General features: G+C 35.6%; 25 protein-coding genes, 7 long non-coding RNA genes, 3 other non-coding genes and 1 pseudogene across 84 annotated transcripts; 15 read left to right on the forward strand and 21 right to left on the reverse strand.

Annotated features, from left to right (window-relative positions):
* The first annotated feature begins 815 nt into the window (after positions 1-815).
* On the forward strand, positions 816-68,121 carry LOC126972012 (heterogeneous nuclear ribonucleoprotein K homolog). 4 transcript variants are annotated; one of them, XM_050818556.1, is made up of 12 exons: positions 816-980; positions 17,791-17,826; positions 23,010-23,121; positions 27,751-27,807; positions 29,137-29,180; positions 29,551-29,626; positions 30,793-30,900; positions 53,236-53,364; positions 55,917-56,297; positions 60,542-60,711; positions 62,023-62,083; positions 67,694-68,121. In XM_050818556.1, exons 3-11 carry the CDS (start codon positions 23,032-23,034, stop codon positions 62,072-62,074), a joined length of 1,107 nt encoding a protein of 368 aa, XP_050674513.1. In that variant the 5' UTR covers positions 816-980; positions 17,791-17,826; positions 23,010-23,031; the 3' UTR covers positions 62,075-62,083; positions 67,694-68,121. The 4 variants fall into 4 exon arrangements, with proteins under 4 accessions (XP_050674513.1, XP_050674518.1, XP_050674516.1 ...); XM_050818561.1 differs by lacking the exon at positions 62,023-62,083 and having other exon boundaries at positions 817-980; XM_050818559.1 differs by lacking the exon at positions 17,791-17,826 and having other exon boundaries at positions 844-980.
* Positions 68,122-73,231: 5,110 nt separating this feature from the next.
* Positions 73,232-74,574, reverse strand: LOC126972023 (lysM and putative peptidoglycan-binding domain-containing protein 3-like). The gene is made up of 3 exons (XM_050818574.1): positions 74,359-74,574; positions 74,100-74,280; positions 73,232-73,892 (listed from the first exon to the last, which is right to left on the reverse strand). The coding sequence occupies exons 1-3, from the start codon at positions 74,367-74,369 to the stop codon at positions 73,350-73,352; spliced, it is 735 nt and encodes a 244-aa protein (XP_050674531.1). The 5' UTR covers positions 74,370-74,574; the 3' UTR covers positions 73,232-73,349.
* An 8,882-nt stretch (positions 74,575-83,456) lies between these two features.
* On the reverse strand, positions 83,457-144,528 carry LOC126972002 (protein disabled). 3 transcript variants are annotated; one of them, XM_050818525.1, is made up of 19 exons: positions 144,247-144,528; positions 139,166-139,257; positions 130,317-130,531; positions 125,509-125,652; positions 115,249-115,398; positions 112,046-112,213; positions 109,713-109,880; positions 105,255-105,830; positions 104,190-104,393; positions 101,996-102,153; positions 100,970-101,063; positions 99,190-100,072; positions 98,444-98,584; positions 93,051-93,135; positions 89,932-90,162; positions 88,691-88,767; positions 86,914-86,992; positions 85,212-85,631; positions 83,457-84,811 (listed from the first exon to the last, which is right to left on the reverse strand). In XM_050818525.1, exons 2-19 carry the CDS (start codon positions 139,233-139,235, stop codon positions 84,433-84,435), a joined length of 4,242 nt encoding a protein of 1,413 aa, XP_050674482.1. In that variant the 5' UTR covers positions 139,236-139,257; positions 144,247-144,528; the 3' UTR covers positions 83,457-84,432. The 3 variants fall into 3 exon arrangements, with proteins under 3 accessions (XP_050674482.1, XP_050674485.1, XP_050674483.1); XM_050818528.1 differs by having other exon boundaries at positions 105,255-105,713; positions 130,317-130,552; XM_050818526.1 differs by lacking the exon at positions 144,247-144,528 and having other exon boundaries at positions 139,166-139,420.
* A 4,229-nt stretch (positions 144,529-148,757) lies between these two features.
* On the forward strand, positions 148,758-155,421 carry LOC126972014 (N(6)-adenine-specific methyltransferase METTL4). 3 transcript variants are annotated; one of them, XM_050818564.1, is made up of 5 exons: positions 148,758-149,062; positions 149,251-149,486; positions 152,940-153,068; positions 153,802-154,142; positions 154,770-155,421. In XM_050818564.1, the coding sequence occupies exons 2-5, from the start codon at positions 149,254-149,256 to the stop codon at positions 154,904-154,906; spliced, it is 840 nt and encodes a 279-aa protein (XP_050674521.1). In that variant the 5' UTR covers positions 148,758-149,062; positions 149,251-149,253; the 3' UTR covers positions 154,907-155,421. The 3 variants fall into 3 exon arrangements, with proteins under 3 accessions (XP_050674521.1, XP_050674520.1, XP_050674522.1); XM_050818563.1 differs by having other exon boundaries at positions 148,758-149,052; XM_050818565.1 differs by lacking the exon at positions 149,251-149,486 and having other exon boundaries at positions 148,758-149,052.
* Positions 155,422-157,399: 1,978 nt separating this feature from the next.
* On the reverse strand, positions 157,400-170,860 carry LOC126972013 (UDP-glucose 4-epimerase-like). The gene is made up of 8 exons (XM_050818562.1): positions 170,685-170,860; positions 164,337-164,583; positions 163,381-163,494; positions 162,567-162,743; positions 160,629-160,809; positions 159,621-159,709; positions 158,682-158,874; positions 157,400-157,553 (listed from the first exon to the last, which is right to left on the reverse strand). Exons 2-8 carry the CDS (start codon positions 164,574-164,576, stop codon positions 157,462-157,464), a joined length of 1,086 nt encoding a protein of 361 aa, XP_050674519.1. The 5' UTR covers positions 164,577-164,583; positions 170,685-170,860; the 3' UTR covers positions 157,400-157,461.
* Positions 170,861-178,323: 7,463 nt separating this feature from the next.
* LOC126972020 (trimeric intracellular cation channel type 1B.1) lies at positions 178,324-193,600 on the reverse strand. The gene is made up of 7 exons (XM_050818571.1): positions 193,343-193,600; positions 189,870-190,026; positions 188,839-189,011; positions 187,601-187,700; positions 185,125-185,245; positions 181,354-181,513; positions 178,324-179,723 (listed from the first exon to the last, which is right to left on the reverse strand). The coding sequence occupies exons 1-6, from the start codon at positions 193,461-193,463 to the stop codon at positions 181,358-181,360; spliced, it is 828 nt and encodes a 275-aa protein (XP_050674528.1). The 5' UTR covers positions 193,464-193,600; the 3' UTR covers positions 178,324-179,723; positions 181,354-181,357.
* Trnap-cgg (transfer RNA proline (anticodon CGG)) lies at positions 192,617-192,688 on the forward strand. The gene has a single exon. It is a non-coding gene; the product is annotated as a tRNA-Pro (tRNA).
* A 187-nt stretch (positions 193,601-193,787) lies between the features above and the next one.
* Positions 193,788-193,860, forward strand: Trnav-cac (transfer RNA valine (anticodon CAC)). Its single transcript has one exon. It is a non-coding gene; the product is annotated as a tRNA-Val (tRNA).
* Positions 193,861-196,601: 2,741 nt separating this feature from the next.
* LOC126972016 (uncharacterized) lies at positions 196,602-233,088 on the reverse strand. Of its 2 annotated transcripts, none has more exons than XM_050818567.1 (8): positions 232,946-233,088; positions 214,244-214,401; positions 213,454-213,605; positions 210,109-210,309; positions 207,473-207,631; positions 202,647-202,905; positions 200,453-200,489; positions 196,602-199,708 (listed from the first exon to the last, which is right to left on the reverse strand). In XM_050818567.1, the coding sequence occupies exons 2-8, from the start codon at positions 214,389-214,391 to the stop codon at positions 199,684-199,686; spliced, it is 981 nt and encodes a 326-aa protein (XP_050674524.1). In that variant the 5' UTR covers positions 214,392-214,401; positions 232,946-233,088; the 3' UTR covers positions 196,602-199,683. The 2 variants fall into 2 exon arrangements, with proteins under 2 accessions (XP_050674524.1, XP_050674523.1); XM_050818566.1 differs by having other exon boundaries at positions 196,602-199,711.
* LOC126972035 (uncharacterized) lies at positions 217,609-219,588 on the forward strand. Its single transcript, XR_007731034.1, has 5 exons — positions 217,609-218,243; positions 218,349-218,551; positions 218,638-218,712; positions 218,810-218,881; positions 219,310-219,588. It is a non-coding gene; the product is annotated as an uncharacterized LOC126972035 (long non-coding RNA).
* On the reverse strand, positions 219,758-221,123 carry LOC126972015 (putative nuclease HARBI1; annotated as a pseudogene).
* Positions 233,089-238,017: 4,929 nt separating the features above from the next.
* On the forward strand, positions 238,018-815,485 carry LOC126972003 (uncharacterized). Of its 2 annotated transcripts, XR_007731020.1 has the most exons (8): positions 238,018-239,214; positions 240,182-240,558; positions 242,561-242,716; positions 245,497-245,628; positions 251,729-252,284; positions 254,891-255,057; positions 256,697-260,373; positions 815,356-815,485. XR_007731020.1 is itself a non-coding variant. In XM_050818529.1 (7 exons), the coding sequence occupies exons 1-7, from the start codon at positions 238,282-238,284 to the stop codon at positions 257,067-257,069; spliced, it is 2,694 nt and encodes an 897-aa protein (XP_050674486.1). In that variant the 5' UTR covers positions 238,018-238,281; the 3' UTR covers positions 257,070-263,248. The 2 variants fall into 2 exon arrangements, 1 of the variants encoding a protein (XP_050674486.1); XM_050818529.1 differs by lacking the exon at positions 815,356-815,485 and having other exon boundaries at positions 256,697-263,248.
* Positions 264,938-279,723, forward strand: LOC126972025 (calcium and integrin-binding protein 1-like). The gene is made up of 5 exons (XM_050818576.1): positions 264,938-265,113; positions 268,473-268,575; positions 270,174-270,321; positions 272,641-272,765; positions 278,918-279,723. The coding sequence occupies exons 1-5, from the start codon at positions 265,019-265,021 to the stop codon at positions 279,026-279,028; spliced, it is 582 nt and encodes a 193-aa protein (XP_050674533.1). The 5' UTR covers positions 264,938-265,018; the 3' UTR covers positions 279,029-279,723.
* LOC126972004 (protein tamozhennic) lies at positions 291,171-315,896 on the forward strand. 2 transcript variants are annotated; one of them, XR_007731021.1, is made up of 8 exons: positions 291,171-291,524; positions 294,521-294,687; positions 300,033-300,232; positions 302,471-302,650; positions 304,723-304,855; positions 305,651-306,784; positions 308,145-309,545; positions 309,659-315,896. XR_007731021.1 is itself a non-coding variant. In XM_050818530.1 (7 exons), exons 2-7 carry the CDS (start codon positions 294,543-294,545, stop codon positions 308,468-308,470), a joined length of 2,118 nt encoding a protein of 705 aa, XP_050674487.1. In that variant the 5' UTR covers positions 291,171-291,524; positions 294,521-294,542; the 3' UTR covers positions 308,471-315,896. The 2 variants fall into 2 exon arrangements, 1 of the variants encoding a protein (XP_050674487.1); XM_050818530.1 differs by having other exon boundaries at positions 308,145-315,896.
* LOC126972027 (ctenidin-1-like) lies at positions 325,224-328,760 on the reverse strand. Its single transcript, XM_050818599.1, has 3 exons — positions 328,636-328,760; positions 326,707-326,749; positions 325,224-325,639 (listed from the first exon to the last, which is right to left on the reverse strand). Exons 1-3 carry the CDS (start codon positions 328,648-328,650, stop codon positions 325,314-325,316), a joined length of 384 nt encoding a protein of 127 aa, XP_050674556.1. The 5' UTR covers positions 328,651-328,760; the 3' UTR covers positions 325,224-325,313.
* On the reverse strand, positions 334,028-337,200 carry LOC126972029 (uncharacterized). Its single transcript, XR_007731027.1, has 3 exons — positions 337,075-337,200; positions 335,395-335,437; positions 334,028-334,303 (listed from the first exon to the last, which is right to left on the reverse strand). It is a non-coding gene; the product is annotated as an uncharacterized LOC126972029 (long non-coding RNA).
* On the reverse strand, positions 349,383-353,440 carry LOC126972030 (uncharacterized). The gene is made up of 3 exons (XR_007731028.1): positions 353,346-353,440; positions 350,533-350,575; positions 349,383-349,757 (listed from the first exon to the last, which is right to left on the reverse strand). It is a non-coding gene; the product is annotated as an uncharacterized LOC126972030 (long non-coding RNA).
* LOC126972021 (uncharacterized) lies at positions 407,101-408,383 on the forward strand. The gene is made up of 3 exons (XM_050818572.1): positions 407,101-407,152; positions 407,423-407,465; positions 407,542-408,383. Exons 1-3 carry the CDS (start codon positions 407,138-407,140, stop codon positions 408,276-408,278), a joined length of 795 nt encoding a protein of 264 aa, XP_050674529.1. The 5' UTR covers positions 407,101-407,137; the 3' UTR covers positions 408,279-408,383.
* Positions 412,526-413,269, reverse strand: LOC126971995 (translation initiation factor IF-2-like). The gene has a single exon (XM_050818520.1). The coding sequence runs from the start codon at positions 413,267-413,269 to the stop codon at positions 412,526-412,528; it is 744 nt and encodes a 247-aa protein (XP_050674477.1).
* LOC126972022 (uncharacterized protein CG45076-like) lies at positions 420,659-423,177 on the reverse strand. The gene is made up of 3 exons (XM_050818573.1): positions 423,124-423,177; positions 421,790-421,832; positions 420,659-421,530 (listed from the first exon to the last, which is right to left on the reverse strand). Exons 1-3 carry the CDS (start codon positions 423,136-423,138, stop codon positions 420,803-420,805), a joined length of 786 nt encoding a protein of 261 aa, XP_050674530.1. The 5' UTR covers positions 423,139-423,177; the 3' UTR covers positions 420,659-420,802.
* On the reverse strand, positions 433,782-439,062 carry LOC126972034 (uncharacterized). Its single transcript, XR_007731033.1, has 2 exons — positions 438,947-439,062; positions 433,782-434,141 (listed from the first exon to the last, which is right to left on the reverse strand). It is a non-coding gene; the product is annotated as an uncharacterized LOC126972034 (long non-coding RNA).
* LOC126972026 (uncharacterized) lies at positions 447,589-467,412 on the reverse strand. 20 transcript variants are annotated; one of them, XM_050818577.1, is made up of 14 exons: positions 467,257-467,346; positions 464,686-464,725; positions 463,138-463,167; positions 461,371-461,409; positions 461,001-461,039; positions 458,579-458,629; positions 457,361-457,384; positions 457,034-457,048; positions 456,915-456,953; positions 456,191-456,235; positions 454,322-454,366; positions 452,592-452,615; positions 451,343-451,378; positions 447,589-447,747 (listed from the first exon to the last, which is right to left on the reverse strand). In XM_050818577.1, the coding sequence occupies exons 1-14, from the start codon at positions 467,263-467,265 to the stop codon at positions 447,716-447,718; spliced, it is 468 nt and encodes a 155-aa protein (XP_050674534.1). In that variant the 5' UTR covers positions 467,266-467,346; the 3' UTR covers positions 447,589-447,715. The 20 variants fall into 20 exon arrangements, with proteins under 20 accessions (XP_050674534.1, XP_050674540.1, XP_050674541.1 ...); XM_050818579.1 differs by lacking the exon at positions 447,589-447,747 and adding an exon at positions 449,708-449,890 and having other exon boundaries at positions 467,257-467,348; XM_050818583.1 differs by lacking the exon at positions 454,322-454,366 and having other exon boundaries at positions 467,257-467,404.
* On the reverse strand, positions 471,665-472,354 carry LOC126972031 (uncharacterized). Its single transcript, XR_007731029.1, has 2 exons — positions 472,223-472,354; positions 471,665-471,877 (listed from the first exon to the last, which is right to left on the reverse strand). It is a non-coding gene; the product is annotated as an uncharacterized LOC126972031 (long non-coding RNA).
* LOC126972024 (ufm1-specific protease 2) lies at positions 476,390-481,526 on the forward strand. Its single transcript, XM_050818575.1, has 4 exons — positions 476,390-476,684; positions 476,787-476,957; positions 479,325-479,534; positions 481,342-481,526. Exons 1-4 carry the CDS (start codon positions 476,562-476,564, stop codon positions 481,489-481,491), a joined length of 654 nt encoding a protein of 217 aa, XP_050674532.1. The 5' UTR covers positions 476,390-476,561; the 3' UTR covers positions 481,492-481,526.
* Positions 481,519-535,589, reverse strand: LOC126972001 (dynein axonemal heavy chain 10). 2 transcript variants are annotated; one of them, XM_050818523.1, is made up of 47 exons: positions 535,570-535,589; positions 535,148-535,306; positions 534,282-534,376; positions 532,952-533,209; positions 529,662-529,821; positions 527,595-527,693; positions 526,741-526,864; positions 526,010-526,194; positions 524,144-524,236; positions 520,459-520,611; positions 518,481-518,636; positions 517,509-517,715; positions 516,372-516,560; positions 513,839-513,965; positions 513,404-513,504; positions 513,048-513,173; positions 512,445-512,622; positions 511,350-511,480; positions 510,100-510,242; positions 509,772-509,864; positions 508,991-509,093; positions 508,211-508,408; positions 507,246-507,390; positions 506,644-506,861; positions 506,276-506,481; positions 505,382-505,656; positions 504,807-505,050; positions 504,375-504,522; positions 502,921-503,056; positions 501,502-501,656; positions 500,728-500,946; positions 498,945-499,109; positions 498,720-498,828; positions 498,061-498,224; positions 497,372-497,467; positions 496,627-496,805; positions 495,493-495,652; positions 493,720-493,921; positions 492,643-492,785; positions 490,221-490,379; positions 489,052-489,223; positions 488,240-488,371; positions 486,414-486,573; positions 485,604-485,823; positions 484,717-484,896; positions 483,791-483,937; positions 481,519-482,352 (listed from the first exon to the last, which is right to left on the reverse strand). In XM_050818523.1, the coding sequence occupies exons 2-47, from the start codon at positions 535,274-535,276 to the stop codon at positions 482,206-482,208; spliced, it is 7,329 nt and encodes a 2,442-aa protein (XP_050674480.1). In that variant the 5' UTR covers positions 535,277-535,306; positions 535,570-535,589; the 3' UTR covers positions 481,519-482,205. The 2 variants fall into 2 exon arrangements, with proteins under 2 accessions (XP_050674480.1, XP_050674481.1); XM_050818524.1 differs by lacking the exons at positions 534,282-534,376; positions 535,148-535,306; positions 535,570-535,589 and adding an exon at positions 533,317-533,410.
* On the reverse strand, positions 521,420-521,492 carry Trnaa-agc (transfer RNA alanine (anticodon AGC)). The gene has a single exon. It is a non-coding gene; the product is annotated as a tRNA-Ala (tRNA).
* LOC126971996 (uncharacterized) lies at positions 616,454-621,612 on the reverse strand. Its single transcript, XM_050818521.1, has 5 exons — positions 621,522-621,612; positions 621,000-621,092; positions 620,164-620,327; positions 617,923-619,086; positions 616,454-616,465 (listed from the first exon to the last, which is right to left on the reverse strand). Exons 1-5 carry the CDS (start codon positions 621,610-621,612, stop codon positions 616,454-616,456), a joined length of 1,524 nt encoding a protein of 507 aa, XP_050674478.1.
* LOC126972033 (uncharacterized) lies at positions 657,626-662,113 on the reverse strand. Its single transcript, XR_007731032.1, has 3 exons — positions 661,653-662,113; positions 658,983-659,218; positions 657,626-657,773 (listed from the first exon to the last, which is right to left on the reverse strand). It is a non-coding gene; the product is annotated as an uncharacterized LOC126972033 (long non-coding RNA).
* Positions 673,236-679,668, reverse strand: LOC126972019 (uncharacterized). The gene is made up of 3 exons (XM_050818569.1): positions 679,160-679,668; positions 678,811-679,046; positions 673,236-675,641 (listed from the first exon to the last, which is right to left on the reverse strand). The coding sequence occupies exons 1-3, from the start codon at positions 679,361-679,363 to the stop codon at positions 675,242-675,244; spliced, it is 840 nt and encodes a 279-aa protein (XP_050674526.1). The 5' UTR covers positions 679,364-679,668; the 3' UTR covers positions 673,236-675,241.
* On the forward strand, positions 708,471-939,595 carry LOC126972005 (receptor-type tyrosine-protein phosphatase kappa). Of its 2 annotated transcripts, XM_050818531.1 has the most exons (17): positions 708,471-708,608; positions 826,537-826,805; positions 870,471-870,494; positions 898,811-898,929; positions 906,489-906,576; positions 908,832-908,908; positions 913,289-913,423; positions 917,581-917,718; positions 921,178-921,344; positions 922,217-922,352; positions 924,977-925,226; positions 927,240-927,316; positions 928,862-928,993; positions 929,890-930,018; positions 930,590-930,777; positions 931,764-931,899; positions 932,634-939,595. In XM_050818531.1, exons 2-17 carry the CDS (start codon positions 826,613-826,615, stop codon positions 932,712-932,714), a joined length of 2,070 nt encoding a protein of 689 aa, XP_050674488.1. In that variant the 5' UTR covers positions 708,471-708,608; positions 826,537-826,612; the 3' UTR covers positions 932,715-939,595. The 2 variants fall into 2 exon arrangements, with proteins under 2 accessions (XP_050674488.1, XP_050674489.1); XM_050818532.1 differs by lacking the exon at positions 870,471-870,494.
* Positions 766,163-768,857, forward strand: LOC126972018 (uncharacterized). The gene is made up of 2 exons (XM_050818568.1): positions 766,163-766,589; positions 768,011-768,857. Exons 1-2 carry the CDS (start codon positions 766,406-766,408, stop codon positions 768,751-768,753), a joined length of 927 nt encoding a protein of 308 aa, XP_050674525.1. The 5' UTR covers positions 766,163-766,405; the 3' UTR covers positions 768,754-768,857.
* Positions 766,595-768,994, reverse strand: LOC126972032 (uncharacterized). The gene is made up of 2 exons (XR_007731030.1): positions 768,845-768,994; positions 766,595-767,539 (listed from the first exon to the last, which is right to left on the reverse strand). It is a non-coding gene; the product is annotated as an uncharacterized LOC126972032 (long non-coding RNA).
* An 82,182-nt stretch (positions 939,596-1,021,777) lies between the features above and the next one.
* Positions 1,021,778-1,059,840, reverse strand: LOC126972010 (juvenile hormone esterase-like). Of its 12 annotated transcripts, none has more exons than XR_007731024.1 (2): positions 1,023,028-1,023,512; positions 1,021,778-1,022,068 (listed from the first exon to the last, which is right to left on the reverse strand). XR_007731024.1 is itself a non-coding variant. In XM_050818551.1 (2 exons), exons 1-2 carry the CDS (start codon positions 1,059,698-1,059,700, stop codon positions 1,021,879-1,021,881), a joined length of 1,425 nt encoding a protein of 474 aa, XP_050674508.1. In that variant the 5' UTR covers positions 1,059,701-1,059,840; the 3' UTR covers positions 1,021,778-1,021,878. The 12 variants fall into 12 exon arrangements, 7 of the variants coding, with proteins under 7 accessions (XP_050674508.1, XP_050674512.1, XP_050674507.1 ...); XM_050818551.1 differs by lacking the exon at positions 1,023,028-1,023,512 and adding an exon at positions 1,058,466-1,059,840; XR_007731026.1 differs by lacking the exons at positions 1,021,778-1,022,068; positions 1,023,028-1,023,512 and adding exons at positions 1,027,577-1,027,865; positions 1,040,858-1,041,350.
* On the forward strand, positions 1,022,560-1,067,205 carry LOC126972008 (juvenile hormone esterase-like). Of its 8 annotated transcripts, none has more exons than XM_050818542.1 (5): positions 1,027,125-1,027,189; positions 1,032,984-1,033,235; positions 1,063,820-1,063,953; positions 1,064,626-1,065,950; positions 1,066,813-1,067,203. In XM_050818542.1, exons 3-5 carry the CDS (start codon positions 1,063,906-1,063,908, stop codon positions 1,067,024-1,067,026), a joined length of 1,587 nt encoding a protein of 528 aa, XP_050674499.1. In that variant the 5' UTR covers positions 1,027,125-1,027,189; positions 1,032,984-1,033,235; positions 1,063,820-1,063,905; the 3' UTR covers positions 1,067,027-1,067,203. The 8 variants fall into 8 exon arrangements, with proteins under 8 accessions (XP_050674494.1, XP_050674499.1, XP_050674495.1 ...); XM_050818543.1 differs by lacking the exons at positions 1,027,125-1,027,189; positions 1,032,984-1,033,235 and adding exons at positions 1,039,157-1,039,221; positions 1,050,814-1,051,065; XM_050818541.1 differs by lacking the exons at positions 1,027,125-1,027,189; positions 1,032,984-1,033,235 and adding exons at positions 1,044,955-1,045,019; positions 1,050,814-1,051,065.
* A 942-nt stretch (positions 1,067,206-1,068,147) lies between these two features.
* On the forward strand, positions 1,068,148-1,071,626 carry LOC126972007 (esterase FE4-like). The gene is made up of 3 exons (XM_050818534.1): positions 1,068,148-1,069,094; positions 1,069,164-1,070,518; positions 1,071,404-1,071,626. Exons 1-3 carry the CDS (start codon positions 1,068,915-1,068,917, stop codon positions 1,071,603-1,071,605), a joined length of 1,737 nt encoding a protein of 578 aa, XP_050674491.1. The 5' UTR covers positions 1,068,148-1,068,914; the 3' UTR covers positions 1,071,606-1,071,626.
* A 2,915-nt stretch (positions 1,071,627-1,074,541) lies between these two features.
* Positions 1,074,542-1,079,388, forward strand: LOC126972006 (esterase E4-like). Its single transcript, XM_050818533.1, has 3 exons — positions 1,074,542-1,074,764; positions 1,075,491-1,076,836; positions 1,079,149-1,079,388. Exons 1-3 carry the CDS (start codon positions 1,074,555-1,074,557, stop codon positions 1,079,372-1,079,374), a joined length of 1,782 nt encoding a protein of 593 aa, XP_050674490.1. The 5' UTR covers positions 1,074,542-1,074,554; the 3' UTR covers positions 1,079,375-1,079,388.
* Positions 1,079,389-1,098,139: the final 18,751 nt, after the last annotated feature.

Consider the following 1,098,139-nt stretch of genomic DNA (forward strand, 5'->3'; position numbering starts at 1 on the left):
GCCATTATCAGATCTAAACCAAATTGCAACACGAGAAGCACCAGCTTTCAAATAAAAAATTATCAATTATCAAAATCATAAAAAATATACCGACGAATTGAGACTCACCTCCTTTTTTGAAGTCGGTTAAAAAGAGCGACTGTATTGTTTTCATTTCTGACTGTGTCCTTTTATCTGTCCCATTCTGACAAGCGGATCTTGTCTGGGAATTGTCAATAATTGTACCATATTTAATGAAAAAATTTTCATTTTATTAAATTACTTAAGCTTTTTGCATATCAATCTTATATAAATAAAATAACCTTACCGATGATAAGTCACACCATCTTTTTAGAGTCGTTAATGAATTATATAAGCTCTTTTTATAGCACACTTAGGCTTGTTGATTGACACACAGTTGACACACGACTAAGGAGAAAAGTAAAGAGTATAATAATATATAGGAGAAAAGTGTGCTTACATTGTACCTATTTAAGCACACTTTTGCCGTTCCGTTATTAGACTGCGAATGATATGTCCATATGTATAGAACGTCAACGTTGGTTGTAGACATAAATAAAAACATTTACCATTATTTTTTTCCAAAAAAGATTTATGTTGCAGTTGAAACTTTTTAATTTTTCCGTTTCTTCTATAATGGTAGGACTTTTTTCGCGGTAAATTTATTCGTAAGACGAAAGTTGAAATGCAAATAACTACTGTTTGATAAAATTAGGCAATTTTACATTTATGCGTCTATTCGAGGTGCAAAAAGTAGCTTTTTTTATTGAATCGTCTTCGTTCCTTGCCTTTGGCAATTAGCATCAAAGAGGATGTAAATACTGCGTAATTAACGACATTGCCGCCATTTTTATTCATGAGTCGTCAATCATCTACTTTTGTTTTTCTATTTCAGTCATTCAGTGTTTCAAAAGTTATAAAACGTTATTGAAATTTAATAATCACTGCATATCAAGATTTGGCGTTTGGAATTATTATCAGTAAGTATAATTATTCATTGGCATTTATCAAAATAATTTGTTGCGAATATCGATTTTTGATCGGGTTGGTACGCCAGAGCCAGTATAATTTTGGTTGTAAGATTCTATGTAAATCATTCTAACTTCAAATGCTTTTTCATTCCGTTATTATTCGTAATTCATTTTTAGGATTTAATACGATGAGGGAGTGATATAATTAATATCAGTTACAAACACCGGCACTATCATTAAACGTTGACATAAACATCATTTTTATGTTTAAATTACTTATTCCACTGGCGCCGTAAGGGAATCGTTATCTTTATGTCACAAATGTATAGCCTATATAACCTAGCTGCTTGCCCTTTTGTTATTAGTAAGACACAAAGGTTACTTTAGAATAGTTTGCATGCATATGAAAAGCTTTAATTGGTGTAGTTTTTGCGAAACATGAAGTACCAGTCGCAATCCTACATTGTGGCATAAGTTACTGATCGAAAACTGATTTCGTCACTCTTTAAATACTTAGTTGTTGGTAACATCAATATAATTTTGAAATTATTATGCTCACATATCCCGTTCATGTAATATAACCAAATATATGTAGATATATTTATATACAACTAACCTTAACACCTAGTATTTAGTCCACCATTTCACTTGCGGGGGATTTCGGTTTAAATGATAAGCTTTGTGTTTTTGTAAAGTTAAGTAAATTATGCCAAACATAACCTTACTTTTCCAAATCGCTTATCTTTGTCTAGCAGCTAAGCTTGCAGTTAAGATTTAGTACACATATATACATGCCTTCAAATATACCAGAATGTAAGAAAGTCTATATTTTGTTATTTTCTATTCTTAAAAGGGTTTTGGGTTCATATAGAATGTACCAAAAAAGTGTAAGTAAGGGACAAGACGAGCAGGATGTTCAGCTGATGGTAGTTTATACACAATGCAGTGCCACTCAGGATTATTGAAAGACCCAAAAATTCTGAGTGGCACTACAATTGTGCTCATCACCTTGAGATATAAGATGTTAAGTTTCACTTGCCCAGTAATTTTACTAGATATTCAGACCGAAACAGCAAACATTTTTGCTTCACTGCAGAAGTAGGTGCCATTGTGGTACCCATAATCTAGCCACATCCTGTGTAAATGAGCCTCCAATGGTAATAATTAAAAACATGTTGCATAACAATGCACTATATACAGTTTTGTTTATTATGTTAACTAACATTAAGTACTATTTCAAGTGTGCTTCAGACAAAAAGACTATTGTTTATTTTCAAGTATCTAAGACTAAAGTTTAATTTTCTACAGTAGATTAGTTTACCAGTGGGAGGCTCCTTCGCACAGGAAGCCGGCTAGATTATGGGTACCACAATGGTGCCTATTTCTGCCGTGAAGCAGTAATGTGTAAGCATTATTGTGTTTCGGTCTGAAGGGCGCCGTAGCTAGTGAAATTACTGGGCAAATGAGGCTTAACATCTTATGTCTCAAGGTGACGAGCGCAATTGTAGTGCCGCTCAGAATTTTTGGGTTTTTCGGGAATCCTGAGCGGCACTGCGTTGTAATGGGCATGGTGTACCAATTACCCTCAGCTGAACGTCCTGCTCGTCTTGTTCCTCATTATCATAAAAAAAAAAGTAGATAATATAGTTAATCTAAAACTCATCAAGTAAGATAAAATGCAAATAAAATGAAATAACTAGTATTGTGATTTTAGTAATACTATTCATAATTATATGATAAAAATGTGAATCTATTCAACAAATCTATTTCATTTGTGATAGCCATAATAATCATTCATTATAAGATATAAGCTTATCACTAGAATAGCTACAATGTATCCAAAAAATTAAGTGCTACAAGTCAGAAGTATATATAGAACTATATAAAGTGTTGAACATTTTTCTTTTAGGTATATTGTGATAACATACAGAGTCCACTTTTCCGGTTTCATGAAATGGTCAAAAATTAATATTACTTTTGATATCTAATATCTTTCCACTTTTCCTAAGTTGGTAGAGGCAAAATGTTAATAATTCTGATTTTCATGTGTTCCTTTTTCATTCAAATGAATAGATGATTGCTGACTTTGAATAATAATAATATGGTCACACTCTTACACAAATTATCTTGTCCTAGGCATAGCCTGTACTATGGTTAAAGACAACAATATATTTAATACAATATACATTCTTAAACATACATAAATACTTATAAGCATCCATGACTAAGAAACAAACATTCATATTGTGTGAGTCTATTGAACTTTTTACTCATCCAAATATCATGATCAGCCTTTAAGGCCGGCAACACATCTATTGACCTGTTGTTGCAGATGTCCATGGGCATTTGCCTCACCTCTCCCCATCCCGTGAGCCTCTTGCCCGTTTGCCCCCTCTTATATGAAAAAAAAATTTATTTTTTATTGAGTATAAATTCCTAGGCTAGGTTACTTAGTTAGTGCTAGGTTAATTCGAAATATACACTTAATAAAAATCATAACTCATATTTATGGATTTCAGGAAAATAACACCTAAATTCAATAAATTAACTTTTTACTTAACGGATTCTCAGTTATGCTTCTTATACCTTTCCACATATTGTATTACACTTTTTGGAAGACAGATCTCAATCAATCTTTTGCAATAATTGACTTTAAAATTCATCGCAGATTCATCAGGCTATGATGATGCTTGTATTAGTAACATAATATTGGGGATTGATTAAAAGCTCATAATTTAGGATATCACAACACAAATATTGAAATTATGAGCAGACATCTTACAGTTTTGTAACTTTTTAGCAATGCTTTACTTAAAGATCATAACTATAATATTTGACTGGGCATTAATGAGGTTCCATTGCGATGTCGGTGTCATGTACAAGAAGCCTAACTCACTATTTAATTTTAATATTCATGTAAAGTTTAATATCCAATCCATCCATCCATAATTATTAGGTCTATTCTTTCTAATGTAGAACGAGCACCACAATTCAACCAATGTCATGTTTAAGTAGACCACCAAGCTAAGATCATTTCATCTGTGTTAATGAATTTACCAGTGATTGTTGCCAAAAAAACATACAAATATCTGTCTGTTATCTATGGTTAGAACGTAGAAGTATAACAGCCGTTTTCAATAACCTATCTATCCTTAGTATAACTTACTAGAGGTAGACAAATCTATCCTTTTATGCTTACTTAGATACATTTCAATAACCTATCAACATAAAGTATTAGACTATAAATAACAGCTGTTTTTAAATACCTATCTAATCTACTGTTAGAATGTAGAAGTATAACAGCCATTTTCAATAACTTATCTATCCTTAGTACAACTTACTAGATGTAGACAAATCTATCCTTTTATGCTTACTTACTTAGATATTTTTCAATAACCTATGGACATAAAGTATTGGACTATAAATAACAGCTGTTTTTAAATACCTATCTATCTTTAGTTTAACTTACGGATACATTGCTTTTACCATTCAATGACAAGATCTTATCTATCCATAGTTATGTCCAATATAGTTGATCATATAAGTCCAATCTGTCAATAGGTTATTGAAATGTAAGTAAGTGTCTGTAAACAAAAACAAAAAAGTAAAACCTCTAGTAAGTTAAACTAAGGATAGAAAGGTTATTGAAAACGGCCGTATATTGCACATAACTATGGAAAGATAGGTTTGTCCTCGATGGACTCCTAAACTAATGAACGGATTTTAATGGGGATTACTTTATGGAGTATTGCAGTTTGGTCCAACTTGAGAGATAGGATAGTTTTTATTTTGATTTGGGACCCATAATTATTTTTATTTCCAATATTTGTTTTGTATAGACATATTTTCTATGACAGAATTTAGTGATGCACGGTTTGACAGTTCCGCTGTGAAACAATTTCATTATAACAACAGGGAACATTTATTAAAAAATAATTCTTGATGTTTTGAAATATTATTGGCGCATTCCTATAAAACAGTTTTTTTTATTATCTACAGAACAACGTCTGTCGGGGCAGCTAGTATAATATAATATACACATGCTGTTAGACTGTATTGGACAAACAGTTGCCAGATATTATTGTGTGATTGGTTGCAATATTCCCCTTAAGCGGTTGGTTATTGAAACAGACAGTATCATTATCATTAAGATGTAATGACTAATGGTGCGCATTAAAATCGTAAAAATAATATAAATCGCAAAGTGTTTATCAGGTCTATCTTTTTTTTCTTTATATGAAATAAGTAGTAATGATATCGTCAACGAGAATTACACCGCGATCCACTCGTAACACTGACAAGTAATCACCAGCGAGCCCATCATTAAATTAAAAAAAAAAACTCAGATTGTTATTACTTCGCGTGCATGCATTAAATGAAGGCTTTTACGGTGTCTACCATTTAATTTTGTCGTACATGCAATACACAGCACATGGTCATTATGAAGCAACATTGGACAAACGGGAAGTTAATTGTCGCCTCATCCCTTCGTGGTGGCGGGGTGGCATTGATAGCTAGGTATTGTAGTAGAGAGTTATAATTATCGGTGGTAGCCGGGTACTTTCCTACCAACCGTCAACAAACCGTCGCTAGGCAACGCTTCATGACATATGCATGAGAGAGCCGCGGAAGCTACTGATTAAATATACAGGGCCGGTTGGGGAAGTTTATAAGGGGCAAATGTAAGATGTCTCCTTAGCGTGCGGCACGCCTAAGTCTCCTCAAGACTCCAATTACCCTCACGATATGTCCATTTCATGCTACTCGCGGCTATTTGTTACGCCGAACAGGCAGTGGTTTCTTCATAAGTGATGAGACTACCCTATTGTGTGGCTTCATTTGAAATTCCCTTTTACTTTGTGAACATGCACGCTAATGCATACTAGAGTATGGGACTAGCTATGCTCCTTTACTGTTATAAATTGACACGTACATACATATTGAATTGCGGCCGGATTTCACCCGATCTAAAAGATAAATCATATTTTTGTCCTCATGTAATTCGGTTATCGCGATCTTCTAGGACTTAATTTAAATTCTTTAGAGGATAAAATGCCTGCAAAGATTTAGGGATTAAATGCCTTTCATATCGGTTTCATAGCAAATCATTGGTAATATTCATTGGCTGCTTCTCATAAAAGACTCTTAAGGAAAATGGAAGCCAACTCTAGATAGTCCGCCGCCAGCAAGCAAGGTTATAAATCGCTATAAAAGAAGAATGTCATAATTGCTTATAAACATATATTTATTATTTATATGTGTTACTAGCTGACCCAGCAAACGTTGTATTGCCGATATTAAAATCGCGATACAAAAGTAACTGTTGATCGTAGATGGGTGAAAATTTGAAGTTGTGTGTATTTTTTAATGCTGACTCATAATGAAACAAATTAAAAAAATGTCAAAAAAATTTGGCGTGGACCACCCTTAACATTTAGGGGGATGAAAAATAGATGTTGTCCGATTCTCAGACCTACCCAATATGCACTCAAAATTTCATGAGAATCGGTCAAGCTGTTTCGGAGGAGTTTAACTACAAACATCGCGACACGAGAATTTTATATATTAGAGATAATAACATTTAAAATTCTATGAAAGATAAAGATTTAATAAATTTAGTAAAATACTTTTGCTTCCGTTGGATTTAGTCTAAACCTTAAAGTATTCAGCCTCAAATCATCATATCGACCCTAAAATCCATCCTCACGATCAAGAATCATCTCCCTGAGGGGCTTGCAGATATGGCTGAAATACTCATTACTTACGTGGCTTTTTAATTATCATCCTATAAATTTGGAGGTATGTTGTTCCTCCACAGTTCGGTTTTCACATTTTTCCAGGTCAGAATTAACTTCATTGCGCGATGTTTAAAGGGCGGTAAGACATGATTCCCTTCTACTAAACCACGTTCCTCCACATTTCAGTTGAAAAGGAAGATTTTTCCATGTGGAGGTTCCTTATGCGGCGTTTCCAGCAACTGACTTCAAAAAAACTATACCAGAACAATAGATATAATTTGCACTAAAAAGTATAAAAAAAATTGCGTATTTTATACAATCTAATTAATCTAATTCTTGTTACGATTATTGTTTTTTTTTGGAATCGGTGTCCTCCCGCTCTTCTCTTTCGGCTCGTCACGTCGCGCGTGCAACACAAGCTCATCTCATCTATTACTATGTATGTAGATACAAACCTACCTTGGCTGACACCGACTCCATTTTATGATTATCTCATGGATGCCATTGTCAGATATGGACCAGATTGCAATGGGACCACACGGGAAGTACCAGCTGTCTAACAAAAAATCATTGAAATCGGTTCACCCAGTTTAATTTGTGAGGTAACAAACATAAAAATAATACCATCGAATTGACAACCTCCTTGTTTGGAGTCGGTTAAAAAGGCCAACCTATCCTGTGATTCCTCTGGTGTTGCAAGAGAAGTAAGCACAGCGGTAATCGCCTTCATTCTCGCTACATGACTAAGTATTCATAAGAAAATGCTTGAATTCAAGCGGATAGTTGCGTAGATCATCTCCAGGCTCCTACACCCAAACATAACCTCTCGATACACATTTTGAACACCTTTATTGAACCCAAACGACGTCATTACAAAAAACAATTAAAAATGGGTGGTGAATTCCAAAATAGCCGCCACAAAAATTGATTTGTAAAAAAAAATCCTAAAGTATTTAAAAAGTACTTAAATATGTTATATGTGTAATAGCACCTGACCTCTTTTATCCTTAAAACTGCATGAATACCTACATTGATTTGTTCATAGGGCAAATGAGCCGGGTTACATTTTGCCAATCATCCGAGTGTCTATTTTCTTCTTTTAAATTATAATTAATATCGTACTTGGATCCCAGCAATTTGATTCAGCATAAGCCCACAGATATTATGATCGATATGATCATCAAAAATTCAAGAGTTAGACCGACCCTCAAGGAAACTTAATAGAGAACTATTTTTCGAGCATTCTCTAGAGTACACGGGGCCGTAATGTATTGATTAAATAATGAGTCAATACACTATAATTCCTTAAACATTTTTTTACTATATTCTTCGAACCACTACTTATTAATTACGACCTTACAAACCTGCTGCGGTCTCAGTATAAACCACGAATATGCAAAATGTTAACAAAAAGACATTTTGCGTACGATTGGTTTTTTCAGACGCATAATGTTTCCCGCATTTATTTGTAAGGCTGCCTGACATTTGAAAAACTTCAGAATTACCATTGTTTTGATATATATATAGTCAACATTTGTATATTCTAGGTTTTTATACTAAGTTTATTTGTAAGACCGTCATTGTTTAAAATATCAAAGAGGACAAAGTTTTATAAGATTTTATATAGCTTCTCTGGGCGTCAGCGTCTGGTGTAAAATGGAAACCTCCTATTTCAATTACTCTTTCTTTTCGGAGTTTCTTATTTTTAGATTGATTAGATTGAACATACGTAATGTTACTTATATACGTAAGCATATTTAAATGAAATTATGTGTACAATTAATAGTCTTAGGTAATTTTAAATCATTATCGATAGGGATTTGATGATTCAATATTCGATATAGGCCCCTTCCTTATTCTTTCATAGCGGGTCATCTTGCGACTGTATCTTTCAACTTCGGTCTCCTAGCGTGTCGTCGACCCAGCGCTACGGTGGTCTACCAGGCCCTCTGCTGTTCGCTCAATTATTGATCCTCCCGCGTCCACTTTTCGCTGTGATTGCCATGACGTTATTTGCTTTAGAGGGTGTTTTATTTCATCCAAGCATTGTTCTTTCTACGCTCCTCTGCGCGAGTCGGAACTACACTGCTGAAGACTACTGAGTAGGTGCCATGGTTTCTGTATCATAGCATGGTCGTGATACTCTCATCGAAGACTCAATTTTTTTGACAAATGGGGGGTTTGCTTCGCAGCCTTTATTTGTCCCGACAGCAGCCAAATATAAAGTCGTTTGGTCTTTAAGTATTTTTTCAAGCTCTGCCCTTTGGTCCTTTAAACCCAGAGTCACCTTGTGGCCTAAATAAAAGTAATCCGTTGTTCTCCACATTATTTCAGTTTTTTTCTTAATATCAATCTAAATTAAATTCTTATAAATCCTCGAGCATCGCCGTCATATTCATAATATCTTCTATGTTCATCGAAACCAAATTTATTGATGTTAAACTTCAGATTAGTTTGACTCTCTCCATCAATAATCCAAACCTTTGCTAAACCAATGCATCTGTTGGAAATTGGAATACATACAAGAGGTTCTGAGAAATTTAAAACTGTCATTGTCCTCGCTTAGCTTTAGAATTTTTTTTTTGCCTCGGAGAGTCATGTGTTGCAAATTGCTTTGAGTTTATCAAGTTCATATTTCCCGACGCTCCCTAATTCCTTAGTAATATTATGAATGCAAATTTGAGTATTTGTTTGTTAAACTTACTTAACCTTTACTTTACCTACTCAACCGATCAGCATGAAATTTTGCATACATGCTACCATAGGTACCTACAGAATAGGACAATATCGAATGACGGAAAGCTATGGTGAAAATAAAATGAATTTTGGATTATTTGAGCAAACCAAAATCGCCGCGGAAAAGAATGATTTTAATAATATATCGTTTTCACCGTTCTCGGAGTGCAGAGAATCAAATTCGGTAACATTATCGAAATCTATTATGGCGAACACGCGAACTATGATATCACCAACATAAATATCCTTTAAGGTTTTCGTGGTAATACGTAAAGAATAATTTGCGATATTTTTTAATCCTGATTTCCGCCGCGTAATATTATCATTACTACAATATGGAATAATGGATATGGAGTGGCTAAGTTATGTTAACCAATAAAAAGTAACCAAACTCGTGCAAGGGAAATTCTGTTTGAATCACTTCGTAATTTTCATATGAATAATTCATCCTAGGGGGAAGTTGTGAAGGCTCCGATGTCAATTTTCCTAGACGTTTGTCATTATCGAGACTATGTCTTAGTATTATAGGTAGACTAGCTGATCCAGCAATCGCTGTATTGCCATATAAAGTAATAAAAAAATTATTAGATGAGGACCGATTTGCAGACCTACTAAATATATCGTTCATAATTATCAAAATACAATAATCATTATATTCAATTGCCATCTTGCAACTAGTGCCTATCAGTGGATGAAATAGAATAATATTAAAATCGCGATACAAAAACTTGAAGTTATATGTATTTTTTAATGCTGAATCATAATAAAATAAAAATAATAATTGTCAATAAAATATTTAGGGTTGGATGACCCTTATCATTTAGGGATGTGAAAAATAGATTTTGGCCGATTCTCAGACCTACCCGATATACACACAAATTTTCAAACAAATACGTTAAGCCGTTTCGGAGGAGTTTGGTAACAAACACCGGGACAAGGGAATTTTATATATCTTATATAAGATGCCGGCAACGCTCCTGTGATTCCTCCGGTGTTGCAAGAGAGTATGGGCGTAAGAACAGGTGACCCGTACGCTCGTTTGTCCTCCTATTCCATAAAAAAAAATAAGATATGCGCCGGCGATTTCGCCTTTGCTGTTCAGTTTATTTGGTGTAACACCATTATTACACCACGGCGAAACTTGAATCAAGTTTAATCTGTGATTATTGCCTAGCTATATATTAATACGTGATGCACAAACCTTTGTATTCCAATTTAAACACATTGCGCCTGTGGTGGATAAGATTTGGCGTAGTGAAAGGTTACAAAAAAATGTGCAGAAGTGCAGAGAGCTAAAGCGAACAACATTGTAACATTAATGAATTAAAATCTGGTATTAATTAAATTAAATTTGTAACCAACCTTACAGTTGATAGTTGAAGTAGATCCTGTAGATGGAGCAACAACCTAAGAGTTGAACAAGACATTTACGAACGATACGTCACTCGGACGGTTGGCTCAGTGGAAATGCGCTCGGACCCGAGAGGTCGCGGGTTCGAGTCCCGCATCGTCCATAAGTTTTGGTTACAAATTTAATATTATTAATTAAATAATTCAACCAGTCCATGGAAATGGCAGATGATAAAAGTCCTAAACAATTAAAGATGTCATTTTCTCTGCTAGGGATGAGTAAACAGACAGACGGTTAATTATGGCCAAAAAAAACATCATAGGGGGTGACAATTATCATAGGAAAAAATGTCAGAAAGAAAAACAGAACTTTGTTTTGCGTAGGTCATTATGAGTAGGTACAAACTCTTCTAATTTGTGATGAGTTTTAAGTTGGGTTGTCATACAGAGTTTTATTTGCAATAAGTGCAGACTAAAAATACCCACAAACAATTCAGGTTTAATAATCTCTTCAGTCAGTAAATAATTTATAAGGCAAAAGGCATATAGGGGTACAAACGTTGTCGAGTAAGAAGTTTGTTGCTGTCACGGCCTTATCGCTGCCGACTGCAAGGATTCCCATTGCTCCTTGAATAATTTAACGGTTTGCGAAGAACAAATTATAGCGTGTTTCCGACTTCAACAATTACTAACTTCGGACTCTTCATATCGAGACATGTAATTGGGTCACCACCGCATGATTGGCCTCACAGCTGACCATTTCTCACGTCTGAAAAAGCTATTCTGGCCACATGACGACTCCCACCGCAATATTTTTTATGTACCTACTCACGGACTAGTAAAAACATTAGGACTCCGTGTCATCTTACATAACAGTGTAGCACCAAAACAAACCGATTAACGTGTATACACACACTTACACTAGTACAGGCTGATAGGCGGCCATTATGAGAATTGTCATCGTCTGTCACAGATCAGTTTGCGTCTCAATAAAATATTTTAAAAATGCCGTCGTGCGTTGTGAAAAAGTGTAAAAACGATGCTGCATAAGTATTTGTGACCATATATGATTATTTAAGGGAGATAAAATTGTGTAACTAGTATCCCCCGTAACCGCACACACACTAGCATAACGGTGCTTCACTTGCTAATATCACGGCGAGGAGTCCTTCTTTTTTTACTCGTCTGTACCTACTTAATATATTTTGTTATTATTTATCTCATATACCTAATACTATTTACTACTACACCTATCACGTATACTTGTGTATACACCCGAAAGAGATTCGCCTTAAAGCTAAATATTAAGATTCTTATTTAATCTAAATAAATTTTAATTTTCGAATAATTTGTTATTTGGTAAAATCAAATCAAAATCACTTTATTCGTCTACGTGAACTAATGAATGTCAAAAGTTTTCTTTTCTTTGTCATTTACCATCGCACAGGAAAAGGTTAAGATTTAATGAGAAGAAGTGGCACGAAACTGATTGCTACTCTTTTCAAATCAATTTTTACAGCTTCAACGTTTTACAAATCATTTCAATTACAACATAATATGTAAAGTGATGCAATAAAAGTACTCAATGCCTTACTCGTGTAAGTAAAAAATGTAAATTAATAAGTAAAACACAAGAGTTATTGACTACTGTAGTCAATGCATAAATCCAATAAGGTATAATACCTTTTAACGAGAATTTTATAAGCGACTTTAAAAAATACAATAACTTTAATGTTAAAAACTTGAAGCAGATTTTTACCAGTGCCGGCTAGATTATGGGTACCACAATGGCGCCTATTTCTCCCGTGAAGTAAGTGTAAGCATTACTGTGTTTCGGTTTGAAGGGCGCCGTAGCTAGTGAAATTACTGGGCAAATAAGACTTGACATCTTCTGTTTCAAGGTGACGAGCGCAGTTGTAGTGACGCTCAGAAGTTTTGGGTTTTTCCATAATCCTGAGGGGCACTGCATTGTAATGGGCAGGGCGTATCAATTACCAATAGCTGAACGTCCTGCTCGTCTCTTCCCTTATTGTCATGAAAAAAAGATCTTCTGGTAACAGAATCATGCAGCCACAACATATGGGTATGCAAACCATCTGTGTAAAATTTTCTAAAAAATATCTCACATAATAATTTTATAAATATGCATATATTATATTGTAATCTATTGTATATAACTATTGAGATGCTATACAATAATTCTTTTAAGTAAAACTTGACTTCAAATAATTTCTTTATGAAGATTATAATATTTTATGGGGGCCCGAACTCGCTTTCCTAGCTTCGTTTCGTGTAGCATTCTGTAGGGGAAATAATTTTTAAACGTACGTATTTTGAGTTTAGTCATTACAAAAATCATCTCTTTATAATTTTAGTTCAGAAAATAATTATTAATGTCAATGCATTAACCACAAAATTGAAAACCAATCACCTAAAGATTACTTGGTCCATAACTCCATTATTTGAATTGCCTAAAAATCAATTACCATTTTAATTGATTTGTGACTTCACTTTATCTAAATATGTCTGTTTTTGTTGTGGTCTCGTAACCGTGGCTACGATTGTCTTCGGCTCATCGGCCGGTCATTAGTTATTGACAAATAGGTTTAACAACTTATATTTGTATATGGTTCACGTGCTTAGTCGAACCAAATACATGGAATTCATGTTTTATCTGGGTCGATTGAAGCGATTGTTCTGTTCGTCCATCGATTTCTTGTGACAACAAACCGTAATGTACTAACTAAAATGACAATATCGGATACCATGTATTTGTGTCATCAGATAAAGAAAAATAATAGTTTTGTAACAGCTTTGGGTGTAATTTGTGGATCTTTCATTAGCGTTTGATTAGGTGCATCAATCAAACTTTAGTTGTTGGCAAAATGATATAATTACAATACCTTTGTATACCTTCTGAGTCCGACTTATGCCAACATTGATAGCCTGTTGGGCCGTATAAAATCATATTTACTGTGATATCGATACATTGATTGATATTGGTGTGCTCCAGGGAGCACCCATAGGGCACACATAAAGCACTCATACAAGGTAGGATTCTTTGTCCTGGCGTAAGTGCTTTTTTTTAAATCTATCTTCTATTAATTACAGAAAAGAAGTTTGCGAGCTATCGATAGTTAGTGTTAGTGATCTCAATACAATAATTTTTTTTCGAGCTCCTAAGAAGTTTTTCTCCTTCCTTTTTATGCAACATTACTATTATTAACGACAAGCCATCGCTCATACTCTTTTGCAACACCAGAGGAATCAAACGAGCGTCGCCAGTTATTGGGGTAATAGACTATTTATGAGGAAAATCTATCGAAGTTTTCCTGATCTAGTAAACAAAGTAATGAACACTTTCTGTAGATACTGCTGGTGGTTTTGTAATTGGTTACATTATTTACTGTTCAGACTAACGAGCAAGTTGCATGCCGTGGGCTACATACGTTTGCTCAGTGTCTTATTGTTTTTATTAATTTAAACTTACATCTTTATATGGTTCATAATATTAGATTTTTTTTATATTATACAATCTGTAGTAGTGATAGTCACTGAAGTAAAGGTATTCTGCATTGCATTTCATTCATTACCTACCAATTTTTTTTTTGGAGACTAGACGTTTATTTAATTTAAAGACGAATACTTAAAAATTCGTGATTTCTTTATAATGTAGGATCTTAATATAACGAACGATGGCGAAAACAATCTAAGAAACGATAGAGGAGTGTGTAGAGAAGCGCGTGGAACAGAAGCGAATGCTTTCGCTAGCTTTCGTTCGCTGTATGTTGACAATGCCTAATAGGTAACATTAGACATCATAGTCACAGTAGACATGTGTACCAGTACGGAAACTACCTACAAACGTTCGAAATGACGAGGCCCCTAAGCAGTTTTCGCGGTCAATACGAGACGAGTGTCACACTCACATTGTTATTTGTTTACGCGATCTTTTTAAAAATACCAGCGTATTGCGTGGTATACGACTGTTTGAACTTCCTTGTTTGTTAAACTTCCTGTTGATTTTAAAAGGTAAGAATGATATATTGTTTTAATATTATTATTATAATTTGTAGCTACACGAATTATAAGTCCGTGTGATTGATTGTAATAAATTCGTGAACATAATTATTCACAATGTTAAACAATGATGGGGGCTGCAATATTTATTATCAATTTTTTAGGAGTGTGGTTTGGTTTTCGAGGATGTTTTTTATATTTATTTATTTTGGACTAATTACCTACTTTGTGTGTCATGGTTTTCGTGGGTGTTGAAAACAATACCAGCTAGTCCTGTCAAAATGAAAATTTAAGATGGCGGCTGCAAGAAATTATCAACTTTTTCGTAACCGATGTAGATTTTATGGTTTTCGAGGGTGCTGAAATAGATAGTGCTGTCAAAATGTACACCCAAGATGGTGGCTGCATGAAATTGTACAATTTTTGCACCATGAGTGTCTTTTTCATGGTTTTCGAGGGTTCTGAAATAGATAGTGCCGTCAAAATGAAAATCCAAGATGGCGGCCACATGAAATTGACAATTTTTGTATCATGGGTGTCGTTTTCATGGTTTTTGGGGGTGTTCAAACTGCTAAAGCTGAAATAAATAGTGCTGTCAAAATGTAATTCCAAGATAGCGGCTGCATTAAATTGTAAATTTTTCAGCATGGGTTTTTTTCATGCTTTTTGAGGGTACTCAAACTGATAGTGCTGTCAAAATGTAAATCCAAGATGGCGGCTGCAAGAAAATGATAACTTTTTTATCGTGGGTGTTGTTTTCATGATTCTCGAGAGTTTGAAACCGGATTTTGACATATTATGCTGGACTATTGAAATAAAATTGTGTGTTCCCTCCAACAAATCACGAAAATCTCGAAAATTATACCCATTTTGATTTTATTGTAAAATTGACACATCCGCAATCTTGGATCTCAAAATACATGTCATATTCGTTATTGACACGCCCCAAAACCTCGAAAATGATACCTATATTGATTTTATTAAAAAGTCATATCCACCATCTTGTATCTCGAAATAGGTGTTAATTGTTCTTGACACTTGTTAATAATTGACACTCACGAAAACGATAAGTGTCAAGTAGAAGTGAAACTTCAACACGCACGTGTAGGTAAGTATTTTATCAACAAGGCTCTGTTTCCGTACTGATACATATATTGTGTACTGTGTCATAATCTTACAAATTACAATATCTTATATATATAGACAAAAAAAACATGCAAGAGAGAATAACATATAGATGTTAGGCCTTGTCAACATACAGCGATCAAAAGCTAGCGAAAGCATTCGCTTCTGTTCCACGCGCTTCTCTACAGTGACTATCTCTAATACAGATTGGATACGATAAAAAAAAATCTAATATTATGAACCATTTTAGAAAGCAGAAAAGGCAAGATAAAAAGAAAAGCGAATCTATTGTTACTGTTTTATATTATTATTATATTTATCTATTTTAATTTAGAAGTCGTTAACAGTCAGCCACGCTTGGAATTAGCTCCGAGTATTTTGAATATGAAACTAACGCCCACATTAACAAATCAAAATTGCTCACTAATTATTTATCGGGTGGGTCAACTATACGCCAGTATATTATAAAGAGACCTTTAGAGCGTACACAGACTTTACTTACGTAAACTTTAGCTGATTGTAAGATTAGCATTATCGTTGATTTCATATTAAGGCGACACTAAATGCCAGCGACCTTGAGCGATATGAGTTCACGGCTGCCGGCCCGCCATCTATGTAACAAAGCCAATATTTTCAAAATTCTTGGGTGGAAAACAGTTTATATGCTTACAATCCTCGTTATTCACTACTAATCTGAATAAATGAACCTACACAAAAAAGTACAAGCTATAAGAATAACTTTTCTGAGAGAAGTAATAAAAAAATCCGTCACGCCATGCCATAAAACTTGTTTAACTTGAAAGAAAAGTGGTAGTTCAAAAAGGCTCGGCAGTGTTAACTATAACCAACAGCAAGCATTAGCAACCTACAAATAAGACTTAAGGATATGTGTAACAGGATTAAATAGTGTTCATAGCTCGAAATGCTATACTTTCACCACAAAACTTGGCTAAAAACACCATGTTTGCGTGTTTTCTGCTTACTCTTCGCCTTAATAGTCATTTGACAACTGAAATTATTCTAAGCTTAGGCTAAGATAGCTCAATGCATGAGTCAACCTCGCGTTTTGTCACACTCAGCTAAGTTTTACGTAAGTAAAGTCTGTGCGCTCTATAAATCTTTTTTTATATGAAAATAAGGGACGAGACGAGCAGGACGTTCAGCTGATGGCAAAGGATTCTTGAAAAACCCAAAATTTCTGAACGACACTACAATTGCGCTCGACACATTGAGACAAAAGATGTTAAGTCTCATTTGCCCAGTAATTTCACTAGCTACGGCGCCCTTCAGACCGAAACACAGTAGTAATGTTTACACGTAACTGCTTCACGGCAGAAATATGCGCCGTTGTGATACCTATAACCTAGCCGGCTTCCTGTACAAGGAGCCTCCCTCTGGTGAAACTCATACTTCTGAGCCGTTGTCGAGAGCGAACAGAAAGCCAGTTTCAAAGTCATAGTCACCACACCCATAACCTAGCCGGCTTCCTGTGCAAAAAAGCCTCCCACTGGTAAATCTCAACCTGAGTCTAAGATTAAGATTATCCTGACACAAGGTGTCACTCGTTAAGTCAACGTTTCCGGGCCGCGGCGAGAAGCTTGTTATCGATGTTGTAGCGTTTTGTGCGCATGTGCGGGGTTGGCGCCCCATAGTCTCACGAGGCCCTACTAACGCCTGAGCGGAGCCCGAGCTGTGTCAGTCCACGCGGCGACCACCGCCTAGGCGAACGTCACATGCTTACCGTGCTAACAATGAAACTACACGCGCGATTCCACCAACTATTCCTGGCTGCAGGACTTTGAGCTCTAAACTGTAAGTAATTAAGTCTAAACCGATACTTCTTATTCCAGGTACGGTCGGCCGCATTTGATTGCTTCGAAGTATAGGTAAGTCATTCTGAAGTTATCCTCAATATAAGTTAATTCTTTCGAAACACCGGAGGTTATAAGAACTGGCGGCAGGTGTGGCAGATGTTGGTGACATTTGGTGCGGTGTTTTTTTCGTCGTGTTTTTTTTTTGCGACGCTCCCTAGGTACCTACCTCTTTGTGAGCGCACCTGCCCTCGCTCGGGCTTACCTATTCACACGCGTGCTTGGTCCCTCGTGCATAATATGCTTAAATATTAATACTGCTAAATGGTGTTGCGGCCCGCAATGCTTGTGTGTCACTTAGACGTGTTTAAAATATAAATTAAAAAATTTTTTGTAACTGTTGACGAAATGGATTGTACAATTTCTATGGCTATTACAAATATTGGCGAGTGAGTTCTTTTAAAGTTCTTCTCGCCTACTGTTCAAATATATTCAAATGCAAATATTTTTGCTCAAAATAGGATGTGACATCGCTTATTGAAAGTCAAAAAGTAACACCCATTCCAAAAAGAATGCCTCAGACCTGAGAAGAATGGGCGCAACAAACTCGGCTTTTGTTTTCATCAAAAAATATGTTTATAAAGTAATATTGTACAATTCAACTTATAATTTAATAGCTTAAAGGCGGTCGCTCCATTTCTAATCTGTGGCATCATTAAGAAAGTCATTTATGTTATTACTACCCTTTACCACTAAAACGTTTCTTAATAATTCTTTTTTGAATTTGAAGACCGAAAACACATTGGCGTGGCGGGCGGGGACCAAACCGAGGGCTCCGTGTTGAGAGACAACGGTTTTACCTTTTGCACAACTGACGCTCCAAATGCAATGCAAATAGTTATTATAATAGTTATAATTTTTATTTTAGACACGGACCCATACAAGATATTTTAGTATACACTTATATTTTTAGGAAAATTTATTGAATTAGGCGTTACTTTGCGGAAATCCATAATTATACAAATGATTTAAGTTTTCTTTAGTGTTAATTCCGCCAATATATATGTTTTTAAAACAATTCGACACGTGTTTCGCCTCTACACGAGGCATCCTCAGGACGTGTTGTCTCGCCAAAATCTGGCACGAGACTTGGCGGAATTAACACTAAAGACAACTTAGATCATTTCAAGTATGTTTATAGGAAGTTTTACATTTAAGTATAAATATTATTACAATTTAAGTTTAGTTCTTATGCTGCTAAAAGTAATCGTAAATCATCAAAAACTACTTTGCTCACTGGTTTCGTTGAAGAAGCCATTTTCCCCAAAATTGTTATCATTTTTCAAATCAAAATCACAGTATTCATATAGGTCAAGGAAATGACACTAATGAATGTCAAGTTTTCTTTTTAAATTTACCGCCACTTCAAAAAAGGTTCTTTTAAATCAACTTTTACAGCTTCAACGTTATACAAATCATTTCAACTACAATTTAAGTAAAGTGGCGGAACAAAAATAGTCAAACGTCAAATACTTAAAAATAACGCCTTACACGAGTAAGTCTAAAAAGATTTTTGCTGTGACCCTGAATTTTATCAATTTTCTTCCAGGCAAGTGTGTTAAAATAAATAATAGTTAAAAAAAACTAAAAAGCACGCTTTAAAAATAGAAAATAAATTTAAATTGAAAATAGTGTAAAAAAAATATATTATATTGTAAAAAAAGCGTGGGGTGCTTTTTAAGATATTATTAAAATAATAATTCTTCTACACCCCACGCTTGTTTTTTACAATAAAATATATTTTTTTACACTATTTTAAATTTAAATTTATTTTCTATTTTTTAGTTGAATTTTATATAAAACGTGCTTTTTAGTTTTTTTTTAACTATTATTTATTTTAACACACTTGCGTGAAAGAAAATTGATAAAATTTATAAGTCTCAATTCAGACACATACCTTTGAATAAGTTTAAATTTTTGATGAAAATTGCGGAGTCACCTCCATGTGATTCATCAGGTGGAAAAATTGAGGGTGGTGAGCACTTATTAAGTGAATGTGTCCGATTTCAGTCTAGTAGAGACAAAATTTTAGGACTTATGGGCTTGAACAGATTTGCTACGGGCATGTTTGTAAATATACTTGCCCGTCCTGCATCTGAGGATGCCATAAGTCTGTTTGAATCCATAAGTCTTATTTGTTGAACACTGTAGGTATAACTTGATTTTCCTTTTATTAACTTTTTTTTAGCTGATAATTTTGTTTTTTTTAATGTACTTAGATTATAATGGAGCTGACATGTACATAAGTATAAAAGCCCCTAAATCAGGGGTGCTCAAACGTTCGATCCCGATCGACCTGTCGATCGCGAGTGCGTTTTGAGTCGATCTCGAGAAAAAAATCCGATATAATCAAAGATTTGTTTTATTTATTGATTAAGGTAACTAAAACAAAATGTAATGAATAAACTACTAACATATATTCAATCCACAATTAGGCCAGAATAATCTCATCACTTTCTTTTATCAAAATAATCCCCTGCTAGCGGCAAAAGGCGGCAAACGCGCGGTACTTGTCAAAGGAAAGCCGAAAAATCAATAAACTCGCAATTTTGAATAATTATGAGTTTTTTCATTGACATTTTAGAGCAGACCTACAATTACCACAATATGCCTTTTATAAGTCTACTAATAAAATGCATATTGTGCGCAAAACTAACTTGCATGTCACGATGCTCCTACCTAGACGACAATCCTTCATCATACATACTTGCAGGCTTTCAGAGTCGATGGATCGTAGTCTAACAATTTTGAGGTAGATCGCCAGTAATTCAAGCTTGAGCACCCCTGCCCTAAATCAATAAAGAAAAAAAAAGTCTCAGTTCTCTGAAACTCCCATAAAACCAACTCGAGCGCAATGACCAATTTACCACACCGTAACACAGTTTATTCGTAACTTAATATTTGTATACATAGATTATCAAATTGATTAAGATATTGCCGTAAAAAAATTGTTTGAAATTAATTGTGATAATATTATTGTAACTAATGATTAAGAAATGTATTTTGTAAAATTTCGACGTCATAAATGTGGGAAACATGTACCTACTTTAAAATATTCATACCAATGGGAGGTTCCTTTGCACAGGATGCCGGCTAGATTATTAGTACCACAACGAACGGCGCCTATTTCTGCCGTGAAGCAGTGATGTGTAAGCATTGTTGTGTTTCGGTCTGAAGGGCGCCGTAGCTTATGAAATTACTCAGCAAATGAGACTTAACATCCTATGTCTCGAGGTGACGAGCGTATTGTATTGCCGCTTTGAATTTTTGTGTTTTTCAAGAATCCTGACCGGCACTGCATTGTAATGAGCAGGGCGTATCAAAAACCGCCAACTGAACGTTCTGTTCGTCTCGTTCTAACATGTTTATGCAAATAAAAACTTTGACTTTGAATTTCGGTATACGGGGCAGAGTCTATAACTTCCTTTGATATTAGAAGTATTTTGAATAGCCGCTTGGTGCGATTGTAAACTTGTAGATGTCAGTGTCCTATACAACTTGCCAGCTGCGCGTCGCATATTAGCATATTTCGATGCTCCGACATTGCATCCATCCATCCATCCAACCGGATAATTGAATGCGTTTTGAAGGTTAGAAATCGTTTTAAGCCCGTTTTAATTAAGATTAACTTTGTTCTGTGTAACGTCGTTTGCCCGGGTTTTTTTTACATTAAAGGGACGAGACGAGGACGTTCAGCTCATGGTACGCCCTGCCCATTACAATGCAGTGCCGCTCAGGATTCTTGAAAAACCCCAAAAATTCTGATCGGCACTACAATTGCTCTCGTCACCTTGAGACAGAAGATATTAAAGTATGAATTGACACACGATAATGTTAGTTACGACAAGTTATTCCTTTGCACCCGCAATAGGTACAAGGCCCCCCATTTTTTTTTATGAAATAGGAGGACAAACGAGCGTACGGGTCACCTGGTGTTAAGTGATCACCGCCGCCCACATTCTCTTGTAACACTAGAGGAATCACAAGAGCGTTGCCGGCCTTTAAGGAAGGTGTACGCGCTTTTCTTGAAGGTACCCATGTCGTATCGCCCCGGAAACACCTCACAAGGAAGCTTATTCCACAGCTTCAAAAAACACAAACACAGCTTGGAAAACCCAAAAAATTCCGAGCGGCAATACAATTGCGCTCGTCACCTTGAGACATATGATGTTAAGTCTCATTTGCCCAGTAATTTCAATAGCTACGGCGCCCTTCAGACCTAAACACAATAATGCTTACACATTACTGCTTCACGACAGAAATGGGCGCCGTTGTGGTACTCATAATCTAGTCGGCATCCTGTGCAGAGGAGCTTCCCACTGTTTACGATAATGTTTTGATCAATATTGCTCATCTCAGTTGTTTGAATGAATTGTTTGGATTTTTTTCAAAGTCCAATAAACTTTATTCAATTAGGCTTTTGAATCGTCACCATAAATATTTCATATTTATCCAATTACCGAATCTACCATATATAAGGAAAAAGTAGAGTTACCTTTCCAATTAATAGAGTATTTAACAGTGGCTGTAAAATTACAAAACAAATTAGTTTGTTAGGTACTGCATGCAGCCAATGAATTGTGTTCAATAATAAAAGCGTTTTTAAATATCCAAATATGTCATAAAAAGTAATAAAGAATCTCTAATATATAGGTATTCTTATGGCCGTTCCCAATATACAATCTACAGATAGAGATAAATTACTACCTTCTGCTGTCAATAATCTGAAGCTGTCCCAATGTACCCGATAAGTCATTCTTATCACCTTATATTGGGACGCGTGAATTGCATGTTCCATACAAACTTCTATCGCTGGTAAGGTGGTCTTCCCATTGACCGACAGCGTGTACGGATAAGGTGAGTTGCCGTCTATAAGTTTATTGGGACAGAAAAATCAATGATACTTACGATTTTTTATCTCAAATAAGCCACAATATAATATTGGGAATGGCCGTTAGTCTGCTTAAATTATTAGTCATAGCTTACATATTTTTACATCTTGGGTTACATTATTGGACTTTTAGTAGGGATCCCTAATTTTTTTGAAAATGTAATGTACCCTATAACACTCGGGGATAATGTAGCTTCCCAAGTCCCAACAGTGAAAGAATTATTGAAATCGGTTCAGTAGTTGCGGAGCCTATACTTTCCTCTTTGTAATATTAGTATAGATAATCAAAATAATTTTCTGTGTTCAGAGAGGAGTAAAGCAGGCTGAAAATGAAACGCGAAGCATACAACGACGACGGACCCTCACAGAAGCGTCACCGGCACAATGATGAAGAGGTCACCTTCCTTATACCCAGTAAGGTAATGCGAACCTCTCAATTTACATTAAAAGTGACAATAAAAATAAATAATAATATAATATTGACACACTTTTTACACAAATTATCTTGCCCCAATTTAGGTATGTATACCTGTGTATATGTGTTGCAAGACAACCATGTATTTAATGCAATATACTTAAACATACATGAATATATATAAACATACATAAATACATATAAACATCCATGACTCGGAAACAAACATCCATTTTCATCATATAAATGCTTGCACCTACCGGGATTCGAACCCGGGACCTCTAGCTTAGTAGGTAGGATCGCTAACCACTCGGCTATACACCTGTATAGCCGAGTGGTTATTGGCCTATTTATTGACGACCTCGTCAATAAATAGGGCCAGTTTTGAGTTCCAAGGGGAAAAAACAAAGACGTGTGGCCGGGAATAATTACTATACATACTTACTTATTATTGGGTTCATTACAAAGAAATCATAATTGTAATTTTGGTAGGGATGTCTTTATATTTCAAATAAGATTGCAGACCATGTTACTGGGTGATACCATTTTTGTTTTTTAATGAAAATAAGGGATGAGACGAGCAGGACCTTCAGCTGATGGTAATTGATACGCTCTGCCCCTCACACCAAATGCCGCTCAGGATTCTTGAAACACTCAAAAATTCTGAGTGGCACTTAATTGCGCTCGTCACCTTGAGACGTAAGGTGTTAAGTCTCATTTGCCCAGTAACTTCACGAGCTACGGCGCCCTTCAGTCCGAAAGACAGTAATGTTTACACATTACTGCTTCATGGCAGAAATAGGCGCCGTTGAGGTACCCATAATCTAGCTGGCACTCTCTGCAAACGAGCCTGACTGGTAAAATAATTGCTAAAATCGGTCAAGTAATTTTTGATTGTATTTACAAATATTGTCAGCTATTGTGTACGTATTATTTTTATAACCATAAAACCTCAAACAATGCAGCGTCTGTTACTACGTTCTTATATTGTTCTATAATCGTTTTAAAGTTCCAAACCTGATCTTTGTCTGTCGTGCTTGGAAACAGTTGAGCTAACTACTCTAATTAAGTGTTTATAAGAGATTGTATCTAATCTTATAGCTTAAACACATGCTCGGATTTGCTCCGACCGAACCATCGGACACGGCCCAGTAGCGGCCATATTCGGTAGTATGTTGCATTGGCCATCCCACAAAATTATTTTTGTTACCGTCCGGACTGTATCGAATACGACGCCGGACCAACCGTCGCTAGGCGCCTACCGGGCCGTCCGATTGTCCGAGCGTATCAAATCCGGCCGTGTGTTTAGGCTATTATAATGGAACTTTCCATGGCACGCTTCACGCCAAACAGATCAATTACGTTAGCGTAGGTTAGGTAGTAAAATCTCGGATTAATATTTTGAATCATTTGATTTATACTTATATTATATATATTTTTGACGACCTGTATAGCTGAGTGGTTAGCGATCCTACCTACTAAGCTAGAGGTCCCGGGTTCGAATCCCGGTAGGTGCAAGCATTTATATGATGAATATGGATGTTTGTTTCCGAGTCATGGATGTTTAAATGTATTTATGTATGTTTATATAAGTTTATGTATGTTGAAGTAAGTATATTGTATTAAATATATCATTGTCTTGTAACCCATAACACAGGCTATATATGCTTAACTTGGGGCAAGATAATTTGTGTAAAAAGTGTGTCAATATTATATTATTATTATTCATTATTATATCACGAAATTTTCCACGTATTAATTCGATAAGAATTGTTAAGAAGTGTGCAATCCCTGCTTTTATACTTACTTCTTGAATAGTTTAGGGCCTTTACATTTGTCTCGGGATTTGCGAAAGCTAGAAATAGTCAGTATTGAAAATTTCCCAGCATTTAAATCGTTAGCTTCTTGATCTGAACTGCCGGTGAGTTTAAGCATACCGCCACAAACTAATATGGGATCATCTTTCTCTGTGTCATATGTGTGGCGTTTGTCCACTGTTGCGTTACCTAAGGCACTTCTATCCCCGCACAAATTGATCAATTGTATAAAGCCGAGTTCGACTGTAACTGTGATACTGTTGGCGACTATCAAGTATCAAAATTTGAATAATTAGAAAACTTGCGGGAAACTAGAGGAGCTTAGCGGAGTTATTCTGGTGTCGGTGACACGTGCTCGAAGTTCGTTCACCGGATAGTCTGCGAAACTTTATTGAACGAATGCGAAACGTGTTCGAGGTACTCGTTGATTTTTATTATTATAGAAGGAACTAAGTGCACGGGTCGTCTGATAGCAATTGTTCGCCGCTATATTCTAACTACAGGGGAATCACAGGAGCGTGCGCAGTCTGCTAGGCGGAAATGCGTAGTTTTTTTTAAGGCGTCTGTGTCATCATAGGACCGTTAGGTACTATACTATAGTATTTTTTTGTTAATAGACATTTTTTCGTGCGCGTAGACGCTTTAAAGCAGCAAAAATATGATGCCTGCATCCAGCGTGATAATGTATATATATATACCTTATAATATGTTTTTCAACCTCTTGATAATATTCATGCTAATTTGAAATTAATTTATTCAGTAGTTTTTGCGTTTTATACGGACATACAGACATTGGGAAAAAGACATAAGTTCAAAAAAAAGTGTGCGCGTGTAGCCTTTAAGCGCGATTGAAGAAAATTTTAATTAAGATTAATTTAAGCCGTGTTACCAACGAAGCACTAACGTATTGGTGAAGAGCTAGGAGCATTGTTTGATTTGTTTTTTTTTGTTGTTCTCTGAAACACTGACGAGGTTATACACCTCATCTTTCGAGCCAAATTGGCATTTTATTCTCTACTTAGAATGAAAAGAAAATCTTTATAATTATATTATTTTAACAAGTGACATTTTATTTATTTTACAAAAAATGAAATAGAGTTGAATGTTATTATTCATGTGATAATAAACACATAAAAACTTCTTATAGGTCAAGTCATTATCAGGTTCTTGATTTTCTCTTTTATTCTTATTTATTGATGAAAGAGTAAAATATTCCTGGGATTCCACCAATTCATTTAACTTAATATTATTATCATTTTATTTTCTATTTATTCCACCTGCACGTTTAAAAATTATCACTCATTAAATATTGAAAATAGAAATTTGATGTTAAATTACCACATATCAGTATGACGTTGTTATTGAATATTAACGAATATAAAAAAAAAATATTGATGTAAGCGTTACTTTGCGGAAATCCATAATTATACAAATGATTTGAGTTTTCTTTAGTGTTAATTCCGCCAATATTTGTCTTTAAACAATTCGACACGTGTTTCGACACTCTACACGAGGCATCCTCAGGACGTGTTGTCTCGCCAAAATCTGGCACGAGACATTGTTTAAAGACAAAATATATTGGCGGAATTAACACTAAAGAAAACTCAAATCATTTGTATATTAACGAATATGGCTGTATAGGTTCAAACCCTTTGCCTGTCGTAATAATGGACGAAGAAACCAAAAACAGGATGGTACAAAAACGTGACGCCATTTTGCCGTAACGGACTTCCGTTGCATTGTCGTCCAGTTACCTCGTAGTCGCGCCTGAAGAAGTATTACTTCAAAAAGTACTTTTTTGGATTCGATTCTGTTTGTACACACCAAATATTCTTTTAAAAAAATATTACATTTACAGTTTTTACTTTCTTACGTTTTTATTATATTATGTACCTACCTAGGTAATTAAATAGACAATTTTTCACGTAGGTGTAGTTTAATAGTTATTTATGCAACTGTTGTGTAATAAGGGGTATTAAAACACGAATATGGGTTTAATTAATTTGATAATAGTATCACATGAGTGTTTTAATACCTAATTACCAACAGTTGCATACAAGACTTTATCTACACCTAGAATATGAATCCTCTAAAAGATTCTGAAACAGTTAGCTTACTGTTAACACCAAATCACCAGTCCTAGTTACTACTAGCTACTACCTTAATATCATTAATAACTGAATATATATATATAAACTAAGTATTGAAACAATTATTTATTTTAGTAGTAATTTACATTTTGTATAGTGCAATATTTAAAATTCACTCGAATATAATGTTCTTTTGCAGCGTTTTAAATGAATCGCTCATTTTTGTAAACAAAACAATAAAAATATTGAAGAAAAATGGCGGGGATTCGAATAACCTACTTTTTTTTACGGCGTGCGAAGTTCTGGTAGTGTGGAACGCGCGTAAACGAAAATGTTCTTTTTTGAAATTCATACAGATACCACGCATCGAGCAATAAGAATGTGGCTGTCTGTTGTAACTCTTTGCGCATGAAGGGATCGAAAAAAAAACATAGGGGTGTTGTTATGAAATTCAGTACAACATTACAACACTCGTTTGGGTGATGTAATGGTTATTAGAACATTGGGTGTTTTAATGTTGGCAATAAGCTAACTGTTTCAGAATCTTTAATAGAGGATTTAAAGCATGGGTGTAGATAAAAGCACTTTCTATTATTCAGGTGAAGGTGCGATGTATTTTTTGGGTGAATTTTTTTCTTTGCCTCGTGCCCTTGAGGTTGCTTGAGCTACAGTCTCGTAGTACTTGCTAAAACTGTATTATACTTAAACCTCGATTAATTTTATCAGGTGGCTGGCTCGATCATTGGTAAAGGTGGATCGAATATATCAAAGCTGAGGAGTCAGGTCAGTATTTAGGATTACCGGTATCGTAACAAGTAATTTAAAATACCTTCTTTTGTTTATATACTTAGCGATCGGTATGTTACCATTTGTATATTATTAGCAAAATATGTACCTTACAATTTTATAGAGTGAATAGTAATTTTTTTGTGTGATACATTTGCAAATTTTATAGTAGTATATTTTTAATGAGACAATGCAACTTAATTAATTATTTAATAACATATTCCACAGTTTTATCTTTAATACAATAATGTCTTTGCTGCTGTTGTTTTTTATTAAGAAAAGGCGTATGGTCTGATAGACCGCACGACAGTTAGCGGCAAGTCCGTAGGCTGTTAACAGAATAACCCCTCCGGTAGCCAGTTACAGGTCTTAACTGCCCCCGAGACGCCTCTGTGTCAGTAGCGCGACGCACTGTGCTCCTCCCCGCGCCCTTTGCTCGTACACCATTCTAAAATTCCTTCTGTGAATTGCACAGAGTAATTTCTGGATACTTCCTGATCTTCTTATAACGAATAGTTAAAGTTAATAAGGATTAGAAATGGTGTACGTTAGCGATGGTTGAGAATAGCTGGCCACACACGCTCGGTCACAAACCGTCACTGGAGTTCTAACTGTGCATTGAGTCTTCTATAACATGTTGATATTGAAGATCAAAAGACGTTCTCTCACTTGTAAAAAAAACATATCCAATACGAGCTAGTTGTTTCTTTTCTAAAATCATCTGCCACTGTTAGAACTTGAATGACGAAACGTTTCATTTACCCACACACATATCAATATTCCTAGCAGTCAAGATCTCGACACTCGGCGTTTTAGGCCGGTCCTACATTGGAAGTGGAGTCGGTCTGGCCAACAGGCCCGACCCGAACCGGCCAGACCAGTCCAGACTCGCCGCTCCTACACTGCAGCTAGACAAGAGCGGATGAACCAGTTAGAATCCAGAGACAATACTTTGTGAACCCTCGACGAGTTTGGTTGTTGTTAGAGCAGTTCAGACTCGTTCCAATTCCCCGGAACGAGCACTGGCTCCAGTGTAGGAGGGGACACGGCGCGGCAATGTTTGTTTTGTTCAGACCCGCCAAGTCTGGTCGGGAGAAATTCCGCTTCTAATGTAGAACCGGCCTTAGCTCGTTTCAAATTAGCTGATCATAGCTTAAATACAAGCACGATAGATAAGTTGTGTGGGTAAATATGAGCGTGTCCCGGCCCGCTACTCCGAGCGCGGAGGCCAGTGTCTGTCGGAGGCGCACGGTGCGTGCTACAGCGACTCTTGTTACCGATCCCGCCCGCCGGACGCCGCTGACCCGATCACCCGCCGCACCGCAGTTCAAAGCCTCTATAACAGTCCCAGATTGCCACGGCCCGGAACGGTAATGACCTCCCAACAATAATCTCAATCGGATCTATTTAACTCAGTCAACAGTCAGGAGTACGTTAGCAGCTTTGATCCCGGTACATCCCCACCACACCACGCCGGAGCACACCCAATCCCGACTTCGCGGCCACGGTGTCTCATCAGCCAGCAGCCTTCTACGAGACTATCCCGACGTATCCCCCCGTCCCGTCATAACTCCACGCGAAAACACAAACGCCCGATCTATTCTGCATACCAAAGCCCAAAAAAAATATCCCTGACCGTTGATATGTTCTATAGTTACACCTTAAATTCTTACATATTGTGTTGTCTTTGACCATTTTGCGCTGCTGGCGGTTTTCTATAGCGAATCCTTTGTCTTTCAGAGTACTCACCATCACGGCGGGTGATGTTGAAACAATACTGGATATTGTCCGAGAGATTGTACCCAATTTGAATGATGTGAGTATTTTAGATTTTTATTTTATAGTTACGATCCTGAGCATACGGTCTTTATAACGAGCATCGATTCCTTATTCGATACCTTTTATGTTACAGAGAGTGTTTCCGTAATAATATTCCGATACCTCAGTTCCAAAGAGTAACTAACAATTCAGAGAAGAGTCCTCAAACAGAATTCATAAAACAGCTCGAGTTGTTATTATTTGAATCGGAAACATAGACTAATGTACGCTAGACTCATAAAGAAAATTGGATGTAACAAGTAAACTGCATCCACTTAACGACTTGTTTCTCTGTGTTAATGGTGGGTTATCGTTTATGGAACAACATCTCAAACTTCTCTCAACCTTACTGAACTTTGGAACTGGGGTATCGAATTAGTATAAGCGTTTACATAAAGCAATATTTTTCTTAACGTGACAAGCGCAATTTTGATACCACTTACGATTTTTGGGTATAATCGTGAACCCCGAGCGGGACCTGCATTTTAATGGGCTACTCTCGTCACATATTACTGTACAAATTGAATTTGTAACCAAAATTTATTAACGACGTGGGACTCGAACCCGCGACCTCTCGGGTTCCGTCCGAGCGCTCTTACCAACTGTGCCAACCGTTCGAGTGACGCATCAATCGTAAATATTTCGTCGTCACAAAAAATTACAAATAAAAACATTTTACAATACAGTCATTTATTATAATATATTTTATCTATTACTAATATATAAAGCTGCAGTGTTTGTTTGTTTGTTTGAACGCGCTAATCTCTAGTACTACTGGTCCGATTTGAATGATTGAATGATTTGAATTCAGTGTTGGGTAGTCCATTTATCGAGGAAGGCTATAGGCTATGTTTTTTTTTTTCAAAATTAGGGATCCGTAATAAAATTGCTATTTTGTAACACAAGGTGTAAAATCGAAAACCTATTTTTGCGTGCGCTGCAAAGACTATTGACAATAGAACAAAATGATGTACAGGCTATATATATATATAGGCAATATTTTATTACTTATAAAACTATCGCGTGAATTATACTTTATATGGCAAAACAACGTTTGCCGGGTCAGCTAGTAATGCATAATCCCTTCTGTTCGCCTGTCATGGCATGAGTTAGTTCCTGTTTTAGTCGGATGCACAGTTATTGAGTCAATGTTTTTGTTATTAGACATACAGAAGTGGGAACGAGGAGTTGGATATTCGTCTTCTGATACACCAGAGCCGAGCTGGGTGTGTGATCGGGAAAGCTGGCTCCAAGATCAAGGAGCTGAGGGAGGTAGGTCTATGCAACATAAGGTTTATATAAATCATCTATTTATTTTAAAGACAATTAAATTATGAATATCAATTTATTTTCAAACATTTTTGCCACTTATACATACACTATTTCAACAATGCACAGTATTACTAATGTAATGTACATTGAACTTTTCACTAAATCCATTCAATTTCACTTATAAGATAAACACAGCACTAATGTTGCACAATACGTCAGCTGTATAGCTACAGATATACAGCTATAAACATTTCGGTGACGTTCACTTATAAGATAAACACAGCCCTAATGTTGCACAATACGTCAGCTGTATAGCTACAGATATACTGCTATAAACATTTCGGTGACGTTCACTTATAAGATAAACACAGCACTAATGTTGCACAATACGTCAGCTGTATAGCTACAGATATACTGCTATAAACATTTCGGTGACGTTCACTTATAAGATAAACACAGCACTAATGTTGCACAATACGTCAGCTGTATAGCTACAGATATACTGCTATAAACATTTCGGTGACGTTCACTTATAAGATGAATACAGCACTAATGTTGCACAATACGTCAGCTGTATAGCTACAGATATACTGCTATAAACATTTCGGTGACGTTCACTTATAAGATAAACACAGCACTAATGTTGCACAATACGTCAGCTGTATAGCTACAGATATACTGCTATAAACATTTCGGTGACGTTCACTTATAAGATAAACACAGCACTAATGTTGCACAATACGTCAGCTGTATAGCTACAGATATACTGCTATAAACATTTCGGTGACGTTCACTTATAAGATAAACACAGCACTAATGTTGCACAATACGTCAGCTGTATAGCTACAGATATACTGCTATAAACATTTCGGTGACGTTCACTTATAAGATAAACACAGCACTAATGTTGCACAATACGTCAGCTGTATAGCTACAGATATACTGCTATAAACATTTCGGTGACGTTCACTTATAAGATGAACACAGCACTAATGTTGCACAATACGTCAGCTGTATAGCTACAGATATACTGCTATAAACATTTCGGTGACGTTCACTTATAAGATAAACACAGCACTAATGTTGCACAATACGTCAGCTGTATAGCTACAGATATACTGCTATAAACATTTCGGTGACGTTCACTTATAAGATAAACACAGCACTAATGTTGCACAATACGTCAGCTGTATAGCTACAGATATACTGCTATAAACATTTCGGTGACGTTCACTTATAAGATAAACACAGCACTAATGTTGCACAATACGTCAGCTGTATAGCTACAGATATACTGCTATAAACATTTCGGTGACGTTCACTTATAAGATAAACACAGCACTAATGTTGCACAATACGTCAGCTGTATAGCTACAGATATACTGCTATAAACATTTCGGTGACGTTCACTTATAAGATGAACACAGCACTAATGTTGCACAATACGTCAGCTGTATAGCTACAGATATACTGCTATAAACATTTCGGTGACGTTCACTTATAAGATAAACACAGCACTAATGTTGCACAATACGTCAGCTGTATAGCTACAGATATACTGCTATAAACATTTCGGTGACGTTCACTTATAAGATGAACACAGCACTAATGTTGCACAATACGTCAGCTGTATAGCTACAGATATACTGCTATAAACATTTCGGTGACGTTCACTTATAAGATAAACACAGCACTAATGTTGCACAATACGTCAGCTGTATAGCTACAGATATACTGCTATAAACATTTCGGTGACGTTCACTTATAAGATAAACACAGCACTAATGTTGCACAATACGTCAGCTGTATAGGCTACAGATATACTGCTATAAACATTTCGGTGACGTTCACTTATAAGATAAACACAGCACTAATGTTGCACAATACGTCAGCTGTATAGCTACAGATATACTGCTATAAACATTTCGGTGACGTTCACTTATAAGATAAACACAGCACTAATGTTGCACAATACGTCAGCTGTATAGCTACAGATATACTGCTATAAACATTTCGGTGACGTTCACTTATAAGATAAACACAGCACTAATGTTGCACAATACGTCAGCTGTATAGCTACAGATATACTGCTATAAACATTTCGGTGACGTTCACTTATAAGATGAACACAGCACTAATGTTGCACAATACGTCAGCTGTATAGCTACAGATATACTGCTATAAACATTTCGGTGACGTTCACTTATAAGATAAACACAGCACTAATGTTGCACAATACGTCAGCTGTATAGCTACAGATATACTGCTATAAACATTTCGGTGACGTTCACTTATAAGATGAACACAGCACTAATGTTGCACAATACGTCAGCTGTATAGCTACAGATATACTGCTATAAACATTTCGGTGACGTTCACTTATAAGATAAACACAGCACTAATGTTGCACAATACGTCAGCTGTATAGCTACAGATATACAGCTATAAACATTTCGGTGACGTTCACTTATAAGATAAACACAGCCCTAATGTTGCACAATACGTCAGCTGTATAGCTACAGATATACTGCTATAAACATTTCGGTGACGCCAACTCACAAGATTTCACACAATGCAAACCAAAAAGTGTAGCTATATGTATTTTTAATTATTTATTGCGTGAGCATGTCGGTGACGCCAATCCATACTAAAAGGTGCCCAACGCCGCTAAAGAAGTTTTCACTTGGAAATATCTTAACGTTTTTATATTTTAAAACAGCTATAATAACGTTTATAACATCAAAGTAGACAATTACGGCAGAAAAGCAAAAATGTAAGTCAACAAACTTTCAGGTGTTTGAAAAGTTTTAAAATCATTTTGAGCGTAGCGTGTAATGTGTTGTGTAATTTTCTTAGTCCTAAAATGTGTAAATCCAGTGTCTCGATGTTTGTTTCCAGTGAACTCTTAAACTAATGAACGTATTTTAATTATTTACTTCATGGAGTGCAGTTTAGTCCAACTTGAGAGATAGGATAGTTTTTATTTCGATTTTAGGACCTATAATTATTTTTATTTTCAATATTTGTTTTGTATGGACATATTTTCTATGATAGAATTAATTGACGCACGGTTTGACAGTTCTGCTGTGAAACAATTTCAATAGAACATCAAGGAGCATATTTTACGAAATAATTCTTGAGGTTATGAAATATTATTGACAAATTCATAAATAACAATATTTTATTAATTATTATGTACAGCACAACGTTTTACGGGTCAGCTAGTATCTCTATATATACTCATATATCTAATATATAAAATTCTCGTGTCATGGTGTTAACCTTTGAACTCCTCCGAAACGGCTTGACCGATTCTCATGAAATTTTGAGTGCATATTAGGTAGGTCTGAGAATCAGACATCTATTTTTCATCCCCCTTAATGTTAAGGGTGGTCCACACGAATTTTTTTTTTATTTTTTTACATTTTTTTTTTAATTTTTGTTTTTGCGTTTGATTATGAGTCAGCATTACACAATACATACAACTTCAAATTTTCGCCCATCTACGATCAACAGTTACTTTTGTATCGCGATTTTAATATCGGCAATACAACGTTTGCTGGGCCAGCTAGTACTAATATATAAACATTATATTAGTCTGAATACTCTGGTACTTTCCATTTGTACGTATATGTTGAAGTCAGTTTGCCATAACACATTAGTCGTCATATCCAGGCGTGTGTGAGCGAGACGGAAAGCTAATTTGCACACAAACGACTGATTCAGGTACAGCGTAATGGGTCGCTGACCTAAATTCACTTTGATCCGCGACTGCAGTATAGTAGTACTCATAAATCTATATATGTATATAAAAATGAATTGCTGTTCGTTAGTCTCGCTAAAACTCGAGAACGGCTGGACCGATTTGGAAAATTTAGGTCTTGAATTATTTGTGGAAGTCCAGAGAAGATTTAAAAGGTGAATAAATAGGAAAATGCTGCAAAATTAAATAAAAACAACAAATTTGTTTTTCCTTTGATGTGTCCATACATAATTTCTATGAGAGAATTTATTGACGCACGGTTTGACAGTTCTGCTGTGAAACAATTTTATTACGACAGCAGGGTGCATATTTTACGAAGTTAATCTATATGTTATGATATATTATTGACAAATTCATATAAAAAACATTATTTTATTTATTATATACAGAACAACGTCTGTCGGGTCAGCTAGTTCTCAATAATTCATACAGATATTTATTTTATTCGACTCGGAAGCTCACGATGCGTGGGGCATACAACAGCTGTATTTTTTTGTACGCACAAAGTGTTAAACTTGAATTTTTATATGATTTTTATTACAAGATAACAGAGTTGATTACTTAAAGCAGCTGGTGGTCAAAGAGTTATGGATTTATTTAACGCAACGACGTAGTTTTTTAGATACACAAGCTTTTATTTACTGGTTATTAAATTGATTGGTTTTTTTTTAAATATTTGTTACAATACAGAAAGCCTTGTCTTCAAATAGTTTTTTTTCTATCGAGTAATCGTATTTTGATCGTGTTTCGGCTCTTGTAATATTTTTTAATAATATATCTACTTTAAAAATATATAGATATAATATACTAGACCTACCAGTCACAGTCATTAAGAAAATAATCAAGTTTTGAAAATAGACCCTTATCTAATATATAAAATTCTCATGTCGCGGTGTTTGTAGTTAAACTCCTTCGAAACGTTTGAGTTCATATTGGGTAGGTCTGAGAATCGGACAACATATATTTTTCATCCCCGTAAATGTTAAGGGTGGTCCACACCAATTTTTGTTTTTAATTTCTTTGACTTTTTTTTTTAAATTTGTTTGATTATGAGTCAGCATTAAAAAATACATACAACTTCAAATTTTCACCCATCTACGGTCAACAGTTACTTTTGTATCGCGATTTTAATATCGGCAATACAACGTTTGCTGGGTCAGCTAATTATTTATTAAATAAATATAAAATTAAGTTGAAAACATTTCATCACTTTTATAATTTCATTTTAAATAAAAAATTTACATTTTATTGGATCTTCCGCCATATCAAATGTATTTGGACTTTTATTACCTATAAGCTGTTCAAAAACTATTGAGAGTAACGCTTTTTCCAGTTCATACTGAAAAAGTGATTCTGTATTGAGAACCCAAAAAAACGATTTAATATTTTGTTTCATAAGCGTTGTAGCCGATTCTGGGGAAATAATGTATTTTTATAAGTTTTATATTAGCTTCACTTGTATGTATGTTTGTAACTGACTCCTCTAGACGCGGTTTTGACCCACTCGGCCAGATTTCATTCAAACTTTGTTGATTTATCGAGGACCGATGACAATACACTAATTTGATAAGATCATTCCATTATTCAATTTGCAAACTAAAATTTTTGTCAATTTATATAATTTATCTATAGCCGATAAGGCAGGAATGATTGTTAAAGTACTTAATAGTTAGATTAATAGAGTAAAAATACGCTTTTATAGAAAATTTAACTAAAAAATGAAAAATAAATTATAGTTTAAAAAAACTAAAAAGCACGCTTTGTATAAAATTCAACTAAAAAAATAGAAAATAAATTTAAATTGAATATAGTGTAGAAAAATATATATTTTATTGTAAAAAAAAGCGTGGGATTCTTTTTAAGATATTATTAAAATAATAATTCTTCTACACTATAACTATACTATAATTTATTATAGGGTAGTATACAGTTTAATCTTAGATCATTAATACGTCTAGATTGACTATGACAGCTGTGAAAACATCAAAAAAATTTGACTTTAGAACTACCCTCTATTTTGAGCAATTCGCGCAAACACAATATGTCATACAAATCGCGAGTGTAAGACGTAGCTTGTCACGCACACTAAAACTAATATTCCTGGCCCGTCTTTATCGGTTGTCTAACAGCAGGCGACTCTATCTAGACGTAGAAATTATCTCAAAGTTTAATAATACACAAGGCTAGGCGAGGCACATTAAAAAATGTATCTGGTTAGATAGAATGATAGCAAAGGTGGCGCGCAGATGTGACGACTCTCATCTGTCGCGCGCGTGTTTGTCGGCCGTCTGTTAGGCGCGGCGCAGATGCAAGACACAGCTGTGATTCAATCACATCTCATTCTTGCACCTTGAGGCCAGGTACCTTTTATGCACCCATTTATAATACGTTGATGACGCAAATCGCTCCATACGGTTGCCGATCCTTTGTTTTCAACAAGCCAATTTAATTGGTAAGCTTTGATGGTAAATTTCAAATTCGCGACATTCATAATGTTAACACGAGGAACAAGCATAAACTTGTTATGCCTACCACTCGGTTGGGTCGAGTTAGTAAGTCTTTTGTTGGGCGATGTATATGCTTCTACAATATGATCCCAGAAAATGTACAAAACAAATGTGTTACGAAACTTAAAATAATTGTTAAAAAACGTTTGTGTGGGAAATGTTATTATAGCATAAACGATTTTCTTAATGATACCACGGACTGGGGATAAAGCGAACACCCTCAGGCTCTTTAATTATAAATGTTTATTGTACGATATCACATTGTAATCCATATTTTATATTAAAAAAAAAAGCCCGCTGAGTTTCTTGCGCCCATTCTTCTCAGGTCTGAGGCAGTCTCTTTTGAATGGGTGGTAGTTTTGGACGTTCAATAAGTGATTTTAAATCCTATTTTGAATAAAAATATTTGAATTTGAAAATGATTAAATTCAAAGTCAAATAAACTTTATTCAATTAGTGTTCGTAAAAAGTTGAGCTCGTGAGCAGAATATACGAGAAACTCAACGGCCACTCTTTTCATTCAAATAGAGTATTTTACAATGGCTGTAATATACGTAAAGAAATTTTTTGCTAGGTACTGCATCCAATATATGAGTCGTGTTTAAATAATTTAATTATTTCATATAAAGAACTAACTGTATAAATATAAATCCAATTATATTATAATATAACTGTAGTAGAACTGAATTGATCCACTGTACGTGTCTAAAAATTGTTAAAATTCCTTATATATTACAATAAATGATATAACTAATTTAGAAAAGTTAAAACAAGTAAATGTACCCTTCAGCTTCCTTAGAATTTGGCAATTTGAAATGTATGCAACTATTTGCAAAAGAAAAAGTGTTTGCAATACACAGAAACTAACGATAATTGGCTACGATTTGTAAATGTAAATTTGGCGCTGAGATTTTTTTTTAATGAAGTTTAAATACTACGCATAATTTTAAGCTATTATTTTAAATGTCAAAATCAATAAAGATATTTTTCCATCTAACAATCCAATTAAGGCACTAAGCATGATATTAAGCGCCCCTTTGAATTGATGGTACATTCGTTGCATGAGTGGGTTCTATAACCATGTAACTCTACAATTAACACATGAAAGACTTGAAATAGCTGTCATATTCGCATGAAACTGTTATTTTAAATTTCTATCATGAGTAGCCAATAAAGTCCAATTTAGCATGCATAACTGTTGTATTTAAATAAATGTTCTTGTTTGTCATAATTTTCGTTACGATCGAGACGTCATATTGCAGAACATCACTATAGTTGTGCCCGAAGCACGACAGCTGCGCACTTCCACTTGTATTTTGTATTCCATGGTACTATGCGAATTGCGAATAGGACTCGCACACTAAGGGTAGGTAGGACGAAGGTACCTAGTTCGACTGTACGGACAACGCGCAAGGTATAAAGCATAGTTTCTCAACCTTATTTTGCTCACCGCCCACTTTCAGAATATGTTTTTTTATTTTACTTTAGTACGTGATTAGCGTGTATTTTTTTGCCTTTTTAGACTATATTTTTTAATTTACCCACGCCCCATCTGCGCCATCTCAATCGGGGCGTTATCGCACACGTTCAGAACCTATGGTATAAAGAAACATTTTAATTTGCAGATCTGCCTCGCAAGGCTGGAGATAAACGAACGTTTTCCTATTTGAGCATTTAATACTTGCATCTTACATCGATTTAAATTCCTCCCTTTATAGAGCCCTATTCTGTTATCTTGGACACTATCCACGCTTGACGTGGCTCTGTTCTTAGTTCAATATATCTCTACCTCCGTGTTCCCCGTACACATATCATTTATTTATTCATATTTAACGATCAAGATGAGGACTCCTACAACTCATCATGATGGAAAAAGTTGCCGGAAGAAGAGGTATAGGTCGCAGAAAAAAGTCTTTGCTGCGCAACACCTGAGAGTTGACAGGAATTACAAGTGCGGCATAACTAATTCGCCTCGCGAAGAACATAAAGTTAAATTTACAAAGCTGCCTGCCAACCTTCGCTAGTCTGAGAGGCACGCGAAGAAGAACAAGATTTATCGTTAAATCTTCTGTTTACACAAAGCAATCACGAAGAGACTGACGTCTTTAAAACGCGGTTATTATTAATCGGCACCATTTGAAGCCAAGTATTCGTTTTACTTGTAACAATGGCAGAGTTATGAAGGTATCCAGTGCGGGTCGATACGTTGCGGTGACAAGTCGCACCGATAGCACGCGACAATACTAATCAAGTCTGAAAGCTGGGGCAATTTGTCATCATGCATGCAGGCATGAAGTTTGTCCATAATGACTTGACCCTTAGATGAATCCTGTCAATAAATTATAGAGAACTGCCTGTAATTCATTGACTTCTTCCACTTGCCTTTTACCGTCTCCTATAAGGTCTTTTACTATTACCACTGGCCCTTTTTATAACATCTCCAATGTTTGCTTCCATTTGCCTAGTAGCGTTAGAGTTCCAATCAGCTTTGCATCATTTTGACGATTTATTGTAGCGTAAAAACCATATTATTCATTCTCCGCCAAGTCGTCATAGAAAATTCTCACAAACGGAACTGTTTCGTTTAAATTTTAAAGGGAATACTAAATCTTACATACATAAAATCACGCCTCTTTCCCGTAGGGGTAGGCAGATACCACTTCTTTCCACTTGCTACGATCCTTACATACTTGTTTCGCTTCGTCCAATTTCATTATTCCTTTCATACATGCTCTCCGGTTTAGGGTACTCTTTACCTGGCCATTTTTCAAGACGTCCCTGATTTGATCTTGAAACGTCCGCCTAGGTCTACCCCTTCTAACACTTTCATTCACACTGGCCTTATACACTTTCTTCGTCAATTGTTCTTCATTCATTCTCTCGACATGTCCAAACCATCTCAGCATACCTTCCTCAGTTTTTGTCACAACATCTTCTTTCAGACCACAACGTTTCCTTATCTCACTATTTCTTATCCTGTCACTCAGTTTAACTCCTATCATACTTCTCAACGCTCTCATCTCAACTGCATTTATTCTGCTTTCATGTTTCTTCTGCCATAACCAACTTTCACTTCCGTACATGAGTGTTGGAACCAGCACCCCCTCATGCACAGCTAAACGAGCATTATTAGACACCTTCTGACTGTTCATAAAGGAGTGCAAAGCCCCATTCACCATGTTTCCTGCATTCACTCTTCTTTCAATATCACTCTCATTTTTTCCCTTAATACTAAATCTTATGTAGCTAAATTAACACTGTCTTGCTAGTTTTATTGAGTGCGAGTATTTATTTGCAGAAAAGAGCCGGTTGCTTCAATTCGTTTTCGAATATTCAATTAAAAGTTGTAGTTGAAATGCTAATATAATATAAACGAGTGGTAAAAACACAAACCAACCGAGTGTGTACCTTGCCACAACCAGGAATTGACAGTATTTACGAATGGAGTTTTCAAAATTTATTTCACATGTTGGTTCAATAGAGTGATTGTTTTAATGGAATCTGTTTCGTGTTTGTGTAACCGAGTGGTTATTATTTGTGGGCAAAAAAGTCACACAACTGTAATGATGCGTGCATCGTGGTTGCGTGTATAATTAACCTTTGCATTAGCTCGCACGAGTTTGGCGCCATTTTATAGCTGCAATATAACATATTAGAGTACCTTACAGAACAATGGTGTGGAAACTACGTTATGACAAAGCAATCGATAAATAGTACGATACAAATGATTTAAGTTTTCTTTAGTGTTAATTCCGCCAATATGTTTCTTTAAAACAATTCGACACGTATTTCGCCTCTACACGGCACTCTTCTCGCCAAAATCTGGCAGTTTCGTGCCTCAGGACAACACGTCCTGAGGATGCCTCAGACAAATATTGGCGGAATTAAGACTTAAATCATTTGTATAATTATGGATTTCCGCAAAGTAACGCCTAATTCAATAAATTTTCTTTAATGGTACGATATTATTTGTGATTTTTATGACGTCTTCTATAATGTTACGTGGATGGGTTTTATTTTGATTGATAAATGACATGGATTCTTGTCTGTACTCATCATTCACCCAAGGAGGCCGGCGGAGGTATCGGGCTTGTCCCAAACCGCATATGCTCTACTAAAACACATTCGCACCAACTATCATACATCATACAAGCTGTCTTACACTTGATGCTCTCGATCGGCCCTGTTTATTTATATCCTCGATATTCTAAACTGGTCGTGATATGTACACTTAGGTCGACCTTCACAAACACTTCCACCGAAATCCCTCGATAAATATTGTGCAATCAATCATCTTCCAATCTTATACTCTTTACACAAATAAACTAACAAAAAAAAAAAAACGATATAATAAATTTATGTTTATGTCAAAATTGATGCGAAGATACCTACATCTAAAATATAAAGTGGTTTCACCGCTCGCAAAGGCCTTCCCGCGCTTATTGACTTCGAGGAAATAAGTCTGTCACTGTCAGGTGAACAATTTGATGATTTTTACGGAAGAAAAAGTTCACAGTAAAAATAAAATGTGGGGTTTGCTTTTACATATATATCCATAACGTTTACATTGTTATCTGTCCATCCGCTAAGTGCAAACTTCTCAAATGGGCGCCAACTTTGCAATATCGCTATCAGATATTGTTCGGTAACTCCGATTAGGGGAGTTTATAACATTTTCAGCTTTGCTAAAAGCCTCACCGCATCGCCACTCTTCCTACTTGCACAACTTTGATGCTTATGCCTAATTTGTTCCGTTCGTTGTGGTCCAATGATAGACCAATTAGTGCGCCGGATATATATATGACACTTCAATCTGTAGACCAATCAAATTGCTTAATAGTGATTATTGGTCTACAGATTGGTGATGGACCAATTAGCGCGCCGGATATACATATGAAGTGATTAAGCAATTTGATTGGTCTACAGATTGGTGATGGACCAATTAGCGCGCCGGATATAGATATGAAGTGATTAAGCAATTTGATTGGTCTACAGATTTTTGATGGACCAATTAGCGCGCCGGATATACCGACTGGTGCATGATGTTTTAGAAATTTGATTGGTTAATATTGGTCATTGATAGAATAATCAGCGCACAGAATACACTTAAGGCGTGATATTTTATTAGTCTATCCCTTGCCCCATTTTTAGAGTTTCGTAGCCAAATGTCAAAAAGCGGAACCCTTATAGATTCTTCATGTCTGTCTGCCACTTTTTTCCGAAACTATAGGAACTATATATACTCTTGAAACTTGATAAGTAGATGTTTTTTGTGAACCCCGAGTCTCAATCGCACTTGGCCGCTTTTTTTTTACTGTTTTGACTGATGTACAATTTAACGTCTGGCCAATTGGAGCTTTTTTGTGGATGACTAACTAGAGTTAACTGCTCAATTATAACTTAATACAAGTGACAGAAAAGGTTTAACTACCATCAAAAATTTAATCGTGGATCAAAAGAGAACACTTCTACAAATAAATTTATCAAATTAATGTATTGTCATCGGTCCTCGATAAATCTACGAGGTGTGAACGAAATCTCGCCGTTTAAAGTGAGTCTAAATCGCGCGCAAAAGAGTAGGTTATAAAGCAATGTAATAAAAAGGACTATTACGTCGTATATATTTATAGAGTTTCACTTATTCGTCAAAGAATATTCAATAATAGTACAAATATTTCGTTCAAAATTTCGATATGAACGGATTGATTCCTCTCGGAATCTTTCACTATCTATTTGAAAGGCCTCACGTTACATCTGATTCTGTTTGAAAGAACGTGCACGGATATTTCATTATTATTATTAAAGTATTCCATATTTGCGCCCGACTCTACAATCACAATGAGTAATTGTTAACGATCAGCTGTTGTTGCCGATGTTACCTTTTCTCAGGTATAAATTTACTAAATTGAAACGAGTAAACGGTTTCGAAGGATACAATTCTAATATATTTATAGGATAGTGAATTTAATGTATAAATATATGAGCGATTACAAATCCATTTCAGTTAGATAAAATTTGATAATAAAATGGAACTTGAGACCCTATTTTCTTATTGGGAGACGCTTGTTCAAATAAATAAGTCATTTATTTTCTCAAAATTAATTCCTTTAGAATCCTTTTTGATGTCATTTCTAATACTGCTTTGGAAACTTTCATCACAGCATTCTTTTTTGCGCTCGTTTTAATAAAATTTACAATATTGTCATAAAATAATCATAATCTAGTCATAGGCTGTCCGATCGCTTAGATATTCAACTGTGCAGTAGTAGAATTTACGACGAGCCATTTTTTTATTAAAACATTTAAATGTAATTATAGATATACCCGTATTTAAAAAATATAACTTATTAACAATTGTTGAATTATACATATTTGAGTGCTGTATGTTTGTTCGAAAATATTTGAGCGAATTCAGTAAACAGGAAAACACTTCTCTTTTCCCATCCAGGGACCCCACCAAACTACAAGTACCTTGCTGTAGAACTACATTATTTCAGAGAAACTGTTTTTGTATGTGCATAAAAATCTATAATCACGCCCCAAAAATAATAAGAGAGGTATCGTCAAATAGGAATTTCTCATCTAAATTGAAAATATACCTTATTAAAAACTGCTTATATTCATTAGACGAATATTTTCAACTAAAAACTTGACTATATACTATATAATACTGCTAATAATCTTTTGTTAAATTGATATTATTGTTACTAATGATTTAGAAATGTTTTTTATAAAATTTGCACGTCATAAATGTGGCAAACATGTACTTTATAATATTTATGTAACATCAATCTAACATGTTTATGCAAATAAAAACTTTGACTTTGATAATGCCTGAACAGTGGCTGGGACTTTATGATAATAGTGTATACATTTTCCATTAAAGCTAGTATGTATCTTATGAATATAATATCTTTTATCACAAATAATTGTGTGATGGCTTCGTTTGCTTTTTAATTGAAGAGGATAACTATTATAAAACACGACTGTAGGAGCTGATTGTAGAATAGAGTTAAGATGGCTTGTAACATCGCGACGGAGCGGTTAGGTGGCGAGCGAGGGCGGACGACAGCTGCCGCGGCAGGTGCCACCGCAGCCGCCGGAAACCCTCACAAAAAGCGACCACCTGGGCACCTCGCCCCGCCCCTCCTACCTGAGCTTGCACAATGCACGTAACGACGCACCGTTTTACACGACATATGCTCCGCGTGAACTAGCCTTTGTCTGCGCTCCGAAAGTGTCTCGATTACGTTACAAGCCTCTCGCGGCCGTTCCCAATATTCAGTCTATCTCTTATTTGAGATAACAATCGTAACTATCGTTGACTTTTCTGTCCCAATAAACTTGTCGACGGTAACTCACCTTATCCGTGCACGTTGTCTGTTTATGGGACGACAGATAGAAGTTTGTATGGAAATTTCAATTTGTATTGGGTATATTTAGATAGGTTCAGATTATTGACTGCTAATTACTAACATCAGAAGGTAGTAATTTATATCTATCTGTAGATAGTATATTGGGAACGGCTATTAGATCATTAATACGTATAGATAGACTATGGCAGCTGTGAGAACGTCGAAAAAATAGAGTTTAGAACTAACCTCTATTATGTGCAATTCACGCACACTAACACAAAGTGTCTCATACAAATCGCGAGTGAAAGACTCACGCACGCACACTAAACTAATATGCCTGGGCTATTTTTATCGGTCGCCTAACAGCGAGACTCCATCTAGACGTATAAATTATCTAAGACAGAGCTGATTAATGTCTGAAGCTGTCGTAGCTCTAGTTAGTACACTTGGGTGCTGTATAGCTTCTGGCAAGCCACTATGGAGCGTATGTTTTATTTTAAACAAGCTTCGTGTTAGATTATTGAATTTTTCTGCTAAGTCGAAATAACACATTGCCAACTCTTTGAATGTAGAGATATTCTTTTAAAATTATTTTTTAATATAAAGAATATAAGAATGAGGCTAAGTATTCATTAAGTTCTTCAATATTAATAATAATATTGTAGCGTTCCATAAACTAAATATGAGTAATATTTAGCGTGGAGAATTGTAGGCTTTGATTGACGAATATTTTCATTAATTTATTGGATTGATTGACAGAGATAGCTGTAGATCCCAATAGGAACCTTCACTCTATCCAGCTAGTGTTCTGTTAAGTTAAGTTAAGTTCTGTTAAGTAGGTACTGCAGATGGCGCCAAAACTAGAGAGTTGAACAAATCCCATGTCATACGGAAGCCTAGCTAAACAAACGAAGCGAAACATAATCTTGATCATAAAATTTTGTTACAAATTAAAGATCTATAATTGATTTTTGTCATCTTGACGACACCGTAAACGCTTCTATTTGATGCTAATTTCAACTTGATGAACTGTGTCACTGTAAATATTTCTTTTAAAATTACTGAATCTACCATATGTTTGGAAAAAGTAGAGCTCGTGAGCTGAACATGCAAGAAACTCAACGGCCACTCTTTTCAATCAATATTATTTTATAATGGCTGTAATATATAAAATAAATTAGTATGTAAGGTGCTGCATCCAATATATGAATCGTATTCTTAGTTAAAGGTGTTTTAAATATTTCATATTAAATTTTCTTATAAGGCATCCTTATGTCTTTAAAAAAAAGCCCGCTGAGTTAGTTGCACCCATTCTTCTCAGGTCTGAGGCATTCGTTTTGGAATGAATGGTAGTTTTTGACTTTCAATAAGTGATGTCACATCTTATCTATCTATATATATAAAAATCAATTGATGTTCGATAGTCTCGCTAAAAGTCGAGAAAGGCTGGACCGATTTGGATAATTTTGGTCTTGAATTATTTGTGGAAGTCCAGAGAAGGTTTAAAAGGTGAGTAAATAGGGAAATGCTCGGAATTAAATACATAATTTCTATGAGAGAATTTATTGACGCACGGTTTGACAGTTCTGCTATGAAACAATTTCATTAAGACAGCAGGGTGCATATTTTACGAAGTAATTTTTGATGTTATTATATATTATTGACAAATTCATATAAAAACATTATTTTATTTATTAAATATAGAACAACGTCTGTCGGGTCAGCTAGTTTTGAATAAAAATATTTGAATTTGACTAATATGAAGTTTGCTACATTAACGAAACACGTGACAGGAGACGGTAATACGGTTTCATTGACCAAAATAGTCGGAGGCGTTTATATAACCTTCTATCAAGAGGTGAAGTTAGGTAACTGTTGGGCCGTAGTCGCGGATGGAGGAAGGGGTCGCGACACGTGTTCGGGCAGGGTTTCTATCCGACGGAAGTCCGCGGCGCCGCGCTCGTGTTTCTGAGCGCACGTGACTTGTTCAACGACACCCCACAATACACATCCGAGTTGGATAAAACTTGGAGTGATTGATAGATTCTATAGATATATGGAGCGGATACGACTATTCAATGCTAACTGGTATTTGGGTTTTTTTTATTAGCCAAGTCTTGAACAATGCTGAACAATAAATTACTTTATCGTTTTTTTTTTTAAGTTTACATTCTATATGCAGCCTTAAAATAAGACATATATTTAGACTTGGAGAAACAAGTTTTGGCCAGAATTTTGTGAAGTATTAGACTCAAGTTTAAACAGAGATTATTTGCAGCCGTTTCATACCGTTACTTTTTAAATATTGCTAGTTGAAAGTAAAAGGGCTCTAAGACAACTCTATGAATACAATAATTTCTATAAAAAGCTTCCAATTTCGCACACCAGTGTGAGGCTCCTTTGCACAGGATGTCGGCTAGATTATGGGTACGGCGCCTATTTCTGCCGTGAAGCAGTGATGTGTAAGCATTACTGTGTTTCGGTCTGAAGGGCGCCGAAGCTAGTGAAATTACTGGGCAAATGAGACTTAACATCTTATGTCTCAAGGTGACGAGCGCAGTTGTAGTGCCGCTCAGAATTTTTGAGGTTTTCAAAAAACCTGAGCGGCACTGCATTGTAATGGGCAGGGCGTAATAATTACCATCAGCTGAACGTCCTACTCGTCTCGTTCCTTATTTTCATAAAAAAACACAGAAACCCACAATCATTTTCAGTTTCGTTTGTGGGGTTATTACAACTACAATAACATTATCTAAAGATATGGTAATAGGATCGGGCTCTGTGTAACAACTAGGTAGGCCTAGGCCACACTACTATGCCGTGTTGTGTTACCGACATTTAGGCCCTGTGCACACAGCCGTGCATCCGCTCGAGATAGTATAGCAACCAGGCTTCCTGTTGGGCCCTCCGACGCATAACATGTGCTGTGCCGACTTGTTTTTGAAAAAAATGTAATATCATGTCAACCTAACACACTAATTTATATTGATTTCGGAAAACGATGTTTAGGTCTATTTCTAATCACTCGATGTCTAAATACATACCCCCTTATTCATAATGGTCCGCTAACTTTAAAAAACTGCTAAGGAGTGTTTTTTCTCATTCTGACATAGGTCAATAGAAGAAGACAGAGTGAGAATTAGCAATGCTTTAAGTTAGCAGACTATTATGAATAAGGGGGATAGACTAAAATTGTTTGTTTTAATGCTTTGAGGAAGTTTTATTTTTTTGTGCCCATTTATATTGTTTCTGTATCTATATCTACACGGGGGTCTGAGTGGGTATCTAGCTAGGTTATTGTAATATTTTTTCAAATCATTTTAAAATTTTAATTTGAAAAACCGCGACAGCTCGTGAGTTATTATACCATTCTACCAACGAACTCTTGAAGCCTATTATCTAGAGACTCGCTCGACTTCTGGCTTCATGCCATCATTAGATACTTACGCCCAAGACTTATCGATCTTCACATGTTTTTGCGTATTTCTCAGTAGTTCAGTCTGACAAATCCTAAATTACTGCAGACTCTTAGACTTTTTTATGGAATGGAGTTGAATTGGCTTTCATGAATCTTTGAAATTGTTGTCAAATAAATGATATATTTAGATAAAAATGTGTACAGGATTAGATGCTATAGAAATAATTGACAGACAATATTTATCAAAAATCACGTCCAAAGTTTAGTTAACAGTGTCGAATACAAAAATCAGAAATGACCATAATATTACAAAAAATATTATTTAATCTATCTTATTGAAGTAATTCTTAGACCAGACGTATAAATTATCTAATGTGTAATTGATTGTAAGTTCGTAGCTTTTCCTTTTATCTTCACAGCTTTGTCTAGGCTTACGCGTACAAAGTTTGAAGGAATCGTTTGAAGTGGCTAACGTCTGAAAGGTAGGCGTGGCGCGTGCGGGAGTACTATTATAATATTCCGGCGTGCCCGAGGAGCCTTACAAGTGTACCTCGCGCGGGCAGCGGCCGGAGGGGCGCGGGCGGAAGTGAGGGTAGTCAGGTGTTGCTTGAACTCGGCACTTCAGCACTACGCTTCATATTCATTCTAGCACCGAACGTCTCCGAAGACGGTCGTGCCTTACGCGTCTAGCGTACCCAGTACAATATTCGCCGCGTGTTTAATAAGTGTGGATGTCTTATATAGGTGATGCTTTTTTTAAATTATTATTAGTGTAGTGCTCTTTCGTGTTTCGTGCTTGGCAAGCTAGCGGGCGGCCCACGTGCGCTGGTCGATTTCATCGCGCATGCGGCCCGCACTAGCGCTAACGTCACTCTGGATGTAATGTGGCAGTAGCTGGAAGTAATTGGAGAGTCCATCGAATCGTAACAATATATGTATCATTAAGATCCCGGTTCACGATAGGGCCTAATGATAACACATTATGATCTATGATTTCATATCTAATGACATATTGATTGGGGGGTATCCCGGGGGGCTTTTATTGAACCAGTATAATATTATTATTGTATGATAATGGATTGGAAAGTCAGTAATGGTTACCCATTACTGACTTTTTACTTGATGCATTCGCTGTTGTATAATATTCTTGTGGTGATTTAAAATGCGGAAGTAGTTTTGCAAGTTTAAAAAAACACTTTTAAAGTAGTATTATTATGCCTACTTATCTCGAAATATGTTTAGATATTATAGTTGTTTCAATTATTAACAGAATATAGATATTATTATAACACGTTATTGTAATTTAATTGTAACTTCGATCTTATAAATTACAAATTGAGGCTGAACCGCGTATTTAACTGATCACGGTTTTTGCATATTTGCATTGTGATATGTTGCCCCGGCTGTCTCTCCCTCTCTCTTTCTGTGTACCTTCGACATGCCGTCATTAAGCCCGGTCCCTGCGGTTTCCTTATCGTCCATCCTTCTATCGCATCTCTGGTCTGCCTCTGGGTCTTTTCCTACGAACCATGTTTCACAGACACGTGAAATATTGCAATGCTTCGAGCCAGGTATCGAATCCGCAATTCCGATGGCGGCAATCACACTAATATAAACGGGTGTAACAAACTATACATAATATAACTATATAGACGACCTGTATAGCCGAGTGGTTAGCGATCCTACCAAGCTAGAGGTCCCGGGTTCTAATCCCGGTAGCTGCAAGCATTTATATGATGAATATGGATGTTTGTTTCCGAGTCATGGATGTTTAAATGTATTTATGTATGTTTATATGAATTTATGTATGTTTAAGTAAGTATATTGTATTAAATATATCATTGTCTTGTAACCCATAACACAGGCTATATTATATGCTTAACTTGGGGCAAGATAATTTGTGTAAAAGTGTGTCAATATCTATATATATAAAGATGAATTGCTGTTCGTTAGTCTCGCTAAAGCTCGAGAACGGCTGCACCGATTTGGTTAATTTTGGTCTTGAATTATTCGTGGAAGTCCAGAGAAGGTTTGAAAGGTGAATAAATAGGAAAATGCTGCTAAATTTAATAAAAACAACAAATTTGTTTTTCCTTTTATGTGTCCATACATAATTTCTGTGAGAGAATTTATTGATGCACATTTTGACAGTTCTGCTGTGAAACAATTTCCTTACGACAGCAGGGTGCATATTTTACGAAGTAATTTTTGATGTTAGGATATATTATTGACAAATTCATATAAAAACATTATTTTATTTATTATATACAGATCGTCTGTCGGGTCAGCTAGTATATTATATTATTCACCGCACTACAATATCTAAACAATACTAATGTGAATATACAAATGTTGTTTCAAATTAACGGAATTTACGATCGGCTAGCATGATTCATTCGGCCAGTTTTTCTCTGTACATTTCATGAGTTTACATTTCTAGGTATCGTGACAACCTGCAAATTAAGGTTGCCTGCAATTTTTTTTTATTATATTTGCGGTTATTTTCAACTTAAAAATACATTCTTGTATATTAATATCATTCATTTGCATATTGTGCAATACATTAACCCCCTTATTCGTAATGGTCCGCTAACTTTAAACAGCCGCTAAGGAGTGTTTTTTCTCATTCTGACTTAGGTCAATAGAAGAAGACAGAGTGAGAATTAGCAATGCTTTAAGTTAGCAGACTATTATGAATAAGGGGGGTATTGTTTTCTATTTGTTTTTTTAAATTCTATTTTACCATAGTTCACCATTTCAAGTCCTAGGAGTATTCTACTACTGCTAGAAGAGAATAATAAGTTTTTTTTAAAATATATATACGTATACTGTATGTACGTACAACAACAGTTACAACTTTAGTCACCTATTTATTACCCGATGTATAAATATTTAATTTCAGAGTAAATAAACTTTTTATTAGTTTATTTACCGGTTTTTAGGTGATCGAGTTCCGCACGGTCTGGAAACTCGGAAAAACGCATTTTCCCAGAGATGAGACAAGCTAGACCTAATACAGTTCGTTAGAGCCATTTCTACTATATAAAATTAAAGATTCGCACAAGAATTATTGTTAATTTATATAACACTAGCTGATACGCGTGACTTCGTCCGCGTAGGCACATATATGACTGGGCACGTAGTGTTTATACAAATAAGGGCCATGACGCTAAGGATTAAAACTTAGGACTTAATTGAAGTCTATCCGCTAGTTTTTTTCGTGATGTGCGCACATATGAACCTCTATCGTTTTATTTATATAGATTGATGAATTTGAAATTTCTAAAAATAATAAAAATTAACAAACAAAAAAGGGATCTTCCTATCTAACAACACTCGCGTCTGAATTACTTACATATCAATCTTAATCTTAACTTAAATCGCCAACATGGGTTTTTTCCGTGGAAAACTTGCCTGGCGAAATTTATATTTTAAAGTAACTTAGTACTTATTATACTATTTATTATTGGTTAGAATACCGAAAAATGAAAGCTTTCAGTTATTGATTGATATTTTATGTTGAAATTAAGTTATTTGATGTGAACCTATTGCTAAAATGTAGGACAAATATATTGTGAAATAAAAAATATTGTATAAGTCACGACTCTAAGCTTCTACAATATGATCCCAGAAAATGTACAAAACAAATTTAAAAGAATTGTTAAAAAACGTTTGTGTGGGAACGGTTATTATAGCATTAACGATTTTATTAATGACACCACGGACTGGGAATAAAGCGAACACCCTCAGGCTCTTTAATTATAAATGTTTATTGTACGATATCACATTGTAATCCATATTTTATATTTAAAAAAAAGCCCGTTTCTTGCGCCCATTCTTCTCAGGTCTGAGGCAGTCTCTTTTGAATGGGTGGTAGTTTTTGACGTTCAATAAATGATTTTAAATCCTAATTTGAATTTGACTCACGATGAAATTACAGTTGCCGTATTTAATTTAAGTTTACAATTGTAGATTAGAATACATCTACTTTCGTGAACCTCTCTTCATAAACACGGCTCCCATTTAAAAAACACAACACTGGATAAAATTATATCAGGAACTACGGAATTATTTTTGTACATATTTCATAAGAATTTAAATATAACTCTAGAAGGCTACATTTCCTTCACAAGTCCTTCGCTATAGCAACCGGTAAAAGAAAGCTCTTTCCTTAGATAACTTAAACGTCTAGTATCTTGCTGTTAGATAACCGATAAAAACAGGTCAGGTTTAATACCTTAGTGTGCGTGACAAGCTACATCTTACACTCTACAATGCTAAAAATAGAGGTTACCTCTAAACTCAGTTTTTATCGACGTTTTCACAGTTGTCATAGTATATCTAGACGTAGGTATGAATGATGTGAGGCTCTTTCATGCATTTAATTTTATATTTATAGTTATAATGTAATCATCATCCATGACGTATAGTCATCGACCCTATAACACAGTAGACTCCTTATACCAATAGTCGCAATGTAAACAATTCAATCAACCAAATGAGGTGAGCGCACGGCTGAACGCTCATTGGTCACAAATTATCGTAAACAATTTTTACTAGCTGCTGTGAATTTTATATATGAGCTGTGCTCCTCTTGTGATATAAGAAAGCGTTCGCTCTATAACTTATCCATGCCCTAAATTCCGTTCAACGAGATCCTTATTACTAAAACCCGCAATAGTATAATAGAGTTTTTTTTTTCACTGTAACAAACAAAGAATTGTCACTGTAACAGCAAAAAACGTAAATTGAGGACGTCTGATTCCAAAATAGTTATAATTTTAAATAAATCTTTAACAAAATGATTTAAAACTTGCATCATAGTATGCAGCTGCTGCGATGGCGACATTAAATGAACACACGGGTAAACCTATTTAACCTTAATCATAAAAAAATAAATTCAAAAATAAAAATACATGATTCACTTCAGTAAACCAATTTTCCATAACATCATTTCGGAACATCCTGTAAGTAATCTAGTAGCCGCGAGCTAGCGTACGCACTGATACTTAATTCTTGCGCTGTAGCGCAGCGTGGAAGAATTACGAGTTCTGACGACTACAGCCGTCAGAACTCTTAATTCTATTTTCGTAGCTGAATAGCGCCCAGGGTGATTAAAATTTTACATTTTAAATGTACATATAATAATTTTGTTTGAAAATTTCAATTATTTACTTTTAATTTTTTTTATGACTACGGTTACCTTTGGTGTTGTCGGTGATCACTAACTATCACACTGCGAAAATGTCCCACTTGTTTACAATAAAATAACACACGGCGTCCCCGTTACAGAAAACCGGCGCTCGTCTGAAGATATTCTCTAACCAGGCGCCGCAGAGCACTGAGCGTGTGGTGCAGCTCATCGGCGACAAGGACGCCATCTGCGCCGGCATCCGGGAGGTGCTGGAACTCATCCGGCAGGTGAGTGGCTCCGTAAGACAGTTGAACAACCGAACGGTATAGTTGCTGGGAAGTTGTTTCTAGTACGAATACACCTTTGTTGAAAGTAGCGCAACCTTAGGCGCCATCTCCACGAGCGACAGAATTGTGACAACACAAAAAATTATATACATAGTAAAAATTAACAAATTAAAAATAGGATGTCATGAAAAGGACACCTACTCATCATTTTTGGAGTTGAAGTAAGGATCACCCCAATTCCAACACTGATTTTCAGTAGGTACCTACTATTACTATTTCTATATACTCTCTATGAACTCGTCGCGTCATGGCGATGCTACGAGTGCCATGTGCGCGCGAAACATCGCTCTCGCAGCGAGTACAACGCATCGTCAAGGAATGCGGCGATTCCGTTACGAGTCGTCGCGGACACGGTGTAATTCCGTCATGAGTCATGACGATACGCTGGAGGCCGAATAGGGACGATTGTTCGTAGAGATTACCCGACGATTGAAGCGGCATGGACTCGTCGCGATTCTCTCGCTCGTGGAGAGAGCGCCTTACTTAATGGCGCTAGTCTATCGTTGTTACTTATTGCATAGTTTTGGCATAAATATTAATGCAATATTATTCAATCTTGAAAAATCCACATAAAAGTAAAAGTCTCCAATGTAGGATGAATGAATATATCGAAGTGTTCCGAGGAGCTGATTCCTGCCTCCGAATTCCACCTTAACACGCCACAAATTAAGATATCATCCCCACCATCTGGATGTGTGGCGGTTCTCAAAGAGCTTTTTTCCACGTACTATAAAGCTGTGGAATGAGCTTCATTGTTCATCATCATTAAATAATAAGTTTAATTGTACAATGTTACTTTGTAAATGTTACTTTAATTGTAAAACATATTTTTGATGAAAAAAAAAGCCCGCTGAGTTTGTTGCGCCCATTCTTCTCAGGCCTGAGGCATTCACTTTGGAATGGGTGGTAGTTTTTTTTGACTTTCAATAAGTAATTTCACATCCTATTTTGAATAAAAATATTTGAATTTGAAATTTGTGCGGTGTTTCCGGGAAGATACGACATGGGTACCTTCAAAAAAGCGAGTACACCTTACTTAAAGGCCGGCAACGCTCTTGTAACTCCTCTGGTGTTTACAAGAGATTGTAGGCGGCGGTGATGACGGTGCGGTTTCCATAAAATAAAGAAAAAGAAGTGATATATACTACCTAACATAGCTTTGTGTGCCCGTACTAGCTCGTTATTTGTATCACTGTAAGCGTGGCTCTCTCGTCGATCTTTTAATGGTATTATATTAATTACAAAAAAGAAACATTAACCATGGAGTGAGATCTGACTAAATGATCAAAATTAAAACACTGAAGTATAAAAGTAATTTTACCATTTAAAGCTTGTACATCTTATAAATGAAAATATTCACAGTATTTTGTGAGTTCTATTCAGTAATAATTTCCATTATACTTGTGATAAACGGATGTTTAGTTTCCCTAAACTGTAAAAAGGGCTTGTGTTAGCAACATCGATCGCGACGCATTAAACTGCCAAATACAAACAGGCTAGACGGCTGTTCTTTGAAGGTCACAACACGCTAACTTTTAATACGAAATTCCACTTATCGTAGTTCTATTTAGTACAAATTTCATTTGTACACAAAAAAAACTTCATGAAAGAAGCAAACTTTCAGGCTGTGGGTTCATCTACAGGATCTACTTTATATACGACACAGAGTTGAACAAAGCATACAAGATTTTATGACGATATGTCACTCGAACGGTTAGCTCAGTTGGGAGAGCACTCGCGCGGAACGGGAGAGGTCGTGTGTTCGAGTCCCGCATTGTTCATAAAGTTTTGTTTTCAAATTTTATTTGTGTATTAATCCTAGAAGTGAGGGTTATCACTTTAAAAACTATTCTTTTGTAACAAAATTTATGGACGATGCGGGATTCGAACACGCGACTCTCGGGTTACGTTCCAGCGCTCTACCACCTAAGCCCACCGTCCGCAAGCCACATGATCCGTAAATCTTGGTATGTTTATTTAAGATAATACTAGTTCTACAGGATCTACTTTACAGTTGATAACCTGCTTAACCCCAATAATTGCATATTAGGATATTTACTTGTGATGTCGCTCTTCCAAATCTAAGCAGTTTGTTATTTTAAATTTTAATCAATAATTTAGTATTATATTGTCGGGTTGTTGTATTTAAAAATTTAATCCAAGTATGTTATATTATGAGGAGAACTAAAGCTGCCGACATAGTACAAATGATTGCGAAACTGAAGTGGCAGTGGGCAGAGCACATAGTTCGACGGACAGTAAAGTCCTCAAATGGCGACCACGTATCGGAAGACGCTGTGTTGGTAGGCCCCCCACAAGATGGGCCTACGATCCGGTCAAGATCGCCGGAATACGTTGGATGAGGGCAGCGCAGGAGCGATCGTCGTGGAAATCTATTGGGGAGGCCTTGTCCAGGAGTGGACGTCTTCCGGCTGATGATGATGTTATATTATACTGATTTGTGTCACAATAAAACATTGTTAACGTTTCAGGTGCCGATACGAGGGCCCGTGATTAACTACGACCCGCACAACTACGACGATTATTACTCGAAGGAGTATGGCGGCTTCGGACACTTGCAGGAGGGAGGTCGCGGACCTCGCGGGCCCGAGGGCCCGAGGGGCAGGTCGATGGGGCCGTCGGGTCCTAGCAACCGGGGCCCTCCACGCGGAGGCCCGCCCATGTCGCGCAACGGGCCGCCGCCGAGGCCCTTCAATGATTTCAATAACTCTGGACCACGAGGCAACTTCGGCCCTCCTCGCGGTGGCAACTTTGGTAGCGGGGGCAATTTCGGAGGCCGCGGGGGAGGAAACTTTAATAGCAATAGTGGCAGCCAGCAAGAGACTACCACACAAGTGACTATTCCGAAGGATGTAAGTTGTTTAACAAGTCATTAATGTTACCTGTTCACTTGTAACTGAATAATTCAATCATAAATTTATAATACAAACAAAACAAAACTATATTTACAATACTACGACTACATAAAATTAAAACTATAATTACGTGGAAGCGTACCAAGAATACTGGCAGCATTACCGCGTTGGATAGCAAGGCTGATTCGTTGACCGAAATAGCTGCCAGCGCTTGTGTTTCCAGTAGTCTTATTGAGGCGCGAAGTATATATATTAGAATAGTATTTTGAACATTCTCCGCGCCTTTGGGCCCACGGGCCAAGTGTCTCGACACCAAACGGCACAAAGATGTATGACTCACTGAGACATTTAATCATTATTTGTAATGTTTGTATGAAGCTTCAAGAGTGTGTATTTCTTCATTGTTTTGAAAATTACTAGAATTAACGATGTTGTGGAGTCATATGGGTAAAGCAATACCTTATCGAAATAAAACCTTTAATGTGACCTTAATCAAAACAAAGGATGTGTTTTAAAATGTTACAATCTATACAGTACGTATATTAGAAAAAAATTGCAGACAGTAGACAAACTTTTGAATACTATTTCTTTCATAGGTATGTATCCTGAGTAATTATTGTTGTAGTATTATAGTGAGATATTTTTCACGACTTATATAGCAAGGACCTATATAGATGATACAGTGATTGTATCCTGCCTTGTTTTAATCATATATTAATTAGGTCTTTACATATGAAATTGGCGTTTTCTTGTACTGGCCACTTTGATTTCAAATATTTCCTGGTAGGTGTATCGAACCCGGGTCTGCAGCGTCTAAAGTAAACATTTTTCCGCTAAGCTACGAGTATTGCTGACGGAGCTGTTGAAATTATCAATGTCTTGAAGTTTGACAACTCTCGTCATGTACTCTGGTTCTCTTTGCATCTTCTACCGCATTTATCACGGGGAGTGCTCAGAGGAGCTGTTCGGGTTGATTCCAGCGGCCGAATTCACCACCAGGACATTACCCGCATCACATTAACGTCTGGCGTTCCACAACCGCGCGTTTTTGCTAGAAATTTCTTGCCTCGCACAGCCACTTTGTGGCTGCGGTTTTCCCCGAACTCAAGCAACAAAAAGCATACTCCCATCTAGTTATCAAGTGCTCATACACAAAATAACTGTAATCAAAATGATGGAGTTATTGTTTACATAGCCACCTACTTGAACGTTGCATCATTTGAGACTTCAATTTCGGAGGCTAACTGTCTTGTTATTTCATACAACGATATTCATATTATAGCAATATATAGACCCGCGGCCTTCAAAAATCCACGGACGTTCTTAGATTCTTTTAGTATGTTCTTAGAAAGTGCTAAATATAAACGAAATATTTTAACGGGTGACCTAAATCTAGACCTTCTTTCGGATAGTCTTTGCACTTATAGCCAGGAATACCAAAATATTCTTGCTCTCAACGCCCTCGTACCAGCAATCGATTGCCCTACGAGAGAAATGCGTTGCCTGGATCATTTATTTTGCTATAAAGGACATAACACATTCCCATACATTTGTCTTTGAACCCCATATTACAGATCATGCTCCTATTCTATTAAACATTAAATTAAACAACAAAATGATTAATAACTCGATAAAATACAAAACTAAATACACATATGACTACGATGCCATGCAGGAAGGCTTAAGAAAACTAGACCTGGAAAGCTTCTATAAATCAAACGATACTAATTATACTGCAAACTATCTCGTAAAAAATGTTCAAGAATTAATTTCGAATAATACGCTAATCTCAATTGTCTCTAAGAAATTTAAACCTATCAAACCATGGATTACGTATAGTATTCTCAAGTGTATGAGGAAAAGAGATCGCCTGTACAAAGTATCTAAAAAATCGCCATCCGATCTAAATAGGATAACTTATACTAGGTATAGAAATATCTGTAACTCACTGTTGAAATCACTTAAACGGCAATACTTACGAGGAAAATTAGAACAAAACACGGGTAACTCTAAAGGTACTTGGGATACTATTAAAGAAATTTGTAATTTACCTACTACTAATGATCTCCCTACTGAATTATTGAATACTAAGTCTACCCTAAGAGAATCATTAGCAGAAGTAAATAAATACTTTACTAATATTGGTAACAACCTTGCCTCATCAATATTTAGTAAACTAGGCGAACACAAAATTGATTGCTCTGATATGGCCTCAAATAATCCTCTCGGATCTCTTATGCTATACCCTACTGATATTGTCGAAGTGAAATGTATTATCCTCAAACTTAAATCAGCAAGTGCTCCAGGTTATGATAAAATTAACTCTTATTTTGTTAAAAGATTTATGAATTTTCTCTTAGAACCGCTTGTTCATTTAATCAACTCAAGTCTTTCTAGTGGCATTTTCCCAGAGGTTTTTAAACAGGCAGTTGTAATTCCGGTTCATAAGAGTGGTGACAAAAAAAGTTGCTTCAAACTATAGACCCATATCATTGCTGAGTGTTTTTAGTAAGATCTTGGAAAAAATAGTTAATATCAGAATAACCAAGTTTCTTGAAAAATACAAGCTACTTGCGCAAAACCAATTTGGTTTTCGGACAAATCGATCTACTCTGGATGCAGTACTTGAGGTTACTAAATATATCACTAGTACCCTAGATAGTGGCAATAAATGCATAGGCGTTTCCCTAGATCTGCAAAAAGCATTCGATACAGTTTCAATTCCTATCTTACTCAACAGACTTTCCAATTTGGGAATTAGAGGAATAGCATTGGACTGGTTCAAAAGTTATCTTAATGGAAGACAGCAGTGTATTAAGATAGGCGATCTTACTAGTGATCTTATCACCATTGACTATGGAGTTCCCCAGGGAAGTGTTTTGGGCCCTACACTATTCCTAGCTTACATCAACCCTCTTTGTAAGATTTTTCCCACATCGGGACGTATCGTTTGCTTTGCCGATGATACTGTGGTTTTATTTCATGGAAATCAGTGGGATGACGTGAAATCGTTAGCTGAAGAAGGATTGAGCCAAATCACGTCTTGGCTGGAAAATAGTTTATTAACTGCCAATACTGCTAAGACTAAATATATGTGCTTCAATATCTCCAACAGAAATAATCTTGACGGACAATTTACTCTCCCAATACACACGTATCCTTGTAACCGGAAAAACAATTGATCTTATTGTAAATGTAACATAGCCTAACCAAAGAGGAAACCATAAAATACCTTGGTGTTACGCTAGACGAACACCTTAATTGGACGGCCCACATTTATAATACAAAAAATAAAATAAAACGTCACATTCCATTATTTAGAAACCTAAGAGACGTGGCACCAGTCGAGACAACTATGATGGTGTATCAATCTCTCTGTGTTTCAATCATGACCTATTGCATTTGTGCGTGGGGTGGAGCTGGCAAAACGTTTATGCTTCAGTTAGAATGAGCGCACAGAACTCTACTAAAAACAATTTTCAATAAGCCGTTTAGGTATCCAATCAACCAATTACATGAAGAGAGTAAACTTCTTAGTGTCCGTCAGCAATATATTTATGGAATAATTTCAAGATTTCATGTAAAAAGTAATATAAATTCTTAGAATAAAAACAGAATAAACACATTTCGTACCCCAATCTCTAAAACAGGTTTTGCTCAGTCACAGTATGAATTTAATTCGGCATATGCTTACAACTACTTTAGTAAATATAATAAAAATATAAGTAAAGTAGATAAATTTTCGTTAACAAAATCTTTAAAATCATGGCTAATAGTATTAAAATACGAAGATCCAGAAAAAGTTCTTAAAATTAAAACTTAATATTCAATTACTAAAATTTAATTAATCTTGTGCACAGTACTAACAATAACTAAAAAAAAACACACACACACACACACACACACGCACTCATACACATACACGCACATGTTTAATAATGGATAGCCTTTTGGAAGGACCTAGCCTCTGCAACACAGGGTATCCTATTGCAGAGGGTAGGGCACAAAAACATTTTGTACCACATATTATTAGTTGAATAAAGGATTATTATTATTATTATCTTCAAGGCCTGCAACGCATTTCTTGACACACCTGTTGTTGCGGATGTCTATGGGCTCTTCTCCCCATCTCGTGAGCCTCTCGCCCGACATGAAGTTTGACATCTCTCGTCATGTACGTCGAAGCGTTGCCACGCGACAATATGTTCGAAGTCAGAAGTGAGACTGGTTGTTTGTTGCAGCTGGCGGGCGCTATAATCGGCAAGGCGGGCTCTCGCATCCGCAAGATCCGCGCGGAGAGCGGCGCCTCCATCGAGATCGCGGAGCCGCTGCCGGGAGCCAGCGACCGCGTCATCACCATCAGCGGCACGCCGCACCGCATCCAGATGGCGCAGTACCTGCTGCAGCAGAGGTGGGCGCCCACTACAACTATACTGGGCTAGTCAGCAACTACAAAAAGTGTTGATTCAGGCCAGGACGGTCAGCTGATGGTAATTGGTATGCCGTACCCATTACAATGCAGTGCCGCTGAGGATTCTTGGAAACCCAAAAATTTTCGAGCGGCACTACAGTTGCGCTCGTCACCTTAAGACACAAGATGTTAAGCCACATTGCCCAGTAATTTCATAAGCTATGGCGCCCTTCAGACCGAAACACAGTAATGCTTACACATTACTGCTTCACGGCAGAAATAGGTACCCATAATCTAGCCTTATTAAAGCTAAAGTAAGAAAAACATTCATCTTTTTCCATATCAATAAGAGACGAGATGAGCAGGACGTTCAGCTGTGATAATTTGTTAAAAACAATTGAAATTTATGTGCTAATCGCTGACCTGTATAAGTACCACTGGACAGGCTGTTCCATATGTTTGACAGCAAAGTTTTTGTGCCTATTTAAAGCGCCACTCGCGAGCGTCCGGAGAACTAATTTTAACGTATAATACAAATGGCTGCAAAGAAACGTACAATTAATTTCGATCCTTTTCCGTGTTATCTATGCTTCAAGAATCAACATAATAATGTACACGATTTTGTTGAAAATAGTTTCCTACCATCTCGATAGATAATAGTGATACTAGTGATGACAATCTCAGCAAACATATCGATGTTTGCTGAGATTGTCATCACTAGTATTAGTACCGCAGACTCTCGCTACATGGCCATCAGCGCAAAAATAGCTAATATCAAACAGGCACAAAAGCACTTTGACAGCCGCCAGTCCAGTGGTATATATTAGAGGTCAATAGTGCTAATACATACTTTCGATACATGTTTCTAAACGTCATTGTCTATAGCTTGACCCATCGCTGATATAATTTAGGAGCTTTATTAACAGTTCTACAATCAGACTAGACTATACAAGACCAATTAATCCCATCTGGTCAAACTAGACTATTTCCCACCAAACCCAAGATGGCAAATAAAACCCGACTGTCAGATATGGGATACCTCATACTTAATAATTTACAACATCAGTATATTATAATTAATTGAAAAGCTCTTTGCATGAATATTATTATACACAAGTACTTCATTTACAGCATATCATAATAATAATCCTATCTTATAACAGCCATTTTATATTGTTCTGCTCTCATAAATGTATAAACCATTATCATGACAATGTTTATATACCAAATAACTATTAAATTGAAATCAACAGTAATCCAACCGTCCAACCAAGCATTGTGCTCATACTAACGCCAATTGTTTTCCATTAGAATGTTTCAAGAGTTCCCCGATTTGGCCGCAAACAAAAATAAGCATAAGTAAACATTTGAGGTAAAATTAAAGTGTATTTTATGTAGCTGTATTTCACTCTCCTTGATCTCTCTCTCTCTTATTTGGGAGTCATTTTTATTGATTAATGGATTATATATATTATGTACTATGTAGTATTAACATAACATTGTATGGCTCAAGTCAAACAAATAATATTTTAGCAGCAAATAAAATATAATATACTAGCTGACCCAGCAAACGTTGTATTGCCGATATTAAAATCGCGATACAAAAGTAACTGTTGATCATAGATGAGTGAAAATTTGAAGTTTTATGTATTTTTTAATGCTGACTCATAAACAAACAAATTTAAAAAAAAATGTAAAAAAAAATTAAAATATAATTCGTGTGGACCACCCTTAACATTTAGCGGGATGAAAAATAGATGTTGTCCGATTCTCAGACCTACCCAATATGCACTCAAAATTTCATGAGAATCGGTCAAGCCGTTTTGGAGGAGTTCAGAGTTTAACACCATGACACAAGAATTTTATATATTAGATATAATAAACCAAGATTCTTCTCCCAAACTAAGTCCATGTTATTTTTTGGCTCAAATTTTCACTTAATCTTCTATTTATTTATGGCAGTGTAAGTTACAATAAACTAAGATTGAAAATAATATACAATTCTATGTGTTTGATTGAATTGAGCCTGAGTATATTAAAAATTAGTAGTAGATATAATCCGCGCCGGTAATTAATAGATTTCCGAGTGAATATTACTTATTGTTTATTTTTGTTTTGTCAATTCATGTCAGTATGAGCAACTTTCTATGTTTTATTGGAGCGGTTTATATGATCGTAGTTTCCATTACTAACAATATTAATACCATTCATGTTAATCATAACTCATAGTGTAAGGTAAAATTAAACATAACCTTAGCAATGTTGCAATCAAATGATACTTGTGTCACACAGACTATTAAAGTAATGATTATATTAAATCTATAAACTAAAATACAGACCAAACTAATTAAATATTTTTCCATTATCCATTTTTAACACCTACAGACAAAGTTTATAAAGAAACTAAATTTATGAATATATTACAGTTATACAAATACACAACCTGCATACTAATTAGAAAACTTATAGACAAACAAATACATTCAGAATTAACATTCACAAAAAAGAAACAAATAGAACATAGACGCAATAATGACCACTTCATACTACTTTGGCCAACAACCAATTATGGACTGAAAACAATTACATAAGAAGGTGCTAAACTGTACAATGGACTATCTTCGGATATCAAAGATGCAGGCACTTTTAATTTATTCAAGCTTCGTTTAGAGAAATGTATTACAGATGATGCTTCCTTATTCTAACACACACTTATATTTAGTTTAATACCTGTTTTTTTTATATATATTTTTGTCATAAGGACGATTAATAGATTATTATTTATAAATATTGTTCTCATGTAAGTGACAGTTTGTAATGTTTTTAATGAGAATAAATGATCTTCAAACTGAAATACTTAGTCTTGCCATAGATACTGAAACAAAGAATAAAAATTTAAGTCATCTTTTAAAATACATGGTTCTAGGTGCTATCTTCATCTCCCGAGATCAAATATTTTGCTTTCGGACAGGATTTCTTCGAATTCTTTTCCTTACTGCTTTGACTAACTTTTTCGAACACTACGTGAACGGCCAGATTCAGAGAGGAGGTCTCATTGTACTTATTAATAGCCCTGTTTACACAAACATTTTACTAATACCAAGCATATGGAGAGTTTTAACAATTGCATTTGGCTCCATACCTACTTTTAGTAATGCAATCACAGCGATTCGGTTTTCAATATCACCCCACTCTATTTTAATATCGCAAAATATTGTACAATGTATTGCCGCTATTTTGTTTTTTAATTGTATCAGTATTTATGGTCAGACTAAGTATATTGTGCTCTCGTATCGATATCTGTAAAAGCAAGTTATACCACAATTATTTTATTGTAAAGTGAAAATTTTGTATACTTTTTTCATACATCAATGTAACATGGTCCATTGGCTTATTACTTTTATTTTATTAAATATCATTTCAGTGTCATCATACAAATTAGAAATAATAGAAAATAGAAACAATTTATCATAATAAGTATTTATTCTTTAAACTTGCCCATTGTTTGATAGTTTCAATGGTTTTGAATACAAATAAACTAAAAAATGGACGCCTATATCATGTTATAACATAATTAATGCCATTGCAAGTATTATTTCAATCATTAATACTCTAACATACTAACAATAATGTTCTTTCCTTCATGAATAAGAACAATAATGCATACAAAAGCCACTAACTATCATAAACTTTTCTTACTTAAAACACGAGAGACATTCTGGATTGCAACATTGGTTTACTGGTTTTCAGAGTTATTTCACTAGTTAAGTTTAATAGTTGATATTATCATTTATGCATTTATAATGTTAGTACAGCTCCTTGTGTAATGTGTTATAATTTTATGTATCTAACATAATATGAGGTGTGGATCAGTTGTCGTCCCGGCTGCTATGTGTTGGTGACTAACCGGAGGCTGCTCGTTGTATGGAAGACTAGTGATTTTGTTGTTTGATTGTATATAACAAGAAATCACTAATCTCCCTGCAAAGTGTCGGCCCACTCGTCGAGCGAAGATTGTGCGCCGTGCTGTCTGTCTGTGTGTCGCTAATACTTCTTTACTGCTTTACTAACCAAGAAACTATGTGGAGATCAACATAAATTATCACCATATATAATATTGCATCCAAAGGAAGATAATGTTTGTGCTTATAAGCTTATTGCCATATTCAGCTAAATCTGTGCCCTAAGCTAATCAATACATTATGTTGCTTTTTTAAATTAAAACACATTGTATTTAACATAGTGAGTTATAAGTATCAGTATAAGTAGTTTATTATTGTCCATAAACGGATTAACTCTGTTCTCGCATTCCTCAACACATTCTATGCAATGAAATTTTGCATAGCTAAAGTCACCAATTGTGTTTTAAAATATTTAATGCACATAATTATTTATCTATGTGAAGTGCTTCAACCTTCTATATGAGGTTACTATAACATAAATGACTTTCTTAATGATACCACAGATTGGGAATGGAGTGACTGCCCTCAGGCTATTAAATAATAAGTTTAATTGTACAATGTTACTTTGTAAATGTTACTTTAATTGTAAAACATATTTTTGATGAAAAAAAGAAAGCCCGCTGAGTTTGTTGCGCCCATTCTTCTCAGGCCTGAGGCATTCACTTTGGAATGGGTGGTAGTTTTTTTGACTTTCAATAAGTGATTTCACATCCTATTTTGAATAAAAATATTTGAATTTGAATGATACTCGGTAAAGTGCCACCGGGTGTAGATAGTTTCATATTTTAATATTAAAAGTTTATAAATAAAACAATAAAATGCATAATAAAACAATAAGTGATTGCCTGGAATCAATTCCATTCAATCATGGGGCTTAAACTCCATTTGGCTGTATATTATTGTCAGACTTATTCTTGATTGGTATTTGAACCGGTCATTCATTTTTTCAAACTCTCATGTAATGATCAATCTATCACAGACATGATATGTCTATAAATAAATAAATGTTAAAGATAATTATAACATAAATGATTTTCTTGGGACTGAGACTGGGAATTGAACTAACACCCTCAGGCTCATTAATTGTGCTCCATATTTTTATTTAAAAAACCCACTGAGTTTCTTGCCCCCGTTCTTCTCAGGTCTGAGGCACACTATTTTGAATCGGTTGTAACTTTTATTTTGAATAAAAATATTTGAACTTGAATAAATAGCGCACAAATCCAAGCAATTTCTTATATTATTTTTGAGTCCAAATTAATCATTAAAATGTTATAAAACGTTGGCTCTATCGTTGTAATAATTTCTACTTTTTATAAAATGTTTTATAACATTATAACAGACTTAATAGACTTAGGCTACCGCCCCTATTATAAGATAAATATAACATAACTCACAGAAATTTGGTCCATAACTGTTAATATATTAACATATAACTTCATTTTATAATAATTTATTTACACACTCTGGACTCGCCTTTCGACTTATTATAATTAAGTACTTGAAATTTTGATTTTGACTCAATAATTATTCATTTCAGCATGAAGGTAAATAGTTTAAGTCGCGCATATGATACTGATATATTGTTTATGCCACATTCTAAAATATTCTGTTTAAATTAAACCAAAATAAATAAATAATAGTCTGTGTGTATGTAATGTGCTCAGTGTGAATATATTTCTTTAACAAAACAAATATCATTATCGTTTGTTATACTTCTTTGGCGTAACGAAACGAAAATCCTTAAAACTATTCCTAGTGCTATTTTACGTTTGTGACAACAACAATATTGTTAATAAAGAAGGCGTTAAATACAACCAATGAAAATATTTTACTATACCGCATAAGTTAGTTATTTAAATATCAATTATTATCGTACATTGGTTGTAGTTCAGTAGGCATATGAGTTACTCTTGTAACTCATATGTCTACTGTTGGCTTATAGTACCTAGCTGAAGTATGATACAAACAAAATGGTCTAGTTGACCAACTAAGGCAACTGTGTCCAATAGTAAAAATTCGCTCTAATAATTATTGTTCCCGAACGTCCTAAAAGAAGTATGTATAACCTAAGATTTTCCAAATGATATTAACAAAATACTTACCATATCGTATGGTATAGAATGTGTATACGATATCGTAAGTAAGCTACAAAAGATTATAGTATAATATTGAAACAATTAAAAATTGAATTGATAGCCTGATTATAAATTTGTTTTTATCACTAAAAAATTGTTCATATAGCTCATTGTTATAATTTAACCACATTTTGTTATGTTCAATATGATTTTTTGGTTATCAAATAAATGAGGGTAGATTGAAAAAACACAGTCTATCGTGATTCTGTTCATAAAACCGGTGCTGTGTTCTTTTTTGGTGTGCACTTTAATTGAGAAATTTACTTTTGATTTTAGTCTTTTGTTGACCTTTTGATACATTAAATGTATACTTTATTATATATTGCTTTAATCTGTTTTTAACTGAATTGTAATGTGTGGTATAACTCCGCGCGTTGAAAGAGGTATAAACCTTATTATAACATCTAAGTCAACGGTCTGTCGTCGGTAAATATGCGCACGGTTCACTTGATCGATGATTTTTGAAGTGTTTAACGTCATTAAGATGGTGGCCTTTCTCCATTTCAACACGCGGCGTTATTTATTAAGGAGTGTTTTTTTTTTCACGGAATATTATTAATTAGGTTTATTTACTCCACGTAAGTTAGCTTGTCAAATGTCAATGGTGTTGTTTTTTAATTTATTTAGTGGCACGGGTTTCAATGCTATTGTAGATTTCTTGAGACTGCCAAGTGTTTAAACTACTAACTCGGTCATCCCTTCTCTATCTAAATATATGGGATCTGTAGTTGAATTATGAGATGAAAAAAGCTTCAATTAGCGAACATATTTCACAAGTAAACAAGCGATCCTTATACGGTCGCTCATAGGACGAGTACTAGTAGTAAAAGGGTTAAAAGAAACAGTTTATTTATAAACTCTAACGGATGTTTTCTATTGCAGTGTTCACGAGAGCAACCCTTCGATTGGACGCGGCAAGTTCTGAACACCTCAACAGGTCACTTTCCTTCGCATGGATGTAAAGTTCACCTTACACCCACCACACAACACAGCATCAACTTTTAAATTTCTTAGTATCTAAGTTGAAACATCAGAAAATAATATTTTTTTTGAATTAATTTGTTTGGTTTATATTAGTATCGAATCATGTTATTTTGTTAACTACTAAACCCCCCAATAATATCGTCGTTTTAAGATGTTGTTGTATCTGATGCAGGTTGTAAATGTTTTATGTAATAATAATAATTATAGGCATTTATAGAAATAAATTCATGTTGTAAGTTTAATAACGATTTTGATTTACCGTTGTGTTACATCGATTTGTGTAAGTGATAGAATATGGATATCAAATAAATAGTATATTTTATGAACTATTGTTTTCTTTCTAAGATAATATACAGTAAGAAAATATACTAATACTAGCTGACCCGACTGACGTTGTTCTGTACATAATAAATAAAATACTGATTTTGTATGAATTTGTCAAATTTTTCATAACATCAAGAATTATTTCGTAAAATATGCTTCCTGTTGTTATAATGAAATTGTTTCTCAGCAAAACTGTCAAACCGTGCGTCAATAAATTCTCTCATAGGAAATATGTACATACAAAACAAATATTGGAATTAAAAATAATTATGGGTCTCAAATCGAAATAAAACTATCCTATCTCTCAAGTTGGACCAAACTGCACTCCATGAAGAAATCGCAATTAAAAGCCGTTCATTAGTATAGGAGTCCATCGCGGACAAACAACGTGTCACGTATTTTATATATATTAAGATAAAAGAACAACACGGATACATACTTGATTCTAGAAAGTGAGGCAAGAAAATGGAAGCCAATCGCTAGCAAGCATATTTTCTGAGTCAGGCTTCATAGTTCATTGGCGTATCATACGCCAGCGAAAAAAAGTTTTAAAGATGGCGGGAACCAAAGAGGATGTAAATACTACGTAATAAGAGACGGGACTGCCTGAGTAAAAATAGAAATTTGGTTAAGTATGAATAATTGTGCACTCATTTGACATAAGTTTGAAATAGTAATTACAGTATCGCGATTGGCGACGAAGTATAATCGGGCTAAGTGTGAAAGCAAACAGTTGCTTAAAACGTAGTGGATTTAAAGATATCTTCGTTTTTTACAAGATTATAGTCGTCATCAATGACTGCATATTTGAAACAATCGAGTTAACCGCTTTTTTCTTAGAAAATTTCGCTAGGCTGGTGGGGGGTACCTACAGGGATATGAGAAATTTCGTCTACTATTATTGTGTATTGATATTTTGGGCCTTTTTTAAGACTGAATTAATGTGGCTCTCTTTAAATTTTCCTACTCGAGTAGGTACTTGTCCCACCGCCGCGCCGAAACTCTCCAGTAATTTGTCAGTGACATATAATATTAGCGAGTATAAGGGTTGTTCGCTTGGTGGACAGAAACACTTGTCATTCTCTACTACTACTACGAGTGGTGCTTGTAAACGCCCTTAGCGCTCTTACACTCCATGTGGCTTATAGCCCAGCTACAAAACTATCGGAAATATACTCACCTTCGTACTTCGACTTGACTTTGGTTTATCTTCGGCGGTGGAGTATAAAGGCATAAAGGCATTTATTTTCTCAAAATTGATTCCTTTAGAATTCTTTTTGATGTCATTTCTTATACTACTAGATACTACTACCGCTTCGGAAACAAATGGCGCTCTGAGAGAGAAGAAGCGGCGCAAGAAACTCTCCCAGCATTCTTTTTTTTTGCGCTCTATCTATATATCTCTTATTTATATCTCTTAGACCCACGGGGCCGCTGCTTCCAGAATTGTTAGACTTGTTTTGAGTACACTGTTGGAAATCCAAAAGACATTTTGTATGTTAAGATCAAAGCAGGTACATATTTAACAATCTAGAATATATCATCATCAGCCGGAAGTCGTCCACTGCTGGACAAGGGCCTCCCCCAAAGATTTCCACGGCGGTCGGTCCTGCGCTGCCCTCATCCAACGTATTCCGGCGATCTTGACCAGATCGTCAGTCCATCTTGTTGGGGGCCTACTGCATCTTCCGGTAAGTACCTGGTCGCCATTCGAGGAGTTTACTGCCCCAACGGCCATCTGTCCGTCGAACTATGTGCCCTGCCCACTGCCACTTCAGTTTCGAAATCATTTGAACTATTTCGGTAACTTTGGTTCTCCTACGGATCTCCTCAGTTCTGGTTCAATCTCGCAGGGAAACTCCGAGCATAGCCCTCTCCATTGACCTCTGAGCGACCATGAGATTTCTCATAAGGCCCATAGTTAGCGACCACGTCTGCGTACCGTAAGTCATCATTGGCAACACACACTGGTTAAAAAACCTTCATCTTCAGACACTGTGGTATTTGGGACGAGAATAATTTACGGAGCTTCTCGAACGCTGCCCATCCGAGTTGGATTCGACGAGTGACCTCTATCGCGAAATTGGACCTGAGTAACTGGATTGTTCGTCCGAGGTAGACGTACTCGTCGACAATTTCGAGCGTACAGTTCCCAATTGTTATGGGAGTAGGTGCGACATGGACATTTGACATAATCTTCGTCTTGTCCATGTTCATTTCTATACAAACACTTCAACGCTTCCATATATCGGTAATCAATGTTGCACCTCTGGAAAGACTGAAGCACCGCCCATCGATCGAATCAAAGGCTTTCTCATCGTCCACGAACGCCAAGCATAGTGGCTGGTTATACTCTTCTGTCTTCTGTATAACCTGCTGCAACGTGTACAATGTATGTGCTCTATGGTGCTATAGCCTTTTCGGAATCCAGCTTGTTCGGGAGGCTGGTAGTCGTCAAGCCTGCGCGGGAGGCTGGTAGTCGTCAAGCCTACGCGCGAGACGATTCGTGATAACCCTAGAAAACAACTTATATACACATGGCTCAGAAGTGATATGGGCCTATAGTTCTTCAACAGCATTTTATCGCCCTTTTTGAAGAACAGCACCACTATACTTCTGTGCCATGCATGGCGTTTTGCCCTCGAGGATGATGGAATTGAATAGTTTCTTGAGGGTCTTAAGTACAGGGGTACCGCCAGCTCTCAGAAGTTCAGCTGTAATTCTATCATCACCCAGCGCCTTGTTGTTTTTATGCTGTTTTAGTAATACTAATCTCGTACAGGCTGACGTCTGGAATATCTTTTGTATAGTGTCGGGTTAATTGGCTCTTGGGTCTTCAGCCTTGTTAGTAACAGGTACCCCTGCCGTCACCGGTCTTCAGCTTCGTTAGTTGGCTCTCCCAATAGACAAATCTCGTGCGAATACTGTTGAGCCTTTGTCACGCTCTATGGCTGCCTTCACACAACCTGTATTGTGGCAGCGTATATCGCGAGTCAATGACTTGGAGATCTGTCAATTTAACTGCCTATACTGGGAAGCATCGCCTGGGGACTGAAGGGTCATTTGGCGTCTTACATCCATTAATTTGACGGGATAGTCTGAGATTTTTCTGTTCTGTTCTTTTTGAACGGTTCTGTCTGGTTCTTTTTGAACAGCTGCCACGAACTATTATTTTATTATTATATTAATTATTCTCGTCCACGTCAACGCAGTCACCGAGGCATTTGAAGGGGTTTGCAACTCGAGTTGAAAGTTTTTGGATCTGGATGGGTGCGGGTCGGAGCGTAGACTTCTCCAGTCGAGACCGCTCCAGTTTTGGATTTACATTCCTCTCCTCCTCGTCTGAGTGTTGGAGCGTAAACCTGTATGACCTTCAACGATTACCGTTCAGTATTCTGAGTATTAGGTACGCTACCCTAGTCGAAACGCTCCCCACCTCAGTTACGTTGTTGACGAGAGACTTGTCAACGAGGAACCCGACACCACCCTGGGACAGTTGGTCGCCCTCCCGGAAGTAGAGCATCTGTCCGGAATTTAGGATTTTCGTTTGTGGTAGCGCTGCCGCACTCGGGGATTCTTAGCACCCCCTGCCCCATCGCTTATGTAGCAGGTCGTCGCTATTGTGTAGAATATATGTTAAAAGATAATAAACTAGATTCTTAAATATGTAGTTGGGTGCTTTTTTTGAATTAAGCATTTGAAATGTTGAGTACTTTTTTTGCATAATTGAAATAACGAGCATTCTTGAGGTAACTCTGAAATTATTTTACGGTCGATTCCATTGCACTTTGACTCAGGCAGGCCTGTTTCACTAAATCCCAATGCTTGCTTCGAGCCAGCCAACCAGATGGTCAAATCTGACCCGTCATGGTAAATACATGGCTTACTGTCGTGATGCAGTCCCTAAGGACGTTAATGCCGCCATTGCAACCATAATGACTTAAGACAACCATGCAGTTTTTCAAATAGTGTTCTACTGGTTTCAAGGTTGGTATCAACTACGAGCCACCCAATTCCCAGGAGGTGACAACGAGAGGCAACTTCTAGGTGAATAAATATAAGCACATATATACATACAAATATGTATAACATTTATTTTTTGACATCTTTAATACTTAAGGTGCCAAAAGAAGTAGATATATTTTCAAATAATCTGAAAATCAATAAAGAGAGATCTGGATTTCCTCACAATAATTATTGAGAAAATTAAAAATAGTTAGGCAGGAAATCTACTCTACAAAAAGTATGTTACTATTGAGAATAGACATCGAGTCCTCTCTCGAGAAGGTCGCGGAAAGGGGGTAAATTTAACCTTGTCCAATTAAACCCCCAGATGACTCAAGTCTGCGCGTTTACCACTAAAAAAACCCTATTTATTGTATCCCCACTCTTCAACAACACTTCCCTTAAAGCCTCGTCTAGTATCGGAAGACTTGGTCTCGAAATCTCAAGCGCTTGGCAAATCCGCGGTCATCTGGAGGCCAACGCCAAATTGGCTTCGAAGACGCTAGGCGTCATAAATACTTCAAGCCAGCCCACATAAAAGCGCAGGTCCGGCCACATGTGGAGTATTGCTGTCATCTCTGATCTAGAGCATCCCAGTATCAGCTCGATCCACTTGACCGCGTGCGACGCATAGCAGCTGGAATTGTCGGGGACCCAGTGCTCTGTGAATGGCTGAATCACTTGGCGTTGCGTAGAGACGCCGCTTAATTGTGTGTCTTCTACCGCATTTACCATGGGGAGTGTTCCGAAGAGCCTGTTTCTGCCCCAGATTTCCATCTTTGCGCCATTATTCTGTTTCTGTTTCCGGGACTATATGACATGCTTACCTACAAAAAGGCGCGTACACCTTCCTTAAATACCAACAACACTCCTGTGATTCTTCTGGTGTTGCAAGAGAATGTGGGTGGCAGTGATCACTTAACACCACATATTCTTTACGCTTATTTGTCCTCCTTTTCCTTAAAAAGAGAACCAAAGAACATATGAGTTTTTATTATTTCATATGAATAAGTGCATTGAATGAGATATTTTTCAGTAAAACAAGTGGATTTTTTTTATATCATAACTATTAATATTTTTAGTATCACATATTTAGAAAAACAAATGTTGTTGAGTGGTCTTACAGTATAATCATTGTATTATAAAATCACACATTAATTTCCTTAAAATACAAATTTATACAAAATATCGTAAAAAAGTTCTAAGATGAATATATAAATAGAAATCATGTTGGATGCAATGAAGGCACTTCGGTATGTTCCGGTTTATCCAAATAGAACAGTATATACACAATTGGTGTTACCACACCAAGAACAAGCACAAAACACAATAAATGAAACCATTTCAAACCAAAATCTGCTCCTTGAGATGTCAATTGCTTGACAACAACAGCTTCAATAGAAACTTTTTCTTTGTTTGGTAAGAGCTGTGTATCTTCTGAAATAGGTTCTGTTGGTTCTACATCTGTATATGGGGTTATAGATGGAGCCAATGTACTGTTCATAACAACTGTATTGCAGTCTATTGCAAAATCAATGTCTTGGTTTTCATGCTTTCCTGGTGTTATTTTGTTCTGTACAAGATCTTCAAGTGGATTATCCATTGTAAGAGTTGTACGAGCATTATTTGATGATGTAGGCACAGTTTCTTGTTGTATCGGAATAAGCTCTGTGAGAACAGAGTAAGGTGTGACTGGTATTTTAATTGTTCTTCTTGCAAATATCTCATTGTCTTTGTGTATGTGATTTATCCTCTTCAATTCTGAAATCTAACAAGCAGCCATTATAGCAATGTAACCTGTAGGCTAAACAACAAATATAAAATATTTACCTACTACTACAATTAACTGTTTAGTTGGAGAATTGATTTCTAACAGAACTAAAGATGTATTAAGTAGATTAAAACCAGTCATTTAAGTACCCATAATAATTAAATGAATGGTAATTTTTTTTCTTTTTTTTAAATATAAACTTACTGAACAATGGAAACGCAGAGCAATCGCTTGTAAAGTATCCCCCACTTGTACTTGCGCCTCAATGAAGTGGTCTTGTGGCTTTATTCTATGTAGTTGAATCTGGCCATTATAGTTAATATCGTCGTTCATAGTTCCATTCATATCTGTCAATATGTCATCACCGCCGTTCAAGAGTCGAGTCCTTAAGGAAAAGATTATTTAAAACAATTACATCAATATTGTTTCCATCTAGCTACGCGACAAAAATTGCACCACTTACCTTTGTTTCATTTTCAAGAACAACACTAAAACAATTACAAATTACTAACATGACCAACGAAATATATACAAAAATACCTTATTTAATGTACGCAGCTATTTTATAAATAACAAAACAAGATGTAATCTACAAACAGCTGTTTTCTACCCATCATAGGTACATTTACGAAAACGAAATATTTTGATTTCCTACCTACTACTAATGAATTTTGACGTAAAACGTTGCCTATATTAGGTGTTAAGTTGTTAACACTTAACAGCTGTCAAACATGTCATCTCAGAATAAATACGTTCATAGAATACGAAAGAGATGTCAGCTGTAAAGCCTAATTAGATTTATAAAATATAATCTGGTTACCATAATTATATTTAGTCGCCTGTGTACCGATACAACGAAAAGGTCAGGTATCGCTGACTCTCGTTAATTTGAAACTCGAGGATCTCTTAAAACATTTGAAATTAAATTCGTTATTCGGGTTAAATCGACTTATCGAGTATGTATTTGAAATAACAGATGGTTGGAAAATGTCTGAGAGAAAATAAATAAAATTTTGAATTATTAAATGTTGATCAATTGTTATTTATCTTAAATTCTTTTACAATATTACTTTTCTTCTCACCTCCCTCCTTTTTGACCAATCTTCTCTTTAGCCATCATCAAGTATTTATACGTTTTTGGACTATAAGTAACACTTGTATACAACCAACGATTTTTCACTTCTCTTATCTTTGCGATAAATGGACGACACAAGAGACTAAGCTATTAAATCTTAATAATAAAAATATTTTGCCACAATTCATATAAGAATTCAAAATTATTCACACATAGGTAAGTCAAATGCTTCATTATTATTATATTTCTAGACATGATTTAATTTTGCATGTTTGTCACCAAGTAAGCGTTAGAATATAAATATTCTTTGGAGTGGAACCCGTTAATAAGCTCCACCCCCTCTCAAACCCTCTCTTATGGAATATGCAAGTAATCTAAGTATCTAAGTATCGAAGTATCGATTTGATTAAATATTTATATGGGGGTAATTAATAATTATTAGTGCATCTTTTTACAGAAACTTTTATAAAAGAATTTTAGAATGTTAAATATATTGGTGAAATTGAAATAGAAAAAAACAACAACGGCTACTTTTTACAAAACAAAATCAGTTACAAAAATAAGTGATCTTGTCATCCTTTCCACGATGACACCTCCTGTGATTCTTTCCACAATGACGTGTCCTCACTATGCGTTTATCACGGCCTCTCCTGACTAGAGGTCGTCCTCGTGTTCCTGAGGCACATCGTTCTGCAAGGAAGCTTGCTCAGCCCTGGACTCGATATTATCATTTTGTGCACCAGAGACTAATAAGCACATATTAGCATTAACTTCGTCGTCAGCGCCAGAACGGTGGGCCTGAGCATTATTGTCCATGTATATTACATCTTCACAAGTTACATTCAAATTCTAGCAAATCTCAATCGAGTAATCTGGTCATATCAGCCACTAAAAGCTTCCTCACAGTCCATAGGCTAGCTTTGGTTCTTCGTACCTCTTCAAGGTTCTTTGCGGTTTGTCAGCACGTGAAACACTGAAAAGCGGTCGTCTCTTGGTTGTTAGGTTTCCCCCCGAACCAAGATCTCCTCTACACGGAACCTGACTCTTGTTATTGAGCCCAGGTTCTTTGGACATTTTAAAGTTCGGTAACGTACGGTGAGACGTTACATTGGCTACACCCCTCATCCAGCAGCGCTATAATTCTACAAGTTCTTATTGCCCTTTCTGCCATTACAATCGCTACACAGATATCAGAAGTCAGAATAAGGCAGGATTATCACAAACATATGTTATTCTATTAGAAGTAACGAAAAATTAGTTAAAGTTCCCTGATAACCTTTTTACCGCAAACAATAAGGCAGGATTATCACAAACATATGTTATTCTATTAGAAGTAACGAAAAGTTAGTTAAAGTTCCCTGATAACCTTTTTACCGCAAAGCCGGGCAAAGTAAGTAAAAAGTCACAAACTGTAAGAGGTTATTTTTTTTAAATAGTTTCAAATTGTAATTTTTTTTCATATCTAGACTTTTTTCCTTATTTTTTTCTCCATGCCAGTAATATAGCTTGTCTGTTAAGAAGTTTTAAGTTAATAGCTATGGTTAATGTAGAAACATCAAAAGCGCTGGATTTTTAATAATACTACCTAATGTTAAATAATAAAAGCAGTAGTACTTTGCAGCAAAGAGGATGTAAATAATACTTAATAAGAGGCGGGGCTGCCTAAGTAAAAATTGAAATTTTGTTTAGTATGAAACGTAGTCACGTGACAAAAGTTTGAAATAGGAGTAATAATTACGGTATGGGGATTGGCGACTAAGTATAATCCGGATAAGATTGAAAGCGAACAGTTGCTTTAGACGTAGTGGATTTCGGCTATGTTCGTTTTTTACAAGATTATAGCCGTTAACTCTCAAGTGTCAATCTATCAATGACTGCATGTTTGATACAATCGAGTGAATCTCTTTTTTCTTAGTTTCGCTAGGCTGCTTTGCAGTCATAAAAACAAGTATTTATCTCTTTTATATATTATCTAGTATTTTCCAAACTTTACTAAGTTTAACTAAGGCAGCCTTAATGCAAAATGATAACATCAGAAACAGTTGATGTCTCTTGTTACCATTTTCTCCCTGAATATCGATTATTTATTTTAAAATATTGTATCACCATCATTTCAGCCGGAAGAAGTCCACTGCTGGACAAAGGCCTCCCCCCAAAGAACACCATCGGTCACAAAGGGCAGCACAGTTGCAGTTGCAGCTGCCCTCATCCTAACGAATTCCGGCGAACTTGACCACATTAAAAGCCTTCGCCTTCAGACTCGGTGATATTTATACTTTTATTTTATTCTCAAGTTAAAGTGACGAATGGATGCGTAAAAAATATTAAAATAGGCTATGAAAGTGCTTTAACTGCGAAGGGTTCTCGATTCATTTTGAAAAATACATAACTACTGCTAACATTTACCAGTGGGAGGCTCCTTTGAACAGTTTGTCGGCTAGATTATGAGTACCACAACGGTGCCTATTTCTACCATGAAGCAGTAATGTGTTAAAGCATTACTGTGTTTCGGTCTGAAGGGCGCCGAAGCTAGTGAAACTACTGGGCAAATGAGACTTAACATCTCATGTCTCAATGAGACGAGCGCAATTGTAGGGCTGCTCAGAATTTTTGGGTTTTTGAAGAATTCTGAGCGCCACTGCATTGTAATGGGCAGGGCGTATCAATTACCATCAGCTGATCGTCCTACTCGTCTCGTCCCTGATTTTCATAAAAAAAAAAATTGCATTGGCATCTCAGACAAATGTCTGAAAAAAAGTTGTAGGTACTAATACATTTATACCGCATAATATCCAGGAAAAATAATTGGTACGGCTAATACAAAAGGAAAAATTGCTCTCAAAAACCATAAAAATTGTTATGCCAATATTTGAATAAACAATAAATACGTACATTATCTGTGTTCTTAAAGTTTAAAGGAATCTAATGCATTAATTAAACTAAGTTTGATTCATATTAGCAAAAACTAGCCACCGCCACAACTGACGTTTCAAATAATAGACAAAATACGTTGAAATTTTATTAACTTGAGTTTATACAACTCCTGCACAGAACTTAAATACCTTTGGTACCAGAATGTTCGAGGCGACGCGACGACAATAATAATTGCACATTTCACTTCAAACTAAAACTAAAATACATTATTTACAAGAAAATACATAAAAAATGTGGGATTTTCGTTCCCAGTATTATATTTACCTTTCTGTTTCACACCTACAAGTATAGCGTATATAAAACATATATTAGTAGGTTTTCAACAAGTTTTTACGACCAGCTGGATATTTCGTTTCGGATTTGTCATGGTCAACAAAATATTAATTTGAAAATCGTCTCGAATTTTGATATCAGGAAATATGCATATACTATTCTTATAATTTTTATACGCCGGTAGAGACGCTAGATAACAATATAGATATTCAAATATAAGTTTAAAAATAGACAACTACCGTTGACGTAAAACGTCTGCCAATTATACGCGCTTAGTCTCTCTATCTCAGTAACGACATTTATTTTACACTGATCAAAAACACTCTATTGTTTAAAACATTGAAAGCAAAAAAAAATTACACCTCTTTATATTTACGTCATTAGCTTAGCTGTTACATAAACTAACTATTACTTGATGGCGCCAAATAATAAAACTTCAAAACAAAGAATCTCTAAGAGTCAGTAGTGTCCGTCTCAGTAAAGTCTTATGGTGCGTACAGATTGGTGTAATGTAACATGAAATGGATCATGCAATGTAAGAATTCGCCGTACACATCCCTGCAATCTATCATGAAAGGTAACACACTTTGTAACAATTTCTTATAGTTTGGACGTCTTGTGAGTGCGAAATGTGTATTTGACGCGCACGCTACGAGCATTACAAGCCGCGCGCGAAGTGACCCGTGATTAGTCGGTTTTTCGAACGAGGACAAAGGGGCGAGATCGCGGCTGAAAGTGCGGAAACAGACGTACGATGGAGATACGTATTTCGTAGTGAATGCGCGATACGAGCGCGCTAGGCGTACATGCTTGCAGCGAACATGCAATGAAAGGTAGAATGATTCCATGATACGTTTCACCAGTCTGTACGCACCTCTACAGACACGGCTATACGGTCATACGACGAGGAATGTTACTAGCCTCGTCATTATGTTATACTCTTTGGCATCTACTTATTTTGATTCGGCTATAATTTCAATAATGTTATAATTTTAAGAATTTATCTGTTTATTAAATTGATACATAATTACTTCCACATAGATCGCAGTACTTCTTTCGTGAGACGGACTCTACACGACAATAATTCGAAATTTATTATTTTTTAACAAACACGTCTATCACAGAAACAAGTATAAAGAACAGAAAAGGCCATGAGTATCATTGCACACAATAGAATTATCAACTCATAATACAACTCATAATATTAAATATATTAAAACAAATATAAACTAAAAAAAAATGCTTCACAATCACTTTTAAAATGCACTAAATAATAAACCATAACGTAATGACCACATACACCATTCGTTTTAAATTACCAAAAAAGAGGCCCAGATTATGTAGGACAGTTAAAAGATTGTTAATAAGCTGGCAGATTTATTTGTACTGTACAGTCACAAGTTCTGAAGAAGGTAAACATAAATATTATTAAAATGTCACAAACTCTGCCTCAAATTATAGACAAAATTACGCGCTAAAAATTAAAAAATACTTCGTATTGGTTATCAGTGACAGTATAGGTGGGGACGAGAACAGCACGGTCTAAAGGCTCTCCCACACAGGCACGTTATTATAGGTCGATAATATCGCATGCGTTATTGTGATAATGTGTCCCGATTTCTTGCACACAGCTGCTATTTTATCGTCTCATATTTCTTACGAGAGAGCCGCGCGGGACTATACCATCTCAGGTATGCAAAAAAAGTCAAGGCAGCACACGCACATACAAGCAAGACTCGCAACAAGTCAGCGCGTATTTGTGTGTTCATTCGCTTAAATACGCATTATTTAAAAATGATTATCGAATTATTTCTTAATTTTTAGGACACTCATACAGTCATGTAACCACTCTTAAACTATATATCTGTCAATAAAACCAAACGTCCTACAAGTACTAAAGTTACTATTGCAGGTGTGTGTACGGCCGTTTGAAAAACATTCTAGAACTCATATCGGAATATCGCAGGACGGAGAAACGCAACGTCCTACTTCCATTACGACATTATTATCGCAGCATTGTGTAACTCCATGGCCATCCTAATACAAAATGTACTGAAAACAGATATCGCAATAACGCATGCGATGTTATCGACCTATAACGTGCCTGTGTGGGGGAACCTTTATATATGAATATTATGAATACTTTTCTTTTCTGTGAGTGCATGCACAATAGGGTTGAGATCTATAAAGCGTACTTAGACTTTGTTCAGACTTTACTTACAACGCGAACTTGACTTTTGCATTGGGCTGTCTTAGCTTTTAAGCTCAGCATAGTTTCAGCTGTCAAATGACTATAAAAACGAAATCAAAGATAATTTAATAAAATAAAAGCTTACCCTTAGCTGAGTGTTACATAAGTAAAGTCTGAGCTAAGTCTAAGTACGCTTTATAGATTTGAAACTTAAACTCATTGAAATATTATGTCAATGATTTTCTTTTGTTTATAAATGTGTTTAGTACATATTGATAATCAGTTTTTTTTGGTAATTATAAAATAAGGGTGTATTGTCTTCATCATCATATCGCAAATTAAGTCAATAAGTTCGTCCAATTAGAGCATTGGGCTTGTTAATAGAAGAACCATAGATTATTTATACGTCTAGATAGAATCTCTTGCTGTTAGACAACCGATAAAAACAGGCCACGAATATTAGTTTAGTGTGCGTGACCAGCAACGTCTTACACTCGCGATTTGTATGACACTTTGCATTAGTGTGCGTGAATTGCTCAAAGATGTAGGTTAGTTCTAAATACATTTTTTTAGACGTTTTCACAGCTGTCATAGTCTATCTAGACGTATGAATGATCTAAGTGAAGAACATTCAATAGGTCAAAGTGTAGAATTTAACAGATTTTCATCATTTTATACAGAATCGGATTAATAAACACTTATTTAGGTATATTATATATCATACTAAAAATTTTATACAGATAAGATTCGTTCGTAGTATTTAGTTATTAAAATTACTTTTTAATTTATAAATATAACATTATAAACACTTAATAATTATCAATATTTATATTACAATATTTTCTAATAATATAATTGTATACAAACACGAAGCAATAAATAAATGGTAACTGCGGTTAAGATATTTAATACATTTAAGTATTTACGTAAATGTATGCAAAAATAAATAAAAACAAAAATCATACTTGATATGAAATTTAACTCGTTTAAAAAAAGTTCGACACAAAGGGATGGAACAGATAAAATCGGCACATTAGCTGCCAAAGCTTTTGCTCTATATGACGATATTAAAAAAATGAACTATTGCCAACCAATTAGAAAAAAAAATGATAGTTCTGGGTACTAAACAAAGTATAAGATATTAGTTTAATTATTGGGCAAATGAGACTTAACATCTTATGTCTCAAGGCGACGAGCGCAGTTGAAGTACCGCTCAGAATTATTGCGTTTTTCAATCATTTTAAGCGCCACTGCATTGTAATAGGCAGGGCGTATCTGTTACCATCAGCTGGACGTCCTGCTCGTCTCGTCCCTTATCTTCATAAAAAAAAGTTTTCTTGCAATTCGTAAAAAATAAAAACAATTTTATACCGTCTAGTCGCAAACTATTATTTATGTCTGATTTGTATTTCTTAGTGGTCGTAAAGTTTTGCAAGAATCTTTATTTTTTTACCTCAGTTAACCTCAATTAACCTCAGTCTTTTTCATAACTTAAATAGAGAACGCTGCAAAACAATTCGGCAAGAGACTAGTTGAAAATTATATTACATTGTTCTCAACTGTGACGAAATAATTTCCAAGCATAATTAAATTATCTCGCAAATATATACCTACCATACACTTATATTATATAAATTTGTGCCCAATAACATACAAACAGTGCAAAATCAGGCAAGATTCACTAATCACAGTAATCCATGGCGATACGGTAAACCATAGATAATTTATACGTCTAGATAGTCTCTTGCTTTTAGACAACCTATGACAACAGGCCAGGTTTAATACGTTAGTGTGCGTGACAACTTACACTCGCGATTTGTATGACACTTTGTGTTAGTGTGCGTGCATTGCTCAAATAGAGAAGAGAGAGATTCTGACTCAATTTTTATCGTAGTTTTCACAGCTGTCATAGTCTATCTAGAAGTATAAATGATTTACGGCCGTTTTCAATAGCGTATCTCTAATTCCGGATATATTGCTATCACCGTTTAATGACAAGATCGTCCAATATAGTCCAATGCTATGTGTCGATAGGTTATTAAAATGTGAGTAAGCGTAAAAGGATAGATTTGTCTACCAGTAAGTTAAACTAAGGGTAGATAGGATATTGAAAACGGCCGTTAAGCGGTAAACAGCCGATCTCTAGTAAAACCGATTACATTTTCCGTCTATTTCTCTGTTTTCTTCTGTATATATCAATACAGAATCGCTTGATCCATGTCAACCATTTTATTATTCCGACTGAAAGACTAGCATCCATGTTCATGAAATAAAAAAAAATTATCCATGTCATGTCAAATTGAAACTCGCTCTATGGCTCACTCATTTTTGGCGAAGATTCGAAATTCGAATTGTTAACAATTAGCGCCAATTTTATATTTTTTGTATTCTCTTCTATAATAGTTTGTCTATCGGAAGATTGATCTATATGTATTTCAACGATAATTTAATCGCGCCCGATCTTACCAATCGGTAATCGGTCTTTTAGATTATTGGTAGTACCTATTTATACAAGCTATATAAGCAATTAACACATTAATTAATAACACATAATGTATAATATAATATATATTAGCATAGTAAATAACATTCAACCCTAATATCAATAAGATTAAGTTGTTATTAAATATTTCAAAAGTCGTCAGAAATTTAGTATAATACTCAGCTACAAATATACCGACAATAAACCAATTTCATTACTTTTTAATTCACTTGTGGTACAATAACAGTTAATTGGTTGTTATCATTTTGTATACTCGCAAAGATCAGACTGTCAACCTTAGACAAATTGATAAGTCTAGACAGAGCCTCTTGCTGCTAGGCGACGAATGACAACAGGCCAGGTTTTTACTTTAGTGTGCATGACAGCTACGTCTTACACTCGCGTGGCTAACAGTTAGCCTCTATTTTCAGTGCAGTGTGAATGACAGCTACGTCTTACACTCGCGTGTACACACTTTGTTACTGAAAATAGAGGCTAACAGTTAGCCTCTATTTTCAGTGCAGTGTGAATGACAGCTACGTCTTACACTCGCGTGTACACACTTTGTTACTGAAAATAGAGGCTAACAGTTAGCCTCTATTTTCAGTGCAGTGTGAATGACAGCTACGTCTTACACTCGCGTGTACACACTTTGTTACTGAAAATAGAGGCTAACAGTTAGCCTCTATTTTCAGTGCAGTGTGCATGACAGCTACGTCTTACACTCGCGTGTACACACTTTGTTACTGAAAATAGAGGCTAAAAGTTAGCCTCTATTTTCAGTGCAGTGTGCATGACAGCTACGTCTTACACTCGCGTGTACACACTTTGTTACTGAAAATAGGGGCTAACGGTTAGCCTCTTACACTCGCGTGTACACACTATTACTGAAAATAGAGGCTAACAGTTAGCCTCTATTTTTAGTGCAGTGTGCATGACAGCTACGTCTTACACTCGCGTGTACACATTTTGTTACTGAAATTAGAGGCTAACACAGCCACTATTTTTTTTTGACGTGATATTATAATATATTGGGCAAATTATTATTTTATAAACGTTTCCATGAATTTGTAAACTATCATAATATATCACAGAGAACAAAATAAGCTTAAACATTGTGATTACAATATTAAAATCTTAAAACTATACCTACTGAGAATATAATTTCTTTTTTGTATCAAATTATTTACACACACATGTCAAGGTAAGGCAATAAAAGCGTTATTTTTTGTTCCAAAAAAATCCAATGAAAGTAACATCAGCAATAAACGTATTTTTTTTTATATTACATTGCATACTTGACAGGTCATCGGCTTGTCAAACAAGTTGTTTGACATGTAAAATGTCAATTATGTCGGTGCGCTAGTGACATACGGATAGTGCAGTGGTAGGTACTTATCGATATGACTCAGAAGTAGTGATGTGGCAATCTTTTTATTTTTTCTCTATTTAAACAAAGAACATAAATAACTTTTTTATATAAATTCAGATAAAGAAATTTCTTTTATTTTTTTTTCAGTCTACAATTGGGAAACAGGTTTAGGTTGGTCGGCGATGCGCGCGCCACCTAGATATAAAATCGTTATATATCTTCAAAAGCGACAAAGTCACCGGGCCAGTTCTCGCGCTTCGCAACTCTGTCTGTGCCGGTGCAAGCGAAGAACGAATCATTCTCGAACGGATCGGACTCGCGCGTGAATATATTCACAGAGTCGGACTTCTTAATGTCCTTATGGACGGGGGGTTTGGTTCTGAGGGGGGGGATGTCTCCCTCCTCTTCTTCGGCGATAGACGCGGTTCGCGGGCGGGGCGGGTGCGTGTGGATGAAGTCGTCTTCGAACAGAGAGCGGGGCGACATCGTGTCGGAGTCGAACCGGAAGCGGGTCGCGGGCGAGTCGCCGTCGCGTCGGACCGAGCTGCTCGACAACGGGGATGCTGTCGTGTCTTCTTCAAATGCGAACCTGTTGAGATTTAAACATATATATTAAAATATTGGAACCTCTACATTTAATATATTTTTGATTACCTAATGACTTCATTGTGAACATACTAAACCACTGATCTAATAAAGTGACATCACTGGCTACAAAAAGTTTAGAGCATTTGAAAATTCAAAACCTAAAAAAAATATTTTGATGTTCATTCGTTTATAATTTAGATGATATCAGTCGTAGTAATTATAAGTAATAAATGTATATGTTAATAAAATGAGCGTAAAAAAGAATGCTGAGAGAGTTTCTTGCGACACTTCTTCTCTCTCAGAGCGCCACTTGTTTCCGAAGCGGTGGTAGGGTTAGAATCAATTTTGAAAGCATAAATGCGTTTTTAATCAAAATTCACAGGCACTTAATCCAAACTCACCTGGTCCCCTCTAAACTGGAATAAGGCGCCCGTTTCTTAGCGACGGCTGGCGTTTCCTGGTAATCATTATCAAAGGGCGAATGCTCCTTCTCCCTCGGCGAGAAGTCGTTGGAGAACCTGTAGTCTCTCCGAGTCGGCTCCCTCCGTCTTCTCCTGTCTTTATTGTCCCGCCCCGAGTCTCGGCCGGAATCTCTCGGGTCGCGGGAATCCCTCCCAGAGTCCCGGCCCGAGTCTCTCGGGTCGCGAGACTCTCTGCCGGAATCTCTGCCCGAGTCTCTGGGCTCGCGTGAGTCTCGACCAGAGTCCCGGTGTTCGCGCGAATCTCGACCGGAGTCTCGATGCTGCTCGCGAGAGTCTCGGAGGTCTCGCTCTAAATGACGCGAGCCGGCTCTTCTTGGCCAATTCAACGTTGAACCATATCTAAACAAATTATTTTATTTATTTAAATTGCGTCACATGCGATTTAGTAACTAAAAACACAATTGAAGTACTAAAGTGTATGTTTTTAGACTAACTTAGTAATTATTATGACGGGTACTCATGATATATGTTTTCTTTAATTTGAAGCCGATATTTCGATCCAACTGCATGAATCGCGGCAGAACTGCGAAGGCGGCGAGAAACTCTTGACACATTGACACTTGCCACTAATAGTACATCAATCTGTCCACGTGGCATCTAATTCGTTTTGGTCTTTGATTCCCTAATTCACGACACACACTACTGACGACGTCCATAATTACTAGGACCACGGGATTCCATGTTTGCACTAGTCTAAAACCATCCTCTCTTGGGATGGTTTGTCAATGTGTCACAATGTGTCAAGAGTTTCTCGCCGCCTTCGCAGTTCTGCCGCGACCACGACTAATGTAATTGGATCGCAATGCCTATGCATAAAATTAATAAAATATATATCGTGAGTACCCGTCATAATAATTACTATGTACTAAATTATCACAAGCACCTCCTAAGGCACAGTAATGAAGAACAGAGGGGCAGAGTTACCTATTTTCTAAAGTAACTTATTCAAAGAGCTTATGAATTTTCTAATATCGTTTTCTGCTTTTTAGTGTTCTGGTAACATATTATAAATTTTAATTGACATTGGGTAATTGAGATTTTAATTGAACTGTGATATGTTTATATTAAGTCAATGGAAAATATTATTTTTATATAGAGGATCAATATTCTCGGATACCGACTACTTGAAGATACTGAAGGATATAGATACCATATCTTAAGCTAACAGCAAATATAACAGAGCGCTAAAATTTCGGAAGCTTCAACAAAATATAACAAAATACAGTATAATTTGTATGAATGCCGATATCAGATCAAGACGAAGCTAATATTATAATTAATAATATTACAAGGCAACAGCCAAACATTATCAATCGCGCGAACAGATATATTTTTTAACTTATTAAAAATTTATAAACGCCGGTCTGGGTCAAGTCGAATTGCACACGAACAACTCCGTACTAGAAATATCACTCTACTTTTAAATACTTTATTTTTAAATATGCATGGCGGCCATTTTGGATTTACGAACTAGCAACCAGCAATGGCAATACACACTGTATTAAAATTTCATCTCTCTAACTATCGTGGTTTATGAGACAGCGGACAACAGGATTCCCGTTACCGTTGAATTATACAAGAGTTAAATATATTTAAGCGGACAGAGTCAAACAGATTATACCTTCTGTCACTATCTTCAGTCTGTCTTATCTCATGTCTTCTTCTAGTCTCGCGCCAGCCCAGAGACCCATAGTTCCTGTCTGTAATAAATTAAAACAATACCGTTAAATGTATGTGTCAAGAATTGAAAATAAAACGAAACATCTTAACAAACTCCAAGATATAATATATTTGAGATAAAACCCTCTACGCAGGCAAGAGTAAAGCCGATCGTCGATGATTCATGCCGCTATTCAATAAATTTGCTCAAGGAGCTGTTAGTACAGAGAATTCGTTTTGGACAGTATTTAATTGTATCAGAATATAATTTCACAGTGTTTCAATTATACTTCTTACAGTGAGTCAACTCTGCGGCTAGACGGAGCCTGCCCGCGACTTTCGCAGTCGTATCGACTCGCTCGCTTGCGATTCGGTACTCGTATTTAGGCATTACCTCTCAAGTACCTTCACGAAATAAAATGCACGTGTTTAAGTGTTTTCATGCCACATCATGATTTTGCTACATACTGATTTTAGTATTTTTTGTATTTATTACAGTATGATAATTTGCTTAAACGAAATCGCGGACAAATCTCCTATTATGATCGTCGAGATGAGTCGTTCGATTGCCAAGAATAACGATTTCTACAGTCAGGATCTGTTCCAAAACAGCGCCTGTAGAAATTTGCCTCCGAATAGCTTTCAAGAGTGGTTCATCATTATAACATGACGGAAAGGTGATGTGGTAGAACCCTTACTAATAACAACACACAATTGAAGAGGAAAACAGCCAAAATAGATGTAGTACCCACGAAACAATTAAACTGGTAACAATGTTTAATTCATACTGACGACTGCATGTTCTGTCGTATTCGTCGCTTACTGTAAGCACTCTTATTGGAAAACAGGCGATTTTTTTTATGGAATAGGAGGACATACGAGCGTACGGGTCACTTGGTGTTAAGTGATCACCGCCGCCCACATTCTCTTGCAACACCAGAGGAAGAGCAAGACAAGAGCGTTGCCGGCCTTTATGGAAGGTGTACCCGCTTTTTTTGAAGGTAACCATGTCGTATCGTCCCGGAAACACCGCACAAGGAAGTTCATTCCACAGCTTTGTAGTACGAGGAAGAAAGCTAACAAAAAACCGCACTGTGGAGGACCGCCACACATTCAGATTGTGGGGATGATATCCTAACTTGTTGTATTTATGTATGTTTTAAGTAAGTATATCGTATTAAATATATCGTTTTCTTACAAACTACTGTTATGGCTCTTTGCGATCCAACTAGTACCAACATTCAGGTATGATAATATTAATAGAATATTTAGTAACCTGTTAATATTATATTGTTTTAGTCATTATATTTAATATATTTTTAAGTAATTGTAATATTATATAATCACATGCAAAATCTTAGTAGTGATATCACTTTATTATGAAGTTGGTAGTTTTGTATTAAGATTGGTAGTAGGGTAACTATTACGAATTGCTCTCGGCTATTGGGCAATTCTTGTTGGGACAGTCGAAAGTATCAGACGAGCTGGCAGCTGGTCACCCGACTGCCCAATTGTTATAAATTATTTAGTGTTAGTTGTGATTATAGTGAAATAATTGAATATATATTCTATTCAAGTGAAGTGTTTTTATTATACAGGCATATGAATAGTTTGGGGCAAGACAATTTGTGTAAATGCCAATATTATTATTATTATTCGTGTGGGGTGGTAGTGTACGTAGCTTTAAGTTTGTGACACATTATAGATACAAAAACCAATATTAGAACAGACGTAATTACCGTCTCTCCTCCACCGGCTTTCAGACCAGCGCTGCTCTCTCGGAGACGATCGCCCCGACCCGCAGCCGTCACTGTAACTTAACACAACACTTGTGTTATTATAAACCAGTGGGAGGCTCCTTTGCACAGGAAGCCGGCTAGATTATGGGTGCCACAACGGCGCCTGTTCCTGCCGTGAAGCAGTAATGTGTAAACATTACTGTGTTTCGGTCTGAAGGGCGCTGTAGCTAGTGAAATTACTGGGCAAATGAGACTTAACATCTTATGTCTCAAGATGACGAGCGCAATTGTAGTGCCGCTCAGAATTTCAATTATCGGCGTATCAATTACCATCAGATGAACGTCCTGCTCGTCTCGTCCCTTACTTTTATAAAAAAAAAACCTTTCACATAACATACTATTTAAAGGGTTACAATAAGTATCCAATTGAGTTATCTTTAGTTTAAATTAAGTAAATTTCGTTAATATTTATTCAGTCTCGTGCCAGAATTTGACGAGTCAACATCTCCTAAAGCTGCCTCATGTAGAGGCGAAGCACGTGTCGAATTGATTGAAGACAAATATTAGCGGAATTTACACTCAAAATAACTTAAAAAATTGGATATACATGGATTTCCGCAATATAACGTCTAATTCAAATAAATTTTCAAAGTAACAATAATAATAATAAGTTACAATAAGGGCAAACCAGTGATTTGACCTAATCATTTAAATAAATAGACCTCTTATCAAAATAAACATAATTTAATTATGTACAAGGTAACAAAGGGTTATGTCTGCGAATAATGTGTTACGAACTTTAGTAGAATTTTTGATAAACTTAGACAACACGCGTTTGTCATTACAGTTAAATTTTATTGGCAAATAAAAATTACATTGAAAGTAACTAATTCGTACTCATTCAATTCGTGTGGTATATTTTTCGTGATATATGGGAATCAAACGGCTGAATTATATTCTTGATTAGATCTGACAACAGAGTTGAAAAGTATCTATGTATGAGTGGAAAAATACTTCTAAAAACTTTCGTATTACGGAAAATAAAATCGAGCATTTTAAAACACTTCCGGATAGTGTGATCTAAATGTTTCTTGAATCTTTGTTCACTGTATAATAATAATGGTTAATTTTTTAAAATCATAAGTATATTTCAGAAACATATAAAAATGATTTACTTTGAAACTAATTTTAAATTTAAGATGTTTTGTTGTTGAACTCATAAAATTAAAAATAAAACTCACTCATCATCATCATACAAGTGGCGCCCTCTCCTCCTCTCAATCTCCCTGTACTCTTTCCCCCGGTCCCGCCGGTACTCCCGCCCATACGCACGTTCTCTGCTCACGTCATGCCTCCTCTCTCTGCTTACTTCACGCCTCTCCCTCTCTCTGCTCGGCTCTCGTTTCTCTCTCTTATCTTTCTCCCTCCCGCTGCCAGAGTCGAGGCATTCTCGTGAACCCGACGAGTTTTGCCTGCAAGTTGAAGCCGAACCATATTTATAATTACTTGTCATATCAGTTTTAAATACATTAGTTAAAAACGCGAGTACACATTAACATTAAAATACTTATATGAGGATAACGGTCGCTTTACATAGGCGATGTCTAATCTAATTATTAGATACTAGCTGACCCGGCAAACGTTGTTTTGCCATATAAATTATATTGATCTTTTCCTAAGATAAGAGATGGCGCTAGTTGTACTCAATAGTAACAATCACACTTCTTTTATATTTTTTATAATTCACACTATAGTTTTATAAATTATAGCCTATTTGTTATTCTGGTGTGTAAGCTATATTATTTTAAAGTATCATCAAAATCTATTCAGTAGATTTTGCGTTAAAGAAGTTCGAACATACAAACTTTAACATTTATAATATTAGTAGGATTGATGCTTTTTTACAAAAATTACCAAGGCAAAGCAGCGCATACATAACCCATAACTTTATTTAAGTATCATTACTCTTTTTCTTAATATTTTAAGTATTCCTTTTATCTTTTGCAGCATTTTTTCGTCGCAAAATGGTGTTCTCATACCTACATACTAATATTATTTCTATATAATAAAAACCTGTAAATGGCTATCAGTTATTATGTGTCTATAATTTGAAGAAAGAAAGAAATTATATACGCTCTTGTCTTTCCTTAAATAAATATGTTAACCGCCATCAATCTTGAATCTGTATTTCAATATTTCAATCTTATTTTCCAAATCAGTATTGTATAGAACACAAAAAATAATAAGCCATCCCACGGAGGGATTGAAAGAAGTTTAGCAAAGTTTAAGCCGATTACTAATATGTCAAAAGGAGTACATGGATTAAACTTAGATAAGTTTTAAGTCTACATAGAGTATCTTGCTGTTAGACAACAGACAAGACAAGTCAAACTGGGCGTCATTAATATAGCACGGCAATACTTCAAGCCGGCCCACATTCTAGCGCTGTACAAAGCGCAGGTCCGGCCACATATGGAGAATTCCTGTCATCTCTGGTCTGGCGCACCCCAGTATCAGCTCGATCCATTTGACCGCGAGCAACGCAGAGCAGCTCGAATTGTCGGGGACCTGTGAACGGCTGGATCACTTGGCGTTGCGTAGAGACGTCGCTTCTTTGTGTGTCTTCTACCGCTTTTATCACGGGGAGTGTTCCGAAGAGCTGTTTAACCTAATTCCTGCCGCCGAATTCCACCTTCGCACGACAAGCCATAAATTAGGATATCATCATCTACACAGTGCGGTCTACAAGGAGCTTTCTTCCTCGTACTACAAAGCTGTGGAATGAACTTCCTTGTGCGGTGTTTCCGGGACGATACGACATGGGTACCTTCAAAAAAAGCGCGTGAACCTTCCTTAAAGGCCGTCAACGCTCTTGTGATTCCTCTGGTGTTGCAAGAGATTGTGGGCGACGGTGATCACTTAACAACACGTGACCCGTACGCTCGTTTGTCCTCCTATTCCATAAAAAAAAAGACAATCGATAAAAACAGGCCAGGCTTATTACTTTAGTGTGTGTTACAAGCTACGTCTTACACTCGCGATTTGCATGTCACTTTGTGTTATTGTGCGTGCATTGCTCAAAATAGAAGTTAACTTAAATTTTTTGACGCTCTCACAGCTGTCACATTCTATTTAGACGTATAAATAATCTAAGGCACTCTTTCTCAAAGTGGGCGACAACGCCCCCTTGTGGGCGATACAGGCCTGAGGGGCGTTAAAGGGCCCAAAAAAAATGGGGGGCATTGGCGTGGTTAAGGTGGCGATAGTTTATTTGTAATGTCATTTAGATACTTATAATTAAAATTTTGAATAAGGGTGTTTATGCACTAAACTGTGATTTTACGGATCCATGTAAAACTTACGATCTGAATTTACGTATTTGTATGACGGCCTGTTTGAAGAATCACGAATACGAATTTAAACCGTATGAGTGCAGAGATGCCCTTATTAGTTTATATTTCTGTTCTGTATGTTGGTATAAAACTAGGAATACTTGTACTAGGAGTGTATAAAAAATTTGGGGCGCTAAAAAAACAATTGCGACATATATACGGCGAGATTAGTATACTTTAGTTATTTTCATAGTATTATATCCTTTGGTATATTGTTATGGGGCAGTGCGGCCGATATTAATACTATCTTTGTGCTGCAGAAGAGGGCTATTCGCGCGATTTATAACCTAGGTCCTAGAGAATCATTAAGAGAAAAAATTAAAGAAATAAACATTTTGACTGTTGCTTCTCAATACATTTTCGATAATGTTTTGTATGTTCATAAGCACATTGAGGAATTTTCTAGAAACTGTGACATTCATAATGTTAACACGAGGAACAAACATAAACTTGTTATGCCTACTACTCGGTTGGGTCGAGTTAGTAAGTCTTTTGTTGGGCGATGTATATGCTTCACATGATCCCAGAAAATGTACAAAACAAATGTGTTACGAAATTTAAAAGAATTGTTAAAAAACGTTTGTGTGGGAAAGGTAGCATAAACGATTTTCTTAATGACACCACGGCCTGGGAATAAAGCGAACACCCTCAGGCTCTTTAATTATAAATGTTTATTGTACGATATTACATTGCAATCCATATTTTATATTAAAAAAAAAGCCCGCTGAGTTTCTTGCGCCCATTCTTCTCAGGTCTGAGGCAGTCTCTTTTGAATGGGTGGTAGATTTTGAGGTTCAATAAGTGATTTTAAATCCTATTTAGAATAAAAATATTTGAATTTGAATTGATTTTCAAAGGGGGCGGTAAAAGAAATAAGTTTGATAATCTCTGATCTAAGGGATTAAAGTGTTAAGTCCGAATGTATTCGCTCGATTCTGTCAAGTGTTACCATAAAAAAAGCTATGAACCTAGAGTCCCTGTCGCGTCGCACGCCGTGTCGTGGTGGTTCCTCCTCCCATGGCGACGCATCACGGGATGACGAAGATGTCTCCACTGGAAATACACAAACACTTACTATATACCCGTTCGCGATAACTTGAGACTTGGTGACATACCCATGACAACAATAACAATACTATCTTGCAAACATACACAAATGAACTTAATATTCGTTCGCGATAACTATACAACTTTTTGATATATAAATAATTAAAAATCTTAAATTTATTTACGAGTTTGTATCGCATCACACTACCAAACGTTACTTAACGAGTAAATCTGTGTAACATCTAGTGATCGAGTCGGATAATTTATATCACGATGAATAGTTTCCACATCTTCTAGTAGTATGTTCTTGAAGTTACAGAGTCGAGTGTCTAAGAGCTTAAAATTAGTTTCAAAAGTAATCGAGTCGAGTTTTTACTTAGTAAATTATTGCATTGCAGTTTAAAATAACGTACTTTGAATTCGTGTTGTTTGTGTCTCATGTTATTCCATCTAGTAGTTTGTGTCTCATGTTATCACATCTAGTAGTTTGTGACTCATGTTATCACATCTAGTAGTTTGTGACTCATGTTATTCCATCTAGTAGTTTGTGTCTCATGTTATCACACCTAGTAGTTTGTGTCTCATGTTATCACATCTAGTAGTTTGTGTCTCATGTTATCACATCTAGTAGTTTGTGACTCATGTTATTCCACCTAGTGGTTGGTGTCTCATGTTATTCCATCTAGTAGTTTGTGACTCATGTTATCACATCTAGTAGTTTGTGTCTCATGTTATTCCACCTAGTGGTTTGTGTCTCATGTTATTCTATCTACTAGTTTGTGTCTCATGTTATCACATCTAGTAGTTTGTGACTCATGTATCACACCTAGTAGTTTGTGTCTCATGTTATTCTATCTAGTAGTTTGTGTCTCATGTTATTCCATCTAGTAGTTTGTGTCTCATGTTATCACATCTAGTAGTTTGTGTCTCATGTTATTCCACCTAGTGGTTTGTGTCTCATGTTATTCTATCTAGTAGTTTGTCTCTCATGTTATTCCACATAGTAGTTTGTGTCTCATGTTATTCTATCTAGTAGTTTGTGTCTCATGTTATTCCATCTAGTAGTTTGTGTCTCATGTTATCACATCTAGTAGTTTGTGACTCATGTTATTCCATCTAGTGGTTGGTGTCTCATGTTATTCCATCTAGTAGTTTGTGACTCATGTTATCACACCTAGTAGTTTGTGTCTCATGTTATCACATCTAGTAGTTTGTGACTCATGTTATTCCATCTAGTGGTTGGTGTCTCATGTTATTCCATCTAGTAGTTTGTGACTCATGTTATCACACCTAGTAGTTTGTGTCTCATGTTATCACATCTAGTAGTTTGTGTCTCATGTTATCACATCTAGTAGTTTGTGTCTCATGTTATCACATCTAGTAGTTTGTGTCTCATGTTATCACATCTAGTAGTGTGTGTCTCATGTTATCACATCTAGTAGTTTGTGACTCATGTTATTCCATCTAGTAGCTTGTGTCTCATGTTATCACATCTAGTAGTTTGTGTCTCATGTTATTACATCTAGTAGTTTGTGTCTCATGTTATCACATCTAGTAGTTTGTGTCTCATGTTATTCCATCTAGTAGTTTGTGTCTCATGTTATTCCATCTAGTAGTTTGTGTCTCATGTTATTCCACCTAGTGGTTGGTGTCTCATGTTATTCCATCTAGTAGTTTGTGACTCATGTTATCACACCTAGTAGTTTGTGTCTCATGTTATCACATCTAGTAGTTTGTGTCTCATGTTATCACATCTAGTAGTTTGTGTCTCATGTTATTCCATCTAGTAGTTTGTGACTAATGTTATTCCACCTAGTGGTTGGTGTCTCATGTTATTCCATCTAGTAGTTTGTGACTCATGTTATCACACCTAGTAGTTTGTGTCTCATGTTATCACATCTAGTAGTTTGTGTCTCATGTTATCACATCTAATAGTTTGTGACTCATGTTATTCCATCTAGTAGCTTGTGTCTCATGTTATCACATCTAGTAGTTTGTGTCTCATGTTATCACATCTAGTAGTTTGTGTCTCATGTTATCACATCTAGTAGTTTGTGTCTCATGTTATTCCATCTAGTAGCTTGTGTCACATGTTATCACATCTAGAAGTTTGTGTCTCATGTTATTCCATCTAGTAGTTTGTGACTCATGTTATTCCACCTAGTGGTTGGTGTTTCATGTTATCACATCTAGTAGTTTGTGTCTCATGTTATCACATCTAGAAGTTTGTGTCTCATGTTATTCCATCTAGTAGTTTGTGACTCATGTTATCACACCTAGTAGTTTGTGTCTCATGTTATTCCATCTAGTAGTTTGTGTCTCATGTTATTCCATCTAGTAGTTTGTGACTCATGTTATCACACCTAGTAGTTTGTGTCTCATGTTATCACACCTAGTAGTTTGTGTCTCATGTTATCACACCTAGTAGTTTGTGTCTCATGTTATCACAACTAGTAGTTTGTGTCTCATGTTATCACATCTAGTAGTTTGTGTCTCATGTTATTCCATCTAGTAGTTTGTGGCTAATGTTATTCCACCTAGTGGTTGGTGTCTCATGTTATTCCATCTAGTAGTTTGTGACTCATGTTATCACACCTAGTAGTTTGTGTCTCATGTTATCACATCTAGTAGTTGGTGTCTCATGTTATCACATCTAGTAGTTTGTGTCTCATGTTATTCCATCTAGTAGTTTGTGAGTCATGTTATCACACCTAGTAGTTTGTGTCTCATGTTATCACATCTAGTAGTTTGTGACTCATGTTATCACACCTAGTAGTTTGTGTCTCATGTTATCACATCTAGTAGTTTATGTCTCATGTTATTCCATCTAGTAGTTTGTGACTCATGTTATCACACCTAGTGGTTGGTGTCTCATGTTATCACATCTAGTAGTTTGTGTCTCATGTTATCATATCTAGTAGTTTGTGTCTCATGTTATCACATCTAGTAGTTTGTGTCACATGTTATCACATCTAGAAGTTTGTGTCTCATGTTATTCCATCTAGTAGTTTGTGACTCATGTTATTCCACCTAGTGGTTGGTGTTTCATGTTATCACATCTAGTAGTTTGTGTCTCATGTTATCACATCTAGAAGTTTGTGTCTCATGTTATTCCATCTAGTAGTTTGTGACTCATGTTATCACACCTAGTAGTTTGTGTCTCATGTTATTCCATCTAGTAGTTTGTATCTCATGTTATTCCATCTAGTAGTTTGTGACTCATGTTATCACACCTAGTAGTTTGTGTCTCATGTTATCACATCTAGTAGTTTGTGTCTCATGTTATCACATCTAGTAGTTTGTGTCTCATGTTATTCCATCTAGTAGTTTGTGTCTCATGTTATCACATCTAGTAGTTTGTGACTCATGTTATCACACCTAGTAGTTTGTGTCTCATGTTATCACATCTAGTAGTTTGTGTCTCATGTTATTGTATCTAGTAGTTTGTGACTCATGTTATCACACCTAGTAGTTTGTGTCTCATGTTATTCTATCTAGTAGTTTGTGTCTCATGTTATTCCATCTAGTAGTTTGTGACTCATGTTATCACACCTAGTAGTTTGTGTCTCATGTTATTCTATCTAGTAGTTTGTGTCTCATGTTATTCCATCTAGTAGTTTGTGTCTCATGTTATCACATCTAGTAGTTTGTGTCTCATGTTATTCCACCTAGTGGTTTGTGTCTCATGTTATTCTATCTAGTAGTTTGTGTCTCATGTTATTCCATCTAGTAGTTTGTGTCTCATGTTATTCCACCTAGTGGTTTGTGTCTCATGTTATTCCATCTAGTAGTTTGTGTCTCATGTTATTCCACCTAGTGGTTTGTGTCTCATGTTATTCTATCTAGTAGTTTGTGTCTCATGTTATCACATCTAGTAGTTTGTGACTCATGTTATCACACCTAGTAGTTTGTGTCTCATGTTATTCTATCTAGTAGTTTGTGTCTCATGTTATTCCATCTAGTAGTTTGTGTCTCATGTTATCACATCTAGTAGTTTGTGTCTCATGTTATTCCACCTAGTGGTTTGTGTCTCATGTTATTCTATCTAGTAGTTTGTGTCTCATGTTATTCCATCTAGTAGTTTGTGTCTCATGTTATCACATCTAGTAGTTTGTGTCTCATGTTATTCCACCTAGTGGTTTGTGTCTCATGTTATTCTATCTAGTAGTTTGTGTCTCATGTTATCACATCTAGTAGTTTGTGACTCATGTTATCACACCTAGTAGTTTGTGTCTCATGTTATTCTATCTAGTAGTTTGTGTCTCATGTTATTCCATCTAGTAGTTTGTGTCTCATGTTATTCCACCTAGTGGTTTGTGTCTCATGTTATTCCATCTAGTAGTTTGTGTCTCATGTTATTCCACCTAGTGGTTTGTGTCTCATGTTATTCTATCTAGTAGTTTGTGTCTCATGTTATCACATCTAGTAGTTTGTGACTCATGTTATCACACCTAGTAGTTTGTGTCTCATGTTATTCTATCTAGTAGTTTGTGTCTCATGTTATTCCATCTAGTAGTTTGTGTCTCATGTTATCACATCTAGTAGTTTGTGTCTCATGTTATTCCACCTAGTGGTTTGTGTCTCATGTTATTCTATCTAGTAGTTTGTGTCTCATGTTATTCCACCTAGTAGTTTGTGTCTCATGTTATTCTATCTAGTAGTTTGTGTCTCATGTTATTCCATCTAGTAGTTTGTGTCTCATGTTATCACATCTAGTAGTTTGTGTCTCATGTTATTCCACCTAGTGGTTTGTGTCTCATGTTATTCTATCTAGTAGTTTGTGTCTCATGTTATCACATCTAGTAGTTTGTGACTCATGTTATCACACCTAGTAGTTTGTGTCTCATGTTATTCTATCTAGTAGTTTGTGTCTCATGTTATTCCATCTAGTAGTTTGTGTCTCATGTTATCACATCTAGTAGTTTGTGTCTCATGTTATCACATCTAGTAGTTTGTGTCTCATGTTATTCCACCTAGTGGTTTGTGTCTCACGTTATTCTATCTAGTAGTTTGTGTCTCATGTTATTCCATCTAGTAGTTTGTGTCTCATGTTATTCCACCTAGTGGTTTGTGTCTCATGTTATTCTATCTAGTAGTTTGTGTCTCATGTTATTCTATCTAGTAGTTTGTGTCTCATGTTATCACATCTAGTAGTTTGTGTCTCATGTTATTCCACCTAGTGGTTTGTGTCTCATGTTATCACATCTAGTAGTTTGTGTAAAATTATAAAGGCAGTGTAAAAGATAAGAGAGAGCTTTTACAGGCTTGCGATAGCCGTTTTTATTTGTATATAGGCAGTTAAAAGTACACTCACCTGTATGTCCTCTGGGCGGCCTTCGTCTCCTACTCCTGGGCTCGGAGTCCCGCGAGTCGGAGGACCAGCCCTCGGTCCAGTTGAGACGACGCAGCCCCCCGGCCGTGACGCTTCCTCCACCCGCCACTGCACCGCAACGATCTGCAAACGTCAATTTACAAGCGTATAATAACCCTAGGGGCATACGCTTCATTATTCAACACAGTATTGTATTGTATTGTTTTAGCTATGGTTATCATTATTCATTTCTTTTACGATTCAACAACCATTTACCTGAAGATAACTTTGTATTGCGCTTGCCACCCTGATACTTAAACATGTATGTATTTATATATTTTTTTTTTAAAGTTTGCCAACAGGTTTACATCTTAGTTACGACCAGAATTCACATTTGTATTATAAATAGAAATGCAGATCCAATTACAGGCAAACACAGCTTGCGTTAAGACAATATAGCTCGGTATGGATACGGATTAAATATTAATAAAAATATGAAAGACTGATATTTATTACGAACATTTTAAATACAAATTACTTTTAAATTTAGTTGACGAATCAGAAAAAATAATATTAGAAGTGTGTGTGAGTAGACAGTTGTTGTGTCTGCGACACATCCTGGACAGCAAGCCGTTTTGACCCAAATTGGTCCTGGTATTCATTACATCAAAGGGCCTATAATTACTAAATCTATAATTAGGTCTGGGGACAACCAAGCATATATGTGAATGTTTAGGTATTAGGTGTACCTTTAGCATCAGGTGAAGACCCACTGGCAACATCACTGATAGAACCCGCTGATAACCTCGCCGGCGGCTGTAAGCTAGCTGGTATAACCTCAACCACTGTTTCTTTTTTCACCTCCATTTTCTTTTCTTCCCTCTCTTTCACCAACGGGCTCTTTCTGAACGCGTCCTCTACATGCGTGAACGTCAGACTACTGTCTATACAATCGAAGAAATCCGAATTGTCAAATCCGTCGGATTTCTCGTCAGATTTCTTTCTCTCCTTCGGCACTTCTGGTAATGATTCAAATTCATCTTGTGGTTCTGTTATTGTTATTTCCCTCAGAGCTGCATATCTGTCAGTTTCGTCGTGTTTTTCTAATCCATTATCCTTAGGCGACACACTTCGTCTAGACTTCTCTATTTGCAAATTTTTCATAACAGTCTTTATGTCTTCGATTTTCTCTTCAACTGGCTTCGGACTCGTGGAGTTTCTGAACATGTTAAAGGTATCTAAAGTAAGTTCATCTAACGATTTCAAAGGACTTTTGTCACTCTCTTTCGCGTATTTCTCATCAGTCTTAATCAACTCATCTGTAATAACTTCTGCAGGTTCAGTTTCTGTTGGATCTAAAATAGATTTAGCTTTCAATTCCTGTTCCTGTATTTCTCTAAATGCGGCGTATTTATCGTATGTGGAGTTTACCTTCTTGTCGAAATCGTCGAAATTGGCAACAAAAGTTTCGGCGGAATCCGAAGGTGCAAAATTATCTTCGAACTGTGACTTGACTTCGGCTGTTTGGGGCGCCGGTTTTTCAACTTTATCCGTATTTTCTCTCACTGAATTTACCGAGAGTGACGAGTATTTCTCTAGGTTTTTCTGTACTTTCGGTTCGACGTGTATGTGCTGAAAATTTAATTGAGATGAATGCAGGTCGCAGTTGGAACACAATGTTCTTGGAAAGACAAATTGCAATTAGATATAACCATATTATATAAACATTATTATTTTTCAATAGTTCATATTGCTAAATTATAATAAAACAATCTTTAATGCCTAAAAGAAATATCAATCTATGTGGACTATAAGCGTCTGCCATTTTTTCACGCGTATTTGTTATGTTCTATCACGTAATATAATTGTATTGGAGGAACAAATTAGGTGGAAGTCATACTTATGCGTCACATTCGCACTAACCAACGTCGCTTTTCAAATATATGAATTTCCCAGGATTTGCAATTTATTATCAAATTGATTGATGTAGGCATAATTTTGAAGTACTTAAGTTCATTAAAAATATTTGACTCTTATTTAAATCATATGCATAGATCCTATCGTAGCTTGGCTCTTTCAACAATGAGTTACTAAAGCTGATATGTTAATTTAGTTATATTTAGTAGTTATATATAGTTGATATGTTGATTGACCGAATGATGTAAAAAATGTGCTCACAAACAAATTGGTTGAATGACTAACGGAAGATCACTATATGTACTATATGTATTTTGATACTAATTAGTCACCCTCGTGTTGAAGTAATATTATTTATATGAGGCACTGGGAGGTTAATAAACTGAAGCCGACGCGTGCAATCTTTCACGCTCCTATTGAACGGTATTATTGCCCCTTCTGAATCTATTTATTACTTTATTGTTATGACGGATCCTGATAATGAAAGAAAGTTGGCGAACCAAATAGAGTGTGTAAGTATGGTTCACTAAAATTGAGTGAAAGAAAAGGGAGACAGAGGTACGTTCGCCTATGTTCTTGTATGATGTTTTTGTGTGTGTTATAGATACTCACTGATCTCTCGACGTCGGCAGACAGGTACGACCTGAGGTACTCCGTGAGCTGTGGTAACGTCATAGATGACAGAGTGCTTGTTGGTACGCGCAACCTGACACAACACCAATACGAGTTTTAAATTATAAAAATAGGTTCATTACGAATACTTATATTATGAGAAAAAGAATGTACTACATTTTCATTCATTTCGCTTGGATTAAATGCTGTTAAAATGGCGGCCATTTAGAGAGAAGGATCGCACGAAAAACCTTCCAAAATCGGAATGTGCCCTTTGGCACTAGATCTTTTATATACACCAATATCGAAAGTGCCGTACGGCACACTATGCCTTGACTAAGTTCCAACACTCATTTTGTTTATAAGATAGTTTATTTTGCGTAGTCTTATAGCTTGTTTCAATAGCTTTCTTATACATTCACTCATATCATCCTAATTATAAGCAATCTATTAAGGAGCGGTCATACCTCAATATCAACAAAAATTGGTTTCTTAGGGAGTCGATTACAATATAACGCAATGAAAATATTCCGACGCAAAAAATACAGTCCACAAAGAAGGATTTAATGATAATTTAAAACCGAATAGAATATTTATATATAATTTGAAACATCCAATAAAAATTTTGGAAGTTGCTTCCCAAATATAAACTTTGGAGTCATAAATCTCCGAATTTTAAGCGATAAAAATATTATTTTTTTAAAGAATTGAATAGAATTAGTACTTTTCTAAAACTTAAACCGAACAATTCTTCAATTTATTATGTAAATTTTGAATAAACAAAAGAAAACCAGTAAAATAAATGCCCATTTGCTTAGCTTAGCCACATGATCAACACAAATAATGTAGGGTTGGTTGGAGCGTTTACAATCCTAGTAAGTCCGCGCCAATCTCGCGTCGATCTATTGCATACCGCGGCGCGGAGGCACTTGCCAATTATGGAAGGGTGATTACTACAAATGGGGTTTACTTGATTATAGCGCAAACTTATATCGGCCTAGTGTTTTTGTGTTTGTATGTGTGTACCTGGAGGCGAGCTGGTCTGTAGTGAGAGTCAGGAGCTGGGAGAGCGTGATGTCGAAGCGCCTGGCAGCGGGCAGCGGCGGCGGAGCGGGCGCCAGGTACTCCTCCTCGCTGCTTGTGGTGGTGATGGACGACATGCGTGGCTTTATACTCCGGTCCAACTGCACGAGGGATAGACTATCAGCCTGCGTTCACACATGGCGGGAACCTCACGACACTGAATAATCCCGCACGTTACAAACAGACAGAAACTTAACATTAACGTCTGCTTGACGTCAGCAGGCAGTCGTGAATTTGCAAACTGTACGGTAGATAATATGTGTTAGAAGTGTCAGTTTAACTAATTAAGGTCACAATACAGTTATAGAACAGTACTATAAATTTATACATTCTACAGCAATAAAACAGCTCCTAGCTATTTGCAGTGTTCGTCCTAGTACTTGGCGTTTTGTACTATTTTTCAGGTTAGATCATAGGTTAAGGCGAAGAGTAAGCAGAAAACACGCAAACATTTGGTGTTTTTAGACAAGTTTTGTAGTGAAAGTATAGCATTTCGAGCTATGAACACTACTTAATCCTGTTACACATATCCTTAAGTCTTATTTGTAGGTTGCTAATGCTTGCTGTTGGTTATAGTTAACACTGCCGAGCCTTTTTTAACTACCACTTTCTTTAAAATTAAACTAGATTTTTGCAAGGCGTGACGAATTTTTTTGGTACTTCTCTCAGAAAAGTTATTCTTATAGCTTGTACTTTTTTATGTAGGTTAATATATTCAGATTAGTAGTGAATAACGAGGATTGTAAGCATATAAATTGTTTTCCACGCAAGAATTTTGAAAATATTGGCTTTGTTACATAGATGGCGGACTGGCAGCCGTGAACTCATATCGCTCAAGGTCGCTGGCATTTAGTGTCGCCTTAAGTTAAGAATCATAGGTAAGATCAGGGCCCTGCCCACTGTGACTTCAGTTTCGCAACTATTCATTCATCAGGTTGGATAAGTGAGGGGTACCCGTGTTATTAAGGTCACATGTAATATTTCGTCTAAGCTCTGCAGATGACGTCAAAATGCAATGCGATTGGAGCCAGTACTATGACTAAATATTATGACTGTTCATCGTCAGTGCATTTATGAAAATTTAATATACGTTCACAAAAATCGTCACCTTTTTGCTCTCAATAGTGATTTTCATTATTATCATACCAGAAAAAAGGGATTGCTTGTAACTAATTCTAGTAGGCTTCATAAGATACATAATAGCTTTAAGGGTAAATGTATACACTATTATAATAAAGTCTCAGCCACTTTTCAGGCATTATCTATAAATAAATTTGTCGTAAGTCCTACTACTCCGCAGTTGAATATCTATGTGATCGGACAGCCTGGGACTAGATTATGATTATTTTATAGCAATAGCAATGACAGTACAATATTGTATTATTTTATTAAAAAGAGCGCAAAAAAAGAATGCCGAGAGTTTCATGCGCTTTTTTCTCTAAGGGTGCCATTTGTTTCAGAAGCGACAGTAGTATCTAGTATATTAGAAATGACATCAAAATAATTCTAAAAGAATCAATTTTGAAGAAATAAACCTGCCTGCCTTTTACTGTCGCAGTCAAACACTGCACACAGTTCAAATTCAAATTCAAAAACACTTTATTCATGTAGGTCACGGAAATGACACTTATGAATGTCAAAAAAATAATGTTTCTTATTGTACTTACCGCTACTTCGTAAAGGGTTGAGCTAATTGAGAAGAAGTAGCAAGAGACTCATTGCCACTCTTTTAAGTCAAGACATTTTAATTGTTTTACAAATCATTTCAATTACAATATATGCAAAGCGACGCAACAAAACTGACATGTGAATAACTGAAAGGCTTACACGAGTAAGTCAAAAAAAGAAAAATAAAAGTAAATCAATACTTATAAACACAAGAGTTATTGAGTATAGTAGATGCATCAATCCACACATACCGTAAATAAATAGAGGCATTATGTGAGCATTTCATAAAATAAAATATATAATAACTTTAAAGGAAATAATAATAATAATAAAAAACACATCAAGCAGACCTCCCGGTAACAAGATCATCCAACCACCACGAGTAGCACCCGTTCACGAGCATGAGCAGTTAAGTCTACTAAAAATGTAATAGGCCCGAAACACGCTCGAACTGATAGCCTATACCCACCAATGGCTCTTTCTTTCGCACTGGTTTCGGCAGAGGCGGCCCCATCTCTGGGTCCTCGGTGTCCGTGTCATGCGGGGGCCGCGGTGGGGGCAGCCCCATGTCCCCCACCTTCTTGGGAGGCAGAGGGGGCGGCGGGGACGCGTTGTCTGGCTGAAGCTTGCTGATGGGCAGCGGTCGTTGTCGGATTGTGTTCGTGTCCGTCAACTGTGAATAAAATAACAAATATTGATGTTCATATCTATACATATAAATAAAACTGGTGTCTTTTTTTATGGAATAGGAGGACAAACGAGCGTTCGGGTCACCTGGTGTTAAGTGATCACCGCCGCCCACATTCTCTTGCACCACCAGAGGAATCACAAGAGCGTTGCCGGCCTTTAAGGAAGGTGTACGCGCTTTTTTAGAAGGTACCCATGTCGTATCGTCCCGGAAACACCGCACAAGGAAGCTGCGTAGCACGAAGAAGAAAGCTCCTTGAAAACCGCACTGTGGAGGGCCGCCACACATCCAGATGGTGGGGATGATATCCTAACTTGTGGCGTGTCGTGCGAAGGTGGACTTGTGGTGTCTGTTTGTAATATTAAAATAACCGTTTTTTACCACATGTATATGAATATATTATATTATACGGTACTTACACCAAAATAACATTTTTTACAAATTTTGTCTGTCTGTTTGTTCCGGCTAATGTCTGAAATGACTGGACCGATTTTGACGGGACTTTTATTTGCAGGTAGGTAATGTAACAAGGAGTAACTTACGTTTATTTTAGAAAAATAAAGCAATGTTGCAATGTCCAAGAAACGATCTGACTCTAAAAAAAATTATATGGCAAAATAGATAGATATAGAAATCCAGTGTCCTGATGTTTGTGAGTTATACGTTGTCCCATTGACAGACAGCGTGTACGGATAAGGTGAGTTACCGTCGGTAAGTTTATTGAGACAGAAAAGTCAACGATAGTTACGATTTTTATCTCAAGTAGGCCACAACCGGAGATAGACTGAATATTGGGAACGGCCGCTAGTGATCTACGATTTATTTATCCATGTTTACTATTCTCACCTGTCTTTGTAGCCTCGGCGACTTGGGCACTGGCTCCGGCGGTAGTGACACTTGCAGCGGCCCATTGAACACATTCTTCCCACTGTCAAGCTTCAATTCCTGAAGGTCAGTCGTAGACTTCTCTTGAATCCTGGCTTTGAGATCGTCGCTCCTCAAGAAACTGGATTTCGGATACTCCTGCATGCTCGTAAACGGGTCGTCCTTGAAGGTGTCCGAGAAGGGATCGGTATTGTCGAAGGGGTCTGTTTCCGCGAACGGATCGGACGTGAAAAAGCCCGCGAAGGGCGCGGTGCTCTGACTAGATTTAGCGATCGAGACCGACCCGCCGGAGTGTCGGGTCAGTGACGTCATAGTAGTGGTGGGACCGTAACTGTCGACACTCTCGGTCGGGCCGGGTGGCTCAGTGACGGGGTTCGGAACGAGATCTTTGAGTACTTTCTTGGGTGGGTTTTTGAGCTCCTGAAAGAATAGTTTTTTGTCAACGTAAGGTTTACTCCGGCCGGTGCCGAGGGGATCTAGTTCTGTGAATACGTCGTAGATGGCGCTGACGGCGCTCGTCGCATTCTGCGAACCCACCTGAAACACCCATCACGATTCTATTGCTGACGTTAGTCTCCAACCATCAACACAACACACAACTCGACGACCGCTCCTGAACCGAACATAATACGTAACAATATGCACTAAAAAAACGGTGAATAGGTACCTAAGGACCACACGACAGAATCACCTTCTTCAAGGCGAGGTTCATATTACGACTAACAACTATTTATTCGTTCTACATTCATAAAGTAATTTACACTTTATTTATAGGGCTCCCTCAGTCGACTCGAGTTTGCCCGAAAGAGCGTTACATAGCCGAGCATGACAGCTCAGTCTCATTCATTCATTAATGAAAAAATAATTTTACTAAAAATAAACTTTTTACTGCCTTGTATGTTTACAAGGATGTTCATAATCGAATATATACAGTTTAAAGTGTGAATAGCATATTTTTATTAATAAGAACCAATTTTTGTTTTGTTACATTTTGGAACCGAGATAAGGACCGATATGCAAAATAAAAACATATATATACCAACTTTTTCGAGATTTTGAATCCGCTCTAATTATATTTATTATAATTTTAATTAATATACTCTGACACTAAATAGGTTCTAAATAATGATTCTCTTTGCTACCATATAAATTATATTTTTCTAGCAATATATCACAAGAACTGCTTCAGAGTGTCCAATTATCTAATATATAAAATTCTCATGTCGCGGTGTTTGTAGTTAAACTCCTTCGAAACGGCTTGACCGATTCTCATAAAATTTTATTGGGTAGGCTGAGAATCGGACAATATCTATTTTTCATCTCCCTAAATGTTAAGGGTGGTCCACGGCAATTTATTTTTAATTTGTTTCATTATGAGTCAGCATTAAAAAATACATACAACTTCAAATTTTCACCTATCTACGATCAACAGTTACTTTTGTATCGCGATTTTAATATCGGCAATACAACGTTTGCTGGGTCAGCTAGTGTCAATTTAATAATTTAAATGATGTCAACATCAAGAAACTTAATTATTAAACTTTATCAAAGTCCGGGCGCTAAGCTGAAAGAATTTCGTACGTTAACCTCTAACTACCTGTCCCTGTCACTCCCGCGTAAATATTATGCGTCTCGCTCGCACAAATTCTATTATTTTTATTCAAAATAGCCTCCCTATTGCCACAATTCAAAATAGCCACTTATTGAAAGTCAAAAACTACCACCCATTCCAAAAAGAATGCCTCAGATCTGAGAAGAATGGGCGCAACAAACTCAGCGGGCTTTTTTTTTCATCAAAATAATGTTTACGAAGTAATATTGTACAATTAAACTTATTATTTATAAGCATGAGGGTGGTATCATTAAAAAAGTCATTTATGTTATAGTAATATTTACCACACAAACGTTTTTTAACAGTTCTTATGAATAACGTAATACTTTTGTATTGAACATTTTCGGGGATCTTGTTGTAAAAGCATATACATCGCCCCATAAAAGACTTACTAACGCACAGATCAGTGCTGTTATGGATATCCATATCCGTAACCGAAACTATCGGATATCCGAAATAAAAAAATATCCGTAACCGTAACCGAATCCGAAATAAAAGTTTTGGATAGTTTCGGATAGAGCGGATCTAACTAAATACTACACTTATACTTTATAGTAAATATGACACTACGTGACAAGTTTTTGTTTTTGCCCGGCTGGCAGACTACCGCGCGCCTGTTTAGTCGTAACTTTAGAGTCTAAAATTAAAGTCGAATATAAGCTTATTTGTATTTCATTTTACAGTTCCTCAAAAAATTAATATCCGTAACCGAAACTATCGGATAACCCGAAATAATTTGATATCCATAACCGTAACCGAAACCGATATTATATTTTACCAATATTCATATCCAGATCCGAAATTATATATCCATAACAACACTGGCACAGATTCAATGGCCGCCGTCCTCGCGGATTTAAAGCGAGCAAGACGCATTATATTTACGCGGGAGTGACAGAGAAAGGTAATAAAGGTTAACGAACGAAATTCTCCCTGCTTAGCGTGCGGACTTCAGATGTCAAACCGTCGAACATAAATCTAAGTTATGATCGGTGTCTCATGAATGATACAAGCAAAACAAAGAGAACAACAATGTAGTGGCTGTGAGAACAGAATCTCTCCTCACTTATGATTCGTCAGGAACAATCGTCGGTAACTACGTAGTGTCTTTAAGAAGCGTGCGACTGAGTGAACATGCAAGTGTTTAAGGTGAGGTTGAGAAACACAGAAGCGAGAGGAAGCGTTGTATTCGCAACAAAACGGCAAAACTCAAAACAAAACCGGCTTTCATATCACAAACAACAATCAACTTAAAACTAAAAAGACAACTTTATATTTGCTGGAAGACGGCCGGACCTTGGTACCATCGAACAGCTAGCTATAAGAAATTTGACTCTAGCATCTACTGATCTCTTGAAATGTATATCAGATTTTTTTTTATACTTGTAGTTTAAGCATTCAGCCATTTACCCAGTTTGTTACCACTTCTACACCTCAGCAACAAATCAATTGTTATCATATTGACTGTGTAAGGAGAAAAACGCTACTGAACTCGGATATGTGAACCAGTATCCGAGTGTACTCCTATACTGTCCAGCTCGTACGAGTGCACTCGATCCAAGTGTGTACGGACACTGATAACGCTGTTTAACTCTAACTGCCTTACAAATAAACTTGGTTTAAAATTATACCTGAGAATATACCAAGAATATGCAAAACACTGGCAATACAATGATTTATGTCAAGTTTTCCGAATGTCAGGCAAACTTGTAAATAAAACGCGGGAAAAGTTATACGTCCGAATAAAACAATCGTAAGCAAAATGTTTATTTCTAATAATTTTGCATATTCTTGGTTTATTCTCAGTTGTAAATTTATACCATGTTTATTTGTAAGGCCGTAAGAGTTTTTTAGGAATAACAAACGCTTAGAACTTAACTCCGTGGAATATCAGGTACTGACCTTACTGAAAAACAGCATATTATGTCTCATCCCTATTTAATCTATAGTTGGGCCATTACAAACGTGCGAACTGAGTCATAAACATTACGTCAAAGGGATGTGACAATGCCGCACAACTCGTTATCGATAAAGGGATGCCGCTCGGACGCAGGTAGCTGATGACTAATGCAATGTGGTCAAATGTAGGTGTTTGTGAAAATTGTTTTATAATTGTCTTTAAACTTTCATAAGCGAACCATGGACGCATTATTCTCCAACTTAACTTTGTAAAAATTAATGGGCGATATTAACGCAACTATGTGGGAAGGGCCAATAGGAAAATGGAGAATAGGACGTCCTAGGAAAAGGTGGATAGAAGACATTCAGGCGACAGCAGGACACTTATGGAAAAAGATAGCAATGGACAGAGAGGCATGGAACAAGCTGGTGGAGGCCTATACCCAAGAAGGGATTCCAATCAATAATGATGAAGACAGTACATAACAACAGTCATTAATACAAACAAAAATTATATATATATATATATATTTTTTTTTTTTCTTATCTATGTAAATAATGCTAACAATAAGTAATATTTATTATAATAGATGTAATCATAGATATAACTGTAAGAATGTAATTTGATAGTAGATTGGAAATAAATAGGCATTATTTCTTTAACCTTTCCTTAATTACCTGCTAATGACTATCGACAAATACCTTCTTTGTTGCACACAACACTAGCAGTGCGAGCGAGAGATCTGATAATTTTTTTTATGACTCATCTGATTTATGACTCAGTTCGCACGTTTGTAATGGCCCAACTATAGTCGGAACGCATATATGATATATAATTTATAACATAATAATAATAAGTGGTAAACTCGTGCAATAAATTGATACACTTTGTATCAGAGTTAACTTACCGTCGCTTCGGAGTTAGTGTTGGTTTCAACAGTGGCGGGTTGGGCTTCGAAGTCCGACGCGACCGAAGTGAGATCGAACGGTAGAGAAGGCTTGCTGGGACTAGATGAGGTCCGGTTAGGGCTTCGCCCCGCTCGAATAGTGCCCGGCGGAGGTGGTAAAAGTCCTTTCTGTAAGTATAATTAGTTTCCTTTATCATAATATAATTATTTTTGTCAATTTATAGTCTTATACTGTAGAACGAATGTGCAACAATACAGTCCTAAGAGTATCTACAACATTTAACGATATCAAAGACAATGACGCTGATATTTTGCACGACACGTTTAGGTCGTATAGAAAAAATTACGACCATAACAGATAATTTTTTGGAAAATAAGGGACGAGACGAGCAGGCCGCTCAGCTGATGGTTATAAATGCGCCCTACCCATTACAATGCAGTGCCGCTCAGGATTCTTGAAAAACCCCAAAAATTCTGGCGGCACTACAATTGCGCTCGTCACCTTGATACATTAGATGTTAAGTCTCATTTGCCCAGTAATTTCACTAGCTACGGCACCCTTCAGACCGAAACACAATAATGTTTACACATTACTGCTTCACGCCAGAAATAGGCGCCGTTGTGGTCCATAGTCATAGTGATCCATAATCTAGCCGGCATCCTGTGCAAAGGAGTTTTGTATTGTTTGTATTAAATTATTAACTACTTATTAATTTACAAATAAAATTTGTATAATTTTTTTTTTTTATTTATTTAAATATTTGGGGAACTAACAGATTACTCTCATTACATGCTTAAACTTAAAATATAATAATAATATGGATAAGAGTTAATTCACTTATAAGCTACCACAGCATTCATAATTTTTAATACGCTTATAAGACAGTAATTTTAACAATTTATAAACTAAAACTAAAAATATTGTAATATATAATTTAAAATAAAAATGAAAATATGAAAACAAGGTTTCTAAGTCACATGTGTAAATTAAGCATTATCTTTTTATGAGCAAGCGGAATGAATAAATCAATGTTCTGCGATTTGGACAGTGAGTTATATGACCTACAGAGCCTAGAAATAGTTGCATTTTGACCCAGATTAGTCCTAGATTGTGGTACTACAATTTGATGAACGATGCGGGACTCGAACCTACGACCTCCGGCGTTCCGAGCCAGTGCTATGCCAACTGAGCTAACAGTTCGAGTGACGTAACGTCCTAAATGTGTATTAATCCTAGAAGTGAGGGTTATCACTTTAAAAACATAACAAATTACTTATTAATTCATACTTTTATTTTTGTAATTTCACATTTAATATTATTCACATTGTATAGTTTCTTATTAGAATTATTAAAATCCAAATTACTTAAACCATTCTTTTTAAAAATGATTACTTTACCTTATTAGAATAACCAACCTAGAACACTAGTTAATTGTTAATGTCAAGTTGAGTTATTGTTGGTACATCAAAATAAATAAATAAATTTATGATTACACCAGTATTTAGCAACCTTCAACACAACTAACTGTTGTTTTTGTAAATTGACTGAACTGTGTCCATTGTTTATTTACGCATTCCAAACAACCGGATTATGAAACGAACAATTGTCTGTTGTTTACAATTAATTCATAAACACAATTTGTACAATTCAATATCTCAATTCAAGTTAATTATAAAATAAAAATAAAGACAATAATTTTCTCAAAATTGATGCCATCGCAAAAAAGACATCCTTCCCACGCACAAGTAAAAAAAGAAGGACTCCGCGCCGTGATATTAGCAAGTGAAGCACCGTTATGCTAGTGTGTGTGCGGTTACGTGGGATACTAGTTACACAATTTTTTCTCCCTAAAATAACCATATATGGCCACAAATACTTAATCACCGCCTATCGGCCTGTAGTAGTGTGTGTGCGTGGGGCTATGTATTTACACGTTAATCGGCTTGTTTTGGTGCTACACTGTTATTTAATGTGACACGGAATCCTAATTTTTTTACTAGTCCGTGATCCTTCCATAAGAAATGAATGCCGTCCTTAGTATACATCAAATCAAAATCACTTTATTCATGTAGGTCAACCTACATTTATAGTCACTTCGCAAAAGGTTCAGCTTTAATAAGAAGAAGTGGGAAGAAACTCATTGCCGCTCTTTAAAATCAATATTTACAGCTTTATCGATTTACAAATCATATTGTGTAAAGTGACGCAAAAAAGAAATACTCAAACGTCAAATACTTAAAAGTAAATACCTTACACACACACCGTAAATAAATAAATAATTATTTTGTGAGCATTTTATTAGCAATTGTAAAAAATGTAATGCATGACTTACCGATAGTGGAGTGGTAAAGGAGTCACCGAACGGGTCGGAGGGCGTGAGTCCCTCGACCTGGGTGAGCCCACGCCGCAGCGAGCACAGCTCCTGCTCCAGGTCCACCAGTTCCACCACGCCTTCGCCATCGCCAGGTTTGCTCAGCGAACTCTCTCCAGCAGTGACACTCTAAAACATACATTCACTTGACATTATTGTTTTGTAAACGTTGTGCAGATAAGTTAAATTACAAAGCAGATCGGAGTTATCAGAGGAGCTGTCCGGGTTGATTCCAGCGGCCCAATTCCACCAACGGAAGTCATTACGTCAAAATGCAAAATACCACCCGCATCATGTTAACGTCTGGCATTCAAAAACCGCGCATTTTGCAAGAAATTTCTTGCCTCGCACAGCCACTTTGTGGAATCAATTACCGGCTTCTGTTTTCTCGAACCAATACGACTCAGGGTCCTTCAAGAATTTAACATACTCACACCTTAAAGGCCGGCCACGCATCTTGACCCCATTATGACCCCTGGTGTTGCGGATGTCCATGGACGGTTGCCACACCACTCCCCATTGTATGAGCCTCTTGCCCGTTTGCCTTCTCTTATATATAAAAAAAGACGTAAATCACTGGTTTGGCAAAGAGTTTCCTGGTGAGCCACATCCAGAGGACATACATTAACGGTGCCTTTTTGTTTAACTGATGAGATATTCATTGTACAAGTCAACATAACAGGCATCAAGAAGCATTGATTTTAATAATAATGAATTAAAAAATATATTAACTAAAACTATTTAATTATACAAGAGCTGATGTTGATGATGATAAAACAATTCCCAGACAGACAGAGGGCGTTGCAGATTTTTCGGGTCTCCATAAAGGACTGTTTAAGATGGCTGCCAGTTCAGCATTCACCGTTACCTTATCGCTATTGCATTATATTATGTACGAAGCTTGGCATTCCTTGAAACAATCTTCGTTCCTTCGAGTCCTAACAGGGCTAGACATAATGTAGACCATAGGTTCTCAACGTGGGCGATAACGCCCCCTTGTGGGCGTTTGCGACTTTCGGGGGGGCAGTAGAACCCAGAGAAAATTAGGCGGCATTGAGATGGCGCAGATGGGGCGTGGGTAGATTAAAAAATATAGTCTAAAAAGGCAAAAAAATACATGAAAATACTCTAGAAAAAAACATATTCTCAAAGTGGGCGGTGAGCAAAATAAGGTTGAGACACTATGATGTAGACGATTTCCGTTCACTTAAGACTCATTCAAATTAATGACTTTTCCAGACTTGTTATCTCTTCAATAAGTGAGAATTACAAAACAAATTATTTTAAAACTAACATTAATCTCAGCCACCGCTTCTATCAAACGAAGATATCCACTCCTCACAAACTGGATGTAACCAAAAACGCGACAGGACCATCCCTCTTTGTACAGCATCCTAGCACAAATTGAGTGAGGTGATGTTCTAATGTACTGATGTACGCGACATGTGCCGTGGAAATTTGTAAACATTATATCTCACACAATCATTTATTTACAACTGAGAGAATTTGAACGTAAATTTATTTATCAACTAGCTGCCCCGACAGACGTTGTTCATAATAAATAAAATACTTCTTTTTTATAAATTTGTCAATAATATTTCATAACATCAAGAATTATTTCGTATAACATGCTCCCTGTTGTTATAATATAATTGTTTCACAGCACAACTGTCAATAAATTCTCTCATAGAAAATATGTCCATACAATACAAATATTGGAAATAAAAATAATTATGTGTCTCAAATAAAAACGAAAATTTAATATACGTTCACAAAAATCGTCACCTTTTTGCTCTTAATAGTGATTTTCATTATTATAACACTAGAAATAAGGGATTGCTTGTAACTAATTCTAGTAGGCTTCATAAGATAGATAATAGCTTTAAGGGTATATGTATACACTTCTATAATAAAGTCCCAGCCACTGTTCAGGCATTATCTATAAATAAATTTAAATGTTTTATAAAAAAAAATGGCTCTGTCGTAAATCCTATTACTCCACTGCTGAATATCTAAATAATCGGACAGCCTGGGACAAGATTGTGATTATTTTATAGCGATAGACATGATTGTATATTTTTATTGAAAAGAGCGCAAAAAAAGAATGCTGGGAGCGTTTCTTGTGCCACTTCTTCTCTCTCAGAGCGCTATTTGTTTTCGAAGCGGTAGTAGTATCTAGTAGTTATTAGAAATGACATCAAAAGGAATTCTAAAGGAATCAATTTTGAGAAAATAAATGCCTTTTAACGAGTTGGACTAAACTGTACTCCATGAAGTAAACCCAATCAAAATCCGTTCATTAGTTTAGGAGTTCACAGGGAATAAACATCAGGATACTGGATTTATTATTGAGAAGATTGTTTGAGCTATTTTGTGTTATGTGACTGATGTCGCAGGTTAGCTATAACTTTACAGAACCTTTCGTTTTTTTATGGAAGAGAAAAGAAAACAAGCTTTCGTATACATATGGCCTGATGTTAACTGATACGCTCTGCCCATGACAATGCTGTACCGTTCAGGATTCTGAACGGCATCACAATTGCGCTCGTCACTTTGAGACATAAGCTAATGTTTAGTCTATTTAGCCCACTAAATTCATTCTAACTATTACTCTCTTTACACAGAAACACAATGACCGAAAAAAAAGCAATTCCGGCAGAGTTTCATGCGCCGCTTCTTCTCTCTCAGAGCGCCATATGTTTCTGAAGCGATAGTAGTGTCTTGTATATTAGAAATGACTTAAAAATGAGAAAATAAATGCCTTTTATGCCATTAGTGATTGTACACTACTGCTTGGCAACAGAAAAGGATGCCGCTATTGCATAAAAAGAAAACATGCACTACTTAGATTAAGGATTGGCCTCCGCTGCGCTCCAACTAGATACCGCAGGCGTAGTCACAAAATGCAGCAACTAATACAAATTCCCAAGTGGGGTTATCTATAAAGCAGATTATGAAGCGTATGTAACAAAATTTGACAGATGCCATTGAGTGTCAAGATGCCACGCACACAGGCATCTAATATTTGCCGTAATTAAAAAGCTATTGTTCTTAGGTGGGGCGGTATCTAGTTGGAGCTGAGCGGAGACCAATCCTTAATCTAAGATGCACTATTTTCACTCAGCAAGTAAATACTTGTGGATGTATGACAGGAGAAAGGTTACCTTAGATTTAGTTTCTATTATCGTGGAGGGCGGGTGCCTCAGCAGGCTGCTTGTGAGTGTCTTCCCCTCCAGCTGTTGCTTCGCCATCTCTATCTCTTTCTTCTTCAGCTCGAACACAACTTGAAATAGGTCCCTCATTGCTATAACTACCTATAAATATTTCAAAAATGTATTTAGCTACTTATGACTTATTAAGAGAAATAGCCTAAACTTAAATAGTTAAACGCGTATTTTGTATTTGAAAGAAAGAAATACTGTCATTTCTGTCAAACAACAACAGCTTTCAAATGTGTAGCCCAAGAAGGTACGGAATGAAAGTATAGGCCATATTTGAAATCAATAGAGCGTACTTAGATTTTGCTCAGCTAAGTTTGTAGTTTTTAAGTAAGTACCAGTGTGAGGCTCCTTTGCACAGGATGCGGGCTAGTTTATGGGTACCACAACGGCGCCTATTTCTGCCGCGAAGCAGTAATGTGTAAACATTACTGTGTTTCGGTCTGAAAGGCGCCGTAGCTAGTGAAACTACTGGGCAATTGAGACTTAACATCTTATGTCTCAAGGTGACGAGCGCAATTGTAGTGCCGCTCAGAATTTTTGAGGTTTTCAAGAATCCTGAACGGCACTGCATTGCAATGGGCAAGGCGTATCAATTACCATCAGATGAACGTCCTGCTCGTCTCGTCCCTTATTTTCAGAAAAAACAAGTAAAGTCTGAGTACGCTTTATATTTCTCAGCTCAAACTTGTTTGAAAAACTTAGCTAAACCATAAATGCAGATAGACGTAAAAAAATCCTTAACCCTTAATTGACAGTACTTAATAATTTGATGCATCGGTACTGATTGTTTCGGCAGTCCGTGAGGCAATAATGTCACTAAGATGGCGGCCGCGCCCATTTGCAATTTGCGGGTATTAAAAATATACCTACTATGTACGCGTTACAGATTTATAAGCCTTGCACAGCAGTAGAGTACATTTAGATCGTTGAAGTAGTATTCTCTAATAACTCTTCTACGATTAAACAAATTAAATTTGTAACCAATATTTATGGACGATTCGGGATTCGAAACCGCACCACTTTGGTTACGTGGTAGTGCTCTACCAACTAAGCTCTATCCGCATGCCGCATAATATGTAAATCTTGGTATGTTTGTTCAACTGTGGGGTTGCGGCTCCTACGATTTTTTGGCATTGGCAATTGTCGAGACTTAAAAAACAATTAAATTATTAATTTCAATTTATTTGTATATATTATTTTCAATTATATATCAAACAATAACACTATTTCAACAATACACAGTATATACATTAAACTTTTCACTAAATCCATTCAATTTCACTTATAAGATATACACAGCACTAATGTTGCACAATTCGTCAGCTGTTTAGCTACAGATATACTGCTATAAGCATTTCGGTGGCGAGAACTCACGAGATTAAAAAGTGCTGTTCCTATTCAAAAAGTGTCTAATTATATACTATTTATATTCATTTTATTAATTATTTATTTATCGCGTGCGCCAGTGATGAGCATGTCGGTGACGCTCACGAACTGACGAGAATTCATCCATTCAAAAAGTGTATATATATAGTTATTCAAATTAATTTTTTTAAGTTTTTTTTTTGCGCCATGAGCATGTCGGTGACGCGAACTCATTAGATTTCAGAAGATTTTACTTCAAAAATAAGGTGATCCGTTCTCGATGATTTCAGCGAACATGATGAAGCCTGCCAAGAGAACTCAACACAACCATATTGTTATTAAAACGTAAAATAATAACAAATCTAAATTATTAGTATGAAACCACTTCCAGTTCCACTTACACACAATTTTTAAAAGTATGATTTGAAACTATCATTTTAATTGACAAAGTATTCTTTCAATTGACAACTTCCTCCTTAAACACGGTGTCAACATTTAAACGAATTAAGGCATCTGAATATCGTTCATAAAATACCAACCTACATACAATAATAAATTAAATAATATTCTTATAGAGATAACACGAAACTTGAGCTAAAAAATCAAGCATTGATTTAATTATAAAATAGAATAAAACAATTTAAAAAAAGGTAATTATGTATAGAATTGGTGAGAGCTAAAAAAAAATCACGAAACATATTAATATATTAAACATAAGTATACGATATTGGGATCATTTCACTGTATATAAGATGGTAACATTTAATCGATTTATTTTTCTAAAAAAAATAAGGTTACTTTGGGTATGTTCCGATATGCACTGCGAGCACTGCACAGTGCTATCACTGTAGTATCGTTCTGTTCGGACTTCCAGTATACTGGCGTACCAGTACCCTAGGGAAATATATGACGTCATAAATCGCCGCCATATTCTACTGTGAGCACTGGCGTTTTCGAGGTAAGGTACTCGCAGTACTTTGATCACGTGATCATTCAAAACCACTCGAGTGCCTAACGTTTTATAAACAATACCTACAGTTTAATCCCAAATATTTTTAATTTGACAGTACTCCAACAACGGTTTTCTTTAATGAACTAGAAAACTTTAATACACTCATTTGAATGCTGCGTCAAAAAATGCGGTTGACAGTAAACGGGATTGCGTTCCGTTTTAAATAGTACCTAACCAATACAACTGGCTATAAAGGAACGGCTTCACAGTATACTAAATTGACGTCACACTGTACAGTGGTCGCAGTGCATATCGGAACATACCCTTTGTAAGCACATTCCAATAATTATGTTATTGTCAAAGTCATGATCATATTATGTCAATAATTATAGTAGTTAACTTACACAAATTAAATTTATAAACAAAATTTATGAACGATGCGGGACTCGAACCCGCGACCTCTCGCGTTGTTTTGTTCTTCTACATATACAGGAACTGCTTTACAGTGTGAAGCCACAACCTGAGAGATACGTCACTCGAGCGGTTGGCTCAGAGGAAGAGCACTCGCACGGAACGCGAGAGGTCGCGGGTTCGAGTCTCGCATCGTTCATAAATTTTGTTTATAAATTGAATTTGTATAATGAATCCCAGAAGTGAGTGTTATCACTTTAAAAAATAACAAATTGTTGAGTAGTTTAGTTCCTTCCTCTTTGTGTGAAATCTGATTTTGATATAGTCGTTTGATTGGTTCGGTGGTTCATCGAAATAGCCGGAATAAAAGAATAATATTTTTTGTTTGCGTGGCAAATTATGAAAACGGAATATGAAAAAATCTGCATTTAAAATGTGCTTTCGATTTTATTATTTGTTACTATAATGGCAATAGAAGAATCTACTCTGACCGAATTTCAGTATAACTATACAGAGATAATAGATACTAGTAACCTATCGCATACGGAACCCAAAAAACAGCATAAATATGGCCTTGGCCTGATTAACTATATTATGCAGTTTAAATCACGTGACCCATTGGGGAACATGCGATCTATAATTATTATCTAACAATTAAATGACAAACAATTATCATACGAATTACGTATCTAATAAATTGAATATTTAATTTGATGGCCAAAAATACATTATGCAGATGTTATCTAAGTATCAATTTTATTTTCATGGAAAAGAAGGACAAACGAGCGTACGGGTCACCTGGTGTTTGGTGATCAGCGCCGTCCACATTCTCTTGCAACACCAGAGTAATCACAGGAGCGTTGCCGGCCTTTAAGGAAGGTGTACGCACTTTTTTTTGCATGTACCCATGTAGTATCGTCCCGGCAACACTGCACAAAAAAGTTAATTCCACAGCTTTGTAGTACGTGGAAAAAAGCTCCTTGAAAACCGCACTGTGGAAGACCGCCATATATCAGATGGTGGGGATGATATCCTAATATTATGTTTTTTATGGATAATCGGACTAAAACAAGAAGTTATCTTTCCAGTAGTTAGGTACAAACCTGAAAGCTTCTCAAAACTCAGTTTATATAATTGGTATCTATTAATATAGATATCTAGTAAACTACCTTTAAGAAGCTATGCACCAAACTTAAGACTATATTTTCTGCTGGCCGTACCGTATGCTAGGAGAAATATTATGGCCCCATAAACGTGAAATCCTAGTTCCACGCAAAGGAGGATGGCGAGAATGCATGTATTTTGGGACCCACTGAAAGAAGTGGCGTACATCATGGTAACTTATAAATAATCATAGAACATAACAAAACTAAGAAAAAAGCAAATCGTAAGTAAATATTAAAAAAGTGGAAGAAAAAAAAGATAAACCTAAAAGAATAATAAATCCTAAAATTATGAATCAATATCTATTGTTCAATCAATAATTTGTATCTTATGTCAATGCTTAACTAATGTCTGCTAAAAGATAATACAATATATATTATGTGGAAGGTTGGAAAGCAGCTTAAATAGAGAATTCACAATTCAGTCCTTTAAAGGTACTGATTTTAGTATCAAAAAACGATAATGATCTTATTGTGAATTACTGATTTGAGTAGGTATATATAGTTTGATGGTGTCGGAACATCCAAATAAAAAATGACTGTCATGTCAAACTTAGATGTTAATAATCAATTGCGCAAACCGTTCCGTTAGTGCAAGATGACTTATTTTTTAATAAACCATAATAATTTATTTCTTATGACTCATAACTTAGCGTCTCAATAATTTTTGTATAAACATCTTATAAACTTAAGTTTATAATTAATATAAACTTGTACTTGTACGATGCTTCCTTAATTTTTAAATTATGCGGGTCCATTCTCGCCATTCTCCTTTGCAGACATTTTAAATGTCAATTGTAACTTACATCTCCACGCGTTCTCGAGAAAGGGGGCATTGACAAACACACAATGAGGTAATCCTTTTAGGAAACTTAATAACTTATATTCCGCTGTCCATCCGTACTATACAATAGAAATGGCCTAAACACATGATCGGATTTGGTACGGCCGGACCATCGAACGGTCTGGTGGGATTTGGGTGGGCGACTTGTACCCATTGGTCCACCGTCGTACTCGGTACGGTCCGGACGGTTATAATAATAGTTTTGTGCGATAGACAATGCGACATATTATTTTATTTATTTAGATAGTTACACCAACAACACATCATTACAAAATTAAAATTTTAGCAAGTACACAGGGGATGTGCTGCAGAAGAGGGCTATTCGCGCGATTTATAACCTAGGTCCTGAAGAATCATTAAGAGAAAAATTTAAAGAAATAAACATTTTGACTGTTGCTTCTCAATACATTTTTGATAATGTTTTGTATGTTCATAAGCACATTGAGGAATTTTCTAGAAACTGTGACATTCATAATGTTAACACGAGGGACAAACATAAACTTGTTATGCCTACTACTCGGTTGGGTCGAGTTAGTAAGTCTTTTGTTGGGCGATGTATATGCTTCTACAATATGATCCCAGAAAATGTACAAAACAAATGTGTTACGAAATTTAAAAGAATTGTTAATAAACGTTTGTGTGGGAAAGGTTATTATAGCATAAACGATTTTCTTAATGACACCACGGACTGGGATTAAAGCGAACGCCCTCAGGCTCTTTAATTATTAATGTTTATTGTACGATATTACATTGTAATCCATATTTTATATAAAAAAAAAGCCCGTGCGAAAAGAGTAACAAAGTTGAACAATTAAAATTAAAGAAATGAAGAGTTAAACAAAAATGATGATATTAAACGACTTAAATACATTTCTACTTTAAAAAAAGAGATTTATAAAATTTATAACTATACAACAATACATTAATTTATTTCTTATATTTAACTTACATAACTAAGATCTTTATATTTTAAGGCAGTCGGTTTTAAATTTATTGATATTAGTCATATGAAAAAATATCATGACATATCATCGAATATGGTCCGGTACCAGACAGCGTCCGATTGATCTGCCGGACCAAATCTGACCATGTGTTTAGGCTATAAGACAGCTAAAATGTTGCCAGGGTAATATGTATTGGACTCATTATTGGCGTTATAACAAAGATTAACGAATTAAAAATCGTCGCCAAATACTTTAAAAACTTATTTCTTTTCTGAGTGTTCAAAAAAATTGTTATTTCTTGTTTAATGATACGGTAGCCATCGTGCGCTAGTGCATCTCGCACCTATACTAACTTTTCTTTTAAAAAGTATAAGTACTTAGCCCAAAACTCACTCGAATGAAAAAGAAAAAAAAACACGTTGACGAAAGTAACGTAATAGCATCGAAATAGTGCGGGGTAACTTAATTAACGAAGCCATTTACGATCTAAATATTCACCCCTCTACGACGTAATCAATCAATTATATTGGGACGGGCACTGTACATCACTTCGTCAATGTAATCTATATATATAAAAATGAATTGCTGTTCGTTAGTCTCGCTAAAACTCGAGAACGGCTGGACCGATTTGGCTAATTTTGGTCTTGAATTATTTGTGGAAGTCCAGAGAAGGTTTAAAAGGTGAATAAATGGGAAAATGCTGCAAAATTAAATAAAAACAACAAATTTGTTTTTCCTTTGATGTGTCCATACATAATTTCTATGAGAGAATTTATTGACGCACGGTTTGACAGTTCTGCTGTGAAACAATTTAATTACGACAGCAGGGTGCATAATTTACGAACTAATTTTTGATGTTATGATATATTATTGACAAATTCATATAAAAACATTATTTTATTTTTTATATACAGAACAACGTCTGTCGGGTCAGCTAGTATTTTATAAATTTGGATGGTGAGTGGGTCACCAGCTGATCGTAAGTGGACTGGATAATATAACAATACTTTAACTTCATAATAGAACGTCCGAATCGATGCACGCACACATACACACGATTTCCACGGCCTTTAAGCAATCTTGGGGAGACAAAACTATTAAGTGCCACGCCGTAAGACGCCGAGAATGATCGCTGTCCGAGTTAAATTAGCTGCGCTAAGCTATTTGTATGTACCAACCCTAGCGCTCGGCCCAGACGTAGATATAAATAATTGGAAAATCCAAAAGTGCACGCCTCGAAGGTTCATGCTATATTTTTTTTAAAGTAAAATTTCGAATAAAATCGAATCACCAGCGTATTAAAAAAAAAGAGAAGGCCTACAGTAGTGATTTTACGAAAGGAACCTTCTCTGCTTAATTCTGAAAAAATATTTAAGTGGTTTCGTCAAGTCATTCTCGGGATATCCGTACCCTGCCGGTTTATTGAATCACAGACTAATGGACGTCCACGATAATTTTTTAATGAACTTTTTTTATATTAATACGTATTCGACAACTTAAAAAAGTATCAGGATTATTCATTAGTATCTCAGCTTTATATTGATGTGCTTTTTTAATGTGTAAGAGTAATAGAAAAAAAAAATGCAGTTTAAAGAGTGGAAATCGTGTGACCTTGACAGGTCGGTTATAAAGCACAACCTCGCCGCTTCGCGTTCGAGGCGTGCAATTTTAAGGCGAAGAGTAAGCAAAAAACACGCAAACATGGTGTTTTTAGACAAGTTTTGTGGTGAAAGTATAGCATTTCGAGCTATGAACATATGGTTATAGTTAACACTGCCGTGCTTTTTTGAACTACCACTTTTCTTTGAAGTTAAACAAGTTTTTTGGCATGGCGTGATGCATTTTTTTGGTACTTCTCTCAGAGAAGTTATTATTATAGCTTGTACTTTTTTGTGCAGGTTCATTTATTCAGATTAGTAGTGAATAACGAGGATTGTAAGCATATAAACTGTTTTCCACGCAAGAATATTGAAAATATTGTCTTAGTTACATAGATAGCGGGCCGGAAGCCGTGAACTCATATCGCTCAAGGTCGCTGGCATTTAGTGTCGCCTTAAGGATACCGCTGAGTTACGCTACTGTTCTAACTCTTATCTTCGCCTTTCTTCTTGGCCTTTGTTGATATCAGTTTGTTGATCTCTTCAATGCCCTACTACCGAAGTTATATCTTTAATCAAAACAGCAAACATAACCTATCGGACGCTATGTTCCGTTTCTTTTCTTTCAACTCTTCATACACCTCTTGTTTTTACGGTTATCTTTAGTATACAGCGATACTTTATAGCATAATATAAATTCGTAGATGTAAAAAAAATGCATTTTTGTAATACTATTCAAATGAAACAGTAAGCCTTGTCTCACAGCGAGGTCTGGTATGACAGCAATATTATAATATCAAAATTATTTATTACTAGCTGACCCAGCTAACGTTGTATTGCCACAAGTAATAAGAAAAAAGTCAATAATTAAAATATTTGGGGTATAAAAATTTGATGACGACCGATTCTCAGACCTACCAAATATTATCAAATCGTACATAAAATGTATCGTACTTCAATCATTATTTTATTCAATTGCCATCTTGCATATAACTCTGTTCCATCCACAGTTAATCTGCCAACTATAGTTGGCTAAAATTAAGTATATGTTTTACCTCGTGAGAAAGTTAGAAAGCTATAAAAATTCTAAGTAGTTATTCATTTTAAACTATTCTTTCAATTTGATTTCTGAACGACTGGGGACACAACAAAGGAAAAACAAAATACTTGTTATTTAATTCCCAGCATTTACATATTTATTCACCTTTTAAACCTTCTCTGGACTTCCACAAATAACACAATAAACAAATCGGTCCAGCCGTTTTCGAGTTTTAGCGAGACTAACGAACAGCAATTCATTTTTATATATATAGATTAAAGTGAAACTTTTCTAACATCGCGGCAAATTTTTTCGTCCATCTATCGCTATCCATAATAATTGTCATATACTTCATTTCACACGATAATTTGCGCTGAAATTGTTTATTCTCTTTGTTGTAATTTTTATTATGGCAAATTATTATGCAATTAGATTCCTGTCGGATAATAGAAAGATAACTATAGACAACAGACGCATTAGTATGTGATCTAATACCAATTGTGTCTCGCGCCGGCTAACCATAATGTCACAATGTCGAATTGTCACCGGCATAGTCGCATTGCATCAAAGTACTCGGTGTAACGCATTCATTTACCAAACGCCGAGCGAACACACGAAACTCAGATATGTCTGTCTATTGTTTCGCCATGACTAATTTTAATTTTTAATATCATATATTTTCCTGCGCACGCGCACGCGCTTATACAACTAATTTATTTTAACTGCCTGTAAAAAAAAATTAGCTCTTTGTGGAATGGAAACGGAAACGAATATCAAATTTTCAATTTCGGTTTTTGTAGAAAGCCCTGTTTCGATAGGTTAGTCTCAACTATGAAAATCATCGAATGAGTTTAAGATTACTAGAAACATTGGCTATTTGTAATATAAGTAGTAGCAATTAATTTTGACAGGTGCGTTTTACTTCCAAAATGATTCTCAAACTATCATTATTTAACTCCAACAACAACTTGTCATTGACAATTGGTGGGAGACGGGCCGCGTTATATTTCACCGAGACACCACGGTGCCTCAACCAGTGACGCGCCACCGTGACGTCCGTAAGCTACCAAATTAGACACCATACAGACACCAGTCATTTTTTTATGAAAATAAGGGACGAGACGAGTAGGACGTTCAGCTGATGCCCATTACAATGCAGTGCCGCTCAGGATTCTTGAAAAACCCAAAAATTCTTAGCGGCACTACAATTGCGTTCGTCACCTTTAGACATAAGATGTTAAGTCTCATTTGCCCAGTAATTTCACTAGCTACGGCGCCCTTCAGACAGAATCACAGTAATGTTAACACATTACTGCTTCACGGCTGAAATAGGCGCCGTTGTGGTACCCATAGACTAGCCGGCGGCTATGACGCGTCCGAGCTGGTCGCGCCACCAAACATATATATATAATGTAATATATAAACGTATATATATGTATAGCGACACCGTGGTGTCCGAGTGGAATATAGCCCTAAGAATATTGGGACACGTTGTTGCATCATCTGATCTTGTAGAGTTAACATAAAGTGATACGAAACCAAGCGTCCGAGCTGGTTGTGCCACCAAACTGGTTGCGCAAAGGACACCAGCTCTATAAATTTGTATAGCGTCACCGTGGTGTCCCGGTGGAATATAGCCCTTAGAATATTGGGACACTTTGTTGCATCTTCTGATCTTGTTACGAGTTAACATAAAGTGATACGAAACCAAGCGTCCGAGCTGGTTGTGCCACCAAACTGGTTGCGCAAAGGACACCAGCTCTATAAATTTGTATAGCGTCACCGTGGTGTCCCGGTGGAATATAGCCCTAAGAATATTGGGACACTTTGTTGCATCATATGATCTTGTAAAGAGTTATAAGTGATACAAAAACCAAATGTATTTACCTGACTAGCAGCTTTATCAGTCTTAATACCGAAGAATCGGTGTCCCGTATCCGGGGAGCCGAATATATAGCCGAATGCTCGGGAGTCGATCATGTCCTGCGCTATGAACGATATCTTGTGCACCGGATGGTGGTATAAGGAATCCTGTAACAGAGGAAGTTTGTATGTATTACACGTCTTATTAATTTTGACAAACGCCCATGGCCGCTTAAATTTAAAAGAGTTCCGTAGCCAAATGGCAAAAAACGGAACCCTTATAGATTCGTCATGTCTGTCTGTCTGTCCGTGTATGTCACAGGCACTTTTTACCAAAACTATATTGTTTAAACTTGGTAAGTAGATGTATTCTGTAAACAGCATTAACATTTTCATAGAAAAAAAAACAATAAAATTTTTGGGGGTTCCCCATACTTAGAACAGAAACTCAAAAATTTTTTTTCATCAAACTCATATGTGTGGATTTATCTATGGATGATAAGAGAATGATAAAACTAAAAAAAATATATGATGTACATTACCATGCAAACTTCTACCGAAAACCGGTTTCAACGAGATCTAGTAAGTAGTTTTTTTTAATACGTATAAATGATGAGAGCTCATATGCACTATATGATTTTTAGCAAAGATTTTTTGCCTTTTCCATTTAAATTATATAATATCATTTTCCTTTCTATATAACTTTTATATTATGTTACATGCTGCTACGGAACCCTTCATGGGCGAGTCCGACTCGCACTTGGCCGCTTTTTTTGTCTACAATTTCATAACCTGTTTACAGAAATACAAGTAGACCAGTGAACGTCCTGTCGAGATCGTTTTAGCAGTTTTGAAGATAGGCCGAAATAATCAATAAACACACAGACAAAATTATTAAAAAATCATGCTGGCATCAGCATTCAGGTCTGACCCATTGAAGATGCCTCCAACATTAACAAGAACTGAAATTAAATGCTGTAATTTTGCCTCAACAAACAAACAATAATTTGTTTATAATACGTACATAAATAATATATTATACATTTAGAGACCAAGGAAACCGCAGACTTTCGATCGGCCGATAGTTTGGTTGAGTTCGGCTGCTAAGTGCGCACACTGGCCCGACTAAACAGTTGGGTCTGTGATGAGTGCGCACACTAGACAACTATCGGCCGACACTTTTAGGGACGATTCGCTATTAGTTTGAAATCGGCTATTGATGAGGCTGACCGACTAAACAATAGGTGGTGCGCGCCTAGAAGAGCGCTTATTTAACAGTCGGCCGATAGTTTGCTGACGGTTCAGTTTCAAGGCAATCGTGTAGCCCATCAAACATTTTTGTCGGCCAATACCGAATCGTTATAATGTGCGCACTCTCATACATCTTCATACTGATTAAGAAACCAACCAAACTATCGGCCGATCAAAAGTCTGCAGTTTGCGGGGTCTCTTATACAGATCATGTAAATCCTACTACTCCACAGCTGAATATCTAAGTGATCCGACAGCCTGGGACTAGATTATGATTATTTTATAGCAATAGCAATGACAGTACAATATTGTATATTTGATCAAAAAGAGCGCAAAAAAAAAGAATGCTGTGAGAGTTTCTTGCACCGAAATTTCCCTCTCAGAGCGCCATTTGTTTCCGAAGCGGTAGTAGTATCTAGTATAAAGAATTCTAAAGGAATAAATTATGAGAATGTAAATGCCGCTCTATTAACCACTATAATATTTAATTCAAATCAAAATCACTTTATTCATATAGGTCAACGGAATGACATTTATGAATGTCAAAAGTTTTCTTTTCTTTTTATTTTACCGCCACCACGGAAAGAATTCAGCTTTAATGACAGCAAGTGGCAAGAAACTTATTGCCTCTCTTATCAATAATTTATAGCTTCATCGTTTTACAAATGATTTCAACTACAATATATGTAAAGTGATGCAACAGTAATATTCAATGCCTTACACGAGTAAATCAAAAAATTTTTGACATACCTACTTCTCTGGATTCCTTCTTCCCTTTCATACAACATGTATTTTTCTCGGTAGTCTTAAAGCTGGCTCTTTTTCAGTACATTCTTGAACTGAGTCAAATATGCCAAAACTCGATTCACATTCATTCTACAAATTCACTCTTTTGCATGGCTATAGCAACGGCGCCTATTTCTGCCGTGAAGCAGTAATGTGTAAGAATTATTGTGTTTCGGTCTGAAGGGCGCCGTAGCTAGTGAAATTACTGGGCAAATGAGACTTAACATCTTATGTCTCAAGGTGACGATTGCAGTTGTAGTGCCGCTCAGAATTATTGGGGTTTTCAAGAATCCTGAGCGGCACTGCATTGTAATGGGCAGGGCTTATCAATATTACCATCAGCTGAACGTCCTGCTCGTCTCGTCCCTTATTGACACAAAAAAATATCCACTACAACTCCAACAATCAACACATTACTCTATAATATGGCTGATTCTCCATCTTCATCGTCAAAATTATAAAAGGAATAATTAGTCTCTAAGAATCACCAACAGACGATCATGGGGCAATACATTTAGAATTGCCTTAACAACTTGAATTTAAAAACCGAAGACTACAAAAAGGTTCCCCAAAAGGTAGGATCTATGATCTTCCAACACTCGGAAATAATGAAGTTCACGATAAACCACACAATATAGTATTAAGAATTTTTTTGAGGTCAATACTATGAGTATTTTAGATTTTATTCGTGAGTGGCAGTTATTCAGACTTAGTCTAGAAGTGCATAGTTCTCTCCGGCCAAGGTAGAAGATTTTGTAAGCGAATATGCGTCTCCAATCATAGCCTCTCTTGGGAGGCTATCTAGGTGTCGGCATAAACTAATTATCTATCGGTTATGCGTTCACCTTACAGACAGTCCGTTGCATTACAACATCAGCTTCAAGTAATGCCACAAATATGTCTGACAGATATTAATATAAAATTTTCATGCTATAATAATTTGTAAGTTTCTATGGCTGACTATTCGTTCTTCTATTTTGGAAGACCTTCCGATTCTTAAATAATATTTGCTATTCTTGTAGTTGATTTTGCATTTAAAACCATTTACATAGCAGCCGTTTTAGAACCAAATGGTATTACCCGCCGCGATGGCAAGGGTCCTGACGGAATGACTCTGGTGGCTTGGGCACGGGGAAGGGCGCTGGTCTGGGACGCGACTTGCGTCGACATTCTGGCTCCTTCCCATGTCCAAGTTACGTCAGTTGGTGCCGGGGCTGCTGCTTCGAATGCCGAAGACAGCAAGCGTCGCAAATATGTCGGTCTCAATGAGTCTTATATCTTTATGCCGTTTGGTTTCGAGACACTTGGCCCGTAGGCACAGAGGCGCTGAGAATGTATAAAGTACTATCTTCTCGCCTCAATAGGGCTACTGGCAATCCAAGCACTGGCAGCTATTTCGGTCAACGTCAAGCTAGTTATCCAACGTGGAAATGCTGCCAGTATTCTTGGTACGCTTCCCCGTAGTGATAGTTTTAATTTTATGTAATCATAGTATTGTAAATATAGTTATTTTGTTTTGTTTGAATAATTGTAATATATTGCATTTCCTTTGTACGTTTCCCAGTCAATAAACTTGTTGGCCTTCATATAGATTTTTACGAACGAATGAACTCAACATCTGGTCAGGGTGTACTCCAAGGGTACTTCGGTTCAGTTTCAATGTTGCCTGTGCATCATATTGTGTTTATAATTTTACAATGTCGACTATTTATATCATTTTATCATAATTTTTCTTTAACACATATATTCAGCCAGTGAACTGGAAAACATTTTATTATGCAGATACAGTCTCGCCTCATCGCCTTTCAAATTCACTTAAAAAATGTTCAGTAATAACATTAGTTTTTCAGGCTATCGACGATGCCCTTAATAGAATAGAAATTTTAGTTTTGAATAATTTTATCTACACCCATGCTTTAAATCCTCTATTAAAGATTCTAAAACAGCTTATTGCCCACATTAAAACACCCAATGTCTTAATAACCATTACATCATCCAAACGAGTGTTGTAATGAAATTCAGTACAACATTACACATCATCCCTTTTTCATAATAACACTCCTTTGGATGATATTATGGTTACTAGGACTGGCTTTTTTAATGTTAGCAGTAAGCTGTTTCAGAATCTTTTATAGAGGATTCATCTTATGAGTGTAGATAAAGTCTTGTATGCAACTGTTGATAATAATTAGATATTAAAACACTCATGTGATACTATTATCACATTAATTAAACCCACATTCGTGTTTTAATACCCCTTATTACACAACAGTTGAATAAATAACTAGTACCACATTCATGGATTTTTGAATATGGTTTATTAGTCAAACTTTTTAGTAAATCGTAAATCGAAGAGATACATTAAATTAAATCTTTATTAAGCCACTAGCCGTTCCAGCCCGCCTCGCTGCAAAATTTAAAAGGGAGGAACGTTGATATATATATAAGACCATTTTCATTACATAATTATATATAGATGACATTGTTTTAAATATGTAGATGAAAACATTATTAATTTATATTTACACTAGCCGTTCCCGTCCGCTTCGCTGGACGTATTTTAAAAGGAAATAAATTAAATCTTATTCATCTTTTTACAAATACAAAAAAAGTAAGTAGCCATAAACCTTATAGGATAAATGGTTTCATGTCGATACGATCAGTGGTTTAGGCGTGATTGAGCCTCAGACTAAGATCATTTTCATTATATATGTACTTATGTAGATTTTACATTTTAGTTTTTAAAGTCGGTTTTTTTACGTATGGTGTTACAGTGTGTTGTACTTAGTACTTACCCCGGTTTTATCATCCCTTAAGCGCAGTCCGTCGATGGCCACGTGGACCTGGATCCGTTGCTTGTGCTCCCCGGCCGCTCGGATCGCCATCTTCAGGTCGGAGAGCGCCTCCTGGCACATCCTGTCGCCCCGCGCCTCCGGCACCTCCAGCACTCCTATCAACTTGGCCCGAAACGACACCCCCTCGCCCAGAAATCGGCCCGGATCATTCTTATCTGCGAGAGGAGCGTAGAAAACTATACGTGATATGGTAGGCATGCTCTCTGACACTAACATTGGCGGCATTGAGTATTTGGATACAGTTTTAATGTCAAACACTCGCTGCCTGCGGTGCTGGAAATCATTGGTGAACTTGCGATTTAACGGCCGTTCCCAATATTCAGTCTAGGTATCTCTTACTTGAGATAAAAATCGTATCTATCGTTGACTTTTCTGTCCCAATAAACTTATCGACGGTAACTCACCGTCGTCCCAATATAAGGCGATAAGAATGACTTACCGGGTATATTGGTACAGCTTAGATTATTGACAGCTAATTACTGACAGTAGAAGGTAGTAATTTATCTCAATATGTAGATAGTATATTGGGAACGGCCGTTATATTGGGACACGTGAATTCCGATTTCCATACAAACTTTATATCGCTGGTAGGCTATACGTCGTCCCATTGACAGACAGCGTGCATAGATAAGGTGGGTTACCGTCGATAAGTTTATTGGGAAAGAAAAGTCAACGATAGTTACGATTTTTATCTCAAGTAAGAGATAGACTGAATATTGGGAACGGCCGTTAGTGTGTTTCATATCACTTCGTATTAAATTAAAACCGAAATATGGAACATGCCAAATTGCACCATATTAAGCTTCGACTGCTTTATCCATACATTGCCGCATTTACTCCAGTTGTTTAAAATATTCTTGGCCAATAAGCAGCAATGTAAAACATTAATTCAGTTCAGGTTCGATTCGAACAGTGACAGTTGACACACGACTTGGGCGAAAAGTGTGCTTAAAGGTGCCTTTAAGCACACTGTTGCCGTTCCGGTATCAGACTGCGAATGATATGTCCTTATATAGCCCAGTGGTTATTGATCCTGCCTACCGCGCTAGAGATCCCGGGTTCGAATCCCAGTAGGTGCAAACATTTATATGATGAATATGGATGTTTGTTTCAGAGTCATGAATGTTTATATGTATTTATGAATGTTTAAGTAAGTATAATGTATTAATTATATCGTTGTCTTGGACCCATTGTAGAGAGTATGCCTAGTTTGGGGCAAGATAATTTGTGTCAAATTATATTATACTAGTCGATACCCAGCGATGTCGTTCGCGTACGTATTTTTACATAGCTGGACTTTTAGTAGGGATCCCTAATTTTTTGAAAATTTAATATAGCCTATAACACCCGGGGATAATGTAGCTTCCCAACAGTGAAAGAATTATTCAAATCGGTTCAGTAGTTGCGGAGCCTATTCAATGCAAACAAACAAACAATCAAATCTTTCCTCTTTATAATAGTAGTATAGAAGTATAGATTATTATATATCCTTATATATGTACAGGACATCATTGGTTTTTATAGATTGTAAGATACTAAACGATTATCCAAGAATTAGTACTTCTAGGCTACTAACTTAATGTGCAGTGCAAAAATTGTAGTTAGCCGTGAATTGCCAATCGATATATCGATAATAATTTTACCAAAGAGAAATTAAAAGGCATAAAAGGCATTTATTTTCTCAAAATTGATTCCTTTAGAATTATTTTTGATGTCATTTCTAATATACCATACCGCTTCGGAAATAAATGGCGCTCTGAGAGAGAAGAAGCGGCGCAAGAAACTCTACCAGCATTCTTTTTTTGCGCTCTTTTCAATAAAAATCATTTCTATCGCTATAAAATAATCACAATCTAGTCCCAGGCTGTCCGATCATTTAGATATTCATATGACAATATTATTATTATTACAATTATTTTCATATGACATAGAAAAAAGATTTTTATATTCGTGTGTAGATGTTAATCTTGAGTTTGTAGATCCATTCAGTAAACAATGCTTGGATTTTATGAGTTGGCAAAGAGGCGGCAATTTAGGTGCAGTCAACGACCTGTCTTGGCATGTATACGAAATCGGATGGCCAGAATATGTGGAGTTATAGGCAGTGGCGGCCTTAAGGGGTGGCGACCGGGGCCCGGGGCCTCGCTCTTACAGGGGCCTCGCGCAACAACCCAAGCAAATTAAAAAAAAAATAAAGATTTTTTAACGATACTTTTTTATTATTTGTATTAAAACTTTGGATTTTGATCCTTAATTACTTATTAAGGTTATAAATTAACGGTAAATTAAAATAAAGTTAGTCAACTAATAATTCACTATTTAAAACAAAATTGAAAAATTCATTATGCAGTAAGTATTTGATGAATATATTTAGCATTTCTCCTCAAACGACCTCAAATACCTAAACACCACAACTAGATCTACTGTAGTATCACATACTTTTCACAAAGTACTAAGGGCCTCGCAATGGGTAGAAATTAACAGGGCCGCCTCTGGTTATAGTGGCAGTAGAGGATGACAAGATTCTGACTTCAAGAGACATTGTTAGTTATTATACGCTTTATATTAGCTTCACCTTTGTATGTATGTTTGTATGTTTGTAACCGACTTCTTCGGGCGCGATTTTGACCCACCTTAAACGGCTAGATTTCGCTCAAACTTTGTAGATTTATCGAGGACCGATGACATTACACTAATTTGATAAAATTATTCAATTTTTCAATTAGCAAAATATGATTTTTGTAAATTTATATAATTTTCATCTATAGTCGATAAGGCAGGAATTGATGTTAAAGTACTTGATAGTTTTAAAAATACGCTTTTTATGAAAATTTAACTAAAAAATGAAAAATACTTAAAAAAAACTAAAAAGCACGCTTTATATAAAATTTAACTAAAAAATAGAAAATAAATTTAAATTGAAAATAGTGTAAAAAAAATATATTTTATTGTAAAAAAAAGCGTGGGATGCTTTTTAAGATATTATTAAAATAATAATTCTTCTACACCCCACGTTTTTTTTTACAATAAAATATATTTTTTACACTATTTTCAATTTAAATTTATTCTCTATTTTTTAGTTGAATTTTATATAAAGCGTGCTTTTTAGTTTTTTTTTAACTATTATTTTTTTTTAATTATTTGAGTGATAAGTACTGACCCGGCATACATTGTTTTGCCATATAAATTAAGTAACTCACGCTCATTGTATGAATAATTGTCAAATGTAATGAAATGTCATTGACTGAATTATTTCTATTGCGAATATATAGTTATTTCAAAATAAAAAAAATATAGGTTCCGGATAATAACAAGTAATCACCAACACATCGTACACTAAACCCTTCTCCAAAACCCGCTGCATCCTACTGTATAAGTACTATTTCGATCGGTTCGGTAGATTTCGCAGTAAGACCGAAAGAAAAAAACCGGCCCTCTATTTATTAGTACAGATTAGACCTTTTATGATACTTTCACGCTGTTTCAGACGTGTTTATTTCAAATGTATAGAACCTGAAACCTTGTGAAAGTGTATTGCGGTAATTACACTTGACTGAATTTAGTCATCTAAATTCAGAAGCAAATTTAGAAACATATAAGAAGCTTCCGATCACACTGTCCTAAATTTAGATATTGAATCAGTCACCAATTAAGGCGAAGGGTAAACAGAAAACATGCAAACAAGGTGTTTTTAGACAAGTTTTGTGGTGAAAATATAGGATTTCGAGCTATGAACACTACTTTATCCTGTTGCACATACCCTTAAGTCTTACTTGTAGGTTGCTAATGCTTATTGCTGGTTAAAGTTAGCACTCCAGAGCTATTATGAACTACCAGTTTTCTTTACAGTTAAGCAAGTTTTTTCTCGGCATCATGCATTTGTTTAGTATACTACTATCATAAAAGTTGTTCTTATAGATTTTAGTTTTTTATGTTGGTACATTTATTCAGATTAGTAATCAATAATGAGGATTGTAAGCAGTTTGCGCCTGTTAAAATGTTACATTTTCGACCCAAGAATTTTGAAAATATTGGCTTTGTTACATAGGAGCCGTGAACTCACATCGCTCAAGGTCGCCGGCATTTAGTGTCGCCTTAAAGCGCGTCGAGTTCGGACGTGTCGTATAAGTACGAGGATGGCTCCACTGTTGTCCAGGCAAGAAATAATTGGCCTTTGCCTAGCCCTGGCCGTTGGCTCAAATAAAATTGAAAAAAGAAAATGAAAATCATGGGTGAAAGTTAGCAAACATTACAAAGAGAGTAAGTGTTTTAGAATTAGCACGCTTCAGAAATGATCTACGAATAGATTCGAGATCGTTTGACATAATAAAATTAAATCTTGTGACACCGTTTATTCAAAAGCAAGATTCTATATCTATTAGATACTACTACTACTCCTACGAGACAGTATTAGTGCAAAAGAAAAATTGATCGTAACACTAAGATTTCTTGCAACAGGTAATTCATATCAAGATTTAAATTTCATTTCTTTAATATCCCAAGCCCTACTGACAGAAACTTGTTTAGGCTATTACTATTATTCGGGAACATAAAACTTAGATACGTCCTCCACGCACGAAGAGCCACTAGCGACTGAAATCAGTAACTAAATGCGATTACACTTTCCTAAATGCGTTTCCAATTAGGCTTCTAAGTGATTCAGTCATTCAGAAACCATCCTTACTTCTGAATTTAGGAAGCTAGGTGGCTGAATGCGATTATACTTAGGACTAAAGGAGGATGGCGAGAATGGACCCACGTAATTTAAAAATTAAGGAAGCATTGTACAAGTACAAGTTTATATTAATTATAAACTTAAGTTTATACGATATTTATACAGAAAAATATTAAGGCACTAAGTTATGGGATTTTTTAAAGATTTATTCAAAAAATAAGTCATCTTGCACTAACGGAACGTTTTGCGCAATTGATTATTTTGACATCTACTTTTTTTGACATGACAGTCATTTTTTAAATGGATGTTCCGACACCATCAAACTATATATACCTACTCTAGTCAGTAATTCATTACTAATACGCGCGTTTTTATACGCTTTATATTAGCTTCACCTGTATGTTTGTAACAAACTTCTTTGGGCGCGATTTTGACCCACTTTAAACGGCTAGATTTCGTTCAAACTTTGTAGATTTATCGAGGACCGATGACATTACACTAATTTGACCAAAAAATGAAAAATAAATAATAGTTAAAAAAACTAAAGAGCACGCTTTATATAAAATTCAACTAAAAAATAGGAAATAAATATAAATTGAAAATAGTGTAAAAAAAATATATTTTTATTGTAAAAAAAGCGTGGGGTGCTTTTTAAGATATTATTAAAATAATAATTCTTCTACATCCCATGCTTTTTTTTACAGTAAAATATATATTTTTTTACACTATTTTCAATTTAAATTTATTTTCTATTTTTTAGTTGAATTTTATATAAAGCGTGCTTTTTAGTTTTTTTTTAAACTATTATTTTTTTGATACTAAAACCAGTAGGTAAGTATCTTTAAAAGATTCAATACCTGCTTGAAAAAAAAATGAAAATCCTTAATAATATTAGATGCTGGCCAACCTTCCACATTTAAATTATGTTATCTTTTAGCAGACAGTAACTAGGAATAGACATAAGATACAAATTAATGATTGAACAATAGATATTAATTATTAATTTTAAGTTTATTTTACTTTTAGGTATATCTTTTATCTTCCACTTTTTTAGACTTGCTTACTTTTTTCTTAGTTTTGTTACGTTCTACAATTATTAATAAGTTTCCATGATGTACGTCACTTCTTTCAGTGGGTCCCAAAATACATGCATTCTCGCCATCCTCCTTTAGACGACTAAATTCAGTTAAGTGTAATAGGTGCGTATGACTTATGAACCAATGATATCTAAATAAGAATGTACTAGATGTGACATTAATATGTTGTCTCACAGACATCTTATCAACCAACAACGAATAAGATGCCATATGGAATTTAATATAAACTATACCATATCCTTAAATTTAATAACAAAAATATCACATTTATTTTCATTTACTAAACTGGTTTATTTTAAATAAAATATGTGGCGATTTCACTATAAGATTCTTAATTTATTCACATTGCCGTCATTTTTCACAACATTGGTGCACAAGCCCCTCAATATCCGGAGCGTTGTAAGCGTATGTATCAATGTAGTATGGGCTTTATAATGACATGACATGACAAGGCGACATTAAATTAACAAACGGGTAGAGCTATCTAAACTTAATCGTAAAAATATAATTCTAAGATTTAAAGTAACCAACTTACGCATATTATATCTAATAATATATAAAATTCTCGTGTCCCGGTGTTTGTTACCAAACTCCTCCGAACTGATGAACCGATTTGTATGAAATTTAATGTGCATTGGTATAGGGTAGGTATGAGAATAAGCCAACATTTATAACGTCGCTCAATCGTCGCGGTCGTAAACGTAATACGAAGTAGGCGTTACTTTGCGGAAATCCATAATTATACAAATTTATACACGAGCCAATATTTGTACACGAGACTTCAAGTCTCGTGGCAGATTTTGGCGAGACAACACGTCCTGAGGATGCCTCGTGTAGAGGCGAAACACGTGTCGAATTGTTTAAGAACAAATATTGGCGGAATTAACACTAAAGAAAACTTAAATCATTTGTATCTTAGAATATATTATACAGGTTGTAAAAAACTACATTATAAAAGAGACCATGATTCTGAATGTTCTTTTATTTATTTATTTATTCTGCACTGAAATTTCCAAAAAAAAAATTGTAGTGCAGATTATTTTTATTTTTTTTTAGAATAAAAATGCAATCCAATCCGTTTTTAATATCTATCTAATCCATATAACTATGTAATTATCCCTAGTTATAGTCCCCAAAATTATAAAAAAGCAGAAATGTATTTCGCCGCAACAGCTGACTGCATTTAAAACGTTGTACAGGGGCCGTTGACCCTTGTTATGTATGTAGGTTATTATTGCATTACATTGCTGGCTAAAAAAAATTTTTAAATATTTTTTTCTGCAACTACAGAACTTTCTTGCTAAAATGCCAATAGCTGATACAGTTATAGGGAGATATACGGAACCCTTCTGTATTCGGAGGTTGTCTGGTTGCATGGAATATAGACATAGTGCACTTTTATCAAGAAAAACAAAAATCTTTCCGAGTGACACAAAAAACTCGTCTATATTATAGTCTGACTTATTTAAATTTGGGCAATTTAAACAAAAATTACATATTTACGAATTTAAAAGGTTAAATATATTATATATATTTGCTTACATTATATTAATTATTCAATTGAATACCTATAGCAATAGCTTTTTTCAAGCTGTATTATTTTACATTATAGTAGCATATAAATGAGCACTGAAACAAAAAAAAAACAAAAAAAAAATATGATTATTATTTTTATGGTTAATTAATTTATTTAAATTCTGAATACAATCACATGCGTTTTAATCCTCTTTAAAGTGTTTTCAATAAAAATACGCCATCTTATTTTTGAATTATTTTTTGTTATCAGGCCTCTGACAGTCTCACTGACTGACGGACGACAGAGTCATCGAAATAGAGTCCCAATTGATGCGGAACCCTAAAAATAGAATATTTACCCCCTTATTCATAATGGTCCGCTAACTTTAAACAGCCTCTAAGGAGTGTTTTTTCTCATTCTGACTTAGGTCAATAGAAGAAGACAGAGTGAGAATTAGCAATGCTTTAAGTTAGCAGACTATTATGAATAAGGGGCTTAATTTATAGCAACAAATTCTTTTAAGTTTCAACTTTATAGTTTAAATACTCTTTTCGTCTCTTAATTGGTAGGTGTAACCAAAAAAATGCAATAATAAAAATGTGTTCGTATCTAGATTTCATTATCATAGGTACCTAAAAAGTAGTTTGGCTGAAAGTCAATGACATGAAACTCATTTGTGCAGCCCTCGTTGATATCAATACGGATATGCATTGTGCGTAGACGTTCGACAATGAACAACGAGCATTCTTATCTTACGTGTGAGTGACCACGGAAGGACGCAGATATCTTCCGAGACATAAATACGTCGTTATGCAAAACAAACTGTTTCGTTTGTACACTTCAAGGTCGTTTGAGTTAAACAAAGAGGCGAGCCTAGCATGGAAGAGACTTTATGACAAAGCCACTTCTAAAATCGCCGAAAAGAATTTATTTTGCAAATACATAAAACAAGAAACATGCTGTTAACATAAAAAGGAAAAAATTGCTGCTTTGCAATAGTTAATAGTCACACATATTTACAGAAATTAGTATCAACAGAGACTACTTCTAAATTAGTTTATTATTACAACAAATTCTACTTCTAAAGTGTAAAAATTATAACAAAAAGTCATTTAGAAGATTAGTAGACATCAGAAAAGTAAAACTCTATTTCACAAGCAAGGAGGCAATAAAACAAATACCTTCTATAGTAGAAAGGGTTATAATTAAAGTAAATTTGACTTCAAGATCAGTGTGAAGGGGACATTAGAACAACAAAGTCTACTTTTACAAGGTAAGCGTGATGTGCGTATGTACATACTCACCAAACTGCCGCAAGAGGTGCTGGAAATGACACACCTGCATCTTACAAAGTTAAGTTAAACAGCTCAGCGCGGCACCGTCCGGTTCGGCCTCTGTTCAAAAGCACGATCACTAGTCAGCGAGGTAATACAATGGTGATATGGAACCATGCGACAACGAAGCCGGGATGCTAACTAGCTACGGAAAGGAAAACACTCACATTTGCACGGGCTGGTTTTCTTTCGTAGCGTTTGCATTGGAAAGTCTGTCGGCAACTTGTGATTAAACATCTGGGCTACGCCTACCGTGCCACTGAAAATATACTAGGACATCAGAAATCACGAGGCAATACATATGTTTCTGCGCCGCACAACACAGGTTATCGTTCTGAGTGTCTCACGGGCTATTCGTACATTGGTTGCGCTGTTAAATCATTTATATTATTAGCGGCGAGTGAAGGCACATGGTTTCCTCTTGGCCGCTCCGTCAGTACTAGGGTTGCGCACACATCCAACCCCCTGATCAATACCCGCCCCTGATACCAACTCACAATTCGCCGCTGTCGTTCAATTATTTAACATGTTAAAGAGGCGAAATTGTTACATTTTAGTCTTAAAACTTTAGTATCGTCAATTTCTTTACTGCCATTACATTTAAATATACCGACTAATAAATTAGTATTATATTTCTTTATTGTTCTAAAAACGCAATATTAAACCGACTTCAAAAATAGGAGTATAGGTTTTCAATTTGATTGTATTGTTTCATATGTCCGCCGGTTAAGGATGATTTGAAAATTCATTACAAAACTTCATTTTGTAGTAGAGATAATTTTTAGTTAACTTGTTTCATAGCACATACATGTTTGAAGTCGCTATTTTTTATATATTAAACGATTGTCATTATTACATATTTTTATATGTTACTAGAAGACTCAACAGACTTTGGTCTGTACATAATAAATAAAAAACTGATTTCTTATGAATTTGTCAATAATATTTCATAAGATCAAGAATTATTTCGCAAAATATATTTCTTCCTGTTGTAATAATGAATTGTTTCACAGCGGAACTGTCAAACCATGCCTCACTAAATTCTCTCATAGAAAATATGTCCATACAAAACAAATATTGAAAATAAAAATAATTATGGGTCCCAAATCGAAATGAAAATTATCCTATCTCTCAAGTTGGACCAAACTGTACTCCATCAAGTAATCCCCATTTAAATCCGTTCATCAGTTTAGGAGTCCATCGCGGACAAACAACGTGTCACGTAATTTATATATATTAAAGATTATATAGGTATTCAAATAAAGAAGATGTCAATTTTAAAAACAAGTTGTCACCCAGCGCGTGTGGTTGCAATGCAACGATAATTTATTACTTGGAAAAATTGGCAGCAATATTCTAATACAAATGTTCTTGACTGTTTTCTCGTTGGTTTATAACCATGATCAATATATTTTTTAAATAAGATATTATCATTATCTGTGTCTGTATCTTTTGCATTTTAGGATTCCGTAGGCAAATGGCAAAAACGGAACCCCTATGGATTCGTTCTGTCTGTCCGTGTATGTCACACCCACTTTTTTCCGAAACTGTCAGAACTATAATGTTGAAACTTGGTAAGTAGTTAGTTGTAGTATTATTCTGTGAACCGCATTAACATTTTCACACAAAAATAGAAAAAAAAAACAATCAATTTTGGGAGTCAATAAATAAATATAATATATATATATCAATAAATCCATAGAACTGAAACTCAAAAATTATTTTTCATCAAACCCATACGTGTAGGGTCTATGCATATATCTGCATGCATAGGTCGTCAAAAATTATATTGAAGTTGCTAATATCATTTTTTTATAAACTGAATAGTTTGCGCGAGAGACACTTCCAAAGTATTAAATTTTGTGCCCCCCCCCCCTGTAACTTCTAAAATAAGAGAATGAGAAAACTAAAAAAAAATATGATGGACATTACAATGCAAATTTCCACCGAAAATAGGTTTGAACGAGAGCTCATTTGTGCTGTATTGCCATATAAAGTAATAAATAAAAAAATCCATTGCCAACTCGCAACCCTATTGCGGATCTGTGGATGTAACAGAATAATATAAAAATCGCTATAGAAAAATAGGTGTTTATCGTAGACGGGTCAAAATTTTAAGTTGTATGTATTTTTTAAAGTTGTATCATAAAAAAGTAAAAAAAAAAATGATTTATCTAAAAATAAAAATAAATTGGGGTGGACGACCCTTAACATTTAGGGGGATGAAAAAGATGTTGTCCGATTCTCAGACCTACCCAATATGCACACAAAATTTCATGAGAATCGGTCAACCCGTTTCGGAGGAGTACAACTACAAACACCGCGACACGAGAATTTTATATATTACATTACTTGCTCCTACGGAACCCTTCATAGGCGAGTCCGACTCGCACTTGGCCGCTTTTTGCATATAGCAAGTATTAGAGTACCTACTTTATACATTTAATCTGAATCAAAATCCGATAGGAAACGATGGTTTCCAAAATGATGTTGTGATTGGTTAATATTGTAGGACGATATAGCGGAGAACGAATCATTGTTTTTTATACAAACTAGACGAGCAGGACATTCAGCTGATGGTAATTGATACGCCCTGCCCATTACACTGCAGTGCCGCTCAGGATTCTTGAAAAATCCCATAAAATTCTGAGCGACCCTACCATTGCGCTCGTCACCTTGACACATAAGATGTTAAGTCTCATTTGCCCAGTAATTTCACTACCGACATACAGTAACGCATTACTGCTTCACGGTAGAAATAGGCGCTGTTGTGGTACCCATAATCTAGCCGGTATCCTGTGCAAGGGAGCCTCCCACTGGTATATTCAGAGCTGCAGTTATAAGGATATACAAAGTTATATCATATCGAACTGTTTTTTTGTCTCGCCCGCGTAAAGGCGACAGAATTACTGATTAAGAATTCATTCTAAATCAATAGTTCGGTAGAACTTATGTCCTGTTAAGTTTTAGTCCTTGTCTACGTCGTCTTCTTATTGGATTTACCTTTTAATTTAATGAGTTTATGTTTTAATTTTTTTGCATAAAAGTGTTCTTTAAGATCGTAGACAAATTGTACGTCTAGATAGAGCCGGCTGTTAGGCAACGCACGACAACAGGCCAGGTTTATAACTTTAGTGTGCATGACAGCTACGTCTACACTCACGATACGTCCGTCACTTTGGCTTAGTGTGCGTGCGTTGCTGAAAATAGATGCTAACAGTGGGAGGCTCCTTTGCACAGGATGCCGGCTAGATTATGGGTACCACAACGGCGCCTATTACTGCCGTTGGAGTGTTCCCGTTATCGTGAAAAACTGTCAATAAAATAAGTTACCTGTATTTCTTTATGCTCTTTCTCATGTCTCTATTTAATGCTCTTGTATTTCTAAAAGCCTATTTTATATGAAAAAAAAACATTGAACTAAAATTTTGATTTCTCTGTTTATTATTTCGCGAGTTACTGGTTAAATCGTTGCCTTGTGTATTTATTTTTTTTTTCATTTTCAGTTTTTTATGCATGCTGTTTATGCATATTCATCAATATAATATTATGCACATTTAAAATAGATTCATTAGTTTCGAAGATTACTCTTTGCTTACGTGGAAACTCACCAAATACACACAGTAAATGGAGATCGGTATAAGTCATCGTTACAGTTAGGAAAACAATGCATTTATTGTGAACAATATTACAAAAAGTTGTTTGACCTGATCCCTACCACCTAAATACTAAACTAACATTTCCTACTCTTTGCATTTTAATTACTGAATTATGGACCATTTCAGTAATTTCTTTTTTCAGTCCGTCTATGGGATGACATATTGGTATTTTTAGAATACTCTAGCCACCAGCATATTCCACAACGGAGATGTAAGCATGTAAAGTAAGGACATCCTTACAAAACGTGTGGAACACCAGACAACATGGTACCAGTGGATTCTGTATTTAAACTGATTGTGACATTGAAACTTGGAAAATAAGATAAAGCAAACTTGTTTAGCGACAACTTTAATAAAATCATTATCATAAATTATGTAAATAACAATAGGCAGGTAAATAAAATCAAATATGTTACAAGGCTATCATAAATAAATATAATATGTAAATGTTTCACTTAAGTTTACAATATCTTAATTTATTATCATTGTTTGATAATTGTGCTTGTATTCTAGGACTATTATTTATAAAGTAATTGTTTGTAATTGATAAACTCAAAATCTACAACCAATTTAAGAATATGTTTGATATATAAGAGTAGTATATATATCATATATGTATGTTTATTTCAAAAAATACTATGAATATTGTAATAATTGTTATTAATAAGTACATTAATTCTTAATAATGTATTATGTTACTAATTTAAGTAATTATAGCATCAGAAATTTGTCTTTACAAGTCAAATTTGGACACTCCGCTCGGCAAACTATTGATGATATGATGAAGTTTTATACTACGAAGTATTTGTTATGTTTTTAAAGTGATAAACCTTGCTTCTGGGATTAATTACACAAATAAAACTTGAACTCACATCATTCATAAAATTTTGTTTAAAGTTTTGATGAATGAACAATTGAAATTTCTTAAACCATTAGTTAATTTACATCCTGTAGCAAATCTATAAAGTATGAGAACGGAAGTTGTTAATATTCTTCAATCTATCTATCTACTCCACATGCAGTTGCCCTAAAATTATCAAAATTTTAGATTTAATCATGATTTTTCGGTGTGGGACCATTTGGAGGTCCTTCATTAGGGTGAGGTGAACCCACTACACTCATCATCATATTAATAAATACACTTGCCTGACTTTTTATAATAGTTCTATAAAATAGTTTAGAAACATAATATTATTTACCAAAATAGGTTTTGTTGATACATTACTAATTTAACGTTTCTAAATGTGCAACGATTTTTATTTTTTAAGTGAGTTCCCTCACACCTGCGATTATGCCTTTGGGTAGAGCGCTGGATGCGTTATATCCGGAGGCACGGTTGCTAATCCCACATCATCCTTTAAGTAGGTACAAATATAAATTTGGACATTACAAACCTATTCTTGGCCTCAAATTAATTTACAATACAATTCATATGTTATAAGTTAACAGTATCGAAATAATTGCAACATAACATTAGATAATACCTAAGGTATTTTTATGTTTACATTTACCAGAGGAAGGGAATACCGGTTCGTAATCATCTCGTCGTTTAGTTATAGTGAACGTTATTTAATAACTATGATACTTACATTTGTCTGTCGTCATGGCTTAGTAACTAATCCATCAGCGGGGTGCACTGTAAACTAATCCTCTAAAAAAAGTAATTGATAATTCTCACTAAATAATTATGTTTTTAAAAAATGTCGCGATATATCTGCTTTTAATTAATTATCAAGGTTTTTGACTAAATAGTCTCCGTATTTTGTGGTGTGAACACAACGAATATAAATTTATCACAATTACCAGTTATATTTTATTAAAAATAAATTAAATTAGAATTGTTTATTAAATTCATAAGATTTATCGAAACTATCAACCTATCGAGTATCGACTATCAAAAAAATGCAACTGCGAAGAGTAACTATATTCTTTGAAGTTTGAACTTAACAAAGAGAAGAGGATGAAAGTTAAATTTATATGCTGCAGGAAAATTGTTAAGTCTGCAGGGTTGGAAGCTCGTGATTCGTGAATCGTGATCACACATGACTATGACTAAATTGGATTCTATCTGATCGACGACTCGCAGTGTTGACGTAGAATTATAATGGGTCGCACGTTTCGATTAGACCATAGATGGGTCTGCTTAATTTACTAACATTATTCATCGGCCTTTTGCAAAATAATTATAATAAAAATTCATTATTAGAGTCCGGCTAATGACCGCTGAACCCAGCGATTTATAGGAATGTCAATAATAAATAAAACATCATTATGACAATGTCGATCAATCTGTTCTGTCATGCTGTCACTTCGGAGTTTGTTTACATTGAGTTTCATGGAAATATTGATAAAGAGTGTCCACTCTTTATCAATATTATTACGTGCACACTTATTTAATTAATTTATTTATTTTGATTAAAACGGTTACAACACCAATTACAATAATCAAGTACATTATACTATTGTTAGACGCTATTACGCGAGGACTCACAAAGTTGGAGTAGCAACAGCACCAACACTTCAAGTCTATTAGTAAATAGATCACAATCAGGGCGGGCTTCTACGAGGTGATTAAACAATTTCAAGACTCGCGGCATGGGCGCCGCAATGCGTGCTACCGTGCGACACGCGGGTACCGCCAGCAGACGGTGATTTCTACTACGAATATAATTGTAAGGTGTATACAATCAAATCACCTCATTATGAATATGAGGGGTATCTATTAAGCCCCGGCTAACTTTAAGCAAGGTAGGCCTGGTCGAGAGCCCGTCTGGTTTCCAGTGTTGTATCCGAGCCAACCGACGAGATATGCCGTCGGTAGCAGTCGATTTAAAAATTCTTTTTTGTGTTATCTATAATGTTTTAGTAACTATTCTATTACAAATTAGTAACTTTGAAGTATGTATTAGTTATAAAAAATTACTACATTCATTAGTAATAATCGAAATGTAATCTGTAGGTAAATCTAAAAAAATCATAAAAAATGCATGACAGGGCTGTCATACACTTCAAACGAAATTTGTTTAAATTACGCAGTATCTATTGTTTATGTTATCTAATAAAGCGCTAGCTTGTTTAATAACAACAGCATTGACTTTCGTTTTTATAAACAAGCCGAAACACTTCAAAAGCAATAAATTTTACTGTGTAACCCGAGCCCGTTGTGACCTTGGCGTAGGTAAGATGTGACGGCGTAAGACTGGCCATTGCGCCACGCGCTTTGTGGCAGCTTAGCCACTGACGGGGTAAAGGACATCTAATTGTGTTGATATAAATTCTGTTAATGTTAACAAGTTTGAATTTACTGACCTTCTGCATCTAAAACCATGCTGAGCATTATTAAGAAGTTTAGCTACCTGTAAATAAATTAGTCTGTGGAGAACATTTTCATATATTTTAGCTGGTGAAGATAGAATTGCTATGGGTCGATAACTTTCAACATCGGATTTCAGAACTCTTCGGTATAGGCGTTACACGCGTTGTTTTCCATTGAAGAGAAAAGATGGTAATCTGTCGGGTCCTACTGAACTGGAAGATTTTAATTTATTAATACCATATAGAATATCCTGAGATGTGAATTTAAGTATATTTACATAGTTGCTATTATGAGAAGTGTCATTATTATTGGCTTGTGCTGTATTTAGTTGGGGAATATCGGTAGAATACACACTTGCAAAGAACCTGGCAAATGCCTCAGCAGCTGCAGCTCCCGTAAACCTGTCACCTTGGAACTTTACCGTTGGCTCAAAACCTCCTTTGGAACGAAGACTTGCTATGTGCTTCCAGAATTCAAGCGGGTTGGATTTGCGGAACGATATGCGATATTGAAAATTCAAAAATAGAAAAAAATTTTTTTTGGGGGGCTTAGATTGATGAGCCACAGTCGCCTTATAGTGACGTTTTCAGAAAACTGTAGTGCCATCTGTTAGTTGGCCCCAAAATTAAAGCTTTGTCAGCTGTCACTCGCTTTGAAACCTGCCCACTGGTCATAAAATGGCGGCTACTTCTAGCGTTTGCACTTTGCGCATGTATGTAGCTCTCGTGTTCCATTTTGCATATTTTTGGTATTGAAATTGAAGTGTAAGTGCGTCAAGTCGAGCCTTGTGTTCCTCCACCTTGCTGCCTTCCTTTTTGTGATAGAGACACTTTTTTTTGTGGAATTCATGAACTTTGGTGTAATGCCGAGACGTTGTGCGCTCCGTGGTAAGTAAATTATTCTCTTAAATCTTAACAGTATAGTTTATTGACTAATCTTGTGATAAATAAAGTATCATATAAGGTTTGTTCTACTCTCAGGTTCTACTACCGGTCCGTAGATTGAATTAGCAATCATGGTTAAAACTATTATAAATATACCGGTTTTCTGTATCTTGCCCCAAAGATTAAACTCCAATCCCTCAAATCACCTTTTGTCAGACTTCAGACTCCCCCTGACTTATATGGTTTAATAATAATTTACAGCTGTGCTGGCTTCTGACACCATTTTTATCAAGAGAAAAGTCAATATATGAGTCCAAAATCTAATACTAGCCCAAAGGTCAAAACACTAGGTTATCACAATTTATCTGATGGCTTTAATAGTCACTCAATTTATTTAATAATGTTATTTATTATTTTCAGAGATTCCAATGCATCGTTTCCCAGATGCTGTCAAATTTCCTGAGCAGTTTAAAACTTGGGTCAGTCTTGTTGGTGGAAACCCTTAAACATCTGATTTTGAATGTTATAAGACGAAGAGAATTTGTGATATACACTTTTCTGACGGACACAGAAATCGTAATCAACGGCTAAGCACATTGGCAGTTCCGATGCTTCATCTGGCTGGTAAGTCCCCTAATTTAACACATATTGAGTTAATATTCGATTCTGTTCCTTATTCTGTTAGATTTAGTCACACCACTAAGAATCTTTGTTGAGTTGATGGTTCTTTTGAAGATATATTGTATCATTCTGGAAACACCTGATTTTCTTACACAGTTGTGATTATTATTAAATTCAATGGTTGCATTTCTAGCTGAAACTGGTTCATTATCAATGATAATCATTTAATAATGACAATGGCGGGCTTTGATGTAATATTATAACACTCATAAGAAATTAAACATAATAAGAAATTCGAAAGGTCTTTATTTAACAAACATTAACCATAAATGTGACAGTAATTTTATAACAGCAGATTAATGCATGACATGACATAAGACTATTGAGCCAAATGTCTTTTTTGATGAAGGCTGAGTTGGTACTTGATAGGATTGAGAACAGCTAATGTCCATGTGGGAATGAAATTTTGAATATATTTTTATTCATTATTAGACAGACTGCGTGCTGTACATATTAAAATCTTCTTCGTATCAAAACCTTTACTGGACTTCCACAAATATTCAAGATCGAAATTAGCCAAATCGATCCAGCCATTCTCAAGTCTTAGCAATACTAACGAACAGCAATTCATTTTTATATATATAGACTTTAAGACTGAATCCCTTTTCATATTGTCCATTTATTTAATACCATATAATATATGTATATTATACTATACAATTTGTAAATTAAACATTCTTTCACAGATCTAATGGCTCCACAGTGCACAAAGATCAAGCATCTTCAAGCAGAAATATCGCGCTTGCGAAAAAAGGACAATCTTTCAAAGCAAGGTTAAAAGGTGGTGCAGATCGATCAATCGAATTTTGTCCGGAAAATTAACATATGTGGGTGAAGACGAAACAAAAACAGCTGCCCAACAATATTATGATAAAAATAAACATTATAAAAATAAAAAATAATATGCAAACATTGCTTTTTATTTCTCCCACCCAATAACTTCAATTACTCATACCAACACTACTAAATCCTATCCTTTATGTTCTATGTTGTGGCAAAATTAAATAACTAACTCTACGCGCAATTTCAACATGGTAAAAAATTGCAATACCTACATTAAAAAGTAGAGTTAGTTATTTAATTGCGTCATATATTATAGTTATTTTCGGGGCCAATATTCAGATGGCGCTAGTTTTCAAATAGACAGCTCATAATGCGTACTCTTTTCCCTATCCCTATATGTTATTATACTCGTTGATATAGTTTGACAACGTTTGAGTTCTGACGGCTTTTTGTCGTTTTTTGGATCCAATAATAAATTATTTCACAAATTTGATTATTTCTGAATAGAAATTATGAGTGTTTTATATTGCAATAATAAGGTACATTTTGTTGAACACGGAGAGCTTATTGCAAAAGTCTTTCAAGATGTTCGGCTGTCATGTAATAACACTATTCCGATAGGCAAAACACGTAGTTTTAAGCTTACAGACAAATTGTTTTCAATTAATCTTAAGTCTAAAAATGAACAGGGAACCAGAAAGAGGAAGTGTAATTTTTTGTTACGAGAAGAAGTAAGTTAGTGTACGTACGGAACGTACTTTTTTTTGCTATTCCTTATTTATAAAAAGTACTTACTACTTAATATTAGACACTTACCACTCCCCAGTTCCCACTGGACCTTAGTAGGCTGCGTTCAACCCGTTCTTTTCTGTCCCTTGCATTACCTTATTACAGGGATAATTTAGAAAGTTTTATTTCTTAATTTTTAGGTTATGATGTTGAAGGAAATTTATAATGACTTCATTAATATATTTCCATCACGCTTGAAGAGCAAGGTAAATGTCACATATGACTTGTTAAACACAGGAGCAGTTCGAGATTTGGCTAAGACATTGTTTGAAAAAACTGTGTTTTATCATGAAGGCTTAACTGGTGGCAATGATTCTGACAATGCATTGATATGTACTATAAATGGAGAGGAATTTCTAATTCCCCAAAGATCAAGGTAGTTTATGAATCCTAGTTATATTACCACTGATGCAAGTAGATACTTGTTTATTGCTACACTTGCACAATGTTATTACTTACCACAGAATGGTGAAATTTGGTATACATTTTTAAAAGAAGCCATTTTAGCGTGTTTTAATATGAACAAAACCTACTGACATACATTATTTCAGTGAAAAATGTATTTCATACTAATTAAAACTGATAAATTATATATTCATACCTAAAATTTCATGATAAGAAAAGCATTAATGTCGATTTTGATATGCTTGGATAAATATTATTTTGTTGCATAATTTTTATATGTTATGTACCAAATAATTTACATATTACATAATTTAATTAAATATTCATACTAACTCAAAACTTACAAAAATACCAACAGTATATATTTTTTAAATCAAGTGAAACACATACACTAAGAATAACAGCACACACCAATCTCATACCAATTATTTTTCTGAATTTGATAGTCTAGACATAAGAGTGGTTTTCTAAATAAGAGATAGTTTATAACTAACTACACTAGGTAATCAGTAATGAGTATCTGAAGGTTGTGTGATGGTACTTATGAAATATATTTTTCCTTAAAGAATTTATTCACATAATGATAAGTTACATTTGCAATTATTTTTATTCCTAAATAGGTATGTGAAATAGTTTTTTCTTTTTTAATGCAAAAATAAGGTGGTAAAATAATATAATGATGCCAATTCACATTTTTTTTTATGAAAATAAGGAATGAGACGAGCTGGACATTTAGCTGATGGTAATTGATACAACCTGCCCATTACAATACAGTACTCAGGATTTTTGAAAAGCCCTAAAAATTCTAAGCCGCACTACAACAGCTGCACTCATCACCTTGAGACATAATATGTTAAGTCTCATTTGCCCAGTAAATTTTCTAGCTTAAACCTTTTTAAATGGTGGTGACACCGACGAGCTGAGGCTACGAGTGTTTTGGACAGAGTAAAAGTGGAAAATCTACAAGAAAAAGAAAGGAAAGACGAGTATGTAGAGAAACTGAAAGAAAGTTTTAAAGGCATAGAAGAGATAGGTGTGATTGAAGATTTGTGGGAGACATTTAAGAAAGGGGTTGTGAATGTTGCTGTTCAGGTATGTGGGGTAGCTAAAAGAAGGAAAGGAAGAAAGAACTATAATCTGTAGATTGATAAAGAGGTACAAATGGCGGTAGAAGAAAACGTGGATGGATTGGTTAGCAACAAAAGCTAACCAAAAAGTTCAAAAGGCAATGGATGACGAGTTAAAGGAAGCAAGAATGAAGTATAAAAGATTGAAATCAGAAGCGAAAGAAGTTGTGTCTAGAAAGAAAGAAAAACAAAAGGATGATTTTGATAGGTTGCTCACTGAAGATTTCTAGTCAAACATCAAGTTCTTCTGGAAATCCATCAAAACAGCCAGATGAAAAACTTCTACCTCGGAGCTCAGTATAATCAGGAGTCAAGATAAGAGGAGAAGAATGTGTGCTAAAGAGATGGAAAGAGTATTTTGAAAGTTTGTTTGAAAGAGAGGAAGTGCATGATAAGCATGGACGAAATAGTGAAAGCATTGAAAAGTATGAGATTAGGTAAGGCTGCAGCATATGACAGGATTACCATCGAGATGCTGAGGGCTGGACAGGGCATAGTGGCTAGCCAGCTGTACAGCTTTTCAATTTGTGATGGCGAAATGGGCAAGTGCCAGGAGACTGGTGCAAAGCTGTAATTATGCCATTGTATAAAGGAAAGGGGTCACGGCAGGACTGCCGACTGGACAGAAATTACCGCGGTTTAAGCCTTCTCAGCGTCGTCGCTAAATTGTATGTGAAAGTGTTGATTGTAAGAGTTGTGAATGAAACAGACGAAAAAGTATGGGATGGACAAGCGGGACTTAGAAAGGGAATATCTTTTCCTTGCGGTGCATAGCCGAAAAGTTTTTGGCTAAAAACAAGAAGGTCTATTGCGCGTTCGTGGATCTAGAAAAAGCCTATGATAGAGTGGTAAGGAATGAATAGTGGTCAGCATTGTCCGCGAACGGTGTGAGCAATGTCCTCATACGAGCATTGCAATCTCTTTATAGAGATTCTAGTACTTGTGTAAGGATAAGCGGGGCATACACTGAATGGTTTAATATCGAAAAAGGTGTTAGATAGGGATGTGTAGTGCCACCGTGGCTGTTTAATCTGTTCATGAACAATTGCTTGACAGATTTAAAAGAGAATGAAAGTGGGTTGAGAATGAATGAGTTACTCATCAAATGTTTTCTCTATGCTGATGACCATGTATTACTTGCATCTTCGGCCGAGTAGTTGCAGGAGATGGTAACTGCTATGAATGGAGCTTTTGGTAGAAAGGGAATGAAGATAAAGAAAGTGATGGTGTTTGAAAGAGATAAGGTAGTGACAGACTGCAATATCGTGATTGGAGATGAAAAAAATTTAACAGGTGAATGAGTTTGTGTATCTGGGTTCTAAATTTACAAGAGATGGAGAGTATGAGAGTGATATTGAAAGAAGAGGAATGCAGGAAACATGGTGAATGGAGCTTTGCACTCCTTTATGAACAGGCAGAAGGTGTCTAATAAGGCTCGTTTGGCTGTGCATGAGGGGGTGTTGGTTCCAACACTCATGTACGGAAGTGAAAGTTGAGTATGGCAGAAGAAACATGAAAGCAGAATAAATGCAGTTGAAATGAGAGTGTTGAGAAGTATGATAGGAGTTAAACTGAGTGACAGGATAAGAAACAGTGAGATGAGGAAACATTGTGGTCTGAAAGATGTTGTGACAAAAATTGAGAAAGGTATGCTGAAATGGTTTGGACATGTCTATAGAATGAATGAAGAACGATTGATGAAGAAAGTGTATAAGGCCGGTGTGAATGAAAGTGTTGGAAGGGGTAGACCTAGGTGGACGTTTCGAGATCAAATCACGGACGTCTTGAAAAAAGGCCAGGTCAAGAGTACCCTAAACCGAAGAGCATGTATGAAAGGAATAATGAAAGTGGACAAAGCAAAACAAGTATGTAATGATCATAGCAAGTGGAAAGAAGTGGTCTCTGCCTACCCCTACGGGAAAGAGGCGTGTTTATATGTATGTATTTACTAGCTATGGCGACCTTCAGACCGAAATACAGTAATGCTTACACATCACTGTCTCACTGCAGAAATAGGTGCCATTGTGGTAGCGAGCCTCCCACTGGTGGCTCACATGCTATTGTCTGATTTTTTTTTGTGTCAATATATCATAATATATCTGCTAGTAGTATTTGAGAGAGATTATATCATTTCTATTAGCATTACTGTAGAGATTTCCATTAGTTATTTTATTGAGTGTTCTTGCACTTTGGTGCAAGGCAGTATCCATAAAATGGTTCAACCAAATTGGAGGCACAAATTTTCTTATGAAAGATAGTGTTTTGAGATTTTTAATTATAGCATTATATCATTTTAGGTTTTACTGTGGTGATGTTAAGGAGAGCTGTACAAAGTTAGGGGGAAACAGCTTTGATATATTAATAGCAGATCCTCCTTGGTGGAACAAATACATCAGAAGGCTAAAAAATGCTAATCGAAACTTGGGGTGAGGTGAATATATTATTAGAATAACTTAAATTACAGCCATTGTCTTGTCTAGCTTATAACCTTAATTTTAATGAAGACATCACAATATTTTTTTTAAATAAAATTGTTTAGATAAGGGCCAAGTTTCTAATAAAACTTGGAAGACTTAATCGAAATCTATTCAGTAGATTTTCCAGCCAAATGTAAGCCATCCATCCATCATTATATTTATATAGAAAAGCCCAAACATATATTCAAGTATTAAAAAAAGAGAACTTCAGCGGTAAAACTTTATTGATAAATCTTAATCATTAGATAAATACAGGCAACCAAAGTTTAAATTTTCTTGAAGTTACAGGCTGATGTGGGATTGATAAATCCTATTAATCACATGATCATCAAAAGAACAGCACAGCAATATACTGACAGCTAAAGATTAATTGATCAACATCACAAGCAGGAGGGGTTTCGGTGTTGAGACGTCATAACCTCACAACCCTTTTAAGTGTTTCATTACTTGCAATCATGTAACTGAAAAGTTATCCAGTGACTCTTTCTCTCTATTGGGTTGGGTTTAAAATTATCAGTGAATAATATTGATCAGTTTTTGCATTGCAGGATGAGTTTCCATACTTAATATCAACTGTATTATTATAATCATCATAGTAATTCCATTATGATGGTTTTGTCTTCCATTCAACGGATTGAGCCTGAATACTGTTACATTAAATTAAGTATAATTATTATTTCAGGTATTCAATGATGTATAATGAAGAAATAGCTTCAATACCCGTCAGAGCATGTCTATCAGAGAACTGTCTTGTTGTAGTATGGTGTACTAATGCCCAGAGTAATATAAATGCTGTGAAAGACATTATATTTCCAAAGTGGGGTGTAGAGTATCTTGCCACTTGGTTTTGGTTGAAGTTGACGGTGGATTTGGAGCCAATTTGCTCATTTAGTAGTGGAAGTGGCAAGCAGCCATATGAGAGGGTGATGATTGGCAGAATTGGAAATGTTGAAAATGTGCCCGAAGACTTGGTATTTGCAAGTATCCCAAGCGCATTACATTCACATAAACCTCCACTATTAGGTATGCTATAAATAACTTATTGATAGAAAATTTGTTTCTTTTTTATGATGATGGTTTTAAGTTATTAGTTTAAAGAGATGATTTTATGTCCTTGAAGGCTTGCGTCAGGTGAGTTTTGACAGACGCAAACAAGCACAGCTTATGCAACTTGAAGACATTCCAAATAGCAGGAAACTGTCTGTTGTCCAGGCTCATGTACCTTAATAATGAAAGATATTCTTTGCGAATTTTTGAATTACTGATGTTTTAGGTAATATGATACACTTATAACCTATATATATAATACACTTATAACCTATATAGGTTGTTTTTTTTCCAATTCTAGCATTTGTTTTAAATAGATAGAGATAGATAGATAAAACATTTTAATAAATGATTGTTTAAATAAATAGAAAATTCCGTCTCTCCTAGGAGCAGGCATATATTACCAACATACATTGGCTACAATTGTGTAATAGGTACTCCTCTGACTCTGTCACCTCAACTTTTTGAAAGTTTTTCTTAAAACTTAGATAATATTCAATCAACCATACTTTGTTTAACAACGAAGCACTGCAACATTATTTCTGCAATATCTGCCAATTATTTCAATAATACATTACAATTATTCATTTGTTTTTGTTCTAGATCTTCTCAAACCGTATACACAAGCAAAAGACCCAAAGATTTTAGAACTGTTTGCAAGATATATGCTGCCGAACACAACCAGTGTGGGTTATGAACCACTGAAGTGGCAACATATTTCCCTTTATGAGGAAACTTGACCTATGTGTAATCTATGAAGTGGGGCTTAACTTAATCATCATATATATTCAGGAAGCTTATCAAGATGAGTGAAATAAGTTTTTTCAGCCATCAAAGGATTTCATAAACTTCAACCTCAACATCATCAGTGCCAGATAATGCAGTGGGAACAATAGAAAAAAATAATTTAATTGTGATATCCTAACCTACTAACTGGCTACCTACTTCCCTATCACAGAAAAGAGGCATTCCCTTGAGCTAATGAGCAACCAGGACTCTGTGAGATGGCAATGTAAAGCAGCATCAAGCCCATGAGAGTATTAGGCCCAGCAATTAGCTGATACAAATGATTAGGGAAGGAAAGATGAGACTTGCTGGCTGAATGACTTAATGGCATGACACTACCATAGGTATTTTTTAATAATCCTGTGTACCAGGATAGACTAAAGTTAGCCTAGAGATGTACTGGAGCAAAGGGCATTCTGAAGAGTTCACTTCAGTGATTAACATCTCAATAAATGATTATCTTTTTAAACTTTTATTTTGATTTCCTTGTGTGAAAAGTAGAATATTCACCTCTGGAAAAAGAATGTCTTAGTCTTGGGCGGCTTTTGTCCCTCGCCTCATAAAAAGTCGCTAGCTTCTCTTACTAATATTACCATGACTTAAGACAGTTCTTTAGTCGTTAGGTGTATAATCTTTTAGTTGATGATAAATAGAAGGGATAAGTATAATAAAGTAAATGGAAATTTTTATCTTGGTCTTACAAAAAAGCGCGTGACAGCATATCTTATTAGCTCTTCTATGTGTAAGTCGTTAACGTGAAAATAGTAAACCATAAAATATTATATATAATTGATAATTTATTTCTAATGCACATTTGGTAGTAGGCGGAGGGCGAATTGGGCGGACGGACAGAGTACGGACGTGAGAGCAGTAACATAATATTTACTCTAGGGGGCGACGTGGGGGAAAAAGTCGCTCATTGCTGAGTAAATATATTATTTGTGCTGCAGCTGAGTGCATGATGCACAGAGTACCTACTTTTATTTTTAGTTACTTAAACTTGAAAGTTGAAACCCGAACATGGGCCGATGCAAGACCGCAAGCCGTTTTGCTAATTTTCAAGGTAGGTACTAGCGATTTGCTAAAAACGCCCTATACCTATTTAATGAAAAATATAGGTTTTTGGCAGTTTTTCTGCTTAGGAGTTACCTACATGTATAATAAGTAAGTTAAGTTTTATTTTAACTAATTAATACATAGGTCTCTATCAGCTCATATAAAGTTCAACAACATGGTTAAGACGTGGTATTTTTACTACCTACTTATAAATTGTACGCGGACGACCTCGCGGGCTGCAGCTAGTAAAGTAATAAAATAAAGTTAAATAAATAAATAATTGTAAGAAAATAAATTAAACTTAAATTGATTCAGTGGATCTCGGCGTGTAGGTACCTACCACGAAAAGTAAGATAATTTCTTAGAACCTGATAGGCGCTCTAAAACACGTAAAAATAATCTTTGCACTTAAAGGAGGTAACGTAAAAAGAGCAGATTAGTTTCTGTCCCGTTAGAATAAAAGTTTTCTGTGGTGATTTCTGTACGCGACTTAGTGCGCCTTAATGCTAAGCACGCACAGTGATTAAAGGCGAGCGGTTTAGAATTAGCTGAAAACCGCATCCAACCTCGCTCTGCGGTTGGCGTTTTGATTAATTTTATTCCAGTATCACCATGGATTTCTGCGAGCAGCATGTGTTGCGGCTTTGGTTTTAAAAATAGAAAACGAAAACAGCGCCGCCATAGATACTGGGTACACCCATTAACAGATCAAAGACATTTGAAAGGATATTTTTGCAAAATGTACAACGATGTGCGGCAGCATCCCGATTAATTACCTACTACAGAATGTCCATTGGTACTTTTGACGAATGATTACAATCTGTGGGCCAGTATCTACAATATAAAGACTCTGCATTTCGTAAGGCAATATCACGTAAAGATCTCTGTCGAGACTGAATAGAAAACCGAGTGGGGTTAACCGCCGTGTGTGCGCCACCATGCTAATGCTACGGGAAACAAAAAAACGCGCTTTTACAAACCGCGATCAAAATGTAGCAAGTTGCGTTTTTCAAATCAAACGTACTGAAAAAAGTCGCTAATGCGTGCGCTTGTATAGAAAGCTATGTGATTCTATGTTTTTAGACTTACGTTTAAAAGCATGCGTTTAATCGCAGTGCGTGCTAAGCCTAAATCCGCATTGAGCGCTTTCTAGAACTCTTAAAAATTTGGCATTTGTGCCTATGTTTGTGTAAAATTTAATTATGACCAATTGAGTAACAAAGCCGTAAAACGTAACAAATAATTTCACGTTCGCACTTATAATTTTATTATTATCATGAATTTTAACCTGAATTTAAAAGGTCACCTACCTACTAAGAACATTCCTACATGTCAAAAAGTTGGCGCCAACTTCAAACTCAGAAAGTATTGCAGGAATTAAAAGTATCAGCTTTATATAAAATACTTATTTATTAAAATAATAATCTATAAACAATTGCATACTATGAACTAGTTAACTCTTTCCGTTTATTACAATGACGCTCTTCTTGATTTTCTTGGGGTATCCGTTAGGGTTCATTGTTTGCCATCGCCAAAAATCGGTGCCTGGAAATAGGTAAAAATGTTCAGAAACATAGTATTCAGATTTTGTAAGTTAAATGCTGATGGGATGGGACGAACTTAATTGTACAATTAACTCTCAGCAATTCATGCCGGGGCCTATATTCCAGAAAAACATCTAAATTTGATTATTTCATACCAGGCAAAAATCTAACGTTAATTTTTGTAATCCTCGTTAATATCACAAGAAATTAATACCTTCATATTATATGGCACCTATCTCTCATAATATTATGTTTGCCTAATCATTTAATGTAACGTTTTCTTTTATAAATATTTTTTATGCCCGAAAAGGGCGGCTAATGTATTAAAAAAAAACAAAATTTTTATTAGTTTCCAAGATCTATATAAACACTTATAACCCACAAATAAACAATGTGTTGTATAGGTACTTAATTATTATATCTGTATTTTTAACATAAATATATTCTATATACGTATACATATCTAAAATAATATATATTTTATTTCCCCACAACTTATATAAGTAGTACATACTAGCTAGGCTATACTTTACTTGTCATTATATGATTAAAGTGAAAACTGAAAACTTCCTGGGGGGCGCGAAAAAACATTTCGATACCTCAGTTGCAAAGAGTAGGTAACAATTAGGATAAGGGCTCTCAAATAAAATTCAAAAATCAACTCGAGTTGTTACTGCATGAAACGAAAATATTCTAATATCATACCCGTATTGTCTTGTTGTCCTCGTACCACGAAGCTGTGGAATGAGCTTCCTTGTGCGGTGTTTCCGGGACGATACGACATGGGTACCTTCAAGAAAAGCGCGTACACCTTCCTTAAAGGCCGGCAACGCTCTTGTGATTCCTCTGGTGTTGCAGTAGAGTGTGGGCGGCGGTGATCACTTAACACCAGGTGACCCGTACGCTCGTTTGTCCTCCTATTCAATAAAAAAAAAAAATGTCTTGTTTCTCTTTGGTAATTGAGGGTTAACGTTTATGGACCAATTTATCAAACTTTATGAATTTCAAACTTGTTATACTTTTGAAGTGAGGTTAGAGGTATCGATTTGTATAGATATCGTATTATTAACATCGCGTTGATGATGTTTTCACTTCTATCGTACGGTGTTTGAAGTTATAAGATACATACACATTTCCTCAACCGAGTGCCTCGTAGTCCATCCGAGTTCGTTCTTAGCCAAAGTGGCGTCGGCCCACATAGCGGTTATATCGCCGAGTCGCCTTGCTTCATACTTCAACGGGATCTTGGTTTTCGTTACACGCTCGAATACACTCACCAACTCCTTCACGGACACACCGCGTCCCGTGCCCAAGTTATACACCTATTACAAATATTCAAATTATAACATACTTTTAACTAGCAAGGATTGAAATGCTAGTGGCTAAAATTATTCAAAAGCGCCATTTTATTTAAACGTCAATTTTGACAAACATGACGTGTTTATGTAATTCTTCCGGGGTTTACGAGTGATAGAAGTTGCGTTATTTAAGTCCGTCTCTTTTGCACATTTTGCACCATAAAATGTCAGATAAAAGAACCTGAAAAACAGGTTAATTTGGTGATTTGTGTTACTTTTGTCGTGAACCGCTGGAGGGTTTCGGCTTTATGCTCTTTTTGAGGAAAAGTAGGCAAGGTTGATCTCAACTTAATATCCCAAGCCGTTATTAGCCTTGTAGTACTTATATAACTATAAGTAGGTAACACTTGAGCATCACCAAGAAGTTAGTAGGTCTGTACTGGTCTGCCAATAGCAGATTTGGTAACTTCATCATTATAACGTTCTCTCTCTCTCAGAGAGGTAGTAAGGCAGAGATCACAGAGTTTTGGATAAAAAATTATTGATATTGTACGGTGTTGAAATATTCCCTTTGGTGTTTCACTCGCATTGTCCCTTACTCGTGCCTAAGTTTTTTTGGCCCCTGTAGTTAAACCCCAATAGTTATGTAACGTACCTAACACTAAGTCTGCCTAACTACAAAATATTCTATCCTACATCATATTCTCCATAGATGTGCAGTCTATCCAGTCTATCTACTATCAATGCTTTTATAATAATATCAGACTGACCCTCAGTTTAATGTGGCTGGAGCTTAACAAACTTAAAGCTGCCACGTGGCCCCTGGCGAGATCCATCACGTGGATGTAATCGCGGATTCCTGAAAAATGAACATAAACGGCCTTAGAAATAAACTTGGTATATAATATGCAAAATGTTACTATAATAATATAATTAATATACTATATCGCTGTCAATACAGTAATAATTCCATAGGTATAAGATGATCTATCTAATGTTAATCAATGTGTTCATCTTCTATCTACGGATAATTCTGAAGTTTTGAACGCTGGAAACGATATAAGTACGACCAAATAAACCAAAATCTCAATTTTAAACATTTTTCATATTCTTGTTTTATTCTCTGGTATAATAACTTTATAGTTACCAAGTTTATTTGTAAGGCCGATTAAGTGTATGTATACACAACAAATCTACAAGGCCCCGGCCCCCAGTGCCCGGCGGCCCCTATCGTGGTGGTCACGGTAGCAGCCATATAAGCAACGGGGCTGCTAAGAATCCCCGCGTGCGGCAACGCTACCACAAACGAAGACGCAGTGTTGGTAGGCCCCCCACAAGATTGACCGACTATCTTGTCAAGATCGCGGGAATACGTTGGATGAGGACAGTGCAGGGCCGATTGTCGTGGAACTCTTTGGGGAGGCCTTTGTCCAGCAGTGGACTTATATATATAATAATGAGTGCTGGTTCTTTACATTGAATGCATATTTACGTAGTATGAAAAATAGTCGTCGAAAGCTAATTTATACGAGACGGTGTACTATTGGCTTTTATTATGCATCAGTTCACGATGTGAATGATTTTTCAGTTTTCGAATTCATTTATACCTAAGTTTATTCAACCCGTTGCCTTTTCTCTGGTGTTACAAGAGATTTTGTGCTGCAGTTGTGTAAGGATATCCCTATTAATGCTCATTTATCCTCTTTCATAAAAAATCGAATGAAACGGTAGTTTGTGTCCCTGAAGTAAAAGAGCCAAGCACATATATAACCACATACCAGTTCCATCCGGTGTATTGTAATCGCTGCCAAAGACAGTAAGGACTGGTTTCTTGCCAAGCGCGACCTGGGCCATAAATGGCATCAGATTGGTGAACTCCTTGGTGGGATCCTCTCCTATTAGACCTGATGGATGCGCGCCAACTGGGTTGAAGTACCTCAAGGAAATAATGTTCCATTTCTAAAAATAATAATAGACTTTTTGAATATTCCCGCAAATGAGAGAAGATAAATATATTACGAATATTATTGTGCATAACACAATAAAATCACTGTGCTTTTCTTATGGAAGAAGAGGAAAAACAAGCTAAGAATTCGATATTAATACTCAAATCAAAATATAGATTTTAACAAATAAAATGATGAAAAAACTATACCAATGCAATCGATGAGATAACAAAAAGTTTTTTAATATTTCTGCTTAGACAGAGATGATAGCCATAGTAAAATATGGTGTAACATTTAGAGCTAGCCCTACAGAATTTTTAGTTTTGCAAGATAGGGAAGGAAGGCCTTTACTCCTACAGTTCAAATGTCTGTAACTTTGTATGTTCCTGTTTGATTTTATTTTGAATGTATGTATTATAATTACTTTTATCTTAGTTTATCATAAAATAATAAAAAACAAATACTGCAAAAAGGAGTTTATTCCCCAGTTTGGCTGTAGGTACGTGGAAGAAGTTCCGTACAGTTCCGAAACCGTACTATGGAGGAAAGCACATCCAAATGGTGAGGATGCTATCTTAGTTTGTGGCGATTTACTGAGATGTTATGAAGCGCAGAAGTGGCCAATTTTATTTATGTACTTAATTATAGGCAATTCTATGTTTAGCATAGTGCATGTATTTAGGATTTAATCATAATACGCTTAATTATGGTCACTGTTATGAGCAGGTGATGAAAAATAATTTAAATATGCAACTGCCTCAAAATCAAACAGTCGACCTATATATTTAGTGGTAAGTAATTAAAAAACGACCCACAACTGGTCAATAAATCTCGAGATGTCAATTTCCGGTGAGGCAGCCTTGAACTTATCACTCGAATTGCGGTTTCAGTGTGTTAACCAACCTGTTTTCGTGTGACATTTCTGTTATATAATGATAACACTAATTTATTTTTAATATTACGGTGCTTTACGAGAAGATTACGCTCTACTCTGAAATAATGAGGCTGAACAGCTAAGGCGGAATGAGTACAAGAATTAAATTTATAAAAAATAACAAGATAAGGATTAACTAAAATTGCACTTTTAATAATCATTAAATAAAAATACTGAAAGAAGTATGATGAATCGCAAAATATATAATCTCGCAGCAAAAGAAGTAACTTTAGTACAGAGAAGTCTCTGTGACGCTGCTTCGAGTAACAAACTCAACAAAGTTTGTTTCGTACTTGAAAAGTTTAATTTTAATAAACATCTCAAAATTATATATTATAATAAAAAGCATAAAAAGGCATTTATTTTCTCAAAATTGATTCCTTTAGAATTCTTTTTGATGTCATTTCTTATACTATTAGATACTACTACCGCTTCGGAAACAAATGGCGCTCTGAGAGAGAAGAAGCGGCGCAAGAAACTAATCGCAAGAAAATAATCACCGTTATGTTACATAAAAATCGCTTCAAATCTCCTCGACCCCTGTTTCACCTTACCTCGGTATGAGGGTAGTTATAACAAGTCGACTTGTTACGGTTAAGTTCATTTTTAACCACAATATTTTACGCTTACATCTTCTTTATGTTAGTCATTCGCAAGTGTAAAGAGTGACCTATATATATATAAATATATATGACGATTTCTGTCTATAGTATTTGGTGTATGAAATAAAATGTGAAAATTGTTACAACTCCCCTCCGTCTCCCCTACCATATTATTATTATTAGCTGTTATAAATATAATATAAAGGAATTGATATTTAAAAACCAATTAATTACATCATCCGCCGCACTCAGGTCCTTGAGCATCTCCTCTATGAAGTACTTAGTCCTGCCGTACACGTTGGTGATGCTCCCGGTGGGGTGTGTCTCCGTGATCGGCAGATGCTCTGGCTCTCCGTACACCGTGCATGATGAAGAGAACACCATTTGGTAACAGTTGTGTGAACGCATTATCTGCCAGACAAATAAATAGGCACTTTTTAATCGTATTTAACTGAATTACAATCATTTTCGTTCGACTTCAAAAAAAATAGGTTCTCTATTTCCATTAGATTTTTTTAATCGTATGTTTTGTTACGTCATATCTACGCGTTACTACGTTTATTGTACGGCCCGATAACTTTTTTGTGTTTAGTAAAAGATTTTAGATAAAATCCATTTTTCACTTAGTTACATTACTTTAAGTTTCTTGCATGTTCTTCTCACGAGCTCTACTTTATCCGAACATAATATAGAAGATTCAGTAATTTAAAATATTACTACTATTTAAAGTGACGATTCAAAAGCGCTTAGTTTAAGCCAAATTGAATAAAACCTATTTATTTGACTTTGACATTATATTATTATGCATGTTTGCAGCAGGTATATTTGGTTTTGGCAAAATTGTTTCCTACTAACCATTTTGCCTTAAATCGCCACTAGGTGGCGTGGCATATCAAGTCTATACTTTATTAAAATGACGCGTAGTTTACCTAGTTGTCATGCTTTAGCAGTACGCAGGCTGTAGATATAAAAAAATATATTACATTATATAAGCAATTATAGAAACATAATAACATATTGTTCATTCCTGTATTAGTGCTGCACGTACCTCTAACAGATTCAGCATTCCAAGTAGATTGTTCTGGTAATATAGCAGCGGTTGCTGCATCGATTCTCCGACTGCCTTCAGCGCTGCAAAGTGTATCACACAGTCCACGTTGTGCTGTGAACAATTGTTTTAATGTCAGCTCAAGACTGCCGAGCTATACAACGATTCTTGTCCGGAATAAATTGGCATCCATAGAATGTACTGGCATTTACCAGAAGGAGGTAGCAAATTACCCGAACGGTACTTTGTTCCATAATTTGGTGTATGTACTATACGTAAGTATATAAAATGCTAATGTTTGTACGTATCTCCACAGTTTTCTTTATCACTCGCACGCAACTTCGATCAAATTCCCGTTGGGATGGCAAATACCCCTAGGTCCCCTGGTTTAAGGTTATAAGGGAGTTTGGTCAGAATGGTTGGTTGTGGGTGGCAAAAATGTGAATTTATATACATCTGTCCTTCTCTAATGTAAAATTCTGAAAATCTCGGGAATGATCTAGAAAGTTCCAGAATGTGTGCAACTGACGTACTTAATCAACCTAGAAAGTTCTAAGACTTCCTGGAATGATCTAGAACGTTCCAAAATGTGTACAATTGATGAAATTGATGCGAAACGGTCTAGAAAATTCTACAAATTTCTAAAGTGATAATTTCGCAGCTAGTATTGAATATAAATATTGAGGTTTTTTTTGTATACTATACGAAATGGAATATGATAATTTCTTTAAATATAATTTATGACATGTAGATAACTATATAATGTATCCATGGACGGTTGCCTCACCACTCCCCATCACATTGCATTCACTCTTGCCCGTTTGCCCCCTGTTATATAAATAAAACTACAAGAAACATTAACTAGATTTTTCTAAACAACAAAATTAAAATCTTGAAAGCCAATGAATTTGATTAGACCATTATCAACAGCGATAAATGGAACTACTTATACCAACCTTATCAAATATATCATTTATCTGCGGTTTGTCTAATAAATCAGCTTTGTAGAATGTGATTGGCTTTCCCGTGATTTCTTCAGCACGCTGCAGAGCTGGTGAGCCTTCTTCATCTTCGACGGCATTTGCAAAGTTATCGATGGCTACCACATCGTAGCCAGCTTCTAGAAGATCAACCACGCAATGGCTGCCGATGTATCCAGCTCCTCCCGTTACCAGTATCGTTTTGAATTGCGTCATGGTGACTCTGAAGCAAATAATATATGTTAAAGGACAAACTCTTAGGGTAATTCTGATTTCAAGCCAAATTGTCCTGTAAATATATCCTAAGTACTTGCTTAGCCCAGGGCAATTAATTGCAACAAATTAACAAGTTTGTCCTACATAGAATCTTATATAACCTAAGAATGCAAGCAAAATAAAAGGGAAGGAATGGAATCCCCAGGATCTTTTTCATGAGATTAGGAGGACAAATGATGTACTTGGTACCACGTGCTCTAGATATTGAAACACACGAGGAGCGATGCCGCGCGGACTTTTAGGAATCCATAGTTTTGTTGCAGGTATAAGTTCCTTGAAAGCCGTATTACGGAAGAACGCCACACATGGTGAAGGTGCAGTTTATATTTGGAGGGTGTGGTGCGATGTTTGAATCAGGTGAACCAGATATTTGAGGTTCCTAGTCCCCGTGATAGTTACGATAGAAGAAACAATGAAGCATCGTCTGCGTTGGACTCGGTCAAATGGTTAGAGCTGATACTGGACAGTACTTGACCAGAGAAAACAACAATAATCTATATGATTGGACCATAGAGCACCAGAATGAGGGCTTGAAGTCTTGTCTCGCTCTATTAATGATTCCTAGTCTCTTCAAAGACAATTTGGATTTGCCATGGATGATGCAATTGGCAATCGCTCGAACTCTTGTTCGAGCGAAGTTACCGAAGAGTAGTGATACATAAATGAGTTTGTTAGTGATTAACCAAAACGAGAGAGAACTCGATAGAAAATACAAGTTTCTCACGAGACTGGTCGACGATTCCCCGACAGAGTATAATATATTCTGCTTGCTATTTTGGCTATAATTGAAGTTGAAATAGACGAAATCGCTCTAACAGGAGTGTTATCGAAGAGACATGGATTACTGAAATATAAACATTCACAATTGAATAATAAATGTAACCTAAATAAGTTTAGGAAGTCTCATAGATCAATAGAAACAATTTTACACCTGGTTAATTATCCTTTTCCGGTATGACGCGACGAATATAATACAAGTGCCATTGCAAATTCTAGTCACGTCCAGTTATAACTATGAGCGTGACATAAAATCAACAATACGACATAATCATTGCTAATTCGTTTATAAATTTGCTTGAACACAATGTCAATGCCACGGCACGGACTAGTAAAAAAGAAGGACTCCGCGCCGTGATATTAGCAAGTGAAGCACCTTTATGCTAGTGTGTGTGCGGTTACGGGGTATACCAGTTACACAATTTTTTCTCCCTTAAATAATCATATATCCAATAATACTTTTATGTTATTGTTTTTACACTGTTTCACAACCCACGACGGCATTTTCAAAATATTTTATTGCGACGCAAACTGATCTGTCACAGACGATGACAATTCTCATAATGGCCGCCTATCGGCCTGTAGTAGTGTAAGTGTGTGCGTGGGGCTATGTATTTACACGTTAATCGGCTTGTTTTGGCGCTACACTGTTATGTAAGGTGACACGGAGTACTTATTTTTTACTAGTCCGTGTGCCTTGGTTAGTTTTTACTATGGTAGTTTGAAAAGAAAATATTTCTCGAACTAGTAGGTATTGTTATCCCGACTTCACCAGGGTAGAATTTGATGGACGTCTTAAGATTTCTGTGTTTTAAATCAAATTAGATTAGATTAAAAAATAAACTGATGAATGTCAGAAGTTGTACATTTTACCATTTACAACCACATTTGAAATGTCACTCTGGTAAATAAATTTTTACAGCTTCATAATTTTACAAATGTTTTTACAACAAAAATACTCTAATGCCATGGCGAAACGAGTAAGTTAAACAAAATTCATTTGATAAAGAACATCGAAGGTTATTGACTACAGTAGATGCAGCAATCCACACACATTGTAAATAAATAAAGGTACTAAGCAAATATTATATTAAAAAAATCCTTGCCTTTTTATATAAGTTGGTAACCTTCGTGTACATGCAGTAAATAGGTTGTAAACGAATAGGCTGAATTGAATTACAGTTTGTCTGTAACTAAACACTAATATTTTACGACCTTGCCGTGAGCAGTCTATAGACTCGGAAATCTTTTGATATCAATAACCAATAATAAGGAGGTCGCATCTTCTTTAAAATAAAATAATTTTATTACCATAGACTTATTGAAAATAGAAAGTAACTATGTACCGTGTCCGTGGGCGGTTGCCCCACCCGTGAGCCTCTTGCCCGTTTGCCCCCTCTTATATAAGAGAGGGGGCAAACATGCAAGAGGCTAGATTTGCGCCTCGTTTAGTCTTACAGCCGTTCCCAATATACTATCTGCAGATAGAGATAAATTACTACCTTCTACTGTCCCAATATACACGATAAGTCATTCTTATCGCCTTATATTGGGACGCGTGAATTGCATTGCCATGCAATCTTCTATCGCTGGTAAGCTATATGTCGTCCCATTGACAGACAGCGTGTACGGATAAGGTGAGTTACCGTCGATAAGTTTATTGGGACAGAAAAGTCAACGATAGTTAAGATTTTTATCTCAAGTAAGAGATAGACCGAATATTGGGAACAGCCGTTAATGACCTCTTCATGAGTTCTCTTCCACACCACAGATATGTTGATTCAAGCTGTGGTGGTTAGAGAGAATTGGAGATCTTGAATCGAGGAGATCCGACAAAGGGAGACGTTTTAGCGGTGGACACACAAACTTGTGTCTTCTTAGGGTTAACCTGGACAACTTCGATTACCAATACCAAACTTATATAAAATTTTATTAGTATACGTTTGGTATGTAAGAGGAGGATAAATGAGCTGTTGCTAAAAGGTCACCACCGCCCACACTTGCAAGACTAGGGAATTATAGGAGCAGTCCAAATTTCATTCCAAAATTTAAGTACTTAATTAAAGTATTATTCCTATTAATATTCTGTGGTCTAACGGGTGAATGCCAAAAAAGACTTTCCATTACTAAGTTCCCGGACAACGCGTCCATTGCTATGTGATTAAGGTCCTGCCCTTGTACGCTTCGCCTTAGTTCATCTTGTGAAACGTTACGATTCGGATCATACTCGTATTGTAAGTGTTTTGGTACTATCACTTATTCACCGAATAGAGACCGAGTCACATCTTGAATTACCGTTTCAGGCTCAATTCTATGACTGGAACCAGGAGCAAAACTCTTACCCCCTTATTCATAATAGTCTACTAACTTAAAGCATTGCTAATTATCACTCTGTCTTCTTCTATTGACCTAAGTCAGAATAGAAAAAAACACTCCTTAGCGGCTGTTTTAAGTGAGCGGACCAGTGACCATATGTTTAACAAGAAGAATTCCATTAGAATGAGATAACTAATACCACAAGTGGAACTAACGTATGCTAAATGGTTGACAAGGTGATTGTTTAAACAAAGTATTTAACTCGATACATACAATATACTACTATATTCAATGACAATAATTAATTGTCATTTTTACCAAAATTTCTTGCTTTTGGCATTTCAATAACCTTTTTTTCTTTAAAATTTCGTGATCTAAGATTATTATTTAATATCTGGACGACTTTATTTTAAGAATGTATAAAACTTGAACAAAAAAAAAACTAACAGGACATCTGGATCGAAACGGGGTCTTCTGCTTTCCGGATCACCCAATGTCCCATCTGAGCTGTTATAGTCTTGTATATAGTGGCGAAATTTAAATTTGTATTCTAATGTTATTGTAGCTATTGCTCGTTAAAACACGGATAAAACTACATTTTTTAAAATTGAAACCTTGCTAGATCGATTTTTCGCCCCCGAACCTACCCGTATACTAAATTTCATTCAAATCGTTGGAGCCGATTCAGATTATATATATACAAGAATTGCTCGTTTAAAGATATAAGATATGACTGTGATAGGACAAGCGTTTTCTTTAATTTCAATTAATATTGATTTTGGTTTTCTAAATTAATATTGACTTTAGTACAGAAATGCTGGCTTAGTAGAATTAATTAACGAATGGTAGAAATTCAGGATTTAAAAAACAAATAGTGGTCTTACTCTGGAAACCCAAATCTAATATGAATCTAACAGTTGACAGGCTGCTCAAACCTTAATACATATTATCTGATCATATAAATAAATTCTACCGTATATTTGGAAAAGTACCTACTTACATACCATTCGATTCAATTAATGAAGCGGCCTGTCAAACAATATTAATTAATGAGAGTCTTAATTGATAAGTAGTTAATCGTGTTTTAAGATCGCACATGTGTTTGCCATTAGCTAAGCCATGATATCATCTTTCCCGCAAGCTGCACATCGTTGAAAGCGGAAAACCTCAATCACGCATGATTTTTAATTCAAGGAATTACTGTGTTATTAAGTCTGTAGTCCACTGCTACAAAATATATATCTTATAAGTATATGTATTTGAACAAGCAATTCTTATAAATGCATGGGAGCTTTTAATGTCAAAATTTTTGATACTTCTCGTTGGATTTTTATTTAATTTTACTGACTAGGTATTGTACTTTCGATGTCAGTTTAGACTTTATAGAGTTGTTTGATATCTGTAATAGTTATGGAATAATGCCTGGTCACCCCGTATATTGCGTATCTCGGAATTGGCTAATTACCGATTTACCTACCCAAATGTAATTTCTGGGAAATCAGGTTTTACCGGGAGTTTTCACGCTCGTCTTATCCCGGATGTTTGTTAACAACTATGTAGTTGTTGCCCATGACATCGTCCGCGTAGACGCTTCAGTCGCCAAAATATGATATATATATATGATATATGTCTTGGTAATATTCATGCAAAATTTGAATTAAGTCTATTCGGTAGTTTTTGCGTTTTGAACGGATACACATACCGATGCGCATACAAAAGTACTTTTTTGGCTTACGTTGGTAATGCCCGTAGAACACACATCAAGTATTTAAAAAAAATATTCAATGTACAGCTTTTACTTTCTACGATATTATTATAGGTAGGTATAAAAAAAGATATCCGGTTTTACCTACTTATTTTCTGTGGAACCGTCAAGTGTCAACTGTCATTCATTATTACGTACCTACCCAAACCAATGATATTATAGTATTAAATGAGTACTTTTAAATATCATTGACCCAAACAGACACCAAAGTGCAAAGCTCCTTCGGCATCCACAGTTGGTCTTTATTATTCAAACTTGCTGAATAATATTTATAGCCGCAAAGAATTTTTTTAAATATGTAATTTGTAATAATACTCCTACTATTTTTTACTGAAGGAAGTCGATTACTTCTGCCAGTTGAAGTAAATAATTTCATATATTTATTAATTAAACTATTAGTTTGTATAGTTATTTATATAATATTCTTAGAGTTCGAACCACCATTTGTTTTTTTATGCCTCCGCAGTTTTACGAGTTCACAAACTTTCCTCCTGACCCCTGATCGAGTCGATATTCATGAGATTTATAAAATATTCTTTAAGACTTGACCGATTATAACATAATACCTTAAGAAAACCTTAGACTATATTATATTATAAGATATAAAATTATATATTGTACATATTTGAATAAAAATATTCTCTGGTATTAAGACACGTTGATTAAATGAAGGAAAAATGTTGTTTTTGTAAATTATTTAAGTTACATTTTGGTGACATATTGATTTATAAAACTCCAAATAGGTATTTACAATCTTGATTCTTGAACTAGTTTGTAATTGATACAGATACATATTAGCATTTATAATTGAAAGCTAGGAATTAGCCCATCTTTATATGTCAGATCACGCTAAACTAGTTATGAACTTCTTGTGAAGTCTAGGCTAAAAATAATATGACATCCCATGTTTATAACTTAAAAAGAAAAACTAAACATTGCGATTGCAGTCAATGGCCCTTTACAAGTGAGTAAGGCTAGTAAAATAAAAGATAAATCAGTCCCAACATTTATGTTGGTTTAAATGCTTTAGCATTTTATCATAAAAAAAAGAATGAACAACAAAGTCCGTCAATAAACGTACTAGGTACCAACTACCAACATAGTTCTAGAACTATAAAGTCTAGACTTTCCAAGAATGAAGAAAGTAGTGGGTTCTTTGAAAACTAAAAGCCAGTTTTTTAGATAATCACCTGTCAATCCACAGATAGTATAACTGTACGCAGCCGGTCAGACGAACCGTTATAATTTGTGCTTATTGTGTTTCCCATTAACTGTACACTTCACTAATGTAAAATCAACTATTGATCGAGCGCGCCAGCCGGAGCCGTCAGGATGTCCGAGTGCGCGAGCGCATCTGAAGTTATTTTATCATACGCTCAACGCTGCGCATACCACGCTTGCGTGCTACGTCACAACTCGATCGCTTTCACACCGTGATCGATGTGTCATCTTAACTTTTACTCAAGCGTATTTGCCCTCGATCAAATAAGTCATAAAATATTTTGAAATATATAAGATAGTTTATTTCAAATTATTTACATATGACTTAATAATTAATAACGCTATTTATATAAATAATAATAAAATAAAACTTAAATAATCTAACAAAATTAATTAATTACAAATAGAAAATATCATTAAGATCGCTATCGGTAGGTAAGGTGCCCATCAAGCTGGCAACGTTACCTCTTTGTATAGCCAAACTTATCCTTTGACAGAGGTACGTACCAGATCTTGGGTCACCTGTTAAATCGGTTAGACGCCTGGATAGCTCTTTTACGAGTTTTTGTGCCGATGAACATCAAGGACCCATCGGCTCCACCCTAAAGGGAACAATTAATATGTATCCATCACCGAGTGATGCATAGTTCCTCCGCTTTAGGTTTTCGGCAGATTCCGCCGCTGCACCTCCCACTCTCGATGAATGTTCAATATGAGAGGGGGCTAGCGTGTCCACACAAGTCGCATCCCACTTAGATAGTTTAGATATTGAAACAAAGAAATGCTTCAAACTATATTTATAATACATTTACTACATGAAATTAGTCTATAACACAGTAGACAATTAATACCGTCGCAAAGCAAGGAATTCAGACATATGAGATGAGTGGTGGTGCGTAGTACTGACAGTTCATTGGTCAGTAAACAATTATTACAATATAATATCGTTATAGGTCTGGTAATTGTCACAAAACCCTTATTCTGCTGCCAAGCAGTGCAAGCATTATATCTGTTTGCACCATAGCTGGTCTAATAATAATTATTACTATGTTAATGAGATTCAACATTTTATGTCTCTAGTTAATGCGCGCCGCAATCGAGATCACGCTGAGAATTTGGTATTTTCAAGGAACCTTAATTATTTATTCAATTTTAAATGGTTATATTATATTAATTACATATTTTTTAACATTTATATTATGTGTTAATGATACCAAATTGGTGGTGCAGAGGCTGGCATGGTCCTTAGCGCGTAAATTATGTTTTGACTTTTGACACTTCACACACAGCGACGTATTATCGTGTCGTTCCGAATGTATCGTTGTCGAATTTGCGAGTAGACCTCCTGAGCGGCACTGTATTGTAGTGTCTAGTACGCATCGTACGTCTAGCCCATCTCGTTACTTCTTCTCATAAAAAATATATTTCGAAGTCGAAAGAAGATAACTTTCTTCGACAATTGTTTATTTATCTTCGCAATAAGCAACTTGATGTATTTTCAATAGAGTACCTAATCATTCACTTTGAATAAACTCATATGCTTGGTATGAATTACGCATCGGTGTAATAGACGGCCAGTCCGACAGTGACCTCAGCTTACGTTGCAATGTTAGCTCTGTAATATTGTTGACTAACTAACCGGACTAACCAGGAGCTTTCGTTGTAACTTACTTACATACTAAGTACTAAGCAGAGCATTCACATCTTCAACTTACTTCAAACATGAGAATAAGTTAGTATTACAGCCTAAATTCTAAAAAGTTATTAAAAGTCCATTAAGTTATTTATAAGTTTGTAACAGCACCTGATCAAAATGTTGGTCAGTTGGCCAAATTTTAATAGATAAACTGGTTGGCTCTGAAGATGTATACTCTGTTATGCCTTAAAAAATTTACATTGCGAACTAGACGACGCAAAATTTATTTTTATGTTGCACCTTATAGGTAAGTACGCCCATAAGTACACAGATATTTTATTAATATTTTTTATACTATTATTTAACTACAAATATTTTTTGTCAGACCACCTAACTAAAAATTACTTTGGATTAAGTAATTTTATTTAAAATTCAGTTATCGCGAACACACAAAGATGATGATTTCCTGTGATTTTATATTTGGTCTAACCAAACAATAAGTAGTGTACAACGTTTACTCTTAGCATTAGAAATTTAACTATTTTTACACGTTTTTTATTAGTTTCAACTGTATGTATGTATGTTTGTAACCGACTCATTTAGGTGCGATTTTGACCCACTTTAAATGGCCAGATTTCGTTTAAACTTCGTAGATCTATGGGGACCGATGAAAATATATTAATTAGGTAAAATTATTTTGTATTTCAATTTGCAAAATAAGATTTTTGTTAAATTATATAATTTTCATCTATCGTCTATAAGGCAGGAATTGATGTTAATTGTAAATATCCTTTTTAGTTCGGTTTTGTATAAAAAACGTGTTTTTTCAAGTTTTTTTTAACTACTATTTATTAGGTACTATGCTGATGTAAAAATGACATTAATGATAACCAAATAAGCGAGGCCTCTATCGTATTACATGGTTTGTGAACCGGCTTTAGTAACTACAGTCTATTGTGATCTACGCAATGAAAAGATCGCATTAGTTCGGGGGAGTTTATTTACCACTCTCTACAATCTACTATAACATCTTGGAGTGTTACTCACTTGTTTTATTGTTATTGACTCGTATTTGTGATCTACGAAAGCGAAACAAAAGTTCGTGTCGATTGGTCGCTTGAAATACTTACTTCGATTCCTCAATCGATTGCATAAACACCAAAGCTTTAAAGTCCATTAAAAACTCTATAGCTGACGAAATTACTCGGTGCGTAAATACCTGTTTAGAAAATGGTAGTTTTCCTGCGTCTCTCAAAACAGGCAAAGTGACTGCTCTTTATAAAGCAGGAACAAAATCAGATCGTAGCAATTATCGACCCATTTTTGTACTCCCAGTATTATCCAAAAGCTCTAATCTCTCTCCATGGGACATCACTGGAGATATGCACTACTCGAGGTTGCCCACAAGGTGGCGTTCTTTCGCCACTTCTATGGACACTAGCAGGAGACGAACTACTCAGTAAGCTGGCAGAACTTAAGATTGATGCACTAGGGTACGCAGACGACCTCGTTATTATCGTCAGAGGCTTCTGCCAAAGCCTATTAAGCTCTATATTGCAAAAGGCGCTAAACACCATCTCACAGTGGTGTACAGCCAACAAACTGTCAGTCAACGCAGGAAAGACTGTTATTGTGCCATTCACACACACTAACAAACTGAAGTCTCCCACCTTGAACGGCTCCACTTTAGAATTCTCAGCTGAGGTTAAGTATCTGGGAGTCACATTCGACCAGAAACTCACATGGAACTCTCACATCCACAAAGCCGTAAAAAAGGCCAGAACAACCTTGGGTGTATGTCGACGTCTGGTAGGGAGATATTGGGGAATGCGCCCAAAGATTTTCCTATGGCTATTCACAGCAATTGTGAGAACAACAAAGCCAGCCAGAAAACAACTGCAGACAGACTAAATAGCATGCAGAGACTTGCCTGTAGGTATGTTGATAACCGGGGCCATGACGTCTACTCCTGGGGCGGCCATTGAAGCGATGCTAAGCCTACCGCCTCTTCCACTGTTCATACAGCAAGAGGCGAAGGCGAGCATACTGAGGGCAATCGCCCAGGGGGGTTCATGTAACTGGATGTCGCAAACGCTTAGGACTTTAGAAGACTTAGTTCTGCGAGACCACATATTAGGCATGTTACCTGATCAAATGACTCCATAATTAATCTCTGTTTAACACTATATCGTGGAACTACCTTCCAGGGACGACAGGATGAACAACAAAGTCTCGTGGAAGGACGGGTCCAAAATGGAAAATGAAGTTGGCCGTGGGGTGTATGGAGAATGCCCCAGGTTTAAATCCAGCACAAACCTGGGGAGCTTTACCTCCATATTTCAAGCAGAGGTGTCGCGCCACCTTGGAATGCGCGGAAACCAATATCCAAAAAGGCTACTTCAATCATAACATATACATTCACTCTGATAGTCAGGCAGCATTGTTGGCTTTAGACGCTGACTTGACGGCGTCTAAGTTAGTCAATAATTGCGTTGAATGCCTGAAATCTGAATTCGTTAGGCATGAAAAACAGAGTGATTCTCAGATGCCAAGGCATGCCGGAATCATAGGCAATGAATTGGCCGATGAGCTCGCAAGAGCTGGGACTAAAGCAGTCCAATATGGTCCGGAACCCATTTGTGGACTGCCTAAGAGCGCCATCCGACACACCCTGAGTAACCACTGTAAACAAGAAGCACTTAAACGCTGGAACGACTCTTCAGGTTTAAACCCCTCTAAAGCACTGATAAGGGCATTCAACAGTAGCTATGCGAATGAAGCCCTATCTTTGAACAGAAAAAATCGATGCATACTCACTAGGATGCTAACCGGGCACTGTCGCCTAAACAAGCACCTCAGTGTGGTCGGCATCAAAAACGACCTAACTTGCAGATTCTGCCTTGAGGATGATGAAACGCCTATTCATCTACTATGCGACTGCGGCCCACTAATGCATAAGCGTAACAGAATCTTTGGCGACTACTTCGTGATACCAGATGGTGTTTGCAACACTCGCGTCTAGGAGATTCTGCGGTTCGTAAAGGCGGCAGGGCTTGACGACGAGCTTCAGTATGAGTGGCGAACACAATAGTTTAATTTTCGACTCGGTGTTACTAGGAATCTTTAGGGACTAGGAAATAGCCGACCTCTTCAAATAATAATATAATAATAATTATCCAAAATCTTTGAGAAAATTATTTACAATCGGCTAGAATCCTACTTGAACTCTATTGATTATCTATATCTTAAACAATACGGATTTAGATCAAAATCGAATGCATCATTGTCTGTTACTGTTGACTTGATTACTAAAATAAAAAATAATATAAACGACAGGACGAACGGCCCTGGGTATTCATAGATTCATAGATTTAAAATAAGCTTTCGACACTTTTCGCCACAAAAATCTTCTAAAAAAGTTAAAATATATAGGTATTACCGATTACGCTGATACGACTGAACGTTTTCAAGTAGTAAAGAACGGTGTATACCAAAGCAAGCAAGAATTAATATCTTATGGAGTTCCTCATGGCTCGATTCTTGGATCCCTATTATTTCTGATTTATGTAAACAATAAAAGTAAACTGGCCCTTAAAGGAGAACTGTCGCTATATGCCGCTGATACCACCTTGTTTTATAATGGAAAAACAAAATGGAAAACAATTCAAGACGCCCAATATGATCTTAACTTACTTAATGTCTGGTTTCAATGTAATTTGCTTACTCTTAATGTAAACAAAGCCCACTATGTAATTATTGCAGCTAAAAATAAAATAAAAACTGACTTTGAACAACTTAAAATAAATAATATTACAATAAGATTCCGAAAAATATTTAGGTTTAACTTTAGATAATAAACTTACATGGAAACACACATTAAAAATATTAAAACAAAATTTGTATCTCTAACTGGAGTCCTTCGCAGTATTGTACGCTGCCTACCTCATAAAGTTCCTAATATTTTAATCTATAACCCCCCTTTAGAGCCATACTTTAATCACCTTATTCAAGTCTGGGGATAAGCCGAATACTAATCTTAAAGTACTACTAACGGAACCAGAATAAATTGATTGAATTATTATTTAACATGACTTGCCCGGGACGTAAAAGCTTATGAGACTGAGGAGCTCAGAAGAATTCAGCTCACCAGTACATATCTTCTTTAAAGTTACACAGTCTGTTATAGTGCGTTAGTTTTCGTCCGCCAAACAAACACATTAACTGCCTCCGACTTTCTCGCTGCGAAGTATCTATGAAGTAACTAATACCTTCGTTGTCACCAACGCACTTTAGCTACAAACGGTTCGCCGTAGAGCCGTAATTGTAAAAGTTAGTATTTTCTGCGGTTTGGCTACCGGACAATAAATGCAGCAAATATCGTTACAGATATACCATGGCATGGCCAGGCATACCATGTTGATTAATGTAAAAATATCATCCCCAAAACAGTTCAATCTTTTAAGATTTTTTTTATATATTAAATAAATCAAATCAAAATCTTTTTATTCATGTAGGTTAAGGAAATTACACTTAAGAATGTAAAAAGTTCTCTTTTCTTTTTATATCTACCACCGCATAGGAAAAGGTTGAGCTTTAATGAGATGGGCAAGAAACTCATTGCCACTCTTTTAAATCAATATTTACGGCTTCATTCAATGGAGGGCATACGGGCAAGTGGGTCATTATTATCATAATCATCAGTCGGAAGACGTCCACTGCTGGACAAATGCCTCCCCCTAAGATTTCCACGACGATCGGTCCTGGGCTGCCCTCATCCAACGTATTCCGGCGATCTTGACCAGATCGTCGGTCCATCTTGAGGGGCGCCTAACAACACTGCGTCTTCTGGTACGTGGTCGGTATTCGAGGACTTTACTGCCCCACCGGCCATCTGTCTGTCGAACTTTGTGCCCTGCCCACTGCCACTTCAATCATTTGGGCTATGTCCGTGATTTTGGTTCTCCTACGGATCTCTTCATTTCTCAAACTCGAGCATAGCCCTCTGAGCGACCATGAGCTTTCTCATCAGCCCCATAGTAAGTGACAACGTCTGCTTACCATAAGTCATCACTGGCAACACATAGGTTGAGAACCTTCATCTTCAGGCACTGTGATATTTAGGACGAGAAGATTTTACGAAGCTTCCCGAATGCTGCCAATCTGAGCTGGATTCGACGAGTGAACTCTTTCGCCAAATTCGACCTGTCTAACTAGACGTACCGACTCATCAACAATTTCGAGAGTACAGTTCCCAATTGTTACGGGAGTAGGTACGACATGGACATTTGACATGATCTTCGTCTTGTCATTTTGAGACCTATATTGAGGCAATCGAGCATATAGGTTAAGTCTTCCAGGGTCTCAACCATGATAACGATATCGTCTACGAATCGAAGGTGAGTGATTAATCACAAGTGACTCACTCGATGAAAAATGAAAGTGTCGATAGATGCAATGCTGACTTTAGAAGCGAGTTTGCTCTAAGCTTAAAGGTAAGTCGTATCAGCAACGGAATACTGAATTTTTTCAGAAAATTCCACAGAGTCTGTATGATGCAAGAAGATTCTTGATAATCACGCGTTTGTGGCATACCAGATTTCAACTGGATGTTTCAGCCCACAAGATGGACCGATGATCTCTTCAAGATCGCCGCAACCAACATCGTGAAGATCTTTGGGGGAGGCCTTTGTCCAGCCGTAGACGGATTCCGGGTGATATGATGAGCCTTATATCTTCTCTATATATATATAATGAAAATAGTCCTTATTTGAGGCTCAATCACGCCTACACAACAGATCGTATCGACATTAAACTGCCACCATTCGATGCAAATTTTATCCTAGATGGTTAATGGCTACTTATTTTTCGAACTTTAAAACGTTAAAGAACGCTTTCATTAATTTATTTCCTTTTAAAATTCTCCCAGCGAAGCGAACGGGAACGGCTATTTATAAATATAAATAAATGCACAGTTATATAAATCATAGTTTATTGCTCCCTTTTCACTTAATAAATAAATTAAAGTATATTTAAATAATAAACGAAACAGTAACTCCGAACGCGTGCACCCAAGCATTCGGGCTAGTGTTTCATTGTAACTAATCCCATAGTAAAATACAATTATACTAAAGTATTTTTGTTCTGTGCTCATTATCAAAAACTGTCTTTTTTGTAGTTTCTCCATAGAAAGGAATATTAATGATTATATTTTGTATTTAATGACTCTATAATTGATGTGTAAAATAAAATTCATTCATTTTGAAAAGAAAGTCGTTCTCGTTTTTCGTTTCGAACTTACTTTTTACTTTCGAACAATAAATGTAATTTATCAACACTGTTCTTAGTATATTCAAAATATCAATTATTACCTATTGTTTATACTGTGTTTGCAAACCACACATAACAAGAGTTTTATTTTTAATTTATTTAGAAAAAGTAAGAGATTGTCCTATTAAGTTTTATTTATGGAATAGATTTTATTACATCAATAACAACCAAACCATAAATTATAGATAAACTACCCATAACCAAACACAGATAATTTATATATTTTTTTTTGTTCGAACAGCATTGATAAATTACCCGTAGTAAAATAAATACAATGCTCTTATTTGACATAAAATAACATTAAGAATAATTGTGCGACTACAAATGATTAAAGATACCAGGAAAATATAACTACTTATTATGCGTTAAAATGTGCGTAAACATTGTACCTTCAATATATGTATTATATAATAAAAATCCTAGAATACAATTGAAACACTGACCTGTACAAATACCACTGAAAACGCTGTTCCATATCTTTGACAGCAAATTTTTTGTGCCTTGTACAAATACCACTGGAGATGCTGTTCCATATCTTTGACAGCAAATTTTTTGTGCCTTTTTGAAGCGCCACTCGCGAGCGTCCAGAGAACTAATTTTTATATATAATACAAATAGCTGTGAAGGAACGTACAATACTGTGAAGTATTTTTGCATTTTGAATTAATTTCGTTCGTTTTCCGTGTTAGTAGTTCCGTTTGCTGAGGTTGTCATCACTGCTTTTAGTACCGCAGACTCTCGCTACATGGCCAACAGCGCCAAAATGGCGAACATCAAACAGGCACAAAAGCACTTTGACAGTCCAGTGGTATTTAGTAGATGTCAGTGAATTGACATAATCGTGCTGAAAATACTTATAAAATGTCAAATTAAATTTCAATCTTAAAATAGTAACCATATGCCGTCTTACTCTAAGTTATGACTAGTGGTAATACAAACATCATCTTTGGTCGTTGTGCCATTTTTTTTAAATTTACGAGTTTTACTATTTTTTTTTTCGTTTTTCTTTAGTTCCTTCAAGCAAACGTCGGTGTCAGTTGGATATCTGTAACATAAAATGATTTTAAAAGATATCTACATTTTAAAAATAGTTTTATTAGTGAATTAATAATTTTAAAAAGCCTTTATCTTTGTTCGCAATGATAATAGCAATATGATATTTTAAATAATAACTTAAATCTAAACTATCAACAAAAACTAATAATTGGAGAGCCATTTTTTACTTAGGTTGTACTGCGAAATCTACTAATGGCCATTCCCAATATACTATCTACAGATAAAGATAAATTACTATCGTCGACTGTCAGTAATTGGCTGTCAATAATCTGAGGCTATCCCAATATAACCGATAAGTCATTCTTATCACCAAACTTCTATCGCTGGTAAGCTATACGTCATTCCATTGAAAGACAGCGTGTACGGATAAGGTGAGTTACCGTCGATAAGTTTATTGGGACAGAAAAGTCAACGATAGTTACGATTTTTTATCTCAGGTAGGCCACTACCGGATATAGACTGAATATTGGGAACGGCTATAAACCGATTGGAATCATGCTTATACCATAAACATGCAGCGTGTTCCGGAGAAGGTTTTAGTACCTATATGGTGTGTTGGTGATTACTTATCCGGATTTTTTTTTGAATTAGAAATACCTATTTATTCTCAATACAAATAATTCAGTCAATGTAATTTCTTTACATTTAACAATTTATGCAATGAGTGGGCGCGGGGTATGTACTTAATTTATATAGCAAAACAACGTTTAACTAGTGTTTAGTTAAACAGCTTGTCATCTACCAATACTAATACGAGTTTGTAAGTTTGTAGGGAGTAATCTCTAGATCTACTGAACCGATTTTGAAACTTCTGTTATCAATAGAAAGCCGTGGGTACCACAACGGCGCCTATTTCTGCCGTGAAGCAGTAATGTGTAAGCATTACTGTGTTTAGGTCTGAAGGACGCCGTAGCTAGTGAAATTACTGGGCAAGTGAGACTTAACATCTTATGTTTCAAGGTGACGAGCGCAATTGTAGCGCCACTCAGAGTTTTTGGGTTTTTCAAAAATCCTGAGCGCCACTGCATTGTAATGGGCAGGGCGTATCAATTACCATTAGCTGAACGTCCTGCTCGGTTCGTCCCTTAATGACATAAAAAAACCTTATTAGTGAGTGTAATCATAGGCTATATATTATATATAAACCCTCGCCCGCCCACCTTTCACTTTCGACTAACAGCCATTTTCAATAACCTATCTACCCTTAGTTTAACTTACGGATACATTGTTGTCACCGTTTAAAGACAAGATCTTACCTTTCCATAGTTATGTCCAATACAGTTATAGCCAATGCTATCTGTCAATAGGTTATTGAAATGTAACTAAGCGTAGAAGGATAGATTTGTCTACGTCTAGTAACTTAAACTAAGGATAGATAGGTTATTGAAAACGGCCGTAAGTAAATGGTTTGCTTTGTGAATAAATAGGTATTAAGAGTCTAGTCGGTTTTAAGGACGATGATGGTATTTTAAAATAACATTCGATCCCATATTTTTTAAATTGGGTTAGGTTATGTTAACTATATTAAATATAGATGTAAAATTGCAAATTGTTGATTTGGAAAGGACTTATAATCCAGTGGTAAGATGCCTCTTGCAAACATGGAAACTTATGCTTACCTTCCTAATTAGTCTTTTTACTGTCTTTTGTCTCTTCCTTAGGCTGTCCCTTTCCAAGAAGCTTGGCGAGAGAATCCCAAATGCCGCCAAGGAACAGAGCGCTGAATAGATTCTCAAAAGGCACGAATGGATCGTGGATTCCCAGTAGAATCGATGACAACTGAAACATTGGAAATCATATTTAAAAATCTGGTAAAGACTGGTTTTATGCTAGTATTTGATATATACCTATAATTATCGTAATTTTTAAAAAAAGCCACGATTTTCATTGTGACCGTGACCGAGCCAAAACAGTTTATTTCTCTCTCAGAGCGCCATTTGTTTTCGAAGCGGTGATAGTGCTATGATTGACATCAAAAAGAATTCGATGGAAATCAATTTTAAGAAAAAAACTGACTTTTAATCAAAAAGTTGTGTGTGTCATTTTTGTTTTCATTTTAAAATTGATACCATAATCGTTTTTCTGACACCGAACTTTAGAATTCATATTCATATTGTTGGACTGATAATTTTACGCATCCGCCATCTTGGATTTAAAAAATGACCCAAAAATCTTTCTCTTCTGATATCTCGTGGATGATATCTAATATCTAATAAGTGTACCTACTATAGGTTTTTTTTTATCAAACGTGGTCTCCTCATAGTTTCGAACGCGTGCGCTCTGCGATCGGACGTGCGTAAACGGTGCGTTAATTATATCTACTCGTGTGAACTCGTGAGCTGCTTACGAAGCAATTAAAAATGGTGCAGTGTAACAAGTGCAAACTATTCGTATCTTTAAACAAAGACGAAATAGTGAAATGTAAAGGTGCTCAATGTGATACGGTGTACCACAAAAAATGTGTTCGTAGTAAGAGCTTCTTGCAGACGGGAATTTGTAGTGACTGCAAGGGAAAGCAGGAAGGAACAGAGACAGAAACAAGCCTTAATGAAGCCTCACCAGACATGCTGCTAAAAGAATTAAATAAAAAATTAGAAATCATATATAAGATGGAAAAGCAGTTAGAAGATATAAGCGAAGCAGTTGACTTTTATGCTGAGCAGTACCAGGAAATGGTTAAATTCAAGGCAGAATCTGAAAAGAAAATAAAGTCATTGGAGCAGAGAAACGTCTATTTAGATAAATGCAATAAGGCATTAGAGGAGAGAGCATTGGATATGGAACAGGGTGTAAAAGCGAGTAACGTAGAAATTGTTGGATTGGAAAAGCAAGAGAATGAGATCACAACTGAGGCAGTTAAAAGAATTGCCCAGAAATTAAAGCTGGACCCCAACAACATTGAAGATGCTTTTAGGGTCGGACGGGAAAAACCTAATGATAAGAAACCGCAACCAATTATCGTAAAATTAAAAACTAAATCTGCACGAGACCAATGGATCAACTCAAGGAAAACAGTAATAACCAACAAGGAGATATATAAAAACAGCAACAGTGACAAGCCCATCTACATTAATGAGGACTTGCCACGTTTCAAACGACAGCTATTTTGGACAGCAAAAACACAGTTGAGAGGGATTTGTAAGTACATCTGGATCCAAAACTCCAATATCTTAGCCCGTAAAGAAGATGAGAAAAAAATTTATAACATTAAAAACGAAAAAGACATCGAAAAAATAGTAGTATGAATCACAATATGCAACTAAGGCACCGTACACACGCAATAATTTTATAATATATAAAATTCAACGATCCTATAGATTTCCTACCAGATAATATAGAATACACGAGATATAACAACATCGAGTCCTGGCATAAAAACAAGGGTAATTGTAAAAAAACCCTACAAATAATACACCTAAATATAAGATCAATACGAAAACATTTCAATGAGCTGTTAGTGATGCTTGAAAAAATTAAGTATCAAGTAGATGTATTAATATTATCAGAAATAAATATTAAAGAAGATGAAGTATCCATATTTAAAATAAAGGGATTCACGCCCTATGCCAGAAGAAGACAAATAAGTAAAGGTGGGGGAATATTGTTGTATGTAAAAGATAAATTTAACTTTATTGTGAAAGACGTTAATACCATGGCTGCGGAAACAATCTACGGAACGCTCAATATAAAAAATACCTTTATACATATTATTGCGTTGTACAGGCCGCCTAATAAGAATAAGCTGCACTTCTTAGAGCAAATGAACGAAATGACTGGCTCGATATATGGACCAGTGGGATATTTAATGCTTGTTAATAGTGCAGTTAATGTGATTAAGACATGTCGAGTATTTATGTATGCAGATGATATGTGTTTGCTATACGCGTCTAACGACGTGGAAGAGGCGCGTGATAATATCCTAATAGATTTTGAAAGCCTAACTAAATGGGCACACGATAATGGCATTATTATTAATATGGACAAAACAAAATGCATGCATATTTACTCGCCATATAACAGACGCGCTAAGACAGTCCAATACAAGGATATAGGTATAGTGGGGCATAGCTACGACTGCCTACACAGAGATAAATATGCGTGCGCATGTAGCTATATTCAATATGTAGAAAATTATAAGTATTTGGGATTGCATATCGATTGTAACTTCAATTTCAAAACACATGTGACAGCGGTATGCAATAAACTACGATCAGTTCTAGGGCAGTTCTATCATCTCGAGCCCGTGCTGAACAAACATACAAAACTGGTAGTATATTATGCACTAGCTGATTCAGTCTTAAGCTATGGTCTAAATATTTACGGTAAAACGTTTAAGACTTACTTAAACGAGATTGAAAAAATTCAAATTAGACTATTAAAACTAATAATTGGAAGCAAGGAAAAGGAAAAATACGGAAAAAATTATGACAATATATTTAAAGACTTAAAAATACTGCCAGTAACTAACAAAGTAAACTATTTAATAACAAAAGAAAATTATTACTCAAATAGATTTAAAAACCCTGTTAATCTGAGAGAAAATTTGAGAAAGAATATCAGGAATATTTATATAATACCAAAAATATGTAACTACTATGGGGAAAGATTAAGGGAATATGTTGTGCCAAAAATTTTTAATAGTATAGAATGGTTAAGAGAGGATAAAAAAGACTGTAGAGTAGTACTTAAGAAAAAATTAAAAGAGCACTTTCTTAAAGTCTCCACATAAGCCTTAATATTTAAAGTAGTATAGTTTAGTTATATGTATACAGGTAAGATTTTAAAATGTTTTTAGGAATATTATGAATTGATAACTAAGTAATGATATGTGTGTAATGTTATATGTGTATTAGTAATAGTGTATATAACGAACAAATTAGGTATAATTTATTATAGATGCACAATAGTATAATATTGTCTAAGAGCGTAAACTCGCCAACAAACTGTTGCAACAGTTTGGCGAGATGTAAAATTTAAGTACCAGCTGTGCATATATTTATGATTAAATAAATTAAAAAAAAAAAAAATAAGAAAGGGACAAACTTCACTTTTCATCTTCTTCAGCTCTTTATAAGGTTATATCTTACGTGTGTATCTTTTGCCACGTGTCAATGTCTCAAACGAGGCCTGGAAACCGAAAAAAAAATCGAACTGGTTAACGTTTATGGTTTTATTTTTACATTTGAGTAGGACTAAACATTCGAGTAGTATTTATATAATATCACTGAGCATTAACTGTATATATATGTCAGCATATTACATAAATACATGTGAAATCCTGATGCTGTAAATGATTTAAGTAATTGGCGATAAATGTCTAGACACTTCTTCTCATTAAGGCTCAACGTTTCCGAAGTAGTATAAATAATAATATATCTTAATTTTGATACCTTAAAGTAGACAAAGAAAATGACGATGCCAAAGTAGACGAGAGCGTGCGGCGCTGATATGAGGTCCGTCTTCTTGTCCAGCACAAACATAATAGAGGCGACCAGAGATGCCTTCGTGTAGCTGGAATTGAAATACAAATTATATTATTATTGAAAACTATATGTAATCACGGAAAAGTAAGAAAGTAAGGTCTCCGTGTCACCTTACATAACAGTGAGGCACCAAAACAAGCTGGAAAACGTGTAAATACATAGCCCTACGCATACACTGACACTAATACAAGCCGATCGGCCGCCATTAAGAGATTTGCTATCGTCTGTGACAGATCAGTTTGCGTCGCAATTAAATATTTTAAAAATGCCGTGCGTTGTGAATAAGTATAAAAACAATAACACAATTTTTTCTCCCTTAAATAATTATATACACAATATATGATTATTTAAGGGAGAAAAAATTGTGTAACTGGTATAGCCCGTAACCGTACACACACTAGCATAAAGGTGCTTCACTCGCTAATATCACGGCGCGGAGTCCTTCTTGTTTTACTAGTCCGTGTATGTAATATTATTTCTTAGATCACTTATACGTCTAGATAGACTGTGACAGCTGTGAAAACGTCTAAACAAATTGACGTTGACAGTTAGTGTTAGACGTAGCTTGTCATGCACACCAAAGTACCTGGCCCGTTATCTAAGTAATATGTATGGAATCCTTAAATAAAACTGTGTTTTTTCACATTAGTTTTTGCGTAAAAGTTACATTTTTATTATTATTTGAGCTAGCCCGACGTTTCGTGAGATTTTCAAAGCACGTTTTCAGGGGATCTGTACAGTTGCACACGTATTAAAAAGCGTTTTCACCTCTCCAGCACGAAAAGGGCACTATTGCTAACTACAAAAGAGCTTTTTGCTGCGAGCGTGAGGCAAAGTGATTTAAATTTCGAACCCCACGTGACCATACATCCGGGAATTACACCGCGTTAAAAAAAATAAACAATGCGATGCGGTGCGTTCCGAAACTCATTTTAGCCTAGCGTATTATCTCATTGTCACAATGATATTTATAATTAACATTGTGAAATATTATCTTAATTGTTTCTCTTACTATACCTATAACACTTTTCTCGCTAGTCGAGGTGAAAAGTTGTATGTTTCACACGAGAGCAAATATTTTTTTGTCTCTATCAGCACTAGCAGCAAAAAATAACTTTGCTCACTTGTTGAACAAATAACTATTTATGTCAATGTGTAGGTAACATTCGCGTTAATCAAAGAATGTATTGTTTTATTTGTTTGCTAGTCTAAATGAATCAGGCGTTATATACTACGATTTATCTCGCAAAACGGAGAAGGTCTTGCAGAATATTCGAGACCTAGAATGAATTTCGTGACGTCACTCGTATTCATTCAGCCGAGGATTTTTTTTAACGCCAATTAGGGACTACGCGCAGGACTTATTTAGCTCTTTTCAGCTTTTATCCATAGAAAACAACAATTTTGTATGGAGACGTTTACGCGTCGATTCAGCTTTCCGCGTCCATTCTGCTTGCGCGGCAAACCAGCATAAAATGAGGATAAATGTGTTTTTATTATGCGAATGCGTTCGGCGCTGTTCCGCCGCGTACAGCGCTGTTCGCCGTCGAATGCGGCGGAACAGCACTGTACAGGGATGGTTCGCGACTCCTTGTCGACAAGTTGCGACCTGTATTGTTCCTGCATTGATTTGACGTAATCATTATGCACGCAAAGATTAAAGAGTGCAGACGTGATTTAAAGTTATTATTACGACGCCGTACGCGGCTGATAGAAGCAGAGCTGTATAAGTGTGACCAAAATCGTTTATCGATTTATTAGGGTAAGCGCACACTACGAATTTTTTTTTCGATTTTTAAAGTGCGATATAAAATCGCTGACAAACTGAATAAGGTCTGATGGAACCGTAACATCACTAAAGCCACGAAAGTCCGCCTGATGAGAAGCTTAGTCTTCCCAATTTTCTTATATGGTGCAGAACGTGGACGGTGCGTCTGAAAGACCGACGCACTCGAAATGTGGTGCTGGCGACGACTACTGTGAATTCCTTGGACTGCGTTTCGGACCAATGTTTCGATATTGGAAGAACTCAAGGTGAAGGAAAGATTATCGTCGACTGTACAAATACGAATCCTCAAGTACTTCGGGCACGTTACATGAAACCAAAACTCCACGGAACGACTAGTCATCCAAGGAACAGTGGAAGGCAAGCGGTCACGATGTCGGTCACCTACATGTTGGACAGATTTGATAAAGGCTAGGACACAAACCACAAGATCGTGGCAAGTGGAGGAGCATTGCGAGGGCTGCATCATCCACCATAGATACGTCTTGTGTGTACCTACAGTCTCATCATGCAACCACGACCACTCTGTCAAGAGTGAACGACTAAGGAGGAGGATAAAATCTCAAACGACAATAATTCCTACGAGCCTATACTTACAAGCTCGGCTGCATGGTCTCCATGGCGGTTGGTGTCCAGGCACCGCGGATGAGTCTCTCCACCAGTTTCGTAAACCCGGCGCCATTGCCCTTTATTGTACCTGAAAACCGAACGGACAAGCATGACTTATAAATAATAATATATAATATAAAATAATAATAATATTGACACAATTTTTACACAAATTATCTTGGCCCCAAATTAAGCATATATAGCCTGTGTTATGTGTTGCAAGACAACGATATATTTAATACAATATACTTAAACATACATTAATACATATAAACATCCATGACTCGGAAACAAACATCTATATTCATCATATAAATGCTTGCACCTACCGAGATTCGAACCCGGGAATTCTAGCTTAGTAGGTAGGATCGCTAACCTCTCGGCTATATAGGTCGTCAAACTTGTTATATAAAAAATACGTTTAAAAGTTGTTACTTTATAAATAAAGAACAAAATAATTAGTTGCATTTCGTGTAACTGTAATTCATAAGTATACATTTTAATTTTAACAACGAAACATATTCTGAAAGCGATAACACAGGTCGTCATGTCTAACAAACTATTTTAACTGTTTTAAAGTAAAAAATAAAAGGAACGGATTCTAAAAATGCGCTCTTGGACAAGAATTCTCAATAGGATCCATTCAATGATGGGTGTACTTCCCTAGTTTCTAGAATAGTAAGATTTTTTTTACGAGACGAAAATGACGTTCAGCTGATGGTAATCGATACGCCCTGCCCATTCCCATGCAGTACCACTCAGGATACTTGAAAATCCCAAAAATTCTGAGCGGCACTACAACTGCGCTCGTCACATTGAGAAAAAAGATGTCAAGTCTAATTTGCCCAGTAATAAGGTACGCGGAGAGCATTGAAATTATATATAAAATTCAATTATTCTTTAATATTCCTTTTTTTGTTTGTAATTTGTTCCTTTTTGTGTTTCGTCTAATCAGTGTGCCTAAGTATGATTTTAATTATAAATTTAGATTTATAAATATTTGAATAATAATTTTGAATAATTTAAGTAACATTTAGAAACTAACATCATATTTCATTCATCCTGTTGTTTTTAGATATAACATCATCGCTTATTACATCATTTACATCATAACGCGCCAAAAGAAGTATAGCTTGAAAACTCAGAAAACACGCATTAAAAAGTATTTGTAAGTATGGGTCGCTTAACTGCTTCCCCGTCTAGTACAAAAATGCAACTGTGCTCACCAATTATAATCATTATGATATAGGCGTTAGGGTACAGTTTGGCCGCGTGGCTGACACCGTCGTACACCTTCTTGGCGCGGTAGATCTCCTTCATCGTTGCAGCCACAACTTTGACCGGCAAGAACTTGGCCACCTTGTATCCCACGTCGAACGGCGTGTAGAATACGACGTACCTGAACACAAATTGATATTACTGACATAGAATAAAACTTTTCGTTTAAGAGACTTTGTGGAATCATCACCACAATCACCATCACCACTGCTGGACAAAGATATCCCCCCAAGATCTCCTGCCTGCATTGCCCTCAAGCAACGTATTCCGCGATCTTGACCAAGTCGTCGGTCCATCTTGTGGGGGGGCCTACCAACACTGCGTCTTCCGTGTTTGCACCGTATTTTCCTTTTAATATATTGCCATTTTTTTTTGTAAGTATAAACTACTAACTGTATTATTTTAGTTTACTTCAACTGTTATCTTTATAAGTCGTTAGCCACATCCAGTCCTTCTTATTCCGGATAAATATAAAATATGTTGATGTTCTTTTGTTGAGAATTTTTTATGTACCTTCATTTTTTGTAATTGTTCACTTTGTTTGTTTTGCATGCTTAGTTATAGAAACCTAAGGTAATATTACATTGTATATTAATGTAAAATTCTCATGTAAGTGATTTAATGTAAAATCTTATGAGAATAAATGTCTTTAAACCGAACTGTATATTAATAATAATATTGACATTTTACACAAATTATCATGCCCCAAATTAGGCAGCGATATATTTAATACAATGTACTTACTTAAACAAAATAAATACATATAAACATCAATTACTCGGAAACAAATAAATAATAATAATAATAAAGAATATAAACCATTCCCGAAAAGATGAAGCTGTAGATATTTATTTAAAAGAGTGGCAATGAGTTTCTTGCCATTGCTTCACATAAAAACCCAACCCTTTCCGAATTGGCGGTAAATATGAAAAGAAAAGAAAACTTGTGACTTTGATGATTTTGATGTGATCCGATTTACCATGTGACAGTTCCAATAAGAAGTTGCGGAGTGTTCTTAAGTGGAGCTAGAATGGGTTCTCCCAACAGTCCATTGGCGACCATTCCGCCCGCGAAGATAACCAACATTGTTGACAGCCAGCACGACAGGGGATGCTTACGAGAAAACGCTTGGGCACCTGAAATCATAATTTGGGCTATCATTAATTCACCGTAAATTTATACCATTTACCAGTGGGAGGCTCCTTTGCACAGGATGCCAGCTAGATTATGGGTACCAAAACGGCGCCTATTTCTGCCGTGAAGCAGTAATGTGTAAGCATTACTGTGTTTCGATCTGAAGGGCGGTGTACCTAGTAAAATTACTGGGCAAATGAGGCTTAACATCTTATGTCTCAAGGTGACTAGCGCAGTTGTAGTGCCAATCAGAATTTTTATGGTTTTTCAAGAATCCTGAGCGGCAGTGCATTGTAATGGGCAGGGCGTATCAATTACCATCAGCTGCTCGTCTTGTCCCTTATTTTCATAAAAAAATAGTATTTATAATATTATATTCAAATACGACGCCTGCGCCTTGTGCATATTCTGTCATATTAATAATTCTCCCTTCTTGACAAAGGTAAGATAAAGACAAAAAGTTTTATATTTGGAGTAAATTTACTTCGCGTTTATTAATAAAAAACATTATGTTCAAATAATATAGGGAAGGGGCATGACCTTTGTTCAAGTAAAGAGTAAAAACCGATGCACGTATAACAGTTCCATAGTTGCTACTGGACTCTATATGGACTGTACTGATTTAGGGTTTTTTTTAAATGAAAATAATGACGTTCAGCTGATGATAATTGATACGCCATGCCCATTACAATGCAGTACCGCTCATGATTTTTGAAAATCCCAAAAATTCTGAGCGGTACCACAATTGCTTTCGTCACCTTGAGACATAAGATGTTAAGTCCATTTGCCCAGTAATTTCACTAGCTACGACGCCCTTCCGACCGAAACACAGTAATGTTTAGACATTACTGCTTCACGGCTGAAATAAGCGCCGTTGTGGTACCCATAATCCCACCTCCCACTGGTAAAACTGGTAAAAAGGTGAAATTTTCAGGTGATTTCCATATAAGACTAGCGATTGCTCTTGTTCTTCTAGTATAGTAGCAACCGGAACAATTTTTTTTTGGCAAGGTATAACAATAATGTGTGAAAACTGTTTTGGAGTTCCACAATTTTTAGGTACTCATTGTAAATTTTTATGTAAAAGAGAATTTTTGCTTGGTCTCATATATTTCACTCAACATTTGTTAATGCCACATTTTTAATAGAATAGGGACATTCATGTTTACAGATCACCTGATTGTCAGGGAATAAAACCTGAAAAACCAGAAATACAATAGAGTTGAAGGCCTGTCAATAAATATATAGGTATATATATATATATATATATATATATATTTACTAGCTGACCCAGCAAACGTTGTATTGCCGATATTAAAATCGCGATACAAAAGTAACTGTTGATCGTAGATAGGTGAAAATTTGAAGTTGAATGTATTTTTTAATGCTGACTCAATCAAACAAATTTAAAAAAAAAAGTAAAAAAAAATAAAAAAAAAAAAAATAAAAAAAAAATTTCATGTGGACCATCCTTAACATTTAGGGGGATGAAAAATAGATGTTGTCCGATTCTCAGGCCTACCCAATATGCACTCACAATTTCATGCGAATCGGTCAAGCCGTTTCGGAGGAGTTCAATGTTTAACACCATGACAAGAGAATTTTATATATTAGAAGATGTATATATATAGCGTTCTCCCTATAGTCTTGTAGAAGAAGAAGCAGAGGCAGGCAGAATTTCCAACCCATTGTTGTATCAAACTGGAGGTGAATAGGAATGGACAAGTTTGAATGCAGATTACTCTTATGAGTAATTAATTCCCCTCATGGGAAAGTCATTGAAAGTAGGCTCTAACCCAGAGCTAATTTGTAGTAGGTACTACTAAACTAAAAATAATACCTATTATCATCAGTTAACGATAAAATCTAAATTATTATTAATACAACAAAATATGGCGTATCTCCTCCATGACAAATGATTAGGGATAACGCACAATATTATGTAATTTAAATATTTTTTTGTTAAATATTTTTTTATTTACATGGCGCCATTTTGTTTTTATTATGTTCCTAATTCCTATAGCGTCAATAGTACCTAATAGTAAGTATCCATACCTACTCTGTGACATTACCACACAGACGGCGGAAAGCGGAGTCTTCGTAAAATGGTGTTCATTGAATTAATCTACGGGTACGGATCCCTAAAATCCAACTTTATTGAAGACTTTACTGTATATTTCTTTCAGCTGAGGTATGTATGTTGGTAATTACTAATTACGTTAGGAAACAATAAAGAAATCGTGAGAACTATTAGCTCAGTATTTTGCAACATTTTTAAACATTAAAATTTGTGTATTTAGTTTAAATTTTCTACATTTAGATACAATTATATATTATTATCAATTTACTATCATATCGCCACCGATGAATTTTAATTAAATTTTATCATGTTAATAATGTTCCACGGCAATTTTAAATTATGGCAATATATGATAAGTTGCGTACTTTCAGAGTTGTGACCTAGATAGGGATAATAATTTACGTTTTAAAGAATACTGTTCTATTGTAACTAAATATTTTTCTTCTATAACGCAAATTCTCCCATTTTCATAACATTATGTGCTGATTAAATATTTCGCAACATCTAAACATGGCTCGTTGGTCTAGGGGTATGATTCTCGCTTCGGGTGCGAGAGGTCCCGGGTTCAAATCCCGGACGAGCCCGGTAAAAATATTTTTTTGTAAATACAATTTTAAAACACTTCAGAATGCCTCTATTATTTCTTCGCACTTCTAGCAGTTTCCAAAAGTATTGTTTTAGTAATTACACTTTTTGTATCAGTTTAAATTGTGCAGCATTGAGATTGGTTGTTTTAACTGACGTGTTGTCATTGGAAAATGACACGTGGGATTCAGCGATAGAATTAGAATAGAAATAAATAAGTACAGATATTTAAATTGCGAAGGCTCTATTAATACAGGGTTTATAAATTTAAATCAAGTAACATTTTTTGCTGTAAAGAATAAGTATGTAAAAATATTCTAACATGATAAGAAAGTACCTATTAATAATCTGATAATGTACGTTGCAAATTAATAAAACCGATAACAGACATTTTGAGCATGTTTTAGAAAAGTTTATCATTTATTTCTAAATTAATTTAGTATGTTCTAGTTTTCAGACCAACATTTTAATTTAAAACGGGCCGCATTATGTTCAACAGGGTAGGTAGGTCCAGTCTATTTTTAACATTGTAGATGTCTTTATTTCTGGACATCGATGTGGTCGTTTTAAGTCCATAAATTATGAACAAGAATACATAAGATACGGAAGTCAAACTAATGGCGGGAATATGCCTATATTATTATAAAATTTACCTGTTCCTAAATCTTCTCTGACTGATAGAGCACATAATAGTGAATGCGCTATATCGAAATATGGATACATTTTGAGTTTGATGACCTGATTGGCCAGGTCTAAGAAGGCTTCGGGATCCATGGCGTTGTATTTTCACTTAGCTGATATGTAGGAAATGATCTTTAAACTAAACACCGACAGTATACTGACGGTCACGTGTAAGCGACCGACCGCGGGCGTCGTTGCCGCGAGACTAAAACGAAATACGGAATTAATCTCGGATCGCTCAATCGCTGAATAATGCAGTCTCTCTAGTTCAAACTGGTCGAGTGAAATGCTTTTTGGACTATTTTTGATCAACGTGCTAGACAATAGCAATACCGCAAGCTCTAATTCCACTTTTACTTTTTTTATTACAATTACATGAGATAGGATAGTTTTCTCAATTTCAAATCTATTAGTCAAGTTTCCGTAGTGTAGTGGTTATCACGTGTGCTTCACACGCACAAGGCCCCCGGTTCGATCCCGGGCGGAAACAGTACATTTTTATTTGTACTTAACTTTTTATAATATGTACAGCAACATTTTTTGTTCAATATAATTTACGTATAGTAGTAAATGCATAATGTATATATATTAAAATGATTGAAATAATCAATAACAAGTTTCCAACATTATAGTTTAATTATGCATTACACTAATTATAATTCACACTATCACCAAGCATTATTATAATTCTTCTTTAGATATTTTTCACCTTAAATATAATAGGTAGGTAAAAAGAAAATATTGTAAAACTTAATTTATAGGTAATAGGTAGTTTCTTATTGGTTGTGTGACTTGTAAGTATGTTGTATATTCATTCTAACTGCATAAATACTTAATGTTTTATTACATACAGTAAGTAGGTACTATCACAGTAGACATATTATCAGTACGGAAACTAAACCTTGTTGATAAAATACTTATCTATATGTTTGTTTATTCTTTTAACCGACTTTAAAAAAGGAGTTTTGGAACGAAGTTCCTTATGAGGCGATGCAGAGCGTAAAAAAAGTAAAAAGCGTAAGATTTTTATTTATAGTGATAGCTATACAGTGTACAATGCAATCTTATAGTCTACATGATGACTGTTATGTAATGTTTTTAAACAACATTTTATTGAATGTTTTTCTTGGAAATATTTTTTTTGGAATGAAATTTCAAATGTCAATAACGAATATGACATCTGTTTTGAGATCCGAGATGGCGGATGTGACTTTAAGATCTCCACGACGATCGGTCCTGCGCTGCCGTCATCCAACGTATTCCGTAGATCTTGACCAGATAGTCGGTCCATCGTGTGGGGGCCCTTCCAGCGCGTCTTCCGGTACATGGTCGCCATTCAAAGACTTTTCTGCCCCATCGGCCATCTGTCGAACTATGTGCCCTGCCCACTACCACTTCAGTTTCGCAATCATTTGGGCCATGTAGGTGACTTTGGTTCTCTTACGCACATAATTATTATGGAATGAGCTTCCTTCTGCTTGGCGGTGATAACCAAATTATTTGGTTGCACCTACATGGAAGAAAGTTCCTTGAACTGCACTGCAGAGGAACGCTTGACAACCTAATTTGCGGCGTGTCTTGCGAGGGTGGTATTCGGATGTTTAACAGTTCAAATTAGTAGTTTATTCCTATTATTACCCAATTTTTCGGAAACTTATAGCTGAATTTATTAATTGCTAATCTAGTCAGACCACCAAAGTAAGAAAAATATTTTCAAGGTCCAGTCACGGACGAGTAAAAAATAATGACTCCCTGTCACCTACATAACAATGAAGGATCAAAACAAGCCAGTTAACGTGTAAATACATAGCCCCACGTTTTTTTTTTTTTTTTTTTTTGAGAGGAGGAAATACTGTTACGTTTACCGTTCCGGGGCGTAATATGTCGGACTCGAGTGTCCGCGTAAGCGGACACCCCATACCGACTAAAACCTCCTCTGTGCTGTTAGCAGCTCTGGCTTTCACAGCGAAGTAGGACGTGGGCCGTGGAGGCCGCAAAGACTACGCAACAACAGTCGCGGGGCGTCTCCTAAGGAGACTCGAACCTCAGACCGGCTGTGTGCTTGTGGGAAGGAGAGAGAATGAAAATGAAGATGAAATGAAGATGAAAGATGAAAAGGTGATAAGAGCACACTCGCCGGCGAGTGTGGTGATGTTTTGTGTAATGTATGTAAGTGTGTATGTATGTGTTTATGATTGCATGTATGTGTGTTTGTATGTATGTACGTAGTGTAAATTTTTGTGTGCATGTATGTTTGTGTTTGTGTCTGTTTGTGGAGTGTGTTTGTGTAAGTCGTGTATGTCAGTCCGTGTGTGAGTGAGTGTAGCCCCACGTACACACTTACACTTATATATGCCGATCAGCCGCCATAATGACATCTGCCATCGTCTATGACGGACAGTGACATCCAGTGTGGCCGGTAAATAAACAGGGACTTTACCCGAAAAATAGGTAATCCATGTATTGCTGTTCTAAGTAGATAAATCATTATCTGTTTCAAGATGCAGTGATTTATAATAGGTATGTAATTTAACCAATTTCTTTTTTAAAGTTCTGTGGGACACTGCTTCAATACGAGTATCATTCTCATCTATGATCTGGTGCATCCCAGTATCAGTTCTAAACATCAAATCCAATCAAGATCCAATACTCTGTCAAAATTTCTATCACTTTTGTATTTACCTAGCAACCAAATGACTAAATGAAGCACATAGTTATTTGTTCTCTAAAAATGTACTTATTTGATACCACGTCAGTGGCAAACGAATTTAAGAATGAATTTTGTGCAGGTATTCTTAAAAATAAGAAATGATAGTACGTCATTTTCATATCACTTAGAACAAAGATACTGCAAACAAGATATGGACACAGAAATAGAAACGGCAATCCTTACATTCAAGGTGTACCTGTTTTTTATTTACTTAAACTATGCCTGCGATTTTTATTTTTAATTTGAAAACAATCTATGTGAAATTAGAAAATCAGATTTGGAGTAATGTGGCTATATAATACTATGACTATTAACGGGACATAATTTGTGTTATGTGTGGTATCCCCCGTAACTGCACACACACTAGCTTAAAGGTGCTTCACTTGTTAATATCAACAGCGCGGAGTCCTATTTTTACTCGTCCGTGGTTCCAGTAAGATAAGAGTAAACGCAAGTGGCATACAGTATTATATTTTGTACAATGTAGCACTTCTTTATAAAAATGTATAAATCAAACACCATTTCCATTATCTTTTTATTTAAAATGTTACAAATTTAAAAAAATTATACAAAAATAAATTATAAATAACTATAAAATATTTGTAGATACATCGAAATATGATTGCTCAAGCTGATTTTTCTTCAGTCTTATTTGTTAGACACAGCCCAAGCTTTGGAAATGTTAAGGCGAGTATACATAAATTTTACGACTACCCTCCAAATGCAAAATTTAAAAATAATCTGATTTCTTTAGAATTATACATCCATACAATGAGTGATATTAATGATTATACATTTACAAACATTATTTTAATAGTAGTTATTTAGTCATCTAAATCTTATATGAAACAAGTATATCTATTTCATCTAGAGAATCCTGATTGTTATAAATGAGAATGTTTAGAAAAGTATACCTACAGAATATTGTAGAAATACTTATAGATTCTTTATAGTAGCATAAAATATTCTAAATATCATCCTATTTACAGGGCGTCCCAAAGTTATGGGACATGAAGGGAAAGTAACCTTAAATCACTTAATTTACTACTTTCTCATATTTGCGTAAGACAAGAGGGATCACATTTTGAGCATTTAATTAATAAATTTACCACCCACAAAAATACCCTTTTGACTTTTTTTTGACTACTTTCTCATATCTGATAATGTATCATAAAAGTAGGGGTGTTTTTTTACATATAAGTCGAGAATTCCCAGACGAGGCAAGTAATTTTTAGAAAATCTTTGAATGCAGAATTACTTACTTTTAAAAATAACATATAAAGTCTTCTTTCAGTAAAATACCCTATCTGCGATATTTAAGGTACTTTCCCTTCATGTCCCATAACTTTGGGACACCTGTGTATTTTCTTAGATAATTTATACGTCTGGACAGTCGCTTGCTGTTAGACAACCGATAAAATAGGCGAGGAATATTAGCTTAGTGTGCGTGACAAGCTACGTCTTTGGATTTGTATGACACTTTGTATTAGTGTGCGTGCATTGCTCAAAATAGAGGTTAGTTCTAAATTCATTTTTTTCGACGTTTTCACAGCTTTCATAGTCTATCTAGACGTATAAATGATCTAAGCATGTTTTTTTGGTAAAATATAACATGTTTTATTAAATTAAAAAAAATATGATTCAGCCTTGGTGCTTCCAAACAATTAATTAAGCAATTAATCGAATGTATTTTAAAACGAGAGTCTTTTGTAAAAGTTTAACAATTTGATGTGCACTTACATAAATAATAATCCATTTTGCGCGCGCTAAGTAAACGAATATTATACAGATGTTCAATATCTTATTATAAAACAATAAAATAATTATTATTTTAAATTAATTAGTTTGCATTGTCATGTTATTATTGCCCTTTTTGGTCTATGGGTGGCATAAACCGCCCAAATAATGCTTATCCTAAGCAACCTACAGACAAAAGTGCCATCCCTTCCATCTACAATTCCTCTTCTTAGGAGTGGGGCGAACCCTAACATCTCAGGCTTTTGATGGGTATTCTAAGGTATTTCTCAGCCGAATTGATGGTAGACTCTGACTTTGTGATATGATACTATGAAATGAAAGATAAAAAGAAGTAGGAAATTTTGAGAGAGAATATCAAAGTAATCTTTCAAAAAATACAAATATCTCTTTTCTTAACTTAACTTAGCAAAATCAAATTACTTGTTGAATGCAAAAGTATGCCAACCGAATTAAATTCAACATCAAACCCTGCCGAGGATCCTCAAATTATAATCACCTCTAGCTTTTGTGTCATACAATTAAAATAAATATAAAATGTATCAATATATAACATATATCAATTATAACCCTGCGTTTTTATTATAAATTACAGAAATCAAACTAATCTCATAGCCACAAGTAAGAAAAGCACCAAATTTTTTTTTAATTTCATACACAACTAAAAATCATACAATATATTTAACAATACATATTCTATTTATTTCTCATTTACCATATAACGCATGGGATGAAACATTCTTATTTAAACCTGGTCCAAATTTAATAAAGCCTTATAAAGGAATATTGTTATGCCTTTTAATAAATAAAGTATGAGCGAGCGTTTCCCATTGGCCGGGTCTCGGCCTACTGTACCGGGCCATCATAATAAAATACCGGGTCGAAACATTCTCGCCTTGTTTTAAAAATGTACCTTACTATTACTATTTTCCGCTAACTTCCGGATTCATTAGTAAAAAAAACAGCTCCATAGCTACTTTGCAGTAAAATTTAGTGACTCAGTATATATATATTGTATTATTTTACCTAATTGAACCAGCTTGGGTTCTTAAATTATTCACGAAGGGGCAGTGTGAAAATTACCGGGCTATTGCAGAACAATATTTGGGAAACACTGGAATAAACTATGGAAATATGAATAAATAGTTCATTTTAAGAAAGAATTACTTACATATGTATTATTTTTACAACCTTATTGTTATTTTATAGAAAATAAGAAAGAATATTATATTAACGGATAACAGCATCATACAGATATTGTACAGATTGAAACAGCGCCTCTGGTGGCGATTTTTAGAAATATGATACGCGCAATAAATATATTTTCAAAATATGAGAACAGATTCTTATAATATTCTTTAACATATTTCATCAGAACCATAACAGTATTTTCAATTTATCTAGTTATAGATTTCCACAGCCAATATCCAAATAAAAATAGGAACATTTTTAAATAGCCGCCAAAATGTTTATAAATAAAATTGCACAGTCATATAATATAAGGAATCGCAACGTTGCTATCACTATTTGAGGCAGACTCATAAATTACTCCATATTAATAGTGAATAAATATATTTCCCCACCGCAAATAAACTCAATCAAATGTAGTCAAAGTAGTTTTTACGGACAGTTATTACAGGGAAATAAAGTATTTTTAAAACAGTGTAAAACACTTTCTTGACTTTTACCGAATAACAATAAATTTTTGATATATATATTAAGATTTTTGTTCATTGCACGGGGGGAATCATAGCAAAACTAACTACAATTAAAACTTAACTAAGTTACAACTTTAACTAGATTGTGTTTTGAAGTGTGAACACCAGCACCCATCATGGCAAAGTGTGATCAGTGGATGAGCTCTGCTTCTACTCTTCTGAAAAAAAAAATATTACAAAATAACCGGTCAAGTGTGAGTGGACTACACACGAACGGTCATCATAGACGTAGAATATTTCGATTCTTTACTTTTTAGGACTAATAATTATTGTAAGAACAGATTTCTGATGCGAGTGCCAAGTGTGAGATTTTTTACCTATTCCATCGCGTAAAAGTTAACTACGATTTGTATGGCGTCGCAAGAGCGCCATCTAGTGAAAGTAGAGGAAAACATTATAGAATGAATTTTGTATATTTTGTTAAAAATTTTAACGACACCCAAATGTTCTTTTTGTGTCAGTAAGTTAATTAGCTCTTTAAACTTTTGTAAATTTCTTTATTTGTAATTATTAATAACTAACTTTTAAAGTGTTAAAACTTCACTATGCAATAAGTATCGTTAGCAACACTTTTTGCTAGTGTAATATTTATTATTTATCATACCTTTATGTAGTTTAAATATATAAAGTTTCTTTATATAAATAAATATACTATCGTATAGACGATTTGGCAGACCGATAATGTATGACCTCCATGTACATATCATGAAATGTCAAAGTGTGTGTTAAGCTAATGGTTTTCAAGATAATAACTGGCTGTCTTTTTACGACTTGTCAATCAAAATCGATTACAGTCACGATACTTTCACTTTCTTGTTCTATCTTGCTCTATCTGCGTACTACGTCACATGTAAAAAATTTAACAGCGACAAAAAGATACCAAACTAAAGTTTAATTACCTCTCTGTAACAGGTGAATAAGTCGGCCCGCCATTTTCTGTAAAAGAATAAATATTATTAGCAATCGTAATTAAAACGTGACAGCAAATTAACAAGACATTAGAAGATATAACACTACTTTGTAAGTAGTTTTGTTTTTAAACATTTTTTCACTTGCATAGCGGCCATTTTGTAATTCGCCATCTTGGTTTTTGTAGTGTCGTTATAAAAGGCAGATCGTCAAGGTTTTCAGATACCTACAGCCCGCTCATTCACAGATAGAATATAATAGAAACATATTTATTGACCACAGGGAGTGACAATAGCATAACATATTGGAACACTTGGTAAACTTCATGAAGCTATAACAGCACGAAAAGGGGCTTTGACATGGAGAGAAGAGCTGATATTATAACACTAGAAATAAGGGATTGCTTGTAACTAATTCTAGTAGGCTTCATAAGATACATAATAGCTTTAAGGGTAAATGTATACACTTCTATAATAAAGTCCCAGCCACTGTTCAGGCATTATCTATAAATAAATTTAAATGTTTTATAAAAAAATGGCTCCGTCGTAAATCCTATTACTCCACTGCTGAATATCTAAATGATCGGACAGCCTGGGACTAGATTGTGATTATTTTATAGCGATAGAAATGACTGTACAATATTGTATATTTATATTGAAAAGAGCGCAAAAAAAGAATGCTGGGACAGTTTCTTGCGCCGCTTCTTCTCTCTCAGAGCGCCATTTGTATCCGAAGCGGTAGTAGTATCTAGTAGTTTAAGAAATGACATCAAAAAGAATTCTAAAGGAATCAATTTTGAGAAAATAAATGCCTTTTATGCCTTTAAGAAACTCCCAGCCTTAAATCATTTAATAACTTAGCCTATATTATATTATTAAATTTGAGGTGGCCTGCGCAGAACCAGACAAGAACCATGCATCATTATCCTCAATACCTATATAATGTACATCTTCTTTGTCAAAGAAGCTTTAATATTAATTTAATGTCCTAGTTTACTGTCTGGTATTTTATTGAAACATTTCATTCAGTGACCTCATGCTACCTGTCCTTAAAACTCGTATACAATTTTATCATACCTCTCGCTTATCACCAAAGGCGGGTCAGCTGCGACTATTTAAACCACTTTAAAACCCCATTTGCCGTAAAACCCGCTCATCGACAACCCATCCCTTAAAGCCTCGCTTAGTATCGGAATTCTGGGTCTCGAATTCTCAATAGATTGCCAATTCCGCAGTCATTTGGAAGGCAAAGTCAAATGGGCTTCGAAGAAGCTGGGCGTCATTTATAGAGCACGGCAGTACTTCAAGCCGGCCACATTCTAGCGCTCTACAAGGCACAGGTCCGGCGTCATATGGAGTATTGCTGTCATTGCCACGGGCAACGCAGAGCTGGTCGAATTGTTGGGAACCCAGTGCTCTGTGACCGGCTAGATAACTTGGCGTTGCGTAGGAACGTCACATCATTGTGTGTCTTCTACCGCATTTACGCAGAATGTTCCGAAGAATTAAATTAAATTTTAAGATTCCTGCCGCCGAATTCGACCTTCGCACGACACGCCACAAATTAGGATATCATCCCCACCATCTGAATGTGTGGAGTTCCTCTACAGTGCAGTTCTTTTTATTTTCTTTCTTTTCAACTTTCTTCCACGCACGACCAAACTGTACACTGTAAACTGTGTAAAGACATCCGAGTACCTTAAAAAAAGCGCATACTTTTTTCAAGGGCCGGCAACGCTCTTTTAATTCCTCTGGATTGCAGGAGAATGTGGGCAGCAGTGATCACTTAACATCACGCACAGTTTAAAGAGATAAGAATGACCTTGTGTATCATATATCACCGAAATTAGCTTCATCGGCTGACAGTTGATAAGCCCTGCCCATAAAATACAGTGCTGCTCAGAATTCTTGAAAAAACCAAAAATTCTGAGCGGCACTACAAATGCGACCGTCACCTTGAGACATAAGATGTTAAATCTCATTTGCCCAGTAATTTCACTAGTTACGGCGCCCTTCAGACCGAAACACAATAATGTTTACACATTACTGCTTCACGGCAGAAATAGGCGCCGTTGTGGTACCCATAATCTAGCCGGCATCCTGTGTAAAGGAGCCTGCCACTGGTATAAATAGTCCCAGGCTGTCCGATCACTTAGATATTCGGCTAAATATGAAACAAACGTACCAATCTTGCAACTGGACTGCCCGTTCCTCTCATGGTATAGAAAATTGACAGTATCATAGCTCGGATCGGCGATAGCAGATAACTCATCACCCAAATGCGAATGAGATTTATGCGGCGTGGACGTATGGATTTCATCTTTGTCGGTGATGTTGGTAATGGTTTTATTTAGAGTGTTCATCGCTGTTGTGTTGATGCTGGTAACGTTTCCTTCGTGATCTGACTCCGTTTCTGAAGACCTGGCACTCGTTCCGTTTGTTAACTGCAAATATATTTATTTATTTATTAAGGAAACAAACAGATACATCACTATAGTAAAAAATAAAGTTAAATGTAATAAATAAAATTCTCGTGTCGCGGTGTTTGTAGTTAAACTCCTCCGAAACAGCTTGACCGATTCTCATGAAATTTTGTGTGCATATTGAGTAGGTCTGAGAATCGAACAACGTCTATTTCTTCATCCCCCTAAATGTTAAGGGTAGTCCATCCCAATTTTTTTTTAATTTTTAGATAAATTATTATTTTTTTAAGATACATTTAAAATACATACAGCCCTAAATTTTCAACCCTCTAAGATCAACACATATTTTTCTATTGCGATTTTAAAATTATTCTATTACATCCACAGATACGCACTAGAGTTGCAAGATGGCAATCGAATTTAATGATTATTGAAGTATGATAAATTTTATATACATTTATATGTATCTATGTATGATATTAATTATATAAATTATAATATATCATTTGGTAAGTCTGCGAATCGGTCGCCATCTATTTTTAAACCCCAAAAATTTTAATTTTTGATTTTATTTTATTACTTTATATGGCAATACAACGTTTGCTGTGGCAGTTAGTAAAATTTAAGAATTACAATATTGGATATATCCTAGAATAGTTTCACACACAAAAGAATACACTTATACAGACATGACAACAGAACGTTAAGATAAGTAAACAATAGAATATTTAGGCGAAAACACAATATTATATAAATCAAGACAGAGACAGATATACTAGTGGTTACAATCTATATATATAAAAATGAATTGCTGTTCGTTAGTCTCGCTAAAACTCGAGAACGGCTGGACCGATTTGGAAAATTTAGGTCTTGAATTATATGTGTAAGTCCAGAGAAGGTTTAAAAGGTGAATAAATAGGAAAATGCTGCTAAATTAAATAAAAACAACAAATTTGTTTTTCCTTTTATGTGTCCATACATAATTTCTATGAAAGAAATTATTGACGCACGGTTTTACAGTTCTGATGTGAAACAATTTCATTACGACAGCAGGGTGCATATTTTACGAAGTAATTTTTGATGTTATGATATATTATTGACAAATTCATATAAAAACATTATTTTATTTATTATATACAGAACATCGTCTGTCGGGTCACCTAGTAATGAATAAAGATACAAGGTTTAAGGTATGGACAGTAATTGTTGTTTTAACTTAGTCTTAAATGACGCAGTAGAGGAGTGCGAAAACAGATTGACATTAATGTGAGAATCCAATGATGAACACATTCTGTGAAGAGGCGCGCGAAACCCAATATTGGTTCTAGGAGTCGATAGGTTGAATAATTATAATAAACACATCTTAATATATATAAATTACGTGTCACGTTGTTTGTCCGCGATTGACTCCTAAACTAATGAACGTATTTTAATGGGGATTACTTCATGGAGTGCAGTTTAGTCCAACTTGAGAGTTTTTATTTCGATTTGGGACCCATAATTATTTTTATTTTCAATATTTGTTTTTTATAGACATATTATTTTCTATGAGAGAATTTAGTCACGCACTGTTTAACAGTTCCACTGTGAAACAATTTCATTATAACAACAGGGAGCATTTTTTACGAAATAATTCTTGGTGTTTTGAAATAAAATGGCAAATTCCTATAGAAAACTTTTGTTTAATTATCTACAGAACTACGTCTGTCGGGTCAGCTAGTTATTTTATATATTATTATATGGAAACAATTATAAAATCATGCCTATATAAGAGTCAATTTAAGCCAGCCCATACTTCTAGCGCAGTTGTGATTTCAGTCTCAGATAATTTATATACGTGTAGTTACTACATTAGACTATATTAGAATAGTATATTAGATTACTATATTTGGTTCGAATCCCGGTAGGTGCAAGCATTTATATGATGAATTTGGATGTTTGTTTCCGAGTCATGGATGTTTAAATGTATTTATGTATGTCTATATGAATTTATGTATGTTTAAGTAAGTATATTGTATTAAATATATCGTTGTCTTGTAACCCATAACACAGGCTATATATTCTTTACTTGGTGCAAGATGATATGTGTAAAAAAAGTGTGTCAATATTATATTATGTGTCAATATTAGATTAGAATTACTCGCTACACTGTGATTCAATCCTAGACTACTTTGCCAATTCGTGATTTAAAGTCAGCACTTGTAGCAAAAAATAACGTTGCTCAGTTGTTGAACAAATAACTATTCATGCCACCCATTAATATTTTTTCAACACACTTGCTCGTAAAGTGAGCCTTATTACATAGTACAGAGACCCTCAAACCGAACTATTACACACGCGTTCATATTACACACTAGTGCACAATAGAATAATCCCTATAAAGTTAAGTAGTACCTAAATGCAAATTATATGAGAGCAAACAAAGCATTTTCAATTTAACTGGGCAATTTAACTAGATAAAAAGCTTCAGTGGGGCCCCATGTTGCCCATCTAGCAGAGACTCAGCTCTGCGGCATATGCAGTTAGAAAGATAAGAGAGTACACGAATGTTGCGACCGCTAGATTAGTGTACTTTAGTTATTTTCATAGCATCATGACGTACGGTATATTACTATGGGGTCATGCTGCTGACATTGATATAGTGTTTGCTCTGTAAAAGAGAGCTGTTCGTGCTATATATCAGCTTGGTTATAGACAGTCTCTCAAAGAAAAATTTAATGAAATAAATATTATTACTGTTCATTGTCAGTACATTAATTTAAATTTAATATACGTTCACAAAAATCGTCACCTTTTTGCTCTTAATAGTGATTTTCATTATTATAACACTAGAAATAAGGGATTGCTTGTAACTAATTCTAGTAGGCTTCATAAGATACATAATAGCTTTAAGGGTAAATTTATACACTTCTATAATAAAGTCCCAGCTACTGTTCAGGCATTATCTATAAATAAATTTAAATGTTTTATGAAAAAATGGCTCTGTCGTAAATCCTATAACTCCACTGATGAATATCTAAATGATCGGACAGACTGGGACTAGATTGTGATTATTTTATAGCGATAAAAATGACTGTTCAATACTGTATATTTTTGAATTGAAAAGAGCGCAAAAAAAGAATGCTGGGAGAGTTTCTGCGGTGCTTCTTCAGCGGTGCTCAGAGCGCCATTTGTTTCCGAAGCGGTAGTAGTATCTAGTAGTTATTAGAAATGACATCAAAAAGAATTCTAACGGAATCAATTTTGAGAAAAATAAATGCCTTTTTATGCTCTACACTTTTTTATATAACAAGAAAAAGGTTTTATGCCACTGAAAATCCATTAACATTTTCGGAATGATTGTGTTAATTAAGACGAAAAAACACTTAAACCATCAACCAAAAAACAAACAAACTGTCCAAACAGTTTTGCGGGACTAAGTTAACTTTTAAGATTCTTTCTGTAAATGATTATTAGTATAAATAAATAAATAATAAAACTATTTTTAATTCAAAACAATTTGTTATAAAATATATGCATTTTATCACTTTGAAGTAGGCTGTATGTAACCAAAGACCAAGGTTTTGACGCGTGCAAAAAATAGTTTGTACGCCATTTCCCATTTAATTATTATTTATATTTTTTCCTTGCAAGTGTGTTGAAAAAGTGCGTATAAAACTCGTGAGCAACTTCCTCACTAGATTTATGCCTGCAACTCGGGTTGCAACCCACAACCTCCTGTATAATTTTGTTTAGTACCTATATCTTGACTTGTTTGGTGGATTTTGTTAATTTCCTAATTTCATTACATCTTAGAATAGTTGTTTTATAACTTAATTATTTTATACAACTATTAAGCACATGCGGTATTCACCTAAAATGCTAATGCATTTAGTAATAAGACCTTTGTAACATAGCATATTTATAAATGTTATGTTGTTATTACCAATGGTGAATCTAAATAAATAAATTAAAATAATGAGCAACTTCACTAGTATTGACACAATTTTTAAACAAATTATCTTGCCCCAAATTAGGCATATATAGCCTGTGTTATGGGTGCAAGACAACGATATATTTAATACAATTTACTTACTTAAACATACATAAATACATATAAACATCCATGACTCGGAAACAAACATCAATATTCATCATATAAATGCTTGCACCTACCCGGATTCGAACCCGGTACCTCTAGCTTAGTAGGTAGGATCGCTAACCACTCGGCTATAAAGGTCGTCAAAGTATTATCACTAGTTTTTTTTTTATGGAATAGGAGGACAAACGAGCGTACGGGTCACCTGTTGTTAAGTGATCACCGCCGCCCACACTCTCTTGCAACACCAGAGGAATCACAAGAGCGTTGCCGGCCTTTAAGGAAGATGTACGCGCTTTTCTTGAAGGTACCCATGTCGTATCGTCCCGGAAACACCGCACAAGGAAGCTCATTCCACAGCTTCGTAGTACGAGGAAGAAAGCTCCTTGAAAACCGCTCTGTGGAGGACCGCCACACATCCAGATGGTGGGGATGATATCCTAACTTGTGGCGTGTCGTGCGAAGGTGGACTAGTATTATAATATACTAAAATAATTGTCAGCCACAGACCGCGTAGCTATTGGAGTCATCAGAGTCAGCATCGAGGTCAACCATCATCTTCTCAATGAGTCGCTCCATGCTTGTTTCGCTGCATGACGTCACCGGTGACGTCAGAGGCGATGTGACAGCGCTCTGGCCCGATCTGCCTGATTTCGTGCGCTTTACAATCTGGAAATTTGATTTATAGCTTACTTCTTACAATAACCACGACCTGTCATGTTCACGAACCATCATTACACCAAAGAGGATGTAAATCCTACGTAATAAGAGGCGGGAGTACCTAAGTAAAAAATAAAATTTAGTTTAGTATTAAACGTGCTGCGATTTGTCATAAGTTTGAAATAGTAGTCATTGCAGTATAGCGATCGGCGACGAAGTATAATCTGGCTACGTTAGAAAGCAAACAGTTGTTTTTTTATTATTATTTATTTATTCAATGTCGACCAACACAGAATACTGTCAATTCAGAAGATTGTAATATAAAGTCCAAAAATCGTATTCCTGCAATTAAAGGTGAACACATCATGCACATAAAAATACAAACAATTTAGTTCTTAATTATATAAAAGAAAATTGAAGTCCTATAACGCTAACATGTCAAAACAATATAAAAAGATAAATTAATTCCACAAATCATTACAAGCTACAATATAGTCACTAAAATACAATATATTTTATCTACACCCATGCTTTAAATCCTCTATTAAAGATCCTGAAACAGTTAGCTTATTACCAACATTAAAAAACCCAATGTCGTAACAACCATTACATCATCCAAACGAGAATTTCATAACAACACTCCTTGGGTTTTTTTCGATCCCTTCATGCGCAAAGAGTTTCAACAAACAGCCACATTCTTATTGCTCGATGCGTGGTATCTGTATGAATTTCAAAAAAAGAACATTTTCGTTTACGCGCGTTCCACACTACCAGAACGTGGAACGCCGTAAAAGAAAGTACGTTATTCGAAACCCCGCCATTTTTCTTAAAAAAATGAGCGATTCAAGTTTTGACAGCACACCGCCGGACGTTGCAAAAGAACATAATATACAAGTGAATTTTAATAATTGCACTATACAAAATGTAAATTACTACTAAAATAAATAATTCTATCATTAATACTTAATTATTTGTATATAATGAGTAATGGATGATATTAGGTTACTATTAGAACTGGCTGTTTTAATGTTAGCAGTAAGCTAACTGTGTCAGAATATTTTAGAGGATTCATATATAATTAGGTATTAAAACAGTCATGTGATACTATTATCACCCACATTCGTTGGCATTCGATTGGCGACGTTCGTGTTTTAATACCCCTCATTACACAACAGTTGCATAAATAACTATTGTCAATGCGTTTTTTATTATAAATTAGGTCATTACATTTTCCTAATCAGAGTGTCAGGTTTCTCTTAAATTGTGCTACTGTATCTCCAAAAACATCTATAGGTCGCTTGTTTGAAATTATAGTGTTGTATTGACGCAACAGCTTATTCAGTGGGGAGTCATATCCGAGATTAGAGTTTGCTGGATCAGGTACAAACGGTTTATATTTTGCCAGTTCAGGTGCTCTAGTTGGCATGTGAATATTTAATCAAATCAAATCAAAATCAGTTTATTCACGTAGGTCACGGAAATGACACTTATGAATGTCAAAAAAAAATCTTATTGAATCTACCGCTACTTCGTAAAGGGATGAGCTAGTGAGAAGAAGTAGCAAGATACTCATTGCAGTGGCTGAGTGCTTTTATATCAAGATTTACATTTACATCGATTTACAAATAATTTCAATATAATATGTAAAATGTAAAATGATGCAACAAACACACTCAAACGTCAATTGGTCAATGTCTTACACGAGTAAGTCAAAAAAGTAAATGTAAATTAATACAAAAGTTATTGAGTACAGTAGCTGCATCATCCACATACACCATAAATAAATAAAGGTATTCTGTGAGCATTTTATAAGCGATTATAAATAAATATGTATATATCCATACATATATATATATCTTGCTCAATAGCTGCAATCCAACATCCCATTAATGATTTTATAGAAAAATATCTGTTCATGTATTTGTCTACGATCCTCCATTATAGCAGGGATAAATACAGACTATGTTTAGTACTGTACATAATGGAGTGCTTGTCGCTACGTTAATGTATGGAAGTGAGAGTTGGGTATGGCAGAAGAAGCATAAAAGCATAATTAACGCAGTTGACATGCGATCACTGCGTAGTATGTGTGGGGTAAGCCTGACTAATAGAATTCCGAATGCGGTGATACGAGCGGGCTGTGGTTTGAAAGAGGATATTGTGACAAGGACTGAAAAGGGAATGCTGAAATGGTTTGGACACGTGGAGCGAATGAGTGAAGAAAGAATGACACATCAAATATATAAGGCAAGTGTGTATGGGCAAGTCGGTCGCGGGAGACCTCGTAGAACATTCGTCGACCAAATTGGGGACGTTTTGAGAAAAAGGGAGGTCCGAAGCACCCGCAACCGGCGAGCATGTATGAAAAGAGTAATGAATGTAGAGGAAGCGCGTGAGGTTTGTAAGGATAGAAGCAAATGGCATTCTATTGCCTCTGCCTACCCCGACGGGAACAAGGTGTGTGTGTGTATATGTTTAGTACTCACCAACACTTCATCGTTGTTGCTCAACAGCGTGGTATTATTGTTAGTACAGTGCTGTCTCCGGAAGCACATTGTGAACTCAAACAGTGAGTACAAACTGCTCCGCCAACTCTCCCTGCTCGGTTCATATCGTGCGCGCATTATCCTGTTACCCTGGTACTTCAACGTGCGCAGGTAACGACGCTTGCCTTGGATGTAGGTTACCTAAACAAAATTTGAATTTATATTATACTTTCTCAACTTTCTTGAGTGTAAATTCCGCTAAGACTCGTGTTTCGCCTCTATGAGGCATCGTTAGGAGCTGTTGACTCTCCAAATTCTGGCGCGAGACTTTGGATAGTTATGGATTTCCGCAAAATAACGCCTAATTCAATATATTTTTTTATTATATATTCTTAAGTGTAAAGATATATCATCAACCTTATAAATCAAATCAAAATCACTTTATAACATTTAGGTCAAGGAAATGACAGCTGTGAGTGTCAAAAGGTTTTTTCTTTTTACCATTCACCACCACTTCGAAAAAAAAAAAGGTTGAGATTTACTGATAAGAAGTAGACAAGAAACTCATTGCCACTCTTTTAAATCAACTCAAAAGCAAATCAATCAAAATTTAAGACAAAAATATTCCAACGTTAAATCTATACATATAAATAAAATTTGGAGTGTCTGTTTGTAATATTGAAATAACCGTTTTTTACTACATGTATATGAATATATATTTACGGTACTTACACCAAAATAACATTTTTATACAATTTTTGTCTGTCTGACTGTGTCTTTGTTCCGGCTAATCTCTGAAATGGCTGGACCTATTTTGACGGGACTTTTATTGGCCGATAGCTGATGTAATAAGGAGTTAACTTAGGCTACGTTTATTGGAGAAAAAATATTTTATAAATATAGCAATTTTGCTATGTCCAAGAAACGGTCTAACTCTAAAAATAATTTATATGGCAAAACAACGTTTGCCGGGTCAGCTAGTAAGTTAAAAAAAAACAAAAGAGTTATTGAGTACAGTAGATGCATTGGTAAGTGGCGAGCGAAGATCGAACAGTGAGCTCCGTGGTGAGATCAAATCTTTCAACCCCTTGCGACAACCCCGCCCCTTCACTGTTTATCTAAATAGTGATTTTCATTATTATAACACTAGAAATAAGGGATTGCTTGTAACTAATTCTAGTAGGCTTCATAAGATACATAAAAGCTGTAAGGGTAAATGTATACACTATTATAATAAAGTGCCAGACACTGTTCAGGCATTATCTATAAATAAGTTTAAATTGTTTTATTAAAAAAGGGCTAAAAATCCTACTGCTGAATATCTATGTGATCGGACAGCCGGGACTAGATTATCATTATTTTATAGCAATAGCAGTAGACAGTATATTTTTATTAAAAAGAGCGCCAAAAAAGAATGCTGTGAGAGTTTCTTGCTCCGCGCTCTTCTCTCTCAGAGCGCCATTTGTTTCCGAAGTGGTAGTAGTATCTAGTATATTAGAAATGACATCAAAAAGAAATCTAAAGAAATCACTTTTGAGAAAATAAACGCCTTTTATAAATTTTCAATAAACGGAAACAAAAACAAGACAATCCTTAAAATATTTTTAAAATCTATCAAAATACTTTATATAGCTCTCCGCGTTCAATTAAGTTTACGCGGTAAAATATAATAATTCGGTAACATTCATTATTTATAACATAATTATTGTATTTAATAATGGAAGCACTTGTGGCTGTAATCGCGACGGCCGCCTTATTGAAGGTAGACTGAAAATCAGTGTTGGGTGACACCCAACTAATATGCTGAGCAGCAAACCTTTTTGGGACATAACACTGCAAACACCACCTTATTATGTTGATATATAATAAAGCCTTACTTTAGTTTTTAATGTATGTTAGTTTTAATTAGATTAGGCATATTATAGTATTTTTTTAGATAAGTATTTTCATATTAATTGTTATTATATTTTGTAAATGTTCACGTGTATCTGTAGTGTTTGTTCCAAATAAAGATATATTTATTTACTTACTTACATTAAAATATTCAAAGATAAGGCGCAACATAAATTCATTATTATTATGCGCAATACAGAAAAAAAATGTTAGTTTAATAGTACAAAACGTACCATTCAATATTATTTATAAAGGTAATTAAAATAATTATAAAAGAGAGTTTTATTATGTATTCAATGTAGGTACATTTCCGTAAACAATCTGTACAGTTCCGTAAATGGTTTGTTACTTTGTACTTATTAATTAACATTTAGCTACAGAATTGTAATAACATTAGAATGCTAGTTTAATAACCTTGTCAGACCCGGTTACCATCAAAGCGGAGAAGAGAGGAGAGGAGAGGTGAGGAGAGGAGATGTGAGAAGTGAGAGCTCGAAATCAATCAACTGATGTCTACGAAAGGCAGATGCCATGTCGTTACAAAAGCTATATTTTAATTTGCTTGAGGAAGAGGAGTTAGAGGTTGAAGAAACTTCAAAAGAAACTCTAAAAGAGAAAATAATTCTTCAATATTTAAACTATTGACGGAAACATGTTCGTCATCCATTTTGCAAGCATAACTGAGAATATTAAAAAAAACCGACTTCAATCAACAAACACTAAAAGGTGAAAAAATAATTTAATTTATTACCGACTATTATTATGTATAACAAGAGTTAATGCAATTCTATAAGAATATGAGTTAAAATACGTCGCTAAACAACTAAAGTCGGTTAAAAATACGAAGGGAATGCCTTTTGCACTAATGATCAGTCAATCGAATAAATTACTCTTTCGGGTGTGCGAGACGCGGGGAGAAGGTGCGGGGAAAGGGGCGCCGCCTGGCTACAGAAATCTCACATCTTCGCTCTGCCGCGAATTTTTTGAAAGAGCGCTCGCACGGAAGCGATAGGTCGCGGGTTCGAGTCACGCATCGTTCATGAAATTTTGTTTTCAAATTTAATCAGTGAAAATAGTCCCATTGAGTTTCTTGCGTCAGTTCTACTCAAGTTTCAGTCATTTCCCTTGCGAATGATTGGTAGTTTATAACTTTGAATAAAAATATCTTAGATAATTTATACGTCTAGAATCTAGATTCTAAATAGTGCCGCTTCCTGCTAGACAACCGATGAAAACAGGCCAGGTTTATTACTATAGTGCGCGTGGCAAGATACGTCTTACACTCGCGATTTGTATTTCACATTGTGCTAGTGTGAGTGCATTGCTCAAAATAGAGGTTAACTGTAAACCTCATTTTTTTTCGACGTTTCCACAGCTGCCACAGTCTAGATAGACGTATGAATGATCTAAGAAAAATATTTTCATTTTAATTATAAATATACATTTACCCACCATGTCGGCTGACCTGAAGGGTGGCTTCCCAAAGGCTAAGTTGCACAATGAAATCACCTCACGAACTATTCTGAGAGCGATCAGCATCAGCAGGAAGAACAACCACGGCAGAGGCCTTATCAGCTCTGGCTGGGGCCTGTCATCCTGGTCCACTGGAAGACATCAAATGAAAAGTTTAAATTTTGATCTTACTTCTTACAATATTAGGTTGTAAATAAAATACCATTTTGAGAACCGAATGTTTTTATGAAATTACTAGCTGACCCAGCAAACGTTGTATTGCCGATATTAAAATCGCGATACAAAAGTAACTGTTGATCGTAGATGGTTGAAAATTTGAAGTTGTATGTATTTTTTAATGATTTTTTTAAAATTTGGCGTGGACCACCCTTAACATTTTGGGGGATAAAAACGTTGAAATTGCCCTTCTGTTCGCTCTCGACAACGGCGCAGAAGTAAGAGTTTCACCAGAGGAATGCTCCTTTGTACAGGAAGCCGGCTAGATTATGGGTACTACAACGACGCCTATTTCTGCCGTGAAGCAGTAATGTGTAAGCATTACTGTGTTTCGGTCTGTAAGGCGCCGCAGCTAGTGAAATTACTGGGCAAATGAGACTTAACATCTTATGTCTCAAGCGCAATTGTAGTGCCGCTCAGAGTTTTTGGGTTTTTCAAGAATCATGAGCGGCACTGGATTGGAATGGGTTGGGCGTATCAATTACAATCAGCTGAACGTCCTGCTCGTCTCATCCCTTATTTTAATATAAAAAGAGATATAGGGTCCACATACATGGTGGCGGAACAGCCCATCTGGCACCCTTCTCTACCGTCCACAGGGCCTTGTCGGCGTACCGTAACACCGACTGACCGACTCGGTAACTCGCCGCATACTCCGCTACGTTGTGGAGCAACCCCTTAATGAATGAGACCAGCTCCATCACAGGGCACCTGAAAAATATATATCTTTAGGGAAACTTAACTAATACATCTCAATATTTGGATGCTACGGGGTCGTAGAGACTCGCGATATGAAAGAAACCATACGCGACACTTCTTCATCCTCATTATATTGGGGATCGGGGACCCAGTGCTCTGTGAACATCTGGATCACTTGGCGTTGCGTAGAGACGTCGCTTCATTGTGTGTCTTCTACCGCATTTATCACGGGGAGTGTTCAGAAGAGCTGTTTAACCTGATTCCTGCCGCTGAATTCCACTTTCAACACGCCACAATTTAGAATATCATCCCAACATCTGGATGTGTGGCGGTCCTCCACAGTGCGGTTTTCAAGAAGCTTTCTTCCACGTACTACAAAGCTGTGGAATGAGCTTCCTTGTGCGTTGTTTCCGGGACGATATGACATGGGTAACTTCAAAAAAAAAAAGCGCGTACACCTGTCTTAAAGGCCGGCAACGCTCCTGTTATTCCTCTGGTGTTGCAAGAGAATGTGGGCAACGGTGATCACTTATCACCAGGCGACCCGTACGCTCTTTTTTCCTCCTTTAATATTATAATAAACTCTTGCAATTAAAACAGTTTTTACATATTATGTCTTGAATATTTTGTTAGGCAATTCTGTTATGGTCGTATATTATAGAATCTAACAGAATTTCCCAAAAATGACTGGCGCTACAGTAAATTTTTCAAACTAGTAAACCAAATACAGTACAACTAGAATCATCCAAACTTGACTATTTCATCAATAATAGTTAAGATAAAAATATTTAGAATTTTGCAGCGAGCAAAGTTCATAAGTCAGATTAACTGGTTTCCACTGAGATAAGGAAACTAATTACATTTAATACTAATTACTAATTAAGTCTTAAAGTGAAATTAACTTGTTATTACAATATATAATTGCTTTTGAATCAAGATAAATCTGAAGTAGGTACTTCAAATTATATAACTTGAATAAGTTACTGTTTCGTTTCCGTCGAAGCTTTATGAATTGTATCCGCGAACGTAGTTAATTTTAATTACACCCTACCTTCAAAAGTGCTGTTTATTTTTTCTCTGTTTCTTACTACCTGTTCTGTACACAGCTCTGTTTTTTCAACATATAATGACGTTAGCATATCATATTATTAAAAAAAATCGCGGCACCTTTAATGATAAAACACAACACAATATCACGGACGAGTAAAAAAATAAGGACTCCGTGTCACCTTACATAACAGTGAGGCACAAAAACAAGCCGATTAACGTGTAAATACATAGCCCCACGCACACACTTACACTAATACAAGCCGTTCGGCCGCCAGTATGAGATTTGTCATCGTCTGTGACAGATCAGTTTGCGTCGCAATAAAATATTTTCAAAATTCCGCCGTGGGTTGTGAAAAAGTGTAAAAACAATAATGTAAAAGTATTTGTGGATATATGATTATTCAAGGGAGAAGAAATTGTGTAACTGGTATACCCCGTAAGCGCTAACACACTAGCATAAAGGTGCGTCACTTGCTAATATCACGGCGCGGAGTCCTTCTTTTTTTACTCGTCCGTGAATAATATATGTATTTAATATTGTAACAAGGAGTTATTCGCATATAAGAACTCATTATTATACTGTCAGCCGTAACGTTGGAATAAGAATTTATTTTAAACTAGCTGATCCAACAGACGTTGTTCTGTATGTAATAAATAAAATAATGTTTTTATATGAATTTGTCAATAATATATCATAACATCAAAAATTACTTCGTAAAATATGCACCCTGCTGTCGTAATGATATTGTTTCACAGCAGAACTGTCAAACCGTCAAAGCGTCATTAACTTCTCTCATAGAAATTATGTGTGGACACATCAAAGGAAAAACAAATATGTTTTATTTTTATTTAATTCTGAGCATTTTCCTATTTATTCACCTTTTAAACCTTCTCTGGACTTCCACAAATAATTCAAGACCTAAATTTGCTAAATCGGTCCAGCCGTTCTCGAGTTTTAGCGAGACTAACGAACAGCAATTCATTTTTATATATATAGATTTTAAACTTAAATGACGCGAATGAAAAACAATCGAGAAGGAGAGAGATCATAGAGTAACAATGGTCGGCCTTCGGCCGTATATCAAATATAAAATTGATACTATAAGATAGATATAACATGTAAAGCAAATGTATAAAAGAAAAAAAAACTTCGTTTAAAAAATCCGACTTCAAAAACTGAAAAGTATATATAAAACAAATAACCAAAAATTTAATTTAATACACAACAATTTACATTTAATATTAATAAAATGCTATTATTTATATGTGCTACCTATTGATAGGTTTGAAGTCGGTGCCAAGCCAGTTTCAGTATTAGAAGTTGGCTTTCTTAGACGTAGTTTTTTTTTATCCACAGTAAAATTAATTATTTGTAAAAGTATACACAAGTACATAGATTTACTTGTTTTCATGTACCAAAACTCTTGTATTCCCTGTAGACCTTAGGTGGGTTAAAGTGGGTGGTATTTAGGAGATCCAAGTGAGACAGAGAGAGTACAGTGTCATGACAAAAAAAAACATTATATATCTAAAATTGCAAAGTCCATCATGTTTTTTTTATTGAATAGGAGGACAAACGAGTGTTCGGGTCACCTGTTGCTAAGTGATCACCACCGCCCACAATCTCTTGCAACACCAGAGGAATCACAAGAGCGTTGCCGGCCTTTACGGAAGGTGTACGCGCTTTTTTTGAAGGTACCCATGTCGTATCGTCCCGGAAACACCGCACAAGGAAGTTCAATCCACAGCTTTGTAGTACGTGGAAGAAAGCTACCAAAAAACCGCACTGTGGAGGACCGCCACACATCCAAATGGTGGGGATGATATCCTAACTTGTGGCGTGTCGTGCGAAGGTGGAATTCGGCGGCAGGAATCAGGTTAAACAGATCTTCGGAACACTCCCCGTGATAAATGCGGTAGAAGACACACAATGGTTAAATAACTGTCAGTATAATTGTGAAGTTTGTCAACAATATTTTAACGGGACGTGTAATCGATGTCCAGTCGTGTGAGCACTTCCACATGTGGGATTGTTGCACAGTAAAATAGTTACCGTTCTCCAGATTTGCATAAAGAGGTGTATTAAATTAAATTTTTAGTAATTTGATACTTTTCAGTTTTTGAAGACGGTTTTTTTAAACGTAGTATATTTCTATTTTTTACGTTTTACACCCATATTCTAAGTCGTTACCTCGAAAGTCCCTCGACTCGAACTCAGTCGAGGAGGCCTCAAGGAATGACTTGAAAGGAACTCAAGTTTGGTATTCATAGTTGTCAGTTTGAGGAATTCATGAGGTTCCTCGAATGAGTGTGAGTCGAGGTAAAACTCATGAATTACGTCATCGTTTGGAGGAATGCTAACCTTATTATTGACGATTTTTTATCTGTGGCTTTCAACTTCTTGTGTCAAGTGATTAGTGAAGTGTCAAATGAAAGCGAACACATAAATAAACAAATATTAACGCAGCGTAATTCGAATTCCTTAAATGCACTTGAAAACAAAACCCATGTTTTGCGCAAAAAATACTGTGATATTTGTGAAGTGGGTGGCTTGGAGAAGAAAATATTTTGTTCGCTTCGCAGTATACAAGTGAATTCAATCGTGTGTTGTTCTTATTGAGCAATTATTTAAAATGACTGCAACTGGAAGACAGCTTTTCAATGAAGCCGAAAAGATTTGTCTGCAGGAGTTAGTGATAAAATACAAATTAAATTCAATAGCCACTATGGGGAGCGCAGTGGCTAAAAAAAATCCCTGGCTTAGCCTAACAGAGGAGTACAATGCCATAGAAACGAATTCAAAAGTAAGTACTTACTGTAGTTGAAAATATATTTTATTCTATTATATTCACTTAAGGCAAACTTTACGAAACATTTGAGCAATTATTTCTTTATCACTTTATTTTTAGAGGACTGAAGCTCAACTTAAAAAATGTTGGGACCAGGCGTAAAAATATGTTGGCCTTAGAGAAAAGGGAAAGGATGAGGACCGGTGGTGGTTCCTCTAATGTGCTTACATACCTAGTACCTGTACTGGAGGATGCTCTCGCTGAACAGACAGATGTGGAGTTGGCAGATGTAATCGACAGTGATAACATACCTTGTAGTGCAGGTAAATAACATTAAAGTACTTCTGGTCTTACTGCTTTAAGTTTATTGCCATTTGTGATTTTTTATGACTGTTTTTCTGTTTGGCAGTAATCCAAATTGATGATGTGATGTTGTTAGACATGTCATCTCAAGTACCAGCATTTGAACATGTGTCAGAAAGAGGTAAAATAACCAACCTTTTTAAAATTATAAAAAATAATATTATGTTATTATATATTATGTTTATTGTTAAGTATTAATGTTATATGTAATTTTACAGAAAACATTATAAACACTCCTCCACATTTGACAGAGTCCCGGTTGACTGATTATAGTGCAGCTCCATCACATGGTAGTTATAAAAATATTTTGTCAAAGTTTAAAATGAATGTACATTCAATTAAATAAAAAAAATGTTATACCTGAACACATTATATTAGGCAAAATAGTTGCCATAATCAACCACTTAATTAATGTCTGACTGTTCATCACTGGTGTCTTTTCTTATTATTTGAAGATAGGGGATATAGAGCCTCAACTCGCCATGCTGATTAAATACTGGTTGATGGGCTTAGATAACTTATTGCAACTCTTTACATTTATTATCAGTTGTTAGTGGTAGTGACTGGGTCGACAGTTTAACTTGTTCTCTATTGATGGTATGGTTAGAGAGACGGAGACCACAGGCCTATTGTTATTATTTAAAAAAAAATCAATAAATGTCTGAAATTGTTGTTTTACATTTACAATATAGGTCTTATTATATGATTTACATTTCAGAGTCAAGAAATATACGGACCAGAGTGATTCAAGAAGAATTTCATATCCGTCAACAAACATATGGAAAATCTCAGAAAAGGGAAGAGGAGATTTTTCTCAAAGCCAAAACTGAGAGAGAAGCTGCAGAGGAACTTCTCCTCTGCAATAGAGCCAAAAGAGAAGAGGCTGAATTAAGTTTAAGAATATTTAAAAATAAAAATTTTGAAAATTAATTTAGTATTAGGTTGTATGTATATGTTTATTTCAATTCTATTGTGTAATAAAAAACTTTATTGCTTAGTATTCATTCATTTATAAATCATTAAAAATTTAGTTGTGAACAGTATTTAACAAACTTATTAATAGAACAATAATAGTAAAGATTAATATTTTAATTTTCCTTAAAGTAACGTTTAAAAAAATAAACATATAAAAAATGTATATATAAAAACATAATAAGATGTAGGTGTTAACTAAAATGTCTTGCTATAAATGCAGCCCTTATAACACTACCTCATGCTGTATCACCAGTGTGAGGTACTGGAACTACAGCAAGATTGGTTAAGGGTTCAATCATTTCTTGATTGGTCTCAATACTAATATTATGTAGCACAGCACATGCCACTATAATATTACATGTATTTGACAGATTATTTTGCAGTTTTCTATTCAAACATGCAAATTTTCTTTTCCATACACCATTAAACCTTTCTATAATATTTCTAGTACTGATATGGGCCCTATTATATTTGAATTCAGGTTGTGATTGTGGATTATGGACTGGTGTATACATGTATGGTGACTGTGCATAACCACTATCACCAATCAGTAAACCTGCAATTTCCCCTTCTTCAAATCTCATATAACACCTGCTATTATTAAATATTCTAGAGTCATGGACAGATCCAGGCCAGCGTGCTACGATATCATATATTTCCATCCGAGGGCCACATACTATTTGCACATTAATTGAAAACCAACTTTTACGATTGCGAAATACTTCGCCGTTTTGTCGGTTTGGATTTTTTATTGGAATATGGGTACAATCAATGCATCCAATAACCCCAGGAAATCCAGCAACACGATGAAATTGAATGTTCACATTAGCTCGCTCAGGGACGTCAGGAAATTTAATGAAGCGCCTTATTTTTAAAGCTAAAGCTTTCGATACATTGGCCACAATCTTTGAAACGACTGATTGACTTATTTGGTGGAAGTCGCCGCAAACAATCTGTAAAAATACCGATTAAAGTAAAAATGTATACATACAAAGCTTTGTATTGCAATTTTATGAATGTAGACAAGTTATAAGAATACTTACTTGAAAGTTTCCAGTTGCGTAAAATCGTAAGGCTGCTGCCTTGCTAAAATGCTATTTGGATCACGGGTGGAATCGGCAATCCACGATTGCTGTCTCCAGTATTTTGGAAGAGCAGGGGTAACAAAAAGCTTGCCACAATATTTTTGGTGAAGCGGAATCTTATTCGAAATTCATTTTCATCATAAATTTCCATCGGATTTTCTGCATCTCGTAAATATCGTCGCGATAAGTAGTCGTAAGGACTATCGTACATATATTCAATAAAACTTTCGAAAGACATTATAAAAAATTAATGAAATAATGTCTTTTGTAGCTAACAATTACTTATAAACTTCCTCAAGGTAGATGGCGATCAACCTTACATTTGACAGTTGGTTCCTCGACTCAAACTCACCTCGAGTGAGGAAGGTGTTTGAGGTAAGGACAAAAATTACAACTGTGAATATGAAAACCCCTCAGTGAGGTTGAGTCGAGTCGAGGAAATCATGAGTTTACGACTTAGAATATGGGTGTTAGTGTCAGTTAATAATTTATTTATTTATTTATAGGACAACCAGTAGTTGTTACATTCTAATATGCTTAAAATATATCAAATATTAACAAATAATGAGTTGAATGTACAACAAATTAAGGTGTCACAACATGCACAGAAAACAATTATATAAAATAAAGCAAAAATTATAAAATCAAGATATGAATTTGAAAAGAAGGAAAAAAAAGAAGAAGAAGAATATTAATCATATTTTGGCGCCTAACAATCTCGTAATATTTTTTTTAAAAGCAGGTAAAGAATCTTTAAAAATATCTACTTCACCACAGATGGAGTTATAAGTTCTTGATAGACGTGGTATGGGAGAAAAATGCTTAAGGTTAGTTTTGGCAAATGGCTGATGGAACAGGCCAGCTCCGACCTGCGCACGCCTTGGTACTCGGCGGGGAACTCGTAAGCTGATGGAGTGCACGAGTGATGGACTGTCGAACTGATTTCTAATTATTTTGTAAAAAAATATTAGATCTAGCATTTGTCGTCGAACAGAAAGACTTTTAAATAATAATATATAATCAACCTGAATGAAAACTCCAAAAAAAGCCGCACACAGAAAACAATTATGTCATCCAGGTAGAACAAAATTTTCATATAAATCTTCATAAAATGAAAACTACTGGACCGTTCGCTTTCAAACTTAGCCGGATTATACTTCGCGGCTATCGCCTGAAATTACAACTATAAAACGTGCAGTCAAATGACTGCACGTTTTATACTAAACTTAATTTCAATTTTCACTCAGGCATTCCCGCCTGTTATTACGTAGTATTTACACCCTCTTTGTAAAAGTGCCTTCATCATGGCCAAATTGAAATAAATATTTTGAATCTTTGAATCTTTCCTATCGTAAAAAAAAAATCCATCTCACTGAACACAAAATTAATATAGGCCCATCGTATCGTATTCCAGTGAATGTATAGTTACACAACAAGGCCTTACAATCGACAACAATTGTTGATAATATTGATAATTATTAATAACAATTATTGTTATTAACCAAAAGCTCGGTACTATCAATAGTTTTCTCTGTTCAGTGATAAGCCGGCTGGCGTGAACGTAAACATAACAATCTACTTTCTATATCTACTTCAAGCACGTTGTGTTTGTTTATGATAAGTGTGAGTTTTGATTCTCATTACCAGCATCAAGTCCTTTCAATAATCTTATAAGCTATATTTCCGAGATACTTGTACATAATATTAGAAACCTTCATCTGACATAGCTCAAATGGTTGCGAAATTGAAGTGGCAGTGGGCAGGGCACATAGTTCGACGGACAGTTGGCCGTTGGGGCATCAAAGTCGTCGAATACAGACTACGTACCGGAAGACGCAGTGTTGGTAGGCCCCGCACAAGATGGACTGACGATCTAGTCAAGATTGCCGGAATATGTTGGATGAATGTGGACGCCTTCCACCTAATGATGATGAATATTAAAAAATATATGGAAAAGGACAAACGAGCGCACGGGTCACTTGGTGTTAAGTGATCACTGCCGCCCATACTCTCCCGGAACACCAGAGGAATCACAGCAGCGTTGCCGGCCTTTAAGGAAGCTAAACGTTCATATGAATCAAAAACCCAGAACACATTGACACCTGGCGCCGAGGATCAAACCGGGCTCACAGTTATGAGATCAACGACCAACAACCGTTCTACCTATTATCCAGTAGGTAATTCAAAAATTTGTAGTACATCGTACGAATTTTAAAACGAAGCAGATATAATATTATTGTGTCATAAACATTAATTTATGAAGCATTATTACTTATCATTGTTTGTGAGGATATCTGTAGTGAAATAAAAAAATATCTGCATAAAATTATTATTATGTGTAATTATGTGTAATTTACTTATTATTTTAGATTGTGAACGACTCTTCAGACACACACTCACGCCTTCGTCGGGGTAGGCAGAGACAATAGAACGCCAATTGCTTCTATCCTTACAAATCTCACGCGCTTTCTCTACATTCATTACTCTTTTCAGACATGCTCGCCGGTTCCGGGTGCTTCGGACCTCTCCTTTTTTCAATACGTCCCCAATTTGGTCGACAAATGTTCTTTGTTCTACGAGGTCTCCCGCGACAGACTTGCCCACACACACTTGCCTTAATTATATGATAAGTCATTCTTTCTTCACTCATTTGCTCCACGTGTCCTTCAGGCACATATTGACAATATGGCCAAGTCAAAGACAACTCATATTCTTAGGGACTAATTAATTACCTTTATAATAAATAATAGTTAAATTAGTAATATTTATTGGTTACAGAAGCTAGTATAAGTGACAGTATGTAGATGGTATCAAAGAATAATAAACAGTACAATGTCAAAGGTTGAAGCAATCATAGAATGATATGCAACAGCGCGGAGACAAATATCCACAAAATTATCAATAACCATTCATAACATGATTGCACCTTTTCTAAATTATGAGTACACATAATATAATATGTATTATGCTGAAAATCTGACGCTGTTTTAACAGTTCTATAAGTTCTTTTTGTGTTTAGTGACAAAAATTGAGAAAGGCATGCTGAGATGGTTTGGACATGTCGAGAGAATGAACGAAGAACGATTGACGAAGAAAGTGTATAAGGCCAGTGTGAATGAAAGTGTTAGAAGGGGAAGACCTAGACGGACGTTTTAAGATCAAATCAGGGACGTCTTGGAAAAAGGCCAGGTCAAGAGTACCCTAAACCGAAGAGCATGTATGAAAGGAATAATGAAAGTGGACGAAGCGAAACAAGTATGTAAGGATCTTAGCAAGTTGAAAGAAGTGGTCTCTGCCTACCCCTACGGGAAAAAGGCGTGATTATATGTATGTATGCATGTAAGTTACAAAATTTCTTAATATTCTTTCATTATAGGTCTTATGGACTTATAGTTTCTCAATTTCTGCCCGATTCTTACTGCGAGCATCTTTGAGATATTTTAATACGTTATTACATGTATTTCTACACTTTTTATGATATAGAAGCAAGGTAGTATTTCCTGCATATTTTTATGTTTTATGAAGTAAATCTCTTCCCTGAATTTTTAAAACCAGGAGTGATCCACGGATTGAGCTATTTTGGAGTGTGATAAAGTAGGAACAATTGTGTTATCTGTAACAATATCCCTAATAGTCTGAACTATCCATTATTAGTTAAATCCTTGGAATATATTGCAGGAAATATTTTTGTTTAGTTTTTTTTTTTGTTTTCTTAATATTTTGGGAAGCTGAAAGAGATCTGGTTAGTTAGTGACCGTTCTTTACACTAATTGTTGCAATGTAAAACATTAGGCCTTGACCATTTTGGTCAATTATTTTCTCAAAATTGATTCCTTTAGAATTCTTTTTGATGTCATACTTATACTACTAGATACTACTACCGCTTCGGAAACAAATGGCGCTCTGAGAGAGAAGAAGCGGCGCAAGAAACTCTCCCAGCATTCTTTTTTTTTGCGCTCTTTTCAATAAAAATATACAATATTGTACAGTCGCTATAAAATAATCACAATCTAGTCCCAGGCTGTCCGATCATTGAGATATTCAGCAGTGGAGTAATAGGATTTACGACAGAGCCATTTTTTTATAAAACATTTAAATTTATTTATAGATAATGCCTGAACAGTGGCTGGGACTTTATTGTAGAAGTGTATACATTTACCCTTAAAGCTATTATGTATCTTATGAAGCCTACTAGAATTAGTTACAAGCAATCCCTTATTTCTAGTGTTATAATAATGAAAATCACTATTAAGAGCAAAAAGGTGACGATGTTTGTGAACATATATTAAATTTTCATAAATGTACTGACAATAAACAGTCATAATATTTATTTCTTTAAATGTTTCTTTGAGAGACTGTCTATAACCAAGCTGATATATAGCACGAACAGCTCTCTTTTGCAGTGCAAACACTATATCAATGTCAGCAGCATGACCCCATAGTAATATACCGTACGTCATGATGCTGTGAAAATAACTAAAGTACACTAATCTAGCGGTCGCAACATTCGTGTACTCTCTAATCTTTCTAACTGCATATGCCGCAGAGCTGAGTCTATCTGCTAGATGGGTAATATGTGGACCCCACATTCCACACTCCATGTTTTACAAGTAGAAAAATTAAGTTTAAAGCTCTCTGGAGAGCAAAAGTAAGGTTTACGTGTGTTATCTAGATGAGTTTTTAAATTGTTCAAGTCAGTTGATATAAGCTACATACCTTTGCACTAACTTTATAAGCAGAACTTATTGCACATTAACTTGTTTGATAACTGACTTGTACGTAATATTTACCGCATTGAATAAATAATCTATCAATTTTAACGACCAATACTACAAGAGTGGTTATTTTTTATGACGGTGGTTTGTATAAAATATTTGCCCATAGTTTAGGCGTGTAAGAGCGTTCGTTGCAATTGTACAATTATATTACGAAACTCGATCGAGTGTATCCTCGATGAGGCAATAGGTTAGGAACTGTTATGAAGGCGGTCACAAACATGTTACTCAGTCAGCCCACTTTTGACATAAAATTAAAAGATACAACTGTACGAGACGCCACGGGAGGATCTTAACAGACGATCCAAGACTATGACAGGTACTAGCTCTGGGGTATTCGGCAGCCCACAAAATAGTCTTCCAGCCAGAATGTATTGGCATCATAATGGCTGCACACGCAATGTTCTCTAGGAAGGAAACAACATTCCCAATAAATTAACATAACCAAGTAATTCACATTCTTTTCGATAACCGATCAGTCCTAGAAGCCACACAGAGCTACAGCATGACGTCGGGGATAGTCTACGAATGCCATCGGACCCTGTTAAAGGTATGCAACTAATGATGAAACCGTACCATGGATTAAGGGACACAGCGGCTCGCGCGGTAATGATGTAACAAATGAATTAGGAAGAAAGGTATGCTATGGTGTGGGGGCTTCTGTTTCTGCAGTTAATCTGCTGAATTGTTTTCATTTTGCGTCCAGGATTGGCTAGTTACTCCAATTAGCCCAGCTCCTTCTAGAAGTTCAGAATCCTCTTCGGATGTTCATAGACTTCCCGGAGCGACCTCATATTTTTCAAGGATATTTGGCCATTGATCGGCCACTCCTCTGCATTCCACGATTACATGAGTAACCGTTTTGTCTTCGCCTAAGGTTTCTACATTTGGGGACAGCCCGATTGTTGCCGATTGGGTAAGTATGCGCCCAACTAGGGTTGCCCACGATAATTCGGAGGTCATGCTATTTTAAACTGACAAGTCGACTGACCCAGTCTGCAGCTAGTAAGGTTAGCCCAGCGGGCATTATGAAATAAATTGGTAAAAGAGCGTAGACAAGATCGTATTTGACTGAAAGGTGACATTGACGCAAGGTGACGCAAGAGTGACATTGGGCTAGCCTCCTAACTCCTGAGTTATTGAGCCCCATGTTGCCAGTTCATCCGCTGCATCGTCACCCAATGAAACACTTTGTACCATACTGGACTACAAATAGTCTACGAACGCCATTGGACCATGTAAAATGGTATGTTACTACAATGATTATTGTACCTTATAATGGATTAAGGGACACAGCCGCACGCGCGCCATTAATACGGCGGATGAATTAGTTAAAGGGGCTCAGAGATCAAGGTCGTGGGCTCCAAATCCTTTCAGCTTTTATCAGTCGTTTGGCTCTGTAGCGCACTACAATAACACACCTAAGGTAAAACAGCAAGAAAACTGGTCTGCCCTTAACGCTTAATGCAAGTTATACGTATGCAAATCAACAGAGGATTGTAACTAAAGCTGCGACACCGGGAGATAGCAATTTCGATTACTAACCTACAAACATATACCATACCTACCTTCTAACTCCGACTTAAGCAATTAAAATACCTTCCTTCTGCTGACTACGTCCCTCTTGGAACGTCCAACCAATGCCTGTGCAGGAGTGTAGTGCCTCTCCGGCGCCCACGTCGCAGAATACCAGTTTTGCACTACAAGATTTTGAGAGGATGTTTCATACCAAACTGTGTTGTATCGAGGTAATGCAGCAGCTGACAGGAAAAGAAGGCGTCGGTACAAAGGATCCGGATTGCAAAGTTCTTAAGAGAAAATGCAACCATGCCTACAGATTATTTAAGTGGCAACTCGCGCGTGCTAAATCTAAGCAAGTCGTCGGAGAAAGAGAAATCGGAGAGCACCTTTCAAGTTACCTGACTGAAACACGCAAGTTCTGAGCGTTGTAGAAAGATGCTTTTGTTAGGTATCTTTTTTATTTTTTATGGAATAGGAGGACAAACGAGCGTACGGGTCACCTGTTGTTAAGTGATCACCGCCGCCCACAATCTCCCGCAACACCACAATCACAGGAGCGTTGCCGGCCTTTAAGGAAGTTGTACGCGCTTTTTTTGAAGGTACCCATGTCATATCGTCCCGGAAACACCGCACAAGGAAGCTCATTCCACAGCTTTGTAGTACGTGGAAGAAAGCTCCTTGAAAACCGCACTTTGGATGACCGCCACACATCCAGATGGTGAGGATGATATCCTAACTTGTGGCGTGTCGTGCGAAGGTGGAATTCGGCGGCAGGAACCAGGTTAAACAGCTCTTCAGAACACTCCCCGTGATAAATACGGTAGAAGACACACAATGAAGCGACTTCTCTACGCAACGCCAAGTGGTCCAGCCGTTCATAGAGCACTGGGTCCCCCACAATTTGAGCTGCTCTACGTTGCACGCGGTCAAATGGATCGAGCTGATACTGGGGTGCGCCAGACCAGAGATGACAGCAATACTCCATGTGTGGCCGGACCTGCGCATGGTGTAGAGCGCTAGTATGTGGGCCGGCTTGAAGTATTGCCGTGCTCTATTAATGACGCCCAGTTTCTTTGAAGACAATTTGGCCTTTGCCCTCCAGATGACCACGAAATTGGCAAACCAGAGACCCAGTATTAAGATACTAGCCGAGGCTTTAAGGGAAGTGTTGTCGAAGAGCGGTGATACGACAAATGGGTTTTTTTTTGTGGTAAACGCGCAAACTTGAGCCTTCTACGGGTTAAATAGGACAAGGTTCAATTTAGCCCATTCCGCGACCTTCTCAAGAGAGGACTCGATAGAAGACACAAGTTTCTCCCGGCACTGGTCGACGATTTCCCGAGAGAGACGTGCATGACCCGTGTATACGGCATCACCAGTGCTGTCATCTGCATAGCAATGAATGTTGGAGGTCCACTTGCACAAGCTCTCGGGAAGCCCAAGTGATGGAAGTTTAGAGAGGAGCGCCTTATGCCATACACGATCAAAGGCCTCCGCTATATCCAGGCTAACTGCCAGGCCTTCCCCCTTGCTTTCAATAGCCGCAGCCAATCTATGTGTTAGGTATACCAGAAGATCACCTGCCGACCGACCATGGCGAAACCCGTATTGTCGGTCGTTGATCAACTGGTGACCCTCTAGGTATACCAAGAGCTGACGGCTAATTATGCTCTCCATGATTTTGGAGAGCAGGGAGGTAATAGCAATAGGCCTGTAGTTTGCCGGATCCGAACTGTCTCCTTTTTTTTGGATCAGATGGACAAGGGCTGACTTCCATGAGTCAGGGACTACGCCTTTGGAATAAGAGTGCCGGAATAAACGCGTTAGCACCGGCGTCAACTCAGGGGCACACGTTCTAAGCACGATTGGAGAAATGCAATCCGGCCCGCTCGACTTCCTGACGTCCAACGAAAACAGAGCTCGCCGTACAGTTTTCTGTCTGAACTGTACTTCAGGCATAGAGCTCTGACACCGCGGGATGGTCGGCGGTGTTTTTCCGTTGTCGTCAAGAGTCGAGTTGGAGGCGAAAAGAGCGCACAGGAGATCGGCTTTCTCTTTTGCCGTATGGGCCAGGGTGTCATTCCTCATGTGCAACGGCGGCATGGACGGCTGGCTGAAGTTACCAAGAGCAGCTTTCGACACCGACCAGAACTTGCGTGTTCCGGTCGGGTAACTGGAAAGCTGCTCGCCGATTTTGACGACGTGTTTTGACTTTGCACGGGCGATTTGCCGCTTAAAAAATCTGGAAGCACGGTTGTATTTCCTCTTTAGAACTATGCAGTTCGGATCCTTTGTGCCCAGCGCCGCAACCCAAGTTCGATACGCCTGTTTTTTGCAGTCAGATGCTGCTTTAACTGACGCATCGAACCAGGGCTGTGATCTGCCACCGATCGGTACTACAGAGCTTGGTATAAAAATATCCATGCCCTGTAGTATCACATCGGCTACTGCAACGGCGCAGGCACTAGGATCATCCGAAGGGAAACAAACCCTGCTCCAAGGGTAGGATGCAAAAAAGGAACGCATCCTATCCCAATCTGCTGACTTGTAGTGCCAAACGCAGCGGGTCGCTGGTGGTCTGCGACGTGGGCGTCGTATAGGCACTACACTCCTGACCAGGCAATGGTCGGACGTTCCGAGAGGGGCGTCGACAATGACCTGGTAACCATCGGGATGTGTAGTCAGCAGAAGATTTAATAAGGACGGCATGTGGCTATCCACATACGGGAGCCGCGTTGGCGACTCAACCAATTGGGACAGACCATACGCCAATGCAAAATTATGCACAGATTGCCCTGCGTAGTATGTGGTACGTGATCCAAGCCAGTCGGCATTGTGCCCGTTGAAATCACCCAAGACTACGATTGCAGCGGAGGGGATCCGTGCAAGCACGTCGTCAATTGCCGCTTGAACGCAGCCCATGAGATGATCGGTTTCTGCGTTACCACTATGGGACCTGTAGACACACGCATAGATGCGGACGCGGTTTTCTAAATCTATGCGGAGCCAGAGAGTGGACAGGTCCCTACCCTCAAAATTGCCGGGACGGCGACAGCAGATATCCTCCCTAACGTACACACATACCCCGGCATGAGGCAAAAAATTGGGAATGGCCTCCGGTCCTCGACACTTACCTATGCGAAACATAGCGGCACTAGGCCGCTACTTCACGTCGGTATTCTGTGCGAGTGTGGTAATTAGCCCGGACGAGTCTGGCCCGATTGTGCTGACGTCAAAAGACGGCAGCGTGGCTCTCCTACTACTAAAAAGCCCTTAGTCGCCTCTTACGACACCCATTGGGCCTGGGACTCCCCTATTTTTTTACGACCCGGGGAAAGTACAGGGCAATCTGCTATCGGATCCGTTTTAAGACAGCACTCAGTTCTTCGATCGCTACTCCGGTCAGCAATATTTATTTTAATGTCTCTTACGATTATGTTTGTAAAAGAAGAAAAGAATTTAATATAGGTATTATCAAAATTTAATAGGAAAGTTTCAAAATTACCAATAGAGGGTGATGGGTATATCCTCATAAGACCGAAGGTAATTCTAGAGTGGGTTGTAATAATGACCCACAGTCCTCTGTAAAGGTCTAAACTTTTATAGTCCTAAAGGCTGAGCACTTCAACTAAACATCTTAAAGTATGCAGTAAACAAGGTAAAACCATGACTACCTGTCTCCAGTATGGCATTCACCATGGTTGGTAGGCAGGCACAGTTAGAATGGATATAGCGAAGGCCTTTGATTGTGTATGGCACTAGCTTGGTATGGAAGCCCTTATGGCTTCCCGAGAGTTTATCTAAGTGGACTACCGTTTATGAGAGTGTTTTGTTAAATGGAGAGGTGATAAAACCAGTGGAATGTGCTATATTTCTTATCACTACTCAAGAGTAATACAATAGCCCCATTGTTATCAAGTTGGAATCAAGATTCCAAATTACCAACAGACCCCATACTGAAGGATTGGCTAATAGATTTATTTTCCAGCATACGTGAATAAGAAGATTAGACAAACAGCCTGACTAGTTAAGTTTTATAGGTTCTACATGCTCATGTCATACTAGTGATAAGACAGTTGTGTGCCTTACAACAAGCAAATCTTAGTGATCAATGAAATTCAATACTCTTATTATATTATATTACTAGCTGATACCCGCAACTTTGTCCACATACACACATGACTGAGCACATAGTGCTTCTAAAAAGCACTATTTCTTTAAACTTTAATTACTTTATATTAAATGAAGATATGGCAATAGCTTTTTTATAATAAGGGCCAAATGTCTAAGGAATAAAACTTCTAAGACATATTTGAAATCTATACAGTAGTTGTTCCGTAATGTGCACACAAATAAAAACCTCTATCATTTTATTTATATAATATATGGATAAATGTATTTTTTTTATTGTCATTATTATTAGTAAAAATTTAAATATAATAGGTATATTTTTACTGACATATATTTACCACCCTATATAGATCCACATTCATTAAACTCTAAGATTGAGAATATTTTTGTTTGTGTAAAATCATTTGTGTAAAATGTAAATTCTTGCAATACCAGAGAAATTGCAGGAGCATTTCCAGCATTTTAGTTACGTGTACACTTTATTAAGGTAAACATTTCACATCATGGAACAGTCACTGGAAACACTGCACAAGAAAGACAGTACCTTCAAAACCACAAAGTGGAGAAACTCCACACATCCATATTATGGTAAGTATGATACCTAGGTTTGTGGTGTGAAGCTGGAACTGTGAAAACATTAGATTTTTTTTAATGTTCAACTCTTCTCATTTATCTTGGAGAGAAGATCTCAAGAGATTTATCTTTGAATACAATGCACTACTATTTGAAATCAGTGAAGTACCTGACATCCACAGTTCATCTGTTTGTAAATGGAAATCTAGTTTATATAAATTCCTTGTTTAGTTTAAATTTAAAAAAAAAAATCTTAATCTTATTACCATAATTATTCACTTCTATTTGTCCAAATATATATTTTCTCTGTCTTTTTCTATTATAATACTATATTACCTAAAGCTAGTTTTAAAATCGCTATTATTGTTGTATTTTCATAGTTATTAATTTATGCTAAACATGCTGAGTACACACCCTCGTGGAGTTGCAGCCTATCTTGTATTTAGCTGATAGTTTTTTTTTGTTTATTATGTATTTGTTGTCATTCTGTTGTGTGTACCTATTAAATAAATAAATAAAATCAAGGAATGATACATTGGGAATACCACCAAACAACTCCAGTGACCAAGACTTGTGTATTTGGTGTGGATTTAAGAATGATGATGAGTGTTGGGAGGTTTCCTTACAATCATCTTAACAACGAGCTAATGTAAAATATAATATTATACATAACAGGTTGTTTTGTTATATCATCTGTATCCATATTTAAAATATTATTATATATGTATAAAAAAATATTATATTATTGACCACCAAAATGTTTAAAACAAATACTTATAATATTATAATATATTACCTGCAATCAGGGAATATCACAAAAATATTATTATAATATTAGGGGGACAAATGAGCAAGTGCACATCTGCAATACCAAAATTTAATTTCAACATATACATAACTCTTGGATTCTTTATAGTATGAATTATTGTTTACTGAGTAAACTTGAACTTGCTTTATATTATGGGGTAGTTGTAGGTTAAAAAGTGGGTATATACCACTATATTATACTTAAAACAAAAATAATTTAAACAAGATATACTCTTCGGTAGCAAACTAGTATAAATCATAATAATAATTAGGTATTTAAGTAAAGATAGATGAGTGGTTAACCATACCGGTAAGATTACTGTATAGAAATAAGATTTAATTAACACAATAATAAAAGGCAACTTCCATGATACATTTTTGCGTGTGTTCATAATAATTTTTCGTTAAATAATAGATTAAAAAAAAAGCGCTAGAGAATCTTAATTGGATTTGAATAGTTAGAAAGAATATATAACAAGTTTCTCACCGTAATAGCAGCGTATTATTTGTTGTACAGAATCACAACATTAAATGCAAACACCGACGTACGTACATACAATTAACATTTATGACTTATGAGCTAACTATGGAGAAATGAGAATAAAAATTTTAAATTGCCTACAATCATGCTTTTGTCACGGCTTTTTGACACTTTGACAAAAGAATGTATTTACTCTAACGAGACTTTGACATAAATTACTAAAGAATATATTTACATTACACAGAATAATAAATTTAGGTCATTCCATGCTATTAATTATTCGACGTCATAGCTTTACGGACATAGCATTTTTGTGTTCACTAGTTCCCGGGCGGCGCAGCGAGCGGTCTTTATCAAGACTTTGCACGAAGATTGTTCTTTGTGGAGATTTTGGTTTAATTTTATAATGAACATATAATGTTCATTACAAAAACATAAAAGAAAATAAATAAAACAAGTAATTAACATTGAAAATCAACATTTATTTTAAAATATACCTATTTTGTCTTTTGTCCTATTGTCGAATGAAAAGTCTGCGTGGAATAAAATAGAAACACAATATGAATAATTTATACATGGCCTTAGAGCTAGTTTCAATAGCTTTCAGTGACAATCACTCAAATCACCCTAGTTATAAGCATTTTATAACTACACGTAAAATAATACGCACGGGGAAAACGCTGCGCGAGCGCCAAACGCTTGCCGATCTAAGGTGTACATCAAGCGGCGGAGCGCGCTGATCCGGAAAGGTTAAAGCGAAAAAAGTGTATGTCTATTTATATTGTTCATTTCCGAACACGCATTAAATCAAAAATTTAATGGCTTGGGTTACTTGGCTTTAAAAGCCGTAGCAGTGAGAAATCAGATGAATTTGAAATGAATTTGTCATGTCGAAGGTTAATTACTGTTAGTAAAAACATAATATGAATAAAATATATAAATTATATTAATTATGTTTTATTTTTCACAAGATTTATTAAGGTGATTGGGGGTAAGATAAAAAACGGGGAAAGATAAAAAAATACAATAACGCCGAATATCAAGGAATTCTTTTAATGCTGGCAATATCGTTGTGGGCACCATTTGGTCCTGCCCCGCCCTGCAGCCTGTGTCAGTAGCTAAGTGAGAGCGCACGTGTGTTTTTTATAATTTTTCTGGACGGACACATTTCCCGCGTAAAATTGAGTTTTTTAATCTTACCCCGCTTGCTGCATCTCCTTACATAGGCAAGTAACAAACATTTTGTTTCGATATTCGTAATTAGATTTGAAATGTAATTTGCTCTTTAATGTGTTTATTAGTATATTTCACGTATTTTAAGATTTATGGTGCCTTTCAAACTTTCCCCTGCAAAATTTAACGGGGTAAGATGATAATATAAAACTTTCCATCTTACCCCGTTTACGAAACTCCTACAAAAAGTCAGAGGTTCTCAATCTGAAATACACGATATCCCTTTCAAAACATCGTATCAAAAACTTTTATCATGGAATCAGTACATAATTCTATACTCTCTTCTGTTAAAACGCTTGTTGGTTTAAAAAAAAGTCAGACGTTCTACTCGTATACATAAGTGCAATACTTACACGATGACAAAATGTATAATACACAGCTAATTTTTTAAGCAGATGAAAAAATTCTACGTTGAGGTGTCTAGAATTGTGTCCCTACTGAATCCATGGTTAACGTTTTCATTTTGAAGTTCTTAAATTTATATGTTCTATTCTAATCATCGTAAAATCGGCGGACAGATGGCCGTTGGGGCAGTAAGGTCCTCCAATGGCGACCACGTACCGGAAGGCGTAGTGTTGGCGACATAACGTTGGTGTGAAGCTACCTAAAAAAGTATTCTCTAACTTATTTGCAGAAGTATGGAATAATACAAAATCTGAAAGTATAATCAACGGCTATAAAAAAACTGGAATATGTCCTTTCCTTCAGATATAATTTCAGTCGATAAGTATGATCCAAGAGCTTACAAGCGCTGGATAGAAAAGCATAAAATGGAAAACGTATTTCAGCCTCCACAACCTGTTCTTCAGGCAGATGATATCTCTATGTATGTATGTATATGTGACGATAATATTTTTAATAATGTTTAGTTGTGTTCTGTTTCGTGGTTTATTTTATAAAATAGAATACGAGTGCGCTACGTGGTCCTAAATAAAAACGTGTGTTTTATTAATCAACCCGACTAAGGCTTTACCAGTCATGAGCATGATTATTATTTTTTTTTCAATATTTTTTCATAACATGTTGAGAACCCCTGACTGCCAACCGTTTCAACGGGGTAAGATCGATATATTTTTTTTGATAAATTACTTTTTCTTGCAGTTAGATTGCAAATTTTGAATGTAACTGATTTTCAAGCTATTTAGGTTATCAGAGCATTAGGTTTATTGATCTCCACATATACATAATGACCTTCAAAACGATTTTAGTCACTATTTCAATCTTACCCCTTCGGCATTTCATCTTTCCCCTACATATTTTTTTTCTTAAGACCAACTTTATTAACGTTTTTTTCAAGTTGACTATACTTTTTTACCCATAACATCATTTCATACATTTGACTTGAATCCCTTTGTTGCACAACAGTTTCAAATCAATACTGTTTATCTGATCAAAAATCATTTTCGACTTACCCAGTCACCTTAATTATTCTTGTGAAAAAATGTTAAATAACTGCACATGTCCAATTATTGAAAAAGTCTCACATACAAAATATCTAGGTGTCATTATTGATCAAAAGCTTAACTGGTACCAACACATTGAGCACGTCACTGGAAGAATTAGAAAATAGGATGGATTTTCAAAACACTGAGACTTGTCGCTTTAAAATCAATAGTCAATGAATCAGGCACCAGCAGAAATATTTTGAATGAAATTTATATTGCACTAGCGCAATCTGTGCTAGTTAATTGTATCCCCGTGTGAGGCGGCGCTGCTAAATCCAAATTTATTGAATTGGAACGTGGACAAAGGAGCCTAATAAAAAACATATATTTCAAAAAGACACGATATCCCACTGAAAGACTATACAATATCAGTAACCTTTTGTCTGTTATAAAATTATATATTATTGCTATAGTTCTAAAAACATTTATACCTTAATTTATTTACGGTGTGTGTGGATGATAACTTTTGTTTTGTATTAATTTACATTTACTATTTTTAATTACTGGTGTAAGGAATTGACTATTTGACGATTGAGTAAGTAAGTATGTTTAGTGTGCACTTAACATATTATATTGTAATTGAAATTATTTGTAAAGCGATGAAAATGTAAATCTTGATTTAAAAGAGTGGCAATGAGCTTCTTGCTACTTCTTTTCAATAACTCAACCCTTTACAAAGTAACGGTAGATTTTATAAGAAAAATGTTTTTTTTGACATTCAAAAGTGTCATTTCCTTGAACTCACTCAAGTGATTTTGATTTGATTTATTAACAATTGGCTTAGGTATACTTATCTTAACTTGTAAGTAAAATATTAATATTTTATGATACATATATATATATATATATATGATTTTCTGCTGTCTCAAGAGAAGGTCATTATTTTTAGAGAACTCTGGACACTGGACTCAACAAACTCAGTCAATGCATAGTGTATTGCATCTTGAGAAGGAAGTATTATTTAATGTCAAAAAAATTAAAATCGCGGAATAAACGATATTCGGTTGGGGCCAAGTCTAACGAGAGCGGGGGATGTCGGAGGGTTTCCAATTGTAGAGTTAAAATGGTTTCTCGAGCCGTCATAGGTCTTGCGTTATCATGGAGCAGAAATGGTCAGAAAGGGTTGACGAGTTGGGCTTGTCATACCGTGAGTTTTACTTTCATTGAATAAAATGAATGAATGAAAAATTTTATTGGCCTCGAATACAGTATGCAATATAGATCTTAAATTCATTTTAGTGTATTCTATTAGGCTAATTTAAATTTACTTGTAAAAAAAATAAGTTTTAAACTTAAAAAAATCTTAACACTATTTTTTTTGTCAATTAAACAGGAGTCCAGAAAATCGTTTCTGTAGTAAGTTTTTAATTCTAGCGGTAGATGATTGTACAATTTTATACACATAGCTACTATTCAAGTACATTGTTTTTCTGTGGCCATAAACTAGTTTATCCGGTAATCGGGTGAAACGACCATTTACAGTTTGTAATTGTGATTCATTGGTCTTTTTAAATAAATGCTTTCTCTGTTTTAAACATTTACATGTTTCATTCATATAATTGTGTGTTAAATATTCTGAAGTGTAAAATCGTGCATAGTCATTAGGAACATCATTTCTCCTTTAATTTTTTCCTTTTCATTATGCGTTCTTTTCAGCACTCATCAAAGTAATAATAACCAAATCCACGTCAATATCGCACATCTAGTAACGTTGCTCCCACAGGAACGTACAAAAATGACGCAAGCTGCCGCTAATTGCAGTTGTAATGCGATAAGTACTACCGAGGCACCGTGAAGCGACGTGCCACGTAACGCCTCTCTAATTCGCTGCGACCGTAATAGGTCTTTTGCTTAACTGAAACCTAATCGATAGCTCACAGCTATGCACTTTATGTTTTGATAAGATTTATCTGAAATAGCTTCAGAGAAATCTTTCTCTCTAGCTAGGCCATCACAAACGTGTGTTATATGAGATAGAGCAGATTATCAGCAGTAGACTATTACACCATTATATTATTAAATATAAGAAAACAATTTTATAAATTAATTACAAGTTTTTATTCTCATGACAACGTAATAACTCTAATAACTACTTTGTAGTCATAGTAACCAAAAGTCACTATTCTTAATATATGAATAAGACCTCTATTACAACTTGTCTCCAAAGCTAAAGGTGGGATTAATCGTTAATATTGCTTTTAATAAATTACAATAACACGATAAACTAAACTTAATAAATTAAAATAGAAACAGAATAAATTACATTGCTCATGCTCAAAATCAAAGAGAATTTAAACACAACGCTACGTTCAGCACTCATTTAACGCAGTGGTTAGTGGTTAGTGGTTACATCAAAGAGTGGTTACATTCTCTTTGGCCGCACTCCGAGGCCGATTTCGATAGTTAAATCGTGTGTGGTTTGCAACTTTGCAAAGTGCAATTTGATTTATAGTTTATTAGTTAAATTATTTTTTATCCATAATTATATAATGTAATTAGTATGTTATTTACACAATATAAAAATTTTAACCAGACGACGTCTTGGGAAACCATGATTTGAATTTGACTAGATACTTATTTAGCTTTGTTGACAATAAAAGCTGAGTGCAGTGCAGCTGTCTTGGATTGGCATTGCACTGTTATGGAAAATGTATAGATGCGGTTATGGAATCTATTGAAAACTCTAATTGTTTGTCCATGAGTGATAGTTTCTCTTTATATGAACGTTATATGAGAAGTTTCAACGTTAAAGACAATTTTTATGAATTCAACGAGCACTCCGAATCTTCACTTTGCAATGACAGGTCCGAACGAGGGAACGTTGACCTTTCCATTTCAGCCTCATCTGAAATAAATAAACATTACGCGCTTCTAACTGAAGAAGTAAGACTGCAAGCTTATGAAAATATCGAAAATCGTAGTGATTCGTTAAAAGATAAAATTGTCACTTTGTCGTCAACTTCTTTGGATACTTCGACGGGGCCATGCCTTAGTGAAAAATCTGATGAAGTTCGTGCCTCTTCAGATGATTGTAAATCAGGATTTAGGCCTGTTTTCCTAACATCCATAATGGAGAACAGTAATAATGCCGTCGATAGTGTACCATTGTTCCGCGCTACGAGGGACGAAAACGTGTTTAAACTTCCAATTAGCGAATTATCTTTTAATGGGACAATAAAGCATGTACAAAAGTTGCAACCGATTGTTGATCCCCTCACGGCATTCAGCACTGTGAATGGTGCTTTGGTTGTAGATGCCGAAGAACAAGATTCGAAAATTGAAAATGCCAATCAAATCTGTGAACAGGTTTTTACTGTGGATGAGAAGAGTGTTAGTCAGTCAAGGATTGATGTTGGTGAGAATAGTGGGGATTCTCAATACCAGGATAAAGTGTCAAAAGAGTACTCTCAATCAAATGATAGCAAATGGAATCTAGAAAAGAGCAGTTCATCATTTGAAGAATCTTTCGACAGTGGCTTGAGATCTCCGGACATGTTCCTGGATGATGATGAAGATTGTGATCTAGCTCCCGAACCCTTTTGGAATTTTTTGGATGACGTTGAATTGTTTGAGAGGAAGAAAATAAAAAAGATTGAGGTTTGTTTATAGTTTCAAGCTAATGTTAGGTTTAAATAAAAAATCCTAAAAGCCTAATTGGAGAAATATAATTATTATATAATACAAAAGAGAATATTATAAGAAAGAGTGATGTGTATGTATAGGTTTAGGTCATGTAGGATGTGTAAAAAGTTTGACTATACAAATGTGACACTAGTAGTAGGGTTTCCATTGGTTAGCCTTTGGGTATGGAACCCTATTTAATATTAATTTGATAGATGTACACAAGATTGTGTCTAGGCATAAGTTGTTTCCTACCCTAAGAATATGGTAGTTATTATTAGTATAGAATACACAAACTCCAACTTTAAAGTTATTTATTAATGTAGATCAAAAGTAATATGAATGTCAAAGCTGTTCATTATACCAAAATACCACTTTGAAACTGTTAAGTGTTGAGCGGTGAGAATTTGGGAAGAAACCCATTGCCGCTGTAAAATTAATGTTTACAGTTTCATAATTTTACTAATTATTTTAATTACTTATGCAAAGTGATGCAAAACAGTTCAACTTAATTTAGTGAAAAAATAAATGTAAATAAATCATTAGTAAAAAAAAACCTCCATTGCCAGTAATGCATAAATAATAATAAAAAAAGTAGTCCAGTTCAGCAATAATTCAAGTTAAATAAATATAATTGTTTTATATTTAAAACTATTTAAACAATTTCAAGTACAACAAAAAGAAATAGCTCTAATTTAGCAACAAAAGGTGTTGTCTCCCTCAACAATATTTTATGGACTCTAATCTAACTGCAATCTTTTTAATATGGATAGATTATGATATTCGAGGCAAGTTAAAACATATGTTTTTCATTTTAGTAAGATTAACAGATAGAATTCCTTTAGAAAATGTTAATCAAAATAATGTTGTATATTCAGATTATTTTTAATATACATGTTATTTCATACAACATTAATTCTATTATACATTTTTGTGTCCCCAGGAGATCTTACAAGGTGTACTTCCTCCACCTTCTGTTACAACTATTAAGACAGATGTGACACAGATGCTTAAGAAATACTATTGCTTCCTGCCTGCATTCAATGGCGAGGAAACCATGAATATAGAAGAAAATTCTATGACACCCACTAAAAAGGTTTCATTTATAAAAATACCAGAAATAACTGAATCTATACAAGAAACAACGGAAAGTGTTTATGCTAAGTCATCTGTGAGGGATGACCACAAAGTTGTATCAACGTCGGAAGAAGCTAACTCGAGTATGATTGATAGAAGCATTGAACTGAAGATGTGTTCAGAGTCAGAGGTCTTAGAAACACCATGGCCAGCTGTAGCAAAATGTAGATTTTATGATATTTAGTAAGTAATTTAATTCAATTTGTTATCTTTAGTGGCATATTTAAGTAGTAATCTTGTTCCAATTGTCCTCTTAAAAATATTATTCTAATAAGAATAATAAGTTTAACATTATCAACATAATCTTGGGCATGTTATTACAATTTATAAAAGAATATTGAAAAACTTCATACCACTGATATGAATTATTTTTATAATTTACTAATTAGACTCTGTCATGTGAAGCAGCTCCTTTCTTCCACCTGTATCTAATTGGTGATTGGAAAATGTGAGCTGAGATATGCCTAAATATAGACAGTAGGCAACTGTAAACCCTGGCAAGTTTCATCTTTGGCCACTGAAGGCTTAGCTTTTGTTGGCCAGCTAGCAAGTTGTAAAATATAGGAGGCTTCTTTTTGCAAAATGCCTGCTAGATTATGGGTACCACAACGGCTCCTTTTCTGCCGTGAAGCAGTAATGTGTAAGCATTATTGTGTTTTAGTCTGAAGGGCGCCTTAGCTAGTGAAATTACTAAGCAGATGAGACTTAACATCTTATGTCTCAAGGTGATTAGCACAATTGCAGTCCTGTTCAGAATTTTTGGGTTTTTCAAGAATCCTGAGTGGCACTGTATTGTAATGGGCAGGGCGGATCAATCACAACCAGATGAACATCATGCTTGTCTCATTCCTTATTGTCGTAAAAAAATGCGGACGAAAGTAACCTTCCACACTACCCATGCGGAAATAGGTACATACATATTTTTGATTTAAACAAAATTGTATAGTGAAAAATGTTGGCATGTTTTTCTTGATTGTGTAGGGGTAAACAGGTGCTGGAGACCAAGTTTCAGGGGCATAATAGAGACAAAGATTTAAGCGCTTCAAAACCCCAAACATAATACAAGTCTTTAATAGAAAGTAGGAGGTAGACATAGCATTAGCTATGTATATAACAATATCACATATTTAGTAGATCAGTTGAAAAATGCTTAAAGTTGATTTGCTGATTTTAAATTGGGCTAAAAAGTTTTCTCTGCAGCATATCAAATTAGTTTTTTAAGTAACAAAAAACGAAGCATTAAACCCCAAAATTGTTTAATGTGATAAGGCTCATTAGTATTCATGGCATATAAATAATTAATGAATTGGAATGGCCAGGCAAAGCAGTCTTTTGATATATTATTTATGGTTCAAAATGCAAGGACCCTAATGAAAATACTATTAAAAGTAGCTTCTTGCAATATTATTAATTCAAGTCCCCACTGTATCAAGTGATCCTTTGTAGAATTATTGTCTTATATATTATTATATAATGTACAACCAAGCTGTGGAATGAACTTCATTTCAAATTCTTTCCAGCTCAATATGATATGGGTACCCTAACTCACGGTCACAACACTCCCATGTATGTGTATATTTATCAGTGGGAAGCTTCTTTGCACAGGATGCCGGCTAGATTATGGTTACCACAACAACACCTTTTTCTGCCATTAAGCAGTAATGTGTAATGATACAATAATGTGTTTATATTATTATTATTTTTTATTGTGTATTGGTCTGAAGGGTGCCATAGCTAGTGAAATTACTGGGCAAATGAGACTTAAAATCTTATGTCTCAAGGTTACATGTGCAATTGTAGTGCCACTCAGAATTTTTGTGGTTTTTCAATAATCCTGAGTGGCACTGCATTGTAATGGGCATGGTGTACCAATGACTATCAGCTGAACATCCTGCTTGTCTTTGTTTACATTAAAAAATATATATATGTAATTATTATGTATAACTTCTGTGATTCTTCTGGTGTTGCAAGAGGATCTTGGTGTTGGTAATCATTTAACAACAGGTGAAACATACAAAAAATTGTCTATAATTTTTTTTTCCATAATATTGCCATGACAGGGCTCCTGCAAAGTCCATAAAGAGTTACAGAGACACACACACTCAGTCTCTCTTATCATATCATCTTCTTGTATGTAATGTATAATATTAATTCCATTTTTAAATATAATTTATTTATTTTTTAGTTACAACTTGACTGCATATTCAGAGAAGCATGAGGTTCTAATGCAAAAGTTGGGTGAAAGGTTTATTGGCGCCGAGACTGATACAAGTGTTAGCATACATTCAGGTGGGATGCAATCACCGAGTAGTGCTTGCAAACGAAAGGCACTAAGACTCAAGTTAGTATATTGTGTGTTTCTTATTAGCGAAGCATAGTCTCAATTTAAAGGCTGACTGTATTCAAGCCTATCTCAAGGCAGCAGTATTCACTTGAGGCATTTGTCTGTTTGTCTAAAGTAAAAACCGCTTTAGTATATATGTAACAGTAGTGGTCTTCTACAGGAGAGCCATATATGATGACCTGTATATGGTTAGCGATCCTACCTACTAAGCTAGAGGTCCCGGGTTCGAATCCCGGTAGGTGCAAGCATTTATATGATAAATTATGGATGTTTGTTCCCGAGTCATGGATGTTTAAATGTATTTATGTATGTTTATATGAATTTATGTATGTTTAAGTAAGTATATTGTATTAAATATATCATTATCTTGTAACCCATAACACAGGCTTATATATGCTTAATTTGGGGCAAGATAATTTGTGTAAATAGTGTGTCACTATTATTATTATATATTGTGGACACATTTTCTTCACAAAAAAACTTGTGCAGAGAGTCTTAGTAATCTGTGCCCGTGAAAACACGGTCCGAAGTCGTTGTAGTCGTCATTCTATGGTAGCTTAAGCACTAGATCCGTCTTCCGTCATCCGATTCCTGTCCGTTAACGACCAAAGTAGCCATAGTATTATTCGTATGAACGCTCGCGCACTGCGTCCGTACAGAATTGCAAGGATGTGTATTACTTATAAGTAGAGACCGGATTATATGCTACAAAAAATGCCCAAAATATGCATGCAAATATGTAAGTAAAATACATAAAATATGCACGAAAATCCATAAAATGGGCCAAAATGTGCATACAATTAAATAGGAAAAAATAAAAAGTCATATTTTTAAATATTTTTATTTTATTTTATAAAGGCTTGTACTGACAATTGTATTTGTGAAAAAACTATTACAAGATAAACTACCTACTTAGGTATCAATTAAATTTAAGATTTACCTTTAAAAATATGTACAACTACGTACTGTTCTAAATTTTCTGTAGACAAATTGTGTCTACGATCGCTTAGTAAATTTTTGTAAGCGGAAACGGAGCGTTCTACGTCTACTTAGGTTACTGGGCAGAATTTAAATTTGGGTGCAATATTTGGGTTTACTATGAAAAGCACCGAACGATGAGCGAGATCGAGCGTAAAAATGCATAATTATTATTTTTTTTTCTAAAATATGCAACTACCGCTGAAAAGGTACTAAATATGCAAATGACTTAGAACTGAGTTTTACTTACCTTAATGTGACTGCAAGCGTTTCCTCTGGCGGTATACATTGTGTTTTGGCGCAAAATATTATCTTTTATGTTATGTAAAATAAAATCGGATGTGGACACTACCAGTAGGGTAGTAATTATGAAATTTCCTGTCGTATTGACGTAACAATCCATGGTGATTCTAAAAAGCTCCTCTTAAACATCGGTCCATCAAGAGAGGTTGCACCCAGAATTATTTACTTCTTCTGCGCCTTCGTACATACAATAGTATTGCCAGAAATTGACGTTGTTGGTGAATGCTCTGGTGTCGTTTCTCGTAAAATGCCAAATCAAATCAAATCATCTTTATTGGCAAGATAAAATAAGATGTTGTTGGCTTATAATGAACAGCTGCTCTTATCCTAACCCATATGCATAGGCATGCAAACTTATAGTGGAATACATAGTCAGTTCACGTTTTAATTTCTGTAACAATTATAATATACTGTACTAAAAAAAAAGATATACATCCCAAGCAATCTTAAATTAACATCAATCATACAATAGTTATTATTTCATAGGCTTATTCATTTTAATTTATAATATAATGTCATTAGCTACACAATGATATTGAGTTCAGTTAATTTTTTATTATTTACAACTTTATCGTCAAGAAAATCTTTTAATCAGTAGTATGCTTTTTTTGCACTCTATTAGTTCGTTTAGCGAATTGTTTATGTAATTTTTATATGTTAATGGATTGTTGTCAATAAATATGGCAGTACTATCGTCTGCAAATAGGAATATAGAGCCATATGCTAAAAAGTGGCCCCTGAATTGCTTGGAATTGGATTAGAGATCGAACTAGTGCGTAAACAATATCCGAATTCGGTCCGCGATTGGGCGTAGTGCGAAAGCGCTCTAACAGGTGTTTAAAGCATTAGGTAAGTGTAAACATCTTTAATGTAAGATTAATATCTGCAACTGTAAAACCAATGCTCCTTATTACGAGGGCGGCACTGAAAATTTCGGGAATCAAGGAAGTGACACAAGATTACTATTTAAATATGTATTTATTGCTTTTCGAAGTATTCTCCGCGAAATTTGACACATTTTTCCATACGATGAAGCAACCATTCCATTCGGAAGTTGGGGTCTACAAAATGGCCGTTTTGTAGGCGTCCGATTTTTAAAACCAAGGAGTTTTCAATTAAAAAGATTTAATTATGACAGGAACAGTGGAAATATTCCATTCCCGATACTTTTAGTGCAGCCTATGTATATACAATAAATTAGGTTAACATAAAATATCAAAGACTATTGCTTTGATATACATACTTACATATTACGTATTTTTACCAAATACCTAGTTTTTTTCAGCAATTTATCAAACTCCAATTAGTGAAAGTCACAGTATACTACCAATTGAGAACAGAAATGCCGTAGACAAAGAAGAATCGGGAGAATTTACTAGACTATGTCCTTTATTTCAAGCGAATAGCCTAATATTAATACTTATGTCATAGTAGAAGTTGCTAGTGATTGCATCGTTTGCATTATCTTGATTCATTATTTAAAATATATATTACAGATTAGCTCAAGCAAAGTCGCCTGGTCGTCGACTGTCTCACTTGGCTCGGAGGAGGCAAGCATTTTGTAGTGCAGCAACTATAGGAGATAAACTCAACTCATCTGGAAGCAAAATGGTTCTCATTGATAAGAAGTAAGTTTATACCAGTGGGAGGACCACAACAGTGTATATTTCGGCCGTGAAGTAGTAATGTGTAAATATTATTGTGTTTCGGTGTGAAGGGTGTCGTAGCTAGTGAAATTACTGGGCAAATGAGACTTTACATTGTATGTCTCAAGGTGACGAGCGCAATTGTAGTGCCTCTCAGAATTATTTGGGTTTTTCAAGAATCCTGAGCAGCATTGCATTGTAATTGGCTATCAATTACCACTAGCTAAACATCCTGCTTGTCTCGTCCCTTATTAACCGACTTCAAAAAGGAGGAGGTTATCAATTCGATCGGTATTTTTTTTATGTATGTATCCCGATTACTCTGAGATTTATTATCCGATTTCCGTAATTTTTAATTCGATGCAGAATAGTTGCCATTTTGTGCCATAAAAATTTTACATAGTTTGGCCCAGTAGTTCTCATTTTGTGCTCATATTGGGAGGGTCGGTCCATCTAGGGGGGGGATCCTACCCTTCCACGACGCCTTCCGGTACGTGGTCGCCATTCGAGGACCTTACTGCCCCAACGACCGAGCAACGGGCGCGGTGGCCTTCAATTGACCTGAAGTAGATGGTTCCGAAAGGTTCCTCGGCGGTTACCCGTCAAACGTGGTGGAGGTAGCTTTACCGACACGGGTGCTATGGGGGAGGGGAGCTCACTGGTTATCAGTGCCCCTCCATTGGTGGCGGGGTCGTAGTGGCTTGGCGCAAATGGGATGTAGATCTTTATAACCGAAAGGTTGATAAGTCCATGGGAAGAGAAATGCCCCAACGACCATCTGTCCGCCGAGCTAAACATTCAGACAAATAAACAAAATAGCCTTCAGCTTTCTTTGTTTGTAGAATAGAAAAGACAGTGTAACAATGTCTCTTTCTTGGTATACTTAAGAAAGGTCCTTAAGAAGCTTCTAATGAAAGAAAATCTGCTATGTGGCTATGATAAAGCCCAGGACAGGACTGTTTTCATGCACAAGCGCAATATGATTTGACAAAACACATTTAAGGCGACAGACAAAGTACTACCTTACACAGAATCTGCGCTCGATGTAACTGGACGCGTATACTGTGCGATCGCTAATCCGGTTTCACAGCGTCGCTCGTTTAATTCACGCGTATTTTCGTGACGCACAGAGGGCCTGATAGTGAGTAGGGTGACAATGAATAATAATGATGGATGAGTCCGATGAGTCGGAGTGTTTATTGAATTCGAGTGCAGAAGGTTCGAGGAACGTAGAGGAGAATGAGGATATGACAGAAGACCGTACAGGAATAATCGTGAGGGGGCAAGGAAGAAATGTGGTTGACCGTGGAAAGAAAAGGGAAACGTTTTGCTCGAGCGAAATCAGGTGAACCAACACCAGAAGTTAGCGAAATGTGCATAAGAGGTTCTGAGCAACTACCAAAACAGTTCAAATTGGCAAAATTATTGCAAACTGCGAAGATTCAGCATGTTACTCGCATCAAATATATTAACGCATCCAAAGTTCTAATATAATTTAGTAAAGAGGATAGTGCAGACGAGTTTATTAACTCAACAACATTTAAGGAAAAGGGATTTAATATGTATAAAACTATGGAAATGACAAACACATATGGAGTGATAAAAGACATAGATTTGGACTATACGGATGAAGATGTTTTAGAAAGTCTGACTTGTAACGTTCAAATAATTGGAATAAAAAGGTTAAAACGTAGAAATAGATCTGTGACAGTGCTCGCGCTGCTGGAGATTCGGTCATTCTGTCAAGATCTGTCCTTCGTTTAAAATCGTTTGCCCAAAATGTGGAGACAACCATCCAAACTGTACGAGAACTACATTTAAATGTATCAATTGTGGAGGAAAACAGATGGCCATGGCCAGAATCTGCCCAATACGTCATAAAGAGAAGCGGATCCGAGAACTGATGATTGTGTTTTGTGTGTCATTTAAAAGAGCTCTCACTTTATATGTTCCTCCAAGTCCCCTACCAGTACCGGAACCTATATTCACGGGAGAAGACTTCCCAAAGCGTAACGAAGAATATCAAGATGAGGCAGGTCAACTGCCCCTTCTGCTGGAAAAAATTCTTATACTGAAGCATCCAAGCAAAAAAAAAAAACAATAAGAACAAAGAAGTGCGTTTGAAGACATTAACTGGGATGAATGGTCTGAGACAAGTGAAAAAATGCGAACCAGTGAACAGGAAGAAGAGAACTGCAGACAAGGAGACACAACCACTAAAATGGAAGATCTTACTTCGTAAGCGTTACTGAAAAAATTGAAAGGAAAATTTTCGAAAGAAATATGACTTGGATTGAAGATAAAAACTTGCTGGAGGATTTTATACAGTGGAATATTATCTATGGTTGTAAAATTAATGGCCCCTTACAACCCTAAGTATTCTTTAAATGTGATTCAGTGGAACGCTCAAAGCCTTCACCCCAAACTGACTGAATAAGTGAAACTTGGCTTAGTTTAGAAGATAGTCTCCATATTAGAGGCTACAATATTTTCAGATCTGATCGCACTGATGGTTTAGGAGGAGTAGCTATTTTAACAGATAGATCATTAAAAGTTCAGCAAGAATATTGTACCATATCTAATACACTGATTGAAATAATAGCTATTAAAATTTTTAACTGTAAAGAGGTCGAGAATATAGTATCCATATATTGCCCACCGTCGATCAACACCTCTCTTCAAGATTGGGATGAAATTTTTCAAAATTTACACACAAAACAATTATTGCAGCAGATTTTAATTTTCGAGATATTTGACTCGACATTAAAACATAACTTTGTCTCTCTTAATGATGGAGATTATACACGTATTAAGCTTGTGAACGGGTCAATCCAAAGAACATCCCCTGATATATCATTCGTATCTGCAATTAAATTTAACTGGAAGGTACTTAACGAAAATCTTGGAAGTGACCATTTAATTGTGGAACTGAAATTAGATATAATGAGAAATTCATCTCACGTCAAAAAGCACAGAAATTTTGAAAAAGCCGAATGGACGACCTATAAAAATATCATAGAACAAAAACTTGCTGATTTTCATCTTCCATTACATACTCAAAATGCTTATGATGATTTTATAAATATTATAAACTCGGCTGCGGTAGTGGCTATACCTTACAGTGTGATTCCAGACAACCCATTACGGTCTGAAAAATTTAAGCCCAAACCATATTGGACATCACATCTATCACGGTCAATAGCACAGAGAAGAATGGCCTTAGCAAAGTTTAGAAGAAACCCAACGCCACAAAATTTACGTGATTTACAAGAAAACATCGGGCCTTGTCAACGAGCTATCAGAAATGGTAGATTTATGTCATGGTAACGGTTTTACGATGGTATGGACGAAGTGGCTACCACTAACGAAATGTGGATGTGCATGAAGTGCTTCAAAGGATATAAAACAATGACGCCTACCATAGACAGTGAAACGTCAAACGTCGTTATTATGTTCCTTGGCTCCAGACTTTGTAATTCCAGACATGCAAATATTTAAATGTAAAAACCATAAATTAAGATCTCCAATTTCGGCACATGAATTAAATAACAGTTTAAAACGCTCAGACACAGCGCCGGGATTAGATTTAATCTCATACTCTATGATCTTCAATTTACCAGATGCTGGGAAAAATATACTTGTTATTCTTTACAATCGCTATGTTACTCAAAGTTTTATACCAAAACAATGGAGAAAAGTTAAAATTGTTCCTGTGCTGAAACCTGGTCGAGATAATAGTTCAGTAGCTAGTTTAAGACCTATTGCATTGTTATCTTGTGTCTGAAAAATACTGCATACTATTCTCACTCGTAGATTGGATTGGTTTTTAGAAAAAAATTATCATTTCTCTCGGGAGACTATAGGTTTTAGAAGATCTCGGTCAAGTTATGACGACTTAGATTAATTACCCGCACCCAAATAGGTTTTACAAAGGGAATCCCTACAGTAGGTTGCTTTGTTGACATTGACAATGCTTATAATAATGTAAATTTAACCAGTTTATCGCACATAGTAGATAGCCATAGTGTAGGTTCAGATATATGTAAGTACTTGTGGGAATACTTACGAGAAAGGGATTTAAATATTTATCTAAGTGATGATATAAAAGTTTGTCGTACTACTGGTTTAGGACTAGCACGGGGTGATCCCCTGTCCCCATTATTATTTAACCTGTAATATTTGCTTATCCAAAAAATATATACATCTCTCAATATGCGGACGATTTTGTCATTTAGAGCTGTAATAAAAATATCGACCTAGCGATAAACAATACACAATCAGCATTAAATAACTTCAGTAAACTCATAGAAGAACTTGGTCTTAACATCTCATAAAAAAACTAAAGCATGTATTTTTAGCAGGGGCAAACGTAGAACTAACCCTAATGTAAATTTAGTTTGTGATAAGCACAAGATTCAACAAGTAGACAGTGTGAGATATCTAGGTATGTGGCTTCACAGAAGTTTAAAATGGGGTAGACACATAAACGAGGCTAGAGACAAAACGCCAAAATTCTTAAATATCTTAACAGTCTTAGCAGGCAGTAAATGGGGGGTTCATCCGAAACACCTAAGAAGGCTTTTTATATCAGTTTTACGAAGTAGGCTTGATTATGGAAGTTTTTTATATGATAATAGTATTAAAAGCCATTTAAACAAAGTAGAAAAAGTCCAGAAACAGGCTATGCGAGTCATTGGAGGCTTCATCAAGACCACACTAATCCAAATTATGGCTGGTAAGTTCTGGTTGAAGTCTAGATTGTTTGAAGATAACATATAGAGGTATTAAAGTCACTTAATGATATGTGAAATAATGTATATTGGAGAAATAAAAAATTACCGTTGCTAATCAGAGTCCACGAAAACTTAAAACAACATTCTATTAAATCCATTAAAAACTTCAAATTCATTGTCTCCCTACATGGATTGGTAGTTTGGACTTGTCAAAGATTATTGATACTACTGTAGAGGGGCTAAATATGCCTAAAAGAAAATGTAATAGAGGGAACATGATTAACTACTGTGAAAGGATTCTAAATGATAAATATAACTCATTTTATAAATTGTATACTGATGGCTCTAAAGATGTGTCAGGTTCAGGAGCGGCGGTTTTTGACCGTCAGGCAGGAATCTTAAAAATTAAAATTGAATCGGATAACAACATTATGAACACTGAGCTGATTGCAATATCTGAATGCCTGTCTTAAATATTGCCACTCGAATGTGATAAGTTTGTGATTTTATCTGACTCAAAGAGCGCCCTTCTACATTTAGCTCGGCTAACCTCGAATTTTCGAGGATACCCGATAGCCTATGACATTTTAGAATCAATATGCGAAATTAAAAATAAAAATAAAGCCGTCATAATTCAATGGATACCCTCCCATGTAGGGATCATGGACAACGAGGAAGCAGACACGGCAGCCAAAAGCACCATTGGCGAGGGAGTACCATATGACCTTGTCCCGTTACAGAATATTTTGACGAAAGATCGCGGGAAAAGGGCATATATCAGAAATGTCAATATCATATCCAAACGATGCCAAGACAATGAACTGGTGGTTAATGCTAATAAGATCATCCTGGTGCTTTTTACTAGAAGTTGGATGGCCTAAGATCCCGCCGACTAAAACAATCTATACCTTTTAAAATATTGTCTCAAAACGAGAATTATAAACGCAGCAATTGCGATGCGAAATAATTTGACTAGTTCGGTCATAATTCAAAAATAGAATATGCAATAGGGGAAGTCATTTCGAGCTCTAGCGGTTACAATTATTCACACCTATCACCTAAGGGGATAATGCATCGAGAATTACTAATAACCCTTTATAAATAATATTTGTTCCCAAACAGTTCTAAATACGATAAAAGTTAGGATAAAAAATACTTTAGTTTTTTTCCATGTCAGGCAGATATACTATGTACTAAATTTCTTATTGCATATTTACGAAACGTGACGTTGAGCACGTTTTATTTTACATTTACAATTATTATGGTACTGCTATTAAGTACAATTAGACATCTATAACAATTACTAATTATATTACAAAACTATTTATAAAATTACAAAATTCTTTCAGTTTCTTCCCGCACAGAAAGCTAGTTAACTCATCGGAACGCAAAAGCCCAAGAATGCGAAGAACGCCAGGCAAGAAAACGCCGACGAGAAAGACACCTGGCAAGAAAACACCAAGGAAAACCCCCATCAGCCATGGATGTGGCTCAAGCAAAAAGAAAGCTATGCGACGACTGTTAATGGATGATAATTTATCCAGAACACAACCAAACAAGGAGACTTTGAAGCGAGCACTATTTTTAAGTCCGGAGAATAGAAAAAGTGTTCCTGCTGCTTCTGCTAATTCAATGCTGAGTCAGCCAATGAGCTCGAGGAGGGCCCTGTTCGGTTCGCCTGCCCGTGAAGGTGAAACTAAAAGCATGGACGAATTGAGAAGTGATCATTTTCTGAAACGTAAGCGGAGTGTTTTTGATGATGAGGAAGATACCAGCAGGTGTAAGATAGCAAAGAGTCTGTCATTTGGCGGTGATAATATCGTGTCTCAACCAATATCGATGAATCGACGCGCATCCGAAATGACATCAAGGAATATGGCGGAATTAAATGAAATAAATAAGAAGGTATGTCATTATAATTGATCATAATCTTATATCTTTAAACGAGCAATTCTTGTATATATATATATACATATATATATAATCTGAATCTCGGAAACGGCTCCAACTATTTTCATAAAATTTAGTATGCAGGGGATTTCGGGGGTGATAAATCGATCTAGCTAGGTTTCAATTTAAAAAAAAATGGTTTTATCCATGTTTGAATGAGAAATAGCTACAATAACATTAGAATACAAATGTAAATTTCGCCACTATATACAAGACTATTATAGCTCAGATGGGTGATCTCATTGGGTGATCCGGAAAGCAGAAGACCCCGGCTCGGTCGTCCGGATATTAATAATTATACTACTATGATATTTACCTTTTAATTTGAAACTATGTTCGTTTCACAATGAAGTGGACTGAAAATCTGTTTTATCAGTTACTATTACAAAAAAATTCATAATTAATTAGACGACCGATATAGCCAAATGGTTAGTGACCCTGACTACTAAGCTAGAGGTCCCGGGTTCGAATCCCGGTAGGTGCAATCATTTATATGATGAATATGGATGTTTGTTTCCGAGTCATGGATGTTTATATGTATTTATGTATGTTTAAGTAAGTATATTGTATTAAATATATCGTTGTCTTGTACCCATAGTACAGGCTATGCCTAGTTTGGGACAAGATAATTTGTGTAAGAGTGTGTCAATATTATTATTATTATAATTAAAAATTAAACAATAAGTTATGTTTTAAAGTGTGCCTCACTTCTAGGATTAATACACAAATAAAATTTGAAAAACAAAATTTTATGAACGATGCGGATTCGAATTAGCTCAGTTGGTTAGAGCACCGGCACGGAACGCCGGGGGTCGTGGGTTCGAATCCCGCTTCGTTCATAAAATTTTGTGTTTCAAATTTTATTTGTGTAATTAAAAATTAAAAAATGCTGTAAAAATTATCTTAAGAATCCATTATAAAATATTCATCATTGAACTTTCATTATTCCATAATTTTGGATTTTAAAAAATCTGGGGTGGGTTAATATTGTAGTTATAAGCATGGTTTTGTCACAAAGAGAGAATATATATGAAATGAGATTCACTACACACATTTATGGTGTGTTCATGCACCACATTGGTATTGTATTAACCTCCTGTTCGCTGTACATTTGCATATGGCAACAACTTGAGACCACACTAAAAGGGGTCAGGCAAACTACTAAGAATAATAAAGTTTTAAGATTGATGCTAGTGGAAGATACAAGGAAGTATGTCTGGACTGTGGTAAATATGGGTCTGTAATCTCTATCTACCCTACTGAATGGTGGGTATTTTCACAACAATAAATCCTACCCTTCTAGAGTTGATTGCCGTGACTGTTATAAGTAAGACCAGCTGCTTGCTATGTTTCTATAATAAATCTTTTGCACCAGGCACTTTCACAGTCGCATTGCAAGGCTCCAGTGATTCCCCTGGTCTTGTAAGAGAATGTAAGTGGATGTGATCACTTAACATCATGTTGTTTGTCCTACTCTAAGAAAGAGCGATATCCCAAGTCAATTTGTAAACTAGATCCTGTAGATGGAGTCACAACCTGTGAGTTGAACAAGACACACCAAGATTTACGATCCATGCGTCACTCGAACGGTTGGCTCACTTGGTAAGAGAGCTCGCATGGAACCCGGGAGGCGCGGGTTCGTGTCCCGCATCGTTTATAAATTTTGGTTACAAATTTTATTTGTATATGTGTATTGCACAAATACCACGGTGTCTGAAGGCAAAGCTTTTCAACCAGTGTGTGTTGCCAGTGATGACTTACAGTACGCAGACGTGGTCGATAGGGCCTGATGAGAAAGCTCATAGACGTTTAAGGTGCAATGGAGAGGGAGTGCTTGGACTTTCCCTGCGAGATCGCATCAGAAATGAGAAGATCCGTAGGAGAACTAAAGTCATCGACATAGAATTTATCACGGGGAGTGTTCCGAAGAGCTGTTTAACCTGATTCCTGCCGCCAAATTCCACCTTCGCACGACACGCCACAAGTTAGGATATCATCCTCACTATCTGGATGTGTGGCGGTCCTCCACAGTGCGGTTTTCAAGGAGCTTTCTTCCACATACCACAAAGCTGTGGAATGAACTTCCTTGTGCGGTATTTCCGGGACGATACGACATGGGTACCTTCAAAAAAAGCGCATACACCTTCCTTAAAGGCCGGCAACGCTCCTGTGATTCCTCTGGTGTTGCAAGAGATTGTGGGCGGCGGTGATCACTTAACAACAGGTTCGTACGCTCGTTTGTCCTCCTATTCCATAAAAAAAAAAATAGCCCAAGTGACTTGGCGAAATTAAAGTGGCAGTGGGCAGGGCACATAGTTCGACGGACAGATGGCCGGTGGACGTACCGGAAGACGCAGTGTCAGTAGGCCCCCCATAAGATGGACCGACTATCTGGTCAAGATCGCTGGAATCCGTTGGATGAGAGCAGCGCAGGACGGATCGTCGTGGAGATCTTTTCGGGGACGCCTTTATCCAGAAGTGAATGTCTTTCGGGTGATAATGATGTGTATTATGTATTTGTAGAGAAAAGCTTAATAGAAGCTGGTGTGTACGTGTTGTAGAAGTTGCTGTGGGCTGTGTCTGAGGCTCTTCGTCTGCATGGATGGCGTATGTCTTCGGCCGGGTTCCGCGGCATGGCATCCCGTCTGGCGCAACTGACGCGCAGATTGCTGGCTCTGCCACAGTACGCGCTACGACGTGACCTCTCCACCTCCGCTACCATGTTCAAGTGAGTACACAGCACATTATACCAGTGGGAGCCTCCTTTGCACAGGATTCCGGCTAGAGAATGGGTACTACAACGGCGTCTATTTCTGCCGTGAAGCATTTTTTTTATGGAATAGGAGGACAAACGAGCGTACGGGTCACCTGGTGTTAAGTGATCACCGCCGCCCACACTCTCTTGCAACACCAGAGGAATCACAGGAGCGTTGCCGGATTAATGTGTAAGCATTATTGTGTTTCGGTCTGAAGGGCGCCGTAGCTACTGAAATTACTGGGCAAATGAGACTTAACATCTTCTGTCTCATGGTGATGAGCACAATTGCAGTGCTGCTCAGAATTTTTGACTTTTTTAAGTCCTGAGCGGCACTGCATTGTAATGGGCAGGGCATATCAATTACCATCAGCTAAACGTCCTGCTCGTCTCGTTACTTACTGTCTTAAAAAACAATATTTATTTACCAGCAACAGATATCTAATATAGATTTTATAAACTAAAAACATTACTTAAAACCAATTCGGAATTATGGGGTCCTGTAACCCTATATCTGGTTAAAGGGTCTCGGCCACTATTCACAGTTGATTGCACTGCCACATTATCTTGCTCTCCGAAAGTAAATCCATGGAATGCTAAGAATTTATCTCTTATAATTTTATTTAAGACTGTTTCCGAACCTAGACAAAGTAGACCTAAACATAGTCTTTTACACACTTTTGAGTGGACCTACATTCAGTATTTGTTGAACCTTTAATAATACTAGCTGACCCAGCAAACGTATTGCCGATATTAAAATCGCGATACAAAAGTAACTGTTGATCGTAGATGGGTGAAAATTTTAATTTATATGTATTTTTAATGCTGACTCATAATCAAACAAATTTAAAAAAAATGTCAAAAAAATAAATTTAAAACATTTGGCGTGGACCACCCTTAACATTTAAGGGGATGAAAAATAGATGTTGTCCGATTCTCAGACCTACCCAATATGCACTCAAAATTTCAAGAGAATCGGTCTAGCCGTTTCGAAGGAGTTTAACTACAAACACCGCGACATGAGAATTTTATATATTAGATTATTTTAACCAATTTGAGATCAAATTACAGTGGTGATTTAAGGATATTGGAATTAAGTGGCGATTATTTTTACAATAGTAATTTCACACCGCATAGGGTCATCATCATATAAAGGCGCCTTTTTCGCCGTGAAGCTGCATCACAGTATTATGTGTAAGCATTATTGTGCTTCGGTCTGAAAGGCGCCGTAACTAGTGAAATTACTGGGCAAATGGGAGTAGGTATAGTTATAGGTCGACATGGTAGGTACCTACTGAAAATCAGTGTTGGAATTGGGATGATCCTTATTTCAATTCAAAAAATACTGAGTGGGTGTCCTTTTCATGACATCCTATTTTCAATTTGGTAATTTTACTATGTATATAATGTTTTCTGTTGTCATTTAATATCTCATGTCTCAGGGTGACGAGCGTAATTATTGTAATGCCGCTCAGAAATTTTGGGTTTTTCGAGATTCCAGAGCAGCACTTGATTGTAAAGGGCAGGGCGTATCAATAACCATCAGCTGACCGACCTGCTCGCCTCGAGTCTTATTGACGTTTTAAAAAAATATATATTTTATTTTTTTCAGGTTAGCCAAACAGCATGTGTATGCTATCATTCAGGGACGATCAATTGACGAGTGTTATCAAGATGCTTTGAACAAACAATCAAATGAAAATAACAAACTAACTGGTTATATATCAGCAAGCGCTTACCAGGAATTAATATCCAAACCGACCGGACAAGCCAAGGAAAACAGTTTAATAAAACAAGAACCCAAAAGTGCAAGTAAAAACATTTTGCAAGATAAGCTTGTCAACATAGATAATAACTCAAATAGTAGTGGTTCAAGTTTCGAGCGGATACCGTTTAAGTCTAGTTCAATGCCTTCGTTTGAGGAGGCTAAAATGAGAGCCAGACGTCAGATAAGTTTTGATAATGTGGACTTTCCTAAACGATGAAACTGTTAATTACCTCCCTAGGTATATATGTAGTTATAGACTTGGTTATTAATGTTGTGAGAAAAGATCTGTCATTACCATATCATAAGATCTTTCAATTCAGTGTGAATTTTTACTACAATTACTGTAAGTAATGTTGTAGTATTAAATAATTTAAAATATTTGTATGTTTAAAAAACTTGATGTACTGTGGAGTTGGGTTCTACAAAAGAGACATGACATCTATTTGTTTGTATATCCATAATTCAGTTTAATAATATTCATAAAAAAATATGGTTCAAGAATGATTCCTTAATCGAATGTGAGAGTGGCATTTGTATATGCTGAATACTAACGTACATCATGCACTCTAACATGCTTCTTATGTGCGAGGGAGCGCGCGATATTGACAATACCGCTCTAGCGTTTCATGACCACGCTATTGGCGCGTCTTATATTCTCACAAATACTATTATTTTTTTCTCTTCTTTTAAGGTGGAACACCTATACCCTATTTGGATATGTTATTACCAGTGATTAGTAATAAATTTATTTATATTGAAAACATTTTGACAAGAATGGGTTATTTTGCTCTTATTCATCAGATTTTTTTTAACATAGAAGACTGCTTTATGTATATTTGAGCAATGGATTTGTTTTCCTGTTATACGCTTAGAGTTAAAGGACTAGACGAAGAGTTACTTTGAAGAACAACATAATGTATTATCTACCATTATAAACTTGGCTTTATGCCAAATAATAGTGATGGGCCGAATGTGGTTTGAACTGAATATGAAATACGGCCGAACTTCCGTAGGATTTCGGTTGATTTTTGCCTTGTGTATACATCGCGGTTGGCTACGCCACCACCCGAACTCTGCGCACCCCCGCGTGAGTCTGGGCCGGCGCTCATAAGTAAATACGTCATCTTCATGATGCAGGTTTTTTTGTTTGAGATATTAATATTTACATGTTTCAAGTGCTAACACAGGGCTTTTTTTTATTTGTTTAAATTTTGGTTCTATTCTTTTCAATAAAAAAGTGCAGTTATTTTGTTTAGTTTTTCTTGTACTGAATAAGCCGTCGAAGTTCGATTAAACTGAATGTAACACGAAGTTCGGCCCAACCGTACCAAATAATAATACAAATGAAAAAAAATATTACCTATTCTTAACCACATTTTTTTTGCATGATCTCACTATTTGCAACGGACCCTAGTGTACACTTTTGATGGGTTTCTTATTGATTGCCAAGTTTGTAATATCTAACTCTTTATTTCAATTATTAAATTCAACTTTGATGTGTGCAATTAGAAGAAGTGACACCGTCAAAAATTTTGGCTTCAAGATAATGAGACGAATGTAAAATTTCGGAAAAAGGATACTTGTAGGTGTTAGTAATGATCATAGTAGTACAAAGTTTGATAATTATTTTACATTTCATTTGTGGTAACTTGGAAAATTTACATTACACCTCGAAACTGCATATGAAGTCCTAGGTCCTATTCCTATAAATGTTGCTAGGATGACACATGATTTCAACCGCTATGAAAGACATTACTATCACCGCCACCATATTTATGTACTCCTGGTGTCTATGTAGTAATACGGCGTGCGCATGACATCGGAATATATTAAAAGTATACTTGCATCATTCATAAGACAATCTCTTCTTCAACTATGATCGCCTGGTACCAAAACGCTGTACAAAGCTTCCTATCTCATTTTCTCCCACGTAAAATTTTATGGATTTTTGCATCATGTCTCTCTTTTTAACTGTCTTGCTTTTTCGTTTCATCGACTTTCAAATCACAACGATGCTTAAGATGCTCACTTCAAAAAGCATAAAATTAATATATAGACTAATTTTAATAGGCTAAGGATATATAATAGTAAATTTTTTAAATTATTAAAACTTTCGTGAGTCATTAACTTATTTATTAATACGGCTTTACTCACGTTGTATCGGTGTGGGTGCAGGCTAGTTTCGGACCATTCGGAGATCCTTCATCAGGGTGAGTGTGGTGGGTTCGCGATAACGTCTCGCCTATTATTCAGGGGGTTCAACTTCCCTACATTGGCACATGAAAAAATTTGCAATGAAAGTGCTGCCACCTATTCTATTAGGTACGCTGCAACTTCACCACGATGGCGATAATTTAACATACATGATAGATGGATAGATGGAGCTAGTGATAGCAAAAAACTCACTTAACTTATTAAAGACTTGACTATCGTGTTGTAATCATTGAATGGCTCTTCTTATTTAAAGGTGACTGCTGAACTTAATAAGAGAATAATAATTTCCACCCACACAAAACAAACATCAATATGCATTCAATACGGTCTACAACAATAGTAAAAACTATAAACATAATTAGCGCCATCTAGCGACGGTACGCTAAGAGCGTAAAAATAACGCAGCGCCATCTCTTGGCCTGGGTACACTGATTTTACAAAATAAAAACATGAGTTGCACATCTATCTCTAGTATATAGTGTATTATCTATGTTACGAATGGTCCGAAACTAGTTGGTACCCACGCCGATGAAATGTCAGTAAATCCGTATCAATAAATAAGTAAATTTGTCTTACACTGTGTAATTAGAAAATGTTATGATATAATATGTTTGGTCGGAACAAAATATTATATTGATGTATGCTTAGTTAGTAGTCTTCTAGACAAGATATCAATACCTCAGTTCCAAAGAGTACCAATTCAGAAAAGGGTTCCAAAAGAAAACAACTCGACATGTCACTATATGAAACGAAAATATCCTTATGTAGAAATATTGGAAGTAACAACTAAGGCTCCTTTCATACAAACGTGTCGCCAGTCGCGTTCATCGCTACCGGCTATTAATATATTATAATAGTACAAGTACGGAAGTCTCACTCCGAAAAATCAATTAAAGAAATAGGGACTCTTGCGGTCATACAATAAGGCGTAATTCAGATCGCATAGTGTTACTAACATATATTTTTATTCACCTAGAAGTTGCCTCTCTTTCTATCGCGTGACTCTTACCTCTTCTGACGAAATTAGGGTTGACTTCGCTACCATAGTAGCTATCACAGTATTTTCTTTGAACGCGAGTGTTACACATTTAAATAAAACACAGGATTAAAACGCGTGTAATTGTAACGGTTTTACATTAGATTTTTGCGTAAAAGTTACATTTTTATTTGAGATAGTATTTGTCATAGTTGTTATTATGAAGTTTAGCGCCATGTATTTCCTTTGAGGTGGTATTTGCTGTACACAGATCAGAGGGCCTACCACCAACTTTTAATAAGCGATGCGATTCCGATGCAGTTCAGATAAGGTACCTAAACTGTATCGCTAAAATTTGGTACCATGAAGTGCCTTTCACTGAATGGAGTTTGAATTACTTATGAAGAATGAACGAAATAAATTTGTCTGTGATCTGCGGTGTGAGAAAGAGATGACGCTCTACAGTTGTTGCATAAGTTTGTCTCTCTTACTCGAACCATATGCGTTGCGTTTCGAAACCTAAAATGATATGGTTTTAGCGGTTTTTTTGCGTAGAAAATACTAAAAATACATTTTAAAATTGCGCTTTATAGCGTCAAATTATAAACCATTAAGCACTTTTTTGTACTTATTAAATAAGAGTAATATAAATAAATATAGTTCTTTGAATTACAAATTAAATGTTTGCTTATGTATTTTCGTAAAAATAACGAGTTATGAACGCACCTCCATTGATGTTTGACAGGAGCACAGAGTACACTTTTTTAAATTCGTTCTTGCGAACAGGCTATAGCCCGGGCCCTTACTGCCTCGTCTTTAGTATTTTAATTTTTGGTATTTATTTTCAGTACTATGTTTTACAAAAAAGTCCAATAAAGTATTCTCATCTCATCTTTCATCAATACAATTTTCCTTTTCTGTATGATATCACTATTTTTTAAAAGTTCTTAACGATACGATTAATTTCCTCTGAGGAAGTAGCAACTTTTTTCGAATTGCTCACTTTGACACGTAAGCTATCCAGTTAAGGTTGAAATATTAACTCATGGTACGAATGAATGAACGCACTAAATCAGTTTGCTATTCAACTGACATCATTTTTGACATTTAATTGACATCATTGCGATTTAATCAGTTGATTTGACTTTAACCTAAATTAGATAGCTCTAATCATGTCGTGGTACGAAATAGCAAAGCAGTTCATTTTAGGTCGTCAATTGAATCGCAATAAAAGTTCATGGTAGGCCCGCAGTAATGTGTAAGCATTATTCTGTTTCGGTCTGAAGCGCGCCGTAGCTAGTGAAATTACTGGGCAAATGGGATTTGACATCGTATGTCTCAAGAAGACGAGCGCATTTGTAGTCCTGAGCGGCACTGCATTGTGATGGGCAGGGCGTATCAATTACCATCAGCTATACGTCCTCCTAGTCTTTTCCGTTATTTTAATTAAATAAATTCACTTATCGACTAGTTTCTCTGTGGTTATAGTGGGTATTCTTTTGTAGAACAATTTCTCATACTTATCCCACAAAGCTTATATACATATAACTAAATGTATTTCAGACTTGTTACACTTTGCAACTGAGGTATCGATATGAAGTTTGTATGTGGTTTAATTTAGTAAACAAATGTTTGGTTTAACGACATTCATTTATAGCAAGCATGTCTCATTCTGAAATTAAGTACGAAACATACCCATGGGTGCGCGAAATTCTTGAGATAGATACAACAGTCGATTGTCAATCGCTTAATCTTTTTTATTTTCGTTGTAGGTTTTCCTGTCTTTGTTTATTCGATGGGAGTAAAAGACATTTAAATAAAACGTAATTCTTTCTTTTGTCAACGTGCGAATTCTAAGGCAATAATTGCACATTGGTTCTCAACCTTATAGCCACAAGTAAATAGTACCAGTGGGTGGCTTTTTTGCGCAGGTTGCCGGCTAGATTATGGGTACCATAACGGCGCCTATATCTGCCGTGAAGCAGTAATGTATAAGCATTATTGTGTTTCGGTCTGAAGGGCACCGCAGCTAGTGAAATTACGTGGCAAATGAGACTTAACATCTTATGTCTCAATGTGACGAGCGCAATTGTAGTACCTACTGCTCAAGAATTTTTGGGTTTTCAAGAATCCTGAGTGGTACTGCTTTGTAATAGGCAGTGTGAAAATAGCCTGTTGCCTTTTTTTCGCGCTTCAGCCCTGTAACGGTGCGTATTGTTACGTACTAAATACACTACGTTATACGGTAATACGCAATATAAAACTCTAAGATCACTAATACGTCTAGATAGACTATGACAGCTGTGAAAACGTCGAAAAAATTGAATTTAGAACTGACCTCTATTTTGAGCAATTCACGCACACTAACACAAAGTGTCATACATAACGCGAGTGTAAGACGTAGCTTGTCACGCACACTAAAACTAATATTCCTGGCCTGTTTTGATCGGTTGTCTAACAGCAAGAGACTATCTAGACGTATAAACTATCTAAGGTTAAACTGTATCTCCGCTAGAGTTGTTCCTCTCTTTTGCCACGCACGAGTAAAAAAAGGAGGACTCCGTATCACCTGATATAACAGTGAAGCACCAAAACAAGCCAGTAAATGAGTAAATACATAGCCGCACGCACACACTTACATTAATACAAGCCGATAGGCCGCCATTATGAGATTTGCCATCGTCTGTGACAGATCAGTCTGCATCGCAATAAAATATTTAAAAATGCCGTCGTGCGTTGTGTAAAAGTGTAAAAACGATACTATATAAGTATTTGTGGCCAATATGATTATTTAAGGGAGAAAATATTGTGTAATTGGTATCCCACGTAACCGCACACACACTAGCATAACGGTGCTTCACTTGCTAATATCACGGCGTGGAGTCCTTCTTTTTTTTACTTGTCCGTGACTTTTGCATGCTTTCTTTGTCTATAAGTACGCCAGTATATTGTTATCTGTAAATCTATTATCACAATAAAACTGGTCAATTAAGGATTTTTACTCCTATGGCCAAAAATGTTTCTGTTTATTTAATGTACTCTCAAGATTCGGATATAAATTCACTTTCTACATACAACATATATCTTGTCAAGTAATATTATATTATGACGTGTGTATATAGTGCCTGTTAATTGTCTGCGAGTGTGTATTCTATATTAGCTAATAATTGTCTCTGCTTTAAGCGACAAATAAATTATTAAAAATATGATGTCTTTTCTTTACTATAGTAAGGATTTCGCTTTATCTAAGTGCAGCTTTTCTTTAACATCCGAATCTGTTATGGTGCCCGCACACTTCTTTTATAAAATATTTACAAACATTTACACAAACCAAATAAAAAAAAATCTCAGGTTGTGACTTCATTATTACGTCATATGATATTCATGTCAGAATTGAACTCGAACGGTTGGCTCAGTGGAAGAGCGCTCGCTCGGAACGCAGAAGTCGCGGGTTCGAATCCCGCGTCGGTCATTTTGTGTAATTAATCCCAGAAGTGAGGGTTATCACTTTAAAAAATAACAAATTATTAACAAAAATTTGATCATAATGTTAAAAAATCTTTTCATGTAACGTAATGTTACTAAACATTTGTAAGCAAAATTGTTAGTTAACAAATATAACATCTATACATATAAATAAAATTGGAGTGTCTGTAATATTGAAATAACCGGTTTGCACTACATGTATATAAAATAACATTTTTTACCATTTTTGTCTGTCTATCTGTTTATTCCCGCTAATCTCTGAAATGGCTGGACCGATTTTGACGGGACTTTTATTGGCAGGTAGCTGATGTAATAAGGAGTAACGTAGGCTACGTATATTTTAGAAAAAAATATTTTATTTTAGAAAAATGTTGTTTTGTTTCAATGACCAAGAAACGGTCTAACTCTAAAAATAATTTATATGGCAAAACAACGTTTGCCGGGTCAACTTGTTTGTTATAAGTTCCGCGGGGACGCTTTAAAGAACAAAAATACTACACCTGCACCTATAGTGATATGTTGTCTCGACCTATTGTTAATATTCATGCGAAATTAGAATTAAATCTGTTTTGTGATTCTTGCGTTGTGTACGATCATACATACAGCCAAACACAAAATTTCACAGCAGTTACTTAAAAAAAATTCAATGTAGGTACAATATATGCCGTGTTACGGTTTTATTATAATATGTATAGATATTTTATGTATAAAGGTGCGTACAGACCAGTGAAACGTAACGTATCATTCTACCTTTCATTACATGTTCGCCATGGACTTCCCGCGTACGTCTGTTTCCGCTATTCAGCCGCCATGTTCGTTCGAATCACCGACAAATCACGGGTTGCTTCGCGTGCGGCTTGTAATGCTCGTAGCGTGCGCGTAAATTGCACATTTCGCACGCACCAATCGTCTGAGATATTTTTATAAAGTGTATTGTTACCTTTCATGATACATTACAGCAATGTGTACGGCGAATTCTTTCATTGCATGCAAGAGCGTGCATTGGTTTTCTAGCCATGCTTACCGTAGGTATCTAGTATCTAGCGTAAGGAAAAATTGTATGAGTGGGTGCAGTTCAATAGAAGTTTGGTTATAAAATAACGGAACCAAATAAAACTATATTAAATTCAACACTAGTGCTATATTTATTTTCTAATTGCCTTCATAACATGCACGCCCCTGATTGCATGATACATTTCATGTTACGTTTCACCAATCTGTACGCACCATAAAATATTTTATAAGTGTGCATTAAGGTACCTACCCACTGCACGTAAACAGTATATTACATACTTACTATCTACCTCTTCTATTTTGTTTTGGTTATTTCATTGTCTTTATTATCTTATCGACAATATATCAAAAATACTTATTGATAAGATTATCATTAATTACTCCGCGGCGTTCGTTTGGGCATTGTTATAACTTTTACCCAACACTCGATTTTAAGTGTTGTCAATGTTGATATTTCATTGAGCATCTAGTGCAATATGGGTTCTTCTCAAACAAAATACCCGGTTTTGACTGAGGATGTTTTGGAAGATTACACAATGCTTACTTATTTAAGTAAAGGTGAAATTTATCAGTAAGTGTATTTACTATACATCATATATAGAAAAACAAAGGCAATGAGTTTCTATTGAGTGGAGGTTTCTGGGTAAAATATAACACACAACAACTCTATGTGTGGAAATAATATTTTTTTTACGTTTCTTAATGTTTTTTGGGCTGTGTTTTCTATCTCATATTGTCGGCTTCCGAAGCGGCGTTAATAAGTACTTAATTGAAGTCTAAGTAAATTCTGATAAAATTTTATACGAGAAAATACAGTGAATTTTATGTTTTATATAGAAGTGGAGGGGCAAACTCATTATTTAAAATAAAAAGCACTGACAATGGACACTATCAGCGAAACCAAATATCTTGGAAATGCGTATCTTTTATATTGGATTTTCCATTTTATCCTTAGCGGGAGGATCACCAAGTCTCATCAGTTCGTTGAAATACTTACTGCAACCAGAAAATATAGAACTCCCGTTAATTTAGAAATAGCAGAAAACTTCAAGGAAGACACGCCATAATACATTTACAGAAACCTATTTCACGAAATTAATTACACATGTAAACATAGTAGATTTATTATACAGTTGATGGCACAGTCATAAACGGTAGGTTAGGCTGTGCCAATGTGTCACACATCTTTAGTTGTGAAGGTATTTGTAAAGTGGCTTTGTTACACTGCGACCAATGTGATCTATTGTGATAGCCACTATTTACTACAGCTCACTGCAAACATTGATTCTTTTCATGTACTCGTATCTTATTGTCTTTTGCAGTGAGCTGACGTATCTCAAATGGTTGAAGAATTGGACTTCCCAAAGAGATGCTACGTTTACGCATTAAAGGACCACATTCAGAGAGAATGTGTAGCGGCGTTTCATCTGCACTATTACAGAATCTACACGCTCTGCAATCTCTGAGACCTAAGATTGAGAGGTGTTTGTTTAATCTGCAGTGCCCCGTTAATGTCCTGGTTGCTATACTCAAATCCTTAAAATTAATCCAAAATGAACCAAATTTTAATAAAATTGTAATTAATACTGATTCTAAATAATGTTTAACAGCTTTACAAAATATTAATAACATAGAACCACTTATCATAGAAATTAAACAAAAAATGCTTAACCTAATTAAGAAAACTTTCAAGTTGAATTAATCTGGATTCCTAGCCACCGAAAGATAATCGGAAATGAGAAGGCAGACAGTGAAGCTGAAATCGCAACTAGCATTAGTCAAATTCAATGACGTTCTATACATATGGACATATCATTCGCAGTCTGATAACGGAACGGCAAAAGTGTGCTTAAAGACAATGTAAGCACACTTTTCTCCTTAGTCGTGTGTCAAGCAACAAGGCTAAGTGTGCTATAAAAAGTGCTTAAATAATACATTAATACATTTAATAAAACGAATATTTTTTCATTAAATATGGTACTGACAATGGTATTGACAAGTCCCTAGACAAGACCCGCTTGTCAAAATGGGACAGATGAAAGGACACAGTCAGAAATGAAAACAATAGAGTCGCTCTTTTTAATCGACTTCAAAAAAGGAGGAGGTTCTCAATTCGTTGGTATATTTTTTATGTTTTGTTACCTCAGAATATTTGAATAGGTGAACCAATTTGGATAATTCTTTTTTAACCGACTTCAAAAAAGGAGGAGGTTCTCAATTTGTCGGTATGTTTTTTTTAAGCTACCTCAGAACTTTCGACTGGGTGACCTTTTTTTCGACACCGATTATAAATAACAATACTCATTACTAGAATTATATTTATAAATTAGATTGCATAAAATTATTTTTATACTTTTTAGCATATTATAACTATTGTTTTGGAATAGTGTTTTTGATGTTGGTTGTTTTTTTGTACGTAAGACCTAGTGAATAATGAATTGCAATATTGTATTTTGTGTAATGTGAACGGCTTACAAGAACGTGAACAATTACATACTAGTGCAATTTACGCGTTATTATGGAAGTAATGATAATTGATACTTATTTACGAGATACCCTGGACAAGATATCTAAGACTAAAAGACAAATTTTATTTAATTCAAGGAACTTATCATTTAAGTAACCAGTTTAACTAATTATTTTATGTTAATAAAAATATTATATTTGAGTATAAGTTTCTCTCATTAAAGGTTACCTTTACTTATTAAATCCAAATCCCTTTAGAAAGTAAAGAAGTAACAAATATAAACACAAGCCAATAATTAAACATACTAACTTTCCCCTTAATAATATCAGTGTGATTTTTGATTAAAAACCTAAAAAACTTCCGACTGAACTGATATTGATCGGAAAATAGGGACCGACTGCCGAAGGTAAAACTTATAGCAACCGTCTTTTCCGTCTGGGTTTAAAAAAATACCTAACTGCTACTCCACTGGCGTCACTGTCCAAATCGGGTTCTAAATTCAAAACACGCAGCTGAAACTGAAATAGTGTTTACATTGCTGCCTATTGACCAATAATATTTTAAACAGCTGGATTAAACGCAGAAATGAATAGATATAGCAGTCGAAGCTTAAAATATGGTTTCATTTGTGGCATGTGCCATACTTCGGCTTTGATTTTGTATGAGGTGCATTTTCTATATGTATAAAACTTCATTGGTCAAATTGATCAATCCTGAAATTAAAAGTTTCTTCAAGTTAGAAGTTAGGAAACTTTGGGATATTTTTAGAAAAAACTCAGAAAGGACAAGCAATCTCATGCAGATACGAAATTCTTATTTCTTATTTTTGAAAAACCACCTACTTCCTTCTCATGTAGAAATGACCAAGTATCCATTACATTACTTGACTTTGTATTGGACATACAAATTTAACTCACATTCATTTAATTACGAAATCTGAAAAAAAAAAACAATATAACAAATGTGGGTTGCACCTGTTAGTTGAGTGTAATTCTTATACTAGTGTAAAAATTAATTGTAATCTACCGAATAATATAAAAGATTGTATAAATCAAGATGGATGTATAGTAGAATTTTTTAAAATTATAGATTTTTATTAATAAAAAGCGACGATTTTACGACGAATAGATTTTTATTAATAAAATACGTCTTACCTAAGTAGGTATATCTTGTGATAGTTTTTTTCACAAATACGATTGTCAGTACAAGCCTTTATAAAACAAAAAAAATATTTAAAAATAAGACATATATATATGACGTATGCATATTTTGCCCTTTTTATGGATTTTCCTGCATATTTTAGCTATTTTACTTGCATATTTGCATGCATAATTTGGGCATTTTGTGTAGCATTAAACAAACGAAAAAAAAATCGTAGAAAATGTTTAGGACTTTTACGACATACATACGTTAAAGCAATAAAATTGTGGTTATCAATACTTAAAACAAAATTTATTTTTTAGTGTACTGAAAAAGTTTCATTCAATTGATCCTGAAAAAGTAAACGCAAACTTATCTCACCGATTTCCCAAAGAGGACATTTTAAGGAAGTTCGATGTATTGAAAGTAAGTTGATTTAATTTTGTGGTTATTTATTAAACTAGGTCCTGGATATTAACAGCAAGATACCTCTCAGTTAGGTGTCAGAATATTTATTATTAGAGACCGGATTATATGCTTTTGCATATTTAGTACCTTTTTAGAGGAAGTTGCATATTTTAGAAATAAAAAATTATTATGCATATTTACGTTCGATCTCGCTCATCGTTCGATGCTTTTCATAGTAAGACCAAACATTACACTCAAATTTAAATTCTGCCCAGTAACCTCAGTAGACGTAGAACGCTACTTTTCAGCTTACAAAAATTTATTAAGCGATCGTAGAACCAATTTGTCTACACAACATTTAGAACAGTACTTAGTAGTACATATTTTTGAAGGTAAATATTTAATTTCATTGTTACCTAAGTAGGTATATCTTGTGATAGTTTTTTTCACAAATACGATTGTCAGTACAAGCCTTTATACAACAAAAAAACAATTTTAAAATATGACTATATATTTTGGCCTTTTTATGGATTTTCGTGCATATTTTACTTGCATATTTGCATGCATAATTTGGGCATTTTTTGTAGCATATAATCCGGTCTCTATTTATGATTATTAAAATTCCTCATCCACAGTGCATAGGGTCCTTTTTTGATTCACAAAAATCATTTTTTTTGTGTAAATGTGTATTTTTTGTTATTCTATGTTGCCTCGCGGTCATCTAGTTGCTTCCTACTATTTTTTTTACGTTTTTTGCCTTTTTCGTAAATGAATATCGCCGCGCTGGTTATTAGCGGCGGCGCTAGTTGAAATAATATGTTTGTGGTAATTAATTTGTTTAAATACGTACGTGAGTGACCTTTACCTTGATTCCAAATCACAAGTTCTGCAGCATAAATGCGGTTAAAATATTAAGACAATGATGATAACCGATATACATACGGCACGATTAGTTTACCTATTTTACTTCTTTCCATCAGCCTAGCGAAACTCTCTAATAAAAAAAGAGATTCATTCGATTGTATGAAACGTGCATTGATAAATCATGTAAAAAAGGGAGATAGCCGAAATCCACTACTAGCAACTGTTCGCTTTCAAACTTAGCCGGATTATACTTCGTCGCCAATCGCCATATTGGAATTACTAGTATTTCAAATTCAAAAGCCTCTTATGACGGAGTATTTACATACTCTTTGCTGTTCATAGTTTTATGATAAAACAAACGTGTTACGAAATTCAAAATAATTGATAAAAACGTTTGTGTTAAAAAAGTTTATACTTAACATAAATTACTTTCTTAATGATACCACAGATTGAGTATGGAGCGATCGCCCTCAGTCAATCCTTAGGGCTATTAAATAATAATTTTTAAGATACTATAATATAGTGAAATTATTCTATTTAACAAAAGAAGTCCGCTGAGTTTCTTGCGCCCGTTCTTCTCAGGTCTGAGGCATACATAAGAATGCGTGGTAATTACTGCGTTCAAAAAGTAACTTTAATCCTATTTTGAATAAAAATATTTGAATTTTAGTTATTACTGTAGGCACGACGGCTTGTCGCTGGGTGAATTTTACATATTTCATGCAAATACCTTGAGTGTGTGATCATTTCAGAACAACCCTTACCAGGACCGTATGTTTCGTGTTTTCTCATCACAAAAAGACGACTGCCTTTCATTTGAAGATATTTTGGATATGTGTTCGGTGATGAGCCCAGATTGTCCGCCAGACGTCAAGGCATCCTGGGCATTCAGGATATTCGGTGATTTATTTGTTTAATTTAAGAAATAGCGCTCAGTTTGTGTGAAGTGAATCCACACATTGTATATACCCCGCGCCCGTTCGTCTCATTTGCTTTACTGACTGCGAATATTTTTTTTTAATGGAATAGGAGGACAAACGAGCATACGGCTCACCTGTTGTTAAGTGATCACCGCCGCCCACAATCTCTTGCAATACCAGAAGAATCACAGGAGCGTTGCCGGCCTTTAAGGAAGGTGTAAACGCTTTTTTTGAAGGGTTTTTTTTGTAGGTTTTTTTGAAGAACGTCTGCACCCTAACCTCGGATACGATACCCATATTGTTGAAATCATAATTTTGAAGGCGGCCATCTTGGATTTCAAAAATGATCCCAAATTCGTTCTCTGCACCCTCGAGAACCTCGGATACGATACCCATATTGTTGAAATCATAATTTTACGCGGCGGCCATCTTGGATTTCAAAAATGATCCTAAATTAGTTCTCTGCACCCTCGAGAACCTCGGATACGATACACATATTGTTGAAATCATAATTTTGAAGGCGGCCATCTTGGATTTCAAAAATGATCCCAAATTAGTTCTCTGCACCCTCGAGAACCTAGGATACGATACCCATATTGTTGAAATCATAATTTTGAAGGCAGCTATCTTGGATTTCAAAAATGATCCCATATTCGTTCTCTGCACCCTGGAGAACCTCAGATACGATACCCATATTATTGAAATCAGAATTTTGAAGGCGGCCATCTTGGATTTCAAAAATGATCCCAAATTCGTTCTCTGCACCCTCGAGAACCTCGAATACGATACCCATATTGTTGAAAAAATAATTTTGCGTGGCGGCCATCTTGGATTTCAAAAATGATCCCAAAATCGTTCTCTGCACCCTCGAGAACCTCGGACACGGTATCCATATTGATGAAATCATAATTTTGTGCGGTGGCCATCTTGGATTTATCTAACTTCCCTAAAGTACATACATACAAAAATCCCGCGTGGCATAATATTCAAAATAATATTACGTAAATTTTATTTTAGTACTTTCCGACTTCCATTTACCTATATATTTCAACAAATACGCTGTCGCATCATTATTATTTTTTTACTATGATTCGGACCGCTTTGTACTTGTTTGCTAAAATCTTACGTAATGTGAGCCCGAGAGACACGAACACAGTACCTTCCTTGACAGTGGTCACGGGCGTACTGCTAGCATGAGCGAGCATGCAACCAAGGCGTCGCGTTTGGTTTATTACGAAAATAATTAATATAAAATAATTCACAAAGCGTATTGATAAATCCCACAGTGAAAACTTATAAATACTAATAAACTATCGAATAAAATAAGTTTTGTGTTTATAGCTATCATAGTTTTATGATAATATAAACAATTCAAATAAAAAAGACTATTTTTCAAAAAATAAATCTATCGAGATTTTTTTTCGTAATCGTGATTTCGAAACAGCGATAATTTAGATAAAGAAATGAAGATAAACATGTCAAAAAATTGGAACCGTAGTATTTGTAGAAGTATTTTAAGTAGATTATTAAAAATGTTACTTTTTAGGACTATAGCGCCTTAAAGCGAGCGGGGTAATGCAATGGTGACATAAAGTAAACACTCAGCCACAGGTATAGCTACTTTTTTTATGAAAATAAGGGACGAGACGAACAGGACGTTCAGCTGATGGTAATTGATACGCCCTGCCCATTACAATGCAGTGCCGCTCAAGATTATTGAAAAACCCAAAAATTCTGAGCGACACTACAACCGCGCTCGTCACCTTGAGACATAAGATGTCAAGTCTTATTTGTCCTGTAAACTCACTAGCTACGGCGCCTTTCAGACCGAAACACAATAATGTTGAGACATTGCTGCTTCTCGGCGGAAATAGGCGCCGTTGTGGTACCAATAATCTAGCCGGCATCCTGTGCAAAGGAGCCTAAAAGCTACTTAACCTTAGTCATAAAAATAAATCAGACAATTCAAATTTCGAAATACATATTTAAACATACCATTGTCCGATAACTTCGCGCACGACCGTCTCTCGGGGTGACAGACAGTGGTGGGGACCCCTCCCCGTACTAAAGATATCAGCAGGTTAGCGAGGTACGACAGTCTCACTCGTTGCGCTTCCCCGCAACACCATCCGCTACCCGCTGACGTCCGTGGGACGGTCGCGCACGAAGTTGTCGGACTATAGTTTTGTATTGTATTTTGTAGTGTGAACAGGGAATGTATTGTAATATGAAAGTGAACCTTTCCCAGCAGTTCTACCATTCATCAACCAATCTACTTCTTACATTTCGTTTTTTACAGATATAGACGAAGATAATCAAATAACTAAGAAGGATATTATCAATATCATTGATCGACTTACCTGGGATCCTACGAACCGAGCGAACATAATTCTTCGAGAAGACAAAATTAAAATTGCAAATATTGTGAGTCACAATAACAATCCACCTCATTTCAATCCGTTAAAATGTCATTTTAAATAGGGCTCTTTTATTATAAAAATTTAATATTATTTAATTTCCTTAACCTTTTGAACCTAACTACAACTTGCCTTTGGTTTCACGTGGTTACTGCCTTTAAATGTAATTACCTAGATACATGTTAGACTTAGCACATAAGATTTATTTAATGTAAATTTTTTAAGTGAAACTTCTTAAGAATCGTTGTGATTTCAAACCGGATGCAACGGAAAAAACGACAGGTAAGAGAGACATATACAAAAATGTGTATGATGAAGCCGGCAAAGAATGAGACAGATATATGCATAGTATTTTATTTTTATGTATGACGCGAGTAGGTGTACCTTTATATATTCTTATGTCACACGCACGACTTATAACTGCATAGACACCAGGAGAACATAGATATGGTAGCGCTGTTAGTGATGTCTTTCATAGCGGTTGAAATCACGTGTCATCCTAGCAACATGTACCAGGACTTCATATGCAGTTTAGAGGTTCATGCACAATGCAGGTTTCACTTCTGACATGTGTACTTTGTACACACGCAATGTTTTTTAATTGTATTTCTGTTGGCGGTTCATAAATAGATAATAGATGGCATAAAGTTCTTGAAATTGATATAGTAGGTGATAGTCTTCCTAAATTCAATCAAAGGAAATATGGGACCCACTGACCTCTACTATATACCACTGGACTGGCTGGTCTCAAAGTGCTTTTATGCCGGATTGATATTCGCCATTTAGGCGCTGTTGGCCATGTAGCGAGAGTCTGTGGTACTAGAAGTAGTGATGACATCCTCAGCAAACATCGATAGATGGTGTGAAACTATTTACAAAAAAAATGTGTACTTTATTATGTTGATTCTTGAATTATAAATAAAATAACACGGAAAACGAACGAAATCAATTCAAAATGCAAAAATACTTCAGAGCATTGTACGTTCCTTCGCAGCCATTTGTATTATACGTCAAAATTAGTTCTCTAGGCACCAGTGGCGCTTCAAATAGGCACAAAAAATAGCTGTCAAACATATAGAACAGCCTGTCCAGTGGTATTTATACAGGTCAGTGATGGGACCACTTCCTATCACAATACAGTGACGAAATAGTTTAGTATCTCTTTAGTTTTTAGAGGTATATTATTTTATTCTTACTCGAGTTCTTTTGATTTCCTTTTTATGTTAACTCAAATTGTATGTTATTTGTTTATAGCACTTAATCCAGCTAGTTGAAACTGTTGAGTGTCACAGCTTGCTGGATCTTATAATATCTTGGCCCCTTCTTTTTCGTTTTTCTTCTTCTAACTAGTATCTCTTTTGCAAGCTGTGGCAATCTCTAAGTGGGTCTACAATTTAACAATAATATGTACCACATTTAGTTTAGTTTAATAACGATTAATTGTAACCATTTGATTGTCCTTAAATAAATAAATAAACAATATAATGGGCCAGGATAAACATTTCCTCTGAAAAGGGCTCGTTTCCGTTGTGACTCAGACTTAAAGAGGATAGTCTAATTGTTGATTTCATTACCTTAAATTTGGGAAATTAAAATCACAAAGTTGTCTTCATTAAAAATATTGTTGATAGTTTAGATTAAGGATTGGTCTCCGCAACGCTCCAACTAGATACCGCAGGCGTAGTCGCAAAGTGCGGCAACTAATACTATACCCAAGTGGGCGTACTCGAGCCAGTCTCGAACTATGTGTGACGTTGACGTGCCACATTTTCTGTCAAATATTGGTAAATATTGAAACTAAAATGCCGGGTGCATAGTAAAACTTTGTAAAACTAATACTACAAGAAAAAAGAAAAAAATGGGACACATTTCATCAGTAAGTATTTAATATTTTATTAATTTAAATGTTAAAGATGCCATTGAGTGTCGAGATGCCCCAAGAATCTTTACAAATAGCCAATACACACTATAATATAACGTTGCCGTAATTACTTAGGTACGCTATCTAGTTGGAGCGCAGCGGAGACCGATCCTTAATCTTAGTATAGAAAGTATGAATGAATTGATTTTTGCATTCAAGTAGGTATATTTTGTGTACATATCAAAGAGGATGACGTCTTATGACGTCAGCACAATCGGGCCAGACTCGTCCGGGTTAATTACCACACTCGCACAGAATACCGGCGTGAAGTAGCGGCCTAGTGCCGCTATGTTTCGCATAGGTTAGTGTCGAGGACTGGAGGCCATCCCTTACCCCCACCGCTCCCCCCAACAAAATATGAGAGCGGTCCATAAAGAAATATTACCCCAGGAGGGTACCGGCTCTACCAGAGCCGGAGAATCCTTCTCCGAGCACTCTCGCCCGGGCTGCCCTTCGTATTCTGGGGTGGGCACAGAACCGCGCATGACCGAGGACAAACGAGGCAGAAACACCACGGCACCCCGCTCCACGCTCAACGTGGACTTTTGCAATATCAGGGGAATTCACTCCAATTTAAACGCCGTCCACCACCACCTTGAGACGGCGCAGCCGCCCTTGTGTTTCCTTACGGAGACGCAGATATCTCGACCTAGCGATACGTCATATTTAACGTACCCCGGGTACAATTTTTGCCCCGGCAGGGGTATGTGTGTACGTTAGGGAGGATATCTGCTGTCGCCGTCTCGGCAATTTTGAGGGTAGGGGCCTGTCTACTCTCTGGCTCCGCGTAGATTTAGAGGACCGCGTCCGTATCTATGCGTGTGTCTACAGGTCCCATAGTGGTAACGCAGAAACCGATCATCTCATGGGCTGCGTTCAAGCGGCAATTGACGACGTGCTTGCACAGATCCCCTCCGCTGAAATCGTAGTCTTGGGTGATTTCAACGGGCACAATGCCGAATGGCTTGGATCACGTACCACAGACTACGTAGGGCGATCTGTGCATAATTTTGTATTGGCGTATGGTATGTCCCAATTGGTTGAGTCGCCAACGCGGCTCCCGGATGTGGATAGCCACATGCCGTCCTTATTAGATCTTCTGCTGACTACACATCCCGATAGTTACCAGGTCTTTGTCGACGCCCCTCTCGGAACGTCCGACCATTGCCTGGTCAGGAGTGTAGTGCCTAACCGACGTCAACGTCGCAGACCACCAGCGACCCGCCGCGTTTGGCACTACAAGTCAGCAGATTGGGATAGGATGCGTTCCTTTTTTGTATCCTACCCTTGGGGCAAGGTTTGTTTCCCTTCGGATGATCTTAGTGCCTGCGCCGTTGCAGTAGCCGATGTGATACTGCAGGGCATGGATATTTTTATACCAAGCTCTGTAGTACCGATCGGTGGCAGATTACAGCCCTGGTTCGATGCGTCAGTTAAAGCAGCATCTGACTGCAAAAAACAGGCGTATCGAACTTGGGTTGCGGCGCTGGGCACAAAGGATCCGAACTGAAAAGTTCTTAAGAGGAAATATAACCGTGCCTCCAGATTTTTTAAGCGGCAAATCGCCCGTGCGAAGTCTAAGCACGTCGTCAAAATCGGCGAGCAGCTTTCCAGCTACCCGACCGGAACACGAAAGTTCTGGTCGTTGTCGAAAGCTGCTCGACACTTGACGACAACGGAAAAACACCGCCGACCATCCCGCGGTGTCAGAGCTCTATGCCTGAAGTACAGTTCAGACAGAAAACTGTTAGGCGAGCTCTGTTTTCGTTGGATGTCAGGAAGTCTAGCGGGCCGGATGGCATTTCTCCAATCGTGCTTAGAACGTGTGCCCCTGAGTTGACGCCGGTGCTAACGCGTTTATTCCGGCACTCTTATTCCAAAGGCATAGTCCCTGACTCATGGAAGTCAGCCCTTGTCCATCCGATCCAAAAAAAGGAGACAGTTCGGATCCGGCGAACTACAGGCCTATTGCTATCACCTCCCTGCTCTCTAAAATCATGGAGAGCATAATTAGCCGCCAGCTTTTAGTATACCTAGAGGGTCACCAATTGATCAACAACCGACAGTACGGCTTTCGCCATGGACGGTCGGCAGGTGATCTTCTGGTATACCTAACACATAAATGGGTGGCGGCTATTGAAAGCAAGGGGGAAGGCCTGGCAGTTAGGCTGGATATAGCGAAGGCCTTTGATCGTGTATGGCACAAGGCGCTCCTCTCAAAACTTCCATCATTTGGGCTTCCCGAGAGCTTGTGCAAGTGGACCTCCAGCTTCCTCACTGGGCGTAGCATACAGGTCGTTGTCGACGGATATTGCTCGATCCCGAAGCCCGTGAATGCTGGAGTGCCCCAAGGCTGTGTGTTATCTCCTACGCTGTTTCTTCTGCATATCAATGATATGTTGGACACCTCCAACATACATTGCTATGCGGACGACAGCACTGGTGATGCCGTATACACGGGCCATGCAGGTCTCTCTCGGGAAATCGTCGACCAGTGCCGGGAGAAACTTGTGTCTTCTGTCGAGTCCTCTCTCGAGAAGGTCGCGGAATGGGGTAAATTGAACCTTGTCCAATTTAACCCCCAGAAGACTCAAGTTTGCGCGTTTACCACTAAAAAAACCCCATTTGTCGTATCAACGCTCTTCGAGAACACTTCTCTTAAAGCCGCGCCTAGTATTGGAATACTGGGTCTCAAAATCTCGAGCGATTGCCAATTCCGTGGCCATCTGGAGGGCAAAGCCAAATTGGCTTCGAAGAAGCTGGGCGTCATCAATAGAGCAAGTATTGACTTCAAGTCGGCCCACATTCTAGCGCTCTACAAAGCGCAGGTCCGGCCACACAAGGAGTATTGCTGTCATCTCTAGTCTGGCGCACCCCAGTATCTGCTCGATCCATTTGACCGCGTGCAACGTAGAGCAGCTCGAATTGTCGGGGACTCAGTGCTCTGTGAACGGCTGGATCTCTTGGCGTTGCGTAGAGACGTCGCATCATTGTGTGTCTTCTACCGCATTTATCACGGGGAGTGTTCCGAAGAGCTGTTTAACCTGATTCCCGCCGCCGAATTCCACCTTCGCACGACACGCCACAAGTTAGGATTTCATCCCCACCATCTGGATGTGTGGCGGTCCTCCACAGTGCGGTTTTCAAGGAGCTTTCTCCCTCGTACCCCGGGTACAATTTTTGCCCCGGCAGGGGTATGTGTGTACGTTAGGGAGGATATCTGCTGTCGCCGTCTCGGCAATTTTGAGGGTAGGGGCCTGTCTACTCTCTGGCTCCGCGTAGATTTAGAGGACCGCGTCCGTATCTATGCGTGTGTCTACAGGTCCCATAGTGGTAACGCAGAAACCGATCATCTCATGGGCTGCGTTCAAGCGGCAATTGACGACGTGCTTGCACAGATCCCCTCCGCTGAAATCGTAGTCTTGGGTGATTTCAACGGGCACAATGCCGAATAGCTTGGATCACGTACCACAGACTACGCAGGGCGATCTGTGCATAATTTTGCATTGGCGTATGGTCTGTCCCAATTGGTTGAGTCGCCAACGCGGCTCCCGGATGTGGATAGCCACATGCCGTTCTTATTAGATCTTCTGCTGACTACACATCCCGATGGTTACCAGGTCTTTGTCGACGCCCCTCTCGGAACGTCCGACCATTGCCTGGTCCGTACTACAAAGCTATGGAATGAGCTTCCTTGTGCGGTGTTTCCGGGACAATACGACATGGGTACCTTCAAAAAAAGCGCGTACGACTTCCTTAAAGGCCGGCAACGCTCTTGTGATTCCTCTGGTGTTGCAAGAGAATTTGGGCGGCGGTGATCACTTAACACCAGGTGACCCGTACGCTCGTTTGTCCTCCTATTCCATAAAAAAAAACGTGTAATCATATTTTGATCTATGTTTGAAATAGTAGTAATTACAGTATGGCGATTGGCGACGGCCAATTACATACATACCGGTATACTTCGTCAAGTATACCGGTATATCCGGCTAAATTTGGAAGTGAACTGTTGCTTGAAATGTAGTGGATTTCGGCTTTCCGTTTTTAACAAGATTATATCCTTCATGTCTCAATCTACCAATGACTGCACGTTTCACACAAACGAGTGAATCGCTTTTTTCTTTAGAGAGTTTCTCTAGGCTGTTGTATATCGGCAATTCGAATATAATTAACGTTTTGGTTAGCTATAATATAGTATATATAACTATAACAATAAATTAATAAATTTTGTTTTCCAGATTCTAGATGAAATCAAACTCGATCATTCAGGTGGGATTGGTTTCTCAGAATTCAAGTTCATCATCTCCAGAGTTCCGGAGCTTTCAAACTCATTTTACTTTCGACTGTAGTGAAAATTGCTTCAGTTTTTTTTTTAATAATAATAATAACATTAATCTAAATCTTAACATTTCTCTTCTATACAATCTTGTGCATTTTGAAGGCCGTATTATAAGTATACTCCGGAGCCAGTTCTGGAAAACAGCAGTGCCAAGCTTACTGGGACCGATCTATCATCACGGACAGAACGATCATTGCTAATAAGCCTGATATTGTGTCGGTAGATCGGTTAGAGCGTCGGGCATTTATTGTTGATATCACCATCCCGTGTGATGATAACCTTGTGAAAGCTGAAATAGACAAATTGTCGAAGTACCTAGACTTGACACACGAGGTTACTGACATGTGGGATGTTGATTCAACAATAATTGTCCCAATAGTCGTTTCCGTAAACGGTCTTATAGCAAAGAGCCTCGACCATCATCTCAAGAGGCTCTCACTTAATAACTGGATAAAGGGTCAGTTACAGAAAGCTGTTTTGGGAACGGCACGCATCGTGCGGAAGTTCCTCAGTCTGTCGCCCTAACCACCGGCGGAATTGTCGTGAACCAACGCCGGCGGGACTCTATTTTTTATATTATATTTGTAATATTTTTTATAAATATGTTATATATATATAAATGTAGAAAATAAGATGAAATTATAATAAAGAGAATAATAATAATAAAAAAATTAAGCTTCTTTAAATTTTTAATTTATTACAGTAGGTATGTGCGTCTTTTTTTATTATTATCGGATAAATGCCTTGCATGCAGCTTTATTGAAACGACCGGCAAGAGTACGGCCCGGTAGCGCTGGAATACCACTTGTTCGGCCAAGGTCACTCGGCAGCACCAAGGGCTGCTTGTACTTGACGTGGTACATCGGGAATGACAGGTAAACACTGATATCAAACAACAAAATTAACAACAACCCTCATATCACACCCAACCTTAAACCTTAAGAGGTTTCTTTTAAATTTAAGATGAATAAATGAACTATTTCACTATATTGTCACACAATATCTATACTAATATTATAAAGCTGCAGTGTTTGTTTGAACGCGCTAATCTCTGGTACTACTGGTCCGATTTGAATGATTCTTTCAGTGTTGGGTAGTCCATTTATCGAGGAAGGCTATAGGCTATATATGTTTTTTTTTTCAAAATTAGGGATCCGTAATAAAATTGCTATTTTGTAACACAAGGTGTAAAATCGAAAACCTATTTTTGCGTGCGCTGGAAAAACTATTGACAATAGAACAAAATGATGTACAGGCTATAATATAGGCAATATTTTATTACTTATAAAACTATCGCGTGAATTATACTTTATATGGCAAAGCAACGTTTGCCGGGTCAGCTAGTATGATAATATACGAAAATGAACGACAATTTCAAATATTTTAAGGCTGAGGTCTAGAGAGCGTACTTAGACTTTGCTCAGACTTTACTTACGTAAAGCTGCCACTACACTCAGTGTCGGCTTAGTATATTCTTTGATTTCGTTTTTATAGTAATTTGACAGCTGATATTATGTTGAGCTAAGGTAAGACAGCCCAAGGTAAAAGTCAAGTTTGCGTTTTATCACACTCGGGTAAGTTTTACGTTAGTAAAGTCTGAGCAAAGTCTAAGGCATGCTCTATAGATCTGAGACTTAGCTCATATTTGAATTGAATTTTTTAGGTGATCACAGACGCCCACATTCTCCTTCAACACTAAATAATCACAGTAGCGTTGGTATCCGTTTAGGAAGGCGTATGTCGGTTCATCCTGGAAACATGAGGAAAGAAACTAATTCGACAGTTCTATTGTGCGTGGCAGGAAATTCCACACAAACCGCACTGTGGAGCATCGCCATAAGTCCAGATGGTGAAGGATATATTAAAGTTTGTGGCGCGTCATGAGAAGGCTGAGGACAGCGGCGGATTTATGGGCAAATAGCTCTACTCCACATTTCCCGTGAAAATTCTACCGCAATACACCCAATGAACACAGATTCCAGAAAGTATACCTGAAGTTGATATCATTCAATTATGTAGGAATAGTTATCGTTATTATATACCATTATGCAGATACCTACATCCATACTCTGGATTTTTGGTTACACAATCCTATGACTGTTCCATCAAATAATATGGGAAAACTAATGTCAAACAAACATCGCGAAGTACATACGTCGTCATTTCTGAAGGGCACTGCCACATGTACTCCGGCTCCTTGAAGTAAAGCAGTGGATGATAAGCTTTAGGATATCCTCTGTAAAAGTCTCTGTATCTTTGGCAGGCCTGAAACGCATTATAGTGTTATTCTTTAGTAGTACCTACGTATAATGTTTGGAGTAGTACGATCCACGGTCTGATACGGTGTACCCTGTCTATCATACTTCTAATTCGCTCGTACCCTGGCGTCTTCTACTGTATCAACCAGCCTAGCGACTAAAGGGAAGACGAAAAAAGCGATTCACTCGATTATATAAAACGTGCAATCTTTGATAGATTGCAAATGCCATTTTAAGCTGAAGATATACTTTATGATAAAATGTATCAAGAAATTAACGATTAAACAGTTGCTTCTCAATAATATATTCCTGATAATATAACGTTTGTACATATTGAGAATCTTCTAACTAGAAACTACTGTGAAAATAATAATGTTAACATCAGGAAAAACTATAGGTAATTTCGTTAAAATAAGTTCGGTCGTCGAGTTAGGCGATGCATATATGTTATAACTACCTACATGACCCCAAAAATAGTGTTATGAAATTCAAAAGAATTGTTAAAAAATGTTTATGTGGATAAAGGGCGGTCGCTCCGGTTATTAAATTAAATATAGGTATATTTACGGTTATATAGTTACGTTTACGGTTATAAAAAAATTTTGTAAGGAAATTTTATTTAAAAATCTCGCATTTTTCTTGTTTTGTTTTTTTTTTGTTTGTTCTTCTCAGGCTTTAAAAAAAATAGGTATATTAATATAAACTTAGAAAATGATGATGGTGATCTTTTAGATTTTCATTTATTTTCAAGCGACTCTTGTGTAACTTATCTTTTAGTTATTTTTATGTTGTTACCTCAGAACTCCGCCGTTCATAGCCTGGATAGGAATCAGGAAAGGAAATTTTTCAGATTGATTCCAAAAAAGAAAATGCTTAAACATACAGTTTCAAAAGGGGGCTTATTTCTTGATTTATGGAATCGGTACCTTACCTATATGCTTGATTGATCATTGGTCAAATGCCAACTTGTTTTATGAATAATTCGTGTAAATACAATCAACCATAATAAATTGATAGTACCTAAATACCGCTGCAAATGTGCTTTTGCAACAGTAAAATTAAAAGGGCGGTGGCTATCATAGATCGCGCGCTTTTGAAAGGCGCAGAAGTAATTTTGCGACAGAAACACAATAATTTATGTATTCAAGTTTTCCTAACCTCATAAAATGTTTCAATCTCATCTTGCCGTCCATTGTCAATGAATAAAATATTATCCATTATCCAAATAATATAAACTGTAGATTTTAAAAAATTGTTTTATTCAGCGATTGTTTTTGGTGTTTGGCAGTCGGTTGCAAAGAGAATTTAAACACTAGATATTATGTGACACTGACATTATCAAATAATCCTGACAAGTTGTAGACAATGTGTGTCTTTTTTCCCTACCTTACAATATTAGTTAATATTCTAAGTTCCCTAAGCTATATTTTCCTAATTTGTCTACCGGCAAGGCTAATGGGCCGTCAAAAAAGTATTTTCGAATATTATAGTATAAGCACAAACTTACTTACGTAATTAAGTTGTAAGGAAATAACGCGAAAAAGAATTGTGACGTATATAGACCTAATGCAATGTCTGGCTGGGCGGCTTTACTTACCTATCAGTTGAATGTCTGGTTACTTTCTCTCATTTTTCCGAGTTGTTGTTTCAGAGAAGCATAAATATAGAAATATCACTATTGCCATGCTTGGATGATCCTAACGAAATGTTTTCATCTCTCTCTTCTATCATTAACCAGAATTATTGTGAGATATTTAAATTAAAAAAAGGTAAATTTCAACCAAAAACTGGATTTTCTGACTGGGCTACTCCAGGTATATACAAGAGTAGAAATAGATTATATCTATACTTTAATATATAAAGCTGCAGTGTTTGTTTGTTTGTTTGTTTGAACCCGCTAATCTCTGGTACTACTGGTCCGATTTGAATGATTCTTTCAGTGTTGGGTAGTCCATTTATCGAGGAAGGCTATAGGCTATGTTATTTTTTTTCAAAATTAGGGATCCGTAATAAAATTGCTCTTTTGTAACACAAGGTGTAAAATCGAAAACCTATTTTTGCGTGCGCTGTAAAAACTATTGACAATAGAACAAAATGATGTACAGGCTATAATATAGGCAATACTTTATTACTTACAAAACTATCGCGTGAATTATACTTTATATGGCAAAACAACGTTTGCCGTGTCAGCTAGTGAAGTATATGCTGATAGAGAGTGTATGCTTCACAATCTACAATTTATCAAGTATTTAAAAAATTATTGCAAAATCTTTAAAAAGGTGTGCCGGACAGCAAAGTCAATATACTTAAATAAGAAGTTTGTTTATTCAGACAATAAAATTAAAATGACTTGGAATATTATCAATAGTGAAACAGGTAAATCCAAATTTAGAAATAATGACATAAAATTAAAAATAAATGGTTATATTTTGTCCAATAACAGGGATATTGCAGACATATTTGACAGTTACTTTTCTAGTATTCCCAAACTTGTAACACAATCATTGACTTCTTCAGCTTATAAAGCAACTACATTATTGGAAAAAGCAGTTCAAAAATGTGAGACAAATTTTTATTTTAGCTATGTCAGTGAAGACAATATTATTAAAACAACTAAATCACTAAATATCAAAAATACTGAATATATAAATGGAATTTCAACCAAAGTCTTGACTGCCATTATTGCTTGTATTGCTCCTTGTCTGGCTGTTATATTTAACAATTGCATTGACAGAGGAGTTTTTCCTGATCTTATGAAATATAGCAAGGTAATTCCTTTATTTAAGTCAGGAAATAATAATGATCCAGCAAATTATAGGCCTATCTCTATTCTGCCCACTCTAAGTAAAGTCTTTGAAAAACTAATGTTGACTCAGCTTACATCTCACTTCACTACACACGGGCTTCTTCACAACAATCAATTTGGTTTTAGAAGAGGTAGATCAACAACTGATGCCGGTATCGCGCTTCTTAAACACATACATAGGCCTGGGATTGTGCGCAAAACGCAATTGGTGTTTTCTGTGATTTGTCAAAGGCATTCGATTGCGTTAGCCATAACACCCTCATAGCTAAATTAAAACATTATGGAGTTCGAAACAAAGCTCTTGATCTTTTACAATCATACTTATCCAATAGAGTCCAGATTGTAGATGTTGGCGGTGAGAAGTCTTTGGGTTCATGTATTGAGCTGGGTGTTCCACAGGGGTCTATCTGGGGTCCCTTTTTGTTTCTAGTGTATGTCAATGATCTACCATATTACGCTACCAATTTGTGCGACATAGTCCTTTATGCTGATGACACTTCTTTAAGTTTCAAAGTGGATAGATCGAAAGAAAACTATGATGATGTAAACAAATCACTTTCATGTATATTAAATTGGTTTAATATGAATAATCTTCTGCTAAATGCCGATAAAACAAAATGCATTAAATTTACTATGCCAAATGTGAAACAATATCCGACTAATATTAAACTCAATGAGGAGTCACTTAGTCTTGTAGATTCTACAGTATTTCTGGGGCTTCACATTGATTCAAAACTAAAATGGTGCCCCCAAATAGAATCACTTGCAGGTAGACTTGCCTCAGCAGCGTATGCGGTTCGAACAATTAGACAACTAACTAACGAATCGATGGCTAGACTTGTGTACTTTACCTGCTTTCATAGTGTTATGACGTATAGCATTCTGCTATGGGGTAACTCGGCAGATATCCAAACAATCTTTGTTTTACAGAAGAGGGCAATTCGTGGCATATATAATATGAAACCTCGTGACTCATTGCGTGACCGTTTTAAATATATAAATATTTTAACAGTAACTTCCCAATATATTTATGAAAATTTATTGTACACGCATAGAAACAAAGATAATCTGCTGAAAAGAAATGATAAACATAACATTAATACAAGATACAAGAATAAATTGTTGATTCCAAGATACCGACTACAAACACTTAACGATTCTTTCATGGGAAACTCTGTGCGTTTCTATAACAAACTCCCATTAAAAGTGACAGAGCTATCAATTCGTCATTTCAAATCTTATATTAAAAAACAATTAATTAAGGAAGCCTATTATAGAATAGATGATTTTATAAATGCCAAGATAGCCTGGCCAGATGTCGCTCCATCTCGCAATGACAACTTGACAATACCTTAGGTTCTTGTAAACCGGTGTAGAGCTATGACTAGTTTTTGTATAATATAGTGCAATAGTATAATAATTATGGATACAACTTTGTATTTTTGTATATTAGAATAATTTATTTTGTGACGATTCAAAGTGATCCTCGAGATTTTATTGAATAAAGATATTCTGATTCTGATTCATACAAAATAATATATATTTATCGATACAAATAAAAATATTATCACATTATGAGTCTCCGAAAACTAGATCATTTGCTAGAGCTCTCGTCGACCATGGTGACCACTGGAAATGGTCAAATTCAGGCACAGCTTTTGAATTTTACACAAATGTATTTCCTAAAGATGTTTTTACTATCGTAAGAGCATCGAATATACTAAGAATGTGTATACACATTGGTTCGTAGAGGGGATCGAACCGATGAGAAGATGATCAGAGGGAAGCCCTTGTGCTGTCAGCGCTTGTGCTCATTCTATAAAGTCTATGAAATATATTTGGGTTACTAATGGAAGACGAAGTGTTGGTATATTGTGTTTCGGTCTGAAGGGCGTCGTAGCTAATGAAATTACTGGGTAAATGAGACTTAACATCTTATGTCTCAAGGTGGCAAGCGTAATTGTAGCGCCTCTCAGAAATTTTTGGCTTTTTCAATATGCCCAATATGGACCGAATATCTGGTCTAGATCACCGGAATAGATTTGGGTGAGGGCAGCGCAGAACCAATCGTCGCGACAATTGGTTCGACGTAGTGGAGATCTTTGGCGGAGACCTTTGTCCAGCAGTCTTTCGGCTAAAGTAATGATGATTATACGCAAAATTCTTTGAAAATTGAGCATGGCAATATATTTGTAATTTAAAAAAAAAACTTAATCTTATAAAAAATATAATTATATTTTATGAAATCAGAATCAATTTCAAAACAATTAAAAATATTATCGAATGTAAGCCTTGCACGAAGGCTTGTTATAACGAGGCGCTAGATTACGGTTGGGAAGCTGTGGAAAGCCAGAGGTCCGTCCAGTTATAGTTCCCAATACCGTTGGTTGTTTGTACTTCAAATGGTAGGATGGGAAAGTCAGGTAAGTCCTGTAATATTAAATGTTGTTTTATTATTTATGTACATGTAATAAAATGGTATTTATTACAATTTTCTGATGCCGAAACAGCTACTTCGAATTGAATGCGGTTTTCACTCAAAGAAAAAAGTAATATTCCATTGAAATAATTCGCTGGAATCTGAGTGAACCAAAGCCGCGGACGTCCAAAATTATAATTATAATAATATAAATACACTCAAATAAAAATGTTGTATCGGCACCCGTTGTAATTTCTCAGTGACGTTGTAAATAATTCAGTCACCCAGTAATAGTAGGGGAGCCCACGATGCTAAATGGGGATTTACTCGAGCGTCATAGAGTCTTATTGGGTTGCAAAGCTTAGATGATAAGAAGAAAAAAATGTTATGATATATACCTTTTAATGGGTGGGGGTCGCGGCTATAGATTTTTAAATATGTAAAAAAAACTGTTGCATGGACATCCTCGAGCGCGTCAGATATTGATAGCATCAATGCTCTACGTATTTTTAATAATGTACGTTAATCTGATCGTTTGCATGATGCGGGTGGTTGTATGTAAGGGTTGAAAATGAAAAAAAAAATAATTAATCGAGCGCGTCATATTCTCTAAGGGAGGGTTAAGTGCAACAAAAAAAGCTCTCATTCACTAATCTGACGATTTCGATGGGACGCAAATTCGCGGCCATTTTCATAATGTGCAAAAAAAATCGCCATTTTGAAATACTCAAGCGCGTAAGATTAAGATATATATGGTTCATCTTTATGTTCTAAACGTACTATCTCATAATCTGACGATTATTTAGAGGGATTCGCCTAATCTGACAAAAAATAATTAGAAAAACGGTTCACCCTAAAGGCCATCCCTGCACTTCCCGCTAATTCTAATCCTGGGCGCTTAAAATTGTACTTATGACATTTTTGAGCTCAAAATATAATTTATGCGATATTTTGAGCTCGCTGAGTTAAAAGAAATAATATTTTTATGCATTTGAGCTCTCCCAGCTCGAAAGTCTGATAGAAGTTTCATAGAACACTATTTTTGGAATTTTCAAACCGCAATAACTTTTGAATGGATCAAGCAATTTTCATTCGACACAGCTTTATCATCCTCATTACAAGTAATTTTCTAGTTAAAATTGATCGAACCAAAATTTTCGGAGTAATCCCGAAAATACACGTTTTCGGGTAGCTTTCGTTCACGATATCTCTCGAACGAATCAACCGATTTTGACCAGCTGGGTGGCGATCGACGTGATTTTTCAAGCTCAAAGATTAGTTTTTGAAGTTGATCGATAAAACCGTTTGAAAGTTATTCCAAAAGAAAAACACTTTCAAAAAAAATATTTATAGCACTGTGCGTGATATAAATCATTTAATGATGGTTCCATCGACAATTCGAGGTTATCATAATATGTTCCTCGAGACTTTCGGATAACCGGCTTGCTCCGACGATATTCCAAAATATTTACACATTTTTTTAATGTTTCTACTGCAAATTTAATTGTTTTTTGCAAGGTACTTTCACCACAAAATACACATTTTGAATTAATATCACTCATATTAAATATTTATAAACTTTAATTCTCATAAATAATATTAATTATTAAAACCAGAGTGGGACGGAGTGAGAGAGTAATAGATAGGTATCACGCAGCTGCACGCATTTAACTTTATCGACGAATTTTTGTTATTTCGGCTTCCGGGAATCGTCAGATTATATATTTTTCATTATTCTTAACTTATTTCCTTCAAAATAAAAAAAAATTAGCTACGCTCAAGAATGTCGAGAGGACGTTTTTTTTTACAACTTTGCTGCCCTCCCCTTTCTTTACGTCACTCTCAAATTGTCAGATTAGTAGAATATACACTTTTTAGGATGTAATTAGCTCACGCTACCTTCATCTGACGCGCTCGAGAATTTCTGATGGTCAATTTTTTTAACAATCTGATCCTGTATCCTTCACGGGCGGCCTTATATATAGACCTCATGTTTGGTGGAGGTACTTAACCGGGTACAAGGTATCCCCCTGTATATTAATCTGCCGCGCTTTAGTGAATCCCGAAATCCCCGCTTGGGCTCCCCTACTATAACAAAACATTTGTAATAACGTTTGTTAACGATAATTATAATATTTGAAACCTTAAATTGTGAAAAAAATAGAGCACTGTCCATGCAGTGTACCAGGGCAGGAAGTTTCAAGAATTCCACATCAATTATTTAATATTAATTAAGGTAAGTACAGTAAGGAGTCTCAGCTGCGAAAAAACTCGAAAAACATTGTTTCGTCCTCGGCTTTTTAGAACGTGTCTAGTCGTTATAAAATTAATTAGTCGTCCGATCAAAGAGTATAACGTCCGATTATCGGATGAATAACATTAAATTAATCGTCCGCTTAAACTTTTTCAGCATTCCCTTTTGTGAATTTTTATTTACTTAATTCATGACCATGGATAGGTCCAGGCTAGGTCCTTCAGTCGGAAAGTGGTTTTTTTAATTTTATGATTCCTTTTTTATGTATTAAAAAACTTATCATAACACATTTGTCTGATTTTTTAATTACGTATTCAAATGTATGTTCGGTGTTTTATTTACGTGTTTTACTTGTTTAGAGGTGGTATATTTTTTCGTTATTTTCTTGAAAACTGTGCATTGTAATAAGATTAGTAGCACTAATCTAATAATCGTGGACCAAATCTCTATCAACTATAATTTATAAAAATGGGTTAGGTTAGTTTATGTTAGAACAGTTAAAGCAACGTTCGAGGCATTAACGACCACTCATTTATTTTATTCGTCCGGTTGGCGAACGACTAGCAACAGTCAAAAATTTTTGCGGACGATTAATTTAATGTTATTCATCCGATAATCGGACGACTAAGTAATTTTAGCAACAGCTATTTTAGAAACAGAATGTGAAGAAAATATTAAGTGTTGGACTGTTTTAATTTTTCCGCTTATTGTTGTATGACGTTTGCATGGAACAATTGCTGCTGTTGTTTTCTCTTGATAAGTCATACAATAAAATACACTTACTCAGACATTTCTGGAGGACATTGATAAGCATATTGCCGCTCCCTAAAGTACTCCAGAGGATGATACCTTTTCGGGTATCCTCTATAATACTCTCTGTGAATCTGGCAAGCCTGTGCAAACAAATAACATTAGAGTTATCTTGTGAATAATAATTCTAAACACAATTTTTCATGAGATATTTGCTGACTTCATAAAACTTCTCAATTTCTTCCTGCCTTATAGGATCGACGAATAAAATATATTTCATTATTTTTCGTTGTTTAATTAAAAAATATACCGAAATAAAATAGTTCAAAAGCTTTTCTTAATATTATAATAATAATAATATTATATAATATATGATGAGAACGAAGTGTTTAAATTCTCTTAACCAAAGAGAATTTAAACACTAAGGCTATACAGGCTTATATATAAAGAGGTTGTTTAAATAAAGTCTGAGTCTATTGATACGGGTACTGGACAAATAATTTATTACTATTCGTACAGAAGTCGGACGAATAATTTTATTTTAGGATGTTGTTATTCGTCCGGCAACTGGACGAATGAATTTAATTAGTCGTCCGATTATCGGATTAGAGAGAAAAAAAGACATCATTGAATGAAATTTGGGTTAAAACTTAGTATACCGTAGCACGAATTATGAGGTAATAAATATTTAAATTGATAGAGTTTTAGTCCACGATTATAATGCTACCACTCTAATTACAAGGTAATGCACCGTTCCAGAGAAAAAAGCATTAGAACCAAACCACAAATTATGACATTTTTAAAGGTTGGACATTTTTATGGGGAGGAAAGAGAAACGCCTAGAATTCGTTTCTGGCACTCGCCGGCCGCTACCGCGGCCCGCTACACTCGGCTCGTGCGTTGTTTTAACTGTTCTAACATAACCTAACCAATTTTTATAAATCATAGTGATAGAGAATTGGTCCACGTGCTACTAATCTTATTACAATACACAATTTTCAAGAAAATAACGAAAACAATTACAACATCTGAACGGGTAAACACGTAAATAAAACACAGATCATAAATTTGAGTACGCAATTAAAAAATCAGACAAATGTGTTATGATAAGTTTTTTAATACATAAAAAAGGAATCATAAAATAAACAAATAATAATAAATTATGTATTTCTGAGATAATTAATAATTATTCCTAAAGTCTTATACACCAACAGATAGTAGAAATAGTCAAGTCTTATCGCATTAATACCCTGGATGCGTAAGAATTCTAATAAAAATATAAACAAATACAAGTGCTATTTTTTTCTAGTTTTTGCTAAGGATTGACACTATCGATAAAATTTCATCGATATTTCGACTTCCCGAGTTTATTATGTTTTAAACTGACTATATATTTTTGGAATAATGTGTTTTGGGTGTTCCTTTATTGGGTGTGCTACTGAGCCAATGTCAGATTGAGGTAGGCTACCAAGTAATGAGTAAAGGTACGGTGTTGAAGAGCATTCAGCAGTTAGGTAATAATCATATCCATAGTTTTTAAGATCATGTGGCAGCGAATCACATTATTGTCAATGTCAAATTGTCAACGTTGAACGTAACGTAATTATTATATTCTCTTTGGTTGAACGTATGAAGTAAGAAGTCTGAAGGTGAAGTACGTTTGATTGATAATTGATGTACCTACCTATGTGCTAGTGGCTACTGCCTGTCGAAGTGTTGAGCTCTGCGACAAAATAATAAAATAAAAAGTGCAATCTTCAAATAAAGTTAATATATACGTTTTAGAATGAAAATACAATTTTAAACTTTTTTCTATTTAAATCGTGGTACACCGACTGTCCTTCAAAGAGTTAAAATGTATTATTCAACACATTTAAAAATATTATCATATGTGTCTCCGAAAACTAGATCATAGCTTTGATATTTTTGGTGTACTGCTATTTTTGTCCGCTCTACATTTAGTGCATTGAAGCAATTACATGTCATTTATTATGAAAAATAGATAAATAGACTTAACAGGTAAGCTTTGTTTTTATTCTTGAGTTAAAAATTACCATAACATATACGCCAACATTCTTTGAAAATTGCGCACGCTTATAAATATTTTGTTTATATTCTCTGTAGCGTGTATAAGTTGTAATTGCTCTATTATGCATAATGTATGTTATGCATCGAATACCTACCTTCTTCAGTGTTACACTCTTGGTCAATAAGCTATTTACAAACTATGCAGATGTTTACATTTAAAAAGTAATGGGATAGTCATATTATGTTACACTTATGATAATGGGCATGTTGTTGATTTATCAATGTGTTTTATCATACTGATAAACAAATAGTGGCAATGTTTATTTTTTAATTGCTGCCAATGTTAACTTTCCTTAGATTGATTTGAATGATTCATACCTTAACCCCATACTAAAAGATTTTATATTCATTTAAATTACTTTCATAAAAGTTTAATAATTAATGTGGTCAAATACACTTTAACTACTCTCAAACAATAATACACTCTACTATACCCATTTAAATCATTTTACTTAGTTCTTATTTGATTGTATAATACAATGATAAATAAAGAAATACCTCACTTTTCACCTTCACTCTCTTAATAGTAATAATAATCATATTGTCTTATTAATAAACAATATGAAAAGTTACTCCAAGCTTAAAATTACACCCGGTCACATAATTCTGTAGTAATAAAGTTAAGATAAATACATAGTTTTAATTTTGGAATAACTTTACTATTTTTTATTAATTGTGTTTATTAATAACACAGCTAGCATGCAATTTATAAATCATACATTTTTACTTAATATGATGTTCAAAATTTGTCTATTATCAGATTTAAATATGTATTAATATATTGAAAAAAAAAAATTGTTATAAGGCTTATTACAGTTTAATAGACTTCATTATATCATTAATTGGCTATTTATCAGTGAAATAGATTGTGAGAATCAATTAAATTCTTATTGTTAATAATTTCTATTGATTCTCTGTTATTATATTAAATATGACCACAAAAAAATTTTTCTCTCTTCTTATTTTTGTGTTCTTGGCTTTTTCTCAGCTGAGTCTCAATAGTTTAAAATTTAGCTATTGTAAAAAAATAATTTTGATAATTTTTTTTTCCCATATAAAGTATTTGTCTGAAAGAAAGAATACAATGGATGCTTTTTAGATATCCATATCTGACGGAAAATTTACTCTTTACATCTAAGTTTGTTTATTTTAAAATCATTAATGGTGCAATAGAAAGAACAGTTGATTCTAACCATAGTGTCTCATCTCCCACCACATATCTATGTTTTTTCAAATTCATATTATGTGTGTATCTTATATCTTTAAACAAACAATATATATATATATAATCTGAATCCGGAAACGGCTTCAACAATTTTCATACATTTTTATTTCATTTTTATTTTTCATGTTTTAATGAGAAATAGCTACAATAACATTAGAATATAATGGTAAATTTCTCAAGTATATACAAGACTATAATGGCTCAGACGGGACATTGGGTGACCCGGAAAGCAGAAGATCCCGGTTCAAATCCAGATGTCCTATTCATTGTTTTTTGTTCAAGTTTTGTACATTCTTAAAAATCCGAGCAAGGCTTGGTCAACCAGATATTTAGTGCTCTATAAGGCCAATTCTTTTGACTCTTGTCATTCCCTTGGTGTTACAAGAGGGTATGGGCAGTGTAGTCACAATCCATCATGCATTTTTGTCCACAATTCCCATAAAAAAGCACTGCATCAGTATGTAACTACATACTTTATATATGAGTTTATGTTGTATGTTCTTTAACAATTGAAATAAATTCAATGGCATGACTCATGGATCATTGTACTGTATGCATCATTGGCTGATAAACTAGATTATTTAATATGATAACAGACAGTATGCATGATACTTTATGTAACTTTTTTTTTTTTATGTAATAGGAGGGCAAACGAGCGTACGGGTCACCTGGTGTTAAGTGATCACCACCGCCCACATTCTCTTGAAACACCAGAGGAATCACAAGAGTGTTGCCGGCCTTTAAGGAAGGTGTACACGCTTTTTTTGAAGGTACCCATGTCGTATCGTCCCGGAAACAACGCACAAGGAAGCTCATTCCACAGTGTTGTAGTACGCCGAAGAAAGCTCCTTGAAAAGCGCACTGTGGAGGACCGCCACACATCCAGATGGTGGGGATGATATCCTAACTCGTTGGAATATAAGTTATAACAATCATAGATTTGCACTTTTCTGGGGTATAGACCATCATGATCAATTTTAATTTGTCAATGTTAGCTAGTTTAATATTCAATTTACCAAGTAGCTAATTCCAAGAGTGGCTGACTGTTTATGAGTTGTTAATAAAAATAGTTGAAATATTTAGCGAATATGAATAGTTCTGTATTTCTTTATTTATCAATGTATTATACAATCAAATATGAACTAAGTAAAAGGATTTAAATGGACTAGTATAGTTTTAGTCTCTGGACGGATCATATTACTATTATTACATTCAGATAGGGCTGGATTGGATACTTAAATGACATTCATGTCTACAGTCCATATCATAAATTTAATGAAATTTAGTACATATATTACATTATTATGATAGTTTTCCATATTAAAGCACATAATAATAATAATATCAGGAACAAATATAAACTTTATAATCATGTTGTTGCTCTACAAAAAATTCTGGAAATAACTGGTACTTTGTGAAGTTTATTTGTTTTAAATTTCAATGATTTTAATTTTTAAGTGATCTTCCCCACTTCCCTGAAAGTTAACACATATTTTGTTGCCTTTAATTCAGGCATAAAAGGCATTTATTTTCTCAAAATTGATTCCTATAGAATTCTTTTTGATGTCATTTCTGATAACTACTATATACTACTACCACTTCGGAAACAATGATTCAACTTAAGCTTACCATTATTCTAACCGTTGTGATGTCATTATACGTAAATCTTAGCATGTTAACTTGACTCTGACATTTATTACAGCTAGCCAATTCCAGTGAGTGTAATGGTTATAATGTCGTGTGTTGGCATGGGCGATGGACTGAGGGACCGGCTCCCTGGACTATGGAGACGCATTGAGGATGCGCACTACAGTTATCTGGAGACCGATGACAGCCCAGAGAAACTGCAGCAAAAGAATAAACTGGAAGGTATGTTTTACAGTTGCTGAGTATCAGATGATTTATAATGAGGCAACTAATACACAGCTACATATTGGTTCCTAAGTAATCTCTCATCAGAAGGCTTGGCGTAGATTGACTGGGCTTCATCCATTTGTATCAACCTATACATACAACCTCTCTTTTATTGGTGCTTTAACCTGGGCCCATAATACTTCATCCCTGATTTTTCCATTTATGTTTGTGGTAGGATTCATAAGCCAATAACAGATGTGTTCAAGATAATGTCCCTCCAACGAGGAATCAATTGTTGTTTATTACAGGAAGGACCATATTATGTTATTACTTATTTTGGTTTGTCAGCTCTGAAGCTACAGTGTTTCTGTTGATAGTCATATGCCTGCGCTTTATGTTATATTTCCTCTTTCAGTGTTTTTAGTTCTGTGTAATTTTGTGGTAGTTAATAGTAGGTGCATTTGTGATGATTCTATAAATATATATATATATATGATATATATACTTCCCCAATCAAATCGTGAAAGAATACACCTAGGTCCACTTTTCTCAATACCAACTTTAATATTTGCCCTTTAAATTTGCTTCATTAATAATTTATTTAAATTGCAACTTTCTACTTTCTTCCTTTCTACATGGCCACACCAATATTTTCTCTATCCCTGTTACTATATTTTCTGTAACTGTTTTTGTTTGTTATTAAATCCATCTGAGAAAAGATTTGCTATAATATTATGATAATTTAATTAGGTTCAAAAAACTTTTAGGTACCTTAACAAACGTATTTACGAACCCCTAAATGTATCCCACGAAATTTCTTTAGTACAATCCCCTTGAGGATAGGCGAAAGCGACAGCATCTCACAGTGCAAAGTCTGAGAGACGAAATAGATGTGCCGAGTTTGCATGATGACCTATGTAGAATCAGCAATTATTGAAGCAGACAGATTGTTCGCACCAACTCACCTTTATCGAAATATCTCTCTACTCGCACCACTCTTCTCGAAGCCAACCCTATTTGTGATATATTTACGGATGGATGGCAGACGATAGTAACAGAGTATTTGTGTTTTTGTGTTTTTGTAAGAGGGGTTGGATTTTTATGTATTAGTTAATAACACTACATTTTGTTCTTTTTCCTTTTATTTGTGTACATTTTAATATTGTAATTGTCTTATGCGATTTATCTTCATATATATAAATCCAGTGTCCTGATGTTCGTTTCTTGCGAACTCCTAAACTAATGAACGGATTTTAATGGGGATTACTTCATGGAGTGCAGTTTAGTCAAACTTGAGAGATATGAAAGTTTTTATTTCGATTTGAGACCCATAATTATTTATACTTCCAATATTTGTTTTGGATGGACATATTTATATTATGTGAAAATTATAATGACGCACGGTCTGAGAGTTCTGCTGTGAAGCATATATTTTTACGAAATCATTCTTGATGTTATGAAATATTATAGACAAATTTATAAAAATATAGTATTTTATTTATTATGTACGGAACAACGTCTGTAGGGTCAGCTAGTTAATGTATAAATATGTACATAATTAAAATGATATTTTGCTTTTTTTATGACATTATAGCGATAATAAAGCTAAGAACTGTATGCTATCAGTATACATTAGATGATAATTAAATTGGTTATGCTCTGATTAATAACTGTAGGACGTCTTGTCTGACTTATTGCATTTGCACGCTTACAACCACGTAAATATTTTCTTGTTTGCTAATTAGGCTTGCGGTAAATATAACTAAGTTTATTAAAGAATATTATTTTTTTTCTTCTGAACAATTTAAATCAGCAAATATTCAATTTGTTATGTTTTTTAAGTGATAACCCTCACTTCTGGGATTAATTACACAAATAAAATTTGAAAACAAAATTTTATGAACGATGTGGGGCTCGAACCCGCGACCTCTCGCGTTCCGTGCGAGCGCTCTTTCCGACTGAGCCAACCGTTTGAGTTACGTATCGTTCATAAAATCTTGTATGCTTTGTTCAACTCTCAGGTTGTCGTTTCATCTACAGGATCTACTTTAAGATTTGTAAGTACACTCGCGCGGTACGCGAGAGGTCGCGGGTTCGAGTCCCACATCGTTCATAAAATATTGTTTTAAAATTTTATTTGTGTAGCAAATATTTAATATAAATCATTTGGGTCTATCTTAGATAAAAAAGAGACGATAGATTTTTTAATAATAGTACTTAGGATTCTTTATATATATCTTGCTAGGAAAGAGATAAAATAAATCATTTTAGAAATATCTTATCTACACGAAACGGAGACTAATGAGTACCAGAAGAGGAACGATAGGAATCTTCATTTGTTAATCTAAGATTAAAGATTATCTCGTTATCTGATAATTTAGATAAGACGTGAACTTAACCTTCGCACAAATCTATCGCATTTTTTACAATCTATACTTAATTAACTAATCTAACAAATGAATTTATTAAGGCATTTATTTTCTCAAAATTGATTCCTTTAGAATTCTTTTTGATTTCATTTATAATATACTAGATACTACTACCGCTTCGAAAACAAATGAGAGAGAAGAAGCGGCGCAAGAAACTCTCCCAGCATTATTTTTTTACGCTTTTACGCATTTTTAATGAAATATCTAATATTGTACTGTCCTTGCTATTGTTATAAAATAATCATAATCTAGTCCCAGGCTGTCGGATCACATAGATATTCAGCTGGAGTAAGTAGTAGGATTTATGACAGAACCATTTTTTTATAAAACATTTAAATTTATTTATAGATACAGCCTGAACAGTGGCTGGGACTGGGAAAGTTAAAACATTTACTCTTAAAGCTATTATGTATCTTATGAAGTCTACTAGCAACAAGCAATCCCTTATGTCTAGTCGGTTACGCGAAGTAGATCCAGTAGATGAAGCCATAACCTGAGAGTTGAATAAAGAACAAGATTTTATGACGATACGTCACTCGAAATGTTAGCTCAGTTTGAAGAGCTCTCGCAGGGAGCACGAGAGGTCGTGGGTTCGAGTCTCGCATCGTTCATAAAGTTTTGTGTTCAAATTTTATTTTGTGTATCAATCCTAGAAGTGAGTCGCTTTAAAAATATAACAAATTGTTTACTTAATATCATGATGGTATTGATCTTATATAAAAAAATTATGACCTAGGTTTAAAAAAAAAATTGAATTAGGCGTTACTTTGCGGAAATCCATAATTATATATCTGGCACGAGACACTCAATGTCTCGTGCCAGATATATAATATATATTTTGGCGAGACAACACGTCCTGAGGATGCCTCGTGTAGAGGCGAAACACTTGTCGAATTGTTTTAAAAACAAATATTGGCGGAATTAACACTAAAGAAAACTTAAACCATTTGTATAACTAGGTTTTAAAACCAAAATATGAACTAGATGATAAAGGAATCGGCCGTAAAAACGGTTTGGGAAAGATGGCCCCAAATACATATAAATGTGTCGCTATTTAGCTGTATAACATTAAAAATAGCTACCGGCGAAGACTGTTAAAGTTATGACGTCATCTAAAATTGTCAAATGGTGCAACTCATTATTTGCTTAATTACATTAACATGTTTGTTATTGCTAAAGTTAGTTCGTGCAACCCAGCCTTAGTATGGTAGAACAAATGCTAGCGCTCTGTTAGATAACCTGTCTTATAAAAATAAGATATAGGAATAGGATAAAAATGATCCGAGTTTCTTTTTTTTTTGGTACATAAATATTTTATTGTCACTAACGCTGTAATTGTGGATATTTAGTCAAGATTTTTTTTTTCTAATTCGTTATGAAAGAGCGAGTTTTAATGCGTGTTCTGTCAATAGATAATTACGTCTCATGATTTCACGCGGTTTTTTACACAGCTTTGTCCATTGAACCTTTCTCTAAGTCAGTTATAACGTTGAATTTGAATTAAAACATATTTATGTGGACGAGTGTGAATTTTATTTAATTGTGTATCTAGCGTTATTAAGCACATATAGATATCGATGCGGCAAACAGTCTAACAAAGAGATTTTATATGCGAATATTGCACAGATATATCATCATCACATATATGGTATGAAATACATCATTACTACGATGTCAATAAAACTTTTGTTTAAAATAACACATTGCTGAAATGGAAGAGCGGAGACATCTGGTACAGGCATTATTTGCCTTAAAGGTGACTCCAGCCACTAGCTGCTGTAAACGTATGTTTTAAAGAGAAATAAATAATAATTATTATTATATAGAGATATGGGTTTCATTAACAGTTTGGTTATCAAGGAACCATCTACCAACGAACAAACAGACAGTGGAATGAACTTCCGCTCGAGGTGCATCCAAGTCAGTGACTACCTTAAAAAGCGTTCATAACTTCCTTAAACAGTGGTTATACGTTTTCTGTTGATCAAAAATAAATATGAAATTTTGTTCTCAAAAAAGGTCTTTTAATATATTTTAAAGCTCGCAAGTCAAACGCCTTCATGGAAATGAAACCTATTTGTATGAATCGTAGCCTTAAAATTGCTAATTGCACAGCACAATTAAGTAAGCCCAATAAGTTATATTTGTGTCAAAATTAAGTTTAATATATTCATACATTATAAAATTAATTTTATTACTTTAAATGAGCAATTCTTGTATATGTATAATCTGAATCTCGGAAACGGCTCCAACGATTTTCATAAAATTTTGGAAAAAGGGGATTTCGGGTGCGATAAATCCAAGTCTAGCTAGGTTTCAATTTAAAAAATTGTAGATTTATTCGTGTTTTAATGAGAAAAAGCTACAATAACATTAGAATACAAAGGTAAATTCCGCCACTATATTCAAGGCTGTAATAGCTCAGATGAGACCTTTCGTGAGCCGGAAAGCAGAAGACCCCGGTTCGAATCCAGATGTCGTATTAGTTTTTCTTTTGTTCATGTTTTGTACATTCTTAAAAATCCGAGCAAGGCTCGCTCGTCCGGATATTATTCAATAATACCACAAAAAATTGTAGGTACACTCTCAAATAAATACTTTAAAATATTAACATTTATGGTCATAGAATTCTTTTAAACAATAAAACCATTTATCTAATAGCCTTAATTTAATTTTTTTCTGTATTAGAGATTGATATAACGATCTGAATTTTTTTGGAAGATGGTTAAAGATTTTTACACATAATATTAGTGTTATTTTGATGAAGCATTGATTTACAATGTGGCATCAAATCAAATCGTTGAATCAAAAATCCATTTTATTATACACATAGTAACTGGATGAAGTCGGAATGTATCGCCAGTTCCGTTTGGCCTTGTAGTTACACTAGTTTTGTACATAAAACCTTTGAAAATATTAATAATTTTGCAGGATACATAACGGACTACTTATCTCTGGTGCCCCACGAATGCAAGTTCGGTCTTTCGGAGACTGGCAAGGTGTTCCAGCGTACCATCAACGAGTCGTCGGAGTACAGCGCGTATCGGGCCAGTATCGGTTGGGCAGCGGTGGCAAGATATGCTGGAAACTTATTGGCACAACCCTGGCGGAAGGAGTATAGGGTTATTAGGGTGAGTTCTGATACAAGCTTAACTTATTATATAAAACTGAGCGACTTCGATAATCTCTTTAAATCCCGGTAGCTAATTTAAAAACCAAAATTTTTGGACGATGCGGTACTCGAACCCGCGTCTCTCTGATTCCGTCAGGGTGCTCTTACCATCTGAGCCAACCGTCCAAGTGGACGAGTGCGGGAAAATTTTTGGTTACAAATTTAATTTGTTTAATTAATCCCAGAAGGGAGGGATATCACTTTAAAACAACAAATTGTTAAAAAATCCTTGTATGTGAGACGGTGAATATAATAATGATAAATAAGTGTAACATATTTCGTGAAAAAAATCTTGTTATAGATCGTTCTAGACCTTTTTTTTTCAGCGGTGGTAAAGGAACGATGACTTAGGTCTATATTCCAGGAGGCGTTCTAATATTTAGCCCGCGATCAAGTGTCGTTTTTCAGTTTGGACCTTTATTGTTGGCCACTGTTTTGTCAGGCATGTTTAAGTTGAATGCATACCAAAATTTAACCGTAGACTCTAGAGGATCTGACAACATTAAACATAAGTATGTATATGCGGACAGCGAGTCTTATTTTTGGGAGTAAAAATATTATGAAACAATACTAGAAATAAATTTAACGATTCGGCTCCTAACTGTCATATTATCGAAATTTTCTTATTACGAATTTTTATTGCGGACAAAATTAAAGCTTTATCGGAGTTTCAATTAATCCTGAAACAATGGCGTGTGAGAGAAAAGCCAATCGTATAATCGGATCGTTTAAGCATAAAGAGATTAATATACATATCCATATTATATTTAGATACGGTTAGTGGATTAAACTGATAATCCAATAATCTCAATGGAACTATGTGCGTATTTGTCTTTAAAAGGGACAATTTTCTTTTTAAAACGAATCATGTTAAGGTATATGATAAATATTATGTGAAATTTAAAAATTCTATGAAAGTAGCTCTGTCTGTCTGTCTATTACATCATACGAGCATGTCTATTACGTACTCTCTTTCACGGCTTAACTATTCACCACTTTTGATGAAATTTTGTATGGAAATAGTCTGATGTTACGGGATGAATACATGTCATCCCAAATATTTCAAGAGTTCCTGAGGAATCGCGTTATAATTCGTATGCACGTGTCTTGATATAGACTTAACTGATTCACTTATTATTTCGCGTTTTCGACAAAATTACTATTGAAATAATGTTGCGAAACTTTAAAGATTTTTATTATAAACCAGCAAATCATCGACAGTCGACATGTTTGAAGCAGCTATGACATTATTAGTACCATTTTTTTAATAGAATAGGAGGACAAACGAGCATACGAGTTACCTGGTGTTAAGTGATCACCGCTGCCCCCATTCAACACCAGAGTAATCACAGGAGCATTGCCGGCCTATAAGGAAGGTGTACGCGATTTTTTTGAAGGTACCCATGTCGTATCGTCCCGGCAACACTGCTCAAGGATGTTCATACCACAGCTTTGTAGTACGTGGAAGAAAGCTCCTTTAAAACCGCACTGTGGAGGACCGGCACACATCCAGATAGTGGGGATGATATCCTTACTTGTGGCGTGTCGTGCGAAGTTGGAATTCGGCGGCAGGAATCAGGTTATACAGCTCTTCGGAACACTCCCCGTGATAAATGCGGTAGAAGACACAAAGAAGCGACATCTCTACGCAACGCCAATTGATCCAGCCGTTCACAGAGCACTGGGTCCCGACAATTCGAGCTGCTCTACGTTGCACGCATTCCACCATTTTATTTAGAATTCTATGCTCACGTGGCAGTGAGAGGAACTCTGAACAGTGAGACTTACTTGCTTTACTTGATTTGGGTATATATATTTTTTAATATAATAGAGGAGGCAAACGGAGACAAGAGTTTTGATTTTTTTATTCTTGACATACCCAAGTGGCACTTTGTGTTCTTCTGGTAAAATGAATATCTTTGACAGTGCTACTGCATTGACCCTGGGTTCAGGCTTGTCTGATAGCACTGATTTTTCCGGAGAGAGGCCATTTTTCAAGAGTAGCAAAACCATGGTTGAGACCTGCTACCGGTGGGCACCGAAAAGAACGGAATATCTTGCAGCCATATCAACAACAGACTCTGCAGCGGAATCTGGATCGTCCAGCGAAATGTTATCGAGTTAATATATAGATAGAAGATACTCCAACTCGAAATATTTTCGAGTTGGAGTATCTTCTATTCATTCATTATTACAGTTGTACTCCGGTTTCTTCAAACACGAGGTGGAAGCGAATATGGTAGGAGCTGAGACGTTGCTTCAGGCAATGGGCTACCGGCCCGTGGGCGCCGGCCGACTCGCGCTCGACGGACCCATCTGTCCAGACATGGCCGCCGCCATATCCCGGGACGCGCTCATAGCACAGTGCGAGTGTCACGTGAGTGGACCACATTAAAATAATTATTTGGTTAAGATGGATGGATGTAAATTGTATTTCAATTAATATGTATTTCATGAAATAGCCTTACAGATTCTATGGCCAAATACACAAATATATTTAACAATTGCACAAATTAAATTTGTAAACATAATTTATGAACGATGCGGGATAAATTTTGTAATACAAATACTTCTGTGAGAGTTATCACTTTAAATATATACAGCACAAAATAATAAATTGGTATACTAAATATATAGACTATTATAATATATTGGTGTACTAAATAGACATAGTGTCATGTCTTACGGAATTATATTGTGGGGTAGGCCTGCAGATATTGAAAACATATTTGTGCTGCAGAAAAGAGCAATTCGAGCAGTCTATAAAATGCGTTCAAGGGATTCATTGAGTGAAAAGTTTAGTGAAATAAATATTATGACAGTACACTGCCAATACATATACGAGAACCTCCTATACGCTCATAAAAATATTAGCCAATTTAAAAAGAATAGTGATGTACACAGTGTCAATACTCGAAACAAACATAAACTCGCAATTCCATCTACTAGGCTCCGTAAAATTGCTAAATCTTTAAAGTGGATTGTGTTATATTTTATAATAAACTCCCAAATGAAATTAAAATATTACCTATTAAAAAATTTAAATGTATCGTAAAAAATAAATTAACATCTAAGGCCTATTATAATGTGAAATATTATTTGAATGATAAAGATAGTTGGAATTAATGTTCTAAATTTTGTTAATGAATATTGTTATACTCGTTTGAATGCTATTGTAACTTTTATACTTCATCCTGACTTACACTAAATAACTTATAAAGTTTTACAGTGAATAAAGATTTTTTGACTTTGACTTTGACTGTAAATTATTCGCATGATTAATCTTAAAACAAACATAAATTCTTTAAAGTTGTCCAATTGTAAGTCAATTGCAACAGTGACGGACGAAAACCAGCGAAAGGCATAAACTTACAATATACTAGCGTAAAGACAAGAGACTTAGAGATAGAATTTGTTATTTTATAATATTTACTTTAATTTATTTGCCTCATGTGTTTTAAAGACTTAAAAGATATTAAAATTTAAATTAAATACGGTAGGTTATTTAATTAATTAAATATATATATTACAAAATTAATTTAATAGTAGGCTGTATAGGTCTGAAGCCCAAGCCTAATATCAATGTCGTAATATTTAAAAAAGCGGCGGGAAGCAAGTCTTGTTTTTTCGTGCGTTTTTCTTATAAAATTGTTAAAAATGTCCATGTTATACTACTGTTTTATTTCCTCGCAATCTAAATGAAAAGCAGAGTTTATATCTCGTCCACAAAAACAATTTAACCTCGACATTACTATCAGTTGCATTTGCGTTCGCAAAGTTCTACTTTCCCACACGTTGACAAGAGCGTGCGGGAATGTATGAAACTAATTATAGTGGTCGAACTTTGCGCATCTTAATAGGTAAAAATAGTATAGGATACGCGTGCGCACGTAGGTCATCCTGCACTCGCTTCGGTCGTGCGGGAACGGCCTAATTTGCGCACTTGTATCATATATTGAATATTAAACCACTAGCTAACGCACACATTGACAAATCGATATTGGTCACTCACAATCGGGCTGTAAGGTCGTCTATACGATACGCTAGTGTATTCCAAGTCTATGGTCCGCCTATAACTAGCAGTCCGTGAAGCATGCACAAGCACACTCATGTTCTTTTGTTCGCTGTTTTTCGCCGTCTTTTAATATGTAATGTTTTTCCGTGAAGCAGTAATGTGTAAACATAACTGTGTTTCGGTCTGAAGGGCGCCGTAGCTAGTGAAATTGCTGGCCAAGTGAGACTTAACATCTTGTCTCAAGATGTCGAGTGCAATTGTAGTGCCGCTCAGAATTTTCGGGTTTTTCGAGAATCCTGAGCGGCACTGCATTGTAATAGGTAGGGCGTATCCATAACCATCAGCTGAACGTCCTGCTCGTCTCGTCCCATATAAAATCAGTGTGAGATGGTAAAATATACTCGTAATTGTATTAATGTCAGTAGCGTTTTTAGATTATGGCCCAAATATGGGAGAGTGTGTGGGGCAACGGCGGTCGTGTTTCGTGGAGTGACATCGCCCGGGACCGAACCTCGTACCCGTCTGACGTCAACGCGGCGGCCACCAGACTCATTGGCTATTCGGGAGGTACTGTATAGTCATTTCAATAATTTAACAATTTTGTTTATGCTTACGTTTGAACTTTTGTAAAGCATTCAAGGAAAACAATAATAGTATTCTACCTCAAAACACTTTATATAACAGATATTACAATTATACATTTTTCTCCTTATTCATAATGGTCCGCTAACTTTAAACAGCCGCTTAGGAGTGTTTTTTCTCATTCTGACTTAGGTCAATAGAAGGAGACAGAGTGAGAATTAGCAATGCTTTAAGTTAGCAGACTATTATGAATAAGGGGGTTTAACTTTCATAATATATATACACTGGTTATTATTTAACAACAATTTAACACTGCAGAATAGTTAGTTCAATCCCGAGTAAGACCCTTCGCCATCTCCTCTCCTCTACTCGCCTCACACTTCACACCGCTACACTAGCGCCCCCTCTTCCACATCCGCTGCTTACTTCTCGTTGCACTTTGTTTCTTAGTAATAAAGTATTCTAGAGCCCGGCGAGCGAAAGTTGGCACTGGAAAAGGGCGACAAATTTAACAAGACAAGTAAAAAATAACTGTGAACGAATTTTAATGATATTTTAAATGAACATAGTTTATGATGTGGAGTAGGTAAAAGGCCACTTTTACCATAAAGACATGCTTTTCTAACAGAATTATTACTTATAGTTACAATTTTTTTGTTACAATGAAAATATTATTAAATTAATTTATTCTCGCACTCAGAAGTCAGAACATATATTTTCATAACATATATTAGGCTTCCTTCCTTCTTTCTTATAATGTTATAAAAAATATTATTTCAGAAGCGGAAATATACTCAAACCTACCCACGCCTTCGGAGTCGCATCGAACTATTATGAACAGCTACCCTCAACAATGCAACTGTCCAGATGAACCCATACAACCAATCATGAACCCTTACATCATGCCGAATATGATACCCCCCCACATGTTGTACCCTGTAAACCCAGAAATGTCTCATCAATGCAACGCGGTACCCATGATACCCCAATATGGCGTGCCTTGCTACTACCCCGTGCAGGCACCATACATGATACCTACGCCTGTTTATACGCCCATCAAACATGCCACAAATGTCCCCATTAATGGTTACCCACAAATACCACACTGCAGGTATCCCTCAGTACCGACAGGGCAACTCATAGAAATTGACGCACCTTACGAAAATGGCAGACATGAAAGGAAAGACGAAAAAAGGCATAGACTAAAAGATACTCATAGACATAAATCTGGATACAGCGATGTGTCTTTGCCAAGTATAGCTCGGTCTGACACACAGCCTGCACTCAGTAAAGCCAAGGAAGATGGTATGGGTACATATGAAAGCTGGGACTACGTTTTCAGAAACTTATCCAAAAAGAATGAGGCTGATAACAGAAGCGGGTTCTCGCAATCGTTGGACCGAGATTCGAGGACGCTAGATAGAATAGAAAGAGAAGAAAGAAGAAGTAAATACCAACCGACAACACTAGATCTTGAAGACGGTTTGCAAGCCTTGAACCTTGACAGATCATATGATGAAGAGATGTATCGAACAGCAAAAGTAAATGAGAACTTGATGAAGCTGAAACAAGAGCAGGAAATGAAAAGAGCGAGGCAGATAGCTAAGAAGCAAGAAGAAAAGAAAGTCAGGAAAGTTGAACCAATCGGTCATCCCAGCGCAGACGGGTTGGTAACACCTAAAGTAGCTCCTGACAAGGTTAAACTGTTGACAAAGAAAGATATTAAAGACAGGAAAGACATAATAAAAGTGCAGAGTTCAGTGAATGGGCAGGTGTCGAGTAGTGAGGTGAAAAAAATTAAAAAAGTGAATAAGTTGGTGGCATCTGATTTGGATAAGCAGCGAGAGATTGACAGACGAAGCAAACCAATCGAAAACGGAGTACATAAAGCGCAAACATCAATACAGACGCCTGGTAAGTTTTTTTTTTATGAAAATAAGGGACGAGACGAGCAGGACTTTCAGCTGATGGTAATTGATACGCCCTGCCCATCACAATGCAGTGCCGCTCAGGATTCTTGAAAAACCCAAAATTCAACCAAATTCTTGAAAAAAAAAAATTGTGAGCGGCATTACAATTGCGTTCGTCACCTTGAGACACAAGATGTAAGGTCTCATGTGCACAATAATTTCACTAGCTACTTTCAGATTGAAACACAGTAATGTGTACACATTACTGATTCACGGCATAAATAGGTGCCGTTGTGATACCCATAATCTAGTCGGGCTCCTGTAGCCTCCCACTGGTGAATTTTTCTTAGCAACTAATTTCTTATGTCAGCTTTCAACGAAGTAGCACTATGGGTTACTAGATATTATGTGTTCACACTATTATTATACATTTTTTTATGGGAGAGTAGTATCAACACCTGATGGTATGTGATCACTGGGCTCATATTTCGTAACAGGAGAGGAATCACAGAAGCGTTGCCGACTTTAAAAAGCGTCGCCTTAACGTACGTTTTCCAATTCATATGAGTTGGAAAACCGAAAACACATTTGGTATGTGGCAGACAAGGATTGAACCGGTTGCAGCCGGTTCTGCCGCCGGCTGGTTTTGTACTGTCAGATAAACCACTGTACTGTACTTTCCATCAGAAAAGGCACTTGTCCGTTGCCCCCTCTAATAACACATATAGGCCCCATTTCTTGTTGTGAGTCTTTATTATGTTAGGCCTGGATATTTCACATACCATCTTGGTGAACCTTTTATTTCTGATGCTTTCTTATGTAGCAATAAATAAGTGTTGCAAGAGATTGTGGGCGGCGGTGATCACTTAACAACAGGTGACCCGTACGCTCGTTTGTCCTCCTATTCCATAAAAAAAAGCCTTATGATGAAGCCTTTCGAATGGTATCATAAAGTTACTGGGTATTATTTTTGCTTGTGTAGCGGATTCAAATACCGGTTTAACCAGGCAATATTTTAAAATCTATGTATGCAGTTCAATTGTTTGTAAATTTAAGGCATTCTTTCAGTAAAATGTTACATATCTACAATATTTAAGGTACTTCCCCTCGATGTGGCATAGTTGTGGGACAGCCTGTATTTTAAATTCCCCTGTGGGGCGTGCACTTTCGGATTTTCCAAACTATTTATTTTTATTTCGCAACATAATATGTGTTTTAAATTACTGAATTTACCATATTATGTTCGGAAAATATTGAGCTCGTGAGAACATTAACGGCCACTCTTTTTAACCGACTTCAAAAAAGGAGGAGGTTTTAAAATACCTCGGTATGTTTGTGTTTTATACATTTTGTTTTACTTTCAGGTCCAAGTACCCAGTCGTATGATCTCAAAGCCCAACTAATAGTATCACTTGACGAGCCCGACTCGCGATCACCGCCGAAAATAGCCGAACGAGAGAAAGAGAAGGAGTTGAAAAGAGACAAGTGGCAATGTAGTACGTGTACTTATTTGAACAGGGACGCTCTTCAAGCGTGCGAAATGTGCGGGAAGTCGAAACGAGGCCCGGAAATAGAGCCTCTGACGTCAGGGGGGAGGGAATGCCCCGCCTGTACCCTCGTGAATAGGAGAGAGGCAAGAGTGTGCGACGCGTGCGGCACTAGCCTGCAACATTGCCCGACTTATATATAGTAGACCTAATCTCTGTATATTTAAAGTTGATTTTTGTTTGCAAATGCATTATTATTCTGGTCTAAATATATTTAATACTAATTGTTGTAATAAATGCCTTATATTCTTACACTTAGGGCGTAGTTTCGTGTGTAGATGTGTTACACAGTGATCTGCATAAGTTAGGTAATATAAAAGGACTCGTTGGTCTGCAAAATTTACCGAATATAATATATGTAGAATCTATTGTTAATTTTAGGGTCAATTTTTGTTTGGCAATATTGCCAATACTGCTATATAGCAGCAAATTTAAATCTTATAAATAGACAAGAATTCCTTTTTCGCAATATCGTATCACAAATGTGTATTATGTGCAAAATTCCATAGAAATCTAAACAAGAAAGTAATAGAAATGTTATTAGTGGCATCTAGCACTAGGTATTCCTTAGAGTTTGACCGTTGCCGATGTACACACATACATTACATTGCTATGTACGCTTGCAACGCCCCAGATATTCAAGGTCTTAATGGGGAATACTCAGGGATTTAATTTAGAATCCCATAGTGAAGAATGATTATCCCATATATTTCATATACTCAATTATGTATATATTTCATTTAAAAAAAAACTAGTAATTTTGTAAAAAAAATGTAATATTATATCTACCGGGCAAATGAGATTTAACATCTTATGCCTCAAGGTAATGAGCGCAATTGTAGTGCGGCTCTGAATTTTTGGGGCTTTCAAGAATCCTGAGCGGCACTGCATCTTAATGGGCTGGGCGTATCATTTACTATCAGATGAATGTCCTGCTCGTCTCGTCCCTTATTGCCATAAAAAAATTGATTGGTGCAGTTGCAGGTTGTGGAAATAATTGCTGCAGTTAGATAGACTGAAATACTTGTGGACCCGTCAGACGTTGTCCTGTACACAAGTCTTAAATTTGAATAATCGGTCCAGCCGTTAGGAGGAGTTCACTACCATACACATGAGCAGGAGAATTATATTATATGGACGGAATTGAGAATCTAAACCAATCTCAATTTCACTAGAACACACCAAACAATCATCAAAATCGGTCCAGTCGCTTAGAAGGTAGTTCAATTGTGAATCTAAACCATTCTCGAATCTACCTGAAGATACACACCAATCTCAATTTCACTGGAACATACCAAAAAATCATCAAAATCGGTCCAGTCGCTTAGGAGGTAGTTTAATTGTGAATCTAAACCATTCTCGAATCCACCTGAAGACACACACCAATCTCAATTTCACTGGAACATACAAAAAAATCATCAAAATCGGTCCAGTCGTTTAGGAGGTAGTTCAATTGTGAATCTTACCATTCTCGAATCTATCTGAAGACACACAGAAAGTTTCATTAAAATCGGTGCAGCCGTTTATGTGGAGTGGAGTACACAAAAGAAATATATATCTATCAAGATATCAACATGTTTTTTTTATGATTGCCAGTGCGAATAATTCTAAAGCACTACTTATATACATACATGTTTTACGCGCCTTTGTCACTTCTAGAACATTCTTATTTAGATTTCTATGGTACATACCTCTTTGTACTTACTATACTAAATACCAATCTCTGGCCTACAGTGTTTGAATGAAAATACTGTATTTTTAGCGTGTAACGATGTTACGCGGGGTGATGTAACATATTATTTATATTCATATAAAATTGTGGTTAATGAAATGTGTTTTACCTATAAAATTGAAATATTTTTATACAAAGTTTCATTTAAATACTTGTGTGAATACATAAAAAAATAGAAGTATTACGTGCCTACATAAGTTAAAATTATTAAAATACCTAACGTATTCTATTTAATGCCTTATTGGTTTACATTAACGTTGATGTTTCATTGGCTTTGATGTTACACCACGGAATATAAAATATAAGTAACTAGAAGTACCAAGCAGCTTTCCTGTGTGTGCCATAGTACAAAATTACACCATATTTTAAATTTCTTAATAACGAAAACGCGGGTCTGGTATTATTCTATTATTATGATGTCAGTTCGTTATCGAAACAAAATGCGCTGCAGTGTCATACTTGTTACCTTACTTACTTACCTTTACACACCTTTATGGACCTCACACTCTCTTACAATAAAAAAAAAACAAGTTTTTCGTTACAAAATCACTCTATTCGTAGTTTATGCATAATGAAAATTATTTTTTAATTCAGTTGCTCAAAAAGTGGCGTATTGCAGGGACGTATAGCGATCGGGATGTGGACTGATTACATACTCGAGTTTTTTATTTTCCGAACTCGTGCGTTCTCTTTCCCAACTGTCAAAATAATGTCTATTAAAAATAAAAAACCAACCACAAAATTTTTACAAAAAAAAAATTCATAGAAGTTTTTATGATTCATGCAAATATTTCTAAAAAGAAGCTACTAATTTGTTTCGATATCAGATTTAATGATTTGATTCAATGAGTTAGGTTAGGTTTCATTTCACCTCATTAAATTTCATTTTCATTTAATATCAATAAAAAAATCTACTGAAGACTTGGCTGTATGGGCATAGTTGCCTACCCTGGGTGAAGAAAACAAAAAAAAATCTCTGCTTATATTCTTTTACGGTTGGTGCCATTTTCCATGTTTAGTTAGTTGAGTTTATAATAATAATAATATAAGCCTTTATTCAGACAAGTTATACAAAGTGTTTTACTTAACCTAGAATATTTATATTTTAAATGAAATTTAAACTCCCTCAACAACCTTGTCTGTTTGCCTATTGTGGGCAAAGACCTCCTCCAATTTCCTCCATAAATTTTAGTTGAGTTTAGTATGTTTTTATTATTCTATTGAACTGCTTCATTTTTTCGCAACTGTATTAAAAGTAGTAGTTCAGTACACGTAAACTTGTTCCGACTGTCAACCCTCACCTGCGGTTGCGCCTCGGCTCGGGTAGGCATTTGTCGGAACTCTTTGCAATGACAGGCTTTCCGCACTCGAAATGAAATATAGTATTCTACTTTTTAGTTTGGTTTCCCATAAAAGCGTGTTGTTAAGTTTTTTTTGTAACTTTTATTTATATTTGATAGTCTTAATAAAAGGCTAAAGACGCATTTATAATGAATACTAGCGATTTATATTATCATCGTTCTCTTTGTACTGCAAAATATATATACATTTAAATTTAAATTTTGTATTCCGTGTGTTAGTTCGTAATAGATCTGCGTTACTTCTGTCACGAGTAGAGGCAATTGCGGTCATTGACCTTTTACTACCTGTCTCTGTCGCTCGCGTCCGGAGTATTTATTGCTTCCCGAACGCCTTGTATTAATTTTAATTATTATTTTTTATTTTATACATTTGTTTGTTTAAAGCTGGAATTGGTTTTTCTTTGTATTTTATTGTATTCCGCTGATTTTTTTTGATGAAACACGTTGCTTTTATGTTTTTTATTAGCTTATGTATTATTGATATTAATTTATTATTTTTCATCCAACAACTACGAAATGTATTATACATTTAAGAAAGTCTCTTCAAAGTCGAACTAAATTTAATTCAGTGTATATATATATATAATAAACGCGATAATGAGCTTAGAGTTTTCAGGATATTATTATTGTAGATTAAATATTAGATAGATATATTGTTTTGTAAATATTAGATATTTCGATGTTTAATATTATGATTAAAAATATTTATTTTTATAAAATAACGTTAACTTGATGTATTTGATTATGTTTTCGAAGAGACGATTGGAAAACGATATTTTAGCATACCCTTTTGCCTATTTAAATTTTTAAACAGTTAATATATTCGTGAGATATATCATCTCATGGGTCTGTATAATATATACTTTGTATATGTGTGTAGTATGGCGCAGTGCGATGTAATCGCCGTTGTATCGCAGTTAGCTACATTCTCAGTCATTTTGTATATGCGTTTCGAATTGATTCATACGGTCACTGTTATGAGTAGATTTTATTTAACACATCCTTCGTTCGCTCTGATATTTTCCATAAAATGTACTAAAAAAAACTAAATGCAGCATTGGGGTCGACTCTTAGAATCGATTGCGCCTCGCGTGTTGTGATAACGATTGCATTTTGATGTAGTTCTTATACATACTATCATAATATAGGTGTTTTTATACAGGTGGTTTGTTTAAGTTTCGGTATCTGTGAAAAAATATGCGTTAACTATAAAACGTATAAAAATTAAATTATTTTGGGCCTTATGAGGAAGCTCATTGTCGCTCAGAGGGCAATGGAGAGGGAATGGAGATATGCTCGGAGTTTCCCTGCGAGATTGAATCAGAAATGAGGAGATCCGTAGGAGAATCAAAGTCTTCGACGTAGCCCAAACGATTGCGAAACTGAAGTGCCAGTGGGCAGAGCACATAGGTCGACGAATAGCAGCAGAAAAGTCCTCGAATGGCGACCACGTACCGGAAGACGCTGTGTTGGTAGGCCCCCCACAAGATGGACCGACGATCTGGTCAAGATCGCCGGAACATGTTGGACGAGGGTAGCGCAGGAGTGGTCGTCGTGAGGATCTTTGGGGGAGGCCTTTGTCCAGCAGTGGACGTCTTCCGGCTGATGATGATGATGATGAAACATTCATACTTGTAATAGGCATTTTTATTTGATAATAATAACTGTTGATGCCAGTAGAGGCTAAAACCGATTATAATAACGGTCTCTTATGCGCAGATGAGCACTATAGGAGAGCCAAGAGTGTAATGATCAATACACACGTTTCATGTAATGTTTTTCAACACAGGGGTGTAACGAAAAATAAATTTATTTTAAGTATTTATAGGTATGTATTATCCCATTTTTGCTTGTAATAAATTAAAAATATATTTTGATGACAATTGTGATCGGTTTTTAGGTGTAGTTCGATTTTCGCCTTTAATGCTTTAATCTAAGAGTAGTTAATTACCTGTAGCAAGCTAATTTAGGAGGTAATGAGTAGGTATAGATATGTGGATAGTTAAAATTTCTCAGAGTGACTTACATTAAACAAACATTTGGCAAAGCATCTTTATCTAAGTTATAAATTTATACTGTTAATTCGATTCTTAGAATCTATCGTTGTTATTACAAAAAAGTTGAAAACGTGTTGAACACTTGTTTAAAAAAAACTTTTATTACAAATCCGTGTATTTCTGTTGTTTATCGTCAATCTTTAGACGTCGCTTAAATAGTGAGACACTGCTTAACATTTTTTTTAATTGTTTAAATTATTTTATAAATTTAATAAAAAAAGTTTTATTCGTTTGTGATGTCACCACAACGTATATCAATAATTGAAGATAAATGTCACTAACTAAATAGAAATAGATAAATAAACAATAATAAAAAGAGTATCATTAGGTATTAAAAAAAATTAAAAACCATTTTTATGTACCACCAAGCAATTCAGTTAGTAGAAAACTTTGTATTTTGTGTTATGTTGATGACTATGGATGTAGTATTTTATTTCCTTTAACATAGTTGGTTACGGTTGGCAACCCTAGGTATAATTGAAAACCGTGTCGATAAAATTCGAGCTTTAATTAAAGTTGAATATTTTTCACGACTATTTATAATTCGAATTTCGTTCCTCAAGTATATTTAAATTAGGTAAGAACTAAAGCACTGAATAATTGGATGTAATTCCAGAAAAATATTCCAAACCACAATCATGTCGAAATTGAGTTAAGAACACAAAACTGGTCTCGTGATTCATATTAACGGACTCACAAAAAATGGCAGCCCCACTCTTTAAATGACATCATTACTTAGTAGCCCAACCCACATGTATGGAATACACCACGGACTAGTAAAAAAAGAAGGACTCTGCGCCGTGATTAGCAAGTGAAGCACCTTTATGCTAGTGTGTGTGCGGTTACGGGGTGTACCAGAAACACAATTTTTTCTCCTTTAAATAATCATATATCCACAAATACTTTTATAGTATTGTTGTTACACTTTTTCACAACGCACGACGGCATTTTTTAAATATTTTATTGCGACGCAAACTGATCTGTCACAGACGATGGCAACTCTCATAATGGCGGCCAATCGGCTTGTATTAGTGTAAGTGTATGCCTGGGGCTATGTATTTACACGTTTACCGGTTTGTTTTGGTGCCTCACTGTTATGTAAGTTGAGACGGAGTCCTTCTTATTTTACTCGTCCGTGGGATACACTAATATTTATTTAACTCTAAACACGAATTCCTTAAAATGTGATGTTTGTGGCTTGGAACGTTTTTCAGGAACTAGGTCCAATTATATTAGCAGAGAAAATGTAACACGTGGTGTCACAATACTTACCGGGCATCCATAAATTACATGGCACAACTGTCAACCCTTCATTTTCCCTTGCTTTGTGTCACTCGTGAGTGATTTATACCGAATCATTCTCCCCCGTACGCTCGTTTGTCCTCCTTTTCCATAAAAAAACGGTTCGCTAATAGGCTATTTCATGAAAAAGTTTAATTATTGTTATTATGAAGTATTATTTTGAGAGGTGCTTTTGGATTAGAATAATATCAAACCTTCGTTTACAAAATCTAGGATGCGACGTTATGTTTAGAATTTTGCGTTTTGACTTCACAATCCATTTACCTTTTTCTTATACAAAAGGGGGCAATTCTAGATCAGGGTACTAGAGGCCAAGGCGCTGTCCTTTAAGGTAGGTAATGTATGCTCTTAGTTTAAAGGTAAAAGGCCTTTTTACTATGAAAGGCTAATTAATATACTCGTCGGCTCATGGCTTAAAGAAACAGATTTTTTAATTTGGTTTTCCGACTGTGATACTACGTTGAAATTTATTTGTGTAATGCCTGAAATCTCTTAAATCGTTACTCGTTGTAAAATTAAAAAAAAAAAGGTTATTTCACGCACATGTTTATATTATTTTCTCAGCTAAAAGAGAGCTGATGTATTAAGACATAAATACGCTCATATATACATAGTGTTGATTTGTGTACATATTAGACTAGTAAATTATTGAAATATTTATAACAAGAGAAGTATCTATAGCATTATGTTTGTATGTAATTCATAGTCTAAACATGTTTTTGGTTAAATAATGTAAGGGCAAGCTGGGTAATTGAAAACGAGTAGGTAAGTGAATTCTCATATTCGGTTTACAATAACAAGAGCCAAAATAGGTAATTGAAAATGGGTAATTGAATTTTCAAAATCTATTTTCAATTACATGAGTCAAACTAGGTAATTGAATTTTTAAACTCTGTTTTCAATAACAAGAGCCAAACTAGGTAATTGAAAATACCCATTTTCAATTACCTAGAGTCACTAGATGGATTATTCAAAGTTTTCATTTACAAAATACAAATTGTGATTTGGTTTTCTGGTTGTTTTCAATTACGCAAATTATGGTTATATTTATTGTAAAGCTTCATGTTATGTGTTGCTCTTGATGTAAATACAGATATTAAAGAGATAAAAATTCGCAGTCCCATTTTGTTTTATTAGGAGACATGACTGATAAAAAGGGACCACCCATTGGTCCCTTCACCATTGTTACGTATCTCTTCCGGGGATATTACGTGACAACAGCCGACCAATCACAGCGCGTCATTTCATGGGACGAGGGTATAAAAGAGCGGTTTCCGGCTCATTTGATTATCTCAGCGGATACTCCACAGGGAGTGCCGCTTGCGCCTCTCTCTCCCCAAGAGAAGGTCGCCTTCGATGAAGGCTTAGAGGGCACCTGCCCAAAGCCAACTGCAAGTGGTGTGTAGTGGGTAGGCACCTAGGTTTTCACGTGAGTCCCACATAACCAACGCAGACTTAGGCTGCGTTGGTATGCATGAGCATTCACCACCTCCCTCCCGTCGTTATCCCGGAGGGTAGCCTTTCCCCTTTGTTTGGGCGCAAAAAAAAACAAAACTCATTTGATTCAGTCTTGTGCCAGATTTTGGCGAGCCAACATGTCCTGAGGATGCCTCGTGTTGAGGCGAAATACGTTTCGAATTGTTCTAAAATACAAATATTGGCGGAATTAACACTAAAGAAAACTTAAAACATTTGGATATGTTCACGTGCCAACAATGGCTGAAGACACGCTAGGGACATGTGGGTCGTCACTGGTTATACATAATATGCCAATGTTATATCAACCTAGAAAAAATTACCTGCCCTCGCAGGGACACTTGCGCATTGCAACAAAGGCATACCTAAGTAAATAATGTATTTTATCTACACCCATGCTTTAAAACCTCTACTAAAGATTCTGAAACAGTTATTGCCAACATTAAAACACCCAATGTTCTAATAACCATTACATCATCCAAACGAGTGTTGTAATGTTGTACTGAATTTCATAACAACACCCCTCTGTTTTTTTTCGATCCCTTCATGCGCAAAGCGTTTCAACAGACAGTCACATTCTTATTGCTCGATGCGTGGTATCCGTATGAATTTCAAAAAAAGAACATTTTCGTTTACGCGCGTTCCACACTACCAGAACGCCGCGCGCCTTAAATCCACATTCGTGTTTTAATACCTCTTATTACACAACAGTTGCATAAATAACTATTTTAACACACTTGCTTGTAAAGTCAGCTATTACATTCACATATATACATGTAGTGAACAAAAGCATTTTCAATTTAACCGGGTAATACGGTTGTTTTTGTAAGAACAAAGAGGTTTTATGCCCCTGAATTTTTTTGGAATAAATAAATGTGTCCCTAATTAAGAGGAAAAAACATTAATTGCTATCAAATTATTTATAAATCACAGTAATTTGTTATAAACTATATGCATTTTATCTAATCTTATTAACTAAACGTTACCGAGATATATATATATATACCTAATAATATGTAAGTGATGCCCTTAAAAACCAAGCGATAAGGGGATATTTTATAACTATAACCACGTGTAAGATTGTTGAATAATAATTCTTATCATGTAGGGTATCTCTAACTTTTATGATACAAAGTTATCTGTTCTATGTGTATTTGCAGAAATATATGATAAACTATTTGTTATTTATTATTCTCAATCTTAATCAAAATTGAGTACCTTGACTTAACACTAAAGGATCGGGAAATATGCCGTGACGGAGGTAATAGTTTTTGTTTAGTGGATCTCTTGATTGTAGATAATCACCGCCGTCTACAATCTCTTGCAACACCAGAATACAAGTTACCGGCCTTTTAAATACCTACGTTATTTTTTTTAATGTAATGTAGTAGTCCTGAAAAAATCGCATTGGAGAGCAATGTAACTCATTGAGTACTATAATTAAGTTGGTTTCTTTTGGTTTAAGGTGGAGTTGTGAGATCGTAATAAACAGCTAATGATAAAAACGGTAGAAGACGTACAATGAAGCGACGTCTCATGACGATCACATGTATCCAGTTCAGCAGACCAGAGATGACTCCATAATACAAGTCACAGCTGAAACTCCGTCTTATGGAGCGCTAGACTGTTGGCTTGCTTGAAGTAATGTCTCGCTCTATGAGAATATCCATAATAATAATTGTTAGTAAAATGTCCTTAATAAATTATGTAGGTTAATAAATACCTCAGTTTCATCGAAGACAACTTGGCTGTCCTTTGCAGATTACCCCGAATTTGGCAATCGCTTGAGATTACGAGACCCAGTATTCCCAAACGTGGCATATTTTCTTTTATCTATGTGAATGAAGTGCTATTGTTTTAATTTGATAACAATCTTTATATATTCAAATTCAAATATTTTTATTCAAAATAGGATGTGACATCACTTATTGAAAGTCAAAAACTACCACCCATTCCAAAATGAATGCCTCCGACCTGAGAAGAATGGGCGCAACAAACTCAGCGGGCTTTTTTTTTCATCGAATAAATATGTTTACAAAGTAATATTGTACAATTAAACTTATTATTTAATATCCTGAGGGCGGTCACTCTATTCCCAATCTGTGGTATCATTAAGAAAGTCATTTATGTTATAGTAACCTTTACCACACAAACGTTTTTATATATAATAGATATACCAACAGTGTGTGTTGGTATATTTATTATTTGTGAAGAATTACACTTAGGTATGATGACGAGATGAGAGATAATGAGCTTTTATGAAGAGATTTATATCTTATAATAATAATAGTAGTTATCATTTATTTCAGGCCACATACCGCCAATATAATGTAATAAAATCTTATTCTAGGGTTAGTAACACATTAAATACATTTATTTGAACACTTTAATTATTGAAGCCAATATCTATTTGATATTTTCAAAACTATTCACAACGTTTAAAACAATATTGGATTTTTTACTAATGCTGTCTCTAATTGAAAATAATCTTTTTCCTAATTACTGCATAAAAATTATTTACCATGTACAGTGTAAATATTAAGGAAGCGGTCAAATTTTATGAAAAGAAGTAGCAAGAAACTCATTGCCACTCTTTTAAATCAACATTCACAGCATCATCGATATCATTGAGAAGGGATGGATACTTACGTGTAAGTAATTTATTTATTTATTTACAAGTAGGTACAATAACAGATAACAAGATAAAACTATCATCTAATAACAATTACAGCATATTTTTATGATCCTGAGATCCAATTAAAATTGTACACATCATTCACCAAATACAGTAAAAAATAATAAGTGGACACAACAGAAATTACATTATGACGAAATTTAAGTTAAACATTAAATTATTTTACGTAAACCAGCAAGTTCTATAAAGAGTATTTTTAAACAATTTTATATTTGTAAAGAATATATCAAAATCAGCACACACTTCATTAAATTCCCTGCAAATTCTCATAATCGGGTTGTCATGCGATACATTATTATTTGAAGAATTGATCGAAAATAGACATGGAATACGCACAGATCGGGTTGGCACTTTAAAGTTTATCAAACTTAATAGAGGACTATCCATAACACCATTCGCAATGTTATGTAAGACGCACATATATCAGATACTTACCCATCTTCGGTTATGAAGACTATGCAAGTTAAATTTACGTAAGCGCTCAGAGTATTCAGTAAATACAATGTATGTAAAATGATATCTACTCGTACATGTTAAAACTCTACAAGCCGTGATTTTTATATTTTTTGTGTAAGCGATACTATAGGTAAGTTCGCACTTGTGTGGCAGTAACTTTATATTCATACTTCATAGATCATTTTACATTGTAACACTTACTCATAACACTAATCCGTGGAACTCGAGTTGGTAGTTGCATCCAAGTGCAAGGTCAATTACATAAGATAACATGATATCAAATCGGAGTTATCAGTCTCAGACAGGTCTCCTTATAAATGATCCCATTTCCGCAAGCACTAACAATCAACGGTAGTTTTCAATCAAGTATCCCGTGAAAAATTAAAAAATGGACAGCATTTTTGTGAGTACCCACTTACTTACATAAATACATACACAGCAGTACATTTGGCAGAGAATACGGAGAGATACTCTATTTGCCATGTTCCTGTCATAGTTCCATGCAGTCTTATAACTATTTCATGTAACCTATATTAAAAAAGGCATTTATTTTCTCAAAATTTATTCCTTTAGAATTCTTTTTGATGTCAATTGTAATCCACTACTACCGCTTCGGAAACAAATGGCGTTCTGTGAGAGAAGAAGCTTCGCAAGAAACTCTGTTAAATTAAGTTAATTAAGTTTTTGTACTCAAAATAAGTCCCTAGGTCGACCTGACAGACGCATTTTCTATTCGCTCTGTAAAAAGTGGAATCTATCTTCATTAAATTAAACAAGTTATTTGATTATTATTATTTTCAAACAATATCACTTCTGGTAGGTATTAATTAAATTAAATTTATAACTAAAATTAATGAACGATGCGGGACTCCAACCCGCGACCTCTCGGGTTCCGTCCGAGCGCTCTTCCAACTGAGTTAACTGTTTGAAGGCCGTATTCGTAAATCTTTGGTATATCTTGTTCAACTCTCAGGTTGTAGCTCCATATACAGGATCTACTTTTCAGTTGATAGCCTGCTCAAACCCAATAATTACATATCAGGAAATTCACTTGAGATTTTGCTCTTTCAAATCTAAGCAATTTGTTATTTTCAAAGTGATACTCATAATAAAATTTGTAACGAAAATTTATGAACAATGCGGGACTCGGAACTTCATGAAATTTACCAAATCAACCTTATTTTTATTTATTTATTTAATCCACCAGTGATGATTATCTTTGTGATTAAGAGGGGACAATAGCAGCATTATTCCTTAAGAACTTATTCTCCATTTTTCTCCCTGGATAATGCTTCCAGAGCAATGATTTTTCTTCACAAAACTAAGTCTACTTAAGACATAGAGAAAATATGATTCTAGCAAAATCGAGACATAAGAAAATATAACTATTGAAAAATCGTAAAAATACCCCTTTTACACCACCCTAAGCAGACGTAAAATATGAAACTAGTTTGAAAGGGTTTTAAGATGAAAAAAAAAAATTATCAACTGCGGTCTATAACTGATTTAAGCAATGCAGTGTTTCTTGATCTTGGGTCTATTCAATTTTTACAATATAGATTTGAATAGTATAAAGCTTTACACATATATTTTTTTTATAAAAACTTAATAGGTAGGTACACTCATTCCAGAAAGATAGATCTTGACAAAAAAAATACCGAAGTGATAGAGATTCTGATCATAAAAACGAATCTGATGTCGAATTACTACTCATGTAATGAAATGAAATTATATATTTATAAAATTAAATTATTTATCTTAATGATATAATGGTGATATAATTAATTAAAAGAGCACATGAAGATAACTAACTTTACGCGCCATTTAATTCTCTAATGGCCGTTCTAATATTCAGTCTATCTCTTACTTGAGATAAAAATCGTAACTATAGTTGACTTTTATGTCCCAATGAACTTATCTATGGTAACTCATCTTATCCGTACACGCTGTCTGTCAATGGGACGACGTATATAAAGCTTACCAGCGATAGAAGTTTGTATGGAAATTGCAATTCACGCGTCCCAATATAAGGCGATAAGAATGACTTATCATTCTTATCGCCTTATTATTGGTATACCCAATATATTGGGACAGCTTCAGATTATTGACAGCTAATTACTGACAGTAGAAGGTAGTAATTTATCTCTATCTGTAGATAGTATATTACGAACGGCCATAAGAGTGCCAGATACTGTCGAACTGGTGATACGGATTTAGCTGACATCAAAAAGAATTTTTATGTAATAAATCTTGAACAAATACCATTTTACTGGGCTCACAAGATCGACAAATACTTATATGTATTTTATGAAAAAAAGTCTTTAATCTATTTTTTATTATTTTAGAGTGTTGCAGATAAAATCATTAGAACGGCCATTTCGCCTGTGACAACGGCCATTTCTGTTGCAACAAATGCTACAGCAGACAAAACTACAGAAAATGCAGTGGCGATCAAAACTGTAAACGCTCCTGCCAAAAATAATGCATTGAAGTAACATTAAATAAATTTAACCAGATAATAGACATTTGATTTAAACCAGATAAAAGACATCTTTCTAGGAAGAAGCAGAAAACGATCGACTTCAAAAGGTTTGTAATTCGACACTTTTTGAGTAAGTTTTGAATTTAAATACCATATATTATCTTCACCATCCTACGGATAGATTTGAGAAAAAAACCGTTTGAAAGCGTATAGGTAGGCATACTACTTCTAGGTTGGTCCCATTGGCAGCCTAAACTTACATGTATGGTAACTTTTTTGGGTTTAAAGTGTAAAATATTTTTTTTTTAAAACTCTAGTGAATAAATCATTCATTTTATTTATTATTAGCTGGTGCTCGATGTGTTTTGCTTCACCTAAAAAATTCAACCTTTGAATAAAAAGTTAAAAATCACAGCCACTACCCAGTACTAACGTAACAGTGTTCGTCAAAGTGGTCATGTCGTCCTTCATAGATGTACAAAGTTTACCAACTACTCAAGCTTACTAATCAACGTTCCGGACTTTATAGGACCTGAAGATTGGGCCGCGTCTAGCCTAGATCTGAACCCCTTGAGTTAGAAATTATAATCAGTTTTAGAAGAATTGGTCTGCCCAAAATGAGACACTGACATAGAGTCGCTTAAGAAAACTCTAGAACAAGCAGTGTTTAAATTCTCCAGATAATTCACAGATTCGTGGCCAAAAAGGTTGGAACCCTACATTAATGTAAATGTAGTAATTTCGAATAGAATTATATTTTATTCATTGCTGTGACTTCAATAAGTAAATACTTATAGTATATAATATTTTATTCAGATTACATTAGGTCATAAAAATTTAAAAATAAATTTAATTTTAAACTTACGGCCAGACTATACCTATAGACCTATATACTTAGTCTAGTCTAATACTGTTACAATTAAAAATAAACAAAATATTACATTTGAATTTAGAATCTGTCATTTTTATATGATTTTTCATTGAGTTTTCTCATTTTGGCGCCAATACATTGTACAATATAAAATGGTGTGATGTGGATGATATTAAAATGGAGTGGGGTGGTAAAGAGAACCGAATCGCTGTGATTGCATTACAGAAATTAGGTTTGGAGCCAATTGCAATTTTTAAAACTCTCCATACGCTTGGCATTAGTAAAATGTTTGTATACCGGGCTATTAATAGGTGCAATGACACCTCCTCTGTTTGTGACAGAAAAAGATATGACCGTCCACGTAGTGTTCGTACGAAAAAGGTGGTCAAAGCAGTAAGGGAAAGAATTCGAAGAAATTCTGTCCAAAAGCAAAAGATTTCATCTCGGGAGATGAAGATAGCACCTAGAACCATAGAATAATAACGCTCAGAACGATAGTTTCATTCATAGTTCCTAGAATATAGAAGTAACATTATATTTAATGTGTGCGTGAGCGTCACGTACTTACATTTGCCAACACGCACACAGACAGCCAAATAATGTTGCTAGTGAATAGAGATTTTCCTTAATCAGTAAATTATAAGAAGTACTAGATTATATGAAATAAGAAAAAAGAAATAAAATATAAACTAAGAATTTAATAAAAACAGCATGTATTTAATTATTGTTTTTAAGTGTAAGTAAAGATGTTCTTTAGAATCGTTGTTATTTGAAACTCGACGAAACGAAAAAGCGAGACGATAGAGGCGCCGTTCCCGGCTATATCCGAGGTTTTCTAGGTTGCAGAGAACGAATTTGGGATAATTTATGAAATCCATGATGGCCACCGTACATAATTATAATTTCAACAACATGGGTATCGTATACGAGGTTCTCGAGGGTGCATAAAACGAATATGGGATCATTTTTGGAATCCAAGATGGCCGCCGTGCAAAGTATGATTTCATCAATATGGATATCGTATCCGAGGTTCTCGAGGGTGCAGAAAACGAATTTGGGATCATTTTTGAAATCCAAGATGGCCGCCGTACAAAATTATGATTTCAACAATATGGATATCGTATCCGAGGTTCTTGAAGGTGCAGAAAACGAATTTGGGATCTTTTTTAAATCCAAGATGGCCGCCGTGCAAAATTATGATTTCAACAATATGGATATCGTATCCGAGGTTCTTGAAGGTGCAGAAAACGAATTTGGGATCTTTTTTAAATCCAAGATGGCCGCCGTGCAAAATTATGATTTCAACAATATGGATATCGTATCCGAGGTTCTCGAGGGTGAAGAGAACGAATTTGGGATCATTTTTTAAATCCAATCAATTAGTGAAACGTGGGTACTATCCGACTTCAGTGATGAGTACAAGAGTAACTGAGCCATACTTTTGTGAAAAAGGTCTCAAAACATCGGCTTAAGTGTATCAAGATACCATTCTTGAGAGGGTAGTGAAGCCCCTTAACAACACCATGTTCAATAACCAAGAATGGTCCTTCCAGCAAGACTCGACGCCGGGTCATAAAGCTCGGTCTACGCAGTCTTGGTTGGAAACGAACGTTTCGGACTTTATCAGAGCTGAAGGTCTTCAATGACGGCCGGTCAGCCGTCGTCTAGTCTCGATCTTAATCCGCTGGATTATGATTTATGGTGAGTTTTAGAGAGTACGGCTTGCTCTAAACGCCATGACTATTTGGAGTGCCTAAAACAATCCGTACGATTGGCATTAAAGAATTTTCCCATGGAAAGAGTGCGTGCTTCTATTGATAACTGGCCTCAACGTTCAAAGGCCTGTATTGCAGCTAATGGAGACTACTTCGAATAAGCTTTTTATATTTTAAATTGTTTTATATTTATGTATTAAACTAACACACTGTAAAAGTAATAAATGTTATTTGTAATAGGATTTTTTCTCTTTGTTTTAGTATTTATGGCAAGACTAGGTATATTGTATGTCTTATTGGAATGGCACGTGGATGAATTTGCTACTTTACTTTTGTACTATTAGCGCGCACAAGTAAGCAGTCAATAGCAAGCAGGAACAATACAGGACCCAAAATATTTACTTGTGGTATCCCTTGTAGATCTTCGTTCAGGGAAGCGGTATCATTATTGAATATTGTGTCAAAGATGTTGAGAAAGTAAATACTCTTATTATCGAAAAGAAGTAATCGGGATGAATATTCATAATGAATTATGAGAAGAACTTCCACATGTCACAGTTATCAAAGGCCTGGCTTATTCCTACTAGCATTTTCGCGTTGCAACTTAAATGACTGTCTACAGCTTTTCAGCCTGTATAAATTAGCTTCATGCGGTTGTCTTTGTCTGGTAGACAGATATAAGAAGTAATTGCAATAGCCTCATGTCCATAAATTAAACAGACAACAGATATAATAAATAAAAAGCAAAATTCAAAACAAATTATTTATTGTTTATAGGGAAGACTTGTTTATTTATAATATTCATAAAAATACATCACAGCTATTAAATACTCGTTACTTTAGTAGTGTCCGCTGTGACCACCGTGTCCACCGTGGCCTCCGCGTCCACCTTGTCCGCCGCCGTAGCCTCCTTGTCCGAAACCACTATCTTGGCCTTGTCCGCCGAAACCGCCCCCGTGGCCTCCTTGTCCGAAGCCACTATCTTGGCCTTGTCCACCGAAACCGCCACCATGGCCTCCTTGTCCGAAACCACTATCTTGGCCTTGTCCGCCAAAACCACCCCCGTGGCCTCCTTGTCCGAAGCCACTATCGTGGCCTTGTCCGCCATAACCACCACCGTGTCCGCCTTGTCCATATCCGCTGTCGTAGTTTTGTCCACCGTAACCTGATAAATAAAGAGTAACACATAGAAACTATTCAACACAGCATCAAACTATAAAATAACTTTATAAGGTATGAGATATTAGAATTAATATCTGAATTTTAGTAAGTAAGTATGTATGATGCTATGAAATGATATGCTTGTGATATTTATATTTTTCGTATTTTTATAATTATGGTTACATAAAGAGCTCCTATTAATTACAACCATCCTGTAAATAAAGCTGATTTGAACTGGTTTGATTAATTTACTTACAATCTTTGCAATTTATTAAGATATAAATTCAAATTTAGAACATTTGGTGAGGTGATGAGTTATAGATATTAAGATGTTTATTGAATTTCATCTGTCTTAAGAAAAGTGAATTTAAATGACTTTTTTCCATTACTGACGCATACTGCAGGCCTGATCTGGCACCTTGCGGCTCTTATTCCCAAAAAGTAAATTTAAACTTTGAGGATTTCTTTACTACCATTGAATATACACTGCGAACGAAATTGGCTTTGAAAGAGATCCTTCTTCTTGAAGGAGAAGGAAAGAGTGGGTCCACTGCTTCGCGCAGTGGTTCCATCGAATGCGACGCATCGTAAAAAGGAATGGAGAATATTCCGAAAAACGGTAAAGGCCTTGGCAAATTAAAGCTTAATTTAGTTTTTTATTTTTAAGAACTTTTATTTAGACGACTCACACACAATATATTAAATGTGAGAGATAAAACTAAAATAACATTATTGCGTACACCTGGCGGGAAACCCAGCTTGTTTTCCCACTTTAACGTTAATCGCCGAGATAACTTTAACTATAATACAACATTACAACTTTTTGGTGTTATATATTTTCCTCATAATGGAATAGACGATACATTTCTGAATGAGATGAATGAATTTTGCCATAGTTTTAACCAAGCGATAGCGAGCATTCCATAATCGTTAACTAATACATATTTAAGCGTTCGCATACACTGTTACGAAAGATTTTTAAGAAATTCTTAATGGGGTAGTAATAATAACAACGAAATGAAAATACAATATTTTAATTAAAGAAGTAAGATATAATAAATGGAACTGTACCTGGTGCTGCGACTGCAACGGCGATCAACGCCAACGCAACAATCTGAAATAGATGAACATTTGTTAAATGTTTTTATATGTAATGAAGTTCGACAGGACTGTTAAATACCGTTAAATACTATCTACTATTCATTGGCATATATTATTTTGCTATTCAGGATATAAGGATAGTAGGTAACTAGGTAAGAGTATACTTGTGATTTCTCATCATCATTGTTTTCTATTTCTTTTTTTACGTTCATTTAAGGTCATTAGCGACCACGGTGTTTTACTAATATTTATATAAATCTATAATTTTCAAAAATTCTAGTGTTCTTAGACATCCATCTTGATTTAAACAATCTTTCATATTATTCGGAAGATTACAATTAATTTTTACATTAGAATAAGAATTACACTCAAGTAACAGGTGTAACACAGTTAAATCTGGTCCACATTTGTTCCTTTTAGATTCCGTAATGTATGTGAGTTTAATTTGTATTGTAATGTAATTGTCCAATACGGAGTCTAGTACTGGCTACTTGGTCATTTCTACATGAGAAGGAAGTAGGTTGTTTTTCAAAAAAATTATTTCGTATCTGCATAAGATTGCTTGTCTTTTCTGAGTTTTCCCAAAAATTATCCCAGAGATCCCGTTTCCTAGCTTCTAACTTGAAGAAATTTTAATTTCATATTGACTTGCCTTAACTGATTCATCAATTTGACTGATACTAGTTTTAGGTTCACTATGTGCCTTCTCATTTCCGATTATCCCTCGGTGGCTAGGAATCCAGATCAATTCAATTTGATAGTTATTTTTAATTAAGTTAAGCATTTTTTTGTTTAATTTCTATGTGTATGTAATTAATATTTTGTAAAGCTGTTAAGCATGATATAGCATCAGTATGAATTACTATTTTATTACAATTTGGTTCATTGTGGATTAATTTATATTTCTATATTATAACTTTTTTTTTTAAATTGTGTTTTTTTTTCTAAACTCAAAAGATATACCGTTATGAACTTTGGTTTTACGACCTCTGGATTTAATAAAATAAAAAAATTACAAGATAAATATCGCAAATAATTCAATGAAAGCTGTCCATAGCTTTTAAAAGGAAATTTTATTAAATTTCTAGACACTAACAAAAGCTGACATATTATGTATAAAAGTATAAGTAGGAATGCAAAAAATATTTGAATTAAACTTGAAAAGGATATTAACAATGAAAACTATCTGTTGACTCTTCAAATCATCAAATTATCATTCAAAGTATCATTCAAAGATATTTAGAAACTTTTTGTAGTTCTAACAGTTTGTTAATGCAAAATTTGTTCCTGAAAATATTTTCATATTTGCTAGTATAAACTCGTGTTTTTCGTTTCGATTACGTTGAAAGGTTTTCTGTCAAAAACAAAATATTTCAAATTAACTTATGAAAATGTAGATGTGGCGTTCAGGTAGATGCTCTTGGGCGTCTCGAGTTATCCTGCATAAAATAAAATAAACGACTTGCGTCGACACTCTAGCTCCTTCTCATGTCCAAGTTAGATGAGTTGGTGCTGGGGCTGTTGCTTCGACTGCTGAACCAGGAAACGTTGCAAATATGTATGGTGTCGAGGCAAATGGCACGTAGGACCCAGCGGAGAATGTACAAAGTACTATCTTCGCGCCTCAGTAAGGCTACTGGAAACCCAAGCACTGTCAATGGATCAGCCTAGCTATCCAACTCGGAAATGAATTAATAAAACTTTTATATTTTTAATAACCATTAACTTAAATTATTAAATTAGCAAATAATTTCATGATGACAAGAAAATACAGGTACATAATACATATTATTATGTCCTTATTCGCTAAGTGGCAGAAGTGAAAGCTGGGTAGCCCACTTACAGCGGAAATTTTCTTATTAAATCAATCGTGGAGTACATTAAATCATTTCTACTTACCAAAATCTTAGCCATTATAAATATTTTCACACGAAACCGTACTTGAGTGATAAAGATACTTTGTGTATTGATGTTTTAGAAAACGAGTGCTTTTATAAGCAATAAGGTCACGGGCGAAGCAGAGATGATATGTGGTATCTGGCCTCATAATACGTCTTATCAAATTTTTGGTTTAATCAACGTTTTGTTGACAATAACAAACTCTTGCTATGCTGGGACCCCGGATTCTGTTATTTACGTATAAACGTTATAGATAGATATATATATATATATATATATATATATATATATATATATGTACAGTATGGTCTGCATACCTATGAAATAAATAAAAATATAAGTAATACAAGTCCACAGAACTATCGCAAAATTAATTATATAATTAAAAACTTTAAATTGAAAAAGTGAAATTTTCAAACAAAATAAATATTCAAATAAATGTAGTAAAATTTAACAGTCTATATAGATAACTTACCTTGACCCCGGAACGATGTGCGAAGGCGGCTATTTGTCGGCTTTACCTTTGATTCGTTTGATAATTTGCGACGTAATTTAAATTCACTATGTTCATTTATACGATCACTTTTTTATTTAGGGATACCTATCTGAACTGAACTTTAAATTGAATATTGTGCATTAGAATAATAATGGAAACGTAAATTTTAAAATTTTCTTAATGTCCACCACATTCTTGATGAATACACAAGTTACATCACCGTACAATGTTGTCCCGAAAAATAAATGTCAAATTCACAGTAATAATAATAATAACAACTAACTTAAAACACAATTTACACATACACAAAGTCAAGTACCTAGTTAATAAGACGTGTCTATTTCACTAATTGCATGAAATTATCAAATACAATTACTTTTTACTTAATACGCTAGTTAGCTAGAACTTCAATTCATAAGTACAATTAGTTTTTCAAAGTCAATCGTTTGAGGCAATCGCGCAAAAAGTATGAAATCACTTCGAAATACAAATTAGCCTATTTGCCCAGAAGACTCGCGATAAACTAAAGTGGTGCTCAGTGCTCACTTAAAATAACGAAAAAATAATTCCTTAATAGGGAATTCCTCACAAATTTTAGTTTTTCGATACTTTTTTACACTTATTTAGCAACCATCACCAAATACCTAAACATGGCTACTTTTTTTGTGTTTTTCGAACATATTAATAATTTTAACAAATTATTTATTTGATAAACTTTTTTTATTAGTTTTCAAAGAACTTTCTCCCACGTACAACCTAGCAGGCTGTGGAATGAACGTCCTTGTGCGGTGTACCGTGGACAAATGTCAAAAAAGTATGTACAAATTTCTAAAGGTCTAGCAATGCTCATTTCTCCATAAAAAATCCTGAGTATCAAACGGGCAAGTTGGTACGATTTTTAACAATTAGATTGCTTTGTATTACGTAAGATGTAAGGCATACCTACCCTACAATTCTATTTTATCGATACTTTTCTACACATACACCAACAAGATATACTAGCCTACAAACTATAACAATTATTAATAAATTAATGAATGGGTAAATTTTGTAAAAAAGAAATTATTTTCGTAAGTTCAACTTACAAAACCACTGTTTTCTGAGTGATTTCTTGAGCAGCAAATAGGTAATTTGGTACGATTTTTTATAGGTTGCTTTTGAATAACGTAACATGTCAAACAAGTAATAAATCGTTATTGTTAAGTTCTTTCTTATTCACAATAATTATCTCTAACTCCTTTATAATTTATAAAAACAAAATCACGAAGCTGTTTAGTTTTAAATACCTAGGGTGTAGTGTATTTTTACTACAATCATTACAGAACAATTTTAAAATAAACTTAAATAACTTATTGTTTATCGATTACAACTCCCTTTAAAGAAAGCTAATTATCGATAGAAGATCTAGATCCTAGATCTAGATCTAGAGCTAGATCCCTACCCCGCCCGTACGAATTTCGAGCTTGCTTTGAATCGCGCCACCCGCGACCGTCAAAGAGACACCGCCGGCACGTGTACGCTGCCAAAGAAAAACCGCCACTGGCGGCAAGGTCGTCTTATGACACTATTGAAATATTCAAGTTCATTGAACCCTTGACCCAGTTAACTAATACTACACAGTACGTATAAATTTGTGCAAAATGAGAAGTCTACTTTTTGACAAAACCAATGCACGGATTTCGTTAATTTTTGGTATATCTTCAGCAAATATGTTAACAAGTATGTACCTACATTTATTTCAAGAAGTTAGTTCCATACTGTATATATAAATATGAATAAAGGCATAGTACCAAGTATCGTCACAACTGGCACATGTCAGCTGAACTTCGGATCATAGATGGATCCTTATCCATCTATTATATTTGCTAAACTTACATCGAAACTGCTATAGCAAGGCGAACTCCGCGTAAAATGGTCCGTGCCAAAGACTATTGCAAATTGGCGAGGGAATGGCTGCACACAAAAAACACCACCTTTCAAGTAAACTCAGCACGTGTATAAGAAGCGCATCCGTGTCAGGAAGAGAAAATACTGCAGGTGCTTTTGCGCCAAAACAGATTCTAAAAACCATGCGGTTTACTTACAACAAACATTCGTTCGAGTGACCCCGAACGCAATTTAGGTTTCTAGCAAAAATCTGACGGCACACGCACCAAATCCGATAGCGACAACCACAAACTGCATCTGCAGACTCACTTTCCTAACCACGTCGCCAACAAACAGTCGTTGGATGAGGCGATGCAAAGCAGCTCAGCGATCAGCATAATTTACACAGTCCACAGGGTGGTCGAAAACGACAAGGTTCCTATCATTTAGTCCAGCGGGCCTGATGGATGGCCAGAGGATGGAGTTTTCCCGGCATTGCTAGAATGGCCTAAGTTTTATTCCATTTACCTACAAAAATAAAGAGATGTTACCTGTCAAATGGAGGTCCGTATCTGAGAGTTAGGTGTAATTGTAGTTATGTATGTATGTAATATGCAGCCTATATCGTAATCATGGCAGAGACCGTGGAAGACTTAAGCTATATGCTCGTTGGCCCCAATACAGCTTCCCAAGGAGTAGGTCTCAAAAGAACATGGACAAGATCATGTCAAATGTTCATGTCGCACCTGCTCCCGTAACATTTGTGAACTGTACACTTGGATTTGTCGACGAGTACGTCTACCTCGGACAAACAATCCAGTTAGGCAGGTCCAATTTTGCGAAAGAGGTCACTCGTCAAATCCAACTCGCCCATCCGAGTCTGATGATCTGTAAAATCTTCTAGTCCCAAATAGTGCCTGAAGACGAAGGTTTTCAACTAGTGTATGTTGCCAGTGATGACTTACGGTACGCAGACGTGTTCGCTAACTATGGGCCTGATGAGAAAGCTCATGGTCGCTCAGATGGCAACGGAGAGGGCTATGCTCGGAGTTTCCCTGCGAGATCGAAACAGAAATGAGGAGATCCGTAGGAGAACCAAAGTCACCAACATGTGCCCAATCCCAAGTGATTGCGAAACTGAAGTGGCAGTGGGCAGGGTATATAGTTCGACGGATAGATTGCCGTTGGGGCAATAAAGTCCTTGAATGGCGACCACGTACCGGAAGACGCAGTATTGGTAGGCCCCCCACCGACACCGATGGACCGACGATCTGGTTAAGATCGCCGGAATACGTTGAATGAGGGCAGCGCAGGACTGATCGTCGTGGAAATCTTTGGGGGAGGCCTTTGTCCAGCAGTGGACGTCTTCCGGCTGATGATGATGATGATGCTTGCACTTACAAAAATTATGTCCATTTTAAATATTTTAAGGGATACTTGAATAGAAAATCAACACGTAATCTTTCAACGTAATCCGTAAGGAGAATTGTGTCAGATTTATAACTCGCGTTTGATATCATGAAATATGTAATTGACCTGTACTTTAGATATACTATTCAAGTACTCACTAAGTCTAGATTAGTTTCTAGACTTCTACATGCAATATAAAACCAAGAAATCTACCAGCGTATAACTGCTTAGAAAAGCATATCGTATTCATATCAGACCAATGTTGAAGCATTTGAAAATTACAAAAATGATTTTCACCATTATTTTGTGTTTTTTTTTGTTAAATCTTAACATAAAAGACCAAAAAACTTGGTTACATTTTGAGGTTATGTGAAAAAAGTGCAAGAACAAAAGTTTTACATCTTTTTATTACCGACAACTTTGCATTTCAACTTTTTTCCATAGGACTTATAGTTTAGATATTTAGACTTTATAGACATAGTTTCGTAGTAGTGGTAGAATATACCAGATTATAGATGACCTGACAGTCCGATAATGTGTGAACAATTTTGATTTGTCAATGTGTGTGTTATTTAGTGGCTAGTTCCCAGCGTGACTGACTGTTTACGACTTGTCAAACAAAATCCGTACAATAACAATAGTTTCGCTTTCCTTTTCATCTTGCTGTACGTGACTACGGTACGGTACTAGTACGGACGATACTGACACGGGAAATATATATTTTTTGCGGCCATATTGTTGTGACATCGACCTTATTTCATATCTTGTTAGTTTCTGTGATCTATCATGAGCCACACATATCAAAGGCCCATCTTCTATCTAGTAATATGTGTTCCACAGCACAAACACTATATTGTGGAACAAATTTTTAGGGACGACTGGATGACCAACAAAGTCTCGGAAGAACGGGAGCCTCTTATGGTTCACCGATGGGTCCAAAATGGAAAATGAAGTTGCCCGAGAAGTCTATGGAGAACGAGCCCAGGTTTGAATCCAGTACAAACTAGGGAAGTTTTGCCTCCATATTTCAAGCAGAGGTATACGCCATTTTAGAATGCGCGGAAACGAATATCCAAAGAGATAAATAATTTCACTCTAACAGTCAGGCAGCATTGTTGGCTTTAGACGCTGACTTGACGGCTTCAAAAATTGCATTGAATGACTGAACTCATAATGCATGAAGACAGAGTGATTCTCAGATGGGTCCCAGGGCATGCCGGAATCAGGCAATATGCTGATGTCACTCGCAAGAGCTGTAGCTGCAGCAGTCGGCATTGCGGCCCACTAATGCATAAGCGTAACATCATCCTTGGTGACTACACCCTGTTCCCTGATACTGTTTGTAATTCTCGAGCCAAGAAGATATTGCTGATCTTAAATACAGCAGGGCTTGACAACGGGCTATAATTATGAGTGCCGGATATTGACCAATCACGATATCTCTAAAACCATAAGGCGTAGAGATTTCAAATTTGGTAGGAATATACCTTTCACCAAAAAGAGGTCAGTTAAGAAGATTTTACGAAATTCCATCCGCAAGAGTTTTTTTTTATTATTAGATATTAACAGAACATCGTCTGTCGGGTCAGCTTAGTAAAAGGTTAGTATAAAATAAAGTAATTTTGTGAATAGCGCAAACTTATTTATTCATAAAGAATTCACATAACAGCAATTGAATACTCGATTATTTTTAGTAGTGTCCACCTTGTCCACCGTGACTTCCTTGTCCGCCATGTCCGCCTTGTCCACCATGTCCACTTTGTCCATATCCGCCATTGTGTCCTTGGCCGCCGCCGTGTCCGCCCTGACCGAAGCCTTGGTCGTGGCTTTGTCCACCAAATCCGCCGTGTTGTCCACTTTGACCATGTCCGCTGTTCTGATTTTGTCCACCGTAACCTAAAGTATATTAAGTGCTATTTATATAAACTGTTACAAAACTTCAAACAATTTAATATTAGATAATTTATACGTCTGGATAGAGTCTCTTGCTGTTAGACAACCGATGACAACAGTCCAGGTTGCGTGTGTGTATTTCTTTAATGTGATTGAACTCGCTATTTTCGCACTTTGCGTGCGTGCAATGCTCATAATTGAGATGAACCTCATAATTCGAACCTCAGAAGCCAACCTAGATTTTTTTTCGACGTATTTAAAAAAATCATCAAAGTGTGTGAATTTATGGTTAAAATGCAAAACAGATAGTGATAATACAAAATATACAGTTGTAAAGCCATTTCAAACAAATATATTAGTTAAGACTACTTCAATTATTCAATGTGAGACATAAAATAAAAATACATAGATATATTAATATATATTATATATATCTATGTATTTTTATTTTATTTATGTAATATAATTATTACGTTTAGCTGACGGGGAAACCAGACTCTATTCCCACATTGCCGTCATGCTTTTAATTATACTAGTCGGAGGCTCATTTACACAGGATGCCGACTAGATTATGGGTACCACAACGGCCCCTATTTCTGCCGTGAAGCAGTAATGTGTAAGCATTATTGTGTTTCGATCTAAAGGGCGCCTTAGCTAGTGAAATTACTGGGCAAATCAGACCTAACATCTTATGTATCAAGGTGACGAGCGCAATTGCCGTGCCACTCAGAATATTTGGGTTTTTCAAGTATCCTGAGCGGCACTGCATTGTAATGGGCAGGGCTTATCAATTACCATCAGCTGGACGTCCTGCTCATCTCGTCCCTTACTGTCATAAAAAAAAGACAAAACCTATAGCTATATATATATAGCTTGTTGATATATTGTTGCAATAGCGAATCATATAACATTTGCTAATTCAAATTTTGAAACGTAATTAGCATACATTGTTCTGGAAGTATGTACTCTAATAACGTTCAGAAATAGTGTCTTATAAGACAAACTTAGAAAATATCCATATTCTTATTTTAATACAAAAATATTGTGTAGGTTCACTTAAAGATAGTAACAATATATTAAAAACAGGACGTTACCTGGAGTTGCGACTACAACGGCGATCAGCGCCAAAGCAACAATCTGAAATAAAAAAAAAAGTTTTTTTTTACTATAAGCATTGTAAATACACCACCGCCTGTACCTTCTTCCATAGCACACGTCAATCCTTTGACTTCTTTGCAGATTTTAACTTGAAATTGATACTCGCAGTATCAGATTTCATAACAACATTTAATTCCTTTATGCTAAATCGTCTCAATGGGCTATGTGAGATTTGGTGCAGTAAATTTTTAAAAAGGTGTACATAGTTAACATTTGTTCATGCAAAAAACAAACTCAAATTGAGTTTTGGTTGTAACGTGTAAGTGATTACTGACGACTAAAGAACTCTTAAAATTTCATTTAACAAAGCATTATCATTGTATATCGATTCACTTTAGAAATATAAAAAAATAAACATAAATAATGGATTGGCTTCAAAATAGTTGATTTATTACACTTGTAAGCTCCTGTAAGTATATATATATATAAGCATTGGGCAAAAATATTTTATATGGTTTGTTTTTTTACAATATTTTTGTAATCTTTATATAATGTAAAATATCGTGTCACATTGCTTGTTCGCGATTAACTCCTAAACTACTGAACCGATTTTAATCAAACTATGAACACTGTGTGCAAAATTTAATTAAAAATGAAAATGATTAAGATGTGCAAAAGTGTGAGAATAATTTTTCACACACAGCTTGACAGTTCTGCTCTGACATTATTTGATACAAGAACCACAGGCAAAACGAAATAATTATTGAAATGGTTGAATTTTGCATAGTATTTTTAATACGGTTACAATTATAAATATGCATACACAGGTGATGCAACCTTAATTAAAAGTTTATCGTTAGATTCTCCTGTTGGTACAATCATTGATATTATAAAACAGAGAATATTTATACGATTTTTCTTAAGTAATAATAATTCAAAATTAGAAAAGTGTGTAAAAGTAAAAAAATAAAGTAAAGTGAAAACACCTTATAAGGCTACTTTAGTTTTGATTCTTAATAAATAGTAATAAAACGCATAAAAGGCATTTAATTTTCTCAAAATCGATTCATTTATAATTATTTTTAATGTCAATTCTAATATACTAATTTTTTTAATGAAATTTACGTATGAAATGTACTGTCACAGCTATTGCTATAAAATAATGATAATCTAGTCCCAGGCTGTTTCACCACATAGATATTGAGCTGTGGAGTAGTAGGATTTACGACAGAGCCATTTAAAAAAAAATTAAATTTATTTATAGATAATGCCCGAATAGTGGCTGGGATTCATGGGTGGCTTTATTATAAAAGTAGTATATACTTATAGCTGTAATGTATCTTATTAAGCCTACTTGAATTAATTACAAGCAATCCCTTATTTCTAGTGTTATAATAATGAAAATCACTATTAAGAGCAAAAAGGTGATTTTTGTGAACGTATATTAAATTTTCATAAATGTACTGACAATGAAATGACAATAATAGATAAATTAACCAGTGGACCAAAACAATAGGTACTTATTTTATTAAAATGCTATTGCAGTTATAAAAATATTAATGAAATACTGAAATAACTTTATATCATAATATAATACTTTAATATCAAATAAAAATTCAATTGTTTTGTTTATTAAATCTACCAGTGCGTCCAAGAATTAAATTTGTTGTACTTACCAAAGTTTTATTCATTGTAAATATTTTCACACGAAACCGTACTAGAGCGATAAAGAAACTTTGTGTGTTAATGTTTCTGAAAACGGGTGCTTTTATAAGGAAAAAACCGCGAACCAGAGATCTGGTTCTGACCTCATACAACGTGACCTCATACTTTTTGTTCTCTGTGGACAACAACATCTAGTCATGCTGGTACCCTGTATTCAGTGACTTAATATATTCTGTTTTTTATTTCATATCTGGTCATAAATATTGTAACAACTAAAAAACTTTAACTTTTTTTTTAATTCAAGCTTGGAACGCGTTTGTTATGTTAGAATCTTCGATCATTTCCCGCCATTTCACAATATTTTTCGAGGATAATGTTAAGTCTTCTCGTCTTTTAACTAAAAAATTAAGATGATCAAATTTATAATACTAATGTTAATCATGCTTTTATCATAATTTTTTTTATAGTAATACCATTTATAATTGGAGGAAACACAATAATTCAAACTGGTTTAAGTAAACACATTTGCAGTGATTGCGTTGGACAAAGTAGATAATTAGGTACCAGTCGTATATTAATATATTGTAGTATACACATAGCAGTTTAAAGAGATCTCTTTAAACTGTTCTATGGTAGTATCGATATACAGTAGGATTCCCGGTAGGTCTCTTTGGCGTAGCATCACAGAAGACTAGAAGCTTGACGAACCTGAACCCTATCTTCGATTACATCATCATCGTTATATCAGCCGAAAGACGTCCACTGCTGGACAAAGGCCTACCCAAAGATCATGAAGATCGGTCCTGCGCTGCCCTCATCCAATCCATCCATCCATGCCTATTCCGGCGATCTTGACATCAGTCCACCTTTGCAAGGTGATCATCGTCCTGAGTCAGTCATTGTTTGAGGGGGGAAGAATTAATCAAGAAGTCACATTCTTCACCTAAAGTGTATCAACATTTAAGAGATTGCCTTTTCTCTGGTTGTGAAACATCTTAACAATACGCTTCACGAGCTTGGCTGAAATTCAAGACTCAGTTAGACTGGCCCTCGTCTAGCCCAAATCTCAACCGAAACGCCCAAGTGACTAATTATCCCATTGAAATGAAAGTTCCGTCCACATACGGAGTACTGTTGTCATCTCTGATCTTGCACACCCCAGTATCAGCTCGAATTGTTTGATCGCATGCAATGCAGAGATGCTCGGATTGTTGTCGACCCAGTGCTCTGTGAACAGCTAGATCACTTGGTGTTGAGTAGAGACGTCGCTTCATTGTGCGTCTTCTACTGCATTTATCACGGGGAGTGATTTGAAGAACTGTTTGACCTGATTCATGCCGCAAAATTCCACCTTCGCACAACACGCTACAAATAAAAATATCAACCCCACCATCAGGATGTATGGCGTTAATAAAGTTTTGTGATAGGTGCAGAACAAGTCTATCATGCAGTAAGACGTAGAGAAGCCTTCCTAGTAGAGAATTCGAAAAGAAGCTAGTTGTTTGTAATCTGTTGATTGGATTTTATTTTTTGATTTTTAGTGAATTTGAAGTATACTAACTAAGAATTTGTCTAAATATGTGTAGATATACTAATTTTTTCAACGCTTAATTGAAGAGTTCCGTTACTTTGCCATGGATTCCGTAATCAGAACCTAACCAAACTATCTTTGAAGTATATCTTTTCCAATAAAAAAAGAATCATCGAAATCGGTTGGCGATTATTCGTATTATTACCGAGTTATTCGTAAATTTATCATCCACTTTGCTATATGTATAGCAAATTTAAGACTTTTATGGCATTTTCATGGCTGCCATGGTCAGATCTGGACCAAATTACAATGGAACCACACGGGAAGCACCAGCTTTCGAATAAAAAAATAATTATCAAAATCGGTTCACCCAGGCGAAAGTTTTGAGGTAACAAACATAAAAAAAACATACAAAATTGAACGAATTGAGAACCTCCTCCTTTTTTGAAGTCGGTTTAAAATCAAGTGAATTTAAAAACATTTTTTTCTTTTCGTAGACACTACTATATATGAAGTAGACAAAATGGGTGGAGAGGATAGTTCCATACTATTGTAATGCATCTAAAAACAATTCAGATTTAAAATAATAAATATTCACATAGCAACTATATAAATTATTCATGTTGGTCTCAAGCGAAGTCAAGAGCAACCGAACGAGTTTCTTTGTAATAAAATTGTTATTACTTATCAAGGGTATGGAAGACGTAGTTTGTTTATATCTCTGACGGTATTGCCACGACAAAAGATGGCTTTGTCATTAAAACTTTTAGCCTAAGATACCACCGCTCGATTCTGGACATACGTGTTGTTTTGATAAACCTTAGCTCAGAATTCTGGATTCTATTAAGAATCCTGAGCGGAAATTGTTTATTTTGTAAAAAATATTGCTTTATTTAGTAGTTTAACAGTTAAACACTGTTAAAAGGTATACTTGGTGGGTTTTTCTATTGATTTTTTAATTAAACATGTTTTGGCTCTTACAATATTTAAAATTATATATTACCTAAATCTATATATATATATAAATGAATTGCTGTTCGTAATTCTCGCTAAAACTCGAGAACAGCTGGAGCGATTTGGCTAATTTTGGTCTTGAATTATTTGTGGAAGTCCAGAGAAGGTTTATAAGGTGAATAAATAGGAAAATGCTGATAAATTAAATAAAAACAACAAATTTGTTTTTCCTTTGATGTGTCCATACATTATTTCTATGAGAGAATTTATTGACGCACGGTTCGACAGTTCTGCTGTAAAACAATTTCATTACGACAGCAGGGTGCATATTTTACGAAGTAATTTTTGATGTTATTATTATTGACAAGTTCATATAAAAAAAATATTTTATTTATTATATACAGAACGTCTGTCGGGTCAGCTATTAATGATATAAAAAAAACAGTTCTAGCTTACAACTGAATGAAAAATAGTATTTTTTTAAGGTCGGCTCTAAACAAAGCTTTGTAATAAAACAAAATGGTACTCTTGTTGTGGCTTTGGATATTTATAGTTTGAAACGTCACGATTTTCTAAGGACTTATTCATATGAGAGTCCATATATCTACGTCCATTAAAAACGTTGATGGGAAAAAATCAGCTCTTGAATATTGAAGACATCTCATACTCTATCGCTGCTGTGTTCTCGCCGTGAAGTGAGTCTCATGAGTCTCCGTTTGTGAACAATAGGTAGCTTAGATTTAAGAAGATTTTTCAGGGACCAGTATCGTTTCCATGCCAGCGCCATTCGTCTATCTATTTCCTCCGAGTCAATCTCTCTGAACGAAACCAGTTCGCCTAAATATATGTACTCTTCAACGTACTCTATTACTTCGCCTTCGACGCTGAGAGTAGGTTTAGTATGGTTTGTAATGATTTTTGTCTTGTCAAAATTTATTTCGAGACCGACTTTCTCGCTGTGATGATGTAGTGCTGTCAGCATGTCCTGTAGGTCTCTAGCGGTTTTACTTAGAAGAACCAGGTCGTCTGCGAATCTTAAATGGGTTAGCCTTTTATTTCTGATATTGATGCCTCCCCTTTTCCTGTTTATATCGTGTATTAAAAGCTCAAGTACTGCAATGAATATTTTTGGCGACATAAGTCTCCTTGTCTGGTTCCTCTTTGAATTGCGAAAAAGGAATTTGGTATAGAACTTTGCAGTCTGAGCCTCCTCATATACCGTGGTTTTTGATTGTAAAGATTAAAAGGAGGTTGATTATTATTGCTCACAGACCTCAGTCTGTCTATATGTCATCCGAACACATGCCTATGAATAAGTTTAAATTTTTGATGAAAATTACGGAGTATATGATTCATGTGGAATAATTGAAAATGTTATGGAATGAGTGTGTCCGATTTCAGTCTGGTAGAGACGCAATTGTAGGACTTATGGGTTTGAACAGATTTGATACGGGCATGTTTGTAAATATACTTGCCCATCCTGCATCTAAGGATGCCATAAGTCCGTTTGAATCCATAAGTCTTATTTGGTGAAGACTGTATAACTTGCTTTTCCTTTTATTAATTTTTCTTAGTTTGTTACGTTAAGAATTTTGTTTTTTCTTTTGTTTTAGTGTTAATGTACTTAGATTATAATGGAGCTGACATGTAAATAAAAATACCTTAGGATTAATAAAGACGAATATTTCGTTTTGAGATGATAGTTATTTTGACCGCAGGTACAGATCTTTTTCTTCGTCGTCCCCTCACTCCTGAGGGTCGTGACTCCGTAGACTATCAACAGCACTCCTCTATTGGTAATCGTCGGTGGCCTGGTGCAGTGCTACGTTGACAGGGATATCCAGATGATCGGATATCTGATCCGACCATCTCTTCGGTCTTCAGCCACTGAGTCTTTTTCCCTCTTCCTTCCCCGTCACAATCAGGTACAGACTTAGCGTGAATTGGTTTTCTAGCAAGGTAGGCACTGTAGATCTAACTAGTCGTAGTTGCGCTTTACGGCCGCTTTCAATAACCTATCTATCCTTAGTTTAACTTACTAAACAAATCTATCCTTTTACGCTTACTTACATTTCAATAACCTATCGACATAAAGCATTGGACTGTAACAAAATTAGGCATAACTATGGATAGATAAGATTTTGTCATTAAAGGGCGACAGCAATGTATCCGTAACTAGAGATACGTTATTGAAAACGGCGGTTTGAGCTAGGGTTTGAGATAAAAGTATTAAAGTTGTTTGTGCTTCTTATATACATAGTTTCCGGACCATTTAGTCAACCTAATAATTGAATTTGTTGCATTCTAGGTACAAGTAGGTATCTAATAATCTTTAGATATTGCACACATAACGTGAAGAGGTTGATGATACCTCGCGAGGCAATGGTTTTTACAAGGCATTTAACGTAAGGTTAAACTTACTGGGTGGGTATTCCTTAAAAGTTTGATTATAAAATAGCGAAACTAAGGGTATGTTCCGATATGCCCTGCGAGCACTGCACAGTGCTATCACTAAAGAAATATTCGTTCCGTTATGGACTGTTTACTACCGCAGTACCCTAGAGAAATTTATGACGTCATAACTCGCCGCCATATTCTACTGTGAGCACTGGCGTTTTTGAGGTATGATACTCGCAGTACTTTGATCACGTGATCAGACAAAACCACTCGAGTGCCTAACGTTATTATTATATTATATTATAAATTCAATTTAAAATCAAAATTTAAAATTCAAAATTCAAAAATACTTTATTCATGTAGGTCACGGATATGACACTTATGAATGTCAAAAAAAAAAAAAATTTTTTTCTTATTGAATTTACCGCTACTTCGTAAAGGGTTGAGCTAATGAGAAGAAGTAGCAAGAAACTCATTGCCACTCTTTTAAGTCAAGATTTACATTTTAATTGTTTTACAAATCATTTCAATTACAATATATGCAAAGTGACGCAACAAAAATACTCAAACGAGAAAGTCAAAAAAGAAAAATAAAAGTAAATCAATACTTATAAACACAAGAGTTATTGAGTATAGTAGATGCATCAATCCACACATACCGTAAATAAATAGAGGCACAATCAATATGAATTAAAATATTTTCAATTTGACAGTACCCCAATAATAGTTTTTTTTAATGAACTAGAAAACTTTAATACACTCGTTTGAATGCTGCGTCGAAAATTGCGACTGACAGTATACGGGAAAGCGTTCCGTTTTAAATAATAACCAGTATAACTGGCTATAAAGGAACGGCTTCACAGTATACTAAACTAACGTCACACTGAACAGTGGTCGCAGTACATATCGGAACATACCCTTTGTAAGCACATTCCAATAATTATGTTATTGTCAAAAAGTCATGATCATATTATGTCAATAATAGTAGTTAACTTACACAAATTAAATTTATCTTCTATCTATTATATATTATTAATAACTCGAACCCGCAACCTCTCGCGTTTTTTTGTTCTTCTACATATACAGAAACTGCTTTACAGTATGAAGCCACAACCTGAGAGATACATATCGGTGCATATCGGAACTTACCCTAAGTGAACTTTAATCCTAGTCGTATATAGGTTCTTATTAAGGTAGACTGCCCAATTGCCTATATGGAATGCACGCCCCTGGGTACAGACATTCGTAGCAAAATACATGTGTAGTATAAACAAATACATTCCGAGGAAGGCCTTGGCAACCACCAAAGATGCGAAATGGTCGTCGCAGAACATAATGGAGGTGATCCCTAGATAACATCCTGAGTTTGATGTTAATCAATACTGAGAACCCTTTATCCATGATCCACAATTTGTTATATTTTTAAAGTGATAACCCTACCTCACTCGAACGGTTAGCTCAGTTGGCAGAGCACTCGCACGGAACGCGAGAGGTCGTGGTTTCGAGTCCCGCATCGTTCATAAAATTTTGTTTTCAAATTTTATTTGTGTATTAATCCTAGAAGTAGGGTTAACACTTTAAAAATATAACAAATTGTTTATATTATTTAGACTTCAAATCTCTTTATTCATTTGACTGGCAAAAATTAATAATTGTTGGACTATAGGTAAGCGCTTATATCATTTATACGTCTAGATAGACTGTTAAATATGGAAAAACGTCGAAAGACTGAGGAAAAAGAATTGAGGTTGACTGCTAACCTCTATTTGAGCAAAGCACGCACACTAACGCGACATACAAATCGCGAGTGTAAGATGTAGCTTGTCATGCACACCAAAGTAATAAATCTGGCCTGTTTTCATCATTCTTTTCATTCTGGCTCTATCTATTCTTATAAATTATCTAAGGGCAAACGTTTTATATTCTTGTACACGGGATGTTGACAAGATGGCCGACCGATAAAAATAATAAAGCAAGATAAAATAGGATTAAGTTGAAAGGATGATAATACGATGTTTTGCATCGACGTAAATGTCAAGTCTCGTGTATTTTTTATTTCATTGTCGGATTAGAATCTTTATTGCAATGGTCATGGCCGTGTGAAAGAAGATAAAAAATCTAATTCTAGAACCTTCATTTAGTGTTCGACGGAAAATACCTACCTCGTGTCGACCACAGTTTTATTATCCATATCTTATAATAATAATTTTACTTGTCATAATATATCCGTTAGTTGCAGAAAGCATCCTTAAAGTTAATGTTTCATTATCGGCAGTTCCCAAAATACTAATAGATATACAGATAGAGATAAATTACTATATTCTACTGTCAGTAATTAGCTGTCAATAATCTGAAGCTGGCCCAATATATTCGATAAGTCATTTTTATCGCCTTATATTGGGATGCGTGAATTTTAATTTCCATACGTACTTTATATCGCTGGTAAGCTATACGTCGTCCCATTGACAGACAGTGTGCACGGATAGGGTGAGTTATCGTCGATAAGTTTATTGGGACAGAAAAGTCAACGATAGTTAAGATTTTTATCTCAAGTAAGAGATAGACTGAATATTGGGAACGGCCGTATTTCACATGCTATCTGTGACTGTCAAAATGAAAAATAAAGTGACGGTAATTATATTTAATGAAACATTAACTTTAAAGATGCTTTCTGCATCTAGCAGTATGTATATGTATTAAAATGTAGGTATCCCCCTATATTAAAATAGATTTAGACAGGGTGTTAATTAAATAACTTACCTAAATATTAACCCCCTTATTCATAATAGTCTGCTAACTTAAAGCATTGCTAATTCTCACTCTGTCTTCTTCTATTGACCTAAGTCAGAATGAGAAAAAACACTCCTTAGCGGCTGTTTAAAGTTAGCGGACCATTATAAATAAGGGGGTAAGAATTTGTATGAACAATAAGTGGACTGTCATACTCGCTTAAATGGCATGTGTCGTGGTAGCGTGGATGTATTCCTTTGTAGTTAAATATATTTATTTTTATTTTTTATGAAAATAAGACACGAGACGAGTAGGACGCTCAGCTAATGATAATTGATACGCCCCACCCAGTACAATGCAGTGACGCTCAGGATTCTTGAAAAATCTTAAATTTCTGAGCGGCACTACAATTGCGCTCGTCACCTGGAGACATAAGATGTTAAGTCTCATTTGCCCAGTAATTTCACTAGCGACGGCGCACTTCAGACCGAAACCCAATAATGTATATGCGAGGGAAGCGCGATCACTGGTCCATGCGTCACATTCATGTATGGGCGTCGCTGGTGGTGCCTGGTCAATCCTGTCATCTGGCACTTATAAACTATTTCTTTTGATTTTACTTCGGGTAGTAATTTTTTTTATATTTTGCTGTTAATAGTGATTTTCATTATTATAACACTAGAAATAAGGGATTGTTTGTAACTGATTCTAGTAGGCTTCATAAGATACATAAAAGCTTTAAGGGTAAATGTATACACTTTTATAATAAAGTTCCAGCCATTGTTCAGGCACTATCTATAAATAAATTTAAATGTTTTATAAAAAAATGGCTCTGTCGTAAATCCTATTACTCCACTGCCGAATATCTAAATGATCGGACAGTCTGGGACTAGATTGTGATTATTTTATAGCGATAAAAATCACTGTACAATATTTTACATTTTTATTGAAAAGAGCGCAAAAAAAGATTGCTGGGAGAGTATCTTGCGCCGCTTCTTCTCTCTCAGAGCGCCATTTGTTCCCGAAGCGGTAGTAGTATCTAGTAGTTATTAGAAATGACATAAAAAATAATTCTAAAGGAATCAATTTTGAGAAAATAAATGCCTTTTATGCCTTTATGTACTCACTTTGTAAATAATACACAACAAACTGCTGTGGTTAATACATTTTTATAAGCTGCTAACTATAGAACTTCATCCCCCTTTGTTATCCCCTGGTCTAAATTTTAAAAGTGCTAGAACAATTAATATTTATTTATTTCTTATCAAGTGCTTAAATACAAAGTTTCATGGTGTTATCTTCGATAATGACAAACTTTCATACAAACTTCCACCCCTATTTCAAGCCTTTCATTCGCGATAAAAGATAGCCTATGTCCTTTCCCAAGCTCTTGTCTATCTCTGTACAAAATTTCATTGAAATCGGTTCAGTGGCGTAGGCTTCAAAACGTAACAAACAAGCTTACATTTACATCTAATATATAAAATTCTCGTGTCACGGTGTGCGGGACCGAACTCCTCCGAAACGGCTTGACCGATTCTCATGAAATTTTGAGTGCAAATTGGGTACGTCTGAGAATCGGACAACATCTATTTTTCATCCCCCTAAATGTTAAGGGTGGTCACACGAAATTTTTTGACATTTTTTTTAAATTTGTTTGATTATAAGTCAGCATTAAAAAATACATACAACTTCAAATTTTCACCCATCTACGATGAACAGTTACTTTTGTATCGCGATTTTAATATCGGCAATACAACGTTTGCTGGGTCAGCTAGTATTTTATAATATTAGTAGAGATGTTGATAAAATGCTCGCATAATATCTTTTACTTATTAACAGGATATAGGGATTAATGCCTCTACTACGGTACTACGGTAAAATTGAGCTCACAATTTAAAATTCGGGTAACGTAACTCAAGCGACCCAAGCTGTGTTAGAAGAGTCTTATATTTTGGTATTACAATGGCCACCTAACAGTTCGAATTTAAATCCAATCAAGCATATGTATAGCCGAGTGGTTAGCGATCCTACCTACTAAGCTAGAGGTCCCGGGTTCGAATCTCGGTAGGTGCAAGCATTTATATGATGAATATAGGTGTTTGTTTCCGAATCATGGATGTTTAAATGTATTTATGTATGTTTATATGAATATATGTATGTTTAAGTAAGTGTATTGTATTAAATATATCATCACAGGCTATATATGCTTAACTTGGCAAGATAATTTGTGTAAAAAGTGTGTCAATATTATTATATGTAGGACCAATTGATACGAAGGGTTAGAGAGAATGAGCGAGGGGTCTACAACTAACAGCAGATGATTGACACTTTAAAACGTCTCCGGTAGGAGATTCCAGTTGAAAACGTGAGGAATTATGTTTCAATGTTAAGCTTTATTTGCCAATGGATTTCCATGTCACCTCGCATTAAAAAAAGACAAATGTTGTGTCGTGGGACACCAGGTAGGAACGAAGTCCCTTCGGCTAATGTAGAATCGACACAAATTGCAAAAAAAATCGTTCTAATATTGCTTATAATCGTTATCATATATTAATATAATAATATTGATAATATATACACTACTCGCTTGTGTATGCGACTGTCGCGCCTGCGCACGTCTCATTTAACGGTTTTATTCCACGCACTTTTCCACGCACTTTTTTCCACGGAATTTTTCTTACGGTTTTACTATCACATTTTTTTCAGTTCGTTCGCGCACCAAAATCCCTATCCCCTCCAAGCCTGCCGTAAGGAACTTCGTTCCAATATTTGCCTACTTTTTGTATTTTTGTTCCTGTAGATATTACCGTTTACGGATTTTCACCAGACTCCTTACATACTTCCCTGGAATAAATTTTCTGGGACAGTACAAAAATAGTAGAAAAGGCGGGCATACATGGGGCACACTAAAAGTTATGCACTTCTAGCTAATCGGAACTATTTAAATTTTGATTTCTTCGTAGGCAACGAAAATGGAATTAAATCGAAAATATTTTAGAGCGACGATTTTTTATGATTTTAAAAGTTCTCTCATGACAACGCTTCTTTAAGAAGTACAACTCGTCACCCATCCCGCACATAGCCCCGACCTAGCACCCTGTGATTTCTGTATTTTCCCCAAAATCAAAGATTTGATGAGAGGTTTCACTTTTACTAATTCCAAAGCGGCAGTGATAGCGTTCAATCAGCACGTAGAAAACATGCCTTCAGATCTGTGGCCCTACTATTTAAAAAAATGTTTCGATCGTATGAAAAAATGTCTAAAATGTAGGAGAGTATTTTGAAAAGCAATAATCATAATATTTTGGTTATAACATGTCATTTTTGTAAGTTACGCAAAACTTTTAGTGTGACCTACCTACGTACGTGTCACCTAACGATAAGTGCCACTCTTATTCCCAGTACTCTCAACCCTCTTTAGTAGTACGTCCGTCATTGTGAAGTATAGAGACATGTAGAACCTTTCCCAAACTTCATAGTTAAATTCACTTGTGTTGACAATCTACTTTATTCTACTAGACCAAACTACCTCCACAATCCGCAGTCACTACACCTTTAACTGTAGATCGCTTTTTTTTTGTTACGCCCTGGCCATTACAATGCATGATTCTTGAAAAACCCCAAAAATTCTTAGCGGCACTACAACTGCGCTCGTCAACTTGAGACATAATAATAATAATCTTTATTAAAATATGAAAACAACCATTATACAGAATCTATACAATTAACTAAACACAATATAACTAATTATTATTCAAAGTTAACTTTCATTATTATAGGTAACTTAGTGGCTGTCATTAAACTGATTAACCCTATCGTTTCGTACTAGTAAAAACTGTATCACGAAAGGATAGTATTCATCGTCCTTAGATCAGCGATACTTAGGTGCGTGTACTTGAAATTAGCATACTAATACAAACTAGGTATTTGATTGTGTTCAAAATCGATCAAGTGTTATATTATATTTACGTTATGACTGTTATGTGTGTATGTGTGAATTTGTAGGTATGTATGTATGTGTGAAGGGTGATGTGTGTACTTTATTTATGTACCCGAGGGGAAGAAATGCCTTTGTGCCTACTGGTCAAATAAGATTTTTCAGTAAATTTTCGGTCTCATTGTAGTCCAATGACTTCAGATATTTATCAATTGTGGTTTTGCATGATCTATGATTAAGATTTTTAATTTTTAAAATTTTATTTAGTTTGTTGTAAAGGTAGGGATATAAAGATAACCATGATATCTTTGAGCAAAGGATGTCCTAAATTTAAGTATTTTATAGACTGCAACTATTCTACGTCTCGTAGTGAAGTAAGGTTTAACTCTGTGTTGTGCCAGGATCTCCCATTTAATAAATAATTTACGTACCGTAAGCACTCCCAATTCCGAGTATAGCAAGCTTGTTGGATATGTATATTTTTTACGTGTCATAACTTTTAGAATCATACGTTGAGCTATTAACAGGGTGCCCTTTGAGGTACCTCCCCAGGCATTAAGACCGTATTGTAATATAGACTGGCATAGTGCGAAGTAGATGTACATAAGATGTTAACTCTCATTTGCCCAGTAATTTCACTAGCTACGGCGCCCTTCAGACCGAAACACAGTAATGCTTACACATAACCGTTTCACGGCAGAAATAGGCGCCTTTGTGGTACCCATAATCTAGCCGGCATCCTTAAATTATGGGAAGCAAATAAGTAATTGTTATTTACAAAATACTTTATTTAATTTACTTAAAATTAATTACATTATAGTAGCGGAGTTAATTATCAGTTTAGTAGTGACCGTGGCTTCCGTGTCCACCGTGGCCAAATCCGTTGTCGTATCCACCATGGCCTCCATGTCCTCCATGTCCTCCGTGTCCTCCATGACCTCCGTGGCTGCCTTCTCCAAATCCACCTTCGTAGCCGTGTCCTCCGAAATTGCCGTGACCTCCTTGTTCAAATCCGCCGTGACCTCCATGTCCAAATCCGCTGTCCTGTCCATGTCCACCAAATCCGCCGTGACCTCCTTGTCCAAATCCGCCATCTTGTCCACCAAATCCACCGTGGCCGCTGTTATATCCACCACCATAACCTGGAATATTTAGACACTTATTACTTAGCTCTTTAAATGTTGTAACATTACAATCGAAAGTTCTAGAATGGAACGCACTATGCATAGTACGTTAACATGGCTTGATAACAGCTTAACATTACTGTTTTCATGTAGTTTTCTAATAGTTATTAACTTCGACTGAAGAAACTTTCTGTTACTATTCTGTTACTATCCTATATTTCGTATTTATTTATTCTTAATGATACATCAACAGTACACACATATTACAATTACATAATATCGTATTACAAGAAATTAAATTACTGATGTGAGTACCAATAACAGATGTACACAACATTTATAGTTGCTGCTGTGACAATTAACTACTTACTACTTACAAACTTATTATTACTAACTATTAACTAATAACATAATATAATCTAAGATAAAAATAACAATTTAAAGTTGATTATGGACTTTTAGTTACATAAGACTACAATTATTTGACCAAAAAAGGAATAAAAGATGAAAAATAAATATTTAAATCAAAAAAAAAAGTCTAGAACTTGTTCAAGAGTCCAGTGAAACCGGCCTGTGTGGATCACATCGATATATTTCTAATAGTTATTAACTTCGACTGAAGAAACTATTTCTTACAATCCTATATTTTTTATATTTCATATTTAAATCATAATTATATCTCTACAACTTGTTCAAGCGTCCAGTGAAACCGGCTTGTGTTGATCACATCAATAAAATTGTTTTGAAACAAGTTATGGTAATAAATGAATTAATATAAAAATATGGGTGTTACCTGGTGCTGCCATCGCGACGGCGATCAAAGCCAAGGTAACGATCTGAAATATAAACAAATAAATAAGTTAATCTATGATATGTGCTATGTTGTTGGAATATTGCTATGTTATGGTAATCTCTTTGTTTTTTTTTCAGTCAATAACCAACGGGCGAGCATTGAGCATCCAGCTTTTACATTTAACTTCTAGTAATCGGTAGACTTCTAGAAGTCAACAATCCTAACGTCATTCATGTTTTTATTTGTGGACAGCGGTTCATTGCGCCTTCCTATTTTATTAACTAGACCCGGCAAACGTGGTCTTGCCATATAAATTATTATTTTCTTAAAATAAACGTAGCCTAAGTTACTCCTTATTACATCAGATAGCTGCCAATAAAACTCCCGTTAAAATCGGTCCAGCCATTTCAGAGGTTATCCGGAACAAACAACAAGATAGACAGAAAAAAAATTGTACAAAAATGTTATTTTGGTGTATGTACCGTATATATATTCATATACATGTAGTAAAAAACGGTTATTTCAATATTATAAACAGACACTCACACGTTACAGACTGAAAAAACAAATACCTGCTTAGTAATCATATTTATTTATTTTAACTAGAATATTTTTTTTAATTGGTATTCATTGGTTTGCTGTTGTTGCATTTTACTTTAAAAATAAATGATAAAAAGCTATACATTGTCATTGTTATGTTTCAAAACTTCAATAGGCGTTGCTGTTTTCTTAGCCTCAAAGTTGTTAATGCAGGATTAATGTTCAACGAATATCGGCTGTATAGTCTGTTGTATTAATTATTTTTTAATTTTGGAATGAATGAGTATAAAATATAGATACGAAATTAAAAAAAAAATTAATGAAAAAAAGTGCCGTTTCAAATAAGTTTCTTCCAGGTACGTAGTTGTTCCACGTAAGTATGAAAGTATCGAAAGATCTTCCTTACAAGACGCTTTTTGGTCATCATTATTTCAGCCGGAAAACGTCCACTGCTGGACAAAGGCCTCCCCCAAAGATCACCATGACACGATTGTCCTGCGCTACTCTCATCCAACCTATTCCGGCGATCTTGACCAGATCGTCGGTCCATCTTTTGGGGGGCCTACCAACACTACGCCTTCCGGTAGGTGGTCGCCTTTCGAGGACCTTACTGCCTTCTGTCCTTCGAGCTATGTGCCCTGCCCACTGCCACTTCAGTTTCGCAATCATTTGGGCTATGTCAGTGACTTTTCGGAGTTTCCCTACGGATCTCCTCATTTCTGATTCGATCTCGTAGGGAAACTCCGAGCATAGCCCTCTGCATTGCCGACTGAGTAACAATAAGCTTCTGAGTTTTTAGGTCGATCCGATAATATTAAGTTATTGTCAATTGAAAATTGAAAATATAAATTAAATTATATAAATGAAAAAAAAGGGCGTGTGGCACTCGGGGACTGCCGCGGTAAAGCTATTCCATAGCACTTTTTATCAACTTATGCAGTTATAATTATTTATTTATTTAATTTATGCAGTATTTGTTTTTTTGATAAAATTAATTTTAAAAAAAGCAAACGGGAAGTGAGTAAAATTTAAATTGCAAGATTTGATTACAGACAGACAACGGGACAGGTGAAACTAAATAAAAATGCTTGTCATAATAATAAAAATTAAAAAAACGTGATAAAAAAAATAAAAAAAAAATCATACGTGATAACCGCTGTTCCACGGCAACTGTAATGACCGTACCGAAATATCTATATAGTAAGTAAGTGTTAGGTTATTTTCGTTACGGAATTTCTGGATTCGGTCTCGACGCTCAAGGCCCGCGATAGAAGCTATGCAATAGCTTAAAAAATAATACTGTCCGGATATTGTCATTTCTTTTATGATGGAGGTATACCTCTTAGAGGCAGGTGCACGCACCTGTTATTCCTCTGGTGTTACAGCTATGGGGTCGATAGATCACCTTCCATCAAGTGAAGTGTACGCTTGCTGGTCAAGTGAAATATACGCTTGCTAGTCGTCTTTATAAATCATTATAAACAGGCTAGATGACAACTTTGTAATATATTATATGTGATACTTTTACACCCATCTAGTGTTATTGCTAAAAGTCTTTAAAACTGTGACGATAAATAATTATCGACAAATATTCATTTTATGAGGAATTCTTGTTTCTGTTATTTGTTTCTGTATTGAGATATATTAATACTAATTATTTTTATTTAATTAATAATAAAAAAAAAATCTAAAAGACACACTTGAACTTATTTTTTACAGAAAAACATTCTCAGTGGACTCATATATCATTATAGAATCCCTCCATTTTTAAAAAATATTTCCTCTTCTTTGGTTGTTTAAGGATGTTTTTTCTTTTCTAAACAAGAACTTGTTCGATTTGGAATTTAATATAAAAGGGGGCGAACGGGCAAGAGGCTCACGTGATATGGAATGGTGAGGCAACCGCCCATGGACATCTGCAATAACAGGGGCCAAAAGATGAGTTTCCGGCCTTTAAGGTATGCTCTTATTGGTGCATTTAAAAGCTTAATTTTCTTTACAGTACACCTCCTTGAGCTCCAGTAAAAGAGAATCTTGACTATCGGGCAGACGAAAAAGACAGTGAGACAAAAGACATTAATTCTTATAGACGTTCTGTCCCAGGAAATCTCATGGAGTTTGATCACCTAAGCAGCGGCCTTTCTTATAACTTAGTGTGATACACATATCAAATATTACAATGGTAATAAAGATGACGAAGTTAAAAGATAGCATATATGTTTTAGTGAATCTTATATCTAATTATATTAGGTATAAAAATACATTTTACTTACTAAAATTCTAGCCATAATTGTTTTTTCACGCTACTTGCACCGTTAGCAAACTCTGAATGTTGTCGATAGTCAATGTTAGTGCTTTTATATTAAGGAATTAGAGATGATAATATCGTTTCTGACCTCATGTGACTCATTCTCATCTCGTGTAGATGTTGCGGTGAGTTTTGAAAGTAGTTGTTCAACGAAGTGTCGAGGTTTTAGAACAATCTTTAAAGTATCTAAATTAGGACCCATTTTTATTAATATGATACAAATTCTACTGCCTAGGTGGCTCTAAGTTCACTTTTGTATCCAACAATAATTTTTATTATGTATTTATTCATGCCAGGCAATAGAGGAAGAAAGAGTGTGTGTCTGTGGTTTACTGAAAACGAATGAAGTCAAGCGTAGGCGTTGCACAGAGAAGTGTTTTTGAAGCTATTTTGGTGACACTTTACCAAGGTGAATTAATTAAACAAACATTTTGTGATTCCTCTAGTGTGACAAGAGAGTTTGAATAGCGGTGATGATATAACATCAGGTGACAAATTTGGGTTTAGGTGATAAATTTTGATCCGACGGATTGTCGCTAGTGATTGACGCTAAATACATCTCAGGACTAATAAAACTATAACACAAGAGAGCTGACTTTAAACTGACGAGCCTAAACGAACATTTCACAGCCAACCATAGGAAAGACAAAGTAAATTGCTCATTTTTTTTTAATATATGAGGGGGCAAACGGGCGTCAGCCTCACGGGTTGGGGAGAGGTGAGGCAACCGCCCATGGACATCCGCAACAACAGGTGTGTCAAGAAATGCGTTGCCGGCCTTTAAGGTGGAAGTATGCTTCTTTCTTGAAGGTCCCTAAGTCGTATCTGTTCGGGAAGACCGCTGCCGGTAGTTGATTCCACAAAGTGGCTGTGCGAGGCAAGAAATTCAAATCAAAATCACTTTATTCATGTTGCTCACGGAAATGACACTTATGAACGTAAAAAAAAAATATTTTTGAATACACTGCTATTTAGTAAAAGGTTGAGCTAATGAGAATAAGTAGCAAGAAACTGATTGCCACTCTTTTAAATCATGAATTTCTTGCAAAACGCGCTGTTGTTGAATGCTAGACGTCAACGTGATGCTCAATGCGTCTAGTAGTCGATAGAAGTTTAAGGTTTTTTAGTTTATCCGCAACATAGCCAGGGTACTCAGAGATACATGGCGTTCATTGTGGTCGTGTTATGCAAATTTTTATAAACAAAATTGGTCGAAATAGGGATTAGCGAACCGGTCTAACGTTTTATGTGTTTTACCGATTATTTTAATCAAGCCGTGACGAATCGATAACGTTATTAAAGACTCTATCATACGCTATAGTCAAGGTTTTGGTTTTAACCGTTTTATGTTTACATACATACACACAATTGTCTTCCCCTCCTTATAAGTTGGTTCATTTTTTAAAAACAAAATGGCGTCATCTAAGAAAATATGGAATCTATTAGTGTGCGTGAATTGCTCAAAATAGTGGTTAGTTCTGAACTCAATTTTTTTCGACATTTTCACAGCTGTAGTTTCATATTCTATCTAGACGTATAAATGATCTAAGCTACTTACTTTATCGTTTTTGTAAATGAAACAAGTTTTGAGTTTATTTTCATATTATTTACTTAATCTGTGCTATTTATAGATTCTAAAAGTAAGAAATGACCACTGATATCCCAGTAGAGACAGTGGCTTCAAGTGTCGATAAAAATATCAATATTTAACTACACGTATTTACGTACGAACGACTGGATGACTGTATGAACGGCTGAATCACTTGGCGTAGAGACGTCGCTTCATTTTGTGGATGGATGTGTGGTGGTCCTCCACAGTGCGGATTTCAAGGAGCTTTCTCCCTCGTACTACAAAGCTGTGGAATGATCTTCCTTGTGCGGTGTTTCCGGGACGATACGACATGGGTACCTTCAAAAAAAGGGCGTACACCTTCCTTAAAGGCCGGCAACGCTCTTGTGATTCCTCTGGTGTTGCAAGAGAATGTGCGGTGATCACTTAACACCAGGTTACGCTCGTTTGTTATCCTATTCCATAAAAAAAAAACGTAAAACACACGGCCTCGTCTACGTCACTATGCCGATTTTAATTGCATGACGGCCATCTTAGAATTCTTGCTTGTTGATATCGAGGCAATACTGATATACAATTCATAGACTTAGAATATAATGTAATAAAAAAAGTATATGTCTACTTATGTACACGCAAGAAGTTATTTATCTTTTTTTGACGAGACGAGCAGCGCATTCCGCTGATGGTAATTGATACGCCCTACCCATTACAATGCAGTGCCACTTAGGATTCGTGAAAAACACAACAATTCTGAGCGGCACTATAATTGCGCTCGTCACCTTGAGACATAAGATGTCAAGTCTCATTTGTCCAGTAGTTTCGCTAGCTACGGCGCTACGGCGAGCCGGCTTCCTGTGCAAAGGAGCCTCCCACTGGTCTTTGGGTAACAAAACAAAACCTTAAAAAAAATATTGCTCGTGCTATTTTACGTTTGTAGAAAGAACTACTTATATTGTAATACGACCAATGAAATTATTCATAACGTTTATCAAAATGTTATTAAATTATTTTTATCAAGGTAATTAGAAGGAAATGTTTTTTTTTATTTTACAAATTAGATATAAATAAATATAAATAAAAAAAATATAAAAAATTCTTTATTGCTGTACTAATTTTACATAATAGGTATTAAAATAAAGTAAAAAGTGCCTCTAAATAATATCGGCAAACGGTCTTTACTGTGGTACAGTTTGTCTTCCGACAAAGGCCTCCTCCAAAGATTTCCATTCTGTCCTATCTTTTGCTGTACGAGTCCATAGTTGCCCCGCTATTTTATTTTATTTATTGGAACGAAGTTCCTTACGGCAGGCTTGGAGGAGATAGGGATTTTGATGCGGGACCGAACTGAAAAAAATGTGATAGTAAAACCGTAAGCAAAAGTCCGTGGAATAAAACCGTTAAATGAGACGTGCGCAGGCGCGACAGTCGTATACACAAGCGAGTAGTGTATATTTTGTAATTATTTCTATTTCTATGTAATTTTATGTTGTGAAACAAAAATAAAGAGACATATTTTGTTATTTTAATTGATAATTTGGATTACGATTTTTTTTATTTTACGTAATTTATTATTTCCTAAAATACTGAATTTCCTAAATACTTTCCTGTACTTAAATAAAAACTAATCTGCAAAATTTAAGAGAAAAATCAGGAAAACCTACATAAAATTGAACACGATTCTTTTTTTACAAATTGTGTCGACTCTACATTAGCTGAAGGAACTTCGTTCCTACCTGGTGTCCCACGACACCACATCTTTCTTTTATTTATTTATTTCATAAAGTCTACAGCACATAACATCACTTATTTGCTAAAGTATTGTATAACAAAACATGGGCCAACAGAGATTTTATATTATTTAGGCAAGACAAAATTCTTAAATAGCTTCCTAAAGATAAACTGAAACAAGAAAAACAAAGTGAGTACGTTTAACATTCAGTTTTCTTACGTGTGTGTGTGTGTGGGGTATGTGTGGTTATGTGGGGTATGTGTGGGTATACGGGGTATGTGTGGGTATACGGAGTATGTGTGGTTATGTGGGGTATATGTGGGTATGTGTATATCTTATGTGGGGCATTTGGGTATTATGATGAGAATTTTATAGACGGAAATGTAATCACAACATTAGTTATTTTGACTGTCGTAATTGTTTGATATTATTTATTTTCTTGATGTCGTTGTTCCCATCTCATAGGCAGTCTACCTCTATTTCTTTTGCTCTCTAGTGGTTGCCATTCTGTTATTAGTCTTGCCCATTTCTCTGTCTTTTCTCTTATCATATGACCTGTCCATTTCCACCTTAATTGTTTGAATGTTTTGTATGCATTCTTAAATATTGTCTTATTTTTAATGGCTTTTAATTTCACACGATCCTTTCTTTTAACTCCTATTGTGCTTCTTTCTTTTCCATTCCGACAAATTTTAATTTTGTTGGCTAGTTGCTCTGTCTATGCCCATGTCTGACAACCGTATAATAAGCATGGTAGGAAGCACGTATTAAATACTTTCCTTTTGTCTTTCATAGGCATTTCTTTATTCTTCATTACTGAATTAAGTGACCAGTATCGTTTCCACGTATTAACTATTCTTCTTTCTATTTCCTTTTGTATACATTCTTCATTAGATATTAACTGCCCTAAGTATGTATATTCCTGAACATATTCTATTTGCTCGTTATTAACTGTTGTTTGCATTGTTTGTGCAGAATTTGTCATCATTTTGTTTTTGTTAAATTCATTGAAAGGCCTGCCTTAGTTAGCGATGGTTTGAGTTAGCCATCCGCTAACTCCTGTAATTCCATTTAAAGTTTCTGGGCTGTCGGAAAATACGATTAATTCATCAGCAAAACGTAGATGTCTCAGAATTAGGTATACACATTGAAATTTAATTGATTCTCGTCCATTGCTTATGAGACATATATTAGGGTAGCTGAAGTATGATACAAATGGTCCCATGAACAACTTACGACAGGGTGTCGAATTTGCTTGACGGTGTGCGCACTCATCGTGAAATTTCACTCTGATATGTTTTCCCTAATGCGCCAAAAGAAGTGCAACTTCAATATAATATTTTTAATAACACTTGCACAAATTATATTTTCCCAAACCAGGCATAGTTTGTACTATGCCTTCAAGACAACGATATATTTAATTTAATTTACTTATTTAAACATACATAATAGTATTATATGTGACTGTTCTGTATAATGAAGGGAAATATAATAATAAAAACTACGTTTAAAAAACAAACTTCATAAACTGAAAAGTAAAAAATAAAAATAAAATAATTTAATACACCTTTACCTTTAATATTAATAAAATTCTATTATTTATATTATGTGCTACCTATTGATAGGTTTTAAGTCGGTGCCAAGCCCTAAACAAAATGAAACTTATTTTTATAAACAGCTTACTTACTGTAATTATTCAGGTTAAAAAAATACCGACCGATTCGATAACCTCATCCTTCTTGAAGTCGGTTAAGAAAACAATAAGTATACCTATCATAAGCATTGTGGCATTATTAACAAGAATATAGAAACTTACAGTACATAATGACTTAAGTATAAACAACTAAGGTTTGAGTTGATACAAAATATAATAATTGAGATGACGTCATAGGAATAAAATACTAAAATATTAATTTAGTATAAAATTGAATTCAACACGTGATTAAATTTACATACAAATTATAATGTTACGGAAAAATACTTGATTCTAAAGTTTTAAGAAATAATAACTGGGGTTTAAGGATAACCTTGATACGTTTCCGTAAATAAATAAGTTGTAAAAATCTTGATGCTTCGAAATGGTTTTTAATTAACGAAAGGGCCAACTCACAAATTATTTTGAATAGGTTTACCTATACAATGTTATTTGTTATAATAACAGATTGGTTATTCATTCTTAGTGTTTTTGTGGTTATAAATTAAGCCGCTACTGCTTGTAGCGGGGACGTGGGGCGGGTCGTTCGATTCTCTAAAATATGGTCAAGGGAGTTTCATGTTATTTTTATTTCCTTTTTTAAATAAAATTATAATGTATTTTTTACATATAATAGCTAATAAAATGCTCGCATAATGCCTTTATTTAATTTTTTATTACGGTATGTGTAGATTGATATATGTACGTACTTAAATTACTCTTGTGTTTTTACTTATTAATTTAAATTTTTTTGACTTACTCGTGTGAGGCATTCAGTAATTGACGTTTGAGTATTTTTGGTGCATCACCTTGCATATATTGCAAATGAAATGATTTGTAAATTTAATTGAAAATAAGAACTTGTAATACCTAATCTGTTTTGAAAAGAGCAACCTTAAAGTTTATTGCTTGTTCTTCTCTAAGGAAATCTGCTTTCTCTCTCAAGCACATCTCACCTATAACTGTATGTAGTTATAAACCTATCTTGGATGACTTAACTGCACTCCATGAAGTAATCCCCATTAAGGCGATGGGTAAACACAAAACACACAAACAAGGTGTTTTTAGACAAGTTTTGTGGTGAAAATATAGCATTTGGAGCTATGAACACTACTTTATCCTGTTACACATACCCTTAAATCTTACGTGTAGGTTGCTAATGCTTGCTGTTGGTTAAAGTTAACACTCCAGAGCTATTATGAAGTACCAGTTTTCTTTGCAGTTAAACAAGTTTTTTCTCGGCATGATGCATTTGTTTAGTATACTACTTTCATAAAAGTTGTTCTTATAGCTTTTACTTTTTTGTGTTGGTACATTTATTAAGATTAGTAATCAATAATGAGGATTATAAGCAATTAAACTGTTTGCGCCTGTTAAAACGTTACATTGTCGACGCAGGAATTTTGAAAATATTGGCTTTGTTACATAGGAGCCGTGAACTCATATCGTTCAAGGTAGCCGGCATTTAGTGTCGCATTAAAATCCGTTCATTAGTTTAGGAGTTCACTGGAAACAAACATCAGGACACTGGATTAATATACAAGATTTACAATATTTTTATTCAGTTTAAACATTTGCTTCCATTTTATTTTATGAAATTATAAATTGACTTTAGAAAAATATATGGAAGTAGAAGTAGTTGGATTATAAATTACCACATTTCAATATGACGTTGTTATTGAATATTAACGAATATGGCTATATGGGTTCGAACCCTTTGCCTCTCCTAATAATGGACGAAGAAACCAAAAACCGGATGGTACGGAAACGTGACACCATCTTGCCGTAACGGACTTCCGGTTCCGTTGCATTGCAGTCCAGTTACCTTGTAGACGCGCCTAAAGAAGTTTTACTTCAAAAACAATGAAGACTAAGATTTTTAAACTAAAAAGTAATGCTAAAGAAGATCACATAAGTAATGTTACTTAATATTTTTAAGTCGAATATTAAGTTAATAATAAGTATTATGCTACCCAGAATGCAGTGCGTTCTTCACAAACAACAACTCCAAATTTTTCGTAAATACTTTATTCAATAACTACATACTAAAATCTTGTTTTAATATATAAGACATCAAAAGAAAGTTTCATAAATTACCTATAAAATTAATATTCATTCATAAATTGCCTGGACGTCCCACATTAGAATATATTGCCTAGATATTGCATATAATACCTGAATTAACAGTTTGCCGGTAACATAATATGTAAATATAACAAAATAGCTGATTTTGAATTTTGTTTATGTGTGCGCGAGGGAAATAACCTTCTCCATAATCGTAACATTATAAATAAAATGAACATTTAATTATATAAAAGAAATCCCACGATTTGATTACTCAAGCTTCTTGGAATAATTCTGAGTTTTTTAAATATTATTATATTACGAAACGAACGTAATTATTTTAATTTTTTTCATCTCTGGTTTGGCGCACTCCAGTATCGAATGCTCGAATTGGCTAGGACCCAGTAGGTACACTGTAGCTGGATCACTTGGCGTTGCGTGGAGACGTCGATTCATTGTGTGTCTTTTACCGATTTTATCACGGGGACTGTTCCGAAGAGCTGTTTGACCTTTCCTGCCGCCGAATTCCACCGTCAGACACCACAAATTGGGATAACCAACCATCTGGATGCGTGGCGTTCCTAATTCGGAGGTTTTAAAGGAACTTTCTGCCACGTACACGCAAACTGTTAAGCATCCTGGTACGGTATTTTCAGGACGATACCACATGGGTACCTTCAAAAAAAGCGCGTACACCTTTCTTTACTAACTTATACTATTTATTATTATCTATTGAATTTATATTGTACCTTTCCTCCTCCTCGCATCGTTTTCCTAATTACTGAGGGTCGTGACTCCCCCACTGCATCAGTTTCTCTCGTACGATTCCCCTCCATCTGCTGCGATCCTTAGCTTTATGAAGGGCATTATGGAAGCTGATGTTCAGAGAAGATCGTTTTTGGTCCGACCATCTCGTGGGACTGCGTCCTCTGGGACATTTCCCATCTACCTTGCGTGTCACCATCAGCTGTTCAAGATTATGACCCTCTTTACGAGCAATATATCCGAAGAATTACAACATCCTACGAAGGTATATTATGGAAAGTCTAGTTTTGACGTTAAGCTCTCTTAGAATAGACACGTTGGTGCAAAAGGCGGTTCATGGAATCTAATGTACCTATCCATGTAATCTAATATACCTTTAGTACTCAATAAATGTACACAATCTTTCTGGTATTCCGTTAATTCGGTAAATCTCAACGCTTGTATTGGTGTCGAGGGCGGTGGCGTTATCTTCCCTAATTATTGTTAAGAGTGTCAGTGAGGGCGCTTCTTGAGGTGACTACATTATGCTGTCATCGAGAATCTCAAAGTATAATATATATATCTTCAAATGTTAGTAAAATGTTCGCATTAAACATTTATTTAATAACAATGTGCGTGATTTCTCTGAATTCAGTAATTCTTGAGTTTTTAATTATTATTAAGTAAGTAAAGTGAAACGTGTTAAAGTACAACAAAATATTATTGCTATGTAGCACTTTGCATAGATTCTTTTTAAAAAAATATATCAAATCATGTGGCTGTAATACTGATTTAAAAGAGTGGTAATGGGTTTTCTTTTCGAACTCCTGTGGTGGTCACAAGTAATCTGATCATTATTTAATATTAATGTCCTTTGTTTTATTTTATGAAATAAAGTATCGAGACGAGCAGGACGTTCAGCTGATGGTAATTGATACGCCCTGCCCAACAATGCAGTGACGCTCAGAATTCTTGAAATACCCAAAAATTTTCTCTCCTTGAGACATAAGATGTCAAGTCTCATTTACCCAGTAATTTCACTAGCTACGGCACCCTTCAGACCCAAACACAATAGCGTTATTGTGTTTGGGTCTGAACACATTACTGATTCACGGTAGAAATAGGCGCCGTTGTGGTCCCCATAATGTAGCCAGCATCCTGAGCAAAGGAGCGTCCCCTGTTCCCTTTGTATTAAGTCTAGAGGAGAATCATAATACCTAGGCCTAACCTAGGCCAAGTGAATTCTCCGACGGACCTAACCAACAACGAAATCAAAACCAGGACAGAGAGACAATATCATCCCCTCGTTTGTCCTCCTATTCCATAAAAAAAAAAGAGAACTTGGAGACTTGTTCAAAAAATAAGAAGAAACATAAAAACACAGCAAATAGAAATAAAACTAAACTCGTAAACGTTAAAGAGGATGTAAATACAACTTAAGAGGCGGCTGCTAAAGTAAAAATTAAAAAATAGTTTAGTATGAAACGTGCAGTCATTTGACATAAGTTTAACACAGTACTATAGGTAATTACAGTACGGCGATTGGCGACGAAGCATAATCCAGCTAAGTTTGATAGAGAACAGTTGCTTAAAACCTAGTAGATTTTGGCTATCTCCGTTTTTTACCCGATTATAGCCGTCATCTGTCAATCTATCAATCACTACACGTTTCATACAATCGAGTGAATCGCTTTCTTCTTAGAGACTTTCGTTAGGCAGCTAAGCGTGACGCATTCTATGAGGAACCACCAAATGGAGATGGACAGGCGGACAAAAATGGAGCAAAACAATTATGTTTTGGTATCCCAAAACTAGTACCCTATGAATAGAAAACGTAATCGAGGCACGCCTAAAAAGAGATGGAGCGATGACATAGTAGAAACAGCACGAAAGACGTGGACAAGAAATGCAAGAGACAGGAACGAGTGGAAATCAATGGTGGAGGCTTTTACCGCTAAAGGCGGTCCTTATATAGAAAATAATAACTAATTATACTTACAAAATAGGTATTTTTATTTAAAACTAGCTGACCTGACAGACGTTGTTCTGTATAAAGTTTATTTTTTACCTCCTGAGAATGTTAGAAAGATATAAATTCTAATAAGATATTCATTTTAAACCATTCATTCAATTTGATTTCTGAACACATCAAAGGAAAAGCAAAATTGTTGTTTTTATTTAATTTCGAGAATTTTCATATTTATTTCATCATTCACCTTTTAAACCTTCTATGGACTTCCACAAATAATTCCAGACCAAAATTAGCCAAATCGGTCCAGCCGTTCTCGAGTTTTAACGAGACGAACAGCAATTCATTTTTATATATATAGATAGCGAAATACTAACAAAAACTATTTATAAGTAAATATCAAAATTTATAGATGTAAGGAAATAAAGCTCTAAATAAATAAATAAATCCCAAAAGTGTGAATAGAAAACGAAATAAAAGGGATAATAGACTGATAAAGAACCGAATGGAAAAAACTCGAGAGGCCTTTGACCTGTGTCATAATAGACCAAACATTTACACAGCCCAGTGAATTGTAACCCTGCCCACTTAGCTGGAGGGCCCGGGTTCGACTCCCGGCTGGTGCAAACATATTTGTAATGAATATGGATGTTTGTCTTCCAGTCATGGATGCATATTTACTATTATGTTTATGTATGTATGTCGAATTAAATATATCGGTGTCTTGCATCCATTGTATCTACAGGCTATGCCCAGTTTGGGGCAAGATAATTTGTCTAAAGTGTGTCAATATAAAAAAATAGATAGTTTATTGTAATTAAAAAAAGTCATGTAACAATTAATTTATATATGGGCCAAAAGAACCCAATGATTGAGATTGTGAGGTATTTACGGCCGTTTTCAATAACATATCTCTAGTTACAGATACATTGCCGTCACCCTACAATGACAAGATCTTATCTAACCATAGTTATGTCCAATATAGTTATAGTCCAATGCTTCATGTCGATAGGTTATTGAAATGTAAGTAAGTTCACACCCACACACATACGCTTTCACACCCACACACAAACATACACACAGTAAATAAGAAATACAAGAGGCAGTTGTTCTGTAATATATCTTGTTGTAAAACTATTGTAAAATAATATTGTCAATATGAGTAATCTATAATGGCCTTAAGAATTATGTTATATATTATTGTTTACTAACGGTAACTGTAACGCTGTTGATTACCAATAAATAAATAAATAAATAAGCGTAAAAGGATAGATTTGTCTACCTCTAGTAAGTTAATCTAAAGATAAATAGGTTATTGAAAATGGCCATTAATAATAGCATAGACCATAGAGTATAACTCATAATATATTTGACCTTAAGACATTGACCGTTGCAATTGTGCCTGTTGTTTATGATAATATCTACATTATCACCATTGAAGGATTTATCCATCTAATCTTATTGTATTTATTATTATTTAAGTATTTCTACATAGTTTATTACTATTTAATTACCAGTTTTAAATAAAAATACAAGGTTTTTCGTTAACTGCTTTCAATCTATTGAGATTGCGAACGTATTGTGCAATAAAGTATCTATTTTATATTATCGGCAACCATTCCGTAGCGCCTGGAGGTGTGGCGGTAACCGGTCATACTTTGGTATAACCTTTGACGTACCAGAAACATCTAGTCCCCAATCGCTTATATAAAGATCATTAACATAAAAACAACCGACTTCAAAAACAATATTCCAAAACAATAGATATAATGTGCACTAAAAAGTATGAAAATAACTGCGTATTTTTATACAATCTTATTAATTAATCTACACTGGCCTTCAAAAGTAAGTATCACACTTTTAAAATTGGGATAACGTTTTAAGTTCACAAGATATACTTTCGAAATAAAAAGGACTCCAAAGAGAATTTAATTTTGTGCATAAAAACTTTATAGTCGGTAACCTTCTTTTAAGAATTGGCTGAAAAAAAACTTCAAAAACAAAACCATTCCTTTTTCAAAGTGGACGTTTCCGAATTACAATTTTACCATTCACATCTTTCTTTCTGTTTTAAATTTTTTTCAAGATCGATGGGTCTTGTTTTAATAATTTATGCTAAAAAGCACATAAAATTTATTTATCATGCCTCTTTCAGTTGAAGATTGTGCTAGGATCATGGCTTTTCTGGAACTAGGCATCAGTATGCGTCGCACTGCAAGAATGGTGGGTGTGACGGTACGAACGGTCCAGAAGGTAAAGCGAAGGTACGAAGAGACTGGACACCATCTGAGGAGACCTTGTAATGGCAGACCCAGGTGTACCAGTGCCCGAGCAGATCGTTATATTATTTCCACTGTTTTAAGAAATCGCCACCAAAATGCAGTTGAAGTCCAGCAACAGCTACTTCAGACCCGGAGGGACTACATTAGAGACAGTACAGTGAGAAGAAGACTTGCTGAAGCAAATTTGAAACCCCGAAGACCAGCGAGTGGCCCAAAACTCGAGAGACAGGAATGATCAAGAATTTTGTTTGCAGATGAGTCTCGATTCTCCCTTTACACTTCTGATGGAAGGCGAAGTGTTTACAGGCGACCTGGTGAGCGATACCTTCAAGCCTGCATCTCAGAAAGAGTCCAATACGGTGGAGGCAGTGTACATGTATGGGCTGGTATATCTTTAGAAGGTCGCACAGAGCTAGTAGCCATAGAAAATGGCACCCTCACTGGGCAAAGATATGCTCAAGAGATTCTCAATGAGTATGCAGGGCCGTATTTAGCAAATATGGGTGATGGATCGATGCTGATGCATGATAATGCCCGGCCACACACGGCTCATATTGTACAAGAGTATATTCAGGAGGTCGGTATTAGCGTGATGGCTTGGCCATCAAGAAGTCCTGATCTCAACCCGATTGAACACGCCTGGGATGAGCTTGGGAGGCTAGTCAGAAATCGCAGACCACCACCTACTACCCTCAGGGCACTAAAGCAGGCCCTGGTAGAAGAATGGGAGAATATTCCCCAACATCGGCTCCGAAACCTAGTGTTCAGTATGTGAAACCGGCTCGAAGCTGTAATCAGAGCTCGAGGAGGCAATACCAGTTATTAAAAATTAAATAACATGTAATACATTTTAGTTGAATTTTTTTAGACTAAACTAAAAATGTCTATTTTTATTGTTTTATCTTTTTTAAGTTAAAATGTTACTAATGTATAATTTTAGTTTCTAAGAATTAAAGCCTATAAAATTTGCAACAAAACGTTTTTAATCTTAAATCTCTACCTTCTATAGTTAAGAAAAAAAATTAATTTGAAAAGTGTGATACTTACTTTTGCAGGCCAGTGTAATTCTAGTAACAATTATTGATATTTTTGGAATCGGTGTCCTCCCGCCGCTCTTGCTTCCTCACGTCGCGTGTGCCGCTCAAGCACATCTCACCTATAACTATGTATGTAGTTACAAACCTACCTTGGCTGACACAATTGAAGAGTTCCGTTACTTTGTCATGGATCCCATAATCACAACCTAACCAAACTCTCACCAAACTTCTTTTGAGTTATTGGTAAATGTGTCGCGCACATACTTATAGCAAATCGAAGACTTTAACTGTCAGATCTGGACCAAATTGCAATGGGGCGGCACAGGAAGCACTAACTTTCAAATAAAAAAAGAATTATCAAAATTGGTTCACCCAGTCCAAAGTTTTGAGGTAACAAACATAAAAAGAAACATACCGACGTATTCAGAACTTCCTCCTTTTTTGAAGTTGGTTAAAAATGTCCGAGCGCCTATGTCTTTTTGCTTGAGTCAATTCCTATGTCTTATGAAATATTCTAGAGTTCCAATATCAATAAATAAATAAAGGGCTAGTTGACCAGACAGACGTTGTTTTGTACATATTAAATAAAATACTGTTTTTTTTTTATGAATTTGTTAATAATATTTCATGATATCAAGAATTATTTCGTAAAATATGCTCCCTGTTGTTATAATGTTAATTAATTGTTACATTTAAACAATCGATATTAAAACAATTGTTTTATATACACGTATTATACTTAAACCATTATACATATCCAGACACCGTTAGGTACATTTTTATTGTTTTTAAGCTGTGTTTATTAATCTATACATCTATACATACATATAAATAAAATTGGAGTGTCTGTTTGTAATATTGAAATAACCGTTTTTTACTACATGTATATGAATGTATATACGGTACATACACCAAAATAACATATTTTTTTACAATTTTTGTCTGTCTGTCTGTTTGTTCCGGCTAATCTCTGAAATGGGTGGACCGATTTTGACGGGACTTTTATTGGCAGGTAGCTGATAAGTAATAAGGAGTAATTAAATCTACGTTTATTTTAGAAAATATATTTTATTTTAGAATAATAAAGTAATGTTAACACGAGGAACAAACATAAACTTGTTATGCCTACTACTCGGTTGGGTCAAGTTAGTAAGTCTTTTGTTGGGCGATGTATATGCTTCTACAATATGATCCCAGAAAATGTACAAAACAAATGTGTTACGAAATTTAAAAGAATTGTTAAAAAACGTTTGTGTGGGAAAGGTTATTATAGCATAAACGATTTTCTTAATGACACCACGGACTGGGATTAAAGCGAACACCCTCAGGCTCTTTAATTATTAATGTTTATTGTACGATATTACATTGTAATCCATATTTTATATAAAAAAAAAGCCCGCTGAGTTTCTTGCGCCCATTCTTCTCAGGTCTGAGGCAGTCTCTTTTGAATGGGTGGTAGATTTTGACGTTCAATAAGTGATTATAAATCCTATTTTGAATAAAAATATTTGAGTTTGAGTTTGAGTTTGAAATGATGCAATGTACAAGAAACGGTCTAACTCTAAAAATAATTTATATGACAAAACAACGTTTGCCGGGTCAGCTAGTTATTTATAAATTTCGCAAGTCAGCAACTTAAAATTCTTTGTTATCAGAATTTTTAACTTAATATTTGTGATTTAGTTTTTCTAAACATAGCACTAAATATTTTTTTATTCAAGATACTTATGTCTTCTGTCAGTATATTCTCAATTAATTTTTATAATTTTTAATAGGTATTATTAAAATTGTATTGTTCTTTGTTCAGTTCAGAAATTTTTCAGTTATTTTGTCTGTCTGTTTGAATTTCATCTTTTGGACCTATTCTGACGATATGGCTATTACCGAAAATGGATTAAGATTTTAAAGGACTGGACCAGGGTATTTAAAGTGGACTGTATTCATTAAAGGGTTACTCAAGTGAACAGAACAGGAATCATTGGAATAAAGGGCATAGGTACTCACCTCTTATGCAAGATTCTGGGTTCTTCTATATTCAACTGAGTGTGGTGGCAAACCACAATATATATATCGCGGGACTTAACAAAGAAAACACTACGAAAATCAACGGAATACGAGGATTCCTGGATTTATACTTAAATTTTGCGGGTGCTCAGCTCAACCTTCGCGTGCGGTTACTTGACGGAATGTGTGTTACGCCATACGACCATAGATGTCGCGGTTAATTCTTAACTTGTACCGGCTAAGTTGCTAGGATAAAGGTGTAAGGGGTTAAGGAAAAGGTTGTGTGTTATTTGGACAGCTGGCGTTACCCCTTTGTTTTTTTAGAATCCTGCTTAGCACAGCAATCTGTCTTTGACACATTTAGCTTCCCTTGTCTGAAGATTGACTACACATTTTGTTTTGAGGCAGTGGAGGATTCACCATTGAACTTGGAGAACCGTTTTATAACATTCATGACGTTATTCTCGGTCTTGCATGATTTAATAGAACATCCAAAACCTTGGCTAGGCAGCTAGAATACTACCATAGTATTGTGTTCGTTTTTGATTCTAGATTTGTCTTTGGGCAGCGATTTCTTATTAAATGGTGCTTTTTGGAATGTTGCGTCTAGTTCTAATATTTTTTAAGGTTTTTAAACTTTCTGGGATATATAATCTGTATTATTATTATTTTTTCTGTGCCCCACATCTCTGTTCAGTGTCCAAACTGACTTTTGCTTTTGTTAATTGCAATTTTACTTTTAACGGTCACCCAAAAGTTTTTAAAAATTAGCCAACGGGTACATGGGCCTAAGTTTTCAGCTTCACTTAAGTTTAACGAATGCTCTAGCTTAGATATTTGAAACGTTTACAATGAAACACTCTTACAATAAGTATGGTATAAACTTAACCTGCTCATTCATTGATTCCTAGAATAACAATTAGGAAAACGGTTGACTCTAAAGGCCAGCCCTGCAACTATCCGCTAATTCGATACCTAAACGCTTTGCTGGGCTTTTCGAGCTCAAAGAGCTGTTCGATGTTTTTGACTGGCTTGGTGTGTTTTTTGATGTTTAGAGCTGCTTAGTGTTTGAAATCGATCGGTATAGCCGTTTAAAAGTTTTTCCAAAAAATCACACATGAAAAAAATTTTCGTAGTGTTTTTGAGATTTCTTGAAATCTACCAGTCCGAATTGTATTCAAAATCTAAGTTTGGTCATGTCCTTTTTAATGGCGTCAACTGCGATAAAATCAGTCGATCCGTTTAAAAGTTATTATAATGTTATATAAGTTTAAGGTTTACATACATCCATACAGACGTACGGACACCATCGTGGGAATATTCACGGAAGCTTTCAAGGACCTTAAAACTTCGAAATCTGATGAAAACTCGATTTTCCCGATTTTGAAAATTTTAAATTTTCTCCCGCTGGAAGTGAAAAATTTTGAGTCAAGTACCAATTTATATTATTCTCTAGTTTAAATAAGTTCAGTGAACTCACCGTTTAAAATGGTTCGAAACAGGTTAGTGAGACAAACATACGTCACACTAAAACGCACTAATTGACCGTCAAACACAGATTCTGGTTGGACAGAAAAACAATGGAGTCTCATAGTTATTTGTTTTTATTATTGTTTATACATCTGATACGACCGAGACCGTTAAGGTTAAAAGTTAAATCTGATTATGCTATCATGTCAATACATGTTTACAATTAGATTATATTATGTATTGTAGACAATTACTTAAGTTGTCTATCGGCCTGGCCAATATTATTATGCGCTATCAAATGATTCTAATAAGTATATAGTACAGAATACTAGCTGTCCTTTGATATTGTTCTGTAAATAACAAATAAATTACTGTTTTTTATGAATTTGTGAATAATATTTCATAAAATCAAGAATTATTTCGTAAAATATACTACCTGTTGTTATAATGAAATTGTTTCACAGCTGAACTGTCAAACCGTGCGTCAATAAACTCTCTCATAGAAAATATGTTCATATAAAACAAATATTAGAAATAAAAATATGGGTCCCAAATCGAAATAGAAAACTATCCTATCTCTCAAGTTGAGACATCCATTAATACATAATTTTATACTTCGTACTTTATATCTTTTATAGCAATTGGGGAAAGATTGCACCATTGCAATAAATCTATGTTAGAAATCGTACGGTTATCATTCTATTTAAAGTAACCAGCTTAATTGTAAAATAGGTTTTAAATAAACCAGTGCAAGATATAGTTTTTTTCAGATCCACCGTTTTTATAATAATTAGCCCAATTAAAAATAAACTTAGAAATTAAAATTCTTAACTAATTTAAACATATTTTTAGCTTAATCTGCTGAGTTATACTTATATAAGTATAATTTTTCAACTCAACCATGAACTTCAGTAATATTATATACTACTTATATGTATAATACTGAAGTGATTTGCATGTTTTAATATTTGTGCCCATTTATATAGTACTGATGTACTTCAGTAAGGTAATGTATATTTTTTATGGAAGATAATGGACAAACGAGCATACGGATCACCTGATCATATTCAAATGATCATCGCCACCCACGTTCTCTTGCAACACCAGAGAAAACACAGGAGCGTTTCCAGCTCGTCGTCCGTATCGTCCTGGAAAAATCACGCAAACGAAGCTCATTGCACAGCTCTGTTATACATGAAGGAAAGTTCCGTGAAAACTGCATTGTGGAGGACCGCCATACATCCAGATAGTGGGGATGATATCATCCTTAGCGTGTTGTGCGAAGGTGGAATTCAGCGGCAGGAATCAGGAATGGGGGTGTTCTGAAGAGCTATTTAGCTCTTCAGAACACTCCCCGTGATAAATACGGTAAGACACCTAATAAAGCACCTCTACGCAACGCCAAGTGATCTAGCTGTTCACAGAGCACTGGGTCCGTGACAATTCGAGCAGTTCTGCGTTGCACGCGATCAAATGGTTCAAGTTGATCCTGGGGTGCGCCAGATCAGAGATGACAGCAATACGCCTGCGCTTTGTAGAGTACTAGAATATGGGCCGGCTTGAAGTATTGCCGTGCTCTACTTATGATGCCCAGCTTCTTCGAAAAAAGATGGGCTTTGCTTTTCAAAATTCCCTTGAGATTTCGAGATCCACAACTCCGATATTAGGCGAGGCTTGTATAAGTAACTTAAAACTGAAAATACACCGCAAACTGAAAAAAATGGGGCACATTAGTCAACACCATAACCTGCATGCTATCAATGTTTATTTTGTTCATTAAAAAGAAGCAAAAAAAAAAAAATGCTGGGCGAGTTCCTTGTGCCGCTCTCTGAGCACCTTTTGTTTCCGAAGCGGTAGTAGTATATTAGAAATAATATCAAAAAGAATTCTAAAGGAATCAATTTTGAGAAAATATATGCCTTTTATGCATTTTTATGCCTTCTATTTAAAAAAACAACATATACAAGTATTATAAGTACGTAATTCTATAAGTATAATATAATTTATATGATTAATATGGCAGTACTTATCTATAATAATTATATCTTAATATTTACTGGAACTCATGTAAATTGTTTACATTATCAACGCGCTATTCAAGGAAATTAAAACATTGATTGTAAACAATTGCGAACTATTGAAAAACATGGTATTTACATCATAACTGATATGCATTAATTGGAATTATGTTTTTAACTTGAAAATAATTTAGTTAATAAGTGTAGAATGTAATAAAACAGTCATAAAAATATATTTAAAGGTACTTCATTTTGTACCTTATTCAACTTGTAAGAAGTATTTCATTATTATTATTAACTTTCATACACATATACAAAAATAAAGTAGCTTAAGGCGACACTAAATGCCGGCGACCTTGAGCGATATAAGTTCACGGCTCCTATGTAACAAAGCCAATATTTTCAAAATTCTTGCGTCGAAAATTAAACATTTTAACAGGCGCAAACAGTTTAATTGCTTACAATCCTCATGATTGATTACTAATCTTAATAAATGTACCAACACAAAAAAGTAAAAGCTATAAGAACAACTTTTATGAGAGCAGTATACTAAACAAATGCATCATGCCGAGAAAAAACTTGTTTAACTGCAACCAAAACTGGTAGTTCATAATAGCTCTGGAGTGTTAAGTTTAACTAACAGCAAGCACGAGCAACCTACAAGTAAGACTTAAGGGTATGTGTAACAGGATAAAGTAGTGTTTATAGCTCCAAATGCTATTTTCACCACAAAACTTGTCTAAAAACACCTTGTTTGCGTGTTTTCTGCTTACTCTTCGCCTTAACTATCTGGTGGCGGTCTTCATCATCAGTCCAAATTCACCAAATAATACTTTTTACGTACAAATACTTAATTTTATTGATGTGAAGACTAAAACACTTTATGCACATGTGTAAAATTTGAGAAAACCAATTTTTCACAGATTTCCTCAGTTTCTTTTTATCGGTATAAACAGTGGAGATATGAGTTAAAAAAGTAATCGGATGATACTTATAGTGGTTGGATTATCTTTTTAAATAACTAGCTGACCCGACAAACGTTGTTTAGCCATATAAAGTATAATTCACGCGATAGATTTATAAATAATAGCCTATGCGTTTTTCTGGTGTGCGAGCAGAGAGAGTGCAACAGATTATTTGGTTTGATGTATCTACGTTACTCGATATATTTTTTGTTATTTTTAATTAAAACGAGTAAGTAAAAAAAAATGTACATTATTTTTTATTTTACATTTATTTTTAAATTTACTAGAGTAAGTCATGACATTTGTGTATTTTTGTTGCATTACTTTACATATATTGTTGTTACAAAAATTTTAATTATGATTAAAATTTGATGTTATTTATTTATAATGATTAATGTTAATTTAAAAGAGTAGGAATGAGTTTCCACTTCATTCCCATACTTTTAAGATTGATATGTATAATTTCGTCAAATTTGGTGCTTTTGCTGCAAATGTTTTTTTTTGAAGTCGATTGAAAAGTCGATATGATAAATTATGAGTGAGTATAATATTATACCTTCACACAACATACACGTTTAAATTATTATCTGTCAGCAACAGAAGGTGACAGAATGTTCATCGCCATAGGTGATTAAAAGGGAGCAACCCAAATTGCCTTTTATTAAATGGAAGAGGAGGACGAACCAACACACATACGGGTCACCTGGTGGTATGTGTATCACCGTATATCTCATTCAATCACTTTTTACCCGTCTTTAAAAAAGGAGTTCTCAATTCGCCGGTATTTTATTTAAGTTTGTTGCCTCAGAACTTTCGACTGAGTGAACCGTTCTTTTTTATTTTAAGTAAGTATATTGTATTAAATATATCGTTGTCTTGTACCTATAGTACATGCTATGCATAGTTTGGGGCAATATAATTTCTGTAAAAGTGTGTTTCCCGTGCGGTCAATGCCAATGGCATCCATAAGAAAACGTAGGTGAGATGTGCTTGTATCACACGCGCAACATGATAAGTCAAGAGGCGGGGGTGGGGCAGCGGCGGGAGGACACTGATTCCAAAAATAACAATAATTGTAAGTAGAATAAGAATAATTAATTAGTTTTTTAGTGCATATTAGAATCATTTTTTATGTCGGTTGTTACATTGCTAATTTTTTTTATTAAAATCAATCGGTTGGAATACTCATGACAAATTATTAACAAAAAGATTTTTTTTTAAATTTTCCCATTACTACCACAACTGCTCCATCTAAAGAATTCAAAGAAGTTATGAGAGGTTGGTATTTCAATGATAATAAAAAGTATGATATAACCAACTTAATAATAAACGAGATTACATAAGCTTAAATTAACGGTATACCTACTCCGTTAATTGATAAAAACTAAAATTCAAGAGGATTCCTTAAAGGCTTACAAATAAACATTGTTAGAGATCAATCAGTTCATATAATTATTGTGATTTTAATGCTGTTTTTATATGAACGGAAAAACAGTGTGTTTCATAGAAACAAAATATATCATATCATTTAGTAGTATTGTTCTTATTAATATACTATTTTTTATGGAGGAGGAGGAAAAGCAAGTGTACGGGTCACTAGATCATATTCTCTTGCATCACCAGAGTATAATATGCGACTCGCCACTCCTGCTGAAATACCTTGATAATTCAAGCAGCGCTGGTCTGGTTAAGTGGTTAGAGCAGTATCAGCTCGTACACAGACTAGAGACGACAGCAATACGATCAGAGTGTAAATCTAACTTCACAAAGTAATTACAACTTTATTTCAAACAAGAATGATTTCATTTATAAAAATGTATATATAAATATCAATAGAAAATAAGCTTAATTATTAACGAAGTTAAAAGTAGGTAGAATTTGTTATGAAATAGTCAATATAATATAGAGCTGGTGATACTCAATAAGTCTAATGTCTTAGGTAAATCCTATTTAATATGTCGATCAATTATATTATTTGAGCTTAACATAGATTAGTTAGTATAAATAATTTACTGATATTCAAATTCAAATTCAAATATTTTTATTCAAAATAGGATGTGAAATCACTTATTGAAAGTCAAAAAAAAAACTACCACCCATTCCAAATTGAATGCCTCAGGCCTGAGAAGAACAAACTCAGCGGGCTTTTTTTTTTCATCAAACGTATGTTTTACAATTAAAGTAACATTTACAAAGTAACATTGTACAATTAAACTTATTATTTAATAGCCTGAGGGCGGTCGCTCCATTCCCAATCTGTGGTATCATTAAGAAAGTCATTTATGTTATAGTAACCTTTACCACACAAACGTTTTTTAACAATTCTTTTGAATAACGTAACACCTTTGTTTTGAACATTTTCTGGGATCTTGTTGTAAAAGCATATACATCGCCCTACAAAAGACTTACTAACTCGACTAAGCTGAGTAGTAGGCATCATCAGTTTATGTCTGTTCCTGGTGTTAACATTATGGTTATGACAGTTTCTGGCAAATTCACTTATGTGCCTATGAACATACATTACATTATCAATTATCATTATCATTATCTTTTTTTATTTATTTAATTAAATTGCGTTACATGCGACTTAGTTACTAAACAAAATTGTAGTACTAAATAATTATAATACCTCGTAATAAGGTATAGCAATGAACGACAGAGAGGCAGACATTCAAATATTTTATTCCTCTAAGTATTCATTTATAGAATAGTAACTTATAGACCGGTACAAGTAAATTGAGTTAAATTTAAGATAAAAATAGTTCTATTTGAGTCATTCGTTATTCCTCTGTGTCATAAAACTAATATATCTCACAAATTTTGATGAAAAAATCTTTAATGTACTAATGAGTGAGATTTTTTAACTATAATGTATTACAAAATATTTAAAAACAGTGCACAAGTATGAATCTGACAGCGCACGGAGGGTTACTGAAAAATAAACAACAAATTATAGAAAAAAAGTGAATCAAAATCTAACACATGACTTAGGAATATTAAGTAACAGACACAGAACCTATTAAGCAATTGCTATCAATATTATTATTCGTAATAAAGCACTAAGCCTACCTCATTTTATAACACTTTTTTTGACGATGATAAATATAAATGACGATTTACGGTCCCTTTAAATAATTGGCCTCTATATATAAAGCCGTACTACATACGAAACTTTCTTCTTACAGGTCAATATAATAGTATTGTAGAAGTTGTTTAATACTTATATAGATATATATAACCTCCTCACATTAAAAACAACGGTCTTTTCAGAGAATTAAAATGATTTGCTAAAACTGAAGCACCATAAAATTGGCAACTAACAGTTACGTAGTCTCCTCAAAAATATATGATTCATAAAATCATTAACAATGTATTAATAATAAGCCTATTTAAAAACACTGGACTGTTTCCACGCGTGCAATTCGACAGTTAAATATTTTCTGTCAGTGCTGCTCCATGCCTTTTTATTCTATTGTAAAAGTGTGTCAGTCAAATATGGACGATATAAAACGTACCAAGTGCAAAGAAAGCTCACTTTCGCAAGTGAAGAGCGACAAAAATCCATTATTTAGGAATATATTATAATATATAAATGTGAAATACTATGGACAACATAAGATTATTTATATTACGGGTAAGAGTTAATATTTCGTTACTTTTAAAATTAGACTTATATATTACCAAATATCAATGACCTATTGAAATTATTTATGTAAAATTATTATTCGAAATATTTATATACGCAATAAGTCCGACAAATTTTTTTGAATAAATTGTTTGTTTATTCATATGTGCGTTTGGCTCCACCAAAGCCAGATAAAACTTTCTGATATTTATTCAGTTTTTACCCATATGTATAAGTAAGCTAGATACCTACACTTAGTGTTAGCGAAGAAAATAAAAAAAATTGCAGTTTTCCAAAGTAACTTATGTAATTATTGTAAGACTTATAGAAAATAATAGAACGACACTAGATACTGAAATTCTTAAAATACAAAATACTTACTGATGATATGTGATCCCATTGTCTTTCTTATTTCTTGTAGTATTATTTTTACAAAATTTTATTACGCAACCCATTATTTTAGTTTGAATTATTAAACTTATTAACAGAACATGTGGCTCGTCACCGTCACACATTTTTCGAGACTGGCTCGAGTACGCCCACTTGGGCGCAGTTTTAGTTGCCGCACTTTGCAACTACTCCTGCAATATATTTAATTGAAATATATATGTATATATATAAAAATGAATTGCTGTTCGTTAGTCTCGCTAAAACTCGAGAACGGCTGGACCGATTTGGCTAATTTTGGTCTTGAATTATTCGTGGAAGTGCAGAGAAGGTTTAAAAGGTGAATGAATAATATGAAAATGCTCGGAATTAAATAAACACAACAATTTTGTTTTTCCTTTGATGTGTCAACCGTCGTTAAGAAATCAAATTGAAAGAATAGTTTAAAATGAATAACTTACTAGAATTTATATCATTCTAACTTTCTCAGGAGGTAAAAAATAAACTAAATTTTATATACAGAACAACGTCTGTCGGGTCAGCTAGTTACTAATAATTTAATAGTAATAATAATATTGACACACTTTTACACAAATTATCTTGACCCATATTAGGCATATAGCCTGTGTTATGGGTTACAAGACAACGGTATATTTAATACAATATACTTACTTAAACATACATAAATACATAATATTTACATCGATGACTCGTAAACAAATATCAATATTAATCATATAAATGCTAGGTGAAGCATTTCGACGGGATTCGAACCTCCAGCTTAGTAGGTAGGATCGCTAACCACTCGGCTATACAGGTCGTCGAACTACAAAATACTGAATAGTCAGGTAGTAATTCTTTCACTTGAACTTCAGAGTTTCTTCTTGCTCGCAGCGGACTGTGTACTGGTTAGCTTCCTATAACATGCGTTACTTTCTTGAGTCCAGTATCCATCATACTTTTATTTATTTTTATTTATAATCATAATAATGGATGAAGTACTTTTTGCTCTTAATAGTGATTTTCATTATTATAACACTAGCAATAAGGGATTGCTTGTAACTAATTCTAGTAGGCTTCATAAGATACATAACAGCTTAAAGGGTAAATGTATACACTTCTATAATAAAGTCCCAGCCACTGTTCAGGCATTATCTATTTATAAATTTAAATTTTTTATAAAAAAAATCTCTTTGTCGTAAATCCTATTACTCCACTGCTGAATATCTAAATTATCGGACAGCCTGGGACTAGATTATGATTATTTTATAGCGATAGAAATTACTGTACAATATTGTATATTTTTATTGAAAAGAGCGCAAAAAAGAAGGGAGAGTTTCTTGCGCCGCTTCTTGTCTCTCAGGGCGCCATTTGTTTCCGAAGCGGTAGTAGTATCTAGTAGTTATTAGAAATGACATCAAAAAGAATTATAATGGAATTAATTTTGAGAAAATAAATGCCTTTTATGCCTTTCATGACGTTATTAATCACTGATTGAAATTTTTCACATTATGTGTTAGGAGCGAGGGAAAGCAACCTTTGAAACAAAATAATTATTTTCAAATTTTTACATTGTGTCAAAGATTGCATCGAGTTTTTTCTTAATTCAAAATAAGTATGAAAAAGCTAAAATTTAAATATATCGAATCATTCATAGAAGTCTCGACAGGATGCCAGTTAAGTTATGGGTACCACAACGGCACCTAATTCTGCCGCAAAGCAACAATGTGTAAACATTATTGTGTTTCGGTATGAAGGGCACCGTAGCTAGTGAAATTACTGGGCAAATGAGACTTGAGATCTCATAATATCTCAAGGTGACGAGCGTAATTGTATTGCCGCTCAGAAACTTTTGGGTTTTTTTTCTAATGAAAATAAGGGATGAGACGAGCAGGGCGTTCAGCTGAAGGAAATTGATACGCCCTGCCTATTACAATGCAGTGCCACTCAGGGTTCTTGAAAAACCCCAAAATTTTTTTTTTAGCTGACCGTCCTGCTTTTCTCATCCCTTATTTTCAAATGAAATTATAGAACATTCATTATTATCTAAGATATTTGCTTACGGCCGTTTTCAATAACCTATCTATCCTTAGTTCTAATTACTAGAGGGACGGACAGTCTATTAGAGATAGACCTCAAATACTGATTGTTCTTACTTGCATTACAATTAATGTTTCAAGTAATTAATAATATTTAGATTGCACTTGTCTTTGATTGTGAAACGCAAACCATGGATAGATAAGATTTTGCCATTAAATGGGGATAACAGTGTATCCGTAACTAAAGATAATTTATTAAAAACGGCCGCTAATGTATAATCACTATTTCTGAAATATGATCTATGTGCCCATATTTTTTCAGATAATATTCGCAAGTGTCATTATAAATATTGTACTTGCAAGTTCATACAACTTCAGAACCGCCACACAACAAACAGACAGAACAAAATACAACACTGATGTAAAAAGAAGTTGGAAATACGATTTCAGCCATTTGCCGCCATATTTAGTTTTGAACAGAAAAACTGGATCATATTTCCCTTATTATAAGTTTCCGTATGAAGTGGGCTCGCGACGGAGGTCAATACAACATGAGAAGAAACGTTATAGCTGATTATATGGAATTAGATTTAAATAGGTTATTAAATTATTGTTAAAATTATACCGTTTCTAATTTACTCCGCTTATTATTCCCAGAGCAAAGTTGTTGGAGCGCGTGGCCTAGATTAAGTAGAACATCCCTTCTACTAGCCTTAATTCACGCAGATTTAGCGTGAGCCGCCTGTAGGGATGTCAACACACATCTACGAATAAATCTTCGTTGAATCGCTTTTTGGTTTTCTCTGCATATATCACGGGCAGTGCTCAGAGGAGCTGTTCGGCTTGATTACAAAGGTCGAATTCCGCAACCGGACATTACGTGCAAAATACCATTCCACAACCACGCATTTTACAAGAAATTTTTTGCCTCGCACAGCCACTTTGTGGAATCAATTACCGGCTGCTGTTTGTCGGAACCAATAGGACTCAGGGACTTTCAAGAATAAAAGCACACTTGCACCTTAAAGGCCGGCAACGCATCTCTTGACACCTGACGTTACGGATCTCCATGGGCGGTTGCCTCACCTCTCCCCATCCTAGAGCTTCTTGCCCGTTTGCCCCCTCTTATATATAAAAATGTGCAAAACTAATTTTTAATTTAAGCGTGTTATTTTTGCGTAAAAGTAATATTTTTATTATTATTTTAGCTAGGTTTTTTTAATGAAAATAAAGGACGAGACGAGCACGACGTTCAGCTGATGGTAATTGATACGCCCTGCCGCTTACAATGCAGTTGCAGCTTGGCATTCGTTCGTTAGTATTTTGAATACTAAACCACCGCACACACGCTAACGACAAATCAAAAGTGGTCACGCTTGTTTATATTTATAAATGTATGTAGCATTTCAAAACAACAAAATTCGTTGTAAATATTACAAGAGAGATTGTCATATTTTGTGAGAGTATCGTACCTAACGATACAATTCACAAATGACAATCTCTCAAAGTCAAATCCTTCAGTGTAGGGGAACCATATATATTTATTATCTTACTAGCTGAGCCGACAGACGTTTTTCTGTACTTATTGAAAACAGGGTGTATGTGTGTAATCTTTACGCGTGATTCAAGTAAAACTTAATTACAATTAACTTTAGGAATAATTAACATTTATATATACTTTTTTTTGCTTATCTAATAGGTCATAGACAAATGTTTTTTGCATTTGCCCTTTTCCCAGCTATTCTGAGACACCCAGTATATAACAGATATTCTTAAAAAGTTGAAAGACAAGAAGATTTATATATACTCACAATAATTAAATCCGTGTTATTAATAAATAGTAAAAATTAGTTAATAAAAATAATAAGAAACTGAGGATAAAATTATTATTATCACAGACATGAATATAACATTGTTAATGAATATAAACGAATATGGCTGTATGGGTTCGAACCTTTTGCCTGTCTGATGGACGAAGAAACCAGAAAACTTGTCGCAAACGCCAGACTTAGAACTTTTATTTATTATATATTACAAAAGTAGTCATAAATAAACAAATACACTTGGAGATATTCAGAAAATATTACTGAACATATTGAAATGTTTTTTAAAAACCATAAAGTTATAACGGCTTAAAAAATTGTTTCATATGACTTTTTTACTGAGCGTTACTTCCGTCAGAAAAAAATTCTAAGTGTTATGAAATTGTCATTTATATTTCATAACATCAAGAATTATTTCGTAAAATATGCTCCTTGTATGAAACTGTTGCACAGCAGAACTGCCAAACCGTGCGTCAATAAATTCTCTCAAATGTGTCCATACAAAACAAATATTGGAAATAAAAATAATTATGGGTCCCAAATCGAAATAAAAACGACCCTATCTCTCAAGTTCGACTAAACATTATACCTTGAAGTAATCCCCATTAAAATCCGTTCCTTAGTTTAGGGGTTCACTAGAAACAAACAGGACACTGGATTTATATATATTAAGATGATTATGTATGTAAGTAGGTGCATCAATATGATGAATATGAATGTTTGTTTCCGAGTCATGGATGTTAATATGTATTTATGTATGTTTAAGTAAGTATATTGTATTAAATATATCGTTGTCTTGCACCCATAGTTACAGGCTATGCCTAGTTTGGAGCAAGATAATTTGTGAAAGAGTGTGTAAATATTGTAAATTGTATCAATTTATGTTATTTTTTAACATTGCCTGAGAGCCTTTATTTTGTTCACTTATATTTAGAAACGCTATATTGCTAAGCAGTAATGCCAGGTGGTAAAAACCTTAAATTTATCATGTTATTTATTTTGTTTTCCGCATTTGCTTATATTTATAAGATTAAACACCAGCTTTTTGATTCAGTTTCGTATTTTGAATGCGTTAGCTATGCTTATAACAATTTATGGTCGAATTTTGTACAAAGAAGAAAAAATGTTCAAGCATGATACCTATACATTCATATATATATCTTCTTCTAATATATAAGTTTCTCATGTCGCGGTGTTTGTAGTTAAACTACTTCGAAACAGCTTGACCGATTCTCATGAAATTTTGAGTGCATATTGGGTAGGTCTGAGAATCGGACAACATCTATTTTTCATCCCCCTAAATGTTAAGGGTGACCACCAAATGTTTTTTTTTTAATTTTTTGCCATTTTTTTTTTAAATTTGTTTGATTATGAGTCAGTATTAAAAAATACATACAAGTTCAAATTTTCACCCATCTACGATCAACAGTTACTTTTGTATCGCGATTTTAATATCGGCAATACAACGTTTGCTGGGTAAGCTAGTATATAAATAGATATATGTGGATATTGCCGGTCAAACTTAAAATTTTACAAAAATCTATTGTAAAGTTTATAAATCTCACATTATGTGAGCTCTTATCTCATATTATGGGCTTAGGGGAGCAATAACCACCACCAGGTGACCATTATAATCTTTCAATGTACCTATATACCTACTCTTGCCAGAAATACTGACACAAAGAATAAAAAAAATTCTATACCAAATAACATTCATTGCTTTTACAGAATGTTGGTTTAATAAATAAATATAAAAAAATTATTCCAAGTGGTGTCCATTGGCTGCAATACAGTTCTTTAAACGTTGAGGCCAGGTATCAATAGAAGCACGCACTCTATCCAAATTATCATAGCCTTTACAGCAAGCATACTCTTTAGAACTAACCATAAATCCATAATCCAGCGGATTAATATCGGGACTAGACGACGGCCACACTTCAGCTCTGCTGAAGTCCAAAACGTTCGTTTCCAACCAAGACTGTGTAGACCGTTTTATGACCCGGCGCGCGCCGAGACTTGCTCGAATGATCATTCTTGGTTATTGATTGTGTTATGGGGCTTCACTACCTTCTCAAGAATCTTGATATACCCGATACCGAGGTTTTGATACCTTTTTCACAAAAGTATGGCTCAGACACTGCTTCATAGCTAATACCCCACCAAACCATCACTGAAGTCGGATAGGACCCTCGTTGCACTCTGTCGACTAATATAGGAAGCTTGCTTGGAGCTTTGAGCGTAACTACGGTCAATTTGTTTGTTAAAATGTTTTTTTATTTGTATATTTGGGCAACTAACAAATTTTTTTCTTATGGAATAGGAGGACAAACGAGCGTACGGGTCACCTGGTGTTAAGTGATCACCGCCGCCCACAATCTCTTGCAACACCAGAGGAATCACAAGAGCGTTGCCGGCCTTTAAGGAAGGTGTACGCGGGTTTTTTGGAGGTACCCATGTCGTATATGACTATTTGACGTTTGAGTGTGTTTGTTGCATCATTTTATATTTTACATATTATATTGTAATTGAAATGATCTGTAAATCTTGATATAAAAGAGTGGCAATGAGTTTCTTGCTACTTCTTCTCATTAGCTCAACCCTTTACGAAGATTACGCGGTAGATTCAATAAGAAAAATATTTTATTTTTTTGACATTCATAAGTGTCATTTTCGTGACCTACTTGAATAAACTGATTTTGATTTGATTTATCGTCCCGGAAACACCGCACAAAGAAGCTCATTCCACAGCTTTGTAGTACGAGGGAGAAAGCTCCTTGAAAACCGCACTGTGGAGGACCGCTACGCGTCCAGATGGTGGGGATGATATCCTAACTTGCGGCGTGTCGAAGGTGGAATTCAGCGGCAGGAATCAGGTTAAACAGCTCTTCGGAACACTCCCCGTGATAAATGCGGTAGAAGACACACAATGAAGGGACGTCTCTACGCAACGCCAAGTGATCCAGCCGCTCACAGAGCACTGAGTCCCTGACAATTCGAGCTGCTCTACGTTGCACGCGGTCAAATGGATCGAGCAGATACTGGGGTGCGCCAGACCAGAGATGACAGCAATACTCCATGTGTGGTCGACGTTTTCCCGAGAGAGACCTGCATGGCCCGTGTATACGGCATCACCAGTACTGTTATCTGCATAGCAATGTATGTTGGAGGTGTCCAACAAATCATTTATATGCAGAAGAAACAGCGTAGGAGATAGCACACAGCCTTGGGGCACTCCAGCATTCGCGGGCTTCGGGTTCGAGCAATATCCGTCGATAACGACCTGATAAATTACACTCTTTACATGCTTAAACTTAAAATGAATACCTGATCTTTAAGGCCCCTCGTAAGCAAGTGCTTTCAATGGGACTTTACTCAAACGAGTCACCCAGTACAAATATCTGAGTCATTATGTTACGGACGAACTTAGGGACCAGGTGGACATAGAACGTGAACGAAGAGCTTTAGCCGTAAGGTGTAATATGTTGGCCCGAAGGTTCACCCGATGTAGCAAGGAAGCAAAAATTACGCTGTTTAAAGCCTACTGTCAAACCTTCTACACGGGGGCGCTGTGGACCTACTACACTCGAAAGACACTCGACACGCTAAGGGTGCAGTATGACAACAGTTTCAGGATGCTGCTGGGCTTGCCGCGGTTTTGTTCGGCATCAGGCATGTTTGCTGAAGCACGAGCGGATGATTTCTATGTCATCATAAGGAAAAGGACGTCATCCGTCCTGGCAAGGCTGCGTTCGAGCTCAAACAGTATCCTGAATATGATAGCGGGAAAACTGGTTTCGCCAATACTGCAACGATTCGTTCAAGTTCTTGTCCGTTATCAAAGTTATCCTATGTTTTAATTATGTATTAAGAATAAATTATATTGAATTATGTATTAAGAATAAATTGTATTATATTGAGCAAATTGTAGAAATTGTAATATACTAACATAGTTTTTTAAGCCTGTTACTAACAAAATATGGGCCTCTGTTGCCCCAATAAAGAAATTTATTATTATTATTATTACTACGTGGACGGCCAGATCTTTTTCTCTCACAAACAGGAGATCTCAATGTTCATGCCCGGTTAATAGCCCGGTTCACAAACATTTTACTAATACCAAGCGTGAGGGTAGTTTTAAAAATTACATTTTTCTCCATACCTACTTTGTGTAATGCAATCACAGCAATTTAGTTCTTTTTATCACCCAAATCCATTTTAATATCGCATAATATTGTATAATGTATTGGCGCCAAAATGAGAAAACTCAATGCACAATCTTAAGAAAATGACAGATTCCAAATTCAAATGTAATATTTTGTTTATTTTTAACTGTAACAGTATACTACCTTCAAGCACATGTATCATACTTAGATCTTAATCTTAATACTCGTATATGTATAAATCCAGTGTCCTGATGTTTGTTTCCAGTGAACACCTAAGCTATGAGATTTTCATGGAGTGCAGTTTAGTAAAACTTGAGAAATAGAATACTATTTATTAATAGTATGAATATATTTTCTATGAGAAGAATTTTTGTCGCGTGGTTTTACATTTCTGCTGTGAAACACTCTCTTTATAACAACAGGGATAAAATTTTACGAAATACTATTGACAAATTAAAAAAAAAAGAGTATTTTTAATTATGTACAGAACAACGTCTGTGGGGTCAGCTAGTATGTTCTTTATTTCGAAGACAGTTATCTTCCAATTTTACCCTAACCATTACCTAGGATAATCAAAACATAAAATGAAATAGTCTTATAACTATAAGGTTTGATGTAACTATGATTTTTATGAACAAAAAACCCACTGAGTTTCTTGCGCCTGTTCTTCTCAGGTCTGAGGCACACTATTTAGACGGCTGGGAGTTCTTGACGTTCAATAAGTGATTTTAAATCCTATTTTGAATAAAAATATTTGAAATTGAATTTGAAGCTGATCTGAGTCTAAAAAAGAAGAAAAACTAAAGATTGGTAAATACCAAATTAAAGGCTTCATATAAAGTCCACTAGATTATTATAACTAAAAATATTGGTAAAGTTTTTTTTTAATTGTGTTCCATTTTTAGTGCAACTTACTATTAAAACTTTAATTTATTTTAACAATTTATAAATTTGTAAAATACATAATATTACTAATCTATCCTGAAATTTAGATGCATTTTCGATTAGCATGTTTTTTTATTATTAATTTATTATATTAGGTTTCCATTCCCTGGAGGCCAGGCGGACTTGCGACCAGCTAAAAATTATGTGTCGAATTTTACGAGGAGACATTGATACTCTAGATCTTCATGTACATTTGTGTCGTATACGTGTCCCTAAATTTCATAATCTTCGCCTATGAAAAAAAAAACTTTTTGTGGTCGCGCTTCATCGCACCGTTGTCCAAGCCATGGCACCTATACCGCGTTCATTAGCATCTTTCAACGCGCTCTTAGAGACAAGAATGCTCAATGGGATCCATTCACCATCCATCCACATAGTTTCTGAATTACTAAAGTACGTGCAGAGTATTAAAATTATATAATTAATTCAATTATTCTTTAATAATCCTTTTTTGTTTGCAATTTTTCCTTTTTGTGTTTCGTCTAATTACTGTAAGTGGCACTGCCGTGCTAATTGGAATATAAATCTCATATATAAAATTCTCGTGTCACAATGTTAAATACCTTACTCCTCCGAAACGGCCTTACTTGTTTTTACCAAATTTTATATGCATATTCAGTAGGTCTGAGAATCGGCTACTATCTATTTTTCATCCCCCTAAATTGTTTTTTTATTTTTTTGGAAGTAATTTTTTGTTTTTATTTTTTTATGATAAAGCATTAAAAATACATACAACCCTAAATTTTCAACTCTTTACGATCAACCCCTATTTTTGTATTACTTTATATGGTAATACAACGTTAGCTGGGTCAGCTAGTAAATAAATAAAATAATTTGATAAAACATGAAAAAGTTATAATTTATTGGGAATATCAAGTAATATCGAATACCTAACCCAATAAACTCATACTCAAATTTCTATTATCATCGTTAATTAAGTAATCTGACAAATACTGCGATTAACATTGATATTCCTAATTACTTAATACAAATTATCATAACCCGCGTATTACATTAGTTCGGTTAACTATTCAAGCGTTTCCTATCAGACACAAAGGATATTTACTTGTTAATTTGTTATTGTTTTAGTTAATTTCAATCGTTATAATTTATTTGCATAAATAACAGCATTGACGATATAATGTACAGATGGCGCTTGGTCCGTGGGAGGCTCCTTTGCACAGGATGCCGGCTAGATTGTTGGTACCGCAACGGCGCCTATTTCTGCCGTGAAGCAGTAATGAGTAAGTAAGCGCCGTAGCTAGTGAAATTACTGGGCAAATGAGACTTAACATCTTATGTCTCAAGGTGACGAGCGCAATTGAAGTGCCGCTCAGGATTTTTGGGTTTTTCAAGATTCCTGAGCGGCACTGCATTGTAATGGGCAAGGCGTATAATTTATTTTTTATGAAAATTAGGGATGATACGAGTAGGATGTTCAGCTGATGGTAATTGATACGCCCTGCCCATTGTTACCCTGCACACCATCAGCTGAACGTCCTGCTCGTCTTGTCATTATTTTCATTAAAAAAATCTTCCTTACCTTTGTCATTAGCTTCAAATATAGCTACTAAGTAAGATATTTTATTTAATTAATCATTAATCAACGTTTATTATTCCTAACGTGGATGTTTTCTTCATAATTTTTCATTGACGTTTACGCAAGTATGGCTCCGTCTATTCCAATACTCTGCCGTTGTTACAATGGGCCGTTACTCAACAAATAGGAATATCATTTGCACGCGAGCGGTATTTTTCCAAGTTGCTTCGGTGTTAAAAGGTTAACTAGACAGTTTGACAAGCTGTTTTTCATAACAGTGTTATAAACTACAAGAGATTGAAATTCAATAGAGCATTGCGATGTATTCTAGATGGGTTCCGTATAATTTTTATTAAAAACATTGATAACTTCGTAGTTGTTTCGAGCTACGGGATATTCCGGCGAAAAAGATTTTTTAAGGAAGAGGTGAAAAAACGAGCGTACTTCACCTGGTGTTAAGTGATCACCGCCGCCCACATTTTCTTGCAACACCAGAGGAATCACAGGCGCGTTGCCGACCTTTAAGGAAGGTGTACGCGCTTTTTTTGAAGGTACCCATTTTGTATCGTCTTGGAAACACCGCACAAGGAAGCTCATTCCACAGTTTAGTTGTAAGGCCACACATCTAGATGGTGGGGATGATATTATAATTTGTGGCGTGTCGTGCGAAGGTGGAATTCGGCGGCAGGAATAAGGTCAAACAGCTCTTTGGAACATTTCCCATGATAGATCCGGAAGAAGACACACAATGAAGCGACGTCTCTACCCAACGCCAAGTCATCTAGCCATTCACAGAGCACTGGATCTTCGACAATTTGAGTGGTTGCACGCGGTCAAATGGTTCGAGCTGATACTGGGGCGTGCCATCATTGTGAATGTGTATTAAAAAAGCGAATGAACCTGCGCTTTGTTATATTATATTAACTTACTGCTATTTAACGTGACATATTTAAGGCGACACTAAATGCCGGCGACCTTGAGCGATATGAGTACACAGCTGCCGATCCGCCATCTATGTAACAAAGCCAATATTTTCAAAATTCTTGGGTGGAAAACAGTTTATATGCTTACAATCCTCGTTATTCACTACTAATCTGAATAAATGAACCTACACAAAAAAGTACAAGCTATAAGAATAATTTTTCTGAGAGAAGTACCAAAAAATGTGTCAGTCCATGCCAAAAAACTTCTTTAACTTCAAAGAAAAGTGGTAGTTCAAAAAGGCTCGGCAGTGTTAACTATAACTAACAGCAAGCATTAGCAACCAACAAATAAGACTTAAGGATATGTGTAACAGGATTAAGTAGTGTTCATAGCTCGAAATGCTATATTTTCACCACAAAACTTGTCTAAAAACACCTTGTTTGTGTGTTTTGTGTTTACCCTTCGCCTTAAGTGACAGGGTGACATGACGTACATTAATGCCTACGTTTGCAGCGCTCAAGATATAGAGGAACTAGTGGTGCAATAGTGTGGGATACAATGGTAATACGAATAGTTTTAATTTAATTTATATATACCAGTTTATAATTATACCATTGGGAGGCTCTTTGCAGAGGATGCCGGCTAGATTATTGGTACCACAACGGCCCCTTTTTCTGCCGTGAAGCAGTAATGAGTAAGCATTACTGTGTTTCGGTCTGAAGGGCACCGAAGCTAGTGAAATTACTGGGCAAATGAGACTTCATTTCGTCACCTTGAGACAAGATGTTAAGTCTAACATCTTGTCTCAAGGTGACGAGCGCAATCGTAGTGCCGCTCAGAATTATGGGGTTTTTCGAAAATTCAAAGCGGCACTGCATTGAAATGGGCAGGGCGTATTAATTACCATCAGCTGAACGTACTGCTGGTCTCGTCCCTTGTTATCATAAAAAAATATATTTTACTAGTTGACCCAGCAAACGTTGTATTGCCGATATTAAAATCGCGATACAAAAGTAACTGATGACCGTAGATGGGTGAAAATTTAAACTTGTATGTATTTTTTAATACTGACTCATAATCAAACAAATTTAAAAAAAAATGGCAAAAAATTAAAAAAAAAAAATTTGGTGGTCACAGAACAACAGCAGTTTAGATAAAAATACCTACTAATGAAATATTTTCACTGGTATAGTTGCAGGTTTTGGAAGAGTTTCTTATAGTAGTTACTAATTTCTGTAGCTGTGGAGATTCTAAATAAATTAAATAACAATAATCTAAAGTAATGCCTTGCGCTGATTTATTAGCAAAGTTTTTAAACATGGTCTTTTTGATGTTTACCTGCATTTTTATTGATAACTAGCTGACCCAGCAAACGTTATATTGCCGATATTAAAATCGCCATACAAAAGTAACTGTTGATCGTAGATGGGTGAAAATTTGAAGTTGTATGTATTTTTTAATGCTGACTCATAATCAAACAAATTTAAAAAAAAAATGCCATGGACCACCCCTAACATTTAGGGGGATGAAAAATAGATGTTGTCCGATTCTCAGACCTACCCAATATGCACTCAAAATTTCATGAGAATCGCTCAAGCCGTTTCGAAGGAGTTTAACTACAAACACCGCGACATGAGAATTTTATATATTTGATATTATTTAAGGGATATATATATATATAATAATAGATATATATATATATATATATATATATATCAGCATAGCAACAAACACTGAAGGTTCATTACATATGGCAGATATGACACAATTTTGAATGCTACCCTATCGATGTGTACATCTAGTACCTCTTTGTATCGTTAATTTGCTCCGGAGAATTGAAGAGTTCCGTTAGTTTGTTATGGATCCCATAACCAAAACCTAAAAAACTCTCACCAAACTACCTTTGAAATATATCCTTTCTAATGAAAAAAGAATCATCGCAATCGGGTGGCGCGATGTTGAGTTATTTGTAAATTTGTCGCGCACATAATTCTAGCAAATTAAAGACTTTTAAGGTTTTCGCATGGATGCCATTGTCAGATCTAGACCAAATTGCAATGGGACCCATCGGGAAGCACCAGATTTCAAATAAAAAAAGAATTATCAAAATTGGTTCACCCAGTCGAAAGTTTTGAGGTAACAAACATAAAAAAATACACCGACGAATTGAGAACCTCCTCCTTTTTTGAAGTCGGTTAATAACGAATTTGGCATTAATTTATGAGATTTTTACGAGATTATTACGGCGATTTTAGGCGCTTTTTATTAGGTTCACCTGTTCGTTTGTAACCGACTCATTTGGGCACGATTTTGACCCACTTTAAACGGCCAGATTTCGTTCAATCTTCGTAGATTTATCGAGGACCTTTTTGAACCCCCCTTGACCTTGAGGAAGATTTTTGTTAATTTATATAATTTTCACTTATCATTTTATTTCGATTTCTATAAAAAGCGCGTTTTTTAGTTTTTTTTTAAAGCATTATTTATTAAATACATAATATATTTATATACCTACATAATGAAAAATCCGTAACATTTATTTTTTAGAGGTCCCCGAAAGAGTGCGGTACAAATTTAACGCAGACGTTATCACAGGAAAAACATGTTTTTTTTTAAATTTATTTAAACTATTATTTATAGGATTATCTATACGATAATAGACGATGGAAACCTTGAGAGGCTCATTGTGGTCGGCAAAATAGATGGGAAGAGGCCTCGTGGACGCAGTCCAACACGATGGTCCGACCAGATCCTTTCGCCCTCGACTCTACGGTTCACAATGCCTTTCACACCGCCAGAGACAGGAATAGATGGAGAGCGATCATAAGAGAGAAAGTGATACAGAAGGGTGGTCACGACCCTCAGTACTGAGGATTAAGACGCAGGGAGAGATATCATTATGAAAGTGTTTCTCTTAAAACCATTATACTTTTAAAATGGAGCCCAAGATTGAGTGTGAATGACGATCTTGAGGAAAGAACATTTTTGTGAAGGTATAACTTATTTGAGAACTCTATACGGCTGTTTCAGAAAGTCCAACTTTTCTGAGCCCATTGTACTAAGAAATCTTGAGATCTATAGAGCGTACTGAGACTTTGCTCAGACTTTATTAACGTTAAACTTTTGTATTGGGTTGTTTTAGCATAATTTCAGTTATCTACTGGCTATAAAAACGAAATGAAAGATTATGGTAAGTTTTACGTAAGTAAAGTCTGAGCAAAGTGTAAGTACGCTTTATAAACCTGAGCTTATAAGCGCTTTTGCACTACGTCCGTTCCGAATCCGATCCGTATCCGTCAAAAAAGGTCTGGTGTAGTCGTAGAACTATTTCTATACGAGTAGTAGTTTACGCAATAGATCCGGCTTCCGTCACCCGATTTCTCTCCGTTAACGAGCTGCTAAAGAGTATTATTTCTCATTCTGACTTAGGTCAATAGAAGAAGACTGAGTGAGAGTTAGCAATGCTTTAAGTTAGCAGACTATTATGAATAAGGGGGTTAGTCTTTACCAACCTACGATCTCCGCTGCGACAAATACATATTTTCTATTTATAACTTTCAACAGTGCAATTACTGTTCACTGTTCTAATATAACCGTCATGTGTTTATTGCACGTTTTGGTTACAAAAAAATAAATCTACAAAATATAACATGGTCCACTGACTGCCAATAAAAGACCTTACCATAAAGCATCATTGAAATTTATCTTACGAGTATATTCTCCACATTAACACATTTCTTTATTGATTTCTAAACCTGTATTACCGCGCGATAATTATTATATCAAAGTCCTTTTAATTGTTGTTAAGTGTAGGAAATTTCACTAATATAATGATTAATAGGTTCATTCACTTATTAATTAAAATATAAACAAGTTATACATTCAATTACTTATTGAGTAATGGTATGTTAAAAATACTCATCATAATAAATTGTAGTATATTTTTGTCTATTTCATTATATTTCCCGCATTCTTTCCTGGATTTTTCCACTCGCATCAACAGTTATATTCTGACGTCCCTTCTGACACAATGGTAACTGACAGAGCTAGAGGACCCGGATTCGAATCTCAAAACATTTAATTATATTTATGAAGATGGATGTTTGTTTCGGAGAGAGAGTGTATGTTTATACGTATTTACACTTACTTGTTTTAAGTATGTATATTACCATTTTCGCCGCGTCTTTCTGTCTGTTCGCGACATATTAATAGCTGCAGCACCGATTTTCATGCTGTTTGACACCAATGGATAGCGTGGTTCTCGAGGAAGGTTTTGGTGTATAATTTGTTAAATTTCTGTATACATTAACGATATTTATTGAAAATGTCGGAAAAATAAGCCGCCTGGGTGAAAGCTTTCAACGCTGTATAAACCCTTTGATATACAATAAAATAATGTATAACGGAATTGTGTGTCTTAAATAGGTCTACAGAAAAGTCCGCGATGGCATATGTCTATCTCTTAACGATCTTTTAAATCCATTTTCAGCCGTTTAAGAAATTGGCAATCATAAAGCGAAAATGTATGATTAAATATTTCTGATGGCTTTAGATTACATTATTCCCAAATTCTTACTTAATTATTGGAACGAAGTTCCTTATGGGACGATGCGGAGGGGTACCCTAACCGGGAGAAAACGTCCGGAACGTAACTCCCTTCATGTACTTCGAAGCGTTGCTACGCGACAATAATATCTTGCTAACAATTATTGACATTTGACACATTTCTGACAAATTACATTGATTGTTTATTTTATTTATTAAGAGCATTGGTAACAAGGCAAATCAAACCAAAATACAATAAACGAATATTTAAATTATATTTAATAACGCGCGGTAAAGTTTTCAGAAATTTTCTGACGTTTGCTACCAAAGAGAATTTAAACACTACGTTTATTTGCAGTTATTTACGTTTATTTACAAGCAAAGGGTTCAAGCCAATACAGCCGTAGTCCTATTCAATAATTTATTTCACGATTATTACAATGTAGTTCTTTCTACAAACATAGAATAGCACGACGAATAATATTTTTATGGATTGGTATTGTTACGCCAAACTTAACTTTTTGCGTGCATACATAAGTATACACACACTTTTTTATTATTTTAGACAGTGGAATTCAGTGGAAAGTGCCTTTTTTTTTATAAAATCAGTAAAATAAATATTTTTATAATAAGGAACTTCGTTCCTGTCCTGTGTCCCACGACACCACACGTACGTTTTTTTCGTTTATGTCTATTTTGTGGCGAGATAATTTGTGTCAAAGTGTGTCAATATTATTACATAGGCTGCACTAAAAGTATCGGGAATGGAATATTTCCACTGTTCCTGTCATATTAAAATCTTTTTAATTGAAAACTCCTTGGTTTTACAAATCGAATACCATTTATTTATTTAAAAAAAGATTCTTGGTCTTGTCACAAGGTCTTGCCAAACTTGTTTAGTCGTTGAGAAAATAGAATTGACTCGAGAAAATTCTAGAGCGATGATTTATTATGACTTTCGAAGTGGTTTAACACAAAAACAGTGTGTTGACCGGATGATTTCTGCATTTGGTGATGAAGCCCCATCCATAACCACAATTTATCGCTGGTTTGTTGAATGTCAACGTGGACGTGTCAAGCTCAGTGATGCTCCCCATCAAGGTCGTCCAAAAACTGCAGTCACCAAAGAAAACGTTGATGCTGTAAGTAAGCTGATTGAGGAAGATCGACATGTGACATACCGCGAAATTCAGGCAACTTTAGCCATTGGTATGAGTCAAATACTAATAATCTTGCATGAACAATTAGGTGTAAAAAAGTTGTTTTCCCGATGGATACCGTATTTGCTCTGTGAAGAGCAAAAAGCGGCTCACGTTACTTGGTGCGTCAGAACTCTTGAAAGATTCCATGCAGGATCCTCAAATGCTGTATACAACATCGTATCAGGTGACGAATCCTGGATATACGCGTATGAACCCGAAACAAAAACCCAGTCACGAGTTTGGGTGTTCGAAATGAGTTAAAGCCAACAAAAATTGTTCGTTCACGGAGTGTTGCAAAAAAATGGTGGCCACGTTTGTCTCCAAAACCGGCCATGTTGCAACTATTCCTCTTGAGGGACAAAGAACGGTTAATGCAGAATGGTATGCTAGCATTTGTTTGCCACAGATCGTTTCTGAGCTCCGTAAAGAGAACTGCAACCGTTGCATCATCCTCCATCACGACAATGCGAGTTCTCACACCGCGCACAGAACAAAAGAGTTTTTAGAGCAAGAAAACATAGAATTAATAGACCGCGCATCAGATCAACAGGCATTTTGAACGAGCCGATCTCTTTGATCCTTGGGACTTATTAAGGACATGTCCTGCTTACGATAACCACCCAGTTTCAGATGTTCTTTGATGACTCCCGAAAGAGTTCTAGTTAGAATCCGCCAAGTCGAGCAAAAACAAGGGGCACGGCCGTTCCATCCTTATCTCATCTCGATCTACCACCGCGGTCGCTAAAATCATCAATATCTCTTGAAACTATGTGAACATGAGTCTTGGGTGACCGTTCGTCTCCTACTTACTTAAATCATTTCTTTGTAAAATAGTGATTTACTTTCGATAAAAAGTGTTTATTTAGATTGTTTACTAGTTAATGTCCATCTGTGAGTGTTAGCAGTGTCTAAATTGTTCTCGGGAGTGATATATAAACTATTGTCAGAACAGCTGATCTGTGTTTAATAACAACTACCGTCTACCTATATCGAAAATCAATAAGTGCTAATCTTTGTCCCGTGCCGTAAGTTACTTCGCCAGTATATTGCTATAAATATAGACATACAAATTCCTTATTCAATTGAAGTTAAAACCAAATAAACTATAATAATATATTATTTAGAAGTTTAAAGGCCGGCAATAAAAAACGTGTATCGCCATCTATCGAAAGGTTGAAATACTAAAAATTATATTATCGATTACGCAGAGGAGCCCCAATATGCCGCCAAACAAATGTCCCTTGTGTGCGAAATTCTTTGCGATTGCAACAGATGGCGCTAGGTGCATAAGGTGTGATGCCCCAATTCACAAGCAATGTCCCAAAGCACTAAGCCCCGAGTCCAAATCACTATGCAAAACATGTCATCTGTCACGCCCTGCGAAAAATAAAAATTATTCAGCTTTCTGCAGCGCGGCCTCTGCCGGTGTGCCCTCCACCACTGACGTCGCGGCTCCCTCGCCTGCACTCCTTCCTAACATTCCGGATAGTGACGCAGGCCAGAGCTCCTCCTCGTCATCGTCTGAAAAATACGTTGATCTAACACAGGAAATAAAATCTTTACGCACGGTTATATTAGAACTTAAACACGAATTATCCTCACAACTTGCAATAGCCATTTCCGAAGTCACTAAAAGGTTGGATAGCGTGGAGAGCAGGGTATCCAGGCTGGAAGAGAATGCAGCCCAACAGCAGCTAGACAGTCATACGAGCGGCGAATTTGTAAAGCTACAAAGGCGTGTTAACGACGCCGAGCAAGAATGTCTCTCAAATGATATTGAGATCTCTGGCGTTCCTGAACACAGCGGTGAAAATCCCACTCATGTCGCTATCACATTAGCACAGAAATTAGGAATGCCGCTGGAGGAACACGATATTGTCTGCGCCTACCGAGTTGGTGTGCCCCGGAGACAAGAAAATAACGCGAACGATCCTGCTCGCCCCCGTCATATTGTGGTGCGCCTGACTCGCCGACACTTGCGTGATCGCTTGCTGCGTGAGGCACGCGTGCGCCGAGGCGCCGACACATCTGGGACCAATATAGTTGGTAATGTGCGCCGTTTTTATGTTAATGAACGTCTTTCAGCTTATAATCGTCAAATATTTTATACAGCACGCCAGTATGCACAGGCACAAAAATGGCGATATGTCTGGACAAAAGGCGGCCGCATATACGTGAGACGTGACTCGTCATCGGCATCTCATCGAATTCAATGTGAAACTGATTTACAACAGGTTTTTGCAATCACTTTAGGTTAGTTTTAGTTATTTTAATGTTATATGTAAGTATTAATGTCATAATATATAGTATACTCGTATTTATAAGAATCCTAAAAAATAAACTTTATATTTTTATGTCAATTAGTGTAATTTCCAATTGGCACTATTTAATATGTAATGTAGGTAATGTAATTCATCATGTTTCGTCTGCAATTTTTGTAACCAGCTATGTTAAGCTAATGCGTATGTATCTTTTAATGTGTGGTGCTTACTTACTATTACATTTATGTATATTTAAAAATGTCATATTGTTATTTATAATATTTAATATTTCCATAAGAATGTACAACATCATTAAATCATATTTACAAGCGACATACTGCATTAAATTACATAATGACTCACTTAAGTTCGTACCCGTGACCCCACGTAAATTTGTTAAGCCCTGCCTCACTCACAACTATGTTTCCTTTACTAATTATAATTATATTAATTATGTCTAGTAAGAAACAGAAATTAAAGGTTGGTTTCTTAAATCCAGGGTCTCTAGGGAATCGCCACGATGAGTTTATCATGGCGATGGAACGCCACAAAGTAGACATACTTGCAGTAAACGAAACATGGCTGAGAGAAGGTGAAGACGGCCGCGCCCCGTACGTGCCCGGCTACCGGCTTAGACACATTCCGCGTCCTCCCTCTATCCGTTCGCGCGGTGGAGGCGTGGGATTTTACATCAGTAGAGCCTTGTCCGTACGTATCATATCCCACCCCATTGCCAACCAAGTCGAACAGATGTGGATAAAAACTGTCATTCAAGGAAAAGTCATTGTGATTGGCACAGCATATAGACCTCCGTGGATGGATGCCCAACCTTTTCTTGATGCATTGTCTGAGTCAATCAGTAGCATCGGCTGGTCGGACAATATTATCCTTCTGGGTGACATTAATATTGATCTACTAAACAGCTCAACACCTAACTTCCACAAATTTAACAATTTCTTACAGATTACTAATCTAACGCAACTTATATCACAACCAACACATTTCACAGATAACAGCGAAACTCTCCTTGATGTGATATGTAGTAACGCTCCTGTATCAAATGTTTCAATAGACCACATAAATGACTTAAGTAAACACGCGTTTATTACTTGTACATTTAATATTATCAAGGATAAATATAAACCCAAATGGATCTCTTTTAGACCTTTAAATGATATTAAATCAGATAAATTCAGTGACTCTCTTTTGGCTACTCCTTTCGATACAATATACCATTTAGAGGACGTAAACCAGATGGTAGTTATTTTCACGTCATATATTACAACCTTGTTTGACTTTTATGCACCACGTAAGCATGTTCTTGCTAGACAACATCACTATCCGTGGGTAACATACAACTTGAAGTTAATGATGAAATGTCGTGACGAAGCACACGCTAGAGCTAAGAAAAGTAAACATGATTCCAATTTTTCCTACTACAAAGATCTTAAGAGGCAAGTTAATATCGCACTTTATAACGAGAAACGTGCATACTTCGATAAATATATTAATAACTGCATCAGTAAGCCTAGGATTCTTTGGAAACATATTAAAGAACACGTAAATATTAAACCCCATAGGGACTCTTTCTTACCACCACACCTCAAAGACCCAAATTTTTTAAATGCACATTTTTTGGATACACCAGGGGATGATATAGTTCCCTCTTCTACGTGTAGCTTTTTTGAATTAAACACATATAATAGTTCCAATAATTTCGAATTTAGTCTTGTAAGTGATAGTGAAGTCTTAAAGGCATTGCAATCCTTAAAATCTCAAGCCTACGGCATTGACGACATCTCTTTGGACATGATCAAGTTAACTTCTTCCGTTACTTTACCAACAATCACCCATATTATAAACTTCTCTCTTAGCACTGCCACCTTTCCAGATATTTGGAAAACCGCTCTAGTCAGACCTTTGTCAAAAGTACAGAATCCACTAGTACCAAAGGATCTTCGACCTATCAGTATATTGCCATGTCTTTCTAAGATCCTGGAGAAGATAGTTTATGATCAGGTCATAGAATACCTGGAGGGGCGTGGAATATTACCAGATCTACAGTCTGGTTTTAGGAAGAAAAGAGGTACGACAACGGCTCTTGCTGATGTTGTGGACAACATACTGAGTGCTCAAGATTCCGGAAAAAGTACAATATTGGTTTTGCTAGATTACTCCCGAGCGTTCGATTGTCTCAATATCCAGCTTCTTCTTGCCAAATTAACCTATTATGGTTTCACACCACAAACTGTGAAATGGTTTGCTAGCTATTTGAGTAACCGTACACAGACCGTTGCTGTGACACATGAAAATGGTTCAACCGAACTTTCTAGCTGGTGTGCTGTCTCACGGGGAGTGCCTCAGGGCTCGATCCTAGGTCCTTTATTATTTATTTTGTACACATCCGACGTTATCACGACCATTGAGCACTGTAAGTTCCACATGTATGCAGACGATATACAGCTCTATATCTCCTTTGATCCTTCAAGTACTCAAGATGCTATTTCAAAGCTTAATTCAGACCTTTCTAGAATATTAAAGTGGTCCTCATATAACTCTCTGGTGCTCAATGCTACTAAAACTAAATACATGGTCTTAGGGACAACAAATCTTATCAATAAAGTCCTTAATTACAATTTGGACATCATAATAAATAATGTGGTGATTGAACGGGTTCCTGTAGCTCGAAACCTGGGTATTCACTTTGATGAGAATCTCAGGTTCGAAAAACATATCAATGCCATAATATCCAATTGTTTTTATAGAATTAAGGTTTTATACCGGATTAGACCATATATTAATGAAACATTGCGTCTTAAACTTTGTGAGACTCTAATACTCTCCAAATTAAACTATGGAGACAATGTTTACGGACCAAGACTTCTGGCCCGTTCGAGGGATGCTGTACAACGGGTCCAAAATGCTTGCGCGAGGTACATTTGGGACATTCCTCCACGAAGTCACATTACTCCATATTTGATAAAATATAAAGTTTTAAATATGGAGAATAGAAGACGCCTGCATTTCGCAGCTCTACTTTTTAATGTGGTCGCATCTAAGGCTCCCGCATATTTATATAACAAATTAAACTGGTTGAGCAACACGAATACTTTGTACCACACCAGAGCGGCGCTACACGGTCTTCTGTCTTTTAGTCGGCATCACACTGCTGCCTTCAAAGGTAGTTTTAGTTATAACGCAACCAAGTGCTGGAACAATATACCGCCACCTTTCAAAGCCTCATTATCTGTTTATTCCCTCAAATTAAAAATGAAAAAATTTCTATTACATGAATATCAAAATCAGTATTCCAGCATTAGTTGCGTTCAAAGAGACTAGGAGCTTTTTGTTTTTGTTTTGTTTGATCTTATTATTTGTCATTGTTAGGAATTATTTATTATAATTACTCTTTTATATTTGTTCCTGTTTTTAAGTTTAGTTTAGTAGTTAATTGTTTTTAAGTTTAGTTAAGTAGTTAATTGTTATAAGTAAAAAGTTAATTATTACTATTATTGTTATACTTTAATTCAGGCGAGGTGTCGCCCTTGAAGTTCATGTGTCACGCGGGGTCACAGAAAATCAGCGTTACAGCACACTTGTGTTGAAACACATGCTGAGTGGCTCCTTTTCAAACACCACACCTTTTTATATTTGTATATATTTTTAAGTTTCTTCTTTTTGTGATTTGTGTGAGTGTTAAAATAAATGTTTTTTCTTTCTTTCTTTTTCTTAAAAACTTGTAACACTATTTTAAAAAACATATCTTCTTATACAACAAAAAATTCCAAGTTAAAATTAATTACTTAATCATTTTATATAATAATAATAATAAATTCTTTATTTCGACCAACAAAGGATCATAATGTGTTAGTAACAAAGTAACTTAAAACCTAGTGTTAGTAAAAGATATCTTAAAATCTAAACCTTCTTAACTTAGGACAAGACCGACTTGTCAGCACATGTATCACACAGCAGTGGTTCAGGCTACTGACAACTGAACCTGTGAGAAAATGCCCTCAGAATACCAGTGGGGCTAGCCTGGACCCTACGCAACAGGGATTGGTACTTGCTAGATGCTATTCGGATCAGCATCTATTGTTTCAGCACTTATCCCGCATGTTATATTACACTTACTATATAATTTTAATAAATTAATAATTCCGTTATACCTTTTGCCCTGTGCTGCCCCGGGGCGTATAAAGAATAGGGTAGTCCCAGGTCCAAGGGTGTCGTAAGAGGCGACTACGGGCTTTTTGAAAGTGGGAGAGTCACGCTGCTGTCTTATGACGTCAGCACAATCGGGCCCGACTCGTCCGGGTTACTTACCACACTCGCACAGAATACCGGCGTGAAGTAGCGGCCTAGTGCCGCTATGTTTCGCATAGGTTAGTGTCGAGGACCGGAGGCCATTCCCCCCCGTCCTTCCCCCCTAACAAAATATGAGAACGGTATTTAAAGAGAAATTACCCCAGGAGGGTACCGGCTCTTGTAGAGCATTCGCGCTCGGGCTGCCCCTCGTATTCTGGGGAGGGCACAGTACCGCGTATGTCACAGGACAAACAGGGCAGCAACACCACGGCACCCCGCTCCACGCTTAATGTGGACTTTTGTAACATCCGGGGAATTCACTCCAACTTAAACGCCGTCCACCACCACCTTGAGACGGCGCAGCCGGCCTTGTGTTTCCTTACGGAGAGGTCTACTCTCTGGCTCCGCGTAGATTTAGAGGACCGCGTCCGCATCTATGCGTGTGTCTACAGGTCCCATAGTGGTAACGCAGAAACGGATCACCTCATGGGCTGCGTTCAAGCGGCATTTGATGACGTGCTTGCTCAGATCCCCTCCGCTGAAATCGTAGTCTTGGGTGATTTCAACGGGCACAATGCCGAATGGCTTGGATCACGTACCACAGACTACGCAGGGCGATCTGTGCATAATTTTGCATTGGCGTATGGTCTGTCCCAATTGGTTGAGTCGCCGACGCGGCTCCCGGATGTGGATAGCCACATGCCGTCCTTATTAGATCTTCTGCTGACTACACATCCCGATGGTTACCAGGTCTCTGTCAGGTCTCGGAACGTCCGACCATTGCCTGGTCAGGAGTGTAGTGCCTATCCGACGCCAACGTCGCACCACCAGCGACCCGCCGCGTTTGGCACTACAAGTCAGCAGATTGGGATAGGATGCGTTCCTTTTTTGCATCCTACCCTTGGGGCAGGGTTTGTTTCCTTTCAGATGATCCTAGTGCCTGCGCCGTTGCAGTAGCCGATGTGATACTGCAGGGCATGGATATTTTTATACCAAGCTCTGTAGTACCGATCGGTGGCAGATCACAAACCTGGTTCGATGCGTCAGTTAAAGCAGCATCTGACTGCAAAAAACAGGCGTATCGAACTTGGGTTGCGGCGCTGGGCTCAAAGGATCCGAACTGCAAAGTTCTGAAGAGGAAATATAACCGTGCCTCCAGATTTTTTAAGCGGCAAATCGCCCGTGCGAAATCGAAGCACGTCGTCAAAATTGGCGAGCAGCTTTCCAGTTACCCGACCGGAACACGCAAGTTCTGGTCGTTGTCGAAAGCTGCTCTTGGTAACTTCAACCAGCCGTCCATGCCGCCGTTGCACATGAGGAATGACACCCTGGCCCATACGGCAAAAGAGAAAGCCGATCTCCTGTGCACTTTTTTTTCCTCCAACTCGACTCTTGACGACAACGGAAAAACACCGCCGACCATCCCGCGGTGTCAGAGCTCCATGCCTGAAGTACAGTTCCGACAGAAAACTGTTAGGCGAGCTCTGTTTTCGTTGGACAGGAAGTCGAGCGGGCCGGATAGCATTTCTCCAATCGTGCTTAGAACGTGTGCCCCTGAGTTGACGCCGGTGCTAACGCGTTTATTCCGGCACTCTTATTCAAAAGGCGTAGTCCCTGATTCATGGAAGTCAGCCCTTGTCCATCCGATCCCAAAAAAGGGAGACAGTTCGGATCCGGCAAACTACAGGCCTATTGCTATTACCTCCCTACTCTTCAAAATTATGGAGAGCATAATTAACCGCCAGCTCTTGGTATACCTTGAGGGTCACCAGTTGATCAACGACCGGCAGTACGGCTTTCGCCATGGTCGGTCGACTGGCGATCTTCTGGTATACCTAACACACAGATGGGCGGCGGCTATTGAAAGCAAGGGGGAAGGCCTGGCAGTTGGTCTGGATATAGCGAAGGCCTTTGATCGTGTATGGCACAAGGCGCTCCTCGCAAAACTTCCATCATTTGGGCTTCCCGAGGGCTTATGCAAGTGGACCTCCAGCTTCCTCACTGGGCGCAGCATACAGGTCGTTGTCGACGGTTATTGCTCGAATCCCAAGCCCGTGAACGCTGGAATGCCCCAAGGCTGTGTGCCTATCTCCCACGCTGTTTCTTCTGCATATCAATGATATGTTGGACACCGCCAAAATGCATTGCTATGCAGACGACAGCACTGATGCCGTATACACGGGCCATGCAGGTCTCTCTCGGGAAAACGTCGACCAGTGCCGGGAGAAACTTGTGTCTTCTATTGAGTCCTCTCTCGAGAAGGTCGCGGAATGGGGTAAGTTGAACCGTACCAATTTAACCCCCAGAAGACTCAAGGTAAACCACTAAAAAAACCCCATTTTCCGTATCACCGCTCTTCGAGAACACTTCCCTCAAAGCCTCGCCTAGTATGGGAATACTGGGTCTCGAAATCTCGAGCAATTGCCAATTCCGTAGCCATCTGGAGGGCAAAGCCAAACTGGCTTCAAAGAAACTGGGCGTCATAAATAGAGCACGGCAATACTTCGAGCCCGCCCACATTCTAGCGCTCTACAAAGCGCAGGTCCGGCCTCACAAGGAGTATTGCTGTCATCTCTGGTCTGGCGCACCCCAGTATCAGCTCGATCCATTTGACCGCGTGCAACGCAGAGCAGCTCGAATTTTCGGGGACCCAGTACTCTGTGAACGGCTGGATCACTTGGCGTTGCGTAGAGACGTCGCTTCATTGTTGTCTTCTACCGCATTTATCACGGGGAGTGTTCCGAAGAGCTGTTCAACCTGATTCCTGCCGCCGAATTTCACCTTCGCACGACACGCCACAAGTTACGATATCATCCCCACCATCTGGATGTGTGGCGGTCCTCTACAGTGCGGTTTTCAAGGAGCTTTCTTCCTCGTACCACGAAGCTGTGGAATGAGCTTCCTTGTGCGGTGTTTCCGGGACGATACGACATATGTACCTTCAAGAAAAGCGCGTACACCTTCCTTAAAGGCCGGCAACGCTCTTGTGATTCCTCTGGTGTTCCAAGAGAGTGTGGGCGGCGGTGATCACTTAACATCAGGTGACCCGTACGCTCGTTTGTCATCCTATTCTATAAAAAAAAAAAACCTCTTCTTATGTTTTATTTTATTTTATGTACGGTCTAAGTTGTCTTATATTGTTAGCCATTTTTTAATTATTTGCTTAATTATTATCTGCGTATTTTATTTTATAATATACTGTAGTAGGTAAATATCTCGTTGTCCTTGACTTCACTTGTTAAGGCTCCTGGAAACCAGCGCTGCAGCTTACTGCAGCATGATGCTGAGTGGGAGACCTTTATTTGGTCACACGTGGTGATATTTGGTATAATTTTTTCTTATCAGTATAATTATGTAGATTGATTTAATTAATTTTAAGGTTTATTGTAGCGTAGTGATCAAATTAAAGTTTTCTTTTTTTACACAATTAAAATTTGAAAACAAAATTTTTATGAACGATGCGGTGTGACTCGAACCCACGACCTCTCGCGTTCCGTGCGAGTGCTCTTCCAACTGATCTAACCGTTCGAAGTTGAACAAAGCATACAAGATTTTATGACGAGTCGAGTCCCACATTGTTCATAAAATTCTGCTTTTAAATTTTATTTGTGTATTAATCCTACAAGTGAGGGAAATTTAAAATAAAAACAATTAAAATCATAACAAATTGCCTTTCTTTCTTTCTCGGAGTGGTTCAGGCCATTTTTGACCCCTTATAACTTCGTTGTGGATAAATTCAAATTTAAATATTTTTATTCAAAATAGGATTTAAAATCACTTATTGAACGTCAAAAACTACCACCCATTCAAAAGAGACTGCCTCAGACCTGAGAAGAATGGGCGCAAGAAACTCAGCGGGCTTTTTTTTAATATAAAATATGGATTGCAATGTAATATCGTACAATAAACATTTATAATTAAAGCCTGAGGGTTTTGGCTTTATTCCCAGTCCGTTGTATTAAGAAAATCGTTAAATTATTCTATAAAACTAGGAGCCTGAATTTATTATAAAATATATAAGAGATGTTTAAATTATATGGTTAAGATGATGTTTGGTTAGCTAATTACTTTATAACTTAATACAGAAAGTATTAAAGACTTGGTATTACATGGATCTCACAACTTTTCACGGTAGAAGCTCTCGGTATACAATTGTTTTTTTCCTCATAGGATTTTGATGAACGCCCCTATCATTTTGTGGTTTTCTACAGAGGATGTATTGGTACATCTATCGATAGGACGATATACGAACATGCGTAGATACCATTCCGATGTTAAATGCCCTGCCGATTACAATTTTATTTTATTTTATTTGGGACACAAAACAATTACACACTAGATCATTACATTAGAGGAAGAAATAACATAAGTAGTACTAAGTGCATAACCAACGACAATGGCCACGGGTTACTATATAAGTGTTAGATAACAAGAAAGAAAAGAAGACTAATAACGCAGTTATGAAGAGATTATTACAAACAGATGTTGCTTACAATATTATTATGATGTTACATGTAAGTCTCCGATGCAGAATTCAGAATTCAGAATGCAGAATTCTGAAAAATCCGAGTGGATCGGAAAAACTAGTGCTGGAGAAAAGAACATACAGGAAACTCAAAAAATACTCATTTTCATCCTCAGGTATCTTTACGAGTATAAAACCTACAGATTTTTTATGAACTTAGTCCAATATAATATGGGATTGTACTCAAAGTACCAAGCATTTTATACCTTACAGAAACAACAGTGCCTAACTGTACTACATAAAAAGACTCGAAAGTAGACAGAAATGTTCTTGTTGCAGGCTTCGCCATGCTCGCTTTAACGTAATATCGCTTGTGTGAGCTTCGTCGGGCGGGTCATACTTGTGGTGGCTGGATAATCCTGTCCTCGATAGCCCCGCTTTTCGTGCTTTTAAAGCTACGAGTATATTATCTTAAAAAAATGCTTTAAATGTCAAAAGAAAAAGGTTCCACTACACTGAATAATTCTTGAGATTATTTTTATGATTTTCTTTCAATCTTGACGAGTATTTTTCTCTTAAGTAGGTCGAAAGTTTGATTGTTTTTAAGCAAAATGCTGAAGTTGTAAATATTGTATCCCTTTATACATATAAGAAGGGGTTAACGGGCAAGAGGCTCATGTGAGGGGCAGTGCTGAGGAAACTGCCCAGGGATATCCTGAAAACCAGGCATCAAGAGATGTGTTGCCGCCCTTTAAAGTGGGAGTATACTCTTACTTTGAAGGTTTCTGAGTTGTATCGGTTCGGGAAAATTGCAACCAGTACTAGATTCCACAAAATGGCTGTGCGAGGTAAAAAGGTCCGGAGAAAACGCGCGGTTGTGGAATACTAGACCACAAAATAAATCGAGCGGAATTTCGCATTTGATAAGTACGGTAGAAGATTGGAGAGAACGCAAATCACCTGATGTCGATGATTCGAGCCGCCCGTCCGTTGTTTTGTATGCGGTCAAATGGAAGAAGCTGGTACTGGGAAGCGGCCGCCCGAGATGAAAGCATGTGGTGGCCTGAAGTGATGTTTTGTCTCGATCTGAACAGAAAACTGAACAGCGCTCGATATATCGATGACAAAAATGCCGATTATCTGCGGCAGTTGGAGGATCTCGAATCGAGGGGATACTACAACAGGAGACTTTTTAGCGGTGAACGCACAATCTTGTGTCTTCTAAGAGTTAAACTGGTGTACATTTTTTCGCCCCATTCCGAGACTTTGCATAGCATAGTCTCGATTTTAGACACAATTTGTCCGGTTCTCCGCGACGCTGTCCCGAAAGATGTTGGCGTGGCCGATGTAACAGGCATACCATGTGCTACCGTCTACATAGCAATGAGTATCGCTAATTAGCAGTATATCATTGATATGCAGAAGAAACAGTTTAGTGGACAGCACGCAACCTTGTACGTAAACATTGGCAGTTACTTTCGTGCCATTTCTTACATTATACTCCTCTTTTCCGAAGTGATATATAACTTTGACACAAATTAATTACTTTTCATTTGATATGCCATTACAAACACTATTGCACTAATAGTACTGCTAGTAGCTTCCCTTATCATTCTTTCATAAAGGATATGATTGTTAAATGTTTCCGCAACTCGATCCTATAGCTAGTTTTCAATTTATTCACAATATCTAGAGCAAGCAATTTTAATATTTATAAGTTTGAAAAAGAAGCTTGTTTTGCTTGTTATAACTACATGTTCTCCAAAGAACAAAGATCAGTAGACCGTGTCCAGTATTCTTGCAAACTTGTACTAAATTGGTAAACTAGTGTTAATGATATACAAATAGGGCGCTAGCGGCCGACCATTTATAATTTCGTGTCAGTAATATTTCGGCGAAGTATAAAAGAGCAGGCAGGGTTTGGGAATGCATCATTGACTACACAGTTCGATCAAGCAACGTTTCGTAGCAGAAATTTAGCAGCCATGTCTAAGCTTACGGTAATATAAATTCAATCATTGATTAATTCGTTCTTGCAATTTTGCCGTTTAGTGTCCAGATTCATCATAACTCTTGAAGTCAAGAGAGGTGGATTTTGTATAAAATGTTATCAATCACTGAATCTCAATAGAGCTCTACTCAAAAGCTAAAACTACATTATGACCTATACATTTAAGCACATTAAATTTGGCTTTCTTTCAAAATAATTATATTTATTAGATTCATCTTACATACTGTAAGAAACTTCTAAATATGATTACTTTTTGCAGATTCTCTTTGTCATCATTTCGGCTTATGAAGTCCTCGGCAAAGGTTAGTATTTATATGTAGCTACATTTACTATCATTGGATTTATTTTTCGTTATGATCAATGAACATATTTTTACAGGTGTAACAAAAGAACAGCATACAACAGACTCCAAGCCCGAACAGTCGGGCTATGCCCCTTTGATTCTACCTCCTCCAATTGGAGCACACCTACCCCTTGACCACGGTGCTGGTATTGGCAGTGGTGCCGCCATCAATAGTGCAGGAGCAGCCAGTGCAGCTCAACTCAGTGCTATCCAGAACGCTCAAGCAGCACAAGCCGCTCAGATCGGAAACGCCGCTGCCGCCGGTATCCAAAATGCCCGCGCTGCAGAAAGTGCCGCAAGAGCAGGACAAGCCAACGCTATTCAAAATGCTCAAGCACTCGACGCCGCTCGTATCGCAAACATACAAAGAGCTCAACAAGCGGCTTATGAAAACGCAAGAGCGGCTGATGCAGCAAGACGAGCCGCTGCAGCGAGCTCACTGGAACTCTCCCGAGCAATAGAAGCAGAACGCGTTGCCAACGCAGCCCGAGTCCAAGCTGTTGCGATCGCCAACGCCCGAGCTGTCGAAGCGGGTCGTATCGCGAATGCGGCGAGAGCTCAAGCCTCTGCCGTAGCTGCTAGTGCCGCTCAGGCGCAAGCTGTAGCAGACTCTGTGGCCAGGCAAGCTCAGGATGGTGCCCTACTCCTCGGAACTGCTCCAGTCTACCCTGCACCTCCAGTCTACGGTCCTCCGATCCTAGCTGCCGGTCCAATCTACGGTCCTATCCCATATGGCATCCCATACGGTGGCGGCTACGGTTATGGTCACTAAGTTAATAGAGGTCCAGTAATAGTTCCCGGTATTCTAAACACAAGACAAGACAATACATCCACATCCATTTCCAAACGACTTACAGAAATGGGTAGCGGCAGAATATATAACAATATAAGGACTGTGTACATATAGTCTAAATAAACTGCATCGAAATTGCTTACTCGTTTTATTATTTACCCAGAGGTCACCTTGATTTTTATTAATTTTCTCGTGGTAATAATTGATGAACATACAATATATTAAGAAACTAATATAAGCTCTCTGTGATTTAGCAGATAGACGTAAAGATATTTTATAAAATTGAAAGGTTTATTGGCTAATCGCGTGTTTCAGTAAACTTTAATTAAACATTAGGAAATAATATCATCTTATCGATTTAACTAAATAAATATAAAAAATATTAGTATTAAAATTTAACAATTCAAAACATTAAGTATAGATTACCTATTAAAAAAACTATAGCAGCTAAGACAATCAATATTAATGAACCTGCTAAGTTACGTACGTAGTGACGTATTAATATCATTATTAGCATTAATTGTAACCTATGTGGTTTTTTAGATGCTAAGTTAATCTAGTTTTGTATATAAATAAATTGTAAAATGATAAATTAATTAAAAAATCATTATGGTCGATGAGAAACACGACAATTATTACGTATTTCAATGAAATAATCCAACGTTTTTTAAATAATATTTTTTAATTATGATAAAATAACTCTATGTTTTAAATATATACCTACAAAGTATATGGATAAAAAAACAGTATACACAAAAGAATAATGCTTCTAAACTTTTCTCTCTCTTTTTCTGAATTGCAATTTGATGAAGAGTTTTGGACACTGCAATTTGAAAAAGTTGATCGAATATAAATAAAGAACGGTATTAATCTATATATATATAAAAGAGAATGTATGTTTGTATGTTCCCTAATAACTCCTAAACTGTTCGACCGATCTCAATAAAATCTTTTGTAATAGATTCGTTGAAGCTCAAGGAAGGTTTACATATATAATTTATATGGCAGATAGTATAATAATATAAGTGATAACTTCATAAGACGTGACCTGATCGAATATTCGTTAGAAAATCGATGGAATTACAGATGATAGTTTGGGGGAGATGATTTCTGAGAAATAAACTTTAATTTAATTAAAAATAATTGTAAAAATTCTAAAGTATTAAATTTTTATAGGATATAAATAGTAATTTTTGTGTATGATAGCGCAATAAATGAATATTCTATTTAACCACATAAATGCTAGTACTTGTATACTGATAAATAAAGCAATTAGATCGAAATAATTCCCAAGCCATTCCAAAATTTTCAAAAATTCACAACGTTAATGTTCAAGTTTTAACTTCTGCCGGCACTACCGGAGTGCAACCCGTTATTTTTAAACCGAATGTTTTCGTTAATTTTGCCTTTTGCCTAACTAAAATATACTCTGTCAGCGACCGAAGAACAAAATTAAGTAATCAAAGAAGATTTATTATGATCTCAAAATGTTGGTTCAGACCCTGACACATCAGGGTCAGCAACCGCCTTCGGAAAATAAAAAATCTTGTATATTTTGTTTTTAAATAACTCCATATCTTGTAATTTTACCATATGGATGTGTGACGGTCATCCACAGTGCGGTTTTCAAGGAGCTCTCTTCCATATATTAAAAAGCTGTGAACTTTCTAGGTCGGTGTTTCCGGGACGGTACGACATGAGTACCTTAAAAAAAGCGCGAACACCTTAAAGGCCGGCAACGCTCCTGTGATTCCTCTGCTGTTGCGAAAGTGGGCGGCGGTGATCACTTACAGTGTTACGGTATGTCCTCCTTTTACATAAAAAAAAAACTTGATTTTGAAACACAGAAAACAGTCTTAGGAACCGTGTGCTCTTTTAAAACCATTTTGGCGTAGCTATTTTTCGCAAGTGCGTGTTGTGCATAATTTTTTTTTAATGCAGATCGACTTCATTCCATGTGAGAACCGTTTCACTTTATTGGACAAAAATTGAGCCGCAGAAGTTATTCAAATTTAATCAAATGTCTCTCATTCTAGAAGCCAGTTTAGACCCAAGAGCTATATCACTCTTTTTTTATGGAAAAGGAGGACAAACGAACGTTCTGGGCACCTGGTGTTAAGTGATCACCGCAGCCGCTAATTTTTAAAGGTGCCCCCTGTCGTAGCATCGCGGAGATAATGCACAAGGAAGCTCATTCCACAGCTATGTGGTAGAACGAGGAAGAAAGTTCCTTGAAAACCTCACTGTGGAGGAACGCCACAAATCCTGATGGTGGGGATGATATCCTAATTTGTGAAGGTGGAATTTGGCGACAGACATTTCCTTTTAAAATTCGCTCAGCGAAGCGGGCGGGAAGGGCTAGTATAATACAGGTTATCCCAAAGGTATGGGACATGAAGGGAAAGTACCTTTAATATCGAAGATAGGCTATTTTACTGAAAGAAGACTTTGTTATTTTTAAAAGTAAGTAAGTCTGCATTCAAAGATTTTCTAAAAATGACTTGCCTCGTCTGGGTATCGAACCGACTTAAATGTAAAAAAAAAACACCCCTACTCTTATGATGCCAATCGCAAGAATGGCCAAAAACTAATAACTCTTCTTAAGTAACATCGTATTTAATAGCTTTGGGACTTCCTGTATATATAAACGTAAAGGACAACCGTACTCACTTCAACTCAATTGTATCTCAATATATTCTTGACAATGTGATGTATGACATATTTAAAAATTTGATAGACATGCTAATGTTAACACCAGAAACAAACATAAAGACAAATCAAATAACAAATTATTATTATTCGTTCTTGTTTGCGGATAACGTGATTGCAATTACTATGTAAGGATCTAGAAATAAATTTCATAATTTGATGATCTAGAAACAATGGCCTATATGCACATATTCTGAAATCTTTTTACTTGGGTATTGCGTAGGATATAGTGTTTGCCAATGTTTTCGCAATACAAAAATGGTCACCAAATTCGTCTAAATATAACCATTCCTTCCCCGAATAAATTTTCTGGGGGAACTGAAAGATTACACAGTACACTACTACGTACGCTTGCAACGCTTAGGATATTCAGGGACTTGTGCAGCATTGGTGTGTAAGATGACGGTACTACGAATAAATTAAGAATCTCACAGGTAAAATGATCATAATATCATGTTCGTAATATGAGTGGTAATTACTAATATTTAATAAGTGATATAAAAGTACTGCTTTCTCATAAGGCTTATGAGAAGGCAGTACTTTTTATATCTGGACACTCAGAGGGCAATGGAGAGGGCTGTGCTTGAAGTTACCCTGCGACATCGAATCAGAAATGAGGAGATCCGTAGGAGAATCAAAGTTACCGACATAGCCCAAATGATTGTGAAACTGAAGTGCCAGTGGGCAGGGCACATAGTTCGACGGACAGTAAAGTCCGTTGGCCGTTGGGGCAGTAAAGTCTCTCACAAATATGGGAGACAGCTATGCTATGGCCAAGACTGGCACAGAAACGTGACATGAAACACCTAAAGGAGGCCTTTACATCAGAGGACATGCCGATTGGGAACGAAAATGCAAAATAATTTCTTGTTATATTAGTTTAACTTTTTATAATAAAATGAGCAATATACGATTATTTATTTATTTATAAAAGTAAAACTTCTATTATAAATAATTGAGTTTGTATTCAATCGGATTTTGTAGCTCCTGATGATAAAGCTGCAAGAGATCTCTTGTCATTAAGAGACTTGCATGATAATGCCTTGAATAATAGATGATAGTAACGAGAGAATGGTAATTGTATAAAATTGGTGGCTAATGGTCATGTCAGACTTAAGCGGAACTTATTTAAGGTAAGCCAAATAACTATTCTAAAGATTACAAATTGAATAATACAATAATCGAAGGTAAATGTAAAATAAATAAATTATTCATATCAGGTTAGGAGGTATTAAGATATTGAAAGCTATTTTTGTATTCATGGGCAAACTGATTTTCTAAATTCTTATTAAGCCTACAGTCAATGAGGATTCAAAATAATTTCCATTACTTTGGGATAGGAGGCAGTTGAACTTGAGGAAAACAAATATAATTCTTATACGGTTTATTTCAATTTAATCACAAAACTCTTTATACCATGTGCCGATAGAAATTTCAGTGGAACTAACAAAGGAAAATATTATGTTTATCAGTCTTGATATTAAGGCGTTGTGTCCTGTCACTAAATGTTATGAAGATTAGTGATAGTATCTGGGACCATAACCATAGCCTCCATAACCATGGACATCATAGCCATTACTTGGAATGGAAGCATAGACCGGACCAGCTGAGATAACGGGAGATCCTACCCAGCCATCGTCATGAGCTTGTCTAGCCACAGAGTCTGCTACAGCTTGCGCTTGGGCAGCGCTTGCAGCTACCGAGGCAGCTTGAGCTCTCGCCGCGTTTGCGATACGGGCCGCTGCGATAGCTCGGGCGTTGGCGATCGCAACAGCTTGGACTCGAGCTGCGTTGGCAACACGTTCTGCTTCTACAGCTCGGGAAAGTTCCAACGCGCTTGCTGCAGCAGCCCGTCTTGCCGCATCAGCAGCTCTTGCATTTTCATAGGCCGCTGCTTGAGCTCTTTGTACGTTTGCGATACGAGTCGCGTCGAGTGCTTGAGCATTTTGAATAGCGTTGGCTTGTCCTGCTCTTGCGGCACTTTCTGCAGCGCGGGCATTCTGGATACCGGCGGCAGCGGCGTTTCCGATCTGAGCGGCTTGTGCTGCTTGAGCGTTCTGGATAGCACTGAGTTGAGCTGCACTGGCTGCTCCTGCACTGTTGATGGCGGCACCACTGCCTAGTCCAGCACCATGGTCGAGGGGTAGGGGACCTCCAATTGGAGGAGGTAAAATCAAAGGGGCGTAGCCCGACTGCTCAGGCTTGGAGTCTGTGCTACGTTCTTCTTTAGTTACACCTGCAAAAATAAGTGCAATGATCATTGTTTTAAAAAAATAAACACAATAATAGGAAATGCAGCTACATATAAATACTTACCTTTGCCGAGGACTTCATAAGTCGAAATGATGACAAAGAGAATCTGCAAAGTGAAAAAATCATGTTTATCATATTTTAATTCTGTTTTAATTAGTTAAATTTAAATTTTACAACCTGATAGGTTCATTCCTAGAGAATATGCAAAAGTTAAGCTATTTTTTTTCATAACTATTGATTTATAACAGGTAAGTCAGTACTAGTCAATTTGCATACACCTGTTTAAAAAACAATAACATGGGGTTGTATCTACGAAATATCTTTGGTGAATTTCGGTTGAATGTGCAATAATTATTATATAGCTATTAACAATAACAAGGCTGGGTTGCACCGACTAACTTTAGCAATTACAAACATGTAATAGTATCGGCTAAGCAAAAAATGAGTTGCACCATTTGTCAATTATTAAATGACGTCATAACTTTAACTGTAACCGTCCTATCTTCGCCGGTAAAATCTAAATAGCGACCTGTCAAAAGTTCCAAATAAATATTCGATATTGACTTGTTATTTTACTTTTTAACTTTAACTATGCCAAGGAATACGATGATGCAACATATTCCGCAGTCTATGTTAAAGTCAGCGTTACATTAAATTTGACTTTAACTGTAACTATAACAGCTAAATAAAGCAACCCAGCCTTAGTGATGATAGAAATTTATAGACGTATTTAAATACTCGTGATATATTTATTAACGTATTTTATTGTACATTGGTAATAGAACATGAGTGAAAACCTATAGTTACCAGTGGGAGGCTCCTTTGCACAGGATGCCGGCTAGATTATGGGTAAGAGAACGGCGTTTATTTCTGCCGTGAAGCAGTAATGCGTAAACATTATTGTGTTTCGGTCTAAAAGGCGCCGTTGCTAGTGAAATTACTGGGCAAATGAGATTTAACATCTTATGTCTCAAGGTGACGACCGCAATTGTACTGCCCCTAAGAATTTTTGGGTCTTTCAATTATCCAGAGCGGCACTACATTATAAAAGCTAGAGCGTATCAATTACCTATATAATAAATAGTTCCACCAGTAGATTTACAAAAGCGTCACAGCTATCGAGGCACGCCCTAAATTCTGTCTAAATATCTATTCCATATTTAAGTTGATTACTGCGAAAGAGTAAATAAAAACAAAATATTAAAATTGTTTACACCTTACCGTAAGCCGCGCCATTTCTTGGTTACGTATGTGGTAACAAAACGTTACTTGAACGAGTTGTTTTGTTAATGATGCGTTCCTAAATCTTGCTTGCGGTTTTATACTGCACTAAAATGTAGTTACGTGAAATTAACAATTCTAATTGGGTAGTAACATTTCTAGTATGAAGTAAATCAGTACTATTATCTATTATCTATACATATAAATAAAATTGGAGTGTCAGTTTGTAATAAGTATTGAAATAACCGTTTTTTACTACATGTATATGAATATATATAGACCAAAATAACATTTTTACAATTGTCTGCTGTCTGTTTGTTCCGGTTAATCTCTGAATTGGAAGGGACGGATTTTGACGGGATATTTATTGGTAGGTAGCTGATGTAATAATGAGGAACTTAGGCTACGTTTATTTTGGAATAATTCTTTTATTTTAGATAAATATTATTTAATAAATTCTTGATTACCTTAACAAAAACTATAGTTAAACGTCTTGGTAAAGCCTAACTGTTTGATATGAAGCAATTTATGACATTTAAAATATCTTATCGTTTGATTAATTTTATCATATTTAAAGATTAGCTGACCCGGCAAACGTTGTTTTGTCATATAAAATATTTTTAGAGTTAAACCGTTTCTTAGACATTGCAACATTACTTTAGTATTCTAAAATAAAAGATTTTTTCTAAAATAAATGTAGCCTACGTTACTCATTATTACATCAGCTACCTGCCAATAAAAGTCCCGTCAAAATCCGTCCCTTCCAATTCAGAGATTAACCGGAACAAACAGACAGCACACAATAATTGTAAAAATGTTATTTTCGTGTATACATATTCATACACATGTAGTGTAAAACGGTTATTTCAATATTACAAACAGACACTCCAATTTTATTTATATGTATAGATTTGGTAATACGCTTTCCAAATTAAATATTATTGTAATATTACTATGCTTGAAAAGGTCAGGAAATACGCAATGCTTAATACACTTAGTGCCAATATATGGTTCTTTTAAACTTCAATAATATGCGAATTTTCTAGAAACTTTGATACTCATAATTTTGAAAACAGGAAAAATCATAAACTTGTTATGCTTACTACCGAGTTATTAGGTCATTAGGACATTCAGGGTAACACAACGGCGCCTATTTCTGCTGTGAAGCAGTAATGTGTAAACATTACTGTGTTTCGGTCTCAAGGGCGCTGTAGCTAGTGAATTTATTGGGCAAATGAGACTTGACATCTAATATCTCAAGGTGACGAGCGCAGTTATAGTGCCGCTCAGAATTTTTGCGTTTTTCAATCATTTTGAGCGGCACTGCATTGTAATAGGCAGGGCGTATCAGTTACCATTAGCTGAACGTCCTGCTCGTCTCACCCTTTATTTTCATAAAAAAGACTAAAGATTTAACAAATGAAAAAGACGATTATGTGGAAAAGGTGACTTTTAAATGACATCATTGACATGATACCACAGATTAGGAATGGAGAGACCGCTGTTTGGTCATTTAAATTATAAATTTAATTTTTTTTTATATATTTTTTAAAATTTCGTAGAAGCAACCGAGCAGTTTCTTGCGCCCATTTTCTCAGAAAGTTCTATTAAGAAAGTCATTTTTATTATAGTAGTAACCTTTGCCAACTAAACGGAAAACCAGTTGTTTTGAATTTAATAATACTCGTACATTAATTGTTTTACTTTATTGGGATCATGTTGTAAAATACTTACTAGCCCAACTTAGCTGAGTAATAGGCATAACAAGTTTATATTTGTTCCCGGTGTTAACATTATGATTGTCTTAAATACCTACCGGTGCACCGGCTATGTGCTTGTAGTCGGTATTTTTTTAATTTTTTTTTAAATGAACAGCATTCAAGGTAACTAATACAATTATATTCAAAACAATAATATTTAAATATTTAAACAAAACAAATCTTATTACTATATTTACAATACTATTCAAATTCAAATATTTTTATTCAAAATAGGATGTGACATCACTTATTGAAAGTCAAAAAACTACCACCCATTCCAAAATGAATGCCTCAGACCTGACAAGAATGGGCGCAACAAACTCAGCGGGCTATTTTTTTTCATCGAATAAATAAAGTTTACAAAGTAATATTGTACAATTAAACTTATTATTTAATAGCCTGAGGGCGGTCACTCCATTCCCAATCTGTGGTATCATTAAGAAAGTCATTTATGTTATTTCAATTCTTTTGAATAACGTCATACTTTTGGTTAGAACATTTTCTGGGATCTTGTTGTAAAAGCATATACATCGCCCCACAAAAAACTTACTAACTTGACTTAGCCGAGTAGTAGGCATCATAAGTTTATATCTGTTCCTGGTTTTGATATTATGGTTATGACAGTTTCTGGCAAGTTCACCTATGTGCCTATGAACATACATTACATTATCAAGAATATATTGAGAAGCAAGATGTTAATTTCTTTGAATTTTGCTCTCAATGATTCTTTAGGACCTAGGTTATAAATAGCGCTCTTCTGCAGCACAAATATTGTATTAATATCGGCAGCGTTGCCCCATAGCAATATACCATAGGACATAATACTATGGAAATAACTAAAGTATACTAGTCGCGCCGTATCTATGTCAGTTAATTGTCTAATCTTTTTAACCGCGTATGCTGCAGAACTAAGTCTGTTCGCCAATCCTTCAATATGGGGGCCCCATTGTAATTTGGAATCTAGAATTATGACAAGAAATATAGCAGATTCCACCGGTTCTATGACCTCTCCGTTTATCAAAAAATTTGCATTTACATTTTTGACATTTGGTACGGTAAATTTAATGTATTTAGTTTTCTTGCTATTTAACAATAGGTTATTAGCGCTAAACCAGTACACGATGTCAGATAAAATATCGTTCACTTCGTCATACATAGCTTGATTTCTTTTCACTTTGAAAATCAGTGAAGTGTCGTCCTCAAACAATATTACCTTATGTTTTTTCCCTATAAGATTAGGAAGATCATTTATGTAGATAAGGAAGAGGAACGGTTCAAGAATAGACCCCCATACTGTGAGGAGTCCCAGGAGATCTCCTGCCATTCACGTCGACCATCTGAATTCTATTTTTTAGATATGAATTTAGAAGATCGAGCGCAGTTCCTTTTATGCCATAGTGGTATAGCTTCCTGACCAGCGTTGAATGTTGAACACAATCAAAAGCCATTTTGATTGTGATTTTGATCGATTTGACGATTGATTGACGATTGACGATCGCCGATTTCATCCCCACCATCTGGCTGTGTGGCGGTCCTCTACAGTGCGGTTTTCAAGGATCTTTCTCCCTCGTACTACAAAGCTATGGAATGAGCTTCCATGTGCGGTGTTTCCGGGACAATACGACATGGGTACCTTCAAAAAAAGCGCGTACACCTTCCTTAAAGGCCGGCAACGCTCTTGTGATTCCTCTGGTGTTGCAAGAGAATGTGGGCGGCGGTGATCACTTAACACCAGGTGACCCGTACGCTCGTTTGTCCCCCTATTCCATAAAAAAAAAGCCTTAGATAAATCACAGCAGATGCCAAGTGCATTCTGCGATTCCTCCTAGGCATCAAAAATTCTTGATTAGCTCAACACCTGCATCCGTTGTTGAACGTCCCCTAGTAAAGCCAAATTGTTTCAAATGAAGTAACTTATGAGAGTTAAAGTAATTTAGCATATGGCTGAAAATTATTTTTTCAAAAATTTTACTAAGGGTCGGCAAAACCGACAGGACGATAGTTATTCGGGTCAGAAGAGCATCCTGACTTAAATATTGGTGTTATTTTACTATTTTTCAGAAGGTCAGGAAACACGCCACGGTTAATACAATTATTAAAGACTATTGCATGATATGGTGCTATGGAATCAATTATTGAACTTATTATTTTAACAGAAATGTCCCATATATCAGCAGTTTTTTTCATGTCGAGAGACTTAAAAGTTTTAATTATTTTTCCAGGGCTAACAAAACTAAAATTGAAAGTTTGTTAGTATTCTTTAACATTTTCCAGAAGAAGTGACTCAGCAATACTGGTGGAGGAGACAAGAGTGCTTGTGATAGAAACTGGAATGCCAGAAAAAAAAATTCTCAAAAGCAGAAGCAACTTCCTGCTGAGATTGAATTATAGTATTGTTTATTGATGAATTGTATTCAATGTTGCGGTCTTTCACTCTTCCAGATTCCCAGTTAATGACATTCCAAGTCTTCTTCATTTTATACCGTGCATTTTTAATTATCTGTCTGATAGGCATAGACTTTGCAATAGAACAAACACTTTTAAATAATTTAGAGTATTTTTTAACATACTCGAGAAAAGATGCATCATGATTATATAATGATCTCTCACTTTATACATAGTTCATATTATAGCCTTTGTCTGCTCCTATGAATGCCAGCTGTTGCCCAAGCATTAAATGACAAGAGACCACCTGATTTGACTATCTTTGAAGTAAATATAGAAGCAAACTCTGTTTTAATTATTTTAAATAACATATCATACATTTCATTGGGATATATATTATATTTCAATAAATCAAAATTTGAGAGTTTAACTGACACATTACCTCTATATTTCTCCATTCGCCTATTATTCACAGGAACAAACGTAAACTTTTTAATTTTAGTCGATTTATTGACCCCAATATTAAAAGAGGCTAACTGGCCAAAGTGGTCTGAACTCAGTTTGTTTATTATTGCCTGAGAAATGTGTTTATAATTTGAAAATATGTTATCAATACAGCTTTACAGCTTGACTACATAAAATTAAACCTATCATTACCTGGAAGCGTACCAAGAATACTGGCAGCATTACCACGTTGGATAGCAAGGCTAATCCGTTGATCGAAATAGCTGCTAGCGCTTGGGTTTCCAGTAGCCTTATTGAGGCGCGAAGATAGTATTTTGAACATTCTCCACGCCTCTGGGCCCCACGGGCTAAGTGTCTCGGCACAAAAGGACCCAAAGATGTATCACTCACTGAGACCAACATATTTGCGATGCTTGCTGTCTTCAGCAGTCAAAGCAGCAGCCCCAGCACCAACTGACGTAATATTTAGTATTCCAAAATAACATTTGACCCCCATAGAATGTATACAATTTATAATTGTTAAGATTTCATATTTTACAATTTTGTCCTTATTTATTGATGGGTGAAGGCCAGGTATTAGAAAAGAAAAGTTGTCCGCAAAAAGTGCAATTACGTGATGTAGCATTTGGTGATTACATTAATATTTAGAAGAAACAACAAAGGCCCTAGAATGCTGCCTTGTGGTACACCTGAATTTGAAAAAGTCCACTTGGATTCATAAAACATTATGTTACAATTTTGACCAGAGTTTGTTATATGAACACATTGTTTTCTATTCCCTAAACTCGACAAAAGTGTGAAGATTAGATCTAACTATAGAAATTTGCGTTACCCCCAGTATACGCAAACTTGCGTATTCAAATGATCTAGGTTTATTTTACGTTTTGAAGAAGAGGACAAACGAGCATAACCTGTTGGTGGATGGATGGTATGTCAGTGTAGCGAAACTCTCTAAGAAAAAAGCGATTCAGTCGATTGTGAATTGAAATTAATAATTTAATTATTTTTAGACATTATGAAATTTCAAATTTTAATCATAATAGTTCTAAGTTTTCTCTTCAAACAGCAATTTAATTTTTAAGCCAAAATCATAACAATTGTATGTAAAGCTTTTGATATTATGTCGAACCCTTGGATCCTGTTCTCAACTCTATAGCTCACAGAAGCTCAAAGTAACCAAATCGTATTTTGCTTATCTAATCAAATTAATTTCATTTCTCTGTTTCTTTCACATAGCCTGAAGAGCACAATTAATAGGCGGATCAAGATATTTTGTTCCACATTCTAACTGGAACTACAATAATGGATGTGATATAATATATTTGAATCTATATTTTGCGTATCTAGTCTGGTGGCTAAAAGTGGCTTACTTGATGGAAAGTAAAAAAAAACTGCCGAACATCAGAAGTCCAACGATGCGTTACCAGCCTTCAAGGTAGTATTTTCAAAGTTTTAAGATCAATACCCTATCGTGTAGGGAAATACATAAGCCGGCAGGTAAATATTTTCTTTTTCTCTGCAGGAAAAGAAGCAATTGGAGTTGTATTACAAATAATAAGAAGCGAAGGTCATTCAAAATTTTTATTCAATTACTATTTACACTCCTATCATACGATCTGCTGATAGAAATTTCTTTGGAACATGTAAAGGAAGATTCTGTTATGTTAGTCTTGATACTGAGGCGTGACTTGTCACTAAATCTTATATAGATTAGTGGTAGTATCTGGGACCATAACCATGGCCTCCATAGCCACCATAGCCTTGGACAGCATATCCATAGCTTGGGATGGCAGCATAGACCGGACCAGCTGAAATAACGGGAGATCCTTCCCAGCCATCATCATGAACTTGTCTTGCCACAGAGTCTGCTACAGCTTGCGCTTGGGCAGCGCTTGCAGCTACCGAGGCTGCTTGAGCTCTCGCCGCATTTGCGATACGAGCCGCTTCGATAGCTCGGGCGTTGGCGATCGCAACAGCTTGGACTCGGGCTGCGTTGGCAACACGTTCTGCTTCTACAGCACGGGAGAGTTCCAACGAGCTCGCTGCAGCGGCTCGTCTTGCTGCATCAGCAGCTCTTGCGTTTTCATAAGCCGCTTGTTGAGCTCTTTGTATGTTTGCGATACGAGCGGCGTCGAGTGCTTGAGCATTTTGAATAGCGTTGGCTTGTCCTGCTCTCGCAGCACTTTCTGCAGCGCGGGCGTTCTGGATACCGGCGGCAGCGGCGTTCCCGATCTGAGCGGCTTGTGCTGCTTGAGCGTTCTGGATAGCACTGAGTTGAGCTGCACCGGCTGCTCCTGCACTGTTGATGGCGGCACCGCTGCCAATACCAGCACCGTGGTCGAGGGGTAGGGGACCTCCGATTGGAGGAGGTAAAATCAAAGGGGCATAGCCCGACTGTTCGGCCTTGGAGTCTGCGCTACGATCTGCTTTTATTACATCTGTTGAGAAAATTTAGAAATTTATTGTGCTATTTTAGTTATAAATATATAATAATAGTAATAATATATAGTATATATAGTAGTAATATAATAATATATAATTATAGAAGGAAAACGGTAATATGTAATAAATAATAACCCGGGAAAAAAATACCTTCTCAAATTGCAGAAAATTGTTAGTATTACATATATAATTAGAATTGTTCATTGCAAAACTCACACGTAAGAATCGCGAGATAGATACTTTGTTTTTACTAACCTTTACCGAGTACTTCATAGGCTGAGATGACGACAAAGAGGATCTGAAAAATAAAATATTTATCGTCTTTAAGTTCTTCTATAAGAGCAATTTCTTTTTGTTTTTATTTTTGCAATAGAATAATAATAACAAAATGATACGTTTATTTTTATATTCGCAATTATTCCAAAATTGTGAGACAGGATCCTTGGATAGATTCGTGTTTTATTTGAATCAAGTAAGCGACTAGGTATATAAATTCATTTCTCATTTATAACGAGACTGACTACGCTTATTCAATGTTTCTTAACGAATTGCATGTTAACATGGAGATCATATCAGAGCAAATCTCATAAATTTTTTTGAAGATTTACCCCTTTATCCATAATAGTCTGCTAACTTAAAGCATTGCTAATTCTCACTTTGTCTTCTTCTATTGACCTAAGTCAGAATGAGAAAAAACACTCCTTAGCAGCTGTTTTAAGTTAGCGGACCATTATGAATAAGGGGGATAATCTTTAACACTAGCGTAGGCTTAGGGCGTTCAAAGACTGTAGTTTATTTTTTTCTGTATTTGTTAATATATTATCGACAGATGTTTTCAAAATATTTCAAGAGCAAAAACACGATTAATTTTCTCGCTAGTATAAAGCACCAATGCATCTATGTAACAGTTTTTACCTTTTCAATGCAAGTAAAAATTATTTTATATTAATACTAGCTGACCCAACAAACGTTGTATTGCCATAAACAGTAATAAAAAAATTCAATAATTAAAATGTTTGGGGTATAAAAAATAGATGAAGACCGATTCTCAGACCTACCAAATATATCGTAGATAAAATTTATCGTACGATAATAATAATTATATTCGATTGGCATCTTACAACTCTATTTCGAATCTGTGGATGGAATACAATAATATTAAAATCGCGATACAGAAATAGGTGTGAGAAAATTTGAAGTTCTATGTATTTTTTTATACGGAATCATAAAGAAAATAAAAATATTTTTTCAAAAAACTATCAAAAATTTTAGGGTGGGTGGTCTATAAAATTTAGGGGTTTGAAAAACAGATGTTGACCGATTCTCAGACCTACCCGATATACAAACAAATTTTCTAACAAATTGGTTTAACCGTTTCGGCGGAGTTTGGTAACAAACACTGGGACACGAGAATTTTATATATAAGATTATCCTTTACTCATCACAAATTGAATAAATATTAAATGTCGTCTTCTGGGCGACACAGAATTAAAACGCAGTTAAACCACGCATATTCAAGGCACGAAATGAAAAATTTCTCTTTTCTTTTTAAATATTATATAATATATTTATGATTAAAAATGGCTTACCGTAAGGCGCGACATTTTTTGTGTACGTATGTGGTAACAAAACGTTACTTGAACGAATTGTTTGATAATGATGCGTTCCTAAATTTAACTCGCAGTTTTATACTGCACCAAAAAATAAGTTACGTGAAATTACCAATTCTAATTAGATATTAACATTTCTAGAATGAAATAAATCAGTTCGCGAACGCAAGAAAACTGGATTATAACTGTTGAACCGCGAAAATGTAAGATAAATGAACAACTGAAATGATTACGTTTTGTACGTAAGTCTTTAACGTATTACCTTTCTTGGTAATAGTGATTTTCATTATTATAACACTAGAAATAAGGGATTGCTTGTAACTAATTCTAGTAGGCTTCATAAGATACATAATGCTTTAAGGGTAAATGTTTACACTTTCATAATAAAGTCCCAGCCTGTGTTCACGCAATAAATAAATTTAAATGTTTTATTAAAAATGGCGTAAATCCTACTACTCTACAGCTGAATATCTAATTGATCGGAAAGCCTGAGACTAGATTATGATATGATGTATATATTTTAATGACATCAAAAAGAATTGTAAAGGAATCAATTTTGAGAAAATAAATGCCTTTTATAGCACTAACAATAACAGTACAATATTGTATATTTAATTGAAAAGAGCGCAAAAAAAAATGCTGGGACAGTTTCGTGCGCCGCGTCTTCTCTCTCAGAGCACCATTTATTTCCGAAGCGGTAGTATGAGTAGTATTAGAAATGACATCAAATTCTAAAGGAATCAATTTTGAGAAAATAAATGCCTTTTATATATAATGGGGCAAACGGGCAAGAGGTTCTGGTGATTGGAAGTAGTGAAGTAGCCGCTCACCATTAACGCCTTCTCGTCCAGGGTAACGTGGAAGGCATAAGACCTCGCGGAAGGTCACCTATGCGATGGACCGATCAGTTCAAATCTGCTGTAGGCGGCCCCGTGCATGAGTGCACTCGAATGACCTTCAACAGAGAGAGAGATGGCGAGAAATTGCGAGGCGAATTACCTCAGCCTGTACTGAAACTTCAACCACGACACCACATGAGATTTCTAAGAAATTTGCAGGTAGACTGCCTTAGCAGGGATTTTGAGACAAATCTACGTGATACTCGTATGACTAACAAGAAGGTGCTTCATATTTACTTTTGCTTAGTTCGGGAAAATTCTACAAACGGAGGCCATTTGCTAGTTTTAAGTGTATTTATGAAGAATATTTCCGGGACAAAGGCGGCATAGTTTGGGGTTTCAGGGTTGTAAACATTTTTTATTTTCGATGCTCTTACCTAATATATTTTTATGTGTTTTTTTTATTACTCAGCTGGTATAGGTGATTTTAGCACAGCTTTGTTTAATGGCGTTAGTCCACCAAGGAAGATTATTATGTTTTTCTTTTATAATTTATGAATTTGGTAGAAGTTTATCTAAAAAGTTAATATATATTGAACCTTTACGGTGGTAGTAAAATCATATTTCAAGAAGCACAAACGTGTAACGTAAACGTAAATATATATCAAAGAACCTAATAAGATGTGTGAAATTTGTGTTATTAGAAATACCTAAGAGTTTTCCAATGTAGTTTGTCCAAAAGCCATTGTTACCATTATTTTATATATCTCTTATTATCTTTTTATACAGACTTATCAAATGTTATTACCTCTGACCTTGAAGACGAATATGACGGAATTGCATCATGTTACCCAGCCGGACTTCTCTAATCATATATTTTGAGGTTAGACAATTTTACCGGTTAATAAATTTGGGACTAAGAAAATATCCATAAATAAAATAACACACTAAATAACAACCTTCAGATTATAAATTATTAGTTTACCTATTTTCTCAGTAAAATACCATTACAGTTAGTAAAAACTTTGACTAAATTTTAAAATGGCGTTGACATATATCTGCGTCCTCCTATAAATAATCCTAATAAGATCGAATCTTAGATATGTACTTAGATTAAGGATTGGTCTCCGCTGCGCTCCAATAAGATACCGTACTACCTAAGAACAATAGCTTTTTTATTACGGCAACGTTTAGATGCTTGTGTGCGTGGTATATTGACACCCAAGGGCTCCTTTAAAATTTTGTAACATAGGCTTCGTGTTAATTTGCATTGAAATTGATGAAATACGTACTGATGATATGTGATCCCAATGTCTTTCTTATTTCTTGTAGTATAACTTTTTACAAAGTTTTACTACGTAACCGGGCATTTTAGTTTCAATTATTAGCAAAGTTTAACATAACATGTGGCACGTCAACGCCACACCTTGTTCTGACTGACTCGAGTATGCACACTTTGGCGTAGTATTAGTTGCCGCACTATGCGACGACGCCTGCGGTATCTAGTTGGAGCGCAGTGTGACCAATCCTTAATCTAAGCATAGGTAGTTAGAGAGAGGTCGCCCCCGATGACGGCTTAGAAGGCACTTCTCCAATGCCAATCTCAGGTGGTGTTTAGTAGGTAGGCACGCAGGCTCTTGTGAATCCCACATAACCTATACATGAGCATGCACCACCTTCCTCCCATCGTTTATCGGAGGGTAGCCCTTTCTTCTTCCTCTGGGTGCAAAAAAAAATTGAACTTACAAGAACTCGGGGCAAACCACTAGTAGTCTAACGGCCTTACAAAGAAACTTGGTATAAAGTTATAACTGATGATAAACAACGAAAATGTAAAATGTTTACAATATCGTTGACAAAACTGTCAATAGAATGATAATTCTGAAGTTTTCCGAATGACAAGCTGCCTTGCAAATAAACGCGGGAAACGTTATACGTCCGAACAAACCATTCGTAAGCAAAATGTCTATTTGTAAACATTTTACATATTCTTGGTTTATGCTTATGCCAATTTATTTGTAAGGCCGTATATGTTTACTATAAAAATCTAAACAAAAAGCTAGTAGAAGTAACGGTTTTCACAAGACTTATAAACCACAAGTGTAAATTGGAATGGCGGACGTGAAACACCGTGAAAATTCTTCCATAATCTGCAAGTACCTCTCAAAATAGCACATTTCACCGGCATGTCTTTTTTAACTCATCACAAGCATAGCTCTCTGCTTACGATTTGTCAATCAAATTCGATTACGGAAACAATAGATTCGGATTTCTTTTCTATCTTTCTATATCTCCGTTTGGGAATTTCTTCTCTCTTGTACCCTTTGTTAGTCGATAAGCTAGTAAGTCTATCAGTGAGCCACTTAATTGCCATCTACAGTATGAAAACAGGAACAAATTCAAATAGATAAGGTATGATCAAAGACTTTAATACAAGAAAACTCAGCAACTTTATACAAATTGTATTTTTAATGAAAATTAGGAACGAAACGAGCAGGACGTTCAGCTGATGGTAATTGATACGCCAATAAAAACCACAAAAATTCTCAGCGGCACTACAAGCGTTTTGAACCTTGAGACATAAGATGTTAATTCATTTGCCCAGTAATTGCACTAGCTACGGCGCCCTTCAGACCAAAACACAATAATGTTTACACATTAATGCTTTACTGCAGAAAAAGGCGCCGTTGTGGTACCCATAATCTAGCCGGCGTCCTGTACAAAGGAGCTTCCCACCGGATTCCGAATTGTTTGCTAGTTAATTACTAATTAGCAAAAAGCCCATCCCAATTATTATTTTATCTATGTTATTCAGCGACAATAATACTAAAATTTTGTTTACATTATGATTAAAACAATATAAAAGGGGTCAATCGTCTCAATTCTGTGTCATTTACTATCAGTTATTTGTGTTATTAAGCTGCCGAATTCGCAAAAAAATGTTTAAAGTAAGTTTGTAATAAATACGTTTTATATAAACTAATTTTGTGGAAGTGAAAACTTCTCCAGAGGTGGCGATGACCACATCTTGTGGGGCACTCGGATCACAACGACACAAAAATTTCGGAGTTTTTTATCATTAACACTATATTGTGTTTGTGAATAATCTAGCCGGCATCCAGTGAAAAGGAGCCCCCTGTTACTGGTTTATATTCATTTAATCAATAGTATTACTTCATGAATATAGAATTAAAAATATTGTACAAAGTTTTCACTTCTGTCGTGTGGTCTAACACACACATTTTACATTTTTATTTTATTTACAATTTTACCAACATAATTAGCACAACGCACAACTACTCGCATTTCCAGGGTTCCAGTAATCATCACGCTAACCCTTGGCGTTGCGTAGTGACATCGCTTCATTGTGTGACTTCTACCACATTATTTTAACTGTGTTGCGTTTCTCTATAGGATGGTTTTCAAGGACCTTTCTCTCACGTACAATCAAACTGTGGAATGAGCTTCTTTGTGCGGTATTACCGGGATGATACAACATGGGACGACATGGGACCTTCAAAAAAGCGCGAATATTTTTCTAAAAGGCCTGTAACGCTCCTGTGATTCCTCTGGTATTGCAGGAAAATGAGTGCAGTACCGATCAGTTCGCATCAGATAACCTCGTTTGTCTTTCCCATCGATAAAAACCTGCAATTCATTTAAGTCCAAATTTTGTGCGCAACCTTCTTTGATAGTAGTCGTTATGTATCGCTTTAAGATCTATACAGCGTACTAAGAATATGCTTAGACTTTACTTAAGTAAAACTTACCCGAGTGCAAGCTTAACGTAATCTTTGATTACGTTTTTATAGTAAATTGACATCTGAAACTATCCTGAGCTTAAGTTAAGACAGCCCAATGCAAAGGCCAAGATCGTGTTTTATAATTTATTACACTCAGCTTAGTTTTACGTGAGTAAAGTGTAAGTACGCTCTTTAGATCTCAGCCTTAATCTGCCACTCGGGGTGCGTTGAGTGCTCCATTAGTCAAAAAATTTGTAAGGCGTGATGACTTACAGTACGCAGACGTGGTCGCTAACTAAGGGCCTGATGAGAAAGCTTATAATCGCTCGACAACGGAGAAGGCTATTCTTGAAGATTCCCTGGAAGATTGAATCAGAAATAGGAGAAACAATGTCACTGACATAGCCCAGATGATTGCGAAACTGAAGTGGCAGTGGGCAGGGCACATAGTTCGACGGACAGATGGCCGGTGGGGCAGAAAAGTCCTCGAAAGGCGACCACGTACCAGAAAACCGACGATCTGGTCAAGATAGCCGGAATACGTTGGATGAGGGCAGCGCAGTACCAATTGTTGTGGAGATCTTTGGGGGAGGCCTTTGTCCAGGAGTGGACGTCTTCCGGCTGATGATGATGAAGACCAAGGCGTGCGGGTCTCACAGACCCGACCTGGGAAACTAAGCCATGTAACTTTCCATTAGTATGGCGAGGGATAAGATGTGTCCTTATTAATACAACAAATTAATAGAGTATTTAAATTTTAAAGTCATTAAATTTTGAAAAGAAACTTTTATTTCTGTTTCAACTCTGATTTTTCAATTACAGATTGTGTGCGCCATTGTTCTACTGGTTGCCCTGTGCCATGGTGAGTACTTGAAACTATTATGCAACTGTCTGTATTAACAATAATAAAATGAATATTCTTTTTAAGATATTTTCTTTTATAGCTGATCTAATCCGTTTGTTTTCTTTATTCTGTTCTATTGCCTTTCTACAACCAATGTTAGTTATTGTATTTTATTTTTTTATTTAAAAAAAATATATATTTTAACAAAATAAAGTAAGTTTGGTTTTTTTCAACACTAAATTAAGGAATTGAAAAAAAGGGCGACTGCTAGAGGATATAGCAATAAAAAAATTATGGACAAAAAAATCGACATCAAATAAGACTATTCTAAAACAATAGGTATATTATGCACTAATAAGTAAAAAAACCGTTATTCTATACAATCTGATTCTAGTTACAATAATTGTTATTTTGTAATCGTTGTCCTCCCGCCGCGGCCCAACCCCCTCTCGCCTTGTCACGTTGCGCGTGCGACACAAGCACATCTCACCTACATCTATGGATGTTTGTTTCCGAGTCATGGATGTTTATATGTATTTATGTATGTTCATATATACTTAAGTAAGTATATTGTATTAAATATATCGTTGTCTTACAACCCATAACACAGTCTATATGCCTAATTTGGGGCAAGATAATTTGTGTAAAAAATGTGTCAATATTATATTATATTATATATTATGAATATTATGTTGAAATTTGTGAAGATGTTGTCCTTAATAACAATCATCAAGACAGATATTCGTTTCGTTTATTTTGAGTTATACCGATATCCTTATATAATTTATACGTCTAGATATAGTCTTTTGCTGTTCAACAACCGATAGAAACGAGTCACGTTTATTACTTTAGTGTGCGTGACAAGCTACGTCTCACACCCTTTGTTTTGTATGACACATTGTATTAGAATGCGTGGATTGTTCAAAATATATGTTAACTCTAAACTGAAATTTTTTTTACAGTTTTCATAGTCTAAATAGATGTTTAAATGATTTAAGGCAAAATCTACTATTTCTTATTCCTCATTTTTGTAAATTTGTCATTCGCAACATACTTAATTTTAATATTATCTTTTATGTGATTTAAAATAAAATCGAAAGTGGACACACTCATTCGGTAGTAATTGAATTGCTACTGAATTGCTTGGAATTCATTAGAGATCGGACTAGTGTGTAAAAACTATCCAAAATCAGTCCAAGTTTTCTAGATCTGTATTTTCACGGATACGGATCGGACTCTGATCGCTCTAAGACCGCTTTCGCACTACGTCCGATCCGAATCCAATACGTACCCGAGAAAATACGGACCGGTGTTGTCATAGAACTATTTCTATCGGTTGACAGAAAGAAATGGAATGACGGAAGCCGGATCTAGTGCGTAAACTACCATAGAAAAAGTTCTACGAATATTTCGGACCGTGTTTTCACGGATAGGGATAGGATTCGGATCGGACGTAGTGTGAAGGCGCTCTTATTCTATTTTTGAATCTGATTTCAGTCACCCCAAGATATAAGTATACATATCTTCACTATAATTAATTTCTGAGTTAAGGTGGGCTTATTTAAAATACAAATATGTACACTAATTGTGTGCTTGAGTACACATAACACTGTGAGCACTGAAGCATTCAACAGCTACATTGATCCGTTCTAGAAATTATGTAAACCAGTTGAATCTACTTCATGTCTATTTTTTTTATTTTATACTTAATAAGTACACTTTTTACATTATAATGTATGTCTTGCCAAATTTTAACAGTTTGTTGGCAAGTTATTGCGCTTAAAAACATTTGATTACCTCAGTTGGTTAGAGCACCGGCACGGAACGCTTGAGTTCTGGGGGGTCGAGTCCCGCATCGTTCATAAAATTTTGTTTTTCAAATTTTATTGGTGTATTAATACTAGAAGTGAGGGTTATCACTTTAAAAACATAACATATTACTTAACTACTGCATACTTTAAACTAAACTATGAGAACTATAAAAAAGAAACGAGTTATTCAATACTATTCAACGCCATTTTTCAGTTTAAATTTAACTGCGCTTTTTTTTAGTTTGAGAACACTGTTAAATGTTTTTTTTTTATGATAATAAAGGAAGAGACGAACAGGATGTTCAGCTGATGGTAATTGATACGCCCTGCCCATTACAATGTATTATCACTCAGGATTCTTGAAAAATCCAAAAATTCTGAGTGGCACTTCAATTGCGCTCGTCTCCTCGAGGCATAAGATGAAGTCTCGTTTGCCCAGTAATTTCACTAGCTACGGCGCCCATCAGACCGAAACACAATAATGTTTACACATTAATGCTTTACTGCAGAAAAAGGCGCCGTTGTGGTACCCATAATCTAGCCGGCGTCCTGTACAAAGGAGCTTCCCACCGGATTCCGAATTGTTTGCTAGTTAACCTGCTTTACCGCACAAATAGGTGCCGTTGTGGTATCCATAATCTAGCCGGCTTCCTGTGCATAGGAGCCTTCTACTGGTAAATTCATTAAATATTTTACCATAGTAATTTTTAATCTTTCGAACCATTAACTTTTCCTGCTGTAGAAGGGGAATCAAATGTAACATGGAGAATAGCGTATTGTATAAAAAGACACACTTCAAAATGGTATTCCGTGCCCTCTGGTTTTAAGGCTCCTTATTGGTTTCTATTCCTGTTATTCTCTTCATCAACGGTATCACTGCTTGTTTTCGACACTCCAAACTCCTATACGCTGATGACATGAAAATATTTAGACAAATTAGTGACCTTGATGATTGCCAGATTTGAAAGATACTGTCGATATTAAAATACCTTAGAGCTAGATAGAGCCTTTTGCTGCTACACAACCGATGAAGACAGGCCGGGTTCATTACTTTAATGTGCGTGACAAGTTTAAATCAAAGACTGATCTACAGCAAATCTACAGTCTACACTTTACACATTTATTACTCACTTACACATACAGCAACCACTCGAAAGGGATCAATACTTGAGAAAAAAAAAATCAAATTCAAAATTTCTATATTTGGTATTAAAATATATATAAAAAATTACTTAAACCTACTTATTAAAGCAATTTATAATTAAGCCTTATATATGTAGGTATCAGAAAACTTATTTCTACAACCCGATCTACGTATTAAGGGATAAAACTTTATTATGCTTAAAAACTAATACATGAGGTTTGTGGAGGGGGAATCCAGGAAACTGGGAAAACCTGGCTATTTGCTGTTGATATAACGCATAACTCGAGCAAATAACTGGTGACCGTAAGTTAACTTTCGGCAGGAACATTGTTAGCTTGTTTTAATGTTTATCTTTGTGCTCTGTGCACCATCTATCGGATGCGATATGAACTAAAAAGACAGCCGGTTTCACGTTCAACACTACGTCTTTCATTCGCGATTTGTATGTCGCATGACGTTAGTATTACAAGCGGGAACGGCGCAATGTTAGCGCCGTTTACGCTTACACTTACTCTCACCTGGGTTTCCCGGTTCGAATCCTCACCCGTAACGTACCAAAGTGTTACAATCCTTATAAGGTCGGCAATTGAATGAATGAATGAATAAATGAAAACTTCATTAATAACAAACACAAACCATACAGAATAATACAACTAAAAAAGACTTAGAGGTAAAAAAATAATTAAAAACTTATAGCATAAAAATATACAACATAAAACAAATGTATGCATAATATTATAGTGATGATCTTAATTTAAAAGTACTGTGTAGCAGTTATTGTTATCAAAAGGAACTGACTCAGCGTCGTGCTGTATTGGAATAATACCAACACAGCAGCCCCTGGAGACCCATTGAGTAACTACTATTGTTAAAAAATAAATATAAATTTAATTGAGATTCTTCTAGCTTACAAGAGAGTAGTGGCCGCAGTGCTCAAATCACATTATCTGAACATTTAAACATTTGTCCTCATCTTCCATAAAAAAAAATTATTGAGACTTATTGCATTTTTTTTAGGTATGCCCCAAGGCTATGACTATAACCAAGGACGGAATGCACCAGGAACTGAATACAGCGGTCTAGGACAAGGTTATCCCGGGCAAGGTTACCAAGGTTTTCGTCAAGGCAACCAAGGTTTTGGCCAGGGAAATCAGGGTGGTCAAGGTTCTGGCCAGGGAAATCAGGGACACCGTCATGGCTACCAAGAATATGGTTATTAGATATTAATAGCGTAAGACAATAATAAATGAAATGTAAAACATATATATTTTTTTATTGTATGTATAAAATAGCTGTTACTCTATCACTGATAAATGTTATACCTACTTAAATATTTATATGTTAAAATCAAGATTAAATAAATATTCTAAGATTGAAAATTCTAAATTTACTGCGCTCCAACTAGATACTGTTTAAAAACATGTGTCTAAGCCATAATTTAATAATTTTTTGTAATATCACTCCAAATGCTTATCACAAGTCGGAAGTTGAACATACATACCAATATTTATGAACGACGCATTAGTCATTCCGACAGGCTAAGTGATCAAAGCGCTGGGGCGTATCTCAAGAGGCGTCGGTGCGAATTATCCATTAATTTTGTTACATTATGTTTGTAAATTTTAAAACTGTTATGAGTGTAGTAGTTAGTAACCTACATAAATTAACAGTAAAAGAAACAATGCTTATGAAGGGCGCAGGCATTTTTTTACCAGTGGGAGGCCTCTTTGCACAGGAAGCCGGCTAGATTATGGGAACCACAACGGCCCCTATTTCTGTCGTGAAGCAGTAATGTGTAAACATTATTATGTTTTAAATTACTGTGCGAATGAGACTTAACATCTTCTGTCTTACGAGCGCAATTGTAGTGGCGCTCAGAATTTTTGGGTTTATAAGAATCCTGAGCGGCTCTCCATTGTAATGGGTAGGGCGTATGAATTACCATCAGCTGAACGTCCTGCTCGTCTCGTCCCTTATTTTGATAAAAGGCCCAAAGTCATGGAAATTAGCCCTTGTCAACAGCTCTGCGGCTAATTAGAAGCCAAATGCCATTACCTCCCTGCTCTCCAAAATCATGGAGAGCGTTATTTACCGCCAGCTCTTGATATCCTTAGTGGGTCACCAGTTGTCACTAATTTAATCCAGAACAATCTAGTTTGTGCTAGCCGAGCTCAAAAATAAATGAAGATGCAAACACGGTTGAGTGCATACGCAAAAGTTACGAAAATCTTATAATTGTATACATGAAAACAAAAATGCTGCAGTAAAATTTAATTGTTTAGTACAATATTAAACTTTTATAAAATATTTATGAGAAATAAATATCAAATCACACAATTACTATGGTTGACCAACGCCATTTATTTCATGTTAAAGGTTTGTATGGATGAAAGTTAGTAGTAGTCTTAGTAATGGTATTGATATAAAAATTAAACAAAGAATTTAATTTTTCTCCTTTAAGTTAGGATCAGATTTTTCTAGAATTTTCGGTATTTCTACTCCTTTCGTAGAATTGATCATGTTATGATCAGGCTTTGCAGCTTCGGATGGGTTCATGTTTGGGTTGTTTTCTTCAGCCAGGCTTACGGATACCACAAGTAACAGGCAAGCGAGGACCTGTAAAAAACAAAAAATTGAAACCTTTTAATTCAGTATATCTTAGTTATATAAGAAAAACTCAAAAGTGTGTTATTTTCTGGGAATTGCTGATAAATAATTGCAGTCAAATAATCAGCATGCTTCAATGGCCATTTTGACCAATAAAAAATAAAAATTAAATTGTGACAGAACATGAAATCTTTACCTACTGCCGGAGGCTCGGCTTCGGATTCTTAAAAGTTATTATATTTATAAGTTTTTTTTATGAAATAGGAGGACAAACGTGCGTACGGGTAACCTGGTGTTAAGTGATCACCGCCGCCCACATTCTCTTGCAACACCAGAGGAATCACAAGAGCGTTGCCGGCCTTTAAGGAAGGTGTACGCGCTTTTTTTGAAGGTACCCATGTCGTATCGTCCCGGAAACACCGCACAAGGAAGCTCATTCCCCAGCTTTGTAGTACGTGGAAGAAAGCTCCTTGAAAACCGCACTGTGGAGGACCGCCACACATCCAGATGGTGGGGATGATATCCTAACTTGTGGTGTGTCGTGTGAAGGTGGAATTCGGCGGCAGGAATCAGGTTGAACAGCTCTTCGGAACACTCCCCGTGATAAATGCGGTAGAAGACACACAATAAAGCGACGTCTCTACCCAACGCCAAGTGATCCAGCCGTTCACAGAGCCCTGGGTACCCGACAATTCGAGCTGCTCTGCGTTGCACGCGGTCAAATGGATCGAGCTTTTTCTGGGGTGCGCCAGACCAGAGATGACAGCAATACTCCATGTGTGGGCGGACCTACGCTTTGTAGAGCGCTAGAATGTGGGCCGGCTTGAAGTATTGCCGTGCTCTATTGATGACGCCCAGCTTCTTCGAAGCCAATTTGACTTTGCCCTCCAGATGGCCACGGAATTGGCAATCGCTCGAGATTTCGAGACCCTGTATTCCGATACTAGGCGAGGCTTTTAGGGAAGTGTTGTCGAAGAGCGGTGATACGGCAAATGGGGATTTTTTTGTGGTAAACGCGCAAACTTGAGTCTTCTGGGGGTTGAATTGGACAAGGTTCAATTTACCCCATTCCGCGACCTTCTCGAGAGAGGACTCGATAGAAGACACAAGTTTCTCCCCGCACTGGTCGACGTTTTCCCGAGAGAGACTTGCATGCCCCATATATACGGCATCACCAGTGCTGTCGTCTGCATAGCAATGTATGTTGGAGGTGTCCAACATATCATTGATATGCAGAAGAAACAGCGTGGGAGATAGCACACAGCCTTGGGGCACTCCAGCGTTCACTGGCTTGGGATTCGAGCAAAAACTGTCGACAACGACTTGTATGCTACGCCCAGGGAGGAAGCTGGAGGTCCACTTGCATAATCTCTCGGGAAGCCCAAATAATGGAAGTTTTGAGAGGAGCGCCTTGTGCCATACACGATCAAATGCCTTCGCTATATCCAGGCTAACTGCCAGGCCTTCCCCCTCGCTTTCAATAGCCGCCGCCCATCTATGTGATAGGTATATCAGAAGATCACCTGCCGACCGACCATGGCGAAAGCCGTATTGTCGGTCGTTTATCAACTGGTGACCCTCTAGGTATACTAAAAGCTGGCGGCTAATTATGCTCTCCATGATTTTGGAGAGCAGGGAGGTCATAGTAATAGGCATGTAGTTTGCCGGATCCGAACTGTCTCCTTTTTTTGGATCGGATGGACAAGGGCTGACTTCCATGAGTCAGGGACTACGCCTTTGGAATAAGAGTGCCGGAATAAACGCTTTAGCACCGGCGTCAACTCAGGGGCACACGTTCTAAGCACGTTTGGAGAAATGCCAACCGGCCCGCTCGATTTCCTGACGTCCAACGAAAACAGAGCTCGCCTTACAGTTTTCTGTCTGAACTGTACTTCAGGCATAGAGCTCTGACACCGCGGGATGGTCGGCGGTGTTTTTCAGTTGTCGTCAAGAGTCGAGTTGGAGGCGAAAAGAGCGCACAGGAGATCGGCTTTCTCTTTTGCCGTATGGGCCAGGGTGTCATTCCTCATATGCAACGGCGGCATGGACGGCTGGTTGGACTGGAAAGCTGCTCGCCGATATTGACGACGTGCTTTGACTTCGCATGGGCGATTTGCCGCTTAAAAAATTTGGAGGCACGATTATATTTCCTCTTTAGAACTTTGCAGTTCGGATCCTTTGTGACCAGCGCCGCAACCCAAGTTCGATATGCCTGTTTATTGCAGTGCTACTTTAACTGACGCATCGAACCATTTTTATTTATAATCGCTTATAAAATGCTCACAGAATACCTTTATTTATTTACGGTGTGTGTGAATGACGCAGCCACTGTACTCAGTAACTTTTGTATTCATTTACATTTACTTTTTTTGACTTACTCGTGTAAGAGATGGACTATTAGATGTTTGTGTAAAGTTACTACTAGTTTACATATTATATTGTAATTGAAATGATTAATTGTAAATCGATGAAAATGTAAATATTGATATAAAAGAGTGGCAATTTATTTCTTGCTACTTCTTCTCATTAGCTCAACCCTTAACGAAGTAGCGGTAAATACAATAAGAAAAAATATTTTTTTGACATTCACAAAGTGATTTTGATTTGATTTTATTTACTCAACGTGAGTACAAGAATTTATAGGACTGATTGAGTGTCTTGTTTTAGGGGTGAAGGTTTTTTACCGAAGTACCTTCAAGTATAGAGCATCCTATAATTTCAACTTACAACAATAATATAAAAGGAAGTCACTAGGCCACGCATACTAGCACTCCACTTTTCCTGCCAGCTTCTTATTTTTTCCATTACTGACCTGGCCACTTTCTATTAAACCCCGATCTACTCGTGGACCTATTACACCAACTTTCCACATTAACTACATTTTTTTTTCAACATATTTTGGTCTATCCCCTTCATCTCTAGATGATTTTCCTCACCTAACTTCCTATTCCTATCCTTAGGTAAGCTGAGAGACAATAATTGATCTTATGGTCACTCAAACCCTTGTACTTTGCCCATCGGTACTTCAACATAAATGCGACAATTAAATGTGACAGGATATGAATACTGCTAAATGATCACCGCCTACCATAGTCTCTTGTAACACTAAAGGAATCACAGGAGCATTGCCGTTGTGGTGAGTGTAGCTTCCCAAAGAGATGCTACGTTTACGCATTAAAGGACCACATTTAAAGGGGATTTGCAACGGGGTTTCATCTGCACTATTACAGAATCTACACGTTCTGCAATCTCTGAGACCTAAGATTGAGATGTGTTTGTTTAATCTGCAGTGCCCCGTTAGTGTCCTGGTTAGAATGCGTAAGTTTTCCCTACTTAGCCCTAGTGCCTCATGTGCAGTCTTCTTCATGAAGGCTTGGATTAGGGTATCACTAGTCGTTGATTTTTTTTTATGAAAAATAGGGGACGAGACGAGCAGTACGTTCAGCTGATGGTAATTGATATGCCCTGCCCATGCAGTGCCGCTCAGGATTATTGAAAAACCTAAAAATTCTGAGCAGCATTACAACTGCACTAGTCACCTTGAGACATAAGTTGTCAAGTCTCATTTGCCCAGTAATTTCACTAGCTGCGGCGCCCTTCAGACCAAAACACAGTAGTGCTTACACATTTTTGTATCCATTGTGGAACCCATAATCTAGCCGGCATCCGGTGCACAGGAGCGTCCCACTGGTGAAATACTTGACTGGTGGTTCTAGAGTATAATCCTGGTTAGAATTATTATTTGGTCTCTGCGAAATATAGCAGCTTCTCAGCGTACCTAATTCTTACAAACTTTATCTGTCTTATCAATAAACGTAATTAGAAGTTACTCCAATTTGAAAATTACTTTTTTTTATGACATGAGACATGATAAGAGACGACATATGCAGGATGTTCATCTGATGGTAATTGATACGCACTGGCCATCACAATGCAGTGCCGCTCATAATTCTTGAAAAACCCAAAAAATCTAAGCACTACAATTGCGCTCATTTCCTTGAGACATAAGATGTCAAGTCTGATTTTCCCAGTGATTTCAAGAGCTACGGCGCCCCTAACAACGAAATACAATAATGCTTACACATGACTGCTTCACGGCAGAAATAGGCAAGTAACTCTGTAGCGACACAGGTAAGCTAAAGACAAAAAGTTTTAAATTTAAAATAACTATACTTCGCGTTTATTAATAACACAGAAACAGTATTAATAGTTATCTATATATATATATATATATATATATATATATATATATATGAGAACAACAAATCATTTACATATATATATATATATAAATGATTTGCTGTTCGTTAGTCTCGCTAAAACTCGAGAACGGCTGGACCGATTTGGCTAAGTTTAGTCTTGAATAATTTGTGGAAGTCCAGAGAAGGTTTGATAGGTGAATAAATACAATACAACAAAACAAAACAACAAATTTGTTTTTCCTTTGATGTGTCCATACATAATTCCTATGAGAGAATTTATTGACGCACGGTTTGACAGTTCTGCTGTGAAACAATTTGCAGAAAACATTAGCAGGGTGCATATTTTACGAAGTAATTTTTGATGTTATGATATATTATTGACAAATTCTTTTAAAAACATTATTTTATTTATTATATACAGAACAACGTCTGTTGGGTCAGCTAGTTATTAATAATAATTCAATTGCAACAAACCACAGCCCACAAAATAAACGCCATGATGTCGCCACTGGACATATGAGCTTCAATTTTGTAAACCTCACAAGCTAAGTACTACTAGTATAAAATTAAGCAATTATTGTTAAAGTCCGCCATTAAATTCAAAATACTTACCACGAATCTCGTCATCTTTCCCGATTTGTAACTAACATAAATTTATAAAACGAATCGTTTTATAGGCGTACTAGGATACCTTTGTATCAACAATTGTAGAGAAAAAGTTCTTCACACGATACAATCATCAATATAACAATCAAATAATTAAAATGGAATTAGTCTTAGTTAGAAGCGATTATAAACGCCATAATTATTATCAAATACGTCTGCTATTAGGATTGCTGTATAACTATGATTAGGAAATAATATCTTGCTGTGCTGTTAATTAAACACTAGCTTATTCCTTTGGCTTTACCTGTTTTATCTTCGGGTCACACGACATAAATGTATTTTTGCAAGACGTATGACTGTAGTCTTCACCTTCGCACGACACGCCACAAGTTACGATATCATCCCCACCATCTGGATGTGTGGCGGTCCTCCACAGTGCGGTTTTCAAGGAGCTTTCTTCCTCGTACCACGAAGCTGTGGAATGAGCTTCCTTGTGCGGTGTTTCCGGGACGATACGACATGGGTACCTTCAAGAAAAGCGTGTACACCTTCCTTAAAGGCCGGCAACGCTCTTGTGATTCCTCTGGTGTTGCAGGAGAGTGTGGGCGGCGGTGATCACTTAACACCAGGTGACCCGTACGCTCGTTTGTCCTCCGATTCCATAAAAAAAAAAAAAGTCTAGTGGCAGAAAAAGTAAGTAGGACTTGAGTAATGTAACCTTAGATAGTTTATATGTCTAGATAGAGTCTCTTGCTGTTAGAGAACCGATAATAACAGACCAGGAATATTAGTTTAGTATGCGTGACTAGCTAGGTCTTACAATTACGATTTGTATGACTCTTTGTATTAGGGTGCGTGAATTTCTCTAAATAGAAATTAGGTATAAACTCATTTTTTTTGACGTTTACGCAGCTGTCATAATCTATCTAGACGTAGTCACTGCGTATAACAGCCGTTTTGATTAATTGGTATCCCCGTTCAATTACCAGATCTTATCTATCCATAGTCTGCGTTTCATAATCAAGGACAAGTGCTATCTATCTGTTGACAATGACGGTTAGCTTCTTCTCTATTGAAACAGTTCTTTGCTGAACAAATGTTTAATGTGACAATATTTATTAATTATTTTTTTAAATTTGAATAAAAATTCGAATTACGTTTATTTGTTCATTTATTTTATTTCTTCCTTGTTTATACCTCTTGACAGTTTTGACATATCGATTTCATAGGTAATGCTTTAAACTTTGCGAATGACGTGTACGACGTCATGACGTGTTTCTTGAGTGCTCCCTAACATTTTAATTGTATTTAATTATTTGGAGTAGTGTGAAGATGTTTACGGTGTAAAATACTAAATTTTGAAGATAAATTTAAAGTGTGTGACAATCCAGTTTATAGAATCCTTATTTCATCGAGTAATATTAGTATTAATATTTCAATATTGTGTTTCGAGTGTCATGATGTCAGTGAGCGGTTGCCTCCGTAAAACTTGAAGTCAAACGATAAGTAAAAATTATAAATTAAGTCTGTTTTTCATTAGTATTATAAGAAAGTTTAGTATCGATGCTTCAAATACAGGCGTTACTCAACAGAAATTAACCGCTCATCCTGCACTAAATACCTTTGAATTCCGAGTGCACTCTTCGACGTTTCATTTATTACTGTTACAACAGGGTGATTATGAAAGTTATCATTAGATAACTATCATAATAACTAAACAAACACAAGGGCTATTCATTACAAGGTGGAACCAACAGTAACGATATTATTTAACTAAATTCAACCATTGTGATTTTGCGCTTAAAGACACTAAGTAAATTTGTGTTGGTTGTTTTAATAACTTACGACGGTACTTCAAAATCCGTGCTTAATACTTATGACGTCTGAGCCTATATTTGACGTGGGCTTGTTAACATAGATTCACACATTTCAAACCGAACATTAATTACTGAATAGCTTTGTCGTTTGACATTGGACTAACGTGTTGGTGATTACAGTTCGAATTTTATGATTTATTTTTGATTATATATGTAACGTGTTTTTTAATTTATATGTTTTGGCCAATTTTAATTTTATTGTTGTTTATTTCATTGGCATTTTATTTGAATCCATAAGGATGGAGGAAGGATTATTACCTATAAAGGTAATAATTTATTTTGTATTTAAATTTTTATTCAGGCTTTTTTGTAAATAATTGATTGTTCTTTTACATATATTATAAGCAGATTCCCAACAACTAAAAGTGGCTTTACAAGAATTAAAGCTTTCTAGAGAATTGTGTAACCAATTGACTAGTGAACGTGAAGAGAACGAGAAAATATTGTTAGAAGCCCTAGAAAATAATACTAAGTTAAAAAGTGAGTTGTCTGCTTTACACTTACAATATGACTGTATCATCGAAGAACGAGATAAGCTACAAATGATTATAGATGGTTTTGATCAGTGTGGTGCAGAGTATGAGAATACCTTAAAGCGAAACTCTATCCTGGAACGAGAACTGTGTGATGCCCACAAACAAATAGCACAAATGGAAGAGGAGTCTCGTTTTTCAGCCGCACAAGAAACCCAAAGCTTATTTAACGAATTACTATCAGCGAATAGCGTAGTTAAGCAAGTTTCCGTTGCAAGCAATAATGTAGCCGGCTCCGTGATTGACTTGACTGATGATAGCACAGTGGTGGGAATTAATTCTGTATGCAACAAAAAGACATCAAAAGTATATGGTAAAATAAAAAAACACAGAAACTCCACAACATCAAAGATATTAAAAAATAAGAAAAGTCTCAACAATAGTAATAATAATAAGAATAAATTAGATTCCTTAGACAAACTAAAAATTTGTACAGAAGAATTAAAAAATAACAGAATAAAATATGTAAATCACATACAACATCTCGAGTCTGAACTAGCCCATGTTGAAGGTAGTTTGAGGTCAATAACAAGTCTTTATGACAATTCTCAAGAGACGATTTGGGAGTACTCTGCGAATATGGATGAGCTACTTAAATTATCTCAAAGTAACCAGGAACGATTCGATTCCTTGATGATCAATTATTTGTGTGACTGCCAAAATTCTGCGAATTTAAAACAAGATAGAGCAGCTCTCCCCTTAACCGCTGAAATTAATATCGGATCCAACACTAGAACTATGCGTAAAAAAAACAATTATAAAACTGTAATATTTTGTGATGAAATAGGGAAAAATTTAGGCAAACTACTACACAGTAAAATAGAACACAGTAATAAATAACTGCTTCCCAAACACTAGTTTTCATGATATTATTCCAAAAATATTAAGTTCAAATTTAACACATGAAACAAACTTAATAATATGGTTTGGAAATATAGGAGACATGAACAAACGTGACCTTATCAAATATGTTGAGACACTATGTTCACTAAATATTAAAAAATTGTAATATTTACATTCCCGTAGAGCAAAAGCCTACAACAAGCTGAAAACGAACTTAGATATAATTTAAATTTAACATTACATACTATTCTAAATAATAATAAACTAATTAAATAAACTAATTAAATAATTAAACAATTATATTAAAAATAATTTATATTTGAGAAAAGGTAGTAACGACCTCTCAGACTTTTATAAACGTCAAGTAGCTGTGTCACTGTCTTACTACTTTAGTATAACAGCCAGGAATTTGGCTACCCAGAAAATGCACACTATTTGTTCTGAAGAGATTCGTGACAATGTCACATTGGAAGCTATCCCAAGTAATTTAAATTAGTTTATAAGACAACAGAGGATGTCTCTAGCATTAATAAGCTACAAAATAAATTATTTAAGACAACGGAATTATCCTCTAGCAACATCAAAACAAATAACAATTTATGTAATATTAGAAGTAGCAAAGAAAGAGGAATAATAACTTTAGTACATCAAAACATCCAGTGTTTAAGAGGCAAAGATTTAGAAGTTGAATTATTTTTGAACAGCAATGATATTGATATTTTATGTATTACTGAACATTGGTTAAGAGATTATGAGCAAATGTTTAATTTAAGCAATCACATAGTTGGAAGCTCGTTTAGTAGAACCAACTTTATTCATGGTGGTTCCTTGATTATAGTCAACAAACAATTTCAGTGCAAAAATCGTAAAGATATCGAAGCGTTATCTGTTGAGCGTGTAGTGGAAATATCTGCAATAGGGATAAAAAAAAATCTATGTGTATATAGACCGCAGCTGGCAAATTTTGAAATATTTGAAAAAACTATAGAAGATGTGTTATCGAAACTATCTCAATCGAAAAAGAAATTAGTTGTATGTGGCGACTTTAATGTTAATACATATTATAAATAACTGCTGCTTAAGTGTGCGATTGCTGAATCTGTTCAAATCATTTAATCTCTCTCATTTGTTTGCGGAGCCTACTAGAATATCTGCGACTAGCGCCACGTGTATTGACAATATATTCACTGACATTATTCCAATAAACAAATGTATTATTAGTAAATTAGACTCAGACCATTTGAGTCAACTAATAAAAATTAAAGACATCAGATCTATTCTGAAAAAACAAGTTAAATGTACTCCTGTAACAAATTATCGTTTAAATCAATTGAAAAATTGCCTCAGTTCCAATTCTCTATTCCTACCTCAACTTAACTTAGATGCCAATGCAATGTACAACATATTTTTTGAATCATTTACTAAACTGTTTTACTCTATTTTCATTTCAAAATCATTTATTCCAAAAAATACTTTATCTTTTAATGACTGGGCTTCCGTCGATTTACACAAACGTAGACAAACATTGTATAACTTATATGAAGAGAGGCAATTTAATACGAGTGCAAAATTTAAAAATTATGTAAGGTTATATTCTAAAGAATTCAAGAACGATTGTAAATTAGCTAAGTCTCACAACATAAGTTTAAAGATTAAAAATAGCAATGACAAAATAAAAACAACTTGGAAAATTATAAATGAGGAGATCGGTAAAACTAATAAGAGAAATAATGAATTCAAATTAAAGATTGGTAACAGAAACATAAAAACAGATTCTGAAATTGCAGATACATTTGAAAAGTTTTTTACTGATATACTGGTCTCTATAACAAAATATCTAAATTTCTCACCTATATCTGCAATGAAACTGCTACAGAAAAACGTATCTTTATGTAATAGAAACTTTAAATTTAAGCATGTTGATTGCATAGAGATTATTAAAATGTTTAGACTAATTAGCGTTAAGAAAACTAAAGATCTCTGGGGAATCTCTGTTAACGTAGTGAAATCTGTAATAGAAATTGTAGCCAAAGACTTAGCTTTTATTTTCAATAAGTGTGTAGATTGCGGTATATTTCCAAACCAAATGAAACAGAGCAAGATCACTCCTCTATTTAAGTCGGGAGAGAAAGCTGACCCCACCAATTTTAGACTCATATCAGTACTATCAACCTTTAGCAAGATTTTCGAAAAAATTATGTTAACGCAATTAATTAACCATTTTTACAATAATAACCTCATGCATAATAAACAATATGGTTTTACTCAAGGTCTTTCAACCACAGATGCTAGTATCGAGTTAATAAGAAATATTTTGGATGCTTGGGAGGATTCATGTGATGCGTTAGGAGTGTTTTGTGATATACCCAAGGCATTCGACTGCGTTCATCATGAAACCTTACTTCAAAAATTTCACCACGTTTCACTAGATTTAATAAAATCATACTTGTGTAATAGGATTCAAAGAGTAGACGTTAATGGAAAAAGATCAACATATCGATTGGTGTACAGGGCTCAATCTTGGGTCCTTTTTTGTTCCTGGTTTACGCCAATGATTTACCATACCTTATTCAAAATAAACATGATATTATACTGTTTGCTGACGATACATCTTTGTTATTTAAAATAAAACGCCAGCAAAAAACTTTCTGTCAGGTTGACGACGACATTGCTGAAGTAGTAAATTGGTTTAATGTTAATAACCTACTTTTAAACGAAAGGAGAACAAAATGTGTAAGGTTTACACTTCCAAATATAAAGCACCAACCAACCACACCAAAATTAATAATGAAAAACTTGATGTAGTAGAAACGACAACATTCCTAGGCATTACATTAGACTTTAAGCTACAATGGGGTGCTCACATAAAAAAACTTATGTAATCGACTTAGCTCTGCAGTATTTACGATAAAAAAAATTAGGCAGCTGACAGATGTTGAAACGGCTAGACTTGTATATTTCAGCTACTTTCATAGTGTCATGTCTTACGGAATTATATTGTGGGGTAGGGCTGCAGATATTGAAAACATATTTGTGCTGCAGAAAAGAGCAATTCGAGCAGTCTATAAAATGCGTTCAAGGGATTCATTGAGAGAAAAGTTTAGTGAAATAAATATTATGACAGTACACTGCCAGTACATATACGAGAACCTCCTATACGCTCATAAACATATTAGCCAATTTAAAAAGAATAGTGATGTACATAATATCAATACTCGGACAAACATAAACTTGAACGTAGAGTTTAAATTCTCTTTGCCTAAACTCGCAATTCCATATACGAGGCTCCGTAAAATTGCAAAATCTTTTAAAGTGGATTGTGTTGTATTTTATAATAAACTCCCAAATGAAATTAAAATGTTACCTATTAAAAAATTTAAATGTATCGTAAAAAATAAATTAACATCTAAGGCCTATTATAGCGTGAAAGATTATTTGAATGATATAGTTGGAATTAATGTTCTAAATTTTGTTACTGATTATTGTTATACTCATTTGAATGCTATTCTAACTTTTGTACTTCATCCTGACTTGCACTAAATAACTTATAAAGTTTTACAGTGAATAAAGATTTTTTGACTTTGACTTTGACTTAGTAACGAATTACACACAATGCATAAAGTGGGGTGTTGTAAATGTACATTTTTGTGACTGATACATTACAAGTATTGCGGTGTAAAGTTTTAGATTGAAAGCAGATATGTTACTTACCTACTAACTCTTCTTCACGTATGTTCACCTGATAACAATGAAAACGAGCCAAAATACCAAATACTCAAAAAATATTCCGAGCTACAAAAAAAACATACATGTTTTTGAGGTCTATGATGACCCCAGGTTTCTGTTGGAGTTGTGATAGCTGGTTATAAATCTACAATACTCTACTCACATGTACCTAAGTAATATAAATAACAAAATCCACTTCATTATTGATTTTAGCATACGTGAATAAAACACTTTAAGTGACTTTAACACATAAGCCTCCATCCATGTTAAACACAGTCTTGAAGATGGAATGACGCTGGTGGCTTGGGCACGGGGAAGGGCGCTGGTGTGGGACGCAACTTGCGTCGACACTCTGGCTCCTTCTCATGTCCAAGTTACGTCAATTGGTGCTGGAGCTGCTGCTTCGACTGCCGAAGACATCAAGCGTCGATAAAACAAAAAATGTTGGTCTCAGTGAGTCATACATCTTTGTGCCGATTGGTGTCGAGACACTTGGCCTGTGGGGCCCAGAGACACGGAGAATGTTCAAAATACTATCTTCGCGCCTCAATAAGGCTACTGGAAACCCAAGCGCTGGCAGCTATTTCGGTCAACGGATCAGCCTAACTATCCAGCACGGAAATGCTGCCAGTATTCTTGGTACTCTTCCACGTAATGTTAGTTTTAATTTTATGTAGTCAGAGTATTATAAATATACTTATAAGATTTGTTTTGTCTTGAATAGACTTAATAAAAGAAGAGGTAAAGATACTTATTAGTAGTATTTGAGTAGTTTCGTCATGTATGACAGTAGATAGACTGGAAAAATGAATAGAACTAATGTGGATGGATATTTTGGAAGAGGTCAGAAATGATCAGGTCAAGAATACAGGTAATATATGATCAGGTATCATAAAAGGGCCAGGTCGAGACCACCCAAAATAAAGTCAAACTCAAAAAAATTATTATTTCAATTAAACCGTTACCGGCACAATAACAAAAAAAGGGAATCTAAGGCACCAGTATTGAATCTGATCTGCCTATTTCAGAAAATGCAGTTTCGTTTGGAGAAGAACGGGCATAAGAATCTCCTAGGGTACACTTTTTGAAATAATTGAGTCTCAATATTTTTTGATTAAATCAATATACTTAGTCTGGCAATAAATACTGTCATAATAAAAAATAAACAAAATATTACATTTGAATTTGGAATCACTGGTATTAGCTATGAAGTAGTGACTGTCATACATTTGTGAAAAATGTATCAAAACATCGGCACAAGTGTATCAAGATACCATTCTTAAGAAGGTAGTGAACCCCCATAACAACACCATGTTCAATAACCAAGAATAGTGTTTCCAGCAAGACTCGGCACCGGGTCATAAAACTACGGTCTACGCAGTCTTGGTTGGAAACGAATGTTTCGGATTTCATTACAACTGAAGACTGGCTGTCGTCTAGTCCCGATCTTAATCCGCTGGATTATGATTTATAGTTTGTTTTAGAGAGTACGACTTGCTCTAAACGACATGATAAGTTGGAATTGTCAGGCAAGCATGTTTCCTAACATTTGAAAATGTAGGCATTAGAAAATCCATAATCTCTGCGTAAGCTGGAGACAGACATGATATGAATGTGACAAATGGACAGACGAGATATGGAAGTATTGAATAATTGTAAACAAATCAAATGATTAAGACATAATTTATTTATAAGCATTTACTAAGTGTTATATTGCAACAAATTCATTGAAAACTATTTATAATGATAAACAATGATCCTTGTCTAAATGCACATTTTTCCATCGCGAAGCCTTATTATTTCCCATCGCGAGCCAAGGGGCTGTCGTCTGAAAGATAAATAAATACTAATTGTTTAATTTGAATGTAAAGGTAACATTATAAATAATATATAATTATATTGTGGGGTAGGGCCGCAGATATTGACAACATATATTATGACAGTACATAAACGAGAACTTCCTATACGCTCATAAACATATTAGCCAATTTAAAGAGAATAGTTCAAATTCAAATATTATTATTCAAAATAGGATGTGACATCACTTATTGAAAGTAAAAAAAAAAACTACCACCCATTCCAAAATGAATGCCTCAGGCCTTAGAACGGGCGCAACAAACTCAGCGGGCTATTTTTTTTCATCAAAAAATATTTTTACAAAGTAACATTGTACAATTAAACTTATTATTTAATAGGCTGAAGGCGGTCGCTCCATTCCCGATTTGTGGTGTCATTACGAAAGTCATTTATGTTATAGTAACCTTTACCACACAGACGTTTTATAACAATTCTTTTGAATAACGTAATACTTTTGTTTTGCAAGACAACGATATATTTAATACAATATACTTACTTAAACATACATAAATACATATAAACATCCATGACTCGGAAACAAACATCCATATTCATCATATAAATTGCTTGCTACCGGGATTCGAACCCGGGACCTCTAGCTTAGTAGGTAGGATCACTAACCACCCGGCTATACAGGTCGTCATTGCACAATAATATGTTGTATGCCTCCGACGCAATAGAGTCTGTGTATAGGACAGTCTGTGTTGTTGGTATATTGATAAATCTTTACTTGATATATATATAACATACGTAACGTGAACAAAATAAATGTTTTACATTCCTGCTTATTGACCAAGCATATTTTAAGCAACTGGAGTAAATGCGGCAATGTATTGATATAGCAATCACAGTAGACACAATATGTACTTTTTTAAAGTCGGTTATAAAAATAGCCACAACCCTATTGCTTCAATGGAGTGAACGCACATGTAAGTAAGTATTTAATTGACTAGGCTTGGTTTCCATACTGATACATAATATGTCTACTGTGTAGCATTCGAAGGTTATTATGTATTTATTAGTACAATATTTGTGCTGCAGAAGAGGGCTATTCGCGCTATTTATAACCTAGGCCCTAAGGAATCATTGAGAGCAAAATTCAAAGAAATTGACATCTTGACTGTTGCTTCTCAATATATTCTTGATAATGTAATGTATGTTCATAGGTACATAAGTGAATTTGCCAGAAACTGTCATAACCATAATGTCAAAACCAGGAACAGACATAAGCTTATAATGCCTACTACTCGACTAAGTCGAGTTAACAAGTCTTGTGGGGCGATGTATATGCTTTTACAACAGGATCCCAGAGAATGTTCAAAACAAAACGATTACGTTATTCAAAAGAATTGTTATAAAACGTCTGTGTGGTAAAGGTTACTATAACATAAATGACTTTCTTAATGATACCACAGATTGGGAATGGAGCCACCGCCCTCAGGCTATTAAATAATAAATTTAATTGTACAATGTTACTTTGTTGCTTTGTAAATGTTACTTTAATTGTAAAACATATTTTTAATGAAAAAAAAGCCCGCTGAGTTTGTTGCGCCCATTCTTCTCAGGCCTGAGGCGTTCATTTTGGAATGGGTGGTAGTTTTTTGACTTTCAATAAGTGATTTCACATCCTATTTTGAATAAAAATATTTGAATTTGAATTTATGGTGTAATTTGTGGCATGTTTCATATTTCGGGCATTCTTTTTATAAGACATGATTTGTCTATGTGTATAAAATGTCATTCTTAACACACAATTAATAGAATTTAATCCAAATGTGGTCGAATTTTCAAAACACCACAGCACTAACTAAAGATGGATGAGTTATAAGCCTACTTTGACAGATGTGAAAATCATTCGAAGCTCAAGGTTTATTATGCGTTTTGCTCATTTACAAAATATTATATTTAAATAATGAAGAAAACCATTTGGGTCAGTTTAAATATTATTTATTAGTAAGCATTTTTTTCAAGTAATTTTATGACACTTTTATACATTGTATGATATTATACGAAGTAAAATTCAGTTGACAGACAGACATAATATAAGTAGAGTGTAGACTATGCAAGTTGCGCGATAATCAATTCTTATTTTCCGCGAGGATTGGGTCTAGAGTCTGGAATAAAAATAAATATATTTTATTGAATTGGAAAATGTGGGTAAAAATAAATGTTAATTATTGTTTTTAAGAGATTCGCAAAGTTAACGAGGTTGAAATAGTTTTTAGTAGAAAAGAGCTGTTAAGATTTATTAAGATGTTATAAAGAATTAACGATTTTATAAGGATTAAATTTATAAGAATAATTATGTTAAAACCTTTTAACTTTTAAATCAAACAATCCCGTGTCACGATGTTCGTGCGGCGACGAAAACGAATGTGTTTTATTAAATTATAAAAATCGCCCGCCTTATTTGTTTGAGCCGCCGCGCCGCAAAGCTGATACCTAGATATACGCCATTGGACCGAGGTCAGGGCGATGACTTCAGTTTACTGGTAGAATAAATAAGTCAGGGGCTCTCATGATTTTTATAAACATACTAGCTGACCCAGCAAACGTTGTATTGCTGATATTAAAATCGCGATACAAAAGTAACTGTCGATCGTAGAAGGGTAAAAATTTGAAGTTGTATGATGATATTTTTTAATGCTGACTTATAATCAAACAAATTAAAAAAAAAATGTCAAAAAAATAAAATTTCGTGTGGACCACCCTTAACATTTAGGGGGATGCAAAAATAGATGTTGTCCGATTCGCAGACCTACCCAATATGCACTCAAAATTTCATGAGAATCGGTCTAGCCGTTTCGGAGGAGTTCAAAGTTTAACACCATGAAACGAGAATTTTATATATTAGATAGAAGATAATATGAAATGTTCTTTTTATCGTGGCATTTAATCTAAGGGATTTCGATTTTATATTTTATTTTTAGTTATGTCTTCGCATTCAACTTCATATCCGTGTCAATTATCATACAGGGGTTTTTTAACATAGTTTATATAGATATTATTTATGACTTAAAACAAAAAAAATAGTTCGATTTTCCACTACAAGCTTATTAAGGTTATAATGAAGAGTGCTATAAATTACATTGTTGCATCTCGTTTAGTATAAGTGGCTCTAACATTGACCGTAAGATACCTACCGACCTGTATAAATACCACTGGACAGGCTGTTCTATATGTATGACAGCAAATTTTTGTGCCTATTTGAAGCACCAATCGCGAGCGTCTAGAGAACTAATTTTGACGTATAATACAAAAATGGCTGCGAGAGAAGCGTACAGTACTCGGTCTTTCGTAATTTCGTTCGTTTTCCCTGTTATTTATACATCAGGAATCAACGTAATAAAGTACACATTTTTGTGTGAATAGTTTCCCACCATCTATCGACGTTTGTTTAGCTGAGGTCGTCAGCACTAGCTTTAGTACCGCAGACTCTCGCTATAGCCAACAGCGCCAAAATGGCGAATATCAAACAGGCACAAAAGCACTTTGACAACCGCCAGTCCAGACGTAAATAGTAGAGGTCAGTGTAGATAGTAATCTAGTTAGTGGAAAATACTTACACTGGGGTCTGTTGTCAACATACGCTGGCGAAATGTCTGAAACAGATTAAAAATTCATTATTATTATATTAAACCTAATATCAAAATAATAATATCCTATGAAGATGTAAATATTTCAATAATTAATGGTATTTTTAACCAATATTCTTAGACTTAGAATATTCTAGAAATTTATGGTCGTATTAATAGTAGAATTTTTATTCAGCTCGGGTTTTGTGTTAGTGAGATTTTGATTCCAATCACACAAAACTAGAATTCAATCAAAGTCATAATAACGTGTGCATGATTGCGTTGGATTTATGTACATAATAAACGTTAAATTTTATGTTTTGTGTATATATTTTTTTTATTTTATTAATAAGAATCCTGGGCGAGGTTCTTGCGCCGTTCTTTCTCTATCAGACCGCCATCTGTTTCCGAAGCGGCGGTAGTCTTTAAACTGACATCAAAAAGAATTCTACAGGAATCAAGGACAGTTCTATTTATATATTTTAAAAGAGTTATCAGCAAAGTAGGTCATGAATCAATTTTTAAGGACAACGCTCTTGTGATTCTCCTCATGTTAAAAGAGAGTATGTGCCGCGATTACTATCTACTATCGGTGATGATGATTAAAGTTGAGGTATGCGCGTTAGGCCTGGTATCCACCAAAGCGGAGACTTTAGCTGTAAATCTCCGCTCTCCCGCACAAACCACCAGTGGGAGGCTCCTTTGCACAGGATGCCGGCTAGATTATGGGTACCACAACGACGCCTATTTCTGCCGTGAAGCAGTAATGTATAAGCATTACTGTGTTTCGGTCTGTAGGACGCCGTAGCTAGTGAAATTACTGGGCAAATGAGACTTAACATCTTGTTTCAAGGTGACGAGGGCAGTTTTAGTGCTGCTCAGAATTTTTGGGGGTTTCAAGAATCCTGAGCGACACTGCATTGTAATAGACAGGGCGTATCAATTACCATCAGCTGAACGTCCTGCTCATCTTGTCCATTATTTTATAAAAAAAAAACTATGGAAAAATGAGACATCTCCTCTCTTTTCGCATGATCCATTTCCACTGAAGCTAAGAAGAGAGGAGAAGTGGAAATAACGAAATCTGATTGGTTACCAAAATCTCTTTTCATCTCCGGGCCTTAATCCTCCTCTTCCAAAAAAAAATCTGACTTGATTGTCTTAACATTACATTATTAATTAAATTTATCAGTTTATCTATAGATAGAGTAAGAGTACAGCTTAAAATCTATATACTTACCAATTCCATGCGGGCCGTTGTTTGCTGAAATTATAATAAAATATAAATAATTGTTTTAGACTATATTCAAATATAGATGTTGTAGAACTATATTATTATGTCTCTTGGGTAAGTATTCAAATCATTGAAATTCAAGACGTCATTACACAGTTTGATCGTATGTCTAAGAAAGTTCCTTCAAAACCGCACTGTGGAGGACGCCACATTTTTAGATGGTGCGTGGAATATCAGTTTTACAGACTTGATATGAGTATTTTTTAAATCTATTTTTATTTCAGTCGACTGCTCAACATTGTTATCAATAAGTGATTTTGAAACATTAAAAATCCTATTTTGAATTAAAATATTTTAATTTAAATTCTATAACATTATTGTAAAAGCGAGTTGATTCCCTTACAATAATTAATTTATGTCAAAATCGATTCATAATTAAATTCTATAGAACATTGTGTGTAATTGTTATAAACACTGATACTGAAGACTGTGCTTTTGGCGCGCATTTATTGATCTTTCTTCATCAGCCGGAAGACGTCCACTGCTGGATAAAGGCCTCCCCCAAAGATTTCCACGACGATCGGTCCTGCGCTGTCTTTATCCAACGTATTTCGGCGATCTCGACCAGATCTTCTTAGTCAGCATCCTCCGGTACGTGGTCGACATTCGAGGACTTTACTGGCCCAACGGCCACTTGTCCGTTGATCTATGTGCCCTGCCCACTGCCAATTCAGTTTCGTAATCATTTGGACTATATCGGTAGCTTTGGTTCTACTACGGATCTCCTCATTTCTGAATCGATCTCGCAGGGAAACTCCGAGCATAGCTTTCTCCATTGCTCTCTCAGCGACCATGAGCTTTCTCATCAGGACCATAGTTAGCGACCACAACTGCCTACCGTAAGTTATCACTGGCAACACACACTGGTTGAAAACCTTCGTCTTCAGACACTGTGGTATTTGAGATAATTATTGATAGAACGATACAATGCGTGATGCGTTAGGAGAGCGCGGTCTGTGCTTACAGAACTGAGCTTACTGAAGTTTGAAGAATACCAAGCCAAGATTTCACCATAGGCACTTTTAACTGAGTTCAATAAAACTGATTCGAGTCCATTAGGTTCTGTTCCAAAACAAACAAAGTTTTTATTCGCCCAGCACTAGAAATAGCGAATAATGTTTTCGAAATATGTGTTGAAGAAAGGCAGAACAAAAATTTGAGATTCAGTTATTAGGTAAAATGGTAAAATTAACCAATTAATTACACCAGTGGAAGGCTCCTTGGCACAGAATGTCGGCTAGATTATGTGTACTACAACGGCGCCTATTTCTGCCGTGAAGCAGTAATGTGTAAACATTATTGTTTTTCAGTCTGAAGGGCGCCGAAGCTAGTGAAATTACTGGGCACATGAGACTTAGCATCTTATGTCTCAAGGTGACTGAATTTTTGGATTTTTCAAGAATTATGAGCGGCACTGCACTGTAGTGGGCAAAGCGTATCAATTACCATCAGCTGAACATCCTGCTCGCCTCGTCCCTTTTCATAAAAAAATTATTATGGTCATCAATTAAAATAAGGTCACATCATTATTGCATTCCTGAGCTCAGCTTTCATAATAATCCGTACATAAGATTTGAAAAGTGACGGAGTTGAAATTGTAGTGTAGTGTTAATGAAAGGTAATTTCAATCCTCGTAAGCTGTGGGCATGAGAATATGAATATATTTGATAACTCACATCCAGCGCCGGGTTGGTAGAATCCTGGGTCTACTACGCCACCAGCTGAAATAAAACTCGAATTAAAATATTTACATATACTATATATATTACATATACATATTATAATATAATGACTAACACGTGATACACAACCAATATACGGAGTTGCAAACTTTCTTGTGACAAAATGCTGCAACCTTAATATGTCGCGTAGCAACCCTTCGACGAGTACGATTTAAATTTAAAGATGGAAGATCGTTTTGAAAATAGTATATAAGCCGTACTAAGCGGGGCCATCGCTGCACAGCGGATACTTCATAGGGAGAGTCGCTTGCGCCTCCCTCTCCCCAAGAGAAGGTCGTCTTCGATAAAGGCTTAGAGTTCACTTGCCCAAAGCCAACCTCAGGTGGTTTTACGTGAGTCCCACATAACCAACGCAGGCTTATGCTGCGTTGGTATGCATGAGCATTCATCACCTCTCTCCCATCGTTATCCCAGAAGGCAGTCCTTTCCTTTTGACTGGGCGCAAAAAAAGGCCTATGGTAGTTCTAGTTCAGACTCGAAAGTGAAAAGGAACAGAAGGAAGAGAAGAAGAAGTATTGAAAGTGGAAAGTGATTCAGTGCGGAGAAGATAGAAGAGAACGAGCGTTCGGTGCGGTGTGATCTGCTGAAAGCACCGCCATCTGAAGAAGAACAGCGGCAGACCCGCGAAGTGCAAGTTCATAGAAGTAAACGCAAATAAAGGCTCGTTCCTTTAGGCTGTGTATTACTTTCCAATCCCTGGCCCACTTTCGTGACATAATGTTGAAACACCTACCTACTATTATGCACACTAAGGCGCCTATTTCTACCGTAGAACAGTTATGTGTAAGCATTACTGTGTTTCGGTCTGAAAGACGCCGTAGCTAGTGAAATTACTGGGTAATTGAAACTTAACATCTTATGTCTCAAGGTGACGAGCGCAGTTTTAGTGCCGCTCAGAATTTTTGAGCCTTTCAAGAATTCAGAGCGGCACTGCACTATAATGGGCAGGGCGTATCAATTATCACCAGCAGAACATTCAGCTCGTCTCGTCCGTTATTTTCATAAAATAAAATAAAAACTTAGGGTCTTAACTTAGGTTTACAAGTTATGTTTATATTTGTTATTTGTTGTTTTCCTGTAGGTATGCACAATGCAGTTGTTCCATATATATGTATAATACTAGCTGACTCGACAGACGTTGTTCTGTTGATAATAAAAACATACTGTTTTATAGGAATTTGCCAATAATATTTCAAAACAAAAAACGGCCTTACAAATAAAATTGGCATAAAGTTATAACTAAGCATAAACCAAGAATATGTAAAATGTTTACAAATAGACATTTTGCTTACGAATGTTTTGTTCGGACGTATAACGTTTCCCGCGTTTATTTGCAAGGAAGCTTGTCATTCGCGAAACTTCAGAATTATCATTGTATTGACAGTGTTGTCAACGATATTGTAAACATTTTGCATTTTCTTTGTTTATCATCAGTTATAACTTTATACCAAGTTTATTTGTAAGGCCACAAGAATTATTTCGTAAAAAATGCTCCCTGTTGTTATAACAAGGTAAGTGACGAGCGCGATTGTAGTGCCGCTCAAAATTTTTGGGTTTTTCAAGAATTACGGCACTGCATTGTAATGGGCAGTGCGTATCTTCTACCATAACCTGAACGTCCTGCTCGTCTCGTCCCTTATTTCATTAAAAAAAGATAATGGTCATCAGTATTCAATTCGCGCGACATCTGTACATAAGATTTGAAAAGTGACGGAGTCGAAATTGTAGTGTAGTTTAAATGAAAGGTGATTTCAATCCTCGTAAACTGTGGGCATGAGAATATGAATGTATTTGATAACTCACATCCAGCGCCGGGTTGGTAGAATCCTGGGTCTACTACGCCACCAGCTGAAATAAAACTTTAATTAAAATATAACAATATTTAGGTAAATAGGATGTCTCCAGGTGACGAACGCAATTGTAGTGCCGCACAGAATTTTCGGGTTTTTTCAAGAATCCTGATTGTAACCGGCAGTACATTGTAATTGGTACGGCGTATCAATTACCATCTGAACGTCCTGCTCGTCCCTTATTTTTATTAAAGAAAATTGTACCCTTGCTGTATCAACGTAATATTCGAAATAAAACATTTTTTTTCTATTTACCGGTTACGAGAACGAATATTGGACGGAATGCACCTATCTATAGGATTTGTTCCACATATAACTCTATAATTTTAAATAATGCTGATTTAGATCTCTTCAACGACAATTTAGCGGATCTCAAACGAAAATTACTTGCAATTGCTTAATATTGTCATAAGATTTTCTTGTATATATTCATAAATTGTTAATTTTATAAATATTTAATTTAATTTACTAGTATTTTGTTTTAATTTTTATGTCTTGTTTTTGCCTATTGTAAATATCTATTATGAAATGCTGTGAATGCCTTTAAGTAATAGATATACTAGACTATATAGAATCTTAATATTGTGTAAGCAAAAGTCATGTATACCTATTGTTGGTGTTCCAATAAATAAATAAATAAATATGTAATAAGGAAAATGTACATTATTGTTACTCACCGCCAAGGCTGGGCCGGTAGAATCCTGGGTCTACGGCATCTGGAAATAAAATGGTATTGAAACATTGACAAACAACGAAATTAAAGAAAATAATATTCGCAGTAAGAAAATATACTTACATCCACCATTATTTCCTGTAAATAAAAATAAATTAATTAATAATCAATAAAAGGCATAAAAGGCATTTATGTTTTAAAAATAAATCATTTTTAGAATTCCTTTCGATCAATCTTTAATCTAGGTTCTAAAGTATAAAAATCGAAGAAGGTTAGTTAAGTTTAGTACCTTTAACCAAATAAGCTGATTTGTTATCACAAATAATAAACCAAAGAGAAATAATTACCAAATAAAATCAGATATTTTCCGATACACGATAATTACGACCAGAAAATAAAGGCTCTACTTAAATTATAAACTAAATAAATAAGTTTCATAAAATATCATACCGAACGACGGATCTGCTACTTGAACTGAAAAAAAATTTAAAAACCTGTTAGCAATTCAAGTTGGGTTTTTATGTTGAGATATTATTATAATATTATAAATTGTTGGGATATTATCACTGACCTGTATAAATACCACTGGACATGCTATTTCATATGTTTGACAGCAAATTTTTTGTGCCTATTTGAAGCGCCACTCGCGAGCGTCCAGAGAACTAATTTTGACGTATAATACAAATGGCTGCGAAGGAACATACAATACTCTACTTGAATTAATTTCGTTCATTTTCCATGATATTTATTCTTCAAGAATGAACGTTTTTTTTTAATTAACGTAATTTAAACACATTTTTTTTTGTAAATAGTTTTTCAACATCTATCGATGTTTGATATCATCACTAGTTTTAGTACCGCAGACTCTCGCTACATGGCCAACATCGACAAAATGGCGAATATCAAACAGGCACAAAAACACTTTGACAGCCGCCAGTCCAGTGGTTTATGGTAGAGGTCAGTGGATATTATGCAGGTAAAATTGGCGGGTGATATTTTTGTATTGTTGTGTCTACGATAAAAATTTGTTCGAGAAACCTTAAAAACGGCAAGAAATTTATTGTGACAAATAAATATGTGGTCTCAATATATTTTGTGTTTATTATGATAGAACTGTGGATACAACTTTAGGACAATGTACAACACTGTCCGAGTGGTTAGCGATCCTACCTACTAAGCTAGAGGTCCCAGGTTCGAATCCCAGTAGGCGCAAGCATTTATATGATGAATATGGATGTTTGTTTCCGAGTCATGGATGTTTATATGTATTTATGTATGTTTAAGTAAGTATGTTGTACGAGTATTATATTATATATCGTTGTCTTGCAACCCATAACACAGACAAGGTATATATACCTAATTTGGGGCAAGATAATTTGTGTAAAAAGTTTGTCAATATTATTATTATTATTATTATTTAATTTAAACCGACAGCCGTTTTTATGGTAAAACCATATTCAGATAAAATATATTATATTTTTAATGTACTAAATTAATTATTTCACAATACTTCAGTTGTAGAATTTTATTTTGTAATTTAATTCAAACTGCATGTTACGTATGTCAATAAGCTGTTAGTCATTTTATTTCATCACAACAACACTTCGACCGGTATTTATACCCATAGTTAGACACAACATACTATATAAATGAAATAATAGCTCTGACCTTGCCATGGATAATAATTCGCATAATATGGATTATTATGGGCGAATTGAACTGAAAGAAAAAATATTATTTATACCCAAATGTATTCGCTGGTAATGAAACAAATAATGATATTAATGTACCTAATAGCTATTTTTAAATATAATGTCAATTAGAATTGTTGTACCCTGGTACAATTGTAATCAGGGCCGGATTTAAACTTAATGCCGCCCCTGGGCACCGGAAAAAATCCGCCCCAATACTGGAATTTTACTTAAGCTTATTTATTGTTTATATATTTTATTTTAAAAATTGAATTTCTTGAATTATCAATTAAACCAAAAATTATTAATTTTATATTGAGCAATCTTGATAAGACTAAAAAAAAATTATTTATACTTTCAAAATTTTGCCGCCCCGGGCACTCGCCCCAACTGCCCCTAGTGTAAATCCACCGCTGATTGTAATCATTCATTGAGATGGATAGGATCAATTGTCGATAACATGCACTGACATAATTTCGATGGACATTTTAAATATTATTTTATACCTAAAGCGTGAATTATTATGAACTAAATCGGGTGGGGATTGTCAGCTTTTTGTAGTAGAACACAGTAAATATACTAATCTAACTACTAAATCTTTTTGAGTTAATTCATAGAGTTATAAATACCGTAAGTATACAAGGTAGGTAAAGTTGGCAATGGAAAAGGCGGCAAATTTAAATAGCCAAAGTGATTCATACATCTAGATTCTAGATAGAGCCTCTTGCTGTTAGTCATGACAACAGGCCAGGTTTATTACTTTAGTGTGCATGACAGCTACGTCTTACAGTTCCGATACGTCAGTTTTTTTTTCGACGTGTTCAATCTAGACGTATAAAGTATCTAAGGTAATAAAGTATTGCAATACTAATTGATAATTAATTATATAAATTGTAATAACAAATTTTGATACTTGATTATTAATTTATTAATTGCAATAACATAATTTGATACTTGATAATTAATCATATATTTGTAAATGTTATATATTTAAATGTAAATTAATAAATCAGAAGTAAAAATAGTATAAAAAGTAGGTACAAAAGTTTATTTGTTATAAACTTTCAGAATCAGTATAGCTTTCTAATTTGCTGTTGTTTTACGTTGAACTTGCCAATAATGGATAACAAAACTTATGTACTAAACTTTTAATAGATTTATTCAATTTTAATTACGATTGTAAACCCGAAAATTAAATCATAATAAAGCACAGAAATCCACACCGGAAACAAAATAATCGCCATCTTGTCTGTCAAACTGCTAGTGATGATGACATGCAAAATTCCAGCGCTAAAATTCATTATTCAACAACCATACTCTTTGTATATAAATAAGGTGTGTATATATATTTAAATGTAATTTTAAGGATTGTGTGGATTGTCAGCGATTTGAACTAGAAATTATAATAGAATTTCTTTACAAACATAATATGATGTCATTGAATAGTAATAAATATTTTGCATTAAGTACCTATTCTCAATTTAGAATGACATATTTGCATGCAGTTATTATTCTATGCTTTCAACGCAGTTCGAATTACAAAGTTTTGCTCATAAAAATGATATAGGCACTTAACTCTAGGATTCTTATACGATTTATGTGTGACCTTTTTATTAAAAACTTCTTCTTCTATATACTATATAGCATATAATTTATAAAACATTACTTGGTATGGTAATATTTGATATGGCTATTATATATTAGCTATGATTTGGGAAGTTGTTTTAAGTCTTAAGTCAAAGGATTAATATTAACATGCTTATACATGTTTCAATAGTTCCAATAGTCTCTCTTAAGACCGCGCATGATTCTCCATGGACTGAATTAGAGTAGATATTCTTTTTTAATCACAGTAGTTACGATTTAAGTATTCTATTGCTAAATTCTTACTTCACTTATAACTCTTAACTATTCTATAAAAGCACGAAGCAATTTTTTTTCTTTTTACGTAAGAAACCCACATTTTCAATCTCACGACATCACACCAGGGGTGAAGGGAGGGACAGGAAATTCAACAAAAACACCTCACGTAATTTATTGACGCCCCCTTAGAAACTCAATTCGCATTTCACCAATACAAGCTAAACGCAGTTACATCCTAAACGCATTTTAAAGCTGACCGCCGAAGCATGGACGTTTAACAATTTGATCGCGTTTAAGAGCTGCCACTTGTTTGTCGTGTGGATTGTCAGCAATTAGAACTAGAAATTAATAAAGATTTTTTTTAGAAATATTAATATTATGATGTCATTGAACAGAAATAAATATTTTGCATTAATTAAGTACCTATTCTCAATTTAGACTGACATATTTGACTTAAAAACTCAAGTTCTTTCTATATTCCATAAAATAGAATGGTATGGATTAATATTAACATGCTTATACATGTTTGTTCGTACCTTGTGAGGGATCTTGTGGATTGTTGTCCACAACTTGAACTGGAAGGAATAAAAATTTATTTAAATACATAGTGTTTCATGTATGAATGGTTATAAGTATAAAGATGCGTTTGAGAAAATAAGTATATTTTATCAACGTATAGATAACTGTAGTAGACATACATGCATGTGAAAAATACAAGAGTATGATGTATTTTTTTATTTTTTTTCCTTAGAATCATGGCTAGATCAATACTTACAATAGTTTTGATATGAGTAAGAAATTATTGGAAATGAGATGGCTTTATTCTAAAACTTAGCAATTAAATTGTATATTGAACCGCTCGTATGTAACGATTTATTTACGCTATATCTACATGTTTGTTCGTACCTTGTGAGGGATCATGTGGATTGTTGTCCACAACTTGAACTGGAAGGAATAAAAGTTTAATTTAATACACAATATGCCCGATTTATTTACATTATGTTAAGCATTTCCTGTACAGGTTGGTGGATTTATCTTGAATTTTATTTCTAACATCCTATACATATTTGAACGTTGAATATAAAGATTGTAAAAGTTGCTCATTGCTATTTAATAGTGTTTGGTAGAACGATCTTGGTATTTATTGCTTCTCCAGCGGAAATTGAACATGATATTAGGACTAATTTCATCATTAGAACAATTTAAAACTACGTATACGCCTATATACAAGCTTATATACTAAGTTCGCATTTCACCAATACAAACTAAACGTAGTTAAAGTTTAAACGCATTTAACAATTTAATTACGTTTATGAGCTGTCACTGTCATCGTCGTAATAGAAACATTCTATTCTATTATTTCTATAATAGAAACCTTAAATAATTTAATACGTCTAGATGGAGCCTCTTGCTGTTAGTCAACACATGACAACACTCGCGATATGTTAGTCACTTCATTTAAGTGTACGTGACTTTGCTGAAAATAGAGGCTAACAGTTCGGTGCTATTTTTATCGATTTATCCACAGCTGTCATAGTCTAATGTATAAAATATCTAAGAAAAAACAGTGAAATACAATTTTTGGCAATTCTGACAGCTTGCTGATACATTCTAATGTTTATGACATTTAAACTAGGTTTTCGTGGACGTGCATGAAATGTATTGGTGAAATCGATTGCTCCTAGTCGAGATCAAAACTTGCATTTGAACTAGTTTAAGTAAAACTGAGTTATTTAACTCAATTTTAAGTGTCATTGGTAAATTTGTAAAACGAGGAAGCTGTAAATATTGATTTAAAAAGGGTGGCAATGGCAACCTTTTCCGAAAAGGTGGTAAATAGTAATTAAGAGTGTAACTTTTGATATTCATAAGTGTCATTTCTTTGTCGTTGTCATTTCTTTCTATATTACTATGGGGTCATGCTGCTGACATTGATATAGTGTTTGCACTGCAAAAGAGAGCTGTTCGTGCTATATATCAGCTTGGTTATAGACAGTCTCTCAAAGAAAAATTTTAAGAAATAAATATTATGACTGTTCATTGTCAGTACATTTATGAAAATTTAATATATGTTCACAAAAATCGTTACCTTTTTGCTCTTAATAGTGATTTTCACTATCATAACACTAGAAATAAGGGATTGCTTGTAACTAATTCTAGTAGGCTTCATAAGATACATAATAGCTTTAAGGGTAAATGTATACACTTCTACAATAAAGTCCCAGCCACTGTTCAGGCATTATCTATAAATAAATTTAAATGTTTTATTTATTTCAATAGCCTTCAGATACATTAACTCAAATCATCCTATCTGTAAGCAATCTATTGCTACACGTAAAACAATACGCTGACAGAACGCTGCGCGAGGGCCAAAATCGCGCTGATCTGAGGCACACCGCGCAGTCAGAGTTTTCCCAAACGGAAAGGTTAAATCCTACTTTGAACAAAAATCTTTGAATTTGAATTGATGCTAATATAAATTATAAGTATATTTGTATCTAGTTTACAATATAAAATCTAATATTAACATCTTAAAAAAATAGAAGCTACACCGCTTCTTCTTGTAAGTATATTGTGTGTTGTGATTATAGGTACATGCAATAATAATTGGTACTCAGACGTGTAAAGATCTTGATAAATATTGTGTATATAATAAAATTTATATTTGTTTACCTTGCTCGGGCCTAAACGGCGAAGCGCGTGCTGTAATTAAAATAATAATAAATTTCGTTCACAAAAGATTTGGTAGATCCCTAAGGATGAGGGAGGAAAGAAATGTTTTTTTTTTAGCGAATTATATGCTGTGTTATCGAGCTTATAATAATAATGAAATTCACTACAAAAACCAAATAAAAATGACAATATTATGTTTAGTTCAAATCAAGCATTACATAAAATATCCTACTAATGCTTAAGATTTTATGGAAATATTAATAAAACACAAATCTACCATATTCACACTTAATTAACAATGTTCACAAATATATAATACTAGTTGACCCGACAGACGTTGTTCTGTATATAATAAATAAAATAATGTTTTATATTAATTTGTCAATAATATTTCATATCATCAAGAATTATTTCGTAAAATATGCACCCTGTTGTTGTAATGAAATTGTTTCACAGCAGAACTGTCAAACCGTGCGTCAATAAATTCTCTCATAGAAAATATGTCCTTACAAAACAAATATCGGACGACGGGGGACACATCAAAGGAAAAACAAAATTGTTGTTTTTATTTAATTCCGAACACTTTCATATTTATTCACCTTTTAAACCTTCCCTGGACTTCCACAAATAATTCAAGACCAAAATTAACCAAATCGGTCCAGCCGTTCTCGAGTTTTAGCGAGACTAAGGAACAGCAATTCATTTTTATATATAAAGATATGTTCAATTGCTTCTATTATGTTCTTTATATTAATAAATTGGTTCAAAACAGCAGATTATTGTTTCTTTGAAACACCAGAAGAACAGCACAGCAATAGTGCCTATTAAAATGATGTACCTACACGCTTTTTTGAAGGTACCCTTTACCACGCAAGGAATCTCATTCCATAAATTGGTTGAACGTGGTAGAAAGTTCTGTGACAACGGATGGACTTTGGAGAAAAAAAAACACACACACACAATGAAGACGACGTCTCTTTATCGATCGAACCATTCATAGAGATCATGGATCATGGACAATTCGAGAAGCTCTGAATGGAATTCAGTAGTTTCAAATCAAATAGTTCCAGCTGATACTGGGCTGTAACAGACCAGAGATGACAGCAATACTTCTACAATATATGTGGTCTGGCCTGCGCTTTGTTGAGCGCTAGAATATCGGACGTATTATATATATATGTATATTATTAGGTATAACGGTGCTCCGTTTATATCTCACAATTTCTTCGAAGATAAGATTTGGGTTTGCATTGCACATCACAGCGGAATCGGCAATCCCTATAAATTTTTAATGTTGTCGATGTTCGGTAATACGACAAATAGGATTTATAGTGGTAAAAACGCAAACTTAAGTCCGGTAATAACCGGCCAAGTAAACATTTTTCGTGTATTGAATCATATCTGCTTATTGGATAAATAAACATCAATATAACATCAATTTGCAAAGCAAAGCAAAGAACAGAGCGGAATAAGTAAATATTAACCAAGAGAGGAAATACCGCGACATATTTGCGTTGTCTATTGACATATTAAAAAAAAACCACTTACCTTGGGCACTGGCCATTGCCACAACAGCCAAGACAATTAACTGAAATGTAAAAAACATTCTTGAATCACAGGTAGACACAAAAAACTGCATCCGTGTATATTACTATTATATTTTCAAAGATTGAAGATGATTTCTTAGAAGGAATGCGTTTATCTCAGTCACTTAAAGATGTCATAAATAAATGAGATATTATCTACTTTCGATAAAAAAAACTTGTGTTCTTTGTTTTGTATTTATAATGATTTTTACATATACGTTTAATACTCACAATTATTTATTATAACTGAATCATATTATCGTGTGTGAAGTAAAAAATATTGAAAATTAATTAGTCATAATACATAATCATAATATAGATTAGATTTGTGTGTTCGATGAAAATTACCTACAGTTTATAGCTAAATTAGAATCAACTTTAATAAAATACGATTAAACATGTTTTATACCTAATTGATTCTAGAATTTATCTGTTAGATAATTTGCTGTTATTTCATGTTTAGAATTTTTTGAACTGTTTCTGAAAATAATCGTTTTAACGCTGAGTAGCCTCTAGACTTAGATTAAGGATTGTTCTCCGCTGCTCTCCAACTAGATACCGCAGGCGTAGTCGCAAAGTGCGGCAACGTATACTACGCCCGGTCTGGAATGAGTGACGTTGACGTGCGACATGTTCTGTTAAACTTTATTAATAATTGAAACTAAAATGCCGGGTTGCGAAGTAAAACATTGTAAATATAATAATACTACAAGAAATAAGAAAGACACTAACATATCATCAGTAAGTATTTTGTATTTTTTTAATTTCAATGTAACATAAACACAAGAAGCGTATGCTACAAAAAATTTAAGATGCTATTAAGTGTAAGATGCTATGCACACAAGCATCTAATAGTTGTCATCATAAAAAAGCTATAGTTCTAGGTAGAGCGGTATCTAGTTGAAGCAAAACGGATGCCAATCCTTAATCTAATCCTCTACATATCTGAAATCAGTGTGTTTGTGGAAGCCATGGTGTCTTCGTGGTTATTCAGTTCTATTACACATTGATTAAGTAAGCTGAAATTACTACTTAATGGTATATTTGATTGTAACACCACCAACTGCAGCTGTAGGTTCGATATTCAAGACATCTGTGACAAAGTGTGTTTTCTCATTATTTCCTTAATCTTGCATGAAATAGACAAACTCAATTGATGACGGTTTTTACGTAAGTATTGCGACATTTTCTGGAAAACGGTTCTCAAAAACAACACAACCCAAATTTTTTTCTTTAGTTCCGGCTTCTTATCGATATTCTATCTGTGTTTGGCGTTCCTTGACCTAAATATACAGTCGCCGCGTGAACGATTAAAAATAAATATGTTTGATTAAATCAATAAAATTAAGATGACCGCTTTTCCATCAGCTTGCCGACGCCGTGGGTAATTAATACATATGGCTCTAAAATAGCTTTACGTAGTCTCGCCATAAATACTGTTAAAATTAAAAATAAACAAAATGTTACATTTGAATTTGGAATCTGTCTTTTTTATATAATTGTTCATTGAGATTTCTCATTTTGGCGCCAATACATTGCACAATATTTTGCGATATTACAATGGAGTGGTGATAAAGAGAACCGAATCGCTGTGATTGCATTGCACAATGTAAGTATGGAGCCAAAGCCAATTTTAAAACTCTTCAAACGCTTGGTATTAGTAAAATATTTTTGTACCGGGTTATTATTACGTATAATGAGACCTCCTCTGTTTGTGACAGAAAAAGATCTGGCCGTCCACGTAGTGTTCGTACGAAAAAGGTGCTCAAAGCAGTAAGGGAAAGAATTCGAAGAAATCCTGTCCGAAAGCAAAAGATTTTATCTCGGGAGATGAAGATTCACCTAGAACCATGTCGCGTATTTTAAAAGATGACTTAGAACTTGCAGCCTATAAGAGACGTACTGTTCGATTAAAAATATGTTTGAAGCCGGTATTATGTCTGAATGTTTTTTTTTGCCAATACAGCATTACCTATCAACTTAAACATTGATATATACTATTTCATTTTATAACACTCTTATTTAACAATTTCTACAATTGTCTGTTTGAATTAAAATATTGTTCTGCTCTGCTCATTCTATTCATTGTTGAAGGATGCTTCGTGAACACTACCACAATTAGTAATTGCATCCAACAAATACAATGATTTATTAACTATAACAGGTAGACCTGGCACCACAATCACGAGTTGACGCATGGACCAGCCATCGTTCCCTTCGCACATATTTGAGGGAAGGAGATGACCCGGCACACGACGCCGCCTCAAGCAATTCAGAGAGTATGTTATAGCATACCTTTATATATAGCTTTCAAAACTACTTTAAAAATAATATCTATATCAAAAACGTAATGTGGAATTATTAATAAAAATCCAGAAAGTTACAAACAATTTTTTTTTGATTTATCTCTTCCTAATGATAACGTTATCTTTAATATGTTTAGCATCTCACAAAGAGAATACAGCCGTAATACAGGAATTGCAGATTTCAATATAATATTTAAAAAATAAATGATAATAAATGAAGTACATACCAATTTCATCTTATAAGATTAACGGGAGTACTTATTATCACAAAACGAAGAGTTGAAATAACGTCAAGATTTTTTCGTGCGGTCGCTTATATAGGTGATATTTGAGAGATAACCCCGCGCTGTTTGCAAATAGGTGATTCTTAGAAACGCGTTACGTTTTTCCTTGCAAACTTTAATTTATTTGTCGTTTAAATATATTTTAATGTAGTCATTGCAAGTAAATGCTATTTACTTTGCACAGCTTTTATAAACAAACGAGTGTGTTTTTAAATTATAAAGTTACGTACGCAGACGTGGTCGTTAACTATAGGCCGGATGAGAAAGATCATAGTCGCTCAGAGGGAAATGAAGAGGGCTATGCTCTGAGTTTCCCTACGAGATCGAATCAGAAATAAGGAGATTCGTAGGAGAACCAAAGTCACCGACATAGCCCAAATGATTGCCAAATTCAGTTTCGCAATTGTGGCAGTTGGCAGGGCACATAGTTCCACGGACAGGTGGCCGTTGGGGCAGAAAAGTCCTCGAATGCCGACCACGTACCAGAAGACGCAGTGTTGGTAGGCCACCCACTAGATGGACCGACGATCTGGTCAAGATCGCCGGAATAAGTAGGATGAGGGCAGGGCAGGACCGGTCGACATAGAAATCTTTGGGGGATTCCTTTGTCCAGCAGTGGAGGTCTTCCGGCTGATGATGATTATTTAATAGAGTTATTCCAGAACGAAATAAAATTACGAAATAATGAAGAAATCACCATTCACGTAACGCTAGCGTTCATTCGTATCGCTCTTGTCACGCATTCATGGCTTACTCCCTAACGGCCGTTTTCAATAACCTATCTATCCCCAGTTTAACTTACTAGAGGTTAACAAAGCTATCCTTTTACGCTTACTTACATATCCATAACCTATTGACTATCGGCTGTTCCCAATGTACTATCTACAGATAGAGATCAATTACTACCTTCTACTGACAGTAATTAGCTGTCCATAATCTGAAGCTGTCCCAATACAGCCGATAAGTCATTCTTATCGCCTTATATTGGGACACGTGAATTGCAATTTCCTGGTAACTTCTATCGCTGGTAAGCTATACGTCTTCCCATTGACAGACAGTTTGTTCGGATAAGGTGAGTTACCGTCGATAAGTTTATTGGGACAGAAAAGTCAACGATGGTTACGATTGGACTATAACTATATTGGACATAACTATGGATATATAAGATATTGTCATTAAACGGTGTCAGCAATGTATCCATAACTAGAGATACATTATTGAAAACGGCCATAAGTCAAGAATCCACCGTTCGCGTTACGCTACCTTTCATCCGTAACGCTCTTGTCACGCATGCACCTTACTCCCCAAGTGAAGCGTGCGTTACCTACGTAAAGAAGTTTTAAGGTCTTACTTTTCTTAAAAAGTGTTTATTAATAAAAGGGCATTTAGTATTTTAATGTTGTAAGTGGGTGTAACGTCCTAAATTTTAGATCAGGATATTTGAAAATCTAATATATAAAATTCTCATGTCGCGGTGTTTGTAGTTAAACTCCTTCGGAACGGCTTGACTGATTCTCATGAAATTTTGAGTGCATATTGGGTAGGTCTGAGAATCGGACAACATCTAGTTTTCATCCCCCTAAATGTTAGGGTGGTCCACGCCAAATTTTTTTTTAAATTTGTTTGATTATGAGTCAACATTAAAAAATACATACAACTTCAAATTTTCACCCATCTACGATCAACAGTTACTTTTGTATCGCGATTTTAATATCGGCAATACAACGTTTGCTGGATCAGCTAGTATTAATATTATATATTAATTTTATTTCAATTCACTACAAAAAAAATGACCGCATATGTACGATCTTTAAACAATTCTACATTCCCTCATTATTTTTAGTTAAATACAAACTAGTGACAATCTATAGGTATTTCCTAACAAGGAAGACCTTGTGTGGTAAGTGAAGAGCACTACATATTACAATGCAGTGCCGTTAAGGATTCTTGTCCGTGTCTATTCTAAGAGCACTTAACGTCAAAACTAGACTTTCCACAATATGCCTTCGTAGGATGCTAGAATTCTTTGGACATATTGCTCGTAAAAAGGGTCATAATCTGGAACAGCTGATGGTGACAGGCATCTGATCAGGATCTGCTCTAAACATCAACTTTCATGTTGCCATTCATAAGGCTAAGGATCGCAGCAGATGGAGGGGAATCTTACGGGAGAAACTGATGCAGCGGTGGAGTCACGACCCTCAGTAATGAGGGAAACGACGCGTGGAGGAGGAAGGATTCTTGATTTAACACAAAATTAGGAAGGCATTTCAATTATTGAGCTCGTTATTTTCAGAATAAGACTTATTAGAATAGTAACATGTACATTACCCAAATTCGCAACAAAGAAAATTGAATTGAATTCTCAATTAATAGTCGACCTGCTTTCTGGCTGTGGCTCCGGCTGCGTAGATTTCGGTTGTACTACGTCCTACATCCATATATTATTTTTGTGACCAAAGAATCTATATTCATCCACTTGCGAAATAAGGTGGACCACATCAAAGCCATTCTGGCTCGCCTCTTGTCAAGGTTTTCGGTCAAAAGGCATGGGGCATGCTGCCATATGCTATACAAATAAGCCATAATCTATGAGGGAGGCGATGGCTGGTTCATGCGTCATGCTCGTGAACGGGCGCTGCTTGTGGTGGCAGGATGATCCTGTTGCCGGGGACTCGGTCTCAGATTCTTAAAAGTTATTGTGTGTATATATATGTATGGATATATACATATTTATTTATTTATAATCGCTTAGAAAATACTCACAGAATACCTTTATTTATTTATTTATGGTGTATGTGGATGATGCAGCTACTGTACTTAATAACTTTTGTATTAATTTACATTTACTTTTTTGACTTACTCGTGTAAGACATTGACTATTTGACGTTTGAGTGTGTCTGTTGCATCATTTTACATTTTACATATTATATTGTGATTTGAAATGATTTGTAAATCGATGTACTTAAATGTAAATCTTGATATAAAAGAGTGGCAATGAGTTTCGTGCTACTTCTTCTCATTAGCTCAACCCTTTACGATGCGGTAGATTCAATAAGATTTTTTTTTTGACATTCATAAGTGTCATTTCCGTGACCTACGTGAATAAATGATTTTGATTTGATTTGATTTATAATATGATTTTTTTATTATAATCCGTTATGTAGCAAGCGTGGGTAGTGATAAAATAAAAAGTCCCTAACTATGATATTATGATAGATGTATTCAATTTGATTGTGCCCTGTAGTTTGACCGATATTTTGTTATAAAATGTGGTCTATTTTGTATGACAAATCTATACATATTAATAAAATTGGAGTGTCTGTTTGTAATATTGAATAACCGTTTTTACTATATGTATATGAATAAATATACGGTACACCAAAATAACCTTTTTTTTCATTTTTTGTATGTCTGTCTGTCTGTTTGTTCCGGCTAATCTCTGAAATGGCTGGACCGATTTTAGCGGGACTATTATTGGCAGGTAGCTGGTGTAATAAAGAGTAACTTAGGCTACATTTATTTTAGAAAAATTCTTTTATTTTAGAATAATAAAGTAATGTTGCAATGTCCAAGAAACGGTCTAACTCTAAAAATAATTTATATTTTATATTAAACTACGTTTGCCGGGTCAGCTAGTTAATAATATGAGTAAGATAAATATTTTTGTCAAATATTGTATTAAAGTAACACTTAGTCCTACCCTGTTAATTCCTACGCGGTGCGAACACGGAAGAAAACCGATGGATGTCTTAATCTTTCGTTCCTCGATTACCCGTTTTGGTTTTTTTACGTAAAATTGTGTATATTTTATATGAAAAGCTATACTTATGTTATCTTATTAAGTAGATCGAATTAACTAGACCTAATAGAAATTTCCAATTATCTGTATGAACAGAATTTAAAAGTACCCCCCTTAAAATTTCATGTTATTTTTACATGTGCTATATACATACAACTATTGTCCATACATCTGCCACACACTGCGACATTCTGCATCGGGGATAGCACAATTACAGCCGCTGTTTTAGTATAGTTGGAGCTATATAAAGTACAAGTTAGTTCCAGAGGTAAAAGTAACTGAACGGTTGCTATTAACCCAGCTTAATACATTCTTTTTACGGTAGGATACGCCTGATCTGACGTCTGAGATGACACCTGCATATCAGGTTTAAAATCTTAACTGGATCTTCACTCGCTTCTATTCCATCGCCGGCAGTGAGATATCTAATTGTAATCTACCTTAGTGATATTTACAAACATGATCTTAGGAAAGAACATGTCAACCTCCATCTGAATCTTATGCCCTATGGTTTTACTAAAGATAAGAGATACGAAAGTAAATACAGTGTAATTTTTATATTTTATTCACAAAACGTCACCAAATAAGTCTTACATCTAGAGAACCGAGCGCTCCAACGCTAATTCGCAAAGTCTTGAGGTTCACTCGGCCAATGAATGTTAACAGATCTTGGTACAGCACGTGTAGATGGTGATGTTTGGGCAGCAACAGCCACCGCAGCATCCACTACATGGTCCACAAGCCCCACAAGGTCCACAACACCTGAAAACATTTTTTTTTAAATTTCATTGCAAAGTTTGACAGTAGTTATACCTTGGTAGTGCCCCCCACAAATGGACCGATGATCTGGTCAAGATAGTCAGAATACGTTGAATGGGAGCATCGTGGAGACCTTTCGGAGAGCCTTTGTCCAGCAGTGGGTGTCTTCATAATGAAGAATGATTACCGAGGGGTTCCATGATGCGAAGAACTCTTGAAGATACAAGACTGGTAATTTCAAGGAGGCAAACCAGTACTCAATAACAGAGTACTGGGGATTACCACGGAGAAATCGGGATAGGATCCGCTTATTTCTAAAAATATTATATAATTAAATTATTTACTCACATTTTGCTTGTTCGAAGTAGTTAAGTATTACCTAAACTGAAAAAAATAGATTGTAATACTTGATGTTCTACAAGCTTAATAATATTTTTTTTAAGGTTTTTACATTAAGATTTATAGAGCACAAGAAAATTTTCAAAACTGACTAATGCAACTGCTACGCAGGTTTATATATGTGAAATTTGATTTAAAATACGAAAGAAGTCTAACTTAGCTCTTTTATGGAAGATTTGTTGTGCATGAAGGTTTTATTACATCTTTGATGTACCCAGCCTTATATGTTATACAATAGAGGATTAAAAGTTTTCTGTGAGACCTTAACATAAGTATTTATTCATAGTTCTACCGTTGTTAAGCTGGCTATACACTAGAGGTGCAAAAGTCACGTACTTATTTTGCAGCACGACAGTAGTGAAACTTTGAACACTTATTGAGAGTAATGACAATGCCATATGTTTCCGAAGCGGTGGTAGTGTTAGAAATGACAGCGAAAAAATTCTAAAGGAATCAAATTTGAATTAGGACAGACTATTTTAATTATTAAAGGCATACAACTTTATTTTATGAGCTTTGTATCTTATATCTTTAAACGAGCAATTCTTGTATATATATATATAATCTGAATCTCGGAAACGGCTCCAACGATTTTCATAAAATTAAGTATGCAGGGGATTTCGGGGGTGATAAATCGATCTAGCTAGGTTTCAATTTAAAAAAAAATGGTTTTATCCATGTTTGAATGAGAAACAGCTACAATAACATTAGAATACAAAGGTAAATTTCGTCACTATATACAAGACTATTATAGCTCAGATGGGACATTAGGTGATCCGGAAAACAGAAGACCCCGGTTCGAATCCAGATGTCCTATTAGTTTTTTTTTGTTCAAGTTTTGTACATTCTTAAAAATCCGAGCAAGGCTCGGTCGTCCGGATATTGTATATTGAAGAGATGTACATACCAAGAGATATAAGAAAAGCGAGAAACTAGAAAAGCGTCTGGTTACAGGGAAATTAAAAGGCATGCGACCAAGAGGCTGGAGTCTGATGTGTTGGAGCGACCAGATCTGCGACGGTGCCAAAGAATTCCACGAAGCTATAGACATTGCTGAAGACTGTAAGAAATGGAAAGCGATAGTCCAGAAAATAATTCGTGGAGGTCACGACCCTCAGTATTGACGAAAACGACACAAGGTATATGTGTTTTTTTTTCTTTATGGAATAGGAAGACAAACGAGCGTACGGGTCACCTGGTGTTAAGTGATCACCGCCGCCCACATTCTCTTGCAACACCAGAGGAATCACAAGAGCGTTGCCGGCCTTTAAGGAAGGTGTACGCGCTTTTTTTGAAGGTATATGTGTAACGGAATCTTTGATTTTCTACTCTTTCAAAATGCCGGATTAATTTGAAACCTCGCAGACTTACTAACATAGACCAATTATAGGAACTAAACTAATTGATAGCTTCCGTCTCACTCACACCAGAAAAAGAAAAACTTACGCGAGTCTTATGTAAAGAAATTTATTTATTCAACATCAGTGACAATTATGAGCACATAGTTATGAATTTTATATTTCCTTCTCGATATCTCGATGTTCCAGAACTATGTCAACAGGGTCGAACAAATAATCTGTCTAATCTTGGGTCATTTATACGTCTAGATAGACTATGACAGCTTTGAAAACGTAGGAAAAGTTTTATTTACAACTAACCTCTATTTTGATCAATACACGCACATTAACACAAAGTGTCATACAAAACGTGAGTATAAGACGTAGCTTCTCACGCACACTCAACTAATATTCCTGGCCTGTTTTTATCGGTTGTCTAACAGCAAGATGCCTATCTATAAGTAATAATAAATTATCTAACGGCCATTCCCAATATTCAGTCTATCTCCGGTTGTGGCCTATTTGAGATAAAAAATTGTAACTATCGTTGACTTTTCTGTCCCAATACACTTATCGACGGTAACTCATCTTATCTTTACACGCTGTCTGTCAATGGGACGACGTATAGCTTACCAGGGATAGAGTTTGTATGGAAATCGCAACAGTGGACTGGCGATAATTACTGACAATAGAACGTAGTAATTTTTTTTTCTCTATCTGTATATAGTATATTGAGAACGGCCGTAAGCGTGTAACAATAAAAAAAAAACTTCTTTGAGAAAATTTTCACTGAAGGTTTGTCTTTCTAATAACTACCTAGTTATGAATTTTATATTTTCTTCTCGAAATCTCGATTATTCTGAACTGTGGTCAAAGTCAAAGACAAATAAACTTTATTCAATTAGGCTTAAGGTTCAGTCTAGGTTTAAAAAATGTTACCTTTTCAGATGTTATGGTGGATTGCTGGTGGTGGGCCCGTAATCTGGATTTATTTTTCCAGCTAGTATTTGCGATCTCTTCTCTGACTGTATGCAGAACTGGTGTACTTCGTTATAATACGTAATGAAGCATGGGGCTATGAGAATGGTTTTCAATAAAGCCTTTTGGGAGCGTTGCAGTAATTCCACGTTGGAGTGACTGAAGCTTCTGACACTTGGATACCGTAAGTCCAGATGGGTTTCATAGTTACCTTTCATATCAGCAACTTGTTTTTCACTGAGAGTTTGATGATATAATGCTCTTCCCAGGAGCCAGTACAGGTTTCGTTTCATCTTGTTTTGCTCTGATCTGATGTTTTCATGTAAGTCTCCGATCCAAATGTCGGATAGTCCACTTAAAAGAAAATTTCATTAGCCAAGGATTCAGAGGCATAGCTCATGTAGGTTGGCAATGTCTCACTGTATCTACGTGTAAATTGTGTCAGTTTTTATCAGTGATACCGAGTCGGTCTAGTCGGTGTTAGCTATATTTTCATCATCTAGAACACACCACATTACGGTTCATTACACCAAACACAGCGGAGGTACAAACCAACGTACTTATAAATGACCAGAGATTGGAACTTGTGGACACTACGGTCTTCCTGGGTATCACGTTAGATAAAAAGCTTCAGTGGGGTCCACATATTACCCATCTAGCAGATAGACTCAGCTCTGCGGCATATGCAGTTAGAAAGATTAGAGAGTACACGAATGTTGCGACCGCTAGATTAGTGTACTTTAGTTATTTTCACAGCATCATGACGTACGGTATATTACTATGGGGTCATGCTGCTGACATTGATATAGTGTTTGCTCTGCAAAAGAGAGCTGTTCGTGCTATATATCAGCTTGGTTATAGACAGTCTCTCAAAGAAAAATTTAAAGAAATAAATATTATGACTGTTTATTGTCAGTACATTTATGAAAATTTAATATATGTTCACAAAAATCGTCACCTTTTTGCTCTTAATAGTGATTTTCATTATTATAACACTAGAAATAAGGGATTGCTTGTAACTAATTCTAGTAGGCTTCATAAGATACATTACTAATTATTACTAATTCTAGTAGGCTTTAAGGGTAAATGTATACACTTCTACAATAAAGTCCCAGCCACTGTTCAGGCATTGTCTATAAATAAATTTAAATGTTTTATAAAAAAATGGCTCTGTCGTAAATCCTATTACTCCACTGCTGAATATCTAAATGATCGGACAGCCTGGGACTAGATTGTGATTATTTTATAGCAACTGTACAATATTGTATTTTTTTATTGAAAAGAGCGCAAAAAAAAAGAATGCTGGGAGAGTTTCTTGCGCCGCTTCTTCTCTCTCAGAGCGCCATTTGTTTCCGAAGCGGTAGTAGTATCTAGTAGTATAAGAAATGACATCAAAAAGAATTCTAAAGGAATCAATTTTGAGAAAATAAATGCCTTTTATGCCTTTTAACAAAAGGAAGTGTAAAAGACCCAAAATTGTCATTTCATACGAATTATAACTAATTCATCATTATACTTTTGTAATAGTCGACAAAATTAAACATTTACATGTTCTAAGTATGATAGTAAGACTACATTTTTATAGTTACAACTAGTAGAAATGACATAGGTACGAACAAAATTATTAACTGGCACGCATTTGAAGCTCCATCACCCGGTCCAGTGTATTGAACATAGTGTTTATATTCTCTTTGTAGTGTATTATAATTATTGGTCCGAGGTGTAGTGTGTATTATGTGTGGGTGACAACTAGACAGACAGTTAACAGTGACACTGACTTGTTTTGAACTTTGAGGTTTGAACGTGGATTTTATTTTGGTTTAAATATTTTAAAAATTTTATTTACATATTTTTATTCCTATTAGTTTTAACTTTTATTTGTTTGTTTATCGTGATAATTTCAAAATTCTTCGCGGAATCCTCATTATTAAATAAATCTGTGTTCTACAAATTTAAACTGATTAATATAAAAAATGCCGTCCGATTTGGTTATGAACGTTCACGAGGGGCAAATCGAAAACAAGAGTAAAAACTCATATTTTGTGAAGGGAAATTATGAGTACTATCACTATTTATGTGATGATTTCGATGACAGAGTAGGTATGGCTATCTATTTCTCGATCAACATTTCATACCCATTGTTTCGAACATTGTTAGCGTGTTATATTTTTTAAAATAAATTTAATGACTATTTCCAGGGATGGGGATGTGGATATAGAACGTTACAAACAATTTGTTCCTGGTTGACTCATAATTTACAAACAAATGTAAAAGTTCCAAGTATAAAACAGATTCAGGATATCCTAGTCTGTTTGGAAGATAAGCCCAAGTCATTCGTAAATTCCCGGCAATGGATTGGTAGCTTTGAGGTCAGTAGCAGATGTTAGTTGATAAGTTTGTTAAGTAACTACTGCTGTAATTAGGAATAATTTTATAAAAAATCCTAAATTTTCTACTGAAGACAAATAAATACACTGAAATAAATCAATAAGGATTATACCTACAGTTCAGTGTCAAATGTGTCACTAAAGCTGTTTTATGATTGTTGCAAATATCTGATGCATTAAATTTGCTTCTGTTCCTACAATGAGTCAACTGTAGCTTCATGCTGGGTGAGAACTAAGATAACATGTTAGTTTTCATGGATGAAGAATTACCAACCCAGTTATGAGTTGCTGCTTTGTATTGCTAAAAAGATTTTTCAAATTCAAATATTTTTATTGAAAATAGGATTTAAAATCACTTATTGAACGTCAAAAACTACCACCCATTCAAAAGAGACTTCCTCAGACCTGAGAAGAATGGGCGCAAGATACTCAGCAGGCTTTTTTTTAAATATAAAATTTGGATTATATTATATTATATTTGGACAATAAACATTTATAATTAAAGAGCCTGAGGGTGTTCGCTTTATTCCCAGTCTGTGGTGTCATTAAGAAAATTGTTTATGCTATAATAACCTTTCCCACACAAACGTTTTTTAACAATTCTTTTAAATTTCATAACACATTTGTTTTGTACATTTTCTGGGATCATATTGTAGAAGCATATACATCGCCCAACAAAAGACTTACTAACTCGACCCAACCGAGTAGTAGGCATGATAAGTTTATGTTTGTTCCTCGTGTTAACATTATGAATGTCACATTTTCTAGAAAATTCATCAATGTGCTTATGAACATACAGAACATTATCAAAAATGTATTGAGAAGCAACAGTCAAAATGTTTATTTCTTTAAATTTTTCTCTTTATGATTCTTTAGGACCTAGGTTATAAATCTCCCGAATAGCCCTCTTCTGCAGCACAAAGATGGTATTAATATCGGCCGCACCGCCCCATAACAATATACCATAGGACATAATACTATGAAAATAACTAAAGTATACTAATCTCGCTGTATCTATGTCAGTTAACCGTCTAATTTTCTTAACCACATATGCTGCAGAACTAAGCCTATTCGCCAATGTTTCAATGGGGGCCCCACTGCAATTTGGAATCAAGAGTAATGCCAAGAAATACAGCAGATTCCACTGGTTTTACCAGAGCCATTTAATAAAATATTTGCATCTACATTTTTGACATTTGGCGCAGTGAATTTAATATATTTGGTTTTATGACTATTTAACAATAAGTTATTGGCGCTAAACCAGTTCACAATGTCAGATAGAGCATTGTTTACTTCGTCATATAAAACTTGGCTTTGTTTCACTGTTTACTGTATTTATGTAAACTGACATTTTGTTATTGTATTAGTAAACAACCATTCTAAGTAATAACTACATATTCATCAGGATATTAAAATAGTATCTACTTTTTTATTTTACTAATATCATCTTTCATGTAAGCATTTTTTTAACATAATGGGAAATAAAGTAATCTAAAATCGAAATTTTCAGTTATTTAAATATGTATATTTTACAGAAGACAAAACAATTTAAAAATGTATTAAAAATTTATCAAATTATTGTACTTTAATTTGAAGATATTGTTATTTTTCAAAGTTCACTTTCCATTCTCAAAAATTCATGCTAAATGTATGGAACATGTCTATGTCTATGATTCAAAAACAAAGTAGCCTAGAGAAACATCAAAATCTTATGTGTGTATGTTATGTGTGAAAGTTGGCTCTTATTTTTTCAATTTTAGCAAAATAATGCATTTAAACCACAAGAAAGGTAATTCAACAGACTATAAAAGTAAAAATATTTAATTTTAAAACTTTATCTGTGTAAAATACGACAAGCCGTCAAAATGCGGTCAGCCTTAAAAATTATCTGTAGCAATCGATTTAAAAATTCTATTTTGTATTATCTATGATGTTTTAGTAACTATTCTATTAATAATTAGTAACTTTGAAGTTTGTTTTAGTTATAAAAAATTACTACAATCATTAGTAATAATCTGTAGGTAAATCTAAAAAAAGCATGACAACAAATTTCGTTTAAAGTAGGGCACTTTAAACGAAATTTGATTAAATTACGCAGTATCTATTATCTCTACAAAGCTCTAGCTTGTTTAATAACAAAAGCATTGACATTCGTTTTTATAAACAAGCCGAAACACTTCAATAGCAATAATTTTATTGTGTAACCCGTGCCCGTTGACCTTGGCGTTGGTAACGCGCGGCGGCTTAAGACTATAATTCAATTCTATTTATTTGTAGGAGTGTATAGATATTTCAACCTAATTACTAAGTTTAATTATTTCTTATTAATATTATTTATCTCTGTTGCAGGTATGTTTGGTCATAGATCAATTATATAATGTTCCTTGCAAAATCATTCACGTCAATAAGGGTGATAATTTAGAGACCATAGTTGAAAGCTTAAAGCACCACTTTGTAAATTTTGGCTGTCCAGTTATGATGGGTGGTGATGTGGACTGTTCCTCTAAAGGGATCATGGGACTTCATATTGATGACAAAGAATCGAGTCTTTTGATTGTGGTGAGTATTAATCAAGTTTTATAAAAAATTGTCTCTCAGTAATCTGACAGAAGTTGCTTAACATGACAATTGAGCATTCAAATTTTAATAATTATGCTATGAAAGACTTTTAAAAAGGGGTGCTAATCATGTAGTTTATTTTATGTTATCCATTTGAACACGTGCAACACAGAGCAGCTTGAATTGTCGGGGACCGAGTGCTCTGTGAACAGCTCACTTGGTGTTGCATAGAGACATCGCTTCATTGTGTGTCTTCTACCACATTTATCACGGGGAGTTCTCGTAAGAGCTGTTTCACGTGATTCCTGCCGCCGAATTCCACCTTCGCACGCCACGCCACAAATTAGGATATCATCCCCACCATCTGGATGTGTGGCGGTCCACCACAGTGCGCTTTTCAACCTTACTTCCATGTACATGTAAGCTGTGAAATGAGCTTCCCTGTGCGGTGTTTCCCGGACGATATGACATGGGTACCTGCAAAAAAAGTGTGTAAACCTTCCTTAAAGGCTGGCAGCGCTCCTGTGATTCCTCTGGTGTTGAAGAAAATGTGGGCGGCTGTGATCACTTAACACCAGGTGACCAGTACGCTTGGTTGTCCTCCATTTTCCATAAAAAAAGTTATGAATGAAGTTATGGAATGAGCTTCCATCATTCCTCTGTTGTTGTAAGAGTGAGTGAATGATCACTTAACATTACTTTTTAGTGTCCACAGGTACATAATAATAAATTGTTTATTTCTTTAACAAAAAGTACTTAAAGACTAGGGGCAGGTGTCTCCCGTTAAGCTTATCGCCTGTGTTGGGAGTCACCGCTCTTTAACCTTTATTTATAACAAACAAAATTACATTATACTTCATATACATATGACCCAACAACGAAATCCACACGACCACAATCGATTTCTCGATTAAGAGATACTATTTTCCTTTGAAATTATAATAAGTCTGTTAAATTCTGTACAAATAAGAATAAAGACAATGTTGGCATACAAATTTAATGGTAAAAGGCTGTGGGAACTTTATTTATAATGATATTTGCCGTCATAATAGTGAAGTGTGGTACATTAGTACATTGCTATTCTTATAATACTTACATTTGGACTATATTTCCAAGACATACGAATAATTATAATAGTATGAAATATAGTTTTTGTTGCTATATGGTTTTTTATTATTTATTTTTTTTGGAATATGTTGAAATATGTTTACTTTACTTGAAAAACTATCGTTAAATGTATTTCAGTTGTTACATTTTACATTTTATTTCATACACATGCGATCTCGCACTTCAAGGTCGATCAAGGTCCAGGGATTCTTCTTAGTCTTTCGGAATGAACATCTCAAATTATTGAAAGCATATACATTTTAGTTTTGTTTTAGAAAGAACGTTGATTATAAAATCATAAACACTAATAAATTAAACCAATTGTTTTCATAAACAATACTCATTCTAAAATATAACGGTTTTTCAACTTTGTTCAACTTGTTTTTTTTCTAAACTTGTGTGTAAAATAATATAAATCACAATATGAATAATTTATGCATGGTCTTATAGCTTGTTTCGATAGATTACAGATACATTCACTGTAATTATCCTTTGTATAAGGATTCTTTTGCTACACGTAAAATAATACGCGTAGATATACTTTCGAGCGCGTAAAATTCGCGCGTTGAAATCGCTCGGAAATCAACGCAGTTCAAGCTTATAGGATCGGATCGCGAAGCGTTAAGGGACCCTTACACTCGTTTAGCCTCCTCTTCCATATAATAAATATATAACCTAAAATAAATATTCTAATTTTCAGGACCCTCATTATGTGGGAAAGGAAGAGACAAGGGAATTTCTACAAAACAAGGGGTGGGTAAAATGGCAACCATTAGGTGAATTCTTGAGTTCATCTTTCTACAATTTATGTCTACCACAAGCTAAAGCCATTTGCAAACTAAATCAATGAATTTTGGTATCAGAAATAAAACAATAATTTATAAATCAGTCTTTATTATGTTATTGACTATTTACCTTATATTAAAAGATATTTAAATTAATTAACCAGTGTTAACTGTTATTGGATAGTATCATTTGTCACAATTGAAAAGTTATTTGTCAAATGTAATGTAAGTCGAGTTGGCCAACCCAAGACTGTTCATGTTAGTTTACTTTTCAATATACATATTTTTTTTAATAGCTCGAACTGACAAGGTTACAGTTACAAATCTCCTTCATTCGTTAAATGCTTGTAGCTGCGGTAAAATTTAATTAGGAAAACAGCTATATTGCGAGAATCTTGACGAATGATGGTTGATTGTTGATAGTACACTTCTTATACCTACGAATTCGAAATGCAAACAATTTAGTCAACCAACTGGAGTGAGTGTGTGGGCTACCAAACACTCATTGGACAGAATGATTACAATATATCTCAATAGATCACGTGATAATTACAACATATATTAAAACATTATGTGCCGAAACACAGTAATGCTTAAACATTACTGCTTCACGGCAGAAATAGGCGCCGTTGAGCTACCCATAATCTAGCCGGCTTCCTGTGGATCATCCAAAGGAGCCTCCCACTGGTGATGAATAACATTTCGCCACTTTGCAACTTTCATTTCAAATTTCATGAAGATGTCTTGATATTGTGAGCGCGTCCAGTGTGAATGCTCCTTTAGTCCGTGTTCATGATGAGACACACTCCCTGCAGCACCCAGTGGCTGGGGTGTTCAGTCGTCCACAAATCAGATTCGAACACCAACCCCACACCCATTGCATTGCGACGCTGAGACGTAGTATACACAGGCGTGCGAAGAGTATTCTGTTGAAGTAAGATGTATATCAATATAATACATAGATAAGAAAGAAATATAAGTATACGTCAGTGCTAATATATGGGGGTGTGTAGATTGGGCTGGATATGTAAGCGTATTTTTTTTACGGAACAGGAGGACAATCGAGCGTACGGGTCACCTGGTGTTAAGTGATCACCGCCACCCACATTCTCTTGCAACACCAGAGGAATCACAGCGTTGCCGGCCTTTCAGGAAGGTGTACGCACTTTTTTTGAAGGTACCCATGTCGTATCGTCCCGAAAACACCGCACAAGGAAGTTAATCATTCCACGGCTTTGTAGTACGTGGAATAAAGCTCTATGAAAACCGCACTGTGGAGGACCGCCACACATCCAGATGGTGGGGATGATATCCTAACTTGTGGCGTGTCGTGCGAACGTGGAATTCGGCGGCAGGAATAAGCTTAAACAGCTCTTCGGAACACTCCCCGTGATAAATGCGGTAGAAGACGCACAATGAAGCGACATCTCTACGCAACGCCAAGTGATTATAATATATTCCTGATATATCATAGTAATGAATCACGAAGAGTATTCGAAGCAACTGCTTTTCATCCGACCCCTACTGACATGTCGAAATTCACGTTTGCTATGTACCACAACCACGTGATTAACTTGAAAGACGGGACAGTTCAAAAAGTATCACCGCATCACTTGAAGGTTTGCTTGTTATTGTTAGATTACGCGTTGACATTGATGTTGCGTGACGTCATTATGGCCATCATGACACTCGTTTTTCAATTTCAAAGGACAAAGATAAAATAATAGTAGGCATTTTGCGTGACAGTTCATGATCACACTGATCTAAAAATCGAAAAATGTAGACGTGAACCGACATTAATATAGAAGAGGAATCCAAAACCTTTCATCATGCCCTTTGTCAGTAAAGTTTTACTGCACCTTTAAGAAAATTTTGTATTGGTCGTTCGGTCCTTATTACTTGTGGAAATTTACAACTAAGTCGGACGGACGTTGAAATATTATATACAGCATCATTCACAATCTTATCAATTGATAGAGAGATAGAAAAAATTATAACCTACATCATATGATCGTAGTTATGTAGGTACATAGTTTCGTTAGTTTTTACAAGAAAAAACTTATTTGGCAACCCAATTATTCTCTGTCAACCCTGTCCCGACTCTAGGGTGCTACTTCGGCTTAGGTCAATGTCGCTTCAGCTAAAATTTCATGCACAACGGACCATCAGAAGTATCAAAATTCTGTAGGTATATTCGAGCCGACGAGCCAACTTTACATGTGTCTCTTCGTTACCAAGATCGGCCGTCTGCTTATATTTTGGGTTCAAATATTAAAAGCATTCAATTCAGATCGTACACCGCGTTCGTTCCTATATAAAATGTTTGTGTTTCCAACAAATGGAACGCCCAAAAATATAGTTTACCTGCAGTTTTAGTTTGTGAGCCTCGATCGGTATGATGTACATAATCGGCAGTTCGGTGACCAACACCTTGGGATGGGACCTCCTCAGGCAGCCGTCTTCAAGATCCCAACGAGCGCCCTCCAGATATAACCCCCGAACGTAACAACCCTAGAATTTTACAAAATTTGGATTGTGATTTCTGCAGGTAACAAGTTTACCTTTAGTAATATGAAATGGTCGGTGCCAGCGTTACTATAAATCATCGGTGTGCAGGCGATAGAGTGGTACTTCACTTATCGATAATCGATATTTTTATCGATGTCCTACAATAACAGGAAATTTGTGAGTTTATTCATACCACATGTGTACTCTAGCGCACTGATGTTTCCTGTGTGGAAAACTGTTGCACTCGAAAACCATAACATATAACTCACACCAGTGGGAGGCTCCTTTGCAAAGGATGCCGGTTAGATTATGGGTACCACAACGGTGCCTATTTCTGCCGTGAAGCAGTAATGTATAATCATTACTGTGTTTCGGCCTGAAGGGCGCCGTAGCTAGTCAAATTACTCGGCATATGAGACTTAACATCTTACGTCTCAAGGTGACGAGCGCAATTCTAGTGCCGCTCAGAATTTTTGGGTTTTTCAAAAATCCTGAGCGGCACTGCATTGCAATAGGCAGAGCGTATCAATTACCATCAGCTGAACATCCTGCTCATCTCGTCCCTTATTTTCATTAAAAAAAAAATAAAAAAGGCGGTGATATAAATCATCGCTGGGCTGGCGACAGAGTGGTACTTCACTTATCGATAATCGATATTCTTTATCGATGTCCTAGAATACCAGGAAATTTGTGAGTTTATTCATACCACATGTGCACTCTAGCGCACTGATGTTACTAGCGAGGAAAACTGTTGCACTCGAAAGCCATAATATATAACTCACAGTGACTGGTCTCTCCTCAATATCGTCGACGGTCACGTAACTGGTAACCTTCGTGAACTGCGTGGACCTGTCCAACGGCCACGTGTATAGGCGGCATGCGATCTGAATGTGGGCGATCAGGTATGACTCGGGTATGTGAAGCCCCGAAAGCCATATGACTATCGGCTCCTCCATTGTTGACTGTCAAACAATACATTAAGAAATATATTAGAATAAGGCATTATTATGCGGAAATTTGTTACAATTCATTTAAAATATCATAAATTATGATATTTGATTGATGAAATCTAGTCACAGCGTTTTCCTAGTGTTCAGCTTTGTCAGTGATTTTGTGACACTAAGGAAAATCAACACTTAAGATTGATGATCTTTTTAACATTTTAAAGAGCAATAACTTAACCTTAAACCGTTATCTGCACCCTAAATTTGTGACATGCGAATCAGTAGGAATGATGTCTCGGTACGGTTTAAATAATTTAAAATTGATTAATTAAACTCCAACTGCTTGCTGAAGTCACGCAGACGTATCAATTTGCGGGGATTATGTCTAGATAAATGGGTTATGTTTATCTATGAGATAGGAAGAAAACGAGCCCGCGAAGACACCTAATGGTAAATTATTACTGCAGCCGCATTCTCCCATAGGGCCTTTAATAAGATAAGACGTATACCAGAAAACGTATTTTTATTCGTTCGTCCGTCGACACGCCTATTTATAATCTCATAAACGCCCAATTTGTACGAATCTAACACTGGTTGATTAATAAAAAATAATTGGTCACATTAATAAAAAAGAAATATAAGAACCTACAAGAAAAATAAGCATTGGTAGGCATATGCTAAAATTCGACTGCAGTTGATAATAAATTATTTTTTCTGACACGAACCCAATTGGTATACTGCCTGGTCCTCGCATTGAAATGATCCATCCAGCCACCAAGTCCCTTGCACGTGGCCGGTGCTAAGTTCCGCCAGACCTGCGGCAGTTGTCCGTTGAAGAGGCAGTAGGCCACATTGTCCAACACTGCATCCATGCCTATTTCACCAGCGAGGGCCTTTCGCAGCAGCGACAGTGTGCTCGACATTTTCGCAATTAGTCTGTTGAACCTGGACAAATAATTCTCAATTTAGCAAACTTTTATATAAACAATATCAAATTTCCTTGTTTTTATTAGGTATGAAAAAAGGTAAAATTATATAAATAACAAAAATACCTTGCAAACTATTTAAATTGTAAATTTTTATTCATTTCTCAGCTTTATTATAATTTTACTAATATGTCAATAATTGTTTTGTTAAAAATAACACATTGCTGAAATGGAAGAGCGGGGCCACCTGGTGCGGGTATATTTGCCAAAAAGGTGACTCCGGCCACTAGTTGCTGTAAACTTATGTTTTTAAAAGAAAAAATAAATATTATTATGATTCCTATTTCTGGCAGACACGAGGAGTAGTGATATAATGTTCTTACCCCTATTAATCTACAACTTAACGGAGTCTGAGTACCGTCGTATCATAAAATGAAACTAACATAATGATTTTTATATGGCTCATGAATTATTACGATGGAATCCGAAAATATTAAATTCTAACATAATCAAAATATCAAGATGTTACAGTCGCTTTATAGTGTTGTCCACGAAATGTGGTAAATAACCAATAATGACGGATGTACTTATATATCATATGTAACAAACCTTTCCAACTCTTGCAGCAAGACTACAGTTGTAGGCGTAATATTCATTTCGAATTGCTTTCCAACTCGCCACACTTCGTACTGAACGGGCAGAGTTCCGAGAATGTCCACCGCGACGCTATCAATGAACTCCTCTCGACTCATTGTACCGCCTCCTTCGCCTAAAGAGATTATGTTGTATTCAATTACTTCTCAAAATTTTCAACATTCAAATATTTTAAATGTTGAATAAATTGATATCAAATAAGTACCTACTAGCTGCATATAGCATGATAAAATATAGCCTATCTGGCCAAGTTTTATCTATTTTAAATATGTATAAGTGTTATAGCTTAAAAATTAGAACTTTTTCATTAACCCTCTACAACCCCCTTCCGGATGAATATTATGTGATCTTAGCTGACCTCTACTCGATGAAAGGACTATTCCTACCAAATTTTATGTCTCTGGGCCTTAAGGTTTCAGAGATATCGTATGAGGACATGTTGAAATGTCATATATCTATATATATAAAAGAGAATGTATGTTTGTATATTCCCTAATTACTCCTAAACTATTCGACCGATCTCAATGAAATCCTTTGTAATAGATTTGTTGAAGCTCAAGGAATGTTTACATATATAGTTTGTCATGTCACGATCACACCCACGCATTTACCATATCTCTCGAACCATTTATTGACAGAACAACGTCTGTCGGGTCCATTAGTACCTATATATATCGTGACGTGAACGTTACTCGCCAAATATTCTCTGTACGTTTTCTGGGATCCTGCTGTAGATATATATTATCTAATTTGACTTCTTTAAAACCTCAATGAAAACGGTATTTTGGACATTGACTATATCAATAACCTTCGCAAAAGTGCAAGTTGGCAAACTATCATTACAATCAGACGATTATTACAATCAGATATTAATTTTTATGCTTATAAATACTAACTACATTACTTCTACATAACTTACCATTGTCCACTTCAGATGCCAAGAAATAATAATAGAATGATTAAGATTATTCCATTTCAATATATTATTTTGATACCACATTAAGTTTACTTTGTACACTTACTCTTTATCACCCCGACTGCATGTAACACGACAAGAAAACAATATTATGGAAATCTCTAGTCATTCTTAAAGAAAATATTTATGTCAGCAATAAAAATAGTGAAGGTTAACAAAGTCTTATGAATAAAAAACAAAATAAAACATACGATAAATAGATAATTACTTTCAAAGCCGCAGCCGGTATCAATATTTACCATGACTCAACTTGTTTCAAGCCATCACTACGAATCGTTCGACACCATTAAGATAACCTTAGCTCAGTTGAGATACCGTCTCGTTGATAGTGTAATAGTGTTCTGTGGATACTGTTCTTAAGGCTGGGGACCGAACCGATGGCCTTGAGGAATCGAGCGGAGCTAGGGTACCTCTCTCTAATTCAGAATTAGAAGCATTTCATAATTTATCACAAACATCATATAGGTAATTTTTTTTACAAAACTAACAAAACTATGTCATGTTAAATAGTATTGGTGTACAATTAATAAATTTTAGTACAATTTTTATCTAGATTGAATGATTAGCGTGGTTCCAACTGTAAAAGTCAGGAGTATTTTGGTAATTTTTTCGCACTGTCTATAAAAATAAGAAGTGTAAAGAAAAAATAAAATTTCTTCTCATATTCAGTAGATACATAATTATTTTTTGTAAAAATATAAGCTTTATATAAACCGTCTAGAAATGGTTTCAATTATGCGCTATTTTGGCGATTTCTTAGGATTGCGGCCTTAACCAATCGAGCTATAGTTTGAGAGGTCCTTACTTGTTTGTGGTTGCAACTCGATGAGATGTCCCCACATTTCCCTGACCGCTTGGCTAAAGTAGCCAATCTCAGCATTTGGATGCAAGCCGAAAACTTCTGGTGTATTCACTAGGGGCAGGGTGTCCACAAATTCTGTGATAAAACGATAAAAAGTTTCAAATGTTATATCGATAAAAGTAGGATAGAAAGTTTAATTATTTTAGCATACACAGGACAATGTAAAGCTCGCTGAGTATATTTTGGCTGAATATGTTTAATCCGTGTGTTTGAATAAGAAAATAGGGTTCCTATTAGATATTTTATACCTACTAATAAATGTATAATTAATCTGCATTAATAATAAATCTATATATAGGGTTGATATACATAACGAGTGAAAAATCTTTTTTATTACAAGGAAAATAATCTTTTAACAGTAATAACGAACTCTGATAAATACAATTTTTTTTATGGAAAAGGAGGACAAACGAGCGTACGGGTCATCTGGTGTTAAGTGATCATCGCCGCCCACATTCTCTTACAACACCACAGGAACCACAGAAGCGTTGCCACACTCCTACTGTCCTACACTCGCGATATGTATGTATAATATATGTATAACAATTTGTGTCAGCCTGCGTGCATTCCTCAAAATAGATCTTAGTTCTAAACACAATTTTTTTGTCAATATAGTTACTTTATATCATATCGGCATACAATAACTCATGACAGTTTATTCCACAGTTTGGCTTAATACCTGGAGAACCAACAACCGAAAAGTCATCCTTATCAAGACAGCTCTTTTGAAAATTGGCACTAAAACGTCACCATACCTATGTATTCATCTCTTTCTCCATCAGGGGGTATAATGTAATCATAATGCGAGTCGTGGTAGAAGTGGAACGGCTGGAACTTGTCAAAGAGGAAATCTCCAAGATACTCTTCCATGTATGTCCCGACGACTCGACGATCGAAGTCGTCTATCACACGGCCACCATACATCACCTGACAAATAAATAAAACAATCCTTGTTTACGGATACCATATATAGTATTGTTTGGCAACAAAATAATGCATAGCGTTGGCTGGCGTAATGCTTAAAGAAATCTCTCAAATATTTGGATCGGATAAAGTACGAGACACTCCCCAGATCTTAAAGCTGCAATAAATTGATAATCTAGTTGACGTGAGATGTCTAAGTGACATGATTCTAAGAAACCGTATATACCTACCTATATACCTACCTATATACCTACCTATATACCTACCTATACCTATGTATATTGCTTTAACCGTAATAGACTATATCGAAATGATTAACAAAAAATGTGTGAGTCTGCTTTATGGATAGCTCCATACTGATGTAATAACAGGAATCAGGACTTAACATATTATTCAGTAGGTACTACTGTACCTAGTATACTTACTATATTACGTGATGTATCAATATAATATTAACTTATCTATACATTAGGTACAAAGTGAACCAGTGAAGGTCCTAGTTGTCGTTAAATAGATCATCATCATGATTTAAGGACTATTAAAAACTAATAAAACAGAATAGATTTAGTATGCAGTAGACAAACGTTGGTAATGATTTGGTATTCGTTCCGTAGAGATGTGGGTTCTCTATGCACCTTATACTGCATATTTCACGGCAGTCCTCATAGAAGTTGTTCAGGTTGATACCATAAGCTGAATTCCACCATCGGACAATACGTCAAAATACAAAACTCCACCCGTGTCATGTTGACGTCTAGCATTCTATTATACAATCTCGCTTTTTGCCATTTCTTCTTGCATCGCACAGCCATTTTGTGGAATCAATTACAGGCTGCAATTTTTCCGAACCGATACGACATCATATTATCTACCCCTGGTGTGGCGGATAACGATGGAAAAGTTACCTTACATTACTTCCCATGTCATCCAAGTGAGCCTCTTGCCCATTTGCCACCTCTTATATAAAAATCGATTGTAAATTTAAGTGTTACAATCTTACCTCGCCGAAAAGATATTTGAGCGTAGCCCAAGGTGTAGGACCATTCACAGCATAGCATCGTTCCAGGTAGCATTGCAATATCTGCATGCACACCACGAAATCCGATTCGCTGAAGTCATACGCAATGTTCCAACCGATCTTGTCATATTTTCGGCGCTCCTAAATGAATAATACAACATAACTTTTAATGAAACCAAAAATAAACCAGATTAATAAACCGTTACAGGTTCTGTTCCCTCTAAAATCCTATGGGAATAGAAGAGGCCTTTCACGACTTTTTTTAGAGAGTGCGTGCGTTTTAGAGTTACTTTCTAAGATACAGTATAATGGTTTTCTATAGGTACTTCTTCTCTGCGTAAATTTTCTCTACCTATACTAAAACAACCAACAACTACCTAGTGTCCGAAAACATTCTTGAAATGGGATCTAAAGTTTTCATATCACGTATTCATAATAGGGGTTTTTATGCATGCTATTGCCGTTTGAGCAAACTGGCAACTTTGGAATAGTATAAAACCTTTTTGGTGGGACGCGACAAATGAAGGGCTTTAGGGTGAATTGTAACGTTTGATGAAATTTGGATTCTATTCGATTATCGCAAGCGAACATCACATTGGCTCGCTCTAAATAAAGCGCCACAATTTGTCTATATCCTAAAGCGAAGTTATCCTGTAATTATTGTGTAATTCCTCATATCCGAATACATAATAACGTACCACAGATGTCTATTGTACTGAACTTCGAAACTATCACTGAGACAGCCCCGACTCGTCAACTAATCACATCAGTATTGCTCCGTGATAACGTAGCACCTCACTCGTTTCGTGAAACCGTTTTAACTCTTATGGACCTACATTTAGATACCTAGACCACCTAGCCCCAACTGGCTAAAACTTTTTCGCGATTTAGACAAATTTTTACACGGCAAGAATTTTTTTTTTTCAAGATGCAAAATGCCTTCACCGAATTTGTTGAGTTTGGTTGAGTCCAGGTCCCTGGATTTCTACCGCAATAGGCATAAATGAAAACCCGCAACAATACTTCGATTAAATAATAATATATTTTTCACGCAGACAAAAATTGTAAAACATGTTATATTGGTCATACACCAACATAACATTTTTACAATGTATATGAATTTTCATATACATGAAGTAAAAAACGGTTATTTCAATATTACAAACAGACACTCGTATTTTATTTATATGTATAGATTATCTTTAATGCTTGAAACCTAAGAAAAATGGTAACGTCACGTAAGTGATTAAAATATTTTGCTGTGTCACTCGTGTCAAGGTTATCCTCCAAATATAGATAGTACAGATTAATATTATCTTTATTCTAAAGTAAAACAAATTTGATTAAGAACATTCAATTATAAACATTACTTGTTCCAAGAAATGTCGACACTCAGATAAATTTAAGTACTCTTTGACAGTTGACACACAAATGAAGCGATATGTAAATAATAGCTAAATAAATTCTTAGAAAAACGTCGAACGAACACATATCGATAGTAAATACAGAGATATCTGTTAACACAAACAGAATATTAAAATACTCGGTAAAGGTCAATCGTGTATGCAAAACATTGTAAGTTGCTCTCTTCTGACGCATTCTCTACTGCATGTCAGGGTAATTCAATTATATTACAAGAGCTATGCTAATGTTGAACACGGACGAGTAAAAAAAGATGGACTCCGTGTCACCTTACATAACAGTGTAGCACCAAAACAAGCCGGTAAACGTGTAAATACATAGCCCCACGCACACACTTACACTAATACAAGCCGATCGGCCGCAATTATTTTAGATTTGCCATCGTCTGTGACAGATCAGTTTGCGTCTCAATAAAATATTTTAAAATGCGGTCGTGCGTTGTAAAAACGTGTAAAAACAAGTATTTGTGGCCATATATGATTATTTAAGGGAGAAAAAATTGTGTAACTAGTATCCCCCGTAACCGCACACACACTATCATAAAGGTGCTTCACTTGCTAATATCAAGCGCGGAGTCCTTCTTTTTTTACTCGTCCGTGATGTTGAACGATTTGAAACTATACGGAGTACCTACCTACAAGCTTTTATGAAGGTAACCTTAAAATTTTAAAGGATTGAAAGTTTCACACACACATTGATATTAACTGTTACTAAAGATACGTATTCGTATATTTTTAGTACATAATACTTATATATCATACAAGTATATATTTGTTTAAAGCTATATTATATTACTGTTGGCTATGAAAGAGCGGGGCCTGGTGGGTGGGCTTCCTACTACAGGCATTTCATGTTGTATGTTTTCAATTTTAGATTTTCTAAGTATAATTTCTTGTCTTGCAATAATATGGTGGACTCTAATATTTATATATTTTAGTGACAATAATTATTATGTAAAGCTAAGATCTAATAATATTATTACCTGTACAACGGCATGGAAGAAAGCGAGGACATAGACGAGTTTCTTGAACGCCGGATGCGGACATTCGCTGAGCGCATGCGCACGCATTTTGAAGTAAGTGTTCCGTAGGTTCAACTTCAGGCCGTTTGGCGGTTCTGTCACCACTGACAAAATCATTTACAATTATGCTTTAAAACATACGGCATGATTTTAATGGTTTATCAATTGCCGGTGTTATTACATATGATATAATAGCGGTAACACGTTAGGTAATAATTAAAATTAAGAGGTTGTATTGTGATGTGTTAAGTCTCAGACAATAATGTCACTGTAATGAAAAGAATATGGTGCCGATCAACATTAATTGGGCCATCTTCTCATACCCTCACTCATTCCCAATGAAGTTCTATACACGTATATAAGAACATATCATTCGCATCCTGATAGTGAAACAGCAAAAGTGTGCTTAAAAGACAACGTAAGCACACTATTATCCCTAGTCGTGTGTCAACTCTCACTGTCCAAATCGGGTTCTAGATTCAACAAAAGCAACCTGACCTGAATCAGTGTTTTACATTGCTACTTATTCACCAATAATATTTTAAACAACTGGAGTAAACGCGGTAATGTAATGTCGTTCATGACGTGGTATGACTTGGGTAATTGGACGTAACTCCAGAAAAACGATCCAAACCACAATCATGTCGAAATTGAGTTAAGAACACAAAACTGGTCACGTGATTCATATTAACGGACTGACAAAAAATTACAGCTCTACCGTCATTCTTTAAATGTCATCATGACTTAGTAGCCCAACCCACATGTATGGAATACACTAATATTTATGAAACTTTAAACACGAATTCCTTAAGATGTGTTGTTTGTGGCTTGGAACGTTTTTCAGGAACTACGCCAATTATTTTTATAATTTTGTAAACACGAGTCCGCGAGAAATACCATTTAAATTTATCTTGCGTATAGATGCAAAAAAATATTTGAACTCAGAGCAAGTCACACACAATATAATATTTCCAAAAAATAACTACTACAAATAAAAATGCAAGGTATTTGTATTGAATATTTAAATCGTGGATGTACCTTTCAGGGACCGCTGAAGGATGCCAATGGGGAAGGTGGGCGTTGGGTCCGTGGTCAACCAGAGCCTGTATTCTGGGTGAGGTTTCTCCATCAACTCTAATTGCTTCTCCAGTTCTCTCAGGAAGGATACAAGAAGGTGACAGTTCTGCAGTATGAGCCACTGCCCATGAGAAATTGCACCCTCAAGCAATGCCAAGGCAGCCTGTAATTTTGATGTAGTTTTTTGAAACTTATATAAAGATAAATGCTTTGGAATAAAACTGATTTGCCCGATGGTGTGGCTAGTGATATTTAAATTGATTTATGGAAATTGTGACCAACATGGATCTATCGTATAAACAGGACTGATAACTGTTAGCAAACAATTAGCGGAGTGAGATACACTACAGAGCCCGTTACGTTTTGACACTTTCCAATAACTAGGAATTTATTCATCTCAATTCATTCACAACCATGGCACTACCTTAGACTTAAGAGAAAATATAATAAAAATAAGTGTACTAAACATGACCATATAAATAACATTAATCATAACCATACTTTAAACAACGAGATACAGGGCTCCGTTGTAGCTATCCTTGTCGGCACGGATTAAAATAGTCTTTGAGACTATAGTAGTAAAGCTTATATTGGTAAATACAATTCATTTATTTATATATTTGGGCAACTAACAAATTACACTCTTTACATGCTTAAACTTAAAATATAATAATAAAATGGATAAGAGTTAATTCACTTATAAGCTACCACAGCATACATAATTTTTACTACGCTTATAGGACATAGTTTTAACAATTTATAAACTAAAATCTAAAAATATTGTAATATATTATTCAAAATAAAAATTGAAAATATGAAAGCAAGTCACATGTGTAAATTAAGTATTATCTTTTTATATTGAGCAAGCGGAATGAATAAATCAATGTTCTGCGATTTGGCCAGTGAGTTATATGACCTACAGAGCCTAGAAATAGTTGCGTTTTGACCCAGATTAGTCCTACTACAAACAACGAATAGGCATTTTTTCTTATTAATTTTGGAGGAACGTTTATTTTGAATTTGGATAGCAAGTATGGAGAATCTATTTTACCGCTAAAAATATTGTGTAAAAACAAAAGATCTAACACTATCCTTCTATCCGCCAGTGGGGATCACACCGTAATGTTTTAGCCTTTTTTGGTAGCTTGATTGCTTTTTCGTTAAGAAGTCATTATAAGATATATGATACAAAAAGCGTCTTTGCACACTCTCAATACGCTTAATAAATATACTTTATATATCAATATAAATATATTTATCAAAGTAATCAGTCCAGTTTGAATGATAGATCCATGGTTACCAGGTGGTAAGAGATCACTGCCGGCCATGCTGTCTAAAAATGCCAATAACTAAATACATTAGCGTGTCCTGCCTTCAAAAGAGGTTTATCTCTTAGTTTTGAAGTACTTACTCGTTGATAGATAGGACTATTTCATATTAACCTAGAAACACGACGGAAGACAGGTAATTCATTCAAAAGTAGCATGTGGGAAAAGAAAGCAGTGTACGTTACGCTTCCATCCAGGCATTGGGATTGCAGTAGAGTTAGTGATATGGGAAGAAAAAGATACAGAGGAATTCCATGTTTCTTAACCCAATAAATCTACCGAAAAAACGCCGTACAAACCGTTTATATCAAAACGGTAGAACTCTACGTAATACCAAGGTCTAAATGAAAACAATGAAATACTTGATGTAATTGTTTGGTGTTTGTATAGAGCACAGTAGTCTTACCCCCTCCTGACCCTGCCCGAGTGATAGATACTTGAACTTTCCGCCGCCAAAACCGCACCGGTCTGCCAGCTTCATCAGATCAGCGGTGGGGTCAGAGCCAGGGCTCAGAATAAACACCACAGGTGTGAACGGCGTCGTTTGCTCGAATATCATTTCAAAACTGTAAATTAAAAATACTTATATAATATTTAGGCAATTATTACACTTAAGACTTAAGCTTATCATGGATTAGCCAAGTTCTACTGAATAGATAGAATCGATCTTAGTAACTAACTAGAAATAGAATAGCTAGAAATGTTTGAACCTTGGCCAGGCTTGCTAAGACTGTCAAATAAGACTAATGCCATGTAACAGAGAGATGAGAAAGCATCGTGAATTAAGTAGTCACGACACAAAAATATGTTGTTTTACTTAAAATTTTCCATTTTTATTCCCACATGCTTTTAATATTAATAGAAGTCTTGAAATCTAAAACTATACAGCTTTACATACTGCTCCATAGTACTGCGGATTGAAATGGTATGAGAATGTCCATTGTTCACTCATACATCACTTCACCTATTTGGTCAAGTCAGCAAAATACTTTACGGGATTGGCAATATTACTTCTATAAACATTCTGCATTGGTAAAACATAAGCGGAGTGTGCATTCTTAGAAAGAAAGAAAAAAAATATGTATTAAATTAAATTTTATTAATTTATTTTATACTTTTCAGTTCTGAAGTCGGTTTTTTTTAACGTAATTTTATTAATTTTTTACTTTTTAGTGTCAGTTAATAATAATAATATAAAATCAACCTGAATAAAAAAACCCCTAAAAACCGTATACAAAAAATAATTGTATCATCCAAGTAGACAACAATTTTCATAAAAAATGTTCATAGAATGAAAACTACTGTGCCAAAGGGCTATGAAAATTTTATGGGACTTAATTGAATCTATTCCGCATCGAAGAGTTCAAGAAGAATTGCGTAAATCGGATCATAAGTCTCAGCGTAATCGGTGTATAAACAAAAAAAAAAATGTACCGATCGAATTGAGAACCTCCTCCTTTTTGAAGTCGGGTAAAAAGGAAGTTCTATCAGAATATGAACAACGGGGAACCTCATGCTCTTATCGCGTATACTGGGTTACCTGATGACAGGCGGCGTGATGTACTCCTCGCCCATGGTGACCGTGATGTAGTCGGTGAGCGCCCTGTAGATACGATCGACCCTGAAGCACCTCAGCAGCATCAGCAGTTGGAACGGATTAACACTGTCACGGTATCCGTCCGGTATCTCCGCAGACTCGGGTGCATCGCTGTCGAACCACTGTAACATTTTTTTTAGTTAACAAGTGCTTAAATTCGACCAAACACTAAGTACAGATAAATCTTTTTCTCCCTTCTTTCCATCGACAATCGCGACAAATGCGTTCTTGTCTTATTTAAAGTCATGTACACAAAGAATAGAACTAACATTATTCCTGACGTCTTAGCACAGCAGTTTCTGTTGTGTTCCGGGTTGCAGGGTTATGGCTGCCGCTGTTATTGCTACAAGCATCATTTAGGTAGTACGCCATATCTTGTCAGATGTTGTCACTGTAATTGGCTGATTTGTCAGAGAATCAGTACTCCGTGTACGACTCTGTCTTCTACGATATCTTCAACGGAGAGTACCCTGAAGAGCTGTTTGACCTGTTCCATCAAATGATTATACATCAAAAATGTACATTGCATACCACCAACTGGATGTGGCATTCCTTCGCAGTGCGATTTTCAAGACACTTTGCACCACACACAATTAAAACCATGGAATGGAAATTCTGCGGTATTTCCGTATCATCAAAATGTGCCGACATTGCTCGAGTCATATAATGAGAATAAAATTTGTCATACCTCCTGCCATTCCTGGAGACCACGAGTGATGTGATCGGGAAGACTTGCGAATGATTCCGGAAAGTCTGTGCTCAGCTTCATGATATCTTGCCAGCCCTGATGAGAAGAATAACCATTCTAATTACGATATAATAAACCACGGATGTCTTTACAATTTAAAAAAAACTATCAAGCTCAGTGTGTAGCTGATTGTTATTTGTTTTGGTAAAAATGTTTCGAGTAAACCCTTAAAAAGTTTTCTTTCATTTCTGAAATTAGTTGTTAAGAATATTTCATACTACACATTCGTCAAAAGTCTCCTCATATTGTATCTATTGGGTCATTGAGTCACAACGGAGCTTAAAGGGCATTTTATTACAGAAAATTGTGTGAAAAAAACCATTGCCTACCCATTCTTTATTTGATTTTTATCGTTCATAGAATAATTAACTACGGAAAACTATGTGACAGCCTATTAAATATTTTTAAAGATAGTCAAGATATGTAAAGTCGGTCTCTGCGTTATTTTTTATTTCTTCGTAGGTCTAGTATAAAGTTGCACGTATCACTTATGCGATTCCACTATTCGGGTGTATTGAGGCCTTCGGCGTCGTCTCGGGCCTACTAAGTACATCTTAGTGCCGAGGTGCTACGGTTCCTACGAACCGCTAAATTCCCATACGTGAAGAATGTACTATATTCGACTTCACCTGTGCTGGAATCCACGAAGCTGGACATGCCCTCGGAGACTTCTCGAGCGAAACGTTGCCCTTGATAAAGAAGTCCAGCTCCATTTGGCTGACGTGACCCTCGCTCTGCTCCAACTTTATGTCCATTTGGAAGGAGAACAACAGCTTGTGTCGTTCAAATATTCCTGATAAATACAATGTTATAACCAATAAGTATACGTAAAAACTTTAAATTTTTTAATGTTTGTATGTCCGGCTTATCTCAGAAATGGCTTCACAGATTTTGACTGGACTTTCAGCTGGTAGATACAACACAATAGGTCACATTTACCTCAGAACTTATAATTTCAAGCAAAAATAAATTAAAACCTCTCTGGCTAATATTTAATTCATCTTTTACATTTCTCCAATAAATTCTTTCTAGTTTTTTGTGTACCAGGGCATCAGTTAAGTTTTAGTTTTTAATCCACTTATCTCTGTATTTTATTACCATTACTGTTTATTTCGTTCACTTGGCAATACTGATCACTGATTCGGTAAATTGAACAAAAGATTGGAGAGAGCCCTCGGACGGAGCCCGAGCGGTCCGCTTTGTTCATAAATTTTGCTTACAAATATAATTTGTGTACATAATATTATTTAATGATAATAATAAACTTAAAATATTTTTAAAAGCGAACCTGTACATCCATAGTCGTAGACATTCTTAGTCAACATGTCAATGATATTCTTCAAACGTTTGCCCAAAATAACGTTCGGCATTGCTTTTCGTAGAGAGAAAGAGAATACCTGAAAATCAAAGTAACTTAACGTAAAAACTAATGATGACGTCAAATCTGTCAAAGTAATCTTAAATAAAAGATACTTTCTGCGGAATAATAATTTTGAACAGATGACAAACTTACGTCAAGGTACGACGACAACGAGTACTGATACATAGTACTGACTCCCGCCATGTCAGATAAAACGAAAAACAAGATGGATCCACGTTTCGCCACCGGTCTATACCCATCTCTTAACTTCTCTATGTCCTTTGTTGTCGCTTCAGCTAGTTCTAATTTCTCCATGACCTATTTTAAACAAATACAAAATAGATAAAAACAATTTGTACAGTAAAGTACTAGTTAAATAACTGCGGTCTAGGATAAAGTATTAACTAGATATGCCATGCGGACAAAAAATCCTATAACTCGGATAAGAAGCAGTAGAACATGTAAAAACTTGGCTTTTGTCCCGAAACTGATAGCTTTAAACTTACTACCGATTTGGTTGATTATAACATACTGATTAACGAAGACATCGAAAATAAATATTTAAATAAAAACAGTAAAGCTAAAGTGAAACTAGAACGAAACGGGGCAAGCAATCAAAACTTAAGAGGAGTAAAGCAATGCAATTCACCATCTCCCTAAACTATTAACATTGGTGTTCGAGGAAATCTATGAACAGCTACCATGGGAAGCTTGTGATTTTTGCATACAAGGCTTCCGAACTAATTAGCATATTTAAGGAACTGGACAGTGAAAGTAGCAAGGTGGGAAGAATTACTAATAATCTCTTAAAACCAAAATTCCCTGCAATCGAATACGTTTCAGAATATCTCTCTATCTAGACCAAGTAATTTCTACAATAGACCAAACCGACAAAGTAATCAAAACAAGAATAGCAGATAAGTACCTGATACATAAAAAATAGATATCCAAGATACAATTTTATGTAGTATACTATACTTTTAATAAAATTACTATTTATATATGATCATGTATTATATGTATTTTTTTTTATGGAATAGGAGGACAAACGAGCGTACGGGTCACCTGGTGTTAAGTGATCACCGCCGCCCACACTCTCCTGCAACACCAGAGGAATCACAAGAGCGTTGCCGGCCTTTAAGGAAGGTGTACGCGCTTTTCTTAAAGGTACCCATGTCGTATCGTCCCGGAAACACAGCACAAGGAAGCTCATTCCACAGCTTCGTGGTACGAGGAAGAAAGCTCCTTGAAAACCGCACTGTGGAGGACCGCCAAACATCCAGATGGTGGGGATGATATCGTAACTTGTGGCGTGTCGTATTATTTAGAATTATGAATATTTTTTTGTATTTTGCTCATTTTATATTAACTTTTATAAAAGCAATAAGTGCAATTACATCGACTGATATTAAGTTAAGGGGTTCAATTCAATTCGCCCCCGTTTCGGCCTTCAGCCGCCTAGCTCGTAGCAATATTGTTTTCGATTTTTGAATTCATAATTATATTCAATGATTTATAAATTCGGCATCGCTCTCACTGTTCCTCTGGTGTTAGAAGAGAATATGGTCCGTGGTGACCACATATCATCGAGTGACTTCTCTTTCTCGTGTGTCTTTTATCGTATTTTTAATTTTAACCGACTTCAAAAAAAGAGGAGGTTCTCAAAAAACATTACGACGATGTTTTTTTATGTTTGTTACCTCAGAACTTTCGATTGGGTGATCCGATTTTAATAATTCAATTTTTTATTTGAAAGCTGGTACTTCCCGTGTGGTCCCATTGCCCAATTAGGTCCAGGTCTGACAATGGTATCCATGAGAAAACTTTTACTTTATACTGCATATTATATCTATTGTTTTGAAGTCGGTTGTATTTTTTGTTAAAATTTTATTTTGTTAAATATAAATCTATTCTTTTTTGTACTGTTACATCTTACCTCAGCAGCTTTAGACTTAGTATTCTCCAGAGTATTGACAAGCTCAACATTGTCCAACATGTTGCCCGTAGAAGTAGCCAGCTCTCTGAGTAGAGAATCTTCTAATCCAGACAGCAGACTTTTATTGGCACTTGTCTCGATGATGAGGCTCTCTCTCTGCTCCTCGAGATCAGATCGCTCAGCACGCACAACCACACTTAGCAACTGGTCTTCCAAACCCTATGAAAAACGTGATTGGAACAAAATACTAAACAAAAGTTAAGCATTAAAAAAGCGGCCAAGTGCGAATTGGACTCGCCAATTAAGGGTTCCGTAGCAGCCAGTAACCCCATACTATAAAAGTCATATAGATTGATCCTTAACAGCAACAAAGTACAATCAATATAATACAAACAAAGTACGTTCAATAATACAGGATTTTTTTGAAAAATCATTCGGGTCGATTTCCGTCAAAAATTCAAGGAATTTAAAAAAACTAGATATATACAGTTATTGATAACTTATAAATCGAGGGCATGACTCCTTTCACGATTTTCCTCTAAGTCTCGTAGTTTCCGACTTGGCCATCACCGCTCTTCTCACAATACCAACCTGTTTAATATTATGAAGACTGCCTATTATATAAAATATTTATTGTTCATGGCATGTCTTTGAAAATAAAAGTATTACAAAACACCGCCTCCATTTGTTAATTAAATAACATTTTATTGGAGATCTAGTCTTCGTTAGACATTTCGATTGTTATAATTAAATTGAAAATGTAACGATTCATACCTGTACGGTAACCGTGTAGTTGATGACGACTGCCTTGGCGTACGCGGAAGGGTTGAACTGAGGATTGGCCAGCTTGGTGGTGAGGTACATGCGGAAGTGAGGGTCGTAGTCCACCTCGGAGCTGCCGAGCATTACGAATGTGCGCCCACTTTCCACTGTCAAACATAAGTTCTGACTTGTAAAATTCAAAGCGCCACTGGCCATCAGTAGTCTTCCTCATCAGTTCCATTTCACCAAATGAAACATTCCATGTATGTTCTATTGATACGACCTACCCATAACAATGCAGTGCCGCTCAGGATTCTTGAAAGACCCAAAAATTCTGAGCGGCACTACAATTGCGCTCGTCACCTTGAGACATAAGATGTTAAGTCTCATTTACCCAGTAATTTCACTAGCTACGGCGCCCTTCAGACCGAAACACAGTAATGTTTACACATTACTGCTGCACGGCAGAAATAGGCGCCGTTGTGGTACCCTTAATCTAGCCCGCTTCCTGTGCAAAAGAGCCTCCCACTGGTATACCTCCACCTGTATATTTGATTTTATATTGAAATACCAAAAAAGCTACATTTTTTTCGGAAAATGCTCCAACCTTGCTTAATGGCCTTATTGCTCAACACCAAGAATTAGATGTTTTTAGTGTTAGTTTATATGAATTTAATAAACTTTGTTTAAGTTACCATTGACTCGGTATGCGATTTGGCGTTGCTGTAAGCGTACTGAGGATATTATTATTAAATCATTATATACCTATTGAAGTTAAAGAGTTATCTCAGTTACTCATTTATCACATACCATTTAAAAACAACGTAATTGGCACATTGGACAATACTAATTATGTAATAAGTTGGCAGTTGAATAAATTGTTACAAAATCCTTCATTAATATAATTTTATCTGCGGCTAGGTAAGTAGACTAATTTAGGAGATTTGAACTGAAACACTGTGTGTGAAAGATTTATTTAATAAAATTATTCATACAGAAATAAAATTTGAAATTTTGCATATTCACGAATCCAAATTAAAACTTTCCTATCTCTCCAGTTGGAGCAATTGACACAGTGTACAAAATTATTAATGATTAAAATCGGTTCAGTAGTTGAGGAGTTCATTGCGAATAAAAACCACGTGTCACAATTATTTTTATATACTATAAAGATGTGATGCGAAAACATAGGATACTTTTTAAGTTAATTGCACGCACAGATAATTTGAAGATTTGATATAGTCTACTTAAGTAAGTATACTTAGAGAAAAAGTGCAGAAACTTAAAATTACCAACCTTGTCAATATCAATGAGTAGTCAGATATTCCTCGTCTAACAAAAAATAATTTAAAAAAAGTAGAAATGAATTGTGTAAATATATTTTAGTCGTCAGCTCTTAACCTTATAAAGAGTAGCCTGTTTGTTACTTACTTTTAATATTTTTCTCGAGCACATTGTCAACAACCGGGTCTATATACTCATTCACATCCTGGAACAATACGGGCATCCCGTACTTTATAGCCATTTCCAGATGACGCAGGAATTGTGGATCGTTGAATGACAGCACCTGTACGAGACTATTCTATAGATCAATACAGCCTTTAAAAACGAAAGAAGTGAAAAAAAAAATTGTAGGATGAAACTTATTGGAAAAGAAAGAGAATATAACAAAAATGAAAGGAAAAATAAATTACGGGCGATCTGAAGTCGGAAAGTGGAAAAGGAGGGGTGTTTTAGGGTAAAAAACGGTTTATTGCGATCTCCGGCAAAACTGCTAGTACTATGGAAAAATATCAAATTGCAAAGTTGTAGGTAATACATGATCTACAACTTTTGTTTTCACACTTTTTTCACATAACCTCAAAATTTATGTGAAAAATTCAAAAAACCAAGTTTTTGGTTTTTTGTCTTTTACAAAAACGTGTTTTCAAGGAATTTGGTGAAAAGTTACCAATTAATGCTTTTACTAATTTTTTCACCTTATTTTGACTTAAATATCTAAAAAGATACCGAAAATATCAAAGAAATACCCTTATTTTTTTCACCAATTCACCCATCAAAATATAAGTTTTTTTTTTCAAAAAGTTGATGTATTTTCTGTTTGTTGAAATCTCTACCTGCCGATAGTGTAAAAAATATACATTACAATCGTAAATGTTCGGAAAATTTAAGCCCATCAAAAGGCATTCTTACCTGTTATTTCGTAGCAGCAATAATATGGATTACAATAAATCTATAATAATGAAAAAAAGGGATTATCCTTTTTACATTTATAAATAGATTTGATTAAAGACTATTATTACTTCTATTTTTTTTGGTTTCGTAATCGACACTGGTCTATAAGGATATTCTATGAAACTCCCCAAGACCTGATCTATAAGACATAAAAGATTGCAATGATTATTTTAAAAAAAGGTGGCATTTCGTTTTGAGGACCTTTATGAAGATTTGACAGGTTTTTGAACTTATTGACTTACTTTATTATCCTGTATTGTTTATTATTTTACAAATTTATACCCATTTACAGCTTTATTCTTTACAATATCGTTTACCAATCGTACCTACACGAAAATATGTAATATTAGAATATAGAGCTCTAGAGCCCAACTATGATTTTTAAGGCGAATCTTAGTTTGGTACTCGCCTTTAATTGCTCAATTCACAATAATCATGAAGTTTAGCACACGCGTTATTAGGGCTCTAAAAAGGATACGATTTATTCCGAAATGTTTAAGAGAATGAAGAAGCGGGGAGATCTAACGCAAATAAAAGGAACAGTTTTCACTTCGGCTTACCTCGCCTTAGATCCCTTATCAAGAAAGTATTGCTTATTTCATCGTGTGCAACAAGTTAAATTATGTGTAGCCAATAGCCAAATAAGTTACCTTCAAATTATTTTTAGCTTCCTTCTTTTTAATCCAAGTGAGAGCTTGAGTCTGGGGGTCAATGCAAAGCGGGAACCGCGACGCTCTCGTTGTTAGAATACCGTTCTGAACCGACAATTCATCTGGAGGAAGACCTTCCGAATTCCAACTGAAAATTTTATTGGGTGAGTTTTATATAAGTATAAAATAAGCTATTTTTATCCAATGCTTAAGAAATACGTAAAATTTTTAACCTGTGATTTTCTCATTTTATGGCTTAAGTCATAATCGTATCTAGTCCTTCAAATGTGACAGCAATAATTTACTTACATATTTTATTTACACACATTTTTTTTTTAAAACAAAACAAAAATTTTGCACGACGTTGCGGGTGCAAGCGCGTTCTATAAATATTATGTAGCATCAAACTAATCTTTCTAACACTATCCTTACCCACTAATCTCAACCTCATTGGTTAAATTTTTCTCAATTGTGAACGGTGTCGTCAGCGGTATTCCTTTTTCCATAATGTCACCAAGCCAGTCCTCATAGATCATAGTTTCTCTGAAGGAGAATGAGAAAGGACCAGTGTAGCTGAGGAAAGACGCGGCTAGGAGACAGTTTCCAATCAGTCTTGACTGTTCCACGTACAGCGCTGCCAAGTCTATTGTCCATCTTTTCTGTTCGCTCGATAAACCTAGAAGATACATGCGTAAAAAACTTGTAAATATTATTAAACATCATTAAGTACTTTATTATCAATCAGCATAATCTGTACAAAATGCAACTGTCAAGCCACTTCTCAACAGGCATAGTCTTCCTGACCTTGCATACATAGGTATACATAGGTAGTTTCACCACCAGATAGTCATCTAGCAAGAAGATCACTTGGATGATCACAAGAAGATCAATTGGCTGACAAAAAGTAGACAAGAAAAGAGAAAATAAATAACCTTATTGTGCTGGACTCACGCCAAAATTGGTGGAAAAGCAAAACAAGTTCTTGAAGTACATATCTAAGAAATTACCTGACATCAATTTATCGGCAGCAACCAACCGTCTCATCATTATGTCAGTCTCTTCTTGCAACTCTTGTCTCCTCAACATAGCGGTATCGTATCTAGTGTTAAGGCCATTTAATGTCCGTTGTAGTCTATCTATTTCGCGATTCAGCGAGGCCAAGTAATTGCACGCTTCTGAGTATTCTTTCTCGAGAGCCTCCACTTTGTCTTTCTTGGGTTTTACTTCGCGGTAAACTGCACAGTAGCCCAGGACAGCTATGACGAATTTAAGGAGGCCGTACCTAGAAAATATGCTTTGTGTCACATTTCATACTAAAAATGTGAAACTCAGAAATATTTAAAATTTTAGTGCTTCCGATTTATAAGAAGAATTATGTCAAATAGCAGCTTGCACTTGTGTTATTTACATGATTATAACATTTTTGTATCTTATATTATGGATTAAGTTATCGCGAAAATTATAGGCCTTTTCAAAAGATATATTTTCGCACTTTTCTGTATCATTGTCATAGCAAGGTATAAATACTATAAAAGTTCTTTCAAAGATTCCTAGACCATATCGACAAGGAGGATGTTAGGATGATAATTCAGTTTGCGACATGTTGTATCAGATCGGTGGCTCTGAATTCGGAGATAATTGGCAAGTACGTATAAGTGAACTGTTTACCACATTGACAAAATATAATTAATGATCAAAAAATTGTTCTTGAGGCACACATTTTTGGGTACGAAACAGGGTTTACGGGGGTCTAGGTAACTGTTATGACTTTTATGTAATGCTCTTACAATAACTCTTGATCTTTTTAAATTCTAGAAAATCGGACAGTATGGTATTATAGTTTTGAGTACCGAACTCGATCGAACACAGTTACATCCTAACAACGGTTCATTCAAACTCACCCAGCTTTACTAATCTGCTGCATAGTATCCAGCTTCTTACTCTTCTTCATGTGGGCTTTCACAGCCTTCACTTGTGCCTGCGTGATCAAATCACAGTTCATTTCTTGCAGGTTTCTCAGAAAATTTGGATCCGCCATCATGCCTTTGGCACCTTTCCAGCTGACATCCTTTATACCACGAATGATGACAACACATTCACACACCACCTGTTTATAAAAAAATGTGTTTTTTTATTTCGAAAACATTTCAAACCCTTGTCAAAATTTTGCCTACTCAAATCTTGGATGACTGACCATAGACCAAATAACACTTACATAATAACTTTGTACATGAATCTATATTTATATCTTAAAAGATAAGATACAAACCTGTACAGCCTCAGGTGGTGTGGCAAAAGATCTAATTTCAGTGATATCATTCTTGTCTAAGTCGGCTAGAGCAAGCCTAGCCGCCTCCAAGGCCGGCAGAGCAGCAGATAGAGCCTCCTCTGCTTCAGTCTTCTCAACAACGATAACTTTGCTTTGTTCAGTTATCTCAGCACTTTTTACTTCAGCCACTTGTTGTTTAGCAACAGCTGCTTCCGTTGCTGTTAAATTAATTGAATACATGGTTAATTTTCTCAGATTTCCTCACCTCATCCTTAAGTATTTGTAATTGTAGTGTCTAATGCTTTAGCTATTCGAAACATAACACTAACTCTTTTTGTAACTCCATTAGACAATAGATTTGACTCACATTACGCATTTTATATGAATTTCAGAAATAAGTCACTTTATGTTAAACTAAATTCTGCCTTTGCTTTCGTTCGGATAGAATCAAATCATTCTTTATTGGGTCCTAAATTCCGGGATAAAAGTACCCACTTTACAAAAATCCATGATTATGTAGTTACGGTATGAAAGCATAAGATACAAATACTCACCCATTTGTATTTATTATGTGCGTTACAATTTTAGACAAATCTACTCACCAACTGAAATTTCTTTTAATAGTATTTCGCATTCTTTTGTTTGTTCAGCAACAATCACTTTCTGCACAGCTAGCTTGGCATTCAAGTCCTCTAGTTGAACATTGGCCTCTTCTATTTTTGCCAAGCCACCAATCAGGCGCTCACACTAAAAAAAATATTCATAACTTATTGAACCTACATTTATACAAATTATTTAAGTTTTCTTTAGTGTTAATTCCGCCAATATTTGATTTTAAACAATTCGACACGTGACGAGACTGAGTTTCGTGAAAGATTTTGGCGAGACAACACGTCCTGAGGATGCTTCGTGTAGAGGCGAAACACGTGTCGAATTGTTTAAAAACAAATATTGGCGGAATTAACACTAAAGAAAACTTAAATCATTTGTATAATTATGGATTTCCGCAAAGTAACGCCTACTTCAATAAAAAGAACCTACATTAATCAATTTTTTTATTGAATTAAGCGTTATCTTGCGAAAATCCATAATAATTATCTAAATGTTATGTATGAGTTATCTAAAGTGTTAATTCCGCTAATATTTGAGAGTTTAACTCTCGTTCCAGAATTCGGCGAGACATCATGTCCTGAGGATGCCCCGTGTAGAGGTGAAAAACGTGTCGAATTGGTTGAAGCAGAGTTTTACGTTGCCGACGAACGAGATCATACGGTCGGGGGTTCAACGTGGACCGATTCTTTACTAGAGGACACATAATAATATATAACGCCTACCTCTAAGCCGTTGTAGACTAACAAATCTTAGCAGAATTAACACTTTAGATAACTCATGACATTTCGATACCCCACATAAATAATGGTTCCCATATCTATATTTGATTTTCCATATTAACTTTACATGAACTAACAGTATTAGTTTTCTTTATTAAGCTACCTTTATGCATAGATTATAAACCTTTCCAAAATATAAAGATAATTGCTTGATTCTTGAGAATTTATCTCTATACCTGAGCTACAATAAAGGCATCCTTTTCATTGAGTAGCGACAAATAGTTGGTGAGGAAGTCCATGTAGTGTTTGGGTGTGACGTAATTATTCCTGCGCAGACGCAGCAAGAACTCCGCAGAGTATCGCGCCACTGACATGTGGACATGCACGACATGCTCGACTATGATCGAACGGAATTCTTCTGGTATTTTCTCTACCTGGAAATTATTGCCATTTAATTATATGTATTTCTTATATCAATGTATAGGATATTCGTTTTGGCTTATTTGGTTTGGCAGTGCACTAGAATTAACCAGATGGATTTGTTAATCGTCGTAGATAAAGCTTTGTCCACATCATAGGCATCTAAATAAGAAGGTACAAGAACACACAAACCTACAAATTATGATAATAATAAAATCAAATGACAATAGTATATATACTGGCAGCCAGCGTAATCCAATGGAAAGATTTCAAAATATATAAATATCTTATAATTACCATAAGGTGGACCAACTTCATATGATAGTATATCTAATTTACGAAATTATATTAAATTAAATTTGTTTATTTCTTTAACAAAAAGTACTTAAAAACTAGGGGCAGGTGTCTCCCATTAAGATTATCGCCTGTGTTGGGAGTCACCGCTCTTTAACCTTTATTTATAACAAACAAAATTATATACATAAGAGTTATAAAAGTTAACTGATAAAAATATAAGTTTAACTGCTTAACTACAAACAAATTCCACAAATGATACCTATACTTTGAATAGCTACATATAAACATAGAAAACTTACGTCAGCGAGGAAGACATTTGCCACCGCCAGTAAAGCCTGTTTGGGCCACGGGAACTGCCAGTCTATCGTTGTATTGTTCACAAGGCCCGGAAAACTTCGACACCTGAGAACAATAGCACTTGAATTTATAAAGATTTTCGTTAAAGAAAAAAATTGTTATTGTTTTTTAGTTCGTTACTAAATAGCGAATAATATTTTATTTTTTTAACAGCTTCTCTAAGTTTTCGCTATGCATGTACACCAACCTTCATTCCAATAATATATATATGAACCAGAAGGGTGCGAAGGCGTTATCCTTCGTCTATATAGTAGTTGATTGCCGATTAAACATTACCAACCATCTGGAACATAATCTAACAACAAAATACATAAAGAAGTGGAAAAAATCGAATCCCCCAGTAAAGAAGAAAAGCGAAGTACGATAAAAGAGCAAAATAAAATCATGGAAAGCAAACCATGGTGTCAAGAGTATAATATACTTAATATCAGAAAAGTGCTTATCGTAGTATATTTTCTTTTTATAAAACTTTTTCTAACCAACCATAGAAGAGTTCCCGAAGATAGGATAAACCAGTCACCGCATATACTACTAGCGAACATGGACTAACCAATCATTCCCCCGCCATGCTTTTGTAAAAAGAACGACTCGCACTCCGACGCCCCCACAAGCAGTATCTTAAAGGATTTGAATCCTTAGATTCAAACCAAATGTCTAACGGTCTTGTATAATATGTGAGCGTGCCTGGGCCTTACCTGGTATACAATGCAATACAGTACAAACCTGTTTCTCAATATGTCTCCGCTCGGTGACATTGACAGCACTACGTGAAGATTGTTGGCACATTTGTTGCAGAAGAAATTCCACACAGCATCCCTGGAGAAGCATTCATGTTAATTTCTTGGAGTACTATAGTATACTTAATATCAACAAATTTCTTATCATATATTTTCTTTTGATAAAAATTTGATGTTTTATCTCCTCTTAACCTTAACGACTACTAAAAAATCATTTTTTACTATACAGACAGTGAAAATAATCTTCTTAATGTATAGGGTATATGTCTCTTCTCTATGTCTCTTAATATATTGAGTCAAAGTTAACTGAATACTTGGCCACTCCAAATCCAGCCTCGATGCTTTCGTTGCGAACAGCATTGATGATGGCATCTTTTTCATCATCACCAAACAACGCCGGTATCATGCCGATCATCAGAATATTGTTGATGAACTCCAAGAAGCCTTCCTCCAATATCTGAAATCATTTATCATCAACTTTGTATTTGTATTAAATAGGGCAAAAATTTGAGTACATAAAATGGCTTTACCTGGCCTGCAAAATGATCGAACGTATTGTTAACCGCCAGCTCTTTGTATGAGATAACCTAAATTTGATGATAAATGATATGTTATACGCCTCCAACATGCATTGCTATGCGAATGACAGTACTGGTGATGCCGTATACTTGGGTCCTGCAGGTCTCTCTCGGGAAATAGTGGTCCAGTGCCGGAAGGAACTTGTGTCTTCTATCGACTTGATACTCTTTTGGAGTATTGCTATCATCACTGGTCTGGCGCACCCCAGTATCAGTTCGAACTATTTGACGGCGTCCATCGCAGAGCTGCATGAATTGTCAGGGATCCAGTGCACTTTGAACAGCTAGATCACTTGGCGCTTTGTAAAGAAGTCACTTCATTGTGTTTTCTACTGTATTTATCATGGTGAGTATTCCAAAGGGCTGTTTGACCTGTTTCCTGCCACTGAATTCCACCTTCGCACAACACGCTATAAATTAAGATATCATCCCTACCATCTGGATGTGTGGCCTTACAACCAAGCTGTGGAATGAGCTTCCGTGTGCGGTGTTTCCGGGACGATATGACATGGTTAACTCCAAAAAAGCGCGTATTCCTTACTAAAAGGCCGGAAACGCTCCTTTGATTACACTGGTGTAGCAAGAGAATGTGGGAGGTGGTGACCACTAACTACAATCAGGTGACCCGTACGATTGTTTGTCCTCCTCTTTCTTAAGAAATGGCAGGCGTTACCCTTGGTTACCCAGTGAAGACGACTCACTATTTTTGAACAAACCCGGTTTGCCGCGGAGACAATCGACATCTCGACGAAATCGACGACCTGTTTCGATTTCATATGTAGAAACTACTATTTGCCTTTCAACTTATAATGGAATGAAGTCTGATAGAATTAAACATAATATAAGCATTGGTGTTGGTTGGCTATCATTTATACCATTTTTTTAGAACCTTAAGGTTATTACTGTTTTGGCGCTTACGGATACTCTCCATTGAGCCTCATACTTCCGCTTATAAGTAACGTAAATTAATAAGAAATATAATTTACCTGTGCAGCAGTAAACAAGAAGACAGTAGGTTTACCGTCAACTCCCAGCTGGTTGTACAATCTCTTCATGTCATCTTTGAATGTATTCTCGTTGTAATTTCGCGTTACGGTTATTTCGAAGACTTCACAACCTTCCCAAAAACATTTAAGTATAAAACTAAACAGCGTCAATATGAGCTGATATTAGGTCCACCGGTACTAGGATTACCTAGAACCTACCTACTTATAATGACAAATTAAATCCAGTGACTAATTTTAGTGTAGCGTATAAACACGAAAACAGAGGCATTTGATAAAGATATAGATACTATTGGTGTCTACCCTAAAATTAAGTTAAGTCAAATCTTGTAAATTTATTTGATTTTCTTATGAAAGAGGAGAATAAAAGTACACTTGACATGATGGGAAGTGATTTTTGTCACTCTCTTTCAACACCATAGGATTAACAGAAGCGTTGCCGGACATTTAGGTGGAAGTTGACTCTTTTTGAAATATCCCTTCTTATCCATGCATATGGAAATCTATTGTCCCCGTCCTGCCAAACTTACTCAAATCCCTCGCTTTTCCACTCCATCGATCGATCAAAGAAAACTCTCTTACGGCCGTTCCCAATATTCAGTCTATCTCTTACTTGAGATAAGAATCTTAACTATCGTGACTTTTCTGTCCCAATAAACTTATCGACGGTAACTCACCTTATCCGTGCACTCCGTCTGTCAATGGGACGACGTATAGCTTACCAGCGATATAAAGTTTGTATGGAAATTGCAATTCACGCGTCCAAATATAAGGCGACAAGAATGACTTATCGGGTATATTGGTACAGCTTGCGATTATTGACAGCTAATTACTGACAGTAGAAGGTAGTAATTTATCTCTATCTGTAGATAGTATATTGGGAACGGCCGTTAATCTATAAATTCTTAACATGATCGATTTCTCATTTGCTCTTTGAATGAGTCTGTTCAATCTATTTTATCATCATTTATCCTCTGTAACTGTCACTACATTTTCCTGTTGTCCATATTTATCAGTTTATACCAATAAAGCGACGTAAGGGAAGTCTCAATTCTAGTAATTATAAAAGTTAGTAACCTGCAGCAAAAGCAGCGAGTCTACAAATAGATTTCTTGCCCGAACCCCCAACACCGATGATCATGGCATTTCCGCGGTCCATCCTCAGTATCCTGTGGGTTCTCGTCAAGTGCTCCAAACAATCTTCGAATAGCACCACTGACATCTTGCCGATGCGCTCGTTGAACTCATCTAGAATCTATAATTACAACTCATAAATGAAACGATGGCTGTTAATATACATGTTGTATTTGAAAAAATGCTAGAGGCTACTCACAACAGTAGCAGTAGAACTATCTGTATTTGTACTGTTTGTTCGATGCCACACACAATTTTTTATACAAAATAGTGGTGCATTTTTAATATAACGGAGTGTGTGTGCTGGATGACACCGGAGACTATGATGAAAATGATAACGATCTCATATTTACCACCACAATATACAACTGTTATGGATGGACAGATAATATTGGAGCCAACATCATATTTTGTTTAGCCTTCTACGAGTTTTGTTACTAATATTTACAAGAAAGGAAACTAATGATATTATTTTAATATAAAATAGAATTGATTATAATATAAAAAAATTGAAATTTTAAGATTTAACCAAAATATATTACCTACCTCTTGGAATAAGAAATATACAGCCTCATAGTCCAAAAGATCTTCGTAATATCGAATCTCCTCCTCGTCCAAGGCATTTCTATAATCTCCAAACAGCAATGGATCACGAAGAACATACTCCTCTAGCTATTAATAAAATAATTAAATATGAAATCTTTGGAAAATTATCCAATTTAAAAAGGTGCCAATACAATTTATAAATATATATATGTACACTTAACGTAATTTGATGATATTTAATTGTAAAATTACACGCAAAAAGTCATTAGTAGCAGAGATACGCTATTATTTATTATTATGAATTTTAAAGAAATTAATTTTGGCTTTTATGTGAACCTAATTGCTGTTATACTTACAGTGAGCTGTTTTTCTTCCTCTTCCTCTTCCTCTTCAACGACGGGCTCTGGTTCAGATTCTGCTGGTTGTGGCTTTCCTTTTGGTACAATTTCACCATATTCTAGAAAATAATTATATTTGAGATACTGAAATTGTGAAAAGGTTGAAATATACAATAACTTATACCACTGTTACTAACATTTCTGATTAAATATAATATTATTTACTACTCTGTCTCTTCTTGAATACAAGAAAAAAAACAGCATAGAAAAGCCGATATAACAACATAAGACATATTTAAAATTAAAGCGAAATAGTAGAAATATTATAATATATAAGAGGTTTCTTTAGATTTTTTCAACATATTCTTATACGATTTTTACCTTAATTTTATAAGCTTCTAAATAGTTCTGTAAATTACAATTTTAACATCACAAACAAAACATTAATTTTACCGTCTTCCTCCTCTTCAACTCTTGCTTCTTCTTCAGGCACCACGATTTCCTCTAACACAACTGGTTCTTCTTCAGGGAAATACTTTACGACGTGTTCTTGAATGTGACCCATCATAAGATCATTGTCCTAGTTAAAAATAAAAAAAAATGAAGACAAACATTTTTTAACTTTTGAATGATGATTGATGACTATTAAATAATTAATAGCTGGACGACCGAGCCTTGCTCGGATTTTTAAGAATGTACAAAACTTGAACAAAGAAAAACAAACTAATAGGACATCTAATTTATCTATTCATAAGTCGGGTAACAAATTGAATCCTACGAACTATAGACCGATTTCTTTATTAGGATCATTCTCAAAAATTTTGGAAAAACTAGTACACAAGCGATTGACAAGTTTTCTTGACGCACATAAAATAATATCTGACAGACAATTCGGGTTTCGCACTAAAAAATCAACGGAAAACGCAGTAGACTTAGTAACAAAAATTATTTCTTCCAAACTAGATAAGCAGCAAGCATGTATCGGTGTATTTTTAGACCTCGCGAAGGCTTTTGATACAGTCTGTATTCCTATACTTTTACGAAAACTTGAGCTCCTAGGTATTCGAGGTAATTGCCTGAACTGGTTCAAAAGCTATTTAATGTGCCGAACTCAGTGTGTTATAGTGGATCATAAGAAAAGCAATCCAAGTACAATAGATTTTGGCGTCCCCCAAGGAAGTATATTAGGCCCCACGTTATTCCTTTTGTATATAAATGACATCAAAACTAAAGTATCCAGCTCTGACGTCATCTGTTATGCCGATGATACAGCTCTTTTATTTTACGGGAAAAACTGGGATACTGCACTACACACAGCGGAACAAGGAATGAGGAATATTGCAACTTGGCTACAAAATAATCTTCTCACTTTAAATCTCACTAAAACACAGTACATCTGTTTCCATAAAACGAAAACTTCATCCCCTTCCCACATTTTTGATATTAAAGTCCACACATGTCCTGTTGCTCTATCTGGCCCTTGCTCTTGCAATAGTATAAGTAGAACTACTCATATAAAATACTTAGGAGTCGTCATGGACGAAAACTTAAACTTTAAGCAACATCTTAATACAACAGCGAAAAGAGTCCGCAAGCTGATCTATATTTTTAAGAACTTACGCGCTTCGGCATCTTTAAATCTGCTAAAAACCATTTATTTTGCAATCGGTCAATCTGTATTATCTTATTGTATCACCGTATGGGGTGGGGCGGCTACTTCACACATGATACTCTTAGAAAGAGCACAGAGAGCTGTCCTTAAAGTGATTTTTAAAAAACCTATTAGATACCCAACACATAAACTATATAAAGACTTAGAACTTCTTTCTGTCCGAGGTATATTTATCTTGCGTGTTATGACAAGCATGCATAAGGAGGTCTTGAATTTGCCTAATTATAAAAACCTACTAGATAGCCGTTCGTACAAGATTCCAACACCAATAATAAATACAACATTTGCAAGTAGATTTAGCCCATTCTTACATACATATATATACAACAAGGTAAATTTAAAATGTTCTATTAAAAATTGCTCGGTCCATCAGGTCAAATTTAAAATACAGAGATGGTTACACACACTCACTTATGCAGACATGGAAGCTATTCTTAAAGTGATAGCTTAGCATTCATATAATGTTAATACTTTGTAACATGATTAAGCAGATACTAACACTCACTCACACCCACCCTCACACACACACACACACATACACACACACCCAGAGACACACACGTGTACACACACACATATACAGAGTGCACTTTTTGACCTTTCGGTTCATATCGTTAACCTTAGGATGTAAAATGGTTGCCTACAGGACAGGCTACGCCTAGTGTAGGGACCAAATATAATGTAATATTATGTGATAAAGTGTCTGTATATAATAAATAAATAAATAAATAAAATCTGGATTCAAACCGGGGTCTTCTGCTTTCCGGATCACCCAATGTCCCATCTGAGCTATTATAGTCTCGTATATAGTGGCGAAATTTACCTTTGCATTCTAATGTTATTGATGCTGTTTCTCATTAAAACACAGATAAAACTACATTTTTTAAAATAGAAACATAGCTAGATCGATTTCTAGCCCCCGAAACTACCTGTATACTAAATTTCGTTAAAATCCTTGGAGCCGTTTCCGAGATTCAGATTATATACATACAAGAATTGCTCGTTTAAAGGTATAATAAGATAAGTATAATTGAATTCATTCCTTGAAAATCTATCAAATAAAATTTTAATAATTTATGCGACCTACGTGCTGTCTGATTGAATTCCTACGACTTGTAGTTATAATTCATTGTTTTACATAAAAATAATATAAACAAATCAAATTAACTCAAATTTTTCTCCGCAGAAAAAATAAAAAATTTCGGCACTTAGTTTTTAGATGAGGCAAAATCTTCGCCGTGCTACACAGCCTACTCAACTCCGTCTGAAATTAGTAAAGAAGTCTTCCGAAGCTAATAAATACAAAATGGTAACCTGAGTATTAATGAGTCTATCGCAGATAACCCTGGTGAATTCGTTTCTCCAGCACCGGACCACGGCCCGCTTCTCGCTAAAGAAATTGGGGTGAGTGAGGCACATGCCGGCAGCGATTCGCGACAGGTCACGAAGATTGAAGATATAGTGGAACTTTGCTGGCGTAGGTGGCAGCTCCACTATTATTATCTAAGAAAACCAGATTATTAAACAGTAAGTAGGCTAACTGAGAGAGAAATTAATCAGATATAACGGTTTGAATCCATATTTGCAGAACTGGTAGGACTTGTACACTTTGTTAAATAATTTTCATCACAGTGAATTGAAATAAAACAGTTTTTAAGGGATTAAAACGCGTGCAATTGTGTTTTCACATTAGTTATTGCGTAAAAGTTTTTTTGTTATTTTAGCTGACCCGACGTTCTTGACCTTTTCAGAGCACGTTTTGAGGGGGACTGTACAGTTAAAATTACGCGCATTTTTACCCTTAAAATGTGTTTTATTGAAATATTTAGCATTCGCGTTGATTAATCAAAGAAAATACTTTAAAAGATAAAATAAAATATAGAAAATATATAAATTATGATTAAAGTTTTCAGTTTGTGTATCTGCGACTGCATACTTATTATGATAGATGGTAACAACGGTTATATATATTTAAATGGCAGTTAAATAAATAAAAATGGATTAAAATTACTAAATTGATTATTGCCTACAAATCAAAACAATCCTTGTATAATATAACAATTTACCAGTGGAAGGTTCCTTTGCGTAGGATGCCAGCTAGATTATGGGTACCACTACGGCGCCTATTTCTGCCGTGAAGCAGTAATGTGTTAACATTATTGTGTTTCGGTCTGAAGGGCGCCGTAGCTAGTGAAATTACTGGGCAAATAAGACTTAACATCTTATGTCTCAAGGTGACGACGCATTTGTAGTGGCGCTCACAATATTTGGGTTTTTCAAGTATCCTGAGTGGCACTGCATTGTAATGGGCAAGGCGTATCAGTAACTGAACGTCCTGCTCGTCTCGTCCCTTATTTTTATAAAAAAAATATCATTATGTACTTTAACATTACATACTATTATTATGATACAATGGACAACATGAATATGATGTATGTATTCGGAACATACCTTATACAGATCAAGAGTCATTTGTACAATTTTGTCGACAATCTCTTGTATTTCTTCGGGGAATGCTGCAAAATGGCCTTGCAATATCGAAATGTAGATACGTTGCAACGTGCTCTCCGACGGGAATTGTAGATTGTACACAGAGAACATTGATATGAAACGTGGATCCACCTGCCGTATTAACGTTACGATGAGAGCTCTAGCTAGCTATAAATATTAACAAAACATTTATTTTTGATCATTCATATAAATTATTCTTATAGACTAAGAGGAGAATTACTGGGCAAATGAGACTTAACATGTTATGTCTCAAGGTGACGAGCGCAATTGTAGCACCACTCAGAATTTTTGGGTTTCACAAGAGTCCTGAGCGGCACTGCATTGTAATGGGCAAAGCGTATCAGTTACCATCAGCTGAACGTCCTGCGGATCTCATCCCTTGCTGTCATTAAAAAAATAAGGAAACTTTCTTATCATGTTTAGCCTCCTGTGCGGTATTTCCGGGACGATACGACATAGGTATCTTCAATAAAAGCGCGTACACCTTTCAAATAAGCCGGCAAAGCTCCTGTGATTACTCTGGTGTTGCAACAGAATGTGGGCGGTGGTGATCACTTAACATCAGGTGACCCATACACTCGTTTGTCCTCCTCGCCCATAAACGAAATGGGAGCGGCATTCTGCCTTCTCTAGGGCTGATAATAATATTACATTTTCTCAGGAATTTTCAAACAATATGTTATGTTTTTAAAGTGATAACCCTCACTTCTAGGATTAATATACAAACGAGTTGAACAAAGCAACCAGAATTTTATAACGAGGCGGTACTCGAACGGTTAGCTCAGTTGGTTAGAGCACCGGCACGGAACGCCGGAGGTCGTGGGTTCGAATCCCGCATCGTTCATAAAATTTTGTTTTTCAAATTTTATTTGAGCAATTTTCAAGTTTTACAAACAGAAAAGAATATCTTACATCGTTTCTCCCACCACCAGCTTTCCCCATGGCAGCCAAGAACCCAATATCTTTCAGGTGTTTCCAATTTAAGTCCTTCCCTCTATCGTAGAAGCCTTTCCTTTCAAACAGCAACTTGAGTAAAGCAATCGGTTGCTGTGTTCCATACGTGTCCACCTGAAGACAAAATACCATAAATAATAAGAATTACATTAGTTTTTAGTAAAGAAATTAAAGGGAATTGGGAAGTCAACATTGATTTACATTGCGAAGGTATGAAGCCATTGTTCAATAGGCACCTACTAACATATAAATACCACATGTGTGAAAACGTATTCGTTGGAACTCTACTAAGGCATTTATTAATTTTTAATGTAAGTCAAGCAAACAGGAGCCTGTACCGTATTATACTTTTAGTTTGATTGGCAAGTATACAAAATATTCTTTTTTATGACAATAAGGGACGAGACGAGCAGGACGTTCAGCTGATGTTAATCGATACGATCGGTATTCTTGAAAAACCCAAACATTCTGAGCAGCACTACAACTGCGCTCGTCACCTTGAGACATAAGATGCTAAGACTCATTTGCCCAGTCATTTCACTAGCTACGGCGCCCTTCAGACAGAAACTCAATTATAATGCATACACATTACTGCTTCACGGCAGAAATAGGTAGCGTTGTAGCACCCATATTCTAGCCGGCATCCTGTGCAAAGAAGCCTCCCACTGGAAATTCTTTCTATTGAAAAAAAATGAGGCTATGTCCAAAAGACTAGATCGTTCCAGCGGGCATAGTAGTAGTCCTTTCTGTTTCTTTCAAGCTCAATATGTTCATAACACTGTCAAGGTTTTGGCAGTGTACTGGGAGGACTTCTTTCCGCTAGAAATGTTGGTGTTAGCCACCGCCTAGTACAACTGATTATTGTTTCCTAATCAGAGTACATTAATTTAACAATGAAAAACAACAAGGAGGTAGAACCTCACAAAAAGGTGAAAAAAGCTTTGCTAGGTTGCCAGCGTGGGTTCCTTACACACCTTCCTTACACCAAGAAATAAAAAAATTGACTTATTAAGATTCAAAAAACTACTTAGAATTCATTAATAAAGACCCTTAGAAAGTAATTTATTCTAAAATAAATCATGAAGTATTGGCATTATTTAAATGCCAATACTTCATGATTTATTTTATTGTGCCGTGCCTCATATTATTGTGATAACAAATCAATGCAATTTTACTAAACCATCTAGCACCTTTCATTTAATCTTCAGTGAATGAACTTCCTTGCGCGGTGCCCACAGATTGATGTGACCTTTAATAAACTTTGTTCTCTATCCTTTACTTGCCTTTATTAACAAACATCGCCAAACAGTTTACCAGTTGGGGGCTCCCTTGCACAGGATGTCGTCTACATTATGGGTACCACAACAGCGCCATTTCTGCCGTGACGCAGTAATGAGACTTAACATCTTATGACTCAAGGTGACGATCGCAATTGTAGTGCCACTCAGAGATTTTAGGGTTTTCAAGAATCCTGAACGGTATTGCAGTGTAATGGGCAGGGCGTATCAATAACCATCAGTTGAACGCCCTGCTCGTCTCGTCCCGTATTGCCATAAAAAAAAACAAAAAACAATTAATGCTCAGGGCGGTTTTCCTGTGACGCTGTTTTCCATCCGAGTGCGGAGCTAGTCCGCATGCGTTTACTCCGAACGCTTCTGGCCACACGCAAGACAATGTCCCACCTGCAACCAATCTGAAATTCGCGCGCGTGCAGCACGCGTGGTAGGATAGGGAACACATGGCGTATAATAGGATGCGAGTGGTCTACACGCGGACCAGATCCGGACGCGGATGAACTTCCGAGTGACAGGAAAACCGCGCTTAAGCTTGTATTTACACGTAAATAATTAAAATTACGCGAAATTAAAATGTTTGCAGTATAAAAGTAAATGCTTGTTATTGCTCCAATCCTATAAATAAGATGACATAATCTTACAATAGGCATGTTCATGTCATCAATGAAGACCAGCATCTTCTTGCCAACGGGAGGTCCGAAGGTGTCTTTGGTGCGCTTCTCCACCACCGACTCCAGGTTCCGTTGCACGTCCATTGACGACGTCCGAGAAGAAAAGTTCATTTGTTGAATTATCTATGAATGAATAATTTATTTTTACATTAAGTAAATATTAGGTCTACTAAAACATGGAGATGTTATATTTCTGGTAGGTTTCATAGTATACCTCTTATTACGAAGTGACGTGTGGGAGATGAAGAATTTGAGGGTGCGCAGATATATAATAAAATGTCAAGAGATAAATAAAAGCAAAATCTTTAAAAACTTTAAAACAAATAGCTGAAAACACACATAGTAAACACAAGTAAGTAAATTGCATAAGTTTAGTAAATAAAAATGGATATGCTAAAAAAATATAAGATTTAGATATAATATAGATTAAATTTAAAATATAAGACACAGGCAACAGCACAAAACATTCAAATTAAACCCACTTAAAAATAAGATATTGATGATATCTATCGAACAAAATAAATGTAGAGGACAATATTATTTATAACAAAATATGTATAGACGACCTGTATAGCCGAGAGGTTAGCGATCCTACCTACTAAGCTAGAGGTCCCGGGTTCGAATCCCGGTAGGTGCAAGCATTTATATGATGAATATGGATGTTTGTTTCCGAGTCATGGATGTTTAAATGTATTTATGTATGTTTAAGTAAGAATATTGTATTAAATATATCATTGTCTTGTAACCAATAACACAGGCTATATTATATGCTTAACTTGGGGTAAGATAATTTGTGTAAAAAGTGTGTCAATATTAATATTATATTATGTATAATGTAAGTGATATCAATATATTCACAAAATATGTGCGAAAATAAAATAAAGTGAATAAAATACTAAAATTATAACAAGATGTTGAAAAAAAAATAATTTGGAGGCGCCGGGTATCGATCCCGGTACCTCTCGCATGCTAAGCGAGCGCTCTACCATCTGAGCTACGCCCCCGGTGACAACCAGGTTAAAATTATTGAGTGTATACTAAGCAATTTTAATTCCATCATCTTAGAACCCATAACTAAATCTTAGTACATATTAAATATTATTTTTAACACGGTGGCTGTGATTTATAATGTTTATCTTTTTAAACGCATCAACAACAACGCCTACGTAAAATTTATTGCAGTACTAGGCTTCTGCCCGTTGATTTGTTGGTGCATTGGTTCAGAACGAAATGAAAATGGTGAAATTAATAAAATATTAATGATAATAGCCCTACTGATATTATAAATGTAAATGTAAGTTTGTTACGCTTTCACGCCCTAACCAACCAAACGATTTTGTTAAAATTTTGTACTGAGATAAACTTGAGCTTGAAAAAGAACATAGGCTACCTTTTATTGGAAAAAAATAAATGGAGGGGTTGAAATAGGGGATAGCAGTTTGTATGGAACGTCATTATCAAAGATAAAACTTTGTGTTTAGGCACTTGATAAGAAATAATTTATAAGCATTTGTTTGAGCATTTCTTAAACTTGGCCTACATGGGGATAAAATAAGAGATTAAAGTTCACAGGGAAATACTATTAAAGAGACTGTCGACAATGACAAGGGATATGCATTGTATCATAGAAGAGCGCTGCCAGCAGTGGAAAGAGCAGTTTGTATATGTATTATTTGAAAAGTATCCTAAAAGATAAAAAAAATTGCCCAAAGTTTTCATTTCATTCAATTCAAGGCGGACGAAGTCGCAGGTATTAGCTAGTAAGTAATATTATAAAGAGGGAACATTTGTATTTTTTGTATGTATGTTTGTAAAGTTTCCACTCAAAAACTACTGGACCGATTTTAAAAAGTCTTTCACCATTGCATCTTCGCTGAGTGACATAGGCTATATTACATTTTCAATAAAATAGAGATCCCTTATAAAAATGCAATAATATAACCCAAGGTGTGAAAAATTTGTCATTAAAAATCTGTCATTGCGTGCATTGCGAAAACTATTAATGATGAAACAAAAGAAAATGGACAATATTATAGAACGTAGAAATATCGACAAAAAAGTCCCCGATACCATATGCAAAACTACTGTAGTTATGCCACTATAACTACTTTTTTATATTTTAAAAGTTGATAAAAGTGCCCACAACAATCAAACCATATTATTCATTACTTACCCCATCAAATAATATATTATTAAAGACCGTTAAAATACATTTCAACTATGTAAATCCGACATTCCATTCAAAAGATTAAGAAAATAATGCAATAATAAAATAATAACTAAGAGGAATAAAACTTTTATGTTAACTATCACGAGCTACATAACAGCTACCACGAGATCGGTATGTACGCGAGTGAAACAGCGGGATATTGATAGTGACAATATATACCAAAAGACATCTGTATGTGTTAAAATATGTTGCCTCTTTATAGCACTGATTTATAAACCGCCCTCGTCAGCGTGACATAAACAGCAAAGCTTAGTTCAAGAAGAGTAATTCAAATTCAAATATTTTTAATCAAAATAGGATATGAAATCACTTACTCAAGAAACTCAGCGGACTTATTTTTATGTAAAATTTCGATACAATCAAATTTATTAGCTTAATTCGCTTTATTCTTAGGTCGCTTCATTCTCGATCTGTGGTATCATTATGTGACAGTAACCTTTAACACATAAACGTCAATATATGTTGAAAGAGCATATACATCGCCCCACAAAAGACTTACTTACGTCCGTTTTCACTAACTTATCTCTAGTTACGGGTACATTGCTGTCACCGACAATTGTCAATGACAAGGTCTTAACTATTATCCATTGTTATGTCCCCTTTTAGTTATAGTCCAATGCTTTATGTCGATAGGCTATTGAAATGTAAGTAAGCGTATAAGGGCAGATTTGTCTACCTCTAGTAAGTTAAACTAAGAATTGATAGGTTATTGAAAACGGTCGTTCATGGGTACCACAACAGCGCTATTTCTGGCGTGACGCAGTAATGTGTAAGAATTACTGTGTTTCGGTCTGAAGGGCGCCGTAGCTAGTGAAATTTCTGGGCAAATGAGACTGGACATCTTATGTCTCAAGGTGACGAACGCAATTGTAGTGCCGCTCAGAATTTTTTGGCTATTTCAAGAATCCTGAGCGGCACTGCATTGTAATGGGCAGGGGGTATCAATTACCATCAGCCGAACGTCCTGCTCGTCTCGACCCTTATTTTCATAAGAAAACAGATAAGATTAACAAGTTTATGTTTGTTCCTGGTGTTAACATTATGATTATCACAGTCTAGAAAATCGCTTAAGTGCCTATGAACATACATAACATTATCATGGTAGATGCTTGTTTCTTTAAAAGTTGCTCTCAATATTCCTAAGAACCTAGGTTAAAGATAACACGAGCAGCTTCTTGTATTCTGCAGCTTTATCTTTGATGAAAAATAATAATGAGGTGTTTTAAATATATATTAAGAAACGGCTTTAACGGCATTCCTTAAAGGCCGGCAACGCTCTTGTGATTCCTCTGGTGTTGCAAGATAATGTGGGCGGCGGTGATCACTTAACACCAGGTGATCCGTATGCTCGTTTGTCCTCCTATTCCATAAAAAAAAAAATGATCAAAATACCTAAATGCTGCAAGGGTGGAAAAAAATACTTGCATATTTGTCAGCGGGCAGTCCATGAAGGTAGTTTGTGATGATGGCTGTCTTTGACGTTCCTGTCTCTCCCACCAGCAGCACCGGTCTCTCCACCTTAATGTTATAAAAGTTATCATCATTACAGCCAGAAGACGTCCAGCGCTGGACCTTTTCCCCAAAGATCACCATGACAATCGGTCCTGCGCTTCTCTCATCCAACCTATTCCGGCGATTTTGTCGTTCCATCTTGTGGGGGGGAATTCCACCACTGCGTGTTCTGGTACGTGGTCGCCATTTGAGGACTTTACTGTACCAACGGCCATCTGTCCGTCGAGATATGTACCCTGCCTACTGCCGCTTCAGTTTCGCAATCGTCCGAGCTATGTCGGTTACGTTTGTTCTCCTACGGATCTCGTCATTCTCGTCAGTCGTCTGATCTCGCAGGGAAACTCCGAGCATAGCCCTCTCCATTACCATATTACTTATGGGGGGAATACAATAACTTCCCCTTGCAACCTTCTGATTGGTTGAACGTCACGTGCCCTTCGCCGCCATATTTACCTTTCATTCTTTGGTCGTTAAATGCGACAAATAAAATATTCAGCGACGATGTATGTTTTTTAAAAAGGACTTCCAAAAATTTGATACGTTTCCATTGTTTTTTTAATAAGTTTTTCGATAGTGCACAGTCCTGCGACGTTGATAATAAACAAAGTACTCCGCCACGATTTTAATGCTATTTTCACCAATGGATAGCGTGGTTCTCGAGGAAAGCTTAAGTAAATATTTTTTTAAGTTTTTGAATATATTAACGATATTTGTTGAAAAAAAATCCTTCAACGAAAACGCTGCCTTTGAGATATAATCAAATAATGTATGGTGGAATTGTGTATCTTATATAGGTCTGGTCTTATATACTTTATCCATTATAGTACTTTAAAAATTGGCAAAATTATAAGACGGCAAAGTAAATTCTGTTTATACAAATACGATAAACCTTATCATATTATTAGCATCTACATATTATTAAATCATTCAGAAATATATTTTTGTTTCATTTTAACTTTGATTACACATTTCCGATGGCTTTAGACTACATTATTCCCGAATACTTACATCATTTTGTTTTCTATTGATAGAACAGCGTCTGTCAGGTGAGCTAGTATAAGTATATATAGTTATATATAAACATAAAAATTTATATTATAACACTACTAATCTGTCATTACAGGTTAAACCTAATTCGACAGAGTAAAGAACAAATAAAATTACATAATACTATTGTATAAAAATATATTTCGTAAAATAAAAACTGAATTAACTAGATAGTGTAAAAATAATAATAATTGAAAACAAACTATAAAATAAGCAGCTCTAATGACTTCACTTATCGAACATGATAACAGGTCTAAGTGTTCGGACATGACTGACACCTGAGTTTGTGGCATAGGGCTCTGAATAATATCCGTTACAGTCAACATACTATCACGTAAATAGATGGCAAAAAGAAAAAAAAATAGGCTGTCGACCGTATCGAATGATTTTCTTAAATCGAAGTAAGCCACGTACGTCAACTTGTGATCCAGTATCTACTGCAGGCACGAGGTGAGTCATGAATTCCAGTAAATTCCCAGTTGTCCCCGTCGAGGACGAAAGCCGTGCTGAGCGTCGGACAACTGAGCACTTACACTTATTTTGGCAGGAGTGCTCAGCACTGCAACAGGTCTATAGTCGCTGGCCTCAGCACCTCCTTTACCTTTAGGCACTGGTACAACTCGAGTGATTTTCCACCAACAGCCTCTCCGCAGCTTCAATACTACATAACGTAATACAAGTACTACAGTTATACAAGTAACAAGACAAAGTTATGAGAATAACAAAACTCACACTCTCCATGATCTTGATGAGCCACGTAAGCCGCAGCGTGTCCACGGTCGGCACCAGGATGGATGAGAACCTCATCCCGCGGTCGTGCTCGTACTGCGGCACCAGCCACTCCCACGCCTCCCACGTCCTGGTCTCCAGCTCCAGGCAATAGTCGTAGAGCGTGGGGAAAGCCATTGGGAAATGCTCTGAAATCCGTTCTCAATCATAATAACAATTCTATTGGATTAAAGAAAGAAAGAAAGAAAAAACATTTATTTTAACACACACACAAATCACAAAAAGAAGAAACTTTAAAATATATACAAATATAAAAAGGTGTGGTGTTTAAAAAGGAGCCACTCAGCATGTGTGGCTCCTTGTGTGGCTCTTGTGTTGAACACAAGTGTGCTGCAACGCTGATTTTCTGTGACCCCGCGTGACACATGAACTTCAAGGGCGACACCTCGCCTGAATTAATATCTCTTATATTCATTAATATTAATAGCTCTTATATGAGATCTCTCGAATAGAGTGCACTCATACGGATATACAGAGTATAATATTGGGATTGAGTATAATAGAAATTCGTTTATAATCACTAAAAATTATTATGGCATGCGCAAGTGATTACCGCCCCTCATACACTCGAGACAGCACCAGACAAAACGGCAGCGCTGTGGGCATTTCATACGCGTTATGTTGTACGCGCTTGAGCTCAATATCTGTATGTGTGGCATTTGGAGTATACGCACTAGTGGTGGCCTTCTTCTCCTGGTTATCCTCTACGAGCATCATCGGGCACACCTTCTTCACGTAGTTGTCGAAATCGAACCTTCCGTTGTCTACGATGGCCGCGCCAAGGCTGTTGTACATCGACTGGAATCAAAACATAATGTTCATTCAAACTAGTCTGCAATGCCATAAATATTGTACAAATTAAAAACTTTAAATGAGGTTATAACATTAATATTGTCACTTATTTTAATAATAAAAAAATCAGTGTAAAAATGCAAGGATATTGTGTCTCTCTGTTGAGGGTACAATAGAAATGTGCTGAATTTTATAAAGTTTACCACGTGCACCAGTTCAGGAGATCAAGCGAAATACAGCATTATGGACTGACAGACATAAATCAATTAGATTTTTGATTTAAGCAACTAGGTCAAAAGAGACACTTAAGTATGAATGTAAAAAGTTAAAGCTTATTTGTTTACCACAACTTCAGAAAAGGTTGAGATTAAATGAGAAAAAGTGGCAAGAAACTTATTGCTTATTAAATCAAATGATACATATTCATCATGTGAAGTGAATGAAATTACAATTTATACGAAGTGATGCAATACATAAAGTATAGGAGATGCAACAATCCACAGGAACTGTGCCATCGTTAAAATGGATGCATGACCCCCTTTGCCGACAGTTCTTTTAAAATTATAAAAAAAGAATGGTAACAATTACTAAGATAATGTGTGTTCAAGCGAGTTTCAACCTACTTGTTGATTAAGACGTCAGGAAAATGCCGTTAATGTGACTCACGAATCAATTTTGTCGATAGTACATAATAAATGTAATTATACCTACAAAAATAATGAAAATCATGACTCACCACCATGAAGACACACTCCACCACAGTCCTGTCCACCTCTTCGTTGGGATCGTCCTTGTTCGGCATCAGACCACTTATCATGTAGCACAGCTGCATCACCTGAACGAATTAATTCAGTTCATGATTACTCCTTCACATATTATTGTCTTAATAGCCACAGTTCGCTAGGGACAAAGTTAATATTAAAAAACACTGGACGATAACTCGTGTAAGGAATGTGAATTAAAAGGCTATAAAATTTTGCATAAATGTTAGAAACAATCTTATTTTTGTTACCAAAAACTATATAATGTGGACCATTTCAATATTAATTCAAGATTGAAGCCCGTTATTTTACCACTCGGAATATTGCATAGGCATAATATATGAGAGAACAGAACCACAGGTGCCCGTAAAGTGTTGATTTAAGAAATTAGCGTCCCTGAGAAAATCACAAATATTCTTGTGAAATAACGTAATATAACGGGATTGTCTTAGAATAATTATAATGCACGCAAAATTATGACAGGAGTGCATTCTTCCTTGAGGTTGTAGAAGGCATTCGTGATAACGTCAACTTAAGGAGGAGCGGTGGTATTTAAAAAGCATGATACATGAGATTTGGCATTGGCCAAATTGAGTGACCTAACAGAGAAAAGCCTTCACAAATCTCAATATGAGACTGGAGGAATAGCAGAGGACTCTGTAGATCACTTTAGATTCACCAAAGAACAAACAACCCTTGCACAGCTTCGACCGGTAAGGCAATTACCAAAACTGTGTGACTGGTGAATAGCTCGATAAAATTTCCAATTTCGATCGACCAAATTTTTTGTTTTATTATTTTTCTACGGAAGAAAACACACTTCTTATCCAAACTAAGATCATTAGAGAGACGTATAAACTTATGCATTGTAGTCAAAGTAAAATTTTCTATTTCCTTTCATTTTTAGTAATACATTTCATTGCAAAGACTGATCCTTTCCAGCAACAGAGTCCATTGGTCCAATAATACAAGGTATAATTAAAAAAAATCATTCGGGTCGATTTGCGTCAAAGTCCAAGAAACTTAAAAAAACTAAATATGCAGTTATTGGTTTCTCATAAATCGAGGGCATGACTCCTTTCAAGACTTTTCTCTAAGTCTCGTAGTATCCGACTTGGCCATCACCGTTATTCTCAAAAAACCACCCTGCATATTATAATGTGGCAGCAACTTTTTTGTGGGCTTACTGCATTTATCACGGGGAGTGTTACGAAGAGCTATTTGACCCGTCGACAGATAGACGCCGACTGCCACGATCGCTACTCACACAAGTACTATATCACAACCACCGTATGCATGTGTACGCCGCCCCCACAGCGCGGAACTTTTTTCACAACAAAACAACCAAACATAGAATAAACTACTTACTCTGTGCGGTGTTTCCAGGACGTACAATAAACGTATGAAAGGTGCCTATATAGTATATTGCATGCATAAAAAGACCAAAAAATAGGGAGATAGTATTTTCCCTCAGTTTTAATGCCACACAAATTAATACAAGTAAGGGGGCGCCCATAAATAACGTGCGGTGTTTTTTTGAATTTTCTGTCCATCCCTCCTCCCCTGGTGAGATTTCTTGAGATTTTATACAACCCCATCCCCCAACCCCCAATTTCTCGTGAAATTTTTCAAAATGTGGGTTTCTTAAGTGAACGCGTTGGATTGTTATTGTAAAAAAAAAAAAATGCTTCGTGCTTTTATTTACGACTAGTTAAGACTAGTCATCAATATTGCTGAGAGTTATGTGTAATATAATTTTTACAATAGAATACTTAAATTGTAACTACTGGTATTAAAAAAAGAATATCTACTCTAATTCAGTCCATGGAGAATCATGCACGGTCTCAAGAGAGACTATTGGAACCAACTTGTCCATATGATTAAATGGATCTAAATAGTATATATTTTTTGTTTCAATCAGAAAAAATAACGTGATATTTGCCGAGATCCCCCTTCTCTCCAACGTAAGATTTGATGAGATTTGACTCGACCCCTCCCCCCTTAAACATCTCACGTAATTTATGGACGCCCCCTAAGCATACCAAGTTCAGCGGCGTCTGCGGTACGATAGTACGAAGGGGCGTCTGTTGCTGCAGACCGAATAGACCAAAAACGATGTAGTTGATGGCGCCGGGCACGTAATGTTCGAAGAGGCCGTTCAGCTGCTCGCGTTCTTCCTCGTTCTTGCGACCCAGAACCCACCTGAGAAGTCATACCACTTAGACTGTACTTTAGATACCTGATAATTATCTACATTGATTACTTTATTATGTTTACAGTGATTAACGCGTGTACATTTTTAAAAAATTGAACTGAATTTAATTATTGCGAAAATTGGCAATATTTATAATTATAATCGTCCGTATTAAACCTTTAAATTGTAATTTTTAAAGCATATAATAGTTATTTTTTACAATATGTATGTGTGGTGTTCAAATTTCTAAAACACGTTGCGGATCTATCTATGCCTGGACCTTTTTACGTGATACTAAAGAAAATAGTGGTTTTTGTTCATCGGCTATTCATTGTAAGTGATTATAGCTACACATGCTCAGTTGCAACCGTTGAAGAATCACATTGTGGGTAGGTACTAGGTAGGTAGGTAATGTGAAAGCATTTTTGTTTCGCTTAGTAGGGGCCCGGCTAGTGAAATTAGACTACGAATGGCTAACGAGAATTAACAGTTTATGTCTCAAAGTCGCGGGTGCGATTACGATGCCGCTAAATTTTTTTAGGAACAATCGATAATCCTGAGCGGCACTGCATTTTAATAGACACGGCGTATCACATTTTCTCATAGAAAAAATAAATAAGATATCTGAAAATTAAACACTAAACATCAAGCTAAAATAATAAAAAGTTCAATGTGGGTTCATATTTTATTTTCAACCTAATATTCTGCAATAAAAAAGCCAACATCACGCGGCTCCAGGTCGACACCACGAGCTATGTTGTATAGCCACGTGCTACAGGAAGGAGCGTCTGTTAGCAGTAGTAAAAATATTGCCGCATTATGAGACATTCCAATTTCCAAGGTCTAAAATGAAATGTGTCACTTTAATAGGCAGATGATGCAGCTGGACATCAGGTGGACTATAAAAAATATTTAAAAAAAAAATTCGTCTTGTCGGGAGAGAATCGGCCACTCTTGTCCCTCGCACCAGGGACTAAAAGACAGACCTTCACCGAGGTGGAAAAAAAATCGTACACGCACCACGTGAGATAAGTAGGACTTGCCACCCGAGTTTATATTCCGCAGGTGAGAATGACCTACTTTTCTCCTTAGGTGCGTAATGTACTATTCATGGCTCCATGTCTACTTTTCATATTACGGTAAGTCTTGCTTGCCACCACTACATTAATAATGTATAGTTTGTGTTTTTTAATTATTGCCTTGTCAAGTTATTTTCAAAAAAAAAAATCTCGTACACCGTTACGTTACCTGGCAGAGATTGCTCAACAGCGATAAGGTCGAATAATTATGCTACCATAACAATAAAAGTTGTAACTTTATTTTTTTAGTGCAATCATTAATTTTCATTCATACATAATATAAAGTTCAGATTTACAGTCGCGGTTTACTTTAACTGTTGGGTTATGGGGAAAAATCAGCATACCAGTCACTGATGCTACTCTATTTTGTTTATGGAAGAGAGGACAAACGATCGTACGGGTCACCTGATTTGAAGTGATTACCACAGCCCATATTCTCTTGCATTGTTGCCGGTTTTTAAAAATGTTTTTCTACACCTATGCATTAAAACCTCTATAAAAGATTCTGTAACAGCTTACTGCTAACATTAAAAAAGCCAGTCCTAGTAACCATTACATCATCAAAACGAGTGTTGTAATGTTGTACTGAATTTCATTACAACACTCGTTTGGATGATGTAATGGTTATTAATTAGGACATTGGGTGTGTTATTATGAGTGTAGATAAAGCCTTGTATGCAACTGCTGATAATTAGGTATTAAAACACTCCTGTGATACTATTATCATAAGCCGCGGTTCGGACGAGAACCGGTGTATTCAACGTGGTATGGACGTTGGCAACATATAGAATGAAATTTTAAGAAATATTTTACAAGTTAATACGAAATGTGAACTAAATTTGCATAATGTTTTATTTTAATATTTTTTAATGAGTTTTCTTGTGTGATATGATTGGGTACTTCCAAAAAAAGAGGGTAGGTACCTTCCTTAAAGGCTAGCAACGCTCCTATGATATTCACGTGTTGCAACTTGCAAGAGAATGTGGACGGCGGTGATCACTTAACACCAGGTGACCCGTATATTCGTGTAGCTTGCTTTTGCATAAAATTAATTACTATTAATCCGTTAACGCACGTGTTTGGCTAAATTTTAAATTAAATTCAAAATCTTATATCGTTACGGTAAGGGCTAATTAACGTTGGATTATGAATAATGGGGTTTTATTTTCTTCAAGTAGGTACTTACTCTTGGTAGGTAACTTTTGGCGTACGCTGCGTTATTAATAGGTAAATAGGTGAGACATAAAGTAGGCAAGATTTTATTTTTATAGCCAAATGAAAGCGATGGTGAGTCATTTGTATTAAAAGATAGAATCTGTGAAAATCATTTTTAATACTAGTTTACTCACACTGTTTCTGCTAAGTTCAAGGTATATCTTTACATTATGCACTAAATGCAAGCTTATCTTGAAAGAGTGGATACAGAAATACGTCTGTACCTCTACTGAAAATCCACTGATAGTAACTAAAAGTATAATACACACATACAGCTCCTCGTAAATACCAGCTGTTAAAAATATAACAGTAATGTATCTACTGTTTTAGTTTTAAGATATATTGTGAGGACAAAATAAATAGATATATAATAATAATAATACTAATATTTCCACACTCTTACACAAATTATCTTGCCCCAAACTAGGCATAGCCTGTACTATAGGTCAAATCAAATCAAATCAAATCATCTTTTTTGCAAGATAAGGTAATAATGAGATGTTGTTGGCTTATAATTAATAGGTGCTCTTATCCTAACCCATAAGGCATGTAAACATAGTGGAATACATAGTCAGTTCACGTTTTAATTTCTGTAACAATTATAATATAATGTACTGTAATAAAAAAAAAATTCATCCCAAGCAAAGGTACAAAAAAAACGATATATTTATTACAATATACTTACTGAAACATACATAAATCCATGACTCGGAAACAAACATCCATATTCATCATATTATATATAATTGCACCTAATATATTATTATTATTAATAGGATATATAATCATTATATAGAGCTAATAATTATATTAAACATCGGATAAACTACAAAGACAGACATACTTATCCCAATACGGCTGATAGCCAAGATTCTTGGGGTCCACGAAGACCATGCCAGCTCGTGATACGGTGGCTGGCGACGCAAAGTTCAGGTCTCCAACCTCGAACAACAGCGCACAGTAGGGCGCCAACCTTATCCGCTCCCCGTTGGCCAGGGTCAGTAGCTTGTTGTCGTCCATGACAGAGTTCATGTTCTCAATCCAGAGGGCGTCAACATCGCCGTCGAATAACGAGTAGCGGCGCTCATCTTTGTCCGTTGGCCTGAAATCATTCCAATTCTATCAGGCATCTGAAGGCAACGCCTCTATTCTTCTCTCCTGTTATTTCTCTGGTGCTGCAAGGGAGTAAGAGGTGCGATCATCACTTACCTACAACTAAAGTAACCGTCATGAGAAGCTATAAATTTTGTAAACAAGTGTTCAGGAGTTCACAACATTTGCAAGCAATGAAACAAACTCGTACGCATTCGAAACTCGAATGACGCGTTCCGGTACCAAGAAACACAAACGATAACGCTTTGCGTCGTTAAAATATGATCCGACTAAATTAAATAGGTTGTTACTTTCATATAACCCGTCTATATTTCATGTCGATTGAATATGGTCAATTTATTATTACCTCGCAGTATAAAATGTTTACTTAGTAAAAGATGTTTGTTTACATAATTTATAGCTTCTCGTGACGGGTACTTTAGGTTATTTTGTCCTTCGTATCCCATTAAAACATAGAAGCGAAATAATATTAAATTTGTATGTAGGAAGGATTATGTTTAAGTCCGCGAAAAAAGCGCTCTAATAGCCTTGAAATATAATATGTTACTTAAGTAAACAAATTAATAGAATGTTTTCGTTATATTTAATACTTTTTAACACACTTAAATAGTTGAAATAGATGTCGTATTCGCATGTAACTGTTATAAATTTCTATCACGAGTACTCATTAATATAATAATAATATTGCCACACTTTTACACAAATTATCTTGCCCCAAATTAGCCATCGCCTGTGCTATGGGTTGCTATGATATATTTAATACGATATACACACTTAAACTCGGATACAAACATCCATATTCATCATATAAATGTTTGCACCTACCGGGATTCGAACCCGGGACATCTAGCTTAATAGATAGGGTCATTAAACTGGGCTATACTCGTATTGGTCGTCATATGTGAGTGGATGATGTACCTGTATATTTGGTGCCAAAACAATGATGGAGACAGTACTTAGTTGTAGTCTTCTCGAATACAAAAATTTAAAAAAGAAATACTTTAAAATTTCTCTTTCTTATCATCCATCAATTATATATATTCACTTAGAATAAAACTTACCTGTTCATCTCTCTAAATATCTTCGAGTAGAGGCCGTCAGTCCAGTCCCGTGTCACCGGATCAAGGATACCATATAGCTCTATGACTGAACATGCCTGAAAATTATCAACAAGATCTTAAAGTGAACAGAGATATAAATTATTCTTGTTAATGAATCAATTATAATAATTCAATAACCGTTCAAGCTACGGCTTGAGGTGTCTGTGTGTTAACATGTGTTTTTGATTGTCGAATTCGCGCTTTCTAAGTTCGGCAAACCTCTTGTGATTCATCTGGTCTTACAAGAGAATTCGGACGTCGGTGATCACATACTATCAGGATGAATGGTCGTTTCTACTCCACCTCCATGAAAAAACAAGCAACGGCTCATCTACGGTATCACCCGAATCATATTGATGTCTGGCATTCTACAACTGTGTCGTTTGCATTTTTTTTAGATTATTCATTAGAAAAATTGACGTACAATAAAAAACAAGACTCACAATCACGCTTTGGTTTAGTTGTGTTTCGACCGCGCTTTGAGTACAACGTCACGCAACGATAAACTGTTCAGTGAAAAATTGTCAAATTAACAGCATATCCAAAGTTAAAAATAGTGTCGTATTTCAGGTATGTGCCCCATTAAATTAACAAAAGTGTATAACCAACTTGACGTTTTTTTTGCTTAATAATAACATTTCAATCGCTAACACAAAATTCTCTTTTTGACGACCTTTTAATAGGCGATTGTAAGTCTGGTTATATATTGTACTTCAATGCGTAGAAATAACAATGTATGTAGCACTTACAAAACTACACATATTTTCTCTTAATAGTGTAAGTAAAGATATAATTTCGAATAACGTCATATCAATATTAAACAATACCTTTGGATTCACTACCGTCAGCTTCGTTGGCAGTCCCATGTTTGTTTGTGCCTTGACCAGACAGTTCAAAATGACGGTCTTACCGCCACCTGTCGGTCCCACCAACATAGTACAGTGTCTCGTCATCATGGTCTCATATAGCTGCACTACTTTGTCCACCTGAAAATAAGACATTCCAATAATGTGACATTCAAACAGATAAACGGTATACAGATCAAACATTTGTGAACAAAAATGTCTGTTGAATTGTCATATGCGTATATATATAAAAGTTATATTCTCATTTATAAGTATCTAATGAAATGAATTCAATTCTTATTGCGTTCATGCGAAAATTATTGGGTCAATTTCTCGTTCGTGACAATTTTTGAACGAAATGCAAAAAACTCTCGTAAAAAAGTATTTCAACAAATTATATCAACCGGGGAAATTGTATCAAAATTTAGTTATTTCTTATTTTAAAAGTTCTTATCGTACTCGATAAAAATATTCAATCGCTTTTTACAAATATTTTACAAAAATTAAGATTGTACTTTAATAGGTATTATTATCGCTAAAGATAATATTATAAAAGATTGAAAAAACCTGATGATCTAGCACAATATATCCGTCCTTCTGTAGAACATTGATGACGGCAGCGTTAAAGTCGGGATAGCCGACTCGAGGACACTCTAAGCCAGGGAATAAGTCCTTTATCAAGCCAAGGAATAAGGGAACATCTTCGAAAACAAACTTTGGATGATTCATGTCTCTGTAAAGAAGCAAATTTGGATAATAATTGTGAAAACGATCCATTAGAGAACCCAATTAGGTATGAAGGTTTTCTTTGTTTACAAGAGCTTCAAAGTTAAATCAGCAGGAAAATATCGATTACATAATAATATAATAAAATATGTTTATTGACATTATGACTTAAGACCCCAACAACTGAATATGGTTAAGCACCGCACCTTCGCTCCAAATGACATCGAAAGCGGCTGCGAAAACTTTATCCGCCATGAATGTTTCGATTAAGATTTAGTTAGCTAGATATTCATTTTTTACGGAATAGGAGGATAAATAAGCGTACGGTTCACCTGATGTAAGTGATCACCGCCGCCCACATTCTCTTTGATAGTATTGCTGATTTGCCATAAAATTAAACTTGTTAGGGATCAGAAAATTGTTTAAAGTGCATCAAAATTTATTTATATACAATCTTATTTGACTTTTACAACTTAAATGAGCTCACTTTGTTCAGATGTTGTTACTCCATTATTGCACATTGGTTTAGACATCAGCGATGTTTTTACAAAAAAGTTGAACATGTGTTGAACGCTTGTTTTAAAAAAGTTCTATTACAAATCTACGTCTTTCTTCTGATGTTTAGCATTCAACTTTCTATAGACATTCCTAATATTTAAACACAAGTCGAAACTTGTCTAAGGTGTTTCTAACGGACAGATCATTTTCTTAGGGAAGATTTTTATTTTATGATGACAGCTGACAAAAATTGCGTTGCATTCACGTAACATCTGTTCATTCTTGTATGCTTCAGCTTATTTTGTGCTTAACGACGTTTTAGTTAAACACAAGCTAAAAACTGTTTTGTTATAGAAAAATATAAACTCCATTTTAGACGTCAATATTGTTAGGTCTGTAAAACTGTCAAACAAAACACGTGTCTGATAAATAATGTTTTTGTAGTAACACCGCAGATGTTTTAAAAATTCTTCGGCGACGGTATCAAATCTGTACTTGGCAGTTTAACTAACTACATATAAGTTATGAACGTAATGATTACATTAAAAAACATTAGTTTTTAATCGAAGCGATAGGTGCCGTTACGTTTACGTAAAATCTTTAAACTAAGTCAAAAAAACCCTACCCTACAGTGAATAATATAAAAGTATAACATAAGCTATACCTTAGAGCTCTCATGAGTACAACAATCTCACTGAGGCCCGGGGAGTCTCTTCTCAGTTTCCCTGCCATCCGTAGCACAGCAGTCAGCGCTCTCAGGCCCCAATCGTAGTGGGATTGCTTAGATAATTGCTCCCGTGCAACTTTGTACAGAACAGTCATTTTCTTTGCCAATACCTAGTACATGACGGTCACTTTAAAATTTTGGACTAACGATAATATCACTACATATTATAAAACAAACTGTCTGTCTGTTTTTCAATTTGTAGATCCAATAAGAAATTTTCTTTTTTAACATTCATAAGTGTCATTTCCGTGACCTACACCAATAAAGTAATTTTGATTTGACGAACAAATGTTCGTGATAAACTCAAAAACTACAGCAGCGATTTTCATGCTGTTTTCACCAATGGATAGCGTGTCTCTCGAGGAAGGTTTAAGTATATGTTAAAGGCGAGGTTTTCCCAACACTTTAGGCAAAAAGTGCTCGAACGTATATATCTATAGCGTTAGATATACGTTCGACGCGGGCATCGCTAGCCAAGCGATGCGGGTCAACGACCCCACCCCAAAACACCGCGTATTTTTTTATAAAACTTATACTTGCGCAAGAGTACGAAATGCTGTGATATTTTTATGCATTTTGAAGTAAAACTTCTTTAGGCGCATGAGCGTAAATTTTTTACAAATTAAACGATATTTATTGAAAATGTCGGAAAAATAAGCCGTCTGGGAGATCTTACATAATTCTACAGAAAAGTCCGCGATGTCATATGTCTATCTCTTAAGTATAACATTTTAATACCTACTTTAAAAGTTAGCAATTACATATAATATAAAGCGGTAATGAAGAAGCTGTTTGCACAAATACAATATTAATTCGTAACATTTTATTACTACATATTATAATATCATTAATTTCCGATGGCTTTAGACAATATTATATCCGAATACTTAGGTACATAGTTAGGCCAAGTTAATCTATTTATTTAAAAACATAAAATATTAAATTTTATATTGATACTAGCTGACCCGACAGACGTTCTGTGGATAATAAAAAAAATACTGTTTTATAGAAATTTGCCAATAATATTTCAAAACATTTACAACAGCAAGAATTATTTCATAAAAAATGCTCCCTGTTGTTATGAAATTGTTTCACAACGTAACTGTCAAACAGTGCGTCACTAAATTCTCCCATTGAAAATATGTCCATACAAAACAAATATTGAAAATAAAAATAATTATTGGTCCCAAATCGAAATAAAAACTATCCTATCTCTCAAGTTAGACCGAACTGCACTCCATGAAGTAATCCCCATTAAAATCCGTTCATTAGTTTAGGAGTCCATCGCGGACAAACAACATGTCACGTAATTTATATATATTAAGATAGTCACTATAGATTTTTTTAGGTTGGCTAATTACGTGATAATACAGGACTTAATGTAGGCACTTTATAAATTGACCGACTTGGTATTACATGGATCTCATAACTTTTTACGGTAGAATAACTGAGTTGCGAGACTTGGTTTTTTTTACAAGTTATGTTTCTAAGTTTACCTTGGCCGTCAAAAATCCATCCGAGAAGAGTGAGATCATACAGATCATTTCCAAATCAGGCAAAATACAGACCACTGGTCTGAAGAGCGCCTTAACGGACTCTGGCAGCTCCGTACGACCAGCGTACCCAGGGTTCATCGTGATGAATATACCCACTTTACTGTCCATATCGATCTCTTGACCTTCAAACTGAAACAAAAATATAAGATGGAAAATGTTACACATTTATGGAATCCTCACGCATGTTTCAAAATTACATATTAATTATTATAATGAAAAAGTGATAAAATGAAAACCCAAATATAGTAAAAAGTTTATTGAAATTCAAGAATACCACAATTATACACCAGTCAAACTGTCGTAGTTTTCGTTGTCTGCGTATAAGTTTATGTCCACAAAACACGGTAATACCATAGGTAATACAGAACTAATTTTAATTTTAATTTTTGCTTAGTCTATCGTATGTTGACAATCAACCTTGTAAGCAAGCAAATAAGCAAGAAAAACACTAAAACTACAACTACTTATTTATGATTTCGTTATTTAAAGACGTAAGATGAATTAATATGGACCTACCTAATTGATAGATTAATCAGGTAGATAGTTATGTATCGGGCGTCGGGAATTAAGTTTTTAAAAAGCACTTTATTTAACAATATTTAATGTTACTCACAGAAAAATTGGAACAAGACTGAATAAACAATATTATAATTAAGCTAAAGAAATGTAAAAGACAATGGGTGCTCGATCAGCACTACGTCGAGGTACGGGGTGGCAACGTATGCAGGTTTAGCCGTGTTGGGCCTGCGTAACTCCTCCCTCCTTAAGCTGGAAGCTGACCCGGCAGCTTCCCACAGTGTCCTCACTGTGTTGTACAGCGGTGTCCTTGACTGCATGCGACTTCCTCCAGCTAATGATCCTTGTGACTCCAACAGCAATCAGCAAGCCATATAGGATAAGGGTAGTCCAACTTGGTGTTGCCATCATGGTGGTCCAGTGTGGTTCCTCCGTGACAGATATGTCTTGGGCTGTCTCCAGAAGGTGCTGCAGGTTGTCCAGTTCTATATTTTCCAATTTTATATGATACTGTACTGGTACACTCTTTTCAATATTTCTAGGTAGTGGAACAACTTCATTAAATGTAATCTCTTTGCGGTTTGAGTTTAATGTTTTATTCAGTATCTCAACTTGGCATTCCTCTGTAAGGGTAAGTAGGAATGTACCTGAAGCCTTTTTGTATGTAGATTTTGCTAAACACTTGATGTGGATGACTGTTTCTTCTCTCAGGTCAATTATCCAAGTATTGTCCTTGATCCTCTGCACTATACTTTTATTAATTTGCAATTTCGCGTATGTACAGTTTGACGTGCGGTGTTGAATTCGCGATATAATACAATCTTCTGATGCCCTCGTGGATGCTGTGTTGGACATCTCGCAGAGCTGCGTGTTTCCGTTGATTGTTCTGCATTTGCCTTCCAGGTATTCGTACTCATCGCTACCAAGTGCTAGGTATTTGGATTTTGGAATAATAGTTAGGTTTAACGAGTTAGGAATGGAGTACATGTGGATGAGGTCATATATATTAGAATCAATGGAAGGGATTTCTAAGATAAAAGTCAAAGAATGTTCCGTACTATATGATTTTACTTTTATAGATTTTTCGAACTCATGAATCTTATTTAAACTTATATCTGCTACTGGCAAAAACTTATGTTTTTTATGAATTAATGAAATTTCATTTAAAAGGTTGTATGGACTTATAATACTGGGGTGCATTACTCCTAATTGCGCAAACGTCATTGCGTCTTCTAAAATTTCTAGTCTATCTAAAATAATTTGTAAGCTAAAATCTATTTCTACGTATATCTCTAAGAAATGTTAATGGTTGGCAATCTTATCGCTAATCCGTGATTGATTTTGGATGGTTAGAAGCAATTTATTTTGATTTAAATTTATTTTCTCAATTTGATGGCTAAATTCTTTAATGGTATTTTCGGCAAGTATCAGGGATTTGCCCTGGGTGCTCGCGATATTATTTACTTTATTATGAATATTAGAAATTTCTGCTTCGAATTTAAGTGCATCATCGTTATCCAAATTTCCTGTGATTGATTTTACTATAGAGCCTAAACCATTTACAAGGCCTCTCTTCCTTCTATTAATGTGCGGAATAATAAAACTAATTTTCTTACTTATAAGAGATAAACTATGTGCTATTTGATCTTTGTACGATCTATGTATGTCTCCAATTGATGTATCTTTTTCGGCAGCTTTAACACTCTCGAATAAAGATAAAAGTTTAATTGATGTTAAATGTAGATACGTGACATTATAGACACATGCAAGATTAAAATAATCGACTTGTCGTAGTACTTGACCCTGTTTAAGCAAAAGGATTCCGTTCTCATCATTTATAGGGACAAGCGTTACGTCGGCGGTTGTTGTGAGCACGATTGCTCCTGAGATGAGGATCCTGAAACAAGATGAGGTCTTCGTAGAAGCTTGAAGTGTACTCTGATTGATTTTGAGTTAGGGTGGTTACCTATAATCTCCGCTACGTTATTAGGGTGAAGATGAATAATTTTATACGGACCTTTAAATACGGGCTTAGTTTTATCATTTCTTGCTGTCTTAGCTACTTGCTTATATACTATTTCACCTACCTTGAGCGCAATTTCTTCGGCGTTTTGGTTGCGCTTGGCGATGACAGCCTCCTTGTTCTTTGACATATGAGCTGCTATGCAGTCTTGTACGGCTTCGGTGTTCATTTTGTGTTTTATTACATAATCCTGGTAAAACTCTTTGGGATAGTAAATTTCTAAACGGTTTCGTGATGCTGTGTGTCCGAATAGTACTTCATGTGGAGTGTAATTTGTAGCTGAGTGTATAGTATTATTATACGCAATGAGTGCGTATTTCATTATTGTCTCAGTTGTGTCATCCTTATTTGTCATCCTTTGAATTTTAATTATTTCTGAAAGAGTTGAGTGTAACCGTTCTATTGGTGAATTAGAATTAGGGTTATACGGTGTTGTGAAGTGTATATGAATATTGTGTAATGCACAAATTTCTTTGATTACATCATTATCAAACTTTGTGTCTGAGTCTGTTGTGATTTGGTGTGGAAGTCCCAATGTCGATATGACTTGTAACAGTGCGTCTGCTACGTGAACACTGCTACATGCACTGATGGGAATAGCTTGAGCAAATTTAGAAAAATTATCGATTATAGTTAGAAATGTAACTCCTCCTGTCGAGTACAGATCCATGTAAAGGTGTTCCATTGGTTTTCTGGGTGTATCAGTTAATGATAAAGCTGGTTTAAATGGATTTCGTTCATATTTTGCTTTAAGACATATGTCACATTGGTTAATATATCTTTGAATCGTAAGTAACATGTTAGGCCAATGGTAATTTCGGTGTAACTGCTTATGTGTCTCTTGAATACCTCGATGGGCTGTTTTTCCTTCGTGGTATTTCTTTATTAATTCTTGTTGTTCATTTTTATTTTCAACTAAAGTGACGCGAGTTGTGCATCTAATTAATTTAGGGCCTCTATCGTTAAAGATTGTAGTATATACTCTAGAAAAGGCCAAGTATAGCTCTTCATTATAGAAATAGCAATGGAATATTCTACCTGCTATAGTGTGTTCTTTTAAGAAACGTATAATTTCCTGTTCCGTATTATTAATTGGAATAAAAACATCTTTGATGACTGTTTTAGAGTTTGTAGAGCGATTATCGACTCTATATTCGAAACCAGGGGTTGATCGTATGTGAAATTGCTTCAATTTTCTGTCTATAGCGTCTGTCAGTATTGGTATGCCTGCATTTTCATTATCAGGTTGGGTATGATTTGTACTTATTAACTGGTTCTCACTAATTGTGAATTCAGCCTGAGAGAGTACAGGTACTGGTAAGTTAATGTTACTTGTGGATGGTTCAGGTTCTTCCACATTATTTTGGGCTGATTGCTCCATCTCGTTTTCTCTACGTGCATTTTCAAAAATTCTATCTATTATATTATCGTCGTAATTATCGTCAAAATTTACAGCTAAGGAATCTATGCTATTATGGAAAATTTTAACCCTAGATAATGCATCTGCATTAGTGTTTTGACGTCCTTTTTTGTATATTACGTTATAATCATACTCATCAAGCTTTAGACGCCAGCGAGTTAACTTAGAATTAGGGTCTTTTAATGACATAAGCCAAGTGAGTGGTCTGTGGTCTGTGTAAATGGTAAATTTGTTACCATATAAATAAGGTCTAAAATATTTTGTTGCCCATATAATGGCTAACAATTCTTTTTCAATAGTCGAATAACGCGATTCTGTGTCGGAAAGCGTACGTGATGCGTAGGCTACCGGCTTATCCGATCCCACTTTTCCTTGGGATAAAACCGCGCCAAGAGCTACGTCTGATGCATCTGTTGTCAATATAAAAGGTTCATCAAAGTTTGGATATTGTAAGATTGGGGCATTTGTTAAGATTTGTTTACATTTATTAAAAGAATCAATAAATTCAGCGTTGTGTGTAACTTTACTTTGTTTCTTTAGACAAAGTGTCATTGGTTTTGTAAGTTTAGCAAAATCTTTTATGAACTTCCTGTAGTATCCTACAAGTCCAAGAAAAGCTTTTATTTCTTTTTGATTTTGGGGCAATGGGAAGTTTAATACGGCTTTTATTTTGTCTTTATTTGGTTTAAGACCTTCGTCCGTTAGTTCGTGCCCTAAAAAGTTCACTTGTTTTTGTAAAAATTCAGATTTTTCAAGTTGTATTTTTAAATTATGAGTTTTAAATCTATCAAATACCTGTCTAAGTTTGTCAATGTGTTCCTGAAGGGATGTAGAAGCTATAATTACGTCATCAAGGTACGTATAAACGTTGCTAAGGCCTCTAAGTATATGGTCCATTAGCCTCTGAAACGTACTTGGTGCGTTTTTTAAGCCAAAGGGCATTCTTAAAAATTCATAATGCCCTCTCTCTGTAGAGAATGCTGTCTTTTCTATATCATTAGGGTGCATTTCCACTTGATGGTACCCACTAGCTAAATCTAATGTTGTAAAGTATTGGGCTCTTCCTAACCTATCAAGTATGTCATGTATATTAGGCAAGGGATACTTATCTTCTACTATTCTATCATTAAGACGTCTATAATCTATAACAAGACGCCACTTAACTTTACCGGACGCATCTGGTTTCTTCGGTACTATATGAGTTGGACACGACCAAGGTGATATGCTCTCTCTTATGATACCTTGTCGTAATAAGTTATCAATTTGTTTCTTTGTTTCGTCCCGTTGTTTAGGGGCTTGTCTGTAGTTACGAACAAAGATAGGGTTGTTATTTGTCAATCTTAGTTCGTGTGCATGTGTGAAAGTTAAGGGATTCTGAATAGAAAATTTCACGATATTGATAACATATTTTTGTTATTTCCCTTTTTTCTTCCTCATTCATGTGATTTGTACGTATTTGATTTAAATTTTCTTTTAATATTTTGTCCACGTCTGGATTTACTTTTAACGAATTTATTTTACTTATTTCAAGATTTTCGGATAATTTTTCTAACTTTATATTGGTTACAACTGGGATAAATTTATTTTCGTTATTATAGTTTATAACCGTGGTTCTGAAGGAACCATTTTTTACCGTCACAAAGGCTGCGGGTGACTCTAAGTCTTCCGACCAATAAAGTTTTTCTTGTAAATATTGGCCGTCGATGTGATGTGTTTTCACATGAACCAATTTTTCACATTTAGGACCTATTTTAATTTTCCTAATTGGTTTATTTAGGTACATCGGGATATCTACCGCCGATGTGCGCAATATATTTTTATTTAAATCTATTGTACTTTTTAGTGACCTCAATAAGTCACAACCTATAAGACCTCTATATTTTGGATCGAAATCAAATATAAGAAATTTATGACTAAGATTAATATTAAAAATTGGTGGTAAGGGTAGGTTTATTACATAATTATGGCGAGAAACGCTATGAGCCGTTGATATTTCAAAAGGTTCATATTCCACATAAGGTTCATAATACGTATTAAAAATAGCATCTGAAGCAATCACACTTCGGCTTGCTCCAGTGTCAATAAGAAACTTACCTCCTAATTCGGGTATTTCTATGTAAGGGAGGTGATCCCTGACCAACAAGTTTATTTTCACTAGGTCTGGTCTGGCATCTCCTGGGTTTGAGGAAAATCCTGCTGGTACTCCTCTTCAGGTTCCTGTACTACATGATATGGGTACTCACCTTCATTGTAGTTGCTATGGCATTCATTGCCATATAATACTGGTTGACCTTGAGTATAGAAAACGTTCTGAGCAGCATACTGGGGCGTATCCGGTTTATTCACGGACCGCATAGTAACATCGGAACTTATTTTAGGTGTTACCTGTCTTTGAGATACATTAAATTGCCTAAAATTCGCGCTATTACTATTCCTAAAATTACCTGAGTTTCTCTTAAAATTAGGTGTAGGGGGTATAGACATATTTTGACGATTTACGATATTAGAAGGCTGGTGGTGCTGAGGTTGCGTCCCTATAAAATTTCTTGATGGAATATTCCGTTGTTGCGAAACTCTAGGGGCATCCTTTTGCTTAAAATGGGAAGTAAGTGACCCGTTATAAAAAGGTTTACTGTGAGCGAGCCTAGCCTCTTCTTGCCTTGCTGCCATAATTGTTGACTCTAATGTTAACGGTTTACTTATTCTAACTCCTAACGAAACATTGATATCTAATTGATTAGTATATTGCTCTATAACCATTTCCTCATAGTACGAACGGTCTCCGTGTTTACCGACCGAGTAAAGAGTATCTAACAACTCACGGAGTCGTTTGCCAAATGTCTCCGCATCTTCGTATTTATTCCCACGGGTCCGCGTGAGCTCCTGCATCACCTGGATTTCGTTGCGCGGTTCTCCTAAACGTCTAATTAGAGCGTTTTTAATGGATTCCCACGTTATTAACGACTCTTCGTAGGCTATCGCATCAATAGCGAGACCTCCTAACTTACTTTTTATTAAACATATAAATGCCGGGTGAACCCGGGAGGGTTCACTTAAAAGTTGTATAATATTTTCTACTTCTCTAATATAAAAGTTTAATAACTTTGGGTTCCCATCATACCGTGGTAATAAATCGGCAAGGAATTTAAAATCCTTATCACATTCATTGAAAGACATTGCGTTTCGGATTACACTATTGTTCTAATACTCGGTAATTATCACCTAGATACACCTTTCTTGTCACTAAGTAAGTGTAACCCGTTATTTAGCGATATTAGCTTTACGCAACGTTCTTTAACTTTTATAATAAAATGTATATAATACTAGGACAGTAGATATAGCAGGATACTTGAATAGCGAGAGTACTCACCAAATCAGCATCTGCATCTGCTGTCGAGTCTTGCCCAGCGCGTGAATTCCCAATGTTCCGGGTTTTCGTGCGCGTTGATGATGATGTCCCAACAACCGACGAGGTTCTTTGGTTCTTGCGGTTTAGCGGCTCGAAAACCACAGCTACTTTACACTCGGAAGATTTTATACCGACGAAAAGAAGCTACCGCGAGACTACTCGACTGCGCCAGTTATGTATCGGGCGTCGGGAATTAAGTTTTTAAAAAGCACTTTATTTAACAATATTTAATGTTACTCACAGAAAAATTGGAACAAGACTGAATAAACAATATTATAATTAAGCTAAAGAAATGTAAAAGACAATGGGTGCTCGATCAGCACTACGTCGAGGTACGGGGTGGCAACGTATGCAGGTTTAGCCGTGTTGGGCCTGCGTAACTAGATCCATAATTTATTTATTAATTAGGTATTTAATTATTTATTCATTTTGATTTGAGACACATATTATAATTACTACAGTTTCAGAAAAGAAATATGAGAAAAATGATAAAAAATTCTACACGTCGACAGAAAAATACTAAATGGAAATCCTTACTGTAAATCTTTTAAGTTTCATCAGCAAAGCGCTGCGGATGCACTGTAGTTGAGAGGATATCACCGAGAGAACAGATATGTCGATGCGATTGAACTCATCAAAGCAACCCCAGGCACCGCACTGGCACAGTCCAGCCAGGATCTGACCAACAGCGCGGAAGTCCATACCCTCCCCACAGTTGGTCACGACGCACAGTAATCCAAGAGCCTTGGCCAGATCTTTTGTTGTTTCCGTTTTACCAGTGCCGGCGGGACCTGTGCCAAAATCAGACTTGGTTTTGATTTCGAGAATTGGAGCAACAAACATCAAATATTTTTTAATTGCAGAAAAGGTATGTTATTGAAATCAAATTAATAAATCTTATTCATTTGATTTCAAACTTATTCGTACACTATTCGATAATGTCCCTAATACAGATCCGATTCCTGGAAAAAAATATCGATTTCTCAAAAATCTTATGATGCAGCATTATTTTTTATTATAATCTGGCCTCAAACTCCTATTTGTTTCTAGTATATTAGAAAGGACACCAAAAAGAATTCTTAAGGAATCAATTTTGAGAAAATAAATGCCTTTTATGATTTTATGATGTGCTAGGGAATTGTAAGTAATAGAATAAAACATACGATTGTAAACTATGTTTTCGTTAATTAATTTATTCATTCTTCTAGAGCTAGTGAACGATAGTTTGGTGGGCAGAAAAAACTTATTTGGAATAATTATTACAATCCAATAAATAGTGTTACTCGCATGAGAACAAATAATAATTATAAATGAGACAATATTCAGAAGTTGGACATTGGTATTATTGGAATTCGAAAGACGTTGATTTAACTTTACTAATTGAAATAGTTGTTTCAAAGTCAAAGTCAAAGTCAAATAGTCTTTAATCAATTAGGATTAATCTAAGCGATTTTGAATCGTCACTACAAATATTTCTTTTAAATAACTTAATTTACCATGTTATGTTCGAAATAAGTTGCGCTCGTGAGAAGAACGTGCAAGAAACTTAACCGCCACTCTTTTCAATCAAACAGAGTATTTAATAATAGCTGTATTAAACAAAACAAATATATGAATCGTGTTTGAATATTATAAATTATTTCATAAAAGGTACTAACGGAATAACTGTATAAATATAAATTATCGTATATTGGATGCAACAACCTTTAGTTAGATATAAAATTTTAAAACGTTAGAGTAGGTGGGTGAGACTAGGCGTTACCATCTTCTAAGCTCCTGATTTCTGTGCTTTAATCAAAAACATTATAAAGTTGATATCCATTCCACAAACTTTGTTATATATTTATATCTGATGTATTTAACTGCATACTTAAACTTTTATGATTATATCTATATCAATAATTAGGCATTTATATTGATATCATATATCCTTTGATGTGACCTTTGGTAGCTCGCGCACTGGACTTGTTTAGAATAAGATTGACTGCATCTGGGACATGTGTTTTTGACAACTTTTATTAGAAGAAATAGAGTATATCTGATTTCAAAGGAGATTTATAAAAAGTATGAACTACCGACAAAGAGTATCATTTACATTATATTTTTAAGAAGGTATTTCTTTGTAGACTTTATTGGTTATGATGATGGGTTTCCATAATGTTACATGACTGGCACTAATATAGTTAATGTTAATAAAAATTAGTATTTTAGCATACTCTATTAGTGTATACATTATAGAGTAAACCTACGTGATATAGAGTACAATACTCTATTTTACAGTAAGGTTGGCAGCCATAGGTATGCGAGTACCTCATTAACACAATCGCTTAATTAACCATCTCCAAATTCATTTGCTTAACAATTGAAACTAAGATTATACATAATATACAGCCAAGCTATGTAACATTGATATACTTTCCTCATACAATAACAATATTTTGTGAATGTAGATTACCGGCAGGTGCTCCCCCAAGCTGCATCGTCAGAGCCTGTGTAATCGTCAGGTAAATACGATCTGTCAGCGGTGTTATCACGAGTCGTCCATTCAAGCCCATATACTCGTAGCCATATTCGAATATTCCTATAACAAATGTTACAAAGAGGCTTAGATTTTTTTTCATGAATATAAGGGACGAGTCGAGCACGTTCAGCTGATGGTAATTGATACACCCTGCCAATTACAATGCAGAACCGCTAAGATTATTGAAAAACCCAATAATTCTGAGCGGCACTATACACATAAGATGTCAAGTCTAATTTGTCCAGTAATTTCACTAGCTACGGCGCCCTTCAGACCGAAACACAGTTACGCTTAGTTACTGCTTCACGGCAGAAATAGGCGCTGTTGTAGTACCCATAATCTAGCTGGCATCAGGGGCAAGAGGCCTCACACTTGAGTGGAGTTGGAGTGGGTTTCAAATTATTCTAGATTTGTAAAAAATAACATCGGTCTTCTTTAATTCATCATACTTTTAATTCATTTGGGTCTGCTAACAATTGTTGACATGAAAAAAAAAAATATGTTAAATTACTACTGAAACAATTACACAAAACAATTACAAAAAATAAATATTTCTATAAAGGCTGGTAGTTTACAAACAAAGTTTTCACAATTGATATATAAAATATATTCAAGAAGAAGCGAATTTTTTACATTAAAACAAGTAAGTATACTGTAAAAATAAATGTGGGATGAAATTTAAAGGGAAATTGACAAAAATAAAATAATACGTATTCCATAATTATTAATTTAAATAATTAATTAACAAATAATATTCGTAAGGCATTAGTTATTACTGCTGATTCTTTTTGTCATTGAAAATCCAAAACGGCGACTATAACTAATGCTGAACCAAAGAATATGTAATAGTTCAACTAAACTAATCAGAAGTTTGCCGAAATTGCCCACACACATACATTTGTTCTCATTTTAAGCCTACCTGTGCACTGTCTTATCCACAAGTTATCGTCCTTCTTTAGCCAATAGAACCTCAGCTGACTCTCCCACTCGAATTCGGCTGCATCTGTCACATTGTCTCTGACGAAGCCTTCAATGATATCGCGGGCGTGGACGTCGATTGTAGTTATCGTGCGGAACTTAAGACGATCGTTTGATGATAAATCTGTGTAGCAATAATATATAATTAATGTTATAGTCAAAAATGTCGAGCCTGTCGTGTACGAAGATGTTTCGGTACTCGTCTTGGCTCGGGTGTAATCGGCATGCGGTGCGAGTTGGGCCGAGAAGCAGGAGCAAAGAGTATTTTTTTTTTATGGAATAGGAGGACAAACGAGCGTACGGGTCACCTGGTGTTAAGTGATCACCGCCGCCCACACTCTCCTGCAACACCAGAGGAATCACAAGAGCGTTGCCGGCATTTAAGGAAGGTGTACGCGCTTTTCTTGAAGGTACCCATGTCGTATCGTCCCGGAAACACCGCACAAGGAAGCTCATTCCACAGCTTCGTGGTACGAGGAAGAAAGCTCCTTGAAAACCGCACTGTGGAAGACCACCACACATCCAGATGGTGGGGATGATATCGTAACTTGTGGCGTGTCGTGCGAAGGTGAAATTCGGCGGCAGGAATCAGGTTGAACAGCTCTTCGGAACACTCCCCGTGATAAATGCGGTAGAAGACACACAATGAAGCGACGTCTCTACGCAACGCCAAGTGATCCAGCCGTTCACAGAGTACTGGGTCCCCGACAATTCGAGCTGTTCTGCGTTGCACGCGGTCAAATGGATCGAGCTAATACTGGGGTGCGCCAGACCAGAGATGACAGCAATACTCCATGTGAGGCCGGACCTGCGCTTTGTAGAGCGCTAGAATGTGGGCCGGCTTGAAGTATTGCCGTGCTCTATTTATGACGCCCAGTTTCTTTGAAGCCAGTTTGGCTTTGCCCTCCAGATGGCCACGGAATTGGCAATTGCTCGAGATTTCGAGACCCAGTATTCCGATACTAGGCGAGGCTTTAAGGGAAGTGTTCCCGAAGAGCGGTGATACGGCAAATGAGGTTTTTTTAGTGGTAAACGCGCAAACTTGAGTCTTCTGGGGGTTAAATTGGACAAGGTTAAACTTACCCCATTCCGCGACCTTCTCGAGAGAGGACTCGATAGAAGACACAAGTTTCTCCCGGCACTGGTCGACGTTTTCCCGAGAGAGACCTGCATGGCCCGTGTATACGGCATCACCAGTGCTGTCGTCTGCATAGCAATGCATGTTGGCGGTGTCCAACATATCATTGATATGCAGAAGAAACAGCGTGGGAGGTAGCACACAGCCTTGGGGCACTCCAGCGTTCACGGGCTTGGGATTCGAGCAATAACCGTCGATAACGACCTGTATGCTGCGCCCAGTGAGGAAGCTGGAGGTCCACTTGCATAAGCTCTCGGGAAGCCCAAATGATGGAAGTTTTGCGAGGAGCAATCAAAGGCCATCGCTATATCCAGACCAACTGCCAGGCCTTCCCCCTTGCTTTCAATAGCCGCCGCCCATCTATGTGTTAGGTATACCAGAAGATCGCCAGTCGACCGACCATGGCGAAAGCCGTACTGCCGGTCGTTGATCAACTGGTGACCCTCAAGGTATACCAAGAGCTGGCGGTTAATTATGCTCTCCATGATTTTGGAGAGTAGGGAGGTAATAGCAATAGGCCTGTAGTTTGCCGGATCCGAACTGTCTCCTTTTTTTGGGATCGGATGGACAAGGGCTGACTTCCATGAATCAGGGACTACGCCTTTTGAATAAGAGTGCCGGAATAAACGCGTTAGCACCGGCGTCAACTCAGGGGCACACATTCTAAGCACGATTGGAGAAATGCCATCCGGCCCGCTCGACTTCCTGACGTCCAACGAAAACAGAGCTCGCCTAACAGTTTTCTGTCGGAACTGTACTTCAGGCATGGAGCTCTGACACCGCGGGATGGTCGGCGGTGTTTTTCCGTTGTCGTCAAGAGTCGAGTTGGGAGGCAAAAGGAGTGCACAGGAGATCGGCTTTCTCTTTTGCCGTATGGGCCAGGGTGTCATTCCACATGTGCAACGGCGGCATGGACGGCTGGTTGAAGTTACCAAGAGCAGCTTTCGACAACGACCAGAACTTGCGTGTTCCGGTCGGGTAACTGGAAAGCTGCTCGCCAATTTTGACGACGTGCTTCGATTTCGCAAGGGCGATTTGCCGCTTAAAAAATCTGGAGGCACGGTTATATTTCCTCTTCAGAACTTTGCAGTTCGGATCCTTTGAGCCCAGCGCCGCAACCCAAGTTCGATACGCCTGTTTTTTGCAGTCAAATGCTGCTTTAACTGACGCATCGAACCAGGACTGTGATCTGCCACCGATCGGTACTACAGAACTTGGTATAAAAATATCCATGCCCTGCAGTATCACATCGCCTACTGCAATGGCGCAGGCACTAGGATCATCCGAAGGGAAACAAACCTTGCCCCAAGGGTAGGATGCAAAAAAGGAACGCATCCTATCCCAATCTGCTGACTTGTAGTGCCAAACGCGGCGGGTCGCTGGTGGTCTGCGACGTTGGCGTCGGATAGGCACTACACTCCTGACCAGGCAATGGTCGGACGTTCCGAGAGGGGCGTCGACAGAGACCTGGTAACCATCGGGATGTGTAGTCAGCAGAAGATCTAATAAGGATGGCATGTGGCTATCCACATCCGGGAGCCGCGTCGGCGACTCAACCAATTGGGACAGACCATACGCCAATGCAAAATTATGCACAGATCGCCCTGCGTAGTCTGTGGTACGTGATCCAAGCCATTCGGCATTGTGCCCGTTGAAATCACCCAAGACTACGATTTCAGCGGAGGGGATCTGAGCAAGCACGTCATCAAATGCCGCTTGAACCCAGCCCATGAGGTGATCAGTTTCTGCGTTACCACTATGGGACCTGTAGACACACGCATAGATGCGGACGCGGTCCTCTAAATCTACGCGGAGCCAGAGAGTAGACAGGCCCCTACCCTCAAAATTGCCGAGACGGCGACAGCAGATATCCTCCCTAACATACACACATACCCCAGCATGAGGCATGAAATTATGCTCAATTTTGTACCCGGGGTACGTTAAATATGACGTATCGCTAGGTCGAGATATCTTCGTCTCCGTAAGGAAACACAAGGCCGGCTGCGCCGTCTCAAGGTGGTGGTGGACGGCGTTTAAGTTGGAGTGAATTGCCCGGATGTTACAAAAGTCCACATTAAGCGTGGAGCGGGGTGCCGTGGTGTTGCTGCCCTGTTTGTCCTGTGACATACGCGGTACTGTGCCCTCCCCAGAATACGAGGGGCAGCCCGAGCGCGAATGCTCGGGGAGGGATTCTCCGGCTCTACAAGAGCCGGTACCCTCCTGGGGTAATTTCTCTTTTAGGACCGCTCTCATATTTTGTTGGGGGGGGGGGGGAAAGGACGGGGGGGGAATGGCCCCCGGTCCTCGACACTAACCTATGCGAAACATAGCGGCACTAGGCCGCTACTTCACGCCGGTATTCTGTGCGAGTGTGGTAAGTAACCCGGACGAGTCTGGCCCGATTGTGCTGACGTCATAAGACAGCAGCGTGACTCTCCCAGTTTCAAAAAGCCCGTAGTCGCTTCTTACGACACCCTTGGACCTGGGACTACCCTATTCTTTTTACGCCCCGGGGCAGCACAGGGCAAAAATATTAATATATATGGAAAAGAGAGCCCTCTCTATGCACTATGAGCTGTCTATTTGAAAACTAGCGCCATCTGGAGATTAGCCTCGAAAATAACTATATATAAGCTCCAAATTATTATTAAATTCATTTTAAATGTTGTGACGCAATTACATAACTAACTCTAACTTTTTAATGTAGGTATTGCAATTTTGTACCATGTTGAAATTGCGCGTAGAGTTAGTTATTTAATTTTGTCACAACATAGAACATAAAGGATAGATTTAGTAGTATAAATATGCAAAATTGAACACTCTCGTGTGCATATATATATTCATACATGCGCAAATGCTAGAAGTAGCCGCCATTTATGACCAGTGGGCAGAGACACAAATAAAGATAAGTTGAAATGTTTGAATGCGAGTGACAGCTGACAAAGCTTTCATTTTCGGGCCAACTAACAGATGGCACTACAGTCTTCTGAAAACGTCACTTTAAGGTGTTTGTCCCACCACCCTGGGCCCTGAGCAGGAGTCAGGGAAATACTATTGAGCGAGGCGGTTGTGTCACAAGCGTATGCCGGGAACATCACATTCTTATTACGTAAACGTAAATGCTGTTTAAATTTTAATTTGTGAAGTGTTCCTATTTTTACGATTTTAACGTTAATTGTTGCTAATAATTATACCCTATGTTTTACGTGCTGTCGTGTTAAACGCCCACAACAATGGACCACCAGGTCACCGGCTTTGCCCCGTCATCAGAAGTGGGATATATTATGTCGGAAGAAGCTATGAATCATGTTGATTGTTGTTTGCATGCATAACTCACAATATTATATGAGCACATTTTAAATGACTTTTAATAAATTTACTTTATAAAATTTTTCAATAGCTATAAAACCTTACTAATAGTTATGAATGTTGTAATCCATATAACGACCGTTTAGAGTAGGGCACGCGCTTCGAGTCTTTTAATATGATGGAGATGTGGACAGTTATTTTGCGACGCAATACGTGAAACTGATATCCCTAATTCACAGTTTTAATAAAACATAACGTGAATTTAAAACAGTATGGAAAACCTGACTTCAATGTTCAAAAGACAGTCGGTAAAAACCAACGGGTGGCAAAAACCTTAGTGAATACGAGGTCGCTCCGAGAAATCTTCAAACACCCCAGGAGTGTTATGAGTTTCTGGAAGGAGTTGGGCTGGTTCGAATGACTGGCCAACACTGCATGGAAAATGGACCCAACTAAGTGGTCTAATTGGAAACAGGAGCCCCTCTACCATACCATGTAATTCGTTAGATTTTTTTATTTTTCACCTCTCTTTCAACCCACCCCATGCACTTTCCGAGGATAAACTTATCGCAGTTCGTCACCGGAGCCATATTTACGTAACTATAAAGAACAACAGTGGTACTTCGAAATCCAAGATGCCACCGCGCAAAATTATCATTGTAACAATTTGGATATCGTTTCCAAGTTTTAAGAGATGACAGAGTACAAATCCGCGCTTGATTTTTGAAAGATAAATGATAAAGCATACAAAGAAAATTCACATAATTTTCTTCCGCTGATAAAGACAAAAGACAACCATTATCATGCGGCTTAAAAGTCCGATAAACGGAAAATACATGATAATATGGTAATTCTGGTGAGGGTTCTGACAATATAAGGCAGTATTTTTCAAATAATTACGAGTGGCTACTAACCCAGTCTCACTTTAACGACAAGCCCATCCAATTGCTCATTCTGCTGTTGTAGATGCTCCTTCATTGCGCGTTTGTTTCCCTTCCTAATACGGATGAACGTCTCCTCAGTTTCTGCCGTCCACCAAATACCGTTTGCGGCCAGGCACACCATACCCTGGTACTCCAAGATCCAATCAGTTCTGTTTGAATATAACAGATATATTTAAAACGTATTTTATCTACAACCATCGAGTAAGGTTCATATCTTCATAGCTAATAAAAAATATAGTGCCCAAAGTAAATAAGTACGTATATACACTGGGTATATATACGTGGGTACTTACAAATACGCTCTATATAAATTCCATAAAAAAATACACAAAACTAAATCATCATCATCATAATTTCGGCCGGAAGATGTCCACTGCTGGGCAAAGGCCTCCCCCAAAGCCGATCGGTCTGTTTTCATATTTGGGGTGTTTTCTGCCGTAATCGCCACGCTTGGCAGGCGGGTTGGCGATCGCAGTGGATGTTGATGGTTCTCGGAAGGATGCTGCTGCCCATCCTCCGTTCTTTGAATCCCTTAGTTGCCTCTTACTACACCCACGAGAGGAGATGGAGTAGTGCTATTGTGATGCGACACCACACGTACTTAATTCTTCTTTTTCTTAATTCAAATACCCAATGCAACCGTTCCGCCTTAAACTAAGGTACAATAAATTAATTAGCTATCTAAAAAAACGGCACGAAAAAATAAAAAATCTACACGATAATGAATTTACCTACTAGATATTTTAAATTACTATTTACCGATACTAAGAAACGAATATTTCCGACAAAACTCACCTAGGTACTCTCCAATTCCTCCCATAATAGAATACAGCTTTCTTTGTAATGAATTTGTTTGTCCTTCGCATCTCTCTCAGCACTAGGTTCATCCAATCCTCCACCCTACCTTCAGTGTAAACAACGGAACGGAAATCCATTATCTGCAATGTAGTTTTTCATTAGGGTTGAAATCCATTACACCCGCTTGCAATATCCACAAAGCGGTGCGAAGGTTCTTCACTCACTTCGAGCACTTGAATTGTAAAGTTCAACCAGTTGATATTTTGTTTCATCAATCTTAACCTACATCAAAAATAGTGCAGGATCTAAACTCGTATTTTTTATGTGTAGGTTTTCTGATGGTGGTGTGTGGTTATTTAATAAATTCGATAAAGAAAGCACTTTGGATAAGAAACAAGAGTGATATTTAGTATAATGTCTTGACATCTTCGACATTTTTTAACGGAACATAATTAATTGCCCTGTTTAAAAAATATTATCATAATTAACATCACCTTTAACTGAAGTTACTAAACTCAAAATATTTTTGGCTTATTATGTCAAATAGAATTTTGCATTAAGCTTTGATTATTCAAAGTATCACTTCGGGGTTTTATATTTGGAAATATCTCCGAAAAACTTCATTTCAAAGTTGGAGAGTAAGTGTACTTTCGTTTTAATCAACTATATATGTCGCGAAATCTGATTGTATTAACGATACAATTATTTCAGTTGTATTTTCGTTGAGGAATTAGATCTAACAGTGGAACATTAGCCGTGTTAGATGAGGTATAATATAAGATCAACGATGCGAGTCCTTGAAAAGTGAAATAATCTTTTATATTAAACAAACTAACCTCTCCTTCGGCAGAAATCATCTTGGCAGCTACCGGGCGATTGGTGTGATCCACATAAAGATCCAGTGCTCTAATATTATCAAACATCTGTAAAATATACATTAAGAAGTAGCTACTTCAATGTCTCATTATTACAAAATTTTAATAACATCAAGCCCTAAAAGTAGAAAATATTTTGAGAAAATTCTAATAGAAAATATGCATTTCGTTTTAGTAAAATTATTAGTGCTCCATATTTATCACTTTATCCTTATATAAATTAGGGACTGTCAAGATATCCAGGTAAGTAACATTATTTAAAAGACAGCTGTATTATACAGGTATATAAGACCACAAATTGTGTTTCATTATTTCACATAGGACTTCATCACAGGTTAAAAAGTCAAATCGAAACTTCGTCTAACGCCTCTAGCAGAAACCAAACTGGCACATGCAAAGATTACACCCTCATAATGTTGTGACATCTCAGACATTTTTTAGGAGTAAACATTAGAGTTAACCTGCTCATAATGATTTATAGTCAGAGTTAAACAATCATCAATAAAATTCATCTTTAACACGTAATTATACCTTGATCATGTGCTCCTGTACGCAGCTACATTCACTACTCCCCAAAATGGACAAAAGTTCATCGGTTGAAATGAAGAAGAATCTAGGGAAAATCCTTCTCTTCGAGTCCAAATATTCGTTAAGCGACTTTTGACATCTAAATATAACAAAAATGGAAGTATAATAACCTATTTATTATTAGTAAGTCTTTAATGTATTTTGAAAGCAGTAAGTTATACTTCAATATAATTTCTACTGTTCATTCCAAAATTCCATCTCTTTTGAAATAGAGAGATTTTGACTCGAATTCAAATTCTAGCACGAGACCGAATTTGAGAATTTAGCGGGTCAACATCTCCTGAGAATTTCTCGTGTAGAGGCGAAACATGTGTCGAATTGATAAAAGACGAATCTTAGCGCAATTTACACTCAAGAAGGATTCACAGCATTTGGATAATTATGAATTTCCGTAAAATAAATCCCAATTCAATAAATATTCATAATATAGGAATAAAAATAAATTCGCAGGCCCTTAAAAGAGTATAGAACATACTTCTGCAACCCTAATCCCAAATTGATAAACTCTTCTAGTCTTCCAGGCATGGTACAACAATCCACAACATTCAGCCTCTTTGCGGTATCCAGCATAATCTGAAAATTTTATAGTAATGATAATAATAATAATTAAACTACCATTTAATAAAGAAATTTTTTGTGACAATGACGAGCGCTAAAATCAATTAAATTTAGCTGAATATGAAGAAGATAGCTTGTCTTTATCTGGCAAAAATTGGCATATATAATTGAAGTTTTGATTTAAATAACAAAACTATTGGTCAAAATCATTAATTATTTTAAGGCTAGAAATAGAAAGCTATTTCGATGCATACTTTTCTAAAACTCCTGTCTATATCGTCAAATTTCTTCGCCTCATCGGGAAGCTGAACTCTGATGTCCCCTCCGACAAATATACCCTCAAGATAAAGCCACTTTCGTTGTGTAGCAAACCATTCTTCAATAACCTCTGATATGAGTGACAGTTGGCGTTCCCATTTCTGGACTACGGATAAGAACGGTCCAATAAATCTGAAATAGTTTTTTCCATTTAGATAAAATATGTTGCACTGTGTTTTTATATTTCCAACTAGCTGATGCCCGCGACTTCGTCCACGTAGATAAAGGGTTTTTAAAAATAATAAGCAAGTTAGGAATTGAAGATTATCTCATGTCCAATTCCAGTTCCGGTTTCCGTTTTCACTCCAGTTCCCAACATATTATATGAATCTTATTTCATGGGAGATTGCTATGGGAAACTAAGCCTACTAGTATAGTTAGTAGCTCGTGGACGTGAATTTCAGTTTTTCACAAATCCCGCGGGAACCATGGATTTTCCGGGATAAAATGTAGGCTATGTCCTTTCCCAAGCTGTAGTCTATCGTTGTACTAAATTTCATCAAATTAGGTTCAGTAGCTCCGGCGTGAACAAACAAACTTACATTCACATTTATAATATTGGTAGGGATTATCTATCTAGCTCACTTTCGAATACTATAAATTAATTTCGTTTATATTTTATAAGGCACACAACTATTCGAAATTTGTGTTGCTGTGTAATGAAATCATGTAGCAGTAGCACTGTTACTGTATGTCAAACTCTCATAAAAGTACAATTTCGTAGCGTTTTGCAAAAGTTTCGTAAAAAAAAATACACAATTTCGGATTTCTTCTTTAATGTATCTAATATATAAAATTTCTTAAAGGTGCTTCTTACTAAACTCCTGGGAAACGGCTGAACCGATTTGTCTGAAATTTTGTGTGGATATCGGGTAGGTCTGAGAATCGACCAACATTTATTTTTCATATCCTTATATGATAAGGGTGACCATAACCCTAAATAATTTTGTCAATTTTTATTTTTATTTGATTATGATTCAGCATTCAAAAATACACACAACTTATAATTTTCATCTCTACGATTAACACCTATTTCTGTATCACGATTTTTATATTATTCTGTTCCATCCACACATAGGGTTGCAAGATGATAATACAATAATACAATAATACATACAATACATCGAATACAATAATTATTGTAGTATGATCAATTTTATGTACGATATATTTGATAGGTCCGGTCGGCATCTATTTTTTATACCACAAAAATTTTATTTATTGAATGTTTTTATTACTACATATGGCAACACACATTTGCTGAGTCAGCTAGTATCACAATAAAATCTTGCTTTTAAGCTTATTACATTAAAGGAGACAGACGCGGTGAGTTGTTTGTTTTATTACATATATTTATAAAACGACTAATGTTTTGAATAAACATAATAATATTATGATCATATTTATGCAGTACTAACTGAGAAGCGGCCATGCTCTGTAGTGACATAGCATCATCATCTAGTTTCACATTGATCTCGTCGCAAGGGTTCAGGGTGTATCCTCTGTCTTCGCCACGATTGAAATGCCGAGCTACTGAGAATGCCATATTAGCCCATGTTTCTTGCACATCACGGACACCTCTTTCTATTGCCAACTCCTGCCGACAAATAAATTCGAATAAGTCTCCTCCAGTACGGATCCGATGGAAAATGGAAAACTAGGGGAGGCATTATGTTAATTTGGTTTGACAATTATTGCATCAGTGCCTAAAATAATAATGTGGAACTAGTGATAAAAAAAACACAAATAGTTCCATCATGGAACTGTTACTGGTACTATCTGCAACGAATCATTTCGTAATAAAAGGGCTTAGTATTATTATTATAAGCGACAATATTTACTCACATTCTTCATAATATATATCTTTTTTGGTACCATCACTTAATAAATGACTTATTCATAAATTTCAATCATGTAAACGATTATGATCCAGGTTGGTGGAATAAATCAAATTGTGAATGATACAAGAGCAATACCCATACCAAAGCTGCATAACTGTATTGTGTAGCTATAATACTGACTTCAAAAAGAATAATATGAATTATGTGAGAATTTACTTCTTCAATTTGTCATAGCTTTAAAAATTCTTTATGTTGAATAATTTGTGCAGACCATACCTTGATAGCATGATTAACGATTTCTTCAGCGACATCTTGGTACCTATGCAGCTCCATTGCGAACATGTTCTCGAGTGTGAATCGTTCCGGAGACATGTCGAAATCCTGCCCTATATTCATTTAAAATATTACGATAGTTGAAAAAATAATATGGAAAAATCATATTATATTAGCGTTACCCATATAAAGACTCATTCAGGATAAATAGAATTGTATATGTTTGCGTGTGGATATTAAAAGATTTTGCTGTTATAATAATTGAGTCTTTTATCAAATAAGATTCAGCGAGTTATATATTTTCTAAAACATTATCCCATGACAATTATTTTAAACTAAATTGCATTCTTGTTTGACATCTTCTAAGACCATCCTATTTCCCATCTCCATCATCATGGACCAAAACATGCTTCATCAAATAAGTAAAATTGTAGTTGAAGTGATATAAAGAAATATAACATTTTCCATATTTTTAACAAGAGCAAACTAGCAGTTTATTACTCGCCTGTCTTGGCCATGAGTTCTTTCCAATGCCTTTCTCTCATAGCTTCATTCTTCAAGGACACCATGAGGGGCACCACACCCTTAAATTGCTTCATTTTCAAATCTAGCATCAAGCCAGTCGGTGAGAGACGCACTAGTTTTGGTAATTTCCTGTAAGTTAAATTTTCAATCTTAAATTTTATTATATGTATGAAAAGAGTACTAATTGCTCTATAAGAAGCGCGAGAGATTTGTAAGAATAGAAACAAGTGGCATTCTGTTGTCTCTGTCTAACCCTAAGGGAAACAGGTGTGTGTGTGTGTGTGTTACATTTTCATCTGCTTTATTAAACTTGGAGTAAAAACTCAATAGTAAGTAAATAAAACTGCATGCACCTAGTTTGTGACATATGATTTAAATTTAGTAAAAAGTAGTTTAAAGTTAGCAAGTTTATTACCAAAATAGCTCTTAGTCATATTTTTAGGTATATATTTTAGATTTTAAGTAATTTTGGATAAAAATTTCAGTAATATGTTACGATAATAGCTAGCTTACTACTCAATATGGCGTAAGGTAACGTACTGTAACGTTCCCGCGCAATTTCTTGTAAAGTTTTGTATAGAGTGTTCGAATCTACAAAAACAAAAATATACCTACATTACTCGTCTTCATTCTATTATAAGCTCAAAGGGAAATAGGACTTCCTAAACCAGAAATCGAATGAGGCGTGCGTATTTCTAAGTGCTTCAGATCGACTTCGGCACTCCTTGGAATAAAATATGTTTCTCATCGAAGTGAAATTTATTAGGTATACCAAAATTTTAACAACAAATCAAATAATATTATCTGACCTGTATTCCTTGAGGAACTGTTCTATACCATCGACTAGAGCTTGCGGATTTAAGTTAACCCACAGCGTCTTTGCCCACAGTTCCCTCGCGTTCTTCTGAGCTTTGTAGATCTTGAAGCATTGCTCCATTGCAAGGAAGTCTGTCTTAGCCCGATTGAAGTTAGAGAAGTCAGCCAAAGGATTGTCAAACAACTGCTCTGCTGCTTGTAGCATTTTCTTCCGTGATTCTAGCTCATCGAAATGCTTGGTATATTCCTTTAACAATACTTAGTCTTTAGTTAAATAATTTATTATACTATATTCTTGATAATGTGATGTATGTACATAGGCACAATTAAATTTGCTAGAAACTGTCATAACCATAATATTAACACCAGACAAACTTATAATACCTTCTACTCGGCTTAGTCGAGTTATTAAGTCTTTTGTGGTGCGTTTTATATGCTTTTACAAAAAGATCCCAGATAATGTTAAAAACAAATGTACTACAATATTCAAAAGAATTGTTAAGAATCGTTGGTGTGGTAAAGGTTACTATAGCATAAATTACTTTCTTAATAATACCACAGATTGGGAATGGAGAGACTCAGGCTATTAAATGATATGTTTAATGGTACGTATATTATAAATTGTAATCATATTTTAATAAAAAAAAGAGCACTCGTTCTTCTCAGGTCTAAAGCATACTTTTTCGAATGGGTGGTAGTTTTTGATTCTCAATTAATGATATTATATCCTTTTTTTTAATAAAAATATTTGAATTTGAAATATAAATCTAGATTTGTATAGACAGCAACTTTGTCTGGGATCTATTTCAACAAATTGTCGATTGATTGACCGAAAAATACGTTGGTGATACTTTGATAGTCGCAACATATAAGAAATTTCATCTAATTTTCATAACTCGCATATCGTTTATAGTGCTTTAACAAAATATCTATTTTAAACATTTACGTATTTAACTTATATTACAATACATATTTTGAAGTTATTAAAATTCGTAGAAAATGCAGCGATAAATTATTGCTATTTTTTTTCGGTGTTAAAGTGCAGCGAATTCGTTGTTATAGTGGTTCTTGTTTATCCCCTTAAATGGCTCAGATGCAGTCTCTACCCTAATTTCCTAACTTCGCGAGACCGCTGGTTGAGTTATAGACGTATTTGACTACCAAGCGGGATCGACAACGTTCGCGTTGGGAAGACTGCATATTTTTCTGCTATGATGTGTTTAGTATATTCTTTGATTAACGCAAGTGTTACACAATTTAAATAAAACCCTTTTTAGGGATTAAAACACATGTAATTGGAACTGTATTCTTAAATTAGATTTTTGCGTAAAATTTACCTTTTTATAATTATTTTATCCCCGCTGAAAACGAAATCATTCAACTGCGATCAGAGGTAGTTTTTGATACAGAGCTACTAAGTGCTGGAATAATTTACCGCCACCAATTAGACTATTAAAATATGTTCAATATTTTAGATTGAAATATAAATGGCTATAGGGTTCATCGCTTTATGAAACGAAAAATGTTCAAAGTATTAAATTGCCAATCGACGCGGAAACTTAAGCGTCTGTAATTTGGGTACACTTTGTGAACGTGAACAATGACGACATAGTTCATAACAAAAAAAAAAGAAATAAACGCTAGGAGATTCATAAAAAAATGACATTAAGATTGCGATAAGAGTGGATTGGAACGCAAATCAAACGGTTTATAGTGTACCTCCATTAAGACAAGCCCTCGATCCAAATCCTCGCCGACAGTGCCCGGTCCTTCACTATCAAACTTCTCAACAAACGCATCGAGCTCGTTCAAGAAATTCGAAATTTCCTCAACGTTTAGTTTTGAAAACTTTTCCTTTGTTTGTTCCAGCGTGTTCCCTCGGAAAATTGAACTTTGATACAAGTCGCCCCACGAGGCAGCAAGGTTCTTGGCGAATTCCATATCTTCGTCTGGAACCTGAATAATAGCAAACTCGATATTAAACAAAATAAATACAATGTTTTGTTTTTAAGAATTTTGCAAAGGCCATTGATAAATAAAGTCTAGTTAAAAGACATTCTTGGTAAAGCTACTAAAAATATTAGCGATTCGGAATGCTCTAGAAAAATGTATCGAAAGTATATACTAGCATAAAAAATGGAGTTCTTATTATAAAATTAAGATCGAAAAAAGATAGCATTTAGTTTATCATATTAATGATCTCAAAAATTTTTTGGTTTTTTCGTCCACAATTAGGATAGGCAAAGTGAAGCCCGTACAGCCGTATTCGTTATTTAATAACTAGCTGACCTGGCAAACGTTGTTTTGCCATATAAATTATATATGTAAACCTTCCTTAAGCTTCAACTAATCTATTACAAAAGATTTCATTGAGATCGGTCGAATAGTTAAGGTAACTCCTAGGAACATACAAACATACATTCTCTTTTATATAATTAATTGTCAAAGCCATCGTTGAAAGATTTTTACAAGATTTTATTCTGTACAAACGTAGAATGCACGAGGAATAAATAATTTTAAGGATTTTTGCTTCGTTAGGACAAAGAAGTATAAATTCTTGCATGCATACATAAGTACACACATACTTTTTATTCCGTTATACAAACGTTTCGATCCCCGGAACTATCTCCCTTATTTATACTTTAGAAAATAGGTCTCGGCGCGCCCGTTGCGCTATGGGCGAACTACCATTATAAAATTGCAATTCTTTTATGTGTTAATTCATAGTGTCCATTGTTATAATAATATAATTATTGTTTTAAATAAAAAGCATCTTAATGGCTAGTGTGTATAATGTATTTATTAACTCTAAATGAGTCATTGCTGATATTTTTAGGAGTTTTATCGAGAGTTAACACGTCTTTGAGCTAGTTGACTAACCTAAATAAGGTTACATTTGGAACTCGTTTACAAGTTGATGAAACAGTTTTTAGTTTCTTTTTTGGCGTATAACATAATTATTGATTTCAATTAAAATATCTAAGCCCTTAGGCTAGTGTGTATAATCTCATCAATAGTACCTCTAAATGTTCATATTTTGAAATTAATAAATGAGATATTAATGTTTTTGAACTTGTTAATAGTTATTTATGCAACTGTTGTGTAATAAGGGGTATTAAAACACGAATGTGGATTTATCATATGAGTGTTTTAATACCTAATTATCAACAGTTGCATACAAGACATTATCTACACCCAGAATATGAACCCTCTAAAAGATTCTGGAACAGTTAGCTTACTGCTAATACTAAACCACCAGTCCTAGTAGTAACCTAATATCATTCATTACTGATTAAATACATATAAACTAAGTATTGAAACAATTATTTATTTTAGCAGTAATTTACATTGTGTATAGTGCAATAATTAAAATTCACTCGAATATAATGTTCTTTTGCAGCGTTTAAAATGAATCGCTCATTATTTGTAAACAAAACAATAAAAATATCGAAGAAAAATGGCGGGGCTTCGAATTATCTTTTTTTTTTTTTACGGCGCGCGTCGTTCTGGTAGTGTGGAACGCGGGTAAACGAAAATGTTCATTTTTTGAAATTCATACAGATTCCTCGCATCGAGCAATAAGAATGTGGCTGTCTGTTGAAACTCTTTGCGCATGAAGGGATCGAAAAAAAACAGGAGTGTTGTTATGAAATTCAGTACAACATTACAACACTCGTTTGGATGATGTAATGGTTATTAGAACATTGGGTGTTTTAATGCTGGCAAAAAGCTAACTGTTTCAGAATCTTTTATAGGGGATTTAAAGCATGGGTGTAGATAAACTACATAAATTTTTAGTTGAAACCCGTTTTTATTTGAAGTAACAGTTTTTAGTTTTTTTTTCTGGCGTGTTATAAAGATCTACCGGAGGTCGGCTATCATTGGTGCTATTTTTATTTTATGAGTTGAAGTTGGTCGTATTTATTATTACGCATTATGTGACCAAAGAACTGCAGTTTCTTGACAGTATTCAAGATATCTATATCTACCGTTTTGTTCATCATCTGTTATAAAGTATAAATGAAAATGATATTGCTAGTGCTAGTGCTAGTGTATATAATAATCTATTACCTCTAAACCGTGCTGTCTTAGCATGTTAAACGTCTCTTGCATTCCTCTGTATTTAACTTCAGCGGTGATCGTGAAAGCCTGGATCTGAGTAATCGTTGCCATCACTAACTTGAAGTCTTCCAAACCTTTTATGTTCATATTTATTACTGTGCGGAGAGACTGAAAATTTTACATATTTATAATATTAAAAAAGGTTACGGTTACAGGTTAAGTTTCGTATTACCAAGCGAACATTTCCTAAATATACAGAGATCTTTTTTTTATATTCTGCACAGGTATTATAGTTTTTGATTTCACTTATATTTACGAAATATTCGTAAAAATCTACATAGTTGAGTGTTCCAACAGTTAGAGCCTATAAAGAAAACTTATTTTTTAACCGACTTCAAAATGAGGAAGTTCTCAATTCGTTGGTATTTTTTTTAATGTTTGTTACCTTAAAACTTTCGACTGATTTTTATATTTTTTTTTAAACTGAGTCAATTATTTATAGACATACTTCGTTGAAGTTGAAAACGATCGCTTACTATGGGCCTTATGAGAAAGCTCATGGTCGCTCAGAGGGCAATGGAATGGGCTATGCTCGGAGTTACTATGTGAGATAAAATAAAATTATTAATTATTACTACCAAATATTAACCTCAATCTGATTCTTCAAATCATACATGTTCATCCTCGTCTTGGCAGCAATACAGTGACCCAGAATATTCTTCCATTCTTGCGCATGATCTTGAACTTGTTTTATTATAGGCCTCAGGTTGACTCTTATCGCTCCAACGTCAACGAATTTGACATGGTTATGCAAATCAGCAATAATGTCCTCAAAGAAGAAGAACTTCTCATCATATTTGAATATCTGATCGTACTTCTGCACATACTTCTCGCATGACAGATGCTTATCAAAGGCCCATAAATGTTGATATTTCTGCCATCTGTTGGACAAATTGAGATTTATCATATCATTTTATGGGGGAGGAGGATGGACCATAGTCACCTGAGGTTAAGTGATCAGATGAATCACAACGGTCTTTAAGAATTTATTGGTAATCGAAATGGTGGCTTAACTTTTTGGAATTTACAATTAAACGGTAAACCAACTGAAATTCACCCCTTTTATGATTCTTATGAATATATTGTTGTCGTCAGTTTAGGTTGTTTTTCTTCTTTTTATTTAAGATGGGGCAAACGGGCACGAGACTAAAGTGATGGGGAGTGGTGGGGCAACCACCCCTGGACATTCGCAAAACCAGGAGACAAGAGATTCATTGCCGGCCTTAAAACTGGGTTTATGCTCTATGCTTGAGCCGTACCGGTTCAGAAAAACTCCATCCTGTTGATTCCACAAAGTGGCTGTGTCAGAAGTTCCTCGTAAAATGCGTGGATAACCATTGCGTGGATAATAATAATTCCATAAGGAATGCCATACATCAATGTGAGATGCCAGAGAGATGATGCGGGTGGAATTTCGCATTTTGACCTGATGTCTGCGGGTGGAATTCGGCAAGTGACAAATAAATAATCAAAATGAATATGTTATTTGTAATATATTGAACTTAACAATTTTCTATTTCTCACAATGGGAATAGACAATGCGGAATTCAGCAAATGGCTTTAATTAGCATCATTAATTTTTTATTCAAATAATATTTGTATTTATGTTGAACTTACTTCTGTATATAAGTATTAATATCCTGGGTAAGTCTATAGATTGTATCTTGTATAAGTAATGTTCTGTCATTTATGGAGACGACTCTAAGAACATCCTCAAAATAAGAAAACACGTAGAATTCATTGCCGGTTGCCTCGACGATCCTTTGCGGTGGGCACGGAAGGCATGTATTCTTCATCCAACGAGGAAAAGCGGTTAGTCTGTAAGAAATAATCAAGTAAATTTTGGTTGTATACAAGTTTTCTCGTGAGTAATCCCGCGAACTATCTAAAATGCAGCAATGCTCAAAGTATTGTGTGTTGTGATTTGCCCGGTTGCTCTCAATTCTTTGTTTATAATCCAAGTCACTACAGTCAATAGCTTCATTATTTTTAGTTTTTAATTTTGTTTTGTATAACTTGCAATAAGCGATTCTCTCCTAACACAGATTATCTCAAACTACCAGGAGAGTTTCATATGTGATTTGTACAGAACAAATAAAGAATTTTAATATTTTTTGATTTTTTTTTTATTCTAGAAGACATATTTTATATCACAGGGAGAAAACTGGCAAGTTGCTCAAGGGATGGGACATGAAAAACGCTGTCCACGGACATCTGCAATATTTGAGGTTTTATAGATATATTTTCAGCCTTCGAAGAGAGAGTATGTGATGCGGTGGATGACTTGAGGAGTAATGCAAGATAACATATTTCCTGCGAATTTCGCAGTTATTTAGAAGCAGGCATCAGCACTCGGGTGAGATTTTTTCTGCATTTTGAAATGGACGACTAATAGTAAAATTGAACACTGGTAATTAACCTGATGAACTCACAAAACTTCTCACAAACTACATTCATAGGAAGCTGCTGCCGGCGACGTCGCCCGCGTGGACGCTATAAGGCAGCTTAAATATTTTGTCTAGCGTGATAATGTATTATATTAATATTGCCTATGTGATGTCCGGATCAATTTTATATGCATGCAAAATTCGAATTCAATCTATTCAGTAGTTTTTGCGTAACTTTAGATACACTTCTGCATTAGGAAACACACAAGTTTTCTTTAAAAAAATATTCGATGTACAGTTTTTACTTTGATACGATTTTGTTTTACTATATATAGATTTTTAAGTAATTACGACATCATATTACTACGAAGAAATAAAGATAAAATTCGTGCAAATAACGTAATGGCTGCACCTTTCATGTTATCGAAGTATCAATTTTCAACAAAGGGATTGCACTACGACATATTTTTAATATTTAAAGGTATTCTGGTTACCTGTTGAGAAAATGTTTAATGTTATATCCAAGAATGTTGCAAACTTCCGCCGGAGTCGGTCGCATGGTGATGTCAGGAGGGACCAGAATGGCATCCACTTGGAACAATGGAAACCGATCACTCAGACTCTGCTGGAAGTCCTCGAGATTTTCAAGAGTAAGCCTGTGGAATAAATAATAAATAGTAACTCTAGAACAAATTATAATACAAAGAAAAACTAAAAGTAATGCTACTCATCATATATTATATTATTAGCAGACCCATCAGACTTTGATTAGCTTAAACTATATATAATATTTCAAACAAAATATATAAAACTAACGATAGGGGAAAATCATAAATAACCACCATAACTAGGAAAGGTTGGAGGTTGGAGCGAATGCCACTAGGCTATTTCATGAGCGTATGTCTAATGAGGTTATCAATTGTAATTATGTAAATCCTTCATCAACAGATGGAGCCACAACCTGAGAGTTGAACAAGATATATGAAAATTTACGACCCAAGCGTACGCGACCGTTTGGTTCAGTTGGAAAGAGCGCTCATACGGTAGCGAGAGGTCACGGGTTCGAAACCCGCATCGTTTACAAATTTTGGTTACAAATTAAATTTGTATAATAACTAATATAATACAAACTAATTTAATCTAAGCTTCTTGAGCGCATTCTTTTAAAACAATATGTAATAGAATTGTTTAAATTAGAATATAAATGAGGTTATAGATTGTGATACGTAAAGCCTTTACAAAATTGACTGCTTAACAAGAAAAAGAAGAAAAAATACTAGATATCTACAACCTCCTATGTGTAACTATAAATTTCATGCATGCAGGGTGAGTCCCTACATATACACACAATATCAAAAAGAATGTTTAAGCAGTTTATGAGGACGATATAAATGCGATGTGTTGTACAACTAAGCCTAGAAAAGTTTCATCTAGCCTTAAAAGATCTTTCTTTTAAGGCTAGATGAAACTTTTCAGACATCAAGGAAAAATCTCACCAAAAACTGTTATTTCAAATAATTTTAATTACTGCAAATTATACGTACAGCGAGTGATCTAACCAAGTAAAAAGAAAAGGAAAAAGAAAAGGAATCAAAACAAAAGTACTCACGCAACTATGCACTTGAATATCTTTTTTTCCCAAAATGTGTAGTAGGCAGTCATAACAGCGGACTTTCCGGTGCTGGTACCAAGGATCAAGTACTCCAGCTTCTTGAGAATTGGTCCGATTCTGTCGTAGATACGGGTACATGTCGCCACCCGCTCCAACCTTTCATTTTCAACTTCAACGAAGTATGTCTATAAATAATTGACTCAGTTTAAAAAAAACTGATTCACCAAACTAAGAATAGCAGCTTCAATATGGGTACAAATAGATTTAATTAAATATATAAAAATACTAGCTGACCCGAAAGACGTTCTTCTGTTAATAGAAAAAACACTTACAACTGGAATTAATTAATTTTTTAATCGTAAATTCCGTTCTTAGCTGACCTCTACTCGGAAGAATATTCCTACCAATTTTCAGGTCTCTACACTTTATGGTTCCAGAGATAAATACTGTAAAAAGGAGTTCTTATCCGTACGCATAAGAACTCAATGTTATGCGGCTGACCGTAAACAGTAAAATATAATTTAAATAGATTGAAGTGACGTGAAGAAGAACACAATCGAATAAGACAGATTAGAGAATGAAGTAAAGTAAGATAGGTCGGCGTTCAGCCTAATATTTAAATTCATAATAATGTTTAATAGAAAGTGAAAGAAAAAGAATAATATAATATTACCAGAATATAATACGATTGCTTTATTCTGCAACGATCCCACGTGTGAGGGAGGACTCACGCGCCACAATACACACTCATGTACCTACATAATATGGGAATTTAAAATCAAACAAACTGAATTTATTCAGAGTAGGATTTAAAATCACTTATAAAAGTTGAAATGTGCATCATGCCTGATAACAACTGGCCTCTGTACAGAAGAATTGCCTATCTGTTCTTCTCAGTTCAGTTCAGAGGCATAAACTCTCGAATAGGAGGTATTTTTTGACGTTCAATAAGTGATGTTTTATATTTTTTTTATGGAATAGGAGGACAAACGAGCGTACGGGTCACCTGTTGTTAAGTGATCACCGCCCACAATCTCTTGCAACACCAGAGGAATCACAGGAGCGTTGCGGGACTTTAAGGAAGGTGTACGCGCTTTTTTTGAAGGTACCCACGTCGTATCGTCCCGGAAACATCGCACAAGGAAGCTCATTCCACAGCTTTGTAGTACGAGGAAGAAAGCTCCTTGAAAACCGCACTGTGGAGGACCGCCACATATCCAGATGGTGAGGATGATAACCTAACTTGTGGCGTGTCGTGCGAAGGTGGAATTCGGCGGCAGGAATCAGGTTAAACAACTCTTCGGAACACTCCCCGTGATAAATGCGGTAGAAGACACACAATGAAGCGACGTCTCTACGCAACGCAATTCGAGCTGCTCTACGTTGCACGCGGTCAAATGGATCGAGCTGATACTGGGGTGCGCCAGACCAGAGATGACAGCAATACTCCATGTGTGGCCGGACCTGCGCTTTGTAGAGCGCTAGTATGTGGGCCGGCTTGAAGTATTGCCGTGCTCTATTAATGACGCCCAGTTTCTTTGAAACCAATTTGGCTTTGCCTTCCAGATGACCACGAAATTGGCAATCGCTCGAGATTTCGAGACCCAGTATTCCGATACTAGGCGAGGCTTTGAGGGAAGTGTTGTCGAAGAGCGGTGATACGACAAATGGGGTTTTTTTTGTGGTAAACGCGCAACCTTGAGTCTTCTGGGGGTTAAATTGGACAAGGTTCAATTTTCCCCATTCCGCGACATTCTCAAGCGAGGACTCGATAGAAGACACGTTTCTCCCGGCGCTGGTCGACGATTTCCCGAGAGAGATGCATGGCCCGGGTATACGGCATCACCAGTGCTGTCGTCTGCATAGCAATGAATTTTGGAAGTGTCCAACACATCATTGATATGCAGAAGAAACAGCGTGGGAGACAGCACACAGCCTTGGGGCACTCCAGCATTCACGGGCTTCGGGTTCGAGCAATATCCGTCGACAACGACCTGTATGCTGCGCCCAGTGAGGAAGCTGGAGGTCCACTTGCACAAGCTCTCGGGAAGCCCAAATGATGGAAGTTTGGAGAGGAGCGCCTTGTGCCATACACGATCAAAGACCTTCGCTATATCCAGACTAACTGCCGGGCCTTCCCCCTTGCTTTCAATAGCCGCAGCCCATCTATGTGTCAGGTATACCAGAAGATCACCTGCCGACCGACCATGGCGAAACCCTTATTGTCGGTCGTTGATCAACTGGTGACCCTCTAGGTATACCAAGAGCTTACGGCTAATTATGCTCTCCATGATTTTGGAGAGCAGGGAGGTAATAGCAATAGGCCTGTAGTTTGCCGGATCCAAACTGTCTCCTTTTTTTTGGATCGGATGGACAAGGGCTGACTTCCATGAGTCAGGGACTACGCCTTTAGAATAAGAGTGCCGGAATAAACGCGTTAGCACCGGCGTTAACTCAGGGGCACACGTTCTAAGCACGATTGGAGAAATGGCATCCGGCCCGCTCGACTTCCAACGAAAACAGAGCTCGCCTAACAGTTTTCTGTCTGAACTGTACTTCAGGCATAGAGCTCTGACACCGCGGGAGGGTCGGCGGTGTTTTTCCGTTGTCGTCAAGAGTCGAGTTGGAAGCGAAAAGAGTGCACAAGAAATCGGCTTTCTCTTTTGCCGTATGCGCCAGGGTGTCATTCCTCATGTGCAACGGCGGCATGGACGGCTGGCTGAAGTTACTAAGAGCAGCTTTCGACAACGACCAGAACTTGCGTGTTCCGGTCGGGTAACTGGAAAGCTGCTCGCCGATTTTGACGACGTGTTTTGACTTTGCACGGGCGATTTGCCGCTTAAAAAATCTGGAGGCACGGATGTATTTCCTCTTAGGATGTGCAGTTCGGATCCTTTGTGCCCAGCGCCGCAACCCAAGCTCGATACGCCTGTTTTTTGCAGTCAGATTCTGCTTTAACTGACGCATCGAACCAGGGCTGTGATCTGCCACCGATGGGTACTACAGAGTTTGGTATAAAAATATCCATACCCTGTAGTATCACATCGGCTACTGCAACGGCGCAGGCACTAGGATCAACCGAAGGGAAACAAACCCTGCCCCAAGGGTAGGATGCAAAAAATGGACGCATCCTATCCCAATCTGCTGACTTGTAGTGCCAAACGCGTCGGATAGGCACTACACTCCTGACCAGGCAATGGTCGGACGTTTCGAGAGAGGCGTCGACAAAGATCTGGTAACCATCGGGATGTGTAGTCAGCAGAAGATCCAATAAGGACAGCATGTGGCTATCCACATCCGGGAGCCGCGTTGGCGACTCAACCAATTGGGACAGACCACACGCCAATGCAAAATTATGCACAGATCGCCCTGCGTAATCTGTGGTACGTGATCCAAGCCATTCGGCATTGTGCCCGTTGAAATCACCCAAGACTACGATTTCAGCGGAGGGGATCTGTGCAAGTACGTCGTCAATTGCCGCTTGAACGCAGCCCATGAGATGATCGGTTTCTGCGTTACCACATCTATATATATAAAAATGAATTGCTGTTCGTTAAGTCTCGCTAAAACTCGAGAACGGCTGGACCAATTTGGCTAATTTTGGTCTTGAATTATTTGTGGAAGTCCAGGGAAGGTTTAAAAGGAATTGAATAAATATGAAGGTGTTAGGAATTAAATAAAACCCACAATTTTGTTTTTCCGTTGATGTGTTCCCCGTCGTCCGATATTTGTTTTGTATGGACATATTTTCTATGAGAGAATTTAAAACAATTTCAAAACAACAGCAGGGAGCATATTTTACGAAATAATTCCAGATTTTATGATATTTTATTGACAAATTCATAAAAAACATTATTTTATTTATTATATACAGAACAACGTCTGTCGGGTCAACTAGTTTTGAATAAAAATATTTCAAAATACACCGCCGCCAGTATATTATTTCAGTCACAAAACCTCCCTATTTATTTGTTTCCTTTTAAGATTATTAGTTTACGCCTCAAGAATTTATAAATTACATCATCATCCATTAGGCAGCAAAAACAAAAGCCATCTTCCGAACAAAGAGATCAAGGCCCCACAATTATTATATATTATAACTACATTGTACATGTTTCAATGTCTTGGGATAGGTAGGGTAAAAAATTTATTCATCGTCAGTTGTTTTCCCCTTTTGTTATGAGCTCTCTACGAAAGAGTTGAGATTTTCTGTGCTAATAAAAACATTACAGATAGCAAAATCTGTTAGCTACATTGTCAAGGATTATTAAAATTACTATACTTGAAAACTTTCCTAGTAAGATAAGCTTTAGTCTTGTTGTAAGCTCTTCTAATCTGTTGTGGAATTTTCTTAAGACCACCAGGGCCTTTGGAACTCTTCCTGGTATCCTTTTAACTTGATACTATAGTTTGTAGTAGTAGCAAAACCTATAAACCAATCATGGTTTGGAAGAAGACAAAACAATATCCGCAGACACTCGTATTGTCGCATTGGTAAAGTGTACCGATCTAGTTACGTTCAAATAAATAAAAACCAAAAGAAGCGACTTTAACTAAGTTATTATAAAAACAAATAGTGACTAGAACTAAGAAAAAATTACTACGTGTACTAATATACTAGCACTTGTAAATGTGTGATAGTATTGTTAAACTAAAAAATTCGCTGACCTCGTATATTAAAAAAAATCAAAACAATGCACTTTACTTATGTCTATTTGAGATAATTTAAAACTTTTCTACAGTGAAGGGGAACCGTAAAAAAGAAAAAAAATAAGTATTAGCAAGGCTTACCTTGCAAGGATAAAGCCAAGATTCATCCGGTTCCGAGGTTTCAGGATCAATATAATTCTTGGGCTTTACAAATGGAAATAGGTCGAACTGCTGCATTTGATCTAACAAAAATTGTATCTCCTTCTCCACCATTTTCAACTGCTGATAAACAGCTTGCAAGGAGTTTTGACCTAAAAATATGACATTTATAAAAGCGGAAAAGTGCGGGACTGCCTCGAGCAATAAACGCCTTACAAATTAAAACTTGGTATAAAGTTATACCTCAGGATAAACCAAGAATATGAAACATATTTACAAATAGACATTTCGCTTATGATTGTGTTATTCGGACGTATAACGTTTCTCGCGATTATTTGTAAGGCTGCTTGACATTCGGAAAACTTCGGAATTATAATTGAATTGACAATGTTGTCAGCGATATAGTCAATATTTTTAGTCCAGAAGGAATCGGCGAATGAGTACCGAAAACATTTCCACCTCAATTTTTTTTATGCGATCCTCTTCAAACTGCCCTACTGATGATATAAATGCATTTTGACATGGGGCAACCCCCTGCCATATGTTTAAACCGAAATTATTATTTCAGTTTAAGGAATTGTTATTTTTCAAGTACACATTTTTTTTAAATACAAATAAAAAAGGACCTATGACTTTTCACGATAAAATTAATATTTTTAGAGATGTTTTTTTTTTAGGTTTGGTAAATCTCAAATTTTGGGTCCTTTTGACCCAATTTTTTATTTATGATGATAAATATATTGAACAAAATATATTTTATTATTTAGTATATTTTACTGAAACAATAATCTTCTCTAGTCTAGATCACTGACAAAAAATGTAAGCCAACCTTCTTCTAATCCACTTCGGTATTTAAGGGGTTTTTATGAAAATACATTATGTACATGTTTTCATAGTTTGCATTACATTATATTAAGTTAGTTAATGTCGTATATTTATAAACCCAACAGCCTATAGAGAACATAGATTTATGCAAAGCAACATTTGTAACATTTTTAAAGTCCATACTTAATACTAAAATTTATGATTTACCTATTAAAAATAATATGTTTTGTAAATCCATGTGATCTGTCCCTTCTCGAAGGGATAATAGGTACTTTATATCTTTTTTTTCTTTAGGTGGTACTTCAACTGCTTTATACTTACAGTACAAAAACTATTTCCTGGGGTGTTTGTTTGTGAAATCGAGTCCCACTGAGCAAATGAAGAGTTTGTATGCGAATATCTATAGCATTTTTTTATTTTTTTTTGCTACGCACAATACACATTTTAAAATTTTAATACATTTAACTCTATAATATACAAACCTTTAGTAATATCTTTGATGTAGTCGTTGATCCCGAGAGCAGTCCACGTGATCCTGGTGAGTCCTGGCAGTATGTGTCTCTCTGCGTCCAACAGATGGCGCTTCATGAGATGCGTCTCGGACGGACTGAGAGACTTCGTGCTGGCGTTATATTTCGCTATGATGTGATCTAAAGCCTCCAATTCATAGTAGAGACGTGCCTTTTGCATCGCCACATCGCGAATATTGGATGGTAATGAGAATCCTGCAACAGTTTGCTAACAATAATTATTGCAATTGAGAAATTTACTACAGAACTGGAAGCAAAAGGGTTGGTTTATTGAATCAATTTAATAATTATAATAAAAATAAATATAATTAAAATCTTAGGTGTTGTCAACGGTAACTGTCCTTAAAAACAAACATCTATCTACCATAGATGTAACAGACAGTCCTTTATGCAGGAGATTTTTTTTATGAAAATAAGGGTTGCGAGACAAGCAGTACGTTCAGATGATGGTAATTGAGACGCCATGCCCATTGACATATTGGCTACAAGTATTTCCAAGGCAAAGCAGTGCATAACCCTCAACTTTTTTAATTAAGTATTGATTTTTGTTATCTGTTTAAAAGTATCTTTATTGTCATGAATTTGAGCCCTAAAATAGTGTTCACGAATATATTTTATATTACTTCTATTAGTGAAAACCTGTAATTGGCTATCTGTGACTGCTTAAGTTTCTACAGAAATTATATTACCTGTTGGTTTTCCTTAAATAAATAAATAAAAATAAATTACAATGGATGAGGATGCATGGAGGCAGAAGAAACGCTAGAACGCTTGCTTATACAGTGCAAGAGTGTGGCCGAACATCGGGCACAATTCCTCCGATCTCCAGCCTCGCTTCCTGATGCTTGTAGTAATTTGAAAAGACTGCTTGGATTCTGGGACGATCTGGGCTAGTTGGAGTAAGAAGGCCAACGGACACGCACTATGGCCAATCAAGTGGCTAAGTGCGTTAACAGCCCAGCTAAACTAACTACTTTATAATATGCTTAATATAGTTAATCGCAAAAATAATCAAGCATCATAAATAGTTAGTTCATCACTTGAAATGTATCAGATTACAGATTACTTTAATATATGTCTAAGGAGCAACTAACTTCAACGTTAATTTTAAGCCATGCCTCAGAGCGGTTTTCCTGTCACGTGACAGGAAAACCGCGTGATGTGACGCACACATCGACAATAATAAATTGGTCGCGCATTAATAGGCTGTCAAGTCGTCTAAACGCTAGTATAGTCTAAGTCTATGGTGAGGATGATATTAAATTTAGAAGCGTGCGATGTGATTCTTTAACTCGGCGGCAGGAATCAATTCAATAACTACTCCGTTCTCATTACACTTACAGACATAACCAAATTGTGTTGAATGTATCGAAAATTTATTTCGTTTTATACATCTCTCATTAGGTTGAATAATAAGACTTTGAATGAATTAATTTGCACCCTACCCAACTTCTCCATAAGTTCAGCCTCGTGTATGACCAAGAATATCTTTTTGTCAAAGTTTGGTTGGAACTCCAGATCATGTTCTTGCATCAGCTTATTTACCGTCAGGTCGCGCCATGTCACGTCAGTCTAAAATCAAATAACAAGGACCTCAGGAAATCCTTCATAATAATATGGATACGAAATTTTACTAATTATTGTTAAAGAAAACACCGTAAAAAACATTTAAATTAATAAATGTACACATTCAAGACTATCATAATATTTTAAATTATTATAAAGTATCTGTTAAGTTATAATAAATTGGTATCGTATTGCAAATGTTATATAAGTTTAAATAATTGCTCAACTCACCTGAAAATAAATTTAGGTTTCGTTTTTTTTAATGCTAAATTTATCAACATATATGTTTCATGCAATACAAGCAAATATATAGAAAAATGTAGATGCTTGTCACCATCACCATTTCAGCTAGAAGACGTCCACTGCTGGACAAAGGCTTCCGCCAAAGATCGCCACGACGATCGGTCCTGCGCTGCCCTCATCCAATCTATTTCGGTGATCTTGACCAGATCTTGTGGGGGCCCTACCAACACTACGTCTTCCGGTACGTGGTCGCCATTCGAGGACTATATGCCCCAAAGGCCATCTGTCCGTCGAGCTATGTGCGCTGCCCACTGACAGTTCAGTTTCGCAACCATCTGCGCTATTTCTATAAATATGTATATGATAATAATAATTAATATGTAGATGAATATAAACAATATTGAATAATGTAAAATTGGATATGCTTATTAACTTTGACGTATAAACAAAAAAAAACACTAATTATTTTTAATTTACTACTAAGACAGTATAAAACTACTACCAGTCCTTCTTTAGCCAATAGAGAAACTGAGCTCGGCGATCTAACATTTTCATAATGCTGTCCCGGTATTCTCATTAGCATCACTGAAAAAAATAAGTGCATGTTAAAATAATTTTGCTTAGTCTAGAAGGAGCTATATACAGGCCCTGTATACATTGAGTATGTATATTTCGGATTCATGAAACAGGCATGGTTCTTCTAAATTTGGCACTCAGGTGACCATAATATTTTTTTACACCACGCAAGCTTAAACTTAGAGATTGAAACGCTTCCATACATTCCTGGGCCCAGGTGATAGCAAGATGAAAGAAGCACCATTTAAAAGATACTATTTAAATAATCCACATTGAAAATTTTGCAAGATTTGTCTAGGAGCTGAGCAATCTAAGATATAAAAATGAGGTTATGTCTTAAACTACCTTTATGTTGACAGCTCATCTAAAGTAGGTTTATTAAATGCCTAGCTGCTAAGGATTTATCATATACTTATATTAGATGGGTACCAATCTTGGTTTTTTTTAGATAATAAATACCTACCTATCTACGTATACCTATTTACTACTGTAATGACATTTTTTTTGCATTATAATAGAAGACAATTGGTAATTAGATATAATAAAGTATACCTAAATTAAAAGATAGTTTTATTTGCTCAGATAAGAATTATATATACTCATTAGCTCATACATGAACTGAATTCAATTGAATTCCAAGGAAAGTTAATTCCTAAAAAGTTTTGGTCTTTTGTCAAACAACAACGAGGTAGTGTTGCAATAATGCCTGCAGAAATGTTTTTAAATGAAAATAAAGCTCATACAGGAGAAGATATTTGTAATTTCTTCGCTCAGCACTTTTCATCTGTTTATTCTACGTCCAATAATTCTTTTAGTCTTGACAAAGGTGACTCTTTTTCTCAGCTATCACTTAGTAACATTGTCGTAACGAAACGAGCAATGGAGAACACTATAAAATTAATTGACGTTAGTAAAGGTGCTGGACCAGACGGGATACCTCCAATATTTATTAAAAGGACAGTAAAGCAGTTAACACTTCCTCTCAAAATTATTTTTGAAAAATCTATTAATGCTGGTATATTTCCTACTGATTGAAAGATTGCGAATGTTGTACCCATACACAAAAAAGGTGATAAATGTAGTATCAAAAATTATAGGCCCGTATCAATCTTAAGCATATTTCCAAAGATATTCGAAAAAAATATTTGTCCAATTTTAACCAGACATCTGGAGAACGTTATGTCGAATGCACAGCATGGTTTCCGTAGACGCAGGTCAACTCTTAGTAACCTTCTTGATTATGTAACGGATCTTTCTTCGGGCGTAGACAACAAGCTGAGATTGATTGCATATACACAGATTTTTCCAGCGCTTTTGATAAAGTGAACCATGAAATACTTCTTTCAAAATTAAAATTCTATGGGATTCATGGTAAACTATTAAATTTGTTACAATCTTATTTAAAAGACAGATGGCAGAGGGTCACTGCAAATGGTTACACTTCACATACCTTTTTTCCTAAATCAGGCGTTCCTCAGGGCTCATATTTTGGTCCTGTTCTTTTCAAAGGTTTTATACATGATATTTTGCATCAAATAACATCTAGTAAATGTTCTATGTTCGCAGACGACTTCAAAATTTATAAGGAAATTAAGTGTCAGAATGACATAAGACTTCTTCAAACTGACCTGGATAATATTTGCAAGTGGTGTAATGTAAATAAAATGATGCTAAATCCGGAAATATGTGTACATATCAAGATCACTAGAAGTAGAACTGAGACTGCATCATCTTACGTCGTTAATAATGTTCTTTTGGAACAGGCGTCATTAGTTCGTGATCTTGGTATAGTTATAGACAAAAAACACCATTTTATTAATCATATTGATAACATCTTACTAAAGTCTTGGAAAATGCTGGGTTTTATTAAGCGTACTTGCAAAGATTTCAGTAATCCATTTGCAATTGTGTGTCTTTACAATGCATTGGTACGAAGTGCACTTGAATACGTTTCACCGATTTGGAATCCCAAATATAATGTCCATATTGATAGATTAGAGCGCATTCAACGTAATTTCACTCGCTTTCTAGCTTTTAAAGACAAAACCTACCCTTATCGTGCAGACTATAAAACAAGACTGGACCATTTCAATATGAATTCGTTGGAGATAAGACGAAAAATAACTGATGTGTCTACACTACATAAAATTATACATGGTAGAATCATATCCCCAGAATATCTTATAAATGTAAATCTTACAGTCCCTAGAAATAGATCAAGATTCCCTATTAAAAATATTTTCAGCCCAACAATCAGCAGAACTAATATAGGTAAAAACGCCCCCTTAAACAGAATTATGAGCTCTTATAACGATATCACTGCAAAAAATCGTAATATAGATATTTTTCATATGACTAATATCAATAAATTTAAAACCGACTGCGTTAAAATATTAAGATCTTATCTTATGTAAGTTAAATATAAGAAATAAATTAATGTATTGTTGAATAGTAATAAATTTTATAAATCTCTTTTTTTAAAGTAGAAATGTATTTAAGTCATTTAATATCATCATTTTTGTATAACTCTTCATTTCTTTAATTTTAATTGTTCAACTTTGTTACTCTTTTTGCACTATTGTAAATGTTGTTTACACCTGTAAAGACATGTCATATTGTACTATCCCTTGTGTACTTGCTAAAATTTTAATTTTATAATGATGTGTTGTTGGTGTAACTATCTAAATAAATGAATAAATAAATAAAAAGTTGTCTACCTACCCAATTGGATAGGTAGTTAACAAGTCGGTAACACGACGAATACAACAAGAAACGAAGTGATAATGACGAAGAAACGAAATGATCTGTCAGACTGTCATTGTCAAAGTGGAGTTAGCGTTGAGGAACAAGGATTTCACTAGTATCGAGTTTTTATGTGAATCGATTTATTGATCGATTTTTTCGATAATATAATAATAGCTCAGTTCTGTTTTTCCTGAGTAAATAATATATTTTATTCATAATAATATGGTCATTCGAATATAAACTATGCACCTAACTAATATTATTGAAATAAAACAACTGGATCTTAATATTATTTTAATCGATTAAATATTCATTCGATTACATTTTAATCGATTTTCTTTAGTTTAATGTTTTCTCCGGTTTGCAGATTGCAAAATGAGCTAGTTTTTTGTATTTTACATCAGAAAAATATACCTTTTTTTTAAAGTATATTTCAACTTGTTAACCATCAGGCCCAAAAGTCCCATTCTCCTTTGAATTGGAACTTTGTTTAAAAAAACATGCATGAGCCCCTGAAGTTCTATCCCGAAAATTGGAGTCTTGCTACAAAAAGGGTGACAACGATGTCATTTGAATTTTCAAAAATGTCGAATATCTCGAAACCGTAGAACTTTTACTAAGCATAAAAATATTTTTCTGAACCTCTACTGACGTATCGGGAGTGTAAGACGTAGCTATCATGCACACTTAAGTAATCAATCTGGCCTGTTGTCGTGCGTTGCCTCACTGCTAGAGGTCCTATCTAGACGCATGAATTCTCCTAAGGTGAATGTGCATTTTTATATGAAGGTACCAGATTGTGTGAGTATAATTATACCTAAAACAATTTAAAATATAAAAAGCTTATACGAAGTCTCCATTAGCTCCAATACAGTCCTTTGAACGTTGAGGCCAGTTATCAATAGAAGCACGCACTCTTTCCATTTGAAAATTCATTACTACAAATCGTACGGATTATTTTAGGGACTCCAAATTTTCATTGCATTTAGAGCAAGCCGTACTTTCTAAAACTGATCATAAATCATGCAGCGGATTAAGAAACGTTCATTTCCAACCAAGTCTGCGTAGACCGAGCTTTATGACCCGGCCCCGAGACTTGCTGGAAGGACCATTCTTGGTTATTGAAAATGGTATTGTTAAGGAGCTTCAGTACCTTCTCAAGAATGGTAACTTGATACACTTATGCCGATATTTTGATACTTTTTTCACGAAAGTATGGCTCAGTCACTCCTTCATAGCTAATACCCCACCAAACCAACACTGAAGTCGGACCCAAGTTGCACTCTGTCGACTAATTGGGAAGCTTCCTTAGAGCTTTGAGCATAAATACGGTCATTTTGTTTGTTAAAATGTTGCCTAATTGTAAATAAACATTGGTAAAGAATATTTTTCTGTGACCTCCCTTTGCGTACCGCTTCAGTAGTCGTTTCGATTTTATTTATAAATTTTTTTTTTAATTATCAGTTAAGAAACGACCAGTACGTCTCTTATAGGCTGCAAGCCCTAAGTCATCTTCTAATACTAATTACTACTACTTCTAATACGCGATAGGTGCTATCTTCATCTCCCGAGATAAAATCTTTTGCTTTTTGACAGGATTTCTTTGAATTCTGTCCCTTTCTGCTTTGACCACCTTTTTTTGTACGAATACTACGTGAATGGCCGGATCTTTTTCTGTCACAAACAGAGGAGGTCTCATTTTACCTATTAATAGCCCGGTACGCAAACATTTTACTAATACCAAGTGTATGGAGAGTTTAAATAATTGTATTTGACTCCATACCTACTTTCTGTAATGCAATCACGCGATTCGATTCTCTTTATCACCCCACTCCATTTTAATATTGCAAAATGTTGTACAATGTATTGGTGCCAAAACGAGAAAACTCAATGAACAATCATATAAAAATGACAGATTCCAAATTCAAATGTAATATTCTGTTTATTTTTAATTATAACAGTATTTATGGCCAGACTAGGTATATGTTTGTGTATGACTCGGGGGCTGTCAGCCAAAGAAGATGAAGCTTTGGCATTAGTTGTGATCGATCGGGGGTTAATGAAAAATAATAAAATTATTAGATATTGTAAACACTCAAGTTGAGCTACTCACATGCTTTATCCCGGCGACGTTTTTCTGCTATTTCTTTATTGACAATGTCAATGGGCTTCAGCGAGAGAACGGACGCCTTCTTCTTGGCAACGTGAGCTTTTCCAGCTGCCGTGAGCTGCATACCACGCTGAGCTGGTGGACTTGATTCTAAAAGCATAGAACGGTTCACAGCCTTCCTAGTTATCTTGCAACACAACATAATAAATCGATTAACATAATAAATAATCTTGATGCCCGCAATTTAATATCAGGTACTGGTGGTATAGGTATTATACAGGAATTTCTTCCTATTAATACAGTTTTGCCATATTTTAGGTGAATTATTAATTGCTGATGGAATTGTGGGCACAAAATCAATAGGCAAGGCAAGTTCGAACATCTTACATGAATTGTGTTTTTATTGTATCAAAAAATTGTCTATATTCCTGAATAAGTGATATAAGCGATCTTTAAATAATATACGTGTTGTAGCTATTCCAAATACATTTCCTCTAATTTAACAAAAGTTTATACAATATAATATGATCTAGCGTTGTACAATATGGAATAACAGATATATATGATCGTTAGGGATCTTCTCTCCATCCAGCCTAGTGAGCAGGCGGTCCGAGGTTCGAGTCTCCTTCCAAGACGCCCTGCGCCTCTGAGCGCTCGGCTTAGCTGTAAAAGCCTTTAGGGCTAATAAGCACAGAGGAGGTCTTAAGTCGGTAGGGGGTATTTACACCCGAAGCCGACACATGGGACCCGTTTCGGGGTCACCAATATGTAAATGTATTTTCCTCCTCTCCAAAAAAATATTATGTAGCGGGGTATAGCTGTTGAATTGCCTCGGTTGTAGCGGCAACCTTTCATGGTTTACTAATAGAAGAATATTAGAATATTTTAATAAGTCCCTAGTGTCCTATCTATTGTGTTTTTAATTTAAAAATAAACGCACGTACCCTCTTCCTTCTTAAACACAACATGCAATATATTTATCTTCATCATGTTGTCGACAAATTTCGACGCACTATCAACCCATTCTTTATATTTCGTTTCTTCGTATTCTTTGACCACCTTCGAGAAGGCTTTGTATAGTTTGAACGCTTCCTTCTTTTGCTCACAGTCATTTAATTCTTTCACCTAAAATAAGTTCAATCATTTTACCAGTTTGCACAGGATCCCGGCTAGATTATGGGTACCACAACGGCGCCTATTTCTGCCGTGAAGCAGTAATGTGTAAGCATTACTTTGTTTCGGTCTGAAGGGCGCCGTACCTAGTAAAATTACTGGGTAAATGAGACTTAACATCCTATGTCTCAAGGTGACGAGCGCAGCTGTAGTGCCGCTCAGAATTTTTGGAGATTTTCAAGAATCAAGAAAGAAAGAAGAAAATAAATGGACAGGGCGTATCAATTACCATCAGCTGAACGTCATGCTCGACTCGACCCTTATTTTCATAAAAAAAAGTTTTGATTATGAAGATTTTTCGCTGTCGAATTAAAAAAAATACAATTTCATTACGAAGGCTAATAAATTCAACAAAATTGAATAGATTCACAATTTTATGCCCTAAGCGAACACTTAAAATATTGAAGAAATGATTCAATCAAAAATTGACTCTCTAATATTAAAGTACTTTTTTGACACCAACTGTCAAAAGAGAAAAGTAATACTAATATTAAATGCTGTTGATGACATTCAAAAACAGTATTAGATTTCTTGAATGGAGTAGTTCTTTTGAAAAGGAGAAAGCTATCGCGGTACATGAAAGTATCTTCTCTCTTAAGATTTAATATAAAATCACTTACATGAGAATTTTGCATAATTAGACAATATAATATTACTTTCGGTTACTAAGCATGCAAAACAAACAAAGTTAGAAAATAAAAATATCATTAGGGCATTAATTACATTTGTATTTATACGGAATAAGAAGGACTGAATGTGTCTAACGACTTAGATAACAGTTGAAGAAAACTAAAATTATACCTACGGTTAGAACATTAGAAGAAATAAGAAAATTAGAAAAAAATAAACATGTTTTATAAGTAGTAGCTTTAAATATAAATTTATTACAACTACGGAGATATATCATCAATGTCAACGCGAAAAGCGGAAAATTATCGTTAATTCCATCAACAATGATGTAATATCTGTCTAACTTACCTTTTGAAATTTCATGATGGGTAGTTTCATCTTGTTGAAAAGTGCTCGGGCCCAATAGATGGCTCCTGCCACTGGTGGATGGTAGCGGAGCAGTGGTGGGTTCTTACGAAGACGCTGAAAAAAATATCTTTCCTCAAGTATCTTTAACTAATCCTAGTTTTCTCTGTTCTGTTCACTTTTTTTTTTTATGGAATAGGAGGACAAACGAGCGTACGGTTCACCTGTTGTTAAGTGATCACCGCCGCCCACACTCTCTTGCAACACCAGAGGAATCACAGGAACGTTGCCGGCCTTTAAGGAAGGTGTACGCGCTTTTTTTGAAGGTACCCATGTCGTATCGTCCCGGAAACACCGCACAAGGAAGTTCATTCCACAGCTTTGTAGTACGTGGAAGAAAGCTCCTTGTAAACCGCACGGGCCGAATATTCGGTACTTATTTTATTTTATTTCTTTGGGATACTTGGTACTTCAGTCAAGAGTATTCCGTATTCGGCACTATCTTGACCTTATATTAAAAAATGAAGGATATTCATCTACAGATATTCATGGCTTTGAAGATATCACATGAGTTTGATGATAGTGACAAAATCTATGATGTCAGACATGGTTTTAAAGGTACTGGTAACAAAACTATAAGTAAGTAATATAATTTGTGGAAAAAAAAGCTGAAAGAATCAGGAATAGAAAATCAAACTAGAAAGTAGATGATTTCCAAAACAAGTACTTAATGTTAAAAATCCCACGCTTTTGTCTATCATTATAACAATTTTGTTAACGCTTTTTTAGCCATTTCAAAATACCTCTAGTATTTTGAAATGGCTAAAAAAGCGTTGGGTCCGAAATCGAAAAGAAAGACTAAACTGCATGAAGAATGAATCCCCATTAAATTCCGTTCATTAGTTTAGGAGTTCACTGGAAACAAACATCAGGACACTGGATTTATATATATTAAGATGGTCCATAGTTAATGCAAAGTCCTTACTGCGAATTTGTCCTCTACGACAGTGATCTCTTTGATGAATTGTCGCATCACAAAATCAAACTTAGTTGCCAGGTGACGTTTGATTGTTCCTCGCATATCAAATTCCATAAACTTAAGTAGAACTTTTAATGCCTCTTCGGATGACCTAAAACCATATTAAATTATTCATTTTAATATAATGGATAAGATTATTAGCTTTTAGGGTTCTATTTTTTTTAAGAAAAAAAGGGACGAGACGAGAAGGACGTTTAGCTGTTGGTAACTGATATTGAAAATTATTGGTATTGAAAATTCTGAACAGCACTACAATTGCGCTCGTCACCTTGAGATATAAGTTGTCAAGTCTCATTTGCCTAGTAATTTCACTAGCTACGGCGCCCTTCAGATCGAAACACAGTAATGTTTACACATTACTGCTTCACGGCAGAAAAGGAGCCTCCCACTGGTAACTGTTCACGGCTAGGAAGTTTTATATATATAGTTATTATGACTTTTATTCCCAAATGAGCATCAAGTGGGTCACATACTTGATTCGTCACTTATCTTTACACAATAGAATAAAAACCCGGATAAGTACGAATGGACTCACCCGCTGAGGGTTTCGTAAAATTTTTATGGTAGAGCTGAGCGTGTAGCAATAAACGTTTTCCGCGTTGTATCTTTTTAGGTTACAAAACATAGAAATTTGCTTTTTTCACAACTTCAAGAGACTGTAGATGTTTGATATGTAGGTAGGTTGGATATTTTTAGTGATGTCAATTCTTGTCACATGGTTTAGCAGGACTACATAGGTTTACCATCAACTCCTAAGACGTTTTACCCACTATGATATTAGCGTCAGCACTTTTAGTTCATCCCTAATTGAGTTGGCCGCACAATATATATCCCACCGATCACAATATAATGTCCAGTCTCCTTTTTGCACATCAAACTCGGCGTGCCTTGGTCCCGCCGCCATGATAAATTAACACAAAACTACTAACAAAATAAACAATACTTTATATATATCTTCATAAGTCTAGGTTATTTTTGCTTATACAGTAACAACTCGAGTTGTTTTTTTAATTTTGTTTGAAAACCCTTTTACCTCTTACTCTTTGGAACTGAGGTATCAATACATTCAGAATGAATTACGTCACAACTACACAAAAACCATTCACTCAGACATTCTCTAACCATGCAAATTTTAAGGAGAGAGAATATTATGACTGTGATTAATATTTTCGTACAAGTCGGATGGGTTTTTGGATTTTGATAATTTATTTTAACTTTACTTGCCTTAAGTTTGTGAAGCTTGTGTCGATATATTTCTTCGCTTCGTCCTCCAAATGTCTTACTTCGGTCCAGAAATCACTCATGATCACATCCCAATTCTCTTTGTTGTCAAAGACAAAAACACTGAAGTCTATTGTGCGGATCGGGTATACGATGTGTTTTACCCGCTTTCGTATGTTATCGATTTGGGTTGGGTCGCTTAAGATTGACTTCATCTCATTGCCAAATATCCTCTCGAAATCTATTACAACCTGAGACACAGATACATATTAATTACTGCAATATTTAAATGGAAATTCAGACATATAGACAATAAATTGTGATATTATAACTTATTTTTTACTTAAGGGAATTGCATTATTTCTATATTATATGACTTTTGAGTCTGACACCGAATGCGCTGTTTTACATACCGGATTGGTTGCGATAACAATACATTTTGGTTATAAGCAGAACTCGGATTGACATAAAATAATAGGTTTACATAAAGGACTTTTCATTAATAAATCAGTAAAAGCAATTACCCTTAACCACAAGAAGTTGCAATGAGACTTCGCAACTGGATACAAAGGGAGTCAACAGTTGAAGGTGTCTAAAACGGTTTCACGAGAAGTCTGAAGCTCGTGCTATTGCTAGTCATGATCTCACCTACGAAAGGACAACAAGGGAAGAAGAATATCGTCCTGATAACATTCTCCAATAAACCGATCAGAAGAACTATGCATACACATAGATAAGGATCAAATTAGGGTTTCTTTATAATCTTCACGTAAAGCTAACGATATGCCGCGATAATGGTTGAACTCTTCAAGGACCTCAAACCTGACCAAGCCCAAACAATACAGGTTCTGGATGCGATGGACTCAGAAATCCACACTCCATCCACACACGCACCGTCAAGTTTTGGAGCTTAAAGGTTCTTTCGCTGGAATCATATCACGGTATACCATATTACCAAACTTATGGTAAGACGTCAAGCTGAAATTCATAACTCAGCAGTAAAAAGACACGTCCAAGTCCACTCAATAAGACCACAATAATAAGATACTTAAAACATTTATCACCATATTTGGACCCTGTACTATTTGAATAACTAATTTGTATCTAGTCGGAGCCGAGAAACACCAGTCGGGTGTAAATGATAAATAATTTACACATGCGGTACAAGAATGGGGCCTGGGGCTGATGATTGCACAAATACAATGCAAACATTTGAACCCATATCAAGTGATAGCGTTTGCTGGCTAGACTAACTAAAAAATGGAACAATAAAAGAATTGAGAACAATTTTTAATTTGATCTTTAAAATTTCGTTAAAAGATAACGGTATCTATTTTAATCTCTTTTACGAAACACCAATATTTTAGCTTTGTAGCCAACGTCACAAAAAGAATAATAATTTCATAGCATCATTCGGGGTTAAATGTCAAAATATTTTTTTGTTAATCTAATTGATATAATTAAAAATTTTTAGCTTTCACATGCTAACCTGTATGACATCACCCAAATCCCTGGCCACAGTGCCAATGTAATCAGTACGCGTGAAGAGGTAAGGTTGATCGAATTCCCAGCGAGCTCCCTTCCCGCTCAGCTCAATGTTACGCCGTGTCTCTTTGTACAACTGGTGCCACATTTCCATTATCTTCTGGCCAGCTCGACCGAGTGCGAGCACCTCTTCGTTTGGCTTACTGTAAAATTCTTTTAGTTTTATTCCTACACTTACTAAGCTTGGACTTTAAGGGTTTTTGAGTACTTTTCGCCATTCTAGGGCTCAATGGATACCTATGGAAATCCCTCAAAATGGGCAATGCTGAGTACCATTTAAAATATTAAAAAATATCGTGTATTTTATTAATATGCATATTATGTCTTAATGATCTATAGGAAACCCAAATGATGGCAATTATTTTGGGCCAACGGATCAGGTTAACACATGGACGTGGAGATTCTGTCTGTAATACTTGGTACACTTCCACGTAGTACAGCTTTTCTCATAGTATTATTCAGCCAGAATCAAAGTTTACTATAAAAGAACTTGCTTATTTTTTTAAAGTTTATTTATATTTAATTAAATATTACATGCATCTACTTTAAAGTGAAATAGTTCTAGTATGTAGTCATTGTTAAGGCTCAGCAAGAAGCGCTGAAAAATATGTTTTTCAAAAGTACAGTGTTACTTTGCAATTATACTAAATAATACATTGCTTTTTGTCTGCAGAACCCTAAAAATAGTTAAAGAGAATGCAAAAGAGATAAAACCAAGCAATTTAATCTTACTCAAAAAGCTTATGCACGTTCAGGAACCGTTCCAGCTTATCACAAAGAGCCCATGATATCCTTGCCATAAGAGGCACCATAGTTTCATCCGTCCTGTAGCCTTTGGACAGTACCCACATCATATAAATACTTTCAACCAGCTCTGGTAGCATTTGAATCACATTTTGTAGTGGAGAGTCATCTTCAATCATCTGGCAAATAATACAAATGTACCTTTATTGAGAGATAATAAGTATACATTTTCTTATATATTGTGCTCTTAGCCAGACTTAAGAACTTAATGTCAAAATGTAAGTTACAACAAAAGACTCCAACTCGACTTAACCGTGTAGTAGACCATAATAAGTTTGTTTGTTCCTGGTGCTAACATGATCATAAAGTGATCACAGCTGCCCACATTCTCTTGCAACACCAGAGGAATCACAGGAGCGTTGCCGGCCTTTAAGGAAGGTGTACGTGCTTTTTTTGAAGGTACCCAAGTCGTATCGTCCCGGAAACACTGCACAAGGAAGCTCATTCCACAGCTTTGTAGTACGTGGAAGAAAGCTCCTTGAAAATAGCACTGTGTAGGACCATCAAGACCACAGTTTCTAGCAAATTAACTTATTAGACTTTTTATATATTATGTAATATAATTACGAGTTTGTTTCTTAGGACTCTTCCCGATCTGTCTATCGTCAACGCAAACATGGTCGAAGAGAAATTTTTTCATCCATCACAAACTCCTATTGACAAGCAAGAGAAAGCGATAACGTTGAACGAAAAATCGTGCACAGAAATTACATAAAACTTCTTCCAGGAAATATGTGCTTTTGAGTTATCCTTTAAAAATTAGGTAAATAATTTCTTATCATATAGAATCTCCATTACAAAATTTGTTTAAGATTGTACATATTTGGAGGGTTATACTGATTTTTTTTTGAATTTTATATTTTCTGCTTCAAAAAATATCTAGCCTACCTAACCTATTTTTGACTATTTTAATTAAAACAGCCAAAAATTTAAAGTCAATATTAATAAGGTAGACTGAGTTGCTTGAAACGTAGAAGGCACTAAGCGAGTGTAAACATTGACTTAGGTGTTTAAAAATTGAAATAAAAAGAAATTGTGTAACATGCATGAGCATATTCGGCAGAACTTAATAATCTTTAAATAAAGTAAAAAGTGCAGTTAAAATTTTGTGATGTTGTGGTCGGAACGATTGCATCATTTTCGGCGCTAAGCTAAGTGATTTGTTGGAATATACCTAACATTACATTACCGCCAGCTGATTGAAGGAGAATAAAAGAGAAGTATTTTTGTATTTATTTTGTAGTGAAAATAACATATATTATTTAAGTACCTACCCATATAGGTTCCGACGCGAGTTCCGAAACCTACGCGAGAGCTGATCGCCGAAATTATTAAATAATTATTTTCGTATTATCTTAAATTTATGTGCAATGTTTATCTGAATAAAAAAAAAATAATCAGGTAAAGTGATTTAATTAAATCTGTGCTGTATACTAAGGAATTCAACTTTTAAAATTCGTGAGTTCAAACAAAATATCGGAACATTAAAGTTTTAAAAGAAAGTGAACATTTGAATTCATTAAAATATTGATAAATATATAAAGCGGTTCATTTTTTCGAGTCCAAATTTTATCTTAATATAATGCATCAGAATATAGCAAGCGTTTTTAGTAAAAAGGATCTACCAAAAATAGCTCTAACTGAACTTTTTGGAAATGGAAAAGTAGAAGAGGTTATATGTTTATCAGAAACATTCGTAAATGCAGAAAACAGCTCTAATATTAAGTGGTTAATAATTGAAGAGGCAGAAACACCAATAACAAAAAAAGAAGTATTTTTTCATTTCAAGTAACTTATATTTATTTACCTTAATCGAATTGCTGCCAAGGGAAAAAGACATCATAGATACCATAATATTATATTATTCATATATATTTTACTTATTCCTTTGAAGTCACTTACCGTAAAAAATCTCATCAAAGTAGAAAGGAATTTGAGATTGTCACCAGCCAAGTTGTATTGCTCCAAAAGTCTTTCTTTGTAACGTTTGAAGTCCTAAAATAATAAAATACGTTATGGTTTATTTATTTACTACCTTTTTCTATATTACCACTTGATAACAATAACAATATGATAATGTCTATTGCTTAAATACATTTAATAAAACCTCAAACTTAATCATTTGGCGCATTGTTAGTGTTCTGGCAAAAAAGAAAAAAAAATTGTATTCCCATATTAAATAAATTACATCAAATAATATTACAAATGAAAACAAACCAAAATACCTCATCAAGATCGCGAACATTTTTCGTGAAAAGGTTACAAACGCGATAAAATTATCAAAAGTACAACTTATTCTATAAGTTTAATATTGTTGGTCTTTATGGGTCGATTTCAATATTATCGTATTTCCGTTTACCGGATTAAGAGTGTTATGAGTCAACCGGCAAATTATCCTGCATTTCAATAAATATATGGAACTTATTTGTAGTATTCATACAAATACCAAGCTAATAATAGCAATACCCTATTCAATAGGTGGTTTAAGAAGACTGCTGAATTTCCAAAACCAGGCCAACCAACTTGTAATCTCTGATCGCCATTTTTGAAACGCGATTGAATTGAATTGACGAAATCAGCCGTAAATAATCACTGTTTCCTGTATTGCCTTTTAACAACGTCAGCACATGATCGGTGGCAAATATACGCAATGAGCATTTACGATATTCATTTTCTCATAAACCCTTCCGTACGTCTTGTATCGACTTTTTTCTATGAAAAATAAGGGACGAGACGAGGAAATCAGCGGATGGTAATTGATACGCCCTGCCCATGACAGTCAAGTGCCACTCAGGATTCTTAAAGAATCCCAAAAAATCTGAGCGGCATTATAATTGCACTGGTCACCTTGAGACATAAGATGTTAAGTCTCATTTGCCCAGTAATTTAACTAGCTACGGCGCCCTTCAGACCGAAACACAATAGGTAATGTTTACACATTAATGCTATGAGGCAGAAATAGGCGCCGTTGTGGTACCCCTAATCTAACCGGCATCCTGTGCAAAGGAGCCTCCCACTGGTAAAAGTAAAACTTGCCACTCGTCTCCATCTCTCTCTTGTATTTCATTAAGGTGAGTTCACTTTTTGTATTGTAAAAGAAAATAACATATATCTACTTACGTCGAGTCGTGGAGACTTGGCCTTCTGCAGTAGCACCAGTATCTTAACCACCATCGGCTGCTTCAATTGCTCCACGAGCAGCGATATTTCTGCATCACGCTCACGCCAGTATTTGTATTCAGCAACGGGGCCTTCACCTTCGCGTGTCTATTATTATAAAAAAAACTGATAATCGTCAGCATTTGGCTAAACACTCAAAAAAGACCGAGTTCACAGCTCGTTGGTAAAATGCTAAGTACCTATATCTAAGAAAAACAATTGAGGTATGATTAAATAACATATTTTTTTGGTTGTCTTCCGACTTATATCTGTATGATAAATATATTCGGGTATACTCAAGTTATCCATAACTTTACAGATTTCATCCTCCACGAATACTGGCAAGATGGTGCGCATTTTCTAATATGTATCAATACACATTCGACTTCTGTAAGTTTACTGTTCATCTAGCCAAAATGAGCCTGAAGGCTCTTTGTAAGTAGACGATAAAAGACTAAAAATTTAAACAAGAATTAGCTTTCTGCTCCAACACTAAACCTTGATTAATTTAACTATAATAAAATCAATTATCTAAAGGTGTAACATAATCTACATAATCACTGATTATATTTTATGTATTAATAGTATGCTGTTCCTATAATTCAATAAATCAGTCGCTCACTTTCCCTAAACAGGCTGTTATCGTGGAATCAATATGATTTTCCCACATTACTACTGCTTCCTCCAGCTGAGCCACAAACTCTGGATCAATCGGTTCCGTGAGTGGCCGATCCTCCATTATAGCAGGAATGGTCGGCATTGGAAGTTGAATGTCACCTTCAATGTGTTCAATGGTCCTGAAATATATTGCATTAGTTTTTAATTTTATAATGGAGCAGTTGCAAGCTGCTTACAATAACCCCCAGAAGACATGCCGGCTTTCGTTGGTTTAAAGAAGATACCTTTATCGTAACACCATGCAAGAAAGAAGTATACAAAATTATCAGCAATATTAAAGCAGAAAAAAAAATACCCTTAGCACTGCTATGGCAAGTGAATGGCAGGAGCGCATGGGAGATGATGCAGGTTCTAAAGATAGCATTGTGGTATCAATCTGTTGAAAAAAAAACAGTTGATAGTGTAAAGGATATACGGTGTACCGTATAGCTGTTTGAGATTCATTCAAAAGCGAGTAATTGAACGAGTCATATTGACGAAACCATCTTGTTTTGATAGGCATTGCTTTGCAATATATTGATGGACCGAGGTAAATAAGAAAATTGTAAGATGCATAAATCTATCGTTAATTTGAAAAACAGTTATAAACATTGTCCTGTCTTTTGCGCAGATATTTAAGATCATTGCAAGTATGTCATCTTCGTTAAAATATTTTCATTACGTAACTATTTTATATCTACACTAGCTGACCCAGCAAACGTCGTATTGCCATATAACATATTAAAAAAAATCTATTATTAAAATTTAGATGCAACCAATTCTCAGACCTACCAAATATATCGTACTACAATTTTTGTATTCGATTGCCTTCTTGCAACCCTATATCGGTTTGGTGGATGGAACAGAATAATATAAAAATCGTGATACAAAAATAGCTGTAGATCGTAGAAGGGCGAAAATTTTAATTTGTATGTATTTTTTAATGCTGAATCATAATAAAATGAGAATAAAAAAAAAATTGGGGTGGACTACCATTTAGGGGGATGAAAAAAGATAGTAGCCGATTCTATAGACCTACTGAATATGCATATAAAATTTGGTTAAAATCAGTAAAGCCGTTTCAGAGGAGTAAGGTAACTAACATTGTGACGAGAGAATTTTATATATCTACATATCACTGGCGATAAAAGACACATTTGTTGATGTGGCTTCGTTTTACAGAGCTAATAGGTTACAGAACACCTGCGCTATTTTATGTTCTTCCATTCCACAGTTTTATGAAATATCAGATAGCTTATCAAGCTCTTGCAGTGGTGAAAAATTTCCACGTTTTAACTAGTACAAGAAATAGAAAGAAAAATAGTAGCCAAATATTAGGCGTTCAGTTAACGTGGTTTGCTGATCTTAATGGCATTTCTATAAACAGTTTAACATTTCTATCAGCAGATTAGGAAAATGTCATGGTATAACCACTAACAACTTTCTTAGGAAATAAACCCTTGAATGTCTACAAAAACATTGCTTTTATTCAATACCAGTCAACGATTCCGACAAGCTCGGTGATATCTGTAATAATTTCTTCCGCTGTAGTCTTCTGTTTGTCTGCCTTTTCGTCCTTTTCGAATTTTTCGCCAGGAATTTCAAATGATGTGTCCTGCATGTTAATTGTTTAAAATTTTATTTCGCTTAGAATACAAATATCATTATTTCATTACAAGTTTAGATTCAATTTGCCTGAAAAATTAAAATTACATTGAGACTCAGTAGTAGTTTTTTTTTATATATTAGAGGGCGCACGGCCAAGAGGTTCACGTGATCGAAAGTGGTGAGGCTGAACTGCCCATGGACATCCATATCACCAGGGATCAAGAGACGCGTTGCCGGCCTTTAAATTGGGAGGATACCCGCCCTTAGTGTTCAATCAAAAATGCACTTTCGAATTAGTGTAAAACGTTATTAACAGGCAACCAACCACAGACACAGTTACATATTTTTACACGAATCTATATTCTAAAACTGAGGCTAAAAGCCTGCAAGTTTTATGAACTGTAGTATTTATATATCGCTGATTTATAAACTCTATTATTTCATACGCGTGGTAATGTATAGAGTAAAAAGAATAATTTTTATAAAACACCACCCAACTTTGTTCTGTCCAAATAAAATGTGTTTATTTTGATTTCATGGAGTTGTTAAAGCCAATAAGGCAAATTCAGCAAAGATCCAGTGATTCAGTTTGTTTTGCATAAAAGCGTCGGAAGTGGTAATTATTTACCATGAGATGATGCCAGGTATACTCAATCGTACAATAAAAAAATGGAACCATTCGTACCACTTATGTCCCCAATATATCAATCAATTTGTAATTGTATTAACATAAGACAATAGTTATTTATGCAACTGTTGTGTAATAAGGGGTATTAAAACACGAATGTGGGATAATAGTATCACATGAGTGTTTTAATACCTAATTATCAACAGTTGCATACAAGACTTTATCTACACCTAGAATATGAATCCTCTAAAGGATTCTGAAACAGCTTACTGCTAACATTAAAACAGCCAGCCCTAGTAGTAACCTAATATCATCCCTGATTGACGCTACTGATTATATACAAATAAACTAAGTAGTAATGAAAGAATTAGTAATTTTAGTAGTAATTTACATTTTGAATAGTGCAATTATTAAAATTTACTTGATTATTATGTTATTTTTCAGCGTTTAAAATATCCAGCGGTGTGCTGTCAAAACTTGAATCGCTCATTTTTTCAAGAAAAATGGCGGGGTTTCGAATAACCTACCTTTTTTTTACGGCGCGCCATGTTCTGGTAGTGTGGAACGCGTGTAAACGAAATTGTTCTTTTTTTGAAATTCATACAGATACCACGCATCGCGCAATAAGAATGTGGCTGTTTGTTGAAACTCTTTGTGCATGAAGGGATCGAAAAAAAAACCAAGGAGTGTTGTTATGAAATTCCGTACTACATTACAACACTCGTTTGGATGATGTAATGGTTATTACGACATTGGGTGTTTTAATGTTGGTAATAAGCTAACTGTTTCAGAATCTTTAATAGAGGATTTAAAGCATGGCTGTGAATAAAATATAAAACAGAATGTCAAACGCTGCAATCTTATACCATTATCATACAAAATAACCAATTTAGTTTTTTTCAGTTAGTCGTCTAGGTTAACTTTATGTTTCTGTTAATTTAAGCCACACTCGTGTTGAGTAAAACATTATACAATAATTATTATAATCGGTTAAACCGATTCTGAGTCTTAGTGTGACTAAAAAACTAACGTTAACGTAAGTAAACTAACTAAAGAGTAAATATTATAATAGTTAATCTAATGGGAAATCTGTTTAAATAAAAGGAGGACAAACGAGAGTACGGGTGTTAAGTGATCACCGCCGCCCACATTCTCTTGCAACACCAGAGGAATCACAGGAGCGTTTCCGGCCTTTAAGGATGGTGTACGCGCTTTTTTTATAACTGAACGCGCTGCATTATTTTATTATTTTTTATTGCAATTGCGACTAAAAAGCGAAAAGCCTTTTTTGTTTTACTCTGTAACCAAAAACCCTACGCCCCACTATTCTCACACTATATGCTATAATATTACCTGAATAATATTTGATGACGTAGGCAGTTCGATTTTCATTCGCGGTGGAGCGTCGTAAGGTTCTGAACGCATGCTTTTAATCCTGAAAATACTTGTATTAAACATCAGCTTATGAAGGCATTAAGATATAAAGATTCAAAGATATTAAGCTGTGCTATTATATAGGGCACCAATACAATACAATAATGATTTCATGCTGGGAGAGATGTAGGTTTTTTTTTAAACAAGAAAGGGCAAACGGGTACAACGCTCACGTGATGAAAAGTCATTAAGCAACAGACCCAGCCCTTTAAAGTTTAAGTATGCTCTTAACTTGATAGACCCTGAGTCGTTTAACGTTACTGTATCCGCCAATTCCACAAAGTAGCCTTGTTTATGGTAATAAGTGATGAGAGGAGCAGGACGTTCAGCTGATGTTAATTGATACGCCCTACCCTGATACAATGCAGTGCCACTCAGGATTTTTGAAAAACTTCAAAAATTCTGACCGGCACTACAATTGCGCTCACCTTGTTGTCACCTTGAGACATAAAATTTTAAGTCTCATTTGCCCAGTAATTTCACAAGCTACGGCACCCTACAGACCGAACAGAATAATGTTTACATATTACTGTTTCACGGTAGATCTAGGCGCCGTTGTCGTAGGTACCCATAATCTAGCCGGGATCCTGTGCAAAGGAGCCTCCCACTGGTAAATAAATAAATAAAAGTCATAAAAACAAACTACATAAAAAAAGTGTCTGTCAGCTCCGACGCAAGACTGGAGTTTACTCCTCAAGAACGATTGTCTTTGAACAGGTACTAAACAAAATGAAGTCCAATGGAGTGGTTACAAACAGACATACAGCAGAAGCTAATAAAAGCGTATTAAATTATTAATTTAACTAAACTAATGAATCAAAAAAACATACATATAACAGACATAGGTGAATGATATTGATCTTATTTGAAAAAAAAAATATCTACGGATAAAACCAAAAAGAAAACTATAATGAACGTTCGTGTTGAACAATTACTGCAAATAAATTTAATAATGTTTCCTCTCAATCATTTCACTTACTTACTGTTTTTCCATAGCATTTTTATACCTCCACTTTTTAAACAGATATTGGCAAACCAAATTAAAAAAAAAAACAAAAACAGAAGCTTTTTGCGTACCATAGAATGCTAAAAATAAAATAGTTACCGCCTTTCAGCATTTTCACCCCGTGCTACGTTAGACATTCTTCTATAGTCGGATGGACGTAAATAGTTAACCTAAAAAACAATTTTGCTTTAAAATCTGCAAGAAAATTACCCATACATACAATTTGAAAAGATGACCTGGCCAATTAATAATATTGACAGACTTATACACAAATTATCTTGCCCCAAACTAGACATAGCCTGTATTAAACAAGACAAAGATATATTTAATACAATATACATACTTAAACATACATAAATACATATGCATCCATGACTGGGAAACAAACATTTTATATTCATCACAAATATGTTTGCACCTGCCGGGATTCGAACCCGGGACCTCTAGCTTCGTAGTTAGGGTCACTAACCATTCGTCTATATGGTTCGTCAAAAAATATACTTTCTCCCAATCTAACAAAAATATTGGTTAGAAAGAATTATGTTTAATATAATATTGGAGTAACAATTATATATAGGAAATTAAATGTCAGGAAATATTAATATTTTTATAGAACTACAGACACAGAATACAATATGAAATATACATTTTATTAATGATATTAAAGTGTAGTACAAAACTTTCTGAACCATGTATATTTATGGTTTTTGTTTGTTTCTGATCTGACTCTAAGCATTCGTAACAAATTTATTCTTATTATTTATAAATTTTAATTAAAAGGTTTTCAACCAGTGTGAGTTGCCAGTGATGACTGCCTATAGTCAGACGTGGTCGCTAACTATGGGCTCGATGAGAAAGATCATGGTTGCTCAGAGGGCTATGCTCGGAGTTTCTCTGCGAGATCGAGTCAAAATGAGGAGATCCGTAGGAGATCCAAAGTCACTGACATAGCCCAAATGATTGCGAAACTGAAGTGGCAGTGGGCAGGGCACATAGTTCGATTCAATATTCAAATAACATCCTATTCTGCACTCAAACAACGCATACGTTTAAAGATATAGCTTGCACTAACTCATCACTATTATTACGGTTATAAACTATTTTGTCAAAAGATGCATTTATAGAATAAATCTTAGTTAATTTATATACGTCTAGATGCTGCTCTTGCTGAAGGCAACGCATGACAACAGCCCAAGTTTATCACTTTAGTGTGCGTGACAAGCTACGTCTTATACTCGCGATACATATGCCACTTTGTTTTGAAAATGAAAACGAATTTATTTCGGGAGAAAAACTTCACCACACATTCAAACAAAATTAGATTATGAAAACAAATATTAGCTTAATTTTAAATACTTACATAGTTTTATTGTACGTGCGTTGCAAAATAAAGATTCAAAGATTAAAAATAACAGTTCACCTTTCGATTAAGGATTGTTCTACGCTGCGCTCCAACTAGATACCGCAGGCGTAGTTGCGAAGTACGGTAACTAATATGTGTGACGTTGACGTGCTACATGTTCTGTTAAAGTTTGCTAATCATTGAAACTTAAATGACGGGTTGCGTAGTAAAACTCCGTAAAAATAATACTACAAGAAATAAGAATGACACTGTATTACATCAGTAAATGTTTTGTATTTTATTAATTTTTATGAAAAATATCACGAAGCGTGTTTGACAAAATTTGAAAGAGGCCATTGTCAAGATGCCACGCACACAAGCATCGAATAGTTTCCATAATAAAAAGCTATTGTTCTCAAGTTGTGCGGTATCTACTTGGAGAGCAGCGGAGACCAATCATTAATCTAAGAGTTCGCCGCTATTCTTTTCGAAGTGTTTCACAGCTGTTGTCACAGTCTACCTAGACGTATAAATTATCTATGGTGTAAACTGTAAATGAACAAAAATCTGTATAAATAATTAATTTCCCACCTCAGAAGCGGTTTCATCCATCTTGTGATGCTGCCCAGCCAACGAAGTTTGCCTCGCAAGAAACGTTTGAGAAGATTGGTAAGGCACTGTGCAAATTTCACGGAATTGCTTTTCAAATAAAGGTACGAATGCCTGAAAGAAACTTTAAATCAAATATTTCATTTCGGTTTTGTGAAAGTGTCGCTTATAGTACAAGTTTATTATACTTCACTCTATAATTACTCAAAATGAAAAAAATAAAAGTTGTTCGAGGCGAGGTATCGTGGATAACTGGAATATTAAGATAGTAAGTATTGTGATTTATATTTTTTTATATTTAATTCATATCAGAAGACCAACAACGTACAATAATTTTAAATAAAAGTCTAATAGTGACAAAAATCTAATATAAGTTCCTTACGGATAGCAAATTACTAGTTTAAAATAGTTACGAACACTTAAGTTAATACTGTCAACGAAAGTGGTAGATATAAATATGCTCTAACAGTTAAGTCAAAGAATTCGTTACTGCCTGGCCGATGCAACGCTTGTGCAGAATAGATCTAAGCCTTCTCGCTTATCAATTTTATTAAAGTTACTGCTTACTCGCCACAAGTAGGAATTTTGCCTGTATTTGGATTTAACTAATGGTGTATGTAGTAGAGGAACAGGGGTATTTAACTTTATCGAACTTAATAGCTCGGGACAATAAATAAATAGGAAGTCATTTTCAAGAGGAAAGATATATCTGTTATTTCACTTATCATGGAGAGAGTGGGTATGGGGAGCATCTGGTCCCTAATAAAAGGCATAAAAAGGCATTTATTTTCTCAAAATTGACTCCTTTAGAATTCTTTTTGATGTCATTTCTAATAACTACTAGATACTACTACCGCTTCGTAAACAAATGGCGCTCTGAGAGAGAAGAAGCGGCGCAAGAAACTCTCCCAGCATTCTTTTTTTGCGCTCTTTTCAATAAAAATATACAATATTGTACAGTCATTTCTATCGCTATATATAAAACATTTAAATTTATTTATAGATAATGCCTTAACAGTGGCCGGGACTTTATTATAGAAGTGTATACATTTACCCTTAAAGCTATTATGTATCTTATGAAGCCTACTAGAATTAATTGCAAGCAATCCCTTATTTCTAGTGTTATAATAATGAAAATCACTATTAAGAGCAAAAAGGTGACGATTTTTGTGAACGTATATTAAATTTTCATAAATGTACTGACAATGAACAGTCATAATAGTTATTGGTATCTTCTTGTCAGGGCACATCGTAAGTAGTACATTGAATTTTTAAGAAAGTTTAAACAAAGTGCTTTGCACCAAGCTGCCAGCAGTCATCAACTATAAGGTATATCTGGAACCACAGCTAGGGACCCGAGCCACTAATTCTATATAAAGGCCCTGTGCTTCCCCGTGGCATACAAAGAATAAGAAGGTCCGAGGACCAAGGGTGACGTAAAAGGAAACTAAGGTCAGTAACCAGTGGGGTGCTCCTTTGCACAGGATGATTATGGGATCCAAAACAGCGCCTTTTTTAACCCTCGAAGCAGCAATGTGTGTTTCGGTCTAAAGGCTAGTAGCTAGTGAAATTACTGGGCAAATGAGACTTTACATCTTATATCTTAAGGTGACATGTTTGGATTTTCATGAATCCTGAGCGAGACTGCGTTGTAATGGGCAGGGCGTATCAATTACCATCAGCAAACGTGCTGCTCATCTCATCTCTTTTTATTTTAAAAAAATAAACACAGTCTACTAAATTTAATTATTTTTCTATTAACAATCGTTTTGAGTCCTTCGCCCCAATTGATATTAAAATATACGTCACCTCCTTAAGCTGCAGTCCCATGCTCGTCAACACTTTTCCACTGGTGGAACCCATCAAAAGATATTCTGGCATTTTCAGCTTCGTCACTTGATGAGATTCGTGCAATGGTATCTCATCTTGTGTTTTTCGCACGAAATAAATATATTTACGGTTCCTAAATGTCGTTTGTGGCGTAAATGCTCCAAAAACTGGCACCAATTTTGGGTATTTGATGATGCGTGGGACTGGTACCTATATAAGAAACGATATTTAATTTTAATGAAAATGAATAATTGTTTTTTTGTATTGAAGTCCTATTGAACTTACGAACAAAAGTGTCACATCGTTTGTATTAATTACTTGCGAGTAATGGTCGCTTTGAACATGCGGAAATCTAAAGATTATTTAGAATCCGGATGACATGTCATCATGCTAAATAGCAATTATTCTGAATCTGCTTTTTAATATGTCATTCTTTATTTATAAATCCGTCTATCTGCCTATCTTCATACTATATAAAGCACAAATACGGCGTTGGAAGTTGTATTCCTCAGCAACCACTATAGGTATAGAACACTATATCGTTAGACAGAGGCGGCCTTAACCATTGCGAGGCTCCGTCGGGTCTTGGCGAGGCCCTTTGTCCTTCGTCAAAAGTATGTGATGCGAAAGTAGCTCTGGTAGCTCCGAAAAAGTTCCGTAAATTATTGGTAATTGAAATCCCAAGAGCAGCAAAGGATTAAAATATCAATATAGGCTTAGGATGCAATAAAAAAATCGGCCTATATGATATTTAAGAAGGTGAGAGAGAAAATACTACAAGATAATATACTGATAATATTCTTTTTACACTGGCATGCTTATTAAAATTGATTTATAGAGCTTCATACAAAGGGTAACCAATGGAAACTTTCTAAAACTCCTCTGTCTGTCTTCGATCTATCAGCGATTTTTTAATTTTCAGATGTCACAACCATTTTTATAGAGAGAGAGAGAGTATGGGTAGCATCAGTTATTGTACAGAAAGTAATGTCTTTTTTATAGAAGAAGGTTTTTTAACTGCTAAATATAAACTTCATGCAGCAAGGATAAGCTGATAGCCCAGACTAAAGGTCCCATGTTCGAATCCAAAGGTGCAAACATTTCTATAATGAATATGGATTTCCTAGTCATGGATCTTTCTTTATTATATTTATGTATGTTTTAGTATGTATTATTATTATAAATATAAATTTCGTTGTCGTTTACAAATAAAAGGCCTGGTTTGGGATTATTATTTGTATAATATTGTTACCAATATTACCTATGGCGCAAACCTTTGATACTAAACGTTTGAGATAGTTTCAACGGTAATTATTACAGATCTTTTAATAACACTTACAACAACATTATAAAACTCCAGTGTTCCATCGACATCAGGATCCAAGTCTTCCGGAGCTGAAAAACGTATTTCATTATTTATTTAAATTTCTGTTTAATAGAGATCGTAAGAATTCTCTTTTGATATCACTGTAATAATTGTTAAACGTCTAATATCTACACAATATGTTACTAGTGTTGCCATCTGTCGTGCATTGTCGGTAGACATGTTTGTTTGTTCTATGGTTTTAAATAGTCTAGTCTGTGCCACTCGTCAATGCGAATACATTGTTTTATTTTAGGTTATAGGCCCAGCACGCTTACACTGCGGAACAGAACAAACAACCCAGAACAACAAGGCCAGAAGGTAACAAGTCTTGAATCAACATCTAGTCTGTACCACTCGTCAATGCGAATACGTTGTTTTATTTTAGGTTATAGGCCCAGCGCGCTTACACTGCGGAGCAGACCAAACAACCCAGAACAATAAGGCCAGAGGGTAACAAGTTTTGAATCAACATCTAGTCTGTGCCACTCGTCAATGCGAACGTTGTTTTATTTTAGGTTATAGGCCCAGCGCGCTTACACTGCGGAGCAGAACAAACAACCCAGAACAATAAGGCCAGATGGTAACAAGTTTTAAATCAACATCTAGTCTGTACCACTCGTCAATGCGAATACGTTGTTTTATTTTAGGTTATAGGCCCAGCGCGCTTACACTGCGGAGCAGAACAAACAACCCAGAACAATAAGGCCAGAGGGTAACAAGTTTTGAATCAACATCTAGTCTGTACCACTCGTCAATGCGAATACGTTGTTTTATTTTAGGTTATAGGCCCAGCGCGCTTACACTGCGGAGCTGAACAAACAACCCAGAACAATAAGGCCAGAGGGTAACAAGTTTTGAATCAACATCTAGTCTGTGCCACACGTCAATGCGAACGTTGTTTCATTTTAGCAATATTAAATAAAAATTGTAACAATGCATAAAGTATAAATGCTTACGTAGTTTGGTGTTGTACAGGGAACAGCCCATGGAACCAGTAAAATAATATTTCAGAAGGATTTCTTCGATCGATTCGATCTTCAATACGTTTAACTCAGAGATTCTGAATTTTTTAATTAACTGTTTGGTCAAGTGAATAGCAATACCGTTACTAGATTTTTTACCAAAAAAATATTTTATGAAGCGTTCTAGGATAGTAAATTTTTAGTAAGTTTTTAATTGTATTGATAATAATTAATAATACTGTTACACTTTTTGTATCAAATTGATTTCATTTAAGAAAAAAATTGTTGACTTTCTTGCTGATCCTACTTAACATATCAAGTAGATTCTGATTTATTGCTATCGTTACAAGTGTACTTTGGTATGAGTGATACTTGCGTTGTTATTTACTAGTGTATGATTGGTTTGTAAAAAAAAAGTCTTAATATTATTATTATTTACACTACTTGTTCAGTAGGTCGTTTCTAGCTGTACTAGTTTCTTATTCGTCGGCGATGTGACAATACAGTACTTTAGAACATAACTAGTAGTAGTAGTAGCGAACAAAGACGATGTAAAAATACTACGTAATAAGAGGCGTGACTGCCTAAGTAAAAATTTAAATTTAGTTTAGTATTTAACAATAATTTCTCAATTCGTCGGTATATTTTTTTTTATGGAATAGGAGGACAAACGAGCGAACGGGTCACCTGGTGTTAAGTGGTCACCGCCGCCCAAAGTTTCTTGCAACATCAGAGGAATCACAAGAGCGTTGCCAGCCTTTAAGGAAAGAGTATGCGCTTTTTTGAAGGTACCCATGTCGTATCGTCCCGGAAACACCGCACAAGGAAGCTCATTCCACAGCTTTGTAGTACGTGGAAGAAAACTCCTTGAAAACCGCACTGTGGAGGACCGTCACACATCCAGGTGGGGATGATATCCTAACTTGTGGCGTGTCGTGCAGAGATGTAATTCGGCGGCAGGAATCACACAGGAATCATCAGAAACACTCCCCGTGGTAAATGTTTGTTATTATGTTTAATGTTATTAAAATTATTATGTTTGTTACCACAAAACTTTCGACTGGGTGAACAGATTTTGATAATTCTTTTTTTATTTGAAAGCTGGTGCTTTCCGTGTAGTCCCATTGTACTTTGGTCCAGATCTGGCAATGGCATCCATGAGAATACCATAAAAGTGGATGATAAATTTACGAATAACTCAAAATCGCGCCAACCGATTTCGACGATTGGAAAGGATATATACTTCAAAGATTGTTTGGTGAGCGTTTGGTTAGGTTCTGATTATGGAAGCCATGAGAAAGTAACGGAACTCTTCAATTCGAAGGAGCAAATTGACGATACTCGGCCGAAACTTTTTATGCTATCCGGATATTTAAGTCATCTATCATAGCATAGTTATGGTCAAGTAATTGTCGTAGTCGAATATGATGATCAACGGGACAACAAATTGCAAAGCGCTTACGTTCATTGCTACATTGAAAAACTTAGTATATCTACAAATATTTAGACAAATTGTTAGTAACTGTACTTTACGATTATTGTAATTTTAGGAGTCGGTGTCATCCAAGATAGGTTTGTAACTACATACATAGTTATAGATGAGATGTGCTTGAGTCGTGAGTAGGAAAGAGCGGGACGCGGCGTAAGGACACCGATTCGATAAAATAACAATAATCGTAACTAGAATTAGATTAACTAATTAGATTGTATAAAAATACGCAATTATTTTTATACTTTTTAGTGCATATTATATCTATTGTTTTGGAATAGTGTTTTTAAAGTCGCTTGTTTTTTTGTTAAAATTTTTATCTTAGAGAGATTCCCTAGGCTGGTAGCGAACTTAAGCATTATACTTACTTAGTATACTTTTCTTTTAATATCATTAACTTGTATATTTCCAAGTAAACACTTACGCGGTGGAAAGTAATATGGCTCATCGCTTATTGTTAATGGTGCTTCTTCAGCAACACGTAAGTCGATGGATGTCCTCGATTCAAACTCAGTATCGGTGACTGCAGTTGCTCCCGCTGCAGTGTCTATATCCATTTCATCCAGATCACCTTCGTCTGGAAAATAATATGCGTGTGTCATTATTTTGATTATGTAACTCAAAGTAAGTGAATCCGCCGTGATACATATATTATTTGTAGGGAAGTCAAACGTTAGTAAGCCGGCATTTTTATTGTTGTTGTGCTTTTATCATCTAATCCCATAAAGTCCCACTCATGAATTAAGTATTTTTCAATGTATTTATATTAAATATTGTTGAGGCTGGTACTTCGCCGGCCGTACTGGGAAAGGGGACAAGTGTATAAAAGCTGAACTAGACTTAATAAGCATGTGTGGATTCGAATATTCAAATCAATAGTCAGCAAGTCACGAGTGAAAGACTTATTTTACCACAGCAGCATACATGTCTACTAAATAATCAACAAATATGTAAAATTAAGAAATCGAGAGATCACTTTTTGTGTATGACTCACTAGTGAAATATTCACGACGAAACGGTTCTACATCATCCTGTAATATATATATTTATGGCAATCTACAATAAACAAATGAAATATATTGAGAACAGTGATACTATCAATCTACATATTCTTCCTATTGTGGTTTCTGTGGAAGGAGCACCACAATTAAGCCAATGTTAAGTTTAGCTAGACCGCCAAGCCTGTTTGTATGTATTTGCCATGATTGAACATTCTGCTAGATTATAATGGACAAACACACATAATATTTCTCAAATAAATCAATTCATCTACGAACCTCTTAAGTACAAGAATAGAAAGTTTGATGTAGCAACGGCAACATACATTGTAGCTTCTATTTAGGGGATTGCATCAAAGATTATCTATATGGCTATCATTTCTGAAGAACTTATTTTAAGCAAAAAGACTTTCGAAACCTCTCTTCCTAAGTCTAAATGATAATTCGATTATAAATGATTTATCTGACCATATCGCCAATTTCCTTTGGCATAATAAACAAATATCAAGATATATGTTAGTAATTGACTTAACAAACCTTTTCTTTTTCAGTATTTTGCTTACCTTTAATGCTCTTTGTGCTTTTCATACTCTTTGAGCTTTTCATGCTCTTCATGCTTTTCATGCTTTTCATGCTCTTCATACTCTTCATACTTTTCATGCTTTTAGTTGGTTTTTCGTCTGGTTCGGGTTCCGGTTCCGGTTCAGGCTCCGGTTCTGTTTGTCCTTTAGTTTTTTTGCCTTTTTTCTTCTTCTTGGGTGGAGGCGGAGGTGGTGGGGGCACGATTCCTGTTAAAATAACACTTTTTTATTAGATATCTTGAAGTGCGCAAAAAATGTAATGCATAAAGTTGTTCGTACAGCTCACAGCTTTATTTACAACAACAAAAATATGTGAAACGCAGTGAGATTGTTCTCCACAAATCAATATGGTGTTGAGTGCTTCATTTTACACAATCCCTTTATCAAATGGTGGTAAATATTTTTAACCATGAGTGTATTATTTTCTCATGACTTTATACGTGACAATCTGTATTTGCCGGGACGCATTAACGCGAATAATATTGAACATAAATAAATTGGTTTAAATATTTCTGTACCTAAAATAAGTACTCGTATATTCTGCATTTTATGGCCGCACCGCTCAATCCTGTATCTATAAAACCTTTGCCAAAAAAGGCAAAGAAAATCATCCTCACAGTCCAGCTGTTGTTATTTGATATTGTCTTTAATGTTTTTATAAACGTACATTTTAAAATGACATAACGAATTAATCAAGGCCTCTGATACATTTCAATTATTTGGAGTAAAATGAATAATTATACCTTTTTTGATTGAATAAAATATAAATATCGATAGTAAATAAATATATTTTTTGCCGGATTAACTCAGTCCTACAATATTTGTGCTGCAGAAGAGGGCTATTTGCGCTATTTATAACCTAGGTCCTAAAGAATCATTGAGAGCTAAACTTAAGGAAATTAACATCTTGACTGTTGCTTCTCAATATATTCTTGATACTGTAATGTATGTACATAGGCACATAAGTGAGTTTGCTAGTAACTGTCATAACCATAATGTAATGTAAACCAGGAACAGACAAACTTATAATGCCATATTCCAAATGCAGATATTCCAAATAATTGTTAAAAAAATCTTTGTGCGGTAACACATTCGGAATAGAGAGACCGCTTTCAGGCTATTAAATAATAAGTTTTACTACACGATATTAAGAAGCCCGCTAAGTTTTTTGCGCCCGTTCTTCTCTGTTCTGAGGCGTTCTTTTGGAATGGGTGGTAGTTTTTGACTTTCAATATGTCACACCCTATTTTTGAATAAAAATATTTGAATCAGAAAACATTTGTTTTGTACTTACTCCATTCAGTAAACTCCTTGTCATCGTGTATCAGTTTATCCACAATTATTTTCGATACGTAGAAAGTGCGTTTGTCCAGACAGTGCTCTTTAGGTTTCATCGGTGCTGCGATAAATGTAGCTAACTTCTGTTTATTATCATCATCTTCAATCATGTTGTAGAAGAGCTCTTCATCTTTGTTACCTATGAATGCTAAGATACGGTCTTTTAACCATTGCACTCTTGGGTCATTTCGTATATCGACCTCGTAAAATGGATCATCATTGGCAGAGAATTTATCTGATTCGCTTGAAAGGAGCTCCGCCATTGTAGTGTTAAAATAACTCTAAAATGCAAATCTTCGGTTAAATTTTCAATCAGAGTAAATATCTAGTAGGGCTAGTTGTATCTTATTTAATTCGATTTGCATTACTCAGTGGTATATTAATGTCATTAAGAGATAAAATATATTTGTACAGTCCAAATTATGCCTGTACTGATGAGCTTATTTCTATTAGCCTAAGGTGGGCTGTATTTATAAGCTACGCAAATTATTCATAGCCTATGGAGGCATGGATACCGATCATAATTAGTATTTAAGTCAACCGGATACTATATTCATATACCTACTACAAGAATTCCATAATTAAAAGTTATTTCCTCATTTTGAGGTTGTCTTGCTATTAAAGCATATTGATTTTTTATATAATAATGATCCAAAAAAATCCGCAATAGCTGAACACTTGCTTAAAGCCGGTACCAACCACAGGGTCGATCTACATAAGCCACTGGTGATTTCTGCTGAACGCAATAAAAATCCCACGGCTTGTTAGAGGAGCTATTGAATGAAAAACCATCCTAACAATTTTAATAGGGAGGGTGGTTTTAGACAAGCGCAAACATGGAATCCTGTGGTCTCACTCTGCAGTACAAATGTAACAAAAAGACCCGAAAGAATGGACGTCATCAGTAGTGTGTGTCGTGAATAAAGGAATCATAGACCAAAATGAATTAGGCGTCACGTAGATAGATTGATGTACTATTAGTGTCAAGTGTCAATGTGTCAAGAGATTCTCGCCACCACCGCAGTTCCGCCGCAACCACGAATCATGCAATTGGATTGAAATATCGGCACTAAAGTAATAATATATATATGTATCGTGAGTATCCGTCATTATAATTACCATATTGATGTAGTTTTGAAGGAGGATTTGTAAGCTAGATAGCGTGCTACTTGATGGTATATCCTGAGATAATTTATACGTCTAGATAGAGTCTGTTAGACAACCGATAAAAACAGTCCAGGAATATTACACTTAGTGTTAATGTGTGTGAAATGCTCCTTAATTGCTCAAATAAAGGTTAGTCTGGCAACGCATCTCTTGACATCTTTATATTGCGGATGTCCATGGGCGGTTGCCTCACCTCTCCACATCCCGTGAGCCTCTTGCCCGTTTGCCTCCTCTTATATAAATAAAATAGTTCTAAAGTCAATTTTATTCGATGTTTTCACAGTTGTCATAGTCTATCAAAGCGTATAAATAATCTAAGCAGTCTGGCGCAACTCTCTAAGTAAAAAGCTATTCACTCGATTGTATGAAACGTGCAGTCTAAGAGAATTTAAACACCACGTTTCGTGCAGTCATTAATAGATTGACAGATGAAGGCTATAATCTTATAAAAAAATGGAGATAGCTAAAATCCACTACGTTATAAGCAACAGTACGCTTTCAAACTTAGCCGGCTTAAACTTCGTCGCCAATTGCCATACTGTAATTACTACTATTTCAAACATTTGTCACATCATCGCTAAACTAAATTTAAATTTTTACTTAGGCAGTCCCACCTCTTATTACGAATATTTACCACCTCTTTGGGGTAAATCAGCACTTGCCATCCCAGATGAAGTGTTGTGCTGGCTTTAAGAATGAGTGGTAGGTTTTCCTATGAAGGAATCTATGTCATATTAATCTACACCACCATTACCTCTGTTTGCTTATTCTTTGGGTAACTTTAATACAAAATTAAGTAACTAATTAATGGAGATTATAAAAAAACCGTTGTAGCTGTGTGGGCTTAACTGCATTTTTCTGTCATCACTTTGGCTAGTATGCCCAAAAGATAAAAGAAGTTGTTATTATAAAAATATTTTATATCTTGTTTGGTTGTACTTACAGCTTTAAGTCTTCAAATTAAATAGCACTAAAATACTACATTATCTAAAATGCTGCACATTTTCAATAAGCAAAGTAACCTAAGGCTGAATCGATTAAAAACAAAAACAACCTGGTTGCCATAGCAACGCGTGTAATGGATCCTCCATGGAGGTTTTACTGGTTTTTTCAATTTATTTTTTCAATTATAGTTTGATGCAAATGTTCAGAATGACAGTGTAGAGTGGAACAACATAATATTTATTTATTTTATTTTTAATTATTTTTTTATATGCGAGGATGATGCCTATATAACTTGATGGAGTGAGGTACGATGGTAGAGTTTGCGCCAGGAATTAGATCTACAACTCTTTGGAATATTTCCCATGAACAATGCGGTATGAAATTTCAACTGGTAGTTTATATGTATGGTAGTTCACAAACAATACATTACGAAAATTGAAAATTTAGACACTGTAAAATTGTTAATGCCCACTTCTATTTGTTTTTTTTTTATGGAATAGGAGGACAAACGAGCGTACGGGTCACCTGTTGTTAAGTGATCACCGCCGCCCATACTCTCTTGCAACACCAGAGGAATCACAGGAGCGTTGCCGGCCTTTAAGGAAGGTGTACGCGCTTTTTTTGAAGGTACCCATGGCGTATCGTCCCGGAAACACCGCACAAGGAAGTTCATTCCACAGCTTTGTAGTACGTGGAAGAAAGCTCCTTGTAAACCGCACTGTGGAGGACTGCCACACATCCAGATGGTGGGGATGATATCCTAACTTGTGACGTGTCGTGCGAAGGTGGAATTCGGCGGCAGGAATTAGGTAAAACAGCTCTTCGGAACACTCCCCGTGATAAATGCGGTAGAAGACACACAATGAAGCGACGTCTCTACGCAACGCCAAGTGATCCAGCCGTTCACAGAGTACTGGGTCCCCGACAATTCGAGCTGCTCTGCGTTGCACGCGGTCAAATGGATCGAGCTGATACTGGGGTGCGCCAGACCAGAGATGACAGCAAAACTCCATGTGTGGCCGGACCTGCGCTTTGTACAGCGCTAGAATGTGGGCCGGCTTGAAGTATTGCCGTGCTCTATTTATGACGCCCAGTTTCTTTGAAGCCAATTTGGCTTTGCCCTCCAGATGGCCACGGAATTGGCAATTGCTCGTGATTTCGAGACCCAGTATTCCGATACTAGGCGAGGCTTTTAGGGAAGTGTTGTCGAAGAGCGGTGATGCGACAAATGGGGTTTTTTTAGTGGTAAACGCGCAAACTTGAGTCTTCTGGGGGTTAAATTGGATAAGGTTCAATTTACCCCATTCCGCGACCTTCTCAAGAGAGGACTCGATAGAAGACACAAGTTTCTCCCGGCACTGGTCGACGATTTCCCGAGAGAGACATGCATGGCCCGTGTATACGGCATCACCAGTGCTGTCATCTGCATAGCAATGAATGTTGGAAGTGTCCAACATATCATTGATATGCATAAGAAACAGCGTAGGAGTAGGGCACACAGCCTTGGGGCACTCCAGCATTCACGGGCTTCGGGTTCGAGCAATGTCCGTCGACAACGACCTGTATGCTGCGCCCAGTGAGGAAGCTGGAGGTCCACTTGCACAAGCTCTCGGGAAGCCCAAATGATGGAAGTTTAGAGAGGAGCGCCTTATGCCATACACGATCAAAGGCTTTCGCTATATCCAGGCTAACTGCCAGGCCTTCCCCCTTGCTTTCAATAGCCGCAGCCCATCTATGTGTTAGGTATACCAGAAGATCACCTGCCGACCGACCATGGCGAAACCCGTATTGTCGGTCGTTGATCAACTGGTGACCCTCTAAGTATACCAAGAGCTGACGGCTAATTATGCTCTCCATCATTTTGGAGAGCAGGGAGGTAATAGCAATAGGCCTGTAGTTTGCCGGATCCGAACTGTCTCCTTTTTTTGGATCGGATGGACAAGGGCTGACTTCCATGAGTCAGGGACTACGCCTTTAGAATAAGAGTGCCGGAATAAACGCGTTAGCACCGGCGTCAACTCAGGGGCACACGTTCTAAGCACGATTGGAGAAATGCCATCCGGCCCGCTCGACTTCCTGACGTCCAACGAAAACAGAGCTCGCCTAACAGTTTTCTGTCTGAACTGTACTTCAGGCATAGAGCTCTGACACCGCGGGATGGTCGGCGGTGTTTTTGTTGTCGTCAAGAGTCGAGTTGGAGGCGAAAAGAGTGCACAAGAGATCGGCTTTCTCTTTTGGCGTATGGGCCAGGGTGTCATTCCTCATGTGCAACGGCGGCATGGACGGCTGGCTGAAGTTACCAAGAGCAGCTTTCGACAACGACCAGAACTTGTGTGTTCCGGTCGGGTAACTGGAAAGCTGCTCGCCGATTTTGACGACGTGTTTTGCCTTTGCACGGGCGATTTGCCGCTTAAAAAATCTGGAAGCACGGTTGTATTTCCTCTTAAGAACTATGCAGTTCGGATCCTTTGTGCCCAGCGCCGCAACCCAAGTTCGATACGCCTGTTTTTTGCAGTCAGATGCTGCTTTAACTGACGCATCGAACCAGGGCTGTGATCTGCCATCGATCGGTACTACAGAGCTTGGTATAAAAATATCCATGCCCTGTAGTATCACATCGGCTACTGCAACGGCGCAGGCACTAGGATCATCCGAAGGGAAACAAACCCTGCTCCAAGGGTAGGATGCAAAAAAGGAACGCATCCTATCCCAATCTGCTGACTTGTAGTGCCAAACGCGGCGGGTCGCTGGTGGTCTGCGACGTTGGCGTCGGATAGGCACTACACTCCTGACCAGGCAATGGTCGGACGTTCCGAGAGGGGCGTCGACAAAGACCTGGTAACCATCGGGATGTGTAGTCAGCAGAAGATTTAATAAGGACGGCATGTGGCTATCCACATCCGGGAGCCGCGTTGGCGACTCAACCAATTGGGACAGATCGTACGCCAATGCAAAATTATAATTATATTATATTTGTTAATTATAAATCGATGATATGCAATGGGATTCGATTTTATAGCCTATATTCCTGAAAAGATCTTGGAAATGTCTAACTAACAAGTTAGTCTTACTTCAAAGCCTGGGTGTTATTTGTCCAAAAGGCTCAATAAACAAATTTAATTTATTTCCGACATATTTTACAACTTTGTAATGATTAAATAGTGCAAGGTCAAAAGATTCTTTAAGTTTTAAATAAAAATATTTTGGAACAATTATTTTGAGAAATGTTTTTGTTATTTATCCATGTATACGATTAGTACGGCGCCTTTTTCTGCTTTGAAGCAGTAATGTGTAAGCATTATTGTGTTTCAGTCTGAAGGACCCGTGTGAAATTACTGGGCAAATAGTAGTGCCGCTCAGAATTTTTGGGTTTTTCAAGAATCCCGAGTTGCACTGTATTGTAATGGGCAGGTCGTATCAATTACCATTAGCTGAACGTGCTGCTCGTCTCGTCCCTTATTGTTCCTCCGCAGCTACTTAGTCCATAGTTTATTACGGAATTAGCCATAGCCATGTAAGTCCCATTGTTATCTTAGGGCACTGTAATAAATCAATTTTTATTTTAAAACCACAAGTTTGCAAAGCACAGATCCTAAATTTCCATTTTGCTTTATTTTGAGGTCCTCAATGGAGTTTCACCAATCACAAGTCAAAGGTAAAAACCATTGTTTTATATATAATATATATATATATGTGTGTTTTTTTTAAGGAAAAGTAGGACAAACGAGCGTACGGGTCACCTAGTGTTAAGTGATCAACGCCGCTCACTTTCTCTTGCAACACCAGAGGAATCACAGAGGCGTTTAAGCGAGCCGGCCTTTAAGGAAGGTGTACGCGCTTTTTTTGAAGGTACCCATGTCGTATTCGTCCCGGAAACATATCACAAGGAAGCTCATTCCACAGCTTTTATTATTAATTTAATACAATCACGTCCCTACGTCAAGACTGTTTAAGCAATGGTAGTATAATAATAACTGCAGATTGATCTCCTGTTTTAAGATGAGATAACATACATATACTATACTTTTGTTGTAACCCGAGTAAGTTGAAACGTGTCTTTATTTGTTGCATCACTTTGAATAGATTGTAATTGAAATATTTGATAATGATGAAGTTTCAAATGAGTGCCAGTGAGTTCCTTGCAGTCTCTGCTTATAAGGCTCAACTTCTCCCGAAGTGGTGAATGTTAAACTTTGACATTTATAAGGTTTTTTAGTTTCATGGATAAATAATTTTTATGTCATTAGATTTAGATTTTATTAGAGACCTTTTGTCAGAAAAAAATACGTTTAAAAAAACCGGCTTCGAAAACTGAATAGTATGAAATAAACTTAACAATGATTTAATATATTATTACCTATTTTGCAAATTTTATGCTTTATACTTATATTAATATCAACTAACTACTATCGCATGTGCTACCTATTGATAGGGCTTACGTCCATGCCTGTCCGCTTGGATTGTTTGGTTCTAGACGAAGCAATCCCGCTCAAAGTCACGCGGGGCGAGTGTAGGTACCCGCTATTTCATTTGGCTTGGCACCGACTTCAAACAAAAATAATAGTATTTTATTAATATTAATGGTATTTTATGGGACCAAATGGCAAAAATTTCATTTTCGAAGTCGGTTAAAAAAGGGCAAGAATAGAAAATAGTCATACAAGGAACACGCTTGTAATAACTGTATAATTCTGAACTAAGCCTAATGAAATTGAAATCTTCTGGGGAGTATGACTGAGTAAGACGGCATTTTGCAAAAGATAATATGCAGAAGTTGACATAGCTTCGTATGTACTTGCTTAAGCCCCTGTAGTCCTAAGGTACAATTATTGCATGCATTGCCTTTGAAGCGAAAAATAAAAAAAAATATACTACGCTAAAGACAGTTATGATTCGCGCAATTTTGAAAATAGGGTAGCTAATGGGTGCTGTATGGCAGAGATATGTTTGGGAGCTTATAATATGGAATAAGTGGTGATTTTTTTAAGAGCATCAGTTCAAACGAGAAAGACGTGACGTAATGTCCTGAAACTTTACTGTTTCCCTGTGTGTAGCGCAAAGAAGCGTTCGACTGGTGAAAATATAGGATGGAGGTAAAATATCATATGGTAATATGTTAATATCTCAGTGTGTTTGCACTTTCAACACTGTGTTATCACAAAATACAAGGCACCCATTGGCCCTTTGTTTAAATTTGATTATTTTAATAATTTCTTTAAATTATATAGGGGTTTGTACTTACAATATAACATCACGTGTAACGATTATGATACATCGTTGTTAATGTGATGAGAAAAGCTTAAAATCGTTGAGGCTGGGTTTGTTGGTGGTCGGGATCAAAAACTATTCAGGCTTAAAATTATCCCATATAGTGCCATTGAAAATGAGGTTTGTTCACTAGAAGAACTATGGTTATTTTGAACAAATTGGCTTGTTTACATTGTAAATCAACATTTTTTTCTAAGTTTTAAGTACATTGCATATGCTTAACCAGGTATGCATACGAGCGACGAGCAAGAGCGTCACTAGTTTAATTATAACTCTGTAACATCAATGTTAAGAAATGTCTATACGCTTGTTACTTCGTTATAAAATTTCGTATGAACCACAAGAAAGGTAATTTAACACACTATAAAAGTAAAAATATTTAATTTTAAAACCATATCGACAAGCCGTCAAAATGCGGTCAGCCATAAAAATTATCTGTAGCAGTCGATTTAAAAATTCTTTTTTGTATTATCTATGATGTTTTAGTAACTATACTATTGCTACTACTTTTTACTAATCTGTAGGTAAATCTAAAAAAATCATAAAAAATGTATGACATTAAACGAAATACTTTAAACGAAATTTGTTTAAATTACGCAGTATTGTTTATGTTATCTAAAAAAGCGCTAGCTTGTTTAATAACAAAAGCATTGACATTCTTTTTTATAAACAAGCCGAAACACTTCAAAAGCAATAAATTTTACTGTGTAACCCGAGCCCTTGACCTTGGCCTCGGTAACGCGCGGCGGCTTAAGACTGGCCATGGCGCCATGCGCTTTCTGGCATAGGCCGCCCAACGGACGGGATAAAAATATAATATAAAAATCGTACTTTACTATAAAACAATTTATTTTATTTTATACTTAGCCTTATGTTCTGTTCCGTTTCTTGTTCCGGTGTGTGTATTGTCGGGCCTTCTTTCGATTTGTAGTAAATATTCTGTTAAACGCAGCACAATAAAGGCGTAGCGTAAGAGCATAGTAATTGTTTTCATCCTACTACCAGGTAAATTTTAAATATTCACAAGAATGTGGTAATTTTTATGTTTACCTTGACACCCACTTCAAGATGCTGTAGGCATTTATTTTATCATCTCGATTAGAGCAAAAAGTAGAAATTGGGACGAGGGATATTACTATAATCTAAAGAAAGGATGTTTACATTTAGAAAGAAAATCTCTTGAGATACCTAGAGTACATCATTCTAAGAACTTCCAATGCCTGTCTTCCAGCTACGTCACCGTCTACGTCACAGGATTTCATTGCCTTTGAATTTTGTTGGATCTAGTCGCTTGATTATCTTGTCACCACTCGTAAAATTACCCTTAAAAAGCTCCGGTGACCATATTTGGTGATCTTCGTCATCAGTTCCAATTCACCTCATGGTTGTTGAAAAAACCAAAAATCTGGTGTGCCATATATTCATTATATCTGATAAAAAAAAAACTGTCAAATTAAGAACCTTTTGCTGTTTTTGTTTAATGACATTTTTTGAACGTAGGCCAACATTTTTAGTAATTTCTCCAGTTCTAGGGATATACCTACAGGGAATATACCTACAGCTTATTAATTAAAGCAATAAAGTAATACAGCTATATATTTTATAACATTTAATTATTATTTAAAATTAACTTTGTAAACTAAAGTACTTTTACATACTAAAATGCTTATCAACAACATTCACTTATGAAATAAAGGGTGGTTGAGGACTTATTCTGGGATAACCACTCACTTCAGTATCAAAATCTTCTATTCTTGAATTCCAAAACTGTTTACCTTGTTTATTGTTTACTGCTGTTTTTTGAGGAGCATTGTATGACGAAGGTCCATTATACAGAGTGCTGACTTTACCTAGTCGTATTTTATTAAATTGCGGAACACTTAATGAGCTATCTACAGTATTTCTATTTTCTCCTGGGATTGGATTTCTATATTCATCACCATTATTGAAATCATCTTTGTTAATTCTGTAGGTGTTAATTATTCTCTGTTTGTCATTTTCATTTGTCAATTTAAAACGAACGGAAGGAACAAATTGTACCTCATTGTTTGTTGATGTTTGTTCATTTAGTTGGTTGTTTTCGCTATCGTCACTTATTTGTGAATAGAGATAATAAGATTGGTTCTTTTTGTACGTCAGCAATTTATCACTTTTTGAAGGATGGGGTAGTGTTCCAGTTATGCTATCTTGTACATGAGCTGTTATCCCATTTTCTGGGCTTATTAGGTCGTAATCAGGTGAATTTTTCTGTATATCTATACTATCTGGTGATTGTATCCGATTCATATTAGAAAGTATTACCTGAGAACGGCTTATTTCTACATCTGCGTCAGACGGTTTTTGAAACTGAGTGTAGCTACTGATTTTGTTTTGATCAATGGTCTCTAACTTTCTACTACTTTTGCAGTCAGTACATCTATTCGGAGAGTTGTAATATTCTCGTGTCACAACTGGTACTGGTAGTTGATATAGTTGACCACTGTATATTTGAGTTGGTTCACTTTTGAATCGATTAAGCGTGTTTGAATTTTGTGTGCTTGTTGGTTGGTAATATTTTGCGTTTATGGGTTGAAGTGGTGTTGAACTTTTCTGTAATTTTTGTGCTTTAGGAATGTTGGGTCGGTTCAATAAATTATTTTGTGAGTTATGGTTTGTTATTTCTGGTTGTTGCTGTAATTTAGATGTTGACTGACGTATATTGTGACTGAGATTGTTGTTGCTTGAAAACTGTGAGGAAGTATGTCGATTTATATCGCTTGATATTGTTTGTGCTTCTGCTTGTTTTAATTCTTGTTGCTCAGTTGAAGCTTGAGTTAGTGATGTACTCTGTGTTGCAATATTACCATATTGTCTAGCTGCATTTAATGACTCTGCCAGAAACGAAAACACCAAGTCCTGTGAATTTGAGATGTTTGATTTGTTATTGAGCGTTAACTTACCTATGGGTATCAAATTTGATTCAGCGCCTGAAGTAACCTTATTTGCAAATACCAAATAGTTACTGCTTCCTGTATTGAGTATTTCTGAATCGTCCCCATAGCTTTGACTTTTATTGTTAAATAAGTATTTTGCAATTTTTTCTGGAATTGTTATTTTTAAAGAAACAGTTCTCTCTATAGTATTTGTGGGTTCTTTATTGTATGGTAAATTTATGAGCATGTTATTTTTTTCATAATCATCAAAACTTTCAAGTGGAGGTTGCAGTTCCAGGGAAGGACTAGCAATGAACTTGGAAAGTTTTTTATTATCAATGGAATAGTCTGGAGACAACTCTTCTCTACTATTTATGAAGCTATCAAGGTCGTTGTTGTTAAATGTAAGGTCTTCGATTGTTTTTAATTGATGCACTAGAGGGGAAGATGCAGTTCCCAGAACTTTACTTGTGTCCTTTATAATATTATTTACGGTTATATCTATTTTTTCTTTCGTTAGTACATCTGTAAAACTCAAGTTATTATGATTTGTGTTAACCCGTGACTGTTTTGTTACAGTATAGGTGGGTATTTGATAACGACCAGCATCAAATCCATCAGCATCAGACGGTGCTATTGAAACTAATTTAGCATTTTCCAATTGTGGCTGTTGTAATTCAATGCTTGGTAAGTATTGTTGAGAAATCTGTTGTGGTGTCGGTGGAATATAATTATTAGGAGGCTTGTAAGTTGTTGGTGCTACAATAAGATCAGTTGTTGCTGTTACTGCATCTGTTATAGGCGATGGAGTTAAATATTGGAGGCTTGGTTGTGTAGGTGTAGCTGTTACAGGTGTTTCATATAAACTAGGTATAGGATTATCTAAATTCAGATTTTGATTAGAAAATGTACTAGGTGGATTGTAGAAAAATGGTTTTTCTTTCTGTAAATCAATACTTATTTTTTCAGTTGGCTTATTGTAAGTGTATGGAGTAGCGGTTGAGATAAGCTTTTCTGAACTAGATGAGAGGAGAGGTTGAGGATAAGAAGTTGTATCTACAATTAGTTTCGAGCTTTTTGGCTTAAGAATCCATGTTTTGAAAGTGATACGAGATTTGTGAGTACCAGGCTGTTCACCTTCAATTATTCTCTTAATTGCTATTGTTTTTGATAAAATTGTTGGTGAAGGAGTACTTACCAAATTATGTTTGACTTCTGTGTTGACTTGTGATAGTGGAGTTCGTGGTAGAATGTTTAATTTCTTAGATTCGAATTCAGTTTGCTTAGTGAGGTCTGCCTGTCTAATCTGTTGTAATGGTTTCGTTTGGTGTATAATATGTTGTTTATTATTGCTTTGTGTATTAGCTGATCGAAAGCGACTGTTGAAATTCTTATGCTGAAGTTCTAATTGTTTCTGTCCTCTAATGTTATAATTCTGAAAAGTATTTGACTGTGAAACATGGTTGAAGAAATTTTCATATTGAGTTTTTTTGGTTTCTTGATTAATAGCTGAAGAAGAAGGTTTTTGTGGGGGTGTTGTTGAAGCACCAAAATTCAAGTCATTAAATGAGTTCAATTCATGTTTTTCATTTTTGAGATTATTAGGTGCGTTAAAGTCATTATTTTGGTGACTAGAAATCAATGCTCCATTTGGAAAATACTGAATAGATGGTGGTTTATATTTTTGCATAGTTATCAAATCATCTTTCACATTTGCTTTATTATATGGGTTTCTCATCGGATAGGTGATCATTTTTTTTACATCTTTCATAAGTTGGGGGCCAAATTTTATATTTGCAAATTTGTCATTATTATTATAAAATAACTCTGGTGTCCTTCTACAATTCACGTTCATCCACCAATCACAGACAAATACAGCTTGGTTGAATAAAGTACCGTTTGGACATAAAAATGATTTGAATCCGTATGTTGAGCCAGCGGTACACACTCTGAATACTTGGCAATTTGCTTGAGGGTCAGCATAATATCCTGTAAGAAAAAAATGAAGTTAATAACGAAATTGAACGCAAGATGGCCACTTAAACAGAGAAATCCCCTAAAATGTTTGATTAATAATCAACACTCAATAATGATGAAGGTTCTTTAACACCAATTAGTATTCAGAGTAGGCTTTTAGGTAAAAATTCTATAGTACAAAATGTTATTATTTCATGTTTAATATTTTTCTTCACTCTTAATTATCCAAATTCGTTTAAAAATTTAAAGATTTCATAGTTTGGTCTTTTAAAGATGGGCAGACTGTTATTTCAATTAAAATGTGCATGTTAACAACATTCAATTACTTTTAGGTTAATTATGATACGTTACCTAATGCTAAAGTACATTTTACAAGTATTTTACAAGTACAAGTTTTGGGATAATTTAATTTTACACTAGTTGGAATTATTTCAACATTACCTGGTGATTTCCCGGCACAACTGAATGATGTTTTTGGTATTGTATCAAGGGTTGGGTAATCATTTCCCGGGTTCCCTGGGACTGGTAGCATAATACTCCAGGGAGAGTTGTCAAACTGCGCCGCAGTCATCGTGGAAAAAGCTGAAAATAGTTACAATTACAACACTAACTTTAAAAATGCTTTATTTTCAAGATTAACCTATCAATTCTTTTTTGTAGTAGAACAAACAGATGAACCACCTAAGCAGTAGATAATAATTATCATCTGTAATACTAATGCCAATATAGAATTTAGATGGAATGTTTCATATGCCCAGGTCGACACTCATATTTCTGAGCTAACGATACTGATGGACCGCCAGACAGATATTCACATGAATTACACAAAAGCATGCTTTTATCGTACCATTGCGTTGTAATAATGCTCTTCTCAAATATCAAGCAGCGTTTAATTTTCGAGCAAATCAAATCAAAAATATTTTATTTCGTTGGTAAATTACATTACACTTGAAATATGTAATTTTTTCATACAGCTCATTCGAAAGGCAGATTTCCTTAGAGAAGAATGAGCAAGAAACTCTAAGGTTGCTCTTTTGGAAACAAATTGGTATTATTACAAGTTCAATTAAAGCAGGATAGCATGCATGTATTTTGGGACCCACTGAAAGAAGTGGATGAAACTTATTGATAATTGTAGAACGTAACAAAACTAAGAAAAAAGCAAATCAAGTAAGTAAGTCTACAAAAGTGGGAGAAAAAAGATATATCTAAAAGTAAGATATAAATAACCTAAAATTATTAATCAATATATATTGTTCAATCAATCATTTGTATCTTATGTCTATGCCTAATTACTGTTTATTTTTTTTTATGGAATAGGAGGACAAACGAGCGTACTGGTCACCTGGTGTTAAGTGATCACCGCCGCCCACACTCTCCTGCAACACCAGAGGAATCACAGGAGTGTTGCCGGCCTTATAGGAAGGTGTACGCGCTTTTCTTGAAGGTACCCATGTCGTATCGTCCCGGAAACACCGCACAAGGAAGCTCATTCCACAGCTTCGTAGTGCGAGGAAGAAAGCTCCTTGAAAACCGCACTGTGGAGGACCGCCACACATCCAGATGGTGAGGATGATATCGTAACTTGTGGCGTGTCGTGCGAAGGTGAAATTCGGCGGCAGGAATCAGGTTGAACAGCTCTTTAGAACACTCCCCGTGATAAATGCGGTAGAAGACACACAATGAAGCGACGTCTTTACGCAACGCCAAGTGATTCAGCCGTTCACAGAGCGCTAGGTCCCCGACAATTCAAACTACTCTGCGTTGCACGCAGCCAAATGGATCGAGCTGATACTGGGGTGCGCCAGACCAGAGATGACAGCAATACTCCATGTGTGGCCGGACCTGCGCTTTGTAGAGCGCTAGTATGTGGGCCGGCTTGAAGTATTGCCGTGCTCTATTAATGACGCCCAGTTTCTTTGAAGCCAATTTGGCTTTGCCTTCCAGATGACCACGAAATTGGCAATCGCTCGAGATTTCGAGACCCAGTATTCCGATACTAGGCGAGGCTTTGAGGGAAGTGTTGTCGAAGAGCGGTGATACGACAAATGGGGTTTTTTTAGTGGTAAACGCGCAAACTTGAGTCTTCTGGGGGCTAAATTGGACAAGGTTCAATTTTCCCCATTCCGCGACCTTCTCGAGAGAGGACTCGATAGAAGACACAAGTTTCTCCCGGCACTGGTCGACATTTTCCCGAGAGAGACTTGCATGGCCCGTGTATACGACATCACCAGTGCTGTCGTCTGCATAGCAATGCATGTTGGCGGTGTCTGTCCAGCCTTGGGGCACTCCAGCGCTCACGGGCTTGGGATTCGAGCAATAACCGTCGAAATCGACCTGTATGCTGCGCCCAGTGAGGAAGCTGGAGGTCCACTTGCATAAGCTCTCGGGAAGCCCAAATGATGGAAGTTTTGCGAGGAGCGCCTTGTGCCATACACGATCAAAGGCCTTCGCTATATCCAGACCAACTGCCAGGCCTTCCCCCTTGCTTTCAATAGCCGCCGCCCATCTATGTGTTAGGTATACCAGAAGATCGCCAGTCGACCGACCGTGGCAAAAGCCGTACTGCCGGTCGTTGATCAACTGGTGACCCTCAAGGTATACCAAGAGCTGGCGGTTAATTATGCTCTCCATGATTTTGGACAGTAGGGAGGTAATAGCAATAGGCCTGTAGTTTGCCGGATCCGAACTGTCTCCTTTTTCCGGATGGACAAGGGCTGACTTCCATGAATCAGGGACTATGCCTTTTGAATAAGAGTGTCGGAATAAACGCGTTAGCACCGGCGTCAACTCAGGGGCACACGTTCTAAGCACGATTGGAGAAATGCCATCCGGCTCGCTCGACTTCCTGACGTCCAACGAAAACAGAGCTCTCCTAACAGTCGTCTGTCGGAACTGTACTTCAGGCATGGAGCTCTGACACCGCGGGATGGTCGGCGGTGTTTTTCCGTTGTCGTCAAGAGTCAAGTTGGAGGCAAAAAAAGTGCACAGGAGATCGGCTTTCTCTTTTGCCGTATGGGCCAGGGTGTCATTCCTCATGTGCAACGGTGGCATGGACGGCTGGTTGAATTTACCAAGAGCAGCTTTCGACAACGACCAGAACTTGCGTGTTCCGGTCGGGTAGCTGGAAAGCTGCTCGCCAATTTTGACGACGTGCTTCGATTTCGCTCGGGCGATTTGCCGCTTAAAAATTTGGAGGCACGGTTATATTTCCTCTTCAGAACTTTGCAGTTCGGATCCTTTGTGCCCTGCGCCGCAACCCAAGTTCGATACGCCTGTTTTTTGCAGTCAGATGCTGCTTTAACTGACGCATCGAACCAGGGCTGTGATCTGCCACCGATCGGTACTACAGAGCTTGGTATAAAAATATCCATACCCTGCAGTATCACATCGGCTACTGCAACAGCGCAGGCACTAGGATTATCCGAAGGGAAACAAACCCTGCCCCAAGGGTAGGATGCAAAAAAGGAACGCATCTTATCCCAATCTGCTGACTTGTAGTGCCAAACGCGGTGGGTCGCTGGTGGTCTGCGACGTTGGCGTCGGATAGGCACTACACTCCTGACCAGGCAATGGTCGGACGTTCCGAGAGGGGCGTCGACAGAGACCTGGTATGTGTGGTCAGCAGAAGATCTAATAAGGACGGCATGTGGCTATCCACATCCGGGAGCCGCGTAGGCGACTCAACCAATTGGGACAGACCATACGCCAATGCAAAATTATGCACAGATCGCCCTGCGTAGTCTGTAGTACGTGATCCAAGCCATTCAGCATTGTGCCCGTTGAAATCACCCAAGACTACGATTTCAGCGGAGGGGTTCTGAGCAAGCACGTCATCAAATGCCGCTTGAACGCAGCCCATGAGGTGATTCGTTTCTGCGTTACCACTATGGGACCTGTAGACACACGCATAGATGCGGACGCGGTCCTCTAAATCTACGCGGAGCCAGAGAGTAGACAGGCCCCTACCCTCAAAATTGCCGAGACGGCGACAGCAGATATCCTCCCTAACATACACACATACCCCGGCATGAGGCATGAAATTATGCTCAATTTTGTACCCGGGGTACGTTAAATATGACGTATCGCCAGGTCGAGATATCTGCGTCTCCGTAAGGAAACACAAGGCCGGCTGCGCCGTCTCAAGGTGGTGGTGGACGGCGTTTAAGTTGGAGTGAATTCCCCGGATGTTACAAAAGTCCACGTCAAGCGTGGAGCGGGGTGCCGTGGTGTTGCTGCCCTGTTTGTCCCGTGACATACGCGGTATTGTGCCCTCCCCAGAATACGAGGGCCAGCCCGAGTGCGAACGCTCGGGGAGGGATTTTCCGGCTCTACAAGATCCGGTACGGAGTAGTTTCTCTTTCAAAACCGCTCTCATAATTTGTTGGGGGGGGGGGGGGGAAGGACGGGGGGGGGACACCGGTCTTCGACACTAACCTATGCGAAACATAGCGGCACTAGGCCGCTGCTTCACACCGGTATTCTGTGCGAGTGTGGTAAGTAACCCGGACGAGTCTGGCCCGATTGTGCTGACGTCATAAGACGGCAGCGTGACTCTCCCACTTTCAAAAAGCCCGTAGTCGCCTCTTACGACGAGCACAGGGCAAAAGTCTGCTAAAAGATAATATAATATATATGTGGAAGGTTGGCCAGCAGCTAATACTTGAGGATTCACAATTCATTCTTATCGATTAATTCATTCGTATCGAATCTTTTACTATTTACCTACTGATACTTTTTAACATCAAATTGATACATTTTAGTATCAAAAAACAATAATAATCTTATTTTGATTTACTACGGAATTACCGATTTGAATAGGTATTTGATGGTATCGGAACATCCATATAAAAAATGACTGTCATGTCAAAAAAATTTAGATATCAATTGCTCAAAACGTTCCGTTAGTGCAAGATGACTTATTTTTTAATAAAAAATAATTTATTTCTTTTCACTCCCATAACTTAGCGCCTCAATAACATTTGTATAAACATCATTTAAACTTAAGTTTATAATTAATATAAACTTGTACTTGTACGATGCTTCCTTAATTTTTAAATTATGTGGGTCCATTCTCGCCAGTCATTACAAATCATTTCAATTACAATATAATGCAAAGTGATGCAACAAAAAAACTCAAAGGTCAAATACACACGAGTAAGTCAAGAAAATGAAAATAAATACGTTAAAACTATAAATTCACTAAAAATGAATAACAAAAATATTATAAATATTTATATATCTTGCTTAACATAAATCATCTTAACATAAATCATCTTAACATAAATCATGTTTTTTTGCGACACAACGTTAAGTCATATGTATATACGTTTATATGATATACTCATTTATTAATTTAAAAAAAATGTTTTATTCGTAACTTATTCTATATAATACCTAAAATTAATTATTTCTGTGCATGCTGTGTTTATTTGTAAGTAATCACAGTACATTTAGTTCCTAGTTTTTAGTTCTACTTTTTATATTTGTGTGTATTATTGTAAGTGATTTTAAATAAATATGTAACAATATTAAGTTGTGTACAGATAGAACTGACAGTATTTTATCCATCAAAGTGTCACAGTTTGGAAATGTCTTTTCCTGATAAGCTTCCAATTTTGAATGAAAGCCTTTTCTTAAATTGCATAATATGTATCAATTGTTTACTTTAAAAGCATTAAGATTGACTCGCACTTGGTCGGATTCATTTCTTCTTCTGCACTTAGCATCCCTTCTAATATTATGCAGTGCCGCTCAGGATTCTTGAAAAACCAAAAATCGACCGCCTTTAAAAACACTATTCCAAAACAATAGATATAATGTGCACTAAATAGTATAAAAATATTTCCGTATTTTTAATCTAATTAATTAATCTAATTCTAGTTACGATTATTGTTATTTTTGGAATCGGTGTCCTTCCGCTGCAACCCGCTCTCGCCTCTCGCCTCCTCACGACACAAGCACATCTCACCTATAACTATGTATGTAGTAACAAACCTATCTTGGATGACACCGACTCCAAAAATTACAATAATCGTAACTAGAATAAGATTAATTAATTAGATTGTATAAAAATACGCAATTATTTTTATACTTTTTAGTACACATTATATCTATTGTTTTGGAATAGTGTTTTTGAAGGGGTTGATTTTTTGTTAAAAAAAAATATTTTATGATTTTTAGTGAATTTGAAGTACACTAACTAACAATTTGTCTAAATATGTGTAAATATACTAAATTTTTCAATGCAGCAATGAACGTAAGTACTTAGCAATTTGATTACAGACAGTGTTCCGTTACTTTGTCATGGATTCCGTAATCAGAACCTATCTTTGAAGTATATTCTTTCCAATAAAAAAGGAATCATCGAAATCGTTTGGCGCGTTATTGAGTTATTCGTAAATTTATCATCCACTTTGCTATACGTACGTATAGCAAAATTTAAGACTTTTATGGTTTTCTCATGGATTCCCCTCTCAGATCTGGACCAAATTACAATGGGACCACTCGGGAAGCACTAGCTTTCAAATAAAATAAGAATTATCAAAATCGGTTCACCGTCGAAAGTTTTGATGTAACAAACATAAAAAAAACGAGGAATTGAGAACCTCCTCCTTTTCTTGAAGTTGGTTAAAAAGGGGCATGAAAGTTCTATACTTGGTAGCTTATAAAAATGAATTAACCACAGCAGTTTGCTGTATATTATTTGCAAAGTGATTATATTACAAAATAAAAAAGCTACCCAAAGTAACTATTGCACGCGCACGAATTCGCGGGTAAAAGCTAGTTAAAAATAAAAACAAATGCTCACAATTTTTCACTAAAACTGTTGCAACATGTTGCAATTATTTGAATTATTAAACAATTACATCAATATGGGTAGATAATCCCAGAGCAGAAAAAGTTATTGCAAATCGCTACAGTGAGGACAATTCCCACAGTGTTTCGTTCACGACTACGCAACTCACAAACAAAAAACATGACAATGTGTTGAGTGACGTTAGGATTGGATGGAATACGGATCTTGAATAATTTATGAGAAGCTAATGTATCTATTAATTGACACCATAAATTACTTTAATCAATAATTTTAATTATAATCTTATATCTTTACACGATCAATTCTTGTATATATATAATCTGGATCTCGGAAACGGCTCCAACGATTTTAATAAAATTTACTATACAGGTGATTTCGGGGGCGATTAATCTATCTAGCTAGGTTTCATTTTAAAAAATGTAGTCCTATCCGTGTTATAATGAGAAATAGCTACAATAACATTAGTATACAAAGGTGAATTCCGCCACTTTATACAAGTCTGTAATAGCTCAGATAGGACATTGTGTGATCCGGAAAGCAGAAGGCCCCGGTTCGAGTCCAGATGTCCTATTAGTTTTTTGTTTTGTTTAAGTTTTGTACATTCTTAAAAATCCGAGCAAGGCTCGGTCGTCCGAATGTTAATACTAAAATTTATTGCCTTGAAGTAAATTTAATTATACAAAACAACTTATTATAAACATACATTAAGACAAAAGGGGAATAGGCCCAGCTTATGCTGTTTGAAGTAATTATTTTAAGCAGCGCTGGTTTTCAGCCATCCCCGTCTCCCTAAGGTGTTAGGTGGGAACAAAAAAAAAAGGGGTAAAGAGAGGGCAAATTAATAACTATTAATTACAATGCAGCCAAAGAAATCTAAACTTTTAAAAAATGTGTCAACCTCTGTATTTATGAGTGTATTTATGAGCGAGGTGTGTGTGTTGTATAAATATGAGTGTGTGCCAATGTGTTAGTTTAAATTTAATAAAAATCGAGTTGCAAAAATACCATTTTTCATAATCTAACCATGTTATTGTTAGATTATGATATGGTATTAGAGTGAAATTTTAATATGTGTAAGCATTAATGTAACACAAAAGTAACAGGGTGAAGTTGGTTCCTAAAATTTTCTGACGTTTGCGACATTCGTTATTTTTTTTGGTTTCTTCGTTTATTATTAGGATAGGCAAGGGGTTCAAGCCCGTACAGCCGCATTCGTTATTTAATAATTAATTGTCATCGTCATCGTTGTAAGATTACTTTATTATTACAATATTGTTCTTTCTACAAACGAAGAATAGCAGGAGGAATAAATAATTTTAAAGATTTTTCCTTTGTTAAGCCAAAGAAGTATAACTTATTGCGTGCATACATAAGTATACACACACTTTTTTTTAAATAAAGCCATTTTATATTTACCCCTAAACCGATTTATGTTTTATTTAAATTTTTATTTATTTATTTACGTGCTTACGATGATAAATCAACATTATTTTATCTGCTTATGCGTCTGCCCAATCGTTATAATACGAGGGTCAATCTGGAAGAATTAGAAAATCAAAAACTGATAAAACTAGCAAGTTATAAGACGGTAGTTTTGCCAAATTTCTCGTTCTATGTCAATGGAAAATACCCTATAAATTTAGATTATCGTAAGAGCGCTTTCACACTACGTCCGATCCGAATCTGATCCGTAGGTACCCGTGAAAATACGGTCCGGTGACTATACTACGACTACGTAGAACTATTTACCAGTGGGAGGTCCTTTGCACAGGAAGCCGGCTAGATAATGGGTACCACAACGGCGCCTATTTCTGCCGTAGCAGTAATGTGTAAACATTACTGTGTTTCGGTCTGAAGGACGCCGTAGCTAGTGAAATTACTGGGCAAATGAGACTTAACATCTTATGTTGAATGTGACGAGAGCGATTGTAGTGCCACTCAGAACTTTTGGGGTTTTCAAGAATCCTGAGCGGCACTGCATTGTAATGGGTAGGGCGTATCAATTTCCACCAGCTGAACGTCCCTGCTCGTCTCGTCCCTTTTTTTCATTAAAAAAATGTAACAGTTGACGGAAAGAAATCGGATGACGGAAGCCGGATCTAGTGCGTAAACTAACATAGAAATAGTTTTACTACTACACCGGACCGTACTTTCACGGTTACGGATTGGATTCGGATCGGACGTAGTGCGAAAGCGCTCAGAGAGTGTCGAAATATACGTTTTTGTGCCGTTTGATATTCACAGCTTCATGAGACTGTAGAACTAAGTATATGGTTTACATTTCAACTCGATATCTTCACGCGTTCCCAAAATAATGGGTCTTGACGGACAGATAGATGGACAGACTGAGGAGAGCACAACTATGTCCTATAAGGGTTCCGTATTTTCCTTTCCAGATTCGGAACCCTAAAAAGCGCAAACTCCTGTCTAAAAGGCAGGCAACGCTCCTGTGATTCCTCTAGTGTTGCAGGAGAATAAGGGCGGCAGTAATCACTTCCACCTTTTCCATAAAAAAATGTCTCCAACTGTAAAGGTCAATTTAAAAAAGAATTTTTAAAAAACAAATAATCATAATCTTTATGATACCACAAATTTAACACATAAGTCCGCATAAATTTCCCGGTAATTCTTAGTCATATCAAGCAGTATTTAATAAATTAGACGATAAATCACATGTATCAAAATCGTTTATAACATGACAGACAGTCTCAAAACGATATATTTTACAAGGATCACGTTTCAAAGAAGGATAATCAATCAAAATCTAATATCCATCGGAATGAAATAAGTTGATTTGATGCCAGTTTCGCTGAGTTGTATAAAACAATGATCAAACGAAACTCCTCTCTGAGTTTTTATTCAATTTATGCAATAAAACCTTATCTGCGTGACCTAAATATATATACTATGACATTACATCTATGCATGAAATCATTGAATTATTGGCTAACTTGTCTTGCTTATGATGAAGTGGAAAATCTTCTGATCAGACTGACATGACAAGCACACGCATTCTATAGATGGACCCAATTAATGGTTCAAATTCAAACATTCACGCACACTCTTACTTACACACACACACAGTTTTCAGACTTAACTTTTGTATAATATGGCTTTTAATCATTTCTGTTTATTTCTGTATTTGATTATTTAATTATATATATCTGCTAAGGGAGTTGGGAGATATTCCCAATACAAGTGTCCTAAGACAACTGACTGGGAAGTCTCAACCACTAAAAATGTATATGTAATCTTTGAAATAAACGAAATTTATTATTATTCTCTTTATTATAATTTCATCTTATTTTCTACATTTATATACATAACATATTTATAAAAATCAATATTACAAATATAAATTTAAAAAATAGAGTCCCGCCGGCGTTGGTTCACGACAATTCCGCCGGAGGTTAGGGCGACAGACTAAGGAACTCCGGCACGATGCGTGCTGTTCCCAAAACAGCTGCTTTTTGTAACTGACCCTTTATCCAGTTGTTAAGTGAGAGCCTCTTGAGATGATGGTCGAGGCTCTTTGCTATAAGACCGTTTACGGAAACGACTATTGGGACAATTGGTATTATTATTATTATTATTATCTGCTTAGGATTTTCTATATTCGAAAAATAAAATAGTTCAAAAAATGCAAACTAAATATTATACAAGCAGCCACTGCGATTACAACCGATTAGAGCTTGTGATGCCAGGTCGACCAACAGGTCGACCTGGCTATAGGACTATAACAATAGTTAAAAAATCTGTGTATTTGTTGGATGCGATTACTAATTATGACAGTAATCACGACTACCATGTTGCATCCAATATACGATACTTTATATTTATACAGTTTATTTTTTATTACCTTTTATGAAATATTTGGTATTTAAAACGCCTATAAATAATACAATTCATATATTTGATGCAGCACCTTATTAGTGTCTTCTTCTTCTTGTTCTTCGCTCTAAATGAATAGTGATACTTATAGATTTGATTTGATTTGATTTATAAGTTTATAACTAAAAATTTATTTATCTATACATCTATACATATAAATAAAATTTATGTGTCTGTTTTTTATATTGAAATAACCGTTTTTTACAACATGTATTTAAATTTATATATTACGGTACTTACACCAAAATAACATTTTTACAATTTTTTTCTGTCTGAAATGGCTGCACCGATTTTGACAAGACTTTTATTAGCAGGTAGTTGATATAATAAGGAGTAACTCAGGCTACGTTTATTATTAGAATAAAATTATTTATATGGCAAAACAGTATTTGCCGGGTCAGCTAGTTATGTATGTAAATCCAATACCCTGACGTTTGTTTGCCGTGAACTCCAAATTAATGAACGGATTTTAATGGAAAGAAAGAAGAAATGAAAGAAAAAATGTTTATTGACATCATTATACATTCTGATAATAGTTCTTAAAGTCATACTAATCTAATTATGATCTAATGACGCCAATGGGCCCCCAACTCAGCATAGTTGTGGTTTCGAAAGAATCCACAACGCTGGTCTTCCGTGGAAACCCAGAGAGCGCTACTAACGCACAGTCCTGTCACACGAAGGTGTACAAACTATTAATTCTCTATGAGCACAAAGAACAAAAAATAGTGAAACTCGGATCTAAAATTAAAACTAACAATAAATAAAAACAATTAAACTTGATTTAAACTTGCCATTGCCACAAAACAAACAATTTTTTTTAAATATTTTAAATTGATTTTTGGACATTAATAAGATATTCCTTGTATTTTAATTTAAATAGCCCTAAACTAACGCAGTTCCGTATGGGAGGCGGAATATTATTCCAACACTTCGTGGAAGCATACCAAAAGCTGCCATGAAATGCAGTTGTACGGTGTTTTGGGCAAACCAAACGTGTAGCCATTCGCACCTGGCGTCGTGAGAAATCCAATTTGTGGAACAAATAAGGTGGTGTACGAGTACGGATAATTTTAAAAAGCAAAGTGGCAAAATGAAGGCACCGGCGCGAATTCATGTTACTGCGATTAAGGTAAGGGGTAATGTGGACTCTACGAGGGATATAAAAGCTAAAGCATGCACATGCATTCTGTACTTGCTGAATATTTTTTTTAGATTTAGACAGAAGACACTTTCCAATAGCAGAGTCAGCGTTATTAAGTTTAGACAATATTAAGGACTCGCATAACAGAATCCTAAGTTCCTCGCATAAATATTGCCGCACGTTATACAAAACTTTTAACCTGTAGTAACAGCTTTTAACAGTCTCAAGCACACGGTTATGAAATTGCAGTCTGCCATCCATCAAAACACCCAAATTCCGAGCTTCATCGACCCGGTCAATACTATTACCCGAAATACTAACAACATGTGAATTATCACTAATAACTTTGAGTTTTTGAACCTAAAATCATAAATTTTGATTTAGATGGATTTAGAACTAACCCGTTTCTGTGTGACCATAAATCAATTCTATCCAGATCTTCGTTCATTTTAACAACTGCTGTTGTAGTATCGTTAGGATTGAAGGTAATATACGCTTGGAGGTCGTCAGCATAAATATGAAATTTACAGTTCCGGAAACTACTTGTTATATCCGTGCAATACAAAATAAAAAGGATTGGCCCCAGAATTGAGCCTTGCGGCACTCCTCTAGTAACCGAAGAAGCTCTGGAATAATTTTTAGCACCAGAGGAATCAGTGATTTCGACCCGTTGAGAACGCCCACTTAAGTAACTGGAAAACCATTTTAATGAGGCGCTGTCGACACCGTAGTAAACTATTTTGAAATATTATTGAGAACACTTGGAGAACACAAATAAAATTTGTAAACAAAATTTTATCAACGATGAGGGACTCGAACCCACGACCCCTGGCGTTCCGTGGCAGTTGGCAGAGCACTAGCACGGAACGATATGTTCTGAATAATATGTTAATAATAAAATTATTTTATATCTTGGAGTTCAAAAAGCTTAAGCCTGTGAGTTTCTTGTACATATTTTTCTCATCATAAAGATAGCAGATGTACAGGTACATTACTCTCGAGACGTTTTTGCATTTGTGCGTTTATACGTGTACGGTCAGCACATAAATAAGTAAACCAATACTTTAACATTTTAAATTTCATTAAATACAGATATTTCAAACTCATTCACATCCTCGGTTTTATCTTATAATCTTTTTATGTAGGTCACGAAAATGATACTTATGAATGTCAAAAAAATACATTTCTTATTAAATTTACCGTCACTTCTTAAAGGGTTGAGCTAATGAGAAGAAGTGGCAAGTAACTCATTGGCACTCTTTCAAATCAACATTTACAAGTTTATCGCTTTACAAATCATTTAAATTACAGTATATGTAAAGTGATGCAACAAAAATACTCAAACGTCATATAGTCAATAAAATCAAATAAATCATCTAAAATCTCATCCGTACCGTGCGTCAAAATAAAATCGATTCATTAATTTAGTAACTAAAAGCAAACAGACTTCCCAACAAATTAGCAATATTTATAAATATAATTATCATTTATTTGGCATTCACTATTGACTTTTGATTGTCAAAATATTTTCTTCTTCGAAATGTAACGATCCTCTTTTTCCCGACTGTACAAGAAAATTTCAAATTTCATGCTTAGAATTCATGTAAATATGCAAATACTAATACAAATGCAATAAGGTCTCGAAAGTAATTTACCTGTAGCACCTGAATCAGACTTACCGATTATAATGTACTTCCACATTTTGATCACAATCACAAATCACACCTGGCACATTCCGTTATCACAGCGATAATCAAACAGTGTTATTTTCATCACCTCGTTCGTTTAATGCGTCCCTACCTTTTCCCTTCCATTGCATTATCTTGAGAAACGATTGACAATCAATATGATTGGCTTGTATGTTTCCTTCGCAATGATGATCTAATGTTAAATTGTTATTTTTATTGATTTTTATCAACGAAGAAAAACTCTTAAGAAATTATTGAAAAATGTCTCTGCAAAATCGAAAACGACCGTTCGACATTTATAAATAAAATAGAATTGAAAGAGTGCTAAGTCTGAGCATTAAATATTTTTAAATAATACACTTTGTAAACGATTAAAAACGTGTATAATTGTTATTGTATTTTTACATTTGTTTTTGCGTATAATTAACGTTTAGTGACCTTTTCAGAGCACGTTTTCAGGGGGACTTTAGGCTTATGTAAAAACACAGTTACAATTACACGCGTTCTTTAAAAAGTGTTTTATTTAAATGTGTAACACTCGCGTTAATCAATAAAAATCAAATATCTTTTTCATAGAAAAAAATATTTGTATAATCTGTACTTTTTATACTTAATTATATAACCGAAGTCGAAAAACCGGCGAATAATTAACAGTTTTCAGAATTTTTGTCTGTTTGTGCACGAAAATTTCAGAAAAATAGGTAAATGATGGATGTCGTTTCAAGTTTTAACATTCGTATTATACAGGGTTATTCGTAATTCGACGTACGTTAAGAGCTAATAGAGGTGACTATTCACAATAATTTTAACCCTCATACGATTGCAAAAGTTAACCATTTTCGAGTTATCAGGCCTTTTGACCTTAGATTCTTTCAAAATAAGACAAAATTCTTCATAAATTTGTACGGATAATTATTGTTTTAAATATTGATAAGTAATCAGTGTTTAATCGGTTTAAAAAATCAAAAGAAAAAAATGAGATTTAAATTGACATTTTTTTTAATAAGTTTCTGATGTTGCATTGACTTAGTTTGAAAACAGCTAATAATCCTGATATTTCAAAATTGTTTCGGTTTGGACAATGCTTCATCGTCATCTCAGCCGGAAGACGTCCACTGCTAGACAAAGGCCTCTTCCAAAGATCGCCATTACGATCGGTCCTGCGCTGCCCTCATCCAACCAACTCCGGCGATCTTTACAAGATCGTCGGTCTATCTTGTGGGGGGCCTACCAACACTTCCGGTACGGCCATCTGTCCGTCGAGCTATGTGCCCTGCCATTGCCACTTGAAGAACAGTGCCACTATACTTCTGTGGTATGATCGCGGCGTTTTGCCCTCGAGGATGACGGAATTTAATAGCTTTTGGAGGATCTTCAGCGCAGGAGTACCACCAGCTCTCAGAAGCTCGGCTGTAATTCTATCATCACCCGGCGCCTTGTTGTTTTTAAGCTATTTTACGGCCATACTAATCTCGTACAGGCTGATGACTGGGATATCTTGGGTATAGTGTCGGGTTAGTTTGGCTCTTGGGTGTTCAGCCTTATTTCTAACAGGTGCCCGTGTAGTCGTGTATAACTGAACTGTCCGTAGTACTTCTCGACCTCCCTCAACGGTTCGGGGTTAGACGAAACGACCCTGCCGTCACCGGTCTTATATTTCCCTACGAAATCGAATCAGAAATGATAAGATCCGTAGGAGGAACAAACTCATCAACATAGCCCAAATTATTGAGAAACTGAAGTGGCAGTGGGCAGGGCATATAGCTTGACGGACAGATGGCCATTGGGGCAGTAAAGTCCTCGAATAGCAATTAGCAACCACGTACCAGAAGACGCAGCCTTGGTAGGCCCCCCACAAGATGAACCGACGATCTGGTCAATTTCGCCGGAATAGGTTGGATGAGGGCAGCGCAGGACCGATCGTCATGGTGATTTTTGGGGGAGGCCTTTGTCCAACTGTGATCGTCTACCGGCTGAAATGATGATTATGGAACGTGGAAAAACTGCAACCCCATGAACTACCATTGCCAGCCCTTTATAAGCATGATATTGTGATGATCAACTTTTAATTCATGTAATCAATCACATATTAATATGAAGTATTGCAAATATAGTTTTATGCATTGTTTGTTTTGATTATAATATATTAAACTAGCAATACTAATTATTTTTAGAGTTGGACCGTTTGTTGGACATTGAAACATTACTTTATTTTTCTAAAATATAAGTTTTTTTTTCTAAAATAAACGAAGCCTAAGTTACACCTTATTACATCAGCTACCTGCCAATAAAAGCCATCCATCCAGCCATTTCAGAGATTAGCCGGAACAAACAGAAAGGCAGACAGACAAAAATTGTAAAAATAATATTTTGGTGTAATGTACCATATATATATATATTATATATTCATATGATGATATAAGATGTAGTAAAAAACGATTATTTCAATATTACAAACACACACTCCAATATTATTTATATATATAGATGCATAGATGAATATCATGCTTATGTTAAAGTTTGACAAACCTAGCGATTAAAAGCATTACAACATAAGTTCCTCAAGTGATTAGATCAACTGGAAATTATAGCAGCGAACACTTTTTATACTTATAAATTAGATAAGTTCCTATCATTGACTACTGTTCCCACGTCACTTTTGCTTTTGTTATACTTTCCATTAAATAATAGCTCACAGGTAATTGTTACGTTAGTTACAAATGAACGATTATGAGTGAAGCTTAGATCATGTAAATCATTAAAAAACGATCGTAGTTTAAGGCTTATAATATGGTTTGGTATGGGGGCTTCCGTTTCCGAAATAATACACCACAATCGGGCCCATTTTTGGTTAATGGCCAGTTATACTAACCAGTTCAGCTGCTTATAAAACTCAACACCTTCCTGGGATATTCTTAGACTTTTTGAAGTGATTTAGTAGTTCCAAGGTTTTTTTTTATATAAAAATAAGGGACGAGACGAGTAGGACGTTAAGTCGTTGGTAACTCAGGAATTTTGAAAACCACAAAAATTCTGAGCGGCACTAAATTTGCGCTCGTTACCTTGAGTAAGTGTTAAGTCTCATTTGCCCAGTAATTTGCCATTGTGGTACCCATAATCTAGCCGGCGAATCTAATAAAGGAGCCTCCCACTGGTCGGCCAATATTGTACATTCCAGGTTTATATGAGTGACCGTTTCCGACCAGGCATCTACTGGTGTTTTTTTCTTTTCACCTGTCACCTGGTGTTAAGTGATCACCGCCGCCCACATACTCTTGCAACACCATGGGAATCACAGGAACGTTGCCGGCCTTCAAGGATTTACGCCTTTACGCTCTTTTTGATGGTATCTATGTGGAATCATACCGGGATCACCGCACAAGGAAGCTCATTCCACAGCTTTATTGTACGTAGAAGAAAGTCCCTTGAAAACCACAATGTGGAGTTACGCCACACATCCAGATGGTGGGGATGATATCTTAATTTGTTGCGTTTTGTGCGAAGGGGGAATTCGGCGTCAGGAATCACATTAAAGAGCTATGCGGACCACTCCCCGTGATGAATGCGGTAGAAGGCACACAATGACGCGACGTATCTACCCAACTACAGTGTTTACGATGATTGTGAAAAGGCATTGGATTAGTGGTATAGCACATACCTTTAGGTGGCTCACCTTAATTCAGATACCCATATCGATATGGGTACATTAAAAAAAAGGGCGTACCTAAACCAACGCTCCTGTTCCTGGTTCCTCTGGGGTTGAAAAATAGTGTGACTGGCGGTGATCACCTAATATTAAGTGATGAACATGCTCATTAATTCTCCTCTTCAACCAAAAAACGTCTTGAGAGCTGATATGAGAAGATCTTTTGCAATACATAAAGAAGATATGTACTGTAATACCCCAAACGAAAATTGGTTATAGAACCCCATTTCATAAACATTGATGATAAAAATGCATAAATTGGATCTATGGAATATCTATATTTTGTATTGCATTTACTTCCTGCCTATACAGACTACAGTCACATTCTTGTCGTAATTATGAACAATGCCGTAATTAACGTATCTACCAAATCATCGTAACACGTAGGGCCCGTTCATATGATACGATTTCAACGCCAGCGGATAGAAACTCATTGCCACTCTTTCAAACCAAGATTTACATTTTCGTCTTTTCATAGATCATTTCAATTACAATATATGTAAAGTGATGCAACAAACATACTCAAACGTCAAATAGTCTATGCCTTACACGAGTTAGTAAATGTAAAATCTATATATATAAAAATGAATTGCTGTTCGTTAGTCTCACAAAAACTCGAGAATGGCTGGACCGATTTGGCTAATTTTGGTCTTGAATTATTTGTGGAAGTCCAGAGAAGGTTTAAAAGGTGAATAAATATAAAAATGCTTGGAATTAAATAAAACCAACAATTTTGTTTTTCCTTTGATGTGCCCCCCGTCGTTCAGAAATCAAATGGAAAGAATAGTTTAAATTTTTAATTCTAAAAAAACACGCGTGGAAAAATCGATAATAATTTGGAAAATGACTATCTATCTTCTATATTAAAATAAAAGAGAATGTATGTTTGTATGTTCCCTAATAACCTATTAATAAACTATTCGACCGATCTCAATGAATATTTATCTTTTGTAATAGATTCGTTGAAGCTCAAGGAAGGTTTACATATATAATTTATATGGCAAAACAACGTTTGCCAGGTCAGCTAGTACTTAAGACAAAACAAAGGATATTGAGTACAGTAATATCATCCACACATACCGTAAACGAATAAAGGCATTTTGCGAGCATTTTATAAGGGACTAGCTGACCCGACAGAAGTTGTTCTGAATATAATAAATAAAATAATATTTTTTAAGAATTTAAACGTCACTATCGCAATGGATAACCGAAGTAAATAAAGTTCTCGCACGTAGCGGTTAATCTACCAACTATTAGCTTATGTTTTTTATTTGTTTATGTTTATTTTATTCCGAGAATTTTCATATTTACTCAGCTTTTAAACCTTCCCTGGACTTCCACAAATAATTCAAGACCAAAATTAGCCAAATCGAACTAACGAACAGCAACTCGTTGCTGCTTAGAATTGCTGTTCGTTAGTCTCGCTAAAACTCGTCTGCATACCAACATTCATTGCTATGCAGACGACAGCACTGGTGATGCCATATACACGGGCCATGCAGGTCTCTCTCGGGAAATCGTCGACCAGTGCCGGGAGAAACTTGTATCTTCTATCGAGTCCTCTCTTGAGAAGGTCGCGGAATGGGGAAAATTGAACCTTGTCCAATTTAACCCCCAGAAGACTCAAGTTTGCGCGTTTACCACTAAAAAAACCCCATTTGTCGTATCACCGCTCTTCGACAACACTTCCCTCAAAGCCTCGCCTAGTATCGGAATACTGGGTCTCGAAATCTCGAGCGATTGCCAATTTTGTGGTCATCTGGAAGGCAAAGCCAATTTGGCTTCAAAGAAACTGGGCGTCATTAATAGAGCAAGGCAATACTTCAAGCCGGCCCACATACTAGCGCTCTACAAAGCGCAGGTCCGGCCACACATGGAGTATTGCTGTCATCTCTGGTCTGGCGCAGCCCAGTATCAGCTCGATCCATTTGACCGCGTGCAACGCAGAGCAGCTCGAATTGTCGGGGACCCAGTGCTCTGTGAACGGCTGGATCACTTGTCGTTGCGCAGAGACGTCGCTTCATTGTGTGTCTTCTACCGCATTTATCACGGGGAGTGTTCCGAAGAGCTGTTTAACCTGATTCCTGCCGCCGAATTCCACCTTCGCACGACACGCCACAAGTTAGGATATCATCCTCACCATCTGGATGTGTGGCGGTCCTCCACAGTGCGGTTTTCAAGGAGCTTTCTTCCACGTACTACAAAGCTGTGGAATGAGCTTCCTTGTGCGGTGTTTCAGGGACGATACGACATGGGTACCTTCAAAAAAGCGCGTACACCTTCCTTAAAGGCCGGCAACGCTCCTGTGATTCCTCTGGTATTGCAAGAGATTGTGGGCGGTGGTGATCACTTAACAACAGGTGACCCGTACGCTCGTTTGTCCTCCTATTTCATAAAAAAAAAAACGGCTGGACCGATTAGGCTAATTTTGGTCTTGAATTTTTTTTGGAAGTCCAGAGAAGGTTTAAAAGGTGAATAAATAGGAAAATGCTGCTAAATTAAATAAAAATAACAAATTTGTTTTTCCTTTGATGTGTCCATACATAATTTTTATGAGAGAATTTATTGACGCACGGTTTGACAGTTCTGCTGTGAAACAATTTCATTACGACAGCAGGGTGCATATTTTACGAAGTAATTTTTGATGTTATCATATATTATTGATAAATTCATATCAAAACATTATTTTATTTATTATATACAGCACAACGTCTGTCGGGTCAGCTAGCTATTTAATAAAAATCGGGTGACAGCGTCGTTGTCGTGATGCTCACACGCATTCAATGCTTCTACCACCTATATTTTTTTTATGGAATAGGAGAACAAACGAGCGTACGGGTCACCTGTTGTTAAGTGATCACCGCCGCCCACAATCTCTTGCAACACCAGAGGCATCACAGGAGCGTTGCCGGCCTTTAAGGAAGGTGTACGCGCTTTTTTGAAGGTTATTTTTTTTTGTATAAATATTAAAAGGTGTATTGGCTTATTATTTATACAAAAATGATATCAATGGCGACACAGGGGGTGGAGTGGGGGGGCGGACTCTGCACGTGAGCGACGTGTGTGAAGCGGTTTTTATTCCGGACGCTGAGTCTTTTTTTTATGTAATATTGAGACACTTTTTACACAAATTATCTTGCCCCAAGTTAAGCATCTATAGCCTGTATTATGGGTTACAAGAAAATGATATATTTAATACAATATACTTACTTAAACATACATAAATTCATATAAACATATATAAATACATTTAAACATCCATGACTCGGAAACAAACATCCATATTCATCATATAAATGCTTGCACCTACCGGGATTCGAACCCGGGACCTCTAGCTTAGTAGGTAGGATCGCTAACCACTCGGCTATACAGGTCGTCAAGAGTTTGTTCTTGTACCTTAATTGATTAAATTTTATGTACTTTATGTTTTGATTAACAATACTAACTAGATAGACATTGATAATAATTATAATAAATCGACCATTAAGAGGTTCTCGCTAAATAACTAGATTAAAGGTTCTGGTCAGATACAGATGGCAGCTGTTTTGGGAACTGCACGCATCGTGCGGAAGTATCTCAGTCTGTCGCCCTCAGAATTATCGTGTTACCTACCTACTACCTAATTACCTACGCCGGTGGTACTCAATTCTTTATAGTTATATTCATAAGATTGTTTTTTTTTTATATAAAATGCTAGGAAACAAGATCCAATCGCTTAATCGCAATCAAGATCATTGTAAATTTATTTATTCTTTCCAAACTTATTCTAATGTACAAATACAGCTTGCACAACTATTACAAGAAGAGTCAACCATTTCGATAGCACCAGCGAAGATTTATGGGTCTCAGTGAAATGTCGTTTCGACAATGATAAAGCCTACAAGGAAATACTGTTCTGTACACTTTACTTACCCCCACCGGTTACGGCCACCACACTGGATTATATTCTAGACAATTGTAGTTACGTTATGCAGTCTTATTCTGGCAAAATCATCATCTTAGGTGACTTTAATCTGGGATCTATCGACTGGACATATGATAGTAGCAGCTCCTCTCATTTGCAACCAATTAATTATAAAAGTAATTTAGGATACCGTTTAATCGATTTTATGTCCTTAAACAACTTGGTTCAGTATAATGATGTAAGAAATCAGAACAATAGATTATTAGATTTAATATTTCAAAATTAAAATTCTATGGGATTTATGGTAAACTATTAAATTTGTTACAATCTTATTTAAAAGACAGAAGGCAGAGGGTCACTGCAAATGGTTACACTTCACATACCTTTTTTCCTAAATCAGGCGTTCCTCAGGGCTCACATCTTGGTCCTGTTCTTTTTAACGCTTTTATAAATGATATTTTGGATCAAATAACATCTAGTAAATGTACTTTGTTCGCAGACGACTTAAAAATTTATAAAGAAATTAAGTCTCAGAATGACATAAGACTTCTTCAAACTGACCTGGATAATATTTGCAACTGGTGTAATGTAAATAAAATGATACTTAATCCGGAAAAATGTGTACATATCAAGATCACTAGAAATAGAACTGAGACTGCATCATCTTACGTCGTTAATAATGTTCCTTTGGAACAGGCGTCATTAGTTCGTGATCTTGGTATAGTAATAGACAAAAAACTACATTTTATTAATCATATTGATAACATCATACTTAAGTCTTCGAAAATGCTGGGTTTTATTAAGCGTACTTGCAAAGATTTCAGTAATCCATTTGCAATTGTGTGTCTTTACAATGTATTGGTACGAAGTGCACTTGAATACGTTTCACCGGTTTGGAATCCCCAATTTAATGTCCATATTGATAGATTAGAGCGCATTCAACGTAATTTCACTCGCTTTCTATCTTTTAAAGACAAAACCTTATCGTGCAGACTATAAAACAAGACTGGACCACTTCAATATGAATTCGTTGGAGATAAGAAGAAAAATAACTGATGTGTCTACTTTACATAAAATTATACATGGCAGAATCATACCCCCAGAATGTCTTATAAATGTAAATCTTACAGTCTCTAGAAATAGACCAAGATTCCCTATTAAAAATATTTTCAGCCCAACAATCAGCAGAACTAATATAGGTAAAAACGCCCCCTTAAACAGAATTAGCTCTTATAACGATATCACTGCAAAAAATGGTAATATAGATATTTTTCATATGACTAATATCAATAAATTTAAAACCGACTGCATTAAAATATAAAGATCTTAGTTGTGTAAGTTAAATATAAGAAATAAATTAATGTATTGTTGTATAGTTATAAATTTTATAAATCTCTTTTTTTAAAGTAGAAATGTATTTAAGTCGTTTAATATCATCATTTTTGTTTAACTCTTCATTTCTTTAATTTTAATTGTTCAACTTTGTTACTCTTTTCGCACTATTGTAAATGTTGTTTACACCTGTAAAGACATGTCATATTGTTCTATCCCTTGTGTACTTGCTAAAATTTTAATTGTATAATGATGTGTTGTTGGTGTAACTATCTAAATAAATAAATAAAATAAAAATATTACTAAAGGTGCCAATCTTACAGAAAACTAAGCAAAAAATTTATATTACTAAAGGTAAAATTTATAATTACCTCATTTAGGTCAAATATAATGGTACATATTTTGTGCGAATATGTATTTATTTAGTAATAAATATAAAAACTAAGAAATCACGACCAAAATGTGTCTGAACCTTATTATACATACAAGACGTATAGCTTTTTTGAACCTTATTATACATAGAAGGTATATTGCTATGGGGCAACGCTGCCGATATTAATACAATATTTGTGCTGCAGAAGAGGGCTATTCGCGCTATTTATAACCTAGGTCCTAGAGAATCATTGAGAGCAAAATTCAAAGAAATTAACATCTTGACTGTTGCTTCTCAATATATTTTTGATAATGTAATGTATGTTCATAGGCACATAAGTGAATTTGCCAGAAACTGTCATAACCATAATGTTAACACCGAAATAAACTGATGATGCCTACTACTCGGCTAAGTCGAGTTAGCAAGTCTTTTGTGGGGCGATGTATATGCTTTTACAACAAGATTCCAGAAATTGTTCAAAAAAAAAGTATTACGTTATTCAAAATAATTGTTAAAAAACGTATGTGTGGTAAAGGTTACTATAACATAAATGACTTTCTTAATAATACCACAGATTGGGAATGAAGCGACCGCCCTCAGGCTATTAAATAATAAGTTTAATTGTACAATGTTACTTTGTAAATGTTACTTTAATTGTAAAACATATTTTTGATGAAAAAAAAAGCCCGCTGAGTTTGTTGCGCCCATTCCTCTCAGGCCTGAGGCATTCATTTTGGAATGGGTGGTAGTTTTTTGACTTTCAATAAGTGATTTCACATCCTATTTTGAATAAAAATATTTGAATTTGAATTTGAAAAAGCTAACTATATTGGTAACGTGGAAGCTAGTAATGTTGTCAGGGTGAGTTTATTTTACTTGTGGCGATTTCACTTCATTACTACAAAACCGACCATCAAAAATTTTGGACTCATGTGTCTGGGGTACGGAAAATAACTTAAATGTGTAAACTTAATTCGATATTATAGAGAGCTCATGTGAAAGCGAAATACTAATATTAAGGTCGGGCCCACATATACTATTGAATGACAGCGCTAGAAAAACATGGAATAAATTAAAGTTCTCACAAAAGCGTAGAACGAAACATGTTGCATTGAACAAGCCAAGCGTGAGTTAATCTTAACGAAACAATTTATATTTAATAGAAATTCTTTTGTTTTTTTATTTATTTATTTGAAACTAATACATATTGAATAGATTAGTGATCGTCAAAAAGGCTATTTATTAGACTTATTTGACTTTACTTACTAAATTCATCAGCGTGCTCTTCTAGCGAGCATGTTTGATGTATTTCTGTTGCCGATATAACGAGAAGCGAAAAAAATTTATATTTAAGGGGGCTCTCATACAACAGACATGATTTTTTGGCGTTTTTATAGATGGTACGGAACCTATCTGTCGGACTCACACATGGGCGGTTTCTTTTTTATGAAAATATGGGACGAGACGAGCAGGACGTTCAACTGATGGTAATTGATAAGCCCTGCCCATTACAATGCAGTGCCGCTCAGGATTCTTGAAAAACCTAAAAAGTCTAAGCGGCACTACATTGCGCTCGTCACTTTGAGACATAAGATGTTAAGTCTCATTTGCCCAGTAATTTCACTAGCTACGGCGCCCGTAAATCGAAACACAGTAAAGCTTACACATTCTTCTAGTAGGCTTCATAAGATACATAATAGCTTTAAGGGTAAATGTATACACTTCTATAATAAAGTCCCAGCCACTGTTCAGGCATTATCTATAAATAAATTTAAATGTTTTATAAAAAAATGGCTCTGTCGTAAATCCTATTACTCCACTGCTGAATATATAAGAATAATAAGAATAGGAATAAATGAATATATAAGAATAGATAGAGCTAAATGATCGGACAGCCTGCGACTAGATTGTGATTATTTTATAGCGATAGAAATGATTGTACAATATTGTACATTTTTATTGAAAAGAGCGCAAAAAAAGAATGCTGGGAGTGTTTCTTGCGCCGCTTCTTTTCTCTCAGAGCGCCATTTGTTTCCGAAGCGGTAGTAGTATCTAGTAGCTATTAGAAATGACATCAAAAAGAATTCTAAAGGAATCAATTTTGAGAATATAAATGCCTGTTATGCCTTTATTCCTGCTGAGTATTTTATAAGTACTGAAACTAAAAATAAAACGTATAGTTTCGAAATTAGTTTTTTTTAGTCGCTTTTTCTTACTCCATCTCGTGATTCGTTACTATCTTTGTTCAGACAAACTTGTTTTTTTTGTCACAGATCAAATCAGTTTGATCTGCGACAAACAAACAGTCTGAAATTATAAAACGCACCAAGCTTGGGAATTGTTGCATGTCGATTGTGTGACAATACTTTTTGTACTTTATTACTTGTCTTATACATGGCCTTACGATTATTTCATAACATAATGTAGAACAGAGAATTGAGTTAACATGGAGGTAACAATTACTGTATAGTATAGTTATGCTAAGTCTGTTTTATTTCTGCTTTATCAGTCACGTACTAATATGATTTTATTTTGTTCACATAAGTGTGGAATTTATGTTTTTATACTTAATTAAATTTAATTTGTACCAAAATTCTTGGAAGATGCGGGATTCGAACCCGCACCTCTCGGGTTCCCTCCGAGCGCTCTTAACAACGGAGCCAACCGCCCGAGTTACGCAACGACCGAAATTTTGGTATGTCTTGTTCAACTCTCCGGTTGCGGCTTATCGGCAGTATCTACTTCACAGTTACTTTACCTGCTCAACTCAAATAATTGCGTACTTGGAAATTGACTTGAGATGTCGCTCTTGTAAATTTAAACAATTTGTTATTTTTAAGAGATGTCCTCACTTCTGGGATTAAACATACAAATTAAATTTGAACCAAAATTTATGAATGATACAGGATGTTAATTATATTTTTTATGTGTTTACACGAGGCGTTGACGCCTTGCCACTGTTTCTGTATATTAATGATATGCTGCATATCAGAGGCATTCAGACGTGCAAGCATGGCGTATGTTTCTCAAACCGGCCGTGCCAGTATCCCTTGGGTAAGGGTTGACGAGAACCGGATGAAACTACGAGTGAGAGGCACCTTTGCACAATATGCTGGCTAGATTATGAGTACCACAACGGCGCCTATTTCTGCCGTGAAGCAGTAATGTATAAGCATTACTGTGTTTCTGTCTGAAGGGCGCCGTAGCTAATGAAATTACTGAGCAAAGGAGACTTAACATCTTATGTCTCAAGGCGACGAGCGCAATTGTAGTGCCGCTTAGACTTTTTGGGTTTTTCAAGAATCCTGAGCGGCACTGAATTGCAATGAGCAGGGTGTATCAATTACCATCAGCCGAACGTCGTTCTCGTCTCGTCCCTTACCGTCATAAAAAAAAACTTGTGTCTGAAATCAAGACTGCTCAGCAAAGACTGGCTTAATTCTGCCGAGCACAGTCCTAAGAATATATAGGTTTTGGTGTTCACTGATTTGAGAGCTAGTCCCTTACTACCACAGCCTGTATCAGCTACGATCCACGGTCCAGTTTGGTGTACTCAGTAAGGCGAAACGTTACTCCATGTCAATCTCCTCCGCCTGCAACTTTATAAAACAAAAATTCGGCCTTATATGGAGCACTGTCCTCATCTCTGGGTTTTCCATCCATTTAACTGCATACATCGAAAAGCAATTCCAATCATCAACGAGCAGGTCATCTCCAACCTTTGAATTAGGAATTTTGTTTTCCTTTTGCAGATATGGGTTTTCCCTGTATCTTCTATCGTAAATGTCGAATTGTTAGGAGAAATTGTTCAGATTGATACGAGCAGCATATACCATCGGATATTACATCAAAATACATATATACAATATAAATTTTACACACACTTCGGCATGTCTGGCATACCAAAGTATAATACCTAGATCCTATCGTATCGTATTACCTATCTGCAATGCTGTTTACACTTTCCATCATTTAAACCATATGAGCGTTTGCCCCCTCTTATTTAAAAATACTGAATTTTTTCGTAGATCTCGAGAAACTAGGTGATTTATTTATGCCAATTAAGGCCATTGATGTCAAATTAAGTTTAAACAATGTTGAAGTTTTTTAGCTATTTTAGATGTATGTGATTTATGTGTGAAAATAATAGTATCTAAATTAGTTACACAATTCTATGTGTAGGGACAAACGTAAGAACGTGTGAAATATTAGTCAATATTATGTTTTGATTTATTACATGTTTCGGCTTATGATTATACCTGTGGCACGATTTTGTGTTACTTTATCGGGCCAAAATTAATTATTTTCTTTTTCATCTACGTAGCCAATTTGTGGAAAATATTAAACTATTCCCATTTTTCTGATTAAGAATATGATATTCCTCATTTCTGGAATTAAGTATACTTTAATTAACACGAAAATTTATGAACAATGCGGGTTTCGTCCCAGTATTCTTATAGACGATCGGCTTAGTTGGTAACTTTTCTTATTATCAAAATATTCTCTATAATCCAAATGCTTTCAGTTTTCTTTAGTGTTAATTCCCCCAATATTTGTCTTTAAACAATTCGACACGTGTTTCGCCTCTACACGAGGCATCCTCAGGACGTGTTGACTCGCCGAAATCTGGCACGAGACTAAGTAATTATAGGAACTAAAATTTGTGAGGTTCACAAAAATCAAACACTATAAGAAAAAAATAATATTTTTTGGACTGTAATTCAACATGAAAAATAAAAGATGATAAAAGTCTGTTCGTTATAAAACGTAAAAATTTTTTTTACTGGACATAAATGATTAATTACTACTGTCCAGATCAGCACAGTTTTTGCAAATAAATTTTGCATGCTCCATGCAAATAGGCTAGGCATAAGAATTGCAGGCATGCTTGATTTTTTGTTTTTACAATCCTGGCCTCTGATATTTTGTCCTGGTATATTTTGATGTCCAAGTGATGGTTCCCCTAGCTGTTTCTACAATTTGCTGGCAGAGGTATGTGGGATATTGTTCTAATTTCTTGATTGCAAGTGTTCGTAAATCAGTATAAGCCCAAATTATTTTTTTCTCTTCTTTCTTCTCTTCTTTTTCCTAAATTCTGTTCTCTTCATCGTATTGTTTTATTTGCTCGATAAGTAACGCAAGCAATTATAGCTGCCATGTTCAAGAGACCATAGAAAATAGTCATAGGCAATCGTTTACTGCTGCGAGAAACGTTGTAATTGGCATTCGAGTTGAATCAACCACATCAACGCTATCATAATTAGCTTCGTGCTCACTGCGTTTCATCTTCTGAACTGGACTCATCAGAATAATCACTTGATTCCATCTCTTACAAGGCACGAATTCACTCTTTTTGTCTTTCAATATACATTTTGATCAAAAACTGTAAATAATAATAAAAACTCAACTAAAGAAACGAAAGAGATAAGAATATAGTAAATCATCAAAAAAACTACATTGGTTTACAAACATAAAAATCTACTAAAAGTTAAAATTCAGCAATGGAAAAATTACACAAAAAAATATGCAGGGCAGTGAATAACATACCCGTAAGATGTTTGCTCTCTAATATCGTGGCCGGATTCCCAAGCTACACTGCAATCACGTCAATATCCTCTCCCTCACGCCCATGCCACCAGCTACTGAGCGAGCGTGGGTTTACAGACTAAGATTTAAAAAAATACAATACCTTAAAATCTTACCTGGTTGTGAGATACCCTGGCTCGTGCTCGCCGGGTTAAGAATCACAGAAGAATTGCTGGCCTTTCAATTAGATTGGATACTTGAAAGGCCAGCTTGGATGATTGTGTCCAACCCAAAATACGATAGGTGGCTAGAACCTAGGCGGAAGGACCTTTAACTTTTGAGCATTGCTCTTAGCACCTGTTGCAGGACCGGTATGATTTCATGATGGCTGGTTCCCTACTCTAATATTTTAAAACAGAGTAGGACTTGGCCGCTTCATATCTTAAAAGATATGAAGAATAAGAATAAACCTCTTCTATGGCAACACTCCATCCATGACAAAGCCCTTAGTCACCTCTTAAGACATCCATGAGCATTGGCCATTAGTTTTATTCAAGGGATGAACAGATGCAAAGATAGCCCATTGTTAGCTTCAAGATAACTCTAGTCGGTAGTTGATTCCACAAAGTGGCTGTGCGTGGCAAGAAGTTTCTCGTAAAACTTGCGGTTTTAAAAATCCAGATGTCAATATCATCAACTTAATCATATTAATTCAAACTTGTCACAAAACAACCTTAAGCAAACAAAGCGCTGTACACTCAATCAATCAATCTATCAAAAATATTTATTACGTAGGTAATTTGCAAAACACTTGCAAAATTACATTTTTTCATACAGCTCGTTCGGAAGGCAGAATTTCTTAGAGAAGAACGAGCAAGAAACTCTTAGGTTGCTCTTTTCAAAACAGAATGGTACTTCAGGTACTGTATCTTATTTTCAATGAAATTTAAAAATAATTTCAATTACAATATATGCAAAGTGATGCAACAAAATACACAAACGTCAATTACTGAATGCCTAACACGAGTAAGTCAAAAAAATGTAACTTAATAAGTAAAAACATAATTATAGTTATCGAGTACATACTTATAGTACAATGCAGTAGATGTATCAATCCACACATACTGTAAATAAAATAAAGGCATTATGCGAGCATTTTAAAAATAAAAAAATAAAAGAATTGGACTTGATGGCAAAATCAAATAATTAATGGTTTTTAAAAAATGTAAGACAAAAGGGTCGTAATAAATGACCCAGAGATGATACAAGTATTTATAATGAAAACATATTCCATAAAATAAAAGTTAAAAGTGCGGCCATCGCCGATGTTGAATGAAATATTAATTACGTTATACTTCATTAATAAAGTTTTCATAGATTTTTGAGGCGTGACGTCAGAATCGGCCGCCATGACACTTACGACAGTTAAATTACTATTACTTATTTTCTTGCTGAAATATAGTTGAATTTATAAGTTTATAGTTGATGTGTACCGACATTACTGAATTCCATTAAATTATTCGTTATTTGACTAAATAAGATCAACAAAATTTTGAGATAATTAATAAGTTCTATATCAAGATACATCAAATTATGGATATGTCGTACCCTGCCTCAATCTAAATGTAACTCTTTTTCATCTCATGCTCGCTGGGTTATTGGGTTGCCAAAGACTATAGTAGTAGAGATAGTACACTTTTGTGTCTATAATAAAGAAAAAAATAGAGCTTCTGAAAATATCACCCAGTGTTCTATGAACGGCTACATCACTTGAACTTGCGTAGAGACGTCGATTCATTGTGTGTCTTCTACCGCATTGATCACGGGGAGTGTTCCGAAGCGCTGTTTCACCTGGTTCCTGCCGCCGAATTCGACCTTCGCACGACACGCCACTAACTAGGATATCGTCCCACAACCTGGATCCATTCCGCGAATGAGCTTCCTTGTGCGGTGTTTCCGGGAAAATACGATCTCGGTACCTTCAAAAAAAGCGCGTACACTTTACTCAAAGGCCGCCAACGCTCCTTCCTGATTCCTCAGGAGTTGCAAGAGAATGTGACCAGCTGACCCGTACGCTCGTTTGTCCTCAATTTCCATAAAAAAATACCAATACTCTTCTGTAAGTATGTTGATCTAGTATATACAATTACACACTTAAATCATTAATCATAACTTTGGCTAGAAACTCAACAACATGTCAAATGTTGTTTAACTTTACAAACTGATTTGCTTATCTAGGCCGGTTTGCTTAAGTTGTACCTTGCAAGGTACCTCAGCTATTTCAGCCATATTCAGTCAAAATCCGGCTTCGATTAACAATAACAACTATTGAAGATTGATGATATAATAATATTGACACAATCTTACACAAATTATCTTGCCCGAACTAGGCATAGCCTGTACTATGGGTGCAAGACAACGATATATTTAATACAATATACTTACGTAAACATACATAAATACAAATAAACATCCATGACTCGGAAACAAACATTCACATTCTACATTTAAATGATTGCACTGGGCTTAGAACCCGGGACCTCTCGCTTAGTAGGCAGGGTCACTAACCACTGGGCTATAGGGATCGTGAATAATTTTAAAAACGTTTATTACGTTTTGATTAAATAATGATCTTATTATTGTTGTTAATTAAATGTTTTTTTATATTGCAATTAAGGGATCGGTTGTTAGGATCCTTATGTAAAAAATAATATTTTTTAATAACATACCTTTTCCCTAAATAAAATTTAAGTCATTAGATTTAGGATTGGTCTCCGCTATTGAGATCCAACTAGACACCGTAGGCGTAGTCGAAAGGTGCGTCAACTAATACTACGCCCAAGTGGGCGTACTCGAGCCAGTCTCGAAAAATATTTGACGATAACCTGCCACATGTTCTGTTAAAGTTTGCTAATAATTGAAACTAAAATGCCGGGCTCCGTAGTAAAATTTTGTAAAAATAATACTACAAGAAATAACAAAGACACTGGGATCAATATCATCAGTTAGTAGTTTTCACATTATTAATTTCAATGTAAAATAACACGAAGCGTATGTTACAAAATTTTAAAGATGTCATAGAGTGTCAAGATGCACACAAGCATCTTATAGTTGAGGTAATAAAAAAGCTATTGTTATTAGATAGTGCCGTATCTAGTTGGAGCGCAGCGGAGACCAATCCTTAATCTAAGTCAGTACCTATTCAAAATCAAAAATCAAAAAATCAAAATCAAAACGTTTATTGAACTCATAACATTGATTTACAATGGCTTAAGTTCAGTCATACACTAAATTTCATAATAATAAATAAATAATATCAAACAGACAAAATTAAAATCAAACAAATCAAATAAGTAATATAAATAACATCAAACAATTAAAATCAAATAAAACAAATCACACTTTAAGTAGATCAATTCAATTCCAGGCTGCTTTATCATTTAAATAATCTTGGATATTGTAATAGCCTTTGCTGCTTAATTTACTTTTTGTGTAGGCTTTGAATTTATTTATAGACATATTTGCTATATGTTCGGGGAGTTTATTATAGAAGCGAACACACTGACACCTAAAAGAATTACTGACTTTATGGAGTCTTGTGGCAGGCATGACAAGTCTACCCCTATTTCTAGTATTAATACTATGTAAGTCACTTAGTTTTGTGAACTTATTTTTATTCTTTTGTACAAACATCAAATTCTCGTAAATGTATTGTGAGGCCACTGTCATAATACCTATTTCTTTAAACTTATTCTTTAACGAAATTCTAGATCCCATGTTATAAATGGCTCTAACGGCTCTCTTCTGCAGCACAAATATCGTATCGATCTCAGCAGCATTACCCCATAGCATTTGAACATTTCTCATCCAACTCAGCCATCTCGCTTTTCAACTGTCTATTCCTGGCTAGCATATCAATTAATTCCTTTTCATTTTCATCCCTTTCCTTATGCAACTGCAGGATTTCCTCTTTAGCTGCCTTTAATTGCTGCAAAGTCAGTTGGAGGTTAATCTCCTCCTGACGAGCTAAGGCTCCGCGAGTCATCATTTTGGTCGTTTTATACAAAACAATATCCAAAAACAATGACTTACAAGGTTATAAAATAGTAGAAGTTTATAAAATAAAATACAAAGACAAAAAAAAATTAAAATTATTGAAGTAATATCATGATAAGTAGTTTTATGTGGTGTATAATATATTATAGTGTGTTAGTTATTTTGTTATTTTGAAAAGAAATACTCCCTGAGATTATTTTGAATCCAATCTTCTGGTTCCTTTTGTACAGTTTAAAATCCGACCGTTAGCACGAACAATTTTAAGTACACCGGACACCGGTCTGCACTCTGCAGCTGTTGAACTTTATACACTTTTATTTAATAGTTTACCGACATTAAAATTTACTTGCATAACATAATATTTTATATTTTGAAGTCTAAAAATTATTTTAAAATAGAAATAAATTTAACAAATTAAACTTGACATTAGTATTGCCAGACCTTCAACTCTTGTAAATAAAATTTGTATACTGTTAATGTTAGTTGCCAATTTATGTTTGTGTATTTACTTTTGAAGATGGGATCTGCTTGTGCTGCTAAATCTACTCCAATTTAAACGCCGTTCACCACCACCATGAGACGGGTCCACCGGCTTAGTCATCCCTGACGGAGACTCAGATATATCAACTAAATCAAACAGGGTATACAGTATTTAGCGCACCTAGTGTACAAAGTCCAAGTGTATTTGCTATCTTTCGTTACGTAGGATATTTATTTATTTACTGACACACCAACAGAATAAACTACAAAACATTACAATAATCATAATTTTCAATAACAATCTGCTTACGAATGCCAGTTGGTGCATACATCACTCTTATTGGAAGACATTAAATTAAATACAAAATAAAGTTCGACCTACAATTTTGACAATGAGTTGAAGCAAATTATTTAAATAATAGAAATAAAAAGAAAAAATATATTTAGTTACATGAATATCAAGTAACATTTTAATATTTCTGAATAGAAATGTGCGTTTTTTTTTTATAGATTTGTCACTGAGTCATGAAAAATATCAAAATCTTTGGTATCGCTCTGTCCGCCATCCCGCCGCATATTATATAGAAGAGCGCTAAAACTCAGCATATTTTGACATGATGCGTTCCTCTTTTCCATCCTACCCGGCCTGTCCTGTTGAAATGCCTGATGTGAGAATAGGGTATGGGTATCTTCATTTAAAGTTAAGTAGAACCAATAGATGATAGATCACAGCCCTGGTTCAATGAGTGAGATGTGAAGGAGATATAAATGAACCTCCACATAATTGCATAGTATTGCTTCTTGATACTTCATAAACAAGTATTTGATCCAAATAGAGCCGTAACTGAGATAGTAAGATGAATGCATTGTTATGAAGATCTAGGTCTCATTTTCTTTAGGGTAAGTGTGACAATAATGACCAGAGGAAATGGCCGGCCAGATTCTCGCGAGCAACCGTCGGAGCACCACAAAATGAGAGGGGACTTTTGTAGTTCGCTCGCTTAAACTACTTTACCTTCAACACGTGAGGAAGATTTGTCTTTACCTGACATATATCAACCACAGACTTGTAACGGAAAAGATAGTTAACTTTTATAACCTACTAGCTGGCCCGACAGACGTTGTTCTGTAGATAATAAAAGGAATTTGCCAATAATATCTGATAACATCAAGAGTTATTCCGTAAAAAATGCTCCCTGTTGTTATTATGAAGTTGTTTCACAGCGGAATTGTCAAACGGTGCGTCACTAAATTCTCTCATAAAAAATATGTCCATACAAAACAAATATCGAAAATAATAATAATTATATAAGGCCCACCTTGTATAATTATTATTTATAAAAGAAATCACCCTATTGGAACATGCTCACAATTTTGCAAATGGCCGCCAATGTCAAATCTGTTTTGACATTTATGGACTAGACAGATGCAGAATACAAGTGAACAAGCCATGGAGCAGTACACTTCCCAAGAACGTGGAATAATTGTGTATATTTTTTGCGTAACAATTTGTCTGTGGTGTTGGCGCATCGCGAATTCCGTCGCCGATTCCCCGGCCGTCTGACACCGACTGCGCAAACACTGCGCCGTTTGGCCACCAACTTTGGAGAGTATGGAACCACACGAGACGTTACCAAGAGTGGGCGGCCCCGGAGCACCCGTTCTGCCGAGAATATCGCCGCTGTTGCCGAGGATGTCGTGCAGTCGCCGGAAAAATCGAACAGACGCCGTGCCACGCAATTAGCCATCAGCCGGACGTCCCTAAGGCGAATTTTGGTCAAAGACCTGCGCATGTTCCCGTACAAAGTCCAGTCCGTGCATCAGCTGCTGCATGCCGACCGCCAAAAGTGCGTAACTTACGCCCAAGCCATCCTCAATCTCGAAGAAGAAGTGAACGATTTTTCAACGAAAATCATAATGAGCGATGAGGCGCATTTCCACCTTAGTGTGTACGTGAACAAGCAAAACTATCGCTTCTGGGGCACTGAAAATCCACGAGTGATGCACGAGGAGCCATTACACCCGGTCAAAGTGACTGCATCGGGCCTTTTTTTTCGAGAACGCCGCTGGCCAAACGACAACAGTGGACGGTGCGCGCTATAGGTAGACCGAGATTTTCTGCCGCGATTGGACGAATTAGGACTGCAGGACATGTGGTTTCAACTGGACGGAGCAACGGTACACACTGCGCGAGCCACAACCGATATTCTGAAGGCGGCGTTCCCGGGTTGCCTCTTCTCTCGTTTTGGCGATTTGCACTGGCCCGCAAGATCGCCTGATTTAACCGTTTCAGACTTTTTTGTGGAGTTTATTGAAGTCCCGTGCTATCGTGAACAAGCCCGATACTCTGGAAGCCCTCAAGGACAACATTTGACACGGGTGTGAGAATCTGTCGCCCGATGTTCTCGTTGAAATGATGAAAAATGCCATAAAACGAGCCCGTATAGCAATCAATTGTGACGGCGCCCATTTGGCCTATATCATTTTCTCGACTTGACCACTACAATTCTAAAGGTTTAAATAAACATAATCAAAAAACAGAATTGAAGTTTTTCATTTAGAAAAAAAAGAGAGCCAAACAACATCGGATGACTTCTTTTGGCCCACCCTGTATATAAATCGAAATAAAACCTATCCTATCTCTCAAATTGGTGCAAACTGCACTCCATAAAGTAATGTCCATTAAAATCTGTTCATTAGTTTAGGAGTCCATCGCGGACAAAATACGTGTCACGTAATTTATATATATAAAGATTATTTAAAATATTTAGTAACTATTAAAGATTATGATATTTTATAGTATGAAAAGAATTTAAGCTAAGTAAATTCAGTACACAGGTGTTTCTAAGTAAATTTATTAAACATGTATAAAAAATATCTTTAGATACTATTTAAGGTGTGATACGTCATGTGATATTAATACTTTTAGATCCTAAAACATACTATCTGATATAATGTGTTTGTGCATGAACAATGAGATAACAGTAATAATTTCTTAAACCAAGAGCAAATAAATACATTAATAAAGTAAACAACTGTTCCTATTTCTTATGATTTACATACATACATACATAATACACACTATTATATATTATCATACAATGAGCTGAAGAAATTCAAATATGTTAATAAACATATTGTTAATTACACAATATGCATATTTAATACTTCTGGTAGAATCATATTCTTATAATACTGTAGGTATAATATAATAACCGCCAAATAAGATGGCGACAGACCGCCATCTTAGTAACATCATAATAACCAATCAAAAATGAGTATCATTTCAAATTAACGAATGCTTGCTGACGTCACCCAAACATTAATATGATAACGTTCGATGCCTGTTTCAAAGCGCGGTTATAATGTCACATGTCAACTATTTTCGCACCACTGTTATCCACTCGACAGGTTCATCTTGAATAAACTCAAGTTTCTGGTACAATCTCTTAGCACCTTCATTTCCAACTACACAAAAAGCTAATACAAATTTCCCTTCCTTCGCTAAAGTGTTTGATATAAGTTTCAAAACTAACTCGCCATATCCTTTCCTCCTATGATTCTCAACGACATAGAGATGGCCTAGGGCCCCCATTTCTTTGACGAAACACCATGCTATTAATTCATTGTTTTTGTAGAGGCCATAGCCTAGTTTGGCTTTTATCAAGAGCTTGAAGTACCAAACAGATCCAGGATGTTTGTGGGGCCAAGTATCGTCGGCTATTTGAGCGTCTTCCATACTTAACAACTCAAATTTAAAACCGGAAGGTAATCTGGAATGCAGAAAATAAGAGTAAATTTTTTTGTAGCTTTCTAGTGATTTTAAATAGTTTAAATTAGTTTTTTCGTGTCCACATAATATGAACGGCGAAATTGTCAATATATAAAATGATATTTCGTATAATAAACAAAAGAAGGCGCTATATCAAAATGTGAAATTCAGGCAATAATTCAGCTCTTTCTATTAACTATTGCGGCTTATAAGAGACAAGCTCTCTAACAGACAGGCATACGGACAACGGAAATATAACAATGGCTCACCTTGGTTACCCTCCGCGTACTGTGCATTATAATGATCCTATGTTTTCGGGGCGTTTCGTTTAAGCAGGGTTATCAATAGGAAGTAGAAAGATTGCACATTTATTTATTTGGGACGAGACGAGCAGGACGTTCAGCTGATGGTAATTGATACGCCCTGTCCATTACAATGCACTGCCGCACATGATTCAACCTCAAACCCTCTGAGCAGCACTACAATTGCGCTTGTCACCTTAGACATAAATTGTTAAGTCTCATTTGCACCAGTAATTTCACTAGCTAGTGCTACGGCGCCCTTCAGTCCGAAACAAAATAATGCACGGCAGAAATAAGCGCCGTAGTGGTGCCCATAATCTACACGGCATCCTGTGCAAAGAAATATGCGTAGAATACAATTTTCCTTTAGGATTATAAATACATGTAATGACAACATTGGCCCTTCCCTATCACTGCAAGTAACTGGTCTTACAGCTTTATTAAGTTACTTGCCCAAATTATCGTCGGTTTTGCTCACGACATAAAGTAGACAAGTTAGAAAATTAAGAAAAAAAAAGGAAAATATTTTACATATCATTACACATTATACTAGAGGAAGATCTAACAACCAACTTCTCGATTTCAAAAAAATAATCAGATAAAAGTATAAATAAAGGAATAACAGACAAGGCTGCATGGTCTAAGTCTCCTGCCTGCTCCGAATGAGACAAATTGAAAATAACAGACAAGGGTGTCAATATTCTAAGAGACAAGGCTGTAAGGTCCTGTGGCTGCTGTCTGCCCCGGAAGAGAAAAATTGAACAAAAAATAAGAGATAAGGCTGTATAGCTTATGGCTCTTGCAGTTTTACTCTATTTGTCTTTTTCGAGACATGACAAAGACAATAATAACAGACGAATCTAACAAAATTTGCCAATAACCGCTCTATGGAAGTGTTAATTACTTACGAGACATTAAAGTTTGGCGTTTCATTATAGTAAAATGTATCCGTAACCGTAATCGTAGTGAAGCTTGATAGATTCTTCTTAGTAATTATTCGCTTCATGAGATCCGACACGTTTTTGGGTGTAAACGGTATATGGAATGATCGATTCCAATCTATCAGTTTAGTTCGCATTAGTGCGTCTTCTAATTCTGTTGTATCATCTTTCGGACATAGCACCACAACTTCATAAAATGTACCCTGAAAATCATTATCAATTCAATTAATTTATATGTATTAGTATAGATAAATCAACATAAATATATTTATTATATTAAACTAATGCAATTTATAAAAGAAAAAAATGTCTTTATATCACTGTTGCGACTTTAAGATCTCTTATGGAAATAGCACGTTTTTACACAAATGATGTGAACAGGAGGGTTCATTCTTAAGACATTTGTTTTTACCACACATTATCCATACATTTTGACAACTTTCAAGATCTTCAATGTGCTTGCAATGGTGTTTAAAAATTTAAATATGTACCAAAACTTAGGGAGGATGCCAGATTCAAACCCGCACCGAACGGAGGTCGTGCCTCCAACGCTCAGTCCGTATGAATGTCTCAGTCTGAGCATCGGCCAACATCTATTTTTCATACCCCTAAATGATAAGGGTGACCTAAATATTTAGGTCACCCCTAAATATTTTTATTTTATTTTATTATGATTCAGCATTAAAAATACATACAACTTCATATTTTGACCCATATCCGATCTACACCTATTTTTGTATCGCGATTTTTATTTTATTCTGTTTCATCCACAGATCCGCAAAGGGGTTTGCGATCGTATACAATAATTCAAGCACGATAAATTTTATGTACGATATGTTTGGTAGGACTGAGAATCTGTCGTCATCTTATATCCCAAAAATTTTAATAATTACTTTATCTGGCAATACAACGTTTGCTGTGTCAGCTACTAATGTATATAAATGTCAGCTTTTCATTTTCATATCTCTCATATCATATTTTCTGAACCTAATTTTAAAATTCGTAGTCTTTTCATTTCTGATACAATGTCATATAGCAAAAAAAAATCAATTCCCAGTTCAATCAGGTAATTACTTTAAAAATCTATGAACGGACTTAATTAAAATATTGTCTTCTTTCAGTAAAATGTTTCATCTACAATATTTAAGGTGGCATGTGGCTCCATGTGGCATAGTGGGACACCATGTATATTATAAAGATGGGCATGTTGTTCTAATAAAACGTATTTTGAAACAATTTGTTGTCACTTACGTAATCTGCCTCAAAATTAAATTTAAATTTACCCAAGATGAGCGCGAAGTTATTTGAATGTTCGAATCACGCATAATCTATAAATTTTGACACAAATTTAATTGGAAAACCGTTTTTTTTGTATGAAAATGCAGTAGGATAAACAAATTAATTCATCGTTGATAGAGGATCAATCACTTCAGCTGATTTATAATTCAAGGAAGTTGTGATAAGTCACATATTTTCCTCATATTTTACACGAACGTAGTAAATGTATTATCACTGTAACGTCGTTGATAAAGTTAAAACAAAATATAAAAAATCTTGTATCTCTGTTTTTTTTGAAGCTGTGAAAAACTAAAATTTCGTAACCAAATTTCGTATCTAAATCTAAAACTTATGGATCTACTTTTTTACCTAAAATAAACAAATTTAGCCAATTTAAATATCGTTGAATCTCGTCGTTAAAAAAAGTTATCACTATGAAGTGCGGACGTAACTTTTGAAGTAAAACTTATTTAGGCGTGAATATAACTGGACGACAACTCAGTTTATGCAAGACGACGTCACGTTTCTGTACCATCCGGTTTTTGGTTTCTTCGCCCATTATTTTGAGAGCTTTTTAATCACTGTGTGGTATTTTATTACCACAAACAAAACCTCTGTGTTCCCTGTATATATAAGCTTACTTTGTATTTAGTTTTAGTTGTTGGTGAGAAATAAAGGTATATTATTATTATTATTTTTAGAATGAGAGTATCAGAGAGTCAAATATATAAATAGCATATAAATGAATTGTTACGTTTAATTTGAGAACTTTACTTAGTCATCCATTAGTGCCTACGGACCTTAGTTTGTGATTCAGTTTGGCACTTGTTTGATTTCTTTTAATAATACATGACTCATTAATACTAAATTTGTATGTCGTGCTTGCTACTATACGTGAAATTTGAAGTTTTTTGTAACAACAAATGATTTAGTCCAAAGATTTAACCGGACATGGCACTAAACAGTTGAACAAGTTGAATCGTGTACAATATTGACCTTGAAGCTCTATTAACCATAAATTCCTACACTTTATTGCCTATTGTAATCTTGAATACGACTGCTTACCAAACATAACAAAACCAGTATGTTACAGTGAATTATAGTTACATTTTATATTTCGCTAAAGGAATAATATTACATACCAACCACCTCATGTAATTTAAATAATGAAGTATTCGAAATTGATTGCACAATAAGTGTATTGCCCACTCTTATGTCACACGAAACTGGTAAAAGGTATGGACAAGTGCCGAATTGCGTCATTTAATAATCGACGTAATTAAATTTCGTAACATTATGACTTAGTTGGGCCTTGTTAAGTCTTGGTAAAACACTTATTACTAAATAACTACTACATACCTTTACATTCAGAGCAACAAGTCCATTAGTTAAATCTCCGAATGGAACATACGCTTTAAAACCATAATCAGCTCCATTATTTACAATATGCTCTGCAGTATCCAATGTTGTATACGCAGATATACCACGCGGCCAGTCAGATTTAAAAACACTTTTTAATTCACCCCATCGCTCCATCGGCAAAAATACCAAAGGCTCAGACATTGCAACACTGCAGAATTTAGCACAAACTTTTTATTATTTTGCAAAACCTTCCATAAAAAATGACACCACTTTACGCCAACTTAAGGCCACAATTACTTAATTTTATTTTTTATTAATGAAGCTTCGGAGTGAGAGCACTAGTATTTATTTGTTGTTTGTTTAATAAATACTTTACACTGATTCTAAATACGTGTATCGAGCTTGCAGTCCTATCATATACTCATCTGCAGACTGCAACAATCATCCCGTTGCTAGGTTCTAATGACTTGTGTGTTGTTGGTCGCATAATGATAATCGTCGAGAGTGCAATGACAATAACAATCTATTAATAAACAGTTATCAGTTTATTCAATTCCAGTTATATAATTATTTTACCATAGAGTACTGATGGATACTTACTTATTAAATATTGCATAACACATGAAGTATGAGCTTGTGTTTCAATGTTGCTAGCGTTATGACGTATAAAGGGAATAATTATATCTTTTACGGATTAAGCTTCATTCTTCTACAATATGATCCCAGAAAATGTACAAAACAAATGTGTTACGAAATTTAAAAGAATTTTTAAGAAACGTTAGTGTGGGAAAGGTTACTCTATAGCATAAACGGTTTTCTTAATGACACCACGGACTGGGAATAAAGTGAACACCCTCAGGCTCTTTAATTATAAATGTTTATTGTACGATATCACATTGCAATCCATATATTTATATAAAAAAAGCCCGCTGAGTTCCTTGCAGCCATTCTTCTCAGGTCTGAGGAAGTCTCTTTTGAATGGGTGGTAGTGTTTGACGTTCAATAAGTGATTTTGAATCTATTTCGAATAAAAATATTTGAATTTAAATTAAGGAGAATTATGCTAGAAGCTCCAAAATAGATGTGATTGAATATGTTAATTATTTTGCTGTACGATTCTTTAATCGTACCTTTGTACGATCAAGTTGTCTCCAAACGGCTTAAATCTTTAAGGTTACATAGAAGAGAGGGGCCCAGAATGAGGGGTCACGTCAAGCTGATAATTTGCATTTTTTGCCGCCTCATTTCCGTACCAACACTCCTATCACAAATTGTATTACTAACGTCCATGGATGGTTGCTTTGTACTATCCATCTGGCGAGCAAGTTGTACCAACTGTAGTTAACTTAGAGTAAAGCAGTACTAAATCTAAAATCTAAATTAGACCACTCGTCAGAGACCGAGATACACAGCGGTGTTTAATATAATAGCGTGAACAGGCATAAAAGGCATTTATTTTCCCAAAATTGATTCCGTTAGAATTCTAGCAGTATCTAGTGATGTCATTTATAATATACTAGATACTACTATCGCTACGGAAAAAAAAAAAATGGCGTTTAGAGAGAGAAGAAGCGGCGCAAGAAACTCTCGTGTGAGTTTCTTATATATTTATTCTACAATTCACTTTTTGTTGTTTTTGTATAGGTTTAGGTTACAACCAATAATTAGTTATAATTTTGACGTATAGAAAATAGTATCTATTCCTACATTTAATTTACGTATAATTTTATAAGTTTGAATTTTTAAGTCTTTTGTATTTATATATACTGTACTATAACGTCGCAAATAAACATTTTTTCTTTTCTTAACATAAAAATTAATTATAAAAATTCAGAAGTTCGTTTTTTGCCATGCGAACTTATACTTGATAGACTATGAAGTGTCGAATATACCGTTGACTCTCACCACGGTGGCCGCTTTTCTATCTTCGTTCGCCACCTACCATTGTAATTTCGGTGTCCGAAATCATATGCAAGTTATTTCGACGCTTTATAAAGTAGACAACGCTCTTGTGATTCCTTTGGTGATACAAGACAGTAGGTGATATATTAGATGAACGGTATATATGGTCGTTTCTCAGCCTCTTCCATAAATTAACTACTTATTTTAATATAAGGGATAAAAGTTTGTATGGGGTTCGTCACTATCAAAATTAAAACCATGAAACTTTGTATTTAAGCACTTGGCAAGAAGAAATTACCTAATTCATAGTTTGTACGGGTTTTGAGCAATGTCGTCAATAAGTGGGCACCTTATGCCATACTAAAGCAATACCCGTATTTACTTTCGATGGCCACTGTCCAAGCACGTTTCATGTTAGGAAGAATATATTATGGCTCACACCACATTATGCGCTAAGTGCTTCAACTTTGTCTTGATAGGCCTGTTATTTGCATTTTTTGTATCTGGTTCTTCTTGTTTCTGTCTGAGTATTTTGGCTTATTAAAAAGGTTGGTAATGGTCCCTTAAAAATGCCAGGCACTCTTACTAAAAACAATTACCAATTTTGCCGTATTTTGTATTAAGCACGATTAAATACAAAGACATAACTATCTGTATAATAAAAGCCGCTTAAAATTTGACAAGAAAAAGGAATCGGTGCAAAAACAAACCAATTTTGGTTCAAGCGTAAGCCAATGAACATATCCATCATTTATAAATCCCAATTTCCAAATACAAAACATTTTGTAAGCTGGAGCGTTATCCTTATTAACCAGTGAAGGCAAGAACGTTGCTATTCTTACTAAGAAGATCATTTGGGACGTATTTTATCATGAATTCTGCATAACCCTTTCTAAAAGGTTCCAAGCAAAATAGATATGGCAGATTATTCGCACCGACATTCAACCACGCCATGGGCTCATGTTTTAACGAATACAGTACGTAAGTAAAACCATTACTCGCAAGAAATTGGAAATAGTCCCTTGAAAATTCGCTTATATACGCCCAACCAACAAAATCGAAATGTGCAGGACCAGAACGACAACTGAAATCACAAAGGGGATAATTCTTAATTATAATTATTCTAGTTCAATAAAAATAGTTTAGGATAATCTTGTCATAAACTTGTTAAAATTATTACTTAAACAAAACATATAAACGCGCTTTTATCTAGCGATAAAACATTTGCGATAACAATGTTGACTGGACACAGTTAACGACTGTACGTACTGAGTGGAATCGTTTGTCATAAAATGTTTAACAGCTTTATCATCTGAAGTGATTAGTATGGAAAGTTCTGCAGATATTCTCTTCAATAGACCCAGGGCTACGCTTGCTTCTGGTACAGTTAAAGTCCTATCCCATAATATGAGTTTAGTGGTTTTAAGACATTCTTCCATAACACTTTCTCTTAAGGGATGAACAAATACCTCGTAATATTTCTGCTATAAATGGTTAACTATTTGGGAAACATATATAAATAAAACATTGCTTTTCATGCTTATCCATCTACTTCTTTTTCTTTTGATGATTGATTGATTGATTAGAATCAATATCAATTGATGGAAATATTGTTATACACTATCGAAATTTTAATATTAAAAGTGTGTTATATGAGCATTAGGTCACACCTAATATCACACTGATATTTAAACATATTAACATTTTTAGACTTTTTACATACAATATCAAATTTAGTTGATTTGATCTATTTCCATATATTTGCCTCATCAACTCAACCCATGCTACCATCCCTAACGGAGAATCAGATATATCCACTAGAGGAAACAGGGTATTACCCGCACCTATTTTACGAAATAGAGCACAACTAAATGCCTCAATCCATAGTTTATTTGCTATCTTTCGTTATGCAGGATATTTGTTCATCGTATTGTTTAGACATGATGCGTTCCTCTTTTCCATCCTACCCTTTGGGCAGGGTTTGTTTCCCTTTCAATGATCTTAGTGTTATCTTGTTGAAATGCCTGACGTAATGCCTGGTTTGTCTTGTACTTTTATCTTTTTATATTAAGTATAACCTGTGAGTGTTGTGTGTGTATGAATATTCTCATTCCAAGTTCCGTAAAACTAATCGATGATAGATCACAGCCCTGGTTCAACGAGTTAGTAAAGCAGTAGGTGTATCAAAGCTTGGCTGGGGAACTGATACATAATGAAAACTTCTGAGGAGGAGATATAACTGAACCTCCATCCTCCTGAGATAGTTTGATAAATCCACCACGTGGCTTATGAAGAACTATGTGTGAAATGAAATGAAATGAAATATATGTTTTTTTGCACACCACAAAATAATTAAACATAACAAAAATCGAGACCAGAGATTACCAAGAAAAGCTCCGATCGTACCACAGATAAACAAAATAATGTTTCATATCAATTTGTTACCAATTACAAAGATATAACAACTACACCCAAGACAATAAGTTTTTTATATGCTAATGTTCGCAGTATAGTAAAGCCTGGCAAAGTTGATGAGATGAAGTGTATAGTGGAAACATTTTAAACACCTATACATGTCATAATTTTTACGGAAACATGGATAAAAGACGAATCCGAAGCCTAGAGATTGACATTGCCAAACTATACACATTACTAAAACTACAGGAAATCCACAAGAGGTGGTAGAGTGTCAATCTACATACACGATACTCTGAAACATGAATTTATCGATGAACTTTGTGATGACGGTAACCACCACCTATGGGTACATGTGGATAAGTTTTCTTTAGATATTGGAGCCATTTACAAGCAACCTACATCACACACAAAAAATTTTTTGAAAGCTATGATAGACAGTTACAGAATAGGAAAAGAGCTATAATTTTTGGAGACTTTAATATAAATTTACTCAAATAAGATAAATTTGTGACAGAATATAAGCATTTATTAAAAGAAAATGGATTTAAGTTCTTAAATAAAATTCACAAAAAATACTGCACACGAGAGTCAGATACCTCAAAAACTATAATGGATCACGTTGCCTCTTATCTACGGGATAATAACTACCATATGGTCATAATTGACAGCGCAATGTCTGATCATAAGCAAATATACTTTGAAGTAGATAAAATTCATCCAGAACGACCGAATCGAATTGCTTACGAAGCAGTTAAATATGATAGACTTTACAAAATAATTAATGACACTTTGAGCCCAGGAACTAATTTATTTACGGAATACAAAAAATTGGAGATCCTATTATTAGAAGCCATATCTAAGAGTAAAATTACAAAAATAAAACGCTTGAATCCACCAAGATCAGACTGGATAAACAAGAACTTGATTGAATCAATAAATAAAAGGAACACGTTATGGCATAAAATGAAACAAACACCAGCTAACGACAAGCTCAAAGAAGAGTTTCGACAGCAAAGAAACTCTGTACAACTAGACATACAAAAATCAAAACGTCAATACTACCTTAATTCTTTTAAAACATGTAAGAAAAATCCTTTAAAAATGTGGCAACTTGTCAACAATTTGACCAATAATAAGATAAATAAGACTCACATCCCATCAAAAATCACTGGTCCGACAGGCCCGCTTTTAAATGCCAAAGATATATGCGAATACTTCAATTATTTCTTTTCAAACATAGGATCTGAACTTGCAAGTAAAATTCCAATACATCACAACAACAATTTGAAACACACACTAGCTTCAAACATAAAACCTAATGAAATCTAATTAGTTGAGGTGGCTAAAATTATTGAAAATTTGGATATAAACACGAGTTCGGGTATCGACGGTATAAGCACAAAAATAGTAAAATGTCTCAAAGATCTCATCATTCCTCATTTAACAGAATGCATAAATTCATGTCTAAACGAAGGACATTTTCCGGATTGTCTGAAACTTGCTAAAGTAAACCCGATTTTTAAATTAGGTAATAAAATGGACCCTGGTAACTATAGGCCAATATCGGTGTTACCAATAATGTCAAAGATTTTTGAAAAAATTCTACACACTCGGCTTAGTGAATACTTAGCCAACATAAATTTTCTTTCTCAAAAACAATACGATTTTCGACTGAGGTCAAATACTCTAGCAGCTACAATAGACTTGGTTACATCAATCAAAATCAACATTGATCAAAAGAAAGTAAATTTAGGCATATTTATTGATTTAAAAAAAAGCTTTTGATACAGTCAGTCATGATTTACTTTTAATGAAGCTAAAAAGTATAGGTATTTCAAATACTGCTTACGATATTTTAAAATCTTACCTTAGCAACCGACACCAAATTGTAAAACTGAAGCCCAGAGTGCGCCTCAAAAAATATCTTACGGTGTCCCTCAAGGATCAATCCTTGGCCCGGTACTATTTTTGATTTATGTAAACAGTATACATAAGATTGGTCTAACAGGGAAAATAACACTTTATGCCGATGATACAAGTCTCTTTTATTCGGGTCACTGCATCAACACGATTATAGAAGACGCACAACATGATCTGAATCTCCTACACATTTGGTTGCAATCAAATTGACTTAGTATAAATACGTCTAAAACCAATTATATTATTTTTGCTGCTAAGAACAAAAAGCTTGGTACATATAAAAGTCTATCAATTAATGGAGAGATAATAAATAAAGTAACAAAAGAAAAATACTTAGGATTAATCATTGATAGCCAACTGACGTGGAAACCACATATTGATAAAATAAGAAATAAGCTCACATCATTAACAGGGGCATTACATGGCATAGCCCGATGCTTCCCAAAACAGGTGAAGTTTATGATTTATAATTGTATGGTTAAAACTTATATAGATTATTTGATCGAGATTTGGGGAACAGCAACTAAAACAAATTTAAAACCGTTACAAACAGTACAAAATAAATTAATTAAAACACTATTTCATTATGACTACCTTACGCCCACTAAGAAAATTTATGAGCAAACTCAAGTCATGAATATAACTCAATCTTATAAATATAATACTTGTATTTTAATTAGAAAAATGCTTACTAAGGATATTCATACACAAATAATATTTACAAAAAAAATCCACGTTCAAAAAATCATGACAAGACAGGCTAATAACATCTGCTTAAGAGCACCAAGAACAAACTATGGAAAAAGAAATTTAATGTTCGAAGGGGCTAAGCTATACAATAAATTGCCAAAAGACATCAAAGAAGTAATATCTTAAATTTGTTTAAGAAACTGTTAAAAAAACATATTTTAAAGGATTTTTCAATAGATACCTAGGAATATAATGTAATATAAATATAGTAGAATTCAGTCTAATTTAATATAATATCATGTAATAAAGTAGTAGTATGTAGTAGTTTAATATAATAATACAGTGTAATATTATTAGTATAATATAACATAACATATAAATCAACTATCTATCTTAAAAAAAAAAGTTAGTGCACCATTTATTATAACAGGCGATTGATGCTTAAATGTAGTCAACGTTGAAGCATTTAAAATGTTATTTATCTCAATATCACTATCAGATAATAAGTGGAGATTCTCCAAAGAAGTCACGGACGGGGGTGGGGAACTGCTATCTGAGTGAGTTGGTGGGATAAAGTTTTTTAATTCATCTTTAGAAGTGTCGCTAGTATCTACTTCGGACAGGGCACCGTGTCTCGGAACAAGAAACAGAATCCGACGAGCTCTATTTTGTTGCATCAATTTTAACTGTGGTATCTGAAAAACGTGAAAATTGGCAATTCTAAAATTCAGTTCAGTAAATATAGTGTATGAATGCAATAAAAAATATAATTATAATAATCATAGTATAGCTGGCATTGTATTCTTGTAATTAATTAATTAAATATATCATTGTCTTGTAACCCATAACACAGGCTATATATGCTTAACTTGGGGCAAGATAATTTGTGTAAATGTGTGTCAATATTATTATTATTATTATTATTATTATTTATATTAAAAAATATATAGCTGAAAAATAGGAATAATCTGTTACTGAGGCACAAGCTTTATGCAACTGGTTATGCGGCTCGACTCGACTCGGCCCAACAAGTAAAACATACCGGAAAGCGACAGGCGACAACAGTTACTAGTCAGTAGTCAGTAAGCGGTTGCCAGTGGGCACCGGCCACGGTGAGCCAGACTACGTTTGCCCGCTGACACGATATCTTAACAAATTACAGTTATATTATATTTATAATAATATTTAGATTTATAATTTTACTAACTTTAGTTAAACTAAGCTTAGCGGCATTTACTTTGCCGAGTCATGGACGTTTAATTACAATATTAAATATTAATAATCATCCATGACTCGGAAACAAAAATTCATACTTATCATTATCAAATGATTGAAGCTACCGGGCTTAGATCCCTGTCTTAGTAGGCAGGGTCAATCACCACTGCCCTATAGGGGTCGTCAATAATTTTAAAACCTCTTGTTACGTATTGATTCAATAATGATCTTATTATTGTAGTGTATTGATTTTTTTTTGCAATTAAGGTTTCGGTTGTTAGTTATTACGTAAAAAAATTTTTTTTTTAATAACATACCTTTTCCATAAATAAAATTTGAGTCCCTTAGACTAAGGATTGGTCTCCGCTATTGCAATCCAACTAGATACCGCAGGTGTAGCCGCCAAGTGCGAAAGTGGCCAATCCTTAATCTAGTCAGTACCTATTAAATTTGTATATTCTTGAATTTTAGTTGCCAATGTATGTTTGTGTATTTAATTTTGAAAATGCGATCTGCTTGTTTTGTTAAATCTAATCCAATTTAAACGCCGTTCACCACCACCATGAGACGGATCAGCCGGCTTAGTCATCCCTGATGGACAGTCAGATATATCAACTAAATGAAACAGGGTATTAAGGCCACCTAGTGTTCAAAATTGAGCACAACTTTATCCCTATACTTGGCAAGACTTTTTATTTTCGATTTATTAATTTTTTTCAGAAATGTTGTCTAGGGTTGTACAGATAAATAATAAAAAAAATCTATCACTTCTAGTTTTTTATTTATTGAATGTATCTTTAAATAGACATTGCCAAGTCGGCCACTATCAACAAGTAAATTTGTGTGTATCCCATAAGACACACTGTCCACCTACCTAGTAACCAAGAATCAACAAAAAAATCATGTTTTTTACTAAAACTATATAGTAGTTTTACTTTAATTTAACGATCAATGGTATATTTTTTTTCAAGACAATCAACAACCTTACAAAGTAATTCAACAAAATAAAAAATAACAAAAAACTAATTTTTCTTCATAATAATCAAGTCTTAATTGAGATCAATCATGTAAATCCGACGATACTTAATCAATATAACATTAAAAACTACTGGAATATTTAAAAAAAAATCAGCATTAGAATGTCAATGATGTAACCGTAACTTATTCCATCTTAAATTATTTAGTATGATATGTAAGGTAACAATCACGGCCTTCCACTGAACACAATCTTATTTTGCATTTTGGGCAAATAATTTTTTCTGCCCTTTCGTACAGTATTTGCACCTTCCCTTAGATGTGAACGTTGGTAAGTGACCAACCTGATCATAACGTCCGACATCAAGAGGCCTTTCAGCTACTGGATTTTTTATTGTCTCCATAGACTGTATGTTAATACCAGACGCAACAACCGTTCTTTGAAAGCTGACTAGGCTCTTGTAGATTTCATATCTAAAGGTTTTTGATGGCATTAGCTTGGATTGGATGGAACTTCTGCGGAATAGAAGTCATGCGTTATTGATGCAAATATCCAAAACTTGGGAAAACAGAAGTAGATACCATCGATGTCCACGTAACTCTGTACGATATAATGCAACGAGCATATCTACTAAATCTTTTTTCGACCTGCTGTAGCTGTCGACGGCGAAGGAGCATAACATGATTATGCAGATGGTGAAGGTACAGGTCTCGAATTAGAGGCCACTGATCTTGAAGTACGGGCCACTGGAGATGGAACTCCTCTTGTCGTATTGGTCAATGAGGGCGATCGATTAACACGCGAACTATTGGGTGTTTCGACTTCAAGGTTTATTTGCACGATTGGTGACGGTGGGAAAACTGTTGGTGATCCAGTATTTGAAATAGGCGATTGATGTTTAAATGAAGTCAACGTTGACGCATTTAAAATGTTATTTATCTCAATATCACTTTCAAATAATAAGTGGAGATTCTCCAAAGAAGTCACGGACGGGGGCGGGGAACTGCTATTTGAGTGAGTTGGTGGGATAAAGTTTTTTAATTCATCTTTAGAAGTGTCGCTAGTATCTATTTCGGACAGGGCACCGTGTCTCGGAACAAGAAACAGAATCCGACGAGCTCTATTTTGTTGCATCAATTTTAACTGTGGTATCTGAAAAACGTGAAAATTGGCAATTCTAAAATTCAGTTCAGTAAATATAGTGTTTGAATGCAATAAAAAATATAATTATAATAATCATAGTATAGCTGGCATTGTATTCTTGAAGATACGTTTAAAATTATTTGCGTTTTGTAGCGTATCGGGCGGTGTGCACTTAAAGATACACAGCAAAATAAAAGTTGTTTGTAGCTCAGCGGGTCGTGTGCGTTTGCAAAAGATACCTATGTAAAAACTACATCATATAAACAATTCTGATACTTTTTATATTGTAATTTTGGCATTGATGCATTCCTAGTAATGTTGTTCGTATAATTATGCACAGTTATTAGAAAAATTTGTGAAGTAAAGTAATAAAAATAAATATTATTACCTTGCGATGCGTAGACGCCGATTTGCGGTTTGCCATTTTGAGTCCTACTGTCAAATTGGTGTTGCTAGCGACACATTTACACTTTTACCCAAATTAAGTATATAATAGACTAACGGAATATTCAATAAAAATAAGATTATCACATTTAATTTAGTGTCACGATTTTGTTGAAGTGTGACGTGGGTTATGCCTCAAGCCCAAGTTTATTTGCTATCTTTTGTTACGGAGGATATATTATGCTATCTTCGTACCTTGTTTAGACATGATGCGTTCTTCTTTTCCATCCTACCCTTGGGGCAGGGTTTGTTTCCCTTCCAATGATCTTAGTGCCTGTGCTGTTGAAATGACTGATGTGAGAACAGGGTATGGGTATCTTCATTTAAAGTTAAGTAGAACCAATGATGATACATCACAGCCCTGGTTCACTGAGTGAGATGTGAAGGAGATATAACTGAACCTATAGATAATTGCAAAGTATTGCTTTTTGATACTTTACAAACAATAATTTGATCCAAATAGAGTAACTGAGATAGTAAGATGAATCCAATGTTATGAAGATTTAGGTATCATTTGCTTTGGGGTAGGTCTGACAATACTGACCAGAGAAAATGGCCGGCCAGTATCTCGCGAGCAACTGTCGGAGCACCAGAAAATGAAACGGGTCTTTTGTAGTTCGCGCGCATATACTACCTTACCTTCAACACGTGAGGAAGATCTGTCTTTACCTGACATACCTATATCAAATATATCAACCAGACTTCTAACGGAAAAGATAGTTAACTTTTATAAACTATTATTTAAAATATTAAGTTACTATTAAAGATTATGATATTTTATAGTATGAATAGAATTTAAGCTAAGTAAATTCAATACACAGGTGTTTCTCAGTAAATTTATTTAAACATGTATAAAAAATTATCTTTAGATACTACACTGGCCTTCAAAAGTAAGTATCACACTTTTAAAATTGGGATAACGTTTTAAGTTCACAAGATATACTTTCGAAATAAAAAGGACTCCAAAGAGAATTTAATTTTGTACATAAAAACTTTATAGTCGGTAACCTTCTTTTAAGAATTGGCTGAAAAAAAACTTCAAAAACAAAACCATTCCTTTTTCAAAGTGGACGTTTCCGAATTACAATTTTACCAATCACATTTTTCTTTCTGCTTTAATTTTTTTTCAAGATCGATGGGTCTTGTTTTAAAAATTTATGCTAAAAAGCACATTACATTTATTTATCATACCTCTTTCAGTTGAAGAATGTGCTAGGATCATGGCTTTTCTGGAACTAGGCATCAGTATGCGTCGCACTGCAAGAATGGTGGGTGTGACGGTACGAACGGTCCAGAAGGTAAAGCGAAGGTACGAAGAGACTGGACGCCATCTGAGGAGACCTTGTAATGGCAGACCCAGGTGTACCAGTGCCCGAGAAGATCGTTATATTATTTCCACTGTGTTAAGAAATCGCCACCAAAATGGAGTTGAAGTCCAGCAACAGCTACTTCAGACCCGGAGGGACTACATTAGTGATAGTACAGTGAGAAGAAGACTTGCTGAAGCAAATTTGAAACCCCGAAGACCAGCGAGTGGCCCAAAACTCGAGAGACAGCATCGAGTAGCGAGACTGCGATACGCCCGTGAACACATGCAGTGGGATGAAGAAGAATGGCCAAGAATTTTGTTTGCAGATGAGTCTCGATTCCCCCTTTACACTTCTGATGGAAGGCGAAGTGTTTACAGGCGACCTGGTGAGCGATACCTTCAAGCCTGCATCTCAGAAAGAGTCCAATACGGTGGAGGCAGTGTACATGTATGGGCTGGCATATCTTCAGAAGGTCGCACACAGCTAGTAGCCATAGAAAATGGCACCCTCACTGGGCAAAGATATGCTCAAGAGATTCTCAATGCGTATGCAGGGCCGTATTTAGCAAATATGGGTGATGGATCGATGCTGATGCATGATAATGCCCGGCCACACACGACTTATATCGTACAAGAGTATATTCAGGAGGTCGGTATCAGCGTGATGGCTTGGCCGTCAAGAAGTCCTGATCTCAACCCGATTGAACACGCCTGGGATGAGCTTGGGAGGCTAGTCAGAAATCGCAGACCACCACCTACTACCCTCAGGGCACTAAAACAGGCCCTGGTAGAAGAATGGGAGAATATTCCCCAACATCGGCTCCGAAACCTATTGTTCAGTATGCCAAACCGGCTCGAATATAAGGCCGGTATGAAATCAGAGCTCGAGGAGGCAATACCAGTTATTAAAAATTAAATAACATGTAATACATTTTAGTTGAATTTTTTTACACTAAACTAAAAATGTCTATTTTCATTGTTTTATCTTTTTTAAGTTAAAAATGTAACTAATGTATAATTTTAGTTTCTAAGAATTAAAGCCTATAAAATTTTCAACAAAACGTTTTTAATCTTAAATCTCTACCTTCTTTAGTTAAGAAAAAAAACTAATTTGAAAAGTGTGATACTTACTTTTGCAGGCCAGTGTATTTAAGGTGTGACACGGCATGTTATATTAATACTTTTAGATCCTTAAACATACTAACTGATATAATATCATTGTGTATGAACTATGAGATAATAGTATCTAATAATTTAAATCAAAATACACACGGAAAATACATAATTCTTACAAAATATTATCATACAAAAAGCTGAAGAAATTAAAATAATAAATAATTCATATTTAATACTTCTGGTAGAATCATGTTTTTATGATACAGTAGGTATAATATAATGACCGCCAGATAATATGGTGACAGACCGCCATCTTAGTAACATCATAATAACCAATCAAAAGTGAGTATCTATTTCAAATAAACAAATGTTTGCTGACGTCACCCAAACATTAATATGATAACGTTCGATGCCTGTTTCAATGCTCGGTTATAATGTCACATGCCAACACATCTATTTCGGCACCACTGGCACTGTTATCCACTCAACAGGTTCATCTTGAATAAACTCAAGTTTCTGGTACAATCTCTTCGCACCTTCATTTCCAACTACACAAAAAGCTAATACAAATTTCCCTTCCTTCGCTAAAGTGTTTGATATAAGTTTCAAAACTAACTCTCCATAACCTTTCCTCCTATGATTCTCAACGACATAGAGATGTCCTAGGGCCCCCATTTCGTTTACGAAGCACCATGCTATTAATTCATTGTTTTTGTAGAGGCCATAGCCTAGTTTGGCTTTTATCAAGAGCTTGAAGTACCAAACCGATCCAGAATGTTTGTGGGGCCAAGTATCGTCGGCTATTTGAGCGTCTTCCATTCTCAACAACTCGAATTTAAAACTGGTAGGTAATCTGAAATGCAGAAAACAAGAGTAAATTTATTTTATTTTGTGTCGAAATTGTCAATTTATAAAATATGTAAAATCAAGTCAAATGATATTTAGTATAATAAACAAAAAGAGGCGCTATAACTATATGTAAAATTCAGGCAATTCAGATCTTTAACTGTTGAGGTTTAAAAGATATATGCTCTCTGGCAGACAGACGTATGGACAGGAAAAAATCTGCCAATATACAACACATTGAGTCATGTGTTAAACAGATTTTTTTTTGGGACTAGACGACGTTCTGGCTATAGCAATGATTCTTGAAAAACCCAAACACTCCGAGCGGCAGTATAATTGCGCTCGTCACCTTGATACGTTAGAAGTTAAGGCTCATTTGCCCAGTAATTTCACTAGCCACGACACCCTTCAAACCGAAACAAAATAATGCTACTCATTACTGTTTCACGGCAGAAATAAACGCCGTAGTGGTGCCCATAATCTAGCCGGCATCATGTGGAAAGGAATGTACGAAGAAAACAATTTTCTTTTCGGACTATAAATACATGTAATGACAACACTGCAAGTAACTGGTCTTACAACTTTATTAAGTTAGTTGCCCAATTTTTCGTCCGTTTTGTGCACGACATAAAGTAGACAAGTTAGAAAATTAAGAGAGATAATTAAGGAAACTAAAATTTTAACTGCTATTATTTGCCATTCAATATATTCTTGACAAAGCTGTGTACAAAGGCACATTTACAAACCTAGCAACGGTGATAATCATAATGTCAACATCAGGAGCTAATGTAACGTTTAAATGACTACAACGCTCGTACTCAGGTAAGTAGTGGTAGTGAGTTTTTTGTGGGGCGATGTATTTGCTTTTGCAAAATAATCCCATAAAATGAACACAACAAATGTGTTACGAAATTCATAAGAATTGTTAAAAGACTTCATGTGGTTAAGCCTACTACACTTCTATAAGGAAAATTACTTTCTTTTTGTTCTTTCAACAGATTGATAATGGGGCTACCGCCGCCGTTAGTCTATTTAAATAATAAATTTCATTGTTACGGAAATTTATACAGGAAATATAAGAAGATGCCACTTGCTAACGATTTATTTAAGCCTTTATATTCAAAAGGCAGGAAACCTGGAATGCAAAGAAAAATTTACTTCGACTGGGCTTAATAAATAAATTACGGCAAGTCTGCAAGCCGGCCCACATTCTAGCGCTCTACAAAGCGCAGGTTTGTAGATAGAAAATTCGGTCATATTCAAATTAAAGAGGATCCAAGTTTATATGACGAAGTAAACAATGCTCTATCTGGCATCGTGTACTGGTTTTGCGCCAATAACTTATTGTTAAATAGTCATAAAACTAAATAATTTACCGCACCAAATGTCAAAAATGTAGATGCGAATAATTTATTAAACGGAGAGGTGGTAAAACCAGTGGAATCTGCTATACTTCTTGACATAACTCTTGATTCCAAATAGGGCCCCCATATTGAAGGATTGGCGAATAGACTTAGCTCTGCATCATATGCGGTTAAAAAAATTTGAAAGTTAACTTACATAGATGCGGCGCGACTAGTATACTTTAGTTATTTTCATAGTATTATGTTCTATGATATATTGATATGGGGTAGTGCCGCCGATATTATTAATACCATCTTTGTGCTGCAGAAGAGGGCTATTCGCTCTATATATAACCTAGGGCCTAAACATAAAGAGAAAAATTTTAAGAAATAAAACTTTTGACTATTGCTTCTCAAAATATTCTTGATAATGTTCTATATGTTCATAAGCACATTGAGAAATTTGCTAGAAACAGTGACAATGATAAAGTTAGCACGAGGAACAAACGTCGAGTTTGTGAGTCCTTTGTGGGGCGATGCATATGTTTTTACAACAAGATCCCGGAAAATGTTCTAAATAAAAGTGTTACGATATTCAAAATAATTGTTAAAAAACGTTTGTGTGGCAAAGGTTACTATAACTTAAATGACTTTCTTAATGATTCAACAGATTGGGAATGTAACAACAGCCCTCAGGCTGTTAAATAATAAATTTAATTGTACAATATTTTTTATGAAAAAAAAGGCCGCTTAGTTTGTTGCGCCCATCCTTCTGAGACATTCTTTTTGGAATGGGTGGTAGTTTTTGACTTTCAATACATGATGTCATATTCTATTTTGAATAAAAATATTTGAATTTGAATTCCTGCCGCTGACTTTCACGACACCTCACAAATTAGGATATCATCGAGTGTTCCTCCACAGTGTGGTTCTTAAGAAACTTTCTTCCACATACTATCAAGCTGTGGAATGAGCTTCCTTGTGCTGTGAGTGTGTCTGGGACGATACGACATGGGTACCTTCAAAATAAGCGCCTTCCTAAAAGGTCAAAAATGCTCCTGTCTATAGCTCCTGCCTGTCCCGGAAGAGATAAATTGAATAAAAAAAAATAACAGGCAAGGCTATATGGTCAACGGCTCCTGCCTGCCCTGGAAGGTATAAATTGGATGAAAAAATGACAAAACAGACAAGGCTGTATGGCCAATAGCTTCTGTCTATCCCGAAAGAGACAAATTATAAAGAAAGAATAACAGACAAGACTGTGTGGTCTATGGCTCCTGCCTGCCCCAGCAGAGATAAATTGAATAAAAAAATAACAGACAAGGCTATATGGTCAATGGCTTCCTACCTGCCCCGGAAAGTATATATTGAAGAAAAAAATAACAGACAAGGATGGATGGCCAATGCCCTGAAAGAGACAAATTGTAAAAATAGAATAACAGACAAGACTGTATGATCTATGGCTCCTGCCTGCCCCGAAAGAGACAAATTGAAAAAAAAAAGAATAACAGACAAGGCTGTATGGTCTATGGCCCCTGCCTGCCACGGGAGAGACAAATTTAATAAAAAAATAACAGACAAGGCTGTATGATCTATGGCTCCTGCCTGCCCCGAAAGAGACAATTTGAAAAACAAAGAATAACAGACAAGGCAGTATTGTCTATAAGAGATAAATTTAATAAGAAAAGAATAACAGAGATGGCTATATGGCAATGACTCCTGTCTGCCACGGAAGAGAAAAATTTAACAAAGACAAATAGAGTTAAACAATAATAACAGACGAATCCAGCAAAATTTGCCAAAAACCGCTCTACGGAAGCGTTAATTACTTACGAGACGATAAAGTTTGGCGGTTTATTATAGTAAAATGTATCCGTAACCGAAATCGTAGAGAAGCTTGATAGATTCTTCTTAGTAATTATTCGCTTCATGAGATCCGACACGTTTTTGGGTGTAAACGGTATATGGAATGATCGGTTCCAATCTATCAGTTTAGTTCGCATTAGTGCGTCTTCTAATTCTGTTGTATCATCTTTCGGACATAGCACCACAACTTCATAAAATGTGCCCTGAAAAGTTACTTAATTAATAAAAATTACTGAATTAGTAAAAATGTAGTCGTGTTAAGTCTTGGAAAACACTTATTACTAAATAACTACAAACCTAGTAAACAGTCTCATACCTTTAGATTCAGAGCAACAAGTCCATTAGTTAAATCTCCGAATGGAACATACACTTTAAAGCCATAATCAGCTCCATTATTTACTATATGTTCTGCAGTATCCAATGTTGTATACGCAGATATACCACGCGGCCAGTCAGATTTAAAAACACTTTTTAATTCACCCCATCGCTCCATCGGCAAAAATACCAAGGGCTCAGACATTTCAACACTGCAGAATTTATCACAAGCTTTTTATTACTTTGTAAACCTTCCACAAATAATTAAACACCACTTTACGCCAACCATTAAGTGGCCACAATTATTAATTTTATTTTCGATGAATGAAGCCTTGGATTGAGGACACTACTGTAATTTTTTTGTTTAGTAAATCCTTAACTCTGACTATAAAGACGTGTATTGAACTTGCAGTCCTATTTAATACTTATCTGCAAAGTACAACAGCCATTAGATAAGTTTTTCATTGCTAGGTTCTAATGACTTGTGTGTTGTTGGTGGCATAGTGATAAAATTCTATGTCGGTCGAGAGTGCAATGACAGTAACAATCTATTAATAAACACTTATCGGTTTATTCAATTCCAGTTACATAATTATATGAGCGGACTCGACAGACGTTGTCCTGTACACACAACTTAAATTTTAAAAATAGGTTCTGCCGTAATGTGGCGTTCACTACCATACACATGGGCAGAAGAAATATATACATATGCACTGAACTGAGAATCTAAATCAATTTCAAATTCACTTAAACACCCAAAAAATTATCAAAATCGGTCCAGCCATTTTGGAGGTAGTTCAATATTGTGAATTGTAAACCATCCTCGATTACACTTCGAAACACGCACAAAAAAATTCATTCAAATCGGTCCAGCCGCTTAGGAGGAGTTAACTGTCAACACACGTACAGAAAAATTAAATATATGTACTAGCAGTTGCCCGCGCATAATTTCCAATGAGATTATTTTCCAGCTGGAAGGGCAATCAAGCTTATCGACAAAGGTCCTACCGTTAGTACAAACCGCACTTCATTGTTCATACATAAAGAGGTCGCAATTTAATTTTTTTTTTGAATAAAGAGTTGACAGTACTATTTTTTCCAAACATCTCCGTATACAAAATTTCAATTTAAATATTGTTAAAAGCCTCCACGTAGACTGATGACTGATCGTGAAAGAAACAATTTCACTGGCTGTTTTCAAAGTTTGATTCTGACTTTATTATTATGGTGAAATTATCGAGTAGCATAATTTCTTATCCAGAAATTGTTGTTGTGTTTAAATTACAATTGGTAATCCGATGGTATGGAAAAAAAGAATTGACAGCCCTATTTTTTTAAAACTTCCCTGTAAACAACATTTCTTTCGGGTTGAAGAAAAATCTGGTGAACTGACTCTGGAACATGCCACATACAACTGACCATGCAAAAAACAATCTGGTTGATAATTTGCCTTGATGATTGGTATATTTAGAAGGATATAAAAAATTTGTAATGATAGTGACAATCCTCAGAAATGGTTTTTGTCTGAGGGGTGGATCTATAATGAGCTATTTTATATTTTAGTATTTTTGGAATTAATTGACTATATATTAATTAGGAGCTAAGTCAGCTCAGATCCACACTACTGTATTTGCTTCGAATCTCAAAGACCCCTTTTCATTTCATACGACGTTAACATACAAATATTATACACATTTTTTTTTATGGATTAGGAGGACAAATGAGCGTACGGGTCACCTGGAGTGAAGTGATCACCGCCGCCCACATTCTCTTGCAACACCAACCAATCACAAGAGCGTTGCCGGCCTTTAAGGAAGGTGTACGCGCTTTTTTTGAAGGGTCCCATGTCGTATCGTCCCAGAAACACCGCACAAGGAAGCTCATTCCACAGCTTTGTATAACGAGGGAGAAAGCTCCTTGAAAACCGCACTATGGAGGACCGCCACACATCCAGATGGTGGGGATGATATCCTAACTTGTGGCGTGCGAAGGTGGAATTCGGCGGAAGGAATCAGGTTAAACAGCTCTTCGGAACACTCGCCGTGATAAATGCGGTAGAAGACATTATAATATAGCTGTCCGCGCACTGCCAGGAGAATGGGATATTATCAGGAAAATTGAGAGACTCACGTCAGCGTTTCTTCTTGAGGTATTTGACGTACACGATGAAGCCCAATTGTCCACGCCGGTGCACTGATTTTGCTCACGTTTCAAAACCACTTTATATAGCAGGCAACGTCTGTCTGAAGTGACCAGCCAATAGTACCGAGACTCTGCCCATAAGTCGGTTAGAATTCCTTATATCTTAGAGATTCCTGTTTAGAGGTTCATGCCTTTCTTAGGGCTATAGTACACTCAGACCATACAATAATGTTGCCTTCTCAAAGGTTATTTGAAAGCAGAATGAGCCGTCTTGCCTCCATCAAACAATCCCTGTTCTAAATGACTAAGTATAACTATTTTTTTATTAATAATTTTACCATCGAAAGGCATTTTAATTATATATGTAATAATAATTATATATACAAAACGAACCACTACGGCCAAACTTCATACGACATTCATCCAACATTTAAAATCCAATTTCACTCCTTTAGAAGGGTTTTTGTAAAATATTTTCTTAGCGGATACTATAGTTATAATTTTTCCATAAAAACTTTAACGGCTTGTGAATCGGATTTTGAGCAGGTAATTATTTTCACTGCCTTTTAAAAAATTATATATCAGTATATATTTTAAATCTATAATATCTTCAAAAATATGTATTCATTTAAATTAAATGCTGTAAAGGGCCATATTGATCTGTATTAAATGCACAATGTGTGCTTAATTTTATAAGTTTAAGTTAGTTGTTTTGCTTAAATTCGCTTCGTAAATAAGCCATTATTTCTTTAAGGATAAAAAATGGTTATTGTGGGTTATCCCTAAGAGATAGACGTCGCGCACTTTTTCGTCGAACAACAACATTTACAATACGCTAGCAAATTTTGATGTATCTTGTACACTTCACAAAAACATGTTAAAATGGAAAAGAAATCACAATTATTCTTTATCATGTTTCATCATCATCATTAGCCGGAAGACGTCCACCGCTGGACAAAGGCCTAATGTTTTATCATTTCATTTATCATGTTTACACAGTCAATATTCTATTGCATTATTATTTTATGGAGCCCTAAAGAAATAACTTTATGAAACATTGAAAAAGATGACGGATCGAAACGTGGAAGCAACGGATTTTTGCATTGGCGTATGGTCTGCCCCAAATGGTTGAGTCGCCAACGCGGCTCCCGGATGTGGTCAGCCACACGCCGTCCTTATTGGATCTTCTGCTAACTACACATCCTGATAGTTACAAAGTCTCTGTCGACGCTCCACTTGGAACGTCCGGCCATTGCCTGATCAGGAGGGTAGTGCCTATCCAACACCCACGTCGCAGACCACTAGCGATCCGCCGCGTTTGACAGTACAAGTCAGCAGATTGGGTTTCTTTTTTGCATCCTACCCTTGGGGCAAGGTTTGTTTCCCTTCGATTGATCCTACTGCCTGTGCCGAGCAGTAGCCGATGTGATACTGCAGGGCATGAATATGTTTATACGAAGTTCTGTAGTACTGATCGGTGGCAGATCACAGCCCTGGTTCGATGCATCAGCCAAAGCAGCATCGTAGCAGGCGTATCAAACTTGGGTTCGCTGGGCTCAAGGATCCGAACCTCAAAGTTCTAAAGAGGAAATATAACCGTGCCCCCAGATTCTTTAAGCGGCAAATCGCCCGTGCGAATCAAAGCACGTTCTCAAAATCGGCGAGCAGCTTTCCAGTTACCCGACTGGAACACGCAAGTTCTGGTCGTTGTCAAAAGCTGCTCTTGGTAACTTCAACCAGCCATTCCTGCCGACGTTGCACATGATGAATGACACCCTGGCCCATACGGTAAAAGAGAAAGCCAATCTACTGTGCGCTCTTTTCGCCTCCAATTCGACCCTTGACGAGAACGGAATAACACCATCGACCATCCCGCGGTGTCAGAGCTCTATGCCTGAACTGTACGTTCAGACAGAAAACTGTTCGGCGAGCTTACCTGATGGCATTTCCCAATCGTGCTTAGAACGTGTGCCCCTGAGTTGACGCCAGTTGTAACGCGTTTGTTCCGGCACTCTTATTCAAAAGGCGTAGTCTCTGAATCTTGAAATTCAGCCCTTGTCGGATCTGGCAAACTACAGGCCTATTACTATTACCTCCCTGCTCTCCAAAATTATGGATAGCATAATTTACCGTCAGCTCTTGGTCCTAGATCCCGACCTAGAGGGTCACCAGTTGATCGACGACCGGCAGTACGGCTTTCGCCATGGTCGGTCGGCAGGCGATCTTCTGGTATATCTAACACATAGATGGGCGGCGGCTATTGAAAGCATGGGAGAAGGCCTGGCGGTTAACCTGGATATCCCGAAGGCCTCTGATCGTGTATGGCACAAGGCCCTCCTCTCAAAACTTCCATCATTTGGGCTTCTTATTATGTGCTTATGCAAGTGGACCTCCAGCTTCCTCACTGGGCGCAGCATACAGGTTGTTGTCGACGGATATTGCTCGAACCCGAAGCCCGTGAAGGCTGGAGTGCCCCAAGGCTGTGTGCTATCTCCTACGCTGTTTCTTCAACATATCGATGATATGTTGGATACCTCTAACATAGATTGCTATGCAGACAACAGCACTGGTGATGCCGTATACACGTCTCTCTCGGGAAATCGTCGACCAGTGCAGACCAGTCGAGAGAAACTTGTGTCTTCTATCGAGTCCTCTCTTGAGAAGGTCGCGGAATTTGGTTAATTGAACCTTGTCCAATTTTACCCCCAGAAGACTCAACTTTACGCGTTTACCACTAAAACTCACCTCACTGTATCGTATCGCCGCTCTACAACAACACTTCCCTTAAAGCCTCGCTTAGTTTCGGAATACTGGGTCTCGAAATCTCGAACGACTGCCAATTCCGTGGCCATCTGGAGGGCAAAGCCAAATTGGCTTCGAAAAAGCTGGGCGTCATTAATAGAGCACGGCAATACTTCAAGCCGGCCCACATTCTAGCTCTCTTCAAAGCGCAGGTCCGACCACACATGGAGTATTGCTGTCTCCTCTGGTCTGGCACACCCCAGTGTCAGCTCGATCCAGTTGACCGCGTGCAACGCAGAGCAGCTCGAATTGTCGGGGACATTCATTGTGGGTCTTCTAACGCATTCATCACGGGGAGTGTCAGGGAAGTTAGGGTATCATCTCCACCATCTGGATGTGTGGCGGTCCTCTACAGTGCGGTTTTCAAGGAGCTTTCTTCCACGTACTACTAAGCTGTGGTGCCGTGTTTCCGGGACGATACGACATGGGTACCTTCAAAAAAAGCGCGCACACCTTCCTTAAAGGCCGGCAACGCTCCTTTGATTCCTCTGGTGTTGCAAGAGAATGTGGGCGGCGGTGATCACTTAACACAAAAAAAAAGCAAAAAATTTCTCCGAATGCCTGCTACCCGAATTGATTGACAGTCGTATTCCAAAAAATTTACTTGTACGGGGAAGAGTAGAAATAACGATATAATAAATTACTTAATTATTTGAAAAATTACTACATATTTTATGTTTTGCGTGTAAAAATAAGCGCCTCCTTTTACATATTTTATTTTAGTATGTTTGCAGTACCTATATTATATCGAAATAAACATACAATATCGGTTCATGAGTTGAACAATCATAGTCGACCTACTCAAAATCTAACTACACTACGTCGTTTATGGAAGCAGCTGTGATTGATTAATTCAAGTTTCAGTTTCGCCCAGCTCCGTGTCAGTGGAAACGCGCCCTTATACTTGTGATTGCGTGTATAATTTATACTTACTTGTCTATCCGTAGGTAACTTTTATTGATTTATTCTATATAAATTAATATAGTCATCAATCACACACTACATACAATACATCTCACATTCACGAAAATTATCCATAAATAAATTCTACTAAATTGACAAGCAAACTCATAGTATTTGGGCGATGCACTATATATTATGTGCATAACTCATAAGTTATATTCCGAACTGGCCAACCAACGCCCCTCACCTCCAGCGTTCCCCCGAAGAGTGCGATAGGGACAAATGCAGCTCAGACCGATTTTTCCTACAAAATTTTGACTAAACAGAGGTTGAACCTACCAAAAAAATTTTTGTTACAATATTTTCAGGAAAAATGAATCTATGTCAGTACGTTTACTTTTTTCTTGAAAACCTTTCAAAATTGTTACGTATTCATCTGAACAGGGCGGTATAAAAATGGAATTGTCTACGATGTTTGAAGAGTCATATTTTCTTATGTCATTAGTTGATTTAAAAAAACAAAACGTACAGATATACTTAGCTTTAGCATATCTAGATTTTTTGACAAAAAAATCTCCTCTCTGTCTCCGAACAACTAAAATCTTTAAAGTTACATAGAGATTAACGTTGATACCAGAAACCGAATTCCACAACCGGTCATCACGTCACAATGCGAAATCTCATCCGCATCACGCTGATAAATTGCACTTTTAGCCGCCTTATTTCCGCGCCCATACTCCTATCACAAATTGTATTTCTAATGACCATGAAAGGTTGATTTTTACTATACATCTGGTGAGCCCACAACAACTTATATAGCTTCAGAGTAAATAATAATAATAAATCTGTTTATTTCAGACTGTTGGCCCATAAGCGTTAGTATTTATTAGAAACTATGGTAGTACATAATATTAAACTTTGCATACATAATATTTAAAGCAGCACTAAATCGAAAATTGAGTGCTGCTTTACTCTGATTTGTCACAGACCGAGATACCCTGCGGTGTTAATTACGTGTAAGTTTCTTTTTAATTTTTGATTACTTCACTTTTTGTTTGTTTTTGAATAGTTTTAGGTTGCAACCAATAATTAGTTATTATTTTATATTATTTTAAGACGATGTCACCAAATGGCCCAACGGAAGACCAGCGCTGGTTTTGAAACCAGCAAACATGCCGAGTTAGGACCACTTTGTGACGTATACAAAATATGATGTAGTATTCCTCAATTTAGTTTACATTTAATTTTTTAAGTTTGAATTAAAAAAAGTAGTTAAGTCGTTTATATTTAGATGTACTGTACTATAACATCACAATTTTTTTTTTCTTTTCTTAACATAAAAATTTAGAAGTTCGTTGTTTGCTATTGGAACTTATACTTGATAGACTATGAAGCTAGACTATGTAGTTTCGAATATACCATTGACTCTTACCACTGCGGCCCCATTTCGTTCCTCGCCCGCCACTTACCTTTGTAATTTCGGTGTCCGAAATCAAATGCAAGTTATTTCGACGCTTTATAAGGTAGACAACGCTCTTTTGATTCCTTTGGTGATACAAGACAGTAGGTGGTATATCAGATGAACGGTATATATGGTCGTTAAGTCAACCTCTTCCATAAATTAACTACTTATTTGAATATAAGGGATCAAAGTTTGTATGGGGTCCGTCACTATCGAAAATAAAACCACGATACTTTGTATTTAAGCACTTGGCAAGAATAAATTAAATTACTTTAAGTGTGTACGGGTTTAAAGCAATGCCGTCAATAATGAGCGCCTTATGCAACACTAAAACAATACCCGTATTTACTTTCGATGGCCACTGTCCAACCACGTTTCATGTAAGGCAGAATATATTACTGCTCACACCATATTATGTGCTAAGTGCTTCAACCTTGCCACGATATGCCTGTTATTTCCATTTTTTGTATCTGGTTCTTCTTGTTTCTGTTCTCGGATCACCAGAATCATATCGGCTACAGAAGTGGTCCACGTATTAGGGTAGAAAAAGGGAAACAAACTCTGCCCCAAGATTGTAAAGATAGAACGCATTTCTACCCCACGTTACCAGTGCCCTCTAAATCGATATCAAATCTAGAAAAAACCATGAGCATAATACAAAATTCTTATAATAAGTCTACGAGTATTTTGGCTTATTAACGGTTGAAAATGGAACTCCCTTAAACATGCCAGGCACTCTTAATTAAAACAATTATCAATTTTGCCGTATTTTATATTAAGCATAATTACATAGTATGAAGACAACTATCCGTATAATAATAGATGCTTAAAATTTGACAAGAAAAAGGAACCGGTTCTATAAAAAATAAATCTCATTTTGGTTCAAGCGTAAGCCAATGAACACATCCATCATTTGTAAATCCCAATTTCTGAAACATTTTGTAAGCTGGAGCGTTATCCTGAACAGTGAACGCAAGAACGTTGCTATTCTTACTAAGAAGATCATTTACGACGTATTTTATCATGAATTCTGCATAACCCTTTCTTCTAAAAGGTTCCAGGCAAAATAGATGTGACAGATCACCATTCGCACCGACATTCAACCACGCCATGGGCTCATGTTTAGACGAATATAGTACGTAAGTAAAACCATTACTCGCAAGAAACTGGAAATAGTCCCTTGAAAAGTCGCTGGTATACGCCCATGTACTATCAACAATATCCAAATATGCAGATGTCAGTGGCCCAACGTAGGTTCCAGGAGGACAACTGAAATAACATAGAGGATAATTTATTTTCGTTCAATAAAAATAGTTTCAAATAATCTTGTCATTAATTTGTTAAAACTATTACTTAAACAAAACATACAAATTTGCTTCTATCGAGCGATTACATTTGCGATGACAAAGTTGACTGGACACAGTTAACGAATTTTTATTAGCTTACCTTATCCCCTCGTACTGAGTGGAATCGTTTGTTACAAAATGCTTAACAGCTATGTCATCTGAAGTGATTAGTATGGAAAGTTCGTCAGATATTCTCTTCAATAGATCCAGGGCTACATCACTTGCTTCTGGTACAGTAATAGGCCTATCCCAGGATATGACTTTAGTGGTTTTAAGACATTCTTCCATAACTCTTTCTCTTAAGGGATGAACGAATACCTCGTAATATTTCTCCTATAAATGGTTAATTAATTGGTAAACATATATTAATAAAACGTTGGTTTTCATTCTAATATAACAAAGTAGATGGTTTATTATCTAATCTATGTCAATTGATGGTAATATAGTTAGTAACTGTAGCTTAAGTTTTAACCATAGGTCATTACGTCTACATAGACCGTTATGGCTGTAAAAATATCAAAAAATTGAGGCTAACAGTCAATTTCTATTTTGAGCAACGCACGCAGACAAACACAAAGTAAGATACAAATCGCGAGTGAAAGACGTAGACGAGAGAGACCTATAATAGCTTGTTTGCCTGGCTTCTTTTCATCCGTAGTCTAGCAGTAAGCGGCACTATCTAGACGAATAAATTATCTTATATTTAAACATTATGTTTGTGTTATATTTTAACGTCTCGTATCTATATAGCATTAGGTTTATGATATTTAAATATATTTAGCATACAATGTCAAATATATCATCGTTAACTTCATCATAATTTAGTCGATTTGATCGTTTGCCATATATTTGCCTCATGCTACGATAAAACTAAATTATCTCACTTTTCATAGTTAATGTACCTTACCTTATCACTTATCCCCACAATACCATTGGTAACATCGCCATATGGGCAGTATATTTTCAATTTTAAATATTTCTGAAATACGGGATATTTCAATTGAATATCTAAAAAACTGTACTCTACAATATGAGATGGCCAATTTTCCTTAAACGCGTCCCGCGCTGTCGACCACTTCGAATATGGGAGTTCAACTAAAGGCTCAGCCATTCCATCAAATTATATCTGTAAAGAAATAGTTTGCTTAATTTAATATTTACCATCATAAGAGTCAGTTTGGTTGGATCCTCGAAGGTGGAAAGTACGACAAATGTTGTTGGACATATCGAGAGCAGTTCGGGCAGACGAGAAAAGAAGCTCAACTCCATAACAACTACTACAACTTTGACACGAAAAGTAGGAAGTACTATTTTTTTTATTTAGATTCACCAGTGGTAAATACAATATTACATTTATAATTATTATGCTAAGTTACAAAGGTCTTATTACTAAATGCATAACCTTTTAAGGTGAATACCGCATGCTAAAATATGTGTGAAATAGTTATAAGTATAAAATAATTATAAGTTATAAACCAACCATTCTGTGATGTAATACAATTAGGAAAATAACAAAATCTACCAAACAAGTCAAGGTAAAGGTACTAAATAAATCAAGAATTTAGTTACAATATATTTTTTTATATTTTTGCAAACCTTGGCAACGAATTTCTGAATAGGTCTAACCATTTATAATCGTTAATAATTCTGCATAGTCGCGACACACGTGAATTGATCCACAAAATAGTTCTGCGAGAAGGTTTTTCAAAGTTAATTGAAGTAATTGGAGTGACGTAAAATATGAATTTAATAGAATTATATAATTTTTAATAATTATTTGTTTTTGTTTGTTGTATTAATTTGAATTATTATTTGCTGTAATTAATGTAATGAGCTTAATTTTATTTATTCTATTAGTAAATTGTTTTTTTCTTTATCCTGTTATAAGTAAAAACTGTAGATTCATTTAATTATTATATTATTGCTATCACATTAATAATTTAATTATGTTTGTATTGTAATTAATTTTTAATCTATGACATAATCGTGATTTCATTTTTAAAACATAGATTTTTTACATTTTAATGTACTTGCTTTTTATATAAGAATGTTATTTACGCCTATAATTGAGGTAGCACTCAACATGTATTTTTGTCTATGTATATATTTTGGTGTAATAAATAAATAAGTTCACAGGTTACCGTGGACATCTAGGCTCTCTTAAATTAAACACAGACACAAGAAAGGAGTTGTCATAATCGTCGTTATTACTTTTACTAATACTAGATGATTAGTTTTTCTGTGTTTTATTAACTTGAAAGGTGTCTGGTACTGTGGAAATATTATCTTCAGTTAACTCCATTGAATCGTCTACATTATTAATATTACGATACTATTATATTGTTAACTAAAACTGAAAAAAAATAATATTCTCTACTATTTAATATGATGTTGGTGTCAATTTATACTTGAAAATATGATTCAATGCGTTTAATGGGTGCGCGATCCCTAAAAAAGATCACAGCTCGGATCTGAAATGATAATCGCATCTCTTTTTATTCTAGTAAGAGCTCAACGACTGTGAGGCTTTCGCCATTTCGACATTCAAAAGAAGTGCGTATGTAGACCTTACTAAAAGGCCTACGACGCTTCTATTTCCTCTAGTGTTGCAGGAGAATCGACAATCCGGTGATCCGTTTGCTGTTAACACTATCTTCAAAAGATCTTATTGTGGAATATGTTTAGATTTTTAGATATTTTCTTTGTTGTAATCAGATTGGGAATGGAGCGACCGCCCTCAGGCTATTAATTAATAAATTTTATTTTACGTTCTTACATTATATACATATTTTCATGAAAAACGAAACCCGCTGAGTTTATTACGCCCATTCTTGTCAAGTTTGAGGTATAATACCTTTTTATGAATGGTTGTTTTTTTTATATATAAGAGGGGGCAAACGGGCAAGAGGCTCACGGGATGGGGAGAGGTGAGGCAACCGCCTTGGACATCCGCAACATCAGGTGTCAAGAAATGCGTTGCCGGCCTTTAAGGTGGGACTATGCTTTTTTCTTGAAGGTCCCTAAGTCGTATCTGTTCGGGAAAACCGCAGCCGGTAATTGATTCCAAGGAGTGGCTGTGCGAGGCAAGAAATTTCTAACGAAACGCGCGGTTGTGGAATGCCAGATGTCTACGTGGTGCGGGTGGTACTTTGCACGTAGTGTCCGGTGGTGGAATTCGGCCGCTGGAATCAACCCGAACAGCTCCTCTGAGCACTCCCCGTGATAAATGCGGTAGAAGATGCAGAGAGCACCCACATCTCTACGCAATGCCAAAGAATCAAGCCGATCGGAGATGGCTTGACCGTCGATGATTCGAACCGCTCTTCATTGTATGAATGGTTGGTAGTTTTTGACTTTCAATAAGTGACAGTAGATCTTATTTTGAATAAAAATATTTGAGTTTTAATATGGTATTTAGTTAGTTTTTTTATGGGTATCAGTTGAGAATATGGATGGTCTAAGCCTAACGGCGGCTAAAATAAAATGTTGAATATGCATTGAGATGTTTCACATCACACATAACGTGGCACGTATTTTGAGACTCGTCGTCAGGGGTTCAGAGAGAGTGTATACTTAGAAAATTTATACGTCAAGATAGACTGTGACAGCTATAAACAATTCAAAACATATATCGACGAATAGTTAGCATACAAAAACAAAGCGACTAGCGTATTGCGAGTGTAATACGTAGCTGTAATGCACACTAAAGTAATAACCTGGTCTGTTTTCATGTGTTGCTTGACAGCAGGATGTTCTATCTAGAGGTATAAATTATCTAAGAGCGAGCTGTTTTTTTTTGTTTTTTTTTTTTGTTTTTTTTTTTTGTATTGATTTTTGGTATAAAATTAATACAAAAACTTGAATATTAATTGAGATGTTTCACATCAAACTTTGAGACTCGTTCTCTGGGGTTCAGAAAAGGATATTGTGTACATACTTTTTATATACTGTTTCCGAATGAACCAGATAGGAATTTTGCGATACATAACGAGCGACGGTGAAATGTAATGAAGGAAAGAGAAAGAGGATAGGACGCATGGCGAGGGACAAAGAAGGGAGACATTTATCAGGTTTGCGTACGCCGTCCATTCTATTTGTTTTTTTTTAAATGAGAGAATTGACGCTACAAGCAAGACATTCACCTTATGGTTATTGATACGCCCTGCCCAATAATTATAAAAAGTTCATTGACATAATTTTTTTTTAATAATTACTCACACATAAAGCAGTTTGTACTACGCAACTTGGAAGCACTTTACGATTGATATATGTTTTTAAAGAAAAAATTAAGAGATTAGAAAGACTATCCTGAGATTATAGTAAGTAATACGCCCTGCTCATTGCAATGCAGTGCCGCTTTAGATTCTCGATTGTACTCAAAATTCTGTTTTGGTAGGGCCAATAACGTCATATAATGGCGCTGTTGCCTAACTACCATTCTGTGCAAAAAAAATATCAAAAACTGTATATGGATGAGAACTTAAACTAACATAGTAGCAAGCAGAAGTTAGTGCATTACATATTACAGGAGATAATTTTCAGAGGCAAACTATTAAGAGTAATAGAATGTGTAAGAAGTAAGTTTTTCTCTGCTTTTAGCGAATAAAACAACCTCATGAAAGTTATAGGTATTAATAATATGATTTATAGCCGAATTATAACCTCTATTTTATTTAAATATAAAAAGCTCTTGGAAATTTATTCGTAATTTGTGATTTAAACACAAACTTTTTAATCACTGGAACATTAAGAGCTGCCAACAATATTTATCAAGAATAAAAGAATTAATTATTTAATATTTAGCTAAAAATGAGAAAACAACTAATTTAAAGGAACAAATATTTTTTCATGATGGAACTAAATATGAAAAAAATATAAAAAGACATTAAGCTTGCTTACAAATCATAGATTTCAAATGAATATACTGAATATTATAAAAACATTGAAAACCATTGAATGAGTATAAATTAATATCGGCTGAATGGTTTGCTGATGTAATCATGTTACAATATCATAGTAATAAGCTTGGTATCAATAATGCTAAGTTCAATATGTGTAATAATATAATTATAAAGCATGTATGACAGCCTTAAATAAACTATAATGAAGGTGCAATATTAACACTAAAGAAATTTATTCATTCAGAATAAGGAATCAACCATTTTAAATATTATGTTATTTTATATTTAACTGTAATTTGGTTTGAGTAAAACCATGTAAGATAAAATTAAATTATGACATACCTAGTATATTATTAACCGGTATGTAAATTTATGAGTTTAAACAAGAATAATGTTAAACATACCAAACCCGAATCAGCACTGAATCTAATCACTGTTAAGTGTTAACCTCGGAGCAACTATCAATCCTATTTATAGATAATGCTCCGAGATGTAATCAAATTTTTAATAATAAAATAGTATTATTATTATAGTCTATTCAATTCTTTTAATGTGGCTTTTCTGGAAAGGCCACCACAATTTGGCTCAAGATAGGTAGAAGCAGGCCTATTTACTCTATCATTGTCACTGCCAAGATAATGGTAAAATATAAATATCTCCGATCCGCGCCATCTATCCACTAGTCTGCGAATCACGTGCAGTTTAAAACTGCTAAAGTTGTTATGTCGCTGTTAGCTCGGACAGCTGATGCTAGCCTACTTGTTTCGAAAACTAGTTTATACAAAAACCTGTATCTAGACAGACTATTTTATTCCATTTTTGCTGAGGCTCTGAGGTAAGTAATTCAATGGGAACGTACTAAGAATAAGCGTAGGTACCTAATTCATGCTTTTACCTACCTGAGTTGTAAAGATAGATATTAATGTGAATATGCACACTATATAAATATGATTGATTTTATCGTCCATTTTGTAATTCCACACTCAGATACATTAAAAATATTATGACTACCGTAGAATACCGTAGCGTGCAACGTAGAGCAGCTCGAATTGTCGGGGACCCAGTGCTCTGTGAACGGCTGGATCACTTGGCGTTGCGTAGAGATGTCGCTTCATTGTGTGTCTTCTACCGCATTTATCACGGGGAGTGTTCCGAAGAGCTGTTTAACCTGATTCCTGCCGCTGAATTCCACCTTCGCACGATACGCCACAAGTAAGGATATCATCCCCACTTTCTGGATGTGTGACGGTCCTACACAGTGCAGTTTTCAAGGAACTTTCTTCCACGTACTACAAAGCTGTGGAATGAACTAACTTGTGCGGTGTTTCCGGGACGATAAGATATGGGTAGGCTTCAAAAAAAGCGCGTACACCTTCCTTAAGGGCCGGCAACGCTCCTGTGATTCCTCTGGTGTTGCAAGTGATTGTGGGCGGCGGTGATCACTTAAAAAAGGTGACCCGTACGATCGATTGTCCTCCTATTCCATTAAAAAAAATTAAAAAGAATGTCTATAAATTGGACAAAACTTCCTAGTTCCTTCAAAAATTTAAATTTTTTAGACCATACAGATAGCCTAGCCTAGCCTAAGAAAAACAGCCCGGCTAGGCTTGCCAACTGTACCTACTTCAAAATAGGGTGTTTTTCTTTATTTAATGTGTGTAAATAAATTATTAACATACACTATCTTCATCTTCAAAAAAGTTTCCAACCTTACATACGTCCTTGGTAATCTACTCGCCTTTATTTATTATACTCATAAACAAAAATACAAACAAACAAAAGGTCATATATTTACTGAGGTCCAAAAATGACATCTGTGAATATCAAAAATACATATTTCACTTTAACTAACGTTTCGGAAATTGGCAGGAAACTCAATGCAACTCTGTTAAATCAATATTAAAAGTGTCTTCATTTTAGATTATATTTATACTAGGCGATGCCCGCGACTTCGTTCGCGTAGATAAATGGTTTTTAAAAATAATAAGCAACTTTGGAATTCAAGATTATCTCATGCCCTATTCCAGTTCCGGTTCCCGTTTTCGTTCCCAAGGAAGATTGCTATGGCAAACTAAACCTATTGGTATAGTTACAGCTCATCGACGTGAATTTAAATTATTCACAAATCCCGGGAACCATGGATTTTTTCCGGGATTGAATGTCGCCAATGTCCTTTCCCAAGCTCTAGTCTATCGCTGTACCAAAATTTCATCAAAATCGGTTCAGTAGCTTCGGCGTAAAAGCATAACAAACAAACTTACATTCATTTGAGATATTTAATTACGTTATTTATGTTATTATGCGGTATAATAATACTATTATTGGTTGTATTTAATACCTTATTTATTACAATATTGTTTTTTCTACAAGCGTATAATAGTACGAGGAATATTTTTTTATGGATTTTTGGTTTTACATATTGTATTAAGCCAAAGAAGAATAACTTCACTTAATAGAACTTTAAGCTGAATATTATTTTGTTTCTTGACTTGTATTATCATGTAGTGCAGCAAATGTTAAAAGAAATTAGAAAACCTTTATTTGATCACTACACTATGAACAATAAACTTTAAAACAAATTAAATCAATCTACATATTTATAGTGATAAGAAAAAAAGTATACTAAATATAGTCCAAATATTTTGAGTTTTCTTTAGTGTTAATTCCGCCAATTTGTCTTCGACACGTGTTTCGCCTCTACACGAGGCAACCTCAGGACATGTTGACTCGCCAACCATGGCTCGTGCCATTGTTTAAAGACAAATATTGGCGGAATTAACACTTAAGAAAACTCAAAACATTTGGATAATTATGGATTTCCGCAAAGTAACGCCTCCTTCAACATTTTTTTTTATGGAATAGGAGGACAAACGAGCGTATGGGTCACCTGGTGTTAAGTGATCACCGCCGCCCACAATCTCTTACAACACCAGAGGAATCACAGGAGCGTTGCCGGCCTTTAAGGAAGGAGTATGCGCTTTTTTGAAGGTACCCATGTCGTATCGTCCCGGAAACACCGCATAAGGAAGCTCATTCCACAGCTTTGTATTACGTGGAAGAAAGCTCCTTGAAAACCGCACTGTGGAGGACCGCCACACATCCAGGTGGGGATGATATCCTAACTTGTGGCGTGTCGTGCGAAGGTGGAATTTGGCGGGAGAAATCAGGTTAAATAGCTCTTCGGTTAAACACTCCCCGTGAATTTACTAAATATAGTGTCATGTGTGACCAAATATAGGTCTCCCCCTCAGCATCATGCTGGAGCAAGCTGCAGCGTTTGTTTTCAGTGAAAGCCTTCACAAGTGAAGTCACCGTCAACAGGGTATTTAAGTACTACATAATATTTGAAAATAAAATACGCAGATAAGGATTAAAGAAATAATTTAAAAACACTAATAGTATAAGAAAACTCATACCTTTCATAAAATAAAATAAAAAACATGAGAAGAGGTATAACGGAATTGTTATTATACTAGCTGACCCGGCAAACGTTGTTTTGCCGTATAAATTAAATTGTATTGATCTTTTGCTTGCTAGTTGATGAGAGATGGCGCTAGTTGTATTCATTAGTTACAATCACACTTCTTTTATATTTTGTATAATTCACACTATAGTTTTATAAATTATAGCGTATTTGTTATTCTGGTGTGTAAGCTATATTATTGTAAAGTTTAATCAAAATCTATTCAGTAGATTTTGCGTTAATGAAGTTCAAACATACATCCAGACATACAAACTTTCACATTTATAATATAAGTAGGATAATCATTGTCAAAAATAATAAGTGCAGTAATTATATTAATGCGGCATAAGTGATACTCCTGATCTTCACGAGCAATTGTGTCGTATACGTGTCCCTATATTTAATAATCTTCGCCCACGAAAAAATAAACCTTTCTTGGTCCCGCTGCATCGCACCGTTGCCCGAGCCATGGCATCTATAGCGCGTTCATTGGCATCTTTCAACGCGCTCTTAGACAAGAATTCTCAATGGGATGCATTCAATGATGGATGGACTTCCCTAGTTTCTGAAATACTTAGGTACGCGGAGAGCATTGACATTGTATAATTAATTTATATATTTTACCAATGGGAGGCTTCTTTGCACAGGATGCCGGCTAGATTATGGGTACCACAACGGCGCCTATTTCTGCCGTGAAGCAGTAATGTGTAAGAATTACTGTGTTTCGGTCTGAAGGGCGCCGTAGCTAATGAAATTACTGGGCAAATGAGACTTAACATCTTATGTCTCAAGGTGAGAGCGCAATTGTAGTGCCGCTCAGAATTTTTGATTTTTTCTAGAATCCTGAACGGAACTGCAATGTAATGGGCAGGGCGTATCAATTACCATCAGCTGAACGTCCTGCTCGTCTCGTCCCTTATTATCATTAAAAAAAAAATCTTTTTTATTTGTAATTTTTCCTTTTAGTGTTTCGTCTAATTAGTGTAAGTGGCACTGCCGTGCTAATTAGACAATAAATAAATAAGTGAATATTGCTCAAGTAAAATTTAACCATGGGAATAGGCTGTTAGTTAAACTGCTTCTAATTAACCCACAACGTCATTTGTAGTCCTTTTCATCACTCATATAAAGGAGATGGTTGTGTGTGGAAACGACATAATATCTATAATAGTAACCTAGCACGTCCCATCTCAATTCTCAGACAGATTCCTTATATAGGTCAGCAGTTTTCTATGTCATGTCGCCTATAAAACATTTATTATTATTTAATCATACAACTCAAACGTATATGACACGTTCGAAAGCGTATGACAGACGAAATTGTCGTAGGATTATTGCATGCTTACGAATGTCATAAGTTTGTTATGTACATTAATTTATGTTAACTTTTTTTTATGAAAGTAAGGGTCGAGACGAGCAGGACGTTCAGCTGATGGTAATTGATACGCCCTACTCATTGCAATGCAGTGCCGCTCATAATTTTGAGCGGCACTGCATACAGTTGCGCTCGTCACCTTGAGACATAAGGTGTTAAGTCTCATATGCCCAGTAATTTCACTACCTACGGCGCTCTTCAGACCGAAACACAGTAATGTTTACACATTACTGCTTAACGGCAAATAGGCGCCGTTGTGATACCCATACTCTAGCCGGCTTCCTGTGCAAATGAACCTCCCACTGTTGAAACTGAGAGAAATAAAAATAAATTAATATGAAAAAATGATTTTATTTATGTTATTGTAAAATTCCTGCCCAGTTCTTCCTGACCCCACCCTCTAAAGTCTCAAAGTTCGAATCTAAATCGATGTCGAATGGATTTAATTCAAATATTTTGTAAGTCCATAGACAAACAGATTGAACGCCGCAAATAGAGCTGGATACACAACACACTCCATATAAAGTCCAATCGTATACCGAAGAAGCTCTGGACTCTCTCGAGGAGCCTCAACGACAAAGCAAAGGCGGGCGTACATAACCTAGCGGCGTACTGGCAAATAAAATTTCATATTCAAATATGGAATACTATGGCATGTGTAAGAAGCAGGAAGTGATATGAGAAAACATTTCATTAATTTGACTAATTTCTGCTGCGCAGATTATTACTACCACTATAATGAAATGATCCTCACATCTAAATAAAGCACTTTTAAGGGATTAAAACACGTGTAATTGTGTTTTTACATTACATTTTTTATAATACCTGGGATCCAATACTCTCTAAATTAAAACCCAAAGCTACCAAAAAAGAAGACGACACTGTCAGTAAGTATTGCCAAAACCATCTGTCATAATGACAACTATGACAAATACTATCTTGACTCATTTTATCTGCAGTCCCCCTGAAAACGAGATATGGAAACGTCGGGTTAACTAAAATAATGAAAAAAATATAACTTTAACGCAAAAATCTAATGTAAAAACACAGTTACAATTGCACGCGTTTTAATCCTTTAAAAGTATTTTTAAGTGTCACAACACTCGCGTATACAAAGAAAGTACGTATGTATATCCACACATGAAACTAAGTCGATCCGCATTTGAAAAAAATCCATGAAATCGACCCATTTTTATGGATACCCAAAAAAATAATTATGGCTAAATTGTCACAAAAAAAGATAAAATGGTTCCCAAGACAGACATTCTGTATATCCTCCGGATTAGGATTTTCCATACTGTTATTAAGTACCAATTTTGTAGTCCGTAGGTTAAGAGTGTGCCTAGTTGGGACTATCGACATCAGGCCAAACTAATCATCCCAATCACTAATAAGTGAACACATAAATTGTACGCGTTAAATATAAAGAGTAGTTCATAGTGATAACTTCTTTTTAATTGGGAAAAAAGCGGCCAAGTGCGAGTCGTACTCGCCCATGAAGGGTTCCTTAGCAGCAAGTAACATAATATAAAAGTTGCTGTAGTACGCTGTCACGATTTATGACGTATTAAAAAAAAACTTACTAAATATCGTTCAAATCAATTTTCGGTGGAAGTTTGCATGGTAATGGTACATCATATTTTTTTAGTTTTATCATTCATCAGAAGTTACATGGGGACACATTTTACCACTTTGGAAGTGTCTGCCGCGCAAACTATTCAGTTAACAAAAAAAAATATTAGAAACCTCAATGTCATTTTTGAAGATCTATCCATAGATACCCCACACGTATGGGTTTGATGAAAAACTTTTTTTAAGTTTCAGTTCTGTGTATGGGAATGAACCCCTAAAAGTGAATGTAAAAATAACATTTTTGGGTGAAAATCTTAATCTTAATAGATAATTAATAATAATAAACTTTTAACAGTAAAGTTCTTATAGTTTCGTTAAAAAGTGGCTGTGACATACGGACGGACAGACAGACAGGCAGACATACATGACGAATCTATAAGGGTTCCGTTTTTTTGCCATTTGATTACGGAACCCTAAAAAGGCCATGTCAGTAAGTCGATGTCCATTTGTGACCTGATAATAAAAGTAACTTTGACGAAATCAAAGTTGAAATCGATTAGCGATGGAGCGTGGAGTGGAACTTTTATATTCGACCGGAACTTTAAGTCTATTTGAAATTACTTTGACTTTAAATTGCTTCTTGCTGTGCTGTTAAGGTGTTTGTTTTGATATATTTATGGGCTAGTAGATAGTGTGTCGTACGCTAATCTATTAAGACCTGACTTTGTACACCAATAATTTACTTTATTTCTAACCGTTTTCTCTCAATAAATTAATACTAGCATTGGTTTTCTAGCCAGGTAGGCACTGTAGATCTAACTAGTCGAAGTTGAGCCTGGAGATTCCTTACCGTAGGTTAGGTAGAAATTTATTATGGGGGTTCAATAGAAGTTTGGTTATAAAATAATGGAACCAAATGAAACTAAATAAACTTTAACAATGTATTTATTTAGGATCATAACGAGGTAAGCACTGCCTAACTGCCTATATGATATGCACGCCCCTAACTAGCAGTTCTCAAAAATATTAATACCTATTATAGTGTTTGATATAATACGTCGAATAATTGTTGTACTTTTTATTTTTTCAAATCACATGTATAATAAAAAAATCATAAATTGCCCTCAGAATGTTTAGTTTAAAACATAACGTACGGTTAATGTTACTACAATATAATTATTGTTTCCAAAAATGCAAAAAAGGAAATTACATTGGGTGGTTGTGTTAATTTTTTTAAGTCATAAATTATTATGAATGCGTAATTATTTGAACCCGCCCTTGTTCTTTGACCAAGGTCACTGGCTTGCATTAACGCCTTAAGTTACCACCTTCGAACATAATTTATGATTGCTATGCCTCAGAATAAATCTATTATCCATAATATTGTTTCGGAAAATCCTGTAAGAAATCTAGTTGCCGCGCGCTAACGTAGGCACATACACCTACTTCTTGTCGTCCTATGAACCCGTTAGGGTGATTAAAATTGTTTTTCTTAAATATACAATTTGTTTGTTTGAAAATTTCAATTATTTACTTTGAATTTTAGCTCTACCCGTGTATACATTTTAAAAGTCCTTCAAGAAAGTAAGGCAACTAATGAATAAATTTAATTCAAATTAAATATAATCTAGGAAATGAGATCAAAAGGTTTTTTTATAACAATTGACAAATTTTAATATTACCAACAAAAAATTCACAAACAAGGTAACATCTAAATTAATAACTTTTAAATTAAACAGATCAAATTGTTAAGCATCTAAGAATAAATTTCAAATGAAACAATGACTCATATTCGATCAGTAATGGGGCAGAGTAACGGCCTAACTAGTCAACGTTTGCAGAGAAAAGGTGTCGACGCTTTTTAAGGGAAAGGGCTACCTTCCAGGATAACGACGGGAGGGAGGTGGTGAATGCTCATGCATACCAACGCAGCCTAAGTCTGCGTTGGCTATGTGGGACTCACGTAAAACCTAGGTGCCTACCCACTAAAAACCACCTGAGTTTGGCTTTGGGCAGGTTCCCTCTAAGCCTTCATCGAAGGCGACCTTCTCTTGGGGAGAGAGAGGCGCAAGCGGCACTCCCTATGGTGTATCCGCTGAGATATAGCACAGAAGATGCTATCTAATTGGGACAGTGTCGTCAGAAGACATCACCTTTTATAGACGTCTTCACCCACCTATCACTGTCAACAATATATTTGATAAACAATTGTAATAATAAAGACTTTAAAGACTAAAAAGTTTAAAAAAGCTATTAAAATGTCGACAATGCCCCTGTGATGACTACGGTATTACAGGATAGAGGCCGGCGGTATCATTCAACATGGCCCTTTTTGTCCTTGTCGGATACAAGATTAAAAATCATTTTTCTTTCAAACATGGCTCACAAATTCACTTTACTTTATTAAACCATTCCATATCATCTGCTTTTTAGTATTTATCTTATATTCAATGTCTAATGAAATGCTCGTCATATGATGGGAGTTTTTGAAGTGAAATCTTCTATATCCGTGTTGGGCATGCTAAAAAAATAAATACAAATATTGTTAGATGGGTTTTTAGATTGGTGAAATTGCGTGAGTTCCCTTCACCGAAATGCTTATAGCATTATATCTGTAGTTATACATCTGACGTATTGTGCAACATTAGTGCTGTATTTATCTTATAAGTGAAATTGAATGGATTTAATTTAATTTAATTTAATTTTTTTACTTCTTTTTTTTCTTCAGAGTGATTTAAATTTCACTAGGAGAGTTTTTAATTCGACAAATTACTTTATCACAATTTCTTATGTGCATATTCTCAAAATTATAAAATAATCCAATTATTTTTAAAATATTCATATTCTTACATTATTTCAATGGCCACACTATAAAACTTTCACTTAACGGGTTCGAAGTAACATTCTCTTTTCACATCCAAATTAGTTTTTTATTCATTCCGCATTCAATATTATGTTTTATGTTATGAAATTAAGGGGCGAGACGAGCAGGACAGTTTGCAGATGTCATTTTCGAACGATCTTGCCTGTTTGTTAATAAAAAATACTAACAAAAACAAAATCGCATATTAATTCTCTTTTAAAGTGTATACAAAAAATAACTCTTATTTTTAACGCCTCAAAAATAGAAAATATATTTACATTTATCTAAAAAATTGCTTCTACAACACCTTTGAAACGAAACTTCAACATAAAAAGTTTTTCGTTCCTTAACCTGCATTAATTTTTTCTTCAGAATTCCTTTAACTCGGGTCACATTGCGCTATTTGCGTACTAAAAACCGTCGAACTTTATAAATGGCGGTCCGTGGCAGCTTGGGACGGCGTGACGTCACTAAAAAACAATTGCCAACACTGTTTATTTATATCCGCCGATTGTGGTGGCATCGTGTTCACGCTTGTTTCAAATCGAAGTTTAAAACCAGCGGCTGTCTTGTATAAAGCACGATTTGATGACATCAAAAAACAATTTATATAAATATTCACCGGTTTTTTTCACAAATAATGCGTTTGCATCGTAACATGGCACACGGCGCCTATTTCTGCGTTAAGCAGTAGAGGTAAAGGTATAGGGGGCCGTAGCTAGTGAAATTACTGGGCAAATGAGGCTTGAATCTTATGTCTCAAGGTGACGAGTGCAGTTGTAGTGCCGCTCGGAATTATTGGGTTTTTCAAGAAGCGGCAATGCATTTTAATGGGCAGGGCGTATCAATTGCCATCAATTGAACATCCTGCTCATCTCGTCCCTTATTTTCATAAAAAAACAAAGCTGATTGGTTCATTCAGCTCAAAAATTATTGTTGAATTGACACACGAGTTACTTAATCTTACCAATTTTTGATTTCGATTGTCCGCTCTGTATCATACCATAAAATTAGAATATACTAGCAATAGACGACCTAACAGCCTGATATTGCGTAATTCAAATTCAAATATTTATATTCAAAATAGGATGTGACATCACTTATTGAAAGTCAAAAACTACCACCCATTCCAAAAAGATTTCCTCAGACCTGTGAAGAACGGGCGTAACAAACTCTGCGGGATTTTTTTTTTCATAAAAAAATATGTTTACAAATGAATATACAATATTCAATAAACTTATTATTTAATAGCCTGAGGGTGGTCGCTCCATTCCCAATCTGTGGAATCATTAAGAAACTTATTTATGTTATAGTAACCTTGACCACACAAAGGTTTTCTAACAATTCTTTTGAATATCATAACACTTTTGTTTTGAACATTTTCTGGGATCTTGTTTTAAAAGTATATACATCGCCCCACAAAAGACTTACTAACTCGACTTAGCCGAGTAGTTGGCGTTATAAGTTTATGTCTGTTCCTGGTGTTAACATTATGGTTATGACAGTTTCTAGTAAATTCACTTATGTGCCTATGAACATACATTACATCATCAAGAATATATTTAGAAGCAACAGTCAAGATTTTAATTTCTTTGAATTATGCTCTTAATGATTCTTTAGGACCTAGGTTATAAATAGCGGGAATAGCCCTCTTCTGCAGCAAATATTGTATTAATATCGGCAGCGTTGCCCCATAACAATATACCATAGGACATAATACTATGGAAATAACTAAAGTATACTAGTCGCGCCGTATCTATGTCAGTTAATATAATTATAAATCATTAACAATAATATATTGAGAAGCAACAGTCAAAAGATTTATTTATTTAAATTTGCCACTTATTAATTCTTGATTTTTGACTTGAATCATTTTTGAATTGTCAATGTGTACGTTAACTAATGGTAAGCAAGTTTAATATTCAAAATACTAAGGAGCTAATTCTAATGACCGACTTTTTACGACTTTTCAATTGAAATCGGTTACAGTAACAACAGACTGGCTTTCCTTTTCTATCTTTCTGTATCTCCGTTAGAAATGAGCTTCTCTCCCACAAGCTTTGTTTTTCTGTATGCTAATATATTTTTAGTAATATGTTATAAAGTTTATCTACACCCATGCTTTAAATCCTCTATTAAAGATTCTAAAACAGTTAGCTTATTGCCAACATTAAAACACCTAATGTCCTATTAACCATTACATCATCCAAACGAGTGTTGGAATGAAATTCAGTACAACATTACAACACTCGTTTGGATGATGTAACGGTTACTTAAATGATGTTACCATTTCACTATTTAAATTGGCTGTCACTATTTATAAAATCACAAAGATACACTATTACAACACGGACGAGTAAAAAAATAACGACTCCGTGTCACCTTACATAACAGTGAGGCACCAAAACAAGCCGGTAAACGTTTAAATACATAGCCCCACGCATACACTTACAAGCCGATCGGCCGCCATTATGAGATTTGCCATTGTCTGTGATAGATCAGTTTGCGTCGCAATAAAATATTTTAAAAATGCCGTCGTGCGTTGTGAAAAAGTGTAAAAACAATACTATAAAGGTATTTGTGGATATATGATTATTTAAGGGAGAAAAAATTGTGTAACTAGTATCCCCCGTAACCGCACACACACTAGCATAAAGGTGCTTCACTTGGTAATATCACGGCGCGGAGTCCTTCTTTTTTTTTTACTAGTCCTTGTATGTAAATAGTGAAATGGTAACATCAAAGGTACACTTTTATAATAGTTAAATGAGTCATTATAAAGTCAACTTAAATGAGAAACATTGGCAAGAAACTCGTCGTCACTGTTTACTAAGTCCATACCGCGCTCCGTGAAACATGTTAACAAGAGAAAATTTTAAACGGGAACCATTTTGGAATAAATAATAGAGCTGTAACATTTATTAAGTACTTTGTCTGATAATATTAACTGTTAGCGACTGTCGCTGAAACTTTTACCAACTTCAATTAACCACTATATTTTCTTATCAAATTGTTTTTCTTTGTATTTTTTGTGGCGCTGTAATGGCGATATTAAATGAACACATGAGTAGAGCTAGATCTAACCTTGATCGTAATAAAATAATTATAAAATTATAGTAACTACTACTACCTACTTTACCAGTGGGAGGCTCCTTTGCACAGGAAGCCGGCTAAATTATGGGTACCACAACGACGCCTATTTCTGCCGTGAAGCAGAAATGTGTACACATTACTGTGTTTCGGTCTGAAGGGCGCTGTAGCTAGTGAAATTACTGGGCAAATGAGACTTAACATTTTATGCCTCAGGGAGACGAGTGCAATCGTAGTGCCACAAATTTTTGGGTTTTTCAAGAATACTGAGCGACACTGTATTGTAATGGGTAGGGCGTATCAATTAGCACCAGCTGAACGTCCTGCTCGTCTCGTCCCTTATTTTCGTTAAAAAAAAACCTAGTAGCAGTGAATAATTGAAATTTTGAAACAAACAAATTATAATATATTTAAGTTAGTTAATATATGTACGTGGTCGCGCGCGGCTACTAGATTTCTTACAGATTGTTCCCAAATAATATTATGGATAATTGATTTATATAGGTGAATTATGTATTTAATTTTTTTATATTTTGTAAATGATTACTGTCAAGTACTTCTGTGTGCTTATTTAATGTCGCCAATGGAGCGCCACGTTGTTGAAGTACTTTTATAGATTTAAATATTCTTTCTCTAGTATAAGATTATTCAAGGTACCGATTTTATTTCATCTGTCAATCGATCCTGATTTAAATCTTAATCTTCATTTTTAATTATATGTATTCGATCGAAGGTACGATATTCGACTTAATGCGGAAGCAAGTGATAACTCTGGCATCAACGAAGTCAGAATATATACAGACGGATCCAAATCCATACACGGCACTGGAGCCGAAGTCTTCTCGAACGACCTAAATATAAAATATCAACAGCATTAGACAACCTAAACACAATATTTCAAGCAGAATGTATTGGAATTACTAGAGCAGCTCTGACGGTAGCAGCCAGAGATGTCAGAGATCTTAACATAAAAATAATCTCAGACAGTGCATCCGTATTTCAGGCGCGACAAAACAACACAATAACATCTGTCCTTATACTGGAATGCCATAATGCACTTCAATCCATCGCAAACCAGAACAGAGTCACTCTGCAATGGATTAAAGGACACAGCAACTCACTGGGCAATGATGCCGCAGATGAACTAGCCAAAAGGGGATCTGAATCCGTAGCATATGGACCGGAGCCACTGCTACCTATACCTCAGGCCCAAATTAAAAAGTTGCTACGAGAAAAAACGAAACAATACCACCCAACAGAATGGAGAAACAGCAAAGGTTGCAGGCAAATAAAGAATGCGGTTCCGGTGCCCCCAAAGAGGTTCACCCGCAACCTGATGAGACTACACAGGGACAATATAGGCACAATTGTAGGTGTAGTCACCGGTCACTGTCCCTTGAACAAGCATCTGTCTATCATAGGTGTAACAGACAGCCCCTTGTGCAGAGGATGCATGGAGGCAGAGGAAACGCCAGAACACGTACTTATGGAGTGCAGCAGTGTAGCCGAACAACGGGCACAAATACTCCAATCACCAGCATCGCTTCCGGATGTCTGCAGAAACTTAAAAAGACTGTTAGACTTCTGGAATGATCTGGGCTTTTTTTTTTTTTTTTTATGGAATAGGAGGACAAACGAGCGTACGGGTCACCTGGTGTTAAGTGATCACCGCCGCCCACACTCTCCTGCAACACCAGAGGAATCACAAGAGCGTTGCCGGCCTTTAAGGAAGGTGTACGCGCTTTTCTTGAAGGTACCCATGTCGTATCGTCCCGGAAACACCGCACAAGGAAGCTCATTCCACAGCTTCGTGGTACGAGGAAGAAAGCTCCTTGAAAACCGCACTGTGGAGGACCGCCACACATCCAGATGGTGGGGATGATATCGTAACTTGTGGCGTGTCGTGCGAAGGTGAAATTCGGAACACTCCCCGTGATAAATGCGGTAGAAGACACACAATGAAGCGACGTCTCTACGCAACGCCAAGTGATCCAGCCGTTCACAGAGTACTGGGTCCCCGACAATTCGAGCTGCTCTGCGTTGCACGCGGTCAAATGGATCGAGCTGATACTGGGGTGCGCCAGACCAGAGATGACAGCAATACTCCATGTGAGGCCGGACCTGCGCTTTGTAGAGCGCTAGAATGTGGGCCGGCTTGAAGTATTGCCGTGCTCTATTTATGACGCCCAGTTTCTTTGAAGCCAGTTTGGCTTTGCCCTCCAGATGGCCACGGAATTGGCAATTGCTCGAGATTTCGAGACCCAGTATTCCGATACTAGGCGAGGCTTTAAGGGAAGTGTTCTCGAAGAGCGGTGATACGGCAAATGGGGTTTTTTTAGTGGTAAACGCGCAAACTTGAGTCTTCTGGGGGTTAAATTGGACAAGGTTCAACTTACCCCATTCCGCGACCTTCTCGAGAGAGGACTCGATAGAAGACACAAGTTTCACCCGGCACTGGTCGACGTTTTCCCGAGAGAGACCTGCATGGCCCGTGTATACGGCATCACCAGTGCTGTCGTCTGCATAGCAATGCACGTTGGCGGTGTCCAACATATCATTGATATGCAGAAGAAACAGCGTGGGAGATAGCACACAGCCTTGGGGCACTCCAGCGTTCACGGGCTTGGGATTCGAGCAATAACCGTCGATAACGACCTGTATGCTGCGCCCAGTGAGGAAGCTGGAGGTCCACTTGCATAAGCTCACGGGAAGCCCAAATGATGGAAGTTTTGCGAGGAGCGCCTTGTGCCATACACGATCAAAGGCCTTCGCTATATCCAGACCAACTGCCAGGCCTTCCCCCTTGCTTTCAATAGCCGCCGCCCATCTGTGAAAAATCTGTGTGGGCTGGTTGGAGTAAGAAGACATTTTAAAAACGCACAATGGCCCAATCAAGAGGCTAAGTGTGTAATAGCTAAACTAACTAAATTATTTTATTAATTAGATTATTTTACAGCAATAGCAATAAAAGGCATAAAAAGCATTCATTTTCTCAAAATTGATTCCTTTAGAATTCTTTTTGATGTGATTTCTTATAACTACTAGATACTACTACTTATAACTACTAGATACTACTATGACAGTACAATTTAAACATTTTATTAAAAAGAGCGCAAATAAAGAATGCTGGGAGAGTTATTGGACCGCTTTTTATTCCAAAGCGATAGTGGTATCTAGTATATTAGAAATGACGAAAAAATAATTCTATAGGAATCAATTTTGAGAAAATAAATGCCTTTTATTGAGGTCATCGTTAATCAAGCCTAAACTACCAGGACATCATAACACCATAGGAATGTTTCGATTGATAGTATCCATTAAATAAATGTCCGTGATAAAGAGCGGGACGGGCGGTATGACATGGCGCCGCTTATCCGCCCGCCCTAGTCGGAACCTCGCGCTCACAGAGTGAAGACGCATCGCGCACTCATATAAACCTAATTTTATACGCTTATTAATAATTATTACACATACTAATAGTGCTTTGTGTTATTAAGTGCTTGTGTTAAACGGTAGGCTTCAGCAGTGACCGTAAGTATTTTTTCATTTAACTTTGAATCTTAGTAAATAGACGTAACGGCCATTTTATCGAATGCCAACCTTGAGTCGTTGGTTTGTATTTTGGTCTTTGTAGATCTTAGGTCGGTTTATTGTGGTATGTACCGGGTAAAATAATCAGCTGTTTTGCATTATTTATAGTGTACGACACAAATTCTCAATAAACTTTTTGTATAGGACTTTCTGCTGAACTGTTTCATTTATATCAAACTTTAACGAACACACTGAGTTGTCTTCGAAAATTGTAAAAGAACGAATTTGAAAGTTACAGAAGTATTTTGCATCTCCAGCTCTTATGGTTGACATTAATTTTGCTAGGTAGGTACATACTTTTTTAATATTTAAAATTATTGTATCATCTTCAGTAGTATAGAAATATCTGTATTATGTTTATTTTATATATTTTTAAGAATTACTTAATCTAAGAAATAAGCTAAGAATGAAAGCTAAAATTATGGAAAATGCAGAATGGATTATCTTATATAATATAATAAAAAAAAATCTCTCATCATTTTGTCAGATAAAAGCACAAGTATTTTGTAAATATAAAAAAAAATATTGTGAAGAAATACGAGTCATTGTTTATTACTGTTTTATAATTTTGGCATATTTATGTTTATCAAGTTAATATCAACTCAAAAATATTTTATTTCATAGGTAAATTGCATTAAACTTGAAATATGTCATTTTTTCATACAGCTCATTCGAAAGGCAGATTTCCTTAGAGAAGAACGTGCAAGAAACTCTAAGGTTGCTCTTTTCAAAACAGATGCTATTACAAATTCTTATTTTCAATTAAATTTACAATAATCATTTCAATTACAATATATGCAAAGTGATGCAACAAAAATACTCAAACGTCAATAATTAAATGCCTTACACCATTAGTATTATTGTACACGCATAGAAACTAAGATAATCTGCTGAAAAGAAATGATATACAAAACATTAATACAAGATACAAGAATAAATTAAAAAGATTCCAAGATACCGATTACAAAAACTTAACGATTCTTTCATGGGAAACTCTGTGCGTTTCTAATATAACAAACTCCCATCAATAGTGACAGAGCTATGAATTCGTCATTTCAAATGTTATATTAAAAAGCAATTAATTAAGGAAACCTATTATAGAATAGATGATTTTATAAATGCCAAGATGGCTCGGCCAGATGTCGCTCCATCTCGTGATGACAGCTTGACAATACCTTAGGTTCTTGTAAACCGATGTAGAGCTATGACTAGTTCTTGTATAATATAGTGCAATAGTATAATTATGGATACAAATTTGTATTTTTGTATATTAGAATAATTTATTTTGTGACGATTCAATGTGATCCTCGAGATTCTGAGTCAAAAAAATGTAAATTAATAAGTAAAATCATAATTATAGTTATTGAGTACATACTTAAAGTACAATACAGTAGATGTATCAATCCACACATACCGTAAATAAAATTATAGTGCGATACTACGACAAAATACGCCAATTTTAATAAATTAAAGAAAAAATGCCTTCAAAAATATAATACATAATAGTGGCAATCGTATTTCTTGTAGTTACATGGCTTAGATCTTGCATTAAATAAATATATCATTGAAGAAATCCGTGAGGGTTCGTTAACGGGGAACGAATAGAGCCTCTTTCTATAATAATTCACAGGGAACATGTAAGGTTAAGACGTACAAAACAGATTGCCGACCTTAAGCAATAAATCTAAGACGAGCAACATACATATACACAATATAGTAATAAATTCCATTAGGGTCACGAACAACTTAACGAAATAAAAAAAAAAGTTTATTGTTAATAAAATATCGTATGCTTAATACATGTTTATTTTTATTTTATTAATAAACTTTTAACTAATTAATTACCCGTTATACAAAGATATACGCTGGAATACGTTGGATGAGGGCAGCGCAGGACCGCTCGTCGTGGAAATCTTTGGGGAAGGCCTTTGTCCAGCGGTGGTCGTCTTTCGGCTGATGATGATGATAATACAAACATTACACAATTTTGTTTTCTACCAATTGTTGATACCAATAACATTTCACTGTGCCAGTCAGTTTGAGATAAAGATTAGTATTCATCACTAATTAAGGATTTTTCTTTCAGTGTGACCTTTAAGTATTTGAGAAGTTTTTGCCCAGATGATTTAGTTTTTTTTTATATGACAATACGGGACGAGACGAGTAGGACGTTCAGCTGATGGTAACTGATACGCTCTGCCGATTACAATGAAATGCCACTCAGGATTCTTGAAAAATCCAAAAATTCTGAGCGGCACCACAATTGCGTTCCAGTAATTTCACTAGTTACGGCGCCCTTCAGACCGAAAAGCAAAAATTTTTACACATTACTACTTCACGGCAGAAATAGACGCCGTTGTGGTACCCATAATCTAGCTAGCATCCTGTGCAAAAGAGCCTCCTACTGGTAGTATTACATAAAGCACAGACGAACAGTATTTTTCCAAAGATACCTTATTTGTCAAGTAATAATAGATAAGTGGCCATCAAGAAATCAAGTGAAAACAAACGCTCACAATCAAAACTCTAATTTTTGCTGCAAAATGGAAAAATCTGTTAAAAATGCCCTTTTTACTATAATATTGAATAGCCTCTGACTTATATTTTCCAGCTAAACTCGACCTGTACTCTGCGATATATTTAAATAGATCCTGTAACCGAAGCCTCTATTATCGCTTAGGTCTCAAGTAATCGGAGACGAAAGGTCGAAGGATAAACATCAACGATAAATCCCTTCAATATCGTCAATATAGGACGGCGGAAAGGGTCCGGAAATTGCTCCGCTCATGTTGGCCAAGTTTCCTACCGCTGACTTACCGTGCCTCAGATAACTGTCACTTGGAATAATGTATTTATGTACTAGAGTTTTCGTTTATAGATGATAGGAATATATTTGGCTTCAGCTACTACTGCAGTAATGTTACATTGTTCGACTTTTTGGTGCTATTTTTGAATTCATTTTCATTTTGGTAAAATTAGAGTGAGAGCATTTATTTATTATAATATTATTTTTGTTTTTATTTTCCTCGCAGGTGTAAGTAAAGCACTCATTATCAATCGGCGGACACTTCTATTTTATCACGTATAATTAAATATGGCAGAATAGTATCATCATCATTAGCCGGAAGACGTCCGATCTCTACGATGATCGGTTCTGCGCTGCCCTCATGGATGAGGGCAGCATGAGGGCCCTCATGGAAGATCGCCGGAACACGTTCCAACGTGTTCTGGCGATGTATACCAACAATCTTCACCAGATTGTTGGTATATCTTGGGGGCCTATCAACACTGCGTCTTCCGGTATGTGGTCGCCATTCGAGGACTTTTCTATCCCACCGGCCATCTGTCCGTGGAACTATGTGACCTGCCCACTCTAATTTCTGATTTGATCTCGCACGAAAACTCCTAGCATAGTCCTCTCCATTGCCTTCTGAGCGCCCATGAGTTTTCTCATCAGGCCCATAGTTAGCACGTCTGCGTACCGTAAGTCATCACTGGCAACACACACTGGTTGAAGACGAAGGTCTTCAACCAGCGTCTGAAGAGACGCTGTGGCATTTGGGACGAGAAGATTTTACGGACTTTATTTGTTTTAGTACAAATTCAAATTTTGAGACAAATTCCGCTATTTGTGAACACATAAAAAGCATTGAATTATTTAGCCATAAGTGATGAGAGATTTCAAATACATATTGATTAAAATTTACTAAAATAAAACAATTGAATCCAAATGGATTAATTTGATTAAGATTTATTCAGTTTATCGACATAATCAAAGACATATTTAACATTTTGAATAGATTTAGTATTGTGACGAGGTGCTTTCCATGGTCAATGAATTCAATAATCTGGAAGAGATCCATAAACAACATCCCAAAGGCTATTAATATTAGCCAAAAACCGTTAATATACTGAATTGATCTCGAATTTCTGAGTAAAGCTGAAATTTTCCACTTCGCTGTATCCACGTTAAGTATGGGAATAGGGAATACGTCTTATTGTGAATATTTAACGTTATCTGGTGCATCGCTTTTCTTATATTCAACCCACGTCGTATTTACGTGAGCTGAAAATTTAATCGTTTTACGAAAATAGCTACTTTCAATATCTTATGTTGAGGGGAGATTGTGAATAAGGGGATAATTTGTCTGCACAAAGACTTAATGGATGTACAGGTTTGACAAACACCTTTTGTAAGTCGTTTTAATTGAACCAATACAAAAAAGCTCTTTTAAAGTGAATATTCACCGTAAATGGGCCATTTTTGGAGACGTAATTTGTGAATCGCTATAACGCCTATAGAAGCATTCCGGCCAGATTATGGGTACCGTAACTGCCCTTTTTCTGCCGTGAAGAAGATGTGTAAGTATTATTGTGTTTCGGTCTGAAGGGCGCCGTAGCTAGTGAAATTACTGGGCAAATGAGACTTAACATCGTATTTCTCAAGGTGACGAGCGCAATTATTGTAGTGCCGCAAAAAATTTTTTGAGACGAGCAGGACGTTCAGCTGGTGGTAATTGATACGCCCTGCCCATTACAATGCAGTGCCGCTCAGGATTATTGCAAAACCCAAAAGTCTGAGCGGCACTACAATTGTGCTCGTGACCTTGAGACATAAGATGTTAAGTCTCATTTGACCAGTAATTTCACTAGCTACGGCGCCCTTCCGACCGAATCACAACAATGCTTAGACATTACTGCTTCCCAGCAGACAAAAGCTTGGATACAGAGCGATCGCCCAGAAGCTGTTTTATTAATACATTTTACTGTAACGAATTTTAATTAGAAAAGAAACCCGCTAAGTATCTTGCGTCTGTTCTTCTCGGGTTTAAGGCTTATATTACAATGCAGTGCCGCTCAGGATTCTTGAAAAACCCTAAAAATTCTGAGCGGCACTCCAACTCCACTCCAGCAGTTATGCTTACACATTACTGCTTCATGGCAGAAATAGGCGCCGTTGTGGCATCCATAATCTAGCCGGCATCCTGTGCAAAGGATTCTCCCACTGGTATATATATACCTGGACCTTGAGAAGAAACGCGAAGCTCAAGCCAGCCCCAAGAAGTTGGAGCCCTAACGGTAATGCTACCTGCTTCATCTAGGACACTTACTTAAGTGAAGGAAGTCAATTGCTCAAAGTAAATTTGTTTATATAGTCTAGATAACCTTAATATTCTACCGGTAAATCTAAAGCCGAGCTTGTCAACCTATTATTATGATATTCTGTACCCACGCTATCAGGTGTACATAAAAGGATAAAGGATATATTTCATCTTGAAATAAAAAATCCCGATAGAAATCGGTGAAAGTAAGCCTTTTTTTTATAAAATAAGGGACGAGACGAGCAGCGTTCAGCTGATGGTATGCCCTATCCAATACAATACAGTGCCGTTCAGGATTCTTGAAAAACCCAAAAATTCTGAGCGGCACTACAACTGCGCTCGTCTCCTTGAGACATAAGATGTGAAGTCTTATTTGCCCAATAATTTCACTAGCTACGGCGACCTTCAGACTGAAACACAGTAATGTTCACATTACTCCTTCACGGCTGAAATAGGTGCCGTTGCGGTTCCTGTGCAATGGAGCCTCCCACTGGTTTCAAGGTCAAATACTATCATCACAAAAAGTGAAGTCTAAACAGCCCCACGCCCCCAATATTACATTCTATGTTTCATCGCAGCTTCTTATTATCCTTTCAAATTAAAAAATATGTATATTTTCTATACTTTTATCGTATGAGGATGTTTAAGGGTAAATAATGATTAAAGAAACATATTAAGCTGTAATTAATCCGGCCTGAGTTATCAGTTGTTGCCGCAAACCATGAAATCTCATAGCGTTTAATTAGAGCTTTGGGGTTTTTATGATTAATGAACGCTGATATCGAATAAAGTCTTAATTAGTTTGCATGTTATTAATATATCCATAAGTATCATTGCTTCAAAATGATTCAGAAAATTATATATTTTTTTATGAAAATAAGGGACAAGATGAGCAGGACGTTCAGCTGATGGTAATTGATACGCCCTGCCCATCGCAATGCAGTGCCACTCAGAATTTTTGAAAAACCACAAAAATTCTGAATGGCGCTACAACTGCGCTCGTCTCCTTGAGACATAAGATGTTAAGTCTCAATTGCCCAGTAATTTCGGCACCCTTCAGACCGAAACACAGTAATGCTTACACATTACTGCTTCCTGTGCAAAGGAGCCTCCCAATTAAAATACTAAGTTAGAGATATTTTGTTTGCTTCTCTTTTTTTGTATTTTTGTTTAGTTTTTCTTCCGCCTTATATTTAACTTTGTTATATCTAATTAGTTATATTTATAATAATTATTTTTTTATTAGTAGGTATTAAGTAAGTATTAATTATTATTAAATTGTTTTGAATTGAAATGGAAGCTGTATTAGCTTGTTTGTTTCCCTACTTAAATAAATATTATTATCGTTATAATATCAAGAGATGAAATAGACAACAATATTGGAACCTTGCAGCAATAAACAATACGGTGAAATATTAAGATACATAGTATTCAAATGGCATTATATGTCAGCGATTTCAACGAGGGTACAATCGTAGGCATGGGATGAAGCAAAGAGCCTTAATACTCCCAATCTGTATCGCACTTTTTCCGAATGACTTATAGTGCTGCATTACGAAGAAAATTAAAAGATTGTACACAAATAAAATTTGAAAAAAAAATATATATATGACCGATGCGGGATTCGAACCCACGACTTCCGGCGTTCCGTGCCGGTGCTCTAACCAACTGAGCTATCCGTTCGAGTATCGCCTCGTTATAAAATTCTGTTTGCTTTGTTCAACTCTCAGGTTGTGGCTTCATCTACGGGATCTACTTTACAGTTAATAACCTTCTCAACCCCAATATTTGTATATTAGGAAGTTGACTTGAGATGTCGCTCTTGTAAATCTAAACAATATGTTATGTTTATTTTTTAAAGTGATAACCCTCACTTCTAGGATTAATACACAAATAAAATTTGAAAAACAAAATTTTATGAACGATGCGGGTTGAACGATGAGAGTTGAACAAAAAAAAATTTATACAAATATACATTTTGCTTACGAATGGTTTGTTCGGACGTAGTACGTTTCCCACGTTTATTTGCAAGGCAGCTTGTCATTCGGAAACCTTCAGAATTATCATTGTATTGACAGTGTTGTCAACGATATTGTAAACATTTTGCATTTTCTTTGTTTATCATCAGTTATAACATTATACCGAGTTTATTTGTAAGGCCGTAAGTCTATAACCAATTCGACACGTGTTTCGCCTCTACACGGGGCATCCTCAGAAGATCTCTAATTTTTAACTAATAATTATATGAACATTTAAAATACGTCATAACATTAGGCAATCCATATACAATAACAACATGACATAAATGTTTGAAGATATTTAACTGATATGTTTGAAGTGTTTAAGCAAAAAGTAATCATAAATCGTGAATTTATAATATCAAATAATGTCAAGAAATGTGCAAATGATACGGTATATATGGCTAAATACGTTTATTAATTAAAGTTGTGGCCATCAACTCGTATGAACATAACACAAAACCCATATCTAGCTCACGGTCTAGTAAAAAAATAAGGACTCCGTGTCACCTTACATAACAATGTAGCACCAAAACAAGCCGATTAACGTGTAAATACATAGCTCAACGCACACATTTACACTACTACAGGCCGATAGGCGGCCATAATGAGAATTTTCATCGTCTGTGACAGATCAGTTTGCGTCTCAATAAAATATTTTAAAAATGCCGTCGTGCGTTGTAAAAAAGTGTAAAAACTATACTTTATAAGTATTTGTGGCCATATATGATTATATAAGGGAGAAAATATTGTGTAACTAGTATCCCTCGTAACCGCACACACACTAGCATAACGGTGCTTCACTTGCTAATCACGGCGCGGAGTCCTTCTTTTTTTACTCGGCCGTGATCCAGCTATGTTTATTTAGCTTTGTTCATTGAATACTAATGGAATTTTAAATATTTTATTGCTAAGTTTTATGGAACCCTAATATTTGACTGATAATTTAGTGTTTTCAGTACTGATATTAATTTGTCATCAGAAAGTGATTAGCACGAACGTTTTCGAAATACTTTCATCACCTATTTATTCTTAACAATTGTTATGTTTTTAAAGTGATAACTCTGCCTTCTAGGATTAATACACAAATAAAATTTGAAAAACAAAATTTTATGAACGATGCGGGATTCGAACCTGAGCTAATCGTTCCAGTACCGCCTAGTTATAAAATCAAAGCAAACAGAATTATAACTATGATTTATTACTGAAAGACACTATTTAATTCTTGGTTCTTCATATTGCGATTGGGAAGTAGAGGTTAAAATTTGGGATGCCTTACAGAGACCTTTTTAGATATCTAATTATAAAAAAAAAATGTTTTTTTTTTCTTTTTATCTTATGTGGTCTACTAGAAGTAAGGTAATCATCATCATAATCATATCGGCCGGAAGACGTCCATAGTTGGACAAAGGATGAAGACTAGCATTATAAATCTAGCTGGGTACCGTTTGATGCATACCGTTTCGTTGTTCAAGTCTTTGGGGAGGCCTATGCTCAACAGTGGTTGACTTCGAGCTGATAATGCTCTGTCTATAGGTCTGATTTTTTATATATCATATTCAGTTGAATTTTTAAAATTATTACAAGTTCAGAAATACGATTACAAACACATTCATTTCTTCCTGTGAGTGACTTTTAATTACAACTGCTTTTTATAACTAAACAGCGTTATCGCATATTATCACCACCAAACTTACCCTTGTGTTTTTTGAATTGATGTTTCCATTTTTTCAACGCTCTTACGTTTGATAATTATATTTTTGAATAACCTACACACATATTTGCGTAGAAATTGAGCACGTTTGATTAAAAACTATAGGCTGACATTAATTTAACTAAATTCATTTATGCCATCACAATTTAATAAATGTAACATAACGCTTACTTAGATAGCTTCAGGACCAAGTCCTAGTTACCTGGTATTGGTCTGACGATGATAGAATGCCCCCAAAGTAGTGCCATGTGAAAGCCTAGATGTAGTTCGGTTTAAAGGACCGAAATATAGCTAGTTAAATTACTGGTATAACGAGAGTTAACAACTTATGTCTCAATGTGACGAGCGCAATTGCCGTGCTATTCAGAATTCAGGTAAAGAACCCAAGCCCTGCATAAAAAATGGATTAATCTGTGGTATTAACATGAGTGAACTTATGAAATATTTGTTTTTATATATTGTGATCTAATGATCTAGATTTGAATATGTCATATATAAACAACATTTGTTCTCTAGTAAGTGTCCTGCTTTGATCAACGTCACAATATAAAAAACAAAGATTTCATAAGTTCACTCTTGTTCCGACTTAAAATTGCGACAATTTATGAAAATAAATTCTTGTGAATAGAGAACTTTTGCACTAGAAACGTCCAGATTGTCGGAATCGCAAAACGATAACAGAAACGTGGTTTTCAGCGTCGACAAAAGGTCTGACACTCTTTGAGAGGGTTTTTAAACATATTTTTTTGTTTATTCAACCCTCTGTTTGTTTTGTTAATTCTATTATTGTGGTTGGTGAATGGATGCACATTATAGTTATACTTAAGATAAAGAATTCCTGAGGACTTGCAAGATTTTTGTTAAGGAAAAAAGCTAACTAATAATATTAAGTATATTCTTTATTTTCATTACTTTACACTTTACACAACTTTAATTAAAAACTACTTGTTTATTTTATAATACTAGTTAATATATTTACACGGTATTTATTATTATTTGTTATCAAATTCAAAACGGTTTTGTAGTGGTATCAAAAGGGTGGACCTCTAACCCCGAATCTTGTTAAAACTATATCTTCGTGAGCAGTGATTCCTCGATAACTGACAATGGCCAACGAAACATAATTATCACTACATGTTATGAAACAAACTCCTCTGTCTCTTACCGTCTTTCTGTCTGTCTGTTCGCGACAAACTAAAAAGCTACTGCACCGATTTTCATGGTCTTCTCAGCAATGGACAGAGTGGTTATCTAGGAAGGTGTTAGTATATAATTTGTTAAGTTTTGGAATAAATATTAGTACACATTTACAATATTTGTTGGAAAAAACAATATAAGGGCGTCTGGAAGCTTTCAACGAAAACACTGTCGAAACCCTTTGCGATATAGCAAAATAATGTATAATGGAATTATGTATCTTATATAGGTCTACAGGATAGCCCGCGATGGCATAATATGTCTACCTCTTAAGGAAAACATACTATATCCATTTTAATACTTCAAAATTGGCAATTATAAAGTTGTAATGTAATAGTTATTTATGCACCTGTTGTGTAATAAGGGGTTTTAAAACATGTATGTGGGTTTTAATACCTAATTATCAACAGTTGCATACAAGACTTTATCTACACCCATAATGTGCAACCTCTATAAAAAGATTCTGAAACAGTTAACAACTGACATAAAACTAACATAAAACTAACTGACTGACTGCTATCCATAATATTATCCAAAGGAGTGTTATTATGAAAACGGATGATATAATGTTGTACTGAATTTCATTACAACACTCGTATTAAATAAATAATATTAAAAAATCATTCAGAAATACGTTAATGTTTCGTTCTTAACTCCAGTAACTTAGATTACTTATTTCCGATTGCTTTAGACTACGTTATTCCCGAATACTTAATTAAAATACATCTCGTTTTTCCTATTGATAGAACAGCGTCTGACAGACGCTGTTCTATCAATAGCCGGCAGGTCGGCTAGTTAAAAAATAAAAATTTAATGTTAGTGTGTGAACGTGTGTATATGTGTGTGTTTAAATCTAATTGCTTAAGGCGTTGGTTTTCTTTTTTACCTCAAAATTGATTAGTGTGTAGATAAATTCTTCTCATGATTCTTATTGTAAGGCTAAGAGGAGAGAGGATCATATTTATGTTTCGCGAAGGCTGTTTTACTTCAATCTATCAATTTACCAGCGGCATGAAAAGTTCAGCAACCCAAAGCTGTAACTAACATTTGGATGTTATTAATCCTTATCAGACATTAACGAAGATATAGCTGATATTCCATCAAATATTGAATTCAGGTTATCGCATCGCTGATTGATAAAAGTGATGGTTTATCCTTGTATTTAACTATATATTGTTTTTTTTTTTATATATAAAAGAGATTAGATCACATCTCTCCGTTCTCTCCTGCAACTTCGGAAGAATCACAGGAGCGATCCCAGACATTGAGAAGATGTATGCTATAATAATGCTACAAAGGTCACGTCGAACGGGGACTTTTTGCGACAGTTATAAAATCTGATAGGTACCTACCGGCGAAAAGTAATTTCTGACTTAATATACCAAGCTGTTAAGTAGATTTGTTGTTAACAAGACAGTCTATTCTTTATTTATTTTTCACTTTTCTGTAGCCTACACTGTTAGAGAACATTGGAGAATAATCTTATTGTTTAAATAGAGACACACTTGAATTCAAGAACTCAACGACAAAGTGAACATTCAAAGCCATAATATGAGAGGCTATGAATGTGTATTGTTCCTCCTGCAGTTTTCAAGGAACTTTCTTCCTACAACTAAGCTGTGAAATGAGCTTCCTATTGCGGTGTTTCCGGCAAGATACGCCATAGGTAACTTCAGGGATTATTATATGATGGTGTCGAGCTGATGTAATTTGCATGCTCTTTATGGCTAATGTGTTGATTCCTATTGTAATTTTTGTTAACTTTTATACAAACATTATGCAAATAAATAATTATTATTATTATCAAAAAAAAGCGCATACACTCTTCTTAAAAACCGGCAACGCTCCTGTGAAACGCACTTAACACCGGGTGACTCGAACTCTCGTTTGTCCGATGATAAAAACCGATATTAGAACTAGTGTGTAATGAGTTAATAGTAATAAGAAGTGTAATATTAAATAAAAGATGTATTTATTGCTGTTTTATAATAATGCACAATTTAATATACATTTGTTAGTGACAATCGGTTTTCCCAACAACAGCTTTTCCTTCGACTAAAGCCTCCTACAATGACTTTTGACCTCTGTCTCTTGCATGTCTCATCTATTCTGGACCGGAAACTCTTTCATCCATCAATTCAACCATGCCTCATTGGTTTTGGCCCTTTATTTAGTTTATTTCATTTATATTATTTTAGTTCATTTCTCATTTTTGTCTGTTAGCATGTCCATTTCCATTTAAGTGTATTGCAAACTTTATTTACCCTAATGTTTTGAGTTTTCTCGTTGGTTTGAGACTCGAGTCTCGCGCCAGTTTGGCAAGTCAACATCTACTGAGGATGCGTCGTGTAGAGGCGAAACGCATGTCGAATTGTTTAAAGACAAATATTGGCGGAATAACACTAAAACTCAAAACATTTGCATAATTATGGATTTCCGCAAAGTAACGCCTTCTTCAATGAAAACTTTATTTACATCTTTTAGTTACGTTTTTAATTTTGTTTAACCTTATTTTATATTTTCCTTTTATTTTTCTCTGTTAGTGCCCATTGGACAGCTATAAGTAAAACATAGCAAAATGCACGTGTTATAAACTTTTCTTTTATCTTTAACTAGCTGACACGACAGACGTTGTTCTGTTCATATTAAAAAAAAACTCTTGCGGGTGGAATTTCGTAAAATCCGTTCTCAGCTGACCTCTACTCGGCGAACGGATTATTCCTACCAAATTTCAAGTCTCTCAATTAGATTTGTGAAGTATATATACTTTTTATAAATGGTTAAGTAAAATTTTTGTTCTGTTCATATTAAAAAAAAAATCTTGCGGGTGGAATTTCGTAAAATCCGTTCTCAGCTGACCTCTACTCGGCGAAAGGAATATTCCTACCAAATTTCAAGTCTCTCAATTAGATTTGTGAAGTATATATACTTTTTATAAATGGTTAAGTAAAATTTTTGTTGCTATCCGAACTCTGTGGTCTTTACACCTAACAATTTATTCACCACCTGATGTTAACTGATCATTTATAATAAAACTTACTTTCTTTTGTTCACCCTTACCATGACTAAAATATGTAATAATAGTAAACAAAGTCTTAATGGTACATTTAATTTGAAATTACGGATAGCTAGATAGTATGCTTTAGAAGCTACAAAAATCTTGATTTATAAAGCGAGTTCATTGACTCAAAGCTGAATACAACTTAGTAGAAAAATATAATATCAAAAGAAAAATCCACAGAGCATTTGAAAGAGGTTGAAAACATTTAAAGTTATGAGTAGTTATGAGATGTAAGAGTGTGTTCAGAGTATATTTACTATGAATATATTTTATATATCAAATATTTCTTTAAAAATCAACTTACATAATGATTACTACCAGTTAATCCACATGTTATGAAAGAAAAGTTAAAGATTATTTAACCTAGGATATATACCCTAAATTATATGTAATGAATGTCATTGGCTTTTTTTTATCGAATAGGAGGACTAACGAGCATACGGGTTTCCTGGTGTTAAGTGATCACCGCCGCCCACTTTCTCTTGCAACACCAGAGGAATCACAGGAGCGTTGCCGGCCTTTAAGGAAGGTGTACGCGCTTTTTTTGAAGGTACCCACGTCGTATCGTCCCGTAAACACCGCACAAGGAAGCTCATTCCACAGCTTTGTAGTACGTGGAAGAAAGCTCCTTGAAAACCGCACTGTGGAGGGCCGCCACACATCCAGATGGTTGGCTGAATTATTTGTTCTGCGAATATCTTAATATATATAAATCCAGTGTCCTCATGTTTGTTTCCAGTGAACTCCTAAACTAATAAACGGATTTGAATGGGGATTACTTCATAGAGTGTAGTTTAGTCAAACTTGAGAAATAAGATTTATTTCGATTTGAGACCCATAATTATTTTTATTTCCAATATTTGTTTTGTATACACATAACTTCTATGAGATACTTTATTGACGCACGGTTTGACAGTTCACAAACATATTATATCTCATCCTTTCTAAATGCTTCTCCGAAATTAACTGCATCTTATGAAGTAAGTATTATCCGTAGATTTAGATTTAGAAGTAAGTATTAAGGTTCAGTAGCTTTCTCAGTATAAGCGATGGAAAGATTTATATTAAGTGAGATCAAAATAATAGTAATAGTAAGTAGGATAGAGTCGTTCATAATGTTGGATGCTGGCTAGATGGGTATCAGAAAGGCGCCTTTTAGTACCATAAGGCAATTCTTGGGTGTAAGATTGGGTGTAAGAACTGTTTATGTTTGGGTTTCGAGGATGCCGTCGCTAGTCAATAATGCGATTTAACATCTTATGGCTCAAATTGACCGCTATCGAGATTTGGTTCAGAAATTGGGTGTTCTTCCCGATCTATTCTTTATATCTATAGTCTCAAAATCGTTTGCAGAAATTAGCCGCAAGGCCGCATAAATTGATTCCCTTGACTGAATACGTGCTGCTCAAAATCATAGCGACTACGCCGTAGCACAGTCTTAACTACCGACACTGTTGCCACTGTGGTAAGCTTTATTGTTTTTTAGCTTACCAAGGCGAGTTTACTTGAGTGTTAATTCCACTAAGATTTATCTTTAGCTAATGTAAGCTAGGTAGGTGAGTATAATTTTAAATATTATTTATAATAAGAAAATTAAATTGATCTTTTAATAGAATACAACCTATATTATATTCTCTTGGTTATTTTATTTAAAAGCAATAATAATATTTTTGTTAATTAACTTGCTGAAAACGTGCTCCTGCAATGTCACGTTAAATTTTGAAGTCGATGTTAACCAAGATAGGTTTGAAACTACATCCATAGTTATAGGTGAGATGTGCTTGAGTCGTGAGGAGGCGAGAGAGGCGAAAGCGGGTCGAGGCGGAAGGACACCGATTCCAAAAATAACAATAATCGTAACTAATCTGGATGTGTGGCGGTCCTCCACAGTGCGGTTTTCAAGGAGCTTTCTCCCTCGTACTACAAGGCTGTTGAATGAACTTCCTTGTGTGGTGTTTCCGGGACGATACGACATGGGTACCTTCAATAAATCGCGTAAACCTTCCTTAAAGGCCGGCAACGCTCCTGTGATCCCTCTGGTGTTGCAAGAGAATGTGGGCAGCGGTGATCACTTAACACCAGGATACCGGTACGCTCGTTTGTCCTCCTTTTCCATAAAAAAACTAGAATTAGATTAATTAATTAGATTGTATAAAAATACGCAGTTATTTTTATACTTTTTAGTGCATATTATATCTATTGTTTTGGAATAGTGTTTTTGAAGTCGGTTGTTTTTTTATGAATTTTTATTTATTGATTTTTATATTTCAATGCATTAATTTTAATTTCATCGTTTTATTGTTCATATATTTACCATAAATATTTTACTTTTTCTTGCTTTAGTTACTGCTTCGATAATAAAAAATATTAATATTTATTATACAATACTTCTTGAAAATCAGTACATAGGTATTTAAATGAGCTTTCGCAGTGTTGGGTTAAGTTAAAACCAATTAGCAAACAAGACCGCCTTAATTAATTGCTTTATAATTCAATTTTCTAACAAGTTAATGATCTGGTAAAATTGATATTTTCAATCCATTAACTTTGCAATAAACTATAATATTAGTCAATCGCTTGTTATGTCATACAGATGTCGCGTCGGTAGAATTGTTTGAGTCAGTTCAGTGCTTTAAGAGATTAACTCCTGGCTGCAATTTCTGTATACAAACATATTTTTCCCCTTTTTCATTTCTGAACAATGACTCCATCGTATTTTCAAACGCCGCAACAGAGTCCTAAAGCAAAGCTTACCAATAAAAAGGTAATGGAAACTATTTGGTGGTCTCAGCATGGTGTTTTTCACTATAGTTTTCTCCGATCTGGTCAAGTAATAACGGTAGATGTCTACTGTGCTGAACTCCAAATGATGACAGCAAAACTAGCAGTGAAACAGCCCCGACTCATGAATCGATCTTCACCATTATTGCTCCATGATAACGCCAGACCTCATACAATAAACAGTTTTAACTCTACAGGAACTGCAATTAGAAACAATTCGCCCACCTACCAACTACAATTTTTTTCGTGATTTGGACAATTTTCTATGCGGTAAAAAGTTTTCTTCTCGGGAGGCAGTGCAAAATGCTTCCACACAATTTGTCGAATCTAGATCACCACCGTTCTATCGCAAAGGCATAAATGACCTTCCAATGTGCAATGTATAGAGAATAATGATAATTATTTTGATTAAATAAATAAATTAAATAAAAAAAAGGAATTTAAATTTTTCAGAACAAATCGGCAATTTCATATTTCAACTCCTAATATAAGTTATAAGATTTGTTTTTGTTTTTCTGTTTCTTTACCTAGGTGACGAGATAATATTTTTGAATTAACGTGCTTGTTAAAAATCCGTTTTATACTCCCGGTGCTGTGTGACCACGAGTTTATAGACAGCAATATAACCATTCTGTGCTTCTAATCGTAAAAATGTAATGTGTTTGAATCAATGCCGGTACCAGATGGTTATTTTCGTTTTATAACTCCATAAAACACGAAATACCTTGTTATGGAATCAGCTATTTGTTTGGCTTGGTTTTAATAATAGTTTGGTTAAGTATGCTTTTAGTTTTGTACTAAACCTTAAAAAAAATGTCCTTAGCAGTGTCGAAACAGAAATTATTAAATCGGTTTTTGTCTGTTTAAGAACAGGTTTTATTGAGGAAACAAAAGTAAAGTAAATCTTTTTTTGAGACACTATAGATACAAATATAAACAAAATTTGAGAAACTTATTAAATTGTGAATTTAATGTACAAATCCTATCCTATCCTAATCTAAAATAAAACATTTATGCATTAAATAATACTAGTAGGGTTAATTATTCTCGACCAATATAATAAGGGTGAAGTTTATTGTCCCGAAAAGGTTTGCTACTCTGTATATTAGTTTGCTTTAAATTTTTCCGATTTTCCTCTTCATAAGAAACTTCCACTAACTTCAAGGGATATTAAAAAACTGCTTAATTGATCCAGTTGTTTTCGAGCCTTGCGCTAATACATGTAGCGATTCATTTTTATTTATCTGTATAATATTAAAGAGGTAAAGTTTGTGAATTTGTGAGATCGTAGGGGGTAATCTCTGCATCAACTGAACTGATTCTGAAAATTCTGCTACCAACAGAATGCCACATTATTTGTGAGTGACTTGAAAAATAAAAAGACTGTTTGTACTCAGATTTGCAAAGACAGAGAAGAAACGGTTGAACGAAAACGTATCTTACAAACGCTCTCTTAAGGATGAGAGATATTATATAATAGTGTTGTATTTATTCATGTGACAGCAATGGAATACTGATAAATACGTACGAAGTTGCGGGTAAGAGCTAGTATAGATTATAAACATTAACACACAATGACTTAGAACCCTCTCCTCTTAACCATTTTGTCACAGTTACCCATGCTATAAAAATAATTTGACACCGTCCGACTCCGCAATCTTGGCGCCTAATTAGTATGAAGAGGGTGCTATTAATTATTCTGGCAGCAAGGTTCAACCCTTTTATAATAATGTTGCTATTTGACCTTTGGGAACTAAAGTGCTCTTGTTAACTTCACACTATTTCTCATTTATTGAACTAACACTTTTCACGTGGGATGTTTTTTTTAATGAAATGAGGGACGAGACGAGAAGGACGTTTAGCTGATGGTAATTGATACACCCTGCCCATTACAATGCAGTGCCGCTCAAGATTATTGAAAAACCTAAAAATTCTTAGCGGCACTACAACTGCGCTCGTCACCTTGAGATATAAGGTGTCAAGTTTCATTTGCCCAGTAATTTCACTAGCTACGGCGCCCTTCAGACCGAAACACAGTAATACTTAGACATTACTGCTTCACGGCAGAAATGGGAGCCGTTGTGGTACCCATAATCGAGCCGGCATCCGGTGCAAAGGAGCCTGCCACTGTATAAAGCAATAGAACATTTTGAAATAAAGCATGACCAAACATGGTTTTGTTTTGTACCAGATTCAAGCTGATGTGTTAACAATTAAGAAATTTTTAAACATTATTTTCTTAAGAAGAAAATACAGAAAATTTTGTTTAAAATTTTTTTAAATACGAAGCCATAACTTCGTCGGACAAAAACGATAATGAAAAAAGTACTTACTTACTCCTGCGGCGCAGCGACCCAAAGTGGGACTTGGCCTCCGATACGAGACTCCCCTACTTATTTCGATCCTGTTCGATATCATGCCAATTTATGACTTTCATCTCGCACAGATCAGTGTTCCAGGTCATTCCACCTGTACTTAGTGTGACCTACTGGGCATCGGCCTTCTACAAGTACCGAGAACAGCGAAGACGGTGGGCCTAAACTTCTCCAATAATCTTGGGCTCAGCCATGTGGTCTTCTATCACGGCATTCTCCCGGACTCTCCATTCCCCATTATCAGACAGGGTGTGGCCCAGATCATACGTAGGATCTTTCGCTCTGCTGCAAGCAGTTTGGTCTCCTACTTTTGCGTAAGTGTCGAGGCTTCACATACATACATTAATGTTGGTCTAAAAAAGTACTTTACTTGATTCAATTGTATTGTTGACATACTGACAGAATCTCTGCGTTAGATTTGCGGAAGTAGCTGCCCACGCTTGGATTTTCAGTAACTGGCTCTGTTGAGACGCTTAGATAGTACTTTGTACATCGTCTGACCCTGTACCACGTGCTTAGTGTCTCCACACGAAACGGCTTAAAAGATGTAAGACCTACTGACACATTTGACACTTTTTCTATTATTTATTCATGGTACCGCAAACATCAACTTCTTCTATTCGGGTTGAATTAGATAGTATAAATTCAAATATATCAACTCTCCCACAATTGAGTTCACTTGGAGTTGAAGTGGCGTATTCGTTCGGAATTTCCATTCCTTGTCTAAATTTAACATTAAGTGCTCAATGACTGATGCATTCTGGTGGGTGTAGTGACGTATGGTTCAGCTATACGCTGCAAACAATATGCTTGTCGCTAGTACAGTTTTTCACACATTATTACATATTTATGTAATCTATTTACAAATGCTCATAACTATATTTACAATACTATGATCACATTAAATAACAACAGCAATAAAACAATACTTAATATCATGATAGAGTGAATGAAATTAAAACTATAATTACTGGAAGTCTACCAAAAATACTGGCAGCATTTCCGCGTTGGATAACTAGGCTGATCCGTTGACCGAAATATCTGCCAGCGCTTGGGTTTCCAGTAGCACTACTGAGGCGCCAAGATAGTACTTTGTACTTAGTATTTTCTTTGGTATATTGTACATACAACCGGGGACCGATTTTATATAATCTGTGTTTAATTTATGGGCAGGGAATTAAACTAAGTTTTGACATACTTATAAACACTGGTTTATTGAAGCTAAGTTATTTGTTTTGTCTGAAATATTATGTAAAAAGATATCACAGGGAAAAATCGCTCTGGGTTTGTTTGTTCAAATCGTTCTGTTAGAAGAACGAACTAATTTAATTTAATTTGTCGAAATTATAAAAATGGCTTTAAAAATGCCTCCAGTATATACATGGAGGACAAACGAGCGTATTGGCACATATGTAACTAAACGGTTTGGGTCACCTGGTTTTTAACAACTTCCAAGTCAATCGATGAACAGAAGAAACAGACCTTATGAAAGGTGTACGCGCTGTTTTTTAAAATAACCATGGCCTATTGTCCTTGAAACACAGCAAAAGGAAGCTCATTCCATAGTCTTGTTATACCTGGCACAAAGTTCTTTGTACACTGTAGAGGAACTGTAGTATCCAAGTGGGGAGGACATCCAAGTTCGTGGCGCGTCGTGTGAAAATGGAATTTGGTGCCAAAAATGATAATCACTTGCCAGCTTGAATTGGGCTGCTGTAAAGCACGTATTTGTCTATTCTCTCTCTGTATATTTCTTTCAGAAAAAAAAATTGTCTTACATGATTTTGTTTTTCATGAATCTTACCATAAATTTTCCATTACTTTTTTCATATCTAAGCAATCCTCATGTATTAAGCGACGGGAAAATATTTTCACTGTGAATTTTGTTCTTAGGATTCTGAATGTTCAAAGGATTTAAGTAAAGAGAAAGCTTTGAGCGTTTCGCATTGTTTCACCTCGAGTATCTTGTAAGCAAATAATTTCAGAGTTCTCGAGATTATGTATTTCTTGATTCAACCCTTTAAAATTATTTCATTTAATTCTATAAATCAAACAAGTTTTATATTAAAAATTTTTTGATATGACCATAACTACGTTAGAAATTTGCTGATAATGATGAATAAAGAGGATGTAAGTGAAGAAGGGTGGAAATATATTTTTGATTACATAATTAATATTCATTTCTTTGATATTATTATCTAAGGGATACAATATAATCAGTAATATTCTCTTTTTACCCGATTTATTAGCTTGACCTGTATCTTTTGATCTAACAGAGCCCTGAGACATGATTTTCACCCAATTTAAAATGTCGATCTTAATTGAAACTTTGCACACTTATCAAGGACCGATGACAATGCAATAATATAAACTGTTTGTCTCACTTTTCTTAGCAGGATCTTCAAGATGAGCGATATGTTATGTCCGATACCCGGTAATGTCTTTGTGCCAAAGACTATGGCAAGTGGTACTACATCGATTATCGTTTGTTACTACGATATCATCATCGACTCAGACGAATAATTTCTTTTTATAATAATATACAAAAATAAAATTTGACAACAAAATTTTATGAACGATGCGGGATTCGAACCCACGTCCTCCGGCGTTCCGTGCGAGTGCTCTACCAATTGAGTTAACCGTTCAAGTGACGTATCGTCATAAAATCTTGTATGCGTTGTTGTTGTCTCAGGATGTGGACTTTTCATAAAATTTTGTTTTAAAATTTTATTTGTCTTTAATGCTAGAAGTGAGGGTTATCACTTTAAAAACATAACAAATTGTTAATAATATACACCTTTTGAAATAATCTCACTATTCGTAGTTTATGCTTATTGAAAAGTATTTTCTACTTTTTAATTGAATTTTCAATAAAAGCGTTTTTTTTTCTAACTTTTATTTATTTATTTGCCAATTGGAGGCTCCTTTACACAGGATGCCGGCTAGATTATGGGTACCACAACGGCGCCTATTTCTGCCGTGAAACAGTAATATGTAAACATTATTGTGTTTCGGTCTGTAAGGTGCCATAGCTAGTGAGATTACTGGGCAAATGAGACTTAACATCTTATGTCTCAAGGTGACGAGCGCAATTGTACTGCCACTCAGAATTTTTGAGGTTTTTCAAGAATCCTGAGCGGTACTGCATTGTAATGGGCAGGAGGTAACAATTACCATCAGCTGAACGTCCTGCTATTCTCCTCCCTTATTATTATCATAAAAAAAACTGTCAACGAGAAGGACATCCGAGTATACATTCGGGTATCCTGATAGCTTGTGATCACATCGACCCATACTCTCTCGTAACACCAGAGGAATCACAGGAGCGTTGCTGATCTTATAAAACGCTAAATTAAAGTGCATACATGGCGGGCGAGGTTGAACCGGAGGCACCGTTGTAAGAGTCAACAGTTCTACTTACTATCCCACCGACGCTCTAATTATATATTCGATAGGCGTTCTTTCTGGCTCTACGGCTGCAGTAGGTAAACATTGGGCCAAGGTGCTGTGGAGCCTTGTATTAATTTTTAATATTAGTGGGAAAACAAAAATATTCAGGCATGCTAAATAAACCTGGATAAACGCCTACTGGGAATTCGCTATAAATTATCAAGAAGCTAATTTCCATATGCGAATAATGTTTGTTATAAAATTTCGTAGCAGATTTTAAAATATATTTCAAATTCGATGTTAAATTCTATAAATAAGAGCAAGAGAAAATTAAAAGAAAATAGGCTTTATAATGTAATAGTATACCTAGTTTATATTTATTGGCACAGAGGGTGTCGAATTGTGAAGGAATATTATAAAATTGGCTTACACATTTGACCGGATAGCGAGTGACATTTGGGAAATGAAATTGCAAATGCTGCACTGCAATATCATTTCAAAATACTGTGAAATCCCAGTAAATATTATGAACGTAGAGAGAAAATATAAACATTTCCATTGAAAACAGCGACAATACGCGTACGGTTGACATAAAAAGTGAAGTTAATTGTTAGTGTCAGCTGTGCTGTTGAACACACATCTAACATCTCCTTGACATTTTAAGATAACTTGACACTGCTTAGCTCACCGACGATAAAGGCTTAAAAAGCTTTTATTTTCTCAAAATTGATTCCTTTACAATTCTTTTTGATGTCATTTCTAATATACTAGATTCTACTATCGCTTCGGAAACAAATGGCGCAACGAGAGAGAAGAAGCGGCGCAAGAAACTCTTCCAGCATTCTTTCTTTGCGCTCTTTAATTAAATATTCAATATGCTGTATGTACTGTCATTGCTATTGCAATATAAAAAAAAATAACAAAAAAACAACTGATTTCAAGAACACTATTCCAAAACAATAGATATAATGTGCACTAAAAAGTATAAAAATAATTGCGTATTTTAATACAATATAATTAATTAATTTTATTCTAGATACGATTATTATTATTTTCGGTGTCCGTCCGCCGCGACCCACCCTTACCTCTCGCCTCCTCACGACTCAAGCACATCTCACCTATAACCATGTATTTAGTTACAAACCTATCTTGGATGACACCGACTCCAATGCTATACGTATGTATAGCAAAATTTAAGACTTTTATGGTTTTCTCATGGATGCCATTGTCAGATCTGGGACTACAAGGGAAGCACTAGCTTTCAAATAAAAAAAGAATTATCAAAATCAGTTCACCCGGTCCAAAGTTTTGAGGTAACAAACATAACAAAAAGGAACATACCGACGAATTGAGCACCTCCTCCTTTTTTGAAGTGGGCTAAAAATAATCTATATACATTTCCAGGCTGTCCGATCACTTAGATATTCAACTGTGGAGTAGTAGAATTCACGACAGAGCCATTTTTTAACAAAACATTTAAATTTTATTATAATAAAAGTGTTAGTTATTATAAAAATACATTTACCCTTAAAGCTTTTATGGATAATTACATCATACAGAAACGGTGTGCTGAAAAACGCATGACAGAAACTCCATCAATGTGTTAATACCAAATACAATTCTCTAACATGGACGTACAATAAACAACTAGAGAATCATACTCAAAAATTATCAGGCAGAGTTTTCGTGATTAATTAAAAAACGTTTTTGTGATTAAGTTTACTATATCATAATCGACTTTCAAAATGTCACCACACCTTGCATGGAGGCTCCTTTGCACCAGTGGGAGGCTCCATTGCACAGGATGCTAGATTTTGGCTAATGCAACGGCACCTATTTCTGCCGTGATGCAGTAATGTGTAAACATTACTGTGTTTCGGTCTGAGGGGGCCGTAGCTAGTGAAATAACTGGGCAAATGAGACTTAACATCTAATGTCTCATGGTGTCGAGCGCAATTGTAGTGCCGCTCAGAATTTTTGGGTATTCCAAGAATCTTTAGCGGCACTACATTGTAATGGGCAAGCCATATCAATTACCATCATCTGAACGTCCTGCTCGTCTCGTCCCTTATTTTAATAAAAAATAAACCTTGGTAATAGAGTGATCGAGCCCACGTTATTGATGAAATTAAATTAAAATTGTAACGGTTTACAAAAAAAGATTTCGGCTGGGTTTTTGCACCCGTTGTTATGAAGTATAAGGAAAAATATCTTTTCAAATGGGTAGAATAGAAAGGTAGAAAGTTTTAAAAGAAAAATAATAATGATAAATTTGAGAATTTTGAAAACTAGTAACATAAAACGAATTTATATGTCAGTTAATGCACAAGTATTTGACATAAAAGTATTAAAAACTTTAAGTACTTAAGTTGGACGCAAAAAAATAATTTGACACCAAGTAACTGGATAGCTTTACAGCCTAATAAGAGAGAAGAGGGTGTTATTAATTATTCTGTCTGAAAAGTTTAACCCTTTTATGTTAATGTTTTTACACAACCCTTGAGAACCAATGTGCTAACATCAGTTGGAAAACTGAGTGTAATTTATTTTATACAGTTGCTGTCACAGTCAAATTAAAAAAATATTGTTCATTCAATACAAAATATGACATGTTTTGTAAGTGTTTGTTTCAAAATATTGTGTTGATCTTTTGTCGTTTACGCCTTAACCACACATGTACTCCAGTATTTTTAGCTAAACTTAGGATTAGAGGCAACACCCTTTCTGAATGTGGTTTAGTTGAAGGAAATGTGGATCATTTGTTTTTCAATTGCCCTTTAATGCAATCTTCGTCATACAATTTAATACCTGCTGTAGTACCCCGCCCAATTTCCTTTTAATGTCTCCTCTCCCTAGTTTTCACTCCTTTGTAAATATTTTGTGTAAATATATTAAAAAGTATATGATTAAGTTGTAAATATCATCATCAGTACTTGTAATAATTTATGTAATTATTTTTGTGTATGTCCTTTTTAGTCTAACAGCATGTACATTTATTTCAGGTATAAGATTAGAAAACAATCTTTAGCACCGATCTCTACCAATCAAATTAGAATACAAAAATACTCTAAGCTTGGTGGTCTACTTTAACGTGACATTGGCAAACTTGTGGTATACCTTCCACAGGAGCCATAGCAGGAAGAATAGAATAGAATAAATCATTTATACGTCTAAATAGACAGTGACAGCTGTGAAAACGTCAAAAAAATTAAAATTGACAGTTAAAAGTTGAATCAGGCCGATAGTTACCGACCACGTCTGCGTACCGTAACTCATTATTGGCAATGGACAGATTGCAATGTTAAATAAAATCTACGTGAGCGAAGCTACAGGCTACTGCTAGTCTTGTCATAAATTTCTCTACTACAAAATTATTCAACATGCTATGGTACGCGGCGGATGGCTTTTGTCTGGGTAATAAGTTCCGACATTCCCCGGAGAGACTTTTATATAACACGACATAATACAATCATTATATTATCGGGGTTAACCTTGGCTCCTATCGCACGAGTATCATACGAATTAATTTCTTCTAATAGTGTATAACTTATTACTAACTACTACTAATAAGTAACTACTTACTTACTAAGGACTCGAAGTTTCTCCCAACAGTAATTTATTGATGAAAACGATTGTTTAATATACTTTTTATTAACATAATCAGATCTATTCTAGAATATAATTTGTTCTTTTTGAATACTTTAGTTTGAATATCGAAGGTTGATTAATATGGTTATAATTATAATATATCTCAGAATATCGTTGCTCAGAAATGATACTTAAGTTTCTCAACCGTTGTGAGAGGCGTGAATTTACATTCATACTGATCGAGTTATGGTATTAGGTGCACAGCTGTTGTCAAACGCAAGGCGTTAGTTGTATGTATAGGTTTAGGAACCCAGATTTAATATCATCATCATTATCATCATCAGCCGGAAAACGTCTACTGCTGGACAAAAGCCTACCCCAAAGATTTCCACGACGATCGGTCCTACGGTGCCCTCATCCAACGTATTCCGACGATCTTGACCAGATCGTCAGTCCATCTTGTGGCGGGCCTACCAACACTGCGTCTTCCGGTACGTGGTCGCCATTCGAGGTCTTTACTGCCCCAATGGCCATCTGTCCGTCAAACTATGTGCCCTGTCCACTGCCACTTCAGTTTCGCAATCATTTGGAGTATGTTGGTAACTTTGGTTCTCCTACGGATCTCCTCATTTAATATATATTCTGATAAAATTTTACCAAACATAATTTAAAAACGTCACAACCATATTATAAAAGTATGTCATAGTTCAGAAATATCGTGAAGAATCATTGAAGAAGAACATGGGCAGGCCGTCTTAATTCCATTGCCCACCATTGCGCTTTAAACCGAAACTCATACTTCACTTTAGTTAAGAATAAGGCACTGAAATTTTAAATTCTTGAGGCACTATTAAATATGCTTGCTTAAGCCAGATTTTAAAATAAAAACGCTAAGGACATGTTTATGCAACAATGCTTATTGCAACACTAGAGGTATGACATACGTGTTGAAAAATGACAGCTTTGATAAAGGCACCAAAGTGTCAAAGGACGATAAGTCCTGAAAACTTAAGTGTATTACTACCGTCCATTTCAACAACTATTCAGTTTTCGTTGGAGTTTTGTAAGAAAGATAAAACAAACACAAGCTGATAAAACCTGCATTTTGAACTTCAAGACCCTGTCATTTCCAAAAACCCTTTAGATGCCACGTCTGCATTTGATAATATTTTATTACTCAAACGTCTCTACCAGATTGTAACATTATTTACTTCGCTAAACTTACTATAAGTAAAGAAAGTTATTTCTAAACACTGAATTTGAATAATGTACATTTTAAAAATAAATTTATGGCTGGAGTAGCGAAAAAATGTTGACGTGGGCGTTTGGCTATTGTGAGATTGGACAAGAAGAGTCTTCGAATTGAGAAGTAAAGCGACCACTTCTCAAGACTGGATGATTAAAAATAAACAAGCACACATATGGAGTATTGCTGTCATCTCTGGTCTGGCACACCCCAGTATCAGCTCCTTTCATTTGACAACGCAGAGCAGCTCGAATTGTCGGAGACTACTGGCTGGCTGGATCACTTAGCGTTGCGTAGAGACGTCGCTTCATTGTGTGTCTTCTACCGCATTTATCACGGGGAATGTTCCATAGAGCTGTTTCACCTGATTCCTACCACCGAATTCCACCTCCGCACGACACGCCACTAATTAGGATATCATCTCCACAGTGCGGTTTTCAAGGAGCCTTCTTCCACGTTCTACAAAGCTGTGGAATGAGCTTCCTTGTGCAGTGTTTCCGGGAAAAGCCGACGGGAACCTTGAAATAAGCGCGTACACATTCCCTTAAGGTCGGCAATGCCCCTGTGATTCCTTTATCCTTGCAAGAGAATATGGGCAGCGGTGATTACTTAACACCAGGTGACCCGTACTCTCGTTTGTCCTCCTTTTCTATAAAAAATATGGTAGAAGTGTGTATCAAAGACTAAATAACAAAAACTGGAACGTTTGGAACAATATAATTCTTGTAAAATAAAAGCCCATTCCTTACAAATGGAATGTTCACGCTGAATAAATTAGTGACATAAGCTCCGTCTAAAGTTACTTAATTTTACGAAGTATCTTAAGTATTAAGTCTTCGAAAGCTGATAAACAGTTAACAAAGTGTGTCATCATTGAAATTCCTTACAACGTGCCATTTTGCTGAGACGAAATATTTTATTACATGAAGAAAGGGTCTTTTAATCCATAGTAAATGCAAAAATATACAAATCTTATATGGAAAGTGTACTTAAAAAATGCTACAATAGTTAATATTATAATTTGTTATTGTATAATTTATATTTCTTGAATTAATAATGAAGCCTTATTAACCAACATAAAAATAACTAATCAATAACATATTCTTCCTTTATGAAATGATCCTCAGCTTGCTGTGCTGTTTGGTACACAAACTTGCCCAAAGTCAGACTTGCTTTGTCCTCCCATCTCCTCTTTGATCGCGCCTATGATCAGATCGTAAACCTCTTCCTTCATTATTTGTCTGTTGTACTACGTAGCATGTATCTAACCTAGCTCATATCTTGTGGTCAGTTATTACAGCGACTTTTTATCCTTCTAGTAGTTGTACGTTGAAATTTCTTTCTTCTTTCTTTCGATGGTTATCTGGTTCCGTTCAGATAACCATCTCGTTTCGCACCCATATGTTAGAAATATACATAGTCTGGCCATAAATACTGTTACAATTGAAAATAAACAAAATATTACATTTGAATTTGGAATCTGTCATTTTTATATGATTGTTCATTGAGCTTTCTCATTTTGGCGCCAATATATTTTCTTTCAAATACCACGTATTATTTCCAACTGCAAGCCATTCTTTTATTGACTCCTTTGTGAGAAAGAATTTGACCCAGATAGAAGTGCTTGACAACAAAATTAAATTTATTTCGATCCAACACTATATCTAGCTCTGTAGGAATAGACATCATCTTGGTTTTGCTAGCTTTCATTTGTGTCTAATTTCTTTACTTTTATCAGTTAGGGCTTGTACCATTTTATAGGAACTTTATCTAGCAAAATATAACCTTTTCTTAAAATACTTATCAATAATTCAATAACGGCCGTCCCCAATATTCAGTCTATCTCTAACTTGAGATAAAAATAGTAACTATCGTTGACTTTTCTGTACTAATAAACTAATCGACGGTAACTCACCTTATCCGTACACGCTGTCTGTCAATGGGACGACGTATAGTTTACCAGCGATAGAAGTTTGTTAGGAAATTGCAATTCACGCGTCCCAATATAAGGCGATAAGAATGACTTATCGGGTATATTGACAGCTTCAGATTATTGACAGCTAATTACTGACAGTAGAAGGTAGTAATTCATCTCTATCTGTAGGTACATTGGGAACGGCCATAAGTCTTTTAATTCAATAAATTACAGAAAATAATTCATATACACCAATGTGTTACATAGTTTGTTTAATTAGATTAGATCCAACACTAGATTGCGAATATATAAATAGGTATATTATTAACGTAACAAGATAAAAAAAAATATGTTTGTCATTGCCAGACACAGAGGCAGGAGACAAGGAGGGGAGAGGAGAGGTCATATAAATTCCAATTTTTTTTTATATTTGATTTCAATAAGTTATCGCCAGAAATGGTTGAATTGAATTTATAGATATTACATATTTATATAAGCGGGGACAACGGTCAAGTGTCTCACCTGTGAGGAGAGTGGTGAGGAACCAAGGTCAAGAAATGTGTTGCAAATATAAATGTGGGAGTATGGTATATTCGAGAAGATTCCCTTCTAATATTTTATTATTATTATTTGCAGAGGTGGCCTAGTCCTGTTTGGGTCCTAGTAACACCGCGTCCAGAATTGAACTATTGTGTTCACCACTCATACTTATAGCTCGTCGTCAAGCCCTGCCGCGTTTATGAACCGCAGTATCTTCTTGATGCGAGTATTGCAAACAGCATCTGGGAGTAGGGTATAATCGCCAAGGATTGTGGTACGCTTATGCATTAGTGGGCCGCAATTGCAGAGGAGATGAAGAGGCGTTTCATCGGCCTCAAGGCAAAATCTGCAAGGTCTTTCGCTTTTCCGTCCACACAGAGGTGCTTATTTAGGCGATAGTGCCCAGTTAGCATCCTGGTGAGTATGAATAGGCTTTTCCTGCTCAATGATAGGGCTTAATTCGCATTTCTGTTATTGAAAGCCTTTATCAGTGCTTTGGAATGGTTTAAACCTGTTGAATTGCTCCAGTGTTTAAGTGCTTCTAGTTGACATTGGTTCTTCAGGGTGTGACGAATGGCGCTCTTAGGCAGTCCACAAATAGGTCCAGACCGTATTGGACTGCTTTAGCTTCAGCTCTTGCAAACTCATCGGCGATTTCATTGCCTATGATTCTGGCATGCCCTGGGACCCATCTGAGAATCACTCTGTTTTTTAAGCCTAATGTGTTTAGGCAGTCAGTGCAGTTTTTGACTAATTTTGACGCAATCAAGTCTGCGTCTAAAGCCAAGTCAGAGTGAATGTATATGTTTTGGTTGAAGTAGCTTTTTTGGATATTGATTTCCGCGCATTCTAAAATGGCGTATGCCTCAGCTTGAGGCAAATCTCCCCAGGTTTATGCTAGATTTAAACCTGGGGCGTTCTCCATCTCTCATCTAATATTATAGGTTACTATCTTTAACCGGTGACTTCGTCCACGTGGAATAGTAACTTTAAGCAAAGCTTTAGGAATAATTTTCTTACAATACTGTGCAACTAACTACATAAACAAACTGTTGCAGTTAATTATAAATTGCTTTTTTTAAACAACCTTAATTTGTTTATCCATCCTTTGTTAAATCATAAAGATATGATCAAGTACGAATTTACAACTAGACGTGAAAGCGTGACTTTGTTTGGACTTCCATTAGAAATATCATCCCCACACATCGTTGATATTTCAAAGATGCTAGAACAACAATTTATTTATGTCTATTTAAGTGCCAAACTACAAAGTTTCATCGTGTCATCTCAAGTGACTGGTCCATTGCCACTTCTGCCACTGCCCTTCAGCCAAATGCGCTCATGGATACTCTCTCTCACCAACAACCTACACAACACCCGATGTATGAATGTCTCAAGGTGTAGACAGTCGAAAGAAGCGATACCTGCACTATCGTCCAAACTGACACGTAGACTTACCAGCCTCAACAGACATGACATCCGTATAATGGTAACACATCAGTAAACAAGCAGTTTTTCACAATCGGCGTAACGGACAGTCCTAAGTGCAGAGGCTGTCTAGCCGAGGACGAAACGGTTACTCACGTAATCCTGGAATGTGCGGGGGTGGCCAACCATTGGGCTAAAACCTTAACTAATACGAGGTAGCTCCAGGAAGTCTGCGAACACCCCAGGAATGTTCTGAAATTGTGGAAGGAGCTGGGCTGGTTGGAGTAACTGGTCAATACTGCACGCAAAATGGACCCATACTAGTGGTTTAATTGCGGGAAAAGGAGCCCCTATACCATACCATCGTGTCATCATCGATAGTGATAAACTTCCATAATATCTTCCATCTCCTATTTAAACCTCTCCAAGTCTTTATATCGCAATTTAAGGTAGCCTATGTCCTTTTAAAACGTCTAGTTTATCTCTGTACTGAATTTCATCGATATCGGTTCAGTGGCTTAGGCGCGCAAGCGTAACAAACAAACTTAAATTCACATTAGTAAAGTATATTAGTATAATATATAGTATTAGTAAAGTCATGATAGGTACTGCAAACATCAACCTCGTCCGAGAACATTCAAGGTTCAATAAAATGATATTAAATCAAATATACCAACTCTCTCACAAATGAGTTCACTTGAAACTGAAGTGACGTATCCGCTCGGAATTCCCATTCCATGTCTATATTTAACATCATTTCGAGAGCGCTCAATGACTGATGCATTCTGGTGCGTGTTGTGACTTGTGACGTATCTTTCTGTCACGTTTTAAGAGCACGTGGAAAATTTTTACGATATGTACTGGAAAGCCATAGAGTTTAAGCAGTTATTGTTATTAAAAGGCTCAATCAAATACATTTTCAATTATATCAATTATATGCATCTTACATCATCAGCCGGAAGACATCCACTGCCTCCCCCAAAGATTTCCACGACGATCGGTCCTGCGCTGCCTTGATCCAACGTATTCCGGCAATCTTGACCAGATCGTCGGTCCATCTACGGGGGGCCTACCAACACTACGTCTTCCTGTATGTATATATATATTGTACGTTTAATATGCGTATTGATACTTAACAGGTAACAGTAGCTTTACTTTGAAATAGATGTTGTACAGCAAAAGCTCATTATTCGCGCTTCCTTCATTCGCGTTTTCACTATACGCGGATTAAAAAAATGAGACCCAATTCCTATATTCGCGGATCTAATCTGTACATCCATATTTAAAAATGTTTACACTATCTTTCTAATCTTATCTTATCTAATCTTTGTAAACGCGTTGCCAAATGTACTAATAAAAAAGTAAAACAAACCTTATTTCAATCAATTGAAGGAGGTTCGAAAAATGCCAAGCAGGAAAAAATCTTTAAACCATATTACCTTAGCCTGAAGATAAATATCAATCAATATAGTATAAAACTCCAATAAGATTGATCTACGGCCGTTCCAAATATACTATCTACAGATAGAGATAAATTACTACCTTCTACTGTGAGTAATTAGCTGTGAATAATCTGAAGCTGTTCCAATATACCCGATAAGTCATTCTTATCGCCTTTTTTTGGGACGCGTGAATTGAAATTTCCATTCAAACTTTATATCGCTGGTAAGTTATACAGCGTCCCATTGACAGACAGCGTGCACGGATAAGGTGAGTTACCGTCGATAAGTTTAATGGGACAGAAAAGTCAACGATAGTTACGATTTTTATCTCAAGTAAGAGATAGACTGAATATTGGGAACGGCCGTTAATATTATATTATTTAATCTTTTTTTTTGACACCTTGGAACCTATCCCCAATAAACCCATATAAATTACCATTACGTCATATTCACGGTTTCTATATTCGCGGCATATTTACGCAACATATACCCTGTGAATAAAGAGCTTAAACTGTATTTATATTAAACTATTATAACTTACTCAAGCACTACTACCCATCTCTAGACCTGACGACGATGACGTCACATCGTCGCATTGTTACGGTGTGCAAAACAAGCATCACTAGGATATTGGTAACGCCAGTTGTCCAAATAACACGCAACCTTTTCCTTAACCCCTTACACCTTCATCCTAGCAACTTAGCCGGTACAAGTTAAGAATAAACCGCGAGCCGCGACATCTATGGTCGTATGGCGTAAGACACATTCCGTCAAGTAACCGCACGCGAAAGTTGAGCTCCCGCAACATTTAAGTATAAATCCAGGAAATCCTCGTATTCCTGTCGATTTGCTGCCATGAGATCTTAGTGATTTCTTCGTTTAGTGTTCCGCGATATATATATTGTGGTTCGCCAGCACACTCAGGCGAATATAGAAGAACCCAGGATCTTGCAGAAGAGGTGAGTACCGGCTATTTCCTTTACTCCAATGATTCCTGTTCTGTTCACCTGAGTACCCCTTTATATTAATACAGTCCACTTTAAATTCCCTGGCGCAACCACATATTATTAATAAATAAACAAGGATTTATTTTTCAGTATTATAGATTGATGGTATATTATATATTACTAGCAAGGATTATAAAGAGGCATTTGACCGATATTTCCGTTTCTCGCCTCGTTTCATGCTAAGTACTAAGTGCATCGGTCGTTAGCCGAATCAAAGAGAATGTCAGTGTGCCTCATTTAAATAGCACTGAGGCACATTAGTGAGTGTTTGAGGTTGACTGTACTTTAACTATACACAAACTGTAGTTTTCACTTAAATTCCGCCTAAAAGCACCTGTATACTTGTAAATCTCTTATATCTAATTCAACTAACTATTTTTTTTGAGCAATAGTAACAAGACGAGCAAAACATACAAATAATAGCATTCCCGACACACTAACGGCCGTTCCCAATATTCAATCTATCTCTTACTTGAGATAAAAACGTAACTATCGTTGACTTTTCTGTCCCAATAAACTTATCGACAGTAACTCACCTTACCCGTACACGCTGTCTGTCAATGGGACGACGTATGGCTTACCAGCGATAGAAGTTTGTATGGAAATTTCAATTCACGCGTCCCAATATAAGGCGATAAGAATGACTTATCGGGTATATTGGGGCAGCTTCAGATTATTGACAGCTAATTACTGACAGGTAGTAATTTATCTCTATCTGTAGATGGTATATCGGGAACGGCCGTTACGGGCTTAGTTCAGAGGGTCAAGTCTTTTAGTAGTTTGTGTATAGTATATAATGAATTCAGTTCGATTATTGATATAAATATTGATTCACCTAACACTATTCATAAATTAGCTATCAGCAATCTAGCCAGTCAGTCATGAGAGTGAATATACTACTTTGCTATGTTAGTAACATAGATGATATATTCTTATTTTATTATATATTTATTTAGCTTTTTTAGATTTAGATTTAGATTTTTGTTATATTTAGTTGTGATTAAAACACTTATTATTTGTTTTAAAAGTTATTGCAAACTTTCAAATTATTTTTGTATAATTTTCTTTTTCTGGTTTTTGTTTTTAACTCAATTTTAGATTTATAAAGTAATGATAAGAGATATTAGCATGCAGTGTTTAGCTTTAAATGATTTTGCATACCCTGTGCATGTAATTTTAATTGTGAATAGTTTAAGAAACATTTTAATGTAAAATCGCTGGTAGACCAATAAACAAATAAATAGTATGTTTGTACAGACGCTGCAAAAAAAAAATTAACTTTCTCCGTTTACTTTGTATGCCAACATCCCATTGTCTTTGTTCTTATTTGTACAACATTTAACGGACTTTTATCCTATTATAATTTTAAAGATAAAAAATAGCACTGAATTGGTACATAATATGTACCTGTGGAATGCTAAAGGTTAAGTAAGTAATTATAAATAAGTTAGTAGTGGATGCTACGGGGCCGCAGAGCCAGTCTTTATGCAAGGAACCGCACGCCAAACTTCTTTATCCTCAATATACTTATTAATATTATAATAACCCCTTGCAATTAAGACAGTTATAACATTTTGTGTGGCCATTCTGTCATTACAATTCATTCCCGCTAAGAAATCTCAATTAGAGCTCTAAATTCCAAACGAGATTGAGATACAATTGCGCTCATCACCTTAAGACTAAGGCACTAGCTATGACGCCCTTCAAATTAAAACACAATAATACTTCCACATTACGGTTCACGCTAGAAAAAGGCGCCTAGCTGGCAACCTGTGCAAAGAAAGACTGCAAAATTGTAAACCAGTTTTCCATGCTTTTATTAATAGTATAATTTGAATATTTTTGTTTAATTAGTGTACGACGTTATATTTTAATACGATTTACTTACTTTAACATACATAAATACAAATAAACATCCATATTTGTCATGTAAATGTTTGCACCTGTTATATTACCACATATTCAAACCAGGTACCTGTACCTCAGCAGGCAGGGTCACTAACTACTGGGCTATATCAGTTTGATAAAGTAGTAAAGTGCCTACTTTTATCGATAGTTAGCTGAGCCAAAGAGAATGTCAATGAGCTCATTTGCATTGCAATGAGCCGCACTGGTGAGCCACGAGCGCATCTGTCATTGTACATACTCCACGATAGTGTGTTAGAGCTTCGCAATTAAATTGTTTATATGAGTCACTTTACTACGCGCTCCTAAAAAAGTTCAAAAAATAACGGCTTTAAATATGCATATACTTCCAAACAAGGCAACTAATAAGTCAAAAAATTGAATTTACAACATTTTGAAGTTGTAATAATCAATGACTAACTGAAACAAATATTATATTATATAGTGTTGACGTTAGATTATATAATAGCTATAATAGGTATATTATAATAGCTGACCAGGTGATCCGGAAAACGTTGTTTTTAACCGACTTTGAAAAGGAGGAGGTTCTCAATTCGATTGATATTTTTTTTATGCATGAACACCGATTACGCTGATATTAATCATCCGATTTTCGTGATTCTGCTTTAGTTTGATGCGGAATGTTTGCCATTTTATGAATATTTTTGTTTAAGTGGATGAATTTACTGTAGTTTGTGCTCTTTTAGGAGTTTTCATAATGTTTGATTATATATTATTATTATAATTAATAACCCCTGTGCCGAAAAGTGGGTCTTAGACTACCAGTCATCAGTGTCTCACAAGATCAGGAAATAGGGGATCTATCTATAGGTATATTATGGGCAGTATTCTTGACTGAGATGAAAGAAGTCATGGTAGACCAGATATTAAATGGAAAGATAATTTAAAGATGACAGCACGTTCAAACTAGAAGAGGATTGCTAACAAGATTTGGAATTACAAAAGACTCAAAACTTTCCGAAGTGCTGTTAAATTGTAAAATTTATAACTTATAACATTCATTACTGTAAATAACATCTTTTGCTTTCTGTCAGGATTTCTTCGAATTCTATCCCTTATTGCTTTGACCACCTTTTTCGTACAAACACTACGTGGACGGCCAGATCTTTTTCACAATCAGAGAAGGTCTCAATGTATCTATTAAAAGCCCGGTACATAAACATTTTACTAATACCAATCGTATGGAGAGTTCTAAAAATTGCATTTAACTTCATACCTATTTTGTGTAATGCAATGACAGCAATTCATTTCCCTTTATCACCTCACTCCATTTTAATATCGCAAAATAGTGTACAATGTATTGATGCCACAATGAGAAAAACTCAATAAACAATTATATCCAAATGACAGATTCCAAATTCAAATGTAATATTTTTTTATGAACTAGTATAATGACTAAAGCCAGACTAACTATAATGAGAACCTCCAAGTAAAAAATAGAAGGCATACTGTGTAAACAAAGCGAACCGCCAATTGACTTTATTGATCACCATGCAACCGTTTATGTAAAACATGAAATGATTTCAAAAAGCTTTTTAAATATTCCCTAAGTACAATACTACTAATAATGCTATTCACTTAAATAAAGTGATATCTTAAAGATTCACAATAAGCTTGCAAAACATCTATCCGATATCAAGGCCGGAGACGATTGAAAGCTCCCTGAAAAGAGCTTTTGTCAACAAAAGTAGGATGAATTATGTGTTACATAATGAAGTCGCTTTCAGCCAGTCTGTTGGGCGAATTTATAATAAATATACCGGATCATATTTAGAAGTGAGGTGATTCAGTTTTCATTGTTATATTTTCTAAGTAAACTTTTTCTTTGGCTGTATTGTAGAAGCTATATCTGTTTGGATAGTTATCAGACTATAATAGAGGGATTAGTTCAAATGTCTGTATATGGAAAACTGCTATTCACTGAAATATTTTTTTATGTTTATATAATATAATATTGATTTAATTTTTACACAACTCATTTTGCTCCAAACTAGATAAGAATGTTATGGGTGCAAAACAACGATCTATTTATTACCATTGGTATACATACTTACATATTCATAAATACATATTTACATACATAAAACCCACCATAAAGGAGGGAATAAAAACCATACTAGAGGCTACGTCGAACGCCTAACCACTTACCCAAATCCCTTGGCTACTATTTTTTTTATGAAAATAAGGGAATCTAACGTTTTTATTATGCCAATACGGGACGAGACGAGCAGGACGTTCAACTAATGGTAATTACCATTTTTGAGACAACACCATTTATGAGGCAGGGCGTATCAATTGATACGCCCTGCCCATTACAATGCAGTACCTTTCAGGATTCTCGAAAAACCCAAAAACTCTGGGCGGCACTAGAATTGCGCTCGTCACCCTGAGACATAAGATGTTCATTTGCCCAGTAATTACACTAGCTACGGCGCCCTTCACTCCGGAACACAGTAATGCTTATACGTTACTGCTTCATGGCAGAAATAGGCACCGTTGTGGTACCCATAATCTAGTCGGTATCCTGTGCAAACGAGCCTCCCACTGGTCAATGTAAATCGTTGGTGAAAAGGATCTTTCGTTCGATGTTTTGTAAGATTAACAACGTTCTTGTGATTCCTCTGGAGATACAAGACAGTATAGGTCGCGCTGATCACACATCAATAGTTTACTTGTATGTTTGCTCGTTTATCCTTTCCTTCGATACGAAAGAAATGTCAGTTTGAATATAGCTGTCACTAAGAATAATATATAATAACGTTACCCGCCTGAAAGCTTAATAAAGTCTCTGAGAGTGACGTCTTCGAACATTTGACTTGTATTTGAATTGAGAATAAATGTCATGAAAAGGGGACAATCGTTAGAGCGCTTTCGCACTACGTCCGATCCGATCCGTATCCGTGAAAACACAGTCCGAAGGAGTCATAGAACTATTTCTATAGTAGATTTCTTGAGAGAATTGTCAAAATCGGTTCACCCAGTCAAAAGTTTTGAGGTAACAAACATAAAAAAAAATACCGACGAATTCAGAACCTCCTCCTTTTTGAAGTCGGTTAAAAACTGTTAGTTGGTTAACTAATAAGAGTTTTACAGTTATACAGGTGCTTTTAGGCGACATTTAAGTGAAAACTACAGTTTGTGTATAGTTTAAGTACAGTCGACCTCATAAACTCACTAATGTGCCTCAGTGCTATTTAAATGAGGCACACTGACATTCTCTTTGATTCGGCTAACGACCGATGTACTTAGTACTTCGCATGAAACGAGGCGAGAAACGGAAATATCCGTCAAATGCCTCTTAATAATCCTTGCTAGTAATATATATGTATGTTTTCTATGACAATAAGGCACTACACCGGTCTGTTTTTCACGGTACGGATCGGACGTAGTGCGAAGGCGCTCTTAAAGTCGTATATTTTCTCAAAACTAATACTTTTATAATTCTTTTTGACGTCCTTTTTATGCACTATCGTAGCTTCGGAAAACAAATGCTCCGAGAAAGAAGAAACGACGCCAGAAATAATAAAAACTCATCTCATAAGGCGTGTACACACTGTGCTAGTTTTATAAAAGTGGCAAATAAACTTATTTGCTTTTATAAAAATTGCCATTTACTTCCGTTGGAACTTCACAGATAAAAAACAACAAATCTACAAGTATCACACGTGCCCTAAAGCTTTTCAACCGATGTGATTGTCAATTGTCGGTCAGTCGATACTCACTGACTAGCGATAGTGTTCACAAACAATGCCCGAGGGAGTCTGGAATTCCTATTCTAGAAAAGTAAAACAATACTCAAAAACCTGAGATTATTATTACTAAAAGGAAACGGTTATCTTTTTCGATACAAGTAAATACTTTTTGAATATCTATTCATATGTTTCCTCCGTTCTCGTAAAATATAATAATAGTAGAAAATGTACGTAAATTAATAACTTACTGGTGACACAAAAATCTTCATTATTATAATTAATAATTTTGATGAATAAAATGATAATATCACAAAAAGAGTGGAAGATATTTGAAATTAAGATCAAAGAGGATGTGAATACTACGTAATAAGAGCCGGGACTGCCTAAGTAAAAATTTAAATTAGTTTAGTATGAAACGTGCAGTCATTTGACTTAAGTTTGAAATAATAGTTATTGCGATTGGCCACGAAGTATAATCCGGCCAACTTTGAAAGCGAACAGTTGCTTAAAACGTAGTGGATTTCGGCTATCTCCGTCATCTGTCTATGACTGCACGTTTCATACAATCGAGTGGATCGCTTTTTTCTTAGAGAGTTCCGCAAGGTTGTTGAAATATGGATAACCGTAATTCCATCACCGATATTCAGTGGTTAACCGAATCGGCTTGTTAACAGTGCCCGTAGATAAACCTTTTGTATATGACTAAAAAGTTTCCGGTTTTAAATATATGAAAAAAAATCGGAATCTTATAGTATTAAAAGTCCTTTTTAAATGAATTATTGCAAAGAATAGAATAAAAGTTATTGAACTAGATATTAAATAAAGCGACTGGTCACATTTTGTGCCTCCGATACCTTTTATTTATCTGAAATTTATTTACTATCTTTTTCTAACCTCATTTATCATTATATTTGAAGTCAATATTTAAATTTGGTCGGTGATTGTTGGCCACTTATCTTGTCCCCACATGTGAAATATTAAACTTTAGAAAGTTCCAGTGATCATTTGTGGCCTTCTTCAGTTTTTTTTTACAACAAGGGACGAGACGAGCTCACTATTCAGCTGATGGTAATTGATACGCCCTGCCCATTACAATGCTGTGCCGCTCAGGATTATTAAAAAACCCAAAAATTCTGAGCGGCACTACAATTGAGTCATAAGATGTTAAGTCTCATTTGCTCATTAATTTCACTAGCTACGGCGCCCTTCAGACTGAAACACAGTAATGCTTACAGATTAATACTTCACGGCAAAAATAGGCGCCGTTGTGGTACCCATAATCTAGTCGGCATCCTGTGCAAAGGAGCCTCCCACTGGTCCCAAGTCACATAGTAGATTCCGTACACTTCTGTCAATATACTTGGTACCTAGTTAATAGGTTCATACATATTAAGAGCAGTGGCTACCGAGTTTAAAAATATTTCTTGTAAATTTTACATTTTTCACAAGACATCATAATACCTAGAAGATTAAGCTTAGCAACGACTTATCTTATAGATAGTGCAGACCAAGTTTAACATCTAAAATCATAAATGCTTTACAAAATTAATATTTAGTGGAAAATTGCTTGCAGTTTTCTTTTTTATGTGACTGCAGTTGTATGTATTGTCATCGAATTTGATAAAACTTTTACAATAAATGCTCGTTTAATAGTAATGATAGTGCCTAGTAATTTCAAAGCCAAAAGTGTTTAATATTATGATAAAAGATTACAAGAAAAGAAAGATTTTCCTAAAGTTAAGTGTTACACCCTACTCATAATAGTGCAGTGACGCTCGGCATTCTCTTGCAACACCAGAGGAATCACAGGAGCGTTGACGGCCTTTAAGGAAGGTGTACGCGCTTTTTTTGAAGGTACCCATGTCGTATCGTCCCGGAAACACCGAACAAGGAATTTCATTCAACAGCTTTGTAGTACGTGGATGAAAGTTTCTTGTAAACTGCACTGTGGAGGACCGCTACACATCCAGATGGTGAGGATGATATCCTAATTTGTGGCATGAAGTGCGAAGGTGGAGTCAGGTGAAACAGCTCTTCGGAATATTTCCCGTGATAAATGCAGTAGAAGCCACACAATAAAGCGACGTCTCTTCGCAACGCCAAGTGATCCAGCCGTTTACAGAGCACCCAGTGCTCTGTAAACGGCTGGCCTCGACAATTCGAGCTGCTCTGCGCTGCACGCGGTCAAATGTCAAAAGTCTAGGTAACTTAGTATGGTGCATACTAATGCGTAACGATAGGAAAATGCACCACTGTGTTATCCATCTCTCTAGCATATTATTTGCAAGAACTTTCCCACTGGCAAAGAAAATTTTTGTTTGCTATTATTTTAGCAACGTTCGAGTGGGACCGTAGCTTGGTGAGTTTGTTTCCTTAAAAACAACTTAATTGGATAAATCATTCGATTTTTTAATAAATATTGTGATGTCTGTTGACGGTACATAATATAAAGGGCACTAGATGAAAGCTCGGGCGCGATGTTCGTTTTCCACTCACTGGCTCCGAGGGAATACTAATATATTTCGAACTACTCAGCTGGAACAAACGATTGGGTAATTGGGTTACGAACTAACGAACTATTATATAACATATGTGTTAAGCCTTTATTTGCAAGAATTATAAATCCTTAATTATTTTATGGATTCGTACTACACCAAATGATAAGTTTAAACTAACTTGTCAGTCATGTGGGAATATAATCGAAATGATTTAATTGAAACTCAATAATTTTTTGGAAGTATTTTTATATAAGAATCAAATCTTATAAGGGTAAATACACTTATGAAATTTCTTGAACTGTCTTGAAAAAATGATTGTTAGCTTTATATACAAATTAATTTATAAATACACAAAACTCGTGAATTCTCATCCATTATTACAACAATTCTCTCATTCTCATGGTCATTATGGTTATCATTATATTCAGAAACTGATACTAAAGCAATACAGGGTTATCTTGCTACAAAAAGAAACGAACATCTTTCACAGAGCAAATATCACCAGAGCAACGTACATTATTATAATAAAATGTATTATAATAGTTGACATTTCATGAATATAGTAAAAACATTGTTATTAGGATGTTAAATAAAAAGTGATAATGCGTATGTTGTCGGTAGCTTTTATTAATTACTAGTTTTATTTTTCGATATAGTTTTTACATAAAGCTTAAAATTACTTTCTGAAAACTATTCATCTTGCACACCTTAAAATGTGCTGCAACTATGGCTTCCTCATCCTTACATCTCTGTTCTTTCAAATAATCCTTCAACCTTGGAAATAGATAGAAATCTTGGGAGCTACGTCGGGTTACTATGAGGGATGCAAGTATTTCAAAGTCAGCATCTCGCAGCTAAGCATCGGTGGCACTGTGAGATGTGGCATTATCGTGATGGAACAAAATATTATTATTTAGATTGCCTCCTTACTATTTCTCACGAATTTCGTTCCACTGTTTTTTTCATTTGTCATCTCCATTGTCGAGATGTTCAATCATGATCACCCCTTCACTTTCCAAGAAAAGAGTGCCCATGATCTTCCTGGCATCGACTCGACTTAAATTTCTTAGGGGTTGGAGGTAATGGTCTCTTCTAGAAGACGGTAAATTTTCCTGGTTTATAATAGTTATAGATTTTTGATTGAAATTTCAGTATATAAATATTCAGGATTTTGACGATTCCAAAGAAACTAGATTAATGTTAAGCCTCGTCAGTTTTTGTGCATCGGTAAGCATTCTGGCAACCCAGATGCCGTAATATTTTTCAATCCCTAAGCGTTGGTATAAAATGCTATGTACTACCAGTCGAATTCTTTGAAATCTGCCAGACTTGCCCTTCATATGGGCTGTGAGTTTCTAATCTATTCTTCTCACTATGTCAAAGCCCTTTACGAACTGTTATCTTATTTTCTTTCCCTATGTTAAATAAATATATTTCTTTTCTATTCTAAAAAATGAAAGTTCTTCTATATGAGGAGTATATAGAAGAATTTTTATTTTTATTATTTTCTTCTATAATATATTTATCTTTTAATTCTTGTTATTTTCCTCCCAGTAAATACTATTTTGCTACCAAAGAGTTTGCATTTTTTTCTCATTATTTATTGAACGGCCTTCGTATTTCGTTATTTCAAGTATAACCCACCACTTTCCCACTAATATTTTTATCTATTTCCTTACAAATTTAATTTGTTTCCAATCCTAAATAATACTTATATTATAAAGTACACGTTTTTAATCACCATATTCATATTTTTGAAACTCTCGTCTGGCCTCTTTTCAATACATTACAAATCATTTCATGGAATGCTAGCTCAAAATTCAATTTTACTTACATTCAAGACTCGACCATCCTCAACATTTCCTTCCATATTTGGAATGTAGCCGAGTACATTTTGTTTAGACTTTTCTGAAAGTACCGGCCGACATAAAACACTGGACTGATAAAGTAATATGTACTTAATATATAATGCAACTCATCAGTTAACATAAGAAAAGCAAAATTATTACTATCATAACTATAACTAAAAATTATCTACCTTTTTGGCTGAACTAAATGATTGTATTGTCACTAAAGCTTCTTAAAATATTTGTTTTTAGGCAACTTAGAAAAACGCAATTTTTATACTTTTTTTTATCGCAGCAATGCTCTACAAAGCAGTTTGACTACACTACCAATACCGCCCAATTCCAACAGTCCACCGCACGCCACAAACCAACTGAATATGTGGTTCCTTTTCCTACAGTACGGTTTACAATAAATTGATGACAAAAATGTATGGGGCCAGATTGATCTACTTTTTGTAGCCATCAATCTACCCCTCCTCTCAAATAATCCGAACCACCTCGATCATTTAATTTTCGATAAGATATTATTTTAAGCTATCCTTCTAATATTACTTATCAACTCATTATAGACTTATTAGACTTCTGAATTATACTGGCGCCATTTGAATATACTTCAAAATTTTAATAAATTTCGTGGACTTTTTAGATTTCGTCATTTTATGTTAATTGGTCGGGACCAATTAAATCTCGGGACAATTTTAACGTTCGCAAAATGTTTGTTGAGCACGTCTTGTTAAATACAGAGTGTGCTACTGATAAAAAAGGGCATAAAAAGGCATTTATTTTCTCAAAATTGATGTCTTTTCAATTATTTTTGATGTCATTTCTAATATGCTAGATACTACTACCGCAGATATAGAAGAAGTGGCGCAAGAAACTCTCCCAACATTCTTTTTTGCACTCTTTTTAATGAAATGTACAATATTGTACTGCCATTGATATTGCTATAAAATAACAATATTTTGTTTCAGGCTGTCCGATCACTTAGATATTCAACTGTCGAGTAGTGGAATTTACGACAAAGACATTTTTTAATAGAACATTTACCCTTAAAGTTATTATGTATCTTATGAATCCTAATAGTATTAGATACAAGAAATCCCTTAATTCTAGTGCTGTATTATTAGTAAGATGTTGGAATACTTTACGATCCAAAAACTAATTTTAATGTTGAACTGTCAAAATGTGCATAACTCTACATGAAAACTATCTAACAAAAAGCATGTGTACTCTTATGATTAGTTCTTCAAAGTTTTTGTATTTTTTTTAGGAAGGCATGACTTTTTACCTGATCTAGATGCATGCACGGCCATAGAAAATACTTTTTATTTTTTTTATAATACATTGCTAAATATTCGCTTTATTACATTGGCTATTGCTTATCAGGCTATTGATAAGATTTGAAAGTCGACTAGTAAGCATGACGCACTCATCCTCTTAAAATGTATAATTAAACTATGAGAATTAATACAAATTGATTATTTTGGAACATATATTATTATGGATCTGGATATTATGGTCCGGATCTTCGAAAGCAACATCCGGACAGATGGCTAAGTAAGCTGGTAAAAGCGCTGGGGCATATCTCGAGAGGTGTGGGTTCGAATACCGCAATACCGCAATACCAATATAAAATTGTATACTTTATCCCAGAAACAAGGGAAATATATGCAAGGTGATGCAACAAAAATAAAATAGGTTTCGAGTCATTTGAGTAACTTAAAAAAAACATAAAACTAAAATATACAGAGTAAGTGTGACAACAATATTTCAATACTTCTAATCCACTGGACGATTAATAATCCCTTTTATAATCCATCTATGAGCTATTGATATTTTTATATTTTTATTTGTATGTATGTGGCAGATAATCTTTTCTAAACTACATGGATTTCGGGATTTAGATTGACATAATATTGAAATTCTGATTTCGTATTGATTGACGGATACATAAAATTCATAACAATCTTTAGAGATTGTATATTAGCAGCTGTTAGATAATAAGTGACCTATCTATCGTTTTTTAATCTATCTCTAAAATAATATTCAACCATACCCGATCGTGAATTATAAACAGTGGCATAATCCGTGTGTTTGCTACGCCTCGTTATTCAAACCGCAACTCGCCAATCTCGCGACGGTGGTGTTATGACAAACGTCACTAACAATAGATTAAAGGTTGATCGTGTAACTAATCGGTTTGTGGTGTATTGCGACGAGAACAATTATGGATAAAACCGTTGTTTAGAATTTTTATTAAAGTAGGCTTTACTTTACGGAAATCAATAATTATACAAATGATTTGAGTTTTCTTTAGTGTTAATTCCGGCAATATTTGTCTTTAAACAATTCGACACGTGTTTCGCCAAAATCAGGCCTACATCTGACTCGTGCCAGATTTTGGCGAGACAACACGTCCTGAGGATGCCTCGTGTAGAGGCGATACACGTGTCGAATTGTTTACAGACTATTGGCGAAATTTAAACTAAAGAAAACTGAAATCATTTGTATAAAACCGTTGTTACTTATAGCTCACGAGTCACTGAAGATTAAAAATTCTTAATGACTTTAAATGAAGGCTTTCCATTTTCGGTACGAATCACAAATAAAATCTAAATGTAAACAATTCCTTATGTTTTTAAAGTGATAACCCTCACTTCTGGGATTAAATAAAAAAAAATAATGAACAATGCGGGACTCGAACCCGTAACCTCTCGCGTTCCTTGCGAGCGCTACAACCTGAGAGTTGGCTTGAAGCCACAACCTGAGAGTTGAACAAAGCATACTAGATTTTGTAAACGTTACGTCACTCGAACGGTAGGCTCAGTTGGAAAGAGCGCTCGCACGGAACGCGAGAGGTGGCGAGTTCGAGTCCCGCATCGTTCATAAAATTTTGTTTTCAGTTTTATTTGTGTAATCTAAATGTAAGAATATCAAGTTCGAATATTCTGGGAGTCTAAATAGTTTGATTACCGCTTTTGTTTCCTTCTATATCCACTTCTCAACCAGCTTTACTATTACAACTTTTACAATTGAATTTATATTCGCATTTGAATCAGTTACAATATTTAGTTGAAGTGAAAAAAACTTTAGGCAATTGGCTACATAATGTTCGTTTGAGAGAAGTCGGCTAGAATCTACTAAGACAGCCTGATCAACCAGCAAAATTTATTAGATTACCTAATCTATGCCATAATAAAAAACAAAACATATATAAAAATTTCATGTTAATTATCTGAACCCGGGAAGGAGATATATAATTATACAAATTGTAAAGTAGTATAGAGGTTTTTTTTATGGAATAGGAGGACAAACGTACGGGTCACCTGGTGTTAAGTGATCACCGCCGCCCACATTCTCTTGCAACACCAAAGGAATCACAAGAGAGTTGCCGGCCTTTAAGGAAGGTGTACGCGCTTTTTTTTGAAGGTACCCATGTCGTATCCACAGCGTTGTAGTACTAGGAAGAAAGCTCCTTGAAAACCGCACTGTGGAGGACCGCCACACATCCAGATGGTCGGGATGATATCCTAACTTGTGGCGTGTCGTGCAAAGGTGGAATTCGTGGTGGTGAAGGTGGTATTATCTTAATATATATAAATCCAGTGTCCTGATGTTTGTTTCCAGTGAAGTTTTAAAACAATGAACGTATTTTAATGGGGATTACTTCATGGAGTGCAGTTTAGTCCAACTTGAGATATATGATAGTTTTTATTTCGATTTGGGACCCATAATTGTTTTTATTTCTAATATTTGTGTTTGTGTGGACATATTTTCTATGAGACAATTTCTGCCACCATAGCGAAAAAGACGTATCTACCAAATACTAAAATTGAAGAAAATAATTGTTTTGCAATCCAAAAAGTAAATAAAATATATATTATTATTATGTGAAAAGGTGGGTATTGTGTCCAGCTTACTAGCAACTAAAGATATTTAGTTCAAATTATTATATTTAATTAAATAAATTCAATTTTAATTTTCTTCGCAGTAAATAAAATTGAGAAAATCATTATACTGTTATTATTGAGGCACGGTTTGGCAGTTCTTCTGTGAAAATTTTCATTATAACAACAGGGTGCATATTTTACGAAAGAATTCTTGATGTTTAGAAAAATTAGTGACAAATTAATAGAAACAGTTCAGCACTAGCTTTTCCCCGCGACTTAGGGCAGCATTTTTTATTATTTAATATACTCGCTTTGAATAAACATACAAACTGCTGTGGTTATTACATTTCTATAAGATACTTATTATAAAACTGTCATCATCTTTTTCATCCCCATACAGGGCTCAATTTTAAAAACGCTAGAACAAATATTTGTTTATTTCGTATAAAGTGCCTAAATACAGAGCTTCTTGTTGTTATCTTCGATAATGACGAACTTTTATACAAAACTTTTATATAAAAGTTAGCCTATGTCCTTTCCCAAGCTCTTGTCTATCTCTGTACTAAATTTCATCAATACTGGTTCATATGGCGTGAAAGCGTTACAAACAAACTTACATTCACATTTATAATATTAGTAGGGATGTTGTTCTATACACAACGTCTATCAGGCCAGCTAGTCTTCTATATATATACAATGAAAATGGTCTTTGTTTGAGGCTCATTCACGCCTACACCACTGATCGTATCGACATAAAACTACGACCATTCGATGCGAAATTTATCCTAGATGGTATATGGCTACTTATTTTAAGATTTCCAACGTTACTTCCTTTTAAAATTCGCCCAGCGAAGCGGGCGGGAACGGGTAGTTCTTATATAGAACGGTCGAGTATACTTTTATACAGACTAAAAATAAATTAATTGAATCATGAGTAGGTATATATATAAATGGTGTCAAGCACATGACCTGGTTCCGACTGAACGGGTGAATTTGATCGGCGGCTGACTCGTAATAATGTATTATAGGATTATTCCGCTGTTTGCATAGAGATTAATTGTTCGAAGCGGCGGGAATTTCGGTGGCTATTAATTAAGTGTTTAAAACTTAATACGACGTGTTTGTGAGGCGGCGGTAGTCAATTATGTTTGTGTCAATGTAGTTGGAATTTGTCTGTTAATTAAGAAGGAGTTTGGAAACATTATCTGTTAATAAACAACAAAAGAATATGCCTTCATGATATTATATTTTGCTATGAGATATATATATATATATAAATAATAATAATATTGACACACTATTACACAAAATATCTTGTCCCAAACTAGGCATAGCCTGTACTATGGGTACAAGACAACGATATATTTCATACAATATACTTACTTAAACATAGATAAATACACATGTACATCCATGACTCGGAAAGAAACATCCATATTCATCATATAAATGATTGCACCTACCGGGATTCGAACCCGGGACCTCTAGCTTATTAGTCAGGGACATTAACCATTCGGCTATATGATAAATGAGACATGACATCTTATGTCTCAAGGTAATGAGCGCAGTTGTAATGCCGCTAAGAATTTTTGGGTATTTTAAGAATCCTGAGCAGCACTGCATTGTAATCGGCAGGGCGTATCAATTACTATCAGCTCAAACGTCCAGCTCGTCTCGACCCTTATTTAAAAAAAAATGCAAGGCAATGAAATGAAATGTAATGTACAATGTTGATTATAAGAATCAAGGTATATTTTATTCAATCTCAATTATTTTTATTCAAAATAGGATATGAAATTACTTATTGAAAGTCAAAAACAACCCTATTCATAAAATTTTACATAAAAATGTCAACTTTAAATGCCAAAATTACTTATTCTAATGACAATAAATGTCACTAAATAACTACTTAAAATGTCACGTCTGTTAAATACTCCTTTATTGAATAATATTTCTTCGTTTTTAAAAAATTCTTAATTTTATTTATGGTTTTTTTTTCGTCCGTCAAGGCAGTGATGTGATAATCAATAAATAAATCGAAATTTCCCTATTTAAAGCATAAAAATGTGAATTGTTAATAATTTGTTAAAGTTCCAGCAATTGGGATGAAAATACTGTATTACCTATTCAACACTATCACAGATTAGGTTTCCTAAGTCTTGAATAATAAATACTACGTAATTGAGAACCAGTTACACACAGCAGAAACTTGAAAATGAGAAAATGGGAATTTATTGTAGGGGCACTGACTACTCTGATGAATTGTTCAGGTAAATATCGGTCGTTCAATTTAACCACCCATTGAATGTTAAGTTTGTAAACGTTTAAAATTTGAAAACAAAATTTTATGAACGATGTGGGACTCGAACCCACAACCTCTCGCGTTCCGTGCGAGTGCTCTTCCAACTGAGCTATCCGTTCGCGTGACGTATCGTCATTAAATCTTGTATGCTTTTTCCAATATGCAAATATTGGGTTTGAGCAGGTTATCAACTGTAAAGTAGATCCTGTAGATGAAGCCACAACCCGAGAGTTGAACAAAGCATACAAGATTTTATGACGATACGTCACTTAACGGATAGCTCAGTTGGAAGAGCACTCGCACGGAACGCCAGAGGTCGTTCGGGTCCGAGTCCCGCATCGTTCATAAAACTTGGTTTTCAAATTTTATTTGTGCATTCATCCCAGAAGTCAGACTTGTTTTGTAAACGTTTGTTAGAAAATAAATCTTGCAACACTTGTGTCTCTGGTTGACAAATTATACTTGTCTATGCTCCGCCTGCCATCTTGATTTTCTTTGCGATCGCTGCTGCTGTAAGGTGATTGTCGATTCATTGTTCTGTAATAACACTGTTCCATATTGTGCATCTCCATTAAAACTAATCCAAAGAAATCAGTGTATTTTATTTACCTATTCCAAATAATCTATCAATGAAAATGTGAATTTTCGGCCCTTACAGTTTTTGAGCTTCTCTTATTACGGATGTCTTTGAGCGGTTGGTTTCCACTTCTACCGCGTGAGCCTTTAAGTCATGTGTCCCGACATATATAAAGAAAGTAATGAAAATATTACAAATCTATCGGTCCTACGTGTGCAAAGTTTGAAGAAATTCGAACGTTATGAAGTAAAAAAAACTACGCTTAAAAAAACGAATTCAGAAACTGAAAGTACAAAACAACCTAATAAAGATTTAATTTAATACACCTATCATGCAAATCTTATGGCTTTAACATTGATAAAATTCTATTATTTGTATGTGCTCTGCCTATTGATAGGGTTTAAGTCGGTGCCTGTCCGCTTGGGTTGTTTGATTCTAGGGGAAGCTATCTTGCTCAAAGTCACGCGTGGCATGTGTAGGTACCTGCTTTTACATTTGTCTTGGACCAAATGGCAAACATTCCGCATCAAAGTAAAGAAGAATCACGAATATCGGATCATGAATATCAGGGTAATCGGTGTACATAGTTAAAAAAAAACCAATCAAATTGAGAACCTTCTCCTTTTCAAAGTCGTTTGAAAAAAAATTAAATGATTCCGTTATATGCACAAAAAGATATATACAGAAGTTGGTTCTGTTAATTCATAATTAATAAAATTTAAACTCTATATCATATTTCTCTAGTACAGTCACGCCTCGCATTAACACGACGCAAAGAGCACTTACATTATGCAAAGAGAATCAAGTACTTTCGGGAAACGAACTGTTGGAGTTACTTTGAAAGTCATCTAAAAGTTCGGTGTTGAGGTATGTGAAAGGTTTTAGCATATATTAAAATGGGAGGACGCATAATAAAATTAAATGATCTTTGTATAAAGAATAATCTCTATCATTTTGTTATCCATATGCCTATCTAGACTAGTATCTATCTAGTAGTAACATAAGAATATAGTACAAAATTCCCCTTGCATCCTTCTTCCCGCAGTATTCTGGTGAGAACACAGAACTGCTTACATGTTTCCTCTGGTGTTGCAGAAAAACATCGAATAAAAACAACTAACTGGCATAGCAAAAACCATAGCCTCTAAGAAGTGGAAGTGGGCGAGCTTTATTTGTCGCAGGTCCGATGGAAGATGGGGCAAAAAGTTGTTGCAGTGGAGACCACGAAAGGGGTTCAGAAATGTTGCGAGATAGCCAGCAAGATGGAAGGACGATTTGGTGCGAGCGGCTGGGACTGGACGTGGAAAACTCAGATCCTTACTCAGTATTGGGTAGATTAAGGTTGAAGAAGAGGGTAATAGGCTAACGTAAAAAAAATATACGAAAATCAAAATTTTTTATTACAAAGTATACCTTAACAAATACGATAATTCTTAAGAATAACATAATATTACCAGTTAAAGCTTAATTCGCGATTATAGGATCGACCAATTGAAACACCAGCACCAGCACGAGCATACCAGTCTATTCCATTTGCCTATTCTATAAAATATCTTGTACCGTACAATATAAGTAATCATTTTCTATTTGCCACCATAAAAAAATAAAAAAAAAGTATTTAACAAAAACAATCGACTTCAAAAACACTATTCCTAAACAATACATATAATATATTGTACAAAGTTTAAAAATAATTGCGTATTTTATACAATCTAATTTATTAATTCTAATTCTAGTTACGATTACTATCATTTTTGGAGTCGGTAATTAAACGTCGGTAGTGATGTAACAAACATAAATAAACATATCGACGAATTGAGAACCTCCTACTTTTTTAAGTCAGTCAAAAAATAAGGTAATATTTGTTAATTTCAGCTAACAACGCTAAAAATAAATAAGAATTGTAATGAATAAGTAAAATACAAAAAAGCAAAAGTACTCGCGTCTCATAAGCATTGCTCAGAACCGTATCGCTGGAAACTTCACGACGAATACCTGTGGGGATTCTAACCGACACGGGTTTTGTTTTGCTTAAGCACAGCTCGTGCCAAATAATCACAGTGTAACTTTATTATTCAGGGGCCCATTTCATCTTGAGCTTTTATCTTCCATGATAATCTTACAAAGAGTAGATTGTGAAGTTTTTTGCCGGACGTTTATGAATTTGAATTAATTGAAACTTTTATGCGATAGAGAAGGCGTTGTTTTACCCATGTGTTTGTGACCTGGTAGCGTCAATTAACACGAAAATACGGGTATACATTGGAAGGAAAGTCAAATCGTCAAACAAGTATTTATTATCATAAATCGGTGCTAGAATCCGTTGATTTTGTTAGATATATATTGCCATTGTGGCGATGAAAGTTGACAAGTTCTATCTAAGATATAACTATGATTATAATACCACTGTTTATTGATGTACTGATGGGCCCGATTAGTTTACTAAGGCTAAAAGAGCATGAGCTTGCATGATAGGGTAAATAAATAATAAATAAATAAATATTGACACAACGTAACACAAATTATCTTGTCCCAAACTAGGCATAGCCTGTTCTATGGGTACAAGACAACGATCTATTTAATACAAAATATTTACTTAAACATACAATATCCGTATGACCTTGGGTGGATGTTTAAGAATGTACAAAACTTGAACAAAAAAAAACATCTGAGAATACATCTGGATTTGAACCGGGATCTTCTTCTTTCCGGAACACCCAATGTCTCATCTGAGCTATTATAGTCTTGTATATAGTAGCAAAAACTACATTTTTTAAAATTGAATCCTAGCTAGATCGATTTATCGCACCCGAAATCCCCTGTACACTAAATTTTATTGAAAGCGTTGGAGCCGTTTCCGAATTTCAGATTATATATTTAAACATTTAAGATAAATACATAAATACATCCATGACTCGAAACAAACATACATATTCATCATAAAAATGTTCGAACCCAGGACCTTTATAGCTCAGTAGGCAGGGAATGCGTGTGGAAGGAGCTCCCTCGTTCCTTACAAGGGTGCTAGGATAACAATTAATGTATCCCTAGGAAGCATACGTGGTTTTCATGTAGGAATGCCTTATTAAAAAAAAAATTCTAAGTGGTTTTTCAAGATTACTAAATTTCGTCGTAGATCCTACGCCTTTAACAGAAACGATAGTATTGTCTTGTGGAATCAGTATCAAACGTAGTGGGAACCCACAAGATATTAAAAACCATCCTTATAACTTCTTTCTGAGTCCAACTGTCATCCTCATTATCTTAAAAAGTTATTTAGTCCTGTTTTTCTTTAAAATTTTGCAACACATTTACTTTGTATGTAATACGTCAATTATTAATTAACATATATTTTTCATTTTTTTTTTCACAATTTCTGGAAAATTTTAGAGTACATACATTATATTAATGTCATGATTGTAATGTAAAGCAATAGTGAGCAATCACAAAAATTTTATGTTAGAAATAGCTACTTTTTTCTCCTTCATCATTAAAAGCTCCATAAATTTACGATACAAGAATACGTAATATGTTCTATAAGAATTTAAAATGGTTTTAATTTATCGTTCTGGGAAAGAGCGTCTTATGTTAGTGAATGAAATATTGTTTAAAGTGTTATATGTCAGCGTGGAAAGCCCTGTCACTTGCAAACGATTAGGTTTTGCACTAGTGCTGCGACAGCTCACTTGGTTTTATCGACAAGCTGTCAAAATAGAATATTACTATTCTGCTTCATAGTGGGTACAGATATGAAGAGTGTTAAAATATAGCTCATTCTATTATTATCGATTATCTTAATCAAGTGACATTTGTAGACTATAAGAATGGAAATAGTAGCGGCTGGAAAATGTCATTTATATATTTAAAGCTGTAGACAAACTAATACGTTTTTATACATAAATGAAAACAAAAAGACATAAAAATAACTGATTTTTAGTTTAATAGTGTTTGCGATATAAGTTTTGACACTATTTTTATATACTGAGATGATGCAATATGATAAAAACATAATATCATCTCGATATTTTTGTGACATCACTATAACGAACTTCAGTAAGCTTAAGCAACGTTGCATGGGATCGCTAGCAATGTCGTCATGAAACTGCTTTACTTATCCCTGAATTCGAGAACAAAAGGAGGTATACCGCGACGACGCAAACATCAATGCTATTTTAAATGTATTCAGCTTAGAGTAAAAATACAACAGAGCAACTTGGTTTAATTTTTAACTACAATATTATATTATAAGAATGCATTACAATATTATTTGCATGTTATATATAATATTTAGTATTGTTGATATGTTAATTAAAATTATTATTAATTGAATGTTATTATCGTTAGCTGAAAGTATGTTTTTGTTTATATTTACTTTATTTTAATATACTTTTTATAGTTCTCATACAAGCGACCTTGTTCTTTCTTATGATAAATTTTATTAAAAGGTATCGAGTGTGATAATAGTATCACATGAGTGTTTTAATACCTAATTATCAACAGTTGCATACAAGACTTTATCTACACCCAGAATATGAATCCTCTAAAAGATTCTGGAACAGTTAGCTTACTGCTAACATTAAAACACCAGTCATAGTAGTAACCTAATATCATTCATTACTGATTATATCCAAATAAACTAAGTATTAATGAAACAATTATTTATTTTAGTAGTAATTTACATTTTGTATAGTGCAATAATTAAAATTCACTCGAATATAATGTTCTTTTGCAGTGTTTAAAATGAACCGCTCATTTTTTGTAAACAAAACAATAAAAATATCGAAGAAAAATGGCGGGGATTCGAATAACCTACTTTTTTTACGGCGCGCGCCGTTCTGGTAGTATGGAACGCGCGTAAACGAAAATGTTCTTTTTTTGAAATTCATACAGATACCACGCATCGAGCAATAAGAATGTGGCTGTCTGTTGAAACTCTTTGCGCATGAAGGCATCGAAAAAACAACATAGGAGTGTTGTTATGAAATTCAGTACAACATTACAACACTCGTTTGGATGATGTAATGGTTATTACGACATTGGGTGTTTTAATGTAGGCAATAAGCTAACTGTTTCAGAATCTTTAATTTAAGCAGGGGTGTAGATAAACGACTTTTAACAATTCTTTTGAATTTCGTAAAACCTTTATTTTAATCATTTTCTGGAATCTTAATGTAAAGGAATAATATAAATCTACACATGAAAGACTTACTAACTCAACTTAGCCGCGTAGTAGGCATAAATTTATATTTGTACCTGGTGTTAACATTATAGTTATGACAGTTTTTGGAAAATTCACTAATTTATGTGCCTATGTACATACATAACATTATCAAGAATATATTGAGAGGCAACAGGTAAAATATAAATTTCTATAAATTTTCCTCTCAATGATTCTTTAAAATCTAAGGTTGTAAAAAGCGCGAATAGCCTTCTCCCATAGTCATAGTCTTATAATACACTAGCGTATAGACAAACAGAGGGTGGGTACCACAACGGTGCCTATTTCTGCCGTGAAGCAGTAATGTGTAAAGCATTACTCCGTTTCAGTCCGAAGGGAGCCGTGAATTTACTGGGCAAATGAAAAGAAATTAAAAGGGCAAAAGAAAGTACATCTTATGTCTCAAGGTGACGAGCGCAATTATAGTGCCGCTCAGAATTTATGGGTTTTTCAAGAATCCTGAGTGGCACTGCATTGTAATGGGCAGGTCGTATCAATTACCATCAGCTGAATGTCCTGCTTTCGCGACCGTTATATATTTAAATTCAAAATCAAGTCAAAGTGAGATAAACATTATTCAAAGAGGCTTAAACTAAGCGCTATTGAAACGTCACTACAAATATTTCTTTTAAATTACTGAATTTTGCATATTATGTTCGTAAAAAGTTGAGCCCGTGAGAAGAATATACAAGAAACTCAATGGCCACTCTTTTCAATCAAATCGAGTATTTTACAATGACTGTAATATACATAACAAATTAGTTTGTAAGGTGATGTATCCAATTTAAAATGAGTATGAGACTAACTCTATGCATTCGGGTAAGTTCAAAAACCTACCCTAATATTACATATATTCATGCATAAAAATAAATGAATACATTCATATATATAACGGCGGAAGAGGGTCACCGTCCTTAGCATAGGTCCATACTACTAGACTCCTAGCAGTGGGCGTCGATGGGTAAAGTCAGTGTACGGAACAAACTTATTCACACAATCAAATTATAATGTAGAATCACTTTAAATAAACACACTATGGGATATATGGAACGCGCGATGGTTCAAGTTCGACCGCTCGGGCCGACCGTTACACAAGAAGTGAAGTGCGCTCCTCTCGGCCGGGGGAACGTTGACTCCATCGAACGCCAACAGATGGCGCTGGCATTCCGTGTAACGACACGACAGATGGCGCTGGCGTTCCGTGTTACGACATATATAAATTCAAGATATTTTAATACGTTAATTTTGTTTAATAATGAAAATTTTCGCAGTCAGATATTTGTTAATCAAATATCACCCTTATTAATTATGTAAACCTTTCGAATAAATGAATAAATAGCCTGTTTAATGAAGGGCAATTAATTACATAGAAAAGTAGTGACGGTAAAATAAGCTAACAAAACTTTTGTAATTTATGTACCACTTATTCGCATTAAAATTGTGTTACATGTAACTTTTGCCACTAAACATTCTTCTGAGGTGTATCTACTCTGCGGTAAGTCAACCGTATCTCTGAGCAGCGGTGAGAGATACTCAACTTTGATGAGGGTAGAACGTGATACGATTTCAGGTATGCGTGATGTGCCTTCAACAATGATTTGCATTTTCCCATTGATTTGTCTCCTAAGAATATTGTTTCATTTTCATTAATTCAACAGTCTCTCAAATAATTTCCCACAAATTATAATTTCTGACAGATTCTTTATAAACTCTCCTAAATTTCAGTGTTCGAAGGATTTTTGTTTTAACGCTGATAGTCAGGAGAAATGAATTTATTACACAAATAAAACTGAAAACAAAATTTTATGAACAATACGGGACTCGAACCGGCGACCTCTCGCGTTCCGTGCGAGCGCTCTTTGTAAATGAGCCAACCGTTCGAGTTACATATCGTTTATAAAATCTTGTGTGCTTTGTCCAACTCTCAGGTTATGGCTTCATCTACAGGATCTACTTTACAGTTGATAAACTGGTCAACCCCAATATTTGCATATTAGGAAATTGACTTGAGATGTCGCCCTTCAAATCTAAGCAACTTGTTAAGTATTTTTTAAATGTTAACCCTCACTTCTGAGATTAATTACATCTCTCAACATAACAAATTGTTTAGATTTGCACTCAAACGGTTGGCTCAGTTGGCAAGAGCGCTCGCACGCGTGATATTGGATAACGTCACATAATACTCATTTTTTATTGCATACGAGAGTTACTGTGAAAATTTAAATTTAATGACTAAGCAACAAAATCGATACTCATGAAATTGACTATAGTCTGAGGAGCATCTTATCTATGCTTTAAATTATCCCTTAATTTTCATGAGTAAAATTAAAGGCTGGCAACGCTCCTGTGATTCCTTTGGTGTTGCAAGAGATTGTGGGCGGCGGTGATCACTTAACAACAGGTGATCCGTACGCCCGTTTGTCCTCCTATTCCATAAAAAAAAAAGAATTACCAAGGAAGAGTAATATGATTCGATGTGGATGAAATTTTATCGAACTTAGTCAGCTCTTATGATTCTCGTTAATTATAACCAACGTTTGATTCGTGTTCAGACCGAAACACAGTAATGTTTACACATTACTGCTTCACGGCAGAAATAGGCGCCGTTGTGGTACCCATAATCTAGCTGGCTTCCGGCGCAAAGGAGCCTCCCACTAGTAAAAGTATATATAAGTATTTTGTAAGCTCAGCTTTAACTAATTCGGACTCGACAAAGTTTGCAAATTTATATGGCGTTTAAGGCTAAGTTCATATGGCCGCGCGGTACCGCGCGGAACTACGAACCGCGCGGCACAAGATCAATATAAACGATAATTATCGTCTACATTACCGCGCGGTACCGCACGCCAACGCGCGGCGCGCTCTGACCCGCGCGCAAGATCTAGAACCGCGCGCTGCCGCGCGGCCCAAGTATTTCAAACCTGTATCGACCTGTTCAGTTGATCCGCGCGCCTTGAGACGGAAAGACACATAGATCGATGCAATGAGTACCGAAGATGACATTGTGCCTATCGATTTGCTTATCGACGAAATCGAAAAAAGAGATGCGATTTGGAATCTTAACTCTAAGGATTATTCAAATAAAATATTAAAAAGAAGGTCTTGGGAAGAACTAGTTTTAATTTTTTGCAAAAATGATGATTCCGAAGAAAAAAAGAAAAATTTGGGTAAGTTGTTTTTTAATTAGTTTTATTTATTTAAAATAAGTTTTATAAAATCATCACCTATTACACCATTTTATCTTGCCAATCTAATTTACCTTCAGTAACAAAATAATTTGTGAATTTAGTTCGAATATTATCTACTTCATGGATTGCTCGTCCACTGTTAGTTGGATTCACATTAGGTAATGGCGCTGGATTGATCATATCATCCTGATTTATACCATCTCTCATCCTTACCAAGTTATGTAAAACACAAATAGCTTTGACGATATCAACAGCAAAATCTATCTTCACGTCTATTGGCCGGTGTAAGATACGCCACTTGTTACACATTATGCCAAATGTACATTCGACATACCTTCGTGCTAAAGAAAGGCGGTAGTTAAATATTTTTTTTTTCTTTTGACAACATTTTACCACCATAGGGTCTCATCAAATTTTTAGTCATAGCGAAAGCCTCGTCAGCTACAATTACGTATGGTAGTTTAAATGCATCGCTCTCATTATTTGTGATAGATCTAGGCTCTGGTAAGTTCAACGAATTTTCTGAGAGTTTTTTGAATAATGACGTTTCCTTGAAAACACCCGAATCACTGTCTTTTCCGTAAGCTCCAACGTCTATCCATATGAAGCAATAGTTAGCATCACATAAAGCCATTAAAACTAATGAGAAAAAGTGTTTATAATTGTAATACATTGATCCTGATTCTGGTGGCTGTATTAAACGAACGTGTTTGCCGTCCAACGCTCCAACACAATTTGGAAAATATGCTTTATTTTCAAATTGTATAGATATTTGTGTCCAGATTTCTTTTGTTGGTGGACTCATGACCAAAGTTTTTAAATTTCTCCAAAAAACTTGGCACACTTGCTTAATTATACCCGATATCGTAGACTTGCCAATTTTATAACCATATTGTAACTCTGCAAATGAAGAACCAGTTGCTAGGTACCTGTAACATAATAGTTATTTAAGATACACGTGCATAAAGTAGATCTTTACCGAATAAGTGCTACAGTGAAAACACAAGCATAGCGAGTGTTTACAGTGTGGCACGCGAGCATAAAGTGCATATGCTCACGTGCCACGATAAATATTCCATTTCTATTCCTACTCCTATTCCTCGTCAAATTCCTATTCCCATACCTATTCCTACCCCTACTTACTCCTATTCCTACTCCTATTCCTATTCCTAATTCTATGTCTATGTCTATTTCTTTTAAGGAAATCTTTACTGAATAAGTGCTACAAAGAAAACACATTCATAGCGAGTGTTTACAGTGTGGCACGTGAGCCTAAAGTGCACAAAGTACAATTTGCATAAAGTACGAGTAGGTCATAAGGACTCTTTATGCACCCGTATCGTACAACATTTTTCAATAGTTTTGCAATGAAAACTAATAATTAATTATTTACTTTCTAGGATCGATTTTGCAAAAAAAATGGAAAAATTTACGAGATGCCTATGTAAAAGAACTTAAGAAAACAAAACATTTGAAGTCTGGTTCCTCAGCATCAACACCATCTTCATTTTCGTATTTCCAAAGATTGTCATTTCTTAAACAAGTTGTCCAGAAACGAAAAACTGACAACAGCCTTGATGTTGCGGAAGTTACAGAGAATCCTGATTTGGATAGTGCAGTTAACAGCAGCGGCGTTCAAGCTTCAACAGAAAATGTGCCCCGGAAAAAATTCAAACTTCACCCTGCCGATGAACATTTTGCAAATCTTTTACAACAAAGCATAAATACTCGAAATAATAATGCAGCAGAAAAGAAAGATGACGATGAAGATAAATTATTTTGTCTTTCATTGGTTAGGGAAATAAAAAAAGTTCCTGAAAACCGGCGTTTAAAACTGAAAATTGAAATTTATAATTTATTAGAACGATACCAAGCTACACGAGCACAGCCACTTGAAGATTTTAACTACCCGTCTACTTCATATAGCTCACAACGACCACCCAGAAACTATCATGCTTCATTTCAAAGTTCTCAATATAGCAACCCAATGCAGTACTCTGATAGAGAATCAACACAATATGGCTATACAACTAGTTCATACACTTCACCTCCCACAAGTTCATCGCAAGCAACATCACCCCCGGGTGATGTTACTTGTGACCCGTCATACGAAGATTCTCAAGAATTAGATCTGTTCAATTAAACTAAAAGTTAATTTGCCAAGAAGCCTCGCTCATAATTTCTTATTTTTTATAATTTTTACTGTGATTATGATTAATAAACAGTTAACTTACCGCAATGTTACAATGAGTTTTTCTTTTGGTGATATGCAATATCTTACAGCATTTTCACTGGATTTTAAATCATTTTCAATGAAATCGTATAAAAAATCAAAGGTTGCAACTGACATACGGAAATAATTAAAAAAAATTTCTTCATGTAACCTCAACTTAGGGTATAAGGTGACAAACAGGCTTGAAGAAAGTCTGTCACTTAATATTGGATGCACCCAGTATCGCCTTTGTCGTCTTCTGCGACGTCTCAGTCTTCTATATAAAATCCACAAGCAAATTGCCTCCTCCACGTCCATTGTATATCAATGTTAATGCCAGACTGGCGCTCGTATATACCCTGTCATGTGAACTCTCACATCGCGCGTCGGCGCGCGGTGCCGCGCGGCCATATGAACTTAGCTATATTGTGGCAAAAAAACGTCGAGGGAAGACGAGTAACGCAAACATACGCGGTCAGTCATTGATCCCAGTGTAACTGATACACACAGATCGTTGTCACATACGTATGTTTCAAATGAATCGTCGTTTGTTCATCAATTTGTCACCATAGCTCAGCTCAACGCGGCTTAACGGGATAAATCACGCGCAGTTGACATATGGATTTATTTCAATAGTTGACAGGGCTGCTTCCCTGTTCCCTTTTATTTTGGAACATCATCGGTCATACATAGGTTTTATTTCATTTTAGAATAAAATAGAAAATAAATATCTTTATTTATCATAAGGTGTGACAATTACATATTGCAATAACACTTTATAAACGTTACGAAGCCATATCACTCCGTAAAGAGGCTTTGACACGGGGCCATGACAGCCTATCGTTTAAATTATATTACAACTTATCACCCGTAGCACAAAGCATCCTTTAAGTTAATGTTTCATGAAATATAATACCGTCACTTTCTTTTTCATTTTGACAGTCAAATAGCATGTGATATAATCTTGAAACATTAACTTTGAATGTGCTTTTTGCAATTGGCGGCAAGACTACTAAATATTATTTTATACAATTACTAGCGGCCCGCTCCGGCTTTGCACGGGTATAAAATATATATATATATAGCCTATGTCATTCACTGAAAAAATGATTAAAACCAATCCAGTAGTTTTGATTTATTCGCCGCAAACGCTATGTCACGCAATTTTTCAATCTGTAATATCTTCTAAAATATTCATTTAAAACATATGCCAAATCTATGTTATATCAACAATGTATTCAAGGTGTTTAATTAGATAAGGTTTAATGCTGTATTGGTTAAAATCGCTTCGAAAATTTGACATTATTTGTCGTAAAAAGTAAATGACAAAAAAATGTTATTGTGGGATATCCATAGATAGACATATACCATAGCGGAGTTTTCAGTAGACCTTTTCAATGTGTACAATACTTAGTACATTATTTTGTTATCAAAATAATGTAGGGCTTTTTTCCGAAAAAATGTAATTATTTACGACATCACATTAGAAACCTGAAAAATAACAGTATTTCTTTTTCTTTTTTTTTCTTATACAATATTTTCGGATGTTATTATACATATAAACCTTCCACTTCAATCACTCTATCTATTAAAAAAACCGCATCAAAATCTGTAGTGATAGGTGGCCTGCGCAGAACCAGATAAAAACCATGCCTTATATAATGATAACCATGTGTTGTATAATGTTCAATAATATAGGTAGCCTTCTTTTAAGAGAAGCTTTAATACATTTTGCCAGGAGTAGGTACTGTCGGGTATTTTATTATGAACTTGAATACCTATACCTATGAAGAAGCCCTTAACTCTAGCTAACTTATTAAACAGCATGTACAGTTTATTCTTTCTTCTTGAATTCGATGAATTCAAATCACAATTTTTCTTAAATTCAGTAATATTATCAACAGAAACCAGCTGACCCGACAGACGTTGTTCTGTACATAATAAATAAAATAATATTTCATAACATCAAAAATTATTTTGTAAAATATGTTTCCTGTTGCTATAACGAAATTGTTTCACAGCAGAACTGTCTAAGCCGCACGTCAATAAATTATCTCATAGAAAATATGTTAATACAAAACATATATTAGAAATAAAAAAAATATTGGTCCTAAATCGAAATAAAAACTATCATATCTCTCAAGTTGGACCAAACTGCACTCCATGAAGTAATCCCCATTTACTGTTCATTAGTTTAGTAGTCCATCGCGGACAAACAAAGTGTCACATAATTTATATATATTAAGATATATACAATGTATTGTGAGGGAATAGTAATATTTTTTTAAGCTTTAATATTTCCCCACATGAGTCTCTTGGTCGCATATTATAAATTGTTCTAATAGCTCTCATTTGCAGCACATAAACACTATGAATATCTGCAGCATATCGCCACATTAACAAACCGTATAATGCAATTGGAAATACGCAAAATGGACGAAGTGAGCTGAATTCACATTAGTCAACAGTCTGACGGCGCGATAATTTGCGGGCAAAACGGGTTCAGTTCCTATCAGAAGTGTGCGCGAACCGTGAAAGCATTGGCAAAGGACTGCTTCCGTCCTTCACATTGGCGCGGTGCAACGAAGTGGGTAAGAGAGATAGAGAGCGTGATAAGAGAAGGATAAAAAGTTATTATCGAAAACATCCCTGTATATTAAATTAAGTAAAATCATTAGAGTTCTTGTTAAGATTTCAAGACAAACAAGTATAATCTAAATGATACGTAATTACTGAGCAAATGAGACTTAACATCTTATGTCTCAAGGTGACGAGCGCAATTGTATCTAATGCCGTTAGAATTTTTGGGTTTTTCAAGAATCCTGAGTGGCACTGCATTGTAATGGGTAGGGCGTATCAATTACCATCAGCTGAAAGTCCTGCTCGTATAGTCCTTTATTTTCATATAAATGATTTGAGTTTTCTTCAGAGTTAATTCCGCTAATATTTGTCTTTAAACGATTCGACACGTCCTGAGGATGCCTCGTGTAGAGGCGAAACACGTGTCGAATTGTTGTTGTTGAAGAAAACTCAAATCGTTTATATAATTATGGATTCAATAAAATTTCCTTTATTTTCATAAAAAAATACTTTTAGAACATTTTGCCGCGTCCATATTTATGTACTGAACATCCCAATGCCCAGAATATACTCGAACAACAATATACGAAATGCTATCATTCTAACGGTATTGAATCTGCAAACATTGCTCTGCAGACATGTCCTTCTCCAATAATGAACTCATGATAGTTTCGAGGACCTATGTAATATTTTCGTGTCCGTACCGGCCATTATGTAAACCAAGCGACGTCGTTAAACATGAAAAATGCATCGGCGCCAAATGCTTAAAAGCTTCTGTCTCCTAGCTTTTTAACAACCCTTAGTTATTGAGAAATGGATTTTTGCTGTTTCACCTTTTAACGTTACAGCGATTTTGATTAGCATCAAATAGCTAAACATTTTTCTATTCTCAAAAATACGCAAGGAACCTTGTGCATATTTCTGGTGCTCATCAATCAACATAGAACATACCGGCTTTAAAGCCTTGACACATTTTTGGATACTGGAACAATTTGTTCAATCCAACCAAGAATTCAAGGTTCATATTATTTTGTACAAGGGGCTGGTCTATGAATATTCTATTCAATTACTCAATACATGGGCGTATTTGTTCAGATAACAAGCTTTTATCATTGGATTAATGTCGGTCTATTATAATAATTGCTGATTGTATATGTTTTGCGAAGGCAAAGTTAACTGACAAAGTAACGAGTCACACTCCTTGGAATTTTATTTGTACTATTTACTATTGAAATCTGCTAGACCTTAGGGTTGTTTCATATTATACAAGTGAAGTAGCGTATTGATATAGGCAAGATAAATTATTAATATTATTATTTAATGTTTAAACATGTAAGTTCCTTCTTACGAATCTCACCATACGCATAGCAAACCCATAATACTATTTTCTAAGTATCCAACAAGAAATTATACAATCTATGCAAAACCCGCGAGGTGTGATATGTATGTTCGTCTGACTAATTAACTTATTGACAAATTCTGTCAAGGTTGAGCAACGCATCTTATTAACAAAAATTCAGGAAATCCTAGCATTCCTGTTGATTTTCTTACGTGAGATCGTAGTAATTTCATTGTTAGCCGTCCCGCGAATATATGTTGTGGTTCGTACACTCAGGCGAATATAGAATAACCCAAGGTCTTGAAGAAGAAGTGAACTAGTTTTCCCCTTAATTCCTACTATTCCTTTTCTGTTCATCTGAGTAACCCGTTATTAAATACAGTCCACTCAAAGTTTCCTGGTACAACCTTGCAACCTTTTTATAAACTATCCTACATGTGTGATATATGGATCTATTTTTATACATATAAATACTTAAGATAGAATCTTATATTATGTCGTTTATAACAACAATAATTCAGGAGAGTATAAAAGGGTAATGTTTGTAGGTAATGCTTGTTGATCTTGGTATATAAAACCGAACCCGTAGCGCAAAATAAACATTATTAAAGTTTATTATTGGGCCTATGAGCAAAGTTATTCAATATCGGGGACTTCGTGCTAAACATTCCAAGCATACAAACGGAATATGAATTACATATTATAATAGAATGGATGTTGTTTAGTTCAACTATTTACTTTGGTATGAGTGCGCTTTTAGGTCTGTGTGTTTTATTATGACTATCATGATCAAGAAAATTTATTGAAGTAGGCGTTACTTTGCGGAAATCTATATTTATACAAATGATTTGAGTTTTCTTTAGTGTTAATTCCGCCAATATTTGTCTTTAAACAATTCGACACGTGTTTCGCCTCTACACGAGCAATCCTCAGGACGTGTTGTCTCGCCAAAATCTGGCGCGAGACTGACTCTGGCACCAGACTGACTCTGGCACCAGACTGACTCTGGCACGAGACTGATTGGGAGAGATTGAGTCTCGTGCCAGATTTTGGCGAGACAACACGTCCTGAGGATGCCTCGTGTAGAAGAAATACTAAGAAGAAACTATAATTATATAGATTTCCGCAAAGTAACGCCTGAACTTTAGCATTAGGTCTGTATAAACCGACGATAAGCCGTAGGTGTTGTTAAACCGATAGTAGTAGTAGTTTTAAAATATGAAAAAAGCATACAAGAACGCAGAAGCATATTTTTATGTCGTATACAATTTCGCATTATTCATAATTCCTAGTTTTATAGTATACCTCATTCGCTTGCACTTTTCTTTAAACAACTGTAAAATGTATCGATTTTTTCATTAGTTTCACTCATTTTGACACACAGAAAAACAAAATAAAAAATAGCCGGAAACAAAATTTTACTAACTTTCTTATGTCATCAAAATCATTCAGTAACAAAAAGTTTTTAAATACTATAACCGTAAAGGCTTTACCCCGACTTATAAAAACTCTGTTTAACGAACTTTGATAATTCGCTATTTTTACATTGTGAAACAGACCCTTAATAATTCAATTTATTGTTGACGTTGTTTTTTACATTTTAAAAAACAAGAGTCAGAATTTCAAATGGTGAAATTCAGCACAAAACTGTTTTTACATGTAATTTTACTTTGTTATTCAAAAAAGACCTCAATCACATTAAATCTTTAGAAAATAATATATATCCAAACATCGTGCGCAAAGTTCGATTTTGCGCATGCATTTGCGATCGCAAAGTACCACTTTCCCACACGTTGAACAGAGCGTGCGGGAAAGTAGCTGAGCGTGCGGGAATGTAGTGAGCGTGCGAGAATGTTTGAAAATAATTATAGTGGTCGAACTTTGCGCAACTTAATAGGAAAAATAGTATACGATACTCGTGCGTACGAAGGTAATCCTGAACTCGCTTCGCTCGTGCGGGAACGACCTACTTTGCGCACTTGCATCGTAATGTACTATATCGTCTAACTACTATGGACAGCCTCTAATTAAAGATAAAGCATTTGAAATAGTCGCAGGCACAGAAATGTTCTAAAAAGATTAAACTTAGACAGCGAACAAAAACAAAGATTTCTGATTTAATTTCATGCGAGAATCCATTACAATTATTAATGTATGTTTAACTCCTATTTGTATCTAGGGTAAGAGAAAATTTAAATTAACTCATCACGTTTTAATTAAAAAAGGAAGAACATAACACGATAAGTTAAACAATCCTTGTTAACGTTAATAATTGGTTTTCCACATTGGATCAGAGAAGTCCAATCACGAATAAAACTTTAATCATTTCTCATAAAAGGTTTATTGCCTGTTATTTAACTGGACAATCAAGGCAATTTTCAATTTAAATCGATGTTTTAAAAGGGTTTGTTAATGCTATTAAGAAACTGGCCATTATAAGCTGTATATATATTTAAATGTATCTATGTTACGGAACCTTTGAACCCTATTGACCCCAACAGAATGATAGATTAATTTGAAACCTTGGACACGTATAAATACCGATGACAGTGCATTAATTAGAGAATCTGTGTTTTACTAGCTTGATTATAAGTATGATTGTATTTATATAATGGCATTTTTGAACGTTACTTTGATCCTTTGAAACATTGCATTATTTTGAAACTGCTCACACTTCAAAGACCTATGAGAATACAATATTTTCACTAAATAAGTAATAATAAAACAGTGGTGAAAATCATGTACAATTATTCCTTTATATGGAATAAATATACATTCGCTTGGAATATAAAGCATATTAAAAAGACACAGGATCATATTTTAGAAAATGGTCCACTGGATATTGTGACTTCTGTTTTAGTGGCTATGGTTAGTGCCCTGACTGCTAAACTGAAGTATTGGAGTGTACGTGTGTACTATTAATATACTTGTGTCATGAAAATGTGTTCTGTGCATCATTGTAAACCATCTTTTATCAGGTGTATCCTTACTCTTCCTACAGGCTCTGTTTATTTTTATATTATAGTAGTACCCCTACGTAATTATGGCCGTTTCTGTTTTCTCAAGATATTACGTAATAGCTTATAATTTTAACATTTCTATTTGATTTTTAGGTTATTTTGACGTTCACATTATTGTCGTATTTCTTAGTATTCCGGTTAGACCATTTCTAGAGATTATAAGGAATAAATCAATATACGTTTCAATACTATGCACCAGATTTCGAGGTGGGCCCAATCGTCGAACAAAAACACTGTCTCCTTTGTTCCGGTATTTAATTTGCCCTCATTCAAATCAAACACGTTAAAGATTCCGTTCATTAATCAACTTATAACAGAAACATGTCAACATCAGGAGCGTTGACACGTAACTAATCGACCCATTTCGTTGAATCTTACTGAGAAAATGTCGTTAATATTACGTATTTGCAAAATATTCTATTCAGTTACTTGTGAATGGTTCTCTGTAGAAGTATAATATTTGTGCTTTGCAAAAAATTCAATATTTAATTGATGCAAATATTAACATATTCAAAATATGTTGCAATTGCTTCGAACGTCATTCTTTCTCATAAGAGTCTTGAGTATTCCCAACCAGGCACGTCTATTCATAGAGGTTTGTTGACTTTTACACTTTTACTTAATGAATGTGGCAGTAGATGAAATAAAGAAGAATAAGTGCGGTAGAATGTAGATTTTGCGTTGTATTTGTGAAGTTAATTTGATAAAGTTTGAGAAATTGTTACATAAGATGTTTATGTTTATGACATGTTAATCTATTGGTAAAAATAGGGTTGCTAATGTAAAAAAGTGATTAATCTCGTTCAGAAACATAACGACTAAATTATTAAATTATTTCTAAACAATAGTATCTACTATTTTCTGCTTTATATGTTTTATATTATGCTGTTATGGGTTAACCTTTATGACAGTGCAAAAACTCAGTTTTTGTTGTGTATTATAAATTATTTCTGTTATACTAAGTTAAGTGTTAGTAAAATATTTTACAACAGCGATGTTTTCATCTCTTGGTTTACGTTCGTACTGAACGTAACTGACGTTTTTCAGCCAACTGCACGATTTTCTGCTTTCAATTAAAACTGTTGTTTTTAATTAAATTTTGAAAGCTGTACTAACTGGGAATAGCTATATGAGCTTAGAATGAATAATAAAACCGGTTTTGAATTCTGATTTTTGAGAGGGTATAATAATATTGATTATAATTGATAACAGAATAAGAGAGAGAAGAAATTAACAAAACACACACATTTCAGTATCTTCGTGACTCAAGTATTTACTCGAGGTCTAATAGGTCGCAGTATCTTTCTATTTAAGTCCAAACAATCCCCAAAAATTAATTCATAATATACAATAATAACAAAATATAATAATTACCAGTGGGAGGCTCCTTTGCACGGATGCCGGCTAGGTTATGGGTACCGCAACGGCTCCTATTTCTGCCGTGAAGCAGTAATGTGTAACCATTATTGTGTTTTGGTCTGAAGGGCGCCGTAGCTAGTAAAATTACTGGGCAAATGAGACTTAACATCTTATGTCTCAAGTTGAAGAGCGTAGTTGTAGTGCCGCTCAGAATTTTGGGGTTTTTTTTTATGGAATAGGAGGACAAACGAGCGTACGGGTCACCTGTTGTTAAGTGATCACCGCCGCCCACAATCTCTTGCAACACCAGAGGAATCACAGGAGCGTTGCCGGCCTTTAAAGAAGACACACAATGAGCGACGGTTTTTCAAGAATCCTAAGCGGCACTGCATTGTAATGGGCAGGGCGTTTCAATTACCATCAGCTGAACGTCCTGCTAGTCTCGTCCCTTATTTTCATAAAAAAAAAGCTTTTGTCACTAAATAATTCTCTGAAAATTTTCTCTCTATAAGTAGGGAACAATTAAGAGTAGAAGAAGCACTGGGAACTGCAGGTCAATTAAATATCTAAACACTTAAAGGCTGAGATGAGATTTCCAGATGTAAATGTCGTCGCGAAAATGATGACAAACTTCGCCATTTCCTTAGCAAATGCATCCCCTGTACAGAAATTGTCGGTCTCATAAAAGCAGTTGGCATGCTAGAGATGCAATAGAACTAAACTATCCATAAATAATTCGCACAACAGATCTCAAAGGTCGTATTATCTCTCTATCTAAGTCCAAACAATCACTAAAAATCGGTGTGATTAAGAGCTGATGGCAAAAGTGAAAACCTCATTAAGCTCATTCATTAGATAAAAAAAAATAACATTTATAACATACTTCATATTTTTTTAATGAAAATAAGACACGAGACGAGCAGGACGTTCAGCTGATGGTAATTGATACGACCTGCCCATTAGAATGCAGTGCCGCTTAGGATTCTTGAAAAAACAACTACTACTGGCACTACAACTGCGTTCGTCACCTTGAGACATAAAATGTTTAGTCTCATTTGCCCAGTAATTTCACTAGCTACGGCGCCCTTTAAGCCGAACCACAATAATGGTTACACATTACTGCTTCACGGCAGAAATAGGCCCCGTTGTGGTACCCATAACCTAGCCGGCATCCATGCAAAGGAGCCTACCACTGGTAATTATTATATTTTGTTATTATTGTATATTATGAATGACTTTGGTGAATCTTTCTGAAACTAATTGCAATTCTTACGTTGACTAAAGCCATCATCTTCTTAGCTCAGTCTCGTTCAATATCCAAAAAATAAAATAATAAATATTTCATAGAAAAAAAAATTATGGCCAAAAAGAATATGTTTAAGTTTATTTGTAAATTTACTTAGACGCCATTTTGATTATTGTTAACCGTGAATGCGCTACTTTATAGCAAAACTTGTAGACGTAGATTGGCTTTCATAATAACTATCTGTGACTATTGCTCGATCGATCGATTATTGCTATTTGTAATTATATAGATGTACACAAATAAGATTTTAAAAACAAAATTTTATGAACGATGCAGGATTCGAACCCACGACCTCCCGCGCTCCGTGCCGGTGCTCTAACCAGCTGAGCTAACCGTTCGAGTACTAACCAAAATTTTGTTTGCTTTGTTCAACTCTCAGGTTGTGGCTTCATCTACAGGATCTACTTTACAGTTGATAACCTGCTCAACCCCAATATTTGCATATTAGGAAATTGACTTGAGAGGTCGCTCTTGTAAATCGAAACAATATGTTGTGTTTTTAAAGTGATAACCCTCACTTCTAGGGTTAATACACAAATTAAATTTGAAAAACAAAATTTTATGAACGATGCGGGATTCGAACCCACGACCTCCGGCGTTCCGTGCCGGTGCTCTAACCAACTGAGCTAACTGTTCGAGTACCGCCTCGCTATAAAATTCTGTTTGATTTGTTCAACTCTCAAAATTTTGTTTTTCAAATTTTATTTGTGTATTAATCCTAGAAGTGAGGGTTATCACTTTAAAAACATAACACATTGATAATATGATGTATCATTTAAAAATATATTTGGTATTTTTCCTTGATACTTTTCGCTTTGAGGACAGTTTGAGTAATTTTGATAAAAAGATTTTAGTGAAGAGCTGTGTTAATTCGTTCCATCCGAGTCCAGTTCAAATGTATTTTATTCTTGTGTCCTACTTCACACAACACAAAAGAACTAAGTGACAATTCTTGAGTCGTTTGTTAAGTGTCCAGAGAGTGACTAAAATGCACTGGGTCTCGTAGATTTATAATTTATTTTACTTGATAGATAAAGTGTAAATAAAAAAATGTAATAAAGTGTATAAATCTCGAGCGTTTATTTTTTATACGTTTATTATCATAAACAATTCCGTAGCCATCTGGAGGGTAAAGCCAAATTGCCTTCGAAGAAGCTGGGCGTCATCAATAGAGCACGGCAATACTTCAAGCCGGCCCATATTCTAGCGCTCTACAAAGCGCAGGTCCGGCCACACATGGAGTATTGCTGTCATCTCTGGTCTGGTGCACCACAGTATCAGCTTGATCAATTTGACCGCGTGCAACGCAGAGCAGTGCTCTGTGAACGGCTGGAACACTTGGCGTTGCGTAGAGACGTCGCTTCATTGTGTGTCTTCTACCGCATTTATCACGGGGAGTGTTCCGAAGAGCTGTTTAACCTGATTCCTGCCGCCGAATTCCACCTTCGCACGACACGCCACAAATTGGGATATCATCCCCACCATCTGGATGTGTGGCGGTCCTCCACAGTGCGGTTTTCAAGGAGCTTTCTTCCACGTACTACAAAGCTGTGGAATAAGCTTCCTTGTGCGGTGTTTCCGGGACGATACGACATGGGTTCCTTCAAAAAAAGCGCGTACACCTTCCTTAAAGGCCGGCAACGCTCTTGTGATTCCTCTGGTGTTGCAAGAGAATGTGGGCGGAGGTGATCACTTCACACCAGGTGACCCGTACGCTCGTTTGTCCTCCTATTCCATAAAAAAAGTGTGTTTTTATGAAATACTACTAAAATTTCTACAGTAGTAATAATAAGCCAAAGTAGCTTTTATTAAGTTACCAGTGGGAGGCACCTTTGCACAGGATGCCGGCTAGATTATGGGTACCACAACGGCGCCTACTTCTGCCGTGAAGCAGTAATGTGTAAACATTACTGTGTTTCGGTCAGAAGGACCCGGTAGGGGTCTCCAGGTGACGAGCGCAATTGTAGTGCCGTTCAGAAGTTTTAGAATTTTCAAGAACCCTGAGTGGCACTGCATTGTAATTGGCAAGTCGAATCAATTTCCATCAGCTAAGCGTCCTGCTCGTCTCGTCCCTTATTTTCATAAAAAAAATACCAGCAAAAAGGAACAGACACATTTTAACATTATTCGAGTCACGGAATATCATTACTGTATCAATATATCACAGCATAACCTTAACCAAAATCGTAACCCCAATCCTTTGTTCCCTCTCATTGTGCCCGTAAAGTTTTACTTCAAAAAGTCTTGAATGTTGAGAAGGCCAGTTCGAGTTTTTACCCTTCCTCTCTGCCCCTTGTTATGCCTTGTTTGCCCCTGTAAATTTTGTCCAACAGTCTTTTTCAGTAGCGTTGATGGTCTCTGCACCGTTTTCATCTCTAGGGATGATCTTCTCCCAATTGTATGCAACAGCGACAGCCTTTTTTCTTCCACTTGTTTCCACTACAACTTTCAACTTGAAAATTTTCGAAAATCGGAAAGTTGTTGGTAGTTTTTCGAAAATCGAGTTTTCATCAGATCTCGACGTTTTAAGATCCTTGGAAGCTTCCCTGACTATGCACGCGATGGTGCCCGTACGTCTGTATGTATGTATGATACCGATTTCATCGTGGCGCTATTCTAAAGGGCTTAACCATACTTGGATTCTGAATACAATTTGGACCGATAGATTTTAAGAAATCTCAAAAAAACTACGAAAAAAAAATTTCAAAATGTTGGTCTTTTTTTTGGAATAGTTATTACCAATCGACTGAAAACTGCGTGTAAATCAGTTTATTCATTCCAAGTAATTGCGGTTTAAAAATTTATAAATAGGGATTTATTTAACTTTTATCTATTTTAAATACAATTTGAAGCGTTTAGGTATGGATTAGCGGGAAGGTACAGGGATGGCTTTTAGGGTCAACTGTTTTTCTGAATTTTTTCCCATTAAAATGTAATGTGAAAGCACTTTTATGTTATTTTTCTTCGTAGCCAGTGAAATTACTGTGACTACAATCACGGTACTATTCAGTTTTGAATTTTCAAGAATTCTAAGCGATATTGGATAGGAGAGGAGAGACAAGTAATCACTTCCAACAGATAATTTGCTATTTTTTTAAGTTTTCGCAACAAATTGATTTGTATAATAATTCTCAGAAGTAAGGCTTATTTAGAACTAGCTGACCCGACAGACGTTGTTCTGTATATAATTAATAAAATAATGTTTTTATATGAATTTGTCAATAATATATCATAACATCAAAAATTACTTCGTAAAATATGCACCCTGCTGTTGTAATGAAATTGTTTCACAGCAGAACTGTCAAACCGTGCGTCAATAAATTCTCTCATAGAAATTATGTATGAACACATCAAAGGAAAAACAAATTTGTTGCTTTAATTTAATTTAGCAGCATTTATTCACTTTTTAAACCGTCTCTGAACTTCCACAAATAATTCAAGACCTAAATTTGCCAAATCAGTCCAGCCGTTCTCGAGTTTTAGCGAGACTAACGAACAGCAATTCATTTTTTTATATATAGAGATAACAAATTTGTATAGATTTGAAAGAGCGACTTCTAAAGTCAATTTCCTAATATGCAATTATTGGGGTTGAGCTGGTTATCAACTGTAAAGTAGATCCTGTAGAAGGAACAACCTGAGAGTTGAATAAGACATACCAAGATTTACGAACCATAGGTCACACGAACGCTTGGCTCAGTGGAAGAGCACTCGGACGGAACCTGACATGTTGCGGGTTCGAGTTCCGCATCCTTCATAAATTTTGGTTACAAATTTAATTTGTAACTTCCAGTATAATTATTATTGCTCGTGTCAACCAAAACCAAATTTATCTACAGTCTTCATTCCAAACATTTGATTCTCTGCAGTTTTCGCAGATATAATATTTTTATTAGATTCTGTTGCTCTTATACCGCCATTTACCAAGTTAACAGCTCCTCAAGATGCCTATAGAGGTGAAACACAATATGTTGAAGTTATTTGTAAAGCTTAGCGGAATAAACAACTAAAGATAATATAATATAATAATAATAATATTGACACACTTTTACACAAATTATCTTGCCCCAAACTAGGCATAGCCTGTATGTACTAAGGGTACAAGACAACGATATATTTAATACAATATACTTACTTAAACATACATAAATACATATAAACATCCATGATTAGGAAACAAACATCCATATTCATCATATAAATGATTGCACCTACCAGGATTCGAATCCGAGACCTCTAGCTTAGTAGTCAGGGTCACTAACCATTCGGCTATATGATATATTTATTAAATATCTTGTGGTAATATAACTTGCGTGCGTCTATATCAACCAGTACACAAAAATATGTAATATGTAATAATTTTTAACTCCGCAAATAGAGAAGTTGCAGGTAAAAGCCCGCATAAATAATAAATGTACTGCTAGACTAAAATATATCTTATGGAAACATCTACTTAAGAACAATAGAGTAGAGATAAAGAACGACGAATTTCACAAGGATTCCTTTCAAATCTACCCAAGTACGAAGCCATATTCATCAGGTTGGAGCAAATTTTAATCTTCTAATTTAATTATTAAACCACTTTTTTGTTTGTATTTAGACAAGGATGTAACAAAAAAAAAATTATTGAAGTAGGCGTTACTTTGCGGAAATCCATAATTATGAAAATGTTTTGAGTTTTCTTTAGTGCTAATTAAGTCTCGTGAAAGAGTTTGGCGAGTCAACATCTCCTGAGGATGTCTCGTGTAGAGGCCAAACACGTGTCGAATTGTTTAAAGACGAATATTGGCGGAATTAACACTAAAGAAAACTCAAAACATTTGGATAAGAATGTAACACAAAAAAAAAATAAAAAAAAAATACAAAAATCATACAGTGCAAATGATCTATCATCATTTGTACGTATTTAAAAAACTGCTTACTTTCTCAAAGATCAAAGATCTCATTCAAACCAATCTTCGGTAGAAGTTTGCATGGTAATGTACATAATATTTATTTTTTAGTTTTATCATTCTCTCATTAACCGACTTCAGAAAAGGAGGAGGTTCTCATTTCGCCCCTTTTTTTAGTTTGGTGAGGTTCTGATTACGGAATCCATGGCAAAGTAACGGAACTCTTCAATTAAGCGCTTACGGTCATTGCTGCATTGAAAAATTTAGTATATCTGCACATATTTGGACAAGTTGTTAGTGAGTGTACTTCAAAATCACTAAAAATCAAAAAAAAAATTATTAAATCTAATTGTAGTCTAAAAAATACGCAATTATTTTTATATTCTTTAGTGCATATTATATCTATTGTTTTGGAATAGTGTTTCTGAAGTCGGTTGTTTTTTTGTTAATTTTTTTTTTAGTTACAGAGGGGGCGTCACACACATTTTACCACTTTGGAAGTGTCTCTCGCGCAAACTATTCAGTTTAAAAAATAAATAAATGAGAAACTCAATATCATTTTTGAAGACCTATCAGTAGATACCGCACACGTAAAAAAATTTAAGTTTCATTTCTAAGTATGTGAACCCCCAAAATTTATTGTGTTTTGTTTTCTATTTTTGTGTGAAAATATTAATGCGGTTCACAGAATACATTAATATTATTACTTACCAAGTTTGAACAGTATAGTCTTAATAGTTTTGGAAAAAATTGGCTGTGACATACGGACAGAGAGATAGACATGACGAATCTGGGGTTTCGTTTTTTGCCATTTGGCTACGGAACCCTATTAAAAACATATCATTTTTCATTTTAAGTATCTGTCGTTTGAACATTTTTTAGTATGTTGAAACTACAGCGCAAATATTTCATACCAAGCAGATTTATATTAAAACTTTTTAAATATGATCCGTTTTTCTAGTTTATCTAGAATGCAGCATCTGTTACAAGAGCTGGCCATAACTACCATTTAATAGTAACTCTTCAAAGGAGATATAAAGTATTTGTATAAAAAAATTTCAACCGTATTGTTTGTAATATAAGGGTATGGCTTTGCACCAACTAATTTTAGCAATAACAAACATGTTATAGTACCTGTTTAGCAAGAAATGTGTTGCACCATTTGACAATTTTAAGAAGACGTCGTAACTATAACTGTTAACCGTTAACATCCAATCTTCGTCGGTTAAAGCTATTGTTACTTTTAAATAGCTAAATAGCGACCTATCAAAAATATTCGATATTGGCTTGATATTTAACTATAACTATGCCAAGGAATAATGGTGCAACATATTCCGCAGTCTATGTTAAAGTCATCGTTACTGTTAACATTAAATTTGACTTAAACCTTAACTATAACAGCTAATATGATGCAATCCAGCCTAAGGTAATTAAATTAAATAGTAATTCTTGAAATTTTATAATTTACGAAAATGTTGTAGGTCTTTGAACAATCAAGCATTCAAACAAATTCAAATGTTGTCATTCGAGATAACGCATCGTATTTAGTAGTTACTTATAAAGTAGAAATAGGTTTACATAAAATCTTTTAAAATAAAATACTTATGAAATAACCAAAACGCATTATATTGGTAAAATTACATTATTAACTATAGAGTCGAGAAAGTATTATGTACAACGTCAGCGAAGATATTTTTGCCGTGAATACATTGTACTGCAAAGACGACGAAACGTCCAAAATTAAAAAGCCAGGTGCATATGGACGTCCCCAATACTATCAAGAAAATCGTTACGGCCTTTTGAGATGGGAGTTTAACTCTTAACATTAAATTATTAAATATAATTAATTTCAAATGGATAAAGTTAAAGAGGTATTTCTGAATATAAATAAGTTTATTTATTTCACTTTAAGTTTTGATTTATTTTTCTTGCTTTTATTTGAAGTAAGCGTAGTCGTTAGACGTGAAAAATGCACCCGACGCTAAAGGCCATAACTAAATAGCCTCAGGCTTCAGCCACCTAAGCTTAAAGTAAACTAGTTTTAAGAATCTTTCAATTTGATTTGATTTCTATTGCTGTGAATAGTTTTTTTTTTATGTATTTAACATGTAATAAATGTGTCGTACGTTCTTTGTGCGGTATTTTCGGGACGATACGACATTGGTACTTTCGAAAAAAAAGCACGTAAACCTTCCTCAAAGGAAGGCAACGCTCCTGTGATTCCTCTGCTGTTTCTGAGTGTGGGCTGCATTGATCATTTAACACCAGGTGACATGTATTCTCATTTGCCCTCCTCCATATAAAAAGGAAAACTCCAAATCAAAGTCTAAAACTGTTTATTCATAGTATTTTCTTTGATTTACACTTTTAAATAAAACTTTTAAAGGATAAAAACGTATGTAATTGTAACTGTTTTGACGTTAGAGTTTTGCGTAAAAGTCACATTTCTAAAAAGTTCAGTCCCCCTGAAAACGAGATCTAGAAAGGTCTTGAAACATCGGGTTAACTAACATAAAAATGTATCGAATGTCAAAACACGAGTTTTAATCTTTGAACAGTGATTTATTTAAACTGTTTATTCATATTTGTATTTAGCTATAAAGTCTCACTTAGTAGAACCCGTCACAAGACAACTTCAGAAACAATGTCTTACGTAATAATTTTATTACCCCGCTATGCAGATGCGGTGACATGAATACATTCAAGCATGGATGAAGTTCTGAGGGATAAAGTGCTATTAGAATCAATGCAGTTAGCGTAGAGTTAGGTTGGGTTTATTTATATCAATATAAGGGGAAAGAAAGGCTTTTTTATGTAAGAGTCAGACAAAGAGCTTAGATCATTTTTACGTTAAGATAAACTGAGACAGCTTTAATAATATCGGGAAAAAATTGAGGTTACTGTTTGTAAAGTATGAGAGTGATATTGAAAGAAGAGTGAATGCAGGAAACATGGTGAATGGAGCTTTACACTACTTTATGAGCAGGCAGAAGGTGTCTAATAAGGCTCGTTTAGCTGTGCATGAGGGGGTGTTGGTTCCAACACTCATGTACGGTAGTGAAAGTTGGGTATGGCAGAAGAAACATGAAAACAGAATAAATGCAGTTGAGATGAGAGCATTGAGAAGTATGATAGGAGTTAAACTGAGTGATTGAATAAGAAATAGTGAGATAAGGAAACGTTGTGGTCAGAAAGAAGATGTTGTGACAAAAATTGAGAAAGGTATGCTGAGATGGTTTGGACATGTCGAGGGAATGAATGAAGAACGATTGACGAAGAAAGTGTATAAGGCCAGTGTGAATGAAAGTGTTGGAAGGGCTAGACCTAGGCGGACGTTTCAAGATCAAATCAGGAGACCTATTACGAAAATCGAAATACGAAGTTTCGGTTGACGGATCGTACATTTTTCTATTACGAAAGTGTTTCGGATCCGAAGATTGATACGAATTTCGCGATTAGACATTTTGTCTTTCGTTTACCTTATTCCCAACTTATTGACATTTACGTTTTCGTTGTTTGACATTATTATGATCGTAACTACTTCACTTTTTATGGTAATATGTATGGTTCCGAAACGAAATCCATCCGCACTATTCGGTGGTACTAGTATTTAATTCGAAGTTCGTCGTTCTTTCGTTTCGGACCGAAACTACGTTTTTCGATTTTCGTAATAGACCTCCAGGGACATCTTGAAAAAAGGCCAGGTCAAGAGTACTCTAAACCGGAGAGCATGTATGAAAGGAATAATGAAAGTGGACGAAGCGAAACAAGTATGTAAGGATCGTAGCAAGTGGAAAGAAGTGGTCTCTGCCTACCCCTACGGGAAAGAGGCGTGATTTTATGTATATATGTATGTTTTGGAACCTCTATTTTGAGCAACGCACGCACACTATGTGACATATAAATCGCGAGAGTAAGACGTAGTAAGTGATCACCGCCGCACACATTATTTGGCAACACCAGAGTAATCCTAGGAGCGTGGCCTTCTAAAAATTGCGTTAAATAAATAAATAAAAAATGCTACGAATATTCCCTTCACCAAGTAGAGGTCAGCCAAGAACGTATTTTAAAGATTCCACCCGCAAGAGTATTTTTTTATTATGAACAGTGTGTATGAGTTCGCTAGTAATATATATATTGCAAGTACCCGTCATAATAATTACTAAGAAATGAAAATTATTTATATTCATTCACATCTTTGATTCGCTTTCCTGAATGGTATATAACTTTTATACGTTCTCGCTATAGAAATGCTTTTAGAAGCTCTTATCTTATTTAATATTTTGCTATTCTCAATAAGCTATGCGGTACAAAACATGCAATAAGGTAAAACTTTCTCAAAACGTGCAACTCCGCTCTCGTTTCGTGAGATGAATTTCAATTATCCGTTTCCTATCTCTCTTAGAGCGGTTGATTATATTTTACAACGCAGAAACTTTAATCTCTGAGTTAACTTGTATACTGAAATTAAACAAAAATGTTCATAGACAATTTTCCTGCATGTTATTCAACTTGAATCAAGGAAGATGGGTTTTTTTTATCAATTTTTGTGTGATTTTTGAAGTGATTCATATTCTAAACAATTTGTTTTGATTTAAAATGATAAACATCACTTCTGGGATTAATCACACAAATAAAATTTTATGAACGGTGAGAGATGTCGCTCTTGCAAATCTAAACAGAGTGAGAGTTGAACAAAGCGTACAACATTTTATGACGATACGTCACTCTAACGGTTAGCACAGTTGGAATCGGAATGGTTTTTAATAAGATTTCATTAAAAACCATGAGAATTATTAATTAGAACCAATTGTTTTCATAGAAAAAACTCATTTATTCTATATGGTTTTTCAACCTTGTGTGTGTAAAATAAAAAGAAAACACAATATCAGTAATTTGTGGCATGTTGCATGGTCTTATATTTCTTGTTTTGTTAGCTTTCAGATACATTCATTAAAATTATTCTAAAACTCGATTTTAAAAAATTAGAAAATAATTTTTAAAGAGAGTTTGTTCTAAAGTGCTATTAAATGCGTTGAAATTTTGTTTTAAGTGTGTCTTTTTAAGTTTTTGTAAACTAAATATCATTTTGTTTTTTTTATAATAAAAGAACTTGAACTTAAAAGATATTAACTTTTTATAATCATGGTGACCCTAATTTTACCTAAGGAAATTAAAAAATAGCTCTGCCTTAGAGTTTAAAAAGAAAGATAAAGTTTTGAAAAAAAATTTTTTATAAGATTAAATTTTAAATTAACTTTATCTAATATTGCGTTTGCTTGTACTTGCGGTAGACAGCCCAGGACAAACAATTTACTTTAATTATTACAAACAAATGTATTAACCACGTAAAAGCAAACAAAAATAACTAAGTTTTAGCGTTGTACAATTAAATATCCTACTAATTTACTTATTCTGTATGCGATAAAAGTCTGCGGTTCGAAAACAAGCAATAAAATGAAACTTTTCTAAAACGTGCAGCGTCGGTAGCTATGTGAGAGATGAATTTCAACTATGTCCATTCCTCTGTAGTTTAATAAATATTTTTGCTTGTATGTAAGTAATATAAGATACCTACTATAGCTATATTTTGAATTGAATCATCTATTTTTGTTTGATTAATAAAATCTGAACTTACGAAACCAACAATATATTATTTCTATCATTGTAAGAAATGTATTAATAACGTTTTATACTTCAATTCATTGTTTAACATGTTTGTTTTATCTCAGTTTCGAAAAGGGCAAAATATGGTTTATATTGACATCAGAAACAAAATAAATTTTTGTCATAAAATACCTATTTATATCGACTTAATTTTAAATATGGAACTCACACTGGCTGTTTAGAAAGTCACGTGGCCGCGGCATTTTATTAATTTTTTTTTACATAAAACTCTTGACAGCTGACAGCAGTTCTATTTTTTAAAGTTCAGCCCTTAGGTGGGAAGTAATTTTTTTGAGTTTTTCCCTCTCTATGGAGGGAAACAGCATTTTCCACCCAATAATCAGATCAAAACAACATTACTTTCCGGGTATGAGAAATGAAAAATAAATTACGAATTAGGCGCAGCTCTAAAGTTTCAAATGGATAGGAGTGTAATATGATTTCAGTTCTTCGTGATATCTCAATTATTAGAATAAACATAGGGCGTCTCATAGACAGCCGACATCTATCGTGGCGCCATGGTCAATTAGGTTATCAGCAATTTCCATACAAATTACGTCATGCCGTAGTTACGTCCAGCTAGTATATAAATTAGAATTGATTAAGATAAAAGATAGCTTTAATCGTGCTTGCGAAACCATCAATATAATTTAAAATGATTTATATATTATTGCCGTAGAATTTATTATTATAAATACGGTTCACCCTCGGCTGATCACCAAATTGGTTCTTATTACAGCATGATTAAAAGACAAAAATATTACGTAATCTAATGACACTTATTATGAACTTTATCAAGGGAATAAATACATTTAAAATTTTTAAATTATAAGCGTTGCTTATACGCGTGGTTGTCTCTTTCACACCACTAACAAAAAATAGAGACAGCAAGACCGTGCAAAAGTGGTCGAAAACAGAAATAGAATAGTTTGTCTTTTTCCTGTTCTGTGGTCCAAAAAGAGTTTACGAAAGTACCTTAAAAAATGTATTAATGTAGTATGAGGCAATCTTTATTAGTAAACTAGAGATTATTTTTATGAAAATAATGGACGAGACGAGCAAGGCGTTCAGATGATGGTATTTGATACACCCTACCCTAATGGGCACTGCATTTTAATAAATGCAGTGCCACTCAGGATTATTGCAAAACCCAAAAATTCTGAGCGGCACTACAATTACGCTCGTCACCTTGAGACATAAGATGTTGAGTCTCATTTGCCCAGTAATTTTACTGGCTACAGTGCCCTTCAGACCGAAACACATTTCTTCTTCATAGCAGAAATAGGCCCCGTTTTGGTACCCATAATCTAGCTGGCATCCTGTGAAAAGTAGCCTCCCACTGGTAAAACTGCAGTCAATGTTTTATTTATATTGTTTGAAATTTTTTACTATATTCTTTAGTTAATTTAAACTTTTATTTCTACATATGTTAGGAAACGATGCGATAAATGTACGATGAAATTTATACATTCTTTTCATACCTATAAATTAATGTTAAAGAATTATTTTATTCATCTCTCGGGTCGGAGAAAATTTCAATTATCCCGACATGTTTGAATTTTAAATCATAACAACTCCAGTCAAATAAACCTTAATAACGGACATTAATTACGTATGTGGATAACACAAAATTTTCGCACGGATAAAATTTAAATTATTTCTCATAAAGCCTTCACCGTCTAACTTATGAACGAGTTTGTAAACATTTCCGTATCTTTTAGTGTGCATAAATGAAATTACAAAATATGTCAACGATTGAATTTTCCGGGTAAAAAATAAAACGATTACGCCTTAACTTTTATGACGCGCTGTTTCTTTCATCTTATATCATTTTATTTCTCTATGAAGGCTCTGAAATCTTCAATAGAACAGTATATCAATCTTGAAACAGCTGACAGGAATTTTGTTTTATTATGAGTATAAACACCAGTGCAGGCTCCTTTGCACAGGTTAGATTATGGGTACCACAACGGCGCCTATTTCGGCCGTGAAGCAGTAACGTGTAAGCATTACTGTGTTTCGGTTTGAAGGGCGCCGTAGCTAGTGAAATTACTGGGTAAATGAGACTAAATTCTTAAGTCTTAAGGTGACGAGAATCTCAGAACTTTTGGGTGTATCAATAATCCTGAGTGGCATTGCATTGTAATGGGCAGGGCGTATCTATTACCATCAGCTGAACGTCCTGCTCGTCTCGTCTCTTATTTTCATATAAAAAATGACACGATATCAAATGTGTGTGAGTATGTGCTTCTATTTCCTTGAACAAATATTTCCAAACGAGGCAATTTTGGTCTGTACTATAGATGTGACGTAGGGCGAAGTGGTATACTTAATTAATAAGCTTGAGTATACCGTCATTCATAATATCTTGTTGTTTTAGTTTAATTATAGGAATTCTCTTTGTAATAATCTTACACGTCGAGGCTTGCATATTCCATAACTTTGTATCCTAGCAAAGATATTTGAGTCTTTAGCCAAGGCGTAGATTAAAGAAAAAGCATCAGGGATTTAATTAAATATTTCAAAGAGTGTTGCTTTGTTTTACCTAAAGACCTTTCAATATAAGTTTAACAACAGTAATGCGATATAGTACCCTTCGTTAATTTTAATTTCTATATATCATATAGGCTGAATATAGTGACGGGCTGAATACGTGAGCATAGAATTAAGGTCTTTAACTTAGATTATGGATTGGTCTCCGCTGCGCCCCAACTCGATACTGCACTACCTAAGAACAATAGCTTTTTTATTACGGCAACTATTAGATGCTTGTGTGCGTAGCGTCTTGACACTCGATGGCATCTTTCAAATTATGTAACATATGCTTTGTGGTATTTTAGATTGAAATTAATAAAATATAAAAAGGTTACTGATGATATGTGATCCCAGTCTTTCTTATTTCTTATAGTATTATTTTTAGAAAGTTTTACTACGCAAGCCCTGCATTTTAGTTTCAACTATTAGCAAAGTTGTACAGAACATGTGGCATGTCAACGTCACGCATTATTTGAGACTGGCTCGAGTACACCCATTTTAGCGTAGTATTAGTTGCCCCACTAGGCGGCTACGCCTGCGGTATCTAGTTGGACCGCAGCGGAGACCAATCCTTAATCTAAGTTATTTAAACTTATTATAGCTACAATAATATTGCTTTGATTATATTTTTTTGATTTACTCACACAAGAGACATATGAATTAATTGGTATCTAGGCGTGTTTTGCGAATATGTACGAGAAGCGAGGATTAATAGAAACTTTAAGTAATTAAACAACAAGATGCGAGGTTTGTTCCGAATTCCGATAACTTTGTATCTGGCATATAGCGTGTGTGCCAAACCACCAAATGGAAAGGACCACCAGGTAAAAGAAGGACTGGTAGACCAAAGCAGCGATGGGCAGATGATATCGTGCAGGCGGTGGGGAGAAACTGGATCGATCAGGGCAAGGACAGGGAAAAATGGAAAAAGTTGGAGGAGGCCTATACCCAAAATGGGGTCAATAACCTAAATAACAATAACTTAAAATAACTAATTTGGTCACTTTAAATAAAACTAACATTAAATTTTAAGAACTTTCAACTACTAACATTTGTTTGTAAAATAAGGGTTATGGAATAAATGGCTTATTATTATTATATAGCGTGTGTGAACAGTAGTAGTAAACTACTGCCAGAAGTCACTTAGCAAGTCTTTCTGACCACCAAACAAGCACTGTGAGTATTTTCCTTTATATCTTTGATAGCCCTCGTTTTTACTACAAACTATTGCAAAGAGCTCGAACTACGTAGCAGTAATCAGCAATCTACTGTTATACGTTTTTTGAGCAAGAAAATAGTAGATAGTTAGTAGGTTTCTCGCTGACAGTAGTACAAATGTGGTTCTGAGTATGTGAAAGTGTTATGAGTTGTGACTCGTACTCAATCTATTGGGCTTAAGTTAAGAGTGAAATTAAATGTTAATGAATTTATTACGGATGAGGAAAACCATTTCAATACCTTTAAATATGTTTTCCTATATGTTTACGATCATTCGCAGAAAAGAATGTCTGCCATAATTAGCTAACGTCGAAGAGGCGTCTACTGCGTGTTTTTTTATGACATTATGGGATGAGACCAGCAGGACGTTCAAATGATAATAATTGATACGACCTTCCCATTACAATGCAGTGTCGCTCAAGATTCTTGAAAAACCCAAAAACTCTGAGCGGCACTACAGTTGCGATCGTCACCTTAAGACATAAGATTTCACGAAATTACTGGGCAAATGAGACTTAACATCTTATGTCGCTTAGCTTAGCTAATGAGCTACGGTGCCCATCAGACCAAAACACAATAATGCCTAAACATTACTGCTTCACGGCAGAAATAGTCACCGTTGCGGTACCCATAATCTAGCCGGCATCCTGTGCAAAGGAGTTTTTCACGTGTACGGGCTGTACTAGCCCACACTCCGATCCGTCCGGCCACGAGCGAACAATCTATTATCTGTTATGTATCATAGTTAGCCATATAAAAAACTCACTAGCCCATATAAAAGTAATAAAATACCTTTTATAAAGCAAAACTACTACCCAAAATATTTTGTAGTGATCTTTCCATGATCCCAGAATGCGTTCATATAGGATTAAAGTCATTTAAATAAAAAACTTAAAGGATTAAAATGCGTGTTATTTTAACTGTGTTTTTACATTAGATTTTTGCGTAAAAGTTACATTTTTATTTTAGTTAACCCGACGTTTGAAGACCTTTCCATATCTCGTCCTCAGTGTGACTGGAGTACTTGGGACCCTGAGACTGGGGGAGTGGGGTGGAGAGAATGTAAGAACACAGTTACACGCGTTTGAATCCTTAAAAGTGTAACACTCGCGTTAATCAAAGAATACACTAGGTTTAAAGTGAGTTTTAAGTGAGTACGTTGAATTTATGAACCAAGCGGAGTCGTTAAACGTGAAAAATGCATTCGATGCCAAAGGCTTCTGTTTTTAACGGAACAATATTTAGAGCATGATTTCAAAACATAGTTAAAAAGTAACGTCATGTGACCTGCAAATGATCTATCTGTTGGTAAACCTTGTTTTTTACTTATTCATGATCATCATCGTCATAATTTCAACCGGTTTAATCAGCCTATTTATGCATTTGTGGTTTTATTTTCTTATATCTAATAATATCAAAGAAATATATAATGGGAAGGTCGTATCAATTATTATCATTTGAACGTCCTGCTGGTCTCATCCCATAATGTCATAAAAAAACACGCAGTAGACGCCTTTTCGACGTTAGCTAATTATGGCAGACATTCTTTTCTGCGAATGATCGTAAACATATAGGAAAACATATTTAAAGGTATTGAAATGGTTTTCCTCATCCGTAATAAATTCATTAGTAAGATATAAGATAACTCTATCAAATAAGTAGTAAATAGTAAATCCTATTACTATACAGTTGAATATCTAAGTGATCGGACAGCCTGGGACTAGATTATGATTATTTTATAGCGATAGCAATGACAGTACAATATTGTTTATTTCATTAAAAAGAATGCAAAAAAAAAGAATGCTGTGAGAGTTTCTTGCGCTGCGTCTTCTCTCTCAGAGCGTCATTTGTTTCCGAAGCGGTAGTAGTATCTAGTGTATTAGAAATACATCAAAAAGAATTCTAAAGGAATCAATTTTGAGAAAATAAATGCCTTTTAATAATCCAAAAACTGCTAACCAAGAAATATAAAAATAAAAATACGCAATTATTTTTTACATTTAAGTGCATGCAACATAGATAGTGTTGTGGAATAGGTTTTTTTAAGTCGTTTGTTTTTTTGTTAAAATTTTTCGATCATTAAACTAAAACCCTATAAATCGTGCGTTGAACAATGTACCTATATATTATATGCAAGAATATTTAAATTTTGAAGATTTCTCATGAAATAAAATTATATTAGTGATGAATTCAAAATAATATATAGATCGCCCAAAATAATATAGAAAGAGAAAGGTTAAAATAATTTACATACATCCTTCGTCGTCTTCCTTTTTTGAAGTCGGTTAAACAATTAATATAATTAAAAATCAAACTCATGTTGCATAATTTACTGAAATTAACAACACAAATTAATTGAAATAATATGTTTAATGTAGTAATAATTAAGTTATTTACTCATTCTAGATAATATGTTCAACCTATGACAGGAGAACATAAAATTAACTCATTTTTATCAAAAGGATTTATATACAATATGTCTGGTAACAGCAGAAGTGTATGAATAATAAATAACAAATATATGTAAAAAAACATAATGAAATAAAAATATACATACATTTGTGTGGTTTATATTGTTTTGTATTACAATAGAACAAAAGCTATTATAATATCACTTACGTTGAAAGCCGAATGCTGGGGTTCTCACGACAATCCATCGCCATGTTTGTTCCAGCTCGTACAAGATTACAACACTTCGTTAATGTCAAAGTACAGAGTGTTGAGGATCGGAAGTGTAACATTTTTAACAATTTATTATAACAAGTAACATCGTAAAGTTGATCTAAACAATTTGTTTTGTTGTTAAAGCAATAACCCTCACTTCTGGGATTAATAACACTAATTAAATTAATCTAAGCATAACCGACATCTCAAGTCAATTTCCTAATATGCAAATATTGGGGTTGAGCAGGTTATCAACTATTAAGCAGATCCTGTTGATGAAGCCACAACCTGAGAGTTTAACAAAGCATACAGGATTATATAAACGATACATTACTCGAACAGTTGGCACAGTTGGATGTGCGTGGATGTTCATAAAATTTTTGGTAGTGTGTAGTAAAGTAGATGTAAAATGCTTCGATATATCGCTAGTTCAAAAAATAATGCATTAATATAATATCTCAATATTGTATTTGTATTAAGATAGTATTTGTAAAAAACGTATATTGCTGGTTTGGAAAGGAATTTTTCCATTATTGTATATATCCTTATGTATGTTTTCATGTTCGATAGGAATTTTTCCATTATCGTTTATATCCTCATGTAAATATGTTATTTATTAAAATTTTTCAGTGAGAAATATTTTGGTACTTATCAGTTAAGCTTGTTAAGTTATTTCTAGAATACTTACGATTACCATTACATGTTATTGTTTGTCTAAAGAGATATAATATGTCTATAAAATGTATGCTAATCTACAGGGCCGGTGAAATTTCTAGGACTGGCGAATATAATATCAGTTAAGCTTGTTAAGTTATTTCTAGAATACTTACGATTACCATTACATGTTATTGTTTGTCTAAAGAGATATAATATGTCTATAAAATGTATGCTAATCTACAGGGCCGGTGAAATTTCTAGGACTGGCGAACTTTCGGATTTGCAATTTGTAAGCGAGTTTGTGTATCTCGGATCTTAATTTTCGGACAAAGGAGGCCGTGAACTCAATATCAGAAGACGAATTCAAAAGCGAAAGGCGCGATGAGTAAACTGATTAGAATTTGGCAAAGCAGGAACAACTCTAATATATCCAAAAAGAAACTCGTGAATACCTTAACAATCTTTTCAACCTTCCTCTATGGATCTGAAGCATGGATGATCCGAGCGGCAGAGAGGAAAAAGATTGACGCTTTTGAGATGTGAGGTGCTGGAGAAGAATGCTTCGCATACCGTGGACGGCAAAGAGTACAAACAAGTCTATCCGAGAGGGACTTCGCATTGGCACTAATATATCCACAGTCTGCTATCAAAAGATCTTGGGCTAATTTGGCCACATTGCCCGACGCCTTACCATTAATTTAGACAAACTGATAGTCATAGGCAAGGTGGAAGGCAAAAGACAACGTGGACGATCACCTAGCCGCTGGTCGGACCAGATCAAGACACTCACTGGCCTACCACTTACGCCTACAGGAAAACCAGGACCAAAAGGAGTGGAAGGCTATAGTCACCAATTTAAAAAAACATTGAAGTATGGACACGACCTTCAGAAATTAAGAATGAGACCAAAAAGAAGAAGATAAACGTCATATTATTAAATATTTTTATTACTTTTGCATGTTACTATAGAAGAATTTATGTTAATTACAACTATTGAAACTGTTGAAACAGTATAAACAACAATAGCTTTTCGTTTTTTTATAATGAAAAATAACAGAATTGCTACAAATTAAGCTTTCCAAAAATTTTCTTGAAAATTATATAAAATATGCGGAGGATATAGAGGCGGGTAGTTAAAAGCATGGGGTGAGGAACTAGCGATTAATAAAATATAAAATTGTGAATTTAACGAAATATGTCAATGCTTTGTGACATAAGATGTTAAGTCTTATTAGCCCAGTAATGTCATTAGCTACGGCGCCCGCACGAACTGAAACATATTGATGCATGACTCTTTGACGGCATTAAAAGTTATGGCTCTGACGTGGTACCCAGCTGCATTCTGTACGCAGAAGTCTTTCATTGGTTTCATCTAAAAAGTATTAAAAAAGATAAAATTACTTGAACACTTGTGTTCATTATCATCGTATCAGCTGACATCCTCTGCTAAACAAAGGCCTCCACCAAAGACCTTCACAATGATCGGTCCTGCGCTGCCCTCAATACCCCATGTATTCCGGCGATCATGACCAGATTATTGGACCTCTTTGTGGCCTACCAATACTGAGTCTTTTAGTACGTGGTCGCTATTCGAGGAAATAACTGTACTTTACCAGTGGGAGGCTCCATTGCACAGGATGCCGACTAAATTATGGGTACCACAGCGGCACCTTTTTCTAGCGTGAAGCAGTAATGTCTAAATATTACTGTGTCTCAGTCTGAAGGGTGCCGTAGCTAGTAAAATTACTGGGCAAATGAGACTTAACATCTTATGTCTCAAGGTGACGAGCGCAATTGTAGTGACGCTCAGAATTTTTGGGTTTTTCAAGAATCCTGAGCTGCACTGCGTTGTAGTAGGAAGGGTGTATCAATTAAGTCCCTTATTTTCATAAAAAATAATAATAAAAAACTTTACATTGGTGTTCATTCAGATAGAAGCTTTCAGTGAAAAGCAAAAGACATATAGTTCTAAAGTGTTTGAGTTTCTAAGACCAAGTTTAATCACACGACTTTCCATATTGGTGAAGCCACATTATTTATCTCCACTCGGTGAGGAGACGAGCTTTAGTGACCCGGATGAGAACACATAAATCATGTAAGATAAATTGTCTGAAACGCGCGGCTTGATATCGCGTGAAATGTGTGAAATGTTTTGAATATCATTTGAAGTTTATCGATAAAACTCTTGAAGATTTTACGATTTACGCAATCGAAATCTTTTATGTGATTTTTTATGTCTTCAACGATGAACAAGGGACTCACCTAGGCTCGTTTGATGGCTGGTCTCTCCTAATTTATAGGAATAAATGCCAATGATTTCCGACACACAATTCTATAAAGTTCTTTCTGGAGTAGGCGAGAGAAGAGAAAAATTTTAACAAAATTAATGCATTAAATAATCAACTGTAGATAGACTAAGCATAAGTAGGAGGATACGAAGCCATATCAGTTTAAAAAAAATGATTTATTTTAAAATAAAGTCCATGACCCCATACGCTTATTTTCAAAGCCTTTTGTTCTCTTACAACCTTTAATGCGATTGCGTGGTATGCCTTTAATCACTGCGAAATTTGGCGCTTGCGCAGCGTTCTGTCAATGCGTATTATTTTACGTGAAGCAATAGATTGTAATTAGAATGATTTGAATGAATGTATCAGAAAGCTATTGAAACAAGCTATAAGATCATGCAAAATAAACTATTTTATAAATACAACAAGGGTTAGAACTTGGTGAGGGAGACAGGTGCCGTACGGCACTTTCGGTTTTGGTGTATCTGAAAATCTAGTGTCCTGGGCTAAGATATATGATAAATTTTATAAAAATTATATGTATGTTTCTTATAAAATGCCACTTTGCGTCATAGTTTACAAGAGTGAAAAAAAAAAATATATATATAATGAAGACCACAGATCCGACGGCATGTTTTCTACGTGCTGATTGAACGCTATCACTGCCTCTTCGGTATTGGTAAAAGTGAAACCTCTCATAAAATCTTTGAATTTGGAGAAAATACAGAAATCACAGGGTGCTAGGTCGGGGCTATGTGCAGGGTGGGTTACGAGTTGTACTTTTTCGAAAGCTAAAAATGACTTAGTTTTGTTGGCCGTGTGTGAAGAAGCGTTGTCATGATGTAGGAGAACGCGGCTTTTTGGTCGTCTTTCGCGAACTTTTTATAGCACCCTCCTGGATAAACAAATGGTAGAATACCACTCGGCATTTACACTCTTTTGATCTTCAAGTGGAATGCAGATGGGACCCGCAGCTGCGATCATTTTTTTACCAACGTTTCTCACCTGCCTCATTTTTGGAGGCCTGTTCTCATTTTCATTTTTTTCAATTAGCCGCTTAACATTAGCCACATTATTTTCATTGGCGGCAGTTGAAGACCGCCCTTCATAAAATTCGTCATGTAAGGAAACCCGACCTCTCTCAAATTCAGCAAACCATCGCCTCACGGTGCTCAAACAAGGTGCTTCTCTCCTTAAGGTGCTCGTCTTCAAAATACAAAAGCATTTTGAAGACACGAGCGGCACAGTCTTGCGGAGAGAGAGAACTTTTAAAATCATAAATAATCATTGCTCTAAAATCTTTTCGACTTAATTACATTTTCGTTGCGTACGTAGAACTTTGATATGTGATATTGACAAATAATTTCCCGCCAATTGTATTATTTTTATTACAAAGAAGGTTGTAACGTTTCAATAAATATAACATTCGAAATTCAAATAGTTCCGATTAGCTAGAAGTGCAAACTTTTAGTATGGCCCGTGTAAATACTATTTAGGACCTTTTAGATAGGGTTAGAATCGCGTTCGATTATTCCATTTAATTCATGAATACATATAAACAAGAGTTTTATCTAGTAAACTGACACACTGAAAATAATATTTACAACAGTAAGATGATACGCGTGATTAGAAACAGAAATGGAAGTAAATGTATATTATTTTATTATTATTACATAACATAATATGCTATTGTGCCATAAAATAGTTCCAGTAGCTAAATTAAAAAGCTAAAGTTATAGGCAGTGTCTTTACAACATTATATTTCACATTTTTGACATGAAATAAATACGAAAATTGGATTAAGTCTGTTCAGAATTCACCGGCATAAATTTTATTAATTAAGTTTTCATCATGATTCATATTTTGATCAATATTATTACTTTTGTCATTGGCATTTCCATGAGCGATCTATGAATCTTTTCGAGCTCTTCTTTCAATCCATCTAGGGGATGAAATTCCGGTATTTTTAGACTGGTGGTGGTATAAATATGACAGACCTCGATCTCTTTAATGGATTTGGAAATTAAGATTGACATATTGATAATACGCAAAAACAGGATTGATGACATACAATTTAGATTCTAATTATAAATAGTTAGACGCCCCAAACATAATAAGTAGACTGCAGATTTACTTTGTTGGCTTTAGCCTGAGTGTCTCGTAGCGAAGTAGTATGTAGCGACGTAGTACATAGCGACATAGTACGTAGCGCCATAGCGCAAACAGCAGTTTTCATTATTTTTTAAATTATATTACAACCCGGGCGAAAATTTATAGGCCTTGTATATTATGCTTCTTAATATTGTATATCATATGTGTGATTGAGTGTGTGTGTTTTATAATTTATGTTCAAACGTCTCGTAAACATGTCGCGAGCTGTGTCATAATGGCTTTCGCTGAAAACCAGCCTGCTGCAGCAAATGCTGAGCGGTTCTCATTTTCACGGCACTCTTAATTTTTTTTTTTTTTTTTTTACTAAAATTACTAATTGAAATTTATTATAAGTTTCATTTTAATGAGCGTTTTTGCTGTGGTAATTTTATTTTGTAAATGTTTTTGTTACATTTTGTAAATGTTATGTTATAAATGCTTATGTGAAATGTGAAATACAAATATGTTTATGTAGTTTACAAATCTTAGACCTCAACCATTTATGTATGACTACATACTCGTCGCCTGAATCATTCGAAACGACGTAACATAATTACTAAAATCTCACAAACAGAAATAAGCTTAATAAGCTAAAAAAAAACAAATAGTAATTTGCAAACCTTTTAATTCCTAAAGTATCACTATTTTCTGTAGTTATTATGCGGCCTCGACGTAATAAAAACCGCAAGATTTAATACGGGGTGATTAAAAGCCGGGACTCAATCCGGGATTACAAAGAGATTGACTCGCGAACATAATTAACCGTCAAACCGTGTCAATTCTCCGTCGCCGCAGGGATTATGCAAATTTAATTTGAAACCAATTGGCTAGCAATATTAATAGCAGGAATAGTCATTACATAATGTCATATTACTGCACCAACAGATTAAGCCCTTCAACTACAATAAAGTATTTATTTCCCTCTAACCAACTTTGAATGGGCCTAATTCACGAGGTAGAAAAGTGTCCGATCAAAATCTATAAAGTACAAGATTCTACCCGCAGCGTTTTTATTATATGGATTCCAGAATAAGATCTACAGAGATATTATATTATAAGGCTAGATGTTACGTGTGACATCTTCCACTTTGACATTACAACAATAGGTACCCGTTGGGTAGTAGGAACACGATAGGTAGGGCCCGTAGCGTAGTAGGAACACGATAGGTAGGGTCCGTAGGATGGTAGGAACACGATAAGTAAGGGCCCGTAGGGTAGTAGGGACACAATAGTTAGGGCCTGTAGGGTAGTAGCAACACGATAGGTAGGGCCCGCAGGGTAGTAGGAACACGATAGTTAGGGACCGTATGGTAATAGGAAAACGATAGGTAGGGCTCATAGGTTACTAGTAACGGGATAGGTACTACCATACGAACCCCCGTATGGTAGTAGGAACACGATAGGTAGGGCCCATAGGGTAGTAGGAACACGATAGGTAGGGCCCGTAGGGTAGTAGGAACACGATAGTTAGGGCCCGTAGGTACACAATTAGGCTAGGTACATACACGCACTAGCTAGGTTACATGCACAAGGGGCCCATATCCAGATACGAGTACCTACAATTATGGATTCGTTTCAGGGGTAGGTGTTAGGGGTAGGTTCTTCCCACGTTTTTCTGTAAGCGCATCTCGTGACTGCACTCCCGCATATACACCTCGCATAGGGTAAAGTGTGGGTTATCAGGTTTTCCTAAGAATTCTCTATGTTTTAAACCAGCTTATAATTTATTTATAGAAATTCATTCGGCCGGTCGATGTGATTGAGACATACACATACATACAAACTGTAACATTTATAATAATAATATGTCAAAAATAAATCTTATTCGATACGGAAACGTCTTCAACTCGAAAAAATGATTCGTACTCTTACTTTAAATCCCATAAACCTGCAATACATCAAAAATTTAATCTCTTTAATTTAAATTATGGGTGACCCCAAATATATCAATTAAAAAATCTATTTATCAAATCTATGAAAGTCGAATGTATGTGAAACTCTACAAGCCGAATTTTTTGCCTTCCTGAGGAATAACGCTTTTGCAACACATTCCGCAGTCTATGTTAAAGTCAACGTTGCTGTTAACGTTCAATTTGACTTAAACCTTAACCATAAGGGCTAATATGATGCAATCCAAGCTGAGTGTTTCGGCTTGAAAGGCATCGTTGTAAGTTAATTTACTTGTCTAAAGAAACTTAACATCTTATGTCTGAAAGTAACGAAAACTATTACGATGTCGCTAAAATGGGTCGATAAAGAATCCTACGGTGCTCTGAATTACTAACAACCACTGAACATAACAAACTAAGCAGTCTCGTCATCTTTTTTCATAAAAAAACAATAAACTCTCACCCTACCCATCATTAAACAATAGTTGAATAAACAATTATAAAAATATAATTATAATCATGTCGTAAACACAACAAAAGCGACATTTAAAAGTATTTCTGCTTACAACTTTGCTAAGAATATCTATTCAGCTGTGAAACTAAAACCTCTTGGTTTTCTTCCGTGCTTTATCTTCAATCTCACATCGAATGAAAGTCATTGAAAGATTCCTACGATTTTTTCTTACACTATAGAGACATTCTCTAGCGCTCTTTGCGAGCTGTTTTTAATTTGAAAAATCATTCACTTACGTAAACCTCTTTGTTGCATAATAAGCTGCCGTTTGCCAATCGCGATAGATAGCTGACTTTAAGGGCGAGTACACATTAAGCGCGTTGGTATCATACAAACACCGCGCTTTGCATTTGCTCGACAGGGATTAGTGGCTATATTTCACCGCGGTGACGCAACCAGTCGCCGCTAACAAAAAATAATGTATACAGCTCTATAAGGAGTTACTCACCTGGTGTCCTTTTGGTTGCGCAAACAATTTTTGTGGCGCGACCAGCTCGAACGCCTCATCACTATGGTGTCTAGTTTAGTAGCTTATGGACACAAAGGTAGTGCAACCAGTTGCCGCTACGTAAAAAATGTATACAGCTCTATAGTTACTCACCTGGTATCCGTTTGGTTTTCACAACGATTTTGGTGGCGCGATCAGCTCAGACGCGTCATGACTCTGGTATCTGTTTGGTGACTAGTTTGGTAGCTTACGGACACCATGGTGTCCCGGTGTAATATAGCCTAAATAAGAATATGTATTTGTTAACAATTGCAAAACATTTCATTTCTTTCACAAAATTGATTAAATAAACGTAGCTTTATTTATTCCCTATCACATAATCTAATAAGAATCCCTTTAAAATCTTTTGTTTAAAATATAGGTGGTCTGGTAAGTAGTATGTAAGCTACTTTGACAAAGAAGGCTTACAAAAGTATAGCAGATTATAGTGAAGATAATAATGATAATAATGCATGGTTCTTGTATGGTTCAGCGCCACCTTAACTTGTGTAGAATTAAGTACGATAAGCAATTTTTTTATTCTATGATTTAAAAGATGGGCTGGAATTATCTTATGAGTTCTTCTCTCCATATCACAGCTCTTCTAGCAACTATACCAAGTTTTATTGCAATATGTTATGTTGTTATCAATCCCTATGATAAATAAGTATACTTCTATTATATTCATTCATATTACGTGTAGGTACGTGCTTAAGATCACACGATGGAAGTAGAAACTTTATAAAGACGAGGTTATTAATACGATATGTTATTATTTGTTAGCAATAATATTTTTATCACACCACCGCTGAAAGTTCGCTTTATTACCTTGTTTTCCTTACAGAAAGTGGCACTTTTCGGCCCTCTGAATTTGTGGAAAAAACATGGTAAAAAAGCAAACTTTCCGTTACAGACGAGGGAAAAGAGGCAAAATAGAGAAGGAAAGTCCCAGGCCGAAGGTTGTCGTAAGAGGCGATTTAGGGCATTTACCAGTGGCAGGCTGCTTTGCATGGAATGCCAGCTAGTTTATGGGAACCACAATCGCGTCTTTTTTCTCCGTGAAGCAGTATTGTGTTAACATTATTGTGTCATCAGTCTTAACATCTTATGTCTCAAGGTGATGAATGCAAATGTAGCGCTCAGATATTTTGGATTTTCAAGAATCTTGAGCAGCACTGCATTGTAATGGGCAGGGTGTATCAATCACCATCAGCTGAAAGTGCTGCCCGTCTTGTCCCTTATTGATAATGTGTAAAAATAAGCTCACGCCTCATCGCCTGAAATTGAATGGAAATCATGCGGTTGTAAATACTTACCTCGTACTGACTGATCGCGCTACCTTAGTCAACTCGATCAGACTATACGTGCCTGAGAACCGTCACACAAAAAGGCTGCAGATAAGAATATCAAAGCTCTTCCATAAAACATTTACTAAAAACTATAAATTTTTATAGCATACACACTATTTATATTTTATTAATAAGTTATCAAGATATGTGGAAACGTAAGCATTATTACTATTTTCAAATACAGTTTGTTCACAATATTGTTTATTTATCGCAAACAAAAGGCTAAAGATTGTTGATTATTTCTAATATTTAGGTCACATCATTTCGAATGACTTAAGAGATGACATAGAGCGGGGGCGTAGAGCGCTGTCAGTGAGGAGTAATATGTTCGCCCGCAGGTTTGCACGAAGCACAAATAATGTTAAAGTGTTATTATTCAAAGCATTCTGCCAGTCATTTTACTCGAGCGGCTTGTGGGTATCCTATTCACGCGGGGCTTATAGCGTTCTACGTGTCACATATAATAATGCGTTTAGGATGCTGTTGTAGTGCTTCTGGAAAGTTTGCTGATGCATCTGTGGATTGTTTCCATGCCATAATGCGTAAAAAAGCGGTCTCCATGTTGCAGCGTCTACGTGTAAGCAGTAACAGCGTCTTAAAGATGATTGCTGCCAGAGCTGACCTTTCCTTCCAGAAACACTGGATAAAGTTAGCTCTAGGTTTATAAATATATTTGACTGATAATACTAACATAGTTGATAAGAGATATTTTTACTAATACATTAACTAATATATATGGAGATCTCTCTGAATTAAATAAATAAATAAATTGTGGCCTTACACGTCGTGATAATCTTTCACTAGAATAATATTTGCAACCATTTATCTCTGCCAGACACAAATGTCACTAGAAAAACTCAAGTATTTATGTTGGAGATTTGTCTGTGCAGGAAATGTTGAATCCCTACTAAAACGATTTACTTTCAATAAACATTAGCTGCAGATTCATTCATTAGTACGTAACCTTAATCTACATCTCTATTAATATTATTAATGTGAATGTAAGTTTGTTTGTTACGCTTTCACGCCTAAACCACTCAATCGATTTTGATGAAATGTAATACAGAGATAGACAAGAGCTTGGGAAAGGACATAGGCTATCTTTTATTGCGAATAAAAAGCGGTTGAGATAGGGGTTGAAAATTTGTATGAAAGTTCGTCACTATAGAAGATAACACTATGAAAAAAAATATTGAAGTAGGCGTTATTTTGCGGAAATCTATAATTCTTATGGAGCTGTTGACTTGCCAAACTCTGGCACGAGACTGGTGAGTCAACATCTCCTGAGGATGCGTCGTGTAGAGGCGAATCATGTGTTGAAATATTTTAAGAAGAATATTCGCGGAATTAACACTTAAGAAAACTCAAAGCATTTGGATAACACCATGTAAAATTAGTATTTAGGCATAAGATAAAAAATAAATAAATATTTGTTCTAGCATTTTTAAAATGTAGACCTGCGTGGGGATGAAAAAGGGCCATGAAAGTTTTATCATTGGAAGCTTTTAAAAATGTATTTATGTGTATTTTTTTAACAAGATTATAACCGTCATCTGTAAAAGACTGCACGTGTCATAGAATCGACACTTTTTTCTTAGAGAGTCTCGCCAGCCTGGTAAGATTTTCGTGAACGGTATTGCAACAAACTTTAAACTTGCCCTATATATATATATACTAGCTGCCCCGACAGACGTTGTTCTGTAGATAGTAAAAAAAACAACTGTTTTATATTTCAAAACATCAAAAATTATTTCGTAAATATGCTCCCTGTTGTTAGAATGAAATTGTTTCACAGCGGAACTGTCAAACCGTGCGTCACTAAATTCTCTCATAGAAAATATGTCCATACAAAACAAATATTGAAAATAAAAATATTTATGGGTCCCAAATCGAAATAAAAACTACCCTATCTCTCAAGTTGGACCAAACTGCACTCCATGAAGTAATCACCATTAAAATCCGTTCATTAGTTTAGGAGTCCATTGAGGACAAACATTGTGACACGAGATTTATATATATTATTAAGATATATATACTCTTGCTTTAGACTATACAAAAATAACTACACATAAACAATGAGAATTTAACCACTACGTTGAGACATAAAGACAAGTAAAGTTGCCATAATCACAAGTCGAAGTAATCCCAAGTATGAAATTGGTAGATTGTTGTAATAATAATATAGTACATCAGCTGAACGTCCTGCTCGTCTCGTCCCTTATTGTCATTAAAAAAAAACACCCCACTTCGTAAGCAAATGTTGCTCTGTAAGAGAAGAATTTGCGCGAGAAAGCAGCAGTTTGTAGTGTATTATACGAGAATTTTATATATTAGATAGTTTAGTTTAAAAATAGTAGTACTTGAGTATGTTCATATAATTAAATGTTTTTTAAGCGCAAGACATTGCCAATAAACTGTTAAATATTGGCAAAATATAATTCATTATGAAAAAAGAAAACATAATAATAATTAATAAAAAAATTAAACAGATCGACACACGCAGAGGGGTCTTTATCGTATAATAAAAAAATATCGATATAGGACGTCTGGATTTGAAGAAGACCCCTCTTTTGCTTTCCAGATCACCCAATGTCCTGAGCTATTATAGTCTTGTATATAGTGGCGAAATTTACCTTTTCTATTCTTATATTATTGTAGCAGTTTATCATTAAAACAAAGAGAAAAGTACATTTTTTAAAATTGAAACCTAGCTAGATCGATTTCTCGCCCCCGAAAGTACCTGTATACTAAATTTCATTAAAATCGTTGGAGCCGTTTCCGAGATTCAGATTATATATATATACAAGAATTGCTCGTTTAAAGATATAAGATAGTGCTGTAATATCATACCTATTGTTAGATGCAAATAAGAATTACTGTAAAAAATTACAAAACGAATATTTGCTTCAGCGTTTTGTGGATGTAATGAAAAGGGTAAGCTTGATACATAATCCAGGTTATTCCCGAAACGTGGCTTCCAAAAGGTCTGACCGCGACCCATAGTCGTGTCAACAGCCCAAGCTGAATTTTAATAAACTATCATTTGCTTTTTAGAGCCTTTTTAGGGTTCCGTAGCCAAATGGCAAAAAACGGAACCCTTATAGATTCGTCATGGCTGCCTGTCTGTCCGTTTATGTCACAGCCCCTTTTTTCCAAAACTATAAGAACTATACTATTAAAATTTGGAAAGTAGATGTGTTCTGTAAACCGCAGTAAGATTTTCACACAAAAATAGAAAAAAAAAACAGTAAATTTTTAGAACAGAAACTGAAATATTTTGTTTCATAAAACCTTTTAAGAGATTGCCATGGATAGGTCTTCAAAAATTATATTTAGGTTTCAAATGTCATTTTTTCTAAACTGTTTGCGCGAGAGACACTTCCAAAGTGGTAAGATGTGCCCCCCCCCCCCCCCCCCTGTAACTTCTAAAGTAGGAGAATGATAAAACTATAATAATATATGATGTACATTACCATGAAAACTTCCACCAAAAATTGGATTGAACGAGATCAAGTAAGTAGTTTTTTAAAACGTCATATATCGTTACAACGAAGTACAAGAAGTTTTATATTATGTAACACTTGCTGCTACGGAACCCTTCATGGGCGAGTCCGACTCGCACTTGGCCGTTTTTTTTTTAATTTGACCTGAAAACTTTTATTTACAGACAGAACCTACTCAGATATATAGTATACTAAAGAGTTAATGCGAGTTCAACTTTAAAATAGGGTCTGCGGTGATAAAACTTATACTATGAATCATTTTTTAATACTATTCAATAACACACTGTGTACGTTTAATATTCTTGCTGATGTGTTATAATGATAAAAAACATGTTACACCCTTACTACCCTACTAAACACCCTAGATCTTTTGCTTAGATTCTATGCCATCAAAAATATATAAATATATAAAAAATATTTACCAGTGGGAGGCTCCTTTGCACAGGATGCCGGCTAGATTATGGGTACCACAACGGCGCCTATTTCTGCCGTGAAGCAGTAATGTGTAAATATTACTGTGTCTCAGTCTGAAGGGCACCGTAAATAGTAAAATTACTGGGCAAATGAGACTTAACATCTTATTATGTCTCAAGGTGACGAGCGCAATTGTAGTGACACTCAGAATTTTTGGGTTTTTCAAGAATCCTGAGCAGCACTGCATTGTAATGGGCAAGGCGTTCAATTACCATCAGCTGAACGTCCTGCTCGTGTTGTCCCTTATTTTCATTAAAAAAATATGTAAAATAACCAAGTCAAACAACTCAGTTCTTCCACCGTAAAAAGTTGTGAGATCCATGTAATATCAAGTCGGTCAATTACTTCAGTCCATACTTATGGGTCATTCTATCTTAAGTTATCACACAATTTGCTAACCTAAATCATTTTTATAAATTAGATTTTCTAAAATTAGATTAAAGATTTGTCTCCGCTGCGCTCCAACTAGATACTGCAGGCGTAGTCACAAAGTACGGCAACAAAATACTACCGCCAAGTGGGCGTACTCGAGCCAATGTGTGACGTTGACCTGCCACATGTTCTGTTAAACATTGCTAATAATTGAAACTAAAATACCAGGTTGCGTAGTAAAACCACCTTCGCACCTTCGCACGACACGCCACAAGTTAGGATATCATCCCCACCATCTGAATGTGTGGCGGTCCTCCACAGTGTTTCACACACAGGTTTTCAAGGAGCTTTCTTCCTCGTACTACAAAGCTGTGGAATGAGCTTCCTTGTGCGGTGTTTCCGGGACGATACGACATGGGTACCTTCAAAAAAAGCGCGTACACCTTTTTTAAAGGCCGGCAACGCTCTTGTGATTCCTCTGGTGTTGCAAGAGAATGTGGGCGAGGGTGATCACTTAAAACCAGGTGACCCGTACGCTCGTTTGTCCTGCTATTCCATAAAAAAAGTGTGTGTGTCAGCTCCGACGCACGACTGGAGTTTACAGCTCAAGAACGATCTTTGAACAGGTACTAAACAAAATCAAGTCCAATGTAGTCGGTTACAAACATACAGCAAAAGTTAATAAAGGCGTATTAATTTAAAAAAAATTATAGATATTAAAAAATAAAATAATAGGTTAGTTTAAAAATTGTCTATTTGGCGTGAAATGCGCTATATATACTCTCCATATTAAATTAAACATTTAATTATGTGCATAGCTCATATAAATTTGTATTAATTATACTAATAATTCAATATAAAATAAATACAAAGCACACATGTTTATATATACAATACATGTCATATTAATGTATGAATTGTAACATACTTAGTACCCACGTGCTTATCAGATTTTCCGGCACTAGTATTTACACCAGTTTCTTCCATAATTTATGGAATTTTCAATTAACTTTATGAAAGTATAATAATAAATCAATTTCAATAATATAATAAAAATTCAAAATACAAGAAAGTGAAAGGTGTGCGAGAAATGATGCGCACCAAAAACGTTATTATGACATTTTGAGGACAAACGAGCGTACACCCGTACGCTCACCTGTTACGCTTACCTGTTGTTAAGTGATCACCGCCGCCCACAATCTCTTGCAACACCAGAGGAATTACAGGAGCGTTGCCGGCCTTTAATTTCTCTTTCGATTCTCAAGTAGTAAACTCCAATAAAGGTCCTAGGATTGAGCCTTGATTCACTCCAGAGTGGGTTCGATTCATAAATTCCATGTCTATTAAACTGCTGCCGATCACGGAGATAGTCAGACAAGAGATTACGAAGCTTTGGACAGAAGCCTATAGCACAAAGTATAGCAAGCAGGATGTCATTATTAACCCTGTCGAATGCCTTACGAAAATCAAAGTAAATCACATCTATTTGTAATCGTATATCTAATTGTGTTGATATAAATTCTGTTAATGTTAACAAATTTGAATTTACTGACCCTCTGCATCTAAAACCATGCTGAGCATTATTAAGAAGTTTAACTACCTGTAAATAAATTTGTCTGTGGAGAACATTTTCAAATATTTTAGCTGGTGAAGATAGAATTGCTATGGGTCGATAACTTTCAACATCGGATTTATCAGAACTCTTCGGTATAGGCGTTACACTCGTTGTTTTCCATTGGAGGGGACAGCAACTTGTTTGCAAATATAAATTAAATATATGAAATAAAGGCAATGCATGTCTTTAAATCCTTGAAGAGAAAAGATGGTTATCTGTCATGTCCTACTGAACTGGAAGATTTTAATTTATTAATACCATATAGAATATCCTGAGATGTGAATTTAAGTATATTTACATAGTTGCTATTATGAGAAGTGTCATTATTATTGGCTTGTGCCGTATTTAGTTGGGGAATATCCGTAGAATACATACTTGCAAAGAACCTGGAAAATGCATCAGCAGCTGCAGCTCCCGTAAAACTGTCATCCTGTAACTTTACCGTTGGGTCAAAACCTCATTTGGAACGAAGACTTGCTATGTGCTTCTAGAATACAAGCGGATTAGATTTGATTTTATTTTCTACGCGTATTAGATATGCTTTGTAAGCCTCAGCAGCTCGACGTTTTAATGAACTTCTTATATCCGAAAAGGCCCGGAAGTCATCTAGCCGCTGGGTTTTCCTCCAATTTCTATGTAATTTAAGTTTAAGTTTAGTGTCTTTTATAATATCAACCAATATCAATATAATAAAAAGTTATGTTGTCGTATTACTCGAAAGATTCAGCGTTCGATTTGGAAATACGAAATAGTTTATGAAAGTGACACTAGATGACGTTTAATCTAGTGTTATTTGCTTTTAATTTGAACTAAGATGGGGTGTCTGTGGTTCAACGCCATCTAATAGGAAACTAGGAAATTAGGAAACTAACTTTCATTAGCCACAACACTTCATAATGCAAAATAAAATAATTTTCAAAAGTAACGATAGGTGGCCGACAGGAAAATATAATGCTAATTGTTACCTTATTTGTAAGCTGACAAAGTCTGTTTTTATTTAAATGAGAAAAACGTTACTACCAAATTTTGATGAGCGGATTTTACTGTCCATATTTTTCTCATACCGGGCGCCTTATGAAAATCGATTCTAAAGGAGTCAACTCCAAAAAAAAACATTGTAAAAATAATACTACAAGAAATAAGAAAGATACTGGCATCACATATCAGCAGTAAGAGTTTTGTATTTTATTAATTTCAATGTAAAATAACACGAAGCGTATGTTACAAAATTTGAAAAATGCCGTTGAGTGTCAAGGTGCCACGCACACAAGCATCTAATAGTTGCCCTATTAAAAAAGCTATTATTCTTAGGTACTGAGGTATCTAGTTGGAGCGAAGAACAATCCTTAATCTTAGATAAATCCATAAACTTATTGTCAAGAAATAATCGATTTCAAGATTCAAATCAAATTGCAAATCAATGCCAAAACTTCGCTTGTTCTAATGCCGAAATGGAAATGAATTTAACCGAATCTCTATTTAAAGGGAAATGAAAGGTCGATTGTGGTTTTGATTGCGTCTATGTTTATTGGCAAATGGCTAACCGAAGTCTATCTTGTGGCTTATAATGAAACCAGGCTATTCGAACACGTAAAATTTAATATCTATTTTGAATTATTTACTGGATTAACTAATTATACGTGAAATCTTTCGATAGGTATTTTCTATATAATCATAGGGTAATTATTATTCCTGCTATCAAGATACATTTTTTATACTTTAAGCAGAGATTTTGTCAAGGAAAAACGATGATAAAGCAAAACAGAATATGTAAGCGTGTGTATGTGGGCAAGTCGATCGTGGAAGTCCTCGTAGATCATTCGTCGATCAAATTGGGGACGTTTTGAGAAGGTCCTAAGCATCCGCAACCGACGAGCATGAAAAAAGTAATGAATATAGAGGAAGCGCATGAGGTTTGTAAGCATAGAAGCAAGTGGCATTCTATTGTCTCTGTCTACCCCGACGGGAACAAGGCGTGAGTATGTGTGTGAGAATAGGTAAGCAAATCTATGGGCACTTTAACCGATTTTGACAAATGGTAAACAGACAGCTACGCTTGGCATAAGCTGCTTAGTACACCATAATAGTAAAGGCAGAGTGATCCCGCGTTATAGGGATATTCGCGTTTTTACGACCTCTTAATTCGTTGTAATAATAATAATAATTAATCACAATTCATAACAAGTATTTCCAATAGTTTGCCTAGTCTTACTAGACTTTACAAATCATTATAAATTTCACAGTCCAGAATTAATATGTATGTGGGAAATCTCCGCGTTATATGGACTGATGCACGTGTTATATACAAGATTGAAAAAGCGTTATACGCTGCGGTGATCACAATACAAAAGGGGGATTACTGTATATTATTACCCCCTTATTCATAATGGTCCGCTAACTTTAAACAGCCGCTAAGGAGTGTTTTTTCTCATTCTGACTTAGGTCAATAGAAGAAGACAGAGTGCGAATTAGCAATGCTTTAAGTTATCAGACTATTATGAATAAGGGGGTTAGTCTATGGTTCTTACAAATACACGTAGGTCTTCACACATACGCAATATCAATATCAAATCCGATTTACGGCCGTTCCCAATATTCAGTCTGTCTCTTACTTAAGATAAAAATCGCAACTATCGTTGACTTTCCTGTCCCAATAAACTTATCGACGGTAACTCACCTTATCCGTACACGCTGTCTGTCAATGGGACGACGTATAGCTTACCAGCGATAGAAGTTTGTATGGAAATTGCAATTCACGCGTCCCAATATAAGGCGATAACAATGACTTATCTGGTATATGGGGACAGATTCAAATTATTGACTGCTAATTACTGACAGTAGAAGGTAGTAATTTATCTCTATACTTCTCCGCATTGATCTTAAATCTCGGTCTGTCTTGATCAACAATCAGGTTACCTAGTTATAAAGCTAAATTAGAGAAATTTATTTTTGAGCACCAAAAAAATAGAGGAACTGTTAACTATAACTGTAAACCAGTGCAATCTAGTTTGCTTGTTCAAATTTTGTATGTATAAAATCTTGAACTATAGTTATATGAGGTAAGGTTAACGAAGGAAGTACTTACCTGCTTCCTAAGATATAACGTATAAGATGTGAAATTAGAAAGGCGTGCGCTTATGGCATTCGTGTGTGGCGTCACTTAGTGGTCCCACTGGAAGATCAGCGCTGGTTGCAACGGTAATCAGCATTATGCTGAAGTGTGACCAATTTGTGACAAACACTCCAATTTGTAATTTGTTTTGTAAATATGTTTTTTCTATTAAATAGTAGATCTTCTAGATATAGTTAATAACCTGCTCAAACTCAATAATTGCATATTAGGAAGTTGACTTAAGATGTTCATTCATCATTCACATTCTCTTACAAAGTCTTAAATCTAAAAAAAATTTATTTTTTTATTTGTACCTTACAGTTCTATATAAATCTAATCACTGAATTTTTATCTGCCTATGAACCGGCTTTGCAACAGAATCATACCCTGCTTTCAATTGGCAGACAATCAACCATCGGCCAAACTATGTGTCAATAACCACACCTTAGGTGATAATCTTCTTATAGTAATCATCACAGACAAATGAGTTTAATACAAAATTTGTACATATAATTTTATTGTTAACAAGTGCTCAAACGAGGAAGTGGCTATGTCTGTTGGTCTCGGAGATTCAAACAAAACATACTCAAGACGTCAGCATAACTATAAACTATGAACCTGCAACAAAAAAGAATAATTGTAAAGAAACAAAAATAATTGCAAATTAATGAGTAAGTACAGACAACATTGTCATTTGTATCAATGGACTTGAACATAGCGAGGGTGACCATAAACACATTATACATGTACAACTTATATACTAGAATACTTGACATTAGTAACTGCAGTCTTGGTAGGGTTTGTTAGTAACTAAATATATTGATTTATGAGTGGTTGGTTATGAGTTGCTTTATTAAATTTAAACAATCTGTTATTTTTAAAGTGATATTTCTCACTTTTGTTATCAAATATACAAATTAAATATGTTACCAAGATTTTGGTTACAAATTTGATTTAAGTTAAATTTTGTTAAGCAGAATACTGTACCTTACGATTTGTATTCTTAGCAACTAAACATCAATTATTTTCGCACATTTATCGCCACTTTCATTCACTACAAAAGTATAGAATGTCGAATATCGATACTCCGACCTCTACATAAACAAAATTCTTACAATTTCCACAAGATTACTGTTTGTTTTATTTCTGGCAAGTTCCGTGTTTACCAGATATATTAACGTTTGACTTGTATATTTACGAGCGAAGTTCAAGGCATCTTTCAGACAGTAACACAAATGAGTCAGTGGTTAACCGATTCAGGCGTAGGTTGTGACATTATGATAAATATTAAGATTCAAACTGAATTTGCTTACATTTCGTATTAGACATTTACTTAATGAAATCTTTTAAGTTTTGAAGCCTTTTTCTAATCTTTAGTATTGTTGTTTCGCCTTTTCTATATTTTAAGTGTTCCGTAACATCTTTCATATTTAACATAATACTTTTTAGAACAACATTTTTTTTTAATTTTAAATTTTTGGAATCAGAAGGCCTACCATCACCTTTTAATTAGCGATGCGATTCCGATGCAGTTCAGTTTAGGTACCTAAACTGAATCGCTAAAATTCGTACCATGAAGTGCCTTTTACTGAATGGCGTTTGGATCACTTATGAAGAATGAACGAAATAAATTTGTCTGTGGTCCGCGGTGTGAGAAAGAGATGACGCTCTACAGTCATTTCACAAGTTTGTCTCTCTTACTCGAAACATATGCGTTGCGTTTCGAAACCTAAAATGATATGACTTTAACGATTTTTTGCGTAGAAAATACTAAAAATACATTTAAAAGTTTGTACTTATTAAATAATAGTAATATAAATATATAGAGTTCTTTGAATTACAAATTAAATGTTTGCTTAGGTGTTTTCGTAAAATCTCATCTTTCATCAATGATATTTTCCTATTCTGTATATTTTATTAACAACACGATCCACTTTCCTCTAAGGAAGTAGTAAGTAACTTTTTATGAATCGCTCACTTTGACATATAAGCTATCCAGTTTAGGTTGAAATATTAACTTATGAAATATTATATTATGAATGAATGAACTAAATCAGTTTGCGATTCAATTTCTTGATTTGACGTCTACCTAAAATGGATAGCTCTAATGATGGCGTGGTACGAAATAGCAACGCAGTTCATTTTAGGTTGTCAATTGAATTGCAATAAGAATTGATGGTAGGCCCGCAGTTCTGATTATATAGTATAACGACAATAGTTGTACTACCCGGTTATATAATCTCTAGACCTGACGTCGATGACGTCATATCGTCGAGTTGTTACGGTGTGCAAAATAAGCATGACTAGGATTTTATTATTAATAAATAAACAACGATTCTTTTTCAGTATTATAGATTGATAAATTAAAGGCGCCTTTTATTGATTTTTCATCATTATAATAATAATAATCAGTATCATAACCCTTTACATCAATCTATAGCAAATTAGGTACAAAAGTATTTATTATTCTGCCAGAAAGTACAGAACTATTAAAAACAAAAGTAAAAACGTAACAATACTTCTAATAAACAAAAACTTCAAAAACAAACCAACAAACCAAGCACAAAAATATCGTGACATGACGTAACGGTAATAAAACTGCAAACCGTACTGACATAACAGAAGCGCCGAGGGGGTGAAAAGTGTGAAAGAGTAACGAGAGGGGCTTCACGTTCTAACCAGTCTAGAAATAATTTGGCGATGTATAGTGTAGTGATGTATAGTTCATAGATTTATGAGATACAGTCCGTTGACAGACAAGAGGACGGACGCACTTACGAACAGACAATTGCTTGCAATAGGTTCGTACGTTTTATCTTGATTAGTACATATTTTCTTAAACCCTTATATAGCTAAATAAGCTAAGATAAATAAACTGCTAAAATAAGATACAGTTCACTATCAAAAAAGTTCCATTTGAATGGCTGAAGCACTTGGACTACACTGAAACTGAAAACTTACTATAAGGCTTATTATAAGGCAAAAATTTCCTAAAACACATACACCAAGTCACAACACACACACACAAACACACACACCTACACATAAGCATCACCCACACTAACACCAATTCTCTGTTTTAAAACACACTTTGATAGGGCGTATTTTGTCTGGCTTGTATTTTCCAACACGGAAAATGTTTTCTCTCAGTAACTTTGTTTATCTGAATAAGTTTTCTTTATTTAATTAAGTTTTATTATAATATACATCATTACCATGTGTTTTAGGTGCTCGGTGACTTGTAGCACAGGTATTCGTTACCTATTTCAAGCACCGGTCTTTCACAATTAAAACAATGTTTAAATATAGATTTTAATAAACTATGTATACTAAGATTTTATTGTGAGAGAAAATAAATAAATTTTGAATTTTTTGAATAGCAATCGTAAGGAACTATATTATTTTCAATAAACGCTTTTAATAGCACATAATTAAAGTAATGTGGTAATCGCCCGAGCAAAGACACCAGATGCTCATGATGTTCATAACCTGAGTCATAAACCTGCTGCGATCAAATCTGGCTCTCATGAGGACGCAGTAAAGGAATTTATGTGCGAGGAGAATGCTTGCAAAATACATAATATTCAAAATATGTATAGTGAAACTCGTCTTGTTCAACTACATTCGTTTTTATTCCTACAAAACGAATTTACGATAAATAAATTAGTATTGTCAAATAATTTTCGCCTGGATACTACCACTAAAATATGATTATACTGAGTTACACATGCGCTAAAACACACACACACACACGTATTATCATGTTTCATAGTTCTCTAAGCATGTTATTTTAAGGCTATTTAAAGAGCGGAGCCTCCTGCCACTAGTATTATTTATATGCTTAAAAGGAGGTTTGTAAGTAGTGATGTGTAAACATTACTGTGTTTCGGTCTGAAGGGCACCGTAGCTAATGAAATTACTGGCCAAGTGACGAATTTTTGGGTTTTTCAAGAATCCTGAGCCGCACTGCATTGTAATGGGCAGGGCGTATCAATAATCATCAGCTGAACGTGCTGCTCGTCTCGTCCCTGATTTTTTATAAAAAAAAATTGTTAAGGAGAATTTGTTAAAACCAATAAAGAATTTTTATTATTTTAATATTAACTCAATAAAGAAACTGTTAATGAAGTAAGCGAAGACAGATTTTTAAAGTTGAAATGAGCCTAAGTTGTTTGTTTAAGCACACGGTCTCACTGACAATATCTAACTTAACAAATAGATATAGATGATATCAAAGCTCACCTAAGATAAGCGTCAGATATAGATTTCCACCTATGTATTGACAAGTCCCATCACGATATCTCTGGAACCATAAGGCTAAAACTAAATAATCATTTATTTCTCCACTATCCTGGTTCAAATTAAAAATATATTATACTAGCTGACCCGGCAAACGTTGTTTTGCCAAATAAATTATTTTTAGAGTTAGACCGTTTCTTGGACATTGCAACATTACTTTATTTATCTAAAATAAAAGAATTTTTACGTAGCCAAGTTACTCTTTATTACATACGCCAATAAAAGTCCCGTCAAAAAAGGTCCAGCCATTTCAAAAATTAGCCGGAACAAACAAACAAACAGGTAGACAAAAATTGTAAAAAATGTTATCTTGGTATATGTACCGTATATATATTCATATACATGTAGTAAAAAACGGTTTTTTCAATATTACAAACAGACACTCCAATTTTATTTATATGTATAGAAGATGTACAGATGAGTAGATCACTGACCTGTATAAATACCACTGGACAAGCTATTTCATACGTTTGACAGAATTTTATTGTGCCTATTTGAAACGCCATTCGCGAGCGTCCAGAGAACTAATTTTGACATATAATACAAATAGCTGCGAAGGAACGAACAATACTCTGAAGTATTTTTGCAATTTGAATTAATTTCGTTCGTTTTCAGTGTTATTTTTACTTCAAGAATCAACGTAATAAATTACACAATTTTTTTGTAGTTTCCCACCATTTATCGATGTTTACTGAGGTTGTCATCACTAGTTTTAGTACCGCAGACTCTGGCTACATGGCCTACAGCGCCAAAATGGCGAATATCAAACAGGCACAAAAGAACTTTGACAACCGCTAGTCCAGTAGTATATAGTAGAGGCCAGTGGAGTAGATTCAGAAAATTATAGAGAATTACAGATCAGTTCTTGAGACGCTGCCATTCCATTTCAAATATTTTGCAGTATGAAACTTCGCCATTCCTTTCGCCGAGTAGAGGTCACCTTTGAGCGGATTTTACGAAATTCTATCTGCAAGAGTTTTTTATTATTATCTAAAGACTACGCGTATACTATAAAAGTTATGTTATTGGAACCCCACTCTGGGTATAGGCCTCCTCCAGCCTACTCCTTGTATCCCGTTTTTCCTCTTCATTCTTTTCCTGTCATTGTTATTATTTCATCTACCCATTTGTTTCTTGGGCGGCCTCTTTTTCTTTTGCCAAATGGTCCTTCCCAAATTGTCGTTTCTTCTATCCATCTTTTGTCTATGAATCTCACCACCTGCCCAGTCACAATTAAGTGTTACAACATACTCAAGAGCATCAGTTTTGTCCTTTTCCTAATGCTGTCACTTCTACTCTTTTGAATTTTTCTGATTTTCAACATACTCTTTTCCTTCGCTTTCTGTTAGATTGCTAGTTTGACATAAACGTAGCAGTAAAGACTCGGTAAAATGCAGGTGTCCATAAGAATCTTTTTGAGGTGCAGAGGGAACGACTCTTTTAAAATTTCTTTTAAGCTCCAGAATTTATTCCAGCTCATATTCATATATTATATCTATATAGTTAGATCAAACTTTCCGTGTGCAAACGAGCTTAACTAAAAGCAAAATGATGAAGAGATTAGTTCTACTTCAGCTGTCCGTGCCAACGGTCACGTTCGGCCCCATAATATTATCGCTTGCTTGGTTTGCATTTTGGATTGGATCTAGAGTTTGTGTGTTTTACAACTTTCCAATCCTGCTACTATAGGAATCTAGTACTCACTATTGTATTGACTAGTTGTTAACTTCTTTTCTTTGTAGTTCGCACAGGATGCCAGCTAGATTTAAGACCAGAGGTATTTTAGACCTAAGGAATCATTGAGAGCAAAATTCAAAGAAATTAACATCTTGACTGTTGCTTCTCAATATATTCTTGATAATGTAATGTATGTTCATAGGCACATAAGTGAATTTGCCAGAAACTGTCATAACCATAATGTTAACACCAGGAACTGACATAAGCTTATAATGCCTACTACTCGACTAAGTCGAGTTGACAAGTCTTTTGTATTTGTTTTTTGTTTAATTGTTAAAAAACGTTTGTGTGGTAAAGGTTACTATAACATAAATGACTTTCTTAATGATACCACAGATTGGGAATGGAGCAACCGCCCTCAGGCTATTAAATAATAAGTTTAATTGTACAATGTTACTTTGTGACTTTGTAAATGTTACTTTAATTGTAAGAGATATTTTTGATGAAAAAAAAGCCCGCGGAGTTTGTTGCGCCCATTCTTCTCAGGCCTGAGGCATTCGTTTTGGAATGGATGGCAGTTTATTGACTTTCAATAAGTGATTTCACATCCTATTTTGAATAAAAATATTTGAATTTGAATTTGAATTATGGGTACCACAACGGCGCCTATTTCTGCCGTAAAGCAGTAAAGTGTAGGCATTACTGTGTTTCGGTCTGAAGGGCGCCAAGCTAGTGATATTACTGGGCAAATGAGACTTAACATCTTATGTAGTGCCACTCAGAATTTTTGGATTTATCAAGAATCGTGTGTGGCACTGCATTGTGATGGGCAGGACGTACGAATTCCCAGCAGCTGAACATGCCGCTCATCTCGTTTCTTACTGTTATAAAATAACATACATCACTCACGCCTTGTTCCCGTCGGGCTAGGCAGAGACAATAGAACGCCTCTTGCTTCTATCCTTACAAACCTCATGCGCTTGCTCACATTACTCCTAAAAATACATGCTCGCCAGTTGCGGATACTTCGGACTTTTTCCTTTTTCAAAACGTCCCCAATTTGGTAACGAATATTCTACGAGATCTTCCGCAACCGACTTGCCTACAGACCCTTGCCTTATATATTTGATACGTCATTATTTCTTCATAAATTCGCTACGTGTCCAAACCATTTCAGCATTCATGTCTCAATTCCATTCTGCCTATTCTTTACTTTGTTTTCTGATTTCAGTTTTGTGCAGAATACTGATGTTTAAGAAAGTTCTTAAACAAAAAATGTCAATGTCATTAAATTCCTATAAAATTTACTCATCCATAAACACTGTGCAAAAAATTTAAGACACACTTTTGATAAAACAAGGATTGACAGTAATTTTCGATTTTTAAAGTAAATGTGCCATGTACTGGCATATTAATAGCATAATATATTTAAGGGTATAGTTTATTGCGGTTGGCAACGAAAATGAAGGCCGATGCAAAAAAACAATTTAAAGCAAACGTCTCTAAACTTAACAACATAAAAACACCAAGACCTACAGTTTTGAAGTTCTTTTGCGCAATAGATGCGCACTGAAAGTATAGAAAAGAGTTAGTAATATAAATAAGAAATACAGAGTTAACATGTAATGTAATAATATTGACACACTATTACACAAGGCATAGCCTAGTTTGGGGCAAGATAATTTGTGGACACAATATATTTAATACAATATATTTACTTTAACATACATGAATACATATTAACATCCATGACTCGGAAACAAAAATCCATAATCATAATATAAATATTTGCACCTACCGGGATTCGAACCCGGGACTTAGCTCAGTACGCAGGGTCACTAACCACTGGGCTACATGAATCGTCGATTATATTATTAATATATTAGTAAATAGGCGTACTTACATAGAATAAATAAAAACCCAGTAATAAGTATATGAATATTCACATATTTCTAATTTAAACTTTGACTTATGCATATGTTTGACATTGACAATCCTCATTTTCCCCCGTATCCTCAATTATATAATGCATTTTATGATGCATTTACGGACGTTCCCAATACACTATCTACAGATATAGATAAATTACTACCTTCTACTGTCAGTAATAAGCTGTGAATAATCTGTAGCTGTCCCAATATACCCGATAAGTCATTCTTATCGCCTTTTATTGGGACGAGTGAAATGCAATTTTCATACAAACTTGTATCGCTGGTAAGCTATACGTCGTCCCATTGACAGACAGCGTGTACGGATAAGGTGAGTTACCGTCGATAAGTTTATTGGGACAGAAAAGTCAGCGATAGTTACGACTTTTATCTCAAGTAAGAGATAGACTAAATATTGGGAACGTCCGTGAGTAAAAAGAATTTTTACATTATAAACACATCCTTCAACTTTATCAATAGAAAAATAGTAAGAAAGCACGAAATTAAATTTTATATGCGCTGCCTAAGTAGAAAAATCTAATATAAATCTAATAATCGCCATTTTATGTATCACATTCTAGTATTCTCAGGACAACAAGCACAGTTGTTTGCTCGGTTTTTCGCCCTAAAAACCGACGTGAATCTAGAAATTTTATCCAATACTTAAGAGCCGCTTCCGAGATGCGTATAATATGTTATTTTCTAGAACTATTCAATAATATAGGTAATTAAGCTTATGCTTTTTATAAATATATATCTCGGAGAATTAGAATATAAAAATAATATGGCCTGTATGATTATATTCTACTCTGTGTATTGGGCTGAACTGATGGCGAACGTCATCTTTCAAAGTGTGTTTGAAGTTGTCACTGTGTACGTCACTGTCGGTGACGTGATTGAAGTTAGTTATTATTGTCCATCAGTAGAGCGCTAATTGAGAAGTCGCATTCGTCTTCAAGCTAGCGCCCGCGCCGGTTGTGCGCACTGATCGACTTTAAACTACACGGAGGATACAAACACCGTGACGCCCGATTTTAAATCCAAATAAATCTCCGAGATATATTTATATCATCCCCACCATCTGGATGTATGGCGGTCCTCCACAGTGCGGTTTTCGAGGAGCTTTCTTCCACGTACTACAAAGCTGTGGAATGAGCTTTCTTGTGCGGTGTTAGGACATAGGTACCTCCAAAAAAACGCGCGTACACCTTCCTTAAAGGCCGGCAACGCTCCTGTGATTCCGCAAGAGAATGTGGGCGGCGGTGATCACTTAACACCAGGTGACCCGTACGCTCGTGTGTCCTCCTATTCCATAAAAATTAAAATATCGTAATTTGTGACATATGCGAATAAACACGGTTTCTATCGTTAAGATATATTTGACTTTGTTTAACTAACTTTCTGTCTGTGAGCACCCCTAACTGAACGCAAATGATGAATGGATTAGTTACTGTTTCTCCCTGTCAACTGTTTCAACGTTCGTTTTCACAATGTTATCGATGACTTTGCGGTTACATTGTATATAGGCGTCGAGTTTGTGGTTTACAATTGTCATAACACTGCCAATAGATCCGGGGTGTTTTATATTAAATGTCACTAACTGAGTTTACATTTATCGAACTTATCATTTGACAAATACTTTATAAGGCTTATCTATGTAGTTTTTATGGATTGATTAAAAGTATCCGGAACCGGATACGACTTGACTAACGGCGGTTTTCCATAACCTATCTATCTTTAGTTTAACTTACTAGAGGTACACAAATCTATCCTTTAACGCTTACTTACATTTCAATTATCTATTGACAGATAACATTGGACTGTAACTAGTATTAAAACTATAATGGACATAACTATGGATAGATAAGATCTTGTTATTAAACGGTGATAGCAATATATCCATAACTAGAGATAGGTTATTGAAAACGGCCGTAAGACTAGAATAAAAATAGAAAATAAATGTCTACCTTTATGGTGGTCTAATGAACTTAACATCAAATATTTTAATTTACATAAATTCTAGTAAATCAATACTATGTAACTTGTTAATTTTTAGTGGAGATAAACCCAAAAGCTAATCTAAACCTCTATTTTCAGCAACGCGCGCACACTAAAACAAAGTGACGTGTCGCAAGTGTCAGACGTAGCTTTCATGCACGCTAATGCTGGCCTGTAGTTATGCGTTGCCTAACAGCTAGAGGCTCTATATAGACGCATAAATTATCTATGTGTTGATCATTTAAGAATAGCTAATTCACAAGTTCGTTGTGCTTTTTCGTAAAAAAATATTAGTTACGTGATTTTGAATTAACATTACGAAGAATTATATTTTAGTTCAATTCGTCTTTCGCTTTTTCTTCAAGAATTGTTGGCTCATTATTTTCTTGATATTAACGTTGTTTATTTGCTTATTTTATGCATAACAGCCATTCATTTCTGTTCTTCAGAATTTTTTTTAATGGAATTTAAAATAATATGCTTACAAGTCACACCTTGATAAGTGATCACCACCCCTCAAACTCACCTGCAACACCTCACGAATCAAATAATTGATACAGTATCGGCCGCAAAACTCCGCGACTGGATAATAATTCCATAGTTTAGTTGTATGTGAAAAGAAATATTTGGGAGACTTACAGCTAGCTTAAAATAATTATAACTTATGAAATAATTAAAATTAATGAAGGCTACACAAATAAAATTTGAAAACAACATTTTATGAACAACGCGGGACTCTAACCCACGACCTCTTGCGTTCCGTACATAACAAATTGTTTAGTTTGGAGTTGTATTGGGGTTGAGCAGGCTATCAACTGTAAAGTTGATCCTGTTGATGAAGCCACAACCGTAAGTAAGTAGATTTTATTACGATGCGTCACTCGAACGGTTAGCCCCGTTGGCAGAGCACTGGCACGGAACGCGTCGTGGGTTCGAGTCCCGCAAAATTTTGTTGTTTTTCAAATTTCATTTGTGTATTAATCCTAGAAGTGAGGGTTATCACTTTATAAACATAACATATTGTAAAGAAGGCTACTTATAAGTTTCATTTATGTAGAACTATTGATATGATTTCATTTTCCGCTTTTAAACTATTATTGAAACTGGAAGAACTTATTAGATATGTTTAGGTTTCGGGGCATTATTTTGGGAATTGTCAAATCAAAGTAAAATTGAAATAAACTTAATTCAATTAGGCTTAAACTAAGCGATTTGATCGTCACTATAAATATTTCTTTTATATTACTAAATATTATGTTCGGAAAAAGTTGAGCTCGTGAGAAGAACATACAAGAAACTCAACGGCCGCTCTTTTCAATCAATAGAGTATGTTACAATGGCTGTAATATACGAAACAAATTAGTTTTTAAGCTGCTGCATCCATTATATGAATCGTGCTTAAATAATATCAAATAATTAATAAAAATAAATAACGAATAAACTGAAACCATATAAATTATTATATATTGGATGCATCAACCTTAAGAGGTACAATTCATTGCTTTTGTTCTTTTAACCACTTGGTTGAAATCCTTGAATTATGTGGAAATGTAAGAGTAAATTTTAGGTTTACCTTCTTGATAGTACAATAAGTAGTGTTTTACAAGTTTTTAGTGTTAAAAGTAACAATGACACACACCCCACATACGCACACTTGATCACACACACATATACTCACACACAACCACACACACACACACACACACACACACACAGACATGTTTGTATAATATTTTTCTTTTGTTACATTATATTTTTAGACTTAATTTGTGATCCCTAGTTTTTGGTACTGTTAATTTTAATTGATATGGAAGAGCGTGGCCTTCTGGCACAAGTGTTCCTCACTCAATAGAAAGTCACATCCACTTATTATGTTTGTGCCATTTTTGTTACTGAAATAAATATTTTTCAATTTTTTGTAAGGAAGCTTCGTGAACATGATGGTCGTGATTACTGTCCTATTTAGTTATCGGATTCAATAACTACAATTGGGTGGCAGGGATTAGGTCCATCAGCTCATCATAAATGAATACTCTTCATAAACTCCCCGTGATGAATGAAATGATACATAAAATAGTGGCGCTCTTCCACTGAGCCTTTCGAGTGACGTATCGCTGATAAATCTTCTATGTCTTGTTCTACTCTCAGATTGTGGGCTCATCTACAGAATCTTCATTACAGTTGATAACCTGCTCAACCCCAATATTTGCATATTAGGAAATTGACTTGATATGTCGCTCATTCAAATCTAAACAATTTGTTGCGGAAGCGATCGACGGAAAGCGAGAAGTCGCGAGTTCATTAATTATGTTTTCAAATTTAATTTTTGTAATAAATCCCATAAGTGAGAGTTATCACTTTAAAAAAAATACTTGGCGTTGCGTAGAGATGTCGCTTCATTGTGTGTCTTCTACCGCATATATCACGGGGGAGTGTTCCGAAGAGCTGTTTAACCTGATTCCTGCCGCCGAATTCCACCTTCGAACGACACGCCACAAGTTAGAATATCATCCCCACCATCTGAATGTGTGTCGGTCCTCCACAGTGCGGTTTTCAAGGAGCTTTCTTACACGTACCACAAAGCTGTGGAATGAACTTCCTTATGCAGTGTTTCCGGGACGATACGACATGGGTACCTTCAAAAAAAGCGCGTACACTTTCCTTAAAGGCCGGCAACGCTCCTCTGGTGTTGCAAGAGATTGTGGGCGGCGGTGATCACTTAACAACAGGTGACCCGTACGCTCGTTTGTCCTCCTATTCCATAAAAAAAATTGTTACATATATTTGTTCATTAAAGTAATATATCTTTTTCTTGTTTCAGATACAAACAACTGTGAATCAGTGTCGTTTTATGTGCGATAGTGTGTGATGTGTTAATTTTTTTTTTTAAAACAACAATGTCGTCACGAGGTCAACGAGGTCCGTCCCTTGCCACTAGCCAGCGAAAGCACAGGTCCAGATCAGCTCCCAGATATGACCTGGAGAAGAAACCGAAGAAGAAAGACGCTAAAGCCGCGGGCACTAGTAGTTTAGTCTCTATTCCTAATAGCATAAAGCTCACAATGCTTAACAGTGGACTTATTTCTTTTGGTAAGTGTTACTGTTTCTCCTTATATATAGCTTAGATACTTGTTTTACTTAAGCTTCAAAAGAAACCCGTCGATTAAAAAACAAATCGATTAGCTCTTAATGATTTTTAAATATACAAATTACAAAACTAAAAGTTATGAACGATGCGGGATTCGATCTCGTGTCTATCGGAATATGCCGCAGCGTTTTAACCACATAACCAACTGTCCCAATGACGTTTATCGATAAATCTTGGTATTCACTAGTTAATTCTTTCGTAGAAGAGAGAGAAATCACCTTAACACATAAAATTGATAACTTAGATAGTTATCCTTGATTGGTTGAGCTTAACGTTATGATAATAAAAAGAATCCCGACTAGATTATGGTAGGTAGGTAGCACATCGGCGCCTATTTCTGCCGTGAAGCAGTAATGTGTCAGTATTACTGCGTTTCGGTCTGAAGGGCGCCGTAGCTAGTGAAATTAATGGGAAAATGAGACATAACATCCTATATCTCAAGGTGACGAGCGCAGTCATAGAGCCGCTCAGAATTTTTGGGTTGTTCAAGAATCCTGAGTGGCACTGCATTGTCATGGATAGGGCATATCAATAACCATAATGTAGTGCTCGTCTCGTCTCTTATTTTCATAAAAAATAAATCCTTTTTATTATATAAATTTCTTAATTTGCATAGCGGGTATTTAGGTTAAAACTGTAATCAGTCAATTGTCATTAAATAATTGAAATAAATTTATCGCAATATTACTATTATAAGCTTTACTGGTACTAATCTTGTAATATTATTTTAGAAACTAAAGCATTTTCGGGCTTAGAAATTACTCCATTGAGAAGGTTAAGCGAAAGGCTGGAAAGACCTGCGGATCGCTATGGACTACCCCAGCTTTATCTGAGGGATTAGGGACATTAACAATTAAATACCAATACCAGTATACCGCATTTAATATCAAACCACACAAAATCGCATCCAAATATAATATATACTACTAGCTGACCCGACAGACGTTGTTCTGTACATATTAAATAATAAACTATTTTTTATGAATTCGTCAATAATTTTTCGTAACATCTTTATTTCGCAAAATATGCTCGCTGTTGTTGAAACGAAATTGTTTCACGGCAGAACTGTCAAACCGTGAGTCATAAAATTCTCTCATAGAAAATATGTCCTTATAAAACAAATATTGAAAATAAAAATAAAATATGGGTCCCAAATCGAAATAAAAACTATCTTATCTCTCAAGTTGGACTAAACTGCACACCATGAAGTAATCCCCATTAAAACCCATTCATTAGTTATAAGTCCATCGCTTACAAACAACGTGACACGTAATTTATACATATTAAGATTAGCTGACCCGACAGACGTTGTTCTGTTAATAATAAATAAAACTCCTACGAGTGGAATTTCGTAAAATCCGTTCTTAGCTGACCTCTACTCGGCGATAGGAATATTCCTAACAAATTTCAAGTTTATGCGTCGGCTTATGGTTCCAGAGATATCGTGATGAGTCAATTTATACGTGGAAATGTCTTATATATATATTGTATATATATAGATAACTTGCCAGGCGTCGAGCTGTCAAAAAACAAATTAATAAATGGCAAAAATTTATATCATTTTCATTCCTTCCCTTGTGCAATAAAAATTAAACTAGTCATACTAATGACATGTAGCTCTGAAATATCATTATCATAAGTAAACTGAAGTACGGCTTAATGTTACGCAATCAACAGTTCAGCTTAAATTACGTATTCGCACGGAATATTCATATGATTCCGTCAAAATATATAGTTATGCGTTACCTCGTTAGCTTAGATTAAGGATTGGTCTCCGCTGCTGTCCAACTAGATACCGCAGGCGTAGTCGCAAAGTGCGGCAACTAATACTACGCTCAAATGGGTGTAATCGTGCCAGTCTCGAATAATTTGTGACGTTGATGTTCTGTTAAACTTTGCTAATAATTCAAACTAGAATTTTGGGTTGCGTAGTAAAACTTTTTATAAAATAATGCTACAAGATATAAGAAAGACACTGTGATCACATATCATCAGTAAGTATTTTGTATTTTATTAATTTCAATGTAAAATAACACGAAGCATATGTCACAAAATTGTATGCTATTGAGTGTCAAGATGCCACGCACACAAGCATCTAATAGTTGCCGTAATAAAAAAGCTATTGTTCTTAGGTAGTGCGGTATCTAGTTGGAACGCAGTGAAGACCAATACTTAATCTAAGCTCGTTAGGTAGTAAGTTTACTATTATAAAATGATAACATTGAGAATTAGTAAAACCTATTATTCAATTGCCCAATTATAATGCACTCATTTTACTGTGTAGCACATTGTTTAATTTTATCATACATCAAGTATTCAAAATAGATAGAGACACTGTATGGTGGTAATCCTTTTAACCGCAATCCTAATGAAGAGACTTCAAGTCTAGCAGAAAGTGTACGTAATCGAATCTAAGGCGCATAAATTTTTTTCATAATTAAAATGAAGGGAAAATCTTTTCTTGTAAATTTTACAATTTACACAATACAATTACTAACTAAGGTCAACTTTGGTGGTTTTTCTTTCCTTGAAGAATAATTACTTTAATCGTGTTACGGCTTTTATAATATTTCGATTATATATATCAAGAATCAAGGGGATCTGCCAATGTGACACTTTTTAGCAGTGGAAGCACAAACTTGTGTCAGCTAAGGGTTTAATTGGACTAAAATTTGTGAGCCCCATTGCCAATTATAGTCTCGATATCAGATACAAGTTTGTTCCGGTTTGCGTCTACGTTATCTCAGAAGATTTTGGAAAAAAAAGCATACTCTTTACTGAAATAAGCATATAACATTTCTATTGCTTCCATATTTAGATTTCTACCTTTCCAATCACGCAAATTGAACACAAACATCTATAAGCTGCAGAAAATTTTCAAGTGTAAGACAAATTCACTATTCGGATACGAGTCGAGTACATTCGAGTTTACTGACGTCGATACATTAGTTTTATAAATAGCAAGGAATGTTGCGAACTCCAGCTTATATATAGAGTGAATTTTCCACTTCAACAACCTTTCAATAGCGTGCGTAAACATTTTATGGTATTCTGGAGCGATCTATATTTTTATAGCAGCCATATAAACATAATAACACACAAGTTTATTTACATCAAACAATATTGAATCTTGTTGACAAAAACGTCCCTTTTGAATCGTCGCTTCGTTTGCCAATTCAGAATATTGTTTTTTGATGAAAAAATCGCTAAAAATTCTTTGTTATATCCAAAAAATTGATCATTCGATCACCTGGCGCTGCGTTGCTTCATTGCGTGTCTTCTAAGAGTCTGTCTCTCGAAGAGTTGTGTGTTAATTAATCCCAGCTTTATGTTATATAATATAACATCAGATAGCGACACGTAATATGTGAACGGACATGCACATTGTGCGTGTGTGTACAAGTGCATACACTTATACACACACGCAGAGGAAGCCTATTAACTCAATGTAAATATTATTACATCCACCTATGAAGCAATATACCTATAAGCAACAGCTTGAGGTCTCTATCCCCGCTAGGCAATAGGTAATTTATATAAGTATATACGTCATGTTTCTGATTATCTATTTAATATATGAATATTGTGTGGCTGGGATGCACGTTTCATTATCAATAAAATGAAATGAAGTTATTTCACTTATAATAAGTTCGGACGAGTAAGTAATCGTACATAAGTCTGTATTTCAAGGTATATAGCTAATTGTTTAGTTTACATAACGAAAATGACAACTAATTTTTGCCATTATCATCTCTATATAATTCCTAATACCTGACACTGATTGGTTGAACACGCTCAATAATTGGGAAACACGAAATTTCCGAGAAGAAATGACATTAGTCGTTTCGTATTGCATGCAAATAAATGAGGACATACTGGAATTTTGCGGTGCGTTATGAAACGTTTTAACTTTTCTGTATTTTTTCTAATATCTAGGTTTTTGAAAGCAAAATATCATAAAATTTTTCATGTTCCATTTGGCCAATTTTATCTGTGTACTTATGTTTGTGCTTCACGGGGATTTTCATTAAATCGAATTAATTATCGAATAACTGACCTCATTCAGAAAATTTTATGTATATAGAGTAGTTTATCAGTCACCTATTATTTTCGTAATGTATACATAATATTATTTCACTTAGTGCCCTATTTCTACTAATTATGTTTATTGAATTTCATTTATGTTTGTGTATATTTTTATATAAGTGACGGCCATTTGAGCATGTGGCTTACTTGATCAAAAACTCGGAAACCAGTTAGTCACCCATTGACATCCTCTAGACCAAGCGATCTTTCGTCCTTTAAGATGAGAGTTTGCTCTTTCCTTGAAGATTCCTAAAACGTATTGGTTCGGGAAATCTTCCACAAACGTCTGGTTGTCAAATTCCAGACGTCAACAAGAAGCGGGTGGAATTTTGCATTTTGACTTTATGTTTGGTAGTGGAATTCGGTTGATGGTATCAACCTTAAGGACACCGAACTCGATTGATGTGAGATTCTCGTGAGATGAGTGGGCGAAAATCTGGAGATCATCAGCACACATACAATACATAGAACGAAGTCTTGAAAATATTGAATTAATGAAAATAGTATAAAGCAGATGAGACAATACGCCACCTTGAGGCACACCGACTGTGATGTTGCAGCAAGTAGATTATTTATAGATCCTTTAACTGTCGACGAGCAGCCAAGTAACTAATTACTACTAACTACATTTACTGGTACAGAAATGTTCAAAGAACTCATTACTCCCAACAGAACGTCAAAGTCGAAAGAACTGAAGGCATTACTATAATCTAGTAACGTCAGGATCGTAACAATAGCCTTAGAAACAAATCATATAATTTTTTAATGTAAATACATTATATAAGTATCGACAACACTCCGACTCATACAAATAAATATTTGTATGAGTCGTGGTAACATAGTTCTTAACAAATTGGTAGATTCACAGCACAATTAACAAATAAATTGGCATAACAATATTTGATTGTCAATATTACAGTTATAATATGTATTCGTCATTTTTAATTCAATAATATAATATTAAATAAACATTTGTTGGTACCACTCTCAAATAATAACTCTTAAATACTAATTTTTAATCTGTCTAATCTAATTTTTAGCTAAAGAATTCTTTTAAACTAAAGATTTTTATCTGGGAATATACATTTATATTCATACACCTACATTGTAATATTTATTTTATATACCTTTACTATTTATAAGAGAGAAGTATAGTTGCTTGTTAGAAATTATCTTTTGAATCTTATTGCAGCTACGACACACTACGATAACCTCAAATGAGTTAAAATTCAAATTCAAATTAAAATATTTGTCTCGATTTTCAAATCCCGATAACAGCAATAAATGTTGTTATTTTAATGGGGTCTAATGCTCAGGGGCTTTTATTACTCTAAGTCTTAAAATATATTAATAACGTCACTCAGATCAGTAATAAGGACAGATGTTGCCATTTTACATCTTCTCGTCCAATTAAAATACTATCCAAAATAATATATTTATCAAGAAACGATCTGTACTTAATGAATAATGGAATAATATTACTGATAAATACTTACTGTCGAAATGGAAAGTTTTGGCAGAGCAATGTACTGACTCATCCTGTTATGAATGAAACGTTTGGAAACGTGGGCGTCAATGAGTGAATTTTCCATCTCGTAGGCGCATTTGTAGTGACCGTATTACAATTATCATAGCAGTGAATTGGAAATAACTGAGTGTTCAAGATATTTGAGGTTAAGGACATTTCTACTTGATGACTTCCAAGGTCAAACAATGAAAAAACACACTCAATCACGGATTACGTGTTCAAACGCCTTCAGGAATTTGAACCTTGGCAAAGAATGAACCAGACTTAAGTTAGGAGACCCATGTATAGTCTTTCGAAACAATTTGTTATTTTTTAAAGTGATACCTTCACTTTTGGGATTAATTACACAAATTAAATTTGAAAATATGTAATAATTTTGAAAGAGCGACATCTTAATGTAATTTGGGTAATATGCAAATATTGGGATTGAGCAGGCTATCAACTGTAGAGTAGATCCTGTAGATGAAGCTACAACCTGAGAGTTGAACAAGACATACAAGATTTATCAACGATACGCCACTCGAACGGTTGGCTCAGTGGTAAGAGCGCTCGCACGAAACGCGAGAGGTCGTGGGTTCGAGTTCCGTTCATAACGTTCATAAATTTTGATTTCAAATTTAATTTGTGTATATTCTTTCGATCTCAGAATAAAGAGAATCCAGTAGGAGTGTTCAATCGCATTTCTAAGCAAAGCATTGTTTCCAAAATGACTCCCCGCCCGCGCCACAAACACACTCTCTACAAAATGTAATTTTTTTCTAATAAATAATTTTTCTATAATTAACGCGAGTGTTACATATTTAAATAAAGATTGAAAGGCGTATAATTGTAACTGTGTTTTATTACATTAGATTTTTGCGTAAAAGTTACATTTCTATTATTATTTTAGTCAACCCGACGTTTCAGGGGGACAATCCCGCTGAAAACGAGATCTGGAAAGGTCTTGAAACGTCGGATTTTTTGCTTAATTTCCAGCAGTGTGGATAATAAAAGCTGAGAGTATCATATATTTTAAAAAGTTTTATATTATATTTTAATTACTAAATGTCATCGTTCAAATCTTTATGTGTAAACGCTCGCGACTTCATCCGACTTGAGAACGTATCGCATACCGCGTTAAAATTCAAACTTATGATTAATATTAACCAAAAACTACGAGTAAAAAATATAAATACCTCACTCGTATGATTGGCCTCAAATTTAATAGACACTAGACAAATTGTTTTCCTTCATAAAAGGCATTCATTTTCTCAAAATTGATTCCTTCAGAATTCTTTTTGATGCTTTTTCTAATATAATACCGCGTCGGAAATAAATGGCACTCTGAGAGAGCGGCGCAAGAAGCTCTCCCAATATTTTTTTGCGCTCTTTTTAATAAAATATATAATATTGTACTATCATTGCTATTGCTATAAAATAATCATAATCTAGTCCCAGGCTGTCGCATCACTTAGCTATCAGCTGTGGAGTAGTAGGTTTTACGACAGAGCCATTTTTAATAAAACATTTAAATATATTTATAGATAATGCCTGAACAGTGGGACTTTATTATAAAAGTGTATGTATACGTTTACCCTTAAAGCTAGTATCTTATGAAGCCTACTAGAATTAGTTACAAGAAATCCCTTATTTCTAGTGTTATAATTATGAAAATCACTACTAAGAGCAAAAAGGTGAAGATTTTTGTGACCGCAATTCATTATAATATGTGTACCCGAGCTAAAACTCGTAATACGGAACTCTGAATTTAGGGATAATTGTACAATATCCTTTTCGTACCCGTGATAAAGCCCGTGCAACATTTCATGCAGATTGACTAAACAAACTCAGGATTTATAATTTTAGTGAGGATGTTCTGTGTAGTTTGCTCACTGACCAATATCGATAGAGATTTAACAAAGCAATTGAGTTTATCGATATCGATGTTCGGACTGGAACGCTATCGGGTAATACGATTGGCAAATAGCTTTCAATACGTCAATCTCTAGTTTGCCATATTCAAAAGATCGAGATAGATTCTATTTTTTTACTAACTTGTTTAATGCATTGAGAACTTTACGTTTGTGTATTTTTGTTGCATCACGTTACATAATATATTGTCCTTACATCATTAATACATCTAGATAGATTATGAAAGCTTGATTAGATTTAGAGCTAGATAACTATATTTTAGAACTATCCTCTATTTTGATCAATTCCCGCACACTAACACAAAGTGTCATACAAATAGCGAGTGTAAGACGTAGCTTGTCACGCACACTGAATCATTAATACTGGCCTGTTTTTATCGGTTGTCTATCAGCAAGAGACTATCCTGACGTATACATTATCTAAGATATTGTCATGGAAATGATTTGTAAAACGATGAAGCTGTAAATGATGATTTAAAGAGTGGCAATGAGATTCTTGCCACTTCTTCTCATTAAAACTCAATCTTTTCCAAAGTGGTGGTTAATGTATAAAGACATGAAAACTGTTGTCATTTCCTTGACCTACATGAGTAAAGTGATTTTGTTTTAATTTGATTTATTCTAGTTTTAAAGGAAAATTAAAAATTAGTTTAAAAGTAAAATTACAATGGTTCGGAAAAAGAAGCATTTTACATCCAGCATTATTATATTTGTCATCAGCTTCTATATAGAGCATTAATTTTACTTAAGGTATTTAAAATTCACGGCGTATTCAATCTCATTTTAGTATAAAAATATCGCAATAAATACAACATAAATACTTCGAAAATTTATATTATTATAATTCCAAAACTTTCCTTGATTTACACGCGCGAGGACCTACATACCTACGCTCAAAAATCACGTTTCTAAATAAACAAACGAGTAGTACGGTCAAATTAACTTGTATTTTGAATTATATTTTTGCATTAATATGTTTTTAATGACGAATAGACGTATCGTAGAATATCTAGTTGGAGCGCAGCGGATATCAATCCTTAATCTACGCTTTTTTCACATTTCACATTTAAAACAAAACGTATATTGTACAATAATAAAATTAAGCACTCAAGCAGATATACCTGATAGAATAAAAATCCGATAGCTATATTTTTTTACAATTTTGTTGAAGTGTGACCCATGCTCTTTCAGCGCCTACAATAATAGTGACAACAAAATTGTTTAAGCTATATACTAGCTCTCACTATTGTACGGATTGTCTCCACAATTTATTTTTCTATAATATTGTATCGATGACTTTAATATACTTATATACTATGTTATTTTTTTATGTCAAATCAAATCAAAATCACTTTATTCATGTAGTCTTCTAAATCAACCATTATCAATTAAAATATTTTTTTTTCTTATGAAAATAAGGGATAAGATGAGCAGGACGTTCAGCTGATGGTATTTGATACGCTCTGCCCATTACAATGCAATGCAGCTCAGGATTCTTGAAAAACCTTAAAACTTCTGAGCAGCACTGCAATTGCGCTCGTCACCTTTAGACATAATAAGATGTTAAGTCTCATTTCTTTCTGCTTCACGGCAGAAACAGGCACTGTTGTGGTACCCATAATCTAGCCAGCATCCTGTACAAAAGCCTCCCACTGGTAATATGTAAAGGGATGCAATAGTGGATGCATCAATCCACACATATATATATAAAGGTTTCAGTTATACTTCTACATAGATTATGAGAACTGTGAAAACTTCGAAAAAAGTTGAGTTAAGAATGAACCTCTCGAGTCTAAGACGTAGTTTGTCACGCACACCAAATTATTTAACCGGGCCTGTTTTTATCTAACAACTAGAGATTTATCTAACAACAAGAAACTCTATCTAGACCTATAAATTATCTAAGTGAAATAAGTTTAAAGTGGTTAAATGGGTGTAATAGTAAATAACTTTCACCATTAATTATTCCGTAAGATAAACCTTAATTATTTATCAGTACGTTTCGCTGATCTTTCAATTAGTGGAGCATTATTAATTTTTTGGCTTATAAAGCGAAGCACAAGATGGTTAAGGCATAGAGTTTGAATGAAGGCTCACTGTCTAGCTTTTATTAGCATTATATAAAGTTCTGAGAGGCACTTGAAACTTTGTCCGTATAGGCCGACAGTGAAGTTGTTATTCAGTTCCTGCTTTTTAAAAATGAATGGAGGCTTCGCTGTTGATTCGCTTTGAAAAATTAATTTTTCAGCCACTGTCTCGGAAATTGTCAAATCAAATCAAATCAAAATCACTTTATTAAGGTAGGTCACGGAAATTACACTTATGAATGTCAAAAAAATTACATTTCTTGTTAATTTACCGCCACTTAGTAAAGGGTTGAGCTAATCAGAAAAAGTGGCAAAAACCTCATTGCCACTCTTTTAAATCAATATTTATATGATGGAATAACTAAACAATGCCTATATCTACTTTCGAGCCATTAAAAAAAAGAAGATTGGTAGCTGTAGCATACAATCTTCTATATCGACTAGTGATCTCACTGTGGAATTGTATAGTAGGGCTATTTAACTTGATTCCTGGCATACTTGTCTGTAATACATTGGATGTAGATTTAATACAAGACTTAAATACATAACAGTCTTCGTCTCGAGCAGTAATGACTTCTGCCAGCTGTTGGTGGTGATGTTTATTTTAGTGATCGTTGGTGTTCCCCAAGTCTGTGTGCTATCTCCAAGCATATACATATGGTGTGTTTGATGCCTTCAACATGCATTGTCAAATATGTACACATATGTGTTTATATGTGTACATATTTCTGATGTGTCATGTCATCATCCACGGACGAGTAAAAAAAGAAGGACTCCGTGTCACCTGACATAACAGTGAAGCACCAAAACAAGCCACACCAAAACAATTGATTAAATACATAGCCCGACGCACACACTTACACTAATACAAGCTGATGGGCCGCCATTATGAGATTTGCCATCGTCTGTGACAGATCAGTATGCGTCGCAATAAAACATTAAAAAATGTCGTCGTGCGTTGTGAAAAAGTGTAAAAACGATACTATTAAAGTATTTGTGGCCATATATGATTATTTAAGGCAGAATATATTGTGTAACTGATATCCTCCGTCACCGCACACATACTAGCATAAAGGTGCTTCACTCGCTAATATCACGGTGCGGAGTCCTTCTTTTTTTACTCGTCCGTGATCATCATCATAATCATCAGCTTCATCATCTTAAAATGCGTTAAATACTAGAAGGTAAAGAAAATTTTTGACATTCATAGGTGTCATTTCCTTGACCTAAGTGATTTTATTTGATTTGATTATACTCGTACGTGCTCCGTGTCTCTGACGAAATTGGTCACCAGTGCCTAAAGATACTACACTGGCCTTTAAAAGTAAGTATCACACTTGTAAAATTGGGATAACGTTTTAAGTTCACAAGATATACTTTAATTTTGTACATAAAAACTTTATAGTCGGTAACCTTCTTTTAAGAATTGGCTGAAAAAAAACTTCAAAAACAAAACCATTCCTTTTTCAAAGTGGACGTTTCCGAATTACAATTTTACCATTCACATTTTTCTTTCTGTTTTAAATTTTTTTCAAGATCGATGGGTCTTGTTTTAAAAATTTATGCTAAGAAGCACATAACATTTATTTATCATGCCTCTTTCAGTTGAAGAATGTGCTAGGATCATGGCTTTTCTGGAACTAGGCATCAGTATGCGTCGCACTACAAGAATGGTGGGTGTGACGGTACGAACGGTCCAGAGGGTAAAGCGAAGGTACGAAGAGACTGGATACCATCTGAGGAGACCTTGTAATGGCAGACCCAGGTGTACCAGTGCCCGAGAAGATCGTTATATTATTTCCACTGTGTTAAGAAATCGCCACCAAGATGTAGTTGAAGTCCAGCAACAGCTACTTCAGACCCGGAGGGACTACATTAGTGACAGTACAGTGAGAAGAAGACTTGCTGAAGCAAATTTGAAACCCCGAAGACCAGCGAGTGGCCCAAAACTCAAGAGACAGCATCGAGTAGCGAGACTGCGATACGCCCGTGAACACATGCAGTGGGATGAAGAAGAATGGCCAAGAATTTTGTTTGCAGATGAGTCTCGATTCTCCCTTTACACTTCTGATGGAAGGCGAAGTGTTTACAGGCGACCTGGTGAGCGATACCTTCAAGCCTGCATCTCAGAAAGAGTCCAATACGGTGGAGGCAGTGTACATGTATGGGCTGGCATATCTTCAGAAGGTCGCACAGAGCTAGTAGCCATAGAAAATGGCACCCTCACAGGGCAAAGATATGCTCAAGAGATTCTCAATGAGTATGCAGGGCCGTATTTAGCAAATATGGGTGATGGATCGATGCTGATGCATGATAATGCCCGGCCACACACGGCTCATATCGTACAAGAGTATATTCAGGAGGTCGGTATCAGCGTGATGGCTTGGCCATCAAGAAGTCCTGATCTCAACCCGATTGAACACGCCTGGGATGAGCTTGGGAGGCTAGTCAGAAATCGCAGACCACCACCTACTACCCTCAGGGCACTAAAGCAGGCCCTGGTTTTTTTAACACTAATCTAAAAATGTCTATTTTCATTGTTTTATCTTTTTTAAGTTAAAAATGTTACTAATGTATAATTTTAGTTTCTAAGAATTAAGGCCTATAAAATTTGCAACAAAACGTTTTTAATCTTAAATCTCTACCTTCTATAGTTGAGAAAAAAAAATAATTTGAAAAGTGTGATACTTACTTTTGCAGGCCAGTGTAGTATGTTTAAATAATATCCCGCATTTTTATAATATAAACAAACAGTTTCTTCTTACACTAATTCAAAGTCCTGTAAAAATGTTTACACAGTTTGTCTACAGGATTGAGCGAGTCTCATACAAAAAATCCTAAAATGATAAAATATGACCTTTGCCTTGCGTAGAATTGTTTACTCGGCGGATTAGTGTGTTTGTTTGCAAGCAAGAATTGAAACCATTTTAATAATACATCTTGGTTCGTGATTTTTTTCTCTTGCTTATATTTTGTTTTTTCTATTGTCATTAATAAATTATTTTTTTGTAATGTCGCAATGTCGTAGAACGTACGGCACTCCACACAAACCCAAGTGGTTTATTGGTGCTATTGTATTATAGTGTACTTTATGTTCCTTTAAATAAATTAATAATAAACAAAACACTTTTAAAGGATTAAAACGCGTGTAAAAACACCCAAACTGGTGTTTTTTCACCCAAATTTCAATAGAGGAGACCGCCTTAAATTTAAATATAAATATATAAATGCCTTCTGGAATATTTCTCTTACTAACTGCTCGATCATCACCTATGCAGATGATACAGCCCTCCTAGTCCATGGACGCGAACGGCCTACCACTTATGCTTTAGCGGAACAAGCTCTCGGAAACGTACTTGACTGATTTTCTAATAATCTCCTAACCCTTAACCTTACAAAGACAACATACTTAACCTTTACGATAACAGCTCCAGGTCAACCATCTCCAGAAATATTCCCGTTTAAGGCTGACTCATGCACAAATCGTTTCTCACCTTCTTCATGTGATTGCCCAATTTTATCTAGGTCTAATAATATCAAATATCTTGGAGTCTATATTGATAACCAATTAAATTGGAAATTTCACCTGGAAAAACTCACCTCGCTTATACGAAAATTAATATACATATTTAAAATGTTAAGATCATCCGTTGATAGTGATACGCTAAAATTAATCTACTTTGCTCTGTGCCAGTCCATCATCAGCTATTGCATTTCAATATGGGGAGGTGCCGCAAAGACCAGATTTCTGGAACTAGAACGGGCACAAAGAGCTGTTATCAAGGTAATGACGTGTAAACCTTAAGAGCTTGCTTTACAAAGAATCTGGAGTTCTGACCGTGACATATACTTTATACTTCATTCCATATTCAGAAAACACACCACACTCTCATACGATAAAAATAAAAGTAAAAGAAGAAATCAAAGAGTTTGTCCAGTTCCAAATTTTAGAACTTCTCTATCCAGTCGACATCATCAAGTAATCGCAAGTCATCTCTATTATAAAATAAATCAACAATGTCACATATATCCTCTTGCAAAATTTTCCTGTAAATCCGTTGTTAATAAATGGCTCCTTCTGCCATGAATAATAAATGCATGCTTCTTCATTTTAATGTTATTATTATCTTAAACCAATATAAATTGATTTACACAAACACTGGTACCCATAACACAAGTTAGATCGTATCATGGGTATCAGAGTTTCAATTCAACACTGTATTTTATTTAAGATAAGTTAATTTTTAAGGCGTAGTATATATAGGGGAATGTGAGGGGACACCGGATAGTTAAGACAAAGACGCCATAAATTAGTATCTATATTATTTATTTATCTTTTTAACATCATAAGTCTTTAAGTATATAGTTGAAATACTTTGATATGCAAAAAATTTAGATCAAACTTAATGGATAGGAAATACAAGAGATTTATAAAAAAAAATATTTCCAATTTCACCCCATACCTATGGATCAATATTTAAGTGTTCTGAACCTCTGTTTTTGTGAAATAAAGTTTATTATTATTATTATAATGTGTAATTCTTTACTATTTAATTTTGTAACTATTTTCGTGATGTCTATTGTTTCCAAATTTATTACTTTCTTCAGTCGGTATAAAAACTCTAGTTTTCAAAGCTTTATAATATCTCTTTGTATTAAATAATATTGTGCATTTCTGTTATTTTGAAGCAAGTTATCTAACTTTTAAGAGTTTATAGAGCAAAGCAAATATTTTTGAAGAAAACCACACAAATACGTGCTCGTTCTCGCTGAACAAAAGTGTAACTAAGTATAACAATAAACTGTGCTCACTAAGACCCTTATGAGTTTGTTGAAATAGGTTATTTTAAAGGAAATAAATGGAATACGTGTTTTTTTAAGACTTTTGTAAGTTATATATTTTTTTTATGGAATAGGAGGACAAACGAGCGTACAGATCACCTGGTGTTAAGTGATCACCGCCGCCCGCAAAAATATATTTGCCAGGTCTCAGTCAGCCGCAACATAAAGTTTGCTAAGAGGTGTTAAGAGGTACATTTTTGTTGATAATTGTAGTAATCTGTTTATTTTTTTTTTTTAATTTTAATACAAAATTGAAGTTTACTATTTATGATAAACCATGGTTGCATTCCATGGTTGTTAAAAATGGCTGCAAGTAGAGGTTGCCATGATTCTACGTATAATTAACAAGAAAGATTAATAAACATAAAAGTATATGTTTTTTAGTAAATTTAACTTAATTTTAAATGAAATTATGTAAGGAATTAAAAAAAAAGTGGATACCAGCACTCAGCCAGTTGTTGTTAATTGTTTATAGTTAATTTTACCAGTGGGAGGCTCCTTTGCACAGTTTATTGTTATACTTAGTTACACTTTTGTTCAGCGAGAACGAGCACGTATTTGTGTGGTTTACCTCTAAAATATTTGCTTTGCTCTATAAACTCTTAAAAGTTAGATAACTTGCTTCGAAGTTACAGAAATGCACAATATCTATACTTTTCTATACTAATATTATAAAGCTGCAGTGTTTGTTTGTTTGTTTGAACGCGCTAATCTCTGGTACTACTGGTCTGATTTGAATGATTCTTTCAGTGTTGGGTAGTCCATTTATCGAGGAAGGCTATAGGCTATGTTTTTTTATTTTCAAAATTAGGGATCCGTAATAAAATTGCTATTTTGTAACACAAGGTGTAAAATCGAAAACCTATTATTGCGTGCGCTGCAAAAACTATTGACAATAGAACAAAATGATGTACAGGCTATAATATAGGCAATATTTTATTACTTATAAAACTATCGCGTGAATTATACTTTATATGGCAAAACAACGTTTGCCGGGTCAGCTAGTTATTTAATATAAAGAGATATTGTAAAGCTTTGAAAACTTTTTAAAATTTTTTAAGCTTTTATAGCGACTGAAGAAAGTAATAAATTTGGAATTAGGCATCACGAAAACAGTTACAAAATTAAATTGTAAAAAACTCAGTTCGAATATTTTGAAGAACTTTTCAGCATCTTACTGATTATTGTAAATATCAATTTTTAATTTTTTAGAAAATATTTATTTAATCTAATAATAGTTACAATTATTGTTTTTTTTTGTAATCGGTGTCCTCCCGCCTCTCGCCTTGTCACGTTGCGCGTGCGACACAAGCACATCTCGCCTACAACTATGTATATAGTAAACCTACCTTGGCTGACATTGACTCCAAAAACAACAATAATTGTAACTAGACAATTAATACAACTTTACATTTTGCACTATTTTAAATGACTTTTATGGTTTTCTAATATCTCATGGATGCCATTGTGAGATCTGGATCAAATTGCAATGGGACCACACGGAAAGCACCAGCTTTCAAATAAAAAAGAATTATCAAAATCGGTTTACCAAGTCGAAAATTCTAAGGTAACAAATATAAAAAAATCCCGGCAAATTGAGAACTACCTCCTTTTTTTAAAGTCGCTTAAAAATTGTGTTTCAAGTTTCGAACCGCCATTTGACAGAGAAATCGGTTTACACATAATAATTTAGAAACTATTTCTATAAAATTGATACATAAAAAGCCTGCTGAATGTACAAAACAATATAATCCTTCAATTCAAAGAAAGTACTTTGCAGTTTCTTATGAAGCAGCCGATACGTAGTAAGCCGTTATTTTGTGACTAAATTTATACCTGTCTTTTCATGTTGGTTTTTCAACGCAAAATGTAAACAACAAAGAGACGAATAATTGAAATTGGGAATTCTTAAATGTTTGGAGTATAATTGTATTGTAAGAGTTTCATTAAATGCTTATTGCTGTTGAGAAGCATTTTGAAGCGGTTTCCAGGAAACGTATTATTTTGGATGACATGGCATTTTGTGTGATCTTTTTTATTTGCAGGTACATAATATTTTTTTTCCATTTAGAAAATAATAAATGTTTGGCGATGATTACTTTCCAATAGATCAGATCAGATTATATATTATATAACTTTATATCTTAATTTATGAATACAGAACAAAAAAAAGTTGTATTTCAAAGTCAAAGTCAAATAAACTTTATTCGAATAGATTTAAACTAAGCGCTTTTGAATCGTCAGTAAAAATATTTAATAATAAATCAATAAAAATACTGAATTTTTCAATTTTATTAATTTATAATCGCTTATAAAATGCTCACAGAATACCTTTATTTATTTATTTATGGTGTATGTGGATGATGCAGCTACTGTACTCAATAACTTTTGTATTAATTTACATTTACTTTTTTGACTTACTCGTGTAAGACATTGACTATTTAACGTTTGAGTGTGTTTGTTGCATCATTTTACATATTACATTGCAATTGAAATGATTTGTAAATCGATGTAAATGTAAATATTGATATAAAAGAGTGGCAATGAGTTTCTTGCTACTTCTTCTCATTAGCTCAACACTACGAAGTAGCGGTAGATTCATGAAGAAAAATATTTTAATTTTTTTTTGACATTCATAAGTGTCATTTCCGTGACCTACGTGAATAAACTGATTTTGATTTGATTTGATTTGAATCTACCTTTTGTTTTGAAAAAGTAGAGCTCGTGAGAAGAACATACAAGAAACTCAACGGTTGTCTCTTTTGAATATCAATGAGTTGCTGTTACTAGTGTTGACGAGGCGGCATATTTGTTTTGCCATATAAATGTCATTGACTGAATTATATAGGTTCTAGAAAGTACCTAATCATCAAAATATCATAATATTATGTTAAAACTTTCTCCGAAATACGGTGTATCTTATGGTATGAGTACTATTCCGATCGTTGCAGTAGTTTTCACAGTATAACCGAAGGTATAAAATGGCTCTCCATTTATATATAAATTAATACGTAAAGCGAAAACTTTGTACACCTTTTTTAAAAAATGCCAAATTGAACTTAGTTAATGTTTTTATGCAGTAGAAGTGCATAAAACATTTTTTTTTATATAAAATGCCTCATAAATACATTAAATTAATTAAAAATAATAGCACACACTACTGCTTGAACGACACACAATATTTACACACTTATATTTATAGACTACTAGCTGACCCGACAGACGTTGTTATGTATATAATAAATAAAATAATGTTTCTATATGAATTTGTCAATAATATATCATAACATCAAAAATTACTTCGTAACATATGCACCCTGCTGTCGTAATGAAATTGTTTCACAGCAGAACGGTCAAACCGTGCGTCAATACATTCTCTCATAGAAATGATGTATGGACACATCAAAGGAAAAACCAATTTGTTGTTTTTATTTAATATAGCAGTATTTTCCTATTTTATTCACCTTTTAAATCTTCTCTGGACTTCCACAAATAATTCAAGACCAAAAAAAGCCAAATCGGTCCAGCCGTTCTCGAGTTTTAGTGAGACTAACGAACAGCAATTCATTTTTATATATATAGATAATCGTTGCTCGAATATTATGTGTGGCAAACTCGCAACTTGGTGGCCCGTACCACGTTGGGAATTTAGACCGACAGGATCTAACGATGACGATGTGAACACTTTGAAATAGGCAATAACAATACAATGCACGTACGTACCTTGAACTACTAACTAACTACTAACACTCGATGATTATCCACCAGCCACAGGGATTCTCACGTGGTCGAAAGGAATCTTTCGTTCTAACCGTTTTCGTTGACCGCCGTGTCTCCACTCGCGGTACCACGTCGGAGTGCGTTCGCTCTGACATACGTCAAGAACGTCGTGCATGACAGCTAGTGTTAGCTGCAGGTTGTCATTGCACTAAATTCAAGTGCCAACTATCGTTCATCTGTGGCGCGAAATATAAACGTACTTCACGTTTACGGTAACGGAACATTATGCATTAGATGATATAATTATGAGAACGTGCTTTTTTTATTAAATATTTTAAAGTGAAACATTTCTAATCCATTCTTTTTATTTCGCCACAGTGGTATGCCTGTGAAATATAGTCGCAATTAAAGGTCTTTTTAAAAGTCTTTCTTAAACAAAAAACTACTTTTACTAACATTAGCTTTAATTGATTATGATTGACTTGTTGCCCTAAATGTGAATAATCTTACTTGGCTGAATTAAATAATGAGGGTAGTACAAAAAACATTGATTGATGACATAAGTAGATAGCAGGTCTTAGATCATTTATACGTCTAGATAGACTATGACAGCTGTGAAAACGATGAAAAAAACTTCTATTTTGAGCAATTCACGTACACTAAACTAATTACTAATTCCTGGCCTGTTTTTATCGGTTGTCTAACAGCAAGAGACTATCTAGAAGTATTAATTATCTCGGTAGAAGATGATAGTTTCCACGTTGATCAACAACATACCATCCTCGCTAACCAGGAAAAGTACGATGAGAGAATATTATGTTGCACCGACATCAAACTAAGTTATCAAGTTTGTTAAAGTTAGCCGCAAGTAAATATTTTACTGGGAAAATACGAGCGCCAATACAACTACGTGCCTATGCTACTCGAAGACAGAGCGGAACTATAAAGTAAATTGTGTTTTGTTAGCCTTAGTTAGAGTTCTAACTTTTATAACTTAAATGGTTTTGAACACTGTTTGTATCAATTCAATAGTACCATGTGTATTTATGTGGTAAAGGTTATTATAACATTGATTACTTTGTTCATTTGAGCTTTTTTATAACATTATGACACGAGACGAGCAGGACGTTCAGCTGATTGTAATTGATACACCATGCCCATTACAATGCAGTGCCGCTCAGGATTATTGCAAAACCCAATAGTCTGAGCGGCACTACAATTGCGCTCGTCACCTTGAGACATAAGATGTTAAGTCTGATTTGCCCAGTAATTTCACTAGCTACGGCGCCCTTCCGACCGAATCACAACAATGCTTACACATTACTGGTTCAGGGTAGAAAAAAGCTTGGATACAGAGCAATCACCCAGAGGCTGTTAAATAAATAAATTTTACTGTGACGATATTTAGTAACTTGCGTCTGTTCTTCTCAGGTTTGAAGCTTATATTTTCGTTTTTGAATAAAAATATTTGAATTTGAATTTCGATCGTTTTAGAAGCTCTATGTTTGATGTAACGGTTCTGTTTATCATAAAGCAATTGTACAAAATATAGTACTACCCGCGCGAGAGAAAATACACCCGTATGATCCGCATGAAGAAACATTAATTTTCAGCTATTCGTTTTTATCAGACCTATTCGTCATTCATTCATTGTAGCTCAGAGGGCAATGGAGAGGGCGATGCTCGGAGTTTCCCTGTGAGATCAAATCAGAAATGAGAAGATCCGTATGAGAAACAAAGTGACCGACATAGCCCTGATGATTTCGAAACTGACGTGCACATAGCTCGACGGACACATGGCCATTATTATTATTATTATTATTTGAAGAGGGTGGCTATTTCCTGGTCCTAAAAGGTTCCTAGTAACACCGCGTCCAGAATTGGACTATTGTGTTCGCCACTCATACTAAAGCTCATCGTCAAGCCCTACCGCCTTTACGAACCGCAGTAGTTCCTTGACGCGAGTGTTGCAAACACTATCTGGTGGTACGAAGTAGTTGCCAAAGATTGTGTTACGCTTATGCATTAGTGGGCCGCAGTCGCAGAGTAGATGAATAGGTGTTTCATCATCCTCAAGGCAGAACCTGCAAGCCTTGTCGCTTCTGATGCCGACCACACTGAGGTGCTTGTTTAGGCGACAGTGCCCGGTTAGCATCCTAGTGAGTATGCATAGATTTTTCCTGTTCAATGATAGGGCTTCATTCGCATAGCTACTGTTGAATGCCCTTATCAGTGCTTTAGAGTGGTTTAAACCTGAAGAGTTGTTCCAGCGTTTAAGTGCTTCTTGTTTACATTGGTTACTCAGGGTGTGTCGGATGGCGCTCTTTGGCAGTCCACAAATGGGTTCCGGACCATATCGGACTGCTTTAGCCCCAGCTCTTGCGAGCTCATCGGCCATTTCATTGCTTATGATTCCGGCGTGCCCTGGGACCCATCTGAGAATCACTCTGTTTTTCATGCCTAATGAATTCAGGCATTCGACGCAATTATTGACTAACTTAGACGACGTCAAGTCAGCGTCTAAAGCCAACAATGCTGCCTGACTATCAGAGTGAATGTATATGTTATGATTGAAGTAGCCTTTTTGGATATTGGTTTCCGCACATTCCAGGATGGCGTACACCTCTGCTTGAAATATGGAGGTAAAGCTTCCCAGGTTTGTGCTGGATTTAAACCTGGGGCGTTCTCCATAGACCCCACAGCCGACTTCATTTTGGACCCATCGGTGAACCACATGAGGCTCCCGTCCTTCCACGTGACTTTGTTGTTCATCCAGTCGTCCCTGGAAGGTAGTTCCACGATATAGTGTTTAAGATTAGAAGAAGAGATTAATTGTGGAATCGTCTGATCAGGTAACATGCCTAATATGTGGTCTCGCAGAACTGAGTCCTCTAAGGTCCTAAGCGTTTGCGATATCCAGTTACATGAATATGGCCACAATACACATGGCCATTAGGGCAGTAAATTCCTCGAACGGCGACCACGTACCGGAAGACTTAGTGTTGGTAGGCCCCACAAGACAGACTGACGATCTGATCAAAATCGCCGGAATACGTTGGATGAGGGCAGCGCAGGACCGATCGCCATGGCGATCTTTGGGGGAGGCCTTTGTCGAGCAGTGGACGTGTTTCAGCTGAAATTATGATGATTGTGAAAACCGAATTATTAGTGTAATACAATAATATTGTAAATCTTCTACTCTCTACTGTCTACGATATTGTAATCAAGTGCGGCAAACACTGGAGAAACGGGTCGCAACATCAAAAGAGGCACACATTGTGCGGAAAATAGGCAGCAACACCTCGGCGGTGGTAGATCATGCTCGATTCAGACACAACACATTATACTGTGTTTAGTAAGATGAATAAGTGTTGGCCCGCAAAGAGAACTTTTATCATGCAACTTTTTGAAACCATTCAAATTGATCGCCGGCCTCTTTATAAAAGCCTTGAAGCCTTTATGTTATGAAATCCTAAATGAATATAACCAAGTGGAAGGCTCCTTTGCACAGGATGCCGGCTAGATTAGGGGTACCACAACGGCGCCTATTTCTGCCGTGAAGCAGTAATGTATAAGAATTATTGTTTTTTGGTCTGAACGGTGCCGTAGCTAACGAAATTACTGCTCAAATGAGACTTAACATCTTATATCTAAAGGTGATGAGAGCAATGGTAGTGCCGCTCAGTGGGTAGGGCATATCAATTACCATCAGCTTAACGTCCTGATCATCTCGTCCCTTATTGTCATAAAAAAACCAAGAACACATTTAATTTTTTAGAACGATATGCTTCGGTAAGAATTTGAATATAATCTTAGCAAATTCGCATAAAACCTATTTGTTGGCAACGGCGATGTAAAGCAGCATTATTGCATGAATTGTAACAAAGAAAATTATGATCCGCTTATTTTACTACGAAAAAAACAAAGTAGGGAGTAATTCAATTTAGCAATTCTTGAGTGTTCAGAAGTTTATTGTGATTGGTTTTTTATTAATTGTTTGGAGACGTAATAAGATTTGTAAAACCTATATTTGTGCTTGATGAACGAAAATTCGAAAATACTCTTGAAAGAGATTCTCTAATGCTTAAGAAAAAATAAATGATGAAGGGATTCTAAAAGATTGAGTTTTTATAACAATATTGGTGTGTTAACTTATACTTACAATAAGTATATTCTATGTCCATTAGTAAATAAGTATTATATATAAAAGTATGAAAATTGGTAATGTTACATAATATGACGTCACCACGTCGCTTTTATGATGCGTTAGCCTTAGATTAAGGATTGCTCTCCGCTGCGCTCAAACTAGATACCGCAGGCAATACGTCCAGTGCGCGTACTCGAGCCAGTCTCGAACAATGTGTGACGTTGACGTGCCACATGTTCTGTTAAACTTTACTATTATGCCAGGTTGCGTAGTAAAACTTTGTAAAAATAATACTACAAGAAATAAGAAAGACACTGGGATCACATATCATCAGTAAGTATTTTGTATTTTATTAATTTCAATGTAAAATAACACGAAGCATATGTTACAAAATTTTAAAGATGACATTGAGTGTCAAGATGCCACGTACACAAGCATCTAATAGTTGTCGTAATAAAAAAGCGATTGTTCGTAGGTAGTGCGGTATCTAGTTGGAGTGCAGCGAACAATTATCCTTAATCTAAGGCGTTATCGTTGATTTCTGAAACTCAAAATCGGCAGCCATGACACTTACATGTATTTTCACGCGTAATTTATAGTAAAACTAGCTGACTCAAAAGACGTTGTTCTGTAGATAATAAAAAAAACTGTTTTATAGGAATTTGCCAATAATATATCAAAACATCATTATTATTATTAATTAATTATTTTGTAAAAATGCTCCCTGTTGTTATAATGAAATTGTTTCACAGCGGAACTGTCAAACCGTGCGTCAATAAATTATCTCATAGAAAATATGTCCATACAAAAAAAAATATTGAAAATAAAATAATTATGGATCCCAAATCGAAATAAAAACTATCCTATCTCTCAAGTTGGACTAAACTGCACTCCATGAAGTGTCACGTGATTTATATATATTAAGATGAAGTTTTTTGTGTTGCAGACTACTTTATTATTATCAAGTTTGCACGCTGACTACAAAAAAAGGCTCGCCTAGTTTCAGAATACTATGGGTCTCGTTTGTCCTCTTCAAAAAAAAAATTGAACGAATAAAGTTTTTTCCAAAATAGTATACATTGAATAACAATCCAAAATCTGTCATCATATTCTATTTACTACTACAACTATTTCTTACGAGGTAAGTTTAGTATTTAAACAAAATCGATAGAATATCATAATAATATGCATAGCTTTAAATAAATCAATTCTTTAATCACTGCGATTTGTGGCCACAAATATGTGAAAGAAAACAGGATGTAATTTTTTTTAGAAAAATTATTCGGGTCGATTTCCGTCAAAAGTTCAAGAAATTTTAAAAAACTAAATATGTAGTTATTGATTTCTTATAAATCGAGGGCACTACTTTCACGACTTTTCTCTAATACTCGTAGTTTCCGATTTGGCCATCACTGCCCTTCTCAAAAAACCATCCTGTAGATTAATATTCTCATCATGTTATTACTATTCTATTTGCCGACAGGTTATCTGCAAGGGCAGCACGATTATCTAAGTTTCTACTTAGTAATAGCATAGTTTAATGTATAGTATAAGGCATTAGCAATATCTGTGACGCTATAGCCAGCCTAATGTTATTGAGTCTGCATTCATGATAGCCGTTATATTGACTATATGCATCGCTTCATAACGTTGTTATTACGGTCTGTTTACTGAACAACAGTATAACTGCCCAGTAAAGGTATCTGCCCACTTCACCGTATCATACCATGACCGTGCTAGGAGCGTATCAGGCAAATAAATAATATTTGTATTGAAAAGTATGACACTGTTCCCACTAGACCGTTCCATCACCGACCAACACCGTCGCGTGCCAACCCGGTCAGTGGGCATAGTAGAGCGTATCGTACTTTTCGTGCCTGATACGCTCCTAGCACGGTCATGGTATGATACGGTGTAGTGGGTAGAGACCTTTATATACCTACGTATTAAGATTATAGTATGTGGTTCTTAATTCCTGTGTATTTTACGTACCCGAAGTTCATTACAACTCAAGTAATTGTCATCTTCGAATATATAAAATTCTCGTGTCATGGTGTTAAACATTGAACTCCTCCGAAACGGCTTCTCATGAAATTTTGAGTGAATATTGGGTAGGTCTGAGAGTCGGACAACATCTATTTTTCATCCCTCTAAATGTTACGGGTAGTCCACACGAATTGTTTTTTTTTTTTTTTTAATTTGTTTGATTATGAGTCAGCATTAAGAATACATACAACTTCAAATTTTCACCCATCTACGATCAACAGTTACTTTTGTATCGCGATTTAATATCGGCAATACAACGTTTGCTGGGTCAGCTAGTAGCATTATATAAACTAATAGTACCATCTCTGTGCTCTTGAAAAGGACTATTCGCGCTATATATAACTTAGTTCCTACAGTGTCATATAGAGAATATTAAATAAATTAATATGTTAACTATTACCTCTTAATATTTTCTTGATTCACTTGAAATTCGCATAAATTGATTTGTCGAGACTTTTGACTTTGCCATATTAAATATTCTAGTGTGAACATCTTAGATTAAGGATTGGTCTCCGCTGCGCTCCAAATAGATACCGTACTACCTAAGAACAATAGCTTTTTTATTACGGCAACTGTATATTGTAGTGCGTTTGCTATTTGTAAGATGCTTGTGTGCGTGGCATCTTAACATTCAATAGCATCTTTCAAATTATGTAAAAAAATTATACGCTTCGTGTTATTTTACACTGAAATAAATAAAATACAAAATACTTACTGATGACCCCAGTGTCTTTCTTATTTCTTTCAGTACTATATTTACAAAGTTTTTCTACGCAACATTTTAGTTTCAACTATTAGCAAAGTTTAACAGAACATGTGGCACTTCAACGTCACTCATTGTTTGAGACTGGCTCGAGTACGCCTTCATGGGCGTAGTATTAGTTGCCGCACTTTGCGACTATGCCTGCGGTGTCTAGCTGGAGCACAGTAGAGACCAATCCTTAATTTAAGGTAAATATGGTAAATAAACTTCCAAATTTTAATGAACAAAAACTATTAATCTATTAAGCATAATGCACATAGGTACATCTCGGAAGAAATAAACAATTAAATAAATTAATGAATGAATTAGGAATGAAATTGCCAATGTCCTATTATGAACTTAAACTACATCATATGTCGTGTGTCGGTTCATTTAAAGCAGACAAATCATGCTGTTTACACAGAATACAGTATTTGTACACAGAGTAATTTGGGTGTATGAGAATAGTATCGACATATGACATACAAGAATATTGGCTCCGATCCAGAAACTGTATTAGCATTATTTAACTTGTAGTTGAAGCCAGTTGGCTCGATCGTTGGTGACACTATATTGACAACGACTCTTCGAAATGTAGATAATATTTTGAAGCGTTTAATATATTTTTAGTTTATTCATTCACTTCAAATGGGATATTAGCAGCATTAATAAATATTGTTTTCATGAGTCCAGGGTAGCCAATCTATTATTGTACAAATTTTAAAGACTAGACGAACAGGACGTTCAACTGATGGTTATTGATACACCCTGCCCATTACAATACAGTGCCGCTCAGGATTCTTGAAAAACCCAAAAACTCTAAGTGGCACTGCAATTGCGCTCGTCTCCTTGAGACATTAGATGTTAAGTCTCATTTGTCTAGTAATTTCACTAGCTACAGCGCCCTTCAGACCGAAACACAATAATGCTTACACATTACTATTTCACGGCAGATATAGGCGCCGTTGTGGTGACCATAATCTAGCCGGCATCCTGTGCAAAGAAGCCTCCCACTGGTAATGGCTTGCTTTAATACTTTTTGTTAATATATTTTTGATAGTGCTCTCATCTTTAAATCAATATCAACCAACTTAATATAACCACTTATAAAACATCAGTGATGCAATAGTTTGACCCGTTAGCTCTCACTACGGCGCCCCCAATCAATCCTTACCCGCTACGATCCAATATGATTTTAAATGTATGTTTATGTAAGGTTCGCAATGCTGTTTCGTTTCCTCTGGTGCTACAATAGTGTGATCAGATACCATCAGGTGACCCATATTGGTAAATGCTCTTTTATCCTCTTCATCCCATAAATAGTGAGTGATTCTAATATACAATACTGAGGTAGTGAGTGATTTAAAGGCACGAAACAAAAAATTATTTGCTCTCGTGTGAAACATACAACTTTTCACCTTGATTAGCGAGAAAAGTGTTATAGGTTATAGTAAGAGAAACAATTAAGATAATATTTAATAATGTTTATAATAAATATCAAACCCTCATACAAAAATCAAAAAACTTGGATTTTAGAACGCACAGGATCGCATTGTTTATTTTTTTAACGCGGAGTAATTCCCGGATGTATGGTCACGTGGGGTTCGAAATTTAAATCACTTTGCCTCACGCTCGCAGCAAAAAGCGTTTTTGCATAGCAAAGTTTTCACGTAGCAATAGCGCCCTTTTCGTGCTGGAGAGGTGAAAAATATATTTTAGATAAGATTTTCTCCGGCAGGACGTTAAACAGCAACATCTGTCCATCCAACTCCAATAATTCCAAACAGTGTTAATATGATCTGAGTAACTCATTTATGAGACGTAGCGTAATGCGATATACTACTTACTACTGCGGCGGATCCAAAGTGGCACTTGGCTTCCGACACGAGAGTATTCATTTATTTCCATCCTGTGCAATTTCACGCCAATTCAAGATTTTATATCTCGCACAGGTCAGCATTCTTCCGGTCTTTCCGCCTGTACTTAGGGCGACCTACTGGGCTTAGTCCCGAGTATACTTTTCTCACTCCACGATCCTCTCCCATGCGTTCTACGAAGCCGAGCTTACTTCTCTAATATTCTTGGGCTCAGCCACGAGGTCTAGTATCTTAGCATTGTTACGGACTCTCCATTCTCCATTTTCAGACAGGGTGGAGCCCAGGATCTTACGTAGAATCTTTCGCTCTCCTACCAGTAGTTTAGTCTCCTCTTTTAGCGTAAGTGTGGCTTCCGTGAGGCTTCTTATAGTAATGCGATTTAGTTACATTAAAATCTAATTGCAACCATAGAAATACTGAGAATCAAAGATCGAATGTCTTCTATTTTATTTTATTTTCACTTTTCAAGAGGAATTCACTCGAGAATTTAATAAAGATAGTAGCACAAATAAGCCAATTAAGAGCTCTATCAAGAAGCTTCAACATAATACAAGGATAATTGCTAATAGTAGGGCCACTAAATCAACGACAAGGAATATTAATGGCCATAAAATTACCGTTTTGGAAAATAAGTGTAAATTTTATTATATGAAAATGTTTTAATTTACTTAGCAAATCCATTTAAGCTTGAACGATTTTTGTTTTGATTGATGTTACAATAGATAGATTTGCTCATGTTTTTTTTTTAGTTTAAAGTTTCTAATTGAGAAAAATTCTAAGTGCTTTTTAATCTTGAAGTGGAGACGTTTATCTCAGTTAATTATTCTTCAGGCTTAAAAGAGAATGGCGAGAATGGACCCACAGACTTTAAAAATTAAGGAAGCATCGTACAAGTACAAGTTTATATTAATTATAAACATAAGTTTATACGGTGATTATATATTATTTAGGTGCTAAGATATGGGAGTCAAGAGAACGAAGTTATTATATAATTTATTAAAAAATAAGTCATCTTGCACTAACGGAATGCTTTGCGCAATTGACATCTACATTTTTACTACACAAATCAGTAGTAATCAATATCTATATATATAAAAATGAATTGCTGTTCGTTAGTCTCGCTAAAACTCGAGAACGGCTGGACCGATTTGAATAATAATTTTGATCTTCAGTTATTTGTGGAAGTCCAGAGAAGGTTTAAAAGGTGAATAAATATGAAAATGCACAGAATTAAATAAAAACAACAATATTGTTTTTCTCTTGAATTTTTCCCCCGTCGTTCAGAAATCAATTTGAAAGAATAGTTTAAAATGATTACTTAGAATCTTCGTATCTTCGTATCTTTCTATCTTTCTCAGGAGGTAAAACAAACTAAATTTTTAGCTACCTACAGTTGGTAGATTTTATGTACGATTTAATATTTGTTAGGTCTGAGAATAGGTCATCATCTATTTTATATACCCCAAAATTTTTTAATTCTTGATTTTTTCATTTTACTTTATATGGCAATACAACGTTTGCTGGGTCAGCTAGTTCACAATAAGATTCAATAAGATTATTTTCGCATTTTGACACTATAATGAGTAGGTAACTTCTTAGAAGTATCGATACCTGCTTGAAAAATAATGAATTGTTATTCCTCAATTATTAACACTTTTTACTAATAACATTAACTATAGCACTGCTGGCCAACCTTCTACATATTTATATAGTAATACATAATATTATCTTTTAGCAGACAGTAATTAGGCATAGACATAAGAAACAAATTATCGTTTTATTATTTTAGTTTATGTTTTACTTTTAGGTATTCCTTTTTTCTCCCACTTTTATTAACTTGCTTACGATTTGCTTTTTTCTTAGTTCTATTACGTTCAACATTTATTAATAAATTTCCTTGATGTATGCCATTTCTTTCAGCGGGTCTCTCTCGGCATATCCTACTCCGGTACTCGCAATCCTCCTTTGTAATTTGTATTGAAATTATCAATTCAAATTCAAATATTTTTATTCAAAATAGGATGTGAAATCACTTCTTGAAAGTCAATAAAACTACCACCCATTAAAAAAAGGAATGCCTCAGACCTGAGAAGAATGGGCGCAACAAACTCAGCGGGCTTTTTTTTTTCATCAAAAAAATGTTTTACAATTAAAGTAACATTAACAAAGTAACATTGTACAATTAAACTTATTATTTAATAGCCTGAGGGCGGTCGCTCCCAATCTGTGGTATCATTAAGAAAGTCATTTATGTTATAGTAACCTTTACCACACAAACGTTTTTTAACAATTCTTTTGAATAACGTAATACTTTTGTTTTGAACATGTTGTAAAAGCATATACATCGCCCCACAAAAGACTTACTAACTCGACTTAGCCGAGTAGTAGGCATCATCAGTTTATGTCTGTTCCTGGTGTTAACATTATGGTTATGACAGTTTCTGGCAAATTCACTTATGTGCCTATGATAAAAAAATAGACAACATCAGATTTTGATAAGACATTTGTATTTGTTGGATGCAATTAATAATTGGGACAGTAATCACGACAACCATGTTCACGAAGCGTCCTCACACAAACAATGAATTGAAGCTCTAATGAATATTCGATAATTTATTTTTATACAGTTAATTCTTTATTTACTTTTTATGAAATAATTTATATTATTTAAACACAACTCATGTTGGATGCAGCACCTTACAAACTAATTTGTTATGTATATTACAGCCATTGCAAAATACTCTAATTGATTGAGTGGCCGTTGAGTTTCTTGTATGTTCTTCTCACGAGCTCAACTTTTTACGAATTATAAAAGAAATATTTGTAGTGACAATTCAAAAGCGCTTAGTTAAGGCTAATTGAACAAAGTTTATTTGACTTTGACTTTGAATATTATATGTTCTAATGTATATTAAATTACATAGTTACCAAAGGGCCTCCCTGAAGCGGAATATTTAACTTTGAAACTTTTTGTTGAACTGTTCAACTCTCATTACTTTTGCTATAGTTCGGAATTTCGCTAAGTTGAGGCTTGAAAGGTTTCTTCAGGGCCCCGGAGATTAAGAAGGTTATAAGTTATTCTAATACTTTGATTCTTGTATAAACGAAAAAACCGTCTAATGAAAATTATGACGGCCCCATTATTCAAATTTAATGTTTTCTCAAAAGTAATATTTATCGCGCTTATATTTTGTTGTTTTCTATAAAAAAAATTGTTAGGTACTGTTAGTTTATATTGTTTATATTTAATTACTAGCTGATGCCTGCGACTTCGTCCGCGTAGATAAAGGGATTTTAGAAATAATAATAAGTAATGTTTCCAGGAAGATTGCTATGGCAAACTAAACCGATGTTTGCCGTGATGCAGTTATGTGTAAGCATTACTGTGTTTCGATCTGAAGGACGCCGTAGCAAGTGAAATTAGTGGGCAAATAAGACTTAACATCTTATATTATCAAGGTGACGAGCGCAGTTTTAGTGCCGCTCAGAACTTTTGGGTTTTTCAAGAATCCACCGGCATGGTAATGGGCAGGGCGTATCATTACCATCAGCTGAACATACTGCTTGTCTCGTTCCTTATTGTCATAGCGTCAATTTCAGATTTTCACAAATCCCGTGGGCATCATGGATTTTCCGGGATTAAATGTAGCCTATGTTATTTCCCAAGCTCTAGTCTATCACTGTACCAAATTTCATCAAAATCGGTTCAGTACCTCCGGCGTAAAAGCAAAAGCTTGTTTGTCAACAAACATACATTCACATTTATAATATTAGTAGGGATAGGGATATTTATCGATAGTAATTTCAATTGTGTTGCAAACAACGTGATTACTAGTAATAAGTCGTTTTATTGGCAGAATCTAAGGCTGAGATATTTTATAGAGTACCTAGGCTTTGCTCAGACTTTACTTACGAAATTTTTGCGGAAAGTAAGCTAAGCATAATCTTTGATATCGTTATTATAGTAATTTGACAGCTGAAATTAAGCTGAGTTAAGCTTTAACAGCCCACTGACCTCTAGTATATACCACTGGACTGGCGGCTGTCAAAGCGCTTTTGTGCCTGTTTCATATTTGCCATTTTGGCGCTGCTGGTCATGTAGCGAGTGTCTGCGGTACTTAAACTAATGATGACAACCTCAGCAAACATGTGCTTTATAACGTTGATTCTTGAAGTATAAATAACACGGAAAAAGAAAGAAATTAATTCAAAATGCCACGACTCCAAAAATTACAATAATCGTAACTAGAATAAGATTAATTAATTAGTTTTTATAAAAATACGCAATTATTTTTATAATTTTTAGTGCACATTATATATATTGTTTTGTAATATTGTTTTTGAAGGCGGTTGTTTTTTTGTAATATTTTTTTATTTTATGATTTTTTGTGAATTTGAAGTACACTAACTAACAATTTTACTAAATATGTGTAAATATACTTAATTTTTCAAAGCAGCAATGAACGTAACTACTTTGCAATTTTGATTATAGACAGTGTTCCGTTACTTTGTCATGGATTCCGTAATCAGAACCTTAACAAACAATCTTTGAAGTATATGCTTTAAAAAAAGAATGATCGAAGTCGGTTGGCGCGATAATGAGTTATTCTTAAATTATTATTATTATTAAACTTTTATTATTAAATTTATCATGCACTTTGCTACGTATGTATAGCAAAATTTAAGACTTTTATGGTTTTCTCATGGATTCCACAGTCAGATCTGGACCAAATTACAAAAAGAATTATCAAAATCGGTTCACCCAGTCGAAAGTTTTGTGGTAACAAACATAAAAAAAACCCGACGATTTGAAGTCGGTTAAAAACGTGCAATCATTGATATATTGGCAGATGACAGCTATAATCTTGTAAAAAATGGAGATAGCCGAAATCCACTGCGTTTTAAGCAACTGTTCGCTTTCAAACTCATCCGTATTATACTTTGTCGCCATACTGTAATTACTATTTCAAACTTATGTGAAATCACGTTTCATACTAAATTAAATTTAAATTTTTTCTTAGGCAGTCCCGCCTCTACGTAATACGTAGTATTTACATCCTCTTTGATTATATCATCTTTCTAGCATATTTGCGGTTCTTTCTCTTTGACGCTGAACCCTAGATTATGAATATAGAACCTACTAAAATAAAAACATTTGAACTTGTCTTTCACTTTTCCTAGACTTAAATATTATTAGTTATTATTTTTTAAAATGATTAAACTTATTTTTTACGTGATCCAAGATTCTCCATAACAAAAAACATTATGTGAGCAGTTATTGATTCTGTTCTGGTATTATGAAAAATAATATTTAAAATATTGATGTTAAAAATCACACTTTAAAAGCAAGTTGAACGAAAAAGTTAAAGTCGATAGTTCTATTAGGAAAACAAACCAGTAGAATATTACATTGAATGGTTCCATTACAAAGATAATACCTAAAGCTAATAATACAAAGAGCATATTTTAAAAAGGGTAGAAATCAAAACGAAATAAATCATAAAATGAACGAATATTTTTCGTTTAATTAAGAATAAAGGCAACACAATTCTCATCTTTCCTTCCTTGGATTATCCCAATAGGATTCTTAGCAAACCGTTTAATAAATACTTTCATAAAGCAATTAAAGTGTAAATTATTTCGAAACATAATAAAGCTCCATCGAGGAAATCGCCTACCTGTTGCTAGGATACGACGCATGCGCAGTACGTCCTATTATAATCCATTATAAATGCTAAATAAAACGTAGTATTTACATTGACGCTTCAAAGAGGAGAAAAATAATTAGCGAATTATTTCACCTTTTTAGTTTTAGTTTAAGAAATTGTCAACCAAATAGTCCAGTGATTAGTGGCCTACTGAGCTAGATGTCCCAGGTTCGAATCCTGGTAGGTGCAAACATATTTATATTATGATAAATATGGATGTTTGTTTCCGAGCCATGGATGTTTATATTATGTATTTATGTATGATTTAGTATTATTGAGTAAGTATATTAAATTTATCATTGTCCTGTACCGATTCTATAGGCCATGCCTAGTTTGGGGCAAGATAATTTGTTTTAAGTGTGTCAATCAGTGGTACTCTTCAACCTGGTTGGTGAGTGATGATGGCAATGAAAAATATGAGCACCACACGTTTGAACACAATATTACTGCGTTGAAATGAATTCTTTTGAGCAATAGAGGTGATTCACTTTGTCGAAAGCTTCACAAAAGTCAGCAAATATGCTGTAGATCTGTAGATACAGATAAGCCTTGATTCAAAGAAGAAGCATTAAAACGTTAGTTTCCTGAATTTTAATTTAAGTTTAAACTGTCTCTTTATTGAAGGGAAAACCAAAGTGAATTTTGAAGTCTTTACCTTTAAAAAGGTCTGTACCTATAGTAGTATTTTTAAGGCAGATAAATATTAAAATAATCAATTGCTTCATAAGTGTCTAAAGAATACATATTACTGGTATTACTATTTAACTATAAGAAGTCGTCTAATAAATTGAAAATATTCATTTTGCTTTGGAATAGGGTCTATCTAGCTCTTAAATATTACAATGTGGCTTCTATCCAGCTTACATGAAAAAGCATGCAAATAGATAAATGTAGGAAAATATAAACTAAGGATTAGCAATATTAATATTTTTGTTATAAATTTACTTATACAATATAAATAGTTTCTGCGAAATGTTTAGGTTTATGTTATCATCGAACGCATAGGAGTATGAGATTTGGCATTGATAATGTTTACATGGAGATGTAATTTATCAAATACTAGTATTTGTATTTTTGTATTAAAATTTCTCTTTGGTATTCAAAAATTGCCTAGCATTAAATAAATAAAAGCTTAAATTTAGTTTATTTATTACATCCTGAGAAAGTTAGAACGATATAAAAATTAGACGTTTTTCTGTATATAATAAATAAAATAATGTTTTTACATGAATTTGTCAATAATATATCATAACATCAAAAATTACTTCGTAAAATATGCACCCTGCTGTCGTTATGAAATTGTTTCACAGCAGAACTGTCAACCCGTGCGTCAATAAATTCTCTCATAGAAATTATCTATGGACACATCAAAGGAAAAACAAATTTGTTGTTTTTATTTAATTTAGCAGCATTTTCCTATTTATTCACCTTTTAAACCTTCCCTGGACTTCCACAAATAATTCAAGACCAAAATTAGCCAAATCGGTCCAGGCGTTCTCGAGTTTTAGCGAGACTAACGAACAGCAATTCATTTTTATATATATAGATATAGATTACACACAAGTACACCTGAATAAATTAAATCAGCCAAAATCTATTTTACGTAAGCCTAAATGGGTGACCCACCCCTAAACATATTTTTTTGACAAGATTTTTTATTCTTATTTTATTATGGTTCAGCATTGAAAAATACATACAACTTCGAATTTTCGCCCTTCTACGTACTACAATTATTTATGTTTCGGGATTTTTATATTATTCTGTTCCATCCACAAATCCGCTACAGGGTTTCAAGATGGCAATCGAATACAATAATTGTAGTACGATATATTTGGCAGGTCTGAGAATCGGTTGCATCTATTTTTTATACCCCGAAAATTTTAAAATTGAATTTTTTTTATTACTTTATGTGGCAGTACAACGTTTGCTGGTTCAGCTAGTATATATTAATATACATAAATTACGTGACTAAGGAACGGATTTAAATGGGGATTACTTCATCGAGTGCAGTTTAGTCCAACTTGAGAGATAGGATAGTTTTTATATCGATTTGAGACTCGTAATTATTTTTAATTCCAATATTTGTTTTGTATTGACATATTTTCTATGAGAGAATTAATTGACGCACGGTTTGACAGTTCTGCTGTGAAACAATTTCATTATAACAACAGGGAGCATATTTTACGAAATAATCATTGATGTTATGAAATATTATTGATAAATTCATAAAAAATCAGTAATTTTATTGGAACGAAGTTCCTTACGGCAGGCTTGGAGGGGATAGGGATTTTGCTGCGCGACCGAACTGAAAAAAATGTGATAGTAAAACCGTAAGAAAAATACGGTGGAAAAAAGTGCGTGGAAAAGGGCGTGGAATAAAACCGTTAAATGAGACGTGCGCAGGCGCGACAGTCGCATACACAAGCGAGTAGTGTATATCTTATCAATATTATTATATTAATATATGATAACGATTATAGCAATATTAGAACGATTTTTTTTGCAATTTGTGTCGATTCTACATTAGCCGAAGGAACTTCTTCCTACCTGGTGTCCCACGACACCACATCATTTATTTATTATGTACAGAACAACATTTGTCGGGCTGAGGGCTGAGCTAGTATAATATCGACGCCGGAAAGCAATCTTGTCGTAACTCGAAAATTGCAATTTTACACCAGAGCCAAAAAACTATGTACTGTGATGTAAATGATGTAACTCATCACCAGTGAAGCAGCTCGGCCTAGGTAAATGGCATACTTAACAAAGTATATACAGCAATTTTGTTTTATCTATTTTACTTAACAAAATAGCGGATATTGGTTGACTTACATTTTATCGTGCTAATTTCGAAATATTTACAAAAAAAACAACGTCGAATATAATAAAAATAACACTCGTAGAATAATGGGACCTAGGTCATTCGATGCAGTTTTGTTTTCTGATTCGAATGATGTAAAAAACGCATTTTCGCATTTTTCGAGATACGACAAGATCGCTTTCCGGCGTCGATATATACTAACTGACCCGACAGACGTTGTTCTGTACATAATAAATAAAATACTGATTTCTTTTGAATTTGTCAATAATATTTCATAACATCAAGAATTATTTTGTAGAATATGCTTCCTGTTGTTATACTGAAAGTGTTTCACAGCAGAACTGTCAAACCGTGCGTCAATAAATTCTCTCATAGAAAATATGTCAATACAAAACAAATATTGGAATTAAAAATAAATATGGGTCTCAAATCTAAATAAAAACTACCCTATCTCTCAAGTAGGACTAAACTGCACTAGATGAAGTAATCCCCATTAAAATCCGTTTCTTAGCTTAGGAGCCATCGCGGACAAAATATAATAATCAAAGCTGCCGAATAGTACAATAATCTAACACAAGCAATAAATATCGAGTAAAAAGTAAACAATCTAGAACAAGAAAAGAGAAATGAGGCATCTGTTCTGAAATCCGGCGTTCCTTGTGTTGAGTGAAATATACCTAGAAACTTGCACGATGTTGAGTAATAAAATTGTGAAGTATTTTCATTAAAGTCAAGACATTCTATGAGAAAAATAGAAGAGGTGCAAAAAGTCCACTTGATCTTAAGACTCTTCCTCCTCCTATGCTGGATAGATTATACCACAACAATTATACTCTGAAGCAATTAACGTAGTATGACATTTGACCGAAGATGTCGCTAACGACCAATCATTAATACATATAATTATTATTGCTCAAGTAGTTTACCAGTGGGAGGCACTTTTGCACAGGAAGCCGGCTAGATTATGGGTACCACAACGGCGCCTATTTCTGCCGAGAAGCAGTATTGTGTTTCGGTCTGAAGGGCGCCGTAGCTGGTGAAATTACTGGGCAAATGAGACTTAACATCTTATATTGTATCAAGGTGACGAGGGCAATTATAGTGCCACTCAGAGTTTTTGGGTTTTTCAATAATCCTGAGGGGCACTGCATTGTAATGGGCATGGCGTTTCAATTACCAACAGCTGAACGTCCTACTTGTCTCGTCCCTTATTTTCATACAAAAGTAGTACTTAAAAATAAATTTATTCCGATGAAACGCTCAAATATAGGTTCCAATTATTTGCAGTCAATATGTGTTTAATAATTCGACGTTTCATATTCATTACGATTATTCGAAGCTTTATAAGGTCGGCAACACTCTTGTGGTTCCTCTGGTGTTACAAACCTTATGCTCGTGTGTCCTCCTCAACCATAAAAAAGCAGCCAAGTGCGAGTCGGACTCGCCCATGAAGGGTTTCGTACCAAGTAACATAATTTTATTTGTGTATTAATCCTAGAAGTGAGGGTTATCACTTTAAAAACATAACAAATTGTTTAGATTTACAAGAGCGACATCTCAAGTCAATTTGATAATAATCAAATATTGGGGTTGAGCAGGTTATCAACTGTAAAGTGTAGTAGATGAATATACAGGATCCACTTTACACTTTTACTTTACTGGCTTCAGCCACAACCTGAGAGTTGAACAAAGCATACAAGATTTTATGACGATGCGTCACTCGAACGGTTAGCTCAGTTGGTTAGAGCACCGGCACGGAACGCCGGAGGTCGTGGGATCGAGTCCCGCATCGTTCATAAAATTTTGTTTTTCAAATTTTATTTGTGAAGTAACATAATATAAAAGTTCTATAGAGAGGAAAATTATATTAAATAATTTAAATGGAAAAGGCAAAAAATCTTTGCTCAAAATCATACAGTGAAAATGAGTTCTCATCATTTATACGTGTTAAAAAAAAACCAAATATTCAAACCAATTATCGATGGAAGTTTGCATTGTATTGTACATCATATATTTTTTTTAGTTCTATCATTCCCTAATTTAAGGACAAATTTTACCTCTTTGGAAGTAGCTCTCGTGCAAACTATTCAGTTAAGCAAAAAAAATTATGTTAGAAACCTCAATGTCATTTTGGAAGACCTATCCATAGATGGGTATGATGGGTTTGATGAAAAAAAAAATTTAGTTTTAGTTCTAAGCATGGGGAAACCTTGTTTTTTTTGCTGTGTCTGAAAATCTTTATGCGGTTCACAGAATACATCTACTTACCAAGTTTTAACAGTACAGTTCTTATAGTTTCGGAAAAAAATGGCTGTGATATACACGGGCAGACAGACAGACATAACGAATCTATAAGGGTTCTGTTTTTTGGCTATGAAACCCTAAAACCAGTTATTAAATATGTCTGAAATGAAAGCCAATATCCATTTTCAAGATAAACTCCAGGTTATATTGTTTGTAAATTGAATAGCGTTTCCCGATAACCGTATACCTAAGGATCTTATCTTAGCCCTTTGAAAGCTCCCATCCTTAATTAGAAACGGAAATCACTCAGGCCCGTAATTAAGCTTGCCACAAACACTCTACAGGTAGATTGGAATGTGGCTTCAAGGGCTTTGTTCATGTCCAATAAAGCTGTACATGGTCTTGATCTACTAATGGATGGGGTTATGTAAACAGAGAAGCAAATAGTACATTTGTTAGTAAAGATGGTGATATGATTCTTATTGGATTGAATCTATTGGCTTGTAATATACTAGCGTAACCCAAAAGCATTTTTGGGGGAGGCCTTTGTCTAGCAGTGGACTTCTTCTGGCTGCTGATGATGATGATACTAGCGTACATGGTAACAAATCATGTGAGAGAGAAGAACAGAGATACAGCAAGAGTCCGTAACTGCCGAAGACGAAACGGTCGCTCACGTAATCCTGGAATGTGCGGGGGTGGCCAACCAACGGGCAAAAACCTTAACCAATACGAGGTCGCTCCAGGAAGTCTGCGAACACCCCAGGAATGTTCTGAACTTCTGGAAGGAGCTGGGCTGGTTGGAGTAACTGGCCATTGCTGCACGCAAAATGGACCCATGCTCGTGGTTTAGTTGCGGAAACAGGAGCCCCTATACCATACCATACCAAGAGTCCGTAACCGATTTTGATTGACAAGTCATTAACAGTCAGCCACAACGTCTCCACAGCTTCATCAAAGAGAGATAAATATTATGATATAAAGCTTCCTAAGAGCCGAGACTTTACTCGAACTAGCGGTACGTGGACCGTAGACTGCTCAGTCACATTCGACAACCATTAAGTTAAAGAAAAACAAATTCAAAGGCTTGAAGTTAATTGATGGTTTTAAAGTGAAATGATGGACAATCAAATACCAAAGTTAAAACAAAACCTGATCGATTTCTTGGGTAGTGGTGATCGCATACAATCAAGTGAACTCAATGCCCGTTCGTTAATTAATGACAGACAGACACTTTTCAGTTACTTATCGAATCTCCAATATTGTAATTAAAAAAGCGGTTAAGTGGGATTCGAATTCAAAGGATTCCGAACCATCATCGTACAAGATAATATATATAAGTTTGTTTTTTTTTATGACAGTAAGAGACGAGACGAGCAGGACGTTCATCTGATGGTAATTGATACGCCTTGCTCATTACCCCGCTCAGGATTCTGGAAAAAAACAAAAATTCTGAGCGGCACTACTACTGCGCTCGTCACCGTGAGACAATAGATGTTAAGACTCATTTGCCCAGGAATTTCACTAGCTACGGCACCCTTCAGGCCGAAACACTGTAATGCTTACAAATTGCTTCAGCGCAGAAATAGGCGCCATTGTGGTACCCATAATCCAGCCGGCATCTTGTGCAATAGAGCTTCCCACTGGTGAAAATTTGGCATAGTTTTGTTAGTCTTCATGCACCACCAGAATGCCTGGCTTATACTATACGCTAGTACCTATACGGAGGAGTTATACGCGTCCTCCACCGAAGAATTCTTCGGTGGATTAACTAGGTTAGTCGGTATTAGGTGAAACCAATTTGGCACGTTTTTCGTAGTAGCTGTTCACTCGCGGAACTCTGAAACGGGAGTGCATTAAATCTAGGCTATGCAGACTAACAAAATATAGAGGAATTAACACTTAAGATAATTCAAAACATTTAATTAATTATGGTATTATGCAAAATAACGCCTAACTAAATAAATTTCTAAGGACTTTATAAGGAAAAAGTTGCACGGACTTAGTGTTTTAAATAAAACACTTTTAAAGGATTAGATCCTTTCCAGATCTCGTTTTCAGGGATACTGATGTGAAAAGGTCTTGAAACGTCGTGTTAGCTAAAATAAATATGTTACTTTTACGCAAAAATCTAATGTAAAACCACTGTTACAATTACACCCGTCTAAATCCTTTAAAAGTGTTTTATTTAAATGTGTAACACTCGCGTTAATCAAAGAAAATACTAGGACTTAGTCTCTTGCCTAAAGTAATAAATATAAAGCGAACAGCTTTTAAAATTATAATTATTCATGGATTTATGGATGTTGTTTAGTAATAAGTAAATTGCTAACAGACATTGTTCTCAATTACGCCTATGATAGCTATATGAACACAGGGAAACTGGGTGTTTATTGAGACTTGTGCTTCATAGGTGTGTGGTCCAAGCTATAACCGGTGGCGGTGTTGGGGAAAACGCTCTCCCCATCCCGATGTTCGTGTTTTTTAGAACATGATAAATTATTTATGTTATTTATGCATTTTTATTAAATGCACCTATTATGAGATACAGCTTACTAACACAGACGGACATACGCATGGGCGAGGCATAATCGGAATCTTCATAATATGGCTACCTCTGACTACAACAGTCTACGTGGGTAACACTGAAAATGTTTAGAACTGTTGCTAATGAAAACTTTTTTTTTATTTCAATTTTACAACTCTTTGATAACCAAATGTAGTATTATAATTATTTATCATTTGTTTTAGTGAATTAGCGGCAAATCTAAAACTCTTGTTACACGTGAAAATGAACCTAACGAGAGAAAATTTTCGGTCAATGATTTATTATGACTTTCGTTGTGGGCTTACTCAACAAAAAAGCTATGATAGGCTGCGATTAGCATGTCTTAATGAAGCCCCATCTCGTGCCACTATTAACAATTAGTTTTTAAGCGTAGCAATCTCAATGATGACCTGCGTGAGGGACGCCTTTAAACAGCGACTACTGAAGATGGAAGATAAGAGAGTGACCTATCAGCAGATACGAGCAAGCCTAGGCATTGGTATGAGACAAGTTCAAAATATATTACACGAACATTTAGGCGTCAGGAAGCTTTGTACCAGATGGAGTCCCCATACGTTAACTGACAATCAGAAACACCTTCGCATGGACTGGTATCGCCAAATGTTAGACAAGTTAAACGGTGGTGACACAAATGCTGTATTTGCCAGCGTCACAGGTGATGAAAGCTGGATATATTGCTACGAATCCGAAACCAAAAGACAATCAGATCAGGGTATTGCCTTTCGAAGATCGGCCAACTAAGGTAATGAAAGGAAGAAGTCAAGGAAATAAGATGATTGCCTCATTCCGTGGTCAATAGGTCATTTCGCGACAGTTGTGCTAGAAGATGGAAGTTACTGCAGACTGGTATGTCAATCGCTGTTTGCCTGTTGTCTTGGAAAAATTCGACAGCAGGATCCTCCTTCACTACGACAATGCTTCAGCGCACTCCGCAAAACGGACTGTTGAATATTTGACTATGGCAGGTGTCGAGATAATGAGTCATCCGCCATGTAGTCTTAGCCTGGCGCCATGCAACCTTTATTTATTCCCAAGAACTAATGATTAAATTTGAGGTATTCGCTTTACGAGCCCTGAAATGCGGTGAAAGCGTACGAAAATGCCATAGAAGAGACTCCTAAGGAAGAATGGGCCCTCTGCGTTTCTCAGTGGTTCCATCGAATGTGACGACGTGTATAGAGGAACGGAGATTACTTCGAAAAACAATAAAAGTATTGGTAATTCTCTACATTAAGCCGTTTTTCATTTTCTAAGCATTTTCAGTGTTACCTAGGTATAAATTATATATCTCGACGATATGTCTCGACAGCAAACGGCATGAATAACAGACTCAATAAATAAATATGTAACTTTGCTTTACTTTTATATTATTATTACTTTTAAAATATTTAAGACATCTTAGTACAACTCAGTGGTAAAGAAAGTAAAAAATAGTGAATGATTCATGTTAAGTAAGTGTATATAACTTCTTATGTGCTTAGTGATGCAGTTAGGTACTCAGGCAAATATTTGTAAAAAAAAAAATTGTTTTTAAATGCAACCGCTATAAGCTTATGAGTTAGAGCTGTAAGCTGATGTAGGTCGAGCGAAGGCGCCAGAGCGACGCGACAAGGGTCGGCTCAATAAAGTGATCAAATTTCAAACATTCAATTGTACTCTTACTGTTAGCACATCCATAACGAAAACTAACTTAATACTATTGTATTGACATTCATGCTGTTTAGTAAAATGCTCTTCATACTTGAATAAACAAAAATCTTATTTTTCAAATTGAAAAATGGAATAAATTTGCCAAATTAATGTATTGTCATCGGTCCTCGCAAATCTACGAAGTTAAATTAAATCTGGACCTTTAATGTGTGTCAAAATCGCGCCCAAATGAGACGGTTACAAACAAACATACACACAGGTGAAGCTAATAAAAAGCGTGTAAAAAGTAGAACTGTTTATTTCGTCAATTTGTAGCATTTGCTTTTTATTATATTATAAAACAATTTAAAGTATGGAAATTTAAATGAAACCCATAGCTCAATGTTTCGAAATAATTTACAAAATTAAATTGACATGCTATTGACACCGATACACTAGGCGTGTCTGGAAATTCTTTTGATGAAAATGTCACTTACTTAAGCATAGTGATACTAATTACATTTAACTATTTTTAACGTATTTACATATTTACAGATATATTACACAATTTAAGTACTTAAATTAATCTTAGAACTATCTACATCACTAGGATGGGTATCGCCAGTTTAAGAATTATTGGAGTACTAAAACTACAATTGCGATATTAAGTTTTTTTTGTATGTTAAGTGATCATCAGCAGGTAGAAGAATCATTATTTACCTGTGAAATGTTTTCTTTTATTTGCACAATCTAACACGACACTGCGTCTAATTTGACAGGAGACTAATGAACACTAAATTGTTTCAAATCGGTTTGACGGCCCATCTATTCCGTCTTTTTCTCACTCCTAGCTTTCTTTGTAGGTTTTCTCGTCTATTACGCTAGTATACTAAGTTTATGCTCACGCACTAACAGGCTGTCAGGACGTCTATACTAGCATATATATGAGCATCAGTTCGACAATGTCTTGTTCGTCCTGAAACACAATAAAAAAATCGAAACTATCGTAAAACGAATCTTTGAAATGACCTTACTTGCGCGGGATATTCAGGACGTTATGACATTTATATAGTTATCTTTGAAGAAAGCGTGTTTGACCTAAAACGCTCATTTAAATCTCTTATTATGATATGGCAATCTGTTCCCTCCATCCATAAATGATGATATATATATGATATATGATGAATATGGATGTTTGTTTTCGAGTCATGGATGTTTAAATGTATATATGTATGTTTAATATAATATGAATTTATGTATGCTTAAGTAAGTATACTGTATTAAATATATCATTGTCTTGTAACCCATAACACAGGCTATATATGCTTAACTTGGGGCAAGATAATTTGTGTGAAAAGTGTGTCAATATTATTATTATTATTATAAAGTAATTTATTATGTAATGTAGTAATGTAGTAATTTATTACTCCCAATGATTACGCAAACATTCTGCGATCGCAAAGCCGTGTGCACAGCTTGTATGTGATTATTTATGTTTTATCACGCTATTTCAAACCTTACGAGTTTTTTCAAAAGCATTCCTTTGTAGTTAAGTTTTATGGAACTGCAATAAAACACTAAGGCCCGTTAAGGTCTTTATTGGCCTTAAAATCTCGAGGAACAGGACTAATGGCTAATTTTATGATTTCAGACCGAGTGACGTTTAAGCCGGAGAGTAAGTTAATGGTTTGAGACTTATGTGTTTAGAAAGAGAAGCTTCTGAGCTAAGTAGAACTAACGCTTAGTAGTATAACAATGTTAATGTATAATGATAATCAGAAACTACTGTTGGGGTTAAATGAACTTGTTTTAAGGCCGGGGACCGAGCCAACGGCCTTGAGGAATCGAGCGGAGCTAGGTTACCTCTCTCGCACAAGATGGCCATTGTTTTAATTCAGAATAAAAAGCATTTTAAATTTATTTCACAGATAATACAATTTTCTTTATAAAAAATAACAAAAACTATGTCATGTTAAACAGTATTGGTAAACGTTAAATAATTTTTCAAACAATTTTTATCTAGCTTGAATGATTAACATGGCTCCAACTATAAGAGTTACTTTTGTGAGTTTTTCTCGCAATGTTGTATTAATGATAGAAATGTACAGAAAAATTTAATTTTGTCCTCATATTCTGTAGAAATACAATTATTTTTTTAAATAAAAGCTTTATACAAACCGTGAATAAATGGTTTAATTTTTTTTTATTTTTACGCAACAATGCTTTAGGATAGAGCAAAATTTGTTGTTTGTTGAAAAAGTGCAAAATAGTGGCAATATTTGCAATACAAATCCCCTGTTTTATGTTCATAAAATTCTTTGATATCGGTGAAGTTATAGCTGCCAATATTTAATTCAAAATTCCTTCATTGAAAATCCTACAGGATTCAATTAATTTGTCACTAAATTCTGTAGAATTAAAAGGCTTAGACTTTTCTTAACAATATATATAATTGTATAGCTTCGCTCGCTCGTGAAAATACTTACAGTAGCGATGTCCAATGTATTTTTTCAATGTAATTTTCGTGTTCGGTTGTATTAAAATTATAGTTATATCTGTATATTATGTATCTACTTTAATAAAAAAAAAAATACAAAAGTTTGTTCGTAGGAAAATGTATACAGAAAGTTTAAACATAGTCACCTCCAGTAACAATCTGACCAAACAAAAATAATAAACGAAAGTTTATTTGAAAACTCGTTAATTACATTTACATATCACTTGGACTAATTAATAAGTTTTCAGCTTAATTGTAGAGCTTAACTAGGGAAGGGCTTATAAGTTGTAACCAAATAACTTTAATACACTTAACTAATAGTTTTACAGTTGATTACTAAACTAAGCTTTAAGTAGGAAATATTAAGCACTTAACAATGATCAAATTGAAGGCTTCGATTTAGTTTGGGCAGTTAGTAAGGCTTAAACTGTAGTTAGATTAAGTGTTAATAACATTTACATTACTTTTGTAGTTAAATTATGTTGTATTTATATCGTTCTAAATCTAACAAATAAATATTATTTTTATATTAAAACAAAATATGTATTAAGTCTCGCACTTAAATATCAGGTAAGGATTAAAATGTCACGGATTAGTATACATATAATAAGAACATTTATATACAGTGGGAGGCTCCTTTGCACAGGATGCCGGCTAGATTATGGGTACCACAACGGCGCCTATTTCTGGCGTGAAGCAGTAATATGTAAATATTACTGTGTTTTGGTCTGAAGGGCACCGTAGCTAGTGAAATTGAAATGATATAGCTTCACAGACGGATCTGTTTTGTTGCACACAGGGTGAATTCACGAGAGTAGCGTTATTTATAATATGTTATAAAATTTAAGGATGTAAAAAAGTGAAATATTGTATGTACCTCTATCGCATTGGAATATACTGTAATGATAGTGTGTATTTTGATAAAATAAATAAATAAAAAATAAAAATAAAAATTACTGGGCAAACGAGACATAATATTTTATGTTTCAAGGTGACGAGCGCAATTGTAGTACCTCTCAGAATTTTTGAGTTTTTCAAGAATCCTGAGCGGCACTACATTGTAATGGCTAGGGCGTATAAATTACCATCAGCTGAACGTCCTGCTCGTTCCGTACCTTATTTTCATGAAAAAAAACTCAAATATGATAAACCTTCCATGATGCGTTCAAGAACCGCATATTTTGACCACCATAAAAATAGACTGTTTTGTTAGAACAAATTTCTTATATGTAATAATTTTATTGCTAAATCACATTAATTGTTCAAGGCCTATATATATTGCCAGTAATTGTTGGATCTGGACCGAATACACCTAAGAGACGTTGAATGCTATCGAGTCTTAATAATGTGTTAGTAACCTAATTCCGTGAGTATCAGCATATAGTCCTGCGACATTATAATATTTAGACTTATGTATGATAGTTATTGAGATGTTGTGGGATGAGTTCACATAGCGACTTTTTATTTTCAACGACAAATTAAGAATTTAAATACAAAAAGTATAATTTGCTGAATTTCAACTGTTGGGGAAGGCTACAAATTTCTGCCGATCACGTCATAATTCTTAATGGGAGAGCACAAGCGTACAATCTGATCAATCACCTAATGGTTACTAATCACCACCTCCTATGCTTTCATGCAAGAATTTCTTTCTACAGGTATCTCAAAAAAGTAGCCGGCTTTTTAAGTGTTGGAGGCACTTTTATTACAGGATTTTTCGATAACTCTCATGGAAAGGTCTAAAGCAGTGTTTTTCTGTAGTATTGTGCTTCAGTTCTTCTTGTAGTTACTTAAACCTCGAAACCACCAATACATCTACTGCTCGCAGTAGATGTATTGGTGGTTATAACGCTATTTACTCAGTCACCAGTGGCTTGTTATCCGCTGTCATAATCCGGTGTGTGCTGGTTAGGTTGTCAATTGGGCCGGCAAAGACGCTGATTCTGTTCTCCCACTTACTCCTCACAATAAGAGCAGCCATCAGAAAGAACAAAATAATAAAGCTGTTCACTTTTAGCAGTGTGGTCATAGCCGTGGGAGTGACGAGGCATTTTTAGAACGTACACCAAATGTGCTGTCTAGATCACAGCGTGCAAGAAAGTTCATTTCATAGTCATCATTAAATGACTGTTAGTCTTAATAAAAATGGAAGTATTACTCATCTCGTGTTGAAGCTGGAAGCCGAAGCATGCACAAAAGTAAATATACTTTAACAAGAAGTTCTAAGTAAAAAAGATTTTGATCATATCATGAAAGCATCATATATTATTTCAATACAGCTATCATAAATAATACCCCCATAGCCGATATAGCCCAGATGGTTGCGAAACTGAAGTAGCAGTAAAGTTCTCGAATGGCGACCACGTACCGGAAGACGTAGTGTTGGTTGGCCCCCCACAAGATGGACCGATGATCTGGTCAAGGTCGCCGGAATACGTTAGATGAGAGGAGATCTTCGGAGGAGGCCATTGTCCAGTAGTGGAAGTCTTACGGCTGAAATGAAATGATACACCCTGCCCTTTACAATGCAGTGCCGCTTTGGATTCTTGAAAACCAAATATCATGGGAGGCATTGGAATTGCGCTTGAGACATAAGATTTTCAGTCTCGTTAGCTCAATAATTTCAGTAAGGCACTCTTCAACACAATACTGCTTGGACACTACTGCTTCAAAGCAGAATAAGACGCTGCTGAGGTACTCCCATAAAGCCTGATTATGGTATTCTGTTTTTTTGGTAATTGATACGCCCTGTGTGTGTTATGTTTACACATTACTGCTTTACGGCAAAAATCGACGCCGTTGTGGTACCCATAATCTAGCCGGCATCCGGTGTATTGGAGCCACCTACTTCTGAGGTGATAACATCGTTGTAAATTGCTTAGTTAACTTTTTCTATAATCTATATGATAAAGTACACCTACACTCGTAACAAAGGATTTAATTTTGCAAAATACAACGCTATCTCTGTCTCCAAACCTTAACTGAGAGTTGAACTTGCCAAACTGCGGTCAGTTACTATCATAAATAACCAACGGATTTTTGCAAGTATTCCCGTAACCCGTTTGGCTACTTTACTTGGACAAAACGTTATTGCGAAATAAAAATACTGCCTCGGGAAAATAAACTAAGTAAACGCTAGCCACTCAGGGTTTTTATCTTCTTTAACAACGGATACATATGTAAAACGAATTTTCGTTAGTGGATACATTTAAACTGGAAAGTCGTGGTATGAATTGCGGTTCTGGCTGCAAAATTGGTATGAAATTAAAACACGCTTCAAATTATAGCATTGCTATCGTTATGGAGTTCTATGGAGGAGGACTTTGTCAAGCAGTTGACGTGTTTTGGTTTAATAATGATGACGATAATGATATTCCGAGTGTAGTGGCTTCTAATTAAGAGACATAGTACTACTCAGAATCACATAGGACGAGTTCTATAACGTGGTTCATAATATAACACCACGTAAATTTTATCTAATTCTAATTAATATAAATAAGGGCAAATGGGCTTCGGGATAAGGAGTGGAGAGGCAACCGCCCATGGACATTCGCAACAGCAGGTCTTAAGAGATGCGTTGCCAGCCTTTAAGATAGCAGTAATCTCTTTTCTTGAAGGTCCCTAAGTATTATCAGTTGGAGAAAATAGCAGCCGGTAGTTGATTCCACAAAGTGGCTGTACGAGGTAAGAGATTTCTTGCAATGCGCGCGGTTGTGTAATGCCAGACGGCGATGTGATTGCGGGTGGTATTTACTATTTTATAAAGCAGTTGATCCAGTATTCCTGAGCAACGTCTTGAATGGCTTCCTAGAACGCATTCACCGCCACTTTAGGGCTTTTAAATCGTACACCTCTTAGTTTATCTTTAATTTTAGCAAATAACAAAACTATTTAAGGCCTTCACAATAGAATAGAACATCTTATTTAAACGCCATGAAACTGCATCATCATCAGTTCGTAAAAGGGCTTAGTCATTCGTTATCTTAGCAGAAAAGAATAATAAGAAAGGTGCACAAAAGGTGAAAATGTGTTGGCGTGATGATGGATGACTTCGAGGATGTTTTTCCCAAACTTTTTCTAACAAACACACAATGCAACCTACTCTCGAAATGTTCCATTTTCAAATTCCATATTTTTCTAAGTAAGTGTATTACAATTACATATGGCCGATCCGAAACCGCAGTATGGCGCACGTATTATAAAAAGTCATATTCATATTATCATATTTAGTACTAGCTGACCCGACAGTCGTTGTTCTGTACATAATAAATAACATACCATTTTTAGTAAATTTGTCATTAATATTTCATAACATCAAGAATAATTATTACGTAAGGTATGCTCCCTGTTGTTTGGAATGAAATTGTTCCACAGTTATGAAAATTATTTATATTAAGAAATATACTATTTAATATTGCTTTTGTTATCATTTCTAGCTGAACTTGAATAGTTTGAAATATTTTCCATCATAAAACATGTGCCACTACAGAATCTCAAAATTGTTTTTGAAATATATATTTATATACAGCGTGTCGCTATAATGGCGATATTAAATGAACACACTGGTACAGCTACCTTAATCAAACCTTAATAAATAAAAAAATAAATTTAAAAATTAAAGTAAATAATTGAAATTTTCAAACAATGAAATTATACATTTAGAAAACAAAATTATTAATTTAATTTAAAAATTACTATTCACCTACGAGTTCTGACGGCTACGAGTGGCTACGACGCGGCGTGGAAGAAGTAAGTCTCAGTGCCTACGCTAACTCGAGGCTACTAGATTACTTACAGGTTGTTCCGAAATGATATTATGGGAAATTATTTTATTTAGGTGAATTATGTATATTTTACTTCATGCTAAGAACCTCTTGCCCGTTTTTTGATGATCGAGTTTTCATCAGATCTCCACGATTTAAGGTCCTAGAAAACTTCCCTGGCTATTCCACGCCACCAAGCCGGTCAAAATCGGTTGATTCGTTCGTGAGTATCTTTGACTACGGAAAACCGAAAAAAGTGTTTTTTTTCAGAATTCCGAGTTAGATGAACTGAAATTCAAAGAATCTTTAAGAGGCAAAAATTGCTTCTATTTTTAAAAAAAAATAATTGCCGATTGAAAATTCAAATATAGTGTTTTATTAAACTTTTACCAGACTTTTAACCTCCAAGAGCTCAAAAACATAGAACAGTGAACTCTTTGAGTTCGAAGAGCTCAAAATAACACAAATTATGGAATAGCGGGAAGTTTCAGGGATAGCCTTTAGGATCAACTGTACTCCTATATTTTTTTTATTATTAAGGTTAAGTAACCACCTACCTACCCATGTCTTCATTAAATGTCACCATTGTAGTGTCACACGTAAAATATTATAATAAATAATAACTTTAATTCCATCATCCATAATATTAATCTTGTTAACAAGACAAAATTGTAATGGTAATAAGTTCAAAAACGGAACGTATTTCAACACCAACTCGACACTCGAATATTTGTATAATTTCACACTTGGAAAGTTATAGAAATATAATTGCTTTACCGTCTCAAACTTTCTTGTAGCGAGTTTGCTTCTCCTGCTAGAGTATTTAAATACCTATACCTTTGCAATAAAGTTTAAATTTGCTTAGATGTTTCTGGAGATTTCGTACTTTGGAACTGCGCACTCATTTTCCGACACAGAAGCTATGGCTGGATTTTCATCAATATTTAATTATCCTGTTACAAATTTGTATTGAATATACTCGGAAATGCCTTAAAGTTGCTTAGATATAATGAAAATCTAATGTAATAACTTTAGATGACTACAGATACTTTACATTTAGTTATTCATTTGCTTAAAGCATTAATAACATTTGATAACTACTCGATATTGATTGACAACGAAACAGGACATAAATATCAAATTTTATGTTCGATAAATAACATAACATAATTAAGAATTGTTTTCAAACTGAATAATCGATACCAACCCACCCCTCATCGCTTCTGTTTTAATTAAAAACTTATTAACGGTGAAGCCAATCAAGATGTAAAACAAGATAAAAGTGGCCTAGTTAGCGAACGCATGCATGTTGTACGAAACTCGCAAAAAATAATACTAAATACTGATTCTATTGTCTATACATCAATACCATATGTGTAGTGACCCAAATAGAGCCAGTATGCAGAGCAACGATGGAGGGTAAAAGCGATGTCCCTCTTCTACCTATGCCGTCTGTATTCATACCGATTCATTCCATTGCGAATGGGTACTCGTACTTAAGCGTGTCGGGTACAGGAAATAAGATGTACGCGTTTGGTGTTCACATGCCACTACACAACTTTGCTACTTAGTGTTTTTTTTTATCAAATATTCCTATTTAAATATAATTTAATCAAACAGAGTTCAAATCTTGTAACTATATTTTGTAGTAATTATAAAGTTTTTATAATTACATTAAATTAAAACTATCTTTACGGGAGAATGTACTAACCATAAATAATTCCCGCATTTCCACGTTTGACAGCTAGGCCCATCCGTTTGATTCGCTGAGCCTTATTGAGAGCGAAGATAGTACTTTGCACATTCTTCGCGCCTCTGGGCCCCACGGGCCAAGTATCTCGACACCAAATGGCACAAAGATGTATGACTGAGACCGACAGTCAAAATGCCATTTAGAAGGATTCGACCGAAGTAACAGGTTGCAGCTTCTAAATAAAATTAATTAATTATTGTGCAAGAATAATAATTTACGAGTAATTCTGACCAACCTCTTTGTGAGGACATTGTGACTGCCAAATTGCCTGCTGACGTTACACAGACGGTAATATGACAAGGTTGTATACATGTATCAACGCATGGTCGCAGAAGTTTATGCTCAACTGAGCATAAACTTCCAAATCTCCATAACTATGGATATTTGGAAGCAACGTATATTTTATTTAATATCACTGTCAAAAAGAATTAAAATATGAGATTGAGAGTAATGCCGTAAATAGAAACGGATGCTAGATACAACTACAGAACAATATGTCAATCCAGTGATTCAGTGAATATGGTATATATATTTTATTCTTCTTAAATTAAAGGGAACCAATCAAAACCCCTCACAAAAATTGCAAGGGTAATAACGGACTTGTGTCCACTAAACATTAATTGTATCTTCTAGGTGGCATAGACAGTCCTCTATGGAGATAATGCTGAAGGGTCAGTATGTTATTCTGGAAAGAGTTGCTGTATCCTCTCAATGCGAACAAATTCTTGTATTACGTAGCTTCGTGATGCCTGTATTGTCTATTAGAAACTTTTGTACATGCGGCTGGAAATTCGGTGGTGAAGTAGCCAGAGTTCATTACGCACCATGGACCAAGTTTGATAACTCATCTCATATCGAACTTCGTACCGTAGTACATAACTGCATACAGGGAGACGCGAAACAATCAAACTTTGACGAGAAATGATAGGTCTGGAAGCATTCCTGTTCAAAGTATTACATATTTATTATGTTTTAGTGTATATCGAACATTGTCGTTAAAAACCAATTCTACTAAAAACATTAATGATTCTTCCAGGTATTGACATTAACTTTTATTATCTTTTGTCATAGTCCATTGAAAAGTTACAATTTAAGGACCAAATATTGCATAGAGGAATGAATAAGTAAAGTTGTACGGATTTAATAATACAGAAAAAAAATCCTCAAAAGACTATCTACAAGATTGATCTTAAGTATTTTTTTGTAAAATGTGTAAAAAAAAGTTATAGAGCAAAAAAGAAAATTTTTATAGAAATTTTCTCACTTTTTTGCTTACAACTTCTTTAATTTTAAGTTAAGGGCAAAAAATTTTTGAACATTTTTGTAGGCAAAGCGATTTGCTACAAATTATGTCGTAACGAATTTTTTGTACGATGCATAGTTTCCGAGATATCGCGAAAAAGGTGTTTGCACCACTATTTCCAAGATGGCGGCCGGTGGATTGGTGGAACCGACAAATTGGGGTTAAGCTTCTATTGATCCCAACACATGTCCCAAACATAAAATTGCGACCTCTAAAAAATGCAAAGCTCATGTAACATTTCAATGGACTAACAATAAAAGAGCGATATTTTTTATTTAGTTGACAGCTACAAAAAGTTTTTTGGGTAATTCACGTTTGATAATAACATTAAAAAATTCACCATGGTTCTTGAATTTCTAAATAACAAGCAATCAAGTGAAGATTGCAACTTTGCGAGGAGCTGTGATACGAGTTCTAACATAAATTATAATGACCTATTTTTTCGTGAAATCAGAGATCTGCTATCGTTTATTAAGAGCAAGGCTATGAGGAAAATTTCCGCTGAGATGTTTGTTTACTTTACTTACGATACGTCGACAAATATGGCGCTGGGATAAATAACAAATAAATAAAAATTATATAATAAAAAAAATGGTTTAAATAAACCGATTTCAAAAACTGAAAAGTAAAAAATAACTTAATAAAAAATTTAATACACGTCTTATGCAAAACCAATACCTTTAATATTAATAAAACACTACCTTTTGATAGTTTTGAAGTCGGTGCCTTTCCGCTTGGGTTATTTTTTTCTAGATGAAGCTATCCCGCTCCACTTACCTGCTTTTACATTTAATTGGCTGGGCACACAGAGTGTTAGTGGCCTTTAAGCTGAGTGAGCGCACTTAATCTTAATGGTACTGGTACTTTTGAAAACAAAATCAACTGTAAAGTAGATCCTGAATATGAAGCCACAACCTGAGAGTTGAACAAAGCATACAAGATTTATCAACGCTACGTCACTCGAACGGTCGGCTCAGTTGGTAGAGCGCTCGCACTAAACGCGAGAGGTCTCTGGTTCAAGTCCCGCATCGTTTATAAATTTTATTTTCAAAATTTTATTAATGTAATTACTCCCAGAAGTGAATATACAATTGTCGTGTCATGGTGTTAAATATTGAACTCCTCCGAAACGGCTTGACCGATTCTCATGAAATTTTGAGTGCAAATTGGGTAGGTCTGACAATCGGACAACATCTATTTTTCATCCCCCTAAATGTTAAGGGTGGTCCACACGATTTTACTTTTAATTTTTTTGAGTTTTTTATTTATTTGTTTGATTATGAGTCAGCATTAAAAAATACATACAACTTCAAATTTTCACCCATCTACGATCAACAGTTACTTTTGTATCGCGATTTTAATATCGGCAATACAACGTTTGCTGGGTCAGCTAGTATTATATAAATTTACTTCAGTTGCCTGTTATTATGAATTGACCGTGTCATTTGCAAAATATATATCTTACACATAGTTATCACTTCACACTATATACTAGAAAGAGATAAACCGACTGACTTCATAGTGTTTGAAAATGATTACGCTGTGCGTGCTGAAAAATCACCCTTATCAGTTTTTCCGCACACGAATTATAAAAATCCACTGCTTTTAAAACTAATTGTACTATTAATTCCATAGTGCTGTAAATTCAACAGTTTTGCTTTGAAGCAGGTAAAGTGGGGTGTTGACAGATAACATGGGTAAAGCTTCCGAGCAGTTCTTTGACTTGTGAATATTTGATTGAATCGAAGTAGGATTACTCTGAAGTTCTGAATTGGCTTTTTCCGTTGTAGCGACAATAATAGTTTTATAGAACTATTTTTCTATCGGTCGTAAGTATTGTATTAGTAAGTGATATATTCGACACGATTTAAAATGAGTGTAAGATCGTGTTTGTTTTCATTGCTCATTTTAGTTAATTGTTAACAATTTCTAAATTAATAAGTTCTAACGCAGTGTTGGTAGGCCCCCCACAAGATGGACCGACGATCTGGTCAAGATCGCCGGAATACGTTGGATGAGGGCAGCGCAAGGCCGATTGTCGTGGAAATCTTTGGGGGAGGCCTTTGTCCAGCAGTGGACGTCTTCCGGCTGATGATTATGAGATTATGAAGTTATAAAAAGTTACTATTGATTAAGCAAAGTTCATCAGTCATTTCTATATTTACATTATTTCCAGTTATATAACATACAGACTCGAAATTAACACCAAAGATACAAATGCCTGCACATACAGGGATTCAAACCCGTTACCCTCGATAGCACATATGTTAGGGTCACTCCACTAGGCCATGCGGTGGTCACATAAGTGGCCAAACGAGCGTACGAGTCGCTCCAGCTCGCACCAGAGGAATAACCTAAAGGACGATAACGCTTTTGTTTTAGTTTTAAAGCGGAAAGAATATTTAGATAATGACTATCTCGGGATCTCCAACGATCCCGGGCTTCAGGTCTTCATGACAATGACCGACCACGGCCGGCAACGCTCTTGTGATTCTTCTGGTATTGCAAGAGAATGTGGTCGGCGGTGATTACTTTACATCAGGTGATCCGTACGCTCGTTTCTCCTCCTCTTCTATAATAGAAATAAAATCCACAAGGCTTGGCATTACACAAAGCTGATGTAGATATTTGAGATAAAGAAACATCTTTTGGTATTAAATACGTAAGTATCCATTCCTACTCCGTGGTTTAACCAGTGAACGCATATTATTTAATTAAATCTTTGTACTGTCGTTCTTTTGTATCGTTCAAACTATAAAAGAGGATGTAAATACTACGTAATAAGAGGCGAGACTGGCTTAGTAAAAATTGAAATTTGGTATACAATGAAACGTGCAGTCATTTGACATAAGTTTGAAGTAGTAGTAATTACAATCAGGCGATTGGCCACGAAGTATAATCCGGCTAAATTTGAAAGCGAACAGTTGCTAACGGACTAGATTTCGGCTATCACCGTTTTTCACAAGATTATAGCCTTCATCTGTCAATCTAACAATGACTGCACGTTTCATACAATCGAGTGATACGCTTTTTTCTTAGAGAGTTTCGCTGGGCTGCAAACCTCTGCAAACTATAGTTTATTTGAACCGATATATTTATGACAGAAAGTAATGAATAAACGATCTAAAGATATCCATAATAAAACCGGTATATAAGAAAGGAAACACATCTGATGTAAACAATTACCGACCTATTGCCCTTCTACCTACATCAGCGAAGATATTTGAAACTGCAATGGCTATACGCCTAAGTAGTTTTCTGGAAAAATATAATATCCTAAATGAAAGCCAACATGGTTTCAGGAAAAACCATTCCACAACTTTAGCGATATACAAATACCTACAAAAAATATTTGATTCAATTAATAATAAAAAATATTCAGTTGGCCTACTGCTTGACATGAGCAAAGCATACGATAGAGTCTCTTATGATATCTTATTAGAAAAATTATTTCTCTCAGAAATTCGAGGAATTGCCCTCAAATGGTTTAAATCTTACCTTAATAATCGTTTTCAATATGTGGAAATAGAAAATACTAACTTCGAGACTTGAAAGATAGACCACATAAGATCTAATAAAGCTCACTTATCAGGATCGATTCCACAGGGCAGTGTGTTGGGTTGTATATTGTTTCTCATATACATAAATGATCTTCCTAACTTAATAGACAATGATTGTACTCTTTTGCTGATGACATTTCTATTCTGATCCCATGCTCTAATTTAAAACAACTAGAAGAAAAATTAAATATTACAATGGACAAAATCTTTTGTTGGCTAAGTAATAATAATCTTGAACTTAATATTAATAAAACTAAAATTATACCTTTTAAACCTTATCAAAAATCGCCCCTTAAATATATCATATTCTTACAAAAATTCACAACTTGAAACAGTTGACCCAGCTATACTACTGGGAATTGATTTAGACTCACACTTTACATGGAAGCCATATTTACAGAAATTAAAAAGCAAAATGTCATCTTTTACTTGTGCTCTTTACCAACTAAAACGCGTAACAGATTTCAAATCTGCCCTTGCTGCTTATTATGCATATGCACATTCTAGATTATCATATGGAATATTAATATGGGGAAACTGTAGTGAAATAAAATATATATTTATTCAACAGAAAAAATGTATAATAATTTTATAAAATATTCAGCAGATGGATTCATGTAGACCATATTTTATTAAACACAAAATTTTAACTCTTACTTCAATTTACATCCTAGAAGCATGTAAATTTGTTAAAAAACATTCGGACTTATACTCAACACTACCAAATAACAAGCGAAATAATAGAAATTTAAACAAATTAAAAATTCCCCAAACAAGTATGTCATTAGTGTCATCGAGCCCTCACCACATGGCAATAAAAATTTATAATCACATCTCAAACGAAATTAAAAATAAAGAGAAGCCTTCTCTATTTAAAAAACATCTTAAAATTTTTTTAGTTTCAAAATGCTTCTACGATTTACCCGAATTTTTTAATTACAAGTGTGAGAATTAGTAACAATATCGTATAAGAATGTATAAGACTTATTTATTTTATGTATAACGTTGCTGTGCCCTTGCAGGGCGTCACATATTGTCTACCCATTAATGTACCAACTATCCTACTGTAAAATGTGACTTGCAATAAAATATTTTGATTTGATTTGATTTGATGAAATGAAAAGAAATGAAATGAAATTTATTTATTGCGTCGAATACAGAATACATTATATTATATTAAATTTATTGTAGTGTCTTCTATTCGGCTAATTTAAATTAGCATGCAAAACATTTACTTAAAATTAAAAAAAAAACATTACACTATATTTTTTTTTGTCAATTAAACATTTAAACAGGAGTCCAGTAAATCGTTTTTGTGGTAAGTTTCTTATTTCTAGAGGTAGATAATTAAATAATTTTATACACATTGCGTAGCTACTATTGAGGTGTACATTATAATGTTGTGTGGCATAAACCAGTCTATCCGCTAACAAATATGAATGATGGAAAAAAACAGATAAAGTTCCACGATACCTGTCTTGTAATGATAATCAAATTATTATAAGATTTTTATTTTTTTTTTATGGAATAGGAGGACAAACGAGCGTACGGGTCACCTGGTGTTAAGTGATCACCGCCGCCCACACTCTCCTGCAACACCAGAGGAATCACAAGAACGTTGCCGGCCTTTAAGGAAGGTGTACGCGCTTTTCTTGAAGGTACCCATGTCGTATCGTCCCGGAAACACCGCACAAGGAAGCTCATTCCACAGCTTCGTGGTACGAGGAAGAAAGCTCCTTGAAAACCGCACTGTGGAGGATCGCCACACATCCAGATGGTGAGGATGATATCCTAACTTGTGGCGAGTCGTGCGAAGGTGGAAGATTACATTATTATTTGACATTTGAGACAGTTAAGCTAAAAATATATATTGTATAATAAATATATAAATAACATACGCAATAATATGACGCATGCAAAACTTTTAGCCATAAATCGATTGTCGGTTTGTGAGTGAAAATCCGATAAAGCTCTTTGCATATTATTTTCAACAATAGTGACATGACAGCGAATAAGTGAGAATCAAGTGGAATTTTTGCCTCTGATTTGTGGCTTGTGAAGTAATTGAACAGCCATCTAACTGAAGATGACATATGGCTTTGTTAGCACATACACATGTAGAGAATGGAGATTTTTCATCATATCGTCGTAGAGTGAAATTATAGGCACTCAATATATTTGAAGAGTTACGCTCCAAATTTTAGGAAATAGATATAAAATAGGGAAGTCCCAGGCCCAAGGGTGTCGTTAGAGGCGCATTTACCAGTGAGAAGCTCCTTTGCACAGAATTCCGGCTAGATTATGGTTACCATAACGGCACGTTTTTCTGCCGTGAAGCCTTATTTAATTTCGGTCTGAGGAGCGCCGTAGCTAGTGAAATTACTGGGCATAAGAGACTTAACATCTTGTGTCTCAAGGTGACGAGCGCATTTGTAGTGCCGCTCAGAATTTTTGGGTTTTTCTAGAATCCTGCAAGCGGCACTGCATTGTATGGGCAGGGTGTATTAATTATCATGAGCTGAACGTCCTACTCGTCTCGTCCCATATTGTCATGAAAAAGCATACTTTTCAGTTAACTAAAATAATTCATTAGTTCCTATTTACGGTACCGTACCCAAGGGTTAAACAAAATAGGGTGTCCTGTGCTACCCTGGGGCGTGAAAAGAATATAGAAGTCCCAGGCCCATGAGTGTTGTAGGAATAAGGGCTTCTCGGTGGGAGAGAGTCACGCTACCTTCTAAAATCCACAGCACAATTGGGCAAGACTCGACTGGCGTGAAGTAACGGGCTAGCGCTGCTATTTTTTGCATAGTTTCTAGAGCCGACGACCGTCCCTCAACCAATCCCTTCACCACAATATAGCATTGGTCCTCAAAAATATTTTACCCCAGGAGGGTACCGACTTTGCCGAAGTCAGATAATCCCTCACCTCTCGTCATACTCCTGGAAGGGGTACTGCGCCATTTCCGGAGTACTTTACACCGCTTATCGCGGTTGACAAACGAGGCAGGAACGCTTTGGTTTTCGAGAGGAGGAGAATACATTTAAGTATAGCAGACCCCGAAACGGGGACAAATGTCGGGCTCGGGTGCAAGCGCCCCCTGAAACCTCCACTGTGCTGACAGCCCTAAAAGCTTTTGCAGCGAAGCTTTGCAGGGAGACAGCAATACTGCGGCACTCCGCTTCGTAGGGGAATCCATTCACACTCAAACTCCATCCACCACCGAGGAGACGCAGATACCCGGACCGAGCGACTATTTGTATTTAATATTTACTCGAAGTACAAAATTCATCATAATTTTTAGCCTCATAACGACCGGCGTTTTCGTTAGGGAGAATTTGTTATAAATATTTCTGTATGTAAATCCCTGTTTGGGTGGCGATGATCATTTAACATTATGTGATCTGCAAGCTCGTTTGGCTCTCGACAACCCTGGGCAGTTTTCTTCCATAAAAAACATATTTATATTATCATACAAGATGTAACACTATGTTTTGTAGTAGTACATAGGATTATCTACCTGTAGTTCGTAGGTACTCGCCGGCTTTTTTCGTTTACGTTAACTTATACTTGTAATGGAGTAAATCATAAGTAAATGTATCACATAACACGCCAACGAGGATGTAAATACTACGTAATAAGAGGCGGAACTGCCAAGTATTGAAATTTAGTTTGGTATGAAACGTACCGTGATTTGACATGAGTTTGCATTAGTAGTAATTACAGTTTGGCATTTGGCGATGAAGTATAATCCGGCTAAGTTTGAAAGCGAACAGTTGCGTATAACATAATGGATTTCCGCTGTCTCGATTTTGCAAGATTATAGGCATCATCTGTCAATCTGTCATTGACACGTTTCATAGAATCGTGTGAATCGCTTTTTTCTTAGAAAGTTTTGCTTGGATGTTACGCGCTCCACAGGGACAATCTAGTTTTAGATATCCTCCACTGTATTCGTTGTTTATTATTTAGTAACGCCTGTTGATTGGCGTTTATTTCATTACGTCAGCGACATATGGAGTATACCGAGCTTTATGACCCGGCTTCAAGTCTTGTTGGTCTTCCAACGCTACCACTATTCTTGGTTATTTATAATGGTGTTTTTAAGGGGCTTAACTACCTTCTCAAGAATGGTATCTTGATATACTTGTGGCGATGTTTTGATACCGTTTTCACAAAAGTATGTCTCAGTCACTCCTTCATAGCTAATACCCCACCAAAAAATCACTGAAGTCGGAAAGTACCCACGTTGCACTCTTTCGACTAATAGGAAAGCTTCCTTAGAGCTTTGAGCATAAATACGGTCATTTCTTTCCCTTACTGCTTTGACTACCTTATTCGTACAAACACTACATGGACGGCTAGACCTTTATCTGTCACAAACACAGATCTCATTGTACCTATTAATATCCCGGTACACAATCATTTTACTTATACCAAGCATATGGAAAGTTTTAAAAATTGCATTTGGCTCCACACCTACTTTGTGTAATGCAATCACAGCGATTCGGTTCCCTTTACCTCCCCACGCCATATTAATAGCAAAATATTGTACCATGTGCCCACACATGGTACAATATTTTGCCAAATGAGAAAACTCAATGAACAATCATATAAAATTGACAGATTCCAAATTTAAATGTAATATTTTGTTAAATTGTTATTGTAACATGATGCCCGACTAAGTAACGTTACATACATATTTTTAAATCGCTCGATCTTTTTGTCCATTCTATACAACACATTCGTTTTCTATCAACCAAGCTTGTTGTACTAACAGAATATACTGAAAATATAAAAATGTATGGACTTATCTCAAAGATACTTACCGCATATGGTATAGGAAACAGTATATTGATCATAACATGCCCAGTTTGGGATCCAAATGGCAGACATAAATGTCTCAGGGGTTCATTCAGATAAATCACCACGTTATCAACTTGTTTCGTATTTTCACAGTACGTTTAACAACTGGGATTCTGTTGCAAATGTTATTGATTTTTTTTTTTGCTAAGTTGTCTGAATTTTATATGGGTTCCGTATCAGGCAGAATTTTTCTGCAATGTTCAAAATATAACGCTGTGTTCATATAGAATACTTTAATAAATTGTCTTAAATCATTTATACGCGTAGATAGACTGTGACAGCTGTGAAGACGCCAAGGGAAATGAGGTTGACAGTTAACAACGTAAACAAAGTCACATATAAATCGCGAGTGTAAGACGTACCTTGTCACGCACACTAAAGTAATAAACCTGGCCTGTTATCATCGCTTGTCTAGCAGCAAGAGAATCTATTTAGACGTACAAAATATCTAAAGTGATTGTATTATAATTTTGTAAGTTTAGATTATATTTTATAGAATTCATTTTTAACTTAGTATAGAAATATTTGACTACGTTGCATGTTATTACCTCCTGTTAATGCTGCAAGACTAGTATATATGTTTTAAGACATTTTGTTTTTATTTCTCATGTCACTGTATGATGGTTTTTGTGGATTATTATAGTTCTTATGATTGTTATTGACGAAAGTTAAAAAGACAATGCCTTTTTTGTTTTTATGAAAAAGGAGGATGAATGAGCGTTCGGGTCACCATATTCTCTTTCAACACCAGAGGAATCACAGGAGCAATGCCAGCCTTTAAGGAAGGCTTTTTTGATGGTATCCATGTCGTATCGACCCGAAAACACTGCACAAAAAAGCTCATACCACAGCTTGGTTGTACGTGGAGGAAGTTAATTGAAAACCGCACTGTGGAGGACCGCCACAAATCCAGATGGTGGGGATGACATCCCAATTTGTGGAGTGCGAAGATGGAATAAGGCAGCAGGAATCAGGTCAAACAGCTCTTCGGAACACTTACCGTGATAGATAGGGTAGACGATACACAATGAAGCAATCTCTTTACGCAACGCCAGGTGATCGAGTCGTTCACAGAGCACTGGATCCCCGACAATTCGAGTAGCTCTACCTTTCTGTGTTCTGTGCCTATAAGAGGCCCCCCTCTTAACAATAACTTACTTAACATAACAATACACCATAAGGCAATTTATCTTTAACTATTTATTAAGTTATTGATAAGCTGAAATGGAATAAAAATTGTTAAGAATGTTAGCATAATAATCACTTTAGTAAATATATCTTACTAACTGACCCGACAGACGTTGTTCTGTCAATAAACGGTTCGAGAGATATGGTAAATGCGTGGGTGAGTACGTGGGTGAGTGCGTGGGTGGAATCGTGACACGACAAACTATATATGTAAACCTTCCTTGAGCTTCAACGAATCTATTACAAAAGATTTCACTGAGATCGGTCGAATAGTTTAGGAGTTATTAGGGAACATAAAAACATACATTCTTGTTGTTCTGTTATAAAAAAAAACTCTTGCGGATGGAACTTCTTTAAATCCGTTCTTAGCTGATCTCTACTCGGCAAAAGAAATATTTCTACCAAATTTCAAGTCTCTACGCCTTATGGTTCCAGAGATATACATAAAATACATATAAATCAAGTGTCCTGATGTATTTTTCCAGGGCACTCCTAAACTAATGAATGCATTTTAATGGGGATTACTTCATGGAGTTTAGTCTAACTTGAGAGATAGGATAGTTTTTATTTCAGTTTTTATTTCCAATATTTATACAAATGATTTAAGTTTTCTTTAGTGTTAATTCCGCCAATATTCGTTTTTAAAACAATTCGACACGTGTTTCGCCTCTACACGAGGCATCCTCAGGACGTGTTGTCTCGCCAAAATCTGGCACGAGACTGAAGAAAAGAAGACTGATAACACTAAAGAAAACTTAAATCATTTGTATAATTATGGATTTCCGCAAAGTAACGCCTAATTCAATAAATTTTCCAATATTTGTTTTGTATGGACATATTTTCTACGAGAGAATTTATTAACGCACGGTTTGACAGTTTTGCTGTGAAACAATTTCATTCGTAACAACAGGAAGCATATTTTCAGATATAATTCTTGATGTTATAAAATATTATTGACAAATTCATAAAAAACAGTATTTTACTTATTACATTTACAGAACAACGTCTGTTGGGTCTACAAAAATAATATTGACTTCGAACGTGTAAATTATTTGAGAAGATAGTTAACTCATAGGACAGACAAACAGGTCGGCCGATTATTGTTCGTAGTTTTTATATAGGAGACTAGTTAACCCGACAGACGTTGTCCTGTTCAAATGTCTTAAATTTGAAAAATCGGTTCAGCCATCAGGAGGAGTTCACTAACGGACGGAATTGAGAATCTAAACCAATATCAAATTCACTGGAACGAAAAAATTATCAAAATCGGTTTAGCCGTGTAGGAGGTATTTCAATTGTGAATCTAATCCATTCTCGAATCCACCTGAAGACACACAGAAAGTTTCATTAAAATTGTTCAAACCGTTTAGGAGGAGTTCAATTACAACAGACGCACAAAAGAAATATATATATATATATATATTAAGATATGATGCTTCGTTTATTATAGGAACCTGACATAAAAAGTAAATAGATAAGTAATCTGAGATTAACTAAAAAACTCCTTCTGTTTTTTTAACCGATTGAAACGTATTAAATAGGGCACCTCTCGCTTGATTTCTTCGCGAGTAAAATAAGTTAAACGATACCAATTCAGAACTTGATATATTCGGTAGTGGGTTGGTCAGGTTTAAAGAAAGTGTTGTTAAACACTTAGCTGAGGCTGCTCTATCTGAGTTTAAGATAATTTGTTAAAGTAGGCGTTACTTTGCGGAAATCCATAATTATCCAAATGATTTGAGTTTTCTTTAGTGTTAATTCCGGCAATATTTGTCTTTAAACAATTCGACACGTGTACGAAACACGAGGCATCCTAAGGACGTGTTGAATCGCCAAAATCTGGCACGAGACTCCTTGAGTCTAGTCCTTGAGTTAACTCTTTTAATTGCGGAGTTAACACTAAAGAAAACTCAAATCATTTGGACAATCTGCGTTTGTAAGATAAGTAGTTTTTCTTTTTTTTTCGTCTCCATTATTTCAATTAATAAGTTAAATTTATAATTTGTACTTTCATTACTTATTTTGTTTTTATTGTAGCGATAGTACCTACTAGTTCTATTTTTCAGAAGTAATTAGGGAGTATTTTTTTGGAATTTTTATGTTCACCATATATACTTTATAACTACTAATTGGAACATAAGATTAAGAAAATGAACAGTATTTATTCAAACAAAACAAATCTTATAACTATATTTACAATACTATGACTACATAAAATTAAAACTATCTTTAGAGGCGCGAAGATAGTATTTTGAACATTATCCGCGCCTCTGGGCCCCACGGGCCAAGTGTCTCGACACCAAACGCCACAAAGATGTATGACACACTAAGACCAACATATTTGCGACGCTTGCTGTCTTCGGCAGTCAAAGCAGCAGCCCCAGCACCAACCGACGTAACTTGGACATGAGAAGGAGCCAGAGTGTCGACGCAGGTAGGGTCCCACACCAGCGCCCTTCCCCGTGCCCAAGCCACCAGCGTCATTAGATCAGGACGCTTGCCATCGCTTCGAGGAATACTATTTGGCTCTAAAACAGCTGGTATATTAAGAGCGGCAAATGCCCTGCGTATGACTTCATTAATGCTGGCGTGAGGAAGAATTAAGAAAAGACGAGGACAAACGACGTAATTAAGAAAATTGTATTGTATACTAGCTGACCCAGCAAACGTTGTATTGCCATAAAAAGTAATAAGAAAAAATTCAATGCTTAAAAATTTTGGGCTATAAAAAATAGATGACGACCGATTCTCAGACCTACCAAATATTATTAAATCGTACATATTATGTATCGTACTACAATAATTATTATATTCGATTGCCATCTAGCCACCCTATTTCTGTGAATGGAACAGAATAATATAAAAATCGCTATACAAAAATAGGTGTTCATCGTAGATGGGTGAAAATTTGAAGTGGTATGTATTTTAAATCCTGAATAATAATTAAATAATTAAAAAATGTCAAAAAATATAAATAAAACATATATTTAGGGATGGGTCAGCCTTATCATTTAGGGATATGAAAAATACATGTTAGCCGATTCTCAGACCTACCCAATATTCACACAAAATTACACACACATCTGTTCAGCCGTTTCGTAGGAGTTTGATAACAAACACCGCGACACAGGAATTTGATATATTAGATATTATGGTTTGATACCTAATTGTAAGTGGGCATGTTATTGTCCTGTATAATATGTGTAGCACCAAACGATGCAATCTGGAAACAGCTGTTATATTTCTGAATGTTGGCCAAGAGGCGCTTAGAATCATTTCCAATCCCAGTAACTAAAGAGCGTAAAGGTGATGGGACCAATTGAGGCAATTTTACTTTCCATCCAGCACAACAAAATCCAGTAGATTCATCACTGTAATATAACGCCTTACAATATATACAAATAATTATAATTTCCCCAATTGTTACCGATTTGTCGGCACAGTAAAGTATTATCGGATCAAAGAGGGACGCAGCTCGTTCCATAATCGCTCAATTTCATTATGTCGTAATCGCTGTTGTTGTGTTTGATGTCCACCTAAAAGAATTTAACCACTACTATCAGCACTCGAAGTCGTTACATTCTAAGCCACTTCTACTTCATTGTCACTCACTAAAGAACGCAATACCACAGACATATCAACTATATTCTTGAGATGTCTCTCCCTGGTCATCATTGCGGTTAGCACGTGAGATACCTTTTCGCACATTTGATTGACTGCGAACCTAAGTCAGGTCGTCTTCTCCTCGGCATCGTTAAGTGTAAATAATTGAAATGGGAAAAGTTGTCTAGCACTTAGCAGTAAAGTGTCACTGTCACAAAAGATTAACAAAAATGAGCATATCACAAAGGATAACCGAAGTAAGAAAGTTCTCGCGCACGTAGCTGTAATCTTCACTCACAAAGATAGAAGGATGCACTATTTGTCTAAGGTATCGATCGATATAGAGAATGGATCTACATATAGATATAAAAATTCTAATTAATTATTCATTTTCAAGTATTCTTTCAGTTTGATTTCTGAACGACGGGCGACACGTCAAAGGCAAATCAAAATTTTTGTTTTTATTGAAATCCGAGCATTTTCATGTTAATTCAAACCTTTTAAACCTTCCCTGGCCTTCCACAAATAATTCAAGACCAAAATTAGCCAAATCGGTCCAGCCGTTCTCAAGTTTTAGCGAGACTAACGAACAGCAATTCAATTTTATATATATACTAGTGGACCCAACAGACGTTGTCCTGTACACACGTCTTAAATTTGCAAAATCTGTCCAGCCGTTAAGAGGAGTTCTTATTTATATGGACGGAGAGAATTATATTATATGGACGGAATTGAGAATATAAACCAATCTCAAATACACAAACAAAAAAATCATGAAAATCGGTCCAGCTGTTTAGGAGGTAGTTTAATTGTGAATCTAAACCATTCTCGAATCCACCTGAAGACACACACCAATCTCAAATTCACTGGAACACACAAAAATATCATCAAAATCGGTCCAGCCGTTTAGGAGGTAGTTCAATTGTGAATCTAAACCATCCTGGAATCCCCTTGAACTCATACAAAAAAATTCATCCAAATCGGTCCAGCCGTCTAGGAGGAGTTCAGTGACATACACACTCACAGAAGAATTATATACATATTAATAGAATAGATAATAGATAGAAAAATGATGTGGTGTGCTTTTATAAATAAATAAATACTAGGTATACAGGAAAGTCAATAGAATTTTTTAAAGTTCTGACACAAGTGGCGCGGACTTGAATACAACAATGAAACGTAGCGGGGTAATCAACAATTTGCTGCTTTTCAAGAGGCCTATTAAGGCTTTTGTATGACTTGGCTTGTTTAATGGTTTCGAATTTATGTACTTGACCCGACTTGAAACCATTTGAATGGAATCTTAATGGTTTTATAAGCAGAGCGCGGAAATCGCTTTATTAATTCTTATTAAAAGAACTTAAAAAAATTTCAGTTACTGAAAAGAAAAGATGTTATTTAGTCGTCGTCAGGAGATGCATGGATGTAGATTGATTTCTAAAATTTTAATGAAAAATATATTTAAACAATTTGTTGTTTTTAAAGTGATAACCCTCACTTCTAGGATTAATTCACAAATAAAATTTGAAAAACAAAATAACAAAGCATACAGGATTTTATGACGATACGTCACTCGAACGGTTAGCTCAGTTCGTTAGAGCACTGGCACGGAACGCCAGAGGTCGTGGGTTCGAGTCTCGCATCGTTCATAAATTTTTGTTTTTCAAATTTTATTTGTGAGAGTTATCACTTTAAAAACATAACAAATTGTTTAGATTTACAAGAGCGACATCTCAAGTCAATTTCCTATTAAACAAATATTGGGGTTGAGTAGGTTATCAACTGTTAAGTAGACCCTGTAGATGAGGCCACAACCTGAAAGTTGAACAAAGCATACAGAATTTTATGACGATACGTCACTCGAACGGTTAGCTCAGTTGGTTAGAGCACTGGCACAGAATCCAGAGGTCGTGAGTTCATGTCCCGCATCGTTCATTTATTAAAATTTGGTATTTAAATTTTATTTGTGTATTAATTAATATATTTAATAAAAGTCAAGTCATAGTTTAAATACTAGTTTGAGTAATTGTAGAAGCGGTGAATGGGGAACCATAATCGCTGTTTATACACATTCTGTACAAATCGGAACAATGACAGTGGGATGTTGGCATAGAAAAGTTAACGGAAAAAGGGTGCGGGGACTTCGCGGGGTGGAAGTGCGCAGAATTTTTGTTTTTATTTTTCGAGGTCTTACCCAATCTTTGGTTATTTGCCATTTTTATGATACATCTAGACTATATTTCCAACTTATTTGAATAATTATAATAGTATGAAATATAGTTTTTGTAAGCGGACTTTTAGTATATTTCAAATTAAACTAAGTTAAAAGTGATACAGCAATTCCTAATAACAAAATAAGGCGAGAAATCGAATGAGGTCATCTGGAATTCATCGTTGTTTCATATGTAACGGTGATGTCATATTAACTTCCTCGAATTGTTACTTATGGAACTGCGGTACGCTAAGAGATAAGAGACAACCCTTATTTTTTTTATGAAAATGAGGGACGAGACGAGCAGGACGTTCAGCTGATGGTAATTGATAAGCCTTAACCATTACAATGCAGTGCCGTTCAGAATTCTTAAAAAACCCAAAAAACTGTGAGCAGCACTTCAATTGCGACCGTCACCTTGAGATATAAGATGTTAAGTCCCATTTGCCCAGTTATTTCATTAGCTAGGGTGCCCTTCAGACCGAAATACAGTAATGCTTTCTCCTGCTTCACGACAGAAATAGGCGCCGTTGTGGTACCCTTAATCTAGCCGGCATCCTGTGCAAAGGAGCCTCCCATTGATCTGAATGAACTGGACTGAATGTAATATTTATAAATATTATTGAAATACATAGGCTGTAATCGTTAAATGTGAACAGATGATTATTCCGTAACCTTTACAGATATCAAAAAAACTTGAAACTGATATCAAAAGTACATTACCTAATCAGTAAAATGACATAAATAACTTTTTTTTAAATCAAATGAGAAGTATCAGATTTTTATATTAAACACATTACATTTAGTATGAGTATATCAGAAGGGTTTCCTTATTTTAAAAGGTTACTTAAGCTTAGTGCTAATATTAAAAGAAACTGTTTATTAAACTGACAAAGTCATAAAAATTAATATTAACTAATTTGTAATTATTATTATTAATTATTTAGTAATAATTTTTTCTTAGTAAGAACAAAATTTTGTAATCAACGCAGACTTTCGAAGTGCGCGTCCTTGTTGTACGAAAAATAACCTTTCTACAAAATACTAAGTATTTGGGAGTGTTTATTATCAAAATTTTGGATACTTCCCATTTGACTTTTAAAAAGTTATTGATGTTAATTTACTTAATAGGTAACGTACTTTCGATATCAGCTTAAAGGGTTTTGATATCTTTTTTTTATTTAAAATGAGGACAAACGAGCGTACGGGTGTAAGCTAGGTGTTAAGTGATCACCGCCGCCCACATTCTCTTGCAACACAAGAGGAATCATAGGAGCGTTGCCGGCCTTTAAGGAAGGTGTACGCGCTTTTTTTGAAGGTACCCATGTCGTATCGTCCCGGACACACCGCACAAGGAAGCTATTTCCACAGCTTTGTAGTACGTGTAAGAAAGCTCCCTCCCCAGAATCTCTTTGAGTACCGCTGTCATATTTTTGTCGAGGGGGAGGGGGGGGGCTCCGGTCCTCGCCACTAACCTATGCGACACATAGCGGCACTAGGCCGCTACTTCACGCTTGTCTTCTGTGCGAGTTTGGTAATTAACCCGGACGAGTCTTGCCCGATTGTACTGAAGTCATAAGACGGCAGCGTGACTCTCCCACTTTTAAAACGCCCTTACTCGACTCTTACGACACCCTTGGGCCATTAATATGCCCCGAGGAAGCACAGGGCAAAAAATATCTGTAATTGTAATGGAATAATCGCCTAGTCACACATAACAATTACAGCCTGTATGCAGAAACGTCCGTAATTTATTACAGACGCCTGACGTTGAGTCAGCTGCCTGAGTTTGGCTGCTCGTTAGAGTTAAAAGTAAAATCCTTAGCTTAAAAACTGGGTATTCGTTCGAAGGCATTTTGATGGAAGAGGAGAACGAACGTGCATACGAAAGGGTCAACCTGATGGTATGTGACCGCGGCCACTACTCTCTTACAATACTAGAGAAATCACAGTTGCATTGCTGACCTTATAAATCTTTGTATAAATGTAAATATATTCGAAAACACATTGGAACGTTACCATCGAGGATCGATGTGGGGCACCGTAGTGAGATTCTAAAGATCTATCTATTGCGTCGCCGATTCTACGAATATTATGATTTCTAAGTCGAAACACATTAAAAAATGAACTTAGGTAGGTAAGACAGCTTCTAAACATATCAAATCAAATCATTTTATTCGTGTAGGTCAAGGAAATGACACTTATGACTGACAAAAGTTTTCTTTTCTTTTAACATTTACCATCTCTTCGGAAAAGGTTGAGCTTAAATGAGATGAAGTGGGAAGAAACTCATTGCTACTCTATTAAATATACAAGTTCAACTTCATTGTTTTACAAATCATATTAATTACAATATATGTAAAGAGATGCAACAGAAAATACTCAAGCGTCAAATACTCAACGTCAATAAAAGTCAAAAAGTAATTAATGTACATTAATAACTAAATACACAAGATTTATTGAGTACAGTGGATGAATCAATTCAAATTCAAAAACACTTTATTCATGTAGGTCACAGAAATGACACTTATGAATGTCAAAAAAAAATATAAAAATATTGTTTCTTATTGAATTTACCGCTACTTCGTAAAGGGTTGAGCTAATGAGAAGAAGTAGCAAGAAACTCATTGCCACTCTTTTAAGTTAAGATTTACATTTTAGTTGTTTTACAAATCATTTCAATTACAATATATGCAAAGTGAGGCAACAAAAATACTCAAATGTCAAAAACTTAAAGGCTTACATGAGTAAGTCAAAAAAAGAAAAAAAAAGTAAATTAATACTTATGAACACAAGAGTTATTGAGTATAGTAGATGCATCAATCCACACATACCGTAAATAAATAGAGGCATTATGTGAGCATTTCATAAAATAAAATATATAATAACTTTAACTTTAAAGGAAATAATAATAATAAAAAAACACATCAAGCAGACCTCCCGGTAACAAGATCATCCAGCCCCCACGCGTAGCACCCGTTCACGAGCATGACGCATGGACCAGTCATCGCCTCCCTCGACCATATTTTAGGGAAGGGAACGACACGCCCCACGTCGCCGCCACAAGCAGAGGCATTTAAGCGAGCATGACGATACCTGTCACGAGAAATCTACCGAATAACAAAACAATTCAAGTTCATCTACATATTATGCAATACTTACTAAATACCTCTACTTACAATTTTGTTTCAAAATACATAATCCACGCACACCGTCAATAATTACGATAATTTATTAATTAAATTTTAAAAACATGAAGCTGAGAATATATTAAGTGCAATCCGAACTTTTAAAGAGTACTGCAGCCATCTCAATACATTTGATTTCACGATTTGCAACTCTCAACAATTATTCTCACATCTGCTTGCTGATTGTGTGTCCTATATCCTTGTCTTCATTATCGCTTTCCATCAAACGAAATAATTGAAAACAATTTTCATTTTTTTCGCCTTAATAGGATAACCTAAGCGCTGGCAGCTATTTCGGTCAACGGATCAGCCTAGCTATCCAACGCGGAAATGCTGCCAGTATTCTTGGTACGCATTTTATTTTATGGAATAGAAGACCAATCGAGCGTACGGGTCACTTGGTGTTAAGTGATCACCGCCGCCCACATTATCTTGCAACACCAGAGGAATTACAGGAGCGTTGCCGGCCTTTAAGGAAGGTGTACGCGCTTTTTTCGAAGGTAGCCATGTCGTATCGTCCCGGAAACACTGCACAAAGAAGCTCATTCAACAGCTTTGTAGTACGTGGAAGAAAGCTCCTTGAAAACCGCACTGTGGATTACCGCTACACAGCAAAATGCTGAGCGGCACTACAATTATTGTAGTGCCGCTCAGAATTTTATCATTATATTATATATATTACATTATATTTATCAGACAGGGCGTATCAATTACCATCAGCTGAACATCCTGCTCGTCTCATCCCTTCTTATCATAAAAACAATCTTTTAACTCAGTGTGCTTCTTCAAAAAGAACTTATCTATCTTGAAGAACTCTTCTCCAGTCTGCGAGTGTTTTCAGATAATCTTCCCCCTTTCCCTTCCCCCCTTCTCTTCTTATATGCCGTCTTACGAGGCTTGTGTTTCCATCTCTTCATTGCCTTACTCCACTTCCAAATATCCCACATAATTAGACACATCCATTCAATCCAATTACATTTTTGTAGATAAATTTGTGCCAGTGAATTTTCAATATCAAATTATCGTTGATTTTATTAACTATTGTAATATTTTACAGCTGATGAAAATGGATCAGTGTCGGAGACTATACCGGACAAGCCGGTTGAGTTGAAGAACTTCCCAAAGCTGTGTGAGCAAAGGAGAAAGTTTCCTGTACTCTACAAACTTGAGTTCCAGGTAAGTTACCTTTGATAGTAGCATGTGCTTATTAAACACAACCTTTGGGCCTATGAGTTTACTTAAACAACTCGTAGTTCTGCTCAAATAGGATGCAAATACTACGTAATAAGAGTCGGGACTGCCTAAGTAAAAATTGAAATTTAGTTTAGTATTAAACGTGCAGTTATTTGGTGTAAGTTTGAAATAGTAGTAATTACAGTATGGCGACTGGCGACGAACTATAATCCGGCTAAGTTTGAAAACGAACACTTGCATATAACCTTATGGATTTCTGCTATCACCGTTTTTTACAAGATTATAGCCGTCATCTGTCAATCTATCAATGACTGCACGTTTCATACAATCGAGTGAATCGAATTGTTAATCCTAAATAGCGTCAAAAAAATCGTCAAAATCAATATTCGATATTGACTTGATATTTCACTTTTAAACTATAACTATGCCAAGGAATACGATATACACATTCCGCAGTCTATGTTAAAGTGAGCGTTACCGTTAACGTTAAATTTGACCTAAGCCGTAACTATAACAGCATATGATGCAATCCAGCCTTAATATGACATAATATATATACATTTATATGTAGTAAAAACTATAAATACGAGGAAGCGTACAAAGAATACTACGTATTTCCGGCCGTCGAGTAGCTAGGCTGATCCGTTGGCCGAAGTAACTGCCAGTAAATACTAATAGTGGGTCAACTAAATTCCACTCTCCACTAAATACCAGCACTAAACTGTCTCGAAGTTCAAAAAATTTCTCTTTGCAAGTATCAAAATTGTATGCGGATGTTTTCATGAACACAAAGTGCAACTGATTTCTTGTAGCTGATATACCTACGGGTACCGTTACGCAGCCGAGCGAAACGGTACAATCACAGACGGGGCGGTAAGAGGGGGACGCCGCATCCCATCCATGCTCCATCTAGTGGCTAATTTGGCTGTCTACTTGTATTTATTACACATAATATTATGAATAAAGTATAAATTTTCATTTTTTGCCGCAAAATCTGCGTAGCGCGAGTCAATTTTCGACCCATCTGATGTTAAGTAGCATCATCAGATAAAAGCAGTGACAAAAATAATCCGAGGTATACTACTACCACCGTAATACTACCACACAACCTAAACTGAGAGTTACAGATGGAATGTGTGTTATTACAAATTATTTTTTTAGATTATAAACAGAAAATGACCCTAATGAACAACTGAGAAATGTATGTTGTTTAACGACATCTAAGTTATAACTTAACGACGGTCTCCATTATCGAGATTATGCCACTACACTTGGTGCTTAGCCAAGACTACGTCCCAACTCGCAATTAAGAATAATTCACTGAGGTTCTATGTTAGCATTCACAAAGTTAACGTACTTGAGTGCGCGAAATGCATACCATTTTAATAACGAAACACCAGAGACCTAAGTCTTTCAGAGAAAAGATTTACCACTCTCGCATTGTACTTTCAAATCTATAACTGAAAGTAAAATTAAAAACTTATCAATAATTTATTATGTTTTTAAAGTGTTAACCCTCATTTCTAGGATTAATACACAAAATTTTATGAACGATGCGGGACTCAAACTTCGAGTTATTTAGATTTGCAAGAGCGACATCTGAAGTCAATTTTCTAATATAAATATTGGGGTTGAGCAGGTTATCAACTGTAAATAAATCCTGTAGATGAAGCTACAACCTGAGAGTTGGTGGTGGAGAGAGAGGTCGTGGGTTCGAGACCCGCATTGTTCATAAAATTTTGCATTCAAATTGTATTTGTGTATGAAATACTTATATTACTTTAAATATTTATTCTGATGTTTTGATGACTTAGACGAAGTGATGACGACAACTGACGTCCTTGTGCGATACAATTCTAAATTCAAATTCAGATTTAATTTTTTTTTTTTTCAAAATAGGATGTGACCTTATTTATTGAAAGTCAAAAACTACCACCCATTCCAAAAAGAATGCCTCAGACCTGAGAAGAACGGGCGCAAAAAACTCAGCTGGCTTTTTTTTCATAATTACAAAGTAATATCGTACAATAAACTTATAATCTAATAGCCTGAGGGCGGTTGCTCCATTCCCAATCTGTGATTAAGATATATACAAACGTTTATTAACAATTATTTTGAATACCTATCATGATACTTTTGTTTTGAACATTTTCTGGGATCTTGTTGTATAGGTACGCATATATCACGCCACAAAGGACTTACTATACCTTTCTACTAATCTTATACTAAATGTATGGCAGTATTTAATATCAAAATTTTTTTTGCTTATCCTTTGATTTTTATAAAGTTATTTAAGTAATTTAACTGATTAGGTAACGTACTTTCCATATCAGTTTGTTTTTTGATATATTATTTATTTATTGGAAAACAAACAGCTTAAGTTATATACACATTGTAACACATAATTTATATTACACAAGCCACTAAAGTTTCCACTTAAATATAAACAAAGTAGGAGTGAATATAATACAAAATATAACGATTTTATATACAATTAAACATAAGGCGAAAAAAGTACACAAAAATACAAATGAAACAAAATTTATCAAATTTATCGGTTGGACATATTTTAAGAATGTTTAAGATATTCTTTAATTTTTTTAGTAAAAGTTGGATAGCTGCTATGAAAAATGTCTAAGTGACTATAATTATTATTATAAGTGTTGCATGCTCTTATAATAAAACAATTGCTAGTATAATTAGTTCTACGAACAGGGATAAAGAATGTATCTATAGAACGTGTATAATGTTTTGGACAGTTAAGTTTAATGTTACTTAAAATACGATTGGAATCAATTAAGTCATGTAATATTTTGAAAAGGAAAACTTGATCTCTGTATTCTCTACGCTGTTGTAAAGATAGGTGATTTAATTTAGGAGTATTACAATTTTGAAACTCATAATTTAATCTTTTAATAAATTTATTTTGTACACTTTCTATAGCATCTATATATTTTGTATAACGTGGGTTCCAAGCAGTCGAGGCATATTCTAAATATGGTCTGACATAAGCATTATATAAAAGATTAAAAGTATGAATATTTTTGAAGTCATTTCCCTGTCTGAATATAAAACCAAGCATTTTATAAGCTTTTGCTGTCATATTGTCTATATGATTTTCAAATAAGAGAGCCGAATCTAGCGTTACCCCAAGGTCTTTTATCTCTGACACCCTTTTAAGGAGTTTATTGTTTATTTTATATTTGAAGAAAATTGGCATTTTTTTCCTCGAAAATGTTATCATACAGCATTTGTCAACATTGAGGTATAAGTCATTAGCGGAACAATAGTTTCCTAACTCAATTAAATCGCTTTGTAGGTCAACACAGTCCTGTTTTTCTTTTATTATTTTAAATATTTTGGTGTCATCCGCATAAAGTAAAATATTAGAATTTTGAAAAGATTGCAAAACATCATTTATAAATATGTTCAATAACAATGGGCCAAGATGAGAGCCCTGAGGAACGCCCGATGTAACAGGGACAAAACTAGAAATAAATCCTTTAACAGCTACCGCTTGTGTTCTGTTACGGAGATACGACTCCAGCCATCTTAGAAGATCTCCATGAATACCGATACGCTCAAGTTTAAATAATAGTCGGGCATGCGAAATTTTATCGAACGCCTTTGAATAGTCGGTATAAATTGTGTCTACCTGGAATCCATTGTTTAAGGCATCCATTACTTCATCTAGAAATTCGCAAAGGTTAGTTTCCGTCGAGCGTTTATTTACAAATCCATGTTGCTGTGGAATAATTAGTGGTCGTAATAAAGGAAATAAAGTGTCATAGATTATTTTTTCAAATAATTTTGGGATGACCGATATCTTTGAAATCCCACGATAGTTTTTAATATTATGTCTGTCACCACTTTTAAAAATGGGGACAATTAAAGACATTTTCCATATTGATGGTAAACTACCTGAATGTAATGATTTCCTAAAGAGTATATCTAAAGGTATTGAAATTTGTCTACTACATGCCTTCAGTAAAATTGGGTGTAAATGATCGGGACCACTTCCTTTGGATGGGTCAAGTTTTAACAAGTACTTTTCTACCTTTTCACGTGTAATGTCTATTGTTCTCGCAAAAGTTTGAGTATAGCTTAATGGTAAGTTATCATGGCTAAATCTAGTATTAGAATCGGCTGTAAAAACGGAGCTAAAGAATGTGTTAAACATATCATGTTCATCATAGTACATACAGTCTGGAATACAATTACTACTTCGCTTAGATTTTACAAATGCCCAGAATTTTTTAGAATTGTTATAAATATTATTTTCGGCCTTATCAATAAATAAATCATAGCATTCTGCTTCTAAACGTTTTGTTTCACGGCGTAATTCCGAGAACCTAGCATAGTCACTAGATCTTCCGTATATTTTCCATTTTTTATGAGCTTTCAGTTTTTTCTTAATTAACTTTATTAAAGATCTAGAGTACCACGACGGAAACTTATCATTTTCATGCACTTGTTTTGTAGGGACAATTCGATCTATAATATGGTTAAGTATAAAATAAAATTTTCCTACAGCACATGTTATATCTTCTGATGAGAGCTCTTCAACCCAGTCAATTTTTGATAATTCATCATTAACTGCATTGTAGTCGGCGTTGTGATAACAACGAACAACACGAGTCGGTGCTCGTAAGTACATGTTATTTTTTTCACTCTCAACTTTCATCACTAAGGATGGATGATGACCGTCTTCTGGCAATGCTAATGGTTTTGTTCTATTGACCACACAAACAGTATTAGATAGAACAAGATCTAATAGTCTATTATTATTGTTGTAAATATTATTATACTGATTAAATCCTGTAAATGTCATAAATGCGAATAGCTGATTAACTAAATTATTATAAGAAGTTTTTACAATGGTAATATGTCCTCCGGGAACATGCAGCCATGTTGCATCCTTAACATTGAAGTCTCCTAATACTATGAATTTATCATTTGGGAATTTAATTACTAGATCAGATAAATATTCAAAAAATGTAGCTTGAGAGTTACTTTGTTGTGTGTTTTGTGGAAAATAACAGCAGAAAACCCTTATCTTTTTTCGGGTTGTATACTTTTCCAAAAGTAGGTCCAGAGAAGTAATGTCCGCATCAGGCAAACATGGAGGCACGTAAGAGTGACGCATGTCTACAGTAACACAACCACGACGTACAGCAATTATGTAATAGTTATGGAGAAATCGCCTGGCCACACTTAATGATTACACCCTGTTTAGCCGATGACCAATAAAAGCTAGCAAGCTACTACTACTACTACGTACCCTAAAATTACAAAGCTTATTTAAGGTTAGCAACTGCCCTGTGTTAATTTAGTGTGGATACGACATGTCATTATATTCGGTTACAAGCATGATGTAAACTTAAATTTGTTAGAACAATTAGAAGTAATAAAACACGAAAAAGGACATGTTTACATTGTTTAAGGAACAAATAAATTTGGTCTCTTCACCATTGTTACGTATCTGTTCCGGGGGTAATATGTCACAACAGCCGACCAAACTCAGAGCGCCAACACATGCGACGAGGGTATAAAAGAGCGGTTTCTGGGCTTATTCAATTCTGTCTCGTCTTAGAGTTTGGCGAGTTGAAATCTCCTGAGGATGCTTCGTGTAGAGGTGACACACGTGTCGAATTGTTTTAAGACAAATATTGGCGGGATTAACACTCAAGAAAACTCAAAACATTTGGATAAAAATTTAAACTTTTCAATTATTTACCGTTATTTTTCGATAATTTTCCTCAGATAGCTACAAAGAAATTATTCGTTTATCAATGTTGGTATGGTCTATTTACATATCAGAATGGGGTGACTCGGGTAAATTATCAAAACCAAAATGATAAATACAACACAAACAATTTATGTAAAGTTGAATAATTTTAAAACCAACTACGATCAAGTCGCGGCTAGAACGTCGTTACTATAATAAACATTTCTACAGTTTGCGCACATTAAATATTCATTATATTGAAATAAGACACAGAGAATGTCATTATGCGACCAAGCCGGCTTTATAAAGAACCACTACAATAAGAGGAGTCGACAACCCGGCGGAGATTTAATTAAATTTATTTAACTGGAACATCGCTATCAAAGTACTCTATTCTGCAGCTCCGTGCAACACTAAGGGCTCTTTATTGAAACATTTGCAATAGGCAGTTTTATTATTTTTAAGGATGCATATTACGTAGTCAATTATCAGTTACTAGCAAATAAACAACTAGTATGGTCAAAAATATTGTTACATTGTAAAAAACCTTTGTTTTTGAACATTCAAATTTGGAAGCGTTTATTTTGGTAGAAAATTCTTTGTGCGACATTTCACATATTTTTTCAGGGTTTATATTAGATCACAATAATGTAATGGGGTGTTAAAGAAAACAGAATTGCAGTGATTGTCTTGTAAACAGAGTAGTTTTAAAAAGATTAAGTCGTAACAAAACTTTCGGATGGGCTTTCTGCCAAGTAATTAATAAACAGATTATCCGAAATACTCGTCTCATTAAAAAGCATTTATCTTCCTAGAATTGATTCCTTTGGAAGATTTTTTGATTTTATATTATATATTTTAGTGACCCATTTCTTTCAATAGACTTAATTAAAACAGAATACACTCTATAACTTCTGATTAAACAAATGAGTTGACATTGGTCGATTTACAAATCTAAGAAAAAAAATTACAATGTTTTTTAAATCAAGTGATAAAAGTGATTCACCTAATCTCTTAATTTATTTATTCTCTTCTTTTTGCAAGATATGTGGTACTTGTTATTTTTCTAGGATGGTTTCGTTTGCGTCTATAACTATTCCTAGTGCTGTTCATATAAGGATCTTAAGTTACATGATCCTTAGTTTCCTTAAGAAAACTTGAGCTATTAACATAAATGTATGATTGAAAGAGACAATCTGGAGTCATATTGAATAACTATAAAAAATATAAACATTTAACAAACTTTTGACTATAATTTCTTCTGCGTGATATTTGAGTTCCATTGTAAAAACTGAATCCGATTCCGGTTGTTTCCTAAACCTAACTTACAGCTTCATCTTACTATTTTCCAATTACTTACTAAATTCCAGTCACTGCTGCCTAATCAGTTATGTTCTTATTAAACTAACATACAGAAACCCATGCAGAAGTTTATAAAAATTTGTAAAATGGAAATCATGTATAGCAATTTATATTTTGTACAAATATTTTAATTGTCAAGCATTTGAATCCTATAAGCTTTCACCGCAAGTTCAGTTTCGACAAATGTGCCAAATTTTTGAACACTTTGGGTGGTTCTATATATTTGGTGCTTTGAATGTAGCTAGCTATGTTTATGACGCATATGGTGTCCCGATATATTTGACTGCTTTGTATGACACTATCCATTTGGTCACTTTCGGTTAATCGATGTACCTATATGGTAACGATGGGTATTGCCATGTTTTTGAATACATTGGGTAACGCTATCTTGTTGACGCTGACTGTACATATACGAATACTCGAATATAACCTTATCATTATTTTGTTCTAGACTGCGACCAAAGTGGAGACACATGCGTGCCGGCACGCGACCAGGAAAAGCAATCAACATAAAAACCAGAACCAAAAAGTCATTCCTTGTAAGTATCCTTACAATATAAGTATACTCGCCCTATCCATACGATGATCATTCTCTGAAGCTATTAAGTCCTACTCTGCACTTCAGTTATTCAAATTTTTATGCGTACTAGAATTTATGGACGAGCCGAAAACAAGACGCGCCTTTAAATATAACGCCTCCAACACTCTAAGCCCAGGGGGCGTTACCGCATACCGATATTTCTTCTTCTTGGTATGTTTGTTCAGCTCTGGAATTGGATGGGCTAAGTGGTCATAGCGCTGAAGGGTATCCCGAGAGGTGCTGGTTCGAACCCACAATCGTCCATTGTAATTTAAAAATTAAATTTGCACATGCAACCCCAGAAGTGAAGGAAATGAGTTTAGAATTACAAATTCTTTAGATTTGAAAGAGCAACATCATCACACAATCTCAAGTCAAATTCCATATGTAATTATTGAGGTAGAGCAGATTATTAACAGTAGTGTAGATTCTGTAGATGTCGCCATAACTCGAGAGTAAAGAACCATCAAACTTTATCGATAATACGTCATCGCCGGAATGTTTGGCTAAGTAGCTAAAGCGCTGGGGCGTAAATTGGGACCTTAAATTAAATTAGCATATTTAAAGTCAAAAGTGAATTAAATAACTTAAGAATAATATGTAGTATATGGTATGTTTGTTCAACGAATCTCAACTCTACATCTCAAAATAAATTAAAAAGTGTGTGTCACGGGACGCCCGACAGAAGTGATAACTTAAACTAATATAAGTTGAAGTATTTAACATTGAAATTGTTCAACTTAGAAAGCTTAGGTTATTACTCAAATTTTTTGTTATTAATATGAAGGAAAGTTTATTAATTAATAAAATCTTTTATTGATTATAAAATATATTTTATTCTTATTTACAATTCTTGGATATGTATATTAAAATATTGTGTATGTACAATATTAGTATCATGGTTCAATTCTATAAAACCATCAATTGGTTAGAGTGAGAGAGGAGGAGCCTGCCTACCGCTGCTGTATGCGTGAGAGAAAGGGAAGACAGACAGACTGGCACCGTAACGCGTTACGTTACGAAGCGGTTTACCTTCCCATAAGAAGTTATCACTTCGAAAATTATATTTATAATCCCAGTATTCAGAATAATCTATTAAAATAACAAATTATTTTAGTAATGTCAAAAACCCGCCGTTCCATCAATCATTGTTGCGCGACAGACAACATCTGGTGAAGCACTTATCTACAGGCGTAAACTATTATTTATTTTTCTACTTATCTTGATGACTTATTTGCTTCTGGAGTGAATGATCGAATGGAGCATTCTGTGAAGTATATAATATAGAGTGTGTGCTATAATGGAGACTTTAAATAAACATAACTTTAAGGGTAAATCAATGGCGTATGTATAGAACGTCATTGGGGTGGTCAGTCAGTAAAGTCTTAGCCACTGTTCAGGCATTACCTATACATAAATTAATAATGTTTAATAAATAAATGGCTCTGTCGTATATCCTACTACTCCACAGCTGAATATCTTAGTGATCGGACAGCCTGAGTCTAGATTATGATTATTTTATAGCAATGACAATGACAGTACAATATTGTATATTTTATTAAAAAGAGCGCAAAAAAAAGAATGCTGGGAGAGTTTCTTCCGCTGCTTCTTCTCCTTCAGAGCGCCATTTGTTTCTGAAACGGTAGTAGTATCTATTATATTAGAAATGACATGAAAAAGAATTCTAAAGGAATCAATTTTGAGAAAATAAATGCCTTTTCTGCTTTTTCATACGGGTAGAACTCCTTAATCATAAAAAATATTCAAAAATATCATTTCGGAACATCCTGTAAGAAATCTAGTATATGCGCGCTAGCGTAGGCACAGATACCTACTTCTTACCGTCAAATGCGATCATGTAAGGATGATTAAAATTTTATTTCCTGAATATATAATTTGTTTGTTTGAAAATTTCGATATTCCAATTATTTGCTTTAAATTTTAGAATGATTTTTTACGAATAAGTTTAATCCTAATTAAATTAGTTTTGAATGCCACACACGATTCTCACTCCAGACACAAATATACATTAAATTTATTTTACAAGATTATTAACAACACTGCGTACACATAATTTTGCATTGTTGTTTTACCTGTTCTAAAGCAAAATATATTTTACCGTCGCATTATGAATAAAAGCATTGTATACAGAGGTACGCGTGGAAGCAGATAAGCAACTATAATGTAAAACGTTCTCTTTATTATTGTTTACAGACGACTATAACAGGGTGGTGCTAGAAACAGTAGAGCGGGAGCCAGATTCAGATTACATTAATGCTTCATATATAGATGTGAGTACTAACGTTATATGACGATTTTTTATATAAGAGAGAGCAAACGGGCAAGAGGCTCACGGGATGGGGAGAGGTGAGGCAACCGCCCATGAACATCCGCAACAACAGGTGCCAAGAAATGCATTTCCAGCCTTTAAGGAAGAAGTATGCTTTTTTCTTGAAGGTCCCTAAGTCGTATGCGTTCGGGAAAAATGAAGCTGGTAATTGATTCCGCAAAGTGACTGTGCGAGGCAAGAAATTTCTAGCAAAACGCGCGGTTGTGGAATTGCCAGACGTCAACGTGATGCGGGTGGTACTTTGCACGTAATGTCTGTGGTGGAATTCGGCCGCTGGAATCAACCCAAACAGCTCCTCTGAGCACTCCCCGTGATATCTTGTGAACATCTCTACGCAATGCCAAAGAGTCAAGCCGATCGGGGATGGCTTGGTATGCGGTCAAATGGAAGAAGCTGGTACTGGAGAGCACCCGCCCAGAGTTTTATAAAACTAATTAGGTATATGTAAATATAAGAGATTTCCACCCACTGACCCATCACAATATATTTGGAACCATAAGGCTTAGAGACTTGAAATTTGGTAGGAATATTCCTTTCGCCAAGTAGAGGTCAAATAAGAATGGATTTTATGAAACTCCACGCGCAAGACATCATTGTAAAATGATTAGAACGACGTTTGTGGGTATAGCTAGAATAAGAGATGTCCATCTTCTCATCAATATATTTATAAATGTAATTAATAATAATTTATAACCGATTTTTTTATGAAAATAAGGGACTAGACGAGCAGGACGTTCAGCTGATGGTAGATGATACGCCATACCCATTACAATGCAGTGCCGCTCAGGATTCTTGAAAAACACAAAAATTCTGAGCGGCACTACAATTGCGCTCGTCACCTTGAAACATAAGAATTTAAGTCTCATTTGCCCAGTAATTTTATTAGCTACGGCGCCCTACCGACCGAAACACAGTAATGTTTAATTAATGACATTACTACTTCACGGCAGAAATAGGCGCCGTTGTGGTACCCATAATCTAGCCAGCTTTCTGTGCAAAGGAGCCTCCCACTGGTGATTTGCAGCACTTTACATAATATTTGTTAATGAAATGATTTGTACTGTAAATGTTGATTTAAAAAGAAAAATATAACTTTTGACATTCATCTGTGACCTTGACTTACATGAATCAAGGGATTTTGATTTGATTTGAATCATTATTGTATTGTTAAGTAAAAAGGAAGTGGGCATATTTTGCTTTTGCCTCGGTGCAGTAATTAGACATAATATATTATATAAATAAAAAGGTAAATAAAATTTTATATAATGTTAATATAGGTTATATAACATTATATTAAATGAAAGCGACTATACACAATAAAAAGTTATTATTTGTGAAAACTTGTAAATAGCTTTCTGTTTTAAAATAGATTAATTTTTAATGTTTTGTAGTAAAAAATAATAATATAATTCTTTTCAACTTCTAAAGTAAATTTTCGCCAACTCAAGTACATTACAACTCAAGTACCCATAGAGTCGTGCGTGTGTTTGATATTCAGATTATGTTTACTCAATAACTGCTGCCAAATTAGTATTTCGCGTTCGTCGCAAATCTTCCGTTAGCTGGGTAATGAGACGAATTCGTTTATCTAACGAAAGAAATCTACACCGTTCGCTTTTATTAGGGTCCCCTTATAAAAGCTCAGTAATGGAGAGTGTACTTAGATAGATGACAGTGCTCAACAAAAATCTCTTCGTAATGAGAAGTTTATTGTTATAGTAAATTTTTCGAAAACAAAATTGAAACTAAATTGATTTACGAAAAATCCTTTGATACGTTAAAACTAAAAATTTATTGAATTAGGCGTTACTTTGCGGAAAACCATAATTATACAAATGATTTAAGTTTTCTTTAGTGTTAATTCCGCCAATATTTGTTTTTAAAATAATTCGACACGTGTTTCGCCTCTACACGAGGCATCCTCAGGACGTGTTGTCTCGCCAAAATCTGGCACGGTTTTAAAAACAAATATTAGCGGAATTAACAGTAAAGAAACTTAAATCATTTGTACGTTAAAACTAATCATTGGCCACTAAAACACCGCAATAGGCAACAAACACATAAATTTTTACAAAACACTAGCTGCCCCGACAGACGTTGTTCTGTAGATAATAAAAAAAAATACTGTTTGATAGGAATTTGCCAATAATATTTCAAAACATCAAGAATTATTTCGTAAAAAATGCTCCCTCTTGCTATAATGAAATTGTCTCATAGCGGAACTGTCAAACCGTGCGTCACTAAATTCCCTCATAGAAAATATGTCCATACAAAACAAATATTGGAATTAAAAATAATTATGGGTCTCAAAACGAAATAAAAACTATCCTGTCGCTCAAGTTGGACCAAACTGCACTCCATGAAGTAATCCCCATTAAAATCCGTTCAATGGTTTAGGAGTCCATTGAGGACAAACATTGTGACACGAGATTTATATATATTAAGATTTCTTAATATTATTTGAATTCAGCCTTAGAATTCCGTATTCAAAAAAAGGCTTACGCGAATCCTATTACTAAAACTCCACTGTCCATCCAGCGGTAGGTATGTCTGTCAGCGGTCTGTATTGTATATCAGATCAAATCAAATCAAAATAGCTTTATTCATGTAGGTCACGGAAATGACACTTATGAATTTAAGAACTTCGTAAAGGGTTGAGCTAATGAAATGAAGTTTTACCTGTAGGAGGCTCCTTTGCACAGGATGCCGGCTTAATTATGGGCAATGTGTAAACATTACTGTGTTTTGGTGTGAAGGACGCCGTAGCTAGTGAAATTATTGGACAAATGAAACTTAACATCTTATGTTTCAAGGAGACTTAGCAATTGTAATGCCACTCAGAATTTTTGGGTTTTTTCAAGTATCCTGAACGGCACTGCATTGTAATGGGTAGAGCATATCAATTACCACCAGCAGAACGTCCTGCTCGTCTCGTCCCTTATTTTCATTAAAAAAAAGTCACAAGAAACTCATTGCCACTCTTTTAAATCATGATTTACATTTTCATCGTTTTACAAATCATTTTAATTACAATGTAAAGTTATGCAACAAACATGCTCAAACGTCAAATAGGCAATGCCTCTCACAAGTAAGTCAAAAAAGTAAATGTAAATTAATGCAAAACAAAAGTTATTGAGTACAATAGCTGCATCATCCATATATATAAAAAATATATATAATAACTTTTAAAAATCTGAAGCCGAGCCTCCGGCAACAGTCCTGCCACCACAAGCAGCGCCCGTTCACGAGCATGACGCATGAGCCAGACACCGCCTCCCTCAACTATATTTTAGGGAAGGGGACGACCCGTCCCATGTCACCGCCACATGCAATGACATTTAAGCGAGCATGACGAAGTCTGTTTTGAGAACTCAACCAAACAATATCATAAGCCGTGATAGCAAGACAACTGAAATAATTGACAGAGTGTGTATTAGTTAGATGACACGGTCACATTATCTCTGGATGTGGCTGGAACGTTAAGCCCCCTCCCGTTCCCCTTTCTCCCCTTTAATCCCCTCTCGTTAACGCGCTCGACCTGTTACGTCATGTCATGTCGTAATCTCAGATCATTTAAACGTCTAGATAGACTGCGACAGTTGTGACAACGTCGAAAAAAAAAAGCGTGCGTACAAACTACACATGTCAGAAGTGAAACCTGCATTGAGCATGAACCTCTAAACAGCATATGAAGTCCTGGTACGTGTTGTTAGGATGACACATGATTTCAACCGCTATGAAAGACATTACTATCGCCACTAATATATATATATGTTCTCCTGTTGTCGATGTACTCGCGTCATACATAAGACAATCTCTTCTTCAGTGCTCTCCCCAGGAGCGTTGAACGTTTAACGCAACATTGCTGATACCCCCCCCCCCCCATGGTAGCGTTAAACACAACCTTGTTGAAAGTCGCATTAGAAGTATCACTTCAAAAAATTCAGGTTGTCAGTCAGCCCCTTTTTTGAGGAATTCACGCACACTAACACAAAGTAACATACAAATTGCAAGTGTAAGACGTAGCTTGTCACGCACACGAAAGTAATAAACCTGTCCCGTTTTCAACCGTTGTCTAACAGCAAGAGGCTCTATCTAGACGAATAAATTATTTAAGGTCTTCAAAAGTCAGTTTAACGTGGATTTATTTATTATGAATTCTTCGAGCAATAAATTTTGTGATACTCGAAATGAAGGTATTATTTCTACTGCACTATTTTACCAAAAGTATCTAGCATTGAATTTATATATTAAACAACATCTTCGTGAATTATCAAATTTATCTTATCTAATTTACAAAAATATATATTTTTGTTTGCAGAGTATACTAAAACCGAATGCATATATAGTGACCCAGGGGCCAACGGAAGAGACAGTGATATCGTTTTGGAGGATGATATGGCAAGAACGAGCCGCAGCTATCGTAATGCTGACAAAAACTTTCGACTTTATAAAGGTACATTTATATATAATATAGCAATACAAATCTTATAACTATATTTACAATAATATGACTACATAAAATTAAAACTATTACATAGAAGCTTACCAAGAATACTGACAGCTTTCCGCGTTGCAGAGAGGCTGATCCGTTGACGGAAATAGCTGCCAGCGCTTGGGTTTCCAGTAGCCTTACTGAGGCGAGAAGAGAGTATCTTTAAAGCTCAAAAGTACTACTGGAAACTATTTCGGCCAATCATCATCCATATATCCATCCATCATCAATATGACACGGATTAGCTGCCAGTATTCTTGGTACACTTTAGTGTACTACATTTCCTTGAAAAAATAGTCGTAATTTAATGTAATAATAATATTAACCTTTTAAGCAAACGTTGAGTAATCTTTTGTTTTCAATAAAGCTAATGTTAGTCTTGTTCAGTACGTAGTAGACGTACTGAGCCCACACATTTAACTAGTCATAGTGAAACTCTTATTGATTTACTATGCTCGAATTTTAAACTTAATAATATTTCATATTCCTGCTCTGAGCAGCCATGCATTTTTCACATGTTCATTAAACATTAAAGCACAAAAAACCCCTCCAATATATCGACCACTTAAAAATATAGACCGAGAAAAATTTAATTACGAATTGGATTCTATTGATTGGAATATCATTAAAAATGACGATTTAAATGTAATGGTACACAAATTTAATGATCGTATGTTGAAACTGTCCCGTTAAAAAAAGTGTATTATAAAGCAAAAAAGTATCCATGGATTACTTATACTATACAGCAAATCATGCAGTTAAGGAACAATGCATATATCCGTAGTCGTCGTACCAAAATTGATGCTCATAAAAATTATTACCAAGAACTAAAAAAAAAGTTGTAAGAACTGCCATTGAAGCTGAAAAGAAATCGTATTTTGAATATAGCCTTAATAAAAAGTTAGATAGCCCTCGTGAGTTATGGAAAAATATAAAACAAGACGTTGTAAATTTTAAACATAAAAATATGGATATTCCAGCGCATCTCAAAAATCCGGAATTGTTGAACAACCATTTTCTGTAGCGGAAGCTACCACGAAAAGTTGGAACCATTTGCCTACACCGCGACCGGTTAGAAATTGTAAATCTATATATTTATTCATAATAATATTAAAACAACATAATCCTAATACAGAGTAGTCGTTCGGATCTTAATTTTGATTTTAAGTTATTTTAAAGATATATATATTACCAGACACACTTTAACACAAATTATCTTGCCCCAAGCTAGGCATAGCCTGTACTATGGGTACAAGACAACGATATATTTATTACAATATACTTACTTTGACATACATTAATACATATAAACATCCATGACTCGGAAACAAACATCCATATTCATCATATAAATGATTACTCCTACCGGGATTCGAACCCGGGACCTCTAGCTTAGCAGTCAGGGTCAATAACCATTCGGCTATTAGGTCGTCATATATTGTTACTTGTTTGTTTGTTGTGCCAATCTATTACTTGTACCTACCCATTTACATATTAAAACTGTATAGAATATGCCTGTAATTGTATAGAATCTATAAAGTGTTTTCGAGTTAGTAACACCACACAATTCTCGGGTATTCCAGAAAACCAGTGCTGTAATATGTGACATTAAGCATTAAGCTGAGCAGAAACCCTTCTTCAGTTTATTTTATTCTATTCTATTATATTTATATTATAAATTAATCTCTTATTGCTTATAATACAACTGAAAATCTATTATAATATTATAATACATACAAAGCACTTTGGATCAAATATTTTTATGGCGTATTACTTCGGAATATAATATTTTGATTCGCTTTTATCGTACTGATTTCATGGATAATAAAACCTTTTCGAGGTATTGTTGTTTGTCATGTACAATTTTCGAACTTGACCTAAATTCTTTTAATCTTTTTCTTTATATATTTGTAGTAGTCGTTCCCGCCCGCTTCGCTGGGCGAATTTTAAAAGGAAATAAATTAATTAAAAGAATTCGAAAAAAAAGTAGCCATTAACTATCTAGGATAAATTTCACATCGAATGGTGGTAAATTCATGTAGATACGATATGTGGTTTAGGCGTGAAAGAGCCTCAAACAAAGACCATTTACATTATACGAGTATATATAGATTACTTACGAAAGACTTATTAACCTGAGTATTAACTATTTTTCATCTTAAATCTAAAGTTTTCCACGGACTGATTTAAAAATTAGGCCTTATTTTTATTATAACAATTATTGTTAAATATAAATAATACCTTTGTGATAAATTTGTTCAATAACAAAGTTGAACTTTTCCCAATGCTATTAAAGTAAACTTATTTTACAAATAATTGGCGAAAGGTTTAATTATAATTTCTCCTCTTAAATACTTGTTTAAGTTATAATTTTCTCTATTTTCTTAATTTGTAGATATATTATTCCTACACACAGACACCATAAGGAAGTATATCTCACTTTAAAACTCTTTGTAATGCGCACCATTTCATTTTATGATTTGAATCAATAGATCGCGAATCTGTGATTTACAATTTTGTGTTATCTCTTGCAATGTTTCCAATAACACAAATTTGTGCGTATATTCCAAAGTTTTACAGAAGAGCTGAACTGTTCGCCGCCGCCCATTCTCTCCTTAAACGCCAGAGGAATAACAGGAGCGTTGCCGAACTTTTAGAAAGTTGTGCACGCTTTTTCAAAGTGCCCATGTCGTATAGTCCTGGAAACATCACACAAGTCACATCCAGATAGTGGGGATAATATCCTAATTTGTAGAGTGTCGGCAACAGGAATCAGGTCAAACAGCTATTCGGAACACTCCCCGTGATAAATTCAGCACAATGAAGCGACCTTGAATAACGAAAAATGGCTTACTTGGGACGCGTCGCTATTTTCTCTCTTATTCAGCATCCTTATACAAATAAATGTTGTCGGACATTAAATGTAGGTAGATTACGATTGTCTTTTTCAGTATATCGTTCTAAAACTTTTGAAGCTATCAAAGTTTTAATCATCATAATAAAAACGACGTCATCTTAATATAGACCAATGTCACAGTTTCTCGACAAATGTAATGTTAACACGCGGAACAAACATAAACTTGTTATGTCTTACGGCCGTTCCCAATATTCAGTCTATCTCTTACTTGAGATAAAAATCGTAACTATCGTTGACTTTTCTGTCCCAATGAACTTATCGACAGTAACACACCTTATCCGTACCCGCTGTCTGTCAATGGAGGACGTATAGCTTACCAGTGATAGAAATTTATATGGAAATTTCAATTCACGCGTCCCAATATAAGGCGATAAGAATGACAGCTAGTGCTCTGTGAACGGCTGGATCGCTTGGCGTTGCGTAGAGACGTCGCTTCATTGTGTGTCTTCTACCGCATTCATCACGGGGAGTGTTCCGAAGAGCTGTTTAACCTGATTCCTGCCGCCGAATTCCACCTTCGCACGACACGCCACAAATTAGGATATCATCCTCACCATCTGAATGTGTGGCGGTCCTCCACAGTGCGGTTTTCAAGGAGCTTTCTTCCACGTACTACAAAGCTGTGGAATGAGCTTCCTTGTGCGGTGTTTCCGGGACGATACGACATGGGTACCTTCAAAAAAAGCGCGCACACCTTCCTTAAAGGCCGGCAACGCTCCTGTGATTCCTCTGGTGTTGCAAAAGATTGTGGGCGGCGGTGATCACTTAACAACAGGTGACCCGTACGCTCGTTTGTCCTCCTATTCCATAAAAAAAAGCTTATTACTGACATCAGAAGGTAGTTTTATATCTCTATCTGTAGATAGTATATTGGGAACGGCCGTTAAACACTTACTAACTCGGTTAAGTCGAGTTAGCAAGAAAGAAAGCAAGAAAATGAAAGAATTGTTAAAATAATTGTTGTTTACTATACGGTCTGGGAATGGAGCGAACGCCCTCAGGCTGTCTATTTATTAATTTTATTGTACACACCACATAATATAACTAAAATAAAAAAAATACCCACTGAGTTTCCTACGCATATTGTTCTCATGTCTGAGGCATACTATTTCGAATGGGTGGTAGATTTTTGACATTCAAAGAGTGATTTAAAATCCTATTTTTTATAAAAAAATATCTGAATTTGAATGTGATTTTGTAGGTAATGTGCGTCCAGTATTGGCCGGCCAGCAAAGAAAAGGATGAAACATATGGAGACATCACCGTGGGAATAGTACAGGAGGAGGAGCTTGCCAACTTTCACATTAGAACCTTTCGACTTTATAAAACTGACAAGAACGTAAGTTTTTAAGGGTCACTTGAGTAAACGATAAGCATTTTGAATTTGATTTAATTTTCATCTATCTACATGTAAGTAGCATATGTTAATTTATTTATTTGTTAAGGAAACAAACATATAAATCATAGTAAAAAAATTAAGTTACATAAAATATAAAAATTACAATATTGGATAATATATCCTAGTAATAGTTTCACTGAGAACGCAAAAGAATACAACTAAACAGACATGACAACAGAACGTTAAGATATGTATTATATAAATCAAAACATCGACAGACATACTAGTGGTTATAATAACGAATAAAGAAACAGGGCTTAAAGCAAAGACAATAATTGTTTGGCCCTCAATATCCAGAGCGTCGCAAGTGTACGAGTAGATATAAGCGTAATGTATGTTTTTATATAGGCGATAGTCATCCCGCGAGGAAATATCATTTATCATTATAGCTTTTCTCATAACTTTTTACATTTTTTTAACATGCAGAGGATGCCGGCTAGGATCCTATTTCTCACGTGAAGCAGTAAGGTGTAAACATTATTGTGTTTGGGTCTGAAGGGCGCCGTAGCTAGTAAAATGACTGGGAAAATATAACTTAACATCTTATGTCTCAAGGTGACGAGTGCGATTGTAGTGCCGCTCAGAATTTTTGGATTTTTCAATAATCCTGAGCTGCACTGCATTGTAATGAGCAGGGCGTAGCATTACCATCTGCTGAACGTCCTGCTTTGCTCGTTATATGTGTGCTTGCTCTTACTGTCATAAAAAAGAAAAAAACATGTTATTACTTTAAATGTGGCCCTCTTTAATGCTTACGTTTACAATGACTTTTCAGTCAGAACTCACTTATTTCTTAAGTTTAACTATCTATGAATTTGTAACCAAGTAAATAAGTAAGTTTATCAACGAAATGATTTACTTATGACGATTTTAATATAATTATATAGTAAGTATTAATATTTTAAGTATGTGTAGGTAGATAAAAATATCTACTTGTAACAAAGGAATTAAGATTTATCTGTAACTAGACCGATTAAATAGTAATATTAAAGTTAAATCAAAGTATTCGAAGGACCTATAAGAATGAAATGACCGAAATCCGACTACGTAGGCCAATATCCGGCTCCGAAGGCCAATGTTCGGGCTCAGGAATAATATCTGGGACTTGCAAAATCTATATGTAGACACTAGTATTGAACGTCAACACTAGACTTGATGACCACTGGTTATCACTCAGGGTAATCACGGTTTACATAAGTAGTGCTATCGACCACGCCCGAGCAAAGATCAATTGTCTCCTTCCGCTTGTCCACCCAAGCGTGACTTGTGTCATCGGATAGTGGAGCACGTACAACTACCCTCATGATTCCTAATAAAATCAGCAAGTACCATACAAACATAAACAATATATGATACTACTTAATTTTAAGTAGTATTTTGATTAAAACTACATCTGAAATAAGTATCAGTAAGAAAAGGCATGCAAACAAAAGATTTATAATTCGAATGTTGAAGTTCAAACCAAACAACAGATTTTCTTTTAGAGAGCACAAAGCGTTGTTGACGAGTTTCTAGTGCATTTATTGGAGGAACCAACACAGATAAAGGCACTGTTTTTCTATTGTTACGATTGAACAAATTTTCATTTCACTTCCAATTTTGTGTATATATTTGCTTATATTAAATATTACAAGCTGTATTTGAATCACTTTATTTTACCGCTAAAGTTCCTAATGGTCACCAGCTGCTTTTGCAGGACTGTAAGTTGCAGGATGAGTTAAACAAAAAGATTCATTAAAGGAGCAAGTGCACTAATCTGGAATATCACAGGGATTGCGTACGCAGATGTAATCTCAATCTCGCGATCTCTCGATTTAAGTCCATATAAATCGACATACTATATATTATCTAAACTGACTGAATGAAAACGAGGGAAAATGAGTATGGATAATTAATATTAGTTTATATTAGACATTTATTTGCATTCTTATAAAAATGGATATCAAAGTAAAATAAAGTATGCATTTATTCATGACAACACATGACATATATACATAGTAAAATTAACAAATAAAAGAATACGGCGTCATGAAAAGGACACCCACTCAGAATTTTTGGAAAAGATTTCCAACACTGATTTTCAGTAGTTACCTACCAAGTCGACCTGTTGACAGTATCAGATGAACTAGTTTGCTTAGAAGAGTACGAAAAAACATTAGTAATTTTTTTTTACTAATGTCTTTTAGAGATGGACAAACAAGTCATCTGTTGATTTGATCACCGCGGCTCTGAATCTCTTCTAGCACCAAAGGAAAAACAAGAGCGAACTCAACCTTTCAATTATGAATTCAAAAACCGAAAACGTGTTGAGGTTCGAACCGGTTTTTTTATGGTAAAAGGAGGACAAACGATCGTACGAGTCACCTGATGTTAAGTGATCACCGCCGCCATCATTATTTTGCAACACCAGCTTTTCACAGCTTGTTGTTCTGTGATATGAGGCAACAGTTCAACCGGTTGTGGCACCGTATTCTGTTATAATTAATTACAAACGTCTTAACACAATACTGTAACAGTACTTTAACTTCATACTAGAGCACCCAAATCAACGCACGCACACATACACTCGATTTTTACATTATACAAGGCCGCTAAGGAATCTTGGGAAGAAAAAATTATTGAGTGCCACGCCGTTCGCCACCGAGACTGGCCGCTGTCTGAGTAAGTGAGGCCGCACACTAGCGTCACATGCTACACGCATCGTAGTCGTCATATTCATTGCGCTACAAATCAGCTTGCTACAAATGAATTGTATACACGCACATCGGCAGCACAGTTGTAGCGTGGCACCGCTTTGAGAATGTCGACATCATCGTCTGACGACGACGATTTCTTGATGTGGCGATTAATAAGAAAAAAAAGGCCTTATTGGATTCACCCGTTCAATCAAGATTCTACAATTTAGGAGAATTTTAAAATTTCGCAACTTGTTTCATTGAATTTTTCGCCAATTTTAGTCCAAATAATTTCTGTAATCCGTCTGTTGCTATAGTCATTGAGCGCATGGTTGTATAATATTGGGTTTTTTTCAACCTCTGCAGTAAACTCAACGTAAAATTCGATTCTTTTTTTCATTATTCCAAACCTACGCGACACAAAAAACGTACGTGTTCGGTCTTGAATTCGTGCGCCCGCTACAAATGTGTCCTTAGTCTGCGTGCTCTCGTACAGATATACGGAGACGTTAAATGTGTCGTGTTTCAAATGTGCCGCCACAATTATCAATATACAAGTGTCCGCGTCATCAATATTTTTGTTTCTACCAATCCTAGCGCTCCACCCAGATGTAGATATAACTTTCAAGAAGACCACTGAGTTATGATACTTTTCTATTACTTATATTGTGGTTTTAATAAAAAAAAATAAACTATTTTATATTAAAGTTATACGAATTTCCAGGTGATAATCGAGGAGCGTTTCCTGTTACAATTCCACTACACCCAGTGGCACTCCCACACCTGTCCCTTCAGCAACGCGCTGCTCGAGTTCCGGAGACGAGTCCGGGCTGTCGTCGGTAGAAGACTCACTGCTAACTCTGCTTCTGGACCCATGGTAGTGCACTGCAAGTAAGTTGTAGATATGTTACAGTACTTTTTTATGCTTTTAAACACTTAAGATCGATAACATAATTAAGAATAGATCCAATTACGATTTATAACATGAATATTTTTATGAAGCTAAATAGTTTGCTATGTGCTTCCCCGGGGCTTCAAAAGAATAGGTCCCAGGCACAAAGGTGTCGTAAGAGGTAACTAAGGGCTTTTATAACTTGATTTCTATTCGTTGGCTTTTTTTTCCAAAATTAGCTCCTCATAAAGGAATTCCTCATCAGTCCATAGAACAAATACAAATCTAATGTACTCATCTAATGACGAAAGCTGATTATATAGTTCACCTTGACGCAGAGGTAAATTCCTAGCGAGGTAATTCCTTAACGAATAACAGATATATATACTTTAACAACCACTTATAAAAATATAAATATAAAAAAATAACATGAAATAATTAAACACTTAAACTAAACGGGGTTTTATCCATTTCAAGATATAAATTTGTTCATCGGTAATGTCTAAAATCATCATGTTCATGTTAAACTCTAACAACGTTATAATTTCTTCGACAACTCAGAGTAAACTCTAATATGATTTATTTGCTGTTAATACGTTTTTACCTGTAAGAGCCCTTTCGCATTACGTCCGATGAGAATCCGATCCGTACCCGTGAAAATACGGTTCGGTGGTGTCGTAGAACTATTTCTATCGGTTGACGGAAAGAAATCGGATGACGGAAGCCGGATCTAGTGCGTAAACTACCATAGAAATAGTTCTACCACTATTTCGGACCGTGTTTTCACTAATACGGATCGGATTCGGATCGGACGTAGTGCAAAAGCGCTCTAACGATTCCCAAGATATATTTAGTGTTTGTATTGTCACAGTGACGGCGGCGGTCGGTCAGGAGTATATCTGGCTGTTGATGCTAATTTAGAATTGGCTGAAGAAGAAGACTGCTTTGACGTTTTTGGATATTTAAAGAAACTGAGACAGTCAAGAAAGGGACTTATTGAAAATGAGGTACGTTGGTTACTAATAGGCATGATGACAAACTTGAGATTGTTTTACAATAAACAGACCTACACTATTATCTAAATACCTAATTACAGCAATAACATAAGCTATATTTTATGGTATTTATTCAAACAAAACAAATCTTATGACTATATATACAATACTATGACTACATAAAATTAAAACTATCATTACGTGGAAGCGTACCAAGAATACTGACAGCATTTCGACGTTGGATAGTTAGGCTGATCCGTTGACCGAAATAGCTGCCAGCGCTTGGGTTTCCAGTAGACTTATTGAGGCGCGAAGGTTGTACTTTGAAAAGTCTCCGCGCCTCTGGGCCCCAAAGGCCTTGTAAAATAATTATAAATAAATAATAAACAACATAAGCTTAAATGTGATATACTGTATTTTATCAATCTTTTTTTAATTACGCGCCAAAACTCTCGTAAATGTCCTGGTGGCGGATTATGACGTCACGTCTTATAAATCAATAATAACACGTCATGTAACAAATTATAATTATTACGCCGTACCGTCATTCATATTTCAGTCAACAGGGCCGATTGTCGTATTTTTCTTTTATTTTATCGAATATTTTCTTAAACTCAATATTTATACTATTTTTTATTAAAACCATTTATTGTTTCATTGTTTAATGCCGTCACCATGTGCATTGTAAGATTTTTTTCATATAAATTGCTTTATTATAGACATATATTCATAGATATAATTTACGTATTCAGAAGCATCTTTTTTGCATCAGATTTCAAACCAAAAAATCAAAATCCGCATAAGAACCCAAACTCACATGCACAGAAAAATAAACAGATATACAGACACGCGGAAACGTCGAAGTAATAAGACCCGTATTTTACATAGCAATTAAAAAAAGATTAAAATATACCTTTGAAAGTGAAGAATATTTGTGTTTTATTTGTATAAAACACAAATATTATGGTTCGGTGTTTTCTAACTTTGAATAACAAAATATATTCATAAATACTGATATGGAACAATAAAACCTATCTCCCGAAGACATCCTCCTTTTCTAACTCTCTCTCTTCTAATCTGGCTTCTTTCCCTCTCGTTAAAAAATAAATGCATTTTTATTTACAACAGATCTTATGGGCAGAATATGTACCGCTCAGAATTATTCTCAAATGATGTCAACAAGTTATTTGTGTAACAGTAAACTATTATACTCGACACATACTATGTAAGATATAAGGTCAAAATTTCGTAACCCCGGCTAACGTTACGAAAATGTGATCTTCATACATTACATTAATATTTTTAATAATTTCAATTTTGTTAGATAAGCCAATTATTGCGAATATCATAGTAACATAGATTATTTTTATGAAAATACGGAATGAGACGAGCAGGACGTTCAGCTCTTAGTAATTGATACGCGCTACCCATTACTAAGGTGCTCTTCAGATCGAAACACAGAAATGTTTACACATTACTGCTTCACGGCAGAAATAGGCGATACTTGTTAAAAAGGCAATACTTGTATAAATCATTCCTCATAATTTATTCCAATTACTTTATCTCGCGCGGGGATTTACTGCATTGACGTGACTAAAATGACGATTTGTTACAATTCTCTAAAGATTACCACAAAATTTTGTGTGTCGTGTTTATATAATATTGAAATGGCTTCACAAGGCTGTAGTAAAGGACTTAAGAGCTTAACCATACCCTTGTCAATTTTATCCAATTAACTTGGAACTATGTGAGTTTATTTTTATGAAGATACTCAGTATCATCTTTGATGTACTTTATGAAGGAAATTATTAACAAAATGCCCTCTACAGTTTTGTTTATTTACAAGAATTTTGCACCTACTTTTCTCGCGTGCAGTTCGGATATACAAAATGATTTCTTATAAAAATATATGGTCTTTTTTCATTCTTAAAACAATTTTCATTCTGAATTTTTAGACAAGCGTGAGTTGAGGTTTAATTTTGGAGTAAAAAATATCCACCAACGGAAAATCTGTTAATAAGTCCAAAAACTAATTTCTTTAAATGTAAGAGCCCTGTATAGCTAGAATATATCAGTTATATCAGTTCAAGTACATATAAACACATATTTTATTTACTCTCCACAACTCAAAATTTTAATTATTTCAAACTCTCTAATTTAACTTTAGATTAAATGAATCTAATCCTTTGCATGTCGTATATTAATTTACAAAACTTTTCAAAGTTAAAGTTGTAAATAAATAACGAAACTTCGACATATTAATGCTATTATAGTCATAATATTTTGACACAGTTGACATTAAATCAAAAAGTTAGAACATCAATTACAATTATTACATTCATATGTAAAGGTTAAGTTAGTAAAGATCAGTAGATGAAAAGTATTATTTTGAGTAATTTACAAATTACAAATATTATTAATGAATAAAAACTACCTCAACTTCAAAGATAACTTTAGAGTAAAATAGGACTTTATTTTTTATTTCTTTATTTAGAATTTATAAACCACTTTATATGATGTTGTTATAATGTTAGCCCGTGAAGTTAGTTTAAGTGGTTGTTTAACTTCCAGTTTAAATCAACATTGATTTTTATCGCTTGTGGGAATTCAATATTTATTTCTAATGCCTGTTCTAGGAACAATATAAGTTCGTTTACGACACGTTAGAAGAGCATGTTGTGTGTGGAGTGTCATGGTTTCCTGTATCTGATCTATCGCAAAGACTGAAACAGAAGTCCCAGAGAGATCCTGTGACAAAACTGAACGAGTACCAGAAGGAATACCAGCAGATCTGCAAGCAAACGCCAAGGTTTACGATCGGTGACTGTGCCGGCGGCCATAGAGGAGATAACAGAGAAAAGAATAGAGACGTCCTGGTTGTGCCGCGTACGTATTTTCTTTATTTAATTAGGCTTAAATAATAACAATCATATTAATATCATTTATGAAAATTTATTGAAGCAGGCGTTACTTCGCTGAAGTCCATAATTATCCATAATGTTTTGAGTTTTCTTTAGTGCTAATTCCTCCAATATTTGTCTTTAAACGATTCGAAACGTGTTTCGCCTCTACACGAGACATTCTCAGGATTTTCATCATCATTCTCATCATCATCATTAGTCTACAATTAATATATAATGTAAAAATAGTTTATGTGTGCTAGAAGGATGTATAAAAATATAATAAAATTCTTTATTGGTTTTAACAAATTCTCCATAATAAATAGTGGCAAGAACCTCCTTTTAAGCATATTAAGAATGCTTGTGCCAGGAGGCTCCGCTCTTTCTTAGCCTTAAAATAACATACTTAGAGAACATAATAATATTTTAAATGTGCGTGTGTGTGTGTGTGTGTGTGTGTTAATGTGTGTTTGTGTGTGTGTGTTTTAGCGTATGTGTCGTAAGAGCAACTCAGTATCATCATAATTTAGTGATAGTATCCAGGCGATCAATGCAATTTTACTTTCATGGGCATTTCTAATATGTATATGTAACTGTTTCTTTATTTTATTATAAAGAAATGCCACATGACATTTATACTATATGCTGTAGAACTCAGTCCTTAATGGTGTAACAAAGGCAACTTTGTCTTTCCTTTGTTTTTGTTCAATATTAGGATCGTATGTTATTGTTTTATGCAATTTTAGAACACTTTCTGACAGTTAATAGGTTACAAAGCTAATACAAGCGTTCTGTAGAATAACGTTGTCGCTTAAAGTGCATAACCTTTAAAAGTGCTCTTTGGGCTCTTTCCACTTCCAGTAATCTTGATTAAGAAGTATGAATGTATGAATTTTTACCATATTTAAAGGAGCGCTAACGCATCCACACGTTATTGTTGTTAGATCAAACTCGACACAAATAGGGCATATTTCATCAAAGTTTATGGACAGATAATATCGCTGTACATCAAGGTCTTCCTTGTTCCGTTCCTAATACCTATACAAAGATTTAAAATACCTTCAAAGATTGCTGATTTAAGTACAACGATATCAAATATAGATATTATATAACAATATAAATAAAGATTTATAAAATATACATAAAATACATATACATGTACACATAGCTAGTGCCTCAGTATGTCGTGGCAAGTATTTAAATTAAATTAAATTGAAGAAATTAAATTAAATCAAATCTAAATAAAATTGAATTAAATTTTATTGTATTAATTAAATTAAATTAAATTAAATTTTGGTATATTAATTTAATTTAATTATATTAATTAAATTGGATTAAATTAAATAAAAAATTAAATTATGCAATGTTAAATATTATGTACTAACATAGTTTTTAAGAAATACTAACACTTATGGGCCAATAGTCTGAAATAAACAGATTTTATTTTATTTTATTTTTATTTTTATAAAGCATGTTATTCTTAAGAGGAAGAAATATGCTATCACGGACTTTTCTACAGACCTAAGTAAGATACACAATTCCACTATACATTATTTTGTTATGTCTCAAAGGGTTTAGACAGCGTTTTCGTTGACAGGTAATTTTTTTCCGACATCTACAACAAAAATCTTTAATGTATACACAAACAGTAGACAAAAATTAAAAAAAAAAAAACATTTACTTAAACCTTCCTCGAGAACCACGCTATCCATTGGTGCAAACTGCATGAAAATCGGTGCAGTAGTTTTAGAGTTTATCGCGAACAGACAGACAGATGCGGCGGAGGAATTTTTTTCTATTTTAAAGACTTTGTTACTATCACACATTTACCTAAAATACTTTTAAAAGTCATCGGATTTAAAATGTTTTTACAATAATATTGTATATTTAAAGCGATCCTTTATCGAGAGAGCTCAAATTACACTGAAACTTTTGTTTAAAATATTTTAATTAAGCCCCTTTAAACCGCGACAAGTTTTAATTAATCTTTTCATTTCAGCGGACAATTTCCGTCCATATTTGACATCATTTCAAGGGAATAGTTTCACAGATTATATAAACGCTGTTTTTGTTGACGTAAGTATTTTTTTAACTTATATTTAATATCAGTGCTAGACCAGCATGCTAAATTTTATGGGTACATCAGATAAAGTAAAATTTGAAAAACAAAATTTTATGAACGATACGAGACTCGAACCGTGGACCTCTAGCGTTCCGTGCCGGTGCTCTAACCAACTGAGTCAACCGTTCGAGTAATATATCGTTATATAATCTTGTTTGCTTTGTTCAACTCTCTGGTTGGTAGGAGTCCCGCATCGTTCATGAAATTTTGTTTTTCAAATTTTATTTGTGTATTAATCCCAGAAGAAAGGGTTATCACTTTAATAAACATAACATATCAGATAAAGTATCCCTGAAATACAAATTTTATGGGATAGAGTAATATCCTATATTAATATATATTATATTATATTGTTAGTAGCGAATTAATAGTTAAATTAATTAATCTAAAAACCGAATGTAGGTTTAAATAATAATATACACATGAGTGTTTTAATACCTAATTAACAACAGATGCATAGAAGACTTTATGTACACCCATTATATGAATCCTCTATAAAAGATTCTGAAAAAAAGCCAGTCGTAGTAACCATATATCATCCAAAGGAGTGTTATTATGAAAACGGATGATATAATGTTGTACTAAATTTCATTACAACACTCGTTTTGATGATGTAATGGTTATTAGGACATTGGGTGTTGTAATATTGGCAATAAGCTGTTTTGGAATCTTTAATAGAGGATTTAAAGCATGGGTGTAGATAAAATAAAATTTCTCAGATCATTTATACGTATAGAGAGCTGTGAAAATGTCGAATAAAAAAGACTTTAGAACTAACTTCTATTTTGAGCAATTCACGCACACTAACACAAAGTGTCATACAAATCGCGAGTGTAAGACGTAGCTTGTCACGCACACTACTAAAACTAATATTCCTCGCCTGTTTTTATCGGTTGTCTAACAGCAAGAGACTCTATCTAGAAGTATAAATTATCTAAGTAAAATTGTATTAATGTTGTACTGGGATTTTCTTTGCAGTTCTTTTCCCAGTACACATTAAGTTTTTCCATGAACTGCAATTGGTAAATTTAGATAATATTAGTTTAGATTTTTGTTTGTTATTAACATACTCAAGTAGCACTTTGTGTTCTACGGGTAAAATAAATATCTTTGAATCTTATATATAGAAGTCTCAAATCTTACCAGTGGGAGGCTCCTTTGCACAGGATGCCGGCTAGTTTATGGGTACCACAACGGCGCCCATTTCTGCCGTCTGAAGGGCGCCGTAGCTAATAAAATTACTGGGACGCAAATGAGACTTAACATCTTATGTCTCAAGGTGACGAGCGCATTTGTAGTGCCGCTCAGAATTTTTGAAGTTTTTCAAGAATCCTGAGCGGCACTGCATTGTAATGGGCAGGGTGCATCAATTACCATCAGCTGAACGTGCTGCTCGTCTCGTCCCTTATTTTCATAAAAATAAATCATGGTTGATGTAACGAATTCTTGTGTGAGTAGTTTGCCTAGAGTTTTCTACTACTTATCTTATCTTTTACCAGGGATACACAAAGCCTCGTGAATACATAGTTACCGAGTGGCCTCTAGTACTGACTCAGGGTGAATTTTGGTCCCTGGTATACGACTATGAGTGTGCTGCCGTAGTTGTGTTATGCGTGCCACCTAAAAATTCGGTGAGTATATAATTTTAAGGGTAGTGTGTTCGATTCCTTTAACCCGGGAGTCACCGAGTAAAATAAATATAGAAATCAATAGATTTTGTGTACACAAACTAAATTTGAAAACAAAATTTATGAACGATGCGGAACTCGAACGCGCTCTTCCACTGAGCCTACCGTTTGAGTAACGAATTGTTGATAAATCTTGTATGTCTTGTTCAATTCTCAGGTTGTGGCTTCATGTACAGGGTCTACTTTACAATTGATGATAACCTGCTCAATCCCAATATTTTCATATTAGGAAATTGACTTGAGATGTCACCCTTTTAGTTTAGTTTTTGTGTAACTTAGATTTTTTTAATATTGTCAAACTTCCATAGAGTCCATTTATATCCACGGGGGCTGTAGTTCAGAAAGCCCTCATATAGATCGGCCCCTACCATACCAATTATAAGCATTTATCTTAATGATATCTTTGCTGCTCCCGTCTCATGGCTAATAAAAAATTAAACAAAGAATATAATATTAATATTTTAGTTTGTTTTGAATCAAAAACTTTTTTGGACACATTATAATATATTGTAAACAAAATTATCTTACAGCCGTTATATTTTACCATTAAGTGGTACTCAACCCTAATCGCGATTCAAAATCTTCAGCAGTCAAAACAATAATACTTGAATTAAGTGCGTCTATAAAAGATATCGCATTAAGACCGTTAGTTATAACATTTTAACAAATCTTTGGCATTGTTTCAACCCTATTGTCATCGGCATGTCTAAAAATAATAGAACTTTACACAAAGTCTATTCTAACGCAGACAATTAGTGATTGGGTCATTAGTCTCCCTTAGATATAATTTATCTTGCCTGTTGGAGAGTTCATTGACTTAAGATGTTCCTTTGTTTCAGCAACAATATCCTCCGTTTTGGCCCGAAGGTCGGCACCCTAAGAAATATGGACCAGTGTTCACAATAGATCACGTATCTCATAACCACTACACCAATATCAAGACTTGGATATTTCGAATTAACAAAAAGGTAATCCGTGTAATATTATTGTATGATATTGGGGAAATTTTGTACACAAATTTCAATACTTTTCCTTTGTTTTCTTCTTTATATATTATATAAATACTTACATGCATTCTATTTACTAAACGTTAACTTTTATATTTATAATTCTTCTGGACTGATTTTGATGATTTTTCCAGTGTATTTGAGATTGGTTTAGATTCTCAATACAGTCGACATATAATTCTCCTACGTATGTCAGTGATCTCTCCCTAACATCTGGACCGATTTTTCAAATTTAACACGTGTGTACAGGATAAAGTCTGTCGGGTCCGCTAGTCATAACTAGATCCGAAAAATTATTATAACATATAATGACAATAGGCACCAAATATTTTTACATCTTAGTGAAAGTTTTTTAGCATTTCTCTTTTATCTGAGGTTAAAAGTAAGTTTGGTTTATTGTATTGTACAAAAACATCATTTAGTTATTTTATTATATGAATATTACTCTGTTATGTAAGGTGACACGGAGTCCTTATTTTTTTACAAGTCCGTGTTAATAGATATGAATTTAACAGACATCTCATGTTACCAGATTGTATCGCTAACGGAACTGATGGCTGGTGTAAAAGCTCCACCGAAAACAGTCCAGTTGTTTCAACTGACGTGCTGGCCAATGGGACACAAAGTACCTTCGTCGACCAACTCCCTGGTTGAGCTCATGAATATGGTCGAGAGATGGAGGCAGCGTACTGATTATGGACCAGTCTGCGTAGTGTCTCCGTAAGTATTTTTAAGTTTAAACAGTAGCAGAATTCTTTGTACAGAATTGTTGCTTTTTCTACCACCAAAATGCTTTGTTTTTTTTTAATATAAGTTTTGTTTTATGAAAATAAGGGATGAGACGAGCAGGACGTTCAGCTGATGGTTAAACATACGCCATGCCCATTACAATGCAGTGCCGCTCAGGATTGTTGAAAATCTAAAAATTCTGAGCGGCACTGCAATTAAGATGATAAGTGGGTAAACAGGCAAGAGCCTAATATGGTGAAAGAAAGAATGGACATTCGCAACACCAGGGGTCAAGACATACGTTGCTTGCTGGCTTGGATAATTTATACGTAGAGAATTTAGATAGTGTCTCTTGCTGGCTCTCTAGACAACTGATAAAAACAGGCCAGGAATATCAGTTTAGTGTGTGTGACAAGCTACGACTATACTATACTATTTTTTTTCGACAATTTCACAGCTGTCATTGTCTATCTAGACGTATAATGATCTAAGATTACCAGCCTTTAAGTTGGGAATGCTCTTGAAGATCCCTGAGTCGTATCGATTCGGAAAAACTGCAGCTGGTGATTGATTTTAAGGCTTATAACATAATAATATTAGGTTATTTCTGAACGAGGATGCAGCACCTTACAAACTAATTTGTTTTGTTTATTACAGCTATTGTAAAAATTGTATAACAGCTATTTCAAAAGAATGGTCGTTGAGTTACTTGTATTTTCTTGTTTCGAGCTCTGCTTTTTCCAAACATTTTTTTGGAAGGTGATGAGCGCAACAATTGTAGTGCCGCTCAGAATGTTTGGGTTTTTCATGAATCCTGAGCGGCACTACATTGTTATGGACATGACGTATCAATTACCAATTATCAGCTGAACGTCCTGCTCGTCTCGTCCCTTACTTTCATAAAAAAAAAATTGAATGAAATTCCTAGTTATTATTAAATTACTATTTCGTTTTACCTTTACTTACCTTCTTTACAGTGATGGCCGCAGTCGTGCTGGTGTATATTGTGCAGCAAACGCTTGCATAGAACAAGTCATACAACATGGTGAAGTTGATGTTTTCCAAGCTGTGAAAACGGTTCGCCGACACCGACCACAACTTGTCGAGAACATGGTAAGAACTTTGTACTCGCAACAATGATTTCTTTAGTTGAGTTGTTATATTGAAGGCTCTAATGAAACTATACCGGATCGAGCACTGGTTTGAACGGCATAGACAAGAACTCATTCTGTTTATTGGGAATTATTTTGAAGTCGTTATTTAGGGGGTTTTTGTAGCGAAACTAAAATTTGAGAGCAAATTTAAGTTAGCCAAAATAGAAAGATATGCCTATTAGCAATTACCTTCTATATGTATTTGCAGTAATTATAATAATTTTGAATTTTAAATTTGCTTTCTTGTATTAAAAGTTGTTTAATAGTTATGTATGCAACTGTTGTGTAATAAGTGGTATTAAAACACGAATGTAGGTTTATCATATGATAATAGTATCACATGAGTGTTTCAATACCTAATTATCAACAGTTGCATGAAAGACTTTAACCACATCCATTATTATTAAATCCTCAATAAAAAATTCTGAAACAGTTAGCTTACTGCTAACATTCCTAGTTAGTAACCATTACATCATCCAAACGAGTGTTGTAATGAAATTCAGTACAACATTACAACACTCGTTTGAATGATGTAATGGTTACTAGGACTGGCTTTTTTAATGTTAGCAGTAACAGACATTTAAAAGCATTAAACTTAAATGACGTATTATCATAAATTGTTGAAATAAATGCCACTAAGCGTCAGATGTATTTTTTAGTAATTAAATGGATATTATGTTTTTTGTTAAACAGACTGAATACAAGTACTGCTACGATCTGGTGCTGCATTACGTACTACATTACTTAAATAAGGACATGAATGAAAAGAAGTGAGAGTGCGAGCTTAAAGACGAACTCTGGTTCATAGAGTTCGGGCGAGGGCCAGCGTTGCCCACAACACCTGAGGAGACCAGCCCGACCTCGCTGACTCGGCAAGCCAGGAACCAGCAGAGACCCGCAAGACCGCGACGCGGATTATCTCTCGATCGTCTGTTGCCCAGCACCGCGCGTCCTCCGCTACCTCACGCTTTCACCATGGAAGCACCGCGGCGGCCCCGCCGTGACCGACCACCTCTACGTCGGTCAATCCGTCTTGAAGATGATGACGCCGCAGCTGATGAACGTCGCCGAGTGTTCGGACACGGACCGCGTGCTGCCTCGTTTGATGAAGGTGATGTCAGTGATGAGCACGAGGAATGCGAATGTCAACGGATGTCGCTTGAGCGTTCCGGCCCATCCGCTGATACACCTGATGACAACGATTTGGAACCGGAGTTCGTCGCCTCTCCTCCTTATGATGCACCTCAACAAGAAACAAAAATTCGCGGTGCTTCTGCGGATCGCATTCTAGAACATCGGGAACGTACACTTACTCCTCGTGGGCCTCCTAGAGCCCATTCGCAAGGTGTATTTGAACGTCGATTACCGAAAATTTATAAATTGGGTCTTATTGATAAATCTAAACGTGCTAGTTCTAGTGCACTTTATGAAAGAGTTGACCGATCGCCTACTGAAGCGTTTTACAATGCGACTGGTTCTACTCGACTAAGCTCACATGAGCTATTTGAAAAGTTTTGCTCCGAAGACTTTACATCGCTGTATGGCCGTGAAGAATATAGGCCACGGCGTCCACCACATTCAAAATCAACTGGAAGTAGTGGTTCTGATGTGAGACACGAAAGAACTTGCTGTCGACGAGTTCCTTGCACTTCACAACCTGCTCTGAGTAGACGTCATATTTATGCGCCCCGTTCTGATCGCTCAACAGATTCTGATGATACTTCTCCAGGAAGGACAAACATACGTTCACCATTACAAGAGCAACATTCAGAAGATTATTCTAGATCTGCACCTTTGCTCAGTCCAGATAAATTTGAAGCTAGATTTACTTTCGATATATCTGAACATAGTGAAGTAACATCTAATCGTGACGAAACACCATCCGATGCGACGGAAACAAGAAACCTTACACTCTACGAAGAGCCGTATTCCGATCGGACGAGTATTTGCGAATTGTACGATGCAGCTTTCACATCACATCGCCCTTCGTTCAAAAGGAACGGGTCTCGACGACAAACTGGTCAATTTGATCTAACCAATTTAGATTTTCGTCCTATTGACGATGAAAGCCCCCGTACCAGTCGGCGCACATCGCATCGTAGCATAGATGATACGTTGCGTCAGGCGTCTGAATCCAGAAGTTGGGCATCGGATTCTGTATTTGCTACTCCAGAACGCAGAGTCATAACGACGACCACTACGTCACCCTCGTCTACAGATACCAGAAAGTATTTGACAGCACAATGTGATTTAGATCGCGCTGATTCCGCTGCAGCCGATTCAACACAGGCAGAGACTACTCTTGCTGAAGAATTACCGAGTGTGGTTGAGAGGTCAGAATATACTTTAGCGCTTAAATTGGGACGCATTGATTTGGATGAAACATCTGTGAGATCAGCAACACCGCCTGCATCTGCGCTGGAACGTATATCGAGTAGGCCATCAATGTTAAAATTGGAGCCTATTGAGCCTGAAAGGCGTTGTGGTGAGAGCGAAGAGGCACAAAGTGCAGATTCAACGGATCCAAACGTTGAAATTAAGCGTCGACGACGGGGAGCTAGTGAACCACGTCGTTCAACTCGATGTTTTCCACTCTGATGCTGCGCGGCGGCGTTGGCCTAAGGACAGCGCCGCAGCCGCCACTGCACTAACCACACAGTGCCTTCTCGCTATCGCATGTGTGCGTCTGCGATTCTAAGGGTTGGTTTCTGAAGAGTAAGTCAAGCTAGGCTATGTTTGCCCAATTGAAAACATTTATTTTAAACATTTCCTAGCTTTACCAACTCTCAAAGGCCCTTCGTAATCTTATTGAGATAATTTACGGTCACTGGGTCCAGTGTAGTTATAGCATAGCGGACTCACAACCGCTAAACAGAACTCCTTAGTGAAACGATCCTCTTTTGCCTGTCACCAAACGGTAACTGCCAAAGTTTATATAATTAATATAATATAATATTTCTCTTAGAGTAAGGTCGTTCGTAGGCTGAGCCTAAAACGTAAACGTGCGTAGAGCATAGATTCTAAATATATTAGATAGTGTCCTGAGGCTAGCAGCAAAATATTCCTCGGCGTTAGTCCATGTCTGACACAGGGTCCTCATTTAGCTAAATACATTAAATCGTGTTAGGTACTCACTCTGATCAAAGGGATGCCACAAATGGAATGTGTGTGTGCATAGAAATACAGGTAGGTAATGAGTAGTTTCGTGTTCGGGTAATTTAAATATCATTTACAAAGCTGGGTATAAAATTTATACTATTGTTTCGCTAGAGAATACTGCTTTTGCGTATAATTCCATTGATGATGATTAAATTAATTTAGTAAAGAAATATTTTATACTAATCGGTTCGATGTAATAAATTACGTATTTGGAATGCCTGGTTTCTAAGTAATATTTTATTTTAAATTCGAATATTGTTTTATTATATGTATTTTGAACTTTTAGCCAAGTGCGCTGGACTGCATAGGAATTTTCTCTTGGCCTCGTTTGAGAGCAAATAAAGATGCTTTTTTTAATAAATCGTTAAGCGCTTTTGTTATGGTTTCAAGAACCAATGCTTAATGTTTATTATAATAATCTTATGTTATTGTAGTAGATTTTCCAAGAAATATTTATTTACCCTCATTAATGTTATTTGATGTTTTTAATAGAAGAATTTCTAGAAGTGTTTATGTCGTATTGTTCGTAATGTTATGAGTATCTTCGCAAGACTTGAATGTTACTAGATAATCGTGCCAAATGAATTTATTCTATTTAATATAATATGTGTTATAACACTTTTCTATTTTATTGTTATGTTGAACTCTTTAAACGTTTATTATTTATCTGCAAGATATAAAATCTAGATTCGATTTCAATAGACGCTTATCTAGAAAGTACATAATTTTGTACTTAGTTGTATTTTTTCGTATATATTTCGATTTAATAGAATTACGGCGAAATTGCTAAAACATGTTAACAATTTTATTTAAATTTTAATGAAGCTAATTAATTAAGGCTCACTTTTTAATTTCTTCTTTTATAATTGTCTTTCGATAGCCTAATAGTTAGCAAATATGTGTAGTTAGGAATAGATATGAAATATTTTTTAAGTTTAGAACGAGATGTGTGTGATAAGAAATGAAAATCATTTATGTAGCTATAAATAAATCAATTAGTGTTGCCACGCCTTTTATCTAGTCAAGATCGCCGGAGTATGTTGGATGAAGGCAGCGCAAGCAGATCGTCATGGAGATCTTTGACGTTTGAGTTTGGATTTGTTTGGCGAAGCCAGTTAGTGCGTGTTTTTATCATCAAATCAATTAAGTTCTAGAACTGCAGATGATCAAACGATAATCCGCCATTAATTTTATTTTTCCATTGTGTTTCTGTGATTAATAAAATTGATAATATACGGATTGCATTGCAATTTTTCTGCTACACATAGCAGTTAATGTTAAACAAAAACAGAAATGCATTATTCCACAATTAAATCGAGTCAGTCGTCCGTATTTAGTAATTACAAAGTTTTAATAAAGCGGTTGCTGACTGGGTGTATTTATCGTTTGTTTCCGCACTTTGTAAAGTACATTGCAGTAATTAATGTGATTCGTTAGTTTCGCCAGCCCTTCCGGTGACGTAATCACTCGCCATATCTAGCCATAAACAAATTCGATTATATGAGCTTTGCGTAGTGACGTTATTGCATTTTGTGTCCTCTAACGAATTTATCTCGGAGAGTGTTCCGAAATGTTATTTAATCTGAGCTCTTTTCACTATCATGAAATTCCTTGCATGATATTTTCAGGTCCATACGACATTAGTATCTTCAAAAACGGTTCATTAACTTGTACGCTCTTGTCCTCTTATTCCATTAAAAATTAGTTGCTTACATGAGATTAATATTTGTCAAAGTGGTATCATTACACATCAACACAAAACAGTATGTATTCTTTTGTGTACCTTTGATCCAAGTTAAACCTTTTCAGTATTTTATATGCTGTTTAGTTATTTAGAAGGATCTTAGAAGGTTATATTTGCAACAATATTTCTATACGCACGCTCATGACAATTTTCTCCTTCTTTTTTAACCCGAGATCAATAATATTGTTTTAAAAGATCAATATCATCATTGTCTTTTTGGGTTTCATATCCGAGAACAATAAGTAGTCTGACATAGAATATTTCCTTTCCATTTTATTTCCAAAGTTACGTTAGGTTAACTTTTGAGGAACAGTAGTTGAGAACAGACCCTTGCTTTTTGGGTTCCTTATCGCACGTATTTTTGTCTCACCCGCGCTTCTTCTTTTTAGGCCTCTCCACTACTGGAGGTTGGCCCTCAGCTTGCGCCAAGCAAAATAGTATTTCTACGCTAGCCATCTTCGTCCATTCACGGATGTTACGCAACCAGGTCTATTACCTTCTTTCCGCGTGTCGCGGTCGTTTGCCGTCTACTTTTGTCCATCATTGTAAGTTGGAGCAGTTGGCATCTCTGGTGTCTCAAGACGTGGCCCAATTATTAAACCGCCGCAATTCGCCCGCGCTCACGTGACAGAAATGATAATTAAGAATTCCTAAATATTAGAATCGACTCATCTAATGTTAGGTACCTCTTCATCATTCGCGCTATCTTTCGTCTTTTATGTTAATGCTATTACTTCTTTGCTTAGTGGGTTTCGTTCAATGCCCGCAGCCGTAGGTAATTTTTCAATTATAACTTTAAATTAGTTTATACAAAGTTCCATGTACTTCATAAGTCTAACGGCGTTCGCTAATTATATTTTGTTTTGAATGCCATTAGTATCGTATAAGTTTTTGTTTAGTAAATGATTGCTAAGTGGACCATTGTTTGATATATATTATAAATAATAATTATCTCACTTTCACCTCTTCCTCGTTCCATATATATTTATTAAATAAAAGATAATATTAAAAATTATATTAGTAAATATTAAGTAGTAAATATTGAGATATGTGTAACAATTCAATATATTATGGTAAAAATATAAATAAATAGTAGTTATATTACAAACGATTGGATTTGTTCTTTTTCGTAACCAGTAAGAAATAATAAGATAAGAATGTAGTGGTTTTTGTATTTTTTGAGTTTTAAAACTTCCTTATTTTATATTTGGATTATTTTTTCTATGAATTTCAAGATACAATACCTAACTTTATTAAACACAAAGCCATACCTACCAAACCGTATTTGTATAACTACTTGGGAAAAAAACTTAGCTTCTTATACAAAATAGTTATTGTAAAACTGAACGAAATTGCCTGCATTGTGAAGATCTGTTACTGTCTGATCTGTTGATATAAGGTGCGTTATATTAGCCTACCCAAATCGACAGTGCCCCAGGCCACTAGATTTTTAAGATACACCAAAACCGAGTGTGCCGTACGGCACCCTATTCCTTCACAAAGTTCTCACCCTTATTTTGTTTATGAGAAGGTTTATTTTGCATGGTCTTTTATCCTGTTTCAATAGCTTTCTGATACATTCACTCAAATCATCCTAATTATAAACAATCTATTGCTACAGCGACAAAATCGCGCCGATCAGCAGTGAGAGGCTCCTTTGCAGAGGGAGCCGGCTAGATTATGGGTACCACAACGGCGCTTATTTCTGCCGTGAAGTAGAAATGTGTAAACATTACTGTTTTTCGGTCTAAAGGGCGCCGTAGCTAGTAAAATTACTGGGCAAATGATACTTAACATCTTATGTCTCAAGGTGACGAGCGCAATTGTAGTGCCGCTCAGAAATTTTAGGTTCTTCGAGAATCCTGAGCGGCACTGCCTGGCGGGCTTTGTAGGCCGAAAATGTAGCTCACAGGCGCGGGGTATCTCGGAAGGAGACTCGAACCTCGAACCACTTGCTCGCTAGGCTGGATGGAGCGAAGATGTCTATACGCTATTACATTCTTAGTCTATGGCGCCACACATACAAAGTGTATATATACCATTCGCTCGATAGCACAGGTAAAACAATTTGAATAAGCTCACTTAATAGGTATTATCGCGAACGTGACTCGGCTAAATACGTCTGCAATGGGTTTATCGAAAAATCCTCATTTAATTAAAAAAGAAAGAAAGAAAGTATATTGATTTGGTTCAAAAAGATATTTACAAACACAAAAAAAAAAAATCATCATAAAGTTTGAACCAAGAGGTCGTCTGCCCAGCTTTATGCAATGAAACTAGCTACAACGCTGGTATTCTACAGCCTATCTGTTGGTTGCTATGCAAGTAAATAAAATAAATCACATCTGAAAAACAAAAATAAAATTGTAAAGATAGTGAATTAGTATTATTTGTATATTATTATGATATTTCCATCTGGTTACGAAAAAACGATGAAATTAGATTATTAGTATAGAAATATATTGTAGTTAATACGCGAACTAGTCACATTTGTATAAAAATATTGTATACCTTATACAAAATATATTAATGTATTTGATTATTGAGTGTATTATGATGTGTCATATTGTTTATTATCAATATAATATTATAGTTTGTATCATTATATAGATATATTGTGATTTCAATTTTTCAACTTCCACAAATAATGTGTAACTTTATTGGAATATTGTTGTCATGAATGTTATTTAAATGTAATTTTAAAAATTTATACCTGGATTAACGGAGCATATTATATTTATTTGTTGTATAATGGCAGTTTTACTGTTGCTTCCTGCTTGCTTAAGGGTCTCCCTCTCTATTTGTACCCACATGACTGAGGATCGTGGTCATCAACAAGTGGTCCACACTTGGAGTGAACGGCTACTGTCCATCGCGGCCCTGACGACGGAGCTAAACCTCGGGGACCTGGAGTCTTCTATTTGGTTGGTCCATCTGATAGGAGATCGGGCTCGCTTGCCATTTGTGTTCCCAACTACGATCAATTTCTCCGGGCTCTCATTACTCCTTCGCATTATGTGGCCAAAATACAAGATAATTCGTTAGTGGCATATCGTGGACAGACAGCTTTTTATTTTGATCTGTGAGAGGATCGACTTCGACACATTTGTTCGCTTGGCCATCCAAGGTAAGGTGAAGTTATCAAGGACAAGTATAGGTAGGGTGGATATATCAAGCGATGTTCATTTCGTGATCACTTGGAAAAGAAAGTCAAACTGGCCTCTAAAAAGCTTGGTCGACTCAGTAAGGCCATACAATACTTCACTACAAGCTATTACCTGCAATCATGTAAGGCGGAAATTCAGCCTCACATAGAGTACTGTTCTCACCTCTCAGCGAGTGCTCAGTACCTTCAGCTACAGCTCAGTACCTACCAGACTTCATTCTTTGGCGTTATGTGGAGATTTTTTCAAATGAAAATATGGGACGAGACGAGCAGGACGTTCAGTGGGTGGTAATTGATACGCTTTGCCCATTACAATGTAGTGCTGCTCAGGGCATGTTTGATGTTCTGAGGGTTCTCTTTGCATCTCCTACCGCATTCATAACACAGAGTGCCCAGAGGAGTTGTTCGGGTTATACCTGCAGCCGAATTTCACTACCAAACACGACGTCAAAATATTAAATACGGGTGGTACTTAACTTTCATCAGCATCATGTTTATGTCTGACTTTCTACAACCAGGCTAACTACAAGATATTGTTTACCTTGCACAGCCACTTTGTGGAATGAATTACCGGCTACAGATTTCCCGAATCGAAACGACTTAGTTACTTTCTCTTCTCTGACTCTCTCTTTCTTCAAGACTAGAGCATACTCCTATAAGGTTATAGGAGTCTATCTATATATATCTAAAAGTCGGCAACGCATCTCCTGGTGTTGCGGTGTCCATGGGTTGCCTTACCATTTAATAAAATGAGCCTTAATGATTTTTGTTAAGTGACCAAGATGAGAAAAAAAAAATTAAATCCATTCCCTTTATCATTAGTTATAATAAATATTAGGGTCAATTCATTATATTAAATTTTATATATTTTTAAAAAGCAGTTACGACAATAGTTTACGTAGCGACTTGAAACATATGATTTCAAAATGCATCAAATGATTCAAGATTTTATTTGATAAGACTTTAAGATAAGAAAGAGTCGACTTAATCTCACAAACTCTCTTCGCACTCGTATAATTCGTACGACGCCAAAAAAGAGGTAAAAGGGTGACCATAAATTACACGGGCCGGAGACAATTAGAGCAGATACCACATGTTCAATTTATTGTCACAATATAAGCAATTTGTTTTATCTTCCGTTGGCTTAGTATCACTGATTTGATTCTCCAGATAATTTGATTTAATTCCTAGACATAAGTAGTCGTGTACACAAATAAATTATCGGCAGGGGTTTCTTTTACGAAAAACAAATTGAAAAAAAAACATAATAAGATACACAATTCCACCATACATTATCTATCCTAATATTATAAAGCTGCAGTGTTTGTTTGTTTGTTTGAACGTGCTAATCTCTGGTACTACTGGTCCGATTTGAATGATTCTTTCAGTGTTGGGTAGTCCATTTATCGAAGAAGGCTATAGGCTATGTTTTTTATTTTTCAAAATTAGTGATCCGTAATAAAATTGCTATTTTGTAACACAAGGTGTAAAATCGAAAACCTATTTTTGCGTGCGCTGCAAAAACTATTGACAATAGAACAAAATGATGTACAGGCTATAATATAGGCAATATTTTATTACTTATAAAACTATCGCGTGAATTATACTTTATATGGCAAAACAACGTTTGCCGGGTCAGCTAGTTTTGTTATAATACCTCAAAGGGCGACAGCGTTTTCATTGAAAGCTCCCAGACGGCTTGTTTTTTACGACACCTCCAACAAATACCTTTCATATATACAAAAACTTAACAAATTACATACTAAAACCTCGAGGACCGATGGATAGTAATCCAAACAATATAAAAATCGGTGATGTAGTTTTTGAGTTGATCGCACACAGACAGACAGACAGACGCGGCGGAGGACTTTGTTTTATATTAATGATTTGCAGTGGAAACTTAAGTCCGTCTGCATAAATTAAATGAACTTTGTTTCGCAGCAGGACGTTCAGTTGATGGTAATTGACACGCCCTGCCGATTACAATGCAGTGCCGCTCAGGATTCTTGAAAAACCCCAAAAATTCTGAGCGGCACTACAACTGCGCTCGTCACCTTGAGACATAAGATGTTAATTCTCATTTGCCCAGTTATTTCACTAGCTACGGCGTCCTTCAGATCAAAACACAGTAATGCTTACACATTACTGCTTCACGGCAGAAATAGGCGCCGTTGTGGTACCTACCCATAATCTAGCTGGCATCCTGTGCAAAGGAGCCTCCCACTTTTCATTCAATCAACTTAAATATAAAAAATAAAAAATTTAATAAACATAGGAAGTTTTATATTATTTTTCTTGCTGCTACAGAACCCTTTATGGGCTAGTCCGACTCGCACTTGGCCGCTTTTGTTAAATTCCTCTGGTGTTACAAGTTGTATGGACCACGTTAAACACTCATCATATTCTCTCAAAATTATTCTAAATACTGTCTTGGACTTACATGGACTTGTCTGTTCCATGAAAAAAATCCAGCTAATCACTTCAAAAATCACCAATTACAAGTGCCGTTTGCAAAATGACGAGGTTCCATCTTGTACCACCCTTCGAGGGTCATGGTAAATATAAACAAATATCTCGTTTGTTTATAAATTAAAAAATATTCACTAGGCTTCTTCATCGATGATGATAACATTGAAAAAGACTAGATAAATTGCCCTTTTTTTCAAAGTTTTACAAATTTTCATAGAATGCGAGGAGCATCTGTGTCAAGATGGAACGTTGTACAAAGAGTTTCTCATTAGTTTGACGTACATCCTTTTGTCCTTGTCACTTAGGATTTATTCTCCAGCGAAAATTCCTGAAAAAGTGTTTTATTTTGAAGTTGGCGAGAGTCGCTAAAATGTTTTAGAAAGCAAGAAGCATGCCATCAATATAAGTCTGAAATTATAAAGTTCTGATGAAATAAAATTAATCTAGAATTTACCATTTCAAAATTCGAATGCTTATGACAAATTTAAAAATAATAAATATTACACTAGCCAAAATAGTTTCTAACAATGTCTCTTATACAGTGAAGACTATAGGCAAAAATTAAGTTAATAAAACTTTTTTTTATCCTTATGACATTTAGGGACGTTTAGCTGATAATAATAGATATGCCCTGCCTATAACAATGCAGTGCCGCTCAGGATTCTTGAAGAAACCCATAAATTCTGAGCGGTAGTACGATAAAGTTAATTTATTATTTAAGTTACCGATATAAAATTAAATACGAAATTGTACCAATTATATCGAAAAATGTGATTATACGTTCTGCTGACCCCATCAGGCATCAATTCTTGAAATAATTTCTTCTAAAGAAGGGCACTAAAAATTTTTTGTGAAACGCTTAAATATATGTTTGGCCATTTAAATCAAATACATCGCCCGCATCGCTCTCTGACTGCTTGGGCATTAAGGGCTATGGGCAAGCAGTCGCGCTATGGTGGTGTCCGTAAGCTACCAAACTAGACACCATACAAGCGCCAGAGTCGCCACACCACACTGAAACAGTATCGTAATATACTTCGAAGAGATAGCACTACTGCTGTTTAAGAGAAAAAAGGAAAAAGTGGTGGAATACTCCTTATTTAGCCTTAGCGTTTCATTTTTAAATCTCTATAGGAATTATCTGATGAGGAGTTACCTTAAATCATCAGCTCGATCCATTTAACCGCATGGAATTGGCGTTGCGTAGAGACATCGCTTCATTGTGTGTCTTCTACCGCATTTATCACGGGGAGTGTTCCGAAGAGTTGTTTCACCTGATTCCTGCCGCCAAATTCCACCTACGCACAACACGCCACTAGTTAGGGTATCATCTCCACCATCTGGACGTGTGGCGGTCCTCCATAGTGCGGTGTTTCCGGGACGATACGACATGGGTAGCTTTAAAAAAAGCGCGAACACCTTCCTTAAAGGCCTGCAATGCTCCTGTGATTCCTCTGGTGTTGCAAAAGAATGTGGGCGGCGGTGATCACTTAACACCAATAACCGGTGACCCGTAAGCTCGTTTGGCCTCCAATTCCATAAAAAAAAGCAAAATTGCTTAGAACATCAATCGCAAGGCTTACACGAATCGCAAAAAGATTTTGTGCGAATCGTTTTATAAATCGGGTAAGATTGATTGCAGCCTCCACTAGTGTGGGATAGTTCGACAGATGACGCAGATATACCCACAGCCTTCAACTTATTTGATAGAAGTCTGTTTGATTGATCACAGGCCTTTACTGAGCTCGAGATGTATGTGTTACTTATTAAGTTACGTAGGCTGGTGCTGACACTTATCAAGTTACATTCATTTATTTATTTTATTAACTGGATTAGATAAATTTAAACCTATTTACCTTATGGATTGGTTTTCGATGCGCTCCAACTCTAGTTGGATACCGCACTACCTAAGAACAGTAGCTGTTTTATTGCGGCAACTTTATATTGTAGTGTGTACTGGCTATGTAAAGAAAATTGTAAAGATGCTATGTAAAGAAAATTGTAAAGTAGACGGTAAGAGTGTATTTTTGTTTCTGGTATTAATACTACACTGGCCTTCAAAAGTAAGTATCACACTTTTAAAATTGGGATAACGTTTTAAGTTCACAAGATATACTTTCGAAATAAAAAGGACTCGAAAGAGAATTTAATTTTGTACATAAAAACTTTATAGTCGGTAACCTTCTTTTAAGAATTGGCTGAAAAAAAACTTCAAAAACAAAACCATTCCTTTTTCAAAGTGGACATTTCCGAATTACAATTTTACCTTTCACATTTTTCTTTCTGTTTTAAATGTTTTTCAAGATCGATGGGTCTTGTTTTAAAAATTTATGCTAAAAAGCACATAACATTTATTTATCATGCCTCTTTCAGTTGAAGAATGTGCTAGGATCATGGCTTTTCTGGAACTAGGCATCAGTATGCGTCGCACTGCAAGAATGGTGGGTGTGACGGTACGAACGGTCCAGAAGGTAAAGCGAAGGTACGAAGAGACTGGACACCATTTGAGGAGACCTTGTAATGGCAGACCCAGGTGTACCAGTGCCCGAGAAAATCGTTATATTATTTCCACTGTGTTAAGAAATCGCCACCAAAATGCAGTTGAAGTCCAGCAACAGCTACTGCAGACCCGGAAGGACTATATTAGTGACAGTACAGTGAGAAGAAGACTTGCTGAAGCAAATTTGAAACCCCGAAGACCAGCGAGTGGCCCAAAACTCGAGAGACAGCATCGAGTAGCGAGACTGCGATACGCCCGTGAACACATGCAGTGGGATGAAGAAGAATTGTCAAGAATTTTGTTTGCAGATGAGTCTTGATTCTCCCTTACACATCTGATGGAAGGCGAAGTGTTTACAGGCGACCTGGTGAGCGATACCTTCAAGCCTGCATCTCAGAAAGAGTCCAATACGGTGGAGGCAGTGTACATGTATGGGCTGGCATATCTTCAGAAGGTCGCACAGAGCTAGTAGCCATAGAAAATGGCACCCTCACTGGGCAAAGATATGCTCAAGAGATTCTCAATGAGTATGCAGGGCCGTATTTAGCAAATATGGGTGATGGATCGATGCTGATGCATGATAATGCCCGGCCACACACGGCTCATATCGTACAAGAGTATATTCAGGAGGTCGGTATCAGCGTGATGGCTTGGCCATCAAGAAGTCCTGATCTCAACCCGATTGGACACGCCTGGGATGGCTGGGAGGCTAGTCAGAAATCGCAGACCACCACCTACTACCCTCAGGGCACTAAAGCAGGCCCTGGTAGAAGAATGGGAGAATATTCCCCAACATCGGCTCCAAAACCTAGTGTTCAGTATGCCGAACCGGCTCGAAGCTGTAATCAGAGCTCGAGGAGGCAATACCAGTTATTAAAAATTTTAGTTGAATTTTTTTACACTAAACTAAAAATGTCTATTTTCATTGTTTTATCTTTTTTAAGTTAAAAATGTTACTAATGTATAATTTTAGTTTCTAAGAATTAAAGCCTATAAAATTTGCAACAAAACGTTTTTAATCTTAAATCTCTACCTTCTATGGTTAAGAAAAAAAATTAATTTGAAAAGTGTGATACTTACTTTTGCAGGCCAGTGTATATCTTTCACATATCTATTGAAATTAATTCCCATTTTTATGAACATAGTTTACTAAATTTTCATATATGTATTAGTTTAAAGCAGTCATAATTTTAAAATCATGAAATTTAAATCGAAGTGATTCTCTTGGTCATACTATAGATTGCCCGAACAGCTCTTTTCTATAGCACAAAATAGAATCAATATCAGCAGTATTATATAATACATATTATGACATAATGCTGTGAAAGTAACTAAAATAAACCAATTTACAGTTTCAATGTTACGAAGGTTACGAATCTTAAAACTCTTAATACGAACTAAGTACTACTCGATAAGTTGTCTATACGAGGGCCCCATTGGAGTTTTGCATCTAACGATCCATGAAAAACAGCGATATCAACTATAATATATTATTTCAGGTTTCAAAGCCGTAGATCGATTGACACTTGTTTAACATAAAGTAATCTGAATTTAATGCACTTTGATTTGTTACCATTAAGCATTAGCTTCAAACCAAAGTACAACTTTAGTTAAAGCATTGTTAACGTTATCAAAACGTGGTAAACAATGGTGTATTTAAACGAGATGTATCATGAGCAAACCACACAATTCGATATTTATCCCTAGCGATATAATAGAGATCATTAATATAAATCAGGAATAGAAAAGGTCCTAAAATCGGGCCCTGTGGAACCCTCATTTTAACAATTGATCCAGAGGACCGCTTTCCATTAAGTCCACCTTTTGCCGCTTACAATTTGAATAGGATGTTATTATGTCCAATGCTACATTTCAAATACCGTAATGGAGAAGTATTCATCGGGCACAGCTAGCTATGAGTATTGTGAAGTAAGTCAGAATAATATGCGTACCAGTGGCATTAACTTGCGTGTGTAATAGACGATCTACAAAAACATTGATTCTTCGTACATCTATTAAAAGTTCGGGCTGCATTCTTTAAAAATCGTATTGATATAATCCTGCAACGAGTTTAAAAAAAAGGTTATTGGGGAAAGAAGACGTCATTTGAGCCGTGAAGTAAATTATCCGGCCGTGGGAAAGTTGGGAGCTGGTTCTCTACAACGTGCAATGGCAAACGCAATGGGCACTTCGTGGAATATTATAAAATACTGTGTAATAATCTATTAGATCGTAGTTTTAAATTCTGAATGCAGTGGTAACTTGTAACTGAATAAAAATTTTATACAATTTGTTATGTTCTTAAAGTGATAATCTTCACTTCTAGGATTAATACACAAATAAAATTCTAAAACAGAACCTGAGAGCTGAACAAAACATACAAGATTTTATGACGATAGGTCACTCGAAAGTTGAAAGAGCACTCTCACGGAAAGGGTTCGAGTCCCGCATCGTTCATAAAATTTTGTTTTCAAATTTTATTTGCGTATTAATCCTAGAAGTGAGGGTTATATATAAACATAACAAATTGTTTTGATTTGCAAGAGCTAATTTCCAAGTCAATTTACTAATATGTAAATACTGGGGTTGAGCAGGATATCAACTGTAAAGTAGATCCTGTAGATGAAGCCACAACCAAGTTGAACAAAGTATACAAGTTTTTATGACGATATGTCACTCGAACGGTTAGCTCAGTTGGAAGAGCACTGTTCCAGGTTCGAGTCCCGCATCGTTCATAAAAATTTATTTGCGTATTATATACTATACATATGATCACTTTTTAAATAAGTGTAGGTTATAGGTTATCACGGGCTACTATCCGCAACTCGACGACTATGGCGCGCCTATTTTGCGTGGTGAGGTGGGCGGCTAATCTTGCCATCCCAGCTTCTCAAGGTAGTTAATCAAACCTCTGATGTCACCCATGACCTCGGGGAGAGTCCTCGGTGACCCCAGGTGTTTGGCCCGGAAAGTGGCTACACTCCAGAATGATGTGTGCGGCCGTCTCTTCTGCCTCCATGCAGGCTCTGCACAGCGGGCTGTCGGTGACACCTATACTAAACAGATGTTTGTTAAAAGGGCCGTGGCCCGTTATAACATGGGTTAATTTACGAAATCTTTGGCGTGGGAGTTTTAGTAGCTTGCGAGAGAGCCTGAAGTCTACTCTAGATTATGGGTACCACAACGGCGCCTATTTCTGCCGTGAAGCAGTAATGTGTAAGCATTACTGTGTTTCGGTCTGAAGGGCGCCGTAGCTAGTGAAATTACTGGGCAAATGAGACTTAACATCTTATGTCTCAAGGTGACGAGCGCAGTTGTAGTGCTGCTCAGAATTTTTGGGGTTTTTCAAGAATCCTGAGCGGCACTGCATTGTAATGAGCAGGGCGCATTAATTACCATCAGCTGACCGTCCTGCTTGTCTCATCTCTTATTTTCATAAAAAAAAAAAAACTTGGAGTAGGGCCTCTTTTGCTTGTCTACACCCTCTCACTTCCGTCCAGTATTTACTTTGTAATTCCTTGGTATGTTCTCGTATGACCATTGTAGGCCATCTAGAGGGAAGGGGGACGATTGGATCTGGTTTCTATTGCTATCATCTCCGAGCCTTTCCTGGCCAGTTCATTCGCAGCATCGTTGCCGCGTGAGTCACTGTGACCCTTTAAATAAATAAATAAGTGTATATAATTAAGTGTATCCTGACAAATAATATTAACTTTTTTTTTTAGTTTTTGATCCCAAGACAGTAACATCAGAATCACAATAATCGTTTTGATTATCACCCTTAATTTGGAATCCCAAATTGAGAGATATTAAAATGAGTCTTGAAACAACAATTCTGTATTGTTTATGCGTTTGAAACTTAATAATGTTATTTGATTTACGGGAACTTAATTAGCTTTTAACGAACTCTTTGATTCAAATTGAGCTTTGAGGAAAATTTATCTTCAGCCAAATTGTTTGCTAAAATTATGTTCTAATTTTAACAAAGATTAATTATAAAATATGAATTATTAATCTCTATTGTCATTTGTTTATTAATAGACTATGCGTTTTAGCAAACAATACGTTCTTCTATTATCTAATATCGACTAAAACTGGATTCTGGCATTTTTTTTCCTTCGATATTAAACAATTTGAAAAACCCAATAGATCCATTTCTTAAAATATAAATGTGTTTTACAAAATTTCATGTAATCTATATGGCTAACTTCTCCTATCTAATCTATTTCCAGCACAGCTTAGGTTACGCAATATATCGATATTAGATTAATATTCAAGACGAACCGAGATTTTGACACGTTTATATACCTCGAATGTATTAAATTGCTAGTAATTTTAATTTTTTATGTGTACAGCTTTTGTGTAGATTCTTCCTTAGTCTAGCCGATATTACCAGAACGAGCATTATCATCCGTAACGGCTCAGTCTCATTCAATACCCACTTAGTAAAGTGATCAGAGGCTCAAAGGAAATTGAACAACAATAATAAATGTTTTACTCTTGCCCATGTCTTCTTATCACTTATCATAAGCTTTAAAAGCTAAAAGGTTTAGTGTAAACACTTATATAATAAAGTACCAGTCGGGCCAGCCACTGTTCAGGCATTATCTATAAATAAATTAAAATGTTTTATTAAAAAATGGCTTCGTCATAAATCCTACTACTCCACAGCTGAATATCTAAGTGATCCGAAAGCCTGGAACTAGATTATGATTATTTTACAGCTATTATTATTTTTAAATAGTATTTTATGGAAAAAAAATATAATTTTATAGTAAATTATTATTGTGTAAGAATTTTGAAAAACAATGAAAATAAATTTATTAAAAAGTAAATTTAATTTATTGTATCTCTATTTTTAATTTTTAATAAACTCTGATACACAATCAGAGTTTATTAAAAATTAATTATATTTATAATAATCTCGAAACTAATACAGTTAATTACTTATTAAAATTAATGTTAATCGTTTTTAAATATACAATATGTTTTATAATATTGTATATTTCATTAAAAAGAGTGCAAAAAAAACGCTGGTAGAGTATCTCGCGCCGCTTCTTCGCCATTTGTTTCCGAAGCGGTAGTAGTATCTATTATATTAGAAATCATATCAAAAAGAATTCTATGCCATAGAAAATAAATGCATTTTATGCCTTAACTGAATAGGAATAAAAAGTCATTAAAACCTCAACTCTAAACGTTTTTTTATTCATGTTATATTAGCTTTACCTGCATCTTTGCAACAATATCTTTCAATGTCATTATCTACACCAAAGAGATGCAATTTCCTTGAAAATTTGTACACTCATCATGGACCTTGGACAAACAAGTTCAAAATTCATTTTTTGTGTTCAAACCAAAAATTACTCCTTTAACGAAACGACAACGATTACAAAACTGAAGATACTTCTAAATTTAAGTTTCGCTTAACATGGACTGCCACGTTCAGCGCTTTATAAGGAAATGACCCGTATTACAAGAGTAATAACCGTACAGAGACCCAATATATAACACTTTTTAAAAACCATTGGCAATCGTGGTGACTGTAGAATATATATTCTTATAATTAATTGTGATTACGAATGAAACAAAGTTGTCACTAAGCTAAAAAGTTCTGTAGCGGCTATTCTATGGTCAATCGGAAATTATTTCATTAGTATTTCTTGAAGTTAAACTTATATGCGCGCATGAGGATAATTTTTTTACGGATGAAAGGCAATAAAGTGACACGAAAATGTGGGACTTTTTGTTCAAGAAGAGGGAGAGAGCGATTGAGACTGATTGAGAGTTCGTGAGAAAAGGCGAACGTAGCATGAAGCAAATAGCGCCGTTAGTAATTAGAACTTCTTCCCTACCAGGTTTGTATCTTGCAGGTTTAGCGCGTGACCGTTAGTAAGTAGAACATCTTCCCTACTAGCGTTGTATCGTGCAGGAAGCCTACAGGCGTTGAAGTGAAACTGCATGCACAACATCTTAATTAAAACAATTAAGTTTTTCAATTTGCCAAAGAAGTTTCACGTCTGACATATGTACTTTGTACGTACGCAATTGTTTTAATTTTGATAGCGTTAAATTTTATTTTTATAAATATAATAAAAAAATAAATATTAGTTTTATGTATTTGATTGGTATAAAATTTATCAGCTTACTGTTTGTTCTTTCTTAAAAGAAAAACTATATTGATATGGTCAAAGTCCCTTTTTTTTATGAAAATAAAAGACGACATGAGCAGGACGCTCAGCTGATAGTAATTGATACGCCTTGCCCATTACAAATGCAGCGCAGTTCTGAATTCTTGAAAAATCCAAAAATACTGAGTGGCACTATAATTGTGCTCGTCACCTTGAGACATAAAATGTTAAGTCTCATTTGCCCAGTAATTTCACTAGCTACGGTGCCCTTCTGATCGAAACGCAGTAATATTATAGTATAACAATATATATAGTATAACATTACTGCTTCACGGCAGAAATAGGCGCCGTTGTGAAGGAGCCTCCCACTGGTAACCTTGGTAACTGGTCACTTTAACGATAACATTTTATTTACCTTATTTGTATTAGTACATGTAACGATTTATTTGCCTTGTGACCCTATAATCCCTATAATCCCAGCGGTAAGGTAAATAAATCACTCCAAAATAAAATTGAAATATTTAAAAGCTTTTCACAAACAGATTATAAAAGGAAACCATTAAACAGAGACCTTATTATGACTATTAGATTATTAATTTTATTTTATTAGTATTATACGCGCCACATATGGTGGGCATACTGAGCTCCATATAAATTCTAGCCTCTTAACCCTAGATAGCTAACGTTACTAGATGTGACTGATAAGCTAACTATTCGACTTTTTGACGAACACTTTTAAAATACATATTTAAATATTAGCAACTCTTTCATTGTACGCGTTCATTAATTATTAAATATTTGTAGGATATAAATTAAGGATATTTAAATCAAAAATTAATGCTTATCAAAGTTTAAAGGACAAAATAACAAATCTTAATAGCATATAGTTTCAAGAGATCAAAAAAAGGCATTTGACGTTATATGAACAAATATAGAAACTTTTAGTCATAAAAACTAAACTTTAATTCAAGTTTAGTAAAGAGATCATACAAAAGTAGTAGTAATAATACTTCAAATTAAGTATTTTTGCGCAATTTGCACAGAATGCTACTTTATGTTCACCACAAATAGGAACTTTGCAGCTATGACAATAATTTTTAGTCATGGGCCTTTTTTTGTTTGAATATAAGCTGCAGGTCTTTCTTTTTGATATTGTGGCTGTTCTGGAACTAGTTGAGTTTCTGAACCTGGTAGAATTTGGTCTTGCCTTCGGAATTTAGCAGTTTCCTCAAAACTCGTACCGAACACTTCTCTTATAATTTCTTTCAGTCTTAGCGGCATCGTTGATACACGGTTGAGTCACGGTTCGTTTAGCTTTTCATGTAACAGCTTCATAAACTTTCTGTGGAGTAGTGGTTTACCTCCATACAATATAGTGTTGTGGCAATAAATAATGTATGATAGCCGATATATCCAACATGTTGTAAAATAAACACATCGGCCATCGATTGGTTTTGCGGTTACACGACATGTTCGAACACATTTGGTCAAAAGTATCCACGCCTCCTTTTGTAGCATTGTAGAAATCTATCATGTTAGGCTTTTTGGACGACAAATTGATAGTTCCTTCTACATCACAAGAGGAGAGCAAGTAACCATTTTGCTTGGCTTTGGTTTGTATGATATCAGAGTCATCTATCAATACTCCATCTCCACATATGCTGTCATATTCCTCAGTTGTTGGCATATAATCTTCGTAATTCAACGCTTGAGCTATTTCCTCGTCGGTAATGAACGATCTCCTAGGCATTATTCACTGTAAACGCAATAACTAAAACACAATTAGGAAAAGTCAACACAAATAATAATCACTAAAAGTAACACAAAAGCTAACCATTCATCAAAATGACGACTAAGTTCTAGGTATTTCAAAAACTATACAACTTACCACCAAATCACGACCACCGTTCGACGCAGCTTGGCTCGGATTGAGTTGGTTCGACACCGCATGTAGGTACGTGTGACGTTTAAAAAGATATGGCCATATATTTATTCACTGTTCGTCGTTTTGACGAACGTTAGCTATCTAGGGTTAAGCGGGCGCGTATCACGAGTTGAGGAAGCCCGCATTTTGCACAATTACGAGTTGTGTTTTCTTATCCAGTATCGGCCATTTCGTCATTCCCAGCATAACCCCAACATCATCCATCCTTTACAAAATAAGAATGGAGGCACTTACTTGAAGTGTTCTTCTGCACAGACTTCTTCCCGTTTCGGAGCCCCGATTACGACTCCAGGCAGGCGAATCGTACAAAATACGTCGCGTTTTGGACTGTAGGTAGCACTGTTATAAGAATAAAACTACACTGGCCTGCAAAAGTAAGTATCACACTTTTCAAATTAATTTTTTTTCTTAACTATAGAAGGTAGAGATTTAAGATTAAAAACGTTTTGTTGCAAATTTTATATGCTTTAATTCTTAGAAACTAAAATAATACATTAGTAACATTTTTAACTTAAAAAAGTTAAAACAATGAAAATAGACATTTTTAGTTTAGTGTAAAAAAAAATCAACTAAAATGTATTACATGTTATTTAATTTTTAATAACTGGTATTGCCTCCTCGAGCTCTGATTACAGCTTCGAGCCGGTTTGGCATATTGAACACTAGGTTTCGGAGCCGATGTTGGGGAATATTCTCCCATTCTTCTACCAGGGCCTGCTATAGTGCCCTGAGGGTAGTAGGTGGTGGTCCGCGATTTCTGACTAGCCTCCCAAGCTCATCCCAGGCGTGTTCAATCGGGTTGAGATCAGGACTTCTTGATGGCCAAGCCATCACGCTGATACCGACCTCCTGAATATACTCTTGTACGATATGAGCCGTATGTGGCCGGGCATTATCATGCATCAGCATCGATCCATCACCCATATTTGCTAAATACGGCCCTGCATACTCACTGAGAATCTCTTGAGCATATCTTTGCCCAGTGAGGGTGCCATTTTCTATGGCTACTAGCTCTGTGCGACCTCCTGAAGATATGCCAGCCCATACATGTACACTGCCTCCACCGTATTGGACTCTTTCTGAGATGCAGGCTTGAAGGTATCGCTCACCAGGTCGCCTGTTTACACTTCGCCTTCCATCAGAAGTATAAAGGGAGAATCGAGACTCATCTGCAAACAAAACTCTTGACCATTCTTCTTCATCCCACTGCATGTGTTCACGGGCGTATCGCAGTCTCGCTACTCGATGCTGTCTCTCAAGTTTTGGGCCACTCGCTGGTCTTAGGGGTTTCAAATTTGCTTCAGCAAGTCTTCTTCTCACTGTTCTGTCACTAATGTAGTCCCTCCGGGTCTGAAGTAGCTGTTGCTGGACTTCAACTGCATTTTGGTGGCGATTTCTTAACACAGCGGAAATAATATAACGATCTTCTCGGGCACTGGTACACCTGGGTCTGCCATTACAAGGTCTCCTCAGATGGTGTCCAGTCTCTTTGTACCTTCTGGACCGTTCGTACCGTCGCACCCACCATTCTTGCAGTGCGACGCATACTGATGCCTAGTTCCAGAAAAACCATGATCCTAGCACATTCTTCAACCGAAAGAGGCATGATAAATAAATGTTATGTGCTTTTTAGCATAAATTTTTAAAACAAGACCCATCGATCTTGAAAAAAATTTAAAACAGAAAGAAAAATATGAATGGTAAAATTGTAATTCGGAAACGTCCACTTTGAAAAAGGAATGGTTTTGTTTTTGAAGATTTTTTTCAGCCATTTCTTAAGAGAAGGTTACCGACTACTTTTTATGTACAAAAAAATTCTCTTTGGAGTCCTTTTTATTTCAAAAGTATATCTTGTGAACTTGAAACGTTATCCCAATTTTAAAAGTGTGATACTTACTTTTGAAGGCCAGTGTAGCACCAAAACCAACATTAATACACCAAAATTACTCAAATTTTATCACAGCACTGCACAGCCGAAACAATTATTTTTGTATTCAACCACATAAAAGTGACTCAAATACATAATTATATGGATCATAAGCTGAGCTACAAAATATACTCAAATTAATAAATATATTTTAGTAAGCAAAAGACTCTGCCAGATTTCAACTCTGTGGTACAACACGTAGTAATGGCCGCACGTTCCAGACAAACAGAGGTTATAAGGTTCTATAAGGTTCTCTGTGGTCCACGTAGCTTTATATTCAGTGTAACACTGTCCGGAAACATTATATGAAAACCTTTGCTAATGTTGCTACAGATATGATGCTTATATAAAGAAAATTCCGATGTTATTTATAAATAGACAGACATTTTTTTGTAGATTTTAAAATTCATTGATTAATGAATTGAGTAGCAAATATTTTTATGTACCAAGTTGAAGGCTCGTTTAGGATTCATGAACAAAAAGAGCGAGCCAAAAAAAGCGTAGGAAACGGCACTATATTTTTGAAGACGTCCGGCGCATTTGAAACTCAGCGGTTTTATTTATGACAATAAGCGACGAGACGAATAGGGCGTTCAGCAGATGGTAATTGATACGCCTTGCCCATTACAATGCAGTGCCGCTCAGGACTCTTGCAAAACCCAAAACTCGTCACCCTGAGATATAAGATGTTAAGTCTCATTTGCCCAGTAATTTCACTAGCTACGGCACCCTTCAGACCGAAGCACAATAATGCTTGCACATTACTGCTTCAAGGCAGAAATAGGCGCCGTTGTGGTACCCATCCTGTGCAAAGGAGCATCCCACTGGTAAGATGATGATGATTAATCAGAGGTTCTTTTGCTGGTACCCATAATCTAGCCGGCATCCTGTGTAAGGGAGCCTCCCACTGGTCACTTATCTATTATGCTGTGTTCATATCAAATATCAGTTTTATTTTTCGTTTGGGTCCAAAAATACACTCATGTCATCAGTTAATCACGACGAAAAGTTGAGTTTTATTGAGAAACAGTGACATGAAACTCATTGCCACTCATTCAAATCATCATTAACAGTTGTAGCTTTTTACAAAATATTTAAACAATCTCTGCCAAGGAGACGCAATACAATAATCGATCGATTTAATTGTTATGATCAAAACTCATCATCATTTCAGCACGAAGACCTCGCTATTACCACTGGTCCTGCTCTGCCCTCATCCCAGATCGTCAGTCCATCTTGTGGGGGCCTACCAACACTAAATCTTCCGGTTTGTAGTCGCCATTCAAGGACTTTACTGCCCCACAGGCCATCTGTCCGTCGAGTTATGTGCCCTGCCCACTGCCACTTTAATTTCGCAACCTTATATTTGTTGTTAAGATTCATTTGCAAAACATTATGAAATCATTTGATGAAACATTCAAAGTAATATAATATGAAATTAGTATTGCATGAACGCTAGAAATGCTCTTTACAAAGTTGTTTTCAAAATGCAATCAGAGTGTGTACTACGCATATGTATACTGAAATAAGCGTCACTTTGACGGTAGTACAGAATAATAATTAATTCATGAATACTTCAGAGTATCGCAGTCCAAAACTGTATGAAATGTAGGACAGGTTTTTGAACAAGTAGGTTACAATAGTTATCATATAATATAAAGAAATATTATACAGCCTGAGACATATTTTACAAAATCTGAATTTATTTATGAAAATAAGAGACAAGACGAGCAGGACGTTGAGCTGATGGCAATTGATACGCCCTGGCCATTACAATACAGTACCGCTCAGGATTCTTGAAAAACACCATAAATTCAGAGCGGCACTACAACTGCGCTCTTCACCTTGAGATATAAGATGTCAAGTTTCATTTGCCCAGTAATTTCGCTGGCTACGGCACCCTTCAGACCGAAACACAGTAATGCTCACACATTACTGCTTCACGGCAGAAATAGGCGCCGTTGTGGTACCCATCCTGTGCAAAGGAGCATCCCACTGGTAAGATGATGATTAATCAGAGGTTTTTTTGGAAGAGGAATTAATACTACTTAATCGCAGTACTTTTGTGTATAGGTACATATAAATTTGAAGATACATTAGTACAGAGCTTTTTGATACGGATAGGCACATGTAAAGGCTATCCCAAACACATATAATCTTTGCACAATACATGGATTATAATAGCGTTGTCTCATATACAAAATTATGAAATTTTCCGGGCGGCTTATTACATTTTCCATGTCGGACATCACGTCAGATAACAACTTGTCGTGACACATCCAGCCGTTACCCGCTGAGTGAAATAATTCATAATTTGATTCCAGTTATGAGTGTGCCGCTCTATTTAAAGGTATGGAAATTACTAATAAAACTCAGACTAATGTCAACCCCGAATTTATAAACATCGCTTTGATGCGATCTTAGCTTAAGCTTAAGGCAACCGTTACGACCACTTAAGAAAAACTCACACTATAATCCGAAAAAAATGGAAATCATCAATTCTTATGTCATAACAACTGTAGTTCGAAGTTTTAAAATTACCGTGTAATACATGCATCGGTGTAGTTTGTTGATTTCTGTCATTAACGTAGCTCATAGCTGTCACGCATCTAAAAGGCGTTCCGTCCAAAGAGAATGTAAATACTACGTAATAAGAGGCGGGAATCTAAGAAGTTTTTACTTAGAATGTAAGAAAATTGAAATTTAGTTTAGTACGAAATGTGCAGTCATTTGACATAAGTCTGTAATAGTAGATGGCGATTGGCGACGAAGTATAATCCGGCTAAGTTTGAAAGCGAACAGTTGCTTATAACGTAGTGGATTTCTCCTATCTTCGTTTTTACAAGATTATAGCCGTCATCTGTCAATCTGTCAATGACTGCACATTTCATACAATCGAGTGAAACACCTGGGGTCACCAGGTGCTCTTCGGAAATTCTTCCGAAACGTTAAGAAGTTAAGTGACTTCTTTGAGGAGCTTGGCTGGCCTCTACCACCCTCGCACGCAAAATAGGCGCATATGACGTCGAGTTGCGGAAACCGCCCGTATGAAGAAGAAGCAGAAGAAAGTAAACAGTAACCATTTACCGATTGCCACTTATTTCAATAAAACTAATAATCAAATAAGTTTTGCATGTAGGCAACAGCCTACTTTAAAAAAAAATATTTGCGTTCGAAGACCATAAAAACATCTAAATATTTTCAAAGATATTTTTCGTTTTAGCAAAAAAATGATAGACTTACAATTTTTCAAACTTTGATGTATCTTCAGAGATACATTGCCAAGAAAAGGGTCATAGAACACTTTTTTACAATATTTATACGAAAACTTCGCACCTAAATATTAACAATTGCAACCCATAGTTCCATCTTCCAAGCATCCAACAAGAAAAACTACCCCAAAATTAAGAAAAACCCTAATATAATATTGACACAAAATATTATCTTGCCCCATTCTAGGCATAAGCCGTGTAGCTTGCAAGACAACGATATATTTAATACGATAGCCTTACTCGTATACACCAATAAACATCCATGACTCGGAAACAGACATGAATATTCATCGTATTAATGTTTGCATCTCCCGGGATTCGGGACCTCTAGCTCAGTGGGCAGGGTCACTAACCATTGGGCTGGGGTCGCCACTTGACACATTCTGTCAAATAACCGCACTTTATCTTATTAACAAATATGCAGGATATCCTCGCATTCCTGTTGATTTTCCTCCGTAACATTGTAGTAATTTTATTATTTGACGTCCAGCTATATATAAATATACATATAAACATATTATCAATGCGAAACACAAGATAATATATAAATATATTATCTTAAGGTTCGTATACTCAGGCGAATATAGAAGAACCCAGGATCTTGGAGAAGAGGTTAGGAAGAATACCGGTTTTCCCCTTTAATCCTATAATTCCTTTTCTTCTCAACTGAGTAACCCTTTATTAAATACGGTCCACTCAAAGTTTCCTGGCGCAACCACTTATTATAGTAATAAAAAAAACCGCGTGGTGACGTGGGACACCGGATAGGGACGAATATTTTTATGCATATAAATAGTTAAGATAGAATCATAAATGACGTTTACAACAGCAATATTTCAGGAGAACATACAAGGGAAATGCTAGTAGGTAACGCTTGTTGATCTTGGTATATAAAACCGAACCTGTAACGCAAAATAAACATTATTAAAGTTTATTATTGGGCCTATGAGCAAAGTTATTCAATATCGGGGACTTCGTGCTAAACATTCCAAGCATACAAACGGATTATGAATTACATATTATAATAGAATGGATGTAGTTTTGGTTCAACTATTCACATTGGTATGAGTGTGCTTTTAGGTGTGTGTGTTTAAATATGACTATCATGATCAAACAGGAATTAAACATTAGGGCTGCGAATTATAGAGAACACTTACTTATAATTTGCTCAGACTTTACTCGCGTAAAACTTAGCCGGGTTCAAGATCAGCACAAACTTTGATTTTATATTTATTAATCATTTGACAGCTGTGATTATGCTAAGACAGACCAATAGAAAAGTATAGCGCGCGTTACAATATACACAGTACATTGTCGAAATAAATGTTTGCAATAGAAAGTAAACTATAACAGTATAACAGCCAGTTGAACTGTCGACGTACTCCCGCCCAAACAGGTAAGAAAATTTTTAAAAATAATGTATTTTATGGTTATTATATGCATGTTTTTGTTAAATTATGAAATATAATTGTTTTTCTATTAAATTAAATAATTTGCAGTATAAATAATTATCTGGTGGGTGATTTTATTCACATTTTAAATGGATGTATCTCGTCGTGTACATTACCAAGTGTCCAACAGTATTGTGTTTGTTTGGGCTGTATCTCGTGGTACACACTGCCAACATCTCTAAGAAATTTTACAGAATCTTCCTGTATCTACACGTGCACACTGCCAAACCCATAAGCGATTCATTATGCATTAAAAAAGGTTAGCTTATTTTCTGTTTTTTTTTTGTGTAAATAAGTATGTGCTTTCAATGGGCAGAAAAATACTTGCTTTGGTTCCAGAACCCAATCAATCATCAAATGATGTGGAAAATTCGGAGTCTGAGCACTACAGTTATGAATCTTCACCGGTTCGTTTGCTTCTTTCTTCGCTGCAAAATCTTCACTAACTTTCTGATGATCAATGTGACCTTGGAAAATTGCAAATGATATCCTATTCCAGCCCTTTAGTACCAGCAAAACCCTTTATTGGAACCATTCCCATGGACTCTTCAGCTCAAGATTCTCTTCTACTTGTATTTTTGTCATACCAAAAGATCTAGGATTAACAGAATAGTACCTGAAACACCTGAGCCATCGCCACCAACAGAAGTAGCTTCAACATCATCATCCAACATACAGAATAAGCGTTCAAAGCAGTCAATATTAGCTGTAAAGAGACTAGCACCTATACAAAGAAAGCAATTAAATGTCTATTGGGTAAACAAGAAAGGAGACGGATACCCTTTCATACATTATTGAGCCAAGATGTAAAAGCATCACTGAGAATTTGAGGATTTTTGGTAATCTGAAAGCAGGGTTATAGGAGGTGAGGTTATAAAAACTGAGGTTTTGTAAAATTGAGATTATGCAATATATGGGCAACAATCTATATTAAAACAGCTGATTTTTGAAATGTGATTGTTTTTTTGTTGTACGAAAATGATCGTACAAGTTTAGCAATATCGGAAATCAAATAGAAAGAAAGCAAATATCAATAACACAACGGGAAACACTCAAATGGCAAATCGCGTAGGTATGCACAAACGATACTACGAAACGAGTAATTGACAATTGACATTCTAGACAATTCTGTGGCTGTCACTGTCAGCACAGATAAAAAATGCAGAACGAGATTCAGAATCGACTTTTTCTTCGATCGATTTCTTTGCAATATTAAGTTGATATATTTTGTTTTAACTAAATACATTATGTTATGTTAATTATAATGTATTTTTTAGGTACTTTTATTGAATTAATCATCTGGTTCAAGTGGTTTTGGGTTGAATTTTATGAACTCATTCACATTAATCGATTATAGTAATCGATATTCCATTTAAATCGTGAATTTTAAGATAATGAAAACTTAATTTTGAGATTTATCGTTTTCTAGATTGTGAATTAGGGTAATTTTGAACTTTGAACTCAAGGCTGAAATATATAATAAAGAGTTACCAACTACGAACAGTATTAAAAGGCCACTAGAATATTTCCATTATCTCCTCGATGAGAACAAAGTAATTTATATTCAACTCAAATGATCGGGCGCTCTCTTAATTTTTCAAAGCAAGTTGGTAAATAAAATTATTGCAATTAATTTGCATGTGGGAAATGTGAATTACGATTGCGTGATGCAGAAAAGAAGCTTTTAACCGACAAAGCTCTAAAAAAAGGACGAAGCTATCAAGTCGTGTTCAATAAAAATAAAGTATGCATTCTAAAATGGCATGATAAAAAAGTTGTCACCGTTGCTGGAAGCTATGAGGTAGAGACGCCAGTTGGTCAGCTGTCCTGAAATCATCAGGCACTACAAATCGCACATGGGAGGAGTAGATCTTACGAACATGTTGCTTTCCCTCTACAGAACTGCAATGAAAATTCGTAGGTGGCACTTGCCAATATTTTCACAGATCTTTGCTATGTGCGTAAATAATGGCTGGATTTAATATATGATGATGTAATACAAGGCCTACTGAATTCAATAACTATCAAACAAACTTCGTACTGCAAGGCCAACTACTACGACAGATTTGATCGATATAATAATTTTCCGACATTTGGACCCAAGGGTCGATGCAAACTTTGCATAAAAGGGCAGACCATGTGCATGAAGTGCGGTATGAGACTATGCCTTCTGCCCGTCAGAAATTGTTTTTTTTTTAATTTCCATAGCAAGCATACCTGAGGAAATCTCATTTTGTCATATTATTTTTTCTCAGAGAAGCTTTTGTAATTTTGTTTATTTTTTCAACAGAAATGACAGTTTAAGTATGTTATTTTCTTTATATTTTAACAAAACGAACTGATTTTTGATTAAAAATGCAATCTTTTTACTTCTTTTGCTAACCAAGTTATTTAACAATGAAGTCATATGTAACCTGGCCATGTATCTTTAGAGATACATTAAAATTATAACATATTATGAAGGACTCTTGGCACTGTATCCCACAGGATACATGTGTTTTTTTTAAACTACTCACATCGGATTTTTTTCTGTATTTTTCTAGGCATCTTTGGGACACAAAATTTACGCCATATAAAAATTTTAATTATTATGATATTCAAAGATTTTTTTCTCTGCCAGGTAAAGGGATAATAAATATATAGTAAAAGGAAAGGCATTTATTTTCTCAAAATTGATTCCTTAGAATCCTTTTTGATGTAATTTCTAATATACTACATACTACTACCGCTTCGGAAGCAAATGGCGCTCCGAGAAGAAGAAGAAGCGGTGCAAGAAACTATCCTAGCATTCTATTTTTGCGCTCTTTTTAATTAAATATACAAATACAAATATTTTATTTTGTCTCAAAAGAAAACGTATTATACAGAAAGCCATGTACAAGTTACTACAAAGTTACATACTGATAATACCTACTATACAACATTATACATCACAACCATTAGGTACATACATTAAAAAGTTTACATAGGTACTTAAGTTTGGTAAATGAATCTAGACATGTAGTTGTTACTGCTAGTACTTCTTAAATAAACTAGGTACGTACAGATAGTAGGTTTATGTAAAAGAGACATAAAAGCTTGTGCCTTTTTCCACAAAATATCTATTTTGCTGGAGATTAGGTAAGTAGTCTACATTATGACAACAATCTACTAGTACATGGCTGGGCTCTAACTCTTAACTAAGTTTCCCTGTGTTTAGGATATTAGTACTCCCCGTGTATCGGTCGGTTATTGCATAGTTCAAGAATGTGTGGGTTTGACTATTATAATGCACAATATGAGTAGTAGTTTAAAAATTTAGAGAAAGAAAAACAAATAAATAAAATAATATAGTATTCCATGTAAGTAGGTAAAATATGATTTAAAGGTATGAGTAGTAATGAGTAGGTAAATATGTAGGTAGGTAATTATACCATCAGATAATTATCTAAATACCTACTAGTGAAGGCTTATTATTGTATATTTTAGTATAGGTGTGGAATATAGATAGATACAATATATTCTAAAGGAATATGTGATTATCTGCTTTTACGGTAGGTATCTAAATTATTACCTTTGTTGATTTAAATTAACAAAGTTTAAATGTATCGGTATGCCTTTTGAAATAAAAGTATTAATTATTAATACCGTATACTAATTAAATTATTACTTTTTTAGGTCAGCTCAAGTAATGTAAATAATACGTGTAATGTGATGTATAAGTAAAGTAAAATTATTTTCGGTACATACCCAGACCATTTCGGCAGTTTAATAAGGTAGCTAACCTGATTCACATCTTTGGTATGTTACAGTTAATTAATTAACAGGATGTCTACCAATTAATAATTAAACACACTACATTATTAGCACAGTTTCTAATAAAAATGGTATTCATTGCGCAAAATAATCTTTACTTCACTGTTGTATCAAAATTAGATGTACCGTCAATAAAACAATAAGTGTGTTGATACGGACATGAATCGACACATTATTAGCAGCTACTAGAAGCGACAAGATGCAGTTATTAGTTTTAGTTTATATTTTTTTTTTAATTCTTTTTTTTTTTCATTTTTTTGTGTGAATTTTATTTATTCATCCTAAAGGAGATTTACTTACTAAGGAGAGTCCTGTAATGTTTTTAAAAGTGTTACGTTATAATTTCTAGCGATGCTTCAGTTTCTCTGTAGTCTTTTGTAAGAAACCAGTTTTGAACTTCATTTTTGAGTTTATTTCTAGTCATTTCAAAAATCTTTATTTATTTTATTATATAGAGAACTTGATAAAAAAGGGATTTGTTTATTAGTAAATTTTGTTCTATTTGATGGAATTTGACAGACATTATGTCGCAGACTTTTTTGGTTTATTTGTTCACGTATTGTGTTATACGGGAGTTGATTATGTTTATATAAAAGCACATGTAAAATATACAGCTGTCTCACGCTCATTAGTCTGTTGTCACGGTACAGCTGCTTTGTAGGATGTCTAAATCGTTTAAAAAGCATTACTTTAAGTATGCATCTTTGGGCCCGTTCTATACTTATTAGGTATGATCTAGGGGCTCCTCCCCATACGGGGAGGCAATAAATTAATAGCGATTGGACCAGAGATACATAAATCTTTTTAATAAGTTCCGGATCAGCAACAAGTCGTAAGCTTTTAAAAATGTATATTAGCTTCCGAATTCTACTTGTCTGATTATAGATATGTATGTCCCATCTCAGGTGTCTATCTAGATAGACTCCTAAGTACTTAATATGGTCAGCTTTTTCAAGATTTGGACAATTGCAAGAGACAGATCGATTTGGAAAATGATTACAGGAATGTATTTTAATCTCATAATTCTCATCGGGACTGATTCTGCTTGAAATTGAAAAGGGGACGTACTTCGTTTTGTTTACATTTAGGGCCATTATATTAAGTTTCAGCCATTTAGCTACTCTGCACAGTCCTTTTCTTGCTATTTCCTTAACGTCTGCCCATGAACTTCCTGAAAATATTAATGCAGTGTCGTTGGCATATGTTGAAATGACAGTGTTAGGTAGTTGCATGTTACAAAGCTCGTTAATGTATATAGTGAATAGCGTTGGCCCGAGTATGCTTCCTTGTGGAACTCCACAATCAACAGTGACCTCGTCACTTAGATAATTATCAATTCTTACTGTCTGTTTGCGTTTAGTAAGGTAGCTCTCAAAAAGTTTTAGCTGAAGACCCCTTATACCGATTTGCTCTAGTTTGTGTAAAAGGTTGGGAACAGAGACAGTGTCGAATGCCTTCATGAGATCCAAGAAAATGCCCAAATACTTTTTACGTGAATCCAGTTTATTGACTAACTCAAAAGTAATTTTTGTTACAGCGGTAACAGTTGATTTTTTGGGTCTGAAACCAAACTGATTATTCGATAGTAAGTTTTTAATTTCTAGGTATATCATCAGCTTTTTGTTTTTGATTTTTTCTATGATCTTGGATAGTGCAGGTAGCAAGGAGATTGGACGATAGTTCGAAGCACTATTTCTCTCTCCACCTTTATAAATGGGACATATGATAGATTTTTTCAATGCAGTGGGGAAAACTCCTGTCATGAAACAAGTATTGCAAATATGTGTAATTGATTTACAATTTTTATAAAAATCATTTGATATTCCGTCCCATCCTGGAGCACTTTGAGATTTGAGAGAATTAATTGTGCTGATAATTTCTGATTCAGTTACAAGAAAGAGAGCAAACGATGATGCAGGAATTGTAGTAGGTATGTATGTATTAGGTATTTCACTGTCGTTTTTGGACATTACTTCTCCTGAGAGACTAGCAGTTATATCTGCTGCAAGGGAGGATCCTACTGTGGCAAAGTATTTATTTACAATATTTACAGACTCAGTAGAAGAAGAGGATAAGCTGAGTAGTTCCTTACATTCGTTATTTTTACCACTACCTATATTGCAGATTTGTTTTATGTTATGCCACATATCTTTAGGTTTATGTATGGAATTATTTAGTAATTTTCGTTCAAATTTCCGTTTGGCTGTTTTGAGGATGGAGTTACACATATTACGGCACTGTCTATAAGTCTTTTGTAATTCACTGTTATTAGGGGCTTTACGGCACTTTTTATGCAGATTGTCTCGCTTCCGGATTGATCTAATTAGACCTGGGGTTATCCAGGGCTTTATTTTTCATATAGCACTCGCAACTCTCTTTAGCACAGTATTTTATTTGATAACATTTGATAGGTAGCTGAGAAACCTATTCGTTGCTACATCAGCATCTGCAGAATCAATAATGAATTTCCAGTCCGTGACTAGTAGCTCTGCTAGAGCAGCTTCATAGTTAACTCTTTTCACAGTTTTATATTCAGTATTAACTCGCATTATAGATTTTGAGATGTTAAGTAAGACTGACGCATGATCAGTGACATCTGTATTAATCACAGCCACAATATTTTCTCGCCGTGTTTTAAGCATAATATGATCTAAGCAGCTGTTGTTTCTGGTGCTAAAAGTATGTCCAGGTAGAATACCATGGCTAGCAACTAGGGATAAAAGTTCATCCGCTTGTGCTTTAGTGTTGATATTATCAGGACTGATATTAATATTGATATCACCTACAATAATTATATTGTTAAACATTTTATGCTGTACCAATAATGAATCTAAGGATGAAATGAAATTGCTTGTATCTCTGAATGCAGGCGGCCTATAGATACAGATTATGCATGTATCTTCATTTGTGAAAATCAGACAGTTCGCCTCAAGGAGATGCGGTTCACTTACCGAAAAAGACAATTCAGTCTTAACGTAAGTCACTAGTCCATCATTTTGGTTTAGTAGTCGTGAGGTCTTATAAGATTTGTATCCAGAAAGCACTGGGTTAGTCCTATCCCTACAAAGCCAACACTCTGTAAGTATTATGATATCAATATTTAATTTCATTCTTGATAACAAAACATTTAGTTCATCAATGTTCTTATATATGCTTCTAATATTTTGTGTAATTATAGTCAGTGAGTCGTCATTGCTTTGTGTGATATACCGGTTACACTCCTCTGCATTCTCAATACTAACGGCCTTGGATATTGACAAATGGTCGATGTCCAAGGCCAAGTCAACTACTTCTGATGACATAATCAAGTTATATCAGTGAGTGTTAGGACCTCTGCCATTGTGTTTTTTTTTTATTTTATTTTATTTGGGACACAAAACAATTACACACTAGATGATTACATTAGAGGAAGAAATAACATAAATAGTACTGAGTGCATAACCAACGACAATGTCCACGGGTTACTATTTAAGTGTTAGGTAACAAGAAAGAAAAGTAGTTATTACAAACAGATGTTGCTTACAATATTATTATGATGTTACATATAAGTCTCCAATGAGAATATTTAATTTCATAACAATGAGATTTAAGTTTAAATTTAATTAAATAACATTAATTAAGTTGATGCTGTTTCAATGTGCTATTAATTGCTGATTTGAATTGTCGTTCCGATATACCTAATATGTCAATATCTGAAAAGATTTCATTGTATGTGCTAAATAGGCGTTGCAGAGGCGCGCGTTTGCCGGAGTTGGTTCGAATTGGGCTAACTGCAAAAAGGGGACGCTTACGTACACTGCGCTGACATACAACTCTTGGGACCTGGAAGTTTAGATTGTGTACTAAATCACTGCAGTCATATTTGTTGTTACATAATCCATATAGTGTTTTAGCCCCAAGAAGTTTCCTTCTGGTCTTTAGGGTCTGTAAGTTATATTTTTGTAGCAGATCGGGATATGATAATTTAGATCGGTAACATCTATAATGAGTCGATTTTAGAAATTTACGCTGTATAGTCTCAATCATATCGGTATATTTACTGTACAGAGGATCCCAGACCTGTACAGCGTATTCAAGTTGAGGACGTATTAGTGATTTGTAAAGTATTATATATGTTGTATGTTGTTTAAACTGGCGGGATACGCGCATGACCAATCCAAACATCTTATATGCATTGTTTACAATATTGTTGATGTGCTGGTCTAAATGTATTTTAGAGTCAAGCTGTATGCCAAGATCACGGACACTGCACATTTTAGCTAGATTTGAACTGCAAAGGGAATATTGGGAGGTAATAATATTTCTTTTTTTAGAAAACGTTATAGAGTGGCACTTGGGAATGCTCAGGAACAATTTATTTGCGTTGCAATAGTCGGTGAGTCTATTTAAGTCCTGCAAGAGAATAGTGTCAGAAGGATTTGATATGGTTTTATATAACTTCAGGTCGTCTGCATAAAGTAAGAATTTTGAATTTAGGAAACATGTGTGAATATCATTAATAAATAGAACGAATAAAAAAGGTCCTAAAATAGATCCCTGAGGAACACCGGATGTTACATTAACAGGTCGAGACTCATAACCACTAATTACGATTTTCTGGGTACGTTTAGTAAGATAGGATGCAAACCAACGAAGCAGGTTGCCTTTTATGCCATTGTAGGAGATTTTATCCAATAATATTTTGTGGTCAACTTTGTCAAACGCCTTTTGAAAATCTGTGTAAACAGTATCGGTTTGAATATTTTGATCAATGTTATGGAAAAGAGAGGTCTTGAATAAAATTAAATTTGTTGTGGTTGATCTTCCCTTGACAAAGCCATGCTGTTGTTCTAATATACTGTTGTGAAGTAGGGGGTAAATTTTATCATGTACAAGACTCTCAAAGACCTTTGACAAAGATGACATTATTGAGATAGGGCGGTATTTTTCAACATTTCTTCTAGGTCCGTTTTTATGAATCGGAACTAAATTTGCATGCTTCCAAACGCTAGGGAATGTTCCTTCATTCAAACATTTATTAAATATTATTTGTATTGGATAGGAGATGGTTTCCTATGTATTTTTAAGAAACCTAGCTGGAATTCTGTCAGGTCCCGGACCTTTTGAAGGGTCCAGAGATTTCAGTTTAATTTTTATATCTGATAATGTGACACTCAGATTACTTACATTAGTGTTATTAGTGTTTGTGCATAAAGGGGAGGCCCAGTTATCTAAATTAAGACTTGATGGCTCATAAGAAGATTCAAAAAAAGAAGAAAACATATCGCAAATAGTTACAGGATTACTAGAGGAGAAGTCCTTGTATGTCATATGATGTGGAATACCAATCTTTTTTTTACTGTTGGCTACATAGTTCGAAATATTTAATGGTAGAGTGAACACTATCCTCTACAGAATTAATGTACCTTTTGTAACATAATCCGCATTCTTTCTTGAAACGTCTTCTAAACATGGAGAAAGTTTCATAATCCGAGATATTATTATATTTCTTCCACCTACTCCATGCTCGGGATTTATTTTTAAAAATGTGTATTAGAGACGGTGAAAACCAAATGGGAAATTGCACATTTTTAAGATTTGAAAGCGGTATGTGATTTTTAATAGTAGTATTAATGATTTCATAAAACTTTGCTACGGATTGCTCGCAGGATGTATCTTTTAGTAACGAGTCCCAGTCAGTATTGTCAATCTTCTTGTTAATTGATATATAGTCAGCTTTATTAAAATTATACCTCATAACCTTTTTCTTTAGTAGTGGAGTAAATATATCAAAAAATGTTAAAATATATATGGGTGGATGGTGTGCATCAATACTAACTAGAGATTTACTGGGTTGCAATATTTGACAGTTCACACTGCTAATGACTAGGTCAAGTAATTTGTTCAAGTGATTTTTAAATGGGTTGTACTGAAAGCTATTAGTAAATGACATAAACTGTTGCAAATGAATTCTGGGTGTCGTTAGTGGGCATTTATCGGATATATCTATGTGATCCTGAGACCTAATCCAGTCAATAGATGGCAGATTGAAGTCACCAACAATAATGAACTTATTAACGGAACTCTTGTTCATTTGGTTTGCTAATGTGTCAAGAAAATTGACATAGACATCATCAGATACATTTGGCGGGATATAAATAGCTATAATAATGTTAAATACATGGGGGTTAGCACTTGGTAGTTGTAAAGCAACACACTCAATTGGATAAGCACTTACCATAGATGGATGCATTGGAATGGAATGGAGGTGTTCAAGCACTGCTATTAGAACTCCTCCACCATCTTTTTTGTTAGTTATGGAGCGGTCTCTGTCATGCCTGAACACACAGTAACGGGAGTTAATAAATTCAGAATTATTTTTATCAGGTATAAGCCATGTCTCTGTAAGTAAGATAATGTCATAGCAGTTAGTCAATATGTTAGTGTAAAGTGTGTGTAACTTTGTACGAATGCCCCTGCAGTTCTGATAATAAATACTAAGCGTGCTTTTATTAGCCATTGGATATTATGAAAATAATAATAGAGGTTTTAACTATAGAATTAATAGACATAATATGTATAGCACATTGAAACATAATTGAGTCAAATCTTTTAATTATCCCTTTCTGAAATATGCAAATTAAAATTGAGAGATTATAATAAAGAGTCATTTGAAAATCTACTGCTAATTTTTTTATAAACACATAACAAGGTAATAAGGATATAAAGCATATTCCTAAATTTATTAAATACCACCTACCAATAAGTTCCAATACCACAAATATTAAAGTAAATATCCTAGTCATTATGTTGGGACAAACAGGATTTAATTTAAGTTGACAATTCTGATAGAATTGTGTGTTACAGAGATTGCTGAGGAGACCGTACTTGGTGCCATCTAATTCGCTGAACTTCTTATCATTAGAGTATCTGATTTGTACATAGTATAAATATAATTTTTTAATTATATTAGGAATACTTATATTTAAACTAAAACGTGTAATACTATAAATAAAACTATAACATGCTACAGGGTGAGTATTTTGATAGCCTGCATATGTTTTGGATTTACAGGTTAGTCACAAGATATTCACTTTACCAGTCTCCTTTAGGGAGTCTAGTTGTTCAGTGCTGCGTAAGAGAATAACCGTTGACTCTTCAGTTTTCTTAATGAAAACTTTACCATTTTTCACCCAGCAAACTTATAGTTCTCTGCTTTTGCCAGCATTCGAGCATGATAGTACAATAGTTTAGCATAAGGTGTTAAGAGCTCAGACATATATATTAAGGAACGCGTCATACCTGGCACTCCTGGTTCATCTGCATTTAATTTATTATCTGTATGGACCTTGATATATTTTTTATAAGATGATAAGAACTTTTCTTTTTTGGTGGTGTTGTTAAATTCTGCAATTATGTGCATCTTTTCTTTATTTTTATTATGTAATCGGTGAGCAGTTCTTATGTCTCCGTCGTGGATATCTTCTTTGATTTTGGCTCCAATGCTGTTTAAAATTTGCAGTACATCTTCATCTGGAGTTACAGGAACGTTTCGTATTTCGACATGGTTCATCCTCTGCAACCTTTGAATGGTTTCCAATTGCCCCTGCATATATTGTATGATAGAGACGTTTCTTTTATTTATTTTTTGTAAATCTTCGACTTTAGTGGCCAGTTCCTCAAATTTAATTTCGTTTGCGGCATCACGCACTGCCATCTCCACCCTTAGTTCATCGAACTTGGAAGCAAATTGTTCTCGCATTTTTTTAAATTGAGAGTTCATATCAGCTGTAAGGGTCGCTATCGCTTCTAGGATGGGTTCAGCTTTCCTTTTGCGTGTTAGATGAATAGGTTTTTCTTTAGTTGAGACTGTCTCCGTGAGGTCACTCAATGATGACGATTTTACTGGAGAACGCAGCATCGTATTAATTTAATGCCACTTCCAGTCTTCAGTATATCTTTGATCGGGTCCGGCGAATAGGCGGAATGCGTGCAACACAAAACACGTCTACGTCTTTACCGGTCGAGAACGAGAAGGAGACAATGTTGTATCGTCATTGCCGATGCATATGTCATATGCCTCTTAAGCCACACATGCGCAGATATGCAGTCCAAATTGTGCGACCTGTGCGAGGAAGCAACGAGACTTATAAGGGAGACTCAAGAAATGAGGTGTGGGGCAACGAGCTCAGGTCCGTTGCTCACTGGCACAGAGGTAGTGGAACGCATCCACAAATTTTCTTATCTCAGGAGCTGCTTGTCAGAGACTGGAGGGACTGAAGAGGATATCATTTCACGAATCGCCAAAGCACGAGCAATCTTCGCACGGCTCCGATCCGTATGGCAATCACGGAAACTAACACGGAGAATTAAGCTCAAAATATTCCGGTCTGAAGACCATATTGAATTATGGGTGTGAGACGTGGAAGGTCACCAAGTCCATCTCTTATCAACTTCAGGTCTTCGTTAACCGATGCCTTCGAAATATCCTCGGTATTCACTGGCCCGACAAAATTTCCAACGATCATCTTTGGCAACGCTGCCAATCGACAAACAAATAAAACGCCACAAATGCAGCTGGATAGGCCACACACTCCGGAGGGATCCCAACCATATACCGAAGCAAGCCCTAGATTGGAACCCTCAAGGAAAACGCAAACGTAACCGTTCAAAGCAAACCTGGTGTCGTCAATGACAGTCTCATTGACGAAGCGAGGGACATCGGAAAGACCTGGAGTGAAATTAAGAAAGATGCTCAGGACCGATCGCGATGGAGATGCACTGTGGATGCCCTCTGCCCCAGCTAGGGGATACAGGAATTTAATGATGAATGACTGTCATTGCTATTACTGTAAAATAATCATAATCTAGTCCCAGGTTGTCCGATCACTTAGATATTCAGCTGTGGAGTAGTAGGATTTACGACAGAGCCATTTTTTAATAAAACATTTAAAATATTCTCGCCCGGGCTGCCCCTCATATTCTGGGGAGGGCACAGTACCGCGCATGTCAAAGGACAAACAGGGCAGCACCACTACGGCACCCCGCTCCACACTTAATTTAGACTTTTGTAACATTAGGGGAAATCACTCCAATTTAAACGCCGTTCACCACCACCTTGAGACGGCGCAGCCGGCCTTGTGTTTCCTTAAGGAGAGGCAAATATCTCGACCTAGCGATACGTCATATTAAACGTACCCCGGGTACAAAATTGTGCACAATTTTTTGCCTCATGCCGGGGTATGTGTGTACGTTAGGGAGGATATCTACTGTCGCCGTCTCGGCAATTTTGAGGGTAGGGACCTGTCTACTCTCTGGCTCCGCGTAGATTTAGAGGACCGCGTCCGCATCTATGCATGTGTCTACAGATCCCATAGTGGTAAAGCAGAAATCCATCATCTCATAGGCTGCGTTGAAGCGGCAATTGACAACGTGCTTGCACAGATCCCCTCCGCTGAAATGGTAGTCTTGGGTGATTTCAACGGGCACAATGCTGAATGGCTTGGATCACGTACCACAGACTACGCAGCGCGATCTGTGCATAATTTTGCATTGGCGTATGGTCTGTCCCAATTGGTTGAGCCGCCAACGCGGCTCGCGGATGTGGATAGCCACATGACGTCCTTATTAGATCTTCTGCTGGCTACAGATCCCGATGGTTACCAGGTCTTTGTCGACGCCCCTCTCGGAACGTCCGACCATTGCCTGGTCAGGAGTGTAGTGCCTATCCGACGCCAACTTCGCAGACCACCAGCGACCCGCCGCGTTTGGCACTACAAGTCAGCAGATTGGTATAGGATGCGTTCCTTTTTTGCATCCTACCCTGGTTCAAGATTTGTTTCCCTTCAGATGATCCTAGTGCCTGCTCCGTTGCAGTAGCCGATGTGATACTACAGGGCATGGATATTGTTATACCAAGCTCTGTAGTACCGATCGGTTGCAGATCACAGCCCTGGTTCGATGCGTCAGTTAAAGTAGCATCTGACTGCAAAAACAGGCGTATCGAACTTGGTTTGCGGCGCTGGGCACAAAGGATCCAAACTGCAAAGTTCTTAAGAGGAAATATAAACGTGCCTCCAGATTTTTTGAGTGGCAAATTGCCCGTGCGAAATCGAAGCACGTCGTCAAAATCGGCGAGCAGCTTTCCAGTTACCCGACCGGAACACGCAAGTTCTGGTCTATGTCGAAAGCTGCTCTTGGTAACTTCAACCAGCCGTCCCTGCCGCCATTGCACATGAGCCCCTGGCCTATACGGCAAAAAAGAAAGCCGATCTCCTGTGCGCTCTTTTTGCCTCCAACTCAACTCTTGACGACAACGGAAAAACACCGCCGACCATCGCGCGGTGTCAGAGCTCTATGCCTGAAGTACAGTTCAGACAAAAACTGTTAGGTGAGCTCTGTTTTCGTTGGATGTCACGAAGTCGAGTGGGCCGGATGGCATTTCTCCAATCGTGCTTAGAACGTGTGCCCCTGAGTTTATGGCGGTGCTAACGCACTTATTCCGGCCCTCTTATTCAAAAGGCGTAGGTCCCTTACTCATGGAAGTCAGCCCTTGTCCATCCGATCCAAAAAAAAGGAGACCGGAAAACTTCAGGCCTATTGCTATTACCCCTCTGCTCACCAAAATCATGGAAAACATAATCAACCGCCAGCTCTTGGTACACCTTGAGGGTCACCAGTTGATCAACGACCGACAGTACGGCTTTCGCCATGATCGGTCAGCAGGTGATCTTCTGGCATAGCTAACACATAGATGTGCGGCGGCTATTGAAAGCAAGGGGGAAGGCTTGGCAGTTAGCCTGGATATAGCGAAGTCCTTTGATCGTGTATGGCACAAGGCACTCCTCTCAAAACTTCGGGGACCCTGCGCTCTGTGAACGGCTGGATCACTTGGTGTTGCGTAGAGACGTCGCTTCATTGTGTATCTTCTACCGCAGCTCTTTGGAACACTCCCCGTGATACATTTATCACTGTTAGAGTTAGAGCTGTTTAAACTGATTCCTGCCGCCCAATTCCACCTTCGCACGACACGCCACAAGTTAGAATATCATCCCCACCATCTTGATGTGTGGTGGTCCTCCACAGTGCAGTTTTCAAGGAGCTTTCTTCCACATACTACAAAGTTGTGGAATGAACTTCCTTGTGTGGTGTTTCCGGGACGATACGACATGGGTACCTTCAAAAAAAGCGCGTTCACCTTCCTAAAAGGCCGGCAACGCTCCTGTGACTCCTTTGGTGTTGCAAGAGATTGTGGGCGGCGGTGATCACTTAACAACAGGTGCCCCTACGCTCGCTTGTCCATAAAAAAAGGCAGCTTTGTCAATTGAACCTTATGGTAACATATAATTTGCATTAATATATTTTTATTCGGTTGGACATTTTCGATGAAATTTTTATGGAATCTTGTATCTACTTACTATATTTTATCGATGGTTCGCTTGCTTTTATATGTTCGCTAGCTTTCTTTTGTTAAAGTTCGTTACCAGTTGACCCTACTTCAACCCCTATTAATTTTTTGTATTAAAAGGTAGCCTATGTGCTTTTTCAAGCTCTAGTCTATCTCTGTACTAAATTTTATCAAAATCGGTTAGATGGTTTAGGCGTGAAAGCGTAACAAACAAACTTACATTTATAATAATATTAGTAGGGCTTATAACAACTGACATAACTCTGTGTGTTTCACGCCTTATTATTTAATAACAAGTACGAACACGGCCTTAATTAATACTTCTCAGTTATTAGCCTGTATTTAATATTTATTGTGTCTGAATCTACTGTATTCATTATCCGACTAAGGCGGCTTTAAAGTAAGTACTCTCTAATTTAAAGGACCCCACAGTCCGGCACAGATTTAAATTTATTTGACTGTAACTTCGCTATTAAAGCACTCATGTTTTGAAGCTTCAAGCGATGCCTTCAGGCTTTAATTAATGTATTTACAAGTGGGAGTTTTAATTGTCTCTTTCTGAGCCTGCGGCGTTAAAAAGCAATACTTTGTGAGTTTTTTTTTGTGATTGCTGAAGAAATTGTTTGTCTAATAAACTTGTATGGTTTAAATTGAGTGCGACGATCTCTTAACCTCTAGAGATGACCTTCACCACTATCTATGAGGTCCCGGGTTTGAATCCCGGTAAGTGCAAGCGTTTGAATATAAATTGATATTTTGAAGCATGAAGGTTTATTGTATTTATACAGCGTGGAGAAACAATAGCGACTTAAATGAAAGCACTACTAGCTACATAACCGTAACCATAAATAAAAAACAAGAATTAAGATAAATAAGAATATTAAGAATAAAAATAATAGATATTAAGAATATTAATAGAAATAGTTATTAATTAAGGCGAGGTTTTCCCAACACTTTAGGTAAAAATCGCTCGAACGTAAGATTCGATAGGTACTCATGGACACGGGCGTCGGGCATGGCTGAGAACGAACCGAGCGATGCGGGTCAACGACCGCCGACCCGGAAGGACTATTTTAGTGTAAGAGAAGAATATTTTTTAAAACTTACAGTTGCGCTAGAGTACGGAATTACTGTGATATTTTTTATGCATTTTTGAAGTAAATATTATTTTTCGACGTATGAGAGAAATGTTATATTACGCGCAAAATTATGATTTTAACATTATGATATCGTATCCGAGATTCTCGAGGCTGCAGAGAACGAATTTGGGATCATTTTTGAAATCCAAGATGGCCGCCGCGCAAAGTTATGATTTCAACAATATGGGTATCGTATCCGAGGTTCTCGAGGGTGCAGAGAAATATTTAAGGATCATTTTTGAAATCCTGTGTGCTAAAGAACACGAACACGAAACACTAGAAAACGTCAGTATATTTATGTGTGTGTTCTTCTTCACTGCATAATATTAAGGCGAGGTTTTCCCAACACTTTAGGCAAAAAGCGCTCGAACGTATATATCTATAGCGTTAGATATACGTTCGACGCGGGTATGGCTGAGACACGAGCCGAGCGATGCGGTCAACAACCCCACCCCGGAAGGACTGCGTTATATTTTATAAAACTTATAGTTGCGCAAGAGTACGAAATGCTGTGATATTTTTATGCATTTTGAAGTGAAACTTCTTTAGGCGCATGAGGGTAAATTTTTTACAAATGAAACGGAATAGATCGTCACGGAAATTTGAGACGTTGAGACTAAGATCTTTCTTGGTAACTACCAACCTAAATAGGAAACTAAGTATACCAGTAGTATTACGCTCTCATGGAATTAGAGAAACGAGGTCTTCATTAAGACCAAGGACTAAATCCTTTCTTAAAGCGAAATGTTTTCACGGACTCCGTATCTATCATTTCGAAAGCAAAATATTTGTTGATTCTTATAATATTATTTCGGCGTCGACGTTCTCTTCGCCGGTCTTCCCTTTCGGAAAGATCCAAAAGTAGCCAAGACAAGCTGATATTCATGTTTATCAAAAAACTTTCAACAGCCAACAACTGCAAATTACTAACTTAAGTTCAGCGACTTCTTAGAATATAATTAATATCCCTAAACTCAAATTCAAATAAACTTTATTGAATTAGGCTTAAACTAAGCGCTTTTGAATCGTAACAATAAAAATTTATAGAATTGTACATAATCATTCATGAAACACTAAAAACAAGTCCTTAGAAATAACAAAAAGATCAACATAAATGAAAGAATGAAGCAAAATAATCAAAAATATCGAAGGAGGTTTTAAACTAATGCTATCTTAATACACTCAGATAAGAATAATACGCGTACAGACATTACATACCATATGTCATATAACATACGATAAATGAAGTAACTTATTTTGACCATCGTAATAATATAAAATATTTTATAAAGGTGAATTATTACGTGCAATGTACCCCACATTGCACGGTCGCGCGCAGTGACGAACGCTCCTACTCAATCGCTCATGGTCATGGCATTTAGTGTCGCCTTAACACCATGTGACCCGTAAGCTCGTTTGTTCCCTTTCATAACAAAAAATTGTTTTATGTTAATTAGGGACGAGACCAGCAGGACGTTCAGCTTATGGTAATTTATACGCCCTGCTCATTACTATGCAGTGCCCCTCAGGATTATTGGAAAACCCAAAATTTCTGAGCGGCACAACAATTGCGCTCGTCAATTTAAGACATAAGATGTTACGTCTCATTTGCCCAGTAATTTCACTAGCTACGGCGCCCTTCAGACCGAAACACAGTAATGCTTACACTGAACTCCTTCACGACAGAAATAGGCGCCCTTGTGGTACCTATAATCTAGCCAGCATCCTTTGTAAAGGAGCTTTTCACTGGTAAATGATATATGCGTGCTTTGGGGAGTAAGGCGGGCTTGTCTGTTACGACGGCAAATGGCGTAGAGGTTTAATCTATAAGCAAAGCGTCCCAGCAAATATCTAAAGAGATTCTTGCTGGATTACGGGTTTAGAGTCGTAGCTCACTAATACAACTCTGCTTCCACCCGGTCCTACCAGCCAACGTGCGAATCTGCCGATATTTTCTTGTTTTGAGCATTTTATGCACCAAAACCTTGACGAGAGAAGCTCAAAAAATAACAGTCAAGCTTCGAGAGGCGAGAGGCGAGAGCGGGTCGCGGCGGAAGGACACCGATTCCAAAAATTACAATAATCGTAACTAGAATTAGATTTATTAATTAGATTGTATAAAAATACGCAATTATTTTAATAATTTTCAGTGCATATTATATCTATTGTTTTGGAATAGTGTTGTTGAAGTCGGTTGTTTTTTTATTATTTTTTGATTTTTAGTGAATTTGAAGTACACTAAATAAGAATTTGTCTAAATATGTGTAGATATACAAAAAATTTCGATGCAGCAATGAACGGAAGCGCTTAAGTGAAGAGTTCCGTTACTTTGCCATGGATTCCGTAATCAGAACCTAACCAAACTGTCACCAAACTATCTTTGAAGTATATCCTTTCCATTCCTTTATACGCATGTAGAGCACATTAAAGACTTTTATGGTTTTCTCATGGATGCTATTGTGAGATCTGAATCAATTACAATGGACCACACGGGCAGCACCAGCTTTCAAATAAAAAAAGAATTATCAAAATCGGTTCACCCAGTCGAAAGTTTTGTAGTAAAAAAACATAAAAAAAAACATACCGACGAATTGAGAACCTCCTACTTTTTTGAAGTCGGTTAAAAAGGTTGCAAACCAGGACACGGAAAATCCTCGTCCTGTCAATCAAAAAATGAGCAAGCCCTTCGTTGTAGGTTAATTTAATATACCTATATATTTAGAATACTATGACTACATAAAATTAAAACTCATTACGTAGCAACAAGCGTATGAACAATAGTGGCAGCATTTCCGCGTTGGATAGCTAGGCTGATCCGTTGACTGAAATAGCTACCAGTGCTCTGGTTTACAGGAGCCTTATTGAGGCTCGAAGATAGTAGATACCTTGTACATTCTCCGCGCCTCTGGGCCCCAAGGGGCACAGTGTCTCGACACCAAACGGCACAAAAATGTATGTCTCACTGAGACATATTGCTGTCTTCGGCAGTCGAAGCAGTAGCCCCAGCACCAACTGACATAAGTTGGACATGAGAAGGAGCCAGAGTGTCGACGCAAATCAGGGCCTACACCAGCGCCCTTCCCCGTGCCCAAGCCACTAGCGTCATTCCATCAGGACGCTTGCCATCGCGGCGGGTAATTCTATTTGGCTCTAGAACAGCTGGTATATTAAGAGCGGCTAATGCCCTGCGGATGACTTCATTAATGCTGGCGTGACGACTGATACGGCCTGCCGATTTTAGGCAGGATAACCCGTGACGACCAAGAGCATCTACCTGAACGCCACATCTACATTGATGTGGTTCATTTAGTTTTATACCTAGCCGGAGAGATACGCATATTGACAATGTCGTATTGTCAAGTACCAAATCGGAGCAGAAGGCAAGGCTTGTAACCAAAAGCCCAACTCCTTTTGTGTATTTATATTGTAATGAATTTATTTGCGAACATAAAAAATAGACGTTATAAAATCGTTATTATGTCCCCGTCTATTATGGACCATATTTAATAAGTTTATTGCATACAACTACGGAATCTAGCTAAGAAAATATTTCATGAGCACTAAAACCTTTTCGAGTTATCGCAAAAAGTTTGGCAACGTTTCCAATTCACGGTGTATTGGATAACGGAAAATTCTGACTGTAATGTTTTCTTTGAATCATATTAAAATTTTGTTTGCAGATGATTATTCATAATAATAATCAGCTTTTAAAAGTGTTCATTCAGAGAATATAATTTTATAGTATAACTTGCAATGAGCGATTCTCTCCTACTACAGATTATATAAATCTACCAGCAGAGTTTCATATGTGATTGTAAATGAATGTGTACAAATAAAGAAATCTTGATTTGATTTGATTTGATTTGATTTGATAATATAAATATATGTATTTATTTAACATATGGAGTGACAATACCATTACAATACATTGTAACAATTGATTAACGTCATGTAACTACATATGAAGTTCATAAAGGGTCTTTGACATTGAGAGAAGAACTGATAAAAAAATCTCAGCCCATGTTTTAAACCATAATGATTTCTTATGAGCGCAAGAAATTAATTTATCGTTAATTGAATTCGTACCTTTTTTATTAGCATTACAAGGTATTGAAATTATTTTTCAATTAGAATTTAGAATTACTTAAATATGAAATAAAACCTTCTTTAGATTTTACCAGTTTCTTTGTGTATTCTTCTTCTTGCAGGCTTCAGGCTTCTTTGCACAGGAGGCCGGCTAGGTTATGGGTACCACAGCAGCGCCTTTTTCTGCCGTGAAGCAGTAATGTGTCAACATTGCTGTTTTACGGTCTGAAGGGCGCTGTAGCTAGTGAAATTACTGGGCAAATGAGACTTAACATCTGATGTCTCAAGGTGACGAGCGCAATTGTAGTGCCGCTCAGGATTTTTAGGTTTTTCAAGAATCCTGAGCGGCACTGCATTGTAATGGGTAGGGCGTATCAATTACCATCAGCTGAACATTCTGCTCGTCTCATCTCTTATTTTCATTTAAAAACAATCACTTTTTTAAATTATCCAATATTGTTGTATATCCATTTTTATGCTATAAGTTAGCTATAGGTATAAACCTTATTCAAGTAACCTTAGAGTAATACTATTTCCTTATTGAAATTGTCCTAGGTGTTTAAGACAAGAAGTTCGAATATACTTCTGGATTTATATATATAAATATTAAAAGATTTTCGTTTTTATAGTATTATTTTCATTGTATGACTAATAAGCCGGCATGTTATATTCAACATTGTAGGAAATAAGTCTTCGTTACACAGCTTGTTATCATTTTTCTCATAATAAAGACAACAGGGTAATAAAGTATAACAGAGTTTTTAAGTATATTCGGAGTGTATATATATCTCGAGCGAATCTATCTCATTTGAATTATTCGGAATACTATTCAGTGAATATTGAACGGGAATATATTCTATGTCCTTCACTTATTATTTCAAAAATATTTTCACCTCTCCACCACGAAAAGAATGCTATTGCTACGTGAAAACTCGTAGCAAAATAGCTTTATGCTGCGAGCGTGAGGCAAAGTGATTTAAATTTCGAACCCCACGTGCCCATACACCCGGGAATTACTTCGCGTTAAAAAAATATAAACAATGCGATCCGGTGCGTTCCGAATCTCATTTTAGCCTAGCGTATTATCTCATTGTCACAATAATTTATAAGTTACTTATCGAAATTTAGATTTATAAATTTTACTATTGACTTTTTAAAGACTTAATAATTAAAATAAATACAAGTAATTATATTTATAATAAACATAGTTAAATATTATTTTAATTGTTTCTCTTACCTATAACACTTTTCTCGGTAGTCGAGGTGAAAAGTTGTATATTTCACACGAGAGCAATTTTTTTTTTCTCTCATGCCTTTAAATCACGCACTACCTCAGTAGTCCACGTATATAGTCACTCATCACGATATCTCTGGAACCACTAGAGCTAAAGACTTGAAATTTGGTAGGAATATTCTTTTCACCGAGTAGAGGTCAGCTAAGAACGGATTTTCCAAAATTCCATCCGCAAGAGTTTTTTTTTATTATGAACAGAACAACGTCTGTCGGGTCAGCTAGTTTTATATAAAATACGAAACTAGAGCCATATCTTTTTAAATGCTTCCACACTGATATAACTTGTTGTGGATCTATCTATTAAAATGACTTATAAACGCGAATTAGGCCACAGTAGTCTCTGCAAACCCCACTGTCGCCATGGAATTCTAAATAAGAAGGTACTGGAAATGACATATTCAAATTCTGCCGAATAAATTAACTATAAGTTATTTTTAGTCATTTCATTCTTGGACTGTTATATCTTCTCTAATATATAAAATTCTCGTGTCATGGTGTTAAACTTTGAACTCCTCCGAAACGGCTTGACCGATTCTCATTAAATTTTGAGTGCATATTGGGTAGGTCTGAGAATGAGACAACATCTATTTGTCATCCCCCTAAATGTTTTTTTGATTTTTTTTTTAAATTTGTTTGATTATGAGTCAGCATTAAAAAATACATACAACTTCAAATTTTCACCCATCTACGATCAACAGTTACTTTTGTATCGCGATTGTAATATCGGAAATACAACGTTTGCTGGGTCAGCTAGTGTTCTATATATTTTTACTAGCTGACACGACACACGAACAAAATACTCTTTTTTTATGATTTTGTCAATAATATTTCAAAACATCAAGAATTATTTCGTAAAATTGCTTCTTGTTATTATAATGAAATTGTTTCACAGCAGAACTGTCAACCCGTGCGTCAATGAATTCTCTCATAAAAAATATTTCCATACAATAAAAAATAGTAGAAAAAAAATAATTATGTTTCCCAAATCGAAATAAAAACTATCCTATCTCTCACTAAACTGCACTCCATGAAGTAATCCCCAGTTTTGGAGTTCACTGGAAACAAACATCAGGAGACTGGATTTAGGTATATATATTAAGATGTTGCATGTGTGTGCATTATTAATATAATATCTAGGAAAATATAAATCAATATTAATCTTATTATGACAATATTATTATAGTATTTGTATAAATACAGTTTATATTGACTGCAGTTTTGCAGGCATTTGTTCTTAATCGTCTAAAACATTTTAGCAAATCTCTGACAACTTCAATATGAAGCACTTTTTCAGGAACTTTCGCTGGAGAATAAATCCTAAGTGACAAGGACAAAAGGATGTACGTCAAACTAATGAGAAACTCTTTATACAACGTTCCATCTTGACACAGATGCTCCTCGCATTCTATGAAAATTTATAGTTACATTCTATATTTAATGAAGAAATATAGTCAATTACAAGATATCTTCCGCTATAGTGTACTCAACACGCAATTATAACACTCACAACAGATCCAAAATAATAATAGCTCAAATACTTGATACCAGAGCTTGTTTTATTCAGAGACTTAGAAATAACTTGCTGAATTTGAAATTTGGTTGAATCGAATAATTGCAATGTCTGCGAGTTTTTTGTGCCTGTTCTTTATCGAAGGCATATTTATCCGAATGTATAAATAAGCCTGTGACACTCATAAATAACGTGGCTTTCTATTGGTAAAAGAATTTTCAAAATAGGTTCATTAGATCCAGTGATTAACCCCCTACAAACTCACAAAATTATAAACATTACCTTTTTATAAAATAAGTATCTATAATAAAAATTTAATAGATAATAATTGGTGTTAGTTTTGTTATATTGAGAGACCGTTCCCAATGTTCAGTCCATCTCCAATTGTGGCCTACTTGAGATAAAAGTTGTAACTATCGTTGACTTTTCTGTCCCAATAAACTTATCGACGGTAACTCACCTTATCCGTTCACGCTGTCTGTCAATGGGAGGACGTACAGCTTACCAGCAATAGAAGTTTGTATGGAAATTGCAATTCACGCGTCCGATAGTAAGCGATAAGAATGACTTATCGGGTATATTGGGACAGCTTTAGATTATTGACAGCTAATTACTGAAAATACCCTCCCACCTTAAAGGCCGGCAACGCATCTCTTGACACCTGATGTTGCGGATGTCCATGGGCGGTTGCCTCACCTCTCCCCATCCCGTGATCCTCTTGCCCGTTTTCCCCCTCTAATATAAGAAAAAAGTAGAAGGTAGTAAAAGTAGAAGTAGTAGAAGGTTGGGAACGGCTGTAAGATACGATAACGATAGTGACTGCTCTTGAACATGACCAAACACGTTAAACATCCAAAACCTGCTGATTCTGTGTGACCGAAATCCAGCGAGAGATAAAACAAATTGCTTATCTGAGCAATAAATTGAGCCCGCGGTATCTCGCCTAATTGCCTTCTACCAGTGTATTTTATGGTCACTCTTTGACCTCTTAATTTCGCGACGAAAGAAATGAAAATAAAAGAGGATCAAAGGGTTAATTAATTTTAACGTGACATTGGTTAAATGTTGGCTTAGGATCTCAGGACAATTAACGTTCTAATTCATTCACAGATACCTAACAGAAGTTATCTTAATAAGTAACAAAATAATTTTAATTCGTTTTTAAGCGACTTTAAAAACGACGAAGATTACAATTATATGTTTGTTACTAAATATCTTATTTTTTTTGACTGATTTGAGATTTTTTGAAGTAAAACATCTTTTGTATGGTGTAAGAGACAACTACATATTGTCGCTTAGTAACGCTTCGACGTATATGACGACCTATATGACGAGAGTTGTCAAACGTCATATCGTGCAGCAACGTACATGATGAGAGTTGTCAAACTTCAAGACATTTATAATTTCAACAGCTCCGTCATCAATACTCATAACTTTAGCGTAAAAGTTTTTACTTTAGACGCTGTAGACCCGGGTTCGATACACCTACCAGTGTATGGAATTTTTTGTGTTTTGTAAAGTTAATGGAAATTTCTAGAAAGTTCAGGATCAAATCGAACGTGTAAGCAGGATAGAAATAGAAGAATTTTCTTGTACAATTTAAATTTAAAGATGGAATGGGAGAACCATTTTGAAAATAGAACAGATCCGGGGGTATATAAGCCGTACTAAGCGTGGCCTACTGCAGTTCTAGTTCTGACTCGAAAGTGTAAAGAAGAAGAAGAAGAAAAGAAGAAGTAGTGAAAATTGGAAGTGTTCCAAGAAGAAGAAGATAGAAGAGTGTTTGGTGCGGTGTGACGCGTTGAAGGTACCGCCGCCCACAAGAGGAATAGCGGCAGACCGGCGAAGTGCAAGTTCAGAAAAAATTAACGCAAATAAAGACTCGTTCCTATAAGCGGAGTATTATTTCCAATCCCTGACCCACTCTGGTGTCAATATGTATGTAAAGACTATCACAGCCTTAACCATTTGCAGGGTTAAGGTTTGTTAAGACAGTATGAGATAAAACATGATTCTCTATAGAGAATCATGTTTTGAGAATCATGAAACTATAGTTTTCCTATACTTCGTTTTCTCTTTATGCTCTGTGCATAGATTAGCATGGAGACTAGTATATACTGCTACACTGAATACTGAGAGAAACGTTGAAGTATACATTATTTTTACAGCACTTTATGTTATGGGTGAATGATATAGTGGATAAAGTCTGTGAGAATTGTTGTATTAGAAATAATTAAACTCGCCTCTGTTTCTTTGTTTGAAATGGCGAAGGGGAGAACGGGGAGGTATGGGGTAGTTAATAAAAAACACACATTTAATATAATCAAAATTTATTGTCAGTTTTTAATGTAAGCCTCATTGTATTTACATTTGGCTAGTAATTTCACAAAAAACAGTCTTCAAATTATAATCAGTCTCAATATAGCAATAGGGTTTCAGAAATTGTGCCCAAGACTCCCAATGTTGGTTCCATTTAAAGAAAATTTATTCTATAAAAGAATCAATGAGTAATTAACGGAACTCTTCAATTTTTAACGCCAGACACGTAGTTTGGTTTTTGTTTAACAACCAATCAAGCATTTCCGTACAGAAATTATCACTGTTGAAGTGGAACTGATGTAGGTCTTCTGACCACAAAAGCCACAACTTCCTAAAGGTTAGTAATGTGACACGACTGTTAAGCAACTATTGCCAACCAAATGTAAAGGGAATGAGAACTGTACCATCGATGGTAATGATCTCATTATCTTTAAATTTGGTTCATTACCACTCTGGTAGATAGTTATCGGAACTACTTTTTAGAACTGTGTTATAGCCGTGCCTGGCCTTATTATAAATATTATAAATTCCCTTTCTGTACAATGTAATGGTATATTCCCCCCGTTTGAATTACTACTTGTACAATACTGGTATGCCAAAAGAGAAGAGGAGTAGTTTGTGGCTCCAGTATTCGGTGCTGGAAGAATGATACAACTCTTCTGAATGATCACCACTTTCGACATTAGTTACTTCCAAATTGTATTCAATTTTACAATCAGCTTATTCTTTCTATGCACTGATATGTTCTCTTCCAATAACAAACATTCTTGAAGTCATGATAAGAACTGGAGGAAAGAAAAAGCTTAGAATTCAAAACATCCTATCGAAAGAGAGATAACTTAATAATTATGTAGGCTGAAATTTCTTAAATTTAATCATTTCTTACATGACCGCATTATGGTTTGCAATATAACACCGATAAAAGTGAATGCATGGTCTTTGGGGAACGTAGTGATAAGCAAGAGGCCCACTCAGAAGAGTAGAAAGTTTTAAATGTATCAACGGCCACTCTTTTCAATCAATAGAGTTTTTTTTATGGAATAGGAGGACAAACGAGCGCACCTGGTGTTAAGTGATCACCGCCGCCCACATTCTCTTGCAACACCAGAGGAATCACAGGAGCATTGCCGGCCTTTAAGGAAGGTATACGCGCTTTTTTTGAAGGTACCCATGTCGTATCGTCCCGGAAACACCACACAAGGAAGCTCATTCCACAGCTTTGTAGTACGTGGAAGAAAGCTGCTTGAAAACCGCACTGTGGAGGACCGCCACACATCCAGATAGTGGGGATAATATCCTAACTTGTGGCGTGTCGTGCGAAGGCGGAATTATGGCCTCCGGTCCTCGACATTAACCTATGCGAAACATAGCGGCACTAGGCCACTATTTCACGCCGGTATTCTGTGCGAGTGTGGTAAGTAACCCGGACGAGTCTGGCCCAATTTTGCTGACGTCATAAGACGGCAGCGTGACTCTCCCACTTTTAAAAAGCCCCCTTTAGTCGACTCTTACGACACCCTTGGGCCGACTCCCCTATTCTTTTTACGTCCCGGGGTAGCACAATGCAGTAATACATTTTACAATGGCTGTAATATACAAAACAAGTAGTTTGTAAGGTGCTGTATCCAATATATGAATCGTGTTTAAAATTAAAAGCATTCTAAATATAAAATTTTCAATAAAAAGTAATAAATAATGAACCATATGAATATAAAGTATTCTATATTGGATGCATCAACCTTTAGAGCTTGAATTCAATGTTTGTGGGTGCTTCATGAGCATCATAAGATAAGATAAGATAAGATCATTTATTTGTAGTCATGGGTATACATAGATGTTTCAAATCACAATAAAAGTTCTCCATTCCTTGCCCGCATGCTGTGGCGTACAAATAGTAATTATTAACAAGTCAAACAAATATATTTATACACAATGACAGTTAATTGATATACATATAAATAATTGAATATTTTGAAATAACATATAACAAGTGAAATTGGTAAAAATAAATTAAATTAAGTAAAATGATATTTAAAAAGAAACGAAGTCTTTTATGGAATAGTACGATTTTGTCACTAGCACATTAAGTAGTTTCTTTTTTAAACACGTCAACTTAAGTTCTGTGATAGTTGTAGGTATCTTGTTAAATTGTCGTGATTACTGTCGTAATTAGTAATCGCATCCAACAAATACAATGATTTATGATTTATTCAAATAAATATAATTCATATATTTTTTTCTACATTTTTTTATTAATTGCTGTATTTACTTATAAGAATTTTCTATTTACTTATTTATACATTTTAATCGTGTACGGGTATGCGACCCCGGCTCCCCTAGCTATTACTGTCCTAATACTTGCCCTCCTGGGTGGTAATATCCTACATTTCCTATTTCCCACTTTAACTTACCAATCTTCCTTTCACACCACCTGTCTTTCCCTTTCCCTATTCCTACCTCTCCGCCAATCCAACGTCTGCCGCGCGGATGGATGCATGGCTAGGGGCAAGCCTAGTCGTTAGCGTGCCACACTGCCCTGGGACCGGGCGACCCAGAATCAGGCTAGCCTTACCCTGGCATGCGGGGCTCTGCTAGAGTGGACAAACCTTTCCCTTGCTATTCGTGGGAACGCAATGGAGACTAATAAAAATAGGTTAATTCACCAAAATGGCGGCGATGTGGTTCGCCACCCAACACGTCTCGTTTCTCGCGGGGGCGAAAAGCGCCCCATGGAGAGCCGCTTTGCTACGTTGATTGTAAGAGGAGGAGTGGATGATAAGGTAGATGGAGTATGTCAGATGATGGATGAACGATCCATAGATATTCTGTGCGTGAATGAAACGAAGAGGAAAGGATGTGATACCACGGTTCATGGTCCCTACACGGCATACTGGTCCGGAGTCCCCCAAACCAGCCGAGGCTGTCAGGGAGTTGGTGTGATTATTTCCGCTCGAATAGTAGAATGTGTGATAGAGCATGAATGTGTTAGCCCAAGAGTCCTCTGGATTAGGTTAAAAGTCAGACTCACTCGCTTGTTTATCCTTGGGGTCTATGCACCGACGGATCTGTGCGGAGGTGGGTCATTAAAAGCCAAAAAAGAGAGAGAGGAATTTTGGGACAGCATGAGAGAGGTCTTGAATAAATGCGGAGAAAATGAACGGATCGTGATGCTAGGGGATTTTAATGGGTGGGTTGGAGTAAAGCGTGATGGGTATGAAGGAGTACTGGGTACGTTTGGGGACGAGAGAGTGAATGAAAATGGGAAAAGCCTGCTTGAAGTATGCTTGGAATGGAATCTTTGCGTTTCCACCACAATGTTTAACCACAAAAAGATCCATTTGTATACAAGAGATGAGGGTGAGTCTAGAAGTATGATTGATTTTGATAGGCGTAATTGAAGATTTGTGGGAGACATTTAAGAAAGGGGTCGCGAATGTTGCTGTTGAGGTATGAGGTATGTATGAGGGGTAGCTAAAAGAAGGAAAGGAAAAACGAACTATAATTTGTGGATGGATAAAGAGGTACAAATGGCGGTGCAAGAAAAGAAGAAAGCTTGGTTGGATTGGCTAGCAACAAAAGCTAACCAAAAAGTACAAAAGGCAATGGATGACGATATAAAGGAAGCAAGAACGAAGTATAAAAGATTGAAATCAGCAGCGAAAGCAGTTGTGTCTAGAAAGAAAGAAGAACGAAAGGATTATTTTGATAGGAGGCTCACTGAAGATTTCCAGTCAAACATTAAGTTCTTCTGGAAATCCATCAAAACAGGCAGAGGAAAAACGTCTACCTCGGAGCTCAGTATAATCAGGAGTCAAGATGGGAACATTATAAGAGGAGAAGAATGTGTGCTAAAGAGATGGAAAGAGTATTTTGAAAGTTTGTTTGAAAGAGAGGAAGTGCATGAACAACATCCGGCAGCTTCTATTGAAACTAATATAAATGTTGATGAAAGTGAGATAAGCATGGATGAAATAGTGAAAGCATTGAAAAGTATGAGATTAGGTAAAGCTGCAGGGTATGACAGGATTACCATCGAGATGCTGAGGGCTGGTCAGGGCATAGTGGCTAGCCAGCTGTACCGCGTTTTCAATTTGTGCTGGCGAAATGGGCAAGTACCAGGAGACTGGTGCAAAGCTGTAATCGTGCCATTGTATAAGGGAAATGGGTCACGACAAGACTGCAGAAATTACCGCGGCATAAGCGTTCTCAGCGTCGTCGGTAAATTGTATGCAAAAGTGTTGATTGAAAGAGTTGTGAATGAAACAGACGAAAAAGTATGGGATGCACAAGCAGGATTTAGAAAGGGAATGGGATGTACGGATCAGGTGTTTTCCTTCCGGTGCATAGCCTTAAAGTTTTTGGCTAAAAACAAAAAGGTCTATTGCGCGTTCGTGGATCTAGAAAAGGCCTATGATAGAGTGGTGGGGAATGAATTGTGGTCAGCATTGTCCACAAGCGGTTTGAGCAGTGTCCTCATACGAGCATTGCAATCTCTTTATAGAGATTATAGTGCTTGTGTAAGGATAAACGGGGCATACACTGAATGGTTTAATATCGAAATAGGTGTTAGACAGGGATGTGTAGCGTTACCGTGGCTGTTTAATCTGTTCATGAACAATTGCTTGACAGGTTTAAAAGAGAACGACAGTGGGTTGAGAATGAATGAGTTACTCGTCAAATGATTTCTCTATGCTGATGACCAAGTATTACTTGCATCTTCAGCCGAGGAGTTGCAAGAGATGGTAACTGCTATGAATGGAGCTTTTGGTAGAAAGGGAATGAAGATGAATGTAAAGAAGACGAAAGTGATGGTGCTTGAAAGAGATGAGGTAGTGACAGACTGCAATATCGTGATTAGAGATGAAAAAATTTAACAGGTGAATGAGTTTGAGTATCTGGGTTCTAAATTTACAAGAGATGGAAAGTATGACAGTGATATTGAAAGAAGAGTGAATGCAGGAAACATGGTGAATGGAGCTTTGCACTCCTTTATGAACAGTCAGAAGCTGTCTAATAAGGCTCGCTTGGCTGTGCATGAGGGGGTGTTGGTTCCAACACTCCTGTACGGAAGTGAAAGTTGGGTATGGCAGAAGAAACATGAAAGCAGAATAAATGCAGTTGAGATGAGAGCGTTGAGAAGTATGATTCCTATCATCCTGTCACTCAGTTTAACTCCTGTTAAACTGAGTGACAGGATAAGAAATAGTGAGATAAGGAAACGTTGTGGTCTGAAAGAAGATGTTGTGACAAAAATTGAGAAAGGTATGCTGAGATGGTTTGGACATGTCGAGAGAATGAATGAAGAACGATTGACGAAGAAAGTGTATAAGGCCAGTGTGAATGAAAGTGTTGGAAGGGGTAGACCTAGGTGGACGTTTCAAGATCAAATCAGGGACGTCTTGAAAAAAGGCCAGGTCAAGAGTACCCTAAACCGGAGAGCATGTATGAAAGGAATAATGAAAGTGGACGAAGCGACAGAAGTATGTAAGGATCGTAGCAAGTTTAAAGAAGTGGTCTCTGCCTACCCCTACGGGAAAGAGGCGTGATTTTATGTATGTATGTAATCGTATAATCTATTATGAACCAGGTTGGTCGAATAAATAATAATAATTAACAGAAACCCACTTCGTAATCGGCAGGGCAACCTTATATCTGTGTTAATTAATTCTGGCATTTCCAATAACATTTGCTTTCAATAACTACATGCAACATTATTACCGTAGTTGATCAAAATTAATTTGACTTTAACATCGGCGCAGTTGTTGTAGTAATTAACAATAATTAATTAATGTGGTCATCAATTAATAGATTATATTGGATGAAATGTTTGTACTAATTCATGATTATCTAAATTATCTGATAATCACAATACGCACAGGTTGGCAAGCAATGTAACATAGAAGATTCCTTTAACAATAATTGCAATATGTATAATGATTTTAATAAATATTTATTTTTTCATTTATTGTTCAAAACAAAGTATACAATAAAATTTCTACATGTAAATACCACGTATACCACTAAAGGGTTTATCTGGGTAAATTGTCGCTATATTACTTAATGGTATATTAATATTTTCTATTCATTTTATGTAAAATTTGTAGATTATCTGGCAAATCGTTTAAAATATTAGGTATTACGAGTATATTACTTAACATTCTTGTGCCATAGATGTTTTTGATCCTTGGAATTATTAAGTTTCTTAAATTGTTTGGCCTTTGATACTCTATTAAAACTGATGGTTCATCAACTTCTCTAAGAATTAAATTTAACTTTATCATATTTACATTAATAATCTTGCAATGCTTAAACAACATATATTTATGTTTTTAGGCTTGTCCACCACCTCAGACTGAAAAGGGACTAAATTCACAAAACAGGCATTCATCTACCATAGGAGTAACAGACAGGCTTTTATGCAGTAGATGGATGGAGGCAGAAAACGTTAAATTACGCGCACATTCTCTCGTAAGCTTGCATCATAAGCCACGAGCTGTATGAACTAATTGGAGCATTTTTTCTAAGTTTTAACTTTTTTTAAATGAAAATAAGGGACGAGACGAGCAGCACGTTCAGCTGATGCTAATTGATACGCCCTGCCCATTACAATTCAGTGCCGCTCAGGATTATTGAAAAACCTTCAGACGTAAGATGTTAAGTCTCATTTGCCCAGTAATTTCACTAGCTACGGCGCCCTTCAGACCGAAACATAGTAATATTTACACATTACTGCTTCATGGCAGAAATAGGCACCGTTGTGGTACCCATAATCTAGCCGGCATCCTGTGCAAATTAGCCTCCCAAAGGTAAAACTACCATTAATGGAGAGTAGTAGTAAGGAGAATCATCTGTATATTTAAAAAAGGGCCCGTGAAAATACATTAAATTAGGGTGTCGCTACATCAGGGTAGATCATAAAAGAAGCGACAAATATAAAATAATACAAATCACTCTAGGTGCAGATTATGATAATTCTTTAAGGTTATACTACATTATTTAGTTCAACGTAAGTTGTTGCAATTTTCAATAATTAACTACTTTCGGCAATATTATTATTTTTTTTAACACGGCATACTTCAATTCGTCTACAATTGCTACATTCACCATACTTCATACCATACCCTGTGCCTACACCAGCGCCATTGTGGAAGCTTTTTGAACTGTTATTTACTGCATAAGCATGAAACTTTTCAACTTTTCTCCCATATGAGATGACTCTCCTTGCCTCTACCCTCCAAACTACCATTGCATATGTTAAACGAGGCATGCATACACGGGCAGGAAACACGCGAAGGTCGAGCCTCGTCACTGTTAAAATATTATGTATTTTAAGAAGTCCTAACGAAAATTTTTTTGCAGTTTATCAAATGTTTGAATAACAAATACCCAAACTATGAAACTAACAAACATTTCGTCATGTTATTTTTAATAATAGCTTTTATCCGCGACTTCGTCCGCGTTGGACTTAATTTTAACACTTATATTTTAATTTTTTAGTATACTCTTCAAATAATACACATACAAACTGCTCTTTTCTCTGCTGGCAGCGCTCTGATACAGCTCATTGTGGACAATCTCTTTAATAGTATTTCTCTGTGAACTTTATGCTCCTATTTCATCCACATGTAGGTCAAAGTTTCAATAAATGTTTATAAATTATGTCTTATTAAGTACCTAAATACAAAGTTTCATGGCTCTATCTTCGATAATGACGAATTTCCATACAAACTACCATCCCCTATTTCAACCCCTCCATTTTTTTTTCCAATAGAAGGTAGCCCATGTCCTTTTTCAAGATCTAGAATAGACTAGATAGCGATGGTGCTGTATTAAATTTTGTTTAAAACGGTTCAGCGGCTTAGGCGTGAAAGCAAAACAAACAAACTTACATTCACATTTATAATATTAGTAGGGATAGTGATAAAATTTTGTTTTAACATTTATAGTGATGCAATTTGCATTTATTATTTATTACTTACCTTAATAAGGTTACCTTAATTAAAAGCCCATCATTTCACATTGAAAATAGCAGTAATGAATATGAAAAAATAATATGCTTCATATTAATTGGAATGAGTCAATATCTTCAAACTACGTAATCATTACCTCAGTTACCAGAGAGACTCATTGCTTTTATAATTAAAAACTCTACGCTTCAATATTTTCAATCACAATATAAAACAAAATAGGTGACCTACATTATCAGCTTGAATATTTTAAAAGAAGATTTACTAAGTTATTTTTATTACTTATTTTTATTACTTTACTCCTTTGCACAGGATGCCGTCTAGTTTATTTATTTATGGTGTGTGTGGATGATGCAGCTACTGTACTCAATAACTTTTGTATTAATTTACATTTACTTTTTTGACTTACTTGTGTAAGACATTCACTATTTGACGTTTGAGTGTGTTTGTTGCATCATTTTACATTTAACATATTATATTGTAATTGAAATGATTTGTAAATCGATGGAAATGTAAATCTTTATGTAAAAGAGTGGCAATGAGTTTCTTGCTACTTCTTCTCATTAGAACCTACGTGAAAAAACTGATTTTGATTTGATTTGATTTATGGGTACCACAACGGCGCCTATTTCTGCCGTGAAGCATGTAAGTATGAGAGAGAGAGAGAAGGGCGCCGTAACTAGTGTAATTACTGGGCAAATGAGACTTCTTATGTCTCAAGGTGACGAGCGCAATTGTATTGCCGCTCAGAATTTTTGTGTTTTTCAAGAGTCCTGAGCGGCACTACATTGTAATGGGCAGGGCATATCAATTACCATTAACTGAACGTCCTGCTCGTCTCGTTCCTTATTTTCATGAAAAAAAATTGATGCATTTTTTTAATGTATGCTGTGATGTTTTATTTATATGTAGTTCATGTGCAGATGAAGCCACAACCTGAAAGTTGAACAAAGCATAGAAGATTTTATGACAATACGTCACTCGAACGGTTAGCTCAGTTGGTTAGAGCACTAGCACGGATTGCCAGAGATCGTGGGTTCGAGTACCGCATCGTCCATAAAATTTTGTTTTTCAAATTTTATTTGTATAGATTACTATCTATACTAATATATAATATAATATTATAAAGCTGCAGTGTTTGTTTGTTTGTTTGAACGCGCTAATCTCTGGTACTACTGGTCAGATTTGATGATGTGTTGGGTAGTCCATTTATCGAGGCAGGCTATAGGCTATGTTTTTTTTTTTTTCAAAATTAGGGATCCGTAATAAAATTGCTATTTTGTAACACAAGGTACAAAATCGAAAACCTATTTTTGCGTGCGCTGCAAAAACTATTGACAATAGAACAAAATGATGTACAGGCTATAATATAGGCAATATTTTATTACTTATAAAACTATCGCGTGAATTATACTTTATATGGCGAAACAACGTTTGCCGGGTCAGCTAGTAGTTAATATCGACTCACTAAGATTTTCTCTCATATCGTTACAAACGGCAATAGCAGAGTTAATGTATAGAGTTAGCATTTACGTGGGTGACACTGAAATATTTAGAACTGGCCAGTTAGAAACATTGCTAATGAAAACTTTTTGAATTTAAATTTTGGAACTCTTTGGTAACCTAATCTAGTATATTGCATTCATTTGTTTTAGTGAATTGGCGGCAAATCTTAAACTCTTGTTACAAGTGAAAAAGAACCTAACGCGAGAAAATTTTAGTTCAATGATTTATTATGACTTTCGTAGTGGGCTTACTCAACAACAAAGCTATGATAGGCTGCGATTCATAATCATCATCATGTTACCAAGGTGATACACCTGATGATACCACCTGACAGCCCGATAGTTCGTGAACAATATTAAGTTGTCAATGTGCGTAAGCTAGTAGTGACTTAATTCAAAATACTAAGAAGCAGTTAACGCATATAAACATGGGAGCAGTTTTGTCAGGGGCGTACCTACCGCCGTGTCTGTCGTATCAATTATACGGGGCCACCGGGCCACAGGGGCCCCCGAGTCATAGGGGCCCCCGACGTGCGAAAGCAAAAATTAATAGAAACTTTTACTGCTTACCGAAAAAAGGCAAGGAGAATGTATATATAATTTGAATTATTGTAAAAGTTAAAAAAAAAGTGACAGATTGCTTTTTTTTATGAAGATAAGAGGCGAGACGAGCAGGACGTTCAGCTGATGGTAATTCATACGCCCTGCCCATTACAAACTGCCAAACCCAAAAATTCTGAGCGGCACTACAACTACGCACGAGCGCAAAGGTGACGACACCTTGAGACATAAAGTGTCAAGTCTTCTTTGCCCAGTAATTTCACTAGCTATGGCGCCCGTCAGACCTAAACGTAATGCTTAATCGGTACCCATAATCTAGCCGGCATCCTGTGCAAAGGAGCCTCCCATTGGTAGAGATAATTATGATGACTAAATATTTCTTTTAATTTTATGCAAACATGTTTATTTCTATTGTGAAAAATCTTTACCCCCAAGAAAATTTTTATACGGGGCCCTGCTAAGGCACGCTACGCAAAAAGTCACACAATAAAGTTACTATACAGTAAAGTATAAATGCATAAAAGCGTGTTGTTGGTATAAAGTTTAGGTTGATATTAAGATGCGCTTTGTCAATTACGCGGTTTTGTAAATAATTCATTTATAATGGTTGATTGTTTGCCTTGATGGTTGGTATATTTAAGAGGGCATTGAAAATAATAATGATAGTGGCAATACTCAGAAATGTTTTTGTCTAATATTTTTCTTTAGTGAGCTATTTTATATTGTAATATTTTTGGAAATAATGAACTGTATTTTAATTAGGAGCTAATTCAGCTCAGATCCACACTACGGTATTTGCTTCTAAAACCCTTTCTATTTAATACAAAAATTATACACATTGGAATATAGCTGTCCACGCACTGCCAGGAGAATGAAAATGGGATTGATTATATCAGGAAAATTGAGGGAATCACGTACGATGAAGCTCAATTGTCCAGCGCAGTGATTTTCTCAAGGTTAACAAAAACACTGCACAGCGGGCCTGCTAAATTTCATGGTATCTCACACAATTTATAATGTTTTAAATTAGAATCGAACAATAATTAAAGCTTTACTTATTAGATTACAGGCTCGCGACGTACTGTTTGTCTGACACTCTTTTTTCTTGTGTTCTATTCGAACACAAGGAAATGAAAAAGCGATACACAGACAAGCTAATTCGCTCTGTGGTCTCTGTGCTCGCGCGAAGCCACAAATTGGCGCGAATTTTGAATGAAACTCAACATATAAGCTCAGCGATTCGACCACTGGACTGGCAGCTGTCAACGTGCTTTTGTGCCTATTTGATATTCGCCATTTTGGCGCTGTTGGTCATGTAGCGAGAGTCTGCGGTACTAAAACTAGTGATGACAACCTCAGCAAACATCGAAAGATGGTGGAAAGCTATTAACAAAAAAAAAACTGTATACTTTCAACGAACGAACAAATACTTCAGAGTATTGTACGTTCCTTGGCAGCCATTTGTATTATACGTCAAAATTAGTTCTCTGGACGCATGCGAGTGGCGCTTCAAATAGGTACAAAAAATTTGCTGTCAAACATATGGAACAGCCTGTGCACTGGTATTTATTCAGGTCAGTGGATTCAAATGCGCTCAACCTCCTCCAACGTGATTAGTTCTTGGCATGATACATTAACAATGTTTGTCAGATACATGGGCGATGAATATGTTATGAATGAGGGGATCAGTCATAATAAGAGAAATATTTTTTCAACTATGTGTGTACTCACCAGTAAGGGCCCCTTTGCACAGGATGCCGGCTATATTATGGATACCACAACAGCACCTTTTTCTGCCGTGAAGCAATAATGAGTATACATTGCTGTGTTTCAGTCTGAAGGGCGCCGTAGCTAGTAAAATTACTGAGTGCAATTGTAGTGTCGCTCAGAATTTTTGGGGTTTTTCAAGAATCCTGAGCGGCATTGCATTGTAATAGGCAGGGCGTATCAATTACCATCAACTGAACGTCCTGCTCATGTCATCCCTTATTTTCATAAAAAAAAATCCTGGGTGATTCTCCTACATATGAGATCCTGTGATATGATTACATCATAGGATAAACTTATTGCATCATATAACTTACAAAATATATTATGTTATGCCCTTCTTGTTGTTCGCCTGTGAGCAAAGTTATTTAATATTGTGGAGCTTGAACAAAATATTCCAAGTATAAAGACAAATGGAATTTAAAGTAGATATTAAACAGAATGGACGTTGCCTTCAATACATAGAAGTTAGTCCTATTATTTAAAATATTTTTCTTAAACGAAAAATCTGGAACATTAAAGACTTTTTGGACGATAATGTTCCTATTTACAATTTTTTTTACGAAAATAAGGGACGAGACGAGCAGGTGTCCTTGATATGCCCTGCCCGTCAGGATATATAATGCCGTGCCGGTCAGGATTATTAAAAAACCAAAAAAAATTCTGAGCGGCATTACAATTACACTCGTCACCTTGAGACATAAGTTATCAAGTCTCATTTGCCCAGTAATTTCACTAGCTACGGCGCCCTTCAGACCGAATCACAGTAATGTTTACACATTACTGCTTCACGGCAGAAATAGGCGCCGTTGTGGTACCCATAAACTAGCCGGCATCCTGTGTAAAGGAGCCTCCCACTGTTGAACATATTATTAGGTACCTATTATTATGATTTAATTACAAATATCTAATTTTCAAACTTTTCTCTATACTTGTAGTATGACGGTATTACTTGACAAATTTCATAGATCTAGCAACCGAAAAAATTATCTTTAAATTTTAATTCTCTTGACAGTGTATATAAACGTTTTATGCGGTTTTTACCTTGACACGGTTTGTTTTTTGTTTTGATATACAAAAATGTTAATACCTTATTCTATTTCCTATTTCATGGCAGAAATAGGCGCCGTTGTGGTACCCATAATCTAGCCGGCACCCGGTGCAAAGGAGCCTCCTAAAATCTGTCAGATGCGATTCACATTCATAAATATCATTGATATTGTAAATTATATTATGCTATACAAATGTTATCTCTAGCCTTAGTTCCTCATACAATTATACCACAGAGTATAGAGGAATACTTACGTATTAAATTATACATTGTATATCACAAAAGTTAATAACTACAAAAATGTAAGACTATTACTGTAGGAACGCTAAAGTAGACAACCACAAATCTTCCTTGTGAGACTTATTGAAAAAGTGTACATTTCGCGCACACAATTCTCTCGTTTGCTTTCATTGTGAACATTAACATGTTATTTTATAAACTTCAGTGATTGGAACATGAGAAAGTTCCAAATTCTATACTATCATCACTATACTTCTAATGTAATTTAAGTAAAATAAATAATTACACTTTAACAAAATCATTAAAATCATGGCTAGTAGTATTAAAATACGACGATACAGAATACGTTCTTAAAATTAAAAATATGAATACTTATTTTATCTTGTGCACAGTTTGATATACTAACATAGATTTAAAACGCACACACACACGCTATAAGCTTTCGGAAGGACCTATCCACTGCAACTCAGGGTATCCTACCGCAGAAGATAGGGTACAAAAAATTGTGTACCATATAATATTAGACATGAATAAATGATTATTATTATAATTGGCGCTTCAGAATATGTGCCCTTAAGCTAAAGGCTATATTTTTGAAAATCAACAAAGTTGAAGGTAAACGGCTTAGGCATGAGGAATTAAAAACTCTACGAACTTCCGAGTCCATCTGAAACAGAAAATAACAAGTATAAATATTATGCCGTACTAATAGTGCAAGAAACATTGAGCTGGCACTACGCGTTATAAAGTATCTGAAACCATGTACCACTTCAACAATATCAAATTGTTTTCCACCACGCCATTGTGTGATCCAATCATAATCCATCTCCTAGAAATTAAGTTGCATTCGATGCATTGGCCTTGGTTTCAGCTTCATGAATCGTGTCGTTAAGTAACAATTAAATTTGAATGCGTTACAGCCATCGACAACCTTTTACCTTTTTAAAAGTGATTGTCATTAAGACTTCGGGTTCTCTGCGTTCAATTCATGACATTTGAAATTGATACTTGCAATAAGATTTACAAAAATTGAAATAGGGGAATCTGTTCAAAAATAACTAAAAATAAATTCTAAATTAACTAAAACCATTTTATTCGTTTAAATAACATATTTAGCAAGAAATAACTCACAAACCCTGAACAAAATCATAAATGATATTCGTAGTTTCCTTTTTCTAATGAGACAAAATGTTTCATATTTTATTAGGAATATTATATTACGTGAAAGTGAAATACTTTAAGAATATATTGTCCTGGCTAAAGTACAACATCTAAATGAAGGTACCTTATATTGAGGACCACCGTCCACAGCTAGTACGAGACGATCGTACCTGCAAATTGCATCCTCGTTAGGAATCGCTAACTTTCTACCCTTCGTGAACAAAATATTATAACATGTTTGACATACGGCTATCAAACTAAGTTCTTTATTCAAAAAAATTAAGATACACAAATTAAGAATGTTCCAGTAACGAACGAAGCGTAATTAAATTTAAAAGATGGCATAAAATAATAATATTATAACAAAGAAACGCAGAACAAGAAGGAAATCAATCGAACCACAGACTGAAATCATAGATCATTAATAATATATCTAGATTAGACTGTTACAGCTGTGAAAACGTCGATAAAGTTGAGGTTGAGAGTTAAACTCTATTTTGAGCAATGCATACGCACTAACACAAAGTGATATACAAAGCGAATGTAAAACGTAGCTTGTCAAACACACTAAAGTAATAAACATGGCCTGTTTCCATCGGTTGTCTCTAGTAGCAATAGGCATTGATTTTAGGCAAGGCCTTCTCGTATACATTATACAATTAAACTTTGCCATATTCCTTTCCGTAATACAAACAAATAAAAAGACAATTAAAACCAACTTAACCAAGTCGTATAATACCAAAAAAGGAGCTACCAAGAATCCTCTGCCAAAGATTGATACACACACGAACACAAACAAGATGAATACTAAAATTTACAATAATGCTATTAACTGATCTTGTCTCCTTCGAGATACATCCTTTGCTCCTAGATAGCCAACAAACGATTCGAAATGCATTATGAGTAAAATCACGTTACATTTCTTTTATCGTATTATGTCGTTAGTGTGACCGTAATCTTCTTTTACCCGTTTACCATTTTAGTAGAACGCCAAACGTAGACGTCTGTAACAACCTACTACTACTAACACTAGTAATACTGTCACGTAGCATAGTTACAATTTCGTTAACAATGAACAATTTCTTTCATATATAGTTGATCAAATAACATTTTATATTGGGGTATTCACGAGAATTATGTCCTTATTGACATAATCTTAGGATTCAGTTTAAAATGAAATAATTGGGTTTTTCGTTGCATCAACTGATGCACATTTTGCGTTGCATTAGCAAAATTATATGTATTATATATTTCGGCGGAAATACTACAACACGCCTATTATGAAATAAGAATAAGTCAGCTTAACAATTTTAGTTAAAATTAGTTAATTTATCATCATTTTATTACATTGTGAAGTGAAATTATTGTTAAAAAAAACATTATTCGAACACACGTGCACGTGCGCCGAGCCCTATAAATACGGCCATATTATCGACAATCGTAGTTCACACGGACTGACTGACGGACTGACATACACCACTTACACAATCACAAACACACTCCACAAACTGACACAAACACAAACATACATGCACACAAACATTTACACTACGTACATACATACAAACACACATACATACAATCATAAACACATACATACACACTTACATACATTACACAAAACATCACCACACTCGCCGGCGAGTGTGCTCTTATCACCTTTTCATCTTTCATCTTCATTTCATCTTCATTTTCATTCTCTCTCCTTCCCACAAGCACACAGCCGGTCTGAGGTTCGAGTCTCCTTAGGAGACGCCCCGCGACTGTTGTTGCGTAGTCTTTGCGGCCTCCACGGCCCACGTCCTACTTCGCTGTGAAAGCCAGAGCTGCTAACAGCACAGAGGAGGTTTTAGTCGGTATGGGGTGTCCGCTTACGCGGACACTCGAGTCCGACATATTACGCCCCGTTCCGGGGCGTAAATACGTAACAGTATTTCCTCCTCTCAAAAAAAAAAAAAAAAAAAGACAATCGTAGCATTCGTGTTCGAGCTGTCGTACGCTTCGGACTTCTCTGGGGCATCGTGACGCTGCCTGTGGAATAAGCGAAAGTGATGAAATACTCGTTGCAGTTCTCTTTCGATGATCCAATTATCAGTGATCACCAGCAAGTCAACAGTAGTGACACCTTTTAAAAACAATACAGAGGTTCTTACCCCGTCATATATCTTCATTATGTAACTTATATTACTGGAATTTTTATTAAAAGAAATGCGTTCATACAATATATTAATCGCCGTCCACGTTTTTCTAATTATTATCGAGTCGAAATAGACCTGAAGCAGTGATGAGTGTGCCATTATTGTATTTCCTCCGATTTTCCATCTATAAAAGTATCATAAGACAATATCAAAAAGAAAGTTCACTTTTATTACACTTTTTCATTAAAGCTGTCCCAGAAATCACTAAGGCGCAATTCGAATCCCTGTAACAAGAAATGAATATTGAAATGTTTACAGTTTAAGTATTTGAGCTTTTTTCACCTCTCGGCTGTAAACATTTTGTTAACTCCTATATTATTATATTCTCAACATATATTTTTCTTAATATTTAGTATACTACTAGATTAACTGGCTCGTTAAACATGTTTTACGTCGAACGTAATTGTTTACGTTGGAAAATCGTAAGTATACACACATGTATAACAGCCGTGTCTACCGTCGTTCTAAGTACTACATGGGGCACACTAAAAGTTTTGCACTTCTAGCTAAGGAACCATTTGAATATCGAATGTTATATTTTTTGAAACGTTGCAACCTTCTTAGTAATAAAAATAAACAATTGGCGGGAAATAATTTGTCAATAGTTGTTTATCACACATCAAAAAGTTCTACGTACGCAACGGAAATGGAATTCATTAGAAAAGATTTTAGACCGATGATTTTTTATGATTTTAAAAGTTCTCTCTCTCTGCAAGACTGTGCCGCTCGTCTTCAAAATGTTTTTGGGAGAGAAACACCTTGCTTGAGTACCGTGAGGCGATAGTTTGCTGAATTTGAGAGAGGTCGCGTTTCTTTACATGACGAATTTCGTGAAGGGCAGCCTTCAATTGCTATCAACGAAAATAATGTCGCTACTGTTAAGCGGCTAATTAGAAAACCCGCGGATTACCTATGAGACAATTCGAAGACTATTGGGGATTGGTATGAGCCAAATTCAGAAAATTTTACACGAAGAATTGAAATTTCGGAAAGTTTGTTGTCGTTGGATCCCTCAAGAACTGACAGTGGAGCAGAAGCGGGCTGGCGTGGAATGGTGCTCACAGATGCTAATGAAGTACGACCACGGATATTTTAATGCTGTTTATGACATTGTCACAGAAGACGAACGTGGATTTATCGTTTTGAACCCGAAAAATAACAGCAATCTTGTTAATGGGTGTTTGAAAATGAGAACGGGCCAACAAAAGTGAGGCAGGTGAGAAATTTTGGTAAAAAAAATGATCGCATTTATTTTCTCAGCTAAGGGTCCCATCTGCACAATTCCACTTGAAGATCAAAAGAGTGTTAATGCCGAGTGGTATTCTACCATTTGTTTACCCAGGGTGTTAAAAAAAGTTCGCGAAAGATGATCTAAAAGACGCGTTCTCTTACATCATGACAACGCTTCTCCACACACGGCCAACATAATTAAGTCATTTTTAGCTTCCGAAAAAGGTACAACTCGTCACCCATCCTGCACATTGCCCTGACCTAGGACCCTATGATTTCTGTTTTTCCCCAAAATCAAAGATTTGATGAGAGGTTTCACTTTTACCAATTCAGAAGAGACAGAGGCAGCGATCCATCAGCACGTTAAAAACTTGCCTTCAGATCTGTGGTCCTCCTGTTTTAAAAATGGCTCGATCACGTGAAAATATTTTTTTAAATGTAAAGGAGAGTATTTTGAAAAGCAATAAACATAAAATTTCAGTTATGACATGTTGTTTTTTTAAGTTACGCAAAATTTTTAGTGTGACCTACGTATTTTGACGTGAATAACGTCTTTATAATTATAAAAATAGTGGAAGGTAATCCAAAAAAGTAACGATAGTAAAATCCGGGTTTCCATTTTGAATCATGGTGGATTTGGACATGTCTACCATCAACATTCACTGTCTTATTAATAAACGCAGTATAAAGTTACTCCAAATTTAAAAATATCTTCTCTCTGTCATGTTATTCTGTAGTGACAAAGGTAAGATAAGACTTTCAGCCTTACAAATAAACATGATATAAAGTTATACCTGATAATAAACCAAGAATATACAAAATATTGACTATATCGCTGACTATACTGTAACATAAACGCAGGAAACTTTATACGTCCGAATAAACCAATCATAAGCAAATGTCTATTTGTAAACAATTTGCATATTCCTTTTGACATATTCTCAGGAATAACTTTACTTCACGTTTTATTTATAACGCATTCAATGTAAAATTAGACAACTGATAGCCAAAGAATAAAAAAAAAATTTTACTTTAGGGTGAAGACGGTAAATTATTGTTTCCGGTGGAGGGAAAAGTGCCTCAATTTTAATGAACTTTTACGAAGATGTCACTCTTCAACTCCAACTCGGATGGGTAGCGTTCGGGAAGCTCCGGAAATTCTTCTCGTCCCAAATACCACAGTGTCTAAAAACGAAGGTTTTCAACCAGTGTGTATTACCAATGATGACTTACGGCACGCAGATGTGGTCGCTCAGAGGGCAATGGAGAGGGCTATGTTCGGAGTTTCCCTGCGAGATCGAATCAGAAATGAGGATCCGTAGGAGAACCAAAGTCACCGAAACTTTGTGAAAAGAATACTACAGGAAATAAGAAAGACACTGGGATCACATATCATCAGTAAGTATTTTGTATTTTATTAATTTCAATGTAAAATAACACGAAGCGTATGTTACATGTATGATAGATGCTGCTAGATGCTTGTATGAGTGTCAAGATGCCACGCACACAAGCATCTAGCAGTAAAAAAGCTTTTTTTCTTGGATAGTGCGATATCTAGTTAGAGCGCAGCGGAAACCAATCCTTAATCTAAGTTTTAAATGTTTAGTGTGGATTTAACAAGCAGAGGAATCCATTTTACATTCCTATTATACTAAGCACGTACAATATTAATTTATTATATTAAAACTCTTACTCACTGTAGTATAATGGCAACGTGGCTACTCCAAGCAACAAATTTCTAAATGTTATGAAATAATATTCCATTAATGTTCCTTTCCTGATCATAAACGGCAGAGATAAAATCAAAGTTCCATTGTTTTCCGTTAATGAACCGTTTAATGGCATCAATCTGATAATGGAAGTTTTACAGCGAGCTGTGACTAAAAGCTTTTATCGACAAGAAACCTAATATCTTCGTCGTAATTAAGAGCAATAGCTTTTATAGTTTATACCGCCTTAACCTGAACATTGCTGTAAATAAACCAGCGTTACTATCGGGATTTTTATCGCCTTATATTGAAATTAAATGCTTCACAAATGACGTTGTTTCACTTTTCTAGTCCAATTGCCTTTCAACCTTTGCTAAATCTTAAATATATTTTTCACCTCTCCAGCACGAAAAGGGCGCTATTGCTACGTGAAAACTCGCAGCTAAAACGCTTTTTGCTGCGAGCGTGAGGCAAAGTGATTCAAATTTCGAGCCCCACGTGACCATACATCCGGGAATTACTCCGCGTTAAAAAAATAAACAATGCGATCCGGTGCGTTCCGAAATTCATTTTAGCCTAGCGTATTATCTCATTATCACAAAATTTAAACACAATTAGTGATTTAAAGTCAGCACTCGCAGAATAAAATAGTTTCGCTCACTTGTTAAACAAATAATTATTCCCTAATCTTAGTAGTATGTAGTATTAATGTATGAAATGTGTGTATGATCATAATTGTACATTTCCTAAAGGTATCGATCGTATTGGAATTCCATAACATAGCATTCACATAAGAGTCTTATTTTAATTTTCTAAATCGTTTAAATAATATAAATTTTGTTTGCTGATCACAATACACCTTCATGTACACAATGGCCAAGAGAGTGAAAAGTTCAATGTGTATATACATGTGCATTGTTGAAATAGTGGTTTTGTTTGATTTTTTTTAATATCATTTAAAGAAAATTTTATTGAATTATTTTTCCTGGAAATATTTTTGATGAAAATATATTTTATAAGAATACGTTTACTTTCAAATTTTTGTTTCTAAAATATATTTGAAATATTTGCTTTTAAACTTTTTCCGTTAAAGGTTCACTTGTATTGTCCACTGTCACTTGTTATGTGTCCCCGTATACACACCCCTATAACACGGCTAGTTCGCCATATAACGCAGTAGCTCTAAGACTTTTCCTCGTGTTAGTTTACGTGACCATATTCTTGTGTCATTAACAGCAAATCTGCTAGTTTCTTCTCATCGTATACCGCCCCATAAACATTATAATCTTGCTATTAAAATAATTTTTTAATCATAACTAATCTGCGTAACAGGTTTATTTTGGTTTAGTAGTGACTTATTTGATTTTTAAAATTATTTTAAACTCAATTAATCAACGAGAAATTATCGCATTAAAGTTTGTGCGTTCACCGCTAAAATATCTACCTTCGTCGCATCTCCTCGATTCGAGATCACTCCTCTAACTGCCACAGCCTGTATTGGCATACTTTGCGTAGATATATCGAGCGACGCGACGTTCGGTTCCGTGTTCACTTGGAAGAGAAGGCCAACTGGCCTCTAAAAAGCTTGGTGTGTTCAGTAAGGCGAGACAGTAATTTTAAAATTAAAATTTTCGGAGTTCGGCTATCATTACTGGCAAACAAACCGTGATATACCACTCAGCGGTAACCGTTTGCGATCCTGTAAAGGAATTGTAGCAACATGCCCCTTTTTCGAGACAAACGTACCGACCATTTTCTTTGACACGCTGCGGGAGCGAACCACTTTCGTTGGTTAGACCTCATCTTCGAAGACCCAAACTTCTGACTGATGTTTTCTTTCAGGTTCGTATGAATAAATCCATGATTCGTCACTTGAGACGATATTATAAACGGCATTTGACTTCCCTCCGTTGAAGCATTGCAGAGTATTCCGGTACTAATCTACACGAGCCGCCTTTTGCTCTTCGGACAAATTGTGGGGTACCCATCGGGAAACTAGCTTTCTTACACAAAGTTCATTATGTAATATCAACTGAATTACACTCATTCTGATATTGATAACAGCCTGAATCTTCTCGTATGTCACATGACGGTCAACTAATACAATAGTTCACACAGCTGCGATGTTTTCAGGCGTGACCGCTGTTCTTGGTCGACCTGCAGAAGAAACAGTGCTGAGCGACACACGACCGCGTCGGAACTCAGCATACCAGCGGTATATTGTCGTTTGACTCGGTGCTTCAACATCATAAATCGAAACAAGTTCACTGAGACATTTACCTTGAGATAAGCCGCGACGAAAATTGTGATAAATTATGGCACGAAAATGTTCACGCGTGAGCTCCATTTCTGTCAACGACGTGTCAACTTTAAACCAACATAGTTTTTGTTTTTGAACTTTTTTTTTAATTGTACGAATATCATTAAGGTTCTGAGAGGCCAGTATTCAAATTCTAAAAAAGTAATTGTAACTCAATCATAAATATTCTATTCCCGATCATTTCAGTGTGCCCCTCGTAACTTCTCTCTTTTATATATGATCTTTAGGAAGTTATAAATTCGGTCTATTATCCGAATAAGCTTTCAAACGTTGCCATAGAATGTGTCCAGTTTATGAACGATCGCGTGACACCTGCGTTCTCAACTCGTAACTCAATATCAATAATTCTTCTTACTATACTACTGGTAATGTGTATAATATTATTATTATTTTTCAATTATATTAGTATTCATTATATATTAATAATATTAATTATATATAATACCCAGGCAATGTATCGAATGCTTAAAAGTTCCGGTATGTATGAAATATTGTTTACTTTATATTGTACATAGGTACTTATACAAGTACTCGTACGGGAATATGTATATGAGAAATGAATTAAAGTGGTCATTTTAATAGTGTAAAAACATTTACCTATTAATGATTGATTCCCTAGATAATTTATACGTCTACTCTAGACGCTCTCTTGCCGGTAGACAATCGATAAAAACAGGCCAGGTATCTTTCATCCATTTACGCTCAACTAATGGGATTTTCTAATTGCATTCTTTTTAACTCGTAATCGACCCTGAGGTGGGCTAAGAAATAATATGACGCCCTATAGTATTTCTGAATATCATTTTTATACTAATTACATGTGTAAATTCCCTCTTCCCTATTTTAAGACGAGAATTGAGTAAAGAATAGATTAGAGTTGCACTTCGGTCTCCGAAAGTGGCGTGTGGCGTTCATATCATTTTTGCTTGCATCAGAATTGTAATATTATGCCCCAGGCTACTTCCATTAATTTTGCTGTTTTTTGTGTTGAAGTTTTTAAACTTTTTTATGAGTAATAGTCGCAAAAAGAGCAAAACATTCTTCTGATGATCCTGTAGCTCAGGATTTTTAAAGTCACAAAATTCTGAGTGGCATAGCAATGGCACTCCTCTCTCGGAGATATTCAAATTTCAAATTCAAATTCAAATTCAAATATTTTTATTCAAAATAGGATTTAAAATCACTTATTGAACGTCAAAATCTACCACCCATTCAAAAGAGACTGCCTCAGACCTGAGAAGAATGGGCGCAAGAAACTCAGCGGGCTTTTTTTTATATAAAATATGGATTACAATGTAATATCGTACAGTAAACATTTATAAGTTAAGAGCCTGAGGGTGTTCTCTTTATTCCCAGTCCGTGGTGTCATTAAGAAAATCGTTTATGTTAATATGTTTATAATAATAATAACCTTTCCCACACAAACGTTTTTTAACAATTCTTTTAAATTTCGTAACACATTTGTTTTGTACATTTTCTGGGATCATATTGTTGAAGCATATACATCGCCCAACAAAAGATTTACTAACTCGACCCAACCGAGTAGTAGGCACAACAAGTTTATGTTTGTTCCTCGTGTTAACATTATGAATGTCTCAGTTTCTAGAAAATTCCTCAATGTGCTTACGAACATACAAAACATTATCAAAAATGTTTTGAGAAGCAGCAGTCAAAATGTTTATTTCTTTAAATTTTTCTCTTAATGATTCTTTAGGACCTAGGTTATAAATTGCGCGAATAGCCCTCTTCTGCAGCACAAATATAGTATTAATATCGGCCGCACTGCCCCATAACAATATACCATAGGACATAATACTATGAAAATAACTAAAGTATACTAATCTCGCCGTATCTATGTCAGTTAACCGTCTAGTTTTCTTAGCCGCATATGCTGCAGAACTAAGCCTATACGCCAATATGGAATCAAGAGTAATGCCAAGAAATATAGCAGATTCCACTGGTTTTACCACCTCTCCATTTAATAAAATATTCGCATCTACATTTTTGAAATTTGGCGCGGTGAATTTAATATATTTGGTTTTATGATTATTTAACAATAAGTTATTGGCGCTAAACCAGTTCACGATGTCGGATAGAGCATTGTTTACTTCGTCATACAAAACTTGGCTTCGTTTCACTTTGAATATAAGTGAAGTGTCATCCGCAAACAATACCACCTTGTGTTTTTTTTTTCTACAAGGTTAGGTAGATCATTTATATAAATTAGGAAGAGGAAGGGTCCAAGAATAGACCCTTGTGATAGTTAGTCCCACTAGCCCAATAATGGCAATACCTATGGCACCATTCAAGCAAGCGAAACACAATAATGCCAAACATTAGTGTATGAAATTGGCGCCGTCAGGTAGTCGAAAATTTGTAGGGTTTTCCGTACCTCACCATGAAAAAATGGAACCCTAATAGGACCAGTTTGATGTCCGTCAAACCGTCCGTGTTGCTTGGAGGTAATGAGCTAAAATTTAAACGATATATTAAAATCTACAGTCTCTTGAAGCTGTAAAAATCCAAACTTCAAAGTAGCCGAAATAAAAGATACGGCCGTTAGGGATGAAAAAGGTCCAAAAATAAAATTATAATTACCGGAGGAAAATGGCGATCTGAGAGAGAAGAAGCGGCGCAAGAAACTCTCCCAGCATTCTTTTTTGCACTCTTTTCAATAACAATATACAATATTGTATAGTCATTTCTATCGCTATAAAATAATCATAATCTAGTCCCAGGCTGTTCGATCACTTAGATAGTCAACTGAGGAGTAATAGGATTTACGACAGAGCCAATTTTTTTTTACACAACATTTAAATTTATTTATAGATAATGACCCGAACCTGAACAGTGGCCGGGACTTTATTATAAAAGTGTATATTTACCCTTAAAGCCATTATGTATCTCATGATAGATATGATTGATATCCAACTGGTACGACCATTTTTGAGCTGATTTAGGTGTAAAATCATTATAGGCTTTTGATAACAGACATAAAGATTTTAGAAGTTTTATAATAAATAGCTATATTTAAATAAAAATAAATAACAGTAAAACCGATATTATAATTTAATAACAAGTGAATTTATCAGTGTCTATGTCAACAGTCCTAATCAAGCAATATGGATATCGTGTCTGAGGTTCTCGAGGGTGCAGAAAACAATTTTGGGATCATTTTTAAATCCGAGATGGCCGCCGCTCAATAGTATGATTACTGCATTATGGGTACCGTATCCGAGGTTCTCGAGGGTGCAGAGAACGATTTTGTGATCATTTTTCAAATCCAAGATGGCCGCCGCTCAAAAGTATGATAACTACATTATGGGTATCTTATCCGAGGTTCTCGAGGGTGCTGAGAATGATTTTGTGATCATTTTTCAAATCCAAGATGGCCGCCGCACAATATTATGATTTCAGCAATATTGATATCGTACCCGAGGTTCTCGAGGGTGCAGAGAACGATTTGGTGATCATTTTTCAAATCCAAGATGGCCGCCGCACAAAATTATGATTTTAGCAATATGGATGTCGTGTCCGAGGTTCTCGAGGGTGCAGAGAACAATTCTGTGATCATTTTTGAAATCTAAGAGGGCTGCCGTAAACGATTATGTTTTCAGCAATATGGATATCGTATCCGAGGTTCTCGAGTGTGTAGAGAACGATTTTGAGATCATTTTTCAAATCCAAGATGGCCGCCGCTCAAAAGTATGATAACTACATTATGTGTATCGTATCAGAGGTTCTCGAGGGTGCTGAGAATGATTTTGTGATCATTTTTCAAATCCAAGATGGCCGCCGCACAAAATTATGATTTCAGCAATATGGATATCGTGTCTGTTCCTGTCGTCTCATCGGCGAAAGTGGGGGCTTGCGTTCGTGGCGGAGCGGCGCTCGCACCGAGGCCGACGGCGGAACCAGTCACCTTAAGAACTTGACCCGCGCGCACATGCATTAACGATAGCATTATATTAACTTACATGTTATATATATATTAATTACGTAATACAGTCCTTTTGTGAAACAAGGTATTTTAATTCAAGACCACCAGAAGCCACAACTGGAGCATGATATTCAATATGTCCGAGGTTCTCGAGGGTGCAGAGAACAATTCTGTGATCATTATTGAAATCCAAGAGGGCTGCCGCACACAATTATATTTTCAGGAATATGGATATCGTGTCCGAGGTTCTCGAGGGTGCAGAGAACGACTTTGCGATCATATTTGAAATCCAAGATGGCCGCCGCACAAAATTATGATTCCAGCAATATGGATATCGCACCCGAGGTTCTCGAGGGAACTGAGAACGATTTTGTGATCATTTTTCAAATCCAAGATGGCCGCCGTGCAAGATTATGATCACAAAAATATGGGTATCGTATCCGTGGTTCTCGAGGGTGCAGAGAACGATTTGGTGATCATTTTTGAAATCCAAGATGGCCGCCGCTCAAAATTATGATAACTACATTATGGGTATCGTATCCGAGGTTCTCCAGGGTGCAGATAACGATTTTGTGATGACTTTTCGAATTCAAGATGGCCGCCGCTCAAAAGAATGATAACTACATTATGGGTATCGTATCCGAGGTTCTCGAGGGTGCTGAGAACGATTTTGTGATCATTTTTCAAATCCAATATGGCCGCCGCAAAAAATTGTGATTTCAGCAACATTGATATCGTACCCGAGGTTCTCGAGGGTGCAGAGAACGATTTGGTGATAATTTTTCAAATCCAAGATGGCCGCCGCACAAAATTATGATTTTAGCAATATGGATATCGTGTCCGAGGTTCTCGAGGGTGCAGAGAATAATTCTGTGATCATTTTTGAAATCCAAGAGGGCTGCGGCAAACAATTATGTTTTCAGCAATATGGATATCGTATCCGAGGTTCTCGAAGGAGCTGAGAACGATTTTGTGATCACTTTTGAAATCCAAGATGGCCGCCGCTCAAAATTATGATAACTACATTATGGGTATCGTATCCGAGGTTCTCGAGGGTGTAGAGAACGATTTTGAGATCATTTTTCAAATCCAAGATGGCCGCCGCTCAAAAGTACGATAACTACATTATGTGTATCGTATCAGAGGTTCTCGAGGGTGCTGAGAACGATTTTGTGATCATTTTTCAAATCCAAGATGGCCGCCAAACAAAATTATGATTTCAGCAATATGGATATCGTGTCCGAGGTTCTCGAGGGTACAGAGAACAATTCTGTGATCATTTTTGAAATCCAAGAGGGCTGCCGCACACAATTATGTTTTCAGCAATATGGATATCGTGTCCGAGGTTCTCGAGGGTGCAGAAAATGATCTTGTGATCATAATTAAAATCCAAGATGGCCGCCGCACAAAATTATGATTCCAGCAATATGGATATCGTACCCGAGGTTCTCGAGGGAACTGAGAACGATTTTGTGATCATTTTTCAAATCCAAGATTACCGCCGTGCAAGATTATGATCACAAAAATATGAGTATCGTATCCGAGGTTCTCGATGGTGCAGGGAACGATTTGGTGATCATTTTTGAAATCCAAGATGGCCGCCGCACAAAATTATGATAACTACATTATGGGTATCGTATCCGAGGTTCTCGAGGGTGCAGATAACGATTTTGTGATCATTTATCGAACCCAATATGGCCGCCGCTCAAAAGTATGATAACTACATTATGGGTATCGTATCCGAGGTTCTCGAGGGTGCTGAGAACGATTTTGTGATCATTTTTCAAATCCAAGACGGCCGCCGCACAAAATTATGATTTCAGCAATATGGATATCGTGTCCGAGGTTCTCGAGGGTGCAGAGAACAATTCTGTGATCATTTTTGAAATCCAAGAGGGCTGCCGCACATAATTATATTTTCAGCAATATGGATATCGTGTCCGAGGTTCTCGAGGGTGCAGAGAACGACTTTGTGATCATATTTGAAATCCAAGATGGCCGCCGCACAAAATTATGATTCCAGCAATATGGATATCGTTCCCGAGGGAACTGAGAACGATTTTGTTATCATTTTTCGAATCCAAGATGGCCGCCGCTCAATAGTATGATAACTACATTATGGGTATCGTATCCGAGGTTCTCGAGGGTGCTGAGAACGATTTTGTGATCATTTTTCAAATCCAAGATGGCCGCCGCACAAAATCATTATTTCAGCAATATTGATATCGTACCCGAGGTTCTCGAGGGTGCAGAGAACGATTTGGTGATCATTTTTCAAATCCAAGATGGCCGCCGCACAAAATTATGATTTTAGCAATATGGATATCGTGTCCGAGGTTCTCGAGGGTGCAGAGAACAATTCTATGATCATTTTTGAAATCTAAGAGGGCTGCCGCAAACGATTATGTTTTCAGCAATATGGATATCGTATCCGAGGTTCTCGAGTGTGTAGAGAACGATTTTGAGATCATTTTTCAAATCCAAGATGGCCACCGCTCAAAAGTATGATAACTACATTATGTGTATCGTATCAGAGGTTCTCGAGGGTGCTGAGAATGATTTTGTGATCATTTTTCATATCCAAGATGGCCGCCGCACAAAATTATGATTTCAGCAATATGGATATCGTGTCTGTTCCTGTCGTCTCATCGGCGAAAGTGGGGGCTAGCGTTCATGGCGGAGCGGCGCTCGCACCGAGGCCGACGGCGGAACCAGTCACCTTAAGAACTTGACCCGCGCGCACATGCATTAACGATAGCATTATATTAACTTACATGTTATATATATATTAATTACGTAATACAGTCCTTTTGTGAAACAAGGTATTTTAATTCAAGACCACCAGAAGCCACAACTGGAGCTTGATATTCAACATGTCCGAGGTTCTCGAGGGTGCAGAGAACAACTCTGTAATCATTATTGAAATCCAAGAGGGCTGCCGCACACAATTATATTTTCAGCAATATGGATATCGTGTCCGAGGTTCTCGAGGGTGCAGAGAACGACTTTGTGATCATATTTGAAATCCAAGATGGCCGCCGCACAAAATTATGATTTCAGCAATATGGATATCGTGTCTGTTCCTGTCGTCTCATCGGCGAAAGTGGGGGCTTGCGTTCGTGGCGGAGCGGCGCTCGCACCGAGGCCGACGGCGGAACCAGTCACCTTAAGAACTTGACCCGCGCGCACATGCATTAACGATAGCATTATATTAACTTACATGTTATATATATATATTAATTACGTAATACAGTCCTTTTGTGAAACAAGGTATTTTAATTCAAGACCACCAGAAGCCACAACTGGAGCTTGATATTCAACATGTCCGAGGTTCTCGAGGGTGCAGAGAACAATTCTGTGATCATTATTGAAATCCAAGAGGGCTGCCGCACACAATTATATTTTCAGCAATATGGATATCGTGTCCGAGGTTCTCGAGGGTGCAGAGAACGACTTTGTTATCATATTTGAAATCCAAGATGGCCGCCGCACAAAATTATGATTCCAGCAATATGGATATCGTACCCGAGGTTCTCGAGGGAACTGAGAACGATTTTGTGATCATTTTTCAAATCCAAGATGGTCGCCGTGCAAGATTATGATCACAAAAATATGGGTATCGTATCCGTGGTTCTCGAGGGTGCAGAGAACGATTTGGTGATCATTTTTGAAATCCAAGATGGCCGCCGCTCAAAATTATGATAACTACATTATGGGTATCGTATCCGAGGTTCTCCAGGGTGCAGATAACGATTTTGTGATGACTTTTCGAATTCAAGATGGCCGCCGCTCAAAAGAATGATAACTACATTATGGGTATCGTATCCGAGGTTCTCGAGGGTGCTGAGAACGATTTTGTGATCATTTTTCAAATCCAATATGGCCGCCGCAAAAAGTTGTGATTTCAGCAACATTGATATCGTACCCGAGGTTCTCGAGGGTGCAGAGAACGATTTGGTGATAATTTTTCAAATCCAAGATGGCCGCCGCACAAAATTATGATTTTAGCAATATGGATATCGTGTCCGAGGTTCTCGAGGGTGCAGAGAATAATTCTGTGATCATTTTTGAAATCCAAGAGGGCTGCGGCAAACAATTATGTTTTCAGCAATATGGATATCGTATCCGAGGTTCTCGAAGGAGCTGAGAACGATTTTGTGATCACTTTTCAAATCCAAGATGGCTGCCGTGCAAGATTATGATCACAAAAATATGGGTATCGTATCCAAGGTTCTCGAGAGTGCACCGAACGATTTTGTGATCATTTTTGAAATCCAAGATGGCCGCCGCTCAAAATTATGATAACTACATTATGGGTATCGTATCCGAGGTTCTCGAGGGTGTAGAGCACGATTTTGAGATCATTTTTCAAATCCAAGATGGCCGCCGCTCAAAAGTATGATAACTACATTATGTGTATCGTATCAGAGGTTCTCGAGGGTGCTGAGAACGATTTTGTGATCATTTTTCAAATCCAAGATGGCCGCCAAACAAAATTATGATTTCAGCAATATGGATATCGTGTCCGAGGTTCTCGAGGGTACAGAGAACAATTCTGTGATCATTTTTGAAATCCAAGAGGGCTGCCGCACACAATTATGTTTTCAGCAATATGGATATCGTGTCCGAGGTTCTCGAGGGTGCAGAAAATGATTTTGTGATCTTATTTAAAATCCAAGATGGCCGCCGCACAAAATTATGATTCCAGCAATATGGATATCGTACCCGAGGTTCTCGAGGGAACTGAGAACGATTTTGTGATCATTTTTCAAATCCAAGATTACCGCCGTGCAAGATTATGATCACAAAAATATGGGTATCGTATCCAAGGTTCTCGATGGTGCAGAGAACGATTTGGTGATCATTTTTGAAATCCAAGATGGCCGCCGCTCGAAATTATGATAACTACATTATGGGTATCGTATCCGAGGTTCTCGAGGGTGCAGATAACGATTTTGTGATCATTTATCGAACCCAATATGGCCGCCGCTCAAAAGTATGATAACTACATTATGGGTATCGTATCCGAGGTTCTCGAGGGTGCTGAGAACGATTTTGTGATCATTTTTCAAATCCAAGACGGCCGCCGCACAAAATTATGATTTCAGCAATATGGATATCGTGTCCGAGGTTCTCGAGGGTGCAGAGAACAATTCTGTGATCATTTTTGAAATCCAAGAGGGCTGCCGCACATAATTATATTTTCAGCAATATGGATATCGTGTCCGAGGTTCTCGAGGGTGCAGAGAACGACTTTGTGATCATATTTGAAAACCAAGATGGCCGCCGCACAAAATTATGATTCCAGCAATATGGATATCGTTCCCGAGGTTCTCGAGGGAACTGAGAACGATTTTGTGATCATTTTTCAAATCCAAGACGGCCGCCGTGCAAGATTATGATCACAAAAATATGGGTATCGTATCCGAGGTTCTCGAGGGTGCAAAGAACGATTTGGTGATCATTTTTCGAATCCAAGATGGCCGCCGCTCAATAGTTTGATAACTACATTATGGGTATCGTATCCGAGGTTCTCGAGGGTGCTGAGAACGATTTTGTGATCATTTTTCAAATCCAAGATGGCCGCCGCACAAAATCATTATTTCAGCAATATTGATATCGTACCCGAGGTTCCCGAGGGTGCAGAGAACGATTTGATGATCATTTTTGAAATCCAAGAGGGCTGCGGCAAACAATTATGTTTTCAGCAATATGGATATCGTATCCGAGGTTCTCGAGGGTGCAGATAACGATTTTGTGATCATTTATCGAATCCAATATGGCCGCCGCTCAAAATTATGATAACTACGTTATGGATATCGTATCCGAGGTTCTCGAGTGTGTAGAGAACGATTTTGAGATCATTTTTCAAATCCAAGATGGCCACCGCTCAAAAGTATGATAACTACATTATGTGTATCGTATCAGAGGTTCTCGAGGGTGCTGAGATTGATTTTGTGATCATTTTTCAAATCCAAGATGGCCGCCGCACAAAATTATGATTTCAGCAATATGGATATCGTGTCTGTTCCTGTCGTCTCATCGTCGAAAGTGGGGGCTTGCGTTCGTGGCGGAGCGGCGCTCGCACCGAGGCCGACGGCGGAACCAGTCACCTTAAGAACTTACATGCATTAACGATAGCATTATATTAACTTACATGTTATATATATATTAATTACGGAATACAGTCCTTTTGTGAAACAAGGTATTTTAATTCAAGACCACCAGAAGCCACAACTGGAGCTTGATATTCAACATGTCCGAGGTTCTCGAGGGTGCAGAGAACAATTCTGTGATCATTATTGAAATCCAAGAGGGCTGCCGCACACAATTATATTTTCAGCAATATGGATATCGTGTCCGAGGTTCTCGAGGGTGCAGATAACGATTTTGTGATCATTTTTCAAATCGAATATTGCCGCCGCACAAAAGTATGATAACTACATTATGGGTATCGTATCCGAGGTTCTCGAGGGTGCAGATAACGATTTTGTGATGATTTTTGCATGATACATAACGATTTGGTGATCATTTTTGAAATTTAAGATGGCCGCCGCTCAAAAGTATGATAACTACATTATGGGTATCGTATCAAAGGTTTTCGAGGGTGCAGAGAACAATTTTGTGATGATTTTTCGAATCCAAGATGGCCGCCGCTCAAAAGTATGATTACTAAATTATGGGTTTCGTATCCGAGGTTCTCGAGGGTGCAGAGAACGATTTTGTGATCATTTTTCAAATCCAAGATGGCCGCCGCTCAAAAGTATGATAACTACATTATGGGTATCGTATCCGAGGTTCTCGAAGGTGCTGAGAACGATTTTGTGATCATTTTTCGAATCCAAGATGACCGCCGCTCAAAAGTATGATAACTACATTATGGGTATCGTATCAAAGGTTTTCGAGGGTGCAGAGAACAATTTTGTGATGATTTTTCGAATCCAAGATGGCCGCCGCTCAAAAGTATGATTACTAAATTATGGGTTTCGCATCCTAGGTTCTCGAGGGTGCAGAGAACGATTTTGTGATCATTTTTCAAATCCAAGATGGCCGCCGCTCAAAAGTATGATAACTACATTATGGGTATCGTATCCGAGGTTCTCGAAGGTGCTGAGAACGATTTGGGATCATTTTTAAATCCGAGATGGCCGCCGCTTAATAGTATGATAACTACATTATGGGTATCGATTCCGAGGTTCTCGAGAGTGCACAGAACGATTTTGCGATCATTTTTGAAATCCAAGATGGCCGCCGTAAAAAATTATGATTTCAGCAATATTGATATCGTACCCGAGGTTCTCGAGGGTGCAGAGAACGATTTGGTGATCATTTTTCAAATCCAAGATTGCCGCCGCGCAAAATTATGATTTAAGCAATATGGATATCGTGTCCGAGGTTGTCGAGGGTGCAGAGAACAATTCTGTGATCATTTTTGAAATCTAAGAGGGCTGCCGCAAACAATAATGTTTTCAGCAATATGGATATCGTGTCCGAGGTTTTTGAGGGTGCAGAAAACAATTTTGGGATCATTTTTAAATCCGAGATGGCCGCCGCTCAATAGTATGATAACTACATTATGGGTATCGTATCCGAGGTTCTTGAGGGTGCAGAGAACGATTTTGTGATCATTTTTCAAATCCAGATTGCTATGACATCGGCCCATGTCGTGCGGTGTGCCACAGGGGTCTGTTCTAGGACAACTCCTGTGGAACATGGGGTACGACTGGGTCCTTCGAGGGGATTTTCCCCCGGGGCTGGGGGTCATCTGCTATGCAGATGACACCTTGGTCACGGCCCGGGGGAAAAACTTTCAGGAGGCGGCGTGCCTGGCTACCAGAGGCGTCTCTCAAGTGGTCGGGCGCATCGAGGCGTTGGGCTTACGGTTGGCTTTGGATAAAACTGAGGCCCTTTTATTCCACGGGCCTCGTCGTGGTCCGCCACCCGGGGCCTCAATAGAGGTGATTTCGGTCCTCGTACCGGTTCAGGCCCACATAAAATATCTGGGCCTGATTCTTGACGGTAGATGGCTCTTCGACGAGCACTTCCGCCAGCTTTCACCAAGGCTGGTTGACGCTGCGTCCGCCCTTGGGCGACTTCTGTCCAATTTGGGCGGACCCAGCGGCGCTACGAGACGGCTATACACGGGGGTTGTTCGGTCAATGGCACTGTACGGTGCACCGGTGTGGGCGGCGGCTCTAACCGCCCAGAATAGGGCGCGCCTATGGCACCCTCAGCGGGTAATGGTGGTTAGAGTCATACGTGGTTACCGCACCGTGTCGACGATACGATTATTTATAATAGATTCCTTATAATATATAATATATAATAATAAAGTCCACCTAAGTATTTGTAATCCTTCACCCACGGTATGGGTGTTCCATACAATTTAATGACGTCGGTCGGTCTTTTTAGCGCGGATGCTATTCGCGTTACCGAAGAGTACCGCTGCACTCTTGGTGGGGTTCACTTCAATCCGCCATTTTCTGAACCAGTTGCCTAGTTCATCGTCTACCTCAGGAGCGAGGGCTGGATGGGGAGCATCCAGAAAGCTAACCCGCTGTTCAGCCTTCCTGTCTGCCATACCATCGATGTCCTCACCCCTTTTATATCTGTACAGTTCTGCCGCCTCTCGTATCCTCAGATCGAGTGGCAAGATATCTGACAGGATCAGCGCCGCACTCAAACTGGCGGTTTTGTAGGTCCGGCTGATCTTCCGCTTGAACCCCCGCTGAACTGCGTCCAGCAACTTCCGCACTCCGACTTGATCTACGGCTGGGACCCAGACGCTTGAAGCGTAAAGTACGATTGGCTCCACAGCGGCGATCTAGATGGTCCTGACCACCTCTGGGTTCAGACCCCAGGTTGTCTTAGCCGCCCTTGACAATTGGCCGTTGCCTTTCGGCAAACGTCAATGACGTGCGGCTTAAAAGACAACCTGCTGTCAATTATAAGACCCAGGATCTTGGTTTCTGTGACCATCTTTATGCTTTCGCCGCCCATGGTGATCTGAATGGGTGTTAGTTTCAGTTTCTTGGTAATCACCATGGCGTTGGTTTTGTGTGGAGCAAATTGCAGCTTGTTGTCCAAGCCCCAGTCATAGACCCGCCGGAGGACGGAATTAGCGGTCCGCGCTATAGCCTCCGGAGAGGAGCCCGAGAAGACGAGCACTACGTCGTCGGCGAAGGCTTGTACGCGTAGGCCCTCTTCCTGGAGGGCACCCAGTAATGGATCGAGCAGGAGGTTCCAGAATATGGGCCCCCCAATCAATCCCTGAACGCACCCTTTGGTCGTGGGCCTCACGCACTCGGCGCCCGCGTATCATTGAGGTAGCTGCACATGGTGGAGTACAGGTTCCCGGGACACTTCCTGGCGGCCAGCTGATGTTTAATAGCCGGCCACCAGGCGCTGTCGAATGCCCCCTCTATGTCTAGAGACACCATCAAAACTACCCTCTTTGCTCTGACCTCAGCTCTGATATGCTCGATCAAGGCAAAGAGGGCATCTTCAGTGCTCCGCTGTGGCATAAAGCCGAATTGGCCCGGGTTAAGCGTCGGCAGTACGTGCCACTTTATCCGGCGTACCATCATCTTTTCCAAGGTCTTACCGTGGACTGACAAAAGTCCAATCGGACGGTAAGACTTTGGGTGATGGTAGTCGGATTTTCCCGGTTTGGGAAGTATCACGACTGCCGCACGCTTCCACGGCCTCGGGAAATATCCCACAGCGAGACACCTGTTGGCTATCTCTAGAAAGAGCCGCTCATCTGCCTCAATGCTCTTGGCACTGATGTCAGCTGTGAACGCGTCCGATCCAGGTGCTTTGCGAGCGCTGAAATCGTGAACCGCCTCCCTAAGTTCCGCAAGGGTGAAAATCGGATCGTCCTCTGTGCAGGATAACTCGCACAGAGGGCGGTCCGCCTCTCTCTTTATTGCGGAATGTCTGGGAGTGTCGTCCTCCACTCTATCGTCCGGGAAGAACGTAGCTGCAAGGAGTTTTGCACTTTGCTTGGGATCAAGAGTCACTCCGTCCGTCACAAGAAGTTTATCTTCTTGCTTTTTCGAGGTTTGACGGAGGACTCTGTAGATGCCGTCCCACAGGCTTTCGCCTGTTTGCGCTGTGCAGTACTCCTTCCAGCTATGGGTCTGTGCCGCTTGTGCGGCAGACTCATACTTTTCCCGGGCGTTGAGATACTGGCGGACGACGAATTCCCTCCTTATTGGGGCCGCGCAGCGGATGCGATTCTTCTTAGTAACCGCATCACGCTTCAGGGCCCGAAGTTCGGAGGTCATCCATGGAGGTTCATATTTCAACATTCGCGACAGCTTTGGGATTGCGACCTCACACGCTTGGCGAACCGCCTCCTGATATTCGAGGACAACATTTTCGATGTCCTCGGGGGCGGTTACGGCCGACACTCTTTCCACTCGGATCTGGCGCTTTTGGAGCTGTAAGATAAGTTCCTTTCGGAACTTATCCCAGTCTGCCTTGCGTGTATTATATATCCGATTGGTTGGTGCTGGGCCGGTTGCTTTTGCACGGCCAGCGCGGAGTCCTATCCTTATAGCGTTGTGATCGGAACTGACCATCTCGGGGTTCACCCTCCAGGACTCCATCCTCGATAAGATACTTCGGCTGCACACCGTAATGTCGACTCTGCTTGTACAGAGCCGACCTCCCCGAACCACTTGGAATGTTGGTTCGGTACTGGTGTTGAGGATGTGCAGCTGGTTGTCGTCGAAGTATCCTGCCAATTCGGCTCCCCGGTGGTCCTCGTCTGCGCTGCCCCACCATGGGCTTCACGCATTGAAATCACCTCCGATCACAACACTCAAGGTTCCCAACTTGGATCTGACGCTGAACAGACGTTCCAGGTATGGATCCAAGGGTTTGTCCCCTTCCAGGTAAGCGGACACTATTCCAAGTGTCCTCTCAAATCATTCATCACTCAACAGTAATAAATAGATTTCACAACTTATCGACAATTTTCATAAATAAATCATTTTGAATTGTTGGCAACATTAATTTCCTTTCTAAGTCGATCCCAAAATCGCATTCTTTTCTCTTCTGGAACAGTTACCATCTTCAATTCTCGTGCTAAGTTCATTGCTCTTATGTTTGTGTCAGATTTTAAAGGGTCCCATTTCAGATTATCTAACTCGTAACCTCCTTTGTCACGACTAGGGTTCCTGAAAGTGTAAAATTTGAACGGATTACTTAAAAACCAGTCACGTGCGAATTGGAAAGCTATTTGTAAAGAGTACTATTGTGTTTCTTTCGTCATATTGAAATAAGAACGAAGTATTAAACTTATTGTTTACAATTTAGTTCATTTATTTGTACTCCGTGTATTAGTTTATCACTTGCTTTGGTGAATTAACAAGTATTCAGTTTGAGAATAATATTTCAAATCAGTTCAGGAATTACTTGATTAAATAATAAAAATAGGAATGAGAGCATCCTCCTTCTTGAAAACTGTTTAAAATATCAACCTAGTATTTGAATAGCGAATTGGGCGAAAATCTTTGCTAATTTAAAAACTAATTTAAAGAAGAATAATAGAAAAAAAATACTGACGTGTCTGGTTCCTCTAATTCCCCAATGATAAAATTGTTAGGACTATTTAAATATGAATTTTTAAGCCTTTTTGCGTATAATACTCAATTAAAGCAATATTAATCTTAGAAATAGGGTAATGATACAAATAATTTTCAAGCAACTATGTCAACATTTTGTCCATGATGTCTGTAAGTGCCTATTGTATATTTCAACTTTAATTTGTGACTCACCTATCATCAATCATATTATCAGGGAGAGTAGTCGATTCCAAAATATTGAATTTTAAGGATTTAAATAAGGATTCGTGAGATACTAACTTTTTATTTAAATCAGCTTTATTGATTCGTCGGTGTTGGTACGGACTTATGTTCATTAATTTTCCATTCGGAGGTCCTTCATCAGGGTAAGTGTTCACTACACTTCGTTCGCGGTAAAGTCCCGGTCTAGCACTACGAAATTACGCTCATAGTACGCGAATGAATTGTAGTGAGTTGACTCACCTTGATGAAGGATAAAATATAAATAAAAACTACAAAAATTACAGTGGTAACAAACAAAAATATATATTAAAGGAAAAAAATATTCTTACCCATTCTTAACAAAATTAGCAAACAATTCAACAATTTTCCCAATGAACTCCTTTTCGTTTGATTGGGCGTCGCTATAGGCGCTGTAAAGCGATTTACATCTGAATAAATAACATATTTCATCATTCTCAGTCGCTCCTGTCCAATTTAAATTGGGTACTGAGTTTCGCCAGCCAATATTGAAGGAGCCCTTGAACGCAAATCTATACAAATATACCGGAGAGCTTGAAATCCCGCATTGTAAAACCGCTTGACGAAGCAACGAGTACGTTTGAATGTCTGAAATATATTTTGCATACCGCCTCAAACTTCGCTCCGTTATTGTGCCATTCAAGAAATAGAACCCCATTATTTGTCGCTGTATATTTTTATAGCTCTTCGATTCATATTCATAAGTCTGTCCTTCGAACGGTAGCACGTATTGGAAATTGTAATTTAGATAACTCAAGAGATTCCTATTGTGGGCTATACCTTTTAACCTAAACAATGATTCAAGATTTGTATAACCCAGTATTGCTGGAATATTGTTTACGCATTTTGTTTCATACAATTCTAAAGGTGGCTGTCTCATGAATGGATCTTTGGAAGTAATCTCAAGAGAGCAGCTGAACGAATTAATCAGTCTTTGATTATCTCTTACTTCAGTACTGTCGAAAAGTCCTCGAGATACTGAAAGCAATTTATCAGTTGTACAATTACTGAGGATTTCGTACAACGATCTTCTATTGAATGTTTTGTATTGACTTTGCAGTTTGTTAAGAACTTTATTAGTTGCTTTTAAGTGTTCTTTATTATAATTGCTTGGAGACAATGCACTGCCACTTAAAACAATAAATCCTGAACATAAGCTTTTGCCATAGGAGAGACTAACATTGATGCTACTGTTGTTGCAGCTGTTCCTGATCCGGCAGCTGTAATTCTTTCAGGGTCACCATTAAACAGCTTGATATTATTTTTAACCCATTTGATAGCTGTTATGATGTCTTTTGCACCCATATTCCCCTCAGCAAAATCATCATCCGTATTCAAAAAACCAAATATTCTTGTTCTATAACCAGCTCTTACTACAATTACTTCTTCATCTATGAAGAAATCAGATCCATGGAAAGATGAATGTTCGTGGAACCAAATAAGAACAGGATATTGCTGTATTGGTCGTGTTATTGGCATAAATATTGTCAAATATAAACAATCTTCGGTATCCATTAAATGTGTCGAATCTGGTTCGTTGAATTTGTAGACTTTATTTGATTTCCAATCGTTTCTTATTAGTGGTGCCTGTACAGAATTTACTGTAATATTTTATCAATTTAAATACCTGTCTATGTTTACTTTTTAAAATGCATCCAAATTAATTACTTATTTAGATATTAAATGAAAAACCCTACGCAAATCTGGTGATGTTCTTTGCCTGTCTGGGTATGAGAAGAAATAAGATCAAAAGAATAAAACAGTACACACTTTTGAAGAGTCTTGTTTTCACAATTAAGGTTTCTTATGTAACTGTTTTTGGATTTATTTTATATTCAATTCCAAAGTCCATGGTTCTATTTAAATAAAACACTTTTTAAAGGATTAAGACGCGCGTAATTGTAACTGAGTTTTTAAATTAGATTTTGCGTTAAAGTTACATTTTTAATATTATTTTAGCTAACCCGACGTTTCTAGACCTTTCCAGATCACGTTTTCAAAGCGACTGCAGATGAATTTTCAATAGTTTCAATGAAAGTCGTGGTTCTAGTTAATCTGAATCAATACTTGCGTTCTAAAATGTTAAATTGAAATGGCCACATCTTGTGAAAGCTCCTTCAAGTATTTTTGATATCTTTTGAAATTTTGCACACACATGGTACGAAAAATGATAAAGGGTACTTTTTAACCCGAAAATAGGAGTTAAAATACTAATTGATATATAAAAGACTGGACGTTGAGTTTCTTGTATGTTCTTCACAAGAGCTCTCCTTTTTCCGAAAATATTTTGGTAGATACAATCTAAATTTAACATTTCAATCTTAATTTGATATTCAATTCAAATTTAATATTTATAATAATTAAATTAAATTATTTCATAATTAAATATTGCCTACCAAACCCTACGTTTTCCGGAACATGGTCGCCATTCGAGGACTTTACTGCCCCAACGGCCATCTGTCCGTCGAAATAGCACTTCAGTTTCGCAATCATTTGGGCTATGTCTGTGACTTGTTCTCCTACGGATCTCCTGATTTCTGATTCGATCTAACAGGGAAACTCCGAGCATAGCCCTCTCAATTACCCTCTGAGCGACTATGAGCTTCTCATCAGTCCCATAGTTAGCGACTACGTCTGCGTGCCGGAGGGCAACACACTGGTTAGAAACTTTCGTCTTTAGACAATGTGATATATGGAGCGAGAAGATTTTATAGAACTTCCCGAACTTTGCCCATCAGGGATGGATTCGACGAGTGACCTCTTTCCCGAAATTGGACCTGCCCAACTATATTGTCTGTCCAAGGGAGATACTCGTCAACAATTTCGAGAGTTCAGTTCCCAACTGCTACGGAACTAGGTGCATCATGGACATTAGACATGATGATCTTCGTCTTGTCCATGTTCATTTTGAGACTTACTCCTTTTGAAGCTGTATAAAATTTGAGGGCTTATAATAATCATAATAACGATCGGCGAAAAAATCAAATTGTAAGCCCACGGACTAGTAAAAAAATAAGGACTCCGTGTCACCTTAAATAATAGTGTAGCACCAAAAGAAGCCGATAACGTGTAAATACATAGCCCCACGCACACACTTACACAACTATCGGCCGATAGGCGGCCATTATTAGAATTGTCATCGTCTGTAACAGATCAGTTTAGTCTCAATAAAATATTTAAAAAAATGCCGTCGTGCGTTGTGAAAAAGTGTAAAAACGATACTACATAAGTATTTGTGGCCACATATGATTATTTAAGGGAGAAGCAATTGTGTAACTAGTATCCCCCGTAAGCGCACACACACTAGCATAACGGTGCTTCACTTGCCAATAACACGGCGCAGAGTCCTTCTTTTTTTACTCGTCCGTGTTTTGAAGTAAGGTGATAATTTATTGTTAACAAGATACATACGACACCTTAAATCTTAATTTCTTCACCGGTGTCTCTGCATACGGTATTCTATAAAACGCGACGTACGGTTTACTTTTGAATACTGTTACGTAATGTTTCCCAATTAAAATACTGTCATTATAATAACTTAACTTTAACGAATTACAACACTCGAGAATAATGGAAATGGTGAATGACGTTAAAACGTACATTATTGCTGTCGTTAATGTATACACTTACTGAATTGTGATAATTTTATTGAAATAATTAAAAGCGTGAATGTTTATATTATGAACTGCAACGCAACTCGTAACCTTGGCGGGTTTTATAGATTCTGTTCTGTTTTTAGATGCGGTTTATTTTGCATTTGAATTATATTAATTCTGTAACATTTATTGAAGTAGGCCTTACTTTGCGGAAATCCATAACTATCCAAATGTTTTAAGTTTTCTTAAGTGTTAATTCCGCCAATATTTGTCTTTAAACAATTCGACACGTTGTGTTTCGCCTCTATACGAGGCATCCTCAGGACACGTTGACTCGCCAAACTCTGACACGAGACTCTAGTGAATTTCACTGGGCAAATGAAACTTGACAACTTATGTCTCAAGGTGACGAGCGCAGTTGCCGCTCAGAATTTTTGGGTTTTTCAATAATCCTGAGTGGTACTACATTGTAATGAGCAGGTCGTATCGATTACCATTAGCTGAACGTCCTGCTCGTCTCGTCCCTTATCTTCATAAATATAAAAAAATGCTCTTTTCTTGCTGGCCCCTAAGTCGTATCGGTTCTGGAAAACAGCAGCCAGTAATTGATTCGACAAAGTGTCGGCACAATCTTAAAATGTTTTAGTATTTGTGAAGATCAATTTTTTTACTAATCTGATAGGCTAGACCCACGTACTTAGTAGGATGCTCTGCTTAGTATCATCTCCCCAATTTAAAACGAGCATTGAGTAAAGAATATATTAGAGTTTCACTACGATCTCTAAAAGTAGTTTGACGCTCATATAATTTTTGCTTGCATGTGCAGAATTGTAATATTTTGCTCCGGGCTGTTTATTTCAATTCTATCTGTGTTGAGGTTTTTAACCATTGTTTTGAGAAAAACTGATGAGACGAGACGTTCGCCTATTCGTATGTGATATGTCCTGCCATTGCATTGTAGTGCAGCTCAGGATTGTTGAAAAACACAAAAAACAGAGCGGCACAAAAACGTTCTATACACAAGAACATATGATTCGCATCCTGGTGTCTGAATGGCAAAAGTGTGCTTAAAGACAATATAAGCAATGGTGTAACTAATGGTGCGACGGAGGCGGTCGTATACGAAAAGGTAGGTAAGAGAGGGATGGATATACAGAAGCAACCAGGTTAATTTAGTCAAGAATAGCTATATTCAACTTAAAATTAATTATACAACAGATATTATACTACAATAATTCAAGAGAATAAATCCCTAACAGGCCAGTGTCGGTGTATATGTCAACAGAGCTGTAGGTAGGTTTGTCAAATCATTCATCAGTGATAAATAGATTTTACAAGTTATTGTCAATTAATATAAATATATCATTTTGAATTGTTGGCAACATTAATTTCCTTTCTAAGTCGATCCCAAAATCGCATTCTTTTCTCTTCTGGAACAGTTACCATCTTCATTTCTCGTGCTAAGTTCATTGCTCTTATGTTTGTGTCAGATTTTTAAAGGGTCCCATTTCAGATTATCTAACTCGTAACCTCCTTTGTCACGACTAGGGTTCCTGAAAGTGTAAAATTTGAACGGATTACTTAAAAACCAGTCACGTGCGAATTGGAAAGCTATTTGTAAAGAGTACTATTGTGTTTCTTTCGTCATATTGAAATAAGAACGAAGTATTAAACTTATTGTTTACAATTTAGTTCATTTATTTGTACTCCGTGTATTAGTTTATCACTTGCTTTGGTGAATTAACAAGTATTCAGTTTAAAGAATAATATTTCAAATCAGTTCAGGAATTACTTGATAAAATAATAAAAATAGGAATGAGAGCATCCTCCTTCTTGAAAACTGTTTAAAATATCAACCTAGTATTTGAATAGCGAATTGGGCGAAAATCTTTGCTAATTTAAAAACTAATTTAAAGAAGAATAATAGAAAAAAAATACTGACGTGTCTGGTTCCTCTAATTCCCCAATGATAAAATTGTTAGGACTATTTAAATATGAATTTTTAAGCCTTTTTGCGTATTATACTCAATTAAAGCAATATTAATCTTAGAAATAGGGTAATGATACAAATAATTTTCAAGCAACTATGTCAACATTTTGTCCATGATGTCTGTAAGTGCCTATTGTATATTTCAACTTTAATTTGTGACTCACCTATCATCAATCATATTATCAGGGAGAGTAGTCGATTCCAAAATATTGAATTTTAAGGATTTAAATAAGGATTCGTGAGATACTAACTTTTTATTTAAATCAGCTTTATTGATTCGTCGGTGTTGGTACGGACTTATGTTCATTAATTTTCCATTCGGAGGTCCTTCATCAGGGTAAGTGTTCACTACACTTCGTTCGCGGTAAAGTCCCGGTCTAGCACTACGAAATTACGCTCATAGTACGCGAATGAATTGTAGTGAGTTGACTCACCTTGATGAAGGATAAAATATAAATAAAAACTACAAAAATTACAGTGGTAACAAACAAAAATATATATTAAAGGAAAAAAATATTCTTACCCATTCTTAACAAAATTAGCAAACAATTCAACAATTTTCCCAATGAACTCCTTTTCGTTTGATTGGGCGTCGCTATAGGCGCTGTAAAGCGATTTACATCTGAATAAATAACATATTTCATCATTCTCAGTCGCTCCTGTCCAATTTAAATTGGGTACTGAGTTTCGCCAGCCAATATTGAAGGAGCCCTTGAACGCAAATCTATACAAATATACCGGAGAGCTTGAAATCCCGCATTGTAAAACCGCTTGACGAAGCAACGAGTACGTTTGAATGTCTGAAATATATTTTGCATACCGCCTCAAACTTCGCTCCGTTATTGTGCCATTCAAGAAATAGAACCCCATTATTTGTCGCTGTATATTTTTATAGCTCTTCGATTCATATTCATAAGTCTGTCCTTCGAACGGTAGCACGTATTGGAAATTGTAATTTAGATAACTCAAGAGATTCCTATTGTGGGCTATACCTTTTAACCTAAACAATGATTCAAGATTTGTATAACCCAGTATTGCTGGAATATTGTTTACGCATTTTGTTTCATACAATTCTAAAGGTGGCTGTCTCATGAATGGATCTTTGGAAGTAATCTCAAGAGAGCAGCTGAACGAATTAATCAGTCTTTGATTATCTCTTACTTCAGTACTGTCGAAAAGTCCTCGAGATACTGAAAGCAATTTATCAGTTGTACAATTACTGAGGATTTCGTACAACGATCTTCTATTGAATGTTTTGTATTGACTTTGCAGTTTGTTAAGAACTTTATTAGTTGCTTTTAAGTGTTCTTTATTATAATTGCTTGGAGACAATGCACTGCCACTTAAAACAATAAATCCTGAACATAAGCTTTTGCCATAGGAGAGACTAACATTGATGCTACTGTTGTTGCAGCTGTTCCTGATCCGGCAGCTGTAATTCTTTCAGGGTCACCATTAAACAGCTTGATATTATTTTTAACCCATTTGATAGCTGTTATGATGTCTTTTGCACCCATATTCCCCTCAGCAAAATCATCATCCGTATTCAAAAAACCAAATATTCTTGTTCTATAACCAGCTCTTACTACAATTACTTCTTCATCTATGAAGAAATCAGATCCATGGAAAGATGAATGTTCGTGGAACCAAATAAGAACAGGATATTGCTGTATTGGTCGTGTTATTGGCATAAATATTGTCAAATATAAACAATCTTCGGTATCCATTAAATGTGTCGAATCTGGTTCGTTGAATTTGTAGACTTTATTTGATTTCCAATCGTTTCTTATTAGTGGTGCCTGTACAGAATTTACTGTAATATTTTATCAATTTAAATACCTGTCTATGTTTACTTTTTAAAATGCATCCAAATTAATTACTTATTTAGATATTAAATGAAAAACCCTACGCAAATCTGGTGATGTTCTTTGCCTGTCTGGGTATGAGAAGAAATAAGATCAAAAGAATAAAACAGTACACACTTTTGAAGAGTCTTGTTTTCACAATTAAGGTTTCTTATGTAACTGTTTTTGGATTTATTTTATATTCAATTCCAAAGTCCATGGTTCTATTTAAATAAAACACTTTTTAAAGGATTAAGACGCGCGTAATTGTAACTGAGTTTTTAAATTAGATTTTGCGTTAAAGTTACATTTTTAATATTATTTTAGCTAACCCGACGTTTCTAGACCTTTCCAGATCACGTTTTCAAAGCGACTGCAGATGAATTTTCAATAGTTTCAATGAAAGTCGTGGTTCTAGTTAATCTGAATCAATACTTGCGTTCTAAAATGTTAAATTGAAATGGCCACATCTTGTGAAAGCTCCTTCAAGTATTTTTGATATCTTTTGAAATTTTGCACACACATGGTACGAAAAATGATAAAGGGTACTTTTTAACCCGAAAATAGGAGTTAAAATACTAATTGATATATAAAAGACTGGACGTTGAGTTTCTTGTATGTTCTTCACAAGAGCTCTCCTTTTTCCGAAAATATTTTGGTAGATACAATCTAAATTTAACATTTCAATCTTAATTTGATATTCAATTCAAATTTAATATTTATAATAATTAAATTAAATTATTTCATAATTAAATATTGCCTACCAAACCCTACGTTTTCCGGAACATGGTCGCCATTCGAGGACTTTACTGCCCCAACGGCCATCTGTCCGTCGAAATAGCACTTCAGTTTCGCAATCATTTGGGCTATGTCTGTGACTTGTTCTCCTACGGATCTCCTGATTTCTGATTCGATCTAACAGGGAAACTCCGAGCATAGCCCTCTCAATTACCCTCTGAGCGACTATGAGCTTCTCATCAGTCCCATAGTTAGCGACTACGTCTGCGTGCCGGAGGGCAACACACTGGTTAGAAACTTTCGTCTTTAGACAATGTGATATATGGAGCGAGAAGATTTTATAGAACTTCCCGAACTTTGCCCATCAGGGATGGATTCGACGAGTGACCTCTTTCCCGAAATTGGACCTGCCCAACTATATTGTCTGTCCAAGGGAGATACTCGTCAACAATTTCGAGAGTTCAGTTCCCAACTGCTACGGAACTAGGTGCATCATGGACATTAGACATGATGATCTTCGTCTTGTCCATGTTCATTTTGAGACTTACTCCTTTTGAAGCTGTATAAAATTTGAGGGCTTATAATAATCATAATAACGATCGGCGAAAAAATCAAATTGTAAGCCCACGGACTAGTAAAAAAATAAGGACTCCGTGTCACCTTAAATAATAGTGTAGCACCAAAAGAAGCCGATAACGTGTAAATACATAGCCCCACGCACACACTTACACAACTATCGGCCGATAGGCGGCCATTATTAGAATTGTCATCGTCTGTAACAGATCAGTTTAGTCTCAATAAAATATTTAAAAAAATGCCGTCGTGCGTTGTGAAAAAGTGTAAAAACGATACTACATAAGTATTTGTGGCCACATATGATTATTTAAGGGAGAAGCAATTGTGTAACTAGTATCCCCCGTAAGCGCACACACACTAGCATAACGGTGCTTCACTTGCCAATAACACGGCGCAGAGTCCTTCTTTTTTTACTCGTCCGTGTTTTGAAGTAAGGTGATAATTTATTGTTAACAAGATACATACGACACCTTAAATCTTAATTTCTTCACCGGTGTCTCTGCATACGGTATTCTATAAAACGCGACGTACGGTTTACTTTTGAATACTGTTACGTAATGTTTCCCAATTAAAATACTGTCATTATAATAATTTAACTTTAACGAATTACAACACTCGAGAATAATGGAAATGGTGAATGACGTTAAAACGTACATTATTGCTGTCGTTAATGTATACACATACTGAATTGTGATAATATTATTGAAATAATTAAAAGCGTGAATGTTTATATTATGAACTGTAACGCAACTCGTAACCTTGGCGGGTTTTATAGATTCTGTTCTGTTTTTAGATGCGGTTTATTTTGCATTTGAATTATATTAATTCTGTAACATTTATTGAAGTAGGCCTTACTTTGCGAAAATAACTATCCAAATGTTTTAAGTTTTCTTAAGTGTTAATTCCGCCAATATTTGTCTTTAAACTATCCGACACGTTGTGTTTCGCCTCTATACGAGGCATCCTCAGGACATGTTGACTCGCCAAACTCTGACACGAGACTCTAGTGAATTTCACTGGGCAAATGAAACTTGACAACTTATGTCTCAAGGTGACGAGCGCAGTTGCCGCTCAGAATTTTTGGGTTTTTCAATAATCTTGAGTGGCACTACATTGTAATGGGCAGGTCGTATCGATTACCATTAGCTGAACGTCCTGCTCGTCTCGTCCCTTATCTTCATAAATATAAAAAAATGCTCTTTTCTTGCTGGCCCCTAAGTCGTATCGGTTCTGGAAAACAGCAGCCAGTAATTGATTCGACAAAGTGTCGGCACAATCTTAAAATGTTTTAGTATTTGTGAAGATCAATTTTTTTACTAATCTGATAGGCTAGACCCACGTACTTAGTAGGATGCTCTGCTTAGTATCATCTCCCCAATTTAAAACGAGCATTGAGTAAAGAATATATTAGAGTTTCACTACGATCTCTAAAAGTAGTTTGACGCTCATATAATTTTTGCTTGCATGTGCAGAATTGTAATATTTTGCTGCGGGTTATTTATTTCAATTTTATCTGTGTTGAGGTTTTTAACCATTGTTTTGAGAAAAACTGATGAGACGAGACGTTCGCCTATTCGTATGTGATATGCCCTGCCATTGCATTGTAGTGCAGCTCAGGATTGTTGAAAAACACAAAAAACAGAGCGGCACAAAAACGTTCTATACACAAGAACATATGATTCGCATCCTGGTGTCTGAATGGCAAAAGTGTGCTTAAAGACAATATAAGCAATGGTGTAACTAATGGTGCGACGGAGGCGGTCGTATACGAAAAGGTAGGTAAGAGAGGGATGGATATACAGAAGGAACCAGGTTAATTTAGTCAAGAATAGCTATATTCAACTTAAAATTAATTATACAACAGATATTATACTACAATAATTCAAGAGAATAAATCCCTAACAGGCCAGTGTCGGTGTATATGTCAACAGAGCTGTAGGTAGGTTTGTCAAATCATTCATCAGTGATAAATAGATTTTACAAGTTATTGTCAATTAATATAAATATATCATTTTGAATTGTTGGCAACATTAATTTCCTTTCTAAGTCGATCCCAAAATCGCATTCTTTTCCCTTCTGGAACAGTTACCATCTTCAATTCTCGTGCTAAGTTCATTGCTCTTATGTTTGTGTCAGATTTTAAAGGGTCCCATTTCAGATTATCTAACTCGTAACCTCCTTTGTCACGACTAGGGTTCCTGAAAGTGTAAAATTTGAACGGATTACTTAAAAACCAGTCACGTGCGAATTGGAAAGCTATTTGTAAAGAGTACTATTGTGTTTCTTTCGTCATATTGAAATAAGAACGAAGTATTAAACTTATTGTTTACAATTTAGTTCATTTATTTGTACTCCGTGTATTAGTTTATCACTTGCTTTGGTGAATTTACAAGTATTCAGTTTAAAGAATAATATTTCAAATCAGTTCAGGAATTACTTGATTAAATAATAAAAATAGGAATGAGAGCATCCTCCTTCTTGAAAACTGTTTAAAATATCAACCTAGTATTTGAGTAGCGAATCGGGCGAAAATCTTTGCTAATTTAAAAACTAATTTAAAGAAGAATAATAGAAAAAAAATACTGACGTGTCTGGTTCCTCTAATTCCCCAATGATAAAATTGTTAGGACTATTTAAATATGAATTTTTAAGCCTTTTTGCGTATAATACTCAATTAAAGCAATATTAATCTTAGAAATAGGGTAATGATACAAATAATTTTCAAGCAACTATGTCAACATTTTGTCCATGATGTCTGTAAGTGCCTATTGTATATTTCAACTTTAATTTGTGACTCACCTATCATCAATCATATTATTAGGGAGAGTAGTCGATTCCAAAATATTGAATTTTAAGGATTTAAATAAGGATTCGTGAGATACTAACTTTTTATTTAAATCAGCTTTATTGATTCGACGGTGTTGGTACGGACTTATGTTCATTAATTTTCCATTCGGAGGTCCTTCATCAGGGTAAGTGTTCACTACACTTCGTTCGCGGTAAAGTCCCGGTCTAGCACTACGAAATTACGCTCATAGTACGCGAATGAATTGTAGTGAGTTTACTCACCTTGATGAAGGATAAAATATAAATAAAAACTACAAAAATTACAGTGGTAACAAACAAAAATATATATTAAAGGAAAAAAATATTCTTACCATTTCTTAACAAAATTAGCAAACAATTTAACAATTTTCCCAATGAACTCCTTTTCGTTTGATTGGGCGTCGCTATAGGCGCTGTAAAGCGATTTACATCTGAATAAATAACATATTTCATCATTCTCAGTCGCTCCTGTCCAATTTAAATTGGGTACTGAGTTTCGCCAGCCAATATTAAAGGAGCCCTTGAACGCAAATCTATACAAATATACCGGAGAGCTTGAAATCCCGCATTGTAAAACCGCTTGACGAAGCAACGAGTACGTTTGAATGTCTGAAATATATTTTGCATACCGCCTCAAACTTCGCTCCGTTATTGTGCCATTCAAGAAATAGAACCCCATTATTTGTCGCTGTATATTTTTATAGCTCTTCGATTCATATTCATAAGTCTGTCCTTCGAACGGTAGCACGTATTGGAAATTGTAATTTAGATAACTCAAGAGATTCCTATTGTGGGCTATACCTTTTAACCTAAACAATGATTCAAGATTTGTATAACCCATTATTACTGGAATATTGTTTACGCATTTTGTTTCATACAATTCTAAAGGTGGCTGTCTCATGAATGGATCTTTGGAAGTAATCTCAAGAGAGCAGCTGAACGAATTAATCAGTCTTTGATTATCTCTTACTTCAGTACTGTCGAAAAGTCCTCGAGATACTGAAAGCAATTTATCAGTTGTACAATTACTGACGATTTCGTACAACGATCTTATATTGAATGTTTTGTATTGACTTTGCAGTTTGTTAAGAACTTTATTAGTTGCTTTTAAGTGTTCTTTATTATAATTGCTTGGAGACAATGCACTGCCACTTAAAACAATAAATCCTGAACATAAGCTTTTTGCCATAGGAGAGACTAATATTGATGCTACTGTTGTTGCAGCTGTTCCTGATCCGGCAGCTGTAATTCTTTCAGGGTCACCATTAAACAGCTTGATATTATTTTTAACCCATTTGATAGCTGTTATGATGTCTTTTGCACCCATATTCCCCTCAGCAAAATCATCATCCGTATTCAAAAAACCAAATATTCTTGTTCTATAACCAGCTCTTACTACAATTACTTCTTCATCTATGAAGAAATCAGATCCATGGAAAGATGAATGTTCGTGGAACCAAATAAGAACAGGATATTGCTGTATTGGTCGTGTTATTGGCATAAATATTGTCAAATATAAACAATCTTCGGTATCCATTAAATGTGTCGAATCTGGTTCGTTGAATTTGTAGACTTTATTTGATTTCCAATCGTTTCTTATTAGTGGTGCCTATACAGGATTTACTGTAAGATTTTATCAATTTAAATACCTGTCTATGTTTACTTTTTAAAATGCATCCAAATTAATTACTTATTTAGATATTAAATGAAAAACCCTACGCAAATCTGGTGATGTTCTTTGCCTGTCTGGGTATGAGAAGAAATAAGATCAAAAGAATAAAACAGTACACACTTTTGTAGAGTCTTGTTTTCACAATTAAGGTTTCTCATGCAACTTTTTTTTTTATATATTTATTAATAAAAAACAAATTTTACATTGCGGTTTCAAAGCAATAAAATCCACTGAGGTTTGTACAATTGCTAAATTAAATCTACACCAACAGAGTTAAATTAATAAAAGAAAAAATAGTTCACAATCACTTAGCTATACATTATAATTATACAAATAAAAGTAAAAGTACTTGATACAATTAATAGTTAAGCACGATAAGTTGATCGGTGGTCAGTCAAGTCTTAAAAAGTATTTTTTTAAATTCTGTTTTAAATTAGTCTCAGTCAACGAGTCGGTCAAGTCACGTGGCAGTTTATTAATCAGTCTAGGTACTATGTAAGCTGTTGTTCTTTCACCGAACGCATTGGATGCCCGAGGCATGTGCAGCCGGTTTAGACTAAAAGCGCGCGTATACACTGTTTTTGGATTTATTTTATATTCAATTCAGAAGTTCATGGTTCTGTTTAAATAAAACACTTTTTAAAGGATTAAAACTCGTGTAATTGTAACTGAGGTTTTAGATTAGATTTTGCGTTAAAGTTACATTTTTAATATTATTTTAGCTAACCCGACGTTTCTAGACCTTTCCAGATCACGTTTTCAAAGGGACTGCAGATGAAATTTCAATAGTTTCAATGAAAGTCGTGGTTCTAGTTAATCTGAATCAATACTTGCGTTCTAAAATGTTAAATTGAAATGGCCACATCTTGTGAAAGCTCCTTCAAGTATTTTTGATATCTTTTGAAATTTTGCACACACATGGTACGAAAAATGATAAAGGGTACTTTGTATCCCGAAAATAGGAGTTAAAATACTAATTGATATATAAAAGACTGGACGTTGAGTTTCTTGTATGTTCTCCACAAGAGCTCTCCTTTTTCCGAAAATATTTTGGTAGATACAATCTAAATTTAACATTTCAATCTTAATTTGATATTCAATTTAAACTTAATATTTATAATAATTAAATGAAATTATTTAATAATTAAATATTGCCTACCAAACCCTACGTTTTCCGGAACATGGTCGCCATTCGAGGACTTTACTTCCCCAACGGCCATCTGCCCGTCGAAATAGCACTTCAGTTTCGCAATCATTTGGGCTATGTCTGTGACTTTGGTTTTCCTACGGATCTCCTGATTTCTGATTCGATCTCACAGGGAAACTCCGAGCATAGCCCTCTCAATTGCCCTCTGAGCGACTATGAGCTTCTCATCAGTCCCATAGTTAGCGACTACGTCTGCGTGCCGGAGGGCAACACACTGGTTAAAAACCTTCGTCTTTAGACAATGTGATATATGGAGCGAGAAGATTTTATAGAACTTCCCGAACTTTGCCCATCAGGGATGGATTCGACGAGTGACCTCTTTCCGGAAATTGGACCTGCCCAACTATATTGTCTGTCCAAGGGAGACATACTCGTCAACAATTTCGAGAGTTCAGTTCCCAACTGCTACGGAACTAGGTGCATCATGGACATTAGACATGATGATCTTGGTCTTGTCCATGTTCATTTTGAGACTAACTCCTTTTGAAGCTGTATAAAATTTGAGGGCTTATAATAATCATAATAACGATCGGCGAAAAAATCGAATTGTAAGCCCACGGACTAGTAAAAAAATAAGGACTCCGTGTCACCTTAAATAACAGTGTAGCACCAAAAGAAGCCGATAACGTGTAAATACATAGCCCCACGCACACACTTACACTACTATCGGCCGATAGGCGGCCATTATTAGAATTGTCATCGTCTGTAACAGATCAGTTTAGTCTCAATAAAATATTTAAAAAAATGCCGTCGTGCGTTGTGAAAAAGTGTAAAAACGATACTACATAAGTATTTGTGGCCATATATGATTATTTGAGGGAGAAGCAATTGTGTAACTAGTATCCCCCGTAAGCGCACACACACTAGCATAACGGTGCTTCACTTGCCAATGTCACGGCGCAGAGTCCTTCTTTTTTTACTCGTCCGTGTGTAAGCCTTCCCCTTTTGAAGTAAGGTGACTCACAAGACAATTTATTGTTAACAAGATACATACGACACCTTAAGTCTTAATTTCTTCACCGGTGGCTCTGCATACGGTATTCTATAAAACGCGACGTACGGTTTACTGTTGAATACTGTTACGTAATGTTTCCCAATTAAAATACTGTCATTATAATAACTTAACTTTAACGAATTACAACACTCGAGAATAATGGAAATGGTGAATGACGTTAAAACGTACATTATTGCTGTCGTTAATGTATACACTTACTGAATTGTGATAATTTTATTGAAATAATTAAAAGCGTGAATGTTTATATTATGAACTGCAACGCAACTCGTAACCTTGGCGGGTTTTATAGATTCTGTTCTGTTTTTAGATGCGGTTTATTTTGCATTTGAATTATATTAATTCTGTAACATTTATTGAAGTAGGCCTTACTTTGCGGAAATCCATAACTATCCAAATGTTTTAAGTTTTCTTAAGTGTTAATTCCGCCAATATTTGTCTTTAAACAATTCGACACGTTGTGTTTCGCCTCTATACGAGGCATCCTCAGGACACGTTGACTCGCCAAACTCTGACACGAGACTCTAGTGAATTTCACTGGGCAAATGAAACTTGACAACTTATGTCTCAAGGTGACGAGCGCAGTTGCCGCTCAGAATTTTTGGGTTTTTCAATAATCCTGAGTGGTACTACATTGTAATGAGCAGGTCGTATCGATTACCATTAGCTGAACGTCCTGCTCGTCTCGTCCCTTATCTTCATAAATATAAAAAAATGCTCTTTTCTTGCTGGCCCCTAAGTCGTATCGGTTCTGGAAAACAGCAGCCAGTAATTGATTCGACAAAGTGTCGGCACAATCTTAAAATGTTTTAGTATTTGTGAAGATCAATTTTTTTACTAATCTGATAGGCTAGACCCACGTACTTAGTAGGATGCTCTGCTTAGTATCATCTCCCCAATTTAAAACGAGCATTGAGTAAAGAATATATTAGAGTTTCACTACGATCTCTAAAAGTAGTTTGACGCTCATATAATTTTTGCTTGCATGTGCAGAATTGTAATATTTTGCTCCGGGCTGTTTATTTCAATTCTATCTGTGTTGAGGTTTTTAACCATTGTTTTGAGAAAAACTGATGAGACGAGACGTTCGCCTATTCGTATGTGATATGTCCTGCCATTGCATTGTAGTGCAGCTCAGGATTGTTGAAAAACACAAAAAACAGAGCGGCACAAAAACGTTCTATACACAAGAACATATGATTCGCATCCTGGTGTCTGAATGGCAAAAGTGTGCTTAAAGACAATATAAGCAATGGTGTAACTAATGGTGCGACGGAGGCGGTCGTATACGAAAAGGTAGGTAAGAGAGGGATGGATATACAGAAGCAACCAGGTTAATTTAGTCAAGAATAGCTATATTCAACTTAAAATTAATTATACAACAGATATTATACTACAATAATTCAAGAGAATAAATCCCTAACAGGCCAGTGTCGGTGTATATGTCAACAGAGCTGTAGGTAGGTTTGTCAAATCATTCATCAGTGATAAATAGATTTTACAAGTTATTGTCAATTAATATAAATATATCATTTTGAATTGTTGGCAACATTAATTTCCTTTCTAAGTCGATCCCAAAATCGCATTCTTTTCTCTTCTGGAACAGTTACCATCTTCATTTCTCGTGCTAAGTTCATTGCTCTTATGTTTGTGTCAGATTTTTAAAGGGTCCCATTTCAGATTATCTAACTCGTAACCTCCTTTGTCACGACTAGGGTTCCTGAAAGTGTAAAATTTGAACGGATTACTTAAAAACCAGTCACGTGCGAATTGGAAAGCTATTTGTAAAGAGTACTATTGTGTTTCTTTCGTCATATTGAAATAAGAACGAAGTATTAAACTTATTGTTTACAATTTAGTTCATTTATTTGTACTCCGTGTATTAGTTTATCACTTGCTTTGGTGAATTAACAAGTATTCAGTTTAAAGAATAATATTTCAAATCAGTTCAGGAATTACTTGATAAAATAATAAAAATAGGAATGAGAGCATCCTCCTTCTTGAAAACTGTTTAAAATATCAACCTAGTATTTGAATAGCGAATTGGGCGAAAATCTTTGCTAATTTAAAAACTAATTTAAAGAAGAATAATAGAAAAAAAATACTGACGTGTCTGGTTCCTCTAATTCCCCAATGATAAAATTGTTAGGACTATTTAAATATGAATTTTTAAGCCTTTTTGCGTATTATACTCAATTAAAGCAATATTAATCTTAGAAATAGGGTAATGATACAAATAATTTTCAAGCAACTATGTCAACATTTTGTCCATGATGTCTGTAAGTGCCTATTGTATATTTCAACTTTAATTTGTGACTCACCTATCATCAATCATATTATCAGGGAGAGTAGTCGATTCCAAAATATTGAATTTTAAGGATTTAAATAAGGATTCGTGAGATACTAACTTTTTATTTAAATCAGCTTTATTGATTCGTCGGTGTTGGTACGGACTTATGTTCATTAATTTTCCATTCGGAGGTCCTTCATCAGGGTAAGTGTTCACTACACTTCGTTCGCGGTAAAGTCCCGGTCTAGCACTACGAAATTACGCTCATAGTACGCGAATGAATTGTAGTGAGTTGACTCACCTTGATGAAGGATAAAATATAAATAAAAACTACAAAAATTACAGTGGTAACAAACAAAAATATATATTAAAGGAAAAAAATATTCTTACCCATTCTTAACAAAATTAGCAAACAATTCAACAATTTTCCCAATGAACTCCTTTTCGTTTGATTGGGCGTCGCTATAGGCGCTGTAAAGCGATTTACATCTGAATAAATAACATATTTCATCATTCTCAGTCGCTCCTGTCCAATTTAAATTGGGTACTGAGTTTCGCCAGCCAATATTGAAGGAGCCCTTGAACGCAAATCTATACAAATATACCGGAGAGCTTGAAATCCCGCATTGTAAAACCGCTTGACGAAGCAACGAGTACGTTTGAATGTCTGAAATATATTTTGCATACCGCCTCAAACTTCGCTCCGTTATTGTGCCATTCAAGAAATAGAACCCCATTATTTGTCGCTGTATATTTTTATAGCTCTTCGATTCATATTCATAAGTCTGTCCTTCGAACGGTAGCACGTATTGGAAATTGTAATTTAGATAACTCAAGAGATTCCTATTGTGGGCTATACCTTTTAACCTAAACAATGATTCAAGATTTGTATAACCCAGTATTGCTGGAATATTGTTTACGCATTTTGTTTCATACAATTCTAAAGGTGGCTGTCTCATGAATGGATCTTTGGAAGTAATCTCAAGAGAGCAGCTGAACGAATTAATCAGTCTTTGATTATCTCTTACTTCAGTACTGTCGAAAAGTCCTCGAGATACTGAAAGCAATTTATCAGTTGTACAATTACTGAGGATTTCGTACAACGATCTTCTATTGAATGTTTTGTATTGACTTTGCAGTTTGTTAAGAACTTTATTAGTTGCTTTTAAGTGTTCTTTATTATAATTGCTTGGAGACAATGCACTGCCACTTAAAACAATAAATCCTGAACATAAGCTTTTGCCATAGGAGAGACTAACATTGATGCTACTGTTGTTGCAGCTGTTCCTGATCCGGCAGCTGTAATTCTTTCAGGGTCACCATTAAACAGCTTGATATTATTTTTAACCCATTTGATAGCTGTTATGATGTCTTTTGCACCCATATTCCCCTCAGCAAAATCATCATCCGTATTCAAAAAACCAAATATTCTTGTTCTATAACCAGCTCTTACTACAATTACTTCTTCATCTATGAAGAAATCAGATCCATGGAAAGATGAATGTTCGTGGAACCAAATAAGAACAGGATATTGCTGTATTGGTCGTGTTATTGGCATAAATATTGTCAAATATAAACAATCTTCGGTATCCATTAAATGTGTCGAATCTGGTTCGTTGAATTTGTAGACTTTATTTGATTTCCAATCGTTTCTTATTAGTGGTGCCTGTACAGAATTTACTGTAATATTTTATCAATTTAAATACCTGTCTATGTTTACTTTTTAAAATGCATCCAAATTAATTACTTATTTAGATATTAAATGAAAAACCCTACGCAAATCTGGTGATGTTCTTTGCCTGTCTGGGTATGAGAAGAAATAAGATCAAAAGAATAAAACAGTACACACTTTTGAAGAGTCTTGTTTTCACAATTAAGGTTTCTTATGTAACTGTTTTTGGATTTATTTTATATTCAATTCCAAAGTCCATGGTTCTATTTAAATAAAACACTTTTTAAAGGATTAAGACGCGCGTAATTGTAACTGAGTTTTTAAATTAGATTTTGCGTTAAAGTTACATTTTTAATATTATTTTAGCTAACCCGACGTTTCTAGACCTTTCCAGATCACGTTTTCAAAGCGACTGCAGATGAATTTTCAATAGTTTCAATGAAAGTCGTGGTTCTAGTTAATCTGAATCAATACTTGCGTTCTAAAATGTTAAATTGAAATGGCCACATCTTGTGAAAGCTCCTTCAAGTATTTTTGATATCTTTTGAAATTTTGCACACACATGGTACGAAAAATGATAAAGGGTACTTTTTAACCCGAAAATAGGAGTTAAAATACTAATTGATATATAAAAGACTGGACGTTGAGTTTCTTGTATGTTCTTCACAAGAGCTCTCCTTTTTCCGAAAATATTTTGGTAGATACAATCTAAATTTAACATTTCAATCTTAATTTGATATTCAATTCAAATTTAATATTTATAATAATTAAATTAAATTATTTCATAATTAAATATTGCCTACCAAACCCTACGTTTTCCGGAACATGGTCGCCATTCGAGGACTTTACTGCCCCAACGGCCATCTGTCCGTCGAAATAGCACTTCAGTTTCGCAATCATTTGGGCTATGTCTGTGACTTGTTCTCCTATGGATCTCCTGATTTCTGATTCGATCTAACAGGGAAACTCCGAGCATAGCCCTCTCAATTACCCTCTGAGCGACTATGAGCTTCTCATCAGTCCCATAGTTAGCGACTACGTCTGCGTGCCGGAGGGCAACACACTGGTTAGAAACTTTCGTCTTTAGACAATGTGATATATGGAGCGAGAAGATTTTATAGAACTTCCCGAACTTTGCCCATCAGGGATGGATTCGACGAGTGACCTCTTTCCCGAAATTGGACCTGCCCAACTATATTGTCTGTCCAAGGGAGATACTCGTCAACAATTTCGAGAGTTCAGTTCCCAACTGCTACGGAACTAGGTGCATCATGGACATTAGACATGATGATCTTCGTCTTGTCCATGTTCATTTTGAGACTTACTCCTTTTGAAGCTGTATAAAATTTGAGGGCTTATAATAATCATAATAACGATCGGCGAAAAAATCAAATTGTAAGCCCACGGACTAGTAAAAAAATAAGGACTCCGTGTCACCTTAAATAATAGTGTAGCACCAAAAGAAGCCGATAACGTGTAAATACATAGCCCCACGCACACACTTACACAACTATCGGCCGATAGGCGGCCATTATTAGAATTGTCATCGTCTGTAACAGATCAGTTTAGTCTCAATAAAATATTTAAAAAAATGCCGTCGTGCGTTGTGAAAAAGTGTAAAAACGATACTACATAAGTATTTGTGGCCACATATGATTATTTAAGGGAGAAGCAATTGTGTAACTAGTATCCCCCGTAAGCGCACACACACTAGCATAACGGTGCTTCACTTGCCAATAACACGGCGCAGAGTCCTTCTTTTTTTACTCGTCCGTGTTTTGAAGTAAGGTGATAATTTATTGTTAACAAGATACATACGACACCTTAAATCTTAATTTCTTCACCGGTGTCTCTGCATACGGTATTCTATAAAACGCGACGTACGGTTTACTTTTGAATACTGTTACGTAATGTTTCCCAATTAAAATACTGTCATTATAATAACTTAACTTTAACGAATTACAACACTCGAGAATAATGGAAATGGTGAATGACGTTAAAACGTACATTATTGCTGTCGTTAATGTATACACTTACTGAATTGTGATAATTTTATTGAAATAATTAAAAGCGTGAATGTTTATATTATGAACTGCAACGCAACTCGTAACCTTGGCGGGTTTTATAGATTCTGTTCTGTTTTTAGATGCGGTTTATTTTGCATTTGAATTATATTAATTCTGTAACATTTATTGAAGTAGGCCTTACTTTGCGGAAATCCATAACTATCCAAATGTTTTAAGTTTTCTTAAGTGTTAATTCCGCCAATATTTGTCTTTAAACAATTCGACACGTTGTGTTTCGCCTCTATACGAGGCATCCTCAGGACACGTTGACTCGCCAAACTCTGACACGAGACTCTAGTGAATTTCACTGGGCAAATGAAACTTGACAACTTATGTCTCAAGGTGACGAGCGCAGTTGCCGCTCAGAATTTTTGGGTTTTTCAATAATCCTGAGTGGTACTACATTGTAATGAGCAGGTCGTATCGATTACCATTAGCTGAACGTCCTGCTCGTCTCGTCCCTTATCTTCATAAATATAAAAAAATGCTCTTTTCTTGCTGGCCCCTAAGTCGTATCGGTTCTGGAAAACAGCAGCCAGTAATTGATTCGACAAAGTGTCGGCACAATCTTAAAATGTTTTAGTATTTGTGAAGATCAATTTTTTTACTAATCTGATAGGCTAGACCCACGTACTTAGTAGGATGCTCTGCTTAGTATCATCTCCCCAATTTAAAACGAGCATTGAGTAAAGAATATATTAGAGTTTCACTACGATCTCTAAAAGTAGTTTGACGCTCATATAATTTTTGCTTGCATGTGCAGAATTGTAATATTTTGCTCCGGGCTGTTTATTTCAATTCTATCTGTGTTGAGGTTTTTAACCATTGTTTTGAGAAAAACTGATGAGACGAGACGTTCGCCTATTCGTATGTGATATGTCCTGCCATTGCATTGTAGTGCAGCTCAGGATTGTTGAAAAACACAAAAAACAGAGCGGCACAAAAACGTTCTATACACAAGAACATATGATTCGCATCCTGGTGTCTGAATGGCAAAAGTGTGCTTAAAGACAATATAAGCAATGGTGTAACTAATGGTGCGACGGAGGCGGTCGTATACGAAAAGGTAGGTAAGAGAGGGATGGATATACAGAAGCAACCAGGTTAATTTAGTCAAGAATAGCTATATTCAACTTAAAATTAATTATACAACAGATATTATACTACAATAATTCAAGAGAATAAATCCCTAACAGGCCAGTGTCGGTGTATATGTCAACAGAGCTGTAGGTAGGTTTGTCAAATCATTCATCAGTGATAAATAGATTTTACAAGTTATTGTCAATTAATATAAATATATCATTTTGAATTGTTGGCAACATTAATTTCCTTTCTAAGTCGATCCCAAAATCGCATTCTTTTCTCTTCTGGAACAGTTACCATCTTCATTTCTCGTGCTAAGTTCATTGCTCTTATGTTTGTGTCAGATTTTTAAAGGGTCCCATTTCAGATTATCTAACTCGTAACCTCCTTTGTCACGACTAGGGTTCCTGAAAGTGTAAAATTTGAACGGATTACTTAAAAACCAGTCACGTGCGAATTGGAAAGCTATTTGTAAAGAGTACTATTGTGTTTCTTTCGTCATATTGAAATAAGAACGAAGTATTAAACTTATTGTTTACAATTTAGTTCATTTATTTGTACTCCGTGTATTAGTTTATCACTTGCTTTGGTGAATTAACAAGTATTCAGTTTAAAGAATAATATTTCAAATCAGTTCAGGAATTACTTGATAAAATAATAAAAATAGGAATGAGAGCATCCTCCTTCTTGAAAACTGTTTAAAATATCAACCTAGTATTTGAATAGCGAATTGGGCGAAAATCTTTGCTAATTTAAAAACTAATTTAAAGAAGAATAATAGAAAAAAAATACTGACGTGTCTGGTTCCTCTAATTCCCCAATGATAAAATTGTTAGGACTATTTAAATATGAATTTTTAAGCCTTTTTGCGTATTATACTCAATTAAAGCAATATTAATCTTAGAAATAGGGTAATGATACAAATAATTTTCAAGCAACTATGTCAACATTTTGTCCATGATGTCTGTAAGTGCCTATTGTATATTTCAACTTTAATTTGTGACTCACCTATCATCAATCATATTATCAGGGAGAGTAGTCGATTCCAAAATATTGAATTTTAAGGATTTAAATAAGGATTCGTGAGATACTAACTTTTTATTTAAATCAGCTTTATTGATTCGTCGGTGTTGGTACGGACTTATGTTCATTAATTTTCCATTCGGAGGTCCTTCATCAGGGTAAGTGTTCACTACACTTCGTTCGCGGTAAAGTCCCGGTCTAGCACTACGAAATTACGCTCATAGTACGCGAATGAATTGTAGTGAGTTGACTCACCTTGATGAAGGATAAAATATAAATAAAAACTACAAAAATTACAGTGGTAACAAACAAAAATATATATTAAAGGAAAAAAATATTCTTACCCATTCTTAACAAAATTAGCAAACAATTCAACAATTTTCCCAATGAACTCCTTTTCGTTTGATTGGGCGTCGCTATAGGCGCTGTAAAGCGATTTACATCTGAATAAATAACATATTTCATCATTCTCAGTCGCTCCTGTCCAATTTAAATTGGGTACTGAGTTTCGCCAGCCAATATTGAAGGAGCCCTTGAACGCAAATCTATACAAATATACCGGAGAGCTTGAAATCCCGCATTGTAAAACCGCTTGACGAAGCAACGAGTACGTTTGAATGTCTGAAATATATTTTGCATACCGCCTCAAACTTCGCTCCGTTATTGTGCCATTCAAGAAATAGAACCCCATTATTTGTCGCTGTATATTTTTATAGCTCTTCGATTCATATTCATAAGTCTGTCCTTCGAACGGTAGCACGTATTGGAAATTGTAATTTAGATAACTCAAGAGATTCCTATTGTGGGCTATACCTTTTAACCTAAACAATGATTCAAGATTTGTATAACCCAGTATTGCTGGAATATTGTTTACGCATTTTGTTTCATACAATTCTAAAGGTGGCTGTCTCATGAATGGATCTTTGGAAGTAATCTCAAGAGAGCAGCTGAACGAATTAATCAGTCTTTGATTATCTCTTACTTCAGTACTGTCGAAAAGTCCTCGAGATACTGAAAGCAATTTATCAGTTGTACAATTACTGAGGATTTCGTACAACGATCTTCTATTGAATGTTTTGTATTGACTTTGCAGTTTGTTAAGAACTTTATTAGTTGCTTTTAAGTGTTCTTTATTATAATTGCTTGGAGACAATGCACTGCCACTTAAAACAATAAATCCTGAACATAAGCTTTTGCCATAGGAGAGACTAACATTGATGCTACTGTTGTTGCAGCTGTTCCTGATCCGGCAGCTGTAATTCTTTCAGGGTCACCATTAAACAGCTTGATATTATTTTTAACCCATTTGATAGCTGTTATGATGTCTTTTGCACCCATATTCCCCTCAGCAAAATCATCATCCGTATTCAAAAAACCAAATATTCTTGTTCTATAACCAGCTCTTACTACAATTACTTCTTCATCTATGAAGAAATCAGATCCATGGAAAGATGAATGTTCGTGGAACCAAATAAGAACAGGATATTGCTGTATTGGTCGTGTTATTGGCATAAATATTGTCAAATATAAACAATCTTCGGTATCCATTAAATGTGTCGAATCTGGTTCGTTGAATTTGTAGACTTTATTTGATTTCCAATCGTTTCTTATTAGTGGTGCCTGTACAGAATTTACTGTAATATTTTATCAATTTAAATACCTGTCTATGTTTACTTTTTAAAATGCATCCAAATTAATTACTTATTTAGATATTAAATGAAAAACCCTACGCAAATCTGGTGATGTTCTTTGCCTGTCTGGGTATGAGAAGAAATAAGATCAAAAGAATAAAACAGTACACACTTTTGAAGAGTCTTGTTTTCACAATTAAGGTTTCTTATGTAACTGTTTTTGGATTTATTTTATATTCAATTCCAAAGTCCATGGTTCTATTTAAATAAAACACTTTTTAAAGGATTAAGACGCGCGTAATTGTAACTGAGTTTTTAAATTAGATTTTGCGTTAAAGTTACATTTTTAATATTATTTTAGCTAACCCGACGTTTCTAGACCTTTCCAGATCACGTTTTCAAAGCGACTGCAGATGAATTTTCAATAGTTTCAATGAAAGTCGTGGTTCTAGTTAATCTGAATCAATACTTGCGTTCTAAAATGTTAAATTGAAATGGCCACATCTTGTGAAAGCTCCTTCAAGTATTTTTGATATCTTTTGAAATTTTGCACACACATGGTACGAAAAATGATAAAGGGTACTTTTTAACCCGAAAATAGGAGTTAAAATACTAATTGATATATAAAAGACTGGACGTTGAGTTTCTTGTATGTTCTTCACAAGAGCTCTCCTTTTTCCGAAAATATTTTGGTAGATACAATCTAAATTTAACATTTCAATCTTAATTTGATATTCAATTCAAATTTAATATTTATAATAATTAAATTAAATTATTTCATAATTAAATATTGCCTACCAAACCCTACGTTTTCCGGAACATGGTCGCCATTCGAGGACTTTACTGCCCCAACGGCCATCTGTCCGTCGAAATAGCACTTCAGTTTCGCAATCATTTGGGCTATGTCTGTGACTTGTTCTCCTACGGATCTCCTGATTTCTGATTCGATCTAACAGGGAAACTCCGAGCATAGCCCTCTCAATTACCCTCTGAGCGACTATGAGCTTCTCATCAGTCCCATAGTTAGCGACTACGTCTGCGTGCCGGAGGGCAACACACTGGTTAGAAACTTTCGTCTTTAGACAATGTGATATATGGAGCGAGAAGATTTTATAGAACTTCCCGAACTTTGCCCATCAGGGATGGATTCGACGAGTGACCTCTTTCCCGAAATTGGACCTGCCCAACTATATTGTCTGTCCAAGGGAGATACTCGTCAACAATTTCGAGAGTTCAGTTCCCAACTGCTACGGAACTAGGTGCATCATGGACATTAGACATGATGATCTTCGTCTTGTCCATGTTCATTCTGAGACTTACTCCTTTTGAAGCTGTATAAAATTTGAGGGCTTATAATAATCATAATAACGATCGGCGAAAAAATCAAATTGTAAGCCCACGGACTAGTAAAAAAATAAGGACTCCGTGTCACCTTAAATAATAGTGTAGCACCAAAAGAAGCCGATAACGTGTAAATACATAGCCCCACGCACACACTTACACAACTATCGGCCGATAGGCGGCCATTATTAGAATTGTCATCGTCTGTAACAGATCAGTTTAGTCTCAATAAAATATTTAAAAAAATGCCGTCGTGCGTTGTGAAAAAGTGTAAAAACGATACTACATAAGTATTTGTGGCCACATATGATTATTTAAGGGAGAAGCAATTGTGTAACTAGTATCCCCCGTAAGCGCACACACACTAGCATAACGGTGCTTCACTTGCCAATAACACGGCGCAGAGTCCTTCTTTTTTTACTCGTCCGTGTTTTGAAGTAAGGTGATAATTTATTGTTAACAAGATACATACGACACCTTAAATCTTAATTTCTTCACCGGTGTCTCTGCATACGGTATTCTATAAAACGCGACGTACGGTTTACTTTTGAATACTGTTACGTAATGTTTCCCAATTAAAATACTGTCATTATAATAACTTAACTTTAACGAATTACAACACTCGAGAATAATGGAAATGGTGAATGACGTTAAAACGTACATTATTGCTGTCGTTAATGTATACAAATACTGAATTGTGATAATATTATTGAAATAATTAAAAGCGTGAATGTTTATATTATGAACTGTAACGCAACTCGTAACCTTGGCGGGTTTTATAGATTCTGTTCTGTTTTTAGATGCGGTTTATTTTGCATTTGAATTATATTAATTCTGTAACATTTATTGAAGTAGGCCTTACTTTGCGAAAATAACTATCCAAATGTTTTAAGTTTTCTTAAGTGTTAATTCCGCCAATATTTGTCTTTAAACAATCCGACACGTTGTGTTTCGCCTCTATACGAGGCATCCTCAGGACATGTTGACTCGCCAAACTCTGACACGAGACTCTAGTGAATTTCACTGGGCAAATGAAACTTGACAACTTATGTCTCAAGGTGACGAGCGCAGTTGCCGCTCAGAATTTTTGGGTTTTTCAATAATCTTGAGTGGCACTACATTGTAATGGGCAGGTCGTATCGATTACCATTAGCTGAACGTCCTGCTCGTCTCGTCCCTTATCTTCATAAATATAAAAAAATGCTCTTTTCTTGCTGGCCCCTAAGTCGTATCGGTTCTGGAAAACAGCAGCCAGTAATTGATTCGACAAAGTGTCGGCACAATCTTAAAATGTTTTAGTATTTGTGAAGATCAATTTTTTTACTAATCTGATAGGCTAGACCCACGTACTTAGTAGGATGCTCTGCTTAGTATCATCTCCCCAATTTAAAACGAGCATTGAGTAAAGAATATATTAGAGTTTCACTACGATCTCTAAAAGTAGTTTGACGCTCATATAATTTTTGCTTGCATGTGCAGAATTGTAATATTTTGCTGCGGGTTATTTATTTCAATTTTATCTGTGTTGAGGTTTTTAACCATTGTTTTGAGAAAAACTGATGAGACGAGACGTTCGCCTATTCGTATGTGATATGCCCTGCCATTGCATTGTAGTGCAGCTCAGGATTGTTGAAAAACACAAAAAACAGAGCGGCACAAAAACGTTCTATACACAAGAACATATGATTCGCATCCTGGTGTCTGAATGGCAAAAGTGTGCTTAAAGACAATATAAGCAATGGTGTAACTAATGGTGCGACGGAGGCGGTCGTATACGAAAAGGTAGGTAAGAGAGGGATGGATATACAGAAGGAACCAGGTTAATTTAGTCAAGAATAGCTATATTCAACTTAAAATTAATTATACAACAGATATTATACTACAATAATTCAAGAGAATAAATCCCTAACAGGCCAGTGTCGGTGTATATGTCAACAGAGCTGTAGGTAGGTTTGTCAAATCATTCATCAGTGATAAATAGATTTTACAAGTTATTGTCAATTAATATAAATATATCATTTTGAATTGTTGGCAACATTAATTTCCTTTCTAAGTCGATCCCAAAATCGCATTCTTTTCCCTTCTGGAACAGTTACCATCTTCAATTCTCGTGCTAAGTTCATTGCTCTTATGTTTGTGTCAGATTTTAAAGGGTCCCATTTCAGATTATCTAACTCGTAACCTCCTTTGTCACGACTAGGGTTCCTGAAAGTGTAAAATTTGAACGGATTAATTAAAAACCAGTCACGTGCGAATTGGAAAGCTATTTGTAAAGAGTACTATTGTGTTTCTTTCGTCATATTGAAATAAGAACGAAGTATTAAACTTATTGTTTACAATTTAGTTCATTTATTTGTACTCCGTGTATTAGTTTATCACTTGCTTTGGTGAATTTACAAGTATTCAGTTTAAAGAATAATATTTCAAATCAGTTCAGGAATTACTTGATTAAATAATAAAAATAGGAATGAGAGCATCCTCCTTCTTGAAAACTGTTTAAAATATCAACCTAGTATTTGAGTAGCGAATCGGGCGAAAATCTTTGCTAATTTAAAAACTAATTTAAAGAAGAATAATAGAAAAAAAATACTGACGTGTCTGGTTCCTCTAATTCCCCAATGATAAAATTGTTAGGACTATTTAAATATGAATTTTTAAGCCTTTTTGCGTATTATACTCAATTAAAGCAATATTAATCTTAGAAATAGGGTAATGATACAAATAATTTTCAAGCAACTATGTCAACATTTTGTCCATGATGTCTGTAAGTGCCTATTGTATATTTCAACTTTAATTTGTGACTCACCTATCATCAATCATATTATTAGGGAGAGTAGTCGATTCCAAAATATTGAATTTTAAGGATTTAAATAAGGATTCGTGAGATACTAACTTTTTATTTAAATCAGCTTTATTGATTCGACGGTGTTGGTACGGACTTATGTTCATTAATTTTCCATTCGGAGGTCCTTCATCAGGGTAAGTGTTCACTACACTTCGTTCGCGGTAAAGTCCCGGTCTAGCACTACGAAATTACGCTCATAGTACGCGAATGAATTGTAGTGAGTTTACTCACCTTGATGAAGGATAAAATATAAATAAAAACTACAAAAATTACAGTGGTAACAAACAAAAATATATATTAAAGGAAAAAAATATTCTTACCATTTCTTAACAAAATTAGCAAACAATTTAACAATTTTCCCAATGAACTCCTTTTCGTTTGATTGGGCGTCGCTATAGGCGCTGTAAAGCGATTTACATCTGAATAAATAACATATTTCATCATTCTCAGTCGCTCCTGTCCAATTTAAATTGGGTACTGAGTTTCGCCAGCCAATATTAAAGGAGCCCTTGAACGCAAATCTATACAAATATACCGGAGAGCTTGAAATCCCGCATTGTAAAACCGCTTGACGAAGCAACGAGTACGTTTGAATGTCTGAAATATATTTTGCATACCGCCTCAAACTTCGCTCCGTTATTGTGCCATTCAAGAAATAGAACCCCATTATTTGTCGCTGTATATTTTTATAGCTCTTCGATTCATATTCATAAGTCTGTCCTTCGAACGGTAGCACGTATTGGAAATTGTAATTTAGATAACTCAAGAGATTCCTATTGTGGGCTATACCTTTTAACCTAAACAATGATTCAAGATTTGTATAACCCATTATTACTGGAATATTGTTTACGCATTTTGTTTCATACAATTCTAAAGGTGGCTGTCTCATGAATGGATCTTTGGAAGTAATCTCAAGAGAGCAGCTGAACGAATTAATCAGTCTTTGATTATCTTTTACTTCAGTACTGTCGAAAAGTCCTCGAGATACTGAAAGCAATTTATCAGTTGTACAATTACTGACGATTTCGTACAACGATCTTATATTGAATGTTTTGTATTGACTTTGCAGTTTGTTAAGAACTTTATTAGTTGCTTTTAAGTGTTCTTTATTATAATTGCTTGGAGACAATGCACTGCCACTTAAAACAATAAATCCTGAACATAAGCTTTTTGCCATAGGAGAGACTAATATTGATGCTACTGTTGTTGCAGCTGTTCCTGATCCGGCAGCTGTAATTCTTTCAGGGTCACCATTAAACAGCTTGATATTATTTTTAACCCATTTGATAGCTGTTATGATGTCTTTTGCACCCATATTCCCCTCAGCAAAATCATCATCCGTATTCAAAAAACCAAATATTCTTGTTCTATAACCAGCTCTTACTACAATTACTTCTTCATCTATGAAGAAATCAGATCCATGGAAAGATGAATGTTCGTGGAACCAAATAAGAACAGGATATTGCTGTATTGGTCGTGTTATTGGCATAAATATTGTCAAATATAAACAATCTTCGGTATCCATTAAATGTGTCGAATCTGGTTCGTTGAATTTGTAGACTTTATTTGATTTCCAATCGTTTCTTATTAGTGGTGCCTATACAGGATTTACTGTAAGATTTTATCAATTTAAATACCTGTCTATGTTTACTTTTTAAAATGCATCCAAATTAATTACTTATTTAGATATTAAATGAAAAACCCTACGCAAATCTGGTGATGTTCTTTGCCTGTCTGGGTATGAGAAGAAATAAGATCAAAAGAATAAAACAGTACACACTTTTGTAGAGTCTTGTTTTCACAATTAAGGTTTCTCATGCAACTTTTTTTTTTATATATTTATTAATAAAAAACAAATTTTACATTGCGGTTTCAAAGCAATAAAATCCACTGAGGTTTGTACAATTGCTAAATTAAGTCTACACCAACAGAGTTAAATTAATAAAAGAAAAAATAGTTCACAATCACTTAGCTATACATTATAATTATACAAATAAAAGTAAAAGTACTTGATACAATTAATAGTTAAGCACGATAAGTTGATCGGTGGTCAGTCAAGTCTTAAAAAGTATTTTTTTAAATTCTGTTTTAAATTAGTCTCAGTCAACGAGTCGGTCAAGTCACGTGGCAGTTTATTAATCAGTCTAGGTACTATGTAAGCTGTTGTTCTTTCACCGAACGCATTGGATGCCCGAGGCATGTGCAGCCGGTTTAGACTAAAAGCGCGCGTATACACTGTTTTTGGATTTATTTTATATTCAATTCAGAAGTTCATGGTTCTGTTTAAATAAAACACTTTTTAAAGGATTAAAACTCGTGTAATTGTAACTGAGGTTTTAGATTAGATTTTGCGTTAAAGTTACATTTTTAATATTATTTTAGCTAACCCGACGTTTCTAGACCTTTCCAGATCACGTTTTCAAAGGGACTGCAGATGAAATTTCAATAGTTTCAATGAAAGTCGTGGTTCTAGTTAATCGAAAATATTTTGGTAGATACAATCTAAATTTAACATTTCAATCTTAATTTGATATTCAATTTAAACTTAATATTTATAATAATTAAATGAAATTATTTAATAATTAAATATTGCCTACCAAACCCTACGTTTTCCGGAACATGGTCGCCATTCGAGGACTTTACTTCCCCAACGGCCATCTGCCCGTCGAAATAGCACTTCAGTTTCGCAATCATTTGGGCTATGTCTGTGACTTTGGTTTTCCTACGGATCTCCTGATTTCTGATTCGATCTCACAGGGAAACTCCGAGCATAGCCCTCTCAATTGCCCTCTGAGCGACTATGAGCTTCTCATCAGTCCCATAGTTAGCGACTACGTCTGCGTGCCGGAGGGCAACACACTGGTTAAAAACCTTCGTCTTTAGACAATGTGATATATGGAGCGAGAAGATTTTATAGAACTTCCCGAACTTTGCCCATCAGGGATGGATTCGACGAGTGACCTCTTTCCGGAAATTGGACCTGCCCAACTATATTGTCTGTCCAAGGGAGACATACTCGTCAACAATTTCGAGAGTTCAGTTCCCAACTGCTACGGAACTAGGTGCATCATGGACATTAGACATGATGATCTTGGTCTTGTCCATGTTCATTTTGAGACTAACTCCTTTTGAAGCTGTATAAAATTTGAGGGCTTATAATAATCATAATAACGATCGGCGAAAAAATCGAATTGTAAGCCCACGGACTAGTAAAAAAATAAGGACTCCGTGTCACCTTAAATAACAGTGTAGCACCAAAAGAAGCCGATAACGTGTAAATACATAGCCCCACGCACACACTTACACTACTATCGGCCGATAGGCGGCCATTATTAGAATTGTCATCGTCTGTAACAGATCAGTTTAGTCTCAATAAAATATTTAAAAAAATGCCGTCGTGCGTTGTGAAAAAGTGTAAAAACGATACTACATAAGTATTTGTGGCCATATATGATTATTTGAGGGAGAAGCAATTGTGTAACTAGTATCCCCCGTAAGCGCACACACACTAGCATAACGGTGCTTCACTTGCCAATGTCACGGCGCAGAGTCCTTCTTTTTTTACTCGTCCGTGTGTAAGCCTTCCCCTTTTGAAGTAAGGTGACTCACAAGACAATTTATTGTTAACAAGATACATACGACACCTTAAGTCTTAATTTCTTCACCGGTGGCTCTGCATACGGTATTCTATAAAACGCGACGTACGGTTTACTGTTGAATACTGTTACGTAATGTTTCCCAATTAAAATACTGTCATTATAATAACTTAACTTTAACGAATTACAACACTCGAGAATAATGGAAATGGTGAATGACGTTAAAACGTACATTATTGCTGTCGTTAATGTATACACTTACTGAATTGTGATAATTTTATTGAAATAATTAAAAGCGTGAATGTTTATATTATGAACTGCAACGCAACTCGTAACCTTGGCGGGTTTTATAGATTCTGTTCTGTTTTTAGATGCGGTTTATTTTGCATTTGAATTATATTAATTCTGTAACATTTATTGAAGTAGGCCTTACTTTGCGGAAATCCATAACTATCCAAATGTTTTAAGTTTTCTTAAGTGTTAATTCCGCCAATATTTGTCTTTAAACAATTCGACACGTTGTGTTTCGCCTCTATACGAGGCATCCTCAGGACACGTTGACTCGCCAAACTCTGACACGAGACTCTAGTGAATTTCACTGGGCAAATGAAACTTGACAACTTATGTCTCAAGGTGACGAGCGCAGTTGCCGCTCAGAATTTTTGGGTTTTTCAATAATCCTGAGTGGTACTACATTGTAATGAGCAGGTCGTATCGATTACCATTAGCTGAACGTCCTGCTCGTCTCGTCCCTTATCTTCATAAATATAAAAAAATGCTCTTTTCTTGCTGGCCCCTAAGTCGTATCGGTTCTGGAAAACAGCAGCCAGTAATTGATTCGACAAAGTGTCGGCACAATCTTAAAATGTTTTAGTATTTGTGAAGATCAATTTTTTTACTAATCTGATAGGCTAGACCCACGTACTTAGTAGGATGCTCTGCTTAGTATCATCTCCCCAATTTAAAACGAGCATTGAGTAAAGAATATATTAGAGTTTCACTACGATCTCTAAAAGTAGTTTGACGCTCATATAATTTTTGCTTGCATGTGCAGAATTGTAATATTTTGCTCCGGGCTGTTTATTTCAATTCTATCTGTGTTGAGGTTTTTAACCATTGTTTTGAGAAAAACTGATGAGACGAGACGTTCGCCTATTCGTATGTGATATGTCCTGCCATTGCATTGTAGTGCAGCTCAGGATTGTTGAAAAACACAAAAAACAGAGCGGCACAAAAACGTTCTATACACAAGAACATATGATTCGCATCCTGGTGTCTGAATGGCAAAAGTGTGCTTAAAGACAATATAAGCAATGGTGTAACTAATGGTGCGACGGAGGCGGTCGTATACGAAAAGGTAGGTAAGAGAGGGATGGATATACAGAAGCAACCAGGTTAATTTAGTCAAGAATAGCTATATTCAACTTAAAATTAATTATACAACAGATATTATACTACAATAATTCAAGAGAATAAATCCCTAACAGGCCAGTGTCGGTGTATATGTCAACAGAGCTGTAGGTAGGTTTGTCAAATCATTCATCAGTGATAAATAGATTTTACAAGTTATTGTCAATTAATATAAATATATCATTTTGAATTGTTGGCAACATTAATTTCCTTTCTAAGTCGATCCCAAAATCGCATTCTTTTCTCTTCTGGAACAGTTACCATCTTCATTTCTCGTGCTAAGTTCATTGCTCTTATGTTTGTGTCAGATTTTTAAAGGGTCCCATTTCAGATTATCTAACTCGTAACCTCCTTTGTCACGACTAGGGTTCCTGAAAGTGTAAAATTTGAACGGATTACTTAAAAACCAGTCACGTGCGAATTGGAAAGCTATTTGTAAAGAGTACTATTGTGTTTCTTTCGTCATATTGAAATAAGAACGAAGTATTAAACTTATTGTTTACAATTTAGTTCATTTATTTGTACTCCGTGTATTAGTTTATCACTTGCTTTGGTGAATTAACAAGTATTCAGTTTAAAGAATAATATTTCAAATCAGTTCAGGAATTACTTGATAAAATAATAAAAATAGGAATGAGAGCATCCTCCTTCTTGAAAACTGTTTAAAATATCAACCTAGTATTTGAATAGCGAATTGGGCGAAAATCTTTGCTAATTTAAAAACTAATTTAAAGAAGAATAATAGAAAAAAAATACTGACGTGTCTGGTTCCTCTAATTCCCCAATGATAAAATTGTTAGGACTATTTAAATATGAATTTTTAAGCCTTTTTGCGTATTATACTCAATTAAAGCAATATTAATCTTAGAAATAGGGTAATGATACAAATAATTTTCAAGCAACTATGTCAACATTTTGTCCATGATGTCTGTAAGTGCCTATTGTATATTTCAACTTTAATTTGTGACTCACCTATCATCAATCATATTATCAGGGAGAGTAGTCGATTCCAAAATATTGAATTTTAAGGATTTAAATAAGGATTCGTGAGATACTAACTTTTTATTTAAATCAGCTTTATTGATTCGTCGGTGTTGGTACGGACTTATGTTCATTAATTTTCCATTCGGAGGTCCTTCATCAGGGTAAGTGTTCACTACACTTCGTTCGCGGTAAAGTCCCGGTCTAGCACTACGAAATTACGCTCATAGTACGCGAATGAATTGTAGTGAGTTGACTCACCTTGATGAAGGATAAAATATAAATAAAAACTACAAAAATTACAGTGGTAACAAACAAAAATATATATTAAAGGAAAAAAATATTCTTACCCATTCTTAACAAAATTAGCAAACAATTCAACAATTTTCCCAATGAACTCCTTTTCGTTTGATTGGGCGTCGCTATAGGCGCTGTAAAGCGATTTACATCTGAATAAATAACATATTTCATCATTCTCAGTCGCTCCTGTCCAATTTAAATTGGGTACTGAGTTTCGCCAGCCAATATTGAAGGAGCCCTTGAACGCAAATCTATACAAATATACCGGAGAGCTTGAAATCCCGCATTGTAAAACCGCTTGACGAAGCAACGAGTACGTTTGAATGTCTGAAATATATTTTGCATACCGCCTCAAACTTCGCTCCGTTATTGTGCCATTCAAGAAATAGAACCCCATTATTTGTCGCTGTATATTTTTATAGCTCTTCGATTCATATTCATAAGTCTGTCCTTCGAACGGTAGCACGTATTGGAAATTGTAATTTAGATAACTCAAGAGATTCCTATTGTGGGCTATACCTTTTAACCTAAACAATGATTCAAGATTTGTATAACCCATTATTACTGGAATATTGTTTACGCATTTTGTTTCATACAATTCTAAAGGTGGCTGTCTCATGAATGGATCTTTGGAAGTAATCTCAAGAGAGCAGCTGAACGAATTAATCAGTCTTTGATTATCTCTTACTTCAGTACTGTCGAAAAGTCCTCGAGATACTGAAAGCAATTTATCAGTTGTACAATTACTGAGGATTTCGTACAACGATCTTCTATTGAATGTTTTGTATTGACTTTGCAGTTTGTTAAGAACTTTATTAGTTGCTTTTAAGTGTTCTTTATTATAATTGCTTGGAGACAATGCACTGCCACTTAAAACAATAAATCCTGAACATAAGCTTTTTGCCATAGGAGAGACTAACATTGATGCTACTGTTGTTGCAGCTGTTCCTGATCCGGCAGCTGTAATTCTTTCAGGGTCACCATTAAACAGCTTGATATTATTTTTAACCCATTTGATAGCTGTTATGATGTCTTTTGCACCCATATTCCCCTCAGCAAAATCATCATCCGTATTCAAAAAACCAAATATTCTTGTTCTATAACCAGCTCTTACTACAATTACTTCTTCATCTATGAAGAAATCAGATCCATGGAAAGATGAATGTTCGTGGAACCAAATAAGAACAGGATATTGCTGTATTGGTCGTGTTATTGGCATAAATATATTTATGCCAATAACAATTGGCATAAATATTGTCAAATATAAACAATCTTCGGTATCCATTAAATGGGTCGAATCTGGTTCGTTGAATTTGTAGACTTTATTTGATTTCCAATCGTTTCCTATTAGTGGTGCCTATACAGAATTTACTGTAAGATTTTATCAATTTAAATACCTGTCTATGTTTACTTTTTAAAATGCATCCAAATTAATTACTTATTTAGATATTAAATGAAAAACCCTACGCAAATCTGGTGATGTTCTTTGCCTGTCTGGGTATGAGAAGAAATAAGATCAAAAGAATAAAACAGTACACACGTTTGAAGAGTCTTGTTTTCACAATTAAGGTTTCTTATGTAACTGTTTTTGGATTTATTTTATATTCAATTCCAAAGTCCATGGTTCTATTTAAATAAAACACTTTTTAAAGGATTAAGACGCGCGTAATTGTAACTGAGTTTTTAAATTAAATTTTGCGTTAAAGTTACATTTTTAATATTATTTTAGCTAACCCGACGTTTCTAGACCTTTCCAGATCACGTTTTCAAAGGGACTGCAGATGAATTTTCAATAGTTTCAATGAAAGTCGTGGTTCTAGTTAATCTGAATCAATACTTGCGTTCTAAATTGTTAAATTGAAATGGCCACATCTTGTGAAAGCATCTTGTAAGAACGATACTACATAAGTATTTGTGTTCATATATGATTATTTAAGGGAGAAGCAATTGTGTTACTAGTATCCCCCGTAAGCGCACACACACTAGCATAACGGTGCTTCACTTGCCAATGTCACGGCGCAGAGTCCTTCTCTTTTTACTCGTCCGTGTGTAAGCCTTCCCCTTTTGAAGTAAGGTGACAATTTATTGTTAACAAGATACATACGACACCTTAAATCTTAATTTCTTCACCGGTGGCTCTGCATACGGTATTCTATAAAACGCGACGTACGGTTTACTGTTGAATACTGTTACGTAATGTTTCCCAATTAAAATACTGTCATTATAATAATTTAACTTTAACGAATTACAACACTCGAGAATAATGGAAATGGTGAATGACGTTAAAACGTACATTATTGCTGTCGTTAATGTATACACATACTGAATTGTGATAATATTATTGAAATAATTAAAAGCGTGAATGTTTATATTATGAACTGTAAAGCAATATCTCGTACCCTTGGCGGGTTTTATAGATTCTGTTTTATTATAGATTTTAGATCCATTATATTTTGAATTTCAATTATAATATTAATTCTGGAAAATTTATTGAAGTAGGCGTTACTTTGCGGAAATACATAATTATTGTTATTTGTTTGAGTTCTTGTGACAGTTTTCATCATGCTCGCTTAAATGTCACTGCTTGTGGCGGCGACGTGGGACGGGTCGTTCCTTTCCCTAAAATATGGTCGGGGGAGGCGATGGCTGGCCCATGCGTCATGCTCTTCAACGGGCGCTACTTGCGATGGCAGGATGATCCTGTGGCCGGAAACTCTACCTCATGGTTTTAAAATTAAAAATTATATTTTTTATAATTGCTAATAAAATGGTCGCTAAATACCTTTATTTATTTACGGTGTGTGTGGATTGATGCAGCTACTGTACTCAATAACTTTTGTATTAATTTACATTTACTTTTTTGACTTACTCGTGTAAGACATTGACTATTTGACGTTTGAGTGTGTCTGTTGTATCATTTTACATATTATATTGTAATTGAAATCATTTGTAAATCGATGTAAATGTAACTCTTGATATAAAAGAGTGGCAATGATTTTCTTGCTACATCTTCTCATTAGCTCAACCCTTTCCGAAGTAGCGGTAGATTCAATAAGAAAAAAATTATATTTTTTTTTGACATTCATAAGTGTCATTTCCGTGACCTACGTGAATAAACTGATTTTGATTTGATTTGATTAATCCAAATGTTTTAAGTTCTACTATTAAGTGTTAATTCCGCCAATATTTGCCTTTAAACAAGTAGCCACGTGTTTTGCCTCTACATGAGGCATCCTCAGGACATGTTGACTCGCCACACTCTGACACGAGACTGAATTAAATGAGCCGGAAAACCACGATGCCTTGTGAAGAGGTGAAACACGTGTCGAATTGTATTAAAGACAAATATTGGCGGAATTATCACTTAAGAAAACATAAAACATTTGGATAAATTCTGGAATTTATTGGTCGTTGTAAATCGTTGATTCAATTCTATCTGAAAACTAGTAAAACTAGTAAAAGAAGAAAAAAAATATACCAATTTCAAACATACGTACTTATATCTTTAAAATGGTATCTAAAAAGTTAGTTTTCTCTAGAATATTATAAAGTTGGCGCAAAGTTTAACAACATTATATTTATATTTTATACCTAAGTTACACAATACGAAATATACTGGTTTTAAGTAGTCATTACTAAGTATTTTGTACTTACCTTTAAAAAATAACTAATGGCCATTTAAGATGTTAATCGTCAGTATGATTTCACTAAAAGATGTTTTCTGTATACAAATGCATGTATTGTTGTGAAAAAAAAAACAAAAATACTTAAGCAATTTTTGGAGGAGTTTCATAGACATCATCACACAAACATCAACCTTTAATTAAAATAAAATAAAACAAAACAGAAGATAAAAACATCTTAGATAATTTAAATGTCTAGTCTCTTGCTGTTAGACAACCGATAAAAACAGGCCAGGAATATTAGTTTAGTTTGCGTGACAAGTTACGTCTTACACTCGCGATTTGTGTGATATTTTGTGTTAGTGTGCGTGCATTGCTCAAAATAGATGTTAGTTCTAAACTCAATTTTTTACGACGTTTTCACAGCTGTCATAGTCTATCAAGACATAAATGATCTAAGATAAAACAACTCAAATTATACACAGTAAAAACGCTTACATTAATAATAAATTTAAATTTGTGAATAAATAAGTTTCCTCAATTCCCCATAGATTACATGTGTTTTTTTTAAACAATTGGACTTATTAGGAAATTTGCCCTTGCACACGAAAAAAAAAATTAAAAAATAATTAATCGGTTGAATTTTGATTCTGCTCCTTTTTTAAGAAGTTGGTTGAAAAGACCATGTCGAAGTAGCTTAGGCAATATTCAAATGAAAGAAATTAGAATAATAATTGTTATAAACATTATTCATTAACCATTACTATTAATAGAAAAAAATTGATTGGCAACAAATTGATATAAAAGCAGCCATTTATACTTATTATTGGTCAACTATTTAAACTCGTCGCTCACTAAAAAGAGTTTAAAATATAACAATCTATCGTTTAATAATAGTTATTTATGGAACGGTTGTGTAATAAGGGGTATTAAAACACGAATATGGATTTGGATGATAATAGTATCACATGAGTGTTTTAATACCTAATTATCAACAGTTGCATACAAGACTTTATCTACACCCAGAATATGAATCCTCTAAAAGATTCTAAAACCCTTAGCTTACTGCTAACACTAAAACACCAGTCCTAGTAGTAACCTAATATCATTCATTACTGATTATATACATATAAACTAAGTATTGAAATAATTATTTATTTTAGTAGTAATTTACATTTAGTATAGTACAATAATTAAAATTCACTCGAATATAATGTTCTTTTGCAGCGTTTAAAATGAATCGCTCATTTTTTGTAAACAAAACAATAAAAGTATCGAAGCAAAATGGCGGGGATTCGAATAACCTACTTTTTTTTACGGCGCGCGACGTTCTGGTAGTGTGGAACGCGCGTAAACGAAAATGTTCCTTTTTTGAAATTCATACAGATACCACGCATCGAGAAATAGGAATGTGGCTGTCTGTTGAAACTCTTTGCGCATGAAGGGATCGAATAAAAAAACCTAGGAGTGTTATTATGAAATTCAGTACATCATTACAACACTCGTTTGGATTATGTAATAGTTATTAGAACATTGGGTGTTTTAATGATGGCAATAAGCTAACTGTTTCAGAATCTTTAACAGAGGATTTAAAGCATGGGTGTAGATAAAAATTGTAACCACGAGTATAATATCGCTAATCATTAATACAATAAACCGATCATATACGATAAGCTATCAAACGAATTTAGTTATTTATTAACACTGTATTAGAGACATGGTTCGAATAATGCTTATAAAACTAATAATTTGTATTTTAAATATAGCATTTGTGGTTTCAGATAGACCTATAGTCAAAACTACTCATGGTTATGTCGCTGGTGTGGAACTGAAAACTCTCTACGAAGGGCTGAAGTATTATGGTTTTATGGGAATCCCGTTTGCTGCTCCACCAATCAAAGAATTGAGATTCAAGGTAAAGTTCTTACAGTATAGTTGGGCTCATATGAGGACCCTTTCAGCTTGATTATACCCATTACTTCATTCATTTCCTTCACAAAAGGTTTCGTAAATTGAACAGATAAGTAGGGGCGATAAATAAAATATAAACATCTGTTTCTTTAGCATCTGTCGTATCGGACTATAAATTTAGCAGCTGTGAAGAGTTTCGAATGCGTATTTGTATATTAAGAAATTACAGAATCCACAAAAATACGTTCTTAATATTTGTTATTTACTTTACTTTCTCCTAAATAAAAAGGCGTATGAGTAAGGTATAATAATACCAATAGTTTAATTTAAAGAGCTTTACTTTTTTGCTATATCAACTATTGGGTGAGTTACTTACTGAATGTTACTTAGGTAAAGATTCAGTTCAGTTTCATACTTCCTCAAATATTTTTAAAAAGGACTTACTATTACTATTACCTTATTTGCTATACAAAAAAACTTATATATATCTTCTATTAAGTGCCAGAAGGCTACCCTCTTCCATAGCCGTCGATTTTAAGATTACCAATATCATAGGTTTTCAATTTGCATTAAGTAGATTAAATTTTACTTACGAGTATCTATATGAATTAATGAAGATACAGGTAATGTAATGATGTATAAGATTGCCATTGAAATGTATTCTTTGATTTTTCAGGACCCAATAGAGATTGACCCTTGGCAGGAAACACTCGAAGCAACAAAGGAAAAGCCCGCTTGTGTTCAACACAATACCAATATTAAAAAAGGTCAACCCATCGGGCAGTACGGCGTAGAAGATTGCCTGTATCTTGACATTTTCACCCCAAACATTGATGAAGTTCACAGACCCGTCATTATTTTTATTTACAACGAAATGTTTCAAGTTGGATATAACAAAACAAAAGATTACGCGCCAGATTTTTTTATTGAAGAAAACGTTATAGTAGTAACTCTAAGCCATAGATTGTCAGTTTTTGGTTTTCTATCTTTTGATGATGATGTTCTTCCAGGAAACGCAGGTTTGAAAGATATATACATAGCTATCAAATGGATTAAGAATAATATTGAGCGATTTGGCGGAGATCCTGATAGGTTAACTCTAATGGGCTCTCAAGGAGGCGCTGTTTCAATTGACCTACTTATACACTCAGAGGCTAATAAATTGTTTAATTCAGCCATTCTTCAAAGTGGCTCATCTCTAAGCCAATTATACTTAGAAAGAAATGTTCGAGAAAGGGCACTTAAACTCGGAGAACTATTAAAAATTCCTTCAACAACCAGCGAAAAGCTTCTCAAGGAGCTCCAAGACGTTTCACCTAATGAAATTCTTAAAGAGGAGCTCCGAGCAATGCCCAATCATTATAATGTAGAGAATCAAAGAGGTTTATTGCCTTTCGGGCCCGTTGTCGAGAGAGATGGTTTAATTAATCAACTTCCAGAAGATTCATTACAGGACGTTAATATTCCCATTATGATTGGTTATAATTCCCGAGAAGGTCTCGACGCTTCAATACAATATCTATTAGAGCCCAATTTTATTGGGAGCATAAATAGGAATTTTCCTCTCATAATGCCGAGACGATTGCGTTTTAAATTCGATCCTGAGAGTGACAGTTATATAGAAGCCGTCGAAGAGGTTAAGAAATTCTACTTCAAGAAAGCGATTACAATAAAAAGCGTGCCCCAATATGTGACTTATATTGGCGATATTCTTTCGTCTTACAATATTAATATGATGGCTGAGATGTATTCAAATAAGACGAACGTTTACTTTTATTATTTTGATTACTACAGCGATTTGAATGAAAATAAGAATAATTTACTAAAGTTGTCTGTTGTCGATGATGGTACTTGGGGTGCAGCGACGGCAGACGAGCTTTGTTATTTGTTCAAATGTCCCCATTTGATGAGTAAATATTTAAGGTATAGAGAGTCAATGTCTGAAGAAGCAAAAATACAACGTAGTTTGGTAAAACTATGGACGAACTTTGCTAAGTACGGGTAAGTATCGTGTTAATAATATAAGATACATAATTACATAAAATCTTGACAGTTTTAGGGCACTAGCATAGCTTTCATCACATTTGCCTTTGTATTGAGGACAAACGAAAGTACAGGTCGCCTGCTATTCAAATATCATTGGCTATTCAGTGATCATCGCCGCCCACATTCTTGATTATTGAAAAAAAAATTCAATGCAAGTGCGTTGCTTAACGTCGTATGAAACGCGTTTGTAATGATCGTGACACTCTCACTACCCTTATCATTATACCACTCCCAGCGTAATGAAATACTTGCTTCATAATTATTACGTACGAGTGGCTCCTTCCACTTTAAGAAGTTACCTTTCGTTAAGTTAAAATGGAGAGCATTGGCTTACAGATTACACTTCATCAGTTCATAACTTTATTTATTATATGCTGTAAATAAGGAAATAAATAAGCAAGCATAGCCTCGGGGCCGCAAACCGTTTGTGGTGTAATTGGTAGACTCGTTCACTCTCAACACGATGACTCCGGTTTGTTCCTCGCTGGCCACGCGGTTTTGCAATTCATACTTCCTTTTATCTCTCTTTATATAGATACAAAGGAGTATGGACCACAGTGACCATATACCATCAGGTGACCCGTACCGCTCATTTGTCCTGAAAATTTCATAAAAAATGCTATAAGTGCTCGAAAATGCAAATAGTTTACAGCATTGTATTAATTTTTGTATTCAATACGATAGTTCAGAAAGTTTCTTAAGACTACACCCTATGTTCTAAGATTGGGGATTAATCACATAGTTAAATTAAAGCTAAAATATTTCCATGGTCGATTTTTAAATTTTTCTATAAAATTGTAAACTTATTACTTTTCAGAAATCCCACACCAGACAAGGCAAATCCCTTAAGCATTAAATGGCCTACGTACAGTAATGAATTGAAGCAATATCTTCATATAAGTAACAAAATGGAAGTAAAACAAAATTTATTACAAAAAGAAATTCAATTTTGGAATAAGTTTATTGAGAAATGGGGTCGAAGGGCTGTTAATGGAGTTGTGAAGGATAATTATATAAAAGATGAACTTTGATAGATTGTTTTATGTCAAACTTCAATTTTCTGGTAACAACAGAATGACCGTAAACTGTACAAAGGTCAAATCAAATCATAATCAATTTGACCTTTGACCAATAACATTTTCCGAAGTGGTATGGCCTAATCGGTTTTCAGTTCGGTGACCCTTCAGATAGAGAATCCAAAGAATTGATCACATATTCATTCATTTAATATTCATATTCATTTGTGCTATGCTATTAAATAGGGTGGTACAAATTTGATCTTACAATAGCTTAAAGTATCTTTTTTTTATGGAATAGGAGGACAAACGAGCGTACGGATCACCTGTTGTTAAGTGATCACCGCCGCCCACAATCTCTTACAACACCAGAGGAATCACAGGAGCGTTGCCGGCCTTTAAGGAAGGTGTACGCGCTTTTTTTGAAGGTACCCATGTCGTATCGTCCCGGAAACACCGCACAAGGAAGCTCATTCCACAGCTTTGTAGTACGTGGAAGAAAGCTCCTTGAAAACCGCACTGTGGAGGACCGCCAACATCCAGATGGTGGGGATGATATCCTAACTTGTGGCGTGTCGTGCGAAGGTGGAATTCGGCGGCAGCAATCAGGTTTAACAGCTCTTCGGAACACTCCCCGTGATAAATGCGGTAGAAGACACACAATGAAGCGACGTCTCTACGCAACGCTCCAGATCGCGCAACGCAATGATCCAGCCGTTCACAGAGCACTGCTGATGCAGATCTGATGCACTTTTTCTGTGCAATAAATGCTTTGTTTATTATTGAAGAGTTGCCCCACATTATGAGACCATATCTAAGTATGGACTCAACGTACGCATGGTAGGTATCGAATCTCACTATGCCAGTGAACGTTGACCCAGGTTAAATTCCAAACCATGGAATGAGCTTCCTTGTGCAGCCAATATTAATACCATCTTTGTGCTGCAGAAGAGGGCTATTTATAACCTAGGTCCTAAAGAATCATAAAGCGAAAATTTTTAAGAAATAAACATTTAGCACATTGAGGAATTAGAAGAACCCGTGACAATCATAATGTTAACACGAGGAACAAATATAAACTTGTTATGCCTACTACTCGGCTAAGTCAAGTTTATAAGTCTTTTGTGGTATGTATATGCTTTTATAACAAGATCCCAAAAAAAATTCAAATCAAAAGTATTACGATATTCAAAAGAATTGTTAAAAAACGTTTGTGTGGTAAAGGATACTATAGCATAAATGACTTTCTTAATGATTCCACAGATAGGGAATGAAGCAACCGCCCTCAGGCTATTAGACAATAAGTTTAATTGCACAATATTGCTTGGTAAACAAAATTTTGATGAAAAAAATAGCCCTCTGAATTTGTTACCCCCATTCCTCTCAAGTCTGAGGAATCCTTTTTGGAATTGGTGGTAGTTTTGACTTTCAATAAGTGATGTCACATCCTATTTTGAATAAAAATATTTCAATTTGAACTTGCACAATGTGCGCCCGTCTATAGGAAACGGGTATTGCCGTCATTATGCACACCATTGCTGAACAAGTCCCAAAAAATCCGAAGCACTGCAAGCGTAAGTATCAATGTAATGTATGTATAAGTACATAGTCATTTATAACAATTCTATCACCTTCTGATTTAGGTTCCTTTGTCGCATACCACCAAGTGACCAATACACATCTATTTCCTCCTCCTTCATAAAAAAAGAAATTCACAAAGTTATTTTAATCCACGTGACATGATTTTATCGGATACAAACTAAGCCAAAGTAACATAATTTATCACTAAGCGATAGGACTGCTAAGTACTTAGATTAACTAGAATTTTATCAGAGACACGTCAGTTCGATGCTAGCAAAATGTGAGCGTGTGATTCATAAACATAACAAATCAGTTCGTAAGCATGGACAAAATTATATTTATTATTGCTTTAACAACAATTGTGAATGGAGATGTGATTGTTTCTACAAACTCAGGCAAACTAGCCGGAAAGGAAGTAAACTCCATAATTCCTGGTTACAAGTATTACTCTTTTTTGGGCATACCATATGCGAAACCTCCAACTGGAACACTTCGATTCAAGGTGAGTTACCGGATACAACAAAACAATGATTTAATTTTGATAATTAAATGTGAACTGTTACAATTTTAGCCTCCAGTTCCTCATGAAGGTTGGGACGATGTTTTAGAAGCAAAGAAAGAAAAAAAAACATGCGCACAATTCAGTTTACCAGAGAGTTCTAAAAAAGAACATGGATTTAGTGGGGATGAGGACTGCCTTTACTTAAGCATTCACTCACCCAAAATTTCGGCTGAAATAAAAAAAAATCCTGTCATTGTTTTCCTCTACAATGTACTATTTAAGACATCATACAATGGCTCTAAAGAATTCTCACCTGACTTTTTCATGAAAGAAAATGTTATTATTGTCACTATTAATCACAGACTTGGAGCACTCGGCTTTTTATCTTTTGGAGATACTGTACTACCTGGAAATAATGGGATAAAAGATATTATTATAGCCTTAAAATGGATACAAGAAAATATTAAACATTTTGGAGGTGATTCTGAAAATATGACACTAATGGGTAACCAAGGTGGAAGTGTTTTAGTTGACATACTATTACGATCACCTAAGGCAAAGGGACTTTTCAGCAAAGCTATCCTACAAAGTGGAACATCATGGAATTCTATGGCATTTGGAAGAGAATCAGAAAAGAAGGCAATTAGTCTATCAGAACATCTTGAGAATAAAGCTACAACGAGTAAGTCTATAATTGAGAGACTATCAAATGTGTTAGCAGAGAATATTACTGCAGCTGAACTGTTATGCTCTCATCCAGATGAAGCAAGGTCTATTCAAAGAGGCATACTTCCGTTTGCTCCTGTAATTGAACCGGATCATCCTGATGCTATTATAACAGAATATCCTGAAGAAAATAAAGATAAAATTGAAATACCAATAATGATTGGTTACAACTCCCGAGAGGGTATCGATCTATCCGAAAGATTTCTTCAAAAGCCTCAGTTTCTTACCTACGCTGATAGAGATTTCCTAATGTTACTGCCAATTCGGACTGACTTTCATTTCCAGAATAATGATGAGGTATATTTTAAAGCGGTACAAGAAATAAAGGATTTTTACTTTAACGAAGGCTATATTAAAGTTGGGAAACCCGGTGAATATTTATCCTACATACACGATGTTTCAGTATTTTATCCCATTGATTTTACTGTTAGATCATATGCGGAAATTTCGTCGGCTCCCATTTACTACTATATGTTTGACTACAGTGGAGATTTGAATTACAAGAAGAAGTCTTCGCTAAAAGATGCAGTAACAATCGATGGCACGTGGGGATCTTCAACTGGGGATGAATTGTGTTACTTATTTATTTGCAATCCAATAAGGAAAACATACAAAAAACTGTTAGACGAAGAAGAGTCTGAAGAGATTAAAGTATTGGAGACAATGGTGGGCTTATGGACAAATTTTGCAAAAACTGGGTAAGGATGAATAATTTATATTGGAATTTAGTTCATATAAAAATAAATAATAAATTGTTAAAGTTATATTTCAAACAATTATTTTCATGAAGTGTACAAAAGTATAAAAGTAATTACTTGTTGTATTGTTAAGTAATCATTAAAAACTGCGTTTCTTTGTTATTAAACTTATTCGCTGCCTAAGAATAATAACATATATATGTTATTATTCTGGACTGGTCGTTATATGAATAGTCCAGTTTCATTTGAATTGTACGTTTATGTTATGATATCTTTTACTTTTGTCCGTTTCCTTATTTTTGAAGTAATCATCTGTCACGTACCTATATGTTTGTTTACTATTTTTCGCTCAATGGGGAAAGTGAAACGTTTTTGTTGGTTTTTAGGAGATGCTTGCTTAGTAATAAAGATTATTGTTAGCGTTACAAAACTTATGCATATAAGTCGCCAAAAATTAATATTTATTTTTCAAGTTCGCAATGAAAGTAGTTTCTAATACTATAAATAGGCCTATGTTACAATTGTCTCGAGCATGCTTTTCCACTGCTATGGCTGGCCGACTGATAGTGTGTCGGTTCCAAAAAGTTACGTCTATTTATTAATTATAGACTAAACACTAGTTAGTTGACGTATTAGAAATAGAAATAGAAAAAATTAATGATACGATCTGACCAGTTGGTCAGATCGTATCATTAAATTTCATTAAGATCGGAATTTAACAATTTTGTGGCATGTAATGTATCCTTGGGATTAAAGGAGATATACAATTGAATATCGTCAGCGTACATATGATAGTATGTATTATTTATGGAGTAGATTACATCTGCACTATATAAATTATTACAATAACATAATAAAGTTTAATTAAATTTTGCTAACTTTTAGCAATCCTACGCCACATGCAGATGAGGTTACTTGGAATCCAGTGACGAAAGAAAAAAAGGAAATTCTAGTTATAAGTGAAGAGTTAAAAATGAAAACCAACCTCCATGAAGATAAAGTAAGATTCTGGGATGATTTTCTTGAAAGATACAATAATATAGCAGTTGATGGAGTTGTTAAAGATTTAATTAAAGATGAATTATAGTTACATTTCTACTTACTAAAATCTTTCATTTTAGAACTTCTTTTAATATGGTATAAGAATACTAATTTAAATTTCCTAATTTTATTAATGTTTAAAATTTGTACAAAGAAATGATTTTTAATCGTGGTGTTTAACAGTAATATAACGATTTTGTAGAACTTATAAATTTTGTTCAAATTTTCATAGATATAATAAAAGGGTTCAACTCATATTCATTTTCTAAAATAATAGAAACCTCAGTTACTTTAATTTCAAGAGTTATATGCAAATGAAAGCTCTGTGAAAATCGGTAGCTTTAACGGAGCATGATAAACTGGAACATATAGGTAAATAAATACATAGACAAAAATTTATGAAGATCGTTCTCTGGTATTAACCCGATGTAATCAATAATTATTTAAACAAATGGATTTTTTTAGTTATTTGTTTGATATTTTCATTTAAAACATTAACCACTTGGCGTTGCGCAGAGACGTCGCTTCATTGTGTGTCTTCTACCGCATTTATCAAGGGGAGTGTTGCGAAGAGCTGTTTAACCTGATACCTGCCGCCGAATTCCACCTTCGCACGACACGCCACAAGTATGATATCATCCCCACCATCTGGATGTGTGGCGGTCCTCCACAGTGCGGTTTTCAAGGAGCTTTCTTCCACGTACTACAAAGCTGTGGAATGAGCTACCTTGTGCGGTGTTTCCGGGGCGATACGACATGGGTACCTTCAAAAAAAGCGCGTTCACCTTCCTTAAAGGCCGGCAACTCTCTTGTGATTCCTCTGGTTTTGCAAGAGAATGTGGGCGGCGGTGATCACCTAACATCAGGTGACCCGTACGCTCGTTTGTCCTGCTATTCCATAAAAAAAAACCGACCGCAATCCGGAAACGAAATACATATAATTTGGATACAATTTTAGTTATAAACAAAGAAAGAGTACCGGTGAGGTATATTTTTTCACAGGCCTGAACGATTTCTATTCCAACTGGAAGACTGGGTAGTGAATTCTATCGTTCTGCACAATTGCTTAGGACGGTTATTTGGCTTCGTATTCCAACACGTGCCTAGTGCCTCTTCATAACTGTACATAATTGTTTATTTTTATTTTATGAAAATAAGAGACGAGACGAGCAAGACGTTCAGTTGATGATTCTACAATTGCGCTCGTCACCTTGATACGTAAGAGAATTTCACTAGCTACGGCGCCATTCAGACCGAAACACAGTAATGTTGTGAACATTACTGCTTCACGGCAGAAATAGGCGCCATTGTGGTACGCATAATCTAGCCAGCATCCTGTGCAAAGGAGCCTCCCACTGGTAAATATATATATTACTTGATCACGGCTTACCCATTGAGACGCCTCGAATACTTCAATATAATTCTGTGGCTATAGAATATGTTTTAAGCTTTAAGCTGCTGTATAAATTATGGCTGAAGATATATTCTGTAAAAGGTTGAAGGTGTTACTAGATTTTTACATTAAATATGTCATGTGAGCCAGCAATGCCGTTTTATTTTAACGGGTCTGGTCGGTACTCATAGTTTCAGCCATGGTAAATATAATGTGATGAGCCTACCAACACTGCGTCTTCCGGTACGTGGTCGCCATTCGAGGACTTTACTGCCCCTCCGGCCATCTGTCCGTTGAACTATGTGCCCTGCCCACTGCCACTTCAGTTACGCAATCATTTGGGCTATGTCGGTGACATTGGTTTTCCTACGGACTCTCCTCAGTTCTCATTCGATTTCGCAGGGAACGTGCATGTCTCGATTGCCCCGATAGAATAATCCCGCTTAAGTTATTTTGTATCCTAATCAATTATATTATATAATTTATTCATTACATTATTAATATATATATACACGTGTTTCGCCTCTACACGAGGCATCCTCAGGACGTGTTGTCTCGCCAAAACGAAAAACGAGACATTCTCGTGCCAGATTTTGGCGAGACAACACGTCCTGAGGATGCCTCGTGTAGAGGCGAAACACGTGTCGAATTGTTTTAAGAACAAATATTGGCGGAATTAACACTAAAGAAAACTTAAATCATTTGTATAATTATGGATTTCCGCAAAGTAGCGCCTAACTCAATAAATTTTCGTAGTAATCTCTTTTACCCCAATATCACGTTATAGAGATAGCGAGCGCGCAAAACCCTCCGAGACAAGCATTCTTTTCTGGCTTTAGCAAGCTGATTCGGCACTTAGCCAAAATTGATTTAAGTGATCCCAGCTTCAGCAGATTCTTCTGTGAAGCCTCTGAAGATCCTAAATATCTCCTACTGGAGTGTGAGACCATTGCTAGGGTTATAGCGGGGTGGTTTAAAACGCCTATACATACTCTAAGTGAACCCTCTGAGGATCTTACGCCTCTAAAAAGTTTCTTATAGGTTTCAAGGATGTATTTTAAAACTTCAGCTTACCAATGATAATCAGCACCTCTACATGACGCTCCGATTTTCACGGTAAGGTTAACTGACGACATGCGCTCACGCGCTAGCATGATAAATATTGCATTTAAATGTCTTGGATTTAACCCCAAATTAATAAAAAATTCCTCCAAGAGTAATTTACGCAAGCGCACAATTAAATTGAAACTATTTTCTTGTAAAGTTTTGATAAAATTGTACTGGTCTGGGAGGTCATAAAAAAATTACTGCTGCCGTAGCACAGTAATATAAAGTAAAAAGCACACGTCATTCTTGGGTTTTGAACCTTAAAACGGTCTAATAAGAAGCATATGATATATGAAAGAACTGTATAGATAAAAAGTTCTATAATCAATATCCTTGTTAAATGTAAAGCGTACGAAGGATTAATTAATATTATTAATTAATCTCATAGAGAGTGGAATTACTATCAGTACTGCAAGATAATAAATAATACCCACGCGATATAATTGACTATCATGTGGATATTGTTATCAGATCTGCTCGTATACTAGTAACAAAATGGACAATTCTTATTGGATATTGTATTCGTTGTTGTTAATAAATATATTGTGTATGCTTAGAGTTTGTTTTTGTGAGAGTGTTCAACTGAGATTGAAGCAAGGTGAACTTTCGGGAGTTGTGGAAAAATCGTTTTTAAGTGAACAAAATTATTATGCTTTTAGAGGAATTCCTTTTGCAGAACCTCCAGTTGGCAGTCTAAGATTTAAGGTATGAATCGTTTTATTACTAACTACCTGACCTGACACACGTAGATCTGATCATAATAAAAAAAAAAATTTCCGCATGGAATTTCGTAAAATCTTAACTGACATTTACTCTGTAAAAGGAATAATCCTACCAAATATCAAGTCTCTACGACTTATGGTTCCAGAGATATCGTGATGAGTCAATACATAGGTGAAAATCTCGTATATAATATATATATTACTAATTTCATAAGGATGCGTAACCAGCGGTAACCTAATAGCATCAACTTGTACCTAGTGTTATGTTATTTTAACTATCCAAACCACACTTGACACGATATAACAATCGCTTATCATCACAGATTCTATCGATCATTCCAATACTTTTTTTCCTAATAAACTCCATTTAATTATAGTAATTATTCTTACGTGTACATAATAACACTTTCACTTATTACTTATTAAAGTTATATCATCTGACGTGAAGGACATTTTACTTAGTATAAAAATAACGCAGATAATGTCAGCCATACTTTTCATCCAAACATGCAATATACAACTTAATATTAATAATATGCCTACACAAAATATGCACACATCAAAACTATATTTCTATTATCATAAAAAGAGTAAACCTAAAGCGGTAGTTAGATATAAGTATATAATACGAAGGAACTTATATGTAAATAGACATGGTTAAAACAAAATTTGAAATCCAGAATAAAGTCTTATTGTTTGAAATTTTCAGCCTCCTGTACCTAATCATGAATGGGAAGGTACTTACGAAGCTCACCATAATAAACCAACATGCGTTCAGTATAGTGTCAGAAACAGAAATGATGAACCTTTGGGAATATCCGGATCAGAAGATTGCCTTTACCTTAGCGTATTCACTCCAAATTTAGATGGTTCTTCACCAGTAATTGTGTTTGATTACAACGACCACTTTAAAACTGGGTTTAATGGATCACATACATATTCGCCAGAATTTTTCATTCAAGAAGACGTTATTGTCGTCTATATAAGCCATCGCCTTGGAGTTTTTGGATACCTAACAACTGAAGATGAAGTGATTCCTCCGAACGCAGGCCTGAAAGATTTTATTTTAGGTTTAAAATGGGTTCAGGAAAACATTAAAGATTTTGGTGGCGATCCAAAGCGCGTAACATTAATGGGAAACAATGGTGGTGCTGTGATAGCAAACTTATTGCTTTATTCTAAACAAGCGAAAGATCTCTTCACCGCAATAATCATTCATAGTGGAAGTGCAATGGAATCCACACTTTTCTATTCAAATCCAAGGTCCAAGTCATTCAGGCTTGGTGAATTACTGAACATAGAAACAACTGACAGTAGTGAATTATTGGAAAATTTGCAAAGACTTGATAAAGATGTTTTAGTTAGTGAACAGGATATGGTTATAGACGATGACTTAATGGACAACTATCAAATGAGCATCCATCCATTTTCACCGACAATTGAAAAAGATAGTGCAGATGCAATACTGACCTCTTTACCTGAGAAGCTAAATATTATTAATGACGTCCCGGTTATGATAGGATTTAATTCTAGAGAGGGCCTAGATTTCGCCTCACATTACATAATTGAACCAAGAATGATAAACAATAATCCAAATTACTTCTTCGTCTTTCCAGTTAGAGTCGATTTTCGTTTTGATCGCAATAGTTCAATATACGAAAAGGCTTTGGAAGAAATTAAATACTATTATATGAAGGATGGATACCTCCATCACAAAAACATATTAGAATATACGGTCTACGTTGGAGATGTTCTGAAGATCTATGCTGCGCATGTTGCAGCCAAAACTTTAGCTAGAGGCCTTCAATCTAATGTTTACTACTACAAGTTTGACTTCAGAGGATTATTAAATGAAAATAGCAACTATTTATCTAAAATCGCTAGATTTGGCATAGGACATTGGGGTGCCACGGTAACCGACGAACTTTGTTACCTTTACTTGTGTTCACGAATTAAGAAAACGTATAAGGAATTAAATGAATTGCCGAGTCAGCAGCCTGAGTATAAGGTTTTGAACAAAATGGTAATATTGTGGACTAACTTTGCTAAAACTAGGTATGTACCCAATTTTAGTATTTTTTTTATAGCAATAACCCTCACTTCTGGGATTAATTAGACAAATTGAATTTGAAAACAAATTTATGAACGACGCGTGACTCGAACCTGAAGATGAAGCTTGAGAGTTGAACAAGACATAATATCAAGATTGATGAACGTGAAGTCACTCGAACAATTGGCTCAGTGAAAGAATGCTCGCACGGAATGCGAGAGGTCGCGGGTTTGAGTCACGCTTCGTTCATAAATTTGTTTTCAAATTTAATTTATGTAGGAATGTTTCATTCGTTTATTTATCATTTCCGGTGATTCACTAGCATTTTTAGGTTTTTGTTAATTGGCAATAAAAAAGGATCAAAGTTTTGAATTGTACAATGCTTTATTCCTAATAGCTCTAGTGGACGATCAGCCAATCATGTCGAGCGTGTGGAGAACGCTATTTAGTGCATTGCTACTTGTATTATTACATACTCCCTGGGCGACCGAGCCTTGAACAAAAATGGAAAACTAATGGGACATCTGGATTCGAACTGGAGTCTTCTGCTTTCCGGATCACCCAATGTCCCATCTGAACTATTATAGTCTTGTATATAGTTGCGAAATTTACCTTTGTATTCTAATGTTATTGTAGCAGTTTCTCATTAAAACACGAATTAAACTACATTTCTCGCCCCTGAAACCTGTTTTACATTAAAATCGTTGGAGCCGTTTCCGAGATTCAGATTATATATTTATATACAAGAATTGCTCGTTTTATGATTCTTTGGTGTGGCTAGCAGTTTGTGATAAACGCTTACAAAGGATTTCGACACGCACGTATTTTGAGGGCTTTATTTTGAATTCAATTTTAAAACACCTTTATTAACCAATCACGAAATAGTGTTGAAAAACACAAGCATATATTTTTTTATGGCATAGGAGGTCACCCGGTGTTAAGTGATCACCGAAGCCCACATTCTCTTACAACACCAGAGGAATCACAGACGCATTGCCGGCCTTTAAGGAAGGTGTGCGTGGTAATCAATTAAATGAGTGGATTTAGTTTCCAGGGTATTTAAATATCAATAATCTTTTTTGCTAGTTTAACGATGAAAGCGTCAATTTTAGGATATTCTACTATATTGTGTAGTTTATGTAGGATTCTCCGATATGGAATACTGAGTGCAAATTTGAGAACTTTCTTTTGTATTATTTGTTATATTGTATCATTTTGTAATAATAGTTGCAAAAATATTTAAATGATAATCATGGACTAGAAAAGAAGGACTCTGCGCCGTGATATTAGCAAGTGAAGCACCTTTATGCTAATGTGTGTGCGGTTACGGCGTATACTAGTTACACAATTTTTTTCTCCCTTAAATAATTATATATCCACAAATACTTTTATAGTATTGTTTTTACACTTTTTCACAACGCACAACGGCATTTTTAAAATGTTTTATTGCGACGAAAACTGATCTGTCACAGACGGCAAATCTCATAATGGCGGCCGATCGGCTTGTATTAGTGTAAGTGTATGCGTGGGTCTATGTATTTACACGTTTACCGGCTTGTTTTGGTGCTACACTGTTATGTAAGGTGACACGGAGTCCTTATTTTTTTACTCGTCCGTGATGATAATATGATGTTTGGGCGTGTGTGTAACATCTTGACTGTTGCTTCTCAATATATTCTTGATAATGTAATGTATGTTCATAGGCACATAAGTAAATTTGCCAGAAACTGTCATAACCATAATGTTAACACCAGGAACAGAGATAAACTGATGATACCTACTACTCGGCTTAGTCGAGTTAGTAAGTCTTTTGTGGGGCGATGTATATGCTTTTACAACAAGATTCCAGAAAATGTTCAAAACAAAAGTATTACGTTATTCAAAAGAATTGTTAAAAAACGTTTGTGCGGTAAAGGTTACTATAACATAAATGACTTTGTTAATGATACCACAGATTGGGAATGAAGTGACCGCCCTCAGGCTATTAAATAATAAGTTTAATTGTACAATATTACTTTGTAATCATATTTATTCGATGAAAAAAAAAGCCCGCTGAGTTTGTTGCGCCCATTCTTCTCAGGTCTGAGGCATTCTTTTTGGAATGGCTGGTAGTTTTTTGACTTTCAATAAGTGATGTCACACATCCTATTTTGAATAAAAATATTTGAATTTGAATTTGAATTTGTGCTCGGCAAGCATGTTAGTCCAATGATGTGTCAACTCGTGCAACCAGAGTTAAGAATTACAAAATGATTTGTGGTATAACGAGATTATGTTGACAATGATATTTATTGTAAATATTAAACCATCTTTCCAGGAACCCTACTCAACCCGGCGAAGATGAAATACTCAAAAATTTTAAATGGCTGCCTATTAATAAAGATGCTGATGAAATGAATTATCTACACATAACGAAACAACTTAAAATGAAACTCAATCCTTTAGATGATAGAGCTGAGTTTTGGCTAACATTTCTGGATAAATATTCTAAATTGGCGGTTAATGGCTTAGTACAAGAAAACTTAAGCCATGATGAGTTATAATCTTGTTTTAATATAATTCTGATGGTATTTTTTTTAATTCGATTCCTGTAAAATATTTTTTTATTTAATTTTGTCGAACCCGTCAGTGGAATGGTGTACTTTTGTCTGTATGTGTGTTGTTTAATTACCAACGACCATCCACAAAGCAGGCTACGGGAACTTGAGTGTAATATTTACATTTTTTACATAACGATCTATATAATTTGTAAAAGTTAAAATTATTCGTTTCTGTAATTGTACAGAAACGAATGCGATGCAACCAGTAGTGGATAAAAAAAACTTTTCGACCACTACTGGTGGCAGTAGTGGTTTTTTTTATGACAATAAGGGACAAGACGAGCAGGACGTTCAGCTTATGGATATTGATACGCCCTGCCCATTACAATGCAGTGCCGCACAGGATTCTTGAAAATCCCCAATAATTATGAGCGGCACTACAATTGCGCTCGTCAACTTGAGACATAAGATGTTAAGGTCTCATTTGCCCGGTAATTTCACTAGCTACGACGCCCTTCAGACCGAAACACTGCTTCACGGTATAGAAATAGGCGCCGTTGTGGTACCTATAACCTAGCCGGCATCCTGTGCAAAGGAGTCTCACGTGGTGAAAGTGATTTAATTTCTTAAACTTAAATTATTTTAATTAATCAAATCACTAATACCACTGTTAGAAATTATAAACAATATTGTAAGAACTCTAGTTACGCAACTCGATCTGTCATGGCCTAGGATGATTTAACCATTGGACGCATAACCACTATGTTCTGTAGCATCATATAATATATAGAGGGCCATGTTTGCCTTTATATCTCTAACCACTTACAGAACCTAATAGCCTAGTTGTCAGTATAACATAATGAAATAATGAATTGGTATCCCAGAGACGTAACGAGAAGCAGGGATAGACCCATAGGAGGAAGACCTTCCTAACAGATGGAAAAGATGCCTCAAGATATCCACTAATGGCACCTTCTGGAGTCCCATGTCCATCATGGACATCCTTATGCATAGTTGTTGTTGTCATCTGTCATGTGTCACTGAAATAAAGGCTATAATCATTTTATTTAATAAATAATTTAATAGAAACATTTATATTCTGAAATCCACTTCTTTTTAGTAACAGCGCCATCTAGTATTATTCTTTGACACCCGAAACAGGACCGGATAGCGTTTAGGTTAGTACTTCGGCTTCTAGTGATTGTAACTTGGAGTCGCGTGCCTTAATTAAACTAGATGACGCTATCTGATGAACAATTAGGTTACAGCCTTTGACTTTATTACTGCTTAGCTACCACAGAGTACATTTTACAATTATACGGAAAATAGCTACAGGATCGAATGATGGCCTAGTAACCGAGCCATAAACAACAAAACAAATAAGAACGAAATATATACTTTTATTTTACATTCATTAAATGCTGTAGTTTTTAGATCTATCCAGAAATACCTGGCAATAGGTACCTAAGTAGATATTCCTAAAAGGTTTTCTATAGTCTATAGAGCATTATAACCATTATTCCATGTCTGGTTGATGGATTTAGGTTGGTAAGTCCTGCTTAAGGCGAAGAATGGGCAGAAAACACGCAAACATGATGTTTTTAGACAAGTTTTGTCGTGAAAGTATAGCATTTCGAGCTATGAACACCACTTAATCCTGTTACACATATCCTTAAGTCTTATTTGTAGGTTGCTAATGCTTGCTGTTGGTTAACATTGCCGAGCCTTTTTGAACTACCACTTTTCTTTGAAGTTAAACAAGTTTTTTGGCATGGCGTGACGCATTTTTTGATACTTCTCTCAGAAAAGTTATTCTTATAGCTTGTACTTTTTTGTGTAGGTTCATTTATTCAGATTAGTAGTGAATAACGAGGATTGTAAACATATAAACTGTTTTCCACGCAAGAATTTTGAAAATATTAGCTTTGTTACATAGATGGCGGCCCGGTAGACGTGAACTCATATCGCTCAAGACCGCTGGCATTTAGTGTCGCCTTAAGCTTTAAACGTAGTAACATACTAACTTACAAGGTTAGTAGGCAAAGTTTACAGGATATAAATAAGTTTTTTTTTTAAATACTTCGTCAAGTCTAAATCTACAATATGTCGTTATCCATATTTCATTATTTGGTCTAATATATATAGATTATTAGACTGTCTATTGAGTTCAGTATCAATGTATAATGTATACCTACTTGTTAAATCTATATACATAAAAATGAATTGCTGTTCGTTAGTCTCGCTAAAACTCGAGAACGGCTGGACCGATTTGGCTAATTTTGGTCTTGAATTATTTGTGGAAGTCCAGAGAAGGTTTAAAAGGTGAATAAATAGGAAAATGCTGCTAAATTAAATAAAAACAACAAATTTGTTTTTCCTTTGATGTGTTCATACATTATTTCTATGAGAGAATTTATTGACGCACGGTTTGACAGTTCTGCTGTGAAACAATTTCATTACGACAGCAGGGTGAATATTTTACGAAGTAATATTTGTTGTGATGATATAATTATTATTGACAAAGTCATATAAAAACATTATTTTATTTATTATAATATATAGAACAACGTCTGTCGGGTCAGCTAGTCTTTAATTAGTATTACATTCAACGCTTATAGCCAAAATAAACTAGGTAGGCTATTATCTAGGCTAAAAACATCTGAAAATACGACTGTAATGATCATGCCTGATTGCTTATGAGTCCAACAAATATACAGAGTGTGAAGTAAGGACGGGACTAACGAAATAAAGCGCGATAGAGGGATATGTCACTTACTATGAACAAATTTTCCTAAAGCTCTTTTCAGACCAAGCTATAATATAGTAGCATATTGTGTTACGGAAAATTGAGTTGGAAGAGCGCACGCAACGCGAGATGTCGTTGGTTCGAGTCCCGCATCGTTCATAAAATTTTGTTTTCAAATTTCATTTGTGTATTAATCCTAGAAGTGAGGGTTATCACTTTAAAAACATAACAAATTGTTTTGATTTGCATGAGCGACATCTCAAGTCAATTTACTAATATGCAAATATTGGGGTTGAGCAGGTTTACAACTGTTAAGTAGATCCTGTAGATGAAGCCACAACCTGAGCGTTGAACAAAGCATACACTTATTTTATGACGATACGTCACTCGCGTCCCATATATTATTATGGACACGTTCACACTTCACAGTACGATATATTATTGTCTTGCTATACGCAATAAAATTAAGTGTGTGCTGAGTTCATGCTATACTATATAGTAAGCCGCCCTCTTCCTCCTTATTCCATCTTCAAAAAGTTTCAAATCACCACGTTCTCCTCTGAACTTTATATCATTTGGTGCTCTGGCATTTTTGTTCTTTCAAAGCATTAATAACAAGATAGTGTCAAATGCCGCATTATCATCAGCGCTCGATGAGCTTTCAAGACTATCCATTATCAGATCTATTATCGATACTGTGCACACTCTTCAAAGATCGCGTTCAACTGAGCTTGCCATGTACTATAAATACTTGCGATTATATTGTGTAATGTGATCACCATGCTTTATCGTATAGCATAAGGTCCTTATTTGCTATACTATATATTATCACAATAGTACAGGTTTCAATAGCACTTTGCTGAAAACTTCAATAACTAAAAGTATTTCTCTTGCAAGCTTTTGTGTTTACAGTATTGAGGAAATATTCGTTTTCTAATCTAAACGAAATTCATGCATAAGGTGGAGTATATTGAAGATGTTAAACGTTTTTTTAACCGACTTCAAAAAGTAGGAGGTTAATTCGATCGGTATTTTTTTATGTATGTACACTGATATGCTATGATTACTCTGAGATTTGTGATCCGATTTACGCAATTCTTCTTTAGTTCGATGCAGAATAGATGCCATTTGGTCCCATAAAATTTTTACATAGTTTGGCCCAGTAGTTTTCATTTCATTTTTTATGAAACTTTTCTGTTTACCACGATGATATAATTGTTTTTTATGTACCTACGGCTTTTTTAGGAGTTTTCATTCAGGTTGATTATATATTATAATTACTAACTGTCATAAAAAGTAAAATATTAAAAAAGACTACGTTTAAAAAAAACGACTTTGAAAACTGAAAAGTATCAAATAAATATTTACAAAACGTGCTTTTGAACTTTGAACGCTACCTTCATAACACATTTTGTTAGTTTGTAGTAGTACTAATTTTTGCCTTAGTTGAGCTTTAATGTTTTCAGTGGTCTATTAATAGACTACTTCTTTGAAGAAGTCCGATAAAAATAATTTTCTTGATTCATATAATGCCTCCTTGACCACCACAGGGATTTGAGTGAGACTTACCTGTTTAAAAAGTTGAACATAGCCCAGATTCTTACAGAAAATTTATTGAAGTAGGCGTTACTTTGCGGAAATCCATAATTATCCAAATGAGTGGAGTAATGAGTGTCGTGCCAGATTTTGGCGAGTCAACACGTCCTGAGGATTCCTCGTGTAGAGGCGAAACATTTGTCGAATTGTTTAAGGACAAATATTGGCGAAATTAATACTAGAGAAAACTCTAATCATTTGGATAGATTCTTACAAATTGCAGGGCTATCGCTATATCTCCGTTATCATCCGATTCCGATATATTTTCTTCCCTACGCTTTACGCTAGTGTAATGTGTCTATGGTGCCGACACGCCGAAAGAAAAAGATAGATCTTTCGCTGGCCGTCATTCGCTGTATGTGGGAGGCTCCTTTGCACAGGATGCCGGCTAGATTATGGGAACCACAACGGCACCTACTTCTGCCGTGAAGCAGTAATGTGTCAACATTACTGTGTTTCGGTTTGAAGGGCGCCGTAGCTAGTAAAATTACTGGGCAAATGAGACTTAACATCTTATGTCTCAAGGTGACGAGCGCAATTGTAGCGCCGCTCAGAATTTTTGGGTTTTTCAAAAATCCTGAGCGGCACGGCATTGTAATGGGCAGGGCGTATCAATAACCATCAGCTGAACGTCCTGCTCGTCTCGTCCCTTGTTTTCATAAAAAAAAGTATGTGGGCAAGGCATTAGACTATATTTTTGTAACTAAGCAATTCACATTAAATTATACTAGAAAAACGTAGGTGTATGAAGCGACTTCTTAACATTCGAATATTTCCGCGATGAAGCCGTATTGCGTGTAATACTCAATTCGCGGCTTTTGTGAGCGGTTTGTTTGTTTTTGGCCGGATTTAAATTAAATACTAGAAGCATTCGATATTTGAGTGTTTGTTTTCCATTTCATGTACTTAAACGTCATATTAGAGCACCTGAATCAACGCACGTACACATACACACGATTTATACAACTGCTAAGCAATCTTGGGGAGACAAAACTATCGAGCGCCACGCCGCCGTACGCCGCAGGGTGGCCGCTGTCCGAGTTGTATAAGCTGCGCCGCGTCATTAATCATTTTGTTTGTACCAACCCTAACGTTCCGCCCAGACTAGGTATAAATTTCAAGAATACTGCTGAGTTACACTACTGTTCTATTATTGTGCTTCTGGTCTTTCCCTACAAGTGCAATGCTTGATATCTGCGTGAAATTCAAACTATGTAATACTCGTATGTCATTTCATGCAGATATCAACCCCATTCGCTCTAGTAAGTTGTTACATCAGAGGAATCACATGAGCGTCGCTGATCTTAGTCCGGTCCTACATTGGAAGCGGAGTTAGTCTGGCTAGCAGGCCCGACCCGGCCAGACCAGACCAGTCCAGACTCGGCGCTCCTACACTGCAGCTAGACAAGAGCGGACGAACCAGTCAGAATCCAAAGTCACTACTGTGTGAATTCCCGACGAGGAAAGGTGTCGATATTGTCTGGAGTCTGGACTAGACGAAAAACAAACCTGTTTGGTTGTTGTCAGACCAGTTCAGACTTGTTCCCCCTCCCCGGAGCGAGCACTGGCTCCAGTGTAGGAGAGGCCACGACGCGTCAATGTTTGTTTTGTTCAGTCAGACCAGACCGCCGTATGGTCGGGAGAAATTCCGCTTCCAATGTAAGCCCGGCCTTAGAAAGCGTTGAATAATATGTACGATTATTCGATTGTTAATCGTATTAATTAATATTTATTAAATACCTTGGTATGTTTGTTGATTGGTTGTTTGATTGCAGCGGCCGAATTCTACCACCGGACTTTACCTCAAAATGCAAAATACCAGCCGCATCACGTTGACTTTTGGTTTTCTAAAACCGCGTTTTTTTTTTCAAGAAATATCTTGCCACACACAGCCACTTTGTGGAATCAATTTCCGGCTGCTGTTTTCCCGAATCAGTACGACGTAGGGACCTTCAAGAAAAGAGCATAATCCCACCTTAATTAAAGGCCGGTAACGCATCCCTTGACACTTGTTGTAGTGGATGTTCAAAATTAAATTTAAATGTCTTTATCCTATTTTGAATAGGACATAAAATCACTTATTGAAAGTCAAAAATTACCACCCATTACAAAAGTTATGACTCTGACCTGAGAAGAACGGGCGCAAACAAACTCATCGGACTTATTTTTTATATAAAGATATGGTTACAATATAAAATCGTACAATAAAATTTATAATTTAATAGCCTGTGGGCGGTCGCTTAGTTCCCAGTCAGTGGTATCATTAAGAAAGTCATTTATGCTATAGTAACCTTTACCACACAAACGTTTCTTAACAAATTTAAATTCTTTCGAATTTCGTCATATATTTGTTTTAAACATTATCTGGAAGCTTGTTGTAAAAGCATATACAGCGCCCCACAAAAGACTTAAAATCCATCCATGGACGGTTGCCCCACCACTCCCATCCCGTGAGCCTCTAGCCCGTTTGCCTCTTCTTATATAAAAAAAAATGTGAGAATCACAGGTTCTTCAGTTATGCGGAAGAATTGCAAGCACCGAAATTTAGTTAGTTATACTATCTTATATAACACAGCTGCAGAACCGGTTTAGTTCAAGAAGGACACGACAATATCAACTCTGATATAACATAGAATGCAGCAATCGTTAAGGCATAAAAGGCATTTATTTTCTCAAAATTGATTCCTTTAGAATTCTTTTTGATGTCATTTCTTATACTACTAGGTACTACTACCGATTCGGAAACAAATGGCGCTCTGAGAGAGAAGAAGCGGCGCAAGAAACTCTCCCAGCATTCTTTTTTGCGCTCTTTTCAATTAAAATATACAATATTGTATAGTCATTTCTATCGCTATAAAATAATCACAATCTAGTCCCAGGCTGTCCGATCATTTAGATATTCAGCAGTGGAGTAATAGAATTTACGACAGAGCCATTTTTTTATAAAACATTTAAATTTATTTATAGATAATGCCTGAACAGTGGTTGGGACTTTATTATAGAAATGTATACATTTACCCTTAAAGCTATTATGTATCTTATGAAGCCTACTAGAATTAGTTACAAGCAATCCCTTATTTCTAGTGTTATAATAATGAAAATCACTATTAAGAGTTAAAAGGTTTTTTGTGAACATATATTAAATTTTCTTAAATGTACTGACAATGAACAGTCATAATATTTATTTCTTTACAGCTCTCTTTTGCAGAGCAAACACTATATCAATGTCAGCAGCATGACCCCATAGTAATATACCGTACGTCATGATGCTGTGAAAATAACTGAGGTACACTAATCTAGCGGTCGCAACATTCGTCACAACATATTACCTATATGTATGTTGTTTCTGTGGTAAGACTATATATGACGTTCTATATATATATAGACAAATTACGTCATATAAAAACAAAGCTGAAAAATGGAACATGCCACAAATTACACCATAATAAAGCTGCGACTGCTATGTATATACATTGCCGCATTTACTCCAGTTGTTTAAAATATTCTTGGTTAAGAAGCACCAATGTAAAACATTTATTCAGTTCAGACACACGATTAAGGAGAATAGAGTGCTTACGTTGTCTCTAAGCACACAATTCTCGAGCAGAAGATTCTCTTTGGTATTTGAAAATATCCTAATATTAGATAATGGTTGAAATTTAAAAAGTTGATATGTAGAGGTTAAAGATAATGGTTTAAATTTAAAAATAACATCAATTCCTACCTTACCTACGATGGATGAAAATGATATAAATGAGCAAAAATCTTATTTTGCAAATTGGAAAATGTAATTATTTTATCAAATTAATGTACTGTCATCGGTCCTCGATAAATCTACGAAGTTTGAATCTGGCCGTTAAAAGTGGGTCAAAATCGCGCCCAAACGAGGCGGTTACAAACAAACATACATACAGGTGAAGCTAATATAAACCGTGTAATAAATAGTTATTATTGATGAGAGACTTTTCCGTTGAGACACGAACGACCAATACATTTAATTCAATCGATATTACTATTAATATAATGAACACTTTCTCGTCGGCAAACACTCAATTCATATTCAGTTGTTGTCCCGCTACGACTGCACTTGGTTTGTATTACAAAATTTATTTAATTTATGTAACTCATTCAAATATTACCTAGATTTTACCCCTGACTTCATTTGAGCCTAAAAATTAAATTAAAATTAGGCTTCGAATCCGTAAGGACTGGTATAAAAGTTAATCTTAGACAGATAATTTATACGTCTAGATAAGAGTCTCTTACTGTTGGACAACCGATAGAAACAGGAATATTAGTTGAGTGTGCGTGACAAGCTACGTCTTACACTCGCGATTTGTTTGACATTTTGTGTTATTGTGCGTGAATTGCTCAAAATAGAGGTTAGTTCTAAACTCATTTTTAAACTGAAACTTTTATTACATCGTCTCTAACTTTCCGTTTGTGTGTTGCATGTCGCAATACGGTCGGGCGGCGTCTATAGTTCGCAGCAGCTGACCGTGTAGTGTATAGACTATTACTCATTTGTGTCAGTGCTCCACGCTATTTTGTTTGTTTTTGTCAGTGTTTAATGTAAATGTTGTTATTTATTAAAGTGAAACTTTTATTCAATATTTTTAACCAGGGCACAAGAGTTCAATAAAAATATTAGTTGGAGACTTAGTCTACTTTTATTATTTCCCATTATCATTCCAATTTTCTAAGCATAAAATTAAGATTGATAAAGCGATTTTTATACCCTTATTGGAATATTATTCCAAAAATGTTTAGTTAAATGTCTATAATTTGAAAAGTCTCACATTTACCGTGGTTTCATTAAACCACACAATCCTATTTTTTTCATAACTCATAACAAAACAAAAAATATTCGCTATTGAAGCTCAAGAGACTAAAATTTGTGAAGCAGAAAGGTTAATAATAGAGTGCAGTACCCAAATATTAAGTATTGAGATATCTGAAATGGACACCTAAATGGTAAAACTTCGTGAAAAAGACCACATTCGATCAAACGTTCGAATTTATTTCCCACGCATGTTGTCATGTCCCAATCATTTTCTTCGACTGCTAAACAATAACTGAAAATATTGATACTACGCATGTTATTGTGTTCGGCATTTCAACAGTAAACAGGGAGAAATCTCGATCGCAATTCTTATTGTTTGTCATAATATTACGTTCTATGTTACCGATTTATTGAATTCCATGACGGTAATGTTTTGAATCACACTATCTCTACCCGCGGATTGTATTTATATCTATACATATAAATAAAATTGGAGTGTATGTTTGTAATATTAAAATAATCGTTTTTTACTACATGTATATGATGTATATACGGTACATACACCAAAATAACATTTTTTTACAATTTTTGTCTCTGTCTGTCTGTTTGTTCGGGATAATTTCTAAAACGGCTGGACCGATTTTGACGGGAATTTTATTAGCAGGTAGCTGATGTAATAAGGCATAACTTAGGCTACGTTTATTTTGTAAAAATAAAGTAATATTGCAATTTCCAAGAAACGGTTTAACTCTAAAAATAATTTATATGGCAAAATAACGTTTGCTGGGTCAGCTTGTCCTCAATAAACCCGTAGATAATACGATCTATTTTTAGTACACTAGACACTTAGGCTGATATCTTATACTGAAAATAAAATAAGTGACATATTGAAGACTAGCTGACCCTGCAAATGTTGTATTGCCATATAAATTATTTTTAGAGTTAGACCGTTTCTTGGTCATTGCAACATTACTTTATTTTTCTAAAATAAACGTAGCCTAAGTTACTTCTTATTACACCAGCTTCCTGTTAATAGTCCCGTCAAAATCGGTCGAGCCATTTCAGAGATTAGCCGGAACAAACAGACAGACAGACAAAAAATGTGAAAAGTGTTATTTTGGTGTATGTACCGTATATATATTTATAAACATGTAGTAAAAAACGGTTATTTAAATATTACAAACAGACACTCCAATTTTATTGATATGTATAGATGTATAGAAGATATTCAGAATAATTTTCAAAAATTAAACGCGCGTATTAATCTTTACCCTTAGCTCAAGCACAGCATAATCTCAGCTGTCAAATAACTATCTTCTTAATCTATATAAATTACGTGACACGTTGTTTGTCCGCGATGAACTCCTAAACTAATGAACGGATTAAAATGGGGATTATTTCATGGAGTCCAGTTAGGTCCAACTTGAGAGATAGGATCCTTTTTATTTTGATTTGGGACCAATTATTATTTTTATTTCCAACTAGCTGACCCGACAGAAGTTTTTCTGTATATAATAAATAAAATAATGTTTTATATGAATTTGTCAATAGTATATCATAACATCAAAAATTACTTCGTAAAATATGCACCCTGCTGTCGTAATGAAATTGTTTCACAGCAGAACTGTCAAACCGTGCGTCAATAAATTCTCTCATAGAAATTATGTATGGACACATCAAAGGAAAAACAAATTTGTTGTTTTTATTTAATTTAGCAGCATTTTCCTATTTATTCATCTTTTAAACCTTCTTTGGACTTCCACAAATAATTCAAGACCAAAATTAGCCAAATCGGTCCAGCCGTTCTCGAGTTTTAGCGAGACTAACGAACAGCAATTCATTTTTATATATATAGATATTTGTTTTGAATTAACATATTTTCTGTGAGAGAATTTAATGACGCACGGTTTGACAGTTCTGCTGTGAAACAATTTCACTATTTTTTTTTATGGAATAGGAGGACAAACGAGCGTACGGGTCACCTGGTGTTAAGAGATCACCGCCGCCCACATTCTCTTGCAACACCAGAGGAATCACAAGAGCGTTGCCGGCCTTTAAGGAAGGTGCTATATACTATAACTGCAAGGAGCATACATTTCAAAATAATTCTTGATATTATGAAAAATTATTGACAAATACATAAAAAACAGTATTTTATTTATTATGTGCAGTACAACGTCTCTCGGGTCAGCCAGTAAATACAAATACAAAGATTGTGCTAAGCTTGACCACAGCTTAGTTTTATGTCAGTTAAGTCTGAGCAAAGTCTAAGTAAGCTCTATGATGTTAATTTTTACTAATATTGTTACTACTTCGAGTCCGGTTAGTGCTAAGATTTATAGACCGGTGAGACTGGTATGGAATGAAGGGTTCTGTAGCCCTAATACGTCCGTGACTCTTTCCAAACTCATTCACTGTCTGGTGGCAAATACTACATATGAATATAATATTTTTATAGAAATAACTAGTTGATCCTATGTTCATGAGTCCAGAGAAGGTATAAAACGTGAATAAATATGAAAATGCTCGGAATTAAATAAAAACAACAATTGTGTAAGTATTATTTTGCTTTTATGTGTCCCCCGTCGTTCCGAAATCATATTGAAAGAATAGTTTAAAATGAATAACCAATTAGAATTTTTATATCTTTTGAATTTTGCTCAGGAGATAAGAAATTAACTTAATGTTAGCTAATTATAGTTGGTAGATTAACTACAGTTGTTAACTATCAATCAGATTATTATTTTTTTTTAATGTAGACTGATAAATCTCAAGTTTTGTCACAAATTAAATTTCTAAACGCAACTATAATATTTGACATTTGACAACCAACTGTATGTAGACTGATAAATCATAAGTTTTGTCACAAATTAAATTTCTAAACGCAACTATAATATTTGACATTTGACAACCAACTGTATGTAGACTGATAAATCATAAGTTTTGTCACAAATTAAATTTCTAAACGCAACTATAATATTTGACATTTGACAACCAACTGTATGTAGACTGATAAATCATAAGTTTTGTCACAAATTAAATTTCTAAACGCAACTATAATATTTGACATTTGACAACCAACTGTATGTAGACTGATAAATCATAAGTTTTGTCACAAATTAAATTTCTAAACGCAACTATAATATTTGACATTTGACAACCAACTGTATGTAGACTGATAAATCATAAGTTTTGTCACAAATTAAATTTCTAAACGCAACTATAATATTTGACATTTGACAACCAACTGTATGTAGACTGATAAATCATAAGTTTTGTCACAAATTAAATTTCTAAACGCAACTATAATATTTGACATTTGACAACCAACTGTATGTAGACTGATAAATCATAAGTTTTGTCACAAATTAAATTTCTAAACGCAACTATAATATTTGACATTTGACAACCAACTGTATGTAGACTGATAAATCTCAAGTTTTGTCACAAATTAAATTTCTAAACGCAACTATAATATTTGACATTTGACAACCAACTGTATGTAGACTGATAAATCATAAGTTTTGTCACAAATTAAATTTCTAAACGCAACTATAATATTTGACATTTGACAACCAACTGTATGTAGACTGATAAATCATAAGTTTTGTCACAAATTAAATTTATGAACCTAACCATAACGTTTGACATTTGTCAACCAGAATGTCGATCCATCGGCATAGAGATCGATTATTATTGCAACAAGGATCATATTTTACGAAATAATTCTTGATGTTAAGAAATATTATCGACAAATTCATAAAAAAAAAAAAAAACATTATTTTATTCATTATACACAGAACAACGTCTGTCGGGTCAGTTAGTTTAAAATAAATATTGCTGTGTTAATGAATTTGTTACAACCCGTTATCAAACCTAAACTAAACAAAGAAGGAAAAAAAAATTAACAATAACATTTTACTTGTCATTAACTATTCATTATCACCGTTTGTGCTTTGGGTAATAAATCTAAAAGCGAAATCATTAAAATTGAAATCGCATCAGTTTAAATAAAATTCTCGTGTCTATGTTAGTTGCCTTACTATTCCGAAACGGCTTGATCGATTTTTATGAAATTTAATATGTATATTTGGTAGGTCTGAGAATCAGTAGGAATCTATTTTTATTAATTTTTATGGCAATACAACGTTTACTAGGTCAGCTAGCATTATATAAGTATAGCGTAAAGATATGTAGCCTATCTGGCCAAGTTAGGTGTTATAGTTAAAATATGAGAGTTTTTTTTTAAATAACACCCCGCAACCCCCCTTGCTGAAGTTTCAAAAAACCATCGATTATGGTCCGTTAGCAGACTATAAATCCTTAGTTTAACTTACGGATACATTGCTATCACCGTTTAATGACAAGATGTTATTTATCCATAGTTATATCCAATATAGTTATAGTCCAATGTAATCTGTCAATAGGTTATTGAAAACGGCGGTAAGTCTATGATAGCCTGATCACTTGTATGGGCCTAATAGCCTAATCAAAAAAAGCGGGTACACCTTCCTTAAAGGCCGGCAACGCTCTTGTGATTCCTCTGGTGTTGCAAGAGAGTGTGGGCGGCGGTGATCACTTAACACCAGGTGACCCGTACGCTCGTTTGTCCGCGTATTCCATAAAAAAAAAATCACTTGTATGGGCCGCACCGAGTACTAGGCCGGACCAATTGGTGTGAGGCGCCCACCGGAACGTTCCATGGTCCGGCCCTACCAAATCTATCCTAATCCTATAAGAACTGGCAGGAATTTTAAACAATAAATAACAAATTACATATAATTTTTTTTCTAATACCGCTGGCATTATATTTTTTTCGTGCTTAGTTTGAGCCTAACTGACTACTATATCCTTGGGATAAAATTTACTGTGGATTTAGTTTATATTATTGTATCCTCGTTAGCAATGACCTTTGCAGCTAACCTTTAAAAATATGAATAATAAGACGAGATCGAAATGGTTTCCGTAAGCCTGTAGAACCGGTTTCAAATGTTTTTATTATTTTGATGCTATCGTTTTTGTGAGCGCTTAAAGTATTTTTAGAGTTCCGCACTTCCGCCTTCAAACTAGGTGTGTAAAATAAATATATCACAATATTTGTTGCCAAAATAAATTTAGATGGTATAGTGGCTTTTCATTAATATACAATATACATATGAATCAGACTTTTCAAATATATTATCAGAATCAGTGTTTCAAAATTCAAAAATTAAAATTTATTCATTTAGCAGATTTTAGTCAGATATAAGTTAAAGGACTTCCTTCCCTATTAAGTTAGGAAAGACCGCTCTTACCATGGGGTAAAACTCTGACATATGAAAACAAAATTAAGTAAACTTGTCTAAAAGTTATAAACAATTATTATTAAATTATCTAAACTGAACATTATTAATATAACATTTTTATATAATACTAGACCCAGCAAACGTTGTATTGCCATAAAAAGTAAAAAAAAAAATCAATAAGTAATTAAAATTTTTGGGCTATTAAAAATAGATGACGACCGATTCTCAGACCTACCAAATATATCTTACATAAAATTTATCGTACCACATTAATTATTCATTTTATTCGATTGCCATTGCATTTGCGGATCTGTGGATGGAATAAAATAATATAAAAAACGCGTTAAAAAAATAGTTGTTGATCGAAGAAGGGCGAAAATTTGAAATTTGAATTTTTAATGCTAAATCAAAATAAAATGATTTTTTTTATCAAAAATATAAAAATATATATAGGGGTGGGTCACCCTTATCATTTAGGGGTGTGAAAAATAGATGTTGGCCGATTCCCAGGCATACCCAATATGCACACAAAATTTCAAACAAGTCGGTGTAGCCGTTTCGGAGGAGTCTGTTAACAAACACCGTGACACGAAAATTACATACGTACATAATGTACTAGCAGGTAACCCCGGCATCGCACGGGTATTTAACAATTTAACAAAAAATTGAAAATATAACATAATATGTCACCCGGGGATAGAGTAGCTTCCCAACAGTGAAAGAATTTTTCAAATCGGTTCAGTAGTTTCGGAGCCTATTCAATGCAAACAAACAAGCAAACAATCAAATCTTTCCTCTTTATAGTATAAGTATACATAAGATATTTGCATGCGCGCACTAAACTATCGAAAGAATCCTTTAGACTTGATTAGTTATAGTTGTTTACTAGTTATTATGTTACGACCCGTGAACACTATTAATTCGAAAATTACCGATGAAAAATAAAAATAATCTAAACAGTTATTTTTTTTTATTTTTTTATTATGAAAAATAGAATTATAATTTATAATTATAAAACAGGCCAAAAACCACAGAGGTTTGTCCGGCATGTTAGGAAAAATACTATTATCGCCTACAGTAAATATTAATATTAACTTATAAACTTTAAACTTAACTTACTTTTAACTTTCTCTCGGGAAAACGTCGACCAGTGCCGGGAGAAACTTGTGTCTTCTATCGAGTCCTCTCTCGAGAAGGTCGCGGAATGGGGTAAGTTGAACCTTGTCCAATTTAACCCCCAGAAGACTCAAGTTTGCGCGTTTACCACTAAAAAAACCCCATTTGCCGTATCACCGCTCTTCGAGAACACTTCCCTTAAAGCCTCGCCTAGTATCGGAATACTGGGTCTCAAAATCTCGAGCAATTGCCAATTCCGTGGCCATCTGGAGGGCAAAGCCAAACTGGCTTCAAAGAAACTGGGCGTCATAAATAGAACACGGCAATACTTCAAGCCGGCCCACATTCTAGCTCTCTACAAAGCGCAGGTCCGGCCTCACATGGAGTATTGCTGTCATCTCTGGTCTGGCGCACCCCAGTATCAGCTCGATCCATTTGACCGCGTGCAACGCAGAGCAGCTCGAATTGTCGGGAACCCAGTACTCTGTGAACGGCTGGATCATTTGGCGTTGCGTAGAGACGTCGCTTTATTGTGTGTTTTCTACCGCATCTATCACGGGGAGTGTTCCGAAGAGCTGTTCAACCTGATTCCTGCCGCCGAATTCCACCTTCGCACGACACGCCACAAGTTAGGATTTCATCCCCACCATCTGGATGTGTGGCGGTCCTCCACAGTGCGGTTTTCAAGGAGCTTTCTTCCTGTGTGCTGTGGAATGAGCTTCCGTGTGCGGTGTTTCCGGGACGATACGACATGGGTACCTTCAAGAAAAGCGCGTACACCTTCCTTAAAGGCCGGCAACGCTCTTGTGATTCCTCTGGTGTTGCAGGAGAGTGTGGGCGGCGGTGATCACTTAACACCAGGTGACCCGTACGCTCGTTTGTCCTCCTATTCCATAAAAAAAAAAAAAACACACAATTAAATAATATATGTACAATAAAAACGACAAAGTTTTGTAGGTACAACAACAACAGTACTTTTAGCAGCACGGGTGAGTCGCATGGCCTGCCACCGCAATGTATTGAATTTTTGAGTGACCGTCTGTTTAGATATATTAATTAGTAAACAATACTCAACTTTATAACGAATACTTGCTATTGCTATTGTTTGTGCTATTTTTAAGTGTTACCCTCACTGTGGGATTAAATAGTAATCTATACAAATTTTGCAGCGTCCGTAAATATTTTGGTACAAATAAAGAATATATAATAGTACAAGCACGGAAGCCTCACTCCGCAAAATCAATTAAAGAAATAGGGACTCTTGCGGTCATACAATAAGGTGTAATTCAGATCACACAGCGCTGCCAATCTACAATTTTATTCACCTATATGTTGCCTCTCTTTCTATCGCGTGACTCTTACCTCTTCTGAGGACATTAGGGTTGACTTCTTTACCTACAACTGTATTTAACTAGTATAAGGTCATCTTATAAAAATAGGTTACTTTTTTCTACAAGTAAAATAAATAGGTATGTAATCGTAATTTTAAATCAATATTCTTTCGTTATCAAACCCACATTCGTTGCAGATAGTAATGTAAGCGTTGGAAGACCAGTTTATCCAGTGGGAGGCTCCTTTGCACAGGATGCCGGCTAGATTTTGGGTACCACAACGGCGCCATTTTCTGCCGTGAAGCTGTAATGTGTAAGTATTAATGAGTTTTGGACTGAAGGGCGCCGTAGCTAGTGAAATTACTGGGCAAATGAGACTTAACATCTTATGTCTCAAGATGACGAGCGCAATTGTAGTGCCGCTCAGAATTTTATGTTTTTCAAGAATCCTGAACGGCACTGCATTATAATGCGCAGGGCGTATCCAATACCATTAGCTGAACGTCCTGCTCGTGTCCTCCCTTATACTCATAAAAAAAGACCACGACATACCTAGTCAAATGATACAACATGGTACAAATTATTTTTTTATAAGTAATATATACTTCCATATCTACATCCTCCGCAACAATAGTATTTTTTTATGAAACTAAGGGACGAGACGAGTAGCAAGTTCAGCTGATGGAAATGACACGCCCTGCCCATTACGATGCAGTGCCACTCAGGATTCTTGAAAAACCCAAAATTTCTGAGCGGCACTACAACTGCGCTCGTTACCTTGAGACATAAGATGTTAAGTCTCATTTGCCCAGTAATTTCACTAGCTACGGGCGCCCTTCAGACCGAAACACAGTAACGCTTACACATTACTGCTTCACGGCAGAAATAGGTAACACGTTTTAAGAAACTAATATTCCAGATTTATCAGCTGTTTTTATTTTTTAGTTTGAAAGAGTTTGCATTCTCACGATCTATTAACGGCCTTCGACTCCGCTCCTATTAAAAACATGTGAATGTCAAAGTGCTTTGTCGGTAAGTGAACAGTCGTTGTCATAATGTTGCGCACTATAATTTGTTCGGAATAGAAGCCAATAAGCATTGTACATATTACCACAATGTTTAACAACGTATTAATTAATACTTACAACTATTCGGTACTACTCATGTTACTTAAGATAGCGTTATGTTATTTCCTACTTTCCTTAGCGGGCAGTGCGTTACATTTCGCTCAATTACATACTGTAGGTGTGTAATTAATATTTATTACATCAAACGTTCCAGATGACTAGAGTTACATATAACCATCAGAGGCGAAATAGCTTTTTTTTTTATTTATAAATTTTATCAGTGTGAGGCTTCTTTGCACTGGATATCGGCTAGATTATGGGTACCACACGGTGCCTTTTTCTGCCGTGAAACAGTAATGTGTAAGCATTACTGTGTTTCGGTCTGTAGGGCGCCGTAGCTAGTGAAATTACTGGGCAAATGAGTCTTAACAATTTATGTCTGTCGAAGGTGACGAGCGCAAATGTAGTGCCGCTCAGAACTTTTGAGTTTTTCTAAGAATCTTGAGCGGCACTGCATTGTAATGAGCAGAGCGTATCAATTACCATCAGCTGAACGTCCTGCTCGTCTCGGCCATTATTGTCATAAAAAAACCATGGGCGACATTTAATCTTAAGGTAGTGTGGTAAAGATTAATGGCCTTAGACATAAACTTGGCATAAAGTTATACCTGAGAATAATCCAAGAATATGCAATTGTTGACTATATCGCTGACAACACTGTCAAAACAATGATAATTCCAAAGTTTTCCGAATGTCAAGCAACCAAACGCGGTGCAAATAAACGCGGGAAACGTCATACGTCCGAATAAACCAATCATATTATGCAAAATGTCTAATTGTAAAC

This window comes from Leptidea sinapis, chromosome 25 (genome assembly GCF_905404315.1).
Source record: "Leptidea sinapis chromosome 25, ilLepSina1.1, whole genome shotgun sequence".
In the NCBI taxonomy this organism is placed as follows: Eukaryota; Metazoa; Arthropoda; class Insecta; order Lepidoptera; family Pieridae; genus Leptidea; species Leptidea sinapis.

Excerpts from the sequence above, each read along its gene's own strand:
- LOC126972012 (XM_050818556.1), top strand. The coding sequence starts at position 23,032 with ATGAAACGCGAAGCATACAACGACGACGGACCCTCACAGAAGCGTCAC. Across the intron at positions 30,901-53,235 it reads AGATCAAGGAGCTGAGGGAG|AAAACCGGCGCTCGTCTGAA; the intron begins GTAGGTCTATGC and ends TCCCCGTTACAG. Across the intron at positions 56,298-60,541 it reads AAGTGACTATTCCGAAGGAT|CTGGCGGGCGCTATAATCGG; the intron begins GTAAGTTGTTTA and ends TGTTTGTTGCAG.
- LOC126972023 (XM_050818574.1), bottom strand. Across the intron at positions 73,893-74,099 it reads CTCTGCGTTTCCATTGTTCA|ATTTCAGAATTGAAGAGGAT; the intron begins GTAAGTTTATAT and ends GCTGCTTGTTAG.
- LOC126972002 (XM_050818525.1), bottom strand. The coding sequence starts at position 139,235 with ATGTTTAATCACAAGTTGCCGACAGACTTTCCAATGCAAACGCTACGA. Across the intron at positions 93,136-98,443 it reads GCCGCCCAGAGGACATACAG|TGGAGACATCTTCGTCATCC; the intron begins GTGAGTGTACTT and ends GTGTATTTCCAG. Across the intron at positions 85,632-86,913 it reads ACTGAAGATAGTGACAGAAG|ATATGGTTCAACGTTGAATT; the intron begins GTATAATCTGTT and ends TAATTTGTTTAG.
- LOC126972014 (XM_050818563.1), top strand. The coding sequence starts at position 148,834 with ATGAGTGTTTTATATTGCAATAATAAGGTACATTTTGTTGAACACGGA. Across the intron at positions 149,053-149,250 it reads ATTTTTTGTTACGAGAAGAA|GTTATGATGTTGAAGGAAAT; the intron begins GTAAGTTAGTGT and ends CTTAATTTTTAG. Across the intron at positions 154,143-154,769 it reads ACATAAACCTCCACTATTAG|ATCTTCTCAAACCGTATACA; the intron begins GTATGCTATAAA and ends TTTTTGTTCTAG.
- LOC126972013 (XM_050818562.1), bottom strand. The coding sequence starts at position 164,576 with ATGACGCAATTCAAAACGATACTGGTAACGGGAGGAGCTGGATACATC. Across the intron at positions 163,495-164,336 it reads TAAATGATATATTTGATAAG|CACAACGTGGACTGTGTGAT; the intron begins GTTGGTATAAGT and ends AATTGTTCACAG. Across the intron at positions 158,875-159,620 it reads CCAGCCACATTAAACTGAGG|GTGTATAACTTGGGCACGGG; the intron begins GTCAGTCTGATA and ends TATTTGTAATAG.
- LOC126972020 (XM_050818571.1), bottom strand. The coding sequence starts at position 193,463 with ATGGATCCCGAAGCCTTCTTAGACCTGGCCAATCAGGTCATCAAACTC. Across the intron at positions 190,027-193,342 it reads CAGAGAAGATTTAGGAACAG|GTGCCCAAGCGTTTTCTCGT; the intron begins GTAAATTTTATA and ends TTATGATTTCAG. Across the intron at positions 187,701-188,838 it reads TATCATAATGATTATAATTG|GTACAATAAAGGGCAATGGC; the intron begins GTGAGCACAGTT and ends TTCGGTTTTCAG.
- LOC126972016 (XM_050818566.1), bottom strand. The coding sequence starts at position 214,391 with ATGGAGCTGGTCTCATTCATTAAGGGGTTGCTCCACAACGTAGCGGAG. Across the intron at positions 207,632-210,108 it reads GCAACAACGATGAAGTGTTG|ATTGTAAAGCGCACGAAATC; the intron begins GTGAGTACTAAA and ends TCAAATTTCCAG. Across the intron at positions 202,906-207,472 it reads ATGACTCCAATAGCTACGCG|TTAACAAACGGAACGAGTGC; the intron begins GTCTGTGGCTGA and ends ATATATTTGCAG.
- LOC126972003 (XM_050818529.1), top strand. The coding sequence starts at position 238,282 with ATGGAATCTATTGAAAACTCTAATTGTTTGTCCATGAGTGATAGTTTC. Across the intron at positions 240,559-242,560 it reads TGTAGATTTTATGATATTTA|TTACAACTTGACTGCATATT; the intron begins GTAAGTAATTTA and ends TTTATTTTTTAG. Across the intron at positions 252,285-254,890 it reads TAAATGAAATAAATAAGAAG|AAGTTGCTGTGGGCTGTGTC; the intron begins GTATGTCATTAT and ends TACGTGTTGTAG.
- LOC126972025 (XM_050818576.1), top strand. The coding sequence starts at position 265,019 with ATGGGTTCTTCTCAAACAAAATACCCGGTTTTGACTGAGGATGTTTTG. Across the intron at positions 265,114-268,472 it reads AGTAAAGGTGAAATTTATCA|TGTACTGAAAAAGTTTCATT; the intron begins GTAAGTGTATTT and ends TTTATTTTTTAG. Across the intron at positions 268,576-270,173 it reads GGAAGTTCGATGTATTGAAA|AACAACCCTTACCAGGACCG; the intron begins GTAAGTTGATTT and ends TGATCATTTCAG.
- LOC126972004 (XM_050818530.1), top strand. The coding sequence starts at position 294,543 with ATGGTTATAATGTCGTGTGTTGGCATGGGCGATGGACTGAGGGACCGG. Across the intron at positions 294,688-300,032 it reads GCAAAAGAATAAACTGGAAG|GATACATAACGGACTACTTA; the intron begins GTATGTTTTACA and ends ATAATTTTGCAG. Across the intron at positions 300,233-302,470 it reads AGGAGTATAGGGTTATTAGG|TTGTACTCCGGTTTCTTCAA; the intron begins GTGAGTTCTGAT and ends TCATTATTACAG.
- LOC126972027 (XM_050818599.1), bottom strand. Across the intron at positions 325,640-326,706 it reads CGTTGCAGTCGCAGCACCAG|GTTACGGTGGACAAAACTAC; the intron begins GTACAGTTCCAT and ends TTTATTTATCAG.
- LOC126972021 (XM_050818572.1), top strand. Across the intron at positions 407,466-407,541 it reads TTATGAAGTCCTCGGCAAAG|GTGTAACAAAAGAACAGCAT; the intron begins GTTAGTATTTAT and ends ATATTTTTACAG.
- LOC126971995 (XM_050818520.1), bottom strand. The coding sequence starts at position 413,269 with ATGATCATTGCACTTATTTTTGCAGGTGTAACTAAAGAAGAACGTAGC.
- LOC126972022 (XM_050818573.1), bottom strand. Across the intron at positions 421,531-421,789 it reads CTATGAAGTACTCGGTAAAG|ATGTAATAAAAGCAGATCGT; the intron begins GTTAGTAAAAAC and ends TTTTCTCAACAG.
- LOC126972026 (XM_050818577.1), bottom strand. Across the intron at positions 452,616-454,321 it reads CTACCAACCCGGCGCTGGAT|CAAACAACGGCCCGCATGGA; the intron begins GTGAGTTATCAA and ends TTATAATTTCAG. Across the intron at positions 451,379-452,591 it reads CAACGGCCCGCATGGAATTG|ACATTTCGCCAGCGTATGTT; the intron begins GTAAGTATATAG and ends AATCTGTTTCAG.
- LOC126972024 (XM_050818575.1), top strand. The coding sequence starts at position 476,562 with ATGCCGTCCGATTTGGTTATGAACGTTCACGAGGGGCAAATCGAAAAC. Across the intron at positions 476,685-476,786 it reads GTGATGATTTCGATGACAGA|GGATGGGGATGTGGATATAG; the intron begins GTAGGTATGGCT and ends GACTATTTCCAG. Across the intron at positions 479,535-481,341 it reads AATCGAGTCTTTTGATTGTG|GACCCTCATTATGTGGGAAA; the intron begins GTGAGTATTAAT and ends TCTAATTTTCAG.
- LOC126972001 (XM_050818523.1), bottom strand. The coding sequence starts at position 535,276 with ATGATGACGAGACACTGTACTATGTTGGTGGGACCGACAGGTGGCGGT. Across the intron at positions 495,653-496,626 it reads ATCACGCCGCCTGTCATCAG|TTTTGAAATGATATTCGAGC; the intron begins GTAACCCAGTAT and ends TTTAATTTACAG. Across the intron at positions 490,380-492,642 it reads TCTTCCATGCCGTTGTACAG|GAGCGCCGAAAATATGACAA; the intron begins GTAATAATATTA and ends TTATTCATTTAG.
- LOC126971996 (XM_050818521.1), bottom strand. The coding sequence starts at position 621,612 with ATGCTACCAGTCCCAGGGAACCCGGGAAATGATTACCCAACCCTTGAT. Across the intron at positions 621,093-621,521 it reads TTGTGCCGGGAAATCACCAG|GATATTATGCTGACCCTCAA; the intron begins GTAATGTTGAAA and ends TTTTTCTTACAG. Across the intron at positions 619,087-620,163 it reads CAAAAAGCTCGAAACTAATT|GACTTGGTGTTTTCGTTTCT; the intron begins GTAGATACAACT and ends TCAAATTCACAG.
- LOC126972019 (XM_050818569.1), bottom strand. The coding sequence starts at position 679,363 with ATGTCTGAGCCCTTGGTATTTTTGCCGATGGAGCGATGGGGTGAATTA. Across the intron at positions 679,047-679,159 it reads TTGTTGCTCTGAATCTAAAG|GGCACATTTTATGAAGTTGT; the intron begins GTATGAGACTGT and ends GTAACTTTTCAG. Across the intron at positions 675,642-678,810 it reads CCGCCAAACTTTATCGTCTC|ATTACCTACCAGTTTTAAAT; the intron begins GTAAGTAATTAA and ends TCTGCATTTCAG.
- LOC126972018 (XM_050818568.1), top strand. The coding sequence starts at position 766,406 with ATGAGTACCGAAGATGACATTGTGCCTATCGATTTGCTTATCGACGAA. Across the intron at positions 766,590-768,010 it reads AGAAAAAAAGAAAAATTTGG|GATCGATTTTGCAAAAAAAA; the intron begins GTAAGTTGTTTT and ends TTTACTTTCTAG.
- LOC126972005 (XM_050818531.1), top strand. The coding sequence starts at position 826,613 with ATGTCGTCACGAGGTCAACGAGGTCCGTCCCTTGCCACTAGCCAGCGA. Across the intron at positions 922,353-924,976 it reads AGGGACTTATTGAAAATGAG|GAACAATATAAGTTCGTTTA; the intron begins GTACGTTGGTTA and ends TGCCTGTTCTAG. Across the intron at positions 931,900-932,633 it reads CACAACTTGTCGAGAACATG|ACTGAATACAAGTACTGCTA; the intron begins GTAAGAACTTTG and ends TTTGTTAAACAG.
- LOC126972010 (XM_050818551.1), bottom strand. The coding sequence starts at position 1,059,700 with ATGGATACCGAAGATTGTTTATATTTGACAATATTTATGCCAATTGTT. Across the intron at positions 1,022,069-1,058,465 it reads GCTAATTTTGTTAAGAATGG|GAACCCTAGTCGTGACAAAG; the intron begins GTAAGAATATTT and ends TTACACTTTCAG.
- LOC126972008 (XM_050818536.1), top strand. The coding sequence starts at position 1,063,756 with ATGGTTCGAATAATGCTTATAAAACTAATAATTTGTATTTTAAATATA. Across the intron at positions 1,063,954-1,064,625 it reads TCAAAGAATTGAGATTCAAG|GACCCAATAGAGATTGACCC; the intron begins GTAAAGTTCTTA and ends TTGATTTTTCAG. Across the intron at positions 1,065,951-1,066,812 it reads ACGAACTTTGCTAAGTACGG|AAATCCCACACCAGACAAGG; the intron begins GTAAGTATCGTG and ends ATTACTTTTCAG.
- LOC126972007 (XM_050818534.1), top strand. The coding sequence starts at position 1,068,915 with ATGGACAAAATTATATTTATTATTGCTTTAACAACAATTGTGAATGGA. Across the intron at positions 1,069,095-1,069,163 it reads CTGGAACACTTCGATTCAAG|CCTCCAGTTCCTCATGAAGG; the intron begins GTGAGTTACCGG and ends TTACAATTTTAG. Across the intron at positions 1,070,519-1,071,403 it reads ACAAATTTTGCAAAAACTGG|CAATCCTACGCCACATGCAG; the intron begins GTAAGGATGAAT and ends GCTAACTTTTAG.
- LOC126972006 (XM_050818533.1), top strand. The coding sequence starts at position 1,074,555 with ATGGACAATTCTTATTGGATATTGTATTCGTTGTTGTTAATAAATATA. Across the intron at positions 1,074,765-1,075,490 it reads TTGGCAGTCTAAGATTTAAG|CCTCCTGTACCTAATCATGA; the intron begins GTATGAATCGTT and ends TGAAATTTTCAG. Across the intron at positions 1,076,837-1,079,148 it reads ACTAACTTTGCTAAAACTAG|GAACCCTACTCAACCCGGCG; the intron begins GTATGTACCCAA and ends CCATCTTTCCAG.